Below are 1,153,433 nucleotides of genomic sequence, written 5' to 3' on the forward strand. Positions count from 1 at the left end.
TTTTAACAAATGTATTTTATCTAATATTACTATAGATATGCCCAAAATACTTATTTTGCTTGAATTTGCCTGACATAGTTTTTCTCTTCTTAGACTTCCTATACTTTGTTTTTCATAAATTTTAAAAAACCTGAAAATTTATATTTTATTTATACATTGATTATAATTTGTTTGTACTTTCTATTAGTCCATTTAAAATATTTTTCTGTTGTATTTTAGTCATAATCTTTCCACCTACTGGTTTAGAATTCATATAAAATCTATATCTAATACTTAGTTGCTTTTCTCTAATTTGTAAAATTTACATAAACATTGTAATAAATCTTACAGTGATTTATTTATCAAACATTTCATGGATAGAACTGATTACATCCAATACCCTACTAATATGATCCTTCTAATTATTATTTTTCCACTTGTTTTCCAGGACTTGTTTCTATCTTAATTGATTAATTTTATATTTTGGATACTATCATTATTGTTTAATATATTTAATTTTTGTTTTTAATTTTACTGACATATGTGATTTTCTTTGTTCACAATTGCTTCTTGCACCTTAGACCTTACTTTAGAATTAATTTTCCCTTTTTGTAAAAAATATGTTCTAGGCATTTCTTTAGCTGGAGTCTATTAGTAGAATATGTTTTAGGTTTGTGTCTAAAAATACTTTTCTTTTACCCTCAATTCTCAAAGTTAATTTCACCAGCTATTGATATCCAGAGTTATAGTTTATTTTATAAGTCATCACTATGAAGATATAATTACAATGTCTTTTGAATTTTAGTGTTTTGCCAATATTTAATTATAGACCTAGTCTTAGACTTAGTCCATATTTTCTTACTGACTGTATTTAATTTTGTCTTTGGCATTTTACTATGATGTTCTTAGTTTGGGTTTTTAAAATATATATTTTTTAGATTAATCATGTTTCTAAATGTAAGCGGTAATGTTTTTCATCAGTTATCCATAACTCTCAGACATTTTTCTTCCACTATTTCTTTTTCTCCATTCTTTATTTTATCTCCTTCAGAAACTCTAAATAAGTTATGTGAGATCCTCTTACCCTACCTATGTATTTTATAATCTCCGTTTTTATTTTCCATGTTATTATCCTATGTTCTGCTGTCTGTTTAATTTCATCATTTCTATTTTACTTTATGCTAATGCAAGGCGAATCTTCAGATCTTCCTCCTGTAGTATATTTTTTGTCCATTAAAACATGTTATGCACCAAGCCTGTTTTGTCTTCCAGATGGAAAGTATAGTGTCAGTCCCCGGTGACTGACATGGTGCTTGACATGTTAAGTTTCTAAATTCAATAATGACATTCATGCCTGGAGTTTAAATTTTATTTTATTTTTCAAATCCATTTGGTCATACTTTCCAAGCATCCTTATTTTCAAATAGATTGAATATATCATCATTATATTCTCATCTTATAATTCCAATATCTGCAGCCTTTACGGGTTTGACAACTCGCCCCAGGTTATTGCATGCTTCAGTGTTCACAGAATCCTATCCTATGTGGTAGATAGGATTTTTGTTTCTGAATTTTATTCAACTTTAGTTGTGCTATTGTGGGAGGTGTTTCAATTAATGCTTACTCCATCATGTTGCTAAAAGTGGATGTCTCTATATTTTTCTGATTATTTAAGTTTTGTAATTGTTGGACTTAATCTAGTACATTTTAAGAATCATCAATAGAAAGAGTAACAGTAGGTAAAAACACTTATATGATGGCATGTAATGTCTGAGGTTGAAGAAGTCATTTGTTTTAATCAAAGGAAATACAACAATGGCTCATGTTAGTATGTTTTAAGATGGAGAAAACCATTATCAAGTTTCTTTGCAATGACAATGGCCATTATGTACTCTACTCAATTTTATTTTCAAAGTAAATTAGTAAATTAAAACCTTTTTGAAATTTTTCTGGCCTGGTATCTTATCCTGACAATTAATGCAACCAGTGCTACAAATGCTGGTATAGAAAGCCACCATATATACCTTTATTTGCTCTTTAATTATTGTATGAGACAAATAATATCTGCATATTAGAGTTAAGGAAGCTAGTTAATTCTTCTCAAAATTTCTTAGGATTTATCTAGATCTGGTTTATTTTTTTCCCTGGAACATGATGATTTCTGAAGTAGAAATAATAATGCATGTTTGATGAAAACTTTTGTAAGCTAAGATTGGAGATGTTTACCACAATACAGTCCCATCAATCAAAGAAGATGCAGATCTGTTTCATTTCATAGATAATAATCATATGCATTACACTCAGCTGAAACATGAGCAATTAACCACATTTCTATCACCTCTTTTGGAGAACATTTAGGTTCTACTTGCTCTTATTACTTTTTTTATTACATTCTCCTTTTAAATAATTACTTGCAGTACTCTAGCATGAAGTTTCTCTCATGTTATTCCTCTAGTATATCCCATGCAAGAACGGAAGAAAAACTGTAATATCCATTCACTCCACAAGTAAAAAAAAAAAAAAAAAAAAAAAAGGATGAAGATGAAAAAGTAAAGTAATTTACCTAAGGTCATACAGGGAATCACTCATTGAGCATGTAATCCTATAATTACATCACACTATTTCTAGTTCTAACATTTTAAACTGCCAAGTGCTAGAAGAGATTTATGAAAGACATCTTTCTTCCAATAGCAAGAGCTAGGAAACTTATACAATGTTAAGATCCTGAATCTACCTAAAAGATTAGGTCAAAATTAAGAAAAAATTGTGGCCTAAGCAGAAGAGTGGTAGGTGGACTTCCCCAAGATTTTACCTGAAGTATTCAGATCATTTAAAGCCTTTTTAAGGCAACGCATTTCCAATGTCAGTGTGATATGATCAAAGTGTAAGCTGCCTGTCCTACCTTTGAATCTCCTTGCTTTCTTTATAGGAGGATGAATAACAACTTACAGCAGTGTGAAAGACTGGCGATTTGATTGCCAGAAGAAAAATAGTACCTCTTGTTAAAAGCTAGAAAACTATTAGCAACTTAAAAATAAATACCAGAATGTACTTGAAATAATTAAGCTACAGAGAGGTTGTCTGTTGGATTCAAATGTGTCTTCTTGGCATTTAAGATAAAAACTGAAGATAACATCCAAAATGTTTTCTTAGCTATGAATAAAAGCATCAAAATAGATGGCAATTATGATCAAAGGAATTCAGACAAATTGAAGTGAGGTGAGATGTGGCATTACATCAACTCAGCAGGATGAATGTCGGATTTATTGAACACAGCAAGGACATTGTGTGAGACATCACCAACTAGGCTGAGAGAGCCAGGCATACAGTTTCTTGTCTTTAAAATGAAACAACTGGGAGTGCATCACAAACATTTTGATTTTTGAAAGTTCTTTTTTTATTTTGGAGACAATGTGTATTAACTACTTATGTTTTTGTCTCTCTTAATGGGGAATATTTGAAGGAAAAATTAATTGTAACCTCCCAGCATTACTTTCTTTAAAAATAAAATTAGGCTTTTCTAATTTCTTCCCTTTGTTTTTCCTTCCTTTTAGTACTTCTAAAGCAAAACACAATTAACACTGATAATTCAAAACGGTAGATATTTGTAAATCACAAGGGAGGATTTGTAACTGGATCTGCTCAACAAGGGAGCTTAGGGGGACTGGGAAAGATTTAACTTGCTGCATTTACTTGAAAAAATATGTTAAGCATCTTCTGAGGCTTCTGAAGAAAACCTCACTAATTCTGAACCCAGAAAAGCAAGACCCCTCATAATTGATCTTAACTATAGATATTTGTTTTTGCTGGGGATTAGATAGATAATGGGGCAAAGAATTGAGTATAGGGAAAATAAGGAAGTGCACTGTTACCAATGAAAGCTTAAGAAATTATTCACATCTATGGGCACTATTTCAGAATGTTGTTATTCTAAGGCCCAGTGAGTAGTTTGTGCTAAGAGAAACCAGCCTGGGTTAATAATAAGAGGGTGTTTTTTATTATTGTTTGTTTGTTTTTTATCTAAAATCTGCCAAAGATCTTGTGCAATGATACTGAAATACACTGAATTTATGTTGAAGCGTCTGAGTATTGCCAACACACTGTTGTAGTTGAAAGAGGGCTAGATACCATCTGATGTCATGTGAAGAATATTCATTTGTGATTCAGAAGATGAGGTTTTCAATTGCAGTTACTGAACACTTGAATTGTAGAATTCATTTTCTATATGTGGGCCAATCGTTGAAAGATTAAGGAGTAATTCTTGTTGTTGTTTTTTTTCTGGAAAAAACTTCTAAGGAGAGTCTATAGAGATAAATGATGGTGATTTTTTCATCCAATTCAGGAGCTTTATGGACCACTTTGTAGTCCATAAATCCAAGATAATCTCTAAATTTACCTAATGTTGAAATTCTAAAAGTTTATAGTCCTAAGATAAAAACAATGTTTAGGCTAAAGGATGAGTCCTATATGAAAATTTTATAGTTGTGCCAATAGAGTGTTGGGAATTTTGGTTTCTTCTTTGTGTTCAGACAGTCCCTGGTTAGACTATTATTCTGTCCTCTCCTTACTTGGTATATTAAATTTCAGTAAATGCTGCTCATCTTTTCATTTGTTCTCATATTTTGAGCCACCAATGCCAACTGCCTAACTCACTGGAAAGAATCTCTACTTGGCAGGCTTTGAAAACTGCCATAATGGTGCTCACATCAAAAATAGTCTGATGCAGAAAAGAAAGAGAAATGGAAAATCAAATCAGTGGAATAAAGGAGAGATCTAGAGTAACATTTAATATTCAATTAGCCAGCATCCAAAGGAAATTATATGCACTCTTAGGACCTACTAAAGTGTTCATTGTTCTTGCTTTACTGTCTTTCCACCATAGAATTCTCATTAAATTGAATTCTGATGTTATTTTCACCATTGAGCTTAGATATTCTATTCAAAAGTAATTAATTGTTAAGCGATTAATAAGGTGATTCACATACAAATTGCAGTTTCTAAGGCAATTAATGAACTGAATAAATGAAATATACATGTATATGCTATATAGCCATTTTGTCCTCTATTTTAATAGCATTTTACAGGTCTATTTTACATCCAATGAGATGAAAATTAGGTAGTTATATACAAGTTTCACAACTTGAAAAGCTTTTAAAAAGATATAGATTTATTTTAATAGAATTCACTCAATTATTACTTTGAGAACACTTCCCTGCTGTGTTTTCATGTAGATATCCTTATATTTTAAAAAATAATTAAAAACATGTATTTTTCTCAATCATCCTTAATCTAGTCAAAGTAAAGTAAAATAAAAGGGTCTTATAGCCTCTTCTTCAACTCCTACAGATACTTAGATGTTTTTGCATGAAATATTCAAAAGCTGCATTTACACTGTGTTTTTAGTCAAAATTAAGGCTAAACTTCAAAAATGCTAAGAGAACTGTAGGAGAGTATAATATTTTAGATAGATTACTGCATTCTTCCTTTTTCTGACATCTTTAGAAAGCATATCTGAATTCAAGTGAATGAGTGTGATATTATTTAACAAAATGACCTTGAATTATCTCTAATTGCAAATATAAAAATAATTCACATATTTTGATACTTAAAATTTTTATTTTAATAAACTACATATAATACACTTCACATTTTACTGTGTTGTCATTGCCTGGGTTCTCTCAAGTATTTCAATGTTTCAGATAATGAGAATGTATCTCTGTTCTGAAATAGACTGTGAAAGTCAGACTACTAAGGATTCAGAAAACTAAGGAATGAAGGTGAAGAAAATATACAAAAGCATTGACCAGGGAATCATGAGGACAGGGCTCAAGTGCTGGTTATCTCTCTAATTATTTTTGTGGTCTTGGATGTTAACTACCACTCTGGATCTCTTCTTCATATGTAAATGAAGAGTTTTAAACTAGTGAGCTTTAAAGTCTCTTGCTTTTAATTATATAATTGCTTTCATAAGCAGTACTCAGATAATCACAGTTATTCCCTAGAAAATTCTGAGATTGAAGTCTTTTCTAAATGAATATTAAAATATCAATCTCATAGGATTGGGTAAAAATGAGACATAATTCCAAGTTCTAAAAATTAAAATTAGTTTTCTTTCATAAAATGTTTAATATCTTGAATATTAAGGAGAATTACTTGAGCTGAGATTCTGGAAAAGGTGACTATGTGTTCTTTTATGATAATGTTTGGAAAAGTTCATAAAAACCTCTTGAAATAACTCTTTCATTTTGTTTTGTCAAGAGTTAAACCTCACCACATAAAGCAGTGTATGATTGTGGTTGTTAGAAATCCTTAGTTTATGCTTCCCCCTCCCCAAAGGAGACTTGGTTGGAAAGTTTGTAAGGAGGAAATTCCAACTAGGGGAGTTGGCTGAAGGTGACCACCCCTAATTGTTCCTTGACCTTTCCAAAAAAGTCTGTGTATGTGTGGACCTTCAGGTGTTTACCAGAATCTTCATGCTTATGTTTAGGTGTCCTTGCTTAAAGGACACTGCAGACACATGTGTCCTCCCAAGATTACTTACCCTACTGATTCTATCTAAAAGATAAACTTTATCTCAAACTGCTGTTACAATAAAAGCCTGAAGAGGCAGGTGAACAAGGCTGTCTGGTTCCTCTAGCCAGGCAGTCCCTTAGCCCTCTCTTTCACAGAAATGTGTGTCAGAGTAATCATTCATCCTTAGCTCATGGTCTGCTGGCCAGCCCTGGCAAATGGTGGCCCAGCTTCATTGAGTTATAGTTAAACAAAACTTGCATATACATTTTGATGAATTTTTATATCTGCATATACCCATAGTATCTTCACCACAGTCGAGATAATGAACATAGCCATCACCTCCAAAATATTTTTTCATGCCTTTAATTTTTGTGGTAAGAACAGTTAACATGAGATCCATCCTCTTCATAAATGTTAAGTACATAAAACCATATTGTTAATTATTGGCAATATGCTATACAGCAGATCTCTAGAACTTGAGTTCTATTTTTTGACATTGGCATGTGTCTATTTGATGAAAACCTACTCAAACTTGAGATTCATTTGGATTAGTTTATGAGTCCCCTATCTCTACTCCCACATATGTTCTTCTTCCACCTCTGAATTCCCAGGGCCCTCTGTCCTAGGGCACCTTAGTATACTCTTCCTTTTACTGCATATTATATTGTATATTATATGATAAAGGCCCTAAATCCTTTCACTACTTGTTCACTCATCCTGAAATACATTCTCCAGTTCATTCTGCATAACTCTCTCTTGTCATTCAAGTCTTAGCTTAATTCCACCACCGCAAAGAGATCTCTAATCATTCAAGGTAATCACCCAGTCACTGGCAATTTTATCATCATGGTTTACTTTCCAGCACTGGTTTTTGAAGTTACCTATTTTATGTCTCCTTCATTATATGTCTTTTCCCTGTCTGCTGACACCTTGTCTCTATCACTATTATATTCATAGCACTTTAGAATGGCGAAAGGAAACAGCAGATAATAAATATATAGTGACTGAATTAATTTTTGGTCTTTATTAATTTTTCCATTTTGCTGAATAGTGCATCAGCTGGAGAATAAAGTGCCTGCTGCCCTATCCTTTTAATTTCAGTAATATCTGTCACATGGTCTTGCACTCCAGAAATAGTAGATTTTTTTTAAAATTAATAGAATTGTATTAGTGTGGCTGAAAAACCAGTAGATAATTGGAACTGTTTTTCTCACTCTGCAATATGTATTTTCTGTTATAACCATTTTTATTTCCTGGGCACTTGGTTAGATAAAAAAATAAAGAACTCTACATTTTAGTATGCTTACTTTAAAAAATTCATATCAAGGCTGTTGAAGGGGGAAATTTCTTCTTCTACCCTTCTAGTTTCTTTGGCTGGTCTAATAATTAAGTTAAATTGCTTTAAGACAAATTAACAGGAGAAAAATATGCAACCCAAGGGCAAGTTGGGCAGTTTAGGCTTACCTGCCATCCTAAGTTAAGAAATGGGATAGGGGCCTGGCTATTCAAAACCAAATTTCCAGGACAGTAGAAAGAGCAGATATTTGGTAATTAGATATTTGCCCTGCCATACAGATAGGTCAACAAAAGTTATCTCTAGTAATAGCTCTGTCTCTAATCTGGGCCCCCTATCCCAATTCTTCCAGGTAGTTAAGGAAGAGATAAAAGCTTTTCTTGAGTCTACTGCAACTTGATTGCCTTCAGCTCAAAATAATCCACATTCCAAATGGCACATTTTGGGGTGGCATATTCTGTTCCCCTTCTAGAAAAAGCCATTATACTCCCAAAGGAAACTTGATTTATTTCTTTTCTAAAATACTAGAGGCCCAGTGCACAGATTCATGCACCAGTGGGGTCCCTCGGCCTGGCCTGCAGGGATCGGACCAAAACTGGCTCTCCAACATCCCCCGAGGGGTCCCAAATTGTGACAGGATGCAGGCCAGGTCAAGGGACCCCACCTGTGCACAATTAGGGCTGGGGAGGGACCAGGGAGAGACCAGGGGAGGGCTCCAGGGCATATCTGGCCTGTCTCACCTAGTCCCAATCGGCCAGACCCCAGCAGCAAGCTAACCTACTGGCCACAATGTCTGCCCCCTGGTGGTCCAGTGTGCATCACAGTGACTGGTTGAACAGTTGAATGAACGGTTGGACACTTAGCATATTAGGCTTTTATTATACAGGATTGTCTATATCTATTCAACTGAAACTTAGCAAGTGGAGGGAGAGTTTAAATAAAATATATTTAAAGCCAGAGTTCTTATAAGAAACCTAAAAGTACAATTACTTGTTTTGAATATAACTAGGAAATGTTCTGCATAATGTTGCCTAATTACAGAACAGTCAATCGACCAGCAATATTATTTTTCTAGTAATGTTTTTAAATTTTTGAATTATATATTATGGTTTAATTGCCTTAGATCAGTGGACGGCAAACTGTGGCTCATGAGCCACATGTGGCTCTTTAGCCCCTTGAGTGTGGCCACAAAGTTTCAATTGCACTGTATGTGCATGCCCGTATGTGGTATTTTGTGGAAGAGCCACACTCAAGGGGCCGCAGTTTGCCGACTATGCCTTAGATTATTCAGAAAGACCACATTGTGACTTAAAGGTAGTAGATAAAAGTAGATTTCTAAAATCTCTAGTCTATTTTAATGTGAAATGAGTAATAAATTAAAGCAATGCATTATTCTTGTGGTATAAATTGGATTGGGTTAGCAATAGACTTGCCACTTTGAAATTAAATCTACTATGAAATTACTACTAATTACAATGTGGGAACCAGGAGGCACTCTAGAAGTCACTCAAATGTATACAGTCAAACCTCGGTTCTCAAATGTCTCTCATCTTTTGTTTTGTTTTGCTTTGTTTTTCTTTTGTTTTATTTGTTTTATTCTCTGCCTCCTATCTTGAATAATTCGGTTCTTGACCAAGTTGTTCATGAAAAAATGTTTTAGTTGTCAAACAAAACTTTGATTCTCAACCTAACAACCCTTTTGAAATGTGAGGTGCGGGGAGCAGATTTCTCCCTTGCAGGTTCTTGCCTCACAAAGTTTGAGGAATAAAATTCGCAGACTAAAAGGACTTGTTACTAAAAGGGTGAAAATTTACTGGAAGTAAATACAGACTCCCACATAGATAGGGATTCCCAAGGGGGTAAGCCACTATGCTCCTTTTTTCTAAGGTTTACAAATTCTGTAGTTCTTTGTATCATCATGCTCCCTTTTAATTGGATCCCTTCCCCATTTTATGACCCTGTGCTTTTCTAATTGGTCACTCTTTTGCAGGATATTAGCTTCAATACCTCCCCCTTATCTTGCAACATTTCTCTATTTCCTGTGAACATATGTTTCCCTCTTTCCAGCATCTGTCAACATTTCTCTATCCTCTGTAAAAGTATGTCTTCCTCTCCCCTTAGCCAGTGGCACCTTTCTATTCTCTGTGAATGTATGCCTGCTGGTGGTTCAAAGCCCTCACCTATGCATTCCTACCCCATGAGCCCTCTTTATTCCTAAGACTCCCTAAACCTGCCTATTTTATCCCTAAATTCCCTTTCACTTTCATGCTGATACCTGTATAATCAGTCACACACAGGTCTCTCAGGCAACAAAGGAGAGAATGCATGAGTATGAGTCAGTTTATCACTAAACCTCATGTTGTTAACATCTCAGGAGGTTGTGCTGTGAATGTTTTGTTTTGTTTTTGCTTTTGTTGCTGCTTGTCATTATTAAACACGTTCACTAAGTTACATGGGTCCTAAGAAGATTAATGATAGCAGTAAAGTGAAAAGAAAACTTGTGAGAACAATGCTAGAGCTTGGCCATGCACTGTATATAAAAAAGTTTAAAACGAGGAATCATTTGGGGGTCTGGAATGGGTTAATTTAATTTCCATTATATCTATTGAGGGGGGGATGATTTGGTTTGTCAGATAAACTGCTTCTCGAATAACCTTGAGGAACAAATTAGGTTTGAGAAGTGAGGTTTCACTGTACTTTATAGTTGAGGAGACTGAAGTAAACTGCTTTTACTCAATGTTTTGCAACTAGCTACTTTGTATTAGTGAATCCTTTAAACTTGGTTAATGGTCCAGATGCAAGCCTCTGCTTCTTAGTTAAATGCTTACTCCCAAATAGAACCCACTGTCCTTACTTTTCTCTGGAAAGGCACCCAGTAGCAATTTCCTGAAACAGGTACCCAACCGTATTAGAGGCTAATAGGTTTTGGCTTATCAAATTTTAAATTATTGTTTATTTCAAAAAGAATTGTCGACTTTTAACACTACTTTGAAATTAAATATTATGAAAGTTATACCTTGTTCTGAAAAAACAATTTTTGTGATTACTTGGGAGGCACATGTAGATCTAATACTGCTTTCTTTATGAATTTTACTGAGATTTGACTTGTATGTGCTAAATGACATGCAGGTTATCAGAATGCAAATTAGCCGAGAAGGATGTAAGTGTACTGCTTTAGTGTGTATAATAGTTAGGATTATTTCAGTTGCAGGAACTCAAATTAGTTCATACAGAAAAAAGCTCACTGAAAGAGAAGCATAAGATAGTGTATAAGTGAAAAGAAAGAGCTATAGAAAAACAAAGAATCTCAGGGAAGGATTTATGCACTCAGCACTGCTAAAATATTTCTCTCTCTCTCTCTCTCTCTCTCTCTCTCTCTCCCCCCCCCCCCCCCCGTAACTTAACTATGCAAAAAGCCTCATTCTTCATATTTAAAATAAGATATGGTCCCTGGCATCTCTAGCATTCTTTCCTCTCATTTAAGCAATCCCTAAAGGAAGTGAGAACTACTTTACTCCAGGTTCTATCAGCATTAAAGAAGATCTAGAATTGGCACAGCTTGGGGCACTTGGTCACAATGGGGAATAGGGTACTCCTGCAACAGGATGATATGATTAACAATTTCACAAAAGCCACATGTAATGGAGTGCAATTTCCCCTCAAAAGGATACTGAATTCTAAAAGAATGCAAGATTAAGAAGAATATATACCCCTTAGAGCAGCAATTTTCAACCTTTTTTATCTCATGGCACACATAACTAATTACTAAAATTTTGTGGCACACCAAACAATATATTTTTGCTGATCTGACAAAAAATAGTTAATTTAGATTTATTCACACCAGATGGCTATTGTCATTTTTTTTTTTTTTTGACAATCTAAAGGAAAAGAGGTCAATGTCTCTGACTATATAGTCAGGTATTGCATGTACTAAAAATTCATGTGGGAGCCCAGCCCAAGTGCCGCAGTGGTTGAGCATTGACCTATGAACCAGACAGAGGTCATAGTTTGATTGGGTTGCAGGCTCAACCCCTATTAGGGGCTGTGCAGGAGGCAGTTTATCAATTATTCTCTCTCTTCACTGATATTTCTATCTCTCTCTTCCTCTTCCCTTCCTCTCTGAAATCAATAAAAATATACTTTAAAAAAAGAAAGAAAAAGAGTGACAATATATATCTGAATCTGCAAAATATCTCTGTATATAAAACCCTCATATGTAAATAGACCGAACAGCGGAAAACCGAACAACCGAACAACTGGTTACAATGATGTATGCTGACCATCAGGGGCGCACGTGGAATATGGCAGGCATTGGCCTCAGCTGGATGGTGGAACAGGTGAGTGGCGGTGCCAGACCAAGACGGGGCACCTGTCACTGTCATTGGGCGAGCTTCTGGTGGTAACTGAAAATTATTTGCTTTTGCACACCACAGTCCTGCCCAGTGCTTGCACCCGCTGCCAGCTCCGATCGCTTGGTGCCATCAGCGAGTGAGAGCAGCAGCTGCCAGCTCCAATCACCCCTCAGGGCTTCTCCACCTTCCCCTGCTCCTGAGGAGCAATTAGGGCCAGCAGCCTCCTCTCTCACCCACTGCTGGTGCTGGTGCTGGCACCAGCTCCAATCGCTCTGCGAGGTCAGTGGGTGTGAGTGGCAGTAGTGGGAGCGGGGCTGCCTGCAGACAGAGGGCCAGGAGCCACAGTGGGAGGGGCTGGGCGGGGGTGTAGAGGATGGGTCAAGACCCACCCCTGTGCCCACCACAGCCTCACGGTCACAGTTCTTTTCAAGTTGCATGAATTTGTGCACTGAGCCCCTAGTATTAAATAAAAAAGCAAGAAAAAACACTGTCTATAGTCCCAACATAACAAAAAACACTCTCATCCTATATAATCAAGAGGTAATATGCAAATTGACCATCAGACCCTCACACAAGATAGCCACCCCCATGTCGTCACAAGATGGCTGCCATAAGATGGATGGAAGGGAAGGGAAGTTGTGGATGACCAGGCCAGCAGAGGAGGGCAGTTGGGGGTGATCAGGCCAGCAGGAGAGCAGTTAGGCACCGATCAGGCTGGCAGGGGAGTGGTTAGGGGGTGATCAGGCTGGCAGGCAGAAGCGGTTAGAGGCAATCAGGCCGGTAGGCAGGCAAGCGGTTGGGAGCCACCAGTCCTGGATTATGAGAGGGATGTCTGACTGCCGGTTTAGGCCCACAGGGGATCAGGCCTAAGCCAGCATTCAGACATCCCCTGAGGGGTCCCAGATTGGAGAGGGTGCAGGCTTGGCTGAGGGACACCCTCCAGTGTTGAATTTTGTGCACCTGGCCTCTAGTATATCTAATAAATTTCATGAATGTGCCTGCATATGTCTAGGATCATTTTTTAAAATAATATTTTTTGTTAATCCTCACGTGATAATTTTTTAAAAAATACATATTTAGAGAGAGTGGAAAGAACAGAGGGGTAGAAAGAGAGATAGAAAGAGAGAGAGAGATAGAAAGAGAGAGAGAGATAGAAATATCGATGTGAGAGGGACACATTGACTGGTTGCCTCAAACTAGTAACCCAGGTATGTGCCCTTGACTGGGAATCAAACCCACAACCCTTTGATGCATGGGCTGATGCTCTAACTGCTGAACCACACAAACCAATGCAATTACCTAGAGCCATGAACATAGTTCTGGTAAATAAAATGTGACTGGGAGTGACATTTGAGCTGACAAAAATGAAAAGCCTTTTAAAAAAATGTCTAGTCTCTGTCTGTATTCATGTAGAAGGTCTTTGGAAAAGGTGGAGCCACCAGATAAAAGCAGTCTGGATGGCTGACTCACATAGACAGCTGCCTGAGGGTCACTAGGACTGGCAAGAAGTTTTCAGGAGCAAGAAATAAACTTTTTCTGTGTTAAACCATTGTGGATATGTGGGTTTGTTTATCACAGAACAAACTTAGTCTGTTCTAATTACTATCAGCATTTAATTTGGAAAGCCAAATGTATTTTAGAAAGATGTATCATTGTAATACATATACTTCAAATTGAATAAGGGCTCAAATGTAACTGAAGTTTATTTATTTTTTTTGCTCATATCAATACACAGAGATTCTGCAATAATTAATGATGGAGCTGGGTCTCTCTTATTCACACCGTCATTCAGGAAGTCAAGGTGATCAACTTTATAATATGTTTTTCCTATGTCTTCCAATGTTTACCTGGAAATTGGAATTTTGTTGGAAGAAGGGCAACAATTATGGAGAAATGCAAGTGGGAGGTTTTTATGAGAAGGACTGGAGGTAAAACATTATATATTTACATCTAGGCTATGAAACTGCCACATGGCTACACCTCACTGCCTGTGAGGATGAAATGTAGTTATTCAGCTGTGCCGAGAAAAAGAGGAAATGGATTTTGCTGTACACAATGTTTTTGCCACGGATGGAGGGACTTACTTATGATTATATAACCAGTGATTACTGCTTGAATGTAAAACAATGGGTCTATATTATTTTTCCATAAATATAATCACAAAAATAACATGAGACAATGTTCATCATGTATCTGTTGTTTTAACTATTTTTGTTATTATTAAAGTAAGCACATGTCCTTTAAGGAAAATTTAGAAAATAAGATAAAAATAAGTAAAGAGAAAAAGTCATCCAGTCACCCCAATCGTCCCACCATAACAATCTATCAGGGTAAGCAAAGTTACTATGCTCATTTCACAATTGAAGATGCTAATCCCCAATGACTTTAAAAAACTTAACAAATTCAGGAAGTGGTAGAGGTTAGAGGAAAGAAGAGCCAGAGAAGCTTTTACAGAGAAAATTATTAGGAGAGAAAATGAATTATTAATAAAGAAACAGTTTAGAAGTTATTTTAGTATCTTAAATTTCTAATTATAATGAGAGAGGGAATGAAACAGGGGAAACACATCAAGGCAAGGGAGGTAAATGATCAGCTTTAAATATTTTATTCAGGTATGAATTGAATATCCAGATGTAACTAACTGTAAGAACCGGGGTGCTGGGGAGAAGACTGGCCAGTAAATTGATATTTATGGGTCACAATGGTTGTGCAGCCAGAATCCTTACCTACAACACAGTTTAAGAATTAGATGTTTTATGAATTGTTGAAGGCTAGAATTGGTTTTTATTTCTTTCTTATTGTCCTGGTCTATTTCCCTGAAGGGCTCCCCCTGGAACAGTCAGAGCTGGATATAGCAAGAGAAGCTGGTCAAGATGATGAATGTGGCAACTAGTTGGCCACCTGCTATGCGATGTATCCAGGAGTTCAATTCTCCTCAACCCCAGGACTGTTTTTCTTAACCATTGTCAACATCCATTGCTATAAGCATCAGAAACAGGGGACTCAGAGAACTTATTTTCCTCCTATGTCTGTTACTAATTGTCTCTCTGAATTGGGAGACATTATTTTTCCACCCATATTTTTCTACCCAGGGCTCTGATTTCTTCATATTAAAAATGAGGAGACTAGACTTAATAATTATCTACCTTTCAGCTCTAGAACTTAGAATCTACGCTGAGTCATTCTTCCAAACTCTCCAAACTTGATACTTTCTTATGCTTTTATAGAAATTATTACTTTTGTATTTTCCCTATGATCATCTACATAAATGTTTCATCACCCCACTAGAGCACAACCACCACACGGCAGAAAAGCAACACTATTCTCTGTGCCTTCCTTGGTTTCTCATACAGAACTTTGCACATAGTAGGGTCAATGAAAAATTAAACCAGGAGCAAAGACATATATTTGCAAATTGAAAACTTTGTGTGGTATGCTTATTTCTCTGATAATAATGTGATAAATTTTAAACCCATGATTATTAAAGGATAGTGTAAAACATTTGACTTAAAGCAGGATGATCCTTGGACAATTGCAGAATAAGGTTTGAGTAGCCCCACAATATTTCTCTGTCTAGAATACTAATATATTTTTTAATCTCTAGAAGATAATCCTCAAGGATCCATGATCTGAAGAAGTTTCCTGATCGGATGTTGTGTTTAGGCTGGCAATATTGGTTTATATTCACTCCTTGGAACCCTGGCTCTACACTGCTTTGACAGCTTGTCAGGAGTAAATCTTGTCAAGGAGGGTTTTCCCTTTGGAAAACTTCACACAGCTTGTGTCGCTAGTGAGGAAGAAAGAAAAACATAGCAAGCTTGCTTCATCCAATTAACAAATACATGTAGGCTGTCTTGTCATGCAGCTCGACAACTGGCAACAGAGAAAGTTAATTTTATGGTCTATGAAAACCTCTCATTTGTGATGACAAACTCAGGAACTCAAAGAGTTCTGTTAACTCTCTCTAAACCATTTTGAATTTCTTTGCTTTTATAACTGTAATAATGAAAAAAGTGTATTTCCTCCTGTAAGCAGAATGGTTCAGTATTTCCATCAGTACATTAGAAATTACTGAATAATTTATCAATATGAATCTTAACTAGATAGAATATTTAGAAATATCTTTCTCTTCTTTGATATTTATATCTTCTTTAGTATGGCATTATGCAAAAATTACTAAATTTGTATTATATAAAAATGTTAAATATAAAATTGAATGCCTGTAGGCTATGAATGCAAGTTATTTCACTGTTTAGGGTCACATTTTTCTCATATACGTGATGAAAATGGTTCTATATCTTTTTATTGTCATAGGATTGGTTTGATGACCACTGAATAACCATTTGTAAACTTGTAAAACTCAAAGCGTTATGTATATAGTTTTTCCATCTCACCCCTATCAGACAAATATTGCTTCCAATTATTTTCAATCAATCAAGAAATAGAATCTTACAACTTTACTGTGTTGTGCAATTAATGAACCATTGTCATGAAGGTGTGTCCTCTGAATTTTGCCATTCCCTAATGATCATTCATTATTTTCCCCATTCCTTTGTCTGAAGAGAAAAGTGAGATGCAAAACTCTTCAGTAATTTTTTTTAGCAATACTAATCAAACCTCAAGATTTTGTGGTAATTTAGTTCAAATCTATTTTCTGCTTCTACTATTCTATTTTAAATTGGGTCTTATGGGACAGTATCTGTTGAGATGATAGTTTAGTAGATCCCAGAATAAAGTGAGGCAGCAAGCCATGTTAAGGTGTGAGCATTGGGTGCTCCAAGATGAGGAAATGGTAGGTGCATAGGCTTTGAGTCGGGGAAGAATTGCTGTCTTCATGGAACCAATAAATCCAGTGATACTGAAGTCAAATTAATGAGAGAGAGAAAGTGAAAGGAGCTAAAAGTCAAAGACATTGACATTGTCTGACCATGTAGTCCTGCAGATCATGGTAAAAATTGTATTCTAAGAAAGAAATGTCATTGTAGTCCAGGGAAGCAATATGATCTGATTAATATTTTAAGTGGATCTTTCTAGCTTCTTTGCAGAGCATGCAGTCTAGCAGGATAAGAGTGAAAACAGCAACAACATTACAGCGGTCAGGGTAGATACACTAGTGGCTTGAACTAGGTGACAGCCATTGGGATAATAAGGGATAATCAGATTTGGATGTATTTTAGAGTTATGCCAACAATTATATTGAATTGTTGAATGTAAAAATTGAGAGAAAACTAGTAATAAAACTGTCTGAGTTTTCGGCATGAACAACAATGCTAATGGTGGAGAGACATAGGGAGAAGTGAGTATGGATGTGAAACAGGAATTTGGTCTTGTATATATTAAGTGTGATGTTTTAAATATTCAAATGAAGATGTTGCATTGTTATGTGGATACTATAGGCCCAGTGCACGAATTAGGGGCATGGCCTGTCGGGAGGAGGAGATGGAAGGAGTTAGGCAAGCCAGCCCGCCTCAATCAGCCCGATCAGGGCCGAACCAACTGGCCCCCAATTGGGGGTGGGGCTTGCCGGGGGGAGGGGCTGCAGAGGGTTGGCTGGAAAGCCGCACCCCCCAATCAGCCTGGTTCACTGGATCCAGTGGGCATCATAGCAACCGGTCCTTCTGGTCATTATGGCATTATGGTCACTGGATTTATATATATATACTAGAGGCCCGGTGCACAAAAATTTGTGCACTCAGGGTGGAGGGGGGCGCGTCCCTCAGCCTGGCCTGTGCCATCTTGCAGTCTGGGACCCCTCGGGAGATAACGACCACTGGCTTAGGCCTGCTCCCAGGTGGCAGAGGGCAGGCCCAACCCCTAAGTGCAACCCCTGGTCGGGCTCAGAGCAGGGCTGATTGGGGAGTTGGGGCGCCGCCCCCTGTCATGCACAGAGCAGGGCGGATTGGGAGGTTGCGATGCCACCCTCAGTCACGCTCAGGGTAGGGCCGATTGGGTGGATGGGGCACTTCCCCTGTCACACTCAAGGCAGGGTCGATGGGAAGGTTGCGGTGCCACCCCCTGTCACGCACAGATCAGGGCCAATCAGGGTGTTGGGGCGCTGGCCCCTGTCACTCAAAGAGCAGGGCCCATCAGGGGGGTTGGGGCTCCGTACCCTGTCTCGCACAGAGCAGGGTCGATCAGGGGGTTGGGGAGCTCCCCCCTGTCATGCACAGAGCAGGGCCCATCAGGGAGTTGGGGAGCTCCCCCCTGTCATGCACAGAGCAGGGCCATCAGGGGGTTGAGGAGCTCCCCCCTGTCACTCACAGAGTAGGGCTGATAGGGGAGTTGGGGCACCCCCCCCCCCCGTCACACACAGAGCAGGGCGGATCAGGGGGTTGGGGCGCTACACCCTGTCACACAGAGCAGGTCCGATCCCGGGGTTGGGGCACCGCAGCCTGTCACACACAGAGCCGCAGGGCGATCAGGGGGTTGGGGAGCTCCCCCCTATCAGGCACAGAGCAGGGCTGATCAGAGGGTTGGGGCGCCTTCCCCTGTCACAAACAGAGTAGGGCGGATAGGGAAGTTGTGGCCCCGCCTGCTGTCACACACAGAGCCGCAGTGTGATCAGGGGTTTGGGCGCTGCCCCCTGTCACGCTGATCCCGGTGCCAGGAGGCCTCTCGGCTCCGCTGATACCGGTGCTGGGAGGCATATTACCCTTTTACTATATAGGATAGAGGCCTGGTGCATGGGTGGGGGCAGGCTGGTTTGCCTTGAAAGGTGTCCTGCATCAGGGTGGGGGTCCCCACTGGGGTGCCTGGCCAGCCTGGATGAGGGGATGATGGCTGTTTGCAGCTGGTCACACACCCTTCAGAGTGGGGGTCCCCACTAGAGTGCCTGGCCAGTCTGGGTGAGGGGCTGACGGATGTTTTCAGGCTGGGGTGACTGAAGCTCCCAACCGCTCCTTTTTTTTCTTTTTTTTTTTTTTAATTCTGGGCCAGCTTTAGCTCTGAGGCTTGGCTCCAGCTCTTAGGCCTTGGCTGCTGAAAGCAGGTATCTGGTTTGTTTGGGTTCTATAATCAAAACACTGTTTCAACTCCAGCTCTGAGATCCTGGCTGGTTGAAAGCAGGTTTCTGGAGTTTGTTTAGCTTCTATATTTGTAACAATGTTTCAAACTGAAAGCACAGAGGCCGGCAGCGACAGGCGGGGAACGTTGGAGTCCTCCGTCACTGAAGCAAGCAAGCCTCATGTTCACTTCAAGCTGCCTGGCTGCTGGCCGCCATCTTGGCTGGCAGTTAATTTGCATATAGCCCTGATTAGCCAATGGGAAGGGTGGCATAGGTACAGCTAATTACCTTGTTTCTCTTTTATTAGATAAGATAGACTAGTGGCCTGGTGCACAAAATTTGTGCACATTAAAAGGGAATTAATTAGGAGAAATATTTTAATATTGCCATTTTGTTTCCATCTCTCCATCCCAGTCTCTCCCACTCTCTTTCTTTGTTTTCCTCAGCAGTCTTCCAGGCCACCCTGCTTACTTCTCTCCTTCTTCCTCTTTCTTGGCTGGGAGGGGGTGGGGCCCTTGGGGCCAGCTTCACCCTCTGCCTACCCTGGAGCCTCATTCTGAGAGAGGCTCCGAGAGTGAGCTGGGAGGGAAGGAAAGAAAGGAAGAAAAGGGCTGAGAGCTGGTGGGCGCTGTGTGTGTTTATGTGTGTGTGCGGTTGTGAGTGAGTGTGAGTGCTGGCCCTGCCTCCCCAGCCCTGTCCCCACTGTCACAAGTCCCCACACACCAGAGTCAGCTGCGCACAGCCTGGGCATTAGGTTGAGACTTAGGTCGTTTTGGATGTGATGGATCCTGGCTCTTTATATATATACTAGGGGCCCGGTGCACGAAATTCGTGCCCTGGGTGTGTGTGGGGGGGAGTGTCCCTCAGCCCAGCCTGCCCCCTCTCACATACTGGGAGCCCTCAGGCGTTGACCCCCATCACCCTCCAATCGCAGGATCGGCCCCTTGCCCAGGCCTGACGCCTCTGGCCTAGGCGTCCAGCCCGGGCAGCGGGGACCCGCAGCTGCAGCGGCCCCGCGATCGTGGGCTCCGTTTTAGGCCCAGGCAAGGGACCCCTAGCTCCTGGGACTGCCAGCTTCGACCGTGCCCAGCTCCCATCGCTGGCTCCACCCCTACTTCCTGCTCTCACTGGCCAGAGCGGAAAAGGCACCTGATTCTCCGATCATGGCTGGGGGGCAGGGCAAAGGCGGCCCCAGGGCCGCCTTTGCCCTGCCCCCCAGCTCTTAGCTCCCCCCTAGGTTTCTGATCACTGTCAGTGGCAGGGGGCTTCTTCCTGCTTTCCCTTTCTCCTCCCTGCATTGTGCCTACATATGCAAATTAACCGCCATCTTGTTGGCAGTTAACTGCCAATCTTAGTTGGCAGTTAATTTGCATATAGCCCTGATTAGCCAATGAAAAGGGTAGCTCGTACGCCAATTACCATTTTTCTCTTTTATTAGTGTTGATAGATAAGCATTTTGAGCTCAGGTCACAAAAACAACAACAAGGAATAAATTCACATAACTTTTGCTACATGCCAGGCCTATGGGTCTAAATACTCTGTGTGTATCAACTAACTTAATGTTTAGTATGCATTCTGACTTCAGCTATCAAAATCCCTGAGAAACTGGAGTTTAAGCAAAGAAGCTATCTAATAAACACATCTAACAATATAATTTCTAAAAATTCTTCCAGGTTGTATTACCTTGGATGATATCAAGTATCTAGACCAGCCGTGGGCAAACTACGGCCCGTGGGCCGGATCCGGCCAGTTTGAAATAAATAAAACTATTGAAACAAAAGACCGTACCCTTTTATGTAATGATGTTTACTTTGAATTTATATTAGTTCACACAAACACTCCATCCATGCTTTTGTTCCGGCCCTCTGGTCCAGTTTAAGAACCCATTGTGGCCCTCGAGTCAAAAAGTTTGCCTACCCCTGATTTAGACCTTACTAATTTTTAAGAAGCAAGGGTTTACACATTTGCATTCAAGGCAGGAAGAATGGGACAAGACAAATAAGCAGAGGGCTTTTCATTTTTAGAGAGGAAAATCTTCCATAAGGAGGCTAAGATGAGGCTTCCTATTTCTTATTGGACTGATTTTCCTCCCAAATGAGTTAATGAAAGAAATTACTCTCCTTCCACTGCTTTTAATCAGGGATTTGCAGTTGATGTCTTGTGGGAGGCAACTAAAAGTGAAATTATGTATTGAGCGAAAACATAAACAGAGTTGAAACACTGAAAATAAAAATGTCAATCAAAATCTCTCACCACACTCTGCAGAATGTATTCATGTTGATGGACATGTGTGTACGGGTATATGTGCTTGTGTGTGTAGGTGACTATCAGGTATCCTATCTAATAAAAGACAAATAGGGTAATTAACCATACTTCTGATATGCTTCCCTTTGGCTAATCAGGGTGATATGCGAATTAACTGCCAACCAAGATGGCGGCCAGCAGCCACGCAGCTGAAGCAAACATGAGGCTTGGTTGCCCTGGTGATGGAGGAAGCCAAGGTTCCCCGCCTGCCGCAGCCCGGCTCTAAGCCTGAAAGCAACAGCTCCGAAAGCAACTATGTTTCAATTATAGAAGCTAAACAAACCCCAGATACCTGCTTTCAGCCAGCTGAGGTCTCAGAGCTGGAGCTGCAACAGTGTTTCAATTATAGAAGCCAAACAAACCCAAGATACCTGCTTTCAGCAGCCTAGGCCTCAAGCTGGAGCCGGGCCTCAGAGCTGGAGCTGTCTCTCAGCTCCAGTGACAGCCATAGAAGGTAAATAAATCCCAGAATTAAAAAAAGAAAAAAAGGAGAGGTTGGGAGCTTCAGTCGCCCACCAGCATGAAAACGGCCCTCACCCCCTCACCCAGACTGGCCAGGCACCCCAGTGGGGACCCCCACCCTGAAGGGGGTGCGACCAGATGCAAACAGCCATCAGCCCCTCATCCAGGCTGGCCAGGCACCCAAGCGGGACCCCCAACCTGATCTGGGACACCCTACAGGAGAAACCAGCTGGCCCCAACCCGTGCACCAGACCTCTATCCTATATAGTAAAAGGGTAATATGCAAACTGACCCTAACAGCAGAAAGACTGGGAATGACTGGTCACTATGACACACACTAATCACCAGAGGGTAGATGCTCAATGCAGGAGCTTCCCCCTGGTGGTCAGGGCGCTCTCACAAGGGAGCTCTGCTCAGCCACAAGCCAGGTTGACGGCTGCCAGTACAGCGGTGGTAGTGGGAGCCACTCCTTCCTCCTCAGCAGCGCTAAGGATGTCCGACTGCAGTTTAGGCCTGCTCCCCGCTGGCAAGTGGACATTTCCTGGGCTGCCAGAGGAATGTCTGATTGTCATCTTAGGCCCAATCCCCCGGGGAGCAGGGTTATCCCCCGAGGTGTCCCAGACTGTGAGAGGGCACAGGCCGGGCTGAGGGACCCCCGCCCCCCAGTGCACAAATTTTTGTGCACCGGACCTCTAGTTTTTAATAAAATGTCTCTAATTTATGGAAACACGAAATTAGAATAAACCATAATGTATGGCTCAAGATCCATATCACACACTTGATCTTTGCCAAAGCGTTTAAAATTCATGTTCAAGGAGAATATTAAACAGAAAAATCTATATAGGACAAGTATATTTGAAGGGACCTGAAATTAGTTTTGTAAGAGATGTATGATACTGGGAATTTTTTTTCCCTAGAGATAATCATTATTTGTTGTAATTTGTTTTAGTAGCATGCTTCTCTTGCCTTCCAAATTAGGCATTTAAAAAATTAAAAACTGATTCTGTAAAACTCATCACCAGACCATAAATGTGGCCCTTTGCCTCAGTTGCTTTTATATCCAGGGAAGGAGACAGCAACATTAAGTTTAAGGAGAGAAACTTTCAGAGAAAAGTTATGAGAAGCAGCTTTTTGGACATGATCCTAATGTTCAATACTGAAAACCTACAGCAATGTTTTAAGATTCACAGGAATTATCATGATGTTTCTGGATAACCCTTCAATGATAGCAGGCTTAGTGTGGAACTTTTCATGTAGTATGCAGAATGTGTTACTGATTGTTATTGCAGTCAACATGTTACATACCAAATAGATTGATAGGCATTTTAATGTTTCTTCTGTCATTTTAGGCATGCCATTCATGCTGTAATGTTCTAGTCTGATGGCCTTCTCAGAATCAGAAGCTCAGAGAGGTGAAATAACTGGTCAAGGTTGTGCATTAGCAGAACAAGAATAAAATGTCATTTTCTGACCCCAAGGTCAGCATCAAGGTTGGTAAAAGACAGCTACTGACTTTCCTCCTGCTCAATATTAGGTCATTTTGAAGAATGAAAAGGCTCTAATGGAGGGGGTGCTAATTTTTTTTAAATAAAGGAGGGGTCCTCATTCACTTGGTATTTAATTTTTTTTCCTGACAGCTACTACTTACTGAAAATGACAGTCTGAAGGACTTACTCTGCTTCTGAAAGAATGTAGATTAACCATGGAATAAGAACTGAGCAAGGAGAGACAATAATGATCTTTTTTGAGAAAGGGCTAGCACCTCCTCAGTACCTCCCTGAACCTCTCTGTTGTCTTTCCCTTCTGCTTTGTGCTGAAAGAGAAGGAAGCTCTCTTAGAAACCACATGGAGAGCTGGTTATTAGAAAATACCCTCCCCACTACTTCAGTGGGAAAGGTACAACTCACCTTCAAAGCTTAGATCAATATCAGCTATTTTAGGTGTTTTTTTCCCTCCAAGTAGAATTTTTGCTTCTTTCCCAGTACTCGTTTTAGCCCTCAATGCACATGGAAATTGTCCTGGAAGACAGGCAAACCAGGATATTTACAAGGGACTTACTTGGTGGTTCTTGAGATCCATTGTTTTCAATGAATCTCATTTGATGATCGAAAACTTTGCTTGGATTCTCTGCCTCTCAGGTGCAGCTTGCAAGTCATGTGTTTCTTTTAATTGTAAATATATGTACCGAAATTTAATTATTGGCCCATTGATAGATATAGAATGATTTTTTATTATTGTAACAATATAGTAATAAATATTTCTGTAGATATATTTATGTTCTCATGCTGTGCCAAAAGCACTGGGGGCCAATTGTTTTTTTCTTATGTTTTCAATCTGATAAGAAAACTACCATATTTCCACATGACATTACTTAGTATTTTTATTTCTTCAAAAATGTTTTAAATTTTATTTTCCAATTGTATTTTACATTTGTTACTATTTTGTATTAACTTCAAGTGTTCAGCATAGTGGTTAACAATCATATACTTTACATAGTGTTTCACCTCTCCCAATATTTCCAGTATGCACTTGGCACCATACATAGTTATTACAATACTAGAGGCCTGGTGCATGAAATTCATGCACTGGGGACGGCAGGTCCCTCAGCCTGGCTTGTGCCCTCTTGCAGTCCAGGACCCCTTGCTTCTTATCGCCCGCCAGCCCGCTGCTCCTTAGTGCTACCTTGGAGTTGGGAGAAGCTCCAGCCACTGCCATTGTGCATGCCAGCAGTGAGCCCGGTTTCTGGCTGAGTGGCACTCCCCCTCTGGGAGAGCACTGACCATCAGGGGGAAGCTCATGCATTGAGCAGCTGCCCCCTGGTGGTCATTGTGTATCATAATGACTGGTCGTTCCGCTGTTCAGTTGATTTGCATTTAAGGCTTTTATCACATAGGATTATTGGCTATATTCCTAGTGCTGTCCTTTACATCCTCATGATTATTTTGTAACTATCCATTATTTTATACCCTTTACTTTTTTCACCCAGATCCCCAATCCTATTACTCTGTGGCAACCATCAGCCTGATCTCTGTATCTATGAGTCTCTTTCTATTTAGTGTGTTTATATTATCTTTAGATTCCACTTATAAGTGAAATCATATGGTATTTGTATTTCTCTGAGTGGCTTATTTCACTTAGCAAAACACCCTCTGTCCATCCATGTTATAGCAATTAGTAAGATATCACTTTTTTATGGTTGAGTAACATTTCATTATACATATGCACCACTGCTTTTTTGTCCCCTTGTCCATTGATGGGCACTTGGGTTGCTTCCATATCTTGACTATTGTAAATGATGACACAATGAACATAGGGGCTCATATATCTTTTCCGATTGTGTTTGGGATTTATTCGGATATATACACATAAGTGGAATCACTGGGTTATAGGCAATTCCATTTCTAATTTTTTGAAGTAATTCCATACTGTTTTCTACAGTGGATGCTCCAATCTGCATTCCCACCAATAGAGCACATCCTCGCCAGCATTGTTGTTTGTTGATTTGTTGATGATAGCCATGCTGACAGGTGTGAGTGGTATCTCATTGTGGTTTTGATTTGCATGTCTATAACAATTAGTGATGACATTGAGCATTTTCCATATGTCTATTTGCTACCTGTATGCCCTCTTTGGAGAAGTGTCTACTCAGGTCCTCTACATATTTTTCTAATTGACCCATTCTGGTTAATTTTGTGTGATTTAGGATTGGGATTATTTTTATTATATATTTTAGCTGATAGATAGTGGTCCTAGTGCTACTTTTTGAAAATATAATTTTTCCCCCATGAATCGGCTTGGCATCTTTGTTGAAAATCAATTTACCATATATGCTTGAGTCTATTTCTGGATACTCTGTTCTGTGCCATTAACCTATATATTTTTCCTTAGGCCAATGCTACATTGTTTTGATTATTTGATTTGTTATTGTAATGTTTAGTCTACCAGATTTTCTATTTTTTAAACATTGATTTCACTAATCTGGGCCATTTTCATTTCTGCATACATTTTCCAATCAACTTGCCAATTTCTAGGTGAGCTCTCTAGACATTTTATTGAATTCTCTAGACTGTTTATATAGATTTCATGATTCATAAATCATTTTTGAGAGATTTTAAATCTAAGTAGTATTGATTCTTCCAATCCATAAATATGTAATGTATCTTCATTTACTTAGGTTTTTGTTACTTTCTTTCATTCTCTGTAGTTTTACATTATAAAAGTCTTACATATATTTTGTTAAGTTTTTATTTCAGTATTCTATGATTTGGGAGGTGAATGAAAATTGAATTTTTAAAAATTTCATTTTTCATTGTTTGCTGTAGAAATGTAAAACCAGGTCAATATTTTATATAATAACCTTATATATTAAGGAAATTATGAGATATTGTTATTTTTATATTTAACTATTCATAATTTTTATCTTCATTCACTTAAACTTCATTCATTCCCAAATATTTGTGTTCCTCTCTGATACCAATTCTCTTCGGGCATGAAGAATGTTATTTAGTGTTGCTTTATCTAAAAACACCTTTTTTAAAAAAAAAAAACCTCTATTTTATTTATTCCTTGATACAGAATTCTTGGTTAAGCATTATTATTTTTTTATATATTTTAAATATGTTGTTCAACTGTTGTCCGTCCTTAATAGTTTCTGATGCCATATCCACCATCATTTGAGTGATCTTTCCACAGCATGTAAAGTGTTCTTATTTTCTGGGTGATTTTAAGATTTGAAGCATTAGAATGTTATGTTGGTAGGTTCTAAATTTTGTTATAGTGTTTTAAATAATGCTGATGCTTTTGTTTAGCAGAAAATTAACTTAGACTCAAATTAAAGACACATCTGTAGTGGCAGTGGTTCAGACAGCAGTTTAGTCCTCTAGCCGTAATACCTAATTGCTTTCAGCTTCCCGGGGCCTGCACACTTCAAATGTCAATGACTCAGGTTTTAGGGATTCTTGTTTTCTGGCTTTTTCCTTTCTAAAGCCCTGGTTTCTCCCTCCTAACTTCTCTGACAGAATGAAGGTGTCTTTTTTTTTTTCTATCAGAGTTAGTATGTTCCCATGCCCAATACAGCTGCTATGATTGTTTTCTGTGTAGAGCAGCTAAAAAAAATGTTCCTACTCTCTGCTGGTTACATGCTCCAAGTTTTTTTCCCTTCAAAGGATGCTTCCTCAGCCTCCATCTCCAGTGCCCTCGGGTAGTTGGTTTTTGAGAGTCAGTTAGTGTGGTTTGTAGAAAGATTTATTAGGAACCTACTCTTCTATGCTGGATGCAGAATCTTTATATACACATGATAAAACCAACAAAAATTATTTTTTACATATTTCTTTCTTTTTCTAATCAAGCATATTATATAATCTACTATTCCAATAATATAAGTCATGAAGATGGACAAATTATGTTTCTCTGAGATATTGTATGTGCATGCAAATTATACTATTTCCTGCCCTCCCTCTTTTTCTCCCCTAAAACTTTACCTGTGGGGATTATTTTGTCAATTCCGTCAACATCTGTCTTAGCGACTCATACATGGGTAGAAGTTATTTGGATGACTCTCCAGTAAAAAAATAAATAAATAAATAAAACCACAAAATAGAGCTATTGCATGGCCTTATCATCTTTCTTACTGCCATGGAACAGTTATAGCCCAGATAAGATCTTCTTTTCATTCTCAGTAATGGAAGAAAGAGGACAAAGAGCACAGCCCTGACAACCCTGAAATGCATATCATCCCGAGTGAGGAATAAATCGTTATCACTTTAAGCCTAAGACTCTGGGGTCATTTGTTCCTATAACATAACAGCCTATAAAAAGTGATATAGATACTCTGCATAATTTAGCCTAAGGTAACAGATATTATATAGGGACATGAGACTGAAAAAAAGGAGATGAAGATAGAATACCTCATTATACATATTAACAACAGCATACACAGGAATAATAACAACACTGGTTTTACTACATTCCTTCTTGAGAAGGAATAAGCATATAGTAGTATATAAAACTACACTAAAAGTGAGATGAGCCAAAGTCTGCCCCTTGCTTAGACACTACCTCATGGTATAAATCTTTGAAAGATTCTTACATCTTTATCATTCTGTATCCCAATTTTTATAATAATAAAGTTACTACATAACCTCTGAAGGTCTGCTAGATCTAACACATCCAAGAATTGATGAATAACAATACCATAAAGCTTACAGTAATTACTGCAGAGCCTCTTTGTGGTGAGGTATGCAGAATGATACCACCAGAGCTTCTGTTATAACAGAAGAACATTGTCTTAAAAAGAAATCCAGTACCTGCAAGGTAAGATATTCATTTATGCTTAAAATGCTATGATACTGAAACATGGTGTTCGGGGAGCAGATCTTCCCCTTGTGTGTTCATGCCTCATGAAGTTTGAAGAACAAAATTTGTGGACTTGTTAGTAAAAGGGTGAAAATTTATTGGAAGCAAATACTAGTACAAACTCCCAAGAGGGTGATAAACTAAGCCTCTTTTCCTAAGGTTTATAAAGGCTGTAGTTCTTTGTCTCTTCATACTCCCTTCTAATTGGACCCCTTCCCCATTTTATGACCAAGTGCTTTTCTAATTGGTTGCTCTTCTGCAGAATATCAGCTTCAAAATCCAAAACCCACGTACTGCCCCTTTTTACCTCTCCCCCTTATCTGGCAACATTCCTCTATCTCCTGTGCATGTTTCCCTCCTTCCAGCATCTGTCAGCATTTCTCTATCCTCTGTGAAAGTATGTTTCCTTTTTCCCCATACTCTGTGATTTTTCGTTATCCTCTGTGAATATGTGCTTCCCTCTTTCCTTATCCTGTGGCACTTTTCTATTCTCTGTGAATGTACGCCTTCTGGTGGCTCTAAGCCCTGACCTATGCATTCCTCCCCCATGGACCCTCTTTATTCCTAAAACTCCCTAAACCTGCCTATTTTGTCCTTAGAATTCCTTTCAATACCTCTTGCTCTTTTCTCTGCCATGAAAATGAGTATATTGTGACTATTTGTGATGCAAGACAATCATTGGTTTTCAAAATATTAATAGTTACAAAGTAGTCTGAGAAAACTGTTAATTTTCCAAGGAAGTCATCTTCTTTTAGACAAAGAACTTTCTGGAATGAAAACTCATATGGAAAGAGACAAAAGCAAAGCCGTAGCAGCCAGTCAACTACTATTAATATTAATTAAAAGTTTATTTTTGTAAATCATTGAAGTTTTGATGTTTATTACACAGCAAAGCTTACTGTTATACAAAAAGGGGTACCAGAAATGGGTGCATACCCCAAACTATGTCATTAGAAATGTGTAGCAGGATAGTGATAGAACTTTTACTGGGAGGTAAAAAATATGTCAACATATATCAGCAGTGGTAAACATTAGGCATGCTGAAGGTATTTTGAATGTGGAAGGCTAACAACATACCTGATAATTTGTGGATTTAGGGGAATAGGTTTTGTGATACAAGATTTTACTACATTTTTTGTTTATTAACTACATTAAGTAAGTAATAAAAGGCAACTACTACTACTATACGTGCTTAGCAAAGAGTTGGCTCATTGTAAGCAGGGATGTAAAGAAAAAGAAAGAATCCAGAAATTCTCAATCTTGCTAAGGGCTAAGATTTGTAACTCCTACTCAAATAGAGACATTATTAAAAGAATCAGACACAGTCTCAAGGCATAAACCAAATCAAGGACATAACCATGATTCTCGTTAAGATATCACTATAGATACCAATAAATCTTTTTATCTGGACATACTGGCTCCTGAAGAGGGGATTGAAAATATCTCAAAGAAGTGTCCAGTGCGGAGAGATACAATATTTGAAAGTATGTGTATGTGAAACACAGTGTAAACAGTTTACTAAAATCAAATCTGAATTAAAAGATATTGTGAGTATTTGTGATATGAAGCAATCACTGGTATTCAAATATCTACAGGGGGGAAAAAAGTAGACAGAAAACTGCTCTATTTCCATGGAGGTCATGTTCTTCATTGCTTTTGTCAGATATGGAAAAAGAGGATGATGGAAAAGAAAAGACCTTTCAGAGGGAAGAATAAAGAATCATGGAGAATAATAAACTGTGGAGTCAGTTATAAGAGGTAGGATCTGGATCCAAGTAAGCCACATTACCAAACTTCAGTGTGAGAAATTTAATATTTTCCCAGTAGAATTTAAGAACTTCTGTATCCCAGTGACTTCTGGGCAATCTCCCTTTTCCCCCTTTCAAAACGGGGTTCATATTAGTGTAAGGGGGAACAAAAATATTATCTTTTTAACTCACAAGTCCCCAGGCCAAGAGGAGCTATATCTGGATCTGATGTAAAGACTATCATGAGATTTTAACTTAAAGGCTGAGAGCATGATAGGATTTTAAAAATCACACAAATACACTTAATTAGAAATATAATAAAAATTATGAAGCAAAAATACAAGGCGGCCTTAAAGCATAAAACAGTGTTCCTTGTCCACTATAGGGATGAATTTGATGAGATTTTCCCTGAGGCAAAGATATGTGAAATGAAACCTAAAGGATAAATAGAAGTTAAATAGGTGAGAAATAGAGAAAAGAATAAACGTCTAGGATGGAAAAATAGCATATGTGGAAAACTGAAGATGGTAAAGAACATGTTGTCTACAAGAGTGTGAAGAAACTATATGGCTGGAACTAGGGAGCAAGAGGAGTAGGTTGAAATGAGTAAAGCTTTGGATACAGACTAGTTCTTACAAGGCCTTTAGATGAGGTGAGAAGTTGTATTGTATTCCATTTCTTTTTTTTTTTTAATTCTTGTTTAAAGTATTACATGAGTCTCCTTTTTCCCCATTGATCTCTCCCCAGCTGCTCCCACCACTCAGCACATGCCCTCACACCCACTACTGTCTGTGTCCATTGGTTATGCTTATAAGCCTGCATACAAGTCCTTTGGTTGATCTCTTACTCCTCCACCTTCCCTCATAGGTTGGACAGTCTGTTCCATGCTTCTGTGCATCTGGTTCTATTTTTGTTTATCAGTTTACTAGGGGCCCGGTGCACGAAATTCGTGCACTGGGTGTTGGGGGGGGCGGTGTCCCTTGGCCCAGCCTGCCCCCTCTCACATACTGGGAGCCCTCAGGCGTTGACCCCCATCACCCTCCAATCGCAGGATCGGCCCCTTGCCCAGGCCTGACGCCTCCGCCAGAGGTGTTAGGCTTGGACAGGGGACCCCCATCTTCCCCCCATCACTGGCTCTGGCCCCCACCCAGGCCTGAGGCCTCTGGCCCAGGAATCATGCCTGGGCAGGGGACCCCCATCTCCCTCTGATCGCTTGCTCCACCCCCCGCCCAAGCCTGACGCCTCTGACCCAGGCTTCAGGCCTGGGCAAGGAGACCATCATATCCCCCCAATCGCCGGCTCCGCCCCCCACCCAGGCCTGATGCCTCGGCCAGAGGAGTTGACCCTCATCACCCTCCGATCACCAATCACCGGATCGGCCCCTTGACCAGGCCTGAGGCCTCCGGCAGAGGTGTCAGGCCTGGGCAGGGGACCCCCAGCTCCCCGCGGTTGCAGGCTCCGCCCCTACCCAGGCCTAAGGCCTCTGGCCTAGGCATCCGGCTCAGGCAGCGGGGACCCGCAGCTTCAGCGGCCCCGCAATCGTGGGCTTCGCTTTAGGCCCAGGCAAGGGACCCCTAGCTCCTGGGACTGCCAGCTTCGACCGTGCCCAGCTCCCATCGCTGGCTCCACCCCTACTCCCTGCTATCACTGGCCAGGGCGGCAAAGGCGCCTGATTCTCCGATCATGGCTGGGGGGCAGGGCAAAGGCGGCCCCAGGGCCGCCTTTGCCCTGCCCCCCAGCTCTTAGCTCCCCCCTGGGTTTCTGGTCACTGTCAGTGGCAGGGGGCTTCTTCCTGCTTTCCCTTTCACCTCCCTGCATTGTGCCTACATATGCAAATTAACCGCCATCTTGTTGGCAGTTAACTGCCAATCTTAGTTGGCAGTTAACTGTCAATCTTAGTTGGCAGTTAATTTGCATATAGCCCTGATTAGCCAATGAAAAGGGTAGCTCGTACGCCAATTACCATTTTTCTCTTTTATTAGTGTTGATGTTGTTCATTATATTCCACAAATGAGTGAAGTCATGAGATATTTATCTTTCTCTGACTGGTTTAGTTTGTTAACATAATGCCCTCTAGGTCCATCCATGCTGTTGCAAATAGTAAGACCTTATATTTTTTTTTACAGCAGCATAGTATTCCATTATTTAGATGTACCACAATTTTCTAATCTACTCATCTGCTGATGGGCACTTAGGCTGTTTCCAAATCTTAGCTATTGTAAATTGTGCTGCAATGAACATAGGTGTGCATATGTCCTTTCTGATTGGTGTTTCTAGTTTCTTGGGATATAGTCCTAGAAGTGGGATTACTGGGTCAAATGGGAGTTCCATTTTTAATTTTTGGTGGAAACTCCATACTGTTTTTCACAGTAGCTGAACCAGTCTGCATTCCCACCAGCAGTGCAAGAGGGTTCCTTTTTCTCCACATCCTCTCCAGCACTTGTCATTTGTCGATTTGTTGATGATAGCCATTCTGACAGGTGTGAGATGGTACCTCAGTGTCGTTTTGATTTACAGCTCTTGGATGATTAGTGACTTTGAGCATGTTTTCATATGTCTCTCGGCTTTCTGTATGTCCTCTTTCAAAAAGTGTCTATTTAGATTCTTTGCCCATTTTTTATTGGATCATATTCCTTTTATTTGGAGATTAAACCCTTATTAGAGATAACATTGACAAATATATTTTCCCAAGCAGTGGGCTTTCTCGTTGTTTTGTTGATAGTTCCTTTTACTGTGCAGAAGCTTTCTATTTTTATGTAGTTCCATTTGTTTATTTTCTCCTTAGTTTCCATTGCCCTATGAGCTGAATCGGTAAGGATATCGCTATGACACATGTCTGCTATTTTGCTGCCTATGGAGTCTTCTAAGATTTTTATGGTTTTAAGCCCTGTATCCATTTTGAGTTTATTTTTGTGTAGGGTGTAAGTTGGTGGTCTAGTTTCATTTTTTTGCATATATCTGTCCAATTTTCCCAACACCATTTATTGAAGAGACTGTCTTGACTCCATTGCAAGCTCTTACCTCCACTGTCAAATATTAATTGAGCATAATTGCTTGGGTGAATTTCTGGGTTCTCTGTTCTGTTTCATTGGGCTGTATGTTTGTTCTTGTGCTAGTATCAGGCAGTTTTTTAAAAATTATTTTTATTGATTTCATAGAAAGGAAGGGAGAGGGAGAGATAAATTGAAACATCAATGATGAGAGAGAATCATAGTTTGGCTGCCTCCTGCAAGTTCTTTATTGGCGCTCAAGCCCACAACCCGGGTATGTGCCCTTGACCGGAATCAAACCCGGGAACCTCCAGTCCACAGGCCAATGCTTTATCCATTGAGCCAAACTGGACAGGGCAGTATCAGGCACTTTTGAGAACAGTAGCTTTGTAATATAGTTTGATATCTGGCATTTTGATCCCTCCAACTTTGTTTGTTCTTCTTTCTCAAGATTGCTGCAGCTATTTGGGGTCTTTTTTTTTATTTTATTCCAGATGATTTTTTTTGAGAGTTTGTTCTAGGTCTTTGAAATCTGCAGTGGCATTTTAATGGGGATTGCTTTGAATCAATAGATTGCTTTGGGTAGTATGGACATTTTAATGATGTTGATTCTACCAATCTATGAACACGGTATCTTCTTCCATTTGTTTATGTCTTCCTCTATCTCTTTTTTCTGTGTCCTGTCATTTTCTGAGTACAGGTCTTTTACCTCCTTGGTTAAGTTTAGTCCTAGGCATCTTAAATTTTTATTGCAATGGTAAGTGAGATTGTTTTTTTTTGTTTGTTTGTTTGTTTTTAGTTTATCTTTCTGTGAGTTCATTTTTGATGTATAAAAAAGCCATAGATTTGTGGGTGTTAATTTTTTATACTGCTACATTGCTGAATTTATGTATTAAGTCTATTAGTTTTTTGGGGGGAATTCTTTAGGGTTTTCTATGTACAATATCATGTTATCTGTGAATAATGACAATTTTTCTTCTCCTTATCCAATTTGGATGCCTTTTATTTATTCTTCTTGTCTTATCACTATGGCAAGCATTTCCAATACTCTGTTGAACAGGAGTGGTGAAAGTGGGCATCCCTGTCTTGTTCTTGTTCTTAGGGGAAATTGTTTTAATTTTTGCCCATTGCATATGATGTTGGTTATAGGTTTGTCATATAAGAATTTTATTATGTTGAAGTATGATCTCTCTAGTCCCACTTTGCTGAGAGTTGTTATCAGGAAAAGGTGTTGGATTTTGTCAAAAGCCTTTTCTGCATCAATTGATATGATTATGTGATTTTTGTCTCTCAATTTGTTTATGTGATGTATCACCTTTATTGATTGGCAGATATTGTACCAGCCTTGCATCACTGGAATAAATCCCCCTTGGTCATGGTGTATGATCTATCTAATGCAATGCTGGATCTGATTTGCTAGAATTTTGTTGAGGATTTTAGCATCTATGTTCATTGGCCTGTAATTCTCTTTCTTTGTAGTGTCTTTATCTGGTTTTGGGATTAGGGTAATACTGGCTTCATAGACAGACCTTGGAAGTGCCTTCCTCTTGAATTTTTTGGAATAGTCTGAGAAGGATAGTTTTTAGTTCTTCTTTGAATGTTTGATAAAACTCCCCCGTGAAGCCAACTTTTCCAGGGCTTTTGTTTGCTGGAAGATTTTTGATTGCTGCTTCAATTTCAACAGTAGTTATCAGGCTATTCAGATTATGTGATTCTTCCTGATTGAGTTTGGAAGCTTGTATTTTTCTAGGGATATGTCCATTTCGTCAAGGTTGTCCAGTTTGTTGGAGTAGAGTTGTTTGTAGTATTTTTTTTTTTTACAATCCTTTGTATGTCTGGGGTCAGTTGTTATTTCACCTCTTTCATTCTGATGTTGCTTATTTGAGACCTCTCTCTTTGTTTCTTGGTAAAGCCTGGCAAGAGGTTCATCAATCTTCTTTATCTTTTCAAAGAACCATCTCTTGATTTTATTGATCTTTTATATTGTCTCTTTGGTCTCTATGCCATTTATTTCTGCTCTGATCTTTATTATGTCCTTTGTTTTGCTTACTCTGGGCTTTTCTTGTTGCTCAGTTTCTAATTCTTTTAATTGCATGTTAGATAATTTATTATCATTTTTTCTTGTTTTTTTGAGGTTGGCCTGTAGCACTATGAATTTCCATCTCAAGACTGCTTTCACTGTGTCCCATAGATTTTGGATTGTTGTGTTTTTATTGTTCTTTGTTTCCAGGATGCTTTTTTAAATTCTTTGATCTCTTTGGTAAGAATCATTATTTAATAGCATGCTATTTAGCCTCCAAGTGTTAGATTTTTTTCATTGTTTTTTACTGTAGTTGATTTCTTATTTTATGTCATTGTGACCTGAGAAGATACTTGATATGATTTCTATCTTCTTGAATTTGAAGAGACTTTGCCCATGCCTAATATGTGGTCTTTCTTTGAAAATTCCCCTTGTGCATTTGAGAAGAATGTATATTCTGTAGCTTTGGGGTAAAATGTTCTGAAGATGTTAATTACGTCCATCTTATCTAGTGAATCATTTAGGGTTGCTCTTTCTTTGCTGATTTTTGTTTGTTTGTTTGTTTAGAGCAGTGGTTCTCAACCTTGGCTGCACATTATGGGGTGGGGCCACAACATTAGTAACAAAGAAACAGAATTTCCGGAGGATGAGGCCCAGAAATCAGGATTTTAAAAAGATTCCCAGGTGATTCTTATGTGCAGCCAAGGTTGAGAACCACTGGTTCAGAGGCTTTATCCAGTGGTTTCAATGGGGTATTAAAGTCCCCTACTATGATTGTATTGCTGTTGATCTCTCTCTTGATATTTTCCAGACGTTTTTGTTTGTTTGTTTGTTTGTTTGTTTGTATTTGGGTGCTCCTCTATTGGGTGCATTTATGTTTACCAGAATTATATCCTCTTGTTGAATTGCTCTTTAGTATTATGAAGTGGCCCTCCTTATCTCTTATGATGGCCTTCACTTTAAGGTCTAATTAGTCAGATATAAGTATTGCTACCCCAGCTTTTTTCTCATTTCCATTTGCCTGGAAAATTTTTCACATCCCTTCACCATCAGTCTGTGGGAATTGTTTGTTCTGAGGTGGGTCTCTTATAGACAGCAAATATATGGGTTATGTTTTTTTAATCCATTAAGCTACCCTATTTGTTTTGATTGGAGCTTTTAATTAATTTACGTTTAAGGTTATTATTGATAGGTACTTGTTTGTCGCCATTTTTATTATTTATGCTTGTGTTCCTTCTTCCCTTTCTATTTCTTGTTTTTACAGCAGTCCCTTTAGCATTTCTTGCATTGCTGGCTTGGTGGTAATAAACTCTCTTAGCCCTTTTTTATCTGTGAAGCTCCTTATTTCCCCTTCAATTTTGAATGTTAGCCTTGCTGGGTATAATATTCTTGGATTTAGCCCCTTGCTTTTCATCACTTTGTATACTTAATTCCATTCCTTTCTGGCCTGGTGTGTTTCTGTTGAGAAATCAGTTGATATTCTAATGGGAGGTCCCTTGTAGTTAACTTTCTGTCTCTCTCTGGCAGCTTTTAAGATTTTTACTCTGTCATTGATATTTTCCAATTAAATTATGATGTGTCTTGGTGTGGGTCTTTTTGGGTTCATCTTCTTTGGGACTCTATGTGCTTCTTGGACTTGTGTGGCTTTGTTCTTCCCAACATCAGGGACGTTTTCTGTCATTATTTTTTCAAATATGTTTTATATTCCTTGCTCCACTTCCTCTCCTTCTGCCACCCCTATTATGCAGATGTTGTTTGTTTCATGTTGTTCTGGAGTTCCCTATAGGCTCTTCTCCTGCTTTTTAAGTTTTCTTTCCAGTTGGTGCTGTGCTTGGGTGGTTTTTCCAACATTGTCTTCTAACTCACTGATGTGGTCCTCAGCTTCTAGTTTACTGTTGAAACTTTCCATTGTGTTCTTTATTGTGGCTATGCCATTCTTCATTTTCTCTTCATTCTTCCTCTTTTCCTCTTGATTCTTACATTTTATTGAATTTGTATTCCATCCTTTTCAGTGTCCTTATAACCATTGCTCTGAATTCTTTCTGTGACAAATTACTTGCTTCTATTTCATTTATTTCCTTTTTTGGTGATTCCTCCTTTTCTTTCAAATGAGTGTTGTTTCTTTGTCTCCCCATTTTTGCTGTTCCTTGGTGATTTTTTCTACACATCACATCAAACTGCTATGCCAACCAGATTTTTTGAGTTTGTCTTATATAGTAGATGTTTTGTGGGACCCAGTGGTGCAATCTCTCCACTGCTCTGGACTTAGAAATCTAGGGATGTCTCCTACTTGGGCTGTTTCTGACAGGGCTATCGTTAGGGATGTTGCTGTATCACTTTCCACGATTGAATGACCCCTCTTCAACCCAGTCCCTGAGGGCTCTTAGGGGCTATTCAGATTTTTTGTGTTCTTTTTACCACCCAGGGTATAGTCTGTGTGTGGCTGTATTGGTTTCCTGGAGACTGCTGGGAGGGGCTAGCTCTTCAGGAGGAAATGACTGCTTAGGTCTGGGGTGTCAGGAATGTCCCAGTGCTAGACTCTTGGTTACCTCTCCCCGACCTTCTCTTCTCCACAGCCTCTCCCTAGACTTCACACGTCCACACCTCCACCTGCACCTCAGCCACAGGTGAGTGTTTGTGTTTGAAAGGTCCTATGAACTGGGTTTAGAAAATAAAAGCAAAGACCAAAAAGAGGGGGAAACAACTGTGCCACTGTGAGTTTCTCTCCCCCCTGGCACTGTGTGGCTTGGGCAGTTCTTCAAGCTGCCCCCTCTGGGCTCAGCCTCTAGCAGCTGTGGACCTAGATCTAGAATCCCTTGCTGCCAACAGCCCTGTGGGCTTGCATCCCACAGTCAGATGTTATGCCTGTCCCCAACGGACACAGATTTGGTGCTGTGTGGCTTCCTTCTGACCTTCTCAGCTCGGAGGTCTTGAAACTCTCTCCAGACCAGATCCCTGATCCTACCATTCTCCAGGCATCCTCTGCCCTTCCCAGCTGCAAAGTCTCACCAGCTGTTTCTACTTCACCAATTCCAGGTGGATGTTATTTGATTTAGATGCTCCTTCTATCTGCTCTGGGATAAGCCCTAGGACACATCTGCCTATTTGGCCACCATTTTATCTCTCCCCCTTTCTTACTTCTTGACTGGTGTTCATCAGATTTATTTTCTCTTTTATGCATTCTATTCTATTTCATTCCAACTGCAATGAGGAACAAGTGGAAAAGGTGGGAAATGTTTCAGACAAAGAAAACCATCTGTGTAAAGGACCTGGGACAAAGCATGACAAAGCATGACTTAGATGTGAAACTACACAATGCATGAAACTGAAGGAGGAGGAGTTAAGTGGGAAAATATGCGGCTAGTTATTCAGAGGGGACAGATCATGTAGGGCTTTGCAGTCCATGTTGGGAGTCAGGGCTTCAGCCCATAGACAATGGGAAGACTGGAGAATTTGAACACGATCTGTCACATTAATAGCATCATCTCCTGTGCATTGCAGGAGGAAGAGAGCCAAGGGAAGGAGGCTGAACAAATTAGTACAATGGTCCAGGAATTTTAAAAAGGAATCATACCTATTGAGCATTTTATGTGGAATTATAAATATTTTATTGGAGATTTCCTTTTAATAGGTATAGAAGCTTTATTAAAATATTATCGTTGAAAATAACTTCATCTTATTCTTGCTTTGAAGGCATTTCTTTGTCTAGTGTTGATATGAGAAATCTAATTCAAATTGTATTTTTAACTTTTAAGAAGGCATTATTGTTCACTAATTAGTTTCATTTCACCTGCCAAATAATTCTATTCTCCTAATGTCTTCCATACATTTATAAGAATTGTTGGACTTCAGTATCCTCCCCTGCTCATCTCAGCACACTTATGAATTTATATCTTTTTGTATTTTATGACTGTCATGTTAGTGGGTTTCTGAATTTTTTTATTTAAATCTTTATTGTTTGAAAGTATTACATATGTCCCCCTTTATCCACCCTCCATTGACTCCTTCTAAAGTAACTACACTCAATTTCTGCATTGAAATTTTGCTGCATTGTTCCAACTTTCTTGAATTAATATCACAACTAAATTATTTGATTTTCAAATATATATATATATATATATATATATATATATATATATATATATACCCTAATATGCAAATAGACCAAAAGGCAGAACAACCGAACAACCAGTCGCTATGACATGTGCTGACCACCAGGGTGTGCATGCAGAACATAGCGGATGTCAGCCGCAGTGGGATGGTGGAGCAGGTGAACAAGGGTGCCAGACCAAGGCGGAGCACCGATCACTGTCATCAGGGTGAGCCTCTGGTGGTTACTGAAAATTATTTGTTCCCGGGCACCACAATCCCACCTGGCACTCGCACCTGCTGCCAGCAATGCCATTCACATCTGCTGCTGGCACCTGCCACCAGTCATGATCACTCAGTGCCATCAGTGGGTGCGAGTGGCAGCTGCCAGCCCTGATCACCCCTGAGGGCTTCTCTACCACCCCCTGCTCTTGAGGGGTGATTGGAGCAGCAGCTGCCACTAGTACCCACTGCTGGCACTGGCCCAATCGCTCCACGCTGTCAGTGGGTGGGAGCGGAGCTGGCGCCATCAGTGTGTGGGAGTGGTGGCAGCGGGAGCTGGACTGCCAGCAGAGAGGGGACTGGGGGCCACAGTGGGAGGGGCCAGGTGGGGGCATGGAGGATGGGCTTAGACCAGCTCCTTTACCCACCACAGCCTCATGGCCCAGAGTTTCTTTGAAGGTGCACGAATTCATGCACTGGACCAGTAGTCTACACTAATAAAAGAGATATTATCAATTCAGAAAGGAACACTTGGATAGTAATAGGCAAGGATATCATAGAACCAATGAAATGAACTAAATAGCTGGATTGAGGAAAGAGCAGTTAAGTGGAAATAGCAAATACTATCTTAGTATCTCTTGGAAAGTTCTGGGTTGGCAGATGGAGGAGGAGGAAGTGGGGCTTGGATGCTCTTTCACCTTTTCAGCATGGAAAGAATCACTTTGGGGGAAATGTTACACTTTACAAGCTGTGAAGTTATTCACACCTTAAGGAAATAAAGGAGTAAGTTTCCTCTAAGGGAAAGAGCAAGCAGGAACAGAGGGCAGGTAGCCTGAAAGGAGCTCCCTCAGAGACAGGGAGAAGCTAAAAATATGAGTCAGGGAGTTCCCAGTTCCTGTGTTTCATTCATTATTGGAATAAGCCATGTTTTTTTTTCAAATAAACTTTGTAGCTGCTCTGTTTTCACATCATTTTACTCTAGTACTGATTTATTTTTTATTAACAAGGAGAAAACTGTAATCCTAGCAACCCAAGTGTCATATCTCACATGCAAACACCGCTACTCTTCAAGGAGATCACACATTTCTTGTAGATAATAATGTGATCAGAAAAGATGGATTTTTTTCAAGTTTCTTTTTAAGGGAAGTTTATACTTGAGTTGAGGAAAAATAAAACAACCAAGGTTGCAGGTAAGGGAAATTTTATAAGTTAATTGGAGGTTATTATATGTTTACTTGTCAAGTTTTTATTACATATCTTGTTAATATAAATATATGCCTACATATATTTGTGTTTACCAATACTTATAAAAGCAGTGACATATTATATAAATTTTCTACACCTTTATTTATTTATTCACTCTCAATATATACTAAAAATCACATCAGAGAAATGCAAAGATAGTAATCTTTTTTTTTTAATAACCAGAATGCATGATTTTTAAAGGCTCTTCATTCCCTGACATTTTATTTGGAGTCATAGAAAGAAACTAGATCAATCTATTGTTTTTGCTATATCTATCTTTTTCCTGTAAGCTGTTTTTATAGCATATTGCTTTATTCAGCAGTTTCTTACAGAGAACTCATTTTCAAACAAAGGAAGTGGAAGCCTGCCTCTGAAATCTCTACATTCTTCTTTCTTTTGTCATAATAAGATTGCCTTCCATTTCAATAAAAAATTACAGTGTGCTTCCTACCATGTTTGGTTACTTGGTTAGGTCATTAAGTATTCAATAGTAGCAATCATGTTTGCTGCACTGAAGGTGCTTAAAGTCTAATATAGCATAACAAACAGAGAAGACAAACATGTTAAATTTTTATTAAAGAAACCTGCTGGCATTTGAGGATTATAATCCTATCTAATAAAAGAGAAACATGGTAATTGGCGTACGACCGCTACCCTTCCCATTGGCTAATCAGTGAGATATGCAAATTAACTGCCAGCCAAGATGGCGGCGGGCAGCCAGGCAGCTTGAAACTAACATGAGGCTTGCTTGCTTCAGTGACGGAGGACTCCAACGTTCCCCGCCTGCCAATGCAGGCCTCCGAGCTGGCAGTTTAAAAAACATTGTAACGAATATAGAAGGTAAACAAAACCCCAGAAACCTGCTTTCAGTGAGCCCGGGATCTCAGAGCTGGAGTTGATACAGAGTTACGATTATAGAACTGAAACAAACCAGATACCTGCTTTCAGCAGTGGAGGCCTCAGAGCTAAAGCTGGCCCAGAATAAAAAAGAAAAAGAAAAAAAGGAGCGGTTGGGAGCTCCTGTCACCCGCCAGCCTGAAAACAGCCCTCAGCCCCTCACCCAGACTGGCCAGGCACCCCAGTGGAGACCCCCACCCTGAAGGGTGTGTGACCAGCTGCAAACAGCCATCATTCCCTCACCCAGGGTGGCCAGGCACCCCAGTGGGGACCCCCACCCTGAAGGGTGTGTGACCAGCTGCAAACACTATCATCCCCTCACCCAGGATGGCCAGGCACCCCAGTGGGGACCCCCACCCTGAAGGGGGTGTGACCAGCTGCAAACAGCCCTCAGCCCCTCACCCAGGCTGGCCAGGCATCCCAGTGGGGACCCCCACCCTGATCCAGGACACCCTTCAGGGCAAACCAGCAGGCCCCCACCCGTGCACCAGGCCTCTATCCTATATAGTAAAAGGGTAATATGCCTCCCAGCACTGGGATCAGTGGAGCTGCGAGGCCTCCTGGCACCGGGATCAGTGTGACAGGGGGCAGCACCCAAACCCCCTGATCGCCCTGCGGCTCTGTGTGTGACAGGGGCCGGGGCCACAACCTCCCTATCCACCCTGCTCTGTTCGTGACAGGGTAAGGCGCCCCAACATCCTGATCAGCCCTGCTCTGTGCCTGATACGGGGGAGCTCCCCAACCCCCTAATCGGCACTGCTCTGTGTGTGACAGGGTGCGGTGCCCCAACCCCCGCCCCCCACGGGCCCTGATCTGTGTGTGATGGGGTAGAGTCATAACCTCCCCATCAGCCCTGCCCTGAGTGTGACAGTGGCAGCTCCCCAACCCCCTGATCGGCCCTGCTCTGTGGGTGATAGAGGGTGGCGCCCCAACCCCCTGATCATACCTGCTCTGTGTGTGACAGGGGGTGGTGCCCCAACTCCCCTATCGCCCCTACTCTGTGAGTGACAGGGGTGAGCTCCCCAACCCCCTGATCGACCCTGTTCTGTGTGTGACAGGGTACGGAACCCCAACCCCCCTGATAGGCCCTGCTCTGTGCGTGACAGGGGGTGGCGCCACAACCTCCCTATCGACCCTGCCTTGAGTGTGATGGGGGGGGTGCCCCAACCCCCCAATCGGCCCTACCCTGTGCGTGACTAGGGGTGGCATCGCAACCTCCTGATCCGCCCTGCTCTGTGCATGACAGGGGGCGGTGCCCCAACTCCCCAATCGGTCCTGCTCTGAGCCCGACCAGGGGCTGCACCTAGGGATTGGGCCTGCCCTCTGCCACCCGGGAGCAGGCCTAAGCCAGCAGGTCGTTATCTCCTGAGGGGTCCCATACTGCGAGAGGGCACCGGCCAGGCTGAGGGACCCCTCCCCCCCCCGAGTGCACAAATTTTTGTGCACCAGGCCTCTAGTCCTATATAATAAAAGGCTAATATGAAAATCAACCTAACAGTGGAACAACTGGTTGCTATGACATGCACTGACCACCAGGGGCAGATGCTCAACATAGGAACTGCCCCTGGTGTTCAGTGTGCTCCCACAGGGGGAGTGCCACTCAGCCAGAAGCTGGACACACAGCTGGCGAGTGCAGCGGTGGTGGGGGCAGACTCTCCTGCCTCTGCAGCAGCACTAAAGATGTCTGACTGATGGCTTAGGCCCATGGGGAGACATCCCCCAAGGACTCTAAGGCTGCGAGAGGGCGCAGGCCAGGCTAAAGGACTCCCCAAGAGCATGAGTTTTGTGCACCGGGCCTCTAGTAACATATAATCTGAAATAAATGAAAGGGGATTGTTAGGGTGAATGTTTGTATACCTCTCCCTCAATGTATATGTTAAAATCCCAATGACCAAGGTGATGATATTTGGAGGTAGAGCATTTGGAAGGTCATGAGGATAAAGCCATCATGAACAGAACTAATGTATTTAGTAGAAGAGATCCCACTAAGCATGAGTAAGATATGAAAATGTATTTCTTAGCTACCAATCTACTAAATGAGTTGATCAATTCAAACAAAATAGTCTAAAAACTGTTCTAGAAAAAAGATAAGACATACATGTCAAGAAAGACCTATCTCTGTAAGTGTTCCCCACTAGGGTAGGGTTATATGCAAGAAAAGTAATCTGAGATACATTTAGCATGACAGCTGTGGATATTTATGAAACTTATTAATCAGAGAAGGCATGGATCTCCCTTGGAGAGGAGCAAATGAGAAGACTACATGCTTCATGTTATACAGAACTGAAGAAATGCATTGAACAAAGCATGAAGGTAGGGCCAGGTGATCTTGGGCAAGTTAAATGACTCCCTCTGTTCCGTGTTTTCCTCCTCTGTAAAATAGGATAACATGGCTATGTCATAGGCCTGTGTAGATTGAGTGAATATGTGTAAGTGAGTAGAAGAATGTATAGCTCAGAAAAGCATATAATAAAGTGAGTTTCAAAGATATCTCTTTTACATAGTATGTCATCAAAATATGCTTTTGTTAATCCAGTGTTATAATCATCCTATCTAATAATAGAGAAACATGGTAATTAACCGTACCTTCGCTACCCTTCCCATTGCCTAATCAGCGAGATATGCAAATTAACTGCCAGCCAAGATGGTGGCCGGCAGTGAGGCAGCTGAAGCAAACATGAGGCTTGGTTGCCCTGGCATTGGAGGAAACCAAGGTTCCCCGCATGCTACTGCCCAACTCTGAGCTACAGAAGCAACAATGTTGCAATTATAGAAGCTAAACAAACCCAAGGTACCGGCTTTCAGCCAGCGCTGTCTCAGAGCTTCGAGCAGCCAGTGATGGCAACAGAGTTTCAATTATAGAATCTAAACAAACCCAGATACCTGCTTTCAGCCGGCAACGGCCTCAGAGCTGGAACTGGCTCTCAGCTCCACTGACAGCTATAGAAGGTAAATAAATCCTAGAATAAAAAAAATGAAAAAAGGAGAGGCTGGGAGCTTCAGTCGCCCACCAGCCTGAAAACAGCCCTCAGCCCCTCACCCAGACTGGCCAGACACCCCAGTGGGGACCCCCACCCTGAAGGGGGTGTAACCAGCTGCAAACAGCCATCATCCCATCATCCAGGCTGTCCAGGCACCCCAGTGGGGACCCCCACCCTGAAGAGGGTGTGACCAGCTGCAAACAGCCATCAGCCTGTCATCCAGGCTGGCCAGGCACCCCAGTGGGGACCCCCACCCTGAAGGGGGTGTGACCTGCTGCAAACAGCCATCATCCCCTCATCCAGGCTGGCCAGGTACCCAAGCAGGACCCCCACCCTGATCCGGGAAACCCTTCAGGGCAAATGAGCCGGCCCCCACCCATGCACCAGGCCTCTATCCTCTATAGTAAATGGGTAATATGCAAACTGACCCTAACAGCAGAAAGACTGGGAATGACTTGTCACTATGACACACACTGACCACCAGGGGGCAGATGCTCAATGCAGGAGCTTCCCTCTGGTGTTCAGGGCACTCTCACATGGGAGGAGCTTTGCTCAGCCACAAGCCAGGCTGAGGGCTGCCAGTACAGCGGTGGTGGTGTGAGACTCTCCTGCCTCCTCAGCAGTGCTAAGGATGTCCAACTGCAGTTTAGGCCTGCTCCCCGCTGGTAAGTGGACATACCCTGAGGGCTGCTGGGCTGCCAGAGGGATGTCTGATTGCCTTCTCCCAATCCCCCGGGGAACGGGCCTAAGCCAGCAGGTGGTCATCCTGTGAGGGGTCCCAGACTACGAGAGGGCACAGGCCGGGCTGAGCTACCTCGCCCCCCAAATGCACAAATTTCATGCACCGGGCTTGAATTTTTGTGCACTGGGCTTCTAGTCCTATATAATAAAAGGCTAATATGCAAATTGACCAAACGGCAGAATGACCAGTTGCTATGACATGGACTCACCACCAGGGGGCAGACGCTAAATGCAGGGGCTGCCCTCTGGTGGTCAGTGATCTCACACAGGGAGTGTGCGGCTCAGCCAGAAGCCGGGCTCATGGCTGACGAGTGCAGTGGCAGTGGTGGGAACCTCTCCTAAGCCCCTGGGGAGCAGGACTAAGCCATCAGTCGGACATCCTCTGAGGGCTCCTGGACTGCGAGAGGGCACAGCCCAGGCTGAGCTACCCCCCCCCCCAAATGCACGAATTTCATGCACCGGGTCTCTAGTGGTATAATAACTAAAGATTCCGGCCTAGTGGACTCCTCAAATTATTCTGTATAATCAGTGTTATGTGGAGAGGAAGAGCTGTCCTGCTCAGTCCAGTAAACATACAGAATCAATGTAAACACACATAAACACACATAAACAATGGTAAAAAGTTTTTTTTCTAAGCTACTAAAATTCAAGGTAGTTTGTCTCACATCAATTGATACACGATCACTTGGGGACTCCACTGGGCTGGAACATCCAAGAAAGCTCACTTGCATGGTTGTCAGGCAGGGATTTATCTGGGATGCAGTCAGAGTCTGCACTGGACTTTTCCATGCTGCTTTGCTGTTCACACCAGCAACTGGACTCTGCACAAGACCATTGCAATTGTGTGTTCTGGGAGGAGGAAGTGAAAAGCTGACAATTCCCTTAAAGGCTAATATTGGAACTTGCACATTGTAGCTTCTGCTGCATTCTATTGCTTAAGCAGATTCAGAGCCAGCCAAAATTCAATGGGAGGGGAAATGAACACCACCTTTCAATTAAAGAGTAAAACAGAATTTAAATAATGCAATAGAAACCTGTTCACATGATTCTCATATATTTTGATTAATTTATATCAAAATGCCAGGGCATGATCTCATGTCATACTTTTTAATTGTCTGCTTCTATCTTCTTCCTTGACTTCCATAAAATGTTTGAATTCTTTTATTTGTTTGTTTGTTTTCTTTCTTTCTTTTTTTATTGCTTAAAGTATTACAAAGGGTATTGCATACGTGTCCTTTTTTTTCCCCACCCTTGACAATCCCTTGGCCTCCCCTACCCCCCAGTGTCTTATGTCCATTGGTTGTGCTTATATACATGCATACAAGTCCTTCGGTTGATCTCTTACTCCCCTCCATCCTGCCCCCCAACCCTCCCCAGCCTTCCAGCTGCAGTTTGACAATCTGTTTGAGGCAGCTCTGCCTCTGTATCTATTACTGTTCAAAAGTTTATAATGGTCTCTATTATCCATGAATGAGTGAGATCATGTGGTATTTTTCCTTCATTGACTGGCTTATTTCACTTAGCATAATGCTCTCCAGTTCCATCCATGTCATTGCAAATGGTAAGAGTTCCTTCTTTTTTACAGCAGCATAGTATTCCATCGTGTAGATGTACCACTTTTCTAATCCATTCATCTACTGATGGGCACTTAGGCTGTTTCCAGATCTTAGCTATGGTGAATTGTGCTGCTATGAACATAGGGGTGCATATATCCTTACTGATTGGTGTTTCTGGTTTCTTGGGATATATTCCTAGAATTGGGATCACAGGGTCAAATGGGAGTTCCATTTTTAGTTTTTTGAGAAAACTCCATACTGTCTTCCATAGTGGCTGCACCAGTCTGCATTCCCACCAGCAGTGCACAAGTGTTCCTTTTTCTCCACATCCTCTCCAGCACTTGTCGTTTGTTGATTTGTTGATGATAGCCAGTCTGACAGGTGTGAGATGGTACCTCATTGTTGTTTTGATTTGCATCTCTTGGATTAGTGACTTTGAGCATGTTTTCATATGTCTCTTGGCTTTCTGAATGTCCTCTTTTGAAAGGCGTCTATTTAGGTCCTTTGCCCATTTTTTGATTGGATTGTTTATCTTCCTTTTGTTAAGTTGTATGAGTTCCCTATAAATTTTGGAGATTAGGCCCTTATCAGATATGACATTTGCAAATATGTTTTCCCACGCACTCTCTACATTTTACTTTAGAGATTACCTCATTACCTTTGCATGTAACTACTAATCCTAACAAAATCTAACACCAATTCCCCTAATTATATGCCCAAGGACACTTGAAGATATATCAGCCTCTTCCAACTTACATTCTTTTGTGATTCAGATTTTGGTTCTAACCACATTTTCTTTAAAATTAAATAAGATAGCCAAAACTGGTTTGGCTCAGTGGATAGAACGTTGGCCTATGGACTGAAAGGTCCCAGGTTCAATTCCGGTCAAGGGCATGTACCTGGGTTGCGGGCACATCCCCAGTGGGAGATGTTCAGGGGGCAGCAAATCGATGTTTCTCTCTCATCAATGTTTCTAACTCTCTATCTCTCTCCCTTCCTCTCTGTAAAAAAAAAAATCAATAAAGTATATAAAAAAATTAAATAAGATAATTATTACTATATTAAATAACAGAAATATGTACATATCTTTAATATGATTTAGCAATTTTGTTATTTAGTTGAGAGAATTTTTATATCTCTTTCAAAGTGCATATTGAGAATGTGTGGAATCAATTTAATGAATCATGATGAATATTTTGAAAAATTGAGTCAAAGAGTATAAAACAAAGTGAAATAGAATAGAAAATATCAGGGTACACTATGTATAATAATGGTAGTATTGTTTTGTGAAAAAAATGTTTCTACTCTTTACCTTCTCCTCTTCCTCTCTTTGTCTCTCCCCTCTATCTCTGCCTCTCTCAGCCTCTCCCTCCCTCCCTCTCTGTCTTTCTTTCCATTGTTCAGATTTAAATACATATTTTCTTGTGTGTTGAAACCAATAACTTTAAAAGCACATTTAATATATTGAATCTGCCTTTAGTAGGATATTACACGATCATTTTCTGATCTTTTCTATTTGCATGGTCTTAGAATATGTTTCTTTAAGAACAATCCATCTCACTTGAGCAAACTGGAATTCTATGAGTTTCTATGAAGTACCCATATGATTTTTATGAAGTTATAAATACTGTCATTTGGACCCAAATACATTATTTTAGAAAACAATTTCCTTGAGGAAAAATAACAAAATCACAATAATCACAAAAGTAATATCTACAGCAATGTTTGAGAGATTGTCATGAACATTGGCCTTTTTGCTGAATCTGTTTGAGAGCTGCTTTAGACTTACAAACAAGGCAAATAATGAGAATCAGAGGCAAAAGCCCAGTGTGAAATAGTAATTTCATCATCTATCCAGCTCAGTGCAAAAGAAATTCCTATGCAGATTCCATCAGTCTTTGCTGCTATTTCTGAGCAGAAATTACCAAAGTCTCTGTTAAGGGGGCCCAGGTTTCCCTTTTGGAAAGTGTTGTAGTCTCGGCAACTCTGTGCAATTAGTGTGCCATGAGACCAGAGGGGTGGGATCCTTTTCCCTGGAGTGCATGTTATTCTGGGCAGCCACCCAAATCCTCATGAATATTTCCAATCTGACTCTGGCACTGCTGGCTGACCTGGGTCCTACACTGGGAAACAATGCAAAAATGGATCACTGCCTCCCTCTGCTTCCCTTCTACAAACAAACACAGGATGCTGCTCTGACTTATTTATTTCTATAATACATGCCAGCCAGGGAGAGAACTGCAGACTGCATGGCTCAGCAATTCTCTAGGATTTGACAATCACATTGTATTAGTTTTCTTCACCAAATCCCATGACATTGACCTAGCTGACTGTCTCAATAGAAAAAGCAGATTTCTAGATATTATAAGTCAATGTTGTAGATAAAGATTTAAAATATTTTGTTAGAACTTTTGATATCTGCCTCTGCCAGTAACCAGCTGGGGGAGTTATTGTTCCCCAGAATATTTATTCCTTTTCTCAGCTGTAAAAAGATAATAAATCTTCTTTGATTCCCTCATATGGGGAGGATTATGGGAAAATATTCTATATAATAAAAGGGTAATATGTAAATAGACTGAACTACGGGAATGACCGGTCGCTATGACAAACACTGATCACCAGGGGGCAGGTGCTCAAAGCAGGAGCTGCCCCCTGGTGGTCAGTGCTCTCAAACAGGGGTAGCACTGCTCAGCCAGAAGCCGGGCTCACATCTCATGGCTGGTGAGCACAGTGGCGGTGGTGGGAGCCACTCCTGCCTCCATGGCAGCACTAAGGATGTCTGACTGAGGCCTTAGTGGGGAGCGGGCCTAAGCTGTCAGTCAGACATCCCCTGAAGGCTCTCAGACAGCAAGAGGGTGCAGGCCGGGCTGAGGGAACCCCCGTCTCCTAGTGTACAAATCTCATGCACCAAGACTCTACCAGTGGTTCTCAACCTGTGGGTCGCGACCCCTGAAAATACATCCTGCATATCAGATATTTACATTATGATTCATAACAGTAGCATAATTACAGTTATGAAGTAGCAACGAACATAATTTTATGGTTGGGGGTCACCACAACACAAGGAACTGTATTAAAGGGTGGAGGCATTAGGAAGGTTGAGAACCACTGCTAGTCTCTCTATATATAAAAGCCCAGAGACCAGAATGGCACAACGATTGGTGGCTATGACGCACACTGCAGCAGCCAACCAGCCTGATCACCCCGATGAGCTCTCAATATCCCGATTAGAGATGGGGCCTGCCAACCAACTGCCTGCAGCCCCTCCCCTGGACTGGCCCTGCCCTCAATTGGCCCCTGCTACCCAACTGATTGGGGGTGGGGCCAGCCAGCCAATGGCCCGTGGCCATACTGCCCTGCCAGCCCAGCCCAATGTGACCCATCCAGGCGTGCCGGCTGGACCCCTCCCATGAATGCATTCATACACCAGGCCTCTAGTTATCATATATTTATATACTAGAGGCTCAATGCATGAAGTATTTGCAAGAGCAGGCCTTCCTTCCCCCAGCTGCCAGTATCAGCTTCCTTCTGGCACCCAGGACCCAGGCTTCCCTAACAGCCCTGGTTTTGTCTGGTTTAATTTGCATATTATACTTTTATTATTATAGATATGCAAGTTAGAAAATCTGGCAAACCGGTTAAGAGTTAAGATGCAGGCCTTGGAGAACTGTATAAACTTGGGTAGGTAATTCACCTTTTTTAAACTTTTGTGTCCTCATCCACAATGTGGAGAAAATATAGAGTGTGGCAAAAGTAGGTTCATAGTTGTTCATATGGAAAACAATCCAATAATTAAAAAATAATAATACAAAAATAAACTCTGTTTTGCATACTCACAACTATAACCTACTTTTGCCCAACCCTGTACTGTTCCTACATATGAGGGTTGTTTTTAGGATAAAATGTGTTAGTATGTATATATTTAAAAGAATGCCATATAAACTAGACTCTCAGTAACTGTGAGTTCTTATTGAAGAAACACACAAACATTCAGTATTATAATTGTTTTGGGACCTCTGATGGCTTATAAAAATGTAAGCTTATGGATTATAGAAATATTTCCACACAAAGCACACAACATTTCAACAGTAGGAACATGAATGCTCTAACGCTTAAAATAGAATCTTAAGCCTAAAGGATAAAATGTGACCCATTTTTTTTTTTCTCCTCAGCAAACTGTTATTTTTGTTCTACTCTCAGGAAAGCCCTCTATGATGAGTGTTTGATGATCTGTCTGTGGATTTGCCTGCAGCCTTCTGACTTGCACTCTCTTTAAGATTTCTTTAACAAGGGAGCTTACTCACTCCTGTCGGACTTAGTAATTCCTTCCAGGAAGCTGTTCCCCGGGATGCTATTAGGTGGCACAGTCCCCTTCCCCAAAATTTCTGAGTAAGGCCACTTAACTGGATGGTATCCTAATTTTGATGACAGAAAAGGCACAAACACTAACTTTTAAGTATGCAGTTTGCGTATGGACAGTGACGATTCAGGGATGTGAAGCTTGGGATGTGAACCTATCTACCTAAACCATAGTACTATCATTTTATTTTCCTGTCCTCTATGGTACATAAAGTTTTAGAATACAGTAGCTCCCAAATTTAGGCTTTGTGCATTTTCTCCAGGATTCTATGCTTGTGATGTGACTAGGAAAAAGGTAGGATGTGGTGTTAGCTCAATCCTACCTCTGCCTTTCTTCTCTCAACTGCTTTTTTAATTTCATTTTCTAACTCGTGAAAGCCGCCAGCCATCAGTAAACACCTTTGTTGTTCCAAGTCATTGCAATGAGAGGCTCCATAGAGTAGTATCAACTCTTTTTTAACAAAACATAAAACAGAATCTTAAATCCTGTCACTAGTGTTGCCATCTTGGCATGGTCTTTAATTCTGTTTTCTTTTCTCAACCACTGCCCTTGGTCAGAAATGCTTCTCACTCCTACTTTATCTTCTCATGATCTTGCTTCCTCTTTGTCTCCCCACCCTTTACACTGCAACATCAATTATTATTATTATGAAAATAATAATAAAATGGACAAGCTTATGACAATAGAAAGAAAACATATAATGGCAAGTCTTTTCACAATTATAGAATTTCAGAGCTAAATGCCACAACCGGAACGACTGAACCACCAGTTGCTATGATGTGCACTGTGATGGCCAACTGGCCCATTCGGGGCCATGATTACCACCCCCAACCTTCCACAGCCCCACCCTCAGGCTGTCCTGGCCCCAGATCAGCACCCCACCTCAATCAGGGGTGGGGCGGCTGGCTAATCTCTTGCCAGCCCCCCGCACCCACCCAGCTGGCCCTGGCCCTGATAAGCCTTTCTCTCCCATTAGGGGTGGGGCTGGCCAACCTCCAACATTCCCTCTCCCCCGCTGGCCTGGCCCAATGGTGCCCATTGCGGCAGACTGGCCTGATCCCACCCAAGTACGAATTTGTGCACTGGCCTCTAGTTGACATATAATGTTCTATTAGTTTCAAGTGTACAATGTAATGCTTCAATATGTGTATATGTCACAAAACATCAGCACAAGTATAGTTAGCATCAATTTGCATACATAGTTACAAAAATATATTCTGGTGATGTGGACTTTTAAGATCAATTCTCCTAGCAACTTTCAACTATGAAAAACAATATTATTAACTATAGCTACCATTATATACTCATGACTTATTTATTGTTAACTGGAAATTTGTTCTTTTGACTCTCTTCACCCACTTCTGGGTAAAGCTTATACTTTTTGAGTGCAAAGACACATCACATAGATTTAAAAAATAAAATTGCATGCAACTTGAGAACACAGAGAAATAGTTAAAATAGAGCAACTAAAAAGCACCTCTCTAACAGGAAACATTTGAAGTAAAACAAAAGTAATGAGAAGATGTCAGCCATGTTTTCAACTAGGGAAAAATGTTTTAAACAAAAGGAAGCATACATACAAAGCTGTGAGATGAGTGAGCTTGGACTATATAAGAAACAGAAAGGAGGGCACTATGGATGGAGTGCCCTGAACCATGTGGAGTGTAGGGAGGGTGGGACGACAAGGGGATGAGAGAGGGCTAAATGACTTAGGGGCTTGTAGAATCTGATAATTGGACATGGTGGTGTTATTTCCTGAGATGGGAAATGCTTGACAAACCCTGGAGTCTGGTGGTGAGTCTCTGTGGTGAGATATGAGGAATCAATATTTCTCTTATCAGCTCTGGCCAGTGTGGCTCAGTTGGATGAGCATGGTCTCATGCACCAAAAGGTTGCCAGTTCAATTCCAGGTCAGGGCAGGTGCCCAGGTTGTGGGTTCATCCACAGTAGGGGGTGTTCAGGAGGGAGCCGATAATGTTTCTTACATCCATCTCTCTCTCTCCCCCTCTCCCTTACTCTCTAAAATCAATACAAAATATTTAAAAAACAAAATACATGTTTCTCTTAACAGAGAAGAAAGGGAGTTTGTAAAAAGCAGGTGATTTCCCATGTTGTTCTTTATATAAATGAAATTGGACTGGAAATGAGGCCACTTTTTTTTTTTTCAGTCCTATTCATTTCCTAGCACAGTCCTAGTTATGAGTAACTGAAATATGGCCATAGTTTTCTCAGATTTATCCATGTGTTTCCTGGCCCTTATTTGCTCCTGGGACTTGGTGACAAGAACATTTTTATGTTTAGAATTGCAGAAAATAAATGATCTGATTGCTAATCTGCTCTACCCATCTTGGATTTTCAGTTGATTTCACTATGGTATCACTTCCTTTCTTTCCATGTTATAGGACATTCATTAGAAATAAGGCAGGAGTATTTTGGCTTACATTCCTAGGAAAACTACATCCAAGTTCTGGCATCAAACTGTCCCCTTGTTTGAGGACACAAGTATTTCAACTGCAACCTGAATGTTACCCACAACTGAACCAAAATTACATGGTGAAAATAATTACACATTTGCCTGACTAAAACCATTCAGTATTTGAAAAATAATCTACTTTCCCACATGTTGCTGAGCTCTGTTTTAATTCAAAAGACTCATACTTATACTAGAGGCCCAGTGCATGAAATCCATGCACTGGTACGGTCCCTAGGTCTGGCTGGCAATCAGGGCTGAGCTGTGGGGTAACTGGTGGGGTGATCAGGAGGGCCCCCACTGGCACCCACCTTAGCTGGCCCGGGGTCTCTGGGCTGGGGGAAGCTCCTACATTGAGTATCTGCCCCCTGTTGGTCAGTGCATGCCATATGAACTGGTTGTTCCACCGGTCATTCTGCCATTCGGTTGATTTGCATATTAGGCTTTTATTATATAGGATATGTGTGCAGCATGCCCCATTAAAAACAATTAAGAGGTCATTAGCTCTTGCAGAGAAAAGTAATGCAACTATTTATCTTCATGCTTAAATACTAACAGGTGAAAAAAATAAATGACTGAACCACAAGGATAGTTGTCTAAAAAGGAAGGGGGAAAAAATTTCTTCTGCACTTTTACAATTTTTGCAGAATAATTTTAAGTGTTTTGCATAATTTCCCCAGATATTTATAATCAAAAAAGATGAGAAATAAAACTTAGAACTTTAAATCACTGTAGTACTCAATTTATCATCATTAATTTCAAGCTGTGTATTTTACAAATAAGAGTTTGCTTCTCAAGGTCAGGTAGCAAACTGGTAGTATGTCAGGATAAGAATCAGCTCTGAATGTGGCTGGCATGGCTCAGTGGTTGAGCATCGACCTATGAACCAGGAGGTCAGAGTTCCATTCCTGGTTAGGGTGCATGCCCGGATTGTGGGCTCGATCCCCGGTGTGGGGTGTGCAAGATTTTCAGTTGATTTCACTATGATTTCACCTGATCAATGATTCTTTCTCATCGTTGATGTTTCTATCTCTCTCTCCTTCTGACTCTCTAAAATCAATAAAAATACATATTTTTTTAAAAAAATCTGTTCTGATGTTGATCATAAGGCTACTCTTCTCTAACATTCCCTGTTTCCTTAGAAAGTCTGCATTACTTTTTTTAGAGATCTGATCTCAGAATATCATAGTTTGTATTTCAGTAAAGGAAAAGATGCTTAAAAGTCTACCAAAGAAACAATTACTTAAAATACAGATATTAGTTATTTCTTGGATTGTTGGAAGCTACCCAATGTCTTCACTATCAGAAAAGTGTAAACAAGGAACCCAGAATGCTGGTGGACCTTGAGCTCTTGCAAGGGCCAAAGCTATGCACCGATTGTTTAGTAGAGACAATGGTGGCTCAATCAATTTCCTGACCAAATAGTCTCAAAGTAAATCTTTGCTAATATTTACTGACCTTTAAGATAGTGTGTCTGCTACCAGAATTGCTTGCCTGACTAAGGCAATATGTCTATCAAAAATTGAATAAAAGGTTGAAAGGGCCTCGACACCAGCAAAACCTTTCTTCTTGAGAAAGACTCTCCTCCTGGCCCCCTGTTTCCAAATTCATATTTCTTGTCTAGACTCATCATTTGCAAGCGGCTCTTCTCCAAATCCTGAACCCAAGCCACACAGGATGTGGCTTTTCACAATGAATGATAAATTTTATCTCATGAGATATCAAGAACATCAATATCTCTTCTTGAAAAATAGCAAGGAAACACATGATACCTGAGCCTCTCCTTGAAATGCATCCAGATGAAGAGAATTGTAGCCATCCTCCTTCCCCTGAGGCCTTGTTTGTGTTACTACTGCGAATAAACTGGGCCTGCCTATGGCTGATACTTTATAATGGTTGTACAAAGTCATTAAATAGCTCCTTGTGCCTAAACTTGAGAAGGAAGTTTTCTTTTAAAAAATATTTTTGGTGGGAACGATAGGGGAGAGGTCAATGGAGGAAAACGGAGACATATGTAATACTTTAAACAATAAATAATTAACTAAATAAATAATAAAAAATAATATTTTCAGCCGAAACTGGTTTGGCTCAGTGGATAGAGCGTCAGCCTGCGGACTGAAAGGTCCCAGGTTCAATTCCGGTCAAGGGCATGTACCTAGGTTGTGGGCACATCCCCAGTAGGAGATGTGCAGGAGGCAGCTGATCCATGTTTCTCTATCATCGATGTTTCTAACTCTCTGTCCCTCTCCCTTCCTCTCTGTAAAAAAATCAATAAAATATATTAAAAAAAATAATAATAATATTTTCAAAGAGCCTGCCAGCATGGCTCAATGGTTGAGTGATGACCTATGAACCAGGAGGTCACAGTTCATTCCTGCAGGGCACTTGCCTGGGGGCTCGATCTCCAGTATGTGGCATGCAGGGGACAGTCCATGGATGATTCTCTCTCATCATTGATATTTTTATCTCTCTATCCCTCTCCCTTCCTCCCTGAAATCAATAAACATATATTTTTAAAAATATTTTCAAAGAAATAAGCGTTGAGTCAAAAATTAACTGACACAGTAACCATATTACCAGTCACTATAGAGCAGCAGGATGAAAAGCCCTTGGATTCAGATAAACAGAGCATTAGCATTTTAAAATTGCCTTTGGGCATCATGAATTAGAAAAGGAGATGATAAATCAGGTTGTGTTTACAATAGGTGCTTTTCTTTTTCTTCTAGTTGTTTTTTTTTAAATGGAAAATGATTTACAACCTGACAGAGAAACACATCTGCTAATAAAACAGCCACTAGTAGTTTGTAGGATTTTCTACAACAGTTCATCATATTTAGATAGTGTTTCCTAAGTGTTCAAGATTCCTTCATGTAATTATTTTATTTGATCCTTTCAACAGTCCTGGGAGGCAGATAAAGCAGGGAATTTTATTTCCATTATAGAATCAAGGCAACTAATACAGAGAATGGTAAAATGATTTGCCTTAAATAAATGGAGGAGCTGAGGCTTTTGGCTGGACTTTCTTCTCCTGCTGATTTCAACATATCACATCACCCCTCTCTGAGGGAAGTCCCCCAGGATTTAAGTTTTAAACTAAGCTCCTCAGAATCGCAGTGTGTTAGCTTTCTGTTCCCAGCTCAGGGGACTTTCCTGGACAAAGCAGCAAGGTTTAAATGAAATAGTATTAGATGAGGAGATCTTGGTTCCTGTTCAAGTTTAACTGGAGAAAATTACCAAACTCTAGGGGTCATTGATCCTCTAATTGAGTGACATTCATCAGGAGATTTCTAGTAACTCTGTTACTGGGAGATCTGGGTCACTTCTCACAGATTTTAATTGTTGGCAGAAGACTAACAGATTCTTAACAAGGTAGAGCATAATTCCTGTCAGGCTGGTGGATGCCGCTCCCTTTTCTGAAGGGAATACTCTAAGTCTCATGAGAGAGAGTAAAAATTATTTCTATCAGGAGAATTGGAACCAGCTGGGTTGAGAGGGCCTTTTCTATCTGAAGTGTTTACAGGAGGGGAATAATATATTTCTTTGTTCCATCCAAGGTTCTTAATTTCTGTCCCTCATCTATTGATGACCCATAAAGGTATTTCCCCTGCCTTTCTTACACAATGTAAATAAGAACAATAAATGGCCCAGTTCGATTTTGCTTCCTCTGGTTATATTTTCATGATTTAAAAAGCTCATTTGATGATGTCTTTTGTCAAAATGTCCACATTTTCCTCTGCCAGAGGAGGTAATAAACTGGAATACTGGGTCACCCAGGACTGAACATGAGCAGATCTAGAGGTTAAGGGGCATATAAGAACTTCACGTGTACCCAGAGACACACTGAGCGTGCATTCTCAACTGCCGGTGATGACTCTTGCACATTTGTTAGGAAGAAGGGCGGTATGTTTCAGTCATGTGTTTGTGTAATTGCTACATTTCAATGTGCAATCCATTATTCTGTTTTGTTTTTAACCACAGACATTCTGTCCTAACTATATGCATCTATATGCTTCTATATGCTCTGTTAAGGTAATATGCAATATTCATTCTATTGTTTCAAGGCTAAATGTTTTGGGTTTTGAAAACTGTGCTAAGAAAGTCCACTCAAGACAATAGTACCAACTAAAATGATCAAATCATTAATTTGAGAAGAAAGCAGTATTAATATCCTATTCTCTTTAGTGGCAGTAAGCGCTGATCAAAATCTTGGCCATATTGATCATTCCTTAAGTTTTAGGAATTTGAACACTAATCCAATAAACATTGCCTCTGGTATCTAATATGAAAGTTGGTTGGTTTTTTTTTTGTTTGTTTGCTTGGTTTTTTGTTTGTTTGTTTTGTTTTACATCTTATAGTTGATGTTCCAAAGCAGAAAATATTCTGTCTCACTGTGCAAGTAATTACAAATTTAGACTATATTTTCTTACTCCCACCCTACCCAACTTCAAGGCTGAAGCAGAACATGATTTAGAGGGAAACAAGTACCACTCCTATTTGATTTCCTGGGCAGCCACCCAAGCAAGCCCTTCTCACTATAGCTTTGAAGTATGACAAAGAAATAGCTGCCCAGGTAGTGTACCAGCAAGATGCCTTCACACTGCAGGAGAATGGCATCAAGGAAAATCAGTTTGATGAGAAATATCATTGAAGTGATTTGGAGTGATGGTGTTTCAGAAGGGAATTGCTAAATAGAATTCAAAAGGTTACGTAGGTTGACAACTGTGATGAAGAAAGATTCTTTCCTCTGATAAAATCCCCTCATCCTTCTCTTAGCCTTCCACTGCCTCATTTGTGACCTGGAATATGAGTGTAGTTCATTGAGGATAGTATGTACTAGTTAAATAAAATAGAAACTACATTATATTATGTTTTCCCTTTAATCTACAAGCTTTGTTAAATAGAGATACCACATTCTATTTTTTCTAGTCTTAATATTTTGTTCATCACAATGGAAATAATAGTTTTTAAATTAGACTTCTATTAATGAGTTGATTTGTGTAAATATTTCTGTAAATTTTTTATAAGTTTTCAAAGGAAAGGACACACTACATATAAATAAATATTTTGTTTATGCATAAGAAGATTCTATAATCACCCCCAAGTAAATCAATTATTTTTATATCAACATAATTTTCATGTTCTTATAGAACTAAAAAAAGGCAAGTTAATAAACTTTGATTCAAATTATTTTGTAAGTAGTAAGATATATATATATATATATATATATATATATATATATATATATCTACACTAATAAAAGAGAAAAATGGTAATTGGCGTACGACGATACCCTTTTCATTGGCTAATCAGGGCTATATGCAAATAAACAAGATGACGGTTAATTTGCATATGTAGGCATAATGCAGGGAGGTGAAAGGGAAAGCAGGAAAAAGCCCCCTGCCACTGACAGTGATCGGAAACCCAGGGGGGAGCTAAGAGCTGGGGGGCAGGGCAAAGGCGGCCCTGGGGCCGCCTTTGCCCTGACCCCCAGCCATGATCGGAGAATCAGGTGCCTTTGCCGCCCTGGCCAGTGATAGCAGGAAGTAGGGGTGGAGCCAGCGATGGGAGCTGGACACGGTCGAAGCTGGCAGTCCCGGGATCTAGGGGTCCCTTGCCTGGGCCTAAAGCGGAGTCCACGATTGCGGGGCTGCTGCAGCTGCTAGTCCCCGCTGCCTGAGCCGGATGCCTCAGCCAGAGGCATTAGGCCTGGGCAGGGGCAGAGCCTGCAACCGCAGGGAGCTGGGGGTCCCCTGCCCAGGCCTGACACCTCTGCCGGAGGCCTCAGGCCTGGTCAAGGGGCCGATCCGGTGATTGGTGATCAGAGGGTGATGAGGGTCAACTCCTCTGGCTGAGGCATCAGGCCTGGGGGGCTGAGCCGGGGATTGGGGGGATATGATGGTCCTCTTGCCCAGGCCTGAAGCCTGGGTCAGAGGTGTCAGGCTTAGGCGGGGGGTGGAGCAAGCGATCAGAGGGAGATGGGGGTCCCCTGCCCAGGCATGATTCCTGGGCCAGAGGCCTCAGGCCTGGGCGGGGGCCAGAGCCAGTGATCCGGGGGAGATGTGGGTCCCCTGTCCAAGCCTGACACCTCTGGCAGAGGCGTCAGGCCTGGGCAAGGGGCCGATCAGGTGACCAGAGGGTGATGGGGGTCTACGCCTCTGGCTGAGGCATCAGGCCTGGGCAAGGGGCAGAGCCAGCAATCGGAGGAGTCTGGGGGTCCCCTGCCCAGGCCTGACGCCTGGGCCAGAGGCATCAGGCTGGGGCTGGGGGCAGAACCAGTGATGGGGGGAAATGAGGGTCCCCTGCCCAGGCCTGACACCTCTGTCAGAGGCGTCAGGCCTGGGCAAGGGGCCGATCCTGTGATTGGAGGGTGATGGGGGTCAACGCCTGAGGGCTCCCAGTATGTGAGAGGGGGCAGGCTGGGCTGAGGGACACTCCCCCCACACACACACCCAGTGCACGAATTTCGTGCACCGGGCCCCTAGTTATATAATAAAAGGCTAATATGCAAATCAACTGAACAGTGGAACAATCGGTCACTATGATGCTCACTGACCACCAGGGGGCAGATGCTCAATGCAGGAGATGCCCCGTGGTGGTCAGTGCACTCCAACAAGGGGAGCGCCGTTCAGCCAGAAGCCAGGCTCATGGCCAGTGAGTGCAGCGGCTGTGGTGGGAGCCTCTCCCACCTCCTCAGCAGCACTAAGGATGTCTGACTGCTGGCTTAGGTGCACTCCCCATGGAAAGTGGGCCTAAGCCGGCAGTCAGATATCCATTGAGGGCTCCCGGGCTGCAAGAGGGCACGGGCTGGGTTGAGGGACCCCCTCAAGTACATGATTTTCATGCACTGGGCCTCTAGTATCTACACTAATAAAAGAGAAACATGGTAATTGGCGTACGACCGCTACCCTTCCCATTGGCTAATGAGCGAGATATGCAAATTAACTGACAGCCAAGATGGCGGCCGGCAGCCAGGCAGCTTGAAACTAACATGAGGCTTGCTTGCTTCAGTGACGGAGGACTCCAACATTCCCCACCTGCAGCTGCAGGCCTCTGAGCTGGCAGTTTGAAACATAGTAACAAATATAGAACCTAAAAAAAACGCCAGAAACCAGCTTTCAGCTAGCTGGGATCTCAGACCTGGAGTTGATACAGAGTTTCGATTGTAGAACACAAACAAACCAGATACCTGCTTTCAGGGGCGGAGGCCTAAGAGCTGGAGCCTCAGAGCTAAAGCTGGCTCAGAATAAAAAAAAAGAAAAAAAGGAGCAGTTGGAAGCTTCAGTCCCAGCCTGAAAACAGCCCTCAGCCCCTCACCCAGACTGGCCAGGCACCCTAGTGAGGACCCCTACCCTGACGGGTGTGTGACCAGCTGCAAACAGCCATCATCCCCTCAGCTAGGCTGGCCAGGCACCCCAGGGGGGACACCCACCCTGTTCCAGGACACCCTTCAGGGCAAACCAGCCAGCCCCCACCCATGCACCAGGCCTCTAATCTATATAGTAAAAGGGTAATATGCCTCCCAGCACTGGGATCAGCGGAGCCGCAAGGCCTCCCGGCACCAGGATCAGCGTGACAGGGGGCAGCGCCCAAACCCCCTGATCGCCCTGCAGCTCTGTGTGTGACAGGGGGCAGGGCCACAACCTCCCAATTGGCCCTGCTCTGTTGCTGACAGGGGAAGGCACCCCAAACCCCTGATCAGCCCTGCTCTGTGCCTGAGAGGGGGGAGATCCCCAACCCCCTGATTGCCCTGCGGCTCTGTGTGTGACAGGGTATGGCGCCCTAACCCCCCGACCCCACGGGCCCTGCTCTGTGTGTGACGGGGTAGAGCCATAACCTCCCCATCGGCCCTGCCCTGAGTGTGACAGTGGCGGTGCCCCAACCCCCTGATCTGCCCTGCTCTGTGGGTGATAGAGGGCAGTGCCCCAGCCCACTGATAGGCCCTGCTCTGTGTGTGACAGGCGGTGCCCCAACTCCCCTATCAGCCCTAGTCTGTGAGTGACAGGGTGGAGCTCCTCAACCCCCTGATCGGCCCTGCTCTGTGCTTGACAGGGTATGGAGCCCCAACCCCCCTGATGGGCCCTGCTCTGTGCGAGACAGGGTACAGAGCCCCAACCCCCCTGATGGGCCCTGCTCTGTGCGTGACAGGGGGTGGCACCGCAACCTTCCCATTGACCCTGCCTTGAGTGTGACAGGGGACGGTGCCCCAACCCCCCAATAGGCCCTACCCTGAGCGTGACTGAGGGTGGCATCGCAACCTCCCAATCCGCCCTGCTCTGTGCATGACAGGGGGTGGCACCCCAACTCCCCAATCAGCCCTGCTCTGAGCCCAACCAGGGGCTGCACCTAAGGATTAGGCCTGCCCTCTGCCACCCGGGAGCAGGCCTAAGCCAGCAGGTCCTTATGTCCCGAGGTGTCCCAGACGTCGAGAGGGCACAGGCTGGGCTGAGGGACCTCCCCCTCCCCCTCGAGTGCACAAATTTTTGTGCACCGGGCCTCTAGTACCAACACTAATAAAAGAGAAAAATGGTAATTGGCGTACGACGATACCCTTTTCATTGGCTAATCAGGGCTATATGCAAATTAACTGCCAACTATGATTGGCAGTTAACTGCCAACTAATATTGGCAGTTAACTGCCAACAAGATGGCGGTTAATTTGCATATGTAGGCACAATGCAGGGAGGTGAAAGGGAAAGCAGGAAGAAGCCCCCTGCCACTGACAGTGATCGGAAACACAGGGGGGAGCTAAGAGCTGGGGGGCAGGGCAAAGGCGGCCCTGGGGACGCCTTTGCCCTGCCCCCCAGCCATGATCGGAGAATCAGGCGCCTTTTCTGCCCTGGCCAGTGATAGCAGGAAGTAGGGGTGGAGCCAGAGATGGGAGCTGGGCATGGTCGAAGCTGGAGCTAGGGGCCCCTTGCCTGGGCCTAAAGCGGAGCCCAGGATCGTGGGGCCGCTGCAGCCTCGGGTCCCCGCTGCGCGAGCCGGATGCCTCAGCCAGCGGCGTCAGGCCTGGGCAAGGGGCCGACCTGCGATTGGAGGGTGATGGGGGTCAACGCCTGAGGGCTCCCAGTATGTGAGAGGGGGCAGGCTGGGCTGAGGGATGCTCTATCCACTGAGTCAAACCAGTTATGGCAAAGCATATACTTCTGAACTCCTGGGAACATGATTGAATAAGCCAAGGATTCTATCAAATGAGAAAAAGTCCAGCCTCATGTCAGTCAAGCACTCCTAATATTCTTTAGGCACTGAAAACATGGCTTATTGCATCCCCTACAAATTAATATTATTATATCTAAAGGTAGAACCCCCAGAATTTCATGTATTAAAATAAATGATGATAATTTTAATATGATTGTTTGGAAACTTGCATATCTTACCCACTCCAATGGCCGCTGTATATGGATGGAAATTTTATATCCATCTTTCCCATAGGTATTAGGGTACATAAGACTGCTGCATGGCTTGAGACCTGCTTTTCCCAAAATTCATTAAAAACTCTTTTTAGAAATCTATATCACTCCACCATTCCTAAATTTTTATGGTGTGGGACTCTATTATTTTGAGCTTAGCATCTCTTTACTAATTGAAATTGCTGAGTCGTGGTGTTCTATTTATTAACAGATTGACTTAAAGAATGCACATAGATTAAAAACTAGTCTTTCTTTTCAAAGATTTTTTTTAGATGGGTTCTTGGATGTATTATCAATTAATTCTGTAAAGTGGCACTTCGACTTTCATGGTAATTTTAAAGGGAGAGATATCTCGGAGTTAAAGGCTTGTGACTGCATCAGGAGCTGCAACTTCCATCTGATGTCTAAGTTGGCTGTGGTTCCAGGTATTATAACTAAAAGGATGACATACAGAAAGGCTGCCTTGCCCTCCTATGTGCAATTCTTCGGTGAGGTCATCATGGCCTAGAGTTTTATCTTTAATTTCTCAAGTGCTGATAACTATGCTCTTTCAAAATTACAAATTTTGGAGATTGATTTACATTAATCAAAACTATTGGAAATGGAGAGAAAGCAAATGCATGTAATAACGTTAACTTTCCAGTTACTGGAAGACTTTTTTATATTAAAGATTTGGTATTCAAAGTACATAGGAAATAAGAATACTTGTCATAATATTAGCTTTTAGAGCACTGATTAGAGTGTTTGGATAGGGATGACTTAGAGATGGTCTTTCTGGGTTCATTAGATTGAAAAGACTCAAACTTGTTCTACTATAGATATCTTTATATGCATACATTTTATCATGTGCATTTATTAATTCTTACTGTTTTTGTTAAAAATGATTTGACATGGCTTACTGCATGTGATGTCAAATGAGGTGAATTCTTTTTTAAAAAAATATATTTTATTGATCTTTACAGAGAGGAAGGGAGAGGGATAGAGAGCTAGAAACATCGATGAGAGAGAAACATTGATCAGCTGCCTCCAGCACACCCCCTACTGGAGATGTGCCTGCAACCAAGGTACATGCCCTTGACCGGAATCGAACCCAGGACCCCTCAGTCCACAGGGCAATGCTCCATCAACTGAGACAAACTGGCCAGGGCGAGGTGAATTCTTAAGTACCTCATTCTAGTACCTAGAGTTATTATAACAACTTGACAAGTATAAACATATACAATATTTTTCCAATATGCATGTGTATGCAAATATATATGCAAACACACACAAATATATACATGTAATTGTTAAAACCACTGTAAAATACTTTACTACAATTCACTGGAGAAACATGCTGTTTACCTTGCTTTTTTGTCTTATGCCAGCTCATCGTATGGGATTAGGGGCTAGGACTGAAATTCACCTTCCAAGAGAATCTGATACCCTGGTCCTAAATTATTCAACTTCAGTTGAATTACTTGCTGTTGTTTTTTTTCTACTAGTAAATACTTAGGAATTGAGCTGGTGTACCTGATATGGTATCCATGAAAAAATTCTGCAATCTCAAAGAATGAGATGCTTATAATAATACTAAAGAGAAATAGAACAAAAACATTTATTTGTAGATTTGTATTAGGAAACACAAATCAATTTAACAGTCTCTGATTCCTGCTCTCAGTACAACATAGGATCTATGAAACAAATTCAAAGATGAGATAAAACAACCATCTGAGACAATAGACTGAGTTGACTGGCAGCTGGCTGAGAGGCAGAATGTGAAGCAACTGAAATTGCTATTACAGCGGGGCTTAGTATCCCTGGTTTAAAATGTGTCTGGCTAGAAAAACCTAATGGATTTTACTAAACTTCTTATGAAGAAAATTCTTCAAGAAATGCCTTTCACAATGTTAATAAGAACTATTTATAGAAAATTAATCAGGGAGAAAATAATTAAGAGATGCTTTAGTGGATTAAAAAAAATTGCTTTATAGCTTTCTGCTCCAAACCTGCCCCAGGACCTTTGCATTTGCTTTTTCTTCTGCTTGGAATATTTGTCCCCTCACCCATTCACTTTTAAAGATTCAGTGTGTTGCCCTAGCTGGTTTGGCTCAGTGGATAGAATGTCAGACTGCAGACTGAAGGGTCCCAGGTTCGATTCCGGTCAAGGACACATGCCCGGGTAGAGAACATGCAGGACATAAGATACAATCTCCAAGATACTCTCTCATCATTGATGTTTCTAGCTCTCTCTCTCCGTTCCTCTCTGAAATCAATAAAAATATATTAAAGGAAAGTTTCAGTAGGTTGATTCATACTGATCCTTCAGATCTCAGTGCAAATGTCATATCCTCAGAGAAGCCTTTGCTGAGGGCTAGATTAGGTCAGATCCATTTTCATGTCTTCTCTTGACAATGAGTTAGCAATTAGAAGAAAATATACTTAATGGTAGCAGGAAATTTGTCTTTTTTAAAAAATATATATTTTATTGATTTTTTACAGAGAGGAAGGGAGAGGGATAGAGAGTTAGAAACATCGATGAGAGAGAAACATCGATCAGCTGCCTCCTTCACACCCCCTACTGGGGATCTGCCCACAACCAAGGTACATGCCCTTGACCAGAATTGAACCTGGGACCCTTCAGTCCCCAGGCCAATGCTCTATTCACTGAGCCAAACCGGTTAAGGCAGGAAATTTGTCTTTATGTACTGATCTATCAAGAGAATCTGGAATACTGGTTGGCTAGAAGAAGGCACTCTATGAATATTTGTTGACTAATGATTAAGTGACATTCATCAGAACTTGTTATTAATTGTTTTGCACTTGCGGTTATTTGATTGTCTGTTTCTCTATTTGACCAGTAAGTCCCATTGGGATAGAGACATGCTAAGCTCTGTTTCTATTTTGATCACTGCTATATGTTAGTACCAAGCAGAACACTTGGCACATCAAATATTTGTAGTAATTAAATATAGCTACAATTAAATATTTGTGGAATATTTACTGGGTATTGAATAAGAACTGTAGGCAGAGGCAGACACATGAAAAGCACTGGTTGCACTGACCACTAAGAATTATAACCCTTCAAGACTACTAGATAATCCTGTTGTGAGGAAAAGAAGATAGGACAACCAAAGAGCAGGCTTACCTTGGGTGGAAGGTTAATGGAAACTTGGAGGTACACATTTTTTTAAAATCCTCACTTGAGGATATGTTTATTGATTTTAGAGAGGAAGAGAGTGTGAAAAAGGGAGAAAGGGAAAGAGAGAGAGAGAAACATAGATTGGTTGCCTCCCACACGGGCCCTGACCAGGGACAGAACCTGAAACCTAGGTGTGTGCTGAAATTGAACCAGCAACTTTTTGTTGTTCCTGGATCATGCTCTAACAAATGGTGCTACCCGGCCAGGGCTGGAGATACACATCTTAATTTGTTCTCCACTTGAAGTCTGTAAATGGCATTTAGCAGCCACATCAATAGACAGAGAGTGAGATGAAAACAATTCACTACCCTGTCTATTGACAAATACCAAGTTTATCCCAATTCCACATTGTCTAAGGACATATAGAGATTGTTTTGGAAGGGCCAATGGAAAATTTCTACAGAACAGAGAGAGGATTACTTGGAGGTACATAATTCCTCTTAAAATAGTTTCATTTGTAAGACAGAGAAATTTTTAGAAAATTATTTGACCTCAGAATAATACATGAGGTTATGGAACTCCATGGATTAGGAACAAAGTCATAAAGAAAGAATGGCTTGAACTAAAAGGGCAACTAAATGTTATACAGAAGGGAAATGGATGAGATAAGAAAGTATTTAAAAAATACTAAAATGTCATAGCAGAAATAAATCGGCATTGGACCTTGTAAAAATCAACTTATTAGGAGTGCCTGTGGATTAGTAACATGAAGTACAAATTTGGGAAATTTTTTTAAAATGCTGTAGAAAGAAAAAAGTATATTAAAATTATGAGAGAGAAGATAATAACTATGGAAACTTTAGATTGGAATGCTAACACACTGGTTTTGGGCATTTTTGAATGAAGTACTGAATAAGCACTAAAACAGAAGCGATAGTGGAAGAAAGTTTATTTGACATAAGACCTGACAATGCAAATCAAAAGCAAATAATATCTTCAAGGTTAAACAATGGGAAAGATATTAACACCAAGACATTTTCAGCCAAAACAAAGTTAGTTACATTGATAATTTAGAAAGTATAAAACATAATGTTTAAGTGCATACTCTGATTTTCATCACTATTAAATACTAGAAGAAAACACATCCATTTTTGAGGAAAATTGAAGTTTTTGTCATTGATGACTTTTATATGCAGCCAGTAGTTCTTTCTGTATGAAGAAAACAGAAACTCAAACTTTTATTGGCTCAGAAAAATATGCCATCTGCATATCATTATTATTATTAAAAAAACCCACAAACTTGAAAATTTACTCCAAATAACTGATCAAGTAAATTCAAAAACCCAGGATGATAAGGACACTATGGCATAAACTCTGATTACAATAAGCATACATGCAAAGTTCAGAAGATCTTCAGGAACATAATTTATAATACAACTTAAAAATTCATTGTTTAAATAAATATTTAAAACTGAATGAGGGAAAAGAAGAAATGAACATTGCTGTCAACTAATTATTGAAATAAAGAAGAGCTAAAAATGAAACTTTTTATACTTTATTCTAGTTATATTTACTGTTATCTAGCAAAAGTATATGTAATGTTAATTATTAATCATTGTTCCATGTGTTTCTTCGTATATTAACTCATTTTATAAGAAAGATTGTTCATATAATATTTTTAGAGAAATTTAATCAAACTTTTATTAGATATAATACAAATGTATACTTTCCAAAGCAGTAGAGGAGATAAGGACAAATAAGTAAAAAAAATGCCAAAGGAAATATCAAGAATATGTAATATCTATATATCTATATATCTATATATCTATATATATAGATATATTTCTTCCTCATATATATATATATGTGTGTGTGTGTGTGTGTATATATATATATATATATATATATATATATATACATATATATATATATATATATATATCTACACTAATAAAAGAGAGAAATGGTAATTAGTGTCACTCTGCTACCCTTCCCATTGGCTAATTCCCCTGTCACTCACAGAGTAGGGCCGAGATATGCAAATTAACTGGCAGCCAAGATGGCAGCCAGCAGCCAGGCAGCTGATGCGAACAGGGAGGCTTGCTTGCTTCAGTGACAGAGAACTCCAAAGTTCCCCGCCTGACTTGCCGGCCTCTCAGCTGCAACTCTCAACAACTATGTTGTGAATAAAGAAGCTAAAAAAACCCCAGAAACCTGCTTTATTCAGCGGAGCTTCAGCCAGCCGGACCGCAACACTGTATCAAATACAGACGGTAAACAAAGGCCAGAAACCTGTTTTCAGCAGCCGAGGCCTCAGAGCTAAAGCTGGCCCAGAATAAAAAAAGAAAAAAGAAAAAACGGAGTGGTTGGGAGCTTCAGTCCCAGCCTGAAAACAGCCCTCAGCCCCTCAGCCAGACTGGCCAGGCACCCCAGTGGGGACCCCCACCCTGATCCAGGACACCCTTCAGGGCAAACCAGCCAGCTCCACCCATGCACCAGGCCTCTATTCTATATAGTAAAAGGGTAATATGCCTCCCAGCACCGGGATCAGCGGAGCCGCGAGGCCTCCCGGCACTGGGATCAGTATGACAGGGGGCAGTGCCCAAACCCCCTGATCGCCCTGCAGCTCTGTGTGTGACAGGGGGCGCCCCCCCCCACTGGCCCTGCTCTGTGTGTGATGGGGTAGAGTCATAACCTCCCCATCTGCCCTGCCCTGAGCGTGACAGTGGCGGCGCCCCAACCCCCTGATCCGCCCTGCCCTGAGCGTGACAGGGGGCAGTGCCCCATCTCCCCTATCAGCCCTACTCTGTGAGTGACAGGGGGGAGCTCCCCAACCCCCTGATTGACCCTGCTCTGTGCATGACAGGGGGTGGCGCCGCAACCTCCCCATCCACCCTGCCTTGAGTGTGACGGGGCGGTGCCCCAATCCCCCAATCGGCCCTACCCTGAGCGTGACTGAGGGTGGCATGCTCTGTGCATGACAGTGGGTAGCGCCCCAATTCCCCAATCGGCCCTGCTCTGAGCCCGACCAGGGGCTGCACCTAGGGATTGGGCCTGCCCTCTGCCTCTGCCACCTGGGAGCAGGCCTAAGCCAGCAGGTCGTTATCTCCCGAGGGGTCCCAGACTGCGAGAGGGCACAGGCTGGGCTGAGGGACCCCCCCTTCTCCCGAGTGCACAAATTTTTGTGCACCAGGCCTCTGGTATATATATGAGGAAGAAATCATGATGGCATAATTTAAAGCTAAATATCTATTTCAAAAGATAAATGAAAATGAAATTCAACATGACATAAAAAGGAAACTTTCTAATTGATTAAAATCATTTGAAGTTTACATTAGCCATGCCAAAATGAAAGCTTTATGAATATGAAATGTAAAAATTTGGCATTATTTGAAAGTAAGCAATACATGCAAGATATAATTTATACTAATTAAAGGGTAATATGCTAATTAGACCAGGTTGACCAGCCATCTTCCAGACATCTGGCTTCCTTCTGGACAAAGCCATGGTGGTGGGGGCTGAGGCAGAGGCCGTTAGGAGTAATCAGGCTGGCAGGGAAGGGTAGTTGGGGGGAAGATCAGGCTGGCAGAGAAGGGCAGTTAGGGGTGATCAGGAAGGCAGAGGCAGTTGGGGGGCAAGATCAGGCCTGCAGGGGAGAGCAGTTGGGGGTGAGATCAGGCTGGCAGGGGAGGGCAGTTAGGGGTGATCAGCCAGGCAGGCAGAGGCAGTTAGGGGCAATCAGGCAGGCAGGCAGAGGCAGTTAGGGGCAATCAGGCAGGCAAGCAGGTGAGTGGTTAGGAGCCAGCAGTCCCAGATTGTGAGAGGGATGTCTCCCAAGGGGTCCCTGATTGGATAGGGTGCCAGCTTGGCTGAGGGAACCCTCCTCCATGCACAAATCTTGTGCACTGGGCTACTAGTGATACTGACAAAAGAAAAAAGTCCAAACAAAACTCTCAAGGCAAAGATAATAACCTTATATTCATAAAAGATATAATTAGCAATGAAGATTTATCCAAGAACCTAACATCTCACCATTCAACATAGTCAACTTCACTTTCAACCTGTGATCACACCCTGGCATCATATTTATCTTATGGTTTCACCATGTCTATTCTAGGACTTAGAACTACAAGTTATCCAGACCCTAACTGACTTCCTGCTAGTCCTCAACTTTATCCACTGACCAGAAATTTGGCAACTGTCTAGTTCAGAGATTTTTAACCAGTGTACCACAAAAATTTGTAAAAGATGTAATACCTATTTAGTTGGGGTGCACTACCTCTTCTTCCTTAAATTGTCAAATTTTAAAAAATGACAACAGACAACACAACAATAGCCATCTGGTATGAATGAATCAAAATTCTACCTAATTTTTGTGCGATTGGCAAAAATATATTTTTGGTGTGCCACAAAATTTTAGTAATTAGTTGATGAATTCCATGAGATAAGAAAGGTTGAAGATTGCTGGTCTAATTAATTAAGGCTATCATTCTATAACTATTTTTTTCTTCTGTGATATATTCTCATCACCATAATATTCAAGCTTCTTTTCCTTTGACTCAAATTCTCACTACTCTCTTAATCTTTCAAACGTTACCACTGTATCTTCTAGGTCTATGATTTTGGTAACCAACTCTGCTATTTCTTGTCCTTAACAGAAAATAGCTCTCTTCGAAGAACACTATTTCCACTGCATCTGTCTTAAGCAGATGGTGCTCATTTCCCCACTACCCCATACTAACCAGGGTAAGGAAGTGGTATCAGCATTTTTCTGCAAGCACAGTGGTATTTCTAGGACATTGCTGTTTTGCTCAAAAAAACTTTGTTCCTTTGAGACATATGACCTTCACATCTTCTGTCCTCATTGCCACCACCTAGTCACTGCCACATTTAACCAAGTCCTTGGTTGTCATTCAGCCAAGATTCCAATGCTAATCTTTTTATTCATTTGTTTGCCAAAATCCTCAACTTTGTGTTTGTTCATCCGTTGCTTTTATCTGCAACACATTTACTCCAGATCCATCCATTTGTCATCCTCTTACCTGCTATATTCTAAAATGGATTAATACTTTTTCTGGCACTAAAGTTTACATATGCATGCTTCCCCTCACACTCTGCCATATACAGTCCAAAAGAAATACAATTTTAAATAAAAAATAAATGTAAAGCATCCATAAAAACTCTGATTTTTCTCATAACTATTTCTATGATTTTTTTCTGAAAATATATGCTAAATCTCCACCTTAGATACTCCAGTACTGATGAGAGAAAGCCTCCTAGATACTGTCGTGTAGGTTACACCATCTTCAAACTGGTGCTCATGATAGTTATTTTTGCTGTATAATAAATTATGACAGTTCAGTATACCAATACCACTACACTTATAAATTCTGTGTGTCAGACATTCAATGGGAGATTTTAAGAGAAAAAAAAATCATAGGAATATGGACAATCTGAACAATACTATTGAAATTGCTAGCATACGGAATCAAATCAATATCCTGAGTTCAAAATAATTTCTTCCTGCTAAACATCAAATCAGCTTTTCTAATGCTTCCATATAGGTACAAGAAAATAAGAAACTAACCTAATTTCCACAAATCAGACACATGATGCCAGCTTCTGGGTAGAATTTACACAAAATATGAAGCAATCCAAGCTTGAAAATTTATACTAACACTTCAATATAAGGTCTGAATCAATAGTTTCTTCAAATTGAAACCCCCAAAATGGTACAAAGGTATTATATCGTCCCTAGAAGGTTAGAATACTGCCATTAATAATAACACACAAAACTAGGAGTCTAGTTCTTTTTACCACTAATGAACTAATTTGTTAGGGTTGGGGCCTGCTCTTGTATTCTACAGTGAGAAAAAGAAAGTTGATAAATACCTCAAAAAAGAAGAAAAAAGAAAGAAAGAAAGAAAGAAAGAAAGAAAGAAAGAAAGAAAGAAAGAAAGAAAGAAGAAAGAAAGAAAAATGGAAAAAGAGAAAAAAAGCATGAAAGGAATAAGGAAGATGAAAGAAAATTTGTAAGGTTCCTATTTTTCTCCACCCTCTTCCCTGTGTATATAGTTTATAAGAGTCTACTTGAAAAAAAAAAAGTTTTCCCAAGAGGAATATAACTTTAAAGGCTGAAATTCAGGGTCTAGGGATCCTAAAAAGAGCATTGGTCTTTCAAGAGCTTCTCAACACCACAGAGATGTACTATTCCCGTGACTTTTAAGTATGCCTGTTGCAGAAACAGGGAGGTTACTCCGAACAAAAGAATATACTGTTAACATTGGTTATTCTTGTTACATAATTGATTAATGACTAACTTTAGAAAAATACATACATATATATATTTTTTAATGTGATGTAGATTTTCTCCATTATTACATAGTTACTTTTATTTCAATTTCACTGAATACTTACATTTATTGGCTAAGTTAATATTTATGTTCTTCTCTCCAAAATTCTTTTGTTAGCCTATTGGTCTGCAAATACTGAGTTTCCTTAGGCAGTGATCACATCCGAATCATCTCTCTCCATCCAGATCCATCTCTCTCTAATAATTGGTATTTCAGTAAATGGCATCACCATTCACCTGGCTTTTCAAGCTGTGAATATGGGAATCATCTCATTAAATCCAGTCACTAAATCTAAAAATCTCTGTCTCTTTCAATCTCTCTCTCTCTCTCTCTCTCTCTCTCTCTCTCTCTCTCTCTCTCTCTCATTCTTTCTCTCCACTTATTTAGCACAGTGCCTGGCATTAGCAGATATTGAGGAGCTGCTTGAAGAATAAATTAATTATCTATATATATATATATATATATAAAAGCCTAAGCGACTTTTAAGACTGAACAACAGGAATGAATGGTTGACCAGTTGCTATGATGCACAGTGACCACCAGGGGGCAGACAGTCAATGCAGGAGCTGTCCCCTGGTAGTCAGTGCACTCCCACAGGGGGAGCACCGCTCAGCCAGAAGCCGGGCTAATGTCTGGTGAGCGCAGCTGCTGCAGCAGTAGTCTCTCCCAACTCCGCAGCAGCATTACCAGGTGGTGGCAGCAGGCACAGTGTGCTGGTATGAGTGCAAGTCGCACAGCACTGGCTTGGGCTCCTCCCTGGCCGCCTGCTGCTTGGCGTGCTGCTACATCCCTCAGGGGATGTCCAACTGCTGGTTTAGGCCTGATCCCTGCAGACCTGGCCTTGCAAGAAGGTGCAGGCCAGGCTAAGGAATCCCTCCCCCTCCCCCCTCTCCCAGTGCATGAATCTATGCACCGGGCCTCTAGTTCATTATAATGATTAACTGTAACAATCCATTGTTTTGCCATTGTAGATGGTATCTTACTAAATTATTTTGCAATCAACAGACATTGAGAATATAAGCAATGATTTATCTATAGTTACATATTGCCATATAACTCTTTGAAAGGCTCTGCTTATGGCATGAGTGCTACATAAGTGTTGTGGTCACTCTGTGGATGGTTGATATTAATATTAAATCTCAAATAATTTTTTATTGCTAGTCTTTGCCTTTTACTTGTAGGCCTTTTAAGAATGCTTATTGATGTCAAAAAGATAAAACCTACAAACACCAAAATATTTTTCAATACCAAAGTTAACATTTTAGGTAATTATATTTATAGTAGTCTATTGTCATATTCAAGACTTTTCAAGGAAACCATAATTTAATTTTTTGTGAAATACAAGAGAATCTTTGCATATAGCAACAGATGTTTAAGTGCTAATGGAAAAAAATGTTTGAAATATTTTTAGATGTTATTAACACAGCACATGTTAACTAATTGATACCTTTAAAAATTGCTTGCAGCAGCTTTCTTCTTTATAAATAATTTGACCTTGAATAACACAATTTGTGGGGTGTGGTATAAAAGTTTGGAATTTGGGGAAGTTTAGTCTTGGGTTTCTCTACACCTTTTTATGCTTGTGCTCTTTGATACACAAAAGAGCTATTTTAAGAAATCAAGATAATACATCACAAGAGCAATTTAAAGTCAAGGAAAAGTTTTGTATCTTTTAGTTATTAACCATATGGTTAATTTTAAGTCAATTAATTATTATCTTTATCCTAAGTAAGAATTAAAATTGCCACTGATGCTCCAATATATTAAAAACCCTCAAATTTTGTATATAGACATGTTATTTTTTTATTCTAATTTATCACAGTACTTTAATATAATAGATGCTTTGTGTTATAATAGGAGGCTATTCTAGGAATTAGTAGTCAATACTTTTATTGTGTTGTCCCAAATATATAAATATCGTTTTAATGTGTTTTTGTTAAAAGGAATTCATAAAGATGTAAAGCAAATTGACTTTCCAAGCAGTTGACTGGTGCTTTAAATATTCATTCATTTATTCATTCAACAAACTTTTACTGATATCCTGTCATGTACCAAACACTATTCTAGGCACTATGGATATAGGGAAGTAAGATGAAATTTCTAACCTTGAGTTTCATCAATATAAAAAGGATGAGACAAGCAAAAATAAAAAGATGATCATACATGCACAGAATATTAAGGAAGTACAGAGATCAAATTGCTAATCCAAACTTGGTGATGATAGGAAGATAAGTTTGGTGAAGGTAATTCTTCAAAAGTATTAAACAATAAATTAAGTTTAGATTATGTATTAGAGCAGAAGGATGTTCCAGGACAAAGAATAGTATGAACTGTGGTGGACAGGCAAGAAACAATAGAATTTGTACAAGGAATTATAGCCTGACCTATGTGGCTCAGTGGTTGAACATGTTCAGGTTCTGGGCTCAATCACCAGTAAGGTACTTGCAGGAGGGAGCCAATCGATGTTCTCTCTTATTGATGTTTCTATTTCTCTATCCCTCTCTCTTCTGCTCTCTGAAATCAATAAAATATATTTTTTTAAAGTATTATATATAACACATATGTGGAGGGTATTACTCAAAGCAGAGATAAGTTAGTAATAAAGGTAATAAGCAGGGCCAAATCAAGAAAAGCATTCTTTTGGCTTTTTAATAATCATTCTGCATTTTTAGTTCCCAATAAGACTATATATCCCTAATGCAGACTGGGAAGTCTTCTCTGTATGCACAAAAGCAAAACTATAGAGACAGTAAAATATGAGTGATTTTTAGGGATTTAAGGTGATGGGGTGAATAGGTAGAGCTCAGGGGATTTTTAGGGTATTGAAACTGTTCTATATAATACTGTAATGATGGACACATGACATTATCATGTGTCAAACCCTAGAAGTATATCACACAAAGAGTGAACCTTAATGTAAACTATGAATCTTAGTTAAAAATAATGCATTAATATTGATTCATCACTTGTAACAAATGTATCACACAAATACAAGATGTTAATAATGGGGTAAACTGAAAGGGGTTGAGAGTGGGGGAGAATAGTTAATAGGAACTTTCTTTACGCTTCAATATTCTATAAATCTAAAATTGCATGACAAATTATTAATTTAAAAGAATTATGTCTACTTGGAGAATTTTCCATTAGCACTGCTTTTCAGGTACACTCTGGTGGGATTATAGTGCTAGATATACTGCCAGGCTTAGATCTCTTCTTCTGGAATCATTGGTCATAGGAAATTCCCCTTGAGAACTAGACACAGGTTAAGAGGCAGGAACTTGGAGCATAAGCATGGACCCTTGGCATTGCTACCATTTATTCGTGAAACTTACTTGTTTTTAGAACTTTCTCAAGACTGTCTCACATATACCACTTCCATTTGATGATGGAATGCAACTGTGCAGACTCAACTGACTTGGTAGGTCAGATAATACCCAGTTCATAATGATTGTCCCAGGTTACATGATAACATGTTGACCTATGGTCAAGAGTTCTGGTTTCTACTAAACCATGTAGTAAGCCTAAAGCTGCTTTTTCCCAAATAATCATTATCTGTAGATGACTATACAGATTTTTTACAAAGGCCTGAGGTCACCCATACATGCCTATAAAATAATCCATATCTCATCTATATCTGCCACAGACAGTACAGGAATCAGCAGATTTAATGGTCCAAGTGGCAGAGTAGCATTCATGGCAGCCTGGACCTACTGCATATTTTTCTCCTATTCTGAAAGCTACTCAAAACTAGCCACTTTTTTTTTATTAGTCATTTTATCATAGCACTAGAGGCCTGGTGCACGAAATTCATGGGGGGGGGTGGTGTCCCTCAGCCCAGCCTGCACCCTTTTCAATCTGGGACCCCTTGAGGCACATCCCTCTCACAATCCGGGACTGCTGGCTCCCAACCGCTCGCCTGCCTGCCTGCCTGATTGCCCCTAAATGCTTCTGCCTGCCAACCTGATCACCCCTAACCACTCCCCTGCCAGCCTGATCGATGCCTAACTGCTCCCCTGCCAGCCTAGTCACCCCTCACTGCCCTCTCCTGCAGGCCTGTGTCCCCCCCAATTTCCCTCTCTACTGGGGTCCAGCCCCAGCGGTCCAGGGGTTCCCAAAGGTGTGGACGGAGTCGGCGAAGAATGTTTTACACGGAGACAGCATTCAGAACTCTCTAGCTTTCCTTAGTCTCCGTGGATCTTCCCTGTGCCTGGCTGAGGCCAGAGAGAGAGATCCCAAGGCAAGCTGAGCCTTTATTTTATAGTGAGAGGTAAACAAGGTAGTGGTTTCCAAAGTTACACTGTTCTTGTGAGTTTCACTTGTTTACACTGTTCTTGTGAGTTTCACTTGTTTTTGTTCTTGTGAGTTTCACTTGTTTACACCATGGTTATACTTCCTGCACTTCCTCAGCCCATTAGCTTCCCAGATAAGATCTAGGGAGTGTCATAAGGTCAAGCCTAATTATGCTAAGAGGACTGTGCCCTCTAAGCTGGGAAATGTTTGTGACTTTGCCCACAGGTCAGTCTGAGGCTTAACCCTATATCAGCTTCCTACATCTCACCCTTCTTTTATTTTTTTAAGCTACTATAATGAGAGTTTTTAAGCTACCATAATGACAGTAAAACTTAAGCATCAAGAACAAAACTCTGGCTATTAAAACAATAACAAAACAATGCCAATGCAAAACCCAAAACATTTTAAAACTTAAACATAACATTTTTAAAACTAGTAAGAATAATAAAACAATGGCAATGCAAAACAGCAATAAGTGAGAAATCAAACCACAGTAACATTTTTCTACCAAATGAAAGTTCCTTTTGCCGATTTACTCAAGAGTCCTCCGACTTGGTTGAGAGAGTAGCTTCCACTTCTTGCTTTTCTACCATGTGCTGGGCCTCAGTTGTTAACTTCTTCAGCTGACCCCAAGTCGGTGGTTTGGTTGTCCTTGTTGATCTGGCTAGTGGGCGTCGTCACTAGCTACAGGCTTCCCGAAGTGTCACCATGTTGTACGGCTGGATCAAAGGGTCCATCAGGGCCGTGTTTGATGGTGGTGTCAGTGTCCAGGGAGGAGTCAGCTGTGCCCTCTGGGTCAGCTGATATGGATGATACTGGGGAGGAGGAAGATGAGGTGGAGATGGAGGGTAGTAGAGAAAAAGAAGAGAAAGCAAAAGAACTACAAGACATGGAAGTGTTTAGAAAAAAGAGGAAGAAGAAGGTGAAGAAGGCAGCATCCTGACACAGCCCTTTCCTTCAGCTGCCCCTTTCCCTGTGGTCCAAAGTAGCAATGGGAAACAAGTCTTGTTGCAGTGAGAGGGCAGCTGCTGTCAGCCAAGTCTCTGTCTTTACCTGGGTCCCGATCTGAGCTGGGCCAAGTCTCCTTCTGTTCCCGATCTGAGCTGGGCGTGGGAAGCGAGAAGCAGCCATGGGGGCAGGAGACCTTCCTCAGAAGGGGCGAGTGTTCAATCCCCTGCACAATTGGGGGGGGTGAGGATCTGTGCCCCACCTCTGTTGAACCCCAAGTTCTCTCCTACTGGCCCCCGGCTGTGCCTGTCTTAGGTTGTTCCACCCTGAGGAATCTTACCCGTCTTTGGCTAACCAGCCATCCTCCGGGGCCAAGCAGGGTGATGTGAGGTTCAGTATGCCCCTGTAGCCTCCACGCCCAGCACCTGCCTTGGGTTCCCCTTGCCTGCTGGTGGAGCCCCGGCTCTGGTCACATATCTTGGGGAACCCAGGTTTCTTCTCCAGAGAGGGCCCAGCTTACTCCATTGGGCGAGAGACAGATCCATGGTACCAGCCACCGTGACCTCAGCAAGAACAGAGAACTCAGGCAACAGCTATGGGCCCTGGACAGGGCTTTCTCAGCCCATGATGTCAGGCTCTTAGTACAAGACAACTCTACATATGGGGCATATACCAGACACTCCCAGTCACGGCAGAAAAGGGAGGTGCCCTTCCTGGAACAGTAGGGTAGGGAGATTCTAGAAAAGGCTGTGTTCAGGAGAGCAGGAGAAAGGCCAAAGAACCAGCAAACAAGTAGTCAGATTTTTAAAAAAGGAAAAAGGAAAGGAGATGTGGGGCAAAGCTGGGACATAAGGACAGATAAAAAGGAGGCACATGTGATCCTTCCAATGGACAGGTGGTTCCAGCTCAGGGCTGCACATCTGCTGCAGACAGGCACTGGTCAGGTGTGCTGACTCGGCCTCCCAGGGGTGACGGTCCCCAGGAGGGAGGCAGAGGCTGCTCCTTCTGTAAAGATACAAAACACAACCTCTTCCCCACATCATTACTAGATCTTGTAAAACTCTTGTGTGGTTTGCATCCTTCCACTGGGCTAAGTCGGCAGAGGCTATTGTACAGGAGGCCCAATGCCTTTTGGCTGCTGTACAACCCTCTGCATTGTATTTCCAAAAAATCTAACATATAACATTATTCTCCCCTCCCCCCTTTTTTATAGAAAAGGTTTACATTGATGGAATTCTGACCATATATAAATATACATACTCCTCTGTATTCACAACTTCCCACTTCAACCCCAAAAGCCGTAGCTTCACATTTCTACCCTGAATTAACTCCACCCCCAAGCCTCAGTACCTCAAAAACAAAACCCCAATTTTGAGCCAAACTGTTAGTTTTTCCTTTTGTGTCAAGAGCTAACTTTGATATGTTAAAACTAAGTAAAATGCATTTACTCAATCCAAAACAGGCATTAAATAGAAAAACCCCAAATGCTCTCTTGTATCCATTTTAAGAGTAGGATTGGCACTTTCCGTTATTACCTGAGTCCTGATCTATCACCCCAGGGAGAGCTTGCCAGTCCTGCACTTTCCCTGGGTGGAAAGGCTGCAGTGGGGTTAAGGATAAGGCTCCTTGGGCCTGCCTTCTCCCATGCCTCTACATTTACCTTTCTGGCACCTTTCCTTCCTCAGAAAAGCATGGACACACTTGCATAAAACATTCCGTCTGACTGGGCGTAACCTTAACTCCTCTGCTAGCAAGCATATGTGTTTAAAGATCAATACAGAGTCTTTTTCCTTTAGACTAAGTATGGCAAATCTTCTCAATCTAAGTTCTGTACTATCCACCTTCTTACCCTACTTATCCTCTATAGGGGGGTCTGCAGCACCCTATGGTGGAGTCCTATCCGTCCCGAGTGCGGGGGGGCTTACCTAGGGGAATCCTGTTCGGGCGCCATATGCTGGGGTCCAGCCCTAGTGGTCCAGGGGTTCCCAAAGGTGTGGACGGAGTCGGCGAAGTATGTTTTACACGGAGACAGCATTCAGAACTCTCTAGCTTTCCTTAGTCTCCGTGGATCTTCCCTGTGCCTGGCTGAGGCCAGAGAGAGAGATCCCAAGGCAAGCTGAGCCTTTATTTTATAGTGAGAGGTAAACAAGGTAGTGGTTTCCAAAGTTACACTGTTCTTGTGAGTTTCACTTGTTTACACTGTTCTTGTGAGTTTCACTTGTTTTTGTTCTTGTGAGTTTCACTTGTTTACACCATGGTTATACTTCCTGCACTTCCTCAGCCCATTAGCTTCCCAGATAAGATCTAGGGAGTGTCATAAGGTCAAGCCTAATTATGCTAAGAGGACTGTGCCCTCTAAGCTGGGAAATGTTTGTGACTTTGCCCACAGGTCAGTCTGAGGCTTAACCCTATATCAGCTCCCTACACCTCTCCTGCAGTCCTGATCACCCCCAACTGCCCTCCCCTGCAGGCCTGGTCACCCCCAACTGCCCTCCCCTGAAGGCCTGGTCCCTCCCAACTGCCCTTCCCTTCTGGCCTGATCGCCCACAACTGCCATCTCTTGCCAACCATCTTGTGGTGGCCATCTTGTGTGTTGGAGTGATGGTCAATCTGCATTTTACTTCTTTATTATACAGGATGCCAAAAAGAGGTATATATGACCCCCAAATTCCAAAGAAGGTCATTACATATTGTGCCTTTTTCTAAGTGTCCTGATTCAGGAACTTGTCTTTTTACTTTTGAAGAAATATCTCCACATGCCCCAGATCAATGGGTCCCTACACATTTCACCAACATGGGATTTATTTTTTATTTTGGGGGGATTTATTTCCAAGTGGCCAATTAATCTTCTGAAGGAACTGTGTCATATTAGAGGCTCAAAATCAGTCTCATTACTTACAGTTCATTATTCAGAGTCAGATGTGGCTAGATGTGACTTTTAAATAGGAGTCTATAATGTTGGATACATGTGTAGCTTCTATCTCTGCCACTATGGCCACTCCATTCATTTGACTGTCAATAATGCCAGTTCTGGGGTTGCTAATGACAAGCGTTAGGTGATATCACCCAGGGAGGCCATTTTATTGACCTGATTGTTCAGTGATTCTTTTATGGTGTCTGCTAAGAGGTGGTGTGAAAATTTTTCTTTTTATGCTCACTCTCTTTAATCTATTCACATGCATATATCCCTAATTTCCTTGTCACCAATCACTCAGTCCTTTTCCTTTGAACTCTCCAGCAGATGACCAGGCCATTGGCTATTTTCCATGAATATATATATATATATACTCTCTCTTCAAACTGCTTTTTTTCCTACAAAAATAGCTAAGTACATTACTTATAGTTCTGCCCCTTGGGAGCCACCATCCATTTTTGATTTGTACTCATGTCCTGAGATAAACCATCTGGACACTGAGTTTGAGTGCTTTCCTCCTCTTTGAGGTTTTCCCACCACAGAACTACTGATTGTGTGCAAGACCTGCTGATATTTGTGGTTTGGCCATACTTAAGTTTATTCTAGGATTTTGTGGGATATTCTGACTCTTATATTGTTAAAGATGGTGTTCATGGATTTTTTTTTTTTTTTACTTTTACTATATTATCTTTACTTCTTGGTTCTTAGGAGATACTTAGTATAGTAAATTTAAATACTACACTGTTGATATAATCACATTTTATTTTATTTTGCCAGAGTCTATTTTTTTAATTTTTTATTGATTTCAGAGAGGAAGGCGAGGGAGAGAGAGATAGAAACATCAATGATGAGAGAGAATAATTGATTGGCTGCCTTCTGCATGCCCCACACTGGGGATCGAGCCTGTAACCCGGGTATGTGCCCCCTACCAGAATTGAACCATGGCCTCCTGGTTCATAGGTCAACGCCCAACCACTGAGCCAACCTGGCTGGGCCCAGAATCTATTTTTAAAATAAGGTGGGAATAATTGGTGCTCAATGGACTTATATTGATGGCAACTGTAGTATAAGTGATAGCTTTATAAGGTGAGAATCATTTAGTAATGTTTATATCTTCTATGAATTATTATGGAGCTTTGTGTCTGGATTTCTCTATTGAATATGTGTAACATGTAGACAATACCTAGTATTTCTTCCTAACTACATAAATGTTCAAATATAAATGACTATTGGATAAAAATATTTCATTTAGTACTCTAGATTAAGAGGGCAATTCATTGCTGAAATTTTCAGTTTACCAAATTTATAACATTGGCACTTTTAGGGAGTTTACATATTTCTAATATCATTTTACAAAGCAATTTCATGTTAAATGAAATAGAGAAAGCAAATGAAAATAATACTTTCCAAATGTCAATATCTCACTTAACTCTGTCATTGACTTATTTTAAATAAAAAAGACAAGCAGTTCCATTTGAAATTTCATAGGCATTTTCTATTGTGTTCTTATAAGATGAATGGTACAGAATTTTACTGGGAGTCATTAATTTTTAAATAAAATCACTTTAGATCAAGTCTCATGAAACTCCTTGTCTCTATAGAAGCATTTATTTTTGAGATGTCCAGATTACCTTGGCTGTGTTTCATTTTTAAAACCTGCACAGTGAAGATTCTTATCAAAACTCTATCTCAAATTAAAAACATACTCACCATCAAAAGACTAACATGTTCTTCTGTGTTTGAATGGCTTTCTGTCAAATTTTGAAGGATTTTCCATATTGATGTTTATGAAATAAAAGAATTGAACCATAAAAGTAAATAAATTACAGTGCCATATAAAAGCCTTGCACAGAGTGGTAAGAAATGCTGATGTAAACACTTCATTACAGGAAACTACTGTTGCTTTGGATAACACTAATGACAAATGAACAAGAATACCAAACACAGAACTTTTAAAACTACTAAAATTTTAGCACATATAGAATTATGTCCTGAGCTATAATGTAAAGTAAATGGAAACTTTTGAATTACTGCCATGTTAAAGGTTTACTAGTTACCAGCCCACCTGTGTGCCTGAATTCCTTCCATTAAAAAGTATTTAATGCTGAATAGTATTCCATTGTTTATATGCACCACATCTCCTTTATCCAAACATCTATCGAAGAACACTTTGTTTTTATTTTTCATAAATCAGTTACATTTTAATTATGTTTACTTTAATGCTAAACTTAAATCTCTTCAGAGAGCATCGTGACTGATGGTACAAAGAACATAGGGGTGCATATAGCTTTGTGAATAAATGTTTTCAAATTTTTCTGGTTGCCAAAACTGGTTTGGCTCAGTGGATAGAGCATCGGCCTGCGGACTGAAAGGTCCCAGGTTTGATTCCGGTCAAGGGCATGTACCTGGGTTGCGGGCACATCCCCAGTAGGAGATGTGCAGGAGGCAGCTAATCGATGTTTCTCTCTCATCGATGTTTCAGACTCTCTCTCTCTCTTTCTTCCTCTCTGTAAAAAATCAATAAAATATATTTAAAAAAAATTTTTCTGGTAGATACCCAGAAGAGGGATTGCTGGATCATATGGTAATGCTATTCTTAATTAGTTTAGGAACCTCCATACTGTTTTCCATAGTGGCTATACCAGTTTACATTCCCACCAGCAGTGAATGAGTGTTCTTTTTCTCCACTATCTCTCCAACACTTGTTATTTCTTGTCTTGTTGATAATGGCTATTCTGACAGGTGTGAGATGGTATCTCATTCTATTTTGATTTGTATTTCCCTAATAGCTAGTGAAGTTGAACAACTTTTCATCTATATGTTGGCCATTTGTATGTCTTCTTGGGAGAAGTGTCTGTTCAGGACTTCTGTCCATTTTCTAATTGGTTTAGTTTGTTGTTGTTGTTTGGTCTTGAGTTAGCCATAAGAAAAGGTGAAATACTGCCCTTTGGAACAACATGGATGGACCTCAAGAATATCATGATAAGTAACATATGTCAGACAGAATAAGTTAAGAACCACATGGTTTCACTCATTTATGGGATATAAAACTGAAAGCAACAAATGAATAAACAAGAAAAACAAAAACTCATAGACACCGTCCACAATATGGTGATTACCAGAGTAAAAGAGAGTGGGGAAATAGTAAAGGGTAAAGGGGGTCAAATATATGGTGAGAACAATGATTTGACTTTGGGTGGTGGGCATACAATACATTATACAGATTATTTATCTTAGAAAAGTACACTTGAAAACTATATAATCTTAGTAACCAATGTTATCCCAATAAATTTAATTTAATTTAAAAATAATAATTAAAATAGTCAAGGATGAAATGGCGAGTCGTCTCGGGGCCTACGTGGGCCGGCCGCCGGGCCCCATGAGGCACAGCCTGACCATGCTGCTGGCGGCCTCGGGCACCGACTCCCCAGCCCATGGCTGGAGCCTGGCGCAGGCCACCACCCGCCTGCCGCCCCCAGACCAGACTCGCGCGGCAGCGGCGGCGGCGGGGCAGGGTGCGTGCCCTCGCCCGAGGAGATGGAGGAAGAGGCGATGCTGGCGCCCCTGGAGATGAGACGGAGGACGTGGACTTCCTGTCTGGGCTGGAACTGGTCGATCTGCTGGACCCCCGCAACCGGACTGGCCCCTGGAGCCCAGGCTCAGCTCGCCCTGGGGGGGGGGGGGCCTAGGACTACGCCCTCCATCTTGCCCTGGGTCCTCCATTTTTGGGGCAGCCGCCATGTGCTCAGGAGAGTACCTTCTTCCCGGAAGCCCAGGCCCCTGCTGGCCACGCCCGGGATTTCTTTAAACTAACCAATGACAATCAAGGGACGTGCACGCCATAGAGATGACCACATCCTGTGTAACAAGACCTGACTCGCGCCTGGCCAATCGGCGGGGCCCACAGTCCCCTCCCCTGCCCTTACTATAAAACCCACAATCCCATCAGGCCTCTCTCTCTCTCGGCCACTGGGCTTACCATTGCATCGGTGAGTGTGGTTGGCAAGCCGAACTAGTTCGAAATGAAGGACTCTTTGCTTTTGCATCGGACTGGCTGGCTCCCTGGTGGGCCCTTGGGAATCTTGAAATCTGGGCACAACAAAGGACAATGATGCTTTCTGTTAGGATTTGCAATGCACATTACCCAAAGCCAAGTACTCATCCAAAAGCAACATTTGGTGAACTTTTCTAAAAAGAAATGCCAAGCTTGCCTATTTGCATGTTACACACACAGGAAGGCTGCTCTTCTTCCTAGCATCTACCATTTTCTCTCACATTTCTATCCTAAGGTACTATGCTTGCTGCTACTCAGCCATCAAAGAATCTGTGCTCCAAGATCTATATTAGATGCCTTTGGTGTCCCTATTCTCATCCTCTGGAAAGAAGGTCTCTCCTGACAGTATTGCACACATGTGTCCTTTATCTTCTGCTCCATGGCTATGCCTGGGACTTCACTGTGGGAGTGTGAATGGACCTCAGACGTGGGAAAGACTTAAAACTCCCAAGGGCAACTCCTGACCCATTATGGACACACGGGAGCCAGGGAACACATGTTCCTACCTCCTAGCATTCAGGCAGGTAATTCTGGGAAACATTTGTACATTTCTCAGAAGGTCTAGAAAAACTAAGCTCACATTGCCTGCAATGGTGATCTCAATACTAAATCTTTATGTTCTTTATTCCTCATTTCCTGCCTTAGTCTCCAAGGAAGGCCACTCTGGCTCTCCAGGATCATCTTGAAAATTAAAAAAAAAAACCCATCACATGTCCTTCCTCAGGATGGAAAACCTAGCTAAGAGAGGATCTTTGAAAAATATAGTTATAATTTAAGCTTTCCTCAGTCTTAATGGCTTATCATTTTCTATGGGATATAGTTCAGGCTCCCTAGTGAGGCATAGAAAGTCTTTGATGGCATTGACCATGCCTAATGCTCTTGTCCCTTCCTCTGTCACAGCTGATGTTCAAACACTACTCCCTTGAGGGACAGCTAGAAGATGCCTCATTATGCCATGATGTTTCCAGCATTCACCCTTTGCAGTTGTTTTTTATTACTCCTAAAATATCTCCCTCCTGCCCCTTGAACACCCTCCTTTGCTCAGCCTCCTTTTACTCCTTAAACACAGTATCTCACTTATTCCTTTGTGTCTGCACTTATCAAAGTGCTGTTCATTTTACACCCATGTCTATGTGTTTGTTTCTTCTACTTTGCTTACCTCTGCCAGATTGATACTTTATTCCATTTTCAATTCTCATACACTCTGCAGGGTCTGATTATAATAGGTAGCCATAAACACTTATATATGAGCATATCATGGTTAGGCAATTAGTTTCATCCACTCCCTTGTTTAGTGAATCAATGTACACTTTATGTCCATGTCATTGGTCCCGGTTACAGACTCTCCAAGTGGGCCTCTGTTACTGGATAGGGGCTGGCTGGAGGGGGTCTGCCTCAGGCCAGCCTACAGTGTGTGGGTTCTTGACTTTTCTTAGGAAAGATTTCACAATACAAGTCCAGGTGATTTTGGGAGCATGTTTACTAGGATTGGGGACAGTGAAACAAAGGAAGGTCTTAGGTAGAAACAGCAACAGGAGAGAGCTTAGGCAGTGCTCTGCTTCTCTAGGTATGTTATAGGAAAGAAGTGAGACAAGGCAGGACTGCTTTTAGCTCAATGGGAAGTCAGAAAAAATGGGGGTGGGGAGATCTTGGAAACAGGACCTAGTATGAACCCTAGCCAAGCTGCCTGGTTGCAAGTATTCTGGGGACCCTTAGATTTAAGGAAGAAATAAAAAGTTCATGCCCAGGAAGGAGCATGGTGATGAGAGTGATCCAAACTGAGTCTTTGCCCTGAGGGCTTTCCATCCTTTTGCTTTCCATGTGTTTGCTAATATGCTGATGCATCATTGGTGCTTTATTGTTTACTTTTATCTCAGGTCTTAATAAGGTTTTTGTTATTTGTTCCCTGACTTCATCTGTTCTTGGGTTTGAGGACACAAATGACATTAATTGGGTCTTTGTTCACTATTTTCCCAGGCCAGGGTGATTTAAGCTATGTATTCTCTGGTTAGGGTAGGGAGGTATAGACCATTTGCTCTCAAGTGTCCTTGGTCAGGGGAAGATAAGGTCTTGTGATTCACCATCTGGCTATAAAATGTTCAAATTGTGTGGCTTTGTTTGAATTTTCTTGTCTCAGTTTCCTCATTCCATTTGCCCAGGAATTTTCCCAGCTTCATACTATCCTACCATACATTTAGGCAGACATCTCCTTTAGTAACTCTGGAAATTGTTGTCATCCTACATGATTGTAGATTGTGGTCACATAATTCTTGAATAAGCAAAGATTCATTGTTTATATAATTAAATGATAATTGTGCATGACAGTTTATAAGTGATGTATGAGTCTGCCATAATGCTTATGAATCTAGGCAAGTGTGTGCTCTCCGAAGAGATGTAACTTTAGCATTGAAGTAAACATAATTAAAATGTAACTGATTTATGATACTGATACAATCTTCATGTATTTGAATTTTTATTATCATAGATGTTTTTCATATGTAAAATAATGTGAGCACATTAATTTCAAGTTTATAAGATTCATAGCTTCTCTTTTGAAAGGAGAGGAAATGACAGAGAATGTGGGAAAAAAGGTATTCCCTCAGGCTCAGAGAGTTGTTCTAATCTGAGGTTTGTTTATTTTTTTTCTTGTTATATATGTGTATAACTTAAGAAAAGAATGACATTAATTTTACTGGTTTAAGTAACTTGTGCAGACTTGGATGCCAATTAGTGGTAAGTGGAAGCTGAGGCAGTTGGAGTTACACCTAAAAATTCATTAAGCTTTGTAAATTACTTTCATTTTAAGTCATGAGTCAAACAGTTGCATAAAAAAAAATCAATAGAAAATTCCATTTTAATTTGAGCTTCAATTATTGAATTGTCCCTAAGAAGCTGTTAGTAGCTTTAAAAATCAGATATTCTAAAAGTTTTTAAATTGCAACTGCAAATGTGTTTATTTATACACTTTAAACATAACCTATGTAATTTTTTAAATTGTTAAAGTAGGAAAATTCTTACTATAAAATAAAATTGCTACCCTTTTTTGTTAAACCATGAGTGAATTTTTTTTAAAAATATATTTTATTGATTTTTTACAGAGAGGAAGGGAGAGAGATAGAGAGCTAGAAACATCGATGAGAGAGAAACATCGATCAGCTGCCTCCTGCACATCTCCCACTGGGGACATGCCCGCAACCCAGGTACATGCCCTTGACCGGAATCGAACCTGGGACCTTTCAGTCCACAGGCCGACGCTCTATCCACTGAGCCAAACCGGTTTCGGCGCATGAGTGAATTTTTAAAATTAACATTTAAAATTATATTATATGTGTGTTTATATATCTACATAATTGTGCAATTATATACACATACATACATATTCAGCTTATTATTTTGTTTAGAGAAATAAAATAATGATAATTTGAAAATATTTTTAAAAAGTTGAATAGAAAGTGGCCCTTGTTAATATAATTTAAAATATCTTTTTCTCTAGCTTATCTATTAAATACATATTCATAGTACTTACTTTTTATGAAGTGCTATGAAGGATGAAAAGATGAGTTTCATAGAAAAAATATAAAACTAATACTTATTGGGGAGCATAACATAAATACAAACACTATCTAAGCTGTTTTATGGGTTTTGAGATTAACATACCTGTGTGACCACCAACCAGACCAGTAAATAGAATCTTACTCACAACCCAGTGGCCACCTCCAGTTATACTTCCTCCCAGTTATATGCCCCTCAAAGAATAACTGATTTCTTCACAGATTTTCTATCTGCTATTGAAAAGCAAGTAAATGGGATCTTACAACTGTACTCTTATGTATCTGTCATCCTTTCCTCAATACAATGCCTGTGAGAATTAATCTTTGTTGTTGTTTATAACAGAAGTTCACTTTTTTCATTTTTTCTGATAGTCAAATATTGAAGAACAATTGATTTTGTTATGAATAACTAGAGGGTCAGTGCATGAAATTTGTGCGTGTGTGTGAGTGTGTGTGTATGTGTGTGTGTGTGTGTGTGTGTGTGTGTGTGTATGTGTCCCTCAGCCCAGCCTGCACCCTCTCCAATCTGGGACCCCTCAAGGAATGTCCAACTGCCTGTTTAGGCCCTATTTCAGTGGGATCAGGCCTAAACAGGCAGTCGGACATCCCTCTCACAATCCAGGACTGCTGGCTCCCAACCACTCGCCTGCCTGCCTGCCTGATTGACCCTAACCACTTCTGCCTGCCAGTTGGATCACCCCCTAACCACTTCCCTGCCAGCCTGATCGACACCTAACTGTTCCCCTGCCAGCCTGATTGCCTCTAACTGCCCTTCCCTGACAGCCTGGTACCCCCTAACTGTGCTCCCCTGAAGGCCTTTTCCCTCCCAACTGCCCTCCCCTGCCGGCCTGGATCCCCCCTGACTGCCCTTCTCTGTAGGCCTAATCGCTCCCAATTGCCCTCCCTTGCAGACCTGGCCCCTCCCAACTACCCTCCCTTGCTGGCCTGATTGCCCACAACTGCCATCCCCTGTGGCCATCTGTGGCAGCCATTATGTATCTACATGGGGGCGGCCATCTTGTGTGTTGGAGTGATGGTCAATTTGCATATAACCTCTTTATTATATAGGATGTTTTTCATGCCTTTTTGTGCACACATATGCACAAAATTTTGAGGTTTTTACCCAAGGTGGAATTGCTTACTCTATGGGTGCATTATCCCAAATTTAATGGATTAAAATAAAAATAAACATTTATCATTGCATACAATTTTAATCAATTAGGAATTCAAGAACAGTTTGGCTGTGTATTCCTGGACTAGGGTCTTTCACAAAGCTGTGGTCTAGATTGTGTCCTTGGCTGCAATTACTTGAAGCCTTGACTGGGGTTGAAGGATTTGCTTCCAAGATGGCTCACCCACATGACTATTGGAAGGAGGCCTCAGTTCCTCACCATGTGGGCCTCTTCTTGGGACTGCTTAAAAACTCATGATAATACAACTGGCTTCACCAAGAATGAGTGATGCAAGACAGAATAAGGCAGAAGCCACAATGTCCTTTGTGACCTGGTCCTAAAAGTCATACACTGACTATTATTTCTACAATATTCTATTAGTTACAGAGGTCAGCTCTATTCATCGAGGAAGAAACTACATAGAATGAATATCAAGAGGCAGAGGTCACTGATCCATCATGAAGCCTGGTTTTAAAAGAGAGTATGCAGCAAGATAGTGGTGTAGGTAAATGCTGGTACTCACTGCTTTCCACAACCACACCAAAATTGCAACTAAAATACAGAACAACCATAATTCTGGACCACCTGAAATCTGGCTGAATGGAAGTCCTACAACTAGAGAAGTAGAAAAAAAAGCTCTTTGAGACTGGTAGGAAGGGTGTAGGCACAGAACAGGCTGGTCTGACACCCATGTGTGGCATTCTTTTTTAATTGGGAGGGATCTCTCTGCTGTGGAGGCCTCCTGTAAGGAGCAAGGGGTCCCAGCCCCACCCCAGATCCCCAACCCAGGGTTCCAGAGCTGGGAAGAGAAGTCCCCATAACTTTGGGCTATAAAAACTAGTGAGGATCATGGCTGAGTAACACAGGAGTTGCTGGAGACCGAGGCAGTTCCTCTTAAAAGGCCAGTGCACAAATTTATGTGGATTTGTTCCCTCTGAGCTCCAGGGCTGGAGCAGTGGCGTGGGAGAATTCAGGGACTTATGAGGAAAAACTGGATTGTCTGGCATCAGGGCAGGAACTTAGGAGTGGCTTTCTCCCAGACAGGGGTGCTCACAGGGGTCATTGTTCATATGCTGAGACCTCCCCCATCGGAGAGCTGACTGGCAGCTATATCTGAATTTATATCGGCCTAGATCAGCCGTGGGCAAACTACGGCCCGCGGGCCGGATCTGGCCCATTTGAAATGAATAAAACTAAAAAAAAGACCGTACCCTTTTATGTAATGATGTTTACTTTGAATTTATATTTATTAGTTCACACAAACACTCCATCCATGCTTTTGTTCCAGCACTCTGGTCCAGTTTAAGAACCCATTGTGGCCCTTGAGTCAAAAAGTTTGCCCACCCCTGGCCTAGATCATACTGTTCATTCTGTCCTAGTGATTACTTGAGACCCTGCCCCATCCAATTTGAAGGCCCACCCAAGCTGTTTGCAGAGGCTTTTCCATATGAATGGCCTGTCCTGGCTTAGGCATCAGACTTTCCTAAAATCTCTCAAACACCCAGCAGCTGTGTGCCCTATAATGATCAACAAGAGGTCCACAACAGCTTGGTCTCACCTGGGCACTTCCTAGTCCAACAAAAGTAGCAGCCATCTGCAGATTGCTCTGTAGCTACTGACAGGTGGACCCAGGCAGTGGCTGACTTTGCACCTTCCAGGAGTCCCCAGAGTCAGTATACCTGGTGGACAGCTTCAGACCATACCAAATTACAACTTTACACATCCATGAGCAACATACTCGAGGGGCATACTCAATAAGCACCAAAGCCCCACCGAAGCAAGTTCTGCTCCATAGGAGTATCTTCTGCACAATAGCTCTTCCACTGTAGTTGCAGCTGGTTTTATGGACAATTGGCCTGGAGGTAAATCCCTCCCAGTGATGCCAACAGCAATCAAGTCATAACTACAAGAAAACTGTGCACATAGCCCACATAGGGGTGCACCTAGAGTGCCCAGCTCAGGTGACTGTGGAGACCGAGCCACTGGGCCTTACAGGACACCTACCACACAAGGCCACTCTACCAAATTCCAAGACATGGCAGCTCTATCTAATACACAGAAACAAACACAGGGAAGCAGCCAAATGTGGATAAAAAGAAACATGTCACAAATGAAACAACAGATGAAATCTCAAAAAACAAACAACTAAATTAAATAGAAGCAAGTAAACTACCAAATACAGAGTTCAAAACAATGGTTATAAGGTTGCTCAAGGATCTTAATGAGAGCTTCAGGGGACTTAGTGATACTTTTAAGGATTTAGTGAGAATGACAAAGACATTAAAAAGGACCAGTCAGAAATTAAGCATACACTAATTGAAATAAAGCATAATTTACAGAGATTCAACAGTAGAATAGAGGATTCTGAGAATCAAATCAACAAATTTGAATATGAGGGAGCAAAAATCACCCAATCAGAAGAGCAAAAAGAAAAAAAAGAACCCCAAAATATGAAGTTCATGTATGTAGTCTCTAGGACAACTTCAAGCGTACCAATATTCTCATTATGGGGGTGCCAGAAGGATAAGAGAGAGCAAGATACTGAAAATCTATTGGAAAAAATAATGACAGAAACTTCAAACTTCTCCTACCTGGTTAAAGAAATAGACTTACAAGGCCAGGAAGCACAGAGAGTCCAAGCAAGAGGAACCCAAAGAGGCCTACACTTAGACACATCATAATAAAAATGCCAAAAGCTAAAGACAAATAGAGAACCCTAAAAGTAGCAAGAGAAAAGCAGTTAGTAAGAAGAAGAAAAAAAAGATAAAAAATATGAACAATAAAATGGCAATAAATACATATGTATCAACAATTGAATCTAAAAATAAAATAAACAAACAAGGAATCTAATGAACAAAATTGCCGGAAGCCGGTCCATCCTTGCTGCTTGACACAGTCACTGCAGGAAAGAAACATCTGCACAGCATATGTTTCAAGGGACCTGGCGTATATAGCATACTATTCTTAATATGTTTGCTCCCCTTAGCACTGTGTGTTTTAACCAAGGTCACCTCTCCTAGAAAGGTTGTTTCCCCAGGTAGGAATTTTTCCCTGAAGTCAGGGAGGGGATGAAACTCCTTAACTAAGTGCCAGGCGGGTAGTTAATCACTACAAACAATCATGCTTAAGCTACATAATCTTTACTCCCTGGAATGGAGATAAGAAACGCCCTAGCCTTTGTAATAGAAATTGACAGGATTAAAATCAACTGGTATAAATACGGATGTAACAAGACAATAAACAGCAGAACTTCTCTGGAGATCCAGACCAGAACTTGGCTGGAGATCCGGGCTAGAGATCCTGGCTAGGCTGCTGATCAACTGAACACTGTCTCCGTATCATTCCTTCTTCGCCGACTCCGTCTACACCTTTGGGGACCCCTGGACCTGCTGGGGTTGGACCCCGGCATCTGGCGCCCGAACAGGGTTCCCTTAGGTAAGTCCCCCCGTACTTGGGACGGATAGGACTGCACTGTAGGGTGCTTCAGACCCCCCCTATAGAGGATAAGTAGGGTAAGCGGGTAGTTAGTACAGAACTTAGATTGACAAGATGGGTCATACTGAGTCTAAAGAAAAAAGACTCTGTATTAATCTTTTAACGCATATGCTTACTAGCAGAATTGGAGTTGAGGTTACTCCCAGTGAGACAGAAAGTTTTATAGAAGAAGTATGTCAATGGCTTCCAGAGGATGGAACTGTTAATTTAAAAACTTGGGTTGAAGTAGGAAAGCAATTAAAGAAACACCATGGATCTGAGGAGGTCCTGCCATGTTTCTTTTCCCTGTGGGATTCAATCTGTGACACCTTGGCACCAGAGGCAAAAACGGTTGAACTTTCTCAAAATTTAAATAGTCCCTCGGCTCCACCCAGAGAGGATACATCATCATTGTCTTCAGCTCAATCTAAAAGCAATTTAGCTATGCCTACTGATCGGGAGGAGAATAAATATCATAAACATGACCATTGGTCCTTTCCAGTCAGTAGAGAGGAGAGTGGCCCTCCCATTCAAAACAGGCTCCCCAAATTAGAAAGGAAGCCTAAACCAGGTCCTGTGGCTCCTAGGAGCTCCATGTCTAAATTTCAAAGGGCGATAAGAGAAGCTGAAGCTAATGGAGATCTTGAATTCTCACTCTGCTTCCCAGTTACATATGAGAATGAGTCTGGTGGGAATAGAAACCCCACCTTGGAGCCTATACCTTACAAAGTGCTTAAAGAATTAAAATTGGCCTGCTCTGAATATGGACCTCTAGCTCCTTACACACAAACCTTGGTAGAAACCCTAGCCAGTAAATGGATGACTCCTTATGATTGGTCACAGGTTTGTAAATCCTGTCTCTCAGGAGGCGATTACTTATTATGGAAAACTGAATATGATGATCTTGCTAAGAAAGCTGTAGCCACTAGGGAAAAAACCAGAAAAGGAATAACCCTAGACATGATATTAGGAGAAGGTGATTTTAACACGGCTGAGGAGCAAATGAATATGCCCACAGAGGCACTTACCAAAGTAACCAGTTGTGCAGTAAGTGCCTGGAAATCCCTACCTTGTACAGCAGGAAAAACAACCACCCTTACAGAGGTTAAACAGAAGGTCGAGGAACCATATCAGGATTTCCTTTCTCGCCTCATGCAGGCAGTCAAGAGAGTAATCAATAACAAAGAGGCAGCCGATATCCTAATCAAACAACTGGCTTTTGAAAATGCTAATAATACCTGTCAGGCTTTATTAAGGCCGATTCGCAGAACAGGAACTATAAATGATTTTATAAAACAGTGTGCTGATGTAAGTCCAGCATTTATACAGGGTGTAGCTATAGCTGCAGCTCTCAAAGGGGAGACATACCCTCAATATGTACAGGCTATAGGACAAGCCAGCAATAATACAGGTAATAAAAGAAATATGAACTGCTACTCTTGTGGCTTATCTGGGCACTTTAGCAGAGAATGCCCAAATAAAAATAATAATAATAATACTCAGGCCAGATGGCAAGCTCCTCGACAGCCTGGAAATACGTTAGGGAATAATATTAATCCTCCAAAAACCATTTGTCCCCAATGTCAGAAAGGATTCCATTGGGCAAAGGAATGTAGATCAAAATACCATAAAAATGGTCGGCCTTTAAACTCTACAAATAGCTCCCAAGGAGGTTATATCCCATCACCTCAATTGGGAAACTTGAGAAGGGGCCAGCCCCAGGCCCCTGCAATAATAGGGGCATCAACCTTCAACCCCTTTGCAAATTTCGATCAGTCAGTGACCTCTTCAGGGCAACCCCAGGCAGTGCAGGATTGGACCTCCACTCAACCACCCATGCAATACTAACCCCAGACTCACCAGTAGTAGCCATTCCTACAGGAGTGTCTGGGCCGCTGCCTGAGGGAACTGTAGGTTTAATATTAGGGCGGAGCTCCACCTCCTTACAGGGGATCTTAGTCATCCCAGGAGTTGTTGATGCAGACTACACAGGAGAAATACAGATTTTACTTTCCCCACCCACCACAACTATACAGATTCAGCCCAACCAGAGAATTGCCCAATTACTCCTGTTACCAATACATAAAATAGGGACAGCTGTTACCCAGGAAGCTAGAGGGGCTGGAGGCTTTGGATCTAGTGATGCAGCATTTTGGATACAAGAAATCCATGCTACTAAACCTACAAAAATTTTACAAATTCAGGGAAAACCAATTGAAGGTCTATTGGATACAGGAGCAGATGTTTCCTGCATAGCAGAGAAGGATTGGCCCTCTTCATGGCCCACGCACACCACCTCCACTTCCCTAGTAGGACTAGGCAAGGCATCTAATGTAAAAAAGAGTTCTCAGATTTTAACTTGGGCTGATGAAGATCAACATTCAGGGACATTCTGTCCCTATGTAATTACGACTATCCCCTTTACATTATGGGGAAGAGATATCTTGTCTCAAATGGGAGTTGTATTATATAGCCCCAGTGATAGAGTAACATCACAGATGCTAGACACGAGATTTAATCCAGGAAAGGGATTAGGAAAGGAAAGTAATACCTCACACTCCTCGACAGGATCTGTAATTGGGGCCATTGCCCTTAGGACTGCTGATCCCATAGTCTGGAAATCGTCACAACCAGTATGGGTTGAGCAATGGCCCTTAACATCTGAGAAAATATCAGCAGCCCGACAATTAATTGATCAGCAATTAGCAGAGGGACATATAGAGCCATCAAATAGTCCCTGGAACACACCCATATTTGTAATAAGAAAGAAATCAGGCAAGTGGAGACTTTTGCAAGATCTAAGAGCCATAAATGCCACCATGGAAGATATGGGCTCCTTACAACCTGGATTGCCCTCCCCTGTGGCAATTCCACAGGAGTATTGTGTTGTTGTTATTGACTTACAGGATTGTTTTTTCACTATACCTCTTCACCCAGCTGATTGTCAAAGATTCGCATTCAGCATACCATCAGAAAACTTTAAACAGCCTTATCAGAGATACCAATGGAAGGTTCTCCCACAAGGGATGAAAAATAGTCCTACATTATGTCAAAAGTTTGTAGATCAGGCATTGCAAGTTATTAGAAAGAAATTTTCAGATCTATATCTTATTCATTATATGGATGATATTTTACTAGCTCATAAAGATCGGGCTACTTTACAGGAAATTCTTACTCAGACCATCCTTGCTTTAGAAGAACATGGTCTAAAAATAGCCCCAGAAAAGATTCAGACTGAACCTTCTTTTTCATACTTAGGCAGAATATTACATACCTCTACTATCACCCATCAGCCTCTACAATTAAGAAAAGATCATTTAAACACATTGAATGATTATCAGAAACTATTAGGTGATATCAACTGGGTCAGGCCATATCTAAAAATAACCACTCTTGACTTAAAACCTCTATTTGACATTTTAAAGGGAGATTCTAACCCTAAGTCTCCCCGACAATTAACTGTAGAAGGAGAAAAGGCTATAGCAAAAATAGAACAGGCCATCAATAAACAGCAACTACAGTATCTAGATTATTCCAAATCTTGGGCCTTAATTATTCTAGCCACTAAATATACTCCTACAGGATGCTTGTGGCAGGAAGGACCATTAGAATGGATACATTTACCTGTCACTCCTAGGAAGATTGTACCACCCTATCCCTCCCTAGTGGCCACTCTCATTATCAAAGGTAGACGGCGCAGTATCGAACTCTTTGGAAGAGAAGTTACTGAGATAATAATACCTTATAAAAGAGAACAATTAGACACACTATTACAATTTGAAGAAGAGTGGCAAATAGCTATAGGTAACTTCCCAGGACAAATTTTACATCATTTGCCAAGATCACCTATATTGCAATTTCTCTCCCTACATCCGTTTATATTTCCTATTAAATGTTCAAAAGAACCATTATCACCTCCTGCCTCCTTAGTATTCACAGATGGTTCCTCTAATGGTAGGGCAGTAACAATCATTGACTCAATAACCCATGTTCAACAAACTCTAGAGACGTCAGCTCAGAGAACAGAGCTTTTGGCAGTCATTTATGCTTTTGAACAATTGCAACAGGTTCCCTTTAACTTGTACACTGACTCTCAATATATAGTTAAATTATTTCCTCATATTGAGACTGCCTCTCTCCCACAAGGAAGAACAGCCATTTTCTCTTTGTTAACTCAGCTACAAACTTGCATTCACAAACGAGAAAAGGCTTTCTATATTGGACATATTAGAGCTCATTCCTGCCTACCAGGACCCTTAAGCGAAGGAAATTATCAGGCGGATTTACTAACTCGCCCAGTAGTTTGTACAGCTCTAGAAGAAGCCCGACGGTCTCATGCCATTCACCATCAAAATGCTTCTGCTCTCCGTCTATATTATCGCATATCTAGAGAAGCTGCTCGAAGTATTGTGCGTGACTGCGGCCATTGTCCTACTCATTTTCCTAGCCCTGCTACTGGAGTTAATCCAAGAGGACTTAGACCCTGTGACTTATGGCAGATGGATATTACTCATGTCACATCTTTTGGCAAACTGTGCTATGTGCATGTTTGTATTGATACCTTTTCTCATGTTATCCTTGCTTCTGCACGTACAGGAGAAGCCTTTAAAGATGTAAGTCAACATCTATTCCAATGCTTTTCCTACCTAGGAATACCAAGGGCACTTAAAACTGACAATGGGCCTGCCTATACCTCTAGAGCTTTTAAAAACTTATGCTCTACATTCGGCATCGCACATACTACAGGAATACCCTACAATCCTCAAGGCCAAGCAATAGTAGAAAGGGCTCACCAAACTTTAAAAACACAAATTAAAAAATTACAAGAAAATGAGTTTAAATATTCCTCTCCTCATCATGTTCTACAACATGCTCAATTTGTAATTAATATACTAAATGTAGATTCTGAGGGAAATTCCCTGATGTACAGGCATTGGAACCCTGATCTAACTAAACCTAAAGCCCTCGTCAAATGGAGAGACTTGCTTACAGGAGCCTGGAAGGGACCTGATGTACTTTTAACCTGGGGGAGAGGATATGCTTGTATATTTCCACAGGACGCAGACTCACCTGTGTGGATTCCAGACCGTCTAGTCCGACCTTATGTCTCACCGCCCGCCATCTCTGCCTCATCATAGCACACCTGACCAGTGCCCGTCTGCAGCAGATGTGCAGCCCTGAGCTGGAACAATCTGTCCATTGGGAGGATCACATGTGCCTCCTTTTTGTCTTTCCACATGTCTCAGCTTTGCCCCACATCTCCTTTCCTTTTTCCTTTTTTTAAAAATCTAACTACTTGTTTGCTGGTTCTTTGGCCTGTCTCCTTCTTTCCTGAACACAGCCTTTTCTAGAATCTCCCTACCCTACTGTTCCAGGAAGGGCACCTCCCTTTTCTGCCATAACTAGGGGGTGTCTAGTATATGTCCCATACACGGAGTTGTCTTGTGCCAAGAGCCTGACATCCTGGGCTGAGAAAGCCCTGTTCCAGGACTCTCCTTTGTCCTGTATTGGCGCCTCTTACCCTTGTGCCAAGAGGGACCCTCTTCTTACAATCCAATTGCCCATAAGCTGTTGCCTGAGCTCTCTGTTCATGCTGAGGTTGAAGCCTCATGGTGGCTGGTACCATGGATCTGTCTCTGGCCCAATGGCGTAAGCTGGGCCCTCTCTAGAGAAGAAACCTGAGTTCCCTATGATCAATGCCAGAGCCCCGCCAGCAAGCGAGGGAATCCAAAGGCAGTTGCTGGGCATGGAGGCCAGAGGGACATAGGCTATCAAGGAGACAAAACTGAACCTCACATCACCCTACTTGGCCCAGAGATGGCTGGTAGTCAACGACGGGTAAGACTCCACAGGGTGGGGCAACCTAAGACAGGCACAGTCGGGGGCCAGTAGGAGAAAACTTGGGGTGCAACAAAGGTGGGGCACAGACCCCCCTCCCCAATGGTGCAGGGGCTTGAACACTCGCCCCTTCTGAGGAAGGTCTCCTGTCCCCATGGCTGCTTCCTGCTTCCCATGCCCAGCTCAGATCGGGACCCAGGTAAAGACAGAGACTGGCTGACAGCAGCTGCCCTCTCACTGCAACAGGACTTGTTTCCCATTTCTACCTGGGACCACAGGGAAAGGGGAAGCTGAAGGAAAGGGCTGTGTCAGGATGCTGCCTTCTTCCCTTTCTTCTCCCTCTTTTTTCTAAACACTTCCATGCCTTGTAGTTCTTTTGCTTTCTCTTCTTTTTCTACTACCCTCCATTTTCCATATCAGCTGGATCCAGAGGGCACAGCTTACTCCTTCTCAGACATCAACACCACCATCAACCACGGCCCTGATGGACCCTTTGATGCAGTCCTTCAACTTGCAGACGCTTCGGGAAGCCTGTCGCCAGTGACGCCGCCCGCTAGCCAGACCAACAAAGACAATCAAACCAATAACTTGAGGACAGCTGAAATCCCTTGACTGAAGAGGCTGGCAACCTTCTACAGGAATGGGGCTCCTTCTGCGCTCCATCCACTATGTTTATAGCTATGCTCACTATCATTGCTTGCCACTCTTCTTCCGAGACTTAAATGGCCCAATCTGAGAGGTGGCCACTGATTTGCATGTGTGAGCATTTAAAAAATAAAAAAGGGGGAATTTGCCGGAAGCCGGTCCATCCTTGCTGCTTGACACAGTCACTGCAGGAAAGAAACATCTGCACAGCATATGTTTCAAGGGACCTGGCGTATATAGCATACTATTCTTAATATGTTTGCTCCCCTTAGCACTGTGTGTTTTAACCAAGGTCACCTCTCCTAGAAAGGTTGTTTCCCCAGGTAGGAATTTTTCCCTGAAGTCAGGGAGGGGATGAAACTCCTTAACTAAGTGCCAGGCGGGTAGTTAATCACTACAAACAATCATGCTTAAGCTACATAATCTTTACTCCCTGGAATGGAGATAAGAAACGCCCTAGCCTTTGTAATAGAAATTGACAGGATTAAAATCAACTGGTATAAATACGGATGTAACAAGACAATAAACAGCAGAACCTCTCTGGAGATCCAGACCAGAACTTGGCTGGAGATCCGGGCTAGAGATCCTGGCTAGGCTGCTGATCAACTGAACACTGTCTCCGTATCATTCCTTCTTCGCCGACTCCGTCTACACCTTTGGGGACCCCTGGACCCGCTGGGGTTGGACCCCGGCACAAAATAAACTGATGAATACAATAGAACTAGAGGCATGGAACCATGGAACAGACTGATGAATCTCAGAGGGAAAGGGAGATAGGGGGCAGGAGATTAACCAAAGAACTTATATGCATATTTGCATTACTGATGAACACATACTTGGGCCAGGATGGAAACCAGGTGTAGGGGGCCATAGGAGGAAGGGGACATCTGTAATACTCTCAATAATAAAGATTTTAAAAAAAGAATCTGTAGCACAATTTATAAGTGTATAAGTTAAAGGAATATATATGTACAGTATACCTTTTTATACATTCAGGATTTTATTAAACACTATAAATACTTATAAAAAGATAATATGCTTATATCATCTTTTATAAATACTACCCTAGAGTTTCAAAAGTAGTTGTACCAATTTGTCTTTCTATTAAAAGTGTATATCATTTCCAGTTTTTTCATATTCTTGCTAATAATTGGTTTTGTCCATCTCTACATTTTAACTCTCTGGCATGTTTGTAGTGATATCTCATTGTACTTTTTTACTTGCACTTCTTGAATAAAGTTAGATGCTTTCCCATGTATTTATTGGTTATTTGGATGTCCTCTTTAGTGAAATGCCTGTTTAAGACATTTCTAATTTTTATATTGAATTGTCTGAGTTTTTAAAATTATCATGTATCAAGATTTATATTTGAATTGTATCTATATATATGATAGCCTAAGTGACCATTACGGTGGAATGACTGGAACGACCAGTCACTAAGATGCACACTGACCACCAGGGGGAAGATGCTCAACACAGGAGCTGGTTCCTGGTGGTCAGTGCGTTCCTGGCTCCTGGGAGAACACTGCTCAGCCAGGAGCCAGGATTACAGCTGGTGAGTGCAGTGGTGGTGGCGGGAGCCTCTCCTGCCTCCACGGCAGTGCTAAGGAGCAGTAAGCTGAGTGGTAAGTAGCCTGCCACTAAGGAGCAGCGAGTCCAGCTGTAAGCGAGCAGGTGGATATCTCTGGAGGGGTCCCGGACTGTTAGAGGACGCAGACCGGACTCAAAGACTACCCCCCTCCAGTGCACAGATTTTGTGCACCAGGCCTGTAGTATTATATATAACAAATATCTTATCACACTCCGTAACTTACTTTTTGTTATTCACAAGTTATTTCCTGTGATTAGCAGCTCTTACATTTCATGTAATCCAATGTATCAATAATTACCTCTATAAGGAATGCTTTTTATATATATGATTAAATAATTTTTATCCCAAGGTGATGAAGATATTTACTATGTTATCTTCTAGAAGTTTTACTGTTTTATGTTCAACATGTAAAAGTAAAAACCACCTGACATTAATTTTTTTAATGTGGTGTAAAACAGGGGTCATAGTTTTTTATCATATAGCCATCCAATTAAACAATAATTATTTACTGAAAAGGTTATTCTTCCCCCACTCTTCCACAGGACCTATTTTTGGCATAAATCAGAGGTCTATACATATATAGTTTGCTTTTAGAAATTGTTTTTGATGCATTGATCTATTTTATGATCTTTATACTAAAACCACATTGTCTTAATTACTGCCATTTTGTAAATCTTGATGGTTTGGTATCTTTTTTATTATATTTTAAAATCAAAATTGGTTTATCTACTATAGATCCTTTGCATTTCCATATAGATTTATTATTAGCTTTAATGCTCTTACCTCCCCCCTAAGAAAAAGGTGCTTAGGTTTTGATTAGAACATTATTGCCTCTATTGATACAAAATTGAACACATTAGAATATTGAATCTTCAATTCCACTAACATAGTTTATATCTACATTATATAAGACTATTTTTTTCAAAATATTTTATAGTTGTGTATATGTTTCATATTTTTATTACATTGTTCACAAATACAATTATAAATAATATCATTGGAAAAATAACTTTCTAGTAATTTTGTATGATTTATAAAAATGTAATTAGTTTATTCACATTGACCTTGTACCTAGCAAACTTAAATTAAGTGATTAAGCCCAGTGGTTTATCTATAGGTTATTTGGACTTTCTATGTATCAAATTGTTTTCTGTGAATAATGGTAATTACATTTCCTCCTTGCATATACTTACGATTATACACATACTTATGTAAGTACTTATATCATATATTTTATAGTTAAACTGGATAGGATCTTTAGATAATGTTGCATAGGAGAGCGGAGGCAGATACACCTGTTTTGTCCCCAATCATGTGTAAGATTTTTAATATTGTATCATTTAATAGGAGATTTGCTATAGTTTTATTTTTTAAGGTTCTCTGTATCAAAGGAAGATCCCCAAATCCCTAGTTGACTAAAACTCAATTTTTTAAAATCATGATGGTTTTAAATTTCATCATATGCTTTTTCTTTATCTATTAAGTGATCATATGCTTTTCTCACTTCAGAAAGAAAATGTGATGATTTATATTGATAATTAGTATTCTTTGGAATAAATATAATTTAGTAGTCATGTATGGTTTTATATATACTGCTGAATACTATTTGATGTTACTTTTGCAAGAGATTTATTTGTACTTATGTTCAAAATAAATGAGCCTGAGTTCTGTTTTGTTTTGTTTTTCAGCAAAGTCCTGTCATGTTGTAGCATCAAGGTTGTGCTGACCTCATAAAATGAAATGGAAAGTGTGTTCAGTCTTTTTGTGTTCTCTAGAAGTGATTTTTATTTATTTATATTATTGCTTCCTCAAATATTTAGACAAATTCACTGGGGAATTCATGTGAGTGTGAGGTTTTCTTTGGGGAAAATATTTTAAATAAATAATAAATAAGATGACTATCAAGATTTTCCATTTTTGATTGTTTCAGCTATGGTAATTGCTTCATTGAGATTTATTTATTTACTTATTTTTACTCATATTTATAATGAAATATTTGCTTACAACTTTATTTTTTTAAATTTTTCCTCTGCAATTTCATTTTTCTGGCATATGTTCTTTATTTCTTAGTAAGCCTTCATGATCTTTCCTTCTTATTTTCTTATGGGGACTTATATTGATGCCGTGACAGTGTGGGGGCACTGGACCTCCTTGGATGCCGTGTATTAGATGAAGAAGACATAGAGAAGTTGTAGGCATATGGAATAGTCTTTATTGCAGAACAAGTAGCCATTGCAACAAGGAGCTATTAAACAAAATAGTTCACCAGGCCAGGGTGGCTCAGTGGTTGAGCATCAACCTATGAAACAGGAGTTCACGGTTCGATTCCCAGTCAGGGCACATGCCTGGGTTGCGGGCTCGATCTCCAGTGTGGAGCGCGCAGGAGGCAGCCAATCAATGATTCTCTCTCCTCATTGATGTTTCTATCTCTCTCTCCCTCTCCCTTCCTCTCTGAAATCAATAAAAATGTTTTAAAAAATAATTCTCCAAAATAACCTCACAAAGCAGCCACTGCAAACATAGGAGCCATTGCTAACAAAGCAGCCCGACCAAGTAGCCCGGCCCTACATAAAGGCGCCTCTCACCAGCTGGTCAGTAACACATCTTATTACCAACTTAGGCAAAAGAGGCTTCTTGCCAAATAGTGACATCAATATTTGGGTTCTAGAAAGGTACGCCTGCACAGTGCACACAGCGAGATTGCTGTGTTCTTGCTTTTGCACCTGAGTATGGCAAACTGGCCTTGAACATCTGGTATACTCTGGGCAGGGCCCCACACTCAAACTGGCCTTGAACATCCAGCATACTCTGATTAGGGCTCCCGCAGACAGCTCTTCCTCCCTGAAGGATGGGTTAGTTTTTTGTTTTGTTTTGTTTTTTGATCAGGTGTTTGCATGAATTTCCTACAAATGGTAATAGGACCAGGAGAGTGTATTGACAAATAGGGCTCTTATGTATTTTTATTTTGTCCACTTCTATCTTGTCTGCTTCTGTGATACAAGCTGACCCAGGGATCTGTTAAAAATGGATTTTATTTACCCCAGTTCTAACAGCAGTTAACAAAGGATTTAGCTTTAGCCTTATATATAAAATACCCATTCTCTGGAGATTTTAAATGTAATTTAGTTTAGTTTTGTACTTCTTGAAATAGTCTGACTATACAGGCTCTCAATTTCATTACATTCTTCCTTCATTACATTTCTGTATAGGTTATTTAAATTATCTCACATGCATTTAAAACAAATCTAAAACCAATTTCATTTTCTTTTCCAAAAACTAACTCCCCAGTTCAGCCTCAATTGTTTCGGTCATTCAGGTTATAAAACTTTGAATTATCTGTATCTTATATCTCTCTCCTTAACTTTAGTTAACAAGGTATGTTAATTCTTTTCTCAGTGCTCATCCATTTATTTTTTCATTTTTTTCTGCTACTATCCTAGACTAGGCATTCTAACTTTATTCTGGGAATATAGTCATTTTTAACCACTTCCATTTATCTTAAAATATTATCTGTTTGTTTATTTTATTCATTGGAGCCACATGTAAGTAAATTCATATGGTATTTGTCTCTCTCTGACTGCCTTATTTCAGTTAGTATAACACTCCCCAGGTCTGTCTATGCTGTTGCAAAAGGTAAAATTTTCCCCTTCCCTTCCCTGTCCCCTTCCTCCTCCTCCTCTCCCTCCTCCTCCTCCTCCTCCTCCTCCTCCTCCTCCTCCTCCTCCTCTCCCTCCTCCTCCTCCTCCTCCTGCTCCTCCTCCTCCTCCTCCTCTCCCTCCTCCTCCTCCTCCTCCTCCTCCTCTTCCTCCTCCTCTTCCTCCTCTTCCTCCTCCTCCTCCTCCTCCTCCTTCTTCTGCTTCTGCTTCAAGATTTCAAGATTTCCTTCCTTTTTTAGAACCAAGTAGCATTCCACTGTGTACATGTACCGCAGCTTTTTTAGGCACTCATCTACTGATGGCATTTGGGCTGCTTCCACATCTTGGCTATTGTAAATAAAGCTGCAATGAACATAGGGGTGCATATATTCTTTTAAATTAGTGCGTCAGATTTTTTCGGTTATATTCCCAGGAGTGAAATCTCTGGAAAATAAAGTAGTTCCACTCTTAATTTTTTTGAGGTAACTCCATACTGCTTTCTACAGTGGCTGCACCAATCTTCATTCCCACCAACAGTGCAAGAGAGTTCTCTTTTCTCCACATCTTCATCAACACAGTCTCATAGTGACAGAGAACAGACTAATTGTCAGTGGGGAAGAAGTTTGGCAGACTGGGTGAAAAAGTTGAAGGACTAAGAAAAAAACAAGCAAACCTCGTAGGCAGACAATGGTTTGGTATAATGCAGAGATGTATTATAAAATTGTAACTTGAAACCTGTGCAATTTTATTAACCTATCTCACCCCAATAAACTCAATAAAGTTATTTTGTTAAATATTGTAAAAAAATGTACTCAAACATAATTGTATAGGAACTCACAAGATTGTGCACTGAAAAAATTCCTCATCATAAATATTAATGGCTGCATATATTTTGAATCCAAATAATCTCTTCGATCTTAGATTACACTGTTGTTTATTTAATAATTCATACATTCTCATTTTCAATAATGCTTTTTCAAAATAGGTGCTACGGCCTTCAACTACTGTCCAATAATCTCTTTCTGACACATTTCTGACTGATGGAGAAATTATATATGTAGGCTTTGACTTAACAATTAAGATTCTTGTGAAGAATCATAATTATTTCTTCATTAAATATTTGGTGTAATTTGCCAGTGAATCCATCTTGGCTTGGTGTTTACTTTTATAGAATATTTCAAACTATGTTCAATTTCTTTACTAAATATAAGATAATCCAGATTTCTTCTGGCACTAATATTGACATTTTGTGACTTTCAAGGAATTGGTTAATTTCATAAAAGTTTTAGAATTTGTTAGCATAAAGTTGTTTATATTATTTCCAATTTTTCTCTTTTAATATCCACTAGCTACAAAATATAATTGCTTGCAAGTGTTCATAGGCCAGATGTTAAACCAAACCATATCCTGAACCATCAAGTAAGAGACTAAATGAAAATTAGAGTATTTTTATAATCTTGGGATGGGCAAACATTTTCTAAATAAGACACAAAATGAACTAAACATATTGGACAATATTAATAAATTGAATTTCACTAAATTTTCTTTAAGAGAGTAAAAGGCAGGAAATTATTTTTAACTCATATACTTAACAAAAGATTCATTTTCAGAACAAGCAAATAATTTCAACTGATGAGTAAAGAAGAAATAAAGGAACAAATAAAAATAGGTGTAAACAAAACAAAAATAAATGGGTCAAATTTTTGAACAGACACTTCAAAAAAGAGGATATCTAAATAGGTAAACTCTAAAGTCTTCAGGAAAATAAAAACCACATTGAGGTACCATGAAAATAACTTTGATAAAAAAGACAGAAAATAAAGTGCTAACACAAAAAGGACAGTGTTAGATTTCTGGTTTGAGTTTGTTTTTAAAACCACTCAAAAAAGCTATTTGGCAGTATCTACTAAAGTTAAAATTATGCATACTTCTGGACATATTGAGCTGAACAGAAATTAGTGCTTATGTTCACCAAAGGAGACATGCATAGATAACAATATTAATCACAATAGCCCCAAATTATATAAACACAAATATGCATCATTAGTAGAATAGATAAAAACACTGTGGTATAGTCATTCAGTGAAGGTCTACAGATTGATATAAAATAATGAGCTACTACTATATGCAATAACATGGATAAATCTCTTAGACATAGCATTAAGCAAAAGAAGCCAGACACAAAATATTAATATAATAATATATGAGTCCATTTATATAAAGTTTAAAAATAGGCAAAATTAACTTATGGTAATAGAGGTCACCATAGTGATTATTTTTGGATATCAACTGGGATTAAGCCTGAGAAAGACCAGAATTGCTGGCAAAATTTTATCATGATTTGCACATATATAATTTTTTGAGCTTAAGATATTTTCATTTCACTACATGTCATATAACATAATATTTGCATTTCACTACATATGTCATATAACATAATATACATATATTAGAGAAAATGCAATCAGAAATATGTAATATCTTGCTGTTAAAACTCAATTATAATGTTTTACGTTTGAGTAGTTCTTTACATTTCATAATTCTTTCCCAATCATTGCTTTAATTAAATCCCCGCAATATACCTGTGAGCTTATCATAATGTATTATCTCAAATTCTTTTTAGAAAATGACGAAGCTAGGCAGGGAGGAATGGAGAGGAGTAGGCAAAAGCTGCACTAGTAGTGATATGATTTATGCATCAATAATAAGAACCGGGATTGAAGTCATATCTTCAGACACTAGAGCTATATAGAGAACTTTATATCGTGGTTCTCAAATCTTATTAACAGAACATAGAAATCCTGGGTCCTGTATTAGTTTGAAAATTCTCACATAATTTTTTCAATCTTGAATTCAAATTCTGATCCTATTCATCATAGCTTTGTTACTTTAAACAAGTCATTTTTTTTCTCTGGCTCATCATCAACAAAACAAAAGTAAAAGCAATTTCTTGCTGGTCTCCTATAAGCGTTACATAACTGTGAAATAGAAGCAGTAAGTAGATATGAATATATTCTGTATACTATTTGAATCCAAAGAATTTTAACATATAAACTTTCAAGATGCTTTAAATCTTTGTAGAAAAATCAACCTATTCTTCTAATCCATTTAAGAAGATTGTCTTTAAAATTAAACAACACAAATATATAACTTTCTTGACTATACCTGAAATAATTAAACTTTTAAACCTTATGTAAGTAATTGAATTGTTCACTGATTAAAAATTGTGGCAACATAGGTAGTTCCTGACTTAGCTCTCCCTCACAAGAACAATTAACAGCTATTCAAGAATAAGACCCCACTGGGAGAATCCTAGCACTTGGGCTTGAGGGTGAGGCTGAAGCACACTGTCCTGCACCACATAGACCAGGAAAGACTGCATTAGAAAGGTAAGAGAAGCGGCTGGGTGTTGACCTCATTGCCCCTCCCCCAGGCCAGTGCAGTGCCATGCAGAGAGGTCTCCCTGAGCCTCTGGTTCCTCCAGTAGGAAAGGAGAAACCAGGAGGAACCACCAATCCTTCCCAGCATTGGGGTCACTTTGTAGGATTTCCTTCTCTTATCTCACACCACAGGGACTGCAGGGGAATCTGTGGGGATGAACCACAGGGCCTCTGATTATGAGGCAGAAGGGAAGAGGGGTTTGACACAACCAGTACATGGGTCTTGGCAGACAGAATTCATACCAGTAGTGACCAAAGAGTAATCTCCAGCAGCAGCTTTGCTCATCTGCAGAACCAATTTGGCACACACTCTGACCAGGGAGCACAGTGGAGTGGAGACCGGCATGACTTAGATCCTCAAAGAGGGAGTTTTGCCAGCCCTAGAGCATAGTTTGCCCACATCCACACAAGGAGCTGAGTCACAGACCCACACACTGTGGAGACACCTCCTGCAAGTTGTGCAGCTCAGAGGTGCTTGAGCTGAGAGAAGGGCGGGAAGAGCCTATAGTCTGCAAAACCAGTGTTCCTGTTTGGCCAGGAAACGTGGGGTGTGGGTCAACTTGAGTAAAGACAACAGACATCTTTACTGACTATAGAGCTGTTTCTCCCTCTGCATCTGGGCAGGCAATCTAATTTGTAGCTCCACTTATCACTGACTATAGCCTTAAGCCTGTCCAACCAAAGACCATTCACTTGTTAGCTGCTTTGATGCACTAAAAACTTTTCAGTCTTTTTATTTGCTTGATTTATTTCACAGGTTACAAACTTATCTGGTTAATAGTTGCCTTCTAGGCTTAAGTGTATTTATATGACCTTTTTTGTCTCAAAGTAAAATTTATTAAAGCTGTTGGAATCAAGATTTTAATTCTCTTTAGTCTATCTTTTCTGTTGTATATGATACTATTTTGTTTAGGTAAGAGTTAAAGTATTACATAAGTCTCTTTTTCCTCCATTGACCTCTCCCCGGCCACCCCCACCCCCCAGCACATGCCCTCATCTCTCACTGTTTATGTCCATTGGTTATGCTGAGATGCATGCATACAAGTCCTTTGGTTGATCTCTTACCCCCTCACCCCCCGCCTTCCCTCATAGGTTGGACAGTCTGTTTGATGCTTCTATGACTCTGGCTCTATTTTTGTTCATCAGTTTATATTCATTATATTCCACAAATGAGTGAGATCCTGTGATATTTATCTTCCTCTGACTGGCTTATTTTGCTTAGCATAATGCTCTTCAGTTCCATTTATGCTGTTGCAAATGGTAAGAATTCCTTCTTTTTTACAGCAGGGTAGTATTCCATTGTGTAGATGTTTTCTAATCCACTCATCTGCTGATGGGCACTTAGGCTGTTTCCAAATCTTAGCTATTATAAATTGTGCTGCTATGAACATAGGGTGCATATATCCTTTCTGATTGGTGTTTCTGTTTTCTTAGCATATATTCCTTGAAGTGGGATTACTGGGTCAAGTTCATTTTAATTAGTCTATAAAAGGGGTAATTCTCTACATTAGAAATCACTTTAAATGATAAGTAGTCAGTTTTTGCCAGTATTAATTTTTAGCATTAGAAGTTATTGGAGTGACAGAAAAAATATTAAATTTTAATACACTTGGATTCTGCCACTTTATCAAGGTACATAATTTTGTCTTTGTCTTCAAAGGATGCATGTCAATTAATTTTCAGATAATTTAAAGCGGGATCACCAGCTGAAGGCAATATAGGGGGTTAAGAACTTAAATTAATGACTAGGCTAGATAAGCTGTCAGACAGCCAACAATGATAGCTGGGCACCATGGAAAACTTGCATGTATGGGCAACATCATTTCAATTTCAGCAAATTGTGACTTATTGTGTAGAAATATATATCCAATATTAAAATCTTCAGAAATTTCTATACAAGTCATATTTTTGTGTAATATCTTCTAATTGTTTTAAGAAATGGGTTCAGTTAACACACACACACACACACACACACACGCACACACACACACACACACACTGATGGTTTTCTACAACCCTTGGGTACCAGATAGTTTAAAACAGCTTTATTAACTTTGAATTTATTTAATCAGAATAAGCAGATACAGTGCAATTGAAAACTCATTCTATTGCATGTACATTTATAATGAATCAGAATTTTGCTTTCCAAAGCCCCCAAATCTTACAATTCTGAACAAACATTTTTGTTGATCATAATTTTTTGTCATATCTAATATAACTTCCTGGACCCTTTTATTTTCAACTCAATTCTATTCACCCATTTAGTAGATAGTTACTGAATAAACTGTATGCAATCACTGGTCTATAGGGTCAGGATACATTATGGACAAAAGAGACAGGTCCTACCTTTAATAGAATTTTACATATACTATAGAATTAAAATAGCTTTTTTTCCCTTAAGACATTTTTTCAACTGAACATTTAATAAAAGTTATTGATATTGTAGTTATAAAAAAACTGAGAAGTGTTTCTGATGAAGCTCTAGAAAGTAAAGTGAAAAATTGGAAAATACTTTGTGGCTTTAATTTTGCCCTATTTGATTAATTTTTGTCTACATTCTAAAAACATGGATATATGGGTGATATGTACATTGTCTAAACCTAGTACTTCTGGCCCAGATAGATAGTCTAAAACATATTTTCATACACATTGCCTGAAGAGAGCTTCTCTAACTATAGTGAAAAGATGCATATGTATGCCATTGGTGGAAGTAGATATTCTAAAGAGCCAGAAGCAAGCCAATATAATCCCCTTATTGTCTTCCAAGCATAAAATTTCCAGTTAATTTCTGATAGCATTTAGAGGGGCATAGTATCTGCATACAAGTTCTTAATGGCCTTTCTAGTTGTTATTTATACAGATAAGCAACCTGGCCACTGTTCTACATGTCCATGTGCTCTCTGCGTTTTGGTAATGGCCCTGTTGTTTCAGAGCAAAGCAGTCAGGCTCAGATAGTCCATCTGTTTAATAGCAAAAACATCTTCCATTTGAATGAGTATGCCCTAAGAATGTTTTTTCTGGCTAGTGGTCTGTTCCATGGCAAAACACTTGGCAAAAATTAGAGAGGATATTGTTCTTATTAAAGAGATCGAGTCTGTCACTGTCTCTTAAATGATGTTAGCTACAGTGTTGAAAGGCTATGGTTGATGCTGAGCCTTCATGAGCTATAAACATGAAAAAGCTAGCTCCAAAAGATATGCATGCAATCTCTGATTCCAGGCAGCACCGAGTTATGAAAAACACATTGGAATGCAAATAAAGTACCTTGACGTTTTTTTATCCTTGAATTTTCCAGTGATGTTTTGGGTGTACTTGAATAAATCTCATTTCTCAAGATTTCCTACATAATTTACAGGCACAGTGCAAAATTAAAATGTAGGATTTCGTGTTTAAAAAAAGTATTAACAATTTTAGGATGGCAACAGAGGATTGTTAAAACTAATTCAGGACCCTTCTAAGCCCACAGCCATGTGCACTGCCCTAATTGTATGACCATGAAATTGGCCCTGCTTGTCTTGATTTATAAAATTACTCTGACTTTGTGTACTTAGCCTTAGTTATGGAATTCTGATGAGGCTGAAATTGGATGTAATATATTCTGTAAATTCTGAAGAACAATCTATAATAATAAAAGGGTAATGTGCTAATTAGATTGGACAATTTCTGGACATCTTTCCGGACAAAGCCATGGTGGCAGGGGCCAAAGCAGAGGCAGTTATGGGTGATCAGGCCAGCAGGGGAGCAATTAGGGGGCAATCAGGCTGGCAGGGGAGCAGTTAGGGGGCTATCAGACTGGCGGGGGGGGGGCAGTCAGGGGGCAACAAGGCTGGCATGGGGGAAGTTATGGGTCGACCAGGCCAGCAGGGAGGAAGTTAGGGGGCAACCAGGCCGGTAATCAGAGGCAGTTAGGAGTGATGAGACAGGCAGGCAGGCAAGCAGTTAGGAGCCAGCGGCCCTGGATTGTGAGAGGGATGACTGACTGCTGGTTTAGGCCCGATCCCTATGAGATTGGGCCTAAACCAGCAGTTGGACATCCCCTGAGGGATCCCAGATTGGAGAAGGTGCAGGCCAGGTTGAGGGACCCCACCCATGCACGAATTTCATGCACTGGGCCTCTAGTCTATAATAATAAAAGTGTAATATACTAATTAGATCAGGCATCCCTCTGAACATCCTTCTGGACAACCTTCTGGATGAAGCCTGAGCTGTGAGGGCCGAGATGGCTGCCATGGCAGTGGAGGCCGAACCCCTGGCACAAATTTCTTGCATTGGGCCTCTAGTGCTAATACAAAGAGTTGTCCAGATTTCCTCTTCAGTTTCCCTAGGTAATCCAACAAGAGCATGTTTTATTATCTATGTGTGTTAGATTATCTTACATCCTTTCTTCTAAATCTCAGTCTCATGAAAATTGATTAAAAATAACCACCATATATTCTGTAACAGATTTTTCTTGAAAGTCAAATGTATTTGGAAGGTGTAAAGACACTTTGTGTCTTTATGTGTTTGTGTAGGTCTCAATGTCCAAAGGAAGGTATGAGCTAGGTATAGATTTGGGAGATTGAATGAAAAGCTCACATGATGGGAAATATTAAGTGAGATCATAATGGGGAGAATGAGTGAGTGACTGACAAACTAGCTGGTAAACAATTTGTTTCAAAAGCATTCAAGGTGGATAATACAGTTATTCCCTCTTATCCCTGGGGGAATATGTTTCAAGATCCCCAGTGGATGCCTGAAGCCATGGATAGTGCTGGAATATATATATATATATATAATGTTTATTTTCTATCATATATTCTTATGATAAAACTTAATTTATAAATTAAGCATAATAAGAGATTAGCAACAATAACTAATAATAAAATAAAATATAATAATTATAACAACATCCTATCTAATAAAAGAGAAAAATGGTAATTGGCGTAAGACGATACCCTTTCCATTGGCTAATCAGGGCTATATGCAAATTAACTGCCAACAAGATGGCGGTTAATTTGCATATGTAGGCACAATGCAGGGAGGCGAAAGGGAAAGCAGGAAGAAGCCCCCTGCCATTGACAGTGATCAGAAACCCAGGGGGGAGCTAAGAGCTGGGGGGCAGGGCAAAGGCGGCCCTGGGGCCGCCTTTGCCCTGCCCCCCAGCCATGATTGGAGAATCAGGCGCCTTTGCCGCCCTGGCCAGTGATAGCAGGAAGTAGGGGTAGAGCCAGCGATGGGAGCTGGGCACGGTCGAAGCTGGCAGTCCCAGGAGCTAGGGATCCCTTGCCTGGGCCTAAAGCATAGCCCATGATCATGGGGCCACTGCAGCTGCAGGTCCCCGCTGCCCGGGCCGGACGCCTAGGCCAGAGGCCTCAGGCCTGGTCAAGGGGCCGATCTGGTGATTGGTGATCGGAGGGTGATGAGGGTCAACTCCTCTGGCCGAGGCATCAGGCCTGGGTAGGGGGGTGGAGCCGGGGATTGGGGGGATATGATGGTCCCCTTGCCCAGGCCTGAAGCCTGGGTCAGAGGCGTCAGGCTTGGGCGAGGGGTGGACCAAGCGATCAGAGGGAGATGGGGGTCCCCTGCCCAGGCATCATTCCTGGGCCAGAGGCCTCAGGCCTGGGTGGGGGCCAGAGCCAGTCATCAGGGGGAGATGGGGGTCCCCTGTCCAAGCCTGACACCTCTGGCGGAGGCGTCAGGCCTGGGCAAGGGGCCGATCCTGCGATTGGAGGGTGATGGGGGTCAACGCCTGAGGGCTCCCAGTATGTGAGAGGGGGCAGGCTGGGCTGAGGGACACTCCCCCACACACACCCAGTGCACGAATTTCGTGCACCGGGCCCCTAGTATTATAATAAAAGTTTACGTAAATGTGGTCTATCTCTCAAAATATCTTATTGTGCTGTACTCTCTTTTTCACTTAAATGAAGCACTTGACAGCTTCTCTTTGACATGTCTAAATTACCAACATCACCACTTTTGTACTTTGGGGTCATTATTAAATAAAATAAGGGTTAGTTGAACACAAGCACTGCAATATACCAGTCCATCTGATAACCAAAATGGCTACTAAGTGACTAAGAGGCAGGTAGCATATGCATTGTGGATACACTGGACCAAGGAACAATTCATGTCCCTGGGCAGAATGAAATGGTATATGTGAGATTTCATCATGCTACTTAGAAAGGCATGCAATTGGTCTGTGTGTCTGTTTCTCTGCCAGTACCATGCTGTTTTGATTATGGTTGCTTTATAGTATAATTCAAAGTCATGTAATATGATACCTCCTGCTTCCTTCTTTTTTTCAGGATTTTTTTTTTTTTTTCTATTCTGGGTCTTTTGTGGTTCCATGCAAATCTGGTGGACTTTTCTCTGTTTTTTAAAGAAATGTTATTGGAATTTTATTTATATTGATGTGGATAATATGGACATTTTAACTATAAGATTATTCCATCCCATGTAGGGGGAATATATTTCCACTCATGTGTCTTTTTCAATCTATTTTAATAATGCTTTATACTTTTCAGTGTATAGGTACCTCACATACTTTGTTAAATTTATTCTTATTTTATCTTGTTTTTTGGCAATTGCAAAATAAATTGCTTTGTCATTTCTTTTTCTGAAATTTAATTGTTAATATATGGGAATGCAGTGGGTCTTGTGTACCTTAATTTTGTATCTACCACTTCTACTGTACTTGTTTATTGTTTCTAATAATTTTTGGTGGATTCTTTAAGGTTTTTATATAAGTAATTATGTCATCTGCAAAAAAAAAAAATGACAATTTTACTTCATTCCCAATTGCTCTGGCTAGGACTTCCCGTACTATGTTGAATAAGAGTGATGAGAGTAGACATCCTTGTCTTGTTCCTGATCTTAAAGGAAAATATTTCAGTTTTTCACTACTGAGTACTAGTATAATATTAGCTGAGGGTTTATCAGATAAGGTCTTTATTCTGTTGAGGTACTTTCATTCTATACCCATTTTATTGAGTGATTTAATCATAAATGAATGTTATATCTTTTCAAGTGCTTTGTCTGCATCTATTGATAAGATCATATAATTTTTATCCTTTATTTTGTTAATGTGGTGTATTGCATTGCACAATCTGTGTATGACAATTTTGAAAAATACATACTTCTAATAATTTAGATCCTGGAGGACTTGGGCATTTGACAGTGAATGAAGTGACTAAGGGTCTGTGTAATGATAGGAGGCAAAACTATCTTTCCAGTATTCCCAGCCTGTAAATTTCTAGAACTGACAAACATTAAGATTTTTTAAAATCATTTTGGAGAACTCATCTGGTTTTGTAACATTTAATTACATGTATAATTGCTTCATAATGTGAAACTCAGAATGCCTCTTGTGAATCATACAGATTTTTCTGCATATTTTTGAAGAAGAGTTTCTATTAATTGAGATTTTTTTTTTTACTTTCCAGTTAATGTACCTAATCTTCTTACATGCCTCAAAGACTAATTTGATGGCTGAAATCCTAAACATCATGACCCTGGGCTCTGATGTAACTTTTGTAATATCTGAAAAAAAATCTCATTTAAAAGTGAGTCAAGCAGCAGAATTCAATTAGACAACTGGGTCTATTAAGCACTTACAGTTGCATTTTAATAACTCTCAATTTCTAAAACAGTGTTTCAATAAATTCTAGATGTTTTTCAATCTGTTTTATTTGTAAAAATTATTTTTTTACATTTTGAAATATTTAAAACATATAGAAAACAACATATAGAATATATATGTGTATATAAGTTCCTTCCTAGATTTCACAGTTACTTTTTATTTGCTTCAAATTTCTCTTTTTTTATTTATTGTCTAAAGTTTTACACATGTCTCCTTTTTCCCGACTGATCCCACCTCCGCAGCCATTCCCAGGCAAGCCCCCACCGCCCCAGTTTCTATGTCCATTGGTTATGCTAATATGCATGCATACAAGTCCTTTGGTTGCTGTCTAACCCCCCTCTCCCCCGCATCTCCCCTGCATTTGTCTCTGGATCTATTTTTGCTCATCAAATTATGTTGAACATTATATCTCACATATGAGTGAGATCATGTGATATGAATCTTTCTCCAACTGGCTTATTTTGCTTAGCATAATGCTCTCCACTTCCATCCATGCTGTTAAAATGGTAAAAGTTCCTTCTTTTTTATAGTGGCGTAGTATTCCATTGTGTAGATATACCAGATATTTTAATCCACTCATCTGCTGATGGGAACTTAGGTTGTTTCCAAATCTTAGTTACTGTAAATTGTGCAGCTATGAACATAGGGGTGCATATATCCTTTCTGATTGGTGTTTCTGGTTTCTTGGGATATAATCCTAGAAGTGGGATTACTGGGTCAAATGGGAGTTCCATTTTTAACTTTTTGAGAAAACTCCATACTATCTTCTACAGTGGCTGAACCAGGCTGCATTCCCACCAGTAGTGCACGAAGGTTTCTTTTTCTTCACATCCTTGCCAGCACTTGTCATTTGTTGATTTGTTGATGATAGCCATTCTGACAGGAACCCACCTACATAAGCACCTATGTTACTCACATGAAGCACATACACAGCAGTGATTAGGTGAAATAGTAAAAAAAAAAAAAAATTAAAAGAAAGATAACAATTCCTGACCTTTACTTGTGGTAAATAAATAATAAAAAACATAAAGCACATATGTCAAAATGATGGAACTTTGTTGTTGTTTTTTATAAATAAATGGGAGATGGTGATGTAACCCCAAAATGATATATGTTGAGTCCGATGTAACCCGAGGACTGTCTGTAAACAAATTGACCCTAACAGCGAATGACCAGGAATGACTGGTCACTATGACATGCACTGATGCTCAATTCAGGAGCTGCCTCCTGGTGGTCAGTGAGCTTCCACGGGGGAGTGCCACTCAGCCAGAAGCTAGCTAGCTTAAGGATGGCTAGTGCAGCGGCGGTGGCGGGAGCCTCTCATGCCTCTGCAACAGCACTAAGGATGTCTAATTAATGGCTTAGGCCCACTCCCCATGGGCCTAAGCCATTAGTCGGACATCCCTCAATGGCTCCTGGGCTGCCAGAGGGATGTCTGCCTGCCAGCTTAGGCCCGATCCCCTGAGGAGCAGACCTAAGCTGGCAGGTGGACATCCCCCAAGGTGTCCTGGACTGCAAGAGGGCGCAGGCCAGGTGAGGTACCCCTCTCCCCTGTGAGTGCACAAATTTTCATGCACTGGGCCTCTAGTATTAGCTGAAAATTATTTCTGGGCTCTCAATTCTTTGTAATATAAAGTTTTGTTCTTACTCAAGATTGCTTTGACTATTCAGGGGCTTTTGTAGTCTCATAAAAATTTTAGAACAGTTTTTTCTATTTTTGTTAAAACAAAAATGGAACTTTGATAAGTATTGCATTTAATCTATAGATGGTTTTGAGTAGTAAACATAGATAAATTTCCATTTATTTGTGTCTTCTTCAATTTCTTTCATCTATGTCTTATACTTTTGTGATTATATCTATCTATCTATCTATATCTATATCTATCTATCTATATCTATATCTATATCTATATCTATATCTATATCTATATCTATATCTATATCTATATCTATATCTATGTGTATATATGTGTGTGTGTGTATATATATATATATGTGTATATATATATATATATATATATATATATATATATATATATATATTAGAAGCCTGATGCACAAAAATCATGCAAGAGTAGGCCTTCCTTTCCCCAGCTGCCAGCACTGGCTTCCCTCTGGTACACAGGACCCAGGCTTCCCTTGCAGCCTTCATCTGAAAGGTCGTCTGGAAAGACATCCAGTCTAATTAGTGTATTTTGTTTTTATTATTATAGATGTATGTGTATATATATAATGTATGTGTATATTTATATAATACTTCAATGGGAAAATTTTGAAGGGTATAAAAATGTAATAAAAAATAACTAAAAAGCATGATAAAAGATGTTCAAAATATATAATAAATTTTTTTAAAAGTGCAAATTAAAACTACAATGAAAAGCCATTTTCTCTAACAGACTAATAAAAATTAGAACAATGGATAATAGTATTGTTGGGATTAGAGACTAAGGTAGGTATTCTAATGAGAATTCTTTGCTACTTAGGGCAATTAGGCATGGAGATACCCAGTGACACTACAATGTTATTCTTTTTTAAAAAAATATATTTTATTGATTTTTTACAGAGAGGAAGGGAGAGGGATAGAGAGTTAGAAACATTGATGAGAGAGAAACATCGATCAGCTGCCTCCTGCACACCTCCCACCGGGGATGTGCCTGCAACCAAGGTACATGCCCTAGACCAGAATCGAACCTGGGACCCTTGAGTCTGCAGATCGACGCTCTATCCACTGAGCCAAACCAGCCAGGGCTACAGTGTTATTCTTGAGTATATAGAGCAAATAAATGATCACAGAGGACACATGTACAAAAATGTTTATCATAGCTTTATCCACGATGGTGGTGCAGGGGTGGATATTTGAGGCAATCTTTGTGTCTTTTATTCAGGCATCAGAAAGGTAAAGCATAGTAGATATCCACTAGGGAGCATTATGCAGCAATTAAAAATAAAACAGATATATACATAGCATAGAAAATATGAGAAACATAAAGCTTAAAAATGTTAAGAACAGAGTTATATTTAATACCTCTTTTATATTAAACAGGATTGCCTACAGAGTAGGGAAAGAGTAGGTCATGTTATGGGGATAAAGAGCATAAGTAAGAGATAAGCTATTTCAAAGAATAGTGATGAAAAGTTACCATAAACTGAAAAGTGTAATTGACTCAACCCCCTGGAGTTCTATTTGCCCTCACAGAATCCAACCAGCAACATCTCAGTGCATGGGACTAGACCCAACCTACTGAGTGACACCTGCCAGGGCAAGAGTGCTTACTCTTTGTCTTGCTGTTCAGTCAATAACTTTATGGGTTTTCTTTTACTATTACTTATTTTATATATTCTAACTTCAATGCAAATCCTTTTCTTTTATCTGTTTTCTATAATTTTCTTCTTCTGTTCCTATGCCAAGCACTGTGCTAGATTCTGAAGCTTTGAAATCACCAAGGTGCTATCTCAGCCCTGAATGTACAGCATAGGGTATTTCTCAGGAATGCAAGAATCAGGTTTATTTGTCTCATTGCCTAATCTGATTTCTTATGTTTACTAAGGAGTTACATTTCTCGCCCCCACTGCTATTTTTAGTGAGCCATTACTCTTTGTGAAATCTCTATGAAATCAATAGACCTCTCTGAAGGGCCATTCTTCTTCATATGAAAACAAATGCATCTCTACTCCTCTTGCAAATGTTAAGATTTATCTCTAGAAAGTTATCTGCCAATATTATTTTAATGTGCTAGAGAGGCCTTCCAAAGCAGAAACTATTGGATTTTTTATCCCATGTATTTTATTTGTTAAGAAAAGCAATTCCATACAGACTTAGGGTGAAAAGTAGAAGATAGGTTAAAACTTTGTGAATTGCTTAATTCAGGTCTAGACTCATAGATTCAGGGGCAGGAAAGTACCTTAGATAGAGTTCACAGATAGCATTAACAGGTATGATAAATCCATGTTTTTTAAGGTGATTAACCAAAGTTTACACACATTTTCCCCCAAAGCCAATTTTGTTTACATGTACAGGCATGCCTAAATATCCCTAACATGAACAGACATATGTGGACTGCCTTACTTTTCCATCCAGAAGCAGTGCCTCTCTTCATGTTAAAGGTGAATTTGATACTGCAGGATTCTTGTTTCACTTACTATTCCTTCATCTCCTTTACTTTCATGCCCTTTCTGCATTGGATTGTTTGCCTTTGACTACACCAATCTGCATGCTTTTCCTTCCTGAGGTGGCAGGGGGTGGGGGCGTGGGGGGAAGAAGCAGCTAACTTTATTTGAATCTGCATACTTATCCCTACATAACCATCACCTTTTCTCTCTCTCTCTCTTGCCAGCCATGCCTACATATTGTATTTCTAATATTTTTTTCCTCCAACATTTCAAAGCTTACTGGTATCTTTACCAAAACTACTCAATTGAAACAAATAGCTTTCAATATATCAACAAATCCATCCCAGGTGCTAAATTCAATGAATACTCTATAATCCTTCTCTACATTGGCAATCATGGACACTATTGTTCAATTTTTCTCTCCTGAAACTTATTTCTCCATTGAGTTCAATAACAATCTCTTCTTTCCCAGCATTTTTTTCTTAACTATTCCATCTAAGCCTTTGTCACTAATTTTTCTTCATCTACCCTCGGTATCCTTTAGAGGATTTTTTTTCCTTTATTGATTAAGATATTACAAATGTGTCCTTATCCCCCCATTGTCCCCCATCCCCCACTCATGCCCTCAGGATTTTTCATTTTCTATGCTCTTCTCTCTGCTATTCCACTTCATAGTTTTAATTAGTATCTATGTATAAGTAACTTTCAAATCTGTAAATTTAGCCCTGACACAATGGATATTTCTTCTTCAATACTCCAAAACATATCTATTTCAGAATGTTCAAATTATCAATATAGTCCCTGTCCTCTTTTTAAATCCCATTTTCACCATTATTCCAATATGAATTACTGGTGCCACTTAGTATTCAATACCTGCAAGTTATTCTTTATTATTCACTATTTATTTTTTAACCTTTATTTACTCTTTTAACCTCTATATCAAAACATTTACTCATTCTTATTCATTTCATTTCCCCAAGTTCTCTTTAGTATATTTGTTTCTCACCACTCCCACTGCCACGGGCTTAATTCATAATTTTAACCTCCAGAAAGTGTCTATATCTCCAACATCACTTGTTTTAACATACTGCATTTTTGCATGTGTGTTTAAGAGCATTTTTTCCCCTTACTTGTCCCTGTTGAGCTATCATTGATGGTGACTTTCTAACAGTCCTGGGAAAACTATGTCTCAGATATTCTCCTTTCCCATCCCAAGGATTGCTAAGGTCTGATTATGCTCATTGCCAGAATCTTTTCATTTTTATGATGTAAGTAGCAAATTATAATTTAAAATACACGTTAAGTGTCACTCAAAGCCTGTAGTATTTAAATCTAGTGATTACTGGATTTTAAAAATCTTACAGTCACACATGCTACTTTATAATCCTGATTACATTTGCATTAATATTTTGATAATTTATATTTGGCTTAAAATTTGTATATATATATATATATATATATATATATATATATATAGAGAGAGAGAGAGAGAGAGAGAGAGAGAGAGATTCCAAAACAATTGTTTTTTTCCTTCAGATACAGATCTCCTAATCATGTCTACTGGTGCATGTTTACATTGCTTCTACTGAGGCTACCGCAATGGGGTGCCAGGAGAGATGCCACCCTTTTCTGAAGGTAAACTCCTGCCTTCCAAGATGTAGGTTCTTAGAAATAATGGGCTGTTGGTTTTAATCTTTTTTATTTTTTTTGTATTTTTTACTTCAGAGAGGAAGGGAGAGGGAGAGAGCGATAGAAACATCAATGATGAGAGAGAATCACTGACTGGATGCCTCCTGCATGCCCCCTACTGAAGATCTAGCCCACAACCTGGAATCAAACCCGGGACCCTTCAGTCCTCAGGCTGACGCTCTATCCACTGAGCCAAACCATCTAGGGCTGGGCTATTGTTTTGATACAGACAGTCTCATATTATCATTTATTCAGAAAAGTACTATCCGTGGCAGGAAGAAACTGTGTAAGAAGAAGTAATTGCAATTGTGAGGCTTCTTTCAGGAGACAATTATCACATTGTGGGGGTGTATATTTTATATCAAATACCAGATGCGGTAATGTGAGAAGTCTTGCAGTTTGAACAAATGGCAAAAGTCCTAAGAAATAGAAACTGTCACTTTAAATGGCCTTTCTATGGAAGAAATCTTAACAGAGGGGGAAAAAATGAAACATGAATACAAGCAAGAAAAATCTCATGAGAAATATCTCTGGGCAGATCATCTTAACATGCAGTAAGAAAAGAAAAAATGAGAAGATCCCTGGATTGTTCCCACCTAGTTATAGCACACTTTATCTTATTGCAGTTTCAGCTACAACAATAATATAATTGGACAATTATATACATTATATAATACACCTTTTTTCCCCATCATCCTCACAGCAAACCTTTAGACAAGGCAGATATTGGTATCCATGTATTCAAAGGGAGAAAAGGAGCCTTAGCGAGTTTGAGTCTCTTGGTCAAAATCCAACAGCTTGTAAGCAATAGGACTACTACTTGCTATCTGATCTTCTGACTCCAAAGTCTATATCTTTGTTCTTTGTATTGAATGAAAGGATCAGAGTAATGGTTCTCCTCAAGGTTTTGCACTCTGAGAGAAAATTTAACCTCATAAATATTTCTCACTCCAAGGAAAAGCAAAGGCCAGCTTACTCTGTGTGCCATGTTGATCTGACCTGACAGCTATTGCCTCAGTGCTTGCAAATCCAAGGAAGCCTGGTCATAAATAAATAACATCCTAAACAAGGTTTACCCTATGGCTTCTCAGAAACACTAATGATGCTGACTCAGCCAGTTCTGAAAGAAGCCCCTACTCCATTGGAATAATATCCTCATTTATTATTAAGATACATCTACATGACTTATGTCTCATTGGCACCAGCAGAGCAGTTTCCATGCTGCTCTAAGAAAATTCCCAGGTACTGTTTCTTTCCCTTTCTTTTTAAATAAGCTTATTTATGTCCTTTAAGTGTTGGTTTAAAGACTTTGTGGATGCATTTACATTGACCTGAAACCTTCTTTCACTTTGTCAGTCTTCAGATGCTGAAAAATTAGTCAGTGACAAATATTACTGTTTTTACTAGTGCATATAAACCTGAAAGGCAAGGCAACTTCCAAATCAAGATGCGCCTTTGGGAGTGTTGAACTTATTATACACATTTACAACACACTGACAATTTTTGCTCCAATTTCTTTAAGATTCCCTTTCCCCATTTCAAATGCTGCCCTGCCTGTGAAATTCACTGAAGTTGCCAACTATCTCTTGAAGCACTTCCATATTGCCCCTGTTGTGAGTCATCATTCCCGGCTCTATACTTACATTCTATGTATAAGAAAATATGTTTATTATAATTTTGCCTGCCTTTGCCTCTATTACAGTGATTGCATTATCTTTGTGCCTCTATAGTAACCAGCTCTGTATCATGTAAATTGTTAGTCCTCAATAAGTGCCTATTGTATAAATGGAAATGAGAAATGATGCCATATTTCTAGGATGGCGATTTTCAACCAGTGTGCCGCAAGAATTTTTAAAACTTGCAATACCTGAATATTTAGTCAGAGGAACTGACCTCTTTTCCTTTAGATTGTCAAATAAAGAAAATGACAACAGCTAATACAACAATAGCTATCTGGTGTGAATACCATGTCTTGAATCATAAATGTATAGGTCATATAATTGAGTTGCATTTTAATGGTCATGTTGCATAAGGTGGCATCTGATTGGTTAATTCTTGGTACCAGAAATCTTTATATACAAGCATTGGCACCTGATTTTTTAAAAAGTCACATTGGAGCAAAAAAGGTAGGTAATTACTATTATTAAAAGTGTATGTTTTTTGGTGTGCCACATAATTTTAGTAATTAATTTATGTGTTCCATGAGATGAAAAAGGTTGAAAATCACTGTTGTAGGAGATATGACTATTGCCTTGAATCTCAAAGAGGCTGAATGACTTCTCTGTTTTCAGAGATGAGATGTATGAGAGATTAATGAGAGCTTTCTTGACAAGTAGGGTTGTTGTTTTCCACTCATTAATTCTTATCATTTGCACATCTATTAGAGGAGACTACACTTTTGGAAAGGTAAGAAAAAGAATCAAAGTATTTGACTGGTGCTGAAGACATGAATTCATGTCCTGCAACCCTCCTCACACATGGAAGTCTCTATCAAATAGTACTTGCCATTTCTGCTATCTCCTGTGTTGACGCGCAACTCTGCAATTCATACATGCCATTAACTCTGGATCTTTCCTTTCCCGCCTGCCCAGTGATTTTTAAATGTTAAGACACAACTCATATGTTACTTCCTAATTCACAAGAATTAAAGGATTATACCTTTTATAATGCTATCAGAATACTCAGTGGTCGGCAAACTCATTAGTCAACAGAGCCAAATATCGACACTACAACGATTGAAATTTCTTTTGAGAGCCAAATTTTTTAAACTTAAACTATATAGATAGGTACATTGTTATTAACTTAATTCGGGTACTCCTAAGGCTTAGGGAGAGCCACACTCTAGGGGCCAAAGAGCCGCATGTGGCTCGCGAGCCGCAGTTTGCCGAACACGGCTCTAGGTACTTCTTTCATACCATTGTTCCATTATTTTATACTTTTGGTTTTCACACCTGTGTCTTTCCTTAGATTTTGTTTTGCATGCTGGCGAGTTCCTCTGGGAGAAGAACCATGAATTATTTTTTAATCTATAAAGCCAGGCTCTTCCATAGGGCCTGAAACATTGTCAATATTGAGTAACTACTTAATGAACTGGTGATTTTTTTAAATAATAAAAAGCTTTTATCACTTCAATATGCGAAGTACCTTACTAGCACTGTTAGAGAATGAAAATGACTCACACAAGATCAAGTGCTATACAAGCATCCCTTCGGGGGATAGCGGATATCAGGGTGGGAAGAATAATTGAAGCAGGAACCGGAGTTGTGCTTCAAAATATGAGAATTTCAATGGACAGAAAAGAAGTGGGGAAGGGAGTGGGAGAGACAAGACCATTCCAGGCTGAGGCAACAGCAGATTTCATAGGAGGCTTTCTTGAAATGCATTAAAGGTAGATTCTATTAAATGTAAATAAAACTGCATGACTTTAAAGCAAATAATGCATAATAGGTTAAAATAGATTAAAACTAGAGACAGCCCTCTGTGAGTCCAAATGGGTTTAGTGTAGTTTGAAATTAACTTTAAGTACCAAAATTTGGACAAGTTGCCAAGGAAAATAGAATAACATTGGGATGGCATGCTTTAGCCTCTCATTTATTTTTTTCTTTATTGATTAAGGTATTACATATGTGTCCTTATCCCCCCCGTTGCCTCCCCGCCCACTCATGCCCTCACCTCCCTGGTGTCTGTGTCCATTGGTTAGGCTTATATGCATGGAGATAAGTCCTTTGGTTGATCTCTCCCCCTTACCCTCACCCTCCCCTACCTTCTTTCTGAGGTTTGAAGGTCTGATCAATGCTTCTCTGTCTCTGGATCTCTTTTTGTTCATCAGTTTATGTTGTTTATTATATTCCACAAATGAGTGAAATCATGTAAATGAGAGGCTAAGATAAATAGCTGGGCATGCAATTACCCTTTGGTATGAATATATGTTATTAATTCTACCCATAATTCAGAGTCATTATTAGAGCTTATATTTAACATATGCATTGGGAATTATGATATATGCTTAACTTCATGTTTGAAATTCTAGGGTGAGTACCTCTGTGAAAGGGAGAATGGATACTCTCACTCAACTAGTTAAGCTGAATTGAGATCCTTCAAAATGGGGTGATGAGTATCTCTCTGGTTTTCTGGAGGAGCATAAACTCATGCTGTATCCAGGAAGCCTCAGAGGAGGGAGGTTACTGGTGTGTGGATTTATCATAAATGATTGGCACGCTATTCAGCAATGACTCAGAGGAGAAGCTGAAGAGAAGGGCCTGGAATATGCAGAATGGTGCAGAAGAACTTCAAAACCTTCTGCCTGTAGAGAACATGTGAGGTAGATGGGCAGAATCCAGAGAGCGACTGGAGTGAATGATGGAGCTAGAAAAGGCTCAGACTTTGGAAGAAGACAGCAGCAGAGCTACTGGAGACACAGCAACTAGAAACTGTTCCACTGTGGAGTCTTTAGACAAGCCTATCTCAACCACCATGTTCAAGTACACTTGGGCTGTGCCAGAATTTGTTACCAATAGAATATCATACTTATTCAATAATTTATCTTCTAAATAAAATAAACATAAGACCATTCCTAAAACAACATTTCACTAAAAACTTTGCCTTTCAATAGAATGCAACAGAGGCTGTGAAATTGTATCTAGAATACTGTGCTTTTTAAAAATTTTTTTTATTGATTTCAAAGAGGAAGAGAGAGAGAGAGAGAGAGAGAGAGAGAGAGAGAGAGAGAGAGAGATTAATTATGAGAGATAATTATTGATCAGCTGCCTCCTACACGCCCCACACTGGGGATCGAGCCCATAACCCTGACATGTGCCCTGACCAGCAATGGAACCATCACCTCCTGGTCAATGCTCAACCACTGAGATATGCTGGCCAGGCTGGAATACTGTTTTTCAATATCAGTGGTTCTCAAAGTGAGCTCTCCAGACCAGCCGGCATTGCCATCACCTGGAGACTTGGTGCACATGAATTTGTGCACCGGGCCTCTATTTGTTCTAATAAGTCCTCCAGGTAATCCTGACTCATCTGAGAACCATTTATTTACCAGTCTGTAGTGATTGCCTAAAGTGGGTATACTTTTAATACTGCCATGCTAAAAAGTACATTTATGATTTCCTACCAAAAATTTAAACATACAACACTATTAATTTTATTTATCAGAAACTTTGACTTCTGCTTATTAAGACACCATCCCCTTTCTGTGTAAATGCTGGAAGTCCATTGCACTTTTCTTTGCTGAAGTGGGCCACTGGAGAGAGAGAGAGAGAGGAGGGACATGGTAATTACAATTTTCTCAGAGAGCTATCACACTGAAAACTAGAAAGGCAATTTGCCGTTAACAAGCCTAATGGCATTAGAGGCCCGGATTTTATGGGTCATCTCTTTTGACAACTCCACAGATCTAGCACTTAGCTGCACAAAGAAAGACACATGCAAGAAGAGAAGGCTGTATGTTGTTTTTAATGTAAAATTTCCAATTAAAAGTTTTTAAATAAAACCTTCTGATTAAAAGGAAAAGTCTCAGGCAAATTAGAGACTTACTTAAACTCTAAAACTCAATTTTCCCCAATCCAAGCAACCACATAAAACCAGTCTGATGATGAAAACTGAAACATAGTATGGCCTCAAAAATTGAGTATGCAAGCATAATCTTCATTTGTGTAAAAGTGATACAAACACACTCAAAATACCCTGAAGGTTTCCTGTGGGTATACCGTGCTACATGAAGTCAAAGGCTAAATGAATCTGGTCCCCAAGTGTTCTCTAGAACTGGGAAACCTGAAGTTTCACTGCAGCTAGAAAATGGTTATTTTTAAATTCGCCCAGTGAAACTCTCCTGATTATGTGCATGCAAATCCCATTAAAGTTCAGAGACACTGCACATGGAATCAGGGAGAGACAAGCAGCCCCCTAATGTTTTCTCTAATGAACTCTGACTCAGCAGGAAGGGACTAATAATCATGCAGCTTAGAATCTGTATTAGATTGCTTTCTCAGTGTAAGACTATCTGGTAACAGTGCAACACAGGCTATACCTTCTGTTTGAAGATGAGGGCAGGGATATTTCTGCAGACTGATATTTGAACGTGAAGCTAAATTCCAAGCCTCTTTATGGTCAAATGACATTAACAGATGATTCTTCCAAAGTAAAAACAAACTTGATATTTAAAAATGAAATAACATTTAAAAATTACTAACAGATGCTTTTTAATTACAGAAGAAAACTCGATAAAATCAAATATACTTAAGGTTACAAGCATAGCACCATATCTTTTTTTCTCTCCTTTGTGTAAATTGGATAGAAATTTGACTTTCTTTCTGGGAAATATTCTGGCAATATTGCAATGAAAACTGCAAAGTATTTTACATCTTTCATCTAGAAATTCACCATTAGCAATTTATACTAAATAAATAACTCAAAATAAAAATTAAATAGATAAAGATATGCATTGTGGTAATATTTGGCTCTCGAACCCACAACCTGGGTATGTACCATGACCAGGACGACACTCTAACCTCTGATCCACACTGGCCAGGCCTTGGCTCTATCTTTTTTAAAAAAATATATTTTTATTGATTTTAGAGAGGAAGGGAAAGGAAGAGAGAGATAGAAACATCAATGATGAAAGAATCATTGATTAGCTGCCTCCTGCATGACCCACACTGGGGATCCAGCCTACAACCCAGGCATGTGCCCTGACCAGGAATCAAACTGTGACCTCCTGGTTCATAGGTCTGTGCTCAACCAACCACTGAGCCATGCCTGTCTGGCTTGGCTCTGTCTTTCTAATGCAGCTAGATCATTTTTTTTCAACCTTGTATTCAAGCTTAATAGCAAAAACTGCAAAAATAAAGAGTATGAAATGCAATTATTTTTTCATAAACTGAACACACATATGTAATCAGCATCCATATTAAGACACCCATCAGTACAAGCATCTGAGGAGCTCCCCTCAGTTACCCTTCTGGTGATAACAGTGCACAAGATGAACAATTCTCTTGGCTTCCAACAGAGATAAGTTTTGCCTGCTTTTAATTTTCTGTAAATTAAATCATGCACTCTCTTAAACATGGCTTCCTTTGCTCCACATTTTGTTTATGAGAAAGACCTATGTTGTATTTGAGGCTTGTCATTTTTATGGCTATCTAGTATTCCATTGGATAGATACACAATAATGTTGATGAGTATTTCAATAAAGACTGCTGCTATAAGTATTCAAGTACAATTTTAAAAATAAACATAAATATTCATTTCTGTTGGATACATACCTGAGCATTACATTTCTAGGTTGCATGTTATTAAACAGTTTTCCAAAGTGTTTATAAATTTATACTCCTAACCAGCAGTACACATCGTTTCCAGTTGTTCATAATTTAACTAAAATGTAGCATTATTTTTTTTAAAATGAATCAATTTTGGCAGTTATGTAGAACTATTTATTACATTTTGGCTTTGATATGCATTTCATTTATGATTAAATGTTGAGAATCTTTCCACTTAACTATCTTCTTTTGTAAAATGCCTTTCAGGCATGCTATTTTTTCTACTGCTTGTCACTTTATCATTATTTTGCTTTCTGTATTTTAGACAAAAGAACTTTATCATATATGTATTGCAAATATTTCTTGCACTCAATGTCTTTCCATCTCATTCTCTTAAACATGCCTTTTAATGAACATATGGTCTTAATTTTAATTTTCTAATTCAGTTATTTTTTGTCTACCAACTTTTGTGTATGTTCTTTATAAAAGCATATCTTAATTCATCAACAAATTCATCTGTATTTTCTTCTAAAACCTTTATTTTTAGATTACATTTATATCTGCAAATTATCTATTTTAAGTTAATATATGTGTATCCAGTTGTCCCAGTATTATTTATTGAGAAGAATCAACTTTCCCTCACTACACTGTAGTGTTGCCTTTGTCACAAATGAGTTGGCTGTATATGTATGGTCTGGAGTCTCCATTTTATTTGTCTATCCATGTATCAAAACAATATTATTATGATAGCATTATAATAAAAATTTATATTCATTCATGCAAACCTTCCAAACTTGGGTCTCTCTTTAAAATTGCCTTGTAATTCTTTGCTGTTTGTGTTTTTATATAAATTTAGAATCAACATTGAATCACTCCCCACTAAAATTAAGTTTTAAGGTTTTGAGGTTCTGATTGACATTGCATTTTAATCTGTATATCAATTTATAGGAAATTGATGTTTTTATGTTTTATGTCTTCCAATACATGGACATAATATCTCATTTATTTCTTTAGGTTTACTTTCATTTTGCCTATAATGTATTGTAGTTTTTTGGTATAATATTGCATATTCTTTGTTATGTCTATTCCTAAGCATTTGTATGCTATTACAGATAGTATCCATTTAAAAATTTATTTTAAATGTTGTCACTGTGCTTCAATATAATTAACCTTTATTGACTTTGTGTCCAGCAATCTTACTGCATTCATTTATCATTTCTAATACTTAGTTTGTAGAGATTTTAGATTTCTTACATACAAAAGAATGTAATCTGTAAATAATGATAATTTTTTATACTTTTCCATTCTTATGCCTTTTATTTTATTTTCTAGTTGTAGTCACTAGGATCTCCAGTAAAGTGTTGATAAGTACTGTTTCTGCAGGCATTCTTATATTATCAGAAAGCTGTCATTAATTCATCAATAATGTAATACATGCTATATGATATTTTTAAGATTCTCATTATCAGGTCAATGTTATTGTATTTATTTTTAATTTTGTAAAATTGTATATCATGATTACATAGAGTCAACTTCCACTAATATTTCCAGAACTTTGGAGAATACAATATGTACTTTTACCTCTCCTTTGGCATGTTTCCGGTATGTAAAATAAAAAAATAAAGTGAACAAAATATATAAATTTATGATATCAACACTTTTTCTTATACTTTACCAATCAATAGATTAGCAGTCTAGAGAATATGTTCCTATTTATTGCTGTAGAGATCATTTTAATAACTTTAATTGTGCCAAAGTATTATCTCATTTGTAATTTTTCTAATTCTTGTTACTGAAAGAATTTCAGTATTTTTCCAATGTCTTTTAGTTTTATCAGCATTGAAATTAAGATTCTCATTGACTATGTTTTTGATAGAATTAAATGGAAAAATACATATTTCTCTATAAATGTGGTAAATCTAGGTAAAGAAGCTAAAGGAAGATCTAGCCATGTGAGACATTGAGTCAGACTTTTTGGAGTAATGGAAACAAAACTTTGCGTTGTAGGTATTTTTTAATTGATTTAAATAAACAGACAATTTTTCATGTCACAAAGGTAACCTAAATTAATTATTGCCACAAGATTTAGGACTTTTTTTCTCTCTAAAGTAATTCAAAATTTTAAGATTCACCAGCATATAAGCTTGCTATATTAGTTCCTCATTGTGTACTTTAAAATCTCATTCAAAGAAAATGACTTGAATTTCAATGAAATACCAATTTGCTGTGACCTTACCCTGGTGATTTTCAAAATTACCATGGCTTCATGCCAGCTTATTAGTGACAGACTTTCTTGCTCAGTAACACTAGTATAAAAAGAATAATTTGTTGATAGATTGTTAGATTAAGAAAAGACTAGATCTTTATCTTGTCTGGATTCCTTTATATTTTACTTAGAGGCCAGGTTCACAAATTCGTGCACTAGTGGGGTACCTCAGACTGGCCTGCAGGATCAGGCTGAAACCAGCTCTCCAGCATCCCCCGAGGGGTCCCAGATTCTGAGACAGCACAGGGCAGGCCAAGGGACCCCACAGGTGCACGATCAGGGCCAGGGAGGGACCGTGGGGGGGCTCCAGGGCATGTCTGGCCCCATCTTGCCTAGTCTCTATTGGGGCCAATCGGGGCCCTGGCTCCTGGTGGTCAGTGCACATCATAGAAACTGGTTGACCAGTCGACTGTCTGCCACCTGGTGGTCAGTGCATGTCACAGCAAGAGGTTGAATGGCCTTAGCATATCATTAGCATATTACGCTTTGATTGGTTGAATGGTCAACTGGTTAACTGGACATTTAGCATATCAGGCTTTTATTATATAGTACCAAATGGCGGAACTACTAGAATGACTGGTTGATCAGTTGCTATGATGTGCACTGACCACCAGGGGGCAGATGCTCAACACAGGAGCTGCTCCCTGGTGGTCAGTGCATTACCATAGTGGGAGTGCCACTCAGCTGACTGGGGTGAGCGGCTGCTCCTGTTGCAAAACCCGGGCCAACGGACAAGAACCCGGGCTGCAATCATCGCCTCCTCACCCCAGGCTCCTCCTCCGGACCGCAGTGCTGCTGCTGGGCTTGTAGAGCTGACCCCAAAGGCTGGGAGGCAGGTTTGTAGCCACTGTGGGACTGAGGCCTACTCTGCTGCCTCTTAGTGCTATTTTCCCTGGGCCCAGCCCCGACCAGATCCCCTAGAGAGGCGAGTGCTCCAGCCTCACAGAAGATACTGGACCAGGGAGCAGCCGCTCAGAGGGCGGGTCCATAGCCATTCAGCATACTAAAATGAGCGGGTCTCCCACAGCGAGCTGATCCCCCGCAAGCCATGCCCCCACCAGTGCACGAATCCTGTGCACCGGGACTCCAGTATAGGATAATTTTTATAAACAAAGTAACAAAATACTAGAGAGACCAATTGACCTCTGCAAGGTCACATAACCTGTAACAATATCCATTTAACTTCGAATTGATAGCATTGAGATTTGTTTTATAAAATTCTACATGATAGTGAGGTGAGGAGGATGTTTGGCTTTAAGTTGCCAAACCTGAGGATCTTGATGTTTGAAGAGAAATAACAGTGTGAATGTCTATTACAATCCCAGACCCAGGACTTCAACTGTGATTATTGCTACTACTGAATCAATGAATAATCTACTGGAACACAAATATACATAAAATCAATTAAAATTGCAGGGTAGAGGGGTACAATGAAAAAAAGGAAATGTGGAAAGAAATAACAGATTTTTAAATGTGTTGAAATAAGGTGTAGTATCTAAACATGTAAGACTCATTTCTATTCTATTTTAATGCAGTGACATAATTACTAAATTATCTCCTTAGTTTATCTTTTTCTCTGAACTGGCATTTACAAAATACTTACATATCAGTGTGCTAACAAAAGAATATTCACTAGATAATAGCCTGCCTTTTACTTATGCAAACTTCAAAGATATGCTCTCCTAACTCAATTGAGGGTCGGGGGGAAGAGAGGTGGGAATTGAAATTTTAATTATTCAGGTTCAAAGCAATGGGTTTTGTGGAGAAGAATGATATTTGAGGGATATAATATAATCAGCATATCAAACATTAAAAAGTATTTGAATATTTTATTATATATTACAATAAAACATTTCAATAGGACCTTTCTGTTCTTCTTCCACATTAAGGGGGACCAGGTAGCTAATTTAACACTGAAATTGTTTTCCTACTGAAGTAGTGTCCAACATTATGAAACAGGAGCGTGCACCATGCAACACTGATTACAATCAAAGAAACATTCCAAAACAAGTTTCACACAAACAAACTATTCTTTTGTTTTGTTAATCCTCACCAAGGATATTTTCCCATTGATTATTAGAGAGAGTGGAAGGGAGGGAGAGAGAAAGAGAGAGAGAAACATTGATGTGAGAGAGACACATCAATTGCTTGCCTTCTGCACAGTCACTGACTATGGCCAAGGATAAAGCCTGCAACTGAGGTACGTGTCCTTGACTGGAATAAAACCTGAGACCCTTCAGTCTGAGGTCCAACCCTCTATCCACTGAGCAAACCAGCTAGGGCCAAACTATTCTTATAAGTACTCTCCTTCTTTCCCTTGCTCACCCTGTTATGAGTTATTCTAATTTGAGTGCTGACTGGACTAACCTCTAATAGAAGCCATTTTTATATGTTCATAGTCAAGTACCAGAAGATGAAAGTTTGTCAGTAGAACCAATCATCATACTTATATGAAGTCCAAAATTCATAATTAAAACATAGACTTTCAATTCCATTTCTTATCTCCAGATGTTCAAGCAATATTATGGACATTTAATTAAATAATATACCTGAGATTAATTACTTTTTAACTAATTTGATTATTGACATTCTCTCTCCTGAGATGATCTTATAATTGATTTTATGTAAAGACTAGAGGCCTGGTGCATGAAAATTTGTGTACTCAGGGGGTCCCTCAGCCTGGCCTGCACCCTCTCACAGTCTAGGAGCCCTCAGGAGATGTCCGACTGATGGCTTAGGCCCAGTTCCCACTGGGAGTGGGCCTAAGCCACAGTCTGGCCTCCTTCTGCAGGATGCAAACAGGCAAGCTGATCAGAGGATGGCACTGGCTGGTGGCCCTGACCCCCCTCCCCTGATTGCCCCTCCGCTGCCACTGGTTTCTGCTACCCCCCTGATCGCAGTTCCCTCCATCTGCCCCCTAGCATGTGCATTGGCTGGCCTGGCACTCCCTGCTCGCCAGCCCTGTGCCCCACTGAATGGTCATTCTGCCATTCGGTCAATTTGCATATTAGGCTTTTATTTTATAGGATAGTAACATTCTGATCAATAAAAGGCTGATGAATAATGTGACTGAGATGTCAATTTATCAATTGTTCAAGGCCAATTCTTTCTACTGATAACCCCTAGATCTCATGGCTTAATAATAAAAATATGTTTAAATGTATATAGCTAATTACTATAGCAAGAGACATTGTTTACAATCATAATATTGTCATGGATTTTTTAAAGCCTAATAGAAAGTGATTAATTCCATCAAGAAATATTGGAAGCTAAGAGGCACCATTAAACTTAAAAGAAAAATTTCACAATAAATCATAGGAGAAGATATTTTGAAATCATGTAGTTAATAAGAGTCTACTATGCAGAATATATAAAGAACTCAACATAAAAAGATGGATAACCTAATTATAAAATGAGCAAATGATTTAAACATTTTCCAAAAATGATAGACAAATTGTTAATAAGCATGTGAAAAGATGCTCAACATTATCACCTACTGGGGAAAAACTCCAATAACATGCCACTTCACACTCACTAGGATGATTATCATTAAAAATATGGATAATAACAAGTGTTGATAAGAATGTGGAGAAATTTGAATCATCAAACACTGCCGATAAGATTAGAAAATGATGCAGTCACTATGAGTCTGAAAATTTTAAAAGTTAAACATAGAGTTATAATATGACCCATCAATTTCACTCCTAAGTGCTCCCAAGAGAACTGAAAACCTATGGCCACACAAAAACTGATACCCAAATGTTTATAGCTGCATTATTCATAATAGCTAATAAATGAAAATAGCTAAAATGCTGACTAACTGATAAGCGAAATGGGCTTTACATTTAAATAATAGAACATTATTCAGCCATAAAAAGGAATGAAGTACTGCTACATGCTACAATACGGAAGAACTTTGAAAACAGAATTCTGAGTAAAAGAAGCAAGATACAATTGGTCACTTACTGCCCTATTGCATTTATATAAAATGTTCAGAATCAGAAAATCCATAGAAACAGAGAGTACACTAGAAGTTGCCCAGGACATGGGGGAGGGATGAATGAGTAGTGACTGCAAGTGGGTACAGCTTTCTTTTTTGGGTGGTGAAAATGTTCAGCAATTAGTCAATGGTAACTGCACAACGTTGTGAGTACTAGAAAACACTAAAAATGCCTATTTGCAATGAATATTATATATGAGAATTAAATCTCAATAAAAACAAAGTCATTAAAAGTAGATGATAAGGTGATTTGACAAACACACTAAATACTTGAAAATAGACCTAAAACCAGTCTATATGATCTAAATATAATGAAAATATCTGAAAAATATCCCCATATAAACAGTAAATCTGACTTAAGAAGTCTCACTGCTAAGCAAAAATGGTAAGCAAATCTTATAATTTAGAAGCCCTGTCAAATGTTTCTTTGGATAGGAAATAAGTCTACAATTCTCCTTCAGGTTGGCAGGAACTCTAAATTAACTAAAATAAAATTGGCCTTAGGAATAGACTCTATTAATCTTTTATATTAAATTTTCATTACATTTTGGAATTTTGGCAAATAAATGCAAATAGTCTCTGACTTAAGGTGGTTTGACTTACTATTTTTAAACTTTATGATGGTCAGAAAGTACTATGCATTCAGTAGGAACCATACTTGGAACTTGCAATTTTGATCTTTCCCTGGGGTAGCACTATGTGGTATAATACTCTCTCAAATGCTGGGTAGCAGTAGGGAGATAACTTTGCCCAAATGTACAGTAATGCAGGTGTTCATGCAGATTTAAGGTAGGCTCGGCTAAGTCATGATCTTCAGCAGGTTAGGTGTTTTAAACGCAGTTTAACTTACGGTATTTTTACCTTAGAACGGGCTTGTAGGGATGTAGCCCCATTGTACATTGAAGGGCGTCTATAGTGCACTTAGTTTCTCACTGAAGCCAACTAAGAAGTAAAAGTTTATTCTAATTTTCAAACTCACTCAAACTGAGAACATTCAACTGAGTAGTAAGAACAAATCACATCATGGCCAATTAAATTTTAAGGCTCTCCATGGAGTCAACCAAATGGCAACAGAGGAGTCTTCCAAATTTCTCTCCTGCGAAGGACACACTAAATGTATAGCTATACACGGAGCAATTCACTCTAAAAGAAATCAAGGAACTAGCTGAGCAACTCCTACACACAGAGAGAATGAGAACATACCTACATCAAAACAGGCGGGATGGGGCAGTCTATTGAAACTCACTCTTAATAGTATCATGTAAACAGGTTCCTCAAAGAAATTGAAACTTTAAAAAAGTTTTTAATAAAGCACACTAATTTAAAAACTGAAAAATATAATGAATTAAATGAATCATAACATCATTCCAAAATAAGCCATACTACTAGATCTCATGTTTCAGGCATATTACCAGTTTCTACATAAGCACATATAGGCTTTGTAGCTCAATTCTTTTTCACTTTGTATTATATTGAAAAGAATTTCCTGTGTTTCTAAAACTATTTTAAATAAATGCTTTAAATATCTTTAAAAAAATAAAACAGGCAGGCAAGGCTGAATCATGAAGAAACAGAAAATCTGAACAGACCAATTACTAGTAAGGAGGTTAAATCAGTAATCAAAAATCTACCAACAAACAAAAATTCAGAACCAGATGGATTCACTGGTGAATTCTACCAACCATTCAAAGACCAATTAATACGACTCCCTCTTAAACTCTTCTAAAATATAGAAGAGGAGAGAACACTTCCAAACTCATTTTATGAGGTCAGGATTACCATGATACAAGAACCAGACAAGGCACCCCCCCAAAAAAAGAAAATTGCAGGCTTATGTCTCTGATGAGCATAGATACAAAAATCCTCAACAAATATTATCTAACCAAATTCAACAATAAAGGATCACACACCACAATTAAGTAGGATTTATGTCAAGAATGCAAGAATGGTTCAAGATCCACAAATCAATCAATGTGATAAACCACATTAACAAAATTAAGAAAAAAAAACACATATGATCACCTTAATACATGCAGAAAAAGTAATACTTGACAAAATTCAACATCCTTTTTTTTTTTTTAAATCTCTCAAACTGGGTATAGAGAGAATGTACTTCAACATAACAAAAGCCATATGTGACAAGCCCACAGATAACAGCATACTCAAAGGTAGAAAACTGAAAACTTCTTTTCTAAGATCAGATAAAAGACAGGGATGCTCACTCTCACCACTCTTATTCCACACTAGAGGCCCAGTGCACAAAATTCGTGCATGGGTTGGGGGGGTCCCCTCAGCCCAGCCTGCACCCTCTCCAATCTGGGACCCCTCGGGGGATATCTGACTGCTGGTTTAGGCCCCTTAGAATCAGGCCTAAACTGGCAGTTGGACATCCCTCTCAGAATCCAGGACCGCTGGCTAACTGCTCACCTGCCTTCCTGACTGATCGCCCCTAACAGCCCCCCCTGTCAGCCTGATCACCCCCAACTGCCTCTGACTGTTTGCCTGATCTACCTTAACCGTCACCCCTGCTGGCCTAGTCACCCCCAGCTGCTCCCAACTGCCAGCCTGGTCACCCCATGCAGCCTGCTATTCAGTCATTTTGTCGTCCCTCACTAACCCCCCTGCTGGCCTTGTCACCCCACACAGCCTCCTGTTAGGTCGCTACTGTGACGGTGTCCTGGACAATTTACATATCCCTCTATTATTAGTATAGATAGTACTGGAAGTCCTAGCCAGAGTAAGATAGATAAATACATACATACACACATGCATACATACATACATACATAAATAAATAAAATCCAAATCTGAAAGTAAGATGTAAAATGGTCTCTGTTTGCAAATGACTGTATATTATATGTAGAAAACCTAATGTATCCACCACAAACTGTTAGACCTTGACCTCAAGCAAAGGAAACAAGCAAAAATAAATAAGGGGACTACATCAAACTTCTGCGGTGTAAAGAAAACCATTCAAAAATGAAAGACACCTTGTGGAACCTAGACAACCTATGGTACCTATGGAATGGGAGAAGATTTTTTGCAAACCAAAAACTAAATAATGGGTTATTATCCAAAATATCCAAGGAACTAATACAACCCAATAGAAAAAATCCAATTAAGAAATGGGCAAAATACTTGAATATACATTTTTCTTAAACAGGCATACAAAAGCCACCAAGTACCAAAAAAGGTGCTCAACATCTCTAATACTCAGGGAAATGCAAATCAAAACCATAATGAGATATCACCTCATATCTGTTAGGATGTCCATTTTCAAAAAGATAATAAATAAGTGTTGGGGAGAATGTGGACAAAAGGGAACCCTTGTGCACTGTTGTTCAGAATGGACATTGGCACAGTCACTATAGAGAATGGTCTATAAACTTCACAAAAATTTAAAAATAGAACTACCACATGATTCAGCAACCCCACATCTAGGTACTTATCCAAAGGATAAAACCGTTATCTCAAGGAGATACTGTACTTGTATGTTCATTGCAGCATAATTCATAGTAGTCAAGGTATATAAACAACCTAAATGTTTGTGTATGGATGATTGGATTTTTAAAAATGTAAAGTATGTATATGCAAATATATATATATATATATATATATATATATATATATATATATATCACATAGCCTTAAGTAAGAAGGAAAAGTGCCATTTGCAATAACATAGATAAACCTAAAGGGCATTATGCTAAGTATAATTAGCAATATGCTAAGTGAAATTAAAAAGAAAGACACTTCCCTGAGGAATCTTAAAAAACGCATACATCGAACTCATTGAAACAGACTAGAAAAGTGTTTGCCAGGGCCTGGAGGGTGGGGAAACAGGGAAAGATTGGTTACAGTGTATAAACTTTCAGCCATTTATTGAATAAGGTCTGAGGAGCTAATGTATAACATGTTGACTATAGTTGATAATAATGGAATTATAATTGGAACTTACTAAGAAAGTAGAACCTAAATATTCTCATACAAACACAAAAAAGATAGATATGTGAGGAGATAGATGTGTTAATTAACTTGATGGGGGAATCCTTTCACAATATATATGTATAGCAAATCATTATGTTTTGCACTTTAAATATCTTACAATTTCTATTTGGCAATTATGCCTCAATAAATTTAGAGAAAAAAGAAAGAGAAACAAAAATAAATAAATAAATGGAACTTAAAGGTTCTCTACAAAGTCATATTTCCCGTAAATGTTGATGGGTTTTGCAGAAATTCAATTTAATTTTCATAATGCGCCAAATTAGCTGTGGCCTGGTGGCCCCATAGCAATTTATGCAGGATTTTCCAATATCCTTGTGGGGTTGCATGAGGCTGATGATATCCAGAAACACCCTCCTGTAGCACCTTGGCTGGGTAAGCAATGCACTTAAAACCCTTGACAAAAGTGTCCAGACTCTGGAATTGTGGAAAACTTAAAATCTTTCTTACAGAAATATCTATTACTTACTTGTACTTTTAAATCTATTCAACCTCCACATTGGTACCTGAGTTATATTTCTGAAATACAAATCTAATCATTGCAGGATAAATGCAGAACAGATCAAATCCAGAGGCCAGCTGTATTGTTTTTGCAGTTCCTACATCTTCTGTAGCTACATTAAGAGGCCTGGGCTCCTAACAAAGCAGGTTTCCTTCTTTCTGATGGATTTCTCTCCCTCCTTTGCACCCATGCAGGGTTGATGCCACCTCCCCTGCCTGAGGAGCCCACGGGCAGGCTGTGTTGGCCATTGATTCCAATCTGCAGGCACAGGTCTCCCCTGTAGTTCTCTGCTTCTATTCCTCCAGTGAAAGCTGGCGTTTTGTTTTTGTCTCATTGAAGTGGTAAATTCCCACACTTTTGGTTTGAACTTATTGAGAAGAAAACTGTCTCAGCCTCTAGGCCAGATAAAGAAACCACACTGAGATAAGGGAGAGTCTAACGGAGTACTGGGGTGTGCAGTCAAAGGCCTAGCTAATAAGAAAGTCTGTCGTTACCCGCCTTTGTTTCCTTTGTGCATTTCTTACTCAGGGACCTTACGAGGACATAGTCTTTATGGATAAGGCAGACGTGGCATTCCCAACACCCCTCTTCTAATAGTATTTAAATACTTATGATCATCATAATTATATATTCTTACACATGCCCTGTAAAGAATGTTGTGTTGGAATGTTCTTTCTCTCCTTTAGCCAACTGGAAAACACCTCTTTCTTCTTCAAGCATTAAATTGCAGGTACATTTCACTGGGAAGTCTTGCGGGGGGCGGGGGTTGAGGGTGGGGGGTGGGGTTGGAGGACAGCGCAATTTCTCAGAAGCCTATACAAAGGTACATTGTAGCTTCTGTTAAATTGCATTTTAGCTATTTGCTTATACAGGGGCTCATCTCACTTACTGCAAGTTACTTGAAGAAAGGAACCATCTCCTACACATCGCTAAATTCTCATTACCTAACTGTGCATTTCACAAAATGCAAATCAAATGGCTGAATAATATGGAATATGAAGTAAAAACTTAAAGAAAGAACAGATGAGTTGACTGAACATTTCAATGAGATCTATTGAGCCCAGTTTCTAAGTATAGTATTGTAATCAGAGATATGGAGAGATGCAAGGGAGGGATTTAATACCATCCAAACTCTTCCATCTCTTTGTCAAGATTTAGCCTGCTTCATTTTAAATCCTATCTCCCATTACTCCTTTATACACAAGCCCTATGAATGGCTTTTTTGTTGTTGTTTCCATACCTGCCAAAGTTTTTCTTCTGAGGATTTGTTCATCCTTTACCTTAAAATTCTTTCCCCAAATCTGATGCACAAGGACATTTCAAAAGCTTTCTCACCACCAGTTCCTCATTCCCCTCATCTCTATACCCAGCAAATAAATATAATTCAAATAACATTATGTACTTTTTTGGGGGAAAATGCTACAACACAGCAACAACAACAAAAGTGGACCCTTTCTAATGCTTCTATTTTAATTAGCATGATTAATGAATTTTTGGCATTAGCATTTTAAATCTTTATTTTTTACTAAAGGAGAAAGAGGACAAATTTTGTTCAGCACATGTCTAGGAGCATTAGAGAATCACAAATCAATTATTTTAGTCCCATCTCTCTTGCTGAGTTGGTTTGTGACCTTGAGAACATTTTTAATGACCTAATTTATCCATTTGTACAATGGATAATTTGCTACTCTTACAGTCCTTGAATATCAGATTTAGTTATGTTATGCAAAGAAGATTAAAACATGATGATGGAAAATATTTTTAAGATACTGTTAATTCAGAGGGAAGTCGGGTGCCTAAATAAACTGGGGTTTGTTGTTATTTTAAGTAACATTAATAACAAAATGTGAATCAATTCCTATCATATATATATATATATATATATATATATATATACTCTCCAATCTTCATTTGTTTACCAAAGGTGAAGGGATTAAGCAAAAAGAAGAAATAAACAAACAAAACAAAGCAAAAACCACCTCATAGACGGACAACAGTGTGGTGATTACCAGAGGAAAAGGCGGGGACAGTAAGGAGTGTGTAAATGGGGGATAAACGGTGATGGAAAGAGACTTGACTTGGGATGGTAAACACATAATACAGATGATATATTATAGAATTATACCCCTGAAACCTATGCAATTTTATTAACTATGTCATCCCAATAAATTCTATTAGAAAAGATAATCATCCTCACCAGCTCATCCTTTGCCATCCCATAAATGCACCTCAAGAGAAATGAATAATTCTGGGCATCATGTCTTCAGTAGTCTGTGGTAGTCAAGGTATGCTACTTTACAGAATTCACTAATAGGAGTGGAGTCCTTTTCTTAACCTTTCCTGTTTTCTCAAGAACTTTTAGCAAAGGATCTTATTTGCTAAAATGAATCAGATTTAGATTGATGGATTTAAATACTGAAAACTTTTAATTAACATGGAGGCAGATTCTTTATCTTAAATTTGCCCAGTTAGCAGATGAGGGAAAGAGGCTTGTTTGATATTCACAGAGGCTGGAATTGTAAATCCACTGTTGTAAATCACCCACAGTCAGCTGAAATACAAAATCTCCTCAGATTTATTGACGTCTATGAATAGAAGTTGAAACAAGTAGTAGAGGATGAGGAAAGCCATTTACCTTTAAAATTGAAAGCAATTAATATAAAGAGAAAGGATTCCTAGGGCCTCCTAAAAGAGAAACCAACTATTGTAGTTACTAATGATTTTTCGATTTCTGAAATGGGTCTTTCTCAAGGTGTGCTACTTGGTCCAACAGCATAAACGCCACCCTAAGTCTATTAAATAAAACACAGGGATGGAAGCCCAGCAATCTGTTTATATATATACTAGAGGCCCAGTGCACAACATTTGGGCTGAGCAGCGCTTCCCCATGTGGCAGCACCCTGATCACCAAGGGGCAGCTCCTGTGTTGAGCGTCTGCCCCCTGGTGGTCAGTGTGTGTCATAGCAACCAGTCATTCCGCTCTTGGATCAATTTGCATATTAGAGTTTTATTATACAGGATATTTAAATGATTTCAGAGAGGAAGGGAGAGGGCAAGAGAGAGATAGAAACATCAATGATGAGAGAATTGTTGATTGGCTGCCTTCGGCATGCCCCACACTAGGGATTGAGCCTGCAACCCGAGCATGTGCCCTGACCAGAAATTGAACTGTGACCTCCTGGTTCATGGGTGGACACTCAACCACTGAGCCACGCCAGCTGGGCAGTAGTCTGTTTTTTAACAAGCCCACCAGATGACTCTGATATAACTTACAGTTTGAGAACCATTGTCCAAATAGATAGGCTTGGACAGAAGTGTGTGTAGTCCAGTGACCTAAGTTTCATTGTCTCTGGACAGTACTTGGATACACACTACTTATGTTTGCTTCAATGTCTGTGTTTTCTAGATTCTGTGACTAAGAAAGACTCGCCCTGAATCACAAATTTTATTTAGATATACTTAAAACCCTAACGAAGATTACATATATTTTGCTGATCGGAGAAAAGTCTTGCCTCTTCCAAATGGCTTTACATCCCCTGAATCCCCATGGACCTATAGTCAGATTCATCAGATAGTATAATTTCTCTTTAATTCTCAGAGACCAAGCTTATTTTCCACATCTTCAAATTCACAGAAGTATATTATAATACAAAATTATAAGAATAGTATGTTCCTTTAAAATCTTTTTACAGTTGTGGCATAGAAAAGAAATATTTAATAAGTAATACTGAGAAAATTGTTTAGTTACTTGAAATATGTAAATCTTGGGCCTCCATTTACAGCATTCACTAAAGATGTTCCAAGTGGATTAGAGAGAAAAACGCAAACAAAACAAATAAAGAAAACACATGGATACACATATTTTGCTACAAGTAAATTAACTTTGAGTAACATAAAAATGAGTATTAGACATTGTCAACTTTGAAGGAAAAATATTAGCTAGAGCTGGAAACAAAGATCTACACATGTCTCAGTAAGGACATCTGAAATGATTTCTTTGCAGCACTGTAGCAAAATCAGACAGCTCCCCTCTCCTTTTGTTCCTCTGTCATTCTTCTAAAGTTCATTTTCCATGGACAAGTAATTGAGCAGGTTTGGCTTTGTTTTTGATACTCTTTCTGAGGAGCCAGTATGTGGATTAAATAAATGCATTCTCTGATCCTCCATGTTCTAAGTTTAGCAGTATTAGACCTAGAGAAAACTCAAGTTCTTCAGTGGAAAGGGTTATAGGGTTTAATTCTGTATGTTTAATTCTGGGGAGTGTTTTCACAGATTTAATGTCACATTTTCTAGCCTAGATTTCAGTAGTAAATCTAGTCATTTCATTTACATCTGCTTAATTGGTCTGCCTTCTTGCTCGATTGATTCTGAATTCAGGAAGGAAAAAAAGAGAATCATGTAATGGCTGGCTAAAACCCTAAATCTGTGCAAAACATTAGAAATTGGAGAAATGGGACCAGCATTTGTGAACCCACCAAACAGTGCTTAAGAATCCTAGTATGAATACAAGTCATTACAGACACCAGGGGGTGAGGGCCTGAATGGGAGTGGGGTGGGGGGTGGGAATGGAGGGATAAGGACACATATGTAATACCTTAATCCATAAATAAATAAAAAAAAGAATCCTAGTATAACCCTCATGCACATATTGAGCCCTAAGCCTAATACTTTTGTTGGACAATGAAATGAATGATGTAGTGTCTACAACTTGTTGCTGCCCTTTACAATTTAGTGGTTGCCTGTTAAGTATTGAATGTCACATTGAAGACACAGCAAAGATTCACTTTAGATTTGTACACAAGCTTCCTCATCTTATTTGACCCAGATATGACTAGCTTTTACCTCAGATGACATGCCTTAATTGACTAAAATTATTTTTTCATAAGGCTTACCTCAAAACAGGAATCACACATAACAAGCTTTAAGACACAGACAAGTGACAAAATTTGGCTGGTTGTCTTGTGTTTCTTGGGCACATCTAAAAGTTGCAACTTTAAATTTCAGACACAGCCTTGTTCTGTGCCACTACAGAGCACCAGTGTGTTAACTGGGCACAAGGTGGGTTTCATAGGTGGGTTTCCTTCCAGGTAAAGAGCACATACCTTGCCAACATGAAACTGCTGACGAGAAATTTCTTCCACAGGTCAAAGATACCTGGTAAGATTGGCAAAGACTGGTGATGTTGAAACCAAGACTTGCTTAACCAATTATTATTTCCAGGATTACTACAGAGGCTCTGATCTAATCTATACTAATAATAGAGGAATATGTAAATTGTCTGGGATGCCATCACAGTAATAGTAACGACCAAACAGCAGGATGTTTGGGGCAACAAGGCCGGCAAGGGGCTTAGTGAGGGACGACCAAATGACTGAACAGCAGGCTGTGTGGGGTGACCAGGCCGGCAGGGGGGCAGTTGGGGGCGACCGGGACAGCAGGGGAGTGGTTAGGGGGCAATCGGGCTGGCAGGCAGAAGTGGTTAGGGGCAATCAGGCAGGTAGGCAGGTGAGCAGTTAGGGGCCAGCAGTCCTGGATTGTGAGAGGGATGTCCAACTGCCGGTTTAGTTGGACATCCCCCAAGGGTCCCAGATTGGAGAAGGTGCAGGCCAGGCTGAGGGACATCCTCCCCTCCATGCATGAATTTTGTGCACTGGGACTCTAGTAATTTATAAAAATAAAATAAGGCATACCTCAACTGCACTGTGTTATAGCTTATGGGAATATTTTGCTTTGGAAAATCACTCTACAGGCTAGATATAGGTTTGTTTCTAAATTTCTATGCATTTGGGACTGATAGTGGTAAAATTTTGTGTTCCAAATTTTTGGACTCCTTAAAAGTAAGATACAGAGAGAAATTAATTTATGAGATCTTGGGTAATTAAAAATAATTATGTGGAAGATGGCCCATTTTTAGTGATAAAAAAAAGACCAAAATTAAATTAGGCATTAGAGCAGCGGTTCTCAACCTGTGGGTCGTGACCCCTTTGGCGGTCGAACGACCCTTTCACAGGGGTCGCCTAAGACCATTCTGCATATCAGATATTTACATTATGATTCATAAAGTAGCAACATTAAAATTATGAAGTAGCAACGAAAATAATTTTATGGTTGGGTCACAACATGAGGAACTGTATTTAAAGGGCCAGAAGGTTGAGAACCACTGCATTACAGGGAGATGAGTCTGAAATGGAATGAAAAAGACGTTTGAAAGGAGTTTATTTTCCTCAAATTTTAATTCACAAAAGCAAGGATATTTGATTTTGTCTTGACTAATTTTGGGCTTTGATTTCTATGAACTTGTAGTAACAAAGTCAAAGTTATTTAAATTTTTGTTACTTTAAAGTCTCCTTGGGATTTGATAATAGTAGTTTATATTTAAATGGAGACATCCCCACAGTGTTAGATTGATACATCCCTGTATTGTTCCCTCTCATATCAACTGGGCCGGGGTATGTGACTTGTTCACAAAATATTTGCAAGTGTGACATAATCAGAGGCTTACAAAGTACTTGCACATTGGGACTAGGCCTGTCTCTCTCTGCTTTTAGAACATGGATCACTAGGCGAAGAAACCCAGCCTAGACCATGAGGGACAATCAACCCAGCTGAAAGCCAGCACCAACTGTCACATATGTGAATCATGTTGAAAGATAAATTGTCTGCTAATTGACTAAGAAAAAACACAAATTTCTTTCCACTTAGAGATAATTCAATTAGCCTGATTTCTGGCCTTCTGTTTGTACTTTTCTCAGGGAAAGTAGAGTGACTTACATATTTGGCAAACAGGAGCAAAATAGACAGGATATCTTTGACTCATTTCCAACCTTCTTTCTCACTAGGTCAGCCTGACACAAGATGCACAAATTCCTCTTTGTTCCAGGGGAAGTTGACATCCCACGTGGCCAGCTTGCTCTGGTCGACCATAACTAGGTGGTGATTTCTTGCATAAGGCTGACATTCCACTATCAGAACCACTTAGTTTGCACACCAAATTATGCATTCTAATAATTTTGCAAACAAAATAGTTTTAATTAATTTAGATACTTAAAAAAGTCAGAGGGGTACTGTTAGAGCCTAGATGTATAAGGTGAAAGTGACCTCAGAAACCTGGCATTATTCAGAGGCAGCTTCCTGAATTCCCATTTCTCTTTAAGACCGGTCCTTTTTGCTTTTGTACTCAGCATATGGCTCTCACATTGGTGCATTCCAGCCATCCCCACAACACTCCCTTTATTCCATTCAGGCAGCTTATGGTAGTGGTAAGGGCATTGCCTTAGAATATGGGTATACTTGGGTCCAAATTCCTTGCTGTCTCACTCAGGGCATATCATTTCACCTTTTTGGAGTGATGGAGTTCTTTATTTTGCATGTTACTGTGTGTTTAAATGAAAGAATCCTATGTAATAAAAGCCTAATATGCTAAGTGTCCAGTCATCCAGTGACCGGTCAACTGTTCAACCAATCAAACAGTAACATGCTAATAATATGCTAAGGCTGCTCAACCTCTTGCTATGATGTGCATTGACCACCAGGGGGCAGACAGTTTACCGGTTGACCAGTCACTATAACATGCACTAACCACCAAAGGGCAGATGCTCCAACCAGTAGGTTAGCTTGCTTCTGGGGTCTGGCCAATCGAGACTGAGCGAGATGGGCCAGAGATGCCCTGGAGCCCTCCCATGGTCCCTCTTCAGCCTCAATCATGCACTGATGGAGTCCCTCGGCCTAGCCTGCACCCTCTTGCAATCTAGGACCCCTCGGGAAATGTTGGAGAGCCAGTTTCAGCCTGATCCCTCAGGCCACTCCCCTAGGGAGGGTGCCAGATGCAGGGCTCATGGCTGGTGAGTGCTTCTGTGGAGGCACAAGCCTCTCCCAATCAAGACTGATTGAGAATGAGCCAGAGGCAGGTGCATTTGGGCCAGGATGAGCAGGAGTGGCAGGTAGGAGCTGCAGGTAGTGTTGGACTACAGGTTTGAGCCTGATCCCTGCAGGCCACCCAGAGGGACTGCACCTGTGCACGATTTCGTGCACCGGGCCTCTAGTATATAAAATAAACTTCTAATCAAAAGGACCACATTAGCTATACTTTCTGAATATACCTGGACTTCTTCAGTTTTAGGTCTTATTCTCTTTTTCTGCTTGGAAGATTTTTCAAATTAAATCACTTCTCAAAATATTCACTATGTGGAAAACATTTTAAGCTATCAAAATTCTAACTATCATCTAATTTCCAACTTAAGTTTCACTCCATATCCCATATCTGCCCTGCCACTAAGGAATAAGTCTCCCTCCTGAATCCACTAGTACCTATTCTCAGCACTTAGCATCATCTGCCTTGAACTCATGGAGGACCCAGACTATAGCTTTAGTCATTTTTGTCTTCCTTGCTCTGTCTACCAGACCCTTGCATGGCAATTGCTTTAGAACAGATGCTCCACAGAAGTTTGCTGAAGTGAGTTGTTTAGTCTTAAGCCACTGGAAGCTTGATATTCCAGGCAGATACACACAAATTAGAATGTTCTTATCCCCTACGGAGACTATAGCTGACAGAATCAATTGTTAGAAGACAGCTCTTTACTCTGCTGTCTCTCTTACTTCGTGGACTTTAATAATACAGAGAAACATTGCCCACATTATATTATCATCCATGGTTACTGCTGTTGATAGTCTGTGTAGAGAGAAAAGGGTAAATCAACAATAAGATAGCTTACCCAAGATAAGACCTACTCACCCAGTCATTATTCTGAATATTGAACAGCCATCCTGCCCTTTACAAAATGTGGTTATGCAGTCTATTGTCTTCGTAATATCCATTTAATTTGCAATATTTGTTAACCGATGCTACTAAATGTTTGCTTTGAAATGTATGTTTGTGTGTGTGCGTGTATACTTAGGTGCAATCCTCGAGGATGTTAATGTAATAATTTCTGAGTGTTTGTGAAGGACTTTAAGTCTCCGTAATATTGTAAAGTTTATGTGACTATAAATAATATAGTAGCCTGCTTAAAAATGTAGAGAAAACGATCCAATATCTAATAGATAGTACTATTAGTCTTTGAGACAGAGTGACAGATAAGGCCTTCTCCCCACTAGTCTTTACATTGTCAGCTCCATTTTTCAGTATTTCCTGACATGAACTCCATACTCCCAGTAAATGCAATCTTGACTGCCAGCTCTCCTGCCTCCAAGCCCTTGACTGCCTAGAATGACAATCAGAACCTGTCAGAAATGAAAAATCCTATGGCCCAGTTCAATTGCTGTCTCTTGAACCTCTCATTTAATAATAATTGTTGTCCTCTTCCTGTAGGACTTTAGATCATCCTTACTATGTCTCTCATACCAATAAAATAGTAAAATGTTAAATACTTTTACTGTTTTTTTATTTAATATTTGCATTGATCCTAAAAAAGATATTAATGTTCTGTTTATTTACAATGAGAAAGTTGAGGATTAGAAAGGTCAAATAACTTGCCCAATGGAACTTAACTTGAAATTGCTAGAGGTGGGATCCAAGTCTGTACCATCTGTCTCTAAAGACCAAATTATTAACAATATGTTCTACTAACATCCTTATAGTGAGTAGTATTGTGATCAGTATATTTTATCCCTGCTGATAGTCTCTGTGCTGCTCTGTAGTACCTGTACTTTATTAATTCTTCCTTTTATTTAAGTAATTCATATTTTTAATTTGTATAGAAAAAAAACTGTGTTCTCTGTACTAAATAGCAACCCTATTAGAATTTCTTCTTGCCTCTCAAAGGCTGCAAGGGGAAAAAGGGACAAACAAAAGGAAATATTAATTAATTAAACCATTTGGTCATAAACAGAACACCCAGTCTCCTACAGTTGCTAAAGGGAAGCCTAGTTATTGCTATTCATTTCTCATATTAAATGTGTATTAGCATAAACTTTTAATTTTCCAAAAAGATTAAAAAGAACAGAAAATAACTTGAAAACAGATTCAAATCATGCTAGCTAACTATTGTTGAAACAATACTTTATTCAAATGGGCATGGATATTAAACATATTCAAATATATCTATAGTCTTACTAATACTCAAAAACATGTTAATGTTATATAGAGCATTTTAATTTGAAGAATTATGGGGGAATAAATATTTTAATTGGGAAATCAGAGTTATAATTGTTATAATAGAAACATGTGTTGGCATAAATAATTTGGAGGAAATTTTATCTAAGGACATAAGCAATAGACATCTGAAAAGAGAAATACAAATAAAGCCAATGTTAACAGAAAGAAATCAATTTCCTAATTTACAAAGAATCATGTGAATTACTTGGTATTTTGTGTAAAATAAAACACAGCAAATTAGATAGACTTTTATACAAAAGAGTTAACTTACCATTGCTTCAGGAAAATATAAAGAATTTACTAGAACTAAATACTAAAATACATTTTATTGAGTATGTTATAGAATTGATTTCTGAAAGTTCAAATTCTCGATTAAAAATTTACAACAAATACAATAACTGATTTATATAATAATTTTTAATGATTTCTGTAAGGGAGAAGAATACATTCAAAATATCTCAGTGGTGGCTTGTACAAGAAATATGAGATGAGGGGGAGAAACCAACATGTTCCAAGTATGTAAAAGTACAGGGTTTTATAATATAACTAGAGGCCCAGTGCATGAAATTTGTGCATGGAAGGGAGGGGTCCCTCAGCCTGGCCTGCACCCTCTTCAATCTGGGACCCCTCGGGGGATGTCCGACTGCCTCTCGCAATCCGGGCTGCTGGCTCCTAACCGCTCACATGCCTGCCTGCCTGATTGCCCCTAACCCCTCTGCCTGCTTGCCTGATCGCCCTTAACTTCTCCCCTACTGGCCTGACCACCCCTAATTGCTCCCCTGCTGGCCTGATCACCCCTAACTACCTCTGCCTCACCCTGCACCCAGGACCCAGGATTCCCTCCCTCTGCTGGCTGCAGGCACCTAGGACTCAGGCTGACTTCACCTGGTCCGGCCACAACCACAGGGAACTATGGGCGGGTGGCTTCACTTGGGCCACAGCCGCAGGTGCCCAGGACTGCACGGCTGGTGGCTTGTTTCCTCTCCCGGGCCGCAGCCCCAGCTGCTGGCATCTGGGACTGCGGGGCATGTGGCTTGTCCCTCTTCCAGGCTGTATGTGCAGGCACAGCTGCTGACACCTGGGACCATGGGGTGGGCGGCTGGTCCCTCTCCCAAGCCATAGCCTGGCTGGTCCCCATTCCTCTCTTGTGAGCTCATTTGTGCCTGTCTGGTCCCCATTCCTCTCTCCCCAGTGTTGAGTGTCTGAGCCATTAAGGTGTGATGGCATAAAGGTGTGATGACCATTTGCATATTAGCTCTTTATTATGTAGGATTTGAATCAAATTAAAACTTAAAATGTGTAGACAAGAGCCTGGTTGGGCATGGTTCAGTGGTTGGTTACACATCGACCTATAAACCAGGAGGTCATGGTTCAATTTCCAGTCAGGGCACATGCCTGGATTTCATGCTTGATCCCCAGTGGAGGGCTTGCAGGAGGCAACCAATCAACGATTCTCTCTCATTATTGATCTTTCTATCTCTCTCTCCCTCTCACTTCCACCCTGAAATCAATAAAAGTATGTCTTTAAAAATGTGTAGACAAGAGAAGATCCCTTAGACAAATTGCTCTGAATATTATAGTTCTCATTTAAATTTTTATTAGAAGTTTCCCAATTTATGCTCAAACCAGTCTAGTATCTTATACTTTTAACCATTGTCTTAAAAATATGTGCAATTCTCTAAATACACTTGTTATTTCATGCCTTGTTTTTTTATAGAAAAATTGTCTATTATCCACTCTTATTCTATGGAATAGTAATTACAGTCTTTTTGAAAATTTCTCTGATCCACAGATAAAAATCAGTTTGCTTCTCCTCTCTGACAATATGTCTTTTTAAATATATATTTTATTGATTTCAGAGAGGAAGGGAGAGGGAGAGAGAGATAGAAACATAAATGATGAGAGAATCATCCATTGGCTGTCTCCTACATGCCCAATACTGGGGATTTAGCTCACAAACCGGGCATGAGCCTTGACTGGAAATCAAACCATCACCTCCTGGTTCATGGGTCGATACTCAACCAATGATTACACACTGACAGGTTGCTTATATATCTTAAAGTGATTGCTTTAATCTTGGTTTCCCTAAAATGGTCTGTAAACTCAGGTGTATGCAATATATATTGTTCATTTTAAAGAGTATTTTATATTTAGAAGATATTCATAATTGTATTTTGAATAATAAATCAATTTAAGTCCATCAATAATTGAACAAATAACAGAACACATTGTTAAAGAAGACTGGACATAATGTTAATCTATGAAGTAAACATTAGGTGAAACCAAATGGTTCAGAAAAATGGGTATAACATAGACATTTGATAATACAACTGAAAAGACCAATTCATTTATTGTAATATTCCATTTAACATATATCTATTAAATTCCTACATGTCATACAGTCTACTTTCAGGAATACCCCAGGCCATACCAGGGTACAGTGTGAGTGAAGAATAATTTTAAAACTACCAGATATAGGGAACATAGTCAATGCATTTTGCTGATTAGTGCAATCATCAACCTGACACACATAACTTTTTTACTCTAAGCAACTAAAGATAGTAAGAATATCAACACCATACTCTGAAGTTTGTTAAGGGATGATCTCTATAAAATGTCCATATTCCCCTGAAGAGGACACATATGTAATACCTTAATCAATAAAGAAATTTAAAAAAAGAAATAAAAAAGCTTATATAAGAAAGAGCTTTAGAAGCAAGCAGCATCTCCTGTCTCCCCAGGCTCTTGCCTATGAACACTGCAAGGAAGGCAAAACAAAACAAAACACAACGAAGCAAAACAAAATGAAACTAGGGAATGAATGAAGAAAAATTTCTTCATGTTGCTCAAAAATGCTTGGTTCATCTGTTCAGTGATTTCCTTGGTTTTGCTTACATTTTCCTTTGTAAGTTTTCTCTTCTACGTCCATCTGTGAAAGAGCCATTTTATCCTTAGCTTGTCATCCTTCTTCCCAATGTCCGGCACTTATGTAACTTGGGGAGAAGCTCTAGTACCCGTTGAGATTAATGGGTTTTAGCTTTCATCTTCTCCATGGGGTATCCTTATGATTAGGGATTGTTGGGTAAGTGCTTTGAGTGTGTCAAAGCACATGTTAGAGATGAGTGGATGTTATTCACACACGGCAGATGCTCTATAAATGATTTTATATAATGGGAGCTTGAGGGAGAAGACTCAGAAAAGTATAATTTCCTCAGATTATTCTGAAGGTCATATCTAAACATATACGATTTAGAGGATTCCTTAAATAAAATGGTTTAGTTTAACATATTAAGATTGATTTTGGAAATAGGAGTTAATAATAAAATTGATTATGTTAACAATATTCTTTTCATACAGACATTGCAAATAGTTGGCAAAAATTTTATAGAGAAATTTTCAAATTTCTAATTAGTTGTCTTTTATTGGTATTTAAAGTACTGATATTACAGTAATAAATTGCTAATAATTCATATGAGATGTCAACTTAGAACCAGATTCCAAGTGAACATCAAGTCTGTGTATGTGTGCATCCTATATAATAAAAGTGTAGTATGCAAATTGTCCCCTCGACCAGGAATTCTTCTGGGAGTTTGACCAGGGGTCAGGGTTGGATGGGGAAAAGGAGGGAGTACCCGGCCGGTAGCCAGCAGCTGCTAGGGACCCTACCAGTGCACAAGTTTCATGCATTGGGTCTCTAGTCTACACTAATAAAAGACAAAGATGCTAATTGAGCATACCTTTGCTACGCCACCAGCCAATCAGAGCGACTATATGCAAATTAACCCAACCAAGATGGTGGTTAATATGCATATACCAGCTGGTAGCAAAGACTGAAGACAAAGTGGAAGCGAAGCGCTACAGAAGGGAGCAAAGTAGAGGCGGTGGAGACAGGAACGGAGCCAAGGCGGCGGAGGCAGGAGGCGGGAGGGAAAACAAACCAGCCGTGTGGCAGAGCGGGAGCAAAGCCCGCCTCAGCAGGTTTTGCTCCCTTCTCTGCTTTGCTCCAGCCACAGGAAGCCCTATTCTTGCAGGAATCTTCCTGCAACGGGCCTCTAGTATGATTATAATTGTTTGGAAATGTATGTCAGATAACTATATATATATATATATATATATATATATATATATATATATATATATATATATATATATAATAAATTGACCTTACAAACAAAGAAGCCTCTAAAGAACATGCTGCCCATAATAGTGAAGTCAGTTAGTATAGACATTTTTTTTATAATTTATACTTTTTATAGAACCCTACAATATTATGGTAAAAGGGCATTTTTGTTGTCGTTGTTGTTAAACCTCTCCTGAGGATATTTTTCCATTGATTTTTAGAGACAGTGGAAAGGAGGGGAGAGACAGAGAGATAAAAATTGATGTGAGAGAGACATAGAGATTGGTTGCCTCCAGCATCTCCCCCCCCCACCCCCCCGACTGGGGCTGGAGATTGAGCATTCAACCAGGGTACGTAGCCTTGATTGGAATCAAACCCAGGACCCTTTGGTCAAGGGTCGATGCTCTATCCACTGACCCCAACCGGATAGGGTGTGAAAGGGAATTTGGGCTCATTTTTCCAGGCTATCATAGTCAAAACAAATAATGTGAGATCCCAAACAGCAAAAGGTGAATGCCACTCAATTGTCAGGCCCAGCTCTAATTTAATCAGTGCTTTCTACAGTTTATACATCTTGCCACCTTCCACCTCCCGAAATACCCCGCTCCATACAAATAATCTAGCCTGCTTTTATTTTATTTATTAAATAACTTTCTTTTTATTCCCCAATAGAGTTTTTAAAAATAGTTCTAGATACCAACATGCCGGGAGCTGGTCCATCCTTGCTGTTTCAAGGGACCTGGCATATATGGCATACTGTTCTTAATATGTTTGCTCACCTTCTTGGCGCTGTGTTTTAACCAAAGTCACCTCTCCGAGAAAGGTTGAATCCCCAGGTAGGGATTTTCCCCTGAAGTTAGGGAGGGAATAAAACCCCTCAACTAAGTGCCAGGCAGGTAATTAATCCCTTTAACTACGAACAATCATGCTTAAACTACATAATCTTTTCTCCCTGGAATGGAGATAAGAAACGCCCTAACCTTTGTAATAAAGATTGATAGGATTGAATCAACTGGTATAAATACAGTTGTAACAAGATGCCGGGGTCCAACCCCAGCAGGTCCAGGGGTTCCCAAAGGCGTAGACGGAGTCGGCGAAGAAGGAAGGACACGGAGACAGTGTTCAGTTGATCAGCAGCCTAGCCAGGATCTCTAGCCAGGATCTCCAGCCAAGTTCTGGTCTGGATCTCCAGAGAGGTTCAGCTTAGGATCTCCAGCGAGGTTCTGTAGCCATGTTCCCTCGCTAGGTTCTCCAGCCAGGTTCAGTCACCAGGTTCTAGTCAGGTTCTCTTGCCATATTTCTGTAGTCAGGTTCAGTCCAGGATCCCTTGCCATGTTCTCCCGCTAGGCTCTGTCTCTAGGCTCCGAGGCCAGTCCCTCTCCAGGATCCTCCGGCATGCTCTCTCCAGCGAAGTTCTTCTGTCTCTAGGCTCCGTGTAGGTTCTGTCTTCTTGATTCTGTTCTAAGTTCTGAGTGTTTCTGTCTTGTTACAACTGTATTTATACCAGTTGATTCAATCCTATCAATCTCTATTACAAAGGTTAGGGCGTTTCTTATCTCCATTCCAGGGAGAAAAGATTATGTAGTTTAAGCATGATTGTTCGTAGTTAAAGGGATTAATTACCCGCCTGGCACTTAGTTGAGGGGTTTTATTCCCTCCCTAACTTCAGGGGAAAATCCCTACCTGGGGATTCAACCTTTCTCGGAGAGGTGACTTTGGTTAAAACACAGCGCCAAGAAGGTGAGCAAACATATTAAGAATAGTATGCCATATATGCCAGGTCCCTTGAAACAGCAAGGATGGACCGGCTCCCGGCACCAACAATAGGAAATGGCAATGTTACTTTCCACAGATATTTTTCACCAGTTTCATAAAGTATGCAAAGCATATCTTAATTAATTTAATTTACATAATTTAAAGGTATCTTGCTAGTGTGTTCTATTCACCAGATGCTTATGCATATAATCAAGGGTAATCCATTGCTTCACTATTCTTCATCTTGCTGCGAAAATGCCTTAAAAAAGAGTCACCGTTCCTTTGTTATTTCTGCATGTGATCCAAAAATACTTGATAGACTAAACTCTCCTATTTTCCACACCCATCTCTAACTTCCAGATCCCACCAAATGTCACAGGAGATTGTGGAAACAAGTGTTTTGTCTGCTGCCTTGAAGTCAAGCTGCTAGCAGTTCTGTGTTCCTCTCCCCTCAGCTGCGGGCTCTCCTGAAGCAGGCTGAGAAACAGAAGTAACAAATAAACAGGGAGGAGAGTGAGGTGCCACCATTAGAATTTTCGCATATGTTTCAGTCCCAGAGTGACAATGCTCTGAAAAGCAAGACAGTTCCAAAAGCAGCAGCAGGCTGCACAACGCTCACTTGCTTCCCCAAATGCATTGAGTATAGTTCTGCAGGATCTTGTTGGATACTTGGTGGAAGACTTTGCAGTCAGTAACGAATGCCTATGACTGAGGATCAAATCTGGAGCTTGAGGATCCGCATGAAATGTTTTATGACAAATAAAAATGCCTGTTGCTGGAATGAATACGTTGTATTTATTTATAACTTGGCCATAACATTTTGAAAGCTGCAGATTCAGCAGTGACATATGGTGCATCCAAATATATATATATATATATATATATATATATATATATATATATATATATATATATATATATTTTTTTTTTTTTTTACCAGGGATGTTCCTTGGCTTTTTCTCACTCTTCAGGTTACTAGAGGCTGCTGTGATAAGCTATTTTTATGAAATCTCAAAATAAAAATCTGATAAAATACTACACGGTTTAGGAGTTCCCATAACACTATAATCTGTCTCCTTCTTGTAGAAATGTATTTCAAATAATAAGGTACATGGTTTGATATATACCCGCATTTCTCAATATTAAAGAAACTCAAATGCCATACTTCTTGGCTAGAGTTTGAAACTTCCACTCACTGCCCTACTTCCTCTCTGTAAGAACATTTTAGGTACAGTCATTTTGAGAGCCATTCCACTGAGATCTCAGATTATCAGAGGGTCACATCTGGCCTGTTATTACCGCTATTCATCTTCCTCTCTCCATGACAGCCTACTTCTGGCAGTCTCTGAGTCTTACAGATGTATAACAGTCCAGTCACCCAAAGGGAGTTTCAACTTTAAAAATCTATTTTCTTAGTGCAACGGGAGAACGCACTGTAATTTAGAGTGAAGAAGTGCAAACCATTTTCTACAAGGTCATTTCAAATGGAAATCATTGTAAATGTGTGAAGTCTTTTTATCAGCTCAAAAATTTTTATTTTTATAGCTACAGTGTCACAACATATCAATTTCATTTTTTTTTAAATTCATTTGAAAAGTTTTAGTAACTGTGAAAAGCAACAAGTCATCCTGAAATTACAGGAAACTACTACCTTGGATAAGGCTACTGCTCTGCCTCAGGGCGGTTAGTAATCTCCTGTCTCCCTTGTTTTCTGCTATTTAGTTGCTCATTTTATTTTACAGTGATTTTCATAGAATAAAAGGATGTTAGACTGGACAGGCACACTGAGAGCATCATGTTGCCAATGAGGAAACTGAAGCAAAGAGACGAGGAGTGATTTAGCCAAGGACAGACAGAGAAGTGGTGGCAGAGCTTAAATTCCCTCCTGGGTATTGCTGCTTTGTATTACTAAAGGACATAATATAGATGGCGATGATTACAATAACTTCTAGATGTTAAACAATGAAGCTGCTATTTTGTGACTAAGAGCTACCCAAACATCCTCAAGCCATTTGATTTCATCAATGTTATGCATATTTTTTCTACAGTATACACCTAACCCTCTATCCTTAGCAGTTTTGAAACATCTCAGCATTCTATGCTCTATGTCATTCTGAATTTCAAAAAGCAGGTGCTTTTATTTACTTATTTTTGGCATCATGAGCAAGTAAAGCAATGTTTTCCTTAATCTTTCTTATAGTAGGGGTAAAGAACAGAGAGATTTGGTGATAGTATACTAGTTTAGGAATTATGTGTTTCCATCCTAGGTTAGCCACTTTCAAACAGTTTCCAAATAGAGCACACTATAAAAAACAATAACTTGAGAGGAATTTTATTATTATTATTATTATTATTATTATTATTAATTATTCTAATTTTTGATCAGTAAATAGGACAGACCCTCATTGTCCTCTGTTCACTTCTTTAAAAATATCCTTACCAAATATTTGAAGATTAAGAAAGTTCATGAATTTTAAACAGCTGGGTATTGTAAATAAATGTATATTTCTAAAACCAATATTTTGATATTTTAATTAAGATTTTCATATAATGTCTCATTTTTTTCTATTATTTTCTTTTTAAGTGACTTTATTTTGATACCCATTTCATGCATTAGACAAAATAGTCATGAGTTAGAAGATACAAAATTGAATACAACCTGCTTTATACTCTCAAAAAGGTATAACTTAGACTTCTAAATGAGAGATCTTCAAATAAATAAAAGTGAAGTGTTAAACAACTGCTCATACCAGCAGAAAGCTACAAAAAGAATGCATTGTAACATGTGAGTAAAACAATGTGAATATAGTGTGTGCTAAATAAAGAAAATTTTGTAGATGAAACATTTCAATAATATTCATAATACCTAATATTTACTCAATATTTCCGATATGCCAGATAAAGTGCTAAGCATTTAGCAAATAATACTTTTGATGACAATAAGGATTCCCGTTTTGAAAAGGGAGAGACTCAAGGCTGAGTGTACAATAAGGCTCATGCCCAGAGGTTATAAAAATTATCCAAGATCATACAACATGTATATGACAGAGGTAAGATTAGAATGAACACAGCTTTATTCAAAAGCCGGCATACACAACTATGCCTAGTAAAGAAAAAAACTAGTTGGAGCTATTTTATAAAAGGTGTTCATTGGATTTTATATTAGTAAATTTTAAGTTTATTCTGTAATGAAAGCAATATGATACAATATCATTTTCTTGTTATGTGATAAAGTTAAGGTTCAAATTTTAGAAATCTCAGATTGCCTTAAAAGTACATTCTATTGCAATTCAGAATTTAAAAGCAAGAATTATTGTCAAAGTAGCAAAGCTATAAAGAAAATGTAAATTCAATTAAAGAATTTTTCAAAATAAATACAGATTTATGAATTTAGACCTCGTCTCTTAATTTTGTACGAAGGTTAGAATTTACCTTGCTTATACTACCACCCACCCTATCACTTTAAACCCAGTAATTATGCCAGTAGCCTACATTTTTTTGCCATAATTATTTAAGTTTAGATAATATACTTAAATCCTAACTAATCATTTCATCACCCATAGACTCCCTTCTGTCTTCCCATCCAGAGACACCAAAATGGCTCTCCATTTAGTAAACATCCCCAATGGCACTTTCCAAACTCTCTTATACATTTATTCTTACACATTTAGAGAGGCTAATATTGATAAACCATAACCAACCTTCAAGATTGGACTACAGATTTTTACTAAAATTTAGCAACCAAATCACATTATTTATATTTTATGGCAATGTAAATATTATTCACTGAAAAGTCAATATTTATGCTAGAATTATCCTTGTTTGGACCCAAAGTCACAATTCCTAAACTTCTCAGTCCTTAACACCAAATTTCATAGGATTTTTCTACGATGCACTGTATGAGATGTCTTGAACTTACTCATCATTTCCCCAAGCTAGCTCTAGGGTGTTCTAAGTGATTATGAAGAGAGAAAGAAAAAAGCTTCCTTTTTAAAGATTTACAGTTAAACCACTTGTTTTCATTACCGCATGTTACCACCATTATTGGGCTCATCGGTCTTTTTGAGTCCTGAGCCTCACTAATATTTGATAGACCAGACTGAGTCCTTCAGCCTTCAGGTCACCCTGGGCATAGTCCATCTTTCACTTTTCTCCACTACTTATCAGTCAATATGTTTCCATCTTTATTTTGTCTGCTAAATGGTATATTGAAATATTTTGTTTGCTAATTTTCTCACTATTATCATTTACTTTCTTAATAATTTTTTATTTTAGGGCAAAAGGAAAAAATATGCATACTCAGTTCATGATAATGAATCAGAACCAGTGTTAACATTTTGATTAATTAAAGGTACGTCTCTAAGCTCCTGTACTTTTCATCTATAGCTTCTCCAACTTTTGCTCATTCTAGAGTTAAAATTTTCCTGAATAACTAAACACAGAACTTTATAATTAATTCAAATATAATTGCTATAAAAAAGAAGAAACACAAGACATGCTTATAGTTTTCACAAATAGTACTCACTGTCCCCCATCCTTCTTTTTCTCTCCTCTATAATCTATCACAAGAGAGCCACAGGAGTCATAAAGGCTTGCAATTTGTTACCCTTTTAAATAGAATTTATTTTTTTAGAGCAATTTTAGTTCCACAGCAAAATTGAGAACAAAGTATAGAGTACCCACCTATGCTCTATCTCCACACATGGACAGTAGCCCCCACTATCAATAGTAGGGAGCGGCTATAGGGTTAAGCCTCGGACTGACCTGTTGGCAAAGCCACAAACAAGATTGAGCTTAGAAGGCACAGCCCTCTTAGCATAATTACGCTTGACCTTATGATGCTCCCTAGATCTTATCGGGGTAGCTAATGGGCTGAGGGAGATGCAGCAAGTGCTGACAAAACAAGTGAAACTCACAAGAACATTGTAACTATGATGGCCACTACCTTGCTTACCTCTGGCTATAAAATAAAGGCTCAGCTTGCTGTCTGGATCTCTCTCTCTGTGGCCTCAGCCAGGCACAGGAGATCCACCTAGACCCAGCTTATTCTCTTTGTCTGTCTTTTCTGCATCCTTCGCCACCCCCCTCACCCACCCCACCCCCCTGCCTCAGGCTCACCAAAACCCTTGGTTAAGCTGACCCGGCACAATCAACATTCCCCCCAGAATGATACATTTGTTACAATCAATGAGCCTACACTGACACATCATAATCACCCAAAGTCCATTGAACATTATGGTTCAATCTTGATATTGTGCATTCTATGGATTTGGACAAATATATAACTATATGTATCCATCATTAAGGTATCATACGAAGTATTTTACTGCTCCACCTATTATCCCTCCACCAACTCCCCAACTCTGGGCAAGCACTGATCTCTTTACTGTCTTCATTTCACCTTTTTTGGAATGCCACATAGTTGGCATCATATAGTATATAGCCTTTTTTATTGCCTTCCTTTACTTAGGAGCATGCATTTAAGTTTCCTCCATGCCAGTTCATGACTTGATAGCTCTTGAGTGCTGAATAATTATCTGGATGTACCACAATTGATTTACACATTCCCCTACTGAAGGACATATTGATTGCTTCCAAGTATTGGCAGTTATGAATAAAGCTGCCATAAACATCCATGTGAAGGTTTGCAATTTCTGTAACTTTTTCTTTGACATAAATCAGTCGATATATGAGTATTTGTTTAGAATAGAAAGTGCATCTAGACTCTGAAAATACAAATAAATATATTTGTTTGAAAAGCATAGGTTTGGATTGTCCTATATATGCAAATGCAGGTATGTTCAACCTCTATATATTCTCATGGTCTCCTTCAACAATAGAGTGAAGTTTTGGTCCTTCTCCCAAGAAATGGTCAAAGAGAGTCCAAGGTGGCATTTATACACCCCATTGGTACCACTGGAAAGTAGTCAAAGTAGTTGTCTTCTTGTTAAAAAGGCCAGACTCACCAAAGTTTGATAATAAGTTAAAATTTTTAATTCATAGATTAGAATAATGTATGGAAAACCTCAAAGCTAGGTTATCTCTCTTTCAACGTCTCCTTAAGTACGCTCTGTTAGCTATTCAGCCATTTGATCAATGCTTCAGCTATAGACTGACAATTTCATTTGACATTTTCATCTATCATCTTTGGTCCATTTCCTCTGGGTTTTGACAACCTTACATATAATCACTTAACCAAATGGGAGATTGCAATAGCGTGTCTGAAAAAATAATCCACTTTTATTATGTTGCCACTGTGTCTAGAATTTGTAAAACGTTTCATATTTACTCCTATAGAATAGGTTAGAAGGTAATGGAGCCTAAATTCTAGTATCTGTCTAGTATCCTTAAAAACCTCAAAGTTACGGCATAGTCCTGTGGGAATGTTTGTACCTCCAACTGGTTATATAAGTCCACCCCATTCCCTGTAGGTCCCCCAGTATAATTTGGTCTTAGAAACATATTCTCAGATACCTTCTAACTTTATTATCCAAGACTCCCCACAAATGTCAACTCCTCAATATTAACGGCACCACAATATTATGCCACTATAAATTTTGGGGAAACAACCAACTATCTTTCTTTATATTATCTAAACATATGTGTAAAATAAAATAATAAATAATTAGTCTCCATATCCCTTTCAGACATGGATTGAGCAGAGACATAACCCTGCTTCTTTGTTAACAGATAATCACTGAATGTTAGAGCTCTATCCATAAAATATAGCTTTTTTGCATGACTGAGCTAAAAGAGTTGTTTGAGCGTTGTGAAAATAAAGAGATAAAGGTAAACAGCCCTCAAGTTCTTTTGGTCACACTCAGTATTTCTAAAAACACTATTGATTCAGGCTGGGAGACCTTGTGTTTACAGAAGTTTCTTTCGACTCAACAAACTATTTATGTTCCAATTGACATAATGAGTTTCTGGACCAAATCTGACCATGCGTCCTTGTGTGGAACTCTGCTCTTCCTTGGTACTTTTGAGAAAGTCCACTAAAACCCTCACAGATTAGTGCACATAATTCTATAATACTAGTAAATCGAAGGGTTAAAGTCTGTTCAAACAAAGAAATATGAAAAGTTACCCAAGCAGGATATTTCTAACCAGGAACAATGGGTGGCCTAAATTGATAAATTGATAAATCTTATAAAGCAGAATGACACAGCTTTTTAGATGCATAAAGAGAATTTTAAAAATTTTATTGCAGTTGATATATAATATATTAATTTCAGGCATAGTACATAGTTATATATATATGTATATATACACACACATATATACCATATATATAATATATATTATATATATACATACACATATATATGTATATAATATATATATATATATCCTCACCCTAGGATATTTTTTCCAATAATTTTTTGAAAGAGTGGAAGGGAGAGGGAGAGACCGAGAAAAATACTGATGTGAGAGTGACACATCGATTGTTTGCCTCCAACTGAGGTACATGCCCTTGACCAGAATTGAACCCGGGCGCTTTGGTCTGCAGGTTGATGCTCTATCCATTGAGTCAAACTGGCTAGGGCTATTATATATTTATATAACTTAGAAAGCAATCACCCTGATCAGCCTGGTACCCGATATTATTCACTATATTCCCTATGCTTTACATTCATATGATTGCTTTTATAACTGGCAATTTGTCATAAAGAGAGTATTTAAGGGTGTGTTACATATCTTTTTACTCTAGTCTTACCATCTTTCTATTCTACAGCAAAAGTTATTCCTTCAAATCATTAAAGATGATTTGGTGTAAAATACACTTGCATATGGAAGTTACTATAATCTAGGGAGGCAATTCTTGCATTCAGTGTTTTGATATCATTCTTATCTTCAATGGTTTTGAAGTACATTACAAGTAATTTGTTGCTAAGGAGAAAGTCCATATTTTTAAAATAATTTTCAAAGGTTCAAATTATCTCTATAATAATGCTATTCTACTTGCATTGCAGTCAGCTTTACTTGTGTGAGGCAAAGAGGTGAAGTACTATTCAGTTCCCACAATGAATGGAATTTTCTAGAATTGAATACGTCCACAACCTATATTACAGCCAGCAGTGAGTGACTTCAAGGCCATGTACTTTCTTTCTACTTTATTTTTCTTCAAAACCGTATGCTTGTTTCATCAAGCTGTGGGTATACTCATGGAATATGCTTCTTGTGTGCATGTCAACTGCCATATTTTCTCTTTACCTCTCTTTAATGTAGAAAATCACCTCCTTGTGCTTCCTCAAAAAAACTTTCTCTTTTATCTCTTTAGCCTCTCAATGGGGCTCCTCTCACAGGTATTGAAACATGGTTATATCTCTCCTAATAAAAGAACACATAAAGTCCCAGAAACAAGAACAGAAAGACCTTCCCTTGAATCTAAGTCATCTCTCTCCCTCCTCTTCCTTCTCTACCTCTTCAATGTCATATTTTAAAAACCCAGTTATATTACACTAATCATTTTCTCACCTCCTACTACTTGCTGTTACAAGCATTCCAGGCTGACTTTCGTTGCTCTCTTGAAACAATGTTCCCTAAAGTCACCAAGGAGATCTAAGTCACCTGACAGAAAGGACACTGTCTAGTCCAAGTGTTATATGAATTTGACAGCATTAGCTACAATTTACCACTTCCTCATTCTAGAAATTCTTATTTGCTTTGGATTCCATAACCCAGCACACTCTTAATTTAGCCTCTGCCTTTTTGATTCTGCACTCAACCACTCCATTAATATCTGGAGTTCTTAGAGGCTTATTCATAGACTAGAGGCCCGGTGCACGAAATTCGTGCACTGGGTGTGTGTGTGTGTGGGGGGTGTCCCTCAGCCCAGCCTGCCCCCTCTCACATACTGGGAGCCCTCAGGCGTTGACCCCCATCACCCTCCAATCGCAGGATCGGCCCCTTGCCCAGGCCTGACACCTCAGCCAGAGGAGTAGACCCCCATCACCCACTGATCACCTGATCGGCCCCTTGCCCAGGCCTGACGCCTCTGCCAGAGGTGTCAGGCTTGGACAGGGAACCCCCCATCTCCCCCCGATCACTGGCTCTGGCCCCCGCCCAGGCCTGAGGCCTCTGGCCCAGGAATCATACCTGGGCAGGGGACCCCCATCTCCCTCTGATCGCTTGCTCCACCCCCCGCCCAAGCCTGACGCCTCTGACCCAGGCTTCAGGCCTGGGCAAGGGGACCATCATATCCCCCCAATCCCCGGCTCAGCCCCCCGCCCAGGCCTGATGCCTCGGCCAGAGGAGTTGACCCTCATCACCCTCCGATCACCAATCACCGGATCGGCCCCTTGACCAGGCCTGAGGCCTCCGGCAGAGGTGTCAGGCCTGGGCAGGGGACCCCCAGCTCCCCACGGTTGCAGGCTCCGCACCTGCCCAGGCCTAATGCCTCTGGCTGTGGCGTCCGGCTCGGGCAGCGGGGACCCGCAGCTGCAGCGGCCCCGCGATTGTGGGCTCCGCTTTAGGCCCAGGCAAGGGACCCCTAGCTCCTGGGACTGCCAGCTTCGACCGTGCCCAGCTCCCATCGCTGGCTCCACCCCTACTTCCTGCTATCACTGGCCAGGGCGGAAAAGGCACCTGATTCTCAGATCATGGCTGGGGGGCAGGGCAAAGGCGGCCCCAGGGCCGCCTTTGCCCTGCCCCCCAGCTCTTAGCTCCCCCCTGAGTTTCCGATCACTGTCAGTGGCAGGGGGCTCCTTCCTGCTTTCCCTTTCGCCTCCCTGCATTGTGCCTACATATGCAAATTAACCGCCATCTTGTTGGCAGTTAACTGCCAATCATAGTTGGCAGTTAATTTGCATATAGCCCTGATTAGCCAATGAAAAGTGTATCGTCGTACGCCAATTACCATTTTTCTCTTTTATTAGTGTAGATTATTTTTCTTCTACTAAACATTTTGCCTAGGGAATTTTGTTTGGCTACTTCATATGTGCAAATGACTTTCACATTGATATCTTCATCCTAGACCTCTTCATATACTTGCCATCTCCACTTGAATGTCTCCATAATCAAAATTATACTCTTGCCTCCATCCTATATCCTATTCCCCCTTTGCTGAATAGAAGAACCTACCATCTATCTATTCATGCAAGCTGAATAGCTTTACATCTATTTTTCCTTAACCATTGCACCCTGTCACAGATTCATTGTTAACTCTCGTCTATTCTAATTTATAAATCTCTTAGGTCCATTCTTTATTCTCTATCTTCAAGGCCACCAATTTAGCTAGCCTTAGTAAGCTACCCAAGTCTCTGCAAAAACTTCTGACTGGTTTCTCTGTCATCCACTCTGGGCCTCGTCTATCAAGGTCTCTTCTATATAGACAGTTTTGATTCACAAATCTTATCAGCTTACCCATATTCTTAAAAGAATTAAGTATCTTTCTATTGTGTTCAGGTTAAAGGACAAATCTTAATGTGCTCTGCCCCTTGACTACATTTTCAGCCTTGGCCTATACCAGTTTTGTCCCTCTCCCGGCCACACTGCAAAGAGAACTCACACATTTCTTATTGCAGGAATGATATTTCATAGAATCCTATTTGTTTTCCCAGGTAGACTATGCAATCAACCCCTAAGTTGTTGTAATGATCAGCACCATGTTACATACAAATGGCAGAAATACTTTTATCTTCACCTGCTGAGATTAATTCCCTGGTACTTTAACTACTTCCTTTAGATCTCTACATATTATTCAATGTAGTTACTTGGCCTTTTGCCATCATGCATTAATGTTTAAACCCATTCATTTAACAGGCATTTATTAAGCACTGATCAGGCAGAATATTTTTCAAGATTCTGATATCAGTGGGAGGAAGGCAGGGGGCAGGGACCAGCTCAGAAACTGATCCTGTTAATGGGGTAGGAGGAGACTGATGGACGAGGCCCATAACATGGCACCAATAATTCTCATGTGTTCTGTATATATGGTCCAACCACTGATGTTTCAATCACACACTAAACAGAAAAGCTCTCTTTCATATTGCTTTCACTATTATGTTTTCATCAGACTTTATCCTTATAAATCAACATAATGTCTTTTTTTATCTTTATTGTTGAGAGTATTACGGGTGCCCCCCTCTCCCCATGTTTAGAAAGTATACTTTTGGAAATTGTGAATAAAAGGAAAACTTTCTTCTCCCATAGTAGTCCCAATACCAACATCAGAGGCAGCTTAAAAAAAATTCATCTCTTAAAACAACCTCTGTCTATACCAGAATCATTTTAAGACCATTACAAAATTTTGTCAATTATACTCATTTTTAAAACTCTAAACCCTCATTGTATCTCACCTGCTTTTATCTCTAATCTGTTCTCTTAACCTATAGTCTCTCTCTTTAATATATTCTGCACATGGATGCTATTAGCATTACCTCACTCTTTTTCTAATAAAACAAATTTCTCTAACTGGTATCTCTAAGCATGATGTTCCCTCTGCATGAATATTTCTTCCCTACTCTTTCTTTTCCTCTGTCAACCTCTTACCCATTCTTTAAAATTAAGCATAAATGTGCCGTAACCAGTTTAGCTCAGCGGATAGAGCGTTGGCCTGTGGACTGAAAGGTCCCAGGTTCGATTCAGGTCAAGGGCATGTACCTTGATTGCAGGCACATCTCCAGTAGGGAGTGTGCAAGAGGCAGCTGACCTGCACTCGAACGATGACCTCCTGGTTCATAGGTTGAGCATCAACCACTAAGCAACATTGGCCAGGCTAGAGTGTTCCAGAGAGGTAGGTCATTTTATGATCCTGTTCTCTGTTCAAGACAAAGTGGACTGGCTCACCAGGATCATGTACTGTCTCTTGTGCATTCAAGTTAACTCCATGCATTCTTTCTCAGTTGATAGAGAAGTGTCTTATCTTGATGGTGTCTACTTACAAACCAAATGTTTCTCTTTACTGACAATTACTGTGAGTTTTCTCTTTTATCTGCTATGGAATGGTAACATTAAAATTTTCCTCAAGGTTACATGGGGACAATTTTTATTTATTCAAGATAGACTATGTCTTATTTCCATTGAAAAGTGCAAGCCAGCTAAACACATGCAGATATTGTAATGGACTCCTTACTGATTTCCTTTCCTTCCCATTTCTTCTGTAGCTAATATATTCTAGATTTTCTAAAATATAACTTTGCCCATGTTAATACCCTGCAATGGAAACTTTATGTGAGTCTCAGTATATATAAAATCAAGCCCAAGATTATAAGCAAGACTTGGCAGGCTCCTGTAGTGTGTATGGTTTCCTCTATATTGCCCCATTCTTATTTAAATTTTCAGAAGACAGAAATAACAAATGTGAAACCTGGTCATTATTATTCATTCCGACATGTTTAACTCAAGAGGGTAGAGTACAGACTACAGAGCTCTTCATTTACTATTTGCATATAAATAAAACTAATAAACTTCAGGAAATGATAATGCCTTACAGATTAGAAATGATACTCATTCTGAAGTAATTTAAGACAGCAATCCTATAGCCCGGGAGCTTAGACATAACTATTCTTTGAAATCAATGGAACAGCAAGTAACTGATTAAGGATATGGTCTAGTTATATATTTTCAGTGTGTGCTTAAAAACAGTGTAGTCATGCATTTTTTAATTGTGAAATGGCAGGGAGCACCATTCATATTTTTACCATGAATTTGGCCTCTTTTATCTACACAATTATAAGTGACAATCCCTGTATTTGGCAGCTAGTAATCGCAATGTCTGATATATATCCATCAAGTTCATTCTGTTGGTCATACTGTTAACAATTGTAGTATCCTTACTAAAATTTTTGTTTGCTTATTTTATCTACTAGAGGCCTGGTGCACGAATTCCTGCACGGGTAGGGTCCCTCGGGTGGCCTGTGGAGATTGGGCCCCAGATTGCGCCCCCAGGCTCACAGCCCCACAGCCCCACCTGGCACCCCACCATGGCCTGGTGCTGCCCCCTCATCTGCTCCATCATCCCACCTGTGGGGCAATCCATCTGAGTCAGGCCCCCTAGCTGGCTCCCTCAGTGTCTGGGAGCTGGGTGGTGGCCCAGCCCCCCACCGCTGCAGCTGGTTGCCATGTGCAGGGTGATTGGTGGGGCAATTGGGCCCCTGCTTGCACCTGCCTTGGCTTGGCACCACTTGCTCACCTGTTCCACCATCCTGCCATGGTCCCACTCTCACCGGGACCCATCAAGGCCCTCAGCGCCTCCATTGCCACCTGATCCAGCACAGAATCACCAACACCCACCATGTTCCGTGCCACCCCTTGGTGGTCAGCACACATCATAGCGAGCAGTTAAACTCCCGGTCTCCTGGTCAAACTCCAGGTTGAATGACCACCAAAGGGAACAGTTTGTATATTAGCCTTTTATTATATAGGACTAGAGGCCCGGTGCACAAAAATCTGTGCACTCGGGTGGGTCCCTCAGCCCGGCCTGTGCCCTCTCGCAATCTGGGGCCCCTTGGGGGCCCCTTCCCCTGGCTGCTGGCACCAGTTTTCCTCCAGCACCTGGAACCCAGGCCTTCGCTCTTCGCCGGGAGGGGCCCGCCCAGTGGGAGAGGGGCTTAGCTCTTTTAAAAATACTTCTGAATGTTTGGTAAATAACCCTGTAGGAATCTACTTTCTGAAACATGTTGGTTGTTAAGGGCTGATTTGGGTAATCAACAAAATGTATGTTAAAATCCTAATCCCCAGAACCTCAGAATGTACCTGTATGTAGAGATAAGATCTTTAAAGAGGGGATTACATTAAATTGAGGCAGTTCCAGTGGGACCCTTAGCCCATCTCACTGAAGTCCTTATAAGAAGAGGAATGTTGGGGTCCTGCCTCAGCAGGTCCAAGGGTTCCCAAAGGTGTGGACGGAGTCGGCGAAGAAGGAATGACACAGAGGCAGCGTTCAGGTGATCATCATAGCCAGGTTCTCTTTTTATGGTCCTGTTACATCTATATTTATACTATTTGATCCTATAAGCATGCCTCTATAAGCTTTGTTTTGCTGAGGAGAGCATGGGGTCCATTTATTGGGGGGGTCAGTCAAAGGGGGAGCTGGCTAGGGTGGGGTAGGGCAGCTACTTGTCTGGCCCCCGAGAAACCCAACTTGAGTCCAGAGCCTCGATGGCTTTGAAGCCAAAGTCTTCCTCCACCTTTATCTGCACGGGGGCCAGCTCCAGAGTAAGCAGGACTCCCGCCCCACCCCCTTCGGTGGCACTCGCCGCCTCTTCCAACCGCTGGGCCCCTCGCCAGGGGCCGGGCTGCTGGCTTCTGTGGGCGCTGGCGTCCTCCTGGGCGGAGACAGCCCCTCTTTCTCTGGAGGCTCGTTCTCAGCATTGCATGGGGTGGGGGCGTCTCTGCCCTGGCTGCCCTCGTCCTCCAGTAAGATGGTGAACTGGCTGGCCAGGTAGTTGTCGCTGTAGGAGTCCAGCATGTTCATGAGGAACCTCCGCTGATGCTGGAGTCTCCACGTTATCATCTATATCTGATGGAGCCTGTTCAGGACCCGCTCCTTCGCCTGCTCGATCTCCCTGCAGCGCCGATCCAGCGCCTGGTACTTCCTGCGATTGAGTTCCCGTTGGCGCCACCGTTGCCGGCCTCAGGCTGCCTCCTCCTCTTCGTCTAGCTCCTGGAGGCTGGAGCTGCCCAGACCCCCAGACACGAACTCCACTTCGGTCTCAAGCTCGCTCTCCAGGATGTGACCAGCTTCAGCGGAGGCAGCGCCAGCTCCCAGCCGGGAGGTGCTGAGAACTCCTCAAAGCCCACAGCTGCCATGGACCCCTCTCTCTGCTCCAGCTCCATTTCTCCCTGGCTCCCGGCGCAGAACTTCCAACCTTGCAAGCCTCTAGTTTAAAGTGGCTTGCAAAACTACAGCCCATCCAATTTCACAGCCAGGCACTCAGGCCCGTCTGCTAAGCCTCCTGGGAGTTGTAGTTCTCTATTTCTGGCTTGCCTCCCTCGCCCCACCCCCACCCCAGTCCCAACTGAAAGGCCCTGATGGCTGGTCTAACCCTGTGGCCAGGCATCTGAGTCACCTCGGGTCTTTATTCCTGTCCCAACACCACGCCATCTGACCATGGAGACTCTCCTCTTGGGAGGCCCCTGGGTCTCCTTCTGGGTATCCTCAGCCCAGGCACCAGATCGCGTGCCCCAGCAGGGATGCAACCCTGGTGCCTGGGTCTCCTTCTGGGGCCTGGCTGCGTCACCTCCTGGGACCGGATCTTGTGGCATCTGGGTCTCCTTCTGGGGCCTGGCTGCGTCGCCCCCTGGGACCGGATCTTGTGGCACCTGGGTCACCTTCTGGGGCCTGGCTGCATCACCCCCGGCATGCCCCAGAGGCAACGCAGCCCTGGCGCCTGGGTAGCCTTCTGGGTCTCCTGCTGGGGCCTGGCTGCATCGCCCCTGGGGTCCAGATGGTGTCCCCAGGCAGCTATGCAGCCTGGCCTCTGGCCCTGCTTCTGGGTGTTCTCCCATCACTGGTGATCAGTGATCTGAGAAGCACATCTGCCTCTTCCCTGCCCCACCCAGCTTCTCTGATTACTGGCCCAGGGCCTGCAAAGGTGGCCAGGTTCTCCTATCACAGAAGCCAGCAAAGGCAGCCTGGCTTCTCCGAGCAAACCGTTCTCTGGCTCTTGGCTGCCACCTGGGTTTCCAATTGCAGTCAGTGGCAGGCGGCTTCTTCCCTCCTTCCCCTTTTGCCTCCCAGCATTGAGCCTACATATGCAAATTAACCGCCATCTTTGTTGGAGGTTAACCGCCATCTTGGCTGGCAGTTAATTTGCATATCGCCCTGATTAGCCAATGGGAAGGGTAGCGGACGTGCGGCTAATTATCATGTTTCTCTTTTATTAGATAGGACTAGAGGCCCGGTGAACAAAATTCATAAACAGGGAGGGGGGTTCTTCAGCCCAGCCTGCACCCTCTCACAATCTGGGACTCCATGGGGGATATCTGACTGCTGGTTTAGGCCCAATTCCAATTCTGCAGGGATCCCTGAGGGATCAGGCCTAAACTGGCAGTTGCACATCCCTTCCACAACCCAGGACTGCTGGCTTCTAATTGCTCACCTGCCTGCCTGTCTGCCTCATCACCCCTAACCACTCACCTACCTGCCTCATCACCCCTAACCACTCTGCATGCCTGCCTCATCACCCCTAACCACTCGCCTGCCTGTCTGATCACCCCTAACCACTCACCTGCCTGTCTCATCGCCCCTAACCACCTCTGCCACAGCCCCCGCCACCGCGGCGTCATACAGAAGGATGTCTGGAATGATGTCCAGAAGGTCATTCGGCTGTTCAGTCTAATTAGCATATTACACTTTTATTATTATAGATTATTAAGAAAGATTTGTTAAAAACTCCACTATTAGTTGTATATATTCTCTTGTAATCTTGTCCATATTGGCTTATATATTTTGAAGATATTTAATCAAAAGCTTACAAATATAAACTTATATATTTCTGATAAAATAAGTATTTATTATTATTATTATTATTATTATTATTATTATTATTTACTCTCTTTATATTTAAAAACACTCTTTTCCTTGAAGCCATTTTATGCAATATTAACACAATCTATCAACTTTCTTTTAGGTATTATTTGGTTTTGTTCTTTCCGCTTGCTTATTTGGGTCCCAAGGCAATTTTATTTGCGTTGTGTTATGAGCAGAATGGGGAACAGTGGTTAACAGTAGTTCACTGAGGTTGTAGCTTTTGGATTCCCAGATTTATTTAACAGTGTACTTAGGGGCTCCCCATCATCGGCTGGCCTCCTAAAGGATTAAGCAAAATTTCTAAATTCAAATGTTCATTGAATACCCTGTCTATCTCTAGCTTTATATTCACTTACATTTGTCTCTAATAATTCCTATACTAACTTGGAGTACTTTCCCATTTAAAAAAAAATCTATAATTCTATAAGTAACCATAAACTGTACTGTGAACCTCTGCCTTTCAAAGTTATGGAAACCTGGACTCTAAGAGTTGAAAGGGAACTTAGAGTTCTTTTGTATAATAATGCTTTTATATTTATATATTTATTTTATGTTTTTTGCATGCATGTTTTAACTTTCACAAATGTCATAAAGTGCCTCAAATGTAGAGGAATTCTCTCTTTCATCTCTGTTCTCATCAGCATGGTGCTAGGTACATAGCATGTACAAATTTTAATTTATTTGAATTTGATATTTTGAGTTTCCTAAAGATAGGAAACTCATACTTTGTGACATATATCTTTCCTAAAGATATCTTTTTCATATCAGAGTATATTTCAAAAGTCTGAATATGTCACAGTTAGCTTTTAAGACGTTTGCTGTAATAACAAAAATGCAAAGGGATTTTGACATTTACTTTAATCAGAGAAAATGACACACTTTTAAAATTGGTTCTGCATTTTCTCTGACACTTGAACTGAACTTATTAAAATATTTCTGTATTTCCATCTTGTAGGTACAATCTATGCTATCATTTATGTGCCCCTTCCATATGTACCCCCTTACATGCTGCAGTATAACACACACACACACACACACACACACACACACTGACTATTCTGATTAAAATCAAAAGAAGAATCCTATCTGGGTCAAATTTGTTATTTTAGAGAAAAGAAAAATTTCTTGAATGTGAAAATGTAAATGAGAGACAGCATAGGTAACCAGACTGGAGTTTAGAGACTTGAAATTTATGAAAGTTATTTATGTCCCTAAGATAAATGACTAATTTGCCTTGATAAGCAGGGAAATGGAATATCATGCAGTGTTTTAGGAATAATGAATAAAAATTAGACAGTAATTTATGTTTGCAAAGCATTATATAAAGGCTGAAATATACAAATCATCTAAAGAGAATACTTAATATACATTTAAGAATATTCCCTTAATTTTTTTTTTGCCATGTTATACTTTTTGCCTCCTAACTAAACACAATATGATAAAAATTTCCACTGGATACATGGCCCACTTGAGAAGAAGAGTCTAGCAGTCAAGAACATCTGTGGAAATTGCCAGTGTGAGTTGTACTGACTTTCAGAAGTTGGGAGAAAAGTCTGACCTTTGAAGAACTTGTCCTAATGGAATGTTTAGAAGAGGCTCCATGGAGTTCAGCTAAAATCAATACCAAACTCCACTGCAGTTTCTTTCTTTCCCAAAGGCAATCTAGGAAAACACCATTTTTGAGAGAAAGACACCATAATGTCCAGCCCCCAATGATTGCACTAATCTGAATTCTCAAAAATGTGTTTCAAACTTCTTTACCTTGCGTTAGAGACTTTTTTCCCCTCGTTTTTTTTTTTTTTCTTTATTGATTAAGGTATTACATATGTGTCCTTATTGTGTTAGAGACTTTTAATCCTCCACCAGTACTGGTGATTCTTAATGCTTTGTAGTCAGAGGATGAATCATCTTGGCTTATATCTTGACAACTGAAAGTTGCTCGTGAATTTAGTCTGTATTTTATTAAAAGGTAAAAAAAAGTCAGTTAAACCAACTTAGAGTACACTTTTATTAGACGTAAATAAATTTATGTGCTGTTACTTTTTAGGTAAATGTTTTATTTTCTGGGTTAAGCAAAGCAATAATGATAATATCAGTCTTAAAATCTACAGCCAGTTGGTCTTCAGATAATGGATTAATGAAAATATGCATGAAGCAATATTCTGAATAAAAATTTAGAATCTGTGTGTGTTTTTTTAATGTGTGTGTTGGTGGTTTTTTCCCCCCTCTTTCTTCCATTTTTTATTTTATTTTTTTTAATCCAGAGTAATAAAAGAATCCAAAACTTGACTCAGCTAAATGTCTGACTTCACTTCACACTTGGAGTCAATACATTAGCTGTGGCCTTGCACAAATCCTGGGGAGAACCTAGACAAACCCTGTATTTGAAGAGCTGGAACCTAGTAGAGAGAGAACCTTTGTGTAATAACAATGACACACTTATGAAAGTGATAATGACCACAAAACAGTTCTGTAAACTTTTTGAGAGGTCAGAGATAATGGCTTGCTCTTAGGGTGCCTTAAATGTAGTTTCAAATATTTAAAATGGGAAATAGAATAGAGAGTGATTTGTAGATGGATTAAGTAGCATGGAAAATCCACAGAACTATAAAATGCAATTTGTAAAGGCAACACACATCCTTGGGTTTTGAGTAGAGAGTGGTGTCAAGAAAATCCTTGGAAAATTGGGCCAGAAAGGAGATTGTCTCTATGTGACTCTGATAAGTTGAGAAATACTATTTTTCTCCTGCACTTAAAATTTTGGTTCTCAAATTTTTAAGAAACAAAGCCCCTGGACTCTGAATCTTTAAAAGGTTCAGACCTATTTTGTTCACCAGTTTATTATGTTCATTAGATTCCACATCTGAGTGAGATCATATGATACTTGTCTTTCTCTGACTGGCTTGTTTCTCTTAGCATAACACTCTACAGCTCCCACCATGTTGTCTCAAAGGTAAGAGATCATTCTTTTTTTTACAGCTGCATAGTATTCCATTGTGTAAATATACCATAGTTTTTTTATCCACTCATCTGTTGATGGGCTGTACCCAGATCTTAGCTATTGCAAATAATGCTGCAATGAACATAGGGATGCATATATTCTTTCGATTGGTGAGACAATAGTGTCCTGAAGGCCTGGCATGGGGCAAGGGTTGGGTGGAGGGGGACAAAACTGGGAGACATGTGGCACATCTATAATACCTACACCAATAAAAACTGTATTAAAAATAAAAAGGTAAGAAGAAAATCATAATAGGCTTTTCCATTTTTTCTCTCCTAAGGATAGTTTTAATGAACAATGCAATTCATTATTTTTTATGTCTAAGTTTTCAAGGTTTTGTCCAGTGAAAGTAGGGAAGAGATTGTGTTAGTAGCACCCAAAACATTAAATAAACATGATCCCCATTAGAAGATCAGTGAGAAGTGAAGCCCATAAATGCCTGATGCAAGGTTAAGGTTAGGCCTTGGCATCAAAGAGGTGAGGATTTGGAACTGACTTGCACAAGGCAGATTCTTCAGGGAAATCCTGTATGTGAGACATGAAAACGTCAAAGATGGCCTGCTTTTGGCTGAGACAACCTGAAGAATCAGTATCAATTGTTTCCTCTAAGGGTAACATTATGTGGGGTGGATTTGCACTGCAAAGCACAGGGAGCTAATGGGGTACTCACAGATAGGCAATAGTCAGCAATAAACTTCACTTGTTATTGAAAGTATACTGGAAAGAACGTTAGAGTTGGAATGAAAAATATGAGAAGAGCTGAATGACAACTGCAGCTCAAGTTTGAATGACAGATCCATCACTAGCTGTGTGACCTTGAGCACACCCTGTGAATCTTCTGGGCTTCAATTTCTGCATCTTTCAAATAGGGATAATAATTCCTGGCCTATTTATCTCAAGGGGTATTGTGAAGGTCAAAGAAAATAGCAGGTGTAAAGTGGTTTGAAATTTTTCACCTGCTAGAATAAGCAATTATGTTGCAGCTATTTCAACGGAGCCTTTGATGTCAATTTGAAGGCCTTTTTTAAAAAATAACTGACTTGTGTGATTGTGTTGTGGGCGATTTTCTAAGTATTGTTCTCAGTTTCCTCAACTATAAAAGGGGAATGATATTATCTACCTCTAGGACTGTTATGGAAATGATATTGATTAGAAATTGTGCAGTGCGTTCAATAGTACTAGATACATAATAAGCTCCATTTAAGTATCTGTTAAATACATACATACATACATACATACATACATACATGTGTGTTTTCAGCAGGGTGTAGAAGAGAGAACCTTCCCCTGTAATAGAAGCGTTGAGAGGAAAGACAAGCAGAAAGTATGGGATTAGCCTCCATTCTTTCTGTGCGTCATCTTCAACTTAACTTTCCCTCTTTCCCTTTGAGAATCCCCATTCCTTTAGCCTCTTCTTCTCATTTAGTACTTTTCTAGGCATCTGTGCTTTTCTTTTTCGTCTCCCAGAGGTGACCCAATTGATATCAGTGGCTACAAGGTCATATTTTAACTCCAGGTGAGGGGGCCAGCCAATGGGTCATTAATACTCAGTGATTTAATTAACTTTTAATTTGTTAAGGTTCACTGTAAATTTTCCCCCACATTTAACAGCCAGTATTCATTGAAGCAAAATTTCCCTGAAATCAGCATTTCTGAGCTGCTCTACGATGCTGATGATTCATCCACACTAAAAATGCAAGAAAAGATTCATTTTTTCTGGCCAGTCCACATAAAGCTTTCACTAAATTCCCGTCGCATTACCAGAACTAATTACTGGATATAGGTTAGTGTTCTCAAAACTGAGTCATGTTTCTCAGCAAGGGTACAAATCATATTACTCATTCTTTCTAATGTCTGCAATGACTTGTTAGTATATGTATCTAATGGATTTAATAGCTGAACAAAAGAATGAAATGCATGTCCTCTGATGTTTTAGCACTGAAAGAATAGTTCCTCTTCTTCTTTACCCTGCCCTTTTAACAAAATACACGTGCTAAAATTAATGCATTAGTACCGTAGTCTGATCTGTATTTAGAATGGTTCCATTTTAAATCTGTTAAGTACAGAAAACAGGAGAAAATGCAAAGAAATTTTGCTTCTAAAATCTGCTATTTCTTAAGCATCATGAAAGTAGTAAATTTTAAATTAGTGTTCTGGGCAAATTCTCTTCACGCTCTTATAAAAAATATTTTTTGCAAGGCCTTTGGAAAACCTCCAGCCCATCTGTTTCTGTTCAGTTGTTATTGGCCAAGATTTCCTATCAGATTTATAAGAAGTCTGACTGTCTATCTGAAAGGAGCACATTTGATGTAAATAACACATAATATAAAAAGTAACGACTTCAATTGTCTTTATAGTTAATTAAAAATGACTTAATGCCTCAATTATGGAAACATTCACATCTTAATTTGTCTTTTAGGAATTTTTTTTTGTTAGATAGTACAAAACCGGTACTCTTGAGTAAAATATTTCAGAAAGTAAGCTCATATTTTGGCATGATTAGATGAGAATTATTGACCCTTTTACCTCAATAACCAAATTCTTATATTCTTGGTTAGAAACCATAGTTTATATAACAGCTACTACTGAACAACAAGATTTAAAAGATATTTGAAATGAAGATATTAAGGTAAAATTTCTCAACATCTCTTTCTAATTAATCTGAGTCTCTCTTCCTATACTTTTACTACCTATACTCTGGTTTCAGTTTCAATTGCTTTTCATGCCAATCAGTAATTGAGACCACTTTCTAAGCAGCTTATTTTTTCCCTGTCTCCACATTCTCCTCCCCTTCAGCCCACACAAGGCACTCCTGCTAGGGTAATCATCCTAAAGTGCAGCCTGTGCTCATATTTCCCCAGGTACAAACAACTCTTCAAATTCTTCCATTTGCCAATAGAGCAAGGCTCCATCTCCCTGACCTGGTTTTAAAGTCACTGTTTTCTTGCAAACAGACTTAACTATTCACAATTTTATAAACATCCCTTTTACTTGAGTGCCTTTTCTAATTAGAATTGCTTATTGTTTACCTTTTTCTTATCTCTCCATCCATTATTCTTAGGCAATGTGAAATGTCTTGTGTTGTGATTATTGCGGTTATAGATGATGAAACTCTGGAGGGCAGAACTCTGTCTTGCCTTCATATGAAAGAATGCTAAGCTTCATGATAACATGAAACTTAGTGTGCATTTTATTCATCTGTTAGAGGTGTGTTGAGAACCTCTTGAATCAACTACTGCACGAGGTCATGGGACTAAAAAGATTTGACAACACAGAATGAGGGCAAGTAGCCTATGTGATAAGAATCCATAGGCTCTAAAATCAGTTATGGTCTCAGACCCTGATTCTGCTACTTTCTATCTACTTGCATTCAGGATGCCACTGTGACCCTTGTGATGGGATTTGGGAACAATAACAATCTCATATTGTTAGGATTTATTGAAATGCTCAATTTAAAACTTTTGGTCATTAAATGTAACATTTTTTCATCCTTTCTTTTTTCAGTTTCCTTCAATCAGAGTGCATATAGCTTGTTAGTCGAGGCAAAACCAAAGAAAAGGTTAGAAAATAAGATGATACCATAATAGACCAACACAATTTTGGAATCAGAGAAATGGAATTTTTAAAATTCTGATCTGAGTCAGAGCAAGCTTTACATTGAGTTACTTCTCAGTTGTACAAGATGATTAGGAGTTAACAGGATGGGGGTGGGAGGTGGGGTGGGTTCCAGACAAGGGTAGAAGGTAAGGTGGGGGCCCAGCATGCAAGCACAAAAAATAACTTTTAACAAGTTAATGTGGAAACAGAATAAGGGCATTTAGAAGATTGCCACAGGTCTGGACCTCTAGGTTAGACTTCTACAATTCAGAGGGACAGGAGGATGTGCCCAGAGTCAGGCAGCAGCTTATGGAAGAGGAATGGGCTTCACGTGTGTCTGTCTGTTTGTTTGAGGATATTGTAAGTGTATAATGCACATTTCCCTTTATTATTTTTAATTAAAAATATAAAAGACACTCAATCAAAATTTAAAAACAAAAATATAAAAAATAAAAATTGAGCTCCTATCTCACACACACATTCATCAGAAGTAACCACTATTCGCAATTTAATATGTGTAAAACCAGATTTTTTTTCTAAGTACATGCACATATATAGTATACCTATAAAAAGTTTATTTCCTCTCTTGGGTAGTTTGTTAAAGTTTTTATGACCATATTCTATAAGTATTTTTTTCAACTTACTTTTGTCAAAGTTTCAAAGAGATCCATCCATCTTAGCCCAAAAACCTGTAAAATGAAACTAAACAAAAAAACCTCCTCCCTTCCAAGGTTTTCCATATTATTTTGTATTATGTGTGTATTATTATTATTTATATAATTATTTCATATCTGTGGACATTTTAGGATATTTATAATCTTTCATTGTTACTAAAGTGCTTCAATATTAATTTATATGTATATATCTATCCTCCTTGCACTTGTGTCAGTATTATTATAATAGGGGTTTCTAGATGTAGAATTTGAGTGTCAAAGTTTGTTGGGTTGAAGGTATTGGCTTTAACAAATAATTGCAAAATGTCCTCTGTCATGCACTGAATGATTGTGGGCCTCCCAAATTTATATATTGAAATTCTAACCCCAATGTAATGGTATTAGAAGGTGGGACATTTGGGAGGTAATTTGGTTTTTAGGGTAGAGCATTCTGAATGAGATTAGTGCCCTTAAGAGAAAAGACATGAGAGTTTGCTCTCTCTCTCCACCACCTGACGATACAAAGAGATGTCATCTGTAAACCAGGAAACAGGTTGTCACCAGAAACAGGATTTGCTGACACCTTGATTGTGGATCTCTCCACCTCCAGAACTGTGAGAAGTGAATGTCTGTTGTTTAAGTCATCCAATTTATGGTAATTCTTTATAGCAGCTCAAAATGACTAAGACACCCTCCAAAATATTATATGCATATTAGCTACAACCTCACACATAAGTGTCTATATCTATGTGATTATTGTATCTTTTACTCTATGTGATTTTTGTTTTATTCCCCATAGAGAAATCTGTCAAAATTTAGCTTTATATTTTCTGAGGGTTTTTTAAAATCTTGTTTAGGATTTTTTCAACTCCAAGATTATGAAAATATCCTCACAGATACTTGAAATAAAAAAGCATCTTAAAAATAGTTTTTATTTTCCTCTCTGAAACAACTGAACAGACAAAAAGAATAATACACAGAGTAAAAGTTCAAATATAGAATGAAATGACCAAATATTCTTTCCAATATACCCTTATAATTATAGACTGTGAGGTGTTAACATTTCTATGACCACAAATAAATTACTTAATTCTTATTTCAATGTACAACTAAAATTATAAAGCTTTTGAAGTTTGAAGTGTCTTAAGACTCAAGTAATACAGCAGCACTAAAGTTATTCTTGTGGTGACAGGGGAAGTTAATCTTCAATTGTCCCTTATTTCTGGACATTGTATTGGAAGAATATTTGCCTCAACTTACTTTTTAATATAACCACACACTTATTTTATCTGTCCAAATAATTCCAGATGTAAGACTCAACAAATCCATTATTACATTATAATTAAAGAGTAAACTAGATTTATATTTCTGGGTTATGTGACCAGGGATTTGGTAGAGCTCTGCCCTTGATCCTATCAAAAAGCGCATCAAAGGAAACAAAAGAAAGAGAGTAGCGATAGAACTATAAACTAAATATAGAAGAAAAACATATGCCAAAATCCAGAGGGACTTTTTCCTAATTACATTAATTTTGAGGAAAAATTTAGAAACACTCTTATAAACTAGCAGTCATATGTTCCCTCTTCTGATAGAAAATATATGGACATCAAAGAAGTTAGGAAAAAATTCATTAAACTTCACTGTCCTCAAAATTTTTGGATAGAAAGGCTTCACTAATCTGAGAAATAAACTGCAGCCCTCTAATTGCTCAGGAACTCTCAAATGAGCTTATAGTCAGCTGGGACTCTCAGTTTCCTATCTCCTTCCCTTTATACCCCATCATCCTTCTCTTTCAAAATCTTGGTAGAGATTTCAGCTATCTAAACAATGATGAACATAGAAATATATGAAAGGTGGTACACTGGATCTCCAAACACAGAACTCAGAACAAACAAAATCTTATAAGCTGGGTCTTTGGTAGGAAGAATTACAGAAGTAAGCCACACCAAAAAAATAAAGTTGAGGATCTTGGGTCCAAGTTCCAAATATGTGCTCTTACCTTCCTTTCCATTTACAAGCTACAGTTTTTGATATTTTTTAATCCCCTCTATGTCACTCTTTCTTCACTTAATGAGTATATTAAGTGAAATCAAGCATGTTAAAGTTTAGCTAGCACAGAAGATTGTATATAGTAAATAGTCAGTTTAATTACAGTCATTACCATTGTCATCATCATTATTGTCATCATTGTTTTATCATCATCATTATCTCCCTAATATTATTGTATGGAAAAATTAATAGCAACAATTTAGTCTAGTATGTGAAAGAACATGATATAAAACAAAACACAGGACATTAACTTCAAAGCCTTAGCTAATAACATAGAATTAGCAATTACCTGAAATGTTTGTTTCACACATTTTCCTCAGAAACTCAACATAGCACATAGTTCCAGATTATCTCCTCCGAAAGATATAGCTAACAGTACCATACAGAAAGTTAGTAATATTTAATAATTCCTCATTAAAATGCTGCATGTATTCATGTAATAAAGAATGTCTGCCATCTGAAATCCAGTAGCCAACACTACACTTAACAGAGTAACACTGGGGCCACATCATTAATTCTGGAATAAATGGCAGTAAGGCACATAAATAAGAGCTCTAGTTTTGGAGATGCCACTATCATTTTCTAATATGCAGCTTCTTTACTTCAAGACCCTAGAATTTCTTCTGAGAAGATTCTGGAATTAATGAGGGCCATGAATGATATACTAACTTAGGCCATAATAAATTCCTGGTATATTTAATTTTGAAAATAAAACACTTAATTGAGAAAAAATCTAGACTGTCTCCAAGATGAGAAAACACATTCTAAACATAAAATCAGTGGGAGAAGTCTACAAAGAACAGATTCAACTCCTTTAGTACATTAAAAATTTTTAAATCCGTGTCTAAAACAAAAGTGAGACAAATTATAAAATGGGAGAAACAATTGCAAAACTTATTGCATAAACAGTTACATTTCTTGCTAATTAGGGAGTTAATATAAATTCATAGGAATAAAAACACCTCTCTATTTAAATGATAAAAGCATGGATTTCTGGCATATATAAATAAAACATATATGAAAATAAATAGTACTCAAATAATAAAATAAGAAACAAGAATATACTTTTACTTAGGATATTAGCAAACATTTTATAAAACATAAATTAATTTTCATAGGGGTGTACTATTAGCACAGTACACTCATATTGTTACTGATTTATCAGGCAGTTATTGTATTAACTCTTTTGCATCCAGCATATTTATTCAAGTTATATCAGTTTATTAAATATTCACAAGATCCCTATGGGGCTGGAAGCTGCTTTTGCACTGAGGGATTAACTTAGCTAGATAGAAAACTGACTTTTGTAATGAGAATAACAGAGGCCAAAGCCCAAGATATACCCAAATGGAGGAATCTCATAGGATAACCGCTAAGTAAGATAGAATTATGTCTTTAGAGCAAATATGAAAAAGGGAAAAAAATATTTCCAACCCTACTGCATTGTGTAGGGTTGTTTTGGCTCCTAGGATGACCTTAGTCCTAGAAAGAGAAATCTTCAAGGTGAAGCAGCAAGTCAGAAGTAAAAGTGGGTCTTAACCAAGTCTTGCTATTCCAATCCTAATGCTGTTTGCACTAACCTGAATTGATGAAACTTGTATTTTATGGCTATATATATATATATATATATATATATATATATATATATATATATTTTATTTCATATCTCCTACAATGGCATTCCCTCCTGCTCCGGATGGATATAAGTATAGCTCAAAACTGAAATAGCATCTTCAGAGAAAACACAATTGGATGTCTGTGGAAGCATGGCAATAATGACAAGGGTGTTATTAATCATAGTGGCACCTGGATGCTTTTTTCCTACCCACATCCTTGTATAATAAGTATAGTCTTTTATCTCTGACAAAGAGGATTTTACAGACATTTTACCAACCAAAGAATATCCTTCCAAATTAGGAAAGAATTATGTATAATAAATCCCTACTAGCACTCTCTCAGGACCCCAGGGATCAATGTCTCTTCTAAAATTTCAGGTCTAATATAAATTACATTTTCTTCAGAGTGACAGACATGGTCATTTTTTTTAAAAAAAAATGGTAAGGTAATACATTTGCAGAGACTCATGCACAATTTAGAAAGATTAAAACTTAGATCCCCAAGATGACCAAAATGCTATGGTTCATAGCCATGTCCATTTAGGCCAATGATTCTCAGTGGGAGGGAGGGGAATGATGAAATTTCCCAGGAGAAATCTGGCTACATGTGGAGACATTTTTGGATGTCAAAACTGGAAATATGATATTGGTGGAAGCCAGGAGTGCTGTTCAATATCCTATAATGTACAAGATAGCCCCTACAACAAAGAATTATCTGGTCAAATATGTCATTAGTGCTGATTATTCCTATAGGATAAGTTAAATAGAAGCCATTCAAGGACGCTTTTACTCACTTCCTGCTAAGTCTGCATGTTTCCCTGTGGAGGAACTTCCCTAGCATCATCTTTGGTCAAACTTTGGTCTCTTTTCTTAGTCTCCATTCATTATAGGAAAAGAGGTGATTTCAGATTAGCAAGTTTTGAAGAAGGAACTGAACATGTTTACTTTAGATCCACCCTCCCTCCTTTTTCAGAAACAGAATGCTCACAAATGCATCCATTCTAGGCATTCCCTGTTTCCCCATGCCTGGTTACCAAGGCAGCCCACACTAGGGCTGCCTAAATTATCCAGGCATGCAAATGACTCAATGTGTAAGATTGTTTAATTAAAATACATCAAGTTGATTGGCTATAATCTGGCAAAACTACAAACTTCAGCCATTAAGTAAACTTATATATTGTCATCTTTTAAACTTTTGTGTCTTATTTCACAAGTGCTTCTGAACTCAAGTAAAGGAGAAGTGTTTAATCATTTTCTGTCTAATCTTTACAATCCCTATTTCCCTGTCTTTTAATAATTTAGCCTTCTCGGCATTTACACTACTTCCTTAATGGTTTTGTTTATCATTGTCTTATTTTCTGAACTATTCCAATCACTCAGTTAATACCTGCCTCTATTTCTGGTTATCTCCAGTCTATGATATTGATCTTCTCAGAGCACAGTTTTGATGTTGAAAGTCTTTGACGTCCCTTCAATTTTTCCTCCAATTCTTTTAAAATACCCAAATTTCTTAGCATTTATTATAAGAGTCTGTTCAACCTGTTCCAACCTCCACCTCAAATCAACACTCTGATTAAATTGGAAAAATTATGATTCCCTTTATATATTCTATGCATGCCCATCAGTAGAGTAAATATAGTGTGAACTTAAATCTTTAATGTGATTGTACACCAGTGACTTTAGCTCTCTCTGCCTCTATTTTCTCATCCTATATAATAAAAGGCTAATATGCAAGTTGATCGAATGGCAGAATGACCGGTCACTATGTTGTGCACTGATCACCAGGGGGCAGACGCTCAATGCAGGGTCTGCCCCGGTGGACAGTACACTGTCACAGGGGGAGCACCGCTCAACGAGAAGCTGGGCTCACAGCTGGTGAGCACAATGGCAGTGGTGCGAGCCTCTCCCGCCTCCACAGAAGTGCTCAGGATGTCCAGCTGCCTAAGCTATCGGTTGGACATCCCCCGAGGGCTCCGGGACTGTGAGAGGGCACAGGCCAGGCTGAGGGACCCCACCGCCCCCTCCCGTGAGTGCATGAATTTTGTGCTCTGGGCCTGTATTTTATAATAAAGGACTAATTATCCATTGCTTTCTTTCTCACAAGATAATTATGAAAATTAAAAATATACAAGAATGTTGTGTTAATGGTAAGATGCTAATATAATAATATGAAAATGTACTTAGCTTAAATATGCACAGACAGGGCTGACTGTAATTATCAATGATTGAAAAGATCTCTTGTTATAATTTCCTACATTTAATTTGCAAGAGGTTAACACAAAGTTAAAGATTGAATTCTAGCATTTTATAATCATTTCATAAATTCTGTTACATGAACTTCTTGTCTTTGCTTTTACTTTTTAACAGAAAGGTTAAAATTATAAATTGTCAGTGTTTATTAAGTGTGCATTTTTAAGGTTCATGTAGATTTTGAAGTTAATACTTTCTTTAAGATGAATGTATCTGGAACCCTTGAGCATTCACACACAGTTCAATGAATAATAATGTCCTTATTTGCATAATTTTTTCTCTGACAGTTGAAAGTACTTTACATATTACAAAGTTGTATAAATTAATACCTATGTATAAAGTCAGAAACGAAATACAATTAAGCACAAATGTTAACTTAAACAAGAAAGTGGGATAACAAAAATATTATAATTCTGTCAGTGATAATGATAGCTAACAATTTACAGTGACTACTACAAGCCATGAATTACTTTTTTGGGAGGAGAGGGGTCTCTAAATCTTCCCCAAATCCATGCCAGTTCATTATTATCATTTCCATTATCTCTATTCATAGATGAATGAACTAAGATTCTGGGAGGTTGCTTAGTATGTTCAAGGCCTTCTGCCTACTAAATAGTAATCCTAGAATTCATATCTATAGTTCACTCAGTAGCCCTTATGCATTCTATATTCCTGCTAAATCTGTAAAATTGCACATGCAATTCTCCAGAGCTAGTCCTAGAATGTACCATTCTTTTATATTAGACAAGAGGCCCGGTGCACAAAAATTTGTGCACTCAGGGGGGAGGGGAGGGGACCCCTCAGCCCGGCCTGTGCCCTCTCGCAGTCTGGGACCCCTCGGGAGATAACGACCTGCTGGCTTAGGCCTGCTCCCAGGTGGCAGAGGGCAGGCCCAATCCCTAGGTGCAGCCCCTAGTCGGGCTCAGAGCAGGGCCGATTGGGGAATTGGGGCACCGCCCCCTGTCATGCACAGAGCAGGGCGGATTGGGAGGTTGCTATGCCACCCTCAGTCACGCTCAGGGTAGGGCTGATTAGGGAGTTGGGGCACCGCCCCCTGTCACACTCAAGGCAGGGTCGATGGGGAGGTGGCGGCGCCACCCCCTGTCACGCACAGAGCAGGGCCGATCAGGGGGTTGGGGAGCTCCCCACTCTCACGCACAGAGCAGGGTCAATCAGGGGGTTGGGGAGCTCCCCCCTGTCATGCACAGAGCAGGGTCGATCAGGGGGTTGGGGAGCTCCCCCTGTCATGAACAGAGCAGGGCCCATCAGGGGGTTGGGGAGCTCCCCCCTGTCACGCACAGAGCAGGGCTGATCAGGGGGTTGGCGCACCGCCTTCTATCACCCACAGAGCAGGGCCGATGGGGAGGTTATGGCTCTACCCCATCACACACAGAGCAGGGCCCGTGGGGTGGGGGGGGTTGGGGCGCCACCCTCTATTACCCACAGAGCCGGGCCGATAAGGGGGTCGGGGCGCCTTCCCCTGTCACAAACAGAGCAGGGCCGATAGGGAGGTTGTGGTCCCGCCCCCTGTCACACACAGATCCCGGTGCCGGGAGGCCTTGTGGCTCCGTTGATCCCGGTGCTGGGAGGCATATTACCCTTTTACTATATAGAATAGAGGCCTGGTGCATGGGTGGGGGGTGGCTGGTTTGCCCTGAAGGGTGTCCCGGATCAGGCTGGGGGTCCCCACTGGGGTGCCTGGCCAGCCTGGGTGAGGGGCTGAGGTCTGTTTTCAGGCTGGGACTGAAGCTCCCAACTGCTCCTTTTTTTCTTTTTGTTTTTTTTTATTCTGTGCCAGCTTTAGCTCTGAGGCTCCAGCTCTTAGGCCTCCGCTCCTGAAAGCAGGTATCTGGTTTGTTTAGGTTCTACAATGGAAACTCTGTATCAACTCCAGGTCTGAGATCCCAGCTAGCTGAAAGCTGGTTTCTGGGGTTTTGTTTAGCTTCTATTTTTGTAACTATATTTCAAACTGCCAGCTCAGAGGCCTGCAGTGGCAGGCAGGGAACGTTGCAGTCCTCCGTCACTGAAGCAAGCAAGCCTCATGTTAGTTTCAAGCTGCCTGGCTGCCGGCCGCCATCTTGGCTGGCAGTTAATTTGCATATTGCCCTGATTAGCCAATGGGAAGGGTAGCGGTTGTACGCCAATTACCATGTTTCTCTTTTATTAGATAGGATAGTACAATCGAACTAGTACAATGAATAATGTTATCTCGTTTTGTAATTTGATAATGAAAGTTTCAACAATATTTCAGAAAATGTCTCCATATATCAGAAGGAAGAGTTGAAATACAGAAAAGGAAAGTGATTAGTCAATATCAAACACCAACATTGCAGTGGGGCACAAACTAGAACTAAAGTATTCTAAATTTCATGCCAGAGATTTTGGTATTCTGGTAGAAAAAAAAAAAGATTTTCTTTTTTTACTTAGAATCAAATAGAACATGTATGTAGTGAGTGAGCACAAAACAACTAATAGTAGAAGTCCATTAAGGCTGAAAAATATAAAGTAAAATTCAGCATTTCCCAAATGTGGGCAATATCTTAGGTAAGGCAGGGTTCTGTAGTTGGGGAAGAAAGGAGGGAGGGAGGAAGGAAATAATATCATATATGAAAAAGATTTTATTTCATAGAGACAGACTTCTGGTAACATCACAAATCATACTGTTCCCTGCCTCAAGATCAGAATTCTTTAAAAAAAAATTTGGAAGTCTTTGTAACCCTTTTCTAAGTCATTCAAAAAAGAGAGTTGCTGAAGCTTCTTGGCCAGTTAAATGTATTTTCATTTGAAGGGAAAATATCTCATGCATTGACAGCATTTGCACAGGTCTGTGCAATAGTGAAGAAGAAGAAGACGAAGACAGAGGAGGAGGAGGAGGAGGAGGAGGAGGAGGAGGAGGAGGAGGAGGAGGAGGAGGAGGAGGAGGAGGAGGAGGAGGAGGAAGAGGAGGAATAATGGACACATAGAAACACAGGTAATGAAATGTTGTATTTGTAACAAAAATACTTTTTTTAAAAAAATTAGAGCTCTGAGTACATTCTGGCCAAAGCCTTGGGAACTAATCACAATAGTTAATGATATAAGTAGGTAACCAGCCTGATATGGGATCTTGTAATAAATAGAGGGATAAAAAAATAAATATAAACAAAAATAAAAAGAATGTGACCTATAACTATGAGAAATCAGTAGTTTAACACATCTAAGTACAGGGCTTTAATTATGCCCTGAGGTTGGATTGACTCTTCAATAATGAAACCACAATGTAATCATGGCTGAGTATTTGAGTAATATTTATTTCATTTGTTAGAACTACAGATGTGTGCAGTCGTTTGCTTGAAGCTTGTCTATAGTCCTCTGGCATTCTCCTGGCAGCTTAATGTATAACAACCACTTTAGCTTTTTAAGAAGAATAACTATAACAAGCAAACTCAAAATTTAATCAGAACCATGGTGTCTCATTGAGGCAGGCTGTGGGATGCATCACACTCATGGATTAGGGTCTCTGGAAGCAGATGCTAAGTCAGAGATTGAAGTGGCAGGTGTTTTAAGGCTCAAACCCTGTGAAGAAAAGTGAAAGAAGCAGGATTGCACCGAGGTAGAAGACAAACTGAGATGCATAGGAGAGAAAGCCTGGCCAATCTAGCAGAGGGTTCTGAAGATAAGCATGCCTCACAATTCTCTGTTGATAGAGCCACAATGGCTGGGTCTTTCTACTTCTGCCTCACTCATTTGTGCATGAAGACAGCCTGGGAAGGATAAGAGCTCAGGTAAGACATGGATCTGAGGTTGAGGCAGACACTGCAAGAGTTGACAACTGGTCCCCTGTGGCTTGGCAGCAAGTCCTTCCTTAAAGAACTCTCTGCACTGTGCCTTGCAGAGCCGTATTAGACCTGAGACAGAAACAAAGCTTCATAATACTTATCCCAGGCTTACTTAAGTGTCAATATTTGGTATATCATGCCTTTTTGCATTATTTTTAATTTTCTTTAATATAATATTAACTTGGTTACCAAGATTTTTGGCACCTGGTTAGATTCTTCAAACCTAACTCTAAGCCCTACCTCTTTATCTACTATGTTCTTAGAGAAAAAGATGGAAAAAGATCTTTCTATCTTCCCATGTGCTTTCTTTTCCAGGAGGCACATTATCTTCCAGAAGCTCTCAATCCATTAGGGATTAGTAAACAGTTTGTTGTAACAGATAACAATGTTAACAGAAACGTTAAAAACAGAGTATACATTCCACTTCTGTGTATTATAAATCAATCTGCTCCCTGTGCAGATCTCCTAAGATATCAATACACCCAGTAGTTATAGCACTTGAATTAATTTAAAAGAGATTGATGCCATATGGCTTAAAGAATATTAGAAAATTTTATTGGCCACATGACGCCTACTATATAAATGAATGTCAGACATGGTGCTGATATAAGTCTGAGAAAGAAAAATATTCACAATTATTTTAGTAGTACCAATATCAGAATATCCTCTAAGTGTTTTGAATTTCATTTAATCCATCACAAACCAACTCATGTAATAAAAGTAGCTAGAGAAGAATTTTCTATGTCATCTTTTCAGGAACCTTTTCTCATCTAATGTAACATGACTTTCAAGGCCACAATACATTTTACATTATATTTTAAAGTACCAAAGAGTTATTAGTTTCTATGACAAAAAAAGCTAGCTGAGAAGAAATGATGTTGAAACACCTCACAATCCAGGTTCCCTTATCAAGAAGGCTACCATTAACTCTTGAACCCTAATCTCTACTAAGGTTTAGCTAGAAGGCTAGAATCAGAAAAGTTGTAACCAGGAAGAAGGAAATACCTAGCCTGTCTCATCAGCAAAGAAAAATATGAGAGAGAGAGAGAGAGAGAGAGAGAGAGAGAGAGAGAGAGAGAGAGAGAGAGAGAACTGTATACCTTGTGGGAGAAGAAATGACTTCATTTTGCCAGCAAAGTTGAGGGTAAAGGAGGTCTGCCCATCTCTAGGCCAAAGTGCCAGAGGAGAGAGATGTGCTGGAAATACTGGGGAAGATACTAAAGGCAGAGGGGCCCACTGTGCATGTCAGCCTGAAGCCAACCTGGGGCAACCCCAGCCAAGCATCCACTACAGCATGGCACCATTGGAGAGAGGCTTTCCCAATAGGGTAATCATCTGTCCTAGTTTCAACAGAACTATTCTAGTTTAACACTGAAATCCCCTCTTCCTGAGAAAAATTCAGGTCCAGACAGAGCAAAACAAGTGGTCATCTTACTTCCCAAGACATACTAAGTTTCTCTATGTACAAAGGACCCGAGATCCCTGTGTCCCATGGAGATATGGTACACATAGTTCAGCTGATTTAATTGCCCTAGTCTTCCCATGGTAACACAGAGTAAGAAAATCTCATGGCAATATTTTGGCATGGACAGTTTAGACAGGGGCAACATGGGGCATATAGCAGACAGGCAGAAGGTATGTTGTATCTACCAGACCTCAGATGAGACAAAATCATATAGGTAGCAAGACCAGGCCTTGTCTAAGAATCAAGATAATAAATAAGAAGTTGTACCGTTACAGCCTTGAGCTGTCAATGCCAGCAGACCAAATAGTAAGCACAATGATAAATACCTATAGTTAAGAGATCTAGCAGATTCCATGTAGGTTTGAGGCTCTCTATTCTTTTTTATTTCAAGTACATGGTCAGCCCTTTCATATGCCTAAATATGCACTCCAAAAATATGTTGTGTGTGTGTGTGTGTGTGTGTGTGCGTGTGTGTGAGTAGGGAAATGTTTGAAAGATTGAATATATATTCAAAAGAGATTGAGTGTTTCAAAAGCCTAATAAAAAATTCATTCAGACAAGGCTAATAAAAGTTGCTAAAATTATTAAGCACAATATTGACAGAGAATTGGATATTTGCATGGATATAAAGAACCAACTGATAAAATATCTTTGTTACAAGGAGTACCTATAACTTCACAAACTTTGTCACATAATAATTAACCTCAGCATCTCTAACAATGAAATAACTGGAAGTCATGTACCTTTTGATAGAATGTAATAAGAAGCAGCCAGCATCATTTAAGTATTCTTATTAAAAGGGTTCAAGCTAAATGCTGTGTCATTCTACAGAACACTGACCTGATGTCTTCAACAATTCAATGGTATAAAAAGAAAGGATGGTATCCAACACATTGAAGAAGACCTTAGAGGCATAACATTAGCTTTCTGAGGGGTTATACTTATCTTATGGCATGTGTATTTGTGTTGCTTCTCAAAGTGTTTGCACATAGTAATCACTTTTATATATCTGTTGGATATATGGATAAGTGCATGAAACAATCCCATATGGTAACACATGTTAACTGTGGTTTTAAATGCAATGCCTTGTGTGATATGTAGTAATAATCCATTGTTCAGACAGGGAAAGTGAAGCTGACATGGGAGAAGGCAGTCTTTTTACTCTTCCTTCATATTTATTTATTTATTTTTCTGCTGCATAACCATAACTTGTCAGGAATTTAAAGAATATTCAAGCAGTGATGGCCATTCATATGTTATAGCTATTCCCCATTTCTTCCCATGCTCATTAAGATAACTTTAAGGATAAGATTATCATGTGTTTACTTTTCAAAGAATGATTTCTGTCATTTTCACATAATTAAAAATGTAAAACAGAATGAAAGTATATTCAATCTTCCATCCAGTTTATTTTTGGCTCAAGAATCGAGATATTTAACTAAGTATTTTCTTTTGGACTAAAGATCACTAGAATCAACTGAAGGCTTTCTTAAGTTATTCAGTGACATGAACACCTGCATTGCAGAAGTAGCTTTTTGCACGTCAAATGTAAAAATAAAATTGAATTATTTTGAAACTATATATCTGATGTCTTCTGCTTCTGTAAGCAAAATCTTTTTTACTGAAATATATGCCCATAATTTTAAATGAAATGTTCACTTAAGAAAAGTGAAACTTTACAATGATAGGATTTAAAGAAGGTTACACAACATATCTAACATCTCCATGCAGCTATATAAATTTTCCCTTGGGTTTAATAATATAATATAGTAGCAAATGACATAATAATGTAGTATTTTTTCATTATTTTTGCACATACTGTGTATGGAACCAAATATTATTTACAATCCCTTTCTCCCTTTCCTCCCTTTACCACTGAGGTAGTAAAGTATGCATTAGAATCACCTACAAAGCTTACTAAGTCACAGACTCCTGATTCAGTGGCTCTGAAATGGAGATGAGGATTTTCATTTCTAACAAGATATTAAGCAATGTTACTGCTGCTGGTCCAGCTTCCACAAATTGATAACCAAGGCTTTACAACAGAGACTGAAAAACTGCACTGACTCTCCTTGGTGTCTATGTGATCTTGTATCTCTGACGAGGGCCTAGTGAATGCTGGAATAACACACAATTGCCAAATATGAGTGGCTTAAAAAAACAAAAACATATCTCTCAACTCAAGTTTTATGTATAAGGAAAGTCATTGTAAGCTCTGTTCCATGGTCCTCTCTTGGGGATCCAGGCTTACACAGCTGTTATCTGGAATGTTTCTGTAGATGATGACAAAGGGAAAACAATGCAACAACCTGTACACTGAGGTACAGCTCAGAAATAACATGTCATTTTCACATAAAGTTCATTGACCAATTAAAGTGACTAGCCACACTTAATTTCTGAGCAGGAGTGTGAAAACAGTGCTTGGAAATAGATTAACCTGAATATAGGGAACAGCTATGAGGGTCACAGGAGCTGCAATTCTGACCAATACAAAATAATAGAAAGTCACTGGCTCAGGGCTTGTAGGAGAGAAACAGACTTGGTGGGCATGCCCCTTCTGTACTGCGCCCTCTTCAAAGCGCACTTTCTTTTTTCTTTTATGTGTAAATATTTTGTTGACAACCTGAATAAAAAGCAAATTTTTATTTACATAATTTAAAATTTTTGAAATTAAATCATCTATCTCTTTTTATTTATTTATTTTAATTCATTATTGTTGAAAATATTACACATGTCCCCTTTTTGCCCCTCATTATCCTCTCCCAGCCTGCCCCCACCCCAGCCCTGGCCAATAGCCATACTGAGGTGAGAGGGATCAGTAAACTAGAGCCTATCACCAAATCTGGCCCATGGACGGTTTTTGTAAGTAAAGCTTTATTGGAACACACTCACACTCATTAATTTATACTGCACTACATTACAAGGCTACTTTCTCACTACTAGGGAAAAACTAAGTAGATGTAATAGAAAATTTGTGGCTTACAAAGTCTAAAATATTTATTCTCTGGTCCTTTCCAGAAAAAAAATAGTTTTTCAACCCTTATAATAAGAATTTCAGAGCAAGAAAATAAAGCAAACTTTGATCCTTGATGACATTCTTGATCATCTATTAGTATATTACTGTTGATTGCATTTTTAAGATTTTTTTTTAAGTAGGAGAAAACTTAAGCCCTATTCATTCAAGCCAGATCATCAGGGCACTCACAGATGAAAGCATTCTTAATTAATATATCTCCCTACAACATTTTGGATGTCTGGAATACTAGGATTTATTCAAATTTTCAGGTAGTAGAACAGACACAGGTAAAATGATTGTCTAAGCTCAGGCAGCTTTCTGCTTGGCAGAGTCAGTCCTATAGTCAGGAAAACAGACCATCAGTTCAGAAGACCATGCACATGCATTGCAATATTATTTTTTAACAAAATCTTGGGAAATACAGCATCATGTTGAAGAAGTTATAAATAAAGACAAAGGAAATTATCACGGTGATGACAAGTTTGGAAGAGATAAAATGGATACTTGGACATAAGCACACAAGAATATTTTTATTTTAGATTCTGGCTGAAGATATAAGATCAGAGTATAAATTATAATGAAGAGTGGATATGGAAAAGTGCAAGGTTTGGGGGATTCATAAAATGGAAGTAGGGCACATGTGTTTAGAGAGTTTAATTTGTGCTAGTGTTTTTCACAGAGAAACATTAAGTCTTACCACTCCTGTGAGTGAGGCATCATGTTTAGGGCCCAACACACCAACAATCTGAGGCTCAAGGAGTTGTAAAGACTTGTTTAAGGTCACACAATTATTTTATTTATTTATTTTTTGAAGCTTGGTTTAGACTTCCTATCATCTTTCCCAATAGTTCTCTCTCTCTCTCTCTCTCTCTCTCTCTCTCTCTCTCTCTCTCTCTCTCTCTCTCTCTCTCTCTCTCTCTCTCTCTCTCTCTCCAGAAATGAATAAATGAATAGATATATCTAGCAGAGCTTTGCCTTTGGTGTGTGTCTCATTTTTCTTCTAGATTCTATATCCTCTCAACAACTCTAAGCTTTTTTCCCATGGTGCCTTCCTAAAGAGTAAATCTCAAAATGTGGTCTCTGAACCAACATCATCAGTATTACTAAAAACTTGTTAGAAATGCACATTCCTGCACTCACCCAGATTTATAGTGTCAGAAGATTCAGAGATCCCTGCCCAGAAATCTAAGTTGAAAAAGCCCTTGGGTAATTCTGATGAACTAAATACTGAAAACTACTTTCCTAAGGCATTGTATTCCATCCAGAATTGCTACCACTCCTACTTTCCTGAGATCCCAGCTGAACCTAGGTCTCACATGTAAAGCATTCTTAGAAAAGAAAGATTCACCAGACCTGCTTTGTTTCTAGCCTAGAGCATGTGCATTTTGACAGAAGGTTCTGAGTATTAGATAGAGAATAAATGCATTGAATAAATTCACCAAGGAAGGAAGGAAGACTCCTGAAAAGGTGATGAAAAAATTGTATTTCTCCAGTAGGTTTGGTGGGGGGAAGGGGGTGATATGATTTTATAAGCTATCTACACGTTGTGATAGGATAGAGGTTTTAAAATCTGGACAAAAGGTAATGGTGGACTGAGGTGGAATGTTGAGTTTGAAGTTCAGTCATGAAAGAAAGAAAGAAAGAGAGAGAGAGAGAGAGAGAGAGAGAGAGAGAGAGAGAGAGAGAGAGAGAGAAGGAAGGAAGGAAGGAAGGAAGGAAGGAAGGAAGGAAGGAAGGAAGGAAGGAAGGAAGGAAGAGAGAAAGAAAAGAAAGATTCATTCACATATACTAACTTATAGCCAGTATACCAACAAACAAAAGACAGTACTGTTGACTTCATAAAGTTTAAATCTAGGGCAGAAATATAGTCTGAAGGAATGATACTTGAACAGAGGCTTAGTTACAGTTGGAATGAGCTATGTAAATATTTTAAAAATGAGCATTCTAACCCTAGCTGTTTTGGCTCAATGGATAAAGCGTTGGCCTGTGGACTGAAGAGTCCTGGGCTCAATTCCAGTCAAGGGCACCTGTCTGGGTTGTGGGCTAATTCCCCAGTAGGTGTGCAGGATGCCAATCAATGATTCACTCTCATCATTGATATTTCTCTCTCTCTCCCTATCCCTTCCTCTCTGAAATCAATAAAAATATGATTTTAAGAAAAAGAGCATTCTAGGTAGAGGAATAGAAAAGTGCCAGGACCTTGTGGTGAGAATGTTTGTGGATCAGCAAGGCCAGGATGACTAGAATGGAATGCACAAGGAGAAGCATCTAAGTGGTAAGGTAGAGAGAGGTTCAGGAGAAAGAACGTGATTTGGGGATTTATTTAAGTGTGATGAAAAGTCACTGGAAATTGTAGAAGAAAGGGTGGCATGCTCTCATATCCCTATTAAAAGGATTCCTCTGGGTGCTGAATGAAAGATAGTTGGCAGGTGGGATGGTTGGGTGATGGAGAATTCGGCATATGTAGAATTCTGTAAGAGTAGGACAGTTCATAGACTAATTCAGTAATCCAGATGGCTGTACATGAGTGGTTAGTAACAGAGGAGTAGAGATGTTGTTGTAATAGGGTTATTTAAACATAGTGATGAGAGAGTTTCATAATAGTTTGGGGTCATGTTAGAGAAATTGAGTTGACAAAGAGCAACTGCCCCCAATGGTGGAATGCCATTTCCCATGTCAGATAAACGTAAGGTGGATGAGGCTTTTTATGGGAAAAATTTATAAGAATCTAAAACACTGTTTTCTGTGAGATACATATTGACATCCAGGAAGATAATAGTCTGGATCTCAGAGGAGAAATTTGGTAACCTTGAGAGTGATTGGCATATAAATGGCAGACACCAAATAATTTTCCATAGGAAGAGATGGGATTGAAAATAGAAAAGGCTTTCCAATGGAATGCCTAAGCAAAAGAAGAGCACCAACCCTACCCCCACAAAAAAAAAGAGGGTCCTCAAAAGATAAAAGCATGTTAAAAACAGAAAAGGGTGTCTACAGAGAATCAAGAAAATGGAGTCTTAAGAAGAAAGGTTGGTCAACAGTGGCAACTATAGTCAACAGGTCAAGCAAACTGCAACTGAAAATAGCTGTTGTTAAAGAAGCATAGAGGTTTATGTTTTGTTCTGATGGTGGGACAACCAAGTTAGAAATATTTATTGATGGGGGGAAAGTGGGAGGAATAGAAAGAAAGATAGAGAATGAAGCTAAGAATACTTGTATGTTATTTTTTAAAATCAATAGTACAAAAATTTTGAAATAATGTATATGTAAATTTTACTGGATATATATGCCCACTTTTTTATTGATTTTTAAAAATAAAATTCTGTGAGAAAGTCTTATTTAATAACCCAGAGGAACATTTTTTTATACCCTTTTAAACTCAATATTTTTCATTTGTGAAGTTGGGTTAATATAAAACTACTTACAGGTCCATTGTGTGTATTAAAGTTAATAATCCAAATAAAACACAGAGCACATAGCTTGAGGCATACTGGTCACTTAATACATGTTAGCAGTAATTATTTCATATTATCATTATTATTTTATAGTATTCTTCTTTTCTTGTTTCTTTCTCTCCCCAGGTCTATCATTTATCTGCAGGCTGTTGGCTTAGTCACTGGCCATGTCAATCATATTTTTATTACTTAACTAGAGGCCTGGTGCACAAATTTGTGCATGGGTGGGTACCCTCGGCCTCATTGGTGATCAGGGCCAATGGGCCAGGGGGAAGTGCTGTGGGAGGTCGGCTGTGGGAGTGTACTGACCACCAGGGGGCAGCTCCTGCATTGAGCATTTGCCCCCTGGTGGTCAGTGAACATCATAGCAACCCATCATTCAGTTGCACATCCTATCTAATAAAAAGGGAATATGTTAACTGACCTTCACACTGTCGCAAAGATGGCAATGCCCAAAGCTAATAAGGAAGGAATATGCTAATTGACTTCCATACCCTCAAAGATGGCGGCGCCCATAGCCAAAAAGGAGGAAATATGCTAATTGACTATGCTGCCCTCAAAGATGGCAGCACCCACAGTCACAAGATGCCCAATCCCCTCAGCCCTGCCAGGGCAGCAGGCCTTGCTGCGCACCTAAATCCAGAGTCCCTCAGTCCCCCAGTCCTCTCAGCCCCTCAGCTTCCCAGGGTCAGCCCAAGGCACAGGCAAGCCTCGGCTGTCGGCTGCCCAGCTGCCCAGGGCTGGACCGAGGTGCAGGCAAGCCTTGGATGGTGGCTGCCCAGACACCCAGGGCTGCCTAAAGCTCAGGTAACCAGGGCCAGCTGAGGCTTGCGCTGCCAGCAGTGGCAGCAGCAGAGGTGTGATGGGGGCATCACCTTTCCCTGATCACCAGGTTGCCTCCCACACCTGAGGGCTGCTGGACTGTGAAAGGAGGCAGGCCAGGCTGAGGGACGCCCTCTCCAGTGCATGATTTTCATGCACTAGGCCTCTAGTGTAGATAGATAGATAGATAGATAGATAGATAGATAGATAGATAGATAGTAATTTTCCATTTTTCTCTTCATTCAGAGTTTTAAGTTTGATATTTTCAATGCAGATTCATATTCTGCTGTTTTATTTTCCTTTTTCTTTCTATTTTCTCTTCTATCTCCATTGGTATCTAATTTCCCCTTATGACTTTCTGATCTATTTTTGCAAAAGTCCTATACTTTAATTCTTTCTTTTTTTTTTCTTTGAGAGAAATGAGTATAGGATACAGAAAGTTTATTCGAAGTCCAGGACAGACTAGGTCTGTGGTCAGCAAACTGTGGCTCACGAGCCACATGCGGCTCTTTGGCCCCTTGAGTGTGGCTCTTCCACAAAGTACCACAAAATACCATGTGCGGGCATGCACATACAGTGCGATTGAAACTTCGTGGCCCATGCACAGAAGTTGGTATTTTGTGGAAGGGCCACACTCAGGGGGCCAAAGAGCTGCATGTGGCTCATGAGCCGCAGTTTGCTGACCACTGGACTAGCCAAATGGCCTTCTACAGTGTGAGCGGAAAGCCTGCAGAAAAGACAGAGTTGTCATAAAATCGTTTTATTTCTGTTCTCTCAGCATTACAAGCCCTCAGGTGGGCAGTGGCAGGTGCCATGATCCACGTTACAATACTGAGCCTGTAATTACTGGTATTAAACATATATCTGCATCACCATAAAAAATAAAAAAGGCATGTGCTGCCCCTCATGTCTTCCATCAAGTATAAAATATTATAAATATTTCAACCCTGTCCTCACCTTGACCTGCACACTCAGGGCCCAGGCCCTGGGAAGAAGGGCCCCCGCTCAGCATGAGGTCTGCGCACTGAGAAGCCCTTAAACCCGTGACTGCACACGAGGTAAAGGAGACAACTGAGACTCCAGGGCTGTTTTCTACCTTAAGTGGCCCCAGCATTAGAGGCAGACAAAAGCAGAACACTTCGATCTAAAATTTGCAGAAAAAAAGAAATTCTGAAAGTTTAAGAGCCCTTGTCCCCCGAGACAGAGGTCAGGTTATGTGTCAGGCATCTGGGGGCTCAGGTCAGGAGCCTTCTAAGAAGAACCTGGGCTCCTCAGCAGCCCCCACTGGGTCTGCCCTGGAAACTAGATCCTATCCTGCCACTTAATTACAAGGAATACAATTGAAAGTCCAGTATACAAGGTCATATAAAGAGGATATGTAGATTACACTCATACCATTTTTATCATCTTGCCATATAAAATGTTAATTAAAACTCTTTCTTTTGCATATAAATGAAGATTAGAGTATTTGGTCAACTGGAAATATTGCTAGGCACAGCTGTCTGCAATTGCATGAAAGCACAATACAGAGATTTATGATGAAACAAAGCTCTAAGCTGAAGAAGCACCAGGGATGCACACTCAGGGGTCTCAGCCCAGGAAGGGCAGCTCAAGCCAGGGGTGGGAGAATCACACATTTGATTAAAAGGAGGGTTGGGATGCTGCAGACCCTACAGCTGGCAGCCTCCTGCCATGCCAGGATCCCTGTGGAAGGCTGTCCCCTTAGTCCCCAAACCCCTGAGCATTTAATACCGCAAGAGGGCCCTGACAGAGCAGTGGGTTTTTAAGGCCCAAGAAAGCCAAGTGGAGATTTGGAAATGCCCACCCTGAAGGCTGCAGAAGGGCCAAGAAGGATCAGGCATACTGTCCATGTGTTACTAAGATTCTGAGGCTGGTACCCCCATTTCCCCAAGGTGAGCAGAGTGAATTAGACTTAATTTTTTAAAAAGAAGATCAACTGATTTCTCTTTAAAAAACAAAACAAAACACTGGTCTTTTAAGGTCATTTCAGCTGGTTTTAAACTGGCTATTTTCTGGAATGCTGGAAGGTGTCACTTGGTGGCTATTTTCTGGAATGCTGGAAGGTGTCACTTGGTGGCTATTTTCTGGAATGCTGGAAGGTGTCACTTGGTGGCTATTTTCCGGAATGCTGGAAGGTGTCACTTGGTGTTGGAGCCTAGATGGTGGACTTAGAGAAGGACATAAACAGGTGGTGGTTCTCAGGTCATGGTTGTACAGGTCGATGAGCACCTGGATGGCCTCCTCCATTGAACCCATCCGTATTGCCATCTTGAGGTCCTTCTGGAAGAACTTGGGCCCTTTGATAATTCCACCATTGCTGGAGAAGAGGATCTCATGATTGTCTTCTCTACTTTGATTCTAATGAAGATCTTTAAACGGATTCTTGAAGTTTCCTTTCAGATCTTTCTGTAGCCCATTTTCCAAAGTTATGTTATTCTTTTGAGTCTCCTGGGTGCTGTCATTTCTCTCTCATTCCTTAGAATTTTCAAATAAAGCCCATGATGATCAAATGTGAGAGTCAAATGAGAAAAGGCACTGAAAAATGCTTCATAAACATTTAGTTAAAGTGTAAAATGTTTGCACCGTGCTATAAAGCAAATCATATTCCCGGACTGAAGAAACTCCAAGAAGGCTAGTCACTAGGGAGAAGAAGCCAATCATTGCTATGTGATGTATTTCTTCACTGATACAGCTCCTAGGGCATTGGAAACTAAAGAGAAAATAAACAAATGGGACTACATCAAAATAAAAAGCTTCTGCACAGCAAAAGAAACCATCAATAAAACAACAAGAAAGCCCACTTCATGGGACAACATCTTTGCCAATGTTATCACCAATAAGGGTTTAATCTACAACATTTATAGGGAACTCATACAACTTAACAAAAGGAAGATAAACAATCCAATAAAAAAAATGGGCAAAGGACCTAAATAGATACTTTTCAAAAGAGGACATTCAGAAAGCCAAGAGACATATGAAAACATGCTCAAAGTCACTAATCATCCTAGAGATGCAAATCAAAACAACAATGAGGTACCATCTCACACCTGTCAGAATGGCTACCATCAACAAATCAAAAAACGACAAGTGCTGGAGAGGATGTGGAGAAAAAGGAACACTCATGCACTGCTGGTGAGAATGCAGACTGGTGCAGCCACTATGGAAGACAGTATGGAGTTTCCTCAAAAAACTAAAAATGGAACTCCCATTTGACCCCATGATCCCACTTCTAGGAATATATCCCAAGAAAACAGAAACACCAATAAGAAAGGATATATGCACCCCTATGTTCATAGCAGCACAATTCACCATAGCTAAGATCTGGAAACAGCCTAAGTGCCCATCAGTAGATGAATGGATTAGAAAACCGTGGTACATCTACACCATGGAATACTATGCTGCTGTAAAAAAGAAGGAATTCTTACCATTTGCAACAGCATGGACGGAAATGGAGAGCATTATGCTAATTGAAATAAGCCAGTCAATGAAGGAAAAATACCACATGATCTCACTCATTAATGGATAATAAAGACCATTATAAACTTATGAACAAAAATAGATACAGAGGCAGAGCAGCATCAAACAGACTGTCAAACTATAGTGGGAAGGCCAGGGAGGATTTGGGGGCAGGAGGGGGCGGTAAGAGATCAACTGAAGGACTTGTATACATGCATATAAGCATAACCAATGGACATAAGACACTGGGGGGCAGGGGAGGCCAGGGGATTGTCAAGGGCGGGGGAAAAAGGAGACATATGTAATACTCTTTGTAATACTTTAAGCAATAAAACAATTAAAAAAATAAATAGCTTTATATGTAAAAAAAATAATAAATAAAATAAATCCTATTAGTCCAAGTGTAGAGTCCCACATGGCCATAAACCTCGTGGGCACAGGGATGTGCTCCCCCGCCCTAGGAACAAAGGTCAGGAACCCATTGCATGCCAGGGAGAAGTGAGGGAAGCGAGAGGAAGAACACACCTTTTAGTTTAGGGGGTGGATACAGCCTTGCTCGCTCCTAATTGGACTTACCAAAGAATTCTGCCTTAATAACATTCTTGGGATTGGTTATACACCTCACTGTCTTGTGATTGGTTAGCTGCAAGCTGCCTGTCTTAGCAACATTCATACATTTTAAAGTTTATGTTTCCCATGTGGCCTTTCTTCCCTGCCCAGTTGGGGTCCCTTAGTAACTTCACCTAGTTGGGTTCCGGGTTTTACTCCCCCAGCACCATTGTACCAGTCCCTGTCAATCTAGCTTCCCTCTGTCTCCTCACTGGCATCTTATACTAGCAGAAGCCATGCTATTCCTTACAGCAGGTGTCCTCAAACTACGGCCTGTGGGCCACATGCAAATACAAATATTGTATTTGTTCCTGTTTTGTTTTTTTACTTCAAAATAAGATATGTGCAGTGTGCATAGGAATTTGTTCATAGTTTTTTTTAAACTATAGTCCGTCCCTCCAACGGTCTGAGGGACAGTGAACTGGCCCCCTGTTTAAAAAGTTTGAGGACCCCTGCCTTATAGATATTAAAGAGAAGCCCACAGGCCCCAAAAGCATCACTAGTGGGAAAGCCCATGATGCCAAACCTAGATTTAATACCTGATCTAATTATAGTTTCAAGCTCTCTAAGAAATGTAACCTTAATCAACCAGTTTGAAATTTTCTGGTCAAATACTGGTAGCAGGAAGGTCATTTGTCAGGTAGGCCCTTTCTATCACCCAGAGGAAGAAGAGACAATCTGCATGACCAAAACCCTTCCCTTTCTCTTCCTCCAAAGGAAAATTCTCCTGGCCTCAAAACAATTCTTTGTGTTCTCTGCTAATAGCTTCCTTGCTCTGCCCTTTTTTCTATAAAAACCTTCCACCTTTTATAACCACTGAAGTGCCCTTCAAGTTGCTAGATGGGATGCTGCCAGAATCATGCTCACTTCATAAAGCCAATTAGATCTTCAAATGTACTTGATTGAATTTTATTTTTAACACATGTATGTTTTATTATAACACCAGTTCTGACACACTCAATTCAGGGTGAATAATGTGTTTCTCAGGCTGATGATTTTGACTCTTCCTTTCACAGCCACAAACACAAACACAATTCCAGTGATTAATGAATCCCATTAGCCAGATAATTTTATTTGTATTTTTTAAGAGTTTGTGCTCAAATGTATCCATATTTTAGACAACAGTATTATTTTCCTTGAATTAGCCATAAACTGATTCACTAAAACACCAGCTAATAAATTAATCTTCTAATTAGTGGGATGCCTTCTTATTAAAAAAAAAGTTTAATTCCCACATTAGGCTGCTAATAGCTTTGTGGCTTTTATAAATAAATGAGGACCCAGCAGTCACCCATATCCTTAAAAGGAGAGAGGCATTAGGTGATTTAAAAGCAATGTATAGGTCTTCTCTCAGCTCTTTCTAACAATTGGGAAAAGTTACATTTCACAACTTGTGAGTAGTCTGTTTTTTCTTTTATCTGTTTTCACCTCTGCACACAGCCTTGTGTCCTTGAGACACAAAGTAATTTAGAGTTGCTCTTTGCTATTCCTGGTAATTCAGCCTTGTTTTCCTATCTCACACTCCCAAGCTCAGTGTGAAACATTTATCCTACTTAATCATGACAGGGTAGATGCCAGAAGGAACTGAGTAAAGTAGCAGTGTGGCAGGAATCTGGCCTCAGTGACCAAGAATCCTGGCTCCTCTTTTACCCCTATAACTTCCATTGCCTGTGCCCCTTTCCGTATCTTAATATTTTCTTCACATATGTTTACTGCCTCAAATTATAAATTTGCATTCTGCTCCAATCTAAATTTTTTTTTCTTTTTCACCAAATCTCACAAATATATTGCACATATTGGTGAAGTTCATGGGATGATTTCCACACCTCCAATAGCTATAGGTGAATTCTGTGTCACTTGTTTAAATTAATTGGATGCTGTGAACATGAACCATGAGTCATTTGACTTTAAGGATTTTATGGAGACATACCTTATCTGAGCTGACACTCATGCTGACTCAGAGAACTGATGTCTCTAAAGTACCTATAGCTTTGAAGAGATCTGGTTTAGTCCCATGCTAAGTCCTCTGTTATTTGATTTCTTCCTCGATATTCTTTTTTCTCTATATAAGGGTACAAAACAGAAGTGTGTTTTCCAAGCAATAACAGTTGAATGTTATTAACAATAATAATTACTGACAATGCAAGCTCTAGTAATAATTATCGTCAGCATTTGCTATGTGGCAGGCAGTGTACTAAGGCATTTATATCTCACAGCAACTTCATGCAGCACATACCATTTATTATCTCCATTTAACAGATAAAAAAGCTGAATGGCAAAGGGGTTTGCTCAAGGCCACATAACTTCCACTCTACATTCTTATTTTGAGTGTGGTGTTATTTCTTCAATAATTCTTTTAAAGTTTTTCCTAACTGACAAGGCAAAAGTCTTAAGTTAATTGTATTTCATAATCTTTATCCCTTAAATCAGCGTATTAAAATATAAAGTGGATAAAGGTATGGGAGGAAGGTATTGCATTGCATTCATGTACTAGTTATTTTTAAAAAAATCTTCTAAATTTCAAATCTGATATTTATTTATAGAAAGGATCAAAATATAAATTGTAAAGCATATCACAATTCAGATCAAACCAGAATAGGAACCAAGCTTAGCTGCCTCCACAATCTGTTTTCTTAAGACTTTATATTCTCTCTCCAAAACTTTAGTTCTGTTATTTATTATCTCTGCTTCCCGAGGCAAACTACTTAGATTCCATGAACCTTGGTTTCTTTATCTGTTAAATGGAGATATTGAAAGGTTATGGAGATTGAAAAAGATATGTCTGGAAAGTGTTTAGCAAAGTGTCCAGAACTTTCTAAGCCTTCCATAAATAGTAATTACCAGCTGCTATGAGAGAGTGTAATAACATAGGATTTTGCCCACACTGGCAGCCCATTCCTGTGTTTGCTTTGATTTCTTTATCACATCTTCTACTTGGAAGATGAAGATGAAAATCTGAATTGATATCCAGCTTGATATAACAAGGAACACTGGGATGAGGGAAATGAGTCCTGACTCTCATCCCAAGTTGGTAACACAGTATGACACTGGAGACATTACTAAGCCTCTCACAGCTCAAAATCACCCTTACAAAAAAATTAAGTAAGTACAATGACTTCTGACACCAACCAACTACATAATCAAATTGTACAGGGAAAGTCATAGTGCTCCATAAGACTGCCCCACTTCAAACATTAGCCACACGTTTGTATTGGCCTCACTTCCAATCAGCTGGTTACACATTTAGAAGCTCCCACTACTCTCTCAGGTTTAATAATATGATCAAAAGACTCACAGAATTCAGGAAAGCACTAAACTTAGGAGTACAGTTTTATTATAGCAAAAAGGATACAATCAAAACCAGTCAAAGGAAAAAATACAAGGTCCAGGATGGTTATTTTGTTTGTTTTAATTGATTTTTCAGAAAGAGAGGAAGGGAGAGGGAGAAAGAGGAACATCGTTATGAGAGAGAAACATTGATCTGCCTGGGAATTGAACCAGCAATCTTTTGGTGCACAGGATGATGATCAAACAACTGAGCCACACCAACAAGGGCTCAGATGGTCTTAAATGCAGAGCTTCCTTTGTTTCCAGGTCACATAACTTTCTCTCAGAACATTGATATTTCTCAGGGTAATAATAACCAGGGATGCCTATCTGAGCTTTGGTATCCAAAGTTTTTATTGGGGTTTTGCTATGTAAGTATGATTGATCAAATCATTGATCACATAGTTGAACTCTATCTCCAGCTCCCCCTTCTCTCCCAAGAGGTTGGGCCGATATCACATGTCTCAAAGCTCCAACTTTCAAATCACATGATTTGCCTTTCTGGCATACCCAACTCTCTCCTCAGTCATCTTCTTTGCTTAAATTAACTGGGGCCCACTTTGAGTCACCTTGTTAGTGTAAACTGTTAGATGTGGCCTAAAGGGTTACCATGAATCAGAAAGACTCTGGGAAATTTCAAGGATTTAGAGGTTACCTCTCAGGAAGTGGAAACAAATACCAGCCCCATACTTTATTATAGAGTAGGTGGTAGAATATATGCTCCCTAGGAGCATGTTGATTCAATTTCCTAAATAGTCTAAGACTTTTTTAATGGAATAGTTGGAAAAAGAAAAAAAGCAAAGGAAGGATTTGTAAAGGAAAAGCTCTCTCTCCCAACACTATGTTTCACAAAGTAGGCACAGAGAGAAGAGATGACTCCGGCTTCAGAAACATATTCTGGCTGGAAAAAAAGAAAAGTGGCAGTGAAGTCATGTGTCCATTATCTATAGCTTCAGCTACATTCTATTATTAACTCATGAGTCAGTCTTATTCATGTCCTATATCCTGGGGAACTTTTAATTGCCTACCAAAGGCCTTAGAATTATAGTAGATTGTGAGGCTATTTTCCCCTTGCCCACATTTCTTCCCTCAACCTATTCCATGCCACCTTTCCCATTCAAAAGTTGTCAGACGTTAATGAAATATTCCACATATTAGACCAAAAAAATGTCAATACAACAAGCAAAGCTTAAACGCGCCTTGCTTTGTTTCTGAGCCATTCCTGAAGGAATAAGGAACTTGGTAAAGGAAAGTAAATATGTCAAGATATCTTAGTAGCTTATTCCTCACTCCTTACATTTATATAATAAATAAACGCCGACTGACTATTCTTCACTAACAAAAGATGTCTTCTTCTCTGCTTTTCTCCCCAAGCTGGTTGGTAGAATATCATCCTACCCTAAGTCTGTGTGTATATGTGTGGAGGGGTACAATCTTGTGACAAGAAATGATTAATGCAGCAATAAAAATGAACAACACCCTTCACTGAGATGATTAATTAAAGTGGAAGGCTTTCACATACATATCATTGTATGTGATTGCCTGTGCAGAGGTGCACATGATTAAAGAAATATTCTCTGTACTTTTCCTAATGACAGAATCATCTTTGGATATTATATCCTCAGAAGCTTTTAAAATATGAGTTTTCAGTTCAGTAGACTTTTTGTGAGGAGAAAATATCATATGGAACCAAATAAGAATAAATCCTCAAATTCCCCTTTTCAATCATTTATTTGGCTAATACGCAGCCAGGCTGAGCCAGGCGAGGCTCCAGAAGGAGAGGGATGTGAAATGCCCTGTTCTCCTGGGTCTCACCAGGTGTTGATGAAGCCGACATGTTCTATGATTTATTTAAAGTGTTTTGCTGATGTTAACATATTCTTATAAATGGCCTCTATATCAATTTTATTTTGTACATATAAGACACTTTTATAATATATATTAAGCTTTACTCTAGAGTTTTATTCAAAATAGAAAACATTCTATCGGTTAATTCATGACAAAATATTTAGGTACAAGCTTATCTTTTATTATCATTTAAATGAATCACTTGACCATAAAGGACTTCACTCAGATATATCTTCTTTGAGCTAGCACAAGTACACTGTTATAGAGGTATGTGATACAGAATCTTTTAGGAGTGCTGCGTGGCCTTAGAAAATTATTCTATCTATGTGCTGTCAGAAAAGTCCTTACAAAAGAGTATCCTTTGAAACAAATCTTGAAGAATGAGTAGTAGCTACCTAAGCCACGCAAGGGATAAAGAATGCTTTAGTGAGAAATGACTTGAGCAGCGTGAACATAAGACATTAACAAATGAGCTACCAGGTAAATGTAAGGAACAGAGGAGATAAATTGGACATAACCAGAAACTAGGATAGATTGAGTTTAGGTAACTGCTGCCTAAAGGTAGATAGAGGAAGAGAAATGAGGGCACCAGCAACATAGAGAAGTCTCTGCTACTAATTAGCTGCAAGACTAAAGGACAGGATTGCCCAGTCTATAAGCTCAGGCCCCTTCTGGGAGCTCTCTCTGGAGCTTTCATGTGTACCATCTCCTACAACTAACTGCTACGCAATTAATTCATTGGGTTGACAGTGACAGAAAATGAAGTACAACCTAGGAGCCCCCCTTCTTTCTACATTTCTTTATTTCTGTTTGTTCTGCAGCCTCATCCAATTACTGTCTCTGAATCCAAGTTTACTCTGAATTTTGCTGTTTCTGGACATAATTTACTTTCCTCCCCAGAATGCTCTGTTTACCTCCTGCCTCAGAGTCAGCGTTTCAAGCCATCGCTCTCTTCAAAGCCTTTCCAGATTACCCGGATGAGATTAATCTTTCTCGTCCTTTGATAGTAACATTTGCACATTTATGTCAACAGACCATTGCCAGCCTTCTATCACAGTTTCATGCCTTTTCCCCAGAGATGACAAGTCACCATGTTTGTATGGTACATAATGCATGTGCAGAATACATTTGATCACCGGAATTTCAACTGATGAATATGTTTAATAAATTTGTCAGAAATAAGATCTATATAATCATTTGGTTATTTTGGGCATATGTGAGACAGCCTCTTATACATATATTAAGCTTTCTAAACTTTTAACCAAAATAGGAAACATGCTATCAGTTCATTGAGAACAAAATAATCAGGTACAAGCTTTTTAGGGGCGGGGGGAAGGGGGACACTTCAAACTATAAATTCCTGTTTCATTTTCAAAGTCATAAACTATGTTGTTAGCATCCAACCAGAATGTTTTATTATACAATTTTATATTTCCTTTGTTGATGTATCTAGTAAGTTATTGCTTTATGAGCTATAGCCTATTAACAGGCGTTCATACTGAGCAACTTCTTCTGCATAAGACATTCCTGAGGAAATACTAGTACAATTACCTCCAATGTTATTGAAGCAGCATAGAAAGATACCACTTGAAAAAAGGAAAATCCTATACCAACTACATTCATTTGAATCCTATTGTCAAATGCCTTCTAATCAGTTAAAACCTCATCTCTTTGTTTTTCCTCTTTATGAAATGTTTAAAAACATCTACAACCCTAATTAGTTATTTCTAATTTTGTATTATAAGGTTCATGAGAAAACCTGTTATTTCTGCCTCCAGTTTCCTTTATTTAAAGTGGTTATGAATTATTCTCACTTTTTGGCTTAGAAATTATGTAGGAGATATATTCTTTAGAGACAGATATGGATTACTTGCTATTTAAATAAAAAATTAGGAAAATCAAAGAGATGGATGGTAATTTATAGATCTATTAAATTAAATTCTCTTCATACTGATGAGTTGCCCCACTGTAGAACAAATATGATTAGTTTTGGTTTTAGAAATTTGTGTATTTTATGTTTTAATATAATGCTTGATATTTTCTGGTAAGAATAAGAATGTGGCAAGGAAAGAAAAAAAGTGATTAAACAACATCAGAAGAACTTGATACTGCTGTTTAGAATCCATGTGTGTGAAAATAACAGCTGAGGAAATGGAGAACCAATGACAAATTCCCTTTTAGTACTTTTCCACTACTGCTGCCAAATGAACAGGATTTGACAACTGATCAGATATTAAACTTTAAGGGAGATGAAAGTCAAAGATTACATCAATAATGCAAGATGGGTGACAGGAAATGGTAATTCTATTGCCATTACAACTACCCCCATTAAAAACCTTATGATTGTTATGAAATGTATGATTTCTAAAGAGCTAAAAGGTAAATGACATCTCTGTGGTAAGATCATACTGATTATTTCCAAGGCATTTTACATGCATTCATTATGATGCAAATTTGTTTGGGCCTGTCAATCTCTATTAACTATTAATTCAGGGTGTAAAATAATATGTGAAGTACCTCTATTCATTGTAGTAGAAAGTTCTGTGATTTCCTAGTCAACCAATATAGTGTAGTTTTGGTTGTGAAAATTCATTATGAGAAATATTTATACCCACTGTTAATATTTATACATTGCTTCTCAATGCTAACATGAAATGTGAAAGATTTCAGAGCCTTGCTTAAAATAGCATCTTCCAGCTTATTTGAAATTTCATATTTCTAAGTTATTATTTTCTAAAACCAAGTGTTTATTGAAGACTACAATCACAAGATTCCGTTTTCCTCTTTGGTACAGTGATTTTTTTGTGGTGCTTTGATCTGCTTTTATCTTTTTCTTTGCATCTGAGTAGCTTAAAACATAGAACTTGAGAGCAAAGGAGAAATAAGGAGTTTTGGGGGAAGGGATGTATAAATTGTCAATTCTCATAAAAGCAAAGTTACCCAAAGGAGTATGTTCTACAGTTCTATCCTGTCAGGATAAAAACCCTCAGTCTGTGGAAGCTTTTGGAACTATTAGGTCACTTATGGGAAAATAATTAGAACTGTCCAAAAAATTAAATAGCCTACATTTTAAGGAAGTAAATTGCAGAAAACTGTGAGAAAAAAAGAAAAGAAAAACCTTTTAGTGGATGTGCCTAATTTATTATTTAGAGGTTTTTGTTGATGGGAAGCACTTAGAAATATCAGCAGAAACAAAGGATCTTGAATTGAAATCTGCACCAATACCAACTGCTGTGCTATTTTGAAGAAGTTACTTCCCAGGTAAGCACTTCAATTTCTGCAAAATGTAACCTTAAAAATGATCAAATATGAACATAAAAATTAAATTGTTAAATCACTAATAAAGTATTAAAAGGATATTATTTCAAACAAGACAGGCTGTGGAATTTTGTCTAAAGAATAGAAACAGGCCGAAACCGGTTTGGCTCAGTGGATAGAGCGTCAGCCTGCGGACTGAAAGGTCCCAGGTTCGATTCCGGTCAAGGGCATGTACCTGGGTTGCGGGCATATCCCCAGTAGGAGATGTGCAGGAGGCAGCTGATCGATGTTTCTCTCTCATCGATGTCTCTCTCCCTTCCTCTCTGTAAAAAATCAATAAAATATATTTAAAAAAAAAAGAAAAAAAAAAGAATAGAAACAGGAACAATAAAAAGGAGAAATTAAGCACATACACATATTGCACACCCCACATATTTGTACATATACACAAACATTAATTATTAAAAGCTAAGTGTAATGTTATCTTATCAATGACAACATTAGGAGAGTGAAAAGGCAAATGACACACTGGGAAAGATTCTAGGTCAGGGGCATGTACTTGGTTTGCAGGTTGGATTCCTGGCCCTATGCATACAAGAGACAACTAATCCCTGTGTCTCTCTCACATTGATGACTCTCTCTCTCTCTCCCTCTCTCTCTCTCTCTCTCTCTCTCTCTCTCTCTCTTTGGCTAATCCTGAGAATATCTTTCCCACTGATTTTGAGAGAGAGCGAGAGAGAGAGAGAGAGAGAGAGAGAAAGGATATTGCTGAAAGTTTTATTCATAACTCTCCCCAAGTGAAAGGAATCTATACATCCTTCTAAAAATAAATATTGGATATAATAATACAATGTGACACTATCCAATAAAAAAGGAATAAGCTACTGCAACAAATAGATTCATCTCACTGGCTAATACTAGGAAAATTAAGCTGAATATAAAACACTATATTCTGTATTATTTAACTTAAAGTTCAAGAATAGACAAAATTAATGATTTCTACTATGATTATAAAGTAAAAAGTTGCAAGAGACAATTTCTCCCACCTAACAATAAGAACAAGCCAGGTAAGTGACAAAATTATAGCTTTTTATAAAACCCACCAAAGAAGAAAAACAACCACACCAGACTCACCACACAGGTGTATTCATAGCTATGATTTATTTTTGCAAAAAGGTACAAGCTAGATCAGCTAAGTAAAAATGCATGAATAAAATCAGGAGGAAACCAGAAGTAAGCTTCCAAAAGTCCTCTCCCAGTGTAATGATACAGGATAGGCTGCGTTCCCCAGCAATGAGTTGTGGCAATGTATATGAAATGTCTGTCAGGAAAGCTCATTAAAAAGTCAGTCTTCATGGTTTTTGTTGGATGTTGGTCACATAGCATGTGCCAAAATTCCAGACTCCCAGATTGAAAGCAGGTGTTTAGTATAAACCGTATCATTTTCATAATGAGTTTAAGAACAGTGAGTATCAATGAAGAGTAGGAACCCTCTTGAAATCCAAGTTTTTAGATGTCAGCTGAGGACCAACTTTTAAAGAAGTTCTGTTGAAAGAAAGCAAGACAGCCATCTTATCTCTTTTCTGAACACCCACGAATTGGAAAATACTGGGGATTTTGCAGACGGGGGTCACCTTTGGTAAGCAACCTAACAAAGTTGTTTACGAACTTCTGGGTGTACTCTTGACCTGTACATGTGTGAATCTAATCCTAATCAACACACCAGAGACTTAGAGAACTGAGCCTAGCTGCCCAGACTGGCTTCTGAGAGGTGAACACACAGGACAGATCTGAACAGCATTGCAAAAGCTTTGAAAGCTGAACTGACATCAGAACCACAGACACCAGAAGGCAGGTTAGAACATGTGACGTGGAATGAACCAGGTCATTTGCCTGCTAAAGCAAAATATGGACATTCTCCCTAATATTTATAATAATCAGAGTCATAACTTAATATTCAGAAAATCAAGCATATAATAATAAAAATAGTGCTCAGCATATAAAAAACCACAAAAGCCTTAATTGGAATGGGAAAATACAGTCAATAGACACCACCAGAGAGATGACACAGATTTTGGACTTTCCAAAAAAGACTTTAAAAAAAAAACTGCTAAAAAAAATGTTTGAGCAATTTGCAAATGCTCTGGAAACAAAAATTAAAATATAATGTATCATCAAATAAATAGAAGATATAAAGGACCAAACTGAAATTTAAAAATGGAAAAAGACAATAACCAAATTATAAAAGTTTCCCAGAAAGCACCCTCTCTAATCCGGGACATCCCTCTCATAATCCTGTACCACTGGCTCCTAACTGCTCACCTGCCTGCCTGCCTGATCACCCCTACTGACTCCCCTGGCAGCCTGATCACCCCTAACCACTTCTGCCTACCACCCTGGTCACTCCCAACTGCCCCCTGCCAACCTGGTTGCCCCCAAATGCCCCCCTGCTGGCCTGGTCACCCCCAACTGCCCCCTGGCCAGCCTGGTCACCCCTCACTGCCTCCTTAGCTGGCCTGGTGGCCTTTAACTTCATCTCCCTGCTGACCTGGTCGCTTCCAACTGACCCCTTCGCCTTCCTGGTCACCCCTCACTGCCCCCCTCTGCCGGCCTGATCCCACACAGCCTACTGTTCAGTCATTTGGTTGAGTCTCACTAACCCCCCGCTGGCCTGGTCACTCCATGTAGCCTGCTTCTTAGTTGTTTGGTCATCCCTCACTGCCCCCTCATGCTGGCCTGGTTGCCCCACACAGCCTGCTGCTCAGTTGTTTGGTCATCCCTCACTAACCCTCCTGCTGGCCTTGTCGCCCCACTCAGCCTTTTCAGTCGTCCTTTCAGTTGTGATGGCCCCTGGCTTTTTATATATATAGATTGTAATTGATGTCAAAGTTTTACGCAGATTTGGCAATCTAGAGGAATGGGTCCTGAATTTGATACTCCAAAATACAGATGAGAAAAGTCTTATTAAGCAGCAAACTTAAGTAATGTATTTAAGAGGATCAAGAATAACTTTACTCCAAACCTAAACAACCCATTAAAATAAATAATTTTCATATCAGAAGGCAGGACCATAAGTATAAACAATTTGCAGTGATAGATAAAAAGGATGCTTCCTCTAGCACATGAAACTTTTAGGTCAGGGCTATTATTATTATTATTACTAGAGGCCCAGTGCACAAAAATTTGTGCACTCGGGGGGTTCCCTCAGCCTGGCCTGTGACCTCTCGCAGTCTGGGACCACTCAGGGGATGACCACCTGCTGGCTTAGGCCCTCTTCTCAGGGGATTGGGCTTAAGCTGGCAATCAGGCATCCCTCTGGCAGCCCGGGAGCCCTTGGGGGATGTCCATTTGCCAGCGGGGAGAAGGCCTTAGCTGCAGTCGGACATCCTTAACACTGCTGAGGAGGCAGGAGAGGTTCCCACCGCCACCACTGTACTGGCAGCCATCAGCCTGGCTTGTGGCTGAGCAGAGCTCCCCCATGTGGGAGAGCACTGAACACCAGAGGACAGCTCCTGCATTGAACGTTTGCCCCCTGGTGGTCAGTGTGTGTCATAGTGACCAGTCATTCCCAGTCGTTCTGCTGTTAAGGTCAATTTGCATATTACCCTTTTATTATATAGGATAGAGGCCTGGTGCATGGGTGGGGGCTGGCTGGTTTGCCTTGAAGGGTGTCCCGAATCAGGGTGGGGGTCCCATTGGGGTGCCTGGCCAGCCTGGGTGAGGGGCTGAGGGCTGTTTTCAGGCTGGCCAAGCCCCCCTGGTGACAGAAGCTCCCAGACTTTCCTCTTTTTTTTTTTAATTCTTGGATTTATTTGCCTTCTATAATTGAAACTTTGTAGCCTTGAGAGGAGCTCAGAGCCGGTCAGGGTGGGTGGGAGGGAACCTTAGCTTCCTCCATTGCCAGGGGCAACCAAGCCTCCTGCTTGCTCCAGCTCCGTGGCCACGGCTGGCTGAAAGCAGTTATCTGGGGTTTATTTACCTTCTATAATTGAAACTTCATTGCTTTGAGTAGAGCGCAGAGCCAGCCACAGAAGGTGGGAAGCTTGGCTTCCTCCATCACTGGGCAACCAAGCCTCCTGCTTGCTCCAGCTCCGTGGCTGCCAGCTGCCATCTTGGTTTGGTTAATTTGCATATAGTCACTCTGATTGGCTGGTGGGAGTGACTTAAGGCATAGCAAAGGTATGGTCAATTTGCATGTTTGTCCTTTATTAGTGTAGATTATTATTATTATAGCAAATGAATTTACTGCTATTTCTCAAAGCTAACTTTTTCATATACTCACATATTTCAAGTTACTTTTACCATTAACTTTTGTCTAAAATATTGTTCGTGTCTTTAAGACTAGAAATTTTGAGGGTTTATGACTAAATGTGGCTGTTGGCCTTATATACCAAATTATCATTTAAATGCCTATGACTGAAAATTAATGATGAAAACACAAAAAGACAGAATTTATTTAGTTTAGAGGTGTGGGATTGAGAAGCACTTTCTTTAACAATGTAATACACAAATGAACCAGATGAAGGCAGATAATCTCCCAGTAGATGACAAACATTTTGGCCTACCCTCATTCTGAAATATTTTTAAGCTCAAGGAAAGGAAAATTTGTCCTGAAGATTCCAAGAATGGGCTTTTCTCTGAAAATGTTATTCTATATTTCAGAGCTGAAAATATGTGTCATCTAAAAGTAACTCTAGGACTTGGGGACTATATCAAAAGTAGGAAGGCATACATGAAGGAGGAAAAAGAAAAAATCCAAAAAAGTATACACATTTAGGATTATGTGAGTTTCCAGTTGTAGAATGGGTAAGCCAGGTGCTCAGCAGTAAAAAGAGGGTCTATTATGTATTTTAACATTTTCACAAGGTTAAGGAGTAAAAAAAAAAATCAACATTATCGAATCAGCATGGTTCAATGCTAACAAAATGGAATAAAACTATTCACCTATGCTATTTGACTTCCACATTTATAAAATTAGTGAACTGGGGGAATAGGTTATTACCAGATTAATATAGAGACAATGAAAATGTTTTATTGTCTTTAATTAGACTCAGTACTATTTATCACTTAATAACAATCTCATGAGAGTTAGCTGTGAAGATAGAATATGAAGACCTAGGAAAATCATAAATATGATTAGATAGTAAAAAAAAAAAGTACAAGAATCATTACTGAAATAAATGAAGCAATGTCATTTTAAAAATAAATGAAAACAGCCCTGCCTGGGTAGCTCAGTTGGTTGGAGCATTGTCCTGTACACCAAAAAGTTTTCGGGTACCATTCCTGGTCATGGCACATACCTAGGTTGCAGGTTTGGTTCCTAATCAGGGAACATAAGGGAAGCAATTGATCTCTTTCTCTCTCTCTCTCTCTCTCTCTCTCTCTCTCTCTCTCTCTCTCATCAGTGAAGACATATCCTCAGTCAAGGATTAAAAAAACACAAATAGGAGGGAGAAAATGGCGGAGGTATAAACGGAGGTGTCCTGTGCCTTGTCCTGGAGCAGATAAGGGTGAGCAGCTGAAAGGGGTAACATACAGCCCGAATAGGCAGAGGATTTTCAGCTGAGAGACTGTCTGAAGCTGGGAAAGACCGAGAACTCCCAGAAAAAAAAAGGACGGTTGGAGACTGCAGCTGAAACCTCTCTCGGTGCGCCAGCTCAGCAGCGGAGACTGCACTATCTTGGGTAGCTGTTGCCGGCGTCCAGAGATCAGCTTCTAACCTGGAAACAGGGGATCTCAAGCAGTGTGACTGCGTGAACTCAGAAGAGCACTGCTTCTTCTCACGGAAAGGTTAGACATCCCCTAAAGGTGCAGTTTGCAGTTCGGGTTGGAGAGAGGACCAAGCGCACGCGCGCGGGGCAAAATCTGCGCTCCACAGAGTCTGTGGCCATTGGGACCAGCGTGAACTGCTAGTGGGGAAGGGGCCCCACAGGGCTGCTGGCAGAAGGGAACGCTAAAAATAAGCCCATAGCTGGACTGGATGTAAAAAAGCAGCCTTGGACTTTGCCAGGGTCCCGGCTGCTTGGTGCCAGGGGCGAGTGGGCGCGCGGAGACTGTGCGCAGACCTGGAAGGTGGAGGCTTGCGAATTCACACAGAGTATCAGGCTCTTGTTACAGTTCCCCTTAGATCCGTGCATTTGATTATTAAACCCAGTGCATGGGATTCCCCAGTTGGGGTCATTCGCAGAGCCTGTAGGGGAAAGTTCTTTTTTGGGAGACTGGGAAACAGAGCGGACAGTAACCATTAAAGAACCAGCTCTGGGCAGTGGACTTTCCCAAATCAGTTTCAAGTACCATAGAGAAAAAAAAACCCTACTGATAGAGAGGACTTATAACCTCGGAGGTCAATCCAGACACACTGCCACCCAGAGGCAGAGCCACGAACTGTCTCTTCTGTGATCACAAATAAAGGTAGTCTGGTAAACAAATACAACCTGCCTTAAAATCAGGACTGTGGTTTACAGCACGGAGGGACAGTGTATCACAGGGAAATTCAACACTCTTCTGAATGCCTGGCAGGACTAAGGCGTGCCAAAAAGAAGAGTAGAAGATCTGAAGCACCTTCACTACTGCATATTTTTATATTTTTTTTAATTCTTTTTTCAATTTTTCATTAAAGCATCAACAGTAGACTAGAAGAAGCAGAGGACCACATCAGCGAGCTAGAAGGCAAGGTAGGAAAAAATACCCAAACAGAACAGATTCTAGAAAAAAAAAATTAAAAAGCAGGAGGAGAGCCTAAGAGAACTCTGGGACAATGCTAAACGAAACAACATCCGAATAATAGGGGTGCCAGAAGGAGAGGAAACTGAGCAAGGAATCGAAAACCTGTTTGAAAAAATAGTAACAGAAAATTTCCCTGATATAGGGAAGAAAAAACTCACACAAATCTAAGAAGCTCACAGAGTCCCAAACAAAATGAACCCGAAAAGACCGACGCCAAGGCACATAATAATTAAATTGGCAAACACCAACGACAAAGCAAGAATCATAAAAGCAGCCAGAGAGAGACAGAAAGTTACCTACAAAGGATCCCCCATCAGACTAGCGACCGATTTCTCAACAGAAACACATCAGGCAAGAAGGGAATGGAATGAAATATACAAAGTCATGCAAAGCAAGGGTCTGAATCCAAGAATACTGTACCCAGCGAGGCTATCGATCAAAATTGAGGGTCAAATCAGGAGCTTCACAGACAAAAACGGGCTACAGGAGTTTATTACAACCAAGCCAGCAATGCAAGAAATGCTAAAGGGTCTGCTGTAAGTAGAAAAAATAGGAAACAAAGAAGGAACGCAGCGGTAAAGAACAAAAATGGCGACTAACAAGTTTCTATCAACAATAACTTTAAATGTAAATGCATTAAATTCCCCAGTCAAAAGGCATAGGGTAAATGAGTGGATAAGAAAACATGACCCATACATCTGCTGTCTACAGGAAACCCACCTCAGAAAAAAAGACGCACACAGACTGATGGTGAAGGGATGGAAAAAGGTTTTTCAGGCCAATGGAAGTGAAAAAAAAGCCAGGGTAGCAATACTTATATCTGACAAATTAGATCTCAAAGTGAAGGACATAAAAAGAGATAAAGAAGGCCACTTCATAATACTAAAGGGAGCAGTCCAACAGGAAGAAATAACTCTGGTAAATATATATGCACCCAATATAGGAGCACCCAAATACGTAAGAAATCTTCTGGAGAAGATCAAGGGAGAGATTGACAGCAATAGAATCATAGTAGGGGACCTTAACACCCCATTATCACCACTGGACAAATCCTCTAAACAGAAACTCAGCAAAGAAACATCAATCCTAAATGACTCATTAGATCAGATGGAATTAATTGACATCTTCAGAACATTTCACCCCAAAGCCACAGAATATACATTCTCCTCAAGTGTACACTTGTCATCTTCAAAGATAGACCATATATTGGGTCACAGACAAAGTCTCTTAAATTCAAGAAAATTGAAATCATGTCAAGCATATTCTCAGACCACAAAGCCATAAAACTGGAAATCAACAACAAAAACAATCCAGAAAAATCAAACACATGGAGACTAAATAGCATGCTATTAAACAACAGCTGGGTTACCAGTGAGATCAAAGAAGAAATAAAAAGCATCATGGCAACAAATGACAATGAAAACACAACAATCCAAAACCTATGGGACACAGCAAAAGCATTCTTGAGAGGGAAGTTCATAGCTCTACAAGCCTACTGCAAGAAACAAGAAACATTGAGAATAAATGAGCTAACTCTACAACTTGAAGAGTTAGAAAGAGAGCAACAAAAAAAGCCCACTGTAAGCAGAAGGAAGGAAATAACAAAGATCAGAGTGGAGATAAATGACATAGAGACAAAAAAAACAATACAAAAGATCAACAAAACCAAGAGCTGGTTCTTTGAAAGGATAAACAAGATTGATACACCTCTAGCCAGGCTCACCAAGAAACAAAGATAGAGGACCCAAATAAACAAAATCAGAAATGAAAGAGGAGAAATAACAACAGACCCCATAGAAATACAAAGGATTGTTAGAAAATACTATGAACAACTCTACTCCAACACACTAGACAACTTGGAAGAAATGGACGTATTCCTAGAAAAATACAACCTTCCAAAACTTAACCAGGAAGAATCTAAAAATCTCAATAGGTCAATAACTATGGAGGAAATCGAAGCAGTAATCAAAAAGCTTCCAGCAAACAAAAGCCCGGGGCCAGATGGCTTCACAGCGGAGTTTTACCAAACATTCAAGGAAGAACTAAAACCTATCCTCCTCAGACTATGTCTAAAGATCCAAGAGGAAGGAACACTTCCCAGCTCATTCTATGAAGCCAACATCACCCTAATCCCAAAACCAGATAAAGACAATACAATGAAAGAGAATCATAAGCCAATATCCCTCATGAACATAGATGCCAAAATCCTCAACAAAATCCTAGCAAATCGGATCCAGCAGTACATCAAAAAGATCATACACCATGACCAAGTAGGATTTATCCCAGGGATGCAAGGATGGTACAATATCCGCAAATCAATAAATGTGATACATCACATAAACAAATTGAGAGAAAAAAACCACATAGTCATATCAATTGATGCAGAAAAAGCATTTGACAAAATCCAACACCCTTTCTTGATAAAAACTCTCAGCAAGATAGGAATTGAGGGATAATACCTCAACATAATAAAAGCCATATATGACAAACCCACAGCCAACATCATACTCAATGGGCAAAAACTAAAACCATTCCCCCTAAAAACAGGAACAAGACAGGGATGCCCCCTCTCACCACTCCTGTTCAACATAGTACTGGAAGTACTAGCCGTTGCGATCAGTCAAGAAGAAGAAATAAAATGCATCCAGATTGGAAAAGAAGAAGTAAAACTGTCCTTATTTGCAGATGACATGATATTATACATACAAAACCCTAGAGACTCCATCAAAAAATGATTAGACTTAATAAATGAATTTGGCAATGTAGCAGGATACAAAATTAATGCTAAGAAATCCATGGCATTTCTTTACACCAATAGTGAACTTACATAAAGTGAAACTACAGAAGCAATCCCATTTACCATTGCGCCAAAAAAATTAAAATACCTAGGAATAAACTTAACTAAGGAGGTAAAAGACTTATATGCCAAAAACTATAGGACACTGAAAAAAGAGATAGAAAGACATAAACAGATGGAAGAATATACCGTGTTCATGGATTGGTAGAATCAACATCATCAAAATGTCCATACTACCCAAAGCAATTTATAGATTCAATGCAATCCCCATTAAATTACCAACGGCATATTTCACAAATCTAGAACGAACGTTCCAAAAATTCATCTGGAATAAAAAAAGACCCCGAATAGCTGCAGCAATCCTGAGAAAGAACAAAGTAGGTGGGATCTCAATACCAGATATCAAACTGTATTACAAAGCCACTGTTCTTAAAACAGCTTGGTACTGGCACAAGAACAGACATATAGATCAATGGAATAGAATAGAGACCCCAGAAATCGACCCAAACCACTATGCCCAATTAATATTCGACAAAGGAGGCAAGAGCATACAATGGAGTCAAGACATTCTCTTCAATAAATGGTGTTGGGAAAATTGGACAGATACATGCAAAAAGATGAAACTAGACCGCCAACTCACACCATACACAAAAATAAACTCAAAATGGATAAAAGACTTAAACATAAGACGGGAAACCATAAAAATACTAGAGGAATCCACAGGCAGCGAAATCGCAAACATATGCCGAAGGAATTTCTTCTCTGATAATGCTCCGAGGGTAATGGAAACTAAAGAGAAACTAAACAAATGGGACTACACCAAAATAAAAAGCTTTTGCACAGCAAAGGAAACCATCAACAAAACAACAAGAAGACCCACTACATGGGAGAACATATTTGCCAATGATACCACCGATAAGGGTTTAATTTCCAACATTTACAGGGATCTCATGAAACTTAACAAAAGATAAACAATCCAATAAAAAAATGGGCAACGGACCTAGATAGACACTTTTTGAAAGAGGACATACAGAAGGCCAAAAGACATATGAAAACATGCTCAAAGTCACTAATTATACGAGAGATGCAAATCAAAATGACAATGGTTATCATCTCACACCTGTCAGAATGGCTATCATCAACAAATCAACAAACAACAAGTGTTGGAGAGGATGTGGAGAAAAAGGAACTCTTCTGCACTGCTGGTGGGAATGCAGACTGGTGCAGCCACTGTGGAGAACAGTATGGAGCTACCTCAAAAAACGAAAAATGGAACTCCCTTTTGACCCAGTGATTCCACTACTAGGAATATATCCCAAGAAACCAGAAACGCCAATCAGAAAGGATATATGCACCCCTATGTTCATAGCAGCACAATTCACCATAGCCAAGATTTGGAAACAGCCTAAGTGCCCATCAGCAGATGAGTGGATTAGAAAACTGTGGTACATATACACAATGGAATACTATGCTGCGGTAAAAAATAGGAACTCTTGCCTTTTGCAACAGCATGGATGGAACTGGAGAGCATTATGCTAAGTGAAATAAGCCAGTCAATGAAGGAAAAATACCACATGATCTCAATCATTTGTGGATTATAGAGAACAACATAGACTGATGAAAAGGGACAGACCCAAAGACTGAGAAACAGCGATCAGGCTATCAATCCCCAGAAGGAAAGTAGGGGAGGGTGGGGGTAAGGGGAAGAGATCAACTGAAGGACTTGTATACATGTATATAAGCCAAACCAATGGACATGGACAACAGGGGGATGGGAGCATGAGTGTGCGGGGCGGGGGAGGTTGGGGGTTAATGGGGGGGGGGGATGAGGACACATTTGTAATACCTTAACTAATAATAATAATTAAAAAAACCGGCAGGAAATGTAGTAAGTATCTATTTACTTTTATTTCAAGTGTTTCTTACAAGTTTTTAATCATTTCTGGAAACTATAATTGCGTATTTTAAGAGTTTTACCACAAAAAAAACACACACACACACAAAAAAACACAAATAAACAAAAATGTTGCCCAAACTCATAAAATTATCAGTTTTATTAAAAGTACGTTATCCAGTGCTGCTGGTGCTATGTGAGAATTGATACATTCATGCATTGTGAATGACGATAGTCATGTAATCTTTTGGGGAAGCAATTTGCCAATATATATATATATATATATATATAAAACTTTAAATATGTTCTATTTTTTTGGCCCAAGAATTACTGTCTGGGAAATTAGGTTAAACAGAATCATTCTAAACATGAGAGAATAATGCATTATATGCTAGTTATATGTTAGTTACAACAATATTTATAATAACAAACAGTTTAGATGAACAAATAATTATTACAATATAAATACTCAATTTAAATTATTAGAAAGACCTAGATTTATCTAGGTTTGATAGATAGAATTTTGCTTCAGTTAAACAGTTGATTTATTTTTTTTAAATTTGGTCAGTGTTACAGAGGTAAAGAATGTGGAAGCCATAATGTGGACAGTTCTATGAATCCTGGTTCAACATTCTCTCAACAATACACTGAAGAATAGCTCAACCAGCCCCCAAATACATATGGCAACAAGAGTGGAAATAATCGAATAAAAATCGTAAAAAATGCAGTTGTCCTTTCAGAATTATCTGTGGCCACAATAATGCTCAGGTAATCTTAATGTTTTTCTCATGTCTCACTGCACACCCTAAAAATGTACAGTAACATTTTTATCTGTTAGCAGAAAACGAAGGCACCACCAAGATTTAGAGGTGGTGTATTCAACCTAGGGCTTGTACCTGAGCACCAGGAACTACAATTTTGTCTTTTGGTAAGACAGCAGGGACCTTCTTTCATCTCACTCTACTTGTCCAAAAGTCTAGAAACTAGAGATAAAGAATAAAAGGGCTGACAAAATGTAATCTCCTCTTTCTCCTCACCCTCATCCCCAGCTACAGCTTTCTAGTTCATTTCAACCTCTTTGCTGTACTTCAGGTATAGAAACTTCAGTAAGACATGAAGTAGTAGCAGTGGAGCAGCAGGCACTTACGTCCGAGCTTATGATTTCTACTAGTTTGGCATTTCCCAAAGGCTTCTCCTTTGGGGATCAAAATACTTAGCACAAAGCCGGTATGCTCCCCTGGGAAATCAGACGACTGAGCAGAGCAAAGAGACTCCAAAGGCTCATGTGTGACTCTGGGAATATCAAAGTTTCTCATGAAAGCCTAAATCTAGAGCTTAGCACTTTTGACAAGTCAATTCAAACCCTACAGTATAAGTCTCACCCTTTGGAATAAAGTTGACTTATAAAGAGCATAAAAAGACAATCTATAGAATGGGGGGTGGGAAATATTTAGCAATGACAGAACTAACAAAACTAGTAAATAGAATATATAAAGCAAAGTATAACTGAACATTTTATAATAAGAATAGTAAATCCTATAAGAAAATTGTGCAAAAGACATGACCAGACATGTCATCAAAAAGACTACATAAGCACATGGAAAGATATCCAATAAGCTCATAAAAATGTTTAACATATTACTACACACCAAACAAAATGGCTAAAATAATAAATAGTGACAACTTAAATGCTGATGAAGATGAGGAAAAACTGGATTACTTATCCTTTGGTAGTGGGAATATAAAATGGGATAGCCATTCTAGAAAATAGTTTGACAGTTTCTCTATAACAAACAAGTCTAAATATACAACCCACAACTTTCAAACAACCCAACAATTGCATTACTGGGCATTTATCCCAGAGAAGTGAAAACAGGTTCACAGAAAAATCTGTACTCCAGGTTCATAGCAGTTTTATTTAAAATAGACAAGAAATGAATACAATACAGATGTCTTTCAGTGGATGAATAAACAAACTGCAATATATTCTTTTTATATATTTTTATTGATTTCAGAGAGGAAGGGAGAGGGAGAGAGAGATAGAAACATCAACGATCGGCTGCCTCCTGCATGCTTCCTACTGGGGATCAAGCCCGCAACTCGGGCATGTGCCCTTGGCTGGAACTGAACCCAGGACCCTTCAGTCCACAGGCTGATGCTCTATCCACTGAACCAAACCAGCTAGGGCAACTGTTTTATATTCTTAATGACATGTTCAAAGGTACACATCTACTGATTCACTGGCCATGGCTAATGGTTTGCACCATTAGGTAGGCATGTGGAATAAATAAGATTGTAAAATTATAAACAAATATTTTGGAAAAGAGATATGAGCCAAACATCAGAATATTTGTATCTAATCTGAATACTCACCAAAAATAACTCCTCTGCAGGACGCTTTACAAAAATGTGATAATAGTGTTATGGTTAGTTGGTCCCTTTCCCCATTCATTCCAGTATTTGCTCAAAGGGCTCATGAACAGAATGGGTATGACGTCAGGGAAATAAGTTAAATACAAGTTCAACAACATGGCCTTCATCTCATGAAGATGAGGACAATACTGACTGTTCAATCTGCTAGCATCAGAGGAAAATGTTAAACCCATAATGAGGGGGAAAAGTTACAGGGGCTAACAAACTGCCTGGTGTGAATTTGAATATGTTGGACTACTTCCATCATGAAAGGGTGAGTGATTTGTCCTCACTAGAATAGATACTGGTATCTATTAGGTTTACTTTTTATTTCCCTTTCCTCTATTTTCTGATAGCAACACTGTATACTTAATGAATTAACTAATATGAGAAGACATATAAAATTGCTTTTGATCACACATCAGAAGCAATATAAAGACCTATGTTCATGGTAATAGCTACCTTACTAGGAAGTCAGTCAATCAACAGAAGCATTTGGCTTTATAGAATGCAGGATTGCCTATCGGAAACAGGAATGCAGTACCAACTGGAAGACATCACCATGCAAAGTTAAGATGCTTTCTCTCAGAATGTGGTCCACTCACTGAATTAGTGACTACTATTAGTGTCTCGTACAGACACTAGGTATATACGTACAGAAACTAAAGGATTCAAATGAAAGTGGTATTCATTAATTATTTCCTCCTTGATTGTGGCCTTTGCTAGCTTAAATATTATAATACACAAAAAATATTTTTTCATTAGAGTCAACAATAATGATTTCAATTAATTACATGGACATGAATTATTTCAGGCTCTACTTATCATTGAATGCACAAATTAAAAAAAAAAAGCAATTGATCCTGATTATTAAAGTGGAGAAAAGGTTGGTGCTACACAACGCAGGCAGGAAAGAATTTGTCTGAAAGGCAAAGGTTCCTCTAGTAACCCCTTATTTCTTCTATGATCAGGGATAAAGATAATAACCCAAAACAAGCAGGAACCATGGGTTCAGACCCTCAAAATAAGGGTTTAGGAAACCTCCCTAGGTAAAGTACCTACCAGGTAAAGATAAGGTGCTGACTCAGAGCACAGGCACAAAAATGATACTGTAGGAAAGAAGCCATCCATGAATACCAAGCACAGTATTGTTACCAGTGACAGAAAAGATGACTAGAAGCTATTCAAACTATTTTCCTGTGTTACTTATATATTCATAAATTGTCATTTTCTTCCCATGTATTAATTACAGTAACTTGTATTACCTTTTTAAACAGATAATCCATACATTAATTATGGATTAAATCAATGATTTAACACAATAATGATCTGATCTTTACTTGTATAGCCAGATACCAATGTTCTTTGTCAATCAGAAATATTATTAGGTGATACTAGAGGCCCAATGCACAAAATCCATGCAAGAGTCAGCCTTCCTTCCCCCGGCTGCTGGCACCAGCTTCCCTCTGGCACCTGGGACATGGGCTTCCCTTGCAGCCCCAGCTTCATCCAGAAGGTCATTCAGTCTAATTAGCATATTACGCTTTTATTATTACAGATTCCTACAACCAGAGACTTGAAGAATCCAAGCTGCTTTCATCTTAAGGCTCTACCATTTATTGACATCAAAGTTCCATTGTCCTCATCTAACTGGTAGCTGGGTAAAGAGCATGAGAAATTGAAAGATTGTACACCTCACATTTAAATAATTCAGCCTTCAAGGGTACTCACACATGACCTGCTGAGAAATGGGGAGGCAGAGGCACTTATTTTTTTCTTAGGTGGCTTTCCTAGAACTAGGTGCATGATCGGCTATAAATCCCAGTGTAGAAATGGTGTATTGCTACAACATTTCCGTGGTACCCCCTGGGCACATTACACCTATTTATTTAGCATTTCAGCCTGGCCCTTGGCCCATACACGTTTTTTTGTGCTACCTCATAGGCTTACAAACAAATGTCTTCATGCTAAAACCAATGGAGTGAGTTCTGTTGTTTGCAGTTAAGAACTCTGAATGATTCATGACTCAAAGGGTGAACTATTGTGCATAGTGGTGATTTACGGAAGGAGATATTTTCAAGCAGTGGAACTTTCAGATAACTTTAAAAACAAATTCAAATTTTGTGGAATTTAAAACCCAGTTATTAAAATAATAAACAATGAGGGAAAAAGAACACTTCCTTCTCAAGAAAAATCATTTCAGAACAGTCAGGATCCATTTTCCTCATGAACTCCATATGTATTCTTTTCAGAGATATTTTAATTAATAACCTTTGACAATAACTCTATTTACCTAGCTTTTAACTTGTTTTGTCCTTGCACACAGATTGCTATAAATCTAATTTCTTTCTATCTCAATTTGGTTCCACTATAAATAAATCTTTTGGAATATCACATGTGCTGTTAATCCAAGCTTTCTATTCTGTTTTAATTAACACAATGATATAGCTGGGAAGAACTTTAGAAGCCACTGATTCAATTTCTTCAAATTGTAGAAAAATTGTGACCTAGACAGAAAATATTAATTATCTATGGTCAGTAATGTTTAGTAAAGCTTAGCCCCAAACCCCAATCTCTTGGCATCTAACGCAATGACTTTTCAATGCCCCTCTTAAATTCACAGTTCCTACCAGGATAGTCATTACTTTGTAATTCTCCAATTATGAATGTCACATTATGATCCATACTCTCTCAAAGGCACAGAACCTAAGATTAATAATTAATGCAAAGTTAAATGGCTCTGTGTTAAAAGGTGTTATATGAAATAGTTGCTAAAATATAGCATTCAAAAGCTTTTCCTTACTTGGTTCAGGTTTTGATTATTCTAAATTTCCCTCACCCCATTAACTCTCCTCTTCAAATACCATTTTCCTTGCATTCTCATTGTCATAGTTAAATGTATTGTGTCGGTATGAAGAAGCAAGCTTTCCCACTAAATTAATTAGTCTCCATAATGTTTTTTAAACACATTTAATGTATTCCTAGGAGTGACTTTGGTTACATTTTGTTGACAGTCATCAGGGTCTATCATGCATAGCTAATTCCAGAGATATATTAATTATCCCACTTCGATAGCATGCCCAGATACATCAATATTCCTTTTCTCAGAAAATTACTGTTTTCATGAAAGCTATTTATTAAATGCTTTTTCTCAGAACATGAATTCCTGTCCTGATCTTATGCACTGCTAACTGAGTGATACAACAAACCATATTTAAAGTGAATTGAGTAATAGAGATAATACAGCTAACTACATTTAAATGTGGTTAGTGATCATTGGAACAACAAAAATCAAATTGGAAGGTAAATCAATAATCAACCAAAAGCAGTCCTTTTCCTGGACATTCATTGGATGTACCTCATCCCATTGTATCAGCTTTGTCCCCCAAATGTTTTGCACAAGACACTTTCTTCAAATGAAAATAAACAAAATCTAATATTAAAAGAGGTAAAAGTAGAGCTGCTCTGGTGGAAGTGCCTGCTTGAATCCTCTCCTCAGTTCCCATGCTGGACCTTGATGGCACTCAGAGGAACACAGAGGACACACCAAGGAACACAATTTGAAGGTGCAAGAAATGTAACATTGAAATGCATCTTAGAGATAATCTTGTCTAGAATTAAAAGAAAAGGAACTCAGAGTGAATAAAGTCAGCAGCCATGGGCTTGCATCAGAATAAATAAAATCAGCAGCCATGAGCTTATAAATACACCATAAACAGCGCTGTACCCTCTTCTGTTACACTCTTTGACCACGTGCTCCAGACTAGACAAGAAAGAGCCCCTCTTGGTTCGTGTGCACTGTACTTCTGTTTTATTGATCACACAACATGAAATATTTGGATATGTGCCCTAACATAGTTAGTATTTATATTCAAACGTAGGTAGTTTGGAAATTTACTTCATCATTCCTTTATTAAGTATTTACTGAGAATGGAGTAAGTAAGACTGTAATTAGGGAAGCATCAGATACAACTGAAATTTAATGGGCTTTGGATTTCAACGATATTGCTACTAAAAAAATGTGTTGCTCAATGCCTGGTAAATGCTAAATGCTAAAAAGAAATTATTCCTGAAACTTCTACAAACAAATCTTTCCATAGTCTTTGGTCATACATATGACCATTCATTGTATTATGTTTAAGAAGTGTTTACCAATTGATAATTTTGACCTAGGTTTATGTTAACTTTAGTAAAGCAAGTTCTGTAACCTCTCAGGTAACCATCAACTTTGAATATCTTGGTAAATCGACTGGTTGTTTAGATTCTTATTGTCCCAGCTACGTAGGAACCCAATGTGTCCTTTTTGCTTCTTCATAGTTCATTTGCCTTTCCCCCAAGGTGGTGCCACTTCGCCTTACTTCAGGATTAATTCTGCCTAGACTTAATGAACAATCCAGACATTAGTTAAAAGAAATGTATGAAGCTTTGGCTTAGTACAAAAGAGACTCACACTCAAGTCAAATTTATTGCTGATTCATATGTCTCCACTCTAGTAAAAGAGACCCTTCTTGGTTCATGTGCACTGACTCACTTAACTAGACTCTTAATGTGTTTCCCGGTGTCTGGTCCCTATGCTAAACCATCTCTTTCCCAAACACAACCTTAGTTGTTTGGACCCCAAGTCCAACAGTAAAGGCATGACAATTACTGGGACTGATCCTTGTGTAAAAGAGTTAGATAATCCTGTGAAGAAAAATCCTCAGCATCAAATATTTATGAGGAAATCATGAAAAATAATATTTTGACAAAGAACTTAAATAAAAATCATCCTTTCATTTAACATAGTAATTCAACAAGTATTTGTTGAACAGCTATTATTTGTCAGGGATTGTTTTAAGCATTGGAGATAAAATAATAGCAAAATATATCAGGTCTCTATCCTCATAAAACTCATATTCACATGGATAAACAAACAATAAATATATGTAAAAATAGGTATGTAAAAAGAAGAATAAAGCAGGATAAAGAGATAGAAAGTGATAGCTGCTCTTGTTATACAAAGATAGTTCTGAGGAAATAGCTTTGGAACAGCAATTTATTTATTCAAAAGTGTCTCTTTTTCCCTTTTTTAAAAATATATTTTTATTGATTTCAGAGAGGAAGGGATAGGGATAGAGAGAAACATCAATGATGAGAAAGAATCATTGATTGGCTGCCTCCTGCATGCCCCCTACTGGGGATCAAGCCTGAAACCCTGGGCATGTGCCCTGACCGGGAATAGAACCGTGACCTCCTGGTTCACAGGTTGAAGCTCAACCACTGAGCCACACTGGTCAGGCAACAGTGTCTCTTTTTTTAAAGTAAACTCTAGAAACATAACACTTAACAATGAGGATAAACATAACAGGCACAAACAACTGCTCAAGATGGGTCCAGATCATTTTCTCCCCTGAAGTATGAAAAAATATATACTAAGAAGAGAGCTTAAGATCTTTTGAAGGATCAAGATAGGGATCTTCTGGATTCAGGAAATATTCCTTGTTAAACCAGCAATAACTCTTCTAGAAACTGTCCACACTATCTCCCAAGAGGTGAGCATTAGATCAGGTATATCTGAGGCCAGGGAACATGGGTTACTGCTCACAAGAAAGCCAAGACAAGTAGAAAAAACTTCCTAGGCTAAGACAATTGAAGGCAACCTCTAGTTACAATCACCTCTACCACTTGGAGCCTTACCTGATGGTTCCCCAGGATTTTAGATCCTACTTGCAAGATCTCTGAAGGTTTTAATGAGTCCAAAGTTAGGATGTTCTCCATGTATTTTAGGAGAAACTTTAGCTTGACACCTGATGTTATGTATCCATAGTAATTTAAATGTCCTATTGGTCCTAAACTCTTTCCCATAGTATAGCCATAGGAATTATTCCAACAGAAAAATTTGACCCTATATCAACAGTGTTTTGGATGAAAAAAAAATATTGTCTTGAATCTGGCTAGGAATGAATGCATAAATTATATTCTTTAAAAGTTCTGGATTCATATTAATTCAGGACTTACTAAAACATGGCAAAGGCAGTAACATAAAAACGATACCTACCAATTTATTTGAGCAGTACCTGAGCCATTGGAAGAGAAATAATATATTCTTTAATATGTATTAATCTTATCCTTCCCAAGTGAAAAGTAAGGGAGAAGGGACATCAGCCTCCTCTAGCCAAGTGAGGAGATGCAAAGGGAAGAAAAACACTTGGGAGACTGAGTTGCTTGCCAAAATGGGGAACTGGGATTTTTCCTTTGCTCCTGAAGGTTTACTAAACTCCAGATACTTATAAGCACATCATCAGGCTAAAGACATTTGTGGAGAGCTTGAAATATGTCTCCTTCAGGATGGGAGGGAGCATACATAATTTGGAAATAGGTGTCTGCATTTCAGTTAGTAATTCTGAAGATCAGATGTTCCTTAAAGCAGCTCTTGTTAGGCCAGGGCAAAGAAAGAGAGTATTAGGGTGGCAAATCTGCAGTTCCACTGCTGGGTGTGGTAAGACTGATGGGCTTGGCAAATGGATGTTAAGGAAAGTATCTCTTTTAAAGGGAACCCACTTTATTGGGGAAGATGGTAAGGTAAATGGACCTCAGGGTATAAATGTGGTGAAATGTCCAAGTAGCACCTAGAAGAGGAAGCATTTGCAAAAGTCCTATCAGAAGTACAACACCACACGCCCCCCCCCCCAAAAAAAAAAAAAGAAAAAGAAAAGAAAGAAATACATTTCCCAGATGTGTGAAAACTCATATGGTGGTTTTGGTTGGGCTTTCAAATAATCCAAAAATATAATGAATGGACAAACCTGCAAATACTGAGGACACAAAACATTAAGAGATCAAACCATGTAGTACAAATCATATAAGGTTTTCTCACTCTCCTTTAATTCTCATCCCCTGCCCCCACCTCAGCAGAGTCAACAGGTTAAGGGGTTGGGAGTATTGAGAGAGCCAGACAAAGAATAAATAAAAAACTATAATGTCTGTCCAACTGCAGGTCTCTGAGCCACAAACTAGACCTCAACTAGAAAGAAGACCGACGCAAAGAAATAGACTGGAACTGTATTTTAATATCTTAAAATAAGTTGTAGTTATGAGATGAGACCTTTATAACTAAAACAAAACATCCACTTTCAGCCAAGATGGTGAAACAGATCATAATTTATAGTTATAACTAAAACAATAAAAAATAGGAAAAATATATGAAACAACAGTTTTTTAGATAACACAAGACAGTCATTCTTGATTAAGGAGAAAAAAAAATAAGATATGCTGTGCAACTGCCACCACTTTACAGTCCAGAGAGAGTGCCTTTCTCACAGCTTAAGGAGAACAACCATGGAAAAGTCCCCTAACCTAAGAGACACACCTGGGGTCCCAGGATGTTAGACATCCAGATTGCTTAAGGCAGAGGACTGGAGAAGAAAGAGCTGAGCAAAGAAAGAGCTCTGGATATCTGTGCAGAATCCTCTCAAAGTCTTCAGCTGAGTACTGATAATACGTGTGAGAAGATGGGATGATTACAAAGCATATGAGGAAACTTTAAGGAGTGACGGATGTATTCACTGCCGTGATTGTGATAGTGGCGTCATAGGTGTATAAATATGGCAAAATGTATTAAATTGCACACTTAAAATCTGTACATATGTTTAAATTGAGATAAAACCCAGTAAAGCAGTTTTAAAAATTGGGGAATGAGAGAAGACACTGAAAAGTGGTATATGTGCCCATAATCTATCTTTTTTTTTTTTTTAAGGAAAGGAAATTATTTAGTTAGAGGTAGTCATAAGAGAAAATAAAGGCATACTATTTATACCCTCTTTGAGCTCAATTTATTCCATAAATTGGTTACAGCTACAAGTGGCTTCACACCATGCTTAAAGTTCTGGCTTCATAAAATAATTTACTGAGTCCCTCATTATATGATCTCACCTGTTTTTCTCCAGCCTTCTCCTTTCAGAAACACTGCACTGCTTCCCTACTGCGTTCCACACTCCTGAACTTGGCATACCTTTAAATATCCATGACAGGAAAGGTATGCCAGGAAAAGCAGCCACTGATTTGTTTTCAATTCCAACCTCTGAGTTAAAAATCTGTAACTGTAATATTGCTTATTCTCCTTTTGCCAAATTTATCAAAGTCTCCTAATTGAATAAAACAATTCAATTAAGCATTCTCCTAACATCCAAACCTGAGCATGCTGATGAGTGGAGTTCATAACCGTCCTCTAATCCATCATCCATTCCAAATTTCTATATTACATAAAGTCCCATCATTCCTAGGGTCAAAATGATGAGTCATTTTTGGTTTCTTTGTTCCTCACCTCTTATATCAAATTGAACATACAGTTCTGCCAAATCTTCTGCAAATGTGTTATGCAACAAGTATTTATTATGTGCTGATGACCTGCAGGCACTGTAAGAAGCACTGATATGAAAATGACCTCTACTCTCAAAGGCTTAAAATATCAAAAGAATAATATTATAAGCAGACAAATGGCTAATATGCTACTGAATAAAGAGATGTCCATACAAGCCTGCATGTACAGTGTGTTCACACAGAATAAACAACTGTGTTGTAGAAGCTCACAGAAAGTTATGGCCATGTTCAATTATACAAAAATATGTTGTGGAGAAAGCTTTCAGCAGATATAGGTGAGGGTGAAGATGTCTAAAAATGTAATAAGACAATGTTTAATTAGTGTATGGCCCAAGGTGGGCAGGGTAGACTGAACAATAGGGAGGTAAGAAATTGATACATTTTAAGCAATACTATTTTAAGATTAATCCATAAAATTCATCAAGGTTTTCAAAAACACATTGGGGAGAAAAGAATTAAAACTAGAGATTAAAGTCCACTGGGAAAAGTTTATCCATTATATATATAAACTAAGATGGTTATAATAAGAATAAAAAAAATAGATTTGAGGTGTTCCAAAAATTCACCCTGTCATGCTTAGAGACGGTCTGGACTTGGAAAGGAAACCAATGATTTGGTGACATATATTGTGCTTTTGTGATGTTATCTCATTTGGTCTTCACAAGAACTTTATAAGATTCTTAAAAAAATGAAGTTTCATGTAATTAGAGACTACACGGAGTCTAAATGATGTAAATAGCTTACTCAGAGTCCTAATAGATAATCTGGAAGCAGAGTAGGACTTCTGACCCATGTAATATCCTGATTTTCAGTTTAATTCTCTTTCTTTAAAAGCATAAGAAGATGGTAATTGGAATTTTGTCAGAACTCATTGGAATTCATTTCCACAATCCAAGAAGAAAGGAAGGGAAGGGATTTTGGCTCCAAGTAGCTTATCCTAAATAGATGATTGCCTGAAATGATCCATTTATTTATTTTTTAAAAAATATATCTTATTGAATTTTTGCAGAGAGGAAGGGAAAGGGATAGAGAGTTAGAAACATCAATGAGAGAGAAACATTGATCAGCTACCTCCTGCACACCCCCCCACACACACACTGGGGATGTGCCCGCAACCAAGGTACGTGCCCTTGACCAGAATCGAACCTGGGACCCTTGAGTCTTCAGGCTGACGCTCTATCCACTGAGCTAACCTGGTTAGGGCAATGATCCATTTATTTAATCCAAGTCAGAACAATGTTCTATATCAGTTATTCAGATATTTTCCAGCTCCATAATCACACTCTGTATTCTGGGATTCTGGGCCTGAGGCTGAAGACTTCTGCTTTGCTATCTTTTCCTTGACAGATGCCATCATCAATAGAGGGCACTAGGGAGGTGCAAGTTGGAACAGGAAGAGAAGACTGCTCCTTGCTTGTTTTGCTGAGAGATCTGTCTGCTTTTGGTCCCTGTGAGTAGCACCCAAGCAAAGCATTGTCCCGGTGATGGTAGCAGCACACCCCTCTCAGCTGGGTCATGGCCATGAGGCCCCTCCCTTGAGTCTCAGGGACACCAGCAGTGGAGCAGCAGAGGCCTGTCCTCTGAAGGCTGAGCTTTAGGACCACAGGACCTCTCCTCCCTTGTTCTTTTGTGTCCTCAGCTGTAGCGATGGCAGCAGCTTCCAGCAGTTGCCACCTCTCTTATACCTTGGAATTCTTCTTTTACTTTTTTAAAAGTTGGCACTTGTATACCTAATTAAAGTTATTTCTTAATCCAATCTTTCAAATAACTGGTGTGATTTCCGTCTCCTTTCTGGACCCTAATACATCAAGTCTCCTAAGACTCTCCTACTAATCAAATATCTAAAGAGAACTTCAATGGCCTCTTGCTAGAATATCTTTTAAATTCTAGAGGCCTGGTTCACGAAATGTGAGCAAAGGGATTGGCCCCCGCAGCCACGGCTTTGTCCAGAATGTCATTCGGATGTCTGATCTAATTAGCATATTACGCTTTTATTATTATAGATGTTCTTAGAAATTTACCCATTCTTAACAATTTTACTCTTACTTTACATACAATGCCCCTCAACCTACAAGAAAATACATTCCCTTTGGTTTCTGTACATATTGTTTTGGAATGCCTTCTCCCCCCCCCCCCATTTTAATGTGTTTTTTTTTTAATTTTTATTTATTTTTTATTATTATTTTCATTACCATTTATCCCCTCTATGCCCTCTTCTATCTCCATTCACCCCCCTAATGGCTTTTTAGATACCTGAGAATATGAAATCATCATTTCTTCACCATACATTATTTCAAAATTTATTTTAACAGTGCAAATAAGCCCCCAAATGTCTAGACACACGGGGCCTTTTAGTAAATGACATATGACCGGGACCACCCACTTTCCTCAGCCAGTTCCTTTTCAAAGCTCTCAGAGGGGGCTTTCTCATTCAGCTCAGGCCAGTCAGCCCCTGCTTGAAACCCTCAGTGAGTCCTCACTTCTGTTTGCATAATCCCCCAGTTCCTCAGCTTCCTTAAGGCACACTCTGGTGGATGTAGGAGACATGGTGCAGTAGATGTTGTCATATAGAGTCATTTCTCTAACTACAGTTTGCTGACTTTACATATGTATAATTTTCAAGATGAAATTCCCATCAATGTAGGGCAATGAAGAACAAAACGTTTGGAGCTAGAAGGCTTGGACTTCAATTCCAGTGTGACAATTTCTAACAATGTATCTATACACAGTTTATTCACTTCTCTGACCCTTATTTTCTCATCTATAAAAATATTTTTTTCAAAACTTCACAGGGTCATTTTGAGGATTAAGGAGAGAGATGACCTATTCTGTTAAAATGCCATATAAACTGAAAAAGTCTTATAAAATAAAGTATTTTCTCTTCAAATTATTTTCTTTCTAGTCCTAATTTACCCAAAACTCTTTACATCATATCACTCCCTGAACCTCTATATTTTCTCTAAATGCTTTCTTTTTGTAAACATCCATTATAAAACTACATTTTGAGCACAAATATATTATAAATAAGTGGAATTTTCCTGCAAGGAGCAGTTGGCTTTTGGGGATGCCCCCTTTCTCTCTCTCTCTCCCCCTCTCTCCCTTTATCCTCTTCTCCTCAATGTGGAATTTGGTGCATCATCTAAACCTACAAAACAACATCCATAAACACAGACAAGATGTTTATTTAAGATGAAGAGCTGTGTCCTACAAGTAGGGTTCCCAATGAAGCAGGTTCCCTGAAGATCTATATTGCTGTAATACATCTTAATTGATCATCGTCAGCATAAGTCATTTTAATGGCCTCATTATTCTAACCTTTCCCTATTTAGGATTCTGAATTTTAAGAAGAACATATTTCATAAAGCAGCTTTTACAAACATAATCAATGTTAGGGGAATACTTGGCTGCTTTGGTTGCCAATTCTATTTTTATACAGGCATTACATTATTTGGAGAAAATGTTTTTGATATTAAGAAGACATAAGCATTGGACTTAATCAATATTCAATTACTCTTATGTTACCCACTTGATATTCAAATTATTACATGATTTTGATGGTATATGGAGATCTCTTATGAATAGATTATCTCCTGAACTCTCTATAGAGAGCTATATATGTTAAGAATGAGATGGTAAGAAAGTGCAGAATGCATTTTCATTTTACTATTTTAGGCACTGACCAACCAAAATTTAAAGCAATGAGAGTTCTTAGTGGTTTTTCAACTATTTCAAATTTCTTCCCCTTAATACTGAAATGTCTTTAACTGCATCTCAGATGGAGCCATGTCTTGAGCATGTCCTGGGATAGAGTTCCTATATACTTCAAGATAATCAGTTTTCTTTGATGGGTGAATTCAAGTACTTCATTTAAATACTGAGCATCCATTAATATAAAGCTGTGATGGGGGACAGATTACATGAGTCAAGGTATTTGTAGCTCACAAGGAACCAAAGGAAAAGTTGATACCCATGTCTATTACAGCAGTAATCACACCATACTACACATAAAATATTGTGCCTTTCCTCTGGATGTACTATAAATTTCATGAGAGTAGGGTCCATGTTTTATTTATTTTCATAACCAGCACTGAATAAATGTTAGTTAATGAATGAATAACAAATGAGTGGGAGGCATAAAAACAATAGTGTGTTTAGATATATTTTTATATTCAACTCAAATAATCACTCTTTAACTTAGACATAATTCAACTAGTTTTATCTTATGAAACTATCCTGCATAAATAAATGGTCTTCATATTACCAAGGCTAATCTTTATGTATAGCTTATAATACACTCTTTTCTTCTACAAACTGAATACCCTTTGTCCCTTTGTGTGTTCTCTATACATGATAATTGGCTGACCCTTCACCACAATGATTATCTTCCCTTTGACACACTTTACTTTGTCAACACTCTAACTTATCTACACTAATAAAAGAGAAACATGCAAATTAACCATCACTCTGCTCCACCCACCAGCCAATTAGGAGCAAGTATGCAAATTAACCCAACTACGATGGTGGCGGCCACGGATCTGGAGCAAGGAGGAAGCTTGGGTTGTCCCCAGCAATGGAGAAAGCCAAACTTCCCACCTGCCCTGGCTGGCCCTGGGCTCTGCTCAAGGCTACAAAGTTTCAATTATAGAAGATAAATAAATCCCAGATACCTGCTTCCAGCTGCCACTGGCCTCCGCTCAAGGAGGTAGGTGCTGAAAAAAACAAAAAAGAAAAAAAGGAGAGGCTGGGAGCTTGGGTCACTGGGGGGCATGGCCAGCCCAAAAACAGCCATCAGCCCCTCACCCAGGCTGGCCACACCCCTATGGCGTAAGGGTCCCCGCTGGAGGGTGTGGCCAGCCTGAAAATGGCCCTCAGCCCCTCACCCAGGCTGGCCAGGCACCCCAGTGGGACCCCCACCCTGATCCGGGACACCCTTCAGGGCAAACCAGCTGGCCCCCACCCATGTACCAGGCCTCTAGCTATACTAATAAAAGGGTAATATGTTAATTTGACTGGGAGACCTTCCAGGAGACCTTCCAGATGTTCTTCTGGACAAAGCCATGGTGGCGGGGCCAAGGTAGAGGCTGTTAGAGGCCAAGAGGGAAGGGCAGTTGTGGGTGATCAGGCTGATGGGGGGTGTGGCCATTGAGGGTAAGCAGACCAGCAGGGGGGCCAGTTGGGGGCAAGCAGGCCATCAGTGGGGGTCAGTTAGAGGTGATCAGGACAGCAGAGGGGTACAGTTTGGAGTGAGCAGGCCAGCAGGGGGACAGATGGGGGTGAGCAGACCAGTGGGGAGGGAATGTGGGGGTGAGCAGGCCAGCGGGGGGGGGGTGAGCAGGCCAGCAGCAGAGTGGTTAGGGGCAACCAGGCAGGCAGGCAGGTAGGTGAGTGTTTAGAAGCCAGCAGTCCTGGATTGTGAGAGGGATGTCCGACTGCCAGTTTAGGCCCGATCCCTGTAAACCGGCAGTAGGACATCCTTTGAGGGGTCCCAGATTGGAGAGGGTGCAGTCTGGGCTGAGAAACACCGCCCCCCTCCCCCCCACACACACACACAAATTTCATGCATCAGGCCACTAGTTCAGGAACAAAATAAAAATGTGGGACAATATTAAAATGTTTTCTTCCATAAAAATAATGTTTTATTTGCAAAATTAAATATATGTTTTTACCTAGGGAAGTAGCCTGAAAATGAAAAATATTAAAAGTATCAATTTCAGGGAAAAACATGAGTTGGAGGATCTAGGTCTTTTCTTGGCCTCAACATCAGTTATTTATCCTCTACTTGTGACTTGTTGGTTTACACAGTCTACATCCTTAAATAGTAGTTCCATGCATTTGCTCCCATTTAGACAGAAGAGTATTTAAAATGACTTAGTTTCTGTCAATATAATGGTTTGAGATTCTTGACCTTATATGACATTAATTTACAGAAACATGTTTAGTTCTCACTAATATTAAGTTTCTAGTGGTTGAAGAGTTTTTGTGGAATTTCAATGTGTGAGTTCAATGAAACAGTAGCATATGTTTACAAATACATTCCAAACACAAAGTCTTGGAGAACTGTAAAGGTATAATCATTGACTATCATATATCAAATAAGCAACAGATAAGATCATTGCATTCTCCAATGATATAGCTCCATCTTTTTCTATACTGAGCCATTCTTTCAGTTTATTAAATAATTATTCTCCCTTAAGTCTCTTCTCATATTTATTCAAAGGTATTATTACTTTTTCTATTCTATATGGCCTCCACAAGATAAATTCTCCATAAGGTAAATTATCAAACTTATAGATTGACAAATACTAAAAATGTGAAACTCATAAGTTATTTGAGGGTTTTTTTTTCACCTTGCAATGGGATAGACAAAATTAATTGACGATGTTTATTAAATCTTGTAGAGAAAAGGATTATTCAAGCAACCAAACAGTATTTATATTTTTGAGAAAGATTGATGATATCGATCAAGGTTGCAAAGCTGTTGTTTTGCATTTTGTTTTGTTAGTCTTGCTATCAAGTCCATAATATATTTTTCTATCACTGTTGTTGAGGGGAAACTAGGGAGACAGGATGACTAGAATATTTCCCTCACATTGCAGCACTGCGAGCTGATAAGGAGTCATTACATTTACAATATTCATCTATGTATATATAAAAACATTGTCCTATAAATATGTTTCATATACTCATTCTATTTTTCTTCTATAAATGTCACAGTAGGAAATCAATTTCAAAAAAGAAGATCAACTTCATTCAGGGAAACACAAGGGTTTGATTTTTATAAAAGTGGAAATATGGCTTAATAGATCCTTGCCTGCCATGTTTAAAAATGAGTGTGACTTGCAGGGAAATGGGAAATGGAAATAGGAAAGGTGAAAAATAAACTTTAAAATAACCTTCCTAAAAAGGAAAACAGATCAATCAAATTATTTTAAATGAGGTATTTTAAATGCAAAAAGGACCTGTATAAAGAATCCTATACTTTAGATGTCAATTTTTTAAAAATTAAAAAAGGTATTTTAGATATGAAATTCAAACTTCAAGGACACATGTTTCTCTAGAGAATGAGTCTGTAACTGTGACAAAAGATCTTAGCTGTTCTGATTCTGCATCAGAGGTAATTTTGATTAACTGTTACAAATAAAGATAATTTGCATAACTATTTTAAAATTGATTGATAAAATGCATGTTAATATTTGTCCTATAAAGATACTAAAATAAGATTATTTCCCATTGAGAAAGGAAATCTATTATCTTCCATAATAAGTCCCAGTCAAAAATATGACTTAGAGCTCTGCTTTCTGCATAATGTATTTTAATTCTCTCCACTTTTCCAAAAGTTAAATAGTTAAAGAATCAAAGTCCTGGTAGGTTAATCTATATTGATCCTCTCTCCTCTACTTTCTAGATATGCAATTTAAGGCAATTTTTTTTACCTCCCTCGTACAATTGTAAATAAAATATGTGGCAAGGAGTAAATTTATGTATATAAATCACTTAAGCTACTAATGAATAAATATTAACATTTTATTATTTTTATTTTGATGTTGTTTTTTGGACAAAGCAGTTAATAAGTTTCTGGTAATCAGTTGGCCTTCTCGTTTCCTCTCTGTTACTCTACACCTAAGTCAAGTTTGTTTGTCAGACCAGCACCAGGTTAATTTTCCTTCAAATCATTTTAATTTATTATTTTATCCCCCCAAAATTTAGTGATAACCCAATACCTACCAATTAGAATTAATTGACAATGAAGCAATTATCTGAAATATTTTTTATTATTCTACCTAATAAAGTTTTTTTTGATACTGTTTAATACAGAGAAACTATATTCCTATGACAGTGAAACTACATTTCTCTTTTTCACAGTTCACATAGTAGAGGATCTGGCAAAAATAGTCATTCACATGATTCTCAAATGAATGAAAGAGTGAATGGATGCATGAGTGAATGAATGAATGTTCTGATAATGAGATTTATGTCAAACCCTCCTCACAGAAGTTAACCAAGAATTGTAGTTATAAGTTTAGGTTGTAGACATTTGTGGTTTCTCTCTCTCTCTCTCTCTCTCTCTCTCTCTCTCTCTCTCTCTCTCTCTCTTTTTCAAATAAAAGCACCTTGTTTTCATTTAGGGAACTACTTCTATCAAATTGCATGTGATCTTGAAGGCAAGGTCAATAAATTCACCCACTCCTTAGAGGGGAGAGGGTTGCCTGACAAATCTGAATCAATCAACTATTCCAAAGGACTATGCTGTTTTATGTTTCTTTTTTTAATGTTAATTTATCAATTTTCCTTTGATTATTTAAAGACATATCACCATATTACTAATACAGTATTTTATACTAAGTTAACTATAGCAGGTTTCTGTTTCTTACAATTGAACAATTCAGCGGATAAACTACCAGTTATAGCTAATAGATATCAAATTTAGTTAGGAAAGTAGTCCAATACAAATAAACTACTGTAATATCAATACCAGTCTCATAAATGACACTTTATATTAGTAATATTGATAAAAATGATAAGGTCACAATTACTATTGAAGTTCCTCTAGCTCAACCCAATTTAAATAACATCTTCCTTCAAGTCTAGAAATATATGAAGGATGAAAACATTGAACACTGAACCATACTGCTCCATGACAGACATAACAGATGGCTGTCAATGAACCTATTGCAAGGTCCTAAGTGATTCACAAACCATGAATCTGTCTGGAAATTGATGAATCGGCTTCTGGCAATGAAGCGTCCTCTCTACAATTACCTTGACACATCCTTCCATATAGATCCCCCAAACACAACTCTGCAGCAGTTGTGTATTCTGTGGAGGTCAAATAATTTATACCTAAATAGAGTTATAGACAAGGTAATTTAGGGGGGAAAAGTACCTTATCAGGAAAATTCTACCATAAAACTGCCTCACACTGTTGATGCAAATTTTTCACTCCAGAGGTAGAGAGGAATTGTTTGATACAGTTTGTTCAGAATCTCAAAGATATTCAAAGTCAAATTCCACAGTTCCCCAATTCTCACTTTTAAGAATCCCTTCTAGTCAAATCTACTGACATAAGATTTGAGGATTCTTCTAGTATTCACAGACTTTCTATCTAAGATGAGGCAGGAGAATAAAAGCAAGGAGTCTAGAAACACCTGTAAATTCTATCCCCAAATCTGAGCTTTATTGACAAGGACCAGTGTTCCTTTCTATAAGATTAGCCTATATTTTATCTCTTTGTCTTGACTGGCATTTATTAACAACTAGAGGCCCAGTGCACAAAAATTTGTGCACTTGGGGGGGTGGAGGGAGTCCCTCGGCCTGGCCTGTGCCCTCTCACAGTCTGAGACCTCTCAGGGGATGACCACTTGCTGGCTTAGGCCTGCTCCCCGAGGGATTGGGCCTAAGCTGGCAATCAGACATCCCTCTGGCAGCCCAGCAGCCCTCAGGGGATGTCCACTTGCCAGCGGGGAGCCGGCCTAAGCTGCAGTCGGACATCCTTAGCACTGCTGAGGAGGCAGGAGAGGCCCCCACCACCACCGCTGTACTGGTAGCCATCAGCCTTGCTTGTGGCTGAGCAGAGCTCCCCTATGTAGGGGCGCACTGACCACCAGAGGGCAGCTCCTGCATTGAGCGTCTGCACCCTGGTGGTCAGTGTATGTCATAGTGACCAGTCATTCCCAGTCTTTCTACTGTTAGGATCAATTTGCATATTACCCTTTTACTATATAGGATAGAGGCCTGGGTGGGGGCAGACTGGTTTGGCCTGAAGGGTGTCCCGGATCAGGGTGGGGGTCCCACTGGGGTGCCTGGCCAGCCTGGGTGAGGGGCTGATGGCTGGTTTCAGGCTGGCCACACCCCCTTTAGGGTGGGGGTCCCCACTGGGGTGCCTGGCCAGTCTGGGGGAGGGACTGAGGGCTGTTTTCAGGTCGGCCTTCGACTGAAGCTCCCAGCCTCTCCTTTTTTTCTTTTCTTTTTTTTTTTTAATTCTGGGATATATTTACCTTATATAATTGAAACTTTGTTGCCATCACTGGAGCTGAGAGCCGGGCTCCTGCTCGCTCCAGCTCTGAGGCCACGGCCTGCTGAAAGCAGGTATCTGGGGTTTGTTAAGCTTCTATAATTGAAACTTTGTTGCTTTCGGAGCTCAGAGCCGGGCTGTGGCAGGCAGGGAACCTTGGCTTCCTCCATCACTGGAGCAAGCAAGCCTCCTGCTCGCTTCAGCTGCTGGCCGCCAGCCGCCATCTTGGTTGGGTTAATTTGCAAATCTCTCTGATTAGCCAATGGGAGGCATAGCAAAGGTACGGTCAATTACCATGTTTGTCTATTATTAGATAGGATGGGCAGGACAGGAAGACTCTATTATCAGTGCTAGAAAAAAATCATATATATATATATATATATACAGATATATATCTATATCTATATATATATATATATATATACAGATATATATCTATATCTATATATCATATATATAGATATAGATATAGATATAGATATAGATATAGATATAGATATAGATATAGATATCACAAATGCCACCAAAGTTTGTTCTGAAATTAGCAGACTACTTAAATTTTTTTTTCTATGAAATTTTTTTTCTGACCATACCCTGGTAATTTAGTGACAGAATGCAGAAAAATCAGACATTTCAACCATTCAAATGGAAATTAAGAGAAAAACAAAACTGGAAGTATAATAGAAGATTATTGTCTTGATAATAAAAGAGAAAATAAAATTGAACTCGACAAATTTTATAAATTTGGATTGTTACAAATATGAAAGTATATTATACTAGAGGCCCAGTGCATGAAATTTGTGCACAGATAGGGTCCCTAGGCCTGGCTGATGATCAGGGCTGATCTGTCAGGTGACTAGTAGAGGAATCAGGGGGCCCCTGCTGGCACCCGCCTTGCCAGCCTAGCGCCACCTGCTTGGCAGCCCCGCCCCCTCTCACTGAGCGTCTGTCCCCTGGTGGTCAGCACGTGTCATAGCAACCAGTCATTCTGCCATTTGGTCAATTTGAATATTAGGCTTTTATTATATAGGATGCATATTATCAATCATCCCTTCAGATATGCAAGAGAACCAAAGTGCAGAATGTGAAATCTCTGCAGGTATCTGTTTATGAATGAGCTTAATATGAGATCCAGTAAGGATGATAAAGGCTGGGGGATGGAAGGTATTATAAGCCTTTAAGAATCTTTACAATGTGTGAATTTTAGTGCTACATAAACCTAGGAGTATGACTTGTAATTACTCAGGAGTAGAAAATAAAAAGTATACATATCACAATAGAAGCCAATAAAAATTTATGATTTTTATTTGGCTGATATCAAAGAAAATGCAAATGGTCCAGGCCCCCATAGCTTCTTCAGATGGAAGAAGAGAATGATCAGTGGAAGAACTGTTTAAATAAGTCATCACTGTCAGCAAGTTACATACATCATTATAAACTCTTGAGGGAAGTCCATAGGCCATTTTTAACAAGGATGGTAAGAGACTACTATCATCAAGTACAGTTTTATTATGAGTAATGACCAAACAAGGCTTCTTTCATAAACAACTCAGCCTCTCACACTATCTCAAGAGTGTGCCACAAATGGTTGCTATTCTGACCCACAGTTTCATGATACATTTTAGCAGTAAGATATGAAGTAGGAGTTTGGAGCTCCAGGGTACATATGGATTAAAGCCTGTGTGACTAGCAGGCCTCCTTTCCCTCCCTATTGAGTGTCTGAAAGCAGTGGGAAACCTAAACTAAGGATCAATGCCCTTCCCATACTGAAGTCCACAAGAGCATCCATGGACAAATCTGAGTAATTCTGGAATTAGTTGTATTTTTTGAATACCTATACTTCTGCTAAATGTAGAACATTCTTTGATATTAGTGTCATTGAATGTTAGTAATTAAATATGTGTCACTTTTCATTTCATAGCTATTTTTCTCCTTAGAATTTCTTTCCTTTTTTTCTCCTATTTTCCTTCTTTTGGAGTAACTACACTCTTAGTTCCAAAGGGTGACCTGAAATAACAGTGCTATCTACTTGAGCAAACACAAAGATTGTCCTGAGGAATTCCCTAGAAAGATTGTCCATGCCAAGTCATCTTTCTAAAGGTAAGGTCAGGTGAGACCCTGAGCAGATTCCTGAATTCAAATGGAAATTTAATGAAACAACTTTCATTCAATTACCCATCCAGTAATTCTATGACTTTATGAAATTACTCATAATCATCTTTTGCAGGTTCAATTACTTCACCTTTTTTCTATATTTGTCAGCTAATGCTATATATGACCTTGACCACAATAGGCTTAGGTGATTCATAAGGAGTTCAGTGTTTCCAATATTGCAAAAATAACTGACACTGCATAGCCTATTGGAGCTGAAGGAGCAATGACATCTCCGTCTGTGAGGGCAGGCACATTAGAACATAAAGGCTAATCTGTGGGCTCATGGAGCCTCGCTAATCCTTGCAGACCATAAGCTGCTTGGCAAATTTTATCATGAATTTGCAAAGCTTGTTTGCCACACTCTAAAAATCACAGAATCACTGACATGTTTGGTTGGAGGACCCAGTAAAGTCATTCACTAAGTGTTCATCAACCTGTCTCCTCAAGTCTGTTCTCCTTAAAGCATTTCTGACAGAGGAGAAGATTCTCTGTCTCAGATTTCTCAGGGGAAGGGCAGTTCATAACCTCTATTGCAGTCCTTTGAAGACACCTTAAAATACAGATTTTTTTCTTATTGTTAACTTATACCTTTGCTTTAAAAATAAAACATCTTAAAAATTAAATAAAGCAACAGCCCGCTATTGCTTAGAAAAAAATATATCCCATAAAGAATAGGAGTCCAAAGAAATATATTAAACTATAATCGCCATTCTTCTTCAACTCTTTTTTTATAAACATTTGATGATGTTTGGTTGTAACAGTTTTATCTATATCTCACACAAAGCCATTTGTTATTTGCTCCCTGACTCTATTTCCAGCCTCACTTACTATCACCTACTCTTCTTTCAATCATTACGTTTCCAGCCCACCAATATAAGTTGTGTTGATGGTATCTGAAGTTACAATCATTTGTTTCTCAACCTGGAAAACTAGCATGGTTCCTTAAGGCACATTTTTCTTCCATGTAAGCTTCCCTGACCTCCCTTCAATCTTCTTTGTCTAAATTATATCCAAACACAGTACTTTTGGAATAGAATACATCACAAATATGATTAATTTACACATATTTCTTCTATGTTCTATCTACTCTCTTTCAAATTAGAAATCAGATCTTTTTTTTCCTTTTTAGGGCATTAGTGGCTGGAAAATCATTTATCCTCAATAACATTGATTAAGTTCAATGTGAGTTGTATATGTTTAAGTTATAGAGATAAAAAAGTATTTAGTATGATATGTTATAAATATTCTTCCAAGAGTTTTTAATCATCCAAATTTCTCTAGAGCATTTAGAATCAGTGCTGTTGCCAAGATAAAGGTTTAAGAAGGAGAGAATAGAGCTCTAGTAAAGAAATTGTAAGTTTTCTCCTTCACTCTGATAAGCAGACAGAAAATGATGGCTAAGAAGATGGAAAAGAGGAATTAAGTAATTAAAAGTATCTCATGGTTAAAATTACAATAATTCCCTTTGGCATGACATGTAATACCTAGAGAAAACTTCTTTATTATGCATATTGTATTAATTATTAATATAAAAGATCTTAGAAAAATTAATTACATTTTAAATCCTGGGTAATATTTTTATCCTGTGCAATATTCAAAATATTTAAGAATTAGAAGATGTGCAGATGAATATCTCATGCAGGCATCAATTTTAAATTGTCATGACCTTCTCATTGGATGGCTATGATACCAGAGTCCAGTATCCTTTGATATATTTAAAAAAAACAAAAACCTGAGAATGATTTCCCTAAATGTCTAAAGGTTAAAGTTACCACAGAACTTCAACTTCTACAATGAATAAATAAATATTTAATAATATTATTTTCTATATTTCTATAGTTATATTTTAACCAAAGTGAGTTGGTCTTTTTCTCACATTAATCTAACTCACCAACTAATCTAGGCAAAGATGAATGAATTCAAGCGGTTATAGAACTTACTCACAGATCACACTGATAGTGCACACTGATCTGCACTCTGAGATTAGGTCTCTGTGTCTTATGTACATAAGACCAAATATCATAGCCACCATGAGAGCTGGAGTATAAAATTAGGGTTGATTTCAGCAATAGAGGAAAAGTCTGGATTCTTGGTTTTAACTGTGACATGTAAGAGTTTGGAAGTTGTTTCTCCTACCCATTACAAGAAAATGCTGGACAAACTGATAATCAATTACTTTTCTTGGATGTGTTTGAGAATTGAGGTCAGAGGCATCACTTCAAAATCTGGGAGACAGATACATTCAGGGAGACACTGTCAAGGTCTGTTTACTTGAAGCAAAATCCTTTGGAGCCACAGACTCCAGAGTAGGAGAAACTCTTGATTTTACCTGGAAGAAGCCCATAAGATTTTAAATGGAAGAAGCAAGAAAAATTTCCTTATAGATCTGGCAGGGTAAAGTACCCATTTTGAAATATTCATAAAGTATTCTCCATACCAAAGGCCTACTCTCCTATGGTAATTATCAATATAACTATGTCAATAATAACTTTAAATGTAAATGTCTATATATACCAATTCAAAGACAAAGATTATCAGATCAAATAAAATGAACAAGAACCAACTATATATTGCCTAGAAGAAATCTACCTTAAATATGAGAACACATATTTAGGTAGGTAAAAAGTAAAGGGATGAAAAATGTACTATATTAACCAAAAGGAAGCTGGAATAGCAGTATTTATTTGAGACAGAGTTTACTTAAGAGTAATAGAGATTATCAGGAATCTAAAAGAGCATAATGATAAAGGTGCCAACAATAAATAAGACATAGCATTTTTAATATATTTGCACCTAATAATGGGGTATCAAATATTTGAGACAAAAAATGAAAAAAAATGCAATAAGAAATAAACAAATCCAAATCCACAATTATAGTTGGAGACTTCAACATACCTCTACCATTATGATAGATCTATCAAGCAGAAAATAAGCAAAAATATAGTTGAACTGAATAACATTATAAAGCAACTTGATCTAAGTGAAATTTATAGACAAAGAAGTCTCAGAAATCCCAATGGAGGTATGAGGTTGGAGTACATCTTACTCACCTCATCTTGCTGGTGTGAGGACATATTAAGAGTGAGTAAGTGTGTGTGTGTGTGTGTGTGTGTGTGTGTGTGTGTGTGTGTGTCTATTCCTACTTCTGAGACAAATAATGCTGAAACCAAGTATGGCTTGAGTAAATATTTATTTAATCTGAATTTTTAAAATATTATGATGCCTTACCTATAATTATTGTTTAAAAGTTCCTCTTTTTAAATCTATATGCCACCAGAGAACTGATTCTGAACCTTGGCTTATTTTCTGGTGCCTTGCTACCCACTAGGACAGTGATGGCGAACCTATGACACGTGAACTCATTTTTTTGGTTGATTTTTATTTGTTAAATGGCATTTAAATGTATAAAATCAATATCAAAAATATAAGTCTTTGTTTTTCTATGGTTGCAAATATCAAAAAATTTCTATATGTGACACGGCACCAGAGTTAAGTTAGGGTTTTTCAAAATGCTGACACTCCGAGCTCAAAAGGTTCGCCATGACTGCACTAGGAGAACTCCCTGTTGTTTACATATTTGAAGTTAAAAACACTCACTACTTAATTCAGAGGGCTCTGATAAACCCCACTTATACCTACAGGAACTCTCCCCTTTTGGCTCGAACTGCTGCATAGGCTGTGCACACTCTCTTTGGCTGCTCTCTGGATTCAGATTGGCCTCTGCATTTGTCCTACCATGGGCTTCCCTAGGGCCCAGCATATGTATCCAGTTCCAAGCTCCCCCAGCTTTTATTGTTCTAAGCCTTCTGTACTTAATCCTTTCATTCAAAATACTTACTATTTTACCACATTAAAATTAAAAATCTGAGCCACTTTGGTCCACATTGGATTGACAACTATACAGACCACTGAGTGATAGGACCAATCAGTCATTCCTTTGAAGTTTTCAGTATCTCCATAGAATGCATTCCTTCTGAAGGTATATGAGCAAGTTTCTTAATTTTGTTCCAGTTCCAACAACAAAAGACAACCCAGGCAGTGAAGTCTTGTAAGTAGCCAAGAGGTAGATTGAAAAAGAGAAAAAAAAAACTATTTCTTTATTTTTTTTAACCATCACATAGAATATGGTAGTTATGTTTATGGGTTTGGGAGTAAGACAAACTTGAAATCTTAGGTTTCTTATCCTCTCTAAACTTTAATTTTTCATCTATAAAATAAGTATAAAATAACTAATATTATAGGATTCTTTGAGAACTTAGTAAAATAGCTTGTGTAACATACCTAGCTTAGTGCCTTGCACACAAGCTCTCCAACAGATATTCCCTGTCTCATCATTTTCCACTCAGGACCCCAAAGCCAAATATTAGAGCCCTTGTGTTTTATAAACTCTGGGTGAAAATTAGATTGTCATGTGCTACCTCCAGGCATGTCTGGTTAGTAAGAACTATTCATGTTGTTAATTTACACTATCAGCCTATATCTTCCTCCCTTCAGCTCCCTTTCCTCACCCTGAGACTACTCTGTGATACATATCAATGACAGCTAAGATAGTTCTGTTATCCCACCAAGGACAGAAACATAAACCTGGCCCTGAGTGATGTAGCTTAGTTGGTTGAGCATCAGCTCATGAACCAAGAGGTCGCTGGTTCAATTTCAGGTCAGGGCATATGCCTGGGTTGTGGGCTTGATCCCCAGTATGGGTCATGCAGGAGGCAGCCAATCCATGTTTCTCTCCTCCCTTCCTCTCTCTCTAAAATCAATGAAAACACATTTCTTTAAAAGGAAACATAAATTGTCTACCACCAGATCTTGTGTCTCTCTAGAGCCAAGACTTGAGACAACTTGATAAGTCACTTGGCTGCTCAGCCTTGGTTCTCCTAAGGGGGCATTGAAAACTCTCCAGATGTGAATAAACATTTTTCTTAAATATTTGATTTTACTTGTTAGTAAAGCCTAAGATTTTTCTGTTGAAAACCAGACTAAAACATGGCATAATCCTTCCACTAATAAGGAAGGGAAAAGAAGTGTGATAAGAAGTATGTTTTTAGATATCCATACAACTCTGGGGGAGTCTGACAAAACAAAATGCCTACTATGATTAAAGTACCTAAAGTTAACCACAAGTCCTAATAGGTTATTACTATAATCAGGTAGCCTTTTAAACCTGAAGTTGTGTACTTAAAAATTGACTATGCATAAAAATAATCTGAAATAATAATATTCAACACAAACTTATTCACTGGCAATGTGTATCGGGTACAGAGCAGGTTCAGTTCTTAAAAAATACTTCCAAATGGATCAGACCACATAACCACTGGAACCCTTGAGTATCATCTTATTTGGTTTCTATGTTATGTGAGACCGTGCTAGATGCTTTAAAGGGTATAAGAAAAATTAAGAATATTCTTACATTCCAGGGAAACCTAGATTCAAACCTTAGCTCTACTACTAACTAGCTGTGTTAGCCTTGATTTCCCTATTGGAGCTTGTTATAAAGTCCATATGGCTTTTTTTTTTTTACTATAAATATATCTTGTGCTACTGATACAGCTGATACTGTAGCCTGGACTTGCTGGTCCTTTCATGCTTTGGACCCCACTCAAAACTGACAGTCTTCTATTGTCGCCAGGTAAATGGGCCAGAGCCACGTATGATATATGCTATCTCCAGATCCCAGAGGCTGCTTTCCCAGTGGTAGAAGTTGAGAGATAGATTAATTTGTCCTTTACTTTTTCATGGGACGTTCCATTACATGCTCAACAACAAGGATTGACAAACTATAGGCCACAGACCAAATCCAGACTGCTACTGTATTTTTTTGTGAGCGAAGTTTCATTTTTTACAGAATCATGATGATTCAGATATGAATTATCTATGGCTATTTTCATGCTACAATGGCAAAGTTGAGTAGTTGTGATAAAGACTGTCCTTCGAGGCTTAAAATATTTACTACCTGACCTTTTTCAGGAAAGGTTTGCCAACAGCTGCCCAAAACCTCTGAACACTTAATAACTTTTCAAATCAGCAGAAATTCTGAATCTTTATACGGTTTATATACCATCATTCACAGTTCCTGTACTTTACCATATCTAACCATACTTGTCAAAGTCTACTAATCTGTTCTGATTAAATAAGATTATGAGCTAGCAAGGACATCCTCTGACTTTCAACTTCACCTTAAATCAATAATTAATCACACTTAGCCTTTCACTGTCTTTCTCCAGTGCATCAATCAGACCTAGCAATGGCCATTCAATCCCATAACCCTTCACTGACTACTTCCCTGTACCTCTCAATCACCTGGTGTATTGCACCAGGAGAGCATTCTCATTCATACAGTGTGCTTTCCCAGTTCTCTATCAGTGGAACTTTGAACAATTTCACTGCTGCAGCATGTCATGTCTATCAGTCTTCCACCCACCACCAGGTAGGTGATGCACCTCGCAATTCCATCGTGGTGTCTGCACTCTCGTATTACATCTGGTATCAACTGTCTTGGTTTGGATTCCTTAGAAAAGGAGACAGCTTAACCCTACCAGGCCGCTGTGCCGATTTTTCGGTAATTTCCACACAAAGGTGGAATATTGGCACTAGATGAAAGGTAGATGAAAAGTAGACCTATTTTCTACAATGTCTCCAAGTTCCATCTTATTCTAACCACTTGTTTGCATGTAACTAACATTTTTCTATATCATGTTGGTTTTTTCTCTTTAATGCTCAGGAACCCAGGTATAGGGGACAGTTAGGCTCAGGGCCTCAGGTCTGGTAGGAGTAAGATGTAGGAGATCTTTTTAGGGGTGTGCACTAAAGATCAACTCCCAGAGGTGAAACAGCAAGATTGAGCAAAATAAGGAGTCCTTAGCGGATCCCCTGAGGAGCTCTGAGGCTGGAGCTGGATGGGCCTTTCAAAAATGTCCCAGATGGAGACAAGAAGGCAGTTAGTTGAACCTCCCCTTAACCAGATTTGCACATGGTCTTCCTGGAGTGAGGCAGTTCTCTTTAGTCCAGAGTAATTATTGGAAAAGCTTCTACTAGCAAACTGGTAACAGGAAACAGTTTCAGCAGGTGGTGGAATGAAAGCCTTGGTCCTGAAGGGAGGATCCGGACAGCATTATAAACTGTCTACTACAAAGAGGTAATGGGAGAAAAATACTAACAGTGTGGTGTAATTCCAGTTGTGAGATTGTTGGAACATTTTGTAATAACAAAATCTAACAGATCTTGTGCTTCTTAGAAATGAAGACTGCATGCAGGGTTACATATATGCTGCTGGTAGGACACTCTGGAAAACAGTTTTGATAATTTCTTTAAAAAATAAACTTACTTATATATAACCCAACAATTAAACTCTTGGTCATTTATCCCCCCAAAAAAGGAAAATTTATGTTCACATAAAAACAACCTGTATAAAATATGCATAACATTTATATTCATGAAAGCTAAAAAATACACGACCCAGATATCCTACAATGGATGAATGTTTAAATAAACTGTACTACATCTATACTATGAAATACTATTGAACAATAAAAAGGAATGAATTATTGTTACACATAACAACTTAGGTGGGTCTTTGTACTGAATTTTAAAAAAAGCCAATCTTTATGTTGAAAAAATAAGCTAGTCAAAGAAAAACAAGTACCATATGATTTCATTTCTATGTGAAATATAATGAACAAAATAAACTAACAAACAAAGTGGTGACAGAGTCACAGATACAGATAACAGACTGACAGCTGTCAGAAGGGAGGGGTTTATGGACTGAGTGAGAAGGGTGAAGGGATTTGGAAAAGAAAAGAAAAGAAGAAAAGAAAAGAAAAGAAAAGAAAAGAAAAGAGAAGAGAAGAGAAGAGAAGAGAAGAGAAGAGAAGAGAAGAGAAGAGAAGAGAAGAGAAGAAAAGAAAAGAAAAGAAAAGAAAAGAAAAGAGAAGAGAAGAGAAGAGAAGAGAAGAGAAGAGAAGAGAAGAGAAGAGAAGAGAAGAGAAGAGAAAAGAAAAGATGACACAGACAACAGTATGGTGACTTCCAGAGGAAAAGAGGGGCTGGGGGAAGTAGAAGATGATAAAGGGAGGATAAATGGTGATGGAAGGAGACTTGATTTGGGGTAATGAATACAAAATACAATATATAGATGATGTATTATACAATTGTATACCTGAAACCTGTATAATTTTATTAACCAATATCACTCACAATAAATTCAATGTAAAAAGCCAATGTAGTCCATTATATAGCATTCTTGTAATGACAAAAAAGAACATATTAGCAGTGGCCACAGTTCTAGCAGTTAGAGATGGGGAGGAGAGGAACTAGCTGTAGCTATAAAAGAATAGCATGAGAAATCCTTGTGATGGAATAATTATCTATGTTGACTGTAGTTATATACACAAGCACACAAATTAATATATGTGAAGCTGGTGATATCACAATAAATTAAATTTTAGCAATGCTCATTTTCTGGTTATGGTATTATGCCAGATAATACAAGATACTAGCAGTGAGTGAAGAGTGTACACAATCTCTCTGCATTATTTCTTACAACTGCATGTGTATTTATGATTATCTCAACAACAGAAAGTTTAAAAAACTTGTTATATTTTTTACATCCTAGAAAATATTAAAATGGAAGTTTCAACAAAATCATAGTTTAGAAGCATTTTCAGGTGTGTTTTTAATTGTTGTTGGTAGTGGTGTTTGCTTGTATAAACTTGAGTGCATCTAGGTCAGGCTTTCATTCACCACATCTGGTCTAGGGTTGCATATGAACAGAGGACTCACATGTTGTCTTGCTAGAGGATAATATGCAGGCTTACATATATACTGCTAAGTATTTCAGCTCAGTATAAGGAAGAACATTAGTGCCCAATAGCAGAATAAGCTGACTCAGAATGTATTGGGTTTTCGCATCCCGACATAGATTCAAGCGGGAAATGGATGGCTATTGATGAAGAGGGATGCTTTAGTGGGAGTCGGTAAAGAGTGAGACACTTTATACATAGTTTCCAATGTATTTAACATAATTGAAGGAAACATTTTCAATAAAAATTATGTAATATTCATTTTCTTAAAATAGTCAGAAAATCATTTCTTCATGAATTAAAGTTGGGAACTTACAACTGATGCCCAAGAAAATAGATAACACCCTTTGATGTGATGCAACATTTTCTCTTTCCCAATAAAGTAAAACAATTTGTTACAACAGCTTTGTTTTTATGTATGCTAAATGAACTTTTTTCTAAAATAAGAATGGGAATAATAATTTATATTGTATCAACCCTTGGATTTAGAATATTAACTACATTTTTCCACTGGTTTTTCTTCAATATTTAATAGCAACACCTCCACTTAATACATTAGCATATAATTTCATCATTGTGTTTCAAATGCTCATTCTCCCTCATCTGTCCCTTCTTTAAGAAGAAAGACTACTAGTACTTATTTTCTAATATTCTGGAGGAAGTGACTCTATTGAAAGGAAGAGTAAATTGATATTACATTGATGAATTATATTTCAAATAATGATAAATTCTCAATGAAAATATAAGAGAAAATTTAACAGCATTAATTTTTATAACTAGAAAAAATAACATGTTTCACACCATTTGCAATTGCCTTTCCTTTGTGATTATATACATATATATATATATATATATATATATATATATATATATATGTATACATATATATATCTTATATCATAAAAGAGGGATATGCTAATTAGCCCAGATATGCTAATCAGTCACAACCAGGATGCAAATTGACCATCACTCCAACACAATAATAAGAGAGGGATATGCTAATTAGCCCAGATATGCTAATTAGCCATGACCAGTATGCAGACTGACCATCACTCCAACACATAAGATGGCCACCCCCATGTGGCCACAAGATGGCCTGCAGGGGAGGGCAGTTGTGGGCAACCAAGCCTATAGGGGAGGGCAGTTGGGGGAAACCAGGCCTGCAGGGAGAGCAGTTAGGGGTGACCAGGCCTGCAGGGGAGGGCATTTGGGGGTGACCAGGCCAGCAGGGGAGGGCAGTTAGGGGCTATCAGGCTGGCAGGGGTGGGCAGTTAGGGGCAACCAGGCTGGCAATAATCTCATTCAGCTCTAAAATTCAATGTATGCATTCTTAGTGCTTTCTCTACTCCAAACTTTCACCCACATTGGAATTTCTAGATGAGGACAATTTTTAATAACTTTTAAATAATTATTTTAAAATTTCCCTATAAATGACTATACAAGTGTATGTTTAATTACATACAATTTTATAATTGTTTCTAGGAATTTAATTTGATTATTTTCTGATTTGCTTTCTGCAGCATTACATTTTACCAAGAGGTTTGAAACTTTACTGGTAGAGAATGTTTATCCCTGAGTGTTCTGTCATCAAAAAGTGCATATACTATATTCAGAAACCATTTCACTCACCCCAGGAATTTGAAGTATGCAGAACACACACGCTCCAGTTGAAATGTTTTTGTGCTCTGCAATTAAATTAAAAAGTAATAATCAAGGCTCCAGAGGAATTTAAGCAGTAGCTAATGCTAAAATGAAAGTTACATCAATTCTAGAAAGTGTGAAAGAATCCTTTAACAAGCTTGAGTGATCAAAATGGATGATTGGAAATACTTTTCATGCTCTGAGCACAAGCAGCTGTCTTTAGTAGAGAGCCATCTTGTGTGTGTGTGTGTGTGTGTGTGTGTGTGTGTGTGTGTGTGTGTGTGTGTGAGTGTGTGTGATTCTAAGCAAAATCTAGATCACGGTCTTTGAGTATCTAGAGTAAACTGGGTTGAAAATATGTTTTGGATTTAGAGGATAACTTGGATTTCAAAAAAATGTATTTATACATATCCTACAGTCTTTTGCCACTAATAAGTCATCTAAGTGCCAATACAGGCTTCATTTTCACCTTTTTACAGAAAGATTAGTATATGCCAGGCTACTATCTAAACATACTTGCTTTACATTTGAAGATTGACTATGAATAACAGTAGTCTATATGACTAAGAACCTCTACTACTCTAAATAGATGCATTTTTAGATGTTGATTTCTATATTGAATGATTCAAAAACAAAAGTATTTTAGAGTAGTGAAATCATTATTAAAGTATAGGTACTATTCACACTTGCATCAGAATCACATAGGATGCTTATTAAAAATTGAGTTTTAGAAATCTTACTTAGATCTAATGAATGAAGATAGCAGGGTAGAGGAGCTTAAGATGGAAAAAAATAACTGAGAACTACATTTCAGGAAAGTTCCTAGATGGTTCCTTTGCTTCACATGTTCCATCTAGTAGAACAAACCATATCTCCTCCCTGGCTCCATCCAAGCCCCTGAAATTTGTGCCACCATAAAAAAAAAAATAATTCTAGAATTGAAATCGGCATACGTTTTCAGTGCTCCATTAAAAATTGAACATAACTTGTGAACTTAGTGACTTAGCAGATCCCTGCTAATAAGAATCCAGAAAGTACTTACATAGTTAGAATCATTGGGGTAATTACAAGAAAGGTTTGGTAATGTTATTTGTTTGAGTTCAGAAAAGATTTTATCTTAGAGAATAGAGCATAATTATTAAATCAAAAACATATAAACTTCTCCCAGAAGCAATACTTTAATTGACTCGGCAACATGTTGCCTTGCATTTTTACTGATTATTTCTAAGGGAAGTTGATGTATGTGTTGTTTTATTGTTTTGGGGGGTAGGGGTAAATGGTTAATAAAACATCTTCCAGCTCTTTGGTTTAGAGGCGGGACCATCTGTCCAAATTAATATGAGATTCACAGGCCCAGAACCTGACATAAATTAGACTGAGATGAAGGAGAAAGTTTAATGGAAATTGAAAGTAAATCCCATAGCACTTACACTGGGCTTTTTCATATAACACCGATTCTCAGCTGCATCATTATGATGATTTTGTCAAGAGTGAATTTGACACCGTGGTATTCTTTCCTGGGGAGGGGAAAGGCAAGTTGAGACAGTGCTATGTATTTTTACCTTATTAACAGGAGACTGAACAATCAGTTTTTTGTTTTTTTATATATATATTTTATTGATTTTTTATAGAGAGGAAGAGAGAGGGATAGAGAGTTGGAAACATCGATGAGAGAGAAACATTGATCAGCTTCTTCCTGCACACCTTCTACTGGGTATGTGCCCGTAACCAAGGTACATGCCCTTGACCAGAATTGAACCCGGGACCTTTCAGTCTGCAGGCCGACGCTCTATCCACTAAACCAAACCAGTTAGGGCAGAACAACCAGTTTTTTGTGTTTTTTTTTTAAATCATCACTAAGACACATAAAAAGTCATTACAATTAAATATATTTAATTCTGAATGCAAATAAAATATTCAGATGAGTAACAAAATTTATATTAACTTGTTTTGATTTGATGTTAGCTGGGGAAAAACATTCACCTTAATCTTTAAAATAAAGCATTGGGTTATCATAATTGTATCTGTATGTTTGAGAGAGATTACATGTGTTAGTGTGTCTCCAGCAGTTAGAGCCTACAGAATTAAATTTACTACTTCATTGCTGCAAAAACTATTACAGGTGAATTTCGCCCTATCTCATAGCAATATTCCAGAAAATGTGTCCAGAAGGAATAATAAATATTAACACTAAAATCCAACATTCACTGAAAGTATATATTTGCTAGAAACGTTGATAATTCTATACAATAGATTCAATATTCACTAAACCCTGCTCCATTGAACCACTATATTCAGTCTTATTCCCAGACATTTCTTATTGCTTATGATTTTAAAAAATTATAATTTTAACTAAGCTAAGAAGAGTGCAGTAAATTAACATATTAGTGTAAAAGATAATAAACATAAAGTTCCATGTCTAAAAATTAAGCAAAAATATAAAAAATATTTAAGGTAAGAATGACCCATACATATACCCACAAAATATAATTTTAGAAAGTTCCTTACTGAACACATTGTGGGCCCTCATGGTACAGTTTAAGGTCAAATCTTGCTCAGAATAAATATTGGAATGATTGAATCAAGCTATTAGATATTATTCCTAAACATTAAATATCTTCTACCAGATATATTGAGATGAAAAGAAACCCATTTGCTCACCGGCTAAATATGGAAACAGGACTAAAACTTGTTATATCATTCAGTTGTACAATTAATAACATAAATGTAGCATAGACATCCTTCCTAGTGTCTAGTATTAAGTAAAATAACATTCACTTTTGAAATGCTATTTCTCTGTTCTTTATTTTTATGTTATTTTAAATTTAAAAAATCCTCAGTGAGGATATGTTTCCATTGATTTTTAGAGAGAATGGAAGGGAGGGGAGAGACAGAGAGAGAGAAACCATGTGAGACATGTGAGAGAGACATTTCGATTGGTTGCCTCCCTCATACTTGGGCTGGGGATGGGGATTGAGCCTACATCCCATGTACTTGCTCTTGACCAGAATTGAACCCAGGACCCTTAAGTCCATGGGCCAATGCTCTACACTGAGCCAAACCAGCTATAACTCCGTTGTTTATTTTTTTAATGTAAGTTATTTTATTTTTTATTACATTTATTGGAGTGACATTGGTTAATTGAGTCATATAGGTTTCAAGTGTACACTTCCATGATAATGATCTATAGATTTCATTGTGTGCCCACCACCCAAAATCAAATCATCTCTGTCACCAAATATTTGGCCATTTTTACTCTCCCACCCCGACCCCCACCCATTTTCTTCTGGTAACCACCATACTGTTGTATGTATCTATGAGCTTCAGTTTTATATGCTACATTTGAATGAAATCATATGGTTCTTAGCTCTATCTGACTGACTTACTTTGCTTAGCATAATATTCTTAAGGTTTATACATGTTGTTGCAAGTGGCAGTATTTCATCTTTTCTTATGGCTGAGTAGTATTTCATTGTATATATGTACCCCCTCTTTCTTTATCCAATCCTCTATCAAAGGACACCTGGTTGACTTCATGCCTTGGCCATCATGAACAATGCTGCAGTGAATACAGGGGTGCATATATCTTTGCAAATAAACGTTTTTGAGTTTTTTTGGATGGACACCCAGGAGAGTCATTTCTGGGTCATATGGTACCTCTATTTTTAATCTTTTGAGGACCCACCAGGCTGTTGTCCAAAGTGGCTATACCAGTCCACATTTCCTTTAGCAGTGAACGAGTGTTCTCTTTTCTCTCCAATCTCCCCAACACTTGTTATCACTTGTCTTGTTGATAATAACCACTCAAGAGTTATGAGGTGGTATCTTGTATTTTAGATTTGCATTTCCCTAATAGCTAGTGAGATTCAACATCTTTTCATGTATCTGTTGGCTGTTGTATGTTTCTTGGGAGAAGTGTCTGTTAGGTCTTCTGCCCATTTTTAATTGGATTGTTTGTTTGGTGTTGAGTTTTATGAATTTCTTATACATTTTGGACATTAGCCATTGTCAGACCTGTTTGCAAATATCATCTCCCATTCAGTTGGTTGCCCTTTTGTTTTGTTGTGGGTGGTTTCTTTTGCTGTGCAGATACTTTTTAGTTTGAAGTAGTCCCATTCATTTATTTCTGCTTTTCCTTTCCTTTCCTTTCCTTCTTTCCTTTCCTTTCCTTTCCTTTCCTTTCCTTTCCTTCTTTCTTTCTTTCCTTTCCTTTCCTTTCCTTTCCTTTCCTTTCCTTTCCTTTCCTTTCCTTTCCTTTCCTTTCCTTTCCTTTCCTTTCCTTTCCTTTCCTTTCCTTTCCTTTCCTTTGGAGTAAAATTCCTAAAATGTTCTCTCCAACCAAGATCCATAAGTTTAGTATCTATGTTTTCTTTTTCTAGGTAATTTACTGTTTCAGATCTTATATTTAGGTCTTTGATCCATTTTCAATTAATTTTTGTACATGGGGACAAACTGTAATCTAGTTTTGCATGTGGCTTTTCAATTTTCCCAGCACCATTTATTGAAGAGGCTTTCTTTTCCCCATTGTGTGTTTTTGGCTCCTTTGTCAAAATTTATTTGCCCTTATACATGTGGTTTTACTTTTGGCCTCTCAATTCTGTTATATTTAGATTCTAGCTAATCACAGTGGTGCTTTGATTTGCAGCAACCTTGTCTTCTGGGAGCTTGTTAGAAATGTGGAATCTCAGGCCCCACCCTGGGCTTGCTGAATAATTATATTCATTTTAATAAAATTCCCAGATGATTCAAATGAACAGTAATGTCTTAAAAGCACTGATTTAAGCTATAATAAACTGTCACTGTTTAAATTAACATTTCACTTTGCTGAGGCCTAAACAAATGAGTATGGTATTTTGCCACAACATGAAATGATTTTAGAGCTGGAGGGCAATCTTTGAAACCATCTTACCTAATTCTTCTTTTGTATTGATTAGGAATCTAAGAGCTCAAAAGATGAAATGACAAATTCAAGGTCATGCAGCTATTTAAACACATAGCTAAAATGCAAACTCAGATACCATTCATTCCAACTCAAATGTGGAAGAAAAGCAAGACTCATGAAAGTAGTAAGTGAAATTTGAATAATTTTTTCCGACCTTTTATACCAGAAAGAAAAATAGTACAACTCTCTCTCTCTCACTTTTGCCTCACAAAAATACACACATTTGTTTGTTTGTTTTCTCAGATTATACATAATTGGAATAAGCTACATTTGTACCTAAAATCAGACTTTAAATATCTCTTCCCCTGAGAACCTTTATTTTGCTAGTTCTGTTCATCTGAATCTCTTGCCTCTTACTCTGCCAGTCATTTTAAAGCCAGTGTGTTGTTCTGATGAGCTAACTAAATACTATCCACACTATTGTGGAAAGAACAGGTTGTTTAGCTTTGAAAGAAAAATGTTCTTTTGAAGGCAGGGGGAGAGAGAACAGAGAGCGGGGACTTGGATGGTGCTTTTTAATGGTTGGCAACTAGTGGTTAACCTTCCTAGTCCAGAACTCTCAGGGCAGTTACATCTATGTCCTAGTAAAAGGGAGTGAATCTTCAACACTAACAAGTCACAAGTTAGTATGCTCCTGAGGCAGTTCATGAGCATTCCTTGTATGCTGTTTTTATAGCTAATCTTTGCAGTATGTTGCTCAAGCTATACATGTAGCAGAAATGCAATAAAGAAAGAGTCGTAGAAGGGTAACTACTGAGAAATTTAAGGGAATGTTTTCAAAATTTACTTAAAATATTTTACCGGCATAGAAATAAATACAATTCTTAAAACATTATTATGCTAGAATTTTAAATTCTTTTCAATGTGCAAGTTACACTTTAAAAATAAGGTATATATTGTCAAAGATGATTAAGTAACTCTCTCGTTACCACACACACACACACACACACACACACACACGCACACACACAGGCACGCACACACACACAAAGGAATGATAAATTCTGGCTAATGAGTACCTCAACAACAGGGAAGAACAAGGATGTGAGAAATTTAGTTGGATCTGCACTTTTAAAAAAAATATTAAAACTGACATTAATTAAAGAAGAAAGTGAAATATGTCTTGGGCAGAAAGAAAGTATAGGCAAAGGCCCTGTGGAAGGAGGAAGCAGGGTATATTTTGGGAATCAAATGAGGTCCAGTGAAGAGGGAGGTGAGGAAGCAAGAGAAAGACTAGAATTAGAGACACTGGAGGCAGACAAAGCATGAAACCATTCACAGGAACAGCTACTGATAAGCAGTTACACTGAGTGAGCAAAATTTAAGCACTGACACATTTGTCCATTGCTAATAAATGGAGGCTTTTAATGGATTACTATATTTTGCTAAGTGAAAGATAGTCTTACCATCACTTTAGACCTATCTATGGTTAATGATTACATTAATATCAGTGTCATTACTTAACTCAAACAAAAGGTTTTGGAACTAAGACTAAACTGTGTATAGTTACTAGAAAATTTTCTAGACTTAATCTTGCCTTGAACAAGATTGTGTATGTACTCTAGTAGGTAGACTATCTCTCCTAAATATGTTCATTTCTTCATTTCAAAAACCTGTGACTACGTTACCTTGCCTGGCAAAAAAGAATTTGCAGATGGGATTGAGTTAAGTATTTGGGGTATTTGAGATTATCCTGGATTATCCAGATGGATGCAATGTAATCACAAAATTCTTTATAAGAAAGAGGCATATGGGTCAGTCAGAGAAGATGTGGCCACTGCAGGAGAAGTTAGAGCAGTGGTTCCCAACATGGGGCACATGCCCCACAGGGGGACAATTTGACTTTAAGGGGGGCAATTCAAGAATGAGTTATTAACAGTGAATTTTTCACATTTCTTATGGTAACTCTCACACACACATATTTGACATATATTGTGACATATTTATGCAGTTCAGTTCTCTATTATATGTTTTGAAAATTCATTTGCTATTTTTTTCATATCACTTCATATTATTATTATTTTTTAACAATTTCCTAGTGATTTCTTCCTCAGTACTTCAACTGTCCTTTCATTCTTTTATTTTTCTCTTTCATGGATGCCATGTTCTTTGGAAGCTTGTTTAGACCAAGTTAATGGCCTGTTAGGCTTCCTCCACATAAATAGCAGTTCACTTTTTGAATAATAAGAATTATATGTCAAAGGGGGGGCATCAGGATTTTAGAGATGCTTAGGTGTGGCATGGCCAAAAAAAGGTAGAGAACCATGGGGTTAGAAGGATGTTGTCACAAACCAAAGAATGCAGACACTAGAATCTGGAAGAGGCAAGGACCAGATTCTCCTTGACAGGATCCAGAAAGAATAGAATCCTGCTGACCCAATTTAAACCTCTGACCCCAGGAGCTGTAAGATAATAAATGTCTATTGTTTTAGCCAGTAAATTTAAAAATGGGAATTTGTTACAACAGCCATGGAAACTAATATGGGTACCAAGCATAAACTGAATGAAGGCATAAAAGTAAAGCAATTGCAAGGATTTTTTTTTGTTGGGTGATATTGATAAAGGTATGCAACTCCTCAGTTTACACAATTCAACAACATAGAGTTGCACATCCAATACAGTAATCACTAGTGCCATGGGACAATTGACAACTTGATATGTAACTAACCTTGATTGAGAATAGATGAAAGTATAAAATACATAGTGGATTTAGAAAAGAGTATGAAAACTGAATGTAAAATGTCTTATTAATAATTTTATATTGATTATATTTTTAAACTAGAGGCCCAGTGCACAAAAATTTGTGCACTCAGGGAGGTCCCTCAGCCTGGTCTGTGCTCTCTCGCAGTCTGGGACCCCTTGGGGGATGACCACCTGCTGGTTTAGGCCCGCTCCCTGGGGAATTGGGCCTAATCTGGCAGTCAGGCATCCCTCTGGCAGCCTGGGAGCCATTGGGGGATGTCTACTTGCCAGCAGGGAGCAGGCCTATGCTGCTGTTGGACATCCTTAGTGCTGCTGAGGAGGCGGGAGGGGCTGCTCCCACCACCGCTGTATTGGCAGCCATCAGCCTGGCAGAGCTCCCCCTGTGGGAGCGCACTGACCACCAGGGGACAGCTCCTGCATTGAGCATCTGCCCCCTGGTGGTCAGTGTGTGTCATAGTGACCAGTCATTCCCAGTTGTTCTGCTGTTAGGGTCACTTTGCATATTATCCTTTTATTATATAGAATAGAGGCCTGGTGCACTGGTCGGGGCTAGCTGGTTTGCCCTGAAGCGTGTCCCACTGGGGTGCCTGGCCAGCCTGGGTGAGGGGCTGATGGGTGTTTGCAGCTGGTCACACCCCCTTCAGGATGGGGGTCCCCACTGGGGTGCCTGGCCAGCCTGGGTGAGGGGCTGATGGGTGTTTGCAGGCTGGTCACAGCCCCTTCAGGGTGGGGGTCCCTACTGGGGTGCCTGGCCAGCCTGGGTGAGTGACTGAGGGCTGTTTTCAGGCTAGCCAAGCCCCCCAGTGATGGAAGCTCCCAGCCTCTTCTTTTTAATTCTGGGATTTATTTACCTTCTATAATTGAAACTTTGTTGACTTCAGTGGAGCTCAGAGCCGGCTCCTGCTTGCTCCAGCTCCATGGCCACGGCTGGCTGAAAGCAGGTATCTGGGGTTTATTTATCTTCTATAATTGAAAATGTGTTGCCTTCAGTGGAGCTCAGTGCCGGCCAGAAAGCTTGTCTTCTTCCATCATTGGGGCAACCAAGCCTCCTGCTCGCTTCAGCTCCATAGCTGCCAGCCACCATCTTGGTTTGCTTAATTTGCATATAGTCACTCTGATTGTCTGGTGGGTGTGGCATAAGGTATAGCAAAGGTACGGTTAATTTGCATGTTTGTCTTTTATTATATTAGATGGTAATATTTTGGATAGAGTTAAATAAAATACACTGTTAAAATGGGTTCCACCAGTATTTTACTTTTTAATGTGGCTAGTAGAATATTTGAAATATTCTAAATAGTCAAGTTACAGACTACCATTATTTTTCTATTGGATAGAACTCATATAGACATTTCTACAATGGCTCTACAATTTAGACATCATCTTGTATTGAGAAATTCCATAAATTCAGAGTCAAACTTCAAGTTAGATATTGTTGATACTTAAAAAATATTGTTAAACAAATGAGCTCACATTTAATATATAAATATGTGCCAGATCAGAGTGTACATATGAATGCATTTTGCATATATAAAAATCACTAAGACAACCTGCAAGATATTCTCAGTATCAACTTTGAAATCTAATGTTCTTTGAAATTTTGTTATAAAGCATCTCTATTCAATCTCATCTTTTATTTTGATTCTTTGAATATGGCATGATTTTTCCCTTTCTCAAGTTATATAAACCTCCACTGAATTGGAATAATGTATCTAAGAAATGAAGAATGGTTTTATTCGTCTTGGCAAATACTTTGCATTGATTTTAATAATACTTGCTGTCACATATGTGGCAAGAGAATAGATTGGACACTAATGGAAATCAATAAACTAAATCTGTTAACTGAACAGTCTAAATATTAATAGCTATGAATTTTAACAAGTCCCTTAAATTCAAAGTTTTTTAAACTCCACCAATTGGAATATTTCTCAAGATACATTTCATAATTACTTAAAGCTTCATAAATTGTGTTTTTTACTTAATTATTCTTGATGCTTCATAATTATTCTTGATGCTTCATAAATTGTGTTTTTTAGTTAATTAGGTAAAATATAAATGCACTCCCCCCAAAAATAACCCACCATATTTTGATGATAATATTGTATAATATGTGATTTTTTAGTATGAATCATAAAGAGGAAATTAAATGGTATCAAAGGTGAAAAAATAAATTATGGTTGCAAACAAATCATAGTTATAACCTTGAATAAATGAGAAGTGGGTCTCAAAGTCATTTCCCTGGCAGCCCATTTGTCGATTAAATTTCTCTCATCTGTTAAAGTGTGTTGCCGCAATTATCATTATTCATGCAATGTACAAGAATTCATTCTAAGTGCCATGTCTGTCTCCTCTGCACTTATTCTAAATGCATTTAAAAGGCAATTATTCTTAAAGGATAACTTAAAAATCCTCTTTCTGGTTATATTTTCATTTGTAAAATCAGATTAGAATCTAAATATATTTTGCTCACAAAATAAGTTCAGCAAAGATGATGGAGCCATATTTAAAATTTCTAAATCTAAATTAAAATAGTCATAAAACTTGATCCTGTAATTTACTTTCTTTTTAATTAAAGGCCCCAAGTATTCTGGCTTACCTCTATCTAATCACCAGTAATCTTCTATAGAAACATAAGCCAAAAGATAATTTTTGAAGTGCTCAAACAGTGTTGCATCAGTTTATTTGTTTTCATTAAGTAAGCAAGTAATATATTATAACTATCTTATATCAGGTATAGTGAATAGTAAATTAAAGTATATTGATAAAGTGAAGGAAACACAAATATTGAAACAGAGAGAACACCAATGGATGAATTTGAAAGCATCGTGGTTTTAAAGGGATGGCATAAAAGAGAGCCATTTAAAGGAAATTAAGAAAAAGCAGCCAATGAGATAGAAAGAAGCCCAGATAAAAGTAGTTGTGTCATGGAAATCCAAAAAGCATGACTTCTTATAAAGTTGAGTCTGGTCAAATGTCACATAGGCATCAAGCAAGACCAGGATTAAAAAGGGTCTATTAGATACAGAAATTTGAAGGTGCCTAGTGGACTTACCGAGAGTAATTTTTCTTGGAAACAAAAGAAAGGCAATCAGATTGAGATTAATAAATATAGAATATTAAAAAAAATGTTAAAGAATGTTTATTTGTATAATGCATATTTACTTATAAAATATGTATTATGCTAATTTTCAAAATTACAGCAGCTGAAAGAGTAAAGAATTAATGCTCCTGTTCTACTCTCTCCTATTCCATTCTCCCTACAGAAACTCACTCTGGAAAAAAAAAATGCCATTGAGCCAGCAATACCTCAATATACTTCGATCTGTTTCAGACTTTCCTGCTCCCTCTTCCATTCATCAACCTTCTTTAAGATAAGGAAGCAGTGGCAGGTTTGGCATGGGAGGCTTAAGATAGCTCTCTATTGGGATACATGTCACTTAGTAGAAGGCTCTATTTTATAAGAACACTAGTGTCCCAGTGCATGGATTCATTCACGTTGAAAGGAAATTAATTAGAAGAAATATTTTAATATCTCTATTCACCCTTTCTCTATAGTAGAAGTGTCAACCAAATTCACAATCGACAATGACAGATTGAAACACACATGTGTGGTTGGCGCCGGCAAGAGCTTTATATGTATTGAGCATGCACAAGTCAACTTATATACAGATACTCTCTTAATTAGCCCTGCTTTCTGATTTAGCTAAACTTTTTCCAGCCCAGTGAAGTACCCCAATTTCTCTTTCAAATAATTGACACCAACAGAGCAGTAGGAGGCTCCATTAGAGGGGCTCCTTTTAGGCAAATTTTGAAAAAGCTGAATATAAAAAATTTACTAACTCTAACTAATTGTATAATATTGAGCAAATAAAAAGTGAAGAATAGAGATACTTAAAAGGAGAATGGGCAAAGGAACTAATATGACATCATTGGACTAGACTATTTCACTAAGACTTTAATTAAAGTAAGAGGATTTGCCTTATATTTATATGAAGAAATTAGTGGGTTTTTTTTTCTCTTTTTGGTGAAAGCTCTTTATAGAATAATGGTAGCAAATATGTATTACATATAATCCTACAAATTGAAATTACAATTTTGCAATCCACAGTAAAATAATTGTTTTAGGCAAGGGTCATTAATTACTACAACCATTAGAGGGGAAAAACAGTTGTTGGAAAAAGGATATTCATACAATGTAAAAAAAAATCATCCCTCCTTCTCTACATAAACACACACAGAGAGACAATAAATAGCTTTAAAAGTGTGTGTCTCTTTCTGTGTATCTTTATGATTTAAATTACTATTTATCACCCCCCTTGGAGGAGTGATTACATTTATATTACTAGTAGTGAAAAGAATTGAAATTGTGTGTTTTCTTATTATCATCATATAATATAAAGTAACAACCTCATCAATGATGTTATCTTGCAAATGTGTCTTTAATCCAAACAGAATTAAGACATTAGATTTAACTTTCACTTTACAGGAAATACAAGAAATATAAAAACAAGTTAATGACAGAATGAGAAAATAATTAGAAAAATGTGAAACATGGAATACTGGTTACTCTGTAAGTACACTGGTCTGCTTATTTAGAAGAGTCAATGCAATGGCAAAAATGTGAAATAACTCTTTATGTAAAACTAAAGGCCCGATGCACAAAATTTGTGCAAGGGGCTTGGCCCTCACAGCCCCAGCTCCCTCGCGACACAGCACCCCCCACCCCCACCACTGGTTGTTTCAGAAGGTCATTCTAGAAGGTCATTCTACCGTCCCGTCTAATTCGCATATTAGCTTTTTATTATATACAATAAATAATAACCAAGTACAGTGTTTGAACTTGACTATATTCTAATTTGGAGAAAGAAATGGTACTAAAATAATATTTTGGATAAATGGAAATATATGAATATGGTCTTGATAAATAATATTGGGGACATTTCAAATTTCTTGAATGTGACATTGTGACTTTTATAACAGAGTGCCACTTTATTTCAGAAATTGAGTTTGGATAACTATAGGGATGACTTTACTTATGCAATATAACTTTTCTGTATATTGGACATTTTTGTAGTAAAAAATTAGGGAGATTAATTTAAAATTATTGCTGACAATTCTTAAATGTATATCTTCTGTCCTGATTGCCCACTTAGCTTCAGATGCCTATTGTCAACTGCCCTAATCTCAACTTATCTACCTAACAGGCATCTCCAGCTTGTTATGGCCAAACATGACTACATGATCTTTCCTTCCAAAACATAGCTCTCTATGTGCAGTCTCCCAAAGCTCAGATGATGGTAATTCCACCTTCCAGTTGCTTATGCCAAAGTCTTTAAAAAATACATCATTAATACCACTTCTTCTCCCAAACTTCATATCCAATATGCCAGAAAATCTTGTTGGCTCTAAAATCAAAGATATTCAGATGCTATTACTCATCACTTTCACTGCTACAACATTTATCCAAGCCACTATCTCAATCTCTTGCTCAGTTTCTGTTTCCATACTTGCCAATTTATAATCTGTTCTTTTTCCTTCATGGAAATATTTTGAACCACTGATTTGATTTCTTTATTAGTTGATACTACAGTTTGTTCTTAACCCAGCAGCCAGAGTGACCTATGTCAGGGTTCAGGGCTCCTGGGATAGCAGGGAAGTTTTGCCATCTTAAACATAACACTTTCACAGTAGTTGCAATTTTTGTTATTTCATAGTTGATAAGGAGGGAGAAAAAGTACAGCAAAAGGATCTTTAAGGAGATTACCTGAAAATCACATACATCGTTTTCTTGTATATGCTATTGGCCAAAGTTTGTTCACAATTACCAAGAAACGAGACTAAGAATCATAGTTACCGTTGAACGATAGAGTCCAGAAAAATATCAGAGTATATGTTTCTAAAATTAAGTACAGAAAAAAGGCACACTGGGGGCATTCAGAATTACCCCAGTTAACTATTCTGGCTACCCAAGTATCATGAATTTACTGCATCTAGCCTGAAATCCAGGATTTCATAATGTGCAGTCCCTTCATCATATCTGGAATTGGCTCTTTAAAATCAAGCAATCTGTTAACTAAATGACAGGATAGCTGCATTCTTCTCTCCTAATATATATTGACAGAATAGGAATACTGTAACCATAATAAAATTAACATTCAGAAAAATGAAAAAATGGGAAAGTGTCCCATAGCAGCTATAAAGCTTAATGGACAGAAATCACAAGGAATCTGTAGGGTAGGTTACTTTGTTCTTCCACCTGTCTTTCCCTCCTTTCTGCCTTCTGAGAATACCTCCTTTATCCATTGTCTGCTATGGTCCTTTATCCTGTGTAACCAACTCTGAAGTTGGATGAATTGGAGAGTGCTTCCAGTTCACAGCCCATTTTATGCCATTAACATTCGAGGGCTCAATGGTTACTCTGGGGGATCAGACATAAGCTCTGGGAGAGGCTTGGGGTTTCATTGGCAATGCAATTCCCTCAGGGGGTTGGACTTCTAGTCAATTTGCCTCCACTTAATACATGTGAAAAGTAGCACATCCAAACATCTCAATAGGTCATTACTGTTAAAACTGCAATCTTTCTTTTTTATTGTCTGGCTTTTGTACTAGTTCCACCCTTTAGGCCAAAAAATTTATTTTATTTTCCAAAGCTGCATGGGTCCTTTACATATTTGAAGGACCCATGCAGCTTTGGAAAATAAAATAATTTTTATTTCTCTCTCGCTCTCTTTAGAAGAAATTAAATTACCTGGGCAGGTTCCTCTCCACAGACTACTATAAATGTGCAAATAGTATGCCACTTACAGTGGATTTTTAATAGACTGCTTGTCGGAACTCAGGTTTCCTTCGCCTCATGCAGAATCAGTTCTTGTTAGGCCTTCCGAAAACAAAGTGTCTTTCATTTATTAAGAAAACACACACTTAATACAGCCAATGAATTTTAATAGGGGAAGAGGATTAGGAGTCATTGTCCTCCTGAAAGGCAGACATAAAAACTGTGGTTGTCTATGAAGCTTCTGGCTCTGTGGCACTGCATCAGTAGCCTGTCTGTGATACCATGAAGGCAACTGAAATAACAGAAAAACATGGATGTCTTTGACCTGATATTTACATTTGGATAACTCTGGGTGATCATCTTCTCTCTATCTCTTGCTGTTTGACACACAAATATAGTTAGATTTCTTAACTTTAAATGACTTTACATTTCTGGACTTTTCATCACTTTAACTTTCTAGCCACTCAAAATCCTTTGGTGTTCTGATGTCTGCCACATGAAACCTGGCCAATTTTTCTTCATGTCTAGTTTCTACTTGTAGTAACTTGCTAAAAAGCATATGTAGCAGCCAACCCAGAGGATCCTTCTGAATTTTGCCAACTCAGAGGTACAGTTTCGGAGCACATGGTCTGCCTTCCAAGTTATAGCAACAACAGTTTTATTGAGCATGTTGCCACAACATAATGGCATTTTCCAGTTTCCAACTCACAATATTTGTGAGTATTTTATTTTGTCCATGTACTATACAATCATACTTGGAAGGCATCCCACTTCCAAGTATGATTCCCCCTTCAAGAAATGCTTAACAATTAGAGATCCAGAAAGCTATCCCAAAATATGGTTTTTATAAGAAAAACTAGTGGCCCAGTGCACAAAATTCGTGCACATTAAAAGGGAATTAATTAGAGGAAATATTTTAATATTGCTATTTGCCCTTTCTCTATAATAGCAGTGTCAGAGATGAAAGAAAATTAGTAAAATGTATATGAAAATCTCCCTCCTGTCAGAGTCTGGGGTGCGCCACAGAACCTAGAGTCAAGTTCTTGCCCACCACCTGCACAGACTTCAAAAATGCAGGAGACCCAGACCCAGCTGGCCCCATCCCCATTGGGTGAGACCCAGACCCGGCAGGCCCTACTCTGGTCAAGCCCCATTGGGTGGGGGGATGCAGCCTCAGGTCCCCCAGCCCAGTGCCAGGTGGAAGGTGCAGCCTCAGGTCCCACGTCAAGCCCCACTGAGCAGGGGGCATGGACTGAGGTCCCCCATCAAGCCCTGCTGGTTGGGGGGCACAGCCTGAGGTCCCCGTCAAGCCCTGCCAGGTGAGGGGCATCCTGAGGTCCTCCATCAAGCCCCACGGGGTGGGGGGCGCAGCCTGAGGTCCCTGGCCCCAGCCAGGTGCCATGCAGCCTCAGGTCCCTGCTGTTCGGTCGTGACATTATGGTGTCCTGGAAAATTTGCATATTCCTCTATTATATAATAGATGTTTTTGTCTTCAATATTATGGTTTAGAAGTACGTTACTAAAGACTGGTAAAGAAGTTCCCAATTTGGCTCTAAGTCAGTATTCAGCTGCCACAGAGGCAAAAACAGAGACCAAGATAAGCATCTTAAAGGAGATGTCCAGGAAGTTGTACCCATTACTCTCTTTCATATAGCACAGGTATGGACTTCATCATGTGGGCACACCTTACTGCAACACACACACACACACACACACACACACACACACACACACACACACACACAATCCCTAGTAAGTTTCTCACATACTCACCTAAAATTTTAGTTTTTCTTTATTAAAATTTGGAGGAAACAGTTATTGTTCTTTATCACAATCACCTGTCTGCCGGTTACTCTACTGGACACTAGAGATGTAATAGATAAAAACTGAGCAAGATATAATCCTTGGTATTACAGATTAACTCAGTTTAAGGGGAGTCATCTCTTGGCTCTTTTCAAAATTTCATAAAACATTAACTCTCATATAAAGTCACTGTGAAAGGAGTTTTAGGGATGAAATAGGCAGGTTTAGGGAGTTTTAAGAATAAAGAGGGTTCATGGGGGAAGAAAGCATAGGTAAGGGCTTGTAACTGCCCAAAGGCATACATTCGCACAGGGGAAAAACAAAAGAGGTGGCACAGGATAAGGGGAGAGGAATACATCCATTCACAGAAGATAGGGAAAAGCCACAGGGTATGGGGATTAAAAGAAAATAAACTTCCACAGAGGATAGAAAAATGCTGGCAAATGGGAGAAAGAGAAAAACATATTACCACAGCAGATAGAGAATTCTACCACTGAAGGGGGTCTCCACATGGGGTTTGGGCTTTGAAGCTGATATTCTACCAATTAGAAGGGAGTATGAAGAGACAAAGAACTGCAGCCTTTATAAACCTCAGCAACAACAAAAAAAGAACTTTGTGGGTTACCCCCTTGGGACCCCCTCCCCGCTTGGGAGTTTGTACTTGCTTTCAATACATTTCCACCCTTTTCATCTACCACCTTCTAGTCCATGGCTTCATTCTTCGAATACATCTGGACATGAACCTGGGAAAGAAATCACCCTTGCATCCTGCTCAGGAAAACAACTGACCCAACTGTCACCCTTGAAAAGGGGAGACGGATAAAACATATAATCCTGGGAATAAAGGGAGAAGTCAACCTTGGGGGTGGGGGGGTGGGGCGGGAGGAAGAAGAAAAACAAAGATTGCTATAAAAGAGATATGAGAAGAGCCTGGTTGGCATAGCTCAGTGGTTGAGCATCAGCCTAGGAGGTCACAGTCTCATTCCCCGGTCAGGGCACGTGCCCAGATCGCAGCTCAATCCCTAGTAGGGGATATGCAGGAGGCAGTCCATCAATGATTCTCTCTCATCATTGGTGTTTCTATCTCTCTCTCCCTCTCCCTTCCTCTCTGAAATCAATAAAAGAAATATATTTTTTTTAAAAAAAAGAGTTGTCAGAAGGTAGAAAAAAAAGTAGTATTTGCTTGAGGACAAAATGATAAGTGAAAAAAACAAGTCATGAGCTGCATATCCTTTTAGTTAACAATTGACTGCATATAAAACAGGTTCCATAAGATTACAGTGGACCAAAAAATACCTATCACCTAGTGACGTTATAATCATCCTTGACTGTATTATTTTCTCTTATGCTTCATTTAATCTCATGGGTGTGTTTTTTGTTGTTTATCATGGCCCCTAAACTTACAAAATCCACAGCTAATGTTGACAGTAAGAGGCTACATGGAGTGATGGAGCTGGAAAAAAATTAAAAGCGACTAAGGAGTACAAATGTGGAAAATCTGTGATGGCTATTGCTAGCCAATCACACATGTATCATTTCACTACAGCTACAATCTTGAAAAACAAGAATAAAGTGATGAAAGCTATTCAAGGATTAGTTTCATTTAAGGCAATGAGCCTAATACTCATACTCAAGAAGTGCCTATAACAGACATGGAGAAACTTCTAATGACTTGAAGACCAGACACAGAAGCGCATCCTCTCAGCATCAGGATGGTCACAGACAAAGCAAAAAATTTGTTTGCAGTGTTGAAGGCTGGTCTCAACTATGATGTTGAATTGATTGCTAGCTCTGGGTTGTTTCGATGATTTAAGAATCGTTATTCATTACATAATGTGAAAGCGAGTGATGAGTCTGTGATTGCTGATGTGAAAGCAGCTGAAGAATTTTTTAAAAGTAGATAAGCTCGCTATAGAAGAAAATTACTTGCCAGAGAAAATAATTAGTATGGATAGAAACCTCCCTATTTTAGAAACAGATGCCTGATAAAAAGGCCAAGTCAATGCCACTTTTCAAAGCTGTTAAGGGCAGGAAAATAGTCTTGCTTGGAGGCAATGTGTTGCAGGCAACAAATTGAAATGCTTTGTGATCTGGCACAGTAAGAACCTCAGTACTTACAAACATCAATAAGCATCCACTGCCAGTGTATTATAAGAGTAATAACAAGTCATGAATGACCCATCTTCTCTTCCAAGATGCCTTCCTGATTTGCAATTCCAGTAAAGTGGAGAAATACTGTTCGGAGAATAACATACCTTTCAAAATTTTACTTATTATTGGTAATGTTCCCTGGCATTCTTCTTTTATTAGTAATCTTCATCTCAATATCAAAGTGGTATTTCTCCCTCCAAACACCACCTCTTTGATCCAACCAATGTGTCAAGGAGTTGTAACAGTTTTCAAGATCTACTAGGCGAGGAGGACTTTTGTCTGGGTTATTGATGCAACAGAGGAAGATACTAAAAAGACATCAATGAAGTTCTGGAGAGATTGCAACATCTATGACTGTATCATGCACATTGTTTGGGCTTGGGGTGATGTCACCAAGAAGAGTATGAATGATATCTGGAAGAAGACACCCAAGAGGTTTATCGATGGTGTCAAAGGTGTTTGCAAAAATCAACAAGGCTGTGGTTGTAATGGCAAACAACTTTAACCTCTGTGTGGATAAGAACAACAATGAGAAGCTCCTAGATTTGGCTCTTAAATTTACTAATGAGGAGTTGTTAGGACTGGAAAAGGAAAGTATAGCTGCAGAAGAGGCAGGATAAAAGAAAACTACAGGAGAAGAAAAAAAAGAAACCCCAAGAATATTTACAATGAAGGTGTTGCAGAAGCTTTTGTCGACCTCAACAAGCTCCTTAAAAGGCTGGAAAACATGAAAGCCACAGCACCAAAAGGTTTTTATTAATGAAGAGGAATGTTCATAATAAGTTATTTGCTTACAAGCAAATTTATAATGGGGAAAAAATAAACAAAGCAAACAAACCACCATGAACATCTTTCTGAGGAGGGAGATTTCCTGAAGAAGATCCACAGGCAGGACTTTCAGGAGGTGTTCCAAAGGCTTTGTTACTGTAGGTGGTGACAGCTCCATGTATGTTATTTAACAAAAAAGTTCAAAATGAAAAATAAATAAATTAATATTGGGAGTCATTCTAGATTTCTCCTTTCAAGTTAGTTTCAATATGCAATTAGTTGTTTGAATTTTAAATTCTAAGGCCTTTATGTCCTTACAATTTATATTCTCCTCTTCCTTTCAATTGCTACTGCTTTGGTAGAGACCTTTATCATTTTAGCTGAAAATATTAAAATAGCCTCCTAAAGTAACTAGAGAGATCATTGTAAGATATGTAAATAAATGGACAAAGAAATTAGAAATAAGCTATAGTGTCTCTACTTTATGTGCTTTCTGTGAAGACAAAATTCCTTGCCAAATGTCAAGCCCCTTCACATAGTGGGTTCTGCCTACATCCCCACCTACCCTGTGCCATGTTTCTCATGCATCCATACTGGGGTCATGCCAACCACGTTCACCCCAAATGCACCTATCCTACTCCAATATCACTCCTTTACTAGGAACTTCTCTTCTATCATTTTTCCCTTATTTAATTCTGACTCATCCTTAAATTGAACTATCACTCCAAAGTAAGGAGCTTTCCCTTAAATTTCCCCTTGCTATAGTTTTAACACATCTTTCATGATACTCTAGCTTCCTGAAAGATTAAATAATGTGTTGTATAGTTCAATAAGGAGCAATACTCTAAAATTTGGAGAATCCTATATAAAAAAATAGGCTAATATGCAAATTGACCAAAGGCAGAACAACCAGTCATTATGATGCACACTGACCACCAGGGGGCAGATACTCAATGCAGGAGCTGCCCCCTGGTGCTCAGTGCCATGGGAGCGCTGCTCAGCCAGAAGCCGGGCTCATAGCTGGTGAGCTCAGGGGTGGTGGCGGGAGCTTCTCCCACCTCCATGGCAGCACTAAGGCTGTTCCACTGACGGCTTAGGCCCACTCCCCATGGGCTCCCAGACTGCTAGAGGGCATAGGCATAGCTGAGGGAACCTCTTCCCCACCCCAGAGCATGATTTTTGTGCACCAGGCCTCTAGTAGAATAATAAAGAGATGAGAAAAAACTTCCAATTTCAGGTAAAGGTGGAGAGATGAAAATGAATATTGAATTAACTCATAGAGAGAACTAAAAAATGTAGAACAAAATGGAAACATATATTACAGGAAACAGTAGTTGATGTAGTACAGGTATTTATTTGAAACTGGTTTCAAACCAGTTTCTTGATCTTTCCCTCTTTATGTACCCATAGTCGGTTCTCATTATTCACAGTACATAGTTATATTCTATTAAGTTGCAGCAAACACTAAATTAGCACTGAATTGCTTTTAGGAAAAATATAAAGATAGGTTCTTGTGAGGCCCAGTCATATTTTTGTCAATGAATCAGTACATAACCATGTTCTATATATGTTTCCTTTTAAAATACGTTATTTGATATATATTGTTGCTTCAGTAATGTTGAACTTACTATAACCCATGCCTGAAGGAAGGTTATCTTCGGTGAAGCTTATCTAACACACTTAGGTTCTTCGTAAGGCACATGAAGCCTTCTTGCACTTAGGAACACTGGAAAGCATGTTAGCGCTACACTTGGAGGGCTATTTTAAACAGTGAAATCACCAACAAAAAGTACAAAATGCAAGAGACATTGCACTAAATAGACCAGTGATGGCAAACCTTTTGAGCTCTGCATGTCAGCATTTTGAAAAACCCTAACTTAACTCTGGTGCCGTGTCACATATAGAAATTTTTTGATATTTGCAACCATAGTAAAACAAAGACTTATATTTTTGATATTTATTTTCTATATTTAAATGCCATTTAACAAAGAAAAATCAACCAAAAAAGTGAGTTCACGTGTCACCTCTGACACGCGTGTCATAGGTTCGCCATCACTGAAATTGACCAAGGAAAGAGCACTTGCTTATTGCATGATAGAAAAAAAAAGAAAAAAGAAAAAAAGAGAGTGGCACCTTGTTCTACCTCAACTGTGAACATGTATATTGGAGGACTCAATTTTTTTGCAACTCTGCACACATTTAAGAATGACCACATAAGAGTAATGAGTATTGATTTGGGCTTGCAAATAAACTCTAGCTAGTGAGTAAACTAGCAAATACAGAGTAACAAGGATTAATTGTACCCAACTCTAGGTTTGGATTATCCAAGGGAGACATAAAGAATTGTCCTATCTTCTCTTAGCAAGCAGTGTTTTTCCAAACTATAAAAGACATTACTTCACCTACTAGTTTATTTTTAATTCTGGAAAGGTGAAATGTTTCATGTGGAGATAATTTCAATTAGGTCAGAGAGGATCAAGAGAGGAATAAGCATTCATGATGATAAACTGTATCAGCTGTGGTTCTATCACCACACAGAGGACTTTGAATCACTTGCTGAATTGATGCTTATTAAGTGCCTGCTGCACAATACAATATACAGAATGTATTATAGAGCTGTATACTGAAACCTGTGTGATTTTACTAAACAATATCACCCTAATTAATTCAATTTAGAAGTCCATACATTTTAAAAATCAATAAATAAATTACTAAAAATTAAAATAAAATGCTGCTGCTTGAATTTTCTCATATAAAAAAGTATTTCTTGTCTTTTAATTCACCAGCAAAAAAGCTTTTGCACTTCAAAGGAAACCATCAACAAAACAACAAGAAAGCCCACTGCATGGGAGAACATATTTGCAAATGTTATCACTGATAAGGGTTTAATCTCCAACATTTACAGAGAACTCATACAACTTAACAAAAGGAAGATAACCCAATCAAAAAATGGGCAATGGACCTAAATAGATACTTTCCGAAAGAAGACAGAAGAAAGGCCAAGAGACATATGAAAACATGTTTAAAGTCACTAATCATCCAAGACATTGAAATCAAAACAAAAATGCGGTACCATCTCACACCTGTCAGAATGGCTATCATCAACAAATCAACAAACGACAAGTGCTGGCGAGGATGTGGAGAAAAAGGAACCCTTCTCCACTGCTGGTGGGAATGCAGACTGGTGCAGCCACTGTGGAGAACAGTATGGAGTTTCTTCAAAAAACTAAAAATGGAACTCCCATTTGACCCAGTGATCCCACTTCTAGGAATATATCCCAAGAAAACAGAAACACCAATCAGAAAAGATATACGCACCCATATGTTCATAGCAGCACAATTCACCATAGCTAAGATCTGGAAACAGCCTAAGTGCCCATCAGTAGATGAGTGGATTAAAAAACTGTGGTACATCTACACAATGGAATTCTATGCTGTGGTAAAAAAGAAGGAGTTCTTACCATTTGCAACAGCATGGATGGAACTGGAGAACATTATGCTAAGTGAAATAAGCCAGTCAGAGAAAGATAAATACCACATGATCTCACTCATTTGTGAAATACAATGAACAACATAAACTGATCAACAAAAACAGATCCAGAGACAGAGAAGCATCGATTAGACCATCAAACCTCAGAGGGAAGGTAGGGGAGGATGGGGGTTAAGGGGAAGAGATCAACCAAAGGACTTATATGCAAGCATATAGGCCTAACCAATGGACGCAGACAAGAGGGGGGTGAGGGCATGAGTGGGGGGGTAGGGGTGAACGTGGGGATAAGAACACATATGTAATAACTTAAACAATAAAAACATTTAAAATAAAATAAAATAATAAAAAAATAATTTGCTAATCTTTTATAAATACCCTTTACCTCTAAAGCATTTTTTTAATTAAAGTGAATCTAAAGAAAGACACTTTATTTTTTCCTATAAAAAGGTAACATTGCAATTTAAAACATCATGCTAGGATTTTTATTTGCAAAAGAAAAAAATTATCTTTCTATAAGTGCAGAACAGTGACAAGGGTGGTGGTTACTCCCTCAGTGACTGTTGCTCTTTTCATCCTTCAGTTCAGGATTTGTGACAAAAATGGAAGGCCATCTCCTCCCTCAGACTGATCACTTGTCTCCAGTGTATTGGAAAAGGACCTTTCTCCATGCCCTCACTCGATTTTTCTGTGCATTGGTTAGCCTAGCAGAACCAAAGCCCACATGCTATTAACCAGATGTTCTGCAGAGAATTAGAAACCCTGAAATAATGGACAGCCAGGCCCTGTTGGAAGGAAGCACTCATGCAGACAGAGTTGCTATCTGCTTCAGACCTTAGTAGCATGAGGTAATTTACAACCTGTCATTTCTTCACGGAGTGGGAGGAATTCTTCACATGTTATCAATGAAGCACAATAGAATTTAGAGTGTTTTTCTACTCTCCAACCTTTTGGTTTCAGTTTCCTGCATCTTCTGGAGGAGAAAGGTGATTCATAACTAAAAATTTGGCATAAAACTGATGCTTCATAAGTGTTGGTGGTTGCAAAGACATTATAAAAGGAAAGTATGGAGGGAGAAAATACTTGAACAAGAGGGTCAGCAACATCAAATACTATTGAAAAATATAAGGACAACATTGACTTCAAAAGTGGAGTTTTGATTTGACAATTAGGTTATTTATAAGCAAGGAGCAATAGCAGAGTTGAAGGCCAGAGCCAGATTACAAAAACAAAACAAAACAAAACAAAACAAAACAAAACAAAACAAAACAAAAAACAAAAAAAAAACAAAAAAAACTTTAAAAAGTGAGTAAAGGTGTCAGTAAAGCTGGTGGATTAAACACATGTACCTAATTCACCCTCTCCTGAAATCCCACCAAAACCAAAGTCCCACTGAAATTTTCAGTAATTTTTAAGGCACAAATCTACAAAGATTGGGAGAATAGAAGCAGAGATATCAATAAGAAAATCGTAGATGCTAGAAAGCAAATGGAATAAAGACAAATGATGTAGTGCACTGAGAAAGCCAAATCTTAAAGAACACATTGAGAAGAGTCAGGGATCATTTTGAGGAATTGACAGCACGGGCTAACTCTGGGAGTGGTGGTAATGAAGTATGATGTGTGTGTTTATGAGGGAGGGTAGCAGTAATTCCCCCTCCAATTACATGAGCTTATTCTAGAAATCCAACTGTTTCAAAGTAGCTTATAAAGATCTCTATTTTAGCACACCTCTAAGCAGAAGATGGCAGGTTTATCCACTGAGGAGGATAAAGCTGAGGTCTACCAGCCAAGATTAAAGCATCAGAGCAGAGTGGATGCATGTGTCATGTGATTAGGTGTGTATTACAGGAATTAGATTTCACACAACTGAGGAAGGAGCTGGAGAATGAGAGAAATGATCAATCTGAGAAGCCACCCATGTCCAACAATGAAGTGAGGCAGCAAAGAGGAAGCTCATGGGACGGTCTATAGCAGGGGTGGGCAAACTTTTTGACTCGAGGGCCACAATGGGTTCTTAAACTGGACCGGAGGGCTGGAACAAAAGCATGGATGGAGTGTTTGTGTGAACTAATATAAATTCAAAGTAAGCATCATTACATAAAAGGGTACGGTCTTTTTTTTTCAATAGTTTTATTCATTTCAAACCGGCCGGATCTGGCCCGCGGGCCATAGTTTGCCCATGGCTGGTCTATGGGGAGCTTCTGGGTAGCTAGTACACCTGTGAATCTTCAGCAAAGCCTCTGGCAGTTGGGCATCTCTGGTCAGCATGGTGAATGCCCAGGAAGAAAAACCAGATGTGGAGCTCAGGAGAATGAGGGTACATGGGAACCTATCAACTTTCAATATCTGTTTGACCTATTTGACCACAAAAGAACTTCAGACTGTATTGAGTGACGCTTTACTTCTTCCTTTTAAATCTTACTAAGTTTCTCTTTCAATCAAGCTAACCTGGAACAATACAGAGAAAGTGATTCTAGCAAATGCATGTTCCAGCTTAACCAAGTGGGCCACTGAGGATGTCTAAACTGAGGCACTGCGAGGAGAGTTGATGGCTGATGTAACTTATGCAAACAAGGGCATCAAATAAATTGATGCATATGAAGTACTGATCTCCCAGCCTTCTTTTCCAATGCTCCCAACACAGGCAACGAGGCCTTTACTGTCCAGACTAGACATGGGAAGAGTCCTCTCATGAAATCTAACTCCCAGCAAAGGAAAAGCATCAGGGTTTTTTTTTTTTCAACAAATGAGGAATTGGCCCAATCATCTTACAGTGAAACTACTAGTCAACTAAGACCTATTCACATGCTGAGTTGTTAGTCAAGCTTTTAGTTCATGACACTCTCAAATATGAATAGATAATGAGGATCACTAAGTATCTGAGGAAAGCCTCTAGGACAGAAGAAAGTCCAAAACAATAGATTGAACAAAACAACCTGGAGAAAACTGAGGCCATGAAGAGAAAAGAAAAACAAATTTAGGTATCACAGATATTTTCAAAGAAATAAGACTTCATATTGCATTTATTAAGCAACTCAAAGATACTATGAATTAGTACCATCCAGAGAGCAAAAAGATAATTCTACAAAAATTAAATATGAGAAGAAAAAACTGTCAAACTCAATAGAGTCTTTGTAAGATAAGGTTGAAGATATCTCAAAAGGCAGTCTAAATGATGGAGAAAATAGAGCCAGAATTAAATCATTTAAGGAAAATGTTCAAAATTGTATATAGACTGACCAAATTCCAATAAATATATACTGGGAGAATGATGAGACAGGAGTTTGCTTATATTTTTGGAGATGGATAGTGAGGAGAAAGATAAATTTTTGTTTTTCATAGTAGGAAGTCAATAGATTATATTCAAATCTGAGAAAAGAAGAAGTGATAAAATTGTGGTACTTAGAGATATTAAAAGATACAGAGATATGAAAATACATATAAAAAGAACTCATTGAAAGTGACTGTCTCTGAAAAAGGAGAAATGGGGAAAAGGATCTGGGATTACTATTTGTGTTAGAATTACTGACTCAGTCAACTGAGCACATGGTTAACTTACAAAATCCAAGCTTAAAAAAGTGAATAAGTAGTGAGGAATTAGATTTAGTTTTATGTAAATAGGAAAAACACACAAAAGGCAATCCATTGTTGGGGAGGTGTGGCAAGAAGGGTATGTGGGAGACTGGGACTAATAGGGAAGATGTGTGGACATTGGAGGCTGTGGAACAGCAACCAACAGAGCTAAAAAGGATGATTACACAGGAAAAGGGCAGTTAACAGACTGATGTACTCAAGAATTCTTAGACAAATTAAAGTACACACAAAAAAAGCTTAACTCTTTGAACGATGAGGGATACAACCTCATGAGAACACAGTAAAAGGAGAGCAGAGGCATCAAATAAAAATCTGACATAAAGAAGTGGATCTTGCTCTAGAAAGACCTTGAAGCAGCCATGCCAAAGGTCAAAGGAGCAGATTATCTGTGGCAGAGGCACACACACCATCTGAGTGCTGTAACCACAGGGCCACACATTGAGCCTCAATGTTTTGAAGTAGACATGTTATTTTCAAAAGAACAATTTCACATACAACATATTCTTAAAAATTAATACAAGAATGTGTATGATTCATCTTCCATCCATCTCTCTGATTTTTTTCATGCCCTTCAACTCTAAGTTTAGGTCATGATTGAAAGTATCCACTGTTCTAACAATAAAGGGAACAAAATTATTCTGAAAACTGTAAAAATTAACTAACTACATGGAAAGCCTTTGTTTTCTAATTAGGTAATTGCATTTATTTATATTCATCTTAAATACTATCAGACTGGGGAAATCAACTTGATTAACAGGCAAATAACAGAGAAGAAAATCTTCAAGTATATACCAACACCATTTGTAAATGTTCTATACCTTAATAAAAGTTTATAAAATATAGAAATGGACATATTTGAGATATTATTTTTAAATATGGCTTTAACAACTCACTTTTAAAATATGCCTTTAACAACCCACTTTTTAAAAAGCCATTTATTTGAAAAAGCAACTTATCTCACTCTTTGGAGTAAATGTTTGTGTAATATGCATGTGAGATATATTAGCTGTGTACCAGAATGCAAAGAGAACTTGAACAATCTTACAAATGTGGCAGGATTCCCCAAAGCCCCACAACCACATTAACCAAACACCTAGAGCTCAGTAGGCTTTCTAACAGGACAATTTGTCTCAAGGAAGGTCAGAGTGACCTTGCCAATTGCTGAGTCTGCAAATATGTAATTATAGAGTTACAAAGCAAAGGGATTCCATGGTCTACCTCAGCTGAATACAGTATTAGTATAGAAGAAAATCTGTTCCTTGCCCAAATTCCAACTCCCTGAAAATATCCCCTAAGCTCCCAACACTTCAAGTGGAGACAAAAGGAAAAGTACCATCATTTGCTAAATGTCTACTATGTGTCTGGTATTTTACATATATAATTGCAGAGCCCTGTGTCGCATCAATACTAAATAGGATGGGGATTTCTACCAAGAAGAAATTACCCACAACTATTATAATTAACATGGATGAATTGTAATGAGAATGAAAGGCATGCTGGGCTCAGAACTGTGCAAGGGAGAGGGGCAGGAATCCTGAGAGGAAAAAAAGGGCAGTCTCAGATACACAGTGACTGGCTAAGGATTAGGCTTAGTGGTGACAGGAGAACGCCCTCTAACCCTCCCCAGGTTTGCACATATCAAGTAACAAGTCACTCGCAATAAACAGAGCTTCTGTGAGGCACAGTAGGCAAGGGACAGGAACACCACACATACACACACACACACTCATACAAACACATACACACACACACACACACACACACACACACACACCTCTGACATATTGCGTTTACATCTATAAAAATGAAAAACAGAGAAATCTGGGATGTGGCCTGAAAAAAAAAAAAGTTACATTATACAAAGAGGAACAAAGATTAGAATGATAGCAGACATCTCTTTTCAGAAATCATACAGAAAACAATGGAGTGGAAACTTCAAAGTGCTAAAGAAAAAAAAAAAATCCTTCAAACTAGAATTCCATACCAAAAAAAATCTTTTTACAAGAATGAAGAAAAAATACTTTCTTTAAAATCACAAGCACCCTGGGAATTTATGGCTAGAATTTATAAGCTATGGAAAAGGAATTTATTTAGCCAGGAAGAAATGCTACCAGACAGAAATTTGGATCTATACAAAGAGATAAAGATAACTAAAAGTTACACAAATAAAGGGAATGCAATCTTTTGTTGCTTTTAGTTTAAAATATACCTTCGTGTTGAAAGCAGAAATTGTAACAACATATTTTGTGTTTATAGCATATGTAAAAGTAGAAGGCATACAAACAATAGCACAAAGGATGGGAAAATTAGGCAATGAGAATGTGTATTTACAAAGCATGAAGCAGCATAATATTTGAAGATAGACTCTGATTAACTAAATATATAAAGTAACCCTTAGAACAACCACTAAGAGAGTGGTTGCATGTTGAAAAGTATGACATTTATTGTAGCAAACTCTTTTCTGATATATCTCCTTGGACAAGGGAAACAAAAGAAAAAATAAACAAATAGGATTACAACAAACTAAAAAGTTTTTGCACAGAAAAGGAATCGCCAACAAAATAAAAAGAAAATCCACTGAATGGGAGAACATATTTCTCAATGATACTTCTGAGTAGGGATTAATATCCAAAATTTATAAAGAACTTATAAAACTCAACACCAAAAAAACAAATAATCTAATTTAAAAATGGGCAAAGGACTTGAATAGACACTTCTCCGAAGAGGACATACAGATGGCCAATAGACAGATAAAAAGATGCCCAATGTCACTAATCATCAGAGAAATTCAAATTAAAACCACAATGAGCTATTACCTCATACCTGTCAGACTGGCTTTCATCAATAAATCAACAAACAGCAACTGTTGGTGAAGATGTGGACAAAAGGGAACTCTCGTGCACTGTTTGTGGGAGTGCAGATTGGTACAGCCACTGTGAAAAGCAGTATGGAGTTACCTTTAAAAAATAAAAAAATAGAACTGCCTTACTATTAGGTGATTCCATTTCTTGGAGTTTATCCAAATGAAACACTAATTTGAAAGAATATATGCACCCCTATGTTCAATACATTGTTATTTATAATTAGAGGCCCGGTGCACAAAAATTTGTGCACGGGGGGGGAGGGGGGCCCCTCAACCCGGCCTGTGCCCTCTCGCAGTCTGGGACCCCTCGGGAGATAATGACCTGCTGGCTTAGGCCTGCTCCCAGGTGGTAGAGGGCAGGCACAATCCTTAGGTGCAGCCCCTGGTCGGGCTCAGAGCAGGGCCGATTGGGGAGTTGGGGCACCCCCCGTGTCATACACAGAGCAGGGCGATCGGGAGGTTGTGATGCCACCCTCAGTCACGCTCAGGGTAGGGCTGATTGGGGGATTGGGGCACCATCCCCTGTCACACTCAAGGCAGAGTGGATGGGGAGGTTGCGGCGCCACCCCCTGTCATGCACAGAGCAGGGCCAATCAGGGGGTTGGGGCATTTCCCTCTGTCACTCACAGAGCAGGGCCCATCAGGGGGGTTGGGGCTCTGTACCCTGTCAGGCACAGAGCAGGGCCCATCAGGGGGTTGGGGCGCCGCCCTCTATCACCCACAGAACAGGGCCGATCAGGGGGTCTGCCGCCACCCTCACACTCAGGGCAGGGCCGATGGGGAGGTTATGGCTCTACCCCGTCACACACAGAGCAGGGCCCGGGGGGGGGGGGCACACCCTGTCACACATAGAGCCACAGGGCAATCAGGGGGTTTGGGCGCTGCCCCCTGTCACGCTGATCCCAGTGCCTGGAGGCCTCGTGGCTCCGCTGATCCCGGTGCTGGGAGGCATATTACCCTTTTACTATATAGGGTAGAGGCCTGGTGCATGGGTGGGTGCCGGCTGGTTTGCCCTGAAGGGTGTCCTGGATCAGGGTGGGGGTCCCAACTGGGGTGCCTGGCCAGCCTGGGTGAGGGGATGATGGCTGTTTGCAGTTGGTCACACACCCTTCAGGGTGGGGGTCCCCACTGGGGTGCCTGGCCAGTCTGGGTGAGGAGCTGAGGGCTGTTTTCAGGCTGGGGGTGACTGAAGCTCCCAACCGCTCCTTTTTTTCTTTTTATTCTGGGCCAGCTTTAGCTTTGAAGCTTGGCTCCAGCTCTTAGGCCTCCGCTGCTAAAAGTAGGTTTCTGGCCTTTGCTTACAATGTTGCGATCCTGCTGGCTGAAGCCCGGCAGGTTTCTGGAGTTTTGTTTAGCTTCTATGTTTGTTACATAGTTGCTTGCAGCTCAGAGGCCTGCAGAGGCAGGCAGGGAACATTGGAGTACTCTGTCACTGAAGCAAGCAAGCCTCATGTTAGTTTCAAGCTGCCTGGCTGCCGGCTGCCATCTTGGCTGACAGTTAATTTGCATATTGCCCTGATTAGCCAATGGGAAGGGTAGCGGTCGTACACCAATTACCATGTTTCTCTTTTATTAGATAGGATAGTCAAGATTTGGAAGCAGCCCAAGTGTCCATCAGCAAATGAGTGGGTAAAAAAGCTGTGGTACATTTACACAATGGAATAGTATTCAGCCATTAAAAAGAAGAAAATCTTACTTTTTGCAATAGTATAGATGGACCTGGAGAGTATTATGTTAAGTGAAATAGCCAGTCAGAGGAAGACATGTACCATATGATTTCACTCATATGTGAAAACTAATAAACAAAATGAACTAACAAGCAAAATAGAGATAGAGTCGTAGATAGAGGGTAGGCTGGCAGCTGTTGGGGAGAAGTAGGGTGAAGGGATACAGTGGAAAAGAGAAAAAAACCTTATAAACAGGGACAATTGTGTGGTGATTGCTGGGGGGATGGAGGTTGGGGGAGGTGCAGGAGAGGAAAAGGGAGTAAAGGGGGGATAAATGATGATGAAAGGAAACTTGACTTGGGGTGGTGAACACAGAACAGTGTACAGATGATGTGTTGAAGAATTATCAGCTGAAATGTATAATTTTGTTAACCAGTTTCACCCCAATAAATTCAATAAGAAATGAAATAAATAAAAAAGTATGCCAGAGCCAAACTGCAAGAGCAGTACAAACTTGAACAGTTTGAGCAACACAATAACTACCAAATTAAATTATAACACAAAGAATAAAATCAATATCTATAATTCCATGCTGATATAAACAAATGGTTAAATAAATACAGGAGAAAGGACTATTGCATCTCTTTCTCCTAGAAGAATCCCCATTAATATGATACAGAATCTAAGAGGGAAATAGAAAATCACCAGTTAAAATTCACAGTAAAATTGCTTCAGGAAAGACTTATAGAATATTAAAATCAATAGGTTAAAGTTTGAGGAGAAATACAGAATTTGTATAGTCTCAGTGTATTTAATACTCAATATTTATTAAGTAGAAAGTAGAGGCGGCTGGATAAAAGGTAATAGGAACTCTCTATGCTATTTTCTGTAACTGTTCCATATGCCTAAAATTATTTTTTAATTAGATACCCATTATTTTTCTAAAGCTCCCTGTTGATTCTAATGTCATTCAAAGTTAACCACAGTGTTCTAAATGCGTAAAAAAGAAAGTGAGAATAGAAATATAAAGGGTCAGGACACATATGTAATACCTTACTTAATCAATCAATAAATCAATTAAAAAAATAGGGGCTGCAGGGCACAGGGCGCAGGGCGCAGCAACACACAGGAACCAGGAGGCATGAGGCCCGACCTGGACCCTTACCCTGCCCACTGGGCCCAGCAGCTCCAGCAGGTGGGCCATGATGTGCAGCGAGGTGCTGGACCAACCAGAGGGGAAGCAAGCCAGGAGGACAAGGCCCCACCCCATCCAGAGTCCCAGTGGCAAGTGGCATGGGCGGGCTGGAGCTGGAAACCCTGGCGAAGTGGGCGAGGCTGTAGCCCAGTGCCTTTTCAGCCTTGGCCTTGGAATTCTGCAGGCAACCAGTGTACTGGCTACCAGCGCATCAGAGGTCAGCCCCGTTTCAAGAGAGAGGACGTGGCAGAAAGTGACAAAGCCACAGGAAGGATGGGAAACGTTGTGGCCATTTTCAGGAAACACAGCTGCCACAGTCTTCAGTAACTATGAAGAGATAATCTTTGGTCTCCGTTCTACGGAAGAGGAAGCTGAGACTCAAAGAAGGGAGCCTTCCACAACACCTCAGTCACTTCTCAGACCTGACCGTGTGCAGCATTGTTTTCGTCAAAAGCAGAGGATCCAAAATGTTTTTAGATCTTTGCTATTTTAGGCAGGGAAGAATTTAGCCCATGGACTTTAGCTTGGGAAATCATCAGAAAGCTGGAGGAGTGGGTATTAGGCTGGCCCCCCAGGAAAGACTCCCTGCCCAGCGGGAGGAGCTGCGCCCCCCCCCCCCCACCACAGCTGAATTCTGGGACACTCTGGCACAGCTGTGATCCAGGGATCGGGAAACTGCCGCCCACCCCCCAAGTGCCCTCCAGCTCCCACAAACAGGTCACTGGGCACTGCCTCTGCCACAACTGCCTGTGTACAGCCTGGATTCCACTGCAGAAAACCTCCACATCCCTACAAACATGATCACCAGCAGCAAACTGCCCAAACTGCAGGAAGATGCCTCTGCCCCACTTCTGCCTTCAAAATATTGTGCAAGTGCATCAATTGGCAGAAATGAATTCATATCCAGAAACCTACCTGCAAAGGAGTTTGGGCAATTTCAGACTTTCGTCTAGGAATGAGATCTTGCCAATGTACCTCATGGCCGGGTAATTGATAAAAATGGGGCCCAGCTGGTGGGGCTCAGTGGTTGAGCATCAATCTATGAACTAGGAGGTCACGATTTGATTCCCAGTCAGGTTTCGAGCTTGATCCTCAGTAGGGGCATGCAGGAGGCAGCTGATCAATGATTCTCCTCATTGATGTTTCTATCTATCTCTCCATCTCCCTTCCTCTGAAATCGATAAACATTTTTTTTAAATGGTGTCATGCTATATATATGCATTACAACGAGTTTTTCACTTCATAGATCAATATGTCTTTCCTGTTAAAACCATACTGATAGAACATTATTTATTTATCATTCATTTTAATTGATCTCAGAGAGAAGAAGGGAGAGAGGAACATTGTTCCATTGTTTCCTGCACTCACTGGACTAGGTATTGAATCTGCAACCTGGGCATGTGCCCTGACTGGCAATCTATCCACCACTTTCTGGTGTATGGGACAATGTTATACTGGTAACTTGGCCCCAAATTCCAGCCTCTAGAACTGTGAGAAAAACACATTTCTGTTGTTTAAGCCACACAAATTTATGATATTTTGTTATGGCTGTCGGAGCTGACTAAACCTATATAATAAAAGCCCAGTGACCAAATGGCAGAACAACCTGAACAACCAGAACAACTGCAGCCCCTTACCCCGGCCAGCTCCATCCCTGATTGGTCCCCATTGGGGCAGGCTGACTGGGCCCCACCAGTGCATGAATTCGTGCACCAGGCCTCTAGTGTCTCTATAATTGCATACAAAGTACTTCTGTTCATTTATATCTTTCAAAACCAGGTTTATAATTCTTAATTTTATAATCAGGGTAAATAAATATGAAAGCCACAAAGAAATATATGCCTTTTCAAATGATTCTTATGCACTCTATGTTTGTTTTTGCCCTGGAATAGTTATTTTAAAGGTTGGCCATGGCAGGGGTATGTTACTGGACAGCACATGGATATTTGGATGGAGGAAGTGAAATAATCCCAACCTCTGTCTGAGTTTGGGAATACCAAACTTAACATATGCACAACCACACTCTCTCAAAATGGATGTATTTGTGCAATTTGCTTCACTTTTGGACAGCACAAGTTATTAGAAAACACCCATTCAAAGTCAATACCATAACTCTGTGGATTAAAGGGGGACACATGCTAACCTGACAAGCTCAGGGAATGCCTGTGTGGCAACCTTGCAAACTCAGAGACCTAAAATTACCACAAAGGATGGTCTGAAATTAAAACTTTTTATCTAAAAGCAGTTTATGACTACACTAGAGGCCCTATGAATGAAATTCAAGCAAGGCCCTCACAGCCCAGGCTGCCTCAAGGCCCTGTGGCCCCGAGGTCCCACCCACTGGTCATTCCAGAAGGTAATTTCAGAAGGTCATTCCACTGTCTGCTCTAATTAGCATATTAGCTCTTTATTATATAGGATGGGAGGTAGTCATGTCTTAGGCTAGAACAGGGGTGGGCAAACTTTTTAACTCGAGGGCCACAATGGGTTCTTAAACTGGACCGGAGGGCCGGAACAAAAGCATGGATGGAGTGTTTGTGTGAACTAATATAAATTCAAAGTAAACATCATTACATAAAAGGGTACGGTCTTTTTTTGCAATAGTTTTATTCATTTCAAACGGGCCGGATCTGGCCCGCGGGCCGTAGTTTGTCCACGGCTGGGCTACAATCTTCCTGGACAAAAGTGAGCCTTTACCTTAACTGAGCCAGTCTATTTATCTTCCGCATGTTCCATAACCTACCTTTGGAATGTTAGAGTAATTTACCTTTTTCCAGACACTCAGGCTACAACCAATGCACCAAAACAGGCTACAAATCCTGTCATTGTTATTTTTATCATTTTAATTTTTTACTATTAACTACCATATACAACCTATGTAAAAGAAGTATGTGTTTATCATTTTACTTCTTACCCAATCCCAGAGGTTTTTCTCTCCACACCCCCCACTTTGCTTCCTTTTGCCTCCCTCATCTATCATGAATATCATGTAATCGACTGTAATGTATAAAATTAGATGCAAAACTGCCATTCTCTGGAGCATTATCTCAATACCTTGAGATTTTGCTTCCTGGCAATTGTCTACAGTTTGGCTCAGATAAGCTGACAAAAATTCTTCACAGGTTTAAATCTTTCCAACATTGACAACTCCTTTCTATTCCTATCTACTTGACCCTTGAACCAGGCTTTGAAATACCTCCATTTTATTTAGCTGTAGCTTGGAGAATGGAGCACAAGTGTGGATAAGAAGAAAAGTTCAGGGTTAGTCCTTGGCTCTTAGATTGATTCAGTCACTCAAGCACCTCAAGTACAATTGCATAGAACTGTAAAATAGAGAGATATAAAATACATTCAGAATCTTCCCACCTGCCTTCCCAAGTCCAAATTCAATATAATAAACTTTGTAGGCTTGCTAAGGTCACACCATCGAAGTGTTTTGGTTTAAAGAAAATGGACCAACATTTTAAAATGGGCATTTTCTAATGAGAGTGCAGATATCCAGGCCTTGGTGTGGTACTTAGTTGGCTAGAGCATTGTTCTGATACACTGAGGTTGTGGGTTTGATCCCTAGTCAGGCATATACAAGAATCAACCAATGAAGGCATAAATAAGTGGAACAACAAATATATGTTTCTCTCTCTCTCTCTCTCTCTCTCTCTCTCATCAGTAAATAAAAAATATATATTATTTTAAAAAAGGGAATGCAAGTATCCAGCCTCTAAATCCACTGGACTCAATGGAAAAATCCAGACAGATAAAACCAGTAGTTGGGCACAGTTTAAATCACTGTATATAATTTGCATTACAGACATTGTATTTTTTACATTATGTGCCCAGTAAGTATAGGTTTATGAGTTTGTAACACCTGATTACATCTTCAGGAGTGAATATTCCTTGCTGATTAAAATTATGTATTATCTAAAAAAAATAAGACTAGGGTAATTTAAGTGCTGGTAAAGATTTTTTTTAAATATGTTTTTATTAATTTTAGAGAGAGGAAGGGAGAGAGGAATAGAAACATCAGTGATGAGAAAAAAATCACCCAGTGGCTGCTAGCTGCCTCCTGCATTCCCCACACTGGGAACCAAGCCCACAACCCCCACATGTGCCCTGACCTAGAATCGAGCCTAGATCTCCTGATTCATGGGTCAACGGTAAACCATGGTAAAGATTTTAGGATGCATTAAATCAGAGGAATGAGTAATAGAGCTAACAATTTTTGAGCACCAAAATGTGCTACAGAGTGTGCTAAGCACATGAACTATTTTATTCCATTTACTTACTGTTTGCAATGTCATACAGATATTACTAGTTCCAATTTATCTCTTCCCAATTTAGGGGGAAGAGAATGCATGCCCAGGTCAGCAGAGACAAAGATGGCAACTCGTCATTCCTCACTTCATCAGACACAGACTTAGCCAATGGGAGGGATTAAAGGAAGAAAACAGGGAATAAAATTCAAATACTCTACAGCTGCTGCATACTGGGACATCCTCCCCCCCTGTAAGGGTTAAGATGGTTTATTCTTTACTGTACTGTATTTTATCAGAGTCGGAAAAGGACCATTGTGTCCTGAGAGTTAGCACTCTGCAATCTAAACCTAAACTGCTGCCGGGGGTCATGCAACCACAGAATAGCAAAGCCAGAAGATTAGAAAGCCACTGGCCCAGCCATTTCCAAACCTTTTATGTTTGGAATGGGATATTCCACCCCAAGAAAATTTACCCAGAAGACCCACCTGTTAAACAGAGAAATATAGGGCCGCACAAGCTGGCGTGAAGTGGGGTCTAAAGCCCCAGTGGCTCCTCCCAAGGAAGCGGCAGGTGTGCCTCTGCAGAAACAAGGGGAAAGAGGAGTGAGATACGAGAGACAAACTCCCTAGACCTTCCATTTTCTAAAGTCTAAGCTAATACAGAAATTCAATGATCACACTGGAAAATTAGGGTCTCAGGCCCAACCTGAGACATTGCATCAGCATGGAAGACAGGGAAATCAGGGACGTGAGCCCTATTAAAGCCTCAGCTAACTTCAGCCCATGTGTTGTTGATAGTGCTTTAGAAAAAGCCACAGCTGAAAGGTAATTCTTTTCTACACCCAACTTTACTTAGACCATTGGTTCTCAATCTTGGCTGCACATTAGAATCACCTGGGAATCTTTTTAAAAATCCTGATTTCTGGGCCTCATCCTCCGGAAATTCTGTTTCTTTGTTACTAATGTTGTGGCCCCACCTCATAACAAAGAAACAGAATTTCCGGAGGATGAGGCCCAGAAATCAGGATTTTAAAAAGATTCCCAGATGATGCTAATGTGCAGCCAAGGTTGAGAACCACTGCCTTAGAACGTGATCTGCAGGACTGAGTGGTAAGGAAGAGCTGTGAACGGACTGGTGGTCAGAGAACAATTGCAGTTTTACAGTTTCTCTTGATCCCGGGTTCTTGCACTGCATGAAAGGGTAAATGATTCCTGCCCTGCCAAGGTCCCAGGGCTGTGGTCAGACAAAAGACATGAGTTTTTTTGTTTTAATCTGGAAAGTTCAAGAGAAGAAAACTTCACCTTATTTTTCATTGGCAAAGTTCTGAGGTTTGGCAATGCCCGGTTCGCATCGCTCTGCGGTGTGCTGAGCGTGGCTGTTATTTCATCATTTCTGGTATTGTTTTAGTTTCCAGCTTGCATGCTTGATGGGTCCCTTTTGGAAATCCAATGATAAAATTAAGTGATCAGAACCTTGACAGGCCATGTTATTCTTTCAGAGGCCCCACAGTTTCTGCTACCGTGAAAATTGCACTTAAGTTTCTGGAAAACCTGGCCGGCCTAACCTACCTTTATCTTGTCACAGCGCAGGCAGGCACTCTGTGGAGCTGTTTGATGGGTCCAGCTGCAGCCTGGCTCTGCACAGCAGAGAGGTGCCTGTCAGTCTGTCACTCCCCTTGGCTCTGCTCCAGTGAGCCTGCCCTCTCCACCACCCTCTCCAGTGGCTGGAAGCAATGGCAAACTGTGGCCCCTGGCTGTTTAATCTGCTAGGAATGACAGCACCCCTTGACTCATGACTGTAAAAGTCCAAGTGAGAGAAAAGAAAAGACCATTCTGACCTCAACCTGCATTCTTTCCCACATACTTCTTTTTATTGTTTTCCTGTTTAGTTAAGTGGGAAATGACTGGAACTGTAGAAGGTTAGTGCATTTCCTCAGGCCTGTTAATCAGACCCTTGAATTAAGAAAAAGGTTTGCTTGGTTGCTGCTAAATAATAGTAATAGTAATAATAATAATAATAATAATAATAATAATAATAAATACAATTAAGAAGGGCTCCTGGTGGCTAATGGAGCTAAAAATAAAATTTAAAAATTTAAAAAATAGCCTGCACTGGGATTCTGCCCTCTGAGCCAGCTTTGATTAAAGAGATCCCGGGAGTCCTATTTCAATCAATAGGACTGTAATTGTTCTATGACCCCATCCAATCAGAGCAACTCTATTCTGACAAATCAGAACAGTGCCTTTGGACCAATCAAACTCTGAGGATTCAGAGCCCTCATTTGCATGAAGATAGACCAATTAAGAGCTAAGGGCAGGAACTTCTGTGTATACAAGCTAGCTCCCCTCAAGGCTCTGGGAGCTTGCTTTACCTTTCCACCAGAGAATGAAGGCTGTGTCTCCCTGGCTGAGCTGAATAAACACCGAAACCATCTTAGAATGCAGGGCAGCTTGCAGTGCAGGGCAGCTTGCAGTGCAAAGCCCAGAGCATCAAGGAGCAGAGCTGCCTAGCTTGAGAGGGTCCTGGCCCCAGGGCCAGCTGGTCCCAGAGCTGTTCTATACCCTTGCTATTTTCACAGCCACACTGTAGCATTAGTGAGCTGTTCCACAGTAGTGCTGTTTTCACAGCCATGCTGTATCACCGTTTGCACTGAATAAAATTTCCTTCTTCACCTCACCCCAAATTGGCGATTCTTATTGACGTTGAGATGGTGCCAATGACCATCAATTGACCATCTGTACTTCTTAAGGTGGGGAGGGTGAGGGGAAGAAGAGGATGGTAGGATTGATTGCTTGACAACAATCATGCCTCAGTCTGCACCCATGATGGAGGGTGCCCAGTGGTGACCTAACTTGTCTTTTTTCCCTCCTGTCCCCCATTCCCATTCCTCTTCCATCAATTTTTTTCCTCCACAAAAGTACTTGAAAACCACTTATATCAACACCCTGGTTAACATGGATGTTGAGGCAAGTAACTCACTGTACTGAGCTGGTCCAACTAGTCATGGACACCCACACCAGTTGGGGCAGCAGAAGGGCTTGGAGGCTGGAGGCTGGAAGGTAGAGGGTGGGGGGAGGGGGGGAGGTAGGCGGGGGGGAGGTTAGTAAGAAGCACAACCAATTCTCCTTGCCTTTCAGGCTCTGCGGGTTCCCTTCCCTTTGAGAGTTCTAATAGCAACCAGGAAATGGTCCTTTTCTTTCCACTTTTCATTGTTACTCATATTGCTTGTTCTCTTTTTTACCCTTCTCTTTTTCTCTGAACACTTTCTTAATTTACCTCTACGCTTCCATTTGTTTGCACTTATTTCTCATTCCTTTTTTTGTTTGTTTGTTTGTTTGTTTGCCAAAACAATTTATTATTTCTACTCAGATACACCTTCCTCCATTCAATCCTTTTCCATCCATTATATTATTTATGGCCATCATAATTCTTTACTTCTTTTTCCTTGGAATTTACTTGAAGATTTTTTTTTCTTTAAGCATATTTGCTCTTTATACTCCAGTTTTTGGTTTTGTCTCTAAAGTATATGTTCACAAGTGTCAGGTAGACTGAGAAATATAAAGCACTTGACTAATTGTTTCACTGCATGAAAGAATAGGTGTGGTGGCTGGCTAGTGCAGTGATGGCGAACCTATGACACGCATGTCAGAGGTGACATGTGGACTCATTTTTTTGGTTGATTTTTCTTTGTTAAATGGCATTTAAATATAGAAAATAAATATCAAAAATATAAATCTTTGTTTTACTATGGTTGCAAATATAAAAATATTTCTATATGTGGCACGGCACCAGAGTTAAGTTAGGGTTTTTCAAAATGCTGACACACCGAGCTCAAAAGGTTCACCATCACTGGGCTAGTGAAAGCCTCAGGGACAGCAGTCCTGCTAGGAGCATGAACTCTGCAATGCTCATCTTTTCTGATAAGCATGCCTACAGGGAGAAAATAAAAAGCAAAGGCTGCATTTTTAGCCAGGAAGTTTTGAAGTTAGCTCGTGCAGTTCCTGGTAGGTGCCATTTTAGCTCCCTTTCAGAAAAAAAAGTCTGAGCCTCAAAGTCAAATATTTTCTTGCCACTCTGTCAGGCTTCCTTGTCACACTCTTTGACTGACTGGGAACAACAAGCTTCACATCTTAAAGCAAAATTTTTTGGCCATAGAAGGATCAATGAACATTGTACCTAGAGAACAGGTGTGGTTTTGTGGATAAGAGCAACTAACTTGTGTAGCTTGACTTCACTTTAGGCATTGAGTAAGCTCCAGACAAAGATTAATGAACATGAATTTTTATGGGGTAAACCATAGTTTGTCATAGGATTGCACTATAACTATGACAAAGCTGGAACCCTAATACAAAGCTGAAAATGGATTATAGGCCCAATTTAAATATCATAGCATACAGTTTATAAAAAGCTGGCTTTAATAATTTTCAATCAATGTGTATTTATTTCTTTCATGTCAAAACCCCCCAAAAACAATCATAGATAACTACATTATTGTTGGGCAGTCATTAAAGGATGCATAGTCAAATAAATCATTCTGTTCCTTGATAGTTCATCAATAATTTATTCAAGCTCCAGGAAACAAGGACAACTCAAATAATAATTCCTGGAAGTTCAATAGGCTGTGAAATGTACATATAAATATTGCACAGTATTTGTCAGTGACTAGAATACCAAGACCATAAACAGGTAAAGTCAATCACCTAAGGACACTAACTACAGAGCAAGTCTCAGAAGACATTGTAAAACAGTCACATAAATTATATTTTGGCAAAGAACTTTGAGAAATAGTATTTCTAGGAAAACATGAGGATGATATAAGCAGCTTAAATGTAGCAACAAAACTAAAGGAAGAAACAAATAGCTTAATCTTTTCTTCTTAATATTCACAGCCCCGCTCCCTTTCCCCCCAAATGATCTCAGGGCCATCAATCTTACTAACTCTATGGCATTAAAATAAAAATTGTTAATATACTTTATGCTTTAGTTTTTTTCTAATCCATTAATTTATTTATTCTTAATTTGAGACGGGTAATAATGGTGCTAGTTAGGAGGCTTTATAAATGGTCCAGGAAGACCTGGTGAGATGAGGAGAGTTGGAATAAACAGGACAGATGAAGAGAAAAAAAGATTAAAAAAAATAAAGGAGAATAAGAACTTGATGATACCTGTGTCATTGAAGAAGATGGGAAAGGGGAGAGTGATTTCTCGATGTCCAATAAGATGCTTGGATGAATGATGTTTTGCAACAGTTAATGTTGAGTTATTTTTTAAAATATATTTTTTATTCATCTCAGAGAAGAAGAAACATGAGAAAGAGATAGAAACATCAATGATGAAATGAAAATCAATGATCAGCTGCTTCCTGCACAACCCCCACTGGGGATCAAGCCTGCAACCAGGGCATATGCAATCAAACCATGACTTCCTGGTTCATAGATTGATGCTCGAACACTGAGCCATATCAGCCGGGCAATGTTTATTTATTTATTTGTTTTTAATGAACTATTTATCTTAGAACAGTTTTTGTGAATACAGTACAGAGAATTCCCATGTATCCACACTCAGTTTCCCCTATTATTGTTTTACAGTAGTATGGCATATTGGTTAGAATTATTGAACTACTACTGATACATTTGTAGTAACTAAAATCCATACTTTATTCTGATTTCCTTAGTTTTTACCCTAATATCCATTTTCTGTTCCAGGATTCCACATGTGATACAAGATTATAATAAGTTTTCAGGTCTCCTTAAAATCAATTTGGCTGTGGCAGTTTCTCAATCTTTCCTTGATTTTGATGACCTGACAGTTTTGACATGTATAATGATCAGGAGTTTTGTAGAATGTCTTTCAAATGGGATTTGTCAGATGTTTTTCTCATGATTAGACTGGTATTAAAATTTAAAAGGAAGACCCCTCAAGTAAAGCACCATTTATATCATATTATATCAAGGGTCCATCTTATCCAGATGCCCATCACTATAATCAGGTAATCCATTTGGTTACCTGAATGAGGTAGTGCTGATCGCCTTTCTCCATGCTGGGGCTGACCAGCAGCCCCTGAACAATGGATGGACAGATTACTCTGACACAGTTTCACTGTGGGGGAGAGGGCAAAGGGATGGCCCAACTGAAGAAGCCAGGAAGCCTGGATTGCCTGCCTCATTAGGCATTTATTGGAATTTTTATCTTTAGATATAATCAGGGTTAGTAACCTTGGGATGACACATGTGTTTACATTGTCCTCTAGGCAAGGGCTTCCAGGGATTAAGCATAAGGATTCCAGTAAATGCCCGGGGGCCTGCACATGCACAGACTTGTTTGGAAAGGTCAAGGAATAATCAGGGTGCCGCCTTCTACACTCCCCTATGTCTCCCCTAAGTCGGAAATCTGATAAACAGGGTAGGCAGCCTTCCACACACTTCCCTTTATCAGAATGTCCTTACAACTTTCCAACCAAGTCTCTTGTGTTCCCCAACATTTCCACTCTAACGTTACTTTCCCCTCCACCATACTGTACTCTTTAGGAAGAAGTCTCTGTGTACAGGCACTACTTATGGTGTGGGGAGCTAGGTCCCATTCCCTTATGGGTAGAGTTTCTACATAAATGATATGGTTCTTCTGCATGGCTGATTTGTCTAATCTTCACCACTTACTTACTTTATGCAATTACTAGAGGCCTGGTGAATGAAACTTATGCACTGGCGGGGGGCGAGGAGGGTGTGTCCCTCAGCCCAGCCTGCACCCTCTCCAATCTGGGACCCCTCGGGGGATGTCCAATTGCTGGCAGTTTGACATCCCTCTCACAATCTGGGACTGCTGGCTCCCAACTGCTTGCCTGCCTGCCTGATTGACCCTAACTGCTTCTGCCTGACAGCCTGATCACCCCCTAACCACTCCCCTGCGAGCCTGATCGATGCCTAACTGCTCCCCTGCTGGCCCGGTCACCCCCAACTGCCCTTCTCTGCCAGCCATCTTGTGGCAGCCATCTTGTGATGACATGGGCGTGGCCATCTTGTGACCACACGGGGGTGGCCATCTTGTGCAAGGGCATACTGGTCAATTTGCATATTACCTTTATTATATAGAATTTACTTATATCAGTATGGACTCATGGGTATTAACTTTATACCTTGAGTTATAATCTAATGCTAGTTTATTTTGTTGCTTCAACTGTTCTAGATTTGACCATTGGAAGTGCTTTCAGTTGGATCACATGTCCTTTGGCATAACACTATTGCTATGTTTTTTTCATTTTTGATTTTGAGATTTCCTTATTATCTGGCACTATAAGATGGTCCAGGTCCCTCTGGTATGTTTCCTGCCCCAGTCCTAGAATGAGTAATTTCTCCAAGAATCCCTGGTTCCTTTTACTGGGTAATAATATTAGAAATCAGAGTCAGGGCTGGAAGTGTGATCATTGCTACTAGGGTACACTGTTTGTATTCTGTTCCTTTCACATTTACTCTTACAAACACCACTCATTTCCAAAGTTATGTATATCAGCACTCCTCCCCACCCCCAACACTTTTCAGTGAGATTCATTCACATATTTTTAGTACAGGTGGATTGTTTTGCCACATAATGCATTGCATCCTGGGATTTCTCATCTTTCTAAATAATGTTTATGTATATCAAGGTTCACTATTCATGTTTCACCATTTCAATCCTCCACACTTCCTTCCAAACCCATGACAATCACTGATCTTTTTACCATATCTATAGGGTTTTCTTTTTGTGTGTTTTTTCAGAGTTAAATAGAATTGTAATCATACAGTTTATACCCTTTTTAGATTGGCTTCTTACATTAACCTATATGTATCAATTATCCATGTCTTGTCTCACTTGTTAACTCATTCCTCATTACTGATGAAAAGTCCACTGTAATTATTTTCCTTGTTTCTCTGTAGGTGAGGTGTTCCCCAACCTCCAACTCAACATACATACACCATGGTTTCTTATAAGAACTAGAGGCCCGATGCACGAAATTTGTGGCATCTGCCCTTGGCCCTTGCAGCCCTGGCTTCATCCAGAAGGTTGTCTGGAAGGATGTCCAGAAGGTCGTTAGGCTGTCCTGTCTAATTAGCATATTATGCTTTTATTATTATAGGTTCTCTCTTTTTTTGTTTTCTTCAATTTGAATATGATATGCTTTGATGCAGTTCTTTTCATATGTAGTTTGCTTTTTTGTACTCTGAACTTCTTGGAACTATGGTTTGGTGTCAGTTATTTATTTTGGAAAAATTTCAGCTATTAATATTTCAAATATTTTTCTTCTCCATTCTCTCTCTTGTTTTCTTCTTTCACTTAAATTGTACATGTGTTACACCTTTTGAAATTGTCCCATAATTGTTTAATGTTCTGTTTTTTTGTTTGTTTGTTTGTTTTTCATCCTCATTTCTCTTTACATTTCAGTTTGGGAAGTTTTTAATGACATATCTTCAGCCTCATTGATTCTTTTGCAGCTGTTTCAAGTCTACTGATAAGCAGATAAAAAGAAGTCTTCATTTATGCTACAATGTGTTTTCTAGCATTTCCTTTTGATTCTTGCTTTAGAAAGAAACTCTCAGTTTAGATTACACACATCTTTTTATATGTTGTTTACTAATTTCCTTAGAGCTCTTAACATATTAATCAATTTATTTGAACCTTTGACAAGTTTCAGGGAACATTAAACACAGCCTAACTTCATATTAACGTGAATTGTAAGACCAAAGTTTAGTTATCTATTACTTAACACTACATGTCTAGTTTTATTCAAAATATTACAAGTCATGCCAAAAGGCAAGAAAAAAAAATCTAAAGAGACAGAGCAATCATTAAAATCAGATTCAGATCGGAGATAGATGTTGGAATTATCTCAAAAGCATTGCGAAGTGAAAGAAGCCAGGCTCAAAAGGCTACATACTATTTGACTCCATTTATGTGACATCCTGGAAAACTATAAAGTTGCCAGTTGCTGAAGGTAGGGATAGAGATTGCCTGAAAAGAGGCACAGCGGAAACTTATAGGCATAGTGTAAATGTGCTTATTGAACGTTTTTTCAGCATTTAAAAACTATTTTTCAATTATAGTTTACATTCAATATTATTTAGTCTTAGATTCAGGTGTACAGCATAGTGAATAGACAATCATATACTTTAAAAATGTTCCCCTGATATTTCCAGTACCCATCTTGTAACATACAATATTGTTGCAATGTTATTGACTAGTATATTTCTATACTGTACTTCGTATTCCATGACTATTTTGAACTTCCTAATTCCTTCACCATTTTATCCAGCTACTCCATCCCCTTCCCTCTGGCAACCATCAGTCTTTTCTCTGTATCTACAAATTTGTTTCAATTTTTTCGTTCATTTATTTTGTTCTTTAGATTCCACATGTAAATGCAGTTATATGGTATTTGACTTAATGCATTTGTGGTTATACTGCTGTATACATCTGTCTACTCTTATTCTAACATGCACTTACAATGAGTAAACTTTATTGTGCGCAAATTATACTTAAAGAAAGCTGTTTCTAAAATTTTAACATAATCATTTCAAATTTAACAATTTTTTAGCAAAAATGCATGATGTCATAGAAAGAACAATGGGTTCACAAGCAGAGGGAGAAAGAAGAGAATATGGCAGAAAGGCAATGTATATGAAGCTCTTATTATATGTAAGATGTTAATGAGATTTTATATCCGTTTTCTTATCAATTTCTCACAAAAACTCTTCTACAAAAGAAGAAAGAATTTATAGCTTTTAAGTAAATTTACATAAAGCCATTCATAGGTCAGAAATTTGAATTCAGGTCTGGTGTGTTTCTAAAAGTGTATTCTGGACAGTTCTCCTTGTTGTTTCTCTTACCTGATAAAGGGGGAAAAACAAAAAGTGCCAATCCAGCTCTAATCCTCAATAAAATATGTTCAGACAGAGTATGTGAAGCATGAAAATTTTCATGCTTCACATACTCTGTCTGAACATATTTTATTGTCTATAAAATGAGGTCACAATTTACCAAATTTACAAGGTTGTTAGAAACAAATTCATGAGTGTGGTAGTGCTTTATAATTCAAAGGTCTTACATAAACAATTGCTATAATTGCTATTTTTCATTTTCTCATTATTATGAATTATTAGTATTTAAATTCTGAATCTCATTGCACTAAATCAATGAGCTCCCAGGTCACTGGCTATATTGGAAAACACTGTCAAGATTCAACGTTTTAATATGTTCAGAGAGTAGACCTATCCTATTAAACAAATCCTATTTACCCACTTTGAGTTCAGCCATGTAATCAAAATGCAAAGCTGTTGAAAAAAGGATCCGGAAGGTCAAATACCTCCCCCATCCACAGAACCACAGAACAAGGAGCGGGAAAAACTAAGCTGTCCAGAAGCATGTCACTCTGCATGGAAAATATATATCTCTGACAGCAATGTCCAGAGGATTTGTCAATGCTGTGTGCTTCTCTTACTTTATTTACCTGATTCAAAGTATAAATCTTGCACATATTTACCTCCAAATAAGTTCATCTGAATACAAATATCAATAAATCTCAGAAAAAGTTCTTGAGATTTTGGTATGTCATTAAACATTGTCTGTCATTTGTTATGCATTTACAACTCCAACACTGAGAAATAATTTTAGGAATATAATAGTGATGGTGGTGAAAGTCCGTCAGCAGTGAATGGAGTAACAAGTACAGTATAGATCTGTGAGTGCTGATTTCACCATATTGACCAAGGCATCCTTAAAATTCCCCTTAGCTTGACTAAATTTTAGACAGTCTTCTTCCCCCTAGCATTCATTTTCTTCGAGCATTTACTTTAGAAAAATTGCCATTGGAAAGTCTTTCTCTACCTCTTTGAGCTGTAAATCTTCCCTCAGCCTCTTTTCTTCTAAATATAATCTCCAAGAAATATAGGGCCTTTGTCTCCCAATCTCTGTGGGGAAGACAGAATCCTCACTTCAATAAAGTGCCTATTAGCAAACACAGATGGCCTAGTCCCATTGATCAATCTCCCACTTTGACATTCTCCAGTACATTTTCATTAGTGCACCCCAGAATTTAAAAATCTCTCTGCCTTTGTTTTGGCAATAATCTCAACCCTTTATTGCAATAGTCTTAAATAAAGTCTTCCTTGCCATTTTAACAATATTTTGCAGTATATTTTTATCAACTACACACAGAAACTACATTAATATGTGCATTGCAATTCAGTTTGCAAAGTGATTTCAAGCTGGTGTATTATTGTATCATTGTAAGACAAAATTAACATTCCTATGTTCAAAAAAAAATGAGCCTAATATTCTGAGAAATTAATTCTTGTCTAATGTTGTGGTTATTAACTAAGGAATCTAAAACTTGGGCCCAGAGCACTATGTTGAGGTCTAGAGCTCTTCAACCTATATCTCACTAACAGTATTGCTCTAAGAAATATTTCACCAACATTATGTTCTGGAAAAAATATTCAGATATTTAACAACTGTTACTGCTTTATCAAGACTTCCCGATCTGGAAAAATTGATTTTGAAATCTCCTTAGAGTAAATTCATTTGATAGTCTAATTTCATAGCTGAATAGATAAGTAGCTCACATTGTATTCTTACCATAACCATGTTAAAACCAAGTTTAATGTCCATGATTATTAATGGGATCATAAGTATTTTGTTATATTAATATTAGTATAATCATTAGTATAGCATATTAATATGCATTTTATTATGTTGCACTGCACACCACTTTGTAGACTCATGGAGACTTTAGGTTAAAAAAACATTATATATTCAACTATAAGTAGAGCTAAGACTTAATTATATATGTTTCCATTTTAAAATGTTTAAACAGAATATTCTTTCCTTATGCAATACTTTTTTCACTTGATTAATGAAAATCACAAGATTTTTTAAAAACTTTAATTTACCTAGTTCTATCGCCTTCTCCCCTTTCTACTGAATCCTCAAAGTTAAAAGGATTTCCTTGAGGATTTCTAATCTTGATAAATGACTGGAACTGCTGAAGCATGGTGTGCTCGTCTTTGTCATGCTGTGTGTGCAGTATCTGAACGGTTTGAATAATTATGCGATAACCTCCCAGCTTATGAAGAGGACTAACAGACAGACGGAAAAGTTGGCTATACGATCCGCATCTTTAATTAAGCGAAGTGACTGTCACATCTTGTCTCTGCCTTGAATGCTGGAATTTTAGATACTAGAATAATAAAACGTAAAACCATTTTAGACACTAGAATAATAAAACGTAAAACCAAAATCTTTATTGTGATCATCTGAACAGAATCTGTGCTGAGGAAATTACCAAAAATGGACTACTCAGGGAAAATGCAAATATATACACAAAAACATTAAGCTACCTTCAGGCATATCCCAGTAATTGAATATTCAGTCTAATAAAGTCTTCTGATTAATAGAGGGTAACTGTATATGCCAGATCTAGGTTGCCTATTTTTCAAATAGAAATACTTTTCCTTATGTTTTTTTAACTTACTTTACACAGTCTTTTCCATTAGAAGCTACTCTAGATTGCTCAGTGCCATAGAGTCAACATCAAAGCATTGGTCATTGTACTGTAAGTGTGCAAAATTAATATAAAGAGATACATTTATGCATAAAAGATTGTTTAAAACATGTTCAAGTCAAGCTTTTTTAGTATCTAGTTCTAATAACTGGTCATTCCAGTTTTGTCAAAGAACACTGTGAAAGCCTTCAAAAATGTCAAAACAAATTACATTTAAAATATCGCCCCCCCCCACACACACACACCCAAAGTCACAGCATGGAGTTTTCCTATAAGTCCTAAGATATGGGTTTCTTTGGCAAAGAGGCTAACAATTTAAACAGATAATAGTATTTTGAGAGCATCATTTAGTCTTTTTTATTTCTTTGTTTAGCCAAATTCCTTAGCGTAGGGCCTCATACAAAGTCAATGGCTAGTGTTAAGTTGACTGCCTTAGTCTTTTAAAGACTTAGGAATTTTTCATTTTAATATGAGTTGCTGAAGTGGTAAGTTTAGTATTAGCAGGCATACAGTTGTTAAAAAATAAAAGTTCATGTTGTCCACTTTATTGAAGTTCTATAAACACATCCAACAGGTTGCTTCCCCACAGCAGCAGGGCCCCTAGTGTGGCAAATATTTAGTAGATTTAGGAGTGCACCTATGATAATTAACAAAAGGCGTTTATCAGTCCCTCCAAATACAAGAGCAAAGCTGATTCTTAGCCACATTACCAAAATACTAACATAAAGAAAGCTGCTTCTATTCTGCCAGTCACTCCCCCAGACCAAAGCAAGTGACTCTTCTGTGCACATCTAGCAAAAACTTCCGGAAGAGGTAGAAACTGTGTTTTAGTTTCTCCAGCTGAATACAACAGGTACACAAAACTAGATGAGGGAGAGCCTGACCATTATTCACAAGACCTTTCGGACAAATCCTGACACTTGGTGAAAGAACACCAAATGTTCCTCAAGTCAGTGAGTCCATAGGAATCTTCCTTAATGGACTTGTTTCTGCATTTTTTCTTCTGCATCTCTTTCCTGAATAGGACTGTGGAGCACAAGAGTTTTTGAAAAGGAGGATATGAAAAAGCAATAAACCAAACCTGAGTTAGGAGGGTGGGAGAAAAATGGAGTGATTGCCTCATTTTCATTTGTAAGTTTCTCTTATTCCTGAACATGAAACATAATTGTCCTTGCTAGCTATGTGGACAGATACCCTAATTTTAATTAGTGAACGAAGCAGCAGATGCTGATGTTCTCTGTCTGCAGCTTGAAGGACTAGTATTTTGAAGATCAGCGGGTGAAGCCTTCGCTCAATGATGTCCTAGATCAGTGGTTCTCAACCTTCCTGATGCGCGACCCTTTAATACTCCGCTACTCATATGTGGGTGTATCTGCATGTGGGCGGACCCGCCTGGAGACGGATAGAGGAGCGGTGTCTCGGTTCCTAAGACCATCGAAAATATGTGTTTTCCCATGGTCTTAGGTGACCCCTGTGAAAGGGTCATTCGACCCCCAAAGGGGTCGAGACCCACAGGTTGAGAACCGCTGTCCTAGATGATTACTGACACTCAGGCGTACCAGCTGTGCTAAACAACCTTTTCTTTTGCTGGGACACTTTATTCCCCCTATGCTACCACTTCCTGCAGTTCGAGAGACTATATTTTACTTCAAACAATGAAAGAGAGGAAAATATCTAGAGATATACATAAACTTTCAAATGATCAGTTATTTGGGGCAATACAAAATCTAATGCCTAGAAAATATCACATTTGTTATCATATTCACATTTGAGTCATAATAGGAAGGTAAATAAAGTAGGGAGAAATGTTACCCTGTGAAATCTCTTTTAACATTTGGCTTAGAACAAAGAATGAAGTTGGAAAAGACAATACAATATGCACAAGTCCTAAGTAGACAGCAGCAGATTGTGGCAAAATGTGGGTAATATATCTCATATTTGTTTATATATCAATTTGCAGTTTGATCTACACACATCTGTGTGACATTGTCAGGACATAATATAAGGTCCTTCTTACTGATAATGGGATTCCTAAGGCACAAAGATGGAGATTTACTTTCCAAATCAGAAATATGCCAATACTGTAATCTGAGTAACTCTTCATTCCTTAATGACTAATTCTTATTTTCTCTTCTCTAGCTTACACAACATAACTTAATACTTTATATGCTAAAAACAAAGCATTCTCTCTGGCACTCTGGCAGCCCTGGCAGTGAACCTGACATGATCCTGCCAACATGATATGAAGGACTTAACATTGTAGTAAAAGATGATGTCATGTCAAGCTTGTTAGAGATACACCTGTGTGGATATTGTGAATCAAGTAGGGAGGAAGACTCACAGAGTAGGCAGGGAAATATCGCCTACTGTTCATGGAGAAAAAAAAAAATGCAGTTAAGAGAAAATGGATCAGAAACAATCTCAATTACCACGGATGAAACTCTATAGATGAAGATGAGCATTTGGCTTGAAAAAAAAAACAATGTCAGAAAAAATAACTACACTGGGGATTTTGGTATTCAGCATGTATAACATCCAGCTCTCAGAGACACAAGAGAAGAGTGGCTTGGCACACAAGGTTTGGAGCAAGATTGCTAGGGAAAATTGGTTTGGCCACTAAGGTTTGTGAACCTGGCGAAATCACTGTATCATCTACAATTTGCTTCATCATCTGCAAAAGCCTCAGAAAATGGTTGTTAACATTTAATTCCCATAAAACACTTAGCTCTTGGCACATTGAAAACACACAATATATGTGAGTTTTTGTTATTATTTATAAAGGATCAAGGGGATAACATTAAAGCAGTTCCCAGAAAACAACTGTAAAAGTGGAAATCTGATCATTAAAGCTTTGGTAACACAGAAACCTCTGGCTTTGTCTTGATCTGACCAAGTTTCTCCTTGATAAACTCAATGACTAATCTCCACTGAGCTCCAATGGAGTTACCAGAAGGAGTAGGAGGTAAGCTTCTGGTACACAGGGCTTTATGACCTACATTGGCTGCTGTCAGGAGTTACCCACAACCTTTTATAATCCAGAGATTCATGTGATTGTGTAATTGCCGTTTCCCTGTTTCTCTCACTTTCTCTCCAGTTTCTTAAACTATAATGAGGTGGGGAAAATCAGATAAATGACGCACATTGTATGACTTTTATCCTCTCCCTCCTCCTCCCCAGAAATGATGGTAGTAATACAGGGGCACAGTCTACCTCTCTTCCTAGGACTATGGAGATGAATAAAATCATATGAAGTAAGTAGCCCATTTGTTTTCAGTTTTAGTGTTTATTCTTTGGAAGAGCTACATTAATTGTTGACAGTGGTCCTGCTCACTTTCCACAGCTCCCACTGCTCCCACCCATCCCAGTGCCAAACCAACCTGACTTCAAGCTCTGTCCATGTCAGCCTTTCATCCCTGCCCTCCCATCTTCCTCATGCCATTTCCTTTTTCTTGAATGCTCTATTGTAGCCATTAGAAATCTAAGGTTAAATTAAAGCAGGCCTTGAATGATTCAAAATTTGATAGTTATTAAACAGAATATATTCATTGCCTAGGACTGCCATAAGAAAGTACTGCAATTTGCATAGCTTAAAACAACAGGAATTTATTCTCTCATAGTTCTGGTGGCTAGAATTCTGATCTCAAGGTGTCAGCAAATCTATGCTCCTTCTAAGGCTCTAGGTGGAATCCTTACTTGCTTTTTTCCAAACTCTAGGGTTGGCCTTACATTCTTGACATTACTTGGCTTGCAGCTATCTCACTTCAATCTCTGCCTGTTGTTACCTGGTGTCCTCCATCTGTCTTTATGACTACACATGGCATTTTCTTATAATAACACCCTTCATACTGGATTAGAGCCCACCCTAAAGGCCTCAACTTAACTTGGTTATATCTGCAAAGACCTTATTTCCAAATAAAGACACATTCACAGGTAGTAGGATTATATCTCAACACTTCAAAATTTCTTTTATGGGGACATAATTCAACATAATTAAGGCATTCTAGGAAGTATAATATTAACACAGATATTAATATTATTTTTCATATATACATATATATTCCAAAAACTACCTAAATAATGCTTTGAACTCAGTAGTGTATTAGAATACATATCTATTTTAATTTAATTGACTTTTATTTTCACAATGACATAAATTACATTATATTACCTTAGTACACTATAGAATAAAGCTCTAAGTTAAAAAAATATATCTGTTCCTAGTGGTCACTATATTTATCTACTGGCATGAAAAGGATTTTTCTGGAAATAATGGTTAATTTCCTGTTAAATTGAGTGTAAATTGTTGGAGTCAGGAAATTCTAGACTGTATTTCTCTGCATTTTTCTTTAGTCTCCCAAATCACTGTTTCACCTTTAGAGGTTATCTTGGTTTTCTTCACTGTATCACTGCTTTGAAAACAAGAGTTTGCTAGTTATTTGTAGAAGTCCCCTAAGTAGCCAAGTGAGAAGCTAATTACATGGGTTGTGAAACTAGATGTCTGATTTTAAATAGCTATCCATAGAGGATTTTCTTGCTTTTCTGACCCATTCTTTACCTATTTGTCAAAGGAAGTATTTAAAAATACATGACATAATTTTTTTTTCCAACTCAAAGTGATTTTTTTTATGGTGCATCCATGCCTTCACATAGCATTACATGTGTGATCTTAACACATACACACAAAATATATATATTTGTCAATAGTTCCATATAGTCTTAAATCTTAAATTATTTGAATACTGGTATAATTATGTAAGAATTAAACACCAGCTCTTATTTTTCAGCATTCTGAAATAATGTTCATTTTTATTATGGCCTTGATGACTAAATAAGAAAGTTAATTCAATTTTATAATTTTAGGCAAAGAATCAGGGAATTCTGATTCTTAGGCCAGAATTTCTTGACAAGGTGCCATACCAAGACTTATTTTCCATCATTAGTGCAAGGAGCATATTTACCATGTCTCAATTACTTTAAAAATGTGCTTGTGTTTACAGATGCTACTTCTCAGTTAGCTAGAGAAGTCATTTAACTTGTACAACCACTCACTAACCCTGCTGCAATAGCAAGTGTTCATCACATTTATCATATGCTAAACCCATCCCTCATGATGCCTAAAAGTTTTCAGACTAAGGCTCCTATTTTCTGTAAATGTTATTTACTAAGCCAATTAAGCTATCTTCGTTATAATCCCTAGAGGCTTATCCACCAAAACAATGCTCTTACGACTAAATTGTCTAATTTAAATATGTTCAATCTGTTTGGAATTTCCATTGAATGCTTTACTGTTTCGGACCAGCAAAACTGGAGTGGGATTTATACTCATCTAATAAGTTGGGAGACAGATGGTATTGAAAAGATACAGATGTAGCAGCTTCCATTGATTCTGAATATGCCCCTTTTTTGTTGACTTAAGCATTTTCATCAGTAAATGAAATGCTTGTTTTGCTAAAGTCAATGATTTGGACATTAAGTTGGGAGAAAAAAGCATAAGTCAATAATTATAACTTGGGCCATTATTACAATTAGAAATAACTTTTTCCAAATGAAATCCTTAATTGCAGAAAGTATTTTTATGTAATCACTTATTTATTAATTCCTTTGTATATTTATTTATCCAATAAATAATTTTTAGCATGTGAAATGGTGGGCACCAAGATAGTCACTTGGAGATGGGTGTAGACATGACTAATTAGGATTTCTGTTATTAAAGTTTATAAATAGAAAATAAATAATGGATGAGAAAACTCAAAACTGTTAAAAATGGGAAGTGCCATAAAAGATAAAGTACTGTCAACATTCAGACTTGGGAGAGATCATTTGTGACAAAATTAATGAGGAAAATAACATTTAAAATAGAACTCAAATACTAGGTTGGTTCCAATAAATGGAAATGAAAAGGTAGATAGCTGTAGCATATTTGAAAACCTATGAAGACAAGGAATAACTCAAAGCAAATGGAAGGAAGTGCAATTATCTTGAGAAAAGATGGTAGTTTTAAACAATGATTAAAGAGTTTGAACTTTACTCATTAATTAATAAGAAAGCATTATAATTTTTAGAGAAATATTATGTTTAATGAAGTTTACTTATTTAATATTAATTTTAAATATTCCATTCCAAATTTTTTTAAGTACAAAGTAGATAAAATTAATTTTATAGCATCCTATATAATAAAAGAGAAACATGTAGATTGACTGTCCCTCCACTATGCTCACCAGCCCAGGAGTGAGTATGCAAATTAACCTGGCAAAGATGATGGGTTAATTTGCATACACGGATGTCAAGCGCCCCGATAGGCAATGGCGGCCACGGGCTCACAGGACATTCGCTGGCCTGGGAGGCAAGGCCGACTGTGCTAAGCCATGCCCACAGGCTCTGGGGACCTTCACAGGTGGTGAGCAGAGCAGGAGAGTGAGCGGAGAATGGGAGGTTTGGAGGACTTGGCAGAGCAGGAGGCTGCTGGACATAGAGCAGAGTGAGAGAGAGGGTGGCTTGGGAGGCATGGTTCCCTCTGTCACCCCAGCTTCCTCGTCACAGCTGTGGAAACTGACAGCAGGGAGGAGGAAGTCCCACCCCCACAGAATCAGCCAGAATCAGCTGTTGGTTAGACAGCTCTCAGTGGCCTGACAGCCAGGACTCTTATTCACCTGCATCTCAGACTGTGACAGTAGAGAGGGACTATGTCTAAAGAACAACTGTTGATACAACGGAGCTCTGCTGCCAAAAGATGCCGGTGTTATCGACAAAAAATGTCTGAAGAGCAACGTGCCTTTGAAATTGAAAGAAGGCGGTGGCAACGACAGAATATGTCTAGAGAACAGTCATCAACAAGTACTACCACTACTGGTAGGAACTGCCTTCTCAGCAAAAATGGAGTTCATGAAGATGCAATTCTCTAAAATAGTTGAGGTGGAATGACTGTTAGATTTGAATTTTGCCTATCACTAAATTTCTCTGATGAAAAACCATCCAATGGGAAATTTATTCGATGTTGTAGCAAAGGGAAAGTCTGTCCAAGTGATAGACATTTTCCAGATTACCTGGCATATTTAACAAGATTAATGACAAACAAAGATTCTGATAGTAAAAATTTCATGGAAAATATTCATTACATAAATAGTTCTTTTGCTTTTGCTTCCATGGGTGCAAATATTGCATTGCCATCAGGATATGGGCCATACTGTCTTAGAATACACGGACAAGTTTATCACCGTACTGGAACTTTACACCCTTCCGATGATGTTTCTCGGAAGTTTGCTCAACTCTATATTTTGTATACAGCCAAAGCTACAAGTAAAAGATTAGCAATGCCAGAAAACCAGGGCTGCTCAGAAAGACTCATGATCAACATCAACAACCTCATACATGAAATAAATGAATTAACAAAATCATACAAGATGCTACATGAGGTAGAAAAGGAAGCCTAATCTGAAGCAGCAGCAAAAGGTATTGCTCCCACGGAAGTAACAATGGCAATTAAATACGATTGTAACAGTGATCCGGGTAGATATAATTCTCCCCGTGTAACCGAGGTTGTTGTCATATTCAGAAACAAAGATGGAGAACCTCCTTTTGAAAGGGACTTGCTCATTCATTGTAAACCAGATCCCAATAATCCAAATGCCACTAAAATGAAACAAATAAATATCCTATTTCCTACATTAGAGGCGATGACATATCCTATTCTTTTTCCACATGGTGAACAAGGCTGGGGAACAGATACACATTAAGACTCGGAGACAACAGTGTAATCGACAATAATACTAGACAAAATGTAAGGATACGAGTCACACAAATGCAGTATTATGGATTTCATCTCTCTGTGTGGGACATGTTCAATCCCATTTTAAATGCAGGAAAATTGACTCAACAGTTTATCGTGGATTCATATTAAAAAATGGAGGCCAATCAGATACATCTCATCAAAGCAAACCAATCTAAGTTGAGAGTTGAAATATATAGTGTTTTGATGGATTATCTCAAATCTAGATCTGAAAATGACAATGTGTCGATTGGTAAAATGATAATACTTCCATCATCTTTTGAGGGTAGTTCCAGAAATATGCAGCAGCAATATCAGGATGCTATGGCAATTGTAACGAGGTATGGCAAGCTTGATTTATTCATAACCATGACATGCAACCCCAAATGGGCAGATATTGCAAACAATTTACAATGCTGGCAAAAAGTTGAAAACAGACCTGACTTGGTAGCTAGAGTTTTTAATATTAAGCTGAATGCTCTTTTAAATGATATCTGTAAATTCCATTTATTTGGCAAAGTAATAGCTAAAATTCATGTCATTGAATTTCAGTAACGCAGACTGCCTCATGCTCACATCCTCTAATTAATTCCCTTTCAATGTGCACAAATTTTGTGCACTGGGCCACTAGTCTATTTATATAAAAGCCAAGCGACCAAATGGCGAAATGAGCAAAACAACCAGAACGACCGGAGGCTATGATGCACACTGTGGCTAACAACTGGCCCGATCAGGGGCAGGGTTGGCCAGCCAACCACTGAGGCCCCTCCTCACTGCTGGCCCTGCCCCCAATCACCCCCTTCCCACCCTGATCACTGAAGTGTGATCTTCAGTGATTCTAAGTAAGTAAATGCTCTCTAGCCTTCATGGACCAAAAACCTGAATGACAATTGATCAGGAAGAAAACTGCTCACCGTCTGGACTAGCCGTGGGCAATTGAATAAAACTAAAAAGAAAAAAAAAGACCGTACCCTTTTATGTAATGATGTTTACTTTGAATTTATATTAGTTCACACAAACACTCCATCATGCTTTTGTTCCGGCCCTCCGGTCCAGTTTAAGAACCCTAACCCTAACCCTAACCCTAACCCTAACCCTAACCCTAACCCTAACCCATTGTGGCCCTCGAGTCAAAAAGTTTGCCCACCCCTGGTCTGGACCGTCAGTCAGGTGTCCAGGAGAGGTGCACAACCACCATTTTCCTGCGTTCTCTCTTCACTGCTTGCTACCAAAGAAGGCAGCACATCACACCACAGCTTCTCTTTAGAGGGTTTGTCAACAGGGAACTAAACCCTATTACCTGTCTGGGGAGAGGCTTAGAAACGGAAGCTGTAAGTGTCCCTGACACTAAAGCGCCTTTGAAGCTTCAACTCATCCTAAAGCCAACAGCAAATGTGTATATACCCTGCAAAGATCTTTGACACTAATAACTACCCCCATCTGGCCCCACCCCTGATCAGCCCCCCCACCCCGATTGGGGGTGGGCTGGCCAGACCCCACCCCTGCACAAATTCATGCACTTTAGTAATTTATATAATCCAGTGTATTCAAAATACTGTTATATCAACATATGATCAATACAATACAAATTATTGGGTACTTGACATTGGATTTTATACTATGTCTTTAAAACCAATGTGTATTATACAATTATTGCTCATCCCAATTCATATTAGGAACATTTTAAATGTTCAACAACTGCATATGGCTGGGGGCTACTATTTTGGACATAGCAGTTTCAGAAACTTCATGTGAAATATCCAAGAAGTCGAAGGGAAATCTGTTGTCATCAAGTTGAGTGCTTTATGTATATGATAGTGATTGATGGAATACAAGTGGATGAGATCATCAAGAGAATGAAGAGAAATACAAGAAGGAGACCATAGACATTTTCTTGGTGAATATCCATATGTCCATGTGCAGGTAGGGTAAAAGGAGTGAGAGTAGAAGAAAATAAATATTAAATACGTAGAATAATGAAAACACAAGAAGGGGTCATGGAAACCAAAGACAATAGAATATTTAAGAGTTGAAAAGTGCAGAATAGTCAACTGACAAACATTACAAGAAATAATGAGATGAACTTTGAAAAACAAAAACACCTTGATTAATTTAAGTGTGCTTTGCAAGAGCAAGTTTAGCAGTAATCTTAAATTAGGCAGGAGAGTTTTGGGCAAATATAGGCAGAATCATATTACCTGATTTACAAAATCTATTATAGGAATCTATAGTAACAACTGAGGGAGTCAGGAGGAGACAAGATGGCCCAAGTGTGAACTGTCTTGGAGAAAGCAAGTCTTCAATGTCCTCCCAAGTTGTTTAGAAGTGAAAATGAAGAGATGACATAACAATGTATTTATAAGAGATAAGGCTTTGTCATACATTTGTTTGTTTAAGACTATTAGAAATATGAACATTTCAATAGACTAAGAAATCAGGAGAAAATACAAGAAAAATAAAAATAGAGGAAGAAAAAAATTCCAAAGTGGAGGGTTATTACTCTTATTAAAATAGGAAAAAAGGAGGGGGAGCTTAGTAAATTTATAAAAATATGTATAAAATATAATAAAATGAAGTGGTTACTAAAATAAGTTCCAATGGCCTTGAGCTTTCCCTAATACAAGGGAGCCAATCATTTGTACAAATATGTAAGAGTAGCAATATGACTCTTTTGACAGTGGAAAAAACTTTCTCATAGGCTAAATAGTCAACTGGAGAAAAAAAGAAACATTGGGAGAGTAGCTACCATATAATAGCATAAGATTGTAGTGAACCCAATTAAAGGATTTATGAATGTCTTCCTTTGCTTTCAATTATGGATTGAAATATAGGAAATATCCGACTTTGAGAAGTGGAATGGCTGGCATTCATCTGGAAAAGGGAGTACCCGTTTTTCCAATGTTCAACTATTCTTTTTCTGAACATTACAGACTAACACAAAGCTATGCTACAATTTTTCAAGAATTCCTGCCGAAACCGGTTTGGCTCAGTGGATAGAGCGTCGGCCTGCGGACTGAAAGGTCCCGGGTTCGATTCCGGTCAAGGGCATGTACTTGGGTTGCGGGCACATCCCCAGTAGGAGATGTGCAAGAGGCAGCTGATCGATGTTTCTCTCTCATCGATGTTTCTGACTCTCTATCTCTCTCCCTTCCTCTCTGTAAAAAATCAATAAAATATATTAAAAAAAAAAAAAGAATTCCTGATGATAGTATTTCTCAGAGATATCCATTATTCCTATGGCAAGAACAGTACATTTCAGAACAATATGTAAAAAAGTCATTTACCATACCTTCTTTACCCTTCTTTTGCACTTGAATGGATTTCAAGAGACCCATTATAAATGTGTTCCTCAATGACAAGAATTCTGAAAACACATCTTTAAAAAGCAATTGATATTTATTGCTCAAAATCAGAATTATTTAACCTTTACATGATGAATCCAATCACCCTTCCACCTGGCTCTCTATAATTTATAAAAGCCTGAAATGGCATCACATTTTGTCAAAATAAATTTTAAATGGAAGTATCTTGCAAAATGTAAAATAAGAAGCAGATATACATTATTATATTATGAGATGAAAATATGTGAACAGTTTCTGTGTACTACATATATCAGTTGGTGAATAAACAAGGCCAAAAAGTTATGATTGCAAGCTCTAGGCATGGTAAAATGTGTGTTGTAATTTGATCCTTAGCCAGAGACCATACAGTTAACTTAAGTACACACCTCAAAAATTAATCTTTTTCCCATAGTGGTCAAAGAAGAAACTGTCTTGAATAAGAATATTATTTTTGACTCCACCAGCTAGTTAGCCAGGAGGCCACAGTCAACTCATTCATTTACTTATTCCATCATGCATTCACATATTCATGAAATACTTATTAGCATATAGTATGTGGTAGGCACTGTACTATAGGGACTACAATATGTGCAAAAACTCTGCCTATAGTCCTAGTAAGCTGGATTTTAACCTAAATGGGATAGGAAATTATTGAAACTTTTCAGCAGGAGAGTAATATAATTTGGTTTATGCTTTCTAAAGATCACACTTTGATAATTCTATACATGATGGACTATGGTGGGTAGAAGAGTGAAAGCAATTCCAAAATTATTTTTACAATCATCATCTCATTGGAACATGCAAAGAAGGCCAGGAGGTGATTACTTGACTTATTCTCTTACTGAAATTTGCTGAGATAGAGTGCTCAGTTTATGGACACTGATTAGAGACAGAGCCAAAACTAGAGAACTTTATTGGTTCTTTCATTACAACACAGCTGCCTTTTAGTAGGCAACTAAGCATGCAATCATCCAACCAGCCACCATGTGCATTAGCCCTGTGCATGTCATTGATTTCACAAATGTGTAACAATATTTTAATTTAATCTTGGAGGAGCACAACATAGTGTTATAGGCTCAGAGACCACCAATTCCCACTGGATGGATTTGTACTTGAAATATTTGTCCTCCTGTTAATAATCTTCAACAAGATTGGAATTCAGAACCATCTTTGTTTCTATCATGTCTCCAGTCACCTAATCATAAGAACCTCTGGAATTCATCCTCTCCTATTTTAGACCCTATTACTTAATTTTGAATTATTAAACAGCTTTTATCTAGTTTCTATATCTTATTTCTTTCGGTTTACAAAATTTTAGTTCTCTGTAACTTTCATACACTCTGGGACTCTGGAGACTCAATTATGAAGAGGATAAATCTTCAAGAAATTCACAGAGAAGCAGGAGATATTTGTAAAGAAATAGATTCAAAGTAACATAGGTAAATATACTTAGAATGCTTAATAAGGAAGTACCCCATAGAAGTCACTAAGCTCCCAGAGGAGTCATGCAAAGTTTCATGAAAAGGTGACATTTAATTCACAGATACAAAGAGCAGACTGATGGTTGCCAGAGGGGAGGGGATTTGGAGGTGAAAAAGGAAGATGGATTAAGAAGTACAAACTGATACAGAATAGTCATGGGATGTCAAGTACAGCATAGGGAATAGTAGCCAATGTGATGGTGCCGGGTGGGTACTGGAAATATCAGGGGAAACACTTTGTAAAGTATGATTGTCTAACCACTTATGCTGTACATGAAAACAGATACAAAATAACATTGCATGTAGGCTGCAATGAAAAATAAACATAAGTAAATAAATTAATCTAATCAAGAGTAAAAAAGTATAAAGTGGACATAAAGTTTAGTCTTGGCTTTATCTAATCTTTTTTTTTTCACTTCTTAACTTCTAGAATTAAATTTCTCAAATAGAGTTATGGTCACTGAAAATTTTTTACCCTTTAGTATCTAAGCATGAAGTCTAGTCCATATTACAGAATCCAAAGTCCTTGATATGATGCTGCCTCCTCTTCCTGCTTCATCTCCCACCATGGAGTTTCTCAATGTATAGTAACACACCACTGTTGATGCTCAAGATTATTTTAGAAGAATAGACATTTTTAATATTAATAGCTTTAAGTATATTTAATGTTCATTAGGGGAAAATGTGACTAGTGTATCAAACTTAAATGTTTATAACAATTTAACTACAAACATGAAAATCAATGTAGAATTAATTAAATAAAGAGTAAATAATGGTATGCTGGCATATTTGACAAAATGTTTGGATAGGGCAAAACTGTAAATGTCATTAAACATTGAAGTTTGAAAAATGTCATTGTAAAAGATACTCCTAGGATAGTCACCATCTAACAAAACCTGGTCGTCCTTCAGGTAACCTTGAACATATCTTGCATTTTCATAACCTTGTGTATTTGCTCAGGCCATTTCTTCTGTCTGAAATTCTGGTATCCTCTACTCAAGTATTACCTCCTTTCCTAACATCTAGTTTATACTGCATAGTAGCACTTTATATATACTCTATCGTGTATTAAAATAATTTTTGGTGTGGTCATCATTCCTGCAGTGTTGGGAACACCATGAGAAGGGGCCTGTGCCTGATGGATCTGTCTGTTCTGAGCAGAGGGCCTGGCTCATGCTTCCCAAAGAGAAAATGAATGTGAAAGTACAGTGTAGGTGTTTAGTTACTCTTTGCTGATTTGAATAGATTAGACCACTGAAAGAATCAGCTCCCTCAAAGATATCCACTGTTAAATGTCACTTCAGACTTGGCAATGATGAATCATGGCTTCTGAAAGACATGTTTAAAATAAGTATTAATTGTGTAGGAACAGAGCAAGTCCTACTGGAAGAGTGTTACAGATTATTTTACCAAATTAGCTCTTATCAACAAGACACCTCTATGAATGTGGGGTAGAATAAAAGGGAAGAAAAGAAAGTGGAAATCATCATAGCCATGATGAACATTTGCATATAATTTTATCATTTCCTTACATTTTCTTCACATCTGGATCATTTTACACGGGTACTAGGTATTATTATTTTTGGAGATGGTGGTATTATTATTGTAATTACTAGTCCCATATTCCTCTGAAATGATATAAATGAAAGTAAAAATACAATACCAAGTTACCTTTTTGCCTTCCTGCCTTCTTTTGTCTTGTGGATTTTCAATTTTTATCTTAGCCTCTTAACTTACAAATCAACTCTGATTTAGAACAAATTTTATATGAAGATGAAGAACAATCTTACACATAGATGAGATTCTGTATTAAGGCTGTCCCATCAGCTGTTCCATTTATCTAAATAAATATTCATAACTTTTAAAATGATTTTAAAGTCAGTTTTTAAATTATCCTATTTAGATATGTATTTAAAACATATATACATTATGTACACATATCCTCTTCCATAAACTTGTTTGACTATAAGCTGGAAATCTGCTCTAATGACTAAATACTAATTCTAAGCATTTGATACATATTAGTGTCTACTTTTTTTTTCTTCTCAAAGTTAGATAGTGAAGAAAATATCCAGAATATTTAATAGGATGTGTTTAATAGTCTTCCCCCCCCCCCACACCCCACTCTGCAAAGATGAAGTGAGTTTTCCTGGAACTGAATACATTTCTGCTAAGTCTAAATTATAAAGGGGATCATTACTGCATTAGTTAAAAGGAATATGCTCAGAAGAAAACTATTGTCTTTTCATTATTAAAAGCAAGAATAAAATCACCCTTAAGTACTGTATTAGTCAGGGTTCAACCTCAAAAGTGGAAACACCAGGAATATTATGAATAAGAACTTTCATATTTATTACAGGGGTTGTATATTACGGAACAGTGGGAGAAGCTAGAAATTAAGATTTAGAATGGAGATGCTGGAGGCTCAGAGTAAATTGTTTAGGCTGCTGTCTTGAAGCACCAGCAATCATGGACAAGTCAGGATTTGCATGGCATTCAGGAAGCCAGGCATGTCTATCCATTGGGGTGCGACCATGACAGAGAGCTGATGAGAAAGTCTATGGAGGCTGCTGCCACTGCATCTTGTGGTGAGCCTACGGTTGCAGTTGGTCAGCAGGGCCAGCAGTCAGAAAGAGCTGGACATGAGGCATGGGTAAGTGAGGATATATTGACACCCCCATTACCGCTAGATCTATCTCTCAATGCATCTAACCCTTATGACCTTGGGGCGACTTATGCTTCACTTCTATCTTCCACCTCACAAGAATTTTCATTTTTGTCAACTCTGATGTAGAAGTGCACAGAAAAGGAATCTTAGAAAGTATAGTTCCAGTTGAGTCAAGTAGACTCAGAAATAAAACAAAGACAGACTTTTTGAGTTCAAGTTTTTTAAAGCATTAGTGTATCAAATTCACCAAGTGAATAGAATATATGTTCTAGAAAGATTTTGGTTCTAAAATGTTTTGGTTCTAATTTCTAAGGCCAGGAGAAATGATTACTAAACAGTGGATATAACTAATGGTAGTAATTAGAAAGAAAAATTGATACCAACATCTCAAATTTATATCAATAAAGGAGGAATCCATAGTAAAAAAAAAAAAGAAGAAGAAAAAAGACACTGTAATTACAGAAAAACAACTGTTTGAATCATTTATGTTGAGTTTTCCAGTTTGCCACATTTGAACTAATCCTATCTTGCAGTTCAATGTATCTATAACCAAGGACCAGCCTTCACTAGGGAACAGATTTCTGAATTTTCACCATGGAAACTGGAAACAAATGGTCCCTAAATTAGCAAGACTTGTAAGATAAAACTTATCTAAGAGCAGTAAGTGGCAATGTCAATTTATTTGGATTAATACCACATACTGAGACATTTTTACTTTCAAATATCTTAGATAAATTAAAATGCTCTTTAAGCCAATTCTTGAGGCACAGAATATAAAAACACAAAAGAACAGTTTGATTTTAAAAAAATGATTAAGAAATCTCAAGATTAGTGATCACAGCGTGGGTGTGATAAAAGGGAAGCTTCAGACAGATTGACTGACACAAAAGAAGGACACTGATCATTCTTCCCATGGGAAAGGAATCAAGAGTATGACAATAAACCTCAACTAGAGAATATTATCTGAAGGAGGCTTTGGGCCATATCAAAATGCTGTATAATATAATGACTAAATGTGGTTTACACAATCAGGTTTTCCAAAGTCCCTTTGTCACCATTGTGCTGTGAATAAGTGTGTCAATCAGTTGTAAATGAAGAAACGTTCCTCTATCCCTGTTACTGTTACTAGCCCTGTCATCATCTGTTTTAAATTTATCAGACCTCCATGTTATCCATTCTGTTATTAATGTCCTTGCAAGATTGGTCTCTAACTTATCTCTCCAGCTTCAATACTGTGTTCATGCATGTTCTTTCAGTTACAATAAAGCCTTCCTATACTATTTTTCATACGTATCATATACGTTCTGGCCTCTGGGCTAGTGTGCATGTTGTTCCTGGAGTCCTCTTCCCAGTTCTGTCTTACTTATTAAAATGTCACTTCTCCATGAAACAGCCCTTAACCCACTTAGAGAAACAAAACCAGTCTATTTTGGGTCCGCACATTAGATAATTTGTCACAGATGGGTTATCATTTTTACCTTTGTCTTATATTTTCTTATTTTTAAATGTGTTCTTAGCCTCTCTGTTAGATATGTTTGTTTGTATTTATTTATTTATTTATTTATTTATTTATTTATTATGTTTTTTTAATCCTAAACTAAGGAAATTTTCCCATGGATTTTAAAAGAGAGTGGAAGGGAGGGAGAGAGAGAGAGAGAGAGAGAGAGAGAGAGAGAGAGAGAGAGAGAGAACATCAACGTGAGAGAGACACATAGATTGGTTGCCTCTACTAGATATTTTTCTTAATAAAGGTTGGGTAGCATCTTAATTTTTCACCCTTTATCTTGGAAAACCTGATATATAGATGGCTCTCTTTTTAAGAATCTGCGGGGTTGGTGGTCTGTTCTTAACTCCTTGCTGTTTGATCCCTGGATATGAATTAAATTTCAGCATACAAAGTATTAAATTTGGGGGAATAAAATGGCTCATGTTAAAATAACTGTATTAGAATGTCATGTAAATAATCAAGTCTATAAATCCTCATTTATGATAAAATCATTTGTTATAAGCTCTCCACTGCAATGGGATCTTCCAGAATTTGGGAACTAAATTACATCAATCTCTATATGTCTATCACCTAGAATGGTGACTATTTCAGTTTGTTCATTGAATGATTTTGCCCTTTGTTAGATGGTTGAGCATCTAACACAGTAGATTAAATAAACACTTGTAAAAAATTGATAGCACAGTGGTGGGAGTTGAGTTAAGAAGAAGGAATAGCTGGGGGAGGCATAAACACTGTTTTTATTAGGGGATAGTCAGGCCACGTTTTTACATGAACAGCATGGTCGCTATGTCCACTGAATCTGCTATTTTATTAACTACACTAGAGGCCCAATGCATGAAATTCGTGCGGGGAGAAGGGGTCCCTCAGCCCGGCCTATGCCTTTTTGAAATCCAGGACCCTTTGCTCCTAATAGCCTGCCTGCTTGCTCCTTACCGCTTGGCTCACCACTCCTTAGCGCTGCCTTGGAGGTGGGAGAGGATCCAGCTACCACAGCTGCGCTCACCAGCTGTGAGCCCAGCTTCTGGCTGAGAGGCATTCCCACTGTGGGAGTGCACTGACCACCAGGGGGCAGCTCCTGCGTTGAGCATCTGCCCCCTGTTGGTCAATGTGCACCATAGCGACTGGTCATTCTGGTTGTTTCACCATAGGGGTCGCTGGGCTTTTATTATATAGATGGTTCTAGGTCAGTGGTCGGCAAACCGCGGCCCCTTGAGTATGGCTCTTCCACAAAATACCAGCAGGTCCAGGGGTTCCCATAGGTGTGGACAGAGTCGGCGAAGAAGGAATGACACGGAGACATCATTCAGTTGGTGATCATAGCCAGGTTCTCTCTTTATTGTCCTATTACATCTATATTTATACTATTTGATCCCATAAGCATGCCTCTATAATTACATCATGGTATGTTTTGGGTCACGTTCTACAATTCCTTGTTTCTTATCTGACCTTAGCCAAAAATCCTGTCTCTATCTAGTTCTGTTGATTTTAATCCTGTCTAGGTTAATCTCTGTGTTCCATTACAAGGGCTATTCCAAGGTCACTGCTCTACAGATAAGCTACAAGGAAGTGACTGAAGGAGATTATCCTGCCCAGTAAAGGTTATGTCCTCCCAGCCTTGCTGCTTGCCTTCCCTGAGACTGTCCTGTGTCAGTGGGTCTCCAGGGGTATAGGCCTCGGTGCTTTCCCTGGTGGGCAGACCCCTGGGGATGTGGGCCCAACAAGTCCCAAATTTATTGCCAACAGTCTTAGTCCAAGTTCTTCATAAGTAGCACATGGCATTTCTGCAACACTAGGGGGATCCACTGATTTATTCTCTTCCTTAATCCTGTTAACCCCTAACCTGGGGAAACAACCTTTCTCGGGAAGGTGGTCCTGGTTAAAACACATAGAGCTTAAGAAGGGGAGCAAACATATGTCATATACGCCAGGTCCCTTGAAACATAAGCTGTGCAGATGTCTCTTCCCTGCAGCGACTGTGTCAAGCAGCAAGGGTGGACCAGCTCCTGGTAAAATACCACATGCAGGCACGCATGTACAGTGCAATTGAAACTTCGTGGCCACACTTAAGGGGCCAAAGAGCCGCATATGGCTCGCAAGCGGCAGTTTGCTGACCACTGTTCTAGGTGATTGGCAGGAAGACATAGAACCTGTTGAACATTTCAAAAAGCTATTTAAAAATGACCACATGAAATTAGCTAAAAAGGAAGTTAGAAAGGGAAAAGAGAATGATAGATACAGTGCTTGGGGATGGCAAGAGAGATATTGGAGAGAGGAGGATAAAAAAGGAATGGAAGGGTTAAGAAGAAAAGAGAGGGAAAGAAGAAAAAGGGATAGAAAAGAAGGAAAAGAGGAAAGAAAAGAGAATATATTTTTAAAAGGTACATCTCAAAAAGAGTGTGAGTTAGACAAGGTAAATATTTTAAAATATATAGGGTGTCCCAGAAAATGTATACATATACTTTGAGTAATTATAAAGGCAGTGTTTATTAAAATACATTTCATTTTCAAAATTGAGCTATCAGTTTTTAAAGTGTATATACATTTTGGGGGATACCCTGTATATATATATAAATAAAAACATAAACATAAATATTTTTTATTTCCTTTTTATTTTGATTCTAATATTTGGATTCTAATTTCTAAGGGTTAAATTCATTATAGTTTGCAATTCATGACATATTATTTTATTTTGTCCTTATTTTCTGCTACCATTATACCCTCCCTCTATAGATAATTTTGATATTTTGATGTTTATATTTATATGTTCTTTTAAAATGTATTTCTCTGTTTTGTGTATATATTTGTATTATTAAATTGCATGAATTGTTCCTTATATAAACATCTTATTCTGTCACTTGTTTTTTGATTCACTCTTTTTAAGACCCATTATTGACCCTATGTGTACTTCTAGTCTGTTGCTTTAATTTCTGTGTCATACATGCTGATGTGTGTCCACCATATTTTACTCATCCTCTACCCCCAGTGAAAGGCATTTATATTGTCTGTGATTCTTTGCCATCACAGACAACACTACAATGGACATCCTCATACGTTTCTCCTTATGAACCTGTATTAGAATTTGAGATCTATAACCAAATGTGGATTGACTAGATCATAGATATGTTCCAGGTTCTGACCCATTGCTTTCTGGAATACCTACACCAGGCTATACTACCATCAGCAGTTTGTTTTATCCTGTCTTCAGAAATGGGAAATTTACCATGTTCAAAAATTCTAGACTGCATGGATATTTGTAACTCTGATGTTCATACTGTAATGACTGTATCTTCTTTTAACTGCATTTTTTTTTAATGTTCGAATTTTGTCAGTTCAGCTGGACAAGGCTCCAGGACCTACCCCTTACTGACCTTTAGCAAATCACTTTCTCTTTCTGATCTTTCCAGTGTTTTATTCATTTAATGTTCAAGCAATACTAATTGAACACTTACTTCTATCACCTGAGGTAGTAGGAAACCTCCATAGTCAGTGCTATGGAAACATCAGTCACTTGCTCTCAGAGAGCTCTTAGAGATTTAGGGTACTCTTTTCTGAGCTAGATAAATTTAATTTGAGACCTGGGAGAGTTGGTCAGTCAAAAAAGTAGGGAGGAGAGACAATTATTGGGTCAAAGATGGCAAGAACGAATCACATTCTAACAGGAAACAGTAAGTGCAACAGGCATGGAGAAATATGCCCCACAAGCTGGGATCCAATCATTGGGAAAAGGTGCCATAAAACAAAAAAAGAGAGACAGTGGCATTAGCAGGCGCTCAGAGAAGCAGCAGGAGGGTTGTATCAAACCATTCAGGGAAATTCAGAACATAGAAAGCACTGGGGATTAGAGAAACGTGTCTATGGATAGTATGGGAATATTCAAATAGTAAATACAAGGCAGAGTGAGAACTTTTCCAGCCTTTTCATTCTGTTTTCTCTAAATCTATGCTTATAATAAGTTAACCACAAGCTCTATGTGACCTACTGAGCAATTATAGTATAAAATAAACACTAGATTTAGAATCCTTAGTATAAAAAAGTAAAAGTAAAGTATCTTACTAATAATTGTTAGATCTATTATTTGTTGAGATTATAATATTTAAAATATATTGGGTTATATGCATTATACTGTAAACATTAATTTCATCTGTTTCTTTTTACATGTTTTATGCAGCTAATAGAAAAATTAAAATGATATGTGCAGCTCTCATTTTGTAGCTATTGGACAATGCTGCTCTAAACCATTTGCTGCCAGGTAACTGCAGAATATTGAAGATTCATCTGGAATGAAGATTTTGCTGATCAAAAGGAGGAATTTTCTTTCTATTAAATCTGAACACTACAGAAGGTTACATTTAGCCCTGAAGTGATTTCAACCAGAATCCCAGGCAGAAAGCATCTAACTGGATTATATGCTCTACAGACTTGGGGAGAGCAGTTTAGAAGATTATGTGGGAGTTAAAATATTTGCACATATCCCATTATATACCAGTAAGATATGTGCTCAGAGAAGATCCCACACACTACTTAGAACACTGGCTTAAATTTTTCCACCAGTAATCTAACTTTGAATAAGGAAGAAAAAAATTAGCAGACGTACAGTGAATGCATACACTGAAGGCAAATGGAAAGGATTATTTTGCATACAATAAATTATTCATGAGTGTTTTTTTTTAAATGTCCTGCTAGGATTTTATCTTATTTGCTATGACCAGCTTAACAAAAACATTATTCTTATTGAAATTTTATAATTGATCTTTTGCATACTTGAAACAATCTAAAGACTATTTATTAAATTATGTTTTGTGTCAACTATCTGAACAAACTTCATCTCTGACCTTCAAGGATCTCACAGTCTGGTAGAATAGGCTGCTGTACAAAGAAAGAAAATACTGTGAAAAGCTGGAGCATCAAATTATATTTAAAGGTATAAATGTAATCTGATTCTGAGAAGAAGCACATTATTTACCTATATTGTTTATATCTTTTCTTAAAAACCAGATGACAACTCATAATTCAGAAAAGTATTAGCTACTTAAATAAAAAAAAAAAAACTGTCTCACATGAGCTAAATATGGGAACTGACCCTTAATTTAAATACATTTTTTCTTCAGAGCATCTGTCAAGAATGATGCAGTGCAAATGTGTTTTTACTGGTATTTTATATTTTATAAATAATATGTAATAGCAGAGAAGTAATTTTTTTCCAATCTTTTTGAGTCTTCTCTGAAAGGGTTTTGCAGACTTCCATAGTCAGTGTGGCTCTGACATGATTATGTGTATGGATTATTACTGATTTGCAGAGGAATTGCACCCTGAATGGCAATCACTAAAGACATGCCTCTTAGTGTCCACTTACTCTAAGCTGTGCTATAGAGTTTGTTTGGGAAAAAGGATGTTGGGTGTTCTGACTCGATGCATTTTCTCCAGGTAGCCAGTTTTTATATTTCTTTTGAAGTAATTCTATGACTTGTAGGATGACCCTATGACAGCCTTTAAAAATGTCAAATTAAAAATCGTTTCCTCTCAAATTAATAAATATGAGTCAGTAGACCAAATAGAAAGGCTGACAATAGCTATTTATATAATCTTACTTTTAAAAAAAATTGATTAAGGTATTACATATGTGACCTTATCCCCCATTCATCTTACTTTTAAGAATTATATTTCAAAATTCATATTTTGAACATCATTCAATACCATATTTTATATTCAGGTGGCAACTGGGTTGGATGGGACATTTCACTTTTCTTCAAATCAGGCAGGATTGGTAGAGTACTGGAATATTTTATTTTGATTACCTCTGGGTTTCACATTTATACTTGGTACCTGGCCTTTGGTGGGAAAGGGAAAGACTTTCATGCAGTAAACTGACTAGATAGGGTAATATATATATATATTTTTTTCAACCGTCTGACCGGTAGCTATGACATGCACTGTCCATCAGGGGGCAGATGCTCAGTGCAGGAGTGGAAAACACAGGCATGAAAACATGGAACAGACTGATGAATCTCAGAGGGAAGGGAGGAGGGGGAAGGGTGAAAAGAGTTTAACCAAAGATCTTATTTGCACACTAGAGGCCCAGTGCATGGATTCATGCACTAGTGGAGTCCCTTGGCCTGGCCTGCACCCTCTCGCAATTTGGAACCCCTTGGGGGATGTTGGAGAGCCGGTTTTGGCCCAATCCCTGCAGGCCAGGCCGAGGGACCCCACTGGTGTACGAATCCATGCACTGGGTCTCTAGTCTATACATATAAAAAGCTAAGCGACCATCTGACTGGCCAGTAGGTATGACACACACTGACCACCACGGGGCAGATGCTCAATGCAGGAGCTGCTGAGCTGCAATGAGTTGGCAGCGGCAGTTCTCGGGTGACACACCTGGAACCAGAGAAGAGGAAGCCCAATTCTGAGGTGTGTCATCTGGGGTGCATCACCTGAGAACCGCCCTTTTGCAATCCAGGACTCTTTGGGGGATGTCAGAGAGCCAGTTTTGGCCTGATCCCTACAGGCCAGGCCGAGGGACCCCACCTGCCTGAGGGACCCTGTTCACTCTACAGATGGTCTTCGAGCCCCGGAGTTGCCCCAGGTATGGCCAGCTGGGGAGTGACCTCAGGAGGTTGGCTCCAGGGCATGTCTGGTCTGTCTCTCCCAGTCCTGCTCCGCTGGCCACCTTCTAATTAATTTCCTTTCAATGTGCATGAATCCATGCACCAGGGCACTAGTTATAATATAAATAAATATTATTAAATGTTTGGAGCATTAAAGAATATCAGGGTTCTAGTTTGGATAAAGTAGAGTAACTTCTGGTCACACTGTGTTTTGTACTGAGTAATATCTGAACAGAATACAGAGAGCAGCAACTTGAGGACTAAGAAAAGTAGCAGGCAAACTGGGAAGGAAGTCCAGAATTCAGTAACTAATGAATGGGTGGTGACTTTACCAATTTTTCTCCAATATCTCCCTTTGCAGTGGGCACAAAGCAGTGGGCCAAGTGAGTTCAGGAGAAGCCCTCTAGAACTGGCTTAAGGAGCAGGAAAGTGAATTATACTTATCAGAGAGAATGTGGAAATCTCCTGTTGTACCCATGCCTTGTTTTTTTTTTTCCTGTTTTGCCATGGCCTAACTAATTCCGTGGCATAAGGGAGACCACAGTAACCAAAGCTCTGAGCAGAGGAACCTTCCACTACATTCAGCTGAGGTGTTGTATTTCCAAGAGGGTAGGCCCAACCACCACTGCTTTTCATCTTGCTTGTCCTTCCATTGTTTGGCTGGGCATGTGGGCATACTTCAGAAGTGCATTGCAGAGCAGGATAACTAAAATCCCAGCTCTCCAGCTGCAATGAAATAGAGGAGCCCCCAGGAAGAAGAAAGTGTGAGGAGGTCACAGGCAAGAAGGATCTCAGTAATGTACCCCAAATAAATGTTGGTAAGCTATGGACTCATTCCCAAGCGGTGCACATGTGAATCTGATATCATTTAGCATACAGATGACTAAGAACTGAACAGATATACCATTACCCATGTCTGAGCTTGGCCACTAGGTGGCATATGCACTGGACAGAGCCAAATAGCACTGGGAATGCTTTGAAAAACATGCTGGCATTGGAACCACAGACACAGGAGGCTGATTGGAACTTTATGGTCTGAACATCACCCAGATGATTGCTTACAGAAACAAAAAATGTCAACATTCTCCTAAGATTTAATGAAGACCCGTGGTCTCTAATATAATATAATATAATATAATATAATATAATATAATATAATATAATATTTGAAATGCTCAACATACAATTAAAAATTTACTTGACATATGAGTTACTAGGAAATTCTTAAGTTGCAAGGAAAAAGACAATCAATAAATGCCAACAGTGAGATGATAATGGTGTTGGGATTATCTCATTCTTGAAACCAAAGGAAAAGGTACTAAATGAATATAATATATAAAAAAAGAACCAAATGGAAATTTTAGAGCTACACACACAACAAGCAGAAACAAAAACAAAATCCTCCTGGGATCAACTCGGTAGTAGAAGAGAGATAACAGAGGAAAGAATTAATGAACTTGACAATAAATCAATGAAAATGATTCAATCTGGACAACAGAGAGAACAAAAGAGATTGAAACAGTGAAAAGAGCCTTAGAGATTTGTGGGGGGATAACTACCCCCCGCAAAAAAATCTAGCATTTATGTCATTGGAGTCTCCAAAAGAGAAAAGAGAAAGTTTAGTGCAGAAACATTTAAAGAAATATCTGAAAATGTCCCAAATTTGGTAAAAGAGCTAGACCTAGGGATTCAAGAAGCTCAGTGAATGCCAAACAGGATAAACAACCATATTTGTGCCAACTTATCATAATCAAACTGCTGAAAATGAAAAGATAAAATATCCTGCAAAGCCCCGAAGAAAAATGACTCATTAACAATAGAAAGACAACCACGGAGGCCAGAAAGAAGTGGCATTGCAGTTTCAAAGTGATGAAAGAAAAGAACTGTCAACCAGAATTCTACATCCAATGAATATGTACATCAGGCATCAAGGTGAAATTAAAAACCTTTCTGATGAAGGAAATACTATAAAAAGGAAACTTGGATCCTTAGAAATAAAGAAAGAGCAACAAACATGCCAAACATCTGGGTTAATATAATTGATTTTTCTGTTCTTGAGTTCTTTAAAGTAGGCTTGTGAGTTGAAAGCAGAAGTTTTAACATCTGCTAGAGATTTTAATGTTTGTAGACAACCATAATATAAAAGGAGAGGCTATAAGGACCTGTATGCTAGTAAGGTCTTTATATGTCATCCAAAGTAATAAAATACTAGACTCTAAATAGCCTGTAAAAAGTTAAATATGTATATTATAATCCTTAGAGAAACTACTACATAAATTTTAAAATGGGGAAATGAAGACAGGCATGACAGAGGGTTAACAGGGAATAAGCAGAAAGAAAATAAAATAGTAAACCCAAATCAAACATATCAATAATCACATTAAATGCAAATGATCAAAACATGCCAATTAAAACACATGGGTTTTCAGAATGAATAAGAAAAATTAGAAAATCAAATTGGTCGCTGCTTTGCAAACTATCTCCATTTTACGATGAGAAAAAAAGACTTAGAGGGGGAATTAACTTGCTTAAGCTCATGGCAACTAGATACAGTGGGGCCTTGACTTACGAGTGTCCCGACTAATGAGTTTTTTGAGATACCAGCTGTCTCTCGGCAGATTTTTTGCATTGAGTTGATAGAGTAACTTGAGTTACTGAGCTCCTTAACGAGCTCTTTAATGAGCTCGGTCTCGGAATGAATTAAACTTGTAAGTCAAGGCCCCACTGTATATATGAGAATTTTTTTTAACTTCCTAAGTATCATCACATACTACTTTACTAACTACTCTTTTCTAGCCCTTTAGAATATCGCTGACATGAAGAAGGAAGAGGGGGAAGAAGAGGAGGAAGAGGAGGAGGAGCAGGAGGAGGAGGAGGAGGAGAGTGGAACAACTAGGCTGCATCCTGTCAGGACTGATTTAAGAATTCACTGGAAACGGAGTCCTGAGCCTGTGGCAGGGCTGTGTGATACTAGGAAATCCACTGAAAAACTAATACCCATACAAGGATAGAGTCAAAGATGGATGAAAGGGCATTAAACCATGTAATGATCAGGCTAGGTCTGACCCAATTTCTATTCTCTCCTGTTGGAAAATAAGGGACCAAGTTTTCTCATGCTTTTCCTGAGAAGAGTTGGCTAGCACTGTGATAAGGCAGGGAAAGTGCCGGTTCTCAGGTACATACAGGGTGTCCCCAAAAATGTATACACACTTTGAATGAAGACACTGGGGGGTAGGGGAGGCCGGGGGAATGTCAAGGGGGGGAAAAAGGAGACATATGTAATACTCTTTGTAATACTTTAAGCAATAAAACAAAATTTTTAAAAAAGTCAGTGTTTATTAACATACAATTCATTTTCAAAATTAAGTGAGTTATCAGCTGTTAAAGTGTGTATACATTTTAGGAACACCCTGTATATTCTTTTGATGCACATTCCTTACATTCAGCAGGTTCTGAGCCCAGGAACACAGAAAAACCTGAAGTAAATTCCTAATTTTCCCCTTTGTCATCATTGGGGAAAGGTCAGGGGGCTTATGAGCCTTAAGGAGCTGTATTTCTTATGGAAAAGATAAGGGCAAGGACTGGAGAAATACAGGGTAGATGGGTTTAAAAGATACAACACAGGACCAAGAACTATTGAATTACTTAGCTTTCTGGAGCAGACACAGAGCACTCTTTTCTTGCTTGATTTCTAGAATGTGGAACTGGGCAGAGAAGAAAATATCAGGGATGACAATTTTGTTTACAGGGGACAGGTGCTCTGAGTGAACATGAGGAAAAAGCTATTGAAATTTAATTCTGTCCTGGGGATTGATGGTCTGTTCCAAGTGGATAAATCAGACAAGTCACAGTGCTAAGAGACAGCTCGCAGCCAGGATTTCACTGTCTGGAGAAAGTGAACTTCTTTCCAAGTAACAGAGAAGCCTTTCTTAGCACGTTCACTCTAAACAAAATGGCATTGTGCACCAGGACAGCAGAGACAAGAAATAAAGCCAGTTTTTTTTGCAAAGATCCAGATACAGATGCCCTTGATGACTTTGAGAACTACTGCTTCAAGACAGCAACCACACTTTATTGACCTCATCCAGATCCTAATATCTTGTGCGGAAATAAGCACCCATTTAATGGAGCAGTTTAAACAAACAGCCCTCCACACTCAGAAGTAATTGTCCTTGAATCAACTCTATGTAGACAAGAGTTTAATGTAAGACAAAGTTCCTTATCAAGAAATCTCTGAATATACCATTACACCATCTCTAGATCAGGCAAGATGCCAGAGTACAACACGGACGTTACACTGGCTTAGCATGTAATATTGCCTGCTATTAAACTGTCTAATCCTCCTCAGAAAAGGAGTTAAGGGAATTTTTCACCCCAATCAATGTAGTAAATAAATATTTTTTTTAAAAAAAAAAAGAAAGGGAGTTTTCTATTCATAACCTTCACGGATATTGACTACTCACCAGTTGTGTGGAAATCCAGGCTCATCCATTCTAAATAGTCACTTACTAAATATTAACAATTCTTTTGTAGGAGTTTATTTAGTAGGGTAGTTCTCAATTGCTACAGATGAGAATCACCTATCTTCACTTTGAACCAATTACATCACAATTTGAGGTTGGGAAGAGAAAGGACCTGAGGTTAGGTGATTCTAATATGCAATCGGGATTAAGAACTACTGTCAGGGGTGGGCAAACTTTTTGACTCGAGGGCCACAATAGGTTCTTAAACTGGACCGGAGGGCCGGAACAAAAGCATGGATGGAGTGTTTGTGTGAACTAATATAAATTCCAAGTAAACATCATTACATAAAAGGGTATGGTCTTTTTTTTCAATAGTTTTATTCATTACAAACGGGCCGGAACCGGCCGTGGGCCGTAGTTTGCCCACGGCTGGAATAGATCCTACAATAGGAAATGAGTAGATTCCTTTGTTTCCTTAAAAAATTGGAAAAGACCGGAAAATTAAATCACCTGATGCATTCTGATTGATGATTTCATCATGGCACTTTTCTCCTGGAGGACAGATACAAGCACTTGACCAGAATCTAGGTTTAGTTGTAGAGACAATGAACTGGGGAAGCAGGAAGAGGAGAGAGCTAACCCCTCCAATTCCTGCATTGCGACCTAGGTTCAGATAACTACATACCCTGCACCAAAGAGGCACATACAACTTTCACTCAGAGCACCTGTCCCCTGCAAACGTACAAATCCACAGACAACTATGTAGGCTGTATTCCTTCAGGCTACAGTCATTTATTTTAAGTCAAGTCAGAAATAGCTCTAGCATTTAAGATGGATGGTTGGTCAGTGTCATCCTTGTCCATAATTCCATGCTAAGATTATATATGTACCCAAAACTGCTAGCACAGGCTATCTGATAATATTGTAGGTGGGAGTGTACCTCAGTGAGCCCATCAAATAGGGGTATTAAGATGGTCATTCTCCTACTAAACTAGATATGCTGAGCAAATAGAATTTGTGCTAGCTTGTTCCAGGGTTATCTGCCCAAAGAAAATACTAAAACAATTAGGGGAAAAAAAATAAACTAGGAGCTAAGTTAGTTAAACAAGTGGTGTGACAATTTGGAGATGCAGGAACAAAAAGATGAAACAAGAAATGAATATGGAATTGACAGAGACAAGCCAAAGTATAGATTGGCTGAAGTATATTTCATGTATTAAATAATTCCTTTTAGTGTGTTCTCCTTTGCAGGTCTTTTTACGCTTCTCTGAGTCAAGGATGTATATATATATAGAATATATATATATTCTAAAGTTTTGTATATGTCTCCTTTTCTCCCAACTGAGCCCCCCCCCCACAGCCATTCCCACCCCAGGCAAGCCCCTACCGCCCCAGCATCTGTGTCCATTGGTTATGCTAATATGCATGCATACAAGTCCTTTGGTTACTCTCTAACCCCCCCGCCCCCCGCTTCCCTACCATTTGTTTCTGGATCTATTCTTGTTCATAAAATTATTTTGATCATTATATCCCACATATGAGTGAGATCATGTGATATGGATATATATATATATTTTTAAACATGTTTTCTTACTTTTTAGAGACAGAGGAAGGGAGAAAGAAAGAGAAAAACATTGATGAGACATCGATTGACTGACTCCTGCATGTCCCACACTGGGGATCAAGCCTGCAACTCAGGCATATGCCCTGACTGGGAATCAAACCATAACCTCCTGACTCATAGGTCGACACTCAACCACTGAGCAACACCAGCCTGGCAAGGACATATTATTAAAGACAACAAATAGCAATTAAGAGGCAGAGCTAATACAGTCATGTGCCACATAATGGCACTTAGGTGAATGAAAGATCACATATACCAAAGGTTGAGGTCTATCTATATATATAAAAGGCTAATATGCTAAGTGTCCCTCTGACCATTCGACCAGTCACTATGATGTGCACTGACCACCAGAGGCAGACACTCAATGCAGGAGCTGCCGTGATGGGCACCAGCCATTTACAAAGAAATGGCACCGCATACCTGGCACCGACAAAGCAACACTCGGCTTCTCCCAAGTGAGACACAGGCCCTGCCACCAACCTGGAGCAACAGCCCACCAAATTGCAGCCAACATTGCTGAGACCCCATGGCTCAAAATGTGGCCCATGGCCCACCGCCCAGCCCAGCCAACGAACAGTCGTTGTGGGATCCGGGTAATGACGCCACGTAGCAACGCCAGGCTTCCTCTCTCTACTGACTAGCTTCCTTGGAGTTTCTTCAGCCCAGGAACATGACTTGCTTTATATCCAGGTGCAAATATTTTACACTTCAACCAAATGTCTGTGAAGTGTTTTCCCATGCTTCATCCCATTTAATCCTCACTGAAGTCCTGGAGTAGGTAGATAGAAGACTTGGTGGAATCCTATTTTCTTTTCATTAGCCAGAAAATGGAGATTTAGAAAGTTTAGAAACTTGACCTGCCTGAAAAGAAGTAAGAAATGGTGGACCTTGAAAATGACTTCAGGTTTTCTCACTGCATGGAATATAGTCAAACACTGCTGCAGTTAATTATTTTACCCTTTGTTTTCCCTGTATGATCTACAATAATAATCTTCTTCATGTTGATATTTACTGTTGTGTCGCTGACAATTACCTAAAGAGAAGTTGGGTGCTTCACTGGGCTGGAAAAAGTTTAGCTAAATCAGAAAGCAGGTCTAATTAAGCAAGTTTATCTCTATATATTAAGCTCTTGCTGGTGCCAATCACATGCGTGTGTTTCCATCTGTCAATGTTGATCATGAATTTGGTTGACACTTCTATTATAGAGAAAGGGCAAATAGCGATTATAGAATATTTCTTTTTCTTTTTTTAAAATTCATTTTTAAATATATTTTATTGATTTTTCACAGAGAGGAAGGGAGAGGGATAGAGAGTTAGAAACATCGATGAGAGAGGAACATCGATCAGCTGCCTCCTGCACACCTCCTACTGGGGATGTGCCTGCAACCAAGGTACCTACCCTTGGCTGGAATCGAACCTGGGACCTTCCAGTCCGCAGGCCGACACTCTATCCACTGAGCCAAACCAGTTAGGGCAAGAATATTTCTTCTAATTAATTTCCTTTCTATGTGAACAAATTCATCAGGCCTCTAGTAAGGTTATAATGGAACTGAAAAAGTCCTATGGCCTAGTGACATTGTAGCCTTCCTGAGAAGTTAGTGTAATGTATTACTGTTTTGTGCAGGTCTAGGTCTTTGATAGTAAAGTTATCTGCTAAAACTACCTGGGGCAACTCACCCGGGCCCCCAGTGAACCTCCCACAGACAATGTTAAACTGGACCTGACTCTTGTGGTTCTTATTATCATTGCAAGATGCCTTCAGCAATAACCATTAGAAAACTTTGAAGAAAAAATGAATTTATTATAGGCTCTGGAGCATACAAAGCACACCAGAGGGCACACAGTGGGGAGAGAGAGCTGAATGAGTCAACTGGAGCCAACATAGGCCTGGAGTTCTGCTTTCACTGGGGTTCAGCATGGGGGCCTAGGATTTTCATTGGTGAAAATTAAAAAGAAAAAAGAGTGGGAATTTAAAATGTGGGAAGAGAAAATAAACAAATAACCCAGAAAGCCAGTTATTGAAATTAAGTTTTCCAAAACAGAGGGGTCTCAGTGGGGGCAGGTGGCTGACTCTTTGTCCGGTGACTGGCACTGGGTTTATTCCAAATAGCCTCATTGTCGTGGATGTCTGTGCAGTCAAAGCTCTGTCAGGCACTGGCATTACAAAAAGAAATGCCAACTACCAAGGTGTAGGCTAAAATTACTCAGCGTTTTCTGTGGTGAAGTTGCTGCGAACAAGCCTACTTTGCTCTGAGTCCTATAAAAGTAGAGCACATGCAATTACAGTGGGCTATATACCACCTAGGTTGTGTAAGTGCACTCTATAATGTTCACATAAGGACAAAATCGCCAATGACACACTTCTCTGAAGGTATCCTTGTATTTAAACAGCAGATGACTATATATGAATATGTATATGAGGGACAAGGCACAGTAATTAACTAATCAATGTTATCTTTGAGATCGGCTTGTCAAAAGCGGTAAAAAATAACATAATACTGATAACATTTAAAATTCCCAAGAATTTAATGGAAAAATAATCATGAAAGCTTTTGCTCAGAGAATGCATATTACTTTCAAATAGAGCAACCCCCTCCACAAAAAAACAAAAACAAAACAAAAACAAACAAACAAACAAAAAAAACAAAGGAAGTCAGCAGAAAACCAAAGGAGTTTTATGAAAGAAGGTCACCCAAGCGTTGGATACCCACCAGTAGTCACTCCTAGACAAAGGCAAGCAGAAAGCATTTTCAGGTCCTCAAATCTTCAGAAATGTTACTAGTTTAGGAGCTTTTGTGAATGTGCACCAGAACACTGTAAGCTGACTCAGAGAAGCAAACTTTGAATAGGAATTTGAAGAGATCTGGAAATAATTACAGGGCAGGGCAAAAGTAGGGTTACAGTTGTTTGTGGAACACAGAGTTTATTCTTATATTATTATTTATTAATTATTGTATTATTTTCAGTAAACCTGCTTTTTCCCCAACTTGTATTGAAACAAGTAAGTAAAATTTAAAATAACAAGTCATTGAAAAACTAAGTAATAATCCTGAGAAGTCTGATTCTTGTGTGTAAGGGATTATTAGTTTAAATTAGCAGTAACTAGGAGAGAAACTATAATTAAAATGGAGTAAAACCATTTCTCCTATAAGAGCACATCTATTCTAAGGATAAGACTTTATATCAGAATGATCACCTCTGAAACCTTGCCCCAGGTGAATTGAGAAAAGAAAATGCATTGTGGTTAATCCCTGAAAACAGATTGATTGGGTCACACAAAATTAGGTAGGATAACACAAAGTTAACTGAAGGATTCATGATTAATCATTGAATGGCAATTTGGTAGTATATCTGGAAATTTTTAAATATGTGTCTATTGGAGTTAGGTTTGTCAAACTTAGTTTAGAATTATCATTGTCTGCCTGTTGACACACCTTTGCCTTAGTTTGATTCATAGGGATGAAAAGGTGAAAAATAGAAATTGACTTGAATGTTAAAAATTTTTTAGATGAGGTTGTAATAAAGTAGATGTAATTTTATAGAACACTGTTATACATAATATCAAGAATGAGGAGGTGTTTCAGACAAGGTAGATTATTTCAGAAATATCATGTTGTATTGTGCACTCCAAGTTATTAGAGTTTGAGTAAAATAAATAGAATAATAAAAAAACAAAATATTTAAAAGAACTGAAAATATTTCACATGAGCAGAAACTACTTGAAGAGAAGAGTGAGAAAGAATGAGAGTGATCTGCAAATATCTAAGACTTTTTTGTACTTGGGGAATTAAAGTGACATTGAAGAGCCCTATGGATGAAATTTAAAACAATGGTTAGAAGCTACAGAACAACTTACTTCATGTAAGTAAAAACATTATAAAACTAGTATTGCCCAGAAATGGAATAGGCTGCTTTGGGAAATTAGTATATTTAACAACACTCAAAATGTTCAAATGAATGCTATCATTTGTAGAGAAGACTCGACAATGGCATGTATAGCTGTCCCAGGTTTCAGAGGTCCCAAAGAGCCTTCACATTTTGTAATTACCTAATGTGAGCAGGGTTTTTATGCTTATGAAAATGTAGATATGAAAAATACTTCTGATTTAGAATAGCCAAAATGCATCTTCTAGTCTTCTTTGTGATGGTCATCTATATGCATTGGCCATACTAGATATATTGAGTTATTGTCCAATGGATCACTTTTGTTTATACTTGCATCTGTTTATAGCTTCCTTAGTGACCCTCACAGTGCCTTTGGCATAGCAGGCATTTCATAATGCTAAAGGAATTGAATCCTCAATGCCTTTGTTAATACCTCCTGGCCTATGAAAGTGGCTTTGAGTCAACAACATTTTTGAAATTCTCTGCCAGTTTTTTGACTATCCAATCAGCTGTTCTAGGAATTATATTCATTAATAGATTATGGAGATTTGCTGGTTTGTTTTTGCTTTTTTGTTACTCATCATTCATTTTAATTTCCTCTTAATAAGTCACTCTGAATTTTATTCAAATATTCAGTGCTCATCTATGCAGACCTGTATCTTTGGAAAAATACTTCTCACCTATAAGTCTAGGTAAAGGCACCAAATGACTAAAACCAGTCAACATATCTCAAATTCCTGCCTACAGTAGTTCCTTCAGTTATGAACTGAAAGCCCAATTTGGGAGGATTGAGGAGATGTTCACTGGGGGATTATAAAAGAAAATAGATGTCATAAATATGTGGTGTCTGCAACTTGTAAAAGAATTCCTGGCTCCAAAAGAGAAGGCATTATAAATGGATGTAGCAGAGCTGAGAGAACAATGGGCAAATTAAGTCTCAGCAATAATACTGTGAACCCCTAGATGAAGGCCATTTGTTTTGGAGATTCTGTTATGATGCAACCAGCATCCTAACAAATAACAAGGCTCAAACACATCCAGAGTGCATTGACCAAACATTGAATAACTTTTCCTTTTTATTAATCTCAACTCAGTTTCCCACCCACCTCCCACCACCTCATCTGAACATTCTTTCCATGTTTCATTCATAAGTATTTCCTAAGCAAGTCCTATTTTTTTGTCTCCATACCTTTTCTTCAACATATTTCCCCTACTTATTGTCTTTTATTACTAAGTAAAACCTAATCTTTTTTCAATCCTTGTCTTCCCTCTAGGTGTCCTTGTTGCATAATCGGCTATATATAAAATCTGAGGACCCTGGCATGTTTGGCTCAGTGGATAAAGCATCTATCCACAACCCAAAAGGTCCAGGGTTCAATTCCGGACAAGGGCACATATCTCAGTTTTGGGGGGCAACCAATTGATGTGTCTCTCTAACACTGATGTTTCTCCCTCCCTGTCTCTCCCCCTCTCCTTCTACTCTCTCTAAAAATCAATGGAAAATATCCTCAGGTGAGGATTAACAACAAAAACAAAATCTTAGTAATATACCTTTTGTAACACTTTCTATCATTACATTATTTATTTATATTTCTGCCTTTTTGGATTTGGAGAGACTATAATTTAGTGTATGATCCCTAAACTCAACTGAGTATGTAGTAAATTATGAATAAATGAATGTGCTCTACTTTTTAATCTTAAAAAAAGAGAAGTGTTAGATTTACCACAGTAACTTCATATTTAGAAACTAATTTTTACTTTTGACTGCAGTGTTCAAAAAAATTTTACTTATTCCCCACCTATAAAGGCATTTTTTTTTAATAAGGCACAGCACTTTTTTAGTGACATTATAGGATAAACACATTAAAAAAAGGAGAGACACTTCCCAAAGAAATTTAATGTAAAAAAAGTGCAAGTATTTTATGTACATGCATGAGCATATCAAGATTATAATTGCTTTTTAGTTTAGGAAGGTTGGGATGTATAAACATTTTACAAATCTGATCTCAAAAAGCCATAATTTGAATAGTCTGTGCTTTAATGCAAAAACAAAACATGAATTTGTTCAGTTTCTCATACAACATGTTTATTAAACATTTCAGTGTCAATAATTTCTTAAGACTGCAACATTGAACCTTGTAATGGAGCTAATACCGATTCTACTCATGGGAGTATATTTTGGACTTTTGAACAACTTTCAGTGAAATGAATGTCACTGTCTTTTTAGGTTGTGCTTGGAGCAAAGACAAAGAAGCTTCAATTCATTCTTTCCAACTAATAAAACATCTAATGGTGAAATCTATGACATTATTTTATGCTATTAGTATAATGTCAAATATATTTTTGCTTCTGTTTGATACCAAAAATCAACATGCCATCTCTGAACATGACCAATTTTCACTTATTTTAGATCTTACATATTGAATATTTAACTTGGGCTCCAGGAAAAAATCCCGAAAAAATAAAGATCAGAGTTTAGCATCTTTTTCCTGCCCTCAAACATAAATTTTCAATTTGCTGTGACTTATCATGGAATCTGTTTCAGGAAGTATAGGTTTATAATATAACTTTTTAGAAATAAAAAAATAATTGCCTCTGCATCAAAAAGGGGATTCAGATCGTGAAGTTCTGAAGGAGCATGTGCTTTGACTAGTGTTCCCACCTGTTTCTTCTTTTATTATAAAGTGGCAATTTATACTATCATTAGAAATATACATTTATATATAAAGTCTTACATTCAAATCTCTTTATTTTTGATTACCTATAACTAAATACCACAAATCAAATAAAAATTCTATATAATTAGTCCTTATTTCAGAAGCATATGTATATTTATTTACACATATATATTTGTAGAACAATCCACTGTTTTAAATGTGATTCTGATTTTTAAAAAACGCTATTTACAATCTCAGCTTTTTATGATATTACAATGAGCAGGGAATTTTTTTATGCTTGAATGTGTTTCACCTTGTGCAGATGAAATGAAGCAACTTCATGGAAACCCTTCTCAGAGCAAGGCCTGGTACATTAAGCCATAAAAGTGCAATAATAGATTCATTATTTCTGGGTCTGTGTTTAAAAAAAATTACTGTTGATGTAGTCATGCTTCTTCACCAAGAAATCAGTGGTCCTAAGTTAGGACCGTCAAACTTTTCAATACATGTTAAGCCATTCTTGATCCTTTGACTTTATCTTAATATTCTCATCTCTTTCTAGAGGCACCACAAGCTCACCCATCTATATATAATACCTATCTACAGCATTGTCATTGTCTTCAACACAGTTCTTCTAAAAAGCTATCTGGGTTATAAGGAGGTCCATAAGGCATCACAATGTTAATCAATTGACATCTCTTTATTGGGCCAGGTCTTTGTGGCTAAAAATGTGCTATAAAATTCATATGTAAAATCCACAACCCAAACTATTACTGCGATCACAAATAGGTTTGCTTGCTGTCCTCCAGTTTCCAGAGTCACAAAAGTCTCTGAATTAGCAAATGGAGCTAAAACACCATTTTGTTTCAAGACCTCAAACTTCTAGCTTAACAAGCAAGTTGGGTATATTGACCAGAAAACTATTTTGTGAGAGTCTCAAAAGTTTTGTCCTCATTCTTAAGCCCAGTGATTTCAAAACATGTTATAATAAGGACTCTTGGGCTAACCATGTATTAACATATAGGTACAGAGCCAATTACAAAGCTTTGCTAGAAGTTATGTTTCTCCTGAGAATTAATTTTTTAAAAACGCTTACTTCACTTATAGGAGAATAATTGAGGGATGAATTGAGACCCAGAATTTGGAATAATGAATATATCAAAGTAAAGAATTATTTTACTTGAATAAACCTGAAAATAAACTATTTAAACTGGCTCATATTTTTGGAGAAAACCAGATAATTATGTTTACAATTGCTAATTTTTTTTAAAAAAAAAAACCTAGACTGTGAATACTGACATTTTCTATGACAGGTTTTGGGTGCTCACAAAGGAAGCAGTAGTTAAGCAAATGCTCACCTGTGCTCTAAACCACAGTCAGGTTCATGTGATAATGTAATATGTTTCTGACTTATTCTCTAACTTAACTGTAACTAAGACAAAGCTAACATCCAAAACATTTTTACTGTGATGAACGTTTGCTTAAATGCTATAGAGGAAAAAAATATATAGAAATTGGGGAGTTAGAACTCTGCTTTTTAACTGCTGTTAGGAAGGAAACAAATGACTCTAGATGACAAACAAGCAGCCACTGAAAACACAGGGAAGAATTCTATTGGAGATTCATACCTCTATCATATTTTTCATAATATTTAACTGGATTAAATGTATTCTGTCATGAAGTTATCTGAGTAATTGATAACACTTTGTGAAAATGGTGTCACTGATGAGTTTGTGGTGAGTGAATACATGGGTGTGGACATAGCCCCATAAGTCATTTCATGCTAAATGAGCCTGTGACCCATTTTGTAGAAGTCTCCTTTTTATGTCTTTAAAGAAAATAAGGCTTTGTGCTTGGGATTTGTTTGGTCCTGAAAGTGACAGGTGCATTTATAATCAAGTTGAATCAAGAGTGACAAGGAGAAATACAACCAGGTTTTTGTTTGTTTGTTTGTGTGTTTGTTTTTTTTACAAGGGCATTCTTTTCCAACATTCCCTTTTTTCTTTAATTTCAATGTCTTTATTTGTTACTTTCCAAGTATTTTGGTTAAACAAATATTTCTTGCAAATTTGTGCTCAAAATCCTTGCCTAGATACATAACTTTCATCCTTTGCAATTGATTAGGCAAATTCTTCCATTTTGTTTTCTGCTAATCTCCTGATAACATTAATAGAATACTTGGTGAAGTACAGGAACCACTATTGGAGAATAATGATTGTGTAGAGTGAGAGAAACTGTGGTGACCTTGAAAGAATACAGCAACCAATGGCAAGGTCATTGAAGTGAGGACCTAGAGTGTCTTCAAAGAGTATACATTTTAGGGAGTAATATTTGGAGCAATACATGCCAGACAGTAGAATTACAGGAGAAGTAACATGCTAAGTCTTCTTAATAATATCCATGAATCAGCATACATTTTTCTAACATTCTGTTTTGTTTTACTTTAATTTGGATGTCTCTACACCATTCCTGATTTGTAGGACTAAGTAGATCTATTTGTTCCAAGGCAAGTGAATAATGTTAATTTCTTCCCTAATATTTTCTAATACTTCAGTATTCCTAACTATGCATTTGCCTTACACTGAGGTTTTTTTTTTTTACTACTTTAAGCTGCTCATACAACCCTGTCTGTTGAAACCATAGCTGTCAATTCCATATTGTTCCTCTAAACCCCAGAAAAATTAAGTCTATTACAAATTCCCAAGGAAACACACTTATTGTCACCTCGACTTATAAACAAGGATATGTATCCATCTGCTTCATAAAATAGTAAGTTAGGAATTTCACAGCCATGCCTCCCAACATCATGGCAGAGTTTGGAAAATGCCGTATACATAAAACTCTGGTAAGTTACAAAGGCAGACATAATTTGGTTTGACCAGTTTTCTAGGGTGTATTTTCTTATGTAAAATTCCTCTTCCTTCTTTCCTGCTGCAAGAGATGATAAAAATTCTCTCTAAGACAACTAGACATGCACCTATACTCTCAAAGTTGTCCACAAAGTCAAAAATCAGACCAAATAGTAAGAGCATGTAAATTGTACATCATTGCCCAGGCATGGTAATAACAAATAATTCCAAAAATTTACTTCAGTCTTAGAAAAAAAATTATCTAAATTACTAAAAAAAAAATGAGATCCTAGGTTAATATCTTTGATAAAAATATGACAATCTCTTAAGAGAATCTGAAACTTTTTATGATGGAATTAAATTTGTTAATACCATTAGATTCAACAGAAGACTATCCTTTGTCTAAAACAATTTTAAATAATAACTTCAAAAATAAATTTTTAAATTTTTCTTGATGTTAAGTGATTCCTTATTACATATTTTCGAGGCATTAAAAATCTATAAGTAAATGTTCAATATCATGGTTTAAAAACATCCTGAAAACAGGATGTAATAATGTGTTAATTTCAGATACCCAAAGAAAATACAAAATCAAAACAAAGCACTCATCACAGCATTACCAAGAGCTTAAGCTATTTAGGGTATTACATCAATTTGTAAGTTCAATTCTACAAAGCCCTTTTCTTTAAGGTAGTAACTTTATTTCTTCTTTATTACAGTTATGTCTTCATTACAATTAGCCTTCTAGTAATAAATGCACAATTTACTTTAATGTTTGTGGAGTCTTTATTTATTTCCCCCTTGCTTATATGTGTGCTAATCTTTGTGCATGTGCATTTTCTACCACGCTGCAACAGGAAAGCTTGGGTTCAATTTTCCTGTCCTACACAAAGGAAGATTTTGGAAGCCACTAGGTCCTGTGTTGCCATTTTATTTTTCTCTCCTTGGGTGGATTTATTGGAAGAAAATGGGTAAAGGAGAAGGGGAAAGGGAAGGGATGAGAGAGGGACAAAGGGAAGAGTTCTCAGCTATGTTGAATCTTGATTCACAACTTTGCCTCCATTCATGGTTGGTGTTCCAGAACTTTTCCTCGAACGCCCTTGTTTTTCTCCAATTTCATGTAGCGATGGCTCTCTGTACATACACACTGGAAAGCAAAATGGCAATAATTACTTGTTATAATTGTAGGCATCAATTTGGCCTCTATAAACATCTCAAATTACAGTTTATTATTCACAATTCTCATCACGAGCTCTTCTTCCCACTGTAAAAACAAGTTTTAACTGGGTAATACATTTAATGAATACACGTGATCCTCTTCCAATTCTATGAATACAAACTCTTAAGTCTTCTTGAACCGCAGATATATGAGTGATTCCTGTTCCCTTATAGATAAGGCTTCAGTCCTTACTTCAGTCCCTACTAACCTACACTACAGGATTTTCATCTAGAGTTAGAGAAGACACTAAGGGTATAACATTTAGAGAATAGAAAACTATATTTTGTTTCTTAGTCCTCAGTCTGCAATTTAGTTTGGGTAGGAAAAAAATCCTTAATACATGCTTCTAATCTTAACCCATTGTAAATATAGGACACTGTTGTGGTAAATTGAAATAGTTATTGTCCTTTTTCAGAGTATCCTATGTAAGAAATGATAATGGGAGAGAAGTCAGAAAAAAAGGAAAAGAAAAAATAACCCCCCCAGTTTTTCCAAGTACTCCAGATTTCCTTCACCAAAGGTAATGAATACAATCTATGGCTTCTTAGCTATTCAGCAATAGGAAAAGTGATTATGCAACCATGTGATTTCAGTTCACATCTATATAAACAGTTCACTTTCTCCTCCATTGTTCTGACTGGCTCTGAAGCTCATTCATCTGTAAATTATCATGGCTGTTGCTAGATTATTACACAGAAAGGACAGTGTTTTATAAGTCATACTTATTCTCATAAAATATGATCAGCATATTGAACACATTTAATAAGATTCATTATATTGTTGTGAGATAGATATGTGACTGTAGAAGAGCATATGGAATATTTCACTTAAATATCTGCAGTTATTTTCATCCTTGACTTAGAAACAACAGCTAAGTACCCCCACTTATTGAACCATCGCTACAATGCTTAGCTAATCTGAATGGTATTTCTAATCAAATATCCTTCTTCCCTTGGGCTTTGCCTTGGCATTTGAGAGAGTGTGGCTGTGATTGAATAGATGTTGTATGTGGATAAGAGGACCAATTTGGGAGCCACACTGCCTGGGGCCACATGATTATTCAGCCACTTTCTGTCTCTGTGAATTTAGGCACATTTTCAATCTAAAAAATAGCATTTTTGTTGTTGTTACTTGTGTTGTTGATAATAGCCATTCTAACAGGTTTGAAGTGGAAGGGCAGTGGATACAACTGGTGTATCTCATTATAGTTTTGGTTAGCATTTCCCTAATAGCTGTCCATGTATCTATTGGCTGTTTGTATGTCTTTATGGGAGAGGTGTCTGTTTAGGTCCTCTGCCCATTTTTTAATTGGACTGCTTGTTTGATATTGAGTTTTATGAGTTATTTATACATTTTGGATACTAACCCCTCTTTGGATTTGTTTACACCTATCATCTCCCATTCAGTCAGTTGCCTTTTTGTTTCTTTTGCACTATCTCTTTATATAAAAGGCTAAGTGACCATCTGACCATCCGACTGGTAGTTATGACATGTAATGACCACCAGGGGGCAGACGCTCCAACTGGTAGCTCTGATGCACACTGACCACCAGGGAGCAGACACGTAACTCAGGAGCTGCGAGCTGCGGTGACTTAGCAGTGGTGATTCTCAGGTGACATACCCGGAACCAGAGAGGAGGGAGCCTGATTCCGGGGTGTGTAACCCGAGAACCTCCCTCTCACAATTTGGGAGAGTCAGTTTCAGCCCTATTTCCACAGGCCAGGCTGAGGGACCCCACATGCTGGAGGGATCCCTGCTCACTCTGCAGATGTCCTTTGAGCCGTGGCACCACCCCAGGTGTGGCTGGCTGAGGAGGGACTGCAAGAGGTTGGCTCTAGGGTGTGTTCCATCATCTTGCCCAGTCCCACCCCGCTGGCCACCTTCTAATTAATTTCCTTTCACTATGCACCAGGGCACTAGTGTCTGTATATTGCTTTAGGTAATATGATCATTTTAACTATGTTGATTCTTCCAATTCATGAACACGGATTATCTTTCCATTTCTTTGTGTCTTCTTCAATTTCTTTCAGAAATGTATTGATTTCAGTATGTAGGTCCTTCACATGTTTTATTAAGTTTATTCCTAGGTATTTTATTATTTTTGTTGCACCTGCAAGTGGAATTTTTTTTCATTTATTTTCTAAAATATCATCATTAGTATATAGGAATACCATAAGTCTTTGTATATTGACTTTATACTCTACAACATTACTGTATTTGTCTAATAATTTTATTTTGGTGGAGTCTTTAGGGTTTTTCCTATATTAAGAATCATGTCATCTAAAACAAAAGAGAGAGAATTTACTTTTTCATTCTTAATTTGAATGTCTTTTCTTTCTTTCTCCTGTCTGGACTGCTCGGGTTAGAGCTTCCTGAACTCTCTTGAATACTAGTGGTGAGAGCAGGACCCTTTGTCTTGTTCCTGACCTTATTGAGCGTTTTAATCATAAATGGATATTATACCTTGTCAAATACTTTTTCTGCATCTATTGAGGCCAACATTATCCTGATACTAAAACCTGGCAAGGACCACATGAAATAATAAAATTACAGACCACTATCTTTGAGGATAGAGATGCAAAAGTCCTAAAAAAAATACTAGCAAATAGAATATAATACATTAGAAAGATAATATAACACGATCAAGTGTGGCTTACTCAGGGTATAAGGATATGTAAAATATGTAAATATGTAAGTCAATCAATGTGGTACACCACATTAACAAAATAAAGGATAAAAATCATATGATCATACATATGTATTTTTAAATGGGATTTTAAAATATTTCAATTACTGCACTAAGTGGGTCCTCAAATATCCCTAAAGGACTAATTGCCTTTGGCCTAACCTAAGCAGCAAAGTGTACAGAGAAAACTAACTCAAAAAGAATTGACCCTGTAATTTTAAGATGGTGCAAGTGGTAATTACATTTTTTGTCTTTTTTTTTTTACAAAAGACAGAAGATCCTTATGGAAGATTCTACTGGAATCTAAAAGTTTCTTACCTGTATTTCTCTTATAAATAGTGTCAAAATCTCTAAGGTTAAAGCATATATTTATATGTGCTAAATATGGCCATGTATTTATAACTGGTTAGTGCATAGGGGAACTTGGAAGAAGTAATGAGGTGATTTAGTTGGAAAGTTAGTCACATGATGTCAGGAAGCAATTTTTCAGTACTCTGTCACCTAATTGGCTGTAAAAACAACTCTTAAAGACAACTTTAATCCCTTTAATATATCTATTATTTAAAGGTTTTTAAAGCCATTTTAAATTGATTAACTCATTTGATAATTATAATAAGCCCATGAGAAAATTTATTACTGTTTTTGTAAATATCAAAGAAATTAAGCAATTTCCCTGAATTCATATGGTGAGTAGTGACAAAGACAATAAGAATGTAGGGTTTAAAATGCCTAATTGAGCTGAAACCAGTTTGGCTCAGTGGTTAGAGTGTCGGCCTGCGGACTGAAGGGTCCCGGGTTTGATTCCAGTCAAGGGCATGTACCTGGGTTGCAGGCACATCCCCAGTGGGAGATGTGCAGGAGGCAGCTGATTGATGTTTCTCTCTCATCGATGTTTCTAGCTCTCTATCCCTCTCCCTTCCTCTCTGTAAAAAATCAATAAAATATATATTTAAAAAAAATAAAAAATAAAATAAAATGCCTAATTGAGAGAACTTAATAAAAGCATAAAGGCCATTCATCAAATAAATGTACAAATGACTGTTTTATATCAGATAATATTAGTATACCCATATATCAATCACTATCCAACTTGGTGTTACCTCTACTATTACTAATGTCATCCAAAAATGCTAATAAAAACAAATGCAGGATGGCTATTATAAAAACTAAAAACAAACAAACAAAAACAAAACAGAAAATAAGTGTTGGCAAATATGTGAAGAAACTGGAACCTTTGTACATTGCTGGTAGGAATATAAAATGCTCAGCCATTGTGGGAAACAATATGGTGATTATTCAAAAAATTAAACATAGAATTAGAATTACCATATAATCCAAAAATTCTACCTCTGGATATGTACCAAAAACAAATGAAAAGTAGAGACATGAACAGATATTTGCATATCCATGTTCATAGCAGCATTACTTACAATAGCCAAAAAATGGGATCAGACAAAGCATCCATCAATGGATGAATGAATAAACAAAATGTGATGTATACATACAGTGAAATACTGTACAGCCTTAAAGGCAATTCTGACACAAGCATGTATGAACCTTGAGGACATTACACTAAGTGAAATAAACTAGACACAAAATGACAACTAATTTATAATTCTATTTAAGTGAGATACCTACAGTACTTAAATTCATAGAAAGAGAAAGTAGAATGATTGTGGCCAGTAGCTGGAAGAAGGGAGAATGAGAAGTTAATATTTAATGGGTACAGAGTTTCAGTTTGGAAATACGAAAAAGTTTTAGGGATGGATGGTAGCAATAGCTGTAGAGCAATGTAAATGTACTTAATGGCACTGAAATATACACTTAAAATGGTAAATTTTGTGTTGTAAAATTAATAATTACATATAATTTAAACACAATTAATAATTACATATAATTTAAAAAATCACACACAGTTTAAAAACAATGCTCTGAGTGTAAGCTGTAAAAAGAAGTGACTATTAAAGCCAGGGATGTCCTATTTGTCTGGGAAAAGCCAATAATTCCCAAATAGTAAAAAATATTAGTCTTAACACTGTACTATGAAAGAGAGTTGAGATGTAATTGAAGGGGTGTAGCACTGGGGAGAAGATAGCAGAAGCTGATGAGAAAATCCTAAGAGTGCATTTCCTAATACAGCAGCCATTTAGCCATATGTGGTCATTGAGCACTTAAAATACCGCTAATCCTAATTCAAATGTGCTGTAAATATAATCACTATATTTGAAAGACCACACACATGCAAAAATATCTAAATAATAATGACATATCCTATCTAATAAAAGAGAAACATGGTAATTAGCGTACGACCGCTACCCTTCCCATTGGCTAATCAGGGCGATATGCAAATTAACTGCCAGCCAAGATGGCGGCCAGCAGCCAGGCAGCTTGAAACTAACATGAGGCTTGCTTGCTTCAGTGACGGAGGAAACCAATGTTCCCCGCCTGCCTTGCCGGCCTCTGAGCCTGCAGTTTGAAACATGTGACAAATATAGAAGCTAAACAAAACCCCAGAAACCTGCTTTCAGCGAGCAAGGATCTCAGAGCTGGAGTTATACATTGTTTTGATTATAGAACTGAAACAAACCAGATACCTGCTTTCAGGAGCGGAGGCCTAAGAGCTGGAGCCTCAGAGTTAAAGCTGGCCCAGAATAAAAAAAAAAGAAAAAAAGGAGTGGTTGGGAGCTTCCGTCACCTGCCAGCCTGAAAACAGCCCTCAGACCCTCACCCAGACTGGCCAGGCACCCCAGTGGGGACCCCCACACTGAAGGGTATGTGACCAGCTAAAAACAGCATCATCCCCTCACGCAGGCTGGCCAGGCACCCCAGTGGGGACCCCCACCCTGAAGGGTGTGTGACCAGCTGCAAACAGCCATCATCCCCTCACACAGGCTGGCCAGGCACCCCAGTGGGGACTCCCACCCTGATCCAGGACACCCTTCAGGGCAAACCAGCCGGCCCCCACACGTGCACCAGGCTCTATCCTATATAGTGAAAGGGTAATATGCCTCCCAGCACCGGGATCAGCGGAGCCAAAAGGCCTCCCGGCACCGGGATCAGCGTGACAGGGGGCAGCGCCCAAACCCCCTGATCGCCCTGCGGCTCTGTGTGTGACAGGGGGTGGGGCCACAACCTCCCTATCCACCCTGCTCTGTTCATGACAAGGGAAAGTGCCCCAACTCCCTGATCAGCCCTGCTCTGTGCCTGATATGGGGGAGCTCCCCAACCCCCTGATTTCCCTGTGGCTCTGTGTGTGACAGGGTGTGGCGCCCCAACCCCCTGATTGGCCCTGCTCTGTGTGTGACAGGGTGCAGCTCCCCAACCCCCCCCCCCCACGGGCCCTGCTCTGTGTGTGACGGGGTAGAGCCATAGCCTCCCCATCGGCCCTGCCCTGAGTGTGACAGGGTGCAGCACCCCAACCCCATGATCCGCCGTGCTCTGTGTGTGACAGGGGGCGGTGCCCCAACCCCCTGATCGGCCCTGCTCTGTGAGTGACAGGGGGCAGCGCCCCAACCCCCTGATTGGCCCTGCTCTGTGCGTGACAGGGGGTGGCGCTGCAACCTCTCCATCGACCCTGCCTTAAGTGTGACAGGGGGCAGTGCCCCAACCCCCCAATTGGCCCTACCCTGAGCGTGACTGAGGGTGGCATTGCAACCTCCAGATCCGCCCTACTCTGTGCATGACAGGGGCGGCGCCCCAACTCCCCAATTGGCCCTGCTCTGAGCCTGACCAGGGGCTGCACCTAGGGATTGGGCCTGCCCTCTGCCACCCGGGAGCAGGCCTAAGCCAGCAGGTCGTTATCTCCTGAGGGGTCCCAGACTGCGAGAGGGCACAGGCCAGGCTGAGGGACCCCCCCTTTCCTCCCGAGTGCACAAATTTTTTGTGCACTGGGCCTCTAGTCTATATAATAAAAACATAAGTGACTGTTAGGGCAGAACAACCAGAATGACTGGTCGCTATGATGCGCACTGACCACTGGGTAGCAGACACTCAATCCAGGAGCTGCCCCCGGGTGGTCAGTGCGCTCCCACAGGAGGAGCATTGCTCAGCCAGAAGCTGGGCTCACAGCTGGCAAGCACAGCGGTGGTGGTGGGAACCTCTCCCACCTCTGCGGCAACACTAAGGAGCAGCTAGGCGAGCAGTAAGAAGCAGCAAGCAGGAGGGAAGTAAGGAGCAAGGGCTCCTGGACTGCGAGAGGGATGTCTGCCTGCCGGCTTAGGCCCGATCCCCACATAAGCTGGCAGTTGGACATCCCCCGAGGGTTCCTGACTATGAGAGGGTGCAGGCTGGGCTGAAGGTCCCCTCCCCCAGTGCACAATTTTGTGCACTGGGCCTCTAGTACTGATTATAAATTGAAATGATCATATTTTGGATATACTGGGTTGAATTTATTATTAAAATTTGTATCACTTTTTTTGTTTTTTAAATGTGATTACTAGAATATTTTAAATAATTAATATAGCTCATAATATTTCTATTAGGCTGTGCTATCTTAGAAGAATTTGCTGTTCTCTGGAGAGAAGTGCTTTGATGAGAACTAAAGCTATAAATCACTATATGATGGGGAGTTTGGTTGAGAAAACTTCCTGACCTTCTTGGACCTGACCTCCATATGAAGACTTTGAAGAAGCAGAGTGTTGTGAGTGGAAAGTGCCAAGATAGAGCCATTTATGTAGAAGGAACTAAAGTGAAGGCAGGAGGCTATAAAGGATTTTGCATTATGCAGGTCCTACTTATGAATGTTTGAACCATTTGGCTAACCAGGAAACTGCATTATGGATTTTACTTTCTCCTTACCATGGCAACCAGATCACCTACATTTTTCACTTTGAAAAGAACCAATCATTTCACCAGCCAGCATCATCCATATACATAAAGGGCCTAAATGGGAACAGACTTGAAGTTTTTGCATCCTTCATTTACATATTGGACCTAACCAACCCCTGTTAACTAGCCACATCCTTCATTTGCATGGAGGCCCTAAATGACAGCTGCACTTGTGGTTTTTGCTTTTAGAAACCCTGACTTTCTTTGTCCTCTCTAGAGCAAATTTACCTGAATCTGTGCTTCCGGATTGCAATCCCTTGTTCAAATAAATACTTTTTATTCTTTGTTACAACCTAAGCATTTATTTTGGTTAAAGGCATCTTAGATGTCTTTGATAGGATTAACTGGTTCACAAAATATTTACTGATCCTTTTAACTCAGCTTAACTAATCTTACAGCACTTTAGTTCTATTACTGACATTTCATTTTTTCTCTTCTCAAATTTAAATTACTCTTTGCTAACTAATATCCAAAGATCAATTTGTTCAAGCATTAATTTGTTCATTTATTCTATGAACAGGTGAATATTTACTTTGTACCAGGCAATCTGCCTGATTCTGTGTCATCTGCAAAAAATGACCTCTTGACTCCTGCCCTCAAGGAGCTCAAAGCTGAGAGAGAGTGCACAAAACACAGGGTAGGAAGGGCCATAGTGTTAAATGGAAAGGAGTAAATAAGAAAGCTATCTGATTTATCCTAAAAGACGCAGAGTGTTTAGAGAGATGAATGATCTAATAAATAAGGATGAAGAGATGAAATGCTGGTTGTATAAGAAAAACATTGACTGGCTACAGAATGGGGTAAAATAGCGACGTGGTGAGAGGTAGGATTGACAGGACTAATTCGTGTCAGACATCCTGAATTCCTGACTAGACCATTGAAACTTTGATTATGATATATATCAGCTTCAATTTGATAGTAAATGCAGAGTTAATAATATGTCCATCAAGCATATGAGTGCATAGGGGGGAATCTATTTAGTCAATCTCTTTATCTAGAAAAATATCTAACTATGTTTGCACGATATGAATACAGCCAGTCAGATTAGTCAAGAAGAATCTGTCAAACTGAATCTTACTGCATGGATTCCATAGGAAAAGGTTGGGAGTCTTTGAAAATTTCATGAGTTGTTCTGATGCCCTGTGAACACAATCTTATGTTTTAGGAACAAACCTGGCTGAGGTACCAATATGTATGAGAAAAGCTGTTTATCTAATATAGATAATATTTAATACTATAGGCCCAGTGCACAAAAATTTGTGCACTCGGGGGGGGGGGGAGGGGGAAGGGGGAGTACCTCAGCCCGGCCTGTGCTCTCTCACAGTCTGGGACCCCTCAGGAGATAACGACCTGCCGGCTTAGGTCTGCTCCCAGGTGGCAGAGGGCAGGCCCAATCCCTAGGTGCAGCTCCTGGTGGGGCTCAGAGCAGGGCTGATTGGGGAGTTGGGGCACCACCCCCTGTCATGCACAGAGCAGGGCGGATTGGGAGGTTGTGATGCAACCCCCTGTCACGCACAAAGCAGGGCCAATCAGGGGGTTGGGGCGCTGCCCCCTGTCACGCACAGAGCAGGGTCGATCAGGGGGTTGGGGAGCTCCCCCCTGTCACGCACAGAGCAGGGCCCATCAAGGGGTTGAGGAGCTCCCCCTGTCACTCACAGAGTAGGGCCGATAGGGGAGTTGGCGCACCGCCCCCTGTCACACACAGAGCAAGGCAGATCAGGGGCTCGGGGCCCCACCCTCTATCACCCACAGAGCAGGGCCGATCAGGGGGTTGGGCGCCGCCACTCTCACACTCAGCGCAGGGCCAATAGGGAGGTTATGGCTCTACCCTGTCACACACAGAGCAGGGCCTGTGGGGTGGGGGGGTTGGGGGCGCTGCACCCTGTCACACACAGAGCCACAGGGTGATCAGGGGGTTGGGGAGCTCCCCCCTATCAGGCACAGAGCAGGGCTGATCAGGGGCTTGGGGTGCCTTCCCGTGATAGGCAGGTTCCCTATCACGAAAAGAGCAGGGTGGATAGGGAGGTTGTGGCCCCACCCCGTCACACACAGAGCCACAGGGCGATCAGGGGGTTTGGGCCCTGCCCCCTGTCATGCTGATCCCGGTGCCGGGAGGCCTCTCAGCTCCACTGATCCCGGTGCTGGGAGGCATATTACCCTTTTACTATATAAGATAGAGGCCTGGTGCACGTGTGGGGGGCCGGCTGGTTTGCCCTGAAGGGTGTCCTGTATCAGGGTGGGGGTCCCCACTGGGGTGCCTGGCCAGCCTGGATGAGGGGATGATGGCTTTTTGCAGCTGGTCACACACCCTTCAGGGTGGGGGTCCCCACTGGGGTGCCTGGCCAGTCTGGGTGAGGGGCTGAGGGCTGTTTTCAGGCTGGGACTGAAGCTCCCAACTGCTCCTTTTTTTCTTTTTCTTTTTTTATTCTGGACCAGCTTTAGCTCTGAGGCTTGGCTCCAGCTCTGATGCCCCAGCTGCTGAAAACAGGTATTTGGTTTGTTTCGGTTCTATAATCGAAACTCTGTATCAACTCCAGCTCTGAGATCCCAGCTCTCTGAAAGCTGGTTTCTGGGGTTTTGTTTAGCTTCTATATTTGTTACAATGTTTTTTAAACTGAAAGCTCAGAGGCCAGCAAGGCAGGCGAGGAACGTTGGTTTCCTCCATCACTGAAGCAAGCAAGCCTCATGTTCTGTTTAAGCTGCCTGGCTGCCGGCCGCCATCTTGGTTGGCAGTTAATTTGCATATCGCCCTGATTAGCCAATGGGAAGTGTAGCGGTCGAACGCCAATTACCATGTTTCTCTTTTATTAGAGAGGATACTCCAAGTACTATAGTTTTGACTGCAATTAAAAGTGGGGTTTGCTCAGTCAAGCTAATTGACATGTTGAGAAGAGTTATCCTTTTGTTTTGTAGGGAGCTTATTTTAAGCACTTAAGAAAACTAAATAACAAATAATAAATCAAGAGTTACCAATCCCACATGTGAAAATAACATACTTTACTGTACAGTAAACGCTAATCACAATTTTAAACAGCTAGAATTTGAAGTTCCAATCATGTACTAATACCTTTAAGAAACATGTCTAGGATACTGTCTAGGTTCTGATCATCAATAGTTCTATAAGTCTATCTCTCTGAAATTGTGCTCCTCAAAGCATTCCTATCCCATGCAAGACTAAGTTTTTCTCTTCCTAATAATCAGGATCTTATTATTAATTGCAAAGAACCCTAGTAGTTCATAGTACAGTGAAGCTTAAAGAGAGGTCTTTCCTATCACTTTCTATCAAATTATTATTTCATAAGGAATATATATATATATATATCTTTAGGAATCTCGGTTTTTTTTAAATACTTTGTTCTTGAATATGTTCTGATTCCATCTGCTTTATGCATTCTGATCCACTATAGCTGTGATATCGAAGTCTGATATTCTAGTTTCATTTGATGAGGAATATTTTCCAGACTTAAAATCAAGTGAAAAAACAAGCAAACAAAATAATCCACCTCCATATCTTTCTTGTCCTTCCAGCTCCCAATCCTGTTAATAGAAACTCAGATTCAGTGCCACCAGCTACAACAGCTGGAAACAAATCCTCTGATATGGGCAACTTTGGATGCTACTGCCTAATCTTGTCTCATTCAGAACCTTGTAGGCTAGTGTTTGATACAGATTTTATTTTCAGTGGGCATGATTTAACGCTAGCACTGGGTATGGAATTGCTTTCTAAATGGGTTTCTCTCTGATGTCATTTTACACTATTTTCCAACAAATTTGGAGATTAGTCACTGTCCTGATGATGCAATACCTGAACGATGAACAACGTTACCACTCTTTCATCTGGCCCTTCGGGGTTGTCTTTGATCCCGTTTCTTGCCTGCTTTTCTCTTTAATGTAGAAAAAATACTTTGTTTTTTACCCCACAGGATATTTTTGAGATAAATATCACTATTCCTCTTGCATATGTGGTATCATAATAATTTTAGATAAGGGGTAAAGGAGATAATGTCCTGAAAAGGGAAGTATTTCTGATTGGGCTTTAATACCCTTTCTTCAAATAAGTTTTCTTTCCTTATATATTTTTTTCTATTCTGATATATGTTTCAATTTCTTCCTCTTCTTTCCCATCCTCTTACTCCTCTCCCCTCTATCTCCCCACTCTTCCTCTTCTCCTAGATATTTCCTTTTATTCCTCTTTTGACTTTTCTTGATCCATAGTACATTGAAGCCAAAGGGTTCACCTCAGATTTTGGAGTAAAAATGAGGTAGAGAGATTTGATGAGAGAGGATTCTTGCTCATTTGCAGACACAAGGCAAGTGCAGGTTTCTAACAACAGTCCGCATCATGTATTACTTTAACACATAGCAGAAACCCCAGTTCAACCCGTTAACATGAGCAGAACACACCTGTATGGTGGACACCAGTCACCTTGTGACTTGACAACAAAGGTTGTCACTTTCACAACTGCCTGAGATGCACGGGCCGCATGTCTGTAGCAATCCCTGCAGTCCCGGTATCACAAATAAAATGCTACACTTGGCCCTAACAAGACCATAAACTATGAATTTTGTAACAATACATGCTGTTTGCTCTAGTTTTGCTTTATTTTTAAATGCAAGACTGTGCCATTAGGAAAGAAAAAATCCCAAACATATATTGTTGGGCTTTGAAGTCTTGTTAACAATAAAATCCATCCTATCTTTGTAAGATTAGGTATGGGTGTTTCTAAGGCAAGCTTTCCACTTAATATTTTTCATTTTATACCCTTTCACTGGTTCCTCTGTTGCAAACACAGTTATCAGAATATGCAGGCATCCCTTGCCATTATAATAGTTCATATTCCCTGTTTGCAACTTTTAATATTCAACAATCAATTTTATTTGTTATCAAAAATGTCTCCTGGAAAACTTAAACTAAAATAATGCCTTTCTTAAAAGTTTGAAAAGAGTTAAATTCAGGGGTTGCTGTTATTTATTAATCAGGCAACTATAATAAACCAGGGGCCAGGTACCTGCTGCCCTCATAATAATAGCTAATATTATTTGAGCACATATTATATATCTGCACTTTATATACACTACGGTTATTTTAAATGACCTTAAAAGGTAGAGAAATTATTGGTCCCTTTGGCAATTGAGGAACCTAAAGAACAAAAACAGTACTTTGTTCTTAGTAGTTTACTGACACAGGGTGGAATCAGCACTCAAATTAATGTGTAATTAATTCCAGGGTTCCTGTTCTAAGCTCATAGTCCAATAGTTAGTGTGCCTGGAGAAAAACATAAGACTTTTCTGACTGGTCTCATGTTAAACTCTTGACCCTAAATCTCATGGGCCTGGGTTCTCAGCACACTCTGGAATCCTACTACATTTGTCTAGCCAACTGCCACTCCCATTCTTCCCAAGTGACTATCTCATACCTTCTCTTTACTCTCAAACCTCCAAAAGCACCTCAAACCCTCCTCATACTCAGGTAATAGGCCTGCCTTCTTTCTTTGTTCCTTGCTTTTCTTCTTCTTTTCTCTCCCTATCCTTCTCCCTTTCTTATTTCCTCCCTTCCCATTCCCTCTCTTTCTTCCTTTTTATCAATAAACGACCCTACTCTGTATTACACTTAGAAAAGACAAGAAGAGAAAGTTTTCATATCTCCACCACAAAAATTACTAACCTGCGCACATCTGTTCACACATGTCCTGGCTTCCACTTGCTGCATGCGTGGGCACTGCCTGTTCCTATCTGAACCTAGCCCCATGCTTCCCATCCCCCCTACTCAGTGACCCTCTCTCCTATAATAGCAGTTTTTATTCCCATCGGTCTGTAAGTATCTTACAATAGCATTAAACAAATCAACAATCCCCCTATTTCCCTAGCTGGTTTGGCTCACTGGATGGAGCATCTGCCTGCGGACTGAAGGGTCCCAGGTTCGATTCCGGTCAAGGGCATGTACCTTGGTTGCAGGCACATCCCAGTGGGGTGTGTGCAGGAGGCAGCAGATCGATGCTTCTCTCTCATCGATGTTTCTAACTCTCTATCCCTCTCCCTTCCTCTCTGTAAAAAAAATAATAAATTATATTTAAAAAAACCACACAACAATCCCACTACGTAACTGCCATGTTTCTCTCCTCTTGTTCCCCATTTCTCTAATTCCCTTTCAGAACAGAATTCTTCAAAAGTGTCAGTGAATATCACTTTCTTACCTCCTGTGATAGCTTTTTTTAAAACAATATTTTTTTATTGATTTCAGAGAGAGGAAGGGAGAGGGAAAGAGATAGAAACATCAGTGATGAGAGTCATTGATCAGCTGCCTCCTGCATGCCCCCTACTGGAGATCAAGCCCACAACCTGGGCATGTGCCCTGACCAGGAATGGAACCATGACCTCCTAGTTCATAGTTTGATGCTCAACCACTGAGCAACACCAGCTGGGCTCTTGTGATATCTTGAATCCACTTCAGTTAGACGTACTCCCCACTACCTTCACTGAAATCACTCATGTTAAGTCGTCAAGTCACTACTGGCCGTATATTACCACACGACAGCCAATCCTCATCCAGCAGCGCATGGGATGCTGGGCAGAGTTTCATGGAGATAATAACTTTGGTCACAGTTTTGCCTTTTAGCTTCAGTATGGACCTAGAGGGGGGTTATTTAACTTCTCTTAAACTCAGTTCCTTCTGTTTACAATTGGGATGCTAATCTTACCATGCAAACTCCTAAAGTGTTAGTGACTATCCAATGACACTGGTTATGGAAGCATGTTGACAATAAAAATGAGCCATGCAAATCAAATATAAAGTAATAAACTGCTACTAATGGTTAGTTTTATATTACTGCTAGCTCCTTGAAAATCACTTAAAATTTGAGAGTTCTGGTAGTTATCGGGGGAACCAGGTGTAAGTCGTTGAGTGGCAATGCTGCTCTGGAATGGAGGGTTGGAAAACTGTGTGGGGCAATTGTTGCTGCTGACAAACTCTGTTTTCCAAATGGAGGCAATAACTCCAGTTTCTAACAAAGCTCAGAAATGACATTCTATAAAGAACGCCCATCCTGTATCAGTTTTCATCAACAAATAATAAAATATGACTAATTTTTTTATTACTACCAATTTAGTGACATTTTCCTTGGCCCCTGTAATTTTCAAGAAGTGGAAAGGTTAGATGGCTCTGTTAGTGAATGTACCATTAAAGATATTTAACTGTCTTAATAACAGATCATGAAAGGGTGGGCGATTAACATGAAGCAATTTCACCCCTTAATTGAAGTCACATGGAATCCCTCTGGAACTGGAGGAGAATTTTAAGAGCTGGTTTGGAAGCAATGCATTGCCAAGGGAATCTACCCAGTATGCTGTAAATATTTATTATAAAGAATTAAGAGACATTGTAAAAGGAAACAAAAGAGCTATATCTTCATTTAGAAAGCAGTCAGAGCAGTATTTGTGTAAGAGTGAAGAAGATGTGGGAGAAGGATGTGTCGGGGAGAGGTGAGAGGGTTTCATTAAAGACTAAATTCAAAGGCAGGAAACAGCTGCTCTGAAGGAGTTAAATGTTTGGGGGGAAGTTGTCACAGGCTAGCAGAGATCCCAAACTCAAAAGATTGGAGGAGAGGGAGTTGCAGTTATCTTTTCTGTAATTAAAACAATCAGGGGCATTGGAGGTACCTTTTTGCTCCATCTTTCTATTTTTGTCATTTAGTATGGTTGGGTCCAAAGAAAAGATTTTGGGAAACAAGCCATTTAGTTATCTGTCCAGTTAATTGAAATGAAAATATCAAAATAAATTTGCCATTGGTGTCCTTTCAACTGGAGCTTTACCTTAGTATTTTTTATTTATTCTGTTCTTTGGTATCTTATTGCACAGTTTTTGAAGGGGTTATTGTTTTCCCTCCAGATTCAATTTCCATCATTTCTCATCCCTTAGTCAATCTCACCCCTCATAGCATTTCTCCAGTACATAACACAGTAACAAAATGTCCAATTTCCAAGAGAAAATAAAAAAGGCACTTTTCAATGATCTGACAGATTTTAGAAATCCAACTCTCTTTTAATGTTTAATCTTCATATTATTTCTATGAAGGATTTATTTTTTCCTCTATCTTCAGAGATTACTGAGGTTGAACAAAGTGAATTATTTTCTCAAAATGACATAGAAAATCACTTGCAAAACTTTTATCAGAACAATTAGGCATCTGTATATCCATGATTAATTCTTTTACATTAGGTTGCTCTTTCTTGATAATCAATTTAGAAGAATAATTGCCATTACCCCTACTAACTCCATATGATAAATAGAAATGTAAAAATGTAACCTGGAATAGAAATGTAAAAATGTAACCTGTTTAATATATTTAATTCCATGGTGTCAGAGTGTCAATTTATACTACAGTAGATTAGGCTAAATCCAATATATTGGTCACAATAATCTGAATACATTTTAATATTTGCTTATGTCCAGATTTGACCCAAATGAGCCTAGAAACAACAAATGTAGTTGAGAATACCAAGTCTCAAACCTGGTTGCCATTAGAATCACTTAAACAGCTTTTAAACCTGTTGATTCCTAGGTCATAAATAAGTAAATCAGAACATTTTGGGGATTTGTTCTGAGAATTTGTGAACACTCCAGATGGCTCTGGAAACCTATTTTTTCTTCTCTCCAGGATTAAGTTCTTGAAGCTTACATCTTTGGAAAGTGCACACATTGTTTTCAGGGGGGAGGAATTAGATTCTGAATACCAAACCACATGTAGGAGTTGAGTAATGAGCCTCAGGGAGTAGGAAGGAGGTGAAAGGAGGAGACTGTCTCTTGTTCTTTGTCAAAGAGTATCTGGCTGCTGTATCTGAAACTAAAGGGGGAGGTCACCACCAAGACAATTTAAATATGGGGAGCTGCTTATCTGTGGCGTGAACAATGCTCTCAAAGGGCAACACTGGGAATGGTGAAGGCTGCACTGTTGCCTTAAATTCCAGGGGAGGGGACCCATGTAAGTGGAGGTTTATGTGTGAGGCATATAGCAATGGTTTTAAATATTGAGTCCACCCATCTATCTGAATAGATGCCCTTGCAACCCCTCATTAACACCTCCTGTGTTCTAAACACAGCATGGCAGGTGGAGCTGTGCAGAGAAAGGGCTGTGGATAATTACTGTATTATCAGGGAATCAGTGTAGGACTGAAAGGTGTTCAAGCTAGCAGTGCTTAATTTTGGGAATCCTGACATTCAAAATGATATCACAAGCAAGACAGAAAAAAAGGCAGAGCTATTTGAAATAAAGAAACAATAAGGCAAACCTACCCTGACTTTCATCCATATGGGGCCGGCTCCCTTCACAAGAAAGGACATTTAGTGTCTACGGGACTGGACTCCACTGGTATCAGTATTAGCGGTGGGTTTATGGGTTTATAAAAATTCCTTACAAAACTGAAAAGAATTGACAACCTTTCTGGTTAAACAGCAATATGTCTAACTTCTTATGAAGCTGTCATTTTCCGTTTCTTTTCTACAAGTGTCTTGTAGTTATGTGCTTTAGATTATGGCTATGAGTAAATATAAAAATCTCTATGCTAATTGTTATGGCTAGAATGTCTTTCATTCTACCCTCCTCCAATAAAAGTCACAAACCACCCATTATGGAAATAGCTCATAAAATTGTACTTTATCCATTCAATAATTCAATAAGGGAAATGTGTTTAGAATCTTTTTATATGTAAATTCTATGCTGGGTTCCAAGAAGGACTATGGTTTTACAATAAAGTGCTTACAAAGCCTACCACAGGATGCCATTGCCAAAGAACTTTAGAAATCGTCTCGTCCCAATTCTTCTTTCACAGAGTAGGAAATGAAGCCTGTTAAATTCATCAGAAAAAGTGACATATTCCTAATTTGTTCTTGCCTACTTTTAACATGGCATTCCCGTAACTATCCTATCTGATCATCTACCAATATGAATTTATATCATCATGTACATGCATACACTCTCAATTTTGTGTGGTTTAGGACTATGTAACTATTCAAGGTGTATCATGGGATAAAATTTCTGCTTTGCTCTCAGTAACTTTTCTGAGTATTTGCTTATGCATAGGCTTGCTTCAGACTGAAGGGCAATACCGTAGAGGGGTTAGATATATGAGCATTAACATTAGGCTTCCTAGATTGCAATCCAAGTTTTTATCTAGCCCTGAGATCTTGGACAGGTTAATTACTTTAAATATTAGTTTCCTCATCTATAAAATAAGGATAAATAACATAGGGCTGTTGTCAGATCTAATTAGACAATGTATTTATGTTGTCTCGCAAATGGTAAATCGATAAATTGTATATAGAAGTAGTAAGACTAGTAATAGTAGTACTAATAGTGGTAGCAAGAGTAGTTTTGTGTTCCTAGCAGGCAGAAAAGAGTTCTCCTATGAATAAGTGTACAGAACTCTGATAAATAATGGTAACCAGTAAGCATCATTTAATGATATAAAAACATATCTTTCATGAAGAATTATTGGGTAATTGTTTTTATGTTTTGGGTTATATTCATGATATCAAAATCTAGATGAGGCATAAGAGTATGGGCCAATTTCATGTGTATCAAGTAAGTTACAATATAAGAGCATGAAGGTCTCCATAAATCTAAAACAGTTTTTATTTCTAAGGAGCAAGATTCAAAAAGAAGGTTTGAATTCTGGCTCTGCCAGTTACAATCTGCTTGATTTGGGAAAAATTAATGTTTCTGGGCTTCATTTTCCACATTTGTAAAATAGGGAGAGTACTAGAATCTACTTGGTAGAAATGGAATAAAAAATAGAACAGGCAATAATTGAGATATGCATAGTGCATAACTGTACAAAGTAAGCATTTCTAAAGCTGCTAGGTAGTATTGTTCAAAGGAGTGAACCTTGCTTTCTAAGACAAAAGACAAAGACATTTCTATGGAATAAAAGGTCTTTGATCTGAAACCAATTAAGTTCTTGTTCTCATATTTAGAAGCAGCTTTCATCGTATTCCATATACTTCATATCTAAGGTTCTTTGCCATAATCTAGAGAGACAAAGAGCCTTGGAAGTAAATCCAAGAACTAGTAAATCTGACTTTAAAATGGACCTTTTTATTTACCAGAAAAATAGGAAAATCATCCTAAAGCATCAGTAAATAAGAAAAATAAAAACATGCCTGGCTGGCATGGATCAATGCTTGAGCATCAACCTATGATCCAGGAGGTCAGGGTTCAATTTCTAGTCAGGGCATATGCTGCCTGATTTGTGGGCTTGATCCCAGTGTGGGTCATGCAGGAGGCAGCCAATCAACGGTTCTCTCTCATCATTGATGTTTCTGGCTTTCTCTCCCTCTCCCTTCCTCTCTGAAATCAATCTACATATATAAAAGCCTAGCAACTGAATAACCAATTGACCAGTCGCTATGATGCTTTCTGACCACCAGGGGGGCAGATGCTCAATGCAAGAGCTGGGCCCTGGTAGTCAGTGCGCTCCCACAGTGGGAGCGCCGCTCAGCTGACCTATGGGCGCCAGACACAGGGCTCATAGCTGGTGAGCACTGCTGTGGCAGCGCAAGCCTCTCCCAATTGGGAATGACTGGGTGCGAGCCTGCAACAGGCACAGCGGTGCTGGGATGAGCGGGAGCAGCAGGCAGGAGCAGCAGGCAACATTAGACTGTTGGTTTCAGCCCCATCCCTGCAGGCCATGCCGAGGGTCCCCACTGGTGCACAAATCTGTGCACCGGGCCTCTAGTAAAAATATATTTTTTTTTAAAGAAAGAAAAATCAAAACAAAAAAATCAAACAAAAGCTGTCAATGAGAAAGCTAGGAAATCAGAGCTATGAGGCAATGGCAGGCTGAAGCAGAGGCCCCTCATTGTCCCAGTCCCATCCCACCACTCTCCCCAAATCACTGAACATGTACTTGTTAGGTAGACATCCAGAAAAAAGAGTATATTCTCAGTCTTCCCTGCACTTAAGCGTGGCCATCTGACTAGGAGGTATCATATAGCAGCAAATAGGGACCCTTTTGCAGAGAGCATGGCACAACATCTCCTTCATCTCTCCCTCTGCCCTCTGACTGGAATGAAGATGCTGGTTGGTTCCATGGGAATCAGTGCATATCCACGGCCAGCACAGTGTGTGGCTGTGCTGATTCACGGTTGTACAACCCACTGATGAGGGGAGACACTAAAAACTGGGCAGATGCCATCTAGATCCTGAACAATGGGAAGGACACAGCACTGGCCCTGGACAGATGACATCTAGGTTTAGTTTGAGAGAAAATACAACGTTTTATGATTAAACTGCCCTTCACATGGGTTTTGTTTTATATGCAGCAAACCCTATTCCACATATACAACTAGAAATGTCTACTCATCTCATTTTGCATTTGTACTGAAATGTAGCAAGAAATGTAGAAGGAAAGTAGCTCTGGAACTGGGAACACGATCATTGTGTATGTATCTCTCCCAAATGCATATTGACTCAGAAGGAAACCGGACAAGCCACAGTGCAGTTGTGATGAGGGTGGTAGGTTATGGGTGTTTCTCTCTTTCTTTGGGGGGTGAGGGGTCAGTATGAAATATATTAGCCATAAAAGGAATGAATAAAACACAACAAAATTTTCATTTTCCTTTATACTTTCCTGAACTTCCCAAAAGTTGTTAATGAGCATATAATACTTGCAAAACAACAAAAAAATCAACTTAAAAGCATAAATAAAGGTGCAAAGATAAAAGCAAAATTTGTCTAGAACATCATCTTAAGAATCAATATGTTTGTCCATGGAAAACATTATCTCTTAGGCACCCTCTGCAGAACCTTTCAAGTAGGCACATCCTTGCCTTTAACTCACGGGGCTTCTGGAGTTGTTTGTCCTGCCAAATCCCCACCTCGCATCTCAAATGGTCTGACCCAGGCCTAGGCCTGAGGTACCTTTAAATATAGTCTTTTCCGTGATATTGTTCTTTTGGTGGAAGTGATAGCTCCTTCCCTAAGTCCGTACAGCATTTCCTGCAGCGTGTGGCATATCTCTTTTTACACTGTACTATTGCTGTTAGGAAACATTTCATATTTCCAAGAACAGTACAAAGTTCTCTGGATCAGGTAGCTCTTCTTTATCTCTATACTTTGCTATTCATTCATTTGTTCATTCATGTGATATGCCAGGTATCTCACAAGAGACAAGGAGATATGAGGAAAAAGGGGGAAAGAGTGAACCATGGAGAAGAGGAACTGGAGTAGAAAACAGGTAAATTGAATACAATATGATAATTTCTAGGGGAGAGAAATGTATACAATGATAAGGTGACAGAATACTTAATTCTATTTGAAGGAAGTCAGGGAGCCCCTCATGGAAGTACTGATTCTTTTTTTTTTTTTTATTGCTTAAAGTATTACAAAGGGTATTACATATGTATCCATTTTATCCCCCCGCCCTAGACAGTCCCCTAGCCTCCCCTATCACCCAGTGTCTTATGTCCATTGGTTATGCTTATATGCATGCATACAAGTCCTTTAGTTGATCTCTTACCCCACTACCTCCTGCCCCCCAACCCTCCCCGGCCTTCCCGCTGCAGTTTGACAATCTGTTTGAGGCAGCTCTGCCTCTGTATCTATTATTGTTCAAAAGTTTATAATGGTCTCTATTGTCCATGAATGAGTGAGATCATGTGGTATTTTTCCTTTATTGACTGGCTTATTTCACTTAGCATAGTGCTCTACTGATTCTTAAATCAAATTTTTTACAAGGACTAATAGACATGTTCCAGGCACATAAGAACATGGAAATTATGGGCAGGAAAGGGCAAAGAAAAGTACATGGGGCATGTATTAGTGAAAAAATATTGTAGAAAGGAAAGTTCAGTTTTGTGTGCTTAAAAGTACAGAGTGTGAAAGGAAGTTTGAGAGAGAACAGGAGCCTTGAATGTCACATTTCCCCTGTGCTTTAAATATAGTATTGATTTAACTAATGTTCGTTGACTCTTACTGTCATATGTACTCTGCAACAGGCATTGAGTCCTATACTGGTTGACCAGATCATACCTTATAGATATTTGGGGGACAGCAATACTATCAATATCACAGTATAATCTGTGTGTGTGTGTGTGTGTGTGTGTGTGTGTGCGCGCGCAATTGCAGGACGTGACATTTGGTCCTGTCTAAATGTCCACACCTAAGAAAACATCTCTGGGTCAGAAAGCTCCTAACATTTATTTAGACTTTTAGTTTACAGGATTAGTATATAAAAATACTATCATTTTACTGATGTAGTAATTGTGTTATGGCCGCACTATGAATAATAACCCTCTTTTTCTCAGTAGCCTAGCTGGTAATGGTGCAAGGGGTGAGGTAGATAGGTCAGTGTGGACCAAATGTCTCCATGGATGCTTTGGACAAGGCCAAATATCAAGGCCCTTTTGGCATAGACCATATGTCTCTGAGACATCTTAGGGCCAAATATCCACTAATCAAATGAAAATAAAATGTATAATGCATTGCAATGCACTGCCTCAATTTTCTCCTTTCCTCGAACAAGGAGCCTGAACTTATGTTTTAAGTAATTATAGTGTATGACATGTAAAGAAGAATAATGTTATGTTGGTACATGTCCAGACCATTGCTCCTCTCAGAGCCTATATTTAAAAAATAAAACTGTCTGGATTCAGTAATGCAGCAAATATGGTCACTCCAATGATATAGCCTCACCCTATTTAAGAAAGAAGTTGCAAAAAGTGAGTTTCCTCAGTATAAGATTACTTATTCCACTACTCAATTTGAAATAAGTCATATATTAAATGTCAGTTAAATAGAATTATCCTAAATAAGAAGGGAGGGAAAGTTATAGGCTCAACTGAGCATAACATTTAATACTATAAATGAATACTTATTGATCATAGTATAGCATACTATTTTCTTTCCTCAAAAAATACAAATAAATATTAATAGATTATATTGTGAGATATATTCACAAAAATATAAGGGTTAGGTTATAAACATATTTCTAAAATGCTTTTGAAAACTTTTAAAGCACTAAAGTAGTATTCCTGTTTTTTTACGGGCATAGCCTAAGACATTAAATTATTGTGTTCAAAAAAGAAGAAAATTATATTTCAAATGGTAACTACCACTACTTTTTAAATTTCCAGAATTTCTACCTTTTCATATTCAAGCAGTTTTTTCTAAGTACCAAGTAGTTGTAATATGATTTTCTTTATTTTTTAATATGAAGAGGTGCTATTGTGTTTTCTGAAATTTTGTTCTGATGTGTTGCATTCTAAGTAAACTCTACTGATCAGAGTCTAAAGAAGGAAAGAAGTTCATTACATACCTTCAATAGGTTTTGGTACAAAATGTGACGAGGGCTTGGTTTTCTTCACTCTGTTCCCCTTCATAATTTGACCTTCTTTATTGAGTCCCAGAAACCATGCTCGGCCTGATTCTTGCTGACGGTACAGTGTGGAAGAATAGATCACGTAGTAGTTTTCAAACACAGATTCCTTAAATTTGCATTCTGGAGTGAAAACATCCTGCAGGGGAAAAAAGATACAAAAGAGAGAATGGATTTTAAAATGAATCAGCAATTGCTGAAATACAGTGAACCTGAAATATAGGTCTGCTGTTAAGAACAAGTGAGGCGGAATTGCATATAATTTATATTTGTCCTTGGTTATAAATATTCATCAAGTAAAATAAAAAAACACACACACAAGATTTTCTTTTTAAACAGCCTTTACCCTTCAGGACACAACAGCTTATGCTAGTCACTAGTTGGGCTAATATTAAGACTATTCCCATGTCCAAATTCTGATCCCATTATGTTTTGTAAATTTTTTTTTAAAATATATTTTATTGATTTTTTTACAGAGAGGAAGGGAGAGTTAGAAACATTGATGAGAGAGAAACATTGATCAGCTGCCTCCCACACACTCCCCACTGGGGATGTGCCCGCAACCAAGGTACATGCCCTTGACCGGAATCGAACCTGGAACCCTTCAGTCCGCTGGCCAAAGCTCTATCCACTGAGCCAAACCAGTCAGGGCATGTTTTGTAAATTTAAAAGACTGGCCATTATACATTTTAGTGTCTGTAAGCATGAAAAATGTATCCCTGAGAATCAAAATCAAACAAAAGAACAGCACACACAGGCTCACTGGATGTTTTTGAAGGGTCTATCCTAGATTACAAAACCCTATTACACAGCCAAGGCTTGTTCCACTAAATCACCACTATATTACTTTTTGCTTAATCTCAGTAACTTTCCCTCTAATTTCTTGGAAACATTTTGTTTGGCTTGGTTTTTGCTTTTAACTTAGTAATCAAAATCTCAGGTAAAAAACTTCCAGGAATAAGTATAGAAAAAAAAATTACTATTACATTGTCTGATCTTCAATGAAACAGAATGAGATTTTAGTTCAAAAAGGAACCTGGTGGTGAACACACAATACAATGCAGAGATGATGAATTATAGAATTGTACACCTGAAACCTATATAATTTTTTAACCAATAAAACACATGTGTAAGCTCTTTAATGCCTATAAAACCCCATACAATTATTTGACATTTCTTTTGCAGAGAATACTTTGACATCATAACTTCAAAAATTTCTACATTTTAGAGTGACACCTACTTGGAATACATTTATTTAATCCTCACCAAGATATTTTTCCCCCCATTGATTTCTAGAAATAGTGAAAGGGAAGTAGGAAGGTGAGAGAGAGAGAGAAACATCGACATGAGAGAGACACGTCGATTGGTTGCCTCCCACAAGCTCCACTACCGGGGCAGGGGAGCCTGAAACTAAGCTATGTGCCTTTGACTGGGAATTGAACCTATGCCCCTTTGGGCCACAGGCCAACACTTTAACCAGTGAACCAAACTGGCCAGGACTGAAATACATTTTTTTAATGTATTTTATTGATTTCTCACAGAGAGGAAGGGAGAGAGATAGAGAGTCAGAAACATCGATGAGAGAGAAACATCGATCAGCTGCCTCCTGCACATCCCCTCCTGGGGATGTGCCCGCAACCCAGGTACATGCCCCCGACTGGAATCGAACCTGGGACCCTTCAGTCCGCAGGCCGACGCTCTATCCACTGAGCCAAACCGGTTTCGGCTGAAATACATTTTTGATAAGTAAAGAATGTTATGCGATTCACTCACAACCACCTTTGCTTCTCCTAGCTTTACCTGCAAAATGTATGTTTTCCAACTCAAGTAGAAATACATGACTTGTCTAAACCTGTGCAAGATTCAATTTAATTAAATTGTTCCATAATTATGATTTATTTTTATCTCATTCTTTGCAGATCCCCATTTCCTCCTTACAGCTCTGGCTGTAATAATCCATGGGATGAACGTGAAATGAATGAATAAACACTCATTGCACTGCAACAATGGTCTCCTTTCTGCTTCTCAAAAACAACAAGCATAACACATTTCAAGTCCTTCACAACTGAAAACCTCTCTTGAAGTGAGAAATCAAGCTGTGCTAATATGTGCCCTGACTGGGAATCGAACTGTGACCTCCTGGTTCACAGGTGGACACTTAACCACTGTGCAACGCAGGCTGAGCTCAACATTTCTTGGCATTAAATAAAATCTACTTCAACAAAATAATTTGGTGAAAAAACATCATGTGGTCAGGATTTTTATTCTTGCATATCTCTAATTTGTGTTCAAATTGGGTCGATCATTTTCCTTCCTAGATTCCAAGTTCCCCTAAATGTTACAGAGAACTGTTTGCTGAACTAGGCAATAACAAATGTCACTTTTGACTTGTCTTTTACACCTTATCATTCATATAAAATAAATATTGCCCAGCTGGGGTGGGTCAGTGGTTGAGCATGGAACCAGGAGGTCACAGATTGGATTCCCAGTTAGTGTACATGTCCAGGTTGTGGACTCAATCCTCAGTAGGGGGCGTGCAGGAAGCAACCAATAGATGATATTTTTCTCTCATCAATGTTTTTATCTCTCTTTTCTTCTTCTCTCTAAAAAATAAATAAATTTAAAATAATAATAATTTTGACATTAAAGGGCCAATATAAAAATATTATTTGACAATTAGTGCTTACATACAAAAAATAATGATAACATATTATTAAGAAAACAAAATGAAAAACAAAAATGTAATCAGAGAAAACAACTTTACTATTATGGGAGTAATTATGAATAATGATTTTCTCTAAAATGTGTGAAAATTACTGATTTTTCAAACATATGCTAGATACAAAGGATCCTCTCATTTTGTTCTCTTTCCTTTACAAAAAAACAAACAAAATGTAAGGTCTTTTCAAAAGCGTCTTTCCTGTTTTCTGTACAAACTTGTTTATTTTGTAGTGATAGAAAAAAGATAAATAAAACATTTGACAATTCTTAAACACAATTTATGTCCAACAATGCCAGAGATAGATAGTTCCTTTGATTATATGACCTTTGCATATTTGGCTGTGAAGCTTCTGGTTTGCTAACTTCATTAATGGCTTTCAGATGCACAGAACTTGAAAATCTTTGGTATATTAGCAATTGGGTTGTCAAGTGTATCGTCGAACACAATGACATTAAATCAAGCAAGAGAATTATTGTTTTCCATCCCGACAAGAGGCAAAGAAAATGCTAAAATATATTATCTCAAATGAAGCATGTTTAAAAAATATAGAACAAATCTAATTTTATAACTTTAAAAATACTCTGCAGATATAGAAATATTTATCTATATCCTTTTTAGATAACTTTGACTGGAAAACTGCTGAGCTAATTTGTCTAACAATAAAGGTTCTTCATTAACATATTCTTTGCAGTATTTTACAAGCAACAAAGTAAATTTTTATCATCAAGAAATAATGAAAACTGTGGTATATAGGAAATATAAATGTGAAGAGAGATAGACACATATATCCAAACCCCCTGATTTTATAACTTGTACAAGTTATTTAATTTCTTTGAAGTTCGTATCATCATCTGTAAGTTGAGACTAATGATACCATCACTACAAAACTGTGATTATTAAACAAGATAATAAAGGCGTGTCTTACATGGTATGTGGCATATTACTTACTTTCTTTACTGCTAGGTACAATTTTCAGGTGATATTTGATATGAGAAAAAGTTATCCTGAGAAAAGTTTCTTTATGTGTGTACTCCAAATACTGTATCCCAAGTTTCTCTTCCCTATAAAAGGCTAATCAAGGCTACTTTGCTTTATGTTAATTTGATCATTTGTATATAGAACACACAAATAAATCTGACCATTTCTCTTTATCTGGTAGAAGATGTTTTTGACATAGCTTTAACAAAGACAGTGAAGACTTTGAAATTGCTAAGGAATTTGCTTCACCTCAGTCATCAATTCAAATGGAGACTATAGCCAAAAAAAAAAAAAAAAAAGAATCAAGAAAAGGCTGATACTCAGAAGGGCAGCCATGAATGAATTAGGAAAAATCACCAAGAGCAAAGACGCATCATAAAAGATTAAGGCTAGATCTTCCACATCCTAGGATTCCAAATTACTATGTACAGATGTAATAGTTGGACAGTGAATAAGATTAATAGGAAAAAAATGATTCATTTAAATGTTGTATAGGAGGAGAGCTCTACTAATACCCTGGACTCTCAAAAAGACAATCAAGCAAGCCCTAGAGCAAATTATGCCTGAAACATCACTGGAGGCAAATATGACAAAACTAATAATTCTGTCTTACTTTGGGCACACCATGAGAAGTCAAGGTTCTTTGGAAAAGATAATGCTGGGGAAATAGAAGGCAGCAAGAGTAGAGGAATACAAAATATGAGATGGATTTATCCTATAAAGGAAGGCATGGGCATGAGTTTACAGAAGCTGCACAGGGAATTGTGGACATCACTCATTCATAGGGTTGCTAGGAGTTGGAGCAAACTCAATGGCATGAACACACAAATGTTTTTTACATGAATCCGAGATTAGTGATGTGTTTTCAGGTTCTTTACCCTTCCAATAAGTCACACAGCCGTTTCACTTAGCCTCTAGCCAGAAGTCTGCAAGTATAGAAGTGGGGTGGGAGTGGGAAGTGGGAGGCCAGTAGGTGAAGGGATATAACATATTACAATTCACTGTTATCATCAAAGTTACTTCCTGGAGTCCAAATGTTCTGGAGACAGAGAGCAGTTATTGGGGGAACAGTGCAATTCTTCATTAAAAACATCATTGGTTCTTCTGAAGTGAGCATGCACACAGTTTGTTACCAAATGCCCCACTATGACTGAGTTTGCAAACCAAGGCAACTACACTGAATACCCCGCATACATTCAGGGAAGAGGCTGTGTGCCTCTCGTGCCTCGGTGTCTGTCTTCCCTTCTGGGGATAAGAATGGAAGTGGGGGATGTTTTCAGATTCCCATATTTCAATTTAAACATTGCAATACCTTTTGGGAAATCATTTTGAATACTCTAAAGGGCCCAAGAAATGATCAACTAAGGCTAGAAATGTGTTTTTTACATGGAATATCCCTATTTTTAAAACTCCCTGTGTCAACATCCTGGAAGTCAGAAAAACTAGTATCATACATAACTTCTTGATGGAAACTATGGTAAAACTGTACAAATACATGAGGCAATGGTTTCCTGGCACTTGTCAACTAGAATTGCAGGGTTTTCATCTTTGAGAGAAAGAACATATGAGGTAAGCCCCACATTAACTCTGGCTTTCTGTAAAGGGCTCCTTTTAACCCTGGAATGGAAGGGTGAAGCAGAAGTATATATACCACTTCTGTTTTTCTTAAGCTTAGGAGGCAGAAAGTGAGATTTGGGATGACAAAGAGCCTTGAATTTGCAGACCAAGGTTTCAGAGAAAAGGAACCTAGTGGAATGGGGTAAAGACTCAATGAGAATTCCCTAAGGACCCTGGGTCTATCCATAGACTCAACATGCTCAAGATGAGATTCCTCAAGCCTAGTGCGGAATAGCTACTGCAGGACTGAGTGCTGAATGAAGATACCAGAAGTTGTTCAAGGCTTGGATTTGTTAAACTTGTAGACAAGCCAGAAGGAGAGACCTTAATAAGCATGTGGGACATTCACTGAAAAACTCAGAAAACAGTCTCAGATTAATGATCACATCTAACTAAGGGCTCCTGACTGCCACCCCCAGGACTAAAAACAGAAGCAAAATAGTCAAGACCTAAACACCCTCCCCCAACACACACACACACACACACACACACACACACACACACACACACACACACACTAATAAGATCAAGAGGACCCACTAGTTATTTACCTAAATGACAAAAAATCTTTGTCAGAGGATAATCTAATACCCTCTATGACATATACAAATGTCTAACACAAGATAAAAATTACAAAACATGGATATAAGCAAGCCATGTAAGCAGTCAATAGAAAAGATCTCACAAGATGACTCAGATTTAGAATTAACAGCTCCTATAAATGTTATAGGACTTAAAGAAAGAGGTCATAATTAGTAAGCAAATAGGAAATCTCAGCAACAAACATAGAAATGATAAAAAAAGAATCAATGAAACATTTAGAACTGAAAAGAAAAATATTTGAGGGGGAATAATGCTGGGTGTACTTATTGACATACTGAAGATGGCAAATGAACGTATGAACAAACCTGAAGACAGACTGATTGAAATTATCCAGGCCAAAATACACAAATAAATAAAGATTTCAAAAAACACACAAAGAAGAAAAAAATGGAATGAAGGTGAAAAAATAAATATTTAAATTTATCAAATATGATAAAAATAAAAATTTCCACTGATTCAAATAGAAGAAGCCCAGCAAATTCCAAGCAGGAAACATACACCAAAACTATACTCAGGGACATTGTAATCAAACTTCTGAGAAATGAAGATAAGGAGAAAATTAAAATGAATCAGAGGAGGGAAAAAGATCCATCAAACACATAAGCATTGGAGGCTAGAAGACAATGGAATGAAGTCATTAAAGTGCTATAATAGATGACAAATTGAACCCATGATTTTATATCCAGTGCACATATCCTTCAAAATTGGTAAAGTAAAAATATTTTCAGATAAACATAATGAGTTAATTCATTTCTTGTGGGCTTGCATTATAACAAATGCTAAAAGATGTTATTCAGGCTGAAAAGAAATTATACCAGATGGAAGCTAGGTTTTACAGGAAGGGATAAATAACACTGTAAATCATAAATATCTTCATAAATATAATACTTTTTCTTCTTTCAACTTTAAAGCAAAAATAATAGCATTGCAGTGAGGTTTATAATTCAAAAACATATATAGGGTATCCCAAAATTCATGCAAGAAGTAATTTTGAGAGAAAACACAGGTTTATAATTATAAATTGTAAAAATTTTATTGATTCATAAAGTATACAGTATAGGGTTATGTATGGAATAGCACATTGGATAAATGGCCTCCGAGGTTTTGCTGGCACATACACAAAGCCATGGTCTTCATTGGTCTTCATTGCCCCTGCTCCTGGGCCATAATTGGTACTTGGTAATGCTTATCAAATTGAAGGGATTGAAATAAAAGGGCAACAGATATTAGAATCTGATACAATAAACCAAGTAAAATTAGGCTTTTATTTTTTGTTGTTGTTAATGCTCACGCAAAATTCAAATCTTGCGTGAATTTTGGGACACCCTATATATGTCATTGCAGAAAGGACAGGGGTTTAACTAAAATATATTAAGGTTCTGATACTTATGTGATGTGTGTTAATATTAATTCTAACTATACTGTCATAAAGTAAGAATCCTTATTGTACTTTTAGAATAAAAATTATAAATGTAATACAATGGGGTAAATATAAGAAACTAATATCAGGATCAAAATGGAACATAATAAGCATCAATTAAAAAATAAAGGAGAAAAAATGAAAAAATAAAAATCAAATGAAATAAATAGAAAACAAATAGCAAGGTGATAGATTTAAACCTCATCATATCAATCATCACATTCAATGTGAATAGAATAAACACTCTAATTAAAAGGTAGAACCTGTCAGACTGAGCAAAAATGCAAAACTCAACAATATTATATTTATAAGTCTCATAGAGGTTGAAAGTAAAAGTGCAGAAAAGATATACCCAAGTCAATAGTAAGCATAAAAAAGTAGGCATGGCTATATCAATAGCAGATAAATGCTACTTCAAGATAAGGAGTATTATTGGAGGTAAAAAGAAACATTTCCTAAGGATTAAGGTTCAGTGCATGAGAACCTAGACAATGATCTCACATATGTATGTGCCTTATAACAGTACTTTGCAACACATGAAGCAAAAAGTTACATAACTAAAGGGAGACAACCAATAAATCCACAATGACAATTAGAGATTTTAATACTCTTCTCTCAACAATTGTTAGGACACATGGTAAAACTTAGGAAAGACACAGAAGATCTGAATACTATCAAACAACTTGACCTCATTAATGTTGTAGAACACCATGACAAACAACAGTGAAGTATATTTTAATGAGTGTAGAACATTCACTAAGATAAAAACAGGCCCATGTAAAAAATGAAAAGACTGGTGATATCTTACACAGTATGTTCACTGACAACAACAAAATTAAAGTAGAAATAAATGAATATTAAATATCTTAAAAAACCTTAAGTATTTGGAGTTTACAACAGATTTATAGAAAATCCATGGGACAAGGGAGAAATCATAAAGTGTATTAAAAATAGTTCTAACTGAATAATGATGATACAGAAAATATCAAAATGTGTGGGATGCAGCCAAAGGAGTGGTATTAGGAAATAGGTTTTAATGTTCATATTACAAAGCATATACCCTTTGACTGGATTCTGGGAATTTTACCTGCAGATATAGCAGCACATATGCAAAATGAAGTATGTTGAAGATCATATTCATGGCAAAAGTGTGACATCTGAATTCTGAAAACAATCAAATGTCCTTCATTAGGGGACAAGTTGAATAAATTCTGGCATGCCCACACAACAGAATATTATACAGATGCTGAAGACACTAAAGCATCTCATTATATATCACTGTAGAAAAATCTCCAAGATGCACTGTTAAATAAAAGAAGTAATTTGTAAGTGCGTATTTGTGCATACCAGTATTTGTATTAAATATACACACATCTATAATTCAAGCACATATCTATTTGTACACGACTTGCTACCATTTATGCTAAATATGCGCATATATACACAGCTGTACACATAGGTATTTGCTTGTCTTAGGTTTAGAAAGTCTCTTGAAGAATACACACAAAGTTGGCGATAGTGTTTGCCTTCTGGGAAGGGATTTGAGTAGTTGGAGAATAAAGCTGTAAGAAATAAACTTTTACTTTTCTCTACGCATATATCACTGCCTCAAACAGTAAATTAAATTAAGGGGGAAAATCCTGTTGGTCCAGTAAAATTAACCTACTAGCTAAATGTGGCTTTCGAAAAACTAATATAGAATATAGCTGCGAAACAGTTCTATTTTAAATCTGATGAAACTTAGACTATGAAATGGGAACTTACTTACACAGGCTCACACAACAATCCAAAGCCTCAGGACTACAAGAATAAGATTCCTTGATCTCATATTAAAAGAATGGCACTTCCTGTGAAAAAACTACTGAAGGAAGAAATCAATAAAACCCTCACTAAGTAAATGACTGCAAATGGACTAGGTGAGTGAAAGAGAGAATGAGAATGAACTTGATTCCTTGCCCCATCTTTCATGTCCTGGTAATTAGACCACCAGAATAACCTTGGGCCTCAGTACTTGGAATGAATATATATATATATATAAAATCCTGTTCCTTATTTTTACTGTTTCATTTTTTAGCCTTTCCATGATTTGGATCAATCCCCAAATCCAGGGGACCCAAATTTCTCCTCCAGTACTACCTAAATTTCTGATCAAAACTGGCATAAACATTAAACATTGTGGGCTTTGTAGATGATGATGACATTTCACCTGTGAATATGCAGTTAAGGGCTTTTATTGGGGGTAATGTGTCTCTGGCAGCATGCTGTATAAGTATCCCCTCTGTCACTGAGGAGAAACAAACCCAGAATTTGCTTTTGTGGCTTGCTCATTGGGTTCAAATTACACTTCCATTTAAACATCTTCCTGGCAGTGATTACAATGCTCAGTGACTGAAACGTTTCTCAGTGAGGAACCACTGTAATGGTCAATGAATGAGAAATGCAGGCGGGGATGCACCATGACTATAGAGCACCTTGTGATACAGGATTGCTGTGATGCTGCTGTGAGGTACAGCCGACACCACAAACCCTTTTATTAATCTGGAAGGAATGAAAGATTTTTAAAAAAGGCAAAGTGAAATCAGATTGGTACCCTGCAGGTACCAGCAGGTGTGAGTAGACCAAGACCTGATATTGTATCCCTAGCCGAGCTATAAAACCACCTCTCCCAGGCGTGTTCTCCTCAGTCTCAATCAAGCCTGCATGTGCTGTCACACCAGCCAATTCCATTTCAACAGCCTAAAGAGCAATCTTCTAGACACAGGCCGGATAGAACTAAAAGGTAGAATTGTTTTAAAAAGCTAGCGTGTACTTTTAAAAAATATTTGCTGCAAATCTTCTTGCTGTGATGATGAAATTATTCACCACTGAAGAGCAACGAAGAGAGAAGGGCCTCATTTATGCCTGTTTCTAAAGGTTACTGAAGGCAGTTTACCTTCATCATGTATTGAATACTATCATTCAGAAAAAGAGATGACAAGCACACTTGTTTGATTTCCTAAAAGGTACTAAAAACAAAGGAAGTCAATGAGCTCTGTCTTTCCAGTAAACATACAAGTCTTGGAATTTAGACTAACTGTTTAGCCGGAATCTCCATTTTATAGACGAAGAAATCAACATCATGCCACAGCGGTTCTCAATCTGTGGGTCGCGACCCCTTTGGCGGTTGAACGACCCTTTCACAGGGGTCGCCTAAGACCATCCTGCATATCAGGTATTTACATTACGATTCATAACAGTAGCAACATTGCAGTTATGAAGTAGCAACGAAAATAATTTTATGGTTGGGTCACAGCATGAGGAACTGTATTTAAAGGGCCAGAAGGTTGAGAACCACTGCACTAGATAGTAGCAGAGTCAGGATCAGAACAGTCTCCAGTCCAGAGATCTTCCCTCATTATGGCAAGGAGGTCTGATTAAGATTGATACCTTTTCATAGATAAGAATGGCTAGGCAAAATAGACTTTTACCGTACTTAAAATTATGCATATTTTCTATTAATCAAATGACTTTGATGTGCTTCAATTAATGTAATAACTATTGTTATATTGTTTCCCTGTCACAGGAACATACTATTTTTTAGCCATTTTGGTTGTAAGTAGTATTTTGCTCTTATGATTCCATAAAACAGACATTGGTAATATAGCAGGAGCCAAAGGGCAAAAAGAGGTGACCATTTTTATGCAAGCAGGATAAAAACAGTTACATGTGATGGATGGTTTTAACTAAGGATGGTGAATGGCATGTGTGGACAAAGAGAACAACTGGGTGAAAAAACTGGTGATAGGCCCATCCAATCCTGAAATGTAATAGCCATTCTACCACATAATGGTTCTATTAATGCTCATTTTGATTTTAATTCATTCCTGATTCAGGACTGATGACTAAATCCTAGAGTGCTTTTCTTTTGCAAACTAGAAAGTGGCAAGTTACTTAAAGCATCTTCTCAGACCTAACAAAAATGGTAGACCAACAAAATGGTTCTGCATACTTGAAAGTTTATCTATCTTCCTATTTGTATAGTGTTTGATTACAAATCCATAAAATGAAAAAAATTGAACCCATATGATAATTTATGTACTTTATCTTTATCATCAGATTGCTAAATCACCTCATACATATGCATCTCTATATATAAAAATCTAATATGCAAGTAGACTGAACGACGAAACAACCGAACAACTGAACTGGTCGCTATGATGTGCACCGACCACCAGGGAGCATGCATGGAACATGGCAGGCATCAGCAGCAGGCAGAGTGTGGAACATGGCGGGCATTGGCCGTGGCAGGATGGTGGAGCAGGTGAGCAGGGGCGCCAGACAAAGGCGGGGCACTGGTCACTGTCATTGGGGAGAGCCTCTGGTAGTTACTGAAAATTCTTTGCTCCCACATGCTGCGGTCCCACTGGATGCTCACACCTGTTGCCGGCACAGGTCCCCCTCACACCCACTGCTGGTGCCCAATGCCAGCCCTGATCGCTCGGTGCCATCAGTGGGTGCAAGCAGCAGCTGCTGGACCGATTGCTCCTAGGACTTCTCCACCTCCCCCTGCTCCTGAGGGGAAATCAGGGCAGCAGCCACCGCTCACACCCTCTTCTGGCGCTGGCCCCAATCACTCCACGCCATCAGTGGTTGCATGTAGGGCCAGTATCATCAGCGCATGGGAGTAGCAGAGGTGGGAGTGGGGCTGCTGGCAGACAGGGGACCGGGAGCCGTGGTGAGAGGGACTGAATGGGGGTGCAGAAGATGAGCCAAGACCCACCTCTGTGCCCACCACAACCTTGTGGGCCACAGTTCCTTTCAAGGTGCATGAATTCGTGCACTGGGCCCCTAGTCTATCATAATAGGATATTTATTATAGACCTTTTCATCTCACTCAAATTCCATCACAATTTACCTATGCAATTCATTTGTTTTTCCTGCTGTGCTTTCACATATGGCAAGTTCTCCCACCTGTGCCTGTCAATCCAAAATTCAGTGCACTCTTTTTAAAAATTAATTTTGAAGTATAGTTGACATACATTATATTAGATTCAGGTGTGTGCAATATTTATATACTTATTCAACATTTATATACCTATCTCCACAATAAGCCTACTGACCACCTCTGATACCATACAGAGCTATTACAATATTATTGACTCTATTCCCTATGCTGCCCATTATATTCCTGTGACTTACAATTGGAAGTTTGTACTTTTTGATCTTCTTTCCCCTTTCCACTCAGCCTCCCATCCTCCCCACTTCTTCTGGCAACCATCAGTTTGTGTTCTTTGTAACTATGAGTTTATTTCTGTATCATTTTGTTTTTTATTGTTTTTTTAGATTCCACATATAAGCGAAATCATCCTATATAATAAAAGGCTAACATACAAATCAACTGAATGGCAGAACAACCAGTTGCTATCACATGCACTAACCACCAGGGGGCAGATACTCAATGCAGGAGCTGACCCCTGGTGGTCAGTGCACTCCCGCAGGGGGAGCGCCACTCAGCCAGAAGCCAGGCTCAAGGCTGGTGAGCACAGCGGTGGTGGCAGGAGCCTCTCCCACCTCTGCTGTAGTGCTAAGGATGTCTGACTGCCACTCCCTGGAGGAAGTGGGCCTAAACCGTCAGTCAGACATCCCCCAAGGGCTCCCAGACTGCAAGAGGATGCAGGCCAGGCTGAGGGATGCCCCAGTGCATGAATTTTGTGCACCAGGCCTCTAGTCTAGGAATAATTTCACTGAAGCCTAACCCTAACCCTACTGTCCTCTGTCTGACTCATTTCACTTAACATAATACTTTCTAGGTCCATCCATGTTGTTGCAAATGGCAATGTTTAATTCTTTTCAATTATTCTTAAAGACCTATTTCAGATTAAACACCCTTCACAAATCTTCTCATATCATCTGAAAATTATCTCTTCCTCTTCTGATCACCACCACAGCAATTTCTCTATGGCTCTAAACACAATATTCACTTTTTGTTTCATATTATATGTATTTGCAAATATGACCTTACTAAGTACAACTTTTTTGAAATCAGGGTCTCTCACTTATTTCTCCTTCAGTCTTGCTTAGTACATGGCACCTGGTAGCTTCTGTATAAATGTTTGTGAATAAGTGAATGAATTGATGAATACAGCCTGTTCCAAGTGTCTGGAATAGTTTGATGAAATAGCCTTTGTGAGGGTACATCTGGCCTAGTACAGATATCTTCCAGACTAATTTTCTGTTCAACCAACATGCAAACAAAATTCAGAATCCAAGTGTTTACATTCTCTTATTCTGTTTGTTTTATAATCGAAACATAAAAGTTACAAAGAACAATCAACAGATTAACAGATTAAATGCCTAAAAGAAATATCATTTACTCTTTCAGACAATACCTGAAAAAGATATAAACGTTTTTAAATAAACTGAAGTATACATTTTCTCAAGGAGCCTAAGATATAACACAATAAACACAGGTATGAATCAACAGTCTTTTCACATTCCATGTTAGCTTACAAACCATAAAGATTTCATGGAAGGTGTTTATAAGTGATACTATTCCTGTCTTGAATTGACAACTAATTACAAAGAAATCCAAATACATTTTAACTTGATAAAAGCAATTAACATGTATTAAGCAAAGCAAACAACTGCTATTCTGGGCTTGGAAGAATATAAGTAGAATCCTAATGATTCTTTTGATGTTAATACTTTCAGAAATACATGTGAATCATTTAAGAGTAAATCCATTCTTTTGATGTACTGTAACATGGTATAGTTTCTCTCCAATCCATGTCTGTGTACCCCCACCACTACTTTCCTAAAGTCTTACATAAATGTTGTTTAATACTTACTGATGTATACATTATTTTTTCTGCACATGTTAATCTGGGTAGTCAGAAGGTCATACTTCCTTTTCTGTATATATATATATATATATATATATATATATATATATATATATATATATATTCATCCTATTAAAGTCATTTTCAGGAAATGTCAAATGAGTAAAGAATTTTATTTTTAGATCACTGACTACAAAAACTATCAATCAATTTCTCTTAAATGTTATGTTGTGGAATGCTACATTATCTGAAAGGAGAATAATTTGTATTCATTTCCTGTTTTGATTTTTCTGCCCCTATGTAAAAAAAGAAAAAAAATAGAAAAATTGGTTGACAATTTTAAAAATAATTTTAAAAACATTGTCTGGGATGAGTCATATTTCCCTTTCTGTTAGTTTCAAATTCTCTTCACCTGCCTACAACTTTAGTTTATTGCCAAAGGGGCAGGGGTAGGTAGTAGGTGGAGAAAATAAATAAAATATTTATATTCATTGATAGCTAAAGAAAGGTTAATAAAAAAGTACAATAAAATATTTACAAATGTCAGCAATGAAAATGAAAAAAGTGATTAGAAGATAAATTAGCGTGGATCAGACTATTTTCAGCGTCTGGAAAAACAAAGTCGAAGGTTCAATTGTTGATAAGCAGTGAGTATTTGACTTTGGTTTCCCCTGAAGTGTGTCTAACATACTCAAAGAGAGTCTTGCTCTTTAGAGATATTTTGCAGTTCAGCACTCTAAATTTATTTTCACCTTAGCAGAAGTCTGGATTATTAGAGATGAAACTAAAAAGAAACCTGGAATTTTTCTAAACCACTTATAAAATGGAAAGGCCCAGCCCTGGAAGCCAACCTCTGTGCCACTGCTATTCTCTTCACCGGAAGCCGAGTGGCAGTCACAGCATCTCACCATTTCAACTTATATTCAGTCTGAATAGAATCTGACCATTTTCCCTAATGGAATCAGCATGCAAATTTCTAGCATTCAATTTTGGAAAAGCTGTATTTAAAATGACTGTGTGGGCGAGCAGAACAATATGTGAAGGAGGTATCATGCTAGATTGGACAAGTTTTAGTTTCTGACACAGACAGTCTTCATTTGAGAAAGGGCAAAAATGTACATAGCATAACATTTTTTATAATTTCTCATAAATGGGTTAATAAAACTATAATTATATTTTTGCCTGTATGTTCAAGTTCAATGTATATTTTATATGAAAATCAGCTATAGATGGGCCAAGCAAAGTAGGTAGAGAAAAGGAAGGTTATTGTGAGGTTGACAAAATATCATATTTGATGTTTAATTTCCAGATGCTCAGTTAAATAATTATGTAACTCATGTATGCTTTCAGCTAAAGTTTAAATTTTGTACCTGTTCTAATCAGTTAATGATATAGTAATTAATAGACAGTCCTTGTAGTCAGAGTTTAAAATATTGAGAGACATAAAACTGAGTAATGAAATCTCCTTGTTGAGTGAGAATCAGTCAAGATCTTCCTGCAAGAGGCTGTATTTGACTCTTAGGTAATGCAGTGGAACTTAGTAGGTAGAGAATGGATGAAGGAAAGAGAAGAAAATCAAATACTTTATTAATTCAATAATCAATTTATAATATTCCAATACTCTAGTAATCATGTGATTCTCTGAATGAAATCTAGAGTCTAAAGAGTCGTTAATGAGATAGCCTGATGTGAAAGATGGTCAAATGGCATGAGTTCAAGGCACAGGAATTCCAAGTCCCTGTTCCACAGGACCTAGTGTATTTAGGAGAAAGCTATTCTGGCCTTTCCAAAGGTTACTGTGGGATTATCTTCCAATTTTAAGTTGTTTTCTCAAGGTGGTACTTAACCTCCAATTAGAGAATGCTGCCACTAGGTGGAGTCGTGGCGACTTGGTTCCAATAAGCTCTGCTTGGTGTGACTGAGAGAGGTTATGGGTCCCATGATTCTTATTTCCATTTCTTTTCATTTTTCTTTCAGAAATAGGCCATGCATTTGGGTATCTATGGTCTTGAAAAAGGTAATTAAGTTAAAACAAGCCTCTTAGGACAGGGCCCTAATCTAATCTGAACAATGTCCTTATAAGAAGAGACTAAAGAGACACCAGTACTCACACACAGAGAGACAACCAAGTGCCGAGGCAGCAAGTAGGCAAATACCTGCAAGCCAAGCAAAGAGGTATCAGAGGAAACCAACCTGCTGGCAACTTGATTTTGGACTTCCAGCATCCCAAACTGGGAGAAAATAAATTTTCATTGTTTAAACAACCTGGTCTGTAGTATTTTGTTACACTAATATGGTAAGGGGTGTTTTGTTATGGCAGCCCTAGCGAACTAATGCACTCTCTGAGGAGGATTCTGGTTTGGCTGCCCAGTCTCTGCCATTCCTCTTTCCTTTGGTCCGGCGCACTGTGTTAATAAGGACGTCTGCATTTGACCTTATTGTGGGGGAAAGTCTGTGAAGCATGGAAGGTCAAGTAGGAGTTTACAACGTCTTTTTGTTGAGGGCAGGTTGAAGAAAAGTATGGGAACACCTAGGGTACGGTATATGGTTTATGAGGGTTAAGAAAAAGGGGTGTTTTCTTGTGTGTGTTTTTTTGTTTCTTAAGTAGTTCCTGAGAAAGATACAATATTTCTTTTTTATCCATCTCACTTCTCTAGGATCAAACACAGTGGTCAAAATTTTGCAATTATTATACAAATAATACATTTCTCAGTAACAAGCAAACAAATAAAAACATATTATATAAATTGAAGCTGACATGAAGTTTTATGTTTCAAAAATTCCCATATATACCAAAAACTAGTTTAAAGGGTCACTGAAGATATGTATAAAGCAATAAGATTTTAGAAGAAAAACATGACTAATTGTTTAACAGACCTATAATATGCATTTCACAACTTTATACTGATGATTGGATTTTGAAAAATTCTAATCCCAATGCTCTTTTGGAAATACTCTTCTTAAATACCAGTAGGTCAATATCTCACCCACATAAAGCATCAGAAAAATAATACAAATGTGATAATGTTAGTACAAAGGTCTTTAAAATTTTAAAAAAATATATTTTTATTAATTTCACAGAGGAAGGGAGAGGGAGAGAGAGAGAGAAACATCCATGATGAGAGAGAATCACTACTTGGGAGCCTCCTGCACTGCCTCCTGCATGCCCCACATTGGGATGGAGCTCACAACCCAGGCATGTGCCCTGACCAGGAATCAAACCGTGACCTGCTGGTTCATAGGTTGGTGCTCAATCACTGAGCCATGCTAGCGGGGTGGTCTTTTAAATTTTAAAAGTGATGTGCAAGATATTCTTATCTGTGCCCATTATTCTGAAGAACGAAGACCTCTTCAAAAATATTTATTATTTCTGTCCATCATTTTAAGCTTCCATTAAAGTGAGCCCAAGAAAAGCAATAACAGACCTTGTGAAGTTATAGAAGATTGTTGCAGTGACACCCCAGCATATTTTCTGGAGGTACATCTTCCTCATCACTACTTCTAGCATTGGTGACTATCCTGACACCATAGGGAGAAGTGTACTAGTATTCACATAAATAAAATAATAAAACCCTAAACAAATAACAGGGATACAGAGAAAAGTACAAACATGGTAGGAGAAAGGTTCCTCAGAAAAAAAGAAAATGATATTGAAACATTTCTAACCCTTTTTCTTCTATTTGTCACATGGGCATAGGTTAACATTGAGCTTTAAGCACACTGAGCACACAATATGGGTATTCTCTGGTGTTTTGGCATTAATTTTCAGGAGTAACTAATGAAATCATGTTTAAATCTCATTTAATACAAAAACCTTCAATGCTAAAAGGAGGCCTCTCCGGGTTAGAGCTCTAAGTCTTTGTCCCCAAACTTTCACCTTGGTGGGGAACGAATCATATGATTACTAATTTTGAAATTTTCTTACAAGCTAACCAGAATGGAACTACTGATCGTGGGCTTTTAGTAGGAAGGGAAATCCTCTTGCCTTATTCTCTCATTCTCATTTTCTCTTACACACACACACACTTTTCTCAGAACAAATTTTTAAAAATATATAAAAATAAGGCAGGCAACAAGAAAGGTCTTCTCACTCAAGAGGTTTTTGATGTTATTAACAATAATTTACCCTCTACACTTACTTTATGAATTTTCTTCATGAAATCAGAGAGTCACAATGTTTTAAAACTTAAAGGGAAAACCTGTTGATTACACAAAAAATAAGACCCAGAGTGGAGAAATTCCTTCCTCAAAGTTCATTTTCAATATGACAGATGCATGTCAAGTTTATAATGGTGTAATAAGTGTAGATCCGACATGTATTTATGAACACCTGCAATTAATTTTTTATCCACATAACAAATCCATGTATATAGAATAAATCATTATATAAAAATACAGCATTGAGATATTTGCCATTTTAAACAGGGAACATTTTTTATCATGGAACCACCAATAAAATACAGAATCAATGACAACACAGTAATCTTTTCAATAACAATGTCAAGAACACTTTTACCACACCTATGGTGAGTGGAGTTATATTATATTTGTTTGTCATACTGGCCCGATGGGGAGGTAGGGTTACATAGAGCAGGACATAATCTGCTCAAGATAAATCAGAAACTTTGTCTTGATAATCTGGATTCCCACGGCTCATGTTTTTCAGAGACCAGAAAAGATTCCTTAAATGCTGCATATATCTTTAATATTCTCAATATTTCCACTATTCCACCTGATACAGTTTGACAGACTCATGATCTTGTCTTGCACCGAGTATGTTCAATGTTGCCAATGTACCTATTAAAATATGGCTCCAAGCCTGGCTGATGTGGCTTAGTTGGTTGAGCATTATCCCATGAAACAGGAGGTTACAGTTGGATTCCCAGTCAGGGTACACGCCCAGATTACAGGCTTAATCCCCAGTAGGAGGCGTGCAGGAGGCAGCCAATTAATGTTTCTCTCTCTCCCTCTTCCTTCCTCGCTCTGAAATCAATAAAGACATATTAAGATAAATAAATAAAATATGACTCCAAGAAGAGAATGTCTAATCTAGATATAATCTAAAGAAAGAAGGACTTCTACTCTTATACCCTGAATCCTCTACTGCCACTGTCCCTCTACCACTGCCTTGGACACTGACACTGTCCCTCTACCACTGTCCTGGCACACTCAGTAAGGGTGCTTGCTTTCTTTTCGATGCAATATAGAACCCACTCCTCAACATTGATTCAAGCTTTTATTTTCTTTTAAGTTTCCATAACCAGTTTTTCAACAGTCCTAGTATTATAGTTTGGTTTTATTGATTTAACTCTCTTACAAAACACACCTGTTCTCTTAAAGGCTGGTGGTAAAAGTTAGCTTGGTTAAGATTGGGTGACATTTCAAGGCTACATATACCACATGGTTTCATCCCTTGTCATCTGTCATTTTCTACACAACTGAGTCTAATACCATGACTCTACCTATTTTGGGATGAATTCCCAATCCATTCTGAAACACTTTCAAATGTTAGCATTGGCCTTATTCCTTCCTTTTAGGAAAGATTCCAAATGTTATAATTAGTATATGTACTGTCACTGTGACTCCTAGGAGTACTATCACCCTGTCATGCAAAGTATTTGCTGTTGGTTCACCCACATGTTCCAGAGTTAAGCAGTGAGAACACAGCAGCAGTGGACTTTAAGTTTCCTTTCTACAGATGGTACACACTGGGCCAGTCGGTGTGTGTGGTATGTTGTAAAAAGAAAAGCAGACTCTTTCTTGCTCAAACAATATCTGAACTCCTCACAACTCACATAGCATTGGACTTGTGTTCTTCCTGACATAATTACTGAGAATAAACTTGAGAATTTTAAAATGGAGACATACTTTTTATAGTACTTTCTATTATTACTTTAAGAAGTTGATTTATGCAAAGCAGAAATACACTCAAGTAGGTCAGAAGTTCATAGAATGGATAACAAGAGTTTTAGTCCATTATGGTTATCTTGTGGTCTGCCCAAAACGCCAAAGTACATGCTTAATGAGAGTGAGCTGAGCCTTTCCAACACACTGACCTCATCCAGTGCAAGGATAGTAAATGCATGTGCTTAGAGGGACCAGGTGGTAACCTAAGTGAATGAATCAGCCTTATAGGACTTACGGAACCCTGGAACCACTTGGGAAATGAAATCATGGTGAGTAGCTGATACTGAAAATACCATAGAGTTACACATTCATATATTGCTAGATAAAACTTTTCTTCACAGCTCTAAACATTAGGATATTCCCAGCTAGGCATATTTCCACACAGTTATATCTTTAGCATCCTAAAAATAAAATACTGAATAATTGGTGGAATTTTTCTGTTTCTATTCATGAATATCATAGAGTTGTATCTGGAGAGGGTGTCAGTTTTTTCCCTGAGAAGATAATCATAGAAATACACCTTTCTTAACAATTTAAAAATAATTACTATGCTTAAAAGCTCATCAGATCTCCATTGAATTCACCATAAATTATCATGAGACATTTTAAAAAAGCAACATGTAAGCTTTTTATTAAGGAATTTGATCATTTTATATAACACTAGAGGCCCGAAGCACAAAATTAGTGCAAGAGTAGGCCTTCCTTCCCCTGGCTGCCTGCACCAGCTTCCCTCTGGCACCTGGGACCCAGGCTTCCCTCGCAGCCCCAGCTTTGTCTGGAAGGAAGTCTGGTCTAATTAGCATATTACACTTTTATCATTATAGACTAGAGGCCCAGCGCATGAAATTTGTGCACAGAGAGGTGGGGTCCCTCAGCCCAGCCTGCACCTTCTCCAATCCAGGAGCCCTCGGGGGATGTCCGACTGCTGGCTTAGGCTCAACCCCGGGGATCGGATCTAAACCGGCAGTCGGACATCCCTCTCACAATCCTGGACCACTGGCTCCTAATCACTCACCTGTCTGTCCGCCTAGTCACCCCTAACTGCCCCCCCTGCTTGTTAGGTCACCCCCAATTGCCCCCTTCCCTGGTGGCCTGGTCACCCCTTACTGACCCCCTGCCAACCTGGTCGCCCCCAATTGCCCCCCTCTGCCAGCCTGATCGCCCCTAACTGTGCCCCCCTGCTGGCCTGGTCACCCCCAACTGCCCCCCTGCTGGCCTGGTCACCCCACGCAGCCTGCTTGTTCAGTCATTTGATCGTCCCTCACTAACCCCCCGGCCAGCCTTGTCATGGGCAGCCATCTTGTGAGGGTGTGAGGGTCAATTTGCATATTACCTATTTATTATATAGGGTAGCTTTCAGATTTCTCACTGTCCCACATATGACCAGCAGGGTCCACCAACTGCCTATTTCTTTTTTTTTTGTTTGTTTTGTTTTATTGCTTAAAGTATTACAAAGGGTATTACATATGTGTCCTTTTTTTTTCCCCCTGCCCTTGACAATACCCTGGCCTCTCCTACCCCCCAGTGTCTTATGTCCATTGGTTATGCTTATATGCATGCATACAAGTCCTTCAGTTGATCTCTTACCCCCCTCCCTCCTGCCCCCCAACCCTCCCTGGCCAACTGCCTATTTCTAAAAGGCCTCCACAGTACTCATTCTGAAGCAAGAACAAAACAAATTATTCTTTTACATTTAATTTATAATTGGCCTTAAACTTAAATTTTTATAAAGGCTTTATTTCAACTAAAGCAGATACCATTTAAATGTTAAAAAAGAATTAGAGTCAATTAATTGTAAAAGATAGCAAAAGGCTCTTTCAAATATTGTACTTAAAAAATTAGATTATTTTATAAAGGCTTTGTTGAGTACCACATTTTATAATGCCTCAGGCACAGATTTTAAATGGGAGTATTAGAACAGAACAAAATGTAGAACTGGGAAAGTGAGAGATCATTATAAACGATAGAGAGATAAAATGCCTCCATCCTTTTTAAGCTAGTATTTAGAGCTTATTATGTAACAATACTTGATGGTGCAGAAGAATTTTTAACTTGGCCCGGAGATTAAAAAAAAAAAAAATCTCATCCATACATGATGATGGCTAGCAATTCATCTAGTCATTAAGAATGCAAATATAGATGGAATTAATAATGAAAACATTCTAGGCTTCACATTTCTTATTTTCCTTCAGGAATAACACTCTAAATGTGAGCCATCAAAGTAAACTTGACAGCATTTTATAACATTCTCTTCCCCATTTTGAGTCTAGTTATCTGTGACAATTTGACAGAACTCTTTCTTTAACACAAACTAGGATACAGAGTAAAATTATAGATTAATTTTAGAAGCTACATTTGCACAGACAAGTGTCTAGTTTTGCAATATATAAAGTAAGCACTAGTTCTAGAAAAAATAACTTAATATGACAGTGGGCTGAGCTTTAGGGAAAAAAATCAGTTTCTACTGAATGGATTCTGATTTAAGAATAGAGATCAGATATGGGGTTTTTGGGTTTCTGCTTTTGTCCAATGGGATGTACAATTACTAGCAATCCTAGGAAAGTAACTTTTAAAAATATTTCCCTTGGAACTAATTATCTAATAATAATAATAATTACTGTTCTTATTGGTTGCTGTGAATATTTTGAGCATGCATGTGCAATTCTCGATAAATCTTTTTGGAAAGTCCTACTATGAAAGAAAACTATATATTTAATGTCAATTTTGTTTTTATTTCTGCATTCTTCTGAGTACCTAAATAAAACACTATGGACAGTCACTATTAACCTCAGGACCAGGAAACCAATTTTAAGTATGTATCTTGTGTTTTCCTTTACTAACCTTTAAAAATGTTTAATATTCAGTTGGAGTTTTTTCATTGGAGATGCAACTAAGTCTGCATTACATGAAATTTAACTATAAATATAATGTCATTTGAAGAGCAGTGTACCTTTTTCCTTTCTTGCCAAGATTTTATAAAATGCTCTGAGGTGAGCACCATAGGAATCATAAGAGACTTCTTGTTGAAAACAATAGCTAGAAAGCCACAGGCCTCTTTACTATATAAGGGACCACCTTAGTGCCCATGCTGACCAATCAGGACAGAACAGTGAGGGTGCTCATGAGAGGAGGAAGATTATGTCCTTCGCAATTTCCTGCAGAGTGTTCTCAATGCCAACCTATAAAGGTACCCATGCTCTGTTTAATTTTAGCTTTTATAATATCTACATATTTGCTGTAAACAGACTTTTTTAAATTCTACAGCTTTCTTATAAATTTGAATAGAAGGAAGAATCCAGAGCTAAACCAGAAAAATACATCAATTTCAAAAACAAAGAGCCGAATATTTACATTATGGTAAGAAGATATGCTAAGCAAATTAAGCACGCAAATAAGATTAGGAGACATTCAATTTTTTTAAGACAATATTTTAAAGCACCTAATTAGAAGTAAAATGTTCACTGATAGCCCTTAGGGAATTAATGGCCTTTAAAACTGACGATATATATTTCTCGTTAATTTATTGAGTTAATATTTATTTGCTAACAGATAACCTGAGTAAAACTGAAACTGCACATTAGAATGAAAGTGAAAACCACTGAATAGATAGGGAAAATAACTAAAATCAGTAATAATGCTCATTAAATTTGTAAATATTGAGATGTTACATTAGCTCTAGTAAGTTGTTCTAGGTATTAAGAATCTATGAGTCTAAAATGCAGTGGTAAAGATATTGGAAAGGAAAACTGAGTTGAAAGTGAGATATCAGCAGTGGTAAAGATATTGGAAAGGAAAACTGAGTTGAAAGTGAGATATCAGCATATAATAAAATTTCAAAAAAAATCAGGTCATTTTTTTTTTTTTTAGATTTTTTAACCCTTTTAGAGAGAGAGGTAGGGGAAGGGAGAGGGAAAAACATTGATGTGACAGCAGAATATCGATCTTCCTCCTGCACACTCCCTACCAGGGATTAAGCCCACAACCAGGGCATGTGCCCTGACCAGGAATTGAACCAGCAACCCTTTGGTGCATGGGACAACAGAGCCACACCAACCAAGGTAAAAAAAAAATCAGTTCTTTAGACCTGATGTTCCCATAATTCCAGAAGCTTATAATAAACAATATCATCTTCACTACTCAAATAGCCAGACATATGTAAACAACTGAGATATTTTTTGAAAACTCAAATTACTTATAATGAATAGGTAAATATGACCAACATGCTGATGTCGATTCTCAAAGACAAATTTTATGTTGCTTTACTGAACCCCTCTTTGGACAGTTTCAGGGGCACAAATCTTATTACAGGAAATAGTTCTATAATCTATAATCTAACAAATGATTTCCAACTTTTGTAAGCTTTCCATTCTGTAAAATTTTACACATGTGCTTTTTTTTAAAAGTCCACACCCTTTCTTTTTTTAAAAATCTTTATTGTAGAAAGTATTACATATGTCCCCCCTTCCCCCCCCATTGAGCCCTTCCAGCCCACCCCCCCCATGCCCCAGGCCCTCACCATCCCACTGTCTGTGTCCATGGGTTATGCATATATGCATACAAGGTCTTTGGTTGATTACCTCCCACCCACCCACCTTCTCCCAAATTTTACACAAGTGCCTTTTAGATAAATTTGAATCAACTTAAGTAGTAAACTAGTTAAGCTTGTCCCAGCACAGTATTAAGGAAATTACACATGGAAACCAGCTATAGTCGGTCACAATGCTAATTAAAATTTAAAATATTGGGATTTTACTCCAACTTTCTTGGCCTTATTCACTTTATCTGTAAAATGGGGCAGAAGAAGAAGAGAAAACAAATAGTATGGTCTCTGTTCAAAATAATAGGAGCCTCTAAACCTAAAATAGAATGCTCGCTCACATCCTGGGGAGGAAAATGGAGTGATGAGTACACCCAATTGTACTCCTCCCCACTTGTTCTCTATTCATCCACCTTAACATTTCATCCAGGGCTAACATTTCATATAAGATGTAGATCAGATCTGATGTATTTCATACTTGAGATTTCTTACTCCTTATTTTACTGGTGGGGAGAATGGAGGTGGGGTTAAGATAAAAAATATAGCACTGTCTGAAAATACCAAGTAGCTTTCTGAAGACAGCAGACAGATGGAGATCAGATGTATCATTGCCTTTCTTCGGAATATAGACAGCCCACCTAAACAGTGATTACTTTGATAGTCAGTGCGTAAAGTTTAGAAATAATGGAAAATTATTTGACCATCTATGGAAAGCTAATTCTTATAAGTGCCTATTATAAAATGCAAACAAAAAAATATTTCTTGTCAATCTGAAAAGCTGAAGAAAGAAGACAGTCTAATTATTTAGAGATCTAACTGCTTCCTTTTTTTCTCTCTGAAAGTAATTATATCATGTACTCTTAAGCTCATGAATAATAACATCACAATACAGATAGAATGAAGAGTATTTCCTTGGTTGATAACCACAATAATGCATGTGTAAAGGCCAACTGTATATGTATACTGGCTGCAGGATTATAAGGCAAATTCTTTATAGATGAAAGGCTTGTCTCCTGACTCTAGGAAACAGCAAAGCTAAAGAGACCAATCAAGAAAGCAATGGGAAGCAATAGAAATTACTCATGCTTTAGAACACACTGATATTAAAGTCATAATGAAAATGAAAATGCTAATCAAGCTGGAATAAAAACACTTGCTATATTCCACTTTTTCTTCTCCAGTTTAAGGTGGCAAAACACCAGACTGTAGAGATATGCATGTTAGACATTAACAAGAAAAACTTCAACAAAGGAGGCCAAACAAATTTCCAAACTATTTTCCCCTCATGTGTTCAGTAATTTCTGTAGCATGTTCACATGCCAGCAATTATCAAAGCCTCATAAATGTAGATTACAGGGTCAATGAGTATTTGATAAGGAGAAAGTAATTCTACCTGTAATATGTCATGTGATCCTGGACAGAACATACTACCTCTCTGTCTTGGCCATTTAATTGGAATAAGGAACATTGGGGTGAGGGGATTTTATTTAGACTCTTTATACCACAATACATTTAGTTGTCTCTTTATAGGTCTGTGCTCCTTCAGTTTCCTTGATGACAAAGAAAGGTTTTGTGTTTTACAAAGGGTTGGGCAAAAGTAGGTTTACAGTTGTGTGTATATGCAATACAGAATTTAGTCTTGAATTATTATATATTAATTACTCTATTATTTTCCTTACAAAAAACCTGTAAACCTACTTTTATCCCACTCTGTATTATTAACCAGAGGTCAATAATAGACTCCTATTAAAACTAGAAGAATAAGAAATGAATGGATAGGATATCCCCCATATACTCTGTTAATTGTGAAAAGGTCATCTAGAGAAGGTCATTGGTATATATTTGTTTATCAAGTTAGCTGGTTAACATTTTGAGAATGAATGAAGAGTGCATAGGACTCAAGTAGCTAAGCAGAGTTTAGCATAGGGTTTGACACATAAAAGATGGCCAATAAATATTCCTTGTATGAATGGGTGAATAGAAAATAAATTAAAATGAGATATGTTGAAAAGGGGTAAAAACAAAGCTAAAAATATGTCATCAAATTATAACTACTTCACAGATTTATAAATTTCATTTTCATGCATTTAAATAACACCTTTAAAAAAAACCACAATAGCAATGTCTGTTATTTCACTTGAGCCTCTCCACAACTCCTTGGGGTAAGCATTGAGACTAAGGCTTAGCAGGGGTGGGCAAACTTTTTGACTCGAGGGCCACAATGGGTTCTTAAACTGGACCGGAGGGCCGGAACAAAAGCATGGATGGAGTGTTTGTGTGAACTAATATAAATTCAAAGTAAACATCATTACATAAAAGGGTATGGTCTTTTTTTTTCTTAGTTTTATTCATTTGAAACGGGCCGGATCTGGCCCGTGGGCCGTAGTTTGCCCACAGCTGGCTTAGAGAGTTGATATAGCTCAACTCTGGCTGGAGATCTGGTAAACCACAAAGCTAGACCTGGGACCCAATCTTATATTCATTCCTCTAAGTATACCACCAACATTGACCCATAAATAGAGAAACTCTATTAACATCAAAGCTCATTAAAATCATATGTGGATTTTATTAACTTAAAATTACATTTATTTAATTGATGTCTCATTAGTTTATTAGAGTTATTACTACTTGTTAGTCAGAGACAGCAAATAGATGAATAGCCTTCACAACAGAAAAACAAGAAGGACAGTAATTAATGACCTTGCTAGTAACACCTTTGTGTTCATGCCTATTGATTTTCAGATATGGAATATACACTTAGAACCTCTGGAGAACAATATTCTTCTCTACTATTTACCAATAATAAATACTTATTAAAAATGTATTATTTTAAAAGTTTTATTCCTGATAACCTCTTACATATACACATACCTTTAATATCAATAATCTAACTGGTTTTGGATCCTTTGCCAACTTTTAGCACTTATCTCATTCAGATGATATAAAGAGATATATCCAAGACACTTCCTATGCATAAAGAGTTTTATTGCTGAGGTTCCTCTGTAGTTGGCACTTAGGTTTTTAAATACACAGTAGTAAAGTTAGAAGGAATTTTAATATATAACCTCTAAAAACCTGTTTCCTTTAGAGGTTTTATATTTAACAAATTCATATACATTTTGAAAGTCTGAAATGTTTACACCTTAATGTCATTAAAATTAATCTCTTTAAATCCTTCTATAACAAATGGTATGAAAACTAGATTGAACATTTATATGCCCCCAAATAAATTCTAAAAAATCAATTCACATAAACGAACAAAGAAAAAAAAAATCACACAAACAAGCGTATACAATACATTTTAAGAAGTACCATAAGTCATAAAAGAATTGGCCATGTTTTAATGATCACTGTATCCCCCCCAAATACATAAATAATATCTAGTCAAATGTGGATAATAATAAAATAATAGACACATAGCAACTTAGGAGAGTTGGATTCATTGTTATTTGGAGATATACAAGAATATTTAAAGTGAAAGATGGGCTCTTGAAAGAAAAGTAAAATACACAACAAAAAGGTCTAATCATATATAGAGAAGATGAAAAAAAAAGGATATAGCAAGAGATTGCTAATATAGCATAGTTTTCAAGAACAGAGGTTGATTAGGGGTTCTAATAACAATGCTAGAGAAAGGCAAATAGAGTTTTTATGTCTGGCTTTGGATAGTCATGGGTGCTCTGTCTACATGATAGCAAATATCCAAGTATTTGAAGCTATACATAATTTTTCAAAAATTTCTGTATTTGGATAAAGGATATCTACAAAAAATCTACAGTTAACATCATACTTACCAATGAGAAACTCAAAGCTTTTCCAGTAAGATCAGGAACAGGGCAAGTATGTCCCATTTCCCCATTCCTTTTCAACTTCCTATTGTAAGTACCAGCTATTACAATAAGACAAGACAATGAAATAAAAGGTATGGATACTGGGAAGAAAGAAATAAAACTGTCTTTTTAATTACATGACAGGATTGTCAATGTAGAAAATCCAAAAGAATTGACAAAAACAAACAAACAATCTCCTGGCACCAATAAGCAATTATAACAAGATTGCAGGGTGCCTTTAACATATAAAAGTCCATCACTATTCTATTACTAGCAATGCATAAATGGGATTTTAAACTAAAAACACAATGCCTTTTACAATAGCAAGAAAAAATGAAATACTTAAGTATTAATCCAACAAAATATAGGCAAGATTTATAAGGAAACTAAAAAACACTGGTGAATGAAATCAAAACCGAATTAAGTACATAAAAAGAGATATTACATGTTTACTGAGAGGAAGGCTCAATATTGTCAAAATGTTAGTTCTTACTAATTTGTTCTATATATTCAATGCAATTCCAATAAAAATTCAAGCAAGGTATTTTGTGGATATAGACAAAATTCTTCTAAAGTTTATATGAAGAGACAAAATACCAGAATGGCCAATATTGAAGAAAAACAAAGTTAGAGGACTGACACTACCCAACTTTAAGACTTATTATAAAGCTCTAGTAATCAAGGCAGTGTGATATTATTGTAGGAATAGATATCTAGATCAATGAAACAGAATGGAGAACTGAGAAATATACTCACATAAATACAGTCAACTGATCTTTGAAAAAGCAACAGAAGCAATATAATGGAGCAAAGACAGTCTCTTCAAAAAATGGTGGTGGAACAACTGGACATTCACATGTAAAAAATTGAATCTAAACACAGAACTTATACCCCTCACAAAAATCAACACAGAATTGATGATAGGCCTAAATGTAAAATGCAAAATTATAAAACTCCATATGATAATATAGGAGAAAAAATCTAGATGACCTGAGTGATGACAATGATGTTTTAGCTATAACAAAAGCATGATCCATGAAAGAAATAATTGATAAGCTGGACTTCATTAAAATAAAAAAAACTTCTGCTCTGTGAATAACAATATCAAGATAATGAAAAGACAGCCACAGAATGGAAAAATATTTGCAAAAGACACATATGATTAAAGAGTATTATCCAAAATATACAAAGAACTCTTAATAATAGACAACCAATTAAAAGTGGTCCAAAGTCCTTAATAGACACCTCACCAAAGAAGATATACAGATGCCAAATAAGCATATGTCATAAGGAATATTCAAATTAAAACAACAATGAGATACCATTGTACTCCTAATAAATGGCCCAAATCTGGAACACTGACAACACCAAATGCTGACAAGGATGTGGAGCAACAGGAATACTCATATATTTCTAGTGGGAATGAAAAATGGTACAGCTACTTTGAAAGATAGTTCAATGGTTTATTACAAAGCAAAACATACTCTTACCATGCAGTCCAGCAATCACCCTCCTTGATGTTTACCCAAAGAGGTGAAAACTTATGCCCATACAAAAACCTACACATGGATGTATAGCACTTTATTCATGATTATAGAAACTTGGAAGCAACAAAGATATCCTTCAGTAGGTGAATAGATAGATCAACTGTGGTACATCCACACAATGCCATATTTTTCAGCACTGAAAATAAGCTATCAAGCCATTAAAGGACATGGAGAAGCCTTAAATAAATACATATTACAAAATGAAAGAAGCCAATCTTAAAAGGCTACATATTGTATTATTACAGACTAGAGGCCTGGTGCACAAAATTCATGCACTTGGGGTTGGGTGATGTCCCTTAGCCCGACCTGAGCCCTCTTGCAGTCCAGGAGCCCTTGGGGGATGTCAGACTGATGTCATCCATGGGGAGTGGGCCTAAGCCATCAGTTGGACATCCTTAGTGCTGCCACGGAGGCGGGAGAGGCTCCTGCCATTGCCGTTGCGCTCGCCAGCCATGAGCCTGGCTTCTGCTGAGCAGAGCTCCCCCTGTGGGAGCGCACTGACCACCAGGGTGCAGCTCCTGTGTTGAACATCTGCCCCCTAGTGGTCAGTATACATCATAGTGACCGTTTGGTCAATTTGCATATTAGGGTTTTATTATACAAGATATATGACATTCTGGGGGAAAAAAAAAAAAAAACTATGGAGATGGTAAAGAGATCAGTAGTTGCCAGGGATTAGGAGGGGAAAGGAATGAAGAGGTAGAGTGCAGGATTTTTAGGGTAGTGAAAATACTGTCTATGGTACCAATGATGGATGATACATGTCACTCTACATTTTTCCAAACCTATAGAATGCACAATACCAACAGTGAAACAATTTAAACTATGTACCAGTAGTTGGGGTGATTATGTGTCAACGTGGGTTCATCACTTGTAACAGTTGTACTATTCTGGTGGGGAGTATTGATAATGGGGGAAGCTATCCATGTGTAGTGGCAGGAGGTATATGAGAAATCTGTATCTTCCTCTTAATTTTTGTGAACCTAAAACTGCTCTAAAAATAAAGTCATTAAAGTTTAAGCACATTCTCTGTTGGGTCTTAGACATAGATTTGCTATGTGCCTGTTCTCACTAATTAATGTGTGCAAAAATACTATCTTTATTGAAGCACTTAACAGTCTTGCTGATTTCCTACAACTCTGAACAAAATTTAAAAATGGAAATTGGACTTTTATATTTGTTGTTTACAACTTCTTTCTTCAACTGGAAAGACACATCAAGAAAATATTTATTTTTTTTCATCTCTAGAGATGAGCAGAAAGACTACATTGTTAGAATGTAGTAATGGGAAGCTCCATCACTCTGCCTATGTGAGTTTTGGAAGTTACAAAGTCCAATAACATGGTGAACAGTTATCTGTGTGGAGCTGATAAGAACTTAAAAAATAAGGTTAAAATTATTTATGATTATTTTATTTTTATCTTCTATATTTCTAGTGTTTCTTTTGTCAGTGAAAGAAAATAATGCTTGATGGTGACAGTAGAAAGCTAAAGTATTTCATTGATTCAACACTTTTTAAGTTTTAAAAATTTGTCTAGGAATGGGGGGGCAGAGGAAGGAACACAAGTCAATACAGTTATAGGAATCTTTCTAAACTTTCAAAAACTTTATATAAATTTAAAATAATGTTTTTGTTTAGTCTAGAACAAATGACTAGTAGGACTAATTGGGGAATTTTTCCCCTAATAAACTAACTTTACATGCATTTGTCCTACAACCTGATTTTCACCTTGACCTAGTTTTACTATCTTTCTAAACAAGATTTTATCTAGTGAAAATGAATTAGAATTATGTGAAATTAACTAATGAGGTACAACCTCATTTTTTTCTTTGCACCTGGCTTTATAAAGAATCAACAAAATTACGACTTGGAAGACAAACTTGAACTTTTCTGTAAATATCACATGTCTGTATAAGGACATGGATGCATGTTGCATTTGAACAGTTTAAGCATTTCTAATAAGTGAGTCCATTTATGTTCTTAACTATGGTCTTAAACGTAGGGGTTTCTGAGCCTTTTCTAAAGAACTAATTATATTTATAATAGATAAAAGACAGAACTTTATGTGTCTAAAAAGAATTAGTCATGCCAGTCAATTGATTTGAATAATTCATCAAAGAGTAAATAAAGGAACTTTGACAAATTGATTATTTATAATTTTTGATCCAAATGCTCAACCATTGAAATATGGGAATTTTCACTTTTTAATTAGTTGAGGTTTCAAACAAAGGCCACCCAAAATCTAAGTTGAAAAAAAATTAAAATCTTGCAAAGGTATTCGTCTAAAGACTCTAAACCATGTCAACCCTTGCTCTTCTTTTAGCCCCACATTAATAGACCTGAACACAGAGACAGAGGACTATTCAAATTTCCTCGTCATCTAACAAGTCAGAATCTCAACATGCAATGTTCTCCAATAGAACTTTCTACAATGATGAAAATGGTCTAATTCTGCACTGTCCAAGACAGTGGCCATAGCTCCTTGTGACTACCAAGCACTTGAAATGTGTCCATTATAACTGAAAACTGAAGTTTTAATTTTATTTAATATTATTTATTTAATATTGTGTATTTAATATTTAAATTTATATACATGCAGTGTCGACCATATTGGGCAGTTCAGCTTTAAAGCAAGAGAAATTAATCATGCTTTTCTTTATTTTTACAGCTAGAATTGGGAAGATCCATGCCCTAATTGGTTAAATATGCTGCCTTTTAATAACCTGTGAAGTCAGACCATTGCCCCTAACCTAGGCCCCATAATATCAGGGGTCCTTCTTTCTCATGACTTTCACTGGAACTTCCTATCACTCCTCAGAAGTACAGACAATTTTGCTTCATTATCCCCTATATTTCTCTTGGTTAGTGATGGTTATTGTCGCCCTTCTATTCTCTTAAGCTTAGGCTGCTCCTTTCTCCTAATGCAGATGCACTCTAAGAATGGGCACTGGTAGGAATACTCTATATTATCTTTTTGTCATTAGAAAAATAATTTAATCTAATTTAGAACACCTAGATAGAACAGGTTACTGAGTATATTTTTTGTGTGGTGCCATAATTATAGTTAATCAAAGATTAAAATACTCAGTGTTAAGCACCACATTCTAAATAAGCTTCCTGTACTTAAGAGTCATACACCCTTTATAGTGCATACAATGAGCTGAAGTACCACCAAGTCGCCACCAGCCACCCCATCAGCCCTTCCTCCCATGTTAATATAAGAGAGAGCCTAGAGATAGCAGGGCCCTTTTGAGGAATGCAGTGTTCATGAAGACAATCAATTGTCATCCCTCCTGGAAGCCAAATGAGGGGTGCTCAAATTCCTACCAAAAAGAGATTGGCATCTTATTCTCTGACTAAATGCTTGCAAAATTGAGCAAATAAGTCCTCTTGTCCTGATAGTGTAGCTAAAGTAAGAACTGATTCAAGACTTCTTAGAAGAATGTGACTTGTGTCATCTGACATTTGGGGCCTGTGAGAATATAGGAAATGGTACTCACTTCAGATGCAGAGATTTGGAAATTAGTTTTTAAGCTAGAATAAATCATGGAGGAGATAATGTAGAAAGGAAAGAATATAGGGAGACAGACACTTCATCTCAGTCTCTACAATCCCTTGGAGGGCATAGAAGAAGACCCCTGGATTCCTTCTGGGTCTACGTACATATCGAAGACCAAATTGGCTGTGGGCAAAAATGGGATACTCTACCCAGAGAAACTGCTATGATTGTCTACCAATGATGGGGTTAATTGGAAACACAGTTGGCCCTCTGAGAGGGTGTCCTTGGAAACTGAACATTACTCCAAGAAAACCATGCATATTGCTTCTATGGAGACCACTGCATTAGAAGCACGCTAACCCAAAGCAATGACACAGACACCACTCTACTATAGTCATATGTCTCGTCATAATTAGATCCCTGCCTTCCTAAACACTCTCGGCCAGTGGTTCTCAACCTTCCTAATGCTACGACCCTTTAATACAGTTCCTCATGTTGTGGTGACCCCCAATTTCATTGTTATAAATTGAACATAATTGAAGCATAATGATTAATCACAAAACAATATGTAATTATATATGTGTTTTCCGATAGTCTTAGGTGACCCCTGTGAAAGGGTCGTTCGACCCCCAAGGGGTCGCGACCCACAGGTTGAGAACTGCGGATCTAGGCCAAGAATAGGTAATAGGAGAAGTTTCTGTAGAGAACCCTCGTTTCCACTGTTCTGTAAAGCAAAGGATCTTACTTTTAGTCTCTAAAATAGAAGAGCAATAGGCTGAAATCAAATGAGTTTATTACAGTTTTATGTTAAAGTGTGCCAAGCAGTTGGAGAATCATGGAATCTACCCAGGAGTTCATTAAGAAGCAGGAAAGGGAGAATTGACAGAGTAAATTTAAAAGTAGTGAGAGGAAGAACAAAGCAAAACAAACTTAAATATAGCTCATGTTTACATCCATCAGATTGAGAATTCTCAATTAAATAAGAAGTATGGATGCACTTCCCTGATTATGTCTCGTGGTTCATTTTTAATAGCACTCAATCGTGAGCTACATTAGTAAGTAAATGTTTCCAAACCATTATCACAAACATCTTCACAAACATATAACAAGTCAATAATATTTACTGTACATTAAAAAAAAAAACACAAAGGACAAACTATTTTCAATAAGGTAGGGTGGATAATATGGAGCCCATCTGTAATTGTATTTCTTTATTTTTAAAAACCTCCCTCAATGCTGTTGAAACAGATACTTGGTGGGGAAAATAAAATAACAGGTTAATATTTATTTGTTAAAGATTTTTAATGATTTTTAGAGAGAAGGAAGGGAGAGGGAGAGAAAGAGAGAAACATTGATATGAAAGCTAAACATCCATTTGCCTCCTCCTACACACACGCCACTGGGGATTGAGCCTGCAGCCTGGGCATATGCCCTGACCAAGAATGGTACAGGCAACCTTTCAGTGCACAAGACGACACTCAACCAACTAAGTCACACTGGCCAGGGCAACAGATCAATATTTAATTGAAAAAGTAGTCACATCTAACTCTAAAGCACTGTCCTCTCTCTACACAATATTGGAAGGTCCCTTTGAGAAATTGCCTCTGGAACTTTCTTCATACTAAACTTAGCGGTGGAAAATTTTCAAGGTGGCTGTAGCTTTTGGAGACAGTCTAAACTCAATTTTATACCTTTTTCATGTGTCAGATATCAATCATGGTGTTAAGTTCCGAGGATGGAGCATGTTTTTAATTTTTTTTTATGTTTTCAATTACAGTTTACATTCAATATTATTTTGTATTAGTTTCAGGTATGCAGCATAGCGGTTAGACAATCATATACTTTAAAAGGTCATCCCCTTTAGTAGATGAGTGTATAACAAAGCTGTGGTACATTTACACCATGGAATACTATGCAGCAGGAAAAAAGAAGGATCTCTTACCCTGTGAGATAGCATGGAGAGACCTGGAGAGTATTATGCTAACTGCAATAAAACAGGCAGAGAAAGACAAGTATCACATGATTTCACTTATATGTGGAATCTAATGAACAAACTAAACTGATGAACAAAATAGATCCAGAGACATAGAAGCATGGAACAGACTGTCAAATCTCAGAGGAAAGACAGGGAGGGAGGGTGGGTAGGTGGGAAGATATCAACCAAAGAACTTGTATGCGTATATGCATAACCCATGGACACAGACAATAGGGTAATGAAGGTCTGGGGCAGGGGTTGGGGTGGCCTTGAAAGGGTCAAGGAGGGAGAATGGGGGACATATGTAATACTTTCAAGAGTAAAGATTAAAAAATAAAAAAGTGATTCCGTTGATATTTCCAGTACCCAACTGGCACTGTAAAATGAATGCAATATTATTCATTATATTTCCTTTGCTGTGCTTTATACCTCATGACTATTTGTAACTACCAATCTGTACTTCTCAATCCCCTTACCGTTTTCCCCACTCCCTTATAGAAACCCTTAGATAATTACCCTGTTATTTATCTGCCTTAAGGAAAATCCCACTTAAGGCAGATAAATCACAGGGTAATTATTTCCACTCTGTATCTATGAGTCTCTTTCAGTTATGTTTGTCTGTTTATATTGTTCTTTAAATTCCACATATAAGTAATATTATATGGTATTTGCCTTTATCCGACTGACTTATTCACTTAGCATAATACCCACTAGGTTCATCTATATTGTCATAAATGATAAGATTTTATTCATTTATATGGCCGAGTAATATTTCATTGTATATATGTGCCACAGCTTTTTTATCCACTAGTCTATTGGGCACTTGTGTTGCTTCCATAGTTTGGCTATTGTAAATAATGCTGCAATGAACACAGGGATACATATAATCTTTTGAATTAGAGTTTTGGGTTTCTTCGAATATATATCCAGAAGTGGAATCGCTGGGTCATAAGGCAGTTCCATGTTTAATTTTCTGCGGAACTTCTACACTGTTTCTCACCATGACTTTACCAATCTGCATTCAGAGCATGTTATATTAATAAAAATATATCTAGGCTTTGGCATCAGGCATGGGTTTAAATACAACCTATAGACTTTATTGGCAGTATGGCCATGAGAAAGCTCCTTAGTATCTTCCAACATCTGCTCGACTAATCAGTGAAGTATAAATAATACTTTATAATTACATCAAGAGACTTTAATTATATATTACTTGTAAAGTGTATAGTATCTGGGATTTAGTAAACATCCAAAATGTTACCCACTCACACTATAGAAAGCTTTATTATGTCAAGGAGTCTAAACCTAAAGTTTAGTTGTGAAGACAGACATATAACGATAATTACAATAAAATGTAACTGGTATTCTCAGACACGAACATATGGCTGTGGAAATAAAGGGACAGATGATTGACTTCCTTTGTGGAGCTGGAATAGAGATATTGGAGTTGAGGCTTGCAGAAAAAGAAATTATTCAGGTAGAAAAGGTGTGGGACACAGAACAATCCAGACAGAGCCAGAAGCAAATGCAGAGAAGAATGAAATGTCCGGTGCATTTGGAGAGTGGGAGAAGTGAAGTGTGGCTGGAACATATGGCATGCAGAGGGGAATGGCAGGAGATGTTGCTGGAGGAACATTTGGGGCCAAAATGTCAAGGTCCATCAGTGCTCTGTTAAAGGGCTTGGCATTTACCCAGCAAGTAATGGGGATCCTGCAGAGGTTTATAACAGGGCAGTGAAATGAGTGGATTTGTCTTTGAGGAATGATTTCTCTGGCATCAGAGCGGCTGATGAATTAGAGTGGAGAGAAACTGGTGTCAAGACACAGCCATAGTCTTCTAACTGGGCTCTGTGCCACCATTTCAGACACGCTGCAGTGGAAGTGCCTGAGGGACATTCAGCACTAACCACAATCACAAAACTAAACATAGAAAAATACCACTTAAGGCAGATAAATTACAGGGTAATTATTTCCACTGCAAAAACGTGTTTTGCTTTGTTTTTTTACAAAAGGATTCATTTCAGGATCCCAGAGTTCCTTTAAATAGCACGTTTCTTAGTGCATGAAGCATCCCTTACACAGATCATTGGCTATTAGAGGTGGAGAAAGTCAAGAAAATCTTAAAGATATAGTTTCAAGAATTCTGATGAAAAACCATCAAGGGATGAAAAGAAAACCTTTCAAGTTTTTGTTTATCATGGGGGGAAAGAATTTGATTTATAAAAAAATGTTTCGATTTAACTTACAGAAACAGCTATTTCCGAAGATGAGTGTCAGGATATTCCATAGAATGCATCCCAAAGATTTCAACCACCACAGCTCAAAACATGTTTGGGAAACCTCCTTGGGAAATGGCCTCAGAATAGACTTTAGACTGTCCTAACCTAGCTATTTGTCTATGAGTGCTTCGTTGCGCATACATAGAATACAAGTATGCAGTATGCTTCCTGAAGAAGCTTATTTGAATGAGTTCAGAGACTCCCTTGTTCCTAAAGAAAAGTTATGTGGTAAAAAGTGAAAGTTGCCTCTCAGCATTCTTACTTTTTTTTTCCTCTGGTAACAAAATACATATTTTTAAGTAGGTACGTTATAAAAAAATAAACAAAAGACATCCTTTACCTATCTTCCTTGTAACTATACGTGGCTGTCTGTCTAAAGTAGAGCTAATAGGATGTAAACAAAAGTATGTTATGGGACTCTCAGAAAAGCTGATTAAAATTAGCTGATTTGTCTTGGAGGAAAGTATTTTGCTATCCTCTGCTTCTTCTTTCTGCCATCATGGGATGTAAATGTAATGGTTAGAATTCCCACAGCCATCTTGAATCAAGGAGTGATGAAAGCTCTCACTGAGAAAAATAAAGTAGCAGAGTAGAAACCTGGGTCTTCAATGTCCTTTGAAAATCCTATGTCAGCTATGACTGTATACCATTAGAGCTCCTTTATGTAGAAATAAATGTTTATCTTGTTTAAACCACTAGTACTGAATTTTTATTGTTATAAAGTGAAAATCAATCCTGACACACATTATATCAAAATAGAACATAATCTCGTCTATATACCTTATCAGGATTAACATGCATAAAACGAATAAGGAGAGATGTTCAATCATTCTGAGTTTTCTAGTTTGACAGATGATGAGGAAGACAATAAGAATATCCCCTCATATGAATACAGGGTTTTGGAGACAGGGACTTTTCTGTCCATGACCACATCTAATCGTTGATGTAACTTGTAATAAAGCTGCTGCATTTCTATTCCCCATCTAAACAGACGATGAAATTAAAACTCAGAGTGACCTGCCCAAGGTCAAACAATGCAATGGATGGAGTTAGAAATCAAACCCGTTGACTAAGAATGTATTGTTCTTCTGCTGAATACTTGCAGGTTCTACATGTGAAAATTAGTTATGCTGTTATATTCTATTAATTACTTGGTTTATTTCTTTATTTAAATACTTTTTAAACAAAGATTTGGCTTCAGTGGTTTTCCACTGGGCTTCTGTGGTAGTAACAGTGACTACACGTCCCTTCCTACCTTAAACAACCCAAAACCAGACAATGGTTTTCAGACACTGGAAAATATGCAGCGAATAAATCTCACCCTCGAAAGAAAAGAAACAAACCCAGTGAGCTTCACCACGACTGCAGGAGGGAGTTTCTAGACAGCAGCCCCGAAGGGTAGAATTCGAACAGCCCACAAACTCACTGAATTCAGGAAATCGAAATTGGAGTTCAGGGAACCAAGGTGGTTATAACTGCAGGGCAGAGGAACAGGGAGGAGGAAGAAAACCACATTTCTGCACTGCCCCCTAAGGAGACGGATGGGTGCTGACCTGCACTTGAGTAAGAGGAAATCACCCATGGCTGGCGCAAGAGCCACTAGAAACAATTGATGGAGCTCACACAGAACTGGCAGTAGTTCCCCACACAACAGAATGGAAGAATCTGGTAATACAAGAGGCTCTGGAGAGAGCTCTAAGAAGGAAATTACTTTGTATGTATCATGTTCATAAAATTTTAGAATAGTCAACACTACAGTCACTGAGAGCAGATGGAAGAATGCATAGCCTCCTAGGATGGTATGAACATAAGTGACAATTGCAGTACTTCTGCTCGACCTTGGTATCTATCATAGTGTTAACCAAATGATTATTAGTCTTTATTTCTGAACAAAGCACTGTTCTACATATTGGGATATAGCAAGGAAGAGAAATAAAAATCTCTGTCCTTACAGAGTTTATATTGTTGTAGAGAGTAGAAAAGAGACAATAAATGTAATAAATGTTATACTGGAGAAAATAAATTGTAAAAAAAATATAAATGTGAATAAGGTGTTGAGATATGTTGGGGAGATATACTGCAATAGATTCGTAGATTCATCAGGATAGATGAAATCAAAGGCCAGCAAGGAGGCCAGGGTGGCTGGGAAGAAATAAGCAAGAGTAAGGCAACAAAGAAAGGAGGTATCAGATCCCATGAGGTCATTGCAAAGATGTTTGCCTTTAAGTGTAAGGGGAAGCATTGCAGAGTTTCAAGTAGAGGTACCCTATGATGACTCACATAGTTTGGAAGGATACTCTGTCTGGTGTTTGGATCAGGCTACAATGGTAGAAGCCGGAAGACCAGCTCAAAGGCTATTACGGTACTCTAGGGAAGAAGTGCTAATTGTTTGGAAGTGTGTAAACAGTGGACCAAGTGAGAAGTCCTCAGATGATGCTTCTGTTTATGCCTGGGGTGTAAAAGGAGAGAGTAGTTAAGGATGATTTCAAGAATCTTACTGTGGTTTGTTTGTTTTTTAACCTTCTGGAAGGGTAGAGTTACTTTTAACTGAAAGGGAAAAGACAGTAGACTGAGTGTATTTGGTACCAAAGATCAGTTCTGGACACATGAAATCAGTCACAGCTGAGTGGGTGATGCCACTAATTTTTTTTTTAATTCTAAATAAAGTATAAGATTTGCAGCATGGTAATTTCCAAATTCTTTTAAAAGTCACAATATAAAATTCTTTTTTCCTTCCAAAGAATATAATAAATCCCACATAGCTGCATATTTTAAAAGAAATAAGAAAACTTCAAACTCTTGCTCCAAATTGAAGTCTCCCACGTTATACACAGGAACATTAAACAGCCTACAGTGTTCCCCCAAATAGCCCATTGTGCAACTGGGGCAACACACAATTTGCAATTTAACTTCTGTTGTGCCTAAGTTATTTTGTAAATGCATCCTCTTCACGTCGCATGGCTGTCATTTATACAGACTTGCACAGCAGGGCCTACCTTTAAATACTGAGATCTCAGACACATTGATGCTCTTTGCAGCAGTTATTTGGTTGTAAGCTGCTGGGCTGTTGCCATGATGAACAGTTATTCTTCCACAGACAATTAAAACAAGAAGGTTACACAGTCTTAAGATTTAAGGGGGAAACAAAAACACTTGTCATCTAGACTGACAGTGTCATTGTATAGATTTGGAAACTGAGGACTGGAATAGAGAAGGGATTTGCCACAAAATGTCAAGGCCTGAGTTAGCTCAGTCATTTGCTTTCATGGAAAAAATGGTATTTAAAAGTGTAATGTAAAAATGATATGGGGAGAAAAATGGTTAACTTCAAATAACTTGTTATTTTGAAGACTGCAGGTGACAAGAAATGTCTTTGCTGCTGCCTGCCTGCCCCTTCTCCCTAGCTGCTTGAAAATGCAATGCACCGGGCCAATAATTTACAGTACAATTTGCACAGCCAAAGTGAAGGTTTCAGCTTGAGACCACTGAAATCAAAGGTCACATTTAATACCAACCTTTTAAGCTGTGTGGACTCAAAGCAGTTTCAGGACTTGTCATTTAAAAGCCATAAATAATGTGCCTTCTTTTGTGGCATCCTGTAGACTGATACTATCTCCTTTCATATTTTTCTTCAGCATAAAAATTCACCGAGAAGGGAATTTTAAGACAAAAAGAAAGGAGGGGAAAAAAAGAGAGAGAGAGAGAAAAGATAGCATGGCAATTCCAGTTAATAATTTCAAAAGCTAATCCCTGAGCTTTGCCAGTGGAGATAAGATGGTTAGCATCAATGGCATGTAATATAAAGAGAAATATAGAGACAAATGCCTTGTCTACTGTGGCAACTGCTCTAGGCAGAGCTGCATGCTCTGAGCCAGCCCCAGAAACATGATGACACCAATGGTTCTTTGTCCCATGTTCTTCCTCCAGCATAACTTGTCAGGATCTGATGTGTCAATCTTAATCAATGTCGAAAGTTCTGTCTAGATGGCTCCACACAGAATATTCTTATCTTTCTAGGCAAGAAAATTCAGTATGCTGTCACCCTCACTTCTTCCTTTGAAGCATAACTTTCCCAGTGAGCCAGAGATGAAATTGTGCCTCAGACTCTCTTTTGGAAACTGCATTTGTAGTCAGTGGGGAGCTCTGCATGAATCAGTACAGAAATTGCCCTTTGAAAGGGGAGCACCTTATACGTTTGGTAAGAATATCTTCTGATATTCTTATGCTCTTGTATTTTACAAATGCTCATGTCATTTTATTTTTGCATGTATAAATATTTATCTCATTTCATTTGCAAAGCCATTTTTAGGGTAAGTATTGTTCTTATTTTAAAAAATATATTTTTACTGATTTCAGACAGGAATGGAGAGGGAGAGAGAGAGAGAAACATCAACAATGAGAGGGAACAATTGATCAGCTGCCCCATGCACATCCTCTACTGGGAATCGAACCTGCAACCGACATGTGCCCTGACCCAGAATCGAACCATGACCTCCTGGTTCATAGGTCAATGCTCAACCACTGAGCCACACCCACTGTGCTAGGGTAAGTATTATTATACCACTTTTATGACGATGAGTTTTCAATAAGTTAAGTTGACATACCCAAGATCACCAGGTTGGAAGGGGCATGACCAGGTTGTGGGTTCAGTCTAGCTCTCATTTCACTAAATTTTAACTGCTTTATTTAGGGAACTTATGGTACCTATCAGTACAGAATTTTATACACCAAAGCATTGATTTATCAAATATGACAAGAACTCTTCTCTCTGTGGCTGAAAATATAGATAGAGCATAGCTCAGACTACCCAGAGACCTCGAGATACAACTAAACTGTCCCCTATGAAATGTGACCGAGATGCCTCTCAAAAGATTGGTTGTTCATAGTCCAATTATTCCAATGGAGCTTCCAGTTCCCTGATCACTGTGGAGGCTGTGGCCATGTGCGACTGTAAGTGAACTCAAGCTGGCTGATGGAACTGAGCACAGAATGGGGGGTTGGGGGGAAGGGGGGAGTTCCTGGGATGCCAGATTAAGACAAATCCAAGTCAAGAAGAAGTAGTGGAATATTTCCTTAAATGGTTACTTTCCTTCCTATGCGTCAAAGTAACCTACACATATCATGATGTACCTTACTAGACTGTTAGGCTCTTAAATGGATATTTCTCAGTCCACAGAAGGCACTTTCTTCAGTGGAGATGGGCTGTCACGTTTATCAAGCAACTACATGGTTGTGTGCTATGCTTCACAAGCACTTACTACTTCACTTTCACTTATTTTTCACAGTAATTATGTGAAATCAATGTTATATTCACTATACTGATGAGGAAATTAAAGTCCAGAAAAGACAAAACATTTACCCAATGTTTCATATTTAATAAGTGAGGTAACTCAGAATCAAAGCTCAAATTAATAATGAAAGGTAATGTGAATTTTTGAGCAAGCACAATACATTTTCTTCTACAAGTCTTGGTGTGTGTTACTTTTTAACTTGATATTGCCCTTATTGGGAGAGGTGATGATGTTATCAAATATTTTTGCTAAAGGAAGACCTGGAATGAAAGGAAGTGACTACACAAAGCCAGCATCATCACATACCACTCATGTTTGTAATAACAGGAAAGCCATAGCTACAGACCAACTTCCAGTTCAGTCACATTTTCCTGTGTCCCAAATAGTTATTATTATTAAGCAACTTTCACAAGAGTGAACATCACCATAGAGAAAGGGGTTGGCAATTGACTTGTTAAAACTTGTTTAAAATGTCAAATCTTAAGTATCGTTAGATTATCCAGCTTGAAGCTGGGTCAAATGGTTAACAGTTACCTTCAGTATCAACATTGGGACAAAACTAAATAACATGGATAGCTGCGACCTTGCTAGAATGGCTGGAAATAAATGACTTCAGGGTTTTTCATTTTGTAAAGAACAATATTTTCAAATTTGAATTTAGTTTTATAAAAATAAATGCTTTGGATGGCGTCATCTGCAACCCATATTCCTCCTAAAGAATAGAGACCTTATTCCTCAGCTGCTGGGAGTGGTCCCGGGAGAAATTCCTTGAAAACAAGATCACAGCCCACTAATCTCCAATTCAGAGTCTGTTTTCCTGAGCCAGTGATGAAGGGAAAGATGATGAATGCTAATACTTATCGCCCAGAAATGTAAGAAGCCTTTCTCACTCTCACCCCACTACTGCAAGGTGCTAACCCTTAGCATTATACTTGATAGTCTTTACATGGCAATATTTTATCAGACTAGTTATGTTTCTTAAAATAAGATTTTACTCATTATTCATTACCTATAGCATTGGGCCCTAAGGTTAAATGCCTGATTCATAATTATATGTTCCTTGAATGCCAAAAATGATAATAAATAAATAGAAACCACCAATAAATGTAAGAGTATTTAATGCTGATACCTCCTCCACAACACTCTCGTTGACTTGTATCTATCTATTCCCTCTTAGCAGGTCTATAATTAAGAGCTTTCATGGTATCCCAATAGCCCAGAGCCATCTTTGGACAGCTTAGATTGCTCTTCCTTATTTCCTCCAAAATATTTTTCCCTACAGAGGAGATTATGCCAATTTTTTTTCTTGTTCTAGGCCTTAAATTCATATAAATACATCCAGCTCTTTGATGTAATTCTTTGGCTATACAAAAACAGCTTTCTAATTTCCCTGAAAACATCATCTAACATCCCCAAATTTTTAAACATTTCCTCACAGGGCTTAGGTTAAGACTCCTTCTTTTCATCCTGCTGACCTTTTCTGTATGAGTACTATTTCTTAATACCAGTATTAAAATGTTAAATATAGTCACAATTCATTAACTGTGCAAACATCTGACCTTCTATTATGCACAAGCATTAGGATAGACCCTAGGAATAGACTCTGCATGGAGCACACAATCCACAGTAAGTTTAATAAAATTTACTTTCCTTCCGAAAGCCAATTTCTAGGCTATTGTTAAAAGGACAGTGTTGTGTATTGCTATATTCTGTGAGTGAATAACCCTAATTTTTTCCTACATAAAATCTTCTTCCATTTGCATTCCTCCAAGTGAATATTTCTTTTCTTTCCTGACACAAAGAACTATTCCCAAATTACTGTTAACCTGAACATCTTGTAACTTGGACAGTGTCACATCCAGCCATTTGTTATCTTTGTACCCAGGTATGGAGGTTATTCCTTCTCAACCTTGACCCTTCATGTTACACAGTCCATTGTCTTTAACAATAAGAGGGAAATTATTTTCAATGCTCTTATTCCGAAATGCAAAACAGGATCCCTCTTGCATAGAAAGCAAATGAATTTACATATTATTCTATAAAATGTAACATGCATTGTATAATTTACTTGTACAAAAACTCTCTCTTAAAATATGTCTTCATATCCTATAATAAACCATACTTTCAAAATGCCAGATAATCAGAAAACTCTCATATTATGAATTTTTTTAGAGAGAGGGTTGGAGAGAGAGAGAGAAAAAAAATCCTTGATTTGTTGTTCCACTTATGTATGCATTTATTGATTGATTCTTGTATGTGACCTGACTAGGGATAGAACTCACAACATTGGCCTATCAAGACAATGCTCTAACCAACTGAGCTATCATGCCAGGACCACAGCTTTCTCATTAACAAAAAATTATCAACAACTTTTCTACTCTTCAATAGCATTCAGGGTAGAAAACAATTCACAGATAATGCTCCTGTTTTCATTTTATCTTAGAAATGAAGTTTAATAAGATTTGGAAGCTTAAAAGCATCTTGAAGACCATCATTTTGAGGTGAGAAAGCTGAGGCCCAGCGAAGTACATTATTTTTTAATCTACTGCAGGGACTGTATAGTAAACTAAACTCTGGTTTCCAACCCATCTCTTCATTTCACAATAATTTTTTCATTGACTTCACTAGGTGATAAATGTTTTAATAATTGAATAATAAGATGTGACAAGATAAATATATTAAAGCAGATACTTTGATGTCCCTATTGTGTTTATTATATTTTATAATATATCTGTCAAGGAAAACATGATTATTGAGTGGTACTTGCTCTATAGTATGAATATAGTAGGACAATGATCAAGAATATTTCCTTTGAATCAAGATAGACTTGGGTTACAATCCCTACCACTTGCTAGCTTCTTGACACTGGACAAGTCATTACTCTCAGCGTCAATTTTTTCATCCCTCATGGGCTTGTCTTGATGAATGAGTTAATATGTCTAATATACATAAAACAGTATCTGGCACAGTAAGGTCTACATAAGTGTCTGCTATTGCTTTTGTCATATTGTTATTATTTCTAGATTCAAGCATTAATTTTTCCAAACTTGTCTCAAATCCAGTTTTAATTGTCATTTTTTTCACTTGATATCAGCCAAACATCAATATCAGGTCAAGGTAAGAGAGACTAGTTGGCAGAGGAGTTTGATTTAATTACTGTGGGGAAATGCTCTCTATTAATAAAAACAAACAAACAGATAAATCAAAGAAAGCCCATGGAACTGTACAACATCTGTAGACATGTCTCAAAGACTATCAAAATTTGTACTATCAATTTAAAAATGTATTTATAAATAACATAATTTTATTAAGAAAAGATGTAAAATCAAATTTGAAGATTTTTTCCTAAATGGCTTGGTTATAGACAGTTTAGTGAACATACAATGTGTCTAGTTCCTCCTCCAACCTTATTTTACAAGGATCAAGTTCTGATTATGTTTAAGAGTAATATGTGCCTTGCGACATATTAATGAGTTCTGGCCAATATTCTCTGTCAGAAACCAAACTGTATTAATGAACCTAAAATCCAAAATGTACACAGATAAATGGAAAACACTAAATTTGAGTTGATCTTGTGACATGTAGGGAGATATAAAAGGAGATAATGGCATCTTTTGGGCCAATTAATTGTGGATGATATAATTCATGGCTGCATATACAACAAAGTGCTTGAAGAAGAAAAAAAGGGAAAAGGCAGAAAAGAGTAAGAGCTTTTTTAAAATAATCACTTTATTGGGACAATATACAACTTCCTGATTTTCATTTGATGCTGGATTTGTTCAACATTTATAAAGCTACACAAACATGCCCAAATGTATGGCCACAATCCAAACCTATTTTCCAGGTGCTGGTCCTATGTTTCAGCTGCCTAGTGTGTGCCTATCCTAGATATCATAGCTAGTCATATAGCTAAGTTGGAAAACTTGGAAGCCCACACATTTGTTTTACATGGATGATAAAATGCTATAAACTTTTAAAAAATTTAAATAAAATCCAATCTTTTAATTTCTTAAATATCAGAAAATCTGACTAGTGGTTTTCAGTCTGGTTTCCCATTGGAAATCATCTGAAAAACTTAAAGGGAAAAAAGCCACCCTGAATTATGTAATAGATGTAGTATGAGACCAGGTGTGGTGCTCTTTAAGGCTCCTCAGAGGATTCTCCTGTACCTCAAGGTACACTTAGCTGGGCAGAATGCTACAGCTTCTCCACATTGTTGACTAGCAGCAAGCAACATCACCTTAGAATATGTGAGAAATGCAAATTATCAGGCCACACCTAGACCTACACAATCTTCTTTTCACAAGAAACTCTTGGACCAGGTTTCAGAAGTCTATGTTTTAATGAGACTTCCAGATAATTTTAGAACCACTGAACTATAACTTAGAAGCCATATTTCTTTATTGGTGATTGTAGCCTATTTTCACTCAAATGATCTACCTAGTATATTAATTTGCATTTGAAGATGCCCCAAAATTAAACTCATTCTCATTTTCTCAAACCTAATTGTTCTGTTTTGTTTATGATAGATGAATTTCCTGTTTCTGATTATGACAAAAGAACACCAACCAAGCATCAGGAATCATTTTCCTTTGGGTGCTGATGCTACCTTCTCAGTATTACAATCATTCTTTCTTTATAGTCTCACTGCCACTATTAACAGTTCAGGCTCTTATCTTAACCATTGGAAGTGTTTCCTAACTAGCTTCCCTGCCTCTAGTACCTTACTCCAATCACAAATACTGCTGACAGTTTAATCTTTTAAAAGTGAAAGCCAGGACATAAACTCCCTCAGCTTAGAATTCTTCCGTGACTTACCATTGAATAAAGACAGTCTACTCCATCCAGCTTCAAAGACCCTCCATGCCCTACTTCCTACCTACCTTCTTGCACTTATAATTCCACTTTCCTTCTAACCTTAAATTCTAAATAATTTACAATACCCTAAACTTTCCTACTCCATATTTATTTTTAATTTTAGCTTATGCATTTTTTCTAATTGGATTGCCAAATTTTGCCCTTTACCTACTCCAAATTCTTCTCACACTGCAACTTTCTCAAATATCATTTCCTCCTGAAGTCTTTCCTGATGCATCAAATCTAAAGTAGTGCTTACCTACTCTACTACCTTATGTTTTTATCCCAACTCTCACACATCATTTGGCATACTTTGATACACACACAACATATTCACAGTAAATCAGGAACTGTCATTCCCCCTTCAGTTAACAAAAATTAATAATAATAATTGCCTTCTATGTGCAAAGAGCTGTTCTAAGCTCTAGATGATTGGTAAATATTGATCCATTGAATAAATAATGCCAGAAAAATCTATGGGCAGAAATATATTTTCAAAAAAAAATTAAAGACTGTAAAAAAAAAAAAAAACAACTGGAAATTTTAAATTTAATTTAAACAAGTGGAAATTTTATATTTAATTTTCCAATTATTTACTGAAAAGTAGAATTTGGAAAACATTTCCTTTCCACTTTCTCTATTATCATTCTTTTTATTGGTGAAATGAAACACAATGAAGTCCTCTGCCCATGTGTTAACCACCAGTACATTAAAAGGTCTTGCCCCAAACACATGAAAGACAAAGAATCAAATTAAAGTACCTAAGTGATAGTAATAGAAATTGGTTTGGAGGGCAGAGTACTGGTAACAGATAAGACTGGGTCTTAGCCAAACCCAGCAGTTTGTCTACCTTTGAGGCTAACTGGATTCTATCAAGAACATGCAATTCTTCAGATTTTCTCTTTATTTGTGTAAGGGGATATTTTCTTCAACATAGCTCTGCTCCCAATACTAACTCTCTATTAATTCATGATCAGTGTTTCCTTATTTCCTAAACATTTTCATCGTTCCAGAAACCAGTCAATAGGAAAATGGTAACCAGGTTTAAATGTTATGCTTACCTCGTAGTAATTAGAAATTAAAATGGCTTGTTTCATGAGCCATAAGCCTTACTCAAATGATAGATTCTAGTGTGTCTATGGGTATCAAGACAGCCCAAGGAGGTACTGAGTATCTTTAGACTATGGCACATCTACAAACACCAGTGGTGGTGTAGGTAGAGTTACCAACAGGACAGGGAACAACTTCCTGGGCCTTTAGAAATCACAAATAGACCTTCAAGTAACTGAATTTTAGATGAAGTGATTCGGGAAAACTTAAAGATGGAGGAACAATGTGAATGACTAATATATATAAATAAATATAGTCCAAGTCTTAGAAATTTAAAAGTAAAATGCACTTTAGGTCAGCAAACATTCACTGACTCATAAAAATATAGACAAAATTATAAATATATTTGAGATTCCATCCTTGTTTCCAGTGATGGCTAGCAGTAGAATAGTAAGATATTATAACTTCAAAAAACAAACAAAAAACAGTTTTAATTTAAATGCCATAAAGGCTAAATGGTGTGTGCATTTTGAGAAATAAGACACACACTTACACACTTGCAGACACACACACACACACACACACACACACACACGCGCGCGGAAAAACCTTTTGATAAAAGAGAAAGGCATTTGAGATGTCTTATGATTCAAATCCAATTTTGACCAAACATGGATAGTTAAAAGAAAAAAAAAACATGCAGAAGAAAGAGAAATAGAAATGCCAAGTGTGATGAATATTCAGGAATTAGCTGTAAATCTGGAGAGAGGAAGTAAGAGATGGGATTAGAAAACTCAGTGGGGCCTTATTAACAAGGATGTGAATGTGGGGACAAGTTAGTTAATAACTGGGTAAGGAAAGCAAAAACAATGAAAGCTGGTTTTCTTATAGTCAACAAAAACCACTGAGACAAAATATCCATGATAACCAATACCACTGGAGAGACTCAGATACGGTTCTTTGACTGACAGCAGCTGATTAGAATGTCCAAAGGTGAGTCAGCTTCCATTGCAGATACTTCTGTAACTCTTCTGAAGAATTTTATAAACTCCAAGGATATAATTATTCTTTGCCGGGAGCCGGTCCATCCTTGCTGTTTCAAGGGACCTGGCATATATGGCATATGGTTCTTAATATGTTTGCTCACCTTCTTGGCGCTGTGTTTTAACCAAGGTCACCTCTCCAAGAAAGGTTGAATCCCCAGGTAGGGATTTTCCCCTGAAGTTAGGGAGGGAATAAAACCCCTCAACTAAGTGCCAGGCGGGTAATTAATCCCTTTAACTACGAACAATCATGCTTAAACTACATAATCTTTTCTCCCTGGAATGGAGATAAGAAACGCCCTAACCTTTGTAATAGAGATTGATAGGATTGAATCAACTGGTATAAATACAGTTGTAACAAGACAGAAACAGACAGAACTCAGAACACAGAACTGAGAACACAGGGCTTGGAAGACAGGACCAAGAGAGACAGAGCCTAGGCACAGAACCTACACAGAACGTTCTCTAGAGACAGAAGAACTTCGCTGGCAAGAGCATGCCGGAGGATCCTGGACAGGGACTGGCCTCGGAGCTTGGAGGCAAAGCCTGGCGAGAGAGCATGGCAGGGGATCCTGGACTGAACCTGACTGCGGAGATTGGCAGGAGAGCCTGACTAGAACCTGGTGACTGAACCTGACTGGAGAACCTGAGCAAGAACCTCTCTGGAGATCCAGACCAGAACTTGGCTGGAGATTCTGGCTAGAGATCCTGGCTAGGCTGCTGATCAACTGAACACTGTCTCCGTGTCATTCTTTCTTCGCCGACTCCGTCTACACCTTTGGGGAACCCCTGGACCCGCTGGGGCAGGACCCCGGCATATGGCGCCCGAACAGGGACCCCTAGGTAAGCGCCCCACATTCGGGACGGATCGGACTCCACCGTAGGAAGAGGGTGGATAGTCTTCGCCGACTCCGTCCACACCTTTGGGAACCCCTGGAACAGGATTCCCTTAGGTAAGCCCCCCCATTGAGAACCCCACACTCAGGACGGATAGGACTCCACCGTAGGAAGAGGGTGGATAGTCTTCGCCGACTCCGTCCACACCTTTGGGAATCCCTGGAACAGGATTCCCTTAGGTAAGCCCCCCCCCCCGCTTGAAAACCCCCACACTCGGGACGGATAGGACTCCACCAGGGTGCTACAGACCCCCCTATAGAGGATAAATAGGGTAAGAAGGTGGATAGTACAGAACTTAGATTGAGAAGATGTGCCATACTGAGTCCAAAGAAAGAAGACTCTGTATTGATCTTTAGATTAAGAAGATGTGCCATACTGAGTCTAAAGAAAAAAGACTCTGTATTGATCTTTTAACATATATGCTTGCTAGCAGAGGAATTAAGGTTACTCCCAGTCAGACAGAACGTTTTATACAAGAAGTATGTCCATGCTTTTCTGAGGAAGGAAAGGTAAATGTAATGGCATGGGAGAAGGTAGGCCCAAGGAGCCTTATCCTTAACCCCACTGCAGCCTTTCTACCCTGGGAAAGTGCAGGATTGGCAAGCTCTCCCTGGGATGATAGACCAGGACTCAGATAATAGCGGAAAGCACCAATCCTACTCTTAAAATGGATATAACAGAGCATTTGAGGTTTTTCTTTTTAATGCTTGCTTTTAAAAAATAAAAAAGGGGGAATTTGCCGGGAGCCGGTCCATCCTTGCTGTTTCAAGGGACCTGGCATATATGGCATATGGTTCTTAATATGTTTGCTCACCTTCTTGGCGCTGTGTTTTAACCAAGGTCACCTCTCCAAGAAAGGTTGAATCCCCAGGTAGGGATTTTCCCCTGAAGTTAGGGAGGGAATAAAACCCCTCAACTAAGTGCCAGGCGGGTAATTAATCCCTTTAACTACGAACAATCATGCTTAAACTACATAATCTTTTCTCCCTGGAATGGAGATAAGAAACGCCCTAACCTTTGTAATAGAGATTGATAGGATTGAATCAACTGGTATAAATACAGTTGTAACAAGACAGAAACAGACAGAACTCAGAACACAGAACTGAGAACACAGGGCTTGGAAGACAGGACCAAGAGAGACAGAGCCTAGGCACAGAACCTACACAGAACGTTCTCTAGAGACAGAAGAACTTCGCTGGCAAGAGCATGCCGGAGGATCCTGGACAGGGACTGGCCTCGGAGCTTGGAGGCAAAGCCTGGCGAGAGAGCATGGCAGGGGATCCTGGACTGAACCTGACTGCGGAGATTGGCAGGAGAGCCTGACTAGAACCTGGTGACTGAACCTGACTGGAGAACCTGAGCAAGAACCTCTCTGGAGATCCAGACCAGAACTTGGCTGGAGATTCTGGCTAGAGATCCTGGCTAGGCTGCTGATCAACTGAACACTGTCTCCGTGTCATTCTTTCTTCGCCGACTCCGTCTACACCTTTGGGGAACCCCTGGACCCGCTGGGGCAGGACCCCGGCATATGGCGCCCGAACAGGGACCCCTAGGTAAGCGCCCCACATTCGGGACGGATCGGACTCCACCGTAGGAAGAGGGTGGATAGTCTTCGCCGACTCCGTCCACACCTTTGGGAACCCCTGGAACAGGATTCCCTTAGGTAAGCCCCCCCATTGAGAACCCCACACTCAGGACGGATAGGACTCCACCGTAGGAAGAGGGTGGATAGTCTTCGCCGACTCCGTCCACACCTTTGGGAATCCCTGGAACAGGATTCCCTTAGGTAAGCCCCCCCCCCCGCTTGAAAACCCCCACACTCGGGACGGATAGGACTCCACCAGGGTGCTACAGACCCCCCTATAGAGGATAAATAGGGTAAGAAGGTGGATAGTACAGAACTTAGATTGAGAAGATGTGCCATACTGAGTCCAAAGAAAGAAGACTCTGTATTGATCTTTAGATTAAGAAGATGTGCCATACTGAGTCTAAAGAAAAAAGACTCTGTATTGATCTTTTAACATATATGCTTGCTAGCAGAGGAATTAAGGTTACTCCCAGTCAGACAGAACGTTTTATACAAGAAGTATGTCCATGCTTTTCTGAGGAAGGAAAGGTAAATGTAATGGCATGGGAGAAGGTAGGCCCAAGGAGCCTTATCCTTAACCCCACTGCAGCCTTTCTACCCTGGGAAAGTGCAGGATTGGCAAGCTCTCCCTGGGATGATAGACCAGGACTCAGATAATAGCGGAAAGCACCAATCCTACTCTTAAAATGGATATAACAGAGCATTTGAGGTTTTTCTTTTTAATGCCTGCTTTTAAAAAATGAAAAAGGGGGAATTTGCCGGGAGCCGGTCCATCCTTGCTGTTTCAAGGGACCTGGCATATATGGCATACGGTTCTTAATATGTTTGCTCACCTTATGGCACTGTGTTTTAACCAAGGTCACCTCTCCGAGAAAGGTTGAATCCCCAGGTAGGGATTTTCCCCTGAAGTTAGGGAGGGAATAAAACCCCTCAACTAAGTGCCAGGCGGGTAATTAATCCCTTTAACTACGAACAATCATGCTTAAACTACATAATCTTTTCTCCCTGGAATGGAGATAAGAAACGCCCTAACCTTTGTAATAGAGATTGATAGGATTGAATCAACTGGTATAAATACAGTTGTAACAAGACAGAAACACTTAGAACTCAGAACACCGGGCTTGGAAGACAGGACCAAGAGAGACAGAGCCTAGGCACCAAACCTACACAGAACGTCCTCTAGAGACAGAAGAACTTCGCTGGTGAGAGCATGCCGGAGGATCCTGGAGAGGGACTGGCCTCGGAGCCTAGAGACAGAGCCTAGCGGGAGAACATGGCAAGGGATCCTGGACTGAACCTGACTACAGAGATTGGCAGGAGAACCTGACTGGAACCTGGACACTGAACCTGACTGGAGAGCCTGGACAGAACCTGGCTGGAGAACCTAGCGAGGGAACATGGCTACAGAACCTCGCTGGAGATCCGGGCTAAAGATCCTGGACAGAAACTGGCCTCAGAACCTAGAGACAGAACCTAGCAAGAGAACATGGCAAAAGATCCTGGACTGATCCTAACCAGAACTTCACTGGAGATCCTGGCTAGAGATCCTGGCAAGGCTGCTGATCAACTGAATGCTGCCTCCGTGCCCTTCCTTCTTCGCCGACTCCGTCCACACCTTTGGGGAACCCCTGGACCCGCTGGGGCAGGACCCCGGCAATTCTTGGATTCCAGATTTGGGTTTTCAATATTAAATTGTCCCCAACAGGAAAAAATAATAATCATTTCACATCCGATTTTACACGCTCTGGTGTCCATTGATGGATGGATGGATAAGCAGGCATAGTGTACACACAATTGGAATCTTATTCCTCTGGACATTTTCTTTCTTTCCTTTTCAGTTGAATGGACCGCCTCCCTATCCCTGCTGCACCTCTGACTGTGCTTTCTCCTCCACTAGAAGTATGTAGAAACTAGGGTAAATCTGACATCATTAATGTTTTCAGATCAAATAAGTTCACTTTAAAGGAACCTTGGAATCACCTAAAGATAATTTACATTACAGTTTCTTATAGCTATGTATCTTCAACACATTTTATTTATCAAATGTGCCTGAACACTGAATGTGTCAAGTTACCTTGGAAACTTACAGTGACTACACTTAAAGAAACACAAAGTGCTCTTACTGAAGCAGAATGCCATTTTAAAATTCTAGTTCGGGAAGGGTAAAGGAAATGGTTAACAAGTACATATTAGTGCATAGAGACTATTCTGTGTGTTTTTTTTTCCTCACATTATTCTTCATGTGTCTTATTTCTACCACAGATTTGCTTTTAAAATAAAATGCTAAATAATGTAATAATGGATCAAGAGCAGTGACTTCTATTATCAGCTATGATACAGTGAAAGAGATCTGATTCTGTGGTTACGTAGATAGTGTGATGGTTTTTATGACCTTTTAGCACTTGTTAGTGTAGGGTCACCAAATATATGTCATTCCTGGCACCATCCTAGTTTTTGCCTATGGTCCTGGTAAAATTCTTTAATGGTGCCCCATTTTACTTAAAAATTATCAAAGTTTGGATGATAAATTATATATTTTCCTTAATTAATCATCTATTACATGTAAAATATAATGAGAAATATAACCAGGATAATTAACGTTCTAGAGGAGCTAAAAATGTATAATCTATTTGAAATAATATAAAAAGTAGCAACTATATTAATCACTTACAATGCTTACTACTAAAATAATATAAAGATGTTGTTACATTATGCACTATTACCAAAGTGACAAAAATAACAGTTTACAAATCCCTGTGCCTAATGTAATACATTACATGAAAGGAAAACTTTCCTATAGCCCATAAAAAAGAAAAAGAAAGTTTATACAGAATAGGGTATTAGGTTCTGTAAGCCATCAGTAGCTTGTTAGCAGCAAAATCAAGGTCATCTGGGCTATTGCCCAATCCTAAATCTACCACAGATAGACTGCCTCAGGGTTAGTACTTTATAAAATACTCTGAGAGTTGTAATGTTTTCTGAAATCCCATTACCATATCCATTATTATTACCAGGAAAACTTATATAGTATTTCTATATTTTCAAGGTGCAGTGCACACATAGCTCAGTAAAATAGAGCATGAGAAGTGCCTCTGGCTTAAGATGGTGGTGATGAGGATGAAAATGAGTAGAATTTCACTTCTTATAAATCTACATTTCTACCCTAACCAGTTAAAAACAAATGTGAGGGATACACTATCCACAGCTGGAAGAAAATGTTTTTTCTTTTCTTTTCTTAGCAACCCTTGGTACTTATCGTAAACAAAAATTATATTAATTTGGTTTGGAAAAGTGGAAAGACTAATTTTATTCATCAAATCTCAATTCCGCCATCTCTTAGTTCTGTATGTTTAACCCTTCAAGATTAAATTTATCATTTTTATGATGAAGATTACAGTAGTTCTAACTCCAAAAAAATGTTTCATAATGAAAGAAAAAGTGTGAAATGTCTGGCATGATGCTTGTCAAACCTCAATGTGAGTGTCAGTTCTCAACTGTACATAATCCCCAGAGTATAAGGGTTAGTATTGTTAGTGAGTTTCTTGCAACAAACGCTTCTTATGCTAGTAGGTTAGAGGGGTGGCATGTAAACAAATCAGTTGAAGTGCTTGTTAAAATACAAATTCTCAAACCCACATGCAGAATCCTGATTTTCTATGTCTGGAAGGTTTCCCAGGACTTGTAATTTCTTACTGGCACCTGCTCACTCACCCATTACCACAGATCACATGTGCATGAATTCAAGTTAAAGAAATGAAGCCATGCCACCATCTCAAGGCCAAAATTTCACAGTAAAAAGATAGCTAAACAGGTAGCATCTCCCTCCGGAGATCGTGACTAGTAGTTTTACTCCTAGATCTATACCTAAGAGAAATGAAAACACATGTTCATGCAAACACTTGTGCACAAGTGTTTCTAAGTGCATTATTCATAATAGCCAAAAAGTGAAAACTGACGAAATGTCCATCAACTGGTTAATGGATAAATAGTTTGGTATATCTATGCAATGGAATAATATTCAGCCATGAAAAAGAATAAAATGCTGACACATGCTACAACATGGACAAACCTTGAAAGCATTATTTTAAGTGAAAGAAGCCAGACACAAAAGACACCCTATCTGATTTATTTAGAAAATGTCCAGAATAGGCGAATCCATAGAGACAGAAAGTAAGTTGGTGTTTATCAGGGGCCGGGGTAAGATGCAATGGGAATTGACTAATGAGCATGAGTTGTTGTAGAGAGATAAAAATGCTCTTGAATTAGATAGTAGTGATATTTGCACAGCCTTGTGAATATACTAAAAGTCATTGCATCATACACTTTAAAGGGATGGATGCATTTTTGTTACGTGAAAAGGAGGGGCTACAATGGCTCTTCATTGCAATGAAAACCTGAAACTTCTTAACTTGGTACATGAGACATTCTTCCGTAGGCCCTCTCCTCTCCATGTGTCCTGTCCCCCAGCCTAAGTTAACCATTTCTCTTCCCAAAAGCTAGTCTGAGTTTTCTCCTGATTTAAAACATATTGCCCATATTTCGCTTTATATGCAATTGCCATAATGTATCACACAGTGTCACCACTCCATACTTAAATTCTGAGTAAAAAAGCAATTTTTTTTCAAAAACACAGTGTGCCTTATTTTCATATGCAGCAATCTCCATTTGAAGCATGAGCATGTTGAAATCCTTAAAATGTGAATAAAGCAAGATCCTATCCTTTATAAAAATAGCATCATTGCAGCCATAAATATATACACACTATGCATACTGCATACACAAACTCATGAGTAGACACGCATGTACAATAAAGGAATGGATGGTCAGATCTCATACAGGCTTGCCACTACCCTGCTTCCTCGTGTTTCTATCAGTAAAATACCTATTTTAGCAGCTGCTTTAGAAAACAAGTAAAACCCAGGAAGCCAAACTCTTGTACTTACTCAAATTTAGAACTTTAATCCCCATACCTCGTGCCTCTGTTCTTAGCTTATGTGAAAGCCTCTCCTCTGTTCTTATACGGCTGCCAGTTCAATCTCCTCTGCCTCCAGACTGGACTGTTAAGTAGAGTCAATACCTAAAACATATACTGATTGCTCCCTGCATTCCCCTTTGTCTGATTGTTGGAATATTGGAAGCTATGCTTAAGTACGGGCATTTTTCCCCCCTTCCACCTGGTAAAGTTAATATTCCATTTAGTTTTTGTTACAAACCTATGACACCACTGTAAGTGAACAGGCAGTAGCTAATAAGCATATGAAATTGAAGGAAGAAGAGACTGAAAATCAAAGCAATACCTAAGAATGGAGACTCCTTCCCAACACCCCATCGTTTACAAATACAGGTCAACTATTTCTTATTGAAGTCCACGATATATAGTCATTATTTTCAATGTGTGCTCAAAACAATGCCAAAAAAATTTAGAATTCAGAAGGATGAAAGCTAATTGTAAATAGCTGGAGAGGAAAAAAATGAACAAATTTTAGGGTCCTTCTACTTTTCTACAAAGGAACCTATTCCTTTAAAATGTCTTTTGTTTTTAGGAAATAAAAAATAAGTGATTAGACATGACATCAACATATATCACTCACCAGCAGGGTAAAAATCCACTCTGAGCAGGACAATGTCATTCTGCTCAGCATATACACTTAGTCATGCCAACTGCATTCCTTACAATTAGCAGTATTTAGAAATTGAAATGGGTTAAATGGAACTAACTCTGCTCTCACCACAACTGTATCCCATATGCTCAGCATGGTTTCCAAGTCAACCCATCAAGGCTCAGGGCCCTTGCACTGTACACAGGAGATCCTTAAAAATAGTGGAAACTTTATCAAAATCATAATACCTTTCAGTGTGGTTTTTTAACTTTGACCAAAAAACAAAGAAACATGACGTTATTTTTTTTTTCAAGATAAAAACCAGAGAATCATTACTATTTTAGGAAAGAACTATACTAAGAATTGAATGTCGGTCATAGTCGGTTTGGCTCAGTGGATAGAGCGTCAGCCTGTGGACTGAAGGGTCTTACGTTCGATTCCAGTCAAGGGAACATGCCCAGGTTGCAGGCTCGATCCCCAGTAAGGGGTGTGCAGAAGGCAGCTAATCAATGATTCTCTGTCATCATTGATGTTTCAATCTCTCTCTCCCTCTCCCTTCCCCTCTGAAATCAATTATATATATATATATATATATATATATATATATATATATATATATATATACACTAATATATATATAAAGTACTGAATGTCATATTCTTATGTTTCCTTAGGACACGATAACCATGGAGAATGATACAAAGAATAGCATTTGCTTCACCAATTTCTGGCACAGCTGTGATTACAGGATCGCAGTAATTACTAGTACAACTGTCTAATTCTGTCTGAGAAAAAGGAAGGGAGGCAAACCTTACATTATGAGAGCCTGCAAGTTTCCAGTGAAACAGCCCAATCACATTTCTAAGATTAACCTATTCAATTCTCAAAATAATTTTGTGAGTTACATAGGTAGTGTGATCCTCATTTTTATAGCGGATCAAATAATTTCAGGTTATATAGAGTTTATGATATAACCGTGAGCTCTTTGAGAGTAAGGATGTCACTCTATCAAGCACAGCTAGTCTAGCATCTGGCACACAGTTGAAACACAATCCATTTTATGGGTCTAAATAAATGAAATTACAAAAACTAAGCCTTGGAGGCTTAAGTGCACAGGATGAAGAAAGAATTGAGATTTGAACTCTCAACTGTCTTTTCACTATACCAAGCCATATTAGTATGTCTATTTACTGAGTAAAATAAGAGTTGGTGAGAAAAGGGAAGAAAAATGACATCTTCTTCTACTCGTGTATAGGGAATCCTTCACGTTTGTTTTTTAACTGTCCTCATTCACACAGGAAGTGGAAGAACTAAAGTCTGTAGTATGCAGGTGTTTTGGCTTCAGTGTTTTTCTACTGCCTCATAACTGCCCATTAGATAACCCTTCATGCCCTGGTTTATAGATTTCGATATTTGAGAAACTCTAAAATTAGTTTAAGAGTAGTGTTACCAAGTTAGAGGCCAGACATCACTTATACTAAATAATGCAATACAGTGATTTTAAAATTAATATCAGGTTCTGCAGACTAAGAAAATAAACTTTTAACAGCATAAAATGAAGTAAATATAAATTCCTATGAAAAATATAAAGTGGATATTATAAAAAATCTGAATTATCAAGGGATATGAACTAAGTGAAGTATATTATTCTCTACAGCAGTGGTTCTCAACCTGTGGGTTGCGACCCCTTTGGCAGTCAAACGACCCTTTTACAGGGGTCGCCTAAGACCATCCTGCATATCAGATTTTACATTACGATTCATAACAGTAGCAACATTACAGTTATGAAGTAGCATTGAAAATAATTTTATGGTTGGGTCACAACATGAGGAACTGTATTTAAAGGGCCAGAAGGTTGAGAACCACTACTCTTCAGCTTTGGAACTGTATATAAATGAAAAACTTCTGTTTGGAGAGTGTGAAGAACTGAGGTCTTGTACTGCATTCAGTAATTAGGAGCTCACACATCAGAAAAGCCTGGAACACTCATATTCCCTTTAGTGTTCTCATCTGTAGAGGAAATACACTTCCTTTTACATGTTACACATAGCTGTTTTAAGAAACAAATTAAATATTATGTTAGAAGAAATATTGTAAACAGTTAGAGTGCTGTGGGCATGGTGGAGCTTATCCTATAAAATAAAGAGGTAATATGCAAATCACCCTCACTCCATCACACCATCACAAGATGGTTGCGCCCATAGATGAGGCAGGGTTCCCATAACAAGCCATAACGAGTGATCAGCAGGGACCTGAGGCTGTGCCTCCTGCCCAGTAGGGCTTGATGGGGGATCTCAGGCCACGCCCCCCACCCAGGCACCAGACCGGGCGACCTCAGGCTGCACCCCCAACCCAGCGGGCTTGACAAGGGACCTCAAGCTGCACCCCCTGCCCAGCAGGGGTTGATGGGGGACTTCAGGCTGCACGTCCCACCCAGCGGGGCTTGACGAGGAACCTCAGGCCATGCCCCCCACCCTGATGCTGGGCCAGGGTACCGGAGGGCATACCCCCTGCCCGGTGGGGCTTGACAGGGGACCTCAGGCTGTGCCCCCTGTTCTGGTACCAGGCTGGGGCACCTCAAGCTGTGTCCCCCACCCCAGTGCTGGGCCAAGGGACCTGAGGCTCGCCCCTTACCCCACGGGGCTTGATGGGGGACCCGAGGCTGTGCCTCCTGCCCAGTGCTGGGCTGGGGGACATGAGGCTGTGCCCCCTGCCAGGCAGGGCTTGACGGGGGTGGGACCAGCCGGGTCTGGGCCTCACACGATTTTGAGGTGCACACGGTGGGTAGGAATTTGACTTGGCCCCATGGTGCGCCCAAGACTCTGATAGGAGGGAGATTTTCATATACATTTTACTAATTTTCTTTCATCTCTGACACTTCTATTATAGAGAAAGGACAAATAACAATATTAAAACATTTCCTCTAATTAATTCCCTTTTCATGTTTACAAATTTCATGCACCAGGCCACTAGTTTACAATATCCTGCTACATAAACTGTGACCATGGTGTAGCAGCATCAACATCCCTGGGAAATGAACTGAACTGAGCTATTCCAGGCCCCATCCAGACCTACTGAATCAGAATAAACATTTTAATAATCTTATTGTCCAATTTTAGGAATGTGTGGATATCCCAATAGTCTGATGTGAAACTTTGGTGAACCTACAGCTGCATATTTACATACATATCATTTATTGTCTAATAGGCATTCCTTTACAAATCATGACTATATTAATTTTTTTTAAATGTATGGTGGTGGTTGTTTTTTTCATCTCTGTGGCATATTTTAGACTTCATATCATTGACTTGCCTTCAATACTTAGTTCACTGCCTAATCAAAAAATATGTAAAACATACCTTGAGATGTGATGATAATAATATTAAATTTGGCAAGAATTATATAAAAAATGCTTTTGATGCAGAGCTAATAGTAAGAAATTTAATAACAATAATTCCAATGTACTAGGGATGGAGATTCCAGAATAAAAAAAAACAAAACACAAGGTTGTTACTGAATATTGTTAAGCAGGCACAGCTAATTTTGGTGAGATCCTATATCAGACTGACTTGGAATCTCAGGTGGGAAAAAAAGAAGCATTCTTTCATTTTTGTCTTTTTATTTTTTACTGTCATAAGAGTAAAACCTCAATGTATGATTTTTCAAGGACAGCCCGAAGCCCTGAAATGCAAGGGACAACATAATCAGATAATTTCAGCATATCAGGAAAGATGACCTCTGAGTTTGTGGGAATAGAACTGAAAAGTAAAAACAGTAGATAAGGTCTCAGAATTTTCAAAAGAAGTAAAGAAAGCTTTAATAAAACTAAACACTTAAAGATAAGAATGACCTACTTAAGAAAGTCATTTACCTTTCTGATCTTCAAGCTCTTAAACAGTTTAGATTTATAGTCTCTAGGCATTGCCAATTTTGATTAAATGTTAAAGTTCACCTGGAATAATATCCTTGATCAATTTTATCTATGAAAGGAAAATCTACACCGTTCTCTCTGGCCTTGGCAATTATCTGACAGAATTCTGAATTCTTCCCTTGATTTTAAAAGCTGTTGATATATTATTGATGAAGCTTTCAGTCATGCTGAACAAATTTGAATTGCATGGAAAATCTGAAAATGGCTATTTGGACAAGGAACAGCCCCCCTTTTTACTGAACTAATATTTAAAATCAAGAGTCACAGAGAATCAATAGCAATGAGAGAAGATAAGGACGTAAGTTACAAAGTGTTCCATGGAACTCAAAATAAATACTTTAAACCTGTATTTTTATGTGTTTAGGTTAGGGCTGTAATAGTGAAGGAAGGCATCTATAAAACTAGGAAACAACCATACAAGTCTCGATTAATCAGCTCAAACAATATAAATTACTGGCCAGCAGACAACAGAGCTCAAACTCAGTACTGCCTTCTGCTTATGATATGCAGAGCTAATTCCTTCGATAGACTTCTAGGTTTATTTCATTGCTCAATGCCTCAGACAGAATTAATTCTCAACAAATACTCATTTGAAATAAATTCTGACAAGTTGCTCCAAAATATCTCGAGAATTCAGCAGTAAAACAAATAACACATTGTCCCCTTTGTGAGTTCCTATTCACAAGGGCATTATCTTTGAAACCCAGACTTTAAGATTCATGGCTACTCTTTCCTACTACAGTGAAGGCAATGGATTGGGAATGAGTTTACTTATTAATCTATTAGCCCTGGTTGTTTCTCTAATGATCTGTATCTCCTAGGATGAGTCATTTTCTTTCTCTGGGGCTCAGTTTTGTTACCTATAGAATAAGATAGAGGAAAAAAAGGCAAGAATAAGATAGTTGAATTAGAAAAACAAACAAACAAGCAAGCAACTTTAAATGGAATCTAAAGAACAAAATAAATGAGAAAAAAACAGACTGGTAGATATAGAGAACAAAATGATGGTTGACAGAGAGTAAAGGGTTTGGGGGACTGAGGGAAAAACATGAAGGATTAAGAAGTACAAACTGGTAGTTACTAAACTGTCATGGGAATGTAAAGTACAGCATTGGGAATATAGTCAGTAATATTGTAATAACTATGGATGGTGTCAGGTTTGTACCAGACTTATAGGGAGTTTACTTCGTAAATTATATATGTTTAACCACTAAGTTGTATACCTGAAACTAAGATAATATTGAATGCCAACTGTAATTAAAAAAATAAAAATAAATAAATAAGTAATAATTTAAAAAATAAATGCAAAGCTTCAATTATTTCATTTGGCTTGCATAACAACTCTGCCCTCGACAGAACTGTAAACTGGAGGCTCAGGCAGTGAAGCGAACTATCTCTAGAGAGGGAAGCAGAGCTGGGAATGGATTCAAAGCTCTTCTGTTACAAGTAACATCCTACCGCAGCTTCGAAGGTTCCTTGCAGTTCCAACCTTTACTCTAACTCAGTGAATCCCTCTGGCCCTCCCATGTCTAATCCTCCTGAAGAACATTATCAATGGAAATCTTTAGACAGTACTGGGATGGCTGGTTGTCATGCTGAGTAAAGCCTATGCTAATCTAATTCTCCACACTCTGACCGGAAGTAAATTCTCTACTAACAATACTCAATTGGGAAGGTCGCCCAATAGCTGGGAAAGAACAGAGATTTTAGTCATACAAAAAGTTCAAATCCCAAAGAATGAGCAGCAGAAATTTCCCAGTCTTTGAAAAATAACATAATACCCACATATAGCATGCAGAAGTGTGCACCACTCAAAATGTCAACGGAGCCCCAGAAATGCCGCTCTCTATCTGGCCTGTATACAAATGACAGCAATCATGCACAATAGCACAAACATGCAAATGGGTTTATTTTGTTTGCTCTGATTGTCTCATAACTTCTGACTTCCATTGACTTGTTCTTCCCTCTGAGGAGCTACAGACAAATCCCTGACCTCCTAAACCTGTGGTCGGCAAACTGCGGCTCGCGAGCCACATGCGGCTCTTTGGCCCCTTGAGTGTGGCTCTTCCTAAGCCTTAGGAGTATCCTAATTAAGTTAATAACAATGTACCTACCTATATAGTTTAAGTTTAAAAAATTTGGCTCTCAAAAGAAATTTCAATCGTTGTACTGTTGATATTTGGCTCTGTTGACTAATGAGTTTGCCGACCACTGTCCTAGACTAAATTTTAGGAAAGAGACTGATGATGGGAGAAGTTACTGCAGTTCAGCTTGCTCTTTTAATACAAATTTGGGACAAAACCATTAATTCATGTGAAGCCTATTTGAGCAAGAGCCCTGCAAGTGTTAATCCTGATGACCGTGTAACTCAAATGGCAATCAAGCTTAAGGTTGCAAAGCCCCAGTGAATAGCTGAGGGCAATGGCAGTGGATACAATGAAAAACAAGGGAGCTGTATTTGGCAGGAAGCGTGGAGGGTGGATACCTCAGAAATAATAATCTTTTCATGGAAACCCAATACCTGGCCTTGCTGGTAGTACAGAACTCGACAAGGAAACTTGCCTTATAAATTTTTCATAGGCCTTATGCAAGCTAAACCCCTACCTTTATGTAAATCTATTAGTGTGCTGAAGCCTCAGAGGAAATAGAAAAACAGGTGCATCCATGCTTGATTTTTCCATATGTTTGTTATTCAATAGAAGTGCAATGAAAGGTGAATCCTATATTTAATTACCACATATTGGAGAACTTTTGGGATTTTTCTCACCTAACAGTAAAAATAATTGTCATTCAAAAAAGATAAGTGAAATAATGTCACAATGAGGCTACATTGACTTGCTTGACATCCCCTGATACTCCACATCTATTTAGAAATATTGACTTTTCACTGAATTTAGATGGATTTCTGTTGACAAAATAATTTCTTACTCTGAGAACCAATTTAAGTATATTATCCTGCTACAAATAAGGATGATAATATGCAATAATAAATATTAACTTAGCTCCTATTTGTAAAGATGGTCCTAGAAGTTGCAAGTTATAAAAAGACATTTAATAAGTACTTGATAACTTAAAGGTGCTCAGAGTGTAGTAAAATAGAAGACTTGGTGCCTAATGATTATGTCACACAGTTTCCTATTTCCATTCAACTAACCCTGTTCTCTCCCAGGCTCCCAGGTCTTAATCCTTCAATATTCAACTTAAATCCTATGAAAAAAATAACCTCTGTATTTTTGTCAGAAAAAAAAAAATCCCTCCAAATTCTCAGACCTCCTTATCTCTACTTTTTTATATTGCATATTTCTCATTTTATATTTTTGTTATGCAAAAATGCATATCTTTTATTTTTTTAACACATGTATTTTTTAAAGCAACTAACCTCAAGGATAAAGTATCCTTTGAAGTTTTCTGGGAATAAGAATAACTCAAATACCAGAAGGGGAAAACTAAAGCTGACCTTAGATATATCTACAGCAACATTCAATTCTTGAAGGCAGTGGAGTAATGCCCACAAAATTTTTGTGGGAAGAAAAGATTAAACCAAGTATTCAATATCTAGCCACAGTGTTGTCCCAAGAGAATCATTATCAAAAAAAAAAAATATCCAAAACAAACAAACAATTTTTACATGCAAGAATTCAGACAATATTATTTGCATGAGTTCTTCTTGAGAAAGAATTTCACCCAGCAAGAAGATATTTTTGGAAAGACTATGCACAAAGATCAGTGATGAAAGTTGAATATACTTATTTATGGGAGGAAGATTTAAACATATGCGAGGATTAAGGTGACAGCAGAGAATGTAAATGTTACACACCCTGACCATGACCATGGGTGGGAGAGTGAATAAGTATGGTAATATGCTCAGTCCTAATATTAGTTCAAAGAATATTTTTAATACTTCAAAATAATTAATGGTGTATAAGTATATTTAACATATCAAGTAAAACATTAAGAAAGCTTATGTAATTAGCTAAAAATCAGATGGAGGAGTAGAGGAAGGGGAGATAAAATGAAGAAGAAAGATACTAATGCCATCATTAGTTATAGTGGAGAATCAGATACTGTATAAAGAAATAGAGGACTAAGCGTATTTAGAGCACAACATTTATATTAGGTCAATTTCCCAAATATCAGAAGCAACACACACACACACACACACACACACACACACACACACACACACACACCAGTAACTAAATACAGAGTGCAAAAAGCTTTAAAGACAGAAAAGCACAACATGAAATTATGACAGAATTAAATTTATATCCTCCCTATTAATAGCTCCAAGAGGGCTGGATGGCTTGTTCATTTTGTTCATTACTGTGTCCCTGCACCTGGAACAGTGTCTGGCTAATGACTAGAATAAAAACAGTTGTTTTATACAACTAAAACCTATAGAATTTATTAACCAATGTCACCCAAATAAATTCCATGAAAAATAAAAGAAAAATAATAAAAGAAGGAAAATGCATAGTGGCTAAACTTACATATTAGAGAAAAAAGTTGCAAAAAGAAGTAAACCCAGCCTCAGCCAGTTTGGCTCAGTGGATAGAGCATCAGCCTGCGGACTGAAGCGTCCCAGGTTTGATTGTGGTCAAGGGCACCTACCTCAGTTGCAAACTCAATCCCCAGCACTGGTGGGGGCGCGTGCAGGAGGTAACCAATAGATCTATTTCTCTCACATTGATGTTTTTCTTTCTGTGTCTCTCCCCCTCCCTTCCACTAATTCTAAAAAGCAATGGAAAAATATCCATCATAACAACAACAACAAAAGTATCCCCAATATGTACTAGATAAAAGAAAATACCCTAAAACATAAAACTTCAGAAAATTTGAAATAAAAATATGACAAAATATATCAGACAAGTGTAAACAAAAGAACAGAGTCATTATTTTGATGAGGTTGAATTCAAAGCAAAGAAAAAAAAAGTTTTTTTAAGAAGGTAATAACTTGTCTATAGTGATAAATATTTAATCAAACCAAGTAGATTAAAGATCTATAACTAGATACCAAATTAACACAGTAGCAACACTCACAAATTCAAGCACATAATAAATGAGGCAAACAAAATAAAAACCCAAATGGGTCTTCTTCACTAGTGGCCAGAGAACACTCATAAAAACTGACTTATTTATGGTTACACACTAAATATAAATAAAATCAAATAGGAAAAAGGGTCAGAAAAATTTCTCAGACATATAGTGACAGAGCTGCAAATTAATAATGGAACCAGAAAACAAAATCTGATTTTTAAAAATATTCTAACACATATCTTCAGTCAAAAAAGAGATCAATACCAAAATTGTGCAGTATTTAAAAATCAATAATGAAAGATAATGCATAAGAACAGAGCTGAGACACTATGCAAAGAAATAAATCATTGCACTAAATATTTACATAAGGAAACAAGGAAGAAAACCAAAAAAATTATAATCAACATTTTAAAATTAGTTAAAAGATTTCTAAACTCTAGCAAAGCACAGAAAGACTATTAGAAGAATTAAAATAGAAATTCATGAATTAGAAAGGAAATGGCAGAATTAGTAAAATACAAAAACAGTTTCTTTGAAAAATAAAATAAAATATATGAATACGTTTTTAGCTGCCAGGTTTTAAACCTTGGCACTCAGGGAAGATCATGCATCGCTGTGGGTACTTTCCTGTGCCTTATGTTGAGCAGCATCCCTGGCCTCTGCCTCCTAGATGCCAGCAGCCACTCCCCTTTCCCCACTGTAACAACCAAAATTGTCTAGGGACATTGCTTATTGTCCCCTTGGCGTCAAAAGCACAAATGCCTAGTGCAAGGAATAATAAGAAAAGAATGAGGATTCAAGAAAAATAAAGGAATCGAAAGAAAACATTTTAATAAGTTCTACACATTAATATGAAACCTGGATAATATTATAGCAAAATAAAATTAACAAATATAGAAATCTAACACATGGATTACCAAAGAAGAAGCAAAGTGAGCTGGCAAAATCTAACCATTTAAAGAGAAATCAAAAACCAAAACTGACCCTTACTATTTAAACATCATTCCATTTTTCTAGATACACTTGGCCATATAACTGAATAAGAAGATAGAAAAGCTTAGGAAAAAGATAAAGGAGATACAATTAATATTACTATTTTGATGTCGTTTTGCAACTGATATAATTATTCACTTAAAAAAGTGAATTTTACTGAGCAACTATTGAAAACAATCAGATAATTTAATAAATTGGCTCAATGTAAAATTAATACTGAAATAATTATCCTTCAACATACAGATAGCCTCCATTATAAGTAATAATGCAGAGAAAACACAAAATATCTAGGAATAATACTGATAGTAAATTTTTAGAGTATATTGAGAAAATACCAAAATGCTTCTGAGGGAAAAGAAAGAATGCCATCTGCTTAAAATTTCAGTGGTTCTCAACCTTCCTAATGCTGCGACCCTTTAATACAGTTCCTCATGTTGTGGTGACCCCCAATTTCATTGTTACAAATTGAACATAATTAAAGCATAGTGATTAATCACAAACAACATGTAATTATATATGTGTTTTCCGATGGTCTTAGGAGACCCCTGTGAAAGGTCGTTCGACCCCCAAAGGGGTCGCCACCCACAGGTTGAGAACCGCTGGCTTAAATAGACAGGTTTGACTTCATAAAGATGTCAACAATCATCTGGACATGAGAAATAATAGTCAACCTGGAAATAAAGTACCAACAGAAAATTTGAAAGAATTGAAAAGGCTCATTCTACAATTCATATTGAAAAATAAATTTAAAAATAACAACTAGGACAATCATGGGGGAAAGAGGGGAAAAAAGGAGTAATTTTTTTTTTGGGGGGGAGAGGGTAGATTTATTGGTATTAAAAATAATGTAAAGCTACAATTACTAAATCAATGTGATACTGAAACTTCAAAATCAGGATAATGAGAGAGTCTAAAAGTACAAAAATCCAAATAAATAAAGAATATGTTATTATTACACATAATAAATTATTTAAGAAATTACTTTGAAACTTTTGGATAGCTCAAGATGAATTCCAAATATATAAATTTTAAATATAAAACCATAAATTTACTTTAGACATTTTAAATGAATTTAAGTGACATTGGAAAAATGAAGGCATTTTCAGTACAGTATTTTTTTTTAAATCTCAGAGGCTATAAAAATTAATAAAATTTTGACATTTTAGTTGTTGAGTCTGTCAAATAGTTGGTATTCATGAAAATGCAAACACTTCTGTATCACAAAAAGCATCATAAACTAAGTCAAAGGTCAAAAAAAATTTTTCCAAGGGCTACTTTTCCAAATAAAGAAAGAGTTACTTTAAATCATTAAGTAAAAGGCCAAGATTTTAATGAAGACAAGGGCACAGACAAACAAACAAACAAACAAAACACAAAAATGCCCAACATTAAAATAAAGCAGCTTTTAGTCATTCTCATATAATATACTAAAATCCATACATCCTAGTGAAGTAAAACTTAAGACTACAATGAATACCATCTTATTACCCATCAAATTCTAAAAGTTACTCACTGTGGTAGTGAAACTGTGGAAAACTTGGGAGGGTCATATATGGCTTTAGGTTGTGTAAATCTGCAGTTTTCCTGTGGAGGTCAATTTGGCAATATCTAGCAAACTTACAATGTTCTGCTTCCAATTCCATGTCTAAGAATTTACTCTACAGATACATGTTAAAATGTGCATAAACACATTTAATGATGCTATTACTGTTTATAATATCAAAAATAAAAAAATAAATAATAAATAAATAAAGCAAAGTTTCAATAATATGGGACTAATATAATCATATATGCAGTACCTTGTGGCTTAATACGTACAGAAACTTCCTATTTACTGATAGAGAATAATCTCCAAGAAATATAATTAAGTGTAAAGAGCAAAGTGGAGTGATAATGTTAAGAATTGGTAACATTTTTTCTATACAGTGGACTACACAGACTATATATATATATATATATATATATATATATATATATATATATATATAAACTCTAGCATACGCATAGAGTTGGAAAATTATAACTATAGCAGCCAATAGGAAAGAGTGGCTGGAGACAGGTGGAATGAAGAATTTTTAATGAACACTGTTTAATATCATAGTTTTGAGTTGTTAATGTATTATATCTTCAAAAGGAAGTAAATCATTTAAAAGTAGTCAACAAAATTTTAGTTTGATAAAGATGAAAAATAAGATCAAAAACGAAAACTATTTCACTAAGTACAGGAACAAGACAGGGATGCCCACATTTACCATTCTTGTTGGACATAGTAATGGAAGTGCTAGCCATAGCAATTAGACAAGAAGAAGAAATAAAAGGTATCCAAATTGGAAAAGAAGTTGTAAAACTGTCATTATTTGCAGATGACATGGTACTGTACATAGAAAACCCTACAGTCTCCATCAAAAAATTATTAGACTTAATAAGTGAATTTGGCAATGTAGCAGGATACAAAGTTAATCTATGACATTTTTTATACACCAATAGTGAATTTACAGAAAGAGAGATTTAAAAAACAATCCCATTTACCATTGCACCAAAAAACTAAGATACCTAGGAATAAACTTAACTAAGGAGGTAAAAGAACTGTATTCAGAAAACTACAGGACACTGAAAAAAGAGATAGAGGAAGGCATAAACAGATGGAAGAACATACCGTGTTCATGGATTGGTAGAATCAACATCATTAAAATGTCCACACTACCCAAAGCCATCTATAAATTCAATGCACTCCACATTAAAATACCAACGGCATATTTCACAGACCTAAAACGAACTGTGCAAAAATTCATCTGGAATAAAAAAGACCCTGAATAGCTGCAGCAATCCCGAGAAAGAAGAACAAAGTAGAAGGGACCTCAATACCAGATATCAAGCTGTATTACAAAGCCACTGTTCTCAAAACTGCCTGGTACTGGCACAAGAACAGACATATAGACTAATGGAATAGAATAGAGAACCCAGAAATGGACCCAAACCAGTATGCTCAATTAATATTTGATAAAGGAGGCAAGAGCATACAATAGAGTCAAAACAGTTTCTTCAATAAATGGTGTTGGGAAAATTAGATACATGCAAAAAAATGAAACTAGACCACCAATTTACACCATACACAAAAATAAACCCAAAATGGTTTATTAAACATAAGACGGGAAACCATAAAAATCTTAGAGGCATCCATAGGCAGCAAAATCTTGGAGATATGCCAAAGCAATATCTTCACTGATACAGCTCCTAGGGCAATGGAAACAAAGAGAAAATAAACAAATGGGACTACATCAAAATAAAAAATCTAATGCACGGCAAAAGAAACCACCAAGAAAACAACAAGAAAGCCCAAATATGCATGGGAGAACATATTTGCCAGTGTTATCTCCGATAAGGGTTCAATCACCAAAATTTACAGGGAATTCATACAATTTAACAAAAGGAAGGTAAACAACCCAATGAAAAAATAGGCAATGGACCTAAATAGATACTTTTCAAAGAGGACATAAGGAAGGCCAAGAGACATATGAAAACATGCTCAAAGTCACTAATCATCCAAGAGATGCAAATCAAAACGACAATGTAATACCATCTCACACTTCTCAGAATGGCTATCATCAACAAATCAACAATTGACAACCGCTGGTGAGGATGCTGAGAAAAAGGAACCTTCGCGCTCTGATGGTGGGAATGCAGACTGGTGCAGCCACTGTGGGGAACAGTATGGAGTTTCCATAAAAAATTAAAAATGGAACTCCCATTTGACCCAGTAATCCCACTTCTAGGAATATATCCAAAGAAACTAGAAACACCAATCAGAAAGGATATATGCACCCGTATGCTCATAGAGGCACAATTTACCATATCTAAGATTTGGAAACAGCCTAAATGCCCATCAGCAGATGAGTGGATTAAAAAACAGTGGTACATCTACAAAATGGAATACTACACTGTGCTAAAAAAGAAGTAACTCTTACCATTTGCAACAGCATGGATGGAACTGGAGAGCATATGCTAAGTGAAATAAGCCAGTCAGAGAAAGTAAATATCACATAATCTCACTCATTTGTGGAATATAATGAACAACATAAACTGATGAACTAAAACAGATCCCAAGACAGAGAAGCATCAATCAGACCATCAAACCTCAGAGGGAAGGTAGGGGAGGGTGGGGCTAAGGGGGAGAGATCAGCCAAAGGACTTGTATGCATACATATAAGCCTAACCAATGGACACAGACACCAGGGGTGCAAGGGCATGAGTGGGGGTGAGGGGTGGCAATGGGGGGATAAGGACACATATGTAATACCTTAAGCAATCAATAAATAATAATCTCTACTAATAAAAGGCTAATATGCTAATTAGACTGGCCATCTTCAAGACATCCTTCTGGACAAAGCCACGGTAGTGGGGGCTGAGACAGAGGCCATTAGAGGAGGTCAGGCAGGCAGGGGATGACAATCAGGGGCGATCAGGACTGCAGGAGAGGGCAGTTAGGGTGATCAGGCCAGCAGGGGAGTGTAGTTAGCAGGCAATCAGGCCCCAGGCAGAGACAGTTAGGGGTGATCAAGTCAGTAGGCAGGTGAGTGGTTAGGAGCCAGCTGTCCCGGATTGCAAGAGGGCATGTCCAACTTCCGGTTTAGGCCTGATCCCTCAGGACAGACAGACATCCCCTGAGGGGTCCTGGATTGGTGAGGGTGCAGGCAGGGCTGAGGGACACCCCCCCCTCCACCCCCCTGGTGCATAAATTTTGTGCACCAGGCCTCTAATAATAATAATAAAAAGATCAAATGAAGCCAAAACAAATGCTGAATTTGAAATTCAGAATCCAACCCTACATCATTCATAATTTGTTAAAATTTAAAATTGATGTTGACTGATCAATCCAACAGTCAGAGCTATCAGTATAGCTTTTCTCTATTGATCCAGAGCACAAGTCTGAGTTTTCTCTGAAATGTTTTTTTCCCCTCCTGGACAGATTGTATTTCCCAACTATATCATCATTTTTCTCTTGTGAATTTTAAAAAATTAAATTACAGTAAATATACAATATTATATTAGTTTCAGGTGTACAACACAGTGGTTAGACATTTATATATCTTATGAAGTGATCATCCCAATAATTCTAATACCCATCTGACACCATAATTACTAAAATATTATTGACTACATTCCCTATATACAAGTTGGCCCCTTTTGAAGATTCTAATTCCAAGGCTCCTGTTATAACTACAATGCCCATTTCTTCTAAGTGTGAACTTCAGAAATATTTAAGCAGCAGTAATTATGAATTTACTTGAACACAACTTACTTTTTACTCAGCACACATTTATTGGGCATCAATAGAACGGAAGTCACTGGAAACAGAAAGAGGCAAAGACATGGTCCCTGTTCCTAAGATATTCACATGAAAATCATAAAATGAGACAAGGAAAAGGTAGAATTTTATGCAATTTATTCGTTAGAATAGTTATCATGAACAATAAGTGTAGTGGGATGGTAGAAAAGGGATGCAATGATAATTCCTGGAGATTCACAGAGTCATGATACCTTTGTCAGACCTCCTAATGTTTAGAGATAAACAAGCCTTTTTTTCATGATACTTGAATACTGAAAGACTTAATAAATGAAATAGTAAAGAATGTGATAGTGGTATAAATTTCAACTTCACAGAGCTTTCCATTTGATATCCACTTTGCTCACTGACTTCCAATAAATTCCTTAGGAAAGTACTGTGACTTTGTTAATACCTGAGGTGCTTTGGGAGAATTCATACTAAAGTGTCTAGAACTTCTAGTTAGTGGAATCTCATCTCATCTAAAAAGTTCATGATATATGAAAGAAGAAAATCCTTTCATATAGTGGATCTTCAGGGAGTCAGCCCCAGCATAATTATTGTAAATACAAATTATACTGAATACTGTGGAGTTACTCAATGAGTTCTGAAAGTCTTCATATTTTATAGATGGAGACATACTCTCTTGACTGAACATTTTAAGAGCTCATTTTTTTTCAGATATTATCACAGGCTTTTCCATGCAGAGCCTGGTTCTAGTTGATATAAACGTTGAAGTGATAAAACCTAAAGCAACTTTTAACAAACAAAACCTTTATTGAAGATATAAGTGTGGTGATTTGAGAGGTGCTGAGATACGGACAAGAGCTACTCACCCAATTCTGTAAGCACATTTCCAGTCTAATCCCAAATACTCAACAAGCAGATTTACTAATTTGGCATCCCAAAAAGAGCTCAGCACTGAAGGGTTGTTTCTTCATTAAATTGCTAGGTAATTTGGGCTACAAAAACATCCATTCTGAGTCTATTAGCTTAAAGGTCATTGTATTTTGTGGTTACCCATGCATGGAATCAGATTTGGCTCAATTCACTCTGCTCCCCTCACAGGCACACACACAATACTATTTAAATGTCATCCACTCTTCATGCTGTCAAAAAAGTACAAGGAGAGAATCCTGGAAATGCGGGTGTATGATGGTGCATATTTTGTGGACAGCTTTCTGAAATCCACACTAGATAGAGATCAAGATTGGTGGCAGGAGGATAATAATTGAGGGTCAAGAAATTAATTAATTTATTATATGCTTATTGATCCTATCACATTTAATGAGGAATGTATGAAAAACTAAAGACATTAAATCTGGAAAGAACTTAAAAGGTGAGACAGTCAACAACTCTGTGGCTTAGTGCAGAGATTAAGACCAAATGAATGAAAGCTCATGCACTGCTGGTGGGAATGCAAACTGGTGCCGCCACTGTGGAAAACAATGTGGAGTTACCTCAAAAAATTAAAAATTGAACTCCCATTTGACCCAATGATCCCACTTCTAGGAATATATCCCAAGGAATCAGAAACACCGACCAGAAAGGAAAGGATATATGTACCCCTATGTTCATAGCAGCACAATTTACCGTAGCTAAGATATGGAAAGAGCCTAAGTGCCCATCAGCTAATGAGTGGATTAAAAAACCGTGGTACATCTACACAATGGAATACTATGCTACGTTAAAAAGAAGGAACTATTTTTTAAAATATACTTTATTGATTTTTTTACAGAGAGGATGGGAGAGGGATAAAGAGTTAGAAACATCGATGAGAGAGAAACATCAATCAGCTGCCTCTTGCACACTCCCCACTGGGTATGTGCCCGACCCAAGGTACATGTCCTTGACCAGAATCAAACCTGGGACCCTTGAGTCCACAGGCCAACGCTCTACCCACTGAGTCAAACCAACTAGGGCAAAAAAAAGAACTCTTACCATTTGCAACAGCATGGATGGACTTAGAGAGCATTATGCTAAGCAAAATAAACCAGTCAAAGATAAATATCACTGACCTCACTCATTTTTGGAATACAATGAACAACATAAATTGATGAACAAAAATAGATCCAGAGACATAGAAGCATGAAACAGACCATCTAACCTCAGAGGGAAGGCAGGGCAGGGGGGTAAGGGAGCAACCAAAGGATTTGTATGCATGCATATAAGCATAACCGTGGACAGACAGTAAGGGAGGGGGAGGGCATGTGATAGGAGGGTGGGAATGGGCAGGGAGAGGTCAATGGGGGAAAAAGGAGACATATGTAATACTTTAAACAATAAATAATTTTTAAAAATCAACTTAAAACAAACAAAAAAAGACCAAATGCATGAAGTGTATTTTGGCTCTAAATAAGACTTAACCAATGATGAGGTGTGTTGAAAATGGAAAGTGTTTAGTTTGGGAAAGTAGAGTTCCTGCCATATGGGCAAAACTCATGATGGAGATGATGGATTAACATTTAAAGACATTTTTTATTAGCATCCATATGCTGCATAATAAATGGAACTATGTGGTCCTACAAGACTCTCTTCCTCCACTTATATTCTATGATCAGTCATGAGAGTTCCTGGGAAGGGATAAATGATTCAGCAATACTTTATTATGTTGCATACTACTATCTGGTACCAACATCTACTTCCCAGACGATAAATTTCATTCAACCATTAGGTATGACATACAGGTTCAAAAGGGGTTGAGATAAAAATCACAATGGTAATTTATTAACATCCATTAAAGAACCGAGAAGTGTTTAAGATATACATTGAACTTGAAACATTATCATGGAAGACAACCTTGATAATTCTCAAATACGTTTTCTGAAGCTATTTAAAAATGTATAGATATAGTCCAATATGGCATTTTTCAAGTGTTTTATGCAACTGCTTTCACCTATCCTGACATCTTAAAGTTATCTGAATATAGCAGTGATGGTAAACCTATGAAACGTGTGTCAGAGGTGACATGCAAACTCATTTTTTGGTTGATTTTTCTTTGTTAAATGGCATTTAAATATATAAAATAAATACCAAAAATATACATCTTTGTTTTACTATGGTTGCAAATATCAAAAAGTTTCTATATGTGACACAGCACCAAAGTTAAGTTAGGGTTTTTCAAAATGCTGACACGCCGAGCTCAAAAGGTTTGCCATCACTGGAATATAGGAAGCATCACTATTCATGTTGCATGAATATTAACAGTAAATATATTTATCACATTCTCTGATTTGTGGCTTAAAGCTATCCTGAGTATTTCAGATAGTTAAGACTTGATGATCCAAAGTTTTCTCTTTAATTTTTTAATAGTCTTCTAAACTAATAGTAATTATAAATCCTTCAGAAGTTAATTTTGAGAGGACACTGCACTGTTGGCTAATTTAATTACACTAGAGGCATAGTACATGAAATTGTGCATGGGTGGGGTCTGGCTGGCCTGCTCTGATTGGGGCCGATTGGGGCCAGGCCGGTGGGGCAAAGGGCTGTGAAAGATTGGGGGCCAGGCTGGCGGGGGGGGGGGGCACGCAGTAGGTTGGCTGGCCAGCCCTGCCCCCAAGTAGGCCAGTTGGCCAGTGACAGTGCATGTCATAGTGACCGTTGGACAGGTCATTCCAGTCATTCTGGTTGCTTGGCTTTTATACATATAGATTGATCTATGGTCAAATCCTACCTAATTGATAAACCATATTTATAATAGCCACTTTAACTACCATTACAATCAGTGATTATTCATTGGTTAGCCAAGAGTATTCAGGACTTCAGTTTTAGCAACTGTTTTATACTTAACATGAGATTTGGTTAGCAAATGTACAAGTCAGGATAAATCAACATGACAAAAATGGAACTGTTCTTATTACTAAACTAGAGGCCCGATGTATGGAATCATGCACATTGAAAGGAAATTAATTAGGAGATGGACGGCAGAGCGGGACTGGGTGAGAAGGGCTGGACACGCCCTGGAGCCAACCTCCCATGTTCCTTCCCTGGCCTGCCACACCTGGGGTGGCACCAGGGCTCTAAGGGAGTCTGCAGACTGAGCGGGGTCCCTCCAGCAGGTGAGATCTCTCGGCCTGGCCTGTGGGGATTGGGCCGAAACCGGCAGTCTGACATCCCCTGAGGCATCCCAGAGTACGAGAGGGCTCTCTGCAAAGTTGCTGTCACTCAGCAACTCCAGTGTTGAGAGTATGCCCCTGGTGGTCAGTGCACATCATACCTACCTGCTGACTGGTCAGTCAGTCACTTAGCCTTTCATATATATACAGAAAATAACAAATATAGAGGCAGTTTTTATTGTAAAGTCTATGTAAATGCAGCTCACCATACTATTGTAATTATAATCATAAGCTCTTTGGGAGAGAGTAAGTAAAATAACACTCAGGGCCCTTAGCAGAGTATCTTTCACAAAGCAGATGGTTCAGCAAATGCTAGTTGAATAATAAACTACTATTATAGAAACCTTCGCTGTTAATCAAGCATTCTATTTTACAAACTTGCCTCTAATTATACTGCATACAACACTGCATGCAATAGGTAATCAAGCATTCTATTTTAAAAACTTGCCTCTAATTATACTGCATACAACACTGCATGCAACAGGTACTCAACATGTGAGTAAAAGATTAAGCTTTATCAAATGATTGCTGGGAGTCAAATTTGCAGAGCGATTTCCTGACTCAGCCCTCCTAGAATATTTAAAATACAGTAATGCACTAAAAAATTTCTCCACATGTGATGAACTCTAGGTAGTGTCTGGAATACTACCTTTAGATATGCAATACAAAGACGTTAGGAATAGGAATTTTTTTCTTTCCACACATAGACTCCAGTTCTTATGAGCAAGGAAACATTGATTGTTTTGTGTGGTGGCTGAAAAGACACTATTTGCTTGAAATAGACTGTTCACATGGAATCTTCAGAATTAAAAAAAAAAAAAAAACACCCTTCTCCTCCTCTAGCGACAACATGACTACAAAAAAGAGAGAGAAGTATGTGAGGTGACTTCTCAATACTGTTGGAACAAACAGGCCATCATTATAACTCCCATTCTGTCCCTTTTCACATAATCCTGACCAAAGCAACTATGGGCTCCTTTCAAGCCATTTACATCAAAAGACATTGAATGTCATCTCCATATTTGCTGTAAGAGAAAAAGATCCAACCAAAGAGAGAAGCTGAAGTCTAGCCAGAACACGAGAATGTTTTATAAATTTCTACAATGTTTTAGACAATGCTGTAGATATGGATGTCATTGCTCTATTTTAACATACATTTTAAAACATTATTATTGATTAGAGGCCTGGTTCACAAAATTCATGAACTATTGGGGGGAGTCCCTCAGCACAGCCTGTGCCCTTTTGCAGTCCAGGAGCCCTCGGGGGATGTCCGATTGATGACTTAGGCCAGCACCCTGCGGGGAAGGGGCCTAAGCTATCAGCCAGACATCCTTAACACTGCCACAGAGGCAGGAGAGGTACCCACCACCAGCGCTGCACTCACCAGCCATGAATCTGGCTTCTCGCAGAGAGGCACTCTCCCTGTGGGAGCACACTGACCACCAGGGGGCAGCTCCTGTGTTGAGCAGGATCGGGCCAAAACCAGCTCTACGACTTCTCCGGAGGAGACCCAGATTGTGAGAAGGAGCAGGCCAGGCTGAGGGACCCCACTGGTGCACAATCAGGGCCTGGGAGGGACTCAGGAGTTTAGCCAGCTGAAGAGGGACCATGGGAGGGCTCCAGGGCATGTCTGGCCTGTCTCACTCAGTCCCGATTGGCCGGATCCCAGCAGCAAGTTAACCTACCGGTCAGAGCTTCTGCCCCCTGGTGGTCAGTGCATGACATAGTGACTGTTCGACCAGATGACTGCCCTCTGGTGGTCAGTGCACGTCATAGCAAGCAGTTGAGTGGCCTTAACAGGGGTGGGCAAACTTTTTGACTTGAGGGCCACAATGGGTTCTTAAACTGGACCGGAGGGCCGGAACAAAAGCATGGATGGAGTGTTTGTGTGAACTAATATAAATTCAAAGTAAACATCCTATCTAATAAAAGAGAAACATGATAATTGGCATACGACCGCTACCCTTCCCATTGGCTAATCAGGGCGATATGCAAATTAACTGCCAGCAAAGATGGCGGCCGGCAGCCAGGCAACTTAAACTGAACATGAGGCTTGCTTGCTTCAGTGACGGAGGACTGCAACGTTCCCCACTTGCCTTGCCGGCCTCTGAGCCTGCAGTTTAAGAAACATTGTAACAAATATAGAAGCTAAACAAAACCCCAGAAACCAGCTTTCAGCGAGCTGCGATCTCAGAGCTGGAGTTGAAACAGAGTTTCGATTATAGAACCTAAACAAACCAGGTTTCAGGAGCGGAGGCCTAAGAGCTGGAGCCTCAGAGCTAAAGCTGGCCCAGAATAAAAAAGAAAAAAAGAAAAAAGGAGCAGTTGGGAGCTTCAGTCCCAGCCTGAAAACAACCCTCAGCCCCTCACCCAGACTGGCCAGGCACCCCAGTGGGGACCCCCACCCTGATGGGTGTGTGACCAGCTGCAAACAGCCATCATCCCCTCATCCAGGCTGGCCAGGCACCCCAGTGGGGACCCCCACACTGATCCAGGACACCCTTCAGGGCAAACCAGCCAGCCCTACCCATGCATCAGGCCTCTATCCTATATAGTAAAAGGGTAATATGCCTCCCAGCACCGGGATCAGCAGAGCCACGAGGCCTCCCAGCACCAGGATCAGCGGAGCCGAGAGGCCTCCCGGCACCGGGATCAGTGTGACAGGGGGCAGCGCCCAAACCCCTGATCGCCCTGTGGCTCTGTGTGTGAAAGGGGGCAGGACCACAACCTCCCTATCCGCCCTGCTCTGTTCCAGACAGGGGAAGGCGCCTGAACCCCCTGATCGGGCCTGCTCTGTTCCTGATAGGGGGGAGCTCCCCAACCCCCTGATCGCCCTGTGGCTCTGTGTGTGACAGGGTGCAGCGCCCCAACCCCCCACCCCACGGGCCCTGCTCTGTGTGTGACGGGGTAGAGCCATAACCTCCCCATCGGCCCTGCCCTGAGTGTGAGAGTGGCAGTGCCCAAACCCCCTGATCGGCCCTGCTGTGTGGGTGATAGAGGGCGGTGCCCCAACCCCCCCACCCCACGGGCCCTGCTCTGTGTGTGACAGGGAAGAGCCATAACCTCCCCATCGGCCCTGCCCTAAGTGTGACAGTGGCGGTGCCCCAACCCCCTGGTCGGTCCTGCTCTGTGGGTGATAGAGGGCAGCGCCCCAACCCCCGATCGGCCCTGCTCTGTGTATGACAGGGGGCGGTGCCCCAACTCCCCTATTGACCCTACTCTGTGAGTGACGGGGGGGAGCTCCTCAACCCCCTGATGGGCCCTGCTCTGTGAGTGACAGGGGGGAGCTCCCCAACCCCCTGATGGGCCCTGCCCTGTGCGTGACAGGGGGCAGCGCCCCAACCCCCTGATTGGCCCTGCTCTGTGCATGACAGGGGGTGGCGCCCTCACCTCCCCATCGACCCTGCCTTGAGTGTGACAGGGGGCGGTGCCCCAACCCCCCAATCGGCCCTACCCTGTGCGTGACTGAGGGTGGCATCGCAACCTCCCGATCCGCCCTGCTCTGTGCATGACAGGGGGCGGCGGCCCAACTCCCCAATCGGCCCTGCTCTGAGCCCGACCAGGGGCTGCACCTAGCGATTGGGCCTGTCCTCTGCCACCAGGGAGCAGGCCTAAGCCAGCAGGTCGTTATCTCCTGAGGGGTCCCAGACTGCGAGAGGGCACAGGCCAGGCTGAGGGACCCCGCCCCCCCCCCCCCCGAGTGCATAAATTTTTGTGCACCGGGCCTCTAGTCATTACATAAAAGGGTACGGTCTTTTTTTTCAATAGTTTTATTCATTTCAAACAGGCCGGATCCGGCCCACGGGCTGTAGTTTGCCCAAGGCTGCAGCACATCATTAGCATATTATGCTTTGATTTGTTGAACAGACAACTGGACAACTAGACACTTAGCATATTAGGCTTTTAGATATAGGATTAGTATATACACTCAATTCTCCATTCTTCTTAGTATCTAAAGTGTATACTCATGTGGATAACCCAAATAATTTAAATAACATTTCTATTAAATTCAAATAACATATTAAATCTGTGTTTATATTAAATCTGACACATAACTTAGTTTTGAAGGGATGCCAAATGTACCTTTTACATTTGGTTCTCTAGCCCTGAATATGCCACATTTGGTTGAGAAAAAAACCATTTCAAGAAATATGCTTTTGATTGTGGGATGTATTTTTAGCATTAAACATTAGCTTATTAAATAGGCACTCGGAAAAAATAAGAGTCATGATTTTGATGGGTTTGATAGCAGTTGGAGTCAGAACAAGAAAACAAGGCACCTTCATACTAGATCACCAAAGAATATTCACTTAATATTATATACCTCAGGAGAAAATAATGCACAATGACAAGTATAAGTGATTTCATTAAGTAAATAATATCAATGTGTTACAAAAAGTAATTATAAAGTCTATGTCACCCTTAAGTAAATAATTTAATATATTACAGAAATTAATTATGGCTTTATAATTAGATCTATATGTGATAGATCTAATTAATGAGACAATTGTAATTCCCTGACAACATGCATTTAATGATCATTATAATATATTTAGAAAATAACTTTATAGAAAAAATATACAAAATAATAAAGGGTTATAGTTATAATTTTTTTTGAAGAATCTAGACACAATGTAAATGGATGCTTTCTTCATGCTGTAAATAGTTCAATAAATTATGGAACAAATAAGTCTGCTTTGAAGGTTTTTTATATACGGTGAGCTCAAAATAAGAATACCACTTGGATGAGTATTTATTTAAAATCTAACATAGAAGATCACATTTACAAGAGCAAAAGACCATGTGTCTTTCTTTAGAGAAAGCAAAATTCTCATAGATATAGAAGTTAAATGGACCATACTTAATTACTTGTGTCCAGATAGTAGTATCTAGAAAGAGAAAAAGCAGAAGATGCTATTCCTTCTGGGAGAAAATATGTCATTGCTTATGATAGTGGCTTTGTATAAAGGAAGTTAAAGGTCATAAGGCAAATAAGCGTTAATAACTGAAAACAATTGGGACAAAAATTAACATATATTGCCTCTCTCCCAGGAAAATTTTTGTTTTTTTACAACATATATTTGCTGCTGACAAATATTACTAGTCCATCCAAATCACACAGTTTAGCACAAAATTCTACTAGAAGGGATATCTTGTATGCATACAAGGTGTACAACATAATGATTTGACATACATATTCATAATATGATTACTACAGTCAAGCTAATTCACATATCTTTTCCTCACAGTTTTTTGTGTGATGAGAGCATCTGAAATCTACTCTCACCTTTTTGCTTTTTCTTTCTAAAAGAAGTGAATGTTCCATGACTATACTGTCAGTGATAAGAACCTACCCTGATTCTACTTTAGAATAAGTTGTGCTTTTATGCCATAGTCATGTTGTGTATTGACCTTAAATCTATTTTACTATTACATTCTGAAATTTAACTGTACTATAGAATACCAATAGTTTCCACAGCTTTGGAAAGGTATTTGACCCTATCTACTAAAGCTGACCAAATATCCATCTTATGGCCCAGGAATTCTATTCCTATGAAAATTACACAGACATTGAGCATATATGTCCAGATAATGACTAGAATGTGGCTGAAACTTTGTTCATAATTGCCCCCAAATGGAAATAACCAAAATGTCCATTATCAGGAGAATGGGTAAAGAAATTGTGGTACAGTCATACAAAGGAATACTATGTAGAAAATGGTATGATTTCTATGGGAGATCTTCTGGGAGTAAGAGAAAGGTTCCTCATACCTGGTGGTGGTTACACATAAGTTTCACACTTAATATTTAAACACTTTGTCTACAAAGTGTGTCTCAAAAATAAATCACACATATTATTTAGGATCTAGTCTGTGCTAGGTAGTCATACAAGAACTGGTGATACACTAGTCAACAAGATAATAATTACAAGTTTAATTATTTTTCTGTGATCCTTTTTAACACAGACTGCGAGTTATATAAAGTTGGAGACTAGTATAACTGTGGTTCATTTCTGTATACTATATGTCTGGCACAATAACAGGTACACATTAGGAAATCACTAAATGCTTTGGATCAATGCCTCTTTGAATTTTAAGAGAAAGAATTATTTATTGCTACATTCAGTAGGGTCAGTAAGTACATATTAGATTTATATTCCCTTGGTATATTTTCTTAAATACAATTACCTGTATGTGCTCACCAGCATACAAAAAACAAACAAAAACAAAAATTAAAAACCCTCTCTCACATTTATAATTGACTTCTAAATGAAAAATAAATAAAAATGATTTTACAGCAACACATTACCCTATAAAGTGATTATTAAAAGAAATAAAGTTGAATCTACAGAACACGCAGTTACAAATATAAGCCTGCCTTTCAAATCATGAAATTATTTTGTATTAGAAATTATGGCCAGATATTCCTTATGACCCCAATAAACAAACCAGATATATTTTAAATGGAGCCAAGGAAGAAATTCTTTATCGATAAGATGATAAAATAGCCAGGCACTTAAGAAAGGATAAGGTATTTCCAACCCTCGAGTGACAGAATAAAAAGGTTGGTTGCTTCTAACTAGAATCAATGGCTCTGTCAAGATGCTTTTTAGTGCCAAATATTTCAGAAATAATCACTTTCTTCAAGTAATAAAATTATCATCTTTATTTTGATCAATGTTAGCCATGGTAAAAATTGTGAATGGGGTGTCAGGAAAATATATTCTGAAACTACTACTTAATTCATATGAGACACATATCTCAATGAAACTGGAAAAAAGAGAACCCAAGAAAGACTGAAGATAATAAAAAGCATTATATCAAGTGTCCTTTTCATATTACTGCCTTTCTAACATTGCTCTTGTTATACCCTCAGGGAACTGACATCATCTTAATATGAAAGACAGCAATAAATAAATAGGAACTAAATCCTATTGACAAGTTAGTTGTTTGGTAAATATTTTAGTAGTATGAAATGCATTCCCTTGACAACATATTTATAAATTGATTGATAAACTTAGATCATTTCTGACCAATAGCATATAAAATATATCAAAAAATCATCGGATCTCCCTACTTTTGCACTGAAGAGAAAAATACCCTGACTTGGGATGAAGAAATATGGTCTGATTTCCCAGAGTTCCTGGGACCTGGCATCTACTCTCATTTGCATACTTTACAAAAGTGCTGTCACCTACTCTTAACCTCCAAAAGACGGTATTTATGAGAGGAGTCAGACCATTTTATTGATCCTGGACTTTGCTCCTAGATATGGAACTAATCCTATTGAAAAAAAAGAGAGAAAAATATTGACAAATCATGAATCCTGGCAAGAACAGTGTATATTACATAAATTTAATTAAAAAGTGGCAAAAGGGAGGGAGGGAGAGAGCAGAGAAGGAGAAAAAAAGACAGAAATATGAAGTAGAAAATAAATTAATTTTTCTTTAGCCAATGGTGAGAAACCAAGATCTTGAGTAAATTAGGATGTTCTATTGATTTTCTGTAAGATACATTCAGAAATACAAATTAAAGTCAATAAAGAAATTAATAAAAAAGATTGGGGGAAAAAGATGCAGTGTGGCTAAAGCCTGAGGTGTGGAAGAGAAGGTGGTATTATTTGAATTATGTATTGAGCTCTGCCCTCTCACATTAATCCAGATAATGTTTCAAGTTTTCTTGAGACTCTCAGCATAAAAATGCAGAAAAAATTCACACTCGAAATGACTTCATCAATGAAAATTACTCACTTTAGAAAGTGAATAAATTATATATTGTAGTTAGAATATTTGTTATTAATTTATAACTGCTTTAAACAGCCAATTGTAACATCATCTTAGTATTATGATGCAGTTTTGTAGGCAAAATGGTAGGTAATTAATTGTATGTGTATGCTACAGATGTTTTCAGCATAGTGACATATAGTATAGGATATCTGAAAAATGCATCACTTAATCACAGAGGCTATTTAGGAAACATGTACAGAGGACAACTGAATTGGATCTGATACTTGACTAGTTATAATCTGTAATTTATCTCTAAATACAAAATATCTGATTCTACAAATATGGAAATGCCAAAATTCTTGAGCTAATATGTAAACTTTAAAAATTCAAATTGGAATATATTAAATATTTACATTAAAATAATGAGTTAGCCTGGTCAGTGTGGCTCAGTTGGTTGGGCATCATCCTGTGCACCAAAAGTTGCCGGTTCAATTCTGGTCAGGGCACATAACAGTGTTGCAGGCTTGATCCCTGGTGGGGGGTATGCAGGAGGCAATGGATTGATTTGATGTTTTTTTTTTTCTCTCTCTCTCTCTCTCTCCCTGTCCCCCTCTCTCTAAAAATCATTAATTTTTTAATGGACTAAACTTCTTTTAGCAGTTTGTACTATGAAAAGTTTAACAATTAAATCAAAAGGGGTTATGACAAGTAAACAAATACTTTATTATTTGATTTACATTGAACACATAATACTCCTCCAAATTATCTGAACTATTAGGTAACATTGCCCGATTTTTGCTAAGGATCTCCTGAAATGTATGTCATGTCATAGGTTAGCTTAGATTAGAAGCTTTGATATGAAGTGATAAGAAGAGATTGAATTTTGGAGGCCGGGTATGAATTGTAATTCCACTATTTATCATCTGTGAGATCTTGGAAAAAAATAATTTATCCACTGAAACCTTGGTTTCTTTATCTGCAAAATGAAAGTTTATAAAACACTAGAGGCCCTATGCATGAAATTCGTGCAAGAGTAGGCCTTCCTTCCCCCTGCTGCCGGCACTGGCTTCTCTCTGGCACCCGGGACCCAGGCTTTCCTCCAACCTCAGGCAGGCACCGGGGACCTGGGATTCCCTTGCAGCCAGGTCTAATTAGCATATCACTCTTTTATTATTATAGATATCCCTCTTATAAAAGAATATGGTAAGGATTAAAAAAATACTACAGAGTATTTATCAAACTTCTGGGCACACTGAATGTAAGACATCAATAAAGGGTTACTATTGTAATTACACTAATAGAAAAATTAAAATTATTAGTGATATAACACTGAAATTTTCCCACTCATGTTCTTTTATCAAAGGCCTGTAATAGGCCTCAGAGTGAGGTGTACATATTAAAATTGGGATCTGAGAAAAGAAAATATTTCTGAATTTTACTATAGTAAGTGCATTGTGGGTAGGTCAGTTTATAGGGGGGAAAAAAGTTATGGTGCCTAGGAAAGTTTGAATTATCAATGCACTATTGGCTTAATGTTAAAATGCATATCATATCATGAATTTTTATGATAGATTAAACTCACATTTAATGTGATGAAATTTGGATTCAGTCGGATTTTGTTTTATGTACAACTTGATCTACTATTATTTCTAGTTTTTATTGCAACCTTTGATAAATCACTAAAGGTAAACCTAATTTAGTTGTTTAAATAAATCATTAAAAATTCTATTTGCCAAGGATTAAATTTATATGTTTCTCATGTCTGACTCTCAGCCATGATTTCTCTCATATAAGAGAGAAATCTGTTACATCTAATCTACCTATAGGCAACTACATACATTTTTTCTAGAGAGGTTTCTATTAAGGCTATGGAACCTCTCCAGTGGCCACTAATGTCCTTCTCAGGGTTATACAGCATCTAATGAGTACACCCACCTGGCAGGACTCTGGCTAGTATTCCACAAGGAGGTACAATAGCCCATTAGATGAGATTTATGGGGCTTTCTGACAAGAGTTCTGGTGGAAAAGGAAGCTGCATGTCAATTCTGTTATGGCTTGTCTGGTTGTGCTATCCCAGATGATGAATTAATTGTCATAACTATTCAGGGTCAGGCCAAAGAACAATGAACCCAGTTAGTTGGTCCGAGTCTTATCCTTGTCTTCTTACATAATCATATCCAACTAACTACAGGGAGGCGGAGTCTTACTTCCCATGAAACTGAGTCATTCCTTTGATTTCCAGCTTTTCACTTATAAGTTTACAGCATTATACAATAGTTAAACAATTGAAATTTTCATAAGCTGACCAAATGTACTTTTTTTTTCTTTTTAAAGGGAGATTGTATGTAAGGAGAATAAATCCTTTGAAATTTTTGCAATAATCTAGCCTCTTATTGATTTGTACCCTCTATTCAAATTCTGTGTTGCATTTTCTCATACATTCACACATAGACACAAACACATACATACACACACCCCTATAGCTGACAGACTTGTTTCTATGAGGATATTCTTATATTTTATATTCAGGTATAAATATAAATCATCTATAAACCATTTATTTATATGCATTTTATAAAGAAACTAAGATTTCCATACAAATTTGTGTTTCTTTATAAATTAGAAAAATGAATTTGCATGTCATTTAGTATGGCATATGCTATATATTTACTGCATTTAATAAAAACATTTTTTAAACTGCTTGAATTTTCCCTTCAATATGCTCTATCTTGAAAACATTTTAATTGGATCAAAATGAAATAGATTCCTTGTCTAACAGTATAAAAATAGTGAAGAAAGTTCTAAAACTCTTACTTGAGAATAATTTATTTTATTTTTATGTGATATATTTACTTATTGAAAGATGCACAGATGGATAGATGGTAGAAGGTATGGATATTAAACATTCCTGAACTCAGGCAACCTGAACTGAGATACTAGTTTGAGCTCCTGGACTTTCATTTCATTAGATTTGATCTATTTAGTGACAATATAGAAGTTAATATTAGTATTTACCCACTCTAATCTCCTAATGTGGATTTCAAGTAATACTGCCTCTCAGAAAAATCTCACCGATCATAGATGTTTTCCATAGGCTCACAAAGTGCACTCATGCTCTGATAGATTAAAATGTAAGATCCTATTAGTGCTTGGTCCATGTTAAACTATAAACTACCATGCAACAGTAACAAATTCAGTCATTCTTTAAATATTAAGTCAGTGATATTATTGCTACATGTCTTTTATAGTTCTTCAAGAGTTTATTAGATTCAGTAAATATTATCTTATCCTCTTTTAGGGGAATCATATTGGTATTAAAAGTCTTAGCATTAGCATTTGGTTATGGAACCAGGATTTTCAATTTATGCCTCAGTTTTGCAACTGTGTTTTTTAGACTCAACTTCCTAGTCGATAGCAATCAAAATGCAGCGTGGCTATCGCCTAAATGGTCTCTACAACACGGTAAGAGAAAAAGAGAATTTCCTAATGCCTATATCATTTGCACACATACTTCTTGTCATCATGTGTATTCTCAGACTTTTGAGTAATTTTTTCTCCAATTCTTATTCAACATTATCCTAGGATCCTGACTTTTCTTTTTTCTTTCTCAGTGAGTAGCTTTCTCCTCTGCATCAGAGCCATTTGCTTCCACCTCTGGTGCAGTGATAATTAATTACATTTGATCTATATCATGAATATTTGGTGCTGATTTTGTTGGTTGGTTTAGCTTAGCCAAATGTTCTGGTCACATGACTATGATTCCCCCCCACCCCCATGATTAAGCAAGAAAATACTACCTTGCCAGTGGTCTCTCTTAGAACCACATATCAGTTTATAGAAATACCAGCTTTTTCTACGTTTCATAACAAGAACTACACCGTTGCACTTTACATAAGATGGGATGAGCTGATTCTAAATAGGATACAACAGTAGTAAATGTTCTGTTTTAAATCTTGGGCTTGACTTCTGAGAGGGCTAGTATTGTAGCAAATGTTTAGAACCGAATTCTAATCCTGAACCTGTCCTGTGATTCTGGACCACTGAAGCGTCCATGCACTACCATCAATACCACTTATGTAACTGCAATTATTCAGCTGAATACATTTTAATAGATGATACAAAATCATTCTCTTGAGATTCCAAGCAAATTACTTTGTATTTAAGATTCAACACAAGTGGCTTTTCTTGTGTCAATTCATTATACCCAGGGACAATTCCTCTATTTAGTCCCTTTGTCAAGGTCATGGAGTTAAATTTAATTAATACAGCTGCAAAACAGAGTCAGAAAGGGGAAATATTGGTCTAGCACCAAAGAAGGTTTTGCCAGGAAGTTGAAAAGTGGAAACCTTTATAATAAATTTTTTGTATAATAAACTAACAATTGCATTATATTTATTTATTTCGTTATTCCTTTGAGTGATGAGTAAGTAGTGTAATGAAAATAAATGTTGAAGCTATAGTTTCAATTGGTTTAAAGAAACTTTGTATGTGTAAAATGTAGTCACCATTACATCTATAAAATAAAGAAGAAAAATGGGAATTAACTGAGGTGAACATGTTATTACAGAATCCCAAAAGCATTATAATGGAAAAAGGAAGTTCTAAGCGTATGGGTAAAATGCAGTGAGTCCCTGACATGCCATGTATGAATAGGCACATTCTATGGATGATAGAGAAAAAAGATTTCAAGGAGATGTTTGTAACGTTCTTCTCTAAGGACACCTGTATATTGAAAGTAGGTTAAAAGTCTTCCTCAAAAGAAAAAAAAAGTCAAATATTCCTTCTTTCCATATCAGATAAAGTGAATAATATGAACCTTTCTTTGTCACAAAGTAATGGAAATGGTTAAAGGAAAAGTTTACCAAAGCATGAGATATAACAATGAAAACAAGCCAGATATTGGGTTTCATACTCAAGCCAGGGATTCAAACCTAGGACTTTGAATCTATTGCCAGAATTCTTAATCATTAGCTCATCTTGGGGAGATTTTATGTGATAGTCCTTTAAATATGTCTCTAATACTTAGTTGCCTTCAAATGGAAGCTTTTTTTCAGATAGAAAGATGCAGTAAAATATGTAGACTTAGCATAGGTTTATTATATAATCAATAATCCATTTCACATTGATTGTTAGATTTTTTTCCATCCCTACCTTGATCTTCCATTTCTTGAAGCATCTCTAAGATAAAGATCAGTAACTTCAATTGCCAAACCAAAACCATTGCATCAAAATATCCCATGCTTAGCAAACTAGCCCTTTCATTAGTCAAGTACCAAATCATCTGGACTGTCACACTACAAGAGGCCATATCAATGTAATTTGATCAATGATATCAAGCATATTCCTCTGTATTGAACTACGTACACATACCTGGCTTTACCGATTAGATTGTGTACCCATGAAGGCAACTGCTATATCTGCTATATTTTATATATCTTTGATCTCCCACAAAGTTCTTAATTTTATTTAATTAACAATGCCTAAGCAATGGTTAGGAAGCCACATTAAATAGGATTCTTTCCATCCTCAACTTTTTAAAAATACATAAAATACTTAAATGTTATTCTTCCTATCTCTGATTTAATTGCGGAACCAATATACTGGCTATAGGAATGCATTCTGTGTGTTGCACAAATTTCCATATGCAGATTTAGCATAGATGATTAAAAGGCACATATTCCATTACTCTTGGGCTGTTTAGCTAGAGTAAGATATAAACAGAAGTCCAAGGGTTAGAAATAAGATTTTGGAGGAAACCATCCACCAGGTTTCTTCAGAGAAAGCTGTCACTGTGTTCTAAGTCCTCCCCAGCCCCACTCTCAAGGAAAGGTTTGGGGTGCTATCTCTCTCTCTAGTGGGAAGAGTACTATGGCGTGACAACAGAGACAGAAGTTAAATTTTATTAAGATCTAAGTTGTGTCAAGTAGAGTGAGAGGTGAGAGCGGGAGAGGGGTAGAGAGAGAGAGAGAGAAAGAAGAGAGAAATGTGTCAGCTTGAACAGGGAGGGTTCTCACCACAGAGGTTGGCCATGTACCACAGGGTATGCAGAAGCTGAGAAAGGCTCTACAAAGGAACACTCTGCAATAGAGATGCCAATTAAGGGAACTCCAGGTGAGAGAATATGGCAAGGAATCCTTAAAGATTCCATGAAAAAATGTATTCAGGAAAGAAAAGAAAAGACAGCTTTTATAATGGCCTGGTCTACCTAACTATCTGCCAAGGCCCAGGGTTTATGAAGCCACCTAGACAAACACGGTACTATTTTTATACCTTCCCACCCTCCACCAAACTGTCGTTCCTGGTGGAGTTAATACAGCAGCTAGACAGTAAGAGATAGTAAGAGGCAGGCCCTAAGAAGGAAAGATTTAACTGTTGATAAGTCAACTTCAGAATTTACATTAATACCTTGGACTCTATTCTAATTAAGGACTAACACTGTATTTGTGACTTAAAGTGTCTACAGGGCTGTAGAGATGCCAATGGCCTGCCAAAGGGTACATCTAGGGAATGAATAAAAATTATTCCCCACTGAATCAAGTGTAAAGGGGCAGTGGGAGAAAAGAATTCTGTTTAGTTTACATAATAAAACATGTATTAACACACTGGTTACAAATAGGTTAGGCTTCAAATCATTAAAATGAATTTTCCCTACCTTCAGTAATATTACATAGGGTTAGATTATAGAACACTCATTAAGTAATTTCTCCAGCAGCGGGTGAGATAATCTGAATTGTTTGTCCTTTACAGAAAAAAAAAAGGTGTGTAAAGAAGAAAAAATAGCAGTGGCCCATGGGAATACTACCTTCTGGACTGTGTTTCTGAGAGGTGAACAGTGAATTTTATCAGGAAAGGGGGGTCCAATGCCAAAGTCAACAGAGGCTGCCACCTGAATACTTAAGAATTAGAAAATGTATTCGGAAAATAGCTTGAAACCCTGAGTATTCCAAGAGGAATGGAAAGAGCAGGTTCCCAAAGAGGCTCTTAAATAGTGTTGTTAAAATTCACACTCCCATGCTTAACATTAAAACCCAGCAATTAGCTAACAAACCTTGGTGCTAGACTGTGATTAATTTTGTGCTGACTCCATACATGTAAATTAAAGCATTACAAGTTCCCCAGGAGCTGCCTCTGACATTTGTTTGGTATAAGTAAGCTGGCGGTGGGGAAGAATGAACTTTGCTTTTAATTCCCTTGGCAACTGAGCTGCTGATCACTTTGTTAATTTTTTAAAAGATTTTCAAACACTGTTTTTTGAGGACAAAAGAAGTGATTAACGTAATGCCTTCAATTGAGCATGTCTTAAGCACTAAAAGTTACTCAATCTAAGAAGTTTTCACAACAGTTTTTATATCTGGCTGGAGACAGTGAGATAATATTCCATAATTATAGTATACAGTATTAAATGACATAAGATCAATTAAATTTATTTTCTCACATAGTAATCAAAATCTTGTATATCATAATTTATTATTCTCACTAAGCCCTAAAATTATGTTAGAGAATGCTGCTACTTGTGTTTGATTATTTAAAAAGCTGAAACAGAAACATCTGGTTATTTAAAAAATAATGTAATAAATTGGAAGAACTGATCTATATTTTGAGACCTTTTCATCAATGACTAAGTTAAATATTTAAATTTTTCATAAAAATCCCATGATTTTCTATTAACCTGCAGGTTCAGCATTTCCAAAAGAGGTCTAAGTTTTCCAAATACACAGCCTGGAATTGCTGAAACAAACTATTCTCTTTTGTAACCACAGTTTCCAGTGAATTTCAGGGACTTGATTACCTAATACGTAAGATGGGCAGATAATTATATTCCTTATTATGGATTTGAAGTACCTGATCTACAGTAGTTGCTCTGCACATACCTTCCATTCATCTCTGCTTTCCATGATGAAGTTGTTCTAGATATAACACGATATGTTAGGTGACTTTACCTTTATTATTGGTTTCTTGTCGCATGGCCTGTTTCAAAAGTCACTGCTCCTACATACTAGGGTGGAAGATACTAATTATTTACACTCACATTTTTCAAGAATTTTTTAGTCAAGCACTGTTCTAGGTAATTTAGATACATTTATCATGAAAATAGATTAAAATAGCTAAGAACCAGCCTCACCCCATCCACATACAAGATAGCCTTTAGAGAAAAGAAAATTTGAAAAGAGCGCATTAATACCACTGGTTTTTAACCAAAACTACATGTTCAACTCCTCTACTGTTATTTTTAAAAATAATTAAAAAGGGACAAAAAAATAAAAAACTTATGTCTGGGCCACCTGCCAAACCAATTAATATGTACATGAGTCCAGAGATGAGCTTTCTTTTTCCTTTTCACTCTCCACTTGGTTCCCGGTACAACCAAGTTGACAAGCACTGATTTAAATTAAACAAGACATAATGCTGGCACTGCCATGGAATTCTCTGAATTGAAATACAAGAAATTGAGTTTTAAAATTCAAATCAGAGGAAATAAACTTATAATATATAAAAACTAAAATAAGACTTTACGCAACAGTATACTGATATTAGGGTCAAATGGAGAAACATATTAGTCAAAAGACAGCCTCCGATACCCTGATGCCATCCAACAAAATATCCTATTCCTATTCTTCCTTAATAGAAAGTTATCCTAAGTGATAAGCATCAGTATACACAGTGGAAATGAGCTTTAGAGCAAAGTTCTGTGGAATCACAGCGAACTCTCCTTTCCAAGGCTCAAGAGTCACTAACACTGTGTTATATTTCATCATTAAAGAGTAAGACACTGTTTTCCCTTGGGGAACATAAAACCAATCAATCCTCCCACCATGTAAACTAATATCTTTTTTTGAGTTAGGATCTTGCTAAAAATTTGGCATAAGATATGCAGATTTGTTTTCATAAATCATTATAACTATATAGCATAATCAGAAGCCTGCAGAGTGAAGAAATGTTCTCCTAGCACAGAGTAAACAAAATGATAATAAGCGATATTTTTGTTAATTCGCCCCATCAACAAAATAACTTCTTAAGAAGAAAGCCTTTTCTTAAGAGCCATAGTACGATTGACTGGGCACATCATATTTTTTGACATGTGTTGATAAAACGAAGCTAGAATATGATTTGGTTACATTAATGTGGCAATCTGAAAGAGTCTAAGAAGAAAAATTTGGGCTACCAAAAACAACATATCAGGAAAATACTTCAATTCTATTTTTAATTTTGGCATAGATTTTTTTAAACAGAAATTCTAAAAAAGAGCATAGTTAAAAATAATTAAAATCATTCATTATCTCATTTAATCCTGCATCAACCCAAAGTCACGGCTCCCATTATTCCACTTTCCAGAGGAAGAAAATGATGCAAAGAGAGGAGAGATAACTTGCTAAGGCCACTCTTTACACTTTATTAAGTGAAATCTTCATAGTTATTAAACTCTTAGAACCTTTGAAATCAGACAGACTTCTATGAAAGTTCGAATGTACTATGGCTTATCAGATTCTGCTTTTAGATCCACAAGGATAGCATTCCAGAAGCCTAGCCTTTAGGAACTTACAGCAAAATGTAGACTGTCCCTGGGGCCCACTTTCTGATGCCAAAAGCTCTGTCTCTGTCACTGTAAGAGTACTGGATCTTGTCAGGTATATTCAAACATGTTGGATTTTGTCAATGCTTTTGAAGGATATCATCAGACTTGTATAAGATGCGCTTCATATATTTATGGATTTTTTTTTCATATAATTTTAATCAAAAGAACACTGAAGATACCTCAATAGTTTTTCAAAGAGTTAACACAAAAAGCTCTTGCTCTTTCCAGATGGACAAACAAGATGACTTAAGGTATGACTACCTGCTCATTTCAAGAGCAGACTTGGAGATATTTCTTGGTTCAATAACAAAATCAAAGCCTGATACCTCAGCTGATTTCCTGACCTGTTATTTTTCAGCAGATGCACCTGTAAAAAGTATCCATGATAGTAGTGTCCAAAATTATATGTCTCGGAATTGGAGTTCAGGGTCACTGGCCGCTCAAGCTGTGGAGTCCTCAGTTGCAGCCAGGGCCATTCACAGGGACTTGGAGTCAAATGGAGGATCCAGGAGTGACTTAAGGTAGTGGCCTTGGACAAGGAACAGGTTGTTTATTCCATTAATTATTTTTCACAAGATTTATTTTAGCAGCTGTTATGTGCCATCAGCAATTAGCAAACTATGTCCCGCAGGATAAATCTAACTCACCACCTGATTCTGCAGAGCCATGAATAAGAAATTATTTTAACATTTCTAAATGGCTGAACAAAAGCAGAAGAAGAATCATATTCCACAAAATGTGCAAATTATGTAAATTTCAATTTTGAGTATCCATAAATAGTTTTATTATTGGAACACAGCCAGGCCCATTCATTTACATATGGTCTATGATTTGCTTTTGAGTTACAACAGCAGAGGTGAGTAATTGTGACAGAGATTGTGCAAATGTGAAAAGACTAAAATATTTATTATCTGGCCCTATATGAAAATGTGTGCCAACCACTGTGCAACACACAACGAGGAACAAAAGAAATATGGCTCTGCTGCTTGCACTCCCTTTTTCCCCTGAAAACAAAGGGAACCTCTACATGCTGTCATTTCTTCCTCGGTATTGCTGGGAAAAGAACTCAGCTCATAGAAAAGGGTTCACTTAGCACAGGGCCTTACAAATAGAAGCACTCAATAAATTAATGTTTTCCTCAAGTTGGAAATTCTAGCACCCTTTTTCCTTCTTTACCTACCAAAATCCTATCTGTCCTTCAAAGTCAGGATGAAATGCTACCTTTGCCTGAAACCTTCTATGACCTCTCAATTTATATTGCTTCCTTTGTGTTCCCAGACCATTCTGTTATAGTATGACCCTTAATCTACCTTATACTTTGGTCATTTATAAGTCCCTCCTTAAAAGTGGGGATAATTTCTTATAATTTTGTAACCCCCATAGTATCAAATATAGACAGGTAAATAAATATATATATTTATATATGACAGTTGATTACTACTTGCTAAATAAACAAAAAACCGAATGCATTCACTACTGGCTGGAAAACCATGTGGGAATAATTAAATAGATTTATTGTCCCCCCAAATAATAGCCAACATGTGAGCTGAGAGTGTCACAGGAACCTCAGGGAAAAGCTGTCATCAACCAAAATGAAATACTAGACTCCATCAAGTATATAATGTTATATGTTGCTAACAAAGACATATATTTCACTCTAGGCCTTATGGGCTAAATAATAAAATGCTAGAGCAAAAGCAATTACTAGTCAGTGGAGGCATTAAAGGGGGGAAAAAGGTAACCAATAAAATTAATATATTAATTTGAAATTTTGAATATATTCCATTTTTTTTCTGCTGTATACAATCTTACCTCCTCCTATATTATAAACACAAGTGTTTCCATTAGCCATATTCTTCTCAAAAGTCAGTTTTCTCTATCTTTAAGTACCACACACACTTTTTTACAGTTAACAAAAAGGGAAAGGAACTCGAAAAAAGCAATGAATGTGAATTACATCTCAATAAAGCTGTTATTAGAGTAAAAAGCAATAAAACCTGAGTTATAAATCAGAACTAAATCTCAGTTATTGCTTTAAGAGACTAAATAGGTGGTTATTTGCTTTAAGAAACAAGTGCCTTGATGAATCAGACTTACGCTTATTAAAATTTTTAGTACTTATAGGTTTTGATTACCTAAAACCTGAAACATAGCTTTCTAAACAATGAAAACAGATTTCCCAACAATGCAAAGAACAGATGTCACCAAAGTATGCACAGGAGGTTTAATTGAGCCTTAGTCCTTGGGGAAGTGACTTCATCTGAAAGGGCATCACAGGCCATGCTACTGATTAATGCACCTCAGTAGCTAAGTTGACTGGCTAGCAGCATGGTATCCACAGGAAGAACCCCAGGACATCATCCCAAACTCCTGATCCATTTTTATGCCAAACACAAGCTGTTAGAGCTGTAGCCCTAGTGTAAAATTCCTATGCATTATACTCTACTTCAATGGTCATAGATTAAATGCTTTTAAATATTTGTTACCTATTTTCATTTCAACTGAGAGTTTCCAACAACATATTTAGAAGATTGACAACATTAGGAGGAATCAACAAAAACTTTCCAACTAGCCTCAGCTGGTGTGGCTCAATGGTTGACCATTAATCTATGAACCAAGAGGTCACAGTTTGATTCCTGGTCAGGGCATATGCCTGGGTTTAGGGCTCACTTCCCAGTGTGGGGTGTGCAGGAGGCAGCCAATCATGATTCTCTCTCATCATTGATGTTTCTATCTCTCTCTTCCTCTCCCTTCCTCTATGAAATCAATAAACTATATTTTAAAATATAGATATATTTAAAAAAAACAAAAGTAAAAAACCTCTCCAACTATATGCAATAGAATCTATCTATTTATCTATTTATCTACTTACCTACCTAATCCCTATCCATCCTTCTCTCTTGTTGTAACATATTAGTGAAGATGCTAGTATAATAAATTTGGTATCACAGATATTTGAGAATATTCAACAAACACTATAGATGTTTTCCCCTTGAAAATGTTCATATGTATATATGTAAACGTGCTGAAAAACTTCAGGGGGAAGATGCAAGATTCTAAACCCACTCATGGACTCCAAATTTTAAAAAAGCTCTATGAGACTATTTTTGATTATTAAATATATAAAATACAAATGTATGCTATTCAAACTCATTCAAAACATTGCTGATAATTTTACACTGCAAATCACAACTTTCCCACAATGCATCTTTAATAAGCTTAACATAAATCACATGTTTCTCCTCAATCATATATTCTATATTTTACAAGGTACTTCACCTCCTGCTAATTGGTCCTTTTTCATATCCTTGAGGGTCTCACTATATTTCTCAGAGGTTTCTAGAAGATTCTTGAGTAACCTTATAACTGTGGTTTTGAACTCTATATTCAGTAGTTTGCTTTCCTCCATTTCTTTCATTTGTGATCTATTTCTTTGTCTCCACATTTTGGGTGCTTCCCTGTGTTGATAGAGTGGCTTTGTGTGCAAGGTGTCCTATAGGGCCCTGTGGCTCAGCCTCCCAATTACCTGAGGTGGACACTCTTGGTGCACCCCTTTGTGGGCTCTGTGCACAGTCTTGTTGTATTTAAGCCTTGATTGTAGTTGGTATCACTGGGAGGAATTGACCTCCAGGACAATTGGCTGTGAGGACCAGTTGTGTCTACAGTGGGAGAACTTCTGTGCTGGAGACACCCTGTATGGGGCAGGACTTGCTTCAGTGGGGCTTTGGCACTCACTGAGTCTGCCCAGGTTTTTAGCTGGAGAAAGGCCAGGCCATTCATATGCAAAAGCCTCTGTGCACAGCTTGGGTGGGGTTGTAAATTGGGTGGGGCGAGGTCTCATGGAATCACCAGGGCAGAGCAAACCGCAATGGTTGCCAGTCTGCTCTGCCTTGGAGAGGTCCCGGGATCTGTGTCCCACGGCCCATGCAGGAACAATGACCGCTGCAAGCACCTCTGCGAGAAAGCCGCCCTCACATTCCAGCCTGATGCCTGACAGTCCAGTTTCTCTCCATATGTGTCTGGGTCCCCAAATTCTCACCCAGAACTGGAGTTCAGAGCAGTCGGGAGCTTGTATCTCCCTCCAGATTGAAAAAGACAACAGCATACCCAGCTGCCAGCCCCTTTGGTGCTCGCCTCTGTACCTCCACATTTCCACGCCTCTGCACCTCCTACCGGACTCAATGCGCTTTTCTCTTTCCTTCAAGTTGTATAATTTCCACTCAGCCAGCCTTCCCGTGGTTCTGGATGATATTTGTTTTGTCTTTTAGTTGTAGTTTTAATGTGGTTGTGCACAGCAGCATATTCAGGAGTTTACCTATGCCGACATCTTGGTTGTCTTCCCTAAAGAAAAATTTTAATATGTGTCTCTTCCAAAGTTCAATAGTATTAACTAATGTTATTTCCATATATTCTCTTCCAGTTTTTTACATGGTCTCAGAGTGTCACCAGGTATGATCAATAAGAATATACCCAGCCTGGCTGGCGTGGCTCAGTGGAAGGGGCCATTATGAATCGGGAAGTCAAGGTTTGATTCCCTGTCAGGGCACATGCCCAGGTTGCAGGCTTGGATCCCTAGTAGGATGGTGTTCAGGAAGCAGCCCATCAATGATTCTCTCCCATCACTGATACTTCTATCTCCCATTTTCCTTTCCTCTCTGAAATCAATAAAATATATTTTTAAAAAAGAACATACCCATTTACTTGCTGAACTTATTAAAGTAATGATGAAGTGTAACCTCTAGAGACAGACTTTCTAGGTTTGAATTCCAGACCCAGGAGTTACTAGCTCTGCAGCCTTGCTCAGATTCTTCATGTGTAAATTGCAGATAATAATAGTAACTACCTCATAGAATTATTGTGAGAATGAATAAAAGTAAGGTACTCAAATAATGCTTGGCACACTGAGAAAGGCCTGTCCGTATCACTAGTGATTCATTTTTGCTATACAACATTACGTAGATGGGACCCAATTTTCCAGAGTTACAAAGTTTACCTCAAAACTTTTTTAATGGCTACAAAGTATTTCTTTACCTCTGTATGTCTGAATTTATTTAGTAATTTCTTTACCATTAGTTATATAAATTGTTTCCATCTTTCACTATTATAGCTATTACTGCAAAGCATATATTTAGGTATCCAACTTTATTTTTCTTACTTGAAAGTATTTTATTAAAATAAGTTTCTATGAGTTGAATAAGTAGGTCAAAGAGTATGAACACTATTACTAAGTCTATGTGATAAAGAGAAACAGCATTTATTCAGGTCAGTGGCTGAGTGTTTCATTCATTTAGACAGAACACAGAATATTTGTGACACTGCAGTATTACTAAACGAGAATAATTTTTGTGCGGGTTGCAATTCTAGTTCTGTGCTCCATATCCTCCCACCTCCCAAGGTCAATGGAGTCAAGATCCAGTGGTTAGTTCAGCAGAAACCTTTCACAAAGTAAAATCCTTCTACTCTGACGACCACAGAGCTTTTTTCACAGAAATAAAGTTTTCCTGATGATCTTGGAGCAATTTCCCACAGCTCACTGAAAAGTGAAAGTAATTTTTCTTCCCTCCAAAGAGCCTCAGGCTACATGTAATATGGAATATGACACTTAATTTTCTTGCACCTTAGTTGGCAACTGTTAAATCAATTCATGAGCAAAAACTGAACTTTTCTTGAAACTCTCTGCTCATGCTATCCAATTATGTGCACATTTCATAAATATTCCCCCAACTCCACTTCCTATAATTTGACAAAAAGAGTTAAAAAGTAAAAAAAAATAACAACTACCATCTAAATTATTAAACCATAGCAGGACTCATCAAAGGTACTGGGAGAGAGATAAAGTGAGTACATTTCAGGAGCCAGTGAACTAATTCTGAATGAACCAAATCCAAAAAGCTCATGAGAATGAATACATCTTATAGTTCACATATCCTTCATACTTTCAGCAAAGATAAACTAAAGTGACAAATATGTTCCTATACTTACATCACCTATATATTCTTCCAGAGTATAGAACTGACAAGGCTAAGATGAAAATTAAAAAGCTGGAGAAGGGCCCAGGAATTCAGTGGGAAGAATAACAGGGAGAGATAATTGGCATTGGCAGGATAGCAGAATTCCACTAAACATGCATTAAACTCGATTCAAATTGAAGTGGTGAATAGATTTTTCTTGCCATTATGAGTTTCTCAGCTGGATTATTGGCAGGCTACCTCATTCCATGCCATGAAGATGGTTCTTCAGAAAATTGGACCATGACCAATCAATTAGACATTGCCACAAATCACTCTCCAAGTGTCATCTAAAAGTCATTAACTTTGAGCACAAAACATGATGGCCATTTTATACATAAGAGATCTATGCATCATTCTGCAATATCAAGGAAGAATAAACTTCATCTTTGAAACCACAGGGTTTTCTTTGTGTCAATATATTTGCTGACATTCAAAGATCTGGCTTTATATGAATTTAGAGGTTCAAATTATCTTCCAATTGTTTTACTCTGTATGCAGTATCATTCATTCTTCAAACCTATAACATTTCCCCAGCCTATAACAATATCTGCATTGTTGAATGCTATAAAATTACTTTATTATCCAGATGTTTAGTGACCGATTCTCAGTCCATTTGCTGGAAGTTACAATAAATAGCATGACTGAAAATGCTTGATTGGACCCTGAGGTCCTGAATTCAAATTTCCATCATGACCTCCCACCCATATTAGAAATTCAACCTATAAACCTAACTTATCATTCTCCATCTATCTCCCTGACTTTAACCCCATCATCTCTTTAGTCTTCCCTCTCTCTGCTAATGGCCCCTTCCAACCTTTACTTTCTTTACTCCTAACTTTCCCTCCAAGTATCCACTCAAACATTGCTACTTTGAGGGAGTCTTTCCCAATCCCCATCCCCAAATTAGATCAATCTACTTTCATGTATCAAATTTTGAATGTTTCAGAAACAGACAAAAAGCAAATTGAATGTAAAAGTCTGGAGGACTCGGTGTGTTCCAAGGAAGAGGCATAGAAGCTGAGGTCATCAGTTTTGAAGGACTATGGGAAGAACCACATCAAGGAATCAGTTTCCCAGGCTATGAAATGATACTTGGTTTACTCAGAACCCTTAAGAAAGCTATTAAAAACTGCCCTCCTGGGGACGATTCTGGCATGGAATCTGACTTGGGACCACTCACTTCCCTTATCCAGGTCTGGGGTTTTCCAGGTGGAAGGAGAAGAAATAATACTGACTCTCCTCCCCATAATTGTACAAGAACTGACTACTAAAAATGCCAGCAAGTCCTGGAAAATTCAGAGTGATGCATAAAAGAAGTAATGGCCCACATTCCTTGGAGCCATCTGAAAATGAAATAAGCACTGAAGGACAAATCCAAAATGAAAAAAACATTTCATATAAACACAATTTACTCCAAGAATTTGCAATAACTGTTATTGCTTTTCTGTGGCAGCTAAGCTCACAGAGGACTCGTTTCCTTTCCAGGCTACCTTTGTTACCCTTGCAGACAGGAAAGGGGCAGGGAGGAGGTTATATACATGCATAATCTGATTCTGTAAAATTGCTATGTCAAAATGTAATCTATGGAATATTGCTGCATGATTGTAGACAGAGAAACCTGAACCCAATTATCAGAAAGCAACACGCCACTATAGGAACAAGATATAAATCCTCCACAAAAGAAAAGGGGGCTATATGTATACATGACATGCTTGCTACTGGTTTTAAAGCTCTTTCCGTATTTCAGTAAAACAAATAGGAAATTACAGATAGGTGAGGCGGGATTACTTGTGGCTTGTTTATCACAAAACTGCAAGTCACTTGCTTTTTCCCTATATGCCCGAAAGTGTGCACACTGACAGAGAGAGAGAGCGCTCCATCCCTGGGAGTGTCCAAGAAAAGCCTGAATGACCACAAATACATTCACAGATGAGACTGGAAGGGCCTTTCCTCCTCTAACATCCTCTGACTTGTGATTTGCTAAATTTCATAAGCCTTTACATTAAGACCATGTTTACAGACAAACTCCTGTCCAGTTTGTTTTAGGAGAAAAATACCATCTATCTCAATTGTCATCTCTTCCCATGTGCCATTAAAGATGAGCAGAAAGCAGTGATGAATACATTGTAAAACCAGTTTCTCTCGATTGGATTCGGGGCAGGAAAAGAGCAGGTGAATTTTACAGGGCCATGCTTCCCATAGATTGAAGAGCAAGCTAGTTTTACCACTTTTGTGCAAGGAGGAATTCTCTGTGAAGGGATCTTCTCCCTTCATGAAACTATCAACCTCCTCTTCTAACAAAGCTACTGCACCACTCACACTATCACAAAGGAGTTAATGTGGGAATCCATGCAAACACTTGCACTCGGCAGTCTAAATTTACAGACATGGACACAGATGAGAGACACTGACATTCCTGACACTAAAAAGCTTCCAATGGAAAAGGGAAAATATGAAAAACATACTATAATGCAAGGCAAAAGAAGAGAGCTTTACAAAATAAAACTGGTTAAAAAAAAGGACCAAGTTTCCCTACTGCTGAAGACACACACACACACACACACACACACACACACGAATTTGGAGCTTCTTAGATAGTCCGGTACATCAAGCTCTATGTAGAGTCAGACCTCACCAACAGCCCATGGTGTGCTCAGCTTTAAGCTCCCGAGTCAAGAGGCATCTCCTCACGTTATTGGTTGTTTGTGTTCTGTCTGTCACTGGACAGCAAACCACTTCCAAGGAGGTGAGCATTCTTTCCCAGGACTTCCCACATGACCAGCCCTCAGTAACCATTAAATGAATGAAAGTGTTTCTGACACTGAGGCTGCCAGGAGTTTGAAACACTTACTTTCACTTCTATAAAACTGTTTCTTTAAAAAATGCTGGCAAAAATAATGGATGGAAGGATTCAATCTCTGAGTGCAACCTTGAGATAGCAAGCTGGGAGATTGGTTCATCTACTTGCTGCTGTGACCTTCCTGCTGGGTGGATTGATTCAAGGATTTGAGTCTTCAGGATGTCAAGTAAGTGATTAAAAAAGTAGAACTGGAAACAATGAAAAATGCCTGTCATCGGCATTATAATGATTGATCACCATTAGCCAGATAATTATACTGAGGCTGAGGAAGAGTGTTACACACATAAAACCTAAAATAGATGCCTCAAGGTTAACACATCCTGATTACCTCTTGGGATATCCTATAAACACTCCATATATTTTATTTTTAAGGTAAATATGGAAAAATAGGAGGAAATAGAGTTAATGGTGATTACTTCCTATACCCACAGAGTTACTGAAATTATAGGATAAATCTTCCCCTAAAAATTACCTAGCCAGATAAAACAGGGGAAAAATTCCCCAATACAACACCTGTGTAAAATAACATGTTAACTCAGCAAGCACACTTATTGAAACATTAGTGAGAAATTCAATGACAAGTTTATATGTATATAGAATGAATTTGGTGCCATACCAAAAATAAATGACATAGCAAAACACATACAATACTTCAAATTTCCCAACGATTTATATACTTCACCATTTTTCAAAGTCTGTTAACACACTTTAGAAAAGTTATTTAGTAATAAAAACTGGAAAGGGCTTACATTGGTGGAAAATCATCAGAAGCATTTGGTGGTAGCTAAGTTACTCAGGGTCTAAGCCAGTGATGGAGAACCTTTTGAGCTCAGTGTGTCAGCATTATGAAAAACCCTAACTTAACTCTGGTGTGTGTCACATATAGAAATTTTTTAATATTTGCAACCATAGTAAAACAAAGATTTATATTTGTGATATTTATTTTATATATTTAAATGCCATTCAACAAAGAAAAATCAACCAAAAAATGAGTTTGCATGTCACTTCTGACACACGTGTCATAGGTTCGCCATCACTGGCTAAGCACTTGGCTTCGATGAGGGATGGGAAGAGTGAGGAAGAAAGAGTATGAGGGTATAAAAAGAATAACTGATTTCCACTTACAGCTGGTATCTAACTATCTGGCTTTTCTGAAGTCAAGGCCAATAATATGTGAATGCCTTACATATATGAAAGCATTTGATCAAATTTGCATGACTGATTTCCAATTATGATTATACGAGAGACTATAAAGAAATGAAATTGCTTGAAACGTAGACCATTTCCAAATTAACTCTGTTCTCTCCATATTAGTCACCATGAAAGGCTTCAAATTCTTTTTTCCAATAAAACCATCAGTACTAAATGCACAGTTAAAGTTTTTTTTTTTTTTCTTAAGAGATGTCTTAATAAAAGATGCCTCGGGCACATCCCTTTGATTGTTCTTAATAGGAACAGACATCCTTAAAAATTGAAAAAAAAGTCTTGAATAACATGAATGATAAAGCTGGATATTAATGTTTTAGATTAAAGATGATTAGTGTCTACTATTTCCTTTGTTTAGTATCTGACACCAGAGCTCTCATAAAGATTCAGACATGTGTGTGTGTGTGTGTGTGTGTGTGTGTGTGTGTGTGTGTGTGTGTTTGAGAGAGAGAGAGAAAGTTGAATTATATCTACCTGTGGAACTAGCAAAGGCTTCTAACAGTGTTTTCTGAGTGAGATCTTAAAGATTAATAAAAACAATGTAGGAAAACACAATAGAAAAATAATGGAGTGTTTACTCAATGGCCAGATATCCTTTTAAATTAAGTAAAGTTTAAGTAAAGCTTAGAGTAAGAACACCTAAGAATGTATTTTGGGAACAAAATACGGAGAGATATGAATTTCAGACCAGGGAATGTGAACTTTACTTCTTGTTCTCTGGGAAGTCACTAAAAGTCATAAATCATGAAATTGGTTTGATCATATTTTCCAGATAATTCCACATCCCAACATCCTAAAGATGTATCCTTACTATTACCCTACTAGAGGCCCAGTGCACAAAAATTTGTGCACTCGGCAGGGAGGGGAGGTCCCTCAGCCCGGCCTGTGCCCTCTCACAGTCTGGAACCCCTCAGGGGATAACCACCTGCTGGCTTAGCCCCGCTCCCCGGGGAATAAAATGGCAATCAGACATCCCTCTGGCAGCCCAAGAGCCCTCAGGGGATGTCCACTTGCCAGCAGGGAGCAGGCCTAAACTGCAGTTGAACATCCTTAGCGCTACTGAGGAGGCAGGGGAGGCTCCCACCACCACCGCTGTACTGGCAGCCATCAGCCTGGCTTGTGGCTGAGCAGAGCTCCTCCCATGTGAGAGTGCCCTGATGACCAGAGGGCAGCTCCTGCATTGAGTGTCTGCCCCCTGGTGGTGAGTGTGTGTCATAGTGACCAGTCATTCCCAGTCGTTCTGCTGTTAGGGTCAGTTTGCATATTACCCTTTTACTATATAGGATAGAGACCTGGTGCACAGGTGGGGGCCAGCTGGTTTGCCCTGAAGGGTGTCCTGGATCAGGGTGGGCATCCCGCTTGGGTGCCTGCCAGCCTGGATGAGTGGATGATGGCTGTTTGCAGCTGGCCACACCCCCTTCATGGTGGGGGTCCCCCGCCAGTCAGGGTGAGGAGCTGAGGGCCATTTTCAAGCTGGTGGGTGATTGAAGCTCCCAACCTCTCCTTTTTTTCTTTTTTCTTTTATTCTGGGATTTATTTACCTTCTATAGCTATCACTGGAGCTGAGAGCTGGCTTTAGCTCTGAGGCCGGCTCCAGCTTGTGGCCTCGGCTGCTGAAAGCAGGTTTCTGGATTTGTTTAGCTTCTATAATTGAAACATTGTTGCCACCACTGCCGCTCTAACCTCTGAGGCCGAAGCTGGCTGAAATCAGATATCTGGAGCTTGTTTAGCTTCTATAATTGCAACATTGTTTCTTAGAGTGCAGCTCAGAGGCCAGCAGTGGCAGGCAGGGAACGTTGGCTTCCTCCATCACTGGAGCAAGCAAGCCTCCTGTTCACTTCAGCTGCCTGGCTGCCAGCCGCCATCTTGGTTGGCAGTTAATTTGCATATCGCCCTGATTAGCCAATGGGAAGGGTAGCAAAGTTACGGTTAATTACCATGTTTGTCTATTATTAGATAGGATTGGGCTGGATTGCCATCCCTGATTCCCTGGAATCTGAAACTAATAGAAATTATATCACCAAGAGCATCTTATATAACAAACCATCCTATAAAAACTCAGCACCTCATAATGAGAATTGTAACTTTTCTAGATTATAAATATTAAAACCCATCAATTAATCAAGAATCATTAAACCTTGGAGTTAAGAGAGGCTCGTTTTTGCATATTGAAAAGCATAAATCTTAAATCCACCTAAATGCCCACTGATAGGAGACTGATTCACCAGATGTGGTCTATTCACTCTCGGGATTGTAGTCCACATGTAAGCAGGGAAAGTCTCCCTTACCACAGCATACCTCACAGAGGAAATGTCTGGGGAAAATGGAGCAAAGCCAGGTCTACACAACAACATAGATATATTCTAGAAACTTAGTGCTGAGTAAAATGAACAAGCTTGTTTAAACCATCATCCATAAAAAATCATAATATTCTGGATATATTTTTAATTATTTATTTATTTATTGCTTGAGAAAGAGAGAGAAACATTTATAGATTCATAGGTTGTCTCTTGTAAGTGCCCTGGCCGGAGATAGAACCTACAACCTTGGCTTATTGGATGATGCTCTAATCAACTGAGCTACCCAGTCAGGGCTTGAGTATATTCTGATACAGTTTTAGGGTGTGAATGCACTAATTTTTTTGTTCTGGTTTGTTTTTAAATTTATGTTTTCTCATAAACTTACAGAAAACCAAAGTGCCTTATGTGAAAGTGATCCTCATTTTAATACTCTAGAACTATCAATAATTCCTGTTAGAGAATAGATTGTTTCTAACTGAAAGTGTTGCCTCAAGTTCATTCAGATGCAACAGATAAGCCTGGGCCAGAGGGAAAAAGCCATAAACTGGCAGGGAAAACCAAATTTGAAGGGTAGTCATAAACCATCTATTACTTTTCTTGGCTCAGTGAGAAAATACTCTGTAGATATCTTCATTCATATGCATAACTGTGCCTGCAAAACCAACAGATGAAGAAGATTTCAAAAAGGGGAACAAAGAATGGCAGTTGGTCTGCAGTGGGGGCAGCTGCTTGGCTAATCTTTTTTGGGGTCTTCACTGGAAGCTTCTTTTTTAAAAAGTAAAAATTGTGTATATTTAAGGCGTACAAAACTAGATTTGAGATGCATATACATAGTGAAACAATTACTAGAGTGAAGCTAATTAACACAGAATCTACTCATATAATTAACACTGCGTATGTGTGTGTGCACATGTATGTGAGGAGAGCACCTGAAATCTACATTCATTTTTGTTCCAAAGAGGAAAACCTTTTGCTGAATGTAATTGAGTAACTAAGGTGTTGCTTACAAAAGCTATGATTCAGTCATTTCTGTTTGCATAGGGATTTAAATGTTCCTCACATGTGTTCAGAGCAGTGCAGCTTGATGCCTGGCCTTTGTATGGGGATCTGGCTGTCACAGTTGTCCTCCACCCCATCCCACGTACACATTTCCGCTTATCTATATTCCAGGCATCAACCTTAATTAACTAGTTCTAGGAAACTGAAAATCATCAATTTGCTAACAACTATCAATCAAATAGGTATTGTGTATAAAACAGGATTTTTTAAAACTGCAAATTGATCAAGGCATCAGGATATGATATACATGAATTACAGAGGATAATGCTTAAAGTATGGATATTTAAAAAGAGGTAATGTAGACATTGGTTACACTGCTCTAAGCTCCATAAGGAGGATATAGAGAGGGTGGGGTATGGCTTGATAATATCTTCATTTCAAACCTAGAGAAAATACTTCACTGGGATCATTGGAGACCTTGATCATCTTCCCACCTTGTCAGGAAGCGTAGCAGAACAATGTCAAAATCACCCCCACCTGAAACAGTTAGAGAGCAGGAAGAAGAGGTGATTGAGTGGCTATATTTAAACTGACTTGCATTCTCAAACTTTGCCAAGGCAAAGGAAGTTGAGCATTTCTCACAAACCAGGTGTGGGCTACATGGTAGAAAGAAACCACCTCAAGTCATTTTAATTCCAGTCGCAAGAGGACAGATGGGAGGTAATGGGTCTTCAGCATGGAAACACTACACAGAGCAGAAACTGGAAAAACAGTGGCTGATGGGGGTGTGGTGGTTTGAAGACTGGAAAACCTCAGCGACCTGACAGAATTGCAGCTGGAGAGACCAGTAGGAAAAGCGTGTGAAGAACCCCTAAAAATCCAGGAGAGGAAGAGTCACCCTCAAATATCTTCTTATGGTAGCAGCAATCAAGTAAGATCTCTCTGCCTCCCTTCCATTCTCTAACTAGCTCTGAAGGGATGGGTGATAGTGGTTAGAGTGTGGGCAGTGGAGGTGAATGCAAAGTTGGGTGACCTTCCTGCAAGTATCGCCCATTAGTGGTAGGAGCATGGGATGAATAACCTTTGAATAAATAAGAATTTATATTATAATGAACTGGACAATATAAATTTATCAAATGAAATAAGTGTTATACAACTTTAAGAAAAGTGATGGGAAAACTTCACCTCAGTGTACAAAATTTTAAAGGACAGTGAAAAATGTTACATTGTATTTTGATTTCATCTTATAAATCATGCTTATTTAATGTATATGCTCACATATATTTCTGAATATATACCATGTAGTTTCCCACAGGGGATTTTATTTTATCGTGGCACTATTTCTGTGAGGTAAACATGCCTGCATTTCAAAGCTGAGGAAAGATCCTATAAGACTATTAATAGCTCACTTAAATTGAATGATATACTCTTCTGAGGAAAGATCCTGTAAGATTATTAATAGCTCACTTAAATTGAATGATATACTCTTCTCAGCATTTTCTGTATTTATCTCATTTAATTCTCACAGCAACACTATGAGATAATCACCATTATATTCCCTATTTTATAGATGAGAAAACTGAGGTCCAGAGATATTGAAGTCTACAACCAGCAAGTGAAATGCTGGTGATAAAACCTGACCAGTCTGGCTCCAGAGATCACATTCCAAGTACTAAGACCTAGAGGAGAAGCAGCAAAGTCAAAACCTGAACCAGCAATCCTTAATGGGCTTTCCCCTCTGTCAGTGAGTAAGCACTAAACTCTATCACAGAGAACAAAGCAAAAGACAAGAGGAAGGGAGGGAGCACAGAAGGTCTGTCACTGCTTTGCTGTGTGGTATGTGGTAAGTAATTTTCCTTCTCTGGGATTGAGTTTCCACATCTATTGGCCTAAAGAAATGGACTATAGTGTCTCCAAAGGTCACTTCTGGTTTTGGATTTCATTTCCAGCTCTGAAAAAATATGTTAGGCAGGTAATGCATATTAAAGTATGCAATTTAGCTTAGCATCTGAGGCATATGGCTGATGAGACATTTAAAATTTACATTTACCTAAGAGAGCCTCCTTTGAAAAAGGCTACCTTAACATAACATGGAATAAAATAAAAATAATTTATAACATGTCAACTCACTGAAAATATAAACAATTTCAAAGTTCGAGGAAGCCTAAATGTAACTTTATTAGACAGTGTGATGTGTTAGGTGTAGATTTATTAGTATTATTTTTAGAACTGCACAGCTGTTTTGGCAGCTTGTTTTGTGAATCCTACTTTGAAAATATAATGGGGATTTCTTCTGAACAAATTTTAGTTAATGGAGCAGATAATAGATTTATTTCCTTGTCAGAGCTTAGCATTAAATAAAAAAATGGGGCAAGCATGCAGTGTTTAAAATTTAAAATATAGAATTTGCTAGTTATAAGATTAGAAGACAACTCAATATTTTAATGATACTATACATGAGTAGATAATAGTGTTGTTCAGAATTTCATTTCCTGACTTTCCTTACTGTAAAGTCCATAGTTATGATGCTACTACCTCTCCAAAACAAATCTCAAGTAGCTGAACTAACTCTTAAAATATCTAACAGGTTTTAGAAACTTACTACATCCCAAGGACTGCTCTAAATGCTTTGTTTGTTGGTTTATTTATTCCTCAAAACAATCCTATAATTAGGAATTATTACTCTCTCCATTTAACAAATAAGGAAACTGAGGCAGAAAGAGTAAGTTGCTCAAAGTTAATCAGCTAGTGAGCAGAAGAGCTAGGATCTGACCCAGACTATTAATAAGTGTATAAGAAAATGGGCAGTAAAGGAATAAAAAGAAGGATGCACACTGAAATATTCTAATTATTAGTCAAAATGTTTTAGGGTTAGATGTGATACATCAGGTGATTTTCACTCAAGGCCTGTCTTAAGAGCATATAAATGTATGCCTTTTGTGAAGTTTAATTGTCTTTTGGATTCTGTTTCATTACAAAAAGGATTTGAGAAGACCCTGCCTGTCAGAGAGGTTTTGTTTCGAGCTTTTTACTTACCGCACTGAATGATGAGACCTCAGCGTTCGGTTGGGTGTTTCCCTTGTATTTTCTACAGTCCCCCACATTCAGTCTGTGTTGGTTGTACTGGCTTCCTAGGGCTGCCATAACAAATCACCACGAAGTGGGTAACTTAGAACAACCTAGGTTTATTTTCTCACAGTTTTGGAGGCCAGAAGTCCGAAATCAATATATCAGAGGGCCCATGCTCCTTCTGAAGGCGCTAGAGAAGAACTCTTTTCTGCCATTTCCAAACTTTGGGGGAGTCCCAACACTCTCATTTTCCTTCACTCTGGAATACACACTCCAATCTCTGCCTCTGTCTCCATGGGGCCTAATTATATGTGTCTCTGCATCCTGCCTTTTCTTTAAAGAACACCAGGCATCAGATTTAGGGCTCACCCTAAATCACATAAGACAGCATCTTGAGAGTCTTAACTAATTTACTCAGCAAAGGGCCTATTTGCAAGCAAGATCACATACTGAGGTTCCAGGTAGATATGAACTTTGGGAGGCACTATTCAACCCACTACAGGTGGTGTGGAGATATTGTGGCATGGCGATAGGTTGTCACTTTGTAACCCCTCTGAGATTCCCTTGATCAAACACAGCATCCATGTAACAAGTACACATCTGCTAAGGGTAACACTGTGACCGCAGCCTTAGCAATTAGTGACACCTGGAGAAAACAGGTTTTGGCGTGGAGGGATTACAGTAGTCCTCTGGGCGAAATATATCCAGGGCTCACTTAAAACATAACAAATATGGGGCTTCAGCCTTCCAAATCAGTTCCCTACAGTCCTCACACAATCCTGGGTGGAAAGGTTCCGTGTTTCTAGTCCTCCTGCTTTCTGTAATGGCCTCCCATCTACACCGCAGATGCTGGTATAAAAATGGCTCTCTACTCGGAGATTTCATTAAGCCGTGCCCGTGAATTTCCAATAATAGCATACATAGAAATGAGAACTAACCTAAACTCATCTGAATGACATGACATGAAAGAGCAAACTTCTGCTTACTTATTCCCTTGCCTTAAGTCTCTTTCTTCTTTATTTGTTTTAAGAAGATTACTAAGTTACATATAGTTCATTTAATAAATGATACCATAAGAAAATGTGTATTTTAAATTATTATGGAGTGATATTTTTAAGATTTATTCTTAAATTTATCACTGCTAAATATTCCTGAACAATTGTCGATAAATTCACTAGAGTGCAAGCTCCATTCGTTCTCGGTTATCACTAATATCTAGAAAAAATATCTGGGGCATAGTAGGTGGTCAACAGATATTTTTTAAATAAGTAAATGGATGAACGGAATCTAGAGGAAAAAGAGGAAAGTACAAAATTACTAGACTCTTAAATATAAAACATTCATTATTATAGCCAAAAAATAATTTATACTAGTAGAGTTATCTTTTTGTTGGGATGATTTTCTATTGTGTGCCTTCAACACTCCCCTTATAACACACTGTTTGAAAAAAAAATTATTTAAGGAGTAGCTATATTTAGTATGCCCCCAAATTAAATAATAATAACTATGTTAATGACTTTTTCTCTGTTTTTACTGTGACTTCCAAGTAGCTCTGGGTCAATTTGTTGTGTCAACTATAGAAGCTCCATAGGACTTTATGCCTACAGGCTCTGCAAAGCTGATTTTTGTATATGTGTGTGTGTAAAATAGGAGATATATATATATATATTTATATTTATATAATTTTAACCTCCTATTTTAACCTTTATTTTTTTTACTAGAGGCCTGGCACACAAAATTCATGCACTCAGCACTCGGGGGTTGGGGTGGGGGGTCCCTCAACCTGGCCTGTGCCCTCTCGCAGTCCGGGAGCCCTCAGGGGATATCCAACAGATGGCTCCTTAGTGCTGCCATGGAAGCAGGAGAGGCTCCTGCCACCGCTGCTGCACTTGCCAGCCATGAGCCTGGCTACTGGCTGAGCAGCACTCCCCCTGTGGGAGCACACTGACCACCAGGGACAGCTCCTGCATTGAGCGTCTTCCCCCTGCTGGTCAGTGTGCATCATAGTAACCAGTCGTTCCACCATTTGGTCTATTTGCATATTAGCCTTTTATTATATAAGATGGTTTGCTTAATTCATTTATGATTGACACTAGAGGCCCGTTGCAGGAAGATTCCTGCAAGAATAGGGCTTCCTGAGGACGGAGCAAAGCAGTGGAAAAGGGAGCGAAACCGGCCAAGGTGGGCTTCACTCCCTTCTTCGCCGCATTGATTCCTCCTGTCTCTGCTGCCTGGATCCCTCCTGTCTCTGCCGCCTGGATCCCTCCCTTCTCCGCCACCTCACTCCCTCCCTTCTCCAACACCTGGCTTCCTCCCATCTCCCCTGCCTGGCTCCCTCCCTTTTCTTCTGCCTGGCTTCCTCCCATCTCAGCCACCTCGATCCCTCCCGTCTCTGCTGCCTGGACCTCTCCCTTCCCCGCCACCTCAGCTCCCTCCCATGTCTACCGCCTTCCTCCCTCCCTTCTACGCCACTTCACTCCCTCCCATGTCTGCTGCCTCGGCTCCACTCCCATCTCTGCTACCTCCAAACTGTTTCCTTCTCCACCGCTTGGCTCCCTTCTACAGTGCGTGGCTTCCTTCTATACTGTCTTCATTCTTTGCTGGGCGCCTGTGTATGCAAATTAACCGTCATCTTCTTTGTTGGGTTAATTTGCATATTCTTCTGATTGGCTGGTGGCCGTAGCGAAGATACAGTCAATTAGCATACTTGTCTTTTATTAGTGTAGATGCTACTTTTTTATTGTTAATTTCCATGAGCCACCTCAAATTTATTGTGGAATAAGGTAAAGCATTTTCTAAAAGAACTCACTCATATATAGATAGCCCTTCCCAATATGACCCTCAAGTTAATGTTTCACTCTTATATCCCACACCAAGATGTTTAGTCTCCAGCAATTAGTCAATCACCCTTTAAGTGCTCCTGCCAGGATCTAGCTGCAGCTTTTGCTCCCGGTAAGCACTGACTCCCTGAGTTTTTCTGTTTCCCAGTTTTCAGCTGGCAGCTTGACCTGTGACCTCAATCTCTGATACATCTAAGAAGAGTAGTTGATTTTAGGTTTGTTCAGCTTTTTTTTTTTCTTGTTGTGAGGATGGGAGTGATGATTTCTCAGCTCTCAACATGCAGGATCAGAACCAGAAGTTAATTTTTCACTGGTCATTCCATACAACTTTTGTATATTTTTTCCTTCTGCCTGGTATGCCCATCCTCTTTTTCACAGAACAACATTTCTCATTACCCAGTTCACGTGTTATTTCCACTCTGAAGTTGTTACTCAAAAATTTTATTCACTCCTTAACTATGTGTTCTCATAATACAAGGTATATAGCATATAGGTATCACATTACATTATGTTTATATTATGTGCATATTGTTGGCAATGACTGGCTATAGTTATGGTGTACTTAGTATTAAATATGAATTAGTGATTTATTGATTTCAGTGTTGTTTTCTCAAGTCTGGCTTTGATTCATCTGATATTTCTTTTACTGTGAACTAGACTAGATAGTCTCTGAGACAATATATTTTGAGCTTACAATGGAATACTGTGATTCAGTATTATTTCCTGTATAAGGTCACAGAAAGTTAATAAGATGGTTTCAGATAATAATGCAAATTAGGAACATATATTCATGAAATTCTGAAGATTAATTACTGCTGCCTAGTATTTATTAAATTCCTAATACGGGTAAAAAGTGTTTGCAGATTATCTCAAATCCTGCTGCCACATTGATGTAGGTTAACATCACTCATATTGCAATTTTTAGTGGTTCCTTCTTTAGATTTATTTTCTACTTTAGCAAACCAATAAAAAAACAGGCGGAGAGCTCTGAACCAAACCTTGACTAGCTTAGACATGAAGCAGAAATCCCCTGTCTTGGGACTGGCTTCCTTACTGGTGGTGATAGGAAGATACTTGCCCCTACAGTTACAAAGCTGTACTCAGTCACTATACTATCAATATCTTGGAAAAGCACAATGTTTCCAGTTTAGCATTCATAACTTCTAGCCCTTAATGGCCACAACCATTATATATCATCATCATAGTCTGCTGTGCTTAACATGAAAGGATCCTGAGAGGTTTTCAGGTTCAATCCTATGTTTTATAAAGTGGGGAATTTATTATTTATAGGAAATATTAGAGGCCCAGTGCACAAAAATTTGTGAACTTGGGGGGGGGGGGTCCCTCAGCCTGGCCTGTGTCCTCTCGCAGTCTGGGACCTCTCAGGGGATGTCCACCTGCTGGCTTAGGCCCGCTCCTCAGGGGATTGGGCCTAAGCTGACAGTCAGACATCCCTCTGGCAGCCTGGGAGCCCTCGGGGGTTGTCCACTTGCAAGCGGGGAGCAGGCCTAAGCTGCAGTCGGACACCCTTAGTGCTGCTGAGGAGGCAGGAGAGGCTCCCGCCACTCACCGCTGTGCTGGTAGCCGTCAGCCTGGCTGTGGCTGAACAGAGCTCCCCCTGTGGGAGCGCACTGACCACCAGGGGGCATCTCCTGTATTGAGCATCTGCCCCCTGGTGGTCAGTGTGTGTCATAGTGCCCAGTCATTCTGCTGTTAGGGTCAATTTGCATATTATCCTTTTATTAAATAGGATACTAAACCTCAAAAGGGTAACTTGAATGTTTGCCCCACAGACGCAAAAATATCTGTATGTTTTGTTCACTACCTCTCCCAAGCCTAGAATAGTGACTAATATACAATAAGAATTCCATGAGTATTAGTTAAATAAGAATGAAAGAGCTTCCCAAAATTCCATTATGAATTAGAAGCCAAAGTAGAAATAGAGCAAGGTTCCTGATTACCAAGTGACTGACTTTTCACTCATGTGCTGCTTTTTCTCGGCAAATTCTCTCTTGTTAATATGACTCTACATATATTGGAAGATGGAAATACTAGACAACAAAACTGCCAAAATAAAAAAGTAATGTTTCTCAATTTAGGTTGAGGTCATGTGGAAAAGTTTATTTATGAGTCAATAACCAGTATAGAAGGTCTAAAATGTTAAGTTATTGTCAGAAATAAGTTATTTTGTTGTTCATGAGAATGAAATATATTTTCCTTTCATAGGAGATTTATATCAGTTACTGACATTTTTAAAAATATATATTTTTACTGATTTCAGAGAGAAAGGGAGGAGAGAGAAATAGAAACATCAATGATGAGAGAGAATCATTGATTGGCTGCCTCCAGCATGCCCCAACCTGGGATCAAGCCTGCAACGTGGGCATGTGCCCTGACCAGGAATCAAACCATGATCTCCTGGTTTGATTCCTGGTCAGGGCACATGTTCATGACACTCAACTACTAAGCAAAGCCGCCCAGCTGAGTTAGTAACATTTGAACAAAAATTCAAATTGTCCTTCTAATTTCTAACTCACAGAAGCTAATCATTAGTCAATAATTATTGAAGATTTATTATATGTAAATTAGAGGCCTGTTGCACGAAAAGATTCGTGCAATATACCTTCCCTCCCCCGGCTGCCGGCACCGGTTTTCCTCCGGCACCGGTTTTCCTCCGGCACCCGGGACCCAGGCCTTCGCTCAGGCTGGAGCTGTCTTCCAGCCTGCCAGCCCTGGGTACCCCGTGGGAGGGCCAGATGAGGGCGGGGCAGGTGGCGGGGATTGCTATGGTCCTGCCTGCCAGCCACAGGTTGGGTCACACACGGGATGCCCGCCGCCCCAGGTCGAAAAAGCAGGCCCGGATGGCGGCAGAACAGGTGGGATGGCCCTGTCCCACCATGCCTGCAGTATGCAAATTAGCCGCCATTTTTGTTGGCGCTGATTAGCCGATGGGAGGCATAGCAGAGGTACGGTCAATTACCGTGTTTGTCTATTATTAGATTAGATGAGATGAGATTGTGGGAGGAATGTATGGAGACATATAGAGCTTTATTTCTGCCTATGAGGTAAGTGAAGCATAAGACACATACACATAAACGGATAGAATGAATGTCTTGAATAAGTGCTAACTATGTTTTACAGGAAGTACTACAGGATTTCTGACAACTAAGAAATAATATAGGTGAGGGAAAATCATGGAAAACTTCCCAGAAGAGATTATTCTTATTTTGGACCTTGAAAAATAATTCAAAGGAACAACATAAGTATGAGAGAATTTTTCGTAAGGAGGGTGACATAAAACATATATTTAAATGTTACCTAAAGTTTTTGGATAAATGTAACCACCATGAAAAATCCAGTACAGAAAAAAAAAGTGTAAGGGTGGGGAGAACCAAGATGGCGGCATAGGTTAACGCCGGAGTTTGCTGCTTTGAACAACTACTTCAAAAGTGAAACTAAAACACGGAACGGACATCACCCAGAACCACAGGAACGCTGGCTGAGTGGAAGTCCTACAACTAGGAGGAAAGAGAAACGCATACGGACACTCAGAGGAGGCGCAGTGCTGAAGTCAAATTCTGAGGTGCGGAGTGCGCGGAGCGGGCTGGCGGCGGAGGGCACGGTTGGCGTTTTCAATCGGGAGGGAGTCACAGACTCTGAGCTCCAGATACGGGCGAGTCTTTAGGGACCCAGACTCAAACAGGAGAAGCGGGACTGTCTGGCTTCGGTCAGAGCGAGTGCAGCTTTCTCTCCGAGCTTTGCAGCGGGTGCTGGGACTCAGAGAGGCAGAGCCCCTAGGGACAGGACTGAGAGCCGCCATAACTGCTCTCTCCAGCCCACCCTGTTGATCCTGTGCGACCCGCCCCGCCCAAGCCCTGCACAGAGGAATTTGCCAGATAGCCTCAGGCAAAGGCTAGATTAGCACCTCCCTAGAGGACAGAAGTTCTCTCACTGCTGACACAGCTGATTCTCATAGCCACTTGGCCTGGAGGTCAAACCCTCCCTGGAATTAGCTACAACAATCAAGATTTATCTATAAGACTGCGAACAAAGACCACTAGGGGGTGCACCAAGGAAGCATAACAAAATGCGGAGACAAAGAAACAGGACAAAATTGTCAATGGAAGAAATAGAGTTCAGAACCACACTTTTAAGGTCTCTCAAGAACTGTTTAGAAGCTGCCGATAAACTTAATGAGATCTACACGAAAACTAATAAGACCCTCGATCTTATATTGGGGAACCAACTAGAAATTAAGCACACACGGACTGAAATAACGAATATTATACAGACGCCCGACAGCAGACCAGAGGAGCGCAAGAATCAAGTCAATGATTTGAAATGCGAGGAAGCAAAAAACATCCAACCGGAAAAGCAAAATGAAAAAAGAATCCAAAAATGTGAGGATAGTGTAAGGAGCCTCTGGGACAGCTTCAAGCGTACCAACATCAGAATTATAGGGGTGCCAGAAGATGAGAGAGAGCAAGATATTGAAAACCTATTTGAAGAAATAATGACAGAAAACTTCCCCCACCTGGTGAAAGAAATGGACTTACAGGTCCAAGAAGCGCGGAGAACCCCAAACAAAAGGAATCCAAAGAGGACCACACCAAGACACATCATCATTAAAATGCCAAGAGCAAAAGATAAAGAGAGAATCTTAAAAACAGCAAGAGAAAGAAACTCAGTTACCTACAAGGGAATACCCATACGACTGTCAGCTGATTTCTCAACAGAAACTTTGCAGGCCAGAAGGGAGTGGCAAGAAATATTCAAAGTGATGAATACCAAGAACCTACAACCAAGATTACTTTATCCAGCAAAGCTATCATTTAGAATTGAAGGTCAGATAAAGAGCTTCACAGATAAGAAAAAGCTAAAGGAGTTCATCACCACCAAACCAGGATTATATGAAATGCTGAAAGGTATCCTTTAAGAAGAGGAAGAGGAAGAAAAAGGTAAAGATACAAATTATGAACAACAAATATGCATCTATCAACAAGTGAATCTAAGAATCAAGTGAATAAATAATCTGATGAACAGAATGAACTGTTGATTATAATAGAATCAGGGACATAGAAAGGGAATGGACTGACTATTCTTGAGGGGGAAAGGGGTGTGGGAGATGTGGGAAGAGACTGGACAAAAATCGTGCACCTATGGATGAGGACAGTGGGTGGAGAGTGAGGGCGGAGGGTGGGGCGGGAACTGGGAGGAGGGGAGTTATGGGGGGAAAAAAAAGGAACAAATGTAATAATCTGAACAATAAAGATTTAATTAAAAAAAAAAGATTTAGAAGATTTGGTACAGAAAAAGAATGTAAAATTTCCATTAATAATTTTCATATTGATTCCATGTTGAAATTATAATATTTTATAGATATTGGATTGAATAAAATATATTATTAAAATTAAAAAAAAATCCAGTACAGGACTAGCACATATGGGACTTTAGTACATTACACATATTATTATTACCTGCAATATTTAAAAATATGGACTATTAATTGCAATTCTCTCTGAACAGAACCTTGTGATCCAATTTGTTTTCTTCACAAAGAAAACATTATTTTTGTATTTTGTTGACATCAGAGAGGCAACTGAATTCTTCAATAAAAGATAAGGACTAGTATTTACTCAACTATTTATATCCAGCTTCATTCTGGAAGGATTTAATATAATTTCCACAAACACATATAATTAAGTAGCTATAGTATTCAAAATTTTAGGAAACTTTATTTATAGTAGTTATTTATGTACACATTTTATCCCTCATTGTTAGAAGAGAACACCACTTTCTTTTAGAATAAACTTTTACCACTGCCCCAACCTTACCACAATAGAGAAATGAACTTTCAGTTACTACGTCTACCTCATATCAGAAGTGGATAATCTTACTGGTTAATATGTCATGTTCACTGAGCCATATAAAAAATGAATAGGGCTACTTAGTTTCAAGTGTGGAGGGGAAAAGCACAATTCTATCTATTTCACCGTCTCCTATGAAGACTAAGGTTCCTCCTTCCCCTTGTATCCCCATGTAATCAGCACCTCTGAAAGAGTCTAGGTTCTCTCATCTGAGGCACTAGTAGAGGCCTGCCATTCTTTCCTTCATCCCTGCTCTGCCAGAGAACCTCCATGTAGCTTAACGGGTAAGAGCCTGTGGGATTCTTTCCTGGAACAGCTCTCCTCACAGGTGGCCTCTAGCTCTAAAGTCTACCATTAAAGATCCACTAGTGACCCAACATTTTTGTCTCAGGTTAACACTGCATTCTTCATTGAAGCTTTTCCAACTACTAGGCATTTGCCTCTAGTAATAAAAATGATGATTTGGCCCTCATTTGCACTCTTGTCTCTATTTTCTACTGGTTAGAAAAAAGAAATGTCAGTCATCAAAACTCCAAACTTTCAACATCCTTTCTAAACTACATAGTTCTTGATGGCAAGAAGAAGCTTGCTTGTTACCCTTGATGATATCTTGGTGATCACATGGAACTTTGCCCATCATGGATGATGAATTAATATTGTTAAATGGCCATGTGGTTATTCAAACACTTTGAGATCTTGGCTGAAATATGTTCCAACTACAGTTGTTCCCTTCTATGCCCTTCAAATAATCTTTATACCAGAAGTTTCCAACATAAGTTTTAAAAAATCTACTAGCTTTACAATTTGGATTCCCAATGATGTGAATCTCTACTGGGAATAGAAAGGGGAAAGAGGTTAAAACATGAAAAACAAAAAGTATTAGTTAATTTTGGATTTTTGAGATGCAGGTCACACTGCAGAACTGTCTTTTCTCCCCTACTCCACAGAGGGGAGTAATGTTTGTCATGACTCTCATGGCAGATCAATAGTGAGTAAAAAGAACAAAACTCCAAATCTCAAGTTCCCAATAACTCAGAAAACAATGAACTCTGGACAGAATCTATTGTAATATATTGGTTTTCACAGAGTCAGAGAGAATCATTGGGTTATAAGTCTTTAAATGAATTCCTGAAGCCACTTAGAAAACTACTGGGGGAACTGGACCTTTAATTCTTTGGCCCTGGTGTTATACAGAGAGCTCTGAGCTCCTGCCAGATGGGTGGTGTCACTTGAGCTCATGTTAGTAGGATTCACACCCAACAAGTTGAACGGACTGGCTGGGAGCTACTACAGTTAAGCTCCACCAATGAGTGAGTGGGAAAGTAGCCTATATTCAAAGATACATTGCAGCCTAGATATATAACAAGTTGTTCCAGTATACTAATTACTATGTGGATTTTACTCTGTCCTGGCAAATGAGGAGCTATTCAAGCCTGGAATTATACACTGTGACATGAAGTGTAATATGCCACCCCATTTAATCCCCGTGGCCCTTTGTGGTAGGTAAGCGATGAATTCCTATTAGACTGAAATTATTATCTCCATTTATAGATGAAGTATCTGAACCTCAAAGAAATAGAGGAACTTGGCCATAACCTCATAATTCTAAATGGGTCAAGCCAGTACTAAAAGTCAACCTTCCTGGTTCCAAATCTAGTGCTCTTTCCACTATAATCTCAAAGAAATCTTTTTATATCAAGAACTTATTTTCTAGTTCAATGAGTTATGAAGAATATCAATTTATTACAGGAAATAAGTAAATGAAATATTGTTAGGTGTAATTCACTCCTGTTTCTCCAAATGACATAAATAAGTGTTTCTCTAAGAATCCATTATATGAGTATAGTTTTGTTACAGCTATTTTCTCATTTAGAAAACTACTTTATATGCTGAAATTCTTTTAAATTCTGAAGCTCTTACTTAATTTCCTAACCCTCTTTACTAAAACTAAAATGTACAATCACCTAATTATACTTCAATTTTTGGTGTTCATGCTGTGAACTACCTTTTGGGTCAGACCAACATAATTATTTTCATGGATGCCCTTAGTAATTAAAACTTCTTGCATGAAGTAAATGCAATACATCCTGTTGTGATAATATTTAAGATTCTGTACTATGTCAAGGTCATGTTTTTTTTTAGTGGAAATAACCAGAGACAATCAAGCAAACTAATTAACTAAGTGTGCTCACATACTATGACAATAAATGTCTGAGTATCTACTATGTGCTGGAGATATAATAATGAGAACCACCTGGTGCCTGTCCCTGAGGAAATCACAGCTTAGGAGAGATGGGTATATCTTCAATTAAACAAAAAGATATCCTATTCACTGATATAAGCACAGAATGGCTGATTTAGAGAGAAGAAGCCATTTACTCTGCTAACACAAGTGAAGATTTCAAAAGGGAGGTGATAATTTAATGAAATCTGGAAGTAAGGATGCTTTGGTTACCATACGAACTTTTTAAAATTTTATCTTTATTGTTGAAAGTATTAAAGATGTCCCCTTTCTCACCCCATTGACACCCTCTACCCCAGGCCTTCACTGCACTATTTTCTGTGTCCACAGGTTATGCATCTGTTCATATAAGTTCATTGATTACAATATGAACTTGATGCTGAGGAGAAGAGGATTAATCTCAATGCTCCCACCAGTATGTAATCAAATATCTGGCTGGATTTTCTATCATTTGTGCTGCTGGTACTATTAAATAGAACCGAACTTTATGATGGATTATTAAAATTCTTTTTATTTTCTCTCCAATATGTTAGCTGCCCTAAGGTTCTTGGCAAATCATAAAACACTGCAAGTCAAATGTACAGTAACAGTAGAATCTGGTTGAAAGACCTTCTTTCCAGTTAACATGGTGATCATTACCAAGTTATGGAGAATTAAAACACCCAGAAATCTGTTCTCTTTTTAATCTATAGTCTGGTTGAATTGATAGCTTTCTGGAACCATAAGCAGACTTTTGGTTGTTCTAGGCATGCATCCTAATGTAGAATAAAGAGGTTTCCATCAAAGAATTTTTAAGCAGTCTTCAAAAAAGTACATATGAGAATATGGGCTGAACATATTCATAAAGCCAATAAAAATAATTGTATTAATTATAAAAATTTATATTTTAAAACACTAAGGATATTTTATTGTTATTTTGAGCATCCTACTGAGATTGATGTTTTATCTAACTGTCTTCATTTTGTCAGGAAATAACCAAATAATACAATTGTTCCATGAGAGCAGAGTAGGGTTATGGGGAACTCTCAGGCATTAAACTTCTGCTGCTGAGCCATGACACACACACACACACACACACACACACACACACACACACACACACCTGTCATGTATAGAAGTGTCACTGCTTATTGCAGAGACCTAAACCTCATAGCCTGTTAGTCATAACTGTTGTGTAAAACATCATCATCCATCCTAAAGTTTCAAAACATTTTCTTTTAAATTTACATTCTACCCAATTCTAAATATGAGACAATCTACATAAAAATAACACTAAATAGAAAATTAATGGTCAAACATATAGAGAATTTTCTGAGTAACCCAGAAGGAATTAGAAATTCCTAGATCTAATATTTGTAAAAATCGAAAATTTTCTATACTAGACTACCTTCCTCCAAATACTGCCCAAGCACCTATCTGTTTCTCTTGGCTTAACATTCAAGGTCTAGATAGAATGAAATAGCCTGTCATGAAAATTTAAACCTTCTTTTATTTCCTCTTCCATTAGCCTTACTCCCTTTACCCTCATCTGCACTGCACAATTCAGTACTGAATACATATTACCTCATTGCATTCTCTTTTTACATATTGCCTCTCCAAATAAAATGGGGAGGAACTCTGTCTTATATTTTCTTTGTACCACCATGATGCTTAACACAATGCTAAGCATATAGCTTTGTTCGAAGTTGCGCAGAACTTAACAGTCCATAAAGTTTAGCTTATTGTTTTAATGTGCTTAGTTATCTGGTCTGTTGCATCAAAGAAGATTAGAAGCAGCAACCACAAAAAAATAAGGCTCTGAAAACTAACACAAGTAAGACAGCTTACATGGGAAAAGCCAGCCAAAGCCATAAAACCACTAACCCCAGAATAGAGCAGAGTCATCGAGGGGAGGAGCAAATGAAAGTAAATCTTAAATGCCTCTGAGAATGTAATTTAAAAGAGTAAAGCATCCATCTAGGTTTAAAGTTCAACAACTATTTGTTTAATACTAACTCTGTGCCAAGAACTATGTTAGAACCTGAGCTTACCAAGATTGACATAGCAGCTGAATCACCTGCTTTTGAGAAACTCAATACTAATGAAAACACATTATATTGCTTTCAAAACAAAGTAGTAAATGCTATACATAGATATAAACACCCTATGGAAGCACAAATAAGAGATAGTTCCTTAACTCAACCTGAGCCAAAAAGAATTTCCTGGTGGCCTAGCTTTCCTTGATGACTACAGTTACTAAGAAAAAGTGAAGTTGTCAGTCACTGTGTGATAACATATTATTATCTCTAGAAATAAGTTAAGATTTTAGATGGAACATCTTACCCAAACCACTTCACAATTTGGAGTGTTTATTAAAGGAATAACTTTAAGCAGAGGTGACAAGTTTTCAAACAAAATGTGGGTACTGAAAAACAAGCCTATGAATTGCAATACTACTCTGTGTGACAATGATCTAGCATTCACAAAGTAAGTAACAGCGAAAAATATTTCACAGCAAGGAACCAGAGCAATTGATAGCAATAATGCAGACTGCACCTAGCTATCAAGAAATACTATCAAAACTGCAGTACCATTACATAAACAATCTAGGTGTCATTTAAGAGGAACACGAAACAGAGGATCTTTTCTCTCAAGGGATTCTTGAATCTTCTTTTTAAAATTAGATTTATGCCTATGATTAATTTTTTTTGAAATATAGATGTTTTTATTGGTGAGAGAGAGAGAGAGAGAGAGAGAGAGAGAGAGAGAGAGAGAGAGAAAGGGAGAGGAAAAGATAGAAACACTGGCTGCCTCCTGCATGCCCCCTTCTGGAGATCGAACCTGAAACCCAGGCATGTGCCCTGGCCAGGAATCCAATCAGTGACTTCTTGGTGCATAGGACAATGCTTAATCCACTGAGCCACACCAGTTGGGCTATGATTAAATTTTTTAAAGCTTCACCTAATTATAAGATGATCTTTTGTTATAGATGAAATCCAGGTCAAATTTATAGTCAAAGCCCAATGATTTATGTCTTAATCAATAATTCTGCATTTTCAACTAGAAGCCTGAAAGTTCATCCATGGCCATCCTATTTCTTGAGTCATCAAATACAAAGTACTCATAATTAGAATTCTGGTTATGATAGATACACTCAAACAAGTAGAGCTCAAATCAGCCCTTTTAGCTTTTCATAGCAAAGTAGACAAATCTTCCTCATGAGTTTTCATGTATACCGTGTTTTATATAGTTTGCTTTATATCATGGTCAAGAACCACCCCATTATCAGAGTGCCCTTGCTGTCCTAGCCTAAATTCAAATTATTCAGCAATACTCAAGCCTATTAGTACCACAAAATCCCTACAAGAAACTAGGTGACATTCAGAGAAAACACTGATAATCATTCAGAAAACTGAACGTTACATTTAAAATGGGTTTTTTTAATTTTTTTTCTTTATTGATTAAAGTATTACATATGTATCCTTATCCCCTCATTGCCCCCACCCCGCCACTCATGTCCTCAACCCCTGGTGTCTGTGTCCATTGGTTACCTCACTGTTCTCAAAACTGCCTGGTACTGGCACAAGGACAGACATATAGATTAATGGAATAGAATAGAGAACCCAGAAATTGACCCAAACCACTATGCTCAATTAATATTTGACAAAGGAGGCAAGAACATACAATGGAGTTAAGACAGTCCCTTCAATAAATGGCGTTGGGAAAATTGGACAGATGCATGCAAAAAAAAATGAAACTAGATCACTAACTTACACCATACACAAAAATAAACTAAAAATGGGAAAAATGACTTAAACATAAGATGGGAAACCATACAAATATTAGAGGAATCCACAGACAGCAAAATCTCAGACATATGCCAAAGCAATATCGTCACCGATACAGCTTCTAGGGCAATGGAAACTAAAGCGAAAATAAACAAATGGGACTAGATTTAAAATGTTTTGATCAGCCTACATAGAAATAGATTTTAAGATCATTCATTCATTCATTCAACAATCATTGATTTTACACCTATTGTGCCAAGCCCACTCGATGTGCTGGGATGCAGGAGCAAAGAAGATAGACAAAGTACCTGGTTTCATGAAGCTTATATTCTACTAGAATGGTCAACCAATACCTAGATAAAAATACAAATGATTTTCAGATAGTGACAAGTACTATAAAGAACACTTAAAGTACTAAAGAACTGGTGAGTAGGAGAGGCAATACAGAACAGTATCGCTTGGCTTTTGTGTCAAAAGAAAGGTAAGAATAACAAGAAGGAGCAGCCATTGGAACATATGGGGAAAAACCACCCAGGTAGAGAATTCAAACAAGCAAATACAAAGACCATTTAAACTCAAAGTGTATGAAGAACAAGCTAGGGTCTTGCTGGATCCTGCAGAGACCTGAGTCTAGCCTGCAGAAGAAAAGAACAGAGTCTAAAGTGGGGTTGTTGACTCTACCTCTTATTAATCGCATTACATGAGTTAACCACTTTAAAACTCCTGTGTACTCACTAAAAATTGGGGTGATAAAATCTAATTTGTAAGTTTGTAATCAATATTAATTAGTGTAAACAAAGCACTTGACACATACCAGGTGCTCAATAAATATTAGTTCATTCTTCATGAGGGGAAGAAGTAGAATTTATATGGTAGAGATTAAAAGTTATATTCGATCCAATTACAACTTATTTCATAATATAGTTGACTAAGCCTCATTAAACTTTCCAATAACACTGAAAAATGGGTGTTATCACCTTCCCATTACAGAGGAGAAAACTGAAGCTCAAAGAGATCAACTGACAACTGCAAAATGACTCTGTATAAGAGCTTGAGCTTAGACTCAGGTCTTCTAATACCTCATTCCAAGACCTTTGGCAACACCACACTGCCTATTAATTAGATCTCTATGGTCAAATAACATATCAATATGGCTTTAGATAAAGGAGTAACAGCTTCTCATAAAATAATGACTGAGGGGAAAGTTGCGGTAGTTACATCTGTTTGTAGAGGACAACTCTTAGGTTCAATGTAATTAAGGGAAAGTTTTTTAAAGCTAGATAAGCTTGGCTCTGTGGCCTACAATTTATTAGTCATGCAACTCAGATAAGTTTATTTACTCATCAGGAATTCAGCTTCTCATTTAGCAATACTCATTTGGAGTTATAAGAGTATTTATAGCACCAAGATGTGCTAATGATTGAATAAGATAATGCATTAAAACACCTAACGTAATACATGGCATATAACAAGTGTTCAATAATTGGCAGATTTAATTATTAGAATATAACTTCTCATTTACTAAAAAAATTTACCTATTTATAACCGGTGATTTTAAAAAAACAAAAAACAAAGTCATGTTGCTTTTCAGTACATCACCGAATCAGCTATAAAGTTATTTACATATATATACTCGTAAATGCATCTATATATGTACTTACATTTTTGTGTATCCATCATTCTATCTTTCTCTATGCTGCCATTAGCCCTTGCTTATTAAATAGCATTAAAATACCATCTCCCGCCCTAACTGGTTTGGCTCAGTGGATGGAGCGTCGGCCTGCGGACTGAAGGGTCCCGGGTTCGATTCCGGTCAAGGGCATGTGCCTTGGTTGCGGGCACATCTCCAGTGGGAGGTGTGCAGGAGGCAGCTGATCGGTGTTTCTCTCTCATCGATGTTTCTGGCTCTCTATCCCTTCCTTTCCTCTCTGTGGAAAATCAATAAAATATATATTAAAAAAAATACCATCTCCCCAGTTCACGGACTACATATTTTTTATATGAATAAATGACTTTTTCTATTGTCATCTGGTGATTTCATGCCATTGACTAGGAGAACTTTTTTGGAAATTAAAAGTATCTGAAAATATCTGGACATATGAAACTCTGAATTTGTTAATTATTCTGTGGACATAAGAGTTTTAGAATCCTGTGGGTGTTACTTTTTCTTTTAATTAGCCCTATAGTCAGAGGAGTGTTCCAGGATATTATCCCACAAATATGTCTTTTTCTTCAAATAAATACTCTGGAAAATATTGGCTTACTAATACAGATCAAAAGGTACATATTAATAGGTACATATATGAGAAACCTTTTGGAAATAAGGGAAAATAAATACACAGAAATAAACTAGCCATGGAAATATACTTTTCCAAGTTTTAGGACAAAATATGAATATTATGTACCCCTTGACAATACACTCCTGAAGGAAAAGTCTGCAAATCTTAAGAGGAAAAAAAGTATTTTCCCAAAGTCCTCATAAAAGCAAAAGTGTGCTATGGTTGACAATATTTGTATCAAATTAGCATCAGAACTGTGTGTGTAAGCTGATTTAAAATAGGAAGGCAAGGGAATGTGATTTCATAGTCAAAGCTCAAAATATGTGCAGGCATATCCCACCAAAACATGAAAATGGCTAAAATTGACACCAAATTTTAGTTATACCCATGCTAACTTTAAAACCATCACTGTCACTGCTCAGAATCAGAACTTTGTTCAGCATGACAAGAGTGACTTCCTAAAGGCTTACCTTGTTCAATATGGACCCAAATAGCTATTGGCAAACCATGAGTTTTCTTTTCAAATGTGTCGTAGCTTTGTGTTGGGCAGAGTATCAAGAATACCAACCACTATTCTTTCCAGTGTTCACAGGGCCGTCTGGCATCATACAGTCACAGACAGAAAACAATATGTTCTACCAAGTCATCATCTTTCTCTTCCAATGTTTGTGAAGGAAATAAATAACAGAGGGATATTAAAGAAAAAAACCATGCCGTTCAGCTATTCGAACATTATATATACAACTGACTTGTCTAAGGTAGTGAGGTAAATATAGGGGAACTTTTTTATCTTCTTCTTTTTCTCTTTTTCCCCCTTTTTTTCCTGTTTCATCTTGTTTTTTGTTGTTTTTTCCATGTTTCCCCATTTGCAACACAGATCTGTCAAGAGGCCTGAGCTGAGGTGTGTATGGTTGGGTGTACTCTGCCTTCTCTTTCTGTACAAGCAATGTAAGAACACAGCCTGTGGTAAGCACTGGGAGAGGCCTGGGGGAAATATTTTAAAGGTCTTACACAATTTTCTGGTTTTTAAAGTCAATCTCTCTAACTGGCTCTCTCCATCTATCTAAAAACATATAGATGTATATGTGTGTGTGTGTGTGTGTGTGTGTGTGTGTGTGTGTGTGTGTATCTATATATATAAAAGCCTAACAACCAGATGACAGGCCTGTAGCTATGATGCGTACTGACCACCGGAGGGGGGGCGGGCAGGCGGTCAATGCTGGAGCTGCCCTCTGGTGGTCAGTGTGCTCCGACAGCAGGAGCGCAGCTCAGTTAACAGGCGCCAGACGCTGGGCTCACAGCTGGCAAGCACAGCTGAGGCAGCTCGAGCCTCTCCAGTGGAACACACACACACACACACACACACACACACACACACACACACGTATGCATGCACACTCGCATTAGCTGAAAAACTGATTCTAAAAAAGTGCTTTTGGTCAAACTTTCAAAATTTCATTTATATTATTTCCATAGACAGATGAGGAGAGATAAAAGTGGGGGAGAGACATTTCATTTAAGTAGAACAAAGTTTTCTCTTGTTAATCTAATTCTGAGTCCATGTGATGCTTTCTAAAGGAAAAATAAAGGCAGGTTATAGAAGAGGAAAAACACTTTCTCTTGGAAAATGAAAGAAAATTGTATAAAATTTTACTTGTGACAATGTTTGAACAGAAGAGAAAGTGAAGTGTTTAAGTGTCTAGGGCTTTGCAGGCCTCTCTGTACTGTTGAACTCTAACACAATTTAAAAGGGTTTCTAAAATAAAACTTAACATATCTTTCTGTCACTGAATCCCCAGGTCTTCAATTGCAATTTGATTTAGAAGTAATTCTACTGGTTTGATTTGCCTCCAGTTGAAGATATTCTGTATTAGAAATAAGTGCCAAATTCTATGAGATTTTTAAGAGAATAATTTAGTTGAATAAAACTTTAGTAAACTGGACCTCTCAGCAATGTAATACACTGAATTGCTATTCACGATTAAATAACGACTTGGAGGTTTCTGCACCTTTCAAACGCTCTTTTTTTTTTCCTATGGAAGCTTTTATAATATATGTTTAACATCCCCCTGCCTTTTTCTTTTCATTCAAGTTTGCTTTTCCTAGCTCTCACTGCTGTTACTGCTGCCACTCTTACCTCTTTCTCCTTTTTTAAAATATGTAGCTTTCTTTCTCCTTAGACAAAGAAATAAGACAACTTAGGTTAGTAGAACTAAAGATTTCAGATCATATGAAAGCAGAATAATGTCTTCACTAATAAGTAAAGTACATAAAAAGATATTATGATTTCTCTTTTGAATGTTTAGAGTATCCTTCCTTCCTTCTTTCCTCCCTTCCTCCCTCCCTCCCTCCCTCCCTCCCTCCCTCCCTCCCTCCCTCCCTCTCTCTCTCTCTCTCTTTCTTTCTTTCTTTCTTTCTTTCTTTCTTTCTTTCTTTCTTTCTTTCTTTCTTTCTTTCTTTCTTTCTTTCTTTCTTTCTTTCTTCCTGGTTTTCCAAGATATTTTAGTTAGGAGACAGTAATGACTGGGTAGATAAATGTTTTTCAGCTATTAAATAGAAGACTAAGCTAAGTAACAATAAGTAATCTTTCAAAATGGATAAGGGCAAGTGAACATTAATCAGATTGGGTAACTACTGCCAGATAAAATACTACATCTCTCCATGAATACATACTGTTTACCACCAAGAGGATTCCTTTGGGCACACAGAACAGGAAGTCATCGAATAACGTGATTTCTTGGGACATAGATCCTCAAAATATGGCCATGAGGCTCTATCAGAAAATAATAGCAGTGGAATCTAACAGTTAAATATCCTACAGAGATTCGTGGTCTGTGTAGATGTAAGTATATTGTTTCTAGTGACGCAAAATGATAGGGCTTTGAGACACAGAATGATCCAAGGAAGGGTGGCATGAACCCTGCGCCTTGCTCCCTTGCTCTCTTGCCAGCTCTTACTCCCTCTCTCGGGCTTACCAAGGCAAATGTATCCAAGAAAACCTTGCCCAGAGCCTTCTGACAATGGCTTGGATCAGTGGCAGGACTAGAACTAGAAATGAGACTAGACCATCACCTTTTTTTTTTTTTAGGCCATCACTTTTGATTAACCTTGGCACTAATTGTATATTGAGCATCTCCCCAGACCTCCCCCAGCTATAATCATCTATGACTCTACAGACTTCAGATGGCATTTTTCCTATAGAAGTCATTAACATAGGTAAGATCTTAAAAAAAAAAAAAGTGGTTAAAAAATTCAAAGACAGAATATCCAAATGTGTATGAGTCAGATTATGGCCTACATTTCTTCCCTAATTTTCTCTCCAATTAAGAGCAGCGAATATAATCATAGCAGGACACTATTGATTATACACTAATGAAGTGTGTTAACAAAAAACTACAGCAAAATATAGCAACTGAAATGGTTGTTTGATGGAATATCTTTAAATGTGAATTTAGATTTGCTCATATCAAATCAAATCATTTCTTTCCTCAAAGTATTTGCTAAAATCAAGACTATGTACAGCAACTGTTTTTATCACAAATATCCCTATATTACAGCCATTCCAATACAGGTCTGGTTTATAAAAACACTGCAATACAGATGTTTTATTCTATTTTAAACCAAACCTTAAAGAATTGTCATATTTAAAAAGAAAACAAATCTCAAAACATGAGATCAATATTTATTTATATTTAGTTTAATAGATTCTTTAGTTCTTTATAAAGAACATTAGTATGCCTTCAAATATAGCACACACAAATATTCTATAATTTTGTATACAGCTTCTATAATCCCAGAAAAAAAAAACGGATGCAAATTTGATGCATTCAAATTTGAAAAGAAAAAATTGTTAAAGTCCAAACCTTACATTTCAGAAAACCTGATGGAGATTTGAAGTGGTACAGTCTAATCCTCTTATCTCATTTTCCCTGATATCATTATCCTTGAACAGTGTTTAGCCCCAACCAGGGAACACAGGCTTACATACAGGTTTACAGACAGCATAAAATCCAGGTAATCAGCAGAATGGCCCAAAATGAGATAGCTTAACTTCTTCCAAACTGCTTTGTGCACATTTAATTATCTAGGCTTCTGTTGAGCACAGCAAAGATATTACTAATCTTTTACTATCCCTTCTACCAGCACATGCTATGAAGTACAGTTAAAGTATTAAACTCAATGTACATTCAGGTATGCCTGCTTAAAAAAAAAAAGAAAAAGAAACCTAATTGGCTAGAATTCTCCTGCAATCTGAAGGATAGTCCACAAACAGTAATATTGCATTCACTTTCCTAAAAATATCCGATAAAACAATTTTTTTTTTTAAAAAAAAGCAAAATTTTGGGTTGCTTCACTGGTTCAGATGCAATACTCTATGAAGAGGGAAGAGAAAAGTGTGCTCTTTGGTAATTGAAACTCAAAGACCACTTACCAGTTCTTCACTGCAGATTCCTTGACTGGCAGCACAAGGAGCAATGCCATATAATTATTTTTAATTGCCAATTCACATATCTAAATAAAAGAGTGCCCAGAGGTACTATTCTACAGCAGGAGTTTAATACAACAATGCAGGCTTTAGCAAAAGGGAGCTTTTGTCAATATTTCACTGGCATGTCACCCACAATATAACAACACCACTTAGAAATTATATAGGTCTTTCATTTGCAAAGTGCTTTACAGTAATTAATCCTCAATTACTGATCCAAGATGTCATTTATTGGGGGGAGGAGAAGTAGATTATAAAACAGAGGATTTCAAGCAAGAAATGGTTTGGATGAGGCCATAGAGGAGTCATTCTTCTGAGGCTGAAATAGAATCTCAGGCATGCCCCACATCAGCAGTGCTCTTTGGACATGATTCATGTCTAATATTTCTTAGGCACTGATAGTAATATCACACTGTTTTCTTTATGCCCACTAGATTTCTCAAAAGTTCATTTCTTTACTTTGAGTGTTACATTTTTAAAAGCCATGGATTTTTCCATACAGTCTCAAAAGTAAAAGCATCCATGTATTACTGGCTACCTATTCTTTCACACCGAGAGGACATTTATAAATGTTATAACTTAGACCAGTGATTTTTAACCTTTTTCATCTCATGGCACACATACACTAATTACTAAAATTCTGCAGCACACCAAAAAATGTATTTTTTGCAAACCTAAAATGGGTATAATTTTTATTCACTGGACAGTTATTGTGGTGTTGGCTGTTGTGATTTTTTATTTTTTTTTATTTTACAACCTAATAAAATAGAAGTCAGTGTCCCCAACTAAGTAGTCAGGTATTGCATGTTTTAAAATATTTTGTGGCACACCAGTTGAAAATTGCTGACTTAGACCATCAGTACTGTGGCAACAGATACAAATGCACCATGGTATATATATCCCCAAGACAGAACACAGTTGCCTATGAGACATTCCAAAAGTTTTATGGGCTAAAGAACTAATATTCTTTCAGCTTCACTCACTTGTTTGCTCATACATTCATTACTCAACCATTACTGAGCACTCCTATTTGTGAGGTACTGAAATAGATGGTTTAGAAAAATAAAAAATAAATAAAAGAAAAAGAAAAAATCTCTCACTTGTTCTCATGGAGTGTATAATCAACCAGAGACCGACAGGTACAATGAAAAATGAAGCTGATTAAACAATTGAGGTTTGGTAGTTATAATAGAATGAACAAATATTTGTATTTGCTGACATTCAGAATAATGCTTCACAGGAGCATTTTGGATGAGAAAGGTTCTGATAGGCAGAAGAAATTGGAGAAGTTTATTGAAGACTAAGGGAAGGTCGATTATAGAAACAGCTTTCCTGTTCCCACCAATCTGAGGAAAGTTGTAGCTCAAATAATATCGTTTTTTACTACATCCTGTAAATTTAAACTGGAGTCATGTTGCTGAGAAATTCTGATTGAGAATGACTTGTGATTATCATACAAATTGGTTCTATGTAAATGTGTGCTTCAATTGTGCTTGAGGATACAGCATATTCTTTCATATGCTTTAAGTATTCTTAAGATGGTTTCCCCTCTAATGTACATTATAAAAAAAATAAGTGAAGGACACCATAATTACTTATATGGAAACATGGCAAGGGGTCTGCAGGAATTCTTCAAATACACAGTGTATGATAAATTTTGCTCTGGGAATTATGCAGGACATGGCATAGTTCCTAAAATGAAGTTTCTAACAGTGCTAACACATTGTGCTCAACAAAGGCTTATAAAATTAAGCATTCCCTGGTGAGTTTACAATCTGAAGAGTGTAGGGGTGACTTCGGACAATGAAAATGACTGGAATGCCCAATGCAGTTAAATAGTGCCCTTTGCACAATATGCAAGGCACAAATAACTGAGTTAGTATTTGAACTTGACTCTTTCAGCTCCAAGACTAAGGTTCTTTCCAATGTGCCCCAGATACATTAATTCTATTGAATATTTACTTACTTGGAGTGACGGAGAGTGCCTTAATTTCAGTATTGGAATCACAAAGATGTTCTTTATTTTTTTCCATGCACCACTCATTGTCCTACTGGGGACTATATTTTTTATAGTTGGTATTCACCTCACAAAAGCCAATGAAAACTTCAGCTAAGCCTAGGGGAGCCCAGGCAATCTTCTCTGTCACCCCAGGACTGGCTCAGGAAGGCACCAGTACCACTACCATTAGCACCTGCAGATGGAGTGTTCTGGGTTGGAAAATCTTAAGTCCTCTGTTGCATGGCAGCTTTCTTCCCAGCATTCGCCACCAGTGGTACTTATGTAATTACTAGAGGCCCAGTGCACAAAAATTTGGGCACTGGACGGGGAGGGGGTCCCTCAGCCTAGCCTGCCCCCTCTCACAGTCCGGGAGCCCTCAGGGGATGTCCTACTGATGGCTTAGGCCCGCACCCTACAGGGAGCGGGCCTAAGCCATAGTCTGGCCTTCCTCTGTGGGAGGTGACCAGGCTGATCAGGGAAAGAAGCTGCTTCCATCACCCCGCCGCTGCTGCTGCTGCTGCTGCCTCTGGCCTCCCTCTGCTGAAGGTGACCGGGCTGATCAGGGGAAGGCGCCACTCCCATCACCCCCACTGCTGCTGACACTGCCAGCCCTCCTCAGCCCTCGCAGCTGCTGTGGCTTTGTCTGGAAGACATCCGGTCTATCCAGTCTACTTAGAATATTACCCTTTCATTAGTATAGATAATGATCCACTTTAAATGTCAATAAATACAGGGTAACCAACTTTAGAACCAAATTGGATATCTGCTGAAACTAACAGAAACTCATTGACGCTAACTATTCAAGTCTATTTAAAGTTTAACAAAAGAGTTGTTTGAAAGGTTACCTAACAGGTTACCTCAATTTTTAGCTTAAACCTAGAGGCTTAAAAAGGTTAAAACAATATCAAAATCCTGGCCAAACATATACCCACCTTCCACCTGTGCTTGAGATTAGAGCCTGGGGGTGGGAAGAAGGCAATTTGGGTCAAACCAGGTCTTCTCTAGGGGCATTCATGAGACGTGAGAATTGAAGATACACAATATGTGCTCAATAAAATTATATTGCAGTATAATCAGATTTCTTTTAAATATTTTTTCTATTTTTTACAAAAAACTCCACTTTAATCTGAAAAAGAAATCCACAGGCTTCACAAAACAGCAAAGATGGTCCACAGCATAAAAAAAAGTGGCAAATCCTTAAACATTATTCAGAAGTTAGTTAACATGAGAGCATGCCAAATGCATTAGGCAGAGAGATGAGAAAAGTCACTGTCCATAAGAAAAATAAGGCGAGGTATTAAAATTACAAAGAAATAGGATTCTAAATTTTTACTGTGAATAAACCTAAGGGAAATAAAAGGTGTTTGTGATAACAGGAAGGGGCAGGTTAGAACTAAGCAAAGGTAATTCCTAGGTAAGGATTAGAATCCTTCCAGGACAAGCCTCAGGGAAGTACTGTATAGTAAATGCTCTTCTTATCTTGCAGGTAGAGTCTTAAAGAAATAGGGTCCTGCTAAAAAGTCTCTAGGCAAAGTTAGACAAGAGCTAAAAATAAGTGCTTCATTCATTCATCCACAAAATAAAATTTTATTGAGCACCTACTATGTATCAGGTACAATGTGCTTGTGATGGATATCTAATGGTGTAAAAGACTACAAATGGCCCTAACCGGTTTGGCTCAGTGGATAGAGCATCGGCCTGCGGACTCAAGGGTCCCAGGTTCGATTCCGGTCAAGGGCATGTACCTTGGCTGCGGGCACATCCCCAGTAGGGAGTGTGCAGGAGGCAGCTGGTCGATGTTTCTCGCTCATCGATGTTTCTGACTCTCTGTCCCTCTCCCTTCCTCTCTGTAAAAAAAATCAATAAAATATAATTTAAAAAAAAAAAAGACTACAAATGATCTCTTTGGATCTTATAGTCTAATTGGAGGGACAGACATTAAGTGACTAAGCACACAAAAATTAAACATTAAAAATAATGATACATACTATGGAGGAAGAGAGTACTGAGGCAAGAGGGCATTATATAACCGGGTAAGGAGTGAAACTTAAGCTGTAAGATGAGCAGGAATGGGCTGGGCAGAGTGGAGGGAGGGTGTTCCAGATAAGGCAAAGAGTAGATTGGAAGAGAAATAGGCTAGTGCCTCTGACTCTTTTAAATTACACTTTTCTACCTAATGGAAAATTTGGGTAGATGTTTCATCTTGAGAAGAAAGAAAGAGTAAAGGAGTAGAAAGCCGCTAAGAAGGGGAGTAGGGAAAGAAACAAGGATGAAGAAGCAAAATTGTGCTTCCCAATCCTTGTATTAGAGACTGGACAAACTCTTTTATCTGTTAACCTCCAAAGCTGAGCTTTTTTTTCTCTTTCATACCCTTTGTAATAAAAAAATGGGAGGATGTGATGAAGAGAATAAGAGAAACCCTATTTCATTTCAATAATGACTGAGAGTCCAACATGGACAACTTGGAAAGTGCTGTGGAGAATACAAAAGTAAGGAAAGCACACTTGTGTTACCGAACAGAACAAGTGTGTGAGAGAAAAACCATCTAAGATAGTGGTTCTCAACCTTCCTAATGCCGCGGCCCTTTAATACAGTTCCTCATGTTGTGGTGACCCCCAATTTCACTGTTACAAATTGAACATAATTAAAGCATAGTGATTAATCACAAAAACAATATGTAATTATATATATGTTTTTCGATGGTCTTAGGCGACCCCTGTGAAAGGCTTGTTCGACGCCCAAAGGGGTCACGACCCACAGGTTGAGAACCGCTGATCTAAGAGAATGCTCATTAGGGAGCAAAGCACAGCTCAGCCACCAGCCCTAGTCTAGATGGTGGCCTCGGGCAGGCTGCATCTCCTCGAGGCCTCCTTTGCCACATGTCAAAGAGCATGTGGGCCAACTGACTCTCCAATCTCTCTCCCAACAGACTATGCTCCATTTCCCAGATTGGCATTAGAGAATGTTCCGACACCTCCCACCTCAGACTGTTGGTATGATTGGAAGCAGTTAATACATTTCAGAGATTAAAGGTATCAGTGTGACTTTGTTTTCCTTTTAAGTCTGGCTTTTGAGACCCTTGAATTCGAATTGAGCTGCGTGAAAATTGAGGAGAATGAATCATCATAATGTTCACTAAATACCTGGGGCTGGTGTTGAGGGTTTAAGGAGTCGGTCAGCTAGGTTCAGGGACAGTACTAGGTGCTGAGAATTTAAACATGCATAAATATGGTCTTTGAACCTTCAGACATTCAACAACTTAGCAAAGGAAATGGCCAAGCAGGACATGGTGACTATAGAGAGAGTTTACTATTGGAATTTTCAAAATACGAATATAAAGGAAGCATTTGAAGACAAAAAAATTGGGTGAATAAATGGCAGTGATAGAAGTAGGAGCATGAGGAAAGTTTTGCACAAGTCTTGCATTTGAGCCTGATCTTAATAAGCATAGAATAGTTAAGTAAGCAAGTGAAGAACACTCTAGCAGACAGATCATGATATGTATAGGCAAAAAGCAGAAGAATGAACATAATTCTTTTCCGTCCCCAGCATCTATTTCAGTCATGTTGCAGATAAACAGGATTTTAAACATGGGAAGCCATCCAAATTGAACAATTCTTATTCTTTCATCCAAATCCTAATGGGAACATTTTAAACTCCCTTTAGTAATTGCCAGAAAAATGTTGTATACCCTTATTTAGAAGAAATAGCTCTTACTTCTTTTAATCAAACAATATATCGCTCTCCCACTAGAGCTGGAACCAAATTCTTTTGCATTTTAGATGTTAATTGAATTTACTTATTATTTTGTAAGGTGCATGAATATGGTCTGTTAGCAACTAAACAATTTAAACAACAAAAAAGAAAAGAACAAAAATAGGCTTCATGAAAAGCAATGAAATGCATCCAAATCGGAGATTCTGTCAACCTCGTCCTTGCCCCGTTAGGACACGGTCCTTTGCTAGCTGTCAACCTGGGCTCAGCTCCACTCAGAAGGGCCTACTGAGAGACGGCGACTCCTCCCAGCAACGGATGAAGTCAATGGAGAGCCAGCAGCATGGATTCTTGCCCTTAAGTTCAGTGATACCTCATTTGTCGGGCAACTCCAGGGAAGGATTACATAATATATGAGATAATCGCCAAGAGACTGAAATTGACATTCCCAACACCAGAAACTATTAGATTTTAGCCAATTTCATTGGAAAGTTGTCTAAAATGAAACATGTCTATTTGGTTTAAATTATGCACAGACATCAGAGTGCAGTGGACTATACTTAGGTTTTGTAGTAAGTAGACTTGAAGTGAATATTAGTTTTGTCACTTAGTATCCATGTGTTTTCCTGGCCTTCATTATTTATCTCTTTAAAATGGGATAAATAATCTGACCTAACATACCTTACAGAAATGCTGTGTAATTCAAACATAATGGTGGATATCAAAGCCCTTGAAACTACCAAGCACTACAGGAATAAATATCCAATGATTGTCTAATAGAAAAATCAGTGTAATATACTTAATAGCTTAAATTCCCATATGGGTAACCTTGGGTAAGTCACTTCATCTTTATGTCCTCACTTGTCCAAGGAAGACAATGCTAGGATGTAATTTTGTAAGTTGCTGTAAAGAGTAAATGAATGAATTTATACACTTTAAACCATTCAAATGTAGCAACCATTCAAAAAATAATCATTATGACCATTTTCTTCCTTCATTTACTAATGTGAGAACTTGAGGGGTTGTTAAATGGGATAGAGCTATTATTCCTACTAAATGGTCCCAAAGCAATGAGCTGCAAAACTCAAATACAGACTTCCAAGGTGTCTTGCACAGTAATCTCTTAACCCTCTACAGTTTCCTGACAAAAATGTGCATGCACGAGATTTATCCTCAAGCTTTCTACATTCCCTATTAGATATTAATTATCCACTTTGCTTTCACTTGCCTCCTCCCCATGTAACCTCTCTATTATTCCCTGAAATTACTCCCCTCCTTTTCCACACATAAATACAAATATGGAGTTAGTCCTTGTAATGTTTGATAAAGCAGTCAGTCCTGCCAAGCACATAGCTCCTCATGAGTCTTTCTGAACAAGGCACCGGCTTCTTGTGACTAATTTGCTCTCCTGCATAGGAAGGAGAAGACAGGGGGTTTTGATTAAGGGGCCTACAATAGTAAGTTTCTCATGTCACAGCTCCATTTATACATGATAAATTTTAATATTAAAAGGTGTGAAATATCACATGTACCACAATTTATATGGTACAATAATATATAATCTTTTATACAGTTGAGAACAGGTTACAACGGCCTGTATTTTCCTGGACTCAAATCCGTAGGACTTATTGATAGAAACTACATTTCCAGGCCTACTTTTTAAAATATCTTCTCCATTCCATAACCCAGTATTCCAGTTTGAAACCTGCTTATTCCACACTTAGAACTTTGTCAGGTTCCACCCTGGATACCTTGATTGTTGTAGAGCCCTCCTACCCTGCTGGACTAGAAGCTCCACTGAGAGCATAGCTTTATATCCTTCCTTATATTACAAGCTGAGCTCACTTTGTACTTAGTGCATGCTCAGTAAATGTCTATTAAATAAATACATACTAAAAAAATGAAAGAAAGAGAGGGTTGGAGGGATGAAAGAAAAACAAGAGAAATAAACAGAGAGATAAGAAGAAAGGAAGGAAAAGATGAAGAGAGGGAAGGGAGGATGGAAATGGAAGAGAGAAAAAACATGAATAATAAAGACACATTAGTAGAGATCTCAAAAACACTTAACTACTTTAAATAAAATCCTTGGATCACAGATCACTTTCACATAGGATATAACACTGTTTCTTATTGCCACTCTCATATGCCATTTCTTGATGCTTAGGATGTTTAGCACCGCTACAGGTTACCAAAGAAAACATGAAACTTAGTCTTAATTCTCATATAAACTTAAAAAGCTAAAAATAAAAAAATAGGCAGAGATAAGATTCTTTTTTTTTCCACTTTCTTCAAAGAAATATAGGTTGAGTTGCCCTTTCTGTCTCCCACCCACTCCCTGAGCCAGACTCTCTATGCCCAGCTCCTACGCCTTCAAAGCACATTATTCGCCCTTCCAGACACACACCCAAGCTAGTATCCTGGCCTCAAGTGAAAAAGAGAAAAAAAAACACACAAATAAGCAAAATTTTAAAATAGAAAACTTAAATACTGCAAGCAATGAAACATTCCTTTTATCATATACAGGAAAGAATGCTTAGGTATAAACTATGTAAATCTTAGATCAGACACTGGTATTAGTGACTTCTATTCTATCACCTATAACTAAGTTATCATATTTATAATAAAGTGATAATTCACTGGTCTGATCAACCTCTCTGGAATTTTACATGAATCTAATGATATTACAAACATTAAAGTTTCTTGAAAGTAAATTTAAAAAATGCATACAAAAAATGCACAGTCAGAAACATTTCCTGGATGCATGTATTTGTTTATATAATCTATATTACATGTTAGGAGAGAAAAAAAAGTTGGGAAATCCTGTACAAATTCATCTGTCATAGAAGCCCCAATCTTCTACGAGTCCCACCACCTCCTTCAAGTATGTATGTATGTGTGTGTGTGTGTATATATATATATATATATATATATATATATATATATATTAGAAGCCCATTGCATGAATATTTGTGCAATAGGCCTTCCTTTCCCTGGATGACAGCACCAGTTTTCCTCTGGCACCCAGGACCCAGGCTTTGGTCCGGCCATAGCAGAGAAGCCAAGTCTCGAGGCTAGGCTTCTCCCCTCTGGCCACAGTGGAGAAGTCAAGCCTCTTCAGTCTCCAGTCTTCAGTCTTCGCTCTGGCCGGAGCCTTCAGTCTTAGCTCCATGCCTGTATATGCAAATTAACCACCATATTCGTTGGGTTAATTTGCATAGTTGCTCTGATTGGCTGGTGGGCATAGCAGAGTGACACCAATTTGCATGTTTCTCTTTTATTAGTGTAGATGCCTCAACATCCAGCTGAGAAAGAGCATCATTTTTTTCTGAGAGGCATTATGCGGGCCAGCAAAGATTAGGCATAGGAAATACCCTCTATGTAAGCAGAGAATGAGACATTTTAGAAAAGAGCTTTCAGTGCATATGTGATGAAAGGATTAGATATAGATAGAGCCTATCCAAAGGCCTTGATGATAAGTAGAGCAAGAGAAAATGCAAAGTAGGGATTTGTTTGGAATATAAGGTAATGAGAGGCAAAGAAAGGGAGAACTCTATTTTTAAAAGGTTGGGTCAAGGAATGGGGGGAAATGCACATTTAAGCAGGGCCTAAAGAGTCAATATAAGTGAGGGAAAATCTTTTATAACAGCAGGGAATTTTCTATAGACTTACAGAAATCACTACCAAATGGAAGTAAAAGCACATATAACAAGAATCCAGCCAGAAACACTCTCTTGGTCCCCCTATATTATGGCTGTACTTAGCATGCATTCAGCTTATGGATCTAGCACAAGATACCCATTGAAACATAATAAATACCAAGACTATTATTGGGCAAGAGTAAAGGCAAGGAAAAAATGCATTTCTGTAGGTTTACTGTATATCAGAAAATCAAGAAAATCAAGTAAGCTAGTTGAATACACCAGAATCTACCTTCAGAGAGAAAATTTATCAGACCTCTGTGATCATTTTTATTAACTAAGAGTCCATAAAATATAAAGCCAGTGGGCACAGTGCTAGATAGAAGATATAGGACTGGTAGATTAAGATGATTTCTCAATACTGAAGGAAAATTAAAGCAAACAACAATGAAAAGCCAGGCTTTAAGAGTTTTTTAGAGGCTGATTTGCAGAGATAAGGACACTTGGACTCCAGTGAAGTAGTAAAATAAATAACAGTGCTCAGAGAGCTATATTTACTGCCACACAAGATGAATCATGCCTCTTTGGGGAATGCATTTTTGAAACTTCATTTTCCATTTTGGATGACTGGATCAGTCTCTCAAGAGTTTGGAATGTGGCCAATTACTTCCCTCTGCATTTTTCATCTGAGACTTAAGGCCTGTGCAACTCCATTTTCCATTCTTACATAATGTATCTTAGGTGGTAGGGACTTCGCCTGTGTCTCTTTATTTTGTAAACGATAAGACACGAAAAACTTAGCCTGTTTATCAATATAGATTTGAGAATGAGGACCAAAAAAGTACAATTAAGAAGTCTTAAGAAAGGCATCCCTTTTATAATAAACTACTAGTCTATATGCCATATATATATATATATATATATATATATATATATATATATATATATATATATATACACTAGAGGCCAGGTGCACAAAAATGTGTGCACTCAGGGTGAAGAGGGGTCCCTCAGCCCAGCCTGTGCCCTCTCGCAGTCTGGGACCCCTCGGGAGATAATGACGTGCTGGTTGAGGCCTGCTCCCGGGTGGCAGAGGGCAGGCCCAATCCCTAGGTGCAGCCCCTGGTCGGGCTCAGAGCAGGGCCGATTGGGGAGTTGGGATGCCACCCCCTGTCATGCACAGAGCAGGGCGGATTGGGAGGTTGCGATGCCATCCTCAGTCACGCTCAGGGTAGGGCCGATTGGGGGGTTGGGGCACCGTCCCCTGTCACACTCAAGGCAGGGTCGATGGGGAGGTTGCGGCCCCACCCCCTGTCTTGCACAAAGCACGGCCTATCAGGGGGTTGGGGCACTGCCCCCTGTCACTCACAGAGCAGGGCCCATCAGGGGGGTTGGGGCGCCGCACCCTGTCACACACAGAGCCGCAGGGCAATCAGGGGGTTGGGGAGCTCCCCCCTATTAGGCACAGAGCAGGGCTGATCAGGGGGTTGGGGCGCCATCCCCTGTCACGAACAGAGCAGGGCGGATAGGGAGGTTGTGGCCCCGCCCCCTGTCACACACAGAGCCACAGGGCAATCAGGGGGTTTGGGCGCTGCCTCCTGTCACACTGATCCCGGTGCCAGGAGGCTTCACGGCTCCGCTGATCCCGGTGCTGGGAGGCATATTACCCTTTTACTATATAGGATAGAGGCCTGGTGCATGGGTGGGGCTGGCTGGTTTGCCCTGAAGGGTGTCCTGGATCAGGGTGGGGGTCCCCACTGGGGTGTGTGGCCAGCCTGGGCGAGGGGCTGAGGGCTGTTTTCAGGCTGGGGGTGACTGAAGCTCCCAACCGCTCCTTTTTTGCTTTTTTTTTTTTATTATTCTTGGCCAGCTTTAGCTTTGAGGCTTGGCTCTAGCTCTTAGGCCTCCGCTGCTGAAAGTAGGTTTCTGGCCTTTGATTACAATGTTGCGATCCTGCTGGCTGAAGCCCAGCGGACTAAAGTGGGTTTCTGGTGTTTTGTTTAAATTCTATATTTGTTACATAGTTATTTAGAGTTGCAGGTCAGAGGCCTGCAGCGGCAGGCGGCAGGCAGGGAACGTTGGAGTCCTCCGTCACCGAAGCAAGCAAGCCTCATGTTAGTTTCAAGCTGCCTGGCTGCCAGCCGCCATCTTGGCTGGCAGTTAATTTGCATATTGCCCTGATTAGCCAATGGGAAGGGTAGCGGTCGTACGCCAATTACCATATTTCTCTTTTATTAGATAGGATTATAATAATAACTAGAAGCCTGGTGCACAAAATTCATGCATGGGGGGGTGGTCCATCAGCCCAGCCTGCACCCTCTCCAATCTGGACCCCTCAGGGAATGTCCAACCATCTGTTTAGGCCAGATCCCTGGGTAAGACTGCTGCAATGCAAGACCGCTGGCTCCTAACCACTCGTCTGCATGCCTGCCTGATCGCCTCCTAACTGCTCTCCCCTGCTGACCTGATTGCCCTAACCACCTCTGCCTCGCCCCAGCCACCATGGCTTTGTCCGGAAGGATGTCCAGAAGATGTCCAGGAGATGCCTGGCCTAATTAGCATATTACCCTTTTATTAGCATAGATGCCAAATTGCTATTGGGATAATGATTAAGCAGATACCAGCTAAAATTTTCAAGAGTTAAAAACTACACTCTGACAATACCCATGTCAAAAACCAGGCATTGCCTGGCTGTGGTGGCTCAGTGGATTGAGTGTCATCTATGGACCAAGAGGTCCCAGGTTCGATTCCCAGTCAGGGCACATGCACAGCTTGCAGGCTCCATCCCCAGCAGGGGTTGTGCAGGAGGCAGCTGATCAATGATTCTCATCATTGATGTTTCTCTCCCTCTCCCTTCCTCTCTGAAATCAATAAAAAATATATTTAAAAAAAATCAGGCATTAAATCTTACCAATTGCGAAAGCATGGATGGATCTAGAGCAGTGATGGCGAACCTATGACACGTGTGTCAGAGGTGACACACGAACTCATTTTTTTGGTTGATTTTTCTTTATTAAATGGCATTTAAATATATAAAATAAATATCAAAAATATAAATTTTTGTTTTACTATGGTTGCAAATATCAAAAAATTTCTATATGTGACATGGCACCAGAGTTAAGTTAGGGTTTTTCAAAATGCTGACACACCGAGCTCAAAAGGTTCACCATCACTGACCTAGAGGGTATTATGCTAAGTGAAATAAGTCAATCAGAGAAAGACAAATACTATGTGATTTCACTATATGTAAACTCTAACGAACAATATAATTGAACAAACAAAACAGAAACAGACTCACAGATACAGAGACTAGACAGATAAGGCTGTTAGAGCAAAGGGGGCTGAGGGGAGTGGGTAAAAAGGTAAAGGGATTGAGAAGTACAGATTGGGAGTTACAAAACAGTCATGAGGATGCAAAGTACAGCATAGAAAATATAATCAATAATATTGTAATAACTATATATGGTGCTGGGTAGGTACTGAAAGTATCAGGAAGAACACTTCATAAAGTACTAGGGGTCCAGTGCATGAATTCATGCACCTTGAAAGGAACTGTGGGCCATGAGGCTTCGGTGGGCACAGGGGCGGGTCTTGGCCCATCCTCTGCTCCCCCACCTGGCCCTTCCCTCCGTGGCCCCTGATCCTCTCTCTGCTGGCAGCCACGCTCCTGCCACCACTGCTCCCACATGCTGACGGCGCCGGCCCCACTCACATCTACTGATAGCATGGAGCGATTGGGCCCAGCGCCGGCAGCGGGTGCAAATGGGGCCGGCACCATCAGCAGGTGCGAGCAGCGGCCGATGCCCTGGTCACCCCTCAGGAGCAGGGGGAGAAGCCCTCAGGGGCGATCAGGGCCAGCAGCCGTGGCTTACACCCACTGCCAGTGCCAAGCAATCAGGACCGAACCTGGCACCAGCAGTAGGTGCAAGTGGTGACTCCAGTGCCAGCTGCGGGTGGGAGTGGGGCCGACTCTGGCAGTGGGTTCAAGTAGCAGCACTGGCACCAGCAGTGGGTGAGAAAGGGGACATCGCCAGCAAAAAGTGCGAGAGGCGGCTGCTGGCCCCCATTGGCAGTTAATTTGCATATAGCCCTGATTAGCCAATGAAAAGGGTAGCTCGTACGCCAATTACCATTTTTCTCTTTTATTAGTGTTGATAGATATGATTATCTAACTACTATACTGTACACCTGACACTACTAAAAATAATATTGAATTTAAACTATATAATTAATTTTTTTAATTAAAAGAAAAATCAGGCATTAAAAAGGCATATAAGTAAACTCTGAGAAAAACATTCACATATTACTTCCCATATTACCCAGGCATTCACAACTTCTATGGTATTAATCAACTTTGAGGGTAAGTCTGTAAGGGCGAAACAAACAATTTTAAATATCAAAGAAAAATTAAAACCAAATAAGGCCCTTTCAAATACTAAACCTGCAGCAGCTATCCATTTTACTTAATGGAACACTATGGAGTAACTAGCGGTAACTCATTTTAAGAAATCAAATTAAGTGAATTTTAAATATCTCAGCTTTATACAATGAAAAGTGTCTTAGGACACGCATGGGAAAATTTGCCCAAGGTCTGGCACCAGCTTGTGACATTAGATAAATCTCTTAAGCCCCCTCAGCTGCCACTTGCTAATCCATAAACTAAGCACAATATCCCTTGCTGTTGCCTACTTCACAGGAGTAAGGATCAAATAAAACAATGAATGCAAACATGCTTTGTAATCCATAAAAGACAATGTAAATATTGTGTTTCATTTATAAAAATATTGTTTGCTTTTTTTAAATTGGAGGATCACTCAATTTATTATGCAGGAAATAATTATTTCTCAGTATCACACCATTTGAAAGCAAAGGTTTAAACCATAAGTATATCAAATACATTACAGAATACAATATGCAAAGGGAAAAAGAGGAAAAAAATAAAGAACCTTATGTAGCTGGTAATGGAAAGAAAGCCTGCCTCTGTGATTTAGACCACAAAGGGGGAAACCTAAAGCAGAAATCACAGCTTGTGTCCTTCTCACTAAGAATAGAATCCTAAACATCCAGCTGATGTGGTTTTGAGAGTGGCTACAGCAAGGCCATAGACCTCCTCAAATAGAAGGTTAACCAACTGTAGTAATAGACACTCCATCCCTTCTGTGGAGGTACTGTTGAGGAGATAATACGATGGGAGAGTTTGCAAGAGACCAGTAGGTGCAAATTTGAGAATAAATCAGAAACAGGCTTTGCTGTTTGAAGATTCTGATAAGATAGATGTGGAGAGAAAAGTACAAACTGAACCTAAGGCATAAAAGAGCAGCTGATAAAGAGAAGCAAAATGCCGTGGAAGGATAAAGAAAAGTAGCATTGATTTCTTTAGTCTCAATAAGGAAGATTTGATGGTGGAGGTATATTGAGTCTTAAAGTAAAACACGATACTAGTATTGATAAGCAAAGATGACAGAAATAGACCTTAGGACTGAGTGCATGGATATATGAAATGGCTCAAATAGAAAAGACAAAAAGAGAATGAAAGGAACACATGTCATAAAGGGAAATGAAAAAGAACATGAAATCAAAGAGTTATGAAGGTGAAGGAGTAAAAGTGTTGAGGGCTTTGTAAGGCAGCCAAAGAAGTTTTGGTTTTATAGAACGGGTTACTAGAGTTCACTGAACATTTTGGAGGCATTAAGGGGCTAGCTTATTTTTAAGGTGGTGAAAAATGCAAGAGTGTGGGCAACATAGCATACCCTTTCAGAGTGTCCAAGAGGAAGATTTGGAAAAAGAAGAGAACAGAGAACAGAGGTAATAAGGTTATGAGGTTAGATAAACATAAGTAAAAGCATCACACTATATTTCCACTATAATCAAAACATAAATAAAATTTTCACATGCAAAATATCCATGCTACTCTGAGATATATTGTGTCTTGCCAAGTGTTTTGACGCTTATAGGAAATAGAAAGAAAATACTACATTTATTGGATGTTCATTATTGAGCTGAGTATATTAGCAATTATTTTACCTTTTAATATTCCTCTAACAAACTTATAAAGCAGATGTAATGCATTCAATTTAAAAAATGGTGACAGTAACTCAGAGACATTAAGTCAACTAAACTCAACCAGCAGCAAGAAGGCAACTACAACCTAGTATGACTGATTCCAGACATTTTGCACTACACCAGGCACCTGGACCGCAGCATGAAAAGTCTGGGGTCGGGGGGGGGGGGAGGTGTATGTGTCCACATGGGATGTGAAGTGTTCAAGCAGAGACTGAATGGCTACACAGAAATCGATCTCCAAATGTTATTTTAGGCTAAATTATATTGCAAGTTTTCAACTCTCTGAAAACTCCATGCATCCCGGTATTTGTTTTAAAGAATTTCTATTTTTTCTCTTCTTTTTCAGATGGACTGAATTAAACTATACAAGGCTAACGAGAGGGACAGAATATTTAAAATGGTAAATCTTTTAAAAATAAAACCTCATCCAATTCACTGAGTGAAAAGTAATATTGATTGACCCAGCCACTGGCCTTGAAAACAGACATAATGAATGCTGCAATAAACACAAAAGAGGGATGGTAAAGTAATTGTGACAATGCCATGAGATAAAAGCTGGATTAATAGCCACGTTTCACAAAATAGACTTGTATTATGACATGAGATGTGCTTGTTATGTCTAATGATGTTCAAAGGTGAAACAAGCTAAACTGAGACCAGATGATACATGTGGCCTGTCAACTGCATGCTGTTTCAGTTTGTTGGAGGTGATTTTCAAGTAATCCTATACAATAAAAGGCTAATATGCAAATTGACCAAACAGTGGAACAACCAGTCACTATGATGTACACTGACCACCCGGGGGCAGGCACTCAACTCAGGAGCTGCCTCCTAGTGGTCAGTGCACTCCCACAGGGGGAGCGCTGCTCAGCCAGAAGCCAGGTTCATGGTTGGTGAGCACAGTCAGCCACAGTGGTGGGAGCCTCTCCCTCCTCCACGGCAGTGCAAAGGATGTTCAACTGGCGGGGAGGGAGCGAGCCTAAGCCAGCAGTTGGACATCTCCTGAGGACTCCAGGACTCTGAGAGGGCACAGGCTGGGCTGAGGATTCCCCCCGAGTGCACAAATTTCATGTTTGGTCATAATATGGGTACAATAAAAATAAGTATTTAATGATAAAAATCACATTTGTATGTAACTTTCTTTAAATATTTATATGGGCTTCAAAATCTGTTAAAGCCTATTTAAAATAGTCATATTTAAAACTGTACCATAAGTTTCCAAATGTATATAAAGAATTAATAAGCACTACTGCAAGGCACTAAGATGCGCATTACTAAATAGATAATGATATTTCTATACCTTTCTTCATTAAATAGCCCCAAGATGCAATTTTAAGTTATAAACATTTAAGAAAATATCACACAACATTTTTAAATTGAAACAAAGGAAGAAAAATATATTTTATGATTTAAGCAGATACCTATCCCAATGTAGCACTTCATTAACAGATATGTATAAATTTTTAAAGCTCTGACAAAATTAATTTAAAAGTCCAACTTGGTGTGTAAATTCAAATACCGCAAGTTCTAGCAAATATTAATCTTCCTTTCAAACTCTTCTCTCATAGCCGGTATTTTGTGGACAAAATTAATGGTGTGTACATGTGTAGGACACAGTTCACAATGAAAACACAAATTCTACTCTGTTTTCATTCCTTTTTCACTTTTGTTCCCATACCAGAGAATTAACATTTGGTCACACCTCTCCAATTGCGAGGAAATTCACACCTTCGTGCTACTTTAAACAAACAAAACATGTAATTCAATTAATGCATCATGAATTTGGTAGGGAAAATGATTTTATTTACTTTTGAACCTCTATTAAATCATGATTAAATTGATATTTAAATAGAATTAGCATGCTTAATGAGAGCACTATAGAGATAAAATTCACATACCATACAGTTCACCCATTCAAAGTGTACAATTCAATGGTTTTTAGTATATTCACAGAGTTGTGCAACCATCATAATAATCTTTAGAACATTTCATTACCTCAAAGAGCAACCTCTCTCCCTTTAGCTGTGACCTATTCCCATTCAGTACTATATAATCATTAATCAACTTCAGTCTCTAAGGAATTGTTTATTCAGGACATTTCATAAAAAATGGAATTACACAATGTGTTGCCTTTTGGGCCAGCTTCTCTAATTTAACAATGTTTTCATGGTTTAGCCATGTTGTATCATGTATCAGTACCTCACTCCTATTTATTGCCAAATATTCCATTGTATGCAGATGCCATACTTCATTTATCCTTTCATTACTTGATGGACCTTTGCATATTTTTTACACTTTTTGGTGATTATGAATAATGTTACTAATAGTATACAAAATTTTTTGTGTGGATATTTTTTCATTTCTCTTGGATGTATACTTAGTTGTGAAATTGCTGAGTCATATGGTAACTCTATGTTTAAATTTCTGAAAAATTGCCAGGCGGTTAGAAGGACTACATCCTTTTACACTCCCACTGCAATGTATGAGGATTGCTTTTTCTCCATGTCCTCACCTACCCTTGTTATTATCTATATCTGTTTTTAGTATGGTTTAATTGATTTTAGAGAAAGATGAAGGAAGAGGAACAGAGAGAGAGAAACATCAATGGGAGAGAGAAACATCGATTGGCTGCCTCCTGCAGACTCCCTACTGGGGATCAAGCCCACAATCCAGCATGTGCCCTGACCAGGAATCCGGTGACCTCTTGATTCTTGGGTCAATGATCAACCACTGAGCAACAGCAGCCAGGTATTATCTATCTTTTTAATACAGACATCTTAGTGGGTGTGAGGTGGTGTCTTCTTTTGGTTTGGGTTTTCATTTCCTTGATGGCTAATGGTATTGAACATCTTTTCATATGGCTATTGACTATCTGTATGTCTTCTTTGGAATATATCTGTTCAGATCCTTCACACACTTTTAGTTGGGTTATCTGCCTTTTTACTTTTAGCTGTAAGAGCTCTTCTTGTATTCTAAATACATGTGCTTTATCAGGTAGATGGCTTGCCAACTTTTCTCCCCTCCTCTGTGTTATTTTTTTCACCTCTTTGATCGTGTCTCTTGAAACACAAAAGTTTATGATGAAAGCAAACATTTATTTTTCTTTTGTTGTTTGTGCTTTTTGGTGTCATATCTATCAAATCACTGCTTAATCTGATGGCATGAACATTTACCCCTATGCTTCCTTGTAAGAGTTTTATAGTTTTAACTTTTACACTAGGGTCCATGATCCATTCTGAGTTACTTCTTTATATGTAGTGTAGGCCTTTTAAATAAAATTTTTGGCAACATGCTGTTTTTACTGAATTTATTGCGATGACATTGGTGGGAACATACAGTGGGAAAGAGATATCCTATTCAAATAAATGGTGTTGAAAAAAATTAACAGATGCATGCAAAAAATTGAAACTAGACCACTTTTTTACACCATACACAAAAATAAACACAAAATGGATTAAAGACTTAAATGTTAGATTTGAAACCATACAAATACTAGAAGAAAACATAGGCAGTAAAATCTTGGACATTTATTGTAGCAATATTTTTTTCTAATATATATCTTCAGGTAAAGGGAATAAAATAAAAAATAAACAAATGATACTACATCAAACAAAAACATTTTAACACAACGAAGGAAATCATCAACAAAATAAAAAAGACAACCTCCACTGAATGTGAGAACACATTTGCCAATGATACATCTAATAAGGGGTTAATATCCAAAATTTATAAAGAACTTATAAAACTCAACACCATAAAAACAAACGATCCACTTTAAAAATGGGCAAAGGACATGAATAGATGCTTCTCCAAAAAGGACATACAGATGGCCAATTGGCAACATGCTATTAATCAGACTTCAAGGTATTAAGACAATGCCAACAAAGTCTTTTTATTGAAATAACTAAGGAAGTTCTTGAAAATCCCTTAGAGATATTTGTCATAAAGAAAGCATTTCATTAAATAGCATACAAATTTAAAAAAAAAATAACTTATTCCTGGATTCTATGTAAAAAGCATCAAAATATATGAATAGTACAAATAACAAATTCATGATGATAGTTAATGCAAATTTTAAAATTAAAAATATATATAATGCCAAGACTAACATGTATCATGTTTCTATAATCCTGCTTCATTCTTTTAAGAACCTTAATAATGTCAATCTTCTATTATGGTATGAAAGCACAGTGATTGTCCTTTTCCTCTCTGATGATTCGAGCACCTATAATACTACTCGGCACAAGATAAATGAAAATAGTTTAAATCAAATAGATGAGCAAATAAAAATGAATGACTATGAGAACTGGTGCTTCAGATGCAAGAAGTATGACAAAAGGGGTAAAAACCAGTAAGGTTTACAAACATTTTGTTCCTATGAAAGTTTTGCCCTTATTCTTCCCTCTGCTGGTATCACATCACTTGTCCCCCAGACCTGGGTCAGCTCCGGCTTCCTTAGGAAGGGCGTCTGGAATCATGTCCAGAAGACATCCGGTCTAATTAGCATATTACCCTTTTATTATTATAGATTACAGAAATATACTTATCTCTTTCATAGCACTAATGCTAAATTATAAATTTTCATATATTTGTTTTCATGTCTTACTCTCCCACTACGGGGGAAGTGTTTTGCATTTTATTTTCAACTAGAGGCCTGGTGCACAAATTCATGCATGGGTGGGGTCCAGCTGGCCCACCCTGATCAGGGCCTATCAGGCTGGGCTGGCTGTGGGGAGGGGCCGCAGGTGGCTGGCCGGCCAACCTCCCCCCCGCCCCCCCGTTGAACTCCCAGTAGAGCTCCCAGTCAAGGGGATAATTTGCATATTAGCCTTTTAATATATAGGATACCTAAGACAATGTATGTCACATTAATAATTCTAAATAAATAGGTAGTAAAGTATTGGATAAATGGAAGCATGAAAAGCTTCCGATTCCTAGATTTTCAGGCAGCTCTCTAGAAACCACAGGCAAACATACCCATACAAAGTCAATGTGATGTCCTTTTCCTTTGTAGTTTTCAGTTCCCTCACTACTTCTTATGGTTCCCCACAGAGACCTTTTCATATCCAGTAAAATAGAAGATGGAAGTTGAAGTAGTAATGCTTATTCATCTTTACCCCAGCTATAGAAAGAACTTTCAGAGGAACTATTTATCAATGTGCCATGAAAATGCAACAAGCAGAAAGCTCCTGCCTCAAATCTCAGGTGAGTTCTAATCCATTTAGATCTGAAAAAAACAACAGGTAATCTTTATGGCCTCCAGTCTCTTCTGAATTCGTAAATTTTCACCTAATATCTATAGTGACTCAAAAGATCATATGCAACCTAATGAGAAAGCTACACATGAATATCTATTCTTCAATCTGTTTCCTCTCCCTCTCTTTCTCATCTTTTGTTTTTGTTTTTGTTGTTGTTGTTGTTGTTGTTGTTGTTAATCCTCACCTGAAGATATTTCATTGATTTTTAGAGAGAGAGAGGAAGGGAGGGAGAGAGGGCTGGGGATAAAACCGGCAACCAAGGTACATGCCCTTGAACCCTTGAACTCCCAATCCTTTGGTGTGTGGGCCAATGCTTTAGCCACTGAACCACATGGGTCAGGGCTCTGGTTCTCTCTCTCTCTCTCTCTCTCTCTCTCTCTCTCTCTCTCTCTCTCTCTCTCTCTCTCTCTCTCTCATCTTAAAGGTTTACACTATGTCCACTTAAACTTCAGTCTAGAGAGGTCTGGCAGTTGCCAGGTACCTAACCAATATCCACTTTCCTCTTCCTATTAACAGAACCTTGGTTTTCATGAATACAGCAATATAAGCAATATAAGTAGCTTAAAATGAAAAACAAAACTAAAATCTCAGACATTTCTCTCTGCTCTTTCCACCTAGAAGTGATCATATGGCACAGTTCTATCCCAAAATGGATATCACTGGAACTTCTGGGAAAATGTCTTTTCTGGACAAGGTCACCATCTCTTTCTCTGTACCCCTTGTACTACTGCCCAGAATGTTCATATTAACTGGTGATACAGAAAAAAGCCAAGTAAATGTAAATGCCTTCTGGACATCCTTCCAGATGACCTTCCAGATGAAGTTGGGGCTGCCAGGGAAGCCTGGGTCCTGGGTGTCAGAGGGAAGCCGGTGCTGGCAGCTGAGGGAAGGAAGGCCTACTCTTGCACGAATTTCATGCATCAGGCCTCTATTATTACACAGTCATACACACAGGATCATGTGTAAAGTGACTACATATTTATTGCCCATGTCTTAATCCAGGGCTTTTCTAAGAATCCAATAGGTACTTTCATTAATCACCCTAAGACATCAAACATAAACTGGAACCATGACATATAGTTACCTAATGGGAGACCGATGTTCTCAGTGGCCTCAAAATAAAGTTCTTTCCAGTTGGAGGTGGCTAAAATATATGTCACTTTTGACATCCATTTCTATGTATCTAATCCATTTCCCCACTTTAACTACTAGATTTAAATACTGTGTGCTATAGAAACAAACTAGGTGCATCATAAATGCAGTAGGCCAGGCTTGAAGTCTCCTCAAAATATAGCACTCTGTGATCTGTCCCTGCCTCCCATTGCCCTCACTTGGCTGCTTAGAACAGTGTTTTGTTGTTTTGTTGTGTAATGTTCTCTTTCACACGGCTGTCTGTTCAAAGAGCCAATTTCCCTGCAGACCTGGTCATAAGACTGACCTGCCTGTGTTTCTCTGCTTCACCACATCTACATTCCACTCGAGTCTCAATTAAAAACCTTCTGATTTTCCCTTTGCATTCAGCACTCATAATTTCCTTCTTTTCTTGTCCCTGAAGGCTATGAAAGTCATGGGCAGTAAACATATTGAAAAACTGGCTTAAACTTGGGCAGGGGAGGAAGGTATTAAAGAAATATTGATCCATATCTTTTATTATTTTTTGTTATCACAAACCAAAAAAGCATATTTACATATAATAATTACTAATCTTTTACATAGGTTTTGGAGAGCAGGTAAGGGAAGGCAGAATAAGGACAGGGACTCTGCTTGGGGAACCAGGCTAGACCAGGAAGCCTTGTAACATCAGAACTCTTCTGACGGAGCCACAGGCTAACCGTGCAGCAGGAAGACATGGAGAATATGGAGGGAACAAAACTTTAGCTTTCCTGGAAAATCTGACTACTCTGAAAATTAGTTCATCTCTTTATTAGTTTATAAGGTTAAAACAAAATACAACTCAAACTGGTTCACACAAGAAGGGGAATTATTGGCTCATGAAACTGAAAACTTCAGAGGTAAGGCTGGCTTCAGGTATGTCTTCATGTACAGCTTTACAGGAGGTGAATAAGACCTGATTTCTCCATTTTTTCACCCAGACCTCCTGCCCTCTGAATGTTGGAATCATTCTAAGACAGGATTTCTCCTTGGGCTTTTAAAGTGGTTGTCATCCTTTTATCCTCTCAGCTCTAAATTCAGTTGTTGTTGTGATGGTGGTGGTGGTGGTGGTGGTGGTGTGTGTGTGTGTGTGTGTGTGTTTATAAAGGCAACTCTTTCAACACCTCAAGTCAAGTTTGGGGTCTGAAGCTAATTGGCTCCAATTAAGTGAGAAATACTCAAATACTCTGTCACCAACCTTGAATGGACAGGGTGGCTAAAGATATTGGATTAGGCAAACGAGTAGTCACTACTGAAACTAAGAGTAGAATTAACCCTACATGAATTTCATGGATTGATGGTTAAAAAAAACAACTGAGGATACACTGAGCATCTTCTTCAATGTAGCTATTATTACTACTGATGTTGCTGCTACTCACAGCTAACACTGAGAATGGACCAGGTATTAGGCAGTGCCAGGGCTTGACATACATCATTTCATTTAACCCTCACTATAATCCTAGAAAGCTGGCATTTTCATTATTATCTCCATTTTACATACAGGAAAACTGAGTCTGGCACTATAAAAAGTACATAACAGAGTCAGGATTTATTTCTAAAGCTCGCATTCTTAAATAATGTCTAATATTGCCTAATTTGCTAATGACTACAGAAACACAATCTAGAAATTTTGGATATATGACTACACATTGGCTTAATTTTCCTAAGGGTAAGATAGAAAGTAAAAATATAAAATTAAGTATCATTTTCAAATGATTCAACTGAAGGTCCTCATTAGTGCTGATCTTAGAAGCTTAATCCTACTTTTATTTTTCAATGAAAAATGTTATTACAAACAAATATGCTAATTTTTACAATTAAGGCTAGGCCTGGAGTTAAAGTATTAACATTTTCCAGAAGTTACAAACTCAGAATAAAACCAACACCACCTACAGCTGAAAACATCATAATAAGATAAAAACGTATGCTTATATTATTCAATCCTTACTGAAAGTATAAGTAATGACCTGTTGATTCATTCTAAAGAAAGGCAACAACCTATATAGTAAAAGGCTAATTTGCAAATAGACCAAACAGCAGAACAACCAAAAAACTGAACAACCGAACAAGCGGTTGCTATGACGTGCGCTGACCATCAGCAGGCACACATGGAACATGGTGGACATTGGCATCAGGGTGCAGAGCACAAAACATGGTGGGCTTCGGCTGCGGCGGGATGCTGGGGCAGGTGAGTGGGAGCGCCAGATCAAGGCGGGGCACCAGTCACTGTCATTGGGGCGAGCATCTGGTGGTTACTGAAAGTTCTTTGCTCCCACCCACCACAGTCCTGTGGCCCCGCTTGACCCGCTGCCAGTGCCTGGTCCCAGTCCTGAGGTGCCGTCAGTGGGTGTGAGCGGCGGCTGCTAGCCCTGATTACCCCTGAGAGGTTCTCTACCTCCCCTTGCTCCTGAGGGATGATTGGGGCAGCAGCCACACTTGCACCCGCTGATGGCATTGGCCCTGCTCGCACCCGCTGCTGCTCCCAGCCCCAATTGCACCGTGCCGTCAGTGGGTGCGAGCGGGGGCCGGTGCCATCAGCGCATGGGAGCAGTGGTGGCAGGAGTGGGGCTGCCGGCAGAGAGGGGACGGGGGGGGGGTATGGTGGGAGGGGCGAGGTGGGGGCATGGAGGATGGGCCAAGACCCGCTCATGTGCCCACTGCAGCCTTGTGGCCCACAGTTCCTTTCAAGGTGCACAAATTTGTGCACTGGGCCCCTTGTAATTCTAATAAAATAATCATGTCACATGTTTGCAAGGAACAAATGCCAGATTCTTGGGCTGGCAGGATTCCATATTTTCTATATTTTTAGTTGAAAAGAATACCCCGCTTCAGTTAATTAATATATATGAGGTAAAAAGACATAGAAAAAATAAGCAATTTTTTCTCAGTGCTATAGCCAAAAATTAACCTGAATTGAGAAAGAAATGTTATAAAATTCAAGGAAACCATGAGTATATGGAAGAACAGAAATATGCAAATGACCTAAACTGAATATTAACAATCTAATTACTGAACCATAGTTGTGATTTGGCCTTTGACTTCTCTCTATTCTGGTGCCATTAACTTCAACATTCTATGATTAATTTGGCATTAATGGCTAAGGTGACCTCTTACTGTTCTTCAATATTAGGGAGTTTTTAGAGATACCACTTTTCCCAAGAAATAGTTTGCATATACCTCAAATTTCAGAATCTTCCATAAGGGAGTCAGTTGATGAGAAAACTCAAATTCCAAAGCAAGCATTTTGTACCCTTATTCTAGACATGCTTAAAAATCTATTTATTTTCAACATGGAGTGGAAATCTTTCACTGAGAGATGAACTGTAATCACCAGTGGCTTCACAAGAAAATGTCCTGGCCAACCTTTGCTTCTATCCCACCTCTCTTTTAGAAGCCCTACTTAGTTAAAAAAAAAAAAAAAAAAAAAAAAAAAAAAAAAAAAGGAGAACATGACAACAATATAAAACTACAACACAGTATCAGCCTCAATGCAGAGATGTCTGAACAATGTGATTCTTCTACCAAACTTTCCATATTTTAACAAGACAGTTATATCGTATTCAAATTTGAATGAGTTAAAGGAGCTAGAAAGTGTGTGGAGTCACAATCAGGATAATTATTATAAAACCATAAAGACCAGATGGCCAATGGAATATTACCAGAAGTAAGCTGCACAAAATGCATCCATCAACAGAATCAACAAGATTTTAACAGATATCTTCATTTGGTAAGTTTTCAGTGCTGTGGGAGATATTGATCTATATTAGACATGATGCCTAACATCAAGAAGCTTGCATCCGACAGGATAAACAGGGCATAAATCTAACAAAAGGAAGAAAAGAAATATACAGATAAATATCTTATCAAAGTACAAAATGTGAAAGTTATTTTTGGCTGCAGAAACAGAAAAATTGTATTGGGTGCTCAGTGATGGGAAATTTTGGAAATCTGATAGTGGGAAAGCAAAAGAAATTAGAGGAATAAAATAAAAAGTACTTTCTCCTGTTGTCCACCGTGTGGGTATAAAATATATTTTTCTTATGGCTCTCAATATTGACCTTTTCTTCTCCCTCAGAGACTCCTTCCATGTTTCTTAGTAATTCTTCATACAGTTTTTCAATATAAAGTCAGGATCCTCTTGCAATCTTCACATTTTCTACTCTTGCTGAAGCACCAGACCATAGAATTCTAAATTCTATGGCCCAAAGGATACGAATAAGTCAAGCATTCTTTCATTCTTATTGTTACTGCTGCTTTAATGAAAACCATCATAAACCAGGGGATAGGCTGCCCTGGTTTTAAAGAATCATGCTTTTGACATTACATTGTAAAAATATAGAGAGTAGCACACTCTTAATTGCAACAGAAAATAGGATAAGCAATGTTGATTAAAGAAATGAACACTGAACTCCAAGTTCCTTTTTCTTGACTTATCTCACCTATACAGAATGAACTCCTTTTAATCACTTAATTTCTCTGTTTCCAAGGTGTAGCTTCTGTCACTCAGTAATAATTATAGTATCAGAGTTATTGCAAAGCCAAATGAGACCATATGAAAGTTCAAGAAAAAAACTGAGAAACACTCCACAATGAAAATGTTTTCTTATACTAGGTGTACTGGTTAATAATGTGAATCTTTTTCAATAGATGGAGTTACCCATATGTTGATATATATGCAATTTGATATGTATGCTATATTGTTGTATTGACAGCGAGCTTCAAAACTTCATATGTCAAATTTGCTGAAGGTGCTAACATCATAGATATTTTTTACACTTAAAAATGTCGAATTTCGTACCCCAAAAAAAAGAGCATTTGTGGGAAGTTTTAATTCATTACTTTATTTTGAAGAAAAAGTTATCGTATACTTCAGGAAGCTTATAGTGAACATGCTCCATCTCAAGATACTTGTGAATGCTGGTTTAAATGCTTTAAAAGTTATGATTTCTTCAATGTGAAAGACAAAGAACGTCCAGGTCAACCGAAAAAGTTTGAAGACCAACAATTATAAGCATTGTTGGATGAAGATGCATGTCAAACTCAAAAACAACTTGCAGAAAGATTAAATGTTGCTCAGCAAACAATTTCTGATTGTTTACAAGCAATGGGAAAGATTTTAAAGGAAGGAAAATGGGTGCCACATCAACTGAACGAAAGACAAATGGAAAACCAAAAAGTCATCAGTAAAATGTTGCTTCAATGGCATGAAAGAAAGTCTTTTTTGCATTGAGTTGTGACTGGCAATGAAAAGTGAATTTATTTTGAGAATCCCAAATGCACAAAATCGTGGGTTGATCCAGGTCAACCATCAACAATGACTGCAAGGCCAGATCACTTCGGAAAGAAGACAATGCTCTACGTTTGGTGGGATCAGGAAGGTGTGGTGTATTATGAGCATCTAAAACCAGGTGAAACCATTAATAGTGATCACTACCAACAACAAATAATCAATTTGAACCTCGCTTTGATAGTAAAACAACCAGAATGGGCCAGAAGACATGGCAAAGTAATTTTGCTTCATGATGACGCACCCATCACACACTTCAAAACCAGTTAAAGACACATTAAGAGATCTTGCCTGGGAAGTATTAACCCACCCACTGTATTCACCAGACCTTGCTCCTTCAGATCATTTGTTCTGATTGATGGCACACGTGCTTTCTGAGCAGCACTTCAAAACATACGAAGAAGGGGAAAATTGGGTCTCTGAATGGTTTGCCTCAAAGCAAGAAAAGTTCTATTGGGACAATATCCACAAATTACCTGAAAGATGAGGGAAATGCGTAGCTAGTGATGGACATTACTTTGAATAAAGCACTTTTGATGTTTCTCTTGAAATTATCGTGTTTTCTTTGATTACAAAATCCTCACTATTAACCGATACACTTATTAAATAACCCCAAGGAGTGCACAATATTATTAAAAACTCATAGGTTGTTTGTTTGTTTTTAAAGATTTTTTAAATTGATTTTAGAGAGGGAGAGAGTGGGCGAAAGAAATATAAATGATGAGAGAGAATCATTGATTGGCTGCCTCCTTCCACCCCTACTAAGGATCAAGTCTGCAACCTGGGCATGAGCCCTGACCAGGAATTGAACCATGATCTCCTGGTTCATAGGTTGATGCTCAATCACTGAGCCATGCTGGCCAGGCAAAAGCTCATAGTTTTTGAAGTTAACACCTAGATCAGGTTTTAGGTCTATTACTCATTAGGATGGGCTCATTTAAGTAAACAACCTTAGTTATTCATCAGTGTTTAGTAGTTAGTTCCTGTTCTTCCTCAAATTTCTGTAAAAATTAAATACAAATCTAAAAACTACTTAGAAACAATAAAAACTAAACATACTGTATTATTTTTACTAGCACAATCATTAACACTGCTGCTATGGCTGTCACTGTGTAGCTACTCTTATGACGACTTACAATATTACTTATGCATCAGAATGTAAATCAACTTTAAAAAGTCACTTTATCACTGATTAGCTTCAAGTATAATTGGAATGGGTTAGGAGAGTGTTAAACAATAAAAATTAATATTCATGTTATTTGAACTTTAGGTATCCCTCAGTTGAAATAAAACATTTATTAATTTACTAGAGGCCTGGTGCACAAAATTTGTGCATGGGTAGGATCCCTAGGCCTGGCCTGCGATCAGGGCCAATCTGCAGGGCGACCTGTGGGGCGATTGGGGGGCCCCCCCGCTGGCAACTGCCTTGGCTGGTTAAACATCTGCCCCCTGGTGGTCAGTGTGTGTCATACTGATCGGTCATTCCACAGGTCATTCACTTAGTCGTTTGTTTGATTTGCATATTAGGCTTTTATTATATAGGATAAGCAATCTAATTCAGATTATAGAGATAATTGATTCAAGGCTATGACACTGTCAATATAATTGTTTTTAGTTTATAAAGTAAATAAATAATAATCATAGAAAAACAAACCTTTTCAAAACATTTTAATCATTAGCCACTGAAATAGTGATATGTGTGCTAGTGTATCAAATTACTTATTAAAAAGACCCAATAATTTTAGCCTAGTTACAAATCTTAGGGAAATCAAAACCACAATGAGATATATTATACAATCCTGTTAGGACAGTGGTTCTCAACCTTGGCTGCACATTAGAATCAGCTGGGAATCTTTTTAAAATCCTGATTTCTGGGCCTCATCCTCCGGAAATTCTGTTTCTTTGTTACTAATGTTGTTGCCGCACCCCATAACAAAGAAACAGAATTTCCGGAGGATGAGGCCCAGAAATTAGGATTTTAAAAAGATTCCCAGCTGATTCTAATGTGCAGCCAAGGTTGAGAACCACTGTGTTAGGATGATTACTACTTAAAAAAAGAAAAATATATATAACAAGTGTTGATATGTAGAAACTGCAACACTTGTACATGCTGATGGGAATGCAAAATGATGCAGCTGCTATGGAAAACAGTATGGAGTTTCCTCCAAAAATTAAGTACAGAAATATCTTATGATCTAGCAATTCCATTTCCTGTTATATATACAAAGTACTAGAAACAAGATCTCAAACAGATATTTACATACCCATGCTTATTTCAGCACTATTCACAATAGCCAACTTATGAAAATAATCTAAATGCCCATCAGCAAATGAATTAACAAAGAAAATGTGGTATATACAAACAATATGTATACTCCACCTTTAAAAGAAGGAAATCCTGTCATATGCTATAACTGGATTAACCTAAAAGACAGTATGCTAAGTAAAATAAACTAGTCACAAAAAGATAAATACTGCATAATTCCACTTATTTGAGATATCTAAAGTAGTTAAACTCAGAAACGGAAAGAAGGATGGCGTTTGCTAGAGGCTGAGGGAAAGGGAAAAGGGAGTTGTTGTTAAATGGGTATAGAGTTTCAGTTTTATGGAATGAAAAAGTTCTAGAGATCTGTCATATAACAATGTGCATATAGTTAACATTACCATAATGTACACGTAAAAATGATGAAGATGGTACATTTTACATTATATGCTTTTATCACAATAACAAATAAAAGAGGCATGAGTTCAAACTATAATGCATCTTCTCTGCTCCAAACAGATAGCAATGATGAATAAAATATAAAATATAAAAGGCCTAATATATATTTATATGTAACAAATTTATGTAATATGTAATTTATTACATGTATGTAATTTATTAAAATATATTTCATTTTCAAAATTGAACTATCAGCTGTTAAGGTCTGTGATTTAATAAACACTGCCTTTATAATCATTCAAAGTATGTGTATACATTTCTGGGGGATACCCTATATAAGGCCTATATGACATAGCCACGATCAAAGCAAGCTAAGCACCTGTATAGGACAGAAACACAAAGCACTGAGCAGGTCCCAGCTGCAGGCCTACTGAGCTTCAGGTCCTGAAGGCGGCCTTGTGACCCAGAATTGTGCTCTGCTCAAGTCAATGTCAACAAAAGCCCTCTGTGTACACTAGCAGGCCAGAGGCAGGCTACTGTGCCACACCAGGACCTGGGATAGTTTTCCTGCTCCAACTTTTAAAGGTCTGAAATAAAGTATGCAGTTACTACTTTAGGCAAGAAGCAATAATAGACATAGCCTCACAATGAGAGGACCCAGCCACAACCCTAGCCCAGGCCTCTTTCCCTAACCCCAATGTTACACTCAGAGCCTTGAAATGACTCTTAAAATCTTACTCTAAACTAGAGCCCCTGAAGGCTGGATAGAGACAATCAAAACAGCGATAGGAGGTGAAACCTCAGAGGAAGAAGTAGATTTCGGACAGGAAAAGAGGGAGATAAATGTGCCTGCATATCAAAATTCCAAACACATAGAGAACTCATTCTACATTCTAACATAATCTGAATCCGCTTCTAAAAATGGCAGCCAACAAAAATCCACAATAGAAACATGAATTCATTACAAAAGAAATTAACCTTATGGAAAAGTCTGACAAAGTATTATAATAATGCTCAGAAAGATAAATGAGTTCATGAATGTTTTTTAAAAGAGCCAGATAATAAAAATAGGAGGCAATAAATCAGGAACAGGTAAATATTAAACAGAAACCATTAAACATCCAAACATGAAAAATTATAGTGAAATTACAAAACAGATGGCATAAAATTAAGAGTAGATTAATTGGCAAGTTTTCCATGTAAGTCACTTAAGTATTGTCAGCTCAAGAGGCTGGAAAACATGAGAAATAAAACGTATATGGGTTGAGAGTTTAAATTTTCCAAAGTTGAAGAACTATGATTCTTTGAATTAGAAGGGAATTCTGAATTCCTAATAAGATAAATTAAGATAGATTCACAACTAAACATTATTATAAAGAACTTGCAGAACATGATGTATAAAGAGTAAAACGTCTTTCAGGTTTCCCATATAGGTTACCAAGGACGTAAAAAATAACAAACTGGCAACATACTTGTCATGGTCAGTAACATGTCAGAAGTCAATACCATATAAAAATATTGGTCCAGTTCTAATTGTATAACTGTCTGAACTATAATCCAAGAGGGAAGGTGAAAGGAAGGCATTTTCACCAAAATGAAGTGAACTCTAACACACAAAGCAAAGTTTTCATTTAGAAGAAAACTCAGAGGGGCCAAATTTGATACAGACAGACAGAAACAAAAACGATGTGCATGGAAATTCTTTTAAAGATCGGTAAGTTTAACTATTAGCTGTAGAATAATAACCTATTGTGCATATGATTTCATTTTAAAGTGTAACTAATCGAATTGCCAAGAAGGGTGGTGGTGCTCACTGAGCAAGAAAACACCCTCAGATCTGTCAGCTGTTTGGAAGAATAGAAACATTGAAAATATTTAGCAAACTATATACTTATGTATGTGTGTATGTTAAAAATAAGGGTAAATCATTAAAGGGGTAGAATTATAACCTACCTTTACAAAGTAACAGAAATTTTTTAAAAAAAATGTTTCACTAATGTAAGGAAATAAAGAATATGGAAACAAAAATATATAAACTATAATGATGCAAACAAATACAGATGCATTAACAATCTCATTAAATACATATGGATGAACGTCACCTATTAAAACATACATTTTCTGGAATGGATCTTTAAAGTTTAGCTCTACACTTCCTAACATCACTCTGTCTTTCTCTCACCTGGTTAAAAGAAAGTTGGAAGTAACAAGGGAATTAATTTCTGGCTAAAAATGAACACACACTAGGTAAATGGCACTAGATAAATGATACTGTTTGTGAATTTCCCTTGAATGCTCTGTCTCTGTTTTTTTGGGCATCTTGGGTCACACACCCCTCTCCCACTCCTTCCCCATCATATACTCAGTTATGGTCCTTACTGGTATGCCCAACTACACCGTTGCACATAAAGTAGAAAACTGCTCTTCAAATAACTTCAAACTTTAATATATACAAAAACACCCAGAACAGCCTATGTTAACTGCCTGTTTTTAATTCACCACAGGGCTGGGCTCCTGGCTGCATTAGTGCTCTCCTGATGAGGCAATCCGCACAGACAGCAGTGGTATGAAGCTGATAAAGCCTTGACACCCAATTCGCTTTCAGATCTGCTTCCCCCATACTGGTCCCTTTTAGCGCTATTACAGCATCTTAGACCTATACCCCTATTTAAAATTTAAAATCAGCATTCACACCTATTGGTCCTATCCAGAAAGAGGGAGATTTTGAAAGGAGGAGGCCTCATGATCGATGCTAGTGCTTATAAAGGAAAATTGCTCCCAGTAGCCTGGCAGGACCATAAACAGGGAAAAGCATTGCAATTCTTGGTATGAGGCAGGTTTCATTTAAGTGAAGAGGAAAACTGAAACTCTAGGAACCTCAAACAGGTAACTCAGCAACAGCTGACTACTGGCTTTACTAAGTCATTAGCTCCTTTACCAAAAAAATAAAAAAAATAAAGCACCTCCAGTAAGATTCTCTTGGCAAGAATTTCTTAAAACCTCCTCTGATGGGCTCAAGCCATGAATCTCTGAAAATGCTGCAGAGTATAAAGGTTAGTCATCTCATACTGAAAATCCAGCCTCCTCCCAGGAACTCTGGGATTGCATCCAACAGGGTGACCCCTCCGCACTTCCGCCCCCTACACACACACACACACACACACACACACACACACACACACACACACACAGGCTCTTACACAACTGCCACCTGCCTATACTACCACTGCCAGACTCTCTGTGTTTTTCCTCCTTTGGAAATCACTCTGGTCCAGAGAAATAAACTCTACAGCTTCTATGGAACTACACCCTGAATTATAAACTCTTAAATAAATAATCACCTTCTAAATATAAATATGAGCGTAATACACTCTACCTTTAGCTGTTGACTGGATGACTGATTAAATCCTTAAACCATATTATCCCTAGGATCATCTCCATGTTTTAACTTGGAATACATTCAATTTTTTTTAAGTTTAAGAAACTAAAATTACTTTAAATAACAACCTGCTATCTTCTTTTTCTTATTTTCATTTTTACATTTAAAGCACAGACTCACAATAACTGGACATTAAGAACTGTTAGAATTATGGCACACCAAGAATGAGAGCCAGTATTGCTCAATGGTTGAGCATTGACCTATGAATTAGGAAGTCACATTCCCAGTCAGGGCACATGCCCAGGTTGTGGGCTCAATCCCCAGTGTGGGGCATGCAGGAGGCAGCCAATCAATGATTCTCTCTCATCACTGATGTTTCTATCTCTCTCTCCCTCTCCCTTCCTCTCTGAAATCAATAAAAATATTTTTTTAGCCCTAACCGGTTTGGCTCAGTGGATAGAGCATCGACCTGCGGACTTGAGGGTCCCGGGTTCGATTCCGATCAAGGGCATGTACCTTGGTTGTGGGCACATCCCCAGCAGGGAGTGTACAGGAGGCAGCTGATTGATGTTTTTCTCTCATCGATGTTTTTAACTCTCTATCCCTCTCCTTTCCTCTCTGTAAAAAATCAATAAAATATATTTAAAAAAATATTTTTTAAAAAGAATTCTACTATGAATGACAGATACATTACTAATATCAAGCATAATATGCCAGAAATCCATTTAACTGAATATTTAAAAAGTTTAATGGCAGTTACTCAATAACTGATTTCGTATCTTGTAAGCATAAGAGAACTTCCTGAATAACCTTGTGTTATTTACTGAGAGCACAGAAAGTAAGAGTGGAAATCTGTAGCAAGGATTTTCAGGATATTTCTTCTTGAACTACAAATAGACAACTCCCTTATAAGAGAACAGAAATTATATATACACAAGGTTCCGTGCAACCACATTCTCTCTCAATGCATAAATTATTACCTTGAGATTGAGATTGGTGTTAGACTATCATTAACTTCTTTACAACATGTTAGTGCTGATAACATAGCCACTGACGTTACCTAACCTTATCAGCTTCAGATTTAAAAACGACATTAGACAGCATCATTCTAAAGGTCCAGAAATTCAGTCAAAGAGAGGAGGTAACTGGCTCCAAGGGATAACTTCAGAGTAACTGAATGCAGATTAAACTTAAATATCCCAGCCCTTAATCTAGGGCTCAGCCCACACATTAACATTGCCTTCAAAGTGACCCGTTACCCCAGGAGTCTGACCCGTCAGGTACTGCACAGGTTTTATTAAATACAACAAAAGCATAATCTATTTTCCAAGTTCTTCCTCCGTAGACAGAGAAGACTCCCAGACAAACTGAAGAATCTAGCTTCCCAAACCATCCTCTGTGCTTGAAGAAGAGGCAACAGGAGGAAGGAAAAATGACTCACTTCTTACATTAAACATAAAGATAAAATTCAAAAAGTAGATTATCCTACCAAAGTGGAAGCTAGATGAAGAGAATTTACATTGCAGGAAAGTAACTAGCTCTTTCTCAACAGGACACTGTTTGTAACATTTTGAATTATAAAATCTTCATAATAACCCTGACATACTGGCTCAGAGAATATAGAATTATGTCAGCTGCCACATTTTTTTCCCCTGAAATAATGGAATGATGGTTACTCCAATGCCAGTTTACACACACACACACACACACACAGACACACACACACACACACATACACAAAAAGGGACTTACTGAGCTGTAGAGATAGCCTTCACCATTCATGGCCACATAGAGGCTGGCCTTCACCCCTTGGATGGCCACCACACGCAGGCCCACGGGAATTAGATTGAAGAGAGCTAGAAAGGAAAAAAGACAGAGAGGAAAGGGATCAGTGACCTTTTGAGTAAATCATCTCGTTTATTAAGATAACTTTTTTGGGAATTAAAAACTGTGAACCAAAATGGAGAGGGAGAGGGAGGAGTAAAAAAGGAAGAGGGAGAATGGGAGAGAATGAATGTCTAAGGGTGAGGACAACTCACCCTTCTTGTCTCTGCACCACCACTATGTGGTTCCAGGTAAACCACATGAACTCATCTGTAATGAAGGGTTTACACTAGAAGGTTTCTAAGGGCCCCACCTGGATCTGAGAATTCAAGATCTCCCCTCCGCAAAATGAACAACACTCAAACCACGTAATATCAGATGTTTGTTTTATAACAAATAATTTAAACCACAATTTTTTCAATAGTGGAACATATTTATAGTAAAAAAAAATGCTAATAAAGTATGATCTTTGTAACAAATGCCAGACTTCTTCCTTTGTTCTCACCACTGTCCTTGTGCTACTGAAATAACTTAAGAAGTACAAGACCTTAAGGTCTAGTTGGGGAAAGAAAGCTAAGACATATGGAATCATCTGATACAGTGTATAATTTATGTCTATAATTAAATGTAATATATGCATTCTATATATATTCTCTGTGTTACAGAGTTCAGGAAAATGGAAGGTCTGTGTGGAATGAAGTAGTCGGGAAATATCTTACACAGAAGATGGAACCTGCGTTGACACCTAAAGAAAGGACAGCAGTTGAGTGAGCCAGGGACAAAAGAACATTTAGCGTGGCAGTAAATTAGGTGGCTCTGCAGGGTAATGGGTGTGCACAGGAAGGGGCTGGCAGATTGGAGGATTTATTTCACATTGGGAAGAAATGGAAAAGAACACCATGTAGATAAGGTAGGGATAAATAACTGAGACTCTGGCATTCTAATCTTAGAGATCTGGACTTTCCAAATGGGCAGCCAGAAGTTGGCATAAAAGGGTTCAAGCAGCAAGATTACAAAAATGTGTGAGCCTTGCAGACAACATAGCTTCTAAAACCCACCACTCAGAAGCTGCATGATGTGGAGCTATTCATTTAACCTCTCTGCTTTAGTTTTTCTGTCTGTAAAATGGGCATAATAATCCTCACTGCACAAAACTGAAAGAATACGCAAATGCATTATCATGTTCTTAAAAATTTTCATAAACAGAGATGTGGTCTCTCTTATATTATGAGTTACTTATCATTAATATATAATGTCCATGTGTCAAGTAAGGTTAGCCTAGGGTCTGATGTAAAACTCATATATCATCCTAGTAATATTGAATTTATATTCAAAAGATTATTTAGTACTTTAAAAACAATGATATTTCATATTTGTGCAACACAATTTTCAAAGTGCTGATAAATCCATTATTGTATTTGACCTGCCACCACAAACACTAAGAAGAGTTCAGGACAAAATGATCATCCTAAATTTTAGAAGGGCAAACAGGTTCAAAGAGATAAGCTGGGTAAAACAGCATCTGAACAAAGCCTTTCTGGCTCTTTAATGTGGTTACCTGCCCCAAATATCCTATTTCCCCCCTTCTTCCATTTCAAGTTTAATTTCTCCTAATATCTGTTCTTACCCTCTTACGAAATAACAGGTGATTTAGCTATTTCCCTATAGAACTTGCAGCTAGTGTGGCTACAGATTCAGTACTAGCCAAGAAGATGTAGGCAGAAGGGTCTCTTAATGCATAAAGCCTCCTTCCCTAAAGACAACTCATAAGTGTCTCTTGCCCTGATCTCAACACTTTACCTAACTGCTGCTTAAACAGTGGCGGCTGGATCATGACTAGACCATGAGAACAAGGGCTTCTCCTGAGCGAGTGGTAGCAGGTGAGCTGGAAGGAATTGGGTCCCCAAGGACTTTGTAGAGAAGTGGCACCGGTCACTCATTCAGTGTCCTAGGTCTGCCATTTTTGTGGGAAAATAAGTCTGTGCAACACAGAGTTAATCCTAATCCTAACTGATAGAGATTGGTAATGAAAGCAGAGTTAACATGAAAGATACAAACTAATGCAAGATAGTTACACGTTGTAAATAATCACATTTACTAGACAATATCAAGTTTAATGACAATTCTTATGGGAAAAGTAATGAAATCCAAAATTGTACATAATGTCTTTCCAAGGTAAAGATTTCCCAGGCAAAATGCAGGGACATTGGTTCCTTTAGCTAAAACAGAAATAGAAAACCAACTATGAAGCTTTACCTATCTAAGGAGAGTGAGAAAACTACTCAAGTTAGGCAGGGACAAACACTTGTGTGAAAGTTTTATATGAACCACAAGGTGACAATGACTTTAGATAGTGTGCTTTGGGAGATTTAACAAGTTCATTAAAAAAATCAGTTCAAAAACCAATTTGTAATTAGACTTTTTAGTGGTAAAAACTACAAACTGTTCTCTTTGGGAGGGTCTGCATCTGCCTCCTAAAATCTTGAGAAATGGAAAATGACTTACCCTTACCTACTCTTTCTCTTCAGTGTAGCACACTGGCTATAACCCACTGGAGCCCTTCACTACTCAGTGGGAATTCCTCCTAAGTCTCCATTCTTTCTCTTCATCCTCAAAGCCATATCCTAACTCATGTAACCAAGGCACACCATTCAAGTACCTTGCATCTATTCCTACTATTTCCCTTCTTATAACCTCTAGCGATGGATTCCTCAATGTCTACAGGATAGATCCAAAGTCTTTACTTTGGTGCTCAAAGCCCTTTGCAACCTGGTTCCAACCCAATATTCTTTTTTATCACCTGTCACTCATTTCATCCACTATAACCAGCTTTTAAGAGATTTTACATTTGCTAAGTTCCCCCATGATCTTTAACTAGGCTGATCTTTTTTTTTTATTTTATGCTCTCTTGAAAAAACTTATTTTCCCATTTCTAAATTTGGTCAACTCTTTTCATCCTTTAAGACCTATTTTATTGAAGTACATCATGAGACTTACCTGAAATTGTTATAAGAAGAGGAGGTGTGTTCAGAGAATATAAATGCAAAATAAGGCAAAAAATGAATTGAATCAAATAGTTAAAATATTTTAATATTCTCCAGATATTATAATCTTTGTAATAACTTTCAGCTTTTAAAATGTAGTCTTTTGTGATTTATTTTCTTACCTTACTCAGTTTTGTACTTAACTTTCATTTCATCATACTATATTTATTTTTCAAAGGGGGTCCCCAAAAGCATATAAATTTTAGGGCCTATAACACTTAAGTCCATCTCAGAATGAAGTTTAAGTGGAAAGAGAGAATGAAAGAAAGTAACAAATGAGAAAGAAAAAACTAAGAGATTATATTACTTGAATGTCTACTTTTGTTTTCAGGCATTGTGCCAGGCATTTTGATATGCAAAATGTCATTTTTAAAATAAACTAGATATATGACTACTTCACTTTATTTCAGGGATAAAAATATTACCTTAGTTTTTGGGTACAAAGTGGATAAATAAAGGGAATGAAGTGTCATTAAACGTTGGCATAAAATGCCTTAGTTGAACTCTCATATAGAACTTTGTAAATATTTTGATAGTGCCTCTGATTTGTCATTTATTCTTTCCACAAATATTTATTGAGCACTTACTGTATGCCACATGTCATACATAGGCCACGGAAATAGATGTATCCAACAGATGTAGTCTCTGGGGAATTATTTTCATCTGTAAATCTTTTTGAGACTCCTACTATCCTGTGGGCAAGTGAAGGCCCTAGAAACTTGTACTATTATTCTCATTGCCTTGCATAGCATCTTGGTCATAGAAGTCACTACTCAATATCTGCCAAATAAATAATGAATCAGCAGTGGTTTCTCCTTAAGCTTTCTTATTTACAGCTTTTCTAGGTCACATTTCCATAATTAAGCATTGAAGATAACATTTACCACACATAGTATATATTCAAATGTGGAATTTAAAGGGAAAGCCAGAACCCTACATGATACAAAGTTTGAGAGGCTATAAACAGAGGGTGCATGGGGCCAGTGTGTGTGTGTGTGTGTGTGTGTGTGTGTGTGTGTGTGTGTGTGTGTAAGGGGATTCAGGTTTGTGGGAATGAAGAGGAAGGGAAAAGTTTAGGGAATCTGTTACACCCAAGATATTAGACATCTTATATAATTATACTGAACCAAAAAAAAGTATTTTATAAAATTGCTATGTTATTATTCAACTTAATTTCTACCTGTCTATTATCCACAAAAGTTATTCCAGTGACAATATGGTGACAACCCAAAGAACATCATAAAGTACCTAATGCGACAACCAATAAAGATGCAAAGAGGAAAAATAAGGAGAAGGGGAGAAGAAAAGAAGGAAGAGAAGGAGCAAAAAGTTCATTCCAACAGGTAAAACCTTCTTTTCAACAGGTAAATCCAGCATCTTCCTAAAAAACTTCTAAGGGCAGGCTCCTTATTGTTTGTAATAATGAAGCACTATAAAGTGCAGTTATATTTTAAAATTCTGGGTTGAATTTGCTGAATAGGCAATGAAAAAATGCATTGATGACCCACTAAAAACACAAGTAAATTTATAGTGGAAAATACTGAGAGAGAATGGAACTATTTGGGGTTATAATCTATGCACTCCCAATATAAGATCATCTTGAAAATTCAGTATCATTTCCCATATGTTAAAATAATCTCAAGAAAGATATTTCATTAGAGTTTAAATGATATTATATCCTAAAGTTGATACCATATTGTTTTCCCCTTTAATCCTACAGTCCCTTGCAAAGACATTTGTAACTGTAATATCCTATCTAATAAAAGACAAAAAGGGTAATTAATGGTACCTCTGCTACACTTCCCATTGGCTAATCAGGGTGATATGCAAATTAACTGCCAACAAAGATGGCAGCCGGCAGCCATGCAGCTGAAGTGAGCAGGCGGCTTGCTTGCTCCAGTGATGGAGGAAGCCAAGGTTCCCCGCCTGCCACTGCCTGGCTCTCAGCCCAAAAGCAACAATGTTTCAATTATAGAAGGTAAACAAACCCCAGATACCTGCTTTCAGCCAGCCGTGGCCTCAGAGGTGGGAACGTCAGTGACAGCAACAATGTTTCAATTATAGAAGGTAAATAAATCCCAGAAAAAAAAAGAAAAGAAAAAAAGGAGAGGCTGGGAGCTTCAGTCGCCGGCCAGCCTGAAAACGTCCCTCAGCCCCTCACCCAGACTGGCCAGGCAACCCAGTGGGGACCCCCATCCTAAAGGGGGTGTGGCCAGCCTGCAAACAGCCATCAGCCCCTCACCCAGGCTGGCCAGGAACCCCAGCGGGACCCCAACCCTGATCCAGGACACCCTTCAAGGCAAACCAGCCGCCCCCCCCCCACCCCTGTGCACCAGGCCTCTCTCCTATATAGTAAAAGGGTAATATTCAAACTGACCCTAACAGCAGAAAGACTGGGAATGACTGGTCACTATGACACACACTGACCACCAGGGGGCAGACGCTCAATGCAGGAGCTTCCCTCTGGTGGTCAGTGTGCTCCCACACCGGGGAGCTCTGCTCAGCCACAAGCCAGGCTGATGGCTGCCAGTACAGCAGTGGTGCTGGGAGCCTCTCCTGCCTCCTCAGCAGCGCTAAGGATGTCCGACTGCAGCTTAGATCTGCTGCCCGCTGGCAAGTGGACATCCCCCGAGGGCTGCCGGGCTGCCAGAGGGATGTATGACTGCCATCTTAGGCCCAATCCCCCGGGAGCAGGCCTAAGCTAGCAGGTTGTCATCCCCCGAGGGGTCCCAGACTGAGAGAGGGCACAGGCCAGGCTGAGGGGACCACCCCCCCTGAGTGAACAAAGTTTTGTGCACTGAGCCTCTAGTTTATAAAAATATTCATGGGCCACTCAATTGAATTCCCATTACTCATGAAAATAATATTTATTTCTGGCAATTATTCATCATTTACTAAGGTCAATTTTTTTCTCCCTCTCTGCTTTCAATAGGAAAATGATCTTAAGGAACAGTCAAAAATTGAGGAGATTAAATCCAATACAAAAGTGGTTATAGAAATTATGGCACAAAAATATTAAATTTTAAAAAGCTGGAAGCTATCATAAAAATTATGAAATCTGGAAAATAATAAAATATTTTAGTTAACAACTTGATGGATACATATCAATACTTTTCTTCTCCATTATTTTGTATTAATAATATCTGAAAAATATTTTATAACAATAATTTTATAATAGTCAGGCAAATTTAATTGTTCCCTCATCCTAATTTCATAGCATTTCATACATAGTACTTATCACATTGCTTTTTCATATTAATGTGTTTGCTTAAGTCTCCCTGCAAACTAAGAATTCTTCAAGAATATGAAATATTTATTTCATCCAGACTGCATTGTACAGTAGAAACCTAAACAGTGTGGTCACTAAATTTAATTTTCTAAAACAGCATTTCTTACAGAAATTAAGTGAAAGATGTGATTGTCCTATTTCTTTAGGTATTGAATCAAGGAAACAAGACTGGGATGAGGACTGAAGATTAGTCCAGAGAACAGAGCTATTGATCATAATCTCTTCTCCTAACATTTAACAACTTTGTCACAAAGGAATGTAACTTCACAGACCCTTAGTGTCTGCTCTGAATGTTTCACTGACATTATGAAGGTCAATTAAAATATTTTTTTACAAACACTTGTTAAACCATAAAAGTAAAATACAAAGTATCATTATTGGTGTTGGTGGTTGTTGGTACTGGTGTTAAACTTCCAATTCTAGAGCATTCATAAAGGGCGTATGTGGCAGGAAAATCTGGGTCATCATTATGCCATGTTTTAACTTGAATTCCTTAATATGTCATGGGGGAAAAAGCAGCAATGCCTTTCAGTTTATATATTTACTAGAGGCCCATTGCACGAAATTCATGCATGGGAGGGAGGGGCGTCCCCTCAGTCCAGCCTGCACCCTCTCCAATCCGGGACCCCATGGGGGATGTCTGGCAGTCAGACATCCCTCTCACAATCCTGGACCGCTGGCTCCTAATTGCTCACCTGGCTGCCTGCCTGGTCGCCCCTAACTGCCCCCCACTCCCGCTGATCGCCTCTCACTGCCTCTGTGTGCCAGCCTGATCACCCCTATCTGCGCACCCACTCTGGCCAGGTTGTTCCTAACATCCCCCCTGCCAGCCTAGTAACCCCTTACTGCCCCTGCTGCCAGCCTGGTTGCCACCAACTGCCCCCCTCTGCTGGCCTGGTTGCCCCTAACTGCCCCCACCCCCGCTGGCCTGGTAGCCTCTTATTGCCCCCCCCTGCTGGCCTGGTTGCCCCAGGCAGCCTTCCTGGTCAGTCGTTTGGTTGTCCCTCACTAACCCCCCTGCCAGCCTGGTTGTAGGCAGCCATCTTGTGAGGGTGTGAGTGTTAATTTGCATATCACCTCTTTATTATGTAGGATGATTCAGAGAACAAAAACAACTTTGAATTTAAAATAAAGCAATGAAAAGGATGTAAAAAATCAACATAATTTGACTATGTGGCCTTTAATCCCTCTGACCTATTTTATAAACAACTGGTTGAAATAATTCAACTGTCTGACTTATTTTGCATTGAATTTACTGATTTATGAAATGGATTAACGATTTGGGGCTTAGAGAATTAAAAATTTTCTTGTAAGCATTGGCTAATAGGAAACATTGTGGATTTTCTACATAGTGAAAATGAGCAATGTGGTGATCCTTTTCTGAAAAAAGCTAGTAGAAATGTTTGCCTTAGCTGTAGTAGATATCCTACCATTGGCTTTTCCTCCTGATATCATCATATAACCTTTCCTGTGTTACTTCAGAGAGGTTCAGAAACTTGAATAATTAACAAGTCAATTGAATGTGATTCTTCTTTTTACCCTCAGATGAAAAATGAAGCATATCACTATCGATAATGAAAGCAAATGCCTTTCATCACTCATCCTCTGCAGCCAATTTATCTTACACAGACTTGTCTCACTGTCCATTTCAAGAACTCAGTGAATAGCACAGGTGCTGTCCATAAGATCAATGGGCAAAAACACCCACCAAGAAATCACTGCATGTTTTTAAGCTTTCAGATTTGTATCTTCCACAAATCTTTCCTCACAAGTTATGTTGCCCAAATGGACACTGTGGCCTAATAGGTTTATTTATTAAATCATTCACATATACTCCAGATGTTGTGCTACACTTGTAATATAGTGGTATAAAAGGCAGACATGGTACCAGCCATCACTATGGTAAAAGTCTAAATTGTAAAAGAATAGCCCCTAGCGTGTACTCTGAACCCACCTTTACAGAGGAGGGCACTGAAGCTCAAAGATGTGATTTTTCCCAAGGTCATTACGTCCACCAAGAAAAACCTAGGATGTGAACCTAGGTTCTGGTGTCTGTAAAGTGAGGGAAAAAAATTGTTGCTCTTAAAAAGTAAAAGTGAAATTCTAGTAACCACAAGCTAAGCAGTTGTAAAGAAAGTGAGGAAAAAATAGAACTTTAATAAATATATTGAAGCCTTAAAAGATTGTTTCAACCAAGTAAAAATGTCCCACCCAGAAAATATAAAATCTTTAGTTCTTCTTTATTAAAATCACACACAAACACAAGCAAACTTGCTTGAGATGGTTTAGACATGCTCAACCAAAGCTTTGCACTTCATTATCATTGAATAGCAAAATGAGAAGGCAGTTTTGAAAATGTATGCACATAATACTGACAAGCAATTACATCAAAGAGTAGAAAGTCAATGAAAAACCACAAAGAAAACACTCATAATTCCACTCAATTTATGTTGGCATTGACACTGAAAGGTTATATTTGCTGCTCACAATTTAAATATACACATGAGGAGGCAAAAGTGGGCTTATAGTTGTGAGTATGCAAAAACACAGTTTATACTTATATTATTATTTATTAACTAGGGGCCTGGTGCACGAAATTCGTGCACTGGGTGTGTGTGGGGAGGGGAGTGTCCCTCAGCCCAGCCTGCCCCCTCTCACATACTGGGAGCCCTCAGGCGTTGACCCCCATCACCCTCCAATCGCAGGATCGGCCCCTTGCCCAGGCCTGATGCCTCAGCCAGAGGCGTAGACCCCCATCACCCTCCGATCGCCTGATCGGCCCCTTGCCCAGGCCTGACGCCTCCGCCAGAGGTGTCAGGCTTGGACAGGGGACCCCCATCTCCCCCTGATCACTGGCTCTGGCCCCCGCCCAGGCCTGAGGCCTCTGGCCCAGGAATCATGCCTGGGCAGGGGACCCCCATCTCCCTCTGATCGCTTGCTCCACCCCCCGCCCAGCCTGACGCCTCTGACCCAGGCTTCAGGCCTGGGCAAGGGGACCATCATATCCCCCCAATCCCCGGCTCCGCCCCCCACCCAGGCCTGATGCCTCGGCCAGAGGAGTTGACCCTCATCACCCTCCGATCACCAATCACCGGATCGGCCCCTTGACCAGGCCTGAGGCCTCTGGCAGAGGTGTCAGGCCTGGGCAGGGGACCCCCAGCTCCCCGCGGTTGCAGGCTCCGCCCCTGCCCAGGCCTAACGTCTCTGGCTGAGGTGTCCGGCCCGGGCAGCGGGGACCCGCAGCTGTAGTGGCCCCGCGATCGTGGGCTCCGCTTTAGGCCCAGGCAAGGGACCCCTAGCTCCCGGGACTGCCAGTTTCGACCGTGCCCAGCTCCCATCGCTGGCTCCACCCCTACTTCCTGCTATCACTGGCCAGGGCGGCAAAGGCGCCTGATTCTCTGATCATGGCTGGGGGGCAGGGCAAAGGTGGCCCCAGGCCCGCCTTTGCCCTGCCCCCCAGCTCTTAGCTCCCCCCTGGGTTTCCGATCACTGTCAGTGGCAGGGGGCTTCTTCCTGCTTTCCCTTTTGCCTCCCTGCATTGTGCCTACATATGCAAATTAACCGCCATCTTGTTGGCAGTTAACTGCCAATCTTAGTTGGCAGTTAACTGCCAATCTTAGTTGGCAGTTAATTTGCATATAGCCCTGATTAGCCAATGAAAAGGGTATCGTCGTACGCCAATTACCATTTTTCTCTTTTATTAGATAGGATTATTGTATTATCTTCCACACAAACAACTGTAAACCTACTTTTTACCCACTTTCTATATTATCTTCAATCCAAAAATATTTCTATTGAAGTAAATATGGTAAGATTTGTTTTTAAAATAAATGGAGGGGGGAATAGAATATAAAAAATAAGATGATGATTTTTGTCATTATTATTCTCTCACTTAAATTCGTCTCCTTCATATCATCTCTAGTTACACATCCCTAGTTACACATTTACTTTTTCCAAAGGACCACATTTCACCTATCACTCAGTTGTGATTGCTCAATAACATTCACTGGTTCCCCACCTCAAAAATATGGTCCTGTGATGCTTCCATATATATTCTGCTTCATCCAAACTAATCAGTTCTTTCTCCCCCAACAGGGCAGGAGTTTTCTCTGCTAGGTGCTTCTGCACCTCCTTATCTGAAATGCAGTGCTCCTAATCTTAGGTCACATGCTTTGATCCTATTCTTCAAGATTCCATTTAAAATCCACTCTCACTGAGCACCACAGCTTTGGGGGATTGCTCTCCTCTCTGAAGTCTTGTGATTTTTCAGTATTGTTTTGTCTTACATAAATGTTCAGCTGCTCTGGAAGCAGCTAGAAGGCATAAGTAGTGTGGGAATTGTCTTTGTAATCCAGAAACTAAAACTGAGTTGGCCTTCAGTGTGTTGGAGTTAATGAAGATGAAGTATTCATATAATGTCCTATGTGAAACTCCAGTCATTTGGTTGTAGTTGCCTGAAACCATGTCTTAAGAAAACATTTGAGGCTAGGCCACAATGAATGTGAAAATTTAATGATGTCTGCCATAGACACAGGAGGGGCACTTGGCCATTTCTTTGTCATCTCTAGCTTGAGGGCATCCTTTTACAATAAAATATCACAAAATATTTCATAAGAGAACATTAATTTGCACTCTAAAAGATATATTATTGCATAACTCTGTCTCAAAGTTTTTTGCTGTTGTTTTTTCAAAATAGTTCTGATGCCTTGCCACACCCATGACAAAAATAAGCATATTTTTAAAAAATAACTAGTTTTATTGATTTCAGAGAGGAAGGGAGAGGGAGACAGGGATAGAAATATCAATGATTAGAGAAAATCATTGATCAGCTGCCTCCTGCACACCCCGTACTGGGGATCAAGCCTGCAACCCTGGCAGGTGCACTGACCAGGAATTGAACACTGACCTCCTGGTTCATAGGTCAACCATTGAGCCATGCCAGCTAAGCTAACTAAACATCATCAGGGTTGAACCTAACCACCAATTAAAAAATAACAAAAACAACAAAACCTCCTCAGATGATTCCAAAGGGCCCTATTGTTAAAAAGCTATTTCATATTCAGTAGTCCTGGGGTAGTTCAAACAAGCTCCGCGGTAATGCTGGCCCTTACCAATCCTGACCAGTCAGCGGTTCAAAGCCTAGTGTGGGCAGCCTAGGCTTCTTTTGCCACTTACTGGAAAGGTAGGATCTGAAGACCCACTGAATGAAAATCTGCAGTTTAACAAGATCCCCATGCACTTAAGGCTTGAGAAGCACAGTTCTAGATGGGTGGTCCTCCATGTACGGTCTTGTGAACTTGTTAGAAATACAAACTCTCCAGCCCCCACTTAGACCTGCTAAAAGAGCAACTCTGGGGATAAGTCCCCCAAATCAGTAGTTTACTAAGCCTTCCAGGTGATTCTGATGCACACAAACATATGGGAAGCAACATTTTAAAAAAAATCACCGTTATTACACTTGAATGCACTTTGGAATCATTGGTGTTATTTTAAAAGAATACCAATGTCTGGATTCCATCCTCACAGATTCTGCTTTTATCGATCTGGAGTAAGACTTGGGCATCAGGTTTTCAAATGTACCCAAGTGATTCTAACATGCAAAACCCTTGGAACCATTATTCTAGAGAACTTGGATGTAGGTAGGTAGACTGTCTTCCTTTGCATCTTGGTAGGACTTCCCCTGCTCAGATTATCAGCAGAATCAAAGGGCTGAGGACAGACCACGTATAACTGTATTCATTCTAACACACTCAGAGGGAAATTCCAAGTGCAGTGGGGCTTAATTGCATCTAAGTTAGACTTTCATCTAATTGCCCCAATGATATGAAGGCTGGGCCTAGAGCAGAAAAGAATGCTGAAACTGAAGATAAATTGCCAAAAAAAAGGCTTGTTATACAATTCTTCAAAGCTCTGCTCAAGTCCTACATTTCCCCTGCAATTATTCTTGATGATATTTCAGCAGCATAGATCGCTCCTCTTTAGACTTTCCAAAGCATTCCCTTCCTGGAGGGTAAATGTGATGTTATATACTTTAGTCTTTACACATATTTCCCAATTTGCAGATGAGCTTAAAAGTGCTAAGCAAATGGACCAAGTTTATACAGCTGGTAAATTGAGAAATACATATTAATATCCATAACTGTCTGTCACTAAAACCCTGTGGGCTATTCACACATCACACTGCTTCCCCATTTACCAGTACTGATTTCTGGTATACACTAAAGGAACAATAAAAATGAGGTCTTCTGCCAATCCCTCAGTAAGAAGGAGCAAAGAGAAGCTTTATTTAGAATACTTTTTAAAAACTAAATTATAATACTATGGAGTGGGCTTCGTATTGCTGTACAGACACTTTTTGACATTGGTTTTCTCCTCATATCGGTCTCAGTGCCAGGGAAAGCAGATGTTCAAAGTGCACCCGCACTAAATCTTGGCTGGATGCTTGCCTGCTCAGTACCACTCTATCTAGCCTACTGCATAATAGATGAATATTTATATACACACACAAACACACATACTACACACCTCAAACTTCCCAAGTGAGATATATGAAACAGGGAACCACATTAATTAAGATTTTCAAAATTATTGTTTAATGGCTAATTAATCCAAAACACGTATTAATTTACAGTTTAAATACCTCAAGCACATTGAAGAAAAATTCTCTCAAGTTTAATGTTCAGCCTCTCTAAAGTAAACCACCATATTTTATAAATAAACCACCATATTTCATAAATAAATGATTTTTAAATGTGTTGTGAGAAGAATGCAGGGGTATAATTTAGGGAATATTTATTATGCACTAAATATTAACCAGAAAAGAGACTGGGGATTGAGTATAAAGTGGGTAATGTTCTAGGCATTACTTCTGGAACAAATAAACTCACTGAGTTCAAATCCTGGGTCTACAATTTAATAATTGTGTGACTATGAGCTAATAAGTTAAACTTCCGGTGCCTCAGTTTACTCACCTAGAAAGGAGAAATGATTACTGGAACTGATATATAGGATCATTGTGATAGTTAAATGTGTAAAATTTATAAAGTTTTCAGACCTTTACCAGTCCCTTAGAAAGTACTCAGTAAACATTAGCCATTATTATCTAATTTACCCCAAATTCAGAGGTTAAGGAATCTCTCATTGAAAATATATAATTCTTCCTTTATACTTCATAGTAGTATGTCCGTATGAAACACCAGTCCATATGAGAATAAAATTATTATGATCTAGCCCTTATTTAGTTGGTGGCTACAGCCTGAACGCCTAAGTGAATGAATCACATATAATAAATCCCACTCCCATTAATTACTATCTATATTAAGTGGAAGAATATAGGTAAATCTGTATAGTCTTCCAAGAAATAACTTGAGGAGGGAACACAGAATATGGATATAATAGAACTGAATTTTCTTACCATGCACAAATCAATTCACCTCTCAGAGCCTCAGAATCGGACAATTTCAGAGGGATTTTTAATTATCTCTAACTCATTACAACTCTAATTTAATACACTTTACCATTACTTCAAGAACCTCCCTCCCCTACTTTTTAAAAAATTTCTTAAAGCACCTGAGTATATATATTTATTTTACTGCAAAATAAGCTTAAATTATGCTACTTGTCCTACTTGAAAAAAAGAAAAAAAGAAGAAGAAGCAACATCTCCCTCTCTTAGGTAAATGTACCATTTACATACTTTCAGAAAATGACTCTGTAATTATCACCATGAATATGTATTCACTTTGAAAGTATAGTTAATACTGTGCAAGAGTGTGTTCTTCTACTTTTATTGCTAGAATGTTCACTTTTCCAGATGAAGCATATTCAATGTTCTTCCTGTTTTCATAATGGAAAATGACTATCTTACCTAGACTTTGAATTCTCTAAGATTCTCTGTCATTCTCAAAACAAAATACAAATGTGATCCAATTTGAATTAATTCTTCAAACTGGGTGTTGTTCAACAGATTCATTCTTTTTTAAAAAGTAAATATTTTATTGATTTCAGAGAGGAAGGGAGAGAGAGAGAAATAGAAACATGAATGATGAGGGAGAATCATTGATTGGCTGCCTCCTGCACACCCTCTACTGGGGATTGAGCCTGCTAACTGGGTATGTGCCCTTGACCAGAATCGAACCTGGGACCCTTCAATCCACAAGCTGATGCTCTATCCACTAAGGCAAACCAGCTAGGGCCACATTTATTTTTGATTGGGATTGTTCTGCAAATTCAGTTCCATTCATTTATTCAACAGGTATTGAATGTCTACTATGTGCCAGGCACTACCATAGGTGTAAATTGCAGACAAAGCTTCCTGCTCCTGTGGAGTTTATATTTTATTTTAGCCTTTCAATTTAAGTGGTAGGCTGATTACTGTGTTGCTACTATGAATTAACCTACCTGTATTAAATGGTAAGACCTTATACATGCCAACTCAGAGATAAATCAGGCATAGTCAATGTCCTTAAGAATCGTGTAACTCAAAGAATGTAAATAGCCCACATACATAATAAATACATACAAGTAAAACTGCATAAATATCCTAAAAGATGAACCATTATGCAAAGGAAAAAGCAGGACTTCCAGTTAAAGAAATCAGAAAAACTTTTCAAAAACAAAAAGCAGTTCATTTTGGTTTTGGATGATATAATCAGTGGGAAAAAATAACATAAGCAAGTACAGAATGAGGAAACCGTGGGGTGTATACGGAGAGCATTTTAGAGGAGAAAAGACACCCTATCTAATAAAAGAGTAATATGCAAATTAACCATCACTCCAACACAAAGATGGTGGCGCCCATAGCACAAGATGGCGGTGCCCAGGCCTCTCAGCCCCACAGGAGTCCTCCAGTCCCAGGGGGTGGCTGCTGAGAGCAGGGCCTGCTTGGCCATTGCCACAGCGACCTGAGAGCGGCCCAGCGGGCCCCGCAGACAGTGGAGACCACTGGGAGTGGGCGTAAGCCATCCATAGGACATCCCCTGAGGGCTCCTGGATTAGAGAGGGTGCAGGTCCGGCTGTGGGACCCCCTCCTCCACCCCCCATGCACGAATTCTGTGCACCAGGCCTCTAGTAATAAAATAAATAAGTATATTAGTGGTAAGTGTTCTGGAAGGAAAAATTCCAATTGCCAAGGTGGAGTGAAATGCTGAAGATAGGGATTGAAACTGATACAGATTAACCAGAAAAGGCCTGCCTGAATAAAAGCATCACTTTTGAGTAAGAGTATAAAGAAGATGAGGGAGTAGGCTATTGTGATTTTTAGAGGAAGAACATTGTAGGCATAGGAGATAGCTGGTACCAACATTTTGAGGAAGGAGCATGGTGTGTTGGAAGAACAGGAAACAGGCTAATCAAAAGAGGAGAGAGAACAGTCAGGATAGGTGATGGGTGGGTTTTATATAAAACATTGGTTAAAAGATGAAATTTGGCTTTTATCCTTAATAATGTGTGATGAAAGAGAATGAGTAGAGGTGAATTTATCTGACCTGTGTTTTAACCAGGTCACTCTGGCTGCTGTGTGAACAATAGACTGAAGGGGGAAAGCCATAAATAAAGAGGTAAGGTAGGAGGCTACTGCAGAAGTCCAAAGATGAAAGCATCTTGGACTAGGTAGTGGCAATGGGGGTATTGAAATGTGGTCCAATTCTGTATATATTTTTAATGCAGATTGAATTTACTAACGTCTTCCAATTCAATGCAAAAATTATTGCACCAGCTTCTCACAATTTCCCCCTGTTTGCAATGTGTTTAAAAAATAAAGTTTCAAGTTTTTTTCCAGCTGTCAAAGTTTCAGATCTGTCAGGAATATTGGAGATAATCTTTTCCAAACACCTCATTTTAAAGAGTGGAAAACCAAGGAAGAGAAAGCGTACATGACTTAAACAACATCACATAGCTAATAAAGGATAGAACCTGCACTGGAAACCAGGTCATCTGGTTCACAGTCCAAGCTACTTTGCCTTGCATTTGGTGATATTTAAGCAGTTTGAACCTGTCCTTTGAAATTTTATTGAGTTGTTTTGATTTCACAACATTGGATGATAGCTACAAGTATCCCAAACTTAAAAGTCTTCAGGGCCTATGCAGATAAGAGTAAAATATGGGGCATCTATTACATAAATGCACTAATTTTCCCCCTAAAGTGTGCCAGCTAAATGAAACATATCTGTGTAACCCTCCACTTTGGGATGTTGGACAATTCCCATCACTGTACTGGCCAGAAAGGCAAACAAGGATGTTATACTCTAACAGGGTAAACGGAAATGCAGATAAGGAATTGCAGTACACACAGGGTTCAAGCACAGTAGAGTAATATGAGTGATCAATGTGGAGTTTTTGTGTGGAAGTGGCAGTTGAAGGGGTAGATGGGGAAGGCCTCAGACAGACAAAGGGAATAGAGTTGAGAAGGGTACTGGTGAAGTCATTTCAAGCAAAAGGAATTGGTATGTGTAAAAGCTGCAAGACATAAAACGATGTGGTACAGACTGACTTACATCATTATATATGTTTTTGTAATTCCCCAAACCTATGTTTGATCACACATCTGTCTAGAACGGAACTCTCACTCTCTCCTGAAAATAAGTCAGATGGGACCGATTCCCTAGAACAAGGGTGGGCAAACTTTTTGACTCGAGGGCCACATGGGTTCTTAAACTGGACCGGAGGGCCAGAACAAAAGCATGGATGGAGTGTTTGTGTGAACTAATATAAATTCAAAGTAAACATCATTACATAAAAGGGTACGGTCTTTTTTTTTTTTTAGTTTTATTCACTTCAAACGGGCCAGATCCGGCCCGCGGGCCGTAGTTTGCCCACGGCTGCCCTAGATGCTTAAGATGTTAGAAAGTCTGAAATTCAATATGTTTTTCAATATCCCTGCTTTCCCTATTCTGGTAGGAATCAGGTACCCATAGAACTCAGTATGACAGTTCAAAACAGAAATTGCATTCATTAGCAAATATGAACACTCCAAACCCAGGGTACAGAGGAGAATTACCAGTTGTATCTGCAGTGATGAGGATCATCTGGAGGACTTGTCAAAACAGACTTCTGAGTCCAGCCCAGAGATTCTGTTTCAGTAGCTCAAGGAAGTGTATTTCTAAAAAGTGATGCTGATACTGGTGGTACGAGGACTAGACACTTTTTAAACCACTGATTTAGAGTACTCTTCAATACCCCTCAGCTTAAGGACCTCTAAAGTCTCTCACGTACAATAACTGCCAGCACTAAGAATTTTGTTTCTATGACAATGGCCACTTCTACTAGCTCCTTGTAAATATGGACCCTCACCTCTACTGATGAGAGTAACAACAACCAAAGACAACCGTCAACGCAGAACTGTGTTTTAGGCATTATTTTTAGCACTTTTCAAGAATCAACTCATTTATTCTACCCAACGACCCTTTTATCTAAGCGTTATGATGACTCCCCCTTTCTACCTTAAAGGCATATAATCTCAAATCAGATAAACCTGAATTCAATTCTGCCTCTATCACTATGTGTGTGACTTTCCAGATCTTTATACACTCTATGAAAATATCACATCAGGATTTGAAGAAAAAAAAAAGATTTCCTGCCAGTAACATACCTTTCAGTATTTATGGAAATGGAATCTGTGAATCAGTTTTTCTGAGCATATATTCATTTCCATATAAGAATGCAAGAAAGGCTATCAAAATCTTAGAGACCCCATGCTCCTCTCATTTTGTAAACTCAGAGATTATATAAATCTGAGAAAGTGTATGTGACTTTCCCAAGACCAAGCACTGGTCACTTCACAGAGCCACCGGCAAACTAAAGACAATCTCAGTCACTCAGCTCTTTCTAGGAATACACTTGGTTAAGTAACTTCCATAAGATTCTCACCCACAGTGTATACTGCCTATACATATTTGTCCATAAATAGTCATAGAGCAAGTAGGAAGAAGGATAATTTCAAATTGCTCATGTTTTGCTTTACTGACCAGAGGAACACAGGATGGCAGAAGTCTTAGGGTCAAAAAGAAATATAAGATCAATAAGAAGTTAATGCCAAAACCGGTTTGGCTCAGTGGATAGAGCATCGGCCTGCGGACTCAAGGGTCCCGGGTTCGATTACGGTCAAGGGCATGTACCTGGGTTGCAGGCACATCCCCAGTGGGAGATGTGCAGGAGGCAGCTGATCGATGTTTCTCTCTCATCGATGTTTCTAACTCTCTATCTCTCTCCCTTCCTCTCTGTAAAAAATCAATAAAACATATTTTAAAAAAAAAGAAATTAAGGGGCCAAGGTAAAAAAATAAGCATGAAGAGTAATTCCCTTTTAATTTTATGTGAACAGGTAAACTATTCAAGGACATAATTTGTGCTTGTCACACTCTCCACAAATATTATTTGGAGGAACAGTCCTTAAACTTAAAACACAATCAACAAAGACACATTGCTAACGAATGTCCTTCACTTCTAGCTATGCAAATCAAAAGGCAATGTTTTTATCTTTTGAAAAAATCAAATGAAGTAACTGCATTCATGAGCTAAGACTGAATATTAATTTTGCTCTTGAAAAGATATGCCACTATACAAGTAACAACATTTCATCTACCAGAGCGGTGCTCAGGATTATGTAATAATCTTGCTTAAAGAAAATCAGCAGGCTAACACATGTATTTCTTTTTCTTCTTATCCAACTTGACTTCACACCTACAAGTTGATATCATAATCTTAAAGTACAGATGACTCTAGAAGAAAATAATGTCCCTACAATTGGGTATGGCATAGTCTTAATCTCTCATGAGTATTAATATGTGTGTGTATTCTTAAGTAGGTGAAAGAGATAAAACCCCTGGTCCAAAAATGCCCCATGTTACGTGGAGAACACATCCTTATAAATATTTGCAACACTCCTTATGTCCTTGATAATTTTTCCAACTAACTATTTGGAGCATATTTCTGTTCATAGTTTAGCAATAGACCTTCTGTTGGCTTTGGCTATATCTATATACTTGTGACTAGTGATATCAAAATATCATATGTTTGGTATTATATAGAAGACATAACTGGATGACTAAATTTTCCAAATTTCCAATCAGATTCCTGAAACTCAGAGACCATTTTGAAATGTTTTTTTTTATGCTGAACTGATGGTCAATTTAGTGTATTCATAAAATCTGAAGAAACTGCATTTGTCTTTAAAATTGGTAGTTAGGAACTCAAAATATCAGAGGTCTAGAATTAAAAAAATCTCAATAAATAAATTCCAAAGTAGTTAAATATCAAGTATAAAGATAAAACAATACAAAAACAAAACATGAAAAACAATTTTAAATAATCTTGGGATGAGTAAAGACTTTCTAAATAGGAAAAAAGCTGAGGGCATAAGAGCATACTTTAAATAAAAAAATAAAATAAAGCATGGCATTTAGAGATAAGAATAAAAAAAGTAAAAATATTTGCAACTCATATAACATAGAGCTGATTTTTAAAATATAGACTTCCTACAAATGAAAATACAGATTTTTTTTATAAAAACAGATATAAATAGACATTTTATAGAAAAGAAATGTAGCCCTAGCTGGTTTGGCTCAGTAGATAGAGCATTGGCCTGTGGACTGAAAGATCCTGGGTTCGATTCTGGTCAAGGGCTCAGGCCCAGGTTTCAGCCTCAATCCCCTGTAGGGCGTGCAGGAGGCAGCCAATCAATGATTCTCTTTCATCATTGATGTTTCTAGCTCTCTCTCCCTTTCCTCTCTGAAATCAATAAAAATATATTTTAAAAAAAGAAAAGAAATGTAGATGACTCTTAAAATAGATGTACAGGTGCTCAACCTAACACAAGATAAGAAAAATTAAAGTTTATGTTTTTAGGCAACAAAGAATCAAAATTTTGATAACACATTTTATAGACTAGAAGATAAAGAAATAAATGCTCTCTGTAAATTTGTATGACAAAGAGCAAATAGATTTCAAAATTATAAAAGCATATAAACCATAACTCAGCAATTTCACTTCTAAGAACCCATCCTATAAATACACTTGCACACATCCAAAATAACTTATGCACAAATATATTCTTTACAGCATTGTTTGCAGTAGCAAAACATTAGAAAGAACTGAAAAAGTCTTCAACAGGAAATCTGGCTAGAAAATTGCTCCATTCAAATATGTGCTAATATGGAAAAATCTTATTGATATAACATATTGAGTTAAAAAGGCTGTGGAACAAGATATATACTATGGAAGTATAGATAAATAGTACTATATATGTTGATAAATTTGTAGACTATACATGGAAGAAAACAAAGAAATGTGACCTGATAAAAGAGAAGAGAGGGACAGAAAATTGCTTTTGACTGAGTCAGTGCCTTCTAGCTATAAAAACACACCCGCAATTGAACAAAGTTGGGATTAATGACTCAAAGCAAAGAGGAAAAATACACAACATGGCAGAACTGGGATGGCTTAGTAAGAAGTTGTCAAAAAAGGACTTATAGGATTTATTATGTGATTTTTAGGGAGGCTCCAAGAAATGTAGACTTACTCCTGTTGGATGTCCTAAGGAAGTAATGTAACTTGAGGCAACCAATTGATGTCTCTCTCTCTCAAATCAATAAGCATGTCCTCTGGTGAGGATTAAAAAAAAAGAATTTCAGAACTGAAGGAGACCTTAGAAACCACTGAATTCTGAGACTATCCAGACCACCACCATCTTCTTCCCCCTCCCACACCAAAATGGTTTTCTTGTAAAACCCTTTTACTTCACTAAAGCAAAACATTAAAAAATAAATAAATAATCTTGGGATGAGTAAAGCCTTTTCTAAATAGGAAAAAAAAATGCTGAAGGCATAAGAGCATATTTTAATAAAAAATAAATGAAGAATGAATACAGTAAAAAGAGTAAAATTATTTGCAACTCACATAACATAGGACTGATTTTTAAAATACCAGCTCCAAGTGCCAGTACAGCATCTGCTTGAATATCTCCAGTGTTACTCTTGTGCTAATTGACCAGGCAGTTCATTCCACATCAAATGGCTCTTAGTATTGTTCAGAGGGAAAGAGAACAATACATTTGGTTATAATATCTTAATAGTTTTCACCCCGGCACATTTGACCTCTTCAAATGCATCTTCTCCTCTAGTATCCAGGGAGCAGAGTAATTACCTTTCTAATGTTATGTAAAATATCCCCATTAATACTCTCCAAACTGCAATTTTCGTGGGTTGGGTTTTTTGTGTTTTTTGTAACAGTGTTCCCACATAGTTTTGCATCTTTTGTTGTCATTACATTTGCAGAGATTCTTAACTGTTACTGCTGACAAAGCCATGTGTTTTTTCACTCAATTGCATGTAATTAGTCTTTTCTTCAGGAACAAAAGAACAGGTGTCTTTATCTATTCTATGCGAGATACCATAGTAAGGTTCATTGAGTCTAATGATGTCTAGTGAATCAAACAGCATAATTCTGACAGATGCTCATAGTAACAAGATTTTTAAAAACTAATTAAATGCTTTTACGCCTGCCCACACAAAGGGGAGAAAGAAAGGCATTTTAACATTTTAGCGGCTTACAATAATTTTCTATTAAAAGTTGAGTAAAAGTTAAATCTTTCTCTGATGTTTTAAATTCCCACTCAGAAAATATGTTTTCATTGAAAAATTTTCCAATGAAAATATTGGGGAGGGGTATCAGAAAAAACTATATTAGTCCAAAAACTAGTGAAATCTGAACAAAGCCTAAAGCTCAGTTAATAGTATTGTGCTAGTATTAATTATCTAGGTTTTTTTTTTTATAATTATACTATTGTTACATAAATTGGTACTATTAGGGGAGCTGGATGAAGAGGACACAGGAATTCCCTGTATTACTTTGTAATTGTTTTAAAGTCTAAATTTATTTCAAAAGGAAAAAATAAAAAATATTTGGCTAAGAAGAGTATTTAGCCAATGACCTAAATAAACTTTTGCATGTCTGCACCATGAGACATTCATTCATTTGTTCCATTTATGTTGAGTATTTATTATATACTAGAGGCCCGGTGCACAAAATTCGTGCACAGGTAGGGTCCCTAGACCTAGCTGGCAATCAGGGACAATCAGGGCCTTCTGGCTGCTGGCCAGGGCCTTCCTTCTGGCTGCCAGCAGAGGTCTCCCTTCATTCCGCACTGCCCCCTGGTGGTCAGCACATGTTATAGGGAGTGATCAAACTCCCAGTCTCCCGGTCGAACTCTCGAGGGGATACTTTGCATATTAGGCATATATATATATATATATTTGAGAGATCATTCTAGGTTCTAAAGCTATATCAAAGATGAAAGCAAAAATCTCTTTATTCATGAAACTAACATTCTCCTGGGAGGAAGATAAAAAATAAGCAAATACACAGCAACAATATATATGCCAGGTAGTCATTACAGCTATGAGTAGAGAAAAACAAGTAGGGTATTAGAATAAAGAAGGCCAAGGTGAGATGTATCATTTTATAAAGGATGATCAGGGAAGGTCGCTTTAACATCTATAAGATATATCTTGGCAGCGCTGTTTGTAATTGCCCTAAAATAGAAAAGATGATTATCCACAATAAAAGAGAATAGATAGATATATTGGGAATATTCATACAATGGGTTACTATACAAAAATAAACAATATCAAGCAAATATATAACCATATATGCATCTCATAACCATAATATTGGGAAAAAATGACATAAGATTTATGTACAGTAATGGTTGCACTTTTTAATAAAACATTTAAAAACATACAAAGCAATACATGATTTAAGTATACATATGTGAAAAACTGTGTTTATAATACAGCATGGATGTAAAAAAAAAATACCAAAGGCAGGATAGTTGTTATATCTGGTACTGAAAAAAAAAAAAAAAACAGGGCTCCATCAGAGACAACACAGAGAGGTTGCAAACATCTTGATATTTTTAAGTAAATTTTAAGCCAAGGGCTGGGTATCCAGTTGATTTATCTTAGTCTTATTATTTTGTACATCTAAACTATTTTTAATACCAAAAATGTCAAAAAATGTGTGCAATATCTTAATAAAAAATAAGATATTTTAAATTTGTAAATTTAGACAGGTTGTAAACGTATTTGACAAAGTATATCATCCTCGATGGTGATGTGTGTGTATTATACACTAGAGGCCCAGTGGACAGATTTGTGTACCGGTTGGGTCCCTCAGCCTGGCCTGTACCCTCTCACAATCGGGGATCCCTCATGGGATGTGGTAGTGCACGTGAAGCAGCAGGCGGCTGGCGAGGAGCCCGAGCCCAGGCTGAGCACTACACTGCTCCTGCTCATCCTGGCCCCAGTGCACCTGCTGCCACCGCTCCGTAGCACGGCTGCAGAGGTGGAAGAGGCTCGCGTCACCACAGCTGCACTTGCCAGCCATGAACCCGGTGGCTGGCGCCCATCTGTCAGCTGAGTGGTGCTCCCAGTGTGGGAGTGCACTGACCACAGGGGGCAGGTCCTGCATTGAGCCTCCGCCCCCTGGTGGTCAAAGCTTGTCATAGCAACCGGTCAACCAGTCGTTTGGTCATTCATTAGTTCGGACACTAAGGCTTTTATATATATAGACTAGAGGCCCAATGCACAAAATTCATGCAAGAATAGGCCTTCCTTCCCCTGTCTGCCAGCACCAGCTTCCCTCTAGCACCTGGTACCCGGGCTTCCCTCGCAGCACCAGTTTTTTCCGGAAGGTCGTCCAGAAGGATGTCTGGTCTAATTAGCATATTACAGTTTTATTATTATAGATAATGCCATTATGCACATATATATATATATATATATATATATATATATATATATATATGTTTTTTATTATATGTATAAGGTAGAGCAAAAGTAGGTTTACAGTTGTGAGTATGGAAAACGCAGGGTTTATTCTTTTTTTATTATTTATTAATTACTGTATTATTTTCCATACAAACAACTGTAAGTCTACTTTGGCCCCAGCCTGCATATAAGTATTTGTGTATAGCATATGTGTGTAGGCATGTATTTACACTAGCCATTGAACCAGCATCAGCAGAGAAAGCACTTGCAATTATTTTTCTAGCAAGAGTGAAGAAAGGATTTGTCTTAGCTGAGCCCACACTTTCATCCGGCCTTCTACCTCTATCCCATGATAAATCACATGCATCCACAGGGCAACTATCTGAGTTGCAGTTGCATCCTATGGAATTGACTATGGTTACCTGACTTACTTGGGGATTGAATCTATCAATTTCTATTCTTTTTTAATATATTTTATTGATTTTTTACAGAGAGGAAGGGAGAGGGAGAGATAGTTAAAACATCAATGAGTGAGAAACATCGATCAGCTGCCTCCTGCACACCCCCTACTGGGGATGTGCCAGCAGCCAAAGTACATGCCCTTGACCGGAATCAAACCTGGGACCCTTCAGTCCACAGGCAGATGCTCTATCCACTGAGCCAAACTGGTTAGGGCAATTTCTAATTTTTTAATATTTTTTCTTAAAGGCGGGATGGACAGTGCTGAGAGAGGATGTTAATGTTACCTTCTCTGGTTACCTCATTTCATAGAAGAATAAACTGAGATCACGGGATACCTCAGAGATAGAATGGGTGACACAGCTTAGTGGTCTCCCTGATTCTTTCCATCTATGCTTGTTGCTTGCTTTACTAAATCCACTTTCTCGTGCAGATGCAATAAATGGAAATCCTACATGGAGAGTGAACCATTCTCATTCTTCTGTCCTCAGCTGAAAATGTGAATCATTTAAAGAATGCATCCCCACAAACACAAACCAACAATGCAAACCACAATAAGCTAATCAACTACTTTGAAGAAAACTGGAATTGAATTCTTTATAATAAGATTTTTTCTTTACTGTAATTCATATTTTGTAATGTATAATATGAAGTGAACAAAGAATAATTTGGAAGGGGTGGACAAGAGCATTTTCACACTTTAGGCATTGTAGATCTTTCCTCAAATCTTTATTTTTAATTGAAAATATACTTCATCATAAAATATCAGCCTTCTTAGATTACCTTATGCAATTTATGTTTTGGTAGATTGTCAGTCTCATCACAAAATCATATCCATCAGAAGACAAATTCAATTGGACATATATTTAATTAAAAATTAAAAATTAAATATATTTACTATATACTCAAAAGTAAAATTCTAGTAGTGAGTACAGATAAATTTTAGAAAAGAATATGGCACCCCACATAATTTTAGAACACAAATTTTCCTCAGTGCATGCATATCATTATGCAGAAAATGAAAGGTATGATACAGTGAGCATCCTTATGCTAAGGTTTATATTCAAAATATTTCTAAAATTAAAATATACTTTATTAAAACTTGATGATTTTGTTGAATTACTACACTTATCAACTCTAAAGTTGAATTAGTTAAAAATGATTTCCAAGGATATTATTAACTAGAGGCCCAGTGCACAAAACTTGTGCACAGGAGGGGGCATCCCCTCAGCCCAGCCTGCACCCTCTCACAATCCGGGACTGCTGGCTCCTAACCACTCGCCTACCTATCTCCCTGATCACTCCTAACCACTCTACCTGCATGCCTCATTGTCCCTAACCACTTGCCTGCCTGCCTGATCGCCCCTAACCCCTCTGCCTGCCTGCCTGATTGCCCCTAACCACCTCTGCCTACCTGCCTAATGCCCCAAATCACTCGCCTGCCTGCCTGTTCACCCCTAACTGCTCGTCTGCCTGCCTGATCTCCTCTAACCACCTTTGCCTGCCTGCCTGATGCCTCAAACCACTCGCCTGCCTGCCTGATCGCCCCTAACCATTCACCTGCCTGTCTGATCACCCCTAACTGCCTCTGATTGCCTACCTGATTGCCCCTAACCTCTGCCTGCCTGCCTGATCGCCCCTAACTCTTCTGCCTGCCTGCCTGATCGCCCCAACCGCCTCTGCCTCGGCCCCCACCACGGCAACTTCCTCTGGAATGATGTCCAGAAGGTCGTTCAGCTGTCTGGTCTAATTAGCATATTGCACTTTTATTATTATAGACTAGAGGCCCAGTGCATGAAAGTCGTGCACGGGGGTGGGGGGGTGTCCCTCAGCCCAGCCTGCACACTCTCCAATCCAGGACCCCTTAGGGGATGTCTGACTACCTCTCGCAATCCGGGACTGCTGGCTCCTAAATGCTTGCCTGCCTGCCTACCTAATGGACCCTAACCACCTCTGCCTACCTGCCTGATGGCCCCTAACTGCTCCTCTACAGGCCTGATCGCCCCTAACTGCTCCCCTGCTGGCCTGATTGCCCCTAACTACCTCTGCCTTGCCCCACACCTGGGACCCAGGATTCCCTCCTCCAGCTGGTTGCAGGCACCCAGGACCCGGACTTCCCTCCCTCTGGCCAGTCGCAGGCACCCAGGAGCTGGGCCAGCTTCACCTGGGCCAGACGCAGCCGCACGGGACTGTGGGTGGGCGGCTTTGCCTATACCGCAGCCACAGGCGCCCAGGACCGCTGGGCAGGCAGCTAGTCCCTCTCCCAGGCTGCAAGGCACAGCTGCTGGTGCCTGGGACCAGTGGGACCATGGGGTGTGCAGATTGTCCGTCTCCCAGGCCACAGGCGCAGGTGTAGTTGTTAGCGCCAGGGACTGCAGGGTGTATAGCTTGTCTCTCCCCTGGGCCGCAGCCTGGCTGGTCCCCATTCCTCTCTCCCCAGTGTTGAGTGTCTGAGCCATTACAGCGTGAGGGCATGAGGGTGTGACAACCATTTGCACAGTCGCTCTTTATTATATAGGATAATATTTTAATATCTGGAATTTGATATAAAAATATAAACGAAGCTTCAGGCCTACCAATATTAATTATCTTATTATCACATATACTATAAATCATAATGTTATTTTAATATATTTAACCCTCTGCGGTCCAATGTTATTTTTGGAATTCAAACAGTCTGGTCCAAATTAATTGACGGGATTGAATGCTGAACTTTGTATGTTCTTATTGCTCGACGTTGAACCTGCTCCTAGCGCCTGGTCTGTCGAGTCAGCCTCGAGGTTGGACCGAAAAGGGTTAATATATATTTTCTCAATTCAAATAAAATAACATGTAATATACATATGTATCCACTGTTTATCTTAAGAAGTAATTTTGGTCTGCCTGAAATGATGTTCCAAGAATTATTTTAACATGTTTACTATTTAGTTCTAGGATTGAAAACACTGTCTTGTGTTGTAAAGTCTGACTTGTTTCTATGAATACTTATCATCCTGACTACACACACTGGGATGGAAGGAAAACCAGTTGGAACTCCTCCAGGCCTCCTAACTTCTCATTCAGTACATAACATTTCTCCCTTATTGTCTCTTTGCTATAGGGAATCAGAGCAAGAAAAATAAAGGAAAATACACCCGTTTACTTGTAGGTAAATAGTTCAAAGGCAGCCCAGCCATGCTTTAAGACTATAATACTGTGCTATACATTTCATTGTGACTGGATTGCAACAATCTAATGTTCCTTACTGTAGTCGCTGTTTTCGTCCTTGGTCCCGTCAATGGTACCATCTGGGTGCATCTGCAGGAAATATCCCTGCTGGCTGAATAACCTTGTCACAATTCCTTTCAGCTGGGGTTCTGCAAAACAAAAAGAAATGATTATTCAAATTGGTATTTTGTTTATAAAATGCTCAATTGAAAATTGCCAGAAACATTTTCTAAGTAAATGCATAAATGCCAAAGGCTTAAATATTAAAGTAAGTATTTGGAAAGGGAGCACTTCAGGAACATATCTTCACTTTTTATTCCTTCTAGAGGCAGGACCATAATACTATGCAGCAATAAACCAAATGTAAATAAATAAAAGTTAATTATGGTTAGCAAAATACAGAGGCATACTCAAAAGTGAATTACTTCTCTCTCCCATGCATCTAGTGTCTGACTGCAAGTTTATGTTCCCATTCCAGAATCACTGTTCCAGCCGTGGGCAAACTACGGCCCGCGGGCCAGATCCGGCCCGTTTGAAATGAATAAAAATATTGAAAAAAAAGACCGTACCCTTTTATGTAATGATGTTTACTTTGAATTTATATTAGTTCACACAAACACTCCATCCATGCTTTTGTTCCGGCCCTCCGGTCCAGTTTAAGAACCCATTGTGGCCCTCGAGTCAAAAAGTTTGCCCACCCCTGGTTTAGACCAAGCTCCCACTGTAGTTCTTAAACGTCGAGCAGTAATAATCGGCTCCTGGAAGACCTCAGTTTGTGCTGAATGTCAACTATCCATCAGAAACTCCTAGGTTTTGAAATGCTGGCCAAGTTCAACCATAAAGAATGGCTTGAATGAGAACAATAGGAAAGAGCAAAACCCATGGCCATGAGTTGTCACAGGAAAGTATGTGGAAACAGATTTCACCTTCAGTAAATACATGACCAGAGTGGAGACCCAGGACTACAGTCATTTTTCCAGCCCCAAAATAAATCAATTTGTGCATATTTCTTTAATTATTTCAAACTTGATGTGGTTGGTCCTCACTTTTAAAAACTCCCTACCTATGAATACCATCAAACTGAACTTTAAACCACATTTGGATTTTTGTATATCCCCTAAAATAAATATTTAATGCTTCTTGTTGTGGTGCTGACTGCCAGCAACATATGCCGGGGTCCAACCCCAGCAGGTCCAGAGGTCCCCAAAGGTGTGGACGGAGTCGGCGAAGAAGGAATGACACGGAGACAGTGTTCAGTTGATCAGCAGCCTAGCCAGAATCTCCAGCCAGGATCTCCAGCCAAGTTCTGGTCTGGATCTCCAGAGAGGTTCTGCTGGTTCTCCAGCCAGGTTCTGTCTGAGATCTCCAGCCAGGTTCGGTCACCAGGTTCTAGTCAGGTTCTCTTGCCATATTTCTGTAGTCAGGTTCAGTCCAGGATCTTTTGCCATGTTCTCTCCAGCGCGGTTCTTCTGTCTGTAGGTTCTGTGTAGGTTCTGTCTTCTTGGCTCTCTTCTAAGTTCTGTCTCTTTCTGTCTTGTTACATCTGTATTTATACCAGTTGATTCAATCCTATCAATCTCTATTACAAAGGTTAGGGCGTTTCTTATCTCCATTCCAGGGAGAAAAGATTATGTAGCTTAAGCATGATTGTTCATAGTTAAAGTGATTAATTACCCGCCTGGCACTTAGTTGAGGGGTTTTATTCCCTCCCTAACTTCAGGGGAAAATCCCTACCTGGGGATTCAACCTTTCTCGGAGAGGTGACCTTGGTTAAAACACAGCGCCAAGAAGGTGAGCAAACATATTAAGAACTGTATGCCATATATGCCAGGTCCCTTGAAACAGCAAGGATGGACCGGCTCCCGGCAGCTGACTGCCAGCAACAATCCATTTTCTGTAGCATCACCACCATCTTTATCTCTACTTCAGTGCTGAGCAAAAATTAGACTATTCTAGTGCATTTGTAGTCCTAATTATTTCGTAAAAATAAGAACAAAAAGTTCTGTTTTTCAAGGCAAAGACAGAAAATATATTATTGAGGCAAAAATAGAAAACATATGATTGCTGAAGTGGAACCATGTTATCCTCAAAGGGACAATCACTGAATTTCAACTGACAATCAACTTCATTCCTTCACCCACTTTTTCAACCAATATTCACTCTGAATCTCTTTTTTGTCATGCAATATGCTAGGCACTGTGTGTTAAACTAGACACATTTATTCACATTCAGGTCTAAATAAGAATTCTAGTCAAGGATTCAATGAATTTAATTCTTTGGGAATAGATCTGTTCCCTATAATATTTGTCTATGATTACACTTTTGCACATATGACTTGATCACACATATTTGGGGAAATGAGGCAACGCCTATATAAACATGTCCTGTTCAAAGCAATCCTAAGAATCAGAAGAAATGCCTAAAAATTTGGAAATGAGGAAGGAGGGCCAAAAAAAAAAAAAAAAAAAAAAAAAAGAACTGAACTGAAAATTTGCCGTACTGATTTATAACTATATCTTTGTAAGTTAAATTTATTTAATTTTTGGACCATAATTTCCTCACCAATAATATCTAAAAGTTAAAGTAAGTGAACTTTAGGTCCCTCCTGTCTCTATTGACCGTGTGCATTAGAATCCTCTGCCCTGAGTGGTGGCAGAAATCAAGAAATGCGTGTATCTTCAATGTGTTGCTTCCAAGGGTCCTACCCAATCTGACATACGAGGGACATGTTGTAAGAGCATGGAGCTAGCTAACCTCACTACAAAAAAAAACATCCTGTACCCCAATTGCCATCTATCATATCTTACCAACATTTCCAGGCTCAGTTCAAGATCACCTCCGCACTGAAGACTTGGAGACCATAAGTGAGAATCACTCTCATAACCAGAGGAAGTAAAAGGATACATGTGCCTCTGCTATGAAGCAAACCGATTGCCAGGCAGGCCCTGCTGTGGCACACTTAGCAGTCAGAAGACCCAGCTTTGAACCACAATTGTCAAGTGGGCCTAAGCAAGTCATTTAACATCTAAGCACCAGTTCTCACATCTGTATAGGGGGAAAATAATTCATATTCTAACTACAATCATTGAGAATTTCAAATTAATAAACATATGTGATAGTATGAACTGAAAAAAAAAACACATAAGAGCATAAATACAAAAGAAGGTCTAATTTTTCAACCATCAAAATCAAAGAAGCAGTGTGAGATAAAAGGACTATTCTGTGAACAGACTCTGTCTTCTGATTTCTGTTTTAATAAAACAGTAATTGAGTTTGTAAAGTCATTAAAGTAAACAGAAAGCTAAGAGTAGAGGCTATAAAATGATAGAAGGAAAGGGACAACTCTTATAATTCATATTTTCTTCCTATTCCGCATGATACGGTCACTTTAAGAACTCATGTTTTTGTTGGTTATGAGATGTATGGCAGCTGAGTCATTAATGCCTGAAAATGATTGTTTATTTCATAATCCTCTTTTGTAGCTGTAATTAAACACTTCTTTTGCTATAGTGAAACTATCCACACCCCACCCCCACCGTTGGCGCCCTGGGAATTCAGGTTGCTTACTCCTGTTCAAGATAATGAGCATTAGGCCTTTATACCATCCCCCAGTGCTCAAGAGCAGAGCCAGAACAAACTCCAAGTTTGAGTTTTAATTATGTGATGATCTATGAAAGTGAATGTCTTGCACTATAGTTGTTTCAAAGGAGGGCTGACCATCCATTGAACAAATGTCCTGAACCTAGGATGTATCATAGAAAACAGTATCACCTACCTGACAGGTCTGTATCTGTATTACCTCTTATTACCATATATCAAACCTTACCAACCATTCTAAGTTCAGCTCAAGATCACCTTTTCTATAAAGGCATGGTGATCATAACTGAGGATCACTTTTATAATTGGGGGATATGTTTTGTTGTATTTTAAAGAAAGGATGTCAAAAGTGAGGCCATTTTTTGGCAGTATGCTGGATGCACTCACCAAACATGCTTTTTATTTGTCATATTATTCATAGAGGTCTAATAGATTAATAAAACCTGGTTGTCCTCAGAGAGCACCCAAAGTAATGCATGAAACATATGGATATATAATACTAGAGTGGGATAGGTGTTACATAATGGATAGAAGCAATGTGACATGATTGCACCAAGGAGCAAGGGAATAATTCTGTCTCGAGGTTGGATGAAGGCACCTCATCTGTCACTAAAAAAGTTAGTAGAATTATCACAGGCCAAAAAAGAAAAGAGGAGAGAGAGAGAGAGAGAGAGAGAGAGAGAGAGAGAGAGAGAGAGAGAGAGAAAGAAGAAGAAGAAGAAGAAGAAGAAGAAGAAGAAGAAGAAGAAGAAGAAGAAGAAGAAGAAGAAGAAGAAGAAGAAGAAGGAAGAAGAAGAAGAAGAAGAAGAAGAAGAAGAAGAAGAAGAAGAAGAAGAAGAAGAAGAAGAAGAAGAAGAAGAAGAAGGACATTTCAGACATTAAAAAAATGGAGGGAGGCAAAAAGCAGCATGGTAGACTCTGGGAAAGATGCAGAGTCTGGAATAGGCATAATATATGGCAGAGGTTCTCCAATGCTTACATGCAGGTAGAGTGACTGTTCTCAACAAATGTTCACCGGTCAATAGTGAAATAAGATAAATAGGCTCAATGGAATACATTTTCTATTAAGCTTTTTTTTTCAATTTATGAGTCTCTTGATTCTAAGACTATGCTTTTCCATTACTTTTTGTTGTTGTTTTATTCATTGATGACTATATTATCATAAGGAGGGGGTTGATTTGTTATCTTTTGTACTCCGAAATGATGTAGCGAATACTGTTAGCTTTTCTCCCAAATTAATTTCCTCGTTTTTTTAGGCACCCAGCTCGACCATATGTCCCAGCCTCCTTTGCAGATAGGTTTGGCAGATGCATGAGTGTCATATGGAATGTAAGTGAGTTATGTGTGTCTTTTTCAGGCCATGGATTTTAAAAGCAAATATTCTTCTCCAAATTTTCTCTCTTTTAACACTGCCTGGATTTAGATGAGAAAGCTGTAAGGGATGTAGCAAAATAGAAGAATTCTGAGCCCCTGAAAAACTGGTGGAGAAAAGATAGCCATCATAAATACCCACATCGAATAGTTAGGTGAATAAGAAATAAATTTTGACTGATTGTACACAGGGATTTCCTTCCTATATTGAAAGGGGTTGCAGTGGTGGGGAGTAGCTTTACAGTGGAGAAATCTGACAAGTAAAAACACTACCTCAGTCACGTAATTGAGGTTAACATGAACAGTCATAAATCATGTTGACAGTATGTTCCCTTGATATGATATGATGAGAAGGGCACTTTATCTCTCTGATGTCCCTTCCAAAATCTCATAACCTTTGTCTAACATCAAACAAATTCCAACTGAAGGACTTTCTAAAATGTACCTGATCAGTACCCCTCCAAACTGTCAAGATTATCAAGAATAAGGAAAGTCTGAGAAATTGTCACAGCCAAGAGTAGATTAAGAAAACATGTTAATGTGGTATTCTGGATGGGATCCTCATACTAGAAGAAAAAAAAAGGTAAAAATTAAGGAAATCTGAATGAAGTATGGACCACATCAAACAAACAAACAAACAAAAAACTTTGCACAGTAAAGATCATCAACAAATCAAAAGCACAACCTACTGAATGAAAGAAGATATTCACCAATGATACATCTCATATGGGGTTAATATCTGAAATTCATAAAGAACTCATACAACTCAACATCAAAAATCAAACAATCCAATTTAAAAAATGAGCAGATGACCTGAATAGACAACTCTCTAAAGAAGACCTACAGATGTGGCCATATGAAAAACATATGGAAGATGTTCAACATCACTAATCATCAGAGAAATGCAAATTGAAACCACAATGAATATCACCTTACATCTATCAGAATGGCTATCATCAATAAATCAACAAGCAGTAAGTGTTAGCTGGAGCATGTAAAGAAAAGGAATCCTCCTGCACTGTTGGAAGTATTGCAAATTGGAGGTTCCTCAAAATATTAAAAATAGAATTACCTTAAGACCCACAATTCCACTTCTGGGTATATATATATATTTTAAAAAAACCATTAATTTGAGAAGATATATGCTCCCCTATGTTCATTGCAGAATTGTTTAAAATAGCCACAATATGGAAGCAACCCAAGTGTCCATCAATAGATGAATAGATAAAGAAGAAGTGGTTCATAGAATATTACTTGGCCATGAACAAGAATGAAATCTCACCATTTGGGACAGCATGAATGGACCTAGAGAGTATTATGCTAAGTGAAATAAGTCAAAAAGATAAAGACAATTGACTTTGGGTGGTGTGTACATGGTTCAGTATACAGATCTTGTAACATAGAAACCCATACCTAAAACCTATATGTTGACCAATGTCACCCCAATAAATTTAATAAAAAAAGATAAAGACAAATAACATATTATTTCACTCATATGTGGCATTTAAAGAACAAAATAAACAAAACAGAAACAGACTCATAGATACAGAAAACACAATGATGGTTGTCACATGGGAGGGTTACTGGGGAGCTGGATCAAAAATGTGAAGTGATTAAGAAGTACAAATTGGGCCTGGCCAGTGTATCTCAGTGGTTGAGCATCAACCTATGAACCAATTGATGATAATTCTCCCTCATTGTTGATGTTTCTATCTTTCCCTATCCCTTCCTCTATGAAATCAATAAAAAACATATTTTTAAAAAAAGAAGTATAAATTGGTTGTTACAAAATAGTCATGAGGATGTAAAGTACAGCTTAGGAAATATAGTCAATAATATTTTAATAACTATCTATAGTGCCAGTTGGATACTATAATTATCTGGGTGATCACTTCATCTATACTAATAATAGAGGAATATGCAAATTGGTTGGGACACCCTCACACAACAACCGGACAGTAGGCTGTGTGGTGCTACCAGGCTGGCAGCGGGGGCAGGAAGGGGCAACAAGGCCAGCAGAGGAGAGCAGTGAGGGGTGACCAAGCCAGCAAGGGGGAGGCAGTTGGGGGCTACCAGGCCAGCAGGGGTGGCAGTGAGGGGCAGCCAGGCCAGCAGGGGGGGCAGTTAGGGGCAATTAGGCCGGCAAGCAGAGGAAGTTAGGGGTTATCAGGCTGGCACAGGGGACAGTTAGGGGTGATCAGGCAGGCAGGTGAGTGGTTAGGAGCCAGCAGTCTCAGATTGTGAGAGGGTGCAGGCTGGGCTGAGGGGGGGACCCCCGCCTGCAAGAATTTTGTGCACAAGGCCTCTAATAAGTTATATAATTGTCTAACCACTCTTATACACACTGGAAACTAATATAAAATAATATTAAATGTAAACTGTAATTGAAAATTTAAAAAGGTTAAGAATTCATATCCAGCCGTAACCAGTTTAGCTCAGTGGATAGAGCATCGGCCTGCGGACTCAAGGGTCCCAGGTTCGATTCCAGTCAAGGGCATATACCTTGGTTGCAGGCACATCCCCAGAAGGGGGTGTGCAGGAGGCAACTGATCGATGTTACTCTCTCATCGATGTTTCTAACTCTCTATCCCTCTTCCTTCCTCTCTGTAAAAAATCAATAAAATATATTTTTTTAAAAAAGAATTCATATTCATCACTGCTTCTGCTTAGGATGATAGAGCAATTTCAACAAAATGTTTGAATTCAAAGTTACTTAAAAAAGTTGAGACTGGAAGCAGCTATCCAGACATTCCTGCTGGTTTCAAGGGGGCAGTTCCCTGGTTATAATGTAAACTCAGAACAGAGTTGGAACTATGGGGCCCTGATCACACATCTCAGGATGAATACTAGATGGCAGAAAATAAAGTGAAATTGGAAATTGAAAAGTTCCTTGGAATTCACTATCTTTCTTCATCAAAATACCTCCCATAATCAACATCAAAGACTTAAAAAACAGAAAATCTGAGGCCCAAAGTGAGTGTCAAGTTATAACCAATATCTTGTGCAAGCAAGAGGTTAAGGGGAAATAACATACAGAAGAAGGGAGAAGGAAGGGGAGGAGCACCTGGTTGTGCATCAGTTATTGGAGTGTAGGGTGATAAAGAAAACATTATATAAAACTGTGCAAAATATAATATTGCACCCAAACTTGAAGAAAATGCCCTCATGTAGACTCCAATCTAAGATAAAATAAATAATAGCAATCTAAACTGTGTGCTGGAAACCATGCTCAGAGAATTAATAGTACTTATTATGAAAACAAAGGCCATATTTTGAACCCATCTACTCTGTATATCTAGTTAGTACTCAGCCCTGATGATTTTACTACATTTTTCTTTAGTACCCACAACAAGGTGCTTTTTTTCACTATTCAAATGACATTAATGAGACTCAGAAAAGCTACACTTCTTACACAAGGTCACAGAACTAGTTATGACAGAGAAAGATCTAGCTCAAAAGTGTATGGCCCTAGCCATTCTGCAGCACTGTTCAGTCACGTTAAGAAGGACATTAACAAAACTGGAACATGTCCAGAGGAAAGGGAGCCAAATAAAGAGGGGACTACGGGCTGTCATATGGAGAATGCCTGTATGAACAGTGCGTATGTAGCCCAGAGAAGGGAGGACCCGGGGCACCTGAGAGCTGTCCCTATTTTTTGAGAGCAGGCAGAAGTAAGAAAAAAAAGCAATTTGTCCCAAGTGGCTCCCTGGGGATAGAACTAGGGCCAAAGGATGAAAGTTACAAGAAAGTAGGTGTAAGAGAACTTTCCGTAAATTGTATGCAAACAGAGAACAGGCTGTCTAAAGAAAGAGTAGGGTTTATGCCACTTAACAGGCGCATACAGTGGGGAGCAGAATAACTACAGGTCGGCACAGCAGTGGCTAAGGCATCTGCATGACCGTGCAAGGTCCTCTCCAACCCAAGGTCTTGAAAAGCATTGGGATAAACCAGATGGCCTGCTAAATACTAGTACAAGCTCACTTCCCTGTGTTTTAGTTTGTGTTTAGGAGAGAGAATTGGAAAGATGTTAATCAGGCATATGAAAAAGGCAAAGTTTTTTGGAACTATTACACATGAACTGTGCAGCAATTTGATGAGGCTTTTTAATCAGTCTCTGGGTGTACAAATGGGCTCTCAGTCTGAAGGTAGAATGTTACCCACTTAAAGGAACTGAGATTGCACAGGCTGTTAGATGTGATTCTTGTCAAGTGCTTCTGGGGCCTCAACTGCTGCAGATTTCAAAATTAGACTATTAGGGTTAGACGTTGTTCATAAACAGATATGTTTCTGGCTAAAGGATAGCGACTAGAGCACATTTACATACCACAAATCAAATTCCCAGACAAATAAGAAGATAAAGGAAGACATTTGAAAGAGGATGGAAATTTTCGGGGCTTTTGAACACACTGCAAAAATTACAACCACGCTGAGCTGCGGGAATCCATTACAAATACATGTTGCTCAGTTACAGAGACAGGCCTGAGGCTCCTCATTCACTCAGCAGACCGCAGTGGGCACACCAAAAGGAGCACCGGCGGGAACAGAACACGAGGAAGAGACTGGTCCCCATGGTCTAGCAGAATCTGCTTTGTGGAATAGAGAGAGTCATGTCCTGTCTGAGTCCTCAGTCTCTCCATCCATCAAAGGTGACAAATACCATGAGCAGTAACTACCCATGATGAGCCGTGGGAATCATTACAAACAGTTAATAACTGCATCTATCCAACCAAGCATATTTATTTTTTCAACCAACAGATACTAATAGCACACGTCATTAAAAAAACAAGTATTTGTGGAGCACTAGGCTTTGTGGAGGGTATTCCTCTAGGTACAGGTGATAACCAATGGTGTGCTATTACATCAGCTCTCAAAAAAAAAAAAAATAAGGCCAAAACTCAATTTCCATGAGACTCATTCCTATGGTGTAAATACACCTACCACTGCAGAGTTGAAACTACTGCTTGACATCCCTGAATGCAGAGGTGGTGCTGAGAAGAAGTGAGCATAATCAGCTCCAGCACAGCACTGAATACAACAGAGAACAAGCCAGGAGGCTTACATTCTAGTAGGTAAGTAAAGAGATAAACAATCCATATATAACACGGTTTTCATACAAGTGCTTTGATGAAAACAAAAGCAATTAAAACAGATGGAGCATACTGGGGATGCATGTGCTACTATGGACAGAGTAGCTGGAAGATGACATCACAGAGACCTGGATGAAGAGAGGGAGCCAACCACGAGGCATATCTAAAAGAAGAGCATGCCAAGTGCAGGAAACAGCAAGTGCAGAGTAATCCTAATACTTAAAAAGATTAGGAAGCTTAGGATTAGAAGCTCTCTGAAGAGCTTTCCTCCAGACCAGAAGTTGGCAAACTCCAGCCCTGCCCCTGCCAATTTTGTAAATAAAGTTTTGTTGGAACACAGCCAGATCCATTCATTCACTCACTGGCTACTTTCATGCTACAACACAGATGAGTAGTTGCAACAGAGGCCCTAGAGCCTGCAAGGCCTGAAATATTTACCAATGGCCCTTCACAGAGAAAGCTTGTCAATGCTTGTTTCAGACCCTGGCTGATGCAGTTTCCTTCCCCTGAAACACAACCTCTGCCTCCCTCCTCAGCCCAGAACTCCTCAGTCTTCTGAGCTCAGCTTTCTTCCAAGGGGCCTTCCCTGACACCCTGAGGGAAATTTAATCACTCCCTCTGCAGAGCTCCCTGGGCACAGGTTAGAAGAGGACTCCCTACAGGGTTCCAGCTGCCTGCTTATGCAGAGGTCTCTGCTACTGAACTAAGAGCTCCTCAAGGGCAGGGAGCTTGAATTATTCATCACTCCCTCCCACCACTAACACAGTGCCAGGCGCAGGGTAGGTGAGGAGTGTTCACATGCTGAAAGAAAGGAAATAAGTCATATCTAGTATTTTTCATTGTCACCTGTGACTTTCAGAGGAGCTCCTCATTTGTAAGAAAGCTGTTACAGCCTTTTCATATAATGCCTCTGGCCTTCAATGCAAGTCTCTTTCATCCTTTCAGCCTCAGCTGCTACACACTGAACAGTCTGACAAGCACAGCAACATCCTTCATAAACTGCACAGTTTCCAAAGCCCCAAGCTGCCTGGAACTTCAGTGGGAATCAAATGACCTTGAGACGGGCAATCCTTAACCTTCACGCTACCTCAAAGCTAAATGGAAAGAAAGGACAGGCTTTTCCCCAGTATGCTCTTCACTGAGGCAGTCTGAGCAGCAGAAGACAGGGGAAGCAGGGCAGGGATATTGAGCTGGGGTGTTCGATGCCGATAAGGCCGGGATTTTGATACTGAGCCAATTTTATTCCTCATACCATTAGCCCCCTCCCTCCAAGTTTCTTCTCATGAAATTTTAAAATAACTCAAACACCATTTATCGACTTTCAACATGCACTAGGTGCTAGGTACAAAGATGAGTAAGGTGCAATTCCTGCCTCGAAGGCACCCATGACCTCCTCAGGGAGACACATACACAGCTAATCATTACAGCAGGGACATGAACAGTGCTGTCAGACAGGAATCAACAAAATGCCTTGGCATCATAGAGCGGGGATGCTAATTTTACCCGGGATTGTGGGTTCTGGGACAAGAGGCCGTTGAGAAAAGCTTTGATGATGAAACAACACGCTAGACTTCACCTTGAATAAATAGGCAGCATCGGCAGGAGTGGCCCAGGGGGACAGGGCAAGCAGATAGGTGTGGCCAGGGTGTGGGGAAATAAAGGGGTATACTCAGTGATTGGAGGTGACAGAGTAAGAGTAATATGGGTCCAGAATACTCAGGTTGCCTTAAGCAAATATAAGTTTTACTTATCCTTTAAACCAATAAGCTCCAAACTCTTTTTTTTTTTTTAAATATATTTTATTGATTTTTTACAGAGAGGAAGGGAGAGAGATAGAGAGTTAGAAACATCGATGCGAGAGAAACATCGATCAGCTGCCCCCCGCACATCTCCCACTGGGGATGTGCCCGCAACCCAGGCACATGCCCCCGACCGGAATCGAACCCGGGACCCTTGAGTCCGCAGGGCGACGCTCTATCCACTGAGCCAAACCGGTCTCGGCAAGCTCCAAACTCTTTTAATCATGCATCCCTATCTGTAAAAAATTTACAACTCTCACCTCCATATATGTATATTTATTATTTATAAGTTGCATGTAGGTACCTCTCCATGTATTGTGTATATTATAAATCAATGTTTAAATGAGACCAGTGTAAATATAAACAAAAATTAAAATAGTGTATCTCGCCGAAAACCGGTTTGGCTCAGTGGATAGAGCGTCGGCCTGCGGACTGAAAGGTCCCGGGTTCGATTCCGGTCAAGGGCATGTACCTGGGTTGTGGGCACTTCCCCAGTGGGGGATGTGCAGGAGGCAGCTGATTGATGTTTCTCTCTCATCGATGTTTCTAACTCTCTATCTCTCTCTCTTCCTCTCTGTAAAAAATCAATAAAAAATATATTTAAAAAATAATAAAATAGTGTATCTCCACACATTGTCTTGCCCCACCCACTTCAGATAGGAGAAGCCTGGGTACCACAGACTTAGGCAATGGGGAAACATTGAAGGCCTTTAAGTCTGGGGATATATTACGAGAGCAGAATGTTAGCAAGCCAAATTATGGAACAATAGAGATGGTGAATTCGAGTAGGTGGCACTTGGTCATGGTATGGAAGTCGCTTAAGGACCCATCACACATTATAAGAGCCTTGGGCAGGCAGTGGCACTGAGTGAAGAGGCAATGTCAGCCTGAGGCCTGACAGTGCATAGCAGTGCTTCAAAGATGACAGATGTGTAGACACCCTTTAGTTCCAGAAAAATGTGTGACTCCTTGGTCTTTAAATTCACATCAATCATTAGTCTTCTAAGGAAGCCCTGGTTAAGTGTGGAATGCCATTGAAATGTGGGGGTGAAGGAATCATAACATGAGCATTCCCAGAAAACCAAATTATTTCTTTGCCCTTCTAATGCTTTCTGTTCATGAAGAGGCTGTTGATTACAGTCAACCAAACTGAGTCACAGCTCTCTAGTCTTTCTTACCCTGGGAAGTAGACCTGGAATGAACACTGCCTACTGGTCAACTCACAACTGTGTTCTGGAGAACTCAGAACACACGGCATCTCAAACATGAAGATAATCCTAGATCTAAGTACAGGCTCATTCTACAGATGAAGACACAGAATAGCAGGGAGAGGGGAACCCCATGGCACACATCTTATGATCCCAGGAGTCAGGGCTTTTTAATGCACCAAGGCCCTTCTGTTCTGTGCCCCTTAAAATGAAATAGTTCATACCTCCCAGAGATATCCTGGCCCTCAGCCAATCTAGCTGTATAGTATCCAGAAAAATACTGAATTTCTTTGTGCACAGACATACTTGGCTTTTAGTGAAATTGTTTGAATGAATAGGACCTGCTTCTGATGTTCTAAGACAGTGGTCGGCAAACTGCGGCTCGTGAGCCACATTTGGCTCTTTGGTCCCTTGAGTGTGGCTCTTCCAAAAAATACCACTGTGGGTGCGCATGTATAGTGCGATTGAAACTTTGTGGCCCATGAGCAGAAGTCAGTATTTTGTGGAAGAGCCACACTCAAGGGGCCAAAGAGCCGCATGTAGCTCGCGAGCCACAGTTTGCCGACCACTGTCTAAGAAATTAAGACTAACCAGTGGGGGGTAATAAAGGGTAAAGGGGATCAAATATATGGTAATGAATGAAAAAGATTTGACTTTGGGTGGTGGGCACACGATGCAATACACAGATGATATATCACATAATTGTACACTTGAAACCTATATAATCTTATTAACCAATGTCACTCCAATAAATTTAATTTATAAAAGAATGCACATTATAGTGTGTTATATGACCAGGAAGTGATCATGCTTGTAGGGTAGATTTACCTTTCAGGCAGTATTTATGTGGCTATGAAGACCCATGGTTAGGAACAGTAGCAATGGGCAAATTCTCCTGAGTTTTATTCACAGGCAATAATTGCCAAGCATTTACCACATAAGAGAGATTTGATGTGGATCATCTCTCTGAACTCTCACAGAAATAATTTAAATAGGCCCTATCATTGGGCCTTTTTTATAAACTAGGAAACTGGAGCTTACAGAGGTTAAGTGACATGCTCTAAATCAGAGCTAATAAATGCCAGAACCAGGTGTGGGACCAGATCCCTCTGCTCCTTACACCTTCTCATTGTCAATCATAGTCTCTTCAAGAAGCCTAACATGCTGATACTTCTCCTTCTTCCTTAGCTGTGATTGGCCCACAAAAATGGTAGAAACCCTATGAAGCAAGAGACCAGGAATAAAGGGACTGGCAAACATTAAACTGGAGTTGAAGTCATGGCTTTTGGCCTCCTGAAACAAAAAATAAAGGGGGGGAAATGTAGACACTTCTATGCATACAACACCTCTTCTGTAATAAGAGCATCTCACTTGGCATAGAAAAATCTTCTCAAGATCTTAAAGCCTTTTTTCACAGACACATCTTTTGGCACCAGAAGTAAATGGCCAGGATGGGTTATTTGGGAGAGCACAGGCATGGCAGTTCCCTGTGATGAGAGGAGCTGCACAGTGTTGGACCTGCCCTAGAACTGTCTTTATCTCAAAGGAGATCTGTTCATCCAGATTGACAAGCCTGGGGAATTCCCTCATACACCATGCATATAAATTACCTGCAGGTAAAATGCTATTGTTGTAAAATGTGGCCTTAGTCTATCATTTGTTTTAATAGCATTCACCAAGAAAAAATTTGCAGCATCAACCAGAGTGAGTTGAAGAGGTAATAATAGTTTCCATAAAAGAACAATTCATAGCTCCAAAAGCACATCAATCAGCCTCAACTCAGTGGCAAGCTCAGTCCAGACAGTGTGCTGCAGTGGGGAGCATGGCCCAGGGGGATCCTGACACCTGGGGTCTGATACCGACTGTCGGCCCCTCTCCATCCCCATTGCCACCACCTTTGTCTAGGCCACCAACAACTTCTGGCTAGATTCATCCAACAGCCAGCCTCCTCACTAACACTCTCACTCTGTTCCCCTTCCAAACCACACTACAGGGAAGATATTTTACAAAATAAATTGGATCATGTCACTCTCCTGCTTAAACTCTTTAACAGCTTTTCATTTTCATTTACAATAAAACAACAAACCCTTAGCATGGCCTGAAGAGCTTTGCACCATCTGGCTCCTGTCTACCCATCATCATCTAAATGTCCTCTCTCCCTGGCTCATGAAACTCTGGGCACATATGCCTTCTTTCTCTTCAGACCTAAGGATCTTTATACATGCATTTCCCCTGCCTGGATTTATTTCCCCCTAAGTCTAGGCTTGAATATAACTTTATAGAGGTCTTGCCTAGCCCCTCAAACTAAACCTGTCTTCATATTCATATTCTCTATCAATGTACTGTTTTCCCCCTTCATAATACTTATCCTGATTGGTAATTAGGTATTTGTTTTTCTTTATTTGTTTAATGTCTATTTCCTCCTCTAGATTGTAGCATCCATGAGAGCGAAGCCATGTTAGTTTTATCCATCACGCTCTATTCAGTACTCAGCATAGAGCCCACTAGCACAGCACAGGAAATACTAGTAAACATGTATTTGTTCAATGAACTGGTTCATCTCTCTGGGCTTCAGCTTTCATCTGTAAAATGGCAGCATGGGAACAGTTCAGTGGCTGCAAGTCTAGGTTTCCAAAAACTTAAGGGACTCATAAGTAGAAACAGATACTTATAAGCTGTTTTCAGTAAGTTACAGCTGAAAATGGAGAAAGTATTTTAGTAGATTACATTTCTCACCACTGTATATTAAGAAAAGTTATTTAAACTTCATTATAAAATATAATCTACACAAACTATAATAACACAATGAACTTATCATCTAGCATCACAACACACAAAAGAGAAGTAGTAACATTTATTGAACTGGATGACACGCTTGTGGTGTAAACAACGAGTGTATGCTATACCCCAATTGACTTTGGGAGCCTCTCAGAGACAACTTAAAAGCAACTGCAACACAAGTACAAGTAACTGGCACTCTGACTGATGATGAAGGGCCATTACAGCTATGCAGATAAAGAATTCCATGGAAAATACATGAATTGGTGGTTTCAGACAAGAGCACCAGGCAGTACTCTCAAGGGTGACCAATCCTCTAATTCCAGAGACCTAAAAGCCTGCTTATCTCATGGCCAACTCTACAAAAGTATATTCAGGGTGCAATACAACAGGGATTGATCTATCCATGACTAATGATTCTCCAAAACTTTTCAGAGAAAGCCAGCTTGGCTTTAACACCTATTGAAAAAATTGTCAGCAGTTTGCCATTTATATGTGATACATACTAATAAGAAAGGCATGATTTTTCAAATAAAATGTTTAATTTTAATTTTTTTGGAAAAACAACTAAACATTAAAATGTACATTAAATTTTATCTATGTGTTACAGAACCAAAAATAGAAAAAGATTTAATATTTAATGTTTCAAAACCTTGCACTTTGTTCTATAAGAAACTGGTTTAATTTTAGAATCTCTGTCTTTTGTTTCTAAATGACTAGATAAGAGAATAAACATGAATCTCTTTGCAAGTATGTATTCGCACAAAATGACTCATTTTCCATATGGATCATTTGATTGTCATAAGTGGGAAACCAAATTATTTTGAATATTCATGAGATTTTCTCTTTTAACTTTGATATTGAGGCTTTAAAAACTTCTTGAAGTGCCAGAAAATAATTTTGATCTGTAATTTTAATTTAAGTTATGGTGAAGATTACCTTTACTATAATTTGCAGATTTATTATAATTTTACATACTCATTCACTCTCATTTATTTGAATTCTCTTGTTTTTAATCATGAGAAAAAGATAGCGATAACAATAGCTCTCAATAAGTGCTTACACATTGTATGTGTAAAACACAATGCATTTCAATTTTTACAACAGCTCTATGAGACTGCTTTTTTTTTAATAGATGATGAAATTGAGGTACAGAGTGAAGTAACTGCCAAAAGTACCACATTTCATAAGTAAAAGGGCTTTGAGGATTTGAGCCTGGGAAGTCTGCCTCCAGAACCCGCAATGCAGGCTACCAAATTCTCTACTGCCTCTCAAATAGTCATGAGCTCACCCTTCCACATTTAACTAATACTAATATTTTCACACACATACATTACACTCACACTCACTCATACACACACATGCATGCACACATATGTGCATACACAAATAATAATTATGGATTTTTCTTAGATTTCACATACCCAAGGATACTGTCTTATTTTCCTAGTTAAAAAATGTTAATTTCTGCTCACTATACATAGGCACCAATATACTCTCAGAAGTTAGTAGAAAGAACACTGTACCAGGCGTGAGAAGGTTTAAGTTCTAGGCCTTGCTCTGCCAAATGGGCAATTTACTTGTTTTCTCGTGTAAAATTAAAGGAGTTGGATTGTCAAGATCATTTTTACATATTTTATCCTATGATATTAAGACAATGATAGTGGTAATCATATAGCTTTTGACTTATTATTGCATTATGGTTTAGTTATTGGGTACCATGAATTATGCATATTTGAACATATTCAAACACCACAGTGGTATATAACATAAACCATTTATAGCTTAGTGCTTAGCGGGGGAAAGCCAGAATTTAATAACAAGATTTAAATTAAAGGTGGTGCCAGAAATCTGTAAGGACACTAAATCAGTTCCATCTTTAAGCAATAATAATTAATATCCCCCAGTAATTAAGTGGGCAATGTGTAGTATCAGTTCCAGGTGCCCAAACTTTCCCTTCTTGTCTCATTATTGAGTTACAATTGACTATGCTGCAGCTAAACTTTAGGGGAAAGCATATTTCATCTGTTTGCTTAATGGACTGGCATCTTCTTAGAATTCAGAGTTCTGGAATTTAATATTGTTGCAAGATAATTTATAGTTGACTTCAACATCCACTTTCACATCGGGAAAACTCTCGAGCGATTTCAAAGAATGAAACTTTGTATTAAGTTTCATTTACTTAATTGAAAACATACCAATCCACATTCCAGAATCTGGTAGAGGAAATAGAGGTAGAGGCTATCAGAGTTGAAATTCACAAGATAAATTAAATAATCTGAACTATGAAACATTGTAAGAAGGTAATAATGATGATGTTACTTTTAAAATGGTGTTCATTTCCAGTAATTCTATTCATCATGGGGGGAAAGTAAAAATAATCTTGGAAAATCAGCTTCGAATTATACTAAGGAATACAGTAGAACTTTTTCGACTTCTTAGCACAACATAGTTGAAGGCATTCAGCTCATTTCACCAGGATGTCTTCCCTCTCCCTTAGGATCTGGTAGAAGGTAAAGAATGCTGTGTTCTATACGTAGGCCATGGCTATTCAAAGACAATATGATGCAAGGCAGCTAGGTAATTTTAACTTTTCTAGCATTCACGTTTAAGAAGTGAAAATAAATGGTTGAAATTATTTTGTCAATATATTTTATGTAACCTAATAGACCCCAAATGTGTAATTGACATAAAATGTATTAGATATATTTTGTATTTTTATGTTAAGTCCTCAAAATCCACTGTGCACTTTACAATTACAACATATTTCACGTGTTCAAAAGCCACATTAGCTAGTGACTACCATATCAGACAGCACAGCTCTGGAGGGGTTCACACCGTGATAGGCATATTTCTCCAAACAACAACTAAGTGCCTGCTACACAAAGCAATAATGATATCAGTGACTCGTATGGTGAATTCTCAGAATAAAAAGGTAGAGATGACCAAAGACCACATAGGTTCTCAAAAGTACATGTTAATGGAAGATGCAAGGTAAAAAATACATCCTAAGCCTACTGCCTGCCTGCCTCCTTTCCTTGCATCCTTACACTGGCCATTCCTTCCACAAACACTCTGGCCTTGGTACGGTGCCAAGAAATACACGTGTGAACAAGACAGCTTGGGTCAGTGCCCTGGTGAAGTTGACCCTGTAATGGGAAAGAGAGGTCTTAATTACATAGTTCTATAATTAATTAATTACAAATATGGAAGTGCTCTGAAGAGTCCTAGCTGCTATTAGGGATAAAGGATGGACCTTACTTAGTCTCAAGGGAGTTGCTGTGGATTGAATGTTTATATCCTCCCCAAATTAATATGTTGCAATCTTAACCTCCAAAGTTAAGCAGATGGAACATTTGCTAGCTGATTAGGCTCTGCTGTCATGAATTGTATTAATGTCCTCATATAAGAGATCCCAGAGAAATCCCTCTTCTCATTCAACCCTCTGAGTTCACAGCTGGAAATGGCTATCAATGAGGAGTCAGGCCCTCACCAGATATCGAATCTATGGACACCTTGATCTTGGATTTCTCAGCCTCCCAGAAATAAATGGGTGTTGTTTATAAGCCAATCAGTTTGTGGTATTTCTATTATAGCAGCCAGAATGGATTAAGACAAGAGTCAACAATGTGTCCCATTGGGACATAACACTGAAGATGAATCCCAAAAATAAAAAATAAAAGAATTAGCTTGAGGGAGCAGGAAGGTGAGAGAAAATGTGGGAAGTAGAAGTAATCGCAGTCCATACAAGGGCAGCAGTATAAAAGAAAAGGTTCAAGGACAGAAAAAACTTCAGTAAATTTAAACAACTGAAAGTGTGGCTACACAGCCGTGGGCAAACTACGGCCCGCGGGCCGGATCCAGCGCGTTTGAAATGAATAAAACTATTGAAATAAAAGACCGTACCCTTTTATGTAATAATGTTTACTTTGAATTCATATTAGTTCACACAATCACTCCATCCATGCTTTTGTTCCGGCTCCGGTCCAGTTTAAGAACCCATTGTGGCCCTCGAGTCAAAAAGTTTGCTCACCCCTGGGTTAGAGACTAAGAGTATGAAACGTGGTTCCAGGTGAGTCAGAAATGTTAAAACCATGTTGAAAGAAGTAGTCAGAAAGCACAGGGTCATCTGGGAAACTCTGGACTGAATAAAACAGATGGTATATAGGACAATGGAAAAGGAATTTTAGGGTACACTTTTTATTGTACTGTCCCATCAATTAATCACTGATACAGTGGTTCATTTACACCCAGGATGACCACCCCTTTCCTATATATGTCAATGGAGCAACAATTTAAATACATAGCTATAAAAACATGAACAGCACTGTACAAATCTAGTCCTTGATTTTATGTATGTTTTGTCCAGGAATAATAGCCTTTTTTCTTACCAATTACTAGTGTTATCTTCCTCTCTATTGCCTGTAGCAATAAAAGATGTATTGCTATATAAAAAAAAAAAAAAAGCACAAAGTCGCTCAAAGAAAGCTGCTAACTTGCCTAAGCAATGGAATTATTCCTTTCTCCTTTGCTATTATGAACGTAGAGCAAATAACCAACCCAAATAAATTATAATTATGTAACAGTTATAACTTATAATTATATAATGTATATTGATGAACTTCCCAACTGTATTAATCCAATATATGCAAGTATAAAATCTGGATTATAAAAATTCCCATATAGAAGAGATATCTATATTTTAAACTTTTAGCTTTTGCACAGAGTAATGAAAATACATAGAAAAGTTTGAAGCAAGAAGATGATACAATCTAACTCATTTTAAAAAATATTTTTATTAATTTCAGAAAATAAGGGAGAGAGAGAGAGAGAGAGAGAGAGAGAGAGAGAGAGAGAGAGAAACATCAATAATGAGAGAGAATCATTGATCAACTGCCTTCTTCATGCCCCACACTGGGGATCGAGCCTGCAATCCAGGCATGAGCTCTGACCGGGAATCGAACTGTGACCTCCTACTTCCTACATTAATGCTCAACCACTGAGAAACACTGGCCAAACTTAATTCATATTTTAAAAATTCAAGAATGGATAGAAGACTAGGTAGGGAGATGAATTAGAAAGTAACAACAGTAGATCAATCAAGAGATGGCCAATTTGGATTACAGTGTTCTGGAAACAGAAAATAGTTTAGGATGTAGAACTGTCTGGACTTTGTTATTAATTTCATGTGGGAAGAGAAGGAGATGCATGAGGACAGCAAAATAGAAAGTTCAAGTGAGAAAATAGAATAGACCTTAATGCATATATCTCCCCCACTCCAAATAACATAAACTTCCCAGCATGACATGAAAGGTAAAACCAAGAGTTTATACTTCTTGACCTAATGAAGATCCCTCTCTCCTTGTGAGCTACATGGAGCTCAGGATGCCTCTGTGACATATTAGAGTGGCAATGGGGAGCTGTACATGTCAGCCTATATCCTATACTCTTTGCACTGGTCAGATGCTGGTGTGAAAGTAAAGCAAAGGGTGAACAGGCAGTCTTAAAAGTGGTCATTCTCACCCATCTTTGGACCCAGATAAGCCTCTGTAATCAGGCCTTACTTAACAAGTCAAGGATGAGTCCAAGGTTTTGGTTTAAGCAAAATAGATATTGATGCCATTATTTGTTAAGAGGAACATTAACAGAAGTATAGATTTGGGAGTAAATCTTCAAATTCAGGTTGGGACATTTTCAATTTGAGGAACAGAGTGGAAGTTGGATATACAGATTTAAAGCTCAGATAGGAGCCTTTAGAAAGGATATACAAGTGGCAATAGTTGACTTTTGAGAAGTAAAGCCATGAGAGTACATTGTGTTTATGTCCCAGGACTAAGCCTTGAGAATATCCAACAATGGAATAAAAGAGGATAAGTTAATTAAGGAGGAAAGGAAAATCCAGAAAGATGAACAAAAACAATATTTCAAAAGGCGGGATGGGCCAGCAGTGTTGAGTGCTACCAAGAGATCACAAAAATGAGGAATGGACAACATCCACTAGATGTAGTAAAGTAAAGGTCATTAGTAAATGTGGCAAGAACAGTATTGCTAGTGCTGAGTATAAACGGCAGATTAGAAAGATATAAGGTCTGAGTGATACCTGCAGAATAGTTGACAGTAAATAGAGATGATTTTAAGTTTGAACATGAATTGAAAAGAAAAGTTGCCCATCTGGTGTGTCTCAGCAGTTGAGCATCGACCTATGAACCAGGAGGTTATGGTTCAATTCCCAGTCAGGGCAAATGCCTGCATTGTGGGCTGGATCCCCAGTGTGGGGCTTGCAAGAAGCAGCTGATCAATGATTCTCTCTCATCATTGATGTTTCTATCTCTCTCCCCCTCTCTAAAATCAATAAAAATATATTTTTAAAAAAAAACACTGACAAATGACTGAATGTAGTGATAAGGTTGTTTGATTGAGAAAGATTTAAGCCTGTTTCTAACTTTGCATCTGGTAGATTCCTTATCTCCAGGATGGGTAAGAAAGGGGGGGGGGATTAAGATGTACAAATTGACAGTTATAAAAATAGTCGCAGGATGTAAAGTACAACATAGGGAAAATAGTCAATAATCCTATATAATAAAAGCCTAATATGCAAATTGACCCCTCGATCAAGAGTTTGACTGGGAGTTCGACTGCTCCCTATGACATTCACTGACCACCAGGGGGCAGTGCAGAACATGACAGGCATTGGCGACGTGGTGATGGCAGTGGCCAGCAGTGGAGGTGCTGCTGGCCGTGATGGACCCCAATGAGAGTAGGACCACAGCTGGATGGTGGAGCAGGTGAGCAGGCGGCACCAGAACAAGGTGGGTGCAAGTGGGGCCCAATCGCCCCACCAATTGCCCTGCAGAGGGCAACCAGCAGCAGCGTTGGGGGCCGGGGCCGCCGCCTGGATCCCAGGTGCTGAGGGAGCCAGGCAAGGGCCCGATGATTCAGATGGAGGGGGACACAGGGGGCCCCGAGGTCCCAGGTGCTGTCCAGGGCCCTTTCATGCCAGATGCTTGTGCTTTGATCACAGGCCAGACCTAGGGACCGCACCTATGCACAAATTTCATGCACTGAGCCTCTAGTATTGCAATAATTACATATGGTGCCAGATGAGTACTACAATTATCAGGGTGATTACTTCTTAAGTTATATAAATGTCTCAAAACTAAAGAATTAAAAACTATTTTTTTAAATGTAAAAAGAAAGATTTGAGCCTCTAAAATTGAAAACAACAACAATCCATGAGAGAGGAGTTAAGATAAAGTGAACTTCCTATGAAAGTGGAAGGGGATGAAATTTAGAACACAGATTAGTCTCAGGTAGGAGGAAAAGATAAAGTAGGTGTTTACTTGCTTATTCAGATATAAAAGTATGGAGGAGCTCACAAATATGGTAGCTTCTCTTTATAGCAGATAATTCTCAAGATTTCCAATACATATCTGAGAATGCTGGGGAAACACACACACACACACACACACACACACACATCACACACATCACACACACACATCGCACACACACATCACACACATACACACACACACACACACACACAGTCTGAGTAATGACTTCCTCACTTAGTCACCACAAATGTCCCATTGCCAAGTTCCAGGGGTGCCATTCAGAGCACCATCTGCACAGATAAACTGGAAGACCAATTAGCTGTGTATCCCTATGTCAGGCTAGAAGAGTTTTAATGTCAGGAGAACTAACACTGTCATTTTGGGCAAGTCACTTAGATTCTTTGCTTTATAATGTATTCATCTGTATAGAGTAGCAATACATGATAGAAGATAGATTTATTGATTCAAGAAGAATATATAAGAATTTTTTTTTCCAGAAAGCATTTGCGAAGACACAAATGTAAATGGGCTTGTCATGTTTAACAAATTTCACTGTGGCTGTGGCAATGAGTTTCTATAAGGTCCTGAGCACTATGTAGTAAAATTGTATGTAAATTATCAAATATATCATGACCACTGACCACCTTCTGTTACTATTTGTTTTTATAATATGGCATAGTAATAACATATCCTAAATTTATGCAGATGTTTTCTAATATAAGTTTTATAGAGGTTAGAATATTAAGGACATATATGCATCTTATATGCTCCATGAGATAGACCTTTAAGGTAGATATTTGCAGGGCTCAGAGTCTGCAATCTGAGCATGTGCCTTGACCGAGAGTCTAACGCTGACCTCCTGATTCATATATCCATGCTCAACCACTGAGCCACAGCCAGTTGGGCATATTCAGCTTTCTGAGCCTCAGCTATCTAATATTTGCAGGGCTCAGAGCAAGAAACCCATATACCATATGTCTGATATTTAAATTTATAAATCAATGTAACAAACTATTTAATAAAACATGCTTGGTTTTGCTACCTGAAAATTATATCTTCCTAGTGAACCCAAGGTCAAACTTAAATTTCTCAGAACATTTTGCCAAAAAGAGCAGTACTGAGAAATTTTGTACCCCAGCTCATAGCTCACACCTCATCTTCCCACTCCAGGCTCTAGCCAACCCACACTTGACAGGGGCCAGATATAGATTCACGTGGACACAGGAGCCTCCATGTCCAAGTACCATCCACACCCCCTGTAGCCTTAGTGACCCTTCAACTTTATGGGTACCCCTCCTGCAGTGCAATTTTCCCTGGAAAAAGGCCCACACAGCTCCTGACAAGAGCTCAGTGCAGTTGGGTGAGAATTCTAGGGTTTCCAGATAGTGTAGAATGAAGAAGCATGGGCTCCAGGTGAACATGAACCCTTAGCCCCTTGACCTCCCTGCTCCATGGAGGAAGTCCAGAGCAGAGATCAGGACAAAGGCCTCTGTCTAAGAATTAGAAGACTCATTAGTATACTTATTTGATTATTTTAACATCAAGATAACTGAGGCACAGAAAAGTGAATAGGCCCAGCTAGCTGTGGCTCAGTGGTTGATCATGGACCTATGAATCAGGAGGTCAGCGTTTGATTCCCGGTCAAGGCACATGCCCAGATTGCAGGCTCTATACTCAGTGTGGGGCATGCAACAGGAAGCCAATCAATGATTCTTTCTCATCATTAATGCTTCTATCTCTCTTTCCCTCTCCTTCCTCTCTGAAATCAATAAAAATATATTTTTTTAAAAAAAGAAAGAAAGGTGAAGTAATTAATTGTAATTAACTGTTACTTAGCCCAATGACTAGTACATCCCAAGCTTTCAGTATGGGATGAATAAATGAAGAAGACCTTTACTTGTTCAGACATTGTCTGAACATGAACCTAGTTACCTTCTCTTCAGAGCTAATTCTACAGTTCCAATCTGACTTAAATACATATTACTATCTGGGTTTTTCATGGATCTGTATATTTTTTAATAGTTCATTTACTCACACATTTGTTAGTGTGTAAGTATATATGTGCACTGCAGATTCAAACAATAGTCTAGCTGCAGTGTATCTCAGGAACATACCTAAAATATGATTTGTAAAAATTACTGCTAGTGTCCTATTTCATTATTTCATTTTTCTCTACACAAATTTCATCTGCCATAAGTCCTGACTAATTTACGACTCAGGGATGCAATGCTTATACATCTCACCCTCCAAAACAACATTCAAATCTTATCAAAAATTATTTTTCTCAGCCTAGCCAGTGTTGCTCAGAGGTTAAGCATCAACCCATGAACTAAAAGGTCCCCAGTATAATTCCTGGTCAGGGCACATGACTGGGTTGCAGGCTCAATCCCAAGTGGAGGGCATGCAGGAGGCAACTGATCCATGTCTCTCCCTCTCATCAATGTTTCTATCTCCCTATCCCACTTCCTACCTCTCTCTAAATTCAATAAAACATATTTTTAAACATTATTTTTCTCATTTTCTTAAATTTATTATAGACAAAAATTGATGATTTATTGATGATAAAGTCCTATGATCCACTGAAATCCAGAAGAATAAAAGTGAATGTGAAAGTTAAAAAAGGCTCTGATATAATCATTATGAGAGTGATTTATATAATTTTTTTTAATATTTCTACATACATGACAATGTATGAACAGAAACCATGAAGTACTAGAATGTAAAGAACACAAATTGAAAATGGCCAATTGGGTAAGTGCAGAAATAAAACTATTTCTAATCTACCCAATAAAGACGCTACTGGGAGAGACAACCATGTGTAGTGGAAAGAGCATTGGAATTAGAGTCAAACCCTTGGGAGACAAAAAAAAAAAAAGAACCTAAATAAAACCAAACACTTAATTATACTTCAGGTACAGGGCTAGTGCCTTCATAAACTTTATTGTCTTCCATAAGGTTGACATATGCTCTGGTATCTCTAAATACTGCAGATGCTCATAGTAGCTAATTATAGGACATCACAGAATTCTGTAACAATAATATGAATAACAATGAAATGAATATGAAAAAGAGCAATTGCTAGCAAGAATCTGCTCTGTGTTTCAGAAAGTGTTTCTGTCTCAGATGTGGGACGACTGCACTGCAAATCCAAGGATTGTAATCAGATATCATTATTACTAGTGAATCGGAATGTGCCCTGGCAGGCCTGCCCGCGGGAAAGCCCTACAGAGGAGCTGGTTAATATTTCATGATGATATATCAGAGGAGGATCTCCAATGACACCTCACAGTTGGCCCTTTTGTGATTTCACAGAACAGATGTGACAAGTGTAAGACCATTAGGAGTCACTCAGAAACTTAGAATTTTAAGATTCAAATGAACTGGAAGAAAGTATGTCTAGCTATATTGTTAGGTGATTAGACATCCAAGAATGTCTTTTTTTATTATTTGGAGAAGGAAAATGGCTTATTAATAAACAAATTCACAAAACCAAGTTCTACTTAAATGATCTTTCATAATTTTTAAATAGATTTTATTTTATGATTTACTTCATTCTTTCAATAAATTAGGAGAGTTATTTTCAGTAAGTAGAGTAACAAAACAGAAATTGCATGACTCATTTTATGTAATTGAAAGTGCCTAAAACTCAAGTGCTTATGAAAATAAGCAAAGAGAAAAACAGTCCAAATCACTGTAATAGAATTTCAACTACAAAAAAATGAATTATTTTAGAGGGTATCAGAATATATGGTACATTTTATTTAAAATGCGTGAAGTTGCCCAGCTGGTGTAGCTCATGAACCAAGAGGTCACCAGTTAGATTCCCAGATTGTGGGCTGTGTCCCTAATAGGGAACATGCAGGAGACAGCGATAATTGATGTTTCTGTTTCTCTATCCCTCTCCCTTCCTCGCTCTCTCTCTAAAATCAATAAAAATATATTTAAAAATAAAAAACAAATATGTGAAGTTATAGAAATTGACATATATTAGATAATTTTTCTAATGAAATATAATGCAAGGTCAGAGGTACCAGGTGTTATCAGGACTATAATTGGAAATCATGCACTAATTCAATTCAGTCTATAAAGGGAGAGATATGACATACAAACACATAATTTCAATACAGTGATAAGGAATAAGTGATGGAATGAAGATTGGATTTTAATTAAAAATATCATAAAAGTCTTTATATTTTTTCAGATATTTCACATTTTTTAAAGCAGCTTGCTATATGTTGTCAGACTAAAATACTATATAAATAAGTACTCAAGTTTGGAAAATGTATTTTAAAATATTCAGTTTTCTTAAAATGAAATGTGAGAAAAAAAAGAAAAACAGAATGAGCTAAAACTTTTACTCATATCTTAGGAAATATAAAGCAGTGTCAAACTTTTGTCAATTATTTCCTGATACTGATGTCTGTGATACCTGATTATTAAAAAAGGAGAAGAAAGAGAAGGAGGAGGAGGAGGAGGAGGAAGAAGAGGAGGAGGAGGAGGAGGAGGAGGAGGAGGAGGAGGAGGAGGAGGAGGAGGAGGAGGAGGAGGAGACAAAGACAACCAACAAAAAAAGAAGAAATAATCTTATAATGAAACATAATTGAATGAATAATAAAAGGGGAAAAACTGAATTTAACATGTATTCCACACTTTTCTGAGGTCTGGGACCATCTGACTGAGCAATTCCTCAAGGTGAAGGTTGGGAACTGCTTACATATACTCTAATGCTATACCTTCAGCATGAGAACTTCCTCTTTCTTAATCCTAGATTTTAAAAAGTAAACGAAGCTTTCTGAGCACTTAATGTTTAATTGACTTCACAAAGTGAAAACAAAAAACAAAAAACACACAAACAAAAGTGCTGGGACATGCGACCGTACAGTTTCCCATCTCTGTTCCTTTGTTCATGTGCTTACCGCCCACATTTACTCCTATTGAAATCCTTCTCATATCCCTGGACTGGCTCTAATGCGGCACTCAGTGCGGGGGCTGTGGATAAATGCACTGACTCAGAGAGGAGGATAAAGAGATTGATAGAACAAGATCTCAGGAAGTCATAGCCACTGTTAAGCCATTTAAAGGTGCCTTTGTAAGCAATTAGGAAGCTATAAATGTATTTTTGTGGAACTAACATAATAGTAAATATGTTTTTGAAAATTTCTTTGTAAGACATGATCAGGGATTCTAGAAAAGGGAGGTTGAGACACTAGGTGGGAGATTACAACATTCTTGGTTGTCACAAGAAACCCCTAAATCTTGGCAGTGAAAGTAGGGATGGAAAAAGGATAATATGAAACTAAGATTTTTGATTTTTAGTTTATGTGATGATAGTGACTATACCTGATTCATCTTCTATTCCTAATAGTTCCCAGGAAGTCCTCAGTTAGTGCTTGATGAATAAATGAAGAAATAAAACTTTGCAGAGGTCAAATCAATGAGGTACATGACTGAATATGATGAATAGGGCTCGCATGAGCACCAAAAGTACAATAAGAACTACTATCTCCAGACTAGTAAAGTAGTATATCTCTCCATCATATTACTGCACAGACTATAACTGTGAAATTGTGAGCAAAAATGTACTCAAAACTCTTAAAATTAAGTACAATAAGACCTTTGAGCATATAGTTTACATTCTGTTGAAATCTACCTGTGAAAGTGCCTCAATCAATTTAGATGAGTCTAGACCAGTGGTTGGCAAACTCATTAGTCAACAGAGCCAAAGATCAACAGTACAACGATTGAAATTTCTTTTGAGAGCCAAATTTTTTAAACTTAATCTATATAAGTAGGTACATTGTTAGTAACTTAATTAGGGTACTCCTAAGCTGGCCTTTGCTAAAAATGTCCTCAATCTGATTGAGATACGTTCGCTGAGGTCGACCCCTTCCAACTCTCCCATCCACACTCGTCTTATATACTTGTTTCAGATAGAAGAGTGTGGATGGGTTGGAAGGAGTCGACCTCAGCGAACGTACCTCAAAACAGTGTACCTCCTCCGCGCTGCATATCCCGAGGCCCGCCTGTGCCACCGCGTCTCCAATAGCCCGACTAACCGATACCCCCCACTTCTTCTAACGCCACTTCTTCAAAATAGACTTGCCCAGGCCGAAAACTGACTTCTGCACATGGGCCACGTAGTTTCAGTTGCACTGTATGTGCACGCCCGCACATGGTATTTTGTGGAAGAGCCACACTCAAGGGGCCAAAGAGCCACATGTGGCTCGTGAGCCCCGGTTTGCCGACCACTGGTCTAGACAATAGGAGACTTCATTTAGAATGCAGGCAAAAACTTCTCAGAAAAAAATCCTAAGAGTTTGGTTAGCATAAAAAAAATAAGAAAATGCCTACTTTGAAATTATGAAGTTATTTTCTCAAAACACAGTATAAACAGCAGTCATAAGAAGTTAACCAAATATGACTGTGCAGAGGGCTAAAGTGACCTCCTTAAGACTTCACAGAAATTCTAAACTAGACCAAGGGTATTTTACTCTGGGTTTATTAGCCCAAATCGGGATTGTTACAAGGTCCTCTACATTGATATTGATAAATTGGAGCTTGTCCAGAGACACATAATCAGGATCACCAGCATACCATGCAGTTTTAGATACTATCAATCCTTTTTAGGTGCTATAAATCATAAAAAGTACTTTGTGTTAGACTTGAAATTTAGGGGGTAGACCAGCGTATTTTTAGTGAAATAATGTGGTAAATGTCTCAAAGAAAAAAACTTAATTTCCCTATTTATACTGTAACCATACAGCACAGATAAAGAAATGAAAATAAACTAGATAACTAAAGAACTCTAAAACTGTTCAAGTGAAAAGATAGACTACATGTGAAATTCCTGGTGTGCTGTATTTTCTATGAACCCACAACCTCCTTATGAAAAAGACCTGGCTTTTTCTCTGATGTCCCATACCATGGTACTAGATAGATTATGAGTATAGATTACAAGTAGACAATGGATGTGTGTCAAATAATTGTATGGAAATATAAATAAATAAATAATGGTGATAGAGTCAAAGTATTCAAATATCAAGTTAGATAATCTTTAAAGTCCCTTAAAATCCTGAGATTCTATGATCACAATATTAATATATATAATATTTTCTTTAATTCTGCTTATGTCCTACCTATGTCTACCCAAGTTGTGGGGTAGAGCTGAGTCAAAAAAGTTCACCTGACAAACTCAGATTTCCCAAAGGATCAATACTATATAATAAAAGGGTAATATGCAAATAGACTGAATGGCAGAACAACCGAACAACCAATCAAAGCGTAATATGCTAATAATACACTAAGGCTGCTCAACTGCTCGCTATGATGTGCACTGACCACCAGGGGGCAGACAGTCAACTGGTAGACCAGTCACTATGGCATGCACTGACCACCAGGGGTAGATGCTCCGACAGATAGGTTAACTTGCTGCTGGGGTCCAGCCGATCAGGACTGAGCCAGATGGGCCGGACTGGACTTGGAGCTCTCCCACGGTCCCTCCCCAGCCCGATTGTGCATTAGTGGGGTCCCTCAGCCTGGCCTGTGCCCTCTCACAATCTGGGACCCCTAGAGGGATGTTGGAGAGCCAGTTTCAGCCCAATCCTGCAGGCCACTCCCCTTGGGAGGGCACCAGATGCAGGGCTCATGGCTAGCGAGCACTGCTACACCAGCATGAGCCTTTCCTAATCAGGACTGATTGGGCACGAGCCCACCTCAGGCACATTGAAGACAGGATGAGTGGGAGCGGCAGGTAGTAGTTGCAGGCGGTGTTGGACTGCGGGTTTCAGCCCCATCCCCGCAGGCTACCCAGAGGGACGCCAACAGTTCACAACTTTGTGCACCAGACCTCTAGTACTGTATATAAGAAGATAACTCTAGTGATAGATGTTCCTAGAGCATCTATGTTATTTTTGGTGAAATAACATGATCAGTGCTTTAAAAGATAAAACTGAATTTCCCCCTATGTATATTGTCACCATATTGCACAAATAAAAAATGGAAAAAACTAAAAATGAGAAAGGTTGAATACCAATAATATCCATAAGAACAGATACTATACATGAATGAAACTCACAGAAACCCTAAAATCACATTTTAGGCAATATTTTTATTATATTGCTCCTTTCTAAATCATGTGATTTTATCATTATTGGGCACAATTAAACTTCAGCAACTGTCCATAATATAAATGTAATGACTCTTAAGAGTATGATAAGAGTAATATTCAGTATCTTCCTTTATTGATAATGTATTGGTGGAAAATATGTCAATAAGGTGTATACCAAGGTCTGGGAAATCTAAACACCTGATAATTAAGGCATGACTTTCCTCTGTACTATTAATCCAATTCTTATGGCACCCTATAGCATACCAGATTTCCACTGTTTAATTTAAATTTGTTGTGAAACACATTTCATATTAGCTTATCCAAAAATAATACTTCAACTTTCACTCAATATCACATGATTCCTTTTGCTGTCTATTCTGTATTGCTATGTTATCTTGAAGCTGCAATAGTAAGTAAACAGAACAGAATATGGCTCCACCATCTTATTAAATCAATTCAGTGCTGAAGTTCAAATTTATGTAATAGTCTACATTGAATGCACAATGAAATGCTAAAAACTAAATAATACAAGGAAAATTTAGAAATACAGTCCATTTGTGTTCAATTAGATTAAAGGATCTAAGAACAAACAAGAAATATAGGAGAGAGAAGTTAAACAAAAATATATTTGTTAATTTTTTTTGCTATTCCAATTCATATACTTGTCAAATCTTCTAGAATTTCATATCCAACATATTATTATGCTATCTTATTATATCCGGCATGCAGATACCTTAAAATCCAAACACTTTTCCTCTACAAGTTTTAATACCAGAAATATACATCAAGAATGATAAAGCTTAAAGAAATCTCAGAAACCATCTGATATTTATTCTGAAAATGAGAAAATTACACTGAAGGGACTTCCCCAAGGTCAAAAAGACTCTGCCTTCAAGTCCAATGTTATTTCTATAACACTATTACCTGAGACTGAATCAAAGGCCTTGTTTGTTCATATTTTCTCAAGAAAAAGGCTAGATTTCAAAGTAAGCGATAGAATGAACACAGAGGACTGTAGCATACACCGAAGACTTACTCAAAGGTGCTATCAATAGCTTTCCGAGTAAGAGAAGAGGAAAGAAGAAAAGCCAATGAGGTAATAAAGAGTTGACAGGAAAAAAAGCTTTTTCATTAGACCCAATCAATACTGTATTCCCCTATCACTTGGAGCTTTACCAAGGAAAGTAAAACCAGAGTGAGTATGTTCCCTCAAGGGTATTTAATACTAAAATGACTTGTTGGTTTCAACTGTAAATGTAAGGACCAGGCATGGTTGAATTTGAAATCAATGGCAAAGGTTATTTATCATTAACCCAATGTTAAGAAACCAAAGCCATTCAAAATAGAAATGGGCCCTTTCTCACATTGGTACACCACTCATTTTCCCTGGGTTTCTGGGGTAAAGACATCAATTAATATACAGATGCTCCCTCTTTGAGCATTCCCATAGAGCATTCCCTTCATAACTACTCACTCTGCTGAGAAAGAGAAAGATATACTGAGTGAAGCAGGGCTTGCAAGTGGAAGTTAGGTTGGGGAGGAAGGGAAGGCATGAGATTCTATTTATCTACTGGCTATAAGTCAAATGAAATGGATTCATGATATTTTGGTACTTTAATATCAAATGCAAGTAAATGAATATTAGCCTCATACACTAATTCCTTTTCTTGCTCAGCATGTTCATATTTGGGCAGAAATTCCCTGGGAGCTTGACTAGTACTGATGCCGTGGGCAGAATTCATTTCATTTTAAAGAGCTATTTCTGACCACCTACTATGTAGAAAGCATGGAAATGATAGAATCCTTTTCCTCCGGGAACTCACACTCCAAAGGCAGAGACATGCACTTATACACTAATTACAACACAAAACAGACTGAACTGCAGAGAATATGGTTACAAAGCCAAATGGAGCCTAGGGCAGGCAGTGATTTATTCTACTTGGGAGGATCTGAGAAGATCTGGCAGAAGAGACTGGAGTTGAGCTGGGCTTCGAACAATGCGCAGGCAGGACTGCAGCAGGGTGATTAAATGAGGGGCTTTGTCTGGGTAAGTCAAACTAGGTGTGGCGGTTAAGGGCCTTCCTGGTGGAAACAACTGCAAACTAAAGGAAGTGAAATGGAGAGATGCAGTAAATGTCCTATGAATGTCAACAAGGCTGGGGTGGCTAGAGCGTTGGTTAGAGAAGGGGTGGAGGAAAAAAAAAACTTCATTGTGCAGCCTATTCATGTTGATAATATATCTTAAAACAGCCTGCTCCCAGCCAGGCCTTAAATGCATACATGTATTTTTAAAAGACAGACTGTGGCTAATTTTTTTTAAACAAAGGAATTATTGTTTTTCTTGAAATATAGACATTAAAAGAGAAACTTTCCAAAAGAACACAGCAAAACTACAACTTGGGACATAGTAAAACAAATCTGGCCAGAGTTAGCAAATCTTAATTATATACTGCCCCACAGGAAAAAAACAGGGACTACCTCATTCTTGCTGTATCCTGTTCCCAAGCACACGACAAACAAATATTTGATAAATGTCTGGCAATATTAACTTGACTACAGATATTTAAAGGGGACTACCCACATTTCAATTGCTCAAGACCAAAAATGGATGAATAGATCTTGCTACCAGCATCTCACAATGTCCCAGGAGAGACAGCTGTGGCGTAGCAGTAAGGCATTGGCTTATGCTAAGTTCCAGTGCTTGCTCTCCTTTCCCAGTGGGATAATCTAACTTACACCTTGTCTCAGTTCCTCAGTTCCCCCTCCAGAAGGTAAGTGTTTATAATGAGCCCTGAGTTTTCCAATTCAAACCCACCACACATTAAGTTGTATATCCCACTAGGTGGACCTTTCAAGGCTGAGGTCACAGATATTCATTCTCAAGTGCATATATGCAATGGCATGAGGCAAAGTCTTAAAGTGCCAATTCTAACAGGAATTTTTAGTAAAAATTGTAGGCATTGTCTGCATTCAAATAATGAATCAAGGAGCATGAAGCTTGCTGCTCTCCAGCCTCACCAGCCTCCCCCACCGGCTCCATGGAAACAAGCTTCAGACTGAAAGTGGTTGCCGAGCTTGAGAAAGAGAGTGGGCAGGAGTGTGGTTTAGGTGCAAGTAACAAGAAGGCCAAGGAACCTCCATATTTTTTAAATATTATTTTTATTATTGATTTCAAAGAGGAAGGGAGAGGGTGAGAGAGATAGAAACATCAATGATGACAGAGAATCCTTGATCAGCTGCCTCCGGCACACCCAACACTGGGGATCGAGCCTGAAACCCAGACATGTGCCCTGACCAGAATCAAACTGTGACCTCCTGGTTCATAAGTTGAGCCACACCAGCCAGTTGGAATCTCCAACTTCAGGTTCCCAACCAAGACAGTGGACCCATTAACAGAACTATATTAATGGAACTCTAATTATAGAAGCCCAATAGTAACCCAGAAATGCAGCTTATGAACACCTCAAAGAAGGGAATTTTTTGTAAACGCTAGGAAAAGCATTATTTTAAAGTGACTCTCTTCTTTGGTGCTGCTTTCCTCGTGACCTGTAGGTAAAGAGAAAGGAGTCTGCAGACCTCTCAGGATACCATAGCTGCAGAATGTGGAGGCAGCCCAGCTAAGATGCTGCCAATTACTTGGCTGAGCAAAAGCTGTGGAGAATAATGGTTCAGCCCTGGGACCTGTTGGGGAAAGACAGGTTCAGCAAGGAGGCAAACAGGAACCCTCTCTACTGTTCCAGAAGAGAAGGTAAATCTTCTCCAAGCTCCAATGGGATATCTCACAGAAAGAGGACTGTAGAGGAAACGTGTTTCTTCAATGTAACTTCCTTTCCTAAAATTCTGAGCTTCTAGAGTCTCTAGGCCATCACCTCTTATACTAATTGCCCACCTCCTCATGGCTATGCTCCGGTTGCAAAAAATCCATGGCAGTCTTCCTTTAAAGCAATAAAACATGACAACACCACAGCTTTAACTCTCTCCACAGTAACTTACATTTCCTTGGAATTGGAGATTTTTCTTATTTGCCATCAGTTTATATTAATTTCTCATACACTAACCAACCTTTTTTTCTGTTCTAGCCTCTTAAGGTGATTTTGGGTGGCTATCCTTTCTTAAAGTCTTCTCCCCAACATAACATCACAAGTGGAATGAATATTATATGGACAACTCATCTAGAGCTATTTATCTCAAAACAGAATCTGACACTTATTCTAACCAGGAAATTTGAATAAGGTTCCCTGCTTTTAGTACTTATTTAAATTTTATCCCAGGTTTTTAATTATTTGAGGGGTATTAGCTGATTGTAGGGCACTGTGAAGGAAATCAGGGTCATCTTTTGAATTCCCAAATTAAAATATAACATTTATATCACTAGTAGCAATAACAATATATATTCTAGACATTATTAGTTATTTTCCTTGTATAATAACTTGAACAATCTCATAGTTTTTCTCTCCTGAATCTCTTTGACACTTTGTGTTAATCCCTTTTTTATTTTAGGCTTAAAAATGTCTAAAACACTAAAGCATGTTGGATTTAATTACTAATCCTTGAAGGAAGAGAATAGACCTAAATTGAGGTCAAAAGAAATAAGACTGATATATTAGACAAAGACATGTTTAATAGTACATTGCAGGTCATTAAACCATGGAATACAATTGGGAACATCCTAAACAGCAGACTTGGAAAAAATGTTATACTTCCTTTGTAAGTAGGAAGCAGGAAGCAGATGAGTATTTCATGTCTCTCGTCATGAGTGTGTCTCCTGGGAGAGGGGGCTATTTTATTGACTTTTCATGCTAAGAAGGCCCTTCGATATCCTTTAATATAGTTTTCCTGTTTTTCATAGAAAGAAACTGAGGTCCATTTTCCAGTGCTGGCAGAGTATAAAAACAAGCAGATTAGGAAAAACAAGCCTGAGTTCAAACCCAGAATCTACTTTGAACTAGTCTCATGAACTTGAGAAGCTCTTGGGAAGCTCCAGGCTTGCTAGACCTCAGCATCCTCACATGAAAACTGGAGACACTAACTTACTAGTAAGAATCCTCTTCCTCTTGCTGTAAAAGGATGATTCACTGAGTCGGCTTGTCATTTACTCATTTATTTACCAGTGATGGAGGACCTGCAGTGACACAAGCAGGATGCTAAGCACAGAGAATCTAGTGAGAAACAGGGCACAGGTCCTGTCCTTAGGAACCAGCATGATAGTTAGGAAGATGAGGCACACAGGCATATCACATAGGTGTTCAGGTTTTGGACACCATTAAACACTTGAAAGATTTAACAATAAGCAAAAGGAAGGAATCATCATTATAACTAAAATTGGTGTACACAGTTTCTAGGCCTCATGAATGTGTTCCTTGCATCATAAATAATTATTCCATTCATTAAAGGCATTAATAAATGGAATCATTATTTTTTTATAATACATATTTTTATTGATTTCAGAGAGGAAGGGAGACGGAGAGAGACAGAAACATTAATGATGAGAGAGAATCATTGAGAGGCTGCCACCTGCCCACCCCCTACTGGGGATCAAGCCAGCAATCTGAGGATGTGTCCTGATCTGGAATTGAACAGTGACCTCCTGGTTCAAGGGTCGATGCTCAACCACTGAGCAACACCAGCTGGGCAGAATCATTATTTTTGGTATATGAGCTACAACATATGAAATGCTATTTATGTCAATTATATCTTAATAAAAATTATAAGCCAATTAAATGTTAACTGTAATATCATGTTTTAATGAAACAAAATGTCTTATTTTCCAAAACAAGAAAAAAATGAGTGAAAAGCAATTTATATGTTTGTAAGTCTCTGACAATAGAAATCAACTAGATTCTCAAGTCTGCTTCTGTATTTAATCTCCTGCTATACTTTGTTTTGGTTTAAGTATGAAAATGTAACCTGATATATGGTTGAAAAAGGAGGGAAATTAGAATAGCCCTTTTAGATTGTGGGTATATCATAGGGTCTCTGGAAATTCCAATAAATACTTAGAATGAGTAAAAAATAATTATTATTATTATTAAAAGTTATTATTATTAAAAGTTATTATTATTAAAAGTTATTATGAAAATAGTTTTGACCTTGTGGACACACTGAAAGGTTTGCAAGTTGCCCCCAGAACCTCTGTACCACACTTTGAGAACTGCTTACCCAGACTGTTGCCCCCAAGCTTTTTGATTCCCTTGCTTTTATTAGAGCTCCCTTGCAACCCATTCTCCGGTCCAAAGCCATAGCATTTATTTAAAAATCCAAGTCACATTATATCATCCCCCTACTTCTAACTCTTCTTTGAATCCTAGATTAAAATTTGAAATCCCTCCAAAGGATTTTAAGCTCCTGCACAACTATGCCCTTGGCAATCTTTCCAACGTCACCTGTGCCCCTTGCTCTCATTATTCAAGCTGTCCTTCAATTTCCTCAAAAGCACTGAACTCTTTCTCACCTTGATCTTCATGCAAGTTGTTCTCTCTGCCTTGAACATTCTTCCATCCTCTTTGCTTACATCATCCTTCAGAACTCAGTTTAAATAATTTCCTCATGTGATTGATAAGAAGTATATATAGATTTGGTCTTCATCCCTGTTCCTGGCACTGAGCTCCTAAAACCCTTGGAATTTCCTAAGTGATGACAGTGGTAGGATGTCTTTATTATATTAATTAGGTGATTTTTGGACCAAAACTAAGGATAGGGGCTAGTTGCCAGGAGAACCAAGTGATGAAAAGGTTGGAATTTCAGTCCACCCCACAGCTCAAGGAAGAGGCACTGGAGGTTGAATCAGTTACCAGTGGCCAGTGATTCAATCATGCTTATGTAATGAAGCCTCCATAGAAACCCAAAAAGGACAAGTTCAAAGAGCTTCCTGGTTGGTGAGTACTAAGAGATCTGTGGAGAGTAGGGCTCCTGGAGGGGCATGGAAGCTCCACACCTTACCCCCATACCTTGCCCAAAGCATCGCTTCTACCTGGCTCTTCCTGAGTTATATTCATTTATTGTAAAGGAATGATCTAGCAAGTGAAATGCTTCTCTGAGTTCTGTGAGCCAATCTAGCAAATTACCTGAACCTGAGGAGGGATTCATGGGAACCTCTAATTTATAACCACTGGGTCAGAAGTAGAGGCAACAACCTGAACTTGCAACTAGCTTCTGAAGTTTAAGGAGATGGTCCAATTCATAGTTAGTTAGAACACAGGTGACAGCCTAGACTTGGGAAAGGTGTCTGATTGGGGCAGGGGGAGTTGCCTTGTGGGACTGAGCCTTGAACCTATGGAATCTGACACTATCTTCATTGTAAGACTCACAGCTGGTGTCTGAGTAGTTCTGTTGGTGTGGGAACTGCCCCACCCCTCCTCCATTGGAATTGGGTATTAGATAACCTTTTACTCAGAGGGACATTTTCTCACTAAATGCTAGAAATATCTTCATTTTAGAAACCAGCAAACTGAGGCTCAGAGATATTAAGAAGCTTGTCTAATGTTCTTACAAATACTATTTCCAAAATTTGAATTCAGATTCCACACCAAAGTCCATGTATTTAATTGCTCTAGTACACTGTCACTTAAACAGAAATTAAAAAAAAAAATTAAATGCTACAGAGCTCTCCTGACCCTGGGATTAACCTCTTTACTTTAAAAAACATCTGAGGTCATTGTTTATGTTCACAGTCAAGAAAGTCTGCCCCTCTGGACCCAAGTCTCACAACAAGTGCTTAGGTGCCCCAAGTGGCACCTCTTGATAGCTCTAAGGCCTCTGGCATGCAGAGAGAGACTTGTCAGCCAGGTGCTTGGCACCAGCACATAACAACATAGCCTCAGTGCTGTTTCTTCAGTTCTGGCCTGAAGACTTTGATGAGTCTCCTCTTCCCCCCTCCTCCCCACTTGAGACACCCTCTGGAGGCTCTAGATCAGACACACAGCAAAGCAAATGTGTCATCACACTCCACAATTCCTTGAACTCTTCACTGGATTCCCCCCAACAACAATTTCCGTTGTGAAACAAGTGAGATCTTCAGATTCAGCCTTCTTACTAAAGGTGGTGGAAGATAAAGACAGATGACCCGCAGTGTGGGGGCTGGGTGTCATGGCACAGCTTAGCCAGTTCCTGACTCCTTGAACCTGAAACAAGTCTTTCTGCCACTTAGCTGAGTTTTCTCATTTCAAAGATGGGACAAAGGATCAGTGGATCACTATACAGTGCTGTATTATAGAATTGTACACTTAAAACTCATAATCTTATTAACCAATTTCATCCCAATAAATTTAATTTTAAAAAGAAATGAGTAAAATATAAATAAAAATTCAAAACAAACAAAAATATAAAATATAAAAGGCACAAAAAACTGTGAAGAAACTGTACATCCTGATGTCATTCAGTAGTCAGTTGTTATAGTTGTTATATTTAGGAGCTATTATTTTTTTTTTATTTTTTTTTAGGATTTTTTTTTTATTTTTTATTTTTTTTTTTATTGCTTAAAGTATTACAAAGGGTATTACATATGTATCCATTTTATCCCCCCGCCCTAGACAGTCCCCTAGCCTCCCCTATCACCCAGTGTCTTATGTCCATTGGTTATGCTTATATGCATGCATACAAGTCCTTTAGTTGATCTCTTACCCCACTACCTCCTGCCCCCCAACCCTCCCCGGCCTTCCTGCTGCAGTTTGACAATCTGTTTGAGGCAGCTCTGCCTCTGTATCTATTATTGTTCAAAAGTTTATAATGGTCTCTATTGTAGGAGCTATTATTATACATGATTAATTTTCAGATATTTTGCACCCAAGGCTCCTCCTCAGAGACTCTTAGGAGGTGGCCTCAGAATCAGAGCCCTTTAGATGAGGCGCATCTTCCTTTTGGGCAACAAGTAAAGCTCTGCAGTGTGACTGGTAAGCTGTGAATGGAACCCCAAAATGCAGTATATTACAGGGGTCCCCTATGTTTAATGAGTCTGTCTTTCAGAGTCTTCATCAAATATAGGGTGTCAAAAAATGTATACACACTTTAACAGCTGATAACTCACTTAATTTTCACTCCTTCTCAGGTTGAAATGATTTGAAATAATGGGTGAGAGCAGACGTAGCTTTGAACAAGGAAAATTTATCCTAAAGTGCCGCTAAACTTTTCTTTATTGGGATACATAAAAGAGAAAGTTTATGGTACAAAACTAAACTGGCAACAGCCAAAGAATTGAGGGTGCACAAATACCGAACGAAATGATTCTTGATGTTTGCTATTGCATTGCTTCCCGTATCAGCAGTGCTTGGATCAGAATGGTCATCAGTTTGAAAACAGGCATTGACAAAATAAATTATTCAATTCTGTAGATTATTTTAAATTTTGAAAATGAACTGTATGCTAATAAACACTGACCTTATAATCATTCAAAGTGTGTATATATTTTGGGGGACACCTTCTATATTATAATTCCAGAAGGAAAATATATATAGCAAATATATATTCTGTTGAAGCACTCAAGAAAGAGATAAGAAAAAAAATCACTATTAACAAATTTTCCTAACCACATCAACATTGTATATAATATCTGTGCATAAATATGTTCTCACCTAGAACAAAAGCAAAGTGGTGTGATCCTAGTAAGCCCAGTATTTTTTTAAATATAATCTTATGACACAAAGCTTTCATTTCTAAAGGTCTTACAAGAATATTCCTCTTGCTTCTTCAAATACAAAGACTGCCTCATTTCCAGCAAATTGTTTTTCTATTTCTGTTCAAGAATATCAACTTCATTAAAACTTTAAAGACTTAATCCTGAGTTATGGTTTGATGAGATCTTTGTGGGATCAGAGAAAAGAAAAAAAGGGGGGGGGGAGAGAGGTGGAGAGACCACAGTACCTGCTATTTTATAGTGTTCTTACAATGGAAACATAATTTGTTGATGAAGATGCACTACTGTAGAAAAAAGGATTTAAAAATACATGCAAAACATCATTTTAAACCCTAGAGTGGGTTTCTGAAGAGAAAAGTGTGGTTTTTGTTGTTATTTTTAAACAGACAGCAAGACAAATATTTAATTATACTGACTTTGTAGTTCAGACAGGAGTCACACTTTTAAAAGAGAAAATGCAATAAAAGTGCTTGCTACTCATGTAAAATATCACTTGTCATATGAATCTATTCTTGATGTGTATATGAGCCAAAATTATTTCAAGTTATAAAAATCTAATTTATATTCCATAAATAACATGAGTAAGCATCATTTCCCCATTTTCATCAGTTTTCTTCTTGAAGTTTCGATTTTCTATCTAAAAAAAGGATGTATTTGATAGTAAAAAGTTGAATGAGTGTGCTATTAAATACTATACATTTACCAATACAAGTTGGAATAATACTAAAATATTTTGCGTACCCATAATTTTATTACAGTAGAAACAAAAACTCAGAAAAAATAGACAATGAAAAGCAATAAAATTATAATATATTCTTGGATTTATTGCATCCACTCAGTGTAAATATACTACACCATCTATATTTATATGTATTTTTTAAATCCTCACCTAAGGATATGCTTACTGATTTTTATTTTTTTTTTGAGAAGAGAAGGGGGTGGGCAGAAAAGACAAAGAGAGAAACTTTGATGTGAGAGAGAAGCATGGACAGGTTGTCTTCAGTACATGCGCCAATTAGGAACAAACCCACAACCTAGGTAAGTGCCCTGACAGGGAATCAAACCTGCGACCTTTTGGTGTCTGGGATAACGTTCCAACCCACTTAGACACACCAGCCAGGGCAATATACTATATCACTTTTAAAAAGGGAGGAGCATATAAAGCCAAATACTTCATTTATGAAAAATATGTAATTTACTTAGCCAATGAATTTTCTGATTGCTGAGTTTTTTAATGCTCTAATTTGAGGGGAGAAATTAAATTTTATAGGAAAATAATAAAAACACAAAATCACTTCAAATACACAGATTTCGGTTTGTCTAGTTACTCTGTACTTTCCAGAAAGGCATTCATTTGAAAAATGAAAGAGTGACACTGGATGACCTCCATCCAAGGTTCATGGCAGCGCCAACATTCAGAGGTTCTATCAACACCCTTCTTTTCATTGTGAGTGCTAGCCATTATCTGTAGTAACTTCTCAGTCAAAACAAATACTTTGAAGTCAATCATTTGTATTTCTATTCAAAAGTAAAATAAATATAGGAAACAAATAAGCTATGTAATTCACATGGAAGCACTAATAGGCGAGATATAGCAAATTAAGTAGTATCAACATTTAAGAAAATATTCTAGCTGGCTTGGCTTATACAGGTATTTCACACATACATAATGACTCAAACAATGACCATTGCATGCTTCTTCCTATATTGGAAAGTGAACAAAGAGAAATGTTCTAAAGGCTTTTTTATGGTTCAATGACCTCAGCCAACTTGCCAGCTTACAGTCTTCAACATTTCATTTTGAAAGAGCTACAGCCCACACAATGCCTAGGGAGCTAACTATTCCTATGCTGGATGTATGTCTTCACTATTGGATTCACTTCTATAATGCATGCTAGCTATAGGATGGTCATTTTAGAACCCAATTGCCTGACTTAACCTATGTCTCCCTCTACAAGTAACCTCCTCTATCCCACCCTTTTCCTGTTCTAATTACAAAATAATAATGATAATACCCTGGTCAGTGCTGCTCAGTTAGTTGGGCATCCCTTGCACAGAAAGATGACCAGTTTGATTCCTGGTCAGGGCTAGATCCCTGAAAGGGGGCTTGCAAGGGGCAGCTGATTGATGTTGCACTCTCATAGCTATGTTTCTCTCTCTCTCTCTCTCTCTCTCTCTCTCTCTCTCTCTCTCTCAAAAAAATCTATTAAAAAGTAAAAACAACAATATTAACAGAACAACAATTCCTAATGGTAAAAAAAAAAATACACAAAATTATTCCCATCCTTTGAGAGAGGACACCTAGTTCTTCATCTTACTTTTTTCCTGTGTTGTGTTGCAAAGAGCACAGGCAAGAAAAATCAATTTGATCTAGTTCTAGTCCCAATTTTGCCACAGTATAGCTGTGTAAGCTTGTATAAACCACCAACTCTGACTCTAGGATTTCTCATATAAGCAAGAGTTTTGCTACACAATCCCAGGGTAAGCCATCACATTGTGCTCCAGGGATGACATCCACCAAGTATCTGATGTGAACCATGGCCCTGTAACTGTGTGATGTGAGGTCCACCCTGCCAGTCCTCATCACATTTTCATTCTGCAACATCATGATTCTGAAAGCTGAGACCTTCACCGTGTAATTTCAGTACTCCCCCTGCATTTATCAAGTTTCAATATTGGACATATCAAACTCGGTGAGCTATGACAAGAGACTGAGAGACACTGAATGTGTCAGACCTGAAATCAGATATACAACTGTGGCCTTTCCCATTCAATACTTAGCTCAGTTTCACTGTCTCAGCCTCAATCCCTGGAAAGTCTGGGCAATGGAATGTGACCACGGGACCACTGGTGATTCAATTTGAAGTTCACAAGGATATGGGTTAGTGAGTTCAAGAATAACTTAAATATTAACTGAACATAATATCAAAGTCCTTATAAAACAGGTGCTCTCAAGTAGTTTTTCTTTCTGGTGGTTAGCAACTTCCTCCCAATCCAGTTAAAGAATCCTCTCTGAAATTGAGATGTGGAAGGTGCTATCTCCCTATAAATAGTCTCATGCCCTGTTACCTGAATCATGGTTGCTGCCAGCAAATCAGAAGATCATTATTTGGCTTTTTTAGTAAAGATGATAGCACACCATTGTCTTCCCAGAAAGCTTTCTGGTAACGCACACTCACATTCTTCTAAGCTAAGCTGCAGCAAACGAAGTTCCTGGTGTACAGATACATGCATGTCATCCTTGCATTGGGCCTGTCTTAACAGGTATTGTCATCTCTCTGCAAGATTATTACTGTGACACTTTTGCTAAAGGAAGTCACCAGTCAGGATCTTCTCTGCCAAGATGTATGCTAAGTAGATGAAAAAGAGGAGCAGATTAAATGAACACTGAAGAAAAAATTAAACTCAGCAATTCCCTCAAATTCTCTATTTTCTAATGAGATGCTAAGAAAAGGGCCACAGGAAGCAATTTCCCTATGCAAAAGTCAGCCATGCAAACAGCTCACCTGCAGATCAACTTCAACAAAGATGAGGTGAGTTTACTTTATCCATTCATACATACAATCCACCTGTCATTTTTATTAGCTAGTTTTGAACTGAGGAGGCTGAGTAGGATCTATTCACAAATATCGTGTAATTGTCCTAACTACAGTGCACAACATACTTCAGAGACGGAGACATAAGAATCACATTGAATTCAGAGGCTTGAAGTTCCTTGTAGACTACATAAGCCCTGAGAGAAGATGGCCCCCAAAGGATCACTGCACAATACCAGGGAGTTTATTTTCCCCTAATGCAAATTACTCGCTGTGCAGAGGCAACCCTGGTTTTTGCATAAAGCTTCAACTTATGAAATTAATTGGATGCAAAATAACAGAGACTTTAGTAGCTCCTGCCTTGGGATCATAATGATTTGGTTTACTCCTGAAATTTACTATTTTATCAACATCACAGAATAAGAAAAGGAGCCCACTACAAAGAAAATAATGTCATGACAATCTAATGGAAGAATGAGATGAGATGGCTTCTTCACAAGACTTAATCCCAAATTTCTAAATTAATTGTTAAATCCCAACTGTCTAAACTTTCCAGGCATTTTCCTCACCCCAATTGAACCTGGCCCATATGCCTCATTCCTGGAACCCAGGAGAACATCACGGAGTTGCAAAGATCCAACGTAAACGAGTCCACTAATCACAGAATGGAAGCTTTCTTTCTGGGCAGCACTTCCTTTCAGTCACCCACAGTATGGACAGAATATGTGCAGATTATAAATGACCCAGCAGGCCACACCCAGAGGACCAAAAAAGTCTGGTGGAGGCACAGACCTGGGCAATTCTGCTTTTATTCTCTCAAGCTGGGACCAATCACTCTGAAACTCCAGGGATCCAATTTCCCTTTGTAAACAGACACACATTATGGACCAGCCATTAGAATTAAGGGCCAAATAAGAGAATCAGCCTCAGAAAGGCCTGCCAAGGAAATCTCTAAGTCTAAAGTTTTCTTTCCCCTCCCTGCGACCAAACTGCAGATACTATGTTTCCCCCTTACTGTCGCAAAAGTAAGTGTGAGTGTACAAACAATGGGAGTAACAGGGCAGGAAAGTTCATGAGCAGAGTCCTTGGAAACCATGAGAGTAGCTGGCGGTAGAGCATAGGGAAAGCAGGTCTATGTGAAAGGGCATGTGGGAAAATGGGGAGGTGAGACATTGACAGGAAGATCTGAATGGCGCAGTATCATGTGTTGCTGGAGAAAGAGTTAGAAAAAGAATAAATTTAAGCTTGTCTGATGTCTACTAAGGGTCTATTATGAGTCATAAATATGCTAAGTAGGATGAGATATAGGGATAAAGGGCTTATTTATACTTAGGTTCTCAGTAGGTAATATAAGTGATGGATGGATGGATGGATGGATGGATGGATGGATGGATGGATGAATGGATGGAGAAAAAATGAATGAGGAGGTATGCTGAAGGATTCTACAGGCTACATGTGCAGAACTCTCATCCTAGGCAAACCACAGGTACAGCAAGGTATAAGGTGTTTCTCCAAATATGGGACAAGAAGCTGTTAATTGAAAGAGGGTGACAGATGTCTGAAAATTAAGAAAGAAGGGGGGCCAGAATGGAAGGGAATACTGGTTCCCTTCCCAGCCTGTTCCCAGGTGTTTTGCGGAAGGGGAGGAGGGTGTCAGCCTCTGGGGAGCCTATTGTCGGGGTTTCTACTGACCTGGTCTCCGCCTCACTGGCCTCTTGCGGCCGCTGCAGAAGCGCACTTTGCTGAATACCCCGAGGACGTGCCTTTCGCACAAGGAGCGCCCGTCTTTGCTGGGGCTGGAGCGGCGCTTGGAGGCCGACACCCGGTCGCTGTTGGACTCCCTGGCTTGTCGCTTCTGCCGGATCAGGGAGCTGGCTATAGCCGCAGCCATAGCGGCTCAGTGAGGGACACCGGCCCTGGGCTCCACTGCGCCCTCAGGATTGCTCTCCGGGGGCTAGGGCAGGACCTCGGGGCCTGGAGGCGCGGGAGGCAGTGCTAACGTTTGAAAAGGCTGCAGTTCCGAAAACCCGCGCCCACAAGCTTTATCAGAGTCTGGCGGCAGCGCCAAAACGTGTGAGAATCCAGATGTAAACTTCCCCCAACAGCTGGCGGAGGGGGCGGGGGCGGGGCGCTCCCAGGCCTTCCTGCTAACTAGACTCGTGCGCCCCGAGCGATCAGAGTCCAAGGGGCTCTGGGGAGTTGGTCACCCCGCCTTCAGAGTACCCAGTGGAAGGGAAGAAAGATGTGCGAAACAACCAGCCGTGCCCCTGTTGCAGAGGCGCAAGCGTTGCAAGGTGTCCAAAGTATTATCTACACAGACATCAGACAAAACCCGGTTAGAAAGCAGGGTCTGGCCCAGCCACGGAGGCTTGCCCCCGTGGACAATACTTAAAAAGTGAATAAAACGTTCCTTTCGAGAACAAGCCACCAACCGCAAGAGAGAAGGCGAGCAAGGCAGCAATTTAACTCCCTGCGGCCCGCAGTTCTGGAGATGAGGAGGTCCTTCCCGGCGGGGTGAGGTCTGAGAACTGCATGGCTCCAGCCGCCTTTCTCACATTCGGAGAGGCGCGCAGTGGGAGCCGTGAGCAGGAGGCAGGGCAGGGGCTCGGGGAGGGGGCAGCTAGGAACCTCTGCGGTGAGCGGACTCCCCGCCAGCCAGCAGCGCTGCAAAGAGGGCAGGAGGCTGGGGCGGAGGGAGGGAAAGAGGGGTTGGGGAGGAAGGAGAGAGAGGGAGGGAGGGAGGGAGGGAGATCCTCGAGGGCTAGGCACTCCTCAGGGAGCAACCCGCGGGAGCGGGGATACCGGGGTCCCGAGACCGGGTGCTCTTTCTTTTCCGCTGGCTTTCTGGCAGGAAACGGGCACAGTCGGTGAGTATTTAGGGAATCCTAAATCTGGAATGACTCAGTCGTTGGAATAAGCCCCCTCAAAAGGCAGCGATGCTGAAGGTGTCCTCTCCAGCGGGCGCCCACACGCCTTTAACTGGAGCTCCCCGCCATGGTCCTCCCGCAGGCAGCAGAGCCGGTCTCGGCACAGACTCAGACTCGGAGGGAGCAGAGGAAGGAGGAGGTGCCCGGGCGGGCGAGCTGGATCAGGTCATCTCCGCCAGGCCGGCCCCAGGTTCGCACCCCCGGCAATCGATGGCTCCCAGGCAGCAGATCCGATGGGGATTACCGGCGGACAGGAGGCTGATCGCTCAGTCAGCGGGGCCCATCCCGGCTGAGGAAGGAAGTAACCGGTGCGCTGTGATCACCCGCGTGTCCGCTCCGGTGGGGCGGGGGCTGGCTGCCGGCGACCTGGGCTCTAGGTGGCTGCGGCTCCGGGCCGAGCTGCCCACCATGGTCTAGCGCCAGGGGCGCAGGCGGGGCCCTTGGGCCATCTGGGGCCACTGCGGGAGGCGGCGGAGCGTCCAACAGGGTCCTGAGGCCGGACGCAGACTCTGGGGCCCCACCGGCCAGGAGGCAGGCGAGGGCTGCTGCCAACTCGCCCAACTTGCGCGGGTAGCCGCTCAGAGCCTTGGGCTAGGGAGCTTCCTTCGTTGGGGACCCAGGCCCCGGAGGGGGCTCTCAGGGTGGATTCTCATTCATGAGCTGGGGCTCTGGGCACCGGGAGCTGAAACAGCTCCCGTGCGCTCTCACCGCCTCCCAGTGAGCTCTGCTTGCTGGGCTAGAGCACTATCTCCGTGCAGGGACGGAAACTCCATGCAGGGACGACTGCTGATGAGACATGAGACGGGACCAAAAGCGGTGGCGGTGGGAGTACCTCCGGCGCTGCTTGTCCACCCGCCAGAAGGCTCCAGAGCGCCCAGGTGGGGCCAGGTGGGGGACGGGCTCCAGGAGCGCAGAAAGAGCCAGCCGGGTGCTCAGGTCCTCCTCCTCCTCTGCCTTGCGCCCTCTGCTCCCAGACTCCCTTCTCTCCTTCCTGTCACCCCTCTCTACCTTCTCTGTCTTCTGTCTCTCCCCTTTTCTCCTCTCTACGCAATCCTACGTGATTGAGGTTTGGATGAGAAATCCTCAGGCAGAGCAAGGTAACTGCAGCTTGGGTCGGCTCTGTCCGGTCCCTCCCCCAAGAGAAAACACCACCCCATGCCCTTTGGAGGACTCTGAGTGTGCAGGGAAGGGGTTAAGGGTGTGGGAGCTGAAAGAAGGCAGTGCTCTCTCCAATAATCCGGAGCAGGTAGAATTCTGTTTTTCTTGGGCCCCCAGGTTGGGCCCCATGTTTAGCTCATCCTGGAATAGGAAAAGGGTTTTCCCTTCCTTTGAACCAGATTTCTTGGTTCTATCTGTAAAGTTGTGAAACACGCTCACTCCCTAGAATGAGGAACCCAGTGAGCACCCTGCACAAGGGAGGATGGAGGTAAGGTGAGAGGGTGACTGTGGACAAGGGCAGTCAGCAAGCAGCTTTGGAGAGCAATCAATCGGGTCTCTAGGAGTGCTTGTGGGGACTGCTGGATATTACAGAAAACTCAGCAGCAGAGATCATGCCACCCAAGTTAAAGTGCAGCATGCCAGATTGTGGAAATGCAAAAGGAGTCATCGCCTTCCATTCATGCCAAGGTCTCAAAGTGGCTATCAGTTCCATTTACGTTCTCTCTTCAACTTATCTTCAGATATCCCTAATGCCTCCCCTTAGACACCTGGCTAAGTGTCAAAGGTAGTGCCCCGAGATTAAATGGGTGATTTCCAAGCAGAAACAGGTGTATGTTGGAACCAACCTAGTAGAAGGCAAGGAAAATGCAGGCCCTGGAAGCTACTGGAAATGTATGTGGGACCAGGAGAGGCTCCAGGAACTCTCTTCTCTGCCTGTGGTCACAAACCTGTGGACCTACCAGAAATTCACCTAGGCAGTGAGAAGGACTGAGGTTTGTACAGTGTTTAGACCAGGCACTACTATGTCAAACAACCCTACTGTGTCTGGGGGCGTCTGGACCTTTCATGCTACCTCTGGCATAACACAGGCAGATGGGGTTATGGGGCAGACAGCTGGAAGGAAGATTCCATAGCAAGATGTCCGAGAGGGGGGAATCCCAACTGTCAGTGGGCAGCAGAGATCCCCTGCAGTAGTTTAGTGTGGCTGAATTAGGACAGAGAACTTGGCATTTTAACATTACAGAAAAAAATGTGTGAATACATTTTTAATAGTACATCTGGGTGGGGCAAGGGGGCTCATCATTTTAAATTAATACTTTCAGCAATAAAGATAAATTAATAAGATCGAAGTAGCACTGGACCAAATAGGCAAATGTTCACATTCCACAGATAAAATTGTTTTCCTTCCTTGGCTACCAGAAGACCTGTCTCGTTCTTGAGGAAGGCAGGCACAGATAGTACTAGCGGGCTTCGGGGCTCCTTGCCTTTTTCAGTTCAACACCCAAGAAGAAAAAGGTCAGCTAAGGTGAGAAATCTTAGCAAGAGGTGGGTGTATGGTGAGGCCTTGAGAAGATCATTGCTAAACTCTGAGTCTCTCTCTTATGCTCAAAATGGTGAGAATCATTCCGAACATCCACCTCATAGAACTAAATATGTATGCGCAAGCATTTGGAAAACTGGAAAATGCCAAACGAGTGAAAGAGATGATGACAGTGTAGTTTTTTTGTGTTGTTGTGGGTTTTTTTTAAGAAAATGCATACTATTTTTCTGAGATGCTTTTTAAAATGCAGGTTCCTGATGATTTCTCACAATGTGTTGAAATCTCTATGAATAGAACCCTGGAATTTGATGGTTTTTTTAAAAATATTTTTTATTGATTTCAGAGAAGAAGGGAGAGAGAGAGAGAGAGAGATAGAAACATCAATGATGAGAGAGAATCATTGATTGGCTGCCTCCTACACACCCCCTACTGGGGATTGAGCCCACAACCCAGGTATGTGCCCTGACCAGGAATTGAACCATTGACCCCCTGGTTCATAGGTCAGGCTCAACCACTGAGCCACACCAGCCAGGCCAGGAATTTGAGTTTTTAACAAGTTCCTCAGGTGTCAGAGTTTGAGAGTTTAGTGTGTGTGTGTGTGTGTGTGACATATATATATATATATATATATATATATATATATATATATATATATATGGAAGATAATATTAGAAGGAAGAAATAAACTCAGACTTTCAAAATCTAACACTTTTCTTCAAGATTACAGTGCCCCCTACTTCCCTCCATTCAAAAAAGGGGAGGGGACCTGGAAAGAGGATGTGCATTATCTAATCTTTGAGTTTATTTTTTTCTGTGAGTTTACGAGAAATAAGCATGTTTTGATGCAGCAGGTAACAACTATAGCAGTCATAAGATAGAAGAGAATGATGGGGGAAAGATGGAAAAGCAGGTAACAGTGGCTGTTTGAAGTTCTCTCTGTCTTGACATGACAGCATCGAATTAGGCATTTAAGGAAGAAAACGAAAACAATAAATGTCAGCTTTTTGAGAGCGACATCATTCCTGTCTTTAGATCTCCATTAAAAGAACATGGTGATTAGACAACAAAGACTTCACTTTCCCCCCTGCACTCCTGCAGCTACTGTCGCAGTGCTTTTCAGCTGTGTAGCCCTTTAAGTCTTCATCAACATCATTATTCCATTTCCCCAATGTGCGGGGCGGGGGGGGGGGGGGGCTGGGTAAGCAAAGGGAATTTTAAGAAGTTATGTAGAACCTATGTACAGGGCCATTGAGATCAGAAATAATACTTAATTGTTTTATATCCAGAAATTCATAACTTTCTTACCTGGGCCACTAAATCTTATAAGTCTTCCTCCTTGGTTACTAGGACACTTCTGATATATTTGTATTTTGGGGTCAGGAATGAAATTAAATCAGCCTACTGATGATTTAGGTAAAACAATCAGGTTATTTTAAAGGAGAATATCCGAGGGACAATAATACCTTGATTTTTAGACTGTCTTTCTTTGCACAACTTGAGAATTTCCCTTTACAATTCTGGAGATATCATGGGTGGAAACATTTTTAATTACTTTGGAGAAGGTTGCCAGTATACATTGAAAGGTAATTAGATAGTTACATTTATATTTCTGACCTCCAATCAAACAAAAAAACATGGACAGTCTTCATCTTCTGCATATTTTTAAATAATATGTTTTTATTGATTTATTTTTTTAGAGAAAGAGGGAAAGAAGATAGAAACATCAATGATAGAGAAACATTGATCGCCTGCCTCCTGCATGCCCCCTACCAGGGTTTGAGCCCACAACCCAGGTATATGCCCTGACCAGGAATTAAACCAGCAACATCTTGGTTCTTGAGACGACACTCAGTCCACTGAGCCATGCCTGCTGGCCCATCTTTTCCATATTTTAAAATGACAAAACACAGACTATTTAATAGTCTTTCTCTTATTCATAGGCCATGTCTTCCAACTCCCAAACCAAACTACTAGGACCACTGTAGTCATTCATTTCAAATTCTGAACTGAGCACAGATTGCATCCAAGGCTCTGTTTTGGTTACTAAGGGTAGCTCTACACCTCTATATTCTCTCTGCCCTCAGCAAGCTTTGAGTGCATACCATCATGATCTTATTTGTCTCTGGTCTTAGTCACCCACTAGCTGTATGCCACTGGGCAAGTTATTCAATCTCTCTAAAGCATATCTGAAAAATAGACCAATGAAAATAAAACTAGTAGTACCTATCTAAGTAGGCTGCTGCAAGGCTCAAAGAAGAGTGATCCTATCTAATAAAAGAGAAAAATGGTAATTGGCGTACGATGATACCCTTTTCATTGGCTAATCAGGGCTATATGCAAATTAACTGCCAACTATGATTGGCAGTTAACTGCCAACTATGATTGGCAGTTAACTGCCAACTATGATTGGCAGTTAACTGCCAACTATGATTGGCAGTTAACTGCCAACTAAGATTGGCAGTTAACTGCCAACAAGATGGGGGCTAATTTGCATATGTAGGCACAATGCAGGGAGGCAAAAGGGAAAGCAGGAAGAAGCCCCCTGCCACTGACAGTGATCAGAAACCCAGGGGGGAGCTAAGAGCTGGGGGGCAGGGCAAAGGCGGCCCTGGGGCCGCCTTTGCCCTGCCCCCCAGCCATGATCAGAAAATCAGGCGCCTTTGCCGCCCTGGCCAGTGATAGCAGGAAGTAGGGGTGGAGCCAGCGATGGGAGCTGGGCACGGTCGAAGCTGGCAGTCCCGGGAGCTAGGGGTCCCTTGCCTGGGCCTAAAGCGGAGCCCACGATCGCGGGGCCGCTGCAGCTGTGGGTCCCCGCTGCCCGGGCCGGACACCTAGGCCAGAGGCGTTAGGCCTCGGCAGGGGCGGAGCCTGCAACCGTGGGGAGCTGGGGGTCCCCTGCCCAGGCCTGACACCTCTGCCAGAGGCCTCAGGCCTGGTCAAGGGGCCGATCTGGTGATTGGTGATCGGAGGGTGATGAGGGTCCACTCCTCTGGCCAAGGCATCAGGCCTGGGTGGGGGGCGGAGCCGGGGATTGGGGGGATATGATGGTCCCCTTGCCCAGGCCTGAAGCCTGGGTCAGAGGCGTCAGGCTTGGGCGGGGGGTGGAGCAAGCGATCAGAGGGAGATGGGGGTCCCCTGCCCAGGCATGATTCCTGGGCCAGAGGCCTCAGGCCTGGGCGGGGGCCAGAGCCAGTGATCAGGGGAAGATGGGGGTCCCCTGTCCAAGCCTAACACCTCTGGCGGAGGCGTCAGGCCTGGGCAAGGGGCTGATCAGGCGATCGGAGGGTGATGGGGGTCTATGCCTCTGGCAGAGGCGTCAGGCCTGGGCAAGGGGCCGATCCTGCGATTGGAGGGTGATGGGGGTCAATGCATGAGGGCTCCCAGTATGTGAGAGGGGGCAGGCTGGGCTGAGGGACACTCCCCTCCCCACACACACCCAGTGCACGAATTTCGTGCACCGGGCCCCTAGTAATGATATAAAACATAATGTGTAATTCATACACATCATCATTCACTCCTGGACATAATGCATTTAACAAAGGCTAGACATCAACTTGACATTGTAATGGCAAACAAAATTTTCATTAGTGGAATATTGTCAATGTTCCTATCTGTTGGGAACACAAAGGAACCTAGCTCTGTTCATACATCATCCCTCTTTAAGAACAGCCCCTGTCTCAAAGCTTTGTGAATACGAGATCCCTAGGCTCTCACACAGCAAGCTCATGGGCAGAAGACCATTTCTCCATGAATTTCATCCAATACAGGAACTATATTTCCATTTTCTTTTCTCTGCCAGATTGTCTGTTAAAATAGGTCATCAAAAGCATAATTACTTTCTAATAATTTGTGAATTCCTTCATACAACAAATGTATTTATGGTGTTTCATTTAACAGTTCAACAATTGAATTACTACAGGTTATGTTTCTCCGGCTTTGGTCATCTCTCAATATATGAAAGACAACAGACTTAATTCTTCTTTATAACACATGTTAATGGTGGTATCCTTATTACTCAAGTAGAGACATTATCAATGTCTTAGAGAATGTCTCTTTTTGATAAGAAATATATGACTAATTGGAGTCTCAGTTTTTCTGTAAAATTGAGCCAATGCTAAGCTTCCCGCACAGTAATAAGTGCATTGCAATTATAGACATATTGAATCCTTATAACAACACTTCTGAGGTAGGTTCTGCCATTATCCTCATTTTATAACTGAAGAAACTGGGTCACAAAGAGGTTAAATTGATTTATCAAGGTCACTCAGCTAAGAATCAGTCAAGTTCAAATGTAACCCATGTAATTTACTTCCTTTTATCCTCTATGTTACACTTCAAAGAGAACAGTATTTTGCCACCCTAAAACTGTCTTTTAGGATATTGATTTTAAGTTGCTTATTAAGAAACAAAAGACTCAGAAAGAACATTTTCCCCTTTTCCTGCCCAAGAGATTCAGATGTAAAGACTTGCTCCAGAAAGAAAATCTTAGCCTATTCAACTTAGCCTAAATTGAGTTAAGTATGGTAGATAGGAAGGCTCCAAGCAGGAGCTTGTTAACTGGGTCACCCCGCCCCCCGTATGACCCACAGTGTCCAAATTGCCTAGCAGGAATTTGCTTGCCATTCTCTTAGGCTACCCCTAAATTGCCCATTTTTACTTTTGAAATCTAAGAACTTGTCCCCCTATTATTTTCATTTGTCCAATATGACATAAATACCCAATTTTGCCTCACTGTTTTTGTAATTCTTATGCTTATGTGAATTCTCTACAAATGTATTAAAATTTTATTTTCTCACACAACCAGTGTGGTTCAGTTGGTTGAGTGCCATCCCATACACCAAGAGGTCGTTGGTTCAATTCCCAGTCAGGGCATATGCCCAGGTTTTGAACTCCATCCCCTGTAGGCAGCCTATCAATGTTTCTACATATCTCTCCCTCTCCCTTCCTCTCTCTCTAAAATCAATAATAACATTTAAAATTTATTTTTCTCTTGTTAATCTTTGTTGGCCATAAGAACATAGAAGGTGGGAGGAAAAGTATTTTTACCAACTCCCAATCCTGTGTGTCAATAAAAAATGGTACCATGAACAATTATAATCATGTAATAAAGAAATAATGGAATAAGCATTTGCATTTATTTATTTATTTACTGTTTAGTAATCATCTCCCCATGTATTAGCTCTTTGAGATTCTTGACAACCTTGTGAGTAAAGTTAAGGAGATAATAGTACCCAATTTTACAGAAAAACTGAGACTCCAGTAAGTGACATAATCTCCCAAGGTCACAAAACAGATGAGTGAAAATCTATGAGTATAATCTAGGCCTTCTGAACTCAATGTCTCTCATATCCTAACTAGGTCACGTAGAGAAAAAAATGGAACTGCTATCCTTTCATTCACATCCCTCTAGTGCTCCCTTAGCAGGGTTTCCCATCTTATAAATGACCTTGAAGAGGTTATTTAATGTTGGAAAGGAGGGGGATCCAAGTGTCCCAAAACTTCTCCCTCTGTTGTTTTTGCCTCTCTCAGCCAGGAAACTAACTAAGGTAGTGGTTATCCCACTCTTGGCCACAAGAGAGTATCCTTTGGCTCTGAGGATGTGGCCTTCAAACACTTTCCCCTCCTTAGTTCAGTAATTCAAGTTGAGTTTTATAAGAAAACTATAGGGAAATTAAATCAAAACATGAATTAAAGGAATTTAAAATAGGATAAAATTACATTCCTTCCATTCCTATTCCTAAAAAATGTACATCAGTTTAGCTTGAACCACATGGTTGGTACTTGGTTATGGTCATTCCCAGATGGCTTGAGGATGTTACAGAATCTGTCTCAAGTGATTCCCCATCACTGTAGCCCTTCTCTGATTTCCACTGTCACCAATCCAGTGATACCCCTTCTCTGTAGAAGAGACATGTGGTTAGAAGATTCCAATTAGAATGTAAAATCCAGATGAGAAGAGAGATGTTGTATTTTTTTAATTGATTTCAGAGAGGAAGGGAGAAGGAGAGATACAAACATCAAAGATGAGAGAAAATCATTGATCAGCTGCCTCCTGCATGCCCCATACTGGGGACCAAAGCCCCAACCCGGGCATGTGCCCTGACTGGGAATCGAACCATGACCCTCTGTTTCATAAATCAAAGCTCAACCACTGAGCCACACCAGCCGGGAGAGATGTTCTATTTTTTCTTTTCCATCTCCAGTGCCTAAAATAGTATTTAGTATGTAGCATGTACTCAGTAAGTACTTGAATTAATTAATTCATCCATCCATCCATCCCTTTAAGTTAAAAATGAAAACATTTACTCTAATATCCAGAAGCAAACTCAGTTGCCATAGTTGGTGTGGTTCAGTTGGCTGAGCATCATTCTGTGCACCAAAGGGTTGAGGATTCAATTCCTGGTCAGGGCACATGTCCACGTTTCAGGTTTGACCCCCCAGTCAGGGTGTGTGGGGGAGGCAACTAATCAATGTTTATTTCTCCTCTCTCTCTCTCTCTCTCTCTCTCTCTCTCTCTCTCTCTCTCTCTCTCTCCCCCGTCCTCTCTCTTTCTAAAATCAATAAAAATATTAAAACAAAAAAGAAGAAAACTCAGTTAACTCAAGGGTGAACTACACATTTCCAAGTATACCATTTTGCTTTATTAATACCCCTAAAACTATCTGCCTCAATTCAATCCATCTATTAAAATCTGATAGCCTGAGAGGATTCATGGTACCTAGATTTATAGTCTAACCCCCATCACCCAATTTTAGGCCTATAGTTTCTCTCTCTCTCTCTCTCTCTCTCTCTCTCTCTCTCTCTCTTTCTCTCTATCTCTTTCTCTCATTCATAAAAGAAGAACATCACAATAAGGAACAGACATCAGATACAATGAGTAGTCAATTTTAAAGTCTCAGAATATGATCAAAATGACTTTAAATGGTTTGATAATTTTAACATTCATGCTGACACCCATTTTTTTGAGCTACTTTCTTCATGGGCCATTCCTAGTTGCTCTCATTTCTAATTTTAGATTCCAAATTTTCAAGGAATGGATCTTGTTGAAATTGCAGTCTCTTACAGCACCCAGTACATGACTGGCACTCAGGCTATATTATGAAAATGGTAATAAATGTATATTTTGGTCCCCTGTATGCACACAGATCTGGGTGCTGTGAAATAAAATTAGTGAAAGACTCTGCTGATCCTGTGATCATAGGTATTTGATATTGAATAAGATTTTACTGGAAATAACTGAAATATACCAACTGGTTATTGAAAACTGTCAGGGGAGCAAATGGAAGTTTGAACAAGGTGACCAGTAAGATCATTTCTACTCCTAAGTTTTTAGAATTCTCTAAATATGCTATGTAAAGTAGAAAGCATATGCAAATTAGAGTAAATAATTTGTCCATGCATAAAATTACTGAGTCTTTCTGAGCCTAAGTTTATTTGCTGACAAACTGACTGCTACATAGGACCTAGATTAGCTGGAATAATATGTTGAAAATATAGCACTGGCTTCTGAAACAAGAAAAAGTATGAATAAAGTTAATGAATAAATGGATGGTAGATAAGTAAATAGACAGATGGATGGATGAAATATAGCATCTTTCATCTAAAAAATCTCCAAATTCTCTTTGTTATGTTAAGAAAAATAGCACAAAATGAAAATTAAAAAAAATATATTTAGCAAGCTTTTTTTCACAATACTGGAGAGGCAAACAAGAAATATTCAAGAATTCCAGGGTAGAAAAAAAAGCTCTTAGTAGCATTCTGTCATCCACTTAACAGTCATTTTTACCTAAAACATTACCCCCCCTTACCTAATTTTGTCCAAATAAACCAGCATATGCAACAGGAAGTCAAGGGGACACTGATGTAGATGGCTGTGTGTCTATGAAATCTAAACCAGAATGGATACATAGGTAGGTAGTTAGGTAGGTAGATATAGATAGATGTAAATAGGTATTTCATTGCTCAGAGTTCCAGAAAGGGATAAGATAATTGTATAAGGATATTTCTTTAAAGAATATACACAGTAAGGAACAGTAATATTTTTAATGTTTTGGACAGGAGATTAGTATTTAAACTTGTAGTGTTAGTTAGAAGAGATTTTAAGAGGTGATCAGCTCATTCTAAATAATGTACACATATTGTAATCATCTAGAGACCATAAGAAAAGAGACCTTTTAAAAAATAAGAAATGTGGCTCTGGTTGGTTGAATATGCTAAGACAACAGCAATGGAGAAGAGGTTGAGAGGAAGAATAGGGTAGGAAAGAAAAGGAAAACTTAGGCTTATTATGCACCAGGCACAGTACTAGTTTCCGTACACAATAATCCCATAAGGCTACGTGTTATTCACACATACAATGAGTAAACCAAATGTCAAGAAAGTTAATTAATTGTCTGAAGTATGGTTCTGGTCAAGAACTCAAACCTAGTTTAGGTGACTCCAAATCCAAAACTCTCTAAGTGACTGTTTCTAGATGATCCACTACATGAACTTATAAGGAGATCATTTACATTGTTGAAGTGTTAAAAAGATTAAGATAACCCATGAGTTAAGGCCACGCAGAATCTAAGTCAGAGCCATTGTGCTACTGTTCTCCAGGGATCACAGCCTCATTTGAAGTCCCAGTTTAATAACAAGAGCCAGGGAAAGAGGAATTGAGGAAAGTGATATCTATCTTCAAGTGTCTAACATGTTCTTGTTGAAAAAGAACGAGGTATCCTGTGTGCCCAGAGGAAATTTTGGACTCAGTTCATCAGTGATATTTATGGATGTGCAGACCAACCATGAAATAGACTGGTACACACCACAGAGAAGTGAGTTTCCCATCATCAGAGATATTCAAGTCAAGATCAGGAGCAATACTGCAGGAGCAGGGGCCCAAGAGCTGAGAAGGATAGTCTATAAAATGGTTATGGTCAGCATTGCCAGGGTGGAGAAAGAATCAAAACCACTATACAATGCATCCAGAGCAATACTTGGCAAAACTTTTTAAAAAAATAAAATAGAAAGGTAAGGATAAATAATGAAACTGATTGCTACTTGAAAAAAATAACAGCAAAATAGAGCAAGAGTCAAGATTCAAGGAGAACGTCAAGGAAGCATATTGAGATCACCCTGTGAAGAAAGTGCAGGGTTAACACTTCTTTTGTATGGTGTGAATGTGTGTTGCAAAGGCTGACATTGCTGATTAAAGGGTTTGCTTCCGAATGAACAGCTGAAAGGCTAAATGATAATATTCCTCTGAATTGTGGCAATCTAGAGTGAGGGAAAGAAAACATAAGAACCTATTAAAACATAAGTGAGGAAAGCTCCCAAGGGAAAGGCCAGTGGAAAAAGCCCCTAGGGTTTAAACAAAACCACAGTGGATTCTGTGGAGGATGGTCTTTGACCTTCAAGATTCCTGTGAAGGAAAGGTCCCATACTGAGGTAGGAGACTTTGAAGTAACCAAAAGCTAATTAGCTTAAAGGTGAACACAGAACCAATGAAAAATGGTTAGGAGGCCAAAGAATCATATTAGGAGCTTTATGGTGGTTCCATGAATAGAAGGTCCTCTGTTAGTAAAATATGGGCTCATAATGGAGTGTGAAAAGTAAACACACTGGCCTGAAGTTACAGTTGTTACATGCACCATGTCTACTATTAGTAATCACAGAGAAATCTGGAGACTAAATGTATCATAGAACAAAGGAAATATTTTCACCTATGTACACATTCACAGCTTTTAACATAGACTTTAAATTTTGTTTCTTTAGCAAGAAAAAATAATAATCCCAAATTTGGAAGCTCGAAACAAATTTGAGAAAACTTACTATAAACTAAGAAAAATTCTTAGTTGGTTTCTCAACTAAATGTTTCAAAGCACAATGAGGAAGATGGAGCGGTATTAGATGGTGGATTGACAGTTGTCACATTTGTGAGGTAGGAATTTTAAAAGGCAGCCATCCTGTTTCCTGCTGGACAGTTTTTAACTTGCTGTATACACAGTATTACCTTCAAAACTGGAGAGCAAGCATGTGTCCCACTATGAGGCACTTGTGAAAAGAAGGTTGCACGTCCAGAGAGAGGTCAGTTAGCCTTTGTGCATCAGTTTACACATCTATAAAATGAGAAAACTTTAAAGGAACAACTAATGATCTATATGTTTCAAGTTCTCTAATGGAAGGTTACTTTTGGAAGGGTCCTGGAACCCAGAGTGACATTTAGTTTTAGGTTTTCTAAGCAACAAGGGAAAAAGTATCTGCTCTAAGTACACACATGTGTTCAAGGTGACCACTTACTTGAGAAAGAAAGAGCGTTTATAGCTGTAGCAAAGACTGTCATGAGAACAAATGACTCCAATCCCAGCAATACTCTCTGAAGCTGCTAAATTACCCCAAATTTGCTTCAAATGGGATCCCTCTATCTCTGACTGAGTGGTGATGCGGGAGAAATAGGAAATGATGAAGTGGTCTCTTAGTTGTAGAGATGGCATAAAACAAAATAAAGCTGTTCCCATCATATGAAGATTTCAGAGGTGTGTAATATCTTAGGTGACTCTTCATAAGCAGTTTTGTAATCATTTGGATCAAAGAGATGATTCTACAGTAAAGAGAGTCAACAGAACCAGTATGTTCCAAATAGACCTATTCTTAACTTGAGCTCAAATCTCATTCTCATGCTGCTTACTTGATATGGAATCTTGTCTCCATTTTCTCACTTGTCAACTGAGATGAATGCTAAGGTCCCTTACCTCTCTAAAATTCTCTGATTCTAACTATAATGATTACCAATAGCATGTAACTTATATAAAACAAACTTGGATATTCCCTTTTATCTTCCTTCTACTTTCAGGGTAGTTAACTAAAGTAAAAAGAGGAATTGGTGCCCTGGCCAGTGTGGCTCAGTTGGTTGGAGCATTGCCCAGTGAAAGGATGTTTCAGGATGTTTCTCCTGTTTCTTCTCTCTCTCTCTCTCTCTCTCTCTCTCTCTCTCTCTCTCTCTCTCTCTCTCCCTCCTGTCCCCCCTCCCCCCACCCCACTTCCTTCCACTTTCTCAATTAAAAAAACATATCCTCAGGTGAGGAAAAAGAGTGATTGGTTCTCCTTCATCTCCTGGCCCAGGGCTAAATGCCCTCAGTCCCTGGAAGAGCTAAACATGGACTGGTTACCTTTCACCACCAAGCGCTACTCGATAACTCTGGATAAAGACAATAATAATGAAAGCAAATGTTTTTAATTGCTAATGATTTACCAGTAACTGATCTAAGCCCTTTATATGTATCAACTTATTTAATTCTCACAACCACCTAGGAAGAAGGTATAGTTATTAACAGTGAGGAAACAGAGGAACAAAAAAGTTAAGCAATTTGGCTAAGGTGATAAGGTAGCAAAGGGAATGAGCAGGATTTGAACACAGGAAGTCTGGATCCAGCGTCTTACTAATACATCAGTCACCTCCCAGTCATGTGATGCGGTGGTAGTGGGGGAGAAGGAAGGGTGGTGAGACCATTGGTGTAGCCCTCCTTTCTTGTCCTACATGAAAAGAAAAGTTGTCACTGGGCAGAGTGAAAAGCCTGATATGAAAAGTGCTCTCAACTAAGAGAGGTTGGGAGCAGGCCCAGGCTTTCTCTGTCTGGATAGCTGAGGATATGCATGAACTGGGAGGTTAGATTGAGAAAAAGTGGTATCACACCTTCTGATTAGAGTGTTTCAGTTTTCAGTCATTTAATCCTCACAATAATACTGTGGATAAGCATGACAGAAATTATACTATTATGGAACAAAACATTGAAAGAGGAATATAGTCATTTAGTCAGGACTTATATCTGGTGACTTCCAAAGGAATGTCCTCTTCACTCAACCACATTGGTTCTTCTGCCTCCAGGCCTGACAGCTTCCCCTGATCCATTGAACAAATCCTCCTCTCTCTATTTTCCCTTATTGCTCAACCCAAATATTCACCAAGGGTGGGATGCTGGCAGCTCTGTGCTTGCTCAGAATGATTGACCAGAATTTATGGTGTGATCGCCTTTTCCAGACGAAACACTAACCACCCAATATCGCATTGTCATCCTGCAATCATCAAAAAGTAATCCCCAATACCAACATTCTCAGGAGTTATAATCCTAACTGAGCCCTGTGATAGCACAGCATCTCACTTCTACTTCCTTGAAAACTGCAAGCAAGACTCATTCTGCTTCTGAAGCAGAATCAAGCCTAAATGTGTATCTCACTAATTTTCTTCTTTGTTAGAGAGCCCCCTGTTGCATAATCTATGTAATTAAAATGTGTATGGCTTTGCTAACCAATTCTCCTAGAGCCAATAAAATGTGTGAAAGACTTAAAAATGGATATTTTAGAAGTATCCATAAAATGCCAACCTCTGATTTTCTTCTCAGAGTATGTGTATCTAGAAGAGCAACTTAATGCAGCATTAAGTCACTAAGTGCTGGGGTTTTGCATTTTAATGCATAACTGCTGTTTGCTTATTGACAGAGCCTGGGCTATCAGCTCTTTTGTTCCATAGGATCATTTGGAAAATGATAGTAGTCTTTCATTACAAAGACTTGATATGCAATCACTGAACATAAGAACTGCGCTGGAAGGAATCCTAAGAAATCACCCAAACCAATGCCCTCATTCTATGGATTATGAAACTGAAGACTGAGGAAGGTGTAGCACTCCTTAGATCACATAGTTATTAGTGGCTTAAGCCAAAACACAGCTCAGCCTTTTTTATTCTGTCAGTGGTCTCTCTGTATAAGATTTCATTTTTCAATTAAAGATTATATTTTAGGCTTTGTTTTAAAGAAAGACTAAGAAATTAAATCCAATATGCATAGCAAACTTCCCATTCAGTCCTGACAAACACCCAGTAAGTTATTTATGGATTACTACTAACATTATTATATGCTTGATTTACATGTGCAGAAACAAAAGCCCAGACTGCTGAGTGGGTCAAGGTCACATTCCTGATAAATTATGGCATTTGCTTTCTCTCTCTCTTTCTCTCTCTCTCTCTCTCTCTCTCTCTCTCTCTCTCTCTCTCTCTCTCTCTCTCTCTCTCTCTCTCTCTCTCTCCTTCCCTCTCTCTGATGTCCTTAATTTGAAATTCTTTATTTCCTTCTTTGGACCTTTCCTCACTCTCCTCCCTTTAAACTCACCTGTTTAGGTGAAATCAAATCATTTATAAAATCTTCATTAAGCAACATTAATGGCTTCTCCCAAATGTCCCCAGTGAGGAGGAAAGTAGGCATTTCTTCTGTTTTGCCTCAAGGCCCAGGCCCGCTTCCCCTCATCTTATTTATAAAGCAGGGTACCTTAGAACCATGGGGATTGCTCTTACTGGTTTATTGCATAAGATAAAGGACTCATAATTCTCGTTGTAACCCTAGATGTGTCATCAAGATGCAGAATTCTTTGTGATGCTAATGAGAATTTTCTTCACCAGATAGTGCTCCTTGCAAAACATCTGGTGCAGCATGCCAGGAATGCACGTGAGCTGAAAGGCAGGACACTGATCTCACCTCAGGATCCTCTCCATCAGGTAATTTCAGGGCAGGCACTGCCTTTAATATATGGATTAGACGCTGCAGCATTTTATAGTCACATAAATAATTTCTTTAATTAGTTCACCCCATGGTGCTTCTTTGACTTCGAAGATTAAATTAAATGCAAAACTTGCAACTCATTGCTGGAGTGTTTATTAGCTTGTAACTCATCTTTAAAAACAACTACAGCTTAGGGAAAATTCAGTGAAGAAAGGAATTCGCCTACATCTTGAACAGCTATAATTTGAATCACAAGCCAGTGGAGGAGAATCCATACATAAATGGCCTGTTTGTTCTGTGTAACAACTCATCTCCAGCATATATATATATATATATATATATATACATATATATATATATATATATATATATTCACAGAAGATATATATATATATCTTTTTTTTATTGGTAAGGTAAGGGCACTGAAGGGATGAAATGTGATCAATTGCCAACTTTTACACCAAAACATTTACTTCATTTCTTTCTACATTTATCTAAACCTCTAAACCTCTATTTTTATCTATCCAGATATTTTATCTATCCCTCATCCCTCACTTACTGGGCACTTACTACATGCCAAACTGCTTAGCACATGGTAGGGAATAAAAAAATAAAATTGTTTATCTGGAAAAGAACTTACTATCTGGTAGATAAGCCAGATAATTTATGTGATAACAGCCAGAATGAAACACATTCTCATGTATGGTAGGCTCTGGGCTGGATGTGCAGCAGACTATCTCTCTTTTCCATTGGAAGAGACCTTGCAAGTTTCCTTCGGGGAGTGAGTGACATTAGAACTGCCTACTCAAGGATGGATAAGCAGGCTGTGACCTCCCAGAAAAGGCACTAAGAAAGCCTTCTCATCGGAGAAAAGAGAAGAAACGCACAGAGCTGTCCGACATCCGGCAGGCTGTGAAATGCTCCAGGGCAGGGACGCTGTGCATCTTGTGCATTATTATATCTTATGCGCCAAGCTCGTGATTAATTAAACAAATTTGATTAAACAAAACAATGAATGACTAAGCAGTATTTGAAGAGTGTTGACAGTTCACTGGGTTCAGAAAATATGGGGTATGAAAACATATTGCAGAAATCACTTTCCAAAGGATGTTTGGGGACACTTCCTAGGGAATAGGATATATTGCTATGGAATTTGTGCCTCATCTTGCAGGCAGCAGAGAGATACTGAAGGTTTTTAAAAATGACTGTGATACAATTTAATCAATAAAGTTCTGTACTATTGCATCTTTTAATAAAAGCAATCGGAATAAATATGATCTGACAGAGTTAGTAGTAACCAGAGTCAATTCATTACATTAAAATTACATTATATTAAATGAAAATTTAATACATTAAAGTTATAGGGGGTGGAAGTGTCTTACTGAACTTTCTTAATGGATATAAATAGCATACATAGCACATGAATTGGAGCTCTAAGAGACCAAATTCTATGGTGTTAAACTTACTTTATGAATGTTATTACAAAGTCCCATGTGATGGCATTTGTCTGTTTTCCTAAGTAGGGAAACAGTATAGATATCCAAAGCTTTCCCAAGGACATACATGGAAAATAGTACAGGACAGATAGTGTAAGACCTGGATTTAGTCCTGCCTCTACCATTAACTTTCCCTAAGACCCTGGGTGCTTCTTCCTTTTTCTGGGACCCAGTCCCCTTAGAAATGAGGAGGTAGATTTGGACCTTCCATAGTCTGCACGAGCTCTGATGGTTTATGATTCCAATGAGGTAGTTGGGATGGGGACCTGAGACATCACTCTGTTGGTTTCCACAATTAGCACAGCAGGAGGCGTGCATACTTTGTTGGGTAATGAACCCCACAGTATGTTCTGAGGGGAAATAAAACATGCTCTTTTTTTGTTCATCTAAAACTTAACAAATAAAGCTATAAAGTAAAAGATGCGGCAGGAAGCTAATAGGTGCTTTGGTCTGAGTGTTTGTGCCCTCCCACCTCAAATTCATATAATGAAATCTAATATCCAATGTGATGGTATTTAGAGGTGGAACCTTTGGGAGGTGATTATAAAAGACACCCCAGAGAGCTTCCTAGACCATTCCTTGTGTCATGCCTTCTACAAGGCACCATCTATAGTAACTGGCAAAATGCTGGCACCTTGAACTTGGACTTCTCAGCCTCCAGAACTATGAGAAGTACATTTCTGTAGTTCATAAGATTCCCAGTTATGTATGGCATTGTTGTTATAGCAACCTGAATGGACTACAACAATTGAACATATATTAGGCTTCAATTTTAGAAATTTGTGTGGCTATTCAAATTAGATGCTTAATTTTACCCCAGAGATAACCCATTTCAGAGGATGGCAATCCAGTATGGATAGTAATATTCTTTCTTATTTTTACTAAATTATTTCAGAATTGTAGGTGATGAAAGGTGTGATACAAAAGAAAGATGGTAACACCCCAGTAACTATATTAAGAGCTGAGGAGACAGTACAGGCACTTACTTTTATCTTTAGCTATGTTTCCAAGACAGACACTTACATAAGAAGCACCAGGATTCAAAAGAACCAAATGTCTTAAGAGTAGAAAAGTGTTTGACTTGTAATCAGAATCCTGAGTTGAAATCTTAATTCATTAACTAAGTAACTATAGAACCTTAGGTTAATTACTAATTTATTATCCTTTAGCTTGGCAGTCACCTTAAAAATAAGAATGAAATGGAACAGACTGACTAATCTCAGAGGGAAGGGCAGGTAGGTGGGAAGAGATTAATCAAAGAATTTATATGCATATATGCATAGCTCATGGACACAGACAATAGTGCAATGAAGACCTGAGGGGTGGGGAACAGTGAGGAGGGGTCAGTGGGGCTGGGGCAGGGGGAGAAGAAGGGGCAGGGGGGACATCTGTAATGCTTTCAACCATAAAGATAAAATTTAAAACTAGTAACAATTATTTTGAGGAATAAGTGAAAAAATACATTAATTACTTGGGATAGTTCATGCCACAATAAATGGCAACTATATGAACATATGCGCAGAATAAATGGCAACTATCAGAATATGATTATCTGGGACTTTTTAATAACATAAGAGTGGGTAAATGTAGCATTTTAAAAAATATATTTTTATTGATTTCAGAGAGGAAGGGAGAAAGAGAGAGAGCTAGAAACATCAATGATGAGAATCATTGATCATCTGCCTCCTGCACGCTCCCTCCTGGGGATCAAGCCTGCAACCCAGGCATGTGCCCTGACCGGGAATCGAACCGTGACCTCCTGGTTCATAGGTTGATGCTCAACCATTGACCTACATTAGCTGGGCTAGCATTTTTTTTTTAAATAACGTGGTGGTATTTAACATAATCTAGATTCAATAAACATAAAAACACAAATAGTATTTTAAATCAGCAGGGGAAATTCAATTGGTAACTTGTGTTATCTGGATGGAAAAAGAAACACAACCCAAAGTTAGTTATAATCAACATGGTGGACATTTTCTTCATTTAGGAAGATAATATGAATAATGGCTTATTAGTTCTCACATCATTTCATTTAATAGTATGTGTTTTTGAAAGGAAGTATAAGTACCACATTGAGAGAAAAATTCTTTCAAGAGAAGATACTGAGAAACTCTTAAACTGCAGCCGCTGATACAGTCCTGACAGAGCATCGGTGCAATGGAGACACAGCAGCAGGAAGCAGAGCCCTGCCTCCCAGGCAATCTCCCAGAAGCTGAGGGAAAGCCCATTTACTGCAGCCACCTGCAGAGGAGCGGGTATGGGGAACACGGCCTCTTCGTATGCCTGATGGCATCTGAAAAAATACCCCTACTAATTTCATATTGTGTGTACCGGAGTGCCAACCCAAAGCACGCAGATAACTAGTCACAGAGAACATCTTAGCACCTCAACTGTGTTTCTCCAACCAAAACCAGAAGGAAGTTAATAGTGTAGAAAGTTGGGTCGGGTGGAAAATGCATTCCTTATTCAAGCCCCTCGAGGTCTTCCCAATTGCAACCTCTCCTGTGACCTCCTAACAGGACTCCCCCACCAACACACACACACACACACACACACACACACACACACACACACACACTTCTGAGTATTGAGGGCATGTTCTGGCTTTCTCATAGCAAAGACAGCTTCCTGTCTTGCATTAAATTGACACCTGTCTAAGTCATGTCTGCTTTCCTCCACTAGACTGACTTCCTAGAAGCAGGGGATCTGAGTTCCTCATTTAGAAGCAGGTGTTCTAATTAACTGTGTGTTGGAAGGAAGAAAGCAGGGTGTCAGGAGGGAAGGTGGAAGAAAAGTTCACAGGTATGAAGATAATGGGAACAAATTACTATGACATAAAACAACCACTCTGATAATGGTGATTTTTTTTTACACTCTGAGTCGCCAAATAGCTCAGAGAGAGTTCCCTTTTAAAATTAAAAATAGTCAGTATATTAGGAATAAAAGAAAGAAGCACTACTTGTGATGATATCAACATAGAAAGAACCTAAAACCTGTCAGTGAGTCTTCCCTTTTGTTCCCATGATTGAGCAGCACTCCAGGGTATGATAGAAGGAATTCCAAACCTGGGCATAACACACACTTCCCCAACCTGGTGACAATATCAGCATTTGAAACAGTAAAAATGTGAGAGAGAAAAAGCTGTTAGCCAACACCTGTATATTTTAGAATTACAGGAAGAATAAGAAGGGATTTCAGGAAGCAATTACTCCAGCACCTTAACTTTCTTTCTTTCTTTCTTTCTTTCTTTCTTTCTTTCTTTCTTTCTTTCTTTCTTTCTTTCTTTCTTTCTTTCTTTCTCTTTCTTTCCTTCTTTCTTTTAAAACATTTTCTATTATTTTAGAGAGAGCGGACTGGGGAGGGAGAGAGAGAAACACTGATCCATTGGCTGCCTCCTGCACAACCCCTACTGGGGATCAAGCCTGCAACCTGGGCATGTGCCCTGACCAGGAATTGAACCCCCAACCTTTCAGTGAAAGGGACAACTCCCAACCAATAGAGCCACAACAGCCAGGGCATAGTACCTTAAATTTAGATGAAAAATCTGAGGCTTTTCCCTTAAGAAATTCATAGACCTTGAAACCTCTGCAACTCTGCATGTGGTAATCCTCCTGCCAGGACTTAGCTCTCCTGTGTTTGTTCCAACTCAGCTGTCACCTCCTCTTTGACACCTTCCCTGCTTCTCTTAGCCAAGTTACTAATCCTCCTTCAAGCCCACTGGGTCACTTCTATACACTTCAATTTATAATTTATATATGTTGGTTTTCCCAACTAGTCCATGAACTCCTTTTATGCAGGAACTATGTTTATCTTACCCACCTGCAAACACCTAGAAAAAAAGAAAGACTTCCTAAATTGATATTAAATAGAAATATGCAAGTTCACTGGGGGAGGTGGGGGAGAGGCTTGCATCAGGAGCACCTCTTCATGAAGTTGAAGACACCCAACTTTCATCTAACAGTTCTCACTGTCTAATCATTTCAATCATAAAACACTTTCTTAAAAACAGGCTTGTGAGGGGTAACTCAAAGAACCGATTATATTATGATGGGAGGGGGAAGGAGCTGGTTGTCTATAGTACAGGATCTTTGAATGAGAACCGGATTGAAAGAAAACAATGCTTTCTTCTCTTAACACCCCTCTTTCCTCCTCTCCTTCCTCTTTCTCTTCCTTCACATGCTCCTTCTCCTTTGATAAAGATGGAATATTAATAGGTGTATCTTAAGAAGTTATGAAATTTCCCCACTTTTCACATCCAATACTCCTTCTCTAGAACTCAATGCCTGCCCTTTACCCCAAAGACCAGGTTACCTCACTAAGGGATACCAGGAAGACAAGTAAGAAGAAAAGCTGGTCAGTGATGAAGCTTGCTGGTTTAAAACACAATCTACAGTGCTTTCTGTGGAGGTTGGCCTAGACTTTGCTGTTTATTGACCTTAACAAATGAGTTTAGATAAGAATATTTATGGATTTGAGAAGGCACCTGTTAATGCAGTTCTGAAAAGATTACTGCTGGTGTGTTGTGTCAGGAAATACTATAAATAAAATAAAATGAGGTTAAAGGCATTTAAGATATTCTTTGCAACAATTAAACAAACTAATATACTAAAGTATAGCCATTCCAGATGCCTCCTTCAAAGCCACACACAGTGGAATAGCAATGGTAATAAAATTATCTCAGATGCCACTATACCATTTTTTATTAAATATTACTAGCAATTTGTGGAGAAATTACAATTACTTTAGAAATTGGGCCTTCCTTTTCACATCCATATTCATAGCAGCATTCATTATTAATAGTCAAAAGGTGAAAGCAAACCAAGTGTCCATCTGTGAATGAGTGGATATAGATAATGTGATATAGATACAATTCAGCCTAAAAAGGAAGAAAGTTCTGTCACATGCAACAACATGGATGAACCTTAAGGATATATGCCAGTCTAAGGAAATGAGCCAGTCTCTCTCTCTCTCTCTCTCTCTCTCTCTCTCTCTCTCTCTCTCTCTCTCTCACACACACACACACACACACACACACACACACACACACACACACCTGTATGATTACTCTCATATGAGGCATCTAGAATAGTCAAATTCATAGAAACAGAAAGTACAATGGTGGTTTCCAGGGGGCTGCGTGAAGTGGGAATGAGGAGTTGTTTGGTGGGTACAGAGTTTCAGTTTTGCAAGTTGAAAAGGTTCTGGAATTCTTTTTTTTTTTTTTAATTAATTAATTAATTAATTAATTAATTAATTAATTTTTTTATTGCTTAAAGTATTACAAAGGGTATTACATATGTATCCATTTTATCCCCCCGCCCTAGACAGTCCCCTAGCCTCCCCTATCCCCCAGTGTCTTATGTCCATTGGTTATGCTTATATGCATGCATACAAGTCCTTTAGTTGATCTCTTACCCCCCTACCTCCTGCCCCCCCACCCTCCCCGGCCTTCCTGCTGCAGTTTGACAATCTGTTTGAGGCAGCTCTGCCTCTGTATCTATTATTGTTCAAAAGTTTATAATGGTCTCTATTGTCCATGAATGAGTGAGATCATGTGGTATTTTTCCTTTATTGACTGGCTTATTTCACTTAGCATAATGCTCTCTGGAATTCTGATGCTACTGAACTGAACACTTAAAATTTGTAAACTGGTATATTTTGTTGTGTTTTTATCACAATTAAAACTTTTCATTTGGATCTTCCTTGAAACAAAATGCCTCAAACAATGACAACCCCACCCCACCATTTAGATTTTGATTGCCACTCTCTACAGAGTTACTTTAAGATGCACAAATACTTCTCAAAGTAATATACATGTTGGCTAGAAGGTATTCTATCTGTATATTTAGCCCTGTTATGTGTAAATTAAATTTATTTGGCTCTGTATGAGAAGGAAAACAAAGAAAAGCAGTTCACTAGCTACTGTTTTTTTAATCCTTACCTGAGGATATAATTGTATTGATTTTAGAGAGAGTAAAAGAGAGTGAGAAACAAAGAGAGAGACAGAGAGAGAGGGGAGAGAGAGAGAGAGAGAGAGAGAGAGAGAGAGAGAGAGAGAGAGACATCAATGTAAGAGAGAAACATTGATTAGTTGGCTCCTGTACACACCCAAGCAGGGATTGAATCTGAAACCTGGTATGTGTCCTAGCCAGGAATCAAACCCATGACCCTTCCATGCAAGGGACAATGCTTCCATCAACTGAACCACACTGGCCAGGGCTAACTACTATTTTTTAATAGAAAACATTCTAAGGAGGGCAGTGCTGGATGAATCTTAAAGAGTACAAGTAAGGAAATGTAAGAGTCCTATTGATACAGACTAAAAAAATCCTGACTATATTATGACTAGTATATTGGGTCATATTTGTTATCTGAACATCTCAATTTCTGAAAATGTGAGCTTTTCAAAAAGTTGAGTTTATGCACATTATCAACAATGTCTTACTTCCACTGAAGACATTTTTATTTCAAGAGATACCTGAGGTTGCCTGTCAGCCCCAGACTACAATGGGGTCAACTCCGTTCCTTAAGCATCGAATATCATTTTGAAGAAATCTTGAAAGGCCCAGGAATGAAGGAACAGACAATGACATGAGTTATCTTTAAAACTCCAACATAACTGCCATCTGAATGGAGGAATTACTGGGATCACTCTAACAAAGGCAAACACTGCCTTTACCACCCACAATGAACCTCAGAGATAAGCTCTCTACTTACCCAGGAGCTAGGGTCTGAATAGAGAAACCTTGGTGGCACCTGAAGTAGGTGAAACCTTTCAATTTAAAGTTTGTATCAGGTTGATTTTCTTGGCAGTCCAAATAGAAAGGGACTGATTACATCTTAGCTAAAGGGAAGAAGCAAAAAGCTTGATACCCTGGTGGTAAAGATGCATTCAAAAGAAAAGTGTGGCCGAAACTGGTTTGGCTCAGTGGATAGAGCGTCGGCCTGAGGACTGAAAGGTCCCGGGTTCGATTCCGGTCAAGGGCATGTACCTGGGTTGCGGGCATATCACCAGTGGGAGATGTGCAGGAGGCAGCTGATCGATGTTTCTCTCTCATCGATGTTTCTAACTCTCTATCTCTCTCCCTTCCTCTCTGTAAAAAATCAATAAAATATATTAAAAAAAAAAAAAAGAAAAGTGTGAAGGAGAATTCCAAAAGTAAAACAACTTTAATCCTATATTTCTATTGTGTTTATGTCTAGAAAACAAAGAACAAACAAGATACTGCTGTATTTACACCATTCTACTTCCTGTAATTAAAAATGACAGGGAAAAGTGACAAACCAGTCCAAACTACAAAACCTGCTGAACAGAAAAACAGTTCTGATAGAATCACAGAATCCTGGGGTTAGAAAGCCAGGTTGTCCAATTCCTCAGCAATGCAAGCATTTCTTGAAAATCTCCACTGGTGGACTGTCACAACCTTCTACGTCAGTATGCCTATAAAAATGCCCTCTGAGTATAGGAGAAAATGGGTCCCCCCAGCCCCAGATCCACCATTTGGGTGCACTCAGAATTATTCCAGCATCTCTTTCACAGGGCAGCCTTTCAGATTTTTGCAGAGAGCAATGTTACCCTTCCTGTTTCTCTCTGTCTCTGTGAATGAAGCATGCTTAGTTCCTTCAGCAATTCCTCTCCCACCTGAAGGCACTCTGGTTTTAAATACCATAATTAATTTGAACATCTCTGTCACCTCTAAATAGATTAGTCCTGAGTCCTAGTTCATTTCAACTGGCTAAAAAATAACTAATTTTTTTACTGCATAAAGGCTAGAAATTGCTTATGTAAGTGTATATTAATATGATTATTATAAAGTCTAACTTAAATTAATCTTTTTAGTATCTAGAGATGTTGGTGAGACATTAAACTCATTATGTCAAGCCAGCCTAGGTTGTTCCATCAGCTCTCAGGTAACAGCTTTAACCTTCACCTGGTCATTGAAAAGGAAGCTGGGCATTCTATTTGACTACAGTAGCCTCTCCTTCACATATCCCAAGCACAACACACATGTGCACACAGACATAACTTGCTCATTGTTTTATCCCCATAATGTCTCTTTGTTGCCTCCTTTCTATTCCTCCTGCCCGCCCCCCCGCACCCATCCGGGTTTCCATTAGCACTCACCTGGACAGCACCAGTTACATGAGGTCTGCCTGCCTGTGTGTGGTTTCTCACCCTTAGTTCCTATTATTCAAGGGACTTATTTCAATAGCCAACTTTCAGTGTTTACTGATACCAGTTATTCCTCATGCCAGGCCCTTAGTGTTACAGAGATTTTAAAAATGAATGATAATCTTTGCCTTCAAGTAGTTGTAAGTCTAATGAAGAAAACAGAACTTAATAAATACAGTAATTGTACTAAAGGGAAGAATAAACACACATGATCTTGTTCAAAGTGCTGTGAGAATCTTGACTCAGGTGGAGGAAAGGATAACAGTAAATTCGGGCCTTCAAGAACAAGATACATTCTAAACAACACAACTTAAAATGAGCTCCTCTCAGTCCATGTTTTCAAAAGGCAATGCCAGAGTTGGCTAGATGTACTGAGGCATGCATAGTAGGCAAGAGGTAAGGTGGGTTCAACCATTTTAGAAGACAATTTGGGATAAGTAAGAGATGTTGTGAAAAGATAAAAATCTAAGTATCTTTTTGAAAAAGTATGAATTATAAAGTTTGTATTTACACAATGAAATGTGCAGCAATATTTTAAAAATCATATTACCAAATCGAAAAAAATAAAGTAGAAAGTAGTATTCATATATATAATAATATAATAATACTAAATGCCTGGTGCATGAATTTGTGCAGGGGGAGGAGGTGCAGGAGGTTGGCCGCTGGCCCCAAGGAGGGAGCTGGCCCTCAACCCCCCTGGGAAAGGGGCCACATCCGCCACCACCCATCCCCGGTTCCCCATCCCAGGCTGGGACCCGAAGGACCTGGCAGGGTTGAGAGAGGAGGCAACAGTCACTGGGCTGAGTGAGGAAGGAATGGATGCTGGACACCAATGCTGCCATTAGTGGCCCGCCACCGCGCAGTTCCCCCCCTCTCCCCCTCCTCCTTCCCTCGCCGCTATGCCGCTGTGCCACCACCACGGTGGGCAGGTGGCCCCTGGGGAAGGGAGAAGATGGGAGTGAGACAAACCCTTGTGTCGAGGGCTGACTTTCAATAGATTGCAGTGAGGAAGCTGTTCTGCTACGTAAGAAACCCCAACCCAGAAGCAGGTCTCTACAAATAGTTTAGTACCAGGGGCCGATGGGGGCAGGCCGGCCGGGGGGAGAGGCCATGGGAGGTTGGGTGTGGGAGTGGACTGACCACCAGGGGGCATCTCCTGTATTGAGCATCTGCCCCCTGGTGGTCAGTGCGCATCATAGCAACTGGTTGACTGGTTGTTTCAGTCGTTCTAGTTGTTCAATCGGAATGGTCGCTTAGGCTTTTATATATGTAGATAACAATTATATATATACAAAATCTCCAATGGTGTGCTGTAACTCTTCCTGCTCAACCAAAACAAAGCCAATTTTGAGTTTTGTTTGTGTGCTTTTTATTTTGTTCATATGTTAATACATTCTCTAACTTGCATAGATATCAGTTCTATCGTCATGTGTTGTTCAAAAGAAGGAAGTTTGTCGGGGAGCACAGGAGACTTGGTTGGAAAGTCTGTAAGGTGGGAATTCCAAAAAGGAAAGTTGGCTAAAGGCAGCACCCCTAATTACTGTATTCCTTGACCTTTACAAACAAGTCTGTGCATGTGCAGACCTCAGGAATCTTTATGTTTAATCTTTAGGTGTCCTTGCTTAAAGGATGTTGCAGACACATGTGTCCTCCCAAGATTATTTATCCTACTGATTGTATCTAAAAGATAAACTGTATCTGAAACTGCTGTTACAACAAAAGCCTGAAGAGGCAGGTGATCGAGGCTATCTGGTTCCTTTAGCCAGGCAGTCCCTTAGCCCTCTCTTTCACAGCAAACGTATGTTAGAGTAATCATTCATCCATTATGCAGGGTCTGCTAGTCAGCCCCAGCAAACATTTTGTTTCTTCATTTTACTAGTCAAGATATTGAGAAATAAATTATTTTAAACTCTACTTCCTTGAAAAATAATTTGAGTTTGGACATTTAAAAACCTGTGCTTAGAAAGTCACTTATGTGATTATCACTGTAATTACAGAAAGGCACCCAGTGAATTTTATGGCATTAAATGAATTAGGGCAGCATATGAAACACAAGTTTGCAGTTCAGTGGAAATGACTCAATGTCCAGAGATATTTTTATAAAAAAAACTAAATGGCGAGTATCTCCTCCATTCTACATAAACCCTACTTTCTATACAGGGTCATCAGATCTGAAAACAAGGCCCAACCTCAATTCAACCTCATCCAAGAAACCTCCCAAATCCCCCAGTCAAGGAGAATCATCATTTTCCTAGTGCTTTTATAGCACCTTGAATAGCCTATGGGATAGGCTATGAAACTTGAGTTGTAATAATTTAAAGTTTAAAATATGTTGTCTCATATGTCAAATTTCATTTGATCCTTACAAGTGCCCTTCCGAGACAAATTTTACAGATGAGAGAGACTGAAGGTTAGGAAGTTGCAGTGATTGGTGAATGAAGGCACTTGAGCCCAGGTCTCCAGACTGCAGTCAGTGCTCTGTAACTCTTCCATGATGATTTTTATAAAAACAACCATCTACAACATGTTCCTGATAAATGTTTACTTCCCCTACTGCTTTCACATGGAAAGATCAAGAAATATTTGCTAAATTAAATTGAAAATCAAAAGTTGGACAACTTAAAACTTTGGGGAGATGGTACTGGAGTAGTTAGCATTTAAATTGTACCTATATCACATTAACTGATTGATACACACACCTTATATTTATGGAACCCTTGCCCCTAAGAGAGGCAGGACATATCACAAGATAACCATATATTCTGCATGAGCTGATGGGCTCAGGGAGGCCATAACAGGCCTTTCTGTGCAGACAAGCAATCGATCCCTAAGGCCATGCATATATTGCAAAGACCTCAGGCTTTCGAGTAAGATAGCCCTGGATCCAGACTCTGACTTTTTGAGTCTGGGCAAATTATTTGATTCCTCAAAGTCTTCATATCTTGATCATTAAAAATGATATGATCATACCTGTCTCACAGAATTATTGTAATAATTAAAAGAACATAAATAAAGCAGTACATGGTTAGTACTCAAAAAATATGCCTTTGTCTTTCTGTTGGTAGATGGAATTCTAAGGTGGCTCTTCCTGTCCCCTTGAGCATGAGTTGGGGCTGTGACTATGATGGGGTAGTCACTCCCTGGGTTAGGTTAGGTTATATAAGATTCCTTTTTAGCAGGAGAAAGAGAACCACCTGGTGGTCTTGAAAAAACAAACTGCTATACTGTGAACTGCCTATGGAGATGGCCATGTGGTATGGTCCTGAGGGCAGATTGTAGGACCTGACAATGGTCATGGCTGATAGCCAGCAAGAAAATAGAGGCCTCGGACCAACACGCTCAAGGAACTAAATTCTGTGAACAACCTGAATGACCTTAAAAGAGAACCCCAAGTTCCCACTGCGAACCACAGGCACAGTGACTGCAGCCTTGAGATCCTGAACAAAGGACCCAGCTCGGCTGTGCCAAGAGAGTCCCACCCCACAGAATCCTAAGCATGTGTAGTTTTAACCACTAAATTTATGATCATTTGTTATGCAGCATGAGTAAATTAACGTATCTCCCCTAAATGGAATGAGCCAGAGTGGTCTGTAGCATTTGTAAACTTCCCGAGGTTAAATCATTTTAGCATCTGCAGGAATTCAGCCAAGTTTTGTGTAGCCTGAAGCTCATGCAGTTTGAAGCAAATACAAAATTACTTATCAAGTCAGTATTAATTTAAAATAAAAAATAAATCAGGCCAAATTACACATTTAAAAAAATTACAAAAAACATAAACATTATAACATCCAGACACAGCTTTCAACTTCCTTATACAGATCCCCAAAATGGCAGTGACAACTCCCCTATCCTTCAACAGGGAATGAGTGATGGCAAAGGAGATGGCTAAGAGGAAAAGGCTAGTACCCCTAACCAGCTGTGGTCAAAATATCTTACTTTTGCAAGTGGACGAAAACATATGAATATGTGAACACATTACTAGGGTCCCTCTCAGGACCTTGGAAGTATCTGGGCAAATGAGAAACCCATGAAGCTGAAGGTTGATTAGCTTCTGGGTGGTGGAGGTACAAAACATCAGCTTTACCCCCAAAACTGTGAGAAATCCAGCTTTTTGAAGAATGAGGAAAGTAAGTCAAGGAAAGATAAAATAACTTCCCAAAGTCTCATGACTAGTAAAGGGTGAAGGTGGAATTGAACTTGGGCAGCCTGTACTCATAATCCTTACCATCTGCTACCATAGGAGCAAGCTTATGACCGTGCATGTGTGTGTGCACCTGAGTATGTGTGTGTTTGGCAGATAGGAAAGAAAGTAAGTGTTCTGTGATTCGGTCTTAACATCGAGTTGACTTTTTTTGAAGTCTTATTTGTTCCACTTGATTACAATAGTAGCCTAAAGAACTAGAGAATGGGTTGTGGAGTTGATTTTAGGGACCATAAACAGCCTTCACTGCTACCCAAAATGACTGTGACTCAGCAGTAACTGAAAAGCCTATCTCTAGGCATTTGCCCGCAGACCACAGTAAATTAGTTAAAACCCCCATGATCACAAGTATCCCGGATAAACTAATTCACGATGACTTCTCTCTCCATTGAGAAGGGCAGTGGGACTCTCACCTCACTGCTTTTCAGATCTAGAAGCAAGTCTTCCAGTGGTGACATCTTACCCACTGAAGGGTTCAAAGAACACTGAGAAAAGAATTAGGAGAAATGGCTCTACGTCTCATTCTCACAATTACTCCACCTATAACACTTTGGATAATTAAATCCCTCTCTGGGTCTATTTCCTCGGTGAAAAAGGGGTTACATAGCTGCTCCAATGTTCTATGACCTATGTTTTTACCTTTAAACCATCAGTCGAAAGCATCAGAAGAAAAAACATTCAAGGCAATGAGTTGGGGGAATATCCTGGGTTTATTCTAGCTCTCTTTCTCATTTACAGCAATACTAGTTTTAAAAAAAACACACAACTAACTTTATTTCCTTAAATACTAAATGAGGAAAATACATTTAAAGGAAAAAAACTGAGTATTTCTATTCTGAAATTGAAATTCCCTTACAAAAGACAGGAAATATTAGCAAAAGTACTTGAAAGAGCCCCTGCTCTCCACCCCCTACTTCTAGAGCTGCTCACTGAGATCCTCCCCAGGCTCAGGGCTCTCCTCCATTGGCAAATTTCAGGGAGTTAGGGCACCATCGGTGCCAGATGCAGTCCTGACAATCAAGTTCTGGTCCTGAACAGCACTGCTCAGCCAGGGACTTGTGGGTGCATCTCTGTAAAGGTAGGGAGCTTACCTAGTTTACGTCTTTATTTTTTTTAAAGGCAAGTTACTCTAAAAAAGTGAAATAAACGAGTGTTGCTACTGAAGTGTACCAAGCATCCATCAAAATAAACATTCCTTCTCCTTGTTCTGTTTGGTCTTTGCTTATCCAATCTGCTATCATTTTCTCTGTGTCGAGCAATTTTCTATGTGTTACCATGCTAAGCCTCCTAATCGCATTTTCAGAGGCCCACATGATAAATACCAGTTGCTTAACTGAATTCATAATTCCCTGGCATTTCTAAAGAGAATAATTTTTAAAGAATATTTTTAAAACAACACAAATTAAGAAAAATGACACATCACAATTAATGCATCTACTTTCAGCCCAATTCATCCTCAAAGTTTTCTTCTCACCCTTACTGATCACCTGCTTCATGTGTTAAGTGCTGGAGTTCTGAGGGAACGACCCCAGGTTGAAATAGTCATATCCCTGTCTTAAAAAAGCTCTCCTTCTAGATGGTGATCCAGCATTAACTGATAAGAAGTAGAACCCCCCACCCCGGACCCCAAATGACCTATTTTGCTATAGTGAGGTACCAAAGATTAATACCGTCTTTTGTGTCTAGCTTTGACCCCTGGAAGTCACAGTTCAGTGCTGAAAATCAGTGTTCTCAAACGTTCATACCCATCAGGATCACCTGGAAGGCTTGGTAAAACAGATTGCTGGGTCTTACTTCTGGATTTCTCATGCAGAAGGTGTGAGTGGGACCAAGAGTTCATAGTTTTAACAGGTTCTGAGGTGATGCTAATGTTGCTGATGTGAGGCCCACACTTGGAGAACCCCTGTTGAAAAGAATGATCATGAACTGAGCTAATTAGCCTGTGACGAGGCTCTGACACTGGCAGGATTCAAAAGCTCCCCAGATGTACTAATGAGCTCTCCGAGCCACTGGACTAGATTAGATATGTTATTTCCCCCAATCACTGCACTTACAAAATACTTCTAAGTTTACACCTGTTTCTGAGTAGCTTGCCTTTTTAAGGATTTCTTTCACGTAGGTTCAAACTTCTAGATAAAGCTATGCTTAGGATGGCATTTCTCAGGAAAGACTAAAATGCAGCCCATAATTTTTGATCACTGACTACATACAAAGTGTGATGTATTGGATGGTGGAGAACTCAAAGATGGGGACCCACCACACACTGGGTAGGTGCTGAAGGACACAAAGGTTAACTTATTTATTCAAAATCTAGAGGCCCTGCGCATGAAATTTGTGCGCCGGTATGGTCACTAGGCCTGGCCTGCCATCAGGACCATCTTCCCCGGCTGCCTGCAGCCAGCCACGCCCCCCACTGCCACCCACCCCCGGTCCCCCATTCGCGATCCGGCGATCGGATCCTGCTGGCCGGGGGAAGGGACCACGAGGTCGGCCGTTCCTGCCTGCTTGCCAGCCCCGCTCCCACTGTGGGTTGCCCTCTGTGTGTGAGGCAACTGGCAGAGCAGGGGCCTTGGCCTGGCACCACCTGAGTCCCCTGCCACCAACCCCTGGTTCCCCATTCACCATTGGGCAATCATAGCCTGCTGGTCGAGGAAAGGGACGAAGAGGTGGTCAGTGCGCCTCATAGTGACTGGTCGGGCAGTCGTTCTGGTCATTCCGCCATTAGGGTCAATTTGCATATTAGCCTTTTATTAGACAGGATCATCCCTTGAAGGTTCACCCTATGCTGTGCAAGGAGCTCAGGCTTTTTGCCTGTAAAAAGAGGAAGCTTTGGGGGACTTTAAGGACGAGAATGATAGACTGTAGAACCTCATTTCTCAGACTTAATTTGTTCTGGAAGGCTGTTTGAAAACCAAGTCATGTTTTGTCATTAGAAATAATGCAAATTGAATTAATATATTCCAGACCCCAGATGAGTCCTTGTTTTAACCTTTCTTATATACATATGTATATTAAACTGTTTTAATTTATAAATAAACACGTTACAAACAAAAAGGAGATGAAATGGGAACAAAAATTTAACAAAAAATAAATGTACAATAAAATGAAAATTTAACAATAATTTTAAGTAGCAACAAAAGCAAAACACACACACATACACACATACACACACAAATATTCACAGCACAATATCCTGAGATGTTAACAGTGGCAAACAGACTCATAATTGCACATTCTCTCTTTTGTCACCTGAGAGATGCATGACTGATTATACAGGTATCAGCATGAAAGGGTTGTCAGAATAAGAAGCAAATTTTTAGAGATGGGAGACCTTCTGGAAACGAGGTTCCACTGTAATCTGAATTGAATCTTTGTAGTGTGCACCTTAGATTCATTAGAAGGTCCTTGGAGCAAGAGATGCTGGGAGAAAGGGTCATAGATAAGTAAGCAGAGGGGATGAGGAAGAACTCCCTGGGAAAGGAGGGAGAAAATAGAAATTATTAAAGAGACTGGTGGCTGGAGGAAGAAGCTGACAGAGCTGCAAAGATTACAGAAAAAGACAGACAATGCCAGTCTCAAGGCCATTAGGAAAATAAAAATACCACTGTAGTCATTCAAAGGAATCCATGAAATACAAGGTGATGAGGGGGAAAAATGCTACTTGTAAAAAGAAAAAGCTGGGAAACAGTACCTGCCTTTAGCCAGAAATATTTAGGAAAAGCCAGTGGAATTTCTGAGAACAGTGAGAGACTATATGCTAGTAGCCCCCATTCCAAATTTACTCATTTCTTCAGCCTCCCATAATCTGGAAACATTACTGAAGAACACCTCTGTGTAAAATCTTCACCTTCCTTGGGCTTCAAACACTGCCTCTTACTCTACTCCACTCTCATGTTCAGCTTTATTGCTTGTCTTTTTTCTTTCTTTTTTCCTTGAATAAATGTACTCTCTGAATTCTATTCTTCTTTGGAACTCATCTCACCTCAATTGACTAAAAGAATATTTTCTGTAGTGATGAATCCAATCTTTATCTCAAATACCTACAACTATCCTCAGTTTGAATCTTTCATTTCCAAGTCTTCTGGACATACTGTACCGTCCAAGCTATCCCTAGGGCACCTCAAACTAAAGGGTAATATTTTATCCATTTTCACCCATTGATGTGATATTACCATTTTAAAAATTTTCAAATGTACTATGAAAGCATATCTGATTCTAACTGGATACAATTTTAATGGCAGTGCTTTCTTCTATAGTATTATAATGATGGCTCAGGTTTTTCCTCTTTCAGATGTCTAAATCATTGAGGACAAGGAATATGACTCCTTTGTCTGCATATCTTCAATGAAGAGGTTTGCCCTTATCTTTTGTTAAGTTGATGAGGGAAGGTAAAACTGCTACTTTTAAGCCTTCCTGAAAACTTAGAGCCAATCTAAAAGAAGCCATCCTCAGGAAAACCCAATAGAGTTGGCTCTCCGTATCAGTCAAGAGGCAGAACCAGGGATTCCCATTCTTTTTGTTTTCTGATGCCAGTGCAGTCAGAGCACTAGTTAATGAGTCTCCTTCTGCCCCAGGCTCAGAAGGGTAAATACCAGAGCAGAGAACCCACAGGGGAGACAGGTTTGCTGCTATCATCAGGCGGGTAACCCCATAAGGAGAGAAACATTCATGTCAAAGACAGACAACCTATCAACATTCCTGCAAAAGAAGCTCATGCTTGGCCAGGATCTCATCACTGTGGCATTTGCAGTGTTGCTAAGACACCAGTCTGCATGTGCTGCAACATTTCAGAGTATCTTGGGCCTCCAGGCCCCTCTGGTTTTATACAGCCCTCTGATTTCAGAGGGATGGAGGCTGGCCCAAGAGAATCACCTCATATGGTTAAATTTAAATGTGAAATAATAAAAAAGTTTGGCCCGATAGTCACAAAGTGTGGGCCACTTTGTCCTAAACTGCAACACTAAGTATGGGGTCTAATCACAAGTGTAATTATTCTTTGCAGCAATTCTTCAAGAGTCATCCAAGACACAGTGTAACCAACGTAGGATTGTCTGCCTTTATATATGAGTGGAAAAGGCAATCAGAGTCAGACCTGAGGTCTAAGGCGCTGGCAGGAATATAAAATTGCCAGAAGGCTTTTATTGAAAAAGTAACTTTGTTTTCTACAATAGTCCCTTTAGGAGTCCACCAAGTCAGCCTCTATGCTCCCTTTACATACATGCTGCCACTGTCAATATTCTTTACATAGACTTTAGAGCCTCCTCTGGTCATTCATCCCAATATCGCTTTGCATCCTGCACCATGTAGAACTCTTTTACCCATTCTCAGTAGAGCTGAAAAGAACTTCAAACTTTTCCCAGTATTTTCAGTATAATGCAGCTTCCCACACAGATCCCTTTTAAGCCACATGCTTATCTACCTTTCTGAAATCAAAAATATTCCCATTTTTTCTTGGATCATCCACTCAGTAGATGTTTAGTGATTCCCTTCTATGTGCTGGGCATTGTGCTGTGCAGTGGATACAATGGGGGGAAAAACCAGATCTGGTTCTTGCCTCAACGGAGCTCAGAGTCTAGTGCTGGGAGAGGCAGATGGAAATGAAATAATCCCACAAGTTAAATGTGGAACTGCATCTGTGAAGGAGAGGTATGTGACTGTGTAGCAGTCGAGTACAAGGAGAGGCCAGCCAAGGGTGTACTTACTGAAGATGTAAATGTTGAGCTGAGGTCCAAGGGCTGAGGATGGAGGTACCTAAGGGAACACTTTTTCAGGTACGGGGGGAGCACTATGTAGGAAGACTGTGGTATGAGAGTACAAAGAATACCAAGAAAATGTAAGGAAAAAGGTTGTCTTGTAGACCATTGGGAGAAACTGTCTTTGTTTTAAAAGCAATAAGAAATCGATTGAAAGGTTTTAAAGAGTTGGGTGGGATGAAATGAAAACCTGTGCATGTTGAGGAGTCACTGTGACTACAGTCTGGAAAAATATCCAATGAAGAGGCATTTAGTCCCAAGTGGACTGGTTGGGAGTATTTTGCAATAGCCTGGGTGAAACAAGTAATATTAAAGTGGTGTCAGTGAAGCAATTCATAATTAGTCAGTATGGGATGGGAGCAACAGAATGAGTCAAAGGTGATCTCTACATTTCTGGAACAGCAGGACAGCCTGAGTACCATTCCCTGAACAATACTGCCAACAGACACAGAGAAGATCATAACTTTGAATTTCAATGTGTTGAGCTTCAAAATTTTTCTTCACTAACCCCTTCTTTTTTCTAGTTTTCAAGAATCGCTTATAATTTCTCTTCTGGAATCTCTACAAATTAAAAAGAAAGAGGGCAAAAAGATAGAGGGCAGCATCTCTTTAAATCTTCTGTTTGGCAGATGGCAAGAGGATTTCAAGCATCTGCCACATTTGAAAATTCAACTCTATTTACTTTTATAATGTATGTTAATCACCCAACAAATTGAAAATAAAACAAATGACTCTTTACTCACCAGCCACATAATCTAACTCTCCAGACCCTATGAGCATCCATCAGGAGGCTGATAAAATTTCTCCAGCTCATACAATATTATACAATTTGACAATGACATTTGACTTAGAGTTTTACCTAAATTTTAATGCATATAGAATATCTTTCCAAATTAAGTGAGAGCTCACTGATGGCAGGAACTACATCTTACATTTCTAAGGTAGTCTAGGAAGTGCTCCAAGATAAGGTACCTCAGTCCAGACACAATGCATACCATACATTTCCCAATTCCTGACACTATGTTGAGCATTGGTAAGGGTATAATTGTATATGGCATAAAAAATAGAATTATATTTGGGGATTTGAATTCTAATGCCTGAATCACCCTTAACTACCTATGCAAAAGTAAGCAAATTGTTTCACTTCTCTGGGCTTTAGTTGCTTCAATTAGTAATTTTTGAAGATTCAATAGGAACTTAGACCTTAAATAAAACATAAGCATGTTTCACAGAAGCCATAACAGCTTTCCTTATCTTTCTTGAGTTCATGTTGAATAAATTAAACTGTACAGGAATGCCTATACGAATAAGTGAAGCCGGGGGAAGATGCAGTGGGTAGCAAGAGTATTAATTAGGTCAGTGATAGCGAACCTATGACACGCGTGTCAGAGGTGACACGTGAACTCATTTTTTTGGTTGATTTTTCTTTGTTAAATGGCATTTAAATATATAAAATAAATATCAAAAATATAAGTCTTTGTTTTACTATGGTTGCAAATATCAAAAAATTTCTATATGTGACAGGGCACATTCTTGTCTGTGCCTTGACTTCTTCCCCTATGAAACCATCCTCAGGGAGGCTGCACATGTTTTCTTACTGTTACAGCCCCAGGGCCAGGAACCCACTCTATACTCAATTATATCCCTTTAGGAATGAAAAGAGGGACAGTAAACTGAGAGCATTGCTCATTTCCAGTGTGAAAAGACATCTTCAAACAGGAAGTGACAGCACTTTACTAGTAGATATATCTCTTAGGTCAGGTCTGTATTATTTTCTCCCTCTCCTTGTGCAAGAGATAGCAAGAGGAATTCTCCTCAAGGAGATGAGATTTACAAGTGAGTCCTCATCAGTTCTAAAGCCAGGACCTTGTGGAGCAGGAACAGCCAGATTCCAATTACCTCACAAAGATTGGCCTGGGTTTCCAGGTGAGAAACCCCAAATCTCTCTCCAGCCATCAGAGAATTTCCGTGTCATGTTTATAGTTCAGAGGTCCAGAGTTGTACCAAATTGTATTCTCTGGGTTCTCTCAACTCAACAAAACCTACTTTTCCCTGAGAAAGATAATAAAACACTGTCTTAGCTGCTAACTTGCCTTGATCCCAATTGTACTTACATTTTAGACGCCTAATTTTAATCTACTGAATGTCACACAGATAAAATTAGAGTGTGGCTGAAAGGTGCCAAAATAATGCTGCCAGGAAATTGAGGTGAGCCCTACCTAAAGAACCCACTATTACCATCAGATGGAAAGAGAGAAGCCACGTTCCTTCCGTTGCTAATAGGGTCTATCGTGAAGCTCAAAGGATGAGTATTTGGTGGGGGAGACTGGATTTTAGCTAAGACTTATCACAGAGAAATTCAGACATTTGTAATGATACCCACATTCTTTGCAGCCCATGTAAACATTACAGTTACTCAGAAATAACCTTGAGTGAGGTTTTCACTGTTCTGTGCAGATCTATTACAGTAAGTCCCCAAATCCAGATTTCAGTCAACACCGAATGTGATAGAATGAAATAGTCTTTGTTTCCCCTCCATAAAAATTTTCAGAAAATATAGATGACACTGTATGAGATTTATAAAAACAGAAATAACTGGGAATATTACAGGGTAGTGGTAAGGAATAGGGCTGGAAAGGTTGATGGAGAACATTGAATACTTAGCCTAGTATCTGACTTTATCTTTCAGGCTATTGAAGATGTTGAAAAGTGGGTGTTGAAAGAGGGCAAGAAAGATTCGATTTCAATTTCTTTGAACCTGTATTCCCCCTCTGCCACACTTTCCTTCTCTCCTCTCACCTCCCAATATTTCCCATTCAGTGTGTTTATTAGAAATTGGTTGTTTTTTTTAAAGGAATATATGTTTTTCACTCTCATAATTAGCGTTCTGCTTTAGAATGTATAGCTAATAATTTTATTTTGGCTTAGTATTTCAAATAACATTTTGTTTAGGACCTGAGTTCAAAATGTATCTCAAGAATGCTCAAGCATAGAAAACAACAATGGTTTAAAGATCATTTTTAGCTCAACAAAATCTGCATTTTGGTGTGGATTTTGCTTTACCATTCATTCTCATATATAAGGCATTTGCATTTGCTTCACACAAAATAAGTCTGGATGAAAACTCAGTCAAGTGCTGGTCCATGACATAAGCACAAAGCTCTGCAGCTTATGGGGGTAGGAGAGCAGCAAAGTGGGCAGGTGACAATGAGATGGTTCAGACAGAATAACTGGGAAGCACTGGTACTGAATACCAGGTATCAGGCTCCTCCAGGAACTCCCAGATCTATCCTCAAATTCAGGCCATGGATTCCTGGAGTTCCAGAAGTCCCTATAACATAATAGGATTTTACTGGATCATAGACATCCACACACACTTTAACTAGCTGATTGTGAGAAAGAAACAGAACAATGACCAACTATTTGGCTGCCCTAGCATGTCAAGGCCCTCATTCCCTCCAGGGCTGTCCAATGTGACCTTGACAGCCGACCTCGGAAAAAAGGGCAAGAAAGATTCGATTTCAATTTCTTTGAACCTGTATTCCCCCTCTGCCACACTTCCCTTCTCTCCTCTCACCTCCCACTACTTCACGTTCAGTGTGTTTATTAGAAATCATGTGTGTGTGTGTGTTTTAAAGGAATATATGTTTTTCACTCCCAGAACTCATTCCATTCTTGGTGTTATTTTTGTCATTCGTCTTTTCCCCCCTTGTCTTTGTGCGAGGTTGTTTTTTTGTGTTCTTTATTTAGCCAATTGATTCTACCATTGTTTCTGGAACAGGATAATGTGACCTTCAGCATTAGACACGGCTGGGACAAGTGGGAAAAGAGCAGAGCCTATTGTCATTCCTAACGTTCTAAGAATAATTCAAGCAAGCCTGCTCCATAATGCTGACAGGGTTTCCCCAGATTCTCTGCTGTTAGACACACCAACAGGCCTGCTTGGTTGGCATGGGAGGTCAGAAGTGGTAAGATAGTGCCATCTTGTGGGCTTGATGGGAAATGCTTCATTCTGTGAACTAAACCGAATTTCAGTGTAGCTCTCAAAACGGTGTGAGAAAGTACTTTCACATGCCTTGAACACCTTCCAGTCACGGAAGCAAAGCCTCAATTTACGTATCCTCTGAGTAGCAGCCGAAATATCTGTACAGTGACTCTGTCCTCAGGTGAAATTTAAGGTGAAGGACAATCACTAGCTTCTGTTCTTTAAACAAAGGATTTGGAGCAGTCAGAAATTCAAATAAAAGGGACACTAATTATGCAGATTGAATTCAAGTTAAAATTTACAGAGCATCTGAGCAGTAAATTCCACCCACACTTTAAAGTGGTGCACTAATTACTGCTCTTCCAGTACATCTTCCCTGAGGAGGTCTCTTCTTTTCTTGGAACAGCCACAACCGTTATCTTTACATTGTTAACACCAATGATTGTCAAAGGCATGGTTTATGGACAATTTACATTAAAATCGCCTGTAATGTTTTCTTAAAGTGCACTTTCTTGGGCCCTACCCTACATCCATTAAATCAGAATCTCTGGGGCTAGAACATAGGAATGGGCATTTGACATTGGCACCCCAGTTCATTCTCTTATCTATTGTGTACTCCAGTTAGAGACCCCAATGCTCTTGGGATTGGATCCAGGAAGTAAGCAATTTAGGAAGAGAATTGCCCTTGTACCTGCATGTTAGACTCATAGTTTTTCAGAGCTGAGTTTCTTGGAACTTTGTCTGGGAAGCTTTCCCAATTAACTTCAGAAATTTCAAACAGATGCTTCCTCTGAATCCTCCAGCCCAATCAAATCCAAATACTGGATGAATACAAGCAGTAATTTTATTCCACCTTTTAACCCTCACTCACCTCTTTATAGGAATCCACACACAATCTGCAGGGGCCTAGTGCCACAGGCAAGGTTTGAAATTGCACTTGGAATCTTCTGGCTTCAAATAATCAGCCAAGCAAGAAGACTAGAGCCACTAGATAACAGCATCGCAGCCACCCTAAAAGCAGCAGATCAACTGCCTCCAGCAGAACAGAGCATCGCCCCTGTCCCACTGAGGCACCAAGACTGCAGAATTACCCAGACACACCCACCGTGTTGCAACTGCTTGGCACTCTGCAGTGCCCCAGGAATTCTGAGCTACAAAGGAGACAGTCATCTGTTCCTCACACTAGCAATTGTGTCATTAAACAAATGGCTCCATAATGTCAGAAGAGGCATTCTTTGTGACAGTCAAGTGATATAATTTGTCTTGATTCCAGACATTGGAGGCATCTGACTGGAATCGGGTAGTTTATTTGATGTTGCAGGTTTATCTACAGAAAAGTGAGTTTAGCCAGACATTGAACAAAAAGCACGGCCATTAAGTGACTACTTAAAAAGCCATACTTTTGCCTTTGTGCACAAATAAAGGGTGGGGCAAAAGTAGGTTTACAGTTGTGGGTATGTGAAATAGTTTATTTTTTTACATTTTCATTACTGTTTTATTTGATATTTATTTATTCATTTATTTCAACTTTTTTGTTGAAAATATTACAGAAATCCCCCTTTCTCGTTCCCCCTATATCCCCCCTCTTCCCTGCTCCTGCCCCTTTCCTTAGGCCTTCACCAAACTATTGTCCTTGTCCATTGGCTATGCATATCCTATCTAATAAAAGAGAAACATGGTAATTAGCGTATGACCGCTACCCTTCCCATTAGCTAATCAGAGAGGTATGCAATTAACTGCCAGCCAAGATGGCGGCCGGCAGCCAGGCAGCTTGAAACTAACATGAGGCTTGCTTGCTTCAGTGATGGAGGAAACCAACGTTCCCTGCCTGCCTTGACAGCCTCTGAGCCTGCAGTTTGAAACATTGTCAAAAATATAAAAGCTAAACAAAACCCCAGAAACCTGCTTTCGGCCCGCCGGGATCTCAGAGCTGGAGTTATACATTGTTTCAATTATAGAACCCAAACAAACCAGATACCTGCTTTCAGCAGCAGAGGCCTCAGAGCTGGAGTCAGAGCTAAAGCTGGCCAAGAATAAAAAAAAAAAAAAGAAAAGAAAAAAAGGAGCAGTTGGGAGCTTCAATCACCCACCAGCCTGAAAACAGCCCTCAGCCCCTCACCCAGACGGGCCAGACACCCCTGTAGGGACCCCCACCCTGAAGGGTGTGACCAGCTGCAAACAGTCATCATCCCCTCACCCAGGCTGGCCAGGCACCCCAGTGGGGACCCTCACCCTGATCCAGGACACCCCTCAGGGCAACCAGGCGCCCCCACCCATGCACCAGGCCTCTATCCTATATAGTAAAAGGGTAATATGCCTCCCAGCACCGGGATCAGCGTGAGAGGCCTCGCGGGACCAGGATCAGCGTGACAGGGAGCAGTGCCCAAACCCCCTGATCGCCCTGTGGCTCTGTGTGCAACAGGGGGCGGGGCCACAACCTCCCTATCTGCCCTGCTCTGTTCGTGACAGGGGAAGGTGCCCCAACCTCCTGATCAGCCCTGCTCTGTGCCTGATAGGGGGAGCTCCCCAACCCCCTGATCGCCCTGCGGCTCTGTGTGTGACAAGGTGTGGTGCCCCAACCCCCTGATCGGCCCTGCTCTGTGTGTGACAGGGTGTGGCACTCCAACCCCCCCTCCCCCCACGGGCCCTGCTCTGTGTGTGACAGGGAAGAGCCATAACCTCCCCATCGGCCCTGCCCTGAGTGTGAGATTGGCGGTGCCCCAACCCCCTGATCAGCCCTGCTCTGTGGGTGATAGAGGGTGGCGCCCCAACCCCCTGATCCGCCCTGCTCTGTGTGTGACAGGGGGCGGTGCCCTGACTCCCCTACTGGCCCTACTCTGTGAGTGACAGGGGGGAGCTCCTCAACACCCTGATGGGCCCTGCTCTGTGCACAACAGGGGGTGGCGCCACAACCTCCCCATCAACCCTGCCTTGAGTGTGACAGGGGGCGGTGCCCCAACCCCCCAATCGGCCCTACCCTGAGCGTGACTGAGGGTGGCATCGCAACCTCCCAATCCGCCCTGCTCTGTGCATGACAGGGGGCGGCGCCCCAACTCCCCAATCGGCCCTGCTCTGAGCCCGACCAGGGGCTGCACCTAGGGATTGGGCCTGTCCTCTACCACCCGGGAGCAGGCCTAAGCCAGCAGGGCGTTATCTCCCGAGGGGTCCCAGACTGTGAGAGGGCACAGGCTGGGCTGAGGGACCCCCCTCCCCCCGAGTGCACAAATTTTTGTGCACCGGGTCTCTAGTATACATATAAAAGTTCTTTGGTTAATCTTCCTACCTCCTCCCCCCTTTCCTCTGAGATTTGTCAGTCTGTTGCATGTTTACATGTCTCAGTATGTATTTTGTTCATGAGTTTCATTTGTTCATTAGATTTTACATATAAGTGAGATCATGTGATACCTGTCTTTCTCTGACTGGCTGATTTCACTTAGCATAATACTCTCCATGTCCCCAAATGCTGTCTCAAAGGGTAAGATATACTTCTTTTTCCCAGCTGCATAGTGTTCTATTGTGTAAATCAGGGGTTCTCAAACTTTTTAAACAGGGGGCCAGTTCACTCTCCCTCAGACCGTTGGAGGGCCGGACTATAGTTTAAAAAAAACCTATGAACAAATTCAGCAACAGGCAGCGACGGCAAAAACACCCAGCGGGCCGGATAAATGTTTTTGGTGGGCCACATGTGGCCCGCGGGCCGTAGTTTGAGGACCCCTGGATGTACCACAGCTTTTTTATCCAATCGTCTACTAATGGGCACTTGGGCTATTTCCAGATCTTGGCTATTGTAAATAATGCTGCTGTGAACATAGGGGTGCATTTTTTTTTTTGATTGGTGTTTTAGGATTCTTATGATATATGCCTAGAAGGGGGATCACTGGGTCAAATGGCAGTTCCATTTTTAATTTTTGAGGAACCTCCACAGTTTTTCTTAGTGGCTGCACCAGTCTGCATTCCCACCAGCAGTGGTGTACTTAAGTTTCCAACCTCACCAGCACTTGTTTATCAATAGTAGCCACTCTGACAGGTGTGAGATGGAACCTCATTGTCATTTTAATTTGCATGTATCTGATAAGTAGTGATGTTGAGCATTTTTTCATATGTCCCTTGGCCATTTTTTGTATTATTACATATTGATTATTGTGTTATTTTTCATATTAATAACTGTAGACCTACTTTTGCCACACCTGCACATGAAAACTGTTTTCTAAGCTATGTTGTTGTATACAAAATGCAAAACACAAATTGTTATTGTTTAGACCAGTGATTTTCAACTTTTCTCATTTCATGGCACACAAACTACTAAAATTCTGCACCAAATCAAATATATATTTTTGCCAAGCAGACAAAAATTAGGTATAATTTTGATTCATTCACACTGATGGCTATTATTGTGTTGGCTGTTGTCACTTTTTATTTTACCAACTAAGGAAAAGGAGGTCAGCGCTCCTGACTAAATAGGTATTGCATGTTTTAAAAATCCTTGCAGCACACTGGTTGAAAATTGCTGATGTAGACAAATCTGCTTTCAGAATAGGTAAGTCAATTTTTCTGAACTATGTTTTCTGAACATAAAAGTAGTTCCAGGTTAAACAGAGAGTTCATTCAGCTCCACATGTCCATTTCTAACAGCAATGGCTAATGGAAGTATTAAATTCTGCAAACGTTTATTGAACACCAACACATGTAATGAGCCATTAGATGTTATGCAATCAAAGGAATGGGGTCACATATTGGATTAGATAATTTAGGGATGGTCTGAAAGAATAAATCATGTTTTATGCTGGCCTTAAAGGATGTACAATGTAGGGAGTGGAGGCAGAGGAAGTTGCGTGAACAGCAGCCAACAAGCAAAGTCATTCCTTTCTTTCCATCCCTCCCTCCTTGACTTTCTCGGTGAGGTCAACCTCCACATGCATAACCCATCTAATACCTGCTCTCAGATCATGGGCATCCTCACCGTGAATGATCTTTTCCTCCACTCCACCCAGCAACCCACTTCCATATCACGCATAGACTTTTACTCTGAAATTTCCACCTCAGTCATCCAACTCTGACTCCATGCCTCTTATACTTCTAGTACCTCCAGCCACCGCCCCCCCCCCCAACACACACAATTCCTGTCTTATTGAGATCTATAATCCATTATTATCACCACTATCCACCATCACACATCCTATCCCTTCACAATTGGCAAACTTGTACTTATCTTTGCAGTCTTTGTCTAAACAAAACTGTTTTCCTGGTACTAGTCCTGTCCCTTTAACCAGATGTGGTCTTCCTGCTATATGCACTTTTGTAGTACCCTGGATTCCTCCCATCGTCAACTAATCAATCTTTAGGACAATGGCGTATGGTTTGTCTTCCTCTGCAGAGGGAATGGGAACTAAGAGAACAGAAATCACTGCCATTCTTATCCACAGCTATATGTATAGTGTTTGGCAACTAAATGATGCTTAAAAATTATTTGTTAAATCAATAAATAAAACGATAATGTACAATATGGCCACGACACAGAGAACTCTTCCAGCAGCAGGGAAAATTCAGGCTAGAAAAATGGGTTGAAACCATTTTCTACAGATCTTGAGCATTCAGACAAGTCGGTTTTGATTATTGTCCAGATAATGGGAAAAACGTGGGGTTGTTAAAGATGAGCCTCCCCAAACAGTCATGTTCTGAATGACTATTACAGCTGATTGATAAAAGCCTTTATGCATTTATTGAAGAAAATCTGAAAAAAAATCAGTGAAGTAGCGAGAACAAAAATCACTCATTTCTACAACACTGCCATATGAATATTTTAAGTATTATTGTAGGCACTTTTTTAGGCTATGGGGATGATATAACTCAAACTTGGACTCGATCTTCTTTCCTAACCACTTTTTTCTTAGCATTTGAAAACCTTTAGTAAGCTTCATTTAATGGCTTATCTAATATTCAATCATATTACTATATATTTTTTTACTTAATAGCTTCTTATTTTTTTGTTATGTTTTTAACCATTTAAAATTTTTTATTGAAACATTATAGTCAAGTGCATACATCTTAACAGTTCTTCTCTAGAAAATTTACTCCCATATAACTACTACTCAGATCCAGTACTTAATATTAACACCACCCAAAAGCCTCTCACATGTCCTTCCCCAGGCAATACCCTCCAAAGGTAACTACTATTCTGACTTATAGCCCCTTAAATTAGCTTTGTCTGTGTCTGAACTTCCTAGTATTTTGTGCCTGACTTCTTGTGCTCAATGACTGTGTGATAGATCCTATGCTGTGGATCTATCAGAAATTCATATCTGCTTTCCAGGGCTATGTAAAATAACAACAATAAACCCCAAACAAACATTAAAAGAAAAAAACACCTAGAAAACTAACTTTGTTACACCATTGAGCAAACATGCAACTCAGAGCAAAAGGTTTGCTGAAACTGAGGAAAATCTTAACCAGAAGTCCGGTCCCATGCAGAGCAAGGATGGTACAATATCTGCAAATCAATAAACGTGATACATCACATAAAAAAATTGAGAGATAAAAATCACACAGTCATATCAATTGATGCAGAAAAAGCATTGACAAAATCCAACACCTTTTCTTGATAAAAACCTTCAGCAAAATGGGAATAGAGGGATCATACGTCAACATAATAAAAGCCTTATATAATAAACCTACAGCCAACATCATACTCAATGGGCAAAAACTAAAACCATTTCACCTAAGAACGGGAACTAGACAGGGTTGCCCACTTTCACCACTCATGTTCAACATAGTACTAGAAGTGCTAGCCATAGAAATTAGACAAGAAGAAGAAATAAAAGGTATCCAAATTGGAAAAGAAGATGTAAAACTGTCATTATTCGCAGATGACATGATACTGTACGTAGAAAACCCTAAAGAGTCCATCAAAAATTATTAGACTTGATAAATGAATTCAGAAATGCAGCAGGATACTAAATTAATGCCAAGAAGTATATGGCATTTTTATACACCAATAGTGAACTTACAGAAAGAGAGATTTAAAAAACAATCCCATTTACTATGGCACACAAAAAAATTAAGATGCCTAGGAATAAAGTTAACTAAGGAGGTAAAAGACCTGTCTGTACTTGGAAAACTACAGGACACTGAAAAAAAGAGATAGAGGAAGACATAAACAGTTGGAAGAACATACTGTGTTCATGGATTGGTAGAATCAACATCATTAAAATGTCCATACTACCCAAAGCAATCTATAGATTCAATGCACTCCCCATTAAAATACCAATGGCATATTTCACAGACCTAGAACAAACTCTCCAAAAATAAATCTGGAATAAAAAAAGATCCCAAATATCAGCAGCAATCCTGAGAAAGAAGAAGAAAGTAGGAGGGATCTCAATACCAGATATCAAGCTGTATTACAAAGCCACTGTTCTTAAAACTGCCTGATAGTGGCATAAGAACAGACATATAGACCAATGGAATAGAATAGAGAACCCAGAAATCAACCCAAACCACTATGCTCAATTAATTTTTGACAAAGGAGGCAAGACCATACAATGGAGTCAAAACAGTCTCTTCAATAAATGGTGTTGGGAAAATTGGACAGATACATAGAAAAAAAATGAAACTAAACCACCAACTTACACCATACACAAAAATAAACTCAAAATGGATAAAGGACTTAAACTTAAATTGGGAAACCATAAAAGTATCAGAGGAATCCACAGGCAGCAAAATTTCAGACATATGCTAAAGCAATATCTTCACATATACAGCTCCTACGGCAATGGAAATTAAAGAAAATAAACAAATGGGACTACATCAAAATAAAAAGATTCTGTACAGCAAAAGAAACCATCAATAAAACAACAAGAAAACCCACTACATGGAAGAACATATTTTCCAATGTTATCACAGATAAGGGTTTAATCTACAACATTTACAGAGAACTCATACAACTTAACAAAAGAAAGATAAATAACCCAATCAAAAAACAGGCAATGGACCTAAATAGATACTTTTCGAAGGAGGATATAAGGAAGGCCAAGAGACATATGAAAACATGCTCAAAGTCACTAATCATCCGAGAGATGCAAATCAAAACGACAATGCGGTACCATCTCACACCTGTCAGAATGGCTATCATCAACAAATCAACAAACGACAAGTGCTGGCGAGGATGCGGAGAAAAGGAAACCCTCGTGCACTGCTGGTGGGAATGCAGACTGGTATAGCCACTGTGGAGAACAGTATGGAGTTTCCTCAAAAAACTAAAAATGGAACTCCCATTTGACCCAGTGACCCCACTTCTAGGAATATATCCCAAGAAACTAGAAACACCAATCAGAAATGATATATGCAACCCTATGTTCATAGCAGCACAATTCACCATAGCTAAGATCTGGAAACAGCCTTAGTGCCCATCAGCAGATGAGTGGCTTAAAAAACTGGTACATCTACACAATGGAATACTATGCTGTGGTAAAAAAAGAAGGAATTCTTACCATTTGCAACAGCATGGATGGAACTGAGGAACATTACACTAAGCGAAATAAGCCAGTCAGAGAAAGATAAATATCACATGATCTCACTCATTTGTGGAATATAATGAACAACATAAACTGATGAACAAAAACAGATTCAGAAACAGAAAAGCATTGATCAGACCATCAAATCTCATAGGGAAGTTAGGGGAAGGTGTGGGTAAGGGGGAGAGATCAACCAAAGGACTTGTATGCATTCATATAAGCCTAACCAATGGGCACAGACACCAGGGGGGTGAGAGCATGAGCGGAGGAGGGGGGCAATGGGGGAATAAGGACACATGTGTAATACCTTAATCAATAAAGGAAAAATAAATAAATAAAATAAAATTAGGGAGTCTGAGTAAACAAGTAAATAAATAATTTTCAAAAGAGAAATATTTATTGTAAATGTGATACATGCTTATTATAAAACATTTTAATGGGCATGGGTAAAAAATAATTGAAATCACTTAAATTATACCACCTACAGATAACTAGCATTGTCGCAGATAAGCTGCCAGGTAACATTTAACATTTTTATATCTTTTGACTTCCCTCTCTCTTTCTTCCTTTCTTGCTCCCTCTCCATCTTCCTCCATATATATATATATATATATATATATATATATATATATATATATATATATATCTCCTCCCTCTCTCTCTCCTTCTCTCTTTCTCTGCTTCTCCCCCCCCCCATTTCTTTCCTTTTCCCCCACCCCTGTTCTCCTCCCTCCCACCTCCCAGCACAAAGTATTTTCATCAGCACTAGGCATTTTCATTTTAAAGATTTTTCTAATTATATACACTTTAAAAAATGCCTTAAATATATAATTGGCTAACTATACAAACTAAAATAATATCTCATTTTTATTTTTCTGTTTTACTTTTATATTTCTTTGATTAATAAAAACATTTAAAATTTTTATTAAAATTGATTAAACAATTCATTTATGGGACAAATACTTAGCATTTACTCTATTACAGGCACCAATCTAGTCATCTAGAAATAGTCCCTCCCTCCTTGCCAGCTCATTGTGCGCTCTTCCTAAATCCACGTTGGCACTTACTAGTCTGGTTTGTATTATAAGTCAGTTTGCATTTCTTTCACACTAGTGTATGAATTCTTTGCAGGCAAGGACTACAAAGCAAGTATTACAACCTGCAGTCTTTAGATCTAAGTCTGGACCAGTATAGCTGCTGAGTTAATATCATGAGGATTCAGTTAAAGCATCCTCCAAGGATAGAGCTATAATCACTGCAGAAAAACGTGAGCCCTACACATGCGAACTGCAATCAGTCTCCTCTAGGCTATGAAATAAGAAAATCATGGAGGCAGGGACATCATCTTACTGACTTTTGTACCATAATTTCTTACATCTCATGGGCATTCGGAATTAAATTCTCAAATACTGTGGCTGCTTGGTTTCACTAATTCAGTTATGTTAATAAACTTCTTATCAGATATAAAAGTTAAGCCTTAGTTTTGCTGCAAATGCTAAATGACAAAACCAAAAAATTGGTATTTTCTGATTTATTTACATTTCAAAGAAATTGCCTGGTACTAAGGAGACAAAAGTTGCTCAACTAAAGTTGTTGCACGCCTGCTGATTGTAAATGCCACAGTCAAAATGATTGGAAAAATTCTATGCAGCAGCAACCATCACAAAACTATGAATCTTATTTCATCTCTTCTGTGTCTATAGCTTGGTTCCCATGGAAACGAGACAAATTTTAAACTTGTTTCTAAAAAGAAAAAAAGCACCATTCTGCATGAGCCTTGCACTTGGGCACATCATGCGCATTAATTCAAACATTGAAATAGATTATTCACAGAAGCAATTTTAGAATGATTGCATGATTTCCAAAAGGAAAAATAAATTAATTTTGAAAATGTATGTACTTTAATCTGACTAGTTAAAATATGGTGATACTCACAATTGGTACTGCATAGTTAAAAAAAAAAAATCTTACTAACCCTAAAGATAATCTTCTCTGTGTGTGTGTGTGTGTGTGTGTGTCTGTGTGTGTTTCAAAATTTATAAAACCTTTATTTAGCTCTTTCTATGTAAGGAGGCCTCTGTGAGATATTTAAGCTACAGAGATAAACTAAATAAATCCCACCTTTATGTCTTATAGGATAAGGAGAACAAATGCATTAACGATATGGCAACAATAGAAATACAAGTAACAGTTTGGGGAGAGGGAAGTTGAAATCACTTCCATCTTATGTGTTAGAGAGAGTTAAGAAGACCTCAATAGCTATTAGGGATTTAATAAGAAAGAAAATCATAGATCTTAGTTATGTAGGCAGACAACAAAGCATGCTCCAGTCTTCTTCCTTGCTTGAATTTCTTTCTTTCCCAAAAGAACTAGCTGCACTAGCCATTTGGATCCTACAAACGTACTCATATTCATCTTCAAGTCGGACAGGAAGAGAGGGTTCTTTGTAAATTCAAAAACCTGCCCAGATTATCTGTCTGAGCTTTGCCCAAAGCCTGAGACCTGAGCTACACAAATGCCAGTGAAGGTCAGAATGCTCACTGAAAAACACGCAGGCCTCCCGGGCCCCCCGGCTGGCAACACAATCCAGTACCTTCTCCAGGGAAGAGAAGGATGTCCTCTGACACAGAAGTAAAAGCATCTGCATGTGAAGAGGAGGCCTACAGAACACAAGAGTTGACTTGAGTCATACCTGAGGTCTTCTAGGTCAGCGGTCACCAACCTGTGGTCCGCAGACCACTGGCGGTCCGTGAGGTCCGAAAGGTTGGTGACCGCTGTTCTAGTGATGCTTGCTTACATCACAAGCTAACACTCCAATTTACCTGTCAGATTTAACCACATGCTGGACCACAGAGACTATTTACGGATGGGGTTTCTTCGTGTTTTTAAGAGAATTTAACCCTTGACCTTAACAGCTTTCAACTACAGTAGCATAAAGTTACCCACACCAGACATGAGCTTTACCTTCAGCTTACACCTGCCTTAGATTTGCTTAGGCTAACAAGGACATTCACTCAGTTTCCTGAGTGATCCCAACCAGTGATGGGTGGTTGTCTAAACGCAACGTGCTGGGAGGAAAATCAGATTGGGAATAAATAACTGTAGGCTATTGGAGCCTTGATTGTAATAAACTCTGCCTTTCCTGTTACACGACTCACCCTCACCCCTCTCCAGGTTCAACAAGGGCCCTACCTCCTGCTGTGTTTGCATCACTGTCAGGATTCCCTGTCCCCAGAGCCAAGTTCCCCATGGCTACCATGACAGCCCTTGCTGAATGGGGCCATTCAGGAGAGAGAGCATGTTCCCCTTCCATTTTGCCACTGCCATCTGCTCACAGCATCTTCCATCTCCTACCCTGGGACATGAGGTTTTCAGCAAAGTGGGCTGGGACAGCACGCTTCAGCAGGAAACTGCAGATCAGATTCCCCAGTGAATTCATGACAGATCATGAGGATAAGTGGCACTTAGCCACAGGGAAATGTGTCCTTAGGCGATTTTCTTGTCATTGGGCTAACATCATAGAGTGCACAAACCTAGGCGGTATAGCCTATGGCTCCTAGACTACAAGCCTGTACAGCACATTACTGTACAAAACAACGTCAGATTCAATCAAGCACAAGAGAAAATGATAAAAATCAAGAGACTTGGTAAACAGGGAACGGAAGAGGCTGCTGTCTAGGTAACACAGCATACTCTTTCACAGCAAAACTTTTTTTTTTTTTATAAGTAGAAAGAGTACACTCTACAATAACAATAAAAAGTATAGTACAGCAATACATAAACGTTTATTGTCAATACCGAGTATTATGTACTACGCCTAAGTGCTTGTGCTGTACTTTTATGTGACTGGCTGAGCAGTAGGTTTAACACCGGCATCCCACCACCCCATGACTAGTGCATTGTGTTGCAACGTTATGACATCATGATTGTATATATTTCCACACAGTTTTGCTTTGGAGCAAGCAATAAAAGTAGAAAGAAAGGATTTTAAACCTATAAGAAATCACCAATCCTGTAAGAGCCCAAGCCATCAAAGTAGCATCTGGGAAGGCTGGTTTGGGGGAAAAGGGTGTCTGTAAGCAGATGGAATGAGTATCAAGTGGAAGGAATTGAAGCTTTCTGCATAAAAACTGTTTCACTGCTTTTTGCTCAATAGCAAATGATATGCAGCATGACCTGTACAGCCACTTAAAACTCAATGGGGGGAAGTAGGGCAGCATAAGACTCCAACAGTAGGTCTGGGAATCCACTGTTGAACAAATGTCACATAAGCATACTGTTCGTAGACCCCAAAGTGGAACTCTTGATCTCCAAGCAGCAAGCTGGGGGCCTCAGATGCTCCCCTCTCTCCCCTTTGAATCTTCACTGCTATCCCCTTTATCCTACTCCTGGGGCCCTTGTAGCAACTGCACTAACCTCACTGCGTATCTAAGTCTTCCTCCATTGGGCTCTGGGCTCTTCGAATCAGAGACTGTCCCTCTCAAGGTGTGTGCAATCTTTCTCCCATCATCAATGACTCCACAATGTTCAGTAACCGTTGAATCCAGCATTAGAAAGAAAATGGGACTGGGAAGGAATTTCTTTTTCTCTCTCCTGAGCATTTGAAAAGCACTATTTTTTCTTACCCTAAAAAAATCTACCTGCCATTTAGATAGTGCTTTGCAGTTGGCAACAGCTTTCCCATCAATTATTTAACTTCCTTCTTAGCAGAGCACTCTGAGGTGGTGAGGGTAAGGATTACGGGGCCCAGAAGGATGAAATGAATTTTCCAGTTACCTGAATCAAATTGGAACAAGAAGCCAAGCATTTTAATTCCTACATACTTCCCATCATGCAGTGCTGTTACTAAGCTTTCCTTTTCAACCAAATACACATACTTATTAAACACTTGGTATTTTTCAGAGTTTGTGCTAAGTGACATGGGTGGGAGAGGGCAGTTTAAAAATCAATAAGCCCTAATCTCTGTCAACAGGAATTTAACATTTACCCAGTCCAATAAAATACACACCATGAAGGACACATTTTCCCCAGGTTGAAGCTTACCTGGAAAATTTAATTATATAAACAAGAGCATATTTTTATGAGTATTATAAAATATTTGTTATATTTTTAAATAACAAAGGCGGCTTGAATTACATCAGTAGGGATATGTTTTAAGAGTTGAAGATGTCAAAAGCATGACCCATATGCATCTTTCCAGTTCACAAAGTGTAGACTTGACATCATAAAAAAAATTAACAGAATTTTCCTGAAACACATTTGCCAAATTTATAGTGACAATTAAAAATATTGGCATTGTGATATATAAAAAATATTAGTACTATAGAACATACCCAAATTCCATGGGAAACCCTAAATTAAGAGAAAAACCAAAAAGTTCTTGTGAAGGATTAATAGTGATTGGAATTATATTTTATTTATAAAGGAATTTATAACTTTTTTATCTATAAATCCTAACCAATATTTTTATTCCATGTGGCTTCTCATTTCTTAAAGAAACATTATGTTTTCATCTCTACAAATTATAAAACTGAAATTAAACTAAATTCACTTTCCAACTACCTGATCCTAAATAGAAGTGTGTGTGTGTGTGTGTGTGTGTGTGTGTGTGTGTAATTTTTAAAATAAACAATTTGTATTTAAAGGTTATTGGATGATGAGGGAACTAATTAATTAAAAATATGGCTTTGTGCCCTAACCAGTTTGGCTCGGTGGATAGGGCGTCGGCCTGCAGACTGAAGGGTCCCAGGTTCAATTCCGGTCAAGAGCATGTACATTGGTTGCGGGCACATCTCCAGTAGGGGGTGTGCAGGGAGCAGCTGATCGATGTTTCTCTCATCGATGTTTCTAACTCTCTATCCCTCTTCCTTCCTCTCTGCAAAAAATCAATAAAATATATTTATATAAAAAAAATATGGTTTTGTTTCACTTTGAAATTAAAGGTTTTAAAAACTCACTAGTAACTAAAAATATACATAAAAAGATATAATTTCAAATGTTGAAATTAATAAGAATTCCTAACATCAATCAAATGATTGGAATTATAAATTGCTGTTAAGAGAGGTCTGACAGGGACCTCCCTACTCAAGAAGGCATTGCTAATGGAAGAGTTCACTGAGGGTATTAAGTGCAAAGGCCCCTAACTTTTGATCTAGGTCTCAACAGGGGAAACAGCCTTAAATAAAAATAAAGTAAGAACTTTATGTATAAGTTGCACATGATAATAATATGAATTACATATATAATTTAAATGCAATAAGATATATTACTTAAGAATATATCTTATTGCATTTAATATATATTATTCTAATAATAGACTAGAGGTCCGATGCATGAATTCATGCACTGGGGTGGGGGGAAGAGAAGGGACCATGGGAGGTTGGCTGGCAGGCCCTGATCAGGCAATTAGGGCCTTCCAGTCAGCCAGGGGCAGAGATGGAGGGGAGGGACCACAGGAGGTTGGCTGCTGGCCCCAAGGAGGGAGCCAACTCTCGGCCCCCCTGGGAAAGGGGCCACGTCCACCACCACCTACCCCCGGTTCCCTGTCCCAGCCTAAGGTCCGAAGGCCCCGGCAGGGTTGGGAGAGGAGGTGATGGTCACCGGACCAGGTGCAGAAGGAATGGATAGACACCGAACGCCAATGCTGCCATTGGCACCCACCACCACATGGTTCCTAGCCCCCCCTCCTTCCCTCACCACTGCACTGCCACCATGGTGGGCGGGCATCCCCCAGGGAATGGAGAGGACAGGAACGAGACAAACCCTAGTGTTGAGGGCTGACTTTCAATAGATCGCAGCAAGGGAGCTGCTCTGCTACGTATGAAAACCCAACCCAGAAGCAGGTCGTCTACGAATGGTTTAGCACCAGGGACCAATGGGGGCTAGCCTGGGGGAGGAGCCCTGGGAGGTTGGCTGTGGAAGCGCACTGACCACCAGAATGCAGCTCTTGTATTGAGTGTCTGCCCCCTGGTGGTCAGTGTGCATCATAGAGACTGGTTGACAGGTCATTCCGGTCGTTCAGTCATAACAGTCACTTAGGCTTTTATATATATATAGACTAGATGCCTGGTGTACAAACTTGTGCATGGGTGGGATCTGGCCTGTCCTCTCCGATCAAACTCCTGGCTGAACTCCGGGTCGAAGGGACAATTTGCATATTAGCCTTTTATTATATAGGATATTTAAAATAATATCTATTAAATGCTATTAAAACACCCCACCACATAAGAAAGTACTTTATAGAACACACACTGTTATGATGGTTTATCAAAAGCTTGCAGGACATGAAAAATAAGACATAGGGAGAGTCTGTGAAGATATGCAACCATGTTCGTGCCATCTTGTTAAATGGAAAGGGCAAGCTACAAAATTACAACTACAATAAAGCCCAGGTATATAGAGGAAAAAAATACAATAAAAAAAAGACTTGAAAGAAATAGATTAAACTGCTCCAAGCTGTCACTTTTGAATGAGAGAAGATATTGTTTGTTGTTGTCAACTTTTTTGAATGATTAGTAGTCCCTACATTGGAGGAGCAAACCTGGTTCCCACTAACTCAGGAGGTTGGCTATGGCTCTACCTTTGGGACTGAACTCTTCAAGTTTCCTAGTCATGCAGGGAAGTTCACACCACACATCCTAGGGTTTGCACTCAAGTTATACATTTGATTTCCAGCGGACATTAGGCATCTTCCAGGCCAACACTGGGGGTGGTCTAGCCCAGGTGGGTGCTGTGGAACTCTGCTTCCAGAGGCTCTAGGCATATTAAGGAATCGCCTAAAAGGGCCAAGAAGAGGGAGAAGAGCCTGGGGGTAGAGCTTTAGTTCCTTAACTGTTTCAACCACAGCAGCTACTCTTCATCTATTTTATTCTTTGATGTGCTTTGGAAGAAAGGATCTCTGCTTTACACTCAGGATGACAATACTCTCCAGGGCACTGGGGAGAGGGAGTGCAAGCCCCTTTAATGTTAAAGAGTAAGAGATGTGGAAGTGAAGACAGTGGGTGCTGAAAATGCCTCTGAGAGGTGAAGAGAAATGCCTCACTGTGAAGAGAAATGCCCAATAGGGGAAAGAGTAAAGCTTAAGCACAAAAGAGTTTCTAGCTCATATTCATAGTTAATGAGAAAAAGCCCAAGCCTCCAGTGTTTGGGAAGTTTTGGGGTGTTTTTTTTCCTCTTGGCTTTGGTTTTTAATCATGGGTTTCCTTTTCAGAGATCACATCTATTTATATAAAAGCATAATATGCTAAGTGTCCATCCCACCATTTGACCGGTAGCTATGACACACACTGACCACCAGGGGGCAGATGCTCAATGCAGGAGCTGCCCCCTGGTGGTCAGTGCTCTCCCACAGCCGGAGCACCGCTCAGCTGACCGATGGGTGCCAGAGGCCGGGCTCATGGCTGGCGAGCGCAAGCCTCTCCCACAGACACTCCCCCTGCACACCCCTCTCCCATCCGGACTGGGACCGGGATCCGGACCAGCTTCAGGACTGACTGGGCATGAGCCCGCAGCCGCTTCTAGGTCATGGGCGCCCTGGTGTCACCCTAGGACAGGCATGCGGAGACCACAACTGAGTGGGACCAGGATGAGCGGGAGCAGCATGGCCCCTGGCCCGGCCTCAGGCTCCTTTCCAGGCACCTGCCACTTCCCACACTACTACATCCCTCGGGGGATGTTGGACTGCCAGTTTCAGCCCAATCCCCTGAGGCCAGGCCGAGGGACCCCACCAGTGCACGAATCCGTGCATCGGGCCTCTAGTATATTATAATTAATATAGCATATTATAACTTCTATTTAATATTATACTGGTATAATGACATTTCTGTGGGTGTATATTAATGTAAATAGCCTTTTGAATTCTAAATTTGAAGAGATTAAGTCTCAGTTGAAGAACATAAACTTCCAGTTATGAGAAGAATGAGCTCTGGGGATCTAATATACAGCATGTGTTATATTTAATAATACTGTATTATATACTTAAAAGTTGCTACAAGAGAGGATCTTAAATGTTCTCAACACACACAAAAACGTGGTAATTATGTGATGTGGTGGAGGCATGAGTTAACTCTATGGTGCTCACTACTTTGCAGCATCTGAGGGTTTCAAATCAACAACTTGTGCCCTTCAACTTACACAACTGTATCCCAAAGCTGGGGAAAGGCCCCAATTATTCACTAAAGGCTTTGGGGGGAATTTTTACACTGCAGAGCTTTCAGTTAAGGAAAATGCAAATTAGCTGTTAAGAAGGCATCACAAAAGTTCTCTGATGTGAGAATCCACTGACAACTTTTCAAAAAGTACTCAGCACGGCGACAGTGAAAGAATGGAGATCTTCAGAAACTCCCAAATTTTAAAGCGTCTCATGCAAATCTATAAGCAATAGAGGTGGAAACCGAGCTGAAACAAACCCAAGTCTTACCTGCACTCAGGACCTGTGGAAACAGTCCCGGCGAGGAGGTCTCCGTGCTGTGCACTGGGCAGGAGACACAGAGCAGGCCCGAGGCTGCCCTCTCCCGCTAGGCTGGCTGGCAGGGCTGACCAGAGGCTGGCATCTGGGGACTGGCTTTCAGAGTGCGCTCTCCATTCTCTAACGAATAAACGTAGCTCACGGTGCACAACCTGTTCAAACAATGTGCCTTGGGCTGAATCCCTGCTTTCCCTCAAGAGTCTAGGATTTTGGTGGTTGCTGGACAGAGGGAGCCTCCCTGACCAGTCCCACAGTAAAATCCTTGGGCGCCAAGTCTCCAGTGAACTCTGGGCAGAAAAGTGGCAGCAGCTTACTACGTTTTTCTCCGCTGGAAGACAAGCTGGTTGTGTTCCCTCCCAGGACAGAGAGGGCACTAGAGGCCTGTATGCGGCTTTTTATAGACTCCACCTGTCTTTTCCAGGTGGATCCTGTTGTGTATCCTCTCCCTGCAATGGACTGGAGTGGTGAGCGCAACTAACCCTGGTCCTGTGCGTTTGCACAGCGGACCCCAGAGTGTGTGGAGAGTTCTCAGTATCCCTCAGACAGGCGCTTAAACACACGCACACTCAGAGCCAACGTTAAGCACATAATAAATTCACATCATATTCTATTGGAAGATCTGCTCCAAATAGATCATTAGAATATTTTCAGTTATTCAAAAGTCTTGGAATCTTTTCCCCTAGTTTTTTGTTTGTTTGTTTTATATATTTTTATTGATCTCAGAGAGGAAAGGAGAGGGAGAGATAGACAGAAACATCAATGATGAGAGAGAATCATAGATCATCTGCCTCCTGCAAGACCCCACACTGGGGGCCAGTCCCACAACCCGGGCATGTACCCTGACCAGGAATCAAACCGTGACCTCCTGGTTCACAGGTCAACGCTCAACACTGAGCCATGCTTGTCAGGCTCCCCTTGATATAAATGTCTGACAAATTAATGTCCTGGGTTCTGTTCCTCCTTCTACCACTAAGTAGTACAAGGAAGGTCACTGTCCCTCTTTGTGCATCAATTTCCTTATTAACAAAGGGGGTGAATTGTGAGGGATCTTCCATCTCTAAAGGTCTATGTAATTTCTGCATTTGTTTTCTCTTGGAGTTTCCTGGCCTTGCAGTACCTACACTTAGCCACAGGGTGGCAGCACAGCATTACTTTACCAGAAGCAGATTTTGAGCATAGCGGGCGATAGGACATCAGAAAACAGTATTTACCGAAGGGGAAACCATGGAAGGTTATGTTATGTTGCAATCACCTTCATTAAGCGAAAAGCATTCACATGTTAGCTGCCTCCCACTTACTGTGTCGGGAAACACAGCCACTTTCACAGAGGAGAAGGTCTCCGTTATTTATAATTTAAAAGAGGAGTAACTGTGATTGTAAATTTATAGACATAGAATTATTGTAAATTCTTAGAAATAGGAGCTGAAAAGGCCTTCAGTGCTTATGTACTTTTGTGAAAAAAAGTAAGCAGACTATGCATACTACGAGCTACCCCAGGCCCAGTGCCTCATTGCTGGATAATGGCAGAGCTCAAACTAGAAAGTAGCTCTTCTGACTCCCAGACCAATGTCCTAGACTTAACATACAGCACATAACTACATAAAATTTATACATGTTTAAAAAATATACATATATATTTGACCTGTGTCGTATCCTGCATACTGCATATCATGGCGAAAAGGGGAACAGGGAAAGGGAAAATTACATATAAAGAGAAAAAGTACTTTAGGATAAATAAAATGAGAGCATTTTCACTCAACCAAGAAGATAATGTGTGATGAACGGAAGAGTACAATGCATTCTAATTTCTTCACTTGAGGTAAAATTAAATATAGGTAATGTATAAGAAGTCAGTGAAGTAAAAAAAAAAAAAAAAAAAAAAAAGGCTGCTAACAAAATAAATCAATTTGAAAATAAAATTTTTACCCGTATTCAACTTATTATCATGCAAAGCCTCAAGAAATTAAAGGATAGGAAAGACTTTTTAAAATTCAGCATTGAAGACCTTTCAACTCAAAGTGTCAGGAGAGAATTGTATAAACACACTACAATGCTTTGAAAATCCGACATTGGACCTATTAAATGTGTCATTATAACGGGGAGTTTGATGGCTATCGCGGACATGCGTGATCAGCAGAGCTCATCTGTTACTCTCCCAGGCTCTACACCAGGGGTGGGGAACCTTCCTCTGCCAAGGGCCATTCCTCTGCCAAGGGCATAACATCATTCGCAGGCCTACAGAGTTATCAACTTAAAAATCAGCCTGCTCCATTTGGTCAAACATTTAATCAACTCACCCCTGATGCCTTGGCAGGGCCAGACCAAAGGATTGCGCCAGCCTCACAAGGCCTGCTGGCCGAACGTTGCCCACCCCTGCTCTAAAGGGTCAGTTTCTGTCCACAACAGAAAATAAATCTCCTTTCCTCACGTTCATTTCGCTCAGGCACTGAGGCCTTCTCTCCATCTTTTGGGCAAACAAAGCCTACTGGCCACTACTCTTCTCCATATGTTCACTGAGCTGGCTGCTCATCAAATAGCACCGCTCCCCAAACCTTGCCTGAACCCCTATCTCAACTACCTCCACTCCACCGCTTGGTACACCCCATGCGGTTTTATTCCGTGTTCTCATTTAAAGTGCTTTCTTTTTACATGATTATTTTCATCTCTCCCTACTAGAATGTATGGCTCTTTGTCACATTGCTGGTCCCAGGACCAGTGCCTGGCAGGGGCTGGATGCTCCACAGCCTTGCTCGAGCTGCAGAGCTGGACCCCCTGGGGGAGGTTTCACTCAGAAGCACAGTCTTCATCCCGGGGCAGAGCTTGCCCTGGGACCTGCCGCTGTCCTACCTTCGGGAGCCAGGTACATTGCCAGTACTTTTGACACCTAGAGCAAACTTCATAAAAATTTCCCCTCATAGGCCATACAATTATTTTTAGTAGTAACAATAGGAAAATGCAAACGGCAAAAATGTTCTTTTATTGACCCCTATGTGCACTTAAGCCAGTAAAAAATATAAAAATAATACAATCATAAAAATAAAATAATTACATTCATGTACTTCTTAGAAAAGGGAAAAAATGTATACCATATTTTGCATTCTAATTCACTGTTTTCAATTTGGGGCACGAGGCCTCTCCAATTGAAGTAAATCCAGTTTTTGTTCATCTTTACAAACCCCACGTTACTTTTATTTATTTCAAATCTACTTTCTAAATCCAGGAATATGCGGGCACAAACTGCACCCAAAGTCAGCTGGTATTTCTGAGCCATCGCTAACTTACTCTTAAAATGAGCACAGGTAGCTCTGAGCGTACAGGTATCTAGGGCTGACTATGCTACTGAGAGATCTCCAAGTCAGTACCCATGTAGAATTCAGTGTTTTGAAGGACAAGTCATTTTAAAGTGAGCTAATTTGAAATATATATAATATATATTCTTAAAACTTTACAGTAAGCACCTGCAGCAGACTTTTCAATAGGAGTATGTTGTCTCTGACACGGTTTAGAATTGCCGGCATGTGTTGATAATTAAAGGCATAGGGATATTATTTGGCTTCATTCATGTTTTCAGATCTTCCTTAGACACTGCACCCTTTGTTGCCTGTACAGGGATGGACCTCCCATCACCCCTCTCTCGCCACACCATCACGTATGCTCCAAGAGTGAGAATGAAACAGAATGTTTCCTTTAATAACACTTCCTTTCACATGGAACCTGGATGCCATTCCATGGTGTTAATTGGCTTGTTCTCCCTTTGATTTCTACCATCTCAAAAGCCCACAGCTCTGGGCCTCCAAAATAAAAGCTTGAAGACGTAAAATCTCCCAGGAACTCCCCAAAGGCCAATAACCTAGAACTCCTAAAGGACAGACAGCTGCTCCAAAGAGGAAAGGGGAGATGAGAGGAGAGACGTGATTAACACCCTTTCCTCCAGGAAGGAAGACAATCTCCTTCCCTCAAGCTCCCTTCTCTCATCTGTGTGGCTCCTCAGTCCTGTTTCCTCGCCTCCTTCTAGAAAATCTCTCTTATTCCTACCAAGGGTACTTGTAAACAAAAAGGTCTCCGCCTCTGTGATTTTAGGTCTTTATTTGCTATCCCCCCCACCCTACTTGGTACTTCTTAAGCATAAATTCAGTTTTTACCTAAATAATTCCTATTCGCTGTTCACAAGTCTGCTCCAGTATCACCTGTGCCAGGCAGTTTCTCCCTATCTCCACGCCTGCCCTCTCATGCCAAGCTCCAGAGAGATTTATACTCTTTTAATGCTATTTCTATACTTGGAAAAAGAAAGTCTACAATCTACATGCATTTTACTCTGCTTGCTGTGATTTCTTTGAGTGCAGGGCTTATGACTTTACTCATCTTTTTAATCCTGATCCTCAGTATGTGTTCAATACATGAATAAATGTTTGTTTGAGCATAGGAAACTGAGGACCCAGGGTATGTGTCTGAACTGACTGAAACTTCGCATTAAAGAGAAATTTTCAGCCACACCTCACCCTGCAAAGTGCTGAGATTTGACTTAACCTTAGGAATGCCTGAGACTGGTTTATGTCTGCTTTTACTGACATCCCCATGCCTACTTCCAACCGGTTTTCTAGACAAGCTGACATTACTTGAAGTCCTTCATCGTGAGTAATGATGAGAGGGAACTGAAGACACAGTCATCAAAGCCTGCATACATGGGTGATGAAGACAGGAAACTACATATAGAGGTGACATTAGGTAGGCTGACTACGCTCTGTCTACTCTATCTACTCTAAAGAAAAGTCATGGTAATTATTAATTATTTCAAAGAAATACCAAGGAATAAGAGTAAAGACAATATTGCTTTGTAAAGTGAACTACTTTGTGTCATTGTCCTCAACCATTTGTCCCCTCTGTATATCAGGACTATACAACTCCACTCACTGTCATGTGATTTGTCAGACACTGTGGGAAAAGACCACATTCCTATGGCATCAATTTTGGATGTGACCATGTGACATGCATTGGCCAAAAGAATTGCAAGCAGGTGTTTGCTACCATTAATTAAGCAGATTTCAGCATAAGCATTTGTCTCAAGCTTTCTTGCTCTTTCTCTTCACCAGGAGAATGTCATGTCTCACACTGGGGTCACTCTTTCAGCACTGGTTCCAGAATAAAAGGATATATGGAGCTACACTGATTCTGGGACTCATGACCTGCAGCACTCATGGAATGCAAGCATGAATGAAATATTGAATCTCATAAGCCACAGAGGTTTGTGGTTGTTTGTTACCCAGCACATAGAGTAAATTATTGAAAATTTATTTCTTTTTAACTTAAGGGTAAGGAACATATCATATTTATCTTTTTTATAATCTGACACAAAAAAGTACTTAATAAATGTTTTTAATGAATTTCACTGCAATAAGGTAGAACAGGCTTTGTTTATGTAGAAATTAAAACTTTAAAAAATAGTTTTCCTTTGTGCTTTGGACATCTGTTGTTTTTGTCAGTTCAGAATCTCTCTCTACTTCCAACAGCAACATCCATCCCTCTAAGGGGGAAGTGATTAAGCTCCCAGTAATAGGACTCTGGCCTCCTAGGACACAGTACTAGGCACATACTACAGATTTTGCCAATCATAGCACCCCATTTTCTCTGCCACAGTGAATAATTCATGGATAGGAATATGACCCTAGATCAGTGGTTCTCAACCTTCCTAATGCCGCGATCCTTTAATACAGTTCCTCATGTTGTGGTGACCCCCAATTTCATTGTGACAAATTGAACATAATTAAAGCATAGCGATTAATCACAAAAGCAATATGTAATTATATATGTGTTTTCTAATGGTCCTAGGCAACCCACAGGTTGAGAACCGCTGCCCTAGATAATACCTCTATGTTATATTTTCATATACTAAAGTAGATGAAGAAAACTACCATCTTTTTTTCTTTTTCTGGGTTCACAGCTGCAACAGTCTGTAGCCATACACAAATAGCCAGGGGGAGGGGGTGGGCAAAAACAAAGCCAACAGAGAGAGTAGTGGACGTGACAGAATGTTCTGAGGGCTTCTGAGTCCTTTGCCAAGTCCCTGAAATCCCATATCTAACCTCTTTCTGTGAGCAATTCTAGTATATTTATAAAAATTCCCTCTTTACTTAAATAGATTCAAATTGGGAGCTCTGCATTTATGACTAAAGAAATGCTATTGGATACAGCTTGAATTAAAGTAGTGTTCAACCACTGGTGGAGGTTTTTCTAGTGTTTTATTTTTAAATATATTTTTATTGATTTCAGAGAGGAAGAGAGAGAGAGAGAGATAGAAACATCAATGATGAGAATCATTGATCAGCTGCTTCCTGCACACCCCACACTGGGGAGCCTACAACCCAGTCATGTGCCCTAACTGGGAATCAAACCATGACCTCCCAGTTCATAGGTCGACACTCAACCACTGAGCCATGCTAGCTGGGTTCAACCCATCCTATCTAATAAAAGAGAAAAATGGTAATTGGCGTACGATGATACCCTTTTCATTGGCTAATCAGGGCTATATGCAAATTAACTGCCAACTATGATTGGCAGTTAACTGCCAACTATGATTGGCAATTAACTGCCAACTATGATTGGCAGTTAACTGCCAACTATGATTGGCAGTTAACTGCCAACTAAGATTGGCAGTTAACTGCCAACAAGATGGCGGTTAATTTGCATATGTAGGCACAATGCAGGGAGGCGAAAGGGAAAGCAGGAAGAAGCCCCCCGCCACTGACAGTGATCGGAAACCCAGGGGGGAGCTAAGAGCTGGGGGGCAGGGCAAAGGCGGCCCTGGGGCTGCCTTTGCCCTGCCCCCCAGCCATGATTGGAGAATCAGGTGCCTTTGCCCCCCTGGCCAGTGATAGCAGGAAGTAGGGGTGGAGCCAGCGATGGGAGCTGGACACAGTCGAAGCTGGCAGTCCCAGGAGCTAGGGGTCCCTTGCCTGGGCCTAAAGCGGAGCCCACGATCGCGGGGCCGCTGCAGCTGCGGGTCCCCGCTGCCCGGGCCGGACACCTAGGCCAGAGGCGTTAGGCCTGGGCAGGGGCGGAGCCTGCAACCGCGGGGAGCTGGGGGTCCCCTGCCCAGGCCTGACACCTCTGCCGGAGGCCTCAGGCCTGGTCAAGGGGCCGATCCGGTGATTGGTGATTGGAGGGTGATGAGGGTCAACTCCTCTGGCCGAGGCCTCAGGCCTGGGCGGGGGGCTGAGCCGGGGATTGGGGGGATATGATGGTCCCCTTGCCCAGGCCTGAAGCCTGGGTCAGAGGCGTCAGGCTTGGGCGGGGGGTGGAGCAAGCGATCAGAGGGAGATGGGGGTCCCCTGCCCAGGCATGATTCCTGGGCCAGAGGCCTCAGGCCTGGGCGGGGGCCAGAGCCAGTGATCGGGGGGAGATGGGGGTCCCCTGTCCAAGCCTGACACCTCTGGCGGAGGCGTCAGGCCTGGGCAAGGGGCCGATCCTGCGATTGGAGGGTGATGGGGGTCAATGCCTGAGGGCTCCCAGTATGTGAGAGGGGGCAGGCTGGGCTGAGGGACACTCCCCCACACACACACCCAGTGCACGAATTTCGTGCACCGGGCCCCTAGTAGTTTCATAAAGAAAATATAGAGCAAAGCATTAAATGGGTTAAATGGATCCAAATCCAAATACTTGGCTTATAAGATATGACACTGCTGGGAGCCTGTTAGAGAACCTACATCAGTGGTCTGGTCTAGGTGGAAGTCAGTGAGGACTGAGGATGGATTGTTCCTGAGCTTCCATCCCAACCCACAGAAGAGCTTGTAATTTCAATTGTCAGGACACAAAAGGCTGATAAATTAGATGATGCAATTATAAAAGATGTAACTTGTGTAATTCCAATGACGTACGTAAGGAGAGACAAAAATCATGGCTGCAAACCTTAGATGACCTGAAATATGAGCCTATTTCCAGATTCTTTTCCAGAAATACTGAAATAAATGCAGAAAATGGGAAGCAAACACAAATTCAAAGATATTTTTACCCATTGATGGGAAGTTGTAAAACTAAACTAACCAGAACAAGCCAGAATCCCTACAGTGATCATGGATTAGGCTAGCATTAGGACAGGCACAGTTATTCTAGACCCAATAGTCTCACTTCATGATTTTTTAATGACAAAGCAATGGAAAGTTTACAAAACACTGCAGAATCTGCTCTTATGACAGAAAAGCCTGGAAGGACATAACACGGCTTCTATGTGTCTAAAACATTATCCTGATTGAACAAACATAAAAAATATCCTTCCAGTTCATTACTTGCAAGCCTAAAATTATTAAAGTAAATAGACAGATAGCTAGATAGCTAGCTAGGTAGCTAGGTAGGGAGGGAGGGAGGGAGGTAGATGATAGATAGATAGATAGATAGATAGATAGATAGATAGATAGATAGATAAATGATAGACAGACAAACAGATGGGTAGATAGATATAGATAGACACCTGCTTCAACAGAGCTTAGGAAGTCATCAAATGTTATAATCTATGAACTCCCCAAACTATCATCAAACATCAGAGAAATAGAATTAGTTGATCACCACGAAAGCCAGCTCAAGGTGAGGTGGCACCTGAAATTGAACACTGAGACAGACACAGTGTCACCAAACTGGATAAAGATCTTCTAAACATTGGCTTTGGGGCTCACCTGTGAAGTTCTATATAGTTTTACTAGAATAGATGGTTTATAGAGGAGGTTAGTGAGAGGAAAGATTATAGCCAAATTGTAAATGGGCTTGGATGATCTTTATTCTGAAAGCAACAGGGAGCCATTGAATGAGCCCAAGAATGGAGGAGTAACATAATTGGAACTATATATGAACAAGTGTCAATAAAAGATTTTGAATGATTAAGGTTGGCATAAGACTGGATCCCAAAAAGAAACATTTTTGTTTCTTTTTTTATACTCCTAATTTCAGAAGGTTTTACTTTCAGAAGGACTAAATACAAACAGGAGAACAATATGTAGGGTAACTACAAGGAGAGTGTAGGACCCCAGGGCTAATTCCAGCAGAGATGTACTAGCTTGAAGGGACAAGAAAAGAGAGGGTTTACTCAAACTCAGAAGGAGAGAAAGTTGTGCAAAGCAGGCTATGCAGAAACAAGTAGTGGCATTCTGTCCTGGCTAGCTAGAGATAGCTTCACAGAAAAGGAAGGAACAGAATAAATACTCTGATTTCTCCCTTCCATCTCCTGACAAGGCTCTCCATTGGGCAAACCCAATAGGCATCCAGAGTAGATAGGAGAATTCATACAAGTCAGTCTCCCAGGTAGAAAGCAGAAGTAGGGGACTGGAGAGGGGATCTGGAAACACAAATGGAATCTTTCTGTCTCAAAGTCTTCCACATAACAAAGAAAATCCTGTTGTAGTAGTTTACAATGTTTACTTACCTATATTAACAGAGATGAAGAGTGAGTAGAAATGATGCTAGAATAGCTGAAATGATTACCAGTGTACGAGATACATTATTCCCAATGATTATGTAACATAATTATATTTATTTTTAAGCATTAGACTCATTTATATTGTAGTTCAAGTCTCTACAAGTATGACAGCGATGCATATGGAGAGTGGGGGCAAAGAAAGGGGAAGAGTCAAGACTGGCTTAGAAGTATTCACAAGGTAATGTGATGTACTAGTGTGAAAAATTAGCTAAGAAGTATTAACAGTAGACAAATTGAGCTTGGATCATTTAACTTCATTTGAAGCCATATATTGCTATTAGTAGTTGAATATGCTATTTGATCAATTACCTTTCAAGTTTGTGATAGAATAGAAAGCTCCCACAAACAGACATTTTGGTGCTACCTAATGAAGAGCTAAGGGATTGTACTTTATATAATTTAATCAGATACTTGATTCAATTCCTAATCACTGCTTTTGCATATGGGCAACCATAGGCAACACTTTTATCCCACTGGCTTATGAAAAATGCAGGCCAAAATTCTATATTTAGCTCTGCAAAGGATTGACAAAATTAACATATCTTTTGTAGGCTGTGGGCCATTTCAGCTCTCTGATTTGGGATAAGTCTTTTGACCTTTATAACCTAACATCTTTGCCCTATCTAACCTCTCACAGAAAATATATATTGAGCACTTACTATTTTCCAAGTACCATGTTTATCTCCCTCATTCATTGCAATAACCCAAGATGTAGATACTACTATTATCTCCATTTTACCAACAAGAAACTTTAGTTTTGTTAAGTTAGGTTAACTAATTTACCTACAGTCTTGCAGAAAGTGATAAAGCCAGGAATTGATCCAATACCCTGCCCTCACACCAAACTATACAGTCAAACAATATGTTCCCCTAACCCATAATAGTCTTTTGGGGTTCGGATGAAAAAAAACTTATGTTAAAGTTATGTGTAAAAGTTAAGTATTATATAAATGTACAGATTTTTGTTTTTATTGATTTTTAGAAAGAAGGGGGAGAGAGATAAACATCAATGGGAGAGAAACATCAATTAGCTGCCTCCTGCACTCCCCTGACTGGGGATTGAGCCCGAAACCGGGGCATGTGCCCTAACAGAATCAAACCAATGACCTCTTGGCTCATGGATCAACTCTCAACCACCAGGCCATACTGGCTGGGCTAAATGTACAGATTTTTGAATCCCAACATTCATCTCCACTTCCTAAGTAAAACTTTTCAAAGATACTATTCAATTCACTTGTCATATAAATATCTTATTGTACATTAATAAATTTCCATTTTCCTGTGATTGAGGCATACTTTTCAATTATTAGACTGTGTGATGGCATGTTTGAAGTAATTGAAAAGTGAACAATGCCTGAAAGAAAAAGAAAATGTAGAAAACCAAAAAATATATACACTTTCTACTAATATCACAGTATTTATGTAGTTGCTCTTGAGAATCAAGTCACTGTTTCTGTATGAGTATTGAATAAACTCAAAAGAAACATTTTCTCATATTCTAGCAAGCATACATTTCAATGACACTGTCCTGATGTTATGTTACATATCTTTATTCTTACTACAAATTCCTCTACTCAGAACCTGCTCAGCCCACTTTTCTGTAAAACAGACATTATAAAAAACAGAATAAACCCCTAGTTTTGCACACTGATGATCAAAATATTGAAGCCTAAAAGAGGCATGCTGTTTGAAGAGCAGTGTCAGACATCTAGCTACACTTGTCTAGGTTCTATTCTCTTTTCCTTCCATTTCCTCTTCTGCAGAATGCAGGGGATGCATTCTCTGTTGAACAGGCAGTACTTCTGTGTCCTCCCACCCCATTCTCCTTAAAATAAAGGGAATTGTACAATAAATAAATAAAGGGAACCATTCAATAAATAAATGGAATTACTCTATTTCCACGTCTCTTTCAAGGCTTTAGAAGGCTATATTGGTGCAGTCTATGCATTGATTCTAACACCATGACCCTTCAGTGAGCAGCTCTCAAGAAATAGAGCAGTAAGATGGGTCCCTAAGCAGAACACATGCCCACCTGCCCAAAGTCCCAGTCCCCGGTAAAGACAGTGGAGTCAATAACACAGATTTAGTCAATATCTTTAATCAGTTGTCCAACTGAAAAAAATAATTGTGTGAAACTTTAAGCATTACTTTCTTTTTCACCAAAAAAAGGTAATTTTTTAAAAACCTATAAACTCTTCTGTTTTCGACCAATAAAGCAAAACAAATAAAAACTTTATTGCTCAATGTTGGGTGTGAGTAAAATGGGAAGAATCAATCTATTAATCTAGTTTGTTAAACAAAATTATGTTTGATATTCTCATAATAATGCTGCCTGGTTCATCCAGTCCACTTTAATTGAGTGCCTCCTGTGTATCAGTTCTGGGGATTGAAAAAGTAAAATTATATTCCCACTCCCCAGAATATTAAGGTGCATAATGCTTATAAAAAAGCAAGATGGGCTAGCTAAAGAATAAAAATATGGGTTGTGAAGACCCTAAAGACTATAGCATATAAGTTCAGGAATTAGAGTATTGGGAAAGAGTGGGTCGCACAGGTATGAGCTAGGCTGGATTTAAAAGACAGATAGAATCTGGATTACAAAAAAGAAGGGAGAAGGATTTTCTGGGTTGTCATGCAGATCATAGAAAAATAATAGCAGAAAGGACATCAGTGCTACGGGAATACTCAGCTGGCACCAACAGGTTGAATTATTTCTGTGGGGATGAGGATAAAGAAATAGAATTAAAGCATCTAATGACAACTTAACTGAAATAACCTCAGTGCTAAATATTGATGATGATAATGGCAAAATAAAGAGAAAAGAAATAATCATGAGACTTTGCAAAGGAACCTCATCATTCTTTTCACCCTTCCCCATAAAATCCATTCTCCTCTAGACACAATTAAGTTCTCCTTCCGTTCTCCTCTAGACACAATTAAGGTATTGAGTGTCAGTATGAGAGCCCATGACTAATTTTAGGAAGTCACTCAGTGTAGAAAAGACATATGATTGCTGTGCTTGCCCGTGGGGAAAGATTATGCTGATGAATAGAGAAGGTAGTCCTGTCTTCGAAGGGGCTTTTGAAACAAATGGTGCTGCCAACTATAGAAATAATAGAAGAACCAGGAATTTCACAAATAAATTTTGTAATTAAGTGCAGTAAACACTAAATGCAGAAAACGAGTATCTCACATTGGGGAAACAGTAAGAGAGCTCTTTTAACTCTTCCTAAACTGAACCAGCATGAAAGGTTCCTGCCCAGAGTTCCAATCATTGGTAATATGGGACACAGCAAAACTCATGTAGAGATTCTGTTATTGATGTACTCTAAAAAATACAGCACAAAACATTTGAAACTTAGAAGGGAATCCAAAACAGCTTAACTGCATTATCTTTTGACATTTTCCATTGCTATTGATTGATCAAAGTGTTTTCTTTGTCTACATGTTGTGCTAACACAGATTAATTACTCCAATATCCACTTAAAATTAAATCAAAGGAGATTGCATTGTAATTAGTTAGATCTGATCAAGGAGCAGGGAAGAGCGTTGCACTGTTTAATGCTTCATATGCTTAATTTACTGGTATATTTCGGAAAGAGCATGCTGAATTTAACCTCCCTCCAAATGAAGTAACTGATGCTGACAGATGACATTTTTCACTCATTGCATGTCTAGCTCAGAATACTGTTGATAACAGGAATTTCACTTCAAAGGCTTCTAGGGTTTGCTGAGTAATGATATCATCAGGAGTCTCCAACATAAATTACATATAAAGGTATGTTGACATAAATTTAAAAAAAAAAATCTCTTTGAAATTGTTAAAAGTACAAATGGCTTGAAAGGGTTAAAATATGTTATCCTGATATATAGAAGACACTGGTCTTCTTTTCAGTAACCATTGAACAGCAGTCCTTTTGTTTTGTTAGGTTTTACCACTATCTCCCAGCTCTAGGGGAAAATCCTAATTCATCTACATCCTACCCACTTCATTTGTTTAAGGTACATTAAATCTATGCCAATTAATGAATGAAAGTTCTGAGGCCAGAGAAACTTTTAAACTTTTTATTCAGTGGTACCCAAACTGTCCTACTGGGTGTGGTCTCAGTTTGCCTCAGGCAGCATTCTATCTATGGCCATGGGTGGAAGGAACCTAAGAATGAAGCCAACAACACATCAGATGGCTGAGCAAAAGAAATAACCAAGTTCTTTTTGAGAAAGTTATACCAGTTAACCAACCAACACTGAAGTCTGATCTCCCTTTGGATGTCTTCAGTAAAATGAGCCAGATAATCTCCTTGGTGTTTAAACTATGCAGAGTCATAGTTTCTGTAAATTCTAGTCAAATGCATCCCTACCACTACACTATTGTGTAGTTCAATTCCTCTGAGTCTACACTTGTCAAAGACCAAGAAAATGATTCTTAAAGCATGCTGATCATTTTTTCTTATTAGCCCATATATGAAGAGTCAAAGGGGCCCTCTGAAGAAGGTAGGATGACTTTAGAAGTTGCCACTAATGGGTTCTTTGGAGCCCAAGATCTTAGTCCTATGTCATTATCACATACCAACCTCATCATTGCCAAGAATAGTGAGGATGCTGCATCTCTTTACAGGGATCATTATGAGTTAACCAACGTGGGTCTTGAACCTCAAGCATAGAAGAGATTACATCCTTAGAGTTTCAGTATCCAAAAGGAACTACGCAAAAAAAAAAAAAAAAATGCATGTGAAAATATAATGCATGTAAACATACTTACATATTTAAACTATTTTTTAAATGAGAATATAAGCTTTTATTGGAAAAATAAAAATTAAATTGAGAAGAGGACAGGTTTCATGGTAAAAAAAAACAAAAACAAAAACAAAAAAAAACAAAAAAAAACCCAACCACCAAAAAACAAAAAACAAAAAAAACAAACCACCAAAAAACAAACAAACAAAAAAACATGGAATATGAATCCTAAAACATGGTTAAATCCCGACTCCGTGCCTTTCAGCTGTGTGACCTTGTGCTGACTACTTAAACTTGGTGAGGCTTACTCCCCTCAGTGTCAAAAGAAAAATATAATGATGTAATATTCAAAAGCTATTAAGAGGATAATAGTGAGATCATGTGAAAGAGCGTAATAAGTCCTTTATTATTTACATGGTATAATTTCCTCAAAATGAATAGCATCTAACCTAGTTGGAAAGACAAAATGTTCGTGGTAAAACACAGGTTGATTCATTTCCATGGTCATAGCTTTCAACCTTCCATTGTCTAAAGAATAAAGTCTAAATACTTTTGAATAAAATTTAGAGCATTGTACAACCTACACCTGCCTTCAATTTATGTTTCCAGTCTCATCTCCCACTACTGACTCATCTTTACAAACTCTACTTGGCAATGAACTTGCAGTCCTGCATTCTTCCATGCCCGTTGTACTCTGCCTTCCTCACAAAGAGCCCCTTCATGCCTTTATTCTAGTTATTCCTCCTCTAAGAAGACTCCCTTTCTGCCTTCCTAAAATCTACCCAGGTCTCAAAGCCCACTCCAAATGCCACCTTCTTCATGGGGACTTACATACCATCACTAGTTGTAACCTCCCATTTTCTAAACTCCTACTGCCTTTTAGATGTAACTTGCTTACCCTCAAAAACAAAACAGAAAATCTTTAAATAATGTCTCTATGTGAAAACACATTTTTCTTAGTAGACTGTGAAGTATTTGAGGGTAGAATTATGTCTGATGAGGTTCTATCTAAGGATGCTAAATGAGGTAATTCACAAATAAGTATTTAGCAAATATCAGTTCATTTGATATACACAAATAATAGAATGAGAAAATGGCTGTTGAAATACAGGAATGAATTAGTGTTTTATGTTGTATATGTAAAGGATAAGAAGAATTCACACTGACGAATGATCATTTCAGTATCAATTGCTAACAGGCAGAATTGTGGTTGAGGCATAGTTTGAAAGAAGGATAGTATTTGGATTAAGAGAGAGGATGTTAAAAGCCACTACAGGTATCTCTATCTCTATCATCTCTAGTTATAGTTATATCTAATTCATCTATACCAATATCTACATCTATATCTATATCTATGTTTATATTGAGAGGAAAAATTAGTTTTGTATGTGGCAGAAGCAGAGAAGTACTCATATAACAATCACATGTGCTCTTGCCTGGACAGCAGTGAGAAATAAGAAGTGCTGTAAGGTCAAACTATGAATAAGTCCAAAGCTAAACCTTCGGCCTTTTTACTGTATAAGAAAGTCATTACATTCTTAATAGATCACTTGTAACATAATATACACTCTAAAAAAGTATTAATGATATGTGGTTTATCAATATCAAAGAACAATGAAGTCAAGCTTCAAAGGCAAATCCAAGAATTTGAGACTAGCAGAATGGAGAACTGCTGGTATCCCTAATAGAAATGAAGAATACCCACAGGGGCCCGGTTAAGCAGATGAGGTGGCAAACTAGTTTGTTCTTATTGAATGGAAGATGAAGGGCATCTTGGGGAGAACATATGAAGGGCATCTTGGGGAGAAAGAACAAGTGTGTCCATGAGTGAGCACCCTCTGTTACCACCACGGAGATGCCAAATTCTGATCTCCATGCAAAAGAATACCCAACTATCAGATGCTCTTTAAATCTGAAGGAGGTCATTCCATTCCCCTATAAAAAAAAAGCCATCAATTGCCCTACCTGGTTTGGCTCAGTGGATAGAGCGTCAACCTGTGGACTGAAGGGACCCGGGTTTGATTTCGATCAAGGGCACATGCCTAGGTTGCGGGCTCGATTCCCAGTAGGGGGTATGCAGGAGGCAGCCAATCAATGATTCTCATCATTGATGTTTCTCTCTCTATCCCTCTCTCTTCCTCACTGAAATCAACCAGAATATTTTAAAAAGAGCCATCTTTTTTATTGCTCTAGAACATACTCGAGAGCAGGGGTCCTCAAACATTTTAAACAGGGGGTCAGTTCACTGTTCCTCAGACCATTGAAGGGCCGAACTATAGTTTAAAAAAAAACTATGAACAAATTCCTATGCACACTGCACATATCATATTTTGAAGTAAAAAAAACAAAACGGGAACAAATACAATATTTGTATTTGCATGTGGCCCGCGGGCCATAGTTTGAGGACCCCTGCTCTAGAGCCTACTATAAATTCAGGCTTACATACAATAAAAGTATAAGTGATACTGATCACTTCTTACATTTCCCACAAAAAGCAAAATACAGCCTATTGTTCTACCATCATTATTCAATGATGTTAAATATTTATTATATAGACAAGTTAACTTTTAGAATGTGAATATCTCTTGGGAGGGAATTCTCATTTAATGGGAAAAGTACAGGGTTCTCTGGATAGTAGGAGAAGACAGGCACCACAGAAGTGGATGAATGGTTATTCACTCTCGCTGTTGAATGGACAGACTCACCTTGCACAGCTCTAGGGGACACTGTCCATATTGTATTTATGTGAATGGCATCTCCTAAAACACAATTCCAGAAACCCATATGGATGGTGTCCCCAGAGCTGTTGGCCCTTCCCCAAACCAGAGCTCAGAGCAAAGACAACAATGCATTTACTAGAGAAAGTTCAGCCTCTTATTTATGTTTTTATTTTAAGCCTACAGGTTTCAAGACTGGTCTAGAGCCTCACCTTCCATTGTCAATAACCTAGATCTGAGCATTGAAACACAATTGGATCTCCTAATATGCTGTTTCTCCAATTAAAGGAGGGGTGGTTTAGGAAGTATTTATGAGAATTTATATCTTATATGTATAAACACAAACATATATATCCATATGTCATATATAAATATGCATTTGTGTATGTATATACATTTATCTATATATTTTCAGTTAGACATATTCTGAGCCATCTGGTTGATTTACAAATGGTATTGACACAAAATTTTGGAACCAATGTTTCTGGTTTTTGTTACGATCTGTTCCACTCCAAGTAAAGATCAGATGAAATCATCATGCATCAAATGAACAATAGTTTCTGCTAGTTTAAATAGAGGAAAAATGTACTAATTAGGTGACTTTTGAAAACTCAAAAGTTCTTATGTTTCTGCAATAAGAAGAAACTTTATTTTGCTGTGAGATAGATGTATCACAGAAATCCCAGCTCTGAACATACATTCTTGCAACAACTCACTTACAGTAAGAATAAACAGCAAATGGGCAATAAAAACTTTCTCTGTCCCCAATTCCAGCAACTAGTTCACATAACATTTCAATGTCATTTTCAGTAATACTAGCTTATCAACTTTATCTTCAAGTGGGAAAAAAATGTTTGGAGTGACATGGAATCAAAATTAAGATTTTAGCATTTCTAGCAGGCAGAGATTTGGTTAAGTATAAAGTGATATACCTTCAATTAACAAAGAAAACCAATAAAGTATTAAATCTGTTCAATATACTTATGTAACCTGTATTATCTGCGTAAGTATTATGGAAATGAAAGCACAGAAACATTCAATATAGAACTGCATCAGAACTGAGGCAATTTTTTGTTAACAAAACATCACCTATAACAGTAAATTAATATTATTAATTTGAATTGAACTCCTTTTGTATAGATTTGTTCATAAATTAATTTTTAATTTTATATTTTCATAATTTTAGAAGAGCTATAAAAAGAGAAGTTTATTATATATAAATGTGTTTATAATTTGCAATAAAGAAATTTAAATTGCACTGGGCAGCCATTAATACAGTGTTTCATGAACAGAGGTGACTGCTTACCTAAATTTGAGAAATACTGCTCTAGAAGATCTACATCCAAAGAATTCAGTACAATTCAATGTATTTTTATTGATTTTTTTTTTTTTGAGAGAGAGAAACATCGATCAGTTGCCTCCTGCACACACCCTGACTGGGGGATCAAGCCACAAGCTGGGCATGTGCCCTGAGCAGAAATCAAACCTGCGATCTTTTGGTGCACAGGATGACACTCAACCAACTGATCCACACCAGCCAGGCACCAATTCAACATATGAATGACACAAACCTTTGCAGTCCACTTATGGCCCACTCATTCATATTTAAAATCAAAGGAGTGAGAGAGAAAATTAACATATGAACAAATAATTTTTAAAAATATCCAAACTGCCATCAATCTATGGTTTGAGGGAAATACGGAGGGTCCTATGATAAAGGGAGTAACATGAAGGATCAGTTAAGATTAGATGATCAGTGGGAGCCGCTTGAAGAACATATTGCTAAAGGTGATCCTTGGATGGAATAATAAGCCTTCCAAAGAGTACACATGGTCAGCGAGGGAAATTATTTCAGAAGAGAGAATAAAGAATTATAAACCTTTAATGTAGAAAAAATGTCGGATGTCTGAGGAACTAAAAGTAAAATAATGTGTCTAAGAAATAGCGAGCATGGGGAAGAATGGGATAAAATGAGGTTGCAGAGGTAGGCACGGAGCATCATTTAGTGTCTTGAAAGCCATAGTAGTTTTTACTTTATGCTTGGTGAAATAGGAAGCCACTGAGGAGTACAGCAGTAGAAAAATAAGATCTAATTTATATTTTTAAGATATTAGGCCAAAGTGGGTGAAATAGCTAGCTGTACCACTGACAAAGCACCACAGCCTCCTTCACTGGGGACCAAGACTGCCTTAAAGGAAACAGGAGCCAAGGCCGTGTTTACAGGGTTTTTTGTTTGTTTGTTTGTTTGTTTCCATTTAAGTTGTCAAAATTACTAAAATTATGAGATTTTTACCTAAAATATCTGAATTTTCTGCATCTCTGGGATTTTTTTTTTTCCTGGATAATGCAGTAACACTGAGCCTGCATTCATGCCTAGAACCAATTGGTCTGAGTTTAGTGGCAGCTGCTCCATTTCACCATTTGGAAAATGCTGTAATTTCCTGTTTGTCACTTCCCTAAACTCCTCCATTGACTAAGCGGGAGCCTACTTTATTCATGTTTCTCACCTGTTGGGAAAATCTAGAGCAGCGGTTCTCAACCTGTGGGTCGCGACCCTTTTCACAGGGGTCGCCTAAGACCATCAGAAAACATATATAATTACATAGTGTTTACAGTAGCAAAATTACAGTTATGAAGTAGCAACGAAAATAATTTTATGGTTGGCGGTCACCACAACATGAGGAACTGTAATAAAGGGTTGCGGCATTAGCAAGGTTGAGAACCACTGATCTAGAGGCATTTATTTTGTCACCTCTTCTTAGGTGACATGGAAACAGTCACAGGCCCTAGGAACTGTCCCAAGTGCTGACTCAAAATTTTGGTGTAGATCATGCCTATCTTGTTCTTTTCCTAGATCTGAATTTGTTTATTAACTCTGGGTTCTGTTTCTGCTCCAAGAACACACCTAAACACCAAACACCAGCTTATGCTGTCTCTGTGCTTATTCACAGCCTATCTAGTCCTTAGCTTCAGTTCTGTGAACCATCACTTTAGGGCTCAAGCTCATCTGTTTGACCTTACTTCTCTCTGAAGACATTCACATTTGGACTCTGCACTGCTTACTTCTACTGTGCAAGTCATTGCTGGGCTCTTTGAGGGATGTTGTATTCTATGTACCATCAAGTGTTGTAGGACAAAATATATGCTGCTTAAAGTGGATTCATTTATAATTTAATTGTAACTCTAAAAATGGGGAACTTACAATTCCTGACACATATTATGTATAACCTCTTAGGTTGAGATTAGCTTAAGCCTGTTTCTAATTTTATCTCCTTTCTTTCATCTGCTTAGAAAGCACAGCAATTTAGTAAAGTCCTGAAAATTCCATGAAAAAAAAAATGTGGTTCTATAAGAATGTAGGCATTTTAATTTATTCATTGCTCTACCTCCAGTACTTAGAACAGTAGTATACAGTAAGCTTCTCAGTAAATAGTCTTTTGAACTAGTGAATGAATATCAGGCTGTTGAACACTCAACCCAGTATCGTGCTTCAAACATATGAGGCTACAAAATGAATAAACATGATTGGACTTTGTGATAAAAATCTCCAAAATAATAGAAGTATATTCTATATTGCTTCCCCCAAATACCTGCAATTACTTAACTGTAGGCTTTCACTGTTATCTCACACGTTATTTTCCTAAGCCTATTAATATACTGGATCTGTAACATCCCTGAAAACAATAAAATCTGACTATTGACTGCCTCCTGATGAAAGCAATATCTCTATTGGTTTTACACATTGTCTTGAAACAGACCAATGTACACCGTAATTATGAAACGATGAAACAATCCTGGGAATGTTTCCATATTAGGAATAACCACTAATTTATCACATATGGAAAGAGAGTTATCCAAATCATCAGTGATTATAATCACTAACAATCATACATGAAAATAGAGTTATCCAAATATTGCTGAACTGAAGTCTGAATCACCCTCATTTTGCCTTCCCATTCCTTCCTCTCCCGAAGCCAAACTTCTAGGATGGAAAAGACATTCATCACACTCCATGTGAAATGAAAATCTCTCAGTCCATTAGCTCTACCTCTATCGATATCACATTGGAGATGACCCTGTGATTCTGTTCTCTTTCTTTAGTTCTACCCAACACAGGAACCTTTAACCCTTGCTAAATTAATATTCCACCATATCTCTAAACAAAATAATGAGTAAGCAACCACTGGAGAAACATTATGTCTTGTGAACCTTAATGAATAGCACCTTAGTTTGCTGCTAGAAGGGAATAAATTGTGAGGAAATAATTTATAGACTGACCTGATTTCTGACTTGCTTAAAACAAAAAGTACGTCATATGACCATTTTTTCTTCCTTTACAGCCACACATATGAGTTTTTGCAACATCTGAATCAATGTTCTCTCTTTCTATGCACTAACTCAACTCATTTCATGACAAATTAATTTGTCAGAAATCAACAACTGCGGGTTAGAGATAGAAAGAAAGTCACATGAAAGACCAAATTGGGGCTATTTTGGATCTGTTAGTCTCATGATGGGATCCTTTAATTTATGCATCATAGAAATCTCTTTACACCACTCTGCCTGTAATTGCAGCAGCACATAATGCCTGCCTGTTCTTTGGTTTCACTTTGTTGTAGAAAAGCTGGTAAAATGACACTTTATGTAACTGATAATGTTCTAGGACAACCTCACTTTAAGAGATATTATCTGATAGTTTTCAACCTCATCATCTCCCTAAAAAAAATAATAAAAATGTTCTGGCCGGATGGTTTGGTTGCTTAGAGTGTCATCTGTACACCAAGATGTTGCAGGTTTGATTCCCAGTTGGGCACATACTAAGGTTGCAGGTTTGATATCCAGGTAGGGTGTGCACAGAAGGACACTGATCTATGTTTCTCTCTCACCTAGATGTTTCTCTTACTCTCGCTCTCTCTTTCTCTCTCTTTTCATTTCTCTCTAAAATCAATGAAAACATATGCTCAGGTGAGATACTAATAGAAACAATGGTAATAATAAAATGCCTTGGTAAGATTTAAATAATCCAATTGAATGATATGCTAATTTGTTCCTTAAAATTTTTCAAATTTCCTATATGGATGTAAAATTAAAATTGCACATTACATAAGACCCTTTCTCCTATCCCATTCTTCATTCCAAGGCCATCACTGCTATGGAAGGCTCATTTAATTGCCTGTCTAATATCCATTTCTCTTTGCTAAGAGAGTTCCAGTGTACTTCAGGGCAATTATATGCTTAGATCCAATGGGTTGTAATTAATATAAGCCAAGCTTAATAATATTATGCCCAACTTCCCAGCCTCACTTTCAGCTAGGGATCACACACTAATGAGACTAATTGTTTGGGAGATATTTGAGAAACTGTTACTCCCCCAATGAAAGAGAATTGATGTGGCTGACATCACTCTCTCTCACCCTTTGCTTTGAGCATAGACTTGACATCTGGAACTACAGCAACTATCTTGAAACTAAAAAGTAGCAGATAAGAAGATGAATGGGAACATGCTAAAGATGCCACAGAGCAGACACAGTTCCTAGTTCCTAGATGGCTTTGTTGAGTTTTGGGTGAAATCCAACAAAATGCCTACTTCCAGACTTCTTGGTATTTGAGAGATATCAATCCAGTTGATTAAGATACTTACTGAAGTTTCCTGTAATCCTATCTAATATAGAGGGAATATGCTAATTGACCATCACTCCAACACACAAGATGGCCACCCCCATGTGGACCCCAGATGGCTGCACCCATGTAGACACAAGATGGCCGGCAGGGGAGGGCAGTTGTGGGCGATCAGGCCTGCAGGGAGGGCAGTTGGGGGGACCAGCCCTGCAGGGGAGGGCAGTTGAGGGGAACCAGGCCTGCAGGGGAGGGCAGTTGTGGGTGATCAGGCTGCAGGGGAGGGCAGTTGGGGGGACCAGCCCTGCAGGAAAGGGAAGTTGTGGGGAACCAGGCCTGCAGAGGAGGGCAGTTGGGGGTGACCAGGCCTGCAGGGGAGGGCAGTTGTGGGCGACCAGGCCTGCAGGGAAGGGCAGTTAGGGGTGACAGGGCCAACAGAGGAGGGCAGTTAGGGGCAATTGGGCAGGCAGGCAGGCGAGTGGTTAGGTGCCAGCAGTTCTGGATTGTGAGAGGGATCTCCAACTGCTTGTTTAGGCCCAATCCCAGTGGGCCTAAACAGGCATTCGGACATCCCTTGAGGGGTCCCAGATTGGAGAGGGTGCAGGCAGGGCTGAGGGACAACCCCCCTACACGAATTTCGTGAACCGGGCCTCTAGTGTTCAGATAAATCTCTTTTTAATTCATACAATTATCTTTCTATAAAATAGGACAGATCTTTTCCAAGCTTCCCTTTTTCCTGGCCCCTCCAAATCTATATTCTACTAGAGCTCTCATACACAGTATACTCATGCCACCCAGATTGCTCATCACTCTCTGAATTCTCTCTGAGGTCCACCATGGGTCTTTGTGAATGGCTCCTCCTCTATTAGCAAAGTCTCTTGGTTTTTCTCATTAAAAACTATGGTAGGAGACCCTGAAATAACATGATAAAGTACTTAGACTTTAGAACTTCATTTTAAAAAAGACTTATAAAAGAATGATTTTAGAGAAGAACCAAGATGGCGGCATAGGCATATGCCTGTACTTGCTGCCTCCCACAACCACATCAAAATTACAACTAAAATACAGAACAACCATCATCCAGAACCACTGGAAAGCTGGCTTAATGCAAGTCCTACAGCTAGAAAAGTAAAGAAGAAAGAACACAGAGACTGATAGGAAGTGCAGAGACGCGGAACTGGCTGGTCCAGCACCCACAAGGGAGGGAGATCTTCTCTGTGGAGGATGCCCGTGAGGAGCAAGGGGTCCCAGCCCCACACCAGATGCCCAGTCCAGGGTCCCAGAGCTAGGAAAAGAAGGCCCCATAACTACTGGCTGTAAAAACCAGTGCGGATTGGGGCTTACTGATACAGAGCCTGCTGGAGACCCAGCTGCTCCTCTTAAAAGGCCGGCACACAAACAACTTACAAGGTCCCATTTCCATTGATCTCCAGTGCCAGGGTGAGACTCTGGGGAACACAGACACCTATGAGAAGGAAATGGATTGTCTGGCATCAGGGCAGGAACTCAGGGTGGCTTTCTCCCAGATGGAGGTGCTCACAAGGATCATTGTTCCTATGCTGGGACCTCCCCCATAGCAGGGCTGACTAGCAGCCATTTCTGTTTACTCTGCCCTGGTGATTCCCTGAGACCCCGCCTAATCTAATTTACAAACCCACATAAGCTGTGTGCAGTGGCTTTTGCATATGAATGGTCTGCCCTTGCTCAGGGTAAAATTGTCAAACAAGCTGCAGCTGGGTCAGGGAGCCCCAAACCTATCAATAAAAGGCTCAAGACCCAGCACCAGCACCAGCCTGCCTGCCTTCACAGCTGAGCCTCATCTGGGCACTTCCAAACCTGATACAAAGAGGAGGAATCTGCAGATCTCTCTGTAGCACTTGCTGGGTGGCCCCAGGCAGTGGCTGCATTTACTCCTGCCTGGAAACCCAAGAGTCAGTGTACCCAGTTGTCAGTGTGAGACCATGCCAGATTAAAACTCTTCACATCCATAACTGACACATTCAAGGGGCAGACTCAGTAAGCATCAAAGCCCCACTGAAGCAAGTCCTGCTCCATAGGGGTGTCTCCTGCACAGCAGCTCTACCACTGTACTCTCAGCTGGTCTTCACAGACAATTGGCCTAGAGATCAATTCCTTCCAGTGACACCAACAAAAATCAAGTCTCAACTACAACAAGACTGTGCACACAGCCCACAGAGGGGTACACCTAGAGTGTTCACCTCAGGTGATTGGGGAGGCTGAGCCACTGGGCCTTATAGGACACCTATTACACAAGGCCATTCTATCAACTCAAGGAGACATAGCAGCTCTACCCAATACATAATAAAACACACACACAAACACATACACACACATACATGCACACACACACACACACACACACACGGGAGCAGCCAAAATGCAGAGACAAAGAAACATGTCACAAATGAAAGAAATGGAAGAAAGCAAACTAGTGGATATAGAGTTCAAAATCACAATTATAAGGTTACTCAAGAATCTTAGTGAGACTTTCAAGGATCTTAGTGAGAATGCCAAAAGAAAAAAAAAAAAAGGAAAAGGAAAAGAACCAGTCAGAAATTAAGTATTTAAGTATATACTTCCTGAAATAAAGAATAATATACTGGGATTCAACAGTAGACTAGAGGATCCCAAGAATCAAATCAACAAGTTGAAATATGAGGAAGCAAAAAACACCAACCAGAAGAGCAAAAAGAAAAAAGAATCCAAAAATATGAAGACAGTGTAAGGAGTCTCTGGGACAACTTTAAACATACCAACATCTGAATTACGGGTGTGTCAGAAGAATAGAGAGAGCAAGATATTGAAAACCTACTTGAAGAAATAATTACAGAGAACTTCCCCTACCTGATGAAAGAAATAGACTTGCAAGTCCAGGAAGCACAGATAATCCCAAACTAAAGGAACCCAAAGAGGACCACACCAAGACACATCATAATTAAAATGCCAAAGACAAAGAGAGAATCTTAAAAATAGCCATCGTCCCTCACTAACAACCCTGCCAGCCTGGTCGCCCCACGCAGCCTGCTGTTCAGTCATTTGGTCAGCCCTCACTAACCCCCCTGCCGACCTGTTTGCCCCATGCAGCCTGCTTGTTCAGTCATTTGGTCGTCCCTTACTAACCCCCCTGCCAGCCTGGTCTCCCCATGCAGCCTGCTGTTCAGTCGTTTGGTAGTCCCCCACTAACCCCCCTGCGGACCTGGTCGTAGGCAGCCATCTTGTGAGGGTGTGAGGGTTATTTTGCATATTACCTCTTTATTATATAGGATATACATTACCTATGGACACAGACAATAGGGTGGCAAAGGTCTGGGGTGGGGTGGGACCTGGGTGGAGGGGGGTTATAGGGGGAAAATGAGGGACATCTGTTATTATCTCAACAATAAAGATTTTTTAAAAACTATGTTAGCATAAACATGTTCCATGACTCAGAAAATCCACTGCTAGGACTATTCCCAACAGAACTGCATATATGCATTCCCAAAGAGACAGGTAGAAGATAACTCATAGCATCAGTGTTTGTATGACCACAAACTGAAAACAACCCAAACGGCCATCAACAATAGAATGGATAACGAATGTATGATATATTTATAGCAACAAAAATTTAAATCTGCAACTATAGCTACATGCAACAATATGGACAGATCTCACAACACACAACATTGGAGCAAACATCCAGACATATTTTATTTAAAGTTTTACAGGCAAACTAACCCATAGTGTCAGAGCAGGATAACTGCTGCCCTTGGGAAGGTAGTGCCAGAAATGAAACTTACAATGCTGTGTTTATTTATGTTCATATGGAACTGTGAGTGGTACTACAGGAAGAAAATTCTAAGAAGACTTTACCTTATCTGACATCTCCAATCAGAATTTGTAAACAACTAATCAATATTTGAATAGGAAGAAAATACATCTTTCACATGCTTCATCACTTTTTCTAGTCAGAAGATACTTATCATTAGTTAGTGCATGAATGTAATCTGATTCATTCATTTCCTAAAACATTATTTATTAAGTATATCCTTCATACTTCCTTCATTCCCATGCAGAGAGAGAAACACACACACACACACACACACACACACACACACACACAGGATTTGGTGTTCTTTATCTTTAATTACTGAGATATTAATAGTAAAATGGGAAGGCTGGAGGGGAAGAAATGACTATCATTCATTACATCAGCAGAGAATTTGTTGAAATAGTCTCACCTTTTCAGTACTTCCCAAAGCATGGTACACAAAATGACTTTAGGGGACATCCAAATGAAACCTTAAGAAATTATGGTTCTAGTAAAATTATTGTGTTAATATTAGAAAAAAAAACAGAATGGAAAACTTGTGCTTCTTTTGCAGATATAATTACTATGTGAAGGCTAAATTGATTTTTAAATGTGTTAATTTAAATCAAAATAATTTAGGGACCATAATTATAGCAAAATTATATAGGAGATACATGAATGTCTAGAGTTTGGGGGTTACTGTGTTAGTTAATATCTGCCTCTTACATATCAGGTGTGGTGGTAAAAGTCTCCTTAATGATGCTTTCCTCTGAGTCAGTTCCCAAAGACAACTCTACTTCATCACAGAACTATAAAGACAAAAAGTAGCCCTAGCCAGTTTGGCTCAGTGGATAGAGGGTCAGCCTGTGGACTGAAAGGTCCCAGGTTCAATCCTGGTCAAGGGCATATGCCTGGCTTGCAGACTCAATCCCAAATAGGGGGCAAGCAGGAGGCAGCCAATCAATGATTCTCTCATCATTAATGTTTCTATCTCCCTCTCTGAAATCAATAAAAATGTATTTTAAAAAAAGATTAAAAGTAATACTATAATATTAAATTAATTCTGAAAAAATATAAAAATAATCATCTCAAAATGTGATGAAGAAAATTGCAAATGTAAGAGACAAATGGGAAGTGTGGAGAGCTAAGCACGCCTCAGGCAATGGGTGGAAGGAATCCAGGTTCCTTGTCTCAGTTCTGAGACTGTGTGCCTTTGAGCAATTTTCCTCCCTGAACCTCAGTGTCTTCACCTATAAAAGGCCTAAATTGTCTCCAAGGTTCCTTCCAGCAACATCAATCTATGAGTCACAGTATAAAACATTAATTCTGCATTAGGAGCAGAGTTACTTGTTAGATATGTCAATTAGACTTATTGTTAACTAGATGGACCATAAATTAAATTGTTGCTTCTTCCACTCACTTTACGTACTTCTTCAGAGCTATGTGTTCAAGGGCTTTATTATTTTACAGTGAATTTTACTCCTTGAAGGAGGATCTAAGGAAGCCTGAGAGGGTGACAATTTTTTTCTGTCATTTAGATTCAGAAGAGATCAGGCTACACACCAATGACACTGTTCTGACCTCTGGATCACAACAGAATGACAATATTTACCCAGGAGTTTGTCTGAGGACTTGAGAATTGAAATGACAAGTATTGTATTCCTTGGCAACTTCTAAATTAAACCCAAAATCCTTCCTACTGCTTAGCACAACCAACCATTCCTTGCATCTGTCTTCCTCTCTGTCCTCCCCCACCTTCCATTAGAACTCAGAAAATGAACTAGCTCTTCCTCACATAGTCTTAGATTTGACACAAAGTGTTCAAGCTAGAAAAGACAACACAGCTCATCTATTTCTGTTTCATATCAGATGTTTACATCCTGCTGCAATATCTCTACAGTCACATAGCATCTGTTTGTACAATAACAATAACTGGAGAGTCATCAGCAGCCAAAACATTCATGTGTGGATTCTATAATTGCAGTCATTGTACTTCCTGTTCATCCCAGGCTGCCTTTCAAGCTCAATCCATCAAACCTACTTCTTCTTCCTTGAAATATCCAGAATATTATATATTCTACTGCAATCTTCTCTCGGCTAAATATCTATATGGTCTTTACATAATCCTTATAAGTCATGACTTCAAATCACTAATATCCTGGTTACCATTGCCTAGATGTACTGCTGTGTAATAATATCCCTTGGGAAGCATTAGGCCCAAGAACAGATTCAATATTGTCCTTCCCACCTCCAAGCATCTTGTGAACAGCACGAAATGCAATGGTACAACCTACTGTGTCATTCTCTTCCTTTTCTCATTTGTAGTTATTTCCCCTAATTTGTGGGACACAGATGGAAACACAGCTATAGTGCAGAGAGAGGTATCAGTGAAGTTCTGAGGTTTATCTCCATATTTGAAACCACTGTGGGAAGAATTTGGGGGTCTAGGCTCTCATACAACTTCTACAGTCTCTTTAAGGATAATCCAAAAATTATTCTAATCCCTGAGGAACTTTAACAAATAATACTGTACAAAACTAGACACTTACTTATACATTTATGTGTGTGTATGTATGCATATATAAATGTATATATAATGTAGATACATATATATTTTAATCAATCAGCCATTCTTGCATCACAAATGATAGTGGGGTGTGAAAAGTAATTTTTCCAAGATATTTATGTCATGTAATATGAAACTGTGTTTACAAAATTTAATTTTCATAATTCACCTTAATAAATAGATATTTGTAAGTCATTACTAACTCATGAAATATTTTCTACTCATTTGATCTTCATAAGACTAAGATGAAAGTAGGGAAAGATTAGTGTTCATTTTCATAGGAATACACAAAACTTACCAAAATTCACACAATCTGTAAATTATAGAGCTAAAACTACACTCCGGGTCTTTGGATTCCAGATCTAGTCCCCCTTCACAGTATTATTCTCACTAAATAATTAGGTGTCTGAGCACCTCGTTTGATTCTTAAACTCTACATACATCAGGTATAAATCTTAATGGTCTCCTTTGCCCTAATTTCTTGAACATGTTTGAGCTTGATTTGGCAATCTCATGGCTAATTCTGTGTATTTTTTACAAGGTTAGAAAGCACAAGACCATCACTTTTTCAATGGATAAATAATTTCCCTAAACTATTAATAGAAGTATTTCCAATCACAAACAGTTACAGCCACACACTTCCATTAATACCCCCAGAGAAACCACATGGGCTATTAGCAGCCTACACTCACCTATGCTAATAGCATTCTTAGGAGGAGAAATCCAAAAGCAATAAAACTAAAGCCAAGAGATTAAACATTTATAAAAAGTCAAATTTACAGCCCTGTCTTCTGCCACCTCAAGCTAATGGACTCTTGTCACCATTGCCTAAAACAAATGTTCCTAAATCTAGCTCTATCCTATAATCACTGGGGAGCTTTTGAAAATATAAGCATTTGGACCTTTCTAACACATAGGAGGTCTAGTGTAAGATAAAGCAATCTGTGATTTCTTTTTTGTTTTGTTTTTGTGTGTGTGTGTTTTTTAACAAGAGTCTGATCTGACTATGATGGAGCTCGTCCAAGCCTAGAATTTGTTAACCATGGGAAGCCATTTACTCTTCCAATATCCCCCATCTCTCCCCTGCCTGCAACAATAGCGTTCATATTTCTAGGCAATCATTCTCATCAGCATATAAATATGCCATAACATTTTTCATAAAAACAACGCCACCATGATCCCACGTTCCCTCACTTCTCCACACAACTTCACTGCAAAACTCCTAGAAAGATTTTTCTATGCTTGTTGCCTCCAATATCTCACCTTCTAATCTCTTGAGCCTATTCTACTCAGACTTTCACACACAACCCAACCCTTCCACTGAAACTTCTCCACAAGGTTACAGATGACCTCCATATTTCCCAATGGAAAGAGACAACTGTGCTCTGCATATTACAGATCTCTCATCAGCATGTGACCCAGTTGTTCCTTCTTTCTTTTGTCATACTTTCTGGCCACTTTCTTCACTTAACTCCTGTTATCACACTCTCCTGAATTTCCTTCACTTCTCAAACTACTCCTTCTGTGTCTCTTTGATAGGATTTACTAGTAGCTGCTGACGGCTAATTACAGGAGTATCTTAGGCTCAGTCCTTAAATCTCTTCTATTCGTATCAATGCTAACTCCTTATGACTGAACATAGTCCTGGAATTCTAAAAACCATCTCTATGCTGATGAATCACACATTTTTATCTCTAGATCTGGCTTCCTCTAAATTCCAACCTTTTTCCTTAATAATTCTTTATTGTTGAAATATTACATATGCCCCCTATTTTCCCCCATTGATCATCTCCAGCCCACTCCCAACTCCCCGCCCCAGGCCTTCAGCACTCTATAATCTGAGTCCATGGGTTATGAATATATGCATACAAGGTCTTTGGTTGATTACCTCCCACCCACCCGCCCCTGCCTTCCCTCTAAGATTCCACACTCTGTTACCTGCTTCCATGTCTCTGGATCCACTTCTTCATTCACCAGTGTATTTAAATCCCAACCTTTATCCTTCCATCCAATAGCTCCACTTTATTCTAGGTCAAATCTAACATTTAACACACTATAGTTGAGTTTATCCCCTCAATACAACTCCCTCCTTCTTTGTTTCTCAACTCAACAAAAATACCCCTCTTCATCTAGCTGCTCAGGCCTAATTATTTGAGTTGCCTTTACCTCTCTTTTTCTCTCAAGTTTCAAATCCTGTCAGCTCTACCTCAAATCACCTAACACATTATGACTCTATTCCAAGCCTCTCACCAGTAATATTGTAATAACCTCCTAAATAGTCTCCCTGATACAGCCTATTTTCATTCTGCAGCCAGAGTGATCCATTTGAAATGTAAATGGCTTATCATACCCTGTTCAAAATCATTTCATGATTTTCCAGAACCCTCCAACTAACTCCCAAAATATATGCCAAAGGCCTACAAGACAATAAATACTCTCCTTCCACACATTTAACCTCACTTTACTCCTACCACACTACCCTTCTTGCTCCTCTTTGAATATGCCAAGCCTAGTCCTGCCTCAGGACCTTGGCACTCACTGTTCCTTCCAGCGACAGCAAGTTTTCCCTCCGTGGTTTCAGGCTTGCTCCTCACTTCCTTGGGTCTTTAGGGAAATAGCTGTTCCCGCTGAGAAGACTGCACTCTCCAAAGAGCTCTCCCTTCCACTCTCCTTTCCCCTCAATACATGTATTTCTCTTTGCAGCACTTACCACCACCTCACATTATATTATATGCAGGCTGCTTATTTATTTATTGTTTTACTTATGCAGTAGAAAGTAAGTTCTCAAAAATAGACATGGTTTTACTCACCCCTGGGTTCCCAGCAATTAGAATAGTACCAGGTAAAGAGTAGGCCATTGATAAATGAGTGAAGAAATGAGCAAATTTAGTCTGAAATATTTGTTCTTTCTTGGTCCCATGCCTTAGTACAGGTTTTCCTCCTTACAAAACTGCCATTCCTTGTTTTCTATGCAAATTCGTTGTCTATTTATTCTTTAAAGTGCATCTTAGATAACATCTTCCCCTGAAGCCTTCCCAGATAAGCCTCTCTGAGTACACACACCACCACCACCACCAGGCAGAGGGAGCTTCTCTCATTTCTCTCTGCTTCCAAGATAAATTTTTCCTGCCTCTACACTAGCGCCTACCCTAGAAGATGTGTTTTTTCCTTGTACCTCTGCTCCCAATTCACATTGTGAATTCCTTGGGGCAGGAGTTAATTTATCTTTATATGCCCAATGGCAAGCACATATAGGAATCTAGGTCTGATCACTAGTGCCCACATGGACTTTCCTATTTACTCTGTCTGTGCTAAGTCATTTTCTGTTCATTAATATGGTTACTACACTTAAAAGTACTTCAATTGTTCTCTGCAGACACAAAAGTGTCTATAGATCCCAAGAATTACACCCTAATATAGTACATATTTGTTTGCCGGGAGCCGGTCCATCCTTGCTGTTTCAAGGGACCTGGCATATATGGCATACGGTTCTTAATATGTTTGCTCACCTTCTTGGCGCTGTGTTTTAACCAAAGTCACCTCTCCGAGAAAGGTTGAATCCCCAGGTAGGGATTTTCCCCTGAAGTTAAGGAGGGAATAAAACCCCTCAACTAAGTGCCAGGCGGGTAATTAATCCCTTTAACTACGAACAATCATGCTTAAACTACATAATCTTTTCTCCCTGGAATGGAGATAAGAAACGCCCTAACCTTTGTAATAGAGATTGATAGGATTGAATCAACTGGTATAAATACAGTTGTAACAAGACAGAAACACTCAGAACTTAGAACACAGAATTCAGGAGACAGAATTTAGAACACAGAACTTAGAACACAGGGCTTGGAAGACAGGACCAAGAGAGACAGAGCCTAGGCACAGAACCTACACAGAACGTTCTCTAGAGACAGAAGAACTTCGCTGGCGAGAACATGCCGGAGGATCCTGGAGAGGGACTGGCCTCGGAGCCTAGAGACAGAGCCTAGCGGGAGAACATGGCAAGGGATCCTGGACTGAACCTGACTACAGAGATTGGCAGGAGAACCTGACTGGAACCTGGACACTGAACCTGACTGGAGAGCCTGGACAGAACCTGGCTGGAGAACCTAGCGAGGGAACATGGCTAGAGAACCTCGCTGGAGATCCGAAGCAGAACCTCTCTGGAGTTCGAGACCAGAACTTGGCTGGAGATCCTGGCTAGGCTGCTGATCAACTGAACGCTGTCTCCATGTCATTCCTTCTTCGCCGACTCCGTCCACACCTTTGGGGACCCCTGGACCTGCTGGGGCTGGACCCCGGCATTTGTTCACCATTAACTGAGAGCTAGAGTAATCCAAGCCCTCAATAATAGAAATTAGTATGGATATTGTATTCCACCCTGTGCAATACTCTAGTTATTAGTCATCATTGAAAGAATTTAGAGTAAGCTTAAATAAACAAAATGCCCTAACCTCTATCATGATGTCCCATTTCACAATGTGGACTAAAATGGTTCTATATTATTGATAGGAACAGCATTCTTAATCATAACAATGTAGACCAGAAAAATTTGTATGCAACAGGATGTGATAGCTATTGGAATATATAATTTATATTCTAAAAAAGAAATACATTTCATGTTCCTCAAATTTACTTTTGCCACTATCTCCCTCTTCAAAATACAATAAAAAACATAGCTTTCTTTTATCTCCCAACAAAACATAATAATAGCAATAAGCAAGTTATGCATCAAACATAGTAATTGCAATAAATAAGTTAGATCTGTATTGTGCTTTTTAGACATTACTGCTTTGCACTTCTATTTCATTTAGACTTCAAACAATGCTTGGATGGAGGCAAGAATGATAATAACCACTTTATAGATGAGAATTTTGAGGCCCACAGAGGTTAAGAAAGTTGCCTAAGGTTATACATTGAGTGAATGAAAGAACCAGATTCCAACCTATGTCTTTAGAGTACAAATCCCAATTATACTGAGTTAAAATCCTGGATTCAAAGATCCAGCCACTTTATACAGACCTGGGGTTTTGGAAAAGCTGCCTCAAGCCTACTGAGTCTCAGTATCTTCATCTGCCAAATAAAAGTATGTATTCCATTCCTGCAATTGCTGCTAGCACCCAAAGACGATTCAATATCTGAATCACTTATGCTCTATGTATAATATGATCATTGGTCCTCCCTCTTGAGATTACAACACAGGTTTCACGTTTGCTCCTTAATATATATGTTGTGATAATGACAAGACTCATTAGAATCGCTGAAATTTGGTCATGCTCGAAAGTTTCATGAGGCAGAGAGATTAATCAGAACAAAGGCTTAGCTCAGTTTTAATGTCTGCCTTAGAAATGCACTCCATCTTTTTGAGAAAGCTGGCTATTCTCAGCTATAAGGAACCTGATAAGGAGGGTCAGGTGGCTTCGAAAACAGAGCTGCCACAGATAGGAAGTCAATGGACAATCTCAGCTCTATCTATTCTTTCATTTATTTTCCTCTTAAACCTCTCCAGGGATTTGCTTCAGTCTTAAGAGGTTAGTCTAGTTCCAGCTCAACCAAGAATCACTCCCTCTCAATTCAAAAGGTGAGATGACAAAGTGCACCTATTTATAATTCCTGAGAGAAGAGAAAGGAAGGTGTAATATACAATCAAAGGAAAATGGATAGGACTTCAGACAGTTCGCAGTTGTCCCTGTGGCCCCACTGATACAATGAAACCAATCCCCCAAACGGAATTCTTCAGCAGACACTGCAAATTCCTTTGACTCCAGCCCACTGGGGAACAATCTCAGTCAAAAGACGACTGTTTCATATTGACTCACTAACTGTGTCTGCTCAGGGTACTTCTCTTTCTGCTCCATTCAAAGCCCAGTTACCTCTGACAGGAATCCAACCTTGTACACAACCTAATCTAACCGTTAGCATTATGCTAGACATGAAAAAATCAGGGAGTATTAACCAAGTAAGGCTGCTCCTCCTACTATGAGTCAGCACACGTTCCTGGATGAACACACAGATGATAAGTACTTACATTGCACTTAGTGTCAGGCAGTATTCTAAGAGCTTCACATATATTAACTCGGTTTACTCCTCACCACAATCCCCATAGGCAGGTGCTATTGTTATTACCGTTTTACAAATGAGAAAATTGAGGCCCTGAGAGGTTAAGAAACTTGTTCAAGGTCACATACTGTTAAGTCTCAAAGTCAAGTCAAACCCAGGCAACCTGGCACCACAGTCCTTGTTCTCAGCCACTACAGTCAACTGCCTCATACCAGGTACATGTTTCTGAGCTTCAAAATTTTGTATTAACAAGGATGAATTTCAAAAACAGGAAATTGAGTAAAAGAATAAGATCCAGAGACCATTTATATACCTTTTATAAACACCCAAACAATATTATATATGACATGTATTAAGAAAATAAACACATGGACCATAGTGACACCTGTCAACATCATTATACAGTGGGGCCTTGACTTACGAGTTTAATTCATTCCGTGACAGAGCTCGTAACTCAAATTACTTGTATGTCAAATCAATTTTCACCATTACAATGAATTGAATGCTGGGCTGATGTTGTGGCGTTCACTGTGACGTTCGCTGTGCCAACTAGCGGTGGGGTATCTGAAGCTGGCTCATAACCCGAATTTTAGTTCACAACTCAAAGCAAAAAATCGGCCGAGAGATGGCTCGAAAAACTCGTTAGTCAGGACACTCGTAAGTCAAGGCCCCACTGTAGTTGTTACACCTGAGGAGGAAGGACTCTGGAATGCAGCTGGGGACAGTTTCAAGTGATTTTAATTTTTTAAGTTGGACTTTATTTTAAATATCTGAAATTCATATGGAATAAAGTTAATTTGTTCATTCTGAGTCTTAAGTATGTTAGTGTTTGTTATATTAATATCTGGTCATTTCTCCACATTATCCTTAAAAACAAACTAATATATATATATATATATATATATATATATATATATATATATAATCTTCTGTCCTTTATAGAGCCATCCAAATTCCAATGCCACGAACACCCATTTACAGCTGAGGTAATGAAATCCATAATATTGCATTTTGAAAAACAATACCATAATAATCATCCATCCAGGGCTAGTTAGCCTAATGATAACACCAACTAAAATATCCAGCTGAGTGTGATGAAAACAGGTTAACAAACAACTGGCTGAACTAGAACTTGAACTGAGCACCTGTAATCACAGAAGCCACAGTAGTTATCAGAGAAGGTAACCTAAACACAAAAACATTGGGGAGAATTTATTGCTACTCCAAACATAGCAGTCCATTCTAGAATAATGACAATGCTGACCACAAATGCCACACTACAAACACCATTAATACCTTCAGTGAGAATTTTTGTGCTGACATATTACCGCCCTCATCAAGTGATGAGTTCTTTTAGAATCAAGTTCATGCAGACCTGTTGCTTGGCACATGGTGTGTCTCAGTAAATGCTAGTTAAATAAATATATAAATGAAGTGATATTCTATAATGTCTCTGCTTTTCCAAACTAAAATAAATGCAACTCTTCAAGCAATAGGATAGCCAGTGAGGCTGAATCTTACCATCATTTAACTAAATAGATAGCCTTTTTTTGAGGGGGGTAGTAATTTTGTTCATAGGCTAGAAATAAGAATTTTCCCTTGTCAAAGAATCTCTTTTGTTTTCAGAGGAACTACCCTGTAGAGCCTTTCTAATCATACAAAAATAAGTCCATTTCCTATTCTCTGTTGCTGTTAAAAAAAAACAAACCATTAAAGCAGATGCTTCCATCTGAGGTGTTAAGTATTTGGGTTAGTAATTTAAATTGGATATATTTTGAGCAAAACCAAGTTCATGCAGATTTTAAACAGTTTCCCCACACTTAGGCTGCCCCATTTGAAAATTTGTGTTTATTCTTAGAGGACCTGTGCCATTTGTTCTAGGAGTTTGTGAGAAAAGATCATGCCAAGAACAGCATGCCAGAATAAATGCCCTTTGCAATCTATTTTGACTGAGAGATGATGGAAAGGTGCAATGCTACCTAGGCTGTATACTTAGTATTCCTCATATGGTATTATTCAAAATGAAATAACCCCAATGTTTAGAAATGTACCGATAGATACCATGATTGCTTTTTCTGGACCAAGAGTGGCCAGACCATATCTTGTGCTAAGAGTGATTGTTTCTCCTAAGCAATATGGATGCTCCATTCTATGTCATCCTGCAATAAGAAAAGCAATGAACCTCATTGTCTCTCTGGAACTGGAAGGAACAGTTCCTAATTGCTGGGGAAAGAGAATTTCCATTGTTCAGAGATAGGCTAGGGATTGAAGAGAGATGTCCAAAGACAGATATTACCTATCACTGCTCCTAGGAAGAATCTATGTACTCTAGGAGCAGTTATAGATAACATCAGTCTGTGGATTTCCATTCTCCACACGGTTGTGCACCTCTGATTCCTGAAGACCCACCATCTGGTTTCCTGTAAGGGTAAAAGAAGAAGGAGGCAAAACCCTTGCATTTCAGTGGCTCAGAGTAAAGAAAATTGGTAGTGATGTCACCTGGAGAGACCTGTGGAATGTGTAAAATTCTTCAGTGTTTCCTAGGAATTACTTGGTAGGGGAAACACTGCAAAGGAATAGAAAATCAGCAATCTACTGAATGAGCCTGCCTGAAGGACTTGAAAACAGAAGTAAATTTACTTGTTGGTTCTGATGAGATGAAGAATTTTTCTGTTACACTGATTCTAGAACATTAAAATTTAACGTGACTTTTGGCTGCCTCCTGTCTTGATCTTCTAAATAATCTACCAACACAGGAGAAAGTTGAAACCCGAGCATCCTGGACTATGAAAAATAAAATTAGCCCTGGCCGGTAGCTCAGTTGATTGGACCTTGGTCCAATACACCAAAAGGTGGCAGGTTTGATTCCTGGTCAGGGCACCTAGGTTGTAGATTTGACCTCCGGCTGGGGCGCTTACAGGAGGCAGCAGATCACTGTTTCTCTGTCTCTCTCTCCTCTCTCTCTCCCTCCCTCCTCTCTCCCTAGAAATCAATAGAAACATATCCTTGGATGAGGATTTTGTAAAAAGAATAAAATTAGTGTTACTATGCTTAATTCCAAAAACTCAGTTATCAAAAATCACTTAGAGTATCACCCAAATTACCTGTTACAGTCAACTTACCCCCATACCACTTTACATTTGTTTTGATCGATGATATAAAATACACAATTTTTCTTAACACTGTGGAAAATATGGTTATTATCAGATACAAGGTAACAAACATGATTTTCCAGAAATGAAATTGGCTATAGACTCCTCTTGCTTCTTACCAGAGGAAGGCTTGTCTTAATAAGGAGAAGCTAAACATACAAATCAAAATTTTAAATATATCCTAACATTGAGTAAGGTGCACATTTTTTCCCTTAAGTTGAGAGAAAGAATAAGATCGGATAAGTCATACACTAACAGCATGCCTTTAATATTTTATGACACCAGGAGGGATGAAAAGCAAGAAAAGGAAGAGCAGAAAACACCAAGTACTGACCACACACTCGGATTTCATAAGCCAAGAACCTCACAGACAGAAATGCATTTAATCTTCCGAACAACCCTAACACTAAGCACTATCATTAAGTCCCATTTTACATATGAGATGCAAGGCCATGGAGCCAGGAAACACAGTCACTAAGAGCCAGGAAAGTATTATATGGTTGTTAGAGGCGTAACTTACTAAAGAACATATCAACATGCTTAAAAACAGTTATGCTTCTGAAAACTATATTCTGTAGGAGTAACTTTTCACCCCCACTTTCTATGCTTACTTCTTGGTCCACAGTGGACTCCTTGGTCCACTCCCTTCCAAAGAAGAGGAAAAATTTCTCTGATTGGTGAGATCATGAAGAAAAATGGGGCACATGAAGCTTAGTCTGCTGTGAATTCGTTCTCTCTCACTCTCTTTCTCTCTCTCTCTCTCTCTCTCTCTCTCTCTCTCTCTCTCTCTCATATGGAAATAGATACTCATATTGAAATTTTTAGAAAATATTTCTGTAAAATGACATATGTGTTAGTATTTTCTTAAATACAAATGGTCCACAATTTTCCACCCAATTATAACTAAAGTCAATATGTCTAAAAATTAGAAACAGCACAAAAAAGCACAAAGCTAGAAAGGGAAATCCTCCCTCCTCACTGCCCCAGATGCTTTGCTCTCCAACCACCCACTATGAACAGTTTCTTGTAATTCCTTCTGGAAAAAATATTTTCCAAATATTTCAATATGAGTATATATTTCCATATTTTAATTGTTTACATTCATAGGGAAAAGACAAACAAAACATACTTTTCAAGCGATAACATTTGTTTAAAAATTTTGCTCACAAAGAACAGAAGGGATTACACTGGGGTTATGGTTTTATAAGGGTTTTATAAGTGATTTTCTTATTCTACAATCCTACAGAAATTTTATATTTTCAAAGGTTCCTCTTGTAAGTAGAAAACTGTAATAATCTCATATATATTAGCAGTTTCTTATTATAAAATGAGCATATTTTCATGAACATTCAAATGTAGACATTTGTAAAGTAAAAATCAAGCCTTTCCTCCTTCTCTAAAGGTAACTACCCCCCCCCCACACACACACACGTATATAGACATTTTAGATAGAGATAATGTAAATGTAAAGTTCTGAGGAGAAAATGCATAAATGTACTAGGAATACAACCCTTCAGCTAGATAAGCCTTAGTTTCCTAATCTGTCCTATCCTATATAATAAAAGTGTAGTATGCAAATTGTCCCTCAGCCGGAAGTTTGTCCGGGAGTTCGGCCAGGGAGTGAGGCTGACCAGGGGAAGGGAGGGAGGCCTTGGCCGGAAGCCAGCAACGGCTAGAGACCCTACCAGTGTACGCATTTTGTGCACTGGGCCTCTAGTGTAACTATAAAGAGGAATGCTATCCTGCCTGTCTCACAGTGAAGTCTAGAAGCCAAAAGGCAAAAAAAAAAAAAAAGGGATTGAGAGCCTCCATTTTCCATATGTGGCAGTTTTAGAAAATGCAACTCCAATTTTTCATTCTATTTCTCACCATTTTCAGATCATCCCCTGAACACAGGACCATTAACAGGCTGTTACAGAGCATTATTGCCTAGAATTCCTTGTCTCAATAAATCTCCTCCAAGTAGCTGGAACATTCACAGTCTCTGGTCAATGCTTACTTACAGAGTGCTAAAATGGGTTCGATGGAGGAGGTTACCACTATCATTTTGATACAGGCTTCATGAAGTCTAACTATGCTATCGACCCACAAGTTCTTCAATGCCAAGGTCAGACACTGAGCCAACATGGCGATCCCCTGCTTCTCAAGTTCCTCCAAGTGAAGCCAATAATTAGTGCTGTAGAGAATGATACAGCCAGCAACAACCCCTCTCCCCTCAAAAAAAAAAAAAAGGAGATTGATTTTGTGCCACTAAGTTTTATTTAAAGACCATGCAATCGAATCCCAGCTGGCTTCATTGAAGCAACAACGTGGGCAATCAGTGACACCAACTGCAATGCTATCATTTCTATAAACAGTAACGAGTGGAGGGGGTAGGAAGGTACTAGAAGCTTATGTATAAACAAGAAAGATCATTTCAGCAAGAGAGATTGTCTTGGCAGACTCTCAGTGTCCTTCTGATTGGCACCCTACGAAATGCAAAGGCCCTCCAACATTTAATAGCATTGAAAGAAATGCTTTCAAACACAGGGAGATTAACATAGCATTGTGCAATGAAAACAACACGTCACAAAGGTAGCAATTTCATACACTAAGTTGTACAGAGAAATATTTCACTGTTTTAAGATATTTCATAGAAATTTAGGGAACAGATGTATAAGTACTCCTTGGCTGTCCCTTTCTAATAGTGATACCAGAGAATAGAACTTGCTCCTTTCTTAGAAGCTGATGAATCATATCTGGCTGCTGAATGAATAAACTTGTGCTGAAGTAAGTGCAAAGGTATAACATAAATAACTAGGCAGGAGACCTGAATATGAATAAGGCTCGGGAGGCTTGAATTGAGTTGTAGGGAACTTACCTTTGTAAAAAAAAAAAATTTATACCAGCATCTTATTTTAATTCAAATACATTATTCCAGTAAAATATTCAGAGATACTATTCTTTGCATTAGAGCCCCGTTCTGACCTAACTCAGCCTACCTTTTTGAACTCGTAAATGCTTTCAAACACTGGGAGATTAACATAAATCTTAGGCAGAATTAATTTTTCCTTCCTTGGGGTGATTCTTACACTAGGAAATTGGCCCAGGGAAGAGGTTGTTAAACTTGAGACAAACAGAGGTTCCCAAGTATTTCTCTTTGGGCATGTATCATATCCTGCCTAGTATTACACTTCTTCCAAGTACATATATATGTCCCTGCTGGTCTCCAGCACCTAAAATAAAACTTAGCATGCAATCCCTCCTCAAGAAGTGTTTGCTGAGCCCACTGGTGTGGCTCAATGGTTGAGCATCCACCTATGAACCAGGAGGTCATGGTTTGATTCCCGATCAGGGCACATGCCAGGGTTGCAGGTTTGATCCCCAGTTGGGGGCATGCAGTAGACAGCCGATTGATGATTCTCTCTCATCACTGATGTTTCAATCTCCCTTTCCCTTCCTCTCTGATACACACACTCTCTCTCTCTCTCTCTCTCTCTCTCTCTCTCTCTCTCTCTCTCTCTAGAGGCCTGGTGCACAAAATTTGTGCATGGGGCAGGGGGGTGTTCCTCAGCCCGGCCTGCACCCTCTCCAATCTGGGACCGCTCGTGGGGTGTCTGACTAAACTGGCAGTCGGACATCCCTCTCACAATCTGGGACTGCTGGCTCTTAACTGCTCGCCTGCCTGCCTACCTGATTGCCCCTAACCACTTCTGCCTGCCAGCCTGAACGCCCCCTAACTCAGTGGTTCTCAACCTTCCTAATGCCGCGACCCTTTAATACAGTTCCTCATGTTGTGGTGATCCCCAACCATTAAATTATTTTCATTGCTACTTCATAACTGTAATTTTGCTACTGTTATGAATCATAACGTAAATATTTGATATGCAGGATGTATTTTCATTGTTACAAATTGAACATAATTAAAGCATAGTGATTAATCACAAAAACAATATGTAATTATATATGTTTTCCAATGGTCTTAGGCAACCCCTGTGAAAGGGTTGTTCGACCCCCAAAGGGGTCGTGACCCACAGGTTGAGAACCACTGCCCTAACTGTTCCCCTGCCAAACTGATTGATGCCTAACTGCTCCCCTGCTGGCCCGATCACCCCCAACTGCCCTTCCCTGCCGGCCTGATTTCCCCCAACTTCCCTCCCCTGCAGGCCTGGTTGCCCCTAGCTGCCCTCCCTTGCTGGCCCGATAGTCCCCAACTGCCCTCCCCTGCTAGCCTGATTGCCCCCAACTGCCCTCTCCTGCTAGCCTGTTCACCTCCAACTGCCCTCCCCTGCCGGCCTGATTGCTCCCAACTACCCTCCCCTGCCAGCCATCTTGCGGTGGCTATCTTGTGGCAGCCATATTGTGATGACGTTGCACGTGATGCCACCTAGGCTTTTATTATATAGGATTAAGAAGTGTTATCTGGATTGAAAAAATGGCAATCCCTGAAAACAGAAACATGTTTCTTTAATTTTCTATATTCAGATGGAAAAGGGGAGAAAGAAAGAAGGGGTGCCAACTGTGGAGGGCTAGTTGGCATGACACAAATATCTTATGTTTCTGAAAAAGTCTCACCTCCCTCTTCTCTTTTTCTGTACTTAACCCAGAGCCAGGCAAATTGATTGATGGTCTATGACTCAGATGAGAGCATTCAGCCCAACCCCATAGCTGTAAAGTACCTGATTTTCTTCTCTGCACGTGGTTCTTAGTTTATAAGCTGGGAGAAGCAAAACTATAGTAGTGACCAGAGCTGTCACATTGTCGCTATCCTATATAATAAAGAGGTATTATGCAAATTGACCACCACACCCTTGCACAAGATGGCCACCCCCATGTGGTCACGAGATAGCTGCCACAAGGTGGGTGATCAGGCCAGCAGGGGAGGGCAGTTAGGGATGTCCAGGCCAGCAGGGGAGGGCAGTTGGGGGCAATCAGGCTGGCAGGGGAGCAGTTAGGCATCGATCAGGCTGGCAGGGGAGTGGTTGGGGGCGGGGGGGTGGTGATCAGGCTGGCAGGCAGGGAAGCAGTTGGGAGCCAGCAGTCCCAGATTGTGAGAGGGACATCCAACTGCTGGTTTAGGCCGGATCCCACAGGTATCAGGCCTAAACCGGCAGTCGGACATCCACCGAGGGGTCCCAGATTGGACAGGGTGCAGGCTGGGCTGAGGGACACCCTCCCCCCCCACCAGTGCACAAATTTCATGCACCGGGCCTCTAGTTTCATAATAAGTTGTCAGGAGCAACTGAGTCTTTAAGGGCCTTGCAATGAAAGTACAACTTTGAAAGAATAATCTCAGAAACATCAGTGGAGCTTCATTATATCTTTGGGGAAAAGATAAATACCATTTAAGAAACAATGTACCCACTAGGCTCAGGAAACACACTAACTACAAGGGTGATTGATGACAAAGCCTCATACTTTGGTAAGGTAAATTAATTATCCTAAGGTTATGAAAGAAAACCAATACATCTATTTATTATATACCAAAGATGATATCATGGAGAAATTGGAGTATGTGATTGTAAAGACCTTTAAACATCGCCCAATAATCTTCCATTTAATTTTATTATTTTAAACTCTCTGGCCTGACTATGTCAATCGGGGTAGGTCAGATGATGATTGAACTCAAAAATCTAAGTTACTTAAAAAAGAAGTATTCACTTCTCATTTATGCGAAATGCTCAACATGGTTCACATAGTGGGGCTCTGTTTATTACAGACACTCAGGAATATAGGCTGATGGAGCAACCATTCCTTGGAACATCATCAGAAGGAAAGCCTGAGGTGAACTGTGCTCTAACTCTATGAAAGCTTCCACATGGAAGTGAGGCCTGTCACTTCTGTTCACATGACATGGGCTAATAGTGCAAGTCAGATGATCACATCCTAATATGCTCAAGAAAACAATCCAAAAGACTGGGTGAAAAATTGTAATGACTATTACATTTGCATACAGTAGGCACTTAGCAAATGGCTTGTTTATTAAGTACTTTAAGGCAAATGAACTAACAAGAAGCACCAAGTTCTGCTTTTTGACATTAATTAACATTAAAAAGCTCATGTAAAACAACAACAAAAAATCCCTTTGGAAATGAAAGCCATAGGAAAGTTATGGATATGTGGTATATTACATAATTCATATCATTGTAGCCATTGAAGCATCATTGAAATAGTGTAAAAAATTTTAAACATATTTTATTGATTTTTTTACAGAGAGGAAGAGAGAGGGACAGAGAGTTAGACACATCGATGAGAGAGAAACATCGACCAGCTGCCTCCTCCACACCCCCTACTGGGGATGTGCCCACAACCAAGGTACATGCCCTTAACCGGAATCGAACCTGGGACCTTTCAGTCTGCAGGCCAACGCTCTATCCACTGAGCCAAACCAGTTAGGGCGAAATAGTGAAAAGTTTTAAGCTCAGGACATAAAAACAGCTCAAAAAGTGATTCTACAACAAAGATAATTGCCATGAATAAATCATTTATCCTTTAATCAAGCTTTCCAAGATTGGATCATTGAAGGCAGCCACACACTGAAGTGACCCATATTTCAAAATTAAAACAGTGTGAGCACCTGAGTACATGGCTTCAGGAGGTGGATTTTGTCATTTATTTCTTTATTTGGTGGATTTCTGAAGATTGAATTTGAATTTAAAATATCTTCAATTTATAAATACATTATTGTCATTTGTCTCAATTTTGGAGGGCACCTGTTACCCACATCTCCGAAGGAAAAAAAGAGATTAAATGACTATATGAATCCTTAGGAGTAAAGGTAGTGTGAAGCTGAAAACAATTGTATAATTGTGTCTTTATAGAGAATCCCTCCCTGGGAAATAAGCATAAAGCAATAACCACTTTACAAACAAACATTCTTTCTTAGATCACTTCATTGTCTTTTAGAGTAGTCAGAGCCTATATCCCTTAGATACACAACCAGCTGATGCAACCTGTAAGTGGGCAGTTTCAATTTAGATGCCAGTATTATGCTTTAAGGTATGGTTGTAACTGTTTTTTTTTAGTTATGTTTTTCAGCGGGTTGATAAATTACTTTTGCCCGGAGTGTTTCAATCCCACACCAAGGCCATTTAATGTGACTGTATAGTTCAATCTCTAGACATCTGATAATTCCCAAAGCTACCAGGTTGAGTAGCCCCTAATTGACCAAATATTGTAGAATAATTATGACTGTACACAGAAGGAGGAGAGCCAGTTGGCTGATTTTTTGAAATAGCTTAAGGTGGTAAGATGAGCACAGTGCTCCCCCTGTCCAGTTGTCTCCACTTGTACACACACTCACACACACATTACTATTGTAGGGACCTAGTATTAGGTGGAGACCTAATACAGCTTTCCCAAGAGCCTGGCTGTTAGGACAGGAACCCCTCTTTTATACCTTAGTGATGCACAGAAGTGATGAGAACCACCCTCCTTTGCTACAATGCGTCTGCTTTCCTCCCAACTAGATATTGAGAGGAATGCAGGCAGTAAACTGCTGTTTTAATCCCTACTCTCCTGTGAGCCTATGTTTTTTGCAAAGGTCCCTATCTATAGAGAAAAATGAAGCTGCTTTACTCTCCCTTTGAACTAAAAACTTAGTATTGTATCAGGTTAATAGAAGTGCCATATACTATGAGTAGAATTGTGTAGAATTTTAAACTTATCTGTCTTTTAATGGATAGGCTCCCCCTGCTTAAAAAAAAAAAATCATTGGTGGAAGGCAGGAAGAGATTAACCAAAGAACTTGTATCCATATATGCATAACCCATAGACAGAAAATAGGGCAGTGAAGGCCTGGCAGCAGTTGGGGGTGGGGGGTGTCAGGGTGGAGAAGGAGTCAATGGAGAAAAAAGGGGACATCTGTAATACTTTCAACAACAAAGATAAATTTAAAAAATAGAAAAAGAGAATCATAAGACACTGAGAAATAGTCTTAAACAATCCACTTAATCTTGTCTAAGATTGTCTTCTTTGATAGCTCATGCTAGCTCCATCCTCCTGAAGTACAAAACATTTCTAAACTAATATAAGGAGATAAATTAGACAAAATATTAATAATTGAAAATGAAGAGAAAAGACAAGAGAAATAAAATATTTTAATTACACTAAGAAGATTAAATGTTAGTAATAATTATTTTGTATTTTAACTCTATTTGTTTAATAATGGCTAAATAAAATATTGAAATGTTTACAATTCCAAAAATTCAGCAATCCATTAATAGAAGCTCTTTGCCCTTGCTGGTTTAGCTCAGTGGATAGAACATTGGCCCATGTACTGAAGGGTCCTGGGTTCGATTCTGGTCAAGGGCTCATACCTGGTACATTGGTTGTAGGCTTGATCCCTGGCCTAGTCTGGCGGCTTGCTCAAGGCAACCAATCGATATGTCTCTCTCACATCAATGTTTCTCTTTCTCTCTGACTCCCCGACTCCTTCCACTCTCTCTAAAAATCAATGGAAAAATATCCTTGGGTGAAGATTAACACACACAAAAATAGAATCTCTTAGTCTCTTATAAAAATTATGTCACTGTTCTCCAGTGGTTCTCACTTCCCTCAACCCTAAAGTAATGGGGGAAAAATAGCTGGCATAAAAATTTCTACTCCATGCTGACACAGTTCAAAATACCGGTATTATTGTATGGCTCTTTAGGAAAGTTTGAAAAATTGAAATAGTGAATTCCAGCTCTATTCTCATAAACTGCTCCATGGAAATGTAGCTGATGTCTTTACCTCAATTTGCATGTGCACACTGGGCATAATGCAGAATTGCTGTAATGTCATGCTAATAGCATAAGTCACATGAAATAAATTTTGAAATGGAACACAATAATATCTAAAATATACAGGACATGTATATGATAAGCTCAAAGTTCTCAGAACAATGCCTGACATATTGTGAAAGCTCAATAAAGCTTTAGCTATTATTAAGTCATTCAATGTTTACAACAACCTATGAGGTACATACCATTACCTTAGTAATTTATGCTCTGAATGAGGAATAGCAGGAACATATAAAAGTTATATAAGATCATAAACTAAGAAAAGCCACAATTTAAGCAAAGGCAATGTAGTTCCCAGAAACAATCTATAATCTACGTATTACCTCTGTCTGTGGGAAGGGTGTAAATGAGTCTTTATCTTCACTACTGTGACTACACCATTTTAAAAGAATTCCCCTGGAGTGATAGTTCCCCAGTATAACCAATTATTCCACTAAGTAAACATGCATGTATAAATAAAGTGCAACAATTTCCATATGATCACATGTTAAATCTAAGATTAAATAAGATAGAAACCAGCTATCATTATTTCCACTTTTTTAAATATAATAATACTAAATTCAAAACTCTTAGTGAGTTTGTGATTGTTGACACTATTAAATATGTCCCGCATCCCTGCCCTCCCCCTACCAGCCCCTCACCCCCCACCACACACACACACACACACTTTACCCACCAGGACTCAGCCCTTGCCCCGCCCCCTGCCTCTGGCCATCATCACACTGTAGTCATTGTTCATTGGCTATGCATATATGTTCTTTGGCCTATCTTTTCAACTTCGTTCATCCATTCCCCCACCAACTCCCTCCCCTCTGACCTCTGTCAGTCTGTTCCATGCCTCTGGTTCTATTTTGTTCATCAGTTTATTTTGTTCATTAGATTCCACATATAAGTGAGATCATAGGGTATTGGTGTGGCTTATTTCACTTAGCATAATAATCTCCAGGTCCAGCCATGCTGTTGCAAAAGACTGCTTTATAACTAGGTCTTCTGTATGTCTCATGATCTTGCAACAACCTATGGTGCCAAATGATATGTTATCAATTTTGTTTGGATCTGTTACTATTTGGAAAACTGACTTTTACAGGTAAATTGAATATGTTACCTGTTTTTAAATGAGGACATACCCTGTCTAAAAGAGGTAACATATTCAATTTACCTGTAAAGTCAGTTTCTGAAAAAGTAACAGATCCAAACAGAAATGATAACATATGTGATTGGGCAGCCTATGTGGGAAACATATTAAGTTACAATCCATTCACATTTCATTTAATGTAGAAAAGGAAAATTGAAATAATATTAAAATACATCTCTATTGGACTCCTGAAATATGTATTTTCAAAACACAAAACTTCAACATCGATCATGTTAGTTTAGAATGTAGTGGCTTGAAATCACTTATAAACATAGGTGCAAAAAAATTATGTTTACACAATTTTCTGAATTGAATAAAAGTAAAAATATGAGATCTCATGGCTGATTTCATTTCACAAGTGTATATTCTCATATCTCATATATAGTTAAATTATCTAATTAGTTCTTTTAAACTGGTTTTATTTTGTATTTAGAGTGATAAGTAACCAGAAAGTCAAAGTTTTATAAAGGATGAATGAAATCTATACTTATTCTAATCTTCCCAAATACAGTCTTCATAGCTCTAGATCAGAGTGAAAATAGATAAGTAACCAAATGAGTCAGATTCACCAGAATAATATAGGAATGAAGTTTTAAACATGACACCTATTATAACATTGTTAAATTTTTGAACATTAAAGCTTTTTGCAATTCATGGTCCCCAAAACCTTTAGTTTAAAAAGAGACATTTGTTTAGACAGAGGAAAGGGGTGTACTTTTCCTCTGCCCTCACGCCCAACACCCCCCCCCCATACACACACACACATTTTGTAAGAGAAAATCCAAGACACAAAAAGTGGATTAGTACTTGCAAAATTACTAGACATAATCATTTTAAAGGGAATTTACACCCTAAAAGAAAGAGATGGACAATGGAAAATGTGAAACAGCGCACCATCCCCAAGGCTTTCACACAAAAGAATTTCACGTATTTGGTTTTAGTTTGATTGTTTTTATTTATTTTTCTCAATATTGCTGGTCATTTAAAGGGCCTGCTTTTCTTTCTTTCCCTCCCTGTGCCTTCCCTGGGGGGAGCGGGAGGCGGGGGACTGGTCGGTTAAGCCTCACACTGATTGGAACTCTCCTGTTTCCGCAAGGAGCACAGAACCTGCTTGATCTCCGGGGCAAACCGCACTCCCCGGAGATGGCCAGAAGTCAACTTCTCAGACAAAGCCAGAAAAAGAAAAGATACCTGCCTCGCCAGCCACCTGTTCAAAGTCCCCTCTCCCGCCCAGCGCACCCGCAACTTCTCCGAGGAGGCAGAGCAACTCCAAGTCGCAAGTCACAAGGAGAGAGCCGCGAGGCGGTGGAAAGCAGGTCACCTAACGCACCCCTCCCAGAGACCGAGGTTCCAGGGCGGGCGCTAGGTGACAGCTGGAGCATTCTATAAAGCGCTGATGACTTCAGGGCTTAAAAAAAAAAAAAAAGACAACTCGCGGCAGGGCCATCATCGGGCCCCAGCAAGGAAACGCCTTCCCTCCACCACCACCACCGACCCCGCGGAATAGAGGCGCGGAGGGGAAAGGAGAGGGGCCAGGAGGAGGGAGGGGGTGGTCGAGGGCCAAGGAAAGAACACGGGCTCACCGCTTAGGCTGTTGCTGGTCCTCAGGCTCCTTCCACAGAGACACTGCAGCATATGCACTCCTTTCCTCAAAGAAAGCTCAAGAACCTTCATGGAGAAGCGCGCGTGTGGGGTGCGGCCACTCCCCGCCCACCTCCGCTAATGGTCCAACCAAAAGGCGGCCGGCGCTGGAGAGCCGGCTCCCGGGTCCATGGTGCGCGCGTCCCGGGTGGAGAGCGGCTCGCAGCGCGGCCGGGCAGGACCAGGGCGCGGGGCACGGGGGCGCGGTGTCCGGGCGGAGGAAGTGCGGCGGGCGGGAGCAGCCCCCGGGGAGCCACGGGCGCGGCCACACCCGGTGGGATCGCACCTGACACTGGGACTTCTCCAGGAAGCGTCTGGTCTGCGGACAGGAAGGTGACTGGGTCGGTGCCCTTTCTAGGTGCCGGCACCCTGGGGGACGAGGGCGGGGTCCCTCGAGGGGCCTGGCCTTCTGGCCTGGTGGCTCCGGGCACCCCTTCTGCTCCCGATCTCAGCGTGGGGCGGTGAACCCTGGGCCCCCGCCGGCTGCGCGCGTGCGGAGGGCGACTCGGCGTTGAATCCGGCGGAAGGGATGCGCCGGCAGGAAGAGCTGGACCCTGGAGCCTGCAAAGCGTCAGAAGCGACTCCAGGGACCCGGGAGGTGGGGATGGGGAGGAGGGGATGGGGAATAAAGAAAACTCTTGGGTGCGGGGGAGGAGAGCGAAGGTGTGTCTGGGTGTGGGCGGAGCCCTGATGTGGGAGTCTGCACACCTGGATTTTGTGATGGGGCTCGGTGACCTTGGGTAAGTCACTCTCCCCCTGTGTGAATCAGGGCGGGGAGAGGGTGTGGGATAGACAGTTGTTAGCTTCGTGCCTTCCAGTCTCCTGGAAAAGCTTAGCACAGGTGCAGTGGGAAGGCAGGTGCGGGGGGGGGGGGGGGGGGTTGGGGGGCGCCAGAAGGGAAGGCAGAGGGAGAGGCAGAGGAGGAAGGGAATCAGAAAATAACACTACACTTAGGCGCACTATTCCGATCAGGTCTGACTGAACCACCTGGCCCAAGATGACCAGGGATCTTCCCTGTAGGTGTAAAGGCCTTGACGGTTTTTTTCACCAGAAACCTCTTTGGCTTTACTTATTTATTGGTGGGTTGGCTGGTTCTTTTGTTTGCTCTCAGAGGAGGCCTCGGAGCCATTTTGGGAGGCTTACAAGTGAAGCCTACAAATAATCCGGCGGAAGGGCTGCCGGGCAGGAAGGGCTGGACCCTGGAATCTCAGGGCAAGGGGGGCCAGAGAGGACACAGCAACATAGCAGGTGATTAAGAGTACAGATGCCAGAGGCAAATAGCTTAAATTCAAATACTTACTAGTTATGTGGCCTTGAACACATTTTTTAACCTCTCTGTGCCTCAAGTTCCACACCTCTAAAAGAAAGTTAATAGTGTCTACTTTCTACACCCCTTGTTGAGGGTTAAGCAAACACTTGATGTAAAATAGGTGCTATAATAGTGTTAACAACGATTGCTTAGCTCCCCACCTGTAGGGTTTTCAATCACTTTCACTTTCCGATGAATGCAGGGTCCATGCTAGTGTCCACAGTTCAGGTATGAAGAACTAGTGAATAGTTCAGGTATCAAGAACTTACCACCCCCAACCGGAGTGGCTCAGGGGTTGAGCCTAGACCTATGAACCAGGAGGTCACAGTTCGGATGATGGGTCAGGGCATATACCTGGGTTGGAGGCTCCATCCCCAGTGTGAGGCCCTGCAGGGGGCAGCCAATCAGTGACTCTCTCTCATCATTGATGTTTCTATCTCTCTCTCCCTCTCCTTCCTCTCTGAAATTAAAAAAAAAAAAAAAAATCCACTTAAAAGGAACTCACCAGTTTCCAAGGTAGTTCATTGTATAAAACCTGTTAGAAGGTTTACACTGACACTGAGCCAGAAACTTCATATTTGTTCTACCCATTGTCCCAAGGCCACCTAGCACTAGCTGGTCAGCTCTTCCTGGCAAGGGAGTAAAATTGGTTTTCATCACCACTTTTCTTTTTCTCTTCTGTAGGCTAAACCTTCACAGTTCCTATGATGTTCCCTAATAGTTGAGATTTAAGGTTGAAGTTGCCTGGAAAATTATTCTTTCAGAAGTCTCTTCCTTCTTCCCCTCAAAGGTGTTAGAAGAAAGCCAAAACATCTGGAGGGCCTCGAGCCCACAACCATCCTGGCTCCACATTCTCCTACTTCCTTTCAGAATTAAGCTCCAACCAGGCACAGTCATTAGAGGCATTTCCAAGACTCAAGGAGGTATATCCAGGCCTTTCTTCCAGTCATCTCTTAGAATTGTTATTCAGTGGAACCACCTAAGCTCTGTGGGCTGCAAGGTCCTGGAAGGTCTTGCTAATGCCACCAGGATGTCATCACTGGGCAACCTGGGTCATGGCCCTCCTCTTTCCGGTCTCTTCGGGAATTAGTGAGAAACTTGGGCTGTCTGGGGATTCTACCATAGAAATTCCCCACAGAGGGAGAGGCAATTAGCAAAAGAAAAACACCTAAAAATAGTCCTTCGTGCTGCAGCACAGGCAGAGCTTTCCGGTAGAGCGCTCCTGCTCTGGAGCCCAGTGCTAGAGCTATTTCTTTAATTTGAGATAAATGTTATCCCTTGAACATAATAACAACAATAAAAATAGGACAAAGGCCCGATTCCCTCAAAGGAAGCAGAGCAGAGCAAGCAGGTCCATGTGTGATTTTGAAACACACATGCTTGTCCAGAGCTTCACTTTTCATATTTATAACGAGCCCCTCCTGTCTGCCTACCTGGCAGGGTCATTGCAAGGATTCAATGTGGTGAAAGGTGTGAAAGTGCTTGGAAGATGTTTATTATCTTTACAAGATAAGGTGCTATTCCCAATTTTCCGTGTTCTAGGTGCTCCTCAGTGGTTTAACATACTGGCCCTTTTAGTCATTGCAGGCAAATCTTCTACCTCCTCAATAAGGCTGTCAACTCTTAGATGGCAGAACAAGAAAGCTGTCATAATTAATATTCAAGTGGCCCGCTGTCTTGTTTAAATGGCTGTTGAAGTGATACTTTCGGTCAAGTGTATTCATCACAAAGAAAATTAATCATCACAGTAGTTGTAAAAACAGACTGAGGGCTCACATGGACAGATTTTTGTTGTTGATCTTGAACTCTCAAGTGAGCTCAGATTAAACCAAAGAGAGCACATAATATTTTAATGCGAAATATTTTCTGACTATATATTATGAACATGTCATCAAAGTAGATTAAAAGGGAATTGATCACTAGAATTTTATTACTCAAACTTAGTTAAAAATAAAAAAAGGTTCTTACCCTTATCAGAACTTCAATGTACATGCTTGTTAAAGCAACTCCTATGGTGACATCTAGTTCCACAATTAGGTACATAGATGTCATCTTCCTAAAGTATGCTGGGCAGTACTTAAGGAAAACACAGTTTTGCAGCTACCATAACATCCAAACATAAGACAAAACAAAACAAATGATGTAGCCGAAGCACAATGGATAGTAATAAAGTGGCAAAATTTAGTTTAAGAAAAACGTCCAAATTTTCTCCTTTCTGTTTGTATTATTCTATAACCCCAAATCAAAGTTGTTCTGGGAATTATATTTTTAAATTTTAACTTCAAGATATATTATTATTTTAATGCCCAAATTTTAAATCATGTATCTGTCTCTAATTGAGGTTTCCTTAAGTTAGGCCTTCTTTCTCTTTTTGAATTGACCTTGTTGACCTTGGACCAACTCTAGCAAGTGACTCACCAATGTGGTTGAAAAATGAAAGAATAATTTTCTAAGAGGGATTAGAAAATCTGGTACATAATGATAGGTGAGCTTGTTTCAATTCCTAGTATCTAAATTTTTCCTTTTTATAAAGAGTTACTCACAGTTTGCAGGAATTAATAAGAGTCTGTGGGAGTTCTGAGATTTTTAAGTGGTGACTTATCTAAGACATTTTCTGTTCATATGAAACATAGGAATCTGTTGACTCTTGGCATCAGCTGTGTAATTAATCAGTGCATTTTTTCTGCTTGGAAGCCTACAATGAATGAGTAATAACATTTTCAAAAATTTGCCAGGTCAAAAACTCTTAATGAGTATACTAATAGCAAAATGTCTATCAAACGGAAAGCAACTTATATCTTCACAAAGAAACTTCGGCAACACACAAACTAAAAGATCAACATCAGTGTGATATGTATAGTCCACTGGCTGCTATGGTAAAAACGGCATGTCTTAGAAATACCTTCAAATCCAATTTCGATAGGCAACTGCCATAGACTGAATGTCTGTATCCCCAAATTTATAAATTGATTTCCTAATCCCCCAGGTATTAAGAGATGGGGCCTTTGGGAAGCTTTAAGATCATGAATGAGATCAGTGCCCTTTAAAAGGAGATTCCAGAGAGTTACCTCTCCCCTTTCACCCTGGGAGGGCACAGCAAGAAAATGGTCATCTGTGAACTAGGAAGCCGGTCCTCACCAGACGCAGGATCTTGGCGCCTTGACCTTGGACTTGCCAGCCTCCAGAACTGTGAGAAACAAATGCTTGTTGTTTAAGCCACCCAGTCTATGGTACTTTTTGTGATAGTAGCTGGGGCACACAAGACATCAATAAAATCAATTTCATTAGATAATATGACAAAAACTGCCACTAGCAGCTGACTTACTTTATTAATGACTTGGAGTCTAAATCACTTTTAACTATTTTCAAAAATGAAAACACATTTTTTTTTAAAAAAATGTATGTTCTTCCTCTTGTACTTTTTTTTTGTTCTTCTATTTCTTCTTCTCCACACTATTTATTTTGAAATAAATTTAGAATTACAGAAATGTTGCAAAATAATACAGAGTTCACATATACCCTTCACTCAACTTCTGATGTTAACAACTTACGTAACCAGTGTACAGTTATCAAAACCAGAACATTTACGCTGGCACCATGCTGTTGAATAAGCTACAAGCTTTCACCAGTGCCTTCCCCACTTCCCCCCCCCCCCACCCCCGCCCCGGCCAATGTTCTTTTTCTGTTTCAGGATCCATCTAGGATCCACTTTGCATTTAGTTGTCTCCTTAATCTTCCTAAATTCATGACAAATCCTCCATCTCTTCTTCACTTCAAGACCTTGACGTTTTTAATAAATAATGGTCCAACGTTTTGTTGAATGTCTTTTGATTTGGGTTTCTCTGGTGTTTTCTAATGATTTGTCAACAGTTATTAATTTTGGCAAGAATGTCACAGAAGTGATGTTATTTATCTTTAGGCTTTTTACAATTGCTAGTCAAAATAGTATTTTTTCAAAGGGACTTAGATTAGTTCTTTGTTCCTTATCCTTTTCAGTGTAGCTTATTCATTTGTAACCGAGTTACATGTATTTATTTTTACTTATATTCCATAATGGTTGATTTTAATTATTTAAAATTAATTTTAGTGATTTTTCTATTATTTGAGTATGTAAAACATCTGTATGTTTCTAAGAGCCTTGTCTAAATTCCTTGTCTGAGTTCAGCTTTCTCCACAGCCCCACCCATAGAATGGATTATGCTACATTTTTATTTTTGTCAGTTTAATTGAAATATCTTAATTTGCATGTCTCTAATTATGAGTAAGTTTGAACATTTTTTATTTAAGAGCTTATATTTTTCAAAGGAATTGCCTGTTTACATTACTTTCTTATTTTGTTATTAGAAAAAAATACATCCACTTTTAAAAGACCAGAAATTGCCACCAGGGAGGGTCCTGAAATTAAATTATACTAATTTAAACATTTATTTAGATAGGAGTTCAAAACAAGGTCATTTTCATAGGAACAGGGAGTAAGGTTTTAAGATGACTTTTTATTCAGTCACTCATCCATTCACACATTCCACAAATAATTTGAAACTAAAACTAAGTCACTAAAAGACAGTAAAGGAAGAGAGATGTGTCAACCATAAGCAAAACACAGCTTTGCAATACAGGTAGGATTGCAGAGCTCAGTGAAAGTACAAAGAAAAAAAAGGTGGTTCAGTCTATCTTTTGATGAAGAAACAAGCAGTTAGAAAAAGCTTTATATAGATTAAGAAATGTGAGGTAAACTGAAGGAGGTACTCTCATTTACATATACAATTTCCAATGCTTAATAAATGTTACCATCTCACTTTCTGCCCATAACGAATACCAGTAGATACTGTACCCACTAAAGGACAAACCACTTTTGAAAAATTCAGCACCCATATTCAGACTCTGTATTTACCTCCAATCCTGTCCTATATCCCATCACATCTCTATGAGAAATAGAGCAATAATTCTCCTTTAACTTAAGTACATCCTATAGCAGACCAAAAAAAAAGGGGGGGGGCAAGAAATAATGTTGTTACTTTTATAGTTTTTTCCTGATAAAACCTTCTGAGGTCCAGTTAATATATAAACCTTCCATGCATTTTCCTCCAACCTTCCCACCCCAGTTCCCAATCTTCAAATAAATAATACTTCAAAGTTTGCTGTTACAATTTGAGGTTTTCCATTCTCTTCTAATTACACTATAATGAGTTGTTTTGAATAGATGCAGAGCTTGTCATCTATTTTTTTTTTAAAAAAAAACCTTTAAATATGAGTTCTATGAGCCAAGTATCAGTTGTTTATTGTGAGAAATATGAAGTCAATCAATCCAAGGTAGTCAATACTTGTGAATTTCAGGGAAGTAACATTTGCTCATTAGTCAAAACTCATCACCAAAATACAGGCACAGTTCCAAATGTACATTCTCACTTCTACTACCTCAACTCTCTCTGACCCTACAAATCCCACACATTCTTTAAGACTTACCATAAGACCTACCAGCTCCCTCTGGGAAATTTTTTTCTGATGCTTCCTGACTCTGCCCCAAATCAATTACAACTTCTGAGCTCCTATAACAGATTTTATTATTCCATAACATGGAATTGATTTATTCAGCTTGTTCATATGTCTCCTCCCCCAAGAGATTATGAGCTCCTATACCTACAAATTTAGGTATCTTTATCTTTCATATTTTATCTTAGTACCTAGAACATGTAATAAATAATTTATTAATTAAATATTGATATAATAAAATTAATAGTAAATTAATGATATTTCATATTGCTGAAGTAAAGTAATATGGGGACTGTTATATGGATTTTTCATTTGGAGAATATTTTACAATTATGCACCAAATTCAAAAACAGTAACCCACAAAGTACTTAGAGTAAGTATATAGCCTATGCCTGAAATATAATTCACTTGTAGACACATAACTCATAAGATTCACTCATACTCAGAGAACTATAAAATATATCAATAATAAGATACCATTGTTCAATTATTCAGGTTTCAAAGATGAAAATGTTTGATAGGCCAGTGTACTGGAAAGAATGTAGAAGAAATGGGAACTCTTACATTCTTGGAAAGAGTACACACTGAATACATTTATGGATTGCAATTTGTCTCCATCTTTCAACACTTAAAAAGCCACTTCTCCCAAATGTCTTTTCTAAATATTAGCTTCCTGATATGGTTGAAGACGGTAAGCTAGTGAAAATTGCACAACATATCAGTACAACTTTGATTACATGCTATTTGATCCTAATGATACTAATCCATTCATAGGGAACTAATTGAATTTTGGCACATCTCTTGTTACAAAGAAATGTCTTGAACTTTAAAAAATTATTAACTCAATATGTACTGAAAGATCCCTGAAATTTATTGTTTGAAATTTAATTACATGAATTTATAATATAAAAAATTTAACACACATATATAAGAATATTAAATTATGTTACAATCTGTGTGATGGAATAAAAGAATGTGCATTGCTTATGTTTATAAATTAATGGACTCTTTCTGAAAGGGTACACAAGAAACTGATATTGGGTATAGTCTTAGGGAGGATTAGGATGCTGAATAGGAGAGAGAGGAAATTTACTTTAGGCTACAATTTATTTTGTACTTTTAAAACTTGGTACTATGTGTGTGTATATCCTATCTAATAAAAGAGAAACATGGTAATTAGCATACGACCGCTACCCTTCCCATTGGCTAATCAGGGCAATATGCAAATTAACTGCCAGCCAAGATGGCGGCCGGCAGCCAGGCAGCTTGAAACTAACATGAGGCTTGCTTGCTTCAGTGACAGAGGACTCCAACGTTCCCCGCCTGCGGCTGCAGGCCTCTGAGCTGCAACTCTAAGCAACTATGTTACAAATATAGAAGTTAACAAAACCCCAGGAACCTGCTTTAGTCCGCCGGGCTTCAGCCATCAGGATCGCAACATTGTTTCAAATACAGAAGGTAAACAAAGGCCAGAAACCTGCATTCAGCAGCGGAGGCCTAAGAGCTGGAGCCAAGCCTCAAAGCTAAAGCTGGCCCAGAATAAAAAAAGAAAAAAAAATAGAAAAAAAAAAAAGAAAAAACGGAGCGGTTGGGAGCTTCAGTCACCCATCAGCCTGAAAACAGCCCTCAGCCCCTCACCCAGACTGGCCAGGCACCCCAGTGGGGACCCCCACCCTAAAGGGTGTGTGACCAGCTGCAAACAGCCATCATCCCCTCACCCAGGCTGGCCAGGTACCCCAGTGGGGACCCCACCCTGATCCAGGGCACCCTTCAGGACAAACCAGCCGGCACGCACCCGTGCACCAGGCCTCTATCCTATATAGTAAAAGGGTAATATGTCTCCCAGCACCGGGATCAGCGGAGCTGCGAGGCCTCCGGGCACCGGGATCAGTGTGACAGGGGGCAGCACCCAAACCCCCTGATCGCCCTGCGGCTCTGTGTGTGACAGGGGGTGGGGCCACAACCTCCCTATCTGCCCTACTCTGTTCCTGACAGGGGAAGGCGCCCCAACCTCCTGATCAGCCCTGCTCTGTGCCTGATAGGGGGGAGCTCCCCAACCCCCTGATCACCCTGCGGCTCTGTGTGTGACAGGGTGCGGTGCCCCAACCCCCTGATCGGCCCTGCTCTGTGTGTGACGGGGTAGAGCCATAACCTCCCCATTGGCCCTGCCCTGAGTGTGAGATGGCGGCACCCCAACCCCCTGATCGGCACTGCTCTGTGGGTGATAGAGGGCAGCGCCCCAACCCCTACCCCATGGGCCCTGCTCTGTGTGTGATGGGGTAGAGCCATAACCTCCCCATCGGCCCTGCCCTGAGTGTGACAGTGGTGGCGCCCCAACCCCCTGATCCGCCCTGCTCTGTGTGTGACAGGGGGCGGTGCCCCAACTCCCCTGATGGGCCCTGCTCTATGCATGACAGCGCCCAAACCCCCTCATTGGCCCTGCTCTGTGCGTGACAGGAGGTGGTGCCACAACCTCCCCATAGACCCTGCCTTGAGTGTAACAGGGGGCGGTGCCCCCCAACCCCCCAATCAGCTCTATCCTGAGCATGACTGAGGGTGGCATCACAACCTCCCAATCCACCCTGCTCTGTGCATGACAGGGGGCAGCACCCCAACTCCCCAATCGGCCCTGCTATGAGCCCAACCAGGGGCTGCACCTAGGGATTGGGCCTGCCTTCTGCCACCCGGGAGCAGGCCTAAGCCATCAGGTCGTTATCTCCCGAGGGGTCCCAGACTGCGAGAGGGCACAGGCCGGGCTGAGGGACACCCCCCTCCCCCCCCGAGTGCACAAATTTTTGTGCACCGGGCCTCTAGTATATATATATATATATATATATATATATATATATATATATATATATATATATATATATAAATTCTTCCAAATAAATGAGAAATAAATATAATTAAATATATAAATTTTGCTTTGGCTAAAGAAGTATTTATTACTAAGACTGATTAAAATACAAAATAAAGACAGTGAAGGAGATACACTAGAACTGGAAATGTCATTTCCAAGTAGCCAACAGGATATAGTCTTAATGCCCTGAGTCAGAATACTTCATCAGAATCATACCTGCTCAGGGCCTAAGAACAGAATGTCCCTATCAAAAAGAGTTTAAGGTATTGATAAGACATCCTCTGCAACAACAACCAAGATGACGGCATAGATAAACACCTGAATTTGCTGCCACGCACAACCACATTAAAACTACAACTAAAAGACAAAACAAATATTATCCAGAACCATGGGGAGCCTGGCTGAATGAAAATTCTACAACTAGAAGGAAAGAGAAAAACGCATTGAGTCCAGTAGGAGGTGCAGAGGTGTGGAAGTGTGGAGGTACAGAGCCGTGAGTAAGGGGCTGGCAGCTGGGTACGTGTTGTCTTTTTCAATCAGGAGGGAGATACAAGCTCCCAACTGCTCTGAACTCCAGTTCTGGGTGAGAATTTGGGGACCCAGACTCATATGGAGAGAAACTGAACTACCTGGCATCGGGCCGGAATGTGAGAGTGGCTTTCTCACAGAGGTGCTTGCAGCGGTCATTGTTCCTGCAAGGGGCCACGGGACACAGACCCAGGGACCTCTCCAAGGCAGAGCAGACTGGCAGCCATTGCGGTTTGCTCCCCCCTGGTGATTCCCTGAGACCCCACCCCACCCAATTTACAATCCCACCCAAGCTGTGCACAGAGGCTTTTGCATATGAATGGCCTGGCCTTTCTCTGGCTAAAAACTTGGGCAGACTCAGTGAGCGCCAAAGCCCCACTGAAGCAAGTCCTGCTCCACAAGGGTGTCTCCAGCACAGAAGTTCTCCCATTGTACATACAACTGGTGATCACAGACAATTGTCCTGGAGGTCAATTCCTCCCAGTGATACCAACAGCAATCAAGGCTTAACTACAACAAGACTGTGCACATAACCCACAAAGGGGTGCATCAAGAGTGTCCACCTCAGGTAAGTGTCAGCTTCAGGGAGCCTGAGCCACTGGGCCCTATAGGACACCTAGCACACAAAGCCACTCTATCAACACAGGGAAGCAGCCAAAATGCGGAGACAACGAAACAGGTCACAAATGAACGAAATGGAGGAGTGCAAACTACTGGATATAGAGTTCAAAACCATGGTTATAAGGTTACTCAAGAATCTTCTAGAAACCTCTGAGAAATATAGTGAGATCCTCAAGGATATGAAAAAGGACCAATTAGAAATTAAGCATACACTGACTGAAATAAAGAATAATATACAGAGATCCAACAGCAGACTAGAGGATCCCAAGAATCAAGTCAAAGATTTCAAATACAAAGAAGCAAAAAACACCCAACTGGAAAAGCAAAAGGAAAAAAGAATACAAAAATATGAAGATAGTGCAAGGAGCCTCTGGGACAACTTCAAGCGTACCAACATCCGAATTGTGGGGGTGCCAGAAGAAGAGAGAGAGCAAGATATTGAAAACCTATTTGAAGAAATAATGACAGGAAACTTCCCCTACCTGGTGAAAGAAATAGACTTACAAGTCCAGGAAGTGCAGAGAATCCCAAACAAAAGGAATCCAAAGAGGACTACACCAAGACACATCATAATTAAAATGCCAAGGGCTAAAGAAAAAGAGAGAATATTAAAAGCAGCAAGAGAAAGACAGTTATCTACAAGAGAGTACCCATACGACTGTCAGCTGATTTCTCAACAGAAACTATGCAGCCCAGAAGGGAGTGGTAAGAGATATTTAAAGTGATGAATTGCAAGAACCTACAGCCAAGAATACTCTACCCAGCAAAGCTATCATTTAGAATTGAAGGTCAGATAAAGAGCTTCACAGACAAGAAAAAACTAGAGTTCATCACCCCAAACCAGTATTATATGAACTGCTGAAGGGTATTCTTTAAGAAGAGGAAGGAGAAGAAAAAGGTAAAGATAAAAATTATGAACAACAAAGTGACAACAAATACATCTATCAACAAGTGAATCTTAAAATCAAGTGAATAAAAAAATCTGACTAACAGAATAAACTGGTGAATAGAATAGAATCAGGGGCATGGAAAGGGAGTGTGGACTGACAATTCTCAGGGGAAAGGGGGTGGAGGGGGTGCGGGAAGAGACTGGACAAAAATCGTACCCCTATAGACGAGGATAGTCTGGGGGGGGGCGGGCAGGGGGTGAGGGGGAACCAGGTGGAGGGGAGCTATGGGGGGGAAAAGAGGAACAACTGTAATAATCTGAACAAGAAAGATTTATTTAAAATAAATAAATAAAATAAAATAAAAGTAAAAAAAAAGACATCTTCTGCAATGAAGGGGGTACATGAAATAAAAACAAAAAAGTCCTAAGTGCTATAAATCTGAGATATTACTCTTGTTTTAATTTTAAATTATGTAGTAATTTTTTTAAAGTGAGGCCTTAAGTTTAGTTGACATTGGGGGGAAATAGTTAATATTAGCATATCATTGAAATAAGCTATATTAAACTTCCCTGTGCTCTTGTGGAATTTCAACAATCTTGAATATTAAAAACACAAAAGAAAATAATAATGAAGACCCCCTTTCACTTCAGCAATAAACAGTCAACCAACCCCTTTTATTAAATTTCACATTATCTGTTCTCTCCAAATAAAAATCTCCTTTAATTGTATAGTATCTATTAAGTCTACCTGTTAAATGAGTTAAGTTTTAAAAGTTCTACTCAATGCATGCTTAGTGAGCATACCATGCATATCATAAGGATAACCCCTGCCCTCAGTGACCTCATATCTTGGGAGCATGAGGAAGAACAGGTAGCTATACAAATAATGGTGATAAGGATGGAGATGCCTGAAAACTATTGTGAGAGCAAAGATAAAGGGAGCAATTTCATTTGTCCAGGAGGGAGGTACAAGGCAAAACAAAAGGGGAAAAAAGAAACTCTAATAAGGTGGCATTTGACAAGAATGGAGTTTTTTTTCAAAAACCTGATAGGAAAAGAAAATTTATTTGTGGGATGACTTTATTCAGAGTTTAAGGGAATAAATTTTCAACATAGGTCAAGTCAAAACAAGATAGGTAATATTCAGCTCAATCCTTATGAACAACATAAGGATTCCCTAAAGGGGAGAGTGATTTTCCCTAAAGCCACATGGCTCCTACTGGCAGAGTTACCACTCAAGTGAGGACACTGCCTCCAGTGCAACATTCTTTACCTGACACCATGTGCGGTTTCTGGTTTGAGATGTGTAAAGATCAAACTTACTTTATAAAAATTCATAGAAATGATTTCATGGCATCCTTCCCTGGAAATTAAATTTTCTCTCTGCAAATTCTCTGCTTTCCAGAAGCAGAGGGCAGCCATTCATTTAAAGACCCGACAACAGTAAACATAATATTGCCTTTACAGTATTTGGTATTTACTGGTGTCAACTTTCAGAATTGGGTCTAGGAGAGAGTCTTGGCTTATGGAGTAGGCTGGCTCTCATAATGGTGAGCTTTAACTGTGCACATACAAATGCTTATAGATCTATGGTCCGGACAGAGGAAGGAGGAGAAAAACTGCTCCCTGGAACCATTGATTTGAGTAGTAGTGAAGGCTTGATAGGGATGTGGTACTTTGTAAGGAAATAGTTTAGCCCTCTTTACGGTGCTTATTATACATACAGATACATTCACAAGTACACATATGTGCATATCTTTGTGCCTCTGCAGAACACTCTGCCATGTACCAAGCAAGAGCTTCGTGTAGAATTTTCAAAATTCCTCTTTGTGCACTTCCTTTCTATCTTTTTTTCCTTCCTTAAACACATAAAAAGGAATCTACTTATATTATTCCACTTTTATTCTTTCCTAAACCTATTGAGTGATGCCTTCTGCCCATACATCTCACTGATGTTCTCCTTATAAAATCACCATATACTAACTAGACTATTCTAGTTTCGAGCACATTTTGTCCTAATTATACAGAAAACTGTAATTATATGTATTAAAATTATTAATCACTCTCTATTTCACAAAACTCTTCCTCCTTATTTCTAGAACGAGTTTTTTTACTTCTCTATTTAACTTCACAGTTTTTCTGTCTGGCCATCACCCAGTACTACTGTTTCCAGGGTTGCAGCTTCTAATCCTTTCATTCTCTTTACTTTTCTCGGGCATCCCTCTACAGATGTCTTAGTCTGCTGACGACTGCTAACCAGACTCCTCCATAGTTTTAGTTGCATATTTCCAGGCTTTCCTGGAAAGCTTTACCTAAATGACCCACAGGCACTTATGAAACAGCAAATCTGGATACATCCCTTTCCCAAAAAACCTATTGAGTTGCACATTTTAGTAAAAGATTCCATCATTTATACAGTTTCCAAATAATAAAACCTATAAACCATCCAAGACTCCGCTTGCTAACTCACCTCCCATCAGTCAGAGGCTAGTAGAGATATTATTTCTTTAACATCTCTTACATCCATCCACTTTGTTCCTATCTTCTTTCAGGCCCTCATCACTTCTTGCCTGACTACTGTAACATTATTATGAAAGACAATCCAACTGTCAACTATCTTCAATTTACCCTCCGCACTGCTAAAATAATCACCCCAAAACTCAAATCCCTGAAGGATTTTGCTCTTCAGAAACTTTTCAGAGCATTCAAGATGAAGTCAACAACTTAAGCTCCCCCCAAAAACCCTAAATAATTTGCCTCATCTTCCTCTATCTCTGTCCATGAACTTAACACCATTCATATCCTTGAGGCACAAAGTTTCATGTGTGTGTATCTTTGCACATGTTTTTCCCCTTGCTTGGACACCCTGCCTTCTTTCATATCCCAGTGAATACATGTATGCAAGATTAAAAAATTGGGTCCAGAATGACCTCCAGCAAAACCCTTCCTTAAATAGGTTAGGGCTCATCTATGTATATTTCTTAGCATAGAACTTTCACATAGCAAACTTTCATTTGTTTAATTTATAACCTTTATGTCTGATAGAGTTATGGGAAAAAAAAAGTATTTGTTGAAAATTCAGCCAAATAATCATACAAACAATTGCAACTATGATTGGTGCCTAAAAGGAAAGTTCATGATGCTATAGTGTCTAAAGTAGGAGATGAGGATTGATCTAGTTGGAAGAATCAAGAAAAGCTGAAGAATTTGTCATCTCATGCCTTGTATCACAATTAGTTGGGCATATCTTTTTTATACATTTCCTCACCTCAAACACACACACACATGCACAGTTTATTCCTTTTTATGGCAAGTATGAAATGTATTCATACTATTAGTAACAGTAATAATAATACTATTATTACCACCTGCCTCTATACACAGACTCTGCTCAGAACATAAGAAATGGTCTCCAAATACCTGCTGGATTAAATCAAAAGTTTCACCCAGTGTCTTAGAATAGTTACATGGTTTTATTTTTTTCAAGATTGAATTAACCATATAGTTCATCTGAAGATAAGGGCTTAATCAAATGTATTGTAACCTAATATGGCAATCCTATGTAGTAAAAGGGTAATATGCAAATTAACCCTAAGAGCAAAATGACTGGGAATGACTGGTCACTATGACACACACTGGCCACCAGGGGGCAGACGCTCAATGCAGGAGCTGCCCCTTGGTGGTCAGTGCGCTCCCACAGGGGGAGTTCTGCTCAGCCACAAGCCAGGCTGCCAGCTGCCAGCAAAGCGGTGGTGGTGGGAGTCTCTTCCACCTCCACAGCAGCACTAAGGATGTCCGACTGCAGCTTAGGCCTGCTCCCCACTGGCAAGTGGATATCCCCTGAGGGCTCCCGGGCTGCCAGAGGGATGTCTGACTGCCAGCTTAGGCCCAAACCCCTGGGGAGTGGGCCTAAGCCAGCAGGGGGACATCCCCCGAGGGGTTCCAGACTGCGAGAGGGCACAGGCCGGGCTGAGATACCCCCCTGAGTGCACAAATTTTTGTGCACCGGGCCTCTAGTTATATATAAAAGCAACATGTATTGTGCATTCTCTTTCCTAAAAATCAATGACACACCTTCCAGATGGTGTCAGGAATGAGAAATATAAAGGAGTTCTTGAAACGAGTGAAAAGAAACTCAAGCTAAGAGAAAATAAGTGTTTTGAACCCTTTAGTTGACTAGTCTAACATAATATTCTTGGAAGACCAACAGGCAAAGACCTGGATAAAGAAATTTCTAGAGCACCAATCTGAAAGGCCTCCTACTCCCTGAATTTGCAATTGTTTCCATTTCTGATTGGATAGGTTAATTGACATTGTTTTCAAATGGATGGTCCAAAATGATCTGGTTTCTACAGCTTTAAGCAAGTGAACACTGAATGTATCTGATCCAGTGGATATGCAAGTCACTGGATAATGCTTCTAGGAGCTAGCACTGAATAACCCTCTACAGTATCCTGGGCTTGTGTAAATTTTCCATTTGGATTCAAATGTTATTAACATTTTAGATCTATGTTATCTTTTGATACAATGCCTCTCACTTGGAAAAATTCAGTGGTTAAGACTTGTGCTTTCAAATCAAACCGGACCTGGTTTTAACTTCTCAACCCTGACATTTAAGTGATTCACTTCTCCAAACTTTTTTTCTTGCCTGCACACTAGTGTGAGTATTAAAATGATTGTTGCCACAATTAAATGAAGTAGAATATCTTAGTATAGTGCCTGCCAGAGAGCAAGTGCTCAATAAATGATGGTAATGATCATGGAGGTGGTGGGGATTGTATTGACATTGATAACTCTGGAATAGTCTTCCATTAATAATCTTTTTCTTATTTAAAAATATGTCCAGCAACGTCAATCATCTGTTATTTAAGGTTATTTTTATAACTACTCTACAACATCTGTCTAAATAAGAACTATTTTTGCTTGAGGAAAGAATCAAAGAAAATTGGACTTATAGTAGAACAATTTTGAAGATTTTTATTTCATCAAAACTCTGTAAGAAGAGACTGCTAATGGATAAGGGGTTTCTTTGGGGGCTGATAAAAATGTTCTAGATAGACAGTGATGATTCTTGCATAGCCTTGTGAGTGTATACACACACACACACACACACACACACACACACACACACAAAAACAACAACCCCTAAACCAGGGGTCCTCAAACTATGGCCCATGGGCCACATGCAGCCCGCCCAAAACATTTATCCGGCCTGCTGGGTGTTTTTGCCGCCACTGCCTGTCCTGCTTAGCAGCCAACTCGTCCCGGGCCCGCAGTGCGCATGTGTGGAATGTCTGAGGGACAGTGAACTGGCCCCCTGTTTAAAAAGTTTGAGGACCTCTGCCTAAACTATACACCTTAAAGGGGTGGAATTTTACGATATTTGAATTCAATCTAAAATTTAAAAAACTCTATAAGAAAAATATGTGGGCCTTTTGTACAACTACAAAATTGCTTGAAATGTTTGAGACTTCAGAGCCATACATTCCTAAGTCAAATCCCAATGTTACTAGTTACCAGCTATGTGTGTCCATGGACAAGTTCTCAACTTCTTTGAGTTTCATTTTCCTCATTTGTAAAGCGAGACTAATAAACTGCCTTGCAGAGTTGTGGTAACACAATATAAGGGGCTAGAAGAAGAAAATGCTTAATGCCGAGTTTAGCACTTATAGACTCCCCACAACAAATTCCTTGTCTCTTTTCCCCAGGATTTGAAATCTGCTTAACAAGGACTAGTGTATGTTTAAATGATGGCTTTAAAAATTAAATCATAACATGGTATAAATCACCTACTGACCATTCCTGTATTTAAAATGTATAATCTATAAATGCAAAAAACAAATACCTTTTTTACCATTGTTGGTTTGACTTTAATCCAAGGCATCACTTAGACACTCAGCATTCGGGCTCCATTCTGGATAAGTAAGCCAAGATCACACCTTTTCCATTTTAGTAGTTAATAGGTTTAACTATAAAAAAAGTCCAACATCAAAGGTGAAAAAACAGCATGCATCAGGATTTCAATTATATTTGAAAAAGAGATACATGGGGGGGTCGGTGGGGAGAATGAAGGCATGTGCACAAAAATATGACAGTGGCTATTACTCAGTGAACATGGTGGCTACTGGCGTCTGGGGGGGGGGGGAGGCAGGACAGTCCAGTGTGTTCAGAGGATGATCTCTGGAACTGGACTTGTTGGGCTTCCCTTCTGCTCTACCACTGACGGCCAAGGGCGCCTTTGGCGTGTCACAAGCCTCTCCAGACATCACTTTCTATTTAAATAAAATGGGGACAATAATAAGTCACACAGTAAAGCTTAACTGAGGTCATGTATATAAAGCACCACAAGGTACAGTGCCTGTGAAAATTAAACACTCCACAGATGTTATCATCAATTTGTATTTCTGGATTTTTTTAATTTTCCAAAATTAATGTTGAATACTTTTAAAATCAGAAATAAATATTTCTTTTCTTTTTACTATAAGCATATTTTTAAATTAAGAATGCTAAATATTCAAACTACAACTCTTGAGGTTACAGCATCAAAAAATACTTCTTCCATCTGGCCAGCATGGCTTAGTGGTTGAGCATTGACCTATGAACCAGGAGGTCATGGTTACATTCCAGGTCAAGGTACATGTCCTAGTTGTGGGCTCGTGGGCTCAATCCCCAGTGGGGGGCATGCAGGAGGAAGCTGATCAGTGATTCTCTCTCATCATTGATGTTTCTGTCTCTCTCTCCCTCTCCCTTCCTTTCTGAAATCAATAAAAACTATTTTTAAAAAGTACTTCTTCCATAGCCTACTATATGAGCTTCATGCTTGGATTCAGTAAACATGCTGTTATTATTCTCAGTACTTCTAATATCAAATGTTGAAATTTTCTAAAAAAGCATAAGCTATGAATTGGATGAAATTTTCTGATTTCCTACACAGACTTACAAGGATTGCAATATGACTTCTAGGAAGTGGATTTAGTAATATTCCCAAGGAAGCTACCAGGTAGTCTTTTTGAAAAGTATACCAATTTAGCCCTGACTGGTTTGGCTCAGTGGACAGAGCATCAGCCTATGGACTGAAGGGTCCCGGGTTCAATTCCAGTCAAGGGCATGTACCTTGGTTGCGGGCACATCCCCAGTAGGGGGTGTGCAGGAGGCAGTTGATCAATGTTTCTCTCTCATTGATGTTTCTAGCTCTCTATCCCTCTCCATTCCTCTGTAAAAAAAAAAAGAGAGAGAGAAAAGTATACCAATTTACAATTTTATTAGATGTGCCTATCTTTGCTTCCAGACCCTTTAAGTGATATTTTTAAAATAAAAATAAAATGCACTTTCATTTTTGGGGTCCCTGCATTAATTACAAACTCAGGGAAAGGGAGAGACCAACTATCCAGATATGCAAAGAAAATAAAATGAGATGCATACAATTTTCTAATTCCCAAACTTTTACTGCCTCTTTCCAACAGCAGAGTTTAAAACTTACTAGGACACACACACACACACACACACACACACACACACACGATAACATATTGGATTTTCAAATAATTTTCCTAGCCTAATTAAAATCTATTTATTTCTTAGGGAATATGATAAAAAATGAAGTCTATTACTGTTTCTTGTGGGATTTTTGCTTATTTATTTATTCTTCCAGAAAGCAATGTTTGCATTTTCAAAGTAAAGTCATCTGGGGACACCAAATCCTGACCATATTTATATAATATGACACTTTGCAAGCTGCAAACACAATCTCATATTGCTTTCTCTAACCCTATTTCTCCCACACACCTTCACAAGGGAACAAACGCTGAATGTAAATATCTATCCCTGAAAGGCATTTCATCTGACATCACTATTTTCTGCAAAGAAAAATATCCCAGGGTTAGTGGTTGTTTGGGGGAAATAAATTTAAAGTGGAGTATGCTCAGGAATACAAACTAATTTTGATAAAACATTGTTGAATATTTCACTACCTTCTTTAATCCCTATAATACAGCCTAGCGAAGACTTTCCAGCATCTTTCATGAGACATTCAAGAGCCAGCACAGTCTTTATCTAGCTTTCTGACTATACCTTCTACAATATTACATCACTCATCATTACTTTAGGCCCACAGTTCCATATCTGAAACACTTGGGAAAAGGAATTTATTGCAATTCAGGTTTAGGGGCACAAGATGGCATTTTTAAAGTAATACAGTAAATGAATAAAATATTAGCACAGGCTGTATACTGGGGCAGCACCTGTAATAAAAAAAAATGATATTTCTGTATTGAAATCTACAAATATTCTCATAAGGGGAATAAATGAAGATTATAAACAGCCTCATGTAAATCCATGTCAGGTTGTGCTAAAAAATAAGTTTGCTACAAACTTAAGAAAAAAAACCCAAAAAATTGTTTTCAGAGCTTCTTGGATTTAGAAATTATGGATAATGGATTATGAGCCTATACTTGCTTTACTTGGACATAGACTTTTGAACTTTTGAGACTTTGTTCATTTTCTTTCCTTAGCCCAGAGTGTTCACTTCATCTCTTCTAGTTTAATAAACTCTAAAAGGGCCAATCCAAATGTCGGCCCCTCCGCAAGGCGGAAAGTCAGCACATCTGTCAGCACATTGTCAGCATGTCTCTCTCTACCTCTAAAGTAGAAACTCCTTAAGGAACAGCCCTGCATTTGCTTTGTCATACGAACTGTGACTCCTGGCAGGGCATTTTCCTCAAAAAAGGAAATTGATTGAATGAAGTGAGCCTACTGAAATGAAGAATATTGACAACACAAACCAAAGCACTCAGTATCGTAGCTCCACTCCTCTTTACAAAGTGGTTTTTTACAACGTGACAGTTTTTTTAAACTAGTTTTACTTCAGGGTCTCTCTTTTCTGCTCCCATACTTTTAAGCAATGCTAAGAAGAACTATAAGCAGTATAGCTGCTAGCTTTCCATTCCAGTTCAGCACTGGAGCAGACTTCAAAGAGACCACTTTTAAGTGAGTGTAGCACTCAGGAAAGGTGGGACAAAGAAGCAAGTTTCTTGTAGATTGCACTCTTTATTCTTTTCTAATTGCTTAATCATATTTGCATTATTTCTAGGAGCCGGTTTTAAGTTCTTTAGGGGATTAGAAATGTATCTTCTTTTTTGTATTCTTTGCAGTGCTCTTGGAAGACAATTAAGTGTTGCTGAATGAATTAATATGACTGAATAATAATAATAACGAATAAGGAAAGTTATTTTTAATTAAATATTTAGGTGAATGGAAGACCCTGACTCACTGCAAAGGTCCACATGCCCCAAGGCAGATGATGTCTGGCCTGGTGCATTCTAAGACTTTTGCTGAGTGGACTCAGACCCAGTACTGGCACTGAGTTTGAATTTGTATCACCCTGGTAAACACCACTCACCCCTACCTGTGGCTCACTGAGAACCTGCCTCGCACAACTCATGTACCACCAGAAGCTCTTTTCAGTGACTAAGCCTTATGAGCAGCCAACAGGCAGAAGTGGACTCAGGGTACCTTGGCCTTTCTTAACTCAAGAAAAAACCAGGCCTAGTTCTAGTGGAAGCTGGGCTCCATGTGCAGTTTGGCCTCTCCCCCACACACCCAGCCCAGCAGAGAAAGTCACCAACCACGGATCACGTTGTAGCTCCTAACAGGTAGCCCAGCGCCTGTCACAGGCAGTGTCTGATGTTGGTATGTACCTGAGACCCTCCCAAAAGGCCCCAGAACCAACACACCTAGTAGCTGACTTGAGACTACATCAGAGCACAATTAAATTGGTTCTACAATTAAGAATATTCAAGCCGAAACCGGTTTGGCTCAGTGGATAGAGCGTCGGCCTGCGGACCGAAAGGTCCCGGGTTTGATTCCGGTCAATGGCATGTACCTGGGTTGCGGGCACATCCCCAGTAGGAGATGTGCAGGAGGCAGGTGATCGATGTTTCTCTCTCATCGATGTTTCTGGCTCTCTATTTCTCTCCCTTCCTCTCTGTAAAAAATCAATAAAATATATTAAAAAAAATATTCAAATTTATAGAGATTTCAGATGTTACACAGTCCAATTCTTTCATTGTACAAAGGAAAAAACAACAATAAAAAACAAACAACTGAGAGCCAGAGAAGGGAAATGAATCACTCAAGATAATTTACAACTAATAATATAGTGACTCAACTTGGAGCAGACTTCAGACCTTTCATTTCTATATCCCTTTCCAAAGGGGCTTGCTTCATTTCCTTCTATTTGTTTACCAACTGTGTGGCCATCACTTGTATTTTCAATGCTACTAATACGTCTCATTTGCCATACCTAGGATACAGGTCAACTGATTCATCAAAGTATGCATTAGTCAGATTCTGAGCATTATTAATTCCAATGATAGCTATTCTCTAATAATGTCACCATTCTGCGTTAGAAGAAGACAGATTGAAAGACAGGCGTGTGTTTATTCAGCTGTACTTACACCCCTCCAAACACATGCACTGATATTCTTACTCATCAATAACAACAAACTGTTTTTTAAAAAAATTGGCACTGTAACCCTAGCCAGTTTGGCTCAGTGGATAGAGCATTGGCCCATGGACTGAAGGGTCCCGGGTTCGATTCCGATCAAGGGCATGTACCTTGGTTGCAGGTTCCCTGGCTCTGGTCTGGGTATGTGAAGGAGGCAACCAATCGATGTGCCTCTCTCACATTGATGTTTCTCTCTGTCCCTCCCTCTCCTTTCCACTCTCTCTAAAAATCAATGGGAAAATATCCTCGGGTGAGGATTAACAAAAGAAAATTTAAAATGAATTAAAAAACTGGCACTATTAACCTAAATATTGGAAAGGAAAACTAATTCCCATACCTGATGTACAATATGTCCCTATGGCAATAACTCATTAAAATACAACTACCACTCTTGAAACTTGGAAAAAAAGTTCACTTGGTTTGTTTTCATGAAAAAAAGCCTTTCATAGATCTTTATGTTATGTTCTTACTATAAACTACCACTGTTTTTCTTATTAGACATTAAAGTGGATATTTTAGGTTACACTTCCTTACACCATACCATGCAAGCCAATGACACTAACAGCTGGCCAGGCTAGGAAACCTAGACTTTTATTATATCAAAGCCCTTTAAAGATTTTAATTCAAGGTTTGCTGTAATCAAGTATGTATTTCAAAAGGGTGACTCTGGTACCAGTATTAAGATGGAGGAGACCGAGTTATTCTGACATTAAATTGTCAGAAGGAAACTAGGACAAATGCAGTGGAGATAGAGATAAGGGGACAGGTTGAGGTACTGAGGATGTGCAGTTGGTAGAACTTTGTAACTGATTGCATACGAGACTGAAAGAGAGGAAGAAGCAGTGATGTCCAAATTCCTGGCAGTATGCTAAATAGCAAAGGAGCTCAACTCAAAAAGGAGACAGGTGTAGACAATTTTTCTTATTTTAATAATAGAATAATGGCCATTCTCGGTAGAATATGTGAAGTGCCATCTATGAGAAACAAAAGGGAGTAAAATCACATTTGCAAATAGAAAAAAGGAAATGGAGCATAGCATGGTGTCTTGGCTAGGCCACAAGAAAGGGAAAGGGCTTGATTTCAAAAGAACAAATAGTCAAACACAACTAAAGCATCATGTCAGAAAGGTAGCTTAGAGCTCACAGGGAAGGATTCCCAATACACACCTAAAAGGTTCAGAGTTAATTCAAGAAAACCAGTTGTCAGTGAAGGCTTTACAATGGATTTAATAAAATAAAAAATGCACATTAAACTATTTCAAATATGTTAAAGAACACAAACCTCTTTTTGTTTCTTTCTTTTAAGAAAAAAGCAAAATTTATAGCTCCACTGATTTTAGTTTCCTTTCCCTAGAGTACATGTGACTGTGAGCTTTAGAGTTAGCTAGGACAGGAGCCCTAACAGCTGAGAATGGACCATATATACCATCCTATATAATAAAAGGCCAGTGATCATAATGGCGTAACAACTGGAATGACCGATCAACCAGTTGCTATGAGGTGCATTTACCACCTTTCGGTCCCTCCCCCCAGCCCGCAGGTTCTGATCACTGGTTGGCCAAAGGGGAACCAGGGTGGGTGGAGGCAGCAGGGTAGGACTGGGACTGGTGAGCGGGAAGAATGCCAACTTCTTGGTCGCTCCCCCTGGCCTGCAGGCTCAGATCAACAGGAACCAGGGTGGGTGGACTTGGTTGGGCGAGACTGGGGACTAGTGAGCAGGCGGAAGATGGTCCTGATCACAGGCTAGGGCCTAGGGACCCTACCCATGTACGATTTCATGTGCTGGGCCTCTAGTATTAAATGAAAACATAATGTATAAAATTCTAGAACTTCTGCTTCAAATCATGGCAAAGTACCTGTGACAAAGCTTACTTCTTTGACATAAACAACTCACATGTTCAGCAGTTGCTCATACAATGATGACTTTGCATGCCAATCCTATCTTCCTCCTAGCTTAGTTCCAGCTGTTGCCAATGGTCTGACACTGGAGACTGAGGAGAACCAGGTTAATTTAATTTATTATTGCTTCCTAAAGAGTAAAAATGAAGCTAAACCCCAAGAAGAAAAATGGCAATGTTTAAGGATGGCATTTTTTTAACAGTTTTTTTAAATTTAAGTATAATTTGTATACAATATTTTATTGGTTATATTACATTCAGGTGTACAATATGGTGGTTCAACATTTTAATACCTTACAATGCGACCACCCCACTAATTCTGGTAATCATCTGTCACTGTGTAGACTTATAATATTGTTGACTGTATTGCCCTTCCTCTTTTCACCCATCCTCCAACCTCTCCCTTCTGGTAACCATCACTTTCGTCTCTGTTTCTATGAGTCTGTTTTTGTTTTGTTTTGTTTTTGTTTTAGATTCCACATATAAGTGAAAGCACACAGATGATGACATCTGATAGAAGCTGGCTAATTTAAATGCAAGTGTATATCATTAGTGTCTTGAAACAAACAGAGAAACTACATAATTGTTCAACATTTAACTGATATTATCAATAGATGAATGTAGTGATAGGTAGTTTGTCAATAGATATAGTGATCTGTAGTACACCTTAGTAGTTAAAGCACGGAGTTTGGAGCCAAACTGCCTGGATTGGAATCCTAACTTCTCTATGCCCCAGTTTCCTTATCTGAGAAAATAGGGATGATAAAAATACCTATATTATAGAATATTATAAGTATTAAATGAGGTAATACATCTCAAGTTTAAGAAACGTGTATAATAAGACATACACATTTTTTAGTAATAATGGATGATTACCACTTAGTGTGCCTACATTTTTTCAAAGTTCAAGTTTCCTGTATATCACAAAAAGAAATATTAGCTAGTTTAATAGGAAGGAGAGTTTTCTTAAGACAACAACTCTTTCTGGTTAGGATTATAGTTCCAAAGGCAATTAAGAATGTAGTTCTGAAGGAGATGAGAGGAGAGGTGAAAAGAAAGAATGGAGTTGTGTCTTAGTTCAGCTACTATAGCAAAATACCATAGACTGGGTAGTTTATAAGAACCAGAAATTCATTTCTCAGGCTTGTGGAGGCTGGGAAGTCCAAGATTAGGGGTCCAGCCTGGTTGAGTTCTGATGAAGGCCACTTCCTGGTTCATAGTTGGCACTACTCTCTGTGTCATCACAAAAGGGTCTAGGGACCTCTTTGGGCTCTCCTTTGTAAGGATGTTAATACTATTTATGAGGTTTGTGCTATTATTAACTGATTACCTCCTATTAACCTTAGGCATTGGGTTCTCAACATATGAATTTATGACACAAACATTCAGACCATAGCAGAACTGATACCATGTAATGTTCAACTAAATACCAGAGAGAAATGGGGTCAATGAGAAATTCCATGTGGTGGGTTGGCAAAAGTAATTTGTGAATATAAAGCTTTCCCATCTTCCCAATCTTCAACAAAATTTGGCCATGTTCTGAGTTTGAGGTGTCTAGGAGAAATACAGCTTCCCTAGAAAAATCACCAGAAAGATGAGGAATGAGGAATAAAAATTTCATCCATTTTAGTTTTCATCTCAAAAGGTAAAATGATTCCTAGGTTATATTTATATCTACTTTTAAAATATATTTAACATATTTACTATTCTTGATGACACCTGACACCATTTTCACCATTTTTGTATAGTAGATGATCACAAAGTTTTGAAGAAACTTTGAATGAATGAATATATGAGATTATGTGTCAGATAGATGAGATTTCCCCTTAAGGAACTCTTGGGAAAGACACAATCTCTATGTAACCTTAATGTCATTGGAATTTAGAGGATGCTTTATAATTATTTATAGGGTAGATGAATGGGTATACCATAGAAATAAGGACAATGGAACCAAGTCTAAAAACTAGACCATGTATATAGTCTTATAGCATCCTGAAGTTCAGGCTGCTCTAGTCCTTCCTGAAATGCATTTTCTAGGTCCACTTCAAGTATTCTAGGGAAGACTTTCCAACACAAGCCAGCAGTTGGAGTAGCAGGTGGTTTTTGATAGGTCAGACAATATACGATTGGAATGGAATTATTGTCTTACCTACTGTAAAAGTATTTTGAACAGAGCTTATCACATAGTAAATACTAAATACTAAACAAATGTTAATCACTGTTTATTAAATTTAGATATAGCAAGTTTGAAAAAAATTCTGTATAATTTAGGGGGGGGCGGGAAATCACTGTATGGCCTTAGGTGTATTTTGATGATATGAGAATTCCAACAAGTGAACTGGATGCACCCTTCAAATGCTTAGTGATCCTTCACCTACTATACAACCAAAAATGCCTCCAAATGACTACAATGGTAAAGTGACATGTCAATTTGAAGGTGCAAAGACAAATCCAGGAGAGTCTTGTATTTAAGGAATTCACATGCTGGTAGGGAGGAATACCAGCAAATATTAATTGAACTCTAAATGGAATAGCTCCTCTAATCTTTTTCCCAACATATGAAGTAGGCATTAATACTATCATCATTATATAAGTAAGGAAACTGATATACAGAATGCTTAAGGAACTTTCCCCAGATTATGCAAGTAGAACCAAACTGATGGAGGCTAGATTCAAATCCCAGCAGTCTGGCTCCAGATCTTACTCTTAGTCACTATTTCGTACTGTTTTTTCAGAGCTTCATGAAAAGTGTCTAGCACTGTGTGCAAGATGAATAGAAGATGAGAGATTATGGAGGTAGGGAGACCAGGTATTGAAATAGAAACAAGGACCAGAAATATACAATAATCATGGAGCTGGAGATTATGAAATAAATGAAGAAGACACTGGGAAAGAGGAGCTAATAAGACCTAGTGACCAACCGCCATTGGGAACCCAGAATATTGGAACAATCACTTTATATGCAAGAAATGTTGAAATTCCAACATCAGTATTGGGTGGATGACCCCCCAGATAGGGCCAGTGCTTTCATCTCTCTAAAGTCCTCAACACTGTCGACTGTCTTTCTGACCACCCCAAGTCTTTTAATCTCTAGATTTATCAGTCATAATTTTACATTATTTTTAAACTACATTTTTATTTATTTCAGAGAGAAAAAGAGAGGGAGAAAGAGATAGAAACATCGATGATGAGAGAGAAACATTGTTTGGCTGCCTCTTGCACGCCCCCTACTCAAGCCCACAACCCGGGTATGTGTCCTGACTTGGCATTGAACCATGACCTGGTTCATAGGTCAAAGCTCAACCACTGACCCACGTTGGCCAGACAGCCATAATTTTTCAAATAATATTTCCAAAGCAAGTCTCCTAGCTTCTGTCAAATAGGAACCTAGAATGATATTGAGCAATTTCAGAGACATATTCCGCATCTTCTTTCTGAAAGAAAAAATCACTTTATTAAAAACAAAATCTCTGAAAGTTTATTAGAAAAATCATCTCCAACAATTACCAGGAATGTCACAAGGTGGCAGCAAAGTATAGCATAAAATCAGTTTGAGCAGCAGTCTTGAGGGCACCTTTATGAAATATTCTCAGATTCAATATTTTGTTGTTGTTTTTTGGTGTTTTTTTAAAAAATATATTTTATTGATTTTTTACAGAGAGGAAGAGAGAGGGATAGAGAGTTAGAAACATCGATGGGAGAGAAACATCGATCAGCTGCCTCCTGCACACCCCCTACTGGGGATGTGCCTGCAGCCAAGGTACATGCCCTTGACCGGAATCGAACCTGGGACCTTTGAGTCCACAGGCCGACACTCTAACCACTGAGCCAAACCAGTTAGGGCAGATTCCAATATTTTGTATATATACCGTACACACTCATTTATACCAGCTATATAATTGTCATCTCCACATATCACTTCACAGTTTACAAACCTCCCACAAATACTACCTCTTATCTTATCCTCACTGCCCCTATGTGAAATCCATGAGGATCATGACTTTTGCAGAGAAAACCAAGCAGTTTTACTGCAGGTACCAGAAGTGGCTCAGAGGCTCAAAGTTAAGGCAAAGCTCAAAACTTTGTCCCTGTTTCTAGTAAGAAGTGCTCCATGGGAAAGAGAACATGAATGGGGATACTGTACTTTCAACTTCAGAAGGGGAAAAATCTAAGGTAATTGATAGAACTGGTAAAACTTTAGAAGAAGAAAAGGTAAAAAAGAAGAAAGAAAAAAGAAAGAAAGAGAAAAAGGGCTTTTATTATTTTATAAAAACAATGACTAAAATATTTCACCAAGACAATTATAAAAAGTAAAACCTGAAAAAAGTATGCCCAAGGGAAAAAAAACACGTATTTATCTTCCAAATGATACTTGTATTCATTTCCTAGGGCTGCTATAACAAACTACCGCTAACTGGGTGGCTTAAAACAACAGTAGTAGAGGCCAAGTCCCAGATCAAGGTGCCTGCAAGGGCTCTAGGGAGAACCTTCCCTTGTCTCTTCAGCTTCTGCTGGTTCTGGGCCTCCAATCCTTGCATCCTCATTCACGTGACTTTTCTCTCTGTGTTTCTTATAAAGACACTTGTCAGCGGATTAAAGGCCTACCTGGATAATCTAGAATAACCTCATCTTGAGAATTACACCTGCAAAGACCTTTTGTCCAAACAAAGCCACATTCTCAGGTACCAGGGGTTGGGATTGGGGTATATCTTTTTGGGGTCCACCATTCACCCCACTGCAATGCTCTCATTACTTTAGTACTTGCACCTGCCCATGGGGAGCTCACAGACCTACCTATTATGGCCACAGGGCACTAACATCTCATTTCTCTTCCAGAGTCTGACACCATCTTGCTGTGCCACTTGTACTCTCTGCTTGGGTCAGTCTCCTCATCTGTCATATAAGAAAGCTAGACCAGCCAATGGTCACAAAGTCAAAGGCATGATGAGTCTGAGAGGAAATGAGGAACAGAGAAGGCTCCAGTCACTTGTCATATTATGGTGGAGCTGTCTTAGCTCCCTCTTTAGTTGTACATTTGTTTATTTTTACAATATCTACTTTGAGGCAGACCGTATTTGAGGTTCTGAACTGTAGAGGTGAGCAAGGCAGAATCCTCCTCTTAGGATCCCCCACAACCTGACAGGAGAGACAGACATGTAAGCGGACTACAGTCCAGGGTAAACATGCTAACGACAGGTCCTCTACATACATAAACAGCAGCCAGGGGGTCAACCCTGGATGTGTGTGTGGACAAAAGTGTGAGGAAAGCATCCCGTAGGGGACCCACATCAGCTGCTTCTTAAGGGGTGAATACATTTCATCATCTGAGCAAGATCCTTGAAAACAGTACATGCGGAGCAATCGAGAATGTCTGAAGATGCCAACATGTGAAACAGCAAGGGGGTAGGTGCCTATGGAATAAAGTATGCCAAAGGAAAAAAGGAAGAGTATCACCTGGAAAGATAACCATAATCACCGCTACCATGAACTGAACACTGGCTTTGAGCCAAGCACCATGCCAAGTGCCTTAGTGCCGTGGTCGGCAAACTGCAGCTTGCGAGCCACATGCGGCTCTTTGGCCCCTTGAGCGTGGTGGCTCTTCCTAAGCCTTAGGAGGACCCTAATTAAGTTAATAACAATGTACCTACCTATATAATTTCAGCTTAAAAAATTTGGCCCTCAAAAGAAATTTCAATCGTTGTACTGTTGATATTTGGCTCTGTTGACTAATGAGTTTGCCGACCACTGCCTTAGTGCATTATATATTATCACAACAGTGAGGAGAATGGCAGTGTAGGCTAAGCTGTACTGAGGTGACATGCGGCTCCCACATCTCACTTGCTTCATACAATGAATGCTTGTTTCTCACCCACACCATCTGTTGGGATTAGGTCATTCTCCAGGGTAGTCTTCTAAGTGTTAGCTCAGCATCTGTTCTACTTCATTCTTATGGCACCTACATATCAACACATGTTTTCACAATTCATCAAAAGAAAAAGGGGGCTGGAGAGTCCAGTACCAGTAACTGAATGCCTCCACACAGAAGTGACACCTCCCACATCTGCTTACATTTCTTTTGTTAAGCAGGTCATTTGGGCACAGGTAACTTGAAGGGAGAGAGAAATGTAATGTCTGGAATTAGAGGAGTAGCAGGTATTGGGGAACAAAAGTAAGGCTTAACACAGGCTAGCTACCCTTATTATGCTCATTTCACAGGTGGAGAAAGTGAGACACAGAGAAGTCATTCAAGGTCACACAGCTGGTAAGTGGCAAAACCAAGATTTGAACCCAGATCTGACTCCAGATCTGAAAGTTTTCTTGATTGAGAAATGTGTATGCCATACACATGAGCTTGAATTTATCCCATAGGGAAAAGGGAATTATTGGAAGGTTGTAATAGCGAGAATGGGAAATTATATTTGGATTTTAGAAAGATGTGTGTGAAAACAATGACTGGGGAGGGATAAGACCGAGGCTGTGAGGCCAGAACTATGAAAGTTTGCAGAAGGGACATGATAAGGCCCTACCCTGAGCAGTGCCTAGACTGAGGATTATGAGGAGGCAGCAGATCTAAAAGTAACTAAGAATTAGAGCACATGGGCTTAATAAGTAAGTGGATATAAAGGATGCTGACAAAGGAAGGAGGAACAGATTATGATGAACAGGGTCCTAGTTTGGGCAACGAGGATTGGAAGTGCCATTTACCAAGACAGGATGTCAGACAAGCCATCAGCTTGACTGCATTTGCTTTCATTTTCAATGGGGAGAGGGACATAGGTAGTTCAAATCTGAACTTACTGCATTTGAGTGGCCTGTGCAAATCCAAGGAGAGAGCTCCAGCAGACACTTCAGTACATGCATCTTACACATATTGAAACAAGATTAATTTATAGACACGTAGTTAGGGGAAAACATGCAAAGGTGATAGTCCAAATCATATGACTGATGAAGCGGCCAAGGAGAGAGAGAGAAATGACAGTGAAGGATGGAGCAGACTCTCTGAAATAGAGAGGTTTTAAATCTCCCTGAAGGTAGGGACTTCACACTAAAGTCAAAGTATTTTCCCAAGTATGCCTGACTAAGCTTGTGAAGCAGAAACACACCAGAGCGTTCACCATCTGGAAATAAGATTAAAACCCACTGCATTCACAGCAGTCATATTGTCTATATCGAGTAGGGTGCAGGTCCCCAAACTTCACAGGCCTTGAAATCAAGACACACACACACACACACACACACACACACACATTCTTTTTATCCTTTCATAAACTATTATATTAGTTTTGGCTTATTACCAAAAGAGTATATGTTTACTGTTAGCGATGGTAATGATATGTGTAAGAAAAAGAGAAAACCTGGTTGGAATGCCAGCACACGCCCTCTTAGTAACTCTTCGAGGCTGGAAGCTGGCTTTTTGGCTGCACCTGAGGAAGGCCAGGAAAGCAAATGAGGGGGCGTGGAAAGGGGCGGGGAGCAGACGCGAGTTCCTTTAGGGTTTCATGGTCCCAGCTTCTCCACAGGGTCCAAATCACTCTCCGCTTTCCTTTCCGCCATTGGAAAAAAAAAGGGGGGGGGGGGAGGTAGCTTATTAACCACACATAAACATCTTCCTTTAAACTGCTCTGAGGCTATTCCTGTCGACAGCACAATGAATGGGCTGTGGATGTCCAATGTGAACCCCTTTCGGCCACAGAGGCCACGATGACTTCACGAAATGGTTTTCTGTTGTTCTAACAGAAAGACGGGCATTCTGGAAAGTCACTCTTTCTGCAAACATAGCGGCCTGGGAAATCTGCCCCCCAAAAGGGCTGATCATATGCTTGTTATCCCAAAATAGCACCTTCCTCCATTCTGCCGAGATTCGGCGCAAGACTGACTCATGCAGCCCGGGATGCAGCCCGGTTCGCGGACCCGGGACCGGGGGCCGGGAATTCCAGCCAGAGCCAGCGGCCCTGCTCGCCAGCAGAGCTGCAGCAACAGGCGCGCCCGCCCGGCAGCCAAGAAAGGCAAAGCTCTCAGGATCTCTCTTACTAGAGGGCAGACTACGTAATAGGATTCGCGAGGCCTTGTGAAAAGAAATGCGTCGCGTTCATATTCTGCCTCTGATTCTGCCCGGTGTTCCGAGGCTGCTCCCCCGGGGTAGTCAGGTCCCTGAATTTGCTCACCACTAAAGCAACGCCACCGGCTTCTTCTTCCTCCCCAGGCCAGGTCACCACCCTCCTCCACCGCAGCCCCAGTAGCTACCTGGGTGGTTAGTGTCTGCGCATCTGCCGGTGGCCACGCCTCCCAGAGGTCTGCCCTGAGCTCTTCCACCCGGAAGCCAATCTCCGCGCCCAGGAACTCTCCTTGGGCCCCAGGGGCCCCAGCACTGTTTTCTTTCTTTTCAGTGTAGCAGACCAGCCTTAGCAATCTCCTTTCTACATCTCTGAGTTACCCACAGTGCCTCATGTATGATGGGCTGTTTACTGAAAAAACGAATACATGAGAATAATAAACTGGGAAACAGATTCATCATGCATCCTCAGGTATAATAATCCAGATGCGGAATGGAAGTTATTAATGAGTATAACTCTTATTTTTCGTCTTCCTTTTTGCTCATTTCTTGTTGTAAAAAGGTATTGTTAAATTGCACAGAATGAGCTCTTTTCATTCTTCCATCCTCTCACGTCACATAACTGACAATGTTCTGTAAATGACTCTTGGTCTTCAACACTTAATTAGATTTTCTTCCCTGAGTGCCCCGTTGATCTTCCTGAGGCCCAAGTGAGCACTCTTGTAACAAAGGAGAATCCACCTATTAATTTTAAAAGATCACACAGATTCACGCTCTATGTACCTTGCATGTTCAATGATGATGATGAGCTTGCAGGTGAGTGGGGAGAGAACAATGACCACAAAAACTCACCAAAAGGACACCATAAAGGAAAATGCACCATATAAGAGCACTAAGCTTTATAATGACCAACAAAACCCCCCAAAAGTGCAAAGTTGGCATGTATGTTATTTTAACCCCTTTATTTAAACGCAAGGATTCTTTGCTAAAATTACACTTCAATGAATACCACTGATTGGGTCCAAACACACAGTAACATAACACTACAAACTGGCCTCTTAGAGTAGTTTAGAAATTCTCTACTAGACTACTTTATTAAGAGCTATGAAAGCATACAGTGGCAGGTTCACAGCAATTCAAAATTCTGGAGTTTTATGTAAAATAAAAAAATATAGGGGGACTCACTAACATCATAATGTAACTTTATAGAACATATAAATAGCCTACAGAGTAAAAATAGAGAACATCTTATGGTCATCTTATACTTTGATTATTTGACATAGAATAATATTTAATAAATATTGGAGAGAGAGAGAGAGAGAGAGAGAGAGAGAGAGAGAGAGAGAGAGAGAGAGAGATGATGATGATGATGATGATGATGATGTATAGCTCTAAGAATAAAGGAATTGCATTTAGAAGAGGTGTTTTTAATACTTCGATCAGCCAAGATCTGAAGTGATAAACAAAGGTGTATATTTAAGAGTCTCCTTCTACACTTGGTGATCAGAGATAGGTAATTTGGGGAAAGATGTTCCTTTCTTCAGTGCAGGGGTTCTCATTCTCCAATGCTTACAGAACATACCCCTGAATTGGCCTTAAATATCATCTTGTGAATGGGGGGTGGAGGGGAGGGTGGTGGAGCCCTATGTAGTTTAAAACAAAACAACAAAAAAGCGTAATCAATACATTTGTGATGGTTAATTTTATGAGTCAATTTGACTGGGTCACAGAGGGCCCAGATATTTGGTGAAACAATTCTGAGTGATTCTGCAAGGATATTTCTGGGTGAGATTAACATTTAAATTGATAGACAGAGTAAAGGTAAAGCAGATTGCCCTCCATAATGTGGGTGGGCCATATCTAATCAGTTGAAGGCCTGAAGGAAAAAAAAGGCTCACCTTTTCCCTGAGTAAGAGAGAATTATCCAGTCATACTTCAAATGGAAACATCAGCTCTTTCTTGTACCAAAGCAGGTACCAACCCATTTTTGGACTTGAACTGAGACATTGGCTCTGTGGATTTGGATTTATCAGACTTGATAATCACATGAGCCAATTCCATCTAATAAGTCTCTCTCTCTCTCTCTCTCTCTCTCTCTCTCTCTCTCTCTATATATATATATATATATATATATATATATATATATATATATATATATACTAGAGGCCCCTCTCTATCTATATATATCTCTATCTATCTATCTAGATATAGATATAGATATATCTATATCTAGATAGATGATAGATAGATAGATAGATAGATAGATAGATAGATAGATAGATAGATATACATACACTAGAGGCCCGGTGCATGGATTCATGTATGCACCAGTGTGGTTCCTCACACCAGTGCAGGACCACGGGAGGACTCCAGGGCATGTCCAGCCCCCATCAGCTGGACCCCAGCAGCAAGCTAACTGACTGGTCGGAGTGCCTGCCCCCTGGTAGTCAGTGTGCCTCATAGCGATTGGTCAAATGGTCAAACGAACGGTTGGACACTTAGCATATTAGGCTTTTATTATATAGGATATATACTTTCTTTATTAGTATATATATATTTACATATATTCTATTGGTACTGTTTCCCTGGAGAACCCTGACCTTCAGTACAATACCTACAAGTTTTGTAATAGTACACACTTCACACACTTGAGAGAAAAAAAATCTTAATAAAATTGAAATTTGTGAAGATATACAAAATAAACAGTGTGAGAAGACATTTTAAAAGGTCATAATTTTAAAAGATCAGCATTGTTTAATTGCCATCAGATTATGTCCTGCCTCTTACATATTCAGTAAGCATCACTTTGTTTCCATTTGAATTAGGAGCAAATGTATGATGACAGGTTTAACCTACTTCTCCCCTTTCCCAGCCTCTCCAGCCTAAGGCATTTAGTGCTCCTGCACAGCCACACCATATGGAGTTCTATCTATCCAGATTAAACATCACCACTGAGCCATAAAACAGTGGTTCCATCATTCTGTTTTGGGAAGGGGTCACACATGGGAATCAAATATTTGAGACTCTTGTATTTTGGTGATTTCTCTGCAATGCATAATTTTACCTACTTCTCCTAAAATAATGCTAAAACTCAAAAGGAGTGCAGAAACTAGCTAGTTAATATTGTTTATTTTGGACATGGATAAACCAAGGCTCAGAGAAGAAAAAAATAACCTGTCTGTACCACATAGCAATCATTACCATATGTAATGAAGCCTACACTCTCAGCATGTCTTTATGATTCAAGAATAAAAAAAGAACCATGGCCAGTGTGGCTTAGTTGGTTCAGAATCATTCCATGCATCAAAATGTCCCTGGTTCAATTCCTGGTCAGAACACATGCCCAGGTTTCATGCTTGATCCCTGGGATCCCAAGTCAGGGTGCATGCAATCAATGTTTTTGTCTCACATCAATGTATTTTTGTCCCCTCTCTCTCCCCTTCCTTTCCTCTTTCTCTGAAATCAATAAAAACACATTTAAAAAAGAATAAAAGAGTTTGGTCAGATTCCTCATGAAAATCTATGATTCTAACCCTTTCCCATAAAGCTTTTGCTTAAAGGATTATACCAAGAAAATAAAACTCCGAACCTCTCTGACCAGCACTGCCCATTTTGAGAGTACTTATTCACTAAAAACTGAGCCACCTCCTGTCATTGAAACCATACTCCTATAACAGACGTCATCATACCATTCTCCAATCCAACACCTGCGCTGATTCTCAGTAGCTTGATGTGGGAGAAGGAAGAAGGAAAGGGGCAAATGTCCAAATGGCTTAGCCTGAAATATAAGGATGTCTATAATCAGAGCTCAACCTATTCTAGCAACAAACACACACATATTTATAGTACATGTATATGAATACATAGTAGTGCAAGGTACAATACTTAGGACAGTAGACCAAAAAAAAATAAGAGCTAGTTTGGAAGTAAATCTTCCAGGCTTAGTAAAGGCTTCAGATAATTGTACTATCTTGACAACAATTTATGAGAGACACTGAGCCAAAACTACCCTGCTAAACCATTCTCAGGTGTCTGGCCCACAAAACTGTGGGATAATAGATACTTGCTTTAAGCCACTGTTTTGTGATAATCTGTTTTGAAACATTGGGTAACTTATACATCCATCACCAAATGAATGGATAAACAAACTGGTGTATCCACACAATGGAATATTAAGTGATAAAAGGGGTGAATTATGGACAAGTACATTATGCTTACGATCTCAAAATAATTATACTGAGGGAAATAAACTAGTAAAAAAGAGTACTTACTGTATGATTCCATTTACATAAAATTCTAAAAATCCAAACTAATCAACAATGACAGAACAGATATTGATGGATGAGGAATGTGGAGGAGGCAGAGGGGAAGGATTTGCGTGTGGGGGGTATGGTTGGACATGGTTGTTATACTCATTGAACTTACTGTGGCAATGATGTCAAAACTTAACAAATTCTACACTTTTTCATTCTGCTCCATTTCAATTTCAATAATACCTTAGTAAAGTATTTAAAAAATTATGAAAAGTGATGAAGGCTTTGGTACTGTCCTAGAACTGTCAGGTTTGGATTGAAAGACATTCATTGAGCCAATACCCACAATGCAACGAGAAGAAGGGTGGGAAGTCTCTTGCTCTCTGTCTCCCACTAGGTGGCGCCCATGCTGAAGTCTTTGTTTTTGGTGTGTGTTTTCTTTTGTTCCATTAGCCATCAGGTTGGCCTTTGGTATCTTCTCTTAAGCCTAGTTATTCTCTAATTATGACTAATACATTTAAGATGTACTCTGGATCTCTTTTCTAAGTGATTTTGACCTAATGATAGATGTTTCACCCCAATATATAATTTGTAGGGTTGTTGAGAAGATATAAATTGATATAGGAAGTACCTAGCTGTCACTTTGTAGGTACCTAGTAGATTGTAATTATTATGTTAATATTATTATCACTGTAAAGCTATAGTCTATGACAGTGTTGGCGAACCTTTTGAGCTCGGCGTGTCAGCGTTTTGAAAAACCCTAGCTTAACTCTGGTGCCGTGTCACATATAGAAATTTTTTGATATTTGCAACCATAGTAAAACAAAGACTTATATTTTTGATATTTATTTTATATATTTAAATGCTATTTAACAAAGAAAAATCAACCAAAAAAATGAGTTTGCGTGTCACCTCTGACACACGTGTCATAGGTTCGCCATCACTGGCTATGATAAGGATAAGAAAGTTAACTGGTATTTGCTTTTCCTAATGGACATTTGAAAATTGTACTTTGAGCATCTAAGTAACCTTAGTTTTAAATAGTCAGATAAATCAGGTCACTGTGGGAAAGGGGTGAGTTAAGGTCACACATTAACTAATCCTTTGGGAGCTTAGGTAGTTGAATAGTGCTTTTTTTCAACACCTAATGCAGCCTTTCTCTGCCAGAAAAAAAAAAATCAATGTTGCCTTTGGGTTAGAAAAGTCAAACACAGGCCAAAAAGAATCCCTGGGTTTATAATTTATAGAACAATTTCCCATTCACCATCTCATTTCATCTGCACAGAAACTGTGTTGTAATAAAATAAAGGGATGTTACCCCACTTTAGGTGAGAGAGCTGAAGGAAAGTCAGAGGGAATGACTTGCTGAATACCATGTAAGCTAGTATAAGAATAGCTGACCCTAAATCTTGTGCATTGTCCATAACTCTCAAATGAGTAGAAGAGACAAGATAAGGAATTACTGTGTGGCTCACCCTAAAGAGCAATGTTTTATAAAGGTGCTGAGGGGAAACCAGGTCAATGAATTATTTGAATAATATGCCCTCTGCTTATAAAAAGAGAGGAATTAAGTAAACCATAAGCAAGTCATAATTCAGTCTATCAGATGGATCCTTTAAGAATACTTACTAGTAGCGACATGGGGAACATGCCCCCATTTTAATACTGTTCTGTTTGAAAGCAGAGAAGAGCAACAGTTCAGTACCATATCTATTAGGTGACAGAGGAGGGAAGAGAAATGAATGGACAAATATCAAAATATGCTTTTTTCAGTGTTAAGACTATAAATGGTTTTTGCTCCTTTATATTGTTTTATATTTTCCTACTTTTGAACTATGAACATATATTGTTGTTCTTACTACAAAAAATAATTATTTTTTTATACGCTGACTGGTTTGGCTCAGTGGATAGAGCGTCGGCCTGCAGACTGAAAAATCCCAGGTTCGATTCCGGTCAAGGGCATGTACCTTGGTTGCGGGCACATTTCCAGTAGGGGGTGTGCAGGAGGCAGTTGATCGATGTTTCTCTCTCATCGATGTTTCTAACTCTCTATCCCTCTCCCTTCCTCTCTGTAAAAAATCATTAAAATATATTTTAAAAAATTATCATTATTTTTTAGTGAACACATAGTTCTGAGAGACATTGTACATGATTTCCTAAATATTTGGCCCACTATACTACTGTATGCAATCCCGGGAGTAAAATTCTCAGAAAGGATACTGGTAACACAGTGGAAACCTGATGCTGCCAGATTTACCTGGAATACTGTGTGCATTTTGGCAACACTAGAGAGAGGAAGCTGGAATGAACTTTGAAAAAAGCTGGAACAGAGAAGAAACGAAGAGGCAATTTTTCCATATGGCATGAGGAACTCATTTAAAATTAGTTATCTTAAATGGAGGTAGACTAAGATGAAGGGGATATGAGTGAAGAGATTGAAGTTTATAAAACAATCTGTTATATGTGGGAATGTCTGAATCCCACTGGATTTTAATCTCTCTAACAACAACTGTCTTATTCAACTTTCTAACCTCAAAGTGCCTTGCACAGTACTGGCACATAGCAGGTACCTGAACTGAGTTGTAGTTTGTAGGTTGAATAAACATGAATGTATCCAATAAAACTTAAAATTTACCAGGAGTTATTAGATGAAGCCCTAATAAAAGTTGCAATTTGTAAAAAGTCATTTTATGATAGTAAATGTGAGTAACTATCTGATTCCACAAAAAGGTACAGGCAGATAGCAAGATCTGGTAAGAGGGATCATTGGGGTTGAGGGAGGGATATTTGAAAGATGATCAATAAGAATATTGTTTGAGTAAATTTATCTGAAAAAGAAACTCAGACTCTAGTTACCTATAGTATATCAGAATAATAATGAATAGGTAAAAATAAAGGCAATCACTGTGTTTATAAAGCAATTACAGTATGCCAGACACTGCTGTAAACACTTTTTACATAATAACTAATTTAGTTTTCCCAAATGTCCCTGTCAGAAGGTACTCTTATTCTCCTTTCCATTCCCTTCATTTTACTAGTGAGGGAACTGAAGCACAGGAAGGTTAAGTGATTTGCAAAAGGTCACACAGCTAGGAAGTAGCAGCGCCAGGATTTGAACTCAAGACTTCTGGCTCCAGACTCTACAACTTAACCCTCTAATGTCTTTCAAGGGGAAACAACAACAACAATGTATACACCTATGCATATGACAAACATATTTATCAATTGTCCTTATTTCTTAAGCCAGGGTAGCTTTGCCTCTCAAAGTAAACCTGCAAGCAGGAAATATGTCCTCACTTGTTGCCACCCCACCCCCATCCTTAACTTCCATGACATCCAAGATTGTTGTAAAGCCACACTATAGTCAGAGTTCTGCTATAACACGACTAATGTTTATATGATTGACATTCAAATTTCTTTCGAAAATACTACATGCTTCACTCAAATTGTCAAATGTAAAGAAAGAACAACTCTCAATAAAGAGCCAGACAATTAATAAGAAAATAAGAACTGGGTCACCATATGTGAAATATTTTGGGGATTGATTTTAGCAATCTTATCATTGCAAAATGAGTAAGCTCATATTATTTCCACCTGCAAAGGAACAGCCTTCATGAACTACATTTTCATTGCCTAGACATACACGGCCCCTTTCTTCAAGAACACTCAGCCATCTGCTCACATTTAAAAATATAAATTGAAGACTCCCACGCTGCCTTGGTTTGTAAAATGTCTATCACCAAATCTTTATTCCAAGACTACTTTAAGTCTATGATTTTTTTCCGCTCACTTTTCTTTTCATGTCTTTCAGTAATTCTTTTTACAAGTACCTTATGATTAAGGTTTGCTGTAATAGACAATGACCTTCAGAGTGCAGGATTTCAATGTTACTTCCATCTATGTGTCTTCATTTTGAGGAACTTTTTACTATTTGGGAAAACACTACTTTGTAGCCTGGTACTAAGCCTGTTTCCAAGAAGGAAAATTTGGGTGCTTTTTCTTTTATCAAGGTATAAAACTTGGCTGTAATAGCACTATGAAAACTAACCTTTAAAAATACACAAAAAGGAGGGGGGAAATGTGCAGACAATTTTTGTATCTAGTCAAAGTTCATTCCCTCAAGTCTATTTAAAAGATTAAAAACTACACACATGGCCCTGAACAAAGGGGCAGAGGTACTTGTTGAGTTGTGTCCATACAAGAACTATATCCCCATTGTTGTAAACCACATTTGATTCTTCTGAAAGCCTCAGGTCCAATTCTTTCTTTCACTCTTTTTCTTTCTTTCTTTCTTTCTTTCTTTCTTTCTTTCTTTCTTTCTTTCTTTCTTTCTTTCTTTCTTTCTTTCTTTCTTTCTTTCTTTCGTTCTTTCTCTCTTTTCTCTTCTTTCTCTCTTTCTCTTCCTTCCTTCCTTCCTCCCTCCCTCCCTCCCTCCCTCCCTCCCTCCCTTCCTCCCTTCCTTCCTTCCTTCTATTCACTCACTCATTCAATCAGTTTGATTGTACTAAGTGTGATTTGCTAGGCACTGTCATGGGCAGTAGAGGGACACAGAGGTGACAGATCCTGCTCCCTGACCTCAAGGAATCTGGGAGGTAGGAAGACCAGTGCTGGGTCTTTTGATTTTCAATTCAGTGCTTGCTCTTTCTTTTAAAAATCTGAGACTTGCAATGTTGTAGCCAACTTCTTTATTTGCTTATTTATTTACTTACTTGCTTTTGTGAAGGCACTTTATGCAATGAACCATTTAAAGTAATTGCAATGATCCATTTTAAGTTCCAAACTGTTCCATGTCCCTAGCTGCAGAGGTGACTGCCAGTGCGTGGTAATAGAGCAAACTACTGGAATTTGTTGTAGAGCCAAGATTTCTGCATTTTGCAAATGTTACTGAAGTCCTTATTTTAAAAAAATGTAATCAGAGATGAAAACTACTTTAAGCTTACCCTGAAGTCCAACTCAAGAATTGTTTTAGGATACAGATAGAAATTGCTGAACCATGGAGCAAGAATTGCTAAGGGAATGTGCCATGATATTAAAATACTAGGGTCTTAGAGTATGGCACCAAGTCAGTTTATGCCTGCTGAGGACAACTGGTCTACGTCCCACGTGTGATGCCTTTCAGTAAATGCTTCTCAATAAAGAGCCTGAAAAGACTTAATTTGTCCTGGTTGGTGGTTCAGTTGGTTGGAAGGTTGTCCCTTACATCAAAAGGTTGCAGGTTCAATTCCTAGTCAGGGTACATACCTAGGCACGTACTGGAGGCTACCAATGAATGTTTCTCACATCAATGTTTCTCTGACTCTCTCCCTTCCTCTCTCTCCAAAACCAGTAAACATATCTTCTGATGAGGATTTTTTAAAGAGACACTAATTTATGTTAGTGTTTCATTGGGGGTGAGGTCATTTACTTGAAATACATGGTATATCTGATACTAAGGAAATATATATATATATATATATATATATATATATATATATATATATATATAATTAAAACACTCTCTTTTCATTATAGAGAAAAATGGGTACAATATACTCAATGAGAGGGGAATACCTAATTATGAGTTTAATTACACAGATAATTTTGCTGCCACTGAACATTATATAGAAGAATTTTAATGATGTGGGTCATAAATACAACTTATGACTAACTGAATAAAGTAAGTAGAAAACTATATGATCAACACATCCTTTAAATTTTTTTTTTAATTGCAGTTTACATTCAATATTATTTTGTATTAGTTTCAGTGAACACCATAGTGGTTGGGCAATCATGAACTTTACAGATTGTTCCCCCAATATTTTCAGTACCAAACTGGCACCATACATAGTCAACACATCTTTTAAAAAAAGGAATAATATAGACAAGAATGTTAAAAAATGTTAACTCTGATCAATTGAACATCCCAAAATTCCTCAATTCTGTCATGATCTTTCTAATCAAGGTCCTTCAATGTTCCGTCCCCTCTAGCTGAAACACTCAACTCACCCCTACTATTTCACTGAAAGAATTCATATTCCTCCTCCAGGTACCCACTCAGATTGCATTACTCTCCCATCAGGCTCTACCTTATCATGTGCTTCTGATATATCCTACCACAGCACCCTGCACTTGGCCATCACCCCACTACTGCACACTTTATTTCAATGATTAGTTCACTCATCTGAGAGATAATTAGCTCCTCAACAATTTTACTGCTGTGCTTAAATCTACACTACCTACATACATACATGGTCTAACACACATGGTTCATGTTCAAAATGAATTTATGGAAAGAGTAAATAATTTTCCTCTTATCACTTTTTTGGTTTATACACATTTTCTTCAATAAACATCTATTTCTTTAGCAAGTCAAAAAAGATAAATGTTAGATATGTTGTTATTGCCTTTAAAGATCTTCATTAAAATGTAAATGAAAACAATTTAGAAGAATTCAAAATTTTCTATCCTTCAGAATTCAAATGGCTCAATGGCTTCTTAGTCCTCTGAGAAAACTATAATTCAAAATTTCCTCACATCTTTCTGAATCTAAATGGCATGGTACATTTTTAATCCTTCAATGTAATGAACACATTTACCTCAAAAATACCATCATGTTGAATTCACTAAAAGATTACGAACAGATATAAAAATGCCTAAAACACTGAATACCTTATCCTCTTTAGGGTACTCAAATGTTCAAATAAACTCTATGCTTTACTCTTTGACGATGTGTCTACTGCATTTACACTTGTTCTGAATTTATGAAAAATAAAATAATGCTAGGTCCAGTAAAAATAGAGTCCGCCTAACCCTTTACTGTTAAGCAGCTACATATAAGAACTATGCAGATGCTAAACCGAGTTCAACATAATGCACCTTTGCATTATCTTTGCCATTTGATTTCAGAATTACTCAGCTTTAAAAGTACCTTTCAGCTTCTAAAAATAATTATGTTTATTTTTTTTATATCCTTTCAAAGTGCATTCCATAAACACAAATGGAAGTAACTGGCATTTCAAATGTGGAAAAATATTACCTTCTTAAAGTTAAGGTTTGTATCATATCATGGTCACTTATTCTTATTCTTGAATTATTATTTCCCAATGAAATACATAGTTTAGCAAGCTATGATGTGAATTAGCTGACCCCTGACAAGGATAAAGCCTTCCAGCTACTGAGTATTGTAAGATCTGGTCTAGAACAGAGAAGCAAAAAGACTTTAAATGCTATGTAAAAGGTGTGGGCCGCCTTAAAGGTCTGAAGCCAAGACGGCTTCAATAGTTTTAAAGCAAGGTGGGATCTCAGCCCCCAAAGCTGTTGATTAGAAGATCAGGCAGGAAATGATGTCCCAATAATACAAGAAAATCCTAGACATCTTTTATAAAAATGATCTCTCTTAACCCTGAATTTTAAATTTAGCTTGTTTTATAGGCCTTGAATTCTGTTTCTGAAATTATCATTTTATCTTTTTCTCTGGTAATTTTAAATCCTGGGGAGAATTCGGTCTAACTAGCTTCAGAAAGCCTGCTGAGCTGCTCTGAATAATAAGGTTCTACTGATTTAAAAAAAAAATCTGAGCTCATAATCTTTTTCAGAAATACATAGGAACATCAAGCTGATGTACTATGGAATCATGAAGTTGAGTGATTAAGGTGTTTCTGAATTCAATAAGAAACCTTATAAAGGATCTGGGACCAGCTTTACCCCATGCCTATATCTCCTCTGACATTTCCTGTTCTTTGTTAGAAGGAGTACAAGAAATTTTAAAATTACTGAAAGATTAGCTATAGTAATTATTGTTTCTCTGATACCCTTGCTAAGCTTTCAAAATCACTGGCCATTTCCTCAGGGCCTGCATCCTGATTCTCTCACTTGTATATATGAAAAAGCTATCCCATTTTTCTTTGTTGTAAAGCAATTTTCTTCTACCTCATGTGAAATTGTACCAATCTATTATTTGCATAATTATTTGCATTCATTTTTTCCATGTTTGAATACACAGTTATTTTTTAAAGCTTTATCTAGTAGTTACATTAAAGATCCTATGGGGAACAGGTCCAGAGAGGTCTAGAGATGCACCTGAGGCCTCATTGCAATCAGAAATACCCCTGGGCCCAGAAATAGACTCCAATCTGTGGGTTCAGAACTTGAGGCTCTTTACATCTAATAGAGCACCTTACGCTTCACATAGGGGATTTGGATTCTTTTAGTAACATACCAGAATTTCAGCCACATTTTCTATATTTACTCATCATCCATCCTTGACCTTATCACTAAAGTAGACAAAATCTGATACTCCTGCCCTGCCCGTTGATGAGTGCCAGTCTGTCCCACATTGTCTGCTCCCTAACTGTCTTATCAATTTTAAAGATTCTTTCCTTTCTCTGCTCCTTCTGCTTGGCTAAGGCACCTCCTTAGGTCCCGAGTCTCTCTTGGGCTATAACTCAATGTTGCTTTTCCTCTTTTGATGGACTCCTGTAACGCTGCCAGAAAAGCTCTGATCCTCCACAGAGAACGCCATTCCCATCTCCAGACATGCGCTTCTCAGCAGTTTGTCCCAGACCCTAGATGGGCGCCTCATGGAAGCCAATAGATCAATTACAGACAAGGTATGGGTCAACCCCTGGCAGGTAAAATTTCCATCCAGAAGCAGGATTATTTTGTCGGTTCAACATCAAGTGAGGAAAGGTCACTCCACTTTCAATTAAGTGAGAGTAATAAATGGCAAAAATTAATTCAATATTTAAGGAACAAATTGCAGGCCAAGTCAGTTCTTGGTCAGAATAACATGCATAGATTGCCTAATAGATGCTGGGCACTGTGCTTCCTGACTATTCACACCAGTTCTACTGTGTCATTTTAGATTTCACAATAACCTTGGGGGCAAGAGGATACAACCCAGGACTGTCCAACTCCAAATCTCTGTATTTTCTATGAAAATGTGCCTCTTTCCAGCTAGGGGCAAGGGGAGGGAGTGGGGGCAGTTTCAGGTATACAATTACACCCACCTCTCTGTTGTGGTCTGGCACCACCTGGTGATAACTTTGCTGTTCCACTTAGATGCCATAGGGATTGTAGGCCCAGTGACTGGTTGGGACTTCCAGACAGACAATAGCAGGGATTCTGGTACTGGTCTCGCCAGCTTGACCCAAGGACATATGGCCTGTAGAATTCTGGAGACTCTAGGACCCACTCTTCAGCTCCCCACTTCCTAAGGAGGGGTCATTTCCTGCCCTCCATGAACTTTCTACACACGCACACACCTCCCACTCCCACTCCTACTCAACAATGAGTAACAAAATAACCACAGGAGGAAGAACAGAGCCAATAATCCATTGCCTTGGATGGAGATGGGAAAGGGGATTAAATGTTCTTACAGAAATGGAATATTATGTCTAATAGGTAATATTTACTGATGAAACACCTTGATTACTTATATTTAGCTAAATGTATTTATATAGATTTAGTTGAAATCTAGCAACATTTCTAAGAGCTAGTGAAGAGAGCATATCGTAGTTGTAATAATATATGAAGATAAGATATTGTATTGAACCTAAATTAGCAAAAGGTAAGAGCTTAATATTGGAAAGTGGGGAGTGGCACATAAAAGAAAAAAATTATTATTATCATCATGATAACTGTACATAAAAATTGACCAAATGCACGTGTGAAAAGCAACCATACAAAAATTAAATGATAAGGTTGGCAGTCATTGCTTACTATGTCCTTGTGATTGTTATTTGTTTAAGCGGGATGGCTGAATAACCCAAATGAGATTGGCATAGATAACAAACACATAATAATAGGTAACATCCCCTACAACAGATCCAGAGAATTACCATTTCACTTGGAATACTGAGGCAGATAGACTTGTCTACTTTGAATTCCTGGCTCTGCTATTGACAAGCTTCATAAGTTCATAAAAGTTAATTTTCCTGAACCCCAATTTTCTCATCTATATCTAAGATATAGTAATAGCCATCTCATTGGTTATTAAAAAGATTAAATAAAATAATGTAAATAAGGGACTCTGTATAGTACTTGGTACAAAGTAAATCCTTAATAAATAGTAAAATTATTTACTGAATAACAAAACTTGTAAAAGTAGCTGTTACTATTGACGTTGTTGTTGTTGTTGTTAGTTCATTCTGAAATAGTGCTTGAAAAGTTGATTTTAACATCACTGGAGGAGCTTGATTGCCAATAACACATTCCCTGTTGCAATATAACTTCACCTGATCTGGATAGAAAGCAGGAAGCCCACGGATGAGTTCTATCTTCTTCCAGATGAAAGTATCAAAGAATAAATTTCATCCCCTCACTTTAGTAGAGAAACTTCAGTTAATATACTTGCAAGCCTGGGTAACTCCATAGAGAGCCACTTGTTTCTGATGGAAATGTGCATATGTTCAGCTGAAGATTAAAATAAATTCATTTTCAACTCTTTTTTAAATTATTCAAGTCTTGTTAAAAGTCTTTCTATTAAAATGTTGACAGCTATACTTCTTGTTAGTATGGTTTCCATTTGTACACATTTACCTGTGTCTTGCTTCTATAAATCTAATAATGTATTACTTCAGAAAGAGCCTAACACAATAATTCTTAAAGTATTTTGAAGTCACTGACCTCTGGTGGTTTTTTTAGAATAATGAGTATGATATACAGGGTGGGGCACAAGTAGGTTTATAGTTGTTCATATATGGAAAATAATACAATAATTAATAAATAATAATACTATATGATAAAGAGCTAATATGCTAATTAGACCCAACAGATGAACAACCTTCTGGAATGACCAGTAAGCAGGGGGTGGGGCCAGTGAGCCTGTGCCACCAGGCCAGCCATGGTGGTCCTGGAGCCTCCGAAGAGGTGGGACGGGGCGTGACCGTGGCACCTCAACCTCCCAAAACCCCTCCCCAGTCAGCCCCCGATCTCCCCCCAGCAGTGGGCGGGGGCAGGGACAGCGCTAAGGAGCAGCCAGCCCAGCTTCTGGTTGAGCGGCACTCCCCCTGCTCAGCCAGAAGCTGGGCTTATGGCTGGTGAGTGTAGTGGTGGGCGGGTGGTAAGGAGCGAGGGGTCCTAGACTGTGAGAGCCCTGGAGTGTGAAAGGGATGTCTGGCAGGCGGACATTCCCCAAGGGGTCCCAGACTGTGAGAGGGCACAGGCCCAGCTGAGGAAACCCCCCCCCCAAGTGCACAAATTTTATGCACCAGGCCTCTAATATAAGAATAAACTGTTTCACTACTCACAACTGTAAACCTACTTGTGCCCCCCTGAATATAATACATTATATTATATATACACACATTATAGACACACAATATACACATATAATATATATACATAATGTATATAATGTATAAAGCATATTAATATAGTATATTAATTTTAAATAGGCTCAAATCCTATTTAAAAATTCTAGGTTTTAAATCAATTTCAGAATCATATTATGGCTTGAAGATTAATGCCAGCAAGGCATACAAAGGGAAAGTGCTGCTCATATTCTCTCCATCTAGAACTTGGCTCAATGAACAGATATTGCCTTTGGTTGTAATGGAGTCACTCAACCTTCAATATAGAACTTAGGTAAGAGTGGTATTCAAAGTGGTTCCCAATCAGCCTACAGCGCATCAATCAATCAGAAAGGAGGCCTTTAGTGCTCAAGTGAGTGACTTCCTGGAGGCCCTCAGCTGTTCCAGGAGTTAACCCATTTAGTTCCTGGACTGTGGAGGGCGGGAGAAGAGCCCCCCTGGCAGAGGCTAAGGTGGTGGTAATGGGAGAGCCTTGGAACAGTGGAATATGGTGTATTTCAATATTATAGCATTCAGGACAGTAGTACCGAAGGATGTCACCTAAATATCAGGTCTGTGTTTAGGTATAATGATAAAAAAATTTCATGCTCAAAAGCAACTCAAGAAACCCTTGTAATGTGAAGAAAGTAAAAAAAATTCCAATCCTAAAATCTTGGGTACCACCTCCATAGTAGATGGTTGAAAAAAAATAAAAAATAAACTTACTTTTGCCTTCCCTTTAGGGTATTTAATTTAGTTATTGCATCAATGATTTTTATTTACTTTCGGGGGCATTTATGATTTCCTTAGATTTTATAGTGCTTTTGAAAACAATGACATATTAAGAAATTCATCATATGGTATTGCATAATAAAAATTACAATAATATAATAGTAATAATGGTGCTATTATGAACAAGATAAAAGTTATTTTGTAATAATGACAACTGTGCTTTATACTTTTCATTTTATTTTTACATATATCAGCTCTTTTTATCCACACAGCCTCCTAGGATACAGGGGTTATTATCTCCACTTTATAAATAAGGATACTAAAGTTCAGAACGTTAACTCACTCAAGTCTACACAGCTAGAAAGTGGGAGAGAGTATTTTATATCTAGGTTTCTAATTTGAGTTCAGGGTTCTTTTTACTACATTAAAGTATCCTGGAATTCTTGAGATTTTTCTTTATGCAGAAAGTCAATCAGTCATTGACAGTGTTCTAGAGATTAAAAGAATGAAACCTCCTATCATCTTACCTTATTGCAATTATATGTATTTGTGATCCCTTCTTGAAATCTGACACCAGGACCTCTCATACCCAAGTTCTGAGACTGAAGTGGGTATGGCAGGGGTGCCTGGAAATCTGTGTCAGCCTGGTGCCAGTGTTAAGGATGTCAGATTTTATTAGCTTATTTATCAAAGCCTAGCCATACAATGCATTTAAAACATACACGTCAGCTATAATGACACAAATAAATTTATCATTAGAAACTAACATAATGGCTACAGGAGTGGGTAACAAATCACTTATACAAGCAGATTGTGCTAAATTGTTAGAAGATATAAAATTATCAGAGACTTAAAAATCGCAACGTTTTGAAATGAAACAGAAAGTCAGCTCACAAGAAGAAATACTGCTCCATATGTAGCTCTCAGAAAATTCTATTAGCCTGTTTCTAAGCGTAAGTCTTGTCAGCAGGCTCGGTGTGTCTGAGACAGAGCACCTGTTATGTAAGTTTCACGAAGAATGGGATTCATGGGCTGAAGGGAGGGAAGGGCCCGCTGAGGCAAAGCTGAGCCAGGAAGTCAAGTCAGTGAGATCCATAAACTCACTGAATGACCGTGATAGAAGTAAGCCCTTTAGCAGTCACCGTGAGTCCCCTCCTTTAATGAAAGAGTGGCTGATGCCTAGAGGACAACGAGTATAGTGGGTGATTATTTTGAGTGAAAATGCAAGTTTTTAAGCAAAGGACTGAGCAAGCAAATACTACATTCTATGAGGAAGGAGAGGGGTTTGGAAAGGAGAAAAGAGACCAGACGGAGTCATTGTTCAGCCCTCACTACACTGAGAAAAACTCTCCTTTCTCTGCTGTATTAGCTGGAGGTTGGCATTTTTTGTATTACTATACAGATGAGAAAAATTATCTTGGGAGAGTTTTTAAAAATTTCCCAAGGCCACTAGTCTATTAAAGTGGTAGAGTGGTTCTTCCATCTCCAGGGTTGCTCTTTCCACCCTATCACCGTGCTCAGTCTAAAACTCAAGGCACAGATATCTAATTCAGGCAAAAATTATGGACTGAGTGTTCAAGTTTAGAAGTCTTAGTGATTTGTTCTGGAACCAGTATAGGTACAGAACCAGGGATATATATATAGAATCAGAATATATAAAGAGCTTATATGGAGAAAGAGAATATAAAGAGAAAAGAATGAAAAATAATGTAAAGCCTAAACTGCCTGGCACATTGTTGGTACCTTAAAGATGAGTTCATTCATTGAGAAAACACATATAGTTTTTAGGAAATTAAATCTTTACAATTCTAATTCATTTATTGTTATCCAAAATTTATGGTAATATGCCAATAGGAACTTCAGAGAATTCAGAAACGCTTAGAAAAATGTGAAGGCTTTTCTTTTCAGCAGCAGAACATTTCTGTCCAGCGGTATGAAGAACCTGGATAATGTAGACACATTCATCCCAAATCAAAAAGCCCACAGAAGGCAAGCACTGCTTGAAATTTGTCAAAATTTATTTACAAATCCATCTTTAAAATAAATAACTTTCTTTTGCTTGAAGGCCAAAGACAGAGGTTTGAGTCACATATACTCGTGTTCCACTTTCTGTGCCACACATCTGGCATAATCACATGTCCCTTGTCACATTTTCTTGAATTATTAACTTCGTGAAATGCAGACTTAGCCTCAGATTTTAAATGTTTCTAAAAAATGGCACCATTAATGTATGTCTCTGGCTTGATACTTGCTATTTCCTATGTAGCCCTGCTCTGCTCCTTCCCCTGCCACACACTTGCTTTGACAGTTCTCTGCATCTCCACCTCCCTCGCTTCCATATCACCGCCTAACATCTCTCCATCTCCTCAGTCCCCTGGAATCGCCTCTCTCTATTTTCTACTCATATCCCTTCCCATCTCATAGCAAAACCACTTGGTGGGAGCCTGAGAATTCCACCAAAGCTGCGGAGGGGAGGTCAGTGAGGCGACTGGCATCCAGGGACCAGGCAGCACTGGGGCCTTCACAGCACAATCAGGCCCACGCGGCAGCTTTACTGTGAGAAGGGTGCTGTCTGCCCCGTGTGAATGATCGTGCTCACCGGAAGTTTCTAGCCAGCCCTTCAGGTGACTATAAGACCCTTTCACATGGAGTAAAAATAGAGGCTAAGTTTGCCACCACCATGGAGTCTTCAGCTCTCAGTTTTAAGACCGTTGAAGAGGTAAGAATGAGAGGAAATAGAAAGACTAAGTAGAATTCAAATGTGCTTATTGCATTTTTTGAAGGGACTAAACCAGAAAGTAGCAACATGGTGCTTATGAAATAAGCTGGCCATGGCTCCCAGCTTCATCTCATTATCCCCATCACCCAGTGGGCTTCAGGCCAAGGTTAGTCAAGGCTTTTATCTCAAGCAGGGCCCTGCAGTGGGCTTGGTGTGTGGTCACCCTCCTCATTCATCATTCACTTGTGAGTTAAAAGTCATTTGGAGCCCAGTATGAGCAAAGCACTGTGCCAGATGCTGAGGCAGGTGATAGGAAAGGATACAGTTGGCTGAAAAGATCTTTAGTAGCAGAAAGTCCTATAATTTTGTAGTTAAAGAAATTATACAGATTTTCTGTACAAGCCTTCAGGTTACCCATGGAGATTTTTAAGATCTGGGTGAAGGATAAATGTATGTGTGTGGGTAGTCACAAAGCTGAGACCAGACTGTTCCTACCACAAGTAAAATTGGAAGCTATAAGCACTTTTTTGCTATAATGCCTAATCACAATGGATTAGCCCCAAAATTTTATAAGAACAACTAAGTTACTACTCTTCTCATTGTACTTTGCTATAGGCTATGTAGGCAATAAAAATAGATTAGGCACGGGGGGAAAATCTCTACTAGGGCAAGCAACCCTGGAATTACAGCTGCTTCTCCTTCCACTCAATCCTAATAGGGGAAACAGGAATTTTGTCTGGAGCTGTTGTTTCATCAGTGTTGTCTTAGTGTGTTAGAGACTGCATACTACATACAAAGCTCTGTTGGGATAAATTTTCTGCTTTGTAAGAGGATATTCTGTCCTTGTGAACTGCCCCTGTCTTTTCTGGCATCCCTTGGGGCATCATTTGAATTACCTGGTCTTGGGTGTTAGAATCTAATCCTTTGCTGATACCAGCATCTCTAACCTTGCCATGGACTCTAGACACAATATTTACATGCTATCTTTCCCTGGTCCCAGCCACAGATCCTTCTGGTCTGCTGGCTTTCTTTTCTCCTCTCATTATTTCCTTCTCAGGACTATGGAGGATTTTTGTTTGCTTACTATGCAGTGTATATAAGAGTCTGAAAAGTGATCCTTTGTCTATCTTCTCAGGCTCCTTACCCAGCTGATGCTCCTATGCCATCCTAGCATCATGCAGGCCTCAGCACTTCTCCACGGGGCTCAGAGGCACCCCTACAGGACAAACACTTTCTGTTCCAGAATCTTCTCCAATGTATCTAAGAGGCCTATCTTCCCTTCACCTCCAGAGCTTGACCTGAGGCAAGGGGAAAATCATGCTGGGCAATTCTTGGAGACTCGGTGCACAGCAGCTCCACCCATAGCTCCTCCAATTGCTTCTTCCAGCCCTTGAGTCACAGTCTTGTCTCCTTTTGTGTGTTATGGTTCTGACTCATTATTTAAAATACATCCAGAAGTGGATAATTCCTCACCTCTCCACCACTACCATGATGTTCTGAGCCACCATCATTCTTCACTTGTATTATTGCAACTGACCCCTCATTGGTCTGTTTCTTCCCCAGTTCTCCAGAGTCTGTATTCAGAACAGCAGCCACAGCGATTCCTTTGAAAATGCAAGTTACATAACCTACACCATAAATCTCTGCTCAACACAACCCTCCATCGGCTTCCCCTTCACTGAGTCAAATCCAAAGTTCTGACATTGACCTGTGAAAACCTGTGTGATTTGCCTCTCTGTCACTCGGCCCCAGCTACCTCCTGGCTGTTCCCTCTGCTCACACCAAAGTTAGAGATCTTCCTTCCCTCACAGCCATACATAAAATAGCAGCATGCCCCCTCTGTGACACTTCTTGTCTCTTTATCTCTGTCCTTTTCTCCCCCATGGCCCTTAATACTACCTAATTTATTATTTGTTTATTTGTGGTGTATTTATTGCCCAACTCTACTCATCAGAATGTAAACTCCATGACACTTTATTTTTTTTTAAAATATATTTTATTGATTTTTTACAGAGAGGAAGGGAGAGAGATAGAGAGCTAGAAACATCGATGAGAGAGACATCAATCAGCTGCCTCCTGCACATCTCCTACTGGGGATGTGCCCGCAACCCAGGTACATGCCCTTAACCGGAATCGAACCTGGGACCTTTCAGTCCGCAAGCCTACGCTCTATCCACTGAGCCAAACCGGTTTCGGCGACACTTTGTTTTATTCACTACTGTATGCCCAGTGCCTAGTACATTTTATTTATTTATTTTTATCTTTATTGTTGAAAGTATTACATATGTCCCCATTGCATCCCCATTGACCAGTTCATATATGCATACAAGTTCTTTGGTTCATCTTTTCCCACCCACCCACCCACCACTCGATTTTAGATACTCATAACTAATTGTCAGATGAATGAGTGAATAGATAAATGAATGAATTCTAAACTAAGAGTCCACCCTACTCTGACCCTTTTTATGCAAAGTCAATGTTTTGAAAATGAAAAAAAAAAATCTCATAGGAAGGTCGCATTAGATTTCAAGACTGTTTCCTCTTGTTGGGCACTTTTAAAATTCTATTTAGTAACTTAAAGCTGAGCATTGATTTCTTTGTTCTGGACTGCAACTGCCCTCCCTCTGAGGCTTGAGAGATACTGACTGGCTCACACAAAGAAAAAAAGGAGGAAGGAAAATCTTTTTATGAAAATCCTCAAATCCTATCCCTCTACCTAAGAATTTTGTAAAAAGGATTTAAATTGTTTTGGTCTTACTGTGCCGAGACACTTCTTTCATTCTTAATCTTGCCTTGAACTCCTTAAATATTGGTAGGGTAAGCAGCTTGTATCTCAGGTTGAAGTTATAAAATAGAAAGCAAACTGCAAGAAAGCTAAGCTGCTGGATTTTCTGAAGAACACATGGGGAGCTGAGGCCTGAAATGTCTGGTAAGGACATTCGTGCAAGAAACTGCCCTTTTAGCTCTGCTTTCAAAAGCTGGATAATAGGCTTTAATAATGAAACACAGAGTGCTTAACCGGACACAATAGAGAAAATGAATAGCATGAGGCATCAATTGATGAAAAGAGTATTTTTGGAGTTTGCAAATTCAATAATGGTTTATACCTGGGTTGCAAGTGGCATACCACAGTTATCTGTCCTCATGCATGTTGTATCTAGTCTATTTTTGTTAATGGAAAAATTTCACATGCAAGTCCTGATTCTTAGTCTTATTTTAAAACTGTAAAGTCTGCCATTATTACTTACTTATAAAAGAAAAAAATTATCTAAACATTGGAAATAACTAAAAAAAGATTCCTACATGCTCTTTCAGTCATAACAGAACATTGTCTCACAAGCCTTCCTAAGATTTATATAGTTGTCTCAGTCCCAAATTCTAGGGATACGATATTGTTTGCTTTACTATTTGCTATTGATTAAGGACAAGATTAAAGCTAGATGTTAACTTGTAGAAGATTGGTTGCAAATTATTTTTGTCCAGTAGAAAAAATAACCCCATAGGTAACAAGAGTTTTACTGCTTTGTAGGTTATTAACCAGTTTTGTAACTAAATCTTATTTCAGTATTCTTTCTACTATTGACCCTATAAATATGCCAGTGTCTCATTTTTTTCCCTTTGAACAAGATTTACCTTGTTAATTTCTTATTGAGTTAAATTCATCTTTGCCATATATTTACTATATGTTTGTAAGAGAGTCCTGTTTTTATCTTTTGGAAAATTATATTTGGACCTGCTTCACATTCCTAAGTGGCTAAAGCAATCAGTAGCTGCCACAATTAGGCAGGGGGGCTCTTCAGGACAACAGTCCCTACCTCCCACTCCTTAAAATTTTCTTCCCAGCCCCCTCCCTCATCGATGCATCCTTCCTGGCCTATTAGTCTATTTGTTCATAACTTCTGACTTATACCTTGAGGTTTCATTGGAGCAGTGGTTCTTATGCGTGAACATCCATGAGAATCTTCAGGAGGATTAAAACACAGAGTGATTGAGTCTCGCTTCACATGTCTCTGAAATGTTCATTTCTAGTGAGTTCTCAGGTGATTCTAAAGCTGTTGGTACAGGGACCACACTTGGAAAATCTTTGCCATGTAAGTGGTGGACCTAGAGCTTGGTCTTGATGGGTAAGAAGATATTTTCAATGTATCCATTTGACAAGTTGAAAGCAAGACAGAGTAAAAAGTAAGTTTCATTTTAAAAAATCTGAAAATGTAAGTTATAAAATATGATATAGTGGATAGCTTTTTGGCATGATGCTTCCTCCACGTGAGAATCAATTGCTGATGGCACTGAAGGAACAAAAATAGCAAGGATTATAATTTATTATAAAGTCAAGGCCCAGCTCATGAGTCCATGTTGTGCTTATCTTCATTTTATGTTCTTTGAGAGCAAGAAAGTCCTGGTGGCCTCCCCAGGGCAGTGCCTAACATCATGTAGTATGACTCTTGGAGATACCTAATGAGTTACATTGACACATTTCTATGTATGCAGGTGGTTTCCAAAGCCTTTCAGAGTCATTATCTCATTCAACACTCAACATTCCCATGAGGTAAATAGGACATGTGTATTACACTATGTTACAGAGAAATAAGCTGAGTCTCTGAGGGGTCATGTGGCTTTCCCTAGGAAGCAGAGCAAACAGGTGACAACTCCAGGGCCAGTACTTAATCTTTAGTTTTGCCCAGCAGATTTATTTACTGACACCCAATAATGACCAGATTGATAATACCATGAAGGCCTATGGAAAACTAAAAAATTCTTGAAATACAGTTGAGTCCACAATGAAAACATTTTGGTCACAAAGAGCAGAAATTATCTACTTTCTTTTTTAAAAAGATCATTTCCCACAACAGTTTAGCAGTACCCACTTAGTATGAGATAAAAAATAGATTCTATGCACCCAAATAATCAGCTTCAGATAGCAAAGGAGTTCACTGACCTTTCTGGAACTTAAAATTTTGCAAAGAGAGAAAATAATGGGTGAAAATGGAGTCAAGCAAATCTCTACTCTGTTACTGACCAGCAGCAAAATCTTGAAAACTCATCTTACCTCTATGGATTTTAATTTCTTTGCTTATAAAATAAACTATATGTAATTATTAAAACCTAAATTTCTTGTAAGGATTAAGCAAAAGATACATGTAAAAATAAGATTGAACATACAGAGTACCTAGTCCAGGGCTTGGGCCCTGGGAGTGCCCCGTAAGGGCCAGTGCTCACCTTCACTCTAAGTCCGTGGCAGAGCAAAAGAATCCACTGGGACTACTAAGATTTAAACATCAAGAAAGATGTTGGTGAGTATCTAATGCTCATTCCCACTGAATCCTCACATTTTTGTTGAAGCATCAAACCACAGCATATTCCAGAAAAAAACAAATACAGGCATATTATTGAGTGCTGACACAATCCCCCATTGACTGCTACATTAAGAAATTGTCAGCACCTATTAGCACATGGCAGGTGATTTAAATGGATAACTCAGGTGCAACGCATTGTATTTTCGTTTGATTGCGTTGTGGTTTGGGAATCACTGAGAAGCAAGGCACCAGCTTGAATTACAAAGGAGAGAGGGAAAGAAAACTGGAGGAATTGCATTCATCCTGGAGGCAGAAATAAGTGGCATGAAAGGAAATATGCATAATTATAGTCTGCTTAGAACTGGGAACAAATGGAAAGGGTGGCTGTGGCAAGGGAGAGAAAGGAGAGAAATGGGATAAACTGGCCGCTCTGCATTCCAGGCACAGGAAGATTGCTTCTGCGGGCGGCGCCCTGGCTAGACTTGCCAGTTGCGTGTATGACGAAGCAGAAAACAAATGCACTGATTAAAGTGCTGAATTCATCCTCAGACTCAAACGCAGCCCACAAGTCTGCGGGGAGCCTCAACGATGGCAACTTGGCATTCTGATGTAAAGGTTGCTGGGACAGATGGCATACCTGGAGTAGCTAAATGTATTTTCCCTGCTGTATAGGCTCACAAACAGTAAGGTGTGTCGTGACGGTTGCGTTTGATTGGAAGAGCGATATTAGAAAACATAACATTTTGTTCCCTGTTGTATGAACATAGCAGCCTCCAGCAGTGCTAAAACTGACCCCCCACAACTTCCCTGATGGAAATGCAGTAGGATTTCTGTGATTTGTAGTAAAACAGCCCCACTGGCCAACGCTCATTGCCACGTCATTGCAGATGCGCTACAGTCTGCATTGTATTACAGAAACATAACCAACTACACTTAGAAAAGCCTGATATTTACTCCTAGATACCACCGCCACCACTGAATCATGGCAAGAAAATCCAAGCAGCATGCCCTGTGCATTATTGGAAGAAACAACTTTATGCCTAAAGATTGGCTTGGTTATATTCAAGTCTTCTATCTGGTTACATTCAGCTCTTCTACTGATATTTCATTCCTTGTGTTATTTATAGGTGCTAAGGGGTGAAATAAGCACTTTACATAGGTGACTAGCCCCTCCTCTAAAGTACAAATGTCTCTGAAAGTTAAAACCCTGATTAATCCATTAGCTGGGGGCTTAGGAGTTTTGAGTCTTGATATCCTTAAAATGTAGTGCTCTTCCAGCCTATCTCATATGTGTAAATCCCCCTGGGATTCTGTTCAAATGCCCATTCTGTGTCAACACATCTGGATAGAGCCTGAGACTCTGCATCGCTAAGGATAGCTCGGTCACGCTCTACAGCACATGGCACAGCAAAGAGCAGATGTTTTATAAATGTTCAGTGGATCAGAGTGAATATCATTCACTTAGATTAGCCAACCATGTTCAAATCCAAGGAGGAGAATGGACTAGCTAGGTTACCTCCACCTCGAAATTCCAACATACTGTGTAAGACTGTCAGCTTTGGAATCCTATGGGTGTTAGTTTGGGCTTAATTTTGTCATTTACTAACTCTGTCACTTGGGCTAGGTCAGTGGTCGGCAAACTCATTAGTCAACAGAGCCAAATATCAACAGTACAACGATTGAAATATCTTTTGAGAGCCAAATTTTTTAAACTTAAACTATATAGGTAGGTACATTGTTATTAACTTAATTAGGGTACTCCTAAGGCTTAGGAAGAGCCACACTCAAGGGGCCAAAGAGCTGCATGTGGCTCTCGAGCCGCAGTTTGCCGACCACGGGGCTAGGTTAAGTTTTCAAGTTCATTTTCTTACTTGTAAAATGGCTAGACTACCTGTATACTATCTATATTATCTGTTAAACCCACCCATCTCAGAAGATAGTTATGAGGATTACATTAAATAAATATTTAAATTACATAGCACAGTGCCTGACACTGAGAGATAACAGAAATAGCAGCCAATGTTATCACTGTCATTTATGTAACTATCTCCAATAACTAGTTTCTTACCTTAGCAGGAGGGTGAGAATAACTTTGATGTGGGAAATATTTACTCATTTACTAACCTAACACCTATTTATTGAGGGCTCTTCTGAGCCAGGTATAGTCTAGTCGGATCTCTCATTTAAGAAGTCAGAAAATGATCCTGTCTTCATGCAGCTGACATTTTAGTGGGAGAGAAAAACAATAAATAATTAAACATATTAAAGTGCCCAACTATATGACATTCTGGAAAAATCACAACTGTGAAGACAGTAAAAAGATCAGGGTTGCCAGGGGTTGTCGGGGGAAGTGGATAAATAGGTGGAGCACAGAGGATTTTTTTAGGGAAATATGTAAGCTATGGATTGGATTTTGGGTGGTTATATATGTCAATATAAGTTTATAGATTGTAAAAAAGGTAGCATTCTGTATGAAATATTGATAGTGGAGGAGGTTGTGCATGCATGCCAGGAGGAGTACATGGGAACCTCTGTACTTGCTGCTCAGTTTTGCTATGAACTTAAAACTTCACTAAAAATAAATATATTAGAAAGAAAGGGAAGGGAGGTAGGAAGAGAGGAAGGAAATAAGGGAGGAAGGAAGGAAGGAAGGAAGGAAGGAAGGAAGGAAGGAAGGAAGGAAGGAAGGAAAGGAGGAAGGAAGGGAGGGGAGAAAGAAGGAAGAAAGGGAGTCAAGGAATCAGAGAGCAGCTGGAGGGGGTGGGTAGGGTGAGGGGTATCTGAGATATTGTGGTCAAGGAAGTTCCCTCTGAGGAGGTGGAATCTGTGCAGATTGAATGATGAGAGGGAGCCAACCATGATGTGTCTGTGGACGTGTTGAAGGTTGCACATATTCTCAGAGGTATGGCCTGGAGTTGAATTACACTGATGGGAAGGGTCTGCTCTCAGGGGGGTACAGTTTGCTGCCATGTGTGTGCACCTAAACTCAGTATCTAAAGGCGGAATTTCAGTAGGTACTTGCTGAGGAGATGACCTAGGAGACCACTCTGTGTGTGACCAGGCAAAACATTGTTGCTTAAGACTATCTGGCTTTTTACATTAAAATCGGTGCACAGTAATAATAACTGCCACTCACGTGGTACTAACTAATCAATTGTACCATGTATTTGACTCTCGTTGACTATTAATCACCACAGGGAGCCCTATACCTAAAATACAGTTATTCTCTCTCTCTCTCTTTTTGAGGAAGAAATGAGGCTTAAGAAATTATGAAAACTATCCAAGGTCATACAGTTATTAAAAAACAAAGGAAATATTTCAACCCAGATCTGTGCTACTCAAAGGTCCAGGCTGCCAAACCGCTTCAACCAGGAACACCCCCACGCGCCCCTCCCAGGCCCAGCAAACTTGGGTCTTCTCTCTGACTCAGCATAAATCTTCCTCCCCAAACAGTGTGCTGTATCTTAGAGCAACCTCAGTAGCAGGCTGAGCAAACCATTTGAAGACAAATGTTTATTACTGGCATGTAATAAGCATGCAAAGACACAGCTTCAAGGACAACATGCACACATGTACACACACATATACACACATGTGTACACACAGATATTTGGCCACAATTTTACCTTTCATCTTCTGATTGCTTCTCTCTAACTTTCGAAATGTTTTCATTGTGGGACCACAAAATGAGTCTTTAGTTCTCCATTGACTATTGAACATAAGGAGCCTGCTATCTGGCTAGAGTTGGGGGAGAAAACCCATACCACGCTGCCACATCTTAGAGAAACTCACATGAAATCCACCTGTGTCCAGGGCTATTAGGGCTTTTATGGACATGTCAGAGGAGTAATTGAGAGGGAACACTGGGAGAGGTCTCTTTAACCTCATATAAAGGAAGTTGAGGCTCAGAACAAAGAGGAGGAAGGAGAATGGGTAGTATTTGGAGTTAGTGGAAAAGGAGGGGTTTTAGAGATAAAAAATGAGTTTTCATCCTGCTGCTTATTAGAACTTCAGTTTTGTTATAAAACACAGATAGTAATACCAGGGTAAGGGGAGGCTAAATGTGATGTGATTGCTATTACCCATGCCCAACACATAGCATGCTCTTCAAATATAGAAATTTCATTTTTTGAGTAAAGGATTTTTGTTTTGTTTTGTTTTCAATCCACTGTTTTAAAAATAAGTTGGTCATTACCCTTGTAACTGCAGTATATGCTTCATTAATTTTATGTAAGCTCTCCATCTATTTCAATATAACTTTGACAATGATAAAAGACATAAATCTTGTTAGTAGAACTTTTGTCAGCCATCTCCATGTTAACACAGCAAATAAGAATAGTGAGCATTCCCTGAGTGCTTGCTCTTAGCCAATCACCACCTCAAAGAGACTAAACTCAGCCTCGCAACAGCAACCTTGCTAGGGAGGTGCCAGTATCATTCCCATTTCACAGATGAGGAAACCGTGGCAAAAGGCAATTTGCCCAAGTCACTCCACTGGTCGGTGGTAGATGCAGGATTCAGAACATGACTCCATAGCTCCATAGCTATGTGAAAGAATATTTACCAGAGGAAAGAAATATTAGCAAATTTGATGTTGTATCACCTTATTCAGAGCAATCAGTGAAATACAGAGCCTGCCTTTTAGATTTTCACAGAACCTGCTCTACAACAGAATCTTCTCACATTTCTGTTCAGATAAACAGTTCATGTTGGGCAGGACCCAGGCCACCCAGCAAACAGAAAAGGCTGCAAATTCCCTCTGACCTTCTGGGACCTGGGTAGATGCTTTTACATTGAGAAGGAGGTAACTCCATTATTTCTACTTTACTGTGAACCTCAAAATTGCCCACGATTCAATAATTCAGCCTCTGGGAAAATCCAGGTCCCATTTTTAAGCCTGTAACCCTTACGCCAGTTTGATAAGCGGAACAGGCATAACACAGCTCTTTAGGATGCCTGGATTTACCAGTGCTGAAGGATTTAATGTAGAAGTAGTCCATTGTGGCTGGGCCAGTTCCACATATCCAGGCACTTAACTGGCTCTACAAGGCAGGCTCAAAGAGAAAAACACTAAAAAAGGCACTTGGCTGAGCTCTAATGGGCAGAATCTGTAGTTAGTTTACTTTGGCAACTCTGTGTTCCTTCCGGATAGAGCTTTTATTCCTCCATTCTGCCCCCAGGCGCCTTTTAATGACTGAGATATAAGTAGGTCAGATAAACTAAAACTCTGTAAATTCTCTATATTTGTTACATAGGCCTGGTGTGTTGCTTCTGGACAGTCGTCATAACCGTAATGCAGGTATCCGCTGGAAGTGCTGAATGGATGCATCTCATCCAGGCCTTGGCTTTACACAATCAGATCCCATACAGCAAAGGTGTTCCTGAAGCTGATTGTTAACTGGGGGTGAAAGGCTGCATTTGAAGGACTACTCCTTTCCACCCTCCACATATTTTTGGCTTATGATTGTTGATTCTTACATCACTGGGAAGTTACCTAAACTAGGAGGGGATGTGATCGTGGAGAAGGGGTCTCACTCTGTCTCTGTGTTGTTGAAGTTGGGGTGATGAACACTGGCCTGAAGCCTTGCATTTCTGCTCCCATGATTCCAGCAAGTGAGCATCAAAGTCAACAACATGTCCTAAAATCTTGTAGGTCAGCTGGTTTCGTCTTTCATTGTACCATTCTGAAGCCTCAACAAGAACACATTTGCTAAGTTATTAGGAGGTAGGAACCTACAAGGTGGTTGTTATTGCATCATATGTTGCATGATTCCAATTTGTTCTGAGTGCAAGGTGAAGCCTTCTGAAGTGGATTCAAAGCACTCTGATGGTTCCAACCAGAACTTATCATTCTTTTATATTATAATCAAAGTGTACACCAACTGGGCACAAAATCTGAGGTCATGACCCTTTCTCAATTGGCTTAAACTGTACAGACCTTTGTCAAACCATGTCCGCTAAAGTAGGCTTTGCTTCACACCCACACATGAGCAGGACTGATGTTCAGTCACTGCCCCTGTTGTTTACAGCTGGCGTCTGTTCTGATTTGGTCAGTGTCTGTGCTGGGCCAGTTGTAAATATTTTGAATATCATGCACAATCATTAATATTCATTTCCAACCTACTCTGGCAATTTGTGTCACTATTAATGTTCAGAGTTACTAAGGATCACAGAATCATAGAATCTCAGTATTAAAGGAAATGTTCAAGTTTATCTATCCCCACTCTCTGCTGGGTACAGAAACTCCCTCTTCAGCTTCTCCACAAGAAAAGTACCCAAGCAAAGCAAATTGAGGACTTGTTTAAAGTGAATCACATTTTCCTTCCTTTATTTTTCTTTTCTTTTCAATTGTAAAGAGAGAATCATGAGAAGTATACACAGATCTCTAGGAAAATCTGAAGTTAGAGTTGCTATAACATATGTCCAGGGAGGAAACGGTCTGTCCTCTCCAATCTTAATACATTGGTCCATAGATCAAAGAAGAGATTTTCATAAAACCTGACCACTATTCACCTCCCATGTTAACACTCTGGTCCAAACCATCACCATCTCATCTGGATTGTATCATGACCATTACCTGGTCTCTTAGCCTCCACCCATTATCCCCTTCAGTCTATTCAGCACAGGAATCAGAGTGATCCTATTAAAATATCAGGTCAGGTCACTCTTGCTTAAAAACCCTCAATTATATTCCATCTCTTTAAGAATGAAAGTCAATGTCCATACTTCACCTAGAAGAGGGTCCAGTAAGATGCGGCCTCAACATTTTTCCTTTGGATTTATCTTTGTTCTTAATCACTAGGCTATTTTTTTTTAAAATACACCAGCTGTGTGGTCATAGCCTCTGCTCTTGCTGTTCCCTTGGCCCAGAAAACTTATTCCCCAGCTGTCCCTTCACCCCCTTCCCTGGTTTACTCAAATATCACCTTCTCAGTGAGGCCTCAGCTACCCATCTAAAAATTGCAGCTTCACTCCAATTCCCTATGCCCTTTCCAACTCTTTAGCCTTTAAGGTCATCTTACATACATTTTGTTTCCCCAGCTAGATTATAACTTCTGTAACAACGAGAACTTTTGTTCACTAGCATATTCTCAAATCCTAAATGAGTGTTTATCATATAGTAGCACTTAATACAGTAATCAGTTATGTGTAAAAGTAAACAAGGAAGAAAGGATGGAAGGAAGGAAGGAAAGAAGGAAGAAAGGCAGGCAAGAGGGAAGGAAGGAAGGAAGGAAGGAAGGAAGGAAGGAGGAAAGGAGGGAAGGAGGGAAAGAAGGAAGGAGGGAAGGCTGCCTCCTAGGTTATATCTAAGCATTTTAGAAGGAGTCTGCTTTCTGCTTTACTTGTGGAAAAATTAAAAGTCCATAGGCCTCTAAAAGATCAGAGCATCCTTTGGAGGCATTCATTGCTACTTTTCAGGTTTATTTCTCTTTTAATACCTACATAGCCAAGAAAAAGTGGCAACAATAAGATTTTCCCTATCTTTGATATTAGATCACTTCAATACTTTTGACATTATTATGTTAAGTTTATATTAATTCATTGAACAAAGTGTTTATTGAGAACCTATTATCTACAAAGTCCTCACATTAGCTATAAGGGGATCTGAAGCAATACTAAACACATTCCCTGAAATACATAAAGAACAAGTGTACCATCAGGCCATGGTACTCAACACATCTGCACAAGAGAACCACCCAACAAACTTAAAAACAAACCAATGCATGGCACCCAGTTTCAGAAAATGTGAAGGGCAAGGGGAGAATTTTCAATACTTCCCAAGTGATTCTATATTCATCCCATGTTTAACGAAGGTTATAACATATGCTGAAGGTGCAATCAATACAAGAGCTCAGGGAGTACTAGAGAGAGATTAATCATCTCTAGTAAGAGCAAAGTTCCTCAACTCTGATCCAAAGAATAGCAGTCATTCGTGAAAAGTTAATAGTTGTGTTTGGAGGAAAAAATAGCCCCATGTTTGAATAAATGTGGGGACTTACTTATTCCCCATTCTCCTTCTTGGAGATTCAGTGTCCCAGGCATCCTCTCTACACTCCAGTGAGTTGTGGGAGATGAGCCATCCTTAGGCTTAGTCCCTATCTAAAAGGGCCATGCAGGGTCTCTGGGATTATAGTCACAGATCACACTATGCATGCCCTTTATCTCAGGCAGGGAGAGTTGCAGCCAAAGCCAGTTCTATGCCATGATAACAAGCCAGCAAGAAGTAGACAAAGGGTTACATTTTTAAAAATATGCTTCAACTGACCAGGTGAAGTAGGCTCTGGTTTGCCTTGCATGGCACTTCCCCTGGGTACACCTACCTACCTGTCTTCTTAGAATTTTCATCACAGTTTTGGACCATACTTTTGCGTTTGCTAATCTATGGTTTCCTTTGCCTGTCTTCTAAGAAATTTAGAAGAGAGATAACTCAAGTTCTACTTTATTCTGCTAAGTTAGCATCTGTAACAGACATTATCTGAATGTCATCACCATGTTTGGCTTGCCTGATCTCTCGTTCAACTGAAAGTGTGCTTCTTAACTCAAAATAAATAAATAAATAAATAAATAAGACCAATTAAATGAATTATGATGGATCTATATGATGGCATACTTTGAAGTACTAGAAATGTCATAGGAAAAAAGCTCACATATGGTAAGAAAAAATATTTGAGTGGAAGATACAAAGCCATTTTTAATATGATACAAAATAAGACATAAAAGCTATATCTATGGAATAAGATTGAGTGCTATTCATTTTCTTCTTTTGATTATTATATATTCCTTAAATCTTCTAAGGTAAACATATGTTCATTTCAAAACAGAAAACAATAAGACAACTTAAGGCCATAAATTTGTGATGTTTTAAATGGAAAGCAAGCCCAGCCTGCATGGCTCAGTGGTTGAGCATAGACCTATGGACCAGGAGGTCACAGTTTCATTCCTGGTGGGAGCATATGTCCTGGTTGTGGGCTCGATCCTCGTGTGGGGTGTGCAGGAGGCAACCAATAAATGATTCTCTTTCATCATTGATGTTTATATCTCTTTTCCCCCTCTTCCTTCATATCTGAAATAAATAAAAAATAAAATAAAAATGTAAAGTAAATAAAGAGAAATCCGTTTTCTTTACACCCCTCCTTCAAGAAACTTGGTACTTGATGACTAAATTTTACTTTCAGATTTAATTTGGCATAACTATTCTGAGTTCAATGTTTCCATATTTTTTTTCAAAAGAAAGAATTAATGCTCATAAAATAATTTGGAGCACAAACTGTGAGATAGATTTTAAAAAAATACAGAAAACAGAAGACCTCTCCCTGCTCAGTTGTCTTGCTAGGAAGATGTATTACTCCTGCTTATTGCTCTTATGCTGATCTTTTTTGTTTTCTTTCCTTTGTTTTATTTTTTACTTCGAAACAAAAATGTTTTTGCTGACCAGTAGAAAACTGTTGAAGTCAATTATCCCTTGAAGACTCTTTGCACAATTTCCTTGCTGAAAAATTTCTGAGAAAAGAGATTAGTGACTTGGTTGTGTAATTTGTGCCTTATTGATTTCCCCCAAGTGCTTTCTCATTTTGTTGATGAGCATTTTTATATTAATGGTTTTATGGAAGAGGAAGTAGTGTAGACAGCCTCCTCACAGGTGCATCACAGATACCTTGCTATTTTACTTTTCTAGAACAGTGTGATAAGAATGTGTTTGCTGCAAAAACATAACACTGAAGACTAAAAGCAAAACAATATGGGACACAATTAATTTCTTCTGATCTGATGGATGATCATGTTTGGGTTCCAAATACATGCAACAGATAAACAGTTCAATAAATGACTCTGGGATAAATACTCTGTGACCAGTTGACCTTTAATACAGTTTTCCATAGATTTAAAAATATTTGCCAAGAATGTGGCATGTTCAAATATATTAGGTATGGAGCAATTTCCCCACTTATCCTTCTAATGCAAGGAAGTGGAAAATGAATAATCCCAAGTACATGGGATAAACAAACCTCTAATACACATTCCCACTGATAGTCATATTATAGGGAATGTCCAAAATGGAATCTTTGATGAGTAAAGTTCCAACACCATGTGTAGGCTTCAAAATGCCAGCTTTTTGTCAGTAATTATGCATAAGACCCTAAAACACCCCTTATAAATTTGCACTCCTAATACAGCCATTAAATGAAGGAATGTAAATTAATTCATTTATCAGTAGCAAGAATGGTCAACTTTGGGATGATGGATGGGCTACTTTTTGATCAAAGTCACATGACATGCAGTTCCCTGGCATCCTGACATTCCTCTTCATCCCCATTGCTTCACTCTAAAGACAGTCTCACTCATCTCCCTGACACATAGAGGCTTGCTCCCTGAAATATGGGGCGTGAGAGTGTTCACTGTGGTACTCCATGTATTCCTACTACAGATTGTTTTATTTCTAAATTGTAATTTCCTGCATGATTTTCTTATCTCTTTAATTGCTTTTTTATGATATCTTTCCCCCTAAGGGTCAATGTTCACTGTGGTTAAAGCTAACATTATTTTCTATAAACCCTCCTTTTAGAAAATATCTACTTATAGATCCTTTGTTCACCAGCCATTTTATTTCTACGTCTAGACTGAAATGAAGATGACAGAATGGGTGGTTTTAGTATTCAGAATGCTTTTAACTGGTGACAAAATGGATGAAGCCTATAGTCCCCAAGCATTCATTTAATCCCTAAAATCCTTCCCTGGTGGTTGGAAAAGAATTTAAGCCAGTTCAGAAAATATAATATTTAGTTTAAATGAATTCTTCTGTCTTTTTCTGCATTATTCCTTAAAATTGCTCATTACCTCAAATACATTGAGAAAGCGAAATATGTTTCCCTTGTGTTGCCATAAGTGCTAGGGTTTAGATATTTTTAAATTAAATTTCATTTTTTTCTCAGTAGTACTAGATTTATTTTCAAAGGAAACAGTATTAAAAGTGCTACTGAACATTTCCTATGCTGTAACTAGGCCAGGGGAGAACAGAGAGACTCATGACAACAGGGATTCAGGTAATTTGCCTTTAAAAACTGAGAGAGATAAAGGTCTTTTGTGTATTCCGTATGTTTCTTCATTCCATCCATCTCAAACTCTAGCTAGAGGAGCATTTCCTGCTTTGGGGAGACCTCAACTTCAAATTGGGGTTTGGGATCCTTGTTGTTTGTTTGTGTACAGATAATTTTTCTTCCATTTTATTGCTCTTCACTTAAGAATTTTTTATGAAAATAAAATTATCTTGACCAGATCTATTTTGGACTGAAATAGTCATAACAAAAAGATTATCTATGCTGTTCCAATAAGTTCTCTCCATGTGTCAAGATCTCTACTGGGGGCAGAAATACAGACTCGCTGAGACAGCTGCCATGTCTGCCCTTACGAGGTTTAGAATCTAGCTTTTCTGTGTTTTTGCTTTTATGACATGATAAAAAATATTATACACCTCCTTTAAGGAATTTAAAAGAGATTATTGAATCTATTAATACTTATAGTCTGTGTAAAAATAAACCACTAATTACAAATTTCTATGTGTATATGTGTTTTCTATTAGGAAACCAAAAAGTTGGTTTCCTATAATTATAGAACTAAGATTTCCATTGTAAAAATAATGGTTAAGTCTTGAAACCATTTATTAACAAATTATTTTTTCTTCCCTTGAAATAATGTAATGCTTATTTTCCCTACCCCTCCAATAAAAACTTATTATCCACTCCACCCAAGTGGCATGTATTAAATATCATTTTCATTATAGATGATTTTAATTTCTTTGTTATTTTAAAATTTTAAATTTTTAAAATAATTTTTGTTATAATTTTTAAAGTTCTACAATAGGTATTTATTAATTTTATATGTAAAAACAACTTTATATCTTGCCCTAACCGGTTTGGCTCAGTGGATAGAGCGTCGGCCTGCGGACTAAAGGGTCCCGGGTTCGATTCCGGTCAAGGGCATGTACCTTGGTTGTGGGCACATCCCCAGTGGGGAGCGTGCAGGAGGCAGCTGATCGATGTTTCTCTCTCATTGATGTTTCTAACTCTCTATCTCTCTCCCTTCCTCTCTGTAAAAAATCAATAAAATATGTTTAAAAAAACAACAAAAAAACAACTTTATATCTTAAAATATAACACATATAACCTGAAGGGCACTCTATTGATAACTACAACATTGTATAGTTATCCATATGTAATTTCTTCCAATGGGGCAAGTTTACCAGAAGGGTAAAATTAGGCTGCACTTGATGATTTGAATCATTGCAAAAAAATAAAATAAAATATGCCACCTTGTCTCAGCCTCAGAAAAGTTTCAAAGCACTGATGATTTATTTGGTTTAGTTTTTGTTTGTTTGTCTTATTTCTAAAACATTAAGATCTACAATCTGAAAAGCAAAAGATATAATAAGCAATTTTGGCCTATGATTCTAACATAATTTAGTGTTTACTTATATATGCATTTCATTGACTCAAAAGCTTAAGCCATCATAATTCTTACATCAGATTTATTACAATCAATCCCTAAGTTTACTGTTTCTTATATTCAATAACTTGAATAGCCCTGGATATACAGCGCCAGTGAAGCCTAGACTCCCAGAATTTATTGCTTGAATGTTCTCTGAGACACTAAAATATAGAATATAAATAAACTGGGGGGAAAGGCAATATGGACAATGATATTTTAAGAAGAGAATACCAGTAGCTCTTCTGCTTAATACATGAGAAGCAATAAAGTAACAGAATTATTTTCCAGTTTGGCTGCTGGTAGAAGACTTCTACTGTGTTATATACACCTTCTTTCCTTATGAGAAAATCCTCTGTTAAGCCAAATTCTGGGGAAATTACCAAAAATCAAATGTAAGAATAAAGGTAAAAGAAATGAGAAAGTTTAGTCTAGAAATGAGAAGGTTTGAAGAATGGGGGCATAAAAATCCTCCTCAAATACCTAAAAGATAGTCATATAGGAGAGAGATTTAAAGCTTATTTTTCATGGCTCCAGAAGTCAACATTTAGAAAATAGAGAAGATTTTTTGAAGGTATATATCCATTCAATATAAATGAATATGTGTGGTGCAGTTAAATCCAAAAGAAATTCATATATTTGTGTGTCAGATGTACTTTTGGCAACTGATGATTTCTTAGGGTCTATTGGCATCAGCTGACTTCTAGGTAAGCTTTGTGATTTCAGGATGAGGGAGAAGGGGCAAGAGTATTGGGAGCCTGGAGGGAAGTTTGGAAGCATCATTGGAAAGAACATGATGCTGTCTGTCCCGAAGTGTAGATTATTCTTCTGAGAAGGGAACTGGAGAAGAGAGGAAGGCTGAGGAGCAGTTTTTATACAAAGGACATGGGGAGATGAATAGGGGGAGGGGCTATATGAGTCATATGATTGGAGACGTCATCTCCAACTTGCTGTAGAAAACGTTCCTCAACTATGTCATTCTGAACTGGAAATCATCCAGCAGGACCACTTTTAGTTGTGATATTGGTGTTATCAGAATGGGCAAGGCCACAGCATCATTAAGCACTATCTAGATGGAGCAATGCTTCTCAAACTCAAATGTACAAACAACTCACCTGAGGACCTTGTGAAACTGCCGATCCAATCCAGTGGGACTAAGCCAGGGGACCCAAAGTTCCACACTTCAAATAAGCTCTCGGATGATGCTGATGGTGTCAGTCCAGCAATCACTGGGTAGTACTTTGATAGAGGTTTTGTGATGAGAAGAAACTGACATGGAACAGCCAGAGTGGGAGAAGAATTGAGGAGACGCTGAAAAACAGGGTCTGAAGCTGACATGGTGTTTTATGAATATTCTGGAACTACTCTCCACGTACAAGCCAAACACTCCCAGAAGTATTGCAGTTAGTCTAGGTATTTTAGGAACACATAGATTGGAAAGGACAATATATCTGGGTTCTTGATGTAGATATGACTCCATCTGTATACACAGGATGGCAAAGAAGATTCAAAACTGGCTAACAAAGGAATGTGTGAACTTGGAAAATAATAAATTGCTTTTAGTGTAAGTGTTCACAATAAAGCTATATAGACTCTTATAGGAATTACAGAGGATTTGTTGAGATGATTGGCAAGGTCTTTTCTTATTCTACCTTTTTCTTATTCTACAATGGAAGCACCCAGGCTATAAAGAACACTTATGGTTTATGTTTGTTTGTTTTTAAGAGAGCTCATTTTGAGGAGCTAAGAAAAAATGCTTAATTAAGCAAAGAATGCTGACAGTACAATTGAATTCCAAATCTATAGGCATCTCTTAACTTAATGTGCATCCCATGAACTTAGATTTCACTCCACCCAATTTTTAGCAGATAAATGCCATTAGATGTAAGAGATGATAATAAAGAGATGGATTTCTGAAAATTAGTTACTATTTCTAAGAAAGAAGGAAAACGGAAGGAAGGAAGTGAGGGAGAAAGAGAGGAGAGAAAGAGAGAAGGAAAGAAAGGGAGAGAGAAGAACTCAAAGAGTATGATATACAATAAAATGAGAAGAGTTAAGTAATGTATAAGAAAGGCAGCATGTTAATGATAAATTTGAATATTTTATTCCCCAGAAGTGGAGCCAAAAATATTCTCTCCATCCCTCTGGCCCAGAAATTGAAGCCTTCAAAATCTTAGCTTCAGTATCATTGAAAGCCACTGAAGCTTTTAGATCCCATTAACAGATAGAAAAAAGAAAAGTAATAAACCTGTTCAATTACAAAGGCTTCTCTGCCTTTATATATGAAAGCTTCTCTCTCTCTCTCTCTCTCTCTCTCTCTCTCTCTCTCTCTCGTAAAATTATTTAAAAAATTGACCTCAGACCTAGCCAGTTTTGCTCAATGGATAGAACGTCAGCCTGTGGACTGAAGGGTCCCAGATTCAATTCCAGTCAAGGGCATGTGCCTCTCGGTTGCAGGCTCCTCTCCAGCTCAGGCCCTGGTTAGGGCGCGTGCAGGAGGCAACGAATCAATGTGTGTTTCTCTCCCATTGAGATTTCTATCTGTCTTTCCCTCTCTTCCATTCTCTCTAAAAATCAATGGAAAAATATCCTCAGGTGAGGATTAAAAAAAATTGACTTCAAATTAACAAAGGTTACTGAGTCCCTCCTAGATGTGAAGCACTTGCCAGGGGCTGGGGTTGCACAGATAAGACCTGGTTGACAGTCTGATATAGGTTATAGAGAGACATTAAATTAAAAATAATATAGCATTTAACTAGTTAAAATAAAGCTATAAATATAATATTGAATCACAGATGAAGGAAAATTTAAGCCTCCTTCTCCCCCCCCTCCCCCTCGCCCCCAAGGGTAGGGACCTAGAGGAGATTTTATAGAATAGCTGACGTATGAGCCTGGTCTCAAAAAAAGCATTTCCTGACAGAGGACAGAGCATGTACTAAAGCTCTGTACAGAGGGGAATGAAAGCACAAGGTAGGAGCTGGGAAAGGTGTACTTGACCAGTATGTACACCAGGGAGGTGCAGGCTGAGGCCAAAGAAATAAATTTAGGCCTTACTGCTATCCCTGCCAGTCTCTCCTGCCCAGTTTCCTCTGAGCACTTCCTGCTGACATCTTTGACATCTTGCTGTCAAGGTCACAGCCTTTATTTACTTCACTGGTGCCATTGGCTGTGGTATAATTTGAGGACTATGACCTCTCCCTCCCACCCAGGCATGAGATTTTGGAATTCAAGTACTAAACTCAATTCTGACACTTGCTTAGAACAAGTCCTTTATTTTGGCTTGTTTAATTTTCCTATAATGAGAAAAATTTGAGATAAATTGCTCTACTCCAAACTTATTTGACTATGAACTCAACATGTTGAAGAAGAAATTGGGAATATCTCAACACTATGCTTTATTTTGTCATGTCCTAAGTCAGGAAACCATCTCCAGCTGGTTGATTTTTCAGCAGGCCTTGAGGTGTGGAGTGTAGCAACCTGGGGTAATCTGGCTCCAGTCCCAGAAGGCCAGGGCTTCTCAGTAACTCTTGGGGGAGGGAGTTGAGATGGGTTGAAAACACAAAAGCAATCTATTGAAGAAACAATTGATTTTTTCAGGCCTGGATGTCCTGTGGTCATTTTTGGAGACGGGTGAGAAGAATTTAATGGAGTCCCTCTTCTGACTGCTCAGATTCACACACGAGCTCTCCTTGGCATTGGTGTCCTGTTACGACTCCAATTTTGCTTATTCTATCCCCACACACCTAGCTGAGGGAGACATGAACATCTATTTTAGCTTTGAATTTAGAAAAATAATTCATGATTCAGTTCAAAAAGATAAAATGGACACACACACACTCAAAGCTGAAAAACATTTCAAGGTTTCAATAGACTAAAAAAGAGCCCACATTCTTCTTCCTTATAAGCATTTCTCACAGCAATTGGTGAGTTTGCCAAAAAGGCTTCCGGGACCCATATTTTTTCTACCCCAATGGATGTAATACACAAGAAGAAATCTGCATCCTTCCCTGCTGGGAATCATTTGCTTGCTGTGTGCTCTGCATAAAAACTATAAGGTAGAAAAAATGTTACCCTGCTGAAGCTGGCCAGCATGCTGCCAACCTGCTGTCCAAGCTCCTCGCCTGACAAGCTGCCTGTAGGAGAGTCCACATTGTCACTCAAAACCTAATAGGTTGTTCTCTCTGGTGTTTCATTCACTGGGGACTTTAGTCTATAAGTACCACTGTTATATTTTATTTATGAGGCCCATGTTGACCCAGAAAATTTCCCAGATATAATGTTAAGCTCAACATATCTAAATTGCCACACACTCAGCTCTGAACTCCATATCAATGTGTTGGGCACTGGATTCAACTTGGAGATAAACCAAAAAAACCTTAATGTCTGCTTCCCTACATTTTGTGGGTGACCAAAACTTATCACAGTAGCCACAAAAGAGAACTGGGCTCAAGGTAAGGGAACTAAAGTTCTAAGGCTACACATCTCAACATGAGCTCCATGAGCGTCACTCTCTCAGTCCCCATCTACAAAGTTGGGGGATGGACTCACAGCACCATCTGACTCTAATTTACTAATTTTGTATTTCTGGTCAGGTAATCTAAGGGAATATGATTATACTTGAAAATTTCCAAACATCATTCTCTTAAACCTCTCATTCTCTTCAAGCAATCCATTGGTGAAGCTAAATCCAACCATTGTTTTTATGTTCACCCACTCCCAAAATAATATGTTCACTTTCCCCTAACTTTTCATGCCTGCACTTAGCCAATTAATTTTAGAGAGAAATTTCTTTCCTCAATTGTTGAGTTTTCCCCATTGGACAGTGGGTTGGGTAAGAAATACTATAAGAAATTGTTAGTTTATAAAACTAAATTTCTATTTAGTTTAGCTATCTAATATTTCATATGACATAGTATGGGCTTTGACAAAACCAGGGTTGGAATTCAAGTTTTGCTGCTGTGCTCTTAGAGAGTATAATAGTCTTTCATTTTCCCCACTGGGTTTTGGAAAGAATGGCCCTCACACCATAGGGTCATTTTAAAGGTTGGAGATAATGTAGATAACTCATGGAGCATAGTGCCTGACACAAAGTAGATATTCTTACTGGCAGAAAAATTCCATCCCCAATTTAGGGAAGTAGCAAGGTTAAGCTTGATAAGTAAAGAAGATCATAAGCAAAAATCAAATACAGAACACACACACACACACACACACACACACACACACACACACACACACACACACCATCCTGCCTCCAGCCCTAAGAACTGCAGATTTTAGAACCAGAAGGGACCTCAAAAAATCTGGAAAGAATGGTGAGATGCTCGGCACTCTATTCCATTGCTAAAAGTGGAAATGATATAACCACAAATTCTCCATGGGGCAATAAGGAAATGGGCACATGCCTTCCAGCCTACATTTTATTCTATGCAGAGAAGTCAGCTTTCTCTGAAGAAAGCTGCAGCTGACCAGGATTGACAACTCAGATCTTTACAGTTGTTGAGTAGCCCACTGAGAAAAAGGCTTCCTTCCCAGTTCCTTGACAAATACAAGCCAAATTTTAAATCTAACTCTTGTCAAGTGCCATGGGCACAAATAAATATGCACAGCATGGCTTCCTTTGGCCAACTGGAGTGCAGATGTAATCATTTTGCACAGCATGCCCTCCTGTAGCCCAAAGGCACCGAGCAAAATGCAAGGACTATGAGATAGGAAGGCTATGGAGCAGAGCCCAGGGAAGCAAAGGGACAAAATTGAGCCCAGTCACCTAGTTGAGTGCTCCTTTCAACTTCTCCTGGAGCCATTCTTCAGAATTATTGCTTAAGGGATGGGAGAATGGGTAAATCATTTCGTATAAAATTATCTGAGCAGAAAGCACTGAACTAAGAGTCCAATGATTGGGGCAGAGTTTTTCAGCCCTCACTATGCCCTGAAACATCCAGGGGATGCAACATGGTCTCATTGGAACAATGACAGGCGAGAAGAGGGAGCAGGGAACACCACTAAGGGAGGATGCATGTTGAGTTTGAAGAGTCTCTAGGTAATTCTGAAATATCAGCCTTCCCTTTTCTAATCCAGGGGCCATTCCCACTAACTAGGAGAACCTGGGCAAGTCATTTAACTGGTCTCATTAATTAGAGAAAGTATTCTCATATTGTTTTAAAACTCAAATATGACAATAACAAGTACAGGTACACTTAGTAAACTTTGAGATGCCCCATATCCAAAAATAAACAAGGTTGTCTTTTTTTTTAACCAGATGAAGACCCAACACACACACACACACACACACACACACACACACACACACACACACACACTGGTGGGTGGCGGGAGAACTCTGGGCTTCATTGTTTTCTTCAGGTGGCCTTCGTAGTTAACCTAAGAGGCTGGCAGGTGGGCAAACCAGTAGCACCTCTTCTCACAGACACTGAGGGGCGACCAAACATCTTTCTAGATTATGACACTCACAGTAACAGCTTAATATATTAGAAATACAGCCAACTTATATTTCATACCTAGCTTACCCCTTCCTCCCTTTTCCCTCTAGCTGTTTATATTTGCACAACCCAAGTGTTACTCATAATCCAATCAAATGGATATAAACTATGTTGTATTCGCTATGTTCAATATTCCCTACTAGAGCAACAGGGATAAAGAGAGAAATCATATAGTGCATGCCTTCTCCTTGTTCACATTCTAGTGGGAAGGGTAGCCAATCACTGATCACAAGGCAAAAACAAAATAAGTGCTAGCTGGCCTAGGAGAGGACCAAGGGGGGGGGGGGGTATCATCTATTTCTGACCAGAAAAAAGAAATTTTAAGTAAGCTAAATATGGTTTTTGTTAATAGTTCAGGATCAAATTTCTGATCAGGGAATGAAAATGTTTGCCCAACTTATGTTTTAATATTTAGTAGCTGAACACAAGTGTAAGGTAATACTCATACCAATTAGGGGTTGATACCACATGGTTGACTGAATTCCTTCAAAGTTCCTCTAAGTATTATGCCCTAAAATTTGTTGCTGTCCTTTCGTTTTGTGCAAAAGGGCCTGGTGTCTCCTTTATTTTGTATTCTGTTTTATTATTAATTAAATTTATTGGGGTGACATTGTTCAGTAAGATCATATAAGTTTCAAGTGTACATCTCTATGATACGTGATCGGTACACTGTGTAATTCTATTTTTCTATTTTTTATCCAGATGAGTTGGTATTTCGTAGAGAGCACCTGACTCTATGAATATGGGATGCCACTAGATTTTTTCCCATGTTTCCACAGAGTGGAATGCTGGCTCCTGAGCATAAAGAACATGAATGTGTCCCTCCTGGTTCAGAAGCAGCACGAGATGGGACACTGCAGAAAAGTAGAAAGGTAGTGATGTCTGATAGCTTCACCTGCCTCTCCAGTGTCACCAGCTCTGCAGGTTTCTCATGGGACATCAGATCTTATGAGAGGAAGAAGTAATCATGACCAGCTGCTAAAACTATATGTTTGAATGTAATTATTTTATGGAGCCTCCAAAAGTGCTGAAGAGTATGTAATTAATGTTAAGATTGGGTTATCACAGTGTTTGACAGAGGCTAATTAAATATGAGACTATCTAGCTTGATCAGGATGGAATTATGAGGCTCAGTGGTTTAAGCTCCTTTTCTCCATATCTTCTCAAGAATTTACAGCAAAAATGTGTGGAATGTTCCCTCACTGGTTTGGTTCAGTGGATAGAGCATGGGTCTGTGAACTGAAGGGTCCCAGGTTTGATTACAGTCAAGGGCACATGCCCAAGTTACTGGCTAGATGCCCAGTATGGGGTGTGCAGGAGGCAGCCGATCAATGATTCTCTCTCATCATTGATGTTTCTCTCTCTCTCTCCATCTCCCTTCCTTTTGGAAATAATAAAAATATATTTTTAAAAAACTGATCTTTATAGGAATATATATAAGTCACACATCCAGTTGGTAAATATGGGACACTCCCTATTTTCAATAAGAAACTGTTCCCAAATGAAATGAAACTAAATCAAGAACTAATAAAACTCTACTAAGGTGATGTGTAGAAAGGATATTTAGTCCTATTTTCACTTATCTGATCATGCTTTTATTGGTTTTAGAGTGAGAGGAAGGGAGAGGGAAAAGGAAAGCGAGAAACATTGTTTGGTTGCCTCCTGCATGCCCCCTACTGGGGATCAAGCCCCCAACCCAGGCTTATGCTCTGACCCAGAATCCAATGGGCAACCTTTGGACAATGCTCAACCAACTGAACCACCCTGGCCAGGGCTGTTGTCTTTTTTTTGTTGTTGTTATATAAAACTAATCTGTATATTTTGGGCCTGGATTTTTTTCGCCCAGTACAACTCTTTGTAGATTCAGCCAGATTGTTGCATGCACCAATAGATTATTCTTTTTTGTTGCTGGATGCTATTCCATGATATAGATTGACCAGCTTGTTAAACCATCATCTGTTTAAGGATATCTGGGCTGTTTTCAGTTTTTTACTATTACAGGTAAAACTGCTATGAACAATCATGTACAGATTTTGAATGAAAATAGTTTTAATTTTTTCTTGAATAAAACTCAAGGATACTGTCATAGGGTCATATGGTAATTTAATGTTTAAATTTATAAGAAACTACCAAACTGTTTTCTAGAGTAGCTGCACAATATTTTACTCCCACCAATAATACAGGAATAATTAAGGGTTTTTTTCCACATTCTTGCCAGCATTTGGTATTATCATACTTTCATTTTAAAAATTTTGGTAGCCATGGAGGATATTTTTATTGGCCACTGAATGCAGAACTAAGAACTAGCCATTGAGATTGTCTTGCCATTAAGTTGCTGTGTAACCTTGAATAAGCCATTTCCTCTCTGAGACATGGTTTTCTGGTATATAAACTAAAAAATTTCTAATAGTCTTTTTTATTTTACTTTGATATGATTATGAAGGGTTAGAACCTAGAAAGTGTCTCAAAAAAATTAATTTGCTTACTGAGTAGGAAATTATCTTCCTGGGGAACCACATAATATGTGAGCCTAAAGATATATTATTTCCCCCAAATAACCCACTGCACATAGCAAGTTGATTTACTTCATCTAAGATGAACTTCAAGGAAGTCTCCCCATCGTTCTACATGGCAATAGAAATTACCTAATCTTCATGATAAATTCATCCCATATTTATTTATGAAGATACTTTTACTCAAAAGAACTTGAAATAATAGCTCGATGTTACCAATTTGGCTTCAGAAAAGCTTCATGACATAGAAGAGGGACCCAAGAAAGCCACTCTGCCTCTGCCAAAGTGGGCTCTGGAGTCAGATAAGAACAGATCCCGCAGTTAGGGCTGTGATGGCTGGTGTTACTGTTCGGGTTGAGAAGGCAACAACAACAAAAAATAGCTTTCCTGCATTACTAGGCTCCTTACTTCAAGTGTCAGTTGGAAGTAATGTGCCAATAAAGTTCTTTGTTAAATATTTGAGCATCATCCAAGACCATGAATACAAAGAGGTACAAAGGCAAATAATGGAAAAACAAAATAATAATAATAAAAATTAACATTGAAGAAATCCCAGTGGATAATTTTGTGTAGTCTTATGTAGTTTCCTTCCTTAGAATAACATGGGGCACGTGTTACAAGCACAGATCTCTGGGCTCCATCACTGACTATTTCAAGCACAGTCTTAGAGGGTAGTCCAGGAACATGCATTTTTAATAAGCTCACCAGGACATTCTTACTGGCAATCCAGTGTCAGCCTATGGCCTAGCATTTGGGAGCCAATAAAATAGAGCAACACCCTCAATTTACAGACAGAGAAATCAGGGATAGAAAAAAATCTCATCAGTAAGTCAAGGTCATGCATGTAATAACTAACAAAGGCTGAAACTAGAACTCTTGCTATTTTCCGTGTGCACCTAACCCTTTGTGACACATGCTTTATAACAATGACAAAAATCCACTTTTTTTTTCCATAGAAACTATGCAAGTCCCAGGCCGATCCCAAACTTTATCCTTGATCTACCACACAGCTGAGGCTAGGGCTATGTTTTACTCCTGCAAGCTCATTTCCAATCATTGTTTCCCCCCCACAAAAAAATTTTGTCTCATGTCACAATTTACTCAATTGGCTTCAGTCTCCATTTTGGAGTTTACAGTATAAAGTCCGTTCCTTATCTCACTCCCCGGATCCCAAGACATGGCCACATTTTTTGCCTTTGTTCTCATAACAGGGATACTTTTCTGCTAACCTGCCTCGTACTCCAAAGTCCCCTGTCCATTTGCTGGCCCTAATTTGCCTTTCAGTTTCCCTTTCATAGAGAAAAGTTATTCCTAAACCTTAGACCAGTGCCTAAGCCCTATTATTCTGATGACAACTGTTGAGATATTTGAGATGGGCCCACCCCAGAGTGTTCACCACTACATTTAGTTCAACTGTTGGAATATAATGCTACTTCATCCAATGTATCAGTCCTGGCTTCCCATGGCAACTGATTATAACTGAAAATCTTGCTATATTCATTTGTTCACCAGATTGAACCCCTTTTTGCACCCAAAGCTGGATAATTCTTCCAACCCTTTGTACCACACCAGGTGACAAGTCTAGTGCCACCATGTTTCAGTCTACAAATTTCTGCCACATCTTGCTGAAATTAGTAACCTTGCCTAACTAATCTTAAACTCTGACAAAAACCATGCCACTTCCCATACTGCCCTGTAATTACCTATATCTCTTACTAGACATGGCACGTTGAAGGCAAGGAGCAGAACCCATTATATTTACCATTGCGTTTCTATGTATAAGACAATGGAATAGAAACTAGGAGACTAGAGAGAGAGCAAAAGGTTTTGCAATAATGGAATGCAAGCATAGAAAATATTTTGAACATCTGCAGCATGGTAACTGGTAGTATATGTGTGCCTAGGGTCCTCCCATGTCAGCAGGGATTGGGGAGGGAGTTCATTAGAAAGTAGAATTCTAAAATTCCAGAAATGCAGCTCCAGCTGCTATACCTATGCCTTTCACTCATTTGGTAAATCACTGAATTGCTCTATTTCAGCTTCTGTGTTACAAAAGAGTACAACTCATAGATCTCTCAGGAGAGCAGTGAGAACAAACTAGCGAATATTTACCAAATCATCTTAAAATGAACTGAGCTAAACAGCTTTCCACATACATTTCATTTTCTTCTGGTACATGGAGTTCCTTTACCCTCATCTAATCCAGATCAGGCAGGACTGCGAAGGCGTGTTTTCATTAGGAAAAGTAAGTAGAAATTGAAAAGCAGAGCACAGGATGCAAATGCCCAGGTAGGCTTTTGCTTTAACCAGATGCACATATTTTACTCATTTAAACCATGGCATAACAATTTGTATTCCTGTGGAGAAAAAGAAATGATTCTGACTAAATGCAAAACACTGCCAGAGAGACTACAAATGCATTAACCTTTCCATTTTAGCCAAAACATTCACTTCTTCACCCAGTAAGTAAATGTCTATAAAATTTTATTGCTATTATGTTTCAAATGCCAAGAAGGCAAAATGACATGAAATTAGACAATGAATACTGCTAATTCTACTGTGATTTAACAGGCAAAGGTGCTCAACATTTTCCTTGACACATAATTTATGCTCAGTAACTGTTAAATATACTTCACAATCCTAGAAAATTGATATAGAAATTTGCAAATATTTGCAGATCACTGTACAATTGGTAAATGTCTTCTCACTTCGATTCTGGTTCATTTAATTCTTGCCAAAACTCTCAGAAAGTAAGTATCCTCACTCCCATTTTACAATGAAGGAAGTTAAGGTGTGAAGGTATATTGGTTTCCTGGGGCTGCCAGAACAAACTACTAAAATATGGACAGCTCAAAACAATAAAAATGTATTCTCTTACAGTCCTAGAGACCAGAATTCTGAAATCAAGGTATTAACTATTTCTCCTGGAGGCTCTGAGAGAATCTGCTCAGTGCCTCTCGTCTAGCTCCTGGTGTTGCCAGAAATCCTTGGTGTTCCTTGGTGGTAGGTGCATCTCGCCAATTTCTGCCTTAGTCTTCATATAGTGTTGTCCTCTCCCCTTCTTATAAAGACACCAAGCATTGGATTTAGCATCCCGTCTAAGCTCATATGACCTCATCTTAATTTAACAGCATCTACAAAGACCCTATTTCCAAGTAAGATCATATTCTGAGGTTCTGGGTGGACATGAGTTTGGGGAGGACATGATTCAATCAACTACAAAAGGATTAAATTATTTCCAAAAAGCATACAGCTAATCAGCTGTGGAGCTGATGCCCAAACAAAGTCTATAAAGCCATATCCAAATCACATCCTTCTTCTATGAGATTATACTGCTCAGGCCAAACAAGTTCCGATGTGCTGCTGTAGGACTGGAACCATTCTGTATCACTTTGCAAAGGACCCCCTGCTTCATTCAACTTGTTCCAAACACAAGAATCAATACAGAAGTAAATATCTGTACAGTTTTCTACAGAGCTTCCAACAACCTCCTTCAGCCAACAGCAGAACGCTCATGGCCTTCATGCACATGATACTCCAGATCAGTACCTGACCATCACTTCAGTAATCTCTCTCACATCTCAGCATCCCTTCATGTTTAACCGTTATGTTCATCAAAATGATTTAACTAACTGCCCCATCCTATTTAGCCTTTTCATAACTTTATACCCTTGTTTCTTCTCCTGAAATGTCCTCCCACCAGTACATTGCTGCAGGCTTAAAATCTGCCAAAGTCTAAATTCATCCCTAAAGGCCTAGGGAAGATATAGATCTCTCTATCCCCTCAATTCCCAAGCACTGCCTCTTTGCTTTAAGATGGTACTAACCAAAATCTAATGTAAATAAGACTTTATTGTTCATTTTTCCTCTTTTACTTTCCTCCTTTCTTCACATATACACATGTGCATATAAACATATATGCATTTATACATGCATCTAACACCAAAAGTAGAAGCCAAACTCTTGGAGAGGAAGGCTAACATCTAACTATCTGTCAGAGTGGATATAGCACTACACTTTCTGCCAGGAAGGTGTTCAATCATCCTATATAATAAAAGGGTAATATGCAAGTCGACTGAATGGCAGAACGACTGGTCCCTCTGATGCACACTGATCACCAGGGGGCAGATGCTCAGTGCCCCCTGGTGGTCAGTGTGCTCCCACAGGAGTAGTGCCATTCAGCCACAATGCCTGGCAAGCACAGTGATGTTGGCAGGAGCCTCTCCTGCCTCTGCTGCAGGGCTAAGGATGTCCGACTGCAGCTTAGGCCATCAGTCAGACATCCCCCAAGGGCTCGGCTCCTGGACTGCTAAAGAGTGCAGGCCAGACTGAGGGATGCCCCCTCCCTCCCACGGAGTGCACAAATGTTGTGCATCGGGCCTCTAGTTAATAAATAAATGAACAAATTTATATGTGTATGAATGAAATAATTATGAGAACTTAAAAAGAATAATGGATTTTAAGTATAAGCTCAAAATTAATTAGGAATAAGAATTATTTCAAAAAATACCATGGCTGGTTACTACAATCACAAAATAATTTGAAAATATTCTTACAAGTATAAAAATCAGAGTTATAACATGGTTTTGGAGCTGTCCAAAACACTTGGACTCTATTTTAGTATTTAGAATATTTGAAATATTTTTCAAGTACATCCATAGTCATAACTCTTTTTTCTTTAAGGCAATCCTACTTGTGTTTAAGAATATCACTGTCAAAACCATTAAAAGTCCCACAGATGTGGTACGAAAATTGATGTGATCATATGCAAATTTATCAGAAAGCATTAGTATTTTACTTAAGTAAACCTAGTAAGCCCTGTGGATTTTGCAATGTCACTTAACAGCTTTGCCTTGATTCTGTAGGTATACCAGGACTTCACAATGCTCGACCTTAGTACATTTTTATAATGGTCATGACTTGGCCTCAGGCTATGTTTACATTGAGCCAAAAACAAGAGAACAATCAGTTAGTTGATATCATGTAAGCCAATAAATTGATTCTTTAAAATTTTTGCTACACATATTTTTTTCTTTCTATTCTATTTTTATGTGGAGAGGCAGGGTTTATTGGAAGCAAGCAGCCATTGTCTTAGTGCTACAAAAGTTTTTCTGCTGAACTTCTAAAAAGAAGTGGATGAGATGTAGAACTTATTCTCTTTAAATAGAAGGAACCATATAATCAATAATAATAAAAGCATAATATGCTAATTAGACCAGACATCCTTTTGGACATCCTTCTGGACGACCTTCCAGATGAAGCAGAGGCTGCAAGAGAAGCCTGGTCCCAGGTGCCTGCCGGTGGCCAGAGGGAAATCTGGGTCCTGGGTGCCAGAGGGAAGCCAGTGCCAGCATCCGGGGGAAGGAAGGCCTACTCTTGCATGAATTTCATGCATTGGGCCTCTAGTATCATAATAAGACCTTAAAGATCATCCGATCATCAACTCTTAATTGAAGATATCTGTATCAAAATATACTAAACATGTCCTTATCTTAGGGATGGCAAATAGGTTTGTCTTTCTTGACAAATTCCACCAACAGACACTAACTACTGGGAGCAATGCATTGAAGATTCTGAGCCTGAGGCTGACATCTGTAGGATAAATGGCATGTATGTACTTTCAATAAACATTTATAAACTCTGAATCCATGATACACACAAGATCTTGAATACAATTATGTACAGAAAATCACTTTATAAAATATATGGTATGATTAGAAAGACACCATACCAATATTAGCACAGGTAGACTAGACCTCCTAGATCTGAATATTTGGATATTTTAATCCATGGTTTCCCCATCTTATATGGTAGCCACTAGTTACCTGGATGCTTAAATGTAAATTCTTTTAAGTTAAATAAAACCTGAGATCTATTTCCTCTGTCTCACCCCAGTCCCACATTTCAGTGGTGCAATTGTCATATGTGGCCAGTTACTGCAGTGTTGAACAGTGCAAATATAACACACTTCTGTCACTGCAGAAAGCCCTATTGGACAGTACGACATCATCATTTCTTGATTCTGAAGTCTGCACAAGTCAATCCTTAACAAATGTGTTCATCAATCTCTTCCAAGCTGACATTTCTTCTCTCCTTCATGAGTCAGGGATATGGTAATGGTAGGTCTCTTGCAAATGTATGTGGGTGTGTCAGACTTGGTGTGGGGAAGGGGAAAGAGTCATAGCTATTGGCTGCTCTGACTGCTGAGTCCTTCTCTGCCCTGAGGTGACTTAGCCATGATGGTCAGCAGAGGTGACTTCATGGGACTTTTCCCCAATGACTCAGGTGTCAAGGAAAAAACAAGATGTTATCAGAGAGGCCGGCCCTAACACTCTGCCATGGTATAATCCTAAACTGAAAGCACAAATGGAAACTATGTTCTATCTCAGGTGGACATGGTGTTTGTAAAATCAGAGAGAGGTGAAGGCAATAGCAATGAGAGAGTGCTGCTGATGCGGGAGGTGGTAGGAAGCCAAAGACCTTCTGGGTTGCACAGAATTACCTGGCAAACCACCTCTGGCCTGATGATCACGGGTTGTCAGCTCAACTCCACGGATGACTGAGAACACATCTGATAAATAGCTGTTTCCTTTGTTCTTTTCATAACATCCCTTTCCTGCTCCTATTTCTTTGGAAAGGCCATGGAAATCTTGCTAAATGCTGACAATGCTTTTGGCTGGTTTGTAATGACACCTCAGTGGTGCCAAGTTCCTATTGCCCTCTTTGTAGGACTTCCATAATAGCCATGTTCTGGACCTCTCCTTTGGCCACCAATGAACAGGCTGCCTGGCATTTCTCTTCACCCTTTCACTTGTATTTCCTTTCAGCAAAAAATACAACTACAGGCTCTGGGAAGACAGGAACTGTGTCATATTGGTCTTTGTGGCCCAGGACAAGTCTAGCATAGTGCCCCAAACAACTGAAGCCAAACTGGCATTGACATTGCACTGTGTGCTCCAGAGTCTGGTTGTCTTGGTTTACATTTCTTCTCTGCTATTTGTAACTGTGCCTTTCAGAGAGAGAGAGAGCAAGATCTCCCTGCTCTAAGCATTATTTCTTCTGTTAAACTGAGTAATAGTGCCCTCAGGAAGTCATGGTGATGTGTTAAAGAAATGAAGAAACTAAAGCTCTTAGCACAATGTATAACACAAGGTCAATACTCATAATAATCTTTGTTGGGCGTTAAATAAATACAGAGCAGCCATGCTGGTGTGGCTCAATGGTTGAGTGTCAACCTATGAACCAGGAGGTCACAGTTCGATTCCTGGTCAGGGCACATCCCTGGTCAAGGGCTTGCAGAAGGCAGCTGATCAATGATTCTCTCTCACCATTGATATTTCTATCTCTCTCTCCCTCTCCCTTTCTCTCTGGAATCAATAAAAATATATTTTTAAAAAACTATAATATCAGAATCAGGATATTGACAGTGATACAATCCACCAATCTTAAAAGAAGATAATAATAATAAAAATAAAAACACGGAGTAATTGCTTAAATTTGCCTGTGCCTGATAGTAGGAAGACCTTAAATATCTTCTTGCACAAAATACACATTTCTACTGAAGAGGAAACTGAGAGTACACAGAAAACAGCACATGCCCAAGTTTACAACTCAGCCAGTGGCAGAGCAGGGGCTCCTCAGTGGCAGCTTTCCCATTTTATCTTTGGGTGAACAGAGCATGCCATAGGCGGTGCCTGGTGGACAATGCCGGGTGAAGCCTTCTCTGCATTGCACAAACAACTCAGCCTTTTAGGTCTACAAAGAGCAGCAGATAGGGTCACGCCCTGCCACAGTGTCAGTGAATTCACCTTCCCAAATGATAGACAATGACAACATCCTGGGAAGTCTGGCTTTCAGATAGGTAACTTCATGTCACACAAAATATTAAGGACACAGTTATTTTTCAAGGTAAAGGACTCAAGATTGAACGCTATCACATCAACACAATTCAGCATGTTTTTGAGCACCTACTTTTTTATTGACGAAATCGTAACACCCTTGCACTGACAACAATTAAATAATATTTCTGCCTTTAAATATACATGTGTAAATATATATGTAAGTATAGATACACACAGTGACATACATACTGCATATCTACCTACCATTTTATTCTGTATAGCAATTGAAAAAGGAAAGCTCAGCCTTTACCAGTTACTTTTGCAGCTATTTCCATGGGTCAGAACTATGCAAAGGGGAAAGATGAATTGATGTTTGATCTGGCACCTGAAAAGTCTGTACCTTGTGAAATAAGAAATGCTATTTATTGAGCACAGACCATTGAGTTCCACTCTCCTCTGTGCCTCTCCTTACTCCCCAGGACAGTAGGCACTTACACAAGCACATTCCAGCTCTTTCCATTTGAGCCACACCTACATGACTTGAAAGGAGTCCACGGATCTTGGAAGTGAAAATGTTGCTACACCAACTGCTGAGGAGGGAATAGGTATTGAGAAAAATTAAAGCAGGTAATTTGCCAAGCACTCCAGTGGCAGTTTCACAGAGTGTGTGCCTTTCAAATGCTGTTTATTTATTAATTGAATATTTTATTTATGTAACAGAGCTACAGTGCAATGGTCTCAAGAAGTAAACTTGTCTTTGGTCCCAGAGTCTATGACTGAAATCTTCAAATACTGTTTTTAATAGCTGTGTGTATGTGTACGTGTGTGTGCGTGCACGTGCACACACACACACACACACACACACACACACACACACACGTGTGCTGTTCAGCTTCATTTGAGATGCAGAATCAGGGGCTGTTGGAGCCAGAGGGGATCTTTTGGATCACAGAGTGCCTTTGAATATTTTCCTCAGTAATGAAAATGTTCAGATGCAAATTTAAAATAATTCTTAACTATATAAGAAGAAAAAAGTAATTATGGGGTCTTCGGGCTTATAAATCTTCAATGTTTGCTTGGAATATTCTTAGCTGTTGGGAGAACCCCTGAAGCATCTGTTCTGAGTCTTAATTTGCAAGGGCACAGTTTGAAAACCTGTGGTAATTCCAACTGGCTAAGGAGCCTGAGGCCCAGAGAGAGAAGAAACTTGCTAAGTAAAGCTGACTCTCTGAGGGGGTTGCCTGCCTCCAGCCCAGTGTTCTATTAGAGCCTGCTGGCTGGCCTTCACATGTTTGCAAGTGGGCATTAAATGATACAACATCTAAAAATTTCAACTCCTTCCCAGCTCATTTACATATTATGGAAGAAAGACTTGGGGTCTGTCTTCAATGGCTCTTATCCAAACTACAAAGTGGGCCCACAGAAAAGGTCAGTTACAACTATTAGCAAATCACTAGATACAACTTTTTTCTCCCTTTAGACACAGCCTTAGTTAGCATTAAGAAAATTATAAACATAGATATGTTACTGAGTCACTTGATATAATTGGGGGGGGGGAATTTTTCTACCCATTCTCTCCTACACTGACAGTGAGGTTTCTACTAAATACTAATAAATCATATGAACATCAAAGAGAAGGCAGTAATGGCGCACCTAATGACTGGGATGAAGGGGGAGAAGATTTCATTAAAATTTAACCTGTAGCTTCATGCACTCTGCAAACAAACTCAAATGTCAACTTGTTTCAAAATTACTATCATCATATCCTAATAGCAGAGCACCTACTGGGAAATACCTAGAGGAAATAATAAACAATAATAGCTCCTAGCAATTGAATAATACATTTTATACACGGATTTGGCATTTCTTTAGAAGCATTAACTAATTAAGTTTCACCACATGCCCACAAGGTAGGGATTCATCCCCTGTTTTATAGATGTGCTCATTTAGTATGAGTTGCAGCCCACGTTTGTGGGAGTACTGGGGAAGAAAAATTCCATTGAATTAAAATGTTTTCCAATTCACTGGGCAATGCAGTGATAACATGGCAGTGCCCCAAGTGATACCCAGGAGCCACTGAAAAATTAATGCCCATCGCAAACAGTTCGTTTAATACAGAGAAACCCGAGAACCAAGAAAATCTGAACCCATCATGATGCAGAAATCAAGCGCTAGTTATCAATGCATTTAAAATATTAGAAGCCAAAAGCTTTCTGGGAGAAGGGCTTTCACAGGTACATTTTATAGCTCACATATAAGTAAAGATGGACCCAAATACTGAGCAGTTATCCAGAACCACTCAACCACCAGATGTGAGAGAAGGAAAGCTCCTAAGAAATTACAAATATATCTCCCCGCCCTAGCTGCTTTGGCTCAGTGGATAGAGCATTGGCCTATAGACTGGAGGGTTCCAGGTTCAATTCCAATCAAGGGCACATGACCAGGTTGCAAGCTCAATCCCCAGTGTGGGGCATGTAGGAGGCACCTGATCAATGATTCTCTCTCATCATTGATATTTTGACCTATCTCTTCTTCTCCCTTCCTTTCTGAAATCAGTAAAAATATATTTTTTTGAAAAAAGAAAAATCTTCCCCCAAAACACCCACAAATATATTTCCCATGTGTTACAATAAGTAGAATGAGGCTCAGAGGATGATGTGATGCCCACTTCCACCCAGTCAGGCCAGTCTTGCATAGAACATGTTAAATGGGTAAGTGAGTCCAATTTTTGATTGGTGAAAGTTCATTTTTCTTGATACAATTTTTTCTAAATTAGTGGTTGGCAAACTATGACAGACAGGCCAAGCCTGGCCTGCAGCCTGTATTTGTATGGGCTGAGAGTTAAAAATAGTTTTTGCTTTTTTAAATAGTTGGGACATAATAAAGAGAATAATATTTTTCAATAAATAAAAGTCAGATGAGATTCAAATTTCAGTGTCCATAAAGTTTTATTAGAACACAGCTTTGCTCATTTGTTTGTTCTTTGTCAATGGCAGCTTTCATTCTGACAGGTGGTGGCAACAAAGGACATATAGTTCACTTAGCCTCAATATTCACTCTCCAGCTTTTTACAGAAAAACTTTGCTGATTCCTTCTCTAAAGCACACATCTCAGAAATGTTACTTATTTGCAGGTCTGAAAATAGAGTATATATTGCTTATAGATAACCAGAATTTGATTTATATATTTTTCTATCTTATTTATGAATCCATGACCTTATCAGATAGTTTCATCCAAGATACCAAATATTGGAGAATTTTTCCTAACTCCTCAACAATCACTACTCTCTTCTCAAACCATATTTATATAGTTCTTTATTGTTTAAAACATTTAACATCCATTATTCCATTAATCTCTCACAAAAACCGGATGAGGTTCACCTGGAAAAACTACTATTTCCTGCAGAGGGGGAAACTGAGGCCCAGAGTATTCAAGTGACTTTCCTAAGAATGCAGAGCACTAAGCAAAAGACTCCTGCCCTGACCCAGAACTGAGGCACCCCTGGGAGAGCAGCCCTCCTTCTGAAGGAGCAGGCATAGTCATGGCTGAAATGGAAAAAGCCAAAAATGTAATAAGCATGACATTATAAAACAGAAGTCCTAATTCTTTCCTATGCATAGTTGTCTTTGGAAGGCTACCTAGAAGGATTTTGTCTCTGGTCGGCTGCACAGAGAGTTAAGGGATCCTTATTATATTTTTGTTTGATATTTGTGCCATGTGCATATATTATTAAAAAATAAGTTTATTATTATATTTCCAAACTAACAGAGGATAACCAAGTGATAGCATTTCCTGCTAGTATGAACTGTCTCTTTCTATTTGAGAAAGGACTTCTTTTCCTTGGGGCTAATGGTTGCAATTGGCCCCAAGGAAAAGAGAATTTCCAGTTAAATGTTAATCTCAAGTCAGTGTAGCACTTGCTATGAAGCCCATTTTAATGGGCCATTTATTTGTGACTTAAAGGAAATGATGGAGGACATCACTGCTCCCTGTCCTCATGCCAGCCCTGGCAGGCAACTGATGAGGGACTTGAAGGAATGTCCTGACTAATTCATCTGGAATTATGCTCTTTTTTTCCTTCTCTTTTGTTCCTTTTTACTTCTAAATGCTATGACTTACAATAAGACCAGCTGTCTATTACATTTTCTTACCAGTGACAAATTGTCTTTCAATATATTCACAATCAATACATGTTTCTTGAAGGAATTATGTGCAAAAGAGTTTTCTGCACATAGTTGAAAATCACAATTAAAAAATAATAATTCGGGTTAGAGTTAAAATTATTAATACAATTCTTTACTTTTTCAATTCTCTAAAAACCATTGGGAATTCTCTAGATAGATAATACATTATCTATCTATCTATCTATCTATCTATCTATCTATCTATCTATCTATCTATCTATCTATCTATCTATATCTCTAGGTAGCAGGAATATTTATTATTTGTTGAACCAGGCATCCTGGAGAATTATGAAATTAAAGAACATTATTATTGAATGGACTATTACAGATTATCTAATCCAATTGTCTTAATCAGTAAGGAAACTGCCACCAAAGAGGAATTTGCCCAATGTGAGTCTTGAAAGTAAAGATTATACATGCATTCAATTGGCCTGCAATCTGGCCTCAATTTACATTTTAAATCTTACCATCTATCTGCTCTGCTTTATGCAAATTATACTCACTACCTCTCAACTCACTCCCAAAACACTCAGGTTATACTTTTCCCTCCTTGTTCTTTCCAAATGATATGAATGTCCTTTCCTCTTACTTTTCATATTCACATCATGCCCCCACTCTTCAAGGCTCTATCTCTTGAATTCCTACTGCCCTTTATTGGTGGCCATTTCCAATGGCACTTATTTTTATTCATCCATCCTTCTAATTTTCACTGTTCTATATAAGTGATAGGATTATGAATAATTTACACATTTAATTGTTGCTAGACCATAATTTTAAGTAGTAGAAAAGACTGGTATATGATAGAAGGTTTCTGGTACCTTAATTTTGGTGAAATAATGAATTCCTACACTGTAATAAACAGCATCAATTAGTTCTCACAAAATAAATGGGTCCTGATTGCTCAGAAGTCGTCTTGCTCATTGAAGAGTGACTCAAGTAACCTTAGAATATTTATGTTTAAAAGAACCTAAGAGACCTGCCATGACAAGCTTCCAGTCCTACACATAAAATATAGACCTCTAAGGAGGTAAATTCACTTACCCAGAACTAAAACGTGGGTCCTTTGGCAATGTATGCCCATACATTCCTCTTCAATCATATTGCCCCTCCTAAAACACTTTCTTGGTGATGTCCATTGCCAAAACACAAATATGTGTCTGGGTGCTTTGCTCCTGTTAAAGTCATGTACATACATTTCTAGGAGATTCCTCAAGAAACCATAACTTTATTAAAGATATTAGTCAGGACACACCTCAAAGATCATGAAGTCTTATGTAGATTCTCTAAAATTTTAGATTTTGTCTGCAGCAGAGTTGAGTGAAAGAGAGCCCAATTCATTCAACCCTCTCTCTAAGCACTGTAGATACATATCTCTTCCATTCATATTTGTGCTATTGTCTTTCTGGACCTAGCTCACTTTATGTTTACATCTATTTTATTTTATTGAAGTGTGATTATGATTTACCAAAATTAATATAGATTTTTATTTAATCATTGATTCAACAAATGTCGTTATTATATATCAGTCACTGTTCTACCCTTAGGACAGTACAGTCACTTCTATTACTATTAAAAATAGTATAATCAATAATTACTATTAATGTTAAATGTTTCCTGAATCTCAGGTACTGTATGAGGCACTTACACATCTCCTTACTTACAATGTTAAATGCTCAACTGAAGCCCGGACTGCAAATAGGGATCAGATTTTAATGCAAGTCTGTCATTGTCCAAAGCCTGAGCCTTCAAGAGAGTACAGAGCTTCCCTTGAAGGACTTGTGTCTAGTATCAGGGGGAGACATCTACAACAATGGTTAAGGCAATATGGTTTGAGCTATTATTCAGATAAATATACAGTGTCATTGAGCGCAGAGGGAACTTTAATTCTTCTGAGGATAGTTAGACAAAATTTTAAGGAATAAATGGCATTCAGGCAGAATCGTAAAGAATGACTAGAAGTTTGCAAAGTGGACAAGAGAAAGGGGGTTTGGTGGATAGAGGAAAGTCTATGGGAAAGGGTGCATTGCTTTAAAAAAATAGCATGTTTGGGGAACTGAAAGCAGCCTGGCATAATTGAATACACGATCAAATGGCTCCTGCTGAAGTGGAAGAGGCAGGCAGGGCCTTGCAGGCCAAGCAATGGAGTTGCAGCCTCTCCTGAAGAATATGGTTCATCAAGGAAGGGTTTGAAACAGAGTGACATAGTCAAATTTTATATTTTAAAAGATCACAGTGGTGTGGAGTATGTATTACATAAAACCAGACACAGAAAGAGATAGGGAGAGACATGAATTAGAACTTTTTTACTGCACAACTGAGTGAGAAGAGAAAAAAACTTGAATGAAGGTAGTGGGGGTGGAAATATAAAACATATTAAAGGGATGTTTGCAGACTGAACCAACTGGACTTTATGACCAATTAGATATGGAGGGTTAAAGTGAAAATAATCTAAAGTGATTTTCAGGATTCTGGCTGAATTGACAATAAGAAACCATTAAACAGGGCAGATAGAAGCAGAGGTGGAGGGGAAAGATAATGAGCCCAGTTTTAGAAATGCTGACTTTGGTGTTCGTGAGGAGCATTCAGATAGATGTGTCAAGATGGCAGCCCACAAGAGAATGGAGTGTCAGGTCTGGGAGAGAGATGCCAAGTAGGGAGTCATGAGGGCGCAGGTGGTAATTAAAGCCAATTGTTTGTTCAATATTTATTGAATGCCTATTGTGTGCCAACAGCTCTATTAGATGCCAGGGAATAAGCAGTTACAAAAGCAGGTTTAAAAACAAAAAAGCCTGGCTCTCTTTGAGCCAACATTCTACTAGAGGTTAACTTTTATTTTTCTCTTCCAAAATTATTTTATTAGAATGTTTTCCTTTGTATTGAATTTATTGGGGTGACACTGGTTAACAAAACTACACAGCTTTCAGGTGCACAATTCCACAACTCTTTCTACTGGAAGTTATATTTTAGGGCCCACAAATAAACACATAATTATAAATTATTTTAATTACTGTAGAGTACTATAAAAATAATAACATGGGGCATGTAATCTGTATTGGGTGGAGGTTAGGGTTGGCCAGGGAAAGACTTCCTAAGATATTAGTCACTTACCTGAGACCTAAAACCTGATAAGGGGCTCAGTAAGTGAATACCACTCCAAATGGGAACAGCATATGTGAAGATCTGAGGTTAGAGTGAGTCGTATTCAAAATACTGAAAGAAGGTGGATGTGATTGGAACATAATGCATGAGTCCAGGTGGAAGAGGTAGGAAGAGTTCAAGCAGACCCATTCATCCAGGAAAGATCTTAGCTTGAGGCACAATATCAACCAATTAATCAATCATCCTGGGATACAGGAAATCAAGACTTAATTAGGGGTACAGGGAAAAAAAGACTATAAAAGAAACATTTATAATTCCCAACACAATATGGTACGTACTAATGAGCCTCTTCTTCTCAATTAATATAAATAAAGGAGCTGTCATTCATGGCAAATTTCGCCACAAGAAATCTTCTCTTCTGGGAATTCCAGGAGGGATTGATTAGGTACTTTGGTGAGACTGAAAGTCTCATGAAATGGATAAATAAAATTCAGTATATCCATACAATGGGATACTATTCGGACATAAAAAGGAACAAAATACCAGTAGTATTACAATATAGATAAACTTAAAGACACCATAATAAGTAAAATAAGTCATATTCAAGGCCACATTGTACAATTCCATCAATATGAAATGTTTATAATGGGAAAATCCTTAGAGACAAAGTAGATTATGGTTGCCAGAGGCTGGAGTAAAGGGGATATAGGGAATGACTGCTTAATGGATATGGGGTTTTCTTCTGCAATGATAAAAATGTTCTGGAATTTGATAGTGGTGATGAATGCACAACTCTATGAATATACTGAAAACCACTGAAGTGTACACTTTAAAAAGGTGAACTTTATGGGATGTGAATTGTATATCATTACAGATGTTACTAAAAAAAATCTCATGGAACTCCTCCCTGCATTCTGTTAAGCTCAATAGAGGATAGACAGACATGAAGATAGAGTGATCTAGATAGCTTGCTTATATAGGACCTTACCAAAATCAATTTTTTTAAAGCTGATACTACAGTTGGTGATCTGTGGCTGAATGAGTTATGTCTACATTTAATAATGACGTTGGAGTTTTAGTTCCACAGGATTATTTTTTTTTTACCTGCAAAGATGATGAAAAAGTTATCAGTAATCTATCACCTAAATGATGTGAAGAAGATAGAGTCCATGTGTCTTATAAAACATTGCCACTCATCCCCCTATAAAGGAACTGTCAAGGAGTCTCACCCCGTGTGCTGAATGATGAGGATGACAGATAACAAAATGAGCCAGAATTATAATACACTAGGGCTTTAATGAGGCTTTGAACTCTACCCACATGACATATGTGTCAGTGAACCAAAAAATGTGCTTCAACACAATTTATCCTTCCAGTACTAACGTACTAGCTTGTTTCAGTCCAGAAAATGGACAAAGATTTAAATTTATCCAACTATTTTTAAAAGAGCCAAGGTAAAATTTAAAATTTTAATATATTTCCAATTTAAGTAACCAGTCACTTATCAAGATGTTGAATTGTCCTATGTCAAGTACTCAGGAAGTATTGAGAAATAAGTATTCTTATTAATTTTTAAGTTTTCTATTTTTTTTTCTTTTTTAGTGAATGTATTGGGATGGCACCGGTTAACCAACTATACAGGTGTCAGGTGCACATTTCCACAACACATCATCTGTGCACTGTATTGTGTGTTCACCATGCCAAGTCAAGTCTCCTTCCATCACCATTTACCCCCATCCCTCCTCCACCTCCCTTTGTTTTCTCTTGATGATTAATAATTAACACATGGTTACCTGAAATTTATATAAACCTGGGTAACATGGCTTGATACTTATTATAGATGATTAGAGAAAAATAGATACATGAATATATGCGAAGGAGATTGTAAAAAATTAGCAAATTTCTTAGAAAATAAGATGTAAATAAAAATAAATATTGGCAAATAAGCAAACTAGAGGAGCTCTTTCAGAAAAAGCAGATTGAAAATATTAGAAATAAAAACAGGTTAGTATTTTATAGGTCTCAAAGTATTTTCATATCTGTTAACAAGTTTGATCATATCTGCTCTTTTTCAGAGAGGCAAAATAAGCTTCACAGGGCAAGGCCACTATGAAGACTCACACTTCTAGTAAGTTTTATCCCAACTTACATCTTCTGACATCAAGTCCAGTGCATTTGTAACAGAACCAAATATTCTATCGTTATTTTTAGTATTATTAAAAAAACTGGAGGCCCAATGCACAAAATTCATGCAAGAGTAGGCCTTCCTTCCCCCAGTTGCCAGCACAGGCTTCCCTCCGGCACCTGGGACCCGGGCTTCCTTCGTAACCCCAGCTTCATCCGGAAGGTCGTCCAGAAGGACGTCCAGTCTAATTAGCATATTATGCTTTTATTATTATAGATAATAATAATTAATGGTATTTTTATTTTCACATGATAAAACAATATACACACACACAAAAAAAAACACAAAAAACCCCCCAATATACACAAGTATCAGATAGAAAGTGAATAATAGTCTATGGTATAAAAACTGATTAACAGCCTAGAAAATAATGTATTTTGTAAAATACTTGATTTTGTTGGTTTTGTCATTACTTATTCTCATTTCATTAAAAATAGGCCCTAAGATATCCATATATACCTGAGATGAGTGATTCTCCAACTAGATGGCCATGTCTTAACTATCCACCCTTATAGGAACAAAGAATAATTAGAATTCCTTTAATCTCTTGGAATTTCATATTCTCACGTTATTTGGTGTTTACTCTTTGGCCAGAAAGAAATTATTTCTGGCCAAAGGGTAAATCCACCAAACTTCCATCTTTTGTGGTTTTTCCTTCTTCTCCAACTACATAATCATCTCCCAAATAAAAGATAATTGTATTGATTGAGATATTGACTTATGATTCTGCTCTGTGTTCCAAAATTTAGAAGAAATGGGAAAAAAATGAGAAATATTATCAGAAGGGAGCAAATAGAGAGGAAAAGTAATATTTTCAGAAAGTACAATAATTTATCCTGGAGATAAAACTTTCAATTGAACAATAATCCAATATGAACTAAATTTTCAGTGTGGGGCTAGAAGGCAGTTAGGGATTTCCTTGAACTTGATTAATCTTCAAAATACATTCTCAAGTAAATCAATAGACTTACTCTTGGAATTATTTCAAGTCATTGTCATCTTTGGAAGATAGAATAGATGTTGAGTATGGAGGAAGGTGGGGTTTCAATCTCAAGAGATCACTAGACCATACTGAAAATCATCACAACCAGGTGTCAAAGTTAAAGGCATTTGAGCAGTCCTACCCAGTTGCAGATATCTCAGCTCTTAGATCAATACACCTATTAAGTGGCCACCATCTGACTAGACACATAGTCACCAGACAGTGGAAAATTCATTTCTGTGACCCAGGACGTGATCTCATTTACCCATTCCCGCCACCCGTCAGCAGAGGACTACTCCCCAAAGCGAAAACCTCAGCCACTCCACACAATAGAAGCAACTATAATAAATGGTGTGATTCAATGATAATGTGAGCTCAATGGGCAGGTAAGAGTTGGCCCTCCCAAAGTGCTGAACCCCATTATTAACTTTCCCATAATTATTTGGCTGCTTAATTAAAAACAGTTTTAATTCTTATCTCGTAGATTACCTTCACAAACTAGTTTTCTCCTTCTTATTTTAACTTCCATTTGTAATAAATATCCTGAGATTTTTGTGTTATTAAAATTATACTGAAATCTCATTTTAATGTTTTCACTGATGAATGTTTTTCATATAGTCTTTTTTTAAAAAAAAATCAGTCTAAGGTTATTCTGTGGTATATCCCATTCCGTATATTTTTCTTACTGGCAGTTTCGGGGAAGAAATCATTAGTTTTGAAGTAAATGGTTTATCTTTGATAACCTTGGTAAAATAAAAACCTCCCCCTCCCCCTGCCTACCTTGCATATCTCATTAAGAAAACCACCTTTTCCTCTGTTACAGACTACAAGAAAGAGGGGCCAAAGAGAGTCATAGGGAAGCAACAGAGAAAAAAAGACCATCTTTAGTATAAATTTGACCATGTCACATGTCCCCCAAATTATACACACTCAAAACTCCTCTTTGCCTGCAAAACGAAGTTTGAACCCTTGATTAGCAATTACAAGGCCTCCCAGAAACTTGCCTCTACGTTCTCTTCTCCCTCGGTTTCTTCTACCTACCTACAAAAATTCTGCATTCCAGAGCCATCAACCGAATTATATCTACCTGAAGATGCCGTACTGTTCCACATCACCATGCCTTTGCACCTGCTATTTCCTCTACTGAAACTGCCAACCTGTCCCCTGATCCCTGGCTCCTGATGAACTCCCACTCGTTCAGAAAGAGAGCGCCCATCTGTAGTGCTTCCCTGAGCCACCCACCTGCCCACCCCCTTTTGCATGTGCCAACCTTCCACCTATTATTTGCTCCATCATTGCATTTTTAAACTTCACTGTAATAACTTGTTTTAAGTACATTTTTGTCATCAATCTGTAAGTTTCTTCCAAACAAGACCTGTGTATTGCTCAACTTTGTATCATAAGTAATTAGCAATGTCCCTGGCACATGGACATGTTCCATAAAAGGTTCTGAATGAAACTGAAGTATTCATGATCTTAAGGAAGAAACATTATAGTTTAAACAGTAAAGTTTTCTAAAATATAAAATAAAATAACATGTGCCATCTTAATATATGTCTAATGAGATAACCCTGGCTTTTAAAAGTATTTCCTGCCATCAACTATAGGATGGTTAGGGAATATCCTGATTTTTATTGAGAATTTGTGAACAATGTAGATTAAAAAAAATGTAAATAACAGGTTTCATTGATCAGCATTTAGTGTCAAACCAATGAATAAGATATTAAGTTAAACTTATTTCATTCCTAATGTCTCAAGTTACAAGAAAGATGGTGACACAAACATCAAAAAAGAGTTCTCAGCTGAAATATTTTATTTGTCCTTTATATTCACAAAGACATTTATTAGTAGCTAAAAGAGTAAAATCCAACAATACAAAAATCATCCAAATTACTTGGAATAATGAACTGGCAGACACAGTCCCAGGGCTGAGGAATGTCAGTACACTAAGCTTCTTAGACTAATAGGGGTGGGATTTTCAGGTGGGGTGAACTGGGTACCAACCAGTTGTGTGAACCTGGGTAGGTGACTTCTGTCTTAACTATAGTGCCTTCTCTGTAAGATAAGGAGCCTAGATAACATCACTGAGGGTCTCCAGCTCTCCCATCCTACAGTCCTGGGACTGTTTCATGCTATAGAAAATGATGAGAGGTTGAGTGACAGTTACTGGTAAATGACAAGTAATAGATCTACTAAATTTTGAAATGAAGTGCAGAAAGGTTCAGTGCTGAGGAATGTCAGTACACTAAGCTTCTTAGACTAATAGGGGTGGGATTTTCAGGTGGGGTGAACTGGGTACCAACCAGTTGTGTGAACCTGGGTAGGTGACTTCTGTCTTAACTATAGTGCCTTCTCTGTAAGATAAGGAGCCTAGATAACATCACTGAGGGTCTCCAGCTCTCCCATCCTACAGTCCTGGGACTGTTTCATGCTATAGAAAATGATGAGAGGTTGAGTGACAGTTACTGGTAAATGACAAGTAATAGATCTACTAAATTTTGAAATGAAGTGCAGAAAGGTTCAGTGTACTGCCCCAGGTCAGGCAATGAATAAATGGGAGCTAAGATTCAATTGCCAATACATGAACTTCAAATTCAGTTTTATTTTGTATCAATGCTCCCTCCCTTACTCACATTATTTATCTAGAGAGTGCTATGAAGTGAAAAGGAAAGGGAATGACAGATTTATTTATCCATTCTAGAAATATTTGCCAGGTACCTATTCCAGTCCAGACACTCTGCTAGGTGCCAGGGAAACTAAACGCCACTCAATCCTGCCCTCCTGGACTTCCAGCCCTTACACTTACAGGACGGATTAAAATGGATGGAATTAACTAGATATAATCAGGGCAGATATTATACTGCCACAAAAAGATGCAAGCAAGGAGCTATGGGAGCACACTGAACAATGCATCCTGTTTATGAGAATCAGAGTGAGTCTTGGGTATTTAGTTGGATCTTGATGAACAAGAAGTGTTTCAATAGGTAGACACAGGGAGGGAAGACATGCCAATATGAAAAGAAAACCATGAGTGACAGCTCAGACGGTGAGAGTTCAAGGCTCACATAGGGAGGCAGTGCTTTTGGCCAGTATTGCAAGACAAAGATGGAGTGGGCACCAGCTTTGTTCAGACAAAGCCAGGCCAGCTCAGAGGCTGCAAAGCAAAACCTCCTCCCTGTGTTTCATTCTCCGAGCTTTCCCTGAGAGGCTGCCTGCTTGTTCTTGGCTTCAGAATATCCTTAAAGAATGGTTCTTAGTGTGTGTCTGCATCAGTAGCATTGGCATCATCTGGTAACTTTGAGGAGTGAAAATTATCAGGCCCTGGTCACAAACCTACCGAATCAAAAACTCTGGGCCTGGGGCGCAGCATTCTGTCCTAACAGTCTTACGGGTGAAAAGATTTCTTCTGCCAATTGGATGCCTACCTTTTACATAAGGCATCAGTTCTAGCCCCAAATTACCTGACTCACCCCCTATGTCTGCAGGCTAAATGTGTGTGTGTGTGTGTGTGCGTGTGTGTGTGTGTGTGTGTGTGTGTTCAGTGTCCAAATTTGGAAATGAACTAGGAACATGCAGAGGTACAATCACCACTCTTTAGAACTCTTGTTGATTTGAGTAGATGCTATCTATGGCCCTACCACTTGCCCTGAGATAAACTCTTGTGACACAGGACTTAATGGCAGCCATTCTGTAACCCCATATTTCAAATAGCTCACACATGGGAATTGGAAATCACTCTTTATGGAACACCGGTGTCACATTCACAGGTGATAATGACAGAGGAGAGGGTGGGGAATCTTCAATCTTCTGGTTTAGCTTAGAACTGGTTGCAATACAACTTGATAACTTATCACCAGGTTCTCTCTATGTCATCACCACGATTAAGCAGGATGTGGTGATGGGTAATAGTTGCACTTCTTGTTTGCAAGGCATTTACAGCCTACTTTTTAGAATGCTCAAAAAGCTCCTAGGGCAATGGAAACTAAGGAGAAAATAAACAAATGGGACTACATCAAAATGAAAAGCTTCTGCATAGCAAAAGAAACCATCAACAAAACAACAAGAAAACCCACTGCATGGGAGAACATATTTGCCAATGTTATCTCTGATAAGGGTTTAATCTCCAACATTTACAGGGAACTCATACAACTTAACAAAAGAAAGATAAACAATCCAATCAAAAAATGGGCAACGGACCCAAATAGACACTTTTCGAAAGAGGACATTCAGAAAGCCAAGAAACATATGAAAACATGCTCAAAGTCACTAATCATCCGAGAGATGCAAATCAAAACAACAATGAGGTATCATCTCACACCTGCCAGAATGGCTATCATCAACAAATCAACAAAGGACAAGTGCTGGAGAGGATGTGGAGAAAAAGGAACCCTCCTTCACTGCTGGTGGGAATACAGACTGGTGCAGCCACTGTGGAAGACAATATGGAGTTTCCTCAAAAAATTAAAAATGGAACTCCCATTTGACCCTGTGATCCCACTTCTAGGAATATATCCCAAGAAACCAGAAACACCAATCAGAAGAGATACATGCACCGTATGTTCATAACAGCACAATTTACAATAGGTAAGATTTGGAAACAGCCTAAATGCCCATCAGCAGAATATTGGAAACTGTGTTACATCTACACAATGGAATACTATGCTGCTGTAAAAAAGAAGGAATTCTTACCATTTGCAACAGCATGGATGGAACTGGTTAACATTATGCTAAGTGAAATAAACCAGTCAGTGAAATATAAATACCATATGATCTCACTCATTTGTGGAAGATAAAGAACATTATAAACTGTTGAACAAAAATAGATAGAGGCAAAGAAGCAAAGAACATGAACAGACTGTCAAACTACAGCAGAAAGGCAGGGGAGAGTTGGGGGTGGGTGGGTGGTGAGAGATCAACCGAAGGACTTGTATGCATGCATATAAGCACAACTAATAGATGCAAGACACTGGCGGGGGGCGCAGGGGGTGAGGGCAAGTGCCAGGGCAAAGGGGAGGCCAGGGGGAGGTCAATGGCGGGGGGGGGGGAAGAAGACATATGTACTACTATTTGTAATACCTTAAACAATAAAAAATAAAATAAAATAAAATAATAAAATAAAATAAAATCAATAAAATACTCTCACTTTTCCTGGCTCCTACCTTAGGAGTTCCTGCCAAGAATGATTATCTAGACTTACTGTCTGCCCATCTCACCTGGGCTCAAATACCGCTGTCTTCTCCTCAACTGCATATAATCTCCTCTAAGACAACACAAAGAATTATTTCTCTTTTACAAAGCTCTGTGGCCTTTTGAGGATACAGTACTGATCTGTATTATTAAAAATATTCTCATTAGTTCCTGTATGCCCCATAACAAAACCTTGGTGCAAATCACTTCTAATTAAGAAAAAGATAATGGATCAAATTTTCATTAAACCAGAGTAAATAAATAAAGCCCCTTTCTTTCAATATCTGTTCCTCATTTTGGATTTCTTAATGTGATAACGCCACCCAGACTTTATAAATATTACATGTTGCATAACAAAGATATGAAGCACCTCAGGATTTTGCCATTGCATAAACAGATAAAGGATAATTCTGTTACTTATGAATTTTAGACTTGGAAGTAAGTATGAAAGAACTTAGTACTTTGGGGAAGAATGAGAGGGCTAGAAGTGAGCTGTAATTTATCTGGTTGTGCTTCCTAAGTCCTCCTTACTAGTATTAATGAGTATTAATGAGTAATACATTGTTGTGATGTCACAAGGAAGGAAGGGTTATTTTTTAAATAATTGAATGCTAAAAGATAATTTTGGAAAATAGATTTTATTTGTTGCCTTTTGTTGCCAAGAGTGGCTAAAACCTGATCTGGAACTACATAAAATTAACACAAGAAATACAATAACATTTTAAACTTACATATACTTTTATATATTACTAGAGGCCCAGTGCACAAAATTCGTGCATGGAGGGGGTTGGGGTCACTCAGCCCGGCCTGCACCCTCTCCAATCCAGGACCCCTCAGGGGATGTCTGACTGCCGGTTGAGGCCCGATACCTGCTCTCCCCTGCCTGCCTGATTGCTCCTAACCACCTCTGCCTCGGCCCCACTACCATGGCTTTGTCTAGAAGGACATCCAGAAGGACGTCCAGAAGACATCAGTCTATTTGGTCTAATTAGCATATTACCCTTTTATTAGTATAGACTAGAGGCCCACTGTGCAGATTCATGCACCAATGGGATCCCTCGGCCTGGCCTGTGCCCTCTCGCAATCCGGGACCCCTCGGGGGATGTCAGAGAGCCAGTTTTGGCCTGATCCCCGCAGGCCAGGCCAAGGGACCCCACCACACCAGGCCTCTAGTATGCATATAAGATCTTTGATTAATCTCTTCCCACTCTCTCCCCTATCCCTCCCCTCTGAGATTTATTAGCCTGTTCCATGTTTTCATGCCTGTGCATTGAGCATCTGCCCCCTGGTGGTCATTGTGCATCATAGCACCGGCCAGTTGGCTGGTCTGCCAGTTGCTGAGGCTTTTATATATATAGATATTTTGATTATGGTTCACAATAGCTCTGTCCTACTACAACCTCTTGACGGAGGTGGATATTCAATACATCTATGAGACAGGACAAAACAAATAATAGGAAGGTTAAAGATTATCAGCCCCCTTTTATGGATAAAAATTGAAGCCTGAGAAAATGTGAAAGAGCCAGGAAATGGTCTATTTAGAGAATAGAGTATTTGTGAATATAGTCCATTCCTTCTCCTACAATGTGACAGACCTGAGTATCATTCCTATTTGTGTGTGTCAAAATGTTCACAGTTTCCATAAGGTGAGAGAAAGAGTGTTCTCACTGTGCTTCCCTGATAAACTCTAGCTGGGCAGAAAACACTTCAGCTCACCAGCCATTTCTGACAAATCAGTGAAAGGAAAAAATAGTCAACTAGATCTTTCACGTTTCAGAAGAATGTTACAGTTTTCTACCTCTTTCCCTGGGGCAATGATAAAGAATCCTTCCAATTCTGTACTTAAGGTACTCCAGGTTAGAAACTCAGTACTAACATCATAAAAAATATTTGCTATACAGAATATAAAATATTTTATTGAAGTCCTACTTCATGCATCCGTGTATACATCATCCATATGAATGCCTCTCCAAATTCTCTGTGTGGCAGAGATATCTGCTGCCTGACCAACATCTATCCCCACTTTCTGCTTATTAACAGTCTCCAGGTCATTGGCAGCAGCGATGTACCCAGCTACATATACCAGCTGTCCCCTTTTAGATAGGTTTTCAAATTTAAACAAAATGATTTTAAGAGGGACTTGGGGGAACAATAAAGTATTTCATTAGCAGGTCCTCCTTCTGCCCTTCTCTCTTTCTCCATCTCTCTGCCTGAAACTCAGATGTGATAATTGGAACTACTAGAGATAGACATCTTTTGACCATGAAGTGACCTTAAGGATGGAAGCTGACCAATAGGAATGGCAGAACAGAAGAACAGGGGAAAACTGAGAGACTGATAAAATTATACCACCAACAACCAGCCTTGGACTGCCTACCTCTTGACTGCTATGTTAAGGAAAAATTAATTCTATTTAGTTTAAGTCATTATTATTTCTGATCTCTGCTGCTAGTTAACCAATTTAATAAAAAAGGATTCCTCTAAATATGGAGAGAATAAAGAGTCAGAAGCATTGTATGACTGAATTTTATAATTAAAGACCAACTGAGTAATAAATGGGCCATTGTTCCATTCTAAGATGGACTAAAAGAAGCAAATAATTTCCCCTAAATCGGCAACAAGAAATGAAACCTCATTAGGAGTCTGAGTCATGCCAGAAGATGATGGTGTTGGAACCCTGAATAATGATGCAATGGAGGTGGGGTGGAGGGTAGAGAGGTGAATTAAGGCATGAGAATGTAGAGCAAAAGATGAATGGAGTTAGAGGGAAAGGAAAGCTGCTTGCAACTTAAGAGGCCAGCAAAGACACGAATCCAGAAAAGAAATTCCCTTTTCCAAGTGGTTCTGCAAAACAAAAACATTATTTCCCTCGTAATATCTGGCACAGGACTTAACCCGTGGGCACAGGTTCAATAAATGTGTGTTGGTGAATTTATAGCTATCCCAAAAGCCAGTAATTGAAGTTTACCCGGGAAGCCTCTATCTATTTCCAAAGTCTGCATTGAGACACACTGTTTCAGCCCAATCCTTTCTCACCTTCCTTTAGCTATCACCAAAGAACACCGAATTGAAAAGGGAAAAGATAGTCATGAAGATTAAAGTACAACTTAGGAAATGTGATCAATAATGGTGTAATTACAGATGGTGCCACGTGAGGACTGGAAATATCGGGAAGATCATTTTGTAAAGTATATGATTATCTAACCTGAAACTAACACAAAATAGTATGCAACGTAAACTGAAATAGAAAAGAAGTTAAAAATTTTAAAAAGAAGAGGTACACACATAAGTAATTGCAAACAACAGTTATCAAAGCCTTATTGCACAAAAGGGATGGTAGCTGTAAAACACTCAGCACTAACTTGTGACTGCTTTTAAAACTCTATACTTGATAGTGACACTTGTTTCTCTAGCCGTGGTCGGCAAACTGCGGCTCTTTGGCCCCTTGAGTGTGGCTCTTCCACAAACTACCACGTGCGGGGCGCACGTACAGTGCGATTGAAACTTCGTGGCCCATGCGCAGAAGTTGGTTTTTGGCCTGGGCGAGTCTATTTTGAAGAAGTACTGTTGATATTTGGCTCTGTTGACTAATGAGTTTGCCGACCACTGCTAAACCTTCCCAAACAAGGTGACTTTTCCCCCAGTCTCTTGAACCATTTTTGGTTGCTATCAGTGTGGGGGATGGCATCTAGTGGGTAGAGGCTGAAGATGCTGTTAACTAACCATACTACAGTGCACAGAACCGCTCTCACCTCAACAAAGTATTATCCCACCCAAAATACAGTGACTTCAAGGTGATGGTGTGATCTCCCCAGTGCTGACTGTCTTCTAGTTCATGTAATATTTATTAGTTCATATTTTGTTCATGGATATTTTCCAGGGTATTTAATAAGAAAACCCCTAAGAATGTAGGATTATAAAAATGTAGTGTATACTTTTTGGCACTGCTGTATTTCCTTGCTTATAAAAGGCTAGAAATAAATAATAGCCACAGTTATTAAAACACATTTAGCAGGAACAATGCAAGAAACTTTACAAAGAAATCTTCATGAATCTACAGAACATTCCTGAGGTATAGATGTGATTGTAATCATTTTCCAGAGAGAATTCTAAGACAATGAGAGAGACAATCCCATGAACAAGGTCATAGAACCTATAAATAAAGAATCCCAACATATACCAACCACAGGAAGACTAATGTGTAATCATGAAATTGTTGCTATTCTGGATACTTGTGTTTAGTCAGTCAAGATGGTTTTCCCCCTTTTATGTTCATAAAAACAATTAAATTTCTCACACAGAATGCTTTCTGAAATGCACTATACATTTCTGCTCTTTATTAGGCCCATCTTGAACATAATTTAATCTTTTCTTAACATGTCACAAGTGTTATGACAAATATCCACATTTTCCTGTACTGCAATGTCCTCTGGAGCTAATAACGTGGTCAGGGCTCCCTGTGCCCTCACCAGATGGCCCAATGCTTTTAGTCTCTGCTGGTTTTTATCACTTTTCTTTCTCTGCCTCTTCCAGCAGAGTCTTAACTGGCGTTTTCACTACAACCACTGTCCCTGCCTTCAGAGGCTTCTAGTCTCTTATGGGATGAAAAATATTACCAGGTCTATTAGAACTGTATCTAAAATTAAATCCTAAAAGAATATCCCTCAGTGGGGGAATGGAAACAGAGAACATGTAAAATTCAAGGTCTCTCTTTATCTCTTCCAAATTCATTGTGGCTTTATTTCCTGCCTTGCAGCTAGGTGCCAGCCAGCTGAGTTTGTTCGATCTATGAGCATCAGACTCATGAGATGTTACAATAATGGACATTTTATTCATCATAACTTAGAAAATCCTACACTTGGCTGTATTTTAATAGAATGTTGTGCTACCACACTAAGTATGTCTACTAACAGTTAAACCCAAATATATCAATAGAAACACATGTCCAAACAATGCCTTTAGTTTTTCAATTAGAAAAAGGATTAAAATACTAATAAAATCCCCCAAACTAATAATTGTGGCAAAATATGAATTTTCAAAGGCTGTTTTACTCGGGGGCAGACTATGTTTCTCCCATGAGGCCCACAGACCATTTGGGATTGTTTTCACTCCATCATTGCTCCTTTGGAGAATGGAATGGACCCTCGTCAGCACTTGGCAATTGCAAAACAGTGCACTGGCACAGATGCCATGAGGTTTAACTGGGACAACTACAATCAGACACATCAGTGACTCTGGAAATTGAAGAAAAAAAAAAAGACAAAACTGCTAAGTAATCTATCAGTCAGTTGTTTTAAAAATATCACATTTCACATTTTAAAAGATTTTCTGTATCATTTTATGTCAACAAAATATGTCCACACTTTGGTTGAAAGCTGGTATTGAAATAGCCAGTAGTCAGGTCCCCAGGACTTGGCATTTCAGAACACTGCATTGCTGCTGTGGCTCACCATTTGCCTCTTTCAACTCAGCTGCTGGTTTGCCAGAAAGTCCCGTTGAGTCCCGACTGCTGCTAGCAGCACTTTTCTTGCCTTCTGCCATGACTCTGAAGCTGAGCAAGCCTCAGCCTCTGCAAGAAGATGGTCATGGAGAGCAGAGCAACGCAGAGTGTGGAGCACGCCAACCAGCAGGGGAAATTTTAGAGTGCAGTAGCTTTACCATAGAAAGCAGGGTGTTTGGTTTATTTGGAAAATAAAGGGTGGGCTTAAGAGATGAAAATTCTGTCTTTCTCTTAAATTGTGGGTTTATGGAACTTAGATTGTCAATGAAAATAATGTCTTTCTCCAAGGGAAGATTCAGTATGACATGACTACTACAGTTAAGATGATCAAAAAACTCATTGGTTACATATCAAAATAGTTATCCAATTAGGGGCTGAAGATAATAATGACTGAAAAGGTAGCTGTGTTTTCCCTTGAAATATTTACAGGTTCTGCACTTGCTCTAGAGCAGTGGTTCTCAACCTTCTGGCCCTTTAAATACAGTTCCTCATGTTGTGACCCAACCATAAAATTATGTTTGTTGCTATTTCGTAACTGTAATGTTGCTACTGTTATGACTCATAATGTAAATATCTGATATGCAGGATGGTCTTAGGCGACCCCTGTGAAAGGGTCGTTCGACCGCCAAAGGGGTCGTGACCCACAGGTTGAGAACCGCTGCTCTAGAGTAACGGCCATTTGTACATTCTAGAAACCCAGATACTAGAACCTTTGCAAAGTACCGCCAAAAAAAAGTATACTTGACCCCTGTCTTCCAGGGATTCACCAGGCTAGCCAGGACACTGAGCTGCTTCCCCAAGTGCTTGGAGTGGACCAGCCACAACCACGGGACAGAACAAATCAGGTTTAAAGATCACCATAAGACTGTTAAATTCAGCTTCTGATGCTAGGTTTTCACTGATAGAAAAACATGAGCTAAAGAGTAACTTCTCGGCCCTGGCTGGTTTGGCTCAGCAGGTAGAGTGTCGGCCTGCGGACTGAAGGGTCCCGGGTTCGACAGCGGTCAAGGGCATGTACCTTGGTTGTGGGCACATCCCCAGTAGGGGGTGTGCAGGAGGCAGCTGATCAATGTTTCTCTCTCATCGATGTTTCTAACTCTCTGTCCCTCTCCCTTCCTCTCTGTAAAAAATCAATAAAATATATATATATATATATATATATATATATATATATATATATATTTTTTTTTTTTTTTTTTTTAAAAAAGAGTAACTTCTCTCCTGAAAAGACTCCAGGAAATTATAGCCACTGATGGTAAGTCTATGGCAGTGTGGAAGGACTTTGTAAATTCATAGTTACTAAAACAGTTATATGTGGTGGGGAGTGGGTGAGTCTATAAAATGAAAGAAAGAGTACGGGATTTATTTTTTGATATATTTTTATTGATTTCAGAGATGGAGAGAGAGAGAGAGAGAGAGAGAGATCAATGATGAGAGAAAATCACTGATCGGCTGCCTACTGCTCGCCCACACTGGCCCCACACTGGGGATCAAGCCCACAACCCTGGCATGTGCCCTGACCAGGAATCGAACCAAGACCTCCTGGTTCATAGGTTAAAGCTCAACCACTGAGGCAGAGTATGGCATTTAGAACTAGAAGACCTGAGCATAACTGTAGTGTAGAGAATGTCACATCACCACTTTGCACGTAAGTACTCTCAATTGCATTTAATAGTACTCTTCTAAAGGAGTTGTTCTGAAGGTCAAATCTAATATTTTGGTCAAAGAGCCTACCACAGAGTTTAGCACATAGTAGGGTCTCAGTAAATGAAGTTCAAGGCTCGTAGGTGGCTAATTCTTTTGGTCTTTCACTTGCCACATAACTGGCCTCTTAGAAGTCTAAAGAACCTTAGAAAGCTGAATATCCTCAGGCAAACACACTGTCCAATCCCACTGGCTCCTTCCTGGTCATCTCCCTGAGGGGAAACTTTCAGCATTTTATAGCTCTCCCTATTTAATGGGCTCTCACATCAGAGAAGTCACTTAGAAGCTGAATTATTATTATGAAACATAAAGAGGCATGCTCAAACTTTAGAATGTTAAGCAGGCTCTGACTCCTATTTAGCATCATTTTCCCTTTCGGAAAGGTTTCCTTCCAGCTGCAATCAATATACATTTTTGGCAGAAGGAAGGCTAAAGAAAAAATCTTCCAGCTTGTTTCCAAGGATTTCACTTTTGCCCATAGATATAGATCCTACAATAATGCTAACAACATCCATTTGTTCTGTGCTTTGCAATTACCTTGGCCTTTTCCCTTGCATCACGTAATGCTATTAGATAGACTAGCAGGTAGTAACACCCCTACGTTAGATACGAAGCTGCTCAGATTCCTACCACTGAGGGAAAGAGCAGATCCTGGATCTATAAACAAGGACAGCAACATGCTTTCCAACACACTATCTGCTCCCACTTTTCTCAAGATATGTGGGACAGGAAGTGGCTGGAATTTTGAAGTTAGCCCAATGTCTCTGCCTCATTTCATTTTGCGCCAACCAATAAATTCGTCGTGAGATAAGAAAGACATCTTATAATAAGACAAAGATCTCTTGCGAGCCAATAAAATTAGCACTGTTTAAATTAGACTAGTAGTAGCAATTGAGTGTCACTGAGAGTGAGTGCTTCCTGTTTAAATGAGCAACAGAGTGCCATGTGGTTAAAACTCCCCAGAGTTGTCTTAAGACCACAAAGCTTGTGATTTTAAGACTTAGATCACAGCACTAAAACTACCACCAGCATTACTTCCTTAATTTATAGACCCCCCCAAATTTTTTTAAATCACCAAAAATCCAACCCCTCATCCATTTGATTGTCTATTGTTATTTCTTCTGCAAGGAATACAGAATTCAGTACAAATCGAAGTGATGTCTACTTTTTAAAATTTTAGTTTAAAAACATTGCATTTTTGTACAGCTAAGTAATAATACCTATCTAGTATAGAAAAACTAAAAAAAAACAACAAACAAACAAACAAAAAAACAACAAAGAAAAGCATGAAGAAGTGAAACAAAGTATTCAAAACCACACCCAGCATTCAATGAGATTGTTAGCACATTCATCCTGAAAATCCAGCAAAATCAGGTCCACGGTTGATCTAAGCATAATCACAAATATGATTTCTGTAAAAGAGAGCTGGAGATTTTTACTGAACTCCAGACAAAATATGTCCTGAATGCAGAAAATAAATTCCTAAATAAAGACAAAGGATTCTGTCCTTCTATATCTTTTATTCCTCAATCAATTTAAGATACTATCAAGTTTTGTATCTGCTTTCTACTCAGATTAATCCAGCTTTGCTTAATTTAAGACTTTATTTTCACGCTATGAACTTACTTTAAAAAGCAGCAAAGTCTTTATCATTTTTGCTATCATTTCCAAATTCACCATAAATATAGGTGCATGTTCATCTGCAGACCAAATACTTCAAGAAGGGTTTATAAGCCTTCTTTCCCAAACTTGCATAAGTCATTTTTCCAGATGTATGTTGAAACATAAATACAAGTGTTATGACTCCATTTTTGGCTCTAAAAATACACTATAAGCAAGAGCTATTATGAAACATCAAGCTCACTCACTTTTTGTGGAATAGGGGTCATGGTCTAGGTTTGACCTAGACTGGCTTCATAAATAAGAAAATAAACTGCTAGAGCTGGAAGCTGCCTTGGAGGTCAAGTCCAAAACCTTTGTTTAAATCCCACAAAACTAAGAAAGGGAAAGAAAGAGGTTTGTCCAAGGTCGGTATTGAGTGCAAACATCTTGAAGGTTTAGCGTGTAATGATCTACAGCAAAATTCCACAATTAATATTCTTCAACTTCACTGATACTGCAATGTTGTCTAAAAGTCAACCAAATAAATATTTAGAGGTTGCCAAGAATATGATTGATACTGTATTAGAAGACTGGAGATGAAAAGATGCTATCATAGATTAGATAGATAGATAGATAGATAGATAGATAGATAATAGATAGATAGATGATAGAAGATTGATAATAGTGATATAGTTCTCAGCCCCACTGGCACTGCTGTTTATCGCCACACACATGGGAGCCAGGATAGGGTGGTGGTTAAATATGGATAATATTTAAAAACAGTACTTTTTAATGGTAATGTAAATAATATATAATGATATACAATAAAAAGGTCATGATATGATGCATAAAAAGCAAGTCAAACCAGGTATACTGTATGACCCTGTTTTTTTTTTAAAAAAAACATATTGATATCTTATATACATATTAAATATATATACATGACAAAAATGCTTACATTGGTTGTTTGATATTTACTAGCCATTGGATGATTTTTCTCTCTATTCTTTATGTGCATTTGAATTTTACAATTTTTCTATAATACATTTATGTAATAAATATTATTTAACAAATGTCATCTTGTTGGCACTGGGCTAGCAGTAGTGAAAAAATAGGACATGATCCCTTCCTCACATGGACCTCATAGTCCACCAAGGAATTAAGAATAAACCAAATGCATACACTATTTAAACATAAGGTTATAAATCTTGATTGGTTTTATATACTAACTGGGATGGGAAGGGACATACTTTTGTTTAAGAATAAGAGAAAATAAACAGATGGATGCATGATATAGCTCACTCTGGTGGAGTGTGAAAAGCTGATTGAATAAACATGAAAACAAGAAATAAGGCAAACACACTGAACATGCAAACTAGCAGAAATGGCCAGAATTTCAAAAAGTGCCCAAGTGCTAAGGAGATGTGGATGCACAGAGAAATGGCTGGGTTAATTAGGAAGGCATTTAAATGAAGTGACTTTGGGCTTGTGTCTAGAGAGTAGCAGAAAAGGTTACCTCTCAACTGAATGTGAAAAGTTGATGTAGGCATTGAATAGAGTAAAACACATATTAGAAATGCACAAACCCATAGCATGAGTTTTGATATCAAATAGCAATTACATATTCATTTGCTATCAAATTTTCTTTGATAACTTTGGAAAATAGAAGGTAGGTAGTTTTGTATAGATTCACTGATGAATATGCACTAGGAAAAACAGCTTAGAAGGAAACCTGGTCAGAATTAAATTTTCAGTGTTTTTATACTGGCATTTTCATCCTTTTCTCTTATATTCAGGTATGCTATTTTTTAAATCAATAACTTTTCAGATTTTAAAGTTAAATCTTTCATTACTGACAAAGCTGAAATTGTATGTAAATGTTCATTTATTTTTTAAATAAACATAATAGTAGATGATCTGAAATAATCTTATTTGGCCACAAAGCATGGGTTGTATGTAGCGACTTCCTCGTTCACATGTCTCCAATAGGAAGGTTTATGTGAATTGTAAATGTCTGTGGCCTAAGTAAGGCTCTGTTCAATCATCTATTAGCTACCACTTTCTGTGGTTCTCTGAAGTTTAACTCAAGCCAACAACTTCAGTCAAGAGTCTCAGCATACTTTGCTGAAAGGCAAAATAATCTAGTATATGATCTAACATAAAGAATAATAGCCATAGGCAGATCAATCTTCCTAAAAAATAATATAAGCACAGTAAATGGTTTTGTGTCCTTGGGCCTACGTGTATTGGCTGTGCAGTGCTATGACTCACAAACTGTTAATGTACTAAATAAATGTTGACTGAATGTCCTACCTTCAAGGCAACTGAAGTCCAGTACACCAATGAATAAGGTTAAAGCATTATTAGTGCTATCATGGAGATATATAAAAGCACAATGGGAACAAAAAGGATGGTTTAGTTCAATTCTCCTTGAGACTAAAAAAAAGAGGCTTCATACAGGTTATAGAGACTGAGTTCTGAAGATGAGTAGATGTTTGCCAGATGGAGGAAGAATGAAGAAAATGGGAGAAAACTGGACTGAACAATGTCAAATGTATGACCTTTGGCTCAGCTGGATTGTAGATGCTTATCTCAGACAGGGCATCACCTAGATCTATCTCATTCATTAGCTTTCATCTCCATCCTAGCATGAAAACTGGAATATCGCAAGTGTGAAAGTTGGTTTTGAACAAACAAATGGAGGGCTTGGAAGGGGGTGTTGGTGCTGTTGAGGAAGGCAAAGACCAAACAATGAATAGTTTTATACATCGAGTATAGGGATATAGATTACCCTACAGAGCTGTCAGGAAAACATTAAAGGAGAGAGATGTGATTATTTTGTGCTTTAGAAAAAATCTCTCTGATTGTAAAGTAGAAAATGTACTGGAGGAGATGAGAGTGGAGGTCAGGAGACTAGGTGAAAGGTTAAGAAACTTCTTAGAGATTATATGCCCACTTGTGGTTTCTTCTGGATTAGGAAAACAGGAGCCATGGAAGTCAATTATTAAAGACCAAAAATTCATGGGCCTTCAATGAAACTCCATAGGTTACCTATGTTATCTAACCACCAGTTTTCTAGCAGTCAAAAGTCAACCCAACATGTCCTAGACTCACTGGATGAATAGGTGAAAATACCCCATCATCACTTACCAGCTAGTGTGATTTTGAGCCAGTTGGGGCTCTAACCTTTTCCCCTACTTTAAAATGCATGTGAAATTCCCTCTCTGATACTTCATACACCTTCTATAAAGATCAAAGGAGATGATGAATGAGATGGCCCTTTACAGATAAGAACCACTTCTCTAATTAGGTGAGACTCTGAAGGCTATTGTGAAGTGGAGGTATTCAGCAAAGCATCTTGGCCAACAAAAAATAAAATTCCAAGAGCATGTAAAAAATAAGAAGCTAACCAACCCTATACTCAGTACTAAGATCATATGACTTGAAGTAAATTTTAAAAGAATAAATAACTAGACTAAAATAAAACTGTCAACTCTTATGGTACCATACTAAGAAGCCCCATAAGGGTGTCTCCTACACAGCAGCTCTTCCATTGTAGATACAGCTGGTCCTCACAGCCAATTTATCTGGATGTCAATTCCTCCCAGAGATAACAAAAGCAATCAAGGCTTAACCACAACAAGACTATGCACACAGCCCACAAAGGGGTGCACCAAGAGTGTCCACCTCAGGTGACTGAGGAGGCTGAGCCACTATACACTTACCACACAAGGCCACTCTATCAACACAGAGAAGCATCCAAAGGAAACATGTCACAAATGAAAGAAACATGCAGAGACAAAGAAACATATCACAAATGATAGAAATGGAAGAAAGCAAAATACTGGCTATAGAGTTCAAAATCACAGTTATAAGGTTACTCAAGAATCTTCTAGAGACCTCTGAGAAACTTAGTGAGACCTTTAAGGATCTTAGTGAGAATGCCAGAAAAATGGAAAAGGACCAGTCAGAAATTAAGCATACACTTACTGAAATAAAGAATAATATACAGAAATTCAACAGTGAATTAGAGGATCCCAAGAATCAAGTCAAAGATTTGAAATATGAGGAAGCAAAAAACACCTAACTGGAAGAGCAAAAAGAAAAAAGAATCAAAAAATATGAAGATAGTATAAGGAGCCTCTGGGACAACTTCAAGCATACCAACATCCAAATTATGGGGGTGCTAAAAGAAGAGAGAGAGCAAGATATTGAAAACCTATTTGAAAAAATGACAGAAAACTTCCCCTACCTGGTGAAAGAAATAGACTTACAAAACCAGGAAGGGCAAAGAACCCCAAACAAATGGAATCCAAAGAGTACCACACCAAAGCACATCATAATTAAAATGCCAAGGGCAAAAGACAAAGAGAGAATATTAAAAGCAGTAAGAGAAAAACAGTTAGTTACCTACAACGGAGTACCCATACTACTGTCAGCTGATTTCTCAACAGAAACTATGCAGGCCAGAAGGGAGTGGCAAGAAATATTCAAAGTGATGAATACCAAGAACCTACAACCAAGATTACTCTACCCAGCAAAGCTATCATTTAGAATTGAAGATCAGATAAAGAGCTTCACAGACAAGAAAAAACTAAAGGAGTTCATCACCACCAAACCAGTATTATATGAAATGCTGAAGGGTATTCTTTAAGAAGAGAAAGAAGAAGAAAAAGGTAAAGATAAAAATTATGAACAACAAAGTGACAACAAATACATATCTATCAACAAGTGAATCTAAAAATCAAATGAATAAAAAAATCTTATGAACAGAATAAATTGGTGAATGTAATAGAATTAGGGGCATGGAAAGGGAGTGGACTGACAATTCTTGGGGGGGAAGGGGTGTGGGAGGTATGGGAAGAGACTAGACAAAAATCTTACACCTAAGGACAAGGACAGTGCGGGGGGGCGGGGACATGGGGTGAGATGGGAACTGGGTGGAGGGTAGCTATGGGGGGGGGGGAGAGGAACATCTGTAATAATCTGAACAATAAGGATTAAAAAAATTAAAAAAAACATAATTAGCTGGGATGGGGCGGGGACGAGCTACAAGAAGTCAATGGGGAAAAGGGGGACATATATAAGACTTTCAACAATAAAGATAAAAAAAACATAATTAAAAAAAGAAAGGCAAACCCTCCAATATACACCTCCCAGCCGAATTGCTTTAAGGATATCTATGAATTTTCTTTATAATAATGTTGAAAAATAAAGTTCTCCTGCTGCCAAAAATTAAGTAAAATATAATCACTACAGTGGTTCTCTTTTCTTTCTAAGTTTGGTATGAATACACCTAAAAGTTCCAAGTTGATGAACACATTAATATTGTCACTCTAAGCTGCTACCCATGTACTCATTTCTGTTTACCTCCAATTCCTGATACATATTGCCAAGCAGCTTGAAGAGATGCATACAGCTTTTACCCATGACTAATCAAGAAGACAGATCACCAAGAAGGCACAGATATTTACCAAACTGTTGAAGTGATAACACAAACAGACTTCTTTAAAAGTAATAGAGCAAAGGAGGTGAAGATTGTGTGGGCTTTTTTTTTTCTCCTTTGTTAACAAGTTTGTTCATGTTTCTGAGCATCTCTGCTGCCAAGAAAGGTGTCAAAGCCATAGAAACATGCAGTCCAGGTAGCAGACGAAGTTCTGCACTAATAAGAGTTGAAAGGGTTCCATAAGAAGTAATGGGCTGGCCCTGATCCCTTGAGTCCCCCTCACCTTATCTTCCCTGCTCAACACAATTTCAGTGCACATTTCATGTGTTAGATTCTGTGCCAGACATGCTGGGAGATACAGAAAGATATAAGGCATATATATATATATATATATATATATATATATATATATATATATATACTAGAGAGCAGGATAAAAGGCAATAAAGGCAATAAAAAAGCATGCATACATAAGAGACATATAGCTGCCATGGTTTAGAGAAATGAGTGATCACTTCAGGTTGAAGGTTCAGGCTAGAAGATGGTGTTTGAACCAGATCTTGGTAGGAAATTAAGGATTAGAAGGGTAGTTTTGTCAATGAAATAAATAAATCCAAGTGATTCACCTCCCTGGGCTTCCGGATCATAAAGATGTGCTCTCATCCCTGATTCACTTTCTGCAGCTAACATGTTCATGCCAGCAGGTTGCCTCCAGGAGCCCCAGAAAAGGGGCAACCACAGAGGCCAACCAGAAAGAGGCCATGGTATTAGCAAGAAAATGTGTGTGTGTGGAGGGGGGGGGAAGTGGGGGGAAGGTGTTATATAAATTAGAATAGACCTCCTACATTCATGAGGATTACATCCAAAAACCTTTCCAAATCACCAAATTCTTGAACCCAATTCAAATGTAAATGTGGGTGCTTTATGACTAGGCTCTCTCACTAAGTAATCACTCCCACATCCAGCTTTTTAGCCCAAGGAATTCACATTCATGCTCAGGATATTTTGTGTCCCATCTCATTTAATACCCCAAGTGGTAGTTATTGTCCTTGTGACAAATTATCACATGCCATAATTATTACATGAGAATTACATAATAATTACATGGCAAATTATTACATGCCATAAACTGTGGTCAATTACTTTGTAAATAATCAAAACACCATGAATGTTAAAAATACTGATTGCCAAATCTGCCCACTGTAATCCACAGAAGGAAGAGGCTGAGCATTTAGAAATGATACAATCCATCTAGAATTTCAATATTCATTGTACAATACTTATTATATTCAATACATCATGTAAAGGCCAAAATGATTAATAAATGACTGTGAATAGTATGTTGGGAAGAGATCTAGAGCCTGGACACCTAGCATGAAGCCTACTCTGTGATTAAAAGACAGTTGCTGATCTCTGAGTATCCATTTCCTTCAACTATACAAAGGAGGAGTGGGGCCCAGGAAATTTTGTCATATTCCACTGTTAAACAGTTGAATAATAGTAATGAAAATATGCAATTACATGAATAAAAGTCCCTGTTAAATAAGTCTTCTTTAAATCCTCTGTAAATCCTCAGAGATGCAAATGCTCATTCCGGGAAAGGCTTTAACCTACAATCCAGCATTGGTGGAGACATGAGACTTTGAAGAAGTTGTGCTATTTCCCAAAGGAAGAAATGGAGTCTAAGGAAAGGGAACACTGTGGTGTATTCCAGCCTTAGGCATAAATGCAGAGGAGAGAAACCCATTGAGCTTTGCAGTTACTATCATCACCAAGAGAGTAGAGAAATATAGACCAAGGACTTTATAAGAACACTAGGGGCCCGGTGCACGAAATTCGTGCACTGGGTGTGTGTGTGGGGGGGAGTGTCCCTCAGCCCAGCCTGCCCCCTCTCACGTACTGGGAGCCCTCAGGCGTTGACCCCCATCACCCTCCAATCGCAGGATCGGCCCCTTGCTCAGGCCTGACGCCTCTGGCCTAGGCATCCGGCCCGGGCAGCGGGGACCCACAGCTGCAGCGGCCCCACGATCGTGGGCTTCGCTTTAGGCCCAGGCAAGGGGCCCCTAGCTCCTGGGACTGCCAGCTTCGACCGTGCCCAGCTCCCATCGCTGGCTCCACCCCTACTTCCTGCTATCACTGGCCAGGGCGGCAAAGGCACCTGATTCTCCGATCATGGCTGCCCCCCAGCTCTTAGCTCCCCCCTGGGTTTCTGATCACTGTCAGTGGCAGGGGGCTTCTTCCTGCTTTCCCTTTCGCCTCCCTGCATTGTGCCTACATATGCAAATTAACCACCATCTTGTTGACAGTTAACTGCCAATCTTAGTTGGCAGTTAATTTGCATATAGCCCTGATTAGCCAATGAAAAGGGTATCGTCGTACGCCAATTACCATTTTTCTCTTTTATTAGTGTTGATCATTTCCTTTCTTAAGCTTTGCAGCCTTCCCATGGTTTTATTCTGTTTATCATCAACTGTTTACCAGTGTAAACAGATCAATAGTTTTATCTTCAAAATGGACAGAGCCTGAGTACTTGTCTTTAGACAGACAAAGGTGAGTTACCAGTATTATCCTGTAGCCAGTGCTAGGACCTGAGTAAGTGGTAGGGGGAAATCAATTGAGGGACTGAAGCCTGTGAGTAGTTTGAGCACTAGCAGGGCTTGGGGTAGCCCGGAGGCAAAACAGCAAATAGCAGCAGGGTCCACCTAAGGTCCACCATGGCCCATCACACCAATTACATGAATGGGTAGGAGTGTATAGAGTTCGTATTCAGTTGGTTATTCTGTCTTTCAAAGTCAGCCAAAAGAAAGGCTCTAATTTTTTAAGAACAATTTAAGAACCCAGGATTTAAGATCATCTATACAGTGACAGGAATGATAAAACCATGAATCCTTATATTTGTTATTTTCTAAGGAATGATATAATTTATTATGTAAACTCAGAAACTGTCCAGTATAAGGAGATGTTATTAGTTATCACCCCCAAGATAATATATATAAACAGAAACATATGGTCTTTCTATTCATAAAGTCCTTTGATCACTACCCACAATTTCATCTGATCCATTTTCACAATCCTAATACAAAGAAAAAATGGAAGTTTTTATGCCTGTTTTATAGAGGAGGAACTTGATGCACAGAGAACAAAGCACCTTGCCTAAGACACACAGATAGCAAGCTTACAATAATTGATAATTAATGCTCTGGTAAAATAAATATACACATATAAAACATTAAAAACAAATGAAGAATCAAAAGGTCATATGTGCATATAAAAATAGGTTACTGACCTTTTTAAAATTTAATATTCCTCAGGTGTGCTTCAGAAGCTACTCAAGAATGGCTAAGCAAAACAATGAAAACGACTAAGATTTGTGCGGTGTGGCTCATCATTTGCATTGGTTGTGAAGACATGGTCAGATCCAGCAGTGTTCATACTCCAGTAGAGTCCAGAACCCAAGACACCACTTCAGGTCAGGCTCGTTCAGGTTTGCATAACTTAGATAATGTCAGACTGGAAAGGTTGCACTTTTGATAAGGCTTGTTCATATGGAGAATGTAGAAGACCATGAAGGCATTGCTGGGAACCCATCAAACATCCCAAAACCAGAAGGTGGCACAAGTATTCCTGACAGTTCAAGGAAAGGCATAAATCAGTTTTCCCCTCCCCATTGTGATAAATGCTTAGAATTCTCTGTTGGGGCAGTCCCTGGCCCAGCTCACATCAGTGCAAGCCAAAAGGGTAAGTACAATGCTATTAACCAATATAAGACTCCCTAGAGAGGAAAGGAGAACTTCAGAGAAAGAACTTGCAGGGTTGAAAGAAATTGAAGAAAATGACACCAAGCTCTCTTTACAGAATGGGGCAAGGCCTCAGACTCTATGTGTCCGTGTCACATTGCTAATTAGAGGTAGAGTTGGCATCGCCTCTCAGGCTTCCTGTTTCATGGACCACAGCGCTCTCAATGTAGTAGTGTGTGATTAGAGTGGATGCAGTCTGAGTATGTGGGTTGCACTGTTTCCCACAAATTCATATGTTGAAGTCCTAACCTCTAGTACTTTACAATGTAATCATACTTGGAGATAGGATCTTTACAAGGGTAGTCATGAGGTCATGAGGATGGGCCCTAATCCAATAGGATTGGTGTCCATATAAAAAGGGGAAATTTGGAGACAGACATGCATGCATGGAGAACATCATGTAAAGATGGAGGCAGAGATAGAGTGAGGGTTCTACCTGCCAAGGAACATAAAAGATTTCCAGGAAGCCACTAGAAGCTAGGGGAGAGGCATGCGATAGATTTTCCCTTATTGCCCTCAAAAGAAAACAACCCTGCCAACACCTTCATCTTGGACTTCTAGCCTACAACACTGCCGGATAGTAAATTTCTGTTAAGCCATTCAGTTTGCTGTATTTTGTTAAAGCAGCCCAGGCAAACTAACACAAGGAGTTTGGAATAGACACACAGTACTTCTCCAATGCCTAATAAGCCCCTGGTCTTCTGAATTTGCTCATTCCATAGAACCAGGCTGTTTTCCTGCTCCCAGACCAAACACATGCCAAAGAGATTGCTTGACTTTCTGTAGTATGAACAGTCCATTACCCCAACACACACACTACAGATGACATTCCAAATAATGACCTCACCGCTTCCTCACCTTTCAAACTATAAACCTCCAAACAGCACAAAACTCCCTCAGTTCCCATACTGAGAGTTGACTGAGCCTACTTCTATAAATAAACCTGAGCCTAGTGTTTATAATAATGTGTGAACTTCAGGTTTGAGATCATTTCACCCTACCTCTCCATTCCTTATCTCATCCCTACAGAAGACTAAGCCAGAAAGAAACTGGAGTTGTGTCAGGCAAACTCTAGCCTATGCAACGAAGCTCTCAGACCGCTGGCCTAGGGCATCCGACACACAGAAAGAATTGTTTTCTCTTTGAATTGTACTTTTAATTGCTTCACTATGAATAATAGTTTCCCATCATTTTACTAGCTAGTTCAATATATTGTCTTTTATCCCCCTTCTAACAGGAAGATGCAAATGACTCCAAAGAGTAAGAAACTCTAAATTTGTGAATTAAAAACATAAAGCCTCTTGATCCACAGAAGAAAACGCAATGTGACCTCACTCTCTTCTTTATTCTTTTCAATGTAAGCTGTCCCAAGCAGAGGCCTGTGGATGATGCAAAAGAGCTTCTGGCATGTTTTTCATCTCACACAGAGGTTGTACCCTAAGTGGACTGCCTGGCATCAGAAGTTCTGAATTGTGCAATACATACTATTATAAGTTTGGAGCAGACTGATTGAGAATCCATTCACTAAAAGAGGAAACACTGGAGTCATTTCCAAATTAAGCCGGCTCTGGCACTATATTCTTGACCAATAGATCGTGATTGCATTGAGCCCATGGGGTGGGCTTACTGTCTGAATGCTTTCTATAGCTATCCCATCAGGGGTAAAACATCACAAGAACACTTATACTATAGAACACCCACTTCTGGATGTTTCTATCACAATTCTAATGACAAAATAAGAACTAACATCTACTGAGCCCTTACTATGTGCCAGGCTAAATGTCCCAAAGGCCTTTTATTTATTATTGTGTGCTAACCCTCACAACAACCTTGTAAAGTACTTTTATTATTCCCCTTCACAGAGGAGGGAAGCAAAGCAGAGACAGAATGGTTCAGCAAATTGCTCAAATTCACTAACTGGTAAATGGCAGGTGCAGAATGAGAAGCCAAGCTGTAGGCAGAGCTCCCACTTTTAACCACCACCCTAGACTGCTTCTCGCATTAGTAGCCATGGTTTTGTTTTATCTTCCTTTCTCCATTGTGAGCTTTTTAAGGTTGGGGACTACTCCTCTCTCAGCCTTGTCCTCATCACCTGCATATTTCATGATTGTTGTTGAATGACTCAAACTCATCAGTGTCCCTATGCCCTAACAAGAAACATTCTCTCTCTCCACTCAACTCTCAGTTCCTCTTAGATCATTTGACAATTGCTGCCTTGTAGATTTTTGCAAATCTTAAATCTCCCTCCTTTCCCCACTGTTTACAGATGGGCAAAATTCATGATTGAGTCATGTGGGAAATTTCCCCAAATCCCACCATAATCCTGCTTTTGCTAGGGTTTTTTTTCCATAAAAAATATATGAAATAAATAAAAATCGGGTCAGTTCCATGGCATGATGTGGAAAGCCATCCTAGGCCCACCTTCAAGCATTCACTGTGACAGTGCTCAGTAGGGAATGGGGAGAATGTGGAACTAGAGCAGAGGTTGTCAAAGGTGAGTGTGTTTCCTAATCCCCAGGAAGGCTTACTAAAACACAGAGTGCTGAGCCCCTCCCCAGGGTTACTGATTCATGGGGTCTGGGGTGAGGCATGAGATCTGTACTCTTTACAAGCTCTCCCATGAAACAAATGCTGCAGAATTGGGAACCACACTTTGAGAAGTACTGTTCTAGTTCCAAGCTTTAGAGAACAGTATGTACTTCAAGCAAAACAGAAATAGGTAGATAAGTAAACAGCTCCCTGGTGGAGTAAGTCTAGGGAAGACCTAAAGGAGGCATGGGAGGCCAGATTTGTAATATGAGCAACTGGATAAGGCTGGAGCATGAAATGTACAAAGTGGGGCATGGGAAGATAAGCAGAAAATTTGGACTTAACCCAAAATATAAGCAGTTCTGCTCCATCTTCAGATCATAAAAAAATTTGGATTCACTTCCTCATATAGAGAGGCTCCAACTCCCTGCCTCTTCTCCCTCACCACACCCAGGGATCAGAACCAAGGACCAAACATCTTGTTGTCCTAAAGCTTCTAAGTCATTATGGCTGCTTTGTCTGGCTCCTCTGCATAGCGGTGCAATGTTGTGGGGCCCAGCTGAACAGGCAGGGGGGCTTTGGACTTGCAGTTACATTTTAGCATGGTGGGCAGGAGAGAGTAATTCTGAGCCTGCGGGGAGGGGGGAGCAGCATCACATTCTCTCTCCCATTCCCTTTGCCACCAGGTCATGTGTGCTTACAAAACAGCATGATTTAAAAAAAAAAATGGAAATAATAAAAACAAACCTTTTATTTGGCTTTTGTGTTGGCAAAGGGTTTCTATACTGTGGGCTTCTTCTGCCAATGGAAAAAAAATGGCTTACCCCATGCATCCTATTCCCTCAATGCTAAGAAAGCAGTTTCTAAAAGGCAGAAGCAGCGATGAGGCAGGGCAAGGATGTCATTGGTCTCTCAGCAAAATCTAGAAGTATCATTGCTGCAAATCTTCTTTTGATCAAAGAATTAGAGGGAGTGAGGAGTCATTAGAAGAATCAAGGAGCAAAACAAGACTGAAAGGGTGGTGAATATTACAGAAGGAGATGGTGCAAAAGGGACAAGAGACTCTGCCCAGGGCCCAGGTTGACAACATAAAAGTGTGGGAAGAGCTCAGGAGATTTATCTCAGTGCAGTGGCAGATGCAATGACGTGAGCACACTCCGCCTATACAAGCTTCCTCGGCACACCAGGAAGTGGCAGCGCTTGCCTGAGCAAGCCCCTTAGAGCCCCTACATAGTACCCTGATCTTCCCTACTATTGGCTGCCCTAAGGATAGTGTAAACTTCTGATTGGTCAATGTTATATATGTTGCTGCACTTACACAATAAACTTAGATCTGCGTCACTGAACCTGGTCTCCGGAGTCGGGCATGCTTCGTTAGGACTCCGTCGGCCTCACCCCCGCGGGACCCCCTGCTTCATAAAAGGAGCTGAGGGAGCTGTACACCCAGGTGCACTCAGCTGGGGAAGCAGGAGGTAGTGGTCAGAAAATGAAGAAAAGCCTTATTGCAGGGATTATTCAAGTCAAAACATGGTGAAAGCCAAAGAGGTTAGCCTGTGAGGAAAGATCTGACACAGACAGAAGAAAACTCAACCACAGAAAAGGCCAGTGATTGCACAGCAGGAAACCCAACAGGGATGTGAGGGCATCAGAGCAGCCTAGCCAGACAAGTTCAGATTTACAGTGTGACTTGCTTCCTCTTCTTTAACCATAGCTTCTACATTTATAAATAAATGAAGCTTTTGAATTTTTCTGTGAGGGTCTCCTAGCTCTCAAGTACATGAAGAAGTATTGTCTTGCATTTATTCATTCCACAAAAATATAAGCATATATTATTTGGCAGTAGTTTGATGCTACCCATAAAAACACACAAAAGTGATCCTACTTTTAAAGACCAATCTCATGAGCTGTCAGGATCACAAAATGGGAAGACTGGGAGCCTGCCTTAAACTAGGCTAAATAATGAGGTCTTTACACAAAGGCATTTAATAAGGGTCTGAAGCTGGATACTAGGTCCTCAAGTTGTTCTGATGTTCAATAATATAGTCAGCTCAGAAATGCACTTGTAAATATTTCATTCATTCCATACTGTTCCTGAATGGTAGAAGGGAGAAGGGCCACTGTCCAAAGAAGGGAGGCCAATGAGGTTTCCATCACAGGAGATAAAGAAACAGATGATGAGTGTCTGACCTGGAGATGACAAAGGGTAAATGAAGGCAGAATGTGTGAGGAAAGGGGGTGAGGGCACTAAAGATGACTCAATGTTTCTGCTTTGAGTGCCTGGGTAGATTGTGGTGCCATTTGGCAAGTTGAGAAAACAGAGAAAAAATATTGGGGGGAGGAAATAAAGAGCTCAGTTGATCCAGTAGAGTCTGAGGTGCTTTGGTTCTGATTTTCAGGAGAAAGTTCTGGGCTGGAGATGTATAAGTCATAGGAATATAGAAGACAGTTGAAAGGATATATCATGTACAAGGAGTACATGATATCTTTGAGAGGAGCTAAGCTGAGGCCTCTATCTTTTTCTTGTTACTTCTCTAAAAAAGATAAGGCCTAGCAGAGGGCAAGCACTTTTAAAAGTTGCTCCTTGACCAGAGAGATTTCAAAAGGAAGAAAAAGAAATTCATAAAGAAGAAAAAATGGCCTCGGCCAGTGTGGTTCAATTGGTTGGGTGTCATCCCGTGCACCCAAATGTTGCTGGTTCGATTCCAGGTCAGGGCACATGTCCAGGTTGTAGGCTCAATCCCCAGCAGGGGGCATACAGGAGACAGCTGATCAATGTTCTGCTCTCACATGGATGTTTCTCTTTCTCTCACCCTCTCCCTTTATCTCTAACAATCAATAAAAAAAATCTTTAAAAGAAAGAAAAAATGTGAGCTAGCTGGAACACATTTCTTTAGTTTAGTTTTGTTTTTTTTCCCCAAGTATTACATAAATCCTCCTTTTATTTTAAGGAAGTATCTATATAGGGATGTTGGGAGCAAAGACAATTAGCCACACACTCAATATACAAGCTGATTGGGTTGTAAATATTGTCTAGTCAGCTCAGTGCCTAAATCTGGAACAGGTGGAAAAGGGACATGCCCAGGATCACAATATAATGATCAGGTTGGTTTTCTTTACAATTTATTTTTATTTGTCTACGAAAACAAAAATTTCAGAATGTTTTGTATACATTCTATAGTGTCAGAATATGATACTATTCTTCTCTCTCCTCTTTTGTTTTATAAAAGTGGAGAAGTTAAGACAATGGGAGGTAGAATTGTTTCCTGATCATTTTCTCCTGAGTTGACTCAGATTCAGAACAGAGCCAGAGCCTAATTTATCTTTTATAACAAGGTTTCCATAGGCCAGGAGAAATGGTGACAGCCACCTCAAGTTTTTTGTTTCAGCGGTAGTCTAAGGAGCTGTTAGTAGCCAGTGGCAACTCTCGTACAAGCAAAGTAAACAGCAGATGCCCAATATTTTTACTGCAAGGCCCTCAACATATACATGCTAGTACATACAAACATGCATGTTTTCCCTTCCCCACCTGCTTCCAATCCCCAACATTTCCCACATGAATATATAGATCTCCTAAAACACTTTCCATTATGGTCTCAAATCTCTGGCTCTGGGATAAGAAAACCTGATCCTGTTCTGATTCCAATTCTACCTCTACTGCTTGCTAGTTATGAATTTGAGGAATGCCCTTCACCTCTGGGCCTCAGTTTCCTCATCTGTCAAGGGAGAGGTTTGGACTAAATCACCTCAGAGATTCATTCCTCCTCTAACTACATATGAGATTCCAATGACTAAGATTATTTTATCTGAAATATAATTTTCTGGGAGTTAAAATGGTATGTACTTAAGAATTTGTCTGGTCTTTGTCCCTGGGTTCCTGGATGGAGGTTCTAAACTCTTTGAATTTCCCAAATGATAGATATGTCTTTGTTATTCACTGTGGGTCCTTGGACCACAACTGAGTTTAAGCTAAGAAATAACTCATGATGGGGGCTGGCTGTACTAGAAAGACCAACTATGTGATTAGAGGGTTGGGGCTCAACCGTGGAGGAAAGCTGGAGAATGAGTTCATTCACTTGACCGATGATTCAATACATAATGCCTATGTAATGAAATCCTAAAACCTCTGGACACTGAGACTCAGGTGAGCTCCTTTATTGGGGAACTCATTCATGTGCCAAGAGGGTGACCTGTCCTGATTCCACAGAAAGAGGGAAAGAAAGCAGACCCTCCCAGATCTTGCTGTTTGTATCTCTTCATTTGACTGGTCCTGATTGATATCCTTTATATCAATTATTAAAACAATAATTCTAAGTACAGTGCTTTCTTGAGTTCTGTGGGTTGTTCTAGCAAATTATCTAATCTGGGGGCTTCATGAAAAACCCTACTCCAAATTTTTGGCTGGCATCAGAAGTGGGGGCCATGTTATTGGAGCTTGTGTCCTTAACCTGTAGAGTTAGTTGGCACTTACTCCAGGTTACTTCAAGTTAATGTCAGAATTAAACTGCAATGTTGCATATGATATACCTATTGGATAATAACTATAATTTTCATATATCCTTAGACAAATGCTGCAGATGCTCTTGGGCTTGCTCTGGTGGTGTGCTCTGGCAGCAGCACGGTCATTATGTGATTACAAGCGATCAGTGGCTGCCATCGTTTTGAAATCAGGTTATGCTGGGGTGATGAATGGCATGAAAAACTTTTCCAAGATGTCAAAAAGGACACACTCCTCTGCACCAGCCCCTCCTAACAGGGCTCAAAGGAGAAACATTTCCCTGCTGTATTAAACAGCTATTACAAAGTTTAAAAAAATTTTCTGGGGGGAAGCTGCCATCTTTCAGGTGTTGACTAAAAGCCCTGCCTAATATATCATCTCTTTAACCACTACTCTGTGGGGCTTATTTTTATCATTCTCGAGCAACTCAAATATTGGTCATCCAGAAAATTCATTCCTTTTTTTCCATCTTACAGGCATAGGGATCAGAATTGAAATCACTGACACAACTGAGCCAAAACAAACGTACAAACATTTTTTTTGTTCTAATGCAAACTCAATCTCTAAGCTCCTCTGCTATTATAAACATCAATTAATTGATCACAACAAGTAAGAGAGAGGCAATCTGGCATTCTTTGAGGATTAGTCAAATTAAGTTCTAGAGCCCATCCCTCCATGACACTGTAAAGGATGATCCCACCTCAGTGGTTGTAATGGGCTAAATGTTTGTGTCCCTCTTGAAATTCATGTGTTAAAGTTCTACCCCTCAATGTGATGGTATTCGGAGTTGGGACCTTTGGGAAGTAACTGGATTTGGATGAGGGCATGAGTGTGGGGCCCTCACAATGGGATTAGTGTCCTTGGAAGAAGACAGATTCTCTGTGTGTTTCTCTCTCTCCCTCTCTCTCCTTCTGCTCTTACACTGAGGAAAGGACATGTAATCACACAGTGAGAAAGTGGTGGCTGTCTATAAGCCAGGAAGCAGGGAAGCAGGACCCCACAGGAACCACATCTTTCTAGCACCTTAATCTTGGGCTTCACAGACTACAGAACTGTACGAAATAAATGCCTGTTGTTTAAGCCACCCAGTCTGTGGTATTTTGTTAAGACAGCCCAAGCTGACTAAGACAGTGGTACTCAAATTGGGTTATTCTACAAGTCACCTTGAGGGTGCTTGTTCTCAATGCAATATCTTTTTTTTAATATATATTTTATTGATTTTTTTACAGAGAGGAAGGGAGATAGAGAGGGATACAGAGTTAGAAACATCGATGAGAGAGAAACATCAATTCAGCTGCTTCCCGCACAGTCCCTACTGGGGATGTGCCCGCAACCAAGGTACATGCCCTTGAGTGGAATCGAACCTGGGACCCTTTGGTCCGAACAATGATGCTCTATCCACTGAGCCAAAGCGGTCAGGGCTCAATGCAATATCTTAAAAAGGGTCTGAATCAGGCAGTCCATGTTGAGTCCCATAAACCTATATGACTTAATACTTCCAGGTAATCCTAACACAGGTGATCTATACAAACACTAAAACACTTTCTAGCGCTTCTCCCCATAGGTCACCACTGTCATGGCACTTGCTGCCCACAGCTGACTGTGTTCATGGAGCTAAAATGGAAACACACATCAGACCCACCAGATCTGTGGTATGATGTTAGTGAGCAGTGAGTAATCATCAGAGTGGTTCGTTATCAAAACTGATCAAAGACTCCTTGACTCTGCACATGCCAATCAAGACCAACTGATCAGGCTTGTTTGTTCACTTGGAAAAAGGTCAAGCAGCTGTCTGTTTACTTCCCCCCCGGCACGCCCCCCCCCCTCCCCACCCTCCCAGGGCCATTTAGGAAGTTCATCTGCCCCAAGCCACTCTTGAATAGAATTGATCCTTGTAAAAAAAAAAAAAAAAAGTGATTGGGGGATTGCACTACAGAGGTGACATATGTTAAGCTATTTCCGTTTTTTTGGGTTTTTTTTACCTTTGATGGAAAAGAAAATACAAATGGTAATGTCTTCTTTCAGTAATTCAAAATCAAGGTAAAAACCTTTTGATGATAATCATCACATTTGCATGGTGTTATATTTATAATGCTCTCTTTTTTGTCATTATCATGGCACGCAATTTACAAAGTTCACTTATCTCTTTCATAGCCTTGATAATTCTTTAAACAGACAGGCATATAACTTACCTCAGGGCAGGTAGTGTTGAACCCAGACATGGACAAGAGCTATGACCTGGATTAAAATCTCAGCTCCCCTACTTACTTGCTAAGTGGCCTTAGGCAACTTAACTTCTCTGTATCTCAATTGTTGTTGTTTTTTATCTGAATAATAAAGACAACAGGGCCCACGTCATAGTTTTGTTATAAAGATTAACATATTAATATTTCTAAAGTGCCTGGCACATAGCAAACACTATTAAGTAGTTTGTGAAAGCCTAGCCAGTTTTGCTCAATGATTGAGTATCAGCCCATGGACTGAAGGGTCCTGGTTTGATTTCAGTCTAGGGCACATACCTAAGTTGAAGACTGATTCCAGCCTTGGTTTGGGTGTGTGTCAGAGGCAACCAATCAACATGTCTCTCTCACATTGATGTTTCTCTCTGTCTCTCCCTATCCCTTCCACTCTAAAAATCAATGGGAAAATATCTTCTTGTGAGGATAAATAAATAAATAAATAAATAGGGCAGTTACTACTCAGTTCCAGCTAAGACTGTGTGGAAACATGGGGCCAAAGAAGGGACAGCTACCAGGTTAAAAAAAATAGTTTGTGAAATAAAATTAAACTCAACAAGCATTTGAGTGTTCACACATATCAAGACCTGAATAAGAAACTGGAAATAGGAAATTTACACCACAGTTGCTGTAGTCAAGGACCTCTCAGGGTAGTGCTGAGAGGAAAAGGCAGAAGATCCAACAAGTATAAAACAAGTTCTTGGGTACCATGAAAGAATATAGGGAATATATCGGACTATGGAAAAGAGAAGGAAGGGAAGGGAAGGGAAGGGAAGGGAAGGGAAGGGAAGGGAAGGGAAGGGAAGGGAAGGGAAGGGAAGGAGGTTCCAGCACAGGGGACTGGTATTAAAAGATGAGCTAGAACTTTCCATGTAAACTGAAGGGACATGAAAGGAAGGGAGTAGGTTTTCAGGTCAAGGATGCAATATGTATGAATAATAACAATACTGCCACATACAAGACTATGCTGAGTTAATTACCTACATTTCATTGAATTCTGATAACAGAACTTTAAGGTTGACCCCACTGTTACCATTTTAGAAATTAGTAAATTGAAACTTAGAAAGGCTTACAGTATATTTTTGAGAATATACAGTAAATGGCAGAGCCCATCTGTCTCCAAGAGTGGAACTGCACAGGCTGTTTCTCCAACACTCCTCAGTCCCAGAGGCAAAAGTCTGTGGCACAATCAGGGATCTTTTGAAGAAAGGAGAAAGATAAGGAAGGAACTAGAAAGAGATGGAAGGTAAAGAGGATTGTCATTTGCTGGTTTTGTGTTTAAGAGCAGACTTGCACATGGGAATAAGCTAAGAAGTCAGTAGAGAGAGAGGAGGAAAACACCAGAGGTTTATGAGCATCCATCCCACAAGATACAGAAGGTGCCAGGATCCAGGGTAAAATCTGACCAGTTTAGACTAAAGACAGACCAACTTTTGTTCTTAACAAAGAAGAGGGAAAGATAGGCATAGATAAAGGCAAGTTCTTATAGGATGAAAGGGGTTGGAAAGTTGGAATTCAGACCAAACTCTAGGCCCTATGCTCTCAGGAAATAAGCCAGTCAGAGAAAGACAAATATCACATGATCTCACTTATATGTAGAATCTAATGATCATAATAAACTGATGAATAAAATAGAACCAAATTCATGGAAACAGAACAGACTGATGAATCTCAGAGGGAAGGGTAGAAGGGGCAAGAAGATATTAACCAAAGAACTTATACATGTATTGGCCATGAACACAGACAATAGGGTGGGGAAGGCCTGAAGCAAGGTAGGAACCAGGTAGTGGGGGGCAACGTGGGAAAAAGAAGAAAATCTGTAATACTCTCAACAATAAAGATTTTTTTTAAAAAAAAAAAAAAAGCTAATAGATCTAAAAATAAAAGAAAGGAAAAGAAAGTCACTGGAAGGTGTTCCTCCCCCCTTCTCTCCCATACCAACAACATATCCACGGTGAACACCCACATTCTCCTGCACCCACCTCATGCCCCAGATACTCTGAATGTGGTGCAACTTTTTATTAAAATGTTAACTTCTATTTGTTCCCTTTTCCCTTTGCTGTTTGAAGTAGGGCACTAAGGTAGTATTTCCTTGACTCGGGAATTTTTCCAGTAAGGAGAACAGAAGCTATCTGAAGATCACAGCTCTTAGGAAAGAATGGAATCGTTGAGGAGACCATCAAAGGGGTCTCTGAAGAGCATCTAAATGGGGTAAGTTTTTCCTTTGGGACTAAAAACACATGGAAGAGAATGCTGAGGGGCAGCCGGGTGGAGGGGAGCGGCTGTATTCTGGGGACTGATGCAGCATGGCTTGCCTGGGAAGCTGAACTCCGGGCAAAATATAGTTCTTGGAAGCAAAAAATATTCTCATGCCCAGGCATAACATACACTCCACTCCACTCCACTCCACGACAGAGGCCTATGACCACAAGTGCTCTGAGGCTCATAAGACCCAGGTAGGACCTTGACTCCGCTTGGGAGAGAGGATAAGGCCCAATAATGCACTGACCACCAGGCATAGGGAATCAAAGTCAGATTTAAGTTGATTGAAATGGAAGAAAAGAAAGGCACATTTCTTTGCCTCGGACTTAATAGGTTACAAGTTAGATTCAATACAATGTTCATTTTCTGCTCTAAATACAAACAGAGCATTTTCATCTTGTGTCTTTGCTCAGACTGCCTCCTCACCCCAATGTCTTTCCCTACTCTGCAAACTCTGAGTGTCCAAAGCCTACCATCTGTCCAGAAAGAACTCAAATGCCACCTCCTAGATTGAACCTTCATTCTTTGAGGCATGGGGGGAGGGTATCTCATTCTAGTTTTTCTAGTTTGTCCTATACATGTGTGTACATTTCATTAATCTTTAGGCTCTTCAAGAGGATTTCATTCATTATTGAACCCTTTCTACCACCTACTATGGTGACTTTCATGCACAGAGTAGGTTCATAGTAGATGTCCTCTATCATTTTTTCACTGAACAAGCCGACTAATAAAATATGAAGATTCAATTTGAGATTAGTGAGCTTTAGTTACTTAAAGAATTATAGTTCAAGATCTGAGTCACATCTTTAAAATTCTGTTAGAACTTATCCTCACCCAAAGCATGATTCCTGTACATTAAGAATTCTTTACTCAGTAGAATCAGTTTTGCCTACTATCAGGGTAATTAGTCAGCAAAGTATGAATCGCCTACTTTCTGATTATCATCTAAGTCAGTGGTTCTCAACCTGTGGGTCGCGACCCCTTTGGGGGGCCGAACGACCCTTTCACAGGGGTCGCCTAAGACCATTGGAAAACACATATATAATTACATATTTTTTTGTGATTAATCACTATTCTTTAATTATGCTCAATTTGTAACAATGAAAATACATCCTGCATATCAGATATTTACATTACGATTCATAACAGTAGGAAATTACAGTTATGAAGTAGAAACGAAAATAATTTTATGGTTGGAGGTCACCACAACATGAGGAACTGTATTAAAGGGTCGCGGCATTAGGAAGGTTGAGACCCACTAATCTAAGTGCTATCAAGGCATAGTTTTACATCCTGAAAATGGTAATATTTTCAAGATAACAGTAAGCCATGATGAATGGTGGCCTAGGGAGCTCTCTGTAGACATGCAAGAACTTTATCCAAGTGTTTTCCTGCAGTACTTAGCTAAACATCATCTATCATCCTATAACCATGAGCAAGAGTGGAAAAATCCATTTTCACCCATCAGAATGTTCCAGCTACATTCCCCAGTTGTCTTGTTCTCAATTGCTACCCCTTTCTTTCAGTGAAGCTGCAAAGGTTTTGCAAAGAAGCCCAGTGCAAGTAGCTGATGCCAGAAGCTCCTATCAGATTCACTCATTATTGGCTCCACTAGGGCAATGCTGTGGAGTTTTTCAGGGAGTTTGCATTTCTAGTACCAGCAGGTAAATGAGGGAGGGAACCAGGGATGCTAATGAAGAGATTAAGAGGAGGCGATAGCCTGCATGCAGAGAAGAATGGTTGGTTTTCTTTCAAAAGCTAGCATGTCATAAGTAACCCACAAAAGGATCTTGGAGTGGAAAGAAGTGACTGCAGCCTAGAGATTGCTGGACCAGGAGGCACAAAGCCTGAGTATGAGGCCCAACTTCACTATTACTGAAGGGCGTGATGTTGCCTCAGTCACCCAATCTTGCTGGTCTTCCATTTCCTTACTGTAATGGGGAGAAATGATTGTCCGATGGACCTTACAGCAATGCCTCCAAAACTTAAGGGGCTAAGAGTCTCAGTAAATGCGCAATTTAGCTCAGTAGATCTGGGTGGGGTATTTCCAATAAGCTCCTGGGTGATGCAGATCTGCTGGCTTGTAGATCTCATTTTGATAACAAGGCCATATAGGACTGCAAACGAGACTGAATGAGGGAGAGGATAGAAAAATGCTTTATAAACTGTGATGTATTAAGGATAGCTATTATGATTAGCAATAATGGAAACAGGAGCTTTCTCTGGGTCTTACAGCATTCTCTAGGGATACTTGCATTTCCTAGGGGTGCTTGCAGCCCCCCCTGCCCTGAAGATCTGAATCTGTTTTTAAGGGCTTCCCAGGTCTCCCCTACCACTTAGATTGTTCCCAATGTGGTTGGTTCCAGCCCAAGGGCTGACTTCTCCCTCGGACAGAAGCAGTGGGATTAGCTTTTTCCAGAAGGCAGCAGGCTAATGCAGTGATTTAGCAACTCAGTGAATCCCCAAAGGTGTTTGGGGGTTTGGGGGCATTCTCTGAAGAGCCCTGTGGAAAAACACACAGCTCCTTTAAAAATCTCCCAACAGTTCTCAGAGGTGTCCGCTTTTGCAAACAGGACCAAAAGAATTTCACCTTTTGCAAATTCATTTGCATTTTTGTCTCTTCCACTAGCAATGTGAGGCTCCTGTAACATTGGAAGAGATGTTCAAATTTTCTAAGGGGGAAATTATTGGTAGTGTCCCAAATTTCTGGTATACAAGGGCATTCACATCAGGTTGACGCCCAGCCTCAACTCAGAATTCCAGAGCACTCACTGTTAACCTGACAGATGCAGATGTTAGTTGTCTGAAGGAGTTGGTTCAGATGCAAAGAACCCTAAGTTAGGAATGTGTTGGTGTCTGACCAGTTGCAGGGGTGTCCTCTTGGAAATCTGAGATTTGACTGTGATGGAAGCCACAGGTCAGGAGAAATAGGGCATGAGGATGGAGATGGACCATGGACTCACCAAACCTCATCTCCAACACTCTTTTGTCTGACTTCACAGGCCTCCTTGCTGCTGAGCAAACCTCCCAGGCTCACTCCCACCTCAGAATATTTGCATTTGCTGTTCCCTCCACCTGGAATGCTGTTCTCTCAGATGGAGCCTTGCTTTCTAACTGCTTGGTTCCTTACCTATGCAGGTCCTTGTCCACATGTCACCTCTTCAGTGAAGCCTTCCATGACCTACTGAATTAAAATCCTAAATTAACACCCCAGTAGCTACTACTATTCCCTATCCATCTGTACTGAACATTGTTTTCATGATATTTTTCACTATCTATATATATAAAGAGGTAATATGCTAATTGGTCCTAACAGTGTCCTAGTCACAACCGGTAAACAGGCTGCGCACACACAGGAGCTGGTGGGCAGCAATGGGGGTGGGAACTTCCACCCCAGCAGAGGCACCCACAGGCCTGCCCAGCGCTAACCTCACGCTGCCTCGGAAGCGCAGGTAGGAGCTGGTGGGTGGGGACACAGAGAGGGGTGTGTGCCCAAGCCAGCACGACGCAGCTTGAGCAGGCCCGGAGCAGACACAGACATTTTTTCATGGTGAAGGGACTGGAATCCGTGTTGATAAAAACACCTTGGCAGCTATAGCGGCCGGCAGTGGCAGCAGCAGTGGGGTAATGGGGGTGGCGCCTTCCCCTGATCAGCCCAGTTGCCAGCCACAGAGAGAGGACAGACTGTGGCTTAGGCCTGCTCCCTATGGGTTGGGCAGTAGGACATCCCCTAAGGGCTCCTGGACTGTGAGAGGGGGCAGGCTGGGCTGAGGGACCCCCCCACCAAAGTGCATGAATTTTGTGCACCGGGCCTGTAGTATGACATAAAATGCTTGACTCACTTGGTAGTCTCTCTTCTATTAAATTATACTGCATGAAATCAGGAAATTTTGTTTTGTTTTGTTTTCTTAACTTTTCTATGTAGACAAGTGCTTAGCATATAACAGGTATGACAAATACCGGTGAATAAATAAATAAATAAATAAATAAATCTTTTAATTTATTACCTGCTTAATTAATAATGAGGTTTCTAAAATATTAAATATCAGATAATGTGGCTGCTCATCATAACTATATATATATATACAAATATATTTATATATAATTTTCTAACAAATTTATTACTTAAAAATTTAGTGTTCTGTTCTGGGAGATAAACAAAGCTGGTATATCTAAGTTCTGTTTTTGGTTGGAGCTATGTGGCTATATAAATTTATAGTGGTCCCTTTCCTAGCCTCGGCCTCTACTGCAAATATAAGAATTATATCAGATTCTTAAGTCTCTTCCAAACACCAACATCATGCAATACTAAAATTAAGAATAACATTAATTTCATACACACCAATAACAACAAAAATATTTACTGAGTATTAACTGTGTGTTTAGGACTTGAAGACCAGAAACATAGACATTAGTTCCAATAGGGCTTATTTACACCACTAACAGCAAGAATAGAAAAGACAAAAATTTAATGAAAAGTTAAATAACAATCCAAAGGATACACCAAACAAACAATTCAATTGAAAAAATGGCCAGAGGACCAGAACAGATACCTCTCCCAAGAAGACATACAAATGGCCAATAGATATATGAAAAGATGTTCAACCTCACTAGCTACTAGTGAAATGCAAATCAAAACTAAAATGAGATACCCCCTCACACCTGTTAAAATGGCTATTATCAACAAGACAAGTAATCAGTGTTGGAGAGATTATGGAGCTTACCATTCACAGCTAGTAGTAATGTAAACTGGTACAACCACTGTGGAAAACAGCCTGGTGATCCCTCACCAAAGTAAGGATAAAATTACCATATGATCCAGCAACCCTTCTCCTGGCTATCTACTCCAAAACATTTACTCAAAAATATTTATGGACCCCCATGTTCATTGCAGAATTCTTCATGGTGGCTAACACATGGAGACAACCAAAATGCCCTTTGATAGAGGGTTGGATAAAGAAGATGTGGTACATATATACAATGAAATACTGCTCAGCCATAAGAAAAGACAAAGTACTGCTATTTGCAACAACATGGATAGACCTTGAGAATATCATGCTAAGTGAAATAAGTCAGTCAGAAAAAGCTAAGAACCATATGACTTCACTCAAATGGGACATATAAAACTAGAACACATAGACACTGACATCAGTATGGTTCTTACCAGAGGGAAGAGGGAAGGTGATGTACAAGGTAAAAGAGGCCAAATATATGGTGACAGAAGAGGGCTTGGCTTTGGGTGGTGGGCACGCAATGCAATGGACAGACCATGAATCAGAAATGTGTACTTGAAACCTATATGACCCTATTAACCATGTCATCCCAATAAATTTAATACAATAAAAAGATAGATTAGATTCCTACATTGAGCAGGAATGATAAATTCTAATATTCCTGCCAGCTCTGTGATTTACCTTTGGTTCTCTAGAAATTTGAAAGGGTTAGGTACTTTCCAAAGATGAACAAATAGCAACAGAGCTCTTACTATTTTTTTAAATCTTCTTCCAAAAGGTGATGATGACTCCCATTTTTCAAAGAGAAGCCAGCATTATTATCAACAGCCCCTAAGCCTTTCAGGGTACCCATCATATTGTTCCCTGAGTTTGTAAACAGTAGTCCCTTTGTCCCTTTCAGAAAAAAATTTTATGTTAATGCTACAAAGAGAATCACATGTCATGAGAGAGATGTCTTCCTTCATCCTATAAAAAGATGTATAACTTTGTCTTTGTCCTTAAAAAAACTGCAGTCACTATTTCCCAATGACGTTCCATAACGCATTTGTGACTTTTAAATGTGTTTTTTTTCTTTCTCATTTCTGGTTTCTAACCCTCATCTGTCACCAAATACCAGCCACGCCACATCTTATTTTCTGGATTCAGGTTTTATGTATGTAAGATGAGGGGTTAGGCAAAATGACATCCATGTCATTTTGTTATACCTTGGTGTTTTCCACAACAAGGAAATCTGCTCTTTCATTTCCTACACAACTTAAAGGTGTAGAAGAGGAGTGAATCAGTGATGATCATAAGAAGCTATACCTAATGGACATTAGTACCACTCCTGGGTGTGAAAAATCTCAAGCCCTAACCGGTTTGGCTCAGTGGATAGAGCATCAGCCTGAGGACTGAAGAGTCCCAGGTTCAATTCTGGTCAAGGGCATGTACCTTGGTTGCGGGCACATCCCCAATAGGTGGTGTGCAGGAGGCAGCTGATCGATGTTTCTCTCTCATTGATGTTTCTAACTCTATCCCTCTCCCTTCCTCTCTGTAAAAAAAATCAATAAAATATATTTTTTTAAAAAAAGAAAAATCTCAAGTAATAACTGCTCAGTTGTGGTGGGTGTAAGAGACCCACTCTTACTCATTTATTTCTAGCGAGGGAAGGAAGAGCACAGTGATCTAGGACACATAACAAACCTTCCATAATTTCTAACTGCTTAGCACCCACAGTTAACAAATCCATTCTTCCTTAGCCACACTGGCAGAAAGCCACTGATACAACAGATAAGCCACCACCTGCAATATTTGGAAGGAAGATGTGCATGTCCCAGTATAACATGAGCTTGCCCTCGCATCCCAATCATCACCTTCATTGTGTGTCATGACCATTCAAATCCTTAGCATGTTAGATCAAAAAGTCAAGGAAGTATTGCAGAAAGATGACAGCACCCTGACTTCATTGTCAATAGACTTTCCTGCAACTTTTCTCTCCACCACTCTCTCTGGGTTTCCAGTTCCTTCTCTGTAGGATGAGGGTTTGGAGAGACAAGTCCCACATTTTTTGAGTCAGTTATTCTATTGTACCTAATCACTGTCATTGCAAAAAAAAAAAAGTCATTTGAATACCTCTGCTCCAAAAGTAACAACAGAACTTAAAGATAACTCAAGAGATCATTTTATTCGGACACAACAACAAGTAACTTAAAAATCTGATGGTCATCAATTCTCGTCTTAAAGACATGAATTAATATTCAGCAAGAGTCCCTTTGCTGAATCTCTGCTGTGCACCATCACCACTAACACAGAACCATAACTTCTCCTTTCAGGGTAACAGGAAGCTACAGGGCTCCTCATAAAGCCAATTCAGAAGCAGGATGGTCATTGGCACGTTTCCTGAGCTCTTTATGTTTCAGGGTAAGCAACTCCAATTCCTTAACCGGTCATTAAAGTGCTCATTTTACATGCGGACGCTCTGCATTTTTACTTGGTCCTTATAAACTGCAGAGTTCAAAAACAGACACAATGCTTTAAAAATATTCAAGTAATACAGAAAATAAAACAGAATATTGCATTCATTACCTGTAAAGTTAGCAAATATATCACACTCACAAACCCAGAAAAGTATACTTCTTTAAATAAAATAAAATAGTTGCTAAATTTAATGTGCTTACATAAGATTAGAATTTCATTTTGCAATGCAACAAATAAAATCTTGTAGCATCCTAATAAAAAGATACATTTCATTTTTAAAAGATGTTTCACTGAAAAGGAAGCAGAGATGAAGCAGACTTCTCAGCACCATGTTTCCTCATTTTATGAGTGGAAATCACTTAACATATTTGAGTGGATTCATTATTAAAAGCATTTGGCATCACAAAGAATGATGCTTCCTTGAAATATTAGCACTGCACAGTATGAGTAACTGATACAGTATTAATTACTTTTAAAAGCATCCATGGAATAATACAGTGTGAACAGCAAAATAGAGACTGAGATCATTTTAGTAATCTCTCATATCCAATGAAGGTGCACTTGCTGCAATCATTTTTTTAATCCTCACCAGAGGATATGTTTTTATTGATTGTTCAGAGAGAGAGAGAGAGAGAGAGAGAGACCCATGTGACAAACCTCAATCAGCTGTCTCTTGTACCCACCTTGATCAGGGATCAAACCTGCAACCTAGGTATGTGCCCTGACAGGAATTGAACCCCCAACCTTTTGGTGTATGGGATGACACTCCAACCAACTGAGCTACCCAGCCAGGGCTACTTGCCACAATCTTTAAACAGACCCTAGGCTGTGGTTTGGGGACAAAGAAACTACTCCAGAAGACCATGATTATAATCCTGATTTTATACTTAAGCAAGACATTTCTTTTGTGAAAATAACTTTTTTAAAAAGAAGAGTGAATTGTATTCATTATCTGTAAATTTAGCTAATTGAAGTAAGATTTTTCCCCAGCAATATGATCACAAACCAACGTGCTATAAATATTAGATAATTTCACCTTAAAATATAAATGGAATTAAATTCTCACATAACTTAGAAAGTTTCTTATAGCTTCTCATTGTAAAAGGGGATGGATGATTAATTGGATGATACTTATGATCAAATGTAAAAAATAGTCCTGACAAGTCACTTTGGGCAAAACTTTCAAAAATTTGAAAGAGTTGATTATAGGTACCCACATTAATTTTCAAAATAAGAATATATTCTATTGATATTTTCTCTACCTTGTTTAGGCTTTGGAAGTTTCAAAGGATTCCAAACTAATTTCCAAAAGATGGTATGTTTTTCTATACCTCTTAGAGTCTGTGTAATATTTAAACAAGATAGTATATGGGAAAGCATGTATATTCTACATAGCATTTTAAAGATGCTATATTTTTACCCTCCATCTCCTTAGCAAAATTAATCTCTCCTTATCCTATACTATTGGAATTTTGTTTCACCTCTCTTATAATTTTAATGCATGCTCTTTTCTACATGAGATCAACCATTTCTTCTCATTGAAATTGTCTTATTCAATTGTGCATCTACAGTGCTTAGCATAGTGCCAGAGTTTTTAAAACAAATAATCAATAACTTTTTGTTGAATGAAGGGAAAACACAAATTTAAAGTGACTAGAGAATTTATCACAACCAAATGTGTTTTAGGTGTTGTAGGCATAATTTCTCACACAGAATTTCATCTGAAGTTAATACTTAGCCTCCTCTTTAAACATTCAAATTCCTCCCAGACACAATGGAAAAAGTTAGTGGATAGGAAATTCCACTGGCTCCTTTTCAGTGCTTAAAAGATTAAACTTTGCTGTTTTCTTTAAACAAGTTCCTTAAAATTGTGTATTCAAAATATACCATGTGGGTTTATAATTGGTAAGGCTTCTGACTAAATAACCTAAACTTAGAAACATCTTTAAATGCATAATACTTTTGGATCACCTATACTCAAAAAACAAAAACAAACAAAAACAAAAAACCTAAATGTTTTTAAGCCAGAAGAGTCTCTACATTATCATTCCTTTAACCCACCTCATATTACTGATGACGCAACAGAAGCACATGAGATAAAGTGACTTTGGCAAGGTCACAGCAGATCAGTGGCTGAGCACTCAACAACCCCGAGATGGACTCTGGATCACCTGACTCCAGCCCAGTGCTGTTCCCTTCCTTCCTGTCCTCTCTAATGTATTCATCCAGAACTAACTGACCAAGCAGAAACAACTGGGAATAGTCAGACCTCTATTCATAACAACTCGTTTCATCATAGTACTCTGTGGTTTACAAAAGACTTTCGTAGACTCTCTCCTAGAGTCCTTCCCCAAACCCCAGAGGCAGGACCTTTACTTCTTTTTACAACAAACCAAGACCCAGAAATGTAAAGTGATATGTCCAAGGTCACAGAGTTAAATTTGAGCCCAGACTTTCTTACTATACACGTAATTCTCTGTACATAAACGCATAGCAATCTCTGTCCCAAAGATACAATCAGGTAAAGGAAAATAATTATTCCACTAGAATTCTCATTTGCATCTAATTAAGACAAGATTCTAAGGGGCATTCCCCAGGAACTTTGTGAAGGGTTTACAACTGTAAAGTTTGCTTTCAAAAGAACCTTAACTCTAACCAGATGAATAACCCATGCAAAAGGAATAGATGAATGTAAAAAGAGGACAGGACAGCCACCAAAATGCATGTCCTTCAAACTGACTTAGACATCAAGGACAAGAAAGTCTTTCCTTACCAATTTTTTCAGCCTCCACTTTTGAGCTGAGGGAACTGGAGCACCTCTACCACCAGGCCCCAGAAAGTGGAAATCCAGAGTAACGAAAATGATGATAGCTGTGGCTCCAGAAATGCAGCCATATGAACCAATACAGAAGTCTCTTTTGATACTCAAAAAGGTCCTGAGAAGTACAGTCTGTACCCCTGAGTCGCTGAGATCAGAGAAGTAACTAAAGACAAGCATTAGAATTTAGTTACAAAGCTGTGACAAGAAACAGCACTCTAGGCTCTGCCGCATTCTAATGGGAGCGAGGAGAAGCCGAAGACTGGTGACAAGGTACAGGCACAGATAATAATGAAGAATCGTGCCACTCCCCATTGCACAGGACAAGAACAACGGTGAAAAGACCATTTTATTTCTCATTTTAGAAACAGCAGAGAAATTGCTTCTGCCCAAGTGAAGGAGGAAGTTTTCATGCCTAACTAGATTTCCTGGGGATAAAAATCGGTAGTTCTCTTCCATGGGCAACAGGAAGTTAAGTCACAGTGAATATGGCCCCTTCTTTGCAGGATATCTGAGCTCCTGGGATGAGACCTGAGTGATATTTCAAGAGAGAAGGAAGGAGAAGTGGAGACTGTGTGCTACATGTGTGTCAGAACACACATGTGCTAGGTATGTCTATGTCCATGTGGGTATAATAAAAAGTGGTACAAAAACAAGTAAATAAATAATATTACATATCAAGAACTCAATTAACTTTGTATTGTATGTGTACCTAATATGTGTTAAGGCACTAGGATTACAAGGAAGAAAGACATACTCTATGCCTTCCTGAAGCTTGTAGCCCAGAAGAGAAGCTCTGACATGCACCTCCGTGGTTATAATAGAGTGTAGAAAGAAATCCACACTGCAGGGTCACAGGACCAGAGAAGGGACTTTTCTCATTAGAGAAGGACCAAGAAAAACTTTCCTGAGGAAATTACAATCTCATTATTTGTGGATATAAAAATGTAATACACAGGGTGGGGCAAAAGTAGGTTCACAGTTGTTGGTATGAAAACTAATATAATAACTAAGAAGTAACAATACAAGAATAAACTCTGTGTTTTGCATACTGACAACTGTAAACCTACCTTTGCCCCATCCTGTACTTTGGGAAGATATTATAAGATCTCTTCCCAGGTGTGTTTTGTTTGAATGAATAATGTAATTATTAATAGCAGTGTATTACTGATAACGAACTTGCTGTTGAATGTGTTTTTATAGTCCTTAGCCTCCCCATAATATACCATTTGCTAATAGTTAAGTCATGAAACCATAAATTTAACAGAATACATTACATTCTTAAGTGTTCACTGAAGACAACATTCTCCGCCCCTTCAAAATGTTTAAATTCTATGTTGTGTGCTTTCGAGACAATGTAAACATCGAAAAACTCTCAAAAATATATTGCAGAATGGCATAACCAAAGCTTCATTTGGAAGTTGCTACCTAAATTTGCTGGGTGAATTTGAATTCAATCAATATTAACCCACGAAAATAAAAAGAGCCCTGCTCTTCCAGTTTAAGACCTGAGGACCGCAAGCCATTCTGTCTTTATGACATTACATGGAAGTCCTACACCTATGTCCAAAGCATAGCTCCTTCATTTGTATTATTATTTTTAAAGAAATCCTCAGGGATTTTCAAAACTGGTACTTCCAGATCTCTGAGACTCAGAGCTACTGCTTAATAATTTAATCCTATTTATAGATAGCTGGGCTTTAGGATAGGGTGCAATTTGATTTAGTGGATAGAAACAATAGTATGGGATTCAAGTAACCTGAGTTTTAAGTCCTGAATTTAACAGGACTGAGTTACATTTTCTCTTAGCCTCAGCTTTTCCAGGTAAAATCAAGAAGCTAAAAAATGACTTCCAAAGTCTCTTCTGAGCATAAAGATGCTATTACAGTGCTTGAATTCATAAGAGGGTTTTTCTGGGAAATTATTGCTTGAATTGTGAGAGCTGAGACTCATTTCCAATCGTGAATGATTGAATGTAGACTTAATCACACCCATCTCTCAGAGCCTCTAGCAGTTGTTAATATGTCCATTTTGGCATTTACCGTAGTGCACCTTGAGTAGTGCTGTCATCATGACCCAAGGGAAGTGTCCAATGGTTGCCCAGGTAGTGGAAGAGTGAATGAATGTCAAGGCAGCTTTATAAAGCTAGCTGACATGTTCTTGGTAGCCTCTTAACCTTGTAGCTCTTCTATGATATTTATGGGTGTTTTCTCATGGGAAAACTACTTTAATGACCCTGATGTCTGACAATATAAGTATGTTGGATAAAAGAGGAAGCCAGCCAGGGCACTGCTGAGAATTCCACAAAATGCTCTCTCTAGAAACTCTGAGTTGAGATTATGTTTTTGTAAGATTACTTAGTATCTTTTAAAAGTAAAAGAATTCTAAGTAGAGATGGGGAGATTGAACACAGGCTTTTAATTTTCTTCCTACCTGAAACACCATTAAACGTACAATAAAGGTGTGTGTGTGTGTGTGTGTGTGTGTGTGTGTGTGTGTGTGTGTGTGTGTTTGATAAATCTATAAAGATGAAGTAAAAGGGAGAGAAGAAAACCAAATTTTAGAAATGGGAATTCAGCTGGTAAAGATATAAAGGATTTAGCAGACCAGAGAAAGCTGTATTCTAACTCAGCAGTGAGTAAAGAGAATCAACAACCTGAGACTGCAAAATCTCCAGGTCTGTCTAGAAGTAGGGTGAAGAGGAAAGAAATAAAATATTCAAAATTGGTGGGAAGTTTGTTTTTAAGAAGGTATTATAATCTCAAACCCTCTCCTAAACATTGAGCAACTAGACAACTGCCCTCCCCAATCCCAGTAGAAGACTGGAGATTTACTCTGTAGAGGACTGAACAGAAGTACCCTGTCCAGGGGGCAGAGTGAGTCCACATTGAAAACTGGGAGAGTAAGGGGACATTTACACACTGATTGCTGAGACCCACAGAATCCTGGCAGCCAAGTTTTTACCATCCAGGTGGCAGAAAGAGTCTCCTTTGAGGAATCTTGTAAATAAGAGGTAAAGGTAAGACCTAAAAATACTGATATCAGGAACTCCACAATGAAAAGCTCACCAAAATCACCCTACAACTACGATCATTTTCAACAAGCCCCACCCATTCCAGTAACCTGTTTAGCCTCCTACACCCACTGTTAAATATAAACACGTAATTGCATACAAAAACATCAGCAGAAAGTCTCTAACCTGAAAGATAGGAACCAAAACAATAAAAAAGGCTTACTGGAAACAAAGGCTATGGAAGAAGATAACAATTGTAAATATATATATTGTAATTATATATATAATTAATATTCTCAGCAAGGTATTAGAAAATGTTGCCTCAGCAAAATAAGATGGAATAATTTAAAATCAAATAAGATGGAATGATTTAAAATAATAAATAAGGATCTTGGAAACAAAATCTGATATCAGAAATAAAAAAGAAAACCTAAGAGAAAGACTAAAAGATAGAGTTGAGTACATTACCTAGAAAATAAAGGGAAAATGTAAGAGAAATGGAAAATAGGAAATAAAGTATATAAAAATAAAAACATTAAAAATAAATTTAGCCGAAACCGGTTTGGCTCAGTGGATAGAGCGTCGGCCTGCGGACTGAAAGGTCCCAGGTTCGATTCCGGTCAAGGGCATGTACATGGGTTGCGGGCATATCCCCAGTAGGAGATGTGCAGGAGGCAGCTGATCGATGTTTCTCTCTCATCGATGTTTCTAACTCTCTATCTCTCTCCCTTCCTCTCTGTAAAAAATCAATAAAATATATTTTAAAAAATAAATAAATAAATAAATTTAGTATATCAATATCTAAGTAACAAAATTTCCAAAATGGTGAAACCAAATAAAAATTAAAACAGAAGAATAGGAAATCATCAAGAAAAAAATCTTCAGGAAAATTATCTAGATGTAAGGAATATGAGCTTCCACATTAAAGAAGCCTACTAAGTACCGAGCATAATGGGTGAGAAGAAACCCACAAGGCAAATCGTTATACTTTTTCAAAATTCTAGGGAAAAGTATAGATCCTCCAAGTTTTAAAGAGAAAAAATCAGGCATGTTCAAAAATAAAGAAATCAAAATGGCATCAGACCAGAACAACAAAACCAGGAGGGAGAAGACATTATACTGGTGCATTTAAATCTGAAAAATTATTTCAACATAGAATTCTATACCTAGCAAAATTATTGTTCAAATATAAGGGGGGTGAGGAAAATGGAGATATTTTTATATATGCAAAGGCACAGAAAATTAACTACGACATGTCTTTTTCCCACCAAATTGGGGAGTGAACTAGGAAAGAATACAGAGAATGCAGGGAAACAAGACATTCAAACAGAATCCTGCAGTTTTCCAGGGTGATGGAAAGGCAGATCCCAGAATCAGACTAGTGCCCAGGGCATAGATATAGAAGGAAGTCAGAAGGTTCTGACAGATTACTTCCAGAGGGTGGACTTGATTTAAAAAAAAAAAAAATATGCATCTGAATGCCTTGAGATGAGGTTCACACCACTGGCAGAGGCTTGGAGCTAAATAATGAAAAGAAGGTAGAAATCCGATCAAAAAAAAACAAGACAACTGCCAGTCACCATGGCTCAGTGGTTGAGTGCTGACCTATGAACCATGAGGTCATGGTTCGATTTCAGGTCAGGGCACATGCCTGGGTTGCATGCTCAGTCCCCAGTGTGTGGCATGCAGAAGGCAGCCGATCAATGATTTTCGTTCATCATTGATGTTTCTATCTTTCTCTTCCTCTTTGAAATCATTAAAAATATATTTTTTAAAAAAACAAGACAACTATCAACCACAGACAAAACCTTAAAAGGAAAATAAGAATAATCATAGTTCAACTTGCTTAGTCATGGAAAGTATTTACCCAGTCAAAATAATGTCACAACTAAATATTGACCCAACAAAAGAGCAATGTATCCGCCCCGGGAAGACAGTGGGATGGGAAGGATGCCTGTTCTGGTGAGAATGTGATTATGAGAGAGAGAATGAAAACTTCTTTTTTATGGTGAGGCATGATAAATAGAGGTAAGAAATTGAGAGGCTGTAAGAAGAGACTATTATTTAGAATACGGAGGTAAATATCAAAAAGAGTTGAAAGTGTTTCTCTCTGGAGAGAAAAAAAATTGAGGGAGAGAACAAAGAACTTTGATAATATACTTTCTATGTGACAAAAATAATAGGTTAAAAAAAAGGAAAGGAATAAATCACCTCAAATTTTATTCACAAGGAATTGTCTTTATACATGTCTTGCTCCATAGACATTTCTGAAGGACTAAGTAACACAGGAGGCTGCAGGGTGACCTCCGCGACACCCTCACATCTTTACTAAGACCGGATTCAGTGGTCAGTTGAAATCAAAAGAGGTTGCTCAGAGAAAAGACAAGGCTGCCCTGGCCATCTGGCTCACTGCTCCTTGTGGTTATTAAATGAAAATCATCTGCTGACCTTCACTTTCGCAATCTTGTTCATAAATCTCTCACCGGCCAGCTGACACCTTCTCTATACGAGACAGTCTTCTGGATTTTTAACCATTGATTGTGGCTCTCCAGTTTGACTGTGTCTGCCTAGAACTATTTTAAGATTTTATCCAAAAGCAGTATCTTTGTGGGGTTCCTGTACTTTACAGCTCTATGTTGAGTTACCACTAAAAGCTCAGACTGGAAAGTACTACACTTGGAATTTATTGAAACAGTTTAGTAAACCTGAATCCATCAGACTCAGCAAAAGCCCAGGGCTATGATTTTGTACCAGAGGTTATAATAAGGCAGTTTTGAGAGTTGTACTGATAGCTATATTTTGGTGAGTACTTAATATATGCCAGGCAATGTGGTAAGCACTTTTCTATATTATCTCATTTAATCTTCAAAACAACTCTATGAATAGGTACTATTATTATCTCCATTATATAGATGAGAAAATCTACGATCAGGGAAATTAGTAACCTTGCTGAATATCTTCAGCTAGAAAGTAGACAGACAAAACCCAAAACCAGAATTCAGTTTAAAAGCTATTTTTAATCTCTCTAGCTTCTCTAAAGAGAGCCAGAATATGAAAACATGCCATTGAAAGAGTGATGATAAATTTGCAGGCAAATAGTATTTCATATACTTAAGGATAGAAGAATGTCAGAAACTTCATGTCAATATTTGCTTAAATAGTTTTGCTCTATCATTGTAATTCTGAGACTTAATAATAATTTAAAGATCTTCAGGGAGCAATTTTTAAGTTGAACACATTTCAAAAAGATTCTTTGGACCTTTTTCCTAAAATACCAATCTGTAAGTTTTGGTGTAAAAATTTGGAGGGATTGAGAGCCAAAAGGAGACAGAAATAAAACTCACTTCCATTAGGTAAAGGAAGCGTGTCAGCAGCAGAGGTTGGAAAAAGTCAGAGGATGAAATACTGACCACAGCATATACCCTGGCCATGGCAGTGGGCTTATAGATACACCTTGCTTTGTACAGTAGATATTTTCTTGAAAACCTAGGGAATAATCGATTTGCAAGTAGAATTGAATTCTAAAATCCCTGAGAATCTAATTTTAAAAGACAATCATTAATTATATTAATTAATATTTTTGAAATGTAATTTATATGCAACAGGCCTCCATGATTTTCTCCCAATTTCTTCTTCACGATGTCTCATTCACTGTATCTGTCTCCAGCCCTACGTGCTTTATGAGGGCAGATACTTGGTCTTGTCCCTCCCATATTCAGCACCTAGAACAGTGTCCAGCATAACAAATATTTGCCGGATTAATGAATTAACCAATCACTTAATGTTTTCCTAGTTGCTACATGTATATTAGTGACTATTTCCCTTTGCTATACTATTCTGTCAGCCTGGGATACTTTACCAATGTTTCAACGCCACCTTTTCTGCAAGACCTACCTCAAATGCCAACTCCTTTTTTCTGTATTCCCACAAAACGTATTTCTCTATCTGGTGTAATCATAGAGGATGTAAACCTTGTTTCCCTCATTGGTTCCTGGCCTATAACAGCTATCCAGAGCAATCCACACAGAATATATGATAGTGAAAGTAAATGTAAAATGTAGTCTACGTTTTCACATGCATTGCCAACTGTCAGCTTTTCCTGGGATTCTGTTTGGGTCTACCTTCAAAAGCTAGTCTTCATGAGGTCAGAAACTATGTCACTTTTTATGTTGTGTACCAATGACAAACAATGTGCATGGTGTAGATAAATGGAAATGTCTACATCCAAACATGGATTTTTTTTTTTTATTAACTAACTAGCCACTGTGGTTGTGGACAGTGCTGGGTAGTTTTCTAGTTGTAATCATGGTGACACCTTCAAACTGTGGTGTTCCTCATGAGAATTCTAAGGCATGGTCCCTTATCTGACATTCTTCAATAATGAGAAAAATGTATATTGTATTTCTAGATACAATACTGAGGTACAAGAGAGTCTTAGATGAGGTATGCTACACAGTGGTCCTCAAAATATGATCCCTAGACCAGCAGCATAGGCAGCTCCAGGGAACTAGTTAGAAATGCAAACTCTCAGGCCCACCCCAGACCCACTGAATCAGAACCTCTGGGAGTGAGACTCAGAAATGTGTGTTCTAATGAGCCTATAGGCTATTGTGATGCAACCAATGTCTGAAAACCCCTGACCGGGCACCCTGGGTAGAAAGTTGTCCTCACTATTCTGACATGAACATAGAATGTTTCCTAGACCAACGATGTCAATTTTCCTATCACAAGGGTTAAGTTTTATCTCCTGAGGAAACTGGATTTCATGTTAGGCCAGACAATGGGAACAAATTAGTCAAATTCTGATTTTAAAAAAAAAAGATCAGCAGATTAACCAATTGGTGTCACTACTCTAGTTTTTATAGCATGACAAACCAGCGTGACTTAAAAAGTATCATTTTAAATGGTGCCTCACAGCTTCATGGCATTCTGGTGGTTGCAACAGAGAAAAATAAGTGAACTGGAACCAGAAAAGGCGAAGGAGAAAGCTAATGAGAGCAGCAGGGGTTAACAGTCCATAGAACAGCATGAAGGAATGGAACCAGTTCTAGACCAATCACAGCTGGTGTCAAAGGACTGGGGAGGGGAAATGGTAGGGGAAGGAAGGAATCTACACTAATAAAAGACAAAGATGCTAATTGACCATAACTTCGCTACACCCACCAGCCAATCAGAGCTACTATATGCAAATTAACCCAGCCAAGATGGCGGTTAATTTGCATATACTGGCTGAGAGCGAAGACTGAAGACAACGTAGAAGGAAGCGAAGTGCTGCAGAAGGGAGTAAAGTAGAGGCGATGGAGACAGGAACAGAGCCAAGGCGGCGGAGGCGGGAGCGAAGCAAGCCGGGCGGCAGAGGCGGGAGGGAAGTCCGCCTCAGCAGGTTTTGCTCCCTTTTCTGCTTCGCGCCAGCCTCAGGAAGCCCCATTCTTGCAGGAATCTTCCTGCAACAGGCCTCTAGTATGGTAGTAAGAGTTAAGCAAGATGGCAGCTTCCAGCATCAGGTAGAAATCCTGCCATGCTTCAGGAATATTACATGTGGTGCGAGGGGTACCAAGTCCTGCATCTAGTTCTATGCAAGGGGGCTACCATGATAGTGGGGGAGTTTAAGGCAAGAATCCAACCACACAGGAACATAGGAAGTAGGAAGCCTAAGGGTCAGATAATAACTATCAAAGCAGAAGCTGTTGTTATTGAATACTGATTTTATGTTTGGAGATATATATATATATATATATATATATATATATATATACTCTTTATTTGTCCCTGGAAAGAACAATTGTACAAATGAGGACTCAAAGACACAGAGATATATCTTACCAAAGTCACAGGGATTAACAAGTTGCTAGTTATGTATGTGATTTCAAGTTTTGTCATCTTTCTCTCGCTTGAATGAGCCTCCCAGATAGGCAGGGCAGCTATTCAAGGGGAGCTGAGGAAAGGAAGTTGCAATTCCATGCCTACTTAAGGCCCTGGGTTTGGAGCCAACCCAAGGCACAAGAGAATAAAGTGTATACTAAAGGATAATAAAGTGTATACTAAAGAGTAATAAAGTATATACTAAATTTAGTATATGTAAACAGCTGGATTCATTTTTCAGTAACTAATTGACTTACCAGACTTGAAAAAGTATACCCTGGATGTTCGCTCATAGTTAGGCTCACAGACCCTGAAGCCAGCCTGCCATTTACTAGCTGTGTAATCTAGACAAGTTACTGAATATCTCTATGCCTGGGTCTTCCATTCCTTGAAACAGGGATAGCAATAGTGCCTGCCTTACTGGATTGCTATAAGGATTAGTTGAGTCAATGTATATAAAGCAGTGTTTGGTCCATAGTAAAAGATACATCAGTATTATTCAAAAGACTCCGTTATCTCCTCATGGCCCCTTTAATGTCCCACAGGAATAAAGCATGGAATCATGGCTCATGGAGAGATTTGCTTGAGTTCAGCTTAAGTAGATTGTTTAAGCGCTTATAACTGAATCTAATGTCTAGTGATATATGCTTTATTAAAAACTATAATAAACTATTGATAAAAGATTTGAAAATGAAAAAGAATTCAGTCACAATCCAATCACCATTAACTAAATATTGGCAATTTTTGCATATTACCATCTACTCTTTGTCCATGATCATACAAATTTACATTATTGTAATCAATACATAAATCCACATCACTGTTTTTATAATCATCATTAGATCACAAGTGTTCTGATTACAACTCATGTTCACTAATACGTTAATGTCTGTTAAATAGTTCACCTCATCATTACATTTTTATTATTTGCACAACCAAGAAATTAAGCTTACTAACCATAAAGCTCTTATACTCTTGAAAACTTTCATCTAGATACAAAAAAAATGCTTCTTCAATCTAAAATGATCAGTATCCCATCAAATGTCAGAAAAGATGACTATTGATTTATCAGTTTGAAGACAATGAGGGATCAATTGCAATTATTTTTCAATAATATATTGCTAATGATTGAGAAAACTGAAAGAAAATCAAATATCCTTTCTAATGTTGGTAAAACATTCAGCTCTTAGACTCTTGGCGTTAATCTGTTTATCTTTTCTTTTTTTAGGGGGAATGCTGATTTGGGTTGGGAGAGAGGAGAAAACTGTAGTCACCAAATCAATTTCACATATGACAAATGTATAAATAAACTGATCTTAATTGTAAAAACAAGATATGTGTGAGGGTAAAAAATGTTACAGAAACATAATGTACAATCTGCTGAGCAAAAATGACACTGAGTTAGCCAAAGAAATAGGAGAGATCAAGGTGCCAAATATAAAGCCTTAAACAGAACATATCCACTGTAATTCCTACATAAACACATCACAAATGCTTGTTCTTACAATTCCAGAGTTGAAAAGAATCTTGTCACTAATCTACCCTAGTTTCACAGGTGAAGAAACAGGACTGAGAAAGGAAGTGACCAACTCAATGTCACACAATGAACTGGAACAGGAAATAGGATTCAAACCCAAGTCTCCAGCCTCATAAGCCAGGCCACAGCAGCCACTCACCGGTTCAGACATAGTTGAGCCTCTATTGTGGTCACAATTATGAAATCTTTAGACAGCCAAGTAGCAATTTCCCAGCTGTCTTAATGCTTTCTCACTTGAAACCAAATTAATTGTTCAACCCAGTTCAATTGCTCAACCCAGTTATAGACCCAACAACTTCAGTCACACAACTCACACAGCATTAAACAGCTAGCTCAAATCTACAGTGGGTCTTAAAAAATCAATGTGGCAATTATGACCACCCTGACTTATTTTCTATGGACATCAAATGTAAAGAGGAACAAGTAAAGAAAAAATACAAACAAGCAGTTTCTTTACTAAGAAACTAGAAATGAATAAGCAAATAGAGCTAAAGAACGGCTTAGGACACTGAACTCCGGAGAGGAGAAGGAAGAGATTTTTCCCCAGATTCCACCATTGAATGGAGGGACCAGTAGAACATGAACCCAGGTTCTTCAGTGTATTGTCTAATGTCAGTTTTATTTCATCAGAGCATGCACATGTTTTCTGTGCCTCTGTGAGTCACCCCAGTATATAATCTCATAGTCCCATCAGTATGCACAGCCTGGTTTGAAAAGCTTGGCCTTAGAGACTCTAACACATAGCAGATACTCAGTAGATGCTGCTTATTAAATGAAGCAATCAATTATCTTGTTCTAAAATTGCTTTGGTTGTCTCCTTTGCCTTAGTATTATTGAGGGTTTTGCTATATTTGCATTATCAGTTTGCTTTTCATGCTGATGCTGATGCAAAGTCCATAAATAAAAAGTACCTGTGCCATTTCATTTTAAATTATTTGAAGGCTTGCAAATACAGTGACATTTACATGACAACCTTTCTTTTGACATATAGCACATATTTCTCCTCTAAGTTCCAGAAGAGAGAAAGAAGTAAACCAAATTCAATTTTAGATTGTGTTGGAAATGTTGAAAATATTTTGAAATGAAAGAAGAGCCCTTGCAGAAAACTGCTTAAATAATCTAATTTTAAACTATCCAGATTCTAACAATTAGAATGATTATGTAATAAATCTTGTGTAATTTTCTTATTTGTAGAGCCTCTAAGTCCAATTTAGTACGTGAATGAGACGAAGGGCATAAACATTCTGCCTTTTTTTTTTTTTTTTGCAATCAGAAACATATCTAGATGATCAGTTTCCAACAAGCTGAAAAGGCATTTCCTAATTTGCCTTGTGCTAAGGTTTGCTCACCCTGTTTGAATGTTAGCAGTGTTTGAGGGTTTCAGCAAAACCTAATTGTTTCACATGGGTGACAAGTGTAGGAATGAATGGGATGGGGAGAGACGGACACTTGGAGATTGGCCTTGCTGCTTCTGCCTGCCTGCTGGTTAAACGAATGTTCCAGTGTTCGATGTGTTTGGTCATCTTCTGAATGGCCTCTGCAAGCTTCTGGATTTTTTTCCCCTGCAGCCTAGTCCCTTTTGGGCTGCTTCTCAGGCTAATGGCCTGTCCACAAAGAGAAGAGAAACAAAAACCTAACCGCAGAACAGCAGCTTCCCTTTGTTTCTTTCACAGAGTTTAAAGCCCTGCTTTCAATGACCTGTCCTCTCTGAATCACTGGCAGGAGGGTTTGTTTCAGGTAAAGTGCAAGACAGAGGATGCGCTAAAGAAAGAAAGACGGTGTCTGTGCAGGGACAACAGGTGTCCTTTGGGGCTTCTGCCAAGGCACTATCCGTCCGCTGCATCACAGCCCAAAATACCATGGCCTGCCTGGGTGGGAGTCCTACATTCCAGAGACAAGGAGAAAGAGACTGTTTCGAAAAGTAACTGAAGAGGAGAGCAAACTAAAATTAGGACAGTAGACATAGATCCTGGAAAAACCCCACCGTGCTCTGCCTGCAAGGATGCTAACAAGGAGATGAGGATGAAGATGTTGGGGAAACTAAGGTCATGTGTCACCTTAGCCTCAGACACTCTCCATGTCCATGTTGCATCCCAAGCCTGGGATACAGAAATTGGGCCTCTCTTCTACAGGTACACCTTCTTAACACTAAAGAGGGTGACAATAAAAATCAAGGCCCAGGCAGGAGGAGTCATGTAGTGTTCCTAATAAGGGATGCTGGTACATGTTATAGTTTCATAGTAACCACCCTGTAGCTCATTTATTGATTCATAATTGAAGGTGCACATCCTAATCACCTGAGGTGCTTCTTAAATATCTAAGCCCCACGTATCCTGAGGTACCCAGTGATTCTGCTGTGCACCCCTGATTAAGAATCTGTTTGTGTCCATATCTTACACATCTATGTTTTAAACCCATCGAAGATATATAATACTTGACCCAATATATCTTCACCTTCAACCCCACAAGATGTTATATAACTGCCTCAAACTAAGCCTGAGCAACATAGAGATACATTTAGATATTCTAGGAGTAACTGTAAAACATATAAACTAAGTGTAAAAGAAGTCCCTCTTTGTACATGGAAGCCTTTGTGGAAACCAGAGGAGATAATGTTGAGTGTCTATGTGGGATGCTTGCTGCTAAAACTACAAAGGGGGCAAAGGACCAATTTCTCCCCTCTAGGACCTCACAGTCTGGTGAAAAGACAAACACAGCTAATCATGATGGAAGACTGACACCAAGGAACTCTAAGTGCTTTATTGGTATGGGTTTAAGTTCATACTCATATGATGGTGTGGGGCCGGAGGTGGGTGCAATAATTCTTATTTTACAGAGAAACAAAGTTAAGATGTGTTGCCTAAGTCACTTAGTCTTTCTGAGCCTGTTTTATTTATAAAATGAAGTTAAAATGTCAAATCTCAGAATTTTAAGGGAGATGACAATAAAAGCCCATTAAAAAGATACAAAGTGTCTCATCAATGTTATTTATGGCTGTCAATACATGAAAAATCACAAATCCATTCGTGATCACACAGCACTAGAAGCGTTAGTACTTCAGAAGCTTAAAGGCAGAAAAGAACAGGGATAAGAGAATGATAGGAGATAACTAACTGGCCACCTCTAGACTCGTTACTAATGCTAACGAGCCTCATAATAATAACACAATGGGTTACTAGCTGGGTCTCGAGTCAGTTGGAACAGCTTTTAGAGTGGATACTTAGCTTGAGTTCAAACGTTCTCCCACACAACAATTTTGTTTAAAGAAACCAAAGGGGGAACAAAAGGCAGGCATTATTGCTGTGGAATGTTAAGTGCCTCTCTGGTGGTCATTAATTACTGGATGGTTTTATATCCTAGCCTGCTAGGTAACCTACTCTAATTCTGAAAGATAAATGACATGCAATGTTAGAAATGCATAAGAGATACACAATGTTAGAAATCCACATCCTGTTTGTGTACTTCTAAAATGTAAGCTCCTGGACGGCAAGCCAATGCACTATTTATATCTCTCTCCCCAGAATTTAATAATGTGTCCGAAGCAATGTGGCATCTCAGTAAATATACTGAATCAAACAAAATGCACGTCCTCTAACAGTTAAGAATCCTGAGACTCAGACAGGAAAACTATATCTAATGATGTAATAAAAGTAACACTGGAGTAAGAACAAGGATCTCCTCCATCCAATGCCTATTCTGTTACATTATGTTTTTTACTGCATTTTATTTTACTTATCTCACTACCATGGCCTCAGTGTTTTAGTTGTTGTTTTTAATCACAATGGAGCTTTTCTTAAAATCACTTCCCAGTTCTCTAAATGAGTTACTACATAGACATTTTCTTTCTCTCCTGTAGGGTGAAACATTCTGTTATCAGAGGCATAACTGATCTATACATTAAATGCATTAGTTTGTGGCTCTGCTTGGACTCTAATGGATGGTGTGAAACCCAGAACAGAGCTGGACATTCATTGGGAACATATATACAGCTCTCTATAGAGAAAGCAGATCAAGATACTGACTTCCAAGTTCTGAAATCAAATTTATGCTTCTGTCGCCCTCCTGGTAGCCAAACATATTTTGCCTTTCCTAACTTACAATCTCCTGGTGCGTGAACAGGCGTGATGAAGTAATCAAGGCTATGCAGTTCAACATACACAATCTGAGTCCCTCAAGTACACATTTGCATAGGTAAATGGAAATGTTTTATATGAGGCAGGCTCCTGGGTAGCTGCAGGTACGTTACACAAGAAGGACAATCTATTAATGGGGATATGAGAGTGAGATCTTTAAGATCAGAGATTGCTTCTTAGCTCATTGGGAATATAGCAGGTTCTCAATAAACATTTGTTTACATAAAGAGCATAAAATTGCAATGCGGATTGTAAAAAAAAAAATGCAGTATGTAAGGGACAAATTAGATATGGGGAGGTCAGGGAAGATTTTATGGAACAAGGGCCATAGCAAATGAATCTCAAAAGAGTTGAGCAGAGACATATGACAACGGGAAAAGGGTAAAGCTATATTCACTCTGTTAAGATGTACCTTGAGTTAAAAAGTCTGATATCACACTATCATGGATATATATCAGGGCATTGTCAGGAGCTCAGGATAGACCTAGAACATAAGTGTTTAAAGACAATCAGGGTTGAAAGTAAATGGCCTGAGGAAGAGCAGAGAGAGGATATTTAAAAGTGAGTTAGGCCTACCTGGTATGGCTCAGTGGTTGAGCATTGACCTATGAACCAGAAGGTCATGGTTCATTTCCTAGTCAGGGCACATGCCTGGGTTGCGGGCTCGATCCCCAGTTTGGGGCATGTAGGAGGCAGCCAATCAATGATTCTCTCTCATCATTGCTGTTTCTATCTCTTTCTTCTTCTTTCTTCCTCTCTGAAATCAATAAAAATATATATATTTTTAAAAGTGAGTTTGTTTCTGATCTAACCATGAATCAGGCAATTTATTTTCCTTTCATTTCCATTCTGTCCAGAAGCAACAAGAAGACCTATATCATGATTACATATCCAGGAGCTTCCAGATTGATTAGTGAGATCATATCAAATCTTCTCTACTGAGGGGCCTGGAGTGATGTCATTCTCAGATATAATCACTTCTCCAAGATCTAGACCAGTGCTTCTTAAACTTGCATGTGTATATAAAGGACCAGCAGACCTTGATGAACTGCACATTTGATTCATAAAATCTAGGGTGGGTCCTGAGAGTCTGCATTTCTAACAAGTTCCCAAGTAATGTCGATGTGCTTTAATGCTGCTGGTAATGTGGTCTGTGGACCACACCTTGAGTACGAAGGATCTAGACCAGTGGGTAACTCTAGCTGTCCATTAGCATCAGTTGGGAAGCTTCTTCAAAATACCTGTGCCCAGGTTCCACTCCAGGACCAATTAAACCAGAATGTCTAGAGATGTGGCCTAAGCATTCTTATGCTTTTAAAAACTCTACAGGTGTTCCTAATATGCCAGCCTGATGTCAAAAACATAGCTAGACAAAGACAGATGTAATACAGTTGTCAGGAGAGGAGGAAAATAGGGGAGAGAGCAAGCGAGAAATGATGGAGATATAGATAGATAGATAGATAGATAGATAGATAGATAGATAGATAGATAGATGATAGATAGATAGATAGATAGATAGATAGATAGATAGATAGATAGATGATAGACAAATATCTTTCCTCACTCTAAATCAGTGCTTCTCAAACTACCTGGGGGTTTTGTTAAAAGAAGTTTCTGATTCAATACAAATTACCTGGGGATTTTGTTAATATAAGCTTCTGATTCAATTGTCCTGGAGTAAAGAAAATATTCTGCAGTTGAAAAAAGCTAGTTAGTTTTCAAACCATATTTTGATTATCCAGAGACTAAATCAGTGGTTCCCAAACATCGTTGCATCTGGGATCATTTAAAACTACCTATATCTGTCTTGCACCTAATATTCTGATGTGATTAGTATGGGGTCCAACTTAGCCCGGAGGATGGCCGCAAAGCATGCCAGATGATTCTTCTGCGCAGCAAAGTTTGTGAGCCACTGCAAGGTGCCGGGAGCCGGTCCATGCTTGCTGTTTCAAGGGACCTGGCATATATGGCATACTGTTCTTAATATGTTTGCTCACCTTCTTGGCACTATGTGTTTTAACCAAGGTCTCTGAGAAAGGTTGTTTCCCCAGGTAGGGATTTTCCCCTGAAGTTAGGGAGGGAATAAAACCTCTTAACTAAGTGCCAGGCAGGTAATTAATCACTTTAACTACGAACAATCATGCTTAAGCTACATAATCTTTACTCCCTGGAATGGAGATAAGAAACGCCCTAACCTTTGGAATAGAGATTGATAGGATTGGAATCAACTGGTATAAATACAGATGTAACAAGACAGAACTTAGAAGACAGAACCTACACAGAACCTACATACAGAACCTACACAGAACCTAGAGACAGAAGAACTTCGCTGGAGAGAACATGGCAAAAGATCCTGGACAGAAGCTGGAGACAGAACCTAGAGACAGAACCTAGCGAGAGAACATGGCAAAAGATCCTGGACAGAACCTACCTGGAGACCCTGACAAGAGAACCCGGCTATGATGATCACCTGAAGGCTGCCTCCGTGTCATTCCTTCTTCGCCGACTCCGTCCACACCTTTGGGGACCCCTGGACCTGCTGGGGTTGGACCCCAGCAGCAAGGCACAAATTCTGTCAAAGCTGTCCCGACTGTGGACCAACCCACCCAAACCTTTGAAGCTTTATGAATTACCCTGGTGCATGAAGATCACTGAAATTAGATGGTGACTTGATTGCTAGGGCAACTGATCTATTTTCCTCTCTTTTTTTCCTGGATGACAGGAAGTGGGGAGCAAAGCAATAAGGAAAGAAACAAAAGAAAATTGATCTTAGTTGTAAATAACTGAAGTCCAACTTGCTAGAAACTCTGGACAAGTGCTCAAAGAAAGATTTTCAAATGCTAGAGGTAATGTGAAGGTTGTCAAACGTAAGTGACAGGAGTCAATAATAATTGAGCCATTCGATTTTTTTTCTGAGATAAAGAACTCTTGAACCCTCAACTGAATCATACCATAATACTCTTCTAATCTATATTAAAAGAGTTTCCAGTAGAAAAAATAATTATATGTACTCACATTTCAGAATGTCTTCCTAGAAATTGATTTGAATCTGTTGGGGAAAGAAGTTTGTACATGGCAGCATAAAGTATAAAAGATGGACCAGTTTGAATGGAACACACACCTCTTAATATACTAATACAAATTTTAAGTTAGCTACAATGTTTAGCTGTTCCAATTGCATCAACTTAGAAAATAAAGCCAATATGTAAAAAATGTATCCATTTTTAATGTGGTCACTACCTAGCTAATTCAGCTTTGTAAAGGAAACCCAAGTGCTAACATGCATAAAAACATTTATGATGTGTTTTGTGTGAGGCAATATGGTACCTCTGCAGAATAACCACAATATTGGCTTGGGGCAAAATTCTTCACTGCCTTTTGGTCAATGCTGTGATTCATGCCTGTATCACTGTTATCTGAATAACTATAGAAGTTCTGGCCTAATTCTTCTCAGATATATTTCTCAGATTCTTTCTCCTTTCAAAACCAAGACTGGTAGAATATCTAGAACTCTACTACTGTCAATTTGAGATATAAACCAACTGGAATTTTGAGAGACATGTAATATATTTTATGAGCAAGGAAGAAAAATAAAAAAGTATTGCTAAGAGATACATCATACTTATGATGGGCCAGGAATTAGTATATAAATTGGAAGCCAAACATTACCAAGGATCATTGCCAAAAACAAACAAACACAAAAAAAAGTTAATAACCATATAGCAGGTATCATCTAAGCACACAAAAATCTATTTCATAGTAAAATAATACTCTCTCTGTCTGCCATTAACTTTATGTTCCAGAAATACTTAATCAACTGGAATATTACAGAGCTCTATGAGTTAAGACTGGTTTCTCATTTTAAAATGGATTCTATAATAAAGTTAATAAATATATGCCTCTTTATACTTATACATGTATATGTAGAAATATAAGTATTTGGATTTTCTCATATATGTACATCACTGTTAGTCATTGAAGTGCTCATCAGTGAATCACAACAATAGTTTTTCTAAACTAAAAATTGCCAGCTAGTCTGAATTCATGTTAATTCAGTTCTTTTCATACCGTAAATACTTACCTAGGTTCAAATACTTAACTCTACTAATTAAATACTTAAAATACTTCCTTGAACATAGACCTGCTATCATTCAGCATGCTAGTTTTATTAATCAGCCCAGAAATAGGAAATCCACCACCATCCCCTGATCCTGAGCACATTAGCACAATGACTGACATTCCTGGTTTAAAAATAAAACCTTGTCTCAAATATAGCTTCTCCAGTGCTTGGTAATGAATATAGTTTCATAAAAGTTGACATCATTTCTTCTGTTTTCACTGGAATCAAGTGTATCCAATATTCCTCCTGGGTATCTGACCACATCACTCAAGGCTATTGCAATCTGGTGGGTGTTTGAAGAAGGAGGAAGAGGAGGAGAAAGAAGAGACCTGCATAGATGGGTTAAACCCGAAAGATATCCAGTCTCACAGTTGTAATAGCCATTTTGTTTTTGTGTATTAAATATGCCATCAGAAGTTGGTTTTTATAGCCCCTTTCCCAGTTAGTATGTACACATCATACAGAATTGCTTAGGAGGAGAATATTAAGATATACATGTCCACAACTAGTAAATTCATCGTGTTTGGGAGTCAAGCAGTACTCCCAGCACACTGTTCTTCTTAGAGGTCAGTTCTAACGCACACTGTTTCAAATAGACCCAATTTATCTGCTGATATATATTGAAAATGCAGTAGGATGTGGTCATACACACCCAAAAATACCATCTTCCTGGGGTGGGGGTGGAGAAGCCCAAACATTTTTATAGCAATGCATTATTGGATATCAGATACAAACATGCCTGTCAGCAATACTAAAGCAAATTAATTGTATTTATTTGAGCTCATCGATTCCATAGAAAAGAAATTGCTTTACCAACACATCTCTCCTCTCCCACCAGCTAAAGACTCTCCCCACCCCCACCCCCAAAATAATAAATAACAACTCGTCACACTTCACTAAGCAACTGACGGAGTATTAAACACTGTCTTCCGAGCTGTGGGAATTAACAAGAAGTGGCCCTCCTGCCAGGATTCCCCGCTGCTGCAATGGACATAGCATCTCCTATCGACCTAGTCCGATGCTCGCTCCCCAAGCACTGCAGTCCCCTCGCGGAGGACTGCCTTGGCCACACGCACATGCAGCGGGAAGTCCCCCGAAGGGGATAGAGACATACCTTTGCTCTCCATTTCGGTCCCCTTCGAGTGCTGGGAAGTTCAATGGAAGTTGGCCGGAAGATGTGGGCCCGCTTCAGATTCCCAAACCTGAGAAGCCAATCTGATGATTTCGCCCGTACTTCCTTCCTTTCCCTCAGGCTTCCTGAAAGATGGGATTTCTTAAACCTTGAAGCTGCAATCAGCCACCAAAGGACACTAAGCAGAAGCAGCAGCAGATTGCCTCTATGAGGGATAGACTGCAACGCACATCTGGCATTGAAAGGCATGCACGGTGCCCGCTCAGATGATTTTTACCTGGGTCTGGAAGCTGCAAGCAGGAGCTGTCCTCCGAGCTTGGTGCTGCAGGTGTAGTGACAGATCATCCCACTTTGCTTTCTGGATGTACGATTTGCATAGGCGCTGGCACGCATGCGCAGGGCATCCTCCCTCCCCTTTTCACCGCCTCCTGCTACCCGCCCCCTTCGTTTCTCTCCCCAATACCTTCCCTAGTTATCCCCACCACGGAATAGCTGAAGCGTTGGGGCCCAGGGAAGCAATGCAAAAAATAAAGGCCGGACTGGATTTTCCTTTGCAAACCAGAAATGGATGGGATTGGGATGGTGTCCTGGTTTCATATGATTTTTCCAGGATGGATTACAGAAACCTATGGTCCACGAGCTGGGTCCAGCTTTATTCAGAAGGCAGAAAGGGGAGGAAGGAAGAGAAGGGGATTTGGGAATCCTATTTGAGGGGCATCGTTTGGGTTTCTCTCCTTACTGCTGCAGTAACTTTCCAGGTGAACGCTTTCACCCTGCAGGACCCACTTCCCCCACTGGATTCATATTTCTTCTGCATTCCTGTTCTTGTTTTGTTTTTTTAGGGGGTGGGATGGAGTAGCCCTGGAGCTAACAAAGCTTAGCATTCGCCCACTTCTTTGCTGCTCAGACTTGAATTTCCTTGCCTCCCTGAGATCCCCTTTGCCTCCATCCCCAAACGCCCAGGAATAGGCGCCCAGGCTTGGAAAGTTCTCTAAACAATGATGCTGAGGGTACTGGGGGGAGAGGGGGAGGGTGCTCTTTTTAGCTTTTTTCCAACAATCAACCAAGAAGTAGACCCCAAAGGTGGGGAGGCACCTTATTGATAAAGTACTTTAAAACTGTACATATCAGCGTTTTATGAAGGTGCAGAGGAGGAGCGCTTTTCCTGTGTAAGGCTATAGGAAAAGATGCAAAGCCAGAAATTCCTGAAGTACCACTTCCATATCAGAGTATTTTAAAAGCCACACTATATTTAGTTTATCTGCAAAATGTGTAAGGAAATAAATGTGTGTTCACTAACTTTTTTTTCTTTCAATAGTCCAAATTCTCCTGAGAGAATATTCTCTCCTTGAGAATAATAGTCTTATTCTCAGGCATAAAAACAAATCTAGAAAACTCTGTTGTCTGGAATGGCTAAGGAGAGGGATGTGCAGATTAATCACACCTCAGGTTACACAAAGATCCCTCCATAGTAGACTTCTAATCCCAATTGTCAAAACATTGAAATACAATAACATGTACTCCCAACAAGAAACCTGAGGCTGACGGCAATTCAGTTTTCTGGTGATTCAGAAGGCATCCTGGGATTTTCCAATGTCTGAAGGCCTTGATTACAAATATTAATCATGACAGTTCAACCAGACTGGGACATTTATTAGTAGAGGGCTCCTGCTGATGAACGGCTGTGGTTCAGCAAAGCCTACCTCCATGCAGCACTGAGGAATTAAAACACTGAAGTGTGGGATTACTGAGGCCACAACCTAAGGTCTACTAACCTTTGGGCTCTCATACTGCATGCCAAAGTAAATATTTGGAAAAATCACAAAACTCTGAATTTCTTTAAATTTTGACAGGTTTAGGAAGTAGGCTAAGAGTGAGAGCAGAGTTGTTCCTTAAGAAATAGTCTAGCCTGGCCAGTGTTGCTCAGTGGTTGGGCACAGACCTATGGACCAGGAGATCACAGTTTGATTTCCAGGCAGGGCACATGCCTGGGTTGCAGGCTCAATCCCCAGTGTGGGGCGTGCAGGAGGCAGCCGACCAATGATTCTCTCTCATCATTGATGTTTCTGTCTCCCTGTCCCTGTCCCTTCCTCTCTGAAATCAATAAAGTATTTTTTTAAAAAATAAAAGAAATAGTCTATTATTTCCTTAAACTTGTTCTTAATGAAGTTCATCTGATATTTTTCTTCTCACTCTCACAATCTAGTAAAATATTATGATTAATATACATATATGACAACAGGTGGCTGAAGAGAAAGATGGTCAGAGAAAGGAAAAACAGAAAGATGGATGGTTAGAAAAAAAATATACCCCAAAACACACATTAGAGAGATTTATCAACTAAGAGGTGAGGAAGAGGAGAACAGAGAAAAGGGGACTAGGTAGGTGACCGTTGGGCCTGGAAAGGGGCAACTGACACGAAACTATCAGAGCAGAATGTGTGTAGATGCGTTAGAGACAGCATTATAGGTGGTTTTATGTTCTTATTTTTCCTCATCTTCTTTTCTATAGTGTGCAAATATTTTCTGTCTAAAAAAAATAATTATATTAAAGCAACTACTTAGATTTATTTCTCAAAAAAACAAACAAAAACAATATCCTATTTTATTGGGATAAATATCTTCTGCTCCTAACACTATACTCCATTAAATCCTCTTTTCCTCTCAAAAGTTTTAGAAAAGGTGATACTTTTAGAGTCCATCTATATACCCCCTTAATATTTACTCTTTTACAGATGGAGAGGCAGAGAGGATATTTGACTTGAGAAAGGTCACACAGTGGAGCAGAACCAGGCTCAGAAATGAGGATCCTGCCTCTCAGGCAGAGGTGATCCAGCTACTCCAGGGTGGTTTCTTATGTAACCACCTCCCCATTGTCTACAGTGAACAAGAACAGGGAGAGCCTCCTAGTTTGTGAATGTTCATGATTTTTATTCATAATTTTTAAAACCCAGATGCTTTATTAAATAGAAAATGAATCATATTGTAATATAAAATTTGTGATCTGCCATTCAAGACCTTTCCATTATCTAGTTCCAGACTATCTTTCAAGTCTTTTCCAAGCTTACTCCTAGACAATACTTGTCATTATCCTAAACAAAGCTTTACTTACATAGTCATCCTTGGAATATCTTCACCTCTAAAACAAATGTCTACATAGCCAAATATTATATTTTATTCAAGATTCAACTAAAATTACAATCTAACTCCTACAATCTTCCCTGATCTTTTTAATCAGAAAATGTTCCCTATTAAAAATAATATTGCTATCTCTTTACCTCTCTTACATCACCTATTACTTTCTATTTTGTACAATAATTATCATTGTGCATCTCACTCCTGTTCTCCATCATTACTAAAATTGGGTTCCTGTATCCTATATCTTTTTTAAAAAATATATTTTATTGATTTTTTTCACAGAGAGGAGGGGAGAGGGATAGAAAGTTAGAAACATCGATGAGACAAAACATTAATCAACTGCCTCCTGCAAACTCCCTACTGGGGATGTGCCCGCAACCAAGGTATATACCCTTGACCAGAATCAAACCTAGGATCCTTCAGTCCACAGGCTGATGCTCTATCCACTGAGCCAAACCGGTTAAGGCATATCATATATCTTTGTAGTGTCCTGAATATAGGAAACAATAATAAATGTTTGATGTATCATAATATTTATCATACATGTTTTGTGTAGATGACATTGACTATAAGTACTATAATAACAAGTAATGATGATAATAATATTTAGCTAGCACTACTAAGAGCTATGTGCCAGGCACTATTATAAGGATTCCAAATGTTTTAATTAACTTTATTTTCATAAAATTCTCTGAGGTTAGTACTATTATTATCTGTATTTTAAAGATGAGCAACCAGAGGCACAGAGGGGTTACATATGAATAAAGCATGACCTCTGCCCTACAGAAGCATAAAAGCTTATTAAAGGTGATAAAAACATAAATAATATTAAAATATATAGTAAGGTATAATAAAGAAACCATCACAGTTGGTGTGGGAGCACAGAAAAGGCTGGGCAGTAAGCCAGCCTGTAGGTTTTAAAAATTAGAGGCTGGAAGCCTTCAAACTCTTCCCTCCTTTGTTAAAAAAGATAGAGGCTTATTCCCCAACCACCTCCACCACCAAAGTGGCAGAGGATTTAAGGGCTGAATTGCTTCATGAAAGTGTCAATAAGAAATCATTTGACCTAGTTATGATGAACTTGCTTGATGATTAACTTAAAATGGGAAAATAGACTAGTAGCCCAGTAATTTGTTATTTCAAAATGCCAAGATTAGGTAGGATTAGACCCCTTGTATTTGGGGTGTCCCCTTTCATCATCAAAACTGTCCCACTTACAGCAATAAATTATATGGCCATATTATTTCTACTACACTGTTGAATCAGAGTAGCAATGCCAACACTGACACTCCAACCTAATTCTGGTTAACCCATGTAATTGATTGGCTATGTGTGCATATTCAGATTCTCTAGCTTTGGTTCCTACTGGAATGTACAAAATAATATAAATAAGTGGGAATAATTAACAACAATGTGTTACATTATAATTAACAACTTAGAGAGTCTCAATAATATGTCAAATCAATTACAAGCCCATATTGGGGTTTTTTCGTATTCTCACTGTTTTTCCAGAAGTGACAAGTATAAATTGAAAGGAATTTGTGACCTTTTCTTTGTGCCCAATTATTTTCTTACTATTCATCTTGTATAATTGGATAATCTGTTGTAAAGAAAATAACAGTTGACTATTGAGAACTGCTTTCGGTGATGACAGTAAGATCAACTCACCACCACAAATGAGTATTCACTGTAGGACAGAAGAAGTGGTCAACACACCATCTCTACTGGGTTGTCAGTTCTAAGCTGTCACCAGAATATAAGCTCCACAAAGACAAAAACCAGGTCCATTTGTTCACTGTTGTATTTCTGGCTTCTAGTTTGTGGAGCTTAGAAGGTTTTATTTAACACTTGATGAGTTTAATGGAATAAAGCTTTTTCCATGGCTGCAAAGCCAGTTCATCTGGCAAGTGGAAGGCATCAATCAGCAATCCTGATGACATAAACAGGATTATAAATGACCTGCAAGAAGCAGAAGATTATCAAGGGGCAGTTAACAAAAGTGTGCAGTGTTGACTGTTGGGCAAAACATAAATTGGAAGCTCTAGGTTCAAGTATCTCTTAGGCAGAGTCCTACATGGACCATGCCTTCACAAAGAGTCTAGGAAGTTGGATGAAATTAGTCATAAAAGAAGAAAGAAGAAAGTAGATGACAACATTTTCAAAGAAAAAAGGATGATGAATCAACATGGCAAAGCCACGTGAAAGTAACAATGCTGTGAAGATTAGGTAGTGTCTCTCAGAAAGCCAACTTATCTTTATTACATACTATGTGTGAGGTTTTTATTCTCTTCCTTGAGTGAAGGTGAAATAACAGTCTTCCTAAGAAGAAAATGGCAAGTGATAAAGTTTTAATAGCCATGATACAGGATGCAGGTATGCAATGGATGTAAGGAACAGCCTGTAAAAGATGGGAAATGGCAAAAGAGGATGCAGATCATCTGGGTGTATTTTGCCAAGGAATCACCTGTCAATATCATTTAACAATAATTTCTCTGAAAGTTATTGAGTCTAAAGAGACTTGCAGAGTGGTGAGGCAGAGTAATGATGCATAGGTAAGGCATCTGGAGGCCAACTGACAAACATTTTTGACATTTCTTGTTAAGGATTTTGTTCACTTGACAATATTAGAGATTTATACATACACTCTCAACTGACAATTTCAAAGACCATCTGTTACACTGGCGTGATGCCTACTTAAAATGAGGTGTGCCAATCTCATTAATGTTTAGGTCCCAAGTAGATACAGGTTGAAATAATCAGTTCAAACAGAATACAGGGGGAAGGAGGGAAACACTTTGCAACTAGTTGCCCTTTCCACTCTAGGGATAAGAAACAACATGACAAAATGACATGCAAAAGTAAATTCTCAAATCTGGTTGGGATTATTATGAAGAACACCCAATCCCTGAGTTTTGTGATAAGAGTAGACTAAATATATATTGTGTTAGTCAAAAGATGCACCATTACAATGCTGCCTTGAAGGAATGTAGATATTTGCAAAAAAGCCATTTTCTCACACTATACTCTCAACATCTCACATTCAAATGCATAGATGCTCAATATTTTTTTCTGAGAAAAATAGCACATGAATAAGTAGTTCTAAAAAGTCAATATTAATTCATTTAATAAATATTTATTGAGAACCTACATATGCCAGATATTATTCTAGGTGTTGGGGTATACCAGTAGTCTGTGGATTCACAGTGTTTACATTAAAGTTTCACAGCGAGAAGAAACTTCAAAAATATTATAGTCCAAACATTATACAAAAGTGAAATTGAGTTGAGGCTCAGAGTGGGAAAAAACAGCTTTGCCAAAGTCAAGTGGCAAGTTACAAACAAGATTATGAGTCAAGCCTGCTGATGCCCCCTTTCCCTCCAGCTTTCTCCATAATGGTATGCCCATTGTGTGCATTCTTTGGTTGAAGGACTTGCCCTGTTTGTATTACACTGACAACTATTATTTCAGAACTCTATTCAGTTCACTTAGTAAACACAACCAGAAGTTTTTATTGGAGGACTAAAAAATGGTAATTACACTAAATGTGTCACCTGCAATAAATGACCACCATAATGTGTTCTACATGATGCCTATTGATGTGGTGCAAGTGTATCATTTGTGTGATGAATAGTAGCAAAGATTTATTTCACTACCAGTGCTCTTACTTGGTGAAAACCTTTTCTGTTTGTATTTATATTCAAATCTCTATTCACTTAGTGGCTGGAGCTACCTAGGCAAAGAAAAATGCAGAAATGAAGCAACTAACCATATTGCAGTGCCAAAAACTATGCTATTAAAAGGGGAGGAAAAAATTAATGAGTAATTTCAGCCAAATGAAATTAAATAACAGCAAAAGAATATAATAGTATAATGGAACCCACAGCTCTATTACCCAAGGGCATTATTAAAAGGGACTTGAAGGGCCCTAGCCGGTTTGGCTCAGTGGATAGAGTAGTGACCTGTGGACTGAAAGGTCCGAGGTTCGATTCTGGTCAAGGGCATATGCCCAGGTTGCAGGCTTGATCCCCAGTGATGTGCAGGAGGCAGCCAATCAATGATTCTCTCTCGTCATTGATGTTTCTATCTCTCTCTCCCTCTCCCTTCCTCTTTGAAATCAATAAAAATATATTTATAAATAAATAAATAAAAGGGACTTGGAGGAACATGACCACATGTTGATAATATTGACACTCCACAATTTAGAAAATTAAAAGGCAGTGGATTTTTGTATTTGCTATCTTTAAGAAAGTATTTTCCAGAATTCTTTACATTGTCATTGTTCCCTCTTTAATCATTTTACCCCACTGAGATGACTGTACTGGACTAGCTGTTAAGAAAGCAAAGATGAGGGTTGTAGTTAGAGGTGGAACTCAGACTGCTTCTGTGCACAGAGGGTTATTTTGTGTACTGATTTTTAGACCCTGAGGTTGTGAGACCATGATGCTGCTGATGTTCCCACACCTTCTCTCAGTCATCTGAAGTTCATCCCAATTTAAAATCTCTTGCTTTTTATCTGATTTTAAATTTATGCTTATAGCTTGTGACTGGCAAACATTTCATTCACCCTACCCAATCACTTTCAAACTCATTCAACAAACATTTTTTCCTTCTCTCTGGAGAATTTCAAGGTATTAATAGTTAATAACTAAGAGCTGTTACAAGAAGGATATTGGCGAGGGTTGAGACTTAGTCCAGGTTTTTTTCTCTGTCAAAGAAAGGAGTTGGACCAAACAGTCTGTCAATTCCTTCCAGCCCTAACACTGGGAGTTTGTGTCTGTGGACCACAGCGTCACTCCTCACTAGAAAGCATGATAGCCCTTGGTTATCACACAGGATGTCACATTCCTTTTGGCACCAATGCCAGAGCTCAAAGAGCCACTGGGGCTCCTTTAGATTTATAAGAGACCTGAGGCCCATGGAGGATAAGACCCTTGGATATGAACTTGGAATTTCTTGAATCCAAAGTTGGCCCTTTTAACCATTATCTTACAGTCTCTTTTTTTAAAAATATATTTGATTTCAGAGAGGAGGAGAGAGGGAGAAAGAGATAGAAACATCTACAGTGAGAGAGAACCATTGATCGGCTGCCTCATGCATGTCCCCCACCAGGGATCAAGGCCACAAACTGGGCATGTGCCTGACCAGGAATCAAACCGTGACCTCCTGGTTCATGGTTCATAGGTTGATGCTCAACCAAGAAGCCACACTGGCCGGCTATCTTACAATCTCTTTATTCCCTGTGTTGATTAAGTACAAAGCAGTTGAGTACAAAACAGAGACTAGGTTGAAGTGAAGAAAGAGTAGTCTACTAGGCCCCATTAATGTCATTCAACCACTAAATGAAGAGTTACAAATCCTATCCAAATAGTCTGTTTCCATTTGCCTCACTGCCTCTTTCTCCTCTAAACTTTCCACTTGTTTCTTTCTTTTTCACCCCCTACATCATGCCAATAATCCAAGCTGGCAGATGACTCAAGGCTGTAATAAATAAAGGACGACAAACTCAGTTTCATAGAGCTATTGAATTAGATGGAACCTTTGGGTTCACTCCTTCTCAGCTTAGGACACTTCTTTCTTATTCAAAATCCAGTTTAAATGTTCTCCCAAGAAACCCCTGAATCTTCCTTGTATTTTCAGTATTTCTCATTCATAACTCTCTTTTATTTATATGTCTGTCTCTCTATAAAGATGAGGTATTCCTATCACATAGCAGAGTGCCCAGAACTTAATAAGCAGAAAGTAATAATGAACCAATCAGTGAGTGACAAATGAATGAAAGTCCAGTTTCTAAAACTTTTAATACAGTTGGTTCATTCATTCATTATGCCCCAGGTGCAAATAAAAGTGAGCTTTGAATATCACTTCATTTTCTACACTGGATCTACTTATTCTTGCTTTTTTCTCTCTGAACCTCCAGGTTGGAGAAACAGAGGTCTCTACTTCTGTCTCTTATACTTCAGCTTTCTTCACTCTTTCTTTTTTCTCCCTCTAATCTTAGGATTTCCCACCTCCCTAACAGTTTACTTCCCCCTCCCCCAATACCACTTACTCTCTCTCTCTCTCTCTCTCTCTCTCTCTCTCTCTCTCTCTCTCTCTCTCTCCTCATTAACAATCGCCTTGCTCATAGACCTTCATGAGCTGAACCAGCATCCTAACTCAGTCAACAAAAGAAGAATGCATGAATGGCAAATATTCCATGGATTTTTATTTTCTAGTATCAAGTTTTGAATATAAGTAAATGTTACTGGTTGATCCTGTTACCCACTTCCTTTAGTTTTGTCCCACTTATTATTTCTCACTTTAAGCAGGAAACTTAAAATACCTAAATTCTTGGTTTTATCCCTGAATAGAGAGTTTTTCCTCCCCTCCTTAAGTGAGATGTTAGCTTTCCTGGCTAAATATAGCAATCATCTGTCAAGAATCCTCCCAGAATACAAAGAGCCACTCTATCCTTCTAATAATGGATGTGGTGTTTTCTCAACTGAACGTAAGTATGTTAGAAAAGCACATTTAAAAAGATGACATATTCTTGTAGGATACATTACTGTGTATTTGTAAACCCATTTCCACATTGATGCACATGCCAAATCATTTGCTATTATTATACTCAGCATTATTTGCTCCAGATCATTGTGCCAAAAGATAATGTCTTAGAAGTACAGAAAGTAGGCATTTGGGGGCAGTACAGATGTAGATGGGAGAATCACCAAGAGAATGGTTCCTTCTTACAATTGAGTTTTTTGTGTTTTTTTATTTAAATTCTTTATTGTTTAAGGTATTACATAAGTCTCCTTCCCCCCCTCATTGACCTCTCCCTGGTTGCCCCCACCCCCAGCATATGCCCTCACCACTACCCCCACCCCCCGTCTGTGACCATTGGTTATGCTCATATGCATGCATACAAGTCCTTTGGTTGATCTCTTACCCCCTCACCCCCTGCCTTCCCTCATAGGCTGGACAGTATGTTCGATGCTTCTATGACTTTTGTTTCTTAATTATCTTAAAGGGTGGAGATTATGCAACAAGTATTACCTAGGTCCTGAATGGAGGACCAGGGGAATCTAAATGCAACAAAAATGGCTCTGGCCAGTGTGGTCAGTTGGTTGGGCATCATTCTATGAACTAGGAGGTTGCTGGTTAGTTCCCCGGTCAAGGGGAACATGCCCAGGTTGTGGACTTGATCCCTGGTAGGCTGCAAGCAAGAGGCAGCTTGTCAGTGTTATGCTCTCTCATTGATATTTCTCTCTTTCTCTCTCTCTACCTTCCTCTCTCTCTAAAATTCAGTAAACTATTCAAAAATTGTTTAAATACATAAATGAAACAAAAATGAAAGAAATTTTTTGAATGTAATAGTTTATCCATCTTAATTGTAAGCTGAAAATCAGAATTCAGAAGAGATATCAACACTGAGAAAAATCACATAAGTTTATGAAATTAAGTTAAACATCTTTCTTCATGGATTATGTATCCAATAAGATTAAAATGTCACAATTTTATCACTCATAAAATTGCTGAGAGGAGAATGACTTGCTCTTGTGTGGCATCAGAAAACTTACCTAAAGGACAGTATGACGATGTAGGAAGTCAAACTTCTTTCTCAAGGTGAAGGTAGTCCCTAAAGCCTAGTTTATATTTATATGTATTTATATTATACATTGAATTTAACAAGCTTCTCAATTTTTGTCTCATATCATGCTGGGTGCTTTATATGCACTACCTAATTAAATCACCATAATAACACTAATAAGGAACTGAGGCTCCAAGATGATATGTTATTTGCCCAAAGTATAGAGTCAGCGTGCTATAGAGTTAGAAACCCAACTAGTTATTTCCAGAATTTAAATGTTTAATCTTTGCACATGCCTCAAGGACATATATGTGGTAGGTAGGACATCTCTCACCACTAGTATTTGAATAAACTAGTGCTACAGGAGCTCAAGAGAGGGAGTGCATTTCTTTAGCAGTTAGAGAAGGGGCAGGACACCCTGAAGGATTAAAAGGCCATTCCAGTAGAGAAGAGAAAGCCATTTCTGGCAGAAGTTTTAGCACTAAACTCTAAGTAGAGAGAGGCTATAGAGTACATTTGATGTGAACAACTAGTTTGGTGTTGCTGAAGTGGAGAAAAGAGGTACTGGACCGGGTGTAGCTCAGTTGGTTGAGCGTCATCCCATGCACCAAAAGGTTGTTGGTTCAATTCTCCGTTAGGGCACATGCCAGGGCTGGGGCTTGTAGGGGGTGTGCAGGAGGTGGCTGATCTATTTTTATCTCTCCCTCTCCCTTCCTCTCTCTCTAAAGGCAATAAAACATTTTTTTAAAAAAGGGACTGAATTGAGGATGGAGCCTTAACATTCAAGATTCCTGATTAGAACATCACCATTACCATATCTGAGAGACCAATTTTAATTTCTGCCCCTATGGCCTTGACCATTTCAGGTAGTTTTTACAAATGTTGGAGCAGAGTTGTCTGAATGGAAGGGCCATCCAGGGTAACTTATTTCCCTCTATTAAATCTCTTGGTATGCTCTCCCTTGGACTTAGCCTTTACTATTTTCATGTTTATTTGATCAATCAGGCATAGCTCTTTGACTTCAAAGACTGTATCTTGCTTATATGTTTTCCTCCAGACCTATCCTTTCCTATGCAGTTTCTTTGAGGGTACAACCTTGACTTTTCAGCTGTTGAAACTGCACAAAACAAACTGTGGCCACAGGCAAATTTAGATATTCATCCTTTGACCTCATCCACTCAGCAATTTGATCCTGCGTTTTTTCTCTCTAGTTGCCACGAGCTTTCCATCTGACTTGCATTTAATTATGTCCTTAATCAGCATGATGCAAGATCCAACTTTTGACCTCCAAGCTGTGCTTTTATCTTTCTTCCTTAAGTCCATGAGTTCTAGAACAACCTTCAGAAAGCCCTTCCAGCTCTCCCTCTTCCAGGGTGTCTGCTCCCCTAGAAGTCCCATTGGCTCACCTTTTCCATCTGCCCTACCCTGGAGGCATGGTCAAGAGGGCACTTGGCACAGAGCCTGAAAAGTGATAGTATAATTTATTTACCACTTACACTGCATACTATGCACTTTGTATATATTACATTTAATCCTACAAATGTTCAAGTTTGTGAATGATTATTCCTAAGGCTCACAAGGATACAAGTAAGTAAAGCTCAAAATGTGGCTGAATTTCACATGTGGTTGGAATCTGTAATCATGGGTGAACTGAATCTCAATGCTTCTCTCCCAATGCAATTTCTAACTTTAACTTTTTCTCCAATTCATTTCTGTTTATTTTTTAATATGTTACTGCTACAATAAACATGAAAAATTGTTTTAATTTGAATGCTCGTGAAATTGTGCCAAGAAATTAAAATATCCTGACTGCCTAGTCTCAGAAGAACTAAAGTATGATAAATATTACCAAGATTGTGAACTCCTATTATTCTCAAGAATATGCTAATAGCTGGAGAAGTTTATCAACACACTTTGGTGAATATTTAAATGACCAGTTGTAAAATTTTATATAATGGAAGGATATCATCAGTTTCATACCCTCAGCTATTGACATTGTTAATAGGTCTCAGTTAAGCCACCAGATCTTTTAAAAACTTGTTTACATTTAAGAAATGGTGTGATATGTATTAGAAGTGACTATTTGGTAAAAACCTAGGCACTCTGAAACACTAATTTTGTCAATCTTTAAACTCTACAAATATGCTTAACTTGTATTTTCAATACAATAAATAAAGGTAGATATGTAGCCCTGGCCTGTGGTACTTAGTAGTTTGAACACTGGCCCGTACACTGAAGGGGTCACAGATTCATTTCCCAGTCAAGGGCATGCACCTGGGTGGCAGGTTAAATTTCCCCAGTCCAGTCAGGGCATGTGCAAGAGGCAACCAATCAATGTGTCTCTCTCACATCAATGTTTCTCTCTGTCTCTTTCTCCTCCTCCCTCCCTCCCTTCCTCCCTCCCTTCCTCCCTCTCTCTCTCTCTTTCTCTCTCTCTCTCTCTCTCTCTCTCTCTCTCTCTCTCAAAAAAAAAAATCAATGAAAAACATATCCTCGGATGAAGATTAACAATAACAAAAAATTAGTTATGTAACAGCAGTAGCATTCTCACTGCTACATTTCCAGCCTCATGTCCCACTACTACCTGTGCCTGCCCTTTTTTCAAACCATGAATCTCCCATTATTTCCCTAAATATGTCATTCTGTGTCATGTATCTGTGTTCATCTGTGCTGCTCTCCCTGCCTGTGAAGACTTCAAACTTCATGTTCCCTTTTTTTCTAGCTCATTCAAAAATCAGCATAGATGTCAGGCCCTCCAGGGAGCTTTGTTCCTGTGTGATTTGATGTTCCCCACCCTGGGTTCTCATAGAACACTGAACATTCCTCTTTCGTGACTTAAAGTTCTGGGTACCTTAGGTCTCCCCTTTCAAACTTTGTAACCTTTATGAGGTAAAGCACTGTGGAATCATAGGCACAATATCTAGTAGAGTGCACCTAATAGACAATAATAAATATTACTTGAAGACAGGAAGAGAGGGTGGTCCTGAAGGAAAATTGAGGCCCATGGCAAGTATGTGACTCGACTATCACAAAGCTGGTGAGTGACAGAGTCCTTATAGAATCCATTCCTCCTGCATCCCTGGCCCAAACCCAATCCACTATTCACACTTCTCTCACTGTCACTAGTTTGGGACAAGGATATTTTTTTTAAAAGTAGATCTATATATGTACACACATACAGGTAATCATTTGATGAACTTCTTAAAGAATTTGAAACAGAAATACTTAAAAGTGAATATATTACTTGGAAGTAAACTAGACAGCTAAGTAAATATACTAAATCACTAGCAATATTGCAATCTATACTAATAAAAGAATAATATGCTAACTAGACCAGATGTCTTCCGGACGTCTTCTGGACAAAGCTATGGTGGTGGGGGCTGAGGAAGAGGCAGTTAGGGGTGATCAGGCAGGCATGCAGAGTGGTTAGGGGCAATCAGACAGGCAGGCAGAGTGGTTAGGGGTAAACAGATAGGCAGGCAGGTGAGCAGTTAGGAACCAACAGTCCCAGATTGTGAGAAGGATGTCTAACTAACAGTTTAGGCCCTATCCGTATGGGTGCAGGCCAGGCTAAGGGACACCCCCCCCCCGTGCACAAATTTTGTGCACTGGGCCTCTAGTTTATATATATAAAAGCCTAACCAACCATCTGACCATTTGACTGTCCAACCAGTAGCTATGATGTGCACAGACCACCAGGGGGCAGACGCTCAACACAAGAGCTGCCAAGCTGCAGTGACTTGGCAGCTGCAGTTCTGGGGTGATGCACCTGGAACCAGAGAGGAGGGAGACCAATTCTGGGGTGTGTCACCTGAGAACCACCCTCTTGCAATCCAGGACCCCTTGGGGAATGTTGGAGAGCTGGTTTAGGCCCGATCCCTGCAGGCCAGGCCAAGGGACCCCACTGGTGCACGAATCATGCACTGGGCCTCTAGTCTTCATATAAAATGAAGAACAAGGGGAAGCTACTTCTAACAATGTACCTATGTATTTCCTTACATTTAAACCAAGAAGAAATGTTTCTGTGATTCAAGGGAACATAATCAAAAGGGAGATAGAGGAGTTTCCTTTTTATTTTTTTGTTTCATTCAAGCCCAGATATTATTTATCAAATAAAACTAATAACCCATTATGGTTATTGAGTTTCTAGGGTCATTTTGCCAAAAGCAAGAAAAGCATTAATGGTAATTATACCAAATCCCAACTAAAACAGTGATTAGAAAGACCATTATGGTAGATTTTTCTGAGCCTTCATTCATCAGGAATTTTAATGTTATTTATATTCCGAGAAGAGGTAGAATTTCAAGTTGCTCAGAGAAATCTATGACACATGAGAGACTGGATGAATTGTGAAATAGAAACTCTAGACCAAGGATTTAGTTTGTGATGGGTAATCATTAAATGCTTCCACATAGTACTTTCAAAGTTTTACAGTTTTGTGTATCCAATTAAGCAGAAGTTAAGCTGGCTGTTAACGTGACTGACAAGAACTTTTCCCATAGCACCTGCCTGTTGTACTCTCCAACTACCCTAACAGGACCACTCTAGGTGCCCAGGAAAAGCTTCTGCCTCTCGATGTCTAGCACATTGTTCACCAACCAATCTTTCTTTAACAGCTTTACTGAGGTATAATTGATATGCAAAGAACTCCACATATTAAATTTATATAGTTTGGTGAGTTTTTACAAATGCATACACCTCTGAAACAAAATCAGGGTTACTTCCAAAAGTTTATTTGAATCTCTTTATTTTTGTTGTTTGGTGTGTTTGTGTGTGTGTGTGTGTTCGTGTGTGTGTGTGTGTGTGTGTGTGTGTGTGTTAAGAACACTGAACATGAGATCTGTCCTCTTAACACATGTTTCAATGCACAATCCAATATTACTGTGATATACTACAGGTACTTTGTTGTACAGTAGATCTCTAGAACTTAGTAATCTGGCATGACTGAAACTTTATATCAATTGAACAATATTTTTTCCCTCAAATTCTTCTTAATTATCTACAAAATTATTCTAAACTAGAGGCCCAGTGCACGAAATTCGTGCATGGGGGGGGTGTCCCTTAGCCTGGCCTGCACCCTCTCCAATCTGGGACCCCTATGGGATCGGGCCTAAACTGGCAGTCAGACATCCCTCTCACAATCCGGGACTGCTGGCTCCTAACCGCTCATCTGCCTGCCTGCCTGATTGCCCCTAACCACTCTGCCTGCCTGCCTGATGCCCCTAAATGCTCTCCCCTGACAGCCTGATCACCCCTAACCACCTCCGCCTCAGCCTCCGCCACCGTGGCTTTGTTCAGAAGGAAGTTTGGAAGACACCTGGCATATTATCTTTAGCATATTATCTTTTTATTAGTATAGATATCATATTCTAGAAGTAGAACAAAATGAAAAACCTTTTCTGGTTCCACTAAATAAATCCTTTTTACTCATTGTATAATTTGGGTAAACAAATTTCATCAGGAACTATTAGTTGAATGAGTGGCCCCTTCTAATTATTTTTGTATGTTCCTTTTTTTAAACAAAAAATGTTTTTCTTGATTTGCATCTCTAGAATGAGTAGTGACTTTGAACATGTTTTCATATGTCTCTTGGCCTTCTGTATGTCCTCTTTCGAAAGTATCTATTTAGGTCCTTTGCCCATTTTTTGATTGGATTGTTTATCCTCCTTTTGTTAAGTTGTATGAGTTCCCTGTAAATGTTGGAAATTAAACCCTTATCAGAGATAACATTGGCAAATATGTTCTCCCATGCAGTGGGCTTTCTTGTTGTTTTGTTGATGGTTTCTTTTGCTGTGCAGAGCTTTTTATTTTAATGTAGTCCATTTGTTTATTTTCTCCTTAGTTTCCATTGTCCTAGGAGCTGTATCAGTAAAGATATTGCTAAGAGATATGTCTGATATTTTGCTGCCTATGGAATCTTCTAAGATTTTTATGGTTTCCCATCTTACATTTAAGTCCATTATCCATTTTGAGTTTATTTTTGTGTGTAGTGTAAGTTGGTAGTCTAGTTTCATCTTTTTGCATGTATCTGTCCAATTTTCCCAACACCATTTATTGAAGATACTGTCTTGACTTCATTGTATGCTCTTGCCTCCTTTGTCAAATATTAATTGAGCATAATGGCTTGGATTGATTTCAGGGTTCTCTGTTCTGTTCCATTGGTCTATATGTCTGTCTTTTGTGTCAGTACCAGGCAGTTCTGAGAACAGTAGCTTTGTAATATAGTTTGATATCTGATATTGTGATCCCTTTGTTATTCTTTCTCAGGATTGCTGCAGCTATTTGGAGTCTTTTTTTTTTATTCCATCTGAATTTTCGGAGAGTTTGTTCTAGGTCTGTGAAAGATGCCATTGGTATTTTAATGGGGATTATACTGAATCTATAGATTGCTTTGGGTAGTATGGACATTTTAATGATGTTGATTCTACCAATCCATGAACACAGTATGACAATGAGGTACCATCTCACACCTGTCAGAATGGCTATCATCAACAAATCAACAAATGACAAGTGCTGGAGAGGATGTAGAGAAAAAGGAACCCTTATGTACTGCTTGTGGGAATGCAGACTAGTGCAGCCACTGTGGAAAACAGTATGGAGTTTCCTCAAAAAATTAAAAATGGAACTTCCATTTGACCCAGTAAACCCACTTCTAGGAATATATCCCAAGGAATCAGAAACACCAATCAGAAAGGATATATGCACCCCTATTTTCATAGCAGCACAATTTACAAAAGCTAAGATTTCGAAACAGCCTAATCGCCCATCAGCAGTTGAGTGAATTAAAAAACAGTGGTACATCTACACAATGGAATACTATGCTGCTGTAAAAAAGAAGGAACTCTTATCATTCGCAACAGCATGGATGGACCTGGAGAGCATTATGCTAAGCCAAATAAGTCAGTCAGAGAAAGATAAATATCACATAATCTCACTCATTTGTGGAATATAATGAACAACATAAACTAATAAACAAAAATAGATCCAGAGACATAGAAGCATCAAACAGACCGTCCAACCTCAGAGGGAAGACGGGGGTGGGGGATTGGGTAAGAGAGCAATCAAAGGACTTGTATGCATGCATATAAGCATAACCTACAGACACAAACAATAGGGGGGTGAGGGTATGTGATGGGGGTGGGAACGGCCAGGGGGCAAAAGGGAGACATATGTAATACTTTTAACAATAAAGAATTTTTTAAAAAATATACATTTTTATTGATTTCAGAGAGAAGAAGAGAGAAGGGGAAAGAGATAGAAACATTAATGATGAGAGAGAATCATTGGTCAGCTGCCTCCTGCATGCTTCTCCCCTATGGGGACCAAGCCTGCAACCTGGGCATGTGCCCTGACTGGGAATCCAAATATGATCTCCTGGTTCATGGGTCAATGCTAAACCACTGAGCTGCACCAGCCAGGCTATTTTTGAATGTTCTTAAGTGTCCCATAGTGAGCTTTGGGAGAGTGAAGGTCCTGTCACCTCTGTGTCTTTCTCAAGGTCCATATTCCCTAGAAACATCAAATTGACCATCAACAATCATATCATTGAAAGTGATACAAATGACCTGTGGTATGTTCTTGGTCTGGCTAAAACTGCTAGGGCTATTCCAAAGCTGAGGAAGGAAATGTCTTTGAGAGACCACAAAGCTGAAAATGGGAAACATACCTCAGCTCCCTGATAGCACCTTGGGCTGGCTTACCACATCCTTGCTGACTCCCTGCTCTCTGAGTCATCAGCACATGAAAGGGGAGCTTTTATCCCAGCATCTGAAAAATCCTCCACTTGAAAAAAAAAGAGTCTATTCTCTCTGGAGGATAAAAGCGAAATTGCAATTCTGGGCGATATGTCTGCAGCCAGGTGCAGGCTCTGCAGGAGTCAGCTCTGGGACAGAGGCAAATCTCTCCCGATCAATAACTACATTTAAACTTTTCTTTCCAAAGCATCTGAAATTGAGCCGACCAAAGCAGTTCAGAAACCTAACCCATGTAACTTGGGTCACACAATGTGCCTTTCAGTCAATGACATCATTTCTCATTCTCAGCAAATAAGGCAAAGGCCTGATTTGCTTTAGATGAAGATTTGTGACTCTGAGACCAAAGGGGCTCACTTCAGTTCATAAAACAGTAATTTTCAGCACAATGTAGGCCACTACCTACCTACCCCAATCTCAGGGCGGCACCCCTGACCTCCACCCTGTCTGTAAAATCCCTTTTCTTCTATGGTTCTTCAGTCTCCCATAATGTAACAGGGCATTAACAATATCAGCAACCCAGTCACTGTCCTAATATTGCCCACCACATAGTAGGCATACAGTAACTATTTGCTGAATGGAGGACGGAATGGAAATTGACTGAGGAATGATGGATCCACTTTTAACAGCTCTTGAGCTCAGAGGAAGGGCACTCTGTAAATAAGGACTCAAGGCTATTAGCATTGATTGGCTGTTATTCAACCTCATATTGGGGATGATATGAACTTCTAAATACAGTCTGTACCCTTAGAGCCTCAAAGGAGCTCCAGAGACTGCATTTATGCTCCATGGTAATGACTGCTAAAATAATAATAATGATAATGATAATAATAACCCCTTTTAAATGTGAAGTTCTTTACAGTTTGCAAAGCACTTTCACATCCATTATCACATTAACTCCTCCCAAAAGCCCTGAGAAAGAGATCTCATTCCTTCAGGTTGAAGAAATAGGACTCACAAAAGTGATGTGACTTGTCTACAATCACAGAACTAGTAAAGAACAGAACACGATCTCAAAATTAACTCTTCCCAGGAAAATCGCCAGGCAGCATTTTTTTCTATGACATGGCACCTACGTTTAAGTGGGTTTCACTTTAAAGAAAGAGCAACCATTCAGCCAAAACCATTTTTGATTTAATAACTTTGTAAAAAATATCTTACTTATAAGTGGATTCTCGTCAGCATTGCTTCAAAACAGGTATTATGTCTCCTAAATCATAGCTGGTGTTAAAGAGGACCTTGGAATGCATTCGTCCCCCCATTCATTCAGATATTTATTAAGCTCTTCCTTCACTGTGGAGTAAGTGCACAGCTCGGGGGAAGGGATGGGACACAGTGATGTGTTTGTCATCAAGGATCCCAGCTGGGCTACAGCACAGGACATGTAACAGACAGCTATGGTACAAGGTGAAAAATTTTAAACATCATCTGCCTGTCAGACAAGTGAATGGTAAGTTAGGGAGGAGTGCCAAATATCAGTTAGGAAGTTCAGGGAAATCTTTGTCGTATTTGTGCTGGCCTTAAAAACAAGGAGGTCCCGAAACCGGTTTGGCTCAGTGGACAGAGCGTCGGCCTGCGGACTGAAAGGTCCCAGGTTCGATTCTGGTCAAGGGCATGTACCTGGGTTGCGGGCACATCCCCAGTGGGAGATGTGCAGGAGGCGGCTGATCGATGTTTCTCTCCCATCAATGTTTCTAACTTTCTAACTCTCTATCTCTCTCCCTTCCTCTCTGTAAAAAATCAATAAAATATATTTAAAAAACAAACAAACAAACAAAAAAAGAAAACAACAAGGAGGATTAGAATCACGAAGAACACAAATCAAGGAGAGGAGGGCTAAGAGGAGCATAAGCAGAGTTGAGTTGCCTCATGGGCAAGAGAGAAGAGCTGGGTTTTCTGGTGTGGAGTGTACAGAGAAGAGCTGTTAGACGAAGCTGAGCCAGGTGGCAGGGGGCCTTGAATGCAGACTCATTCACAGATGAAGAAACCGAGGCTCACAGAGGTATGACCTCTTCTTTTTGCTCTTCTGTCCCACACATTTCTGAAATTGCATCTGCCAATATCTTGTCAACTAACAAGGAAAACCAGTATCTTGACTTACAAAAGATATAACATTTCTGGGCTATTTTCTACCAAAATACAATATAGTCTAAAGGTAAAAAATGCTAATCAACCTAGACTCTAACTAGGCTTTGGAAGGCTTTGGACATGATGCCGGTCACAAGGGTGTTTTCCCTAGGAATGCTCCTGAATGCTCCTGCTATCTCCACTTGACCGAGGCACCTCATCCCAGTTTCCTGGCCTCCTTTGCATTCTCCCAGTGTGCTCTGGTTCAGCACTTCATGGGTGCTGTCATACTCAGTCCCTCTTCACCTCATCTGTAACTACCCAAGCTCCTGCTCTGAGCCCGGTGCCAACAACTACTAAAATCCAAACAAGGTATAAGCAATTTTTCTGCCTACAATTGGTCATAAGTAATGCTCTTCTCTGTTGTGAACAAACAGGTGTGCATGCATTTTCATGAAGCTATTCTCTGAAACTAGTGAAGTAGTGAGACAGAGTGGAAAAATACAGGCTGTGCAATTAGGGAGTCAGAAAACCTGATTTGGTTCTATCTTTACTAGAACTAGTTTGCTCTGTGACTTTGGTCAAGTCACTTCCCTTCTCTCTGAACTTCTTTAGAAGGGAATAATAATACCTAGTTGCCCAACATATACTAATGGGTTTGTTGTAAGTATGCAATGACTTAATGTATGTGAAAGTTGTTTATATATTATAAACTGCTGAACAAACTGGGTTCCTTTTATAATAACCATGGTTGATCTAATATCAGAGGTTATAAGTTCCAAGCCTCTTGTTTTCTAAATGAGGAAACAAGTTTAGAGAGAGGAAGTAACATGCTCAAGGTCACACTGGAAATTAATACCAAGGTTGAAAGTAACATCATGAGTCCCAACTCTCCCCGTCCCCAACCCAGAAGTCTCTCCATTGGAATCAAAGGCTGTGTTATCAAGTAACCTCCCATACAAGCCCTATGTGGGACTTGAAGTCTTTTTACAATGATGTTATATGCATTGGGCCAGAACATGATAAGGAAAGCTATTCACACCATCCATACTGAAATGAACTAAACGAGGCACAGATTGAGTGATCTGGCCAAGTCCCAAGAAGATGAGATAAATAAGAAGGAAACCGCAAATGTAGGCTGGAGGTCAACGTGCCAGGTGAGACAACATCACCAAATGATTGAAATGACTGCATTCTATTGCTGTTTCAAATAACCCTGGTTCTTCTCTTCTGAATCCTGTATAATACAGATCCACATATTTTGACCTAAAATTTTCATTTGAAGAATTCCATGACCCCATTTGCAGTAATTGGAGTCAGGCAGATGTAGAATTGCCAATTCTGCATAACTCAGTCACTTTCTTCTCATACCTGTTTTGATGGCTTCAGCAACAGCTCATTTCCTGGGAACTTTGGCCAAACAATCACTTCTGCTTCACCTTGCTTTTTCCCCTCCTACTGTATTACACATAATTTCAATCCTTGGAGTAGATTTACTTTACTACAAACTCTAGTTTCCCTATCTAAAATCTTTGGGGCCATATGTGTTTTAAGAATTCATACTCATTTGGATTCTAGAAATACAATCCAGTACCTTTCTTAATATATTATAAACTAGAGGCCTGGTGCATGAAATTCATGCATGGGGGCAGGGGGTGTCCCCTCAGCCCAGCCTGCACCCTCTCCAACCCGGAACCACTGGCTCCTAACTGCTCACCTGCCTGCCTGCTTGATCGTCCCAAATTGCCCTCCTGCCAGCCTGATTACCCCTAACCGCCTCTGTCTGCCGGCCTGATCACCCCTAACTCCCCCCCCCCGCCAGCTTGGTTGCCCCCAACTGCCCCCCTACCAACCTGGTTGCCCCCAAACTGCCCCCCCACTGGCCTGGTTGCCCCTAACTGTCCCCCCACCAGCCTGGTCACCCCTAACTGTCCCCCCTACTGGCCTGGTGCCCCTAACTGCCCCCCTGCTGGCCTAGTCACCACCAACTGCCACCCCTGCTGGACTGGTCATCCCTCACTGCCCCCTTGCTGGCCTGGTCACCCCATGCAGCCTGCTGTTCGGTCATTACTGTTACTGTGACAGTGTCCCAGACAATTTGCATAGTCCTCTATTATTAGTATAGATACCTTCGTAGGATTTGGGGCAGGATCCCATAGTCAAATGCTTTACTATTTCTTCAGCAAAACACAGGAATAGGTTCACTAAGTTGGATACTAAATGTATCTGCAGCCTCACATCAGAACAGGTCAGGTTTTGCCACCAGGTGAGTTTGCTGCACATTTAAAGAAAATGGTAAGATTTTGGAGCTTTCTGGATTTTGTAACTGCAGATAAAAAATTGTGGGTCCGTACAACTACTCAATAGTTGAACTACTCAGTTCAAGTCAAGTAATGCTGATATTTCTATTTGTCTCTCAAAGAGAGTCATCAATGTTAGTTGACATGTACTGAGTTGATTTTGTCCTATGGACCTTTCCTGACGTCATAAAGAAACACAACAGAAAATAAAATAGGTACTTTGCCTCCTCTTTTCCTTTCAAAAGACACATCTTTGTTATTGGCAGTGAGAGCGAGTACCTGCCTCCACCTAAATCATCAGCATGACCAGGGGGATAGTAGAAAGATAGAAGGATGATGGTGAATATAAAGAGGATTATTACTATGGATTGAACTGTGTCCTTCCAAAATTCATATGTTGCCTAAACCCCAGTGAGAGTGTATATGAAGATACAGCTTATAAGGAGGTAATTAGACTAGATGAGGATATAAGGTGTAGGGGTCTCTTTGATGAGGTTTGTGTCATTATAAGAAGAGATACCAGAGTGATCACTCTCTTCCTTCTCTCTGTGTGCCTCTCTCTCTCCCACCTCCTTCCCTGTCATGTGAGGACACAGCAAGAAAGTGGCCATCTGTCTGCAAGAAAGAAGCATCCTCACCAGGAACCAGATTTACTGGCACCTGGATCTTGGACTTCCCAACTTCAAGAATTGTGGGGAATACATTTATGTTAAATCACCTGAACTGTGGTGCTTTGTTATTGCAGACAAGGCTGACTAATACAATTATTGCTATAATTCTATATTGGCTGTCTTCTCATGCCTTATACAGAGTCATGAGTTTTGCTCATAGTAATTTTGTTTGGGTACACAGTTCGATGCCTTGCTGCTTGTGGAGCATTTGTTGAACACTAAGCTCAGTGTCAGAGATCTAAATAGTTGTCTTGACTCTGCCACCTACAGGTGTATAAACCTAGACAGGTCCCTTCCTTTCTCTGGGGCTCTGAAAGTTACAGACTGGATCATCTCTTAAGTTTTCTTCCTACAATGACATCCCCAAATACTGAGAATTTAACCACACCCAGTTTGCATTTCCCAGTAATGCTTTTTGGCAAATCCAGGAAACAGCTATACAGAATCATTAAGGCATCCCTTCTCCCCACTCCACCCCCAAGACCATTTTTATTGTTCTCACACTTATCTCCAGGGTGTTAGTAAGATCGATGGAACTGTTTGTGTTTCTCAGATAGAAAAGCTACTCAGGAGTGTCTTTGCAGCTTGATTGTGGTTAAAGCTGCCTCATGAATTGCTGATGACCTGCATTTCTGAAAGAGATTGAGGTAAATGTAAATTACAGCAGGGTCAATTTGGGGGTAGGAAGTAATTCTTCCCATGATGCTCACTGGGCAATAGTATGAGAAAAAGCTAAGAACCATATGATTTCACTCATATGTGGGATATAAAACTGAAACTCATAGACACAGACAATAATAGAGTGGTTACCACAGGGAAGGGGGTTCAAGCTAGGAGTAAAAGGGTCAAATATATTATGACAAAAGATGGTTTGACTTTGGGTGGTGGACACACAATGCAATATACAGATCCTTTATCATAGAAATGTATACTCAAAACCTATGTGATCCTATTAACCAATGTTGCCCCAATGAATTTCATTTTTTAAAAAATCAGGGAAATATCCTCTACATCTATGAACTGCCTTCCCAGCAGAGGCCAAGTCAAGGAAGGAGACACAAAGATCTGGAAATGACTTCTTAGCCTAATGCTATGATTGCCCCTGTGAGTCAGGCAGGAGTCACTCCACTTCCCCTGCCCACCCACCACTCTGTACTCCTTTTCTGTGTAACATTTCCATGTGGATCTTCAGTTCTTCCCCTTCTCCACCAAACCCTTTTACCCCAAGTCTGACTGCATTGCCTTTTCTTCTCCTCCTTCTGGCACATCAAAGAGATAGTGAAGCAGGAATGTTGGGGTAACATAGGCAGGCTCAGGGATTTTTTAGAATTGGGGTCCATGGAAAAGGGCAGGGCTGCAGACTGGGAGAAGGTACAGTTCCATAACACAAGGAAGCTAGGTGCAGTTACATCTCCATAAGACAAGGGAGCAACAACAGTTGCATTTACATAAGACAAGGGAATTGGAAGTAGCCAGGAAAGGTCTATATTTACAAATAAAGAGAAGGAAGCCCTTCATTCAGATGGAAAAGAAGAAAGCCCAGAGAAATGGAAGGACTATGAGGGAGGAGGGCCTTAGGAATCACTATAGTAACCAATTCGAAGGGGAATATTAACCAATCAGAAGGGATATCAGAACACAGGAACTGCAGCCTGTATAAGCCATGGGGAAAAAGAACTCAGTGGGACCCTTTTCCCACTCCCTTCTGGGGAGTCAGTTCTGTGGGACTCTTTCCCTCTCCTCATGTGGGAGTCTGTACTTGGTCTTCAATAAATCTCCACCTTTGCTATACCACTTTCTGTCCATGGATTCATTCTTCGATTCCAGCGGACAAAGAATCCGGGTTTTAGTCCAAAAATTCGGTATCAATAGTAACCCCATAAGAGAAAATGTTTAATTTATTATCCAATCAATGTTCAAACTGCAATATAACTGATGCATTTTAATTGTCATGACATGTACCATATTTCACATCGCCATGTCCCCAAAGCCTTTATAAAAGTATTTCTGAGATTTCCTATTCTGACTGAATCTGAATCACTTTAAAATCTTGTTAAAATAGAGATTTTTTTTCAGGCCAAACAGACATCCTGAATGAGAACCTGTGGGAGTGGTGCTCAGAATCTGTATCTTAACAAGCTCCCCAGTACTTCTTAAGCAATTAGCCTAATATTAGCCATTTGGAAAATGCTAGTGGTGGCTTCATACTCAAAGAAGCTGAGACCTCGTGTCTTTAATCTTAATGTTGATATAAATTCTAAATCTTTACTGCACATAGCTAAAATATTACTCTAAATTAACCAAAAGGCATATTTATTGTAATTACACTGGAGTGAATCATGAAACACAGCAAGAATGCAATAGGGCTCAAGAACAACTAGAACGTCAGCTCCAGGACTCTTCTGTCTCATCTCAAGTGGCTTCTGAATTTCTACTTGGTTTTTCCCTCTCACTCAGCCAGGCTTCCTCCTCTCCTCAGTGGCAGAATGTGACGGCAGGCATTTCCCAAATGCTACATGTTTTAATCCATATACCCAGATAACTTTCTCTCCTATAAGTTCAGATTCTCAGGAAGAGAATTTGAATTGGGCAACATCAGGTGTCCCTGCTCCTCAAAGTAAACACAATACAAATACATGCACATATTCATATTCATTCTCTCTCTCTCTCTCTCTCTCTCTCTCTCTCTCTCTCTCTCTCTCTCTCCCATAAACTATGACTCTGAGGTTAAGATGAAAGCTCTCTCAGTCACCCTGTGCTTAGGGTTTGGTGAATAGCAGCAGTTCTCAGAACATTCTGGGAAGTTCCTGTAGAGGAGAGTTGGAGGGAGAAGTGCTGGATGAGAAAACAATGGGTACACATTATAATATATTAGAGACCTGATGCACAAAGATGTGAAAAAATGGGCCTTCCTTCCTCTGGCTGCCAGCACCGCCTTTGCTCCAGCCCAGAGCCCACCTTTCTGCCTTTGTTCAGGCCTGGAGCCGCCTTTCTGCCTTCCAACGCTGCCCAGAGGCCCCAGTGGCTGGGGCAATACAGAACACCTGTGTCATCGTCATGGCAATGACACAAGCATCCCACCCTGCCCCCAGCTGCTCAGTGCCTGTGTATGCAAATTAACCCATCATCTTTGTTGGGTTAATTTGCAAACTCACTCCTGATTGACTTGTGGGTGTCACAAAGGTACAGTCAATTTGCATCTTTCCCTTTTATTAGTGTAGATCTGTCTTAGTGCCCATCACAGTGCTTAGTTCCTAATAAATGCTCAATAAACATTTGTTAAGTGGAGCACTATGCCAGAAGTAGTCAGAAAATCAGATTTCCAGTGCCGGTACCAGCAGTGACTAGCCATGCAAACATCAACTCTCTAAATCAGTTTCTTCATCTAAAGAGTGGAAATAACAATATGGCTATTTAGTGAAAAGGAAAAAAAATCAAAATTACACACACACTTTTATGTATATCTGAAAGTACTGTAAACTGCAAACTAGATATTGAGTGCTATTTTCAATGATCTAAAAATATATACTTGCATTGAAACGTTCCCATTCATTGTTAAAGATTCATGTACTTGATTTAATAAGGTCATTTATTTATGGGAATGCAAATCGAAACCTGAAGTCCACCTTGCTTGAAGATTTTCCCTTTTATCAAAGTTATCTACAGTTTAAATGTCATATTTCAACAGGGCCTGCTACTGGGCGTAACCACTGAAATTGCTACATGCCAACCCCTATGGTAAACTCTTTTTTACATATTATCTCATTTAATGCAAACAACTCTGAATTAAGTATAAATAGTATTGCCATTTTACACAAAAGAAAGTTGAGTTTTAGAAGGATTGGGTAACTTGCTCAAGGACACACAGATAATAAGTCCTAGAACCAAAGTCTATCAATAAAATGTGTGTGTTTAAATTTGTCTTTCTAAAAATGTCATAGAAATTTCTATATTACCCAGGAGCACATGATTGTTAATAGTCTCCCCAAAACTTGCTTCAAGATATGACTAATTCAATAGTATCTTTCTACCTAAGCCTTTTAAAATATAACACATTTCATCCTCAAGGCTAATGTTCTTCACTGAATTATTCTCTGAATCCGATTCTGATATGTTTTTAATTGAAAACTATTGTGCTTGGACTAAATGCAAAAGAGTAAATAGAAAAATCTATTTGTAAGCCAGATGTAAATGGAAAGATGACTCCTAAAAAGCCTATAAAGACTCAACATGTAAATTGCCAACAAATAAATCAATTACATTTTTGGTCTTAATGTGTTTCATTTCTGGGCTTTTGTCCTTCAGGACCAGCTTTTCTCCTCTTTCAGGTTTTACTTTATCATTTCTAGGTAGAATTTCAATCCAGACTTTCAAAGTCCTCTGACATTATATGAACACTGTATAATGATTGTATGCATCATAAAACATTGAGTCAGAGGCTGTTAGGGCTGGAGTGAATTGTAGTGATTATCTGGTATAAGCCACTCAGCTTACAGAGGACAAACTGAGACCCAGAGAGAAAAGGTCATACAGCAAATTAGTATTCTTTTCAGAGAATTCCATAAAGAACTCTTGAGAAGTCAAAAATCCATAGCCATATTGCTAATTACTATAAACCAATTTTCTATTCTTGCCTCAGTTTATTCATCAGAAAAAATTGAAAATTAATGAGATGACCTCTAAAGGAAACTTCCACTTCTACGCTATTTTTTTCACCCCTAAAGAGATATGCATTTGTGTCACACATAGATTCACATCTATATCTGTATTTTTCTTTCTGTGTGAGTATTCATAGCCACTATTCCAAGTTAACTCAATATTCCAAATTATGAACTTATTGATAAGTAAGAAGCTATTGGTATACTAGTTTTTACAGTCTTCAACTGCATGCTTAAGCTCATTCTGAAGAGACCATGGGTATTATATAATAATAGAGGCCCGGCACATGAAATTCATGCGTGGATTCTGTTCCTAGGCCTGTCCTGCAATCAGGGCCATCTTCCCCGGCTGCCCTCAGCCGGCCCCACCCCCCGCCGCCACCCACCTCCAGTTCCCCATTCACCATTGGGTGATCGAAGCATGCCAGCCAGGGGGAGGAACTGAGAGGTCGGCCATTCTGCCCATTCGCCAGCCCAGCCCCCACTTCGGGTTGCCCTCTGTATGTGAGGCGACTGGTAGTGCAGGGGCCTTAACCTGGCACCACCCGTGTCCCCCCCACCCAACCCCAGTTCCCTTTCGCCATTGGGCAATCAGAGCCTGCTGGCCAGGGAAAGGGACCAAGTGGTTGTCAGTGCACCTCATAGTGACTGGTCAAGCGATTGTTCTGGTCGTTCTGCCATTAGGGTCAATTTGCATATTAGCCTTTTATTATATAGGATCAGTTGGCATTTCAGTCTAGTTCCATAGACACTGTTGGTAATTAGATACAAATTAATAAGAAGGAGCTGTGTGATATTCTATTTGGTATAACTGACAAAATCTCAGAAGGCTTAAGCAAAATGAGACTATAACTGAAGAATACATAAGTATCTTATAAAATGATGGAACAACAGAGCCATAACTGTCTTCAGGAATAGCTGGAATCAGGGACTTGAGATTCTCAGGATGCCCTCAACCTCTCCTCACTGACTCTCTTTACAGATGGGTTTGAGCCTTGGCTTATGTGGCTCAGTTGGTTGAGCATCATCCCATTCACCAAATGGTCACAGATTCAATTTCTCATCAGGGCACATGCCTGGGTTGCAGAGGACGAGCCTGCAAGGAGACAGCTGATCAATATTTCTTTCTAACTCCAATGTTTCTCTCTCTCTAAAATCAATAAAAACATGTGTGTGTTTTAAAAGGCTTCTTACAATTGACCATCTTTCTCCACACTTTGGGAAACATGGCTGCCAATACTAATGATGTTTTTACATGCTAACCTTTCAGACTAAAAATCTCATAGAGGAGTGACTCTGACCTGGCTCGCACTATGTATTCCCACTTCTAAACGAAATTATTGGGGTCATTGATTAGAGCCTAACGCAGGGGTGGGCAAACTTTTTGACTCGAGGGCCACAATGGGTTCTTAAACTGGACCGGAGGGCCAGAACAAAAGCATGGATGGAGTGTTTGTGTGAACTAATATAAATTCAAAGTAAACATCATTACATAAAAGGGTACGGTCTTTTATTTTTTTTTTTTTTTTTAGTTTTATTCATTTCAAAAGGGCCGGATCCGGCCCACGGACTGTAGTTTGCCCACGGCTGGCCTAAGGTATTAATGTGATAATTACTTTAATAAGCAATTTGATGAGAAAGATACAGTTATAAAAAAGGGGGTTCTTAGTAGATCATCGCTATGTTTTTCACTCCATCAGTGAAGTTCTAGATTTTTCTGAATACAAGGTTGGTGTTTGAAATCAAGAGGAAAATTCTGAAGTATCTGAAATAATTGAAAGATAATGGTGGGCTTGGGATAATGTTGCAATGAGAAAATTAGTAGCCTGGTTGGAAGTTCAATTTTACTCATATTTTACATACCAGTATGCTAAGGAGACTGCAATCAATTTAACTTTTGCTAAACAAAAAATATTAATTCAATATATTAAAAGCATTGCTTTACTTGGTAATACATGTTTAATTGATAATGATTGACAATGGTGGAAAATAGAATTTGTCTTATTTGAAATTCATTTTCAACACCTTCAATTTCAAGTGATGTGGCAAATACTTGCATGTATTCCAAAAAATTTATACTAATAAAAGGGTAATATGCTAATTAGACTGGGAGACCTTCTGGGAGACCGGACATCCTTCCAGACAAAGCCATGGTGGCAGGGCCAAGGCAGAGGCAGTTAGGGGCGAGCAGGCCGGTGGGGGGGGGGGCGGGCAGTTGGGGGAGATCAGGTGGGCAGGGGGGCAGTTGGGGGTGATCAGGCCAACATGGGGGACAGTTGGGGGTGATCAGGCCAACAGGGGGGCAGTTAGGGGTGATCAGACCAGAAGGGGGGGAAGTTTGGGGCAATCAGGCCAGCAGGCAGAGTGGTTAGGGGAGATCAGGCAGGCAGGCAGGTGAGCGGTTAGGAGCCAGCAGTCCCGGATTATGAGAGGGATGTCTGACTGCCAGTTTAGGCCTGATCCCACAGGGAGTCCCCAGTTAGAGAGGGTGTAGGCTGGGCTTAGGGAACCCCCTTCATGCATGAATTTCATGCACCGGGCCACTAGTATTATATATAAGAAATATATACATATATTTCATATACTCTGTCACAGTTTACCTAAGCTCTCTCTTTCTCAATTTCTTTTCCCCTTCCCAGTTGGAGGTAAAATTCTAAGCATGACAACAGGAGGCCATGTGCTATTGTTGGTACCAGAATAGCCATGCTTTTCAGTAACACTTAACCCTTCTCCTGAAGTTGTGTGGGTTAGAGTAGCTGCCAACTAGCTTTTGGGATGGTGTGAAGAGGAGATGAGAAGACCAACACTATTTCCCTTGTGCCAAGAGTAAGAAAAATATCATTCTCCTGGGAGTCGAGTAATGAAGAAGGAGGTTCATGTCATGAGTATTTACCAGTTATTTTGAATAATCATAAATCAAACATGAGATTTGTTTTACTTTTCTGGAAATACAATAAAACCACTTAAGATTAAATGATTAGATATTTTGAGTGTTAAACTTTTTTTCAAAGACTTTTTTTCTAGAGAAACTTTAGGTCCACAGTAAAATTGAGAGGAAGGGACAGAAGTATCCCATATATTCTCTGCCCACACACATGCATAGTCTCCCCCATTATCAACTTATCCCATCATAGGGATACATGCATTTAAATTATTGAATATATAGAGAGACACCATTATCACCCAAAGTATATAGTTTACATTAGGGTTTATTTTGGTGTTGTATATTCTATGGGTTTGGACAAATGTATAATGACATTTATCAACCATTATAGTGTCACATAGAGGATTTTAACTAGCCTAAAAATTCTCTGCACTCTGCCTATTCATTTCTCCTTCCCATAACCCCCAGCAACCAGTCTTCATAGTTTTCCTTTTACCAGAATGTCATATGACTGGAATCATATAGTCTGTAGCCTTTTCATATTGGCTTTTTAGTAATATAAATTTAAGTTCCCTACTTTCTGGATGTACCACAATTTATCCATTCACCTACTGAAAGATATTTTGGTTGCTTCCAAGTTTTGGCAATTATGAATAAAGCTGCTATAAGCATCCATATGCAGACTTTTGAGTTAACACAAGTTTTCAACTCCTTTGGGTATATACCAAGAGTGAAAATGGATCATATAGTAAGAGTATAGTTAGTTTTGCAACTAACCACCAAACTGTCTTCCAAAATAGCTATACAATTTTTCATAGTACAGTGATGAGTGGGAATTCCTGTTGTGCCACATCATTGCCAGCATTTGGTGTTGTCAGCATCTGAAATTTGACCATTCTAATAGGTTTCTAGTGGTATCTCATTGTTGTTTTAGTTTGCATTAGACAAATAGATTAATGACAAAGAAAAGAGAGCCCTGAAATAGACTTATAAAAATATAGTCAACTGATGTTTGACAAAGGAGTGAAAACAATACCATGGAGAAAAGATAGCCTTTTCAACAGATGGTGTTGGAACAACTGCACATCCACATGCAATATAAGGAATCTAGACACAAACCTTACACCCTTCACTAAAAATAACTCAAAATGGATCATAGACCTAGATGTTAAATGCAAAATTAAAGCCCCAGAAGATAGCAAATCTAAGATGGCCTTAGGTTTGGTGGCAACTTTTTAGATATGATACCAAAAGCATGATCTATATGAAACAGCCTAAGTGCCCATCAGTAGATGAATGGATGAGAAAACTGTGGTACATCTACACGATGGAATACTATGCTGCTCTAAAAAGGAAGGAACTCCTACCATTTGCAACGGCATGGATGGATCTGGAGAGCATTATGCTAAGTGAAATAAGCCAGTCAATGAAGGAAAAATACCACATGATCTCATTCATTCATGGATAATAGAGACCATTATAAACTTTTGAACAATAATAGATACAGAGGCAGAGCTGCCTCAAACAGATTGTCAAACTGCAGCGGGAAGGCCGGGGAGGGTTGGGGGGCAGGAGGTAGGGGGGTAAGAGATCAACCAAAGGACTTGTATGCATGCATATAAGCATAACCAATGGACATAAGACACTGGGGGATAGGGGAGGCTAGGGGACTGTCTAGGGCGGCGGGGAAAAATGGACACATATGTAATACCCTTTGTAATACTTTAAGCAATAAAAAAAAACCTAAAAATTTCTGCTCAGCAAAATTATTGTCAGGAGGATGAAAAAACAAGCCACAAAGAGGGACAAAATATTGGCAGAAGACATATTTGAAAAAGGGCTGTTGTCCAAAATATACAAAGTACTCTTAAAAATCAAGCATAAGAAGACAAACCTATTAAAAAATGAACCAAAGATCTCTGGAAATACTATATGCTTGATCTCCAGATACCTCACCAAAGAAGATATATAGAAGGCAAATAAGTATTGAAAAGATGTTTCACAACATATATCATTAAATGTGAAACTTTTTTAACAACAATAACAACAAAAAGAGTACTGTGTTGCTCAAATTTCAAAAACAGATTGAGATGACTGTTAGATTTCTTAATAATAATTGTAACAAATATTATGTCTTAAGTTTTAACATTAATCTGTTAGACATTTATTTTACCTGTAAAATGCCTAAGATGTGTTCTCATTCAGAGAGAATATATAAAGTGTTGGTACTAGCTGAGTTAATTAAGGAAATTAGTGAAATCATAGCAGGATAATTATCACAGGTTTTGAGCATGCATAATCTCCCATGATGAACAGTTTATAATTTTAAATAAAAATTTTCTTCACCAAATATTTTTATCAAATATATTTAATTATAATAAATATAATTGCAAGTATATAAACCTACTGCCTTTGGAGCTATTAGAATAAAATTTTTAATAATATAGAAAAGGTTACCTGTCCCTTTTAGTAAACTAATTGACATATAGACTCCATTGTTTTGGGTTTTTTTTTTAATGGCTAGACATAGGTAAGTACAAATTTACACAAATATTATGTAAGTGATGATATGTAAACATTTAGCAACCTTTTCTTTTGTCTATTTAAACATAAGCTAGTAATTACTCCACCTTCCATTCTCAAAAGCACTTGTGTCAACTTATCAGGCTCTCAAGTTTCCTGCTTTGAAAAAAAAAAAAAAAAGACTTTCAGACTCAGGCTTTAACTTTAAATTTAATCAGGGCTAACTCAAAGATATTTTAAGGTTTACAATATTTCATTTTTGCAGAAATGTAGAATTTCATCAGAACTATAAAATGACAGAAATTTTAGAGGCTGTCTAGCCCCAAAATCTTAATTTTGCAGATAGGAAAAACAATACTGGAAAATGTGAAAATCTGCCCAATATCACAGTGCAAATTAGCACCAAAATTAGACTCAGGAATCCAAGGTTCTCCTAATTCCTAGTCCTCTGCCTTGTAAACTGCTTAGACTTCTTTTAAAGTCAAGTTTCATTAAGTAAAATAGAATAAGTAGGCTAGGCACCTATTATTTTCATCAGAATATACTAGACTCATTAGTTGCTAGATTTCTTAAAGTTATATTAGTACTGTCCTTAAAGGGAATACAATCTACTTATATAAAAACCCTGGGTGTAACATCATGGCCAGAACCGTGACCAATCGGAAGGAAGTCGGTCCTACAGGCGTCGTCTTGGAAACAGCTGTGCCCTACCCCAGCTGTTTCCTGGAGGGTGAGGTTTCAGGCAGGAACCCGCCCTCGGAGCAGAGCATGGAAGTAAAATGATTTGTAATGGATCTATTATTGAAGCTACCTTGGAAATACTATATCTATAGATCAGTGGTTCTCAACCTTGATTCTGCACATTAGAAACACTTGGGAATCTTTTTAAAATCCTGATTTCTGGGCCTCATCCTCCAGAAATTCTGTTTCTTTGTTACTAATGTTGTGGTCCCATCCCATAACAAAGAAACAATTTCTGGAGGGTGAGGCCCAGGAATCAGGATTTTTAAAAGATTCCCAGGTGATTCTAATGTGCAGCCAAGGTTGAGAACCACTGCTATAAATAATATTAAAAATATATCTAAACGTGCAATTCTTTGTCCAAAAAATGAGCATGTTCAAAAATTAAATGAAGAAAATTTGGATATACTCAATGTAGATTTCCCTACATATTTGAGTGATGATTCCATTGATTCCACAGATGATGCTGAACAGGAAAATTTTCCCATCAAATTTCTTAATAGTATTACTCCTTCGGGAATGCTGTGTCATAAATTAAAATTGAAAGTGGGTGCAATCATCATGCTATTGAGAAATCTCAATAGTAAGTAGGGTCTTTGTAATGGTACCAGATTTATTATCAAAAGATTACGACCTAACATTATCGAAGCTGAAGTATTATCAGGATCTGCAGAGGGAGAGGTTGTTCTGATTCCAAGAATTAATTTGTCCCCATCTGACACTGGCCTCCCATTTAAATTGATTCGACGATGGTTTCCCGTGATGCCAGCATTTGTGATGACTATTAATAAATCACAAGGACAAACTCTAGACAAAGTAGGCATATTCCTACCTGAATCCATTTTCACACATGGTCAGTTATATGTTGCGTTCTCTCGAGTTTGAAGAGCATGTGATGTTACAGTTAAAGTTCCAAATACTTCATCACAAGGGCAATTAGTCAAGCACTCTGAAAGTGTTTTCACTCTTAATGTGGTATACAGGGATATAGTAGAATAAGTTTAATCACTTTATCAGTCATTGTTTGCATCACTGTTGTTTTTATATCATGTTTTTGTTGTTTTCATATCATGTTTTTGTCGTTTTCATATCATGCCTCTGTTGTTATATCCTTTTGTTACTGTTTATATATTAATAAATTTATATATTATTTTCATATACATTTTACTAATTTCCTTTCATCTCTCACACTTCTATTATAGAGAAAGGGCAAATAGCAATATTAAAATATCTCTGCTAATTAATTCCCCTTTTTAAAAAAATATATTTTATTGATTTTTTACAGAGAGGAAGGGAGAGGGATAGAGAGTTAGAAACATCGATGAGAGAGAAACATTGATCAGCCGCCTCCCGCACACCCCCTACTGGGGATGTGCCCGCAACCAAGGTACATGCCCTTGACCGGAATCGAACCTGGGACCCTTGAGTCTGCAGGCTGATGCTCTATCCACTGAGCCAAACCGGTTAGGGCAATTAATTCCCCTTTAATGTGCACGAATTTCGTTCACCGGGCTGCTAGTCTGAAATAAAAGTCCAGGTAGACACATGCAAAAGACACAATATAAAGCAGTTTATTTCTAATTATTCAGAGAACTGGAAGAAAATAGCAGTGCACTTGAAAGGGATTAGAAGAACCAACTTTCAGTGATAAAATAAGTAAGTCTTGGGGATGTAATGTACAGCACAGTGAATATCTACATATATAAAACCCTAATATGCAAATAGACCAAACAGCAGAACAACCGAACAACCATGCGCTGACCACTAGGGGGCACGTGCGAAACATGGCAGGCGTTGGCAGCAGGTGTCAGAGCGCGGAACATGGCAGGCATTGGCCACAGTGAGACGGTGGAACAGGTGAGCAGGGGCGCGAGACCAAGGGCGTCAGTTGCTGTCTTTGGGGCAAACTTCTGATGGTTACTGAAAATTTTTTGCTCCTGCGCGCCACGGTCCCACCCGGCACTTGCACCTGCTGCCGGCACCAGCCCCACTCACATCCGCTGCCGGTGCTGGAGCCACCGCTCGCACCGGCTGCCGGTGCCCTGCGCTGGCCCTGATTGCTAGGCACTGACAGCAGGTGCGAGAGGCAGCTACCAGCCCTGATCACCCCTCAGGGCTTCTCCACCTACCCCTGCTTACACCCACTGCAGGCACTGGCCCCTGCATGTTGTCAGCTGGTGAGAGTAGTGCCTGCAGGAGCAGGGCTGCTGGCAGACAGGGGACTGGGATTGCAGCGGAAGGGGCTGGGCAGAGGCATGGAGGATGGGCTGAGACCTGCCCCTAAGCCCACTGCAGCCTAGAGGCCCATAGTTCCTTTCAAGGTGCACAAATTCATGCACTGGGCCCCTAGTAGTCAATAATATCCTAATAACTTTAGATGGGTACCACACTTTTGTGGTGATCACTTCACAAGTTGAATCACCACATTGTACACCTGAAACTAACATAATATTGTATGCCAACTGTACTTTAAGAAAAATAAATAAATAAATAATAAAATCCTAAGAAATATAACTATAAAAGCACCCCTGCCAATTACCCTCTTTTAATAAATACCACATAAAGGAAAGGACAGAGCCTGATATATTAGACACAATTGATTTAATTTTTTTTCATCTTTATTGTTGAAAGTATTATATATGTCCCCTTTTTCTCCCCATTGATCCTTTTTAGCCCGCCCCTGTCCCCCACCCCAGGTCTTCACAACCCTATTTTCTGTGTCCATGGGTTATGCATATATTAGAAACAATTTAGAAGAAGGGAGAGGACATGAGTAACTAGTGGTTCTGAAAACAACCTAGAAAAGACAAAGCTGGGTCATAAGTATTTGGAAAATATTGCCATGGTCCTATATTGAGGGACACCATGGAAGAAACAATGTGACAGTGGTATATCTTTAGTGTGCCTCAAATATGTAATCTGACCCACATTTATAAAAATCATTTAAAAATACTTCCTTAAGTGCAGTAGAAAACAAGACTTTCAATGTCCTTAACTTCCCAGGCTTGATCTCATTTCTTTCTATAGTAACAGTGCTAAATGAGATTCCAATATTTCAGACCATTTCAACCCTCACAGGTCATAACCAGCAGCTTGGTTAGAACAGCTCCTAAGCTACCTGACTTCCGTATACATGGAGGATAGGGCAGTGGTCCTTATTTTTATCAAAAATTATAACAGGCAAAAACAATGTGTAGGCATCAGCAAAGATATTATTAAAATGTTGGTAGAAAAACAGAGGAAAGAAAAGGAAAATCTGTCTGCAGGTCAATGTAGGTATTTTTATCTTCAGATAACATCAAGTTTTTGCAATGAAAGAGGGTTATAAATTCTGCCTGTTTTCTGCATAATTTATTCTATTTTAATATCAAACCTCTAATATGTCCTAACAATAACTGTTACTGCAATTGAGATTGCTATAATGGAAACCAATGAGAAAAGGAAATCCTATAAGTTATTCAGTTCTCACTAGATGATAAAACAAATTCATATCAGATTACACCAGTTCATTACACCAGCAACTTTCTGATCTCTGACATAAACCCAAGGTCAAGAACTAAATCCTAAGACCTAAAGACAGTTCTCAAGGGGCCAAAGACAAAGTCAAGTTAAAAATCCTAACCAGTCTCAGAGACTTAGAGCATGTTTTCCTCTTTTTTTGTGTGTGGAGGGGTGGTTGTGTACATATTGGTTTCATAGTATGTAATAATATTGGTATGGCACACTAAAAAAAAGAAAATTATTTTTGCAGATTCTTAAAGGGTTTGGTAAAAACAAAATGTTAGATTTTCTTTTTAATGATATAATCAAAAGATAAATACAATTAAATGTTAGGAAAATATTAAATTTGATAAAATTTATGAGTCAAATATTTTCAAACATTTGAAGATAAAGTTGAAATTTTGTCAATGGGCATAAAAAACTTTTAATTTAGGTTTCTTTTTTATTTTGATTTATTGATTTAAGAGAGAGAAAGAGAAACATCAATTTGTTGTTCCACTTATTTATGTATCCATTGGTTGGTTCTTGTATGTACCCTGACAAGGGATCAAACCTGTGACTTTGCTGTAGATGACATGCTAACTAACTGAGCTACCTGGCTTGGGATAATTCAGGTTTTATGCTTGAGGTGACTGACATCTGATTCCTGATAAGACTTCTTAATGATGAGCTCTCAAAACTCTTGATAGTCATCGTTGATGAGAAACCATTTGCAAAAGTAGATGATAAAAAAATTTAAAACCACTTTTTTTTACAACAATCTAAATATTTAAAACAGTTGAATTGCATTTAAAGAATCTAACAACTCTTCTTTAACTTCCATTATCAAGTGTAATAGTGAATTTTCTTGTAACTTGTAGGTGGGGTTTGAATGCAATAAATTGTTTTCATATCAAATATTTCAAAATAGTGATATGTTTTATTTGTAGATGGCACTTGCATTGTAGAACAGCACACAGCAGCTAGCTTGGTCTACACTAAAGGGGTACGGTGGCCTCAAAAAATGACAAAAGTGTCAGATATGAGGGAAGACAGATTTGAAGGCTGTATCACCAGGAGCCCATCATCAGCCCTCCACAAACCTTACTGGCTGCACCTTTGGCCACACCTGCAACGCTTCTCAGTCCATTGGAGCATGACCTCCTGCATCATATTGCTTTTGTGCAAAATGCTCACCCACTCTCCACACTGGCAACTGAGATAGAAATCTAAGTGGAGGAGGGCCTCCTTGGACACTCAGGGTTGCCCATCAGAGCAGAGAATGCTGGCTTTCCGACTTCCAGTTTGTGAGCAACTGGGGGCACACCCTCAACTTCTTCGCCAATCATGCCACCCTCTAAGGCAGCGGTTCTCAACCTGTGGGTCACGACCCCTTTGGGGGTCGAACAACCCTTTCACAGGGGTCACCTAAATACATCCTGCATATCAGATATTTACATTACGATTCATAACAGTAGCAACATTACAGTTATGAAGTAGCAACGAAAATAATTTTATGGTTGGGGGTCATCACAACATGAGGAACTGTATTAAAGGGCCGCGGCATTAGGAAGGTTGAGAACCACTGCTCTAAGGAGTCTCAGACCTGAGGCAACTAGCTTAGTAGCCTCATTTGCTGCACAGCTTGAGCGGTTGTAAGTTGATCAGTTTCTCACAGTACCAGTACATGCATTAAACTGTTCAGAGTACACCGGTTGGGAAGCTCTGTTTCAGAGAACAATTATCATATCTCTATGACTTTCTTTCACAAGTACCGATGTTCTCAATTTTTAAAGACAAGGCTAGGAAGAGCAAATTCAGGGCTAGAATTTGAATGAATGCCTTTGTTTTCATGCAGTCCAACTGACTGATTGATGAATTCATTATCTCTGTATCTGACAACTATTGACCCAGTACTTAGTCTGTGTCAGGCACAATGTCAGTCTAAATATTGTTGCAAATGGAATTGAGGAGAGGTTCTGGATCCTTCACTTAGGCCCCGGGAGTCTGGAATTCTAACTCTAGAATAAAGCATCACATCAAACATCAAACGATCTAATCAGTGATGGATTTGCACTTACTTTTTTCATAGAATGTGTCACCTCTCCATTAGCTGATTTATAAGATCTATGCTTTTCTGAGTATTTGTCTGATATATTGATACCAAGAGAGGGGAAGTCCTCACGTGTCAAGACCCAGAAAAATCCTGAACCCTTTAGTATTTAAGCCTCAAGATCCCTAGAGGTCACAAAGAGAGGCTGTGACGGGAACAAAGAACAAAGGTTGTAGGATAAGAGCACATACACTCCTCCCAGCCCCCAAATCCTTGTCTTGCAATGCTGTAGTACAGTGAGGGCTCATAATGCTCATTTATTCCCTTGGCTTCAACAAAATAATAAAACCTCCCAAATTTCTACAAATTAATCTTCATTCTCTTAAAAACCACAAAAAGCATGAAAACAAGCAATATTTATGAAGGGAGTTCATAGATCTTCTCTTCAGATATTATGCTTTAAGAGGGGAGAGGCACAGATAAAAATTTGAATATCTTGACTTCCATACTGCCTCCCATGGACACTCGGTTATAGCTCAAACAGCTCACCAACATGTACAATAATACACTTTAGCCTCTCCCTGTTCTAACACCCTCTCACTAGGCACTCTCTGAGGCCTGATATCAATGTCACTCACAATAAAGCCCTCCTCACCACCACCTCTCCACCCCTGTAGTCGCTGTTCTCGGATTTCTACAGCACTTCGTGCATTTTTTTTTCAAGGCACTTAATATATGGCACTTAATTACTTGTTCATATGTCTTAACACCACATTGAGCAGAGAACTTATTACACCCTTCATGGGCCTGTTGGTCCTCAGGAAGCATTGCCTAGAAAAATAAATACTACATTTTCTATTTAACTGCCAAAACCCAGCTCCCGCTTCTAGCTCAGTTACAATTTTACCCTCAGAGTATATCTATATTTCCTTGATCCTGACATCCTGATACTTTCCTGCTCGTTTTCTGGGCTTCCTCTCAGGCAAGGGTTTTCTCCACAACCAGACTCCTTCAGATGCCAGTTACTGCCAAGTAGAAGGCAACTGCTACTCTGCTGCCCCCTGGGGGATCTCAGCCAACACAGACAGGCTTTGTTCAACTGGTGATGTAATGAACTTCATCAAGGCAAGCATCCAAGTGATGGATAGATCTGTGAGAATAGAATGATGTTTGTTTCTATGAATAACTGTAAGCAATAGATACAATATTAAGTTAAGCCTCAGGGTTGAAACTGGCTTCCATACTATGAAGTTTATCTCTGAGCATCTCAGACGCTGTAGATAGTATTGCAATAAATTGGGGTCAGTTTGACTTACTATCTAGATATTTTCTTTCTGGTTAGTATTCAAGGTTTTAAAATAATTTCTCCAAAATTCTTGAACCCAGAAGAAGTATAAGTAATAAAACACTCAATTAGTCTTTCAGCCTTCCTAAGATTTCAGCTTTTTCTTATCATGTTAGAAAAAAGTAAAAAAAGTACAATGAAGTTATGCAGAGAGGATCTTAATTGTTGATCCCATCTAATAACATTAACAATCAGGCAATGCCTATAAAGTGCTCTGAAGGTCTCAAATAAAAGTAACTGCTGTTCAGAAATGCAAAATAATTTATATGTTACTGTTATGGGGACTGGGAACTTTAAATAATGCATTTCAATTAATTGTCACAGAAAGAACAAAAACAAGGGAATTGAAGATAGAGTGGAGACACTTATATGTCACCAGAATTTCACAATAAAACTTGCAGAGAAATAAGTTAAATAGATTTTTGTGATGTTTAAATATGGACCTGAGAAAATATTTTACTTCTAAATTTGACATTATCTACATTTTGAGTTAATGTAAGAAAACACAAGACATTTAAAAATAAACAAATTTTTGCAGGCCACACTAATAAAATGCAATTATGAGGATAAAACAGAAAGTAATAATCAAAATATTTACAAAATGAAACAAAAACCACGAAGTAAAGAAAAATGAACCAAAACTGCTCCAATGTGAACTTAAAACAATTAAACAAAAATTTGCAGACATGAAAGAGCATTTCAATTCAGAAATTTAAAAACCCAAAATAGAAGAAAACAAAGTAACAGACAGATTATGAAATGAAAGTGGACTGAAGCTAGGAAAAAATAGAAAATATAAAATCTTCTCAACTTAACACCATATTCTAATGTGCCCAAAGGAATATAACTAAAAACATATAAAAATCATAACTGGAAAGTTAGATTTAAAAATCAATATCATTTATAATAGCATCAAGAGAGTCAAATAACTATGAATAGATCTAATAAACTATATATATATATATAAGATCTTTAACTTACAACCAAAGAAAATGGCTGAAATAAATTAGAGAATACCTTATAAATGCAGAGCTATATCATAGAGATTGGAAGATGCAATATTTTAGTTGCATCTTCTCCCAAAATTATTAAATGTCCTTCTCCTCAAATTAATCTGTAGATTCAACACCATCCTAATCAATCCCAGCAAACTGTGTGTGAAAATTGATCATAACTGATTCTAAAATTTATATGGAAATGCATAAACCTAGACTATGTTTTAAAGAGAAGAACATATATAAAAGACACCTCCAGATTTCAGCTACAGTACTTAAAACAGTCTGACACTGGGCACAAGGTTAGAGAAATGAACCATAAAAACAGGATAAAGTATTCAGAAATCTGTGTGTGTGTGTTTACTTGATTTTTGTACCTTTGTAATTCAGAGGAGATAGGATGATATTTTAATAAATGGTACTGGGTCAATTGGATAGTCAAACGGAAAAAAATAAATATTAACCCCTCTATCTTACAAGTTTTATTTGAGATAGAATCTTTATAAAAGGCTAAGTGACCGGCTATATGTCCGTCCGACCATCTGACTGACCAACCAGCCAGTACATATGATACGCACTGGCAACTTAAAAATAAATGTGGACTCGTGCATGAGTGATACATATAAAGCTGGCGCAAATCGCATGCGTGTGTTTCGATCTGTCATTATCAATCGTGAATTTGGCTGTTTTTGTTGACATTCTGAAGCTGAAAGAAAGCTGCGGCATCTCATGCGTCCAACCGACCAGGGCTGGTACATATGACGTGCATTGGCAATTTAAAACTAAATGTTGACTCATGCATTGAGTGATGATTCCATCGATTCAATGGATGATGCCGAAAAGGAAAATTTTCCCATCGAATTTCTTAATAGTATTACTCCTTCAGGAATGCCATGTCATAAATTAAAATTGAAAGTGGGTGCAATCATCATGCTACTACGAAATCTTAATAGTACATGGGGTCTTTGTAATGGTACCAGATTTATTATCACAAGATTGCAACCCACAATAATTGAAGCTGAAGTATTAACAGGATCTGCAGAAGGAGAGGTTGTTCTGATTCCAAGAATTTGATTTGTCCCCATCTGACACTGGCCTCCCATTTAAATTTATTCTAAGACAGTTTCCTGTGATGCCAGCATTTTCAATGACTATTAATAAATCACAAGGACAAACTCTAGATAGAGTAGGAATATTCCTACCTGCACCCGTTTTCAGACATGGTCAGTTATATGTTGCTTTCTCTCAAGTTCGAAAAGCATGTGACGTTTAAGTTAAAGTTGTACATACTTCATCACAAGAGAAATTAGTCAAGCACTCTGAAAGTGTTTTTACTCTTAATGTGGTATACAGGGAGATGTTAGAATAAGTTTAATCAATTTATCAGTCATTGATTTTATCAATGTTGTTTTTATATCATGTTTTTGTTATTTTTATATCATGTCTTTGTTGTTATATCATGTTGTTATTGTTTATTTATTAATCAATTTATATATTATTTTCATATACATTTTACTAATTTTCTTTAATCTCTGACACTTCTATTATACAGAAAAGACAAATAGTGACATTAAAATATTTCTTCTAATTAATTTCCTTTCAGAGTGCATGAATTTCTGCACCAGGCCACTGGTATAAATATAAATGGCAAAAGATGAAACGATAAAGCTTCTATAAGAAACAAAAGAGAATGTGTCCATGACATTTGGGGTAGGCAAAGATTTTTTAACAGAACACAAGTAACAATAATCCTAAAAGAAAAGAACTTGAGAAATTGGACTTTGTTATAATTAAGACTTTGTCCATCAAAGACATCATTGGGAGAATGAAAGTACAAGATATAGGCCAAGAAATATGTTTACATTTATATAATAAAGGTCTTATTTGTGGAATATTTAGAAAACTCCTACATAGTAATAACTAAAAACCAAAAAAAAAACTTTTCAAAAATGGGCAAATAATTTGAAAAGCCTATTTACTAAAGAAGATACACAAATATCCAATCAGCATTGGAAAAATTATTCAATATCATTATTTATTAGAAACTGTAAATTAATTGGCAATAAGTCGCCAGTACAGATCTACCAAAATGACCACAAATAGAAAGGCTACAATATATGTGCTGGCAAATATGTGGAAAAACTGGAAATCCTAAACATTGCTGGTAGAAGTATAACTGGCACAACACTTTAGATAATTGTTTGGAATTATCTATTGTCATCTGAATCAGAAATTCTATTTTGAGATATGTGCCCAAGAAGAACAAGAGCATATCCTATATAATAAAAGCCTAATATGCAAATTGTCCCCTGGGCCAGGAGTTCCACTGGGAGTTCAACCTCTTGACCAGTTGCTATGACACGCACTGACCATCAGGGGGCAGACACTTCGACCAGTAGGTTAGCTTGCTGTGGGCGCTGGTGGGCTGGACTGGAAAGTGAGGTGTGAGCACCACCACATGACCCCCCACAGCCCTGCCTGCACTGTCTCGCCTGCACCACCTTGCCAGCCCTGCAAAGCCCCCCCCCACATCCCCCCCCAAACACACACCCCACACAGCCTTTGGGGAGCTCTGCCCCTGGAGGAGAAAGGGGGAAGCTGCAGAAAGGAGGTTGCAGGAGGAGGGGGCAGAGCAGCCCCACCAAGTTAGATGGAGGGGAGGGAGGGAGAGACCCCACAGGACTGGGGACAGAGATGGGCGGAGAAGGAGGGCCGTGTGGAAGCATTGCCCTTGGTTGAAGTAGAAATCCTGACCCCATTTTACAGGCCCCAGCAGAGTGTGTGTGTCGGGGGGGTGAAGACAAAAGAGGGTGTGAGGGGACTGGCTGGATGGAGAGCAGCAACCTTTGATTCATGGCCTATTTATTTTTATTTTTGTTAATATATTTTTATTGATTTCAGAAAGGAAGGCAGAGGGAGAGAGAGATAGAAACATCAATGATGAGAGAGAATTGATCTACTGCCTCCCACATGCCACCTATTGGGGATTGAGCTTGCAACCCAGGAATGTGTCCTTGACCAGAATTGAGCCGAGGACCCTTCAGTCCACAGGCCATGTCTCTATCCACTGAGCCAAACCATCTAGGGCAACCCATGGACTATTTAAAACTGCTGCAGTAGGCTGAGCAGGGGTCTTACCACGATGGTGTTACCTGATAGTGAGGGTGTCTCTCCTTATGTCGGGGTTATTGGAACTGCAGCAAAGTAAAGACACACCCATGGAGCCTGCAAAGGGTTTCCACGCACACAATGCAATTTACTTCATGTGGCAGCTGAAGAGGTTGAGCAGAGCCTTGGAAGGACATGAGGTCTCAAAGACCAGGGGCTGGAGGGAAAGTGCGTGCTGAGCATTCCGCACTGTGAGTTACAATTCTATATAATAAAGAGCTGATATGCTAATTAGACCAAACAGCAGAATGACCATTCGAATGACCTTCCAGACAAAGCCGAGGCTGCAAGGGCCAGCTGGGGCTACAAGGGGCTGCAAGGGGCTGCGAGGGCTGAGCCCTTGCATGAATTTCATGCATCGGGCCTCTCGTCTATATATATAAAAGCCTACTATGCGAAGTGTCCCACTCAGCGGTTGACTAACCAGTCGCTATGACGTGTCCTGACCACCAGGGGGCAGATGTTCCGACTGATAGGTTAGCTTGCTGCTGGGGTCCGGCTGATCAGGACTGGGAGAGATGGAGCCAGACATACCCTAGAGCCCTCCTGCAGTCCCTCCCATGGTCCCTCCCCAGCCATCGGTCCCAATCGGCCCCAGTCGAGACTGGGCAAGATGGCCATGATCGGCCCCAATTGACAGCCACGTAGAGGGACCCCACCTGTGCACGAATTCGTGCACCGGGCCTCTAGTATCCAATAAAATGACATGTACAAAATGTACATTGGAGCTTTATATCTTAACTATCGAAAACAGGCAAAACTTGGGAACAATCTTAATGTTGGATGGATGCAGACATAAATTTGAAAAAAAAAATAAATCTTTTAGAAGATAATATGAGAGAATGGCTTCAACCATCAGATGAGAAAGAAATTTGTAACAGAATGAAAAGGTTGATAAATTTATATGAAGATAAAATTAAGAACTTCTACTTATCAAAATATATGATTAAGAGAATGCAAAGGCAAGTCACAAAGTGGGAGAAGATATCTGAAATATTTATAACTGCCAAACCGGTTTGGCTCAGTGGATAAAGCATCTGCCTGCGGACTGAATGGTCCCAGGTTCGATTCCGGTCAAGGGCACGTACCTCGGTTGCGGGCACATCCCCAGTAGGAGGTGTGCAGGAGGCGGCTGGTCGATGTTTCTCTCTCATCGATGTTTCTAACTCTCTATCCCTCTCCCTTCCTCTCTGTAAAAAATCAATAAAATATATTTAAAAAAAAGAAAGAAATATTTATAACTAACAATTCTACTACTGGATTTATGTAAAAAAAAAAAGTGTGCATATAAGTACCAGGAGGCATAGATAAAAACATTCATAGTAGCATTATTTATAATAATTAAAAACTGGAGACAAGTTAAATATTTACCAACGGTAAATAATTAAATAAATAGTGTTGGATTTGTGTAATGAAATATCAGATAGCATTGGAAATTAACAAACTACAGTTTCCTGAAACAACAGGGATGAATCTCACAAACATAGAGTCGAATACAAAAGAATGATTCCATATATACACAATTCAAAACCACAGTCCAACTAAACTATATCATCTAATGGTGCAGTAGCATACAAAAAAAAAAAAGCTATAAAGAAAAGCAAAAGAGAGATTATAAAAAAATTTAGCAAAGTTACCCTATTTTTTTAAAATATATTTTTATTGATTTCAGAGAGGAAGGGAAAGGGAGAGATAGAAACATCAATGATGAGAGAGAATCATTGATCGGCTGCCTCCTGCACACCCCCTACTGGGGATTGAGCCTGCAACCCAGGCATGTGCCCTTGACCAGAATTGAACCCAGTACTCTTCAATCTATAGGCCAATGCTCTATCCACTGAGCCAAATCAGCTAGGGCACCCTATTTCTTGATCTGGGTGGTAATTATATGGGTATGTATTTTTATCAAAATTGGTTAAAGTTAGGTGGTATCTTTACACTTTATTCATTTTTTTTTCTGAATGGAATTACATTTCACAATACAGATAGCATAAAAATGAACTCTATTTTCATTATCTGCCTATAATTACACACTTATTCTTGGAAGTATTATCTCACTCATTTAAAGACGATAATCCCAAAGGTATTACAGAATTTTAAAGTTCTCCTTTCATTATAAAATATAAAATTGAATAGAAAATTATATCTCAATAATAATTATATCTCAATAACATAAAATTACATCTCCCTACTATTCTCATTACAAAGGCTAATTTTCTCTATCTTCCTCAGGAAAAAATATTACAAATAACAAATTGGGATAAAATTGGACAAAGCTAGAAGGTTAGAAAGATGAAACAAGACATCTTCATGAGGAAGCAACTCCTATACTTCCTCTCAGGACCCAATAGCTGAGTTAGAAGGCTGACCCAACAGCTCTTTCAGTTCATGTTTAAAAAGGAAGCATAGAGCCATTGCTAGGCCTATAATAAGAACTATCCAGTTACAAGAGAATTCAAAAACAAATTTAGTCACTATAGAATTTAGGCCCAAACCATTATATCATCACCCCCTGTAGTAGAAACTATGTCATCTTTCTAGTTACTTTCTTCCAAATTTGGAGTTAGGAAACTGGACCTGTGCCTGTTGTTTTAAAAACGGGCTTCATACACAAAGGGCAAGAAGAGACTGGAAGAAAGGGGCTCCAGGTGGTAGGTGGCAAGTTTGATAAGCACAATGACTTACTTCATTCAAGGCTTGTGTTTGGCTCAGTAAGATAGTAGATTTCCATAGTCACTTGCCAGAACCTTAAGTTTATTAGAGGTCTTAATGGAGTTCAGTTTATATACCATCCAAGTGGTATCAACATGTTACTCTCTCAAGGTTGTATCCCTGCAATCAGCATCCAGTGTGGGAATGTTGGACAGAATACTCATTCAAGGACAGGGGAAGGTGAGGAGCCTCCTATGATGGCCTCGTTGCCTGGGCCCAGCTCTCAGGTCAACCCAAGGCCACTCCTCTCAATGACCACTTCCAACAATACCTGTTAAGCCCCCTTCCTCAAGCCCTGTGGCCTAGGAAAATCCATTCTGTTTAAGCCTCAGTTTTGTCAATTGCAAAGTGAAGCAAATAATCTTTGCCCTAACTATCCCATAGGATATTCTGAGAAGCAAATGGGAAAGAAGGTAATATCTTATATATCTATATATATAAAAGCCTAATATGCAAATTTCCCCCCATGGAAGTTCAACTGGGAGACTGGGAGTTCGATCGCTCACTATGATGTGCACTGACCACCAGGGGGCAGCGTGGAACGAAGGAAGACCCCAATTGGCCCTGATCAATCGGCCAGGCCTAGGGGCCCTACCTGTGCATGAATTTCATGAACCAGGCCTCTAGTATGTATATAAATATGTATCGCTTACACATAGGGAAAAGATTTCTGTGAGTTTCATAAACTCCACAAAGGTGATTTCACATGTGTGGGGTGGGTGGTGGGAAACCAACATGGAGTTTCTTCAAATAATTTAAACACTAACCCAATGAACCACTGGCATTAATAGTAAGGTATAAGGGCCCTTGAATATGCTGGGTTGGGATAGAGATGAGACTAACAAAGGCTGATCTAGAAGTTATAGTGGGTACTCAAATAGAAAGCTGATTAATAACTCATTTCAGGATTATAGCAGTCAACCTTTCAGAATTTGTTTAAGGAATGATAACATCAAAAGAAGCATTTGTCAAAAATTTTAAACTCAGGTTATTTTGCAGTGTAACCATTATTTAATGTCAGAACTTTCCCAGCTTAATAAGTTAAAATAAATTCTCAAGAAATTATGAAACAAAAAACATATCTTGTCTCAATAACCCCAATACTGTGCAGTGCCTGGCATATAATGTTCATTATATGATTGAATTAAGTGGATGGTTTTGTCTCTCTCTTATGTCCTATAAAGTCTATTAAAAACCTTTTAAAATGCAAATGTAGCCCTCCTACAACATGACATCAGTCCTAGTTGGTTTTAATGGAATCTCTTTAAATACTCAAGGAATAGACCATTCTTAATATTTAAGTCCTTTAAATAAAATTTTAATGGTGATCTTTTAAATTAATTTCATAAGGTCAGTCTTATCTTGATATTAAATTTTCTCTATAGCTATAGTCACTATTTTAAAAACTATATAATGAAATAAGAGTGGAAATCACGTACTTGGAACTATGAAGAAAATCAGAAAACTTTACTGATATATTGACATAAAAGAAATGAATCCCATATTTCTGAAAGGAATCTTAAGGGTAAAAAATATCAATTAATCAACTTAGCAAAATGCTTCAAAAATAGCTGGAATAGCTAAGACAAATTTTGGAAACAAAGTGAGATAAACTTATTTTTTATATAATAATTAAAACACTGTGGATATGAAATAGAAGCAGAATGACAGATGATGGCAATACATTGAGCTCCAGAAAAATCTACATCAGAATTTAATACATTTTGTGGTATTACATAACAGTGGGGGAAGGGCAGATATAAACAAATAGTAGGAGGAAAAGAGACCAACCATTCATAATAATAAGTACATTTAAGTTAACCCTTACATTAAACAAACTCCAGTAGGATTAGGAAATTAAATATTTCTAAATGTACAAAGTAAAATATGAATGGGAACTATATGTGAACTTATTCTTATAAGCAAAGAACTTTCTAAGAAAACCTGTAAAATCAGTAATCATAAATAAAAAGATTAGCAGATTTGAGATAAAAAGCCTCAATATTTCTGTATGTGAAAAAACAATAAACAGCTAAAGAGTTGTAAACGGTGAAGCAAAGATATCCTTGCTTACATTTTGTAGCAATCAATTGAAGTGAGAAAAAAATAAATCATTTCTGAGAAAGAACTAGGAAACATTCATGCTCCAAATCATGTGTATTTGAGGAAGAACTCCTAAGGGTGGCAAAAATTGGACCAGGGAAGGGCGGATGTGGAAGAAGCATGCTCCTTAAAGAGCTCAAGCGCAAGCCACTACCAGTTGCCCCTAAAATATGAGGCACGTGAAGCGGGGCAAAATCAATGACCTTTTGTTTGGAGATGAAGAAGTAGCATCTTGGAGTCTCACTGGCTCCCCTTTAATATGAGAGAGAGAGAGAGGGAGAGAGAGAGAGAGAGAGAGAGAGAGAGAGAGAGAGAGAGAGAGAGAGAGAGAGAGAAAGAAATATTAAGGATAAGTGAGGAAAGGAACAAAAAAGAGAAGCTTTTAACCAAGCACACCAGCTACTAAGTGTGGATAGGAGAGAATCTGTGATAGGCAAGAAGCTCTGCAGTTGCTAATCTTTCTCATCCAAAGTGAAGAACAGGTCTTAATGCCTAATAACCACAAACCCTGTTTCTATGGGGCTTCATTCTGAGTCAGAGAGAATTCCTGGCCCCTCCAAACTATCCTATTGTATATAACTGGCCCAGGAAGAATTCACTGCATTAAAAAACCAAGGCATTTGCCATGAGTTGACATTGCATGATGTTTATAATTTTACCAAAACTTCCAGAAAGAGAAACACATTCACCCATTCAAGGGGGGCGGGGCGGGGGGGAGGCCATGAACAACATCTTAAAGATCACCAAAAGCCATTTGTAGAAAACCATCAATAGTGGCAAGACTCACGTGAAAGAATTGTTGTGTGATGGAAATCCACTACCATATCCTAAATGCTATTGAAACTAAAAAATTTACCAAGTGCTCATCCACAAAAAGAGAAAACGCCATCCTGATGGCCAACCTTAGATTGTTCTGAGAAATACCAACAGGAAAATACTCTCACAAGGCCAGAGTTTTGGTATGTATAAAGAGGGGGGTGTGGTGTTAAAAAAAAAAAAAAAGGCATATGAATCAAACAGTGCTAAGGACACAGGAGCCCTTGAAAATCTCAGACATAACTACCAAGCATTCTTTTCCAGAAAGAAAAATATTGGGAACAAATTGAGCAGAACAGGGACAGTGAAGATAAGAGAAAGCAGACCCCAGGAAGCAAGAGAAAAGCAGACAGCATCAACCTGGATGCAAGGTCCATAGAGGTGGAGGCTGGAGCACACAGGGCTAGAGGCAGAAAATGTTACTGAATCCAACTTGCCTCTTGAATCCAATGTAACTGTACCCAACAAAGCTACACAGAGAGGCCACATTTTAAATTTTTCATGATAAAAGAGAAGGAAGCCATTGAGCTCTGAAGCTGAGAAAGATATCCACCTCCATCCCTCCAACCAATAGTAACTCCTCTTGCTAGCCCAGTGAAACTTACCTTATTTAAACATAGCCCTAGCTGGTTTGGCTCAGTGGATAGAGCATCAGCCTGCAGGCTAAAAGTTCCCGGGTTCGATTCTGGTCAAGGGCACATGCCCAGGTTGAGGGCTCACTCCTCAGCAGGGGGTGTGCAGGAGGCAGCCGATCAATGATTCTCTCTCATCATTGATGTTTCTACCTCTTTCTCCCTTCCTCTCTGAAATCAATAAAAATATATTTTAAAGAAAGAAGTAGATAAACATAAGGCACAAAAAGTACAGTTTAACTGCTTAAAATACAAGTTATAAGAAAAAAAAATCATTAAAATGAACCTTATTAAATTCTGACTATGAGAACCCAGAAAAATGACTCCAGAAATCAGGTAAAAACTAAAATGACAAAATGTGCTAAAACAGATTTAAAAACTATTGCACCTTTGATAGAACAGTAGAAATCAAAAATAAAAAAGCTCAGAAATTAATTGGAAATTATATGGAGGGCATAAAACAAAAACCAAGGGATCTCTAGAAATAACTAAGAAATAGTTTCCTGCTCTTCAAACAATTCGGTTCAAAACTATTAGACAAGGCTTGTGCGTGGTTTTTTTGTTTGCCTTTTTTTTTTGGGGGGGGGGGGGCATTTAGCTTGGAGAAGGTGCACTAGCAGGAGAAGAGAGTGTGGAGGGAGGGCAGTAGCCCAGGGGGTCATCTCAGAGCTCTACTGGGATAAGGATGGCCCCCCGCATTGGGGAGTAAGAGTGGCCAAGAGGTGGAAAAAGGAATAGAAGGTTAGTTATAAACAGAGAAATTGATCAAATACATAAATATATGAAAAACAGGTTTCTCAGGAAATAAAGACACAATATGAAAAGATAAAAAAGTAGGAAACTAAAATGAACCCTGTCGAGGTGGATTGGAATTAGAGGTATTGAAATGACCTCATGGTTTTCAAAATATAGATGGATATAGAAATAAATGTTTGTGTGTGTGTATGTGTATGTGTATGTGTGTGTGTGTGTGTGTGAGAGAGAGAGAGAGAGAGAGAGAGAGAGAGAGAGAGAGAGAGAGAGAGAGAGAGAGAGCCTGGGGAAAGTGACATACCAGTAGCAATTAGCACACCCAACACTCAGATCTGGGTTTCTAAATGCCACTTTCTACTAAAAGGAACCAGAATTCGTTGACACAAATGAATGATTCCCTGCTTGGGACAGGGAAAGTACAAGATCAGCCTGGAACATCTCATTGGCATGAAAATAAAGAAGTGCTCAACCAGTACTGGGGTCCATTCAAGAGGACAAAGAAGCCATCTTTAAGGTACTCTGGCCAAATCTGCGACAATTCCAACATCAAAATAAACAATGATAATGATATATTATATGACATTAAATTTAAAAAGCCACAAGTTTGTCTTAATTTAAATGAATGAACTAAGCAATAATATGTTGAGGAATAGGATACTTACATAATTTGAATGTACCTACTTACTTTGAGAAAAAAATTTACTTGGCAGTGGATTAACCTAACAGACAACATTTTAACCAAATGGCCAAGTTAAAATTACCAGTAATAGGAAAATCTAAATAATGTACCACGGGATGGAGTGCATTAAGAACTCATAGATTTTACTGCCAATGAAGCAAAAATTAATTCTGTACAGGAAAAGTTGACAAGTCTAAACTTAAGGGCATTCTACAAGTTAACTATCTAGTAATCTTCAAAAGTGTCAAGGCCCTAAAAGCTAAGAAAAGACTGAAAAATGGTTCTAGACAGTTAAGGAGACTAAATAAATGTGACAATTAAATACAATGTGAGAATCTGGCCTAGACTTTTTTGCTGTAAAGGACATTACTAGGGATATTGACCAAACTTGAATTGACCAACATTGAATGCTTATCTAGTAACAATATATCAATGTTAATTCTCTAATTTTGACAGCTATGTTGTGGTTATGTAGGAAAATTTCATTGTAATAGGAAATACACAAGTATTTGGTTCTGATGGGGCATCATATTTGCAATTTACTCTTCAAAGATTCAGAGGAAAAATGTCTTTGTATTGTACTTTGAAATTTTCTGTAAGGTTGACATTGTTTTTTTAAAAAAGAAGAGTTAATTAGAAGGGAGACGAGAATAGAGACATAGCAAAGCAAATAAAAAGTGGCAAAAAAAATAAAAACAGAAAATTTAAAAATAAGATCTTAAGACAATGGCACACAAGAAAGAACAGCAAAGGAAAAGAAATATGGATATTAATAGACTCCCTACAAAAATAATAAAAACATAAACAAATATTTAAAACTATATTTTTTCAGAAAACTTTCTAAATAAAAAAAAATTCTTAAATATCATGCTGAAATGAAACTCCAGAAAATTGCTTAAATATTTCCCAGAATGATCAAACCAAGATGTATCCTAATGTGAAATTTCAATGCTAGCACAAAGAGAAAACATGAGAATGGGTAATCCAAACAGAAGACAAAACAATATTGGGAACAAAATCAATCGTCATTTAAAAATAAGATAATTTATTTTGAGTGGTTTTCCTTAGCTCTTGATGAGTTCATAGGTGTTATCAATACTGCTCAGTTGTTATTTACTTGAGGAATCAACACAGAGTTTGAGGTGACTGAAAATTGGTCTGTGTGGAAAAAGAACAAGGGAGAATATTTTCAAAGAAGTTAAGAAAAACATTGATTCTGTACAATCTGAAGTGGAATCTGCCAAGATGTGTTAACTAATGGAGGTTAAAATATATGTGGAGCAGAACAAAAGCTTAGATCGACAAATTTATAAGGCTTGTAAAAATGTAATACTTAAATCTATGATTATTCATTGTACTGAGCATCGCAGGTATTCTGAGGCAATGTTTGAATTGATCATGTATTCTAAACACAGTGGCATGAACATGAACTTCGTGTGCTCTTGTAAATGTAACCATTGGCAAGTCTGAGAACTTTTGTTCAGAAATAGAAGTTGGATAGTCTTAACTGCCAACCACAAAGAAAGTTAGTGACTCAGCACTGGTAAGTTGTTTCTGGGACTTTTTTGGCACAGGGCTGAGATTACAAATTTTCTGGATGAGAAAAACTTCCCTACTGTTGAGCCTTGAATGGCTTTGAAAATTAGCTGTTTCTACAAACTTGATAATACTTCTTAATAAATTCCACCAAAAAATAATGAGACAAAACAGTGCTTATATGTGAAACTTATTCAATTGCAAAGTCACTTCAGTGACAACTTATGTTTGAATCTCAAGCACTGTCAAACTGCTTATAGATTTCCCATGCTGTCAAGAGTTAAAACAAGAAGTGAGATTCCATTTCCACACAAATTCACAGCAGATATATTTTCTAAGTTTCAATTTCAGTTCCAGCAGCATTTTTCAGACCTCAATATAGGAAGAAATGGAACTACCTGCATTTCTTATACTTCATTCCCATAGTGGCCCCTCTGTACCTCCCTAAGATCCTCCCTCATCCTACACTTTCCCACCATCTCTATAGTTTTATAAATCCTTGTAACCTTCAAAGCTTTCCCTAAACATCGCAGCCCAAGACTTGTCTCTAAGCTCAATTCCTGTGATAACTATTTGCTGGTATTACATTTGACCCTCTCTTTATATACCTTTTTCTGCTTATTATATATGCACCTACGCAACCAATATTTCCCCATAAACACTATAAGTTTCTTGAGGGAAAAAGCTACATCTTAGACTACGACTCAATATACCCTGTTGGCAATAGCTGAAAGGTTGAAAAATGTTGGTTCATTAACTGCTTGAGCGAGTATTTTGATAGTTGCAAGATGAAAGTGGGGGAGAACCAAGATGGCGGCATAGGTTAACGCCGGAGTTTGCTGCTTTGAACAACTACTTCAAAAGTGAAACCAAAAAACGGAAGGGACATCACCCAGAACCACAGGAACGCTGGCTGAGTGGAAGTCTTACAACTAGGAGGAAAGAGAAACGCACACGGACACTCAGAGGAGGCGCAGTGCTGAAGTCAAATTGTGAGGTGCGGAGTGCGTGGAGCGGGCTGGTGGCGGAGGACGCGGTTGTTGTTTTCAATCGGGAGGGAGTCGCAGACTCTGAGCACCAGATCCGGGCGAGTCTTTAGGGACCCAGACTCAAACGGGAGAAGCGGGACTGTCTGGCTTCGGTCAGAGCGAGGGCAGCTTTCTCTCCGAGCTTTGCAGCGGGTGCTGGGACTCAGAGAGGCAGAGCCCCTGGGGACAGGACTGAGAGCTGCCATAACTGCTCTCTCCGGCCCACCCTGTTGATCCTGTGCGACCCGCCCCGCCCAAGCCCTGCACGGAGGCATTTGCCGGATAGCCTCAGGCAAAGGCTAGATTAGCACCTCCCTAGAGGACAGAAGTTCTCTCACTGCTGACACAGCTGATTCTCATAGCCACTTGGCCTAGAGGTCAAACCCTCCCTGGAATTAGCTACAACAATCAAGATTTATCTATAAGACTGCGAACAAAGACCACTAGGGGGTGCACCAAGGAAGCATAACAAAATGCGGAGACAAAGAAACAGGACAAAATTGTCAATGGAAGAAATAGAGTTCAGAACCACACTTTTAAGGTCTCTCAAGAACTGTTTAGAAGCTGCCGATAAACTTAATGAGATCTACACGAAAACTAATAAGACCCTTGATCTTATATTGGGGAACCAACTAGAAATTAAGCACACACGGACTGAAATAACGAATATTATACAGACGCCCGACAGCAGACCAGAGGAGCGCAAGAATCAAGTCAATGATTTGAAATGCGAGGAAGCAAAAAACATCCAACCGGAAAAGCAAAATGAAAAAAGAATCCAAAAATGCGAGGATAGTGTAAGGAGCCTCTGGGACAGCTTCAAGCGTACCAACATCAGAATTATAGGGGTGCCAGAAGATGAGAGAGAGCAAGATATTGAAAACCTATTTGAAGAAATAATGACAGAAAACTTCCCCCACCTGGTGAAAGAAATGGACTTACAGGTCCAAGAAGCGCGGAGAACCCCAAACAAAAGGAATCCAAAGAGGACCACACCAAGACACATCATAATTAAAATGCCAAGAGCAAAAGATAAAGAGAGAATCTTAAAAACAGCAAGAGAAAGAGACTCAGTTACCTACAAGGGAATACCCATACGACTGTCAGCTGATTTCTCAACAGAAACTTTGCAGGCCAGAAGGGAGTGGCAAGAAATATTCAAAGTGATGAATACCAAGAACCTACAACCAAGATTACTTTATCCAGCAAAGCTATCATTCAGAATTGAAGGTCAGATAAAGAGCTTCACAGATAAGGAAAAGCTAAAGGAGTTCATCACCACCAAACCAGGATTATATGAAATGCTGAAAGGTATCCTTTAAGAAGAGGAAGAGGAAGAAAAAGGTAAAGATACAAATTATGAACAACAAATATGCATCTATCAACAAGTGAATCTAAGAATCAAGTGAATAAATAATCTGATGAACAGAATGAACTGTTGATTATAATAGAATCAGGGACATAGAAAGGGAATGGACTGACTATTCTTGGGGGGGAAAGGGGTGTGGGAGATGTGGGAAGAGACTGGACAAAAATCGTGCACCTATGGATGAGGACAGTGGGTGGGGAGTGAGGGCGGAGGGTGGGGCGGGAATTGGGAGGAGGGGAGTTATGGGGGGGGGGGAAGGAACAAATGTAATAATCTGAGCAATAAAGATTTAATTAAAAAAAAAAAAGATGAAAGTGATGGATGGAGAACTCTGGAAAGACTCATCCGCACTCTGCTGCTACAAATTTAATTCAACCAACAAATCCTAGGTGTTTACTTACTTTTGGCTAGTCACAGAAATGAACCTAAAATTGTCTCTACCCCCAGGAAATAAAAGGTTAAGTAGCATTATTCACTGCAGTGGTTCTCAACTACAGGCAATTTTGCTCCCCAGGGGACATTTGGCAATGTCTGAACACATCATGTTTGTCACAGTGGGAGATACAGGATGCTGCAGGCCTCCAGGGAAGCTGCTAAAGATCCCACAATGCACAGGGCAGCTGTCCACGACAAAGACTCATCTGGCTCAGAATGTCAATAATACCAAGGTAGAGAAACCCCATTTTACTGTGCCAGCATGGGCTGACATATGTGAAAACAGTTATCAATATTTGTTTTTATCTTAATTATGAAATTTCCATGTGACTCGTTTTTTTATATCTGAAAATCTAGGCCTGATGTTCTCCCTCAACATTCACTCCCATTTCACTAAAAACTTCACCAGGCTGGAAAACAGTCCTCTTTCATCTGGGTGCTCAGTAAACATCTGTTGAATGAATATAACTGAGTATTGGAATGTTTTCCACTCTTCTCTCACCCCACAACACATTGTTTTAAACACTTGCTATCTAGAACTACTGACCCTTCAGAAATCTAAGGACCTTCAGATATCATCACATGTTTTGTGGTACTTAAGACAAGGACACATTTTCTTTAAATAACTTATTATGGGAGATTCTAACATGTAAAGTGGATAAAAATAGAGATGCTCCATCATCTGGAGCCCAATGGCCATAACTCTATGGTATTCCCTAAAGGGAAAATGAAAATCCAACCTCTTCAGAAAACTGAAGTAGAAAGCAAAGGTAACTAGAATCAAGTCACAAGGCTAGATAGTGGTAGGTCATTAACTGAAGCTGCATTCATTCATTAAGTGCCCTGGAAGACAAGTGCAGGTCAAAGATTCCTATTTTGTTGAACTAACCTAATAACATACTATGCTCATATGTGTGTGTAGTCAGAACTCATATACATCTGAGCATCTAGGGTTGGTGCCCCCACCCCACCCCATCCCCCGCACACACATTCACCTCCATTTCACTTAGCTAAAACTCCATGAGGCCCCTCTCCACTATGGAGATTCAAGACTTGAACAAAATCTATGGATCAACTAGCTACTAGTATAAAGACATTTCAACGTGAGTCACTCTTTCCAGTGAGACAGGTACTTGTATAAAATCAATTTAGGCCAAAGAAATATTAGAGAAGTCCTTTAATATCCACTTGTCCTTCCATGTAGATAAATGATTCTTAATGGGAAGAATGTTATTGCAAAACAGTGTTTTAGGAGAATGTATAGTTTGACATAGTCTGTAAATTTATGTTTAAAACAAACCCTGGTACCTATAATCTTCCTAAGACAAACCTTAGAAAGCATGTCAAAATATTTTTTGCTGGCTGGTAGGAACACTTAAAAGACAGTGATTCTCTAATAATAGGAACATGAAAAAGGGGCGTCTAAGAGAATTTTTCTAGCAGAGGTTGAAGCATGAGGTTTTGTGTTTATCAAAAGACTGCAGGATTTTTTTAAACAGGGAACTTCATGTAATGACTTGGTGCCTTTCAATGTCCTACAAAGCTGTTGTTAAAGCAATATAGAGAATTGAGTCCGGACATAAGCGAATAGAAAATCAGCAGACAGTCAATGCCAATGTTCAGGGGTCTTCTAGGTTAGGGCCTTCATAGTGAAGATGAGAAAACCATTCTTGGACTATGTTCCTCTGTCCTATTCTGTATTATACTTTGCTTTGACTCTACTCCACACTATCAGCATTAAAAAAAAAAAAATCAAGAAGACTGGAAGGTCAATAAGATGGCCAGGAAGGATCTGGCTGGCTGGAGTCCTGCTGTGACTTGTCAGAGTCATAGGACTATGATGGGAGACCTGGCCCCAAAGGTTTCCACCACGAGGTGCACCTGGTAGGTAGAGACCACATTTAAGCAGATTATATACTCAACATAGCCTTACCTTCTTGTCATGCAAATCCCTGAATGGCTTTGTTTCTCTCAAAATTTTTGTATTAAAAAATACTGAACAAAACTGATGTGTGAGCTCAGTAAGGTCAATGCTCAGGCTATACTTAGTGACCTGAGGAAAAAAACAACTTCCATTTTCCAGTAAAATCCTTTTGTAAGCCACAGCTTTATGAAATGTGACAAAGGCAGCTGTGCAGAGGGCACAGAGAGATCTGTACCTATGACCATGAGACTGGCCTTGGGGAGCTCTTAGAACAGTAATGCCACCCTGGAGTGAGAGGAGGAGGGGGAGGAGAATAAGCAAAAGCAACATCCTCTCATTCATTCACCCAGCTGAGCACTCCCTGCCATTTCTATCCACCTCCGTCTGAGTCTGCAAATCCCATTTTCAAGTCATAAATTGTCATTAATTAATTTCAGGTATGTAAATAGATAAATGTATAAATCTAAAGTTGAGATTATTTGGCAGAAGCAGCAATCCTAGATTGGGAAAGTCAGAAAGGAAGTGAGCAGCTACCTCAGCTCTGCATTTCACGGGTAAGGATGTCAAGTCAAAGTTTTAGCCTCTACCCACATCTAGCCCCTTTAGCTTCCATGATGAATTGGTGGAACAGAAGACAGCAGATGCAACATTTCAATGCCTGTCTCTACCCAAGTCACATGAAGAGTCTGTTTATCCTGAAAATAAATGAAAAGTGGTCTAGAAATTCAAACATTCTCATCTCAACTGCCATTTCAAAATAAGGCTCAATATATCTGGAAATATCTTTGAACAACAGTGCTTTTACATGGGGGATTGACATTTGACTTTTTGAAATTTCTATATTATTCTTAACTACATAGACCCAGGCAAATGTGCTCTCTGATGGCTGATGAATGAAATTCTGGACCCAGTTGTAGATTGAAAACTGCCATCTAAACGTAGAAAACCAGGATCAAACGACATTAGTATAAAATTCAGTGCCATGGAGCAAATGGTCTTTGAAACATGATGCTTTTGAATGAACTGCTAATAGGATATCACTATAAAGCAGAGAGACACAATTATTGTAAATTATTACAGCTTGATTTCTACCATATACAATGCATGTTTTCTTAAAAAGTAAAAAATATTATTTTCCAGCTAATTAATAAAAGTAGAATTTTAGACAAGTTGCCAATAATCCTCCACTGGCGAATATTTATTCTAAACAATGTTTGGAGCATATATTCTTTGTTTACCTACTAAGGACATTACAGCATAAGAGGTACATTTTTTTAAATTGGCTATTTTCCTCAGAGAGGAGCATTAATTACATCAATCCAATCAGTTAAAAATGTGTTTTTACCTGATATTAACAAAGTAACAGTAACAGGAAGTGATGCCCATCCTTCCTTTAGCCTAAGTAGTAGTTAACGCTCCATTTAATGGCAAAAAGTTTTACCCTCCAGGTCAGCATATGGGGAGTGTGTAATAAAAATCTTTCCCGGACCCCTATGAATGACCAGCTGGAAATGAGACAGCCCCACCAGCAGCCTTGGACGGCTCCAAGGAAGTGGTTCTGCAGAGAGCTTTGCAGAACAAAGTGCAGGTATTTCCCTGAGGACCAGGCTGAACTCTCGAGCAGCAGGAAGCTGCCTGACCTCAGAGTTCAGCAGCTGCTGCCAAGCACAAGCTTCCTTTTCCTTCCCAGCATCCCACCCATGGCTGATCTTGTCAGGAAATTTTCCTCAGCAAGGTAATGATCTGATCCACATAATCAGCACTTAGCTGTAACCAGCCAATGCACGGAATCCTCCCAGGAAGTGTTAGTCACTCTGAAGCAGGGGTGGGGAACCTTTCTTCTGCCAAGGACCATTTGGATATTTATAACATCATTCGAGGGCCATACAAAATGATCAACTTGAAAACTGGCCTGTTCTATTTGGTCAAACATTTAATCAACTCACCCTAAATGCCTTGGCAGGGCCAGACCAAGTGATTTCATGGGCCTTCTATGGCCCACGGGCCAAATGTTCCCCACCCTTGCAAAGCAACTTCTAGTCAGTGATGTGAAAGCAAGTGTATGTGTAAAGGGTGGTGCAGAAATCACGAAGGATCCTTCAACTAGCTCTAGAAGCTGCCTGTTGCCCTGCTTCCCCATGTCTCAGCCTGAAAATAAAATTAGCCATGTAAGAAAATGCCTCTCATTTTCTCTGAAGCAATTATGTACAACTAGAGACCTGGTACATGAAATTAGTGCACAATGGGGGTGGGGGGTGTCGAAAATAAAATTAGCCATGTAAGAAAATGCCTCTCATTTTCTCTGAAGCAATTATGTACAACTAGAGACCTGGTACATGAAATTCGTGCACAGTGGGGGTGGGGGGTGTCCCTCAGCCAGGCCTCCACCCTCTCCAATCTGGGACCCCTTGGGCCAGTAGGGATTTGGCCTAAACTGGCAGTCAAACATCCCTCTCACAATCCAGGATTGCTGGCTCCTAACCGCTCACTTGCCTGCCTCCCTGATTGCCCCTAACCACTTCTGTCTGCCAGCCTGATCACCCCTAACTGCTCCCCTGCCAGCCCAATCCCCGCAACTGCCCTCCCCTGCAGGCCTGGTCATCCCCAATTGCCCTCCCCTGCAGGCCTGGTCTCCCCAAGCTGCCCTCCCCTGCTGGCCTGATCTTTCCCCCAACTGCCTTCCCCTGCTGGCCTGATCTCCCCCAACTTCCCTCCCCTGCCAGCCCGATTGCCCCTAACTGCCCTTCCCTGCTGGCCATCTTGTGGCAGCCATCTTGTAATGACATGAAGGCGGCCATCTTGTGATGACGTTGCACGAGGGTGTGATGCCACCTAGTCTTTTATTATATAGGATAACTAGAGGCCCGGTGCACAAAAATTTGTGCAGAGGGGGTGTCCAGCCTGCCCCCTATCACATACTGGGAGCCCTAAAGGGATGTCCTACTGACGGCTTAGGCCTGCTCCCTGCTCCCCTTGGGGAGCGGGCCTAAGCCACAGTCTGGCCTCCCGTTGTGGGAGGTGACCGGGCTGATCAGGGGAAGGCACCAGCCCCATCACCCCGCTGTTGCAGCCACTGCCAGTCACCACAGCCACCAAGGTGTTTTCATCAACACGGACTCCAGTCCCTTCACCATGAAAAAATGACAACTTTCTTTAGGCATTTTCAAGATGTGTCTTTCATAGGATATGACATTTCTTTTTTTCTTTCTTTTTTTATCCTCACCTGAGGATATGTTTCCATTGATTTTTAGAGAATGTGGAAGAGAAAGGGAAAGACAGAGAGAAACATCAAAGTGAGAGGAACACTTTGATTGGTTGCCTTCTGCATGAGCCCTGACCTGGGCCCGGGCCAGAGAGGAGCCTGCAACCTAGGTACATGCCCTCGGTCAGAATTGAACCCAGACCCTGCAGTGGGCAGGCCGAGGCATTACCCACTGAGCTAAACCAGCTAGGGCAGGATATAACATTTCTTAGCCCTTCAGCAGTGGACCTTCCTTTTTTTCTTCAGGAGTGTGGTAAAAACCCTAGATCACCTTATTGAATTCTTATTACTCAAGTTACTAAGAATATTACCAGTGGCATACAGGGAGCTTAGCCAATGAGCAGTCAGAAAAGGTGTTTCCTCTGTAGTTCACACCAATTGCCAGCTCAGCCCCTGCCCAGGCCTAACACCTCTGGCCAAGTCATTAGCCCTGGGAAGGGGACCCCCAGACCCCTCCGATTGCCGGTTCTGCCCCTGCTCCACATGATTGCTGGCTCTGCCCCTGCTCCCTGCCATCGCCGGCTCCCTCCAAGCTCTCCGCCATCACCGGCTCTGCCCCTGCTCCCCGCCATTGCTGGCTCTGCCCTTGCCCAGGCCTAACGCTTCTGACTGAGGTGTTAGGCCTGGGCAGGGGACCCCCAGCTCCCCACGATCACCAACTCTGCCCCTGATCCCCACCATTGCTGTCTCCGCCCTTGCCCACGCCTAACTCCTCAAGGCATTAGGCCTGGGCAGGGGACCCCTCAGCTCTGATTACAGGCTCTGATCTCCGCTGGGCACCTACATATGCAAATCAGCCGCCATCTTTGTTTGGTTAATTTGCATACTCATCCGATTGGCTGGTGGGTGTAGCGAAGGTATGGTCAATTCACATGTTTGCCTATTATTAGGTAAGACTAGAGGCCCGGTGCACAAAAACTTGTGCACTTGGGGGGCGAGGAGGGGTCCCTCAGCCAGGCCTGTGCCCTCTCACAGTCTGGGACCCCTCGGGAGATAACGAACTGCTGGCTTAGGCCTGCTCCCAGGTGGCAGAAGGCAGGCCCAATCCCTAGGTGCAGCCCCTGGTTGGGCTCAGAGCAGGGCCGATTGGGGAGTTGGGGCGCCGCCCCCTGTCATGCACAGAGCAGGGCAGATTGGGAGGTTGTGATGCCACCCTCAGTCACGCTCAGGGTGGGACCGATTGGGGGGTTGGGGCACCGCCCCCTGTCACACTCAAGGAAGGATCGATGGGGAGGTTGCGGTGCCACCCCCTGTCATGCACAGAGCAGGGCCAATCAGGGGGTTGGGGTGCTGCCCCCTGTCACGCACAGAGCAGGGTCAATCATGCGGTTGGGGAGCTCCCCGCTGTCGCTCAGAGTAGGGCCGATAGGGGAGTTGGGACACCGCCTCCTGTCACACAGAGCAGGGCCAATCAGGGGGTTGGGGTGCCGCCCTCTATCACCCACAGAGCAGGGCCGATCAGGGGGTTGGGGCGCCGCCCCTCTCACACTCAGGGCAGGGCCGATGGGGAGGTTATGGCTCTACCCCATCACACACAGAGCAGGGCCTGTGGGGGGTGGGGGGGGTTGGGGTGTCACACCCTGTCACACACAGAGCAGGGCCGATCAGGGTGTTGGGGTGCCACAGGCTGTCACACACAGAGCCGCAGGGTGATCAGGGGGCTGGGGAGCTCCCCCCTATCAGGCACAGAGCAGGGCTGATCAGGGGGTTGGGGCGCCTTCCCCTGTCACGAACAGAGCAGGGCAGATAGGGAGGTTGTGGCCCCGCCCCCTGTCACACACAGAGCCGCAGGGCGATCAGGGGGTTTGGGCACTGCCCCCTATCACGCTGATCCCAGTGCCGGGAGGCCTTGCAGCTCCGCTGATCCTGGTGCTGGGAGGCATATTACCCTTTTACTATATAGGATAGAGGCCTGGTGCATGGGTGGGGGCCGGCTGGTTTGCCCTGAAGGATGTCCTGGATCAGGGTGGGGGTCCCCACTGGGGTGCCTGGCCAGCCTGGATGAGGGGATGATGGCTGTTTGCAGCTGGTCACACACCCTTCAGGGTGGGGGTCCCCACTGGGGTGCCTGGCCAGCCTGGGTAAGGGGATGATGGCTGTTTTCAGGCTGGTGAGTGACTGAAGCTCCCAACTGCTCCTTTTTTTTCTTTTTTCTTTTTTTATTCTGGGCCAGCTTTATCTCTGGCTCCAGCTCTGAGGCCTCTGCTGCTGAAGGCAGGTATCTGGTTTGTTTGTGTTCTATAATCGAAACTCTGTATCAACTCCACCTCTGAGATTCCTGCGGGCTGAAAGCAGGTTTCTGGGGTTTTGTTTAGCTTCTATATTTGTAACTATTTTCAAACTGCAAGTTCAGAGGCCGGCAAGGCAGGCGGGGAATGTTGGTTTCCTCCGTCACTGAAGCAAGCAAGCCTCATGTTCAGTTCAAGCTGCCTGGCTGCCAGCCGCCATCTTGGCTGGCAGTTAATTTGCATATCGCCCTGATTAGCCAATGGGAAGGGTAGCGGACGTATGCTAATTACCATGTTTCTCTTTTATTAGATAGGATTGTGGGGATAATCCTATTTTTAAAATGTCTGGTCCTAACTGGCTTCATCATTCTAAAACCAGTCTTTACTTGCACCTTTGGATCTTCCAGTTCAGATGAGAAAGGCAGAGAATAATCTACTCTTAAAATATGTAAAATGAGGACTCATCAGAGGATTGAAAACCTGTTCAGTTACAGCTGGTGAATTCCCACAACCAAAGAAATCAGTTGTAAGTAAGGCTGAAATCATGACTCCTTCAGGCCTTTTATATTGTACTTAAAACAAGAGATTTTAACCAATCTTCTAGGATTCAGAAGAAAAAATTAGTAGTTCAGTGATTTTCTAAGTTTCAGACAAGGAAAGATATCAGACTCCATCCTAGTTCTACCTACCTTCAACAATGCCTGGCCTAAGAGTCTTAGGTTTATAGTACCAGGAATTTAAAAAGTTTTAAAATTAGATCCTCCCTAGCTTGTTTGGCTCAGTGGATAGAGTGTCGCCTGGGGACTGAAGGGTCCCAGGTTGGATTCCAGTTAAGGGCATGTACCTCGGTTGTAGGCTCCTTCCTGGCCCAGACCCCGGTTGGGGCACATGCAGGAGACAACCAATTGATATGTTTCTCTCTCTCTTTCCCTGTCTCTTCCATTCTCTTTCTAAAAATAAAATAAATAAATAAATAAATAAATAAATGGGAAAATATCCTTGGGTGAGGATTAAAAAAATTTACTAGATCCCAGGAGCCTCTGGACTTGTCATGAAGTTTAACAAGAATCTGCAGTGTTTTTCACTAGGACTAAGGTGCAAAGGGAAACGAAGTGCCAAGAGGATCACTCAAGCTAGGTCAACACATCAGTAATTCAATTTTGTCTGCAAAAACAGCACTTAAAATATTGAAAATGCTGCTAATCATATTTGAGATGCCAATTCCAAGCACAAGTATAGCAGTTTATACTTGACTAAAGGACCCAATGCCTTTGAATATGCTTGCTACTTCAGCAGTTTGTAACCATTTCTTTTAACCAAGGAAGTCTAGCATAATGGTTAAAGTATAATAAACTTTAGCAGACTTTCACCAGGTATATATTTATTAGTTATAGAGGCTTTGCTATTCTTTGGAATTAATGAAATCAGATAGTATAAACCAGCTTTTAGATAAACTATATGGATACCCTTGATATATGTCCCCAGAAAGAAAAAGAGCACACGCAATAACTTAAATAGTTTAAATACACTGAAATAGTTTGGTACACCCGTTTAAATTAATTTTGATGAACTGAACCACATTCAAACTGCTAAAAGAACTAAGTGTTGACTCATTTAAGTAGAAAGTCTAGTGGGGAGAGAGGTCTCAGACTTGGGAGGGAGGAGGGCAGAGTCTGGTGACTCATGTTACGCCCCACCACGCCCAATCTCTCAGTAGTATCATCCAATGTCAGCTTCATCCTTAGGCTGGCTCTAGCCATGATTATGGGATAGCTGTCAGAGTGGCAGAGGCCAGGTGCTTCCTCTTCCATGTCCAGCATGCATGCTCTGCCCAGCATCCCAAGCTAGGATCCTGAGCATGTCCCTGATGGGAGCAGCTTACATTCCATGCCAACCCCTAATTAATGACTGTGGCCAGGGAAATGGTTGTGTCAATGGGCCTACACCAATCAGGGTAGAGTCTGGAGCTGGGGATAAAGTCATTTCCCAAGAAAGACATAGATTATGTGGAGGACAGGTAGTACTGGTAGTAAAAAATAGGGAAAGGGAAGAAAGAACAATGGGTGTTCCCTACGTGAGCATCTGGCCTCAAAGACAATAGTGAGCCCCAACTTTACTGAAAATTACTGTTGGGATTACTAATAAGAAAATATTTTTCAGCCCCAGCTAGTTTGGCTCAGTGGCCTGCGGACTGAAGGGTCCCGGGTTTGATTCTGGTCAAGGGCACATGCCCAGGTTGCAGGCTCGATCCTGAGTAGGGGGAGTGCAGGAGGCAGCCAATCAATGATTCTCTCTCATTATTGATCTTTCTATCTCTTTCTCCCTCTCCCTTCCTTTCTGAAATCAATACAAATATATTTTTAAAAAATAGTTTCCATATTACAAACTAACAACAGCAATAACAACAAAATTCCAAGGCCAGTATGTTTCTTTTATTATGATTTTTTTTTTTTTTTGCGTGTTTGACTAAAGATGGTTGAAGGATTTCATTTTCATTTATAAACATTACATTAATTCCCATGCAAAAACCCAGGACCGCATATGCCTGATTTCGATCAAACCTGTAGGTCTGGACATTCAAGATCAAAGTCAAAATGTTGCTTGACCTTTCCAGTAGTAGACATCATGGTCATCTTTGAGAGATCAGCAGGCCCCCTGACCTCTCAAACCCCACAGTTGGCAATGAGTCCATACAAAAACGGAGCCAATGCCATGTGGCACCTAAACCCGGCAGGAAACTTCGTTCATGAAGACAGGATAGCTCTACTCCAAGGCTGGTGCCCACAGACATGTCCTGGTTCCTGCTCTATAGCAAAACCTGTTTTGGAACAGGCATGATATCTTCTATTTGGGGATTATAAATTCTTCCTGCCAGTTTTCCTCAAAACTCTCAGTAGAAGCAAAGAGACTTTACAAAAAAAGCTAACCTCTATAACCCCAAAAGAAATACATACAAAGACACCTATTCTATCAAGTATATATTTTACCCAGCTTCAGATAAAGTCACTCAGCAGGTATAAAGCTTTAAAAACTTCTCTCAGTAAGATAGGAACCAGGAATATCAAAGAGGGCAAAACAGAAGCCCATCATGAAAGGACTAAACAAATGTAAAGAATCATTCCATTGATTGCAAGAAATGGGCTAAATTTAAAAAAAATATATGACAGCATTTCAACAGAAGATGTCAATTTATATTGAAACACACACATTGGAACTCTGACAATGTAAAAGATTTCATTAGTGCAAATAACAATTATAATGGTATGTTCTTTAATAATATTTAAATAAGACTTCAAATAATTACACACACTAAAACTACCATTTGGGAACCTTAATTCTGTTTGGAAAGCTGTCAAACATTCCCTCCAAACCATCCGAAGTTCTGATTTGAGGACCATTACATTCAATGAAGTTGCTCCAAAACAGAATCTGTAGCATTATCACTTTCAAAGTCGACATTGCTAGGTGGGAAGGGGAAACTACTCTGGCCACTGGTCAGAAGAATTCAATCCAGCTAGCATACAGGGTAGTTCCCACCTTCAGGTGACTCCCAAATATCTGTAGTGAAGATAGCTCATTAAAAGAAAAGAAAATAAAGACAAATAAAACAAAACAAAAAATAATAGAATCCTTATGTGTCAGAATGAGGTCTGTTTCCCTATCCCCATTAACAAATTTGCACAAAGTATGAAACAGAAAAAAAGCAAGAGAATTCATGGGCATCTCAGTCTATGGCTCAAGGTCTCCTTAAAAAACAAAACAAAAATGAACTATGTGAAAAGAACTATAAACAGTAAACAAAACCAGAGGCAGCGTATGAAATAGTAATATACTGTTTCAGAGCCTGCACCACCCTGCAAAACAGGAGACTTCCAATGTGTTCTTAACAGATCCAATCTAGGCTGGATGTGTAGAAAACGGAAAGACAGCGGCACGGACCACAAGACACATGATGCAAGTTTTAGAACCAGGAAAACCAAAAGGCAGCAAAATGCTCAGAAAAATTTATCATCAATTCTGAAATGGGGCCTGGTGACATCATCAGGGTTAATAAAGACAGAGATGGACTTCCCCGGGTTCTCAGTCACTAGCTGCTGCAGTTTTTTGGCCAAACGGTCATCAGGCTGGTTGGGGTCCCCTCCGTCCGACTGCGGGGAGGGGATGCTGGTGGTGCTCCCCCGCCTCTGCAGCTCCAGCGTCAGCCGGTTGGCGGCCTTGACATGCTCGATGGCCGTGCGCAAGTGCTCTGCGGGGTCAGAGCGGACGGAGGACAGCTTGCGCGCCTGGAGCATGACCGTCTCCTCCGACAGGTGCTCCAGCATGTTGCACTGAGGGATGAAGTAGTTGGGACACATCTTGTTGACCAGACAGTGCTGCAGGTCATCGATGAGGCCCAGTAAAAAGTGGGCTGCATAGTCTTCTTGAGCCAAGTAGTTGGCGGGAAGTCTGTCGCAGGCCCAGAGCATCATGCTCCGCAGGTGATAGGGGCTAATGGCCTTGGGCCGGGACAGGAGTTTAATGATGATGGCTTTGCAGGCCTGGTAGGCCTGCATGAGGCTGCTGGAGATGCACTTCTTCAGCTGCACCTCGCTCCTGGCAAAGGACAGCCGCCACTCATTGTCCTTCTTACCCTTGTAGGAGCAAGCAGGCACCAAGTAAAACCCACTGATGACCTCTTCCTCGGTGATCTTCCCATCCCAAAAGTGGTTCTCCATGAGCCAGCTCTGGGCCACTGCAGGCCAGCCTTTGAAAGACACCACCGGGACAATATCGTACAACATGCGACTGCTCCCCACACCCAGGATGATGGAGATGATGGTCCCATTCTTTTCTACCTTCTCCACCTTTGGCATCCCTCGCTGGGGTTTCTTCTGTATCTCTGATAGGACGATGCTGATGGAGTCATAGAACCAGTCGGCCACTTTGGTTGGGGAGAAGAAGTAGTTGGTGGCACCGTTGATGTGATCCACGATGGTGCAGCAGTCTTTCCATTTACTGATCGTCCCCTCATCAAAGAGCCGGAGGCTCAGCCAAGAGTGGCACAAGGCTGAGTGGCGCATATCGAGTGTCACTGGCTGATTACGGTCATGCAGCTTAAGGGCTGGCACCAGAAGGGTAAAGTCCATATCGTAGTCAGTCCCCCGGGCATAGATATTAAGCTCATCCAAGTCTAGGTCCACCACGCCTTCCCGGACTCCCCCAGAGAGCAGCAGGTACTCATTGGCCACTGGAAGTTTTTGGTCCAGCTTCTGCACCATTCCTAGAAACAGGAAGAGAAAGTACTATTACAGGAAGCACAGACACAATAGGCTTATGCATCAATACAGAATGAGCCTCCAAAACCACTGCTCATTCTTAGTACAAAATCAAATCTTAGGCTCCTGCACAGACTCACCTTGAGTCCACTCTGTTCCAAGTGGGAGAATTATGATAGATTTTTCCCTCTCAGTGGCAACAGTATCACTTTCAATCATAAACTCCTCTTCCCCCAGTCATTACTTGGACTAATGGTATTGCCACACTCAGTGACCAGGCTGAAAACCTCAGTAAGCTTCAACTCTTCCTTCCCGGTTCTCCATCTCTGTTGCCATCAAACAAAGCCAGGCTCTCCGGTCTCTTGCCAAAGCAGTCTCCTCCCCCAGGCTCTCCCTGCTTAAAAGAGTTCTCTACACCAGCGAAGGACTCTGTGGGCTGTGGACACTGGAAGTGGGACACTTTCAGAGGGCTGGGAGGTCACAATTCTTTTTTTAAAAAATATATTTTATTGATTTTTTTACAGAGAGGGAGGGAGAGGGATAGAGAGTTAGAAACATCGATGAGAGAGAAATATCGATCAGCTACCTCCTGCACTGGGGATGTGCCTGCAACCAAGGTACATGCCCTTGACCGGAATCGAACCTGGGACCCTTGAGTCCGCAGGCTGACGCTCTATCCACTGAGCCAAACCGGTTAGGATAGGCCACAATTCTTTTCATTGTGCTAAGACATTGTCTTTTTCACTGTGGTCACACTTGAACTGATGGTATAAAAGTAATTGGAGGGCAAAGCTGCTTAGTACTAGTCAAGACAATGGCACCCGACTGCATGAGCAATCACTGGATTCTGTGCCATTGGCATGCACTAGCATTAAAAAATAAATAAAAAATCGAGTTGCACTTAAGAAAATCCTCAATGGAAACAAAAAGATTAGTTTTGTTAAATGCCAACTCTTGAGCTACCTTTCTTTTATCCAGATACCCTGTGTGAGGAAATGGGAAGTAACTGTAAAGCACTTTCTCTTTATGCTGAAACACAAAAGCTGTCTTTAAGGAAAGTGCTCATGTGCCCTGGCTGGGTAGCTCAGCTGGTTAGAGCATTGTCCCAATACATCAAGGTTTCCAGTTCTATCCCCAGTCAGGGCACATATAAGAATCAACCAATGAATGCATTAATAAGTGGAACAACAAGTCAATGTTTCTCTCTCTCTCTCTCTCTCTCTCTCTCTCTCTCTCAAATCAATCCGTAAATAATTTTAAAAAGTAAAAGAAAAGCACTCATATGACTCTGAGTTGTGGCCTAAATTGGCTGCTTTGCTCAAGGAACACCATTTTTACTTTAAAAACAATTGACAAACTATAGATATTCAGACAGTTATTTGATAGCCATTTTCATTTAAAATGACCACAATTAGCCTGTCTTCATGAAAATGACTTAAGTACTTATTGACATAAAAAAAGCTTTCCATAAAAATATTAATTTTTAGAAAACTCATCGCATCATGAACTTAACATCTTTCCAAATAGTATACTTTTCTGATGAGATTGGTGGTAATGTAACAGATGTGACTTTTTTTATGATATTCTGAGCTATTTAAGAAAGAGAACCGTGTCTCCAATATGTATTAAGCAGGCACAGGGTCTGCATCCAGTAGGCACACAACTGAAGCTCTGACTGAACAACAAATGGCTAGATGGGATTAACAGGGTGTAAACCTGAAGTGCTTCGATAAAGGCTAGACATAAGGTTCTACCAACAACATGCAAATGTCCCCTCCCTGCCCCCTGTCTGTTATAATACCTTTACTTGTGCTTTATTAAGGGACAGACTACCAGCATCACTCTCTGTGATTTATTTAACAACTTTCCCCACAGATTGCAAAGAACTACTACAAACTCATTCCATTATTCACTGAAATTACCTTTAATCAACATCATTTGTTATTCATAGGACAACCCCAATGCAAATAAATAAACCATTTATATGTATTTATGCTAGCACTGTATTTCAGAATGTAACACGCATTTATAAAAAAAAATCCTATTTTTCAAAAATTAACCATGAAAAAGTGTTTTATTTAGTACCATTTCTTTCCACACAGATTGAAATATATAGCAAGCTCTTACTTCAATACGTTATCCAATGTTAAAGAGTCAACAATTTATCAAAAAGAAAATCCAGTGTACCTGACTTTTTGGGCTCTTTCTCACACACCCAGCTCCTTCTTCAATAAAGAATGGCTTATCTCAGCTACTGGGAGTGCTGTCTGTGTAATCCCTTAATGACTGTGTCAGCTGCAAAGAGCCACCTCAACCACAGTCCTGTCCTGCTGTTGGGGTGGGGTGGAGGTACTCCAATAGTTGATCGATATGGGAGGGTCCCCGTTCAGGGTACTCTGAAGATTCATCTGAATCCAGAGTTCCCCTAAGGCTGACACTGGGCCTGCAGGGAAATCCAGCTTCTCCCTTTGCCTGATACTGCTTCCTCCCCTCTCTTCCACAGGCACAGAGCCCAGGGCTGCTCCTTACTAAATACCCTAAACTCCATCTCAGGGGCTGCTTCCTGAGGAACCTGATTTAAGACACTACCATACTTAAAAAAACAAAATAAAAAAGACACTAACAAATACCGCAACCCAAAACAGCCTTCACTACAAATCGTCATGGAAGATTTACGTTCCTTGTTTTCAAAAGCCAAACATTAACAACCAGGATTTAAAATTATATAAAATTATGTAAACACCAAGACAAAGAGTCATTTCTTAATTGTCCCCATATTTCAGTATCCTCCTCATCTTTACAATGGCACATGCTACCACCCCAAGTTGCAGCTTAGCGATGTGAGGAGAAATTAGATTGACTTCTAAGAAGCCAGCATAGGTTGTGAGAATCATTTTCACTATTTTATGGAGTTACATGTAGGTACTGTTCCTTTAAAAGAGAAACATTTGATAATGAAATAATTTACTCCTCTTTATTTCAAATATTCTTTCATTCTAGCATTTGGAGTCCCATGAACAGAAATGGGGAAAAATCATAAAATGCTGTCCTGTGGTTAGTGATTAAAACCTAAATCAATTAGAAGTGGTGGTATTATTTGGGTACAACACTGTTATCTCCCCCTAGGCATAAATAACTCAACATTCTGTACATCCTTTTGCATAGATGGGATCAAACTGGCTCTGAGCACACAAGCTAGATCCTGTCTTTACAACCAGAATAACTCCTGCAGTACCGGCTGGGGAATAATTTGTTTACAAATGTGCCTCTGAATTTTGCCTTGGATTGTCACAAAGTTGGATTATCACAGGTGAGAAAAACTAAAACTCCCTTCTGCCCTCTACTGGATTCAAGAAGTTACATTTTTCTACTTACTACACACTAAAGAACTCCCTTTTCCCTCCCAATTGCTGCTCATGCACTTAGGTAAAATGTTGGCCCTTCTTTCAAAAACGCCATATCAAGTGTTTGCCTAAATGCTAACATTGAGGAGTTAGGGTAATTTTGGATGCCTCTTATTCCTTTAAAGTACAGAGAGAACTTTAGCAGCAAATAGAATATGGCTGAGGCTCATTTGCTAAGCTCCTAGAAGTTAGAAACCAAGTCCCTAAGGCCACACTGTTCTGGAAGCTAATCCCTTGTGATCCACATTCACATTTACCCTGCCAGGGCCCATTAGTCCGCAGTTTTATAATTTGGTAACACAAGCTGGAGCCTTCCCCAGCGTTACGCAAATTCAAATTCAAGTTCCCGTCTTGAAAACTTTCCTGGGCCACGTTTAAGTGAAAATGAGCTGACATCAGCTATTACAGCAGATGGGTTGCCATACAACTAAAACACAGCCAGGAGCTGGGAGGGAGAAAGAGGAGGGAAAAAATGCACTTGTACACTTTGGCTGTGATCAGTTCCAGCAAGTGCACCTCTGAACTGATCCAAGGATTTTTGTGCATTGCAGGAGGGTAAGATCAAGTGACTCTGCCTGTTTGGCTATTAGTAAATTACCCAACAAAAGGGAAAAGCACACAGACCACTGAGCTTGTTACAGCAAAGACAAGGAGATATGGCTAAAGAGCTTATTCCTCTGGGTGGGTCTCTTGTTTTCAAGGATTTTCATATGTCTGCACTTAAACCACAAAGTAAAACTGCCTCAATTCCTGTAACTGATTCCTAGATTTCTGTTTATTTCATAATTTCTACTCAAGAAGACCTTCCTATTACTGGGGCCTTGAGTTGAAGGAATGAGTTGTTGGTCATCCACTTTGCCCTTTGCTGATTATTTTTAGAATATCAAGTACAGAAAGGAACTCTGTCCCTGACTCCTTTATATTCTACTAAATAAAACTTTAGCACATTCCATTGACTTTAAATTACTAACCTCCATCACTCAAACACAGAATGCAGATAACTAACAACAGAGCACAAGAACTAAGTAATGTTTGAAATCAGGCAGGTAGCTTAATAAATACTAAGTAGCCAAGTGAAATTAGTACTTATATAGATTCCTTAAAAAAAAAAAAAAACCTGAATAGCTCAATAACATTTGCTGTTTTGCCCCAATTTGTGGCACACCAACAACAGTACCTATCATAACAATGACTCTTGAATGGGACCATGCTGACAAAGTCCTTCTGTGATTCTGACTCTCCACCCCACCAATCCCCACACAAGGGAGCAGTTTCCGTGGTTGTTAATAAACAATATAAAATTTTCCTATAAAAATACTATGGCCCTAGCCGGTTTGGCTCAGTGGATAGTGCATTGGCCCGTGGACTGAGGGTTATGGGTTTGATTCTGGTCAAGGGCGCATAACTCGGTTGCAGGCTCAATCCCCAGCCCTGGTTGGGGTGCGTACAGGAGGCAACCAGTCGATATTTCTCTCTCTCGTCGATGCTTCTCTGTCTCTCCCCCTCCCTTCCACTCTCTGAAAATCAATGGAAAAATATCCTCAGGTGAGGATTAACAACAACAACAACAAAATTATGACTTATGATTGAAAGGGGTAAATATTTTTGCCAAGCTTCCCTGACATTCTGAGAATTAGGCATGGCCACCTTCTTCTAACAAAGTCACCCATTTATGGGTTTTTAATGTCCTCAATTTGGGGAATATTTTAACATTTCCCTCAGTCATGACCAGAAATCATATATATGAAGTCCCTTATTTTACAAGTGAAATAAAACTGAGGTTCAAAGAGGAAAAATAACTAATTGGAGGTCACACAGCCCTAGTGGCAGATTAACAGTGTTGTCTTATTTCCACATTTGTGGCAAAGGTCAAAATGCACATACATACTGTTCTCCTAAGACAATGACCCAACTTGTCATGAATTCGGAATGGCGCTAAAGGGAAGTGGCAGAGGTCACAAGGCAAAGTGCCAGCTCTGTGCTTCGTTGGTTAAAGCTGACCTCGGACAGGCAGCAGAACATGTCTGACCATCCGCATTTACTATAAGAAAGAATGGGCCTGCCCTGACTTGCAAGAAGCTGTTAGTACTGTGGTCCCAAATAAACATACTATTAGACACAAAAAATACTGAACACAGACACCATAAAGCTTCCCAGGTTTTCAATAAGCTGCAGAGTAGACATTAACATCAATAATTATAGTAATGTGTTTTATAAATCAAAGTCAGTTTTATTTGGCATAGTCTCTGAGATAACGGAATTTAAATCTTTTAGAAAATGTGTTAATTCATGTATGTGAATGACCGATTGACCAAATTATATATAGAAACAGAACTGATTCAAAAGATGCCTCCTCCAATAAGTCTTCCTTGATCTCTTCTCATTTTGACACTAATATCTGTGCAAGAGCATTGGAGTCAGAGTATGACAGGCTTGGCTCTGAATCCTACATTTGTCATTTACTACTTAAGTAAGCCTGACATGTTATTTAACCTCTCTGAGCTTCCAATTCCTCATCTATTTAAAACAAACAAAAACCCTACAAAATTGCCCTTTTAGGGTTGATATAAAATGTCTAAGCACATGGTAGATATTTAGTTAATTTTCCCATATGTTCTTCCCTTTCTCTACCACCGATGAAACTGATTAACCAAATAGCACCTAGTCCCCCAGATTTGTTTTGAAGATTTACCTGAACAAGACAACCTACCTAAAGCCTCCAGCACACATAAGGCACACATAACAGGTTAGATAAAGGGAAACGAACGGGCACTCTTTCCCCGGCCTGCCGCTGGCCTGGGAATGAACGCCAGCTCTGGTGGAGGCCATGCTAGAAGGCAGGCTGGACGCCAGCCTCCTTGCTCCCTCAGGACCGCTGCCCTGTAGAACGAGTAACCTGCCCCGCTCTGTGAAGGGTCTTGATCTGAATTATTACACTGCACTTTCCACACCTATTATGGCAGTGGGCTGTGTTCACGGCTTATTTTCCCTCCTACATGAGATAACAATGTAAAGTATTTGGCAAAGGAAACAGCAAAGAGGCTTGGCAAAAGAAAGATATGATCATAGTCAACAGTCTATAAGCCCAGATAGTCAAGGTTTTATTACTGCAGCGGCTAATACAGAAGTTGGGGTTAGAAGGCAATTGCTTGTTAAATGTATCGTTTGTTTCAGGCAACTCAAATACCTACCTCGTTAGCCAGAACCCCGAGATCATGGAATTTGCTACAGGGTATACTATTAAATTTTTTAGTCAGCATATGTCTAAAAAATTACTTACTAATAATCCAAAAGTCAGGTTTTGGAGAAAAGCTTATTTTTCATTATTTTCATTCTTAAAAGTTTACGAAGCTATTCTGCAGAGAGTGCACATGAGTTAGGCCTGGATTCAAGCCTAGTTCATCCATGGCCAACATAATGAACCGCTCTGGGCTTCCGTTTCCTCAATAAAGTTGGAGAATAACAACTACAAGTTGGTTGGGTGGCACAGGAACGAAACAAGAAAAGGCACAGCGAGTCACTCAGTGTGCGGTCTGTGCTTACCTGGCAGTCAGTAAGTGGAGGGTTCTGGGCACGTGCTGTCAATATATTTTCCCCACCCCTAAGCCTTGCCCTTTCCTTTCTTTTTAGCTCTTAGGATAGTTTAAAAGCAAATGGTTTCTGACAATCAGAACTTTCTGTGAAGACTCAAAGGGGAGTCTAATGAGCCCCACTTAGCAGTTTCCCACAGTCCCGACAGGGCACAAAAGGTAGATTTTCCATTTACAAGAGGATTGCTCACTGTTGGAGGCTCATTCTTGACAGATAAAAACAATAGCAAGATCAGCTGAGATCAGGTGCGTTCAGGCTGGTATGGCTGTGGCGGGCTGGGAGAGGTCAATGGGGGAATAAAGGGGGCATATGTAATACTGTTAACAATAAAGATTTAAAAAACAATAGCAAGTGAAAAGCAAGAGTAATGCCATTATGGCATCAAAAGGCTTCATATGGTTACAGAAATGCATCGGTGATGACCAGAGTACCTCTCTCCTCATCTTCAGAAGCAATAATCTCGTGATGGAGATGTTCCAAATAAATCAACTGTCTCTCAATCTCCTCCGCCTGTGACCCAGCTGAGTGTGGTTTACACTTTACATTCCCTTCTCATGGGATGTATATGCACCACTCTCATGTGTAAACAAAATTAATAATAATTCCTTCTTATAATAGACTTCACTTGATTTTACCGTTTCCTCATATATGTGAACCCATGCATGTGGTCCAGGTGTGTGTGGAGGAGACACTGTTGATGCCCTGCCCTGCATCCCCAGCCCGCCCATGACTACACTTGCAGGTTGGGCAGGCGGTTACCTGCCAGCTGGCAGCTTCTCCCCCATGGCAGTGATTCTGCTCCAAGAACGACCAGGACGTGTAGGGGAGTCAATGCAGGAGAACTGGCATCACTGGGGGCAACCCTCAACCACCAGGAGTCAGTGGGCAAATGCCCCAGCTTCTCCGGATTCTGGTGGAAAAAGTCTAAGATGGAAAAAAAAAATTCTAAGATGGGCTCTCCACAACTTCCCAGGGCGTCTGTACGCTCAGCTTAGCAACAGGCCCTTTACTGACTTTACTTGCTTCTCAGTTTCAGCTGCTCTGCTCCCTCACTTGTGCTTCTCAGTATTACCTCCCAAATGAACTGCCACACCACAGTGGTTCCCGTTTCTAAAACTCTGTGTGCGTGTGCGTGTGCGTATGTGTAGCAGTGCTAGACAGGCTCATCTCTGCTAATAATTCTCATGTATAATCGACAATAAGAACAGAAGCATAAGCCGATGGTACTGAATTACTTGCTCTTTCTCACATCAAGTCATAGATCTAGTATATGAATCTCACAAAACCAGATCTGAGCACTGTTCTCAAAAAGAGCTCATCAGCTTCCTCCAATCAGCAAACGTGTTTCCCAGTGTATTCAGAGTCAGCACGTTGCCTTTTCAATTTCTGCTTTGTTGATAACCCAATTCTTCTCATTTCCCAGAGGACATTCTAAAACCTCTTCCAGGTCTGAAGAATTTTGGACAGGTGTAAATTCACACATCACTTAGAGACAGGCATTTCTTCCCCAAATTACAAAGAAAACAATGGGGAGCAAGGTTTGAGGAGAAGAAGTTAAAACATAGGTAACTCCAACTTCCCAGTTTGAGTGAAGCATTGTTCAAATGGACCCTTCTCGTTCATATGTAAACGTCTCAGGTAGTATACAAAGACCAAATAACCAATTCTCATTTAGCCTCTGTTTGAGATTATTCTGCCTGTTTCTCTCAGTGGTGGGGGGTATAGGTTGGGAGGCAGTTCAAGTGACATATTTAATCTCTCCATTCAATGACCTTTGTCCATACTTTCTTTAGTGTATTGTATTTGTTGACCTGTCAGTGTCCCTCTGTCTGATGACCAGTGGATTATCTCCAAACTTAGCACAACAGAAGTCAGTTGAAGGAATAAATAAAGACAGAGTTTACGGGAATCATCCAGAATGAAAACTGTCAGGGTGACATACTTAGATTGGCGGGGTCAATATGACACTGTCATTTCCAGACATAATGAGAGACTTCAGAGCAATTATCATATTATATGACAATCATATTACATACTCAGAAGAAATGGAAGGGAGAAGCTAGGATCCTCTATGGTAACTACACAAAGGTATCTCCTCTTGTTTTCTGAGAATAATATAACTCCAGGACATTTCTCAAAGCACCAATTTCCAGTCAACAATCATAACCAGAGACTAGGAGAAAAGTGACTATATAATTATAGAGTGATCTGAGATCAAAGTCTAATACCAGATTTTTAAAAAACGATTATGACAGTACATATTCCCTTTGATGTGCAAGAACAGATTCCATCTTCCTAAGCAATTCCCAATAAGTGCCAGGAGATGGCAGCCTCACTCCACTCATTTACTGGGAGAGTCTAGCAGGCTCCAAAGTCATAAAATCCTAGAATAAAAACTCTGGGGAAAGCGGCTTAGCAAGGACCTAAGACTATATTAAAAGCATCATCCCAGGGCCTGCTTGCCCCCGGTACTGCCCAGTGACTCACAAATTTGCCTTTTGGTCTCCCACAGGAAATTTAGTAACTCAGGAGCTGACAGGTTCCAACTAAGCAGACTCAAAACTGAGAGCTGCTTTGTCTGGGCAGGTAGTATGGTTGACAACTGATTCTCAGAGTGTATTGAAGACCCTGTCGCAAGACAAAGAATTTCAAGCTCTCTCATTTGCTGCAGCTGAGATGAAAAACAAAACAAAAACAAAAACAAACAAACAAACAAAAAACATGAATAAAGGTGCCTGGAAAAAGTGGGAGAAAAGGCAGAAGAAATAATCCCTGGTGTTATGAAGATGAGGCACTACTGCAAAACTGATTTGGACTACAAATAAATACACTGAAAGATTTTAGGAGCCAATATGATTAATAAAAAGGAAATGGATTTTTTAAAACCTGGCTTCAATCAATAAGTTCAAAACAAACACTGCTTTACATTGCATGATGCTTTGTAGTTCCCAGAGAACGACCACAGTCACTTTCTCGCTGGTTCCCAGCAATAATTCTGCAAAGAACACTTATAGTTCCCATTGCACAGATGTGGAAACCGACTAGCCACTTAAGTGCACAAAATAGCCGCATAGCTCTTTGGCTTAACTTAGACTGACAACTAGTCTGACCACACACTATTATTTTGAAGGAAGGAAGCATTTTGCTTGGATTCTTCACTAGGTTATTAATAGGTTTCTTGTAGGAGGAACGGAAAGGGCAAGAAAGGGCTCAAAATGCAAAGTTACAATCTAGAGATGGCAAACCTAGAGGTCTCAGGTATGGCTACACTGACTGGGTTACTGACAAGATGACACTCTTTCCTTATGCTGGAAAAATAAACACATATCACCTCTAGAAAATAACTTGTTTTACGTGTCAAATCAACAGTTATTAATCAATTTTCCATACAACACATTGCTGTAATACCTAATCCTATCTAATAATAGACAAACATGGTAATTAACCATACCTCCGACATGCTTCCCATGGGCTAATCAGGGTGATATGCAAATTAACTGCCAACCAAGATGGCAGCCAGCAGCCAGGCAGCTGAAGCGAACAGGAGGCCTGCTTGCTCCAGTGATGGAGGAAACCAAGGTTTCCCGCCTGCCGCTGCCGGCCTCTGAGCTGCACTCTAAGAAACAATTATAGAAGCAATTATAGAAGCTAAACAAAACCCAGAAACCTGCTTTCAGCCAGCCGGGCCTCAGAGCTGGAGCTGCAACAGTGTTTCAATTATAGAAGCCAAACAAACCCAGATACCTGCTTTCAGCAGCCGAGGTCTCAAAGCTGGAGCCGAGCCTCAGATCTAAAGCCAGCTCTCAGCTCCAGTGACAGCCATAGAAGGTAAATAAATCCCAGAATAAAAAAAAAGAAAAGAAAAAAAGGAGAGGTTAGGAGCTTCAGTCACCCGCCAGCTGAAAATGGCCCTCAGCCCCTCACCCAGACTGGCCAGGCACCCCAGTGGGGACCCCCATCCTGAAGGGGGTTTGGCCAGCTTGGAAACGGCCCTTGGCCCCTCACCCAGGCTGGCCAGGCACCCCAGCGGGACCCCCACCGTGATCTGGGACACCCTTCAGGGCAAACCAGCTGGCCCCCACCCATGCACCAGGCCTCTATCCTATATAATAAAAGGGTAATATGCAAACTGACCCTAACAGCAGAAGGATTGGGAATGACTGGTCACTATGACACACACTGACCACCAGGGGGCAGACGCTCAATGCAGGAGCTGCCCTCTGGTGGTCAGTGAGCTCTCACATGGGAGGAGCTCTACTCAGCCACAAGCCAGGCTGATGGCTGCCAGTACAGCTGTGGTGGTGGGAGCCTCCCCTGCCTCCTCAGCAATGCTAAGGATGTCCGACTGCAGTTTAGGCTTGTTCCCCGCTGGCAAGTGGACATCCCCCGAGGGCTGCCGGGCTGCCAGAGGGATGTCTGATTGCCATCTTAGGCCCAATCCCCTGGGGAGCGGGCCTAAGCCAGCAGGTGGTCATCCCTTGAGGGGTCCCAGACTACAAGAGGGCACAGGCCGGGCTGAGGGACACTCCCTCCCCTCCGAGTGCACAAATTTTTGTGCACCAGGCCTCTAGTCTACACTAATAAAAGGGAAACATGCAAATTGACCATCCCTCTGCTATGTCCACCAGCCAATCAGGGCAAGCATGCAAATTAACCCAACAAAGATGGCAGTTAATTTGCATACGCAGGAACGGAGTGAAGACTGAAGACAACTGAAGAATGAAGAGGCTTGGCTTCTCCGCTGTGGCTGCAGAGGAGAAGCCAAGACTCGCTGCAGCCGCAGAGGAGAAGCCAAGCCTCATTGTGGCTGGCGCAGAGAAGCCTAACCTCAAGGCTTGGCTTCTCTGCTGCTGCCGGACCAAAGGCCTGGGTCCTGGGTGCCGGAGGAAAACCGGTGCTGGCAGCCAGGGGAAGAAGGCCTATTGCACGAATCTTCGTGCAACAGGCCTCTAGTATATTAATAATGACAACCTATATTGTCTTTATCTTGATTTAAATAAATGTTATTTCAAACACTAATATCCTCAATCAAATTTCCAAACAACAAAGTAGTAACATCCAATAAGTCTGCTATTTCAAGAAATAACTCTGTTAAGAGGTCATAAAGTTTTCCACTGTATGAAGCTAGAACATCCTCCATAAAATTTCAGGTCAATACAACTACAACCATACTCAAAATGAAAGGAAGGACTAAGGGATCAAATAAGTGTTTCCTAGGAAAACAGACACGGAAAAAAGTACTGAAAGCCTGAGAGACCAATGAAGAACAGTCTCTACTCCTGAGCCGAAAAAGCACTTTATTGTTTGAGCTTGAAAATGTTCACATCAAAAGAAACCAATCAAAGCACCATGGGGAAGTTGAAATTTGCAGCTTAAAAGCGTGAGTACAGCATTTGAAAGAGGGGCTAATTGTTGCAGCTTTTTAAAACTCACACCTGCACAATAAGAAAAGTCAAAGAGAAAGTCTCTTAATGCTGAAGTGGGAGTGGTTATTTTGAGAGATGGCTTCTTACTCCTACTTTTCCTCCAACCATCAAAACATGGACCAAGAATCAGAGGATTGGGGTAAAAATGTGAACTCAATATCCTAGCCAGAAACTGTGTACTAAAACGGTACCTAGTTATTCTTTTTAACTTTACAGCGTTGAAGCATGCTGTTTGAATCAGTTGCCCATTCTGTAACTCTTGGACTCCCGTGGATGAAGTTTATTCCCTCCACAAAACATGAATGAGTCATGGGTTACTGGAGCCAGAACTGACTTTCAAGGTTATGTACTCCAAATGTCATGGTCCAGACCAGGTTGCCGAAGCCCAGAAGCCAAAGGTGACACATACACAGCATATCACCTGGCCCAGGTGCTAAGAAGAGAATCCAAAATTCTGATCCCCAATCCAGGGGTCTTTCCATTCCACCTGCTTATATCCAAGGATCTCTAACCAAGGGGCCTGGGGAAAACATAGGTCCTATAGCCCACTCCAGAAGGACCCAAGCATCATCATCTCTAAGAAGACATGTGCGTTTTAAAACAGCAACATGAATGTGTTTAAAAACTGAGACCGTTTGCTCCTTCCCTCAGTTTCAAAGCAGAAGTTTAATAACTGTGTGGACTCAAGAAAGACAAAGCTGTCAAATTAGAGGGAGGGCCTCACCATACAGTAAATCTCTAAAATTTTCAAGAGCTGAGATTACATATTCTTCAACTCAGGAAAGACAACTTTGGTAGAACTTTTGGGACCATGACAGTCATTGAGATTCAGGAAAGATGTGCCATCTCTCATTCCGCACAACGGGAGACAGATTAATATCCCCATTCCCCAGCTATTTATTTTGCTTTGAATGAAAAAGATCTATCTTTTGCTCCAGATATTTTTTTCACACCTTCTATCTCCCTCCACCCAGTAGACAGTGGCTGATTTTTGTCTTCTCTTCCATCTTAAGCTTGGACAAAGCAATTGTATAATCAACCAAGAATCCTTAAGGGCTCTTGGCACCCACCAGCCCTCCCCTGGGAGCACATATGTGGGTTAGTGCGTATCAGCTGTGGGGCGGACTTGGCAGTCAAGCAATAAACCTGTGGTGATGGGCACAAGCACAGCCCAGTCCTTGAAACCAAAGATCACACAGTTTGAATAGAAGTATACAATTTCCAAAGCTATCAACTGCCTGGAAGTGAACCTAGGCTCAATGGATTAAACACAGACACCCATGTTCAAACAGTCCTTTCCAAAAACTCAGTCAGATTAGGTTTTATAGTTGGGTGAGAAAAAGACTAACTGACAAGCATTCTGTTAAAAGATGGCACTTGTGAGAAAGGTCATTAAAGGACTCAAACACAAGTGCAATGTGAATTTGAGATGCAGAAATCCCATTTTTAAGGTCATGAAAAAAGTGGCATTTGTGCACAGCCCCAAGTCTGGTCATGAGAATAACGTTCAGATGAAAAATTCAGTAATTCCATTAAAACAGGGGAAGGGTGTTCAGAGAGAAACCCTCCAACAAAACCAAAGCAAAGTTTTCAGTGAGTCCACTAGAGGTCATGCCTTCCTAGTTTTTCTTTTCAGTTATTGAGCAGGCTCTATCCAAAAAAGTAAAGAGAGGAAAAGGGCCTGAAGGTTGAATACATGTTTTTTGGTTGTTAATCCTCATCTGAGGATATGTTTCCATTGGTGTTTAGAGAGAATGGAAAGGAGCGGGAGAGACACAGAGAGAGAGAGAAACATCAGAGACACATAGATTGGTTGCCTCCCGCACGCACTGCGACCAGGGGCAGGGAGCGAGCCTGCAACTGAAGTACATGCCCTTTACTGGAATCAAAACCCAAGACCCTTCAGTCCGAAGACCAAGGCTCTATACACTGAGCCAAAGCAGCTAGGGCTGAATAAATATTTTTAAATTCATACCAAATCTTACTGACATGTTTTCAAAGTGAGTCAGAAATGAATTTGGGTTTCAGAAAGAGTGCTTCTCACGGATGAAACTCAAATGCCCACACGATGCTTGCAGCAATCCTATTGGAAAGGTGGATGTCATATAACCATTGATAAAATTCCATAGCTTTGTGATTAAAAAAGGCATATAGAAAAGAAAGAAATCCTAAGAGATAATGTGGATAATGTGATGGAGAGATTATGCATTGAGGATCCAGAAAAGCTTGAATTTGAAACCTAGCTGCATGATGTTTAGCTATATGACATTTTGATAAGTTGATTTTTTTGAAACCTTAGTTTCCTGATTTAAAAAAATTACGACAATACTACCTCTTTCACAAGGCTAGTATGAGATGTGACTGAGACAGGTTCATAAAGCTACCAATACAGTTGCTGGAACTTTACAGATGTTGAGAAAATGTACTTTTCGGAAAATAGCATTCTGCTCACAGATCTGTAGGTGAATCAGTAACACTGGTTTTTAATGTTGCTACTTGGGCCTGTGACTTTTTTGTTTTTGTTTTTTAAGAAATAGTCTACCCTAACTGGTTTGGCTCAGTGGATAGAACATTGGCCTGCGGACTGAAGGGTCCCAGGTTTGATTCAGGTCAAGGGCATGTATGTACCTTGGTTGTGGGCACATTCCCAGTAGGAGGTGTGCAGGAGGCAGCTGAATCGATGTTTCTCTCTCATCGATGTTTCTAACTCTCTATCCCTCTGCCTCTCCCTTCCTCTCTGTAAAACATCAATATATTTTTTTTAAAAAAAAGAAGTAGTCTAGTGTTTATCTATCCAACCACCTCCCTCCCTCCTTTGTTTTTGTCATTTGATTTTAGTACCCGCCCTGCTTGTAAGTGTCAAGCAATGTGGGATGAATGAGTGCGAGCACTTGGCTACTCTGCCAGCTTCCTAAGGGACAGGATACACTTTAATGAAAGGTTACCACAAGGTAGTTGGCTGGTGCGAGTGACAAGGAGAGGGAGAGGGTGAGGAAGGAAAATAGGAGGAAGAGTAAAAGGCAGATTTTCATGGTCAGTTTATAATACCATCGTCCCTGTTCTCTGGTCAATTTGATATATGAGCAAAATGGAGTGAAGCCCCGAACAGTGAACAGATTCCACCCCGTTACCACAGTGGTTCTCTAACTAGCATGCAGGATCTCCAGAGAAACTGTTAAAGCACAGACTGCCAGGCCTCAGGCCCCAGTGTCTGGTTCAGTGGGTCTGGGTGGGCCTGGGAACCTGCATTTCTGACCCGTTTCCAGGTGACTCTGATGCTGCTGGTTTAGGACCACACTTTGAGAACCACTGGTTTGCCACAGTGCAGAATTCACAATGCAGCTGTGGGAAAGAACTGGAATCATAATGAGAAAAGAAACCTAGGCTCTGGTCCTGATCTTCTCCCATGTATTCACCGCATGGCAGCAAAGGTCACACCTGTCACGCCTCCATTTGCTCACCTGTAGGGAGGAGCAATGTCTGTCTACCAATGAAGTCACATGGGGGTCAAAAGAAGAAATGGGTCCATTAAAACTTTGCAAACTTAGAAAATGCTCTTTAAAAACAAAGTATCATGATCAACAATTCCAAATAGCCTATGAGAGTTCATGTGCATTGTCAACTTTCTGCTTCAGGGTGCCCAGATTTCTGGCCAAGTATTCATGGTTGTGTCTGGAAGGGTGTTTCTGGGCGATACTAGCATTTGAATCTGTGGACTCAGTAGACTGCCCTCTCCAGAACAGTTGGGCATCAGCCAATTGCTTGAGGGCCTGAATAAAACAAAAAGGCAGAGGAATAGGAATTCAAATTCACCCGCCCTCCCAACCCCCCCTTTTTTTCCTAGCTCGCTGCTTGAGCTGGGTCCTCTCATCTCCTCATCTCGCTTGCCCTCAGACTGGGACTCACACCACTTGCTCCCCTGGCTCCCTGGCCTGTGGACTCAGACTGATGACACCACCAGCTTTCCTGGGTCTCCAGCCTGCAGACAGCAGATAGTGGGACTTTTCAGCCTCCATAATAGCATGAGCTGATGCTCATAATAAATCTCCTTTTTGTCCTGTTGGTTCCGTTTCTCTCGATAACTCTAATATAAACAAAATTACTTAAAATATTTTCTGAAGATCAGAAGTGACAGCCCTTCCTAGTTTCTAGTCTGGGTTCTGCCCCTACCTACCCTGCACAGACACTTGACCTTTTGTGGGGGCCATAGTTTTACATCTAGCAGAGGGTTCAGAGATAAGATGATTTCTTAGGTGTTTCCAATTTAAAAATGCTATGGTCCTAAGATCAGGACATGACCAAGAATGGGGGCTCAGGTGGCAGGTCTGTCAGTAGATGGAACACCCTCTCTCTCCTCCCAGAACCAAGGGCAACCTGCTTGCATGGATCACCCAGCAATAATCCCAGGGTCAAAGGATTGTCCACATTTTAGTAAAGACCAATCACAGAATCCAAGTGTAGGAAATGGACCTCTGTGATCCATCTTCTGCATGGTTGGCTTTTGATGGAATTTGCTGAATTTCCCCGGCAAGCAGAATGTAGGGAAGAGGGAAGAGGACAGAGGAACAAAGAACCGTGGGCGTGGGCCAGAATCATGGTGAAAACCCCCAAGGTGCCTGCCCCAGCTGGACAGGGGAAGGTGGAGGCAGCTAGAAAGGCCTCAGCCCAATTTTTTAAATGGCCAATGGGAGACAGCAATTCCTAGGTGACCTATGAGGAAACATGGCCCCACAGTACTCAGCCAATGAGCAACCAGATAAGGGACTGAATAAATAGGCTGTGTTCGCTGCCCCACGTTCTGCTCTCGAAAACATATTAAAGTCTCATTTAGCCATATTTCTGTCTCCAAGTCTGTTATCTGAATTGGAACAGGTGAGCATTTCTCACACAAATGTGCTGTGGGCCCTGCTGGCCTTCAGTATGAGCTCTCAAACATTCCAAAACCATATTGGCTATCATAAGCAAAAACAGCAAACCTGTCATCACGAGAAAGGCACTACCAGAGCCATAGGCCACCCACTCAGTTGATAAATGCTTGAGATTCTGTCTCTATAATGTCTGCTGCACAGTGTTCCTCCCCACACACCCTGCTGCCACTGTACATCGTTGTCACAGTTGAGCTCAGGCCCTCACATCTCACACAGGGACAACTGCAACACCTCCTCATTGGACGCTACTCCTCACCATCTTCACCAGCATTGAAAAGGTGAGGACTACACCCTCCATCTTGCCCCAGGGTAAGGGCTACACCCTCCATCTTACCCTGGATCCTCCATTTTGGGGCAGCCATGTGCTCGGCAAGGCTTCTTCCCGGAAGCCCAAGCCTCTGCTAGCCACACCCAGGACTTCTTTAAACTAACCAATGACAATCAAGGGAAGTGCGCGCCATAGATACGACCACATCCTGTGTAACAAGACTCCGACTTGCGCCTGGCCAATCAGCAGGGCCCACAGTCCTTTCTCCTCCCCTTACTCCAACCCCCTATAAAACCCCTCTTCCCACAGGGCTAGCTCTCTCTCTGCCACTTGCTGCTGTGTCAGTAAGGAGGGTAGGGGAGCCGAGCCCAGGCTTGAATAAAGACTCTTATGCTTTTGCATGGGACACGGCTGGCTCCCTGGTGTGGTTTCTTGGAGATCCTGAAATCTGGGCATAACTGCATAAGCTGCCAAAGGAGCTTCCTAAAGCATGACTCATTACATCACGCACCTGCTAAGAATCCTTTGATGGTGCCCTCATCCCACACTCTGAGCCAACCACCATCTCAACCTTTATTTTACATGCCCCTCCGTGGCTCCATCCCCACGGTGAAGCCCCCAAACTATGCTGGTTCCCCAAATATGTCCTGTGCTTTCTGGTTCCCAGCCTTGGTTCACTCTTCTTTTTGCCCTTCATCCTTGCCTGGTGAAATCCTGCCAATTCTCCTCCTAAATCTTTTACCTCTAACCCCCCCAAATGGAACACCTGATATTTTATGGGATTTATAGTGTGACTTGTATTACAGACATTCCTATGTCTCACACAAGAGCATGAGTTTTCTGAGGTCAGGGATGGAGCCTAACTCACCTGTGTCCTCCTGAGTCCTCTCTATCTGGGGGTTAGGCTACTGAGATCTAGAACAGACTGTCCTGATATAGAATGTGACGTTGTACTGTGAACTGGCTTGTACAGACTGGCAAATGGTTCAATTATGTCAGCACAATAAAAGAAGTGTCAGTTGTGGATGAAAAGGGGCTACATGCTAACCTGACTAACTCAGGGAAGGCCTGTGTGGCGGCCTTGTAAACTCAGTGACCTAAAGTAACCACAAAGAATGGTCTGAAATTAAAACCTTTCATCAAAAGCCATTTATAATGGTTAGTCATGCCCTAGGGCCAGTATCTTCCCTGACAAAGATCAACTCAATCATTACTGAGCCTATTGTCTTTTTGTATCTAAGATAACATAGCTGTGGAATGTCAGGGTAACTTGTGTTTTTTTTCCCCCCCTCAGTTTTTGTTTTTTTTTTAATTTCAAGAAAAACGATTTTAAATATAATAATGTTACATGCAATAAACATTAATATCTCAAAAAAACATTTTAAATATGTTACATGCAATAAACACCAATTATTCAAGAAAAATGATCTTACATATACTAGTGTAATATGCACTATACATAAATATTTCAAGAATAAAAGGATTTTAAGTTTAATAATATTACCAAAACTGTACTAACATAGTACAGTTTTTTCCTATCACAAAAGTTGTAGGAAATATTAAAAATCTGCAAATAACAGGATTACTTCAAATGGGTTTTGAGTGATTTGCTCATCACCCTATTTTCCCCACAGTCACTGTTGTTTTTAAAAAGCTGTGGATGAACAGGGCCACATGCTAACCTGACAAGCTCAGGGAAGGCCTGCATGGCAGTCTGTAAACTCAAAGACCTAAGTAATCACAAAGGAGAGTCTGAAATTAAACTTTAACTAAAAGCAGCTAAGGTGGGTAGTCACATCCTGGTAGTATCTTCCCTGATAAAGTCAATCTTCACCTTAACTGAACTTATTGTCTTTTTGCACCTAAGATAACATATCATTGAAATGTCAGGATAACTTGTAACTTCCCTCCCCCCCCCCCCCCCCCCCCCCCCCCGATCCCTCAGGACACAACCATATGCCCTAGGCGTCAGGACAGATACCACAAATTCCTTCATTGTTATTGTTATCATCTTAATTGTTGACTCTTAACTATCCTGTACCCCCCCTAAGTAAAAGAAGTGTCTATGATTTTACTTTTTATTCAATCCCAGAGGTTAATCTACCACCAAGGGATTTCATGTAACCCACTTACATCTCCTCCTTGGATTGTAATGCATAAAACAAGGTGAAAAACCGCCATTCTCCAGAGCTGCTTCCCAGCAACTGTCGACAGTTTGGCTCAAATAAACTCACAACAATTCTTTACAGGTTTGAATGTTTTTACATTAACAAGGTGATTTCACAGAACATGAGGATGTTAAGGAATGTGTGCGCTGTTCAGGAATGTGAAATCTGTACTGTTACATAAAGGCCTAGACTAGTCTCAACCAAGGACAGAAGTCAGCCTGCTGGTCAGAAAGGGAATGATTACTGATTGTCAAGTCCCTCTGGGCAATTCCTTTGAATGTCAATTGTTTAAGTCAGCTCTGGTCTAACTGCAACTCAGACAGGCGGGGGAAGGACAACCTGCCCTGAGCAGACAGACTGTAAGTGACTTGTGGTTTTCCTGGAGAGCTGAGCCCTGGAGAGCGCTAGAGCCAGAGGTCGCTGGGCTCCTGAAGAGGCAGAGGACATCTAAGGGAAAGGGCACAGAAAGGGGAGAAGGGAAAAAAAGATAAAAAGGAAGGTGGGGGTCAACATTTACAGTGTCTGCTATGAACCAAGTATATTGTCTGTTATATCAATATTTACATGCAAAAACCTTTCCATGTGAGGCTTTATCCTCAATTGACATGAAAAGAAAGTCAGGCTCTGCGGTTTCAGGATTTGCCTAAGGTAACTAACAGGCTGGTCTGAGCTCCAAATACTGGCTTTTCACTGCAACAGTGGCTTCCCAAGAAGTACCAAGGGCCCAGCCTCCCTGAGAGCCCTGCAATGAGTGGAGGGTGTGGGCAGGTGGGAAGCTAAGGAGACTGTGCCTCCCACCCCCACCCCAATCACCTTTATTCCTTTTACATCTTGGGCTTCCTCTGATGCTTCTATTTGAGGTAAGTGGCTGATAGTTTTAAAAGGGAGGGGAAAAGGTTTGAAAATCACTGCATCACAGCTAGCTGGCTACTTCCCAATTCCGCCTGAGGCTGGCCTTCAGCAGAAAAATAAATCAGTGCTTACAAAAGATCTACTCTCTACAGAACGCCGCTGTGGGGTCCCTAACTCCCGGCTCTAATCATTCCAACGCTGTCTAAAAAGGCTCACCTTGTGTCAACCCGCTGGCTCATTTGCCTGTCTCTCCCCCTTTCCAGACATTCCAGCAGCTCAGGAGCCTGCGGAGGTGCAGGCACTTGGGGAGCAGAGCCTCAGGTCTGCAGCCCGTGCTCTGGGGAGGAGTGGTGGAGTCCCAGGAGCTGTGAACTTGAAGCAGGACCCCCAGGCCCAGTCCTGGTGCTCCCTGAGAGGGCGCCACCTCCCCTCTCCTGGCCACTGCCTCACTACCAGGAGTGGCTGGACAAGACCAGCAATTTTCAACCCGTGTGCAGCAGTCAGGGGCACGGACCTCTTTTCCCTTAGATTGTTAAATAAAAAGGGACAATAGCCAATACAACTATAGCCATCTGCTATGAATGAATCAAAATTATATCTATTTTTGTCAGGCCAGCAAAAATATATTTTTTGGTGTGCCGCAGAATTTGAGTAATTAGTTTACGTGTGCCATGAGATGAAAAAGGTTCAAAGTCACTGGACTAGACAGTCTTTCATGTTCTTTCTGATTGTCAAGAGGCTATACAGAAAAGGAGTGTGTTTCTGCATTGAGGGGAAGGAGGGGGAGATGTACTAAGTGTGAGTTTGTAGTAAGTCAGAGCCAATAGGTGTAAAGCACATGCCTACGACACACGCAGAGGCAAGCAGACCTCCAGGCAGATTATTTCTCTAAAAGCCATGAGTACTGAAGAACAGATGGGAGGGAAAGACGGTATGAATGCTGATAGAGCTTACGCAGAATGGAACAGGGTACATCTTTCATGCTCCTGAAAGAACAACTAACAACACTTAGGTAACCGTAGATCTTCCCAAAAGACCTTTGGAAGTCCTGAGGTGAGGCTCTGTGTTGCAGGGAATGGGTGCCTGTGGAAGTTTCTTTAAAGTGGTTACACAGAAAATAACAGGCACTGGATTTATAGCCAGTCTCTGGGCAATGAATGATTTGTCACCTTCTCCTTCTGGTATTGATTCTTGCCTCAGACCCACTATGGATGACTGCTGATGAAAATGCCAACGTCCCGGTGACTACTGGCTGGGTTTGCAACCCTCCTCCAGCATCCTGCCTGGCTCTCCCTGCAAAGGCCCCACCCTCCTCAGAGCAGCTCATCTGGCTTCATCTGCACACATCTGGAGGTGCCTACAGGCAGTCCTCGGGTTACCCGGGACTCCACATACGTCGTTTCGTGGTTACGTCGCCATCTCCCATTTATTTATTAAAAAAAAAAAGTTCCGTCATTTCGACGTATGCATAATATGTGCTTTATGTTTTTTATTATTTATTTGCCACAAGTAAAGGTCAGGAGTTGTTATCTTTCTTTTTAATTTTTTTTTTTTTTACTGTTTCACTTCATTACTGCTGTGTATGTGCTCCATGTGAGTGACGTAGGTGCTTATGTAGGTGGGTTCTGACTTACAACGAAAATCGCGTTAGGTCGCGCTGTAAGAACGGATCTCGTACCCGAGGGCCTACTGTACATCATGCAGCTTCACCACCTGTTTTCTATTCCCAGAAATCTATGCAAAACACACAGAAAACTCTGACATCCATCCTTCAACTAACACTGTACCTATCATTTATTAGAAAATGCTCTTGGATGCTGCTGCCTTCCAGATATTGCTAACGCTCCTATCCAACCATTCCTGGCCTCTTAATAATATAACCTATTTACTGAGCATCTACTGTGGTGCAAGGGTTTTGTATGAATTGTCTTTCGTTTTCATGATGGCCCTGAGTATGGTGAAGAAATGGAGACTCTGAGGTTAAAAACTTGCCAAAGTTAGACAGTCTGTGGGTCTGATCTTTGGACCCAGATACCTGACTCAAAACACAGAGCTGACTTACAAACACTTCACACAGGTAAGTGGTGAAAACGGTCCATGTCTGCTTTTCCCCCATTTCTCCCATCATCCACACAACTTCACTCTTTCCCTGAGAGATGGCAACGTGACCGCAGCTTTTAAAGAGGAAATGAAAAAAAGCTGGCAAATACGGAGTGGACAAGGAGAACTGGACCTGGAGACATTTTCAGGCCTGAATCTTCTGCCTTTCCCCTTTCCTTGTGCCTGACATTCTACCCATCAGGTTCATTTTCACAATTCAAAAAAGGAAAACAGAAATCGCTTCTTGGGAGTTAAGGTTCTAATTTCCATTTCCTCCTTCGTATAAATGTGTTCAGTCACCAGGGGACATCCTATCCTCCCCACAGTGGAGACCAGCTGCCCTGCCGGAAGGGGAGGTCGGACTGATTTACAGATTAACAAAGGACCGCAGTGGGCATAGGAGTGCTCGGAGGCCCAGAGGACAGAGGTTAGAGGTTAGAGGACAGGCAGTGCCAAGGAGATGATCTGTTAATTTCAAAAACGGTGCTCAGTTCTCTTCCTTCCTCCTATGTAGACTCCTACTCCCCAAACACAAACTAATAAGACAAGTATTACAGTTGAGCTGCAAGTTGAGTTAAAGTGGCACCTGTGAACCTACGAATGATTCAGAATGTTTTACGTGGAAATATGTGATCTGCTTCTAAGTAATCAAATATACAGGGTGGGGCAAAAGTAGACAGTTGTGAGTACACACAACGGAGTTTATTTTGTATTCTTATTTATTAATTATTGTATTATTTCCCACACAAACAACTATAAACCTACATTTGCCTCACCCTATATATCCACAATATCCCTAAATGTGTGGCTATCAAGAGACATTATTCACAGAAAGTCACAAGCTAATTATAAAAGCCACAAACAAGCTTAATAGTATTAATTTACACTAATAAAAGAGAAAAATGGTAATTGGCATACGAGCTACCCTTTTCATTGGCTAATCAGGGCTATATGCAAATTAACTGCCAACTAAGATTGGCAGTTAACTGCCAACAAGATGGCGGTTAATCTGCATATGTAGGCACAATGCAGGGAGGCGAAAGAGAAAGCAGGAAGAAGCCCCCTGCCACTGACAGTGATCGGAAACCCAGGGGGGAGCTAAGAGCTGGGCCGCCTTTGCCCTGCCCCCCAGCCATGATCGGAGAATCAGGTGCTTTTTCCGCCGTGGCCAGTGATAGCAGGAAGTAGGGGTGGAGCCAGCGATGGGAGCTGGGCACGGTCGAAGCTGGCAGTCCCAGGAGCTAAGGGTCCCTTGCCTGGGCCTAAAGCGAAGCCCACGATCGCGGGGCCGCTGCAGCTGCGGGTCCCCGCTGCCAGGGCCGGATGCCTCAGCCAGAGGCGTTAGGCCTGGGCAGGGGCGGAGCCTGCAACCGCGGGGAGCTGGGGGTCCCCTGCTCAGGCCTGACACCTCTGCCGGAGGCCTCAGGCCTGGTCAAGGGGCCGATCCGGTGATTGGTGATCGGAGGGTGATGAGGGTCAACTCCTCTGGCCGAGGCATCAGGCCTGGGCGGGGGGCTGGGGGTCCCCTGCCCAGGCCTGATGCCTGGGCCAGAGGCATCAGGCCTGGGTGGGGGGCGGAGCCGGGGATTGGGGGGATACGATGGTCCCCTTGCCCAGGCCTGAAGCCTGGGTCAGAGGCGTCAGGCTTGGGCGGGGGGTGGAGCAAGCGATCAGAGGGAGATGGGGGTCCCCTGCCCAGGCATGATTCCTGGGCCAGAGGCCTGAGGCCTGGGCGGGGGCCAGAGCCAGTGATTGGGGGGAGATGGGGGTCCCCTGTCCAAGCCTGACACCTCTGGCAGAGGTGTCAGGCCTGGGCAAGGGGCCGATCAGGCGATCGGAGGGTGATGGGGGTCTACGCCTCTGGCCAAGGCATCAGGCCTGGGCAAGGGGCAGAGCCAGCAATCGGAGGGGTCTGGGGGTCCCCTGCCCAGGCCTGATGCCTGGGCCAATGGCATCAGGCCTGGGCTGGGGGCAGAACCAGTGATGGGGTTAAATGAGGGTCCCCTGCCCAGGCCTGATGCCTGGGCCAATGGCATCAGGCCTGGGCTGGGGGCAGAACCAGTGATGGGGTTAAATGAGGGTCCCCTGCCCAGGCCTGACGCCTCTGTCAGAGGCGTCAGGCCTGGGCAAGGGGCCGATCCTTCGATTGGAGGGTGATGGGGGTCAACGCCTGAGGGCTCCCAGTATGTGAGAGGGGGCAGGCTGGGCTGAGGGACTCCCCCCCCCCCACACACACACCCAGTGCACGAATTTCGTGCACCAGCCCCCTAGTTATTTAATAATATTAATCCAAAGGAGAACGGGGTATGGGAACCTTGTTCATTCCTAATAGAAGTTGTTTCTAAATATAGTTGAAGAGGAAAGCCTGAAGCACCCTGGAGAGTGGCTTCTTGTGCTTCATTGTAATTTGCACAAAATGAGATTCAATAGAAAAGATAATATAAGTCCATTTTAGACACCAATTTTGATTTACATTGTGGGACAGAATTCATTAATAAAATGGGATCGTACCATCTAACTTTATTACTCTCACGTCTTTTAAATATCTACCCAGAAGTTATCCCTAACAGATGTAACAGCAAATGTAAATGACTGGGCTTCCCAAACCATAAAGTTCAATACCAGAGTGACAGTGAGGGACCCTGCATGAGATCCAAAGGCATGGGGAGGCCCTAAACATTTAAAAGAGCCTGAGCTATTACTTTTGAGACGGTGACACTCTCTGTGGCCATAAGCAGGTCACATATCCTATATGGCTTTTGATTTTCTGTGTGCAAAATGGAAGAAAATAGTCTATGATGCAATTCACCTGTCTCAAAAGTGCACGGGTCCTTAAACCATCTAGTCTACCTGCTACACTCTGTAGATGAGAACACAATGCTAAAACCTACAAAGCTAGTGAGTGTCAGAGCCATGACTAGCTCAAGGTCTCCTAATTCTTACCCCAGTGCTCTGATACCCTGGGGTATAAGAGCCAAGTGTTGGGGTGGCGGGATGGGCTATAAATGTACAAATATAAATCCTTAACAGGACAGCCTGGTCATTATATTAATGCCAGCGATCAGATGACATGCACTTTCTACAGTTTCCACTACAGATCTGATAGAATATGAAAATATAATATGATAGAAATCATCTGGACACCTTTATAAGCCAGTATAGTATTCACGCAAAGTTAAATTTGCATTTTTATACATATTTTCACACTGAATATTCTGTGTTATAGTGGCTTACTTATAGATGGCTTTAGGCAAACACATTTTTTAAGCAAATACATTTAAAAAGAAAGTCAAGATTACCTGTAAAGAAAATCTGTTTAAACAGGTTAAATCTAATGAATGCCATACAAATATGGATCCAATTTGCTTTAAAAACGCCGAGTAAACAAACATCTGAAAATCTGAAATGTCTGGCAGCTGGAGAATTCCTGAGTCTATCTACTCCCAACTCAACAAAGCGCATTTCTCCAAGATAAGTCCACTCTTCTGACTGAGAGCCGGACAGACAGGAAAAAGATTGCTGCTGGCTGGCTTGGACACTAGGTACACATTTGCATAAGTAAAAGGTTAGTTTTAAAGGACCAGTCCTCAGGCTAACCTGTCTTATTCAAATAAGATTTGTTTTTTAATAAAACTGACAGATCAAAAGGATGAGAAAACATAAAAATCTTGGAAATACTAGTTGGCTCCTATGCCAAAACATAACAAAAATACTACCAGAAAAAGGATATCGTGTGGACAGCCTAATGACCTTTGGGGCAAAAGACCATAAAAATCACTGCACCTCCTCCCTATGCTGGTATATGTTCAGTAGGAAGTTGTCTCTGTGAGAACTCTGTAAATGTAAACAGCAATCTCTTGTGTTGGCAATATGTCCAGCTTTCCCAAGAGAACCCTGGACAGGACTAGGGTCAGATCATGGAGGGACTTTAATCCCAAAGAGAGAACTTGACACTCTTTAAGACTTGCCATCCATCTCCTCCCTTAGACTGCAAGCTCTCTGAAGACAGGAACAATGCTCCCAGTGCCTGAGGCCCTCGCTGTGAAAGTCCAAGGCTCATTGGCCGGATGAAGAAAGAAAACATGACGAAAGAATGTTGGGAGGTGTAATAAGACCTCAAATATTTTGGCAAAAATTTCACGTTACTTTTTTAAATGAGGAAAAGTTTAAAGTTGGGTTTTGTTAGGAAATAAGAGAGAAAGAGCAAGTATGAGAGAAAGCGTAAAGGAGGTGATAGGCTGAACTTTGAAAGAAGGTATTTGAGGATGTGGGTGGGATTCTAGAGCTGGTTCTGCCAATTATCTGACTTCTGAAAAAAAGAATGAACTTTTCTGAGCATCAGCTGCCTCATGTGTGAAATGATAAATATAGACACGAAATACCTTTCAGCTCTAACGATCTGATGAAACTAGCTGATGTTCAGAAAGGTGTGCTTGGCTTCAATTGTGGTCTGCAGACTAAGGAGGAAATTATAAAATATCTTCTTAAAGTTTTCATTTTAAATTTTTAACCTTTTATAATGTCAGCACTTTGAATGTTAGTCTCTTATCATCCCTTCTCCAAACATCATTCCTTCTCTCTGCACCAAGCACAGCCCGTGTTCTAGCACATTCTGCTCTACACAGAAAAGGTGCTTGACCTCCTGGAAGGCGCACAGAGCACAGTCCATCTTCCTCCTAATCTTCACCTTCTTATTTGAAGGAGCAACTTAAAATGTGAAATCGTTGAGGCGCTTTCCTTGAGTATGTCTCACATAGGGGTTCTCCTATGAGCTTTCATACTAGTGGGGGCTCCCGCCTAACATGTCCCTGATTCACTACTTACTTACCGGTCTCCCTGTTAGAAAGTAAACCCTTGAGAGTAAGGGTCTGGTGGTGTTCTGGCCTATTCCCTATTTTATTTCTAGTTCCTAGCACAGAGTCTGGCACAGAGTAAGCATCCAAAACGCTTACTGAATGAATGAGGAGATGAATGGGGAAAACGGAGGTCTGGATCAATGTGTGTGAGGAGAGAGGGGGATGCAATTCGTTGCAGGCAAATTCTCTTGCCAAACAAGTCAAGAAATTGAGCCAGGAAGAGACCTTAGAAATCATCTGGTCCAACCCCCCCATTTTCCAGACACCAAGGAATCTTGGCATAGTGCCCCATGACATATAAAAGAATGTGTCAGGAAACATATAAAAGAATATTAGGAAAAGCAAACATTCTCTCTAATAGATGAAGATAGCGGCCCACATAATCCGTAAGTGGAACTTAAAACTGTTCGCAGTGTTGATTTTATTTGGCCTTCATTAGTGCTTCAAATGTGTCCACCTATTACCTAGGGTGTCAAGTCTGCCATCACCCAGGCTCAATTAGCATGTAGATAAGGAGTCTCCCTGTCCCTCTCCCTCCTGTGTTTCTGCAGCCTTGCAGTGCTCATTAGCACCTCCAACAGAAGGCTGAGGAAATGAAACTCCAATTTGTCAATGTCAACTGTTGAATCAGCAAGTTGTATCAGTCCCACCCCCACATGGAAGTGTTTGGACAATTCTGAATCAACAAGATGCTGGCAGCTGTGTTCCTCCGGTTGGTTCAGTAATTGCATTGTTTCCTACTGTGCTCTGCGGGCTGTGAAATGAATTTATTAAATAACCTACACAAAGGAAAGGAGGTGTGGGCCAATGGAAACAGCTCCGGGCTAGGTATTGGGAGACAGTCTTTAAAGGCTCTCTTTGACCACTAGCCTTGACTCCAGTGTTTTAGTCCTCAGGCTCCAAGCTATTTAAGAGGATAATAATTCTGTCCCGGGCAATAGAGAAATCTCTGGCACCTAAACCATGTGTGCTCTCCTGCCATATAACGCTTTAATGTTTATCCAGTTTTCTATACATTGGAATCTAGCATGCTTACTTCCAGCCTAAATTATGCCCTTTGAGTACGAGGGCATTACATAAACTTGCACCCAGTGCCTGACAGGATACACTAGAATCTGTGAGTCTCACTGGCCACTTCACATTAGAAGACAACGGTTAGGAAAGCAAAATTGAGCCCAGGCACAAGTGGTGTGTAATGAAGGGATTTCAATACATGGTATAGAAACCAATTCTATTGTCTTCAGTAAGTTTGCCAATTGATATTTGCCAGGTGTCTTGGGTTATTAAAACTAGCTAGTGTTTTGTAAATACCGGCTTCTATTGGCTATGTGATGGAGTAAGAAATATTTTCAAGTGAAAATGGAAGGAAACTTACTTGGTTAAGTTTCATAAAATCCACCCTATTTCAGTTAGTGTTAAACTGGCCTCTAAATCTCAGAAGGCAGACAGGGTTTGAGATTATAGAGTGTGTCCCCAGAGTCGCCTGCTGGGGGGCAGTGGGGAGTCTCCCTGGCTCTCTGGGTTAGCTGGGCCCGAAGTAGCACAAGTTCTCTTGGATCCTTGGGGTATATTTTTTCTGGAAAAGGAGAGAGGAGGCTGAGTGAAGATGTGACTGGGGAGGACACCATCTCTTCAACCAGGAGTATGGCACTCATCAGGGCTCTAATTTTGGCTTCAATTGTTTTTCCAGTCTTTCCTTAGAAGCAAAAAATATAAAAATCATAAAATAAATAAACAAAACTGAAACAAGGCTCTCTCTCAAATTAAGAAACAGAATTTCAATTCTTACAACCTCCCCAACCGATTACTTTATAGATCCAGGTCCACAATCATTTACTGAACTCTACGCACAGCCCAAGGCCCTGGCCAGCTTATTCTCTGATGGATTCCTCACCCTGGGCTTGATGGCTCCACAGCGGGGGTAATGACTGTTAAGGTTTCGATGAGGCATGGGAAGCGCAGCCCAGCGCTGAACATCCCAGAGAAGTCTATCTTAGGTGAGCTAAGTGCTCTATTTCCCAATCTCTGTTTTGAACTTCACAAAAACCCTGGGAGGCAGGAACTGTCGCTATCTTACAGAGAAGTTAAGTGGCTACATGAGGACTCGAAGTCAGATAGTAAAAGATTTGGAAACTACAAGCAGGTCTGGCGCACCTTAACTCCAGCCTGCTTTCTGAGACAAGAAGCTGATGTCAACCTCTGGGACATTTTGTTCTTTCTAAACTGGGTGGCAGTGTCCAACAAGGCACTCTTCTGAATAAATTAATGGCACTGTTTTGCCTTTATTCCTCCTCTCAAAGAAAGGAGACTGGAATATGGACATAGACGTTCCTTACTGCAGTTTTTTGTTCTTCAGATTCTGGCGGACTGCAAATTTACTTTATTTTCTAATTAGACGCCCAATAGCCAACTGCAGGTCAACAGTGTGATGAGCAGTACAGCGCAGTGAGTTTTAAAAAGTCACCCACAAAGCCTCACTGAGATGGAGGATCAGTCCTACCTGGGATGTGAGGTGGACCAAGGCAGGAGGTCAAGGTTTCAGCTCCCTTCTGCCTCAGGACTGGAGCCAAACCTGTCCTCCCGACTCACACCTGCTGTAGCAGGTCACTTCCCCATTCGGAAAATGGTGGGTTTGAACTCGCTGATAGATATTTTAAAGTCCTGATTTTTTGCTTATATACAATGAAATCCACCCTTTTAAAGATACAGTTTGAGTTTGACAAAGGAACATAGTTGTATAACTACAGCCACAAGTAAGGCAAAGATTTCCAACACCCCAAAAATGTTCTCATGCCCTTTTGCCTACGCAGGTCCCAGGCACTCTCTGATCTGATTTCTGACCCCTATAATTTTTCTGTTTTCTGAACGGCATAAAAATAAAAGAGTATGTAATATTTTTTTTTGAGTATGTAATATTTCATGACTGGTTTCTTTCACTTAGCATGATACTTTTAAGGTTCATCCATGTCACTGAATTCATCAAATTAATAGCTTGCCATTTCTTATTGTGGAACAGTATCCCATTGTATCAATGTGACACAATTTGCTTATCTACTCACTAACTGGGTTGTTGCTAGTTCTTTGGCTAGTATGAATAACTGTTGTTAACATTTATACACAGGCCTTTGTGTGTGAACATAAATTCCCCCCCTTTTTTTCCCAGTTAAATACTCAGGAGTACCGCAGCTGTGCCATTTGTTAAGTGTGTGATATGTATTTAACTTTCTTATAAATTGCCACACTGTTTCCCAAAGTGGCTGTATAATTTTGCATTCCCAGCAGCGATAGTGGGAACATCCCACTGGTTGATATTTAATGGGGAGGCTCAGATAATAACTAATTCCTGTCAATGTCACATTAATGTGTAGGCTCTTCCGGAGCAAAGGCCCCATGAAATGCATCTCCATCCCCTCCGCCAGCAGGACGACAGATACAAAGTAAGTGCCTGCACTCCATGTTGAGAGAGCCGCCCCCCCCCCCCAGTCCCCCCAGATTTGATTGTCTCATTATTCTGTTTTCCCTTCTCTGGACAGCTTGCTCAGTACACACTAAATACAGTGGGGCCTTGACTTACGAGTTTAATTCGTTCCGTGACGGAGCTCGTAACTCAAATTACTAGTATGTCAAATCACGAGTGATGCTGGGCTGATGTTGTGGCGTTCACTTTGATGTTCGCCGTGCCAACTAGCGGTGGGGTATCTGAAGCTGGCTCGTAACCCGAATTTTAGCTTGCTACTCAAAATCAGCCGAGACATGGCTCGTATCTCGAAAAACTCGTTAGTCGGGACAATCGTAAGTCAAGGTCCCACTGTACCAGCTTTAGGTTACAACTGTTTGAGATGGACTGCAAAACTACCACCTACTAGTTGTGTAAGGTAAGTGCTTTCCCTCTCACAGGCTTGGCTTCCTCCTCTGCAAATTGGAAGTGATGATGACCTTACTCTCAGGTTGTTGGAGTAAACGATGCATGTATCCGCTTGGCATGTAATACCTATTCAGTAAACAGCACTTTTAGCTTCTACAGTTGTAGACTGGCGTGGCTGAGAAAGAAGCGGGAGGTGATCAATTTGATCCCCTTCCCAAGGGCCCTAACAACCACTAGAATGAGCAAATGAAGTTCCCTGTGTTCCACAGCGGAGACCTCACCTTGTTTTCCAGCTAATTTCACAGGGTTCAGGAGTCCCCGCTCAGCACATATTATGTTGCTGTATTCATTGTTCTATTTATTTGTAATGTGTACGTGTGTGTGTGTGTGTGTGTGTGTGTGTGTGTGTGTGTTGCAGAGAAAAAGAGAAAATAACAAAAAGGACTTAGTTCCTTTCGTGTGGACCTTACAGTCCAACATGTCCCTCTTAATTGGTGTGAAGGAAGACAGAGGGCATGGGCAGAAGAAAGGCAGTGCCAGGGCCAGCCCTCTAGATCTCAGCCATGCAGCTTAAAGTGTGGCAGCATCTATGGGTTTGTGGTTTTAGAGTTCTGAGTCCTCGTGTGTGTGTGTGTGTGTGTGAGAGAGAGAGAGAGAGAGAGAGAGAGAGAGAGAGAGAGAGAGAGAGAGCATGTAAGAGGGGAAACAAGAGAAAGGCAAGAAAGGCGGATGGGGAATCCACTGATGGCAATGAGCTCTGAATAATGCATTGGCACGTTTCATTTTAAGCGCTGTTTGTGTTCCATCCTACCCCCACCCCCTGCAAGCTAATTACCTCCCCATTTTGAGCACCCAGCTGTTGCTGTCTGAAACCTGACCTTCCCTGTGAAGAGGCTGCCAGCTGCAGCGGCTGCCTGCCTAATAATGCATGGACTCTTCTCTGCTTTAACCTCTTTTTCCCATAACCAACTTGTGAAGTAGGCTGGGCTCCCTAGTTCCTTCTCCCCAAACCATTTCTTTCTCTGCCAAAATAAAAGGGGGAGGCAAGTACCCCTTGAGGAGAGAGAACTTGGTTGTAGTGCAGCTCTGCAGAGTGTGTTGCTGGAGGCCTGCTGCCTCTGTTCATTTTGTTGCTCAAAGTGTTGATCACTGACCAGAAGCAAGAGCATCATATGGGAGCTTATGTTCTGACCTTAGACTGCTTTGTGGACCTCCTGAATCAGAGTCTGGGAATTTGTGGGCACAATAAAGTTTCAAAAGTGTTAGAATGGGATAGAAATCCCAGACTTTGCATTCATGCATTTTAAGAGCTTGGCCCTGCCTGGTGTGGATCAGTGGTTAGTGTTGGCACTTGCAATGAAGGGTCATGGGTTTGATTCCCGGTCAAGGGCACATACCTGGGTTGCAGGTTCCATCCTGGCCCAGTCGGGGCGCATGTGAGAGGCAACCCATTAACGTGTCTCTCTCCTATTGATGTTTTTCTCCCTCTCCTTCTTCTTCTCCCTCTCCCTCTCCCTCTCCCTCTCCCTCTCCCTTCCTCTCTTTCCACTCTCCACCCCCCACCCTTCCATAATCTCTAAAATCAATGGGAAAAGTATCCTCAGGTGAGGACAAAAAAAAACAAAAAAAAAACAACTTGACCTAAGGGTATGAGATGGCCAAGCTCCAGATAAAACTGTATTGGAAAAGCAGAGGGGTGGGAAGGAAACAGCCAGCCCCCAATAATCCTCACTTTCTGATACTGGTGCCCTTGTGTCATCCCTTTGGACACTGAGTCAGGGTGGTCTGTGTGGCAAATCAAATGTGTAGAAGTGATAATGTGAGGCTTCTCAAATCTGCCCATAAAAGGCATTGCACTTTTCTAATGATCACTGATATTGAGCACCTTTTCATATATCTATTGGCCATCTGTATGTCCTCTTCTGAGAAGCATCTATTCAGGTCCTCTGCCCATGTTTTAATTGGATTGTTTGTTCTTTTGGTGTTGCAACCACAATGGAATATCCTCACACCTGTCAGAATGGCTATCATCAATAATTCAACAAACAATAAGTGCTGGAGAAGGTATGGAAAAAAGGGAACGCTCGTGCACCGTTGGTGGGATTGCAGATTGGTGCAGCCACTATGGAGAACAGTATGGAAGTTCCTCAAAAAATGAAAAATGGAGCTGTCTAATGACCCAGTGGTTCCACATCTGGGTGTATATATCTGAAGAAACCCAAAACACTTATTAGGAAGGATATATGCACCCCTATATTCACTGCAGCATCTACACTAATAAAAGAGAAACATGCAAATTAACCATCACTCTGCCACTCCGCTATACCCACAAGCCACGCCCACCAGCCAATCAGGAGGAAGTATGCAAATTAACCCAACTAAGATGGCGGGAGCCACAGAGCTGGAGCGAGCAGGAGGCTTGGTTTGCCCCTGGCGATAGAGGAAGCCAAGTTTCCCGCCTGCCCTGGCTGACCCTGGGCTCCGCTCAAGGCTACAAAGTTTCAATAATAGAAGATAAATAAATCCCAGATACCTGCTTCCAGCCCAAAAGGAGAGGCTGGGAGCTTGGTTCACTGAGGGGTGTGGCCAGCCTGAAAACGGCCATCAGCCCCTCACCCAGGCTGGCCAGGCACCCCAGCAGGACCCCCCAACCCTGAAGGAGGTTTGGCCAGCTTGAAAACAGCCCTCGGTCCCTCACCCAGGCTGGCCAGGCACCCCAGTGGGACCCCACCCTGATCCGGGACACCCTTCAGGGCAAACCAGCCGGCCCCCACCCATGCACCAGGCCTCTATCCTATATAATAAAAGGGTAATATGACCCTAACAGCAGAACGACTGGGAATGACTGTTCACTATGACACACACACTGACCACCAGGGGACAGACGCTCAATGCAGGAGCTGCCCCCTGGTGGTCAGTGCGCTCCCACAGGGGTAGCTCTGCTCAGCCACAAGCCAGGCTGATGGCTGCCAGCACAGTGGTGGTGGTGGGAGTTTCTCCCATCTCCTCAGAAGTGCTAAGGATATCTGACTGCAGCTTAGGCCTGCTCCCCGCTGGCAAGTGGATATCCCCCGAGGGCTCCCGGGCTGCCAGAGGGATGTCTGACTGCCAGCTTAGGCCTGATACCCCAGGGAGCGGGCCTAAGCCAGCAGGTGGACATCCCCTGAGGGTTCCCAGACTGTGAGAGGGCACAGGCTGGGCTGAGGGACCCCCCCGCCCCTGAGTGCACAAATTTTTGTGCACTGGGCCTCTAGTGGAAGAATAAAAACTCAGGCCCAAGTGACTGTAACAGAAGGAAGAAATGTTCAGGACCACCAGAAAAAGTAGGGTTCTAAAAGGGGAGAAAGTCATTTTCAGTTAGGGAAAGCTTTATAGAGGAGGTTGACCAGAGAGCCTTACTTTGAATGACAAGCAGCAGTTGGATACATAAAAAGAATTTAGTCCAAAAATATGCTGCTCTTACGTAACATACACAGCAAGATTAATGGTTTTGTGCTGAGGTCCTCAATTTATATCTGCAAATCAGTTGGTCATTATTAGGGAAACTCTGTTTGTCTAAAAGATTGACAGCCAAAGATGTTCCATATGTTATATCAAGAAATCAAGACATATAAAGAAAACCATGTGTCTGCAAAGGCACTGTAAATTACTGTTTCTCTCCATAACCCTCTAGGCTAGGCTGCGTCCACTTGAGGGCTCTAAGGCTCAGTTGGGCTGATCAGTGGGGGGCTTTCTCCAATGCCACAGGAGTCCCTCCTCTCCTGGAGGGAAATAGAACATCATAAACGCTATCTATTCCCTGTGTTGTAGTAGGAGAGCTTCCTTCTTGGTTTGACACTTGTATTATTAACCCTGAAATCATTGAGCAACCGGAGACCTCACTTCCTCACTGATTTTTCCATGTGGAGATCTCCAGATTGGAGCTCACTTCGGAAGCTCTTCTGTGTGAGAAAAAAAAAAAAAAAAAATCCCCTTGTGAAGGCAATGAACCAGAAACCACATGGCTGGGCTCTTGAGCAAAGATCAGGAAAGGGCAAGTCACAATTATTTGATTTTCTTACCTATTCATTCGAACTAATTTATTTTAAATTTTTACTCTAGATTACCCACAATATGAATTACATTATCTGAACATCATTATTACTACTAAAAATAAATCACTTCCTCTTCAATGAAAGTGCACTGTGCTTCTCTTATGTGCCAATAGTTGCTACTCTATGAAAATGCAAAAGACAGAAAAGATTACAGTCACTCAGTATCATGTGTCATAATTCTTTGAGCAGTTATCAGGCACCCTGTAGTACCAGGCACTTTCCTAGGAGCTGGGGAAAGAGAAAGGTGAGCCAGAGACCCTCAGGAGTCATCTTCTACAATTCCCCCATTTTTGGATGAAGAAATCATAGCTGAGAAAGTTTATGTAATTTGAAACCAAGGTCACTTGACTAGTAAGTTGAAGAGCCCAGGCAAGAAGACTCTTTCCTTGACTAGCAGATATTCTATTACCAAAAAAAAGCCTCTTTTTATAGGAATAAAAGCAAATCTGACAACTGTTTTCCTGAAATGAGCCTATAGTTTTATAGGCTAGGAACTGTTGACTAAGGGAATTTTATTATCTCTTCTCCATAAAATAGTATAGTTGACATTGGATCCATCCCGATTTTTCTCATCTAAGTGTGTTCACAAAGTCAGTTTGCACAGGAGTCTTACTTAGCTATTTCATTCCATTTGGAAAGATTATATATTACTGAGAGCAAGACATTTTACTGTGGGATTTAATTTGCAAGAATCCTATATAAGAAGAGGGTAATATGCAAATCAACCGAACTGAGGAATGACCAGTCGCTATGAAGCGCACTGACTACCAGGGGGCAGATGCTCAATGCAGGAGCCGCCCCCTGGTAGTCAGTGTGCTACCACAGGGGGAGCTCTGCTCAGCCACAGCCAGGCTGACAGCTGGCAAGTGCAGCAGTGGTGGTGGGAGTCTCCCCGCCTCCACAGCAGTGCTAAGGATGTCCGACTGACGGCTTAGGCCCGCTCCCCACAGGCCCCGAGGGCTCCTGGACTGCTAAAGGGTACAGAATGGGCTGAAGGGACCCTCCCCCGAGTGCAATGAATATAGGGCCTCTAGTTATTTATAATAGCCAATACATGGAAGCAACCCAAGTGCCCATCAATAGACAAGTGGATAAAAAAGTTGTGGTACATATATACAATGGAATATTATTCAGCCATAAAAAATGAACTATTACAATTTGCAACAGCATGGATGGACCTAGAGGTTCTTATGCTAAGTGAAATAAGTCAGACAGAGAAAGACAAATACTATATGATTTCACTTATATATGGGATCTAAAGAGAAAAATAAGTGAACATACAAAATAAAAAGAAACTCACAGATACAAAAACAGACTGGTGGTTGCCAGAGGGGAGGGTGGTTGAGGGATGGCTGAAAAAGGTGAAGGGACTGAGAACTAGAAATTTTGGTAGTCAGAAAATAGTCATGGGGGTATAAAGTACAACATAGATAATATAGTCAATCATATTGTAACAACTATATATGGTGCCAGGTGGATACTGGAAATATTGAGGGGAACACTTTGTAAAGGATATGATTGTCTAACAACTGTCATGTACACCTAAAACTAACACAAAATAAAATTAAATTTAAACTGCAATTGAAAAAATTTTTTAAAAAGGCATTGCAATGTTTTCCTGCCTTGGTCCCTGGGATCACGTGCTCTGGGGGAAGCCAGTCACTCTGCTGTGGGCACTTTCAAGAACGTGTGAAGAGGCCCACATGGGGATGAACTGGGGAATCCCTCCCACTGACACCAGCATCAACTTGCCAGCCATGTAAGTCAGCCTGTCAATGAAACCACCAGCCCCAGTCAAGCTTTCGAATGACTAAAGGCCACGCCAACACCTTATCTACAACTTCACGAAGAACCCTCTAAGCCAGAACCCCCCAGCTAAGTCACTCCCAAATGCCTGGCTCCAAGACACTGTGTGATAACACTTAATGTTATTTTAAGCCACTAAGGTTTGAGGTACTTGGTTACTCAGCTATAAATAACTAGACAGAGAACTGGGTCTGAGACTGGGCTCCTCCAATTAGTAATGATTTTCCAGTCATATCCCCTTCTTCGTGTCTCAGATGCCTCATCTGTAAAAGGAGCAACCACAGTTCATCAAATCTACAGCACCTTCGACTATACAGATGCATCATTATTTCCTAAATCATTAAGACAGGAAAAAGGTGTCATCGAATTTATACATCATCGATTCTAAAATGCATACCAATTTAGAGAAGAAAAATTGTGGGAAGATGCACATCACAGAATCAATGAAATATGGCCTTATACTTGTCCTGCCCACCACACAGAGATGCTACAAGGTTCAATGGCGAAACGGATGAGAAGGCACCTGGAGGGACCTGATGGGCAGCATCCAGAAGCACCAGAACTTGGAAAAGGGAAAGGACATTACGGTTTCAGACCAGCTAATTAAGCTGGTTTTGCTGGGGGTCATCATCTCACTGTTAATGCTATTGCATCGGGCTCCCATCAAAATGTATGCTCATACTGACTGCTACGAAGCCTGACAACAGTCAGGGGGAAACACCTATAGCAGTGCTGCCTAAACTTGCTTGACCATAAGAAATCACCCAGTGCATTTGTTAAATATACACCCAGGCCCCTTGCTAGAAACTCTGGTTCAGTAAATCTGGGATCGGCAGACAATGGAATCTATATTTTAACAAGAGCCCCAGGCAGTTCTTATGAACACACAAGTTGTAAAACACTGATCTAAACAAGGTAATATACGTCCACTTACTACAATTTTTCCTTGCATCAATCATAACAGAAAACTGCAAACCTGGTTTCCTTAGCAATATCCCCATATAAAACAAATGCCTTTATCTGCCCTGGCTGGTGTGGCTCAGTTATTGGGCATTGTACCATGCATGGAAAGGTTGCTAGTTCGATTCCCAGGCAGGGTACATGCCCAGGTTGAGGGCTCGATCCCCAGAGGCGGGCATGCAGGAGGCAGCCAATCGATGTTGTGCTCTCCTTTCCCACTTCCTCTCTCTCTAAAAATCAATAAACTATTCTTCAATTTAAAAAAAAAATGCCTTCACCTCAGTATAAGATTTTATTCAATGTAAAACAAACAAACAAGCAAACTCTCTTACCAACTAGAGCTTGCCATTGGCTGGAAAACTTACTGAAGTAATGGAAAATTATACTATTCTATTCTGTACTATAAAAATCTTCATAATAAATATATTAAGGAACATGTCTCCTGACAGGCTGGCCTGTTTTCCTTTTTCATTAGTTAATAAAAGTTGCTGGGCATTTCTTTTTTCACTTAGATTTCCCAGAATTTTTCACCTAAAATGTATGCCCCAAAACAATAAAAATATTACTGCTATATACCTTGGTAAAACACACATACACATACACACACAGTTGCTTCTACACAAAACTTTCTGTGAGGTATTTGTTTGGTTCTGCATTTTAATGGTCATGTTATGGTCATGTCTTTTTAAAGACCTTTAAGTCCTTTTAGAACAGTGGTTCTCAACCTTGGCTGCATATTAGAATTACCTGGGAATCTTTTTAAAATCCTGATTTCTGGGCCTCATCCTCCGGAAATTCTATTTCTTTGTTATGGGGTGGGGCCACAACATTAGTAACAAAGAAACAGAATTTCCAGAGGATGAGGCCCAGAAATCAGGATTTTAAAAAGATTCCCAGGCAATTCTAATGTGCAGCCAAGGTTGAGAACCACTATTTTAGAAGTAGGCAGGAAATACATTTTAAAATCAATACTGTTAGGTTTTTTTTTTGTTCTGTTTCTAATACATTTAGACTAAGCAACCACGACCCAATTTCTAGCAACTCTTCTTCAAGTTGTGTGGGTTATCTCCGCTCATGCCAGTCCCCTGGTCAGCTTTTACAACACTGCAAAAGCACCAACCCTATCTTGGCAATGAAACTACTTCTTACTCAAGCCAAATACTTAAGAGAATCAACAGAAAATTTTAGAGTAGCTCCTCAAGAGACTCTTTTTTGTCTTTCTCTGGTGGACAAAATAATTTTCTGACAATTTGACCCAACTATGGCAGCAGATCAGACCAATAAAACCCTTCCCTGCAAAAACAACAAAAACAAAACAACCTTCCACTTTGACTTTGAACATCTTACTCTGTGCCTTCAGTTTTGCACCAGAAATTCATCCTTGACATGCATTTCTAAATATCCCACAAACAATATAATTAAGTCACTAGAACCCTACTATGAAAAGGGCATTTCCTGACAGATGGGAAAACAAATCAAAGCTCAGCATGTCAACTGTTTCCACTTTTCCCCAGCGTCACGGAGCAAGGAGACCAGGGCAAAGATTTCCATAATCAACCTTGGAGACCGAGGTATATGTATAGTCCCAAAAGGAGATGACTAATTGCAACACTTTAGGAGTAGGAAATAGTGTTACTCATTGTTGTTCCAATGAATATTTTGACTCTCTACAAGTTTTTCCAAACCACCCTGGCTGCTCAATCTAACTTCATCCTGTTGTTCTGGAGAAAGATCTTTCACTCTGTGAAGTTCCCCCGATGGTCCCCCTCCTCCCAGTCTCATCTGTCTTCCCATGACCCTCAGACATTCACAACATGGCACCTCATTTGGTTGTCTCATCTGTTTGTCTCTCCTCTTGGATCAAGCTGCCTGAGGTCAAGGATCCAAGTTAATTCATCTCTGACTTGCAGGACCAATACAATTACCTGGTACAAGGTAGATGCTCCCGCAATTTGTGTGAGTTAAAGAATTTAGTTCAGCCCTAACTGGTTTGGCTCAGTGGATAGAGCGTCGACCTGAGGACTAAAAGGTCTTGGGTTTGATTCGGGTCAAGGGCATGTACCTTGGTTGCGGGCACATCCCCAGTTGGAGGTGTGCAGGAGGCAGCTGATCGATGTTTCTCTCTCATCGATGTTTCTAACTCTCTATCCCACTCCCTTCCTCTCTGTAAAAAATCAATAAAATATATTTTTTTTAAAAAAAGAATTTAGGTCAGGGGTTTTGCAGTCTTTAAAAACCTCTGATTCAGATTTATTCATTATGTAAATAAGGACAACAGGCCCAAGTAAGTGATTCCCCACCCCCCAAAGTTTTATACACACACACACACACACACACACAGGACAGACAAGAATCCAATAAATCCAATTCTCTTGTTCCCTAGCCCAGTGCTTTTCTATTATATCACCTCTTTGCCTGTGCAGTTTCCTCTGTCCAACCCTGGTCTTCTGTCACTACCTTTCAGACACTGCAACTTAGCATCGCCCTCATCCATCATTTCTCAACCCAGAATCAGTTCTCATGGGGAAGCCTTCCAGCTGGGGCAGGCTCCTTTGTTATCTGCTTCCACATTTGCTATAACCACATTCCTTTGGAGAATTTATCCCAACATGCACTTATACTTTGAAAAGTACAACTGAAGGCCTAGCTTTCTCACTAAAATAAAAACTCCCTGAGAGTAGAAACATATCTCTGTTGTTGTTGTTGTTCACTGTTATATCCCTCGTGCCAAGCACAGGAAGCCTCACGAATTATGTATTGAATGAATGAATCATTTAAGAACTCTCCAGAATTGGGGAGTGGGTTTGTGGTGCCAATACTCTGTCTCATGCATAACTGACATACAATAAAAGTCACAAATTGTTCTTGTACAACATGGAAAGCTATTTCTGTTTTTGCATTCAGGTAATTCATTATATAAATAACATGTGGCCTTCAACTCAGATGCCCCTGTTTCGGACCCTGGGAAATGTGTGGGCAGCCTTTCTTCTCTCAGTGGCTTTGTAACAGGAAATGCTCCTTACTCATCCTCAGCATAAGACAAACGGGGACCACCAATGTTACGCGCACAGCATTTCTTTTCCAGAAAAAAACTGAAATATCTGTGGGATTATGTCGACAGTTGCTTTCTACCACAGGTACAGACACTGGAGAGGATTGTTCTAATTTGATTTGCCCCCATTGATCTTTTAAAAATTTCTTAAAAGCCCACAACAACTGCAAATTTTATTCCACTTAACCCAGAGAAAGGGCCAGGTCGCATCTCTGATTCCTAAGTCACTTATGGATTCTAGAAAGAAGGATGACAATTTGATGTCATTTCTCAAAACACTGTAACAGCCACTGGGTCTACAACTATTTAGACATTAAAACTATTTCCGGTCCTAAATCTGAAATTAAGAAGTCGATCATTTCTACTGTTGTTTCTCTGTTAATCTGTTTAAATATACCAAAACTTCCAGTTTGAAGATTTACTAGCCTTGATCCTACAGCTCAGGATGAAAAAACTACACTCCTTTGGAAGATCAAGAAAGTGTTTAAAAAAAAAAAAAAGAAGCCCTCCCTCAGACAAAAAGCTTTTGATTAGAGGATGTCATTATTTTTAGAAGTTCTTAGCACAATCCCAATGAAGTACCATTATATCCTGCCCTCCTTGGAGCAGGAAAACATGCCATGCTACTCCTAGTTGGGGTACCTCAGCGGTGTTGGAGAGACAGGAGTGAGATCAGAAAGTATGGTTATATGCTTTGATTTGTCCTGGAGTGGATGGAATTGGGTTGTAAATCAAAAGCCTTAATTATAAACACAGCGCAACCCCTCCCTGGAACTCAGCATCCTCTAAGACTAACAAGGGCATTACTCAGAGTCCCCTTAATAGCAGCATTCTGTGAGTCCAACTTTCACTCTTCTGACACTCAGAGATCATCTTGGCGTTTGTTTCTGGAAAATCAGGGAAAGGTCCAAATGTCTTCACAGTTTTACTCTATCTGTTCAACCTCTGTTATAGACACCCTAGGGTGCCCTGCACCCACCACCACCCATTGCTTCACACTGGACCTCTTTAACACACAAAAATCATTGGGGTGCTTGTTAAGGGGTAAACTGTGTACCCCCAAAATTCATATTTTGAAGCCCGAACCCCTACTGACTCCAAATGTGGCTCTATTTGAAAATAAGACCTTTAAAAAGTGTCAAGTCAAATAGGACCTTTAAAAAGTGTCAACCCCTTACAGCCCTAATCCAATCTGATTGGTATCTCTGTAAGAACAGAACGTTAGACACAGAAAGACACCAGGAATGTGAGCACACAGAGGAAGGACCATGTGAGGACACCGAGAGAAGGGAGAGAAGGAAGCCATCTGCGAGTGAAGGAGAGCAGTCGCAGGAGAAACCAAACCTACTGATGCCCTGACCTTGGATTTCAGCCTCCAGACCTGTGAGAACATAAATGGCTGTTGTTTAAGCCACCTAGTCTCTGGTATTTGGTTACAGAAGCCTTGGCCATCAAGACAATGCTGAACTGATTCATCTGTTTAGATGAGAACTGGATCATCTTCTCGATCTCTCTCCTTTGTCTAATGAAAAGACTTAGTTCTAAAGCAGGAGAGTAACTTTGCCAAAGTCACAGAGGTACTGAGTGCCAGAAGAGTTACCAAAACAGAGCTTGTGGAGCGAAACAGATACCCCTCAACAGCTCAAATCTTTTCTTTTAAAAAATGCAGACCATACAACCTTAAAACTTGGCATTCACGTACAAATGGTGGGCATCACAAACCCTACCCAGTGTGCAGTCATAATGTTGGAGGGACTCATTTTACATCAGGATTATGATATTTTATTAAAGAACTAAAAACATACACTTAAACATGCCCTGTATGCGCCCAGCATTCTGTCAGCATCTACTGCCCAGAGTAGGTATAGGACCTCTTCCTTCATCCCAGAAGGCCAACAAGTTCCTCCAGTGAGTGTCACCACAGTCACCGACTCTCCGTGATGTTTACTTTCCTCAAAGGGCCTCTGAAGTCTGTATACACAGAGAGACACTCAAACATAAACAAGCCTGTTTTCAAGACTAATACCAGGTAATCAGACTCAATATTTGTATTGGAACCTATTTCCATCGCCTAGTCCTGGTCACAGACAGGCCGGATCCAGCAGATGGCTCCACGCCAAGAACCAGTTGGGGCTCAAACCGGATCTGCTGCAGATAGAACCCCCAGGCAGGCTCCCCTACTATAGATGTGAAGATGAGGCCCTGAACGAGAACTAAAGTGTAATTACCCACAGCACACCTTAATTATCAGCACTGAATTACAGAAAAAGGAAAGCGTTCTCCTTCAATGGTTCCCAATTGTATTCCTTGGACACGTTCTGGCTGTTTGCAATGGAGTCATTTCGAAGGGGGCTTTCTTTTTAATATAAATTCCAAAACCCCATTTGTAGGACGTTCTATTTCATGGGTCTGGTTGGGATTAGGGGCAGGGGTTGGGTGAAGCCAGCGAAGTTGAGATCCATGCCAGGACTGGACCAATAACTAAGTGCTATACCCACTAATAACTGTGATACTAACATGTTTATTATAAGCCAGGGCATACAGATCAGAAGGTGACGGCCATTGTACCAGGTCACCTTAAGTCCTCTTATATATACCCTCTAGTGCACCTTCTTTCTAAGGGCAAAGCAGCCCCTTAGTGTCTCTAAGGAAATCCCACCCACAGGGACACTCACCTCCTTGCTCCAAACTGTTTGCTTCCTCGTGGACATGTCCTACCTGTGGTGTTCCTAGAAATCATGCTTGGACGGGCTCTGCAAAACGTACCTACACAACTGCCCAAGCTCTCTGGTGAGGTAACTCCTCTCGAGGACTTACAATCACTCCCCTGCATTTAAAAAATTTATTTATTTATTTATTTAGTTAGTTAGTTAGTTAGTTAGTTAGTTAGTTAGTTAGTTTTTAAATCTTTATTGTTGAAAGTATCACATATGTCCCCTTTCTCCCCCATTGACCTCTTCTAGCCTGCCCCTGTCCCCCCTCCTAGGCCTTCACCACCCTATTGTCTGTGTCCATGTGTTAGGCATCTATCCTAGCAAATCTGAAACATCGATCAGAAAGAATATATGCACCCCTGTGTTCATAGCAGCACACTTCGCAAAAGCTAAGATTTGTAAACAGCCCAAGTGCCCATCAGCAGATATACACAAAATAAAAACTAAATAATGAGACAGAATTCTACCATCATCAGAATGGGCTCTTCTTCAGAGCTCCAGAGAAAAGAGTTTGACTCAGAGTGCAAGTGCTAAGAAGATGGCAATGAAAACACAAAACAACCCTAGGACCCCTAGGAATAGGAAAGTCTCTGAAAAAGCTCATCCCCAATTCTTTTTCAAATCCCCTTCTCATTCTCTCTCCCCCTGCCCCCAACCCCCAGTGTTTTTGGACTTTTTGAATTACAGGACCAAGAAATCCCATGGTTTGGGAGAAACTCATTGTGGGAAGGCATGTAACATTAAAGTACCCCATGGCTATTACTGGGAAAAAGACGGCTGCCCATGCGGAGATAAGGAAAGATTTTTTGGGGAAAAAATACTACTTTTCGAAGCATTGAGGGGTGGAGAACATTCCTAAATCAAATAGAATTTTTAAAAAATGTATCTTTAGCCAGGACGTAAAAAGTCCAAGGAGAATTACAAACATAAGACATTTATGTCCCCTGCAGACATAAAAGACGATCATGAGAGGGAACATAAAAAATCAAGGGGTTCAAGTTTTAGAAAGCCACCTGCAGTGTCCCCCTTTCTACAGAGAATAAAGGGAAAGTGAAACATTTATACTCATCCCACATTTTGAAAGTCAACGAAAGGGGCCAGAGTTTTGTTCAAAATCAAAAGGAAAATCAAAGCTCCTTTTATTCAATCACCATACGTTTAAGCTTGAGGGTATAGCAAGAACTTTTCCTTTTTTCTTCTCTTCCCATCCCCCCAAACACCCTGGCACACCACACACACACACACACACACACACACACACACACACACCTCCCTCTGAAGCTGAGTCAGAGTATCTAGGGCAATTTATCAGGCGATATTCCAATTTAAACTATAGCCCAATCCCACCGAATCTAGGAAACCCAGTCTCTTTCCAAGAGCCTTCCCTGTTTGAAACAGATGAGCAAGGTTTTGTGGTAGGAAATTTCTTGTGTGGGAGGTGACAGACTGGATCTGCCCAGATAACCAATGAAAAATCCTGCTGAAACATGATACCTTTAGGAGCCTCCTAAGCCACCCTGTTCAGTAGAACCGTCAGATGAGTCAGAGGCTTTGATTAGATAACTGCTGAATAAATAAAAGTGAGGAAGATGAGGTTTCAGTGGATTTAAATAACTTCTTAGAAACTTCTCCTGTCTTGGAACTAGAATATACAACTATGTCCCCACATCATTAGGTGCCATCCATTTGCTCCTCTTAATTATCACCAAAGCTCACAGACTTAATCATAATGGAAATAGTGCAGGTTTTACAATGGAAAGAACATAGGTTTGATAATGGAAAGAATATAGGTTTTTGATCAGAAAACCCTAGCACTGAATTCACATGTTCTGCATATAACTCTTCTAGGCCTTATTTTCCTGTATCAGTTTACAAAAAATGAAAAATAAGAAGCCAAACAGGTTACGGTAAGATAAAATAAACACATCCATGAAAAGCACTCTGAATGGATTATGGGAGTCATACAGTGAATGAGACTAGCCCAGGGGTGGGCAAACTTTTTGACTCGAGGGCCACAATGGGTTCTTAAACTGGACCGGAGGGCCGGAACAAAAGCATGGATGGAGTGTTTGTGTGAACTAATATAAATTCAAAGTAAACATCATTACATAAAAGGGTACGGTCTTTCTTTTTTTTAGTTTTATTCATTTCAAACGGGCTGGACCGGGGACCGTAGTTTGCCCACGGCTGGACTAGCCTCTGATCTCAAATAGTTCCCAGAGCATCTGGAAAAACAGAACATATGCATGCAAAAAGGCAAGGCAGGTCCCGCCCTGGCTGCTGCGGTGCAGTTGGGTGGAGTATTGTCTTTCACACCAAAAGGTGGTGAGTTCAATTCCCAGTCAGGGCAGGTTCAGTCCCCAGTAGGGGCACATTTGGGAGTCCATCGATTGATGTTTCTTTCGCACATCGATGTTTCTCTCTCTCTCTCTCTCTCTCTCTCTCTCTCTCTCTCTCTCTCTCTCTCTCTCTCTCTCTCCCTTTCTCTAAAATAAAAAACAAAACAAACAAACAACAAAAAGAACAAGGCAGGTCCAGTAACCAGCCTCCAATAACCTCACCTCTGGTAGTCACATCCTTGAGTGACCCTCTCCCACAGTGTGCCACAATGTGCCAGGTTGATCAGTGTGACCGACAGAAGTCATAGTCTTTACTTCCAAGATTAGATTACACATGCCATCTTAGTCTCTCTCTCTCTCTCTCTCTCTCTCTCTCTCTCTCTCTCTCTCTCTCTCTCTCTCCCCCTCTCTCTCTCTCTCATCCGTCACCTGGGGAAAGCCAGCTGCCATGTCATTGAGTGGCCCTATGGAGAAGAATTGAAGTCTCTTGCCAAGAGCCTCTTGAGTGAACTTAGAAGTGATTCCTCCAACCACAGGCAAGTCTTCCGATGATTGCAGCCCTGGATGACAGCTTGACTGCAACCTCCTGAGACACCCTGAGCCAGAACCACTCATCTAAACTACTCCCTCAGAAACTGTGGGTGGTAATATACATTCTCTGTTTTAAGTTGTGAAACAGTCTGTTGTCATCAATCAATAAATAATACATCAGGCTATACTAAGAGTTGCAGGTTCGGGAGAGGGAGAAATTCCTGGAGGCTGGAAGTTCTTTGTCAAAAAAGCAGGTTTTGAAGGAAGGAGGAGTTAGTGAGAGGTGAGGGAGTGGTGACATGCCACAGACATGAGTGAACCAAGCAGAGGGGCAGCAAAACATCAGTCAAGTTCCGTGGGCAGTGCAGAGAGACATGCCAGGCCAGCATGTCTACCACTGCTTGTCCAGGAGAGCAAGCAAGGATCCTTGAGGGAGGAAATGACTAGGCAGTGCCCAGGACTGAGAATTCCCAATGGTGGGCATGTGGAAGATGGATTAGCTACGTGAAGACAGAGGCAAGGGAGTCAAACAGGAGCCTTTTGTAATGACTGAGGAGAGGAGATAAATAAGGAGCTGAGCCAGAGTGCAGCTGAAGTAGGAATGGAGAGAAGAGATGAATGAGAGGTACGAGATGAGTATGGTCCACCATGTCACACACTGGCCTCCCACGGCTGCCTGCCAGGGCTGGAGGTTTCTGAACACTCCCTTGGTTATGTAATCTGTGTGCATCTTTAGTTACATGCCTGACGACAAAGCTACCAGGAACACATCCTTCCCCCAAAGCACCACCATTCATGCATATAACATGCTGTTCTGGTATACAACATATCGCACTACAAAATTAACGCCATAAATACTGCAGATGTTATAGACACGAAATCAGAGTAAATGTGTAAGCTTTGTTTGCTCTTAGATCACCTCAACAGCAAGAACTGACTCCAAATTACACTGTTATCTTTAATAAAGTAAAGTCAACTACTAATAAAAGAGGACTCGCTGTGGAAGTGATACACAGAAAATTCAAAACCAATCTCTCATAGCGGTGACAGGTCCGAGGAGGAAAGCACTGAGAAACAATATTAGTAGTATCAATCTTGTCCCGTCACCCTATGTAACAGGAGAAAAATCATCAAAATGCCAATGGAGGTTCGATGGGGATCTTTAAGGTTCTCTGGGAAGTGGACACTGTCCAATTACTCAGAGGCTGTCAAAGCCACTACGCATGCGGAGAGTCTGGCTATTCTAGTGAAACTTTCTCAGGAAAACTGACATAAGGGCCCTGTCCTCAGACAGACTGTCTTTGGTAGAGTTGTAAGGCCCAGGAGGAAAGAAGTAACATGCCATTGGGTGGAAAGAGCACACGTGGCCTCTCCTTCCTGGACACCAACACTAGTGTCTATCCGGTTTGGCATGCATAGGGGGAAGGCTGCCCACCCCCCCTCATTTTGCAGCTAGGGAAAATGAGGCTGAGAGAGATGTAAATCTACTAGCCCAGGTGACACAGGCTGGAGTCAATCAGGACGAGCATCCCAGTTTCTGTACCCCCGGCCCAGCAACTTTCTGCTTTCACTTAACCTCACGATGGAGTAAAAGAAGATGAAGGCAGGTTCTCCCAAGGAGCCTCCAGTGAATGCACTATGCTCTGAGATTTACACCAATTGCATTCAGAAACAAAACTTGCATCAGTGGAGCCATCGGCTAGGTCCTGTGAGGTAGAGATGAGTACATGAGCTTCTGGAAGCAGGGATGGATCCGTTTAGCAGATAAAGTGGTTAGGAGTGAAGAGGGAGCAGAATTAGAGGAGAAAGTGACATTCAAAAGGTGGTTAGTGTCCTGATACAAGACGGTGGTGGCAAAGATCATTCAGAAAGGCTGGGAAGGCCAGGGCCTAGGCTGGAAACCTAGCTCTAGGGAGGCTTAGGAGGGAGAGTAATAGGAGCCCAGTTGCAAAGGAAGGCCCAAGCCTTTATGCAGAAACTTAGAATTCCAGAAGTTTGAACTTGACCTCACGGACAGTGAGGAGACATGGATGCTTTTAGGCAGTAACTAGCAGGATTCAACCCTGGACAAGGAGAGGCTCAATCATCCATATCTGGAACTTGCTGAAGGACTGCCACTTAGTGAGTCATATCAGTGAAACTACAAAGACAAGTGCTATGAGCAAGCTCCTGAGCCCTGGCCAGGTAGCTCAGTTGGTTAGACCACCATCCTTATATGCCAGGTTGCAGGTTCGATCTTAAGTCAGGGCACATACAAGAAGCAACCAATGAATGCATAAATAAATGGAACAACAAATCTCTCTCTCTCTCTCTCTCTCTCTCTCTCTCTCTCTCTCTCTCTCTCTCTCTCTCTCTCTCTCCAATCTATAATTAAAAAAATTAAAAGAAAAAAGCAAGCTCCCTCCTTCCCTCCTGTTGCTAACATGTCAGAACAATATGCTGATTTGCTTTGCTATGAGGGAAGGCGCTACAAACCCAGCTCCAGTAACCTGTCTCTCCATCTGCTATGATGAAGCAGGACTGTCATCACAGCTCAGGGGCCAGCTCTGCTAAGCACGCACTGTGTTGGGACTACAGAGACACAAGCATCCTTCTAGGTTCAAAAGCAATAGAGGTAGAAACATTTGCTCATAAGAACTGAACTTGATACATTCACAGAAATAAGAACATATCTATTTGTGAAACAGTGAAATCTGTCAAAGGAAATGGATCCGTCAGTACATATAAACACTAGAGCTGGATCAGGGAAGAAAAAGCTTAGAAAACATGTATCCCATCCTGGCTCTGCCACCGCCCAGCCATGTGACCTGCAGGTTATTTCACTTTCTGAGCCTTGGTTTCCCCATCAGTAAAAATAAAAACAAATACCTCTACTCTGCCCACCACTCAAGAAGACTCCAGGAGAGATGGGCTTCCAGCCCCAGCCCAGGCTTGTCTGCAGCCTCGGCCACTCTCCAAGCGGAGCCAGACTAGCAGTCCCTGGAACTTACTCCCCATCTGTATACTGAGTCCAAACTGCCAGACTTGGGCCAGAAGTCCTCCCCACCCTCACTCCAGAACTAACACCCTCTCCTTTCATACCATTGCACATCACTGCCGATTATGAAATACGCTGCTATCGTCCAGATTTTGATTCCTGCTCAATGCTCTGCCTCTCTTGGCCAGAAACCTACACAGAAGCCACCTGAATGGGGCCCTCCGACCCAGCCAGCTGGAAGCGATCACTAATGCAGCCAGGCCCTCTCATAGCTTATCCCTGCCTCTTTGATAATAGGGCCCGGATACAGTGCCCATCCACATTCAAGTTTATTTTTATTTTACTTTCAAACTTGGAGGGAGTTCGTTCAGACAATGTTTGTTACTCCTGAATGCTCGTTAGTGCTCATGGGCATTAAATCTCCCTGTTTTCATTGCCCTGGCGTGAGCTGGATGCCCACACTAATGTTATTTCAGAGGCAGAAACACCCTACCCCTAAAAGCTTTGGCAATTTCCAGCCAGCTGTTTCCCTGCAGTGCCCCCCACCTTCCCCTCTCCTTCCCGTCCACAGACCGATGGGTACATTAGCAGATACGCCACATAGCGACCAACCCTGATGCCCAAGCTTCAAATGCCACCCAACCTGTGCTGTGGGCAAACAAAACAGCACCACCCACTTCTTTATAAGGAGGGCTCCTGGTCATTTCTCTCTGCTGGCAAACGGAGCAGGCAAAACCCACTGAGAGAAATTTGGTGGAGGCTTAAGACATCTCTGTAACAGAGCTCCCAAATTCCAACAGGGTGGAGAGTCCAGCGGGAGATGAAGTGCTTCCAAACCTCTCCCCGCAAAGGGCCCCTTCCCACATCAACTCTCAGGGCGGTTCCGGCCCGGCCCCACCACTCACACACAGCCACATTTGCCTGAAAAAGAGACACCGGGATAAGCAAAGGGCCCTGCTTTGATCTGCGGGAGAAAGTTCATTTGGAAGCTTCCCATTCCTCAGCCAGGCGGTTGGCGTCCTCTGTCCTTATTTTCCTCCAGGGGGAGGCCAACAGGATTAAAGCCCAGGCCTGTAGTTCCCACTTGGAACTTACACAATCGGTGATTAACAGCCTCTTAAACAAGAGTGATCCTCTGCTCACTATAGATTTGGCTGCTAAGTAAATCTGATTCAGAATGAGAAGAAACACATGTATTCATTGTCCCATTTCCTTGGGAAGCTCGGAAGTTGCAGACCAAAGGGTGAAAAAACACTAAAGAATTGTAAGAGAACAAGCACCGAGTTCCAGGGAACCGCCACGTCTTCTTCAAATGACATCATTTACTGAGTAAGGTTTTCTTCCCCATATAATTAAGAGCCAGGGGCAAAGTAACTTGCATCAGTTACGACTCCCAGGAAGAACAAAGCACCATCCCTCCCTAGCTCAGAGCGAGTGGCCTTGGCATCCACAAAGGCTCTCTTGTCATGGTGCAGAGTCCGAGGTGGAGACCTTCTTGTGTCTATAATCAAAACTGCCATTAAAGAATGTTTTCTCTCCATCCCCTGCCTTGGTAAGTATCCTCACATATGCCCCAATCATAAATTCCTACCACAAGAAAGAAGGGCCGTAAAGGTGAGGAAATTCTTGGCCTCCTTAACCTGTAATTTACACCACTCTTTATTTCTCTGTCCCCCATGCCACAAACCAATGTGCTTCCATGCACATACGCAGGTCCACATCACTGGCCCTGCTCCTCGTATAACTCATCCCACTCCCTGCCACTCATAGCATTACCTTTCATAGACTTGGGAGATTTGAGATCCAAGACAAATCTCTTTCTATTGAAACATGCCAAACTCCCCTGAATAAGCTAGCCATTCACTTAAAATCTGAGATAAATAGCCATCACCTGACCAAGCCACATTCAAGCTCAGCTACAAAGAGCTCCTTAGAATAACAAAGCCAGAGACCACCTGTCATTCCTGCTCCTAATATTATAACCTTTCAGTCTGTGGTCTGCTTGGGACTTATCTTCACTTTTCTATCACACCTGGGTTAAGACAGAGTGTGTGGCACACCCAGAGGCATCTTAATTCCTGCAAACATTTTTATTAAAAGCCAATTAATTTAAGATCTCCCAGGTGATCTGGTTCCCTGAACCCCTTTACTTGGAGATAGCAATTCAAGCCCGTTGGGGAAGACTAACCACCACGTGGAAGCAGAGGCTCTGGAAATACCCTGGAAGAAGCCATCCCTGAGTCTTCATGGTCTCAGGTCACAGAGTGGAAGAAGCCAAAGGTTCCATTTGTCCCCAAGATAATCACACAATCACTTGTCAAAACAAGATCCAGGTGATTGGGTCTTACAGAGCCAACATTACTACATCAATTAAATATTGAAAATAAATTAATCATCAGGTAAAGGCTTTGGTTCTCCATGAGGTTAAGAAACACTAGATCTGCCCTGGACAGGTGACTCAGTTGGTTGGAGCATCCTTCTGTGAACCAAAAGGTTGCAGGTTTGATTCCAGTCAGAGCACATATCTAGGTTGTGAGTTCTATCCCCAGTCGGGTCATGTTCAGGAGGCAACCAATCGATGTTTAAAAAATACTAGATCTGTCCAACCCAATTCTTTGGGATATGTTGACACACATCACCTTGTTCCCTCCTTAGAGTCAACTAGATAGCGAAAAGAGCTCAGTCTTTTAAGTAGCTAAGAATTGGGTCCAAATCTTAACTCTGCCACTTACTAGCAGTTATATATCTTGGGAAATCTGTTTCTCAAAGGCTAATTTTTTACATCCTATATAATAAAAGGGTAATATGCAAATCGACCCTAATGGCAGAATGACCAGAAATGACCGGTCACTATGACATGCACTGACCACCAGGGGCAGACACTCAACACAGGAGCTATCCCCTAGTGGTCAGTGTTCTCCCACAGGGGGAGCTCTGCTCAGCCACAAGTGGGCTGACAGCTCCCAGCACAGCATGGTGGTGGGAGCCTCTCCTGCCTCGTAGGCAGCACTAAGGATGTTCGACTGTGGCTTAGGCCCAGGGAGCAGGCCTAAGCCGCAGTCAGACATACCCCGAGGGCTCCCGGGCTGCCAGAGGGATGTCTGACTGCCAGCTTAGGCCTGATCCCCAGGGGAGCCTACACCTGCAGGTGGACATTCCCCGAGGGGTCCTGAACTGTGAGAGGGCGCAGGACAGGCTGAGGGACCCAAGTGCATGAATTTTTGTGCACCGGGCCCCTAGTTATAAAATAAGAATAACATCAACTGGCATACTGAGTTAGGATTAAAGGAGATGGCAGGTGACAAGATGGTTCATGATACATAATAGGTCCTTTATCTTCATTTCTAAGTTACAACAATGGGACACCATTCCTCATGACATGACACCCCAAATCTAAGTTCTTGTAGGACAAACAATTCCCAATTCAACACAGCAGCAGATCAGTGGCCAGACTTTGCAAACTCAGTAATCCATCCCCTTAGCTGACAATTTACTTTAACTACAATATCCTAAAGCTGTTTGCAAAGCATTTTCCCCAGAGGAACTAGAGATAGAAATGGTTATTTGGACACCATCTGAAAAATGTAAATAGTTGCTTCCATTACACATGGAGTTAAAATCTTCTAGCCAATAAGGACAGATCAAATCAATACACAAAGGAAAGCTCCATCTACAAAATTCAAATAGAAACTCAATTTGGACTTAGGTTCAAAGAACCATACACTCTTACAAATAAAATATAACCAACAAAAATATATTTATGTCCACAGCTGTTAACATTAACATTAGTGGCAGCTTGTGTACACTTATTGGCCAAGAAGTGCTCTTCCATCTGGTCACATACCCAGCATTACATACATATTTTAAAGTTATTCAAGTATTTCTTGAGTGAAAACAGAGAGATTATTTCACGTAGACAAATTTGTAAGAAGTCAAGTGCTAAATATGCCGCAAAGATCCTGCTTAACCCACAGACACTGACATTTTCCGTTTAGCCTGCCAGTTAAATGCCTACTCTGCTTTTTAATTCATTCACCCATCTCTGCAAACATTTGAATTGACATTTTGCCAAAGAGCTATCGTACAAATCTCGGATGGGGAGGGGAGAAGGGAGTAACAACAGCTCTAACATGAATTTCAAATACTGTGAATGCATCTTCCAAAGATTTTGGCCCAGAGAAGGCCCCCACACCAAAGCAGATAAAGGAAGTGACATTGATGCCTTATACAATACTACTATAATTTTATGCAGGAGCGGCTGTCACTGCCCATTCATATAGTAGATAATGTGACTAGTGTTTGACCCATTTCCTACTCCTGAAGGAATAAGTTGGCACTGTGTAAGAGACACAATATTTTGCTGACTAAAAGTACACTTCTGACTTCATATTTCTAACCTGAAGAAAACCTTGTGAAATAAAATAAACCAGCCTATAACAGTTGAATACACTAGCATCCAGAAGCTACATGCCACATATATATTTCTTAAAGCATATACTATAACTGATTCAATACTAATTGCTAAATCTTCCTAGAACAAATGAAACTCAAGGCCTGGTCATGTCCAACTAGTAGCAGGAAAACTCACTCAGTATGACCGTGGCATGGCTAAGCTTCTACTGTAGAAGGTGGTCACTGTCCCTTGATGCTCTGATTGACCAAAGATAAGAAAAGAAGCAAATGAATAAACAGGGGCCCTGGGAGCCTCACAGACTACTCCAGAATTCCCCACATTCTGGACCCACCACAGTCATGATTTTTATTGCATGAGTAGTTCACCTGTTTACTCAAAGAAGTGTGCTGAACACACTATGGATTCAGTATTATTCTAAGATTCTCAATGCCGCAGCCAGAGAGATCATGTTAAACAACACGTGCAAATGTGTCTTCTGTTCAGTCCTCAAATGCTGCCATTCCACTCAGGAAAAGCCAGAGTCGCCCAATGGCCGGAGGGGGACAAGCCTTGCTCCGACCGCTGCCCCTATGCAAACACTAGCTACACTCGCCTCCCCGCTCTTCCATGAACATCTCGGAATTCTGTCCTGGCTGGAAGACTCCTCCCCGATGCACTTATAGTCCACCTTTAACCACCTGCAGGTTTTGGCTTCAACATCACCTTCTTATTCTATTTTAAAGGTCCACCTCTTCCCATCCCCTTTTACCCTGTTCTACTTCTCCTTTTTTAAAATAACTCTTACTGTATTAAATAAAAAATAAAATAACGATTTATCATGTCAATTACTTATTGTCTCTTTCCCCTGATAAAATATCTAATTTCCAAGAGCGTGGGAGTCCTCCGTTCTGTTCAATGATCTTATCTCAAGTACCTAGAACACTTCCTAGCACAGAGTAGGGTCTCAAATATTTGTTGACTGAATAACTGATCTGCCAGAAATGGAAGCATTCTATCACAGAAAAATTTCCTGGGGCTCTACTAGGGCAAAAGCTAGGCCTGAGGAGTCCCATCTCCAGGGCATTCACCCTATAATGCCACAGGAAAGACCTGGAAAGGACCTCAGACAGATGCTGGACAGAAGCTTAGGCAGAGCAACAGAAATATGGGCAGACCTGGGCAGGATATATACCAGAACAAGCAAGTATCTCATCACTGCAGGTTTCAACACGTTCCAAGGCACCCCACTGCATGCACTCTTCAATTTTCGGTGTAAGGCTCTCATGTGGCACCCACCATGGTACCTCTCATTCATTCGGTCACTCCTCCCATGTATGGTGAGCTGGGCACCACCTTTAGTCCTGCAGGTCCTCCACTATATTCCAGCAGAAAACAACTACTTGCTATCAAGTCCCTGCCTGTCCCTGCCCCACCCAGGTACACAGACTGCCCAGGCTCAGCCCCGCCGACTACTTGAGTCAGCTGTGACCAACCCTGGCAGTGGATTGGGAGCCCCACCCCATCTCCATGTGGAAACCTGAAGGCACAAAATCCAAAGGGCAGGTAAGAATGTCACATTGGATCAGCCCCCCCACCTACAGGCCTGAGCTCTGAGCGACTTGCATTTAAGACCCTCGTAACTTTCTCCATGTTTATAATCATTTTTAAATACGTCTCATATCCTCTGACTTGCAAGTGGGGTGGGGATTACGTGGTGGTTCAGAGCACAGACTGTGGTTAAACCAAGTCTATCTGCCAATTATCAGTGTGTGACCTTCTGGTGCCTACTTCCTTAACTAGGAAATGCAATTATAACTGTACCAACGAAGTAGGTTTAATGTGAAGACAAATGAACTTAAAGAGGTAAAGCTCATGGAACATGAACACAGAAAACACCCAGGCAAATACTCAAGATGTTGCTCCCATAAACAAAATGTGGTATATCCACACAGTGGAATACTATTTGGCTATAAAAAGGAATAAAGTACTGAAATAAAGGCTACAACATGGATGCACTTTGAAAACATTAGGCTCAGTTAAACAAGCCAGATGCAGAGTCCATGTATTGTATGATTCCACTTATATGGAATGCCTAGAACAGGCAAGCCCATAGAGTTAGGAAGTAGAGGATGGAATGCCAGGGGTTGTTGAGAAGGGGGAATGGGAAGTGCGCACTTGTGGGCATGGGCTTTCTTTTCGAGGTGATGAAATGCTCTGGAATTAGGCCATGGAGGTCACTGCACAACTCTGCAAATATACTAAAACCATTAAATTGCATACTTAATAAAATTATATTATCCCTCTCCTTCCTCGCACACGCCAAGCTTCTCCAGGGCGGTACCCAAGCCTTATCACCGTGTTCCCAAAAGTCCCCCACCAAAAGCAAGACAATCTATGTGTCACATAAACTTAGTAACCAATGACAAATGTGGAGCCAAAATTTTCTAGGAAATATCAACAAACACTAAACCACTGAGCAGCTGTGGGGAAGGACTGGCCAACTTGGGCAAAGGTCTCTCCCCCAGGCACTTGGAGTAGTGCCAGCACACACTGGTTCACTGTGGCCGAGGGGCAAAGGCAGGTTCTGCCAACAGGGAAGTGATCCAAGAGCAGAACTTGGACAAACCAGTTCAGGGAGAGAGAAGGCGGGGCGGGGGTGGGGGGGCTACCTCATCCTTTCAGTTGGTTTCATAACCAGAGACGGCAATCCAATCGGCATGCACAGCATCCATTTCCAACAGTCTCTCTCTAATCGATGCAATGGTTACAAAAGTTAATGAACTGGAAAGGAGGGTTGTAAGCAGAGAGGATGTCATGGGAAACAAATAGGCACATATTTCAAAGCAACTGTTTCCTGGCTTGAGCTGGCAGACAGTAAAGAATTCTTTGTATTCTAGCTCTCAGCTGAACCATCCCTGCAACCCTTGCAATATACATTCCTTAGCTGAGATTTTTAAAGGAGGGAAAAACAGAAGAAGGGCAAATGAGATATAGCCTCATATAAGAAAAGGAAAACAGTCTCTTCATTTTATGGTGAAGAAAAAAATTAAATTTCTTTCTTGCCATTTGCTAGAAAGGCTATAAATATAGGGAATTCAAATCAACAAAAACAAAATAAAATGTATCAGTAAGACTGACATAATTAGGAGATGGATAAAGAGCAGGAGAAGCTCAATTGTCCAGCCAATCCTCAAAGTACACCCTCTGTAAATATTCAGAAGGAACCCCCCACCACTGACCCTCTGCAATCTTTCCGGGTAACTTTAATTAAGATGCACATATTCTCTGCCTGTAGCACTCTCACTATCTTTCCACATTACGCAGATCTTCCTGTTTCTCCTTTCAAGACCCAACTCCAAGTTCTCTTAAGTGCTTTTAAACCACTTCATCATCTTTGATTTCTCTCAGCTACTTTTCTTTCCCATTATCAGTGCCCTGACTCCAGCCCTCATCATCTCTCCCTTTGAGACTATTTTAATATCCACTGACCCGTTTATCTTTAGTCTATTGACTCGTTGTCCACCTTCCACACACCCCAACATTACAATCGAACAAATGGAAGAAAGAACAAAGTAACAAATGATTGGATGCCCACACGCATGCCCAAAGGAATGAAGCCTAAATTCCTTAAACTGTCTTTTAAGACCGGCCCACCCACCACATCAGCCTTCAGGCTCTTGTCCTACTTCAGGCCACTTCACTCCGCTTCCCTACACTATCCAGCTAGTCACTGGTTCCCCAACGACATATCAGAATTCAATACTCCTTTCTTTACAGGGCACTTCTGTGACAAGTGGTTTTCCACACTAAGACTGCATTTTAATACAATGTGATTTTATCACTTGACACTCACCCAGTTTCAGGTCACCACAAGTGCAACAATGTCTTATCTACAAAGCCTGTATTGATGGGCCAGAACTGGGGTTATAATAATAGTGAGAGGATGACAACCTGAGTGCCGCTCGGTATATGCACACTGAATATGTAAATGAACAAATGACCCCAAAAAAGAAAAATGATACCTGCAAATATTTATTTCCCATTAGGCTAAATGCTTCACATATGTTTCCGGGTTTTTTTTTTTTTATTGTTTATTTGTTTTCAATTAAATCCTCAAGTGGCCTTTCAGGTAGGTGCTATCATCTCCATTTTACAAATAAGTAAACCGTGGTTCTAGTTTCTAAGGTCACAGAGTCAGTTCACAGCAGTGCCCGGATTCTGCTCTAGGTATATGGACTCCAGAACCCCTTCTCTGGAATATTAACCTCCTCTCCCTCTCTTCCTCCTCTGTCTCCACCACCTTCCATGTAGTGGATTTAAAAAAAAAAAAATGGAGCTTGGAGAAGATGTCAAGCAAGACAAATGCAGCAGAGATCGACATGCCGTCCTGTTTCCAATGCCCTGGACAAAGGAAATCAGGTGAGCCCTGATGACACTGAGGAGGGCTGCCTCCACTGAGTCTTATCAGAGGTGATGTTTGAGCAGGTAAGACTTGGAATGTCTTCCTTTCGCAAACAGACTCTAACATTCACCCTGGAGCCTCCACCTGTGGGTTTAAGACCTGGTCAGTGTGCTCAGTGGGTTGGGCGTCACCGTGCACCAAAAGATTTGGGGCTCGATCCCCAGAAGGCGGCATGCAGGAGGCAGCCCAGGGATGGTTCGCTCTCACGTCAATGTCTCTCTCTGTGTGCCTCAAAAAATCAATGAAAAATAAAAATAAAACCCAGCTGATGCTTTTTAGCTTGTGAGCCCTTGCAGATCACTTCAGCACCCCTACTCCCAGTTTCCTCATGGATCTGATGAGACACAGTGGGTGCCCCATAGGAGAAGTGAGGAAACATGCAGGAATCCAGACTCTAAGCACCATGAGCGGAGACCCCATATCTGGCTCACAGCTGGCACTGCACTTCGCACGTTTTCTGAAATCTGGGTCACGGTTTCCTGGGTGTTTTTCATGTCCACTAATAACCTCTGCCTACTTGATATCTAAGTCCAGGAACTGCTTTAAAAAGAAAAAAAAAAAAGTTAATCATAATCATTACCAGAACCCAAAAACAAAAGGAAAAATTAGGCAAAAAAATAAAAATAAAAAAACCGTTCACTTTAGCAGGCAAACAGAAAAAGTACTTGCATTTCATTATAGCCACATGACCGCATGCTTTGCGTAATGGAACACATTTAAAGGGAGAAATGAGAAAGGCAGAAAAAAAATATGAACGAAGAGATTAAGAAACCTAACTGATATCCTAAACGTGTAATCAAAAAGAACAGGCCTTGGAATATAAATGGGAAGATCTGCTCTGAGAGAAGCAATTGAAGGCCCAAATTGAACGGTCTCAGCAATCTGTGGGAGAAGAGATATTGTGAAATGGCATAATGCAGGAACAAAGCACCGAGCATTTTTATCTGGCTCCCGGACAATTAAGTGAACCTACCAATTCCGTGTGGAAGACGGGCTTTAAAGAACTGCAGTAGTCGGGGAGCATTCAAAGTCAGTCTGACTTCATTAGATACAGGGGAGAAGCAGCCACAGATTTCAGAACAGGCATCTCTAACCCAGGCCAGGAGAGCCCGAGGCAGACGGGGGCCACTACACACTCGAAGGGAACCCCTCCTGTTAACCCACCCAGCCTGCACATCTCCTTTCCTGCCACAGGCATTACTCAGCCACATGCCCCTAGTCCCCGTGGTATTACAGAAAGAGGCTAACAAACGAGGGAAAAGCCCTCCTTGCAGGTTACAAAGGCATGTGGTCAATTCCCCCCCTGCCTCTAAGGCAGAGAGATGGGAGGGAAACCCCTCCCCCTGCGACAGGTTCCTCACCAGTGACAGGGGAAAGGCGAAATGAATCACATCAGGAAACCAGTGCCTAAGTCAATGGGTAAGACAAAAATCACATATGTTTAAAAAAGCTTTGGAAATCTCGAAAATTATCCATATGCCATGAGAGGCCCATGAGACCTGAGGCCAAAGGAGAGAGCAGACTTACCTGTCAGCCCCCTCCTGCTCCCAAGGACACTGCTTCATGGTGGGAATCCACGTTCCAAGTCACCAGCACCGTCTAAATCGCTCTCTCAGTTTTTCCAGGTTATATTATCACATCCCAACATTGAAAGACCACAAAATATAGCATCCTATTATAGCCCTACATCAATCATAGGGATGTCTAAAGATCAAAATGGTAAAACAGATGTCAAAGTCCCATGGGGGGGGGGCGGGGAGGTGCTTAGCAAAAGATATTATTCAACTGATGTGTGAACTTCTGAGAATGACCAGAAAAGTATTTCCAGTGTCTACTAGGGCCAATCAGACTTTCCAGGCACTTAATAAGTAGTGGACAGAGATGAATGGAGCTATGACTCAACTAACCCTGAACACAGCCTTCTCCTGCAGATTATAAAGGGCACAAGGTATGCTCCCTGGACTGTCCTATCAGTGCTCACAGACTAGCTGGAGAAGCCACTTTCCCAGAACCCAGGGTACCGAAGACAGGACGCCTGCGGATGCTACTTACAGCTGTGAGCTGGCCCATCAGCAAAAAATCCCGCACAGAATGAGACTTGAACCAGGATTTCATAATACAAAATGGAAGAATTCGAGAGCAGAGGGAGATCTTAGGAGTCAGTTATTCAACTCCCTTATTTTAAGGTTGAGAAGACTAAGCCTTTCAAAGGGACTCGGGTGCTGGGCTCAGAGAGCAACAGCAGCACCATCACCAAAGACCATGGACCCAGAGGAGTCCCTGATCCCTCCTTGAGCAATACTGCAGAGTCCAGAATAACTCTTGCTTCACCTCACTAGGAATACTAGTAAAACAGGCCTGGTCAACAATGTTCGCTCCAGAGTCATTCATTAAGCATCATGAGAAAGTGTGTGCACGCACAGACACACACACCCTCTGACATCTTTCTTTCTCCTTCGCTCCTTCAGTCCCTTCCCTCCGCCATAGTCCCTGCCCACAATAGAGCTGAGAGAACGCCAGAAACAGGTCATTCAGAGGAGGAAGGCAGCGCTTCCATCTTCAGATCCTAACTCAACTCACCTTCCCAGTAAGCCTCCCACCTGGACCATTCTATTAAATGACAGCCCTACTCCACCATCTGACAACCATATATACCCTTTTCCCCTCTCTCCCCAGAGTAGAAGGTAAAGGCTTTGGGCAGTGTTCTTTGTTTTCTCCTGTGTTTCATCCACGGCACAGAGCACAGATTATGCACTCAATAAAATGACAATTGAAAACAATGAATAAATGAATAAGAGAAATCAGAGAAGGCTTCAGGAAAAAGACAACATTTGATCTCATCCTTAACGATAGATGGTATTCAGAGAAAAAAACAGACATTGCCATGAAGTAGGGACCAGAGTAGAAGCCACAGATGGCAGCAACAGTATCACATCATACCAGTGAGGGGCTCCTTTGTCTGAATGTATGATGCATAAAGAAAACTAGAGCAGAGATCGTAAAGTACATATACAAGACACTGTATAAGTAGGGGTAGAAGGTGACCACCCAATCTCAGGAGGCCACTTTGGTGTCCCCAAACTAACAGAGGCCTTAGAAAGCAATTCAGCTGGGAGGGTAGGGGTGGGCCTTGGGGAATGATTTCTCAATGCCAGTGCTTGTAGCACTGGCCTTCAAGTTATCCAGCCAAGAGGTTCTCTGAGCCAAAACCCCGCCTCCCTCTTCTAGCTGCCTTGGCTCTGGGTTGGGCTCCCCAGAAAGGCCAGTCGGTCCTCCCCAGCCCTGCAGAGTCCTGTTTCCCACCCCTATTCATGCCCCAAACCACCAGGCAGAAACTCTCATGGTGATGTAGAGGCTTTTCTTTCTCTCTTTAAGTTTTCTTCTTTTTTAATGTTACAAAGACTGGTTTGGGAAACAAGTACACTTCAAAAGGAGAAAAGGCATTAGGATGCATAAAAAATGAAGGCAGCACAATATTGATTGTGGCAATTTAGGTAAGCTGGCACAATGCACCTCTCCAATCCACAGGAGATGGAGAGAAAATGTAGTCCACGTTGCGTAGTAAATGGAGATAACAGGACCTCAGGACGCAGGCAGGCGCTGATCCTGCACAGGAAGCCTCTCACTGTGCCTGCCCCGGGGCCAGCACTCCAGGGCTGCCCAACAGATGCGGGCAACATTACCAAGTAGGGGGCCACTTCTTTATTTATGTCCCATCTCCATCTCCGAGGACAACCATTTCCCACCAGTAATCCACATCTGAAATAAATTCATAAACATAACAGAGAAACTCCGTTCTGGTGAGAAAAGCTTTAAATACCAATTTTATTTATTTTTCTTTATTCTGTAAACCAGCAGTTCTCAACCTGTGGGTCGCGACCCCTTTGGGGGCCGAATGACCCTTTCGCAGGGGTCGACTAAGACCATCGGAAAACACATATATAATTACAGATTGTTTTTGTGATTAATTATGCTTTAATTAATTAACTATGCTTTAATTATGTTCAATTTGTAACAATGAAAATACATTCTGCATATCAGATATTTACATTCCGATTCATAACAGTAACAACATTACAGTTATGAAGTAGCAACAAAAATAATTTTATGGTTGGCGGTCACCACAACATGAGGAATTGTATTAAAGAGTCACGGCATTAGGAAGGTTGAGAACCACTGCTGTAAACAAAGGCAGATTGGTAATAAATAGCATAAGCTTCAGGTTATCATTTCCAAGTCCCCTTGGTTCTGACCATCTATGGCATTCATTTATTCATCTGTGTAAATTCACTCAAATTGAAAGGGTTGAGACCACCAGAGTCTACAGGTACCCAACCAACACTCAAGTGTCACAGGAGACCTCCCACTTAATGGGAGCTGCCCCACCTCAGTACAAATCAGAGTAAGAACAAAAAACTCTAAAGCCTTCCCCACAGCTGGCCCCAAAGCATATCTGGGTTCTCTTCTGACCAGTTATCTGGGCACAGAGAAGCAGTAAGACGGTCTCTACCATAGACGCATTTCTAGTGATGTCCCTCCCTCTACCTCCCCCACCATCATGATCCCTGCGATGACAACTCACTGATAGAATTGTTCCAGTCACAGCCCAGTGCAACAGGGCAAGGGCAACAGAGAAAAGTATAGCCATACAAGGGCCAGGCCCTGCTCCTGGGGTCAAAATGCTAAATTATAAAAACAGAACTTAACAGCATCACATGCCACCAAGAGCAAGTTCAAATAATTCAAGGTGTGCACCAAGATAGTGGACCTGAGGAAGTGGGTTTCCTAGAAGCAGATGAGTCTGCTTTGATCTGTGCTCATACCACACATGGAAGATTCTCATTTAGTTTCACCCAACACATATGCAAATCGGCAGTTCCATCCGAGTGGAGGAAGCTTGGTAATAAAATCACACCCTGGATGACTTGAAGAAACTGGGGAGATTTAAAGGGGAGGAGACTTGAAGGTCAGGAGCACTAGCCTCAAAATCTGAAAGCTCCCCCTCTTCCCTAAAAAGCAATAAGCTTATCTACAATAATAAAAGCGTAATACGCTAATTAGACCGGACATCCTTCCGGATGTCCTTCCATCTGGACGAAGCCAAAGCGGGCAGGGGGCCGAGGCAGAGGCCTGCAACTGAGGCAGTGGCAGGGGCCAAGCCCCTTGCATGAATTTCGTGCATCGGGCCTCTAGTTATTCCATATTCACCCTGATTGTAAAATGAAGGAGACCACAGGGAAGTAGCATTGGGTCTAATAACAGCAAAAATTCCCCAACAGTCGCCACTGAAATAGAGAAAATCTGCCTCTGAAGGAGGTAACTCCTAGGTGCTAGGGATGCTGAAGCGAGGCTGACAACCACTGGGAGGGAGGCTGAGGAGTGAATGAGTCCAGTCTCCACGATGCCAGGTCAAAGCGCTGTTGTGGGTTGAGTTGTGTCCTGCAAAAAGGATACGTTCAAGCCCAACTCCCTACCCCCTGGCCTGTGAATGGGACCTTATTTGGAAATAGGGTCTTTGCAGATGTTCGGGTTAAAATGAGGTCTACTGAGTTTGGGTGGCCCCACCTCCAGGAAGAAGAGGTGTCCTTCAAAGAGGAGGGAAATCTGGACACAGACACACAGCAGGAAGGCAGCTCTGTTAAGATGGAGGCAGACACTGACGTGATGCGGCGACCGGACAAGGACTGCCAGCATTCACCAGCAACTAGCAGGAGGCCAGGAAAGATTCTCCTTCAGAGCCTTCAGAGGGAGCACGGGCCTGCCACCTCCTCGACGTCGGACTTCCAGGCTCCGGAACTGAGAGAATAAATTTGTTGAAAGCCACCCAGCTTGTGCTAATGTGTCCCTGCAGCCCTGGGAAATTAACACATGTCCCAGCACCTGAACCTGGTGACCTTCTGTCTAAGCCTTAGGAACGGATGGTGGTTTTCTCAATGAAAATTTTGCTGAGGCACTAGCATGAATTCTTGAATCAGAGGAATTTCAGGGAACTGCTTAAGCTTTTTCTCTTTTTAACTCATCAGTGCACTTAATAGACATTTGCTGCATACATAGTACGTGACAAAAAATTCTGCTAAGTCCTCCTGAGGACACAAGGATGAAGGACTAATGATTCCTGCCTTCAAAGAGCTAACTACCCACCTTCCACCAAAACACAACAGATGTCTTCACATCCGTGATGGGTCCTATAACAGCGGCATTTACAAACACAGAGATAAGGAAGAGACAAGAGCGGCCATCCGTGACAGTGCGTCATAGGGGAGACTTTTACATCTGCACTGGGTCTTTAAACATAGGTGTGCTCCTAGTGAACAAGGTAGGGAAGCCGCCACGCTCAGAGGCCTTGGCCTACCTCCTCCAGATACAGGCAGATACAGAGTACAAGGAGGGGCAAGAAATCAAACTCGCAAGCTATGTAGAAGCATCTCAACCTGTACATGAACTGGTCCAGGAAACTCACAGGTGCTCGGGTCTTTTAGAGTACAAATTTTAAGAGTCCTGTTCAGTTACTCCCCCTCCCACCCAGAGTCTACCATGTCCTTTTTATGTTTCATTTTAGAGTAATCAGACCTCTACATTCTTCCCTACGCTGGTTATATGCCCACCCTGCAGCTTTAGTGGGAATATCAAAACTTATATTCAATATTAAAATACTCGCTCATGCAAAGCTGGACAGAAGACACATCAGATGGTACCCCGACCCCCAACAGACTTCTAATCCATGCATTTCCCCTCACTGCGGCACCTGGAGAAGGGAGAGGCGGAGAGGAAACTAACAGCTGCTTCCCGACAGTGGAGGAGCATGAGGGGATGTCAGCGTGTCACACTCGACAGCTGTGAGCATCCTCCGAACACACAAGTACCCAGCCTCTCACATATAGAGCTTCCCCCTTCCAGAGAGCTCTCACATGCCGCTGGATTTTATTCATACAGCAACCCAGGGAGCTGAGCAGTGTCGATGAGGCTGAGGGGTGAGGTGAGCTGCAGGTTAGAGGCTGACCCAGATTCGATCTCAGTCTCCTGCCCCCAGGGTGCTCTTGCTGTCATAGCTTTGTGTGTATGTCTTTTGAAGCATGTAAGAGGGCTTCAGGGATTGTATATTGGGAAATAGTTCAGCAGGAGTAAGTGGAAACTACCCCAACCACATGATTGAAGATTCCAGTGGAAGGACAAAAAGAGCAAGTCCTGCTTTCCTTCATCCTACAAGTAAGAGACATTCATGCACATGATCGAAATAACCACGCATCTGCATTCCTGATGTGGGGGTCTTAAGAAATGAGTCAAGGGTAAAAGAGGAATTCAAGTTGTGGGCTGCGTGAGTGGCGATGGATCTCAGGGAGGAGGCCTGCTCTACCAAGCCCCTCCAATGCCTCCTGACCCCCTCCCCCACCACCATTCTTCCTTTATCAACATATATCTGCTTCCTGTAAAACAATAAGCCCCCAGAAGTTGCTGACATCAAGGGTAAGGATGCAATCAACTTTTGCATCAGAACCAGAGAACAAAGCCACTGACCCTTGTACCCTATGGACTTTTCTTTAAATAGCATTATATTAAGCTAATTGTTCATTTCCAGGACTCAGAATTTCTCCCAAATGGTCAGGTTAAGAAAGCAAATGTAGCCCTGGCTGTTATGGCTCATTGGGTTAGACCAGTGGTCAGCAAACTCATTAGTCAACAGAGCCAAATATCAACAGTACAATGATTGAAATTTCTTTTGAAAGCCAAATTTTTTAAACTTAAACTATATAGGTAGGTGCATTGTTATTAACTTAATTAGGGTACTCCTAAGGCTTAGGAAGAGCCACACTCAAGGGGCCAAAGAGCCGCATGTGGCTCGCGAGCCGCAGTTTGCTGACCACTGGGTTAGACAACACCCCATGCACCGAAAGCTAGCCTGTTCGATTCCTAGTTAGGGCACATGCCTGGGTTGCAGGCTCAATCCCCAGTAAGGGGTGTGTAGGAGGCTGCCAATAGATGTTTCCCTCTCACATCGATATTTCTTTCTCTCCCCCTTCCTTCTTCTGTCTCTAAAAATCAATAAAATTATTATTTTTTAAAGAAACCAAGTGTAAACTTTAAAAACAGAAGGTATGAGTGCAAGCAGGAATCATATTCTTCCCATAAGAACTGAAAACATTGCTGGCATTGTCTCTTTACTTTGCAAGAATCAACACATGTAAATTAGACAGCATCTTCTAGTTATGTCTCTCTGATTAAGAAGGAAATTAATTCAAGGCAATAAATGAAGGTTACATTGAATTAATCCCCTCACCTCATCCTACCCTTTAACTCAACATCTGTGTTTTAAAGGATGTCTTTTTGCCTGATCCATAACGTTAACTATATGGTGCATCTTAGCATGCCTGGGCGCACTCACATATGCATATGCACACACATGATTCTGAACTGTAATTCATTCTTTTCCAGGTGCCCCAGGTTGTAAGTGAATTCTCAACTCATTTCATTGTCTTGCATTTCCACAAAGACAGTGCCTGCTTTTGAGGCATTTGGGTGATTACATGAAACATAAGGACATAAAAAAACAATCTGTCCTCATACCAGATATAAGGTAACTCTGAGGAGAGAAGAAAGTTGCTTTCTTTAGTAGAGGAGAGTTCACTGGTTTCTGGAGAAATTGCCTCAATGCCCTGCACAATCACCTTCTCTGACCATCTCTCTCCTCCTGCCTCACACACCTAGAAACGGACATCAAGCCCTGTGTGAGGAAAGGTTGTACATTTTCCCTCCTCCCAGAAGAGACAAGAAACAGAGCAGGAATGGAAAAACACCATTTCTCTTGAGGGCATGCATGCACACCAGCTGGCATCATCCTGCAGGTTGGAGAAAAACAATAAACCAGAAAATATTGAAATATTAGGTTATGAAATTGACTTTCAAACGGGAATATGCCAGTGGCCCGTTCCTGTGGGAGGAGGGCTGGGGTGAAGAGAGGAGGAGGCAGCAGCTCAGACAAGCAGTGGAGTCCTCAGCCCCTTCCACCTGGACCTCCATGGAGGAGAAATACAATGAGCAAAGGGAGATACTCTACAACCCAATCCAAACAGCCTGGTTCTCTTTGTTCTTGGCTGAGGCAGGAGTCCCGGCAGAGTCAAGCAGCCTAGGGCTGATGCAAAGCAGCTCCCTAAAAACTGACAAGCAGCATTTTGTCAGCATCTGATGTGCAAAGAGGAAACCCTATCTATACCTTGGCTCACCCTGCTCTGGGCCCCTGTGGCTCAGTATACAGAACAAAGGGAGAAGGAGCAAAGGGGTGGCGAGTTCAGGAATTCTGGCTGGATAAGGTAAGGACTTTCATCCTGGCCGCTGTTTGTTTTCATGCTATTTCTGAAAAGAGGGCACTGAGAAATTAGATCAATCGCTGCTTCTTTCGGGGCCTTGGGTATTTCATCTGTGAATAGAGCAGGCCCTCTCCCTGTGAATCCAGGTGAGCTCTGTGAATGCCTGATCGCTAGAATACCATGGAAAAGACATTTTGCAGGTTGTGGGGCCCAGACCTTAAGAAGCTAGCAGCTTCCACTCCCTGCCTCTTGAAGCATTGTCTCTGGGAGTTTTCACCTTCCTGTAAGAAGTCTGACTTAACCCTGAGGCTGCCATGCTGTAAGAAAGGCCAAGCTAGTCCCACAGAAAGACTGGAGGTGGGGAGAGACTAGAAGGAGTGAGGGAAAGAGAAGTCTGCCAGCCCCCAGCTTAGGTACAGAAACCAGAGAGCAATTACACGCCACTCCTCTACGCCCTGTCTGAATCCCTGCCTCACAGGATCCTCAGACCTAACAAGTTGTAATTTTAAGCCACTAGGTTTGGGGTAGTTTCTATACAGCCATCAATAACTGACACAGGGACCTATACAGGTACTTCCAGCTCTAACAGCTATGACCTTTAGACATCTCTGTGGTCCTTCATGCCTTCCCCCATCCTCACTAGGGCAGCCAGATCCAGAGGTCAGAGGGCAGGGTGCATGTGTATGTTGGATCTTCACTGTCCGAGTCTTCCCCATAGAACACAATTTTCATGTGAGGAACCACCCCTTCCCCACTTTCAGTCCACATAAAAGGGGAACCACCTCCCACTGCTCCAGGGGTAATCCCACCCGCTATGCCCACTGGCCTGATCATCCCTCTGATGACAGTGATCAATTCAGGGGTGGGTGACTTACTCAGACCAATGAGACATAATGAGGCTTTTGCCAGGAATGCTAGAGAATTGAGCTTCCCAATACACCACCACCACCACCACCACCACCGGACTTGAAACAGAGAAGAGGCAAGTGGAGCAACAGCAGAGAATCTCTCTGAAAAGAGTCAACATGATGGGAGACCGAGCCAGGAAAAGGAAAGAAATGAGGACTGATGACATCATTGGACTCTTTTCATCAAGCCAGCCCTACCCATGAACTTGTCAGTGATGCAGGCCAATAAATTCACATTTTGCTTAAGCAAATTTGTGTTGCGTTTTCTGCTACTTGGCTTCAAAGAAAGAAATCTTAAAGGGGAGGAAAAGATCTACAGGTGAACATTTTAAGCATGTCAGGGCTCCAATTTCTAGTCTTCAAAATGAAAAGACTAGACTGAGCTGTATCCAGTGAAGAAAGGATTCTAACACCCCCAGGATTCTGTGAGTACAACTCTTCCCTGCTATTCATGCCACATATAATCCTGTCAAACTGGAGGTAACCCAGCATGTTGGCATTAATGGGTAGCTAAGTAAACTACCTTAAGCACAGTGGGAAATGCTGAAGCCAGTGAATGAATGGTCAGTTTGGGGACTCTGCTACTAACTAATCATGTGTTCAGAAAAGGAAACATTAAATGATTAAGTATGCCACAGACTAGTTAAATAAATGTACTTTACTTAGTAATAAATAAGAGGAAGGAGAAAAACATGGCCGTATTGGGTGGTGGAGGAGATGGACACAGTGAATGAAACAATCCAGAATCTGAAAGCTGGCTCCAGTGAGGTCTGATGGGCAAACCTCTTGTCTTCCCCATCACTAGAATGAACCCCAGGCACAATTATTCAGAGTCACTTAGTATGTGGCTGATCCTACCCAGGTTCTAAGCACAGTTGGGTTTGTTGGCAGTGCCAAAGGAAAGTGAAAGCTGCCAACTACCCAGATGAAACACTTTGCTCTGCAAACCTCATCCCGCACAGCTCTTGACCTCACCATGCACTTGGGGCTATGGCCAGTTCACAGGAAGGAAGAGTAGCTGCACCTGCTGCCATCAATGAGCCTGTTCCAGCCTGCACAGGCCAAAGCCATCCACCTGCCACTAACACCGTGAATAATGGAAAAGACCGCTGTTCTCTGGGCAACCACCGCACTGTCCACAATCTGCGGAACTGAGCTCAGAACAGAAATCGAACAGCAGGAAATGGGCAGCTGCAGAATTCACGTTATGTTAGAGGCAGACGGCGCAATTCCTAAAGGAAAATAAATTGTACAGCAACAGCACATGGATGGATGATGCCTGAGTGGAGCAAGGACCTGAGACTTATCAGAATGGCTTGCTGAACAAGGCCAATAATAATCATCACGAAATAAATTACACGATCAAATACTGATGATCTTGGCCCAGAAATGCTTAAGGAACACAATGATCCCCAAACCATGCAATCAATGCTGCCCCTCACTCTGGGCACCACCCCAACCTGAGTCAGGAAACATGGATGTGAATCCCACCTCCACTCCCCAGCTGAGTCTCCAGTAAATGGCACCTTCCTCTGTAAAATGGGTAAATAAACCAAGAAATTTAAGGCATAATAAATGCAATGAGTGAGCACACTGGATCAGCTAAAAGTTTCAGTCACGCTACCCTTGGACTTAAAAAACACAAAATCCACGCTGAAGCAGGCAGGTCCAAATGCCTTGTTAAGACCAAAGTTCATGATTTCCAAACTAAGAATGGTCTCCTCTGGCTGTAACTCAGGGTCTTTCTCCTTCCAATCAGTGTGGCCTGACTCGTTATCTCCATCTCAGGGCTAATACTCATGCAACTTCTTGACTGGACACTATTCAGTCATCATCGGAAACATCTCTAAGTTGTGAGATGGAGATGAAGACCTTAGCTCTGCCAAGTTCAGAGGTTATTATGAGGTTGTCATGGAGATTGTGCCAATGAAAATTCCCAATTGTAAAGCTTTAGTTCACCTGGAAAGTCAGCATGCTCATGAAGGCACGGAAGGACTCAGTCACTTTATACAATTCACCTTCCATACACACCCCCACGCTGCTGACAACCCTCTGTCAGGAAAAATTACAAATATCTGCAGATTGAAAGTATGCAGGCTTATTTGAAAAGGGAGATACTAACTTGTTAAAAATTATAGTTATCTAAGAGTTGATTGGATCTGTTAAATATGAACTACTAATGTCAAAAAACTTGACTACTGGAAAGCTCATGTTGCTTTTTTTTTTTTTTTCCAACAAATCTTTCCTGAGCAAATACTGCCTGCCAGGCACTGAGCAGGATGCCAGGGATACGGCAGTGACAAGAACACAGAATCTGTCCTCATGGGAAGTATCTTCTACGAAGAAGGACTGACAAAAGTAAAAGTCAGAGGTACAGATGTGGGAGCCTAACAAAAATCTAGCTTCATCTATGGGGTCAGGGAAAGACCTGAAGAATAGGAAAGGAAGAGGGAAGAGAGCAGTTTCCACGGTCTGAGGTCCATAGTCCGTCAGTCAGGTGAAAGGGCCCTGAAGGAATGCAGAGTCCGGAGAGAGAGGAAGAGGGTGCAGGTAGAAGATGAAGTTGGGAGATGGGCAGAGGCCAGGAGGTCCTTAAAGACATGCTAACAGGATGATTTTTAATTTCATGATAATGGGAGCCATGAAAGGTTCCAAGCAGAGGAGTGACAAGATAGGGACAGCAATTAACTTAGGCTGTCTTGGCTGGTTCAAAGGTACTTCAGTAACTAGAAATACCTTTGGGCACTAGACAGAGATATTGTATGGTGCTGAGATCTGAAGAAAAACAATCAAACATTGTGACTGACTGAATCTTCTGACATAGTTTAGACATTTTACTCATTATTTTTAATAATCATAATCCAAGTTTATCTTTCATTAAATTGAAGTGTAGAAATAAAACTTACTTAGTTTTCCTGGCTGTTTAGATTTGGATAAAAGAAAATTTACTCATTTATTACTCAAACCCCCATCGGTTTCAAAAAAAAAGGACTTGAGGCAGTTTACAATAAAAAAGGTAGAGAGAGACCAACCAAATGTATCCCAAGGTGAAGGGAAGCTCACTGCTGGCCTTCTGCACTCCCAGAGGCCTCGTGACCAAAAGGGACAAGGCTCAGAGTCCATGGCCAAACGTTTTAGTACAGAGTAAAGAATCATGGGTAAGGGGATGGATGAAATAAAGGCAAAAAATCAGTCTCCATACTCCTTTCTGGACAAGCCCCTCTCCCTCCATCAGAGCCCCAAACCGAACAAAACAATGGAAAAATGAATAACTTGACAGCAGTCAAGACACAACGCTATGTCTTTTGAAAACAGAGGACACAGCTAAGGTTTTGTTCATTCAAAGACATGAACACACATATGCATAATCATGCACGCACGCGCACACGCACACATACACACACACACACACACACACACACAGAGAGCCATTGGAGATGCCATTGGATTTTGACCTCCATTCCCTTTTCCCCTATGAAGTTCAGCATAAGTGACTGATTCATTAGCTCTCAAACCCAACAGATCCCAGTATTGGTTAATACTCAGCAAAACACAAACAGGAAATTCACAAGTTTAGAGGGCACATTTCCTCCAGTGAGCACCCGCACCCCTGTCCTATACTCCAACCAGAGGGGGGAGAGCTTATGTGCTTCACTCCTCACTCTTCAAAATGAAACCCTCCCCCCTGTCCCATCTTCCTTCCCCCACACCTTGACAACAGAATGGCCACGACACACAGTTACTATTGATTATGATTAGGGTTGAATAATGATTACCAGTACTCACATGTGTAGCTTCAGACACTAAAGGGAGAATTTCCAGAATGACAGGACTTGATAACTGGAGGAGCCCCTGGACACCTCCAACTTCATCATGTCAAAGCCCCCCAACTTTATCACATCATAGAGAGTGACATTTGTATGATACTGGGGTGAAGAGGAAGAGGCTTCTGAGGCCAAAAGGAACCAGCCTCAGGAGGCCGCCCTCCTATTCCCCCTCCCCATCTACAACCCATCCATTGCCCAAAACTGGAAAGCTCTGCCTGAAGGAACAAATGAGTTCAACTCAGTCTTCCTTCCCTTCCCACCCCTCCACCCCTCAGCGACCCCACCATTCAGCCAATTTCACAGCTGAACCAGGTGGCCTCCTTGATGCCTCTTTCTTATCATCCCTCCTCTTCTACTCTCTGACCTGCGGTCTGGGTCTGCGAATTTTACTCCCTAGGAAGATCCCCTAGGCCAGTGGTCGGCAAACTGCAGCTCGCGAGTCACATGAGGCTCTTTGGCCCCTTGAGTGTGGCTCTTCCTAAGCCTTAGGAGTACCCTAATTAAGTTAATAACAATGCACCTACCTATATAGTTTAAGTTTAAAAAATTTGGCTCTCAAAAGAAATTTCAATCGTTGTACTGTTGATATTTGGCTCTGTTGACTAATGAGTTTGCCGACCACTGCCCTAGGCATCAGCTCCCTTCTCTAGCACTGACCACATGTCTGCATAGCACACAGGTGTTTTTAGGTGAATAGGTGCAAGCACTAAGAACTGCACCGTCCTGGTAGGTTTCCTTGCACTCTGACCACACCTTTGTCCCTGCAGGAAGCCCCCCTTTATTTATCTTAATGTGGTGTGCCACCTGCTTGCCCCTGAGACCCTGGCTGATACAATGTTGAACAAGAAAGTAGTTATGTTACATCAACAATGAGAGCAACAAGCACCATGTTTATTAACTCAACACTAGGTCTTACTTGTTATCTGTTAACTAGCGGTCCCTTGGCTTGGCCTGCAAGATCGAGCCAAAACCAGCTCTCCAGCATCCCCCAAGGGGTCCTGGATTGCGAGAGGATGCAGGCCAGGCCGAGGGACACCACTGGAGCACTATGGGGACCAGGCGGGGGCATGGGAGGCTGGCCAGCCAGAGAGGGACCGCGGGAGGGCTCCAGGGCTTATTTGGCCTGTCTTTCTCAGACCCAATCGGCTGGACCCCAGCAGCAAGCTAATCTACCACTCGGAGCATCTGCTCTCTGGTGGTCAGTGCACATCATAGCGACTGGTTAATGGGTTGATTATCTGCGCCCTGGTGGTCAGTGCACATCATAGCGAGCAGTTGAGCGGCCTTAGCATATCATTAGCATATTACACTTTGATTGGTTGAATGGACGACTGGACACTTAGCATATTAGGCTTTTATAATATAGGATATGTTACCCACCCAGCCATTATTAGCCTGTTCTTCAAATGTCAGCTTCATGAGAAACTGACATTACTATACCCTCATAATACCATGCAGGGTACTAGCATCTATAAGACATTCAGAAGTTTGCCAAATAAAAGAATGAGTGCATGAATAAATGAAACAAATAATATGGTAAAATTTTTGATGGGGAATAAAATGTTAGAAAAGTGAATGTAAAGTAGGATTACCATATGGATAGGGAAAAGCTGTAAAAAAAGACTCAGAAAGCTTGAATTTTATTGTTGTTATGTAAAGACTGTGGGTGGATTTTTAATTTTTAATTTTTCATTAAATTTGCTTTGTTTATACAGCAATAATACTTGAAAGAGAAAATATTTTGTCACTGAAATCTGGAATGAAAATGAAAATGTAAAAAGGATGCATTTATATATTTTACGGGTACACAAACAGAACACATTTAAAATAAACTTTTTCAAGAGACAACCAAATGATTAAACATGAACGTTGACTCTCCCCCTGTACAAAGCTATTAAAGAGTAATTAAGACTTTCCACTGTGTTAAGCAACCACTTGCCTAACAAAGTTGGCATAATCATATTAACACAGGGCAGATGGAATCAAATGATATGTAAATGGGGCACAGTCCCCACACGGATTTATGGCCCACATTCTTCCTGTCAGCAGTTCTTCCCAAGTGAGGGACAACATGGCTACATACATTTATTTCCGCACACTTTTCTGATGCTACTAAACACCAAACAGGAGTGGAAACACTCCGAGACAGATGATAGAGACTTAGACATGAGATCCAGGTTAACCATTAAGTATCTGTGTGACCCTAAGCATTTTCTTTCTGCATAAAATCAGATGTCCCTTGGCAAACCTGGGAGTCCCTACAGTTCTGACATTCTATATTCACTATTTTTAGTGTTAGGATTCCCAATGGCAAAGGTGGAGTGTCCACATAATTTCTTGGATGTTCCCCAGGCACTGCCAACCCAACAAACCCAGTGCCAAGTTCTCTATCGCACCCGGAAACCTGCTCCCTTTGCTCTCCCCACTCCTGGTCTGTGAATGCCCCTACCAAGTGTTCTTGTGCCCAAGAGAGCAACCTGGCTGCCACCGGCTGCCACCTTGGATTTCTGCCGCTCCTTTACCACTCACATCAAAAACAGTCAACTGATCAATTTTACCTCACAATTCTCTCTTGAGCCTATCCAGTTTTCTCCATAACAGGCTCCCATCATCTCTCTCCTGGACTATGCAATACACCCCTCCTTCAGTTGTTGCTACACACTGCCTTCAGTTAGTCTGGTCTCTACATTATAGCCACAGTGGTCTAGCTAACATGCATTTCACTCCCTTGATTAAAGCCCTGCAATTGCCCTCTATCTTGAGGATGATGACCTATATTTTGAGGTTGGTGCACAAGGCTCTTCATAGCACCTTCTTACTCTCAGCCTCACTTCTTGCCACTCCCTCCACTGTCAGTCATGCTAAGCTACATGTGGCTGGAAAGGGAGGGCGGGTGTTCACTGGGCTCCTGGTCATTGAACATAATATGCTCTCTGGCTAGAATGCTCTTCCTTTTCCCCATGTCTCCTCCTTGTTCCAGCTATTTCCCACTACTGGCTCTTCGGGCTCCAGCTTTCTCCAAAAACTTCTTTAGGACTACAAAACTGGGTAAGGTGCTCTTCCTCTGTGCTCTTGTAGCACCTGATACGAATTACTCGGAATTGTAGTTTTCTGTTTTCTGAGTCAACCTGAGGGCAGAGACTTGCTCATTGTTTATTTCCAAGACCTAGAACAGTGTCTGTCCAAGGTAATCAATATATGCCCATGGATGAATGCATGACAGAGAATGAGAGGGAGAGAAAAAGGGAAGGAAGCCCAAGACCCTGGACTACACAGGACCCCAAGGAGACCACAAAGGCCTTGACTGCACACTTACGTTTTCTCAATTTTCTAACTTAGGAGATGAAATGAGTGCCAGATATCATATCTATTTGGGGATTTTTGTTCTTTTAACCATTTCCATTATATTGCAACCTTTACTGGACATTTATATAACTTAGGAGGTAATTTCCCCAATAAGGTTAGTACCCCCCTAACACCATACATAGTTATTACAATATTATTGACTATATTCCCTATGCTGTATTTCACAGCCCCAACATATCTATTATTTTGTGTTCCAGCTGTACTAGCCTCAAATCATTCCAGATGATTCCAAGCTCATCTTACCAGAACAGCCATAACTATATAGGTCCTAATTTTTTAAAAATCTGAAATTAAACTTTTAAAGTAATGAAATCTGACAACAATTCTAAGTGATTAGAACTACTTCAAACTAGGTACCCTCCAAACAGGCCATGCATGCACTTTCCCAATATTGAACCTTTCTTCTCACCACACTTACCTCTCAACTTTGAGCTCTGCCCATCTCAAATATAAGGCTCCCCTATCCATCCATGCCTGTGACACTAACAGTAGAGTTATCTTACTGTCCTCCCATGGCTCTTCAAACAGAGATCTTCCCATGGGCTATATGTTCATCTGTAATCACTCAGACATACATTGTTAATCTGTAGTTACCTTGTGTCTGTTGTCTGTGTGTGTGTGTGTGTGTGTGTGTGTGTGTGTGTGTGTGTGTGTGTGTGATTTATCTGTAGTTAATGTTTGCCCAAGACATCTAGCTCAAACTCCTGGCCAATGCATCTTTATTAACAAGAATAAGTAACAACATGCTACTCAGGTTGGAGGGTGAGGGTTTTGCAAACTCACATGAAGTATTCCAGATTGACACATGTGTTTCACACATCTTTCATTCCAGAAGTCTCTATATCTAAGTTCGGATGCACATCTTTGTGTGTTGTCTGGAATCTGGGGTTCCCAAGTGAACTATAACCCTCCCCTTTTACAGAAACCTATGGTTGAAAAAGAAAACAAACCTCAAAAAACAAAACACTAAGTGTCAGCATGATGGTGAGGAGACGACTTGGCCGAGGTAGGGACTGCCCCACCAAATGTGTGCCTTCTCTTCTTCCCTTCCCCACCACCCAAAATGAAGGCAGTGAACTAAAGGACTCCAAAAGACTTTTAGACTCTATGGTGTATTATCTACTTACCATTTCTCTTCCTCCAAGGAGGACCAAGCCATTAAAAAGGTGGACACACATGAGTGCCTTTATAGACCTTTCTCCCCGTAGAGAAAATTGGACAAGAAATAAAAAGCTTAAAACTTCTTTGATATCAGGTCTTTACCTATTACCTTTTACAGAATAAGAACTTATTCAGCAGCATCTTCTGGTCTAGTTTGCCCTTTCAAGAAAAAATAACTTTTTATAGCTTTAAAAAACATCCATTAAGCAAGTGAGGCTTTTGAATGTCTGCATTTATATGAACTGTGTCTTGCGGGCCTCTTAAGTCCTAGCTAGCGTGCACGCTGATCATGAAGTGGGCACTTCGTGCTGAAGAGTGAGATTACTGTGTCAGCACAATCCTAAAGGAGCTCTCCCACCCCCAGAAAGGACAGAACGAGGTACTAAAGAAGCAATGGCCAAACCTAATGCAGGCCTTCCTTATCTCCCTAAAACTTACACAGATTCTAAAATGCACACAGCAGCTGCTGGCTAAGACTGAAGGTTAAAGGCACCAAAATAAACCGAGTCTTGGGGATTAGGAGTGTAGATCACCAATGACTCTCTCTGCCTCCAATGGTACTTAATGAAGAGAGAGAACAGATTCCAAGGGACCCCAGAGCACGGTGGTTCTCTTTAAGCCAGATGCCACCAGCACAAGAGCTGGCAGCCCAAACGGCCTGGAAATGAAGGTCTCCCTGGGGCCCTCGAGAAGATGCAGGGACAGGGTCCACTGCTGCTCCCAGCATTAACCAGGACAACAAAGCATTTGCGCAAATGCAGTGACTGGAACAAAACCCCATTAGGCTTCAAAAAGGCATCTCTTGCCATCACCATATGCATTTCAGGCTGACTAGTGACATTACAATTTCTGCTGGAAATTAAAGAGTGATTGCAGAGGTTATGCAAATAGGGGACCTCAAGAGAGGAACTATTCATCTTGTGGCAGGTTGAAAGTAAGAGCCAAAAAAACGTGGTATCAGTTGGAGGGGAAAAAGAAAAACAACTACAAAAAACCTTCTTAATCAACTCCTAGGCAGGAGCTTTCAAACTGTCCTAGAGAAATGTCTCTCAAAGCAGATAAATCATTAACTGATTAATGTCACAAACAATTAAAATAGTTATTTATTGTAGAGAATGCTCACAGCAAGAAAGCCTTTTAAGTTCATCCTTAAAACCCCAGGGCAGTCAGCTTCAGCAACTGGCCTAAGGCCAAATTCTTCAAATGCCAAACCTCTGAGGAAGGCTGGGGAGGACAGGGTGAGCTCACTCTGAGAGGAGGAGGGATTAGGAAGGAGATCAAGCTCCAGATGCCCCTGGCTCCCAGGACTTTGCTGCAGGAGGGACTGCAGTAGCCAGTTCTCTGCACCAATGGCTACTGAAGCACTCCTCAAGCAAAGACAAAACCCACTGTTGCAGGTTGGGTTCCCAGAAGCAGCACTGAGATGGAGTGTGCAGTCAAGATATTTATTAGGAATGGACCTTCATAAAGGAAGTTGGAAGCAGACTGGGCAGAAGAGATAGAATGCCAAGCAGACAGAGCCTGAGCCTAGGCGTGTGGTCGTCTGGTGTCCGGGGAGCCTTCAGACTCCATATCGCCAGATGGCACCAGTGGCAGGTGCCCCGGGAAGGGATGGTCAGCAGTGAGCAGCTCTCTGCACAAGTGCAGCCCAGGTGCAGCCTCAGGGAACTGCCAGCTAGCACAAGGCTGTCTGCAGACCTGCTGCCATCCAACTGCCAGCAAGCCCTTCCCACAGAGGAAACCTGAGCGGGGCATCTCTGCCGTTAGCACACCCACCTCTTCCAAAGATATAACCTGAAATAATCTCATTTGTGCTTTTTAAGTGGACAATCATTTTTCTGATTAAAGAAAAAAAAAACAATCATAAGAAAATGTTGCTCGTCCCATTAATTAAAAATTATAAAGATATACTAGTACATATATTCCCCAAAATTGTATACACACTTTAACAGCTGATAGCTCAATTTTGAAAATGAAATGTATTTTAATAAACACTGTCTTTATAATTATTCAAAGTGTAAGTATACATTTTGGGGGACACTACATATATATGTATATTTACACAATTATATATATACACACACAATTACAGATGCAGATACATACATTTATATAGAGGATGGTCTAGAACAGCGGTTCTCAACCTGTGGGTCGAGACCCCTTTGGGGGTCGAACGACCCTTTCTCAGGGGCCGCCTAAGACCATCGGAAAACACATATATAATTACATATTGTTTTGTGATTAATCACTATGCTTTAATTATGTTCAATTTGTAACAATGAAATTGGGGGTCACCACAACATGAGGAATCGTATTAAAGGGTTGTGGCATTAGGAAGGTTGAAAACCACTGGTCTAGAAGGATATTACAAAACTATTTAGTATAATCACCTCTGGGAGCTGTGATTTCAGAGGATTTTTGCTTTCTTATTAATCTTCAGTATTAATTGCATTTTCTGTGACAAGCATCAGTCTTTGTAAACAGACACAAAGATGCAAACTGGCAGAAGGAACCCAAACCTACAGTAAAATCTCGAGATCTCGAGCCAGTAGTGACTTACCACAGGCAACAAAGGCTAATCTCTGGCTGTTCTGTACCTCAGTTTCCCCACCTGTTAGCTGGGGCAGGGGGCAGCTCCAAGAGCTCCACAACTCCTTGCCGCTCAATGTTTTATGGATCAAAGACAATGTCAGCCACTCCCCCACCCCATTAGTTTTTGAAATGATAAATTTAACTGACAAACACCCAAAATACCCTTAATGAATGTCTATATTTGCTGTAAGAAACGTGTACTGACAGCCAGGCCGTTTGAGCTCTTAGTTACCGAAACCCTCCTGAGGAAAAGCAGCTGCTCTGGAAGGCCTTTGCTACAGACGCTGCTGAAGTTTATGTCCAAAACTGGTCGAATCAAGAGTGAGCACATCTGTACCTGCAGCGGCAAACAGAGGGAGGCCTCTGGAGAAACCTGGCAGGCCAGGCCAAGAGCAGCCCCCACATGGGACGGCAAAATCCGGATCCTGTGAAATGTTGTCACTAAAAACGAATAGATGAGATGTGAATAGAAAGGCGTGGCATCGGTGTTTGTCCGCTCTTGTCCCCGAGAGTACTGGGCTCTGGTTGTCATTCTCTGTAGAATCTGCGTTTCATCCTAGCCTTATAAACACTGGGGCCCAAAGGGACTGTGAGCCCCAAAAGATCATTCCCATTGCTTCTGATTCCTGAAAACAACCCCCTGCCTCCCTTTCAGGTGTTTATGGAGTAGCCTCTGAGGCCCAAGAGTAGGCGCATCTGTCTCATTCAGGGTTCATCTCTGATGCCTGCCCTACTACTTGGCACAAAACTGACATTCAATAATTACTAAAGAGAATAAACAAATAAATGAATGCAGAGGCTCCTTGGCTAAGTGCAATGACTCTAAGGATATTAGACAACATTATGCAATGCTTGGAAATAAAGCAAAAGGAAGGCAGTTTCAGTGCCAGGATGGAATATTACTAACAGACACACTCAAGGATTGTTTAATTTGTAAGAGATGTTTTAATGTACCACTAATTTGGATTCAGACTTTGTAGAGTTACATGTTAACTTGTCAATTTTTATCATTATAGAGGCATAAGATTTCTGAATGTTAGAAATGAGAGCCCCAAGTGTAATTGTTTTATTGCCCTGCATGTCATTAACCATTTTTGCACCTGACCTGGCAATCTTTTTCCAATATGCCTCAGTGCCTGTAAGTATACAGTTACTCAAATGCTCTTTGAACCAGTTTTACCTTCCTCCTGGTTCTCTCAATTATAAGCTAAATACTTCTTTGACGTCCTCATTTTAAAACAGCATTTCTGAGCCCGGCCAGTGTGGGTCAGTGGTTGAGTGTCCACCTATGAACCAGGAGGTCAGGGTTTGGTTGCGGATCCTCTCTGAATCCCAGTTCCCAGCTATAGAATTTTATATTTATATGAGTGTCACATTTATAACTTAAAAAAACAACAACACTATACATTGACAGAAGAAATGCAAGAAAAAAAATCTAGTTTCTGGCCCAGCATGGAAGTGTTAATAAACATGTATATTTTAGGTTAAAAAGGGTAGTATCGGAGATAGATATAGAGAGATACCAAAGTACAAGGAATTAAAAGAATTGCTTCTAGCTTAGTTCACAACTAGTTTTGCATTTATTATAAAGGGTGTAAATCTTTGACATTCCCTAAAAGGAGGAGGGGGGGAGGGAAGGAAGCAATGCATTAGAAACACTACCCAGCAGCTGTAATCTCTGCTTCAGTTTTGTGAGAGGGTTCAGTAGATTGAAGTTCCAGTTTCAGGGATGCTTGCTTATTTTGATAATGGCTATTTATTTATTTATTTATTTTATTGATTTCAGAAAAGAAGGGAGAGGGAGAAAGAGATTGAAACATCAATGATACGAATCACTGATCGGCTGCCTCCTGCACACCCCTTACTGGGGAACGAGTCTGCAACCAAACCCTGACCTCCTGGTTCATAGGTGGACACTCAACCACTGACCCACACTGGCCGGGCTCAGAAATGCTGTTTTAAAATGAGGAGAGGCACTTCTCTCTGAATCCCAGTTCCCAGCTATAGAGTTATGTGATTATTAAATAGTTCCCTGACTGAAGGAGTTAATTCACCTCTGGAGCAGCTACCTTCATTCCCTGCAGAGGCATCTCACTGTGCTAACCTGAGATGGGAGAGTCTTTCATTTGCTTTTTTAAAAAAAAAAAAATCAGTTCTATTAATGATGGTGCTGCTGCCTAAAGGCATCAATCAATTCTGGCTGAAATCTCACTCCTCTCGGGCTTGGTCTGTTTGTATGATTGTCTCTGGGCATCTGAGTCTCCTTGTCACAGCAAAAAAGCTGGACATGAGTCAAAGCCACTTAGATTCCCAAGGACACAGATTCACTCACATGAAAAACCAAACTCAAAGTCTTGGCCTGGGAATATATCAGATATATCAGATGAGACATTCCCTTACTTTTCAAAGTCAGGGTCCAGTGCCTATGCAATGATGTTCGCATGGAACTGAACTGCATTTCCTTGGTTGCTATAACCCAAACCAATCAATCCTTAACTTCCCCACCATTCAAATATAGTAAATCCTTCTGTGATTTTGCAGTAGCCTCTCTCCCTTTTAACTATCTGCAATGGAAAATGAAAGCAAACTACAGTAGTGGTAGGAGGTTGAGTTAAATAGCGATACATGGGTTTGTGTCAAAAGCAGCAATTGTTCCATCCTCATCAAAGTCAAACAAAAACTCTGTGGTTGCACTGAGAGTCTCTTTCTTAGCCAGGACTCCGTCTCCCCGAGAGCATCCACCACAGCACCCCACACAGATGAGGAGCTCAATAAATATCTGATGAATACCTGGATGAGAGGACAAATCCATGAATCACTTAGAAAATGACAGAGCATCACTCCTAAAGTGGTAAAGCCTGATGCAGGAAGATTTAGTGCCATGCAAGAGCCAGGAAGCAATTCCTCTGCTGCGTCTGGCACAATCCAGACCCTTAAAAGATAATTATATATGTTTCTGGAAGATTAGAGATATTTGAGAGTTGAGATAAGAGCAATAAATATGATTAAGGGGACTGAAATCGGTTCTGTGAGGGAAATAAAATCATAATTGCAAGGGTTACATTAGACCAGAGGCAGACCTTTGGGCTGTCTTCAGGTACCGGATGTGACTATGGTTATAAGCGCAACTTAATTACTAACAATAAAACATCCACAATCAAGGGTATCTTGATGCAGAAAGAGCACATCATTTAACCTCTTGGCAAGGAGTATTCTATTATTTTCGTCAATGCGGCTTAATTAACATTTCTGCTCCCCATCCCCAGCACATATACATTGGTTTAAAAGCTTAAATCTTCCTGATTGCCTAAAAGAACATCCACAGTGACTGGGGTTTCAGTTCCATCCTCATGAATAAATATCCAATGTGTGACCTTTAACACACCCTCTAGGCAAGGAGTATTATCAGGAGACGGGTGATCAGTTGTCTCCACCTGCACAGTAGGAAAATCAGGATGTGCACAAGGCCAGAGTATAGGGAAAGGTGATTAAATACGCAACAGTCCTCCAGGAATCCCCAAGAATGCCATTCTCTGGCATCTAGAAAACCACCATCTGTCTCAGATGGCTCTGAAGCAGTGCTATCCACAGATGGGACGGCAACAAATGAAAGCGAGAGCCATGCGCAGGCTCCGGGAGTGTAAGGTGCTTTCAAGGCCACAGGCCACAGCAGAGCTGGCACGCTGGCACCTCGACTCCTCCTTGGAAGCAGAACTACAAATTCCAATGAAACAAAAAATGGCCCTGGCCCTGGCTCTGGAACTTCACCAGACTCTTCATAGATAAGGTGGGCAGGGCACACAGATGAGTTCAAATTTTGGACATCTCAAACACTTCACAGTGGCTCCTTTTAATCTTTTTAATGTCTGGTTTTGGGTTTTTTTTAATCCTAACAGGAACAATACCAGTTAAATCAGTTTCATAATTTTTGTTCACAGTGTCAATTTTTTTGTGATGAGCTGAGGGTAGAAATAAATCACACTAATATTTTTGCGCACTTGCGTTTACAAAATATTTGCACACAAATTGATCAGTTTTCAAAAGTACTTCTTTTGCAGTATTTCCAAACTACATGACAGGAGTTATAGCATGAAACCCATGTATCCATCAGACAGCATTAGCGAATCTTGACACTTTGCCACACTTTCTTTGGGGTAAAATAATTTAATAATATAATTTATTAATAAAAAACTATAGATTCAATGATTCCGTTCTACTCTCCTATCATTTAGAGAGATGATTACTATCCTGAAATGTGCAGATAACATTCTTGAGCATTTTTTTAAAATTTATTGTCTAAAGTTTTACATATGTCTTCTTTTTTCCCAATTGACCCTCCCCCCCCCCGCCCCCCCCAGCCCCCCCCCCCCCCCTGCAACCATTCCCACCCCGGGCAAGCCCCCACAACCCCAGTGTCTATGTCCATTGGTTATGCTAATATGCTTTCATACAAGTCCTTTGGTTCAAGCATTTTAAAAATACTTTTACTATACATAGGTAGTCATAAGTAATTTATAGTATTTTTTCTGGCTTAACACTAAATAAATGGTGTTGTGTGGTACAAGTCATTCTGTAACCTGCTTTTCTAAACTTCATACTTTTGAGATTTACTCACGTTGGAAATATGACAAGTTCATTCATTCTAATTGCTATATGATATTCCAATTTCATTCCATTTCCATAGTAACCTTGTGCCTGAAATGATGAGAGTACATATGTTACCCAATTCTAAGAAGCAATGACTGACTCAGACTTAGTTCTTCTTACACAAAGTTCATGCTCTTTTCCCAGCCAAACGCTTGATTTCTAAAAATAGAAGAAGACTGGAAATTACAAAGTCTTTATACAAAATCCTGCCAGGCTACAGGGTAGGGGAAAAAGAGCCTCCATTCTCACCACTGTCTCTAGGTCCTTCACCAAACAAACAGAGCCACCAATTTCCTGTAGGAAAGATGCTGAACTCCATTCTTTTTTCTGTTTTTTAATATATATTTCAGAGAGGAAGAGAGAGGGAGAGACAGAAACATCAATGATGAGAATCATTGATCAGCTGCCCCCTGCACGCCCCCTATTGGGGTACGAGCCCACAACCCAGGCATGTGCCCTTGACTGGAATTGAACCGGGACCCTCAGTCCACAGGCCGACGCTCTATCCACTGAGCCAAACCAGTCAGGACTGAACTCCATTTTTTAAGCTAAAGTACAATCTGGGAAACTTGACCAATGACTGGGCATAGGAAGGTATTAAAGAAATAATATTAACTTTTTCGAAGTGTGACAACACTGTGGTTATGATGAAAGGAAAGAGATGTTGTTTAGTATCTGTAGAGTTTCAGTTTTGCAAAATGAAAAGTCCTTAGGCTGGCTGCACAAAAATGTGAACATACTTAACACCATGAAACTAATCATGCACTTAAAAGTGGGTAAGATGGGCCCAGCCGGTGTGGCTCAGTGGTTGAGCATTAACCTATAAACCAGGAGGTCAAGGTTTGATTCCCAGTCAGGGCACATGCCTGGGTTTCAGGCTCCCCAGTTGGGGACATGCAGGAAGCAGCTGATCTCAGTAATTCTCTCTTATCATTGATGTTTCAATCTCTCTCTCCCTTTCCTTTCCTCTCAGAAATCAATAAAAATATAATTTAAAAGGGCAAAAGATATATGTAGGGGTAAATTACATGTCTTGGATTTGCTTTAAAATAATCCTGGGTGGGGTGGGGGTTATGGATAAAACAAAATTAATTGAGCTGATAACTGCTGAAGCTATGTTCTAGCTCGTGGTCGGCAAACTGTGGCTCGCGAGCCACATGCAGCTCTTTGGCCCCTTGAGTGTGGCTCTTCCATAAAATACCACGTGCGTGCGCGCATGTACAGTGCGATTGAGACTTCGTGGCCCATGCGCAGAAATCGGTATTTTGTGGAAGAGCCACACTCAAGGGGCCAAAGAGCCGCATGTGGCTCGCGAACTGCAGTTTGCTGACCACTGTGGGTTTATTATAGTAGTCTCCCTACTTTTAAGTTCTCAAAAATAAAACATCTTAAATAAGGGTTTAGCCCAAACAAAAATAATTTCATCTCATTAACAAGTTGTTAGGCTTTTAGTTAGAAATAAAAAAGCAGCATATTTTTCAAACGCTAATGTTCTCTGACCTGCTTTACCCGCTATAGTTCCAGAATGGACAGTGCTCTCAAACCTGATGTACCATGATTCACCCTGGGGCCTTGTTAACATGTGGCTGCTGTTCAGCAGGGCTGGGGCAGGGCCTGAAGGGTGGCATTTCTAACAAGTTCCTGGGTGATGCTGCGGCCATGGGTCACCCATTAAGTAGCAAGGCAGTAGGCGACTTGCAGGCAGGGAGCAGGCATTTATTTGCACAGGGAGAAGCCAGCGAAGCTTTCTTCAGATCGCTTCTCTGGGGACTAGAAGGGCACCACACCAACACTGCTGCTGTTCTGGAGAAAGATCTCCCCACCCTTTTGCACACAAGCACCAGGCATCACTGTTCACTCAGGGGCAACTACCAATGGAGGATGGTACATACACAGAAGAATCCTAGCAACTGGGTTTGTTTATTCAGGGTCTGCCTTGTACATCTAAACTCATTAAACAACAATGAAAAAGTCTCTGCTCCAAAATCTATTAAGTAATGACTAAACCAAAGATACATGTCCAGAAGTCAAAGTTCAGAGGCCCAGGCAAGACATGGGAATCATTAACATACTATAAGAAAGCTAACAGAGCAAAATATTGTAGAAACTCTGGTAAATTCTGCCTGATAAAGAAACAAAATCCATTTACTATGCATGCTCCTGAACAATCATCAAAAATCTGAAGAACCAAAAAAAGAATTTTTACCCATGAAAAGTCTTATCCACAAAACACGAGTAGTTCCTCTGAGGTGTTATGGTCATCAGGTGGACTGGACCAAAACCTTCTGTCCTTAGAGACTACTCTGTTGTCTGCTACACTAGCCATGTTCAGAGGGCAGGGATTATAATTCAGGATTCCCTCAGTCAGCCAGACCAATATGTGATTAGGCCGTTACCACAGGATCATGCAGTTTCCATTTGTTGAGAGCTTGTGAAATGCTCAGTAAGCACTACACAGCTTATGCGAAATATTTCACTCAAAATGCTTTGTTTTTACTCATTGTTTTCTGAAATCCTATCTAATAAAAGAGAAACATGGTAATTGGCGTACGACCGCTAACCTTCCCATTGGCTAATCAGGGCGATATGGAAATTAACTGCCAGCCAAGATGGCGGCCGGCAGCCAGGCAGCTTGAAACTAACATGAGGCTTGCTTGCTTCAGTGACGGAGGACTGCAACGTTTCCCGCCTGCCTTGCCGGCCTCTGAGCTTGCAGTTTAAGAAACATTGTAACAAATATAGAAGCTAAACAAAACCCCAGAAACCAGCTTTCAGCGAGCCAGGATCTCAGAGCTGGAGTTGATACAGAGTTTTGATTATAGAAACTAAACAAACCAGATACCTCCTTTCAGCAGCTGAGGCCTCAGAGCTGGAGCCAAGCCTCAGAGCTAAAGCTGGCCCAGAATAAAAAAAGAAAAAAGAAAAAAAGGAGCAGTTGGGAGCTTCAGTCACAGCCTGAAAACAGCCCTCAGCCCCTCACCCAGACTGGCCAGGCACCCCAGTGGGGACCCCCACCCTGAAGGGTGTGTGACCAGCTGCAAACAGCCATCATCCCCTCATCCAGGCTGGCGAGGCACCCCAGTGGGGACCCCCACCCTGATCCAGGACACCCTTCAGGACAAACCAGCCAGCCCCCACCCATGCACCAGGCCTCTATTCTATATAGTAAAAGGGTAATATGCCTCCCAGCACCGGGATCAGTGGAGCTGAGAGGCCTCCTGGCACCGGGATCAGCGTGACAGGGGGCAGCGCCCAAACCCCCTGATCACCCTGCGGCTCTGTGTGTGACAGGGTGCAGCGCCCCAACCCCCCCACCCCACGGGCCCTGCTCTGTGTGTGACAGGGTAGAGCCACAACCTCTCCATCGGCCCTGCCCTGAGTGTGACAGTGGCAGCGCCCCAACCCCCTGATCGGCCCTACTCTGTGGGTGATAGAGGGCGGTACCCCAACCCACGCCCCCCCCATGGGCCCTGTTCTGTGTGTGATGGGGTAGAGCCATAACCTCCCCATCGGCCCTGCCCTGAGTGTGACAGTGGCGGTGCCCCAACCCCCTGATCGGCCCTGCTCTGTGGGTGACAGAGGGTGGCACCCCAACCCCCTGATCCGCCCTGCTCTGTGTGTGACAGGGGGTGGTGCGCCAACTCCCCTATCGGCCCTACTCTGTGAGTGACAGCAGGGAGCTCCCCAACCCCCTGATGGGCCCTGCTCTGTGCGTGACAGGGGGGAGCTCCCGAACCCCCTGATCGACCCTGCTCTGTGTGTGACAGGGGGGAGCTCCCCAACCCCCTGATTGGCCCTGCTCTGTGCATGACAGGGGGTGGCGCTGCAACCTCCCCATCGACCCTGCCTTGAGTGTGACAGGGGGCGGTGTCCCAACCCCCCAATCGGCCCTACCCTGAGCGTGACTGAGGGTGGCATCACAACATCCCGATCGCCCTGCTCTGTGCATGACAGGGGGCGGCGCCCCAACTCCCCAATCAGCCCTGCTCTGAGCCCGACCAGGGGCTGCACCTAGGGATTGGGCCTGCCCTCTGCCACCCAGGAGCAGGCCTAAGCCAGCAGGTCATTATCTCCTGAGGGGTCCCAGACTGCGAGAGGGCACAGGCTGGGCTGAGGGACCCCTCCCTCCCCCCCCGAGTGCACAAATTTTTGTGCACTGGGCCTCTAGTCTATATATATAAAAGCCTAAGCAACCACATGGCTGGTTGACTGGTTGCTATGACATGCACTGACCACCCAGGGGCAGACACTCAATGCAGGAGGTGCCCCCTGATGGTTAGTAGGCTCCCACAGTGAGAGCGCCATTCAGCTGGCCGACAGGTGCCAGACATAAGGCTCACAGCTGTCTGCCGCAGCCCTGAGACCGCAGCAGAGCAGCAGCAAGCCTACGGGGCTGCAGGCACAGAGGGGCCAGGATGAGCAGGAGTGGCAGGCAGGAGCAGCAGGCAGCATTGGACTGCCAGTTTTGGCCTGATCCCCGCAGGTCACTCCGAGAGACCCCACTGGTGCACGAATCCATGCACCGGGCCTCTAGTCTAACTATAAACTTCTAAATCCCTCCACTCTTTGAAAAAATTTTCTTAAAATGTTCATTCTTGCTTCTCTTAACAGGGCATGATGCAATGGAAAAGCCACTATACCCTCTGCCCCACAAACTCATGTCCAAGCTATTCAAAGTACAAGCTGTACAAAGTCTAGAGCAGCGATGTTCAACTGGTGTGCCACAAGAATTTTTAAAACATGCAATACCTGACTATTTAGCCAGGGGCACTGACCTCTTTCTTTTCTCTTAGATTGCCAAATTTTAAAAAGATGACAACAGCCAACACAATGCCTGTCCTGTGTGAATGAATCAAAATTATACCAGTTTTTTTTTTGTCAAATTGGCAAAAATATATTTTTGATGTACACTGAAATTTAGGTGCCATGAGATGAAAAAGGTTGAAAATCATTGGCCTTGAGCATCTGTGGGCAAACTATGGCCCGCAGGCCGTATCCGGCCCGTTTGAAATGAATAAAACTAAAAAGAAAAAAGACCGTACCCTTTTATGTAATGATGTTTACTTTGAATTTATATTAGTTCACATAAACACTCCATCCATGCTTTTGTTCCGGCCCTCCGGTCCAGTTTAAAAACCCATTGTGGCCCTCGAGTCAAAAAGTTTGCCCACCCCTGGCCTAGAGAAATAGATAGCACCATACTCTTCTCTCACCATTCACACAGGCATGACAGACTAGCCACAGGGAGGGGGTACAGAAGAAATCCACACTGTTCCTGCCTTCAACAAACATCTAATCCAGTGGAAAAGTCACCAGCAAGAAAATTTATTTCACACACACACACACACACACACACACACACACACACACACACACCTCTGACATAAGGATTAAGATAATTTTTCAGTCTGAGCATTAAAATGCAGGTACTTATCCTATATAATAAAAGGCTAATATAGCAAATCGACTGAACGGCAGAACGACCGGTCACTATGATGTGCACTGACCACAAGGGGGCAGGCACTCAACGCAGGAACTGACCATCAGCGGGGGCACCACTCAGCCAGAAGCCCTGAGCCAAGCTCACGGCTGGCGAGCACAGCAGTGGTAGCAGGAGCCTCTCTCACCTCCATGGCAGCACTAAGGATGTCTGACTGCTGGCTTAGCCCCGCTCCCAGTGGGAAGCGAGCCTAAGCGGTCAGTCAGACATCCCCTGAGGGCTCCCAGACTGCGAGAGGGCGCAGGCTTGGCTGAGGGACCCACCCAAGTGCACGAATTTCATACACCAGGCCTCTAGTAATAGATAAGAAGGAAAAATATGAACTCAGGCATGGAAGCATGAGAGACCTAGACCAGTGAGTCACTTGGAATGACTGGAAGACAGAGACTAGGACTGCAGACCTCTCTGGAGATGAGCATTCAATGAACTGATAAATCTGAGAGGTTTCTTGGCCCTGAATGTCTAATTTTGCACTTAATTCTTAATTTATACTTAATATGGCTTACTTTTTTAAAGTTTTGCTGTGCTTAGCCCCAGAAGCATTTCCTTGAGACTATAGCCTGTGGGAAAACTACATGACACCTGCCCAGCCAGGCCCTACCTGGCCTACCCACCTGCCTAGAGTATATCACAGGGTGATAGCGAAACACATCCACACACAATTTCCATAGGCCTGTTCCTGGTCACTCACCACAAAGCCAATGCTGTCATCCACATTACTGAAAGAAGAAAAGAAAACAAAACAAAACAAAAAACACGCCTCCAGAGGGCCAAGACTTGGAAAGAGTTTTATAGAGAATTTGCCAAGTGTGCAAGCTAACAGTAAAACATTAGGATAAAGGTTTTCATCCACAACGAGAACTCTACCATTCCTAACATTATATGCAATCCCAAACCCTGCAACACAAAGACTTCGGGATTGGAGCACCCGCCTCCAGAGAGACGACATTGTGTTTTAAAAAGTAAAATAACAACAATGCTGCTGTCAGTAAGAAACCCAAAAGACCCAAAGTTTGGATTTCAGAAACATCGTCTCTGTGAAGGATGGATGTCAGGAATAAGAAATGGCTGATGTTATTTCTGAGACCACAGCTAGTAGAAAAACGATTCTTTTGACTTTTTTTTAAATTCCCAGAATACACAGAAACAAGAGCAACCTTTTCTTGCCATCCTTCAGTGTTTCTGGATAAACAGCTCCTTGGAGTCAGTAACTGAAGACTGTCCCTGCCTCCAGCACAGGGGAGGTGTGAGGATCAAATATTCAAAAGCAATTCGTTAACAGAAAAGCGGAGAAACAAACCAAGAGCCTCCACAGTGTGCGGATAGTCTGTTTTCCCAGGTCGCAGTTGCCAGGGGAATTCCCAGCAGAAATAAAAGAACTAAGAATATTTTTCCTAGTTCTTTCAACATTTTAGATTTAAGGAGATCATGATGTGAGTGAAGCTTAAAAATTCAAAATAAACAAAGAGCTTGTAGTTGCCCCTCAAAGAAAGCCTGGGTTCGGGAAGATGGCGGGCTTAGCTTTCAATGCCTGGTGGGGCATTGTGACAAAAGGTAAATCAGAGCTTCCTGCATGGTCATTTTCTAGGTATTGAAAAAGTCTCAGGCAATCTGCATTGTAAGCGATGATTAAAGGAAAAAACCTCACCTATAACGTTAGCAGTTGGCATTCCATGCCGCTTCCTAACTGTATAGGAACAAACTCATAAATTCTGAAAGGCATGGAGCTATCTTGTGAAAACCCTTGAAACAAGTGAATTTCAGCAAAAATGATATACAGTGTGAGACAATGGCATAAGGTCATAATGTTGCCCGCACATCCCCAGTGGCAGGTGGTTACTGATATAGGATGTGTGTGCCTTTTTGAAGTCCCTAAGTACCAGGTCTAGGCAAAGCAATGGAGAGAGGGAGAAAGAATGGCAATCCTAAAATACTACCTAATAAAAATTCAAAATCTGTCTTGAGTGTGGGGGGGAACGGTAGTGACATGCTCAAAGTTGTATTTTTAGAGGTCATTTTCATCATTTCTTAACAGCTTCCTCAAAGAAAAACAACACCACTCCGGGGAAGATGAAATCAAAGGTTTATTTAGAATACAAAACACATCATCTTCTGACTTGCATAAAGCTCGCTGGAAGCTTCTTGCTCAAATTAATTGGCTGGGCTATTTTATCTCAAAGAGGGAGGTAAGGTCCTGCCCTGATATTCCTAAGCTTGCTGTCTTTGCTCTCATCCCAGAAAGAGGCAGCTCAATCTTGGCCATAAGTACACACCTCTTCCCTTCCCTTTCCCTTCTCCTCACCACACACCCACATCAGGAGGTGTCAGCAGCAGCTCCACTCCCCATAGCTGGGACCTTTGACCACCCATTCCTATCTCGCTGGGCTTCCCTTTCCTTTCTGTGACAGGATGGCAGTCATTAACACGATGCATGTTAGGTATCGTGCTAAAAATGTTTTATACTTAATTTAAGCCCCACAAACAGCCAATAATTAGCCACGAGGGCCAAGGAAGCTAAGATTCATGGTAACAGATAGGAAAAGGCAAAGCAGGGATTCAGACCGAGGACTGTCCAACTCCAAAGTCCTTGCTCTTTGTTCTTTCCACATCTCTATAAGGCACCAGGAAAAAGAAAGGGCTGGCCTGATGACTTCTGGACCTGACGTGTTATTTCCAATGGTCCTAATCTCCAGGTCCAGAATCCCATACATAGGAACTTGTCTTGTCCCTGCCTGAACATTTGCCTCCAGCATGCTCTGGGTGGAAGGATCAGAGCATCTGGGCAGCTCTGGCACATATGTGAGTTTGCTTCTATCCATCCAGTGTCTCACACATAGCTGGAGTTCTGTGGCCTCCTGTCACTTGTATGGAGTTCTGTAGCCATACCTGCTAGCCCTGGCTTCCCTCCATCCAAGAGCACAGGGCACCCTCGAGCCTGTGCCCAGGGGAAAGTTTTAGAAAACAGGCTAAACTAAAAGCTGCAAGCTTTTTAATACATGCTGATACCCTGCTTAATCTTGTGTGTGCATTAGCCCAGTTAGGCCACAAAAATCCCCTAGTTTATTTACTCACTCATTCAGCATAAAAATATTGAAAACCTTCTCTATGCCAGGCACTGTACTGGGTACTGGAGATAAGATCTGCCGCATTTATATGTACTATATGAAGAAAGCTCAGAGAGGGCAAGTGGCTTGTCCAGCCAGGTACAGAGAGACAGAAAGAAAAGATATAAAAAGTCTCAGCTTGAAATGATGATAAGGTGATGACACTCTAAAAAAATCTCCAATAACTTATTGATTCAATACTCAAGAATGCACAAAGTGCTTTCATATACATTATCTCACTTAACTCATCAAATCTATCATTTGTTTTTGTTTAATGTATTTTTATTTATGTCAGAGAGGAAGGGGAAGGGAGAAAGATAGAAACATCAATGATGAGAGAAAATCATTAATCAGATGCCTTCTGTACACCCCCTACTGGGGATCGAGCCCACAACCCAGGCATGTGCCCTGACTGGGAATTGAACCATGACCTCCTGGTTCATAGGTTGACACTCAACCATTGAGCCACACCAGTTGGGCTATCATTTGTTTTAAAGAAAATATTGTTTCCTCCTATCTCCTTATATTGAACTAGAGGCCCGATGCATGAAGATTTGTGCAAGAATAAACCTTCCTTCCCCTGGCTGCTGGGACCACCTTTGCTCTGGCCTGGAGCCGCCTTCTGCCTCTCGCCTTGTCACGTCAATTTGTATATTCCCTCCTTATTGGCTTTAGGCGCTGCCATCTTTGTTGTGAAGTTATGGTTAATTTGCATATTTCATCTTTATTAGATAGGATAGTACAATAAAAATAATTTTATCAAGAGTAGATCTAAGTATGTCACCTTTTAACTTCTGACAAGTCACAAACCTGCAAGTAGGGGGTAGAGCCCTTCTTCCAAGCATAACAGATTAAGATAACATGCCCACCTACCCTAGCTTGTTTGGCTCAGTGGATAGGGCGTAAGTCTGTGGACTGAAGGGTCCCAGGTTTGATTCTGGTCAAGGGCACATGCCAGGTTTCGGGCTCGATCCCCAGTAGGGGGTGCGCAGGAGGCAGCTGATCAATGATTCCATCTCATCATTGATGTTTCTATCTTTCTCCCCCTCTTCCTTCCTCCCTGAAATCAATAAAAATATAGTTTTAAAAAAGATAATATGCCCACCTATGCAAAAAGTACCATGAGAACAAGTTACTTCACAAATACCAAATATTCTGTTACCAAACTAAGCCTATTTCTTAAACCACCAACTTGAATTCAACATACACATACAGAATGTATTCTCTATCCCAAAAGTTATTTCTTTTTCTATCTTACAAAGAGTATTTGCTCCTAGCAATCTCAGTATGGCAGTTACAAAGGGAATGAAGAAAAGGATATTGGGAGAAAAATTGAAGATCATTCCTGTCTACAGGGAGTAGTAGTTTGATGCTGGTATGTGAGTAAGCAGATCCGTATTGCCACATTTCCATAAGAAAGCATACATCCAGTTTTTCTAATAGTCACCTGAATCCTTAGATGCTGCTAAGAATTGGCCCAGACTAGGAGGTTGGTAACCTGGCCTCGGCTGCTACTGGTGGTGCAGAAGCTCAGGGCTGATTAGATTCAATTGCGTGTGTTTTTAATACAGTCAAGGCCAAATATGACAGGTCTACAAGATAAACTCAGGCTGCAGACAGTCAAAATGTAACAGCTGGATTAGCATAATGACTGAAAGAGGGAGAGTAAGAAAAGCATCACTAGAGGCACCAACTTTGGCTGTTTCCAAATGGGCAGGAGAAAAGCAAAAGGCAAGTATTTGAAAATAGACTGTGAGAAAGGGGAGATGACAAGAATTCCCATGTGCAGGATATTTCTAAGAGCTTCCTTCCCAGGGCTAGTGTGCCACCAAATGAGTTTCTAAATGGGCATTACTTAACACAGTACCTGGCACCTAGTATGCAAATAAGAAATATTAATTCTTTTCTTAGTAGCAGTAGTTACCATTAGCTTCCTTACTCCCAAGCTCCAAGGGCCCTTCCTTTACCTCTATACCTTGTTTCCTAAGCCCGTTTTTCTACAAATTACTTTTTCTACCTCTGTGATTTTATAAATAAATTAGAGGCCCAGTGCATAAATTCGTGCACCAGTGGGATCCCTCGGCCTGGCCTGCACCCTCTTGCAATCTGGGACCCTTCGAGGGATGTCAGATAGCCAGTTTCGGCCTGATTCCCACAGGCCCAATCCAGACAGGAGGGAGCCAAATCTCCACAGGCCCAATCCAGACAGGAAGGAAACCGATCCTATGCGTTGAGCGTCTGTCCCCTGGTGGTCAGTGCACGTCATAACAACTGGTCAACCGGTCGTTCAGTTGCTTAGGTTTTTATATATATAGATAGATGTTCTCTTATAGTTTGGGACTTGAATTATTTCCTAGCCAGAACTCAAGTATGCCACTGACTGGGAGTTCAGATAGTTCTGTCCCTATTTTATAGATGCGAATTTAGTAACTGAGTCTCTGAACATCTAACCCAAGGCACGTCCCCATGTATCAGCCTATCTGCCTGTAGTGGCCCATAAACTCTAGGTAGAAAGGCTCAGAAAAGTCTTAAGTTAAGATTCTACTGAATTCTTTTTAATTTTCAGTCATTGCTTATTAATATGGCCAGTACAGGCTGACTCGAGGCTAATGTTACAGCAATTGCAAAGCAGAAAGTAACTCTATAATTCCCTAATGGTTCTAATAGTAACACAATGGGCATAGAATTATGTACAGAGGGGAGGAAATTGTATTAGACGCCTCTGAACCTTTGAAATTGCATTACTTAGAACCTTGGCAAATGAGCAGTAAGTATTTAAAGAAGATTAAGATGCATTTCCCATTTGGTGTGCTATTTAATTTGCACGAAAATATTTGGCTGTCACTGTCGGTGTACACAGCTCGGGGCCCTCTCAGTGCCTTCCACGAAGCAGTCACAGCAGCTGAGTGGGCAGCCCTGAGCTTCTGCACTACCAGTAGCAGCAGGGGCCAGGTTACCAACCTCCTAGCCTGAGCCAAACTCCCCTGGAGCTTAATGAGTCATCCTGCTGAAAGCCATAGGAGAAGATCTGAGCTTCCCCACATGTTGTGTCTCATGACCTGACACCATGACTTCCTCAAATGAGACCAGAAACTGTTCTACAGACATTCCCTCGAAAAATAACAGCCCCCAAAACCAATCACTGCAGCAAACCTCCTTATCTACTCCAAGAATTTCAAAGGTATAGCAATTTGATGCAAGTTTTGATATCACTAAGAGCAAGATGACTCTACTTATGAAATCCTAAAATCATAGAGTAAGACAGACCAATTTCCTCATTTGACAGAAGGGGAAAGTGAAGGCTGGAGAGGGGAAGTAACTTGCTCAAGATGATGTAATAGGGTCTCAAATACCCATTACAGGACAATAGTCCATTTCCTGAAAGACCTGGGAAACATCCCTAACAATTCTTAGCCTTGTTGAGGCAGGCTCCCCTGACAATCTCTCAGGGCCCAGCCCAGGCATTCCCTATGCCCGGATTCTTTCCTCCCCAACTGAGTTTTGAGTAGAGCATGGTCCCCACCCCCACCCCCAACTTTCTTGCCTGTCCAGCCTTCTACCTGAGCCCTCTGAAGACAAGTACAGAGCCTTTTTCATCTTGGAGATCTCTATCTCTCATCACAACAGAGAAGCAACAGGTAATTGGAGCAATAAACCCAAGAACATCTAAAAGCGGCCAGAATCTTACAAACTTTTGCCCAGAGTCTACAAGGATAGTCTAATTTTTTTCTGAGAGTTGTTAGAGCTTCCACTTCTATTCCTGATAAAGTTCCATCACTCCATCTTTAAGACGCCCTCTTCTCTCCACCCAACACCTCATCCTTCCATCTCCCACCTGAGCAATGGGAACAAGCATTCTTAATAGTGATGCACCCATCTCACAGAGCAGCCATTCCTCCAGGTAAAGATTCCTTAGGCTTGTTCTCATCCAATCACAATAAAAAAGATAGATCGAGAAGAAAGATAAACATTAATAAGAAATCTCTTCTTTGTCTAGCATCTTAGAACACATTCCCAAGCTCTTCTCAGTCTTTCCAAGGTTCTTTCTGGGATCCAATTCATCATCAAGTTCACCAATGCCCTCTACACAACCGCCAGTCACTGAGTCCTACAGAAACAAGAAATGAAGGCAACTGGGTGGTGGGTGGGGGCTGTTAGGGAACTAACTCTCCATGGCCTCTACTTCTCAAGAGCCCTGGAAGAGCAGAGTGCCTTCTTAATACCTTTACTCTGGTCTGGGGCCCACCTTCTTCATTTCAACAGCAGGTGCCCACTCTCCAGCCCACCCTAAATTCTTCAGAGTATTGGTGTAATCTTGTTTGTTGTTAATCCTCACCCAAGGCTATTTTTCCATTGATTTTTAGAGAGAGTGGAAGGGATGGGGAGAGACAGAAAGAAACATCAATGTGAGAAAGACACATGGATTGGTTGCCTCCCACACACACCCCGACCAGGGCCAGGGATGGAGCCTGTAACGGAGGTAAGTGCCCTGGATCAGAATCGAACCCAGGACTCTTCAGTCCACGGGTCAATGCTCTATCCACTGAGCCAAACTGGCTAGGGCAAGAATTGGTATAATCTTTAACTCCACATCAGATTTCAGAGTGGGAATTCCACATTCTCCCACACCTGAATACATACTACAATCATTTCCAAGTCAGGTCTCCCTAAATTATCTCCCTCTCTTCTAAGTGACAATTATTAGTATAAGCATCAATTACTCTAATCCAGCCAGAGAAGAGGTTTTCAATCATGCAGCCCATCACTATGGAGGAGGGAGTGGGTAGGCTCTGTCCCTTCCTGCAGGCCCCTTGAGCTGGGTTTACAGAGTGACTGGGTAAGTGTCCTGCTTGGTCAATCCTACACTTTTCCGAAATGTCTGGGAAAATATTAAGGTAGAAGAAATATCTGTTCCATTTCCTGGAAAATCTAGCTTTCATTTACTTACAAAACAAAATGGAAAAAAAAAAATCAGTAGCAGCTCCATTCTACCTACACAAGAAAATGTTGAGCCAATATGTTTGAACAAAGAATCACACTAGACACTAGATCATTATGACCTTTAGATAACTTTTTACCCACTTCTCTGTTCACCAGCTGACCCACTAAGCCTATTTCAAGGAGTTAAAAAAAAAAAAAAGAAAAAAGGATTTTCAGAAAAACATGGGAAAGGCAGTTTCATGTACTATGTTGCTCATTTAATATACTACACACCCACTAATTTAATCCTTAAACTTCATGACGTTGGCATTCTCATCAAAATCTTTAAAAACTAAAACAGTATAAAATTAAAAAACAAAACACATTTTTTTTAATCACAAATGGGATTTAATTTAGCACCAGTCGCATCCCCAGTAGCTTTTCCAGAACTGCCACCTTCACCATGAAGCTCCCTGACATCTTTTATTCCTGTTTTATTAAAGAAAAAAACAGGCTCAGAAAGGACAGCTATCCCTAAGGTCCCACAGCTATCCCCTCACAGGCTAAGATCTGCCTGATTCCAAAGTCCACATTCCTTCTTCCCACTGCCCCACCCTGCTTCCGTCACCTCTGAGACAGACAAGCCTGTGTATTTCCTATTTGTGGCATTGATGTCTGCCCTCCCTTCCCTATTCAGAAGAACAAAAGCACTGGTATTGTTCCTCTCAAACAATAAATTTACGCAGAACCGAACATTTTGCCTACAGAACACTGGCCTGGTGTCCTGTTAGCATTTCATGGATTTTGGCAACACCACAGTTGGCTAACTACTGAGTATTTCAACAGGAAATAATGCAGCTACAAGTCTTTGATATTCGGAATTCAACTTTGGGGGGTCTTGGGAATCATTGCAGGAGCTTGCATATGGCTGTGGGACCCCCACAGGAACAGAGGACATGGGATGAAGGGAGCAGAGCTGCCTCCAGATAATGAGTGGGAAGAGAAAGCAAGGGAGAACCAATAGCTCTCCTTTCCACCCTGATTTCTTAACAGAACATCAAGGTGCAACAAAAATAATAAATCCCCTCCATGAGAAACAGACATGATAAGGAAAGAGAAGATGGGGTGGTTAATAGCAAACATGTTCCATTCTATATAATTTTCCCTCAACAGATCCAACACCTCTCTGGGGGCCAGAAGGTATTTATTACAAGTTGGTGACATGACAAAACAGGCTCAGAGAGGTTACATAGCTTGTTCAAGGTCCCCACGCTGGTCAGTAACAGCGAGAATACAAGGACTCAGGTTTCTGGACAGCTCTTTCTGCTCACAAGCCTCTGAGAGATGGACAGGAGGCCTCCCACTCAGGGGTGAAGTCATTAAGTTGCCTGTTACCTTTCATACCAGCAACTTGCTGTGTAGCAATAGAGATAAGTGAGGAATGTGACAAACTTAAAAGTGTGGCATTTGTAAAGGAGGCAGCTACTGTTCAAGACCAGGTGATTTGGGCCATACAGGAAATAAGGCCTAGTTCTTCTAACGTTTTAAGCTGGAAATCTGGTGCTGTGAAAAATCTCCCAACTTTTTGAAATGTTTGCTCTAAATTTTTAAAAACACCATGCTGGTCAAATCGAATGCATGTACAGAAGAAATGGAGCCAGTTCTAAATCTGATATAGATGTAACAAAGACCCAAATCAAAGGCTGGTTCCTGATAGAGATCCCAGGGGCATGGAGTTATTGATGCTATAAATCCATATGCCTACCATGCACTGTCTCTTATGAGTACAGACTACTATTTTTCAAATATATGTAGATGCTATTATGAAAAAATTCAAAGTCACTTACATGATTAACTAAATTCATAGTAGCTTTCTATAACTACTCATTTTTTTCCCACTGAACTGACAGTAAAAATATAACCCTATCATTTGAGTTCCTTATATTTAGAAAAGGTTGGAAAGGATTGGACTAGACAACTTCTAAAGTCCACGTTTTTATAATTCCTTGATTAAATGATGCAGAGGTGGGAAACTAGGAAAGGAAAAGAAGCCCCCTGAACACACTAATGTATAAACTTAAAACCCAGTACACACATGGCCATCATCATAAACTATTCACCACCTAACTGTTAAGTTCAAGAACAAAAGCAAAATAACCAACAATACCAGCCATATTCATTGAGCCCCCCCCCCAAATATTTATTAAATAATCACATTTCAGGCAAGTAAAAAAAAAAAAACAGATACACAATAGACTATAATTGATTGTTTATGGGAATGGGACATGTCAGACATCACTCTCAAATAATGACAAATTCAGAACTGATCAGTGCAACTATGAAACCTGTGAAGCCAAGATGCCCATTTGGGAGAAACTGTCCTATTCTGTGCCAGCCTGAAAGGCCTCTTTAAGAAATATTGATCTGACTGAGCTGAGATCTTATGGGTAAGTGGAAGTTAGTAAGTTGTGTGGGCTGTGGTAGAAGGGATGGGACATTCCAGCAAAAGGCCTCAGTGGGAGGGGATGTGGTATTTCCAACGAACTGAAAGGCCAGTGTGGCTGAAACCAAGAGGGTGAGGGCCTCTGAGGTTTGAGTTGAGGCTGAAGAGGCCACAGAAGTCAGAGCACTGAGGCCTTCTAATCATGTTCAGAATGTCTGGGCAATGTCAATACCTCACGTGGCACCTAGCTCATATAAGGTATGCAAGAAACATACGGTAAAACTGAATGGTGGCAGGAGAGAGTGAGCAGGAGTTGCTGGGTTTTTGAAGGCCTAATAAAATAGGCTAAGGAGTTTAAACTTCATGTGAAGAAGGATGGGCTGCCCTGGAGGGTTTAGGCATATTTCAAAGATGACTTAGCATGGAGAAAGGGTTGAACAGATGCAAGATTGGAAGAAGATTATTGCAGTAATCCAGGAACTAGATGGCAGTGGCCTGGCCTGGGTGGTGACAGTGGGAATGGAGAGAAGAAAACAGAGTCTAAAGAAAGAGGCAGAAGTGACGGGCCTCAGTTCCTCCTCAGCACTGGGATAGGAAGGTGGGGAGAGCTGCATGACTGCAAAGCATGTCTTGGGGACTCTGTGAATGGTGGCGTGGTTGCTAAGGAGGAACACGTTTGGAGCACAGAAAGATTCCCTTTGGACACCTGATTTGGGGCACCTTTGGGACATCCAAGTGGAACTGTCACAGAGGTAGTCAAAGGTCAGATGGACACAGGTTTGGGGGGTAGCAGCAGAAACGCTGCTGTAAAAGGATGGACTGGAAAAAGCATAAGGAGAGAAGAGACAGAAGCAGTCATCAAGGGCTGGACAAAAGAATATAGGTCTGTCCTTTTCGTGGAGACTGAGGAAGAGAAGAAAAATAGGACAAGTATGTTGCCATGGAAGCCAGAGGAGGAGAGTTCAGGAGAGAATGGTCAACAGTGTCAATTTGGAGAAGGAATGAGAAACCCAGCACCGTGTTCTGTTTTGTTTTGGTTTTTCCTTCAAGGCATTGATCATAATCTATACTTTTTTTAAAAAAGATATGTTTTTATTGATTTCAGAGAAAGGAAGGGAGAGAGAAAAAGAGATAGAATATCAATGATAAGAGAGAGACATCCATCTACTGCCTCTTGCATGCCCCCCCCCCCCCGCCCCCACCAGGGATCAAGCCCACAACCTGGGCATGTGCCCTGACTGGAAATCAAACTGTGACCTTCTGGTTTATGCATACGTTGATGTTCAACTACCGAGCTACACAGCCAGGCAATAATTTGTACTTTTTTTTTTTCATTGTCCATCTCCTTCTAAGACAGGCATAAACAAGATGAAGGTTTGCACCCCACTGTGCTGCTACTATCTAGCAGAGGACTCGTTGCACGGAGGTTCTTCAAGGTCTTTGGAATGTTTAGGAAGGAATCAGTAATGAAGGAAAAATGGCAGGTGAAGGGGCAGGAGTAATCCCTGGGGGGGTGTCTGAGCAGAGAGAGAATGGGATTCAGGAGACAGGAACAGGGGTTGGTTGGTCTTGAATTATACAAAGATACTTAGTAAAACCATTTCCCACCAATCCTGTTCCTCAAGAACCAGAGATTATAAAATTCCCTCCCTTGCCTTAGCCAGTTTGGCTCAGTGGATAGAGCGTTGGCCTGCAGACTGAAGGGTCCAGTCAAGGGCACATGCCTGGGTTGGAGGCTCAATCCCCAGTAAGGGTCACGCAGGAGGCAGCTGATCAATGATTCTCTCATCATTGATGTTTCTATCTCTCTCTCCCTCTCCCTTTCTCTCTGAAATCAATAAAAATTTTTCACAAAAACAAAATGGAAGAGGCATTGGTATATTCAGAATTAAAGTCCAGATGCCATATCCATAATGGTTCTAGTCCAGTAACAAGACTGTGGTATGGGACAGTTTATAAACACAACATTCCATGAAATGTTCCTGTCCAAAAAGAATAGGCTACCAAATGAGACAAACCTGCAAAAAGCACTCTGTAAATTAGTGCTACACAATTGGTAGCTGTTATTAACTATTTTGACATGTCAGTGTTCACTTAAATGTCAGCTAAAATTTATTTGAACAAAGACACACTTGAAGAACATTTTCATGTGGGGAGAAAAAATTCCCTCCCTTGATTTTCTACGTTATTCAGATGGGTTTGCCAATTCCAGATGTTTCCATTCCCACTGATATTTTATTGCAGGAAAACCATGAGTCAGTAGGCTGGAAATGAGGCTTCTCTGAGCATTCCAATTCCAAGCCTCTGAATCATGAGCAGCACTAAGATCTCAAGAAGTTATTTCATCCCAGCAACAGATTTCATAGCATGATGCCGACATGCTTCAATGCTTTAAGACAAGTCAAAGTACCAGCGTCTGCCCTTAAAAAGCAGGGCAACTGGCCCAGCCAGTGTGGCTCGGTGGCTGAACGTCAACCTATGAACCGGGAGGTCATGGTTCAATTCCCGGTCAGGGTACATGCCAGGGTTGCAGGCTGGATCCCCAGTGTGGGGCGCGCAGGAGGCAGCCCATTGATTATTCTCTCATCGATGTTTCTATCCCTCTCTCCCTCTTCCTTCCTCTCTGAAATCAATAAAAATATAATTTTTTAAAAAGCAGGGCAACCGGACAGGGTTATTTAACAAATATTCACTTTTCAAAAGTAGGCACTTACAGCACTAAAGAAGCAGATCCCTTAGTTCACATAAACCCCAATTCAATTTATAAGTTTTGATTTCAAAGTAACTTTTTCAAGAGTACATTTTCGCCTCTGCCTTTCACTGAAAAAAAGATCTGCTCCCCATTCTCCCCACAATGGTAGACTACATTAGCTATGTTCTAATTAAACATTCTAAATCTGGAATGAAACCCACCTTGGGTTGGGGAGGAGTGGAGGAGAGAGCCTGGCGTCATCAGACTGCCCTAATTTACTTAGCATCAAGGGCCCAACTGACCTTTATACAGCCTTAAATCAATCAGGCAGCTAGGACACACCTCCTTACTTTCACAATGAAGAGACTGTGGCTAAGATATGATTCCATACAAAAGACTTTCAATAAACATAAAGCACAATCATCCAGAGAATATTTTCTCTGAGGGCTGCTGAGGCCAAATGATGGAATGGAAAGACTCAGGACCAGGAGCCATAGTTTCATGTTAGCACCTGGCTTCCAGGACAGTAAAACCATCATCTTTTCCACGCTGCCCACTATTCCCACACTTCCATCCTCCCCCTCAAGGTTTAGCACCACCTTGTGTTTATATGCCTGCAACCAACACAGAGCCTGGCATTGTAGTGGTACTCACTGAAAGGAGTTTTTAGGGGTAAAATAGGCAGGTTTAGGGAGTTTTAGGAATTAGGGGGTCCATGGAGGAGGGGGGCATAGTTGGTTGGGGCTTGGAGCTGCCAAAAGGCATACATTCACAGAGAACAAAAGGTGCCACCGGATAAGAGGAGAGGAAGACACCCATTCACAGAAGATAGGGAAAAGCCACAGGGTATGGGGAGAAAGAGGAAACAAACTTTCAGAGGACAGAGAAATGCTGACAAATGGGAGAAAGAGGAAAACAGATTTTCACAGGAGATAGAGAATTCTACCACTGAAGGGGGAGAAAAGGAAGGAGGCACCACGTGGGGTCTGAGCTTTGGAGCTAACATTCTACCAACTGGAAGGCAGCATCCAGAAACAAAGAACTGCAGCCCTTATAAACCTTAGGAAAAGGGAGCTTAGTGGGTCACCCTCTTTGGGACCCCCTCCCTATGTGGGAGTCTGTACTTGTTTCCAATAAATATCCACCTTTTCAGCTACCACCTTTTGTCCGTGGCTTCATTCTTCAAATCCATCTGGACAAGAACCCGGGAAAGAAATCACCCTTGCATCCTGCTCAGGAAAAACCACCCTCTCGTCAGGTTTTCGAAAGGTGAAGAAGGGATGGAGTTGGACTGCCTAGGTTTCAATGCAGCCTCTATCACCAGCCTGAGCAAGTGACTTCCTCTACAGTTTCCTTATCTCTAAAGCCAGGGAAAGTGACAACCCCCTCAACAACCTCCTCATCACAGGAGTATTTGAAGATAAATGAGTTAATGATTCTAACACAATTGGAACAATACCTGGCACACAGTGGGGAAGAGTTTCCCAAGATCACAGTCATCCTTACCACCAACCACCATCAGTGTGACCTCCAGCAAGTCACCGTCCACTGGGGGGTTAAATTTCCCTGCCAGTGAAATCATGGGTGGATGGACTGATCTCAGGAAGATCCCCACTGGCTCAGCTCCTCTATAATGGCTTGAATCCTATTACAGCTCTAACTCCTGCTCAGGCTGAGCTCTCCCACCGGCAGCAGCGGGGGAAGGTAGTGCTGGCTCTCCGTCAGGTCCCAGAAGCTCTCTAGCCCTCTGAGCTTCAGCTCCTTCCAACCACAGGTTGGCCCCGGGGTCCTGCAGTCCACACTTCCATATTTTCAGAGATGAAAATACTCGTGACTCTCAAAGCTGTGAAAACAGCACAGGTGTGAGGAAAGGACACACTTCACAGAAAGAAACCAAAGGGAGAGACGAGGAACAATCAAGACAAAAGCAAACACCACAGACCAGAAACACACTGTGCCCATGGGGTTGTTTATTTAGCATGCTTTGTCTTACAGCACTTCAGAGAACCTCAAACTACACAGGCAGCTCTGGAGCAGGGGCCTGTTCCTTACCTTGAAGTACAGTCCGCTCAGAGGGACTACCCCCCCTTCAAACCCAGGCGGCCCTCCCTGGGGAGCAAACTCTTTAGAGGGGATGGGCTCAGGTACAAGCAGCTTTCTCAGGAAGCAGTTACGTGCTGGACATTTACCTCATCTCCACCGGCCCAAAAGCAAGATCAATGTTCAGGATGATCAAATCCCCTTTCCTTTCTGGGCCTCAGTTTCCACTTCTGTAAAATGGAGCGGGGAGGAACTCTGCTCAACTAATTTCCAAATTCCCTAGCAGGATTAAAATTGTCACATTCCCATCCATGACTTCCATTTTGCAGGGGGAAAGGATTTGTTTTAAATGATAAAAAATAACGTTCGTAGTCATTTGCTGTTTTCTGCCTGAACCTAGACTTCCTGGGTTCAAATCTCCAGTCTACCAGTAGCTCTGTGACCTTGGGCAAATTACTTAACCTCGCTATGCTTTGGAAGTCTCATCAGTAAGTAAGAATAGGAAGAATAACCCTTCCTCATCAGGTTGGTGTTAGGATTAATTCAGTTGATATACATAAAGTATAATGTACTAAGGACTGTGCCTAGTGTGGCTATTATTTTCAAAGTTACATCGTTTTCTATTCAAAGGGAATTATTTGGGAGACAGTATGCTAGGACTAACACCAGTGCGCACGCTCACACACACTTGGCAGACAGACAGGAAACCTAGGTTCCAGTTATGATTCTGCCCCAAACTAGCTGTATGCTTATGGACGGAACCACAGCTCCTCTCTGGGCCTCAATTTCCGGAGTAGACAGTACAAGGTTGCCCTAAAAGTATTCAGATCAGAGGTGAAATTCTGACAGCCACAGTGTTCTGTTTAACCCGTAGTTTTACACCACGTTGTGTTCCTTTAAGATTTGATTTTATTCTAAGTATTTAAAAATCTGGAGATTTTCCATAAATATCCAGATTAATTGGGTCTCTTAAAACATCCAAAGTTCTATCAGTCCTGGCCCCTTTAAGCAATGGTTCTGAAAGGGTGGGCTCCAGACCAGGAGCAGCTCATCACCTGGAGACTCAGTAGAAATACAAACTCTTGGATCCCAGACCTGTTCAATCAGAAACTCCAGAAGTGGGGTTGGCAACCTGTTTTAATGCCACTGCAGTGAAGGAACAGCTGGCAGGGGCTGAGAGCAGTGACCCCTTTTAGAAAAAAAGATGTAAAAGTTGATCTCATTCCCCAGCACACCCCCTTTCCCCCACTCCTAGGTGTCCTTGACTCTGAACCCAAAAACCAGTAGGGGCTGTCCACCACTGTCATTTTCCTTAACTGTCCAGTCCCTGGTGGGCCTTTGGCTCACCAGCTCGTATCTGGATGAACCACGCCTTCTCACAACTGGACTATCAGCCCCTCGGGCATTGATGCCAGTAGGTTTATGTTATTCCAAATCAGAACCACAGCCTGTATGACAACAGGCTGCCCACACCAAGGGCACAGTTAAAAGAACAAACTGTTGAGTTTCCTTTATTAATCACAATCCACACAAGAACAGCTGCGGCTGCTAAAAGGGTGATCTTGAAGCAGCCTAGAAAAGTGCTTACAAGTTCAATACCAATAACAGACACGTGCAGACTTGTAATCTGTTGGCTTGGTTCTTCCTACAGATCTTCCCTGCCTCTCTCTGGACCGGAAATCCTCCTTCTTCCACACCCTGGGACAGAGTAGGTGGGTAGGGGAGAAGGTTCTTAGAATTAGCATAACACAGAGAATTTGGGGTAACCTTTAAAGGACTTGAGTTTGATCCTACCTCAACCTTTGGTGACCTTAACTTCTCTTGACCATCAGTTTCTCTCTATGTTAAAATAGATAAAATAATATCTACTTCAAATGGTTGTTGAGATAAGTCAAAATTAGATTATTCATATAAAAGTATTTTGTAAACTGTGGAAAACTAGATAAAAGTCTTATTATTATCCCATGAAAACTGCTGTTTGACCCATAAGTCATCTAATATAGCACTCAGTTTCTAGCCAGGGACAATCAGGTGAAATCAGAGAATCACATGACTACAAAGGGCCTTCTGAGGACCTGTAACCCAACCTTCCTACTCTGCTTTCCTCCCCACCAATCCCTGAATGCCCTGAACAACAGCCAAGCAAAGGGTGGCCCCACCTGGTATGGAAAGCCTTCACCTGCAAGAAGGTCACTACATTCCAAGGCACACAGCCCATTCCTTCCACCTTGGGCCTAATCTGAACATAGACCATTCCTCCCTGAAAGGCCAAATCAGACTTGCTATCATTCAAGCAGCCTTGAAAGCTTGAAGCCCACCTCAGCACCTTTGCACATGGTGCCCTGTCCACCTGGAATACTCTTCCATCTCGTCTTTAGATGGTCAGCTCCTTCTTAGCCTTCCATTTCAATGTCTCTTGAAAGAGGTCTTCTCTACAGTCTTCATTCCATCCTACCTAGTTATCCTCCATCATAACACTCTGTGCTTTGTTTTTTTCATAGCACACATCCCTATTTATTTGTGTGCTTAAACCTTGTTGAATTCCCTGAGAGCAGCGGTCAGCAAACTGCAGCTCGAGAGCCACATGCGGCTCTTTGGCCCCTTGAGTGTGGCTCTTCCACAAAATACCAACTTCTGCGCATGGGCCACGAAGTTTCAATCACACTGTACGTGCATGCCCGCACGTGATATTTTGTGGAAGAGCCACACTCAAGGGGCCAAAGAGCCGCATGTGGCTCGCGAGCCACAGTTTGCCGACCACTGCCCCAGAGAATAGAAGTCCTATAGACATAGTGACTTTGCTTCTCTTACTCACCACTCTGTGCGCTTATCTTGTAATTGAGGCACAGTAATTGCACCAGTACATGACAGGCACTGCAACATAAGTTGAATGAATAAATGAATTAAAGAGTGAATGCTTAACGACATTCCATGAATATTGTAGATATTCAAATAATTGTTAGAAGAAACAAAAATCTAAACAAGACTTATACCAACTCTCACTACTGATTTAACTCATTTCACAAATAGTAATCATGGCTTCTTGTATTGAGGAAAAAATGTAAAAAATAAACAATTTGAGCAACAACTGCCCATGCCACCTTTATGCATAGCAGCACTGGCCCTAGTTATCTATCTCTTTATCTTGTATAGAGGGAATTCATGAAAAGGCACTTAAGTGGACAAAAAACAGATAGTTGTTTCCTGAAGAGAGGGCCTCACATAATAGCATAATTATAGACTGTCTTTAAAGAAATGACTCAGCTGGCAAATGCTTACCCAAGTCCACTGTGAAACTGACAGGGACTCTAAGAACCAGTTGGGCAGGGCCTAACAATCAGATGTGGAGAATGCATACCTATAGGGCATGTACTTACCCATTCCACCATCCGGCAGCCTCAAGGGCTATATACCTGTGGTTCAGGGGGAAGGTAGAAAACCCCAGAGAGAAATGAAAGCTGCTACCATGGCCTTGTCTGAGAACACAGACACACCCCAGCAACCCACGAAAGATAAAAAAGCCTACAAGCTCTTGGCAGGCAGTGTGCTGCAGCAGAAGACACTCAGATCTGGTGGAGTCCAATTCTACATTTTACTCTACAATCTCCAACTGTCATATCAGTCTCAGAACTAATCCCATCTGTAATGTGGGTTCATAGTTCATATACAACCTTTCTCAAAGGCCTGTCCAAAGAATGATACCATGCCATACCAGATGTGAATATGTATAATCTGTAAAGCACTGAACAAAGGTGAGTTATTGAGGTCAAGTAATAGTAGTTTATAATAATGAAGTATCATTGTGGTGAGCCAGAACGGTCATGGCATACTCAGCCCCAGGGCGCCTTATGTGCTGAGCCAGCTCAGCCAGGTTCAGTGACCCTGAGAGGGGGGTGGGGGGTGGGGTGGTGAAGGATGGAGAAAAGATAGACAAGAGAAGAAAGCTGGGTCTGGGTGGGACGCTATCCTCTCTGATGGAGAGCTAGTGACAGCGCCACGGACTACAAGCCATGTCTTTATTTTATAGCCAGATTTCACGAGGCAAAGTAAGTGAGTGGTCAAGATGTTTACAACATTCTCATGGGTTTCAATACTACTCAATTACATGCACCTGAACTCTATCAAGCCCACATCACTCAGGCACATAGGTTCAAGCTTACAACTATAGCTGTTGGCTATAATTGTACTGGGAGGGCTCTGCCCTCCAAGCTGGGACTTGCACGTGGTAATGAGAGGACTGTGCCCTCTCATTAGTCCGAGGCTTGAACCTGTCCAAACACTGTGGCCGCTCTCCACATATCATTACAATTTGAACTCCAGAGTAGGCAACTGAAAACTTGCAGGTGGCCTGGTAAGCACATGGAATACCTCCATGGGAAAGATGGCTTATACTGTCTCTGCAAGGCCTCACATGTAGGCATGCAGGAGACCACGAGTACCCTGTATTTGCGTGGTAGAAAAGTCAGGGTCTACAAGAAAGGGACATTGCCCCAAGTTAGTATTTACTGCTCTCAATCAACAAACTATAGTAATCACTTGGGACATTTCTTAAATTGCCCTATGGTAAGTTTAAGGGCATTATTCTTGGAATGCAGAAAAAAACTCCGCTACTATATAAGATCAGATTAAGATTCTCTTGACCCCAGCAGAGATGAAATAGCATGGCTTAACAGAAAAGGAAAATCATAAAGAGACAATATCAGAAAGTGCTCATTGCTTAAAAAGAGCCTGAAATAAGCTTCACACAGAAGGGCTCTTTTAAAGTGAATCAAGTAACTGAACACTCTGTGAGCACCTACTATGTACATGACCTCAATGGGTGCCGCAAAGATCAATGAGCCAGGGATTCTTTAACCTAGGGCATGGGAAAGAATGTGCTAAGAGATACAAAAGGGGTCCAGGCATTAGGAAAACAGAGGAAAGGTAAATTATTTTCCACTCGGAGAGATAGAGGAAATCTTATGAGTCAAGTGGCATTTGAACTGGGAGAAAAAAAAACAAAGTAGAGATAAGGTGTCAGAAGGCCGTCTTTCGAAGCTGAGATTTAACTGCCTCTGTGACAAACTGGAAAAGCCAATGAACCCCTGCAAAAAATAAGTGTATTTAAATTAATGTGATAAAATTACACAGGACTTCAAAAAAAAATAGAAGTGAAACACAAAATGCATTTAAAAAATAAATTTGTGATAGAGTTCCATGTGATTCTTTATGAATGCAGTAAATAAAATCCAATAGCAAGTCTAATAGCCACCATAATTTCAAAGCAGCAATAAATCATTTGAGATATCAAATCATAGTAACAGCTTTAATGTGAAAGTATTGTGTTTCTGTAAGCAGCAAAAGCAAAAAAACATAGGTTCTTCTATGGTTTGTTACCTGCTGTTATAATGGAAGGAAATGCTATATTTCAGTTAGAGGTTCATAAAAATAAAGATGCAGCGTTTTCCCATTCAAGTTCACAGGGTTTATGCTCTTGTTACCATGGATCCAGGTTAAGAAATCCTGATAGAGAAAACAGCCTAAAGCACCGGAAGAAAGTGAAAAATATGGTGGTGTTTTGTGACCATGCGGAGCATGTAAAGACACAGATAGGAGATGACATCGAAAAGACAGTAAAACCTTCAGAAGTCACCAATATGAAGATTCATAATCCTCAATTATTAAATCACAGAATGTGCTCTAAATTCCAGAACAATGTCTTCTTTTGGAATAAAAGAGGAATGAGAGAAGCTAGGAAAACATCTTTCAGAAGGTTTCAAGTTATAGCTTCTTTTTAAAAGTGTTGTGGATGACAGCACAGTCATAAATTGACCAAAAAAAGCACACATCCAATATGAATACTGTTATGTAAAACCTTATGCACATGAGAATGAGTGGGTGTAAGGGTGTTTATAAACACAGATGTCTAAAAAAATGTACATCAAATATTAACGTAATTAAAATTTGGAAGTGATTTTACTTTCATCTTTGTATTTTCTATCATTGAAAAAGAGGCCCAAAAGAGGTTAGGAGACTTTGTCCAGGGTAACACACACCACACAGTACAAAACAGAGCTGGTACTAGACCTCAGAAATGTCCTTTTTTGTACTTCACAAAGTTTTCAGATTCAGAATTTAATGTACCTGCATACATGAGGTAGGTCGGCATGCGCTGCATAAGAACGTTTAAGTCAATGGTGGTCCCATAAGTTATAATGGAGCTGAAAAATTCCTATCACCTAATGACATCGTAGCTGTTTTAACGTGTTAGTGCAATGCATTTTCATTACTCATGTGTTTGTGGTCATGCTGGTGTAGGGTGTTTATAAAGCCCACAGTAGTGTACAGTAATGTCCTTGGCCTTCACATTCACTCACCACTCACTCACTGACTCACTCCAAGCAACTTCCTGTCCTGTAAGCTCCATTCATGGTAAGGGCCCTATACAGGAGGACCATATTTTACCTTTTATACCGTATTTTACTGTACTTCTTCTATTTTAGGTATGTCTAGATACACAAGTACAATTTCCTATAGTATTTAATACCGTAACATAATATACAGATTTGTAGCCTAGAAGCCACAGGCTATCCCATATAGCCTAGGTGTGTAGTAGGCTATACCATCTAGTTTTCTTGTAAGTATACTCTATGATGCTCGCATGAAGACGAAATCACCCAATGCATTTCTCAGAACAGACGCCATTGTAAAGTGACACTGTTAAGAATTTGTTTAGTGACTTGCCCAAAGTCACACAGCAAGTAACTGGAAGAGTTGGGGCTAGAATCCAGGTCTCCTGCCACTCCTGAGAGCAAGAATACTAGTGTCATTGTTAAAAGCAAGGGTTTCCATTAGTCTGTCTCAGCTGTGCCATTACTTGCTGGGAAACTTAGGAAATTCCTGAATTTTTTCATTCCTATGGTTCCATATAGTTCTTTACTTCTAAGCATTATGGTTATGATTAAATAATACAGTGATGTAAACACCTATTACAACCTCTGAAACAGAGTAACTCCAATTATCTCAATCTCTATGCTTCCCCGCCCACCTCTGTCCCAGGTACAAGAACTCCAGTTCCAGGAGCCAGCAGACATATCTGCTCATTAGGTTCAGCAGCCTAATTCTAGTCTCGAAAGTCAACTGGGATCATGCTCATTGTGCTAGGAGCAGCTCTATTGAATGGGCAATGCACAACAGTAAGGCTAACACAGGGTGTCAGAGCGCTGACCAGCCAGTTTGGGAATTGCTAGGGATTCGGTTTCAATGGATCTGATATGGGACCAGAGATTCCGAATTGTTAAAAAGCTCCAGGAGAGTCTAAAGCAGTGGTTCTCAACCTGTGGGTTGTGACCCCTTTGGCGGTCAAACGACCCTTTCACAGGGGTCGCTTAAGACCATCCTGCTTATCAGATATTTACATTACGATTCATAACAGTAGCAACATTACAGTTATGAAGTAGCAACGAAAATAATTTTATGGTTGGGTCACAACATGAGGAACTGTATTTAAAGGGCCAGAAGGTTGTGAACCACTGGTCTAAAGCAAGCATGTCAAACTCAAAGGCTAACACAGGCCAAATAAATGAGGCATGCGTGAGTTTGACATGCTTAGTCTAAAGCAGCAGTCACCAACCAGTGGTCCGTGGACCACTGGTGGTCCCTGAGGTCTGTCTGACAGGTTGGCGACCGCTGGTCTAAAGAGCTAACATTCAATAATGAGTTCTCAGTTTGACAAGAGAGAATTTCACATTTCTGTGAATACAGAAGGGTCCCAGTCTAATCTAGAGCAATGCATTATCCAATGGGCAACACAACAAGGACATCAAGGGAAAACGAGGATCATCAACAATTCTAGGCTCTTCTGTCAAGGACAAAGAACAGCAACTGCCCAGAGCTATGGAGGATAATTAAAATCAACCCAAACTAGCAGCAAAAATAAATGTTCTGAGGCACCTCCCTGCCCTAGATACATATTGTTGTCGGAGATGGAACAGACTTCACAGATGATCTTGTCCATTATACAGACACAGCACATTAGCAATTTGAACTCTAAGGAACTTGTCAAGACTTGGAGGCCCATAAAGCAATGGTTCGCAATAAATTCCCTCAATAAATAAATATTGCTGAATGAATTAAGAGAAAAGTCCCATTCAAAAACTAGAAAGACAGGGCTTCAAAATGGCCCACTCTGAAAATACAGAAGGTGTCTAAATATATGGTAGGTCTGTTTGGCAGTGCTCCAAGTACCACACCGTAAGTTTAGAACTTAGAAGTGGGCATGTGGTATGTACGGGCCTGAAAAAAGACAAGAGCCAGAAAAACTATTTTCCTTGAGTTGATGGCCAGAAAAGAGAGAAGAGTCTCCAAAGGCCCGTATGAATTTCTCAACGTTTTGGCTCAGTATTTTGTCCTTCAGACCCTGCATACTGCTTGTAGGCAGTATAACATTCGGTAAATATTTGTTAAATGCATGAAAGTAAGAGAGGGAAAGAACTAGGTAGACAAAGAGTAACCTTCCCTGCTTCTAGAGGCCAAGTAAGCTACTGGGTACCTCATTCCCCAAGGAATGGGGCCTTTTTAGTTGTCTGAACCGAAAGCCATGGAAACTGACTACCACTACAGTGGAAGGAACATGAGAATTTGGGTTCAAATTCAAAGTCTGTGTGATCTTGGCATAAGAACTAGACCTCTTTGAACCTCAGCGTCTCACCTTAAAAAAAGAGATAATACCTCATTCACCTATTTCACCTCCAAAACAGGCATGATAATTTTTATCCTTACAAAGCTGTAGGAAGAAAATAATATGAGCTAATGGATTTATGCAAAGTAGCTACTAGCACAATGGTGGGCACACAGTATGAGCTTAACAAGTGGCAATGCATGTTAGAATTAGTCATGCCCTCTAAAGCCAGCGCCTATATTCTCCTAGGCTGCCTCTAATTGTACTCCATAGTCTTTCTGATAGCAAACTGAGTTATAATTCTAGATTAAGTTCACTAGATTTCCTAATAATGCCCATTTCTTGAAATAAATATTTAAATCATGTATACATTCCTTTTCAGTTTACCAAGTAACTTCACATTCACACGTAATTCTGAAATGATGCCTTATTGTTATCCATGTTCAGTAGGTGGAAGAACTAAGACTGCTCAGCCAGCAAGAGGCAAAGTGGAATTGGCACAGATTTTAACATTTTATTATAACGGCCATCATTTTCTTAACCAGAAATTCAAACAAGTAATTTTATTGTTGAATAAAATAATTCAACTCAGACGGCTTTAGAAATCACCTTAGATGCTGCGTGGATCATCCTGAAATTCATAGCTGAAATCGGAAACAAAATCCTGAAAGCAGGGGCAGTAATAATTTTTAAACAAAGACCTTCCTCTGGTCTTAATGCATCTATTATGAATAGTCTCAAGTAAGAGAGGAACACGTCACAGGCTGATATATGTTTTAGCAACATCTCTACCATTTATTAGCCATAGGGCCCTGGGTGATTCTTAACCCCAGTAAATTTCAACATTACTCCTAAGGTTGTGTGAAGTTTCTGGCATCGAGAAGGCAAGCAGTCATTTATAGCTACTCTAACAACCATGCCGTGGTACTGACCATCCATTCAGAATGTAGGCAATCCAAGTGACCGCTTGTCTCCCTCCTGGCTTCTCTAACTTCTGCATACTCCCTGATCTGCATCTGTGCAGTGGGGACACAACCAGTCTCCAACCAGCCTCGCCAGAGGATGAAGATAACAAAGGAGCTGGCAGAGACATTATGCAAATACTAAATATTATTAAAACATTAATGAACTCTGGCAATTTCCCTGAATTTTGATAAATGGCATGTATTATGCACGGCCAGCCTCTCACACAATCTGGGCTCTCAAATATTAACCAGATAATAACAGCAACCACTCTCCTCAAAGACCAAGATGTAGAGAAATAAGGAGTCTAGCTGATTCCAGATAAGACCTGCCCCCGAAAGAATCAGAATCTCTGTACAAACAGAGACTGTCAGGACAGGCCACGGAGAACACGGGGACCACCAGCAGGTTCAGATCAACTGCACAGTCCATGCGGAGCCCAGCTTGGACAGGGCAGTGGAGTTTGCTGCTGCTGAAAGGTCACTGAGTATGACAAATGTCTACCACCACTTTGCTCTTCTGCATATAGTTGTCTCCAAATTAGAAACAAAAAAAGGTTTGGGAAGCCAGGGATGGGGGGGAGGGGAGCTGTAGCCAGGGCTAACAGTCATACGTAACAGTGGCTCAAGAGTGACTTCAACTGCCAAAAAGCAGAGAAAGCTCATCCACAGCTCCATTAAAGAGGCTTGCTCTGCCATTTCATTCCCTGTGAGGGGATAAAGTCTTTAAGCTGCTGGCAATCCTCAGGTACAGCTCAAAGGCAGAACAAAGCCAAGAGGACCCACCCCTCCCCCTAAAAAAAAAAAAAAATCTCCAAGAAAAAAAAGGCCTGGTGCCACCCAGTGGCACCTTAACAAGCTGAGGGTCATTAAGACACCTCATTCGCATATTCATGAGAGACTCAAGGCAGTGGCAAGTGAGACAAAGTGCACAAAAAGAGGTTTTGGTTTTTCAGCCAAGCGAAAATCCGCTTTAGAAAAAGTAAATCCACACAGGGACCCTTGCTGTCTCCAAACCTCCAGTCGTCCAGAGCAGCCAGCACCTCATTACGGGAAAGCAAGGAACTCACAAATGAATGCAGCACCACACACCGGCAAGCTCATTTGGCCATCTGCCTCCTAGTGTCCAGAGGGGCCGAAGGCTTATATGACACACTCTCCCGATTTTTGTCTCCGGCAGGTGGAACTACCAAATCCCTAGGGAGCAAGAAAGCTGCCTTTTGCAAGGTCAAGTGGGTAAAAAGGAATAGAAGATAATTTAGTTCACCTGTCAACACAATGCCACTCATGCCATTAAGCACCCAGGAATTAGACATACCTGGGTAAAGGCTTTGCTAAGTCAGTGTATCAGCTGTGGGGTTAACACAGAGGTTCCTAATGTGCTAGGCATTTAAACTTACCCCTCCCCACATCCTCCCATTTTCTGTTTCAAGACTATCCTGACTGCTGGTGATCCAGCATCTCTTTCTAGTGAAGCATCTAGGGCAGGAGACATCAGAACTGATGCAGGGGCTACCACAACACAGTGGCAGACCGGCATTATTTATGGCAAAGAGAAAGACCATCATTAAGCAACTTAAATAACGGCTCTGAACCCACTCGGTGTGTCCCCAACCCTCCTGACAATCACTGTGCTGGTTTTCAGATCTGGTAGCTTTGTAAGCTTGTCAGCTGCCCTCTGGAAGCTCACTCCCACATGCAGGAGCGTGGTTTAAAAAAATAAAAACATACTCAAGTCATCTAAAGAGCCGAATGGTTGAATATGTCTACAGAGAGCTTTTCAACCCCATACACAATCTATGATACACGTGGGGAGTGGGGACCAAAAGGTAAAGTGCAGCCCCAAGTTTTAACATGCTTTATCCAACTTCTGAACGCATCACTACTATTGGAGTCCACACGTTCAATGTGCATTACCCCCCCACTTGGGCTGCGGAGAGGAAGAAAACCGAGAAGAAAAAAGGTACTCCGGGCAGAACCAGCAACAGACAGCCGGCAGAAATGCCAGGAGACGGCAGGAGAAAGGCAAGAGCCCTGTCTCCCTCTTCAATCAAATTTTCCACTGCCTGGAAAACTGGCTGAGGATGTATTTGTAGAGAGCACAGGGAGAGACACGCGTTAGGGCAGCGCCACACTTGGGATCCCAGTTCTGCGGGACGCTCCCCGCCAGGCCACAGACTGCGTGCGGGGCAGGGCGGCGCTGGGAGCCGCAGGTGACGAGGGAGGCTCCCAGCAGCGGCCACTCACACTCAAGATCAGTAGCAATAATCCCAACGACGGGACACCTGAGGAGGGGCGCGGTCTCCCAGGCCAGGCTCTCTTACTCAACTCACCATTCAACAATCAGTTTAAGGACCCGTCGGTGCCGGGTTAAGGGGTAGCAGTGGGCGGCATATTTCTAACCCGCCCCCCGCCCCCCGACGTCTCCCGGGTTCGAATCTCAGGGCACCTCTCCGGGCCAGCGCACTGACAGCACACAAAGAGGAGGGGCTGGCGCTCCCTCGGGGAGGGAATTAGCCATTCCGAGCTCCGCCAGAACCCTAGGGAAGCACCGGAAATGCTTCCGACCGCTTCAAAGGGCAGTCGCTTTGCAAATCGAAGTTGCAACAACTCCGGGCGCCCAGCCTACTTGAGCGGGTTACTAGGGAACACCCAACAAGTTTGGCCGCCAGGGCTTGGCATGACAGCGCCCCGCCGCAGGACCAGAGAAGCAACTTGTCGCTCGGGCGCCGAGCCAGAGCCCCAAGCTACCCCCATGCCCCAAGCTCACCCCACGTCCCAAGCTCGGGAGCTGACCCAAGGCTCGGCGCGGGTCCGAACCTCCGGAGTCAAATCCCTTCATTGAAAGGCGCCGCCGCGTCTCACCTGAACCGCGCCGCTTCCAGGGGCTTCCCCCATCAGGGATACCTTTCTCCTTGAACACTTCACCTGCCCACCGGTCCTAGCCGGTGAGCAATTAACAAAAGAGCCAGTGAACCGGGGGGAAAAGGCACCCGGTGCAAAGTAGAGTAAGGTGAGGAGATAAGGCAGCTCTGCTGGCAGCGGAGAAAGAGGAGGAGAGGTGGCACAGAGATGGTGATAGCCCAGGCGCCCGGCTCTGGGCAGGAAACCAAGAGGGAAAGAGAGCGCGAGAAGGGGGAACGGGTGCTCTATCCCGCTTGCCATCACACGCATCCACACCTCCCCCTTTTGCCTCCTTACCCAGCATGGAAAAGATGAAATCCTTGGCTGTGTGGATCTCCAGCGCTCTCTGGTCGTCGTATTCCCGCTGGTCGTGCTTCGTGAATTCTTGGATGAGTTTGTTCAATTCCTCCACCCGAGCGCCGGACCTGAAATCCAGCTCCGGGAACGTCGGCTTGTTGTTGCAGCCCAGGGAGGCTGCCTTGCTGGCGGTGGGAGCCGCCATCTTCATGCAAAACGCGCCGAGCAGCAGCTCCGCGGCGGCAGCGGCACCCACCCCCGCCCCCCACCCCGCCCCCTGGGCCTCCTCCCCTCGCGGGCTCCCGGGCTGCGGCCGGGACCGTGGGCGGGCTGGAGGGCGGGCGCCTAGGCGGGCGGTCCCGGCTCCGTGCGCTCCGGGCGTCCCGGCTTCGGAAGGAGCTGGACTGCAGCGCGAGTGCGCGTGTGGCCCCGACACCCTCTCCTGCGCCCCACGCCGGCCCCGGTCCTGCAGGTCCTTGCCCTCCCGTGGCCCTCGCTGGCAGCGGCGACCGCGGCCCGAGCGCCAACCGAGCCTCCCTCGGGGCGAGGAAAGTGAAGTGGAAACAATGTGAAATTCACCAGCTCTGAAATCAACAAGCTGCCGGCTCGCGTGTTAGGGAGCCAGCACCAGCGTCCCCATTTAAAGGGACAGCGCACCCAGTGGAAAGAAAAATAAATGACAGAGGTCTGCGCGCCTATGCCACTTGCCAATCTGTGATCAGGCAGACGTGCGAGGTGTGGACGTATTCATTCTCTACCTCCACGCCCTTGGGGAGCTGGCTGGGCTGGCCAAGAGCATTCTAGGAGAAGGGAGTCTTCCTCAACCTGATGTTAAGGGCTGTGTCCTGGGCGAGTACATCTCTATGGGAGAGTTCCCATCTCAAGAACCCCAGTGTCTTTAGATGGTGAAGGAACCTGCCTTAAGGATTATGAAACCAGTCTTCTGCCCTTTTCCGAATAGGTTGCCAAGTAAGATAGAATTAAGCGCCTCAAAAATGAGAGTGCCCACGCCACCCCTGTATAGACACCTTAATTAGTCACTAAAGTATCCCTTACCTTTGCCCTAGGTAATTAATTTTCCTGGATAACAGCTTATTCAACTTAACATAATAAGTTAATAAGATTCAACCTGCTCCAATGTAAAGCTAGAGAAACGAAAGTGTAGGTGTGGGTGTGGGGGAGGGGAAACAGGATGAATTGCTCCAGGTGCCAATGTATGTTGAATGACTAGGTGAAATTCTCTCTCGTTCAATAAATACAAGTTGAGCATCCACTATTTGCCAGGCAGAGTGCCAGAATCTGGTGCACAGTGGTAAGTCAAAAGACATAGTTTTTGCAAATAAGTTATACGTATTTGACAAGGCAGGTTCCATCTAAGTCAGTCCTTTGGACAGAATAGGATCTCAGAGGTGTTTTTAGTGTTTATGAGGTTTTTAACTCAAACACTTAGGAGGCTTCTTGGTTCTTAGAAATAAAGGTAATTCTCCGATATCCATCTGTTCTCTACCACAGTCCCTGATTTAGATAGTACCTTGTTTATTTTCTTACCTGGGTTCCCATGGCCAAGAACACAAACTGTTTTGTTAGACCAAGAAATTAGTCCAGTTTTCTGCTATGCCTTCTCCTATAAAATGAAGATAATAATAATAATCCCTGTCTCATAGATTGTTTTAAGGATTACATGAGCTAAAGTGGGTAAAACAGTGCAATGCCTGACACAATAGGTAATTAAATGTTAACTGCTACTATTGTTGTTATAAACTTTTTCCCCACAGCATTAGCCCTGCACCAGGGCTAAATTGATGTTTGTTGAATCAAACAAGTGAAGAACTTAGGCATAACTAATTAATTTATTTTGCTTTTGGTATGCTTCTCTTTGAAACAAGCTTTCTCACCCACTCAATAGTAAAGAGGAGGGATATGTACCCAGATAAATGCTAGTGAACTAATGAGGAAGCTTTCTAAAAACCTCTGGCTTTTGTAGGTTTGCTGCACTTGCCATAGCTTTTCATCTGAGAGGTTATTACCATTACTTAGGCAGGGATATAAGCTATACAAGTGGTTGGAACTTCAACAGAAATTGATCCATTACCATCTGTCAATGCTTCTCTCATGATCAATACATCTGTGAGACAACTGGCTGAGGCCCAGTCTTTCCATGAATTAAAAGGATCTTAATTCATCTATGTAAGCAACAACCTCCAACCTACATAATACAATTGAAATAATTCATGTAAAAAGGTCAAAACACTTTTTGTTAATTTCCAAAAGCATGAATGAGGCACGACTCCTCCCTGTTTCTACTTATATATTCATAGAGAGAAAATAGGTAGTTAGCAGGAATTGTTCTGATTGTGCCTTAGTCCTAGATCTTGAATGTTTTGAATGAGTAAGTCTCTGTGCGTCTTCATTGTCTGTCCTATTCTCCATCAGCCAGATCAGAATTCTATGAATCACTGACCTTCCAGGAACCTGAATATTTAGAATGTACTGAATAGTTAGCTAGATAAATTTATATGCTCTTATAGAACTCTGGTAAGATGGTATAAATATCCCTTGTTAAACAAGCAAAGTAAGTAAGTCAGAAACCATAATTTCCTGAATTGGTCTTTTGGGAGATTTTTTAACCTCTGGACCCTTAGCCTATGAGCTCTTCAAGGGCAAGTATTGTGTCACTTGTCTTTTGTAAACACTGCACTTAATAGAGTTTCTGGCCCATCTTATGACCTTAATTAATATACCTGAGTAAGTGAATGAACAAGCTAATACCATCTCTCAAAGTCCAGGAAGCCAGCATTAGGCGGCATTTGCTACAATTAAATATATCAATATAAGCTATCTCTGGTCTCCCAACAATAACTTATGAGTTGTTATAAATATAGGTTTCTCTGCTTGAGTTTAATTAAGTGCTTCTATTTTTATGCCTTTTTTCCCCTGTGACAGTGCTTTGTTTAAACACTCACAGCAAACCAAACCAAACATCTTCACTGACAAGGTATTGCACTCCACCCTCAGCACCTAACCCAGCACCCAAGATACATACAAGGGAAGATATGAATTGGTATAAAGGACCTACACCCAGGGGACCTGCATGTTATATGGCCTAAGAGAAGGAAGGGTAATGGAAAAGTGAAGAGAGAGAGAGAGCATAATTATTAGAAGATATGAAAGAGTGTCTGGGTCTTGCAATAACAGTGCACATTTTTTAGAGTTTTGACAGATGACAGGAAAGGTCAATGGAGTCTACTATCTAAATGAGCATTAAACTTGCTCCTGCAACATCAAACAGACCAAGAAACTTAGAGGTAGAACTGCCCCTCTACTTTCCACTCCCAAATTTTATTAGCCTGTGAAAGAAGCCTTCTTCTGGCTTCTCTGGAGCTGTTTGTTTTTAAATACGGCTCTAAAGTTCTGTGGCAAACTCTCAGCCATGAATAACTGGACTGTGCAGAGCATGGATTAAAAATAGCAAATTCCACATCCGTATGATGAATTAACAAAATGTAATTTTAAACAAGGATTCTCTGGTCAGAGCGATTTAAATAGCAGCCCAGGCTACAAGATCTGGCCTTTGGGGGCAGTTACATTTTCAATAAAAGTCTAACAAAAGAAAGTGGCCAGAACTTCTTATGATTTGAAAAATGTAGGTAGGAAAAAGAGAGGCAAACATCATAGACATGTAGAATGCTGATAGTAGAAGGTACTTGAGGAATTCATTTTATCCTCCACCTTCATTTTGCAGATAGAACTGAGACACAGAAAGGAAAAGGAGACTCGCCTAAATAGTAGAGACAGTGCTGTTTCTATTTTTCAAGCTGACTTCAAATTTAGTAAATATTTATGGTGTTTCCAGAACACCAGAGGGGACATGAAAAAATGCCATGAAATTTAACCAGATTTCTAGCAAAGACCAAAGAGGAGAGTGGGCCTTGGGCAAATGCACTCATTGTACTCAGTTAAATGTCAATAAACCTGGAGTTTCTGACGTTTGGAATTACTTGGCTCCTGTTCAACACCCCCCCCCACCCCCCCTCCGCCCCCCCGCAACACCACCACCCTTCTCCACCAGTAGGTGGATAAGCAGGACTAGAGCTGAGATCTCCTTGGTATCTCACAAAGTCATGCAAGTTTCACACAGCCCTGTTCTGGGCAAATTGGGTCATTTTACCTCTGGTGAGATTAGACCATGTAACATTAGTGAGGTTCCCAGGACAGTGGGGATAAGCCTCTTGACACAGCTATTCCAGTCTAACAAGGTGAGCTCCCAGGGAAGCCCATCCCATCTGGCACATTCACATGGATCACCTTTTGCCACACTCTCCCCAACGCTGAGGGCCTGGGTAGTCTAGCTGTGAAGAAACTGTGGCAATATAAATCTCTACCCAACTCTGCCATAGGGTTCTCTACTCCTATTATTCTCAGGGGGGCCAAATCCATAGAAGTAGAAAGGAAAAAATTAGACTCTAGGATTGGCAATAACAGTATCTGATAACAATTATTCACAATTTGTCATTCCTGACAAGGATAGAGCACTTTAGGATTCAACAAATAAAAATGCGACTTATCATAAAAATCTGTTGTTTATCTGATCCTCACAACCTCCTAGACAAGCAGGATAGTCTGGACTGTTACTATTATTCCCATTTTAGAGATAAGAAACTAAAGTTCAGAGAGATGGTAATTTTTCTGAGGTCAACAGCTAATAATTGTCATCTTTCTGCTCTCTATTTAGATATAATTTCTGGCAAATAGTTTTTCTTGAGCCAACTCTACCCCACATACCAACGTCTAGGCCCACATACCGAGGTCTAGGTCACGTAGCCTCTCATCGCCAGTGGACTCTCCCAGGGATGTTCCTCACACTTCATCATAGCTGCCTAATGACTCATATTTCCTTAACAAACGTGTGCTTAATGTGTGTAGAGACTTTGCCTATCTTGATCATAGATGTATACCCATGAGCCTGGAACATAGTAACTGCTCAATCAATGTTTGATCAATGACGGAGTAAATGAATGCAACAAAAACGGCTGGCTCAGGTTCCCAACTCGGGTCTTGATTTATGACCCAGGATCTTTTCATCAAACTTCACTGATTGTTGTTAGCAACCACTGAATATCCAGAAAAACACCAACAGTCTCTTACATTTTGGAGAGCTATACACTTAGCCCAGCATTTCACATGCACAAGCTGATCCCAAAGCTCAATTCAAGTTCCATAATGGCAAACAAAGCCTTTTGTTCCTCTTTTTGCTACCTTAAAATCTGAGCTCAGGTCATTTGCTCAATAAACTGTATGGGAAAATAACAAAAATTTAAGTCCAAATTTTCAATTCTTCTTTTTGGGAAACCCAGTCAACCTGAATTCTACACATCAGACAAGAAAAAGAAAATTGATTAATCGCTCTAGAAATCCTCTTTCTAGAATGCCTTAGCCTCACTAAATGGGGAAAACTTCGGAGAGCCTCTTACCAAAACCTTGACATTGCTCCATCCCTTTTTAGCCCTTGAACTTGCCAAAAGTCTGGGTGTAGGTCCTCTACACCAATTCATATCTTGCCTTGTATGTACCTTGGGTGCTGGATCAGGTGCCAAGGTTGGAGTGCAATACCTTGTCAGTGAAGACTGGAGGTATTTGGTTTGCACTGTTGTGAGCAATTAAACAAAGGGCTGTCACAGGGGAAATTGACTTATATTTTTTGAGGGGTGACTATAGGGCAGGGGTGGGAACCTTTTTTCTGCCAACAGCCATTCAGATATTTATAACATCATTCGAGGGTCATACAAAATTATCAACTTAAAAATTCGCCTGCTGTATTTGGTCAAACATTTAATTAACTCACCCTTAATGCCATGGCAGGGTCAGGGGTGCACATTCCCCACCCCTGCTATAGAGGATGGAACCAGGAGAGATGGGTGGCAGTCTTTAGCTCAGGATAAGGAAGCATTTTCTAACACGAAAGCTACTGTGCACAGAATATGCTGCCTTATGAATTAATAAACTCCCAGTCACGGGAGGTGTTCAGAACCCTGTTATTCATCTGTCAGGCTTACGCTGGAGGGAGTTCCTGAGTCGGTAAGGAGCTTAGACTCTGAGTCCAGAGGTACCTTTCAGCTCCGAGAAGCTACGATTCTATGATTCTTTCTCAGTGAACATTCTTTCTCAGTAATAATTGAGAGTCAGTTCCCTACAAACATCCGCCTCACAACAGAACTCTAAATAAAAAGTGTTTTATATCCATTTTCACATAAGGTCCCATGATCAAAGATTTCTAGGGTTAAAATAGAAACATATTTCATTGCTTCTGGCTTTTCTATTGTCCAATTCTAGCGGGCTATTTCATTCTACCCCTTACAAAGTGCTGTGGTACCAACACATGCCACAGACATCACACACATTTTCTATACCCAAATTCGCATTCAAAGGAGCTCTCAGGAAAAGAAACAAAAGGTATTCCCTATAACACATTTATTTACACACTCCTATTGTGATGATAGAAGTTGGCTCTCTGAGCAGGAATATACAATTGACTAGGGAATGGTAGTAATGCCTGCTGGTTTTCTAAAGCTTGTCAAAAACTGATTTTCTATAACAAGTTTGTTTGAAAAACTTGGCTTCCCTCCTTCCCAACCCCCCCCCCCCCCCCCCCGCCCCGCAACTGTGCTACCTGAATAGAAGGAGTTGTTTCCCCTGATCTGAGACCTGGTGTGTTGAGCTGTGGTTCAAAGCTCATTTGAAATTCTAAGTTGCAAAACCTGGAGAGAGGGCATTTGAGGAAAATGCTGACATTCCTTCAGCTCTGACAACATTATCACACACAACCATAAATATACTTTCTGGACCATGCCTTCTAATTCTTCTTCTGTTAGTTTCTAAGAAGAAGAAAAAAAAATGAAAACAAACAAACAAACAAAAAACCCACAAAACCTCGGTCCCCTTAATTTCCCCAGTTCTACATAATCTTGTGGAAAAACAGACAAGAAAAGAAATATAGGAAAGAAAGAAAAAAAACACAGCCTCCTTACTCTATTTAATTTCTAATGATTCATGTCTATATCAACTATCCTGGGAGTATGAGTCTGTGCATTTTATTGTGACTTGCCTCAGAATTGTTTTGTTTTCTTTTGGGGAAGGTGGTGTGTGTGGGGGGGGAGACTGGGGTATTTAGATATACATTATGAATAAATAAATTCAGATAAAAGCAGTGGACTGGGAGTCAGGAGACTGATTCTAGCCTGGCTTTTGCCATTAGTTAGTTTCATGATCGGAGGACAATCCTGTCCTTTTGCTGAAACTCCTTTTCCTCAAGTGTAAATGAACAGAATAAGGTGTCACTCAGGTGTGACATTCTGAGACTGTGACTGATATAAAAAGACAAATAAAGCAATCTTGTGCTCTGTACAATTTCTTAACACATTTTATTTATTTGTTCATTTTCCCCCAGTCTATCCTTGCACATCTTGACATTCCATAATAAGATGTTCCAAGAATTATTTTTGTAGGATCTCAGCTCTGAAAGAATTAGCCTCAAATCAAGAGAGGAGAGTCTGTAAGTGCACTGAGACCCCCTCCTTGGCACATCTTGGTGAATAGCCTCTTACTCTCTACTTGGTGGGGATGAAGCAAAGCCTGCTGCTGAAATTCACTCAGCAGCTTGGCCCTTGGGTATATGGCCCCTGGGTTCTTAAGGCCCAGCCAGGGCTCAGCAGGTATGTTCAGACTCCAGAAATCCTTCTTCCCACAGAATGAGGAAACAAAGGCTACCCAAAGAAAGTACCCCAGGAAGTATTTATTTATAAGAAGCTGAAAAACAGTTATAAAATAATTTCCTGGCCCTAAAAGTAGAAGCAAGGTTTGATCTTCTGAAGCCCAGGTCAGGATGAATGTATAGTTATGGGTCTTTATAGCCAGCGTATAAAGCCCTTAGGGACAAGGGATTGTGGTTTAGCCAAAAAGCTTTAAGGAGTCCTTTTATTTCTTTACAACCATGAAGTCTGATCCTAGCAATCTAGGCTAAACTTTTCTTTAAGTGCTTTGGAAAAGAGTAACTTTATAAATCTCAGGTAGTAATGGGTGATAGGATGATTAGTAATAAAAGTAATTACAATCGTGCAATAAATAATATTTAAGCATGATGATGGCAAAAATAGATGCAAGATTAAGGATATCATAGTCATGCATAAAAGTCATTGACATCAAAGAAGTGTAGGAAGGAAATCAGATTTCTACCTAATTAAAATCTTATGAATACAGATGACTAAGATGGGGTGCAGGGAATGGAAGTGACTTGCCTTTGGGAATACACAGATGCAGGACCGGGATTTTTTTTCTGTCATAACATGTTAACAAAAGAGCCAAAGTATGTGAGGGTAAATTTAAGTCCAGTAAATAGCCAAAAGTTTTATTTTCCATGAAGTGTCTTTTTTATTTGTTTATTCATTCAACATATATCTATTAAACTTCTATGATGTGTCAGGCCCTATTGTAGGCAGCAGTGAACAAAGCCAAAAACTCATGTCCTCCTGAGCTTATAGTTCAAGTCACTTAATTTAAATGATAAACTGGATATGTTGAGCTACAATTAACCTCTCCATCTGTATCATTCAGGGTTCTCAAGAGAAATAGAACCAATAGCATATACATATATAAAGAGATTTATTTCAAGGAGTTGGCTTATGCAATTGTAAGGGCTGAAAAGCTCAAAATGTGTATAGCAGGCAAATCCAATATTGATAGGGCAGGCTGGCAGGCTGGGAACTCAAGCAGGAGTTAATGTTGAAGTCTTGAAGCAGAATTTCCTCTACAAAACTCTGGGGGTTTTTTTGTGTGTGTTTTTTTTAAAGAACTTTCACCTGATGGATAAGGCCCATCCACATTATTGAGGGTAATCTCTTACTTGAAGTCCACTGATTGGAGCTATTAACCACATCTGCAAAGTAGTTTCTCAGCAACACCTAGGAAAGTGTTTGATTAAATAACTGGGTAGTATAGCCTAGCCAAGTTGACACATAAAAATAACTATCACACAATTTACTCAATAAACATTTATTTAGTGCTTATCACATGCCAAGTTCTGGGATAAATCATGCACAGTCCCTGCCCTCTAAAGAGGGGCATAAGTCATTACTTAAATAAATACATAAAAATAGGAAGAATCTACATATATGGATCTACAAAGTCATAAGAGAGATAGATAACAGCAGCTGTATTTGAGGCTTTGAAAAAGAAAGATACTTCCAGGTAAAGAAATCAGGAAGAGCTGATAACACAAAAGACAGTTAACCGTGTCCTTGGAGAATAAGTAAAATTAGAACAAGGGAAACAGGAGGGTGAATTCCTAGTGGAAGCAATGGCATAAGGCAAAGTGCAGAGTCAGGAAGATGTGTGATGCATATAGAAACATTAAGTGGTTCAGTTGGGCTGGAAATATAGAGCATTCATCAAAACCTCTTTTATTGAGCCAGGGATTACTCAGTGCTTGTTCAAGTACTTGTTCTAAAGACATTAAAACATTTGCAGATGAAACAGAGAGATCAAGTGACTCCTCCAAAGTCACACAGAAAACCTTCACACACAAATCAGTGCCATTTTCTTTCAGATTCTAGATACTGTTAACCCTTCAAAAATGAGTTTTCCCATCCCTGAGAAAGGAGGCTATGCTTTATCTTTGTTGTGTCTGTTTAACTGTCTTTGAAAACAATCACATTATTCTTTGATAAATGAAAGAAATTTATTAGGCCCTAACTTTCGATGGACATACAGGTATTGATGCCCCAAACAAGAGACTCAGGGATGATATGTCGTAAAGTTAAAACTTCATCACTTTCACCACTCAGGAAAGGGTAGTTGTTTGTTTTCCCACTATAATTAAATTGCTATTGTCTGGGGGATGGTATGCAGAGAGAAAAGATTTGTAGGAGCCTCAAGGTTAACAAGAAAGTCAGATTCTCACCCAGGGCTCCTGTTATTTCGCAGTTGTATGCTTTGTATATTATGTTTATTGCAATGCCTTTCAGCCATCTTGTTTCCATGACCTACGTGCCTCCCTCATTTCAAGGAATAGTTGTTGGGTTAGCAAATTATTATTAAACTAGGGGCCCGGTGCACGAAATTCGTGCACTGGGTGTGTGTGGGGAGGGGAGTGTCCCTCAGCCCAGCCTGCCCCCTCTCACATACTGGGAGCCCTCAGGCGTTGACCCCCATCACCCTCCAATCGCAGGATCGGCCCCTTGCCCAGGCCTGATGCCTCCGCCAGAGGTGTCAGGCTTGGACAGGGGACCCCCATCTCCCCCTGATCACTGGCTCTGGCCCCTGCCCAGGCCTGAGGCCTCTGGCCCAGGAATCATGCCTGGGCAGGGGACCCCCATCTCCCTCTGATCTCTTGCTCCACCCCCGCCCAAGCCTGACACCTCTGACCCAGGCTTCAGGCCTGGGCAAGGGGACCATCATATCCCCCCAATCCCCGGCTCCGCCCCCCCACCCAGGCCTAATGCCTCGGCCAGAGGAGTTGACCCTCATCACCCTCTGATCACCAATCACCGGATCGGCCCCTTGACCAGGCCTGAGGCCTCCGGCAGAGGTGTCAGGCCTGGGGAGGGGACCCCAGCTCCCCGCGGTTGCAGGCTCCGCCCCTGCCCAGGCCTAACGTCTCTGGCTGAGGCGTCTGGCCCGGGCAGCGGGGACCCGCAGCTGCAGCGGCCCCGCGATCGTGGGCTTCGCTTTAGGCCCAGGCAAGGGACCCCTAGCTCCCGGGACTGCCAGCTTCAACCGTGCCCAGCTCCCATCGCTGGCTCCACCCCTACTTCCTGCTATCACTGGCCAGGGCGGCAAGGCGCCTGATTCTCCAATCATGGCTGGGGGGCAGGGCAAAGGCGGCCCTAGGGCCGCCTTTGCCCTGCCCCCCAGCTCTTAGCTCCCCCCTGGGTTTCTGATCACTGTCAGTGGCAGCGGGCTTCTTCCTGCTTTCCCTTTCGCCTCCCTGCATTGTGCCTACATATGCAAATTAACCGCCATCTTGTTGGCAGTTAACTGCCAAATCATAGTTGGCAGTTAATTTGCATATAGCCCTGATTAGCCAATGAAAAGGGTATCGTCATACGCCAATTACCATTTTTCTCTTTTAGTAGATAGGATAGATGTGGCCCACACCTTATTCCATAGCCAGCTTCCCCCACCCCTGCATTAAGCTCAATCATCTTGTTGCCTACATAGGAATTTATGTTTTTCTGCTACTGAACTAACCAACCATGAGTTTGTTCCATATACTAATGGTTTTATGGCACTCAAAACAATGTGCCTGGCTTTGAGGATACTGTAACATTTCAACAATTATGATAATTATAGGAATTAGAGGAATTCCAGACAGTTTCCACACAAGTCTTTATTCAGCTTCATACCACTGTGAATTGGACAGAAGAAAACTGTACTCTCCTCCCCCCTCTTCCCCTTCTACTTCCACTTTATGAAAGGGAAGCTGAGGACCCAAATCAGGAAATGACATCTTCAAGTGCCTGGTTTCATATCTCCATCAAGTACATTACTTGAATTAAATCTACCAAATAGACTAGTAAAAGGGACACTAGGGAGAAATGAGGTTATTGATCAGAGGTATTAAATAAACGGACATCGCCAAGAAGTGGTGTTCACAGATGTGCAGAATGCTCAAGGGGGATCAAAGTTCAACTTCCTCAGAGGAGAGCTGAATATTTGTCTTGTGGTGATGTTCTTTTCTCATTTCCAAGGGTGAGGACACCTAGAAAGTATATAAAAGCTAAGAGCCACATTACTTCTAATTTACATAATGCTGTAGATTTATTGTATATGGTGTCATTTTAATGATAATCCCCACAATAATCCTGTCTGACAGTGAAACCAGAGATTCATAAACTATTGGATCACACTTTGGAAGGCAGAGGTCATCCCTCCACAGCATGTGAACAATACCTGGGTAGGTGTGTGTCTAGGAGGGTGCCTGTGTGTATTTCAGAGGGCAGGTGTGGAGAGGCAGTCATGGGGCATCTTGTGAAGATAAATGGTAATCACACTATCTGATGAGCTTTGTTAAATAAAATTCACACCCTCCCCCCCCCCCCCCCCGCCAAGAGTGAGTAATAATCTATTATAACAAGGCTTAGTTTATGGTGATTCACTGTAGTCTCAGGATGGACACTCTACTTTGCTATCACTTTGCATAGAAAAGTGTCCCCTCAAAAGAGTAGACATCCTCAGAGACAAGCACCATGGCAGCGACAGGGACTCAGAAAAGTACCTAAGAAGAAGCCTCACTCACTTGAATTGGAACTTGAAGAGCATGAAAAGTCAAAAGTCACTTTCAGGTTCCATTTGGCCAGCAATGGGGTGGGTGGAGGTATGTCAGCAGGGAGAGCCATCTATTTCGTCCAGAGCTTGACCACACCACAAAGTGAGATTGGAAACGCTGCAGGTGTGGCTGATCATTAAAGGAGCAAGTGCTGCTGTGTTGGGAGAGTGCAATAGCGCATTAGCAAACAATGTCTTTGGTAACAGGAAATCTCAGGAGGCACAGGATGAGCAGACATCCAGCCCTTCCCTCCACTCTGGGATTCTAATCTTGCCATTGCCCTCCTTGAGAGAATTTAGTCTGGGTTTACTCAGGTGATTCCCTTGTATGTTCATCCAGGGATAATATTTCAGAGATAAACCCATGGAGCTGGAGACCAAATGCCAGCAATCTATTCTTGATGTTCTTCAAAGAGGGAGTATTTTCCGCAGTGGTGGTCCTTCACAGTGCATCAGATAGACAGATAACTAGTGTATTTAATCCAAATGGGGCTGAAAGTCACTTTCAGACCTGTGGTAATCACTCTCTGACCTGGCTAGCTCCCCAGTGTCCCGACAACTTTGTCCTTAGTCGCTAGTACTTTCTGAGAACTTATCAAATTTCAGACATTATGTCATTCAATCCTCATGATCTCCTTAAAAGGTTGTAGGATTATTTCCATTTTCAGAGGAACAAAGAGGTTTGAAGTGATCATGTAACTAGTTCAAGGCCCTTGGGTAGTAAGTGGAACACCTGAACTCTCACCTATGTCTACTTCAGTCCAAGTCTATGATCTTGACCACCACCCTGTCTGCCTTCCTGGTCGCCGTCCAGAATCTCTGACAATATACAGGGTGGAGTGTTGGTGGAAAGTGGTACAGCTATGTTATGAGGCCTGACACCTTGGGTCTCTTGTTTGCCAGTTGTATGACCTTTAGGTTTTCTGGCTTCTCTGAGTCTCCGTTTCCTTCTCTGTAAAATGGATATTACTCTTCCTTCTTATCTACAAAGTTTTTATAGAAGGAATGTGAAAAGATGGAATGTGAATAAAACTGTTAAAATACGAGGTGTACTGGTTAATAATGGCGGATTTTGTAATCAAAGAAAACATGATAATTTCAAGAGAAACATCAAAAGTGCTTTATTCAAAGTAATGTCCATCACTAGCTACACATTTCCGCATCTTTCAGGTAATTTGTGGATACCGTCCCAATAGAACTTTTCTTGTTTTGAGACAAACCATTCAGAGACCCAATTTTCCATTTCTTTGTATGTTTTGAAGTGCTGCTCAGAAAGTGCATGTGCCATCAATCAGAACAAGTGGCAATCTGAAGGAGCAAGGTCTGGTGAATACAGCAGGTGGGTTAATACTTCCCAGGCAAGTTTTTTTAACATGTCTTTAATTGGTTTTGAAGTGTGTGATGGTGCGTCATCATGAAGCAAAATTACTTTGCCTTGTCTTCTGGAACATTCTGGTCATTTCACCGATCAAAGCGTGGTTCAAATTGATTATTTTGTTGGTAGTGATCATTATTAAAGGTTTCTCCATTAGAAGCTCTGGTTTTAGAAGCTCATAATACACCACACCTTTCTGATCCCACCAAATGCAGAGCATTGTCTTCTTTCCGAAGCTGTTTGGCCTTGCAGTCGATATTGATGGTTGACCTGGATCAACCCATGATTTTGTGCATTTGGGATTCTCAAAATAAATTCACTTTTCATCGCCAGTCACAATTCAATAAAAAAAAGACTTTCTTTCATGCCATTAAAGCAACATTTTACTGATGACTTTTCAGTTTTCCATTTGTCTTGCGTTCAGTTGATGTGGCACCCATTTTCCTTCCTTTAAAATCTTTCCCATTGCTTGTAAGTGATCGGAAATTGTTTGCTGAGCAACATTTAATCTTTCTGCAAGTTGTTTTTGAGTTTGACATGCATCTTCATCCAATAATGCTTGTAATTGTTGGTCTTCAAACTTTTTTGGTTGACCTGGACATTTTTTGTCTTTCACATTGAAATCATCACTTTTAAAGTGTTTAAACCAGTTTTCACAAGTATCTTGAGATGGAGCATGTTCACCATAAGCTTCCCAAAGTATTCAGCAGCACTTTTCTTCAAAATAAAGTAATGAATTATAACTGCCTGCAAACGCTCTTTTTTTTTGGCATGAAATTCAACATTTTTAAGTGTAAAAATATTTATGATGTTAACACCTTCAGCAAATTTGACATATGAAGTTTTGAAGCTTGTTGTCAATACAACAAAATACATACATAACAAATTGCATATATATCAACATATGTGTAACTCCATCTATTGAAAAAAATCCGCATTATTAACTGGTACACCTAGTACTTAAAAGATATGAGGGATTGTTGCACCTTAATTTTACATTTTCCTAATATTTTCAGGAATTAATGAGGCCTGGGGTTGGTGGAAAGAATCCAAGGGAAGGAGAATATCATTCATTCACTCAACAAACACTATGTACCATAGTGTGCCAGGAAAAATGAAGAACAGGTATTCACAGCTTCAAGATAGCAGATCTGTGAAGAACTTAATTTCTTTCTTTCACATTTAAAAGAGACTACCACTTAGATCAGTTACTGGGAAACCATCTCTGAATTGCTGCCCAAGCTATAGTTGTGTTGAAAATGAAATTTTTAAAAAGCAACCTTAATGCTGGCCTCCAAGAAGGCTCTGGACAATTTAGCACCTTTTTCAAGCTGTAAATTACTCCTCAACTGGCCTACTTAGGTAGTTTTTCCCCTTTCAGAAAGAAAAAAAATGTAGCCTACAAAATTAAAAGTTTACTACCCAAATAAATATCACTGTGGAAATGTAACTCAACAAGTATTTTCTGAGTGCTTTAAGGATTCTTTCCCCTGCTAAAAATTGTAAAGGGGAGAAGTGCAGATGATAATGTTGATCACCATTGTCTATAAGACTGGTCCCTACCCTCAAAGTGGTAATAATTTCCACCAAACTGTGCTAACATATGTGAGATTTTAGAGGTTGAGACAGGTTAAGGCAGAAATGGACTCAAACCAGATGTTAGTATAAGAAATAAGTGCTTGGGCATCCTAAGGGTTATGTTCGTGGATTAGGATGCTGAATCCTTTTTGTGGGATGTTCTGAAAGTGAAGCAGAGGAGCTTTAATTTGGCTTTGTGAGGAATTAATGAGCCCATTAAAGTTTTAGAACAGAATCTTTGAACATGATGAAAAGATATAAAAAATCCAAATCAAGCATCTTACTGAGGACCCTTTTAGTTTTGAAGGTTTTATTATCAGAAATAAATCAAATGAAGCAAATAAAAAAATAAATGTAAGTGGAGAAATGTATTAGATCATATAACTAGAAAGTGCAAGTAGTGGATCTCGGTCACGGTGGTCCAGGCATTGAAATAATGCCATCAGCTCTCTGATTGGCTTCATCTTAGGCTGTCTTCATGCAGTAGTAAAATGGCTCTCAACAGCTCCAGGCTTAGGTAGGTTTCAGAGATTAGGTCCCTGAGAAAGAGCCTCTGGAGACAAGGCATGATAGTATGCTCTGATTGGCCCAGTGAAGTTGTACTCCTCCCTGCAAACTCACAGTACCCCGGGGATGAAGGTATTTGATTAGTCAGGACCTAGTTGTACGCAATCCCCAAGGTAGGGAGGTGACTTTGGTCAGTTCTTCCCCCACCTCCTTTAACTGCAAACTATGAGCAAGATCTTTACAGAATGAGGGCAGAGTAGTTTCTCAAAGGCAGGATATTGTATTTACACACACACACACACACACACGTGCACACACACACACACACACACACACACACATTACCCAAGCTTAACTTTAACACATTTACAAATTAAAATAGAGCACCTTTCTTTTCTTTAAAATGTAGTTTGCCCCTTTAAAAATTACTTTTATACTTTCATTTTGTAGGCATTCAACACTGAGTTATAGCTCCCATTTCTGAGCAGCTAACACAGAAGTTTCTCTATGTCTCTATATGTAAACAAGTTAGATTCTGAAAGTTGGTTGTAAATCATTTTATTGGTAACTGGAATCAGAAGGTGCAGCACAGCTGGGTAGCAGGCCCCTGAAGACTCTTTCATAGTACAGGGTTGTTGCTAGAAAGTGATGTCCAGCCTAGGATGATAATTCCCTCTCCTGCTCCTGCTCCTGCTAGTTCTTGCTGATGGGAGGTATGAGGAGTGATGTTTGTCCCTTCTGGGTGGATGGTAAGATAAGGCACCCTAGTGTGCTCTGATTGGCCCAGTGAAGTTGTACTCATCTCTGTAAACTCACAGCCCCTTTCTCTATCTGTGAGGTGAATGGAGAGGTTACTAGGACCTGGTGGACAACTGATCCATGAGATAGAGAGTTTCTGGCTTCCTGCACATGAAGTGCCAGCCCAATGCATCACTAACATTGAATTCTTACACGTGTGAAAAATATATCTTTATTATGTGAAGCCAATGAGAATTAGAATCTTACTTAAATAAGTTCAGATGGGTTTAGTCTTATCATCTACACCCACATTTGAGTGTGGCCTTCGATAGTTTAATCCAAGTATTCACACTTCTTCTCTTTAGGAATATATCTTTCTTCCAACATATTTTCCAACAATAACCAATTTACTTCATATGCTCGAAATCTGTTGAGTCAGGTCACCTTCACCCTTGGTAATTCCTCTGAGTATTATGAGAAATCCTTTAGTACTTTAGTTACTACACTTACTCTGTTTTCACTAAGATTCTTAAACCCACAAACTATTCATAGCTTGTGACAGGTCTCATTAGCAGGGTTAGCAAGCTTCACCCTAAAATTCTTTAGCAAACTCATGGTCTTCTCTGTTCTGAATTATTGCTATTAACACTTAAATGGTATTCTGGTTCATCGATCACTTTCTTTTGCTCCTAATGATTATTGCTGATTGCAAAGGTATAGACAGATCCTTGCACCTGCTTCATGAATAGTTCTTTGTCTTTAAACATTTTCCTGCAGTCTAGTGAATCATGCTACTTAGAATTTTTAAATATACCCTACTTCATTTAGGTAATTATCATGTGCCTCTTCTTATCAGCATTTTCAATACTTTCATTGGCTTTGCATTTATTGGCTATTATGGATTAAAAATCTTTGCAAATCAGCTCAAAACCTAGACACATAAAGCAAATATGCAGGAGAATATGAAAAAATATGTTGGCTTTATGACCAATGACAATAGCTAATATCTTCTGTTGATGATGAGCCAAAAGGATGCATTTTTACCTTGTTCTTCATTAACATGCGTGAATATTCTTAAGTTGCAGAATCTTAGAATACCAGACCTAGAAGAGTTATTCATCCAGTTAAATTTTGCATTTTATACAGGAAAAGAAAGAGAGAGGATGAGAAAGGAGGGTAGCAGATTCCTGATTACATGAATAAAATTTACTGCGAATGTGAATTTGATATATGTGAATTTGATGTATTTTTTTCCAGTAGCCCCATCAACTTTTAATAAATACTTTTTTCTCACCAGCACAGCTTCTCTCTTCAGTTGTTTTAGGAAATAGTATATTTTGCCTAATTCACAGGAGAAAGCTGAGAGAGAGAGAGAGAGAGAGAGAGAGAGAGAGAGAGAGATCCCCCTGGAGACACATAGGACATGATTTGGATTCGTGTATGTTTGATCATTTCTTAGGCTCTTGGCAATGGAGAAAATATCGGAAAAATGGAAAAGATCTCTATGATCAAGATCTGTGAAAGAAACAAGGGAAACTTTTGGTGTGGGGTAAAAGAGTGAAGGACTCTGAAGGAGCTGACACTTTTGAGATAACTAAAATAGTGAAACCTACACTTTCTTCTTTACCCTAAGTATGCAGTGCTAATTAATTGGAAATATGACCATTTCTGAATTATAGTAAATTATCCCCAATATCAATGAATATTCCAAATAGCATTGAATAAATTAAACTGCGTAAAGTACTGCTTCTCAAACTTTTGTTTTAAATTTCCCTGATGTCAATGAAAGAGAAGTTTTATCCATGGGCCTGTGAATGAAGGCCCCCCCCCAACCCGCCAAAAAAAATACATTTCTGGTACTTTTAAAATGTATTAAGATAAAGCCTATGAAATTGTTATTTTTATAAGCCAAAATGGTGGTTGAATATTGGCAATGTCCTATGTTCCAACCTAACATAAAAAATTTCTATTCACAATATACATGTATTTATTTTAATATAAAGATTGTGTTTCAAATTCCTTATCTGTGACTAGAATTAAAGACCAGGTTCAGCCTGTGGCTTTGAGCACTCTCTGGCAAGTTGAAGTCTGGAGAAAAGCAACAAACCTCTCAGAGACACAAGTCTAGGCAGCTTAAGAGCCATCAGAAAGGGATCAGCTTGATTCAAAATCAAACTTGATGGTGGGGTTTTCAGGATGGCAAGAGATCAGAGTATAAGAAGAAGCAGAATAAAGACCCTCCACCAAATAATATGACTCTCCTAATTATTTTACTTTTATTACCTTCACAGTACTGAGTATGTCCTATGTCAACCATTCCTTTGAAAAGTTCAGAGATCCTCAGTCTGCAGTTTTCAGAAACAAAGTTATACTCTTAAGAGCTAGGAGCATCTGTTTTATCTTTCTTATTCTTCCAGTGTGTGTGTGTGTGTGTGTGTGTGTGTGTGTGTGTGTGTGTGAGTGTAGGAGTGGTAGGGGAATTTCCCAGTGTAGAAATTGGATTATGCTTTACTGGAATAATGAAAGCAAAAGATGGGAAGCAAAGGGTTGGAATCTCAATCCTAGCTCTGGACACTGGCTCTACATACTTTGTAAGAAGCTAGAAAATTTCCATCTTTCCCATACAGTTTCTGTTAGCTAACATCTGTTTCCTATTCTGATTGGTAGTAGAGCTTTTAAAATTAGACCCACGGTGGCTTTGCCAAAGAATAGAGTGGGACATGGTGGTAACACGTAGAAGGGGAGAGGCAGTAGGGCAAGTTATTTGAAGTCTAAGGCAATGAAGATAAAAGATCCCAGGTCTGACAAATGGCCCAAGAACTTACTGTTAGGAAGGTACACAGAGTGGGAGCCAGGTTCCTGAAAAACCCTAGAAGACTGTGTGGGTGAAAGCCTCTAGGACTAATGAGTCAAACCTAGAAGGAACCCTTTTCTGGAAAGTACAGAGCATTTGACACCAAATTTGTAAGATTTGAAACCTGACTTGTAAGAGAAAAACATCGGTCACTGGTTTCCTTTAAAAGGTCCAAATTCAGCTTAGACTGTGTGGCTCAGGAACTGAGTGTTGGTCAACCTATGAACCAGGAGCTCACAGTTTGATTCCCAGTCAGAGCACATGCCCGGGTTGCAGGTTTGATCCCCCGTGTGGGGCATGCAGGAGGCAGCAGATCAATGAATCTCTCTCATCATTGATGTTTCTAGCTCTCTGTCTCTCTCTCCCTTCCTCTCTGAAATCAATAAAAATATGTATATATATTTTAAAAAGATCCAAATTGATTCAGAAAATCTTTGGGTTTTTTTTTCTATTGTTCAGAGTCATATGTGTTTTTTTTCACCTAAATCTTTAAGGAGGGAGAGCACAGTCAAGAAAATGTTTTACCTAATCCAGATTCATACCAAATACTATGTATATGAGTATTTATTTAATTTCCAAATGAGTTTTTCTTGATTCTTGGGTAAAATCCAATGCTTTTCCTTTAATATGTTTTCTTGGTCACCACCAGGACTTTAGACAGAGCTCTCATTTGATTTTTAAGATAACTAGCAAACTGCATATCTATACAAAAGTAATTTTATACCTCAGCAAAAGGGTATAGTCAGCAGATAATTTACTCCTGTGACTTTTCATTAGCTAACTCTCCCTCGGGGCAATTTAGAGGTTATAGCCAGACTCATTCACTTTCTCAGCTGCTTTTAGGATCACTGCTACAATTCACCAAACCCATGAAAAATATACGACAACTCTCCACCAGAACTAACCCTTGTAATTGAGGTAGATGTCATTTATTAAGTGCCTCATATGTTATTCATTTTACATATATTATTTAATCCTCTCAACAATCCTATCAGTTAGAGTTACTCTCTATTTTAACAAGAAAGACACAGGTTTTGAGAAGTTAAGTAATTTCCCCAAGTCATACTGTTAATAAATGGCAGAGTTTTCACTGTCTGTGACTCCAAAACTCATTACTGTTCTGCTCTGCTTCTTGACCTTATAGCATCCCTCTCCTTTAACCTCACACTTAGGATAGAAAACTCAACCATGATCATAGCTCCTGGGATTAAGAGGGTCTAAGAGGAGCATAGATACTTCATCTGCCAAGGGCAATGCATGGCCCCATTGCTATAGTGGTTTTCATCATTTGTAATGCAATACAATCTCACCCAGAACTTACATATAAAACAGAAACACATTTTATTAATGTACATTTATTTATCTGGTCAATTCAAATGTATATAGCATTTGCTGAATAGAAAGAAGTGAGCTATTTTTAAAAATAAATATGAAAATTAGAAATTAGGAGGAAAGCTGGCCTTTTAATTTTTTATCAGTTTGACTATTAATGAAATGCAAAATATTTGCATATACCCTAAAGCACCTTCTGAAAAGTATTACTTTAGAATCCTTCCTTCCTCCCTCCCTTCATTCCTTTCTTCTTTCCTTCCTTCCTTTCTTCTTCTCTTCTTCCCTCTCTTTAAAATGTTGGTGCACTTAACCATTTTCTTCTAAGAACCAAAAACTGGGAGAATGAGAAAGGGACCCTGCTCTTAAGAGCTCATGTCTTAATCAAGAGACATAGCATGATCACAATTAATCTAAGGATAAAAATTATCAAGTGAAGTACAAAATATTATGGGAGTGATTATTCTGGCTGGGCATGGGGTGCAGATCTTGGTAGACTTTGAAAAAGAGGTAGTTTTTCAAGAGTGGTGGGAATAATGCAAGCTGTGATAAAGAGAATGGCTAGGGAAAGACAAGATGATGGAGGAGAAATAGGGCAGATGACAGAGCTAAAGGACAATCCATCTGAGCTGTGCTTGGAGGGGAGTAGTGAGAAGAGGACTGGAAAGGTGAGTTGATGTCAGGTGGTCAAGTCTGTGAATGTCTTTCTGAGAAAGTGTGGCCCTTATTCCATGGATTAAAGGGAACATCAAGAAGCTTGAGTAGGGCCCAGCCAACATGGCTCAGTGGTTGAGCATTGACCTATAAACCAGGAGGTCACGGTTTGATTCCCAGTCAGGGCACTGCCCGGGTTGCAGGCTTGATCCCCAGTGTGGGATGGGCGGGAGACAGCCAATCAATGATTCTCTCTCATCATTGATATTTCTAACTCTCTCAACTTAAAGTGATCCTCTAAAACACACATAACAATAAAGATAAAGTAAGAGAGCCCTAGCTAGTTTGGCCCAGCTCCAGCTCGCACTCGGCCCACCTCCAGCTGTGTGGTTACTAGAGCTTATATAAAACTTCATCTAGATATAAAAGTTCATTTTACACTGACTACAACTTTGATTTTATACAAGAACTTCCCTTTTATTCCCTCCCTTTTGTGTTTTTTTTTTTTTTTTCTGGAAATACACAGACATTTTTAATGGAAGCAAAATGGGGCAACGGCTTCACAGCCAACAGGGATTGAGCTCAGGAAAGGCAGGACTAGTGCTGTGCCCGGCTCATGGAAGCCACAGCAGCATGGAGGTGGGGGCGGGGTGGCCATGGGGGGCTGCGAGGAGCCCAGGCTGCCAGCTTCATCCCTGGGGAGGAGCGGAGACTCTGGCCCAGCTGGTTCTGCGAAAACCTCAAGGGTGGGCACCTGGCGGCTCCTAGTGGCTCCTCACCTTAATTACTTAATCACACCCCGCGAGTAATCAATCAACCCACGAGTATTTAACCATAGCACGCTAGAGTGAGCCGGGTGCGAGCTGAGTGGGCCGGGTGCGAGCTGGAGGTGGGCCGGGTGCGAGCTGGAGGTGTTCGCAGAACCAGCTGGGCCAGAGCCTCCGCTCCTCCCCAGGGATGAAGCTGGCAGCCTGGGCTCCTCGCAGGCCCCACCCCCCCCACCCCCCGTGGCCAGGTCCTCCCCCACTCCCCTTTGCCACCAGGCTGCTGTGGCTTCCATGACCCGGGCACAGAACTGGCCCTGCCTCGCCGGAGCTGAATCCCTTTTGGCTGTGACGTCGTTGCCCATTTTGCTTCCATTAAAAATGTCTGTGTATTTCCAGAAAAAAACAAAAACATAAAGGGGAGGTTATAAAAGGGAAGTTATTGTATAAAATCAAAGTTGTCGTCAGTGTAAAATAGACTTTCATTTCTAGATGAAGTTTTATATAAGCTCTAATAACCACACAGCAAAGAACTTACAATAGATTCACAAGAGAGAAGGAAGATGCAAGGAAGAAAGAATTCTACCTAGAGTCTCAGAGGGTAGTGGCCTTTCTGATACCTTGATATAGGACTGTGATGCAAAAAATTTCTGTTCTCTTAAGCCACCCAGTTTATGGCACTTTGTTATGGTAGACCTAGCAAACTAATATAACATCTATTTTTCTTTTCTTTTTTTCTAAAATATTTTTATTAATTCCAGAGAGGAAGAGACAAGGAGAGAGAAATAGAAATATCAATGATGAAAGAGACTCATTGATCGGCTGCCTCTTGCACGCTCCCCACTGGGGATCGAAGCTCACAACTCAGGCATGTGCCCTGGTCAGGAATCGAATTATGACCTCCTGGTTGATAGGTCAACACTCACCCATTGAGCCATGCTGGCCAGGCAATAACATGCATTTTCATTTTGAGAACAATGGTGTTGTAACAACTAAGTTGTATCTCAGTGGCAGCACTCAGCTAGAAGCCCTTACTTGGCAATGACACTCGGCCATTGGAGTTGGAAAGTCTCCAGCAGCATCCACTTGGTGAAGTGGGAGACACACGAAGGTAGATCCTTGAAGCTGGGTGCAAGTTTTATTCCACCACCGGGTGTTCCATCCAGAATGACTTACAGCTGGGTTATATATGCAAGATGCATGTACACGGGATCTTGCTGGACAAGCTATTTGTCATTTAAGTGTACAGAAAGGTAGAATATTCAGTAGTATTATCAGAACCTACATTTTTTCCATTAAAAAGTGAGCATCTAAAACTAATATAATTTGGGGGAACCAAATGAAACCAAAATATATGTAGGAATTTTTATTCATCAAAATGCATTATGGCCCTAGCAGCTAGGGCCTAGCTGGTTTGGCTCAGTGGATAGAGCGTCAACCTGTGGATTGTAGGGTCCCGGGTTTGATTCCTCTTAAGGACGTATGCCTGGGTTGTGGGCTCGATACCTAGTGGAGGGCACGCAGGAGGCAGCCAATCAATGATTCTTTCTCATCATTGATGTTTTGATCTATCTCTCTCTCCCTCTCCCTTCCTCTCTGAAATCAATAAAAATATACATTTAAAAAAAGTTTGAGCAGGGAAGTTAAGATAACCAAGCTGTCCTTTTTGTGAGATTAGCCTGAGAGCATGTCCTATGGGACATGGATTGAAGCGGGGAGAGCTCCCGTTGAGAACTGTGAAGATGACCATCATGATGCCAGTGATGGGGAGTCCTTCTGGGGGAAGGATTCTTCATGATGAGGGCAGGATTCAAGGTCCAAAGCTGTGCGATGGGAGGAGGAAGGATATGGAGGTGTCCTGATGTGCTGGATTGAATAGTATTCCTCCAAAATTCACGTCCACCTAGAACGTGTGGATGTAACTTTACTTGGAAGTAAGATCATTGCAGACATAATCAAATTAAGATGTGGTCATTCTGGATTAGGTTGGGCCTTAATCCAATGACTGGTGCTCTTATAAGGGTAAGAGGGGTTTGGCGACATGGAAAGACTCACACAGAAGGAAGGAGGCAATGTGACAGCAGAGGTAGAGATCAGAGTGATGCAGTTACACACCCAGGAGCACCGAGGATTGTTAGTAACCATCGGGATCCAGGAAGGGCACGGAATGATCCTCCCCTAAAAAGCTTTCGGAGAACACAGCTCTGTGGGCACCTTGATTTTGGACTTCTAGCCCCTGGAACCAGAAGAGAACACATTTCTATTGTTTTAAACCACCAGGTATGTGGCAGCTTGTTACAACAGCCCTAGAAAATTAATGTAAAATTACTGGGGCAACCTTAGACTGGATGGTAGTGGTTACCCCTCAGGGACAAGGAAAGATTTCTAAAAATTGAGTACACTAATGAGGATAAAGCACCTTTGTATGACAAATTTCACAGTGGGCTTTTGTGGGGGACATGGAGATCAGCAATTTACTCTCCTAACGCAAGAATCTTACATACTAGTTAGTGGAGACTGAATAATCAATGTGAACAGACGAGGAAACCGGTTCAAGGAAGAGCAGGGACTTACTAAAACCCACAGGAGTATAAAGCGGTCTTGACTCTATCTATCCTGCTCCCTAGTCGAGTTTTGAAGACAGATTTTCATAGGAGAGTAAAAGCGAAGGAAGAGAAGGAGGACTGTGGGTGGAGAAAGAGGCTTAGAAAAAGGAGGCTTCAAGGATCTTCAAAGATCAGACCCTGCATGTTGTGGTTTGTTTTTGTTTTTTTGTTCTTTAAACTCTGTCCCGATAAAGGACAAAATAAAATGGAACAAGCATTGCTAAGAGAATCACTTAAAATAGAGTTGTGAGGCTATTAAGGAAGTGGGGCCAATGCACAGCTGGTGCCTCAGTTCTCAGAGCTGCTATTAAGTTGCTAACCTGTTGCTAAACTCAGCTCCAGGCTGAGCCATAAACATTCTGGAACAGCTGCACGGACCGTACAGCCTTTACCTCCTCCTCCTAGTTGTTTCCCCTCCCTCATTTGCATATTGGAATTAACTAATTCCTGTTCATTTAGCCAGCAAGCCGTCATTTGCATGAAAGAATTATACTTTGTGGGTTTTGCCATTATAAACCCTGCCTTTCTGAGTTTTCTCCTGAGCACAGTTTGGGTTGCTACCTGAATCTGTGTTTTCTTAATTGCAACTCTTTTTTACTCAAAAAGACGCTTTTCGTTCTTTATGATAGCCTGAACCTCTTCTGTAGTTATTTCTTAAGATTGGAACATGGTTATCTGTTTGCAGATTCCCAATTCCCCAGCCCCCTAACTCCCCTAGTGTCTGAGAGTGCTGCCCTATTTCTCTTCAGTCTCCAAAGGATGACTATGATGACTTAATTGCTTTAATCATTTAAATCTCAGCAGCTGAAAGATTGAAATTTAGAATAAGTAGGGCACCACTCTTCAGAACAAATGTGTCAGATGTTTCATTAGAGCAAAACTAGAAGTGTTAGCCAGTTGAGACAACAAAAAAACCCCACTACCTTGCTAGAGGCATTTGGTATGTATTTCTCAGCGTGCAATAGCAAACTGTTTGGACTTGGGGGAAAAACATGCAGGTCACTGAAGTTCATATCTCCTTCTTTCAGGAAGGACTAAAATATAAACCATTGAGAAGGGAAGAGAATCTGGCTGATGACATTCTTGGTGTCTGGTCAAGGAACATGCTTTCTGCTTTCTAGACTCATAGAAATGCTCAATATTTATTTAGAGAATTGAGATTGTACATAAGAAGGCATTACCTCTATATTGTCTCAACCCTTAAACAGCCTTAGAGATCTCAGTCTACCCTACCATCTTAGAGATGACAAAGTTGATCCCCCAAGGAGGGGAAATAACTTGCTAAAAATACATTAGCACAAGATATAAAACACTTGGAGAGATGTTTGACTTATTTAGTCACTAAAGAGATAAAAAATAATTTTGTGACACTACTTTATATCTATCAAGTCACCAAAACTTAAATATGTTAAATATAATTTAATCCCAATGAAGATGAGGCAAGGAAAAAGACACACTCATGCACTGGAGATGTCATAAATGCTTTAAATTGACACAATCATTTTCAAAGGCAATCTGCTCATTTAAACCACAAGTCATAAAATGGTTCTACACTATGATCCAGTAGTCTATTTTCTGGATTCACATGCTGAGAATTTATAAATTTTAAAAAAAGTATATTATTATTTGTTCAATGATTTTTAGAATAGTGTTATTCAGAATTTTTAGACCTCTAAGTTCATGCAGTCTGAGCTCTTTCAAAAACAGATGAGCAAATTGAGTCTTAAACGATTTCCCAAGGTTCTGAGCCAGGGGTGGAATCTATTCCTGTCCAATAGTCTTTCCATTATGTTCTGAAGCATTTCACTGAAGAGCTGAAAACAACTGAGACCTCTCCAAAGCAAAGAAGTAGTTCAGCATCCTTATTAAGAATCTGTCTTTCTGGGTTCGAATCCTGACTCCACCAGTACTAGCTGAGGGCAGATACTTAATCTCTTTGTGTTGCATTTGTAAAACCAGTGCAATAATAGAACCTCTTGTGTATTTTAGCACGCCTCCCACTCTAGGTTGTGGGCTGCGATCGACTTTACAACTTTGTGCAGGCAAACTACAGAGCACCTAGACTCATGCCCTCCTCTTGTCACTTACCCCATGGCACTTCCCTGCTGATACTGAGCTGTGGCGTGTGCCAGACAGAAATAATTGTGAGTGTGTGTGTGTGTGTGTGTCCAGGTGGTGGTGGTGTGGATAAGAACTTTCACGGGGCAGATGAAAACTGGCAGATAAACAATTCCTCCCTCCCTCCCTGTATGACTCTCTGAGATGCAGTTTATTCAGCTCTTTGCAGGGTGGTCTCACAGGAGAAGGGTTTTGTGAGATGAAGCAATCCATCATACCTGGTGGTAACCAGCTTGTCAACATACCCTCAATTGACTCTTTCCCTTTCCTCGCCTCATTTCACTTTCCCCTCACCCCAGCTTCGTTGGGATTGCCCTCAGAATAAAGTAGTGTGTGGAAGGAACCCTTGGCCTCAGGCTCTGCTTTCTTGTGGAGATGACTAAGACAGACAATACACACCTCAGAGGGTGGTAGTGAGGAAACAGTAAATGAGTAAAAATAGGTAAAGTGCTTAGAAGAGTGCGTGACATATAGTAATTACTATGTAAGTGTGAACTATTCTTATTACACTGTATCACTGCATTATTCTGTCAAATGGTAAATATTTAGACTATGCTGCTACATGGAGCAATGTTAAGCAAAAACCAGAACACTAGGAAGCAAGCATCACATGGGTTGTAACTCCATAAAAAGTACATATACACACACTGGTGATGGAAGGGATGACATCGAGCTGGAAAATGTGACTCTGGGGAAGAGGTACCATGTTTATATTTCCCCATGGATGTTTATTGATCCAAAGTGGAGTTTAGGTAAACAGAATGAATATGGTCTCTGGGACACTGGTCACACCCCTGCTCAGAAATACAATCCAGTGCTATGACTCCTCATAATTGAAAAATCCTTCCATGCAAGACTATTTTATGGTGCAGTTTTAAGCCAATTTCCTTTAATTTATTATTTATGATGATTGGGAATCACAGGGCAGTAGTTTTGACGAAAGAACTCATTCTACTTGCAAACACAGGTCTCCACTTCTTCCTTTCATGGGGCTGAGATGTCAGGCTCCCAACCCACTCAGGGCCTCACCTCCTCTGCACATCACCAGTTTAGGGAGAGCCTGAGAGGGACTTCCCTCTCCTCTCAGTGCCCTGGGAGTCTATGTGAGGAAGAAGTGACAAGCATGTTATGATGACTGAACCCCTGAGCATGGCTTATTTAGAACTGTGTGCTCATTGCTCCTGTGCAGAGACTAGCTTAATGTGGGCGGGGCACTTTTTGTGTGTGGGAATGGAGGTTGGGAAGACTCATTCTACTCCCTTTCCTCATTTGTTTGGGAGCATAGCTCTGTCTTTGGTCACATGACCTATCTAGGCTTAACCTCTCTAATGACCTCCAGATAAACCCAACTTCTTTGGTTGCAAAGCCCTTCTACAACCTGCCTCTGCATCGCTTCTTTGTAGCCACATCAGGCATTTGTTTGTTTGCGTGTTTGTTTTGCAAATACACGAAACGTGCTTTCATCTAAGGTTCTTCAGACTAACAGCCCAGGAAAGTTTTTTCCTCAGTGTTCACCCATCTGGTTCTTATTGGCATTCAAATCTCAGTGTAAATGTCACCTCTTTAGAGAATCATTCTGTGGGCATGTGATCTAAGATACCTGAGTCATTCTCTACACTTTACCCAATTTTGGTTCCCTGGTGAATGACCATTTGGTTCTGTTCTTGTGTTTAGGTTTTACTTGTTTATCTGTGTGTTTAGGGGGTGCTTCCAGGTGGTTCAAGCAGAGGAAAAACTTCAAATGACAGCCCTTTTCTCTCTCTCTTGAGCTGGAAAGTAAGCCAGACACATTGCTTTTCTACCCCATTGTACACCAAAAATATTTTATTAACTGTTTCCAGGTGGCAAAGGAAAAGAAAACACTGAAGTTGAGCCACCTGTGCTATTTATTGAGTTTGCTGGTTCGGAATAGGAACTGGTTGAAGAATAATGCACAAATCCAGATTTAAAGACTTCCTATAAAGCTATAGTGATCACAACAATGTGGTATCGGTGATATTATAGACACACTAACCTATAGAACAGAATACAGAGCCCAGAAACAGCCATGCAAACATGGCCAATTGATTTTGACAAAGTTCTAAAGACAATTCAATAAAGAAAAGATTGTTTTTTCAAAATATGATTTTGGGACAACTGGTCATCCATATGCAAAAATCTGAACTTTGACACAAACCTCATACTTTATACAAAAGAAAACTCAAAGTGGATCATGGAGCCAAATGTAAAACATAAAACTATAAGATGGGTGCTCAGGGGAGAAATCATAGGATAAAAATATGTTTGACCTGAAGTATGGCAGTGTCTTTTCTTTAGTGGTTTAGAACAATGCAAATTTATTATCTTACATTTCTGAAGGTTATAAGTTCTAAATGGGTTTCACTGGGCTGAAATCAAGGTGTCAGCAGGGCTGCAGTCCTTCTGGAAGCAGTAGGGTGGAACTGTTTTCCTGTCTTTTCCAGCTTCTGGAGGATGTCTGCTTTCTTTGGCTCTTGACTCCTGACTCATTGTCAAAGCCAGCACCACAGCTTCTTCCAACCTCTCTTTCTCCACCCCTGACCCTCCAGTCAGAACAGTCTTAAACACGACATTAAAAACATGGTCCATTTAAAAAGTTGATAAATTGGACTTCATAAAAGTTAAAAACTTGGACTTTGTAAAAGATACTATTAAGATAATGAAAGACAAGCTAGTGACTGGATAAAAATATTTGTGAATCATATTTCTGACTAAAGACTTGCATTTAGAATACATAAAGAACTCTTAAAACTCAGTTGTAAGAAAGCAAACAACTCAATTTAAAAAATGGCCAAAAAACTTGAACAGACATTTGGCCAGAGTGGGAATATAGATGGCAAATAAGCACATAAAGGGATGCAATAGGAAAAGGAAAATTAAATCACCATGAAATACCGTGACACACTTAGTAGAATAGCTAAAAAAATTTTTTAAAAAAAGTAAAGAACAGCAACCACTAACAATACCAACTGCTGAGGAGGCTGTGGAGGAACTGAAACTCTCTTGCATTGCTGGAGAGTGAATTACACAGCCATTTGGGAAAATAGTTTGACAGGTTTTTAAAAATATAAGATTAAAACAAAAACACTGGCCATGTGCCTCAATAACGCCAGGCCTATGTATTTACCCTAGTGAGATGAAAACATGTTCACACAGAAAACTGTACATAAATGTTTATAGTGGTTCTATTCATACTAACCAAAAACTGAAAACAATCCCAATTTTTTTTTCAATAGATGAATGGAAAAGCCCCATCCATACAATGGAAAACTGAGCGATAAAAATGGGACAGACATGGAAACAACAACATGGATGAAGCTCAAAGGCATTCTACTGAGTGGGGGAAAAAAGCCATTTTGAAAGGTTTTATACTACATGATTACACTTACATCACATTCTCAAAAGGACAAAAGTCCAGTGATGGAGACCAGACCAGTGAATGCAGAGCTTGGTATGGGAGGAGGGTGTGACTACAAAGGAGTTATGAGAGGGGTTGTTTTAGGGTGATGAGAATGTTCTATATAATGATTGTGGTGCTGATTACATGAATTTATACATGTGTTAAAATTCCTAGAACTGTACTTCAAGAAGGTCAATTTTATTCTATGTAAATTTAAAAAATTAAAATTAAGAAAAATCAGAACTGATACCAAGATCTTGAATCCAGGTTCCACTGCTTTCTAGCTGTTGTATATTCAGGTAATAGTCCCTTTGAACCCCCGTTTTTCTATTACAGTGGGGCCTTGACTTACGAGTGTCCCGACTAACGAGTGCTTTGAGTTGCGAGCTAAAATTTGGGTTACGAGCCAGCTTCAGATACTCCACCGCTAGTTGGCACAGCGAACGTCACAGTGAATGCCACAACATCAGCCCAGCATCACGTGTCTCACTCATTCACTTTGAGATTTGACATACGAGTAATTTGAGTTACAAGCTCTGTCATGGAACGAATTAAACTCGTAAGTCAAGGCCCCATTGTACTTCAAATGCATGTAAGAGTATCCACATTTCATAGGGATGTTTAATGAATTAAATGAGACAATGCACATAAAATTGCATGTGCAAATGGCCTAGAGTGAGTGCATGATAAATATTAGCTCTTAATATGGGCTCACTATTTTCAGAAAAAAAATCTTCAGAGGAGGCTGCATAGCATGGTAAAAAGGACATGAGCTCCGAAGAGAGTAGGACTTAGCTTTGAATTCCTTGTCATTTTGGACGAGTTATTAACCCTCTCTGAACTTCAGTCCCTTAATCCTAAAACACTGGAATAATAATATTTACTTTATAATATTATGGTGAGCATAGCAATTAATATTTGTATAATGCCTGACACTTAGTTGGTGCTCAACAAATGATAGCTGCAAGTATGGCTTAGAGTATTTCAATAAGTAAAACATAATTTCTTCTGACATTGAAAAATTATGCTTTTAAATGGATAAACCCAAATGACTAATTATGCAACCAAAGAAAGAGCTGGTGTCATGCAAATGTTTTAGCTTGCACTGGACTTGCCATTCACACATATTTTTCTATTCATAGCCAAAATATTAATTGGTTAAAATGAGCACTGTTGAATTTTCATGAGCTCTTGCTGGTAAAGGGGCGAAAGGATTCCTCCAGCACAATGCAGAATCGATTTTCTATGATAATGTGTATTTTTCCATCTTGTTATTTTAATTTGCAAATGAAGTCCACAGTTCTATAAAACTGGCTTTCTTCATTTTATAATGCTTTCCATTTCCCAGCTCAAGGCTGTATTTGGAAGTAAATTAAAGGAACCCCGAGCCAGCCAGAAGCTGAGGAACCCAGAGCCTATGGCCTCTGTAGGGTAGGGTCCAAAGGCTGAATTCTTCTAGATTTATGTTATTCTAGTTTGCTATCATGAACATTGTTTTTGTTGTCATTGCCATCATCATCATCATCATTAGCAGCAGCAGCTAGACTCCGTTTAACCAAGAAATGTGTCTTGCTTCTATGGCACTTCCAGTCTTCCTGAATATTACTTAAGCCATTTTTAAAAACTTTCTTTTTCCTTTGTTCATTGATCCATGAAAAGGGAAATTGTTACTTTAAGATGGTAAAACCTATACGTTTAAAGAAAGGTTGCCACTCTGTCAGCCAGGTGTATAAAAACACACCTTCAGCAAAAGACATTTCTCAGAAGTTAGATTATTTTTTATTGTGAATAAAAATACTCTGAAATGGATGATATGGTTTTATTGTTGCTTATGACATTATGGAGGTTATTGATGGGAAACGGAGAATAGAAGATTTGAAGCATAAAGCTGGAAAAGACCTTTGAAATTCTAGCCTGATATCTTTATCCTGTCAAAGGGGAAAATGGAAACCTAGAGAACATCCTGGGCACACGTTACCAATAAGTGAGCAGCCGAGTCAGAATGGGAACCCAGGGCTCCTGTCCGCATGGGGGTAATTTTCTCTATATCACGTCACCTCTCCAGCAACAGCCCACCCTGTTTTCTTTTTGTCTCTATATTTTAATCCCAGTTTCACAGATTGTATTCATTTGTTCATCGTTGTTAAGTGCATGAAAAAACTCTCCTGTTTGTTGTTATGTATTCTCTCCTTTCTCACTCCTAGCCTTTTCTCCCCCTTACACACTCCACTGTATGTGATATGTTCTTAACTGTGTAAATACTGTTCCATGGATGTGTTTTAATTTACTGAAATATATTGTGCTGTACATTTTCATTCAACACTAGAGTCCCAGTGCAAAAAATTTGTGCACTCGGGGGGAAGGGAGGGTCCCTCAGCCTGGCCTGTGCCCTCTCGCAGTCTGGGACCCCTCGGGAGATAACGCCCTGCTGGCTTAGGCCTGCTCCCGGGTGGCAGAGGGCAGGCCCAATCCCTAGGTGCAGCCCCTGGTCGGGCTCAGAGCAGGGCCGAGTGGGGAGTTGGGGTGCCGCCCCCTGTCATGCACAGAGCAGGGCAGATTGGGAGGTTGTGATGCCACCCCCAGTCAAGCTCAGGGTAGGGCCGATTGGGGGGTTGGGGCACCACCCCATGTCACACTCAAGGCAGGATCGATGGGGAGGTTACAGCGTCACCCCCTGTCACGCACAGAGCAGGGCCAATCCGGGGGTTGGGGCGCTGCCCCCTGTCACACACAGAGCAGGGCCCATCAGGAGGGTTGGGGCGCCTTACCCTGTCACGCACAGAGCAGGGTCGATCAGGGGGTTGAGGAGTTCCCCCGTCACTCACAGAGTAGAGCCAATAGGGGAGTTGGGGCACCGCCCCCTGTCACACACAGAGCAGGGCAGATCAGGGGGTTTGGGCGCTGCCCCCTGTCACGCTGATCCCGGTGCTGGGAGGCATAGTACCCTTTTACTATATAGGATAGAGGCCTGGTGCATGGGTGGGGCTGGCTGGTTTGCCCTGAAGGGTGTCCTGGATAAGGGTGGGGGTCCCCACTGGGGTGCCTGGCCAGCCTGGGTGAGGGGATGATGGCTGTTTGCAGCTGGTCACACACTCTTCAGGGTAGGATTCCCCACTGGGGTGCCTGGCCAGCCTGGGTGAGGGGCTGAGGGCTGTTTTCAGGCTGGCGGGTGACGGAAGCTCCCAACTGCTCCTTTTTATCTTTTTTTTTTTTTTTTAAATTCTGGGCCAGCTTTAACTCTGAGGCTCCAGCTCTTAGGCCTCCTCTTCTGAGAGTAGGTATCTGGTTTGTTTCGGTTCTATTATCAAAACAATGTATAACTCCAGCTCTGACTCCAGCTCTGAGATCCCAGCTTGCTGAAAGCTGGTTTCTGGGTTTTTTTTAGCTTCTATATTTGTTACAATGTGCAAACTGCAGGCTCAGAGGCCTGCAAGGGAGGCGGGGAACATTGGAGTCCTCCGTCACTGAAGCAAGCAAGCCTCATGTTAGTTTCAAGCTGCCTGGCTGCCGGCCGCCATCTTGGCTGTCAGTTAATTTGCATATCTCGCTGATTAGCCAATGGGAAGGGTAGCAGTCGTACGCCCATTACCATGTTTCTCTTTTATTAGATAAGATTGTGCTTTTAGGCCCATTCATCTGGCTATACATTTATTTAGCTAAATAACTGATGATGGCCTAGTATTTGATAGTATTAGTATGCCTCATCTTACTTATGTATTCCCCTCTGGTGGATACTAGGTAACTTCCATATTTGATACCACAAACAATGTCACAGTTAACATCCTTGTTAGTGTCCCTTAGTGAACTCATGGCAGAAATTATCTGGGTATACCTTTTCATAGGATTCTCGGGTCAAAGGAGATAGCCATTTAAAATATATATTTTTTATTGATTTCAGAGAGGAAGGGAGAGAGAGAGAGAGATAGACCCATCAAAGATGATAGAGAATCATAGATCAGCTACATCCTGCACACTCCCAACTGGGGATCGAGCCTGCAACCTGGTTATGTGCCCTGATAGGGAATGACCTCCTGGTTCATAGGTTAACACTCAGACACTGAGCCACATAGGCCGGGTGGGTACAGACATCTTTAATTTCACTAAGTGTTGTCAGATTTTTAATCCCAAGGCTATATGTTTTACCCTCAAATCACCTGTGCCTTATTGTTCCAGCCTTCTCATATCCTTGTCAATATTTGATATTACCTTTTTATTTTGCTATTTTGATGAGCATAAAATGGTATTGCATCGTTATAATTTTCAGTCCTCTAATTATTAAGCTTTTCACATAATTTTTACATGATCTATTTAGTCTTTCCTTTTATAAATTATCTTTTCATATCTTTTGAGTACTTTCTGTTTGATTGCTTCTCTCTTTTTTTTCTTGATTTTCAGGAATTCCTTACATATTCCAGATATTCATCCCTTAACTATTATAGATGTTCCAAATATATTCTTACAATCTATCTTTTGTCTATGGACTGTCTGTTGTGTCTTTCACTGAGCAAAAATTCTTAATTTTGATGAAGTCCAACCCATCAATTTTTTAAAATTTCTTTATTGGTTAAGGTATTACAAATATGTCTTCATCCCCCTATTAATCGCCCCCCAACCCATCAATTTTAATATTAGGGTTTGTGATTTACGATGTTACTTTAGAAGACTTTATCTTTTACAAAAATACCCAGCATTTTCTCCTGACAGTTTCATAGATTTATCTTTAACTTTTAGATACTTAATCCACCTGGAACCCATATTGAAATGTGGCATAAGGCAGGGCTACATCTTTGTATTTCTTCATATAATATTTCAGTTTCCCCAATGCCATCTAAGTAGTACACACTTCACCACTCTTCCACTCCAGTCCCATTTAATATCTAAACATTTCCCACTAAATCCAAGAAGATATCCTGAATCATAGATACATTCTCTAAATCCAGAGAGGAACAGTGCTCATCATAATTACATATATTTTTGGCTACTCAGGCCAAGAACTGGGAGTCAGCTTGCAAGGTTTAAATTCTAAAGACTCTCTTCACGGCATTGTAAGACTCAGCTTATTGAAATAAGAGAGGCTGCAGTTCAACAAAAGAGAACAACCTTTCATGGCTATGGATAAGAGGACTAGACCTGACTGTGCCCCCAGGAACTGGATTGGAGGTGCTGGCCTGTCTTGAAACCTCTCTGAACTTCATCTGCCTCAAGTAGAAAAATGACTTTCATTTGATGTAACAAGCTCTCAATTAAGTTTTTATGTGAAGAATTTTTGAAACTGAAGAAAATTTTAGAAAACCATTGGTAGAGATGGTCTCATGAGTTTTTCTAAATTTCCCTGTCAGGGCACTACCTCTGCTTTGAATATTAGTTGAAATCCATTATTAATATGACTTCATTTTTAGTTCTAAGTTGGCTATTCAGAACAATGGATAAGAACCACTATGGTATGCTGTGCTCTGCACATGGAGGGTCAATAAATATTAGATGAGCAAAAAAGGTCGATGACACCAGGTGAAAGAAATGGGTGATTTTCATTTTTTACTGTCACTAAAACACAGAGGAGAAGGGCAAATTTTTTAAAAGATGAATTGGTCATTTTTCTTTTTTTGTTCACAAATTAAATAACACTGACATACTGTCTGAGAATGTTACATTAACTCCATTTTTGAAAGTTCATTATAGAAATGCTTTATATTGCCACCCAAAGATGCATATCATGCTGGGCTTTACTTATGAGTATCTGAAAATCGCTTGAGTGAGTCTTGAATTCAGCTGCTTTTGGAACAGATGACGGTATGTGTGTGTAGGTGTGTGTGTGTGTGTGTGTGTGTGTGTGTGTGTGTGTGTGTGTGTTGTGTAAAGGAAAGGAGGTCTGTTTAACAGCCATATGGTCATAGGTAGTTGGAAAGAAGTAAACCCTCAACCTAAGCAAGGATGGCAAGCTTTCCCAGATGGAAATGAGGGAGATTGTTGTCTGTGGAAAGCCTGCTGTACATGCTCAGATTCCTGGATAGAAACCAAGCTTTATTCTTCAGCAAAATACCCTAGGACCTTTAATCCTCATTAAATTGTTTACAGACTCTTTAGCCAACAGGGTAGCTCAATAGAAGAGTTCCATTCTGCTTTCAGACATACGTGGAGAGAATCTACCAAAGGCAGAAAAAGCAGCTCAATCCTTGGGATACAAACATTGCAAAAGGAAAAATTATGCAGGAAGGACTTCTTCTGAGAGACTGTCACCAGCCCAATTCTTGGACATACTATATCTCCAGCACTGAGGACTGTTTCCCTTCAGAGGGCTTGGCAGACGTTTGGAGTCTCAGTTACCATGGCAGATGGAGAAATTAAACTACACCAGGAGGCACTGAGCTGGCCAAGGGGCTGCTCAGAGCCTACAGTGAAAGCTCCTCCTGGAAACCGAGGTGGGGAAAGGCAAGTTAAATAATTCCTATTTGATGATTCACTTGAAATGTTTAGCTGAGGGGTGCAAAGAGGAGGGCTCTAGTTTCACCATCTCTGAGCCATTGCATCTGGAAGAGTTGAGACTTCTGAAGGGATCCCAACCAGTTACAGAGTGGGAGGCAGACATGATTCCTCCGCTTCCTTTCTTTCTCTCAAACCCAACACCTCTTCTGCCTGAAGTGAGCCTCAATGGCTCAATATACTTTCTCACGCACTCTTTTCTCAACATGTACTGAACACCTACAATGTGCCAGGCACTGTGACAGAAGCAGGAGAATCCACGAGGGTGTGGCCATTGAAGGATTTCTCACGATGGGGGAATAAGTGACATGAAAGCAGTCGGGGAGGCAGGCTCATGTACTGTTGAGCGTGATCTCTGGTAGCATGGGTTCCTAGTTCACATCCCAGCACTGGCATTAGGAGCTGTGTGATTTAGCATAAGTTACTCCAGTTCTCTGTGTCAGAGTCTCCTCACTTGTAAAATGGAGTCAAAACACCGACCTTCTAGATTTGTTGTATGGATTAAATAATTTAACACATGTGAACCATGTATTACAGCACCCAGCATGTGGTATGTGCTCAATTCAGGCTAGTAATTGGCCTACTGCAGGTATTAAGGGAGCACAGAAGAGGAGTATTAACTCATCATGGGAATAGGCAATGACCTACATTTTTTAAAAAATATATTTTTATTGATTTCAGAGAGGAAGGGAGAGGGAGAGAGAGATAGAAACATCAATTATGAGAATCGTTGATCAGCTGCCTCCTGCATGCCCCCTACTGGGGATCGAGCCCTCAACCTGGGCATGTGAGCTTACCGGAATTGAACGGAGACCTCCTGGTTTATAGGTCAATGCTCAACCACTGAACCATGCCAGCCAGGTGTAAGGACCTTCATTTATTAACAAAGTCAGAATGTATGGTAATAGGATATCTTCTGGGGACAGCTTTTTGGCAGAGATCCTGAAGCTCTTCATCAGATCATGGTATGTTCTCCACCAAGATGACCAGGAGCAGCCCTCGGAGAACTGCAAGGCTGTGTGTGTGTGTGTGTGTGTGTGTGTGTGTGTGTGTGTGTGTGTGTGTTCCAGTTGTACCTCTGACTGTTGCTCCCCATCTGCAGTTCTCAGCTGAGCCCAGCAGTTTCTGGGAAAAATGAGGAAGAAGCAGTTACCGTCATTTCCCCACCACGTCAAAGTGAAATGAGTGACTTACCACAGCATCATGGAATGTCTGACAGGGGATTTCTCTTTTTATCTAAAGGAAATTTGGGCACTTAAACTAGGCTACAACTATTTTCCAATCTAGACAGATCTTGTAAACTAATTTATTTTTTTTAATATTTCCACAAACTTTATTAAATACTTACTGTGTGTTGGAAACTGTGGGCTATGGGATAAGAGCCTGTATTTATTGATCACTCCCTGTATGCCAAACAATATAAAAGTGCCTTCTATATTTACTTTAATACCCACAACACATCCTTATGAGGTAGGTTTATTATTACCCACAGGAAGAAACTGAAATGCAGAAATGTCAACAAATGATTTGTCCAAGGTTATACAGCAAATAGGAAATGGTGTCATAGAGCTTTGAACTTGTGGAGGATGAGCTGAGAGCCTAGATGCCCAATAACTATGTTTTCCTTTCTCACAAGATATAATCACATTCCATGAGCAGCTCTCACTCTAGTGAAGGAGCCAGAACAGCGACAGATAATTAATATACAGTGTTATCTGTGCTCCATAAAGGTGTGAGAAGAGCACTGTGAGAACACAGAGGAGAGAGAGAATTCTCTGCCTGAGGAATCATTTTAGCTGTAATCAGCAAAGTACTTAAGACTGTACAAAATTTCCAAAATATGTACAAACCTGGAATGATGAAAATCTGTTGCAGTGAAAGAAAAGTTTAAACTCTAAGATGAATAAAGACTATAAACCGACGAGGCAATCAGCTTCTAAATGAGCAAGAGTCAAACTAAAATGTGTCTCCTACGCCAGATAGGGTGTGCTTACTATTGCTTCCTGTGACCAGATCGTACTCCACAATGCTGACTGTAAAAGGCATGTACAGTAACTTCAAGTTCCAGCTCAAATTCTAGTTCTTGGAGGGTAGTGACTATGATTTCTCTATTATTTTCATTTTGTCTCTCCTGTCCTGCCACTCCAGGTGTCTAGATCACTGCCTAGCTCAAGATAGGAGCTCAAAAATGTTCATTTTGAGTCTTTTAGAAGTTAATTATTCTATCGGTGGTTTGTCCAAGACCATACTTCTTTCTCTCACCTTCCTTTGTTTTCATTTCCCACCTCTTTTTTATTTCCCACAGATGTTGCAAGGAGGCAAATTCTATAATTCATTCCTTTTGACATTTGATAGAGGGTACATCGAAATGAGAGCTCAAGATAAATTCTGATGGTAACTTTTGGGTTTTCTTTATTAGCTATCATGTTATTATTATTTTTATTTAAAAATATTTTTATTGATTTCAGAGAGGCAGGAAGAAGAAGAGAGATAGAAACATCAATGATGAGAGAGAATCATTGATCAGCTGCCTCCTGATTGTCCCACACCGGGGATCAAACTGGCGACCTGGGGAACCTAATCATGACCTCGTGGTACATAAGTCGACACTCACCACTGAGCAACGCTGGCTGGGCTATCATAAATTATTTAAATTAGTTATCCTAAATAGCCAAAAGTTGGTTTAAACATAGTGGTGGAAAACTGGTTCCTTAGGTTTAAGATCTGTTCTGACTTTCTACTCAGATCTGATTTTGGAAACAATGGGTACCAACTAATACACATCCTTTTCCAAACCTTAGCATCAAAATATTTGTTGAAGAAGAGAGAGGAGAAGGATATAGGGGATGAAGAAAATAGAAAGGAATGAAGATAGTGAAAAACATTCTGTTGGTCCTAGCTTAAAAATAAATGGAGGAGTCAAGAATGTTCTGAGAAACACTGCTGACAAAATTTTATCACCACGCCTCATGAAGTCAACTGCATGGTATCTCCCACCAGGAGTCAGTTTTGAGAAAAAAATATTCTTTCCTTTAGCATAATGTTTTTAAGCTTCACTTTTAAGCATGAATCAGTATGCTTCATTCTTTTTTTTTGGGGGGGGGGAATAATATTCCATTATATGTTTATGCCACAATTTGTCTATTTTCTTCCACAGGACCAGGATTTGAGGAAAAATATCCATTTTTAGGAAACGTTATCCTTTTGAGTGCAAATCAGTAGGTGTTATTATGTCTGATAAATCACCAGTCGGGGTGTAGCTGAGAACTTGCTGTTACTTATAGTACTGTAGGCATCAGTTCTTCCCTTAAGCTGCTCAGGTGTCCAATCATTGCAGAGCTGCTCCCAGTGGCAAAGACTTCGACTTTCATATCCTTCAGACACACTTCCAGGACATTCAAGATGCCTCCATTAATTCATATCTCTCATTGGGCTTATAATAGACCTCTGCTACCAAATACGGCCTCGCACCATCTGTTGTCACAGATTTTTCTTAGTTATTCATAGTTACTTAGTAATATATATCTGAATAATAACATAGGGTCTCAGCATATCTCAGTATCTTAGAGTAAGTTGCAAGTTTATTTTTAAACATTTTTACAGTTTTACTAAGAAGAGAGGAATGGTTAAAAATCTATGATTTGAAATCCAAATTTGTTAATGTAGTTTTATTTATTTTTGTTTGGCAATATTTCTTACAGCTTTCTTCAGAATCTTTATTTACAATGGCCCAGATCATAGCACCAGCTAACAAGCAATATTGTTTTAAAGATGTTTTTTTGTTTTGTTATGAATGTTACTTTTTTAAAATCAATGATTAATTAGGGACTCTTCAAAAATGTACCTGGGATTCTAGAATGAGGATCCTAGGTTTTTAAAAATTGAGATGAAAGTCATATGACATAAAATTAACCATTTATTTGTTGTTGTTTTATTCTAGAAAATGATCCATTTTAAAGGGAACAGTTCATTGGAATTTAGTGCATTCACATTGTTTTGTGACCACCACCTCTATCTAGTTCCAAACATTTTCATCACACCAAAGGAAACTCCGTATACATTAAGCACTTATTCTCCATTCTTTCCTCCCCTCAGCACCCGGAAATCATCAACTTACTTCCTGTCTCTATGATTTTCCTACTCTAGGTATTTCATATAAATAGAATCATGCAAAATGTAACCTTCTGTGTCATGCTTCTTTCACTTAGCATGACGTTTTTAAGGTTCACTTTTAAGTATGAATCAGTGTGTTTCATTCTTTTTTTGATGGAATAATATTCCATTGTATGTTTATGCCACAATTTGTCCATTTCCTTTCACAGAACCAAGGGAAGCTTGGAGGAACCCACTCTTCATGCCATGATGGTGGCTATGAAAATGCAATGAGTGGGGTGGGGGGAGTAGCTATGGCAAATCAAGGTTGCCTGATGACAAACTTACATCAGGAATTGAAGATGTAGCCATGACAAAGTGTGAGAAGGAGCAAATCCCACCAAATGGTGAAATGGCTGGCATGGCTATTTATAGCACTGTGAATCACACCATGGGAAGCGGAATGAGAGACTTAGAGCCTGCTACCCAGAGATTTTGCTGAGGCAGGGAGTTTATTTATTTATTTATTTATTTATTTATTTATTTTAAATTAATTTTTATGGAGAGAGAAAGGGGAGAGAGAGAAAGTGCGCGCGCGCGCAAGAGAGAGAGAGAGAGAGAGAGAGATCCATGTAAAAGATAAACATCAATCGGTTGCCTCCTGCAAGCTCTTCAACCGGGGATTGAATCCACTAGCTGGGCATGTGCCCTGACCAGGAATCAAACCTGTCACCTTTTGATGTATGAGATGACACTCCAATCAACTGAGCCACACTGGCCAGGGCGAGGCAGGGAGTTTTATAAAAGTAAGTTTCAGAGTGAGATTTTCATGCTGTAACTGTGGCATAGAGAGAAACTATCCATCAAAAATGTGTATTCTTCTCCATGGTATAAAGTTGTTGCTGAGAAGGAGCTCCTCAGTAGAGGACTGACTACATTTCCCAGCCTCCTTATGTCTAAATGGAGCCATGTGATTGGTCGTGGCCAGTGGAATGTGAGTGGAAGTGTTACATGTCACCTCCAGAGCATGGTGATTAAGAAGCTGGTGCCCCATCAACATACTCTGTCTTTCCTACCTCCACTCGATATCACAGTCCAGGGCAACCTGGAATCCATGTGTTAAAGCTGGCAGGGCCTCTGCCAGCCCAAGTTCCCTGAATGACTATGGAGCAACCATGTTGGACTGTTACATGAGTGAAAAATAAACTTCTAGAGGGGTTAAGCCATTTGATATTTGAGTTGGTTGTTTACTGAAGCTAGTGATATCCTAGAGCAGTGGTTCTCAAACTTTGGTGTATAAATGAATCACCTGAGGGCTTGTTGAAACACTTTGTTGGGCTCCATCTCTGAGTTTCTGATTCAGTAGGTCTGGGTTGGGGCCCCAAAACATGCATTTCTAACAAGTTATCAGGTGATGTTGATGCTGCTGATCCAGGGACCATACTTTGACAATCACTGTCTATGATAATTCAATAATACATACAGGAGTCAAGTGAGGAATGTTTACCAATATGGTCAGAAGAGTAAGAAAATTAAAATTAATTTAGCAAGTATTTGTTGACCTGTCTTTTGTGCCAGGCAATAGGCTAAGTCCTGGAGTTAGAGTGAACAGCTCCTTGGACAACTTACTATTTACTGGAGGAGAGATACCTCAATCGGCATAGATATATAATTCTGGATTATCAAGTACAATGAAGGGAAAGGACAAAGAAATATGAGACCAAATATTAGAAAACTTCCTCCAGTTTGGGGTAGGGGGTTACAATGCTCAGAAAAGGCTTCTCTAAGGAAGGGAAGCCTTTTAAGGTAAGATTTGAATGTCTGTGAAAGATAAGGATTGTATTTTATTTTTACTTCATAAGAAAGAGGGTGTGTTCTATGGGAGAGAGAATGTGTGAGGAAATTAAGAAACTGAAAGAAGGCCAGTATATTTGGAACAGGGAAGCAAGGAGAAGAATGGCAAGGAATAAAATTAGAGAGGTGGAGGGGAGCCAGATCATGCATAGGATGGTAAGCCACATAGGGATTTTTATTTTTATTCCAAGAATGGTGTGAAATTATTTGAGTGTTGAAGGAGGATAAACAGAGTTCCCCCTCCCATTTTTTAATTTAGTCCTTCTTAGAATTGAAGGAAGAGTTAATAACAAGTTCTTGGAAATACAAAAACAGAAAGACAACTCTTGTGAGCTCACTGGCTGAGGTCATGAAGAGTTTTTTAAGATCCTGCTACTGAAAAAACTCCAGCCTCTGGAGCTTACAACATAATGCTCCTCAGCCCCCACCCTATGACTCCCCTCTACATTCTCAGAGGAGGGCCTTCTGCATGGCTTGGATCACACGTCCAACCTTGGTATTTATGTATGGTGGTGGCATAGAGCTTGGGAAAGGAAAAACTGGGCACTGCGTTTGATAGTTCCACTAGGATCACTTGGAAAAGAAGGTTTATTGGTACTATAAGAAGAAAGAAAGGAGAGTAGACAGACAAAATAACAGATGTGTTCTACAGACATCTGCTAGATGTCTTCTATAGACATCTGCTAAAGGGACTTAGAGAGGCATTTGGAAGGGAAAGGACTCAAGGTAGGCCATAATAAATGAATAGGACTTTAAAAGGCAGATTTGGGGAACTAGGATAAAGAGGACATTCCAATCAGAGGGAACAAAGGTATGGAGAAAGGATGAGTACAAGTACAAATCCTGATCTCGGAGTGGGGAGATGGCTGTTTGGACTTAAGGACATAAGTGGAGTAAAATACACAAGATGACTGAAAGGACATAGATTAGAGTCTAACTCACTGTGCAGGGTTTTGAAGATGATTGAATGAGATAACAAAGATATGAAAGTGTTTTGTGAACTATAATGTTCTTTGAAAGCTATAATGATTTTTAAATCTATGAATTGCTTTAATTCAAAAAATACTCCTCAACAAATTGAATTTTATACACTAGCATTCTCTGCAATGTGTCATTATTTGCAAAATGAGAAATGTGAGCAGAAATTCTGTAATTTCTAAATAAACCAGCCTTAATGTGATATATGTCATTACACAATCATGGAGAGTTTCAGATATGCTGATTTATAACTCATTTTCCTCCAAGACAACTTTTCAATAAATCTATTTATTTTCCAGGGATAATAGCTGACTTTATTACTTTTCTGAGCATCTATGATTACAGAGGAAATTTACAAACATTATGTCCTCAAAAGTCTCACTGAATCTGTAAAGCAGGCACCATTATCCCCATTCTTCAGAAACTGGGGCTCAGAAAAGTAAAATCACTTTCCAAGCTCACATAGCTAGGAGAGCGCCAGAGCCAGGACTCAACATTGGATCTGTCTGTCTGTAAAGCCAGTGCTGCTCCCTGGTCCCACACAGTCAATCCTACTTCTATTCAATGTTATTGGAACAGGGACTGGGCCCAGAGTGGGTCTGCCTTGGACAGCTGGTAGTATGTGGGTTCTTGATTTTGTGCAGGAAAGATTTCACAACATGAATCCAGGTGATTTTGAGAGTATGTTTGTTACAGCTGGTGACAGTGAAACAAAGGAAGGGCTTAGGATAGAAGAAGCAAAAGGAGAGAGTCTAGGTAGGGCTGTTTTGGCTCTTTCAAAATGTTGTAAGAATGAAATGGGCCATGCTGGGCAACATGAGCTCACTGGGAAGTAAAAATCACAGTGAAAGAAGTGAGCCAAGGTGAGACTGCTGTTACCTCACTGGAAAGTCACAGAAAAAGGGGGCCTTGGAGACAGGTTCAGGGGGTAAGCCCAGAACAAGCTGCCTCTGCCTGCTGCTTCCCTGGTTGCAAGTCTAATGGAGATCCTTAGAGTTTAGGAGAAAGAGAGCAGAGATATAAGACCTGGGTGTGCTCTAGAGAGAACACACAGTAGGTCCTTTGTCTTCAGGCTTTTTGTCATTCTTTAGCTAGTGGGAATCCTAGGGGTGGTCTCAGGGGAGAGTCTTAACAGAATCTCCATTGGCTTTTCTGGTGTGTCCTTCGATATGCTGATTCATCAAAATGTGTATATAGAGGGGTCAGGGTTGTTTTCTGGTTAGTTTTAAAGAACATCATCAAAGAGGAAACTGGGACACAGTCTGGAATGTGTAAACCAGTGATGGCAAACCTATGACATGCATGCCAGAGGTGACACGTGAACTCATTTTTTTGGTTGCTTTTTCTTTGTTAAATGGCATTTAAATATATAAAATAAATATCAAAAATATAAATCTTTGTTTTACTGTGGTTGCAAATATAAAAAAATTTCTATATGTGACATGGCACCAGAGTTAAGTTAGGGTTTTTCAAAATGCTGACATGCTGATCTCAAAAGGTTCGCTATCACTGGTGTAAACCATTTCCTCCTCAGTGTCCTTGGTTAGGGAAGATAAGACCATGCGATTCATTATCTGGCTATAAATTGCTCAGATTGTTTGGCCTTGTTTAATTATTTTGTCTCAATTTCCCTTATTATATGTGTCAGATAATTTTTCCTAGCTTCTTACTATCCTGCCTCACTCAATATGCTGCCAAGTCCCACCAGTACTATCTAAAGCCACAGGAACAATGCCAAGGGATCTAGAAGGAAGATGTGCAGTCCCTGGTGTGGTTTGAATCAGAAAGGAGTAAGATGACTGAGAGCTGGGTGTTTGTGGTTTCAAATGGTTAGAGGAAGAGAACCAGTAGTTAATGAGTGTCCCCTTGGAGTCCAGTACTATGCAGGATACTTTCCCAACTTACCTCATTTGATCCTCATAACATTCTTATTCCATGAGAATTATCATGCCCCTTTTGCAGGTAAGAAACCATGGTTTAAAAGTATGTCCATTGTTCAAACTAAGTGGTAGATCCAGTTATTATTCAGGCAATCATTCAAAATATTTTTTGAGCACTCTGGGTCCTTAATACATATGTGAACTAAGCAAACAAAGATCTTTATTGGAACTTACAATCTAGTGTAGGTAATATGCAAAAAGTCACTTGGTAAGTTTAAAAAATCACAAGTACTATAAGTAAGAAAAGAAGAAAAGGGCAAAAGGATGGTAGGGAACAAGAAGGGATAGCTTAAAAGTGGATTTTAAATAGGATGGTTTTGTCACACTATCTAGAGTTCTCAAAGTTGTTTTGTCAAAGAATCATCTGTTTTGCTTACAGGATCACCAAGCTTAGATCTTACTTTGTAGTTATAGCTAGCAGAATTGGAGAGTCTTTTGTCACAAATAGTACCTACATGTATGGGAATTTCAAGGAACTAGAGACCCCACGCCCACCCCCATCTTTGTCATTGCTAACCATCACACTCATCTTCAACATTGACTGGAATTCCTTCTTTAACTCAACAAGCAATTAATGTGAGAGGCCATTTGATAAACTGCCTGGTAGCTGCAAAGCCTGGGATCTCATTTCAGGTCTGCCATTAATTAAAATTATACCTTGAAAAGTTTTCTTCTCCACTCTGGGCCAATTTCCCCACCTGCTAAATGAAAAGTGTTGGCATCTGAGGACAGTTCCAGCTTTAACACTCTGTGGCTACAAAATTCTGCTGAAAATTTTCTAGAATGTCCCAGTTAAAAATGTTTTAGCAGAGAGGTTGGGCTTCACGAGAGAAGTGTATGTTTTCACATATCCTAATGAGATTTCAGAATCTAACGTCTCTTTTAAAATCACCATAGAACATCACCTGGGCCAGATCGTGGCCCTGCCTTCCACTGAATGAATAGCAGGAGCAGGTGCTTTGCCATGGATGGAGCAGCCTAACAGGATGCCTGTTCAATTCCAAGGGCAGCTCAAGGTGTTGGAATGACTCTGCAAAGCCCCATCTGGCTTGGGACCTGGTTACCTTAGCAATCACTTCCCTCCCCACGCAATGTCAATTAACAGGCAATTAAAACTCTCAACTGCTCAGCTAATGGTCCCCAGATTGAAGTAGCAGAAAATGAGAGGCAGGAGGTTTTCATTCTTTTAAAAAATTTTTATTGTATTTTTAAATTTCTAAGGTGCCTTTGGCTCAGGAACCTGCCACATTTAAGAATTCCGGGACTAATATATATGTCATCATATTTTATTTGTTATTTAATTATATTAATTACCTGATTAAAATAAAACCTTTAATGGCTTCCAATCATTCACGGAAATAAATCTGAAATTTTCTGCTTAACTTTCTATAAACCCTCCTTAACATAGTTCCAGTCTCACTGTCCAATCACATTTTCCACATATCCTTTTGAACACTCATTATTTACATGACTTCTACCCCAAAGTCTACATTTTTGTCCACCATCAAAATCTGCCCATTTTGTAAAGCCCAGCCTTAAGCCAATATTATGATCACTCCAGTTCTCAATTATGATTCTGAGTAACAGGTTTAACTAGAGTTAGAATAATTTTATTATATATGTATATATATATATATATATATATATATATATATATATATATATGCCTAAGTGACCTTTACAAACAAACGACCAGAATGACCGGTTGACCAGTTGCTATGGCACTCACTGACCACCAGGTGGCAGATGTTTAGCTGACTGACCCATCCCGGTGGCCCACCAGCCAGCCGGAGCCACTCGCTCCCTCAGTAGTCCTGCAGGTCCAATCTGTGGAGAACAGGCCAGGCACTGATGGACCAGTGCTGCCGGCAGGATCCCGACAGTGCTGCCAGCCTCCTGGAAGTTGGCCTCAGGCACCACGGCCATTTCCCTGCCCTAGACACTCGACAAGGAAGAAACAATACAAAAGCGGCTGCCAGATGGCTCCTGATAACCAGCACAAATGTCAGCGGGATGGATCCGGATCCCGGGCCAACAAGTGCATCCCACCGTCTGCCCGAAGGGCCCATTGAGTCCTGCCCCTCCACCCCCTGCCCCCCACCCTGGACCCCACCCATGCACAAATTCATGCACAAGCCTCTAGTCTATAATAATAAAAGCATGATATGCTATTGGACCAGACATCCTTTCGACGTCCTTCTGGATCACCTTCCGGACAAAAGCCAGGGCTGCTAGAGAAGCCCGGATCCCAAGTGCCAGAGGGAAGCCAGTGCCAGCAGCTAGGGGAAGGAAGGCCTACTCTTACACAAATTTCGTGCATCGTGCCTCTAGTTTATAATAATTATCTTTGTCAACTTTTTGCCCCACAAACAGATTAAGACTCCTGGAGGACACATACCATGTTTTGTATTTTCTTTCAGTCCTCAGGCCCTCATGAGCACAGTGGCACTCATCATCAAGGGCCACTTAATAGGGAGTTTAGACACTGTTGCTATTACATGCAATTTGACAGAACTGGACTTTTGGATATTTGGGGCAATAAGCGCAATAAGCTTAGGATCATGCAGCCTTAAAACTTTAAAGCACTAGGGACCTTGGGGATTGATATACTAAATTTGTCATCTTACTGAACAAAAATACCCCATGATTTAAATCGTGGCGATAACTTCCCTAAAGTTAAACTATAAATAAACTAAAAGCTTGAATCTAATTCCAAGTCTTCTGACTTAAAATTCATGTTCTCCCCCCTTCCCCAGGAGTTTGAAACCTTCCCCTTGTGACATGTTTGATAGATGATGCTCACCTGAATGAGCTCTCCCTTGGGCACAGCCGGATTTGTCTGCAGTAGCTGGAGAGAGCAGAGCCTTAGCATCTCTGTCCCCACTTCTCAAGAATGATGTCATGATGCACAGGAGAGTCACATGGATATAGGTGAGTTGCCTCTTCTATGACTTTTGAAAAGTTGCAAATACCAGTACTTCAAATATGAGAATACGTGACTTGTAAAAACCTGTTGTTCTGCACATGCTGCTGTGTCTAAAACTGGTGTCTTTTGACCACCATTCAATAATATATCAATGAACTCACATTGTTAAAATTTCACGTGTGTTGTCAAGTGGGCAGGGTGTTGAGAAGGCGTAGATCAGGTCAAGCCTGATTCTTACACAGCCCTTTGATGTAGAAATTTCAAAGCACAGGGACAACACAGAAAAATGGAATTGTAAGGACACACATGGTGCCGAGAGGGAGCTGGTGGTAGCAGGAAAGGGAGCCCTGGGCTCAGAGTGCAGGGCTGTGGTGGGGGATGTGATCACAGCAGCAGTAGATGCATAAATGGGTTGTGAAGGAGATGGAGGGAATCCAGTGGAGTTTGGGATCATAAGCTAGAGGAACATAGACAGTTTTTGGGTGGAAATTAGCAATTACTTTTGGGTAGAAATGGTTAGAAAGGCAGGAAAGAACATCACAATAAATGTGGTGGGATTGAAAAGTCGAGTGTGAGAGAGGAAAGAAAGATGGAGGGAAGGAAGAAAGAGGGAAGGGGATGCTTTTAGTGTAAAATGAGCCAGTTTCCGCAGTAGGGAAAGAGATAGTGTAGGGCAGGGGTCCTCAAACTTCTTAAACAGGGCGCCAGTTCACTGTCCCTCAGACCGTTGGAGGGCCGGACTATAGTTTAAAAAAAAAAAAACTATGAACAAATTCCTATGCACACTGCACATATCTTATTTTGAAGTAAAAAAACAAAATGAGCCGAAACCGGTTTGGCTCAGTGGATAGAGCGTCGGCCTGCGGACTGAAAGGTCCCAGGTTCGATTCTGGTCAAGGGCATGTACCTGGGTTGCGGGCATATCCCCAGTGGGAGATGTGCAGGAGGCAGCTGATCGATGTTTCTCTCTCATCGATGTTTCTAACTCTCTATCTCTCTCCCTTCCTCTCTGTAAAAAATCAATAAAATATATTTTTTAAAAAATGGGAACAAATACAATATTTGTATTTGCATGTGGCCCGCGGGCCGTAGTTTGAGGACCCCTGGTGTAGGGGTTGGGATCAGAAAGGACACAAAGGAGCTCCTGCTGATTGCTCCAATGTGTGTGTTTGTGACTGTGACACAGAATGCTCATTGCTCCACAACCTTTGTGAATGACTGTTGTTCTACCCACGTAGGAAACAGCTTCTATAGAATCAGTATCATAATTGTACCTGTAATAAAATATCAAAGGCTGCTTTTAAATCACTCAGCAAAACAAAAGTAAATAATGTATAAGTGACTCAAAAGTAAAATATATCTCAAGTACTTCAAATGACTCTGTGCCTCGATTTTATCATCTGTGAGAGGGGGTAATAATTGCAGTTTTCTTATAATATTTTATTACTATATCTATTATATGGTTTTTTAGAGATAATTGTAGTGTCGATACAATAGTATTGTTATGACTAATAAGGAGGTTAATATTTTTAAAGTGCCCAGCACATTGTACTATACATATGTTTGTTGAATACATAAAAAGAAAATACCAGTAGATTCATAGGTTGTCAAGATTGGAAGAGAATGGAGGGACTATGGCCAAACCATTTCTTTTAGGAGATGCAGTTGGATTGCGAAGAGGGAGATGATTTACTATAGACTTCACAGTTAATTTGGTGGCAGAAGGAGTGGTAAGTAATAAAGTCTCCTGATTTTACTCAGTTGGCATGGCTCAGGGATTGAGCATGACCTATGAACCATGAGGTCACAGTTCGATTCCAGTCAGGGCACATGCCTGGGTTGTGGGCTCCATCCCCAGTGGGGGACATGCAGAAGGCAGCTGATCAATGATTCTCTCTAATCATTGATGTTTCTAGCTCTCTCTCCTTCTCCCTCTCCCTTCTGCTCTGAAATACATAAAAATATATTAAAAAATAAAGTCTCCTGATTTCTAATCAAATGTCCTTTTTACTAAAAACACATAATAGGCAGAAATATAGTACAGATTTGACAAATACTATAAACTTTAATATTTAACCAGAATATTGGCTTTTGGAGGACTGTGTCTCATCTATCTCTGCATCCAGAGTGATAATCTAAACTCTGGGTAATCTGATGAATGAATGAATGATTTCACAGTTGAGGCACTACAAACTCATGGAGGCTTAGAACTGATAAAGTAGGAATGTTTTGAATGAAGGAGCAACATTTTAGGTGTGGCAATTTTTTTATGCCCCTTTCAAATCTTGCATGTAAAATCCACAGCCCAAGGTCTAACACAAAGTAACTCTCGGTAAATTATTTTTAGGCACTTGCATACAAGGCCAAGATATGATGGCATAACTTGGCCACTAGTCCAGAGACACTGCCAGGTCTGATACTCTTTCCTTTATGGGTGTTGGCAGATAGCAGTTTGGGGAAAATGTCTAACGCGGCAGAACGGGGTTGCAAGGAGGTGATAAGCTGTTGCCCAAATGTTGGTCAGTGTCCCATTTAACGGTAATTGATTTTTTCCATATAAATTAAAAGCAACCAGTCCTGCAAAATTTCTCAGTCCATATTGTCCCTTGCCCCCCCGTTAGAGTTTTAAGATGTTTGTTTCCTGTTAGCACTATTTTTATTCAACTGGATCCCGTTGGGGATTTTCATGCACTTTTCCTGTTTATTTTTCTTCCTGTTTCTCAAAACAGGACTTAAAAGATAAAGATGAACAATTTTAAAGCACTTCATAATGAATTTTAAAAGTTATGATTAAATATTTCAAGGTTTCCATGGTGGCCAACCCTTCTCATACAACATTTAGGGGGCAAAGGAGAGGAAACTGAAAGGGTTTCTGAGACTTCTGAGCAGCAAATGATTCCACTTTCTAGCTGTGTGCTTACTTAAGCAATGTTCTTACTCTCTCTGAACCTCAGCTTCCTGTTGTACGTATAGGAAGTGTTGTATGGTGAGGAAATTAGAAAAGAGGGCTTGGGAGGAACAGTGGAGGCCAGAAGGCGGAAACTATATCAGCACTGGTGGTTACGCCAGGAGAATATTGATGATGGCAGTCAGTGCAATCAAAAGATTGGAATAGAAACTGACTCCTCTACTCACCAGCTTTCAGGTAAATTACTGAACTTATGCTTATTCCTAATCATAACTCTTGATTTCAGTATCTCATATGCATTTCACTTGTAGATTTGCAGCTCACTCTTTTTTATACTTAAATAAATTTTCGATCCCAGAGATCTACAATCATTGATTCTTCAGCCATTTTGCTCTCCTTGTGCCTCTTCATGTCCTCTTCTCCTCATGTCCTCTGCTGTCTGGCCTCACTTTACATTCATGATCACACATTTCAAAAGGGCCTGTAGTGAAGCCTGATAATATTATTAAATTTCCCTAGTCAAATTTAATCTCTTACTTGGTTATGTTCCACACTCTATCCTATCTCTTCCGACTTCCAAGAGTTCTTTCTCCATCCTCACTCTCAGCTGGTAACCTTACTTCCTACTTGGCTTGGAAAAGAGAAGTTGGAAAGAGAAAGGAACTTCAATGTGCTTTTACCACTGCATCTACCACTTCAACAGTGTCTGTGCCCATAGGGTGCACGTTCCTCCAGTTACTACACTGAACCTTCTCTCTTATCTAAGGTCACCTTTCAGATTTGGGCCCCAGATCCCATCATTTCTTACCTACATAGGGACACCCTTTCAGTATGCCTTTCTTCTCTCTTCCATACAGTCAGCCTTTTCCCCTCTCTACAGGATCATTCACATACTAAACAATGACTTCAATAATCTCATCTTAACAACAAACAAAACAAACTCTGCCACCTGCCACCCCACTTCTCTGTTCACATTTATAGCAGAATTTTCCATTCTAGCTGTCTTTGATTTTTCTGCCCCACCTCTCATTTTTTTCTCTGTACTCACTGTGCTTGGATTTTGCTCCCACTGAAAAATAGAAATTAGAAAGATATCTGGGACCTCCCTGCTGTTGAATTTAGTGCTCTATCTGAATAGAAGTACCAGGAACTATTGACTCCTTCAAATAATTCTTTTACTTGGTTTCTGGAATAACATTGTCTCTTGGTTCTCTTCCTGCCTCACTGGATACTCTTGCTTAATATCCTCTGCAGTCCTTCCTCATCTCCCCAATCTCTCTATATTGGATGTTCTGGAGATCACTCTGCTCTCCTCATCTCTTCTCTACTGATATTCATTTCCAAGGGGATACCATTCAGTTTCAAGGCTTTACGTGCCATCTCTGTACTAACAATTCCAAAATATTTATCTCCAGCAGCGCCTGCCACTTGAACTCAATATTCATGTAGCCAACTGTCCACTCAGCATCCACTGGATGTCTAAAAAGCATCTCAGGTGTAACTTGTCTTAAATCAAACTCTTAGTTCTCTTCACCCCATTGATTTACTTCTCCTCTAGTCTTCCTCATCATAGTACATCACAATTCTATCTTTCTAGTTGCTCAGGTCAAAACTTATCATTAAATGTCCTCTCTCTCATTTTTTTTCATATCCAATCAATTAGCATATCTAATCAGCTCAACCTTCAAAATAAATCCAAAATTTAATCAATTTCTCAACTACCACCCTCTCAATACAATAGACATAAGCGAGATTATGTTATGTCTAGTTTTAAAACCCTTGAAGAACTTTCCATTTCACTCAGAGTAAAACATCACAGTGGTTGACAAAGCCAAAAGCCCTACATGACCTGGCTTCAATCACCTCTCAGACACCATCTCCTGGCACTCCTTCTCTCTCTGATGAAGCTGTTTCAACTTCTTTGTATTTCTTGAACACACAAGGCACATTTCAACCTCAGGTTCTTGCACGTACTGTTTTTTGTTTTTTTTTACCAGGAATGTTTTCACTTCTTAGCCTTGGCTTGTTCTCTTGCTTCCTTCAGATTTCAACTCAAATATCCTCTTCTAAATGAGGCCTCTTCTGTCCAGTCTACATAAAATAGCACATGTATGCACATACATCCACTCCTCCCTCCCACCCTTACTCTTGATCATGCTTTATTTTTTTCTATGGCACTTACCACTATCTGGTGCACAATATATTTCTCTGTTTATTCATCTTTTCTTCTGTTTTCTTTAATGATTTTGCTCACTGCTATGTCTCTATTATCTAAAATAGTGTCTAAAAAGCAGCAGCATCCAATAAATATTTAATGAATAAATGAATGAATGAGACTAATGTGTTACATTGATTCATTTCTGAATACTGGACTCAGCACTTTGTCTGAACCTTTTTCAGCGTTTGATAGAACTGCCCTCTCTATCGCTGTAGTTACCCAGGGAGCAGCCATGCTGCAAAATGTGATTCTGAACCCTGGCTACAGTTGATGGGCCAGGGATGGACACCCTGGGCCAATGGTTTCTTCCTTGGGAATTTGATACTGCGACCAAGGGAGCTGTGCCATTTACTGGCACGATAACATCTTTCCACAGCTGTTGCAGATCTTGTTTTCAGCCAAGAGAATTACATACAGAGGTTGCTATCAAAAAGGGAGAATAAAATGATGATCAGAGGGAAGCAGAGGTGACAGATGGCCAGAGAAGCTCTGTAGGACTCTAGTCCCCATTACCAGTTGCTTCAGGTCCAAACAGATCCCTGCCCTTCCTGTTACATTAAGGAAAACACCAGCTCAATGTCTACCATTCTGATAGGTGATTAATAAATATGATTTCATCTGAACCTTGAGGGGGAGGGGATCATGTCTATAGCTGTTTAATCTCAAGATCTTCACAATCAGTCAAACCAACCAAAGTTGCAAACATAAATGTTTTATAAACACTGTCATCTCACCTAATTTGATAAAGAAGGGATTCTGTTTTTTTGTCTTGGAATACAGTGTGATGTAACAAGAAGATAATTAGCCCTAAAACAGAAAAACTGAGTCCTGGTCCAGCTGTAAACTGGGGTTGGTTATCATTCCTCTCTAAACCACTGTTTTGTCACCCGTAAAAGAAAGGGGCTGGATTAGGTGGCCCATAATCTATGCTCCAGATCCAGCTTTAGAAGTTGGGATCCTTAATGATATAGGGCACTCTCTGGAGGCCTATTCTTTTCCTGTTGATAAATACTTCAAATGTTTTAAGCATTTATCTCTTTTGTGACGCAATGTATCTGAAACCCTTCATCTGTGGGGGAGTTTTCCACTTCATAAGACTTGGTGGGAGATAGAACTTGTCTTCCACTACAGATATTGCAAAATTCAGAAAGTCATGTTCCCATTTCTCTTCTGCCTGCTTTTAGGCTACATGATGGAAACTAGGGCCACCAAGACTGAACTGGGAGCTTGTGATTAGCTGGGTTCAGGTGCAGCTTCCAGTGTTGAGCATTATCATCTCCCATGTCAAGGCTGAAGAATACAGTGCTACTGTTTGGCATCCAGTGTGTGTGGAAGAAGTGTAGGGTCCCAGAGCACTGGATAGCTAACTTGAAGGCTGTGGTCCTAGCTGGCCCCCAGGTGCCACTTTCTCCCTTCTTCAGGCTTCTTGTGACTCTGTGAATCATTCAGGTCACTATTCTTTCAATTTGTTTCTTTATTTTTACTTAAATCTGTCCCAGGTGGTATCCCCCAGCCAACTTCTACAAATAATAACCCTGACTGAAAAATCAGATTAAACAATGGCTGTTCATTCAGCCCAGTTAAACTGTGTTCATTACCCAATCACCATTTAACTATGTAATAAGCATTGAACTCTGAGCTTCATCACATTAAAAATAATAAAAATGTCAATACCTTTATATTTTTCAATGGGTAGTGTTTCAGAGTCACTTATTCTCTCTTAGAAGAGTTTTGTGAAGTAGGGGATATAGAAATGATCTTCCTTTTAATGTTTTATTCATTCATTCAACAAATTGACTTTGAGTGCTTAGTACTAGCCACATACTTTATTGGTAAGAAAAAATTGATGAGGCTCTGGCCCTCAAATAAAGTTTACATGCCATTAGAATGATAACATTTATGTTATGCATATTTTACCACAATTAACAAAATATTTTATCTAATATTCATATACTCTTTAAAAAGTTTCTATGCTATAAGGAGAAAGAAAGTAAGCAACTAAATAAATGAAAAATGGTAATTACAGATTGTGATGTGCCGGAAGCCGGTCCATCCTTGCTGCTTGACACAGTCGCTGCAGGAAAGAAACATCTGCACAGCATATGTTTCAAGGGACCTGGCGTATATAGCATACTGTTCTTAATATGTTTGCTCCCCTTAGCGCTGTGTGTTTTAACCAAGGTCACCTCTCCGAGAAAGGTTGTTTCCCCAGGTAGGAATTTTTCCCTGAAGTCAGGGAGGGGATGCCTCTCCTAGAAAGGTTGTTTCCCCAGGTAGGAATTTTTCCCTGAAGTCAGGGAGGGCATGAAACTCCTTAACTAAGTGCCAGGCGGGTAGTTAATCACTACAAACAATCATGCTTAAGCTACATAATATTTACTCCCTGGAATGGAGATAAGAAACGCCCTAACCTTTGTAATAGAAATTGACAGGATTAAAATCAACTGGTATAAATACGGATGTAACAAGGCAATAAACAGCAGCAGAGCCTCTCTGGAGATCAAGACCAGAACTTGGCTGGAGATCCTGGCTAGGCTGCTGATCAACTGAACGCTGTCTCCGTGTCATTCCTTCTTCGCCGACTCCGTCCACACCTTTGGGGACCCCTGGACCCGCTGGGGTTGGACCCCGGCAGTGATGAACTTTTAGAAAAGAAAAAATTCAAGGTATAGACTGTAACTGGGAGTGAAATGGAATGAAGTGGGGAGTGACCTTACCTGCAATCGTCTAGGAAGACTCCTCTGAGGATGTGACTTGTAAGAGAAGTGGGGTCAGTTACGTAAAGGGTAAATTGTTCCAGACAGAACACTGCACGTTCAAGGGCATCGAGGCAAGAAAGAGTTTGTGCCTTGGAGGAACAGGAGGCAAGTGTGCCTGGAGCTTGAGTAGGGGGCACTGAGGAAACTAAGGCACAAAGAGGTCAGAGGACTTGCCCAGGTTCACATGCCCCAGGACATGGTCTCTCTATTATGTCTATTGTTTGCAGGGTAATATTGGCTGATCATCTAGCTCAGTGGTTCTCAACCTTCCTAATGCCTCGACCCTTTAATACAGTTCCTCATGTTGTGATGACCCCCAATTTCATTGTTACAAATTGAACATAATTAAAGCATAGTGATTAATCACAAAAACAATATGTAGTTATATATGTGTTTTCCGATGGTCTTAGGTGACCCCTGTGAAAGGGTCGTTTGACCTGTGAAAGGGGTCGCGACCCACAGGTTGAGAACCGCTGATTGGAAGTTCCTTGAAGCAGGCCCCATGACATTACTTTTCTTTTTTAAGTAAATCTTTATTGTTGAAAGTATTACATATATCCTTCTTTTCCCCCATTGACCTCTTCTAGCCTGCCCCTGCCTTCACCCCAGGCCTTCGCCACCCTATTGTCTGTGTCCATGGGTTATGCATATATACATACAAGTTCTCTGGTTGCTTTCTTCCCACCTACCCACCCTCCCCCACCTTCACTCTCTTTCTCTACAGTCATGACTACTGCAGTCTCTAATAGAGCCTATTATGTGTTGTTTAGTACAAAGGACATTTGATTAGAAATCATGGAAGTTAAACGATTTCTATGGACTCTTTATTCCCAGTCTTCAAAACCAGCTAATAATAAATACACCACCCACTTACTTGCCAGGACCACAATTTAACCAAGGTCCCTACTTCTTAATCTTGTGCAGCATTTTTAGTTGCCCTGGATGGGACAGGTGCAGCAGCTTTAGATGTAATTTTCAGATGAATGCTGATGTCAATGCATGCATACAGGCAATTGGAAAACAACATTGGAATTTATTTCAACCCTATTGAGAAAATTTCCGAGAAGCATTTTCCTGTTATTATAGTCCGTCACTATTATAACTAAACCACTTAGGAATTACATTTCTTGGTAATGGGTAACACTGACATAAATGTTGCAGATCCAAAGGTGACCTGGGGACATCAGAAATAAGTTCTTGTGTTGAGGAAGCGAAATAAAACTCTGTGAGTTCCATTCTATGGTAGCATTTATGACATCCCTGATGTATGGATAATATATTCCATGAATTTTTAACTCTCTCCAGTAGTTATATATTTATGTGTACATGTGTACATATACCTTGCATGTATATGTATGTATCCATAATAGGTTTACAGTCATGCACCACATAACAATGTTTTAGTCAACAGATCACACATACTATGATGAATCCATAAGATTATAATGGAGCTGAAAAAGTCCTATGGCCTAGTGAGGTTGTAGCCATTGTAATGTTGTAATGTAACACATTACTATGTGTTTGTGACGATTCTGGTGGAAGCAAACCCACTGTGTTGCTAGCCACATAAAAGTACAGCACATACAATTTTGAAGAAGTGAATTTGTAAGTTTTTTTAATGGATCCCGCATATGGTATCTAAGAAATCTTTGCCTAATTCAAGGCAACAAAAAATTTCTCATATGATTATTTTTTTCCTGGGAGTTTTATAGGTTTTGCATGTAGGTCTATGATCCATTTTGAATTCATTTTTGTGTATGTTGTAAGGTATGGATCAAAGTTCACTTTTTTGCTTATGGATATTAATTTTTTCCCATTTCATTTGTTGAAGAGACTATTTTTTCCTTTCTGAAATACCTTTTCTCCTATGTCAAAAATCAATTACCATATACTAGTATGTGTAGATCTCTGTCTAACTTTCTATTCTGCTCTGTTCTATTTGTCTTTTATACTACTACTATACTGTCCTGATTATTATAACTTTATGATACATTTTGGAGTCAGATAGAGTAATTTCTCCAAATTTGTTTCTTTTCAGACCAGATGAGTCAGCTTTTCAATTTCTTTTAAAAAGTCCTGCTGGAATATTTATTGAATTCACTATAATTCATAGATCATCTTGGGAAAAATTAAGATCTTAATATCAAGACTTCTAATTCATGAACATATAATTATCTCAGTAAATATACTAAAGCATATTTGCTTTGAAATCTTCCTGGTCTGCTATTACTCAAGTCACCCCATATTTTATTTTTCCATTTAATGTTAACATGGTTGTTATTTTTCCACACTTTTACTTTTAACATGTTTATATTTTTACTAGAGGCCCGGTGCATGAAATTCGTGCACTTGGTGATGGTGGGGGGTGTTCCTCAACCTGGCCTTCGCCCTCTTGCAGTCCAGGAGAGGCTCCTGCCACTGCTGCTGCACTCTCCAGCTGTGAGCCCAGCTTCTGGCTGAGCGGTGCTCCCCCTGTAGGAATGCACTGACCACCAGAAGGTAGCTCTTGTATTGAGCGTCTGCCCCCTGGTGGTCAATGTGCTTCATAGTGACCAGTCGTTTTGCTGTCGGGCCGAAATCGGCTCTCCAACATCCCCTGAGGGGCCCCAGATTGCGAGAGAGAGCAGGCCAGGCCGAGGGACCCCACCAGTGCATGAGTGGGGCTGGGGAGGGACATGGGAGGTTGGCCAGCCGGGGAGGGACTGCAGGATGGCTCCACAGCACGTCCAGCCTGTCACACTCAGTCCTGTTCGGCTGGACCCCAGCAGCAAGCTAACCTACCAGTCAGAGCGTCTGCCCTCTGGTGGTCAGTGCACGTCATAGCAAGCAGTTGAGTGGCTTTAGCATATCATTAGCATATTACACTTTGATTCGTTGACTGGCCAACTGGATGACTGGACACTTAGCATATTAGACTTTTATTATATAGGATATTTAAACTGGTTTCTTGTGGCAGCATATGGCTGTGTCTTGCTTATTAAATCTGATATGACAATTTCTGCCTTTTAATTGGGGTGTTTAGACCATTTACATTTAATGTTATTACTAATATGAATGGGTTTAAATCAGCTATCTTGGTATTTCATTTCTATTTGTATCATGTTTTTGTTTCCCTTTGGATTAATGAAGTATTTAAGATTCTATTTTGTTATGTTCTTTGTTGGCAAATTAGCTATAATTGTGTGTGGTTTTATTTTATGTATTTATTTTTTAAATATGCATCTGAAGATATGTTTATTGATTTTAGAGAGAGGGAGAGAGAGAGGGAGAGAGAGAAACATCAATGTGAGAGAGAAACACCAATGTGTTGCCTTTCCTTTGTGCCCCAACCAAAGACTGAACCTGAAACCTAGGTATGTGCCCTGACCAGGAATTGAACTCATGACCTTTCAATGTAGATAATGATGATCCAATCAAGTGAGCCACACCAGCCAGGGCTGTGGTTTTACTTTAATGGTTGATTTAGGGCTTATTGTATTCATCTAAACTTTTCCTACTCTATCTTCTAGTGATACTATATCACTTCACATCAAGTTTTTGAAACTTACAAGAGTATATTTCCACTTCTCTCTGTATTATTGTCATACAGTTCTACATATGTTATAAACCACACAGTTTATTGTAATTATTTTTGTTTTAAAAGGTCAATTATATTTACAGAACTTTAAATAATAAACCCATATTTATATCTATTACCACTGTTACCATTTTCCCCTGTTCAGAGCCTGCCCCGCTCACCACCTTCTTCAAAGCAATCTTAGAAGTACAATTTAAAAACTATGGCTAGAGCCTTCTCTTCCTGCTCTGGCCAAAGTTGGTTTATCTCGCCTTATTGTCAATAAAACCGGGAAGCAGCTGGCTACTAAAAGCACACTGAAGGTTGTCATTGTGGAAGCAATAAATAAAAGGACATTATCCCTCCTGAAAATTATCAAGCTCTACACAATTTGCTGAGTCATTTTCTACCACCTCTGTTTGCTGAAATACATGATGCTTATAAAATACAATGCACCTGGAAACTTGTCATCTCTCCTTCAGCACGGGGCTGCTGGAACCTCCAAGGGGAGGTGACAAGATAATTTGAACACTCATCACCCCGCAGCCCTTGGCACTGCCATTATACCCTGAGAGTGCCAAAATCGTGGCAGCCTCTGGATTTGGTTGTTTGAGCTGCAGGTGCTGTGGACGGACAGTGTAACAGATGACTATTAGGAACCTGGCACCCAGAGATCAGTTTTTGGAAAGGAGAGAGGATATAGCCACTTTCTACTCTCAATGTTGGCCTTCATGCAAAAGAGAAGTTGGCACAGAAAGCTAACATAAGTGGGCAGGTGCCTGGTACCATCTTTCTCACATTTGCCAGCTGTTTTTTCTTGGTTGGCATCACCAGAAAAGCTTGTCCTGATACCATCAGACACACAGGGGTGTGCAGACATGGTGAGGCTCTGGCATAAGCAACACACCGAGGCTGGCACAGGAGCATGGGCAGGGAGCCCTTTCCCAGTCCTGCCTGCACCATGAAAGTCACCAGGCTCTTGACTGATAATTCTAATACCATGCTTTCCAAAGACACCTACGGCCATAGAGACACTGACTAATGAGGAGTATAGTTCAGGCTGAAGCTGAGGAAGAGCTACCCCAAACCCGGTTAACATTTAGTGATTGGCCCAAGCCATTGTGTCAGGGGCTAAGAGTATTCACAGAAGTATGATCCATGTCCTTAACCTGAAGGTATTCAAACTGGTTGGTAAGACAGGACATAAATAATAGAAGATGATCAAGAGATAAATGAAATAAATAAAAGTAGTGACTTAATGAGGTAACACATTCATTGCCAAATGAGAATTGCAGGTGAACTTATGGACATCAGAATCAATACTGACTAGCTACACTATGGTGGTTTTTAGAAGACAAAGATGGGCTGATTTTTAAGTGACATAAAGTCTTCAGAACTGGTCATTTAGTACAGAAACCGATTTGAAGGAGTTAAAATAATGTACTTAGTACTAGAAACCAAATGTTTTGGGTAGAGAGAGGCCAAGAAGGAAGCTTAGCATCACCATACTGGTTTTGGTAACTGAGAGATGATTGGGGTAACACAGATGTGAAAAATATGGGTTTTGAAGCTTTGTCATTTATAAGCTAATGTAACCGTGGCCAAGCTATTTCACTCTTTAAATCTTAGTTTCTTCATCTGTAAAATAGGAAGAAGAATATTACTAAATTTCTTCAAAAGGATTGTTAAAAGAATAAAATGCATTTATGTATAGCAATTAAGCACATAGCAGTCAGTGTCTGACACAGTAAAGATTTTATAAATATTATCCAATATGTATAAAATTGTGTCAGTGGTAGTAAAGTTTTTTGGGACCATACCTTAAAATAAAGTTGGTAATGGGTCATGGAATTTCTCTACTGAAATACAATAAATGTCACCCTTTTAGTAAAAAAAAAAAAAAAAGCTAGTGAACTGCAAGGCCTCACACAAGGCACCTGAGGCTGAAAGATTATACAACCAGGGAATGGCAGGGCATGTGGGGGAGGGTGGGCGAGGGGGCAAACACAGGTGTTTTGATCTCCTGTCCTGCCTCCCTACTTACCATCCTGCATCATCGCCTGTACTCACAAAGTCAAGGATGGTGGATGTGGTCAATGAGGGGCTGAACTGGGCAGATTTGAATTCAATTTCCCCTTAATTTGTTATCATCCTTTTGATTCTGGGTAAACTGTGATATTTTTCTCAGGGTTCCTTATGCAGTTGCCTGCCAACATCGATAGCCAGCTGGAGGGGCAGCAGTGAAAGCCTGGCATTTGTTAGTGAAAAATGCCTTGTACATCCCATAACGTTCTGGCGGCCAGCCCAAACCTGGGCCAAGCACTCCCTGTCCAGGCTTCAGGTCAGGAGAAAGCGATTCTATTGGTTGTGCATTTGAAGAAGGCAGGAGAATCACAAGACTTTAAGGAGCATGTTTAATTGGGGCTTTTTCCTCCGAAGAAGAGAGCATGTCCTCTTGATATCTGTCACATGCAGAGGGAAGATGGGATCCTAATGGCCTCAGCGCAACAGGGCTCCATTTCAACCACAGAAGGCAGAGCTGTGGGGAAGGGCTGGGCTGTCAGGAACAGACATTTTCAGTAGGAAGGCTGCTTGAGAAAGGGGCCCTGTCCTTACAGAAAGCTGGAGAGAGAACATGGTCAGGATCACTGTCCTTACTTATGTATGAGCCAGGATGTATTACTTGTGTACTTGTCTATGATGCATGTTTTCCAGTGACCAAAAACATTGCAAAGGCCTCTTTTTGTTAGTTGGGTACCACAGTGTTCTCAGCGTGGTTTGGTATGCCTGGATCACGAGAAACTGAAGATCTAATATATTCAAATCCACGCATGTTCATCAGATGTTTACTACACACAAGCAAGGGAAATACTGTCTAAGGATGAAATTGACAGAGTCTCTGCCTTCTAGAAACTCACACTCTGCTTGGAGAGGAACATAGTAAAATGTAGTACACAACCCTTAAGGTAGCCACTCTGCACACAGTGATTTTTTATTATGCTCCCTCAGACCCAGGGGAGGGAGGTCTCTAGTGGGGCTATATAGTGTGGATAACCTTCTAACTCTTACAATTGCAAATTGGTCCAAGGCTAGACACTGGACACAGCTGGGCCCATCTAGTCCCCCCTCTCTATGTCTCTCTCTCTCTCTCTCTCTCTCTCTCTCTCTCTCCATTTAAAACTAAGAACAAAAGAGACAGGGACTGGGTGTCATTGGAATCACATTGAATTGATGCCAGTACTCTGGGCAGAAGGCCAATGAATCCCAGAATTTCCTTTCCAAAGTCCACTCCCTTCAGTTCTAGAGGACACCAGTCTTTTCCAATACTTTCTCAGTGTCTCAATTATTAACTATTGGTTTTCTGTTACTTTCATTTAAGAGGCCTGACTCATATAAGTGATATGAGTTAAGAAGATGATCAGTAGAAAATCGGTGGAAATAATACAACAGTTGTAGTACATTTACACAATGGAATATTACATGGCCATAAAAAAGGAAATCTTATCTTTTGCAACAACATGGATGGACGTGGAGATTATTATGCTAAGAGAAATAAGCCAGTCAGAGAAAGACAAATACCATACGATCTCACTTATATGTGGAATCTAATGAACAAAAAAGAAACAGAGGCATGGATACAGCTGTTGGGGTGGGGAGGGGTGAGGGAGGACTGGATGCAAGAAGGTGAAGGGATTAGCCAAAGAACATATATGCATAAGCCATGAACACAGACAACAATGTGGTGATAGCCAGAGGGAAGGGAGGGGAGGGGTTGGGTGGAGATGGGCAAAGGGGAAGGAGAATGGGGACATTTGTCATAGTGTCAACAATAAAAAAAAAAAATCTGGAAATAACTAGGGTTGGGAGAAGAGGGGAGAAAGGACAGTTAATCTCTCTCTAAATGCCTCTAGCAAAAATAAAGGGAGGGGACATATCTAGGTACCCTCACAGAACAGCTAAAAAATGCAAAAAAATGTTGCATATTTATGAATTTCTTGGTATCTAATAACAGCATGGCAAAGGAAATCTAACTTGGGAGTCAGTTATATTTTCGGTTCTAGTTCTTCTATTAAAATCCTGGATGGCCTGGCCAGTGTGGCTAACCTATGAACCAGGAGGTCATGGTTTGACTCCTGGTCAGGGCACATGCCCCAGTTTCAGGTTCTACCCCCAGCAGGGGGTGTGCAGGAGGCTGCCAATCAATAATTATCTCTAATCATTGATGTTTCTTTTTCTCTTTCCCTCTCCCTTCCTCTCTCTGAAATCAATAATAAAAAAAAGCACATAAAAATAATCCTGAATGACCTTGGCCATAATGTTCCCTCTCTAAATCTCAGTTTAGTATGTGTAAAATATAGAGAATCATCCTAATTCTCCAAGGCCCCTTCCAACTTAATCACCATTGATTGGTAGAAATAATAGATTGCGATATGCATCTACATAAGCAATAGCAAAATAGGTCCAATAGCCCAAAGAATCTAGAAAATGACTAAGTACTATGTTTTACAAACAGATTAGGAGCTGTACTAAGAGTTCCTGCCATCAGTGGAAAGCCTTCTATTGTTAATTCTCACAACAGGTCATTTGCGTCCATCTTCTTTCAATGGACATGCCTGATAGTTTTTTAATTGAAGTCAGCTTTGCAAAAAAAAATTATTGATGGTAATATTAATAATAACTAAATATTTTGAGTGCTTACTGTCAGACACTGTACTAAGGTGTGTGACTTGCATGATCTCATTTAATCCTGTCAACACTGTAAGATAGGAGCTATTATCTTCCACATTTTGTGGATGAGAAAATTTAGGTTTAGAGAAAATTTTGCCCAATGTTACACTTCATTTCAGACCTGCCTGCCTTCACCCTTTATGATCCTGATATACTACAGTGAGCTACTTTAGTATAACACTTGTGTCAAACTTACTGTTTATCAGGTTTTTACTATGTGTGTGGAGGTGGGTTAAGAGTTTATAAATTAAGGTAACATTTTGGAACAGGAATCAGAAGACAGATTTTGGACTCAGGATTCTTAAGAACATTCTGAGCATTGGTGCTGTTTAAAAATAAAAAGAATGGACTAAAGAGATCACGAGTCCCCTGCTCCTTAGATGTGTTCTCACATCTGCTAACATGGATGATACTTCGAGAAGTTTCAAGAAAGTGTGAATCATTGTGCTGGGGAAGAGAGTTAACATGGGCAACCTGTGAGCTTTCTTGCATTCTAAGCTCCTATGAAACTGCTGAGGTTGGCTCTTCAAGACATGGCCCAGGGGGGAAAAATAACTCTTAGACCTATCAGAAAACCTGTCAAGGAACATGGAATATTAACAGGGTTAGCCATGCAATCACATGACTTTTTTCTTGCCCAGACTGTAAATCAATAGAATTAATGAAATGGATTTGAGCCTAGCCTCTCACTGAGAGAAGAAGGGGTACAATTTATCACACATGTGAATTGTGCAATGGATAGGCCCCCTGTAGCTCAAGTCAAGGATTGATCTTTGCTGCTTTGCAATGCAAACCTCAGTTCTATTATTCCTTTTGCAACAGGATTTTCCCTGAGTGTCAGATAAAACCCAATGTTTCAGTGTATGTCCTCAGCCAAGGAAAAGATCATGGCATAAAACGAGTTTCCTGGCTACTAAATTTCTACCACAGGTTTGGATATTCCAGAAGAAACAGTAAACATTGCTTCTCCTTAGTTTGTTCTTGGGCACTTCGTTTTTTTGTGTGTTTTTTTTTAGTACAGTAAGTGGACCTGCAACAAGGCATTTTTTCATCTTAAAAGGATGTAAACAGGACTTCTGATATTCTTGAGTTTGTATAATCTTAAATGGGCTCAAGCTTTGAATACGTGAATGAGCATGGGATTATATGGGCCTGTCTGAATGACCAAATGAGACTAAACTAGGGCCCCCAAATTAATATTTAGTATTTCTATTAGACAAGCTGACATTGATGCTTAGTATATCAATGTGATCGACATGATTACGAAGTCCAACCACCTTAGGTACAGGTAGGACAACTGAAGAATAAGTGGAGGGAGTTACTTTTCCAAAGTTATATGACTATAGCAGCATAATTGGGCCTGGAGGAATCGATCATGCAGTGCACATTCACCCAGGGCTCTTTTCAATATTCTCACACTCGTGCATCAAGTCCCACTCTATGGTGACCAAGTCTGAACTGTGGATGGAGCTGGACAGTGGCTTGCCTTCATGAGCACTGAGATGGGTGTGGAAGTGGCATTTTCTCAGCCCCTAGGCTCAGAGCTGGATGATGTGTGTGGTTAATTTGTGATAACTTCTTGGGGGCTTTTGAGGCTCCATGCTGCTTCTTTAGCCAACCAATGTAGGACCAGGCAGAGCCTGAAGCAATTACTCACTGATGTAGGGAAGGTTCTCATTTAAGTACTTGGGGGCACACAGCTGAGGTGAGAACAGTTTCTCCAAGCATGAATTTCCATGTGGAATTTTCCTTCTGAAAGAGAGTGAGAGAGAGGTTTGTATGTGTATACAGCAGGAGGAGGGGTGAAGAGAAAAGATTGGCTCTAGGTAGATGCTGTAGAAACTGTTTTCCTGAAGTTCTCTAGGAGACAATGAACACTAGCGTCCTTTCTTGGAACCCAACTGAAGTGGTGTGGAAAAATGAGGTGGTTTCCTCAGCATCTACAAGGACCTCATTATCTCGTTACTCAACTGGCAGCTTGGGAATGCAGCTTTGGGAGTCTTAAGAAAATAGGCTTAGGAATCTCAGTCAAGAACTGGGCAGCTGTGGCAGAGAGAAGTACCACACGACCCTCAAGGAGCTTTGTGGGAAAACTACATGGATAGAAACATTTATGAATTCACCTGAGCTACCCATGGTGATGGAGAGAGGAGAATTTTGTAGGGGGATTTGATTCCTGCACCACATTGGTGGGGTGCAAGAGCTTAAGAAATATGGGTTATTAAGGTTAAGAAATAGTGAAAAACTTAAACATGGAGGACTAGAGGTACTGCCCTCCCCCATTTCACTGTTTCATCTTCCCTATTCTTTTGGAATTTCTCTTTTTCAGGAATGTTCTTGATGTCTATTGATTTTTAAATCTGTAATTAAATGGCTATGGAGAGGAAAACTACATAATATGATTTGCCATCCACTCTAAGCCTTTTGGTTTATGACCTGCTTGCCTTAAAACATTTTTTAATTACATTTCATTGCTATCTACAAATTGCAAATCTCTATAATAGATGCTGCAAAGCACACAGCCATGAATGAGATAAGGTCCCAGGGCTGCAGGAGCTAACAACACTAGGAGTGACAGAGAAGACATATTCATAGCTGCTGCCACAGAAGGCTGCTTGTGGTAAGTGGCTTGAGTGTTACAAAGGAAGTATTTTAGAAATTGAGGCGGAAGGAAGCATATCTTGCAGGTGGCAGCAAGGGGGACTTGACTGGAATTTTTCTGAGACTTAAAATCATCCATGCGGTCAGATTTATTTTCATTGCAATAAAAATATTTTAATTACATTAAGTGCACATAAATCTCTAATAATAACAACAGAATGTTTATTTTTATAGTGACATTTGTTCAATAATCTCTAAAAAATATGCTGATTGTCTTCTGACTTGAACACCTCTTGGTAGATGGGTGTCAGTGGGTCAGCCCCTACCAGGTCCCAAGTCACTAGCACTAAATCCAGTTTGATCAGCGGGTTGGTTCCCTGCTATTCCATGTAGAGCTGTTGAGGTTTGAACAGGCCCAACAAATAGCCCCCTCTTGTCCATCTGGGTTCTGAACCAAGGGGAGTATAAGAATTAAGAATAAGGGCAACATATATTATTTTCAAGGAAGCTGATGCCAGAAGATATAGTTTCTGTTTATGGGCTAACAGGTTTACTAATATTGAATTACAGAAATAGAAAGATTTACCACATATGCCTTGATAAAACTTAGGGCATGAAGTAGAGCAGAATGCATGTTTCATATGGAAAGATCAGATCTCAAAGTGGAAAAGGGGAGATGAAGGGGCAAAACTGTGCAGGTTCATTTTCTTAGTCCCAACCAATTGGACACATCCTCTCTCCTCCACAGTGAGGAGCAAGACAGAAGCAGAGAGAGGGCTTGGCTGCTATGGCCATGAAGCACATGGAAGGGAGGTGTGGAAGAAGCTTTTCCCACTCCTAGTCCTCACAGAGTGGCCCTGAGAAACAGTTGAAGTCTACTTGAAAGCACCAGCTACAGATTGGATGAAATGCAGGGAGGAAAAATAAAAGAAAAGAAAACTAAAGGAGTACATATTTTTATGGATTTGTTTACAGTATGTATTTATTTTTGTATAATACCGTTATTTTCCATAATGAAAATTATATTATGTGTAACTCTATAGCTTTTTGTTTACTTGAAAATAAAGCTTGGTGATTTTTTTTCTCATTTCGTAACACTGGAACTCACTCTCCAAGTTGGTCTGGGGATTCATTTTTTTGGAAGTAGCTCTTGGCGTATCTGCTTTATATTTCACTTTCAAGAAGGGTCAGCATCTCTTTGAATTCACAACTTGTTTTTCTAATTTGACTTTATTTGATCACTTTGAGCTGGAGGAACTTAATAAAATGGGTTCTAATAACCTAGTGAGCCCTTCTTCTTCTTCTTCTTCTTCTTCTTCTTCTTCTTCGTCTTCGTCTTCGTCTTCGTCTTCGTCTTCGTCTTCGTCTTCTTCTTCTTCTTTTTTAAGTCAGCAAATGTACAGATCTCCCTAACAATTAAAAAAAGGCCCACAGTGACTCAAGAACCATTAAGATATATGATAATCTAATTAAATTTCTTAGTATAATTAGTTACTTCTTTTTCCTTAAGGGATAATCATATGCTCTTCAATTACAAGATATTTTTAGGTGTTCTGAAGTATGTAATTTTTTTGTGTGTAAAAAAAAAAAAGGCTCCATTTCCTTTTTGTTTGAACAAAACCCACTAATTCCTTTGAATAATTTTAGGTGTCTCTTATGTACTTGGAAATATAAATTATGCCATTTGAAGATCAAGGAAGGATTTCGTCACAGCACGGGTATGTCATGGAGAAGGGGCTGAGGCCTTTGAGCTTCAGCATCTGTCTATTGTTAAGAACACCAGTCATGGAGCAGGAAGCGCAGGGAATCCTCACCTGAGGCCCTGGGTTCCGACTGCGGCCGGAGCCTGCTGCCAAGCCTCGGGGAAACTTCTAATCACCCCACTTCTCATTGGAAAGAACTGCTAGAATAAACTTATTTTTTGTTGTTGTCAAATTGGAAATCAAAAGAAAAATGTGATTTGCTTTATAAATTATTTCTCTAGAGCACTTAACTATAACAGAGGTGCCTATCTTTATTAGATATATTAGTGAAGTTAGTATAGGAATTGTCCCCATAAAAGACAATTTTATTTTTGTTATGTGAACAAATTTTAAGCGAAACAGAATTCAAAATATCAGTCCGTAATCAATTTTTATAAATACATAAATATCTGAAAGTCTAAAATTAAAGCTACATTTTTCATTCTCATCCTAAAATTTGTTCATTGTTGTTAGTGTCACCATTAAATTAAAGGAGCTAAAGTGGTTGTAATTGAGATGTTACTTGGTTCTTATTTTAGCCCAAAGCTAGCATATTAATAAAACAGCCTATGAGTGTCCTGCTGTGGAAATAATAAACTAAATTTTCAGAATGGGCTTGTAGCCTAATAACAACTGAGACTTATTGCAGCATCATTAACTTTTCACTATCATTTAAGCCCTTTATTATGTTTTCTTTTTTCTGTTGTTTGGAATAATCTTAAAATGTACTCATCAAGCTGAAATTTTGGAAAGGGGATTGGGAGGTGAGAAAAAAAAGAGAAAGTGAAAGAAAGGAATGAAGGAGAAAGGGTAGACATAAAGGAGAGGGAAAGAGATAGAAGGAGAGAATCCTATATAATAAAAGCCTAATATGCAAAAAGCCTAATATGCGAACAGTGGAACGACCAGCAGAATGACCAGTTGTTATGATGGGCACTGACCACCAAGGGGCAGATGCTCAATGCAGGAGCTGCCCCCAGCTCCCAGGCCCCAGGCAAGCCAAAGGCAGATGCCAACAGGGACCCCACTGATCGCCCTGCCAGTTGCCCTGCAGAGGGAGGCTACCAGCAGTGGCGGTGGGGGGCAGGACCAGTAAGCAGGCGGAGCCTGGCCGGCCAAGGCGGGTGCCAGTGGGGGCCACCCAATTGCCCTGCAGGTTGCCCCACAGATTGGCCCTGATCGCTGGCTAGGCCTAGGGACTCTACCTGGGCACGAATTTCATGCACTGGGCCTCTCATATAGGAATAAAAGCAACACAACAATATATTTTGCTCTTTTTTCCCCAAGGTCCTAAACTGCCTTTTGATTTAGAATAGTAATATATATTGCCGAAACCGGTTTGGCTCAGTGGATAGAGCATCGGCCTGCGGATTGAAGGGTCCCAGGTTCGATTCCGGTCAGGGGCATGTACCTCGGTTGCGGGCACATCCCCAGTAGGAGATGTGCAGGAGGCGGCTGATCGATGTTTCTCTCCCATCGATGTTTCTAACTCTCTATCTCTCTCTCCCTTCCTCTCTGTAAAAAATCAATAAAATATATTTTAAAAAAAGTAATATTAGAATTTCTTTCAAAACAATGTTTCTTTCAAAACAATGTTTTATATTATTTCATTAATAACTTTTAATTTTGAAATAATTATGGGTGCATAAGAGATTGCAAAGATAGTATGGAGAGGTTCAGTGTACTTTAACTCAGTTTTCCCCATTGGTTACATCTTAACATATATGGTACATACTAGAGGCCTGGTGCACTAAAATTTGTGCACTCAGGGACGGGGTGGTCCCTCAGCCTGGCCTGCACCCTCTCACAGTCTGGGATGAGGGGATGTCCGACTGGCGGCTTAGGCCCTCTCCCCCTGGGGGAGAGGGCCTAAGCCGCCATTTGGACATCCTTAGCACTGCTGTGGGAGGTGGGAGGGGCTCCTGCCACTGCCGCTGCACTTGCCAGCCTTCAGCCCAGCTTGTGGCTGAGTGGCGCTCCCCCTGTGGGAGTTCACTGACCACCAGGGGGCAGCTCCGGCTCCGGCCCCCATTGCCCCACTGCCACTGCTGGTCACCGCTGCTCCCCGATCCCTGTCCCCTCACTCTGCCCGCTGGCACCCACCTTGGCTGGCCTGGTGCCACCCGCTGGTTGGCCCCGCCCCTCACCAAACGGTTGTTCCACCTTTCTGTAGATTTGCATATTAGGCTTTTATTATATAGGATAATATATTTGATATAGTACAATATCAAAACCAGGAAGCTGACATTGGCACAATGTAAGCATATAGTTCTGTGATATTTTATCACACATGTAGATTGATACAACTTCAGCAATGAAGCTATGGAACTAATCTACCACCATAATGAGCTCCCTCTTTCTAACTTATTACATCCCCACCCTCCTTTTTCATCCCACACCCCTCATCCTGAACTGCTAGAAACCTCTAATCTGTTCTCTATAATTCTGTCCTTTCAAGAATGTCATATAAATGGGATCATGCAATGTATAGGGTTTTGAGATTGGTTATTTCTTTTTTTAAAAATATTTTTATTGATTTCAGAGAGGAAGGGAGAGGGAGAGATAGAAACATCAAAGATGAGAGAGAATCATTGTTTGGCTGCCTCCTGCATGCACCCCACTTCCATGTGCCAACAATTCAGGACCCCTAACCTAATTCACATAAACTCAAACAATTTGACAGGCATTTATTGAGACAGAACATTTATCATCAGAAACTGTAGAGGTCACTCCCTACCCTCCAGAGGCAGCCAGTCTGGTGAAGGAGAAAAGCACAGCAACATATAGGATTGAAATTGCAACCCTGGCGCGTGCCCCGACTGGGAATCGAACTGTGACCTCCGGGTTCTTAAGTCAATGCTCATCCACTGAGTCATGCCAGTCGGGCTGAGATTGGCTATTTCTACTCAACACAATCTCCTCAATATCCATCCTTCCTCTGTGTTCATTAATAGGTGGGTCCTTTTTATTGCTGAGCAGTATTTCAGGAAGGTGTTTAAGTAATTTGACGAATGCTAAAGTGCTTTCTATTCATTAAGGTATCGTTTAAATAATTCTATGCTGAGAAATTAGAAATCTTATATGATATGTCAATTACTCTTATTTAGGCTCTGATCATGCTACATCAACTCTGAGAAGGGCCCTTCTCAGCACCTTCACAAAATTTCTTGCAGAACCTTGTGGTGGTCTGTTTTACTTTCTTCTCCATGCCATGTCCAAGGAGAAATGGCATACTGGCCTTCCTCTATGCTCTCACTGCATCTTGTTCATATCTACACTAATAAAAGACAAAGATGCTAATTGACCATACCTTCGCTACACCCTAAGCCATGCCCACAAGCCAATCAGAGTGACTATATGCAAATCAACTCAACCATGATGGCACCTGGCAGCCATGGAGCTGGAGCAAGCAGGAGGTTTGGTTGCCCAGACAATGGAGGAAGCCAAGCTTCCCGCCGGCCCTAAGCCGGTGGTGGGTGGCCTTCGCTCATTGCAACAAAGTTTCAATTATAGAAGCTAAATAAATCCCAGATACCTGCTTCCAGCCAGCCTCACTGGGAGCTTGGGTGGCTGGGGGGTGCAAACAGCCATTAGCCCCTCACCCAGGCTGGCCACACCCTCATGGGGTGAGGGTCCCTGCTGGGGGGCTTAGCCAGCCTGAAAACGGCACTCAGCCCCTCACCCAGACTGGCCAGGCACCCCAGCAGGACCCCCCACACTGAAGGGGCTGTGGTCAGCCTGAAAACAGCCATCAGCCCCTCACCCAGGCTTGCCAGGCACCCCAGGGGGGACCCTCCACCCTGTAGGGGCTTGGCCAGCCTGCAAACAGCCATCAGCCTCTCACCCAGGCTGGCCAGGCACTCCTATATAATAAAAGGGTAATATGAAAATTGACCCTAACAGCAGAACGACTGGGAATGACTGGTCACTATGACACACACTGACCACCAGGGGGCATATGCTCAATGCAGGAGCTGCCCCCTGGTGATCAGTGAGCTCCCACAGGGGGAGCTCTGCTCCACCACAAGCCAGGCTGATGGCTGCCAGTACAGCGGTGGTGGTGGGAGCCTCTCTCACCTCCTCAGCAGTGCTAAGGATATCTGACTGCAGCTTGGGCCTGTTCCCTGCTGGCAAGTGGACATCCCCCAAGGGCTGCCGGGCTGCCAGAGGGATGTCTGACTGCCAGCTTAGGCCCAATCCCCCAGGGAGCAGGCCTAAGCCAGCAGGTGGTCATCCCCTGAGGGGTCCCAGACTGTGAGAGGGCACAGGCTGGGCTGAGGGAACCCCAGAGGCCCAGTGCACAAAAATTCGTGCACTCGGGGGTTCCCTCAGCCCGGCCTGTGCCCTCCCTCTGTGGGAGGCGACTGGGTGGGCCAATCAGGGATGGAGCTGGCCAGTGAGCGGCTGGCCCCGCCCTATCCGCCCTGCTGCCTCATAGGCTGTGGCCTCCCTCTGTGGGAGGTGACAGGGTGAGCGGCTGGCTCTGTACCCCCTGCCCCGAATTGCCCCTCTGCCACCACTGGTCGCCACTGCCCCCTGATCGCCGTCCCCTTTCTCTGCCCACTGGCACATGCCTTGGCTGGCCTGGTGCCGCCTGCTCTCCAGCCCCGCTCCCTGCTGACCAGTGGTTCCACTGTTCAGTCGATTTGCATATTACACTTTTATTATATAGGATTATATAGGATGATACACACACATTTACACATATATAGAGTGAAAACAAGCATTTACTCGCATTTTTAAAGAATATTTTTATTGATTTCAGAGAGAAAGGGAGATGGAGATAGAAACATCAATGATGAGAGATAATCATTAATTGGCTGCCTCCTGTACACCCCATACTGGGGATTGAGCCTGCAAACTAGGCATGTGCCCTGACTGGGAATCAAACCATACCCCCTGGTTTATAGGGCAAGACTCAACCACTGAGGCACTCTGGCCATTTACTTGCATTTTGACATTTAGATGCCTCCTATGTATTAACAGAAAAGTTGTATGTATGAATCAAAATATGATATTGTGAATTTTATCTGTCATGTTGATTCTATGGAATAAACTCCACAAATAGAAAAAGGATGTTCTATATTCTCCATAAAATTTAAAATAAATTCAAAACATTTCTGAGGCTTTTAAAGTAGTCATTAACTAGTGGTTCTCAACCATGGCTGCATGTTAGAGTCAGTTGGGGAGTCTTAAAAATCCCATTGCCTGGGCTGTGCCCCTCACCAATTAAATGAGATTCTCTGGGGATGAGGCCCAGGTATCAGCAATTTAAAAAATATATATATTTTATTGATTTTTTACAGAGAGGAAGGGAGAGGGATAGAGAGCTAGAAACATCAATGAGAGAGAAACATTGATCAGCTGCCTCCTGCACACTCCCCTACTGGGGATGTGCCCACAACCAAGGTACATGCTCTTGACCAGAATCAAACCCGGGACCCTTCAGTCTGCAGGCTGACGCTCTATCCACTGAGCCAAACCGGTTAGGGCGGTATCAACAATTTATAAAGCTCCCTGCATGATTCCAATGTGTAGCTAAGGTAGAAGGACCGTTTCCATGAACAAATACACTTTCTTTTGGACATTCTTGATTTCTTTTTGTAAGCATATATGTTAATACTTTTTGTGTACATAAATTTACTTTTATATTTTAATTGGGTGAAAGGTTAGGAAGTATTCCTTACTCTACTCCCATGCTGTAAGAAAATCTAGTTGTCATGAATGGTGTGCATTGTGCAAAATATCCACTAGTTCATTTGTTTCTTCTAAAACAGTAAAACAAAAAAAGCAAGATAAAAAAGAGTAATGATGATTAACCTTATACTCCAATTCTACAGATGAAAAAACAAAGGTGTAGATAGATGAAGTGATGTAGAGCCTAGGATGTAGCAAGCAAAGTGCCTAGAGTTCAGAATTTAAGGAGACCCTCCCTCTCAGGGGTGTGAGAGTACAGGTTGGCACCTGAGTGTGAGTGCTGCCTTAACCTGTGCTCCCTAAATGCCTCATCTCGTCCTAGTACCAGGTCTGAAAATGAGTTAACGCCAACGTCAAAGCTACACAGTGGCGGAAGAGATGCTAAGATCAGACTCCGGGCACGTATGCTTTCCTTACTGCGCTATCTTTAGGAAATAGACACATATTAGAAATGCAGAATTGTCTCTGCTTTGACTTAGTGTAGGGGGCTGATTATTGCTCTGCCCCGCCCCCGGCCCCCTGAAGAAGCCCACATCCTAATCCTGAAGACCTGTGACTATGTTATCTTATAGGGCAAAAGGGACTTTGCAGATGTAAGTTAAGGATTTTTAGATGAGGAGATTGGCCTGCATTAACCTAAATCACAACAGATAGGCAGGAGAGACAGAGTCAGAGGAGGCAATGTGAGGATGGAAGCAGAGGTTGAAGTGATGCCATTGTTAAAAGGAGGCCATGAGACAAGGAAAGCAGACAGCCTAGGTGGAGAAAGCAAGGAACACAGTCCTGCTGACACATGAATTTGATCCCATAGGACCCATATTCAGATTTCGGACCCCCAGAGCTATATAATACATTTGTGTTGTTTGGGTCACAACGTTTGGGGTAGGCAGCAGTAGAAAATTCATACACTTAGTTACTTAGTTTACAACTAATATTTGTTTGCCAATCAGAAGTTTGTCAATTAAAGTAATTGGGTCATGTTATTACCACCCCCACCCGCACAAAAAAAAAAAGTCATCTTAAGTACTTAAAACACTTTCAGTGTGTTAAGTTGCCTGTACTCTGGGAGACACCTGGGAAATGAGCCAGCAGAGGAAAGAGCTTCTCATCTTATACTGGGGTGCACAATCACTGGGCCAAATGGTGGGCAGAATCCCCAGCTCTATTTAGTGTGTTATTGCTCTTTCTCCTGCTGTCTGGATATCTCTCTCTCGAAAAAAAAATTCAATGTATGATGCTACTTCTTCATAAAATTAAATTTCCCATTAGGGATTGTGTTGGTGGAAGGTGAAATCTAGAGATTTGGAGGGCTAGGAAAATGGGTAAATGATGAAATAGATTTATTCTGGGAGCCACTAAGACTTGGAGCTGGAACCAGGGGGTGGGAATTGGAGACACAGACTCATTATGTGTAAGAATTTTCTAACAGTTCAAGTATTTCAGCAATGAAAAGAAATTTCTTTTTGGAGATGATGATTTCCCCTATATCCCAAGTATTCAAACAGAGATTAGGGAACTACAATGTGGGGAAGAGATTAAAGCAATGGATACAAGATATGAGGGGTTTTAGATCCCTCCAAAATGGAAAATTTCTATTATGAGATTTATATTATTCCATTTCTTCTCTCTTTCCAAGGATATAAAGTGGCCACAAGTATAATAGTTCTTCCTCTCCACCCATCCATGGTTTTGCTTGCTGTGGTTTCAGTTACTGAAGCCAGCTGTGGTCTGAAAATATTAAATGAAAAATTCCAGAAAGAAAAAAATTTTAAACTTAAATTGCTCACCAATCTGAGTAGCGTGATAAACCCCTACGCTGGCCTGCTCAGTTTGTGAGTCATCTATTTGTCCAGCGTATCCAGACTGTTTATCCTCCCGGCCCATTAGTCACTTAGTGGCTGTCTTGGTCATCAGATCCAATGTCATGGCATCATATTGTTTGTGTTCAAATAACCCTTATTTTACTTAATAATGACCCCAAAGCACAAGAATAGTGATGCTGACAATCCAGATATGCCAAAGAGGAGCTGTAAAGTGCTTCCATTAAGTGAAAAGGTATCTATATATATAAAAGCCTAAGTGACTGGCCGACTGGCCAGTAGCTATGATGTGCACTGACCACCAGGGGGCAGACGCTCAACGCAGGAGCTGCTGAGCTGTGGTAACTTGGCAGCAGCGGTTCTTGGATGATGCATCTGGAACCAGAGAGGAGAGAGCCCAGTTCTGGGGTGTGTCAGCAGAGAACCACCCTCTAGCAATATGGGACCCCTTGGGGGATGCCGCAGAGCTGGTTTCCGCCTGATCCCTACAGGCCAGTCTGAGGGCCTCTAGTCCTATCTAATAAAAGAGAAACATGGTAATTGGCGTACGACTGCTACCCTTCCCATTGGCTAATCAGAGAGATATGCAAATTAACTGCCAGCCAAGAGGGCGGCCGGCAGCCAGGCAGCTTGAAACTAACATGAGGCTTGCTTGTTTCAGTGACGGAGGACTCCAACATTCCCCGCCTGCTGCTGCAGGCCTCTGAGCTGCAACTCTAAGCAACTATGTAACAAATATATAAGCTAAACAAAACCCCAGAAGCCTGCTTTAGTCCCGGGCTTCAGCCAGCAGAATTGCAACATTGTAAGCAAAGGCCAGAAACCTACTTTCAGCAGCGGAAGCCTAAGAGCTGGAGCCAAGCCTCAAAGCTAAAGCTGGCCCAGAATAAAAAAGAAAAAGAAAAAAAGGAGCAGTTGGGAGCTTCAGTCACCCCCAGCCTGAAAACAGCCCTCAGCCCCTCACCCAGACTGGCCAGGCACCCCAGTGGGGACCCCCACCCTGAAGGGTGTGTGACCAGCTGCAAACAGCCATCATCCCCTCACCCAGGTTGGCCAGGGACCTCAGTGGGGACCCCCACCCTGATCCAGGACACCCTTCAGGGCAAACCAGCCGGCACCCACCCGTGCACCAGGCCTCTACCCTATATAGTAAAAGGGTAATATGCCTCCCGGCACCGGGATCAGCATGACAGGGGGCAGCGCCCAAACCCCCTGATCGCCCTGTGGCTCTGTGTGTGACAGGGTGTGGCACCCCAACCTCCCCCCTCCCCCCCCCCACGGGCCCTGCTCTGTGTGTGACGGGGTAGAGCCATAACCTCCCCATCGGCCCTGCCCTGAGTGTGAGAGTGGCGGCGCCCCAACCCTCTGATCGGCCCTGCTCTGTGGGTGATAGAGGGCGGCACCCCAACCCCCTGATGGGCCCTGCTCTGTGCATGACAGGGGGCAGCGCCCCAACCCCCCTGATTGGCCCTGCTCTGTGCGTGACAGAGGGTGGCGCCGCAACCTCCCCATCGACCCTGCCTTGAGTGTGACAGGGGACGGTGCCCCAACCCCCCAATTGGCCCTACCCTGAGCGTGACTGAGGGTGGCATCGCAACCTCCCAATCCGCCCTGCTCTGTGCATGACATGGGGCGGCGCCCCAACTCCCCAATCGGCCCTGCTCTGAGCCCGACCAGGGGCTGCACCTAGGGATTAGGCCTGCCCTCTGCCACCTGGGAGCAGGCCTAAGCCAGCAGGTCGTTATCTCCCAAGGGGTCCCAGACTGCGAGAGGGCACAGGCCGAGCTGAGGGACCCCCCTCCCCCCCGAGTGCACAAATTTTTGTGCACCGGGCCTCTAGTTCTATATAATGAAAGGCTAATATGCAAATTGTCCCCACAGGTGGGAGTTCAACCAACTGGGAGTTAGACATGCACTGACCACCAGGGGGTGGCATGGACCATGGTGGGTGTCCCTGTGGGTGGCAGTGGAGGTGCTGCTGGCCCTGATGGGCCCCGACAAGAGCGGGGACCATGGTGGGATGGTGGAGCAGGTGAGTGGGTGCCACCAGGCCAAGGCGGGTGTGAGTCGAAGGCCTCGATCGCCCACAGATTGACCCTGACCGCCAGCCAGGCCTAGGGACTCTACCCGTGCTCTGGACCTCTAGTATATGTATAAGAAAAAACAGTATGCATAGGGTAATATCTGTGATTCCAGGCATTCATTGGGGGTCTTGGAACATATCCCCTGTGGACAAGGGGGGCTACTATAAATGCATGTATATAAACTTCTTATTTCTTATTCTCTTAGAAAATTACTTGCTTGCCATAGAAATCCCCAAATGCTACAGCATAGTGGTTCTTCTCATGTGAGATGCAATGCCTTGTTAAATAACATTTTTCCTAGAGAATGGAATTTAATATCGGATGTTTTTTGCTGGCCTACCCACTGGGGTTATGTGTGAAGTCAACCAAAGTCCTCTTACTATGAGGTCTACATTCTAATACATGAGAAGCTAAGGCAAGTATTACAGGGAGACTTTTAAGATTGTCCCTCTTTTTTTTTTCTATTAAAGTAGGTGCCACAACATTTTCCAACCACTAGGTTTTATGTGTACGAGACCGTGAAGGAGAAACCTTCTTCAGAGCCCTTCAGGGTCTGGCTGAAGTCCATGTTTGTCAGGGTCCTGCCATGTGTAAATCACACACCCAGATACATCCAGATCGAGCCCATCCATCACCTGCCAGTGGTGACGTGGCTGCCCTGTCTGTAAATCTGGTGAAAATAATATATTTGTGCTGTGAGATGACATCCCATAATGAGATTGTGATATTCCATAGCATGTGACTTGCTATTTGTGACAAAGATGAATTTCGCAGTGTGCATAGCTGCGGAGAGGCTGCTGGGCCTGGTGGACACGTATAAAAGAAAGGCCCCTCTTAGGCCATTCCATCACAGCTCTTCTCTACTGGAAGTAATTTCTCAAGATGGCCAGAATGAGTTGCCAAATTAAATTTTCTGTAAAGGGTAGCTGAGTATTTAGGTAAAGAAAACTCTAAAGGAAAAAAAAATGTATAGAATACATTCATCAATATTTCTTGATTGTATTTATGGTTTATGATCACAGACCCCATGGTCCACAACCTAAGTTAATGTGACCGACTCCTGTGCCCTCGGGGCATGTAATCAGTACAAAGTAAAAACTGTCTTTGTGTGTGAAATTAAATAACCGTGGATGTTCAGATTCTTAATCCCAGAGGCACATATGGAAGCATTTTTGAAATTCACCATTTTTGGGGGTCCTAAGTTTTCCTGAGTCTTTGCTACAAAAAAAACTCAGGTGCTTGAATCAGCAGTATCTTCATCACTTCAGAGCTTATTGGAACTACAGACTCTTGGGTCCCATCAGACCTACTCAATTAGAATCTGCATTTTAACAAGATTACCAGGTGGTTCTTATATATATTAAAAGCGCTGTTTGAAATGTTTCAGTTTGCTCATCAGCACCGCTTAGATTAGAATAAGGTGATAATTTAACACACATAATTCCAAAGTGCATGTATACATGTGTATAATTTCTTTTGCATTTTGCAAAGCATTTTCATAATCATTACCAAATTCGAGCTTTCTGATAGCCTTGTAAAGTATGTATGTGCCATTACTCTCATCCTACAGTTGAGGCACTTGAAGTTCATTGTGATTCACATTTTACCCAAGATGTATGCAGGGAGCTCAACTCAAACTCAAGTCTTTTCTCCCCAAGCCCAGTGTTCCTTTCTTATCATTGGTAGAGCATGCACTATGAGTCCGTTTCTGTCCACAGGAGTTATGGGAAACTATGAAGCCATTCATTCATTCCCAGTTATCCCCATCATAAACAAGAATAGGCATCTGTAAATGATCAGCTGGACCTAGGGTTACTGTGTGTGGCTGGGTCTGTGCAGAACTGTTTGGATTCCAATAGTATCACACCTGCCCTTTATTATATTAGTTCTGGACCTGACAGGTCCAGCATCAGCCAGTCCTGTTATGGCTGGATTAAGAATTGATCACATTGATCAACTTGGTGATACCCAGACCTGTGACAAACTACTAACTCTGCAATTTTTTTTTAAGTAACCTACTGCTCCAGAAGAAATTTCCCAGGCCAGCCATTGAAACACAGACCCATATGGCAAGCACTTTGTATTATACACTCCCCAGGGCAAAAGACACTCAAAAATACTTTTGCTGGTGATAGAATGACTTATTAGCCACTAAGGGTAATGCACATTGTCGCCCTTGCTCTGGGGACTTTCATGAATCGGCTCTGGTTTCCACAAAGGGCCTTGTGACAGGATGAAGTCAGAGTCAGGGAATGCTAAAGAGATACAGGCTGAAAGAGTTCTCTAGCCTCTCTTGGGAGCCGGAAGTCTGAGGCTATTCAAGGACCTCCTGGGCTTGTGGATCTAGGGGCCATAGAATAAAGGGGGACATGTTTCAGGGCAGTGGTGCAAGGAAAGGCTAAGTGTATTAGACACAGTTCTTTTTATTTAATTTTTATTTTATTGTTTAAAGTATTACATATATCTCATAGTAGTACATATATCTCCTTTTTCCCTCATTGATCTTCCCCCAGCCTCCCCTACTCCCTGTCGTAGACAAAGTTCTTCTGTTGCTCTAGTACATAATATGCTATTTTTCCATAAGCGCTTGATATAAAATGTTTAACCAAGAAGATTTTGTTTCAAAGAGAACAAACTGATGTACATAATTGAGGAGGGGGGTTAAGAAGAGAAGTAAACTCATTGAGCTTCTCATTTAATATTCTCAACATCTTTGAAAATTAATCAGCTTACCTAAAGAATGGGCTAGATAGGTCCTTAAGGAAATTTCAAAGTTAAAAATGAATGTGGAGCCCTGGCCAGTATGGCTCAGTTGGTTGGAGCATCAACCCATACACTGAAAGGTTGCGATTCAGTTCTGCACAGGGCACCTACCTGGGGTGCAGGTTTTGTCCCTGGTTGGGCATGTACAAGAGGCAACTAATGAATATTTCTCTCCCACATTGACATTTTTTTTTTTCTCTCTCTTCCCCTCTAAAAACAGTAAGCATATCTCCGGGTGAGGATTGAAAAAAATAAAAAAGGGAATGTGGACAACATTGAATATTTTTTCTGAATCGAGGAGTGAATGTTGCAGAATATATATGAACATTAATGGGAAAAATAAACTGATGCTAACTCAGAATTTAACCTGTGTTCTTACAGATCAGTGAATCTCCCATTTTGATTTTGGGAGAGTCAATTCCAACATGCATAATTCATATAAGGTACTTTCTTAGTTGTATACAATCTATGTGGGGTTTTCTAAACATAAAGAATTCACTTTGTGATATTAAATATGATTTTTTAAGCTTTACTGGCTCATCATTTCTTTCCTGTAATTCTGAGATAATAAAAATAAAACTCTGACTGCATTTGTATCGCCTTCCATCATTATTCTCCAAAAGTCCCATCGTGCACAAACGCACTGACACAACCTCTCTGGTTCATGAAATCAAAATTTGTAATGATGTCAATCATGCTCACATCCTTGTTAAAATATTAAACATAGTTTCTGACCTCCGGCCCACCTGCCACCATGCTGGGAGAAAGTCTACCTTCTTATCTGGCAGTGATGTTCTCTTTGGTAGCTGACTTGCCTTATGAATTCTCATTTATCCTTTTCCCACTCCTTTCACTGAGAATAGAAAGGACCCAATCAATAGTAAAGCAGAAAGAAAAGAAATGCCGTGGAAGCTTCTGTGTATGCTCTTCCTTGACCAGGAAGTCCCCTGTGCATTAGAGGAATGCCCTTGTACAGTGCAATATGTGTGTGTTTGTCTAGTGCGGATTCTAAAACACACCTGGTTCATTAACATTTCATTACAGAGCATCTCAGGGAAAAAGAGTAAAGATATTCTTCATATAAAATACAATGATTTCCATGATAGAAAATAAGGTGTTTTCATATGAAAGAAGAAATCCAAAATTTCAGAGTGGACTAAGAAAAGGTGAGAATGCCCTACATGGGCACTCATGCTTCAAGTTTTCCTCTCCTTTTTGTTTTTCTAGTTAAGACATTACTTTAAGTCTGGTACTTGTATTAGCCCAACATTAGAAATGAGAAAACTGAAGCTCAGAGAGGTTGGATAACTTACCCAAGGCCACACAGCTAGCTGGGCAGAGATTGAATTCAAATCTAGAACTGCTGCTTTAAACCACTACAGACAGTGCCTCGCATGAGGTGATGGATGGGTGAAACGCGCTTGGTAAACTATAAACTTGCACAGCGCACATTGGGAACTGGCAACATTTCTGACTCCTTTGTGTTTACGTCCCATACTTTCCTCCTGGCTTCTCCTCCATCCTGGGATGCCTTTGGCACGTGTCTCCACCTGTGGAAAACCTCCTCCTCTTTCAAAGGCTGCTCAAAGAAATTCTCCCTTCCTTTGTTGGTATTAATACCTCTCACAAGAGATGTGCACATATATGTTGCTACAAGGAATTCTAAGAAGACAGAAAAAGCTGAATCCTTCTGGTGCCCAATCCCAGACAGCCTCTTTCTCTGAAGAAACCACATTAATTCTTGCTCGGTATTTACTTGCACTCATGTACATAGAAATAAACAGTGTTGTTTTTAAAAAACATAAACATATTCCTTTCATATCACTCTGTCATTTTGGATGTTATTTTGAATGTGATTTTTATTTTATATTTTCTAATTGATTTTACTAATATTTACTAATAGCCCTGGGTATTAAATCTAACCACATTGCTAAACTCTTAATCCTCAAAACTTAAAAAATTGATTCTCATGAATTTTCTAGATTGATGATCATATTATCTGCAAATAATGAGACTCTTTTTCTCTTCCCACATTTAATAGATGTGTTTGTTCTTTTCTTTTGTCTTATGTGATTGGATAAGATCTCGAGTCTAATGCTGAATAAGAGTGGTGACTATAGTGTGCATCTTTAACTTGTTTCGTATTTAACTAGGCAGTTTCTAGTCTTATTATGACATTTATTTTAGGTTCCTGGCATATGTCTTCTTTCTAGTTTAGAAAATTTTGGGAGTATCTTCTGATGGCTTATAATCAGAAATAGGTGTTGAATTTTATTCTTTTTTTCTGTATTTAGGTTCTTACCTGTTGAGATTATTTTATGGTTAACTTATTTTCTCTGTTAATGTAGTATATTACATGGATATTATCTTTGATCATGCCATTTTGTAGTTCTTTTACTGATCTATCAATTTTAATGCCTTTTCATGCTACTTTTTTGCATGCCTGCCACACTTATTCCCTGAAAACAGCATGAAGGGGTCTTGAAAATCATATTACTTTCATATTGTGGATTCTCAATTAATGTTGAATGACATGTCTTTATGAAAATTCATATCTGTTATGTCACCTGAGGAACACTGTAGTCATGCATTTGGATGCTTTTCTTAAATTTTAAATATATATAAATTGAAGTTCAGGCCCAAGTACTCAAACCAAGTTAGGGCCAGAGCTTAGTCTCAAATTTAAGCTCTGTAACCTACTCGAGGGAAAATGCTTTTTTAGCCAACCCATAGATGTAATTGCCCTAGTTTGGTGACATTCATCATCAGAGGCAGCATTCATATTTTTTACATGTGTGGGGGAGGCTGAGCAGTGTAGAGATGGAGAGTTCACTAACTGAATGGCAGTTCTTCCTAACTGGAGGGGAGAAGGAGTTGATCTCAGGGTAGAGTTTTCATCTCAGGCTCTATCATTGACCAGTAATCAGTCACCCAGACCAATTCAGATGCTGATCTAAACACATGCAGCAAAAGGCTTGCATTAAAAAGACCCTCGTTGCTCCTTGCAGGGGCCTAATACTAAATTAGCAGGGACCTCAGAAATCATTTCTGCCACCGCCCCCCCCCCCCCCCCCCTTTTTAGCACATGGGTACAATGAGATTCAGAAAAGACAAATGGGATATGGAAGTCAACCTGAGTGTTAGCAAATGTCTCAGGCAGTCTGGAACTGCATCTTTTCTTATGGCCTAATGATTTGTTTGCGATCACAAAGAAATGCCTGGCTAGGATAATTTTTGCTCCTTATTCTGCAAGAGCAGGCTACTTAAATTGGATCTGGGGCAAAAATCAGATAGATTTTTGAACAAATTTGGAAATGGAATGGTGGCAGTGGTAATTATAAATTCCATGAGCTGCAGGAACAGTTTTATAGACCTAAATGCTCCCATTACTGAGGCACAATGATCACAGAGACCGAATCATAAGTGGGGTCCTGGTCTTGTGCCTTGTGTATATTTCTCTCTTTGTGTCCAGCGCAGCTAGAGAGCTGTCTGGCTCCCGAGTAGGGGTGGCTGGGGGTTGAGAAAATGAAAGAAAGAGATAGACACAGAGATGGAAGGAAAAAGCTGGGGCCAGGTGGGGCCACTGTCCTCTGATGGAGAGATAGGGACAGGGGCCCAGAGCCAATACAGCATGTTTATTCTATACAGAGAAAAACAGGAAGTTTTACTAAAAGTCAAGACAAAGGAGATTATGTGCATTCTTGGGTGGGCCTGAGTCCTATTCATTCCTGGTGCTTGGCTGGATTTAAATAACAAAACCCACCCCCTGGCACCTGGGCTGAAGGTCAAGCTGACAACACTCCTGCCTTTTGGCAAAGCGTGTTTCCAGGACATGGCTTTGCCTACACCACTGGCTTCAGCTGACAATAATTAAAGAAATGCCCATGTGCCTTCCCAGGTGCTCTCTACAGTGCCTATGAATTGAAAGCTGAGAGTACATCAGATTTGGCTTCATTCATTCAATACTGCACCAGTACTATTATACTAGCATCACTGTCAAATGGAAAACAAAGCCAAGTCTAGGGAACACTGGTTATCCAAGTAGAGTATTGGAAAGACATTTTAAACAAGATGGTTAAAGCTGTTTCTAGGTTTACATACCTATATTACATCTTTGCATTACCACCAAAACTACTTGCCACAAATCTAATTGGTTTTACTAGACATACTACAGAGATACTTGGATAGATGTGGTCCCTGTTCGTTGAAGCCTTAATTTTGTAATATACCAGACATCTATTTTATATCATTATAAGAAATAATATATTTTAACAAAGTAAACAAATTATCTTAAGAACATACATATACATAAATGGAGCACTTTGGAAAATGGTGGTGTGGAGGTGTATTGGGTCTGTTTGGCAGGTGTATATAGTAAGAGAGGTTGTAAAACATCACAAAGAAATTTTGATTTGAAATAAGAGGTAGAATACATTTTCTCCAGAAAGTCTTATCATCTCTCTCGCTCTGACCATTTCTGTATTTGCAGGACCTCAAACGTTCAGTCAGTAGCACTTCTGTTTTTTACACTGATATGTTATTTTGTAACTATTTTCAAGACCTTTCATGCTTGGTCTTCCCAACAAGACTGGCTGTAAGATCCTGAAAAATATGAGCATTTTTGAAATTTTCTTCATGTCATTTTTGCAGCCAGCAAGGGTTCAGATAATGCATGTGAGTGTGCTGATGTGGATTAAATGTAAGAGAAGACAGTCAGGTAAAAGCATTAATCAGATCCACAAAGCATAAGTCCCTGCTTCAAACACCAGGCAACAATGAAGGCATTTAAAAGCCACAAATACCAGACTTTGAATGTTGCATATCCTGCAGGGGTGAGGCCAGAGAACAAATGCTTTCTTCCTAATGGAGCTTCTAATAAGACTTTGCTCCCTATAATTTTTCTATATATTAATCACCCTATAGTCTAAAGAAAAAACAAAACAAAACAACAAAAAAGACAAAACAGAATTGAGTCCTCAAACTCATATAGCTTTCCATTAGATTTCCATGGTTGAACTCTCTAGAAAATACCCCCTAGATCCACGGTTCTCAACCTATGGGTCGCGACCCCTTTGGGGGTTGAACGACCCTTTCACAGGGGTCGCCTAAGACCATCGGAAAACACATATATAATTACATGTTGTTTTTGTGATTAATCACTATGCTTTAATTATGTTCAATTTGTAACAATGAAATTGGGGGTCACCACAACATGAGGACCTGTATTAAAGGGTCGCGGCATTAGGAAGGTCGAGAACCACTGCCCTAGAGTTAAGAGAGAGGATATGCCTAGAAAACAACATGCTGCCACCTACTGGTGAAATAGTTCAGAATATGCAGAATATTTTCTCTGTTGCACTAAAAGAAGAAATCAACACTAATAAAAGAGAAAAATGGTAATTGGCGTATGAGCTACCCTTTTCATTGGCTAATCAGGGCTATATGCAAATTAACTGCCAACTATGATTGGCAGTTAACTGCCAACAAGATGGCGGTTAATTTGCATATGTAGGCACAATGCAGGGAGGCGAAAGGGAAAGCAGGAAGAAGCCCCCTGCCACTGACAGTGATTGGAAACCCAGGGGGGAGCTAAGAGCTGGGGGGCAGGGCAAAGGCCGCCTTTGCCCTGCCCCCCAGCCATGATCAGAGAATCAGGTGCCTTTTCCGCCCTGGCCAGTGATAGCAGGAAGTAGGGGTGGAGCCAGCGATGGGAGCTGGGCATGGTCGAAGCTGGCAGTCCCAGGAGCTAGGGGTCCCTTGCCTGGGCCTAAAGCGAAGCCCAAGATCGCGGGGCCGCTGCAGCTGTGGGTCCCCGCTGCCCAAGCCGGACGCCTCAGCCAGAGGCATTAGGCCTGTGCAAGGGGCCAATCCTGCGATTGGAGGGTGATGGGGGTCAATGCCTGAGGGCTCCCAGTATGTGAGAGGGGGCAGGCTGGGCTGAGGGACACTCCCCCCCACACACACCCAGTGCATGAATTTCGTGCACAGGGCCCCTAGTAAATAATAATAATAATAATAATAATAATAGCCTTTGTATTACACATTATAGTTAAGAAACACTTTCCCATGCACTATCTTATTTAATGCTTACAAGTTCCAGTTTAGAAAATTTGGGTTCAGAGGAGGTAGGTAATTTTCAGAAAGTCACACAGTGATTAGCAGATATAGGACTTAAACCTTACAAGTGAAGATGCATTATACACCAATACTAGTGAAGAGTAAACCATTATTCCATGCCTTGACAAATATTAAACATATCTTCCAAGCACTCAGCAGAAGTGAGTGGATTTGTCGTCCGATTGGAGCCTTGCAGTGTGTGACTGACACATGCTCTTACTTTCTGGTTCTATAGCTGTAACATGGTCTCCTCCGGAACTGAGTTTTGGGAGGTAGGGGTGGAGTG

At 39.9% G+C, this 1,153,433-nt stretch overlaps 2 protein-coding genes and 1 non-coding gene across 16 annotated transcripts; all 3 read right to left on the bottom strand.

Annotated features, from left to right (window-relative positions):
- Window positions 1-338,913: 338,913 nt before the first annotated feature.
- FGF12 (fibroblast growth factor 12) lies at window positions 338,914-877,832 on the bottom strand. 6 transcript variants are annotated; one of them, XM_059687391.1, is made up of 6 exons: window positions 877,721-877,832; window positions 877,426-877,568; window positions 562,103-562,213; window positions 534,234-534,337; window positions 366,584-366,782; window positions 338,914-343,689 (listed from the first exon to the last, which is right to left on the bottom strand). In XM_059687391.1, exons 2-6 carry the CDS (start codon window positions 877,436-877,438, stop codon window positions 343,571-343,573), a joined length of 546 nt encoding a protein of 181 aa, XP_059543374.1. In that variant the 5' UTR covers window positions 877,439-877,568; window positions 877,721-877,832; the 3' UTR covers window positions 338,914-343,570. The 6 variants fall into 6 exon arrangements, with proteins under 6 accessions (XP_059543374.1, XP_059543375.1, XP_059543377.1 ...); XM_059687392.1 differs by lacking the exons at window positions 877,426-877,568; window positions 877,721-877,832 and adding exons at window positions 748,130-748,317; window positions 748,940-749,035; XM_059687394.1 differs by lacking the exons at window positions 877,426-877,568; window positions 877,721-877,832 and adding an exon at window positions 748,940-749,043.
- Window positions 495,696-495,828, bottom strand: LOC132232216 (small nucleolar RNA SNORA51). The gene has a single exon (XR_009452354.1). It is a non-coding gene; the product is annotated as a small nucleolar RNA SNORA51 (small nucleolar RNA).
- A 66,838-nt stretch (window positions 877,833-944,670) lies between the features above and the next one.
- MB21D2 (Mab-21 domain containing 2) lies at window positions 944,671-1,066,275 on the bottom strand. Of its 9 annotated transcripts, none has more exons than XM_059687398.1 (3): window positions 1,065,626-1,065,758; window positions 1,027,795-1,027,898; window positions 944,671-947,520 (listed from the first exon to the last, which is right to left on the bottom strand). In XM_059687398.1, the coding sequence occupies exon 3, from the start codon at window positions 947,516-947,518 to the stop codon at window positions 946,256-946,258; it is 1,263 nt and encodes a 420-aa protein (XP_059543381.1). In that variant the 5' UTR covers window positions 947,519-947,520; window positions 1,027,795-1,027,898; window positions 1,065,626-1,065,758; the 3' UTR covers window positions 944,671-946,255. The 9 variants fall into 9 exon arrangements, with proteins under 9 accessions (XP_059543381.1, XP_059543382.1, XP_059543384.1 ...); XM_059687399.1 differs by lacking the exon at window positions 1,027,795-1,027,898 and adding an exon at window positions 991,652-991,712 and having other exon boundaries at window positions 1,065,626-1,065,748; XM_059687401.1 differs by lacking the exon at window positions 1,027,795-1,027,898 and adding an exon at window positions 991,561-991,712 and having other exon boundaries at window positions 1,065,626-1,065,748.
- Window positions 1,066,276-1,153,433: the final 87,158 nt, after the last annotated feature.

The sequence above is a fragment of the Myotis daubentonii genome, chromosome 3, assembly GCF_963259705.1.
Source record: "Myotis daubentonii chromosome 3, mMyoDau2.1, whole genome shotgun sequence".
Lineage (NCBI taxonomy): Eukaryota > Metazoa > Chordata > Mammalia > Chiroptera > Vespertilionidae > Myotis > Myotis daubentonii.

What these genes read in the sequence shown, in the direction of transcription:
- FGF12 (XM_059687388.1), bottom strand. Translation starts at nt 608,400, where the DNA reads ATGGCTGCGGCTATAGCCAGCTCCCTGATCCGGCAGAAGCGACAAGCC. An exon ending in GCCAGTGAGGCGGAGACCAG is followed by an intron (nt 562,214 to 608,201) that starts GTCAGTAGAAAC and finishes TTTGTTTTGCAG; the next exon opens with AACCCCAGCTGAAAGGAATT. An exon ending in TGTACCAAAACCTATTGAAG is followed by an intron (nt 343,690 to 366,583) that starts GTATGTAATGAA and finishes TTTGCTTTCCAG; the next exon opens with TGTGTATGTACAGAGAGCCA.
- MB21D2 (XM_059687395.1), bottom strand. Translation starts at nt 1,065,836, where the DNA reads ATGAAGATGGCGGCTCCCACCGCCAGCAAGGCAGCCTCCCTGGGCTGC. An exon ending in TTTCATCTTTTCCATGCTGG is followed by an intron (nt 947,521 to 1,065,625) that starts GTAAGGAGGCAA and finishes TCCTGTTTCTAG; the next exon opens with GAATGGTGCAGAAGCTGGAC.